The following is a 1,153,433-nucleotide window of genomic DNA, read 5'->3' on the forward strand; positions in this document are numbered from 1 at the left end:
AGGATGAAGGCCCGGAGGGCATATGCACTGTCCCCTAATAGTGAGAGAAAAACACATTAATCACACATGCACATACGCACATCCACCTGTATTACGTATCAAGGGAGTTTCACACAGTGTGTTACCTAGCAAGTATCCTTCTCCAAATTTGGCTACTAGGTCAGTGATCATGTAGTGGGAATCACAGATCACCTGTACATTTATGGTGTGGGTGGACTTGCGGTTCCGATAAATGTACTCGGTGGCAGCTGGTGGGCAAATTGGTATGTGGGTACCATCAATGCAGCCAATTATGTGTGGGAAATGTGCCATCTGGTAAAAGTCTGTCTTTGTCCTTAGCAGTTCTGCTTGCGTTGCAGGGAAGCTGATGTATAGATGCATTCTCTGCAACATGGCATCAAGGAATTTTTTGAAAAAACGTGACAGACAGCTCTGGGACACCCCACCTACTCGCAATGACATAGAATGCCGCCATTCTGGTGAAAATGTTGCATTTTGGGGCCTTTTTTATACCTTTCACCTGTTTACCACCTGATTTGAATCCATGGTAAATACCGACTCTTAAATACCGAATTTCAGTCAAATTCGGTATTTCAGAGGTTCCGTACATCTCAAATACTCATTTTTACCACTTCTTATTTTCCGAATCGGTAAATTTACCGATTCAGTATATTTACCGATTCAGTATATTTACCGATTCGGTAACTTTACCGATTCGGTCTCTTTACCGATTCAGATGTTTTTCCGATTCGGTATGGTTTCCGATTCGGTAACTATACCGATTCGGTAATTTTACCGATTCGGATGTTTTTCTGTCCCCTACATCTCAAATGGCCAATACCGGTCGGTAATGGCCGAAATTCGGTAAATTCGTCCGTTACCGACCGGTATTGGCCTACCTACATCTGGCCCTTAGATTCTTCTCTTGGAGAAAAATGAATAAAGCTCCTCAGGATAGCACCTTGATATCAAAAGCATTGTCCATCCTGAGTCATCAATGTAGAGATGGGGTTGATTAATCTAAGGCAGTTACTATATCTCAGATCACAGGTTGGTTGGTGTTTCTTGAATTTCACAGATAAGAAAAGAGGAATGCGGTCATGCAAACTTTTGTGGGTAATACATGCAGATTTTAAGCAAATAGTTTTTTGGAGATAAGAGAGCCAGTGTATTTTCTCAGGACAGTTTGAAACTGTGAAATTGTCTCAAATCAGGTAAAATCCAGATGATATGGTTTGGGAAGAATACTTTGCTCAATTTATAAATGGTTAAATACATTTGTAAGAGATTATAGTGGTCAATACACATGGTGTAATGAATCAGAGGGCACCTGGGTGCATATAATGTGGGAGAGTAAGCAGAGAGGAGGCTGGATTGTGGATGCTTAATGCATTGTGATGTAGCGTTTTTTAAAGAGGTGAGTTTTGAGATCTTTCCTAAATTGACTTAGCGTTGCGGCAGTCCTGATGGATACAGCAGGAGTGGCCGGTGCAGGTAAGAGTGCTCTTGCCGGGTTGGGGGGGATTCGACAGATGACCACTAAGGAAAATGTAATAAAGAATTTTTTTTCCCTCGTGGTCGTCTGTTGAAATCCCCCCATCCGGCCCTACCACCCCACCACTCTTACCTGCACGGCTGCGGCTGGAATATAGGGATAGTGTTCTAGATCCTTGAAAACGAGAAACGTTATGGCCTTTGGAAGGACATTGAAATAAGTTAAAAGGCTATCTGTCCAAAAATTAGACGATCTGGGACACTCTTGAGGACTGGATTTAGTACATAAAGAACCGGTGTATGTTTGTGGTTGTTGGCTTTGTTTTAACTTGTTTTACAGTATGACGCATCATGGCGCAAGGAGTTACAGATACGTCAGTATTTCTGACGTATCTGTATGGTGCAAAAGTGACGCATTGCTGGAGTGTGTCACAAAAGTGACGCAACTCTAGCAATGTGTCCTTTCACATGGGGCAAGCCCCATTTGAAAGGGCCTGCGTCAGTCTTACGCCTGCTGTGAGGCAGGTGTAAGAAATTGACGCATTTGTGTCCTAGAAGTGGCGCAGTGAAATCTTATAGATTTCACTGCGTCACTTCTATGACCCTTTCTTGCGTCAGAACGCCCCCCCTACATACATTATACCTGGCGCAGGTATAATGTAGCGCAGGGGTGTACAAAGTGACGTATCTACCTAGATGCGTAACTTGGTAAATATGGTGCAACAAGGCACTTTTTTTACGCTGCAGGTGCATCACAAAAAGTGACGCACCGGCGGCCTAAAAGTGACGCATGGCTTCATAAATGAGGCCCTAAATACTTATCCACTACTTAGGTCCTTTTTTTGGTTCCCTTTCTAATGATTCTTCGGTTTTTACACCCATGTGTGATGGTAATACATACAGTAATGTAAGTGTACATAGTTAAGTCACATTTGAATATGTTTTTCTAGCTACAAATGTGAAATAAATAAACTTGAGCACTTTTTCTGAAGGCAACGGGGAATGATACTTGTCTTGCTGTCCTTACTTTTGAGAAGATGCATACAAAGCATCAAAAAGGTGATGTAAATGTCAATTTAATCTAATGTTGACTCAACATTTCTCAAAGAGAGTGAAATTTTAAGCATTGCGAATATATGCTTTTATGACCTGGACAGAAAGTCACATGTCAACTTTCTAGCCCTTATTGCTTCTCCACCTACCAGCAGCCCACTACTTGAGAAGGTCTCCTATCTGCCTATATGAAGCATAAGGAAATGTTGAAGCCCCTGCACAATGTGCTGAGAGGACCATAACATGTAACACTTGCCATCTCATAGAGGACATATTTGAGTACTCCTGCGCCCCAGGAGCTGCCAGGACCGAGGCAGTGTTTAATTTGTACAGGTGATTTCAGGCTTTAGACACCAGCACTCATTTTGGGGACCAGGACTTATTGTCATCATTTCACCCCGGAAGGCAGAAAGGCAGAAAGAAAGTGGAAGAGAAAGTTAGGAGATCAGTGACAAGGTAAAAGCCAGGGATGGAAAAGAACCTGCAAAAGTAAGACAAAGAAACAGGACTTACAGCATTGTTGGAGGAAGAGACATGAGGTGGAATCAAGACTAGGCAGTTTTGGTATAATTCTGGAATATGACAGCGCTGAAAAAAAATGACCCTACATTTATTAATTAATTTATTTTTCATGTATTACTTTTCCTATCCAAGGAACCAACTCCTGCCAAAGGCATAGGGGCTGCCAGCAGGACATGCATAGTGTGCATTTTAGGTGTTGCACGTGGCAACAATGTCGGGATTTTTGACCGCTTCAGAGTGCTTTGAGGTACCATAAACATAACACTGAAGTTCAGAAAGCACAGAGAAGCTTGGCGAGTGGCGATCTCCTCATGCCCCGAGAGAGAGCAGAGCCATGTGCTTGCTGTGTGGATTGGTACTCAAACGTACTCATGATTCACAGATCCATAGGGGACAGTTGGAAACCACCACAGGGGACGCCCTCTGAGCGTCACCCTCCCCCAAATGTTGCAGTAGTCCACAAACCCTTCTTCTTTGCCTTGGCTTCCTTCCAACCTGCACTCACCTCTGGGAATCATTGGCTTTGGGCAGGTAGGTTATTTTTTGACTTAACAACTGAAGTGAGTACCTTGTATCATTCTGCACTATGCTATAACATAGTACAACTTTTTCAAAACATTGTCTTTCACACTCTCCCTGTATAGGTATTGTCGTAAGATTACCTGCCCTGCTTATTCTTTTTCAGCAATATGATTTTCGTCCATATGCAATATTTGTTATTATTTTTCCCTAGTTGCACCGCCAGTTTCTGGATGGTAATGGCTTCGACCCACTGGTCCAGTCCCATAAGCGCGAAGTTTCATAACCTAAGCAGGGTGACAGACTCGGGCTTGGTAGTTTTACTTGCATAGGAATCAAAACTGGAAATCAGTGCAGATCAGGAACGGGCTACAGTGAAAACCTTTTTGGGACAGAATATACCCTCCTCTCAAACATGAGTTCAGCCATCATTGAATGTGTTGAGGTTGCCTGCATAAGGCATTTCAGAGTCCGACTGTGGTACTGCGACAGGCAAAAATTGTTCTCACTCTTAAGCATTACAACTTCAATGCACTCTAATAGCTAACACACACACATCCAGAAGTAACCCTAATCACGAGAGCCTGATGCTCTTCAGAAAAATATTGCCTCTGTGCAATTCCACTGCACTCTATACAACACAATTCCACACCACACAATTCCACTCCACTCAATTCCACTCCATGCCACACAATCTCACTCCACACCACAAAATGTAACTCCACTCCCCGCCACACAATTCCACTCCACAAAATTCCTCTTCATACCACACAATTCCAAGCCCCACAATTCTGTGCCACTCCACACCAGTTCACTTCACCCCACACAAATCCATTCCACTCCACACCACACAATTCCATGCCACATAATGAATTCCCTGCCACACTATTCCACTCAACATTATGTAACACAATTCCAATTCAGCTGATGCTACACTATTCCACTCCGCACAGTTCCACTCTATTCCACTCCAAGCCACGCATGCCCACTCCACACTGCACAATTTCACTCAACTCATGCTACACAATACCACTTCTGCCCAATCCACACAATTCCACTCCATGCTACACAATTCCACTCCATGCCACTCCACGCTGCACAATTCCACTCCATGCCACACAATTCCACTTCAGTCCACACAATTCCAAGCAACACCTCTTCACTCAATTCCATGCCACATAATTCCGCTCCAATCCATGCCACATAGTTCCACTCCACTACACACAATTCCATGCCACACAATTCCAATCCACTACACACCACACAATTCCAATCCACTCAATTCCACTCTAGACCACACAATCCCACTCCACAAACATAATTCCATGCACACAATTCCACACCACAGAATACCATTTCACTACACTCAATGACATACAATTCCACTCCACTACAGAACACACAAACTTCCACTCCATGCCACAAACTTCTACTCCACTCACCTCCACTCTACATAATTTCATGCCACTCCAAGCCACACAATTACATTCCACTCCACACAATTACATTCCACTCCACACAACAGAACTCAATGCCACACAATTCCACACGACATACTTCCACTCCACTCCACACCACACCACCCAATTTCACTCCACTCCATGTTGCACAATTCCACTCTACTCCAGGCCACACAATTCCACTCCACACCATTCCTCACTTCACAGTTCCATGCCATGCAATTCCACTCCACCCTACAGCACAGGTTTCCACTCCACTCCACACAGTTCCACCCGAAGCTATACAATTCCATTTCACACAATTACATGCCACGTCTGTCACCTAATTCCACTAAACACCGCACAATTTTACTCCACTGCATACAATTCTACTGCACACCACACAATTGCACTCCATGCCTCCCTGTTTCACACCACACAACACAATTCCACTCTTTGCCTCATAATCCACTCCACTCCAGAACACACAATGCCAGTCCACACAGTTCTACTCCATGCCACACAATGCCACTCCACACCACACAATTCCACTCCACTCCATGCCACACAATTCCACCCCTCACCACACAATGCCATGCTATGCAATGACCCTCCAACCAATGCCATACAATTCCAATACACTCCACTCAATTCAACTGCACTCCACCTCACATACCTCCACCCCATTGTAATGTAATGTAAGGTGGATTTGTAGAGTGCTGCCTGTCATCCATGAGGGTATCCCAGCACTGAGTACGTTATAGTAGGTGTGTGGTGTAAAAGTGCCACAATATCACTCCACCCCATGCCACACAATTCCACTCCATGTCACACAAGTCCACTCTTATCTACTCCACACAATCCAACTCCACTCCATGCCACACAATTCCACCCCACACAATTCTACACCACTCAATTCCACTCTACTCCACTTTACATAATTTCATGCCACTCCATGCCCCACAATTCCACTCCACTTCAGCCCACATAATGCCACTCCACACACTTCAACTCCATGTCACACAATGCCATTTCACACCACACAATTTCCCTCAATTCATGCCACACAATTCCACTCCATGCTAGACAATGCCATACCATACAATGGCACTCCAGCCAATGCCATTAAATTCTACTCCAATCCACACAATTCAACTGAACTCCACCTCACACAATTCCATGCCACACAATTCCACTTCACTCCACTCTATGCGCACAGCCACACTCTCCTCCTTACAATACCACTCCACGACACCTAAATACACACTACACAATTCCAAGCCACAAAATTCCACGCCACTCACACCATGCCACACAAGTCCATGCCACACAATTCCAATCCACTTCGCATCACACAATTCCGCTCCACTTCACTCATTTCCAATCCACTTAATTTGACTCCAGTCCACATTACACAATTCCACAAAACATAATTCCATGTCACAGAATTCCACAGAATACCACTTCACTTAACTCCATGATGCAAAATTCCACTCCACGACACACAAAATTCCACTCCTGGCCACAACATTCCACTCAACTCAATTCCACTCCACTCTACATAATTTCATGCTGCTCCATGCCACACAATTCCACTCCACTCTACACAACATAACTAAATTCCACACACCCACACCACATAATTCTACTCCACACAACACAATGTTACTCTACTATATGCTGCACAGTTCCCCTCTACTCCATGCTACTCAATTCCACTCATCTCCATCCCACTCAATTCTACACCTCACAGTATCATGCCATCCATTTCCACTCTACTCAACACAATTCCACTCCAAGCTATAAAGGTCCGTGTCACACAATCCCACACCACTCCACGCCACATAATTTCACTCCACACCACAAAATTCAACACCACAGTATTAAATTCTACCCCACACCACGCAATTGCACTCCATGCCTCACATTTCACTCCACTCTACACCATACAATTCCACTCCATGACTCACAATTCCACTCCACTCCATTCCACATAATGCCACTCCATGCCACTCCACTCCATACAGTTCAATTCTATGGCACACAATGCCATCCCATACCACACAATTCCACTCCACTCCATACCATATAATTCCACTACACGCCACACAATGCCATACTGTAGAATGGCACTTCAACCAATGCCATATAATTCCTATCCACTCCACACAATTCCACTGCACTCCACGCCACACACTTCCACTCCACACAGTTCCACTCCATGCCACACAATTCCACTCCAGTCAACTCCACTCCCCCACACTATTCCATTCCACTTCTGCCACACAGTTCCATTCCACGCTGTTCAATTCCAATTCCTTCCCCTCCAGTGCACTCCTCTCCACTGCACTCAATTCCACTCAATGCACTCCATACCCCAGAATTCCACTCCACTCCATGCCACACACTTTCACTTCACTCCAGGCCACACAGTGCCATTCCACTCCACACAAATCCACTCTACTCCTCTCCACTCCATACCACGCAATGCAACTCCATGCCACTCAATGCTTTTCCACTCCACTCTAAACAATGCCACTTTGCCCTACTCCAAACCATGCAACTTCATTCCACAACACAAAATTCCTCTCCAATCCATGCCACACAATGCCACTCCACACCATTTTTTTCACTTCACTCAACACAGTGCCACTCCACTCCACTCAACACCACCCTATACAATGTCAGGCCGCTCCATTCAATGCTACTACATGCCACACAATGCTTCTCTTTTCCACCCCAATTCACTGCATGCATCAAATGCCACTCCACTCCATAAAATGTCACTCTACTCCATGCCATACAGTGCCACTCCTCGCCACACACTGCCAGTGCACCCAACGCCACACAATGCCACTCCACTTCACAGCACACTATGCCACTCAATGTCACACAGTGTTACTTCACTTCAGAAGACACAAAGTCACTCCAAATCACACAATGCAATTCCACTGCACACATTGCCATTCAGCTCTATTGCACAACAAACAATGCCACTCCGATCCAAACAATGGCACTCCATTCTACTCCACGCCATAAAATGTCACTCCATTCCTTTCTATACAATGCCACTTCACTCTACTCCACTCAATGCCACCCCACTCATGCCACTACACTTCACTCAATGCCACTTCTCTCCACCCCATGCCACACAATGCTACTCCACTCCAGGCAATGCTACTCTGCGACACACAATACCACTCCACTCCATAACACAGATTGCATTTTCACTCCACGCGGCACATTGCCAATCCACTTCACTTCACTCCACACAGTGCCACTGCACTCCACACAACTGTGCTCCACTTCACACAGTGCCATTTCACTCAATATCGCTTAACTGCACTCCACTTAGTGCCACTGCACTCCACTGAATACCACTCCACTCACTCCCACTCTATTCCACTCCATGTCACAAAATGCCACTTCACTCCACTCTCACAATGCCCCTCCACTCCAATCCACAAAAAGCCACTCCACTCAATGCCACATAGTGCCACTCCACAATACACAATATCACTCTAGTCCACTCCACTCTACACCACACAATTCCGTTCCATACTTCACAGTGCCCCTCCCATCCATGCAACACAATGTAACCCAACTTCATGCCACTCAATGCAAATCCACTCCAAGCCGCACAATGCCACCCAACTTCATGCACACAATGCCTCACCACTCCATGCCACACCACACAATGCTACTCCACTCATTGCCACTGCACTCCGTTTCACTCCAAAAAAGCTAAACGATCTCACTTAAGCATGACCTGTTGGTTTTGCCAATGCTTGTTATCTTTCTCTAATTTGTTCTGCCTCAAAGTCTGATAAGGGAAAATAAGTCCCAGGCACCAGAAATCAGTGTGCTGCCTACCACCTGCAACCCCCCCGTGCAAACTCCGTCACAAACTAATCACTGATTTCTTACGAAGTAGCAACATTTTAAATTATTCAGTTAACATACTTTACCCCCAGAGGTCTTTGGAGTAAATGAAACCTTAAAAAAGTAATGTGTCAGTCATCACAAATAACAATTCATAAAGAAAAATTACAAGACTTAAAACAAATTGTTTTAAAAGTAAGAGGGGCATGTTATCAAGAACAGCGTTAAAATTAGCGCCGCTTTAGCCACTTAAGCGACGATAATGGGCTTGATATTATGCCCTTGTGAATTCTCATAGAAGCCAATGTTCACACCAGAACATGGGCTTCTATGGGAATTCACAAGGGCATATTATCAAGCCCAATATCGCCGTTTTACCGGCAGTTTTCTGACGCTAAAGTGGCGATAATTTTAACGCTGGTCTTCATAATATGCCCCAGAGTTTTGCTTTTCTCTGGAGAAGGGGTATGGGAATGGAATTGAGTGATCATCCAGAGCAGAGGAGAGGAGATGAACATACAGAGAAAAGGAAACAAAGAGACACTTTCTAAAAGGCACAGTGCACTGCCTCTCATCTGGCCAGAATGAGCAAAGCCACTCAGAGACCAATTATTGATAGCATTTATTTGTATTCGGATTAGTACTCATATAGTACTGCTTTACCTACACATAAAAGCTGTTGTGAATTAACCCAATAGTTTGGAATATAGATGAGTATGACAAATGGTTGGCATGTGTGACAAAAGGGTGATTATAAAAAAATAAATTAAAAACGGAGAAATCAAAACATTGATTTAAGGTTAACTTAAAGATCATGGGGTCAATAGACAAAGACATGTAGGGATGTGTTAAGTAGTACTAAATGAGTTCTAGTTTGTGCTTCACACACTCTTAAATGCATTTATGAATTAGCCTCCTGAATTTTTGCCAATAAAGCCTTGATGCGTTTAATGGATAACAACATGATCTAGTTTCAAGAGAAAGAGCCCCCTTGCAATGTGTGGGTAATTGGTCTTTATGCCATGGGGAATGGGTAGTGGACAAGCATGGACAAGCATAGGAAGGGTGCAGAAGGATTTTATGACTGCAGTTTCTTCCTTTCTTCCAATCTCTTATTCCTCTAAACTGACATGATCCTCTCTCTTCCTCAAATAATGATATCCTTCTTTGATGACTCCTCTCAGATAAAGGGACCTGATTCACCTTCCTAACAGCTTAATGAACACACGATACCTGGCCCAACTTGTCCAGCCAGCCCAGGGTTTTGTTCTAGAAAGCCTCCTACGGTTTATGAATGTCTGCCTTAAGCACTTTAGTAATCAAAGTGTTTTGTCTGTCTTTACTTTGTTTACATACCTTCTCAGTTTTCACTGTTAGCATTGAGGTATTAGTTTGAAATATTTTTCCAGTGTTTGCACGTGAGCTCAGGAGGAATATGACAGTCACCACACTCTATAGCTGAGCAGCTCTAACTATGCTATTGGTATTTGAGTCATGGTGTTGGGGTACAAAATGTATTATCTGTGGCTTTGGAGCCAGGCTTGATAGTTCCAGTTAACTACCAGCACTGCTGGAATGGACATGTAGAAGTGTTGTTAGCAGTGATATTTCTGTGTTTTTCCTGAGGACTGGGTCAGGACTGTTGCAGTGGAGTGGATGATTTGTATACACATCTAACACTAGAGTATCTTTTTGAGTCCCATAGCAATATCAGTGGGGCCATTAACAGAAGTTATCTGCCCCTTCAGAACAGCAGGATCTCGTATACCTCAATGGATCCGCTGTGTTTCACATGCACCCTGTCTTCTGAATAGCAGTAATACTAGTAGAATAAGGTGCGGTATGCCCAAATACACCATTAATTCCTTGTTTCTGAGGGTATCAACAGGCTACAATTCCCAGGTGCATTAACCCTCCCTAGGATCACAGATGCCCCCGACATTGGTAATTCCAGGGGTGTGAAACTTCATGTCAAAATCTGGACTACTTGTAATAAGGAAGCTAGAATCTTGCAGGCTCTTTCTTTCTGGCCCTGCTTTGTATAGCAAGTTGTTCATGTCACTTTTAGTGAAAGGCATCAATGGTGAGGATTCCTAAGTTCTTTTGGGCTGGTGTGGGATCTCAGAGGGTTAAAGCCCAGCCTGATTTCCTGGGCCCAGCTAGGTTATTTCAGTCCATGTTCAACTCCTAGTATATGCACATGTATGTTTGTGATATTTATGTATCATGCAGCGCAGTGCAAAGTATTAGTTTTGTCAAGCAGTTAAGGCCTACTCCAGGAGGTAGCATTGTTTGGATCTCTGTACAGAAGCCCGCAGGATTCACATAATATAAAAAATAATACCCAGTGAGTATTTCTCTGTTATGGCTTTATTTAATAGTGGGCAAGGTAGGATACTCAAGGCAAAGTAAACAATGCAAAGTCAAAGCTCCTATCACTTTTATAAGCCCTGATATAAGAATTCTAGTGTTGTAGAGGTAATTAACCACTAATTCAGAGAATTCAACCTCTGTCTGGTGCGCCAAGTCTCAGGGCTCCCAGTAACGATCATAAGCACTAGGGGTAACTGGACCTGGAAATGGTCAGGATTCATGTGTGGGCCCCCAATTGCAAGCGCTTCCGGTACTTGTAACCCGGGGCCCACTGGACAAAGTTCAGGTTCCATAGCAGTTACTGTTTCTTGCATAGTGACTGCTTTGCAAGTCGATCTCATTTATGAACTGCGGCTCATACCCAAATCAATGCAGCGCAAACCCACAATTTGCAAATGAGTCGCCAAAGTCCTGCCCCTTAATAGTCATGAGATTGCCAGTGGCCACAAATGCAGGAATGAAGACCTGCGAGGTACAGCAGTCCACGATCTCTCCATTTGTATTTGCAGAATGCCTACATAAATATTCATGTCCCAGTCCTTAAAAGTACCAGAGGATGAATAAAAAAATAGACATTCTACAAATGAGGAAAGAGCAGCCATTGATCCCCTGGACCACTATCTACACCCTGATGGTCCAGCTGTGATTCACAGATTGGAAGCTATCCATCATGGCTGCTTCCACTTTCTGAATCAATATCACCTGCTTTTGCAGGTCAGTGCATCTGTTAATGCTTTGGAACCGTAACTGCAGTCACACACCATGGATACATTGTTTTGTGAATTGGAGGGGGACACACACCTTACATGCCCTCTCTTCCCTTCTGATTCTCAATGAGCCACAAAGTGCACTTTCAAGACAATAAGACTGTTCTAAGTCACAAAGTGCCTTGTGTACATTTCTGTACATTTTGCTCTTGGTGTCTTCCAGCTCACTTAAGATATTGGTATACTATAAAGATCTAAGGGGACAATGCCACTTACCAGGTTGGCAGGGATCCTATTGTAGATCAGAGTGGAACCAGAAAATGTAACCGTTGATATATGTGGAACAAAGCGATACCAAAGGAGATGATGGACGGAGCGCTAGAGCTAATCAAACACTCACCCCTGTCAACTGATCTGGGTTTAATCCATCATCCCCTTTGGTATCGATATCTGTGGAACAACAATGTGTAGAGGGATACTTCATGCTTTACTTATTAATTAAAAGAAATAAGAAAAATAAAAACACTAACATGGCTCTCGCCGCTAACTGCATCGCTGACTCAGTGTTCTTCTGCTGCTGCACTGTACAGGCTGCCAGGCTCCCCTGCGGGCAATGTTCACAGTGCTTCCATGTTTGAAATCAACGTCAGGATTGGCCTGAGTGTTGTGAATTTGCACTCCCAGGGATACTGGTGGCCTGTGATTTGCTGTTTCCAACGCGGCAAGGCAGGTGGGGTTGACACATGTATGCTTGGCTGGTGTGAGACGGCCGGCCAAACCCACATGCACACTAACAACAGTGCTGCGCACCACTCCCCCTCCAGCCTCACTGTCTGTCATCGTCTGCCCCGCTCCCAAGACTCGTTTGTGCTGAATTTTTTTTTATACTAAACCTGTGTTGTTATCATTTTATTTTTCGAGTTTTGGGGCTGCTGTCAGAGGGGGCAACGCTCCTCCACCATAGCGGAGGAGCCGCTGCTCGTTTCTTCTGCTGCGAGAGAAATGCTGGTGCAGTCCCAGTAAAAGCATAGCAGCCCAGCAGAGAAGCGATTGTACTTGCCTATTAAAAGTAAACCAGAAATATAGAACAGTGCTGCAACTGTCCCATTAAATGTATGAGATCTATGCCAGGAAGCGCTAGTACTGTTTAATTAGGAGCACTGGCACATGACGAGAGGTGGTATTGCTGTCTTGACCTGCTGAAAGTATTGAGACCTTGTTTATCAAGCACAGGTACCTGTACACCGGACCCGTGTTGTGGAATATGGCTGCACAGAAGACTCATCCACTTCAGGAGAGTGCAAAGCGCTCCGTCCCACAAGGCAATAAACTAATAAACAAGCATTTACAATGCAACGGTTTCGCCTTTGGAAAAGTTAGAGCTATTGGCATTGTAAATGACAACATTTGTATTTATGTGTTGGTTTTGAAAACAGATACATAAATGGCATTGTCATTAACATTGCCAATAGCTTAATCTCTCACAAATGTGAGACCTATTGTACCCTACGGAAGAGCTCAGCAGACAGCAATTACTACCACACACACACACCCAGAGCCAGCCACACACACCCAGAGCCAGCCACACACACCCAGAGCCACACACACACCCAGAGCCACACACACACACACCCAGAGCCACACACACACACATCCAGAGCCACACACACAAACCCAGAGCCACACACACACACGCAGAGCCTCACAAACACACACACACCCAGAGCCACACACACACACCCACTCTCCCCGCGCCTAACAAAACAAGCCCTCACCGCTTTGTGGCACTCTACACTCTCTCTTGTATCAACCGGTGGTGCACTTTGGCCATAGAGCCTACTGTTCAGTGAACCAAATAACTACCTTCTGTGGGCACAGGCCCAGTAACACATTGTCCACTGAGGCAAACACGTCTCTAACCCCTGTATGGTGGTGGTGGTACATTCTTCACTGTCCTGTACCGATGACCACCCCTCACCCCATGAGACAGTGCCCACTGTCCTGGCGAGGGAGGGACAGCGAGAAGACTTCGCGGCGAGAGTGTGAATAAGAATCCTTACAAATGCACTAGGGGGAGACATGCGTCTGGTAGAACACATGTACTGCACTGCTGAAGTGTAACTTCCAGCGGTCGCTATTTCACTGACGAATGGCTTGTGATAGGAGGAAACATATGAGTACCAGATGCTACCACGATACCGTTACCAGGGCAAAGGTACCAACACCCTGGTGCAGCACCATTCAAGAGCATGCACAGTTATCAGACAGGAAGAGGGAATTCAAACAGGGCAAATAGCTGGGTTAATGCTGCGCAGGCCAGACCACGGGAAAACAGATCAAAAAACAACGCCTGCTGCAAACTAGCTTTGAATACAGACGCACAGCTGCAGGAGCCAGCACGGCTTTGGTTACAAGTATGCATTGATGAGAGTTGTTTGCAATATGAAACTTGACGTGGGAGCCTCATTGCAAAGGCGTGCATGCAGAGACAGTGTTTTCCAGCTGCAAGCAGCAGAGCAGGCTGAAGCCACAACCACAGTGTTTACCACACACAACTCAATCTACCCCTCACATGCCCCACCTAGCTGTCATGCCCAGGTCACCACAAGGGGTCACTGCACTCACACCTTTTTACCAGTCTAACCCCGTTAGTTATCACTGCCAGGTAGCCGCAAACTGCATTCTGGTCAATATAGTTTCCCCCCCGCCACCCCAGGTTTCACCCCCTTTGTGCGCCTCCTGCCTCTTTGTTCGAGGCACTGGAACGCTGCCCCCCACACCTCACAAAAAAAGCAAGACATTTAAAAGCAGCCACCACCAGCCTCAGCATTTACTTTGGCTCGAGACCAGTTTGCTGGGCCTTTTGAGCCCCCTCCCCCGCCTCCGGCTCTCAATAGCACACGATAGGCGCAGGAGCCTACGACGAGTGTTGGTAAACCCTGCAAGGGATGGGGCCCCATAATGCGCGAACCCGAGGGAGGCGAGTCGCGTGGGACTGGCCACATCTGAATGCAATCAAGAGAAAAGAGTGAACGAGCCACAGGTCCGACGACCCCCTTCAGACACAAAGCCAGCCCATGTGCAGCCTAAAAGAGGGCAGAGGGGGTGTCCGTAACTCGCCGAAAACCAAGCAGCAGTTCTCAAACTTCAAGAATAATTTAACCGTAATGTACCCCCGCAATAAAGTGATCAATTTGAACTTAGTAGACTCAATTATGAAGAGCACCCCCATACCAACTAAAGGCGCTGCAGACCAGCCCCACTGACACCTATCCAACGCGTGAGGGCAGACTGAACTTGAACTGACGCCGGAGCAGTAAATGCAGATAGATTCCTTAGTTCAGCCCAAGGACTACTCATGAATTGCAGCCCAAATGCAACTCTCACCCCACCCCCCGTCTAAACTACTGCTTGAAGAGCTTTAAAAAAAATAAGTAACACACACCAGAATCAATAATGAGTACAAATATAAATATATTGCATAGTAACACCCCTCAATCATAAGCCGTAGCCCCTTCACGTAAAACACACCCATGAAACGTCGCCCTCCCAGACTGTGTACTACCAATCTGCCGCTCTCCAGTTCGCCTGGCTCCGGGGCCTTGGTATGGAGGAGGCCCGGCCGCCCCTGATTTTACTGTTATCTTGGCCTCTGCAGCGGGCGCGGTTCAACAGCAGGAACCGCTCGGGGTGAGCAGCTGCTTCACACCAGGCCAGCTGTGACAGGAAGGAGCAGAGGGGAACCGCAGGAGAGAGAGAGAGAGACCCGTGAGCGAGCCCTGCCTCGGGTCTGTCCGGTGTGTATGGTTCATGCTATACAACACCAGGTATGAGGTGCTGAAGGGTGCGTGCAGTGCCTGTTGATTTAACACTACTCAGGAGCCCCCATCACAATACCAGGGGTGAGATGTTCAGTAGGTGGGCGAAGTTGGTTCTAGTCATAGTCCCCAAAGCGCATAACAATGCAATATAAATCACAAAGCAGACTGGTACAACATGCATGAAACAAAGAACACATGACAACGTTAACATGTGTGCTCGCTGCATTCTCTTAGTGGAATCCCGTCTCCCCTCCCAAAAACCTTTGCATGGCGCCTGATGGGAAACTGTGACTGTCCTGCAAAATCGCCCCCAGCCCCGTTTCCTCAAACAGGACAAACTTGAACGAGTGTCAGTGAAAAGCGAATACACACAACCCAGGGTGGTACTTACTCTATATATATATATATATCGGCCGTGTATCACAGAACACAGAGTCCCTCATGCCCCGCGCGGTCAGTCCTTGCCAGCTCCCCTGGCGGTCCCGGCTGCGCTCCTCCTGCACGCCCCGCCGCAGGCCCTACATTGGAACCCGAGGAATCAAAATCCACTGCGTTCGTCCCCACGCTCCGCTCCGCCGGCAAAAAGCTGCGCACTCAATAGGTTAATCCTCCTGGCTAATTAGCCTGCACGAGCCGCGAGCGGATCAAGGCTGGGACGCTGCCAGCTGCAATTGTGCCTGCAAGCCCCCTCTGCGTCTCCAAGAGGCGAGGCGGGCTGAGCACAGGTGACGGGCCGGTCACAAGCTAGAGATTCCCCCCCTGTCTTTCATCACATCTCCTCAAGTCGCAGCAACTCTGAGGCTGGAGATTTCTTGCACCAGCCTTCCACGCCCACCTGCCGGGCACAGGCACAATGGAGGGAAGGGTGCAAACTAGGCGAAGGCTGCGCTATCTGCATAGGGGACCGGACGGAGGAGATGAGTGGGCAGCTGAAGTCCACTCTTACTTTTTCTGGGGTACTTAAGAATGAAAATGCTGTGGCGACCACGACACAACCGCACCTCTTAACCCATGAACAGTTTCCAAATTGCCCCAGCCCATGACTAGAGTCCAGTCTCGGTTTTTCTCAGAATTCTGGGACTTGTAGTCCTAGTTATACTAGTATAAAAAACAGTGCCTCAAGTTACAGAATCCAATAACAAGTGCAGTCTGCGCGGCTATCTGGAGGGTTTCAAAATAGAGCTCGGCGAAATAGGACGAAACAAAATTAAACTATGACATGAAATGACGGCATTCTGCTAGTGTGGCACACGCAGATCTGACGTCAAGGCAATAGTGAGGGGACAGCTTATTTTGTACATCATTTTCTTCTGCAAATTCGCAAATGATTCACCCACACAGTATGCCACTCATGTTAATTTACATTGTAATGACGTGTATATTTCTATGAACATATAATTACACATTGCAATATAAAACAAGCGAAAGCACAGCGCGCCCTGTAGGGATTCGGGGGCGTGTTTTTCGTGCTCTCCCCTTCCCATTGGCTGGAAGGTAAATTTCCAGCCAATGGGAAGAGGAGAGGGCGGGACTTAAAAAAAGACACGGAAACGCCCCCGAATCGCGTCTTGACGGGGAAAGACTGATTGACAACCAATCTCTTCCAATGGCTAGCCTCCATTTATGGAGCTAGCCAATGGAAGAGAGAGGCGGAACAAAGCCCCATACTCTAGGATCATAAGATTTCGCCCTGCGCGAGCACTGCTGCGCAGTGCTATGGCCAGGCGAAACATAAAAATGCAGGTTACTTGCTGTGCAGAAGGATCCCTGAGGCTGTGATGCCCAGCCCATACGGGAGGTGGGGCCATCGCGACGTGTGCCTGGAGCTAAGCGGATTGACCAAAAAAGTAATTTAAGTGCACAAAGGGAACGTAAAGAAAAAGCCCTGGTACATGTTAAACAATTAGCCTATATGCTCCATTTATTATATAAAGAAACACTCCCTATGGCGCCAGCTATCAACAACACAAAAAACAAGGTTCACAGAGAACTTATTAAAATCTAGACCAGCTAATCTGAGTGCAGTGAAGTGGGAACACCGGAATGCAGTGACGGATGCTCTGCAAACAAAACCAGGAAGGACGGCAGCAATGACAAGAGGGAGAGGGTGTGTCTACTAGTGAGGAGGCAACAGATGGCCAGAGATGGCCAACCAAAAGAAACAATTGGTGATGTCCCATGGGAGGGAACCAAGCACCCAAAGGCAGGACAGATGGACACTGTTGACTAACCACAGTAAAGGAATTTTCAAAAGGCAGGCCAACCAACCAACCAGAAGAACTTTCCAGAGCTTAAAGTTCATATTCTGAATACAATATCTCGAAGAGACAGCGAAAGCGCTGCCTAGGCAAGACCTAAAAAGGTTGGCTGCTGGTCCCATCCATGAAAAAGGTGGGTTTTTGCGAGAATATTTGCAAGCAAGCAAAAAAAAAAAAGAAAAAAGCGGCTGGCCATAGAAACAGATTAAGTTCCAGATTATGGCCAGCCCACAAACTTGAGATTAAACACTGCCCTCCCCAGAACAAATACAAAGTTATTTAGGAAGGAAATCTCTAAAACAAAGGGAAAGAGAATGATGAGCAGGTAGGGTTACTGACATGTCTAACTGTGGAAGTCTAGCTGTTGGAAAATGTGCGTCTAGGTGTCCACCTTGATGAGATATCCTTGAACAGATATGGCAAAGGGGGTAAAATGTGTTTTATGCCATCTTCTAAGAAGCTCTTGGTCACTGGCCCTTATAGGACAATATATAATGAATCCAAGGAATGATGCAGCGGGCCTGTGGCTCCTTGACGACTACACAAGCTTCACCCCCCCCCCCCCCCCCCCCTTCTCCCTCTTGACCTCAGTCGCCATCTCTGGGAGATTGAAAGCAGAATTCTGGTCCTGGAAAGAACTCTTTCTCAGCTGTCTGGGCCATAAACACTTAAAATTGGTGGACTTTGTGTGCGATGTAATCCTATGATCTCTTTGTAATTAAGCAGGAGCACTGTTGCACAAGCCTGTTTTATATGACTAGCTCCTCTGTCTAAGGCATGTGTTTTTAACGATTTGTCTAGTCTTTGATTTCTTCACTCTTTCATGTAGAATCTTGGCTATAGGAAAATATTGAGAATCTACTTCAAAGGAGATGAATAGAAAAGAGATTCCATGTAGTAAGCCGCGACTGGCCACCTCCCTGTATAAACCTCGAGGCGGTTTGGACAATCATGATTTCGAAACAAAGTCTGGGTCCAAGGGTAGGCATGTTTAAATTGCAGAACAGGGCCTCAGTGGGAAATTCAGTCCCTATATACGTGGTAAAGGTCCCCAAATTGTCCAAGAGAGTGCATGAAGAAGAGGAGTCTCTGATAAATAAATTCATATTTCACATACAGTCAGTTCGCAATTGCCATTCTGTCATTCGCTCTAACATCTTGCTTGCTAAACATTTCCATGACGCCTCTGACCCCCTAGGGCCTTTCGATTATGCTGTGTTAGATCTGTAGTCCAAATCCCTAGCAGATGCAGAGAAGCATCGAAATACATTGGGAATTCCCTCTTTACACATCAATAAGGTTCAAACTTAACCCTCTTGCTGCCCGTATCTCAAAGGCTCGTCAGAAGGAGATGCCTTGTAACCAGACTGAGGCTTTGGGTACATCCATGATAGACAGACTGGGTAATGTGAATTCTCTATGCAGCAGTCAGTCTTTTGCCTGGCTGTGAGTCACTTCACCCAAATAGTGACCCTCTGCTTTTGACTACATTGGACGATGTCCATCCCACAAACTGCACGCTGATTCCATTGACCGGTTTGATTTATGCCCCTCCAGAAAACCTGGGGCCTCCTTTATGAGGCCTTGCGTGAGTTTTGCACTTCCGATGCGTCACTTTTTGTGATGCATCGGCGACGTAAAACATGCCTCCTGATGCGCACTATTTACAAAGTGACGCATCTAAGCAGATGCGTCACTTTGTAAACCCCTGCGCTACATTATACCTGCGTCAGGTATAATGTATGCAGAGGGGGCGTTCACCCGCAAAAAGCCTCGTAATAGTGACGCAGTGAAATCTATGAGATTTCACTGCGTCACTTTTAGGATGCTGTTGCGTCAAAATCTTGCGCCTGCCTCACAGCAGGTGTAAGACTGACGCAAGCCCTTTCACATGGGGCTTTCCCCATGTGAAAGGAAGCATTGTTGGAGTTGCGTCACTTTTGTGACACACTCCAGCAATGCGTCACTTTTGCGCCTACAGATACGTCAGAAAAACTGACGTATCTGTAACTCCTTGCGACATGATGCGTCATATTATAAATATGATGCATCAATCATGTCGCAGGGAGAGCGCAGTGAAAAGTGACGCATCGCTGTTTTCACGCAGCGATGCGTCACTTTTCATAAATGAGGCCCCTGGTGTCTTGACCTGGTTTATAGGTTGGGCTACATATCTTACCAGATACCAGCCCATTACGCTGGAAGGGACAGTCCTTCAGGCTGCCTTCTTAATTGGGTAAAAGTGGCCCTTAATGCAAGAATATGCTCACTGCCTTCTATCTTCAATGACATCTTAGGCGTAGCCATCACAAGGGAGGATTCACACACTTATTTCTATAACGTTTACAACCGGGGGGAGGGGAGGCACAAGTAAATTAAATCAAAAGCTTTATTTGTATTGGGTTAATTAAAAACATTACAACGTATTAAAAATTTATAAAACAACAATACAGTACTTTTACTTCATGTGGTTGCATTTAAAACAAATGAGTATGTGTTCATGATGTAGGAGCACTTTAAGAACCATGTCTGGAGGTAATATGTCATTATAAAGTGCAAATACGTTTATCATAAGGTGCTTTTTGGCTGTGTCGGGAGTGCGGTTATTACCAAGTTAGGTAGTGCTGCGTGAGGAAGTTTCTAAAATGCATTTTACATAATTAAAACTGATTATTCTTATATCTAAGGGTTCATGACTTAGGTACATTAGGACTTATGTTCTACATGTGGTCCTTATTTCTGTACTTTTGAGGTAGAAACGTAGGTTTTTAAAGAATCGTCCTCAGGTCAGTGATGCTTGGGCATACACACAGCAAGTGCGTTAATGTTTCCTTGTAATATACGCAGAGACAGCAGCTAGTTGTTTGTGCTTTCCTTTTCCATGTTGGCAAGAGGTGCTTCGATTCGTACATTTCTAGTCGATATTGGATGAAACTTTTTTATTTCTATGCGGAAGTGTGAAGACAACAGGCTTTGGGTGTGTGTATGAGTTTATCACTGTCAATGCGTGGCGTAGTTTTGTCAGGATTCATTTGTCTTCCAGAAAGTATTTCTTCTTTACATGGTTGTTACAGGCCTTATTGAATACTGCTTTGTCGTTCTCGTTATCCCACAGCTCTCGGTTGTCTAGCTCCTCCAAGGATTTTCTTAGATGGATGCCCCGTGAATTGGGGAGATTTTGGCCTATTTGTGCCTGGGTCTTGATCCAGCGGGCTATAGAAAATATATCATAAACAACGCTACCCAACTTCATAACCTATAAACAAAATTCTAAACTAAATATGGACCCATTTATAAACCTGATATATTTTGGGCCTACTGAATCAGGTGGTCAGAATAAATCTATATACACATTATCTACAAACTATATACATATTTATACATTTGCAGAAAGAATATTGTCATTAGAATAAAACCCAACCATTTAAATGACCACCATAGGCGACGTGATCTAGCTAATAGTAACCTACACTTCTGAATAACCAAGACCAGCTTGTTTGTCAAAAGTAAGATTTTATTTACTAAATTATGGTATATAAGTTGAAAGTTTTATGAATGAAATTTATTAGCAATAATGCAAGCATGATTATAATGAAATATGAGAAAATTACTATTTAAGCAAATGAAACAATTTTAAAGAAAATATATAAAGTTTAGCATTTCTAAAACCTAATTCCCTAACTAAGCTAAATAGATAGAAATTAAAGTAAAGTTCTTTGAGGATTCTTACGTGCTCCACGCAAAGTCCAGTAGCACATCACCCTCATCGGAAAGTCAGAAAGCAGCAGCCAGCCCATCCCTAAGGGCATGACTTTTTATACCTTTCTACGCTAACTGAACTAAGCAAAGGAAAGTTTTCAGAAATCTTCGACGTCCCATTGGCTGAGAGTGACAAGTGACATGTCACCCAGTTATCAAAAAGTTCCACTAAATCATATTTCATAGAGACCATTGTTCCTTCCACGTGAAGCCAGAAGCTTCCTCATGTTGCAACAAATGTATTAAGTCATTCTCGCAGCGTCCATTGACTTTCATTATACTTCCGCGGATGCCAAGTTAAGGATTGACAAAATGTTCACTTTCGACCTTGGCCATGTCCGACAGAATGATGTCAGCTCATCAGTTTTTGCTTTGTGAATGCAGCTTCAATAAACGTTTTAATTCAGAATGGGCGTCTCGTGACTTTCTGCAGAATTATATGTCAGCTCTTTTTCTGCGGTTCAAATGACTAGGCCCAAAAGCAGGCAACTTATGTTTTCTAGTATAAAACAAACACAAGAAAAGTATTAATGTAAGAAATAAAGTAGATTCTGTATCCACCCCATGGTTTACTAATTAATTAACCCACCCGATTAATTAAAATGTTACCTAGCCATTGCAAACAAATAAAGCAGCGTTTATATCTACCAGTCTCCGTTTTTCCAAGAGACCCATATGCACCTAGAATAGTAGAAATGACATCATACAGACAAAGAAAAGCAAAACAAGCACATGTTTCTTTTAAGTTTGCAGCAATTAGTAATGACAAAAACGAAAACAATAAATTATTTTATTATTTTGTACGAACAAAAAGATGCAACATTTATGCACGTTTATGAGCACACATGTTAGTCCCCCCACGTGTAAAGTTTAATCTAAGTTGTATTAGCACGACATATCACAAATCATTAATAATTTTATTCATGTTATGGAAATGTGACTTTGCGAGTTTAAACAAAATTTTGTTTTCTATCTCGCTCCATCAACTCCCTCATCTGGTGATTAACAAATCACCACACCAGCACTCAAAATTTTGGTAAATTAAATTTTTAAGAAATCGATTCAAATTCATTTGTATCAGTAAACCTAAAAGTCTGTTTCTGCATAATCTTTGCAATTAACATGACGCTCTCTATGTAACTCCTGTAATTCGATCTCCCTTTCTTCTTCTTTTCTGAGTTTATAGATTCTTTTCTTTTCTTTCAACTGTTTCTTTCTTTTATGTAACAAACAACCTAATTTGGTCAAAATAAAAATGAATACTATTATAATCAAAGGTGCCAGAATCTTGCCAAGAATTGAACTTCCGATATTATGAAACCAGTTTTTAATTGCTTGAAGCCTTTTTGAAAGTTTCCCTGTAAAATCTTCTTCTTCTAAAGGAATTATCTCTGAATGCATTTGTGTAATATTCTTAATATACATTTCAATATTCTTACTTTCATCAGGTATATATGTACAGCAATGTTGGACATGTAAAATGCCACAGACTCCTCCCTCTTTTGCTAGGAGTATGTCTAAAGCAAGACGATCTTGAATTACCATGGATCTAATTGCAATAACTTCAACATTCACTAATTGAAACCCATCAGCAGTGTCAGTTGATAATCTATCAACTATAGTGGACAATTTTCTGATTCTCCCTGCATTTAGGGTTATACCAACAAAAGGTATTACAGCTTGAAAAATATCTCCCAGAACTTCGGTAAAAGTTTCTCTTTTAGCTCTATTTACATAATTATGAATTTTAAACAATCCTTCTGAATCTCTGTCAACATGAAACACTTTAGGAAAAACAATTCCCACATAACAAGTTCCATACCAATGGTCTGGAAGGTTGTAGTAGGCTTTGTCACCACAAACAAAATAAATCCCAGGAAAGATAGGATCTTTTCCACCTTTAAATCCCCAACCTCCCATAATCTGATAAGTATCTTCACAGTTACTTGCACCTACAAAATAATTATCAAAAAGTGTATTATCTCTTCTAATGCAAAGTTTTCCACTAACTGGTTTGTCTATGTGAATTGCAATATTTTCAAGCATTTTGCCATTTAATTTCTCATCCTCTTTTTGCCAGAAGGCTGACTTAGTCTGCTTGACTAATTCATTCCTCTTATAAATTGCTCTTCTCTCCTCGACCATATTCAAAAATTTCTTTCCTTCAGCACTTAATTTACATGTTAGATTATTCTTGTAAGCATACTCGTAAGTGAGTTCGTTAGTAACAAGGAAATATTCTCTCATTTGTTTTGCTTTCTTATGCTTATTTAAAGCATTATCAATCTTAACATTAGCAAAAATTTCATCATAATTTGAATAGTAATATTCTAAACGACCAGTTTGATAAAATAAACTAGTTAATACACTACATGTTACAGCATAAGTGAGAGGAAGCATATTATATGTTACTCCCTCAGAAACAGAAGCAGGTAACTTAACACAGACATAGCAGTCTTTTGCATCCATTACCTTTACATATTCACTCAATAGCTTTGTGAATGTATTACTTGAAAAATCACCTATTGATTTATCTTGATGAATGTTAGGCTGATGATCAATAACTTTTGCAGATGTACTATGTTTAGTTTGGCTAACCAGAGCTTTGCTTGTTATGTTAACTTTGTGTAATTCTCTATTCATTTCTAAAGGGATAATCACAGCTAGTACCAACCAGAGCAGAACTAAAATGAGCAGACATACCAGAGTCATCTTACAGCATCTTTTAAAAACAGAACACTTTGAAGTGCTCTCCTTAACATAAGGCATTTTTAGGTTAGTTTTAGCCTCAAAAATTAAAAATAAATTTTAAAATTTATATACACCCCCCTTTTAAAATATATTTTTCTTTTATAACCCTAAACAAGATTTCTTCGACCTTATGTCATACATAAGTTTTCTTCAACTAAACAGTTTTTCTTCGACCTTGTGTCATCTAACAAATTTTCTTCAGCCTTTTGCCAATTTAATAATTCTGTACTTTAATCATTGTCACTAATTTCTTGGATTTCGTTTTCTTCTTCACTACTATCATATTTGTCAATAACAGGTGGAATTACTAAGTAAGTCCACTCAGGAGACTTGTATTTCTGGTTTGGTCTTATTATTCTCTTCCCTTTTCTCGATATCACTTCAATTTTTCTTCCAACTCCAACTTCTTTTCCAGGACTCTTTTGACTACTTATTTCCTCTACTTGTTCTATTGGTTTTTTGATCAATCTGACTCTCAATCTTCCACCTGGCCAGTAGTCTGCTTTTCTCACGTACTTCTTCTTTGGTTCAGAATTATTTGATTCTGACTTCCAAGTCCTTTTCTTTCCGTTTTCACTTCCACCTTCCACGTCACTTTCTTCAGTTTCGTAGTCTGAAATTTCAATTGACTCAGGAACTTCTCTATTCGGCAATTTCACTCCTTCAGGAACTTCACTTTGTCTTCCATCACTGGTACTTGGTAATTCGTTCTCCTCCTCTTCCTCAATTACCTCCAACTTCCCAGATTTCGGATTTTTGTTCCTTACTTCAGAGTTTGTTCTCTGCCTTTCGATACTCTCCTGGTCTGAAACTTCTTTTGGTTCAGCTTCTTTGTCTTCAATAGAGACAACCGAATCCTCAGTTATCTTTCCTTTTAACAGATTCTCTTCACCTTCAGAATCTATTTCAATTATTTCTAAGTCTTTTCTTGTCAGATTTCCATTCACTGGTACAGTTTCCAGATGTCGACTTTCTTGTCGATCTTCAGAATCTGGAATTACTTCACCTTCTGTTCTGTCTTCTGCTTCAGAATCAGAATCATCTGTGGTATCACTTTCAATATCAGAACTCTCAGGAGTTGGTACTGGAATAGTATGACTAGGATGTATCCAACGTTTCAATCCTCTGCACTTTACAGCATTAGTAGTGATCAAGATTATCTGCCTAGGTTTCTGCCATCTAGGAGCTAGACAATTCCTTCTCCGATGTACTTTCGTTCTGACCCAATCGCCAGGTCTCAGATCATGAGTCAAAACTTTTTCATTTGATTGAGCTTCAGTTCCCACCTGATTAGACACAGAAGTTACCATATCAGATAACCTTTTACAGTAATCCAAAATTGCACTGTCATTTATGCTCAACAGTTTACCTACAGGTACAAAAGCTTGCCTCATAACTCTTCCCATTAAAATTTCATGAGGACTCAAACCTGTCTTTTTATCTGGTGTACTTCTTAATGACATCAAAACAAGTGGAAGAGCATCTGTCCACTTAATACCTGTCTCAAGACACATTTTTCCAATTCTGTTTTTGATTGTTCCATTTATTTGTTCAACTATACCTGATGCCTCTGGTCTGTATGCACAGTGTATTTTCTGCTCAATGCTCAAAGCTTCACAAATTAACTTCATCAGTTTGTTATCAAAATGGCTTCCTCCATCACTCTCAATAGTGACTGGAAAACCGTACCTTGGGATGATTTCTCTGAGCAATAGTTTTGCTACTGTAATTGAATCACAATGTCGTGTAGGGAAAGCCTCTACCCATCTTGAGAATAAGCATACAATTACAAGTACATATTTCAAACAGTTGTGTAAGGGCATTTCAATGAAATCCATTTGTAACCTGGTAAAGGGACCACCCTCTCGACCAATTATTCCTGTCCCCACCACTGATTTTCTGTTTGGATTCATTTGTTGGCATGACAAACACCTTTGACAAAAAGATTCAGCAATCGTTCTAAATTTGGTATTGAACCATGTTTCTCTAAAAAGTCTGACCATAGAATCTCTTCCTAGATGTGCTGGACCATGATATAATCTGGCCATGTCAGCAATTAAACAATTTGGTAAAACTACTCTGCCATCTTTGTAAACCCACACTCCATCTTCTTCTCGTGGTCTACAATCTGATCTTAACCATAAGTCTTTTTCATCATCTTCTGCTTCGTTTTGTAAATCTCTAATCTCATGCCATGTTTCTACAACAGTTGTTAGCATTAATGAATTTGAATCAGTTTCTTTACTCCTCTCCCGATTGTATGAATAATTTTTCCTTGCGCAGTACTTTGCTGTTTCGTCTGCGAAGGCATTTCCCTTGGAAATATAATCAGTTCCTCTAGTATGTGCTGCACATTTGACAATGGCAATTTCTTTTGGCAATTGTATTGCTTCAATTAATCTTCTAATGAAAACTGCATTTTTAATTGGTGATCCTGTTGATGTCATGTATCCTCTCTGTGACCAGAGTTGTCCATAATCATGCACAACTCCGTACCCATACTGACTATCAGTAATGATGGTAACTCTTATATCCTTTGATATTTCACATGCACGAATTAAAGCAATCAATTCAGCCACTTGTGCTGAACGAACTCCTTCAAGACATGATGCTTCTTCAACATCTACAACTGTACAAACTGAGTATGAAGCTTTCAAGACACCTCCTTCGGATCTTAAGCATGAGCCATCTACAAAGTAGACAAAATCCGATTCAGACAAAGGTCTGTCTTTGATGTCTTTTCTTGGTTTAGTGCAGAATTCCATGACATCTAAACATTCATGTTCAGTTTCAATGTCATCAACAATTTCAGAATCAGGCAGTAATGTAGAAGGATTCAGATTCAAACATCTTGAAATCGAAACATTATCTGCTCCCAGTATGATTTTCTCATACTTTGTCAATCTGCTACTTGTTAAATGTTGAGTCTTACCTCTTGTCAGTAATATTTCAACTGAATGAGGCACAAAAACTTTTACAGGAAATCCCATAATGATTCCTTCACTTTGTTCGAGGCTGATACTTGTAGCTGCAACTGCTTTCAAACAACCTGGTAATGCTTTTGCAATTGGATCAAGAACTGCAGAGAAGTATGCAATAGGTTTCTTTAAATTTCCATGTCTCTGTATTAATACAGATAATGCACATCCTTCTCTCTCACTGCAATACAGTTCAAAATCTTTCTCATAATTTGGCATACCTAAAGCAGGAGCTTGGCATAAGCTCTTTTTCAGGTTCTCAAAAGATTCCATCTCAGCATCATTGAGAATAATTGGATCTTTTACATCTGACTTTGTCAATCTTTGTAGTGGTTTTGCAATTACTGAAAATCCACTTATCCATTGTCGACAGTAACCTACCATTCCCAGGAACATTCTGACCTGTCTTTGTGTTCTTGGCGGTAACATTGCTTGAATCATTTTTATTCTCTCTATTGTTACTTGTCTTTTTCCTTTTGCAATTCTGTGACCAAGATATTTTACTTCTTGTTTGCAAAACTGTAGTTTTGCTGGGGACACTTTATGTCCTTCTTCTGCAAGGCGATTTAACAGAATTATTGTGTCTGTTACACAATTTTCTCTTGTCTTTGCAGCTATTAACAAATCATCAATATACTGCACCAACGTAGACCTACCTGGTAAGTCTAAATCTTCTAATGATCTTTTTAACAGTTCGTTAAAGATTGAAGGACTTTCTGTATAGCCCTGAGGGATTCTTGTCCATCCAAGGGTCTTACCTTGGAATCTGAAAGCGAAGATTTCATAACTGTCTGGATGTAAGGGAACAGTAAAGAATGCATTGCAAAGGTCAATGACTGTATACCATTCAGCATCATGTGGAATCTGAAATAGAATTACTGCTGGATTTGGAACCACAGGACAACATGGAACGACAATTTGATTAACCTTTCTCAAATCTTGTACGATCCTAAATGTTCCGTTAGACTTTTTAACTCCCATAATTGGTGAATTACAAGAGCTACTCTTCATTTCCTTTAATACACCTTGCTTGATTAATTTTTCAATTATAGGTGTAATACCTTCAATTGTTTCTGTTTTCATTTTATATTGTGGAGTGTTTGGAAATTCTATTCCCTGTTTCAATGCAATTTTTACAGGATCTACGTTTTTCATTAGACCCATCTCATTCCCAGTAAAATCCCATATTTCAGATTTCACTGTTTCTTTTAGCTCTTCAGGTAAATCCTTTTCTTCAAATGCAGGAAACAATTTTGTTTCTTCTGCTTCCATCATCATCATTGTCATCCTGTATAAACCATCTTCCTCCATTGTTTGTAACTCAACTCCATCAGGAGAACAATATATTCTGCAATTCATTTTACATAGGATGTCTCTGCCTAATAGATTTACTGGACTACTATTACAAACCACAAATCTGTGTTTGTCTCTGTAATTTCCAATTTCAACTGGTACTGGATCAGTTAAGTCTGTTTTAATTTGCTGATTACTTACTCCCACAACTTGGATGGTATCCCCAGAGAGAGGTAGGTTTTCAATTTCCACTGATCTAACAGTAGAACGGGTAGCACCAGTGTCCACTAGAAAAGTGATGTCTACATCATTAACTTTCCCGTTTACATAAGGACCAGACTGGTCAACCTCAAGAGTGGCTCCAACAACACACTCTTCCTCCTCTCTCGGGCACCGTCAGCAATAATCATCAGAATCACTGTCTTGACTTTCTGCTAATAAAAATTGTTGTGAAGCATTTTGCATTTGAACCCTTTGCTGCTTTTGCTGTTTTTGTGGTTTTATTACCTGTTCACTTCCCTGAAATCCCACGTTTGGATTATATTTTTGAACTCCCCCACAATTCGGAAAAGGTGGTTGTGGCAATTGGTCTTGACGATTATTCACCTGTTGTTGTTGCTGTTGTTGTAACTGTCGCTGAATGTTAAATTCGTTTAACCCCTGTTGCATCTGTAGCTGTTGCTGTAGGTTAACACCATTCTGCATCTGTGAATTCAATAAGGGATTCTTTAAGTTTTTAGGAGGATGAGGACACTCGTCCCTCCAATGTCCAATTTCGCCACAATTAAAACAAGGTAATCTTTGTTTCAGCTCTTCTATCTTTGGGCTAAATTTCTTTGGGAAATTATTACCTTTAAACTTTCCTTGTATCTGGTTTGTATTTCCAGTTTGAACAAAATTAGTGTTCTTATTTCCCAAGCTGGCAATTTGTTGCTCAGCCACCTTTACCTGAGCCCACATGGCTTTCTCCTTCAGCTTCTTCTGTTTTACTTCTATTTCATCGCTACAATATTTTGCTTTTCTTAGAATATCATCTACAGATAGTGATTGCCATCCGACAATACTAGTTCTGATCATTTCTCCAATTTCAGGTTTTAGTCCATAAACAAATCTATAGACAAAATGACTCATGTCTTTTTCATCTAATTTTTCATAACCACTGTATTGTTTAAAGATTAACAATAGTCTTTCATAAAAAGAATGAACTGATTCTTTTGTTTCCTGTTCTGTTCTTTCTATTTTAACCCAATCAACTTCTTTGGGTGGAATTTTGTTTTTCATCCAAACAATTACTTTCTCATAAAAATCCATTACAAGTGGATTTGGAGCGCCTGTTTCTTTGATTCGTTCAGGTTCTGCTTTTGGCCAACTAATAGATATTTTACATTCTGTCCAAAGATCAGATGGAACTACAATGTCAAAAAATCCATCTAAATCAATCCACAGAACTTTTGACACTTTGATAAATCTATCAACTTGCCTGTACCACTCGACTGGTTTTTCCCTCAATTTTGGAAAGTCATTTGTAAATAACAGAATGTCCTGTCTCGACCAAGGGACATGAACATATCCTCCTCCTGCTACTTCTCTCATTGGAAATTGTTTTGACAATTTTTCCAATCTTTCATCTTCCTTCTTTTTCGTCCATTTTACTCTCCATTTATTCAGTTCTCCTAGCTTTTTGATATAGACAATCAAATCTTTAATGTGAACTATTCTTCCCATTGAGTTCAAACTCTCAATGTCACTTTCTGAAAAGTCTAATCTGTAATGCTTTGCAAAATTCTTTTGTTTACTCACATCGATTTCAAGTTCTGCTGCTAGATCCTCTAATTGATCATATTTATTTTTCGTTTTCCACTGAATGCTTTTGCAAATGAATAGTAGTTCATCATCCCGATAGTAATTTAAACTATCTGGGCCAATTGTTCCAATTATTAATTCTTCGATATTCGCTTTTAATTTGGCCACATCAAGTTTTGGTTTGGTTACCCTGATTTCAGGACTCCCTATATCTGACATAGCACCCATTGGTGTTTTTGGAGATAAATCCTCATTAAAAGTTAAATCAGGCATTCTTGATTTAGAAGTGTTTAATTCCGTTAAATCTGAATAAAATTTTTCAGCAGCCTTTTGAATTTCTGTATTTAAAGGAATAGTTAATCCATTTTTGTTTGTATTCTTTTGATCAAATACAGGCTGAACAGGACCAATTGTTACTGGAACTGTGACAGCTTCCATGCCTTTTGTCATTCTTTTAATTAATTCTTCTTTAGATCTTAAATATTCATTATAATCAACATCTTCAACATTTCTTGTCTCTCTTGCATAATCTTTTGGAGGTTCCCTTGCTTTTGGAGTCATTGTAAAATGTCTACCTTCATTTCGAGCATTCTCGAATTCTGATCTTCTAGGAGTTTCAGTGATTTCACAATTATTTGGATAAAGTTTAGGAGCTTCACTAATTGGAGGTGCACTCGGTGAAGTTTCAGTAGAAACCACCGGAGTAGACCATGATCTAGGAGGTCTCAAAGGCTGATTAGGCTGATTCTTTCTAGTAGTTGTATATATTTCTTCCATAACTGCATCCTCAGATTCACTTTCCATAGATTTCCCTGTAGGAGAACCCATTACCATTTCATGAATTAAATACAATCCTTCACTCATGTTTCCCTGTCTCCACATTCGCAATCTATCTTCATGAGTTTCTCTTTTCCAAGATGGATTTTTAGAAGGTCTTTTAATTCCACTAGCTTCTCTTTGTAACTGATACATCTCGTCTTCCCACTCAACTAAAGCTTCAAATTGAGTTGGTCTCGGTTTTGGAACAAGAGCATTCATTTTCTCTCGTAAATTTCTTAAAACTCTTACATTAAATGAACCATCATTAGGCCAAGCTAAAACACCGTCGTTTTTAGTATAGCGTTTCCAACTGTCGAACCATAAGACAGTATGATATCCGTATTCACCTTCCATGTACGCTGCAGGTGTTTTATACTTATGAAGTAGTTTACCACCTCGCGTTTCGATTTTCTTGTCAGGTGAAAATAAATTTTTGAATTTCTGAAATAATGTTGTCTTTTTCTCAACATGTTTAAAATGATAACTCATTTTTAAAAGTTAAATTTAATTCACAAAATCGTTCGTAAAATATTTCCGGGATGTTCCGCAAAACAACCAATCCGTGCGCGAAACACACCAACAAACCAATGACAGTTGAGCTACGTCACTTTTCTGCTCAACCAATAAATTTGGAGATTTTCTGAAGGACCAATCAGCTCACTGGTCGTCAGAGACTCAAGAGCCAATCAGAATACAGCTTGTGACGTAGGTCACCCAATCCCAGCGCGGCTCTGTGACGTACACAGCAGCTGCGGTTTCTCGCTTCTCACTCCTGGCGCTTACCCCTCCTTCACAAAATCTTTTCACAGCGCCATTTTAAGGACACTTTTCAGTGTAAATTAATTCTTAACAATGACTATAAAGACAACATCTGTTCGTTTCACTATTTAGGATAGTTTACATACATTCAAGTATCCACACTTCGGAATAGGCGGCGCTATTCACACTAAGGATAATATTCAATTGTCAGTAGAGTAACCTTACCCCACCCTTCTAACACGTATAATTATGAACTCGCTTTGCTCTGAACCCACCGCGAAGTGAAAGTTCTAAGAGTTCCACTTGAACATAAAATACAATTCAAACTCGCACTTTTACACGGAAAATTCCCTAATTTCAAACACACATGAAATCCGTACAGGACTCTCACCTGTTTATAGATATCATGCACCGTTAGCAAAATAACGACGTTATCCGTACAGGGCTCTCACCTGTTTATAGATATGAAACATGTACCCGTACAGGACTCTAACCTGTTTATAGATAATCATGCACCGACGTTAATTTTACCCTTCACTCAAGCTCGGATATAACTAATACTCTCATCACAGTGAGTTTTATGGAAGGCGCTTTGTCCCTATTCTCATGCTGCTTTGATTTCTTAGAAAACCCTCACTATACAAGATTCAGACCTAGCCCTAAAACTGTGCTGCTCGGCGACAACACTATGGTACACGGCGATACCTCTTGTGATACTCGGCGATATCACTACAAACAGAACAGATGGCTTGCGTGACTAATTTCTCGCCACACAATCTATACCGGTATAGCTTACAGATAGCACGAAAAACAAACTTAACATGTGTTAAAACATCGATCCTATTTCCATACCATAATGTAACCCCTAGCAACCAACATATTACCTTGGTTACCTCTTAGCAACCATCAATTTCTGCTACCAGAGAATTGATCCAGCGGGCTATAGAAAATATATCATAAACAACGCTACCCAACTTCATAACCTATAAACAAAATTCTAAACTAAATATGGACCCATTTATAAACCTGATATATTTTGGGCCTACTGAATCAGGTGGTCAGAATAAATCTATATACACATTATCTACAAACTATATACATATTTATACATTTGCAGAAAGAATATTGTCATTAGAATAAAACCCAACCATTTAAATGACCACCATAGGCGACGTGATCTAGCTAATAGTAACCTACACTTCTGAATAACCAAGACCAGCTTGTTTGTCAAAAGTAAGATTTTATTTACTAAATTATGGTATATAAGTTGAAAGTTTTATGAATGAAATTTATTAGCAATAATGCAAGCATGATTATAATGAAATATGAGAAAATTACTATTTAAGCAAATGAAACAATTTTAAAGAAAATATATAAAGTTTAGCATTTCTAAAACCTAATTCCCTAACTAAGCTAAATAGATAGAAATTAAAGTAAAGTTCTTTGAGGATTCTTACGTGCTCCACGCAAAGTCCAGTAGCACATCACCCTCATCGGAAAGTCAGAAAGCAGCAGCCAGCCCATCCCTAAGGGCATGACTTTTTATACCTTTCTACGCTAACTGAACTAAGCAAAGGAAAGTTTTCAGAAATCTTCGACGTCCCATTGGCTGAGAGTGACAAGTGACATGTCACCCAGTTATCAAAAAGTTCCACTAAATCATATTTCATAGAGACCATTGTTCCTTCCACGTGAAGCCAGAAGCTTCCTCATGTTGCAACAAATGTATTAAGTCATTCTCGCAGCGTCCATTGACTTTCATTATACTTCCGCGGATGCCAAGTTAAGGATTGACAAAATGTTCACTTTCGACCTTGGCCATGTCCGACAGAATGATGTCAGCTCATCAGTTTTTGCTTTGTGAATGCAGCTTCAATAAACGTTTTAATTCAGAATGGGCGTCTCGTGACTTTCTGCAGAATTATATGTCAGCTCTTTTTCTGCGGTTCAAATGACTAGGCCCAAAAGCAGGCAACTTATGTTTTCTAGTATAAAACAAACACAAGAAAAGTATTAATGTAAGAAATAAAGTAGATTCTGTATCCACCCCATGGTTTACTAATTAATTAACCCACCCGATTAATTAAAATGTTACCTAGCCATTGCAAACAAATAAAGCAGCGTTTATATCTACCAGTCTCCGTTTTTCCAAGAGACCCATATGCACCTAGAATAGTAGAAATGACATCATACAGACAAAGAAAAGCAAAACAAGCACATGTTTCTTTTAAGTTTGCAGCAATTAGTAATGACAAAAACGAAAACAATAAATTATTTTATTATTTTGTACGAACAAAAAGATGCAACATTTATGCACGTTTATGAGCACACATGTTAGTCCCCCCACGTGTAAAGTTTAATCTAAGTTGTATTAGCACGACATATCACAAATCATTAATAATTTTATTCATGTTATGGAAATGTGACTTTGCGAGTTTAAACAAAATTTTGTTTTCTATCTCGCTCCATCAGTCTCAACCCAGCATATGCTGTTCAGTGAGCCTGGTTCTGAGGATCGAAGCTTCCAGCACTGCTTCATGAAGGCGTTCATACTTTGAAACTTCTGATTCAGGAGGCCGAATTCTAGACAGACCTGGGCTGGGGATGCGCATTTGGGAAGGCAAAAAACAGCATTGTACACCTTAGTCTGGAGCTCATTCAACAAACCAGATCCTTGCTGCACCATGTTTCTATACCGTATGATAGAATAGGTGGAATTTGTGCTGACATCACTTTCAAAAGATGGCTGTAGTCAGGACAGGAACGTTTTTATTCAACAATTTGTATGCACAAATTAATGACTGTGCTTTGCTCTCAAGTCCATGTTATGTTGCTTATGAGTCAGGCCATGCCCTAGAGTGATGCCCAAGTATTTGTACGAACCTGTCTCTTCCACTTGGTCGCCATTGACATACCATTTGAATTTGCCATTCTTAGAGTCCACCCAATGCACAACCTTTGTTTTCTTTTTGTTCAATTCAAGCTTTTCCTGATCAACGTATGATTTCAGGTTGTTTATTGCTCTTTGTAGGCCGATCAGACTTTGGCTCAGCACCACAATGTCGTCTGCATATTATAAGTAAGGGATTGGCTCCTTAGCCAGAATGGGTGGATTACTCTTGGCTGATAGCATGTGATTGACTAAATCAGCTAGGTATAAATTAAAAAGGCTCGGTGCCAAGACGCAACCCTGTTTTAACCTTCGCTCATGTTTCATTATGAAGGGCGATCATTGCTTCGAATAGTTCCGATGGAAGCCCCCATGTTTTTAATTTCTCCCATAATCTGTTTCGGGTATCTCTGTCGAACGCAGACTTCAGGTCAATGAAACATGCAAATAGTTGTGTTTTTCTTCTGGTGGCTTTTTCGGTTAGAAGTGCTAAGGTTTCCAGATTTGTTATTGTTCCTATGCCCGGACCGAAACCAGTTTGGGAAGGCAAAAGTCATAAACTATCTTTTCTAGCACAGTGACCTTTATGACTCCCATGATTTTGTCATCATCGCTGGGGACTTTAACACCACATATGAGCAACTTGACATTGGAAGCACTTCCCTGTTGCTAGGAAGATGAGGAATGGGGCCGTCCCACGCTCAACACTACCCCAGTGAAGTCCTGGACAGATGCTGCTTACCAGCTCTTGTACTTTACACTATCACATGGCCTGAGGCCATGTAACGCCCGCACAGCATCTGACCTGCAAGCTGCCCATACCTTTACCTTACTCGGCCACACAAGTAGAATTGAATACTTTTTAATTTCTCTCTGTCTTTGGGGCAATCTGGTTGACAAGAAGGTGTTCAACAGGGCAGACAGTGATCAAAATGCTGCCCATTTGGTGATGCAGTGCGCGCAACAAAATTTGTTTTATTTATGTATATGTTTACTTACCTGTATTTGGCTGTATTCCGTAGTTTACTACCCCCCAACCTGCCACACTTCACCGCACAGGGTTAAGGCTGATTTGCATATGGCCATGTCTGAATTGGGGTGGTGTGGTGAGCAAAAAAACTGATGGATTTAGGCCCAGATCTCTGTACTAAGGTGAATGTATGACATTGTTCTGCATTCTGTCCATCAACTGTTGTTTTTGAATTTGTCACCCCGAGTGGGACGGGTATGCTCAGACGTGAGTCCCCTGCTCTCCACACCACTGGAGTCAAGCTATCCTGGCTGAAGACGGCTGATAGCCAGAAACAGGTACTAGGATGCTTGATTCCAGTCAAAGGAAGACATGGCTTGGCAGTTCGGGCTGGACTGTTCCCATGAGGCACAGGGTCAAGGCTGATTTGCATATGGCCATGTCTGAATTAGGGTGGTGTGGTGAGCAAAAAAAAGATGGATTTAGGCCCAGATCTCTGCACTGGGGTAAATGTATGACATTGTTCTGCATTCTGTCCATCAACTGTTGTTTTTGCATTTGTCACCCCGAGTGGGACGGGTATGCTCAAACGTGAGTCCCATGCTCTCCACACCACTAGAATCAAGCTATCCTGGCTGAAGACGGCTGATAGCCAGAAACCGGTCCTAGGATGCTTGATTCCGGTCCAAGGAAGACATGGCTTGGCAGTTCAGGCTGGACTGTTCCCATGAGGCACAGGGTCAAGGCTGATTTGCATATGGCCATGTCTGAATTGGGGTGGTGTGGTGAGGAAAAAACGATGGATTGAGGCCCAGATCTCTGTACTGGGGTGAATGTATGACATTGTTCTGCATTCTGTCCATCAACTGTTGTTTTTGCATTTGTCACCCCGAGTAGGACGGGAATGCTCAGATGTGAGTCCCGTGCTCTCCACACCACTGGAGTCAAGCTATCCTGCTGAAGACGGCTGATAGCCAGAAACCGGTCCTAGGATGCTTGATTCCGGTCCAAGGAAGACATGGCTTGGAAGTTCGGGCTGGACTGTTCCCATGAGGCACAGGGTCAAGGCTGAGTTGCATATAGCCATGTCTGAATTGGGGTGGTTTGGTGAGCAAAAAAACAATGGATTTATGCCCAGATCTCTGTACAGGGGTGAATGTATGACAGTGTTCTGCATTCTGTCCATCAACTGTTGTTTTTCCACTTCACCGCCCAGCAGCACTCCCACCACTGATCGCTACTGATTATTCCAATCTGTATACCAACTCAGAGCCCTCAGGCTCCTCCGTATAGAACCCCTACAGCCTGTCATCTGTGCAGTTTCCAAATATCTACACTGGAAATGGAGCATTAGAAGTAAAACTTTGGGTTGAGCCCTCTTATCACTTGGCATGCCCCGAGTTTAATCACCTCAGCACGCAGAATTGCCTTTTCTGATTTTCCTGCACAAATGTTCATGGATCCCCATCCCTATGACCTCCTATTATCTGCACTGCTATGCTATTCATTTTTTTGCAAATATTTATTGCATTTTAAGTATAAAGTATGAGTCTTTAACCAGTGCTACTACCTGGCCCTGCCCTACTACTCGCTGCTGTATTTTATTGGATAGCACTTAGCGAACGAAGACACACACGCCTACAATTCTAGAAAGTTCTTGATTTGTTCTCATGGACTGTCTGCGGTCCATGTGCATGATTGTCTCTCCTAAATGTATCGATCTCTGTATTACTCACTCAGCGTGATGAGAGCAGGTCTAGGCACTTTACCGCAAAGTATGCCACACTTTTTCCTGCATCTTAGCTGCTGTCATTTGTTATCCCTGCTATGATTTTATAATGGATTTTGGTCTTATGATCTATCTGGTTTTAAATGCTTTTTAGGTATGGGACGGACCAATGATGAGAGTCAAGTTTGGTTATTTCATGTTTTTCCTATTTCCTATGTCTTCTGTGTACTGTATATGTCTTATGTAATTTATGGTTGTAAAAAAAGTATTGACTGACTGAAAAGAAATGAAAAATTTGAAGAAATATGATCTTGCACTACCGGATTTCTTTAATTGCAGGTAATACATATGTAACTGTTTAGCAAACTCTGTGGGCTAACATATTGACAAATTCACGGTTTTGCCTTCCTTTTTAGGAAGCGGTAAATTCCAAAACCCATTAGAAAAGTAAGAGTTTTCTGCACCATCAAAAAATACTAGATTATTTCATAAATGCCTGTCATATTATTAATATTCACACATATTTAAGTAAATAGTGAGTTTATTTACCCTGAGGCGCTCAAAGCAGCAAACCTACCTCGTTGTCTCTCCATGTAGAAACTGCCATATAAAGAACCCCCAGGAGCGCACACTGCATTCCATATTAATTATGACATATTCACAACACATCCTACTTTTTTTATATAAGGACTTACATAGATGCAATGCAATAATAAAAAGAACGCTATATAAATATGAAAACAATGTAAAAGTACAATAATACAAGGAATAAGCAACAATAAAACTCAGTAAACCAGGCTAAAATAAATACTCAATAAAAAATATAGAAACTTCAAAAGTATAAATGCTTACATACTATATGAACCCTTCTCGAAAACATAACGCAATCATTTGTCATACATTATGCAATCTTTGAGTCAACCCGGTGGGATAACTTTCACTCATACGCACAATAGGTACATCCATGGCTCTTGCAGATGTTTCATCAACAGCATTCAATATATTGCACTCTCCACTGCACTCTAGAGCATCTGCACTACACTCTGGAGCACCCAAATCCTCCTGTATGTCACCATAACTTCCATAACTTCCGTCCGGACCACTGACAGAACTGGATCCTTCAAACTCATCATATAACCAATAAGTTCCTCATCTCCAGCCCAGAATAACTCCTATCCTCTTCCTTGAGAAGACTGCAACTCTTTTAAGATTCCACACGTTTCCACTTCTTAACTGAGCTGCATTATTCAAAACTTCAACAACTTCCTCTGGTTCATACAACTGAGGTACACCTTTACAAATCTTGCCAGGCTTTTTAATATGAACTTAATCACCCTCATCAATTTGTGCAGATTTAACCCCATGTTTGACATCATAATGCTATTTACTCTTATCCAGACACTGCTTCATTTTATCATGCACATACTTTAAGGACCACTGAACAACACCAGTGCAACATAACCACCCTGGGTTGTAGTTAGACCTCGGTTTGCTACCTTTCATGATCACAAAAGGAGAAAGACTTGTAGCCCCATTGCATGTGACCCGAGAAGCCCCCTCAGCGTATCCTACATGTCTTATCCAATCCTCATTATTACACTTGGCTAACTGAATGTTATCTTTTATTTTTTTTGTGTTGAAATTTTTTATTAAACATTTTTTTAAATGAAAATACAAATGCTTATAAAGATGCAGGGAGAAAACAGCAGAAAATATTGATAAATGAAGCATCGTTCAGAGGAGAACATGTTACATAAGATATAACAAAAGTGAGGGAGCAAAAAATAGCAAATATTCCGTAATTCATAAGTCAATGAAATAAGGAAGATACGAGTAGGAATGTAATAGAAGAGAATAAGATAGAGAAAAGAAAAGAAAAAGGAAAGAAAGGAAAAAGAGAGAAAAACAGAAAAAGGAAAGAAAAGATAAAAGAAAAAGAAACCCCAGAGTAACAAAACCAACTAAAAAGGAAGATGAAAGCAAAAGAAATGGGAGGAGATGAGGAATAAACGAAGGAACAGGAAAAGGGGGACTCTGAAGAGGATAGAATTAGGAAGGGATAGCAGTCGTAGGAGAGGAAGGAGTGGAGACAGAATCACTATCCACTGTAGTTTCCAGGAATGGGGACCAGATTTGGAGAAAAATGGAAGCCTGATCCTGCAGATTATAGATTATACGTTTGTGAGAAGCCGTTTGTACCATTGCCACCAACCACTCTTCCTGGGAAGGAGACAGGGAAGACTTCCAATGACGTAAAATGCAAATTTTGGCCGTAGCCAAAGCAGTATGGAGAAGACGAACCTGTGGTTTAGAAAACCTCGGGAGTTCACGAAAATCGTGCAAAATAATATTTGCAGAAGTAAAGGGCAAAGGCAGTGACATGGTACTAGCCAAAGTCTTCCTTATAAAAAGCCAAAATGATCTAGTACGGGGGCATTCGCAAATAATGTGCGTAATATCATAACCGGAAGCAGAGCATCTCCAACACAGAGAATGTGAGAGTAACTTAGCATGATGCAATTTGAGTGGAGACCAGTGCCATTCATGGAGGATTTTAAAAATACAGAACACCCTTATGCAAACCTTCTAAAATTTGATCCCATTGAGTATTTGAATATGTAACTGATAAGCGTGATTGCCATTTCAGTTGAAGAGCTTTTGAGAGAGGTTTCGAAAATAGAGTATGCAGGAAAGTCTTATAAAGGCCAGAAGTTACACCTTTAAGATTTCTCCACAAATTTAGATAGGACAAAATAGGAGAGGCAGATAACAACTCAGGTGGGGAACCTAGATGTTTTGTGAGAGCTTGCTGAAGTTGAGAATATTTACAAGATTGTGTGGGTGGTAAGTGGAATTCCTCACTAAGTTGGGAAAAAGATTTAAAATCATCACCATGAAACAATTGCTCTAGAGAATGAATACCAGCTTGTTGCCACACAGACCAGGACAAAGTACGACCACGAACTCGAATAGCCGAGTTGAACCACAAAGGAGCTTTAATATGAAGCCGCGAGTTAGATTTAAGTATACGATGACTTCTTTGCCAAGATTTATACATTGCAGATAATATAGGATTTTTAGGATCAGAAGAACTGGAACCCTTACCATATAAAAGAGACAAACCAGGGCCAGGGGCCAATACGTGGCGTTCCAGTGGGACCCATTGAGGAATGTCATTAGACTTAGGCAAAAAGAAGGAAAGTTGTGAAAGATGAAGGGCAAGGGAGTAATGTTCAATAGAGGGGAGACCCAAACCTCCCTGCAATTGGTGGGATTTCAATTTGGCCAAAGTGAGACATGGTTTAGCCGTACCCCAGATAAAAAGTTTAATTTTTGAGTCAATGGACCGAAGAGTAGTTAAGGGAATGTTCAGAGGGAGCATACCCAGAACATAAAGAAAGCGCGGTAGGGTAACCATCTTAACCGCCTGAACCCGTCCCCAAAGGGATAAGCCTAAGGCCTTCCATTTATCAAAGTCTCTTTGCATTTGCACGATTAAAGGAGTTAGATTGTCCAGGACAATATTATCCAATCCTCTATTAATCAATATCCCTAAATATTTAAGCCGAGATGGTTGCCAATGAAATGGAAAACCAGAGATTGCATCCTTTGTAGTACCAATGGACATGGGTAATGCTTCACTCTTATCCCAGTTTATCTTATAACCAGAGAAGGAAGAAAAATCATCGATGTTGCGGAGGAGAGCAGGAAGAGAACGGGGAAGATCAGTAAGTGTGAGAAGAATATCATCCGCGTATAAATACATTTTAGAGTGACCAATTGGAAGGGGAACGCCTACCACTGCGGTAGATTGACGTATTGTAGCAGCCAGAGGTTCCATTGCCAAAAGAAAGAGAAGAGGGGAAAGTGGACAACCCTGACGAGTACCTCGCCGAATCGGGAATGGAGTAGAGAGAAAACCACTGCAGTTAACTTGAGCTGTTGGGCTGTCATAAAGCAATCGTACCTTAGCTATAAATTGATCGCCTAATCCAAATCTTTGCATTATGGTAAATAGGTACTCCCATTCAATGCGGTCAAATACTTTTTCAGCATCCAAAGAAAGAAGTAGGGCATCAGTAAGATGTTTGCATGGGCGGATCTAGCGGATCTCGCGTACGCGAAATTGCGGATTTACGGATTCGCAATCCGCGAAGATACGCGAACTCTAGCGGATTTGCGGATTTTCCTGTTTTTGTGTGTTGGCGCGCGTTCGCGACGATTTTGGGACAATTTCGCAATTGCGAACTTACTTTTCGGCACGCAACGGCCGCGACTATGTTGTTTCTACGTCTGGTTTATCATCACAGGTTCACAGCACCCTCTGCTTCACCACTGCCACCCTCTGGGACACCCATGCCACCCTCTGGTACATCCTCACTGCCACCCATTAGGTTTGTTTATCACTGTAGTTTATGGGGGGTGAAAAAAGCAAGCACACCTCCCCTACTTCAACTGCCATGAATTAATTGGGGGTTGATTAATGTGTCAGTTATTTAGAAAGTTCCAGTCTGGCTGGCACCTGCTTCCTTCCTTATCTGTAATTTGCTTTCTGTTGCAGTGACATTTTTTTTCACAGGACCTTTATGGTCTACTTGTAGCTATTCTATGAGCCTGCTGTTTGGGTCATAGCAGGGTCATAGAATAGTTGCAAACTCTGGAGGGGCCCCTCAGGAAGCACTACAGTGAATGTTACAAATGTTAAGTTTGAACTTTTGCACCTGCTCATTGCTTTCAGTTTAGCAAAAACCGTTTTTTCTGCAATTTCGCGCGTTTTTTGGGGCGCGAATCCGTGCGAGATCGATTTCGGGAGCCGCGAATGCTTGCGAATACACTTTTTTTTTTTTTGCGACGTGTATTATTCGCGGGCTTTTGCACGTGTTCGCGAGGCGCTTGTAGCTATACGTTTGCCAAGTTACCCTAGCGGTCGTACACGGGCGCGGCCATCTTGTTTGCGTGACGTAATTCCGTTTCCGGCCGCTATGTGTAATCTCGCAAACTGTGCTGCTCGCTAGTACAATTTCGCGCGTGCTCGCGAGGAAAATCTCGCGCGAAGTTACCCACGCGGTTGTGAACGGGCGCGGCCATCTTGTTTCTCATTCATTGCTATGGTTCTGGGCATGCTTTCTGTATCCTCTCTGAATCTCTGCCATCCTTTGCTTGTTTGAAGTTTATTTAATCTATTTTACTTATTATCTATCCCTCTATTTTTCTAGCTGTATATTTTTGTGTTTTCTGCTACTTTTAGTTACTTTTAAACTACTTTTTTAAACTCTTTTCTTTTCTTCTTCACTATTCTATTTCTTCTTTATCATTTAAGTTTATTTCTGCCCAGACCATGGTAAAGGGAGCCGGGAAGCACCCTGAGAAGGGGAAGGGTCCCGCACCCCGTGCCCGGCTCCCGTGCGGGCGTTTGAGGGGGGAGCAAGTGGTGCCGCGGGAGATCTTCAGCGCGGAGGAAGTGGCGGCACTCATCTTCCACGTCCAGCGCCGCCTCCCCAAGACGATCCTGGGAGGCGGCAAGATCGCGACTGGCTATGGCATCCGGGAGCGCCGGAAGCGGTGGGAGAAGGTGTGCCGGGCCATGTATAAGCTCTCTGGGGTCCGGCGCACATATAACCAGGCCACCCACCGCTGGACCGATGTCATGGACCGGGAACGGGACTTGCTGGACGCGCTCAGCGTAGAGGTCCCCGGGCTTGGTGAGTAGTAGTAGCTATTCATCACTACTCTGTTTTATCCGGCTCTGTTATTTGCAAATCTTTGTTCTTTACCAAGAGCAATAATGCTGCCGATTACATTGTAGGTAAATTATATTTCAAAATCTTCTATGCATTTCAGGTGCACTGCTCTCCTTTTCAGTAGCCTTGCTTGCTACTATGCTTATTTGTTTTGTACATTGTGTTCATTTCATTGGCCTGAGAAATTATGTATGAGTGTAGTGTAAAGATAAGAACTGCGTAATGCTAGACACTAAGGGTCATATTTTCAATTAACGGCGCATCCCTGAAAAGTAGCAGGGATGCGGCAGTAATTGTGTGCCATGCCACCACCACCACCCATTGGCCCAAAACGTCACAGAAGCCTTACGCATCTGTGCCGTAAAGGCGGCGCATTGCTGGAGTTGCGTGCCAACGATGGCGCAGCTCCAGCAATGCTCTGGGGTACCCTATCTCCCCAATGCTGCATCAAGCCGTACGTCGGCTTCAAGCGCGCAGGGTTTGACTCATGCATCATTGTCTTAAAAGTGACTGATTGACATCTTGTAGATTTCCCTCAGCCACTTTTAGGATTCGTCCCTGCGCAGGTACGCCCTCCCTTGCGCCGGAACGCCCCCTGATGGCGCAGGGCTTTACAACGTGATGCATCGCCCATAATTTCTTTTTTTTTAATATATACGCCGCACCAACACCATGGCGAGTCTTTTGTTCTGCCGCAGCGTCATAAAAGTCACGCAACAATGGAGGAAAATGAGCCGCAAGGGACTTCTAAATCAGCCCCAACAGACTGAAGTCCACTCCTTCCTTTAGACACATGGCTATAAGAAGAAATAGTGGTGGTGGTGGGTGGATTGATAGTTTGAGTATTCACTGATCTGCAAGCAGGATGGACTTTGTCTGTCACTTCGCGTGCTGCGGACTGCTGCCTGCAGTGCCAGGCCTAGGCAAACCTCTTTAGTAGTCTGTTTATTGAGTTACATAGGAACTTTCTAAGTCAACGTTCCGCAAATCAGGCAATACGAATAACGTAGTATACCACATGAGATAGATCCCGTGGAATAGTTGTCTATCTATTTGCTATTTCTCCAAAAAATGTTGTTATTGTTCTTTTGAAATGGTTGATTTGGTTGACAAATCTCATCCATGTTTTCTGGTCTTTCTTTCTTTCATGTTGTACATCAGCTCCCCCCAAGGGCAAGAGGACACAGGAGGAGGAGGGTGCTCAGGATGCAGGCCAGGATCGGGCAGGCGAGGGCTCCTTTGCTGGCCCCAGTAAGTTTTACTTGTAATAAAGAGTACCTATTTTTTCCTAGCGTTCCTCATTCGATTTTTTCTAAATCGTCTTTGATCTTCTTGTAGACTGGATATAAATTCTTATCCTGGCTCTAATATGACTCCCTGTGGTATTACTAGATTATTCTTATTAGTCTGTCTGTGTAGCTAACTAAGATTGGACATTTGGCAATTCCATTGGGCTCCCATTCTATTCAGCAATAGCTCTATGCACTGTCTCCTTACTGACTAGATAGTGTGGCAGAGTCATTCAGCTCCCGAAGTCACCGATTATTGATCCCCAATGATCTCTAGATTATCGTACGCAGGACAAGAGAGTACGGAGTCACAGCACAGTCAAGAAGTGTCAGAGGCACTCATGCTTGCAAAAATTCCAAAACCTTTAGCTCATCCACTCTAGTCTGGAGGACCAAAAACCACAGAGTCTATTTAAGTTTAAAAGCTTTATTAAAAGTAAACACATTTATTAAAATCTACTTTGTCATAAAACTATTTAACTGAAAACGGAAAAGTGGTTAGTGCTGACGATTAATTAGACACATTTCTTGTGGTCGAGCCGAGCTCTCACCTGGTTTGAACTTGATCCTGGTCGTGTTCTTAGGAGTCAAGCTTCTGTCTGTTAGGAGAAAAAGTGGTGCGTGTTAAAAATAAAAAGCAAGCATTCATCAGTTGTGCATAAAAGTGCAGCAAGACAACAGCCTTCCCTGGAAAAAGGGACATTTTTACTTTGGAGTAGACAGTCACAAATTATTACATTGTATTCAGTTTTTTTAACATTTCTCCTAGACCAAATATTATATAGTAGTGAGTGGTGTATTCTAACATTCTTAAATGTACTTTGTAGGTGTAACATCTGGTGACGGGGCCAGCGCGGAGGTGGCTGTGTTGGGCGAGGACTCGGAGGACTCTGGGGAGGAGGCGGTGCAAGAGCCAGCGGACGGTCCTGTGGGGGTTCAAACGGTGGTGGCGGAAACAGGTAAGCTATATATTCCTTACTTATTGAGATTGAAGACTGCATAGTGTGCTTTCTGCACGGGTGTATTACAAATCAACCAGGTAGTAGCCTCCTCGAAATGTACTTCGACTTAGCTGTGAAGTTTTTGGTGAGAAGAATCCCAATAAGTTCTTCGACGAACGTGATGGATGGGATGAACGAAAAGCGAAAGAAGGGTGTAAGTAAGTGGGACACAAAATTGTATGATGGCTGGCAAAGAAGAACGATATGTGTTTGCTTGGCCCCCGAGGTGGCTTGGAAGGAAAGAATATGGTATGGTGCATGGCTGGGTCAATGATGAAGCAAGGATGGGTGGAAGGACAGCAGCCTGGGTGGGTGAAACAGAAACTGTATGTGTGCGTATACTTTGACTGAATGGATGCCTGGAGCATGGTATTCTCTGACTCTTAGATAGCACATGTGTATCTAGAGAGAGTAGATGGTCGCCAGATGAACTAAGTGTTACCTTGAAGAGCATGTACCACCGCACCCGCACGTCCGTTCCAGTGCAGGGAAGGAAAGGAAAAGGAATTGTAAATGTGTCCAATACTACCATGAATAGTAGCAGTACTTTGTATTGCGTCTGCAATCACAGCATATATCTGGTTATTACGGTGGACACTCCGTACCTCTCTTAATAACTTTAGTTTGCTTGTAGTACGTCATTCATGTGTGGGTGTATCACTGTTCACTCAATATTAAGCAAAGCACCTAAAGTCATCCCATATGTCATCAAATACGTCCCATGTGAAGTGATAGATAATCAAATTAGTTAGCTTCTTCATTTTCCTTTTCTAGTACTCATTTGCACTGTAGGGTGAAAGGTAAATTAATTAAGCAGTAGACCTTGTAACAGAGTATTCTCAGTGCCACCCGTAATAGAAAAGTAATAGCTTCACCACCTGCATGTACTGGACCGGTACAGTAACGCAAGTCTGTCTCACTCATCATGGTGTGCAACTTTTTATCTCGGGTGCAAGTTCACTGTGCTGTCCATGTCATTCTGCCGGCTTGCATAAGATAGTGTACCAATTTTCCTAAACAAGGGAGAAGAAGAAGAATAAGACTGGTGTACTGTCATAGTCGACTGTAATGGAAGTCCATAGTGGTCGTAGAATTTGTTCATTAAAGTACCACTAATGTTAGAGCAAGGATGCAGAAGTGGGAGGTTACATAGATACTGTCCTCAATAGTTATGTACTGTGCTTTCAATTTGCTACTTGTACTGTGACCCAACTTTCGGCTCAATCACTTTGTGTTATTAATGCTAAGGAGCATTGGTTACAGACTATGTCTTTCTTTCTTCATATAGTTGCTCCTTCCAAATCAACAACACGGAGGGAGCAGGCTAGAATGGCCCGGCAACGGAGGCTGGAGGCCACTGTCGCCGAATATCGGCGGCTGGTGGCCCTGGAGGAGGAGGAGGACACGCAGTCGAGCGGTGCAACAACAACATCCTCGGCTGGGACCGCTGCATCCTCCTCCGTGACCCCACGGGACGCCAGCATGCGCAGTGCTCCAGCGGGACCGAGCCGGGCTAACAAAGCCAACCGCCACCGCCAAGCAACAGAAAAACCAGCTGCCCCCCACAGGAGCTGCAAGGAACACCAACGCCGCCTACGAGTCCGAATGTCCAACCTGGAGCAGGAGGTCCAGAAGTATAAGAACTTGGTGAAGGGCCTCCTCTCCGAGCTTGCCACCCTCCGCAAGGAGTATGATGCCCATGCCGCAAAATGCACCAGCACCAGCACCCTCCAGTAGTGGAGTGTTCCTTGCCCTTTTTTTATAGACTTTTGGGGGGTGGGATTTGGGAGTTGGGATCGTTTTGGGACGTTTCAAAGACAATCGTTGGGGTTAGGGTGGGTCTTGAGGGAGATTATTTTGTTAGGGCTACATAAATATACATTTTTAAACTTTATCTGACCATACCTGTTTCTTACTGCTTTTCAGTCTGGTGGGTGGGGGACGGGGGTGTAACAGTAACTTTGTTTTCCTGAACAGTCGTAGGACTTTAGTAGTACAACCGTCAATCTCTTGTCTACTCCGAAATAATACTCCATTATACTACCTCCCACCAAACGCTTATCTTACCTGTAATTAGTGTTAGAAATTAGGGTTAGGCCCAGGGCTGGCTCCACGTGAAATGGGGATTAACGTTGTCAATCCTGGGCGGGTGACATTTCCTCATTGCGGTGGTACTAGTGGTGTGACACAGTGGCAGTTGCATGCCTATGGAAAAAAAGAGAACGAAACCTTGTTTGTCCTTACTGTAGCATTACAACGGTCACGGTACGATCGAGAATATAGCAGGTGACAGTACACTAGAACAGTGCCATAATGTAGCCTAACAAATGGTAAAGTATTTGCTTGCAAGTATAACTAGTACTTGCGTTGAATTTATTTGACATTGGCTACTACTACTAGAAGATATAGTACTGAAGCTGAGTAAGTCTAGAAGATATCCTCGTATTCCTTCACCAGCCTGTTGCTATGACCTTATCCTCCCCAGCAAGTGTGTGGAATTATTGATGTCATTTTAGTCAGACATCAAGCAAAACAACACAGCCCGGGGGAAGAGGGTTAGGGTTTGTAAAATGGATGGGATTGGGGGTTTCTTTTTGGGTAGGTTTTGTTGAGAGAAGAAAAAAAAAGCAGAGCATGGACAAACAATAATTGAAGATAAATACAATCTTTGGTTACAAACTAAAGCTAAGCACATGCAGTCACACTCATAGAATAAAACAATGGATACTGTATCTGTATTGCGTATGTTGTTGGAGTTGTCCTGTTGAATTTGGTAAGTAAGTTGCATGCAGCAAACAATTCCTCTTATTGGCGGCACTCCTCCATTCCAGCTGACGCTTCGTCCATCAATGTTGGTGACCACTGACAGAAGACACCCTGTCCACTGCCTGCCTGGCGGATGTTGACTGAAACCCGGCCTGTAATTATTGAACGGAAAACAGGAAGTGCTATTACAATACCACTGATAAATAAATAAAAGGTATGTACGCTGTGTGGTTCAAAAAGTGACACTTTGATTTCCCTAATAGACAGTACAATATTTTTGAAATTGCGTGCTCTGTCTGAGTCACCTTTTTAAGGATAAATAAGTATGGCCAAAATATTATAGCGGATCTTTCCCCTCAAGGTAGGTGTACTGTAAACTGTGTTTTAGAACAAAATTTGACCTTCCCAGCAATGCTCCCACCAAGACCCTTACTAAAGCCAGTCGCAAAAATGTAGAAGAACCCCAATCAGATCTCCAAAAATGATGCCTAGCAGAAAAATGGTTACAAAACGTACTTTGAAAGTAACAGTAGGCCCAAATACAGACCGTGGATTGTATTCAAACCACTTGCAAGCAAGCAAAAGTATCTATAGCCAGCATCGCTCCAACAGTGCTCTACAACACCAGAACTGGGTTGCAATAGAACCCCCCGAAACACATGCAATCCTGCTGCTAGGGCTAACCCTAACGAACCCTAACTTACAAAAAGTGCCAAAACTGGTGTTTCCTTATGGATTTTGTCCAAAACACTTCTATCCGGTATTAGACCTTCCCAGGAATGCCCCAGGCAAGACCCGCCAACCCACCCGGAAAAAACCACCCGACAACACCCCCAAACAGCGAAAAAGCTAAATCTCATACTTACAATATCTCTCGGCCTTCGGTCCAAACGCGGCGCTGTGCAGCTAGGTCATCATTATCAATCATCATAACTCCTGTTTTCCACCACGGATTTCCTGAAAAGCAAATGCAATCAAGATTAGATTGTCGCAGCAGTGCTTCGACAGATACCCCGGCCGCAACCCACCCACGAACAGCAGGAAGCCCCCCAAAACGCCACATTGAGCAAGATGACAGAAGAAATAGCCAAAAAAAGGCTGTTCCTTAACCACTTGGCTGCTAAGGGGTGTGCATGTAGGTCCATTGACTTTCCATTGAAATCAATGGGCCCTACATGACGAGTTACCCTTGTCATTAGCACTGAAGGGGTTAAGGATTTTGTCCAAAACACTTCTATCCGGTATTAGACCTTCCCAGGAATGCCCCAGGCAAGACCCGCCAACCCACCCGGAAAAAACCACCCGACAACACCCCCAAACAGCGAAAAAGCTAAATCTCATACTTACAATATCTCTCGGCCTTCGGTCCAAACGCGGCGCTGTGCAGCTAGGTCATCATCATCAATCATCATAACTCCTGTTTTCCACCACGGATTTCCTGAAAAGCAAATGCAATCAAGATTAGACTGTCGCAGCAGTGCTCCCAGACACCAAAAATCACCCACAAACACCCGGAACCCCGCCAAAGAGCACCCCAAAGGCAAGCAAGTCAGCAAAAACGGCAAGAAATTTCCACCTCATATTTGGTCCAAAACACTTTTGTCCATTATTAGAGCTTCACAGCAATGGGCCCAAATCCGTCAACTCACCCGCAAAGAAGTACAACACCCCCACAAGTGCTGAGTCTTTCTTCATTGGGCGTAATCCAGCACTCTGCTTTGAGGGAAATCGCAGTCTGGAGGAGGAGGATAGAGGAGCATGTTCTTCAGAACTTGTGAACCTGAGGAATGTAGACTGCGGCACCTTCAAATCAATAAGCAAACAAGTGAAGACAGTTCTGCTGATGGTCTTGTTTTTGGGATTAGGTGATTAAAGTTTGAATTAAATTAACTGTGCAAACCAAAGAAAGAGAGACAAACAGGAATAAAAGTGAATAAGGACGAAAAAGAAAGTTCTTGATTCATTGTCTCATTTTCAGGGCTCGGTGTCAGGGAATAAGAAGAAGATTTCGTCATCATACTCTGCGAATTCAGGCAGGATGAGGTCAGTGCCACCGAACAGAGAACAAATCCCCTCATCTACGTTGCCGTCCTCCTCGTCTTCATGCGGCGTGCTTTCTCGTACTTTGTAATCTGGTGGTATGAGGTGTTGATTCATCTTGATCATTGTCAGCCGCTCCACATTTTTGGGCGAGAGGCGGCTCCGTTTGGGAGTTACAATGCCACCAGCAGGTTGATACAGTGCGCCAAACACGGCACTCTAAAATAGTCACCCTGCCACATGGCCTTAACTACATTGGCGCCATTATCCGTGGAAACATAACCAATCTTGCGTTTTTGGGGGGATAGCATTTTCAAGACCTTTTTGTCAAACTCTTCCAAAAGGTTTTCTGCTGTGTGACTTTTCTCCAAGCCAAACATGGCTAGTGTTGCATGTTTCCGAGCAGCTTTGAAAACTTTGTCCGGGTCAACACCTGCGTTTAGCTTTGCTTTAACACCTGAAAAAGAGACCCAGTGTGCAGTGATGCACATGTAATCAGCGCCTGCGCCACTGGTCCACATGTCTGTTGTCAGATGTATTGTGTGAACAGCACTCTTCTGCAAAGCTGCCCCAATCGCCTCCAGCACATCTTCATGTAGTGCTGGAACCGCAACTCTGGCAAAATAGAACCGGCTAGGAACCTTCCATTTAGGGCAGAGCGTTGCCACTAATTCTAGAAAACCTACCGCTTCTACAAAAGAAAAAGGGAGAAGGTCCACAGCTAGCATTTTAGCCAGCTTAGTGTTATACAGACGCGTCAGTGGGTGGTTGCGTTCATATGGCACGTCTGAAGTAAGCATTGTTCTAATGTTGCCCTGGACCAAGCATTTACGGGCTGATAATGACTTCGTTGACCCAATTTTGCTCGCTGGTGAACTTTTGTGCGTTGGTGTCTCAGTCGCTCCAACACTCTTAGTGTGCCTCACATTGGGTGTGCTGCTGACAGGGGTACTGGGTGTAAGGGAAGTGTTTGACACGTCTTCTTCCTCCTCGTCATCATCAGATAAAACATCAACGTTTCCTTGAATTCGGCCTTTCTTGATCGCATCTAGGTGCGCAAACCATTTGACAGTGTGCTGTCTCCTAAGATGACCTCTCTGGCCTCCGGTACCATAGTTGGTACCTGGCTTACCACGACTAACTGCTTGCTTACAAATGGTACAAATGGCAAACTTTGGATTTTTTGGACAAACAGTAAAGAGGTCCCAAACTGGGGACTTGAAGTGTCTGTGGGACCTGGAGGAGGCGGCGATACTGGTGGTGGTGGTCATGAAGCTAATGCCAGATGAAGTGGAGGATCTGGATTGCCCAACTTTTGTACGTTTTGCACTTTCACCGCCACTAATTAAGGTCGAGGTTGACGGAGGTCTCTTCTTGCCAGAAAGAAATATGGAAGCGGGACGAGTTGGTGTACTACTTAACTCCAATGATTGTGGTGTTTCCACTGCCTCCTCATCGACAACATCATCATCATCATCACGCTCAGCAGCTCTTCGGGCTAGGGTCAAAATGTCTGTTTGCTGCATGCCCGCTGGGGCTGCAGTGACCTTTATGATGACTGGGTCGTCGTTGGCAGAGTCTTCATCAGCAGCAGTATCCGCCACTTCTTGTTGAGCCTCATCACACTCCATAACTCTGAGACTTTGGACGAGCTTCCTTTTATGCTTAACTACCTTTGTCGGATCATGGTGTGCCTCACTCTCAGACGGCTGTGGTGCTGGTTCCCAAGTTTGATCCGTATCATCAGAAGGAGGTGTGCTTGAAGAAGATGTAGACACCACCCTTGATCTCTTCCTTGCTAGGGGTGTGGAAGACAATGAAGGATCATCAGGAGGAGTGGCTTCCTCAAATGATACCTCGCCTTGATTGTCGATTTCCTGATGTGCCCCTACTTCGGGAGGAACAACTATTGTGGCCACTTGTGACCCTCCATGCACCTCTGCTTGCGCATCTCCTTGCGCTGCCTCTCCTTCCACATGTACTTGGGCTTGTACTTGCACATGTGATTGTTGTTGCGGCTGTGGTTGTTCAACACTCGTCAGATGAGCTACAACAACCTGTGTTGATTGAGGGACATTGCTGCTGCTTTCTTGCGATGAGCCAACATCACTGGTCGATGGTGATTGAAGAACTATACTGGCTGCCTCTGCAGCACTCAAGGGCTTGGACTTAAGTTGGCGTGGTGGTGGTGGTGGCACTGAGCCCAATGGAGCGGGGGTGCTGCTGCCAGCTTGGTCCCCAGCAGATCCCGCTGCTGCTGCAGGCATACTTTTTTTTTTACTCCCAAAAAAAGGGGCGGGCGGCACACCAGTGTCCTTGGTAACTTGCTTCTTCTGCTCCTTACTGGCACCTTTCTTGCTAGAGGAGCTACGGGTTACTTTTTTTGGGACCATCTTCTTCAGAGCAGGTCAGCAGGCAGCAGTTGCACGAGTTGCAGAGGGTTCTGTCAGTGTCCAGACGTGACGTCGCGTGACGTTATGCTGCACACACACACCGCTGCAGGACTTCTTCCTGGCACTGGTGGTTCTCTTGAGTCTTCTTGTGCACCTAAAAGCAATGGAAGACAGAGGAACATCAGTTCAGTTATACACCCCAAAAAATGGACAAAACACAGAAAAATGAGCACAATCCCATGCCATCCATGATGTTTACATTGAAGACACCCCACAGAAAGACTAGGGACATGCAAGTATGCAACACTCACTACCCCTGGGCATAATGGATGAAAAGTAGGCAAAATAAGTGCATGCCTCAGACACTGCCTCTCTTCAAAATGGCCCCTTACACCCCAAGCACATGTTGCCTGTACCAGCCAGCACTCAAGATGGCCACCACCACCACCCACATGGCCAGTCCACATCAACAGTACACCCCCAAAAAACAGAAAAACAGCCAGAAATCACCACAATCCAATGCCATCCATGATGTTTACATTAAAGAGAGTGAGACCAGACCACACCACAGGCACACTCAGTCCATGCACCACCACCCCTGGGCAAAAGGCCACACCAGCAGCCCCCCAAAAACGACAAAAAACAATAAAATAAGCACAATCCCAGCCCATCCATGGCCTCAATTATGTTTACATTCAAGAAGACACCCCACAGAAAGACTAGGCCCATGCAACACTCACCACCCCTGGGCAAAGGGCCCTACCAGCAGGCCCAAAAAACGACAAAAAACAATAAAATAAGCACAATCCCAGCCCATCCATGGCCTCAATTATGTTTAAATTCAAGAAGACACCCCACAGAAAGACTAGGCCCATGCAACACTCACCACCCCTGGGCAAAGGGCCCCACCAGCAGGCCCAAAAAAACGACAAAAAACAATCAAATCAGCACAATCCCAGCCCATCCATGGCCTCAATGGTGTTTAAATTCAAGAAGACACCCCTCAGAAACACTAGGCCCATGCAACACTCACTACCCCTGGGCATAATGGATGAAAAGTAGGCAAAATAAGTGCAGGCCTCAGACACTGCCTCTCCTAAAAATGGCCCCTTACACCCCAAGCACATGTTGCCTGTACCAGCCAGCACTCAAGATGGCCACCACCACCACCCACATGGCCAGTCCACATCAACAGTACACCCCCAAAAAACAGAAAAACAGCCAGAAATCACCACAATCCAATGCCATCCATGATGTTTACATTAAAGAGAGTGAGACCACACCACAGGCACACTCAGTCCATGCACCACCACCCCTGGGCAAAAGGCCACACCAGCAGCCCCCAAAAAACGACAAAAAACAATAAAATAAGCACAATCCCAGCCCATCCATGGCCTCAATTATGTTTAAATTCAAGAAGACACCCCACAGAAAGACTAGGCCCTTGCAACACTCACCACCCCTGGGCAAAGGGCCCCACCAGCAGGCCCAAAAAAACGACAAAAAACAATCAAATCAGCACAATCCCAGCCCATCCATGGCCTCAATGGTGTTTAAATTCAAGAAGACACCCCTCAGAAACACTAGGCCCAGGCAACACTCACTACCCCTGGGCATAATGGATGAAAAGTAGGCAAAATAAGTGCAGGCCTCAAACACTGCCTCTCCTCAAAATGGCCCCTTACACCCCAAGCACATGTTGCCTGTACCAGCCAGCACTCAAGATGGCCACCACCACCACCCACATGGCCAGTCCACATCAACAGTACACCCCCAAAAAACAGAAAAACAGCCAGAAATCACCACAATCCAATGCCATCCATGATGTTTACATTAAAGAGAGTGAGACCACACCACAGGCACACTCAGTCCATGCACCACCACCCCTGGGCAAAAGGCCACACCAGCAGCCCCCAAAAAACGACAAAAAACAATAAAATAAGCACAATCCCAGCCCATCCATGGCCTCAATTATGTTTAAATTCAAGAAGACACCCCACAGAAAGACTAGGCCCATGCAACACTCACCACCCCTGGGCAAAGGGCCCCACCAGCAGGCCCAAAAAAACGACAAAAATCAGCACAATCCCAGCCCATCCATGGCCTCAATGGTGTTTAAATTCAACAAAACAGTTGTATCATGCACCCCTAACCAACCCTGGTCCTACTGGATACTGTGGCTACCCACAATATAATTTATTTAATGTTCTGAAAAAGTTCCAAAATTTTACTTGCAGCAACTGTAATGCCCCAAACAAACTTACTTGTGAAAGTTGATTTCTAATCCAAAAGTGATCCAAAGACAGTCAAAAAGGCCTCAAATCCAAATATCCAGCAGCACCCACAAAAAGTAATCCTTCCAGCTCCAGATCCAAATGAAAGTGACCAGGAGATGGACAAAGCACTGGGAGGAGCCTGCTGGACAGGAACAGGAAGTTGGAGACTGTGGGGCACTTCCTTCCTCCCCCCCCCCCAAAAATGGACTCCTTGCAAAAAAAAAGGCCATGCAAATGTCAATCTGAGGAGTGATTCTGATAAAAATCATAATTTTCTGAAGGTTTATCCTGTTTGCTGGTGATTTTCTTGTGCAGAATTGCAAAAGCTCTATTTCGCGAGTGCGAGATTGTTCCTTTCCGCCGCAACTACGTGTTCGCAATTGCGAACTCTCGCGAGGTGTGCTGTGCAAGGTGGCAAGCCGCGATTACGTATTCGCGGGCGCCAAACTCCCGCGGGATCACGCAGCAAGATCCAAAATGGCGCGGCACTCGCAAAGAAAAACAACTCGGCAAACGCTAAATGACGGAAAGTGAACACCGTGCACCACGCCGCGCGCCGCAACCAAGCAAAAAATCCGCCGCGAGCGGATTCACGGATTTTCGACAAATTCGCGAGAGTTCGCGGATTGCGAATTTGCCGAAAATCCGAAAAATCCGCGATCGGAGCGGATTTTACGCCCATGCTTACTGACCATAAAGCATGAGAGAGAGTACGTTAATGATTCCGAGAGGAACGACCGGGTACAAAACCTACTTGTGAGTTATGGATTAAAGAAGGTAAAACCTTACGGAGACGTGATGCGAGAATACTAGCAAGAATCTTAACATCAGAATTTAAGAGAGATATAGGACGGTAACTACCGCACAACAAAGGATCTTTACCAGGTTTTGGCAAAACCGCTATGATGGCCTTGTTGGAAATAGAACCAAGAGAGGATTCCTCTACAGCTTCCTCAAAGGAAGCATGTAGAGTATCGATCATACTCTGACCAGTCCACTTAAAAAATTCAGGAGGAAAACCATCATCACCCGGAGCTTTATGGTACGGTAAGGCGGTTATAGCTGAGGAGAGTTCGTCTTTCGTAATAGCACCCTCAAGTAGGGCTCTGCCATCATCTGAGAGTCGTGGAAGATGGACCGCATCTAAAAATGTAGACATCGCTAGTGTATCAGCGTGAGTACTTGGAGAGTAAAGAGATCTATAAAATGAGGTAAATTCCTCAACGATGTCTTGTGATCGAGTAAGTATATCACCACCACTTGATTTAATAGCTGGAATTGCCATAGCGGCCTCTCTCTGACGCAGCTGCGCAGCCAATAACCGACCAGCCTTTTCCCCCTGTTCGTAGTGACGGCCTTTCATCTTTTGTAAGGCATATTCAGCCTTAGAAGTAAAAAGAGTATTAAGAGACATGCGCGCCTGTTCCAATAACTTACGGTTTTGGAGAGTCGGTTTTGAAATATATAATTGAGAGAGCCGACGAATGTCTTGTTCCAGATCGATTTGTTTGGCAGCGTTTTTCTTGTTATAGAGAGCAGCGTCCCGCATAGGTTGACCTCTGATGGTTGCCTTAGCAGCTGCCCAGACCATCCTTTTAGAGGAAATTGAATCCTCATTATGTATAAGGTAATCACGTAAGTGTGACTGTAAAAGAAGCTTACCTGTTGGTATTTTATATTTGTTTATATTTAAACGCCACGACTTGCGTCCCGGGCTCAAAAGACCCAAATCAAGAGATAAGAAAACAGGAGAGTGATCAGATATAGCTGCTTCTAAGATTTTAGAGTCTGTAACCAACCGGACTGAGTGTTGCGAAAGGAGAAAGTAGTCAAGACGTGAAAATGTACCGTGAGTAGAGGAAAAGAACGTGTATTCTTTATCCTGTGGGTGACTGTGTCTCCAAAGGTCCACAAGACCAGTGTCAGTAAGAATGTCACGTAAGATGGCTCTATCCGAGGCATTGACGGTATCAATGCAACCTGTTCTGTCAAGAGCAGGGTCCGGAGCCAAATTCCAATCACCACCAATGAGAAATTGAGAAGCATTTATTTCTGTAAGAAGACGGTTGAGTCGAAGGAAGAATTGTTTTTTGGGACCTAGCGGAGCGTATACAGAACCAAGACAAATGAAGAAATTTCCAAGTTTCAGCTTAACGAATACATACCGACCTTCCGGATCAGACCATGTCTTTGAGATTGTGAAAGGAAGTGACTTCCGAAAAAGAATGGCCACCCCCCACATTTACGAATAGGGTTAGGGTCGGTGGGATCAGGCTTAGAAACACTACTATGAATGACTTTACCAACCCAGTCTCTGCTAAGTTTACTGGATTCAATATCGTCCAAATGAGTCTCCTGCAATAAAGCAAAGTCCACATGTTTAGAGTGTAAATAGGAAAGAACTTTCTTGCGTTTTATATAATGGGTGAGGCCATGAACATTCCAGGAAATCACAGATAACGGATGAGTAGAAGACATGATAATAGGATGCAATAAATAAGGAAGGAGGAAAAGAGGAAACAGATAAATATATAGAAAAGAAGAGAGATGTTACTCTGGTAAACAGAAGACAAAAGGTGTATAGAAAGTGAAGAAACTGATTGGGGAAGATAAAAAAAAAAAAAAAAAAAGAAAGGATAAAGAAAAAAGAAAAATAGATTAGAAAAGCAGAGTAAAAAGCTAGGAGAGACTAAGTAGAAATAGAAGAAAAGAAGTATTAAATATATAGATAGAAGAAGAGAGAAAGAAAAGAGAAAAGAGAAGCAACCTAGACTGTTAACTACGGGTCTGGGCGCACTTAGAGCAACGCCAAGGGAGGCCGGACCCCCTTCGAGTAAGGAAGAATGGGGATCCAAAGGACAGATGATATCATGAAATACGTAAAATTCAATGGAATAAAATTACCACATCAAAATTGCAAACCCCCCCCAAAAGAAATTGTCACAAAATAACCTAATGTAAAATGTATATGAAACGACAAAATGAATATATACCGTACAAGAGCGGGATATCCAATGAGGTAAGTATATAATATCAAACTTAACAATAGTAATAGCACTATAGGGAGAGGGATGAGCAGGAAAAGAACCTCCATAGGGGAAGCGCTATCTATAAGTGAGCTGGCAAATCAAACAGCAAACGTATTACCAATAACAAGAATTGCTACAAACGTATGGGATAAGAAAAAGAAAACAGTAGAGCATAAAAGGGGGGAAATTCAGTCAGCATCAGAAGGCTTCTTGAGAGGTGATCTAGACTTGTCCCTTTGCTGTGTAGTAGTAAGAGAGGAGACGGAATGTAGAGCTGAGTCCCTGTCTTCCTGACAGCGAGGCAGACGGGTGAGATCCCTACCACGTTGCCTGGATTCAGTAGAGTTGTGCAAATGAGACGTTGGCATATTTGTAGATGAAGTCTTGGATTGAGAAGGTTGAGCATAGAAAGAAGATTGAGTTTCCATATCATCGGACTTGATATCATCTAGAAACTGCTGGAGAAGGGCAGGATCATAAAAGTCTTTAGACTCTCCATGCCTGGTAATACGAAAACGTGCAGGCTCAAATAATCCATACTTGATGTCCAGTTGACGTAGTTGGGGCCGTAAGGAAAGAAACGCCTTCCTCCGTTCATTTGTTGTTTTAGAGAAGTCTGCAGCCATGTGGATGGTACGACCTTGAAATATAAAGGAGCCACGGGAATGAGCCATTGATAAAATCTGTCTGGTCTGTTCATGCCGAAGAAAACAGGCAATAATTGGCCTGGGTCTTGCAGAGGCACCAGAACTTGGTGTACCCAGTCTACGAGCACGTTGGATCTCAAGAGGAGGAACAAAAGAGATACCAGTCAAAATGGGAAGGGCATCACAGAGAAAGGTCTTCATATCTTGCTTTTCAATATTTTCTGGAAAGCCGAAAAAACGGATATTGTCTCTACGACTGCGATCTTCCAAATCAATGATCTTACTGTGTAAAAAGAGTAGATCTTGATCCGAACCCTGAACAGAATCCAGGCGGCTTTCCATATCCAGTATTTTAGAGTCAATGACGTCAATCCTTGTGTGAAAAGTAATGAGTTCTGCCCTAATTGATTTAGTCTCTGTAGCCAATGATGTCATGGTAATATCCAGACCCTCCAGTCGACGGTTAACCCCAGAGAGTTCTTGTGAGATGTGTTGCATAGTGTCAGACAAGGATTTGTCGCTCTGAGGAGATGCAGCTTGTGATGAAGGAGGCGACGCAAAGCCATTACTTTTAGTTGTCGAAGTAGAGGGTTGTTTCACTACTTCAGTGAAAAGTGGCTGCTTAGGACCACAAGCACTATTTCTGTTATTAGACATGACAGTGCACCGTTGTAGAGACAGTCTGCAATAGCGAATTGATTAAATATTGGAATGGGAGGCAATGGTGAGACCAATGACGCATCAAATAACAAAGAGGCAGTGGAACATATGCAGCAAGTAAATAACCACTACACTCAGCAGGTAATTAATGCTTGAAAGTGGAAAGCATTACAACATTGCCATAAAACACCAACTATTGTTGCACTAAACCAGCGCAACACTGAAGTAACAAATCTTGCGCGCCAAAATTACCTCAGAAATAAAGCATGAGGGTGCAGTAAGTGGGAACGACAACAGACCAGTAATGCCATGGTGATAAATTGGTCTGTACACAGGAATAGCAGCTGTTAAACTGAAGGTGATATATGGGAGAGCAGAGTCATGTAAAACAACAAGATGTAGTGACAGAATTCATTGGAGGGGTTAGTGAATTCTCTGACTCTGACTGACTGTCAGTTAGAGGCAGCATAATGAAGTATATGAAGCTCAGTTGAAGAGAATCCAAAAGCAAGCTGAGGCAGAGGGGAAAGTCCTGCATGAAATACTTCAAAAAGCCTCCAAAATATGAAAGTTATCGTGAAAAGTAGACAGTAGAGTGCTTTGCCACGGAACTTCGAGAAAATCCTCCTATGAATGCATTGGAAGAGGACGCCGTGTGTTAAGAATGCACACAATGTTAGTCACGGAAGTTCCTGGTTAAAAGAGCACAGCCTCGTCGTCTGAGGGGGTGCGGCCTTGGGCGTGAGAAAAGCCTGGCCCTGAAGTTACTGGAGGCGCGGCTTACCCTGACAGGAAGCGCGGCGTCATCAACGTGCAAAGTCCGATGCGTGCACCGGAGGAGGCAGTCACGTCATCATCTCGCCGGAGGTCACAGAAGTTCAGCGCTGCCCACACAAAAAGACCGTCGCTGCGTCCCCCGCAGTCTCCGCCGGCATATGAGCACCAAAAGCAGGATCCCGACTGCCCGGTAAGAGAAGGAAGCTCGTTAGGGGTCCGTCCCTCGGCGGAGCTCTTCCCTCAGGCGGCCATCTTCCTGCGTGGCCAGACCACGCCCCCCCCATGTTATCTTTTATTAAATGGTTAAACCTCTCCACCATGCCATTACCACTTGGAATGTACAAGGATGTGGTTAATGTTTTATTCCAAGGTTGTTAAAATAAATGTTTGCCTTATTAGACAAAAACTGGACTCCATTGTCACTTAACACATCCGCTAAAGCAGAATCTCAATTGACCCAAATATGATCTTGGATAGCAGGGTTACTAGTATGCATGTCCACCACTTGACCCTTAATCAAATCATCATTTAGATTACCAAATTTACAAACCATTGGCAATTGTTTTTATTCCGCTACATATTCATCCACAGTTTCTTGTTTGCCTTGTTTCTGTTGAAAGAGTTTAAATCTAGTTACACCAATACACACTGTTGGCACAAAATAGTTATCAAAATCAAGTAGAGCTGAATTAAGAATGTTTATATCTCCTGAAACCAATGCTTTAAGCCCCTGTGGACTCAAGGAATATAATAAAATCTTTATCTTCTGGTCTGGAAGCACTTGGCTTGACTCATCCACTGCAGCAATGTCATTTAGAAAATATGCCTCCCTTTCAGCCCATTTAATTTGTATGTTCTGATCCTGATGGCCTAAAAGCCAGCAGAGGACTGATGCTGAAATTCTGTGTGCTTATGATGTAGCTAATTGAACTGTTCAAAGTTCACATTTCACCAATAGTACTAGTTCTGTGTCCACGCAAGATTCTGATACGCTCAATAATATTATCCTTTGAATAAAGTTGAATGTTAACAATCATGCAAGGGAAGCAGACAAGTTATGTTGCTAACATAATAGATAAATTCTCAGGAAAAAAAATTCTCTTACCGTAATCCACAATGATTGTGAAAAATGTAGTAGAATCCACACAAACCAGTCACCAAGATCGTGCTCCTGACCAAAACTGCTAATGAGAACTATCTTGTAAAATGAGTAGACTGCTACTTCTTCCCATAAAACAATGACGTCGACATCCCAATCCGACCACTCAATGCAAAATGACCGCTACACGCGGTTACATTGTGTGACCCCATGTGGTGACATCAGTGCCCTAACAGGGAGGGGGATCTTCCGGAGGAGCAGTCGTACATCTGAGTAGCTCTTTCGCACTTGAGAGCTGCGCAGAGCAGAAAGCCACATGACATTGTATTTTAAAATTAACAATGGTAAGTATCTCTCCACCCCTGTAAATATATCCTGCAATTCTGGTCAGACTTCACACATCATTTCGAAGTACACCACCCTGCCAACGTCCTTCATAAACTGATGGTGTTGATCCTCGCTCTGTCGTCCACCTCATCAAATCCTTAAGCAAAGTATGGCACGCCAGATCCTAATCCTCAAGTTGCTAGTCGCCCCTTGCCATGTTACTAATACTCACACATATCTAATTAAATAGTGAGTCTATATAACCTGAGGAGCACAAAGCAGCACAATCACCTCATTGTCTCTCCATGCAGTAATTGACACATAAATTACCCCCAGGAGTGTACTCCATTCCCTATTACATTAGAACATAATCACATCAGTGCCCCTTCTAAATCTCTGCTTTTGACTAAGTCTCATGGGAAAGTTGTGTTTCAAAATGCACAATGTGTCCCGGTTATGCCATCGCGGGGGAGAGCTCCTTTCCTGAACTCTTGGTAGTGAGATCAAGGTTGGTTGCTCACTTGCTTGGCTGAATTTGATGGAGATCATTTACCCTCACCACTTTCAAAGTTTACCAGCTGCCTCTGCTTTACTCTGACTCGGATGTATGACATTACAACGCATGCTTTTATATCGCATGCTTTTACAACGCGTTTTTTACCACGCATACCATTACAACGCATAGCGCTTTGGGGTGCTGGATAGTGAATAGTTTAATTTACTATTCCAACTCCAGTCCCCGTGGACACTAGGGAAGGTGTTGGATAGTAAATTAAATCTATTCCCTATCCTAGAGCGCCCCCCAGCGCAATGCGTTGTAATGGTTTGCGTTGTAAAAGTTGCGTCGTAAAGGCACTGCGTGGTAAAAGTTGCGTTGTAAAGGATGTTTCCCTTCTGACTCCCCTCCTGCAATGCCCTTTGTGTGTGAGAATTATTTCAAAAAAGTGATTATGTATATTTTTCTTGACTAATGTGAGGCTCTGCCACACGAAGATTTGTCTGTGTCCAGGCTAAGGCAGCTAGAGCGTGCAACAACTTTGCATAACTTTCGACCCCCCAGAAGGCCTTCTTGCCTTTCGCAGACATTGAAAACAGTGGTTCACGCAGCACCCATTACATAACAAGTGAAGACCTTCAACTTATCTTCAAACAAGCAATACTGAAGTCACCGCGGGTAATTTCAAGAGCATGGCCATTTCTAGTCTTGGTGTGGGGTATTTGCAAAATGCCACAAAGAACATTAATCTATTCAAATTTCATGAACCGTGGGAACAAAGACCGTTTGTTTGTTTTTGTTCCTTTGTGTGTTATGCTACTGACGTCACTGGGTGCTGCTGAGTAGATAAAGATCTGAACATTATAATTTGAAGCGCTCGAGAGACAGCAACGAAAGTGTCTGCGACAAAAGGCGTTAGCTTGCTGAAGCTAGCAACCCAGAGTTTGTAAATAAAAAAAAATACTTCCTGCGAGATTAAATCCCTGTAAAACACATGATCAGGCATTACGGATTTCACGGTGGCCCTTTAATCTTTAAATTAGAGTGTTGTAGCAGCACCACCTGTTCTTTCACTTGCTGTCTACCTAACGGCCCAACTATGAGTGAAGACAGAAGGCCTATGAAACACAATATTTGGAGAAATCAACTTCAGTGTAATTCATCCAACAGAAAAAAGAAACATACTGAAAAAGACTGCCCACTCCAGGTTATAGGTCAATCATCGCATGAAACAGACAACTGTGTATGGCAAGCACCCTGATGTCAAAGGAACACCAATATTTAATCTATGGCGGGGGTAAGAGTGTTCTAATTGTATGGGGTTTGAGAGAGGAAATGTAGTCTAGAAGTTTAGCTCCCGACCATGGAGCCTGGGACCCCATCTTTATATTGGCCATAGATGAGAGTTGGGCTAACCTGGGTATACCACTTAACCTTCCTTGTGTGTAAACCTGCAAATAAATGTTATAATTTCAAGATGCAAATTCCCTCTTTTATGTACAGTTCTTCCATTCTGACCATCAAAATGCCAATGCCAAGTATGTTTCACTTATATGTGTGAAGAACAGGGACATACCACGTGCACGTGCGTTGCAGGATGGGGGGGGGGTGCGGAGGGATGGGACACAGCCTTCAAGGACATCCATATCGAATATCTGTGAGCTACCAGCGACTCGGGGGCTCCTCCCCACATTATGCGGGGTTGGGGGTGGCCCATGGTCTTATATTACATCACTGCTGCAGGAGGGCCACTCCATCTTTGGGACCAGAATGTTCACGCTGAGATGGGCAATAGTGAGCAACGTTTTCTTTGGCCCCCTCTTTGATGCGCAGGGCTTCAGGGGCAGACAGTGGGAGGCGGCTAAGATCCCCCAAGGAGGATTATTCCACTAATTCCACTCTTATGGCTGTTCCATTCTTGCCCCCTCCAAATCAGCCCCCCCCCCATCTCTGTAGTCTACAGTTTCCATTGGGATTCTGCAGCAATGGAGGAACAGGTTGCACAGCAGTTTTGACTAAATTATGCAGCATGAAAAGGCAAGTAATGCAGCATATTATGTGACAGTGTTAGTTCACTATTTTGTCACCAGGGCCAGGTAAATTCTACAGGACCATAGAGAAGTGCTATTGCTCAATTAGACAGAAATAAGTACCTGACTTTACATGCTCAGGTCTCAGATCGGAATCAGATATCATAAAAAAAAAGCTTTATAAATATAAGTGTAATGCTTTCTTGCAGGCAATAAAACCATAGCAAAAGTCCAATCTTGTACAAACCAACCAACTCATAAACAAGTCTTCTGGACGTTTTCACATGCCAGTTTTAAAATATATTTAATAAATGCAATCTTTTCGTCTGAAACATTGACTTTTCTGAAAATACCGGCTTTTCATGTAGAAATAAAGATTATTTATTTTACATAGCTTAATACCTCCAAGTGCTTGTAATTATTACAAAAAACGCACTTTTACTACTGTCACACATGTACAAATTCTGCTTTTCATGTCCATTTATTGTAATCAAATACAAGAGGTGCCAGCCATACCCCAGAGATTTTCAGCACCCTAATGTATTGAGGACCAGAATTACACAAGAATGGCAACAATGTTGTGTCATGGATAGGTATCGCTAAAATAGTGCCACCAACTTCAACAAATAGTCCAAATATGTCAGGAAAATCTACAGCATAACAAGAATGGGCATTATTACGACAGGGATATTCAGAGTATCATCAAACATGTATTTGTTATTAGTGCAAAAGTATATCAAACAGTGTTGTCGACACCGGTGGCACAAAGTGTTCTGGCCTCAGTGTGGGCATTCCATTCATGAAAATGTTGCCAATGTTATGACATAAAGTCAAATATTAATAGGTGCTTGATGATTGTCACATAATGTATTTCTTTATCAATAAAATGCACACTTGCGGCACTTCATGCCCTGAGACTTCTTTGTAACAACCATTTAACTGCTTCTAGTGAATATGCATACTTTTCACAAATGTTTATTTCATTTCCAAATGGGAATGCTATTTCATCCAATGTTCATTGTATTTGTTGGTTTTGTCATGTTTGAATTCCCCCCCGTCTCAAGTGATACATTCTTCAGAGAGGATAGGTATGAAGACTTATGTAACGTCATGGCATGTGATTGCAGAAGTTGAAGTGCCACGTATGATCATGTATGTTTTTTGCAGTCTGTCGTTTGACTTCTCCACCATCCTCCTTCTCTGCTGTCTGACTCTCGCTTTCTCCACTGCATCCTTCCTTTCTCTGTCTATCTTTCCAGCAGTGACCCTTTGTTCTTCTACTCATCCTCTCAGTGGTCTGTCTCTCTGTTGCTTCTCTGCTTAAATTATTGTATTCTCACTGTCTCCTGGTCTTACCTCTTCGATCCATTGCCTCTGGCGGGTATCTCTCTTTCGCCCCCGTTGCCTCTGTAATCTGTCTCAATCTCTACTCTGTCATCATTTTTCTGTGCTGCCTGTCTCGCCCCTTCTATAATATATATTCATGCAGTCTGTTAGAAATTGGGTTACTGATTGATTGGAGTTTGAGCCCTGATGAAGCAGCAACCACAATCCTAGTCAAGGTAAGAGGCAGGCAAACCCTAAATTAACCTGTGCTTACTCTCTCATAGCTCTTGCACAGAGTAGTCAGGCTTAATTTAGAGGCTAAGTGTAAAGTATTGGTGCAAACCTTCAAACTGTAAAACAGTGAAATCGTTACACAAAAAGATCCCACACCAAGTTAAAAAAGTAGATCAGACTTTAATTGATGAAACATGACCAAAATGACAAAAATCCAGTTAGCAGAACTTGAGATATTGATTTTTAAAGTTTGTAGTGAAAAATAGCAGCAAGGAACAAAAAGCACCATTGGAGATACCTGGTTACGTGGGTCCGCGACAAAGTTACAAGTTCAGGCTTACCGAGATGGAGGGGGGTCCGCTACAGGCACCCAGTCAGGCCCAATGAACAAAGTACCTTAAATCCGGGTTGCAGAACGTTGCTTGGACCCGCATTGAAGCTGCGTTGCAAAGCAGAGGCAATGCGTTGTTTCCGAGATGCAGCGAGGCTGCGGTGCGAGGTCCTGTTGTATCAACACCAAGGATCCTGTCTACGGGGCTTGTGATGCAAAGTCCCATGTCAAGGATGTGAGGCACAGCAGAATCTATGCATGGGGTCTAATGAGCAGTAAAGCTGTGATGCAGAGTTTTGTCGTCAATGCTGCCGTCAACAAAGGATGCGAGGAGCTTGCGCTGGGAAATGGGTCACACAGCGGCGGTTCTAAAGATGATGCATCGGTCCCAGATGTGGAAGGTGACAATGAAGCAAGTCTTTTGTGACAGGTCCATGCAGCAGCAGCGATGCGTCAGTTCTGATAGAAGAGGTGCAGCTCAGCTGAGGAGATGTGTCTATTCTGCTGGGGGATGCATTGTTTAGTAAGTTGTTTGAAGTGGGAGAGACTTCACAGACCTGCCTTTGAAGTGCACAGATGGTCTTTCTTCCTGCTCTGACTCCAGACTCACTACGGGGGGTATGTAGCTGTTTGTGTGGACAGGACGCAGCATATTCAGGTATAAGTGAGGCTATGCCCAGCTCCACCCCCCACTCTGCCATATATAGGCCATTGAGACACACCTAAGCTCCCATTGTGTGTGGCTGTCTAGGAGGAATACACAAAGCCAACTGCCAACTGCACCTAGTCATGTGATCAGACACAGACTACAGGCACCACATGCAGCTGCGGTCGGTAGTAGGAGTTCCTGCAGGGTGGTGACGTAGGGAGGGGGAGGGGCAGGGTGGGGGGTAGTAATGTATGGATTACGGAGTTTAACAGGTAAGTAAACATGTAAATAAATAAAACAAATCTCGTTGCGTGCACTTTATCACCAAATGCGATGCAGTGCGCGCAACAAAATTTGTTTTATTTATTTATATGTTTACTTACCTGTTAAACTCCGTAATCCATACATTACTACCCCCCACCCTGCCCTCCCCCTCCCCACATCACCGCCCTGCAGGAACTCCTACTACCGACCGCGGCTGACCACATGGCTAAAACAAGAAAATTTCAACTTTCTAAAAGGCTTTTTTAGAATTATAATTTAAAGTCTGACTTTACCATAAGTTATGATTCTAAATTAATATACCAGAGACACCAAACTTGAATCAGTTATGTCTTCCTACTTGGAAATGATACATTAAATATAATACGGAAATCCCAATGTTATACTCTGGTAGATACAAGCCTTGCTGTAGTGAAAAATGAAGTTAGGTATTTTTCCATATCAGAACATGCAAAACTTAAAAGTACATGCCCTGCCTTTTAAATACATTGAACCCTGCCCTCTGGGTTGTCCAGGCCCATCCTTGGAAGTGGCTATATAAAAAGGGAAGGCTTGGATCTAGCGAAATGTTTATTTTGCCTGGTCCACATACCAGTGTACACTGCACACACAGACTCTGCAATGATAGGCCTGAAACATTAGATGGCACAAGCAGTTTTGCTGGCCCACTAGTACCATTTACGTGCAGCTCCTTAGCACATGTAGTGCACTGTACTAGGGACTTATAAGTAAATTAAATATGCCAATTGGGGATGAAACAATATGATCATGTTTAGTGGAAAGAGCAAAAGCCCTCTGGCACTGGTTAGCAGTGATAAAGTGCATAGAGCCCTAATACCAGCAAGAACTAAGGGCCATATGTATCAAGGAACCAATTTGCGATTCTGTAATTGCGGTTTTTAAGAAATCGCTATTTCAGAATTGCAAAATGGTATGTATCAAGAAAAACGCAATATTTTAGTGATTTATTGATACTCCTTAATTGCGAATTCGCAAATTGCGAATTCGCAATTAAGAATAGTTTCCCATTCATTTCTATGGGCCAGGAGGCCCATAGGAAGGAATGGGAATTTTTTCTCAATTTGCGATTCGCAATTTGCTAATCGCAAATTGAGAATAATTTCAAGGGTGCAGGGGTGTCTAAAGGACACCCTGTTGCACCCCTGAAATAAGCTTGGATGCACATGTTGTGCACATACATGCCCTAAGGGCATGTATGTGCGTCACATGGCACTTTGAAAAATGCTGAAATGTGCATTTTTCAAGGAAATCGCAACTTACCACCAACTAGAAGTTAGTGGTAATTTGCGATTCCTTAAGGGCATTTTTGAATTTTTTTTGCTTAATACATTGCATTTAAGGAATCGAAAAATTTGCGATTCCTTAAATGCAATCGCAAAATAAGGAACGGCAAATTTTGCGATTCCTTTTGGCCTTGATACATATGGCCCCTGGTCAGAAAAAGTGGAGGAGGAAGAAAAGATGCTGGGGGGGAAGACCTCCCTATAACTGTCAGGTCTAACACAGTCTGTGTGCTGTTTAGCTAACCATTCTCTTTGCCGTCTGTCTCCTCCCTATACTTCCCTAAAGTTCCCGAAATCTCCTCTCTGCTCCCTGTTACTCAACAGCTATCATCAATTTTCTTCACCTCATGGTCGCCCTTCTGAACTTTCTATTTGCAGGCTGTCTTACTGTGTTGCTGTGCCAACATTTCTCACTGCAATGTCTGTTTCAGTCTGCCTTCCCTTAAACTTTTCTTTGTCTCTGAGATCTGTCTCTCTGAGATTCGAATTATTCCTCTCTGCTGCCTGTCGCTTCTCTACTGTGCAGCATGTCTTTCTTCACTGCCTTGCTATCTTGCTCTCTGCAGTCTCTTATTGTCACTCCCATGATAACCTTTGTCTCTGTAATGTCTTTGACTGCCCCTCCACTGTGCCATTTCTCCCTGCACTCTGTCACTTGGTCTACTCTCTGCCATTATTTATCCATTCAGTCTCTTTTCCCTTCTCTCTTTTGACAGTCACCCTTGGTCTCTGCAGTCAGTCTTCTTCCTCCGCCTCTGAGTAACCTATCACCCTGTTTTTTGCTCAGAAACAAATGTGCTAATCACACACACACACATTTGCTAATACTTGATGTTTATTTTGGATAATCCCCTGGATTTAAGATGACATAAAGGAAGTTAGCTTTACTCTAGGGGACACGGGAACTTGCACAAGGCTGTGGCAATGTGTGACCAGCCGCAGGTAACCTGGACCGAAAAATCAAATCCGTCATTGTGCTCGTTAGCACTCCAGTAATGGAAAGGAATGAGCTTAGCATGCAAAATTAGAAATATAATTTTTTTTAAACAACACAGCTACAAAATTTGCAGAGACCAGGGTAAGACAATTTTTGGGACCCCATAAGGAGCACATTTTGAGTTTTATGGTAAACCTAAACATGGCCACACAATAACAGTTTAAATATGTTTTAGCTTGGATGTCAGAAATTCTTACGGTGATGCGGCTTAGAGAGAACAGCGGAGGAGTTGAGGTAGGCATTAGGGAAAGAGGTTTAGACAAAGATATAGAATAGATAGAGATAGGGCTTTAGGTGGGATGAAAAAACTGGGCGGTCTCTCAAAGTGGCGTGGCCAATGTAATTAAGGGTGTGGCTTAAAAACAAATAAAGAAATAAACATTCACCAAAAAAATAAGCAAGCGATGAAATCATTTATGTAAGTCACAAACAAACAGATCTAAAAAAAAATGTATGCGAAGGCTGGGACTTTTCTAAATTCAACTGAAGGCAACCATTGTCCACACTTTATTCTGTGTGATTCAGTTGCACTGCTCCTACTATCTGTCTGAGAATACCAACTTATTTGTTTGCCCTTCAACTGCACATTCCTTTATATTTACTAAACATTTACAAATTTTCAATTGTGCTTCTTTTTCTAAATATTCTTTATTAATTGTTAATATTGTTTAATTTTCTAAGCAGTCGTGGCCCCCTTGAATAGGTATTGCGGACCCGAAGGGATTTCTGGACCACAGGTTAAGAACCACTGGACTAGATTATCAAATATATGGCAGCATGCCTTAGATACAGAAGTAGGACTATAATTTGACGGTGACCATGGGGCACAGAAAACGTGAATGACAGCACTAACCAATATAGGGGCATATTATCAAGGGCTGGCGATAACATTATTGCCGCTTTAGCGTCCGTTTTTGGGCGAAAAGCGGCGATAATATTATTGCTTTATGAACAAGGACACGCTAGCGCGTGTTTCCTTGCCTTATCGCCCGTTGTCAGCTTCCTCGCATCGCATCATTAAGGAGATGCAAAGGAGGCATGCCTGACAAAACTCCATGGGAAAATATCACTAACCCAGCTTTGTGATATTATCAACGAGGGGTAACGATATTTGAAATCGTGTTAACTATGCCTTAACGCAGGAATTTAACGTCTGTTAAATTCCTGACTAAGGCATACCTAACATTGGAGGTGGATTGTGGGGCTAAGGCCACAGGGCCGTATCATCAAGTTATTGCCGTTTTCCATGGAACATCGCTGGAAAACCAGCGATGTTCCATGGAAAACCCTGCTCTTACTGGAATATTTATTGCCATAGCGCTAAGCTTTGATAATACTGCGCTAGCTTGGCGATATATTCCAGTGATAGCCGGCGATAATTTAAAGCGCTCTAATCGCGCTCAGCGATAATTATCGCTGGGGCTTGATAATATGCCCCATAGAAAGAAAACTACAATAAGGCACAAAGGTTTATGAACATTAAGTGCACATGGGTAACAGAGTTGCTCACTAATAAGCGCTGCTAATCAATGCTGCATGGGTTTGACAGGCAGAAGCATCTCCCAGCATCTTTCGAGACTGACTTGAACACAAGGGCAAAGGGCACTGCTGTGTGCTGTGACGAGTCACATCTGAGCTAGGGTGTTGCAAATTTGCAAGATTTGGTTACTCAATCGGTTAATATGTGTTTGCAGAGATCTTTGCGTAATCGTTAGCTCAGCCCCTGAGTAAAGTACTTCAGTGTGGAATGTGTCTGCTACAAACATCTGCATGTAACCTGCAAAGCATAAATGTGAATCCTTTGACTTATGTTGTAATTAACACCTATTAGGTTAAAAAAAACAATTCATCTCGTGTTGTGTGCTACATAAACAGCTGTTAGTGTAATTACATTCCTAGACTGAAATACTTGAAATACATAGAGACCTTGAAAACGTAAAAGACGTTGAATTCTTAGTTTATCTCTTGGGTACCCCACGAAGTGGCATGCAACATGTACTTTTATTTGTCCAAATAGACTATGGTGTCTGGAGGATGATAGTGTAGGGTTGTCAATAGAAGTATCACTTCTGTGTTGAAAATGTTGTTAAGCAGTCATCATGGGAATTTGTTTTATACAATTTGAATTGCATTTTCAAAAAAAATTACACAAAAGACAAACACAAGTCAGGTTTAAGCAACTTCCATCCATCGTCAAATGCCCAACCCTGGTTCCACATTTATACCTGTTAGTACAGTTACCAATTTTTGTCCCCTTTATAATTTTGTATAACACCTTGAGCCAAGTTTAACCTATAAAACTGCACGTGGGTCCATTCCTGCCACCCTGAGCTCTTCTCATGTGTGAACTACATTGGCATCAGTCCATTGGACCACACATTTTGTCAAACTTTCTAGGACTACCTGAACTTTCATACCGCACTTTTTCTGCAATCATTCACAAATATATAGGTGTACACTAGGTGTCATAGTTCAGCAGCATTTTTCTACCCCACAATTGAACATTGTTTCTCTGGACTATCACTAGGTCTGTATTGTACAATACTTTATTTTGCTTAGGGATAGTGTTCTCCACCCAGATGCCTAACATACCCTATCAGGAAGGTAAGTCAAAGGGGAGCACAGTACTCTTTGAGATGCCTGACTTTACCTTATCCCAGAGAAATATGATCTGCCTGCAAATGTTCCCAGCTGGCCTTAGACCCTCAAACAACCTAAATCAGTGTCTAGTTCAAACCTTGAAAGCCACCACTCCAAACACCAGAGGTATCCCTGATTCCTCTGGGGCTTGGGGATCCAATCTCAGATTACAGTCCATGCTGTCTTTGGACCGGCCAAGACTAGAGGCTTCGGGCCTCTGCCCCATCAATACAGCTGGCTGAAAGGTCTTGCATTAGGCGACCTACCACTGATTGAGACGGTTACCCTTCCGAGGAACTTTAGGACAACAAATAGAGGACCATTTCAAAGGCCTCCACTTCCTTAATTCTTTCTCTGCAGTGTTACTGAAGGGCACATGCAGCCCGCAACCCCGGCCTTTGGCCTTAGGACCTATCTGGTATCCAGGCTTAGTAAACTCTAACTCTAGTTCATCAGGAGAGGCACCTTTACTGAAGCTACGGGTTTTACCAGATCCATTCTGGTTGTTCTTTCTTCCACTGTTCTGTAGAGGCTCTGAATCTTAAAGGGCCGAAACACGTCAACACCATCATCTGGAGGAGTCTGAATTTCAAAATTTGTAAAAACTACAAAAAAATAACGCTACGGACCCACACTAGTAAGTAAATTCTTTATTGTTTGATTATTTAAAATCTTACAATATTTCCAGGACATATTCAATAAAAACAATACAATAAAAGCAATTATATCCTAAAAAGTTTCTTTAAAAGTATTCATAAAAGCATTTTTTCTAATTTATTCTCCCAGTTTTGTAGTTGCTATCTTTAGGAATTTTACAAAGGCAGCGTTCATGACTATATCGTTCGAATGAAGACAGACTTTCAATGCCTGTCTACATGTCCTTGTTTCACGCATATTAAAATGAGGTTTAAGTATTGTGCATCTTTCGTTACGGAGTCCGGGGCAGATACATACAAGGTGGACAATATTCTCTTCTCCACCTTTACAAAGTCTACACAATGTGCTACTGTTGTTTTTTTTTTCCACGGCGGGGCGTGACTAAGGCCGGCAGAATTCCAAATCTTGCTCTCACAAGACATTGTTTACTTTTTTCAGACCAGGGTATCTCCAAGTATTCTTGTACTTTCTTTTTTTCGTATCCATTTATTACGGACCACAAATGTTTTCTTTTAGCCAGCGTATCTTTATCATTTACAAGTGATAGGTGGTTTGTTGTTCGGTTTACTATTTTTTTAAAGGATCCATTGTTTATCACATTATTCCAGATTGGCATTAGTGCAAACTCTTCTAATGCATCCTTGAGATATTTCCATGCAACTGATCTTGTGTTCTTATTTATTTCTTGCCAAAGTAGCTGAGATATATGATTGTCATGGTCATTTTTGATCCTATACCACATTTTGATAAATTGGCCTTTTCTTGCAAGAACTTGATTATTTAACCCGAACTCCAGTCTAATTTGTGCTGGGGAGGCATTCTTTGGGAGGTAGAAGAGAGTTTTTATATGTTTTGGAAAGGACCTTGTTTATCAATTCTGCATCCGTTCCCATTAATGCCTCACTACCATATGTTATTATTGGGAGCAGTTTAGCCCCTATAATTTTCAAAAGTGGCCGATAGGTCAGATTTCCGAGTGATTTCTGTGCTATCTTGAATGCTGCAGTTAGTGAGTTAGCTTTTCTTTGTATGTCCAGTTTTTGTAGTTGATAGTTTCCTTTCTGGTTAAAAAGTACACCCAAATACTTGTACACTTCAATTTGTTCCAGTTGGGTGTTTTCCATATACCATTTATTTTTTTGTCTCAGTTTTATGTTCCTGGTGACAACCATAATTTTTGTTTTGGTTTCATTTATCACCATTCCATTTTCCTTGGCATACAAAGCTGTTCTGTTAATTAAGCGCTGAAGACCGATTTTAGTACGGCTTAGAAGGATGGCGTCATCTGCATACATTAAGTTAGATATCATTTTATCCCCTAACTTTCGGGGGATGTGCATTAAGTTCGTCAAGGTTCCCTGATAGATCTCCTAGGAATAGATTAAAAAGGAGTGGGGCCAACACACATCCCTGCTTAAGCCCTTCTATTGCTGGAATCTCCTTTGTTAATGATCGTCCGTCCCCCATCCTTACTCTTACCCAGGTTTTACTGTGTAACAATTTAATCAGTCTTAATAGTTCAATTGGAATGTCTTTTTCAATACGTTTTTTCCACAATAGGTTCCTTTGCACGCAGTCAAAAGCAGATTTAAAATATACAAAGCACAGATACAAGGGCTGTTTTACTCTGAGTGATTTTTCAATTATTAGAGATAATGCCATGATATTTGTCGTTGTTCCAAGCCCCTTAATAAAACCAGTTTGATTTAATGGCAAGATCTTGTTTTCTGTTACCCATTCATTTAATTTAATTAGTAGTACTCCTGCAAACAGCTTGGCATCTGTATCTTGTAAAGTGATGAGTCTGTAATTCTCCGCAAGTGCCCAATTGCCTTTCTTGAATATGGGGGAAATTAGCTACGGACCCACACTAGGATACTGAGGGCTAATTGGTTCTCAGTGGATGTTCTCACTGTAGACTAGCTCTTTTATGGACCGTGCAACATTTTTTAATGTTCCGCAATAGTATGTAAAAACAACTGGAAGACTGAAGAAAGTTTCTAGTTGCTACACAAATAAAAAAAAATGAATTTGTACAGCACAGTATAACTTGTCCCTTGTTTCTTGTCTGTAATTTATTTTACTATTTATGTATAACTGTGTGTCATAAGTGTTTGTTTAAACATACTTAAGGTACATGTACTCAGAGTGAAGATTACTATGCATGCGAAATTATCAAAATAAATAGTGTTTTGTATAATTATAGGCATCACATTGACTAATTTAAATTGTCACGGTGAAATTACTTTGATAACAGTTTGTTTTTTGCCATATAATACCAGCTCATTTGCTTATATCATCAATCTAGAGGCCCATTCAACCGCCACTGCCTTTCCGGGGCTCTAGGCCGAAGTCTTGCCCTCAAACATCTGCGAAGCTCAGTACCACTGAGCCACACTTCCATTGTGCACTCTGTCTGTCGTTCATCAACATCCAGCCAACATTAAACTCTAGGGATGGTGATCCACTCCCGAGGGAGCTCCCTCAATCCCTCCTGTTTGTCTGGTGTTTTCATGCTGAGGGCAGGTTCCTGAAAAACCACTGCCTTAGATTCGGGGCTACATCCTTCCCTTCCATATATGCATAGCTGCCAAATTTTCTGTTTGCTTATGTGTGATATTTTCATATTTACAGTGTCCAGATGTGCTACAATTCTAGGACTGAGTTTCACACATTGAGTGATGAGGGGATAACCTCACACTGAGACTCCACCAGTGGAATTTCCCTGACTGTGATATCTCGCTAATGAAGGAAATTCCACTGGTGGATACTCCTGCAGATTTGGGCCTTTCCCTAGGAGTCAGAAGACAATAGCAGAAGGCCCCTGCCACAAATACATCCCTGATGCTATCAGCCACCATCATCACCGGCCCCTTCCTTGCAGGCCTTAGACCCTACATCGCTTTGGTATCAGTAGCTACCTTGTCATACACAAGAGAAACTAAAACTACCAATGCTGATCTATGTTTCCACTTCGGGAGCTACTAATGTGAAAACACAAACATGGAAATAAATGTTCATATGCCCCATATATGTCCTTAAAAATACGGCACTATCAGCTAGATTCATCAAAGTGAAATCGGCTCGCAAAGGGCCAGATTCTGAGAATCTGGCCCTTTGCGAGCTCGATTTTTGCATTTGGGATTCATCATCCCAAATGCAAAAATCGCAATTATAGAATTCGCAAATTTGCGAGGAATTGCATTTAAGGAATCTCTATTTGAGATTCCTTAAATGCAATTCATGAAACATTTAAAAATTGTGAATTCGCAAATTTGGGCCGCTATTTACCGCAAAGTCAAACCTCGTGGTAAATAGCAGAAACTTAGAAAAATGCACTTACGTGCATTTTTCTAAGTTGTATGTTACACACACACATGTCCCATGGACATGTGTGTGCGTAACACCAGCATCCAATGTCATTTCAGGGGTGCAACAGGGTGTCCATTGGACACCCCTGCACCCTTGAAATCGCAATATCACAATGCGAATCGCTATTAGCGATTCGCACATTGATTTGTCTTCCCATTCATTCCTATCGGCCTTTAGGCCCATAGGAATGAATGGGGAGTTATTCCTTATTTGCGATTAGCAATTAGCTAATCGCAAATAAGGAAGCTGTAGGAATCGCAATAAATATTGCGATTCCTACATGAATCCCGTTTTGCGAGTCTGTAATAGCGATTCTTTATTATTCGCTATTACAGACTCGCAAAACATGCCGATGATGAATCTGGCTGTATGCCTTAAATGGTGTCTTCACATTCTTTCATATGAGGGGTGAGTTGATCCTGTTCACATTTATCCTTCACATTCTGGTACTTGTAGGTTTGCAACTATTACAGGAAAAGTAAAACTATAAGTACCAGAATGCAAAACAATTAGAAAAAACAGGAGTTAAATGTGACATGACTCTACTCGAGATCTCTGCTTTGTTGTTTGGACAAAACATTGAATAAAAAACATAGTTATTCAAAAATAGTATGTCAAGAGTATTGAAATGTCAAAAACATCATCAACAGGAATATTGAGGGTAAGAAAATTATTTTAAGTGTTGTATCATGCCATGAGAGAGTAACGAAGTGTGTCCTCTCTGACAATGGGGAAAGACGTTAAATCTCTCATGAACTGAAGTGATAAGAGTATATCAGCAAGGTTGGTTGGTTACAGGTCCTGACAATATACTCTTCTCACTTCAGCTCAGGACCGCTTTTACGCCCCTAACAAATTGTCATCGAAGACACACTTAGTTGCTCTCTCATGTTGCTCACGAACACATATGCGTGCCCCCTACTCGACTACACCATCTACGGCTTGAAAAAGCCCCAGGCATCCGCGCTATCAGGGGGCAAAACACATGTTGGCTGCACTTGTGTTTGTTTTTCTGGATCACCAGAATAATTGAGTTCACTCACAATAAAGAACCTTAAGGAAACCAAAAAGACTATGGTATGACTTTTTGACCTCTCCTATTTGTTACCCATGCAGTAAAAGGATCTGCAACTTAAACATAGCTACCAGCTCTATCCTTCTCCTCAACCATTTTATTGTAGTGTGTCTGATTTGATATGTTTGTCAGAACCCCATTCCAAGGTCCATGGGGTGCGCAGGAGTTACCGCACCCAACTGAGGTTGTTGAGGTCTTTTTCCCATCAGTCCACCCCACTATGGATCGATCTCAACTGGGTCAAGGGGCCCCTTCTGCACCTGACTCTCAGCTGGGTAGCATAGCTCAAGTAGTCAAGGCTCCCGCAGGGGAAGCTCATATACAGTTCATCCTCCTAGACCTCTCCGCAGCCTTCGACACTGTTTCACATCGCACGCTCGCAGCGAGACTTCACAACGCGGGAATACAAGGAGCCACCCTCGACTGGATCCAATCCTTCCTCTCCGGCAGAACCCAGAGGATTCGACTCCCTCCCTTCCTCTCCAAACCCATGGAAATCAACTGGGGAGTACCCCAGGGATCATCACTCAGCCCCACGCTCTTCAACATCTACATGGCCACCCTCGCCGCCATTGTCAGACAGCATGGGCTCAGCATCGTATCCTACACCGACGACACCCAGCTCATCCTCTCACTCATGAAGAACTCCAAAGACATCAGACTCTGCTTCCAGGAAGGAATGAATAACGTGGCAGCCTGGATGAAAGACAGCTGCCTGAAGCTAAACTCATAAAAGACTGAGGTCCTCATCCTCGTACCCTGCACCTCTGCCTGGGACAACACTTGGTGGCTCTTCGCCCTCGGGAACCCATCCACCCCTACAGACCACGCTCGGAACCTCCGCCTCATCCTTGACTCCTCCCTCTCCATGAACGCCAGATCAACACCGTCGCCTCTACTAGCTTCAACTGCCTTTGCATCCTCTGTAAGACCTTCAAATGGATCCCCCGACTGAAGAAGCACCGTCACCCACGCACTCATAACCAGCAGACTTGACTACGGCAATGCCCTCTATGCCGGAATCAACAAAACTCTTCTACACAAACTCCAAACCATCCAGAACGCCGCAGCCAGACTTGTCCTTGGGACACCGCGCCACAAACACATGACCCAACACCTACGAGGTCTCCACTGGCTCCCCGTCGAGAAGAGGGTCACCTTCAAACACCTCAACGAGAGAGTATCCTTCCACATACCCAAGAGGAGCCTCCGCTCCGCCGACCTCACCCTGGCAGAGGTCCCACGCATCCGCAGAAACAGAACCGGCGGGAGAGCTTTCGCCTACATCACAGCCAAAACCTGGAACGAGCTAACTGTGAACATCAGATGCTCCCGACCCTGCACACGTTCAGGAAGGACCTCAAGACCTGGCTCTTTGACTGATCCAGAGCCGCTTCCCCCCCTCCAAGCACCTTGAGACCCTCACAGGTGAGCAGCGCACCTTATAAACCCCTGATTGATTGATTGATTGAATATGGCTCATGATTCAAAATGCAGGCAGCGCAGCAGTAACTCAAAGTCGAGTCAAATACTTGTTTTTGTATACAAAGAATAATTTTATTTTAACTCTTCACATGCAAAGGTAAAGGACATTTAAAAAGCGATAACACAATCCCCTTGAGGTCGGTCTGTAGTAGTTGTCGGGCCACTCCCTGTCCTCCCACCTCTAGTGTAGCATGTTCTATGTTATTCCCCATTCACTGATGGCTGCATCCAGGAAATGAAAACTAATAGGCCGTACACAAGAGTTCATCCCTCAGACTCTGCCAGTAAATCTAGGTTTTAGCAGCACCAATGGTAATAAGCTCCCGGGGCCCAAAGGCCCAGTTCTTGGTTTACCCACTCAAGGGGCAAAAGTACCCTGCAGCACCGCAGCGCAGTCCGGTTCTGGAATGGCTGAGTCTGGCTGCCCCCCAGTCACACATGGCAGCACTAGGCAGGCACAGGCTGTCTTCCCTGAGTCAAGGTACCTGCAGTGGTGAGATGGGCGAGGTGCTCTGGCCCCAGTGGGCTCGGCGGAGGGTGGGGGCTGGTCTCCTTGCTCTAACGGGGTTTCTGCGGGCAGTCCACAATATGTGGTTGAGTTCCACCTTGGTCACAACGGTTTTGCAGTTATGGGTGATGACCCGGGCCTCTCGGCTACAGCATCTCTGATGGCCCCTCCTGGCATACAGGCTTGTCATTCAGGCCTTCACACTCCGGTCACACTAGACTCACATAGAGAGTAATGGCGGCCTCTCCTGTCATAGGGGGTCACCAAGCCGATTCAACACACCGGCAATGGCCCAATTGGTGTGCAGAGGGGTTTCTCCCACCACAAGCTTCAATCCATGCAGTGGCCGCCCCTCCTTGTGTACAGGGTCGACCAGTCTATTTGACACATGAGCAACGGCTCGATCGGTGCATGGTATGTTTCTCCTACCACACTATTATAACTCAGTTCACAGCGGCCCCTTGTGGCATATGGGGTCGCCAATTAAGTCCTGCACATGGGCTACAGCCCAATCAGTACAGGGCTGGATTCCTCACACCTCGCACTGAGAGTACTCATGCCAGGGATCTCTTGTGGGTATTGCTCCCTCCATTGGTGTCTTCTTCCTCATGGGCACACCGGTCTTCAGTGCTTAATTTGTAAAATATTAAGTGCAGGTGCTCAAATTTTTCTTCAGGAGGCCATAACCCACTTTACCGGCTCCGCCCACTTCTTCCAGAGGCTGCACTCTCTTCCTTCATTGGTTCCACCCACATCCACAAGTCTCAAAACATCAAAGCCACCTCCTCACATCTTGAGTTCCGCAAGAAGCTGAAGACCCGGCTCTTCACATAAGCACCTCCGGGACCTCACACCTACACACACACATGCCCAAGTGCCTGGATACCCTCTCGGGTGATTAGTTTGATACACAAATCAATATATCATAACATAATATAACATGTGGGAAGCCTATGAGAACAACTTAAAAATGAGCTCAAATTAGAGAATGTTTGTAATTCTCAAAATGCAGCTTTAGGAAGGGTCATTGGAGGACTTGAGGCAGCTTTGTAAACTAAGTAGAATGTGCTTGTACTGTGCTCTTTTAAAGATAGGAAGGGGTGAAGGAAGGAATACATTAAAGAAGGCAGCAAGAAATGAAGGAATAGTGGGCAAAAGGAAATGAATTATGTGGTATAGAAAGAAGAAAGGAAAGGAGCAAGATAAGCATAAGGAGGGGTTGATGATAAGAAAGGATGAAATTAAAGAAGAGGTGAAGGAAGGATAAAAAAAAAGAAAGTAAGGAAAGAATGGATGAAGAGGAATAAATGCACCAAGAGGGGAAGGATGGGGAATGAATGAGGGTGGAAGGAAGCAAGAAAGGAATGAGGGTATAATGAAGCAAGAGGGGAAAGGAGGTATGGCTGGAGGTGCTGAGGAAGAGAAAAAGGGAAAAGAAAAAGATGGGACGAAGGAAAGGAAAGAAAGTTCAGGGGAATGGATACGAGCATGAAAGGTACTGGGTCAAGGAGGGAAAGAGAGTGACAGTGTCATATTGCAAAGAAATTGAAAAACAAAAGACTAAAATACATTTGTGTGCTTAACATACCATGTATGTTTGTAAAGCACATATACACCAAAGGGAGCTTTGACACAGAATTTAAAATGTTGTTATCCAGGTCATAGACACACATTTTACCGACATCAGAAAGATGAAAGACTGAGTTGCATACCAAGATTACAATTTATGACCGTGAGAACAAATACTGATTCCTGGAGTGTATATAAAGAAATGCACAAGAAGGAAAAACATAAAAGGGAGAGTGAGGAAGGAGGAGATGTCTGAAGGCAAAGATAGATACGGTAGACAAAGAATGTGAAGAGACGTGAGAAAAGCAGAGCTAGGGAGTGGAAGACTGGGGTGGAACATTATGGGAATGAATAAAGGAAAGAGGAGAAAGGGAAGAAGAGCAGACAGAAGTGAGCTGCGTGAAAAGAGTGCAAGGGAAAGATGAGAAGGTGAAAAATGATAAGCAGTTAATGAGGGGAGGTGGGGCTTAAGAGGAAACCTGGACATATGGCAGAAAGTGAAAGGAGAATGGATAGAAGGGAAGGAGTAAGGTGTGAAGGGTAGGAAGAAAAGCAGATACTGAGGAACAGCAAGAAAAAAGTACACCTCTGCTTTATTAAAAATAGAGTAATTAATTATGTAAAGTTGAGAGGTGACAGGGCTGTATCGTTCCTGGCCTGGCTCATGAATGCATAGTTGTGCTGTCCAAGACACACAATAGCGATTTAGGGCACCACATCACTGAGTGGCAAGCTGGGGGCGTGCCATTTGCGCATATACTGTGAGAGCACGAGCCATTGTTAGTTCTAAGGCCTAGTTATTTCAGAGTGATCACGGTGCCCCCCCCCCCCCCTTCTGGCAGACCCTGCCAATGATTTAAGGCATGGTATGTGCATTGCTCCTTTGCCAGAGCTAGCCAGTCCGTGGACGGATGACTCTAGGAGAGCCAACATCGAGGCCAAGCTCACAAATGCTGCAGATCCGGGGTTCCGAAACCCTGTGTGCAAAACACTATCACCTTTTGCCAACCAGGGGCTGGTAAAGTTAACAGGCTCCTGATCTCGACCGTTTAGCGGCAGAAAAGGCAGGACAAAGCAAGGGCGGTAGGCGAAGCACCCAATTAACAGCAAGTGATGACCCAAACCAAACTTTGCGCAATAAGGCACTAAAGCCAAACTTGTCCGAACAGCGAGAAAAAGTGAGCCTAGCAAGTGATGTGCATACAGACGCAAACTTTGGGCAAATGATGGGCTGAGGCATGCACTGCCTAAATAGCTGACATTAACTTTAAACGCACAACTAGCCAATTGGGAACTTTGAGAGATTATGAGTCAAAGTGAACTTTTTGCGTGCACTAAATATGCTAAAGTCAACTTTGAACTTGAATGAGTTTGTCTTGACCTCAGAGTGCAGAGTGGTTCTCGGGAGCACAACGGATGCATTATTATGTAATTTAAGTAAGTTTAATGTCAACAGTCTCAGTGCGCATACGGAGAGTGTCAATAATAAAATGTGCCTTATAGCGCTTGCAGCGAAGTACTTGAAATATCACAGCTTTCTGGTTCACTGAGCTGATGCGCTATCTGTGTGCGTGTCTCTTAGCCTCTTGCCCCTCAATGAATGCCTGGTGCTCTCTGCCACCGTGTATGTTAGCCTGTGAGTTTTTAGATTGTATGGCCTCATTAACACAACACATCCGGCCTGCTTCAGGGGTAACTTTTTTAGGGTGGTTAACTACCTGCTTTTGAAATACCATTACAAAAGCAGGGGTTGCAAAGAGCCAGGCAACCCTACCAACTTTACTCCACACCCCAGGCGCTCACCCACGTCTCCTCAATCACAAAATCATGCCTGGGGTTCCCCAAGATCGTTTCCAGGTGAACGCTTCCATCCTCTACTCCAGGAACGCATCTGGAGATTGTGGGTGCAGTGATTCTCGTGAGGACAAAGGGTGCTTTATTTCGAATTGTCCTTTCTTTTCATGACATCGCGGCGCTTCCCGCCGGACAGCGTGTACATATAACGCCCTTTTGCAGCTCTTGTTGCTTTTATGATGTAAATAAATCAAACGTATGAAAATTATACCTGTATTGATTGCTGGCGCTCCTATATAGTCACTTTTGCTGGACATTGTATATTGTCCAACGTTTATTGGCAGTCCTGCACACTTCCAGACTGCCGCGCCCCAGCTCAGCCAAAAGCCCGCCTTCAGCCCCTCTTCAACGGAAATGAAACTATGTTCCGTGAAAGGCAGGCGCGGTCTGCTGCAGTGTCAGTGACATCACTAACGTGATGATGACACGCTCTTTCAGGATGCCTGGGCCAGGGTGGACTTCCTATGAGGACACACCAGGCAGCAACCACGAAAAGAAAGAAGACATTTATTTAAATAATAACCGGGCCATCGATCTGTCGGAGGAGAGCGATTGTATAGCCCCGGCCCGGTGAAATAAGTGCCGGTGCTGAGCACCGGAAAGCACCGGCACAAATTAAGCACTGGTCTTGGCGAGTATGTAGGAGCTGGTGCTCCAGGTTCCAGTGCAAGTGATCGTGGCTTCCATGGGTGATGTCCCCTCGTCCAGCAGGGAGAGAAGCAGCTGGGGCCCCTAGTCCTGGTCATAAGCAAAAGTCTTGCAGAGCTTACCCTCCTCACACAGCACAGCTGTTTGCTTGACAGATGACAAAGTTTGGGATCTAAGACTTCCCAACTTATAGTTCTTTCCATGACACAAAATGTGATTGAGGGTCTGGACCTTTGCAATTTTATGTAGTGGTTCTGCTTCTTTGAAATGGACATCTCTCCCCTTTCTTCCTCCACCTGAAGGATGTCTGTCACAGCAGCCCGGACTCCGAAGTTGATTACCCCCCTACAAGCTTCATGGGAGTGACCAAAGTTCACACCTGAATGCCAGTCACAGTGATAATTGCATAGAAGGGTATTCCCGGGCTTCAGTCCTTACTCAATATGATTCTCTTAGCAGTCCGATCTCCCTCTTCCTGAGATGTGTCCAGACCCTTTTCCTTGTGATCTGTCACTGAATCAAAGAGCCCTTTGAAATACACCGGTTTCTTTAGCCAGTGCTTGTCCCACCCAGCTTACTGGAATGCAGCAACACACAACTCTGTCTGAGGGAGTTTCTCCACTCCTAATGTTTTCACCTGGTTTGCCTGGTCTTTCTAAAATGCAACCCAAGGTCTTCCATGTTATCTACTAGTGTGGGAACTTCTGCATTCAGGGCACATTCACAGCACACTCACGGCCTATTACTGTTGGCCTCATGTATGATGCTACCACCAGCATGCCACATGCAGCACATGCACTCGGTCTTCATACACTGTTCTGTAAAGCAACTTCTTTGTACTGCACCAGAGTGTTTATTTTAAAAGCACACCCTGTTGGCACACACACATTTAGCCTGTGTGCGCTGTACCACACTTTAACCTAGGTTTAGTGTATTCCTTGCAAGCACACTTGCACACCGCACATGTTTTTATTATGCATGTACTTCCACATCGCTTGATATAGGCCAGGGGTGAATTATACACACAGCAGCTGAACTATTAAAAAGGTGATTGAGACTATAGGCCTCACTCCAGTAACACAGGGTAAAAAGGACCTGTTCACTACTACTGATAACTACCCAGTATGCTGCCACCACCGCTCTTGCGCTGGTTCATTCCTGATGAAGGCGGTTGCCTTCAGCTCTATGTGGGTAGCGCTTTTGTCGACCCTCTCGATTCAACAAAACTGCAATCCATGAGACAGGCCTATGTCATGGCGCACATACATGATCCATTTTCATCTATGACAAAAAAATCTGAATTAGGGATCCAGACAACAATACAGCTGGCCACTCTGTGTAGGGGTACACGCCTCTCACCATGCAGAGGACTTTTCCCTCCCAACAATGTTTAATACTTATTTTATTAGTGTGTTACAAAGATAATTTGTAACACAAATAAATTGTGAAATTTGCATTTTAGTTAAATAATTGAACATATTGTCATGTGTCAGTCAGCATGATGACTGTCACCTCAGTTAGCATACATCAGAAGAGTTAAAGCGGCTTGTAATACAATGCAGGAATATCGCGCACAGTGCGTACGCCGAAACATCGGAAAAGTATGCGGCCATGTTGTAATGGGAAGAATCCAAATGTCAATGGCGGCAAGTGTGGTATGGTCCGTCTCAAGTGCTACATACATAGGTACATTAATATTTATTAATATTTAGATTTTTGTATACATGCTTGTAGTTTATGTAAATAATTGTATTTGCTAATATTGTTATGCATATAGTTATTTTTTTAGGGTGAATTATAATTATTTTAGTAATGTAATATAATGTCTTTGATTAAAACATGTGTATACATTGTTTAATGTTTATTGCAATTATTTGTTTAATGTACAAACTAGTTATTTGTCTGTTCATTAAAGATAATGTAATTTTTTGGTGACATTTTGGTGACCCCCACGACTGCCATCCGCACCAACTGCCTGCTCTCCTGGACCAACATCAACGACAACGACACCATCAAGATCATAAACACTGTCCACTCCGGATCCCCATCAGATCCCTGCCCACACCACATCTTCAACAAAGCCAGCACCACCATCGCACCCCACCTCCGGAAAGCCATCAACGACTCCTTTGAGACAGCGACCTTCCCGGAGAGCTGGAAACACGCCGAGATCAACGCCTTACTCAAGAAACCCAAGGCAGACCCCAAGGACCTCAAGAACTTCCAACCCATCTCCCTGCTCCCATTCCCGGCGAAGGTCATCGAGAAGACTGTCAACAAACAAATGACCAGCTTCCTCAAGGAGAACAGCATCTTAGACCCATCCCAGTCCGGATTCAGCGGCAACCACAGCACCAAAACCGCCCTCATCACCGCCAACGATGACATCAGGACCCTGTGTTGTAACTTCCCTTTCTTCCCAACCCCTTTTCCCCCCTCTCTCGCTCTGCTGTATTGGTATGACCCGCGCTCCACCCTGGAGTGCGAGATAGAATGTTGTGGATTGATGAAACTGCCAAGCCGGGAGCACCTGTATTATCTTACTACAATAAACTTACTTTGGAATCCACGTCGAGTAGTGTATTATTACTACATTCTTTGGCGACGAGGACGTGGAGCTGAGCCAGGGTCAGCTGGTGTCTCTCCCCTGGACAGATTTATGCTTGGGCGGAGAAAACCCGTGAAAAGGAAGACTTACCCGGAGGGGATTGAAGAGTCGGCACAGCAGTTTGCTGGTAATGAAAGGGAGAATGAGCACGAAGCAGACGATGTTGTAAAAAGCGGACGACTTGTAGCGAAAGCGTTCCGTTTCTGGCTTTGAAGGGGCGTCTCCTGGCACCGTAATAAGTCCCCTCTGTGGAGCGGTAGGCTGCCATGCTGTCTGTGTAGAAGGGAATTCAGTGTGTGACAAGACGGAGAGTCTTGCTCCGAGGAACCGTCGAGTCGTTGACAGGAAGTTCCGGTTCTGCCATCCGGGGTGAGAAGTAGGACTCAGAAGCACTATCTCTCCCACCTCGATAGTGTGCAAACCGAGTGTCACGCCGGGCACAGGAGGGCAAAGGCGGAGTGTGAAGGCAAGGACGGCGTCAGTGAGTAGAACCTACCTTCGGCAGACACTCCTCAGAGAAAGTGACGGGCGGCGCTCTGCGCACAGCGATACCGGAGCCAGTGGTGCGAAGTAGCAGGAGATAATGAAGTAAGGCATAGTTCTCCATTGGCCGTAGAACTGCGCAGGTCTATGTTGTGAGACCTTGAAGCTGCGTGAAGTGAAGTGAGCGGTGCGTGTATTAAAAGTCGCATTTTGAAGTAACGCAAAAGGAACTGTTTTGTGGTGAGCGACAATTGAAAGGAGCGGAGCGTGTATTAAAGTCACATTTGAAGCATCGCGAAAGGAATTGATTTGAGGTGAGCAAAAAATTATTCGAGGCATGAGTTAATGACAGCGTTGGGAAGATGCTTGCCCCTGACTCCCAGAAATAAGGGAGGTGTGTAAAGGAAAGTCTCGGGGAATCCAGTAGGATTCACACATTCATTTGGGTGAAGGAGATTAACCGTGGGGGACCCAGGCTGGACTGCATTATTGTGTTGAGCCTCTGAAATACTGAGAGACGCGTGGAGCGTAACCTTTGGTGCCGAATCCTCATGACACTGTATAGAGGCAGTGCATGGCAGCAGTGTGAAGAAAAAAAAAAAAGTGGAAAATAAAATAATAAAACCAGTGAAACAGTGTGTGTAGCGAGCCACGTTTCCTGTGAATGGTAGTTTAGCTGCGGCAGCATAGTGAGCGACCTAAACTACTGAAGACGATCTGAGAGGGGAGTTTTCTTTCCCCCTCCCCCCAACCCCACCCCCCTCTGCAGCCACCTGAGTAAGGATCAGTGGCAGAGCGTAGAAGTTGGAGTGAGGTCATTTCAAAGGAACAGAGGGAGTGAGGCAAATCTACAGGGTTCTGTGTGGTGAACTTATTCTAAACGGCATGTAGAAGCGGCACAAGGATATCTCAGAAATGAGGCAGCGTTGGCTAGTGGCGTGAGGAGATTTTGAAGGAACTGAGGGAACGATGCAAACATCAGGGCCCGGTGAAGTAAAATAACTGCAGCAGTGTTGAAGAGTTAAAAAACCAAGGCAGTATCTCTAACGGGTGTGTGGAGACTTCAGGAGTGTAACAAAACCTCAGGGCTCTAGGAAGTAAACTTAACCACAGCAGCGTGTTGAAGCAGCGTGAGTAAAATTTCAGAACTTTGACAGCGCATGGTAACGGTTTGAGGAGATTTCAGAGGAATACATGGGGCGTGGCAACCCACGTGGTTCCGAGTAGAAAACCTCAAGAGTGGAAGAGAAGTGTGGCAGCTGGGGAAACCTTGAGGGGCTGATTGTGCAAGGAAATCTTGGGGCAGAATCAGTACAGTTGTGAAGCAGCTCGATGTGAGAGGAACAAGTATCTCTTTGTGAAAGTGAATGAAGATTTTCAAGGGTCCCAAACCCAATTACGACGTGAGCAAAGCAGTTTTAGGGATTACGGAAAGTCAAGTGCACCGTTAATCTAAGGGACTCATCCAAGGAACTTGGGGTCTGTAGCGTGTAAGTGTGAGAAGTACCCTACACCCCGTATCCCAGCACGAGGAAGTGGGCATCTCAGGCACGTCACCTTACATTTCACGAGCCTCTTTCATTACGCACTCAGTCACAACAGCTCAGTAATTACCATCTATCATCACCCTTCTGTCTTTAGTGGCCCTTTTACCTGACATCTCATTTCAGTAGTTCCAGTCAGAGTCTTGGCGTGACATTCATATTGTTCTAACGCAAGTGCTTTATATCCATAAGGGCCCTAGGGCGAGACGTAGCAAATAGATTAGCAGAGCTGTGGTGCTGTATTAGTGGAGGGGTGGCATCTTCCGGTATTGCAGCACACCATGGAGTGGGGCCGAATGTACAATCTCCCTCCGCCTGAGCCGTTCATGGAGGAGGTTAATAAAAACATTGCAGAGTGGAGGGAGTGGAAAGTGTATTTTGAAAACTATTTATCAGTCCTGGAGGAAGAGGTAGCATCTCTGTCACCGGAAGCAAAAGCGGAAATTATACTCCACAGTTTAGGTAAGGGTGGAAGGAAAATGTATCACAATATGGAGAAGGTTTTCATGACAGGTACTGACAGAAACATATATGAGAATATGCTGAACGTGTGGGATGAATATTATATACAAGCCACAAGTGGAAAGGCACTTAGGGATGAAAGGTTCAAAGAAAGAATGGATGGCAAAGAGGATGTCAGAGCCAGCAAGATATCTCAGAGATGCACGGTTAAAATAGAGGAAGTTGAGACAGAAATGATTACTGACTCTGGTTCGAGAAATAGCATGGTAAGCAAAAGAGATTGGGACAGATCATTTGCAAAAAAACATGGTAATGAACTAAAAGAGGCCAACTCCGTCCTGAAAACATATGCAGGGGAGGATATACAGATTATTGGTTACAAAGTCATGGATGTAGTTTATAAAGAAAACAATACTAGGAGTACCATATACATAACGAGTGGTGTTATCAACATGCTAGGGTGGAGAGATCAACAGAAGTTGAGGATATCATGGGAGAAAGAAATAAAAGAACACAGGAATGAGCTGACATGGTATCAAAGCAAACAAGATACTAGAGGTGAAACGGTTAATGTTTGCAGGCAACCACCTGAGAGAAATGCAGCATTTGAAAGAGCTGCAAAGGAAAAAGAGTGGGGAAGAGAAGCTATTAGGGATGAACACTACCAAAAGAAAAACACATATCAAAGCCAGGTAGAGGAAAGAGAAATACGTAAGAAACCAGAGAGAATGGACAGTAGGATACAAAAAGTGAAGACGGATGGAAAATTGGGAAGGGTGGTGATGAATGTAAATACCACAACCAAAGAACGAGGATGGCAGATGAATGAAATCAACCAGTCCTTTGGCAATGAGTTGAGGCACAGGATGATGCCGGATGGGTCCCGACCCAAGTGGTCAGAGGAGCATATGGACAATTGCGACCTAGAAAAAGTGAGAGGTGCAAGTTACATCGAGCCTAAAGGAGGGAACAAAAATGTATACATACAAGGGATCGAGTATGGAATGATGGAGAGGGAGAATAATATAAAGCCGAGAGAACTAAAAGGATCCCCACTAAAAGGTATGGAAGGGAAGAGGGGTCCAGTATATGACCTTTGGAAGAAGCCGAAGTGCAATGGCTCAGTAGACACGTGTGATTTCTTGTATGGCAAATCTAAGAAGGATCAGGTGGTCACTCTTAAGCCTGATGAGACTCATGCAAATGATCGGGGGCTGTCTAAAACAAAATGCGACAAAGATTGCAATACTGGTCATGGCCAAGGTAATGGGAGCAGAAGAAGGCCCAGTCCCGGCATGGATAAGGACATGGAAACGGAAGCTTGTTTCATCAGTGGTAGCCTTAGGGGAGTGTCCTGGCCCAAGCTGCTGCTTAGAGAAAAGGACGGTACAGCCATTCTAAATCTTCTGGTAAGGGATGGTAATTCCAGCAGAAGGAGTTTGGAATCCCCGGGAGGAATAGATGGTGTAGCAAGCTCGGACATGGGAGAGCTAAGTGTGAAAAGGTGGTGATTCTTCGTGTTCACCAATATGGGGATGCCCTTAGTGTTACATAGTGCATACATTGATTAGCTTTACCCATACCCTAATGGTGCACTCCCTGTTGGCTCCAGACGGTTTGAGTTGTTTAACGTCTGACAAAGTAACCTTATAGCTGTCCCCTTCCTTTTCTGAATGTTAAATGCACCAGACTGTTACAGTTTATTGACGTTGGAAATGTAACCTGATAACAATTTTAAATGCACATGACAGTTACAGTTGATTAACATTGGAAATGTATCCTGATAACTTTACTTATTCTTTTTGAATTTTAAAAGAGTCTTATCTATTCTCTGTGGATGTACGTGAGAATAGGGCCACTCACTCTATCTACATAGAACATGCTTTGGGACTACATACGCATTTTCCCCCTTGCTCTGCCTGCTGGGGCTATTCTCAAATCTGTCCAGAGATACTGACCACAGTTCGTGTGCTTATAGGACTGTTCTTATGCTTAAAATATATAGGGGTCTCTGGCATCTGACCCCAGTTATGCTGGGCTGCATACCTTACCTCCATCTTTCCTTTCTCCCCTTTCTTTTCCCCATACCCACCTTAAGCCGCCCTGCTTCCTCTGGGTGGAACCTTCTCCTTCTCCCCCCCCTACCTTTCCTTAAGGAGGGAGGTGTGTTGTAACTTCCCTTTCTTCCCAACCCCTTTTCCCCCCTCTCTCGCTCTGCTGTATTGGTATGACCCGCGCTCCACCCTGGAGTGCGAGATAGAATGTTGTGGATTGATGAAACTGCCAAGCCGGGAGCACCTGTATTATCTTACTACAATAAACTTACTTTGGAATCCACGTCGAGTAGTGTATTATTACTACACCCTGCTAGACAACGGAGAAACCGTGGCCCTCATCCTCCTGAACCTGTCAGCCGCCTTCGACACGGTCTGCCACCTCACACTACACACACGCCTCCACGACGCCGGGATCCAGGAGAAAGCACTGGACTGGACCACCTCCTTCCTCTCCGGCAGAACACAGAGCATCCGCCTCCCCCTTCCGCTCCGAAGCCACCGAGATCATCTGCGGCGTACCCCAGGGCTCATCACTCTGCCCAACGCTGTTCAACATCTACATCGCACCACTCGCCCACGTTGCCTGACTGCACGACCTCAACATCATCTCTTACGCCAACAACACCCAGCTGATCCTCTCCCTCACCAAAGATCCCCACACCGCCAAAACCAACCTCCACGAAGGAATGAAGGCCATCACAGAATGGATGAGGAACAGCCGACTGAAGCTGAACTCGGACAAGACGGAGGTTCTCATCCTCGGAGCCACCCCCTCGGCCTGTGACGACTCCTGGTGGCCGACTGCACTAGGAACAGCTTCAACACCCCCCCGACCACGCACGCAACCTTTACGCAGGAGCCTCTGCCAAACTCCTTAAACAGCTCCAACGCATCCAGAATGCCTCCGCTCGCCTGACCCTCGACATCCCTCGCCGCAGCCACATCACACCACAACTGAGAGACCTGCACTGGCTCCCTGTCAACAAGAGGATAACCTTCAAACTCCTCACCCACGCACACAAGACGCTCCACAACACAGGACTAGCGTACCTCAACAGCCAACTCAGTTTCTACACCCCCACCCGCCAGCTCCGCTCTTCAGACCGCGCCCTCGCCACTGTCCCCTGCATCTGAAGAGTGACCGCCAACGGCGGATCATTCTCCCACCTCGCGGCAAAGACATGGAACACCCTCCCCATCCTCCTACGGCAGACCCAAGACCTACTGACCTTCAGAAGACTCCTCAAGACCTGGCTCTTCCAACAGTAGCAGCATACCCCACTAAGTACATGTACTCCCGCAAAGAAGTTTGAATGAGTAAATCCTTGTTTAAGGTGTAAAACCAATTTCTGACACCATGCACTGAATAGAATACTTGAAAGGTGTCAACTGGGGCCCGTTAAGCATGTCCCACTTTGATAGAAAAACAGCACCAATAGTAAAAACCCTCCTTGTCAATCTTGTAAATCAGATAAAGATGATACAGTAGTTAGTGTCAAGGCACCAAACTCCCTCTGATGTCTGGAAAGAGGAAAGAGTCAAATAGGAACATCACGAGTAGATCAAGTGGAGGGCTCATTACCACCAACTCTAACCCGCAGTCTAACGATATCTTCTTAGGAGCAGTGGCGTCACTAGGAGGGTGCGGGGGGTGCAGACCGCACCGGGTGTCACCCCATCATGGGGTGACACTGACACCAATCTGGTTTGTTAGCCAGCCTCAGCCTCACTGTACCTCTCTGTGCTGCGGCTGCCTGCCAGTGCTTTATAAAGTGCATCTGTCACTGTGTGCAAGCCTTGAAGCCGCCGCCCGCGCCGCAACTTTGTCTTAGCGCACCGAGTTGCGCACCTGCTTAAAAATTGCAGTACAAATAAAAATATTATACTCTGCAGTGAGTGTGCACTGCAGCACGTGACAGGCCACGCACGCACGCACTGGTGGTGTCGGACTGTCGGTGATGATGAGGCGGATGCGCAGCGTAAGTTTGGGTCCCAGGGCCGTCAATCTTTAGCACTACCAATGACGGCCCTGGGACAGCCCCTGCGCGCTGTGCTCCTCCGCGGTCACGTGCCAGGGAGGAGACTAGACGGCAGCGCAGGGAAGTGCGTGCAGTGCTGCGCGCTGCTGCTAGAAATAAAGAATTAATGCGTGCCAGCAGCCTGAGCCATCTTTGATATCGCGAGCGGAGGAGCGCCGTCGTCTCCCCTTCAAATTTGGGTCAGTGGCCTACCTGGGACTGACTTGGGTCCGGAGGCAGTCGGTCACGGACGGTGAGAGAAAGAAATATCATTTTTAGAATGAACTTACTGAAGTTAGAATTAGAAATGTGGCACTGCAGCCAGGGCAGGCCGCAGGCAGGCACACAGTCACTAGATTCAAATCGCAATAATCGCATGATTCGCATACTCCCAGACAGTCAAGGCCGGGCCGGCCCGGCCCAAGAAGACAGACCAGGCACAGGCAAGAGCGTAGGCAAGAGAGTCGGCAAGAGCGTGTCACCCTTGTCCTTTTGCCGCTTTTTAAGCAAAAAATTACGCACCACAGGTTAGCAATTAGAAGACCCCCGGCGTGTAGGTAAAAGATATATGTGCGAATGGATTTAACATACGCTTCTACCATGGAATAAGTTAGAATATGATATAACAATGCTTTAATCTTCGAACGGAAGATAACGCTCAGAACGAGTCATGGGCTCACGAGAAGGTGTTCAACGAACATGTGTGTGTGAGTGTGAGTCACATGTTTGAACTTTGAATAAAGCTGTAGCAATCTGGTTGATGGTGCGAGTTTGACAAACTTTCGACAACAGCATGAATGCCTGGCTCTATAAAGCAATGTCTGCATCACTTGGTTTACATTGTGGCTGTCCTTGGCGGTGCTTAAGTTGTCAGACTTCTGACGTGCTGCTGCTACTTGAAAAGAGATAGGCTGCCCGGAGGTCCCCTGCCAACCGCAGTGTTCGTTAGGAGCAGTGCTTTAACTTAAGTGGAAAAAACAAATATAGCAGATACTCACTCTTTAGAGCACCTGTTTGTTCCTGAGAAATGCCAGCACTCCCCATTAAATGCAAATGCAGTGCAGCAGGGCGGAGAAGTGTATGTGCTCACTGTTTCTTTCACATGTAGGATGCGCAGGAGGTACTAGTACCGGGCAGGAGGACCTGTCCCTTTAAAACACTGCTTGGGTGGATCGTGGCTGTCCTTGGAACTGGGGAAACAGCTAGAGTCTCGGCGTCGGCTCAACATCCTGTGATCCTGGGAAAATCACTCAATCTCCCCGTGCCTAATGAAAAGAGTATATAATGTCACCTAGTGTTCGTGTAAAGCGCTTAATCATTTCTATTCTGGGAGTGTGAGTCAGGCCTCGGAAGCATCGCTTCTGAGATGCCCACACAGTGATTAAAAGCACAGCACTGGGAGCTGGCGGCCATTTGAGAACAGAGGTCGGCTGCCTTATTTCCAACTCCGACACACGAAAACAGCAATTGACAATTCAGCGGGTGAATTACCTTTTTTGTGCACTCTTAGTCTTCACAGACAGTCAGTGCTTTAAATTAGGAGAGCTTCAGCAGTCAGCTTTAAAGAGACGTGTCAAGAAGAGAGCTGGTCGTCTTTTCTACATTATTTTTGTGTGACTGCACAAAATATTCCAAAAAACAAGCTCTCTTGCTTTGGCTCTTAGAAAGTTTCCCACTGATCTGTTAAACGTGGTACTGGTACAAAAAAAAGGGAAGTCTAAAAACGATTTTCCATTTTAATTCCCATTGGAAATAATATGAAGAAGCAAAACCACAGGTCCCAAATGTTAAAGGGTATTTGTTTAAAAATCCTTAGCTAACTGTAGCTAGAACCTCACCATGCACTGCTCATGAGTCAGACCTCACATAATTTCATAACTCATCACATGTTCAATTACATTCTTATGACATCACTGATGACCTCACTGCTGACATCGTCCATTGAGTGTGACAGTTTGCTATATGCTTCTGACACTAAATTTGCAATAGCTTCTGTACTGTTAATACGTTTAAACCTTTGTACAATGCTTGGGTTTCTAAGGGGATTACATGTGTGGAGGTTGTGAGTTCACCATGAAAAGTTGTCCACAGCACAAAGGTTGTACATGATAGTAGAGCCTTTACTGCCTAACAAGGGTTTGAGAGTCTTTCGGAAGAAGTCTCCCCATGATACATTGTGCACATGGTGACCACTATATGCAGTAGAGGCCATGGCAAAATAATGGGGTTTAGTTTTCTGGAGGGTGTGTGCTCTTCTTGAAGAGCTGTCCACAGGGTGAATGCTATGTGTAGTAGGGGGATTAACCATCTAATGGGACTTGGGTACTTAGTGGTCTCTCCGTAGAGAGCTCTGCTCAGGGCAAAGCTGTACATAGTACGAGTTTGACAACATAATGGGACTTGGTTCTCTGGAGAGAGTGACATCTCTGTGCAGAGCTTTCCATGGGGTGAATGTTGTGTGTAGTAGAAGCTTGTGCACCTAATGGGGCTGTGTGTCTGGAGGGAGTGGACTACAGTCTAATTATTATTATAAAAACCCATATGTTTGTGAAAGTTATACTTTACATGATTCTGTGCCATTTAGTACTTTTTTAAATATTTCAACGGCTGCTCTGGTTTGTAAACTAAATTGAACATCAGTATGGTGGATTTAAAGTTTAATGTTAAAATAAAAATACAAAAGACAGTAGCATATTTTCTATGTAATTCTTAGTTCTTAACTTCTTACAATCTTTTACCTCCGACCTTGTTGAATTAAATTTTTCCTCTATGGCCTTTGTAAATATTGCAACTAAATTTACAAACGTTACTAAGGATTCTGTATGGTCCCCTTATTTGCCATCTGTGTCCACTGGCGGACTCGGAGCGGAGGAGGTCCATGCGGTAAGTCGTGAGGGGGTGACACCATGAGTTACCCGCATCGGGTGACACCAACCCTAGTGACGCCACTGCTTAGGAGATTTTAGTATTCATTGGGAGGATGAGGTAGATAGTCAAATCACCATCCTTAAAACCTTCCTGGCAGACCAATCGTTAGTCCAAGGTTGTCATCTCCCCACACACTCCAAATGATCCACCTTAGATTGGATCATACCTAAAGAGAAAGCGATAGAGAATATTGTAATCACACCTTGTGATTGGTCCGACCACCATAAAATCACATTCAAAATTCCCTTCAAAAAAACCAAATCATCTTCACAAGCTATTAAACCCAAAAATGTACCAGTGACACTCGAGGAATTAATATGGATAACATGGCCGCATGCTGTACTTTAGATTTGCAAGCACCCAAGAGCATGGTTGACATAAATGATCTCACTTTGCACTATAACAAGACAATGACAAGCATTATCGAGGACATAGCCCCTTTAAAACTGAAAAGGTTCTCTGACAAAGTCAAAAAAACGTGGTTCAATGATGCCCTTAATGAAGAAAGAAGATCAATGAGACTATCAGAATGCAAATGGCGACAACACCCTTCCTCGCCCCACCTAACCCTACTGAGACAATCCAGGAAAGCTTACAATAAAAGCATTATTAAATCTAAAAAAGACTTTTTCAGGAAAGAACTGGATAATGCAGTAAACAGACCCAGGAAACTTTTCGATCTACTTAAAGAACAATCTAATAAATCAGCCAAAGTAGCACCAGTCAACACCATAAATAGCCTAAATAGTGATGATTTCTCGGTCTTCTTTACAGACAGAGCTAACTCTTTGGAGAGGGAACTCAAAAAAGCAGCCAAGGACATTGAAAGTAGGAAGGATACGGGAGGCGAAGAACTGGATCAACAAGAATGAACTAAACCTAAAAACCATGCCAGATGGTCAGGTGTTAAACCGGTCAGTGAATTAGACATCTCAAAGATCATGTCGACCAATAAACCTAACAACCACTATAACGATCCCCTACCAGCAAAGTACTGTTCCACCATAAACCACCTGTTAATCCCATTTTGGACGAAGGTCATAAATGCCTCATTATCACAAGGACAAATCCCGGCCTGCCTTAAAACAGGACAAGTCATTTCTCTGTTAAAAAAAACAACAAAGAACCCCTCTGATCCAAACAATTTCAGACCTGTAACTAACATTCCCATGTTAGCCAAAGTTCTGGAAAAATGTGTCCAACAACAACTGAGTCTACACATTTCTGAATTCAACCTGTTAAAAGTTTGCCAATCTGGCTTCCGTCCAAACCATAGTACAGAAACTGCAATTCTGCACATTGTAGATGACACGTTGCTAGCTCTTGACCACAATGAAACCTGCCTCTTAATCTTGCTGGACCTATCGTCAGCGTTCGACACGGGGAACCATGCCAAAATTCTAGATCGGTTGAAAAACAGAATGGGCCTAGAGGGTACAGTCCTTAATTCGTTCAGCTCCTTTCTAGAGAACAGATCACAAAAATTCATTGTCAACCAAACCCTTTCAGGCCCAACCAGTAATACAATCGGAGCTCCACAGGGATCAACGCTTTCATCAGCGCTATTCAATTTATACGTTGAACCACTCATGGAAATATTACAAAAAGCAAATATCGCTTTCCACATGTATGCGGATGACACTCAGTTGTACATCAAGGTCGCATCAACAGGAGAGATAAAGACCATGAACCAAGCACTATCAAGAACCCTCCATGGGCTAACCAAGAATCACCTGAAGCTAAACCCTCAGAAAACCGAATTCCTACTGATTACATCACAGAAACGCAAACTAAAGACAGCAGAATGGTCCAACATTATCACTGCTCTAAATTGTACTCCAAAGATTGTTGACTCCTGCAAATCACTGGGAATTACTCTAGATAAAAACCTGAACATGTTAGCACATATCAATACAATGGCAAACACGCCCGGTTCCACCTAAGCTACTTGCGAAAACTTAAACCTTTCCTGAACAAAACAGACCTTAAAACAGCAGTTCAGGCGCTGGTCATCTCAAGCATCGAATATGGGTGCACTACCTTGGCTGGGCTCCCCAAGATCTCAATAGCCCCATTGAAAGCATGTCGGAATGCAGCCACAGGGCTGATAGCTGGATCCCAAAAATTTGACCATATCTCCCCTCACCTGAAAATGCTAAACTGGCTGCCTTTCGAAGCAAGAATACAATTCAAGATGGCATGCATCACTCTTAAAGGAATACACCACAAAACTCCAGGTTACCTTGCACAGAAACTCACGCTTTCGGAGGTAACCAATCCTCTAGGAGCAAAACAGACTTACTTCTGGAACCGGCTCGCTTCTGCAAGAAAAAGACTTATGACCAAGCATTCTCAGGAGCAGCACCGAGAATTTGGAACGCACTCCCACAAACATCAGAAGAATTACATCCATCGTAACTTTCAAAAAGGAAGCAAAATCGTACTATATGAGCAAATTTCTCCCATGAGACATTATTGCAGAACTTCTGTCTATAAACTGATCATTTGCGTTCATGGCTCCGCTAACCTTGGGATATTACACAAGTTTATCTTTGTTTTTTAGCTGCGTTATGGTAATTTAACTACTGACTGTATATATGTTTATATGCTATACTGAAGTGTAAAACTGTAATGACCGATGTTATTTTTTATTTTTTCCTTAATGTCTCGTTTTGTCGAAATGCTACAGTAAAGCCCTCTGATACTCTACATTGGGTCAGTTCGCGCTATAGAAAAAGCGAAATAAATAAATACATAAATAACTTCAAGAAGCAAGTGTGATGGACCAAAATATTAGCAAGGGAGTGAAGAATGCACAGAGAAATAAGGGAACAAAAAGTTTTGTGACACATCCATCACTTGTAATCCCTCCTTACATATGATACAAACAGGAAATGTTATGATCTTGGATTGAGAACTTTGGATAGAATTCTCTGGACAGACCACCATCTTTGAAAGGGCTGTTTAAAATGCTAGGCATTGGGAGCACCTGGGCGGTGGAGGAGGAACATGGCGGCGGGCTAACGCCAGTCACGGGAGCTTCAGGAGCAGCATAGCGTCTGCTACATGGCTATGCGGCGTACTGAGAACTGCCCGGTAAGGATGTGGCATCTGCATGGGTTCCGTATGGCTTGCTCTACCTGATACGATTTCTTCCTTCTTTTTCCCCGAGATTGTGCTGCATTTGGCGCCGATAGGTGCTGCGGAGGAGGTAGCGGCTGACGGTGGACGCTAGGGCCGGGAGGTCCGGATGGTTCGGGAGGCGGAGGTGGAGCCTGAGAGAGGGCCGGTAACCTACTATGGCTTCGGGGGCCGCTGAGCCAGGCTCTGGACGCGGATACTGGCTGCCGCCACACGGACTTGCTCGCGAGGGCTGAACAGTGGAGGTACCCTGCAGCGCTTAATTTCAGACGCCTCGGTCTCACAGTGTCCCCCTCCTCCCTGTGTGTGTCTGGTAAGCGGGCTATCGGACGGCGGTGAGCAGAGGTGTATGGCTCTTGTTCCATCCGATTTGGCACCGGACTCTGCTCCGTCTTCCGGCCTGCTATTAGATGTGGCTCTGAGTGGGGGGATCAATATTCCCGGAGAGTTGTGCTCTTTAGGGGGGAGCAGGAAGTGGAAGAAAAAAGAGGTGTCTCCTCCTGGGACCGCTTTAGTAAAAATCAGATACCAGCTGCGCTCCCAGACCCAGTTTGGGCTTAAAATCAAGGGCACTCTGGATTCTACAGAGGACTCGAAAAGAGTGGTACCTACGACCCCCCCGTATGAGGAAAAATGCTAAGTCAGGGGGTACCGTAAAGTCCAAAGGGCCTAAGGTTGGCTGCCCCTCCGTAAAGTCTACTCCATCACTTAAATCTTATTTTAAGATAATGGAGCAAGCCGTGAGGTTGAAGGAACCAGTCCCAGCCCCGTGAAGAAGTCCTCCCTCAATCTCTCTCAAGAATCGTTTCTCCCCCCCTTGTGGGGATCCAGGAAATTGAAAATCGTACTGATACTGCGAGTCCTGCTAGTCAGCTGGATGCCCCTACCCCCGACACGGTTGCTGCTATTGTTACCCCTGCCCTCCAAGCACCTACCCAGTCAAATCCACAAGATTTAGAACTTACCGATGATGGTTCCCCGGATTTGCTGCGCTTAGAGTCAGTACATGAAGGCCCTGTAGTGCTGGCCTCTGGGAGAGAGGGAACAGGCAGAGATGAGCTACCACTTAGATCAGCAGACATCAGGTTGTGGAGAGATCTCCAGAACGATTCACAACTTATCAGCTGGGACTCATTGTCAAATATAACCAGTGGGACACTGACGAGATTTAAGTTCTATCAATTGTCTGCATGGTGGGCAACACTGTCGTGGAGCAATGAAGATCTGAGTACAACTATTGACTCTATTTCTAGAACGGGATAATGGAAACGTGAAGTGTCCTTCTGGTATGGGGCCCTTATAGATCCAGGGGATCGTCTAGATTTAGAGCTGGGGAAACGCTGGGGCAGTGCCTTCTTCGAAAATGGGGATGATTTACGGAAACTCTGGTGTGACTCCTTCTCTATGTTACAGGCTGTGGTTAAACCAGCTAATCTCAGGAGAAATCATCTATACACTGCTTATAGAATGTACTGGACTCCGGGTAAACTATCTAAGATGTCTGCGACGATCTACCACTGCCCCAGATGTAAGTATCCAGCTGCTGATGAACTGCATATATTTATGGATTGCCCGAAGATCGGCCCCTTCTGGACTGAGGTATGGGGTTTCCTGGAGGATGTGCTGCTCATGCAGATTGAAGTAAGTGCAAGACTAATTTTTTACGGTCTTTTGCCGGAATATTGTATGAATGCTCTAGCCTCGAAGTTTGCATTCTATGTAGTAATCATTGCGAGGAGGGAAATCTGTAGAGCTTGGAAGCTGGAGGCGCCCCCTTCCTTTGCAGATTACCTAAAGAACATCATCATGACTAGTAAATCTGAGATGGCCTGTGATAACTCTAGTGCCAATAAGATCTGCGCAGCTCTAAAGGTTTGGAGAGAGAAGTAAGATCAGTCCGATGATTATGCCGTAGGTCTGTCGGCCCGGTCCTCCCTAGTTACATGCGGTCTCCCAGGTGTTGTAAACGGGAGTGGGACCAGGATACAGTCGTACCTCTGGGAAGACTCTACCTCTCTTTCGGGCCCACCATAAGGGTGGTCTCCAAAAAAGGGCTTGTTTGAAGGGCGTGGAGAAATCCCATCTAGAGCTTTTTCCGATGGCATGTATGAGGACAAAAAAAAGGGCTGTTTAAAATGCTTGACCATACCCCTTTCCATGAAGAAGCCCACATTTGACATCCTTTGCCCAGTGTTGAACTTTGTATTCCCACACCCGCCTTTTGTGTCCCCCACTCCATGAAGTTTACAGAACACTTCTCCGAGTGACCTCACGCTTGTAAACTCCATTGAGGTCTAGATGGAGATGACACTTAACTTCATGTGTCACAACAGAACACCTTTAAGGGAACAGTTGTGTTGCAACTGTCCCACTGTAGCTTTGTTACACTCCATGACAGATCTGTTTAAAACATGGCACCGCCACCAGAAAGCTGTTAAAGGGCTGCAAAATGTTGTGTGGTTTCATGACCCAGTTTAAAATTGGCTAGCAGGTGAACATTTGTGTAACTCTCTTGAGGCCTGTTTTCTTTGATGAGTATACATTAAATTGAGAAAACCAAGATAAGTCTAAATATTCAAAGTCTTTGCCAAATATTGTGCATATCCATCAAACAGGGCAAAAGTTATTAGCCAAATAAAAATGTTTTCCTATCCCTTACCTGAACCTTCCATTTGAACTGCATGAAACCGGAAATAGGTGCCCTTGCATAACTTGCCTGCTGTCCACCACTCATGCAGATTGATCAAATAGCACTAAAAGTGTAAGAAATTGAACATTTTACTGTGTACACTTGTAAACCTCCCCCCCCCCCACCAGACTTCAGGAAAGGCACTTATAGACTCACAGGGTGTTCGGTAGAGGCCAACAGTAGGGTACAGTCCAGGTATACTTGCCAAAGATCAGCTGGGTGCTTCCAAGAAAAGGTCTCCTGCAGCTTGTTGTTGCGCTGTAGCCACCCAGGAGATCAGCCAACTTCTTTCCTGGGTACAATAGGGAGCAGCTGATGTTACACGTTACATCTTATTTAGTCAGTTTGCACTATTTACGTTAATGGGTTTTGCCCTACTGCAGGACGTGGGTTCCTTACATTCAGTGCTCCATGCGCCCTTTCACTTTCTCCATTTTTGCATTCAGTGGCCCATGCGCACTTTCTCTTTCCCAACTTTTGCATCGTTTGATCACGTTTTGGAAGCTTTCGTGACGAAGCAGTTTGAATTCACACTGTCACATCTCACGGGGCTTGCTCGTATGATATGAAATGTCTTGCTTAAAGCGCAAGGACGGATTTCAGTCACAACTGTACTAGATTTCTATAGGCAGCATTCAGTACTAGTGTCACCATAAGACCTCAAGTCACCATAACACAATTTCGGGAAACAAAGTCTATCGTTTTCCAAAGCATTATTTTCAGGGGCGTTCGTCCAGTTGGTTTATTTGAACTGAACCAAGAAGACGACAAATTCCAGAAAGCACTGGTTTACCTGAACCAGTTTAATACTTGAATTGAGCAGTAAACGTTTGGTTATCTTTACTACTTTTGAAAAACAAAACATCTCAGCCTTGTGGTGGCTTATCTGGCTTATCTGAGTCCGTAAGCTTGCAAGAGTGGACTGTTTTCACAGCTAGGGCCCTCTCACGTTAATGCCAAATCCGGTGAATGAACGAGCTTTCAATCTGACATCATTTGCTAAACGTGCAACAACAACAACCATGTTTGACGGTAGTAGGACCAGCAAATGAATTGTGCCCTGAGGTCATTGTAAGTCAAACATTGCTGTCCCAGAATCCCACTGGTTCCTCAGAAGGGACACGACCAGGCTTGCCAAGTAAAATAAATGTTGCATTTTTGCAGTCCTTAGTCCATTTCTGGTCTGTATCTTTAGAAATGTTTCATACCATATGTTACTGGTTTGCCTGAAGTAGGTTAGAACTGGACCTATGCGAGGGAGAGAGATGTCTTATGAAACATTTCTTAGAAGGCCTAATTTTTCCAATCAGAAAGTAGCAGCTGGGGTGAGCCACTATCTTCATTCCTGAAAAATACCACATCTCATAACTCTTAAATTGTCTCTTTATTGCGCTTTATTTACATATGTTTCTCTTTCCTTCTGAGTTTCTCCTTTTTCCTTCTGAGTTTCTCCTCTCTCTATGACATGTTTCTTCTTTTTCATTTTATGTTGTCTCACAAATCCCTCACAACTCCGGTGTCCTGCCAATCCCATTTTCCTCACTATTGACTCCTCTGATTTCCTTTTCTCTCTATTTCCATTTGTCCAGCTCTCTCTTTGCTTTTCTGAAATGTCTGCCTTATGCACATTTCTGTGTTCCACTGGCTTGCTTTGTCTCACCGCTGATTCATTATGTGTATCTTCTTTCCCTCTTTGTCTTCTACATCTCTTGCTCTCTCTCTCTAACTCACTTTCTTTCTTATTATTTCTCTTACATTTATTTTTCACTCAGCAACCAGCATTCTTCCTTTTTGTTTTCTCTATCTCTTTATTCAGGTCACCATTTCTCTCTCTTTCACATTCCCTTTGTGTCTGTCTGTTATTTCTCTCTGACGCCTCTTGTCTTTTTCTTTCGTGCCCACTCACTTTTCTAATTTTGTCTTAAACTTATCTCCGTCTATCACTTTCTCATACCTCCTAATCTCTCTCACATATCTATGCATTCTTTCTTTCTCTGAGTCTCTGTTTTTTACTCTGTCCTCTTCACCCGGATGTTTTATTTTTATATATTTATTTCTTACTCTGTCTCTTTTGCTCACTGTTCAATATTTCCATTCCACATTTCTCCTTGTTCAGCTTTGGTAAATTGTTTTCCTTGCCTTCTTTGTCCGTTTTTGTTTTCCCCCATTTCCTCACTTGCAGTCTGTCCCTATGTCTAAGACTTCCTTAGCCTTGAATCTCCTCAATTTTAATTTCTCCTCTCCCCTTGTCTTGCTTGCCCATCGCAGTTTCTCTTTCCCTCACTCCTTTGACTCCTCTGCTTTATTTCTTTCTGTCTCTTTCAATCTTTCAGTTTTTCTTCTTTTTTGTTTGCACAATTTTACCTTATTCACACTTTGTGTTTTTCACTGCTCTGTCTGCTTTTGAGACCCACGTGACTTTTTTCCTCAAGCCTGAAACCTTTTCATATCTCTCTTTCTTTCATATGTATATCGTCTATCTCCAGCTCCCTGTTTTCTATACCGGTCTTGCTCTCTCACTTTCCTTCACTCATATCCCTCTTGTTCTCTGTCTTTCAACTCACATTGTTCTCTTTTTAGATCGAGCCTGGGCAGCGCATGCGCTGCCGTGAAGCATGCAGTAGTCGAGTACGGACTTTGCGCTCCGCCCATATTTTTTATTGGCTTGTGTCATTGTCTTTCCTAAATGCTGTCTTGCGATTCATTATTAGGCTTGTTAGTCTCTCCTTGGTACCGCCTTGTCTGCATTTGTTACCTCTCATAACGACTGGGCCTTTTACTTGTCTCGTTACACGGTCTGCTTTATCTTGGCTGTGAGCGCTATTTCATTAAATGATTTGACCCAATTCCAACCACTAATGGGCAGCACGCCAACAGTTTTTATTTTAAGTACTTTTGGCAGGCGCACGCTTGATTTAATATTTATTTATTTATTTGTTTATTTTAGTAGTGCGGTCTGCTTTAAGCATAGTAGCCACGCTTACTTATTCATTTACTTACTTACTTTTTATTTTCGTTTACTAGCGCCCATGCGGCGCTTTTACATTCATCAAGGTCACAAGCCTTTCTTTAGACAAGCTGCATCTAAAGACAGGTGTGTGGCCAACATTAAAGTGAAAGCACGGTATGGCACTTTTCTCCCAAAAAACCCATCTGTTTGTCAACTTGACAAACAGATGCTTTTATTTGGGTCAAAGCCCCCATGCAGCGGTTTCACTTTAATGTTGGCCACGCCCCTTTCTTTAGATGCACCTTAACTGAAAAAAGGGATGTGGCCTTCACAAATGTAAAAGCCCTGCATGGGCGCTAGTGATGCAATTGGTCTCACATTTGCAAGAGTTTAAGCTATTACATTGCCAATACCTTAATCTCTTGTCAATGCGAGACCTATTGTATTGCAAATGCTTGTTATAAGTAATTCCTGTTTGCCTTACCACAAACAGACTTGCAATGCCACATGTCAGAATATTTTGAAGATGGTGAAAGTGTTCTGCCACACTAAACGTGGGCTCTGAGTGCTGGAGAATCTATGTGGAAGTGTCACAGTGAAATCACCAGTGTTCTCCTACATCTAAATCTGAAATCCATTTGAAGCAGGTACTGTACCCACAGCAAACCGAGAGCCAGACATCTGGTTGGAGTAAAGAAGGGTCCTTCTGCAACTAGATAGGTGATATGCAAGAATTGTCTCATGTTCTCTCCCTTTTAAGTATTCTCAAGTATTTTCTGTGGTCAGAAGACCTGTCAAGCAGGATTCACCAGTGTGGCATCAAAGGATGACCACCGCCCCAACACTGAATATTCTCTGAAGTTCAGAGGAGTCATCTCTGTCCATTCAGGTTAGCCTATTGTTTGCTCCTGGGAGGTATTTCACACCTCGGTCACACCCATACTAAACTGAGCATAAGCTGAAAGTTTCCGAAGAGGTAATGCAATTTAGCCCTGAAGAACTTCAGGCAGGAAAAGAAAACTTTCTAAAAGTTACCTTTCCTTAATATTTTTTGAGAATCCGACATCACACTTGAATTGTATTTTTATTAACTAAAATAGTGGTTACATTATTTTTATTGCTGTGCCACATTAGCAGTATTAGTATTTTAATCTACACTCTAGTTTTCCACATAGGACAGCAAAGCCTGCCACAATGAAGCTAACAGTTTGGGCCTTGTCACTGTAGGGACATGGTAACATTAACTTTCTACATGTCCCACTTTTAAATACCCTACATCCTACCTTGTAGGGGTGACTTACTAAGATTTAAAAAGGAGGTTTTTACAGGTCGCACCACAGGTTTTACACTGCAGCAGTTAGGCTACAATGGAAGGCCTGAAGCTATGTTTTCATTTGTCACACTAGTGGATAACACTATACGCGTGCAGTGCACAGGTAACAGTTAACATTTAATGCGCTGGTGTATTACTGCACCGTATACTATGGTCTTAGAAAAAAGGGTCAGAGAACTTGCACTGGGCAATGGACAGTAGCATCCAGAATGCGCAGTCTTAAAACCAGCAACAAATAGGGTCCAGCAAAACATGAACTATAGTAGTTGACCACGGAGAAAAAGCAGATTTCTGACAGCAACGCTGATTTCAAATGTTCACAATAGGTGGATTTGTTACATTAATTTAATTGTCATAATGATTTATGTTTTATTTTTCAATATGCCTTATACTCATTTCAGGTTTTGTCTACTTTTTAAATAAGTCACTTTAGCTGACCTTTGATATAATGAGATGCTAGTCATCTATCTTTTGATTTTTGATGAAATATATATTATGTGTAGCCAAGTACAGTGTGTTAAAATTGTGAACTTTATTACGTAATATGCATGTTTAAAAAATGATGCATCATTTTTAAAATTGTAGTAGATTAATTTCACAATGCACATTATTTTTATCATTTCTTGTTATTCATACCGAAAAAATAAAAATAAAAATAATGTAACATTCTCTGAAAAGGAGCTATTGTGTGTCTTGTTTGAAAAAAATAAAGATTAACTATCAATTGCTTTGACGCTTTTCCAGGCAACAGTCCATGAGTGGATAGAAAATATGTGGATGTAATGTCAATACAGTGAATAGTACAGACACTCATATTAGGACATCATTTTTTCCGCTTTCTGGTGGTGGCTTGTTGACTGTGTCCTCAACTGGGCCGGATGAATTATCCCATCTAAAGACCCCTGAAGCAACCTGAGTTTCAAGAATAGAGTTGGTGATAGGTGGCTCATAGTGCAACTGTGTCGCACTTTCCGTAATGCGGGCAGCTGAAGAAGTTTCTGAGACCAAGCTGGAAGCAATTGGTGCTTGACCACAGAGAGTGGTAGCTAAATCAGACAGTGTTCTGTAGGTATCCTGCATCACCCCTGAATGTAAATTGTGGACACCTAGGTGATGCTTCAGGAGTTCATTTTAGTCTCTCTGATAGTCATTGAAAGCCCTCATGAGATAATTTTGGCCCAATAAAAGGTCATTGATCTAGACCAGCTTTTCTTCCTGCTGCATAGCTGCACCCATCAGGTTTATACACGTGGTGGTGATATTTGTTGCCATAGGCTGAGCCTCATATATTACATAGTAGCTGTTGCTATTGTACACTCATAGTTAGGTCAGAGTTTCCACAGGAAGAGTGTTATTTACTCTGAAAGCATGCTGTTTGTTATTTGGTGTAAATGTGTATAGCTGTTTTTGAAAAAATTGCAGTTAAAGAAATGATCAGGATGGCCATGAAGGGGTTAAAATAGGTAAATCTGGAATGTTGGTTTTCCAGATATGTTCCGATTGGCCTCTTTAAAAGGGACTAGTCAGCCCTGATCAGCTAGCCATAATCTACACAATATGTTGTGGTAGCCTCTACAAGACTTAGGAGCATTGTCTCTGTTTTATGTGTATGATTTAAAAAAGTTATAAGGGGACAATGTGAACACACCCTGACCACACGGGGCATATATGAGTGTCCCAAAGAGACCTACCCAGCCTGATTGGCTGGTCATATCACAGACAACATGCTGCGGCAGGCATTACAAGACTTGGGGTCATGTACCACATTGAAATGCATTATGGTGAATGTCAGGTGATTTTACCCTGTGAATATGCTGATCTTCTGCTAGGATTTGATTAACCATGTTTGACAGAAAACTGTTTTCTCTCATTATTTTCTGATAAAGGTCATGAAAGATGTTTCAGAATCTAAAATGAGAACATGTTTCCTACATTTTCATACTATATTCCCAGCCATGTGCGAATACTGATGGACATCCTGATTAAAATATGTACTTTCAACTTAACACCAGCCTCTCAGTTGATTCCCCAGTGGTCCACTGCAGTTTCCCACAGTGTTCTAATGAAAAACGAGGGTGCTAAAATTCGATTTTGATAACAGGGTGCTGTACACCTGAAGCTATCTTGATGGATGCAAAACTGTAAAATTTAATGCATTTCCTTTAAAAAGTATCAAAATTATGAGTGTTCATTTTGTCATAGAAATTATGGTTAGTGCTGTACCAAGCTAAAATGAGACATATTTTCAATGAGTTCTGAAATATGTTTTTCATTCCTATTAGTAAATCATTATGACATGAAGACTGAAACACATACTTTCAACACTAGCAGCAGTCTGTCTGTCAGATATCTCTCCAGTGTGCTCTTGCACTTTCCAGCACTGCTGTACTAAACAATTGGAGCATTGGCATTTGCATTCATGATCAAAGTGTGGCATACCTAAAGACACCTTGATGGAATCCAAACTGTAAAACTTAAAATATTTGCTTTAGAAATTAACAAAGTGTGGTGTTTTTCCAGTCATATCAATTATGGTTGGTGCTCTAGAAAGCTAAAATGAGGGCAAGCAGGTGGGTGGGGCAGTAGCAGCATAACAGACCTTCATACATGTGACGATGCGCAAAACCCATTCAATCTTGCCCCAAAGCATGCTTTGATGGATCAGGAGTGGTGTAGTCCCTCAATGGACTTTCGTGCTCCCCACTGGACTCGTTTCAATTTAAGACAATCAAAGATGACAATTTAAATTGATGGAACTGTAGTACACATTAGGTCCTAGGAAAACGACAGAAAATTAAGTCTTAACCTTAAAAGGTTTATTTTAAGATTTTAGGATACAGGAGTTATTTCAATGCAGTCAAATAAATGTATCAATAAATCAGAGCGCAAAGCTCAGATAAGGTATGGAATCAATCAAGAATTCAGTAGAGTTCAGATTATCAAATATAGAGTATAAAATGAGAAAGAAATCCAGCATAGATTCACCTTCTAAGTAGGGGTGGGAGAAGAATTCCTCTCCGATGGCGGAGTACGCAGTTTTGCCCACTCTGCACTGAGTTGTGAAAACTCAGCGAAGAGACGTGGAGTGGAGTTTTTTCACTGGTGAGGCTCGCCAGAGGTAAGTTGGTGAGCGCAAGCGAGAGAAATTGTGCGCTAGGCCAAATCCCGGTGAGATTTCTGAACGCTGGCGGTCACAGTAGGTCGCTACCGCTTGCATTGAGAATGCTGCCACTCACACTGAGGAACCTGACAAACTCAAGCAGAAAATCTATTGGAGCAGCAGAAAGAAGCAGCTTATTTTACAGCACGGAGAAGCTTCTGGTGCTAAAAATCAGCACGAACATCACAGCGTACCGGACTCTACCGCTCACAGAACTCCATGTAGCATGGCGGAGTTTGTTTGGCACTTAGCGGAGCTCCGTGAAGAGTGTGACACCACAAACCCCGCCAAGGCCTGCTTCTAAGTTAAGGAAAAGGGACTCTTTTACATCAAGAAAACACACTCTTTTATATGGTTCTAAACAAAGAATTTCATACATTCATTGCAGCAGTACTTGAGTCAAAAGCTCTTGAACCAATCAGAATAGAGTGAGGCAGAAACATTACAACTAGATACATTTAACAGGTTTCTTTTTTTTTTGTCCTTCATAAAGCAATAGTTTGGAATTGGAGGAATCGGGTGCCTAGTTTACTTAGAAGTGCCGACCTTCTGGGATTTCTCCTGGTTAACCGCAACAGATGCGTGGATAATTCTCGTTTTCCCTTTTCCTTAAGTATTCTCAAGCCCCTTTTATGTCCATTCCACCTTAGTAGTGATTCTGGGGTGAGCTAGTCACTTTGACTACTCCTTCAAGTTCCCACTTGAAGTGTTCTATTGCATTGCTTTAAATCATTGGACAATTGCATCGCTAATGGTGTAATTAGCTATTATTCATATAGTTTTCCCATATTGTCCAAAATTTGTTTGCTCTCCCCCTATTCCCACTCCTGTCCAGTTTATTTATTCTTGGACAGAGGTCATCCACTCTTTGAGCATTGGTGGTTAATTATTTACCCAGTTAATACAAATCTCCCTTCTCGCTAGCAATATTAAGACAAACAAGATTTTTTCTTTATCTTTACTTATTTTGTTTGCCCGGGCCAATTTCCAACTTTTCCCAAAAATAATCAAATCCATACTCACGTCCACCTGTACTCCCAATACCTTGGACACGGTTTTACCTATCTCTCTCCAGAAATCTTCCAATGTCTATTGCTAGGACAAGCTCATGTGTTAATTCTTGTATGTGCCGTCCTTTAATAAAGCCTTTTCGGTCTACGTGAACCACTGAGCCTGCAATCTCCCCAAGCCTTTTAGCTAGAATTTGCGTGTAAACCTTGTAGTCCGTATTTAGGAGAGATATTGGCCTGTAAGATTCAGTTCTTGTTGGATCTTTCCCCGGCTTGAGTATTAGGTTTATTGTTGCCTCATTCCAAGAGTCTGGTAGTGCTTCCTCTGCTAGAAATATATCATTAAACAGTTTCGTCATTGGAATTACTAAATCCTCGCACAGATGACTGTACAATTCATTTGGGAGTGAGTCTGGGTCTGCCGCTTAAACTTTTCTTTAAGTTCTTTAGCACTCCTAACACTTCTTCCTTGGTTATTTCTTTGTTGATCATATCTCTCTGTTCTTGTGAGAGTTTTGGGTGGGCTATTTTTTACAGCATATGTTGTATTTTTTCTTCCGTGGGTGGTTCTTCCTCAGTGTACAGGTTACCAAAAAATGCTACGAATTCATTTCTGATTTCTTCTTCTTCTGTCGTGTATTTTTGGTCTCCCACCTGGATCTTCTCTATCCCATTTCTTGTTGCATCGATTTTGAGCATCCACGACAATAACTTCCCGCATCCTTCTCCATACTCGTAGTGAGCTATTTTGCTCGCATCCCATTTGTCTTTTAAGATTACTTCAAGGAAGTCTACCAGCTCTATATTCTTCTTATCTCTCTCCTCCTTGAGTCTAGTTTTTGCTTCAAGGCTCACAGGTCTACTAAACTCTAGCTCTAAGATTGCCATTCCTTTCTCTAATTCTTGGATCTTATTTCTTCTGGTTTTGTTTTTGTAGGCCGCAAGGCTGATTAATTTGCCCCTAATATAGGCTTTGTATGCCTCCCACGCAGTATGCCTTGAGGTTTCTTCCTTATTAATTTGAAAGAACTGTTTAGTTTCTTTTGCCAGATTTTCTAAGCAGCTACCATCTAGGCAGATTCCCCTGTCTACTGTATATCTACGTGTATACATTGCTTTTCTACAACTGAGATGTAAGATCACAGCTGAGTGGTCCGATAGATGAGCTGGTATATGTTCAACTTTTTGTGTTGCTTCTGATAGTCCCTTATCTATTAAAAAATAATCTAGCATTGATGCGTGCCCCAACCTTTTATTTTGCAATGTGTATTTGTTGAGGTTTCCTCCTTTCTCCCTCCATATATCAACCATACCCAGATCTTTAATACAGTGATTCACCCACTCCCTCATTTTTGGTAGATTCGGACCATGTTTGGGTGGGAATTGATCTTTTTTAAGGTCCAAAATTATGTTAAAATCCCCTCCCATTATTATTGGGGCTTGCGCAGTTAGAAGTTGTGAGTACAATTTTTGCAGAGGCTCTGGATCGTCCTGGTTGGGGCCATAGTATCCAACCACTGTATATCTATTGCTGCGTATTTTTTGTTTCACCACTACCCATCTACCCTTTTTGTCTACTTCTGTCTCTTCAATCTGAGCTCCAGTTGATTTCTTAATTAAGACTGCTACTCCTTTTACGATGCAATTCTGGTTTGTACATACCCAGTTAGCTGTCCACTTTTGATTTTTAAGGAACTTTTCCCATTCTTCTTTTAGCAAATGTGTTTCTTGCAATATTATTATGTCGCAGTCCACTATTTTCAGGTACTCATATATTTTAACCCTTCTTTTTTTCAATCTGAGGCCGTTTACGTTCCATGATATTATTTTAACTGACATTCCTTCCCCTTTTTATTTTTACCTTCCCTTGTCTCGTTTGCAGTTTCCCTATGTTCTTATTACAGGTGTTGTTATGGGTTTTTTGTGCTCTTTCTACCTCATTTTGCTTTCTTTGGACATGATTTTTAGATTTTTTCCCCATCTTGCTCCCCAACTTGTGCACTTTTTTGTTTTTAAGTTTATTTTTTCTAGTGGTCCCCCCTCCTCTCTATCCCTCCCTGGAAAAGCCTCCCTTAACTCCTCTTGGGGCATTTTCTTTTTTGCCCCTCTTTGAGTTCCTCACCCCTTTTTTCTTACGTACTTCCACAATATGCTACGCTGATCCTACTTTTGTGTTTTGATTTCTTCTATAAAGTTTTCTACCTCCTTTGGGTCTCTGATATTATGCATTTTGTTTTGCCACATTATTCTTAATGCTGCTGGAAACGCATTTGAACTGTTGCTCCTAATGTCTTTAGTTGCTGCATGTACTGGTCTAATTGCCATTGCCTCTCCTGCGTTGTCTTGGATATATCCAACCTTATTCTGCAAGACCAATCTTTAAGCTGAAATAAACCATGTTTCAGTCCCTCGCTCAAAATTCTTTCCTTCAGGGCGTAGCTCTTGAAGTTTATGAGGATTTTTCTAGGGTTCTTTCTGATCTTGTTCCTGCCAAATGGGTCCCGGTGGACTCTCTGAATATCCTCTGCCAGGTCAACGGTCTTTGTCCATGTTAATGTGTCCTCTAGTAGCTTAATTCAAACGCTTTAATATCTTCACTTTCTAGGCCTTCAGGTGCATTTAAAATTCTTAGATGGAAACACTGACAAGGAATCCATCCAAGGAGCGGAAAAGATGGCGGCCGGCTAGGAGGCTCGGTCGCGAGCTCCTCACCCAACAGCAAATGATCCATGCAGAAAAGACCCAGTTCATAATGGAGTGCAGTCCCTACATCAAAACTACATGACATACAGACGACAGGGAGAAATAAGCTAAGAAACACTTTACCTCGGGGTCCGGCGCAAAGTCCAACGCGGAGCCAGGGATCAGGGCTCGCAGTCTGAGATCCGATCCAGCTCCGAAGCGGAGGGGAGGGGTGAGGCAGAGAAGCGCGGGAGGCAGTGTTCTATCCTTCCGGGGTCAAGGAGGGAAGAGACAGTGGCGGCGGCAGTAAGCAGCGGTGTATGACGCACTGTATGCTGCATTGTTGGCATTCTTGTTGGCATTCTTTTTCCGCATTTCCAGAACTGAGGGGCAGCACTGAAAACCGAAGGAAAAGTGGAGGTGCAGCAATTTCAGCTCGACTGTGCTATTCAGGTGTGGTTTGAAGCGGCTGATAACGTGCTACATCAAAAGTATTAACTCCTCCTCAAGGGGTTGTTGGATATAAAAAGGTCATTAAGAGAACAAGGGGAAGGCCTAATCTACTCGTTAAGGAGCAGAATTATCCTGTTGGTTGACCGACACCCAAAGCAAAAACCAGACGTAGTACGCCCCCCAGAAGTAGTAAAATTTACAGGCATATCACCCCTGATTGTCCCAAAAAGCACTAAAAAGAAGAGGAAACCGAATGTAACTGGAAAGCTGCAACACCCGGTATCTAGAGCAAGCCAGGCCAAACTAAAAACACCCAGTCTGACAAAACAATAGATAACCCCCTCAATAAAGTATTTTTTTAAAGTGCAAGAAAACCTGAAAGAAAACCTGGAAGAGGGAAAATACCAGAATAAGACCCAGTGTGATAAACAGAAAGAGACATACAACGAGGAGACATTGGTAAAAATGACAAAAGTAAGCACTAGCAACAGGTGTGCTGTATTAGAAGCATCAAATCAGAAAGAGATAGAAACTGATACCTCTGACACCGCAAGTATAGAAAAACCAGAGGAGTGCATAATGCCACAAAGGAACAAGAATTGTCTGGAAAGTATGATGACTACCATGATGGGGGAGGTGAGATCTAATTTTGAGAAGTCAGAAAGGAACCAGACAAAAATCCAGGAAGTATGTGAGGAGATGGACCAGAAGATAAACAGTCTTAAGGAGAGAGTAGCTTTAGTAGAGCTGGAAGTTGAGGCTTTAAACAAGAAGAAAACAAAAAAGAAATAGGCCAACTCAAGACCTCAGAAATAATAGACAAAGTGGTCTACGACAGGTTGTAAGGAATGGAAAATCAAGCGACAAGAAATACATTCAACAGGTTTCTAATAATCTACTACATGAAGTTTCTCCCAAACAAGCGTCTGCACATGGGACAGTAAAGGTTGTATAGTGCATGGTTTTCCCTGGGACAGCCAAGTTTAACCTTGAATGTGTATACTCTAATCAGAACAGTCTTTTAAAGACTTTGTCCTTTTCTGTGGGACACTTTTTAGTTTTATTCTAGTGAGACATGAAATTGCAAGTCTATTCATGTGGTACATTGAAACGCCACAGTAAAAGATGGCGTCAGGTGCTTAGTTTGCCTAAAGTTAGCTCAAACATGAATCTTCATCGCTACAAGGGATTAATTTTGCAAGGCAGCTATATGACATGTTAACATTTTGATACTAGAAAGAGGGAGATTTTGGAAAAACAATCAGGAGACTGGATTTTCCCTATTGGCTTATTGTAGTATTGAAGAAAGGACCCTCCAAGCAAGGTAGTTTATCACGTAGTTTATTGAGGTGGTCGGTAAGTCAGATACAGAGTGGTAAAGTCAGAGTCTAAGTAGGAGCCCCACCAGGAGCAGCTTCCCTGCTGCTCAGCCCTTCATCCAACTGATTCACGCACGTACATATTCCAAACACTAACATTCCATCATGCAGTCATTCTGGCCGAGCAGCAGGATACCACATATCTCCCCCCTTTACAACGCAAAGGAAGGAAGTTTTAAAAGGCATCAAAAAGAGGCAAGAAAATAAAAGAATTAAATATAGTGAATGGTACACTTAAAGAAGGCATGAAAATGAAATATGGAAAGAGCAAGCAGAGGAAGTAAAGTGGATATCAAGTGAGATAAAAGACAAGTGCAAGTGACTATCACACTATCTTCCTTTCCACAGAAACACAAAAATAAATCCAACCCCGTACAACAGACTAAAGAGGAAACCAAGTACTAACATCATGTATGCTGGCCAGGCAAACAGGAAAGTACAGAGTGTTAGAGAGAAGATAAAAGTGAAAAAGTAAGTAGAGAGGTGAAGAATACGCAGAAAAAGGAAAGTAGCTGAAATGGAAATGTACCAGAGAACTTTCCCCAAGATAAGATGGGTGTAAGGTATAGAATACAAGAAATGCAGAATTAACCCAAAGAAAATAGGTAGAAGGTGTGGAGTGTGGAATATAACACACGGCACAAAATGTGTGGAGAGAGACCACACTGTGTAAAATGTGTGGAGAAAGACCACAAAAATGTGTGGAGAAAGACCACACCGTGTAAAATGTGTGGAGAAAGACCACACCGTGTAAAATGTGTGGAGAAAGACCACACCTTGTAAAACGTGTGGAGAATGCAGATCAAGCACTCACACACAAATATTGCGGAACCAACAATAAATCATTGACTGATGAAAACAAGCAGTTCAACTAAGAAAAATTAAGGCATATGACACACGAAATTGAAATACTGTAAAGTAAGCAGGCAAGAAACTACTGTAAACAATAAACAAAACAGCTCTAAGTGTTTTACGTAAGATTTCAACCTCTTAGTAGAATGTCTTGTAAGTCTTATAAGAATAAATTACAGAGTTCCAAAATGTCACTTAGAAAACCTGCTGAGCGATATCTCAGCCGAACTTATCAAAAACAAACAGATGCTGATGTCCACAGTACCTTAAAGTAGCCTAATGAAGATCTTCAAGATGACCAGTATGTGATAACCAAACAAAGACAACAGCCAGCAGGTACAAGAGCACAAAGGTAAAAGAGGAACCACTGCAGAAATGAAAGTGTGTAGAACTGGCAAAGGAAAAGGCTACAATGAACTTTATTGTAAAACATTTCAACAAAAAAAAATATATGGTTGGTAAAGTAGAAAAGCTGAAAGAACTCTGAAGATTCAATGCTTACGGCCTAATCCAACCATAAGATGGCAGACGTACGGTGACACTGCGGCGGATGGCTCCTGGCGTCACCGTGCTTGAAAACGTCCAGCACATGCAGAAACAATGAGGAACGTCACTGCTTCGGAAATAGAGAAGGGGAACGTCACGAAGGAACAGCGCGAGATGCCGGTGATGATGGTAAACATGCTCGCGCTTTCCATGTTTAAATGTACTGTAGCGGTTAAACTGCCAAAGCTGGATGCAGACAATGTCGGCAGGGTTGTGCATAAAAAAAAAAACTGTCACAGGTTGTAAGTACATGGGCAAACGCAGAGTGCAGGCCTGCACACGAGGGCTGAGAAAACATCAGCAACCTATACACGGCATTGGCAGGCAAAGCAAAAAGTAAAACGATCTCGTCCGCAACAGATCAGGCAAATTAAAAGTCGAAACAGCTGGGCCAAAAACGTGTAGAGAGGTAGGCACAGCAGGTGAAAAACTGGCACAATGGCAGACAGAAACACATTAAAAATGGGTCTTCTCCCATCTGACATGGAGTTCCTCACTAAAAAACAGCATGGAGCAAGGGCCTCTCCGCGCCAGGGTGAAACCCCCCAGGGCTACACCGTCCAAGGGTAGAAGGTCAGGAAAGCACTCTTACCAACATGGCAAAACAGGCAGCAAGACAGGGGCAGATCATTCAGTGAGTTGGGTAGCAAAGCAGGCAGGCAGAAACTGGCAGCTTCGGGTAGTTTCACCCTCTGTACGCAAGCAGTAACTGAAAGTAGGTAGGTAAGTACTTCAGGGAAATTGCATTATGGGTCAGAACTGTACCAAATTCACAGGAATTGGACGCTATTCCATGGTGATGGGAAGGTAAGTATGACAGGCTGTACTTTCCAAAAGTAGCAGGACAGGCAGCAAGGTAGCCGGTACACACCTCCAGGGAACTGCACGTTGGGAAGGAACAGCCCCAAAGAAGCAGGATGGCATGCAAACCCTAAGAAGTAGGTGAGGAAACAAGGCAGCAGGTAAACAGGAACCAAGCAGAAACTGCCACTTAATGTTGGGGCGACCGGTGGATTGGTCACTGGTGGGGCTTGGTGTGCCAGTAAACTTCAAATGCGAAGCTTTTACATTTGGAGAGAGTCCTTTATCTTGAGCGTTACGATGATGGCTTCTTCAGGCTGAAGAAATTAAGCACTTCTGGTACCAGAATGTAGAATTGAAGAAAGGACGCTCCAAGCAAGGTAGTTTACCACATAGATTTTTTGAGGTGGTAGGTAAGTCAGATACAGAGCGGTAAAGTCAGAGTCTAAGTAGGAGCCCCACCAGGAGCAGCTTCCCTGCTGCTCAGCCCTTCATCCAACTGATTCACGCATGCATACAATCCAAACACTAACATTCCATCAGGCAGTCATTCTGCTGAGCAGCAGGCTCCCACACTTATGTTGAAGCACAGGCAATTCTAGGTGGGAAACTACTAAAAGAAAGCAATTTTAGGCTTAAAAAATCGGGAGTCTCCTGTCTGTTGTCATGTATGGACCTCAGAGGGCACAAAGGAGTCAGCAAGGGCTGTGCATAGGAACAACGGAAGGCAGGGTGAGTGGTAGGGGCAGCAAGCTGATGGCAGGGCAGGCGGCAAAGGCACCACAATGGAGTGCAGAGGGAAGGAGTGAGAGGCGAGGGCACACACACAGACAACAGAGAACAAGGGTATTGGGTCTATAGCAGTAAACTGCCTGGACAAGGCAGGTGGCATGAACAGTGGTAGCACAATGGATCATAGAGGGCAGGAGAGAGGTGGAAGGGGCATGCCTATGGACAACAAAGGGCAGGGTGAGAGGGCCAGGTCAGGGCCATCCAGCTCACCTGGCAGGACAGCTGGAAGTGGCAGTGGCAGCACAACTGACCAGTGTTTCACCAAAATCATTAAGGTTGGAGTGTGAATAGTAAATCTGGCACCCTGCAAAGTCCAACTCTTTCCCTATTGTGGCTAAGATTAGAGTGGAAATAGTAATTGTAATCTCCCGAGAGGCCAACACCTTCCCCTGTCTGGCTACGTTTGGAGTGGGAATGGTGAATTTAACCCTCCAATGATCCAATAAATGTCCCCACTTGACTGTGTTTAGAGAAGGAATGGTAAATCTTACACCCTCAGATCAAACACTTTCTCAAATGTGTCTGAAGTCAGAATATTAACCAGACACCCTACAGAACCCAACACTTTCTGCTTTGTTGATACATTTGGAGACTCAATAGTAAATATTCTGCTATAAACTCCAACACTTTCGTCAATGTGACTAAGTTTGGAGAGGGAATAGTAAAGTAGAACATTTTCCCCAATGTTGTTAGGTCTGGAGTAGAAATAGTAAATGTAACCCCCATTATTCAAACATTTTACCCCATGTGGCTAAGTTTGAAGAGGGAATAGTAACTGTAATTCCCCAGAGTCATTTTCTCAATGTGGTTAATATGGGAGTCGGAATTAGAAAATCAGGCAGTTTCCGAGTGCAACACTTTCTCCAATGTGGCTGTTTGGGGTCAGACTAGCAAATCCACTCCCCTCAGCATCCACCATTTCTCCCAGTACAGCTAAGTTTGAAGTAGAAACAGTAAATGCAACACTCAACAAAGTCAACTCTTTCCCAAATCTGGCTAAGCTTGGAGGGGGAATAGTAAAGCTACTCCCCCCAGAGTGCAACACATTTTCCAATGTGCTTAATTCTGAAATGGGAATAGTACATTTAATCCCCTAGATTACAACGCTTTACCACCCTGTGGAAACGGGATAGTTTTTTGCACACCTAGGCCTGTCACAACTCACAAAAATTCTCCTAATCGAAGCAAAGGTAGGAGAGTCCCCATGGAAAGGTTGATAATGGCTTATTACCATTGAGGCCTGTTGCCTCAACATGCATTCCCATGAACCAAAAGTACAAAATTGCCATAGATTTTTTACAGCTGTGCACCATTGTGTCTGTCTGGGTAGGTCAGGGTGTGGCCAATCCTGCTGAGTGGCAATCAGAAGCTAAAGCCTGGTGCCCATGCCCAGTTAGACCGGTCTGTTACTGTGGCCAACCAGGCATGCTTACTTTAGGCTTCTTGAACCAGCACTGCTAAGGAGCCAGGTGGAAACGTAGCACAGTTGCCCTTGGCTCCTTTGGAGCACCGGGTTCACCTGCTCACACCAATGCTTGCTTTGCTCTCGTTTTGTTTACTAGTAAAAACAGCATGAGAGTAAGGCATGGATTGGTTGTTTAGAAAGTGAGTTTGGGCTGGTCTGTCTCTGCACTGACGATGACTAGTGTTCAGAAGGAAGTGTGGGTGGGATTATTACAGAACATGGCCAATCACTGTATAGATTTATTTTTAAGCCTTACAGTGATTGGTCTAGCTTCTGTTCCTTGCAGAGGTGCGAGTTTCCTTTATCCACAGACTCGTAAAGAGAGCAAAATAGCAGATTGTTTTTTTACCGTCTCCACAAGTGTGTACTTCTAGGCCCTGTTGACCAGTGGTGAGGAGCTGTTTTCTAATATTCTTTTGCCACCTTGCTGAAAGTTGGTGTAGATGTTGCAAGAGCCCTAACTTGAGAAGATATAGCGCTCAGGTTTGAGAATGAAGGCATCGCCATTCCTCATTGTCTTTCTGCATAACATTTTTTTTAAAGTTTTATAGGGCGTTTTATATGAACATCAGCTGGCAGTTACATTGCACAAGGACATTTTTTGTAGGCATGGGGAAGAGTAAGTGATTTTCCCAGAATCAAGGGAAGTTGAGTCTCGAACCTGGCCACATCCTCCTTCCATCTGCTTTGCACCTCTCCAACCTCCATGTTTGAATCAAGTTTGCTTGAACTTTTGTTATATCCAACGTTTTTCCTATGTTTTCTCTGTTATTCTTCTCACTGCATGTTCTCCATTATACTGCTGTATCCTAGTGCTTAGGTTGCTAGGTTGCATTAGAATGTTAGGCCTCTGATCTTCAGTTGAAGACTGAAGCTTCTTGGAAGAGCACTCTGACTGATCTAGTGCTGTACTTGTTATTTCTACAATAAACTTAAATCCTTAAGTTTACCTCCTTCTCCTGTCATCCTTGGATACAACATAATTTGGCGACGAGGTGGTCAAGTCAGCACTTTCCTGAACCTACGCCCAGATTCAACTTTGGAAGGATCTTGTCAGACTACAGTGTTCACTCACTAATTTTCTGACTTTCTTGGTTTTTGAATACTTCAACCCATTCTTATGAACTACCTTAAAGACTTGAAATCTTGTCTACTACCTACAAAGAATTATCATATTCGTCCTCCACTAAGATAAGTTTAATATTTAAATATTTTTCAATTTTAAATATTCGAAGTCTATTGGGAGCTTCGCTGCATGTGTTTTCACGTTTAATAAAACACTTCGATGCAGGCTCATAGATTTTTGTAAACTTGTAAATCAGCTTGCTTTGGAAATAACTCCTTCTTAATAACTGCCTTCTTAATAACTGTGCCTGCCTTTGTTTTTTCAATCTTTATGTTGTTCTGAGCGTTTCATCCTTACTCCCGATTTTTTCATAAACATACGATTTCAAATTTTACTAATTTTAAGTTAATTTCATGTTTACGGCACTCAAATTCATCAACTGGCAGTTATTAACTTACTTGGAATCTTCATTTCTCAAAGATCGCCATTCCTTGCGCTCCATTGACGTCTTCCAGTGTTTCCTCGATCTTCCGGCAGCGGCTGAAGTGACGGAGTCCATCATCACGATTTGACGTTCATTCTCAAGTCACGTCAACACGTCACGTCGCACAGCGGCCATTTTGAGTTACCAAGCAACGCTAAACAATTTGTGTATCGCTTTCGTTGGAAAAAAAACTTCGCTGATACACACAGCTATGAGGTATTTACTTTTATTTATTCAATAACTTTAACCCGTTTTCTTCGCTGATACACACAGCTCGATCATTTTACTCAAATGATGTGTATCATTTACGCTGATACACACAGCTGGCACTAATCTTTAAAATACGTTCTTTATCAACGCTGATACACACAGCTGAAATTCTTTTAAACTACGTGTATCATTTACGCTGATACACACAGCTGATATTAACTTTAAAAAAAAAAATACATTCTTCATCTACGCTAGTACACAATTGAAATTGTTCTTAAACAACGTGTATCATTTACGCTGATACACACAGCTGATAATAACCTTTAAAATATACTCTCACCTACGCTGATACACACAGCTGAAATTTAGATTATGTTCTTCATCTAGACTCGTCCACTCAGAACAACGTTGGAACTACGTGCATCATTTACGCTGATGCACACAGCCATTATTAACTTTTCAACTACATTATTACAACTGTTAACACTAATTTTATTCCATAATTATTTTAGTGTATCATAATGACTCAACAAACTGCAGTCCTTCCACCTCCTTTCCTCCCTGAACCAGGTACTCCAAAAATTAAATGGACTCAATGGTTTAAGGCTTTTAATAGTTATATAGTTGCTATTGACGCTGTGAAATTTTCTCCTGTTAGGAAAAATGCAAGGCTGTATAGTGCTTTGGGTGCTGAGGGTCAAAGAATTTTTGATCATCAACCTCCTATAGTTAGACCTCCTTCAGATGATTGGAATGAGTATACTGAAGCTATTGCACGTCTAGAGAAGTATTTTAAAGATGAACCGAGCATAATTGTTGAAAGACACAACTTTTATACTCGTAAACAAAGAGAATATGAAAAGATTGATATCTTTTTATCTGAATTAAGGGTTCTAGAAGCAACTTGCGAATTCGAGGGCCCTATTGATCAATATCTTAGAGATCAAATTGTTGTAAATTGTTTTAGTAACAAGGTGCAAGAGAGGATCTTATGTTGTCGTAATCCTTCTCTACTAGAAACTTTGGAATTGGCTAGGGGAATTGAAAGATCTGTATTTGCTTCTAAGGAATTGAGCAATAATAAACCTACACACGTTGATTTAGAAAACAAAATTCCTTCTCAAAATAGTAATCAACGTGATAAGCCTCCTAAACTTGAGTGGAAGAAAACTGATAAACCTCCTGTTTGTTTTAGATGTGGCTCAAAGTCACATCTGGCTAATTCGACTTCCTGTCCGGCCTTAAAGAAACTATGCTCTAATTGTAAAAAAAATGGGCACTTTGCTGCAGTGTGTAAATTTAAATCTAAAACGATGTATCTTGAAGTTACTAATTCTGAAGAAGTGTCTGATGTAAGTGGTGAACAAATTGTAAGAAAAATTTTATTGTCAGTTGATATGATAGATAGTCATGAGGATTCTTCTTCTGATGATCCTGTGTGTGATTTAACAATTGGTGAAGTCCTTGTTAAAGTTACTGTAGACTCGGGATCTCCTATTACTATCATTGCTGATTTTCTTTTCTTAGAACACTGGAAAGAAATTTCACTTTTGCCTCCTGATATTCGTACAGTTGCATTTAATGGAAAGGTCATTGACTTAATTGGCTATTTCACTGATACTCTGACTTTTGAAGATCGTTCTGTTCAAGCGAAAGTTTATGTGGCTAAGAAAGGCTATAATGTTCTGGGATGGAAGGATCAAGGAAAATTTCCTTTAGTTTTAAGACCTGGCACTAACAATCCTATCTCTTTAGATCGTTCTACCACATTTAATGCTCTGGTTACTGAAGAATTGTCCTTGGAGAATATCATGGAAAAATACAAAGCTGTGTTTTCTGATAGTCTTGGTTCAGTCAAAGGCTTCGAACACAAAATCATTTTGAAACCTGACGCTGTTCCAGTGATTCATAAGGTCAGACATGTTCCTTTAAGTATTATGGAGAAATTGAAAGCTCATCTTATTCAGCTGAGTAAGGATGGAGTCATTGAACACATTAATTCTTCTTTGTGGGTTTCGCCAATTGTAGTCGCACTTAAAAAGAACTGTGATGAGCTTAGGCTATGTGTAGACCTTAGAGCTTTAAATAAGAACATACAGGTGGATTGTTTTCCCCTACCACGTATTCAAGATATGCTGGCTCAATTGAGAGGTACAAAAGTTTTTTCGACCATAGACTTGAGAGCAGCATATCATCAGATTGAGTTATGTGTAGAATCTAGGGATTTGACTGCTTTCAACACTCCCTTTGGTCTCTTCAGATATTTGAGTTTACCTTTCGGTCTTGCCTCGGCAGCATCGGTTTTTCAGAAATTAATGTTTCAGTTGTTTGATGGAGTTCGTGATGTTTTAGCCTACCAGGATGACATTTTGATATCTACTAACACTATTGAAGAACATGTCATCAAATTAGATCAAGTCATAAGTATTTTAAATGATCATGGCATGACTGTTAAAAAACAGAAATGTAAATTTCTTCTTGATGAGGTTGAGTATCTTGGTCATACCATCTCCCATAAAGGTATTTCTCCTAAGCGTGACCTGTTGCAAGGTATTCGTGATTGTGCTCAACCCAATAGCAAAGACCAGTTAAGATCATTTTTGGGTTTGAGTGAATTTTATTCAAGATTTGTTCAGAATTTTGCACATATAAGTGAGCCTTTGAGGAAGCTTACCAGGAACAATGTTAAATTTGTGTGGGGTGAAGAGCATAATTTGGCTTTTGAGTCCTTAAAGGATTTAATAATAGGAGCTCCCGCTCTTAAACCTTTTGATGAGTATTCTCTTTCTTACATCACAGTAGATGCCAGTAATGCTAGTTTAGGTGCTGTGCTGAGTCAAGTTGATGGTAGTAATGAGAGTATAGTTGCTTTTGCTTCCCGTCAAATAACTCCATCAGAGAGAAACTACAGTACAATTGAAAAGGAAGCCTTAGCTTGTGTTTGGGGAGTCAAGCATTTCTCTACTTATGTTTGGGGTCGTGAATTTGTTGTGGTGTCAGACCACAAACCATTAATCTACATGTGGAATGATAAAGGTTTGAGGAATGCAAGTCCTAGATTAAGTCGACTTTTTTCTAAGCTTTATGACTTCAATTTTGTAATGAGACACATTCCAGGTGGAAAAAATGTCACTGCTGATTTTTTATCTAGATGTCCTTCAAGTTCTCTACAGTTTTCACCAGTTCTTGATGACAAAGAGGTGGTAGTTAATTTACTTGATGGTTTGGTTTTAGCCAAGCATGTTGTTTCTGAGTCTGATTGGATTAAAGCGTCTTTGCAGGATTATTCATTTTGTATGTTAAAAAAATACATTGCTGAGGGTTGACCAAGAGAAAATCAAGTTGATAAGGATCTTCTTCCTTTTTCCAAAGTCAGGGATGATTTGAGCCTTGAGGGAGATCTTATTTTGAGGGGTTTTTCTCTTATTCCTCCTGTGTCCATTCGAGACAAGATTGTTAACATTGCTCACAAAGGTCATGGAGGGATTACAAGTACTAAGAAGAGGTTAAGACTTTATTATTGGTGGCCAGGTATGGATGTTTGTGTGGATACCTTTTTGAATGATTGTTTTGAATGCTCTCATGCTGAGAAATCCTTACGCACTGTCAATAAACCATTATGTCCTGTTATTTTTCTTAATAGTTCATGGGAGAAATTAGGCATGGATTTTTTAGGGCCCATTGGTGGTTTAAATCAAGGTTTTAGATTTATTCTTACCATTGTTGACTATCATTCCAAATGGGTTGTCTTCGAATTTTTGAAGGAACCAAACACTAGTAATGTCATAAAATGTCTTAAAAAACTTTTTCAATCTGAGGGAATTCCTACCTTTCTAGTTTCAGACAATGGAGTGCAATTTGTTTCGCATGAGATGAAAAGTTTTTGGGACAATTTTGCAATTAAACATCTTACCACTGCTTTATATTCTCGCAAGGTAATGGCTTAGTGGAAAGAGTGAACCGTGTCTTGAAGGATGCAGTCCAGTTAGCTGTCTCATCTGGTGGTTGTGTTCAGGATGTCGTGAGCGACAGAATTTGGTCATATAATAACACCCCGCATTCGACCACTGGAGTAACTCCTTCCTTTCTGTTAAGAGGGAGACAATCTTTTAATGAGTTGTCTCCTGGTTGGGTTGTTAGCAAAACTGTTCATGAAAGAGGTGTACCTGATTTGAATCAAGTTAAGGGAAAGGTTGAGTCTGCTCAGATGAAATCTAAAATTAGGTATGATCAAGATAAACATGTGAAAGAAATTAGTTTGGATATTGGTGACAAGATTAGAGTCAGAAGGCCGTGTAAGGTTAAGGGGTCAAGATTTTATCCTGAAACAACTATTGTTCAAGTCAGCAAACATGCTGTTAAGGTGCTTGGTGGCAAGTGGTGGAGCAAGAGAAACGTTGCCAAGGTGAAGCATTCAAATCTAGATCTTGCTGAAGTTAGGTCAGATTTGGATGCCTTTTCTCCTAGCATGAGTGATTTCCTGGGCTTACAAGGAGATGGTTGCAGCCTCGGCGTCCCTGATCCTCCTGCTGATACTGCGGATCTAGATAATTGTGAGACTCATAACGGCGTTCCTGATCCTCCTGCTGATACTGCGGATCTAGATAATTGTGAGATTCATAATGTTGATGTTGGTAGTTGTGAGACACCTTTTTCTGAAGTATCTGTCCCTTGCTCAAGATCCAGTTCTAGAATTAAGTCCAAACCTAAATATCTTGATGAATATGTTATTTGATATGTACTTTTCTGTTGGAGATATGTTTTGTAAATATTGGCTTGTCTTGTTTTTGGGCTTGTATATGAAGCTCCTTAATTTTTGTTTCTGTTCTTGGGAGGGGAGGTGTGTTATATTTGTTTTGGGAAGGGAGATGTGTTATATCCAACGTTTTTCCTATGTTTTCTCTGTTATTCTTCTCATTGCATGTAATCCATTATACTGCTGTATCCTAGTGCTTAGGTTGCTAGGTTGCATTAGAATGTTAGGCCTCTGATCCTCAGTTGAAGACTGAAGCTTCTTGGAAGAGCACTCTGACTGATCTAGTGCTGTACTTGTTTTCTACAATAAACTTAAATCCTTAAGTTTACCTCCTTCTCCTGCCATCCTTGGATACAACAACTTTATATTTAACTTTCCCCCTCACCACTTTTGAAAAACACCAGTCGACACTCCTCAAATGCCACTTAATTTTCCCTGGCCCTAATTATACCCCTCGTGAGGCATTGAGGATTGATTATTTTTTTCTGCAAGAGTAGCCTATATAACTTGCTGATGTCAGTCTGCAAAGGACCTTGAGCTTTCTGTGCATATAATGCAGATAGAGGGTGCAACCCGTCTCTCTTCAAGCCAAAGGATTTTGAAACTGCATAGTTATACTACAGACTATGTCATGAATCATAGCAACAATAATTACTGATGCCTTCTATGAGTAAATCTACTTCCGGGGCCCTGAATTTCTTGTTTTCCCTCTATTCTTTTGCATGAGTCAGGCCTCGTCACTCGGTGAACGAGTGTGAACCGGTGCACCTCATGGGAAGGTGATAGCACGCTGCCAAGAGGCAATCCCCGTTGGTGAGAATTCGTAGCTTTAAAACGGACTGCGCAAGGTCTATTTCCTGTGAATACATCAGCGAATGTTGCTACATACACTACATGGGCGAAAGGAGTCTAGTTTTGTGGCAGTTCCCGTGGTGTCGCAGATGACATGGCACTTGAATAATTCTCGGTAGAGAGCCGTCCCTTTTGATAACCTCTACGATGACATGATACCAAAGCTGCTTTTACATCACTGTGAACTTCTTTGTTATAGAACTTTTTTTGTTTAAATAACACGTAGTATGTACCCTTTTTGAAACACCTAAATTCAAAACCTCTCATGTGTGAAACACATTCTTTACGTGTGCGTCTGCATTTTTCTGCATCCCAAAACTGCACACACTGCTTAGGATCTCGAATCCACATTGTTCCTCTCCTACATCAGTTACATCTTATACTGAACTCAGCATCTTACCCTGCAACAACATCCCCGATGCGAACTGATCTGCCTTGTTTAACCCGTTAACATTGCACCATTTTTTTATTGGTCCTTGGTCTTCTGAAAATGCATTGAGTTCTCTGTAGAATACTCTATTGCATTATGGGAAGGAGTATTATAAAAATGAAAAAATAATAATAATAATAATAAATAAACATGCTCTATATCAAAGTATAGTCCGTACGAGTGCACCTTTTTTTGCAGATACCCCTTTGAAAGATAATACGGTTTCTAAAATAGCATGGAAGGTAAGTGCAGCAAAGTATTTGTCAAGTGCCTCTCCCCTGCCAGTGCAAAAATGTAATCCAGCGTTTGCTATGTGAGAACAGGTGCTGGTTAGTGATACTTTTTAAAAGCACCGGTTTAGGCTTTCTCAAGATATGCATCCAAACACGTCTTTGATTCCCTGTGGAGGAAACAAAATTGTTTTTAAAGCTTAGTTGTACAATCGACAGTCATTTGCAAATACCCAAAAAGTACATGTATTACACTTATGCATGAAGAATTGTTTCAATCTAGAGTATCCTGAACTTCGCAGAATAGTTCCAGATCCCACTTTATAGATAGCGCACACTGCCCTGGTCTGCACCGCGGTGCACCTTTACCTGGGTGCGCCGGATGCAGACTCGTTCGATGTGACCTAGTATCATTAATGAGCTGCTGCCAACCCAACAGTGAACTGGTTGTATGATGTTACAACGCGATCTTTTAGACCGCGGTATATCACAACGCATCTTTTACAACTTGCGCTGCAGGGTGCTGGACTTAGGAATAGTAAGATTTACTATTCCAACTCCAGGATACGTACAGTAGGGAAGGTGTTGGAATAGTAACTACTATTCCTTAGTCTAGAGCGCCCTCCAGCGCAAGTCGTGGTAACGATTTGCGTGGTAAAAGACGCGTGGTAATGGCAGCACGGTGTTTTGACCGCGTTGTCATGGATGTTCCCCCAGTGAACTTATGTCTGCCATGGAAACACCTCATCAGCGGTGGCGGCTGCCACAAACAAATGGTGGTGAGGCAGGTGGGGGAAGCGCGGGAGAGGGAGAGCAGGGGGAGCGCGCGGGGGTGTGAGTATATATAAAAATAAAAGAACTTACCTGAAGCCTCTGACCCCAGGTCACTGGCCACCTCCCGCTTCCTCTTCACTTCCTTGTCCCAGGAGCTCCTGGGACAAACTCCCATCCAATCACCGCGCTGTTCTGCTAGGAGAGCAGCGCAGGGATTGGCCTGAACTGGCTGAAAAGATGGTCCACTCAGGCCAGGGAGTCTGTGGGGGTTTCTCCAGCCCGGCTGTTCAATGCAGCAGGGCTGGAGAAACCTAAGTGGCCATGTGTGTTTTGGTCGGCCTGAGACTGCCGGCCAAACACATATGCACACTCAGGGAGTAAACATAGCACTCCTCCTCCCATGCCCCGCCCCTCTCTGCATGAGGTGGCTCAGAGCTGGCAAATGAAAAATGAAACAATGCAAGAACATCGTTTTATTTTTCATTTGCTGGCTCTGAGCCAGGCAGTGGGGCAACGCTCCTCTGCCATTGCTGAAGAGTCACCCCTGGTCCTTAGTGAAAGGGAGACGGGTTTGAAGCAACTGATCGCCTTTACTGTGGAAGTGACAATCTGGCATTTGAAAGTGGGCAGGTACTGTGAATCACTTCTCTGCGATTGCAGGCCAGTCCCTCGAGTGGGCTAAGGGTACTCTTTTCTACCCCTTCAAATAGGCGCAGTAGAGGGCATACACACTGTAAGCCACCTCTCTGTGGCACACAGTAACTCTCCTGATAGCAGCTTTGCTTCTGCACCCATGTCTGTAACTCAGCAGGGATACAGAGCCAACATGTTTCCTCATTTGGCTGGGGCAACACCCTCATGCAAATGAGAGAATGCCCCCTTGAGTTCATGCAAGTGCTCATGTAGCACTGGTGCGAGTTGTATTCCTAGGAAGCTGTGCAAGTGTCTGTAGCCACTTTTATAATAGCAAAATGGCCTCAATTGCCAAAAAGAAAGCACCCAGAACTAATCCTGGGAAACTGTTTTCGCATCCCATAAATGTGGTCCAAACATGAGTAAATCTAAAAAAAGTAATTTTGCACCTTTTATGGGAATTGAGTCAGCATGTTTGATGGTCTGGTGCGCAATTTTGCACCATTTATAAGTTTGAATAATGATCGTATTTCTTCACTCTCATTCTCTGTGTGTTCTGTGTATATTATGGGTGTGTTATGGCTTATCACCACAGAGGATTTCCATGAGGTGGCTGACCTTGAGACTTACCACCAACCTCTCCAAATGCTCAGATATAAGGGATTCATGTTGTCAGTTGGATGTGGCATGCCAGTCATTGTCTTAGTGTTTTGTGATGGTACCCATATTGAAAATGTTATGCTGCATTTGCTGTGTGTGCTTGAATCGTCATATTCAATCGATGGCCTGCATTGCCCCATTTGTAGATGATGTGCACATTGGCCTGCTTTGTTGAATTTTACATACTCCTCATTCATCTCCTTAGGTGGACTGTGATGCCCATCCATTAGTTACAGTATCATAAGTATGGAATCACAGGTATAAAAAGGTATCTCACCAATTGCCTATGGGGATAAGGAATACCTCAACCCCCTGGTAATGGTACAGTCTTCTACAAAGTAGATTTTGGTTAAAGGGGAACCCTTAATTGTTCTGTATTTCAATTGTTCGTTTATACTATTTATCTTTCAGAAGAGCTGGTCTTTGACATCTCAAAGTGATGACTCTGTATGCTAGTTTCAGCAATACCTTATGTTTATTCTAATATGGTTCTTTATTAAATGAGGTGGGTGTTGAAGCCTATGTAAAGGCATGTCCTCTTCTCCCCAGCAGACTGATAGCTACACTGGTGGTACCCCTAATGACTGATAAAGAGCTGACAAAAAGTTCACAGCTGGGACATCTTGGCAGGCTAACCCAACACATGAGACGCACTGTGACACAGGCCCTCATCACCATCTGACTGGACTGCGGCAACACCCTGTACGTAGGAATTGCCACACACCTCCTACAGAGACCTCAGACCATACAGAATGCTGCATCCAGACTTATCCTTGGCCTTCCCTGACGAACGCACATCACACCCAACCTCAGGCAACTCCACTGGCTCCCGGTACGGAAGAGATGCCAATTCAAGCTGCTGAGCCACGCACACAAGGTGCTACACAACCAAGGACCTGCATACATTAACCACCACCTGAACTTCCACCAACACTTGAGAAGGCTACACTCCGCCTCCATTTCACTTGCCCATACTCTCAGCTTCTACTGAAGCAGAAGTGGCAGACTCTCCTTCTCCCACATCATGACAAAGAACTGGAACAGCCTACCCATGCACATCTGGACCATCACATTAGTTCCGGAATTCCAAATAGCCCTCAGGACTTGGCTGTTCGAATAAGCCTCCGAGACCAGCAAGCGCCTGGATACCTTATTGGGTGATTAGCAACAATTTATGAATCCTGATTAATTGATTGATTAGTGCATTGAAACTGTCTGAAAGTTATACATTCATAGCTGTTTAGAGAAAAGCGTTTAACTTTCAGGGTAGCTAGTGCCTGGTTTGTATTTCTGGTATATTAGGCTTTCTGTAGGAGTGAGAAATTGCAGGGTTTGCTGCCTTCTGGAAAATGGTATGCTCCTTCTTCACTCAAACTAGTCCCCTTGTAATGCTTATTTGACTAGGGCCAAACCCTCCTCTGGGATCATGGTAAGGCATTATGGCTTGATCATGGCATGAGAGCTTTCAACCACTACCCTTTCAGTCCTACTTAAACCAGTTCTCCAGGGATTCCAGCCAGGTGTCCATCAGAAGGGCAGCTGCTTAAGGGCATCGGCCCTGTTTGGATAAGAATGGGTCTATTATTAGAAATTCTGCGGCATATGTATAAGAAGTTAACGTCGCTGTAGCGTCCATTTTTTGAAGTTATGGCAGAATTTTTCTTATCGCCGTATTTACAAGTTGCCACTAACCGCAGTTAGGGGCAATTTTCTGGCATAAACGTCAATTTTAAGGATCGCCACCTCTGTTAGCGGGACTTAACGAAGATGAGATGCAAGGTAGCCATTCCTGTGCAAAAAACGCCGCTAACCCCACTTCGCGATATTTACAAGGAATTTCTGGTATGGTGAAAAAACAAAAAAACTGCCTCTAACTTCAGTTAGAGGCAGATTTTTAAGATCAGAAAACAGCTGGTCTTAAATATGATGCAAACACTTGGGGCCTTATTTCAGAAGGTTGTGGTGCTGAACAGCACTGCAAGGAATGTTGCTGCGCTGCACTGCAACATATCTGCAGGGCAGGAATGTGCAGCATCAATAAGAGAGGGTGCATTTATGGGCCTTATTCATGAACAGTGTTGCATCGCTGCAACAAAACAGCGTTGCAACACTTTTCACTACGCCCGTCTTGCAACACCATGGATGCGCTGTAGTCACTGTACAGCGTTCCATGTCGCAATTAATGACAGATACGTCTGGAATCCTTACGTATCAATCAGCTCTAAAATCACAGATTGCTGCAGTTGTGTCACAAGCATGACGCAACTCCAGCAATGCATGGGGCCAGCCTATCCCTGTGGCACTGTGTCACCCTTATGCCTGCCATGAAGCAGGCGTAAGGTACTGACACAGTGGCATCCTACAATTGTTGCAGTGAAATCCACTCCTATGAGGCTTTGTTGCGTGGGAATGCCCACCCTGCATACATCATATCTGATGCAGGTATGATGAGGCACAGGGTTTCACAAGGTCATGCATATGCCTAGATGAATCACTTTGCAAATATGGCCCAACATGGTGCAAGAATCACGCTGCAAGTACATCAAGAAAGTGACACACTGGCGGGGTGAAACTGTCAGAAGGGGCTCATGAATAAGCCCCTCTGTCTTTTTCCCCTACGTTGGCCTACAATGGCAACCATGCGCCCACGCAGGCACCCTTGCGCCAGGGTGCAAGAGTGACTGTGTTGTGGAGTTGATTAATGTTGTGGCTTCATCTCTTCTCGTGACGTCTGCAGGTGGAGCTGGACTAGTTGAGAGCAGGAGTGAACCGGTCGGCCTTCTTGGAGTGTTGTTTGCCTGGTGGTCTTTTCTTGAGGGTTGCCATGGTGTCGGCGCAGTTGGAGATTCATCATTGGAAGTTGCTCGCTGCGGTGTTGGGGTCTGTAAGTGTTGGCAAAGTGGTGGTGCTGAAGTAGTTGACAGGAAGTTTTTCGGTGGCCTTGATCCAGCTGCACAGGGGGCAATGATGGCAATGGTGTAAGGTGGGGGTGGTGAAGGCGTTATGTAAACAATGATGGTCGGTACAGGAGAGTCCTGTGGTGTCACTGTAGTTGAAGTTCCAGCTGGTGGAGAAGACAGGCTCTAGTGTGTGTCAGGCTATATGGGTTGGTGCGGTGACTAGCTGCTTGAGTCTGAAGTTGGTGAGGTTCCCTAGGAGGGGGGTGTTGTTCTGGTCATTGGGGTTGTCCAGGTGGAAATTGAGGTCTCCGAGCAGGATGCAGTCGGTGGATGGGAGGGCCTGGGGAGCGAAGAGGTCTACAATGGCAACAGTGAATTGGAAATCATGACCCCGGGGGGCCTGTAAATGAGGGTGCCGTGGAGGATGGTGTTGCGGTTGGTCTAGGTCTGGAAGTGGAGGTGTTCCATGGTTACCGTTGGGTCATTAGAGTGTGTAGTCAGTCAGCTTGTGCTTTTTTAGACAATGGCAATGCCTCCTCCTGGGCGCTCAGGGTGGTCCTTGTGGGTGAATTTGTAGCCGGCGTAGATGGTGATGGCGATGTCCGGTCCAGAGCAGATGTTGGTCAAGGTGTCCGTGAAGAAGGCGATGTCGCGGATGTCCCAGATTTCTGTTGTGTGTTTGTGGGGAAACCGCATGTTGATAAGGATGCAGTTGAGCTGGTCAGCTGCGCTGTTGGTCGTCTGGGTGGCAGGAGGCCCAGGTGTGTTGATGTGTCAGAAGGTGCATTTGCATTTTCAACAGGCGCAGGGTGAAAGAGAATTCCACAGTGTTGCTAGATGGCAGGCGGTGTGGCATCCAGGGTTGATGGTGAGGAGGTGTTAGATCTGGGGGTCTCTAGTTATTTATTATTTATTTTATTTATTTAAAGATTTATAGAGCGCCTGGTGACCCGAGGGCATCCCCGCGCTATAAAACTGTAAGTTGGCTAAGAGGGGAGAAAGGAGGAGCGGAACTCTTATTTGGGGAAAAGCAGCGTTTTAAGTTGTTTGCGAAAGCGAAGGTAGCAGGGTTCCAATCGCAGGCTGCGGGGAAGTAAGTTCCAACGGGAGGCTGCCTTTACAGAGAAACGACGGCCTCCGGTCCGTGCCCTCCTAAACTTGGGAACATTCGCCAGTCGTTCATTGTCCGATCGTAGAGGCCTCAAGGCCTTGTACGGGGTAACCATATCTTCCAAGATGGAGGGGCCTTGTCCATTTAGGAGCCTGTGAGCAATGCACATGGCCTTGAACTCGATCCTCTCTCGTACTGGCAACCAATGGAGTGCTTTGAGGGCAGGTCTTGCGGAGGATCTGGAAGGGAGACCAAGCAACATCCGAGCAGCTGCATTTTGGGTTCGTTGCAGCTTACCCAGGGTGGATTCAGGGGCTCCCAAATAGACAGCATTACTGTAATCCAGTCGGGCAAGAACTAGTCCTTGAATCAGTAATTTCCTGGAAAGTGGGGGGAGTGGGGGAAGAATCTTGCGGACTGACCGCATGAGTCCAAAGCCGGTACCGGCTGTTTTAGTAGCCTGGGTTTTCATGGTTAGGTCTGGTTCAAGCCAGACCCCCAGACTCTTAAGTTCTTTTTTGGGGGTGGGCACCTCACCAAAGGAGTCGGGCCAAACAGATGGTGGGATAGTTGTCCATTTCTTGCCCATCAGCATGACCTCTGTTTTGGACCCATTGAGCTTGAGCGAAGATTCGCACATCCAGTGATGGATCTTCTGGAGGCAGTGCAGAAGACTGTCTGGGCGCTGGTCTAAGTGTGACAGTGAGACGACCAATTGCGTGTCGTCCGCGTAGCTCACAATCTTAAATTCAAAGGGGGCGACTACGTCTTCCAAAGGGGCCATATAGGCATTAAAAAGGGTAGGGCTCAATGAAGAGCCCTGGGGAACCCCGTTTATCAGAGGAAGAGAGTCAGACCGGGAGCAGCCATCCCAGACCTGAAAAGAGCGGCCCGAGAGAAAAGACTCCAACCAGGCCAGCGCTGTGCCCCCGAGTCCCGCCCTAGCCAGCCGGTGGAGCAGGACACGGTGGTCCACCGTATCAAAGGCTGCACTAAGGTCCAGGAGGATCACTGCCACTGATCCTCCCGAATCCAAAATGCACCTTGCCTCCTCGATGACAGCGAGGAGGGCGGTGTCCGTGCCCTGGCCAGGGCGAAACCCCGTTTGGGACTGACGCAGCAGATTGTTTGATTCTAGAAACTGGGACAGCTGCGCGTTGACCAGTTTTTCGGCAATTTTGCTGATGCCAGGAAGGAGCGAGATTGGTCTGTAATTGGCTAGGTCGGAAGGGTCTAGTTGTTTTTTTTTTTAGCAGGGCTTTGACTACCGCTCCCTTCCAGCCAGGAGGGACCATGCCTTGAGACAAAGTGGCATTGATCAGCTCCGTAACTGGGGGAACGATCACTGGGGCGACTGCTTTGAGAAATCTCATGGGTGCGGGATCTAGGGGGGAGCCACTTTTCATTTTGGCCAGAGTCTTTTCGACTTCGTCCAGTGTAACTGCTCTAAAGGCATTAAGAGACGGGCCAGGGGTGCTTCCTGAGCTGGTGACAGGTGCGATCGTGTCCCGGCATGTTAGCTGACTAGGCTGTGGGAGTGAGTCCAGGATGGTGGTGATTTTGGAGTCAAAGAATTTAGCTAGTTCTTTACTCCTGTCTGGGGAGATACTGGACAGTGATGGAGGTTCAGGGATCTTTAGGAGTTCTTTTACTATGAGATAAGATTCTCTCGCGGAGTTGGTGGCATTTTTTATTCTGTCATCATAGTAGGAGGCTTTAGAGGTTTTCAGAGCAGCTTTGTATGCTCTGACAGTCCTCCGGTATGCATCTTTATTGGAATGAAGCCAGTCCTTCCTCCATAATCGTTCAGCTTTTTTACAATCTTTGCGGAGAACTCTAAGTTCTGAGTTAAACCATGGGGCTGAGCCTAGCTTTCCGCTTTTATCTTCGCGGGTTTTCATGGGGATGATAGGATCAAGTGAGTCGGAGATCCACTTCCTGAAGTTACTGTCAGCTATAACCGGGTTCCCGGTAGGATTGGGAGTTGATGCTTCTAACGCATTGGCCCAGTCCTTGATAGGGAGTCTGGACCAGGCCCTGTCTCGGGTGTACATAATGGACTTAGGAGGCTTCCTGAATTCTCCTGGTAATACGAGGGGGACCAAAAAATGGTCAGTCCAGGGGAGAGGGCATACAGGTTGGCCAGGAGGGTATGAACATTGGTGAAGACTGGGTCTAGCAAATGGCCCTTGATATGGGTAGCTCCGGTGTTTGCTAGTTGGAGACCATAAGCAGCTAGATCTCGTGCCAGGTCGGCAGCCCCTGTGTCTAAGGGATCGTCAAAATGGATATTGAGGTCCCCTAGCACAGTGAAGTTGGAAGTGGAATGGGCAAGAGCTGATATGGAATCCAGTAGGGCGCTAGCAAAGGGGCCAAAATGACCGGGGGGCGATAAACCAGAAAGCCTGTCAGTGAGGTTACCGGGGACAGGCGGATGTTAAAATGGCAGCTCTCTGAATCCTTGATGAGAGCATCGCTAATTCTGCACGGGAGATACTCCCGATGCAGAATTGCCAGTCCGCCTCCTCTGCCACAGGGGCGTGGCTGGGATTGGATGAGAAAACCCGGGGGCAGAGCCATAACTACATCCGAGTCAGAGTGCGGTGTAAGCCATGTTTCTGTTAAAAACAGAATGTCAAGCTCATGGTCATCAAGCAGATGGTTAATGAGCAAGGCATGCATAGGGAGCGACCTACAGTTCAGTACTGCTAGTTTCAGGCCGGAGTGTGTAAGTGGCCCTTGAGTCAGTTGTAGTTTGACCGGAGGGCAGATGGCACAGTTTGTAAAAATTCCACCTGAGTCATGAACATAATTACTGTGTGTGCTTTTGGTGGGTCTGAGACTAAGTAAGTCACGCCTGGAGTAACTCACCCTCTTGGTAAGCCCGTCTGGCAGAGGTTCTGGCCCTGGGCCCGGTCGTGCGCGGACGGGCGCAGACGGGCTTGCCTTAGGCGCACCTTCGGCGCGCATTCGTCGCGCCCGCTGCGCTCGTCCGCTGCGCGTCCTGGTCATGCACATATTTTATGCTACTTCCGGCGTGATGGGGGGGCGTGGCCTGGAAAGGGGGCGTGGCCTCTGGTTTCAGCACGCTGGCGCTGGCGCCAAACAACGATCCCTGGCGGTCTACAAGCAGTAAGTAATCGACTGCTTTCAACCCCAGGTATTCAGCAAGCAAGGTGTGTTATTTTAAAAGCAGACACAGTATTCAAGTGACACAAAATATTTTAAAATATGCACAGAGCTTCGCTCCCGGCTTCCGCCTCAGGAGCACAACAAACACAATTACCTGGCGCCCTCGGGCGGCGTCTTAAGTATGGTTTGTGGGGGGGGCGTGGCCTGGAAAGAGGACGTGGCCTACGGTTTCAGCGCGCTGGCGCTGGCGCCAAACAACGATCCCTGGCGGTCTACCAGCAGTAAGTAATCGACTGCTTTCAACCCCAGGTATTCAGCAAGCAAGGTGTGTTATTTTAAAATATTTTAAAATATGCACAGAGCTTCGCTCCCGGCTTCCGCCTCAGGAGCACAACAAACACAATTACCTGGCGCCCTCGGGCGGCGTCTTAAGTATGGTTTGTGGGGGGGGGCGTGGCCTGGAAAGGGGGCGTGGCCTCTGGTTTCAGCGCGCTGGCGCTGGCGCCAAACAACGATCCCTGGCAGTCTACCAGCAGTAAGTAATCGACTGCTTTCAACCCCAGGTATTCAGCAAGCAAGGTGTGTTATTTTAAAAGCAGACACAGTATTCAAGTGACACAAAATATTTTAAAATATGCACAGAGCTTCGCTCCCGGCTTCCGCCTCAGGAGCACAACAAACACAATTACCTGGCGCCCTCGGGCGGCGTCTTAAGTATGGTTTGTGGGGGGGGGGGGGCGTGGCCTGGAAAGGGGGCGTGGCCTCCGGTTTCAGCGCGCTGGCTCTGGCGCCAAACAACGATCCCTGGCGGTCTACCTGGAGTCACCCCTGGTCCTTAGTGAAAGGGAGACGGGTTTGAAGCAACTGATCGCCTTTACTGTGGAAGTGACAATCTGGCATTTGAAAGTGGGCAGGTACTGTGAATCACTTCTCTGCGATTGCAGGCCAGTCCCTCGAGTGGGCTAAGGGTACTCTTTTCTACCCCTTCAAATAGGCGCAGTAGAGGGCATACACACTGTAAGCCACCTCTCTGTGGCACACAGTAACTCTCCTGATAGCAGCTTTGCTTCTGCACCCATGTCTGTAACTCAGCAGGGATACAGAGCCAACATGTTTCCTCATTTGGCTGGGGCAACACCCTCATGCAAATGAGAGAATGCCCCCTTGAGTTCATGCAAGTGCTCATGTAGCACTGGTGCGAGTTGTATTCCTAGGAAGCTGTGCAAGTGTCTGTAGCCACTTTTATAATAGCAAAATGGCCTAAATTGCCAAAAAGAAAGCACCCAGAACTAATCCTGGGAAACTGTTTTCGCATCCCATAAATGTGGTCCAAACATGAGTAAATCTAAAAAAAGTAATTTTGCACCTTTTATGGGAATTGAGTCAGCATGTTTGATGGTCTGGTGCGCAATTTTGCACCATTTATAAGTTTGAATAATGATCGTATTTCTTCACTCTCATTCTCTGTGTGTTCTGTGTATATTATGGGTGTGTTATGGCTTATCACCACAGAGGATTTCCATGAGGTGGCTGACCTTGAGACTTACCACCAACCTCTCCAAATGCTCAGATATAAGGGATTCATGTTGTCAGTTGGATGTGGCATGCCAGTCATTGTCTTAGTGTTTTGTGATGGTACCCATATTGAAAATGTTATGCTGCATTTGCTGTGTGTGCTTGAATCGTCATATTCAATCGATGGCCTGCATTGCCCCATTTGTAGATGATGTGCACATTGGCCTGCTTTGTTGAATTTTACATACTCCTCATTCATCTCCTTAGGTGGACTGCTGATGCCCATCCATTAGTTACAGTATCATAAGTATGGAATCACAGGTATAAAAAGGTATCTCACCAATTGCCTATGGGGATAAGGAATACCTCAACCCCCTGGTAATGGTACAGTCTTCTACAAAGTAGATTTTGGTTAAAGGGGAACCCTTAATTGTTCTGTATTTCAATTGTTCGTTTATACTATTTATCTTTCAGAAGAGCTGGTCTTTGACATCTCAAAGTGATGACTCTGTATGCTAGTTTCAGCAATACCTTATGTTTATTCTAATATGGTTCTTTATTAAATGAGGTGGGTGTTGAAGCCTATGTAAAGGCATGTCCTCTTCTCCCCAGCAGACTGATAGCTACACTGGTGGTACCCCTAATGACTGATAAAGAGCTGACAAAAAGTTCACAGCTGGGACATCTTGGCAGGCTAACCCAACACATGAGACGCACTGTGACACAGGCCCTCATCACCATCTGACTGGACTGCGGCAACACCCTGTACGTAGGAATTGCCACACACCTCCTACAGAGACCTCAGACCATACAGAATGCTGCATCCAGACTTATCCTTGACCTTCCCTGACGAACGCACATCACACCCCACCTCAGGCAACTCCACTGGCTCCCGGTATGGAGGAGATGCCAATTCAAGCTGCTGAGCCACGCACACAAGGTGCTACACAACCAAGGACCTGCATACATTAACCACCACCTGAACTTCCACCAACACTTGAGAAGGCTACACTCCGCCTCCATTTCACTTGCCCATACTCTCAGCTTCTACTGAAGCAGAAGTGGCAGACTCTCCTTCTCCCACATCATGACAAAGAACTGGAACAGCCTACCCATGCACATCTGGACCATCACATTAGTTCCGGAATTCCAAATAGCCCTCAGGACTTGGCTGTTCGAATAAGCCTCCGAGACCAGCAAGCGCCTGGATACCTTATTGGGTGATTAGCGACAATTTATGAATCCTGATTAATTGATTGATTAGTGCATTGAAACTGTCTGAAAGTTATACATTCATAGCTGTTTAGAGAAAAGCGTTTAACTTTCAGGGTAGCTAGTGCCTGGTTTGTATTTCTGGTATATTAGGCTTTCTGTAGGAGTGAGAAATTGCAGGGTTTGCTGCCTTCTGGAAAAGGGTATGCTCCTTCTTCACTCAAACTAGTCCCCTTGTAAAGCTTATTTGACTAGGGCCAAACCCTCCTCTGGGATCATGGTAAGGCATTATGGCTTGATCATGGCATGAGAGCTTTCAACCACTATCCTTTCTGTCCTACTTAAACCAGTTCTCCAGGGATTCCAGCCAGGTGTCCATCAGAAGGGCAGCTGCTTAAGGGCATCGGCCCTGTTTGGATAAGAATGGGTCTATTATTAGAAATTCTGCGGCATATGTATAAGAAGTTAACGTCGCTGTAGCGTCCATTTTTTGAAGTTATGGCAGAATTTTTCTTATCGCCGTATTTACAAGTTACCACTAACCGCAGTTAGGGGCAATTTTGTGGCATAAACGTCAATTTTAAGGATCGCCACCTCTGTTAGCGGGACTTAACGAAGATGAGATGCAAGGTAGCCATTCCTGTGCAAAAACCGCCGCAAACCCCACTTCGCGATATTTACAAGGAATTTCTGGTATGGTGAAAAAACAAAAAAACTGCCTCTAACTCCAGTTAGAGGCAGATTTTTAAGATCAGAAAACAGCTGGTCTTAAATATGATGCAAACACTTGGGGCCTTATTTCAGAAGGTTGTGGTGCTGGACAGCACTGCAAGGAATGTTGCTGCGCTGCACTGCAACATATCTGCAGGGCAGGAATGTGCAGCATCAATAAGAGAGGGTGCATTTATGGGCCTTATTCATGAACAGTGTTGCATCGCTGCAACAAAACAGCGTTGCAACACTTTTCACTACGCCCGTCTTGCAACACCATGGATGCGCTGTAGTCACTGTACAGCGTTCCATGTCGCAATTAATGACAGATACGTCTGGAATCCTTACGTATCAATCAGCGCTAAAATCACAGATTGCTGCAGTTGTGTCACAAGCATGACGCAACTCCAGCAATGCATGGGGCCAGCCTATCCCTGTGGCACTGGGTCACCCTTATGCCTGCCATGAAGCAGGCGTAAGGTACTGACACAGTGGCATCCTACAATTGTTGCAGTGAAATCCACTCCTATGAGGCTTTGTTGCGTGGGAATGCCCACCCTGCATACATCATATCTGATGCAGGTATGATGTGGCACTGGGTTTCACAAGGTCATGCATATGCCTAGATGAATCACTTTGCAAATATGGCCCAACGTGGTGCAAGAATCACGCTGCAAGTACATCAAGAAAGTGACACACTGGCGGGGTGAAACTGTCAGAAGGGGCTCATGAATAAGCCCCTCTGTCTTTTTCCCCTACGTTGGCCTACAATGGCAACCATGCGCCCACGCAGGCACCCTTGCGCCAGGGTGCAAGGGTGACTGTGTTGTGGAGTTGATTAATGTTGTGGCTTCATCTCTTCTCGTGACGTCTGCAGGTGGAGCTGGACTAGTTGAGAGCAGGAGTGAACCGGTCGGCCTTCTTGGAGTGTTGTTTGCCTGGTCTTTTCTTGAGGGTTGCCATGGTGTCAGCGCAGTTGGAGATTCATCATTGGAAGTTGCTCGCTGCGGTGTTGGGGTCTGTAAGTGTTGGCAAAGTGGTGGTGCTGAAGTAGTTGACAGGAAGTTTTTCGGTGGCCTTGATCCAGCTGCACAGGGGGCAATGATGGCAATGGTGTAAGGTGGGGGTGGTGAAGGCATGATGTAAACAATGATGGTCGGTACAGGAGAGTCCTGTGGTGTCACTGTAGTTGAAGTTCCAGCTGGTGGAGAAGACAGGCTCTAGTGTGTGTCAGGCTATATGGGTTGGTGCGGTGACTAGCTGCTTGAGTCTGAAGTTGGTGAGGTTCCCTAGGAGGGGGGTGTTGTTCTGGTCATTGGGGTTGTCCAGGTGGAAATTGAGGTCTCCGAGCAGGATGCAGTCGGTGGATGGGAGGGCCTGGGGAGCGAAGAGGTCTACAATGGCAACAGTGAATTGGAAATCATGACCCCGGGGGGCCTGTAAATGAGGGTGCCGTGGAGGATGGTGTTGCGGTTGGTCTAGGTCTGGAAGTGGAGGTGTTCCATGGTTACCGTTGGGTCATTAGAGTGTGTAGTCAGTCAGCTTGTGCTTTTTTAGACAATGGCAATGCCTCCTCCTGGGCGCTCAGGGTGGTCCTTGTGGGTGAATTTGTAGCCGGCGTAGATGGTGATGGCGATGTCCGGTCCAGAGCAGATGTTGGTCAAGGTGTCCGTGAAGAAGGCGATGTCGCGGATGTCCCAGATTTCTGTTGTGTGTTTGTGGGGAAACCGCATGTTGATAAGGATGCAGTTGAGCTGGTCAGCTGCGCTGTTGGTCGTCTGGGTGGCAGGAGGCCCAGGTGTGTTGATGTGTCAGAAGGTGCATTTGCAGTTTCAACAGGCGCAGGGTGAAAGAGAATTCCACAGTGTTGCTAGATGGCAGGCGGTGTGGCATCCAGGGTTGATGGTGAGGAGGTGTTAGATCTGGGGGTCTCTAGTTGGCAGAGGTAGGATACCACTGTCCAAATAGGGACCCTTGCTTCTAGTCAGGGCAAGGAGATAACCCTCTGAGATAACCCCTGCTCACCCTCTAGGTAGCTTGGCACGAGCAGTCTAGGCTAACCAGAAGCAATGCGTAAAGTATTTGTACCAACACTCACAGTAACACAGTGAAAACACCACAAACTGACTCCACAACAGTTTAGAAAAATAAAGGTATTTTTAATCTAAACTACACAAGACCAAAACGACAAAAATCCAACATACACAGTTCAAGAATATGGTTTCAAAAAGAGTTCTTAAGGTTGCGTTAGAATTCTCTACGTTGCAATAGAATTCTCTACTGATGCGTGAAAAGTTCACAGTTGCGTCACGTTTACTCACAGTACCTTTTAGTTGCAACAAAGTTCCAAAAGCAGAAGCTGGTGCGGTGGAAAACAAGCGATGCGTTGCTCCTGAGACCCTGGGGAGGCGATGCGACAGCCCCGCTGCAGCAGCGGGCGTGTTGCGACGAATCCGGTCTGTATGGGGAGGAAGGCCACTTGTATGGATTCCGATGCGTAGGTTCCGTAGGAGTCTGTTCTCGCAAAGGCACGATGCGACGATCTCGTAGGGGCTGCGACGATCTCCAGGGCGACGATGCGCGGTCCAGCGGTGATCCTCTCTCTCGCAGCTCCTTGATGCGTTGATTCTGCGACGATGCTCGCAGCGACGTGATGCGGTCGGCAAGCAAGCGGTGCGGCGTTCTCACCCAGCGACGACAGGCTCTGCGACGATACTCGCAGCGATGTTCGATTCTCCCGCACCGGTCTGGTGCGTCCCGCAAACGAAGGATGCGACGTCTCTGGCAGCGGAGTCAGGCGCTGCGACGATCTCGACCTCCGTAGCGGCGGGAAACTTCTCGCACTGTCGGGGATGTGCTCCGCAAGAGAGCGATGCGACACTTTTCAAGTTCAAAAGTCACTCAAGCTCAGTTTCAAGCTTCCCAGCTCAGGTACAACCTCCAGAGGCCCCACAACTGGATCAAGCACTCTAGGAAGGACAGAACTCTCTCAGCAGAGTTCAGGGAAGCTGGGGGTGAAGTCCTTTTGTTCCTGGGACTTCAAAACAGGGAGCCAGCTCTTCTCAGGCCCTTGGAGATTCCTTCAAGCAAGGGGACACAGCACAAAGCAAAGTCCTTCCCCTCTCCTTGGCAGCAAAGCAACAGGTCAGTCCAGCAGAGCAACAGCAGGACAATCTTCCTTCTTCAGTTTCAGCTTTCTCCTTGGCAGAGGTTCCTTCTTGATTTCCAGGATGATCTAATTTTCTGTTGTCAGGGGTCCTGTACTTATACCCCTAAAATCTTTGTTCTCTTGGTGCATGTGGGCCCTGAGCCCGGTCTGAACCAGTTCTGGGTGGATCCTGAGCACTTTGTTTTGCTGGCTGCATCTTTCCTTTCAGAGTGAGGGGCAGGGTCCTCAGCCGCCCAGCAGGGGGGTGGAGCCAGCATTGTGGAAGGTAGGCACAGCCCTATTCAGCCCAGGTGCTAACTCCTCCCACCACTCCAGTTGCAATTGCAGTCATTCAGCCTAGTGCTGACTCATCCAGCCTCCTGGGGAATTCCCCAGCCCCTGTCACTCTCAAACCAGACAGTCAATACACAAACAGGCCCAGGCACACAGAAGGGTCAGACAAGAGAACAGCAACTTTCTAAAAGTGCTGTTCTCAAACCCAGGATTTAAAAACAACCTTTCCTAAAAGATGTGTTATTAAATTCTGAGTTCAGGGATACTAGATACTTATGTCCTATCTTGCTCCTATGGGAAGAAATGCTGTTAACCACTGTAGCCAGCATCCCCCATGTTAACCTATGGAGCAAGATAGCCTTACAGTAGTGAAAAACGAAAATGGCTGCCATTCACTACCAGAGCATGTCACCTGCACTAGTACATGCTCTACCTTTTACATACACTGCACCCTGCCCAGGGGGGTACCTTGGGCCTTCCATAGGGGTGGCTGATGTGCACAAAAAGGGAAGGGTTAGGCCTGGTCAGTGGGGACACTGACCAGGAGGACATGGCAGTTCTAAACTGCCCATAGGCACTGCAGTGGCAGGCCTGAGACACCATTTTAGAGCTACTCCTGTGGGTGGCACAATCAGTGCTGCAGGCCCACCAGTAGCATTTGTCATCACCAGCCCTGGCACACCCAGTGCACTTTACTAGGGACTTTATAGTGATACAAATATGCCAAACATGTATATTCAATCAGAATAACAATTTACACAGGGAGCACTTACACTCTGGCACTGATCAGCAGTGGCAGAGTGTCCAAAGCATCTGAACCAGCAAAAACGAAAACCAGCACAGCATCAAAAATACAGGAGGTAGTGGCAAAAAGATTGGGGAAACCACGCCAAAGATGCCAGGTCTAACACGTGTCCCCTCCAGCTGAAAGTGGGGAGAACTGCCCACCCTCTTGGGAGTTCTCTTCACTAAGGCGGAAAAACCTGGACAGACCATCAGCATTGGCGTGTTCTGTGCCAGGGCGGTGTTCCACCGTGAAGTCCATTCCCTGTAGGGAGATGGACCACCTCAACAGTTTTGGGTTCTCACCCCTCATTTGCATTAACCATCTGAGGGGCCTGTGGTCGGTCTGAACACGGAAGTGAGTCCCAAACAGGTAGGGCCTCAACTTCTTCAGAGCCCAGACCACAGCAAATGCCTCTCTCTCAATCGCACTCCACCTCTGTTCCCTAGGGAGTAGTCTCCTGCTAATGAAGGCTACCGGCTGGTCTCCTCCCTCCTCAGTGATTTGTGAGAGTACTGCTCCCACACCATGCTCTGAAGCGTCTGTCTGAACTATGAACTCACTGGAAAAATCAGGTGCCTTGAGCACCGGGCCTGTGCACATAGCAGTTTTCAGGGTTTCAAAAGCAGTTTGGCAGGCGTCAGTCCAGTCAACTCTTTTGGGCAACTTCTTGGAAGTGAGTTCTGTCAAGGGGGCGGCAATGGTGCCATCCCTTGACAAAACGCCTGTAATACCCGGTGAGTCCTAAAAAGGCTCTCACCTCTGTCTGGGTCTTGGGGGGCTCCCAAGCCAGAATGGTATCAATCTTTGCCTGCAGGGGCGCCACCTGGCCGCTCCCTACCTGGTGTCCCAAATACACCACAGATCCCTGCCCTATCTGGCACTTGCTTGCCTTGATAGTGAGGCCTGCCCTTTGCAGAGCCTTCAACACTTCACAGAGGTGTTGCAAGTGTTCCTCCCACGTGGAGCTGAACACAGCAATGTCATCCAGGTATGCGGCGCTGAATTCCTCCAGCCCGGTCAGTACCTGGTTAACCAGTCTCTGGAAGGTGGCAGGGGCATTTTTCAACCCAAAGGGCATTACTCGGAACTGGAAGTGCCCCTCTGGCGTTGAAAATGCTGACCTCTCTTTGGCCCCATCAGTTAAGGCAATCTGCCAGTACCCCGAAGTCAAATCAAATGTACTGAGGTACTGGGCAGCTCCCAACCGATCCACGAGCTCATCAGCTCTGGGGATGGGGTGTGCGTCAGTCTTCGTGACCGCATTGAGCCCACGGTAGTCCACGCAAAACCGGAGTTCTGGAGGGCCACTGGGCGTAGCAGCTTTCTTGGGCACCAAGACCACTGGGCTAGCCCAGGGGCTGCTGGAGGGCTCAATCACCCCTAGCGCCAACATCTTGGAAACTTCTTCCTTGATGCTGGCCCTGATTTTGTCAGCCACCCTGTAAAATTTTTGTTTCACAGGCGGACTGTCTCCAGTGTCCACATCATGGACGCACCAGTTGGTGACTCCTGGGGTCAGGGAGAACAGGGAGGAGAACTGACCCAACACTTGGCGACAGTCACTCTGCTGTTCTGGGGTCAGGGTGGGCGAGAGGACCACACCATCCACTGACCCATCTTCCTCCTTTACTGCCAGGAGGTCAGGGAGAGGATCACTATCCTCTTCCATTCCTGCATCTGTAGCCATGAGCATGGTTACTTCAGACCTCTCAAAGTGTGGTTTGAGGCGGTTCACATGCAAGACTCTCAGGGGCTGCCTGGGAGTCCTCAGGTTAACCAGGTAGGTTACCTCACTCTTCCTTTCCACCACCTCATATGGCCCAGTCCACTTGTCTTAGAGCGCACAAGGCTCCACTGGCGCCATCACCCACACTTTCTGCCCAGGTTGAAATTGGACCAAAGTTGTATTCTGGTCATACCATCTTTTCATTTCTTCCTGGCTTGCTTCCAGGTTCGCCTGAGCGAGCTTCCTGAAGCGTTGTGTCTGGTTGCGGATGGCCAGCACATAGCTGAACACATCCTGGGGGGTTTTCCCACGGGACTTTTCCCAACCATCCTTCACCAGTGAGAGAGGTCCTCTAACAGGATGGCCATACAGGAGTTCAAAGGGACTGAACCCTAAGGACTTCTGAGGCACCTCCCTGTAGGCAAACAACAGGCATGGTAACAAGATGTCCCACTTGCGTCTCATGGGCTCCGCTAGGCCCATAATCATACCTTTCTGGGTCTGGTTGAACCTTTCAACCAACCCATTTCCTTGAGGGTGGTAAGGAGTGGTGAACTTATAAGTTACCCCACACTCCTTCCACAGAGACTTCATGTACTTAGAGATGAAGTTGGTACCCCGGTCGGAGACCACCTGTCTGGGGAACCCCACACGGGAAAAGATCCCCAGCAATGCAAGGCCCACCACGGGTGCTGTGATTGTCCTGAGAGGGACTGCTTCCGGGTACCGGGTGGCATGGTCCACCAAGACCAGGATGAACCTGTTGCCTAAGGCTGTCTTGGGGTCCAGGGGCCCTACAATGTCTATGTCCACCCGCTCGAAAGGGGTGCTCACTACTGGGAAGGGTTGAAGGGGTGCCTTCAACTTTGTTCCAGTCTTGCCACTGGCTTGACAGGTTTGGCAAGATCTGCAAAAGGAACCAACGTGCTTTCTCATCTGGGGCCAGTGGAAGTGGGTGACAAGCCTGTTTAGGGTCTTGTCTTGCCCCAGATGTCCTGCAAGAGGCACGTCATGAGCAAGACCCATTAGGAAGTTTCTGAAGCGCTCGGGTACCACCAGCACACGGGCTGCACCGGGCTCAGCAAACTTAGGCTCGCTATATAACAAGTCATCTTCCCAGTAGATGAAGTGACCTCTGGCTACTCCACCTGCTGCCTGATCTACAGCCTGTTGCCGCAGACCAATGAGGGAAGGGCACTCCTTCTGCGCCTTGCAGAATTCCTCCCTGGAGGGACCACCTTCCTGCTGCCAATGGGTCAGCTCAGGTAAGTCTCCCAGTTCGGCTACCTGTTCCCCTGTAGGTTCCAGGGCATCCCCCTCAGGTTCTGCTTCCTCCTGGACCGTGGGAATGGCTGGGGCTGGTTTCCCGCGCCCTCTGCCTCTTCCTCTCCTGGCAGGTCTCTGGGCCACTGTTTCAGGCTCCAGTTCTGCTGACTCCCCCCTACTGGCTGTCATAGCACGTGTGGACACACAGATCCACGCAGGCAAACCCAACATCTCCAAGTGAGTTCTGTGTTCTACATCCTTCCATGGAGAACTCTCCAGGTCGTTACCTAACAGACAGTCTACAGGCAAGGCATCACTGACAACTAACTCCAAAAGACCAGAGACTCCCCCCCATTCAAAGGGAACACGCGCCAGCTTGCTGAAGCGCACTGAACTGTCAGCTGCCACTACAGGGCGGAGTACACCAGGGATGATTTGCTCTTCAGACACCCACTGACACCTCACGGATGTCACGCTGGCTCCTGTGTCTCTTAGAGCCCCAATCTCCCTCCCATTGATGGTCACCTTCTGCCCATATTTCTTAGTGTTAGAGGGTAGTAAGGTTTCTTGGACCACCTCTTGGTCTCCTAGAGAGACAAGGGTCATAACTGCTAGCTCCCCCCAATCACTAGAAACCAAATCCCCTCCCAAAGCTACACTAGCTAACGCTGGGGCGGGGGCACCAGTGGGTGCTTGCTTCTTCTTGGGACATTTTGGAGCTATGTGGCCCACCTCATTGCAGTGATAGCAGGTAGGTGGACCCCTGTTGTCTTTATTGTCCCGCCTGCCCTTAGAGGGCCATGGCTGTTTAGGTTTGGGGGATTGGGATTCCTTTCCCTGGGAACTATTTTGGGGCCCTTCTGAGAACTCCTTTTGGTTACCCTTGTCCCCCCCACTCTTCTGCTGGGGACCCTGCCCACCTTTGGCTGTGGCACCCACAATTCCTCTGTGGACCCTGGTATTGGTCCAGCGGTCCGCCTCCTTAGCAAGCTCAATGGGGTCTGTCAGCTTGCTGTCTAAAAGATGCTGCCGCAGCTCTGGAACACAAAGACTACTTAAGTGCTCCCAACTGATTAAATACAACAACCCCTTAAAATCAGTTACTTTACTGCCCTTCATCCAACCTTCCAGTGCACGCGAGTACGAATTCACACACTCCATCCAAGTCTCAGACTCTCTCTTCTTGGAGTTCCTAAACTGCAGTCTGTACTGCTCTGGGGTAAGGCCATACCTGAGACATAAGGCCTCCTTCATATTGGGGTAGGTCATGGCACCTGCTAATTCTAAGGGCTCTAGAGCACTCCTCCCAGAAGCCTCAAAATGTTTCCACAGGCCCGCCCCCCAATGCTGATCAGGCACACCATTCATCTTCAATGCAATTTCATACGAAGTGAACCAGGCATAAATATCCTCACCCCTATGGTAATTCTGTACCAGGTCCTTGGGAATATATACTTTACCCCCATGCACTGGCTGCGCGCTGCCACCATTAGAACTGGCATCCACCTCCTTGGCTTTAAGATCCAGTTCTCTCATGCTCAATTCATGAGCCAAAAGCAATTTCTTCTCTTCTAAGGCACGGGCATTTTTGCTCTCCTCCGCCGCCTTTTCTACTTCCAATTGCTTCATTTTCATTTTCATGACTTCCAACTCATACTCTCTTACTCTCTGATTTTCTTGTAACTCTTCTGGGGAGAGGCCCCTACTGGAATGGTTGCTGCCAGCTCCTGCACCTACTTTGCCCACTGGCAAATCTGTGACTTGAAAACCGTTTGCTACATCCACATCATCCTCTCCCTCTTGTGCCTCCCAATGGGCCTTCAAGATTTTCTGCAGCTCCTCCTTTCTGTAGGCGCTCTTTATGGGGCACTCAAACTCAAGGCAGAATTTCCTAAGTTGCTCAACTTTGTATGAATACAAATCACCAATGGCAAACTCCATCTCTACTTCTGCCTCCTTACTGGGTGCCTTCCCATGCAAAGACATGCTGTATTGAAGAGTTACTCAAAAATAGAATAAAAAATCAAAAACCAGTAGTATGCGGTGGCGTAGTGGTCTGCACTCACTAGTGATGTATACCAATTACTGTGGGTCAAGTACAAATACAAGTTCAAATCCCACCGCCTGACCACCAATGTTAGATCTGGGGGTCTCTAGTTGGCAGAGGTAGGTACCACTGTCCAAATAGGGACCCTTGCTTCTAGTCAGGGCAAGGAGATAACCCTCTGAGATAACACCTGCTCACACTCTAGGTAGCTTGGCACGAGCAGTCTAGGCTAACCAGAGGCAATGCGTAAAGTATTTGTACTAACACTCACAGTAACACAGTGAAAACACCACAAACTGACTCCACAACAGTTTAGAAAAATAAAGGTATTTTTAATCTAAACTACACAAGACCAAAACGACATAAATCCAACATACACAGTTCAAGAATATGGTTTCAAAAAGAGTTCTTAAGGTTGCGTTAGAATTCTCTACGTTGCGATAGAATTCTCTACTGATGCGTGAAAAGTTTACAGTTGCGTCACGTTTACTCACAGTACCTTTTAGTTGCAACAAAGTTCCAAAAGCAGAAGCTGGTGCGGTGGAAAACAAGCGATGCGTTGCTCCTGAGACCCTGGGGAGGCGATGCGACAGCCCCGCTGCAGCAGCGGGTGTGTTGCGATTAATCCGGTCTGTATGGGGAGGAAGGCCACTTGTATGGATTCCGATGCGTAGGTTCCGTAGGAGTCTGTTCTCGCAAAGGCACGATGCGACGATCTCGTAGGGGCTGCGACGATCTCCGGGGCGACGATGCGCGGTCCAGCGGTGATCCTCTCTCTCGCAGCTCCTCGATGCGTTGATTCTGCGACGATGCTCGCAGCGACGTGATGCGGTCGGCAAGCAAGCGGTGCGGCGTTCTCACCCAGCGACGACAGGCTCTGCGACGATACTCGCAGCGATGTTCGATTCTCCCACACCGGTCTGGTGCGTCCCGCAAACGAAGGATGCGACGTCTCTGGCAGCGGCGTCAGGCGCTGCGACGATCTCGACCTCCGTAGCGGCGGGAAACTTCTCGCACTGTCGGGGATGTGCTCCGCAAGCGAGCGATGCGACACTTTTCAAGTTCAAAAGTCACTCAAGCTCAGTTTCAAGCTTCCCAGCTCAGGTACAACCTCCAGAGGCCCCACAACTGGATCAAGCACTCTAGGAAGGACATAACTCTCTCAGCAGAGTTCAGGGAAGCTGGGGGTGAAGTCCTTTTGTTCCTGGGACTTCAAAACAGGGAGCCAGCTCTTCTCAGGCCCTTGGAGATTTCTTCAAGCAAGGGGACACAGCACAAAGCAAAGTCCTTCCCCTCTCCTTGGCAGCAAAGCAACAGGTCAGTCCAGCAGAGCAACAGCAGGACAATCTTCCTTCTTCAATTTCAGCTTTCTCCTTGGCAGAGGTTCCTTCTTGATTTCCAGGATGATCTAATTTTCTGTTGTCAGGGGTCCTGTACTTATACCCCTAAAGTCTTTGTTCTCTTGGTGCATGTGGGCCCTGAGCCCGGTCTGAACCAGTTCTGGGTGGATCCTGAGCACTTTGTTTTGCTGGCTGCATCTTTCCTTTCAGAGTGAGGGGCAGGGTCCTCAGCCGCCCAGCAGGGTGGTGGAGCCAGCATTGTGGAAGGCAGGCACAGCCCTATTCAGCCCAGGTGCTAACTCCTCCCACCACTCCAGTTGCAATTGCAGTCATTCAGCCTAGTGCTGACTCATCCAGCCTCCTGGGGAATTCCCCAGCCCCTGTCACTCTCAAACCAGACAGTCAATACACAAACAGGCCCAGGCACACAGAAGGGTCAGACAAGAGAACAGCAACTTTCTAAAAGTGCTGTTCTCAAACTCAGGATTTAAAAACAACCTTTCCTAAAAGATGTGTTATTAAATTCTGAGTTCAGGGATACTAGATACTTATGTCCTATCTTGCTCCTATGGGAAGAAATGCTGTTAACCACTGTAGCCAGCATCCCCCATGTTAACCTATGGAGAAAGATAGCCTTACAGTAGTGAAAAACGAAAATGGCTGCCATTCACTACCAGAGCATGTCACCTGCACTAGTACATGCTCTACCTTTTACATACACTGCACCCTGCCCAGGGGGGTACCTTGGGCCTTCCATAGGGGTGACTGATGTGCACAAAAAGGGAAGGGTTAGGCCTGGTCAGTGGGGACACTGACCAGGAGGACATGGCAGTTCTAAACTGCCCATAGGCACTGCAGTGGCAGGCCTGAGACACCATTTTAGAGCTACTCCTGTGGGTGGCACAATCAGTGCTGCAGGCCCACCAGTAGCATTGGTCATCACCAGCCCTGGCACACCCAGTGCACTTTACTAGGGACTTTATAGTGATACAAATATGCCAAACATGTATATTCAATCAGAATAACAATTTACACAGGGAGCACTTACACTCTGGCACTGATCAGCAGTGGCAGAGTGTCCAAAGCATCTAAACCAGCAAAAACGAAATCCAGCACAGCATCAAAAATACAGGAGGTAGAGGCAAAAAGATAGGGGAAACCACGCCAAAGATGCCAGGTCTAACAGGAGGGTGTTGGCGTTGTAGTGGTGGAGTGTCCAAGAGGAAGGGTCCTTGGCGCTGTTCACGGTCCAGGAAAGGAGGGACTCAGAAGTGCTTGCTTTTGGTACACCAGTGGAAAGCTTGCTACGCATGGCAGCACAGCAGCCACCATTAGGAAGTGCTATGGGGGGGGACTGGGCAGCTGGGAGGCTGAAAAAGCGGGAAAGTATACTGGAAGGGGTGGGGATGTGGAGGGGAGTGGGTGTTGTAAATATATTGTTTTATAATTCCTACCTCAAGGCTGGGTCCCATCGTCTTCTGTGCTCCTGCTGTCCTGAGTCTGCTTCCAGGAACTGGAAGCAGGCAGCCAGGCTCCCTCCCCTAAACCAATCACAACACTGCAATGCAGCGTTGTGATTGTTCTTGAGCCCCGTGATAAGACGTTCATTCAGCCAGGGTCTGGCAGGGTGGGCATGTACTCCATGCAGGCAAACAGGGAAGTGCGCATGCTTTGACGGCCTGAGAGGGCTGACCAATAAGTAAATGCTCACTTGAGTGGGCATACCACTCTGCCCCGGCCCTGCTCCTTGAGTTGAGCAGCACCACCCACCCTCCAGCAGGCAAAGGAAACATAGCATGATTACATCAGAAAGTTATCATCATGTTATGTTTCCTCTTCTTGCACTGCTTGAAAGCAGTGCCGCCATAGTAGACGAGCTGCCACTGGGGGTGTGTCAACCACGGATGCTATGCCTGGGCCCGACTCCACTCCCGGGCCTCCTCTGCTACGCGTCCCACCTTCTAACCTGAACATTGACAACGTGGCGCAATCGGATTCACTCTCTATAAATCTGTGACTCTGCCAACAGGAGCCTCAGCCAAACGGGATTTCACAAGCCTGGGTACAGCAGCCACCGCCAAGTCCGCTGAGGAACCTCCAGATGAGGTGATGCAACAGGGCCCCCTTATGCATGAAGTTGCAGCGCTCCCACCACACAAGTTCAGTGCAGCTCAGGGGCCTCACCCTTCACAGCGTCCGGCCAGCACAACATCCTCCGGCCGGTGATGCAGAGAGGCGCAGCCCACCATTGGTACTCTCCTCTGTGCACCCTGGTGTAGTGGTGACGCATGGTATGCGATGCAGATCTCCCTGTGTTGGTGTGCAGGAGCGCCTCTACAATTCACAGCTCCAAGGGGCATCCGGCAGTCTTCTCACACAGATCAGCAATGTGTGTCCATGTGACCTGGTAGACTTCACCACCAGGTAAGGGCGATCACCGACACCTCAATGTCTACCTCCACGGCCCAGCAACTCCACAGCACCTCTGCATCCCACTGCAGGTCCCAGATGCAGGCTCAGCAAGGCCTCCTGGCCCTGGGACTGTCCGCACTTTCAAGGTTTTGGGTGCTATGGTGTTGCAAAGAATGCGCAATGATAAGGGATGCATGACTGGTTATGCCCAGCAATGCACCTCTTTTCATGATTGTAGCCTTGAATTTCTTCTTCCCCTGGGACTCTGGCTGATCATCCTGGCTGGGGGGGTTGTTGATCTGTGCTGCACTTGGCCCTGGCAGCTCTATTCTGCATTCCATTGGTTTTGTTTCCTATTTTTCATTGGAGGTGGACTTATAGGCTATTTTTGCCCCAAAAGGGGAAAAAAGTCATGTTGGGCTGACTAACGTGACTTTTTTTGCCGCTAATGGCCTTTTGTCAGTTTTAGCCTGTCACATCAGAATTTGTATCGCCTTCACGCTAGTGTTAGCAACACTTTTTACTACCACTACCTGAAACTATTGCCGTGTAACAACGTATTGTAAATACATCGCTAATAGGGCGATAGTTTTTGGTGATAGGCCGAGTTAGGAAAACTGCCACTAACTAACGCTAGCGTTGCTTAGCAGCAGTTCTTGTACAGATACCTCTCTGTCTCTACCATCCCATAACTCCAGGTAAACCCTAACACTGCGATCCAATAAATATCAGGACTACTCTTTCCTGGGCCTCTGCTCTCACTCTAGTTTAGGGGACTTCAAGTTTAATACAAACCACTACCATCTCCACCAGATAGCTACAGCCTCTTGTAAACTTTAGGTCTTATCACTTATGTGCGGGTATGTCTAGCTTGCTGTCGATGATGATTCTGAGGATCCTGGTGTGGGTACTAGATGTGGTTTACAGTTCGTTTGGCCACCAGTTGCAGTCCTACAAAGAGGCACTGTTGCCAAAGATCACTACTTCTGTCTGGTAGGTATTGAATTTGAAGCAGTGGCTTTTATTTAGTTGCTGACTTCAGTCATGCAGGTGGTGAACTTGATTCTTGTGTTGGAGGTCTTGTCTACAAGGTAGAGAATGAGTTGTGTGTCATCGCCAGAGGAGTGAATGTTGATGTGTTTACAGACGATGTTGGCTGGAGAGATCATGTATTCATTGAAGAGAGTGAGGCTGAGGCAAAAGTCTTGAGGTACTCCATCAATGAATTTTCAGACTTCCGAGTAATACGTTGCTAGGCTGACAGATTTTATTGGTCCTTGGGTCCTTGGATGCCAAACTGATATAGATTACTGATGACGGTGGGGTGTGAGACTGTGTCAAATACTGCAGAGAGGTCCAGGAGGATGAGGGCTGCTGTATCTCCTCTGCCAAGTAGAACTCAAGAGCTAGGTGGAACAACTACTAAAAGTGCATCAGATCTATCTCCTGGCTGGTGAAATCTATCTCCTGGCTGAGGAAATCGAGGACTGCAGTCCTAGTACATCACAATCTTGATAATCAGACGTATAGTGACAGTAACTTTTGTCAGCTACACTGACCGCCAACCTTCCTTCATCTTATAACTGTCTTTTCATGATGAACCACATAGTTCAATTAAACAACCTTCTGCAGTGCAGAAATGTAATTGAGGGCAGTGCCATCAGAAAGAGAAAGCAGCAGGGGTTATTTACCTCATGCCCAGCACTTTTTGGGGAACTTCTTTCCTTTGATAACTTGTTTTCAAATAAAAAAACAGAAGGCTTGATCTATTCCTTCTTGCTGGTGGTGGGCCCCGGCAATCATGCTTTGGGAGTTGACTACATCCAAGACCCAGATTTCTGAGACAGGTTATAACAACATGCAGTAAAAATAAGAACTCCTTTCTCCCACTGGGAGAAGAGAAGGATCTGAGCTCCTAACATAGTCAGGTTCTGGAATTGTTAAGGGAGATGAACTTGGGGTACTCTTGAAATAACCTTTGTGGCTTGGTTACTTGTCTAGATGGTAGCCCTTATAAGAAATGCATCCATGTACATCTATCTGGAACCTCTTTTGAACAAGGAAAAAGATGGCATTTCTTAGCCTCTTGTTTAGACTTCTCCGAGTTTGCAAAAACTTCCATTCCTTAAAGGCCTCTTAAACAAATGTATCCATCTGAGGACAAAATAGGAGTTGACCAGAGAAAGGCAGTTTTAAAAAGGGAGAGCTCTGAAGATCTTATGTCTTCCAGTTTCTCATCAGAACCTGATGACGCCCAGAGATAATAACTCTCAATGACAAATCAAAAGTCTTTAAATGGTCAAAAGATATATCTGAAAGAAAGTTGACCTGCATCCCCAGGACATCAGAAAAGAAAAATCTTCTCTATTGTGCATAGCCAAGACAAGGTTTGAAAAGTCTTTAACCAAGTATTAGGATGCGTATGCAGCATATATCACAGGTGCCCACCTCTACTGTAGGCTAACCTTTTGATCTACTGGTTCTGACAGCACAACAAACTTGGAGCTTTGCCAGCTCCATTGGGCATCAAAGAATCAACCAGTATAATTGGAGGAAATTCAGTATCAGCACCATCATGGTCATGCAACTGATTACAAAATATAGCTATTGTAACTTTTTCCATCTCCTTCTATTCTTTTTTTGTTTAGTCCGGAATTGATTTTGCAAGGAAGGATGTTATGTTATGTTAACAATGATTTGTATAGCGCACTTTCACCGGTTGGTTTCCTGGCACTGTAAAAGACAGAGGGTGGTCAGAGTTGGAAGCTAATGGAATTAGTGGTATGCTTGTTGGTAAAGCCAGGTCTTTAAGGATTTCCTGAATGACATGAGGTCAGGGCATAGCCTGATCTCGAGGGGAAGGACATTCATAAGCGAGGTGCCAGGGTGCCAAATCTGCATCCGCCCGTACGCTTACGTTTGAAGGAGGGTGTTTGAAGGAGACAGTGATGTGCCAAACATAGGCATCCGGAACGGGGCGTATTTTATGATAAGTTTTTAAATGAATTTGGGACTTTTACAATAGAGTGCTTTAAAGATCATGCAGCTGACCTTGAAGGTGCAGCGCTGGGCCAAAGGGAGCCAGTGAAGTGTTTTCAGAAGAGGGGTGGCTGGGTGCCATCTAGGCTGGCTAAGAATCAGTCTTGCTGCATGATTCTGCACCATCTGGAGTCGTTTCAGGAGGAACTGAGGGAGACCCAAATAGATCGAATTGGCGTAATCTATGTGGGAGATCACTGTAGCGATCACAACCTGTGTCAGGGCTTCGCAGGTCAGAAGGCGACGAACCTTCCGGATTTTCCTCAATTGGAAAAGACATTTGGAAACTACCTGACCTACTTGCGTTTTAAGTGAGAGGTCGCTGTTTAAGGTGATGCCAAGCGCCTTTTCTGATGGTGAGGGAGTCGGGGCTTGACCCATGTCTGTTGGCCAATAGTGTGGGCCCCAGTATTTAACACTGTCCCCAGTCAGGACCAGCTCGGTCTTCCCTGGGTTCAGTTTCAAATGATTCTGGTTCATCCAAGCTTGGATGAACCTCATTGTTGACTGGAAGAAGGAGATGGACGTTTCAGAGTTGTCGATTGTAAATAGGAGCTGTAAGTCGTCCGCGTAGTTCAGCACCGTAACCTGTTTCTTTCTAAGAGCCTGGATTAGAGGGGAGATGTAGAGGTTAAACAGGTGTGGTGATAGGGACGAGCCCTGGGGTACACCGCATGTGATGGCTTGCTTGGTGCCCACTAGATTGCCCAGGCGAACTGCCTGAGAACGGTCAGCTAAAAAGGACTTCAGCCAACAGGCTGCCGTGCCCTGGATGCCAGCCTGGGCGACACGGTCGATCAAGATGGTGTGATCGACCGTGTCAAATGTGGCTGACAGATCCAGGAGCACTAAAGCCTGCGGGATGCGATTGTCTGCACAGTCCCTGAGGGTGTCCATGACTGCCACTACCACAGCCTCCGTTGAGTGGGCTGGGCGAAAGCCCGCTTGATGAGGGTCTAGGCAGTTTGATGTCTCTATAAAGTTAGACAGGCAGTTGGCAACATGCGCCTCCAACACCTTCGCTAAGAAGGGGAGAAGGGAAATTGGGCGGTAGTTTGCATTACAGGTAGGGTCTGCGCCTGGTTTCTTCAGTCGGGGTATTACTGTAGCTTCTTTGAATGCGAGTGGAACTTGTCCACTGGCCAGTGAGCTATTCAGAAGGGTACAAGCGGGAGCCGGGATGACTGATAAGCAATCTTTTAGAATGTAAGGAGGGCATCTGTCGGAAGGGGCTCCTGATTTCACTCTTATCAGTAGTTCCTGGAATAGTTCTGGGGTGATAGGAGCGAAATTACTTAGTGAGCCGGTAGCTTTGGGGCCTAAATCTGGAAGAGAGGGACTTGAGCTTTGAGGAATACTGGATTTGATGGTAACAATTTTCTCTATAAAGAAGGTGTTCAGTGAGTCGCAAAGAGCCTGGCTCGGGGGCAGACTAGGACGGGCATTGTCCAGGTTGGTTAATTCATTGAGAATAGAAAAGATATCTTTAGATTTATTGGTTGAGTTGGTGATACGAGCAGAGAAGTAGGCAGTTTTTGCCGCTAAGATAGATTTCAGATTTTCAATCTCTTTGAAATAAACAGGCATTTTAATGGTGCTGGGAGCAGGTTCCACACCTGTAAAGTCCTTGCTGTTGCCATTACACATGCTGTCATCCAAAGGTGGTTCCTCCAACTCAGAAGAAGAGTATGAAGACGAAAAGCAGAGGAAAGAAACTTCTATGCATTTTATACTATTTGACCTTACATTCTGAAGAAAAGAGCAACTCATTTAAAGTGTCTTTCATCAGTGCATTCAAATCTATTGTTAACATATTGCTTCTGACACCGCCTTTGAATAATTTACAATGTTCTGCAAATCAAAACCTTCCAGAGTGGAATTAGATAACTTTCAAGAGGAAGATTCTCCATTCTTTCTTTTTGTGTGTGTTTCCTCAAGAATGACTCTAAGCAACACAACCAAACCTTCAAAGAAGGTTCCTTTAAATCGTCCCCCTGAAAGGAAAGCTGAGGTCCTCCTTAAGGGTCGAATGCAACAAACCCTAATTATAAACAGCAAAACATATAGAAACTGGAGTGTTCCAATGAAAGTAGCTTCAAAAACCTTCACAGTGAAAGATAAATCTGTCACAATAATCATACAATGCACCACTCTTCAGTGACTATAAACTCATACTCTCACCCCCAGATTACCACCTCTTCCAAGGAACAGGCCAAACCACCATGATCAAACATGGCTTCTCCTCAGTAGCAGCAAATAAACACACAAAGTAGATTTATCTTTATCGACCATGTTCGATGTGGGATGCTGGAGGAAGCCGAAAAAGACCTCATGACTTGCAGGGCTATCCTCTGAGTCCAAGCAAGCGTCAACATAGTTCCCTGACTCCTGTAGCAAGTTTTCTGGTGGTGACCAGGCAGGTAACATACAGTTATGAAACTACCTGTCTCTATGAAGATAGTCTTGATGTGTTATGCCCTGTATATGCTTGTGGACTTGGATATGTTTGTGTAAATCCAAGTCCTGCTTATATCATTTTCATAAACTCATATGCCATGCAGTAGTAATGTTTATTATGTATAACCAAGACGGTAAATATATTTCATAATCATATATGAATTCGTTTTATAGCAGTTTTCGGCTTCCTGTGACATTGAATATCCTTGACAATTTTGATGGTGCGTCCAGAAACCAGGCTCAGGATTATACATTTGAATATTTCGAAGAAGTGGAACCTGACTTCTGAACCTGGCAAGTGAAAGTGGGATTTCAGGAGAATAATGAGCCTAATATTGTATGTCTGAGTATCAGATCCTGACCCCTACTCAGTAGATGGGTTTTTTCTGAGAGTTACAAGTTTCTGTCACATGATTAGTTGTAATTGTAATTGGATTTATATAGCGCTTATGTTGAAGTGTTTTTCGGCGAGTAGCACACTACTCCGGAACCCAAAAAGGAATAGTGGTGAATTAGTATGGGAAATATTAAATTAATTTCAGCAGTGGACATGTGAATCTGTTAGTTGATTTGAAAAGGATAGGTGAGGGAGAGAAGAGGGATGGTTCTAGTAAGTGTTTATTTGGGATGAGTAAAGGAGCGATGGAAGGGGAAGAGTCTCTCTACAAATGGATTAGGGAGAAAGACGAGGAATCGGAGGAGTCTAGGATGAATACATGAGGGAATCCTGGCATCCAGCAGCACGCATTGAGGACATTTGGTCCCAGCATGTGGAAAATATATATTAATGTGCTCAGAGTTACGGCAGCTTCTGTGCAAATAATTCAACTTTATTGGTTTGAACTTCGCATTACGAGATATCTTAGGTGTTGTTGATAAGATCCTTCCCCACCTCTTCGCACCAATCTCTTGCCCCATGTCTCCTTTCCAATTGAGCCTGAGCACTGATAGGGCACACTTTGACCGCTGAAACAGTGCTCTGTTTATCTGCTTCACAGCTTTACATTTCCCAGTGATTGTACATAGTAGCTGCAATGAGGATGAGAGGGTGGTGTGCTATTTGCGGATTTCCAAATATGTCAGATTATCGATCGCAGCACAGCAAAAAGTAAGACGTTTTTGCCAGACAAATTGTGCACAAAAATGTTACACAGGGTTTGAAAGTCATGAGGCTTAGCCTTCTTGGAGAGGTCTCCCTCCTGAGTAAGTCCCATCTCTAGCCAGGTTTCCAGTCTCTCCTAGTCACCTCTGGTCTATAAACTGTGAAGTCCCTAAATGGGGAGACTTGGACATATATGTTCCAAGAGTCAATTCACTTTAAGCATCTGCTCTAAGTATAGTCAATCGCTCTTATTCCCTACGACCCATCTTGTTTCCTCCTCCTGGTCTTCTGGAGAACACTCATCAGTTCAGCTAGGGGTGGCATGTAATTGGTAAGCATTTCTCTTTTCTTGGTTTGGGCATTTATCCACATGCAGTTCATTGTATTTGTGCTGTACTATAGTATAATTCTAAATCTGGAGCAGCAAGGCCCCCTTGTGCTATGTGGAGTTTAAGTGTTTTTAATGCTACTCTTTATTGCCATATATGCCCATATTAGATCCAGCAAGATCTTATCCAGTACACAGAAAATATCTTTAGGAATTTTAATGGGTAGAGTTCCACTCTATATATATAAAAACGAAAGTATGTCTGTCTGTCTGTCTGTCTGTCTGTCTGTTTGTCCTTTATGCATTACTACACCATTCATCCGATTGCCATGAAACTTTGGGAAGTTGTTGAGTACACTCCCACAAAGGTTTCTGGCATATATTTTTTTTAATATCGGCCTCCCATGGCCCTCCTAACCTTTCCAATACTGATGTACGCACCAGACGGAAAAACAACAAAACGTGTATCCACAAGCACTCTAATAAATAAATAGAATTAAAACACCATTCATCCGATCGCCATGAAACTTTGGGAAGTTGTTGAGTACACTCCCGCAAAGGTTTCTGGCATAATTATTTTTTAAATATCAGCGCCCCAGGGCCCTCATAATCATTCGAATACTGATGTAAGCACAAGACGGAAAAACAAAAAATTGTGTACACACAAGCATTCGAGTAAATAAATAGAATTAAAACGGCATTCATCCGATCGCCAGGAAACTTTGGGAAGTTGTTGAGTACACTCCCGCGAAGGTTTCTGGCATAAAAATGTTTAAAATATCGGCCCCCTAGGGCCCTCATAATATTTCGAATACTGATGTACGCACTAGACGGAAAAACAAAAAATCGTGTATCCACAAGCACTCGAATAAATAAATAGAATTAAAACGACACTTTGAAATGTTTTCCATATTAAAATGAATAAGTTTCAATAAAAATGACACAATGTAAATTGAATGTTATCATAACGAGTTTCCTTGAATTTTCTTTCTTCGGAGATCATAGCAACGTGCGATGGGTAAGCTAGTATAATATAAAGTTCTTGGTAAAACTATCATTATGGAAATAGCTACTCTGCTTGCCACTGAGAGGGATATCGAAGTCCAAAAGGAAATCCCAGATTTTTGTGAGGATATGGCTCACCTTCCATTGCCATCAATTAGATCTATGTCAGTTCTGTAAAGATGCACTCCTAAAGACCAAAATGTGGTAGCTTCCCATTTAATTAATCACAAATGTGGTGGGAAGACCACCACAGTGAGCCCAGGGTATACTGGAAATATAATGCATTTGTTCTAGTGAACTTTAAGACCAGACATATCGCCAAAGGTGTCTAGGGCTTCCATTATAGGGGTCATGCAGGCTTGGATGTCTGCCACCTATAAATTTAAGTCATCCGAAACTAATAATATAAAGTATGTGGTTTGTCTATCTTTTATTTCACCAAAACTAGTGCATTGCTGCATTAGACTGACAAATAGCTCCAACACTATGGCAAATAACAAGGGAGAAAGGGAGCAACTCTGCCTTGTTTCTCTTTGCACTCTGGATACCTCGGAAATCCACCTACCCAACCTCACTCCAGCCGATGAGTTAGTGTAGATAACTGCCACTCACCTCCAAAATCCTGACCTCGGTCCCATTTCTCGCATCACAGTATCAAAGTATTGCCAATTCAATGTATCAAAGTATTTTTTGATATTCACAGCTATAACTGCTGCTCAGGGGAAAGGGTGGTCGCTTCTACCAAGATCTCAGTGAGCCGCCTAACATTCATAGCTGTGTTTCATTCCGGGATGAACCCACATTGGTCCGAGTGGATTTATTTCAGTGTGAATGGGAGTGATCTATTTGCCAATTCTTTGTTAAGTACCTTACAGTCTATATTTTACATGAAGAGCAAGCAATAAGAGGCCAGGTTTGGTCAGAGCCACCATAATCATCTTCACAATATCGTCAAGAGCGTTGCTTGTTGTCGAGCCATGTTAAATATTTTTGCCAGGGCCTCGCCCAAAATGTCTTAGTACATGGAATAAAATTCTGTCTGGAGTCCATCCAAAACTGGGGTTTTCCCATCTGCCATTTCTTTTATTGCTTTTCTAAATTTGGCTGCCCCAAGCCCTCGTCCAGGGCCTTAGATACTTCAGGGGTGATTCTAGACAGGGCAATGTGTAGCAGAAACCATCTAGAGCTTGATCCATAGGATCCCCCCACTTCCATATAGATATTCATAATAATTTCTGATCGCCGTATTAACACACTCTTGAGAGTGACACACAGTACACTGGGGTGTTTTAATAGATAAAATAGTAAATCCCTGTGTATCAGAGATTTTATCATTCTCATTATGGATCTGACTTTTATGCCCTGTAATTGAAGCATCTTAATTTCTCACTGCACTAAGCTAGTTTCTCGCACTTCTCCCCTAGAGATTCTTTGTAGGATGGTATTGTCGCTACTCACTTCCCATCTCTTTTAGACTCTTGCTGCATGATCTCCATTGTAAGTGTGCAACAGACCCCGACCATTGCTTGCATACAGTGCCCCCTTACAATAGTTTTGAGCACTTCCCATTTTCCTAAGGATGATGCAGCTGTCCCCCTACTTTTAGTCGGGAAACTTTATACTTCACGCATCATTTAAGCTATGGTCTGCTGAGAAAAATGAGTAGGCTAGGCTTGATGGGTTGTGTACTCTCCAAAGGGCAATGAGGTCCCAATAGGAGTGACAGTTTTTAATCATAGATGCTGTTTGCACTGTTGATGCCATCAGTATATGGGGGTGCGACCAGTCCAGATCTATGTTAGCCATGCATTATATTCCACCCAGCACCATTACACAAGGGGATTGTACAACTTTTTGCTAAAGGGGGCACTAGATTAGTGAAGAATGATTCTTGATCTTAGTTGGGGGCATATAGATTTACTAGGGATATGTCCCTACAATCCAATCTACCTCTCGTTATCATGTATCTCATGTCTGTGTCTATGGCTGTGTGAAGGGATTGGAATAGGGCCCCCAGTCTAAAGAACACCAGTACCCCAGTTGAGAAGGTCAAACAGTGTGTATAAAAGAGTGGATCTCTCCATCCCCTCTCTAGTGCCCTTCCCTTTGATTGTGTCAGATCAGTTTTCTACAGAAACCCTATTTGAGCTCCTTGTCTCTTAATATAGGTCTGCACCTTATATTGTTTGCTTATATTATTTAGCCCATGGGCATTCCACATAAGGAATTTATACAGCCCTTCTGATCCTGGGGCCCCGTCATTCATGTAGTGTAGTCAGATCTGGACCATCTTTGGTCATTGAGGCAATGAATAGCACCCACTCACCCATTCACTCCCCCTTCCTTGCCATTAAAGACTTCCCAATTGCGGTGCCATCCTCCTTTAGACATAAAAGGTCAATATTGTTGGAAGCCCTTGAACTTTACCAGGGGCATTCTACTGCATGCGCCACTCGCCGCACCGAGGACCCCAGCAACCAGGGGGCATCGCGGCAGGAGCCGCGTCAGTCATTCGTGCCAGCCGGCGCTTCAAACAGCAGCCGGGCTCCTGCGGAGTGGGAAGCTTTTGTTCTTTAACAGGGGCATTCTACTGCTTGCGCCAGTCGCCGCATCGAGGACCCCAGCAACCAGGGGGCACCGCGGCAGGAGCTGCATCAGTCATTTGCGCCAGCCGGCGCTTAAAGCAGCAGCCGGGCTCCCACGGGGCGGGAAGCCCTTGAACTTTACCGGGGACATTCTACTGCTTGCGCCACTCTCCGCACCGAGGACCCCAGCAACCAGGGGGCATCGCAACAGGAGCCACGTCAGTCAATCGCGTCGGTCGTCGCTTAAAGCAGCAGCCGGGTTCCCGCAGGGTGGGAAGCCCTTGAACTTTACCGGGGGCATTCTACTGCTTACGCCACTCTCCGCACCGAGGACCCCAGCAACCAGGGGGCACCCCAGCAGGAGCCGCATCAGTCAATCGCGTCGGTCGGCGCTTAAAGCAGCAGCCGGGCTCCCGCGGGGTGGGAAGCCCTTGAACTTTACGGGGGGCATTCTACTGCTTGCGCCACTCGCCGCACCGAGGACCCCAGCAACCAGGGGGCACCGCGGCAGGAGCAGCATCAGTCATTTGCGCCAGCCGGCACTTAAAGCAGCAGCCGGGCTCCCGCAGAGCGGGACGCGCAATGGCGAAGCCCGGGCCAAGGGCGGGCCCATCTGTGCCCATCCGGGACCGGAGGAGGCCGGGCTGGGCCACCCCCCTGAAACTGGCTACTCGCTCTAAGGGAATTAAGGTACTGTGAAAGTGATTATTACTCTGTGGCCTGCTATTAATCTTCCTCTGCCTTTTCCGCCATTTTCGTTTTATTTTTTCGGGGGCTTGGCCAGTGTAGTTGCTAACTCAATATGAATAAGAAGAAAGGAGTTGCGGGAACCTTAGATGCATTTATTTTGAGGGCAGAATCTTTGCTGACCCACGAAATTCAGATTGCTGAACGTCGCTTGTCTTTGGACCCGGCATTGTTACAATCTCTTATGCCATTGTATGACCCCAACTCAACTATTACATCCCATGCCCCCCATGAAAAGGTTATATAGAGCCACCCAGAATCTTCAGAGCCTGTCTCTCTCACCCAGGATATACCTGTTATGACTGTTACGACTGCTACAGCAGCGCCTCGTATTAATACTAGGGCGCAGGTGGCTAAAGCCAGTGGGAAAGCAAAGGCGAAAGCTTCAACCAATAAAAGGAAACGACCGAACAACAATCAGAAAACATCAACGGCTAAGCGTCCTGCCATCATCAACTCCCCAGCAGATTCTGTAATAATCTTTTTTAATGCCAATTCGGACTCTAGGTGCACGCAGACTGATATTATTCCAAATCAGCATGAGAATATAATTGATGCTAACACCGCTGTGGCAACCATGCTTGTAAATGTTGTTGAGCAAATTCTGGTATCCGCTTTATCCCAACTCAAGGAGGTGATTGATAAGAATTTTGACCTACTATGGGGAAGGCTTCAAAGGATGCATTCTATCATGGATAATCTCAGTGGTACTAAAGAGCACTGCATAACTGATAATGTGGGGAGATGTAGCTCGCTAGCTCTGACTTTTACAAATCATAGTTCTAATATGCTATTGTCAGAATCTGCGGTGCATAACGACCCAATAGCATTTAATCTATGTAGTGCATGTGGAGATCATACTAACCCTCCTGTCCAACAGCCTAATTTTGACCTAAGGATGACACAAAATATACCTGAGTCCCTGACGTCAATAACATAAATCCAGGTCATAGTTATTCTAGGCATCCAACTCCTGGTACTACCCCTGGTTCTGAGGTAATTAACCCAAGTAGGGGAGAAACTGCTACTTATTACATTAAAACCAACTGTATGAGACCAAACAATGAAGTTTTGAGTTTACCCCATACGCCTATCCATACGTGTTGGTTTTAGCTGGCGTCCCCAATCTTACTGGGGATCGGAGGGAGTCGTGGGTAGATCTACGCAATAAATCTGTAGACTGGCTGGTAAAACATAAAAGATTTCATGCCTCAGACATGAATGAAATCCTCATGGTTAGACGGGTAGGGTGGGTTGGCCCCTCGCCTAAAAATATAAGCGGCGATTGCATTGTCATTAATTATTGCAAACCCCAAATGGTCCATCGCTTATTAAGTGTTCAAGAGCAATCTTTAACACTAAATACTAGTATTAGCGCACTCCCGCTGGGCTATTTTTAAAAACCCCAAAACACATTTCCTATGAATGCTCAGGCTTTCCCGTTCGGAACCAATAGGTTTCAGGCCCCTTCCAACCTAGATGCTCAAGATTGACATCCACCTAGGTTTGTTGAAGCCTTTGAATGTGTGGAGAACATAGTAGAGAATATATCAGGCCCCATACCTGTTATTTATACGGAGCAGCCGGATGCTTGGCAATTAAAGAATACCCAAATACCGGCACTAATCAATTACTTACAACAGGTAGGAAACCTCATAGGACCTGTATCACTAGTCCCCATTGACATGATTAACACAGTGCAAATTCCTAATAAGAGTAAAGCTGATACTGACTTGAATGTCTTGAGTTGGAACGTAGCAGGCCTAGAGTCAAGGCTAGGTGATGCGGATTGGCTGCGTGTGATATCCGACCAAGATATAGTAATGCTCCAGGAAACATGGGCTACGCACGAATTACACATTGAAGGTATTCACTGCTTTAGTGTAATTGCACCTAAGCCCAAATTTGGTCGTACTTCTGTTTTTTTTTAATTGGGATCAGCATAGCCTCTGGAGGAAGCATTAAGGTTATACTGACTAATCGCTGTAACATTCAAATATTGAGATACAAAAGGAGGGTTCCCTTTTATTTTATTAATTTTTATAATAACGATTTTCATTCTATTCCAAACAGGAATTTTAGTGAGCTTTCTAACCATATCACTAATTTAGACAAACAGCAAGGTTCAGATGGGGCTATTGGGATCCTTTTAGGTGGAGATTTCAATGCTAATCTTCAATTTAAACAGTATGGTATGGATATACCATCCGCGGGCCCTGCTTTACGCAGGGGCGCCGAGTTGGATACACTCTTGAGTCAACAAATTCTTATTAACGCCATGGACGTTGTGGGTATTTCATCTGTTTCATCTGTTATAAATAATCAAGTACCCACTTTTAGAGGAAGGAATTGCTCCTCAACCATTGATTTTATCTTTGTTTCCCCCCGCCTTGCAGACCGTTTATTGGCCGCTGAGGTTAGTGCCACAGATTATGGGGATCATAACCCCCTTAAAATAGTCTTGAGATTAGCAGTCCGCCCCGTGTATAATAATGAATGTGGGGCAAGGGATATAATAGCCTCAAATGACAATCTAAGACTAAAATGGAGGGGTGTTGATAGTAGTAAATTGCTTCAGACACTAGCAGAGGGGCATATGCACTTAATCACTTCATGCTTATCTACTGATGAATCACACTCAAGGGTAATCGAGGATTTTACCAAACTTTGTTTGGTAATCAAAACCCTTTTGTCAGTACCAGCTCGCCAGGTAGAAGAAGATCTGAGGTGGTTTAACCATGATTGCTCGGAGGCCAACAGGAATATACGTAAGGCCCTAACATCTAATCCAAGGTGCACTGCAGAAGTGAGAATAGCCAGGCGGAGGTACAACACAGCGATAAGTGAACGGAAGGGTGCCCTCCTCAATAATCGCTGGGAAGCCTTATCTGAGTCAGCCGGTACAAAAAAAGGGTAATATATTCTGGTCCGCTGTTAGGGATGTGCGCTCCATGGGTCAGCTACTAACACCTGTTAGCTGTACCATCTCGAGCAAGTCGAGGGAGAGTCATTTCTCTAAAATGTATGCCACTCCCTCACAAGGATCAGATCAGAATGAACCCGGCCAATGATCTAGCCTGCAAATTATTTTGCCAGAGGTGGAAGAGGCAATTGACCAGAGTCTTGGTAATAAGGCTCCCGGCCCAGATGGGCTACCCATAGATTTAATTAAATGTAAAACAGAGTTCTGGGCCCCACTGCTTCTGAATGTTTTTAATAATTTACCCTGTGCCCCGCTGCCAAGTACCTGGGCCATGAGCACTATTGTCCCAATTTTTAAAAAAAGGGATAGATCTGAACCTATTAATTATAGGCCTATTTCTCTGCTCGATAACACCCTAAAGATACTGGACAGAGTTTTTTATAATAGGAATAGGGTCCTAAAATGGTCAGAAGAAAGTTGCATTTTAGAGCCATGCCAATTGGGTTTTCGCAAAAAGGTCGGGACCATTGAACAGTGCCTAAATCTCAATCTGGTCAGTGGTAAATATACCATCGCCCGATCCTCACCAGTTTATTTGTTTTTATGGACCTTTCATATGCTTTTGATTTAGTTAATAGATCCAAGCTCTGGTCCATTTTATTAGCCTATGGACTGGATGAGTCATTGGTACACTTTTTGGCATATCTCCATAAAGATCTTAAGGCCAAGGTCAGGATCGGCATAAGGGGTGAGGTTTCGGGAGCCACCAAGGTGGGTAGGGGAGTTAGACAGGGGTGCACCCCTGCTTTTTATTATTTATACTAGCTTACCCGTCGCGCGTTGCTGCAATCTCCGAAGAAAGGAAATTCAAGGAAAATCGTTACGATAACATTCAATTTACATTTTGTCATTTTTATTGAAACTTATCCATTTTAATATGGAAAACATTTCAAAGTGTCATTTTAATTCTATTTATTTATTCGAGTGCTTGTGGATACACGATTTTTTGTTTTTCCGTCTGGTGCGTACATCAGTATTCGAAAGATTATAAGGGCCCTGGGGGGGCGATATTTAAAAATAATTTATGCCAGAAACCTTCGCGGGAGTATAATCAACAACTTCCAAAAGTTTCCTGGCGATCGGATGAATGCTGTTTTAATTCTATTTATTGATTCGAGTGCTTGTGGATACATGATTTTTTGTTTTTCCGTCTTGTGCGTACATCAGTATTCGAAAGATTATGAGGGCCCTGTGGGGCGAATTTTTTTTTAAAATGTATGCCAGAAACCTTTGCGGGAGTGTACTCAACGACTTCCCAAAGTTTCATGGCGATCGGATGAATGGTGTTTTAATTCTATTTATTTATTCGAGTGCTTGTGGATACACGATTTGTTGTTTTTCCGTCTGGTGCGACATCAGTATTCAAAAGATTATGAGGGACCTTGGGGGCTGATATTCAAAAGAAATTATGCCAGAAACCTTCGCCGGAGTGTACTCAACAACTTCCCAAAGTTTCATGGCGATCGGATGAATGATGTAGTAATGCATAAAGGACAAACAGACAGACAGACAGACAGACAGACATACTTTCGTTTTTATATATATAGATTAATGGACTGAGCAATTCCATGAAACCGTTGACTCCAGATGTCCCTATAATTAATGGTAAATTATTACCGGTACTATTATACGCAGATGATGCGGTCCTTATAGGCCGCACTCCAAATTCTTTGCGCATCTTAGTTAAGACTTTTGTTAATTACATGGACAGTCTGCATTTACGTGTTACTTAAAAAAAATCTTTTGTTATGTCGTGCGGGCCTGGAAATCGCCAGCTTAATTCCATATCCGTAGATAATGACAAATTGATGTCCACTGGCACTTTTCCCTATCTTAGGATGGTCTTTGCTGCGAACGGCTCATGGACTGAGCATTTGGCTCACTCCAGGAGCAAGTTCTCAAAGGCCATCATTCCATCCTTAGTCTCCCCCGGCCTAAGAAAACAGGTGCTATTTTAGCTATTTTAAAAAATTTTAAACTGCAATGTGTTCCTTTAGCTACGTATGGGGCTGAGATCTGGGGCATTGCAAATAGTCATTGCATCCAGCAGGAAGAAAACAGGTTTTGTAGAAAGCTGCTGGGTGTCCCAATTTCTACTTCCCAATATAGCTGCAATAGGGAACATAACTTAAACTTTATTAATGATTTTATCATTCTCACCCTGCTCTTTTATGGTTATCTGTTTGGAGGAATCAATCCGCGTCATTGTCTAGAGAAATTATAAGCAACTGTGTTGAATGTGAGAGAGGAATGGATATTCCTTGGCTCTCGGGGGTTTATCAGAGTCTCTGTAGTATTAATAAAGGTAGCCTTTTTTTAAACCCGAGTACAGCCGATACACTTCACAAAAATGAGCTAAAAAAAAGCACTTTACACATTATATAACACAGGAAGGATTACTATAGAATCAAAGAAACCTTCCGTATCAAGTTATATGAGTATAGAATTGTATAGGCACCCCTTACCAATATATCTTACTCTGCCCATGACTTACTGTGGAAGGAGCCTTTTATTTCGTTTGGGAGCGGGCACTGTTAAATTTTTGCTATGTTTCCCTTTTGGCTCTCAGCCTAACCTTGATGATACACTATGCCCTTGTGACGGGGTGAGTGTACAGACTGACTTGCATTTTCTGTTTCTTTGTAATTATTATTTAAAATATGTGAAGTTGTTTTTAGCTCCATTTTTTAAAAAGCAGAGACCTGTTTCCCTGGCCCAAGCCTATCAGATGTTGCTTTCTTTAAATAATGAAGTATTTGTTTTCCGCACTAGCACTTTCTTGAAAATTGCCACCCGTTCCCGTAAGATGATGTCCAATTTCTGAATTGCTTATGATGCATTATTATGAACTGTCTAACCTATTTTGATATGGATTTTTATGACCTTGTTGTATTCTTGTTATTTTACTGTGCTTTTATGGATTTTTTGGAATCCGAATAAAGTTGATTTGAACTTGAACTTGGATTAGTAAGCTTCTCCAAATCCCTTATCTCAAGACTCAATCAATCAGTCATTTGTTAAGCCCACTACATACCTGTGAGGGTCTCAAGGTGCTGGGGGGGAGGTGGGGGCCGCTACTGATCAAACAGCCAGGTCTTTAGTATCCTCCTGAAGGTCAGCAGGTCTTGGGTCTGTCGTAGGCTCAGTGGGAGAGTGTTCCATGTCTTGGCGGCGAGGAGGGAGAAGGATCACCCGCCGGTGGTTGTTCTTTGGATGCGCGGGACAGTGGAGAGTGAGAGGTCGGCGGAGCGTAGCTGGCGGTTGGGGGTGTAGAAGGAGAGTCGTCTGTTGAGGTAGGCTGGGCCAGTCTTGTGGAGTTCCTTGTGTGCGTGGATGAGGAGCTTGAAGGATATCCTCTTCTTGACGGGGAGCCTGTGCAGGTTTCTCAGGTGGGGGTGATGTGGCTGTGTCGTGGTACATCGAGGATCAGTTGTGCCGAGGAGTTTTGGATGCGTTGTAGTCGATTGATGAGCTTGGTCGGGGCTCCCGCGTAGAGGGTGTTTCCGTAGTCGAGTCTGCTGCTGACGAAGGCCTGGGTGACTGTCTTTCTTGTATCTGTCGGAATCCATCTGTAGATCTTGCGGAGCATGCAGAGGGTGTTGAAGCAGGAGGAGGAGACGGCGTTGACTTGCTTGGTCATTAAGAACGTTGAGTCGAGAATGATTCCCAGGTTGCGTGCGTGGTCGGTGGGGGTCGGGGCTGCCCCCAGTGCCGTTGGCCACCAGGAGTTGTCCCAGGCTGTCCCAAGACTGAGTGATCGTGTGTCCAAATCCAAAACCAAGAATAATCAGCATTGATAAAACATACACAAAATAAACTGAATGTTAACGGTAACATGGGCTTGCCCACCTCTTGGTATTAGATTTTAAGAGGCAACCCGGCTTACATCAGGACCTTCCTATCTCATTGGAAACTTTAATGATTATGAGTCCTTCAATATAATGGTTACTTTCTCATCCTCTCTTTCTCTTACCACCTTGAGATAGGATTAATTCCAGTTCTGCACTCTTCAATATATATAGTTTTTCAATAACATTTTCACCAGTCTGAGACGTTATTTGTAATGCCATCTGTTCTAAGGTTGACAGCTTGAATCTTCCTGAGTAAAACTTAGAGTCTGCCCCAGAAGTCTCTGAACCTTCGGATCGCTGTGATGGCCCACCAAGGTCTATTGCAGCTGACGTTGATCTCTTCCAATCCAGTTGGAACTGTAATTTGGACATTTTGTAGCTATCACCTCTGCTCATGCAAGAAACTTTGCCTCTTATTTTGTGTTTTGGGTGGCTGCCATGCTGCCGCTCATCTGTCCTGAGTTTGATCCACACCCTTCTGAACGCCTGAGGGTCAGTGAAGAATGATTTGTCCTCTGATATGACCTTCAGCTTCGCAAGAAATAGTAGATCGTATTTCCCTTTCATTTCCCTGTGCCTGAATTTCACCTCCAGGAAGGATGCTCACTGTCATTCATTTGGAGGTGTCGCTTTCCTGTCGCTGTTATTGCATCAGATCCCTGAGGTTCAAAAGCCAGGCTACAATCAGCCTCTGTGGAGCACCGAGGAAAGATGCTGAGTCGGGACTCTATGGACTCTCTCTAAACCTCACACCTAAATGCAAATGCAATGGAAGGGAAACAAAGGGATACAGCTAGTTATTGCTTCACAAGCACTTAGGAGAGGCATGGTCTTGACTTTGTTCAGGCCCTGTATATGAGATATGCATGCACTGTAAGAATGTTGGATGTATTGGCATGTCCCAGTGTTCACACAAATAACAATTTAAATATCACTATTTTACTTACTTCTTTTATAGTGCTACTCATCCCAATGCAGTGTCAGAGTTCTTTACATCACACATAGACATTATACATTGACAATAAATAATGTAAGTGTGTAAATCAATGTACAGGATGTGTTACATAAAACAGTGAGGGTTACATGATATAAGAGTCACATATCCTTCATAGCTCACTGTACTATATCAGTGGGATTACAATGTATAAACAGCAAGTAACACAGTAACCCACTTACATATCTACATAAAATTAAAAACCTCTCATCTGCATATTACATTAACTGCTTAGCAGGAGATACATTAACACTCCATGCTATTTTGATTCAAAACTGGGACTACACAAAACATAAATATCTCCAGCAAATGTGTTACCCTCTAGACCTATATCACCATTATTATTAATATATGAAATGTACTGTGCACAGAAAGATCTCTGCAGCAGGTATCATAATCCCATAAAATATTTGAAAATGCAGACTTTGCAACCAATTGAGCATAACAAATGTACTGCCACAATTCTCCTTGTTGCCAACTTCTTTGTGGCAGAGTTCTTAAAACATAAATGTACAAATTGATACTCAGATTTTGTGTTGGGCTTGCCTTGCTTTTTTGATACAACCCCAAAGAAAATATAATTTGTCAAATCTTAAAATGCACTTAAATGTACACATTACAGACCTTCTAAACATATGTGTGAGGTCTTAAGGTCTGATGCCACTCCTTGTGATGTCACTTCTTAGGAGTTCATGGGGTGTGGTGTCACTTCCTGTGATGTCTCACGCCATTATGTAACTTGCATACTGCCTAACTTGGTTAGTCCACGTCCCCCCACTTCTTTTTTTAGCACATGTGCCCTGAAAGTTCAATGCCAAGGCCAACTGTTTCCAGGCGCCTTACTCGCAGTCGCAGCTGCTACAGCGGTGGCTGCGGGTAGCAGAGCCGCGGAGAATGGTCAAGGGCGGGGCGACCTGTTGCTTTGACGACCAAAGAAAGAGTGAAAGAGGGAGGGGAAAGCGCAGGTGAAGGAACGACGCTGCCCTCTCACAACTTCAGCAGTAGGAACCGCTAAACCGAGGAGTCTCGAGGATACCTATCCGCAGTCCGCGAGCCCCTTCAGGTATGAGGAAAGGGCGGGCTGCACAGATGCGGGATGATGCTGCCGTCAGTCACAGGGCGGAGGACTTGTCACACCATCATCCTGCATTCATGGGAGGAGCCCGGGGAGGGTACACGGAGTCCTATGTAGTATGCGTGAGCGTGACATAGTGAAAATGTAAGAAAACACAACCTGACTATTAGCACACGACCTCGATAGTGCGCGGCGGTGCGGGCAGGAGGGGGCTCTCTGAAACCGGGTATTTCTGCCTTCATATTTTTTGAACATGCTCACCGCCCCTGTTGCTGGCGCGCGGCTTCTTGTTGTGGTTTCACGCGCTGCCTTTCTCTTTAAAATGACACCGTTGGAGAGCCCCAGGGAGTTTCGTGTTTGAGGTTCCAGCCGGTCCCAACAAAGTCGTGTTCGCAGTTAGGATTCCACACTGATTCTAAATGACAGTCAGGCCTAAATTTGCAAATTATGTTTTATGTGAGGATTTATATGTTAGGTGTCTGTACCTTCTTCATCTCTTTTCGATTCATTATGATTTTACTTAATTCAAGCTGTGTTGAGTAATCATACTGATTTTTACCCATTCAAAATATTAGGGATGGCTATTTTAGGTTCAATTGAAGTATGTTATTTTAACACATTTTGCCAGAGTACCCTGTACGTTCTCATAGTTTGGTGGGCAGGGGATCACTTGGCCATGGCTGCGCGTCACCAGTTTGAGTCACAGAAGGAATTACCCCAGACCATAACAAATTCTAACACAGTCGATTTTAATTCCTACCTGAAACTTTTCGGTTTTGGATTCAACCCTAAGACCCCCAGGGCGAGTGTTCCACAATCTTGTCTAATGGAATGAATCTCCGCTATAGATTTTCTCCTGCATCATGTTTAGTCAGGTTTAGCACATCCTATTTAAGAGCAGGGGCAATAGGTGAACTTTCAAACAGGTAGCACTTAAATGTCTGAGAAAAATTGCGTTGAGTAAATACAGTGATGCACCAACAGATAAATATTTAAACATCGAGGCAATTTGTAAATTATACACAGTGATGAAAGAGCATTCATGAACTCTCCTCGTGGACTTCATGCTCTGCTGACAGCCTAACTGTACTAGAAATTTTTGGTGGAGTTCATCCCCAAGCAAATTTTGAAATAAAAAAATAATTAATTTACTAGCATATGTTACAGCATATATTCCAAAGGTAATTGGCTAAAACGCTGTTATTTTACAGAAAGTTTTGAATAGGTACTTATGACATTACAATAAATCTTGGTCTAATGAGCTAGTAAGATCTTTCCGTGGTGTCATGAGCGCTAGGAAGACGTTGCTTCTCAAAACGAATTTGTAAACTATGGAGTCAACCCATGATTCAGTTACTTGCCAGTAATTTTTATCACTCGGAATACCCTTTTTCTCGCACTAATACTTATTTCTATGACATGTCCAACCAATCTGAAGGCTCAAAGAAAAATTTACCCCCCCCATCTGGCTCTCAACCCCTCACGCCATACTGGTGAGAAAGAGGGTCGGAGCCCAAAACACTTCCTCCACATCCCCAAGCTACAACAAGCATTGGAAATGCAATAGGTCTCGCAGCATTAGAGTTAGTGCTTTTAGAATTGTTTATGGGTTTTTGTGTAAATCTTTAGCATTTTTGTTTCCTGTAGCCAATGCTAAAGAATTAAAAAAAAAAGCCATAAACATTTCTAAAAGCTCTAACTCAAATGCTCCGAGACCTATTGCACTGTGTGAGGGTGAGGGGTTGAGGGTGAGTGAGGGTGAGTGAGGGTGAGGGTGAGTGAGGGTGAGTGAGGGGTTGAGGGTGAGTGAGAGCGAGGGTGAGTGAGGGTGAGTGAGAGTGAGGGTGAGAGTGAGTGAGGGTGAGGGTGAGTGAGGGTGAGTGAGGGTGAGGGTGAGGGTGAGTGAGGGTGGGTGAGGGTGAGTGAGGGTGAGGATGAGTGAGGGTGAGTGAGGGTGAGGGTGAGTGAGGGTGAGGGGTTGATGTTGAGGGGTTGAGGGTGAGAGGGTGAGTGAGGGGTTGAGGGTGAGTGAGGGTGAGGGTGAGTTAGGGTGAGGGGTTGAGGGTGAGTGAGGGTGAGGGGTTGAGGGTGACGTGAGAGGATAAACATGAGGGGCCCCTCCGCTCTACAATGTGAGCTCCCTTGGCCGGGGTCTGTGAGGCGAGGGGGAGGGGAGAGGATGAATTTGAGGGGCCCCTCCGCTCTATACTGGGAGCTCCCTTGGCTGGGGTCTGTGGGGCGAGGGGGACGTGAGAGGGTGAACATGCGCAGCGCCTCGATCACCTCTCCTGCATTAACAAAAGCTGCAAGAACGCGTGGAACCGGCTGCTGCAGCCTCCAGTGCTGACAGCACGCTACATAAATAAAGCATTAGCCGGTGAAAGTGAGAAAGGCCATACAAACGACGCGGCTGGAACACAAGCTCCTGAGAAGGCGGGAGATCGGGTTTCACCAGTGGGCCCAACGCGTTCCATGGGAGCTGCAATCAAACGTGGGAAGCATCGAGCCGAAGGGATAATGAACCTGGCAGCACACGAGCTGCGCGGCGACAGCGGCGGCGCTGGGACTCGAGAGGTGGAAAGTACGGGAGCGCCTTCTATTTAATAAACTTGAAATCTAAACTGAGGAATGGTAACGGCTGGTCACCGACGGGACAGCTGGGCCTGCTCAGGATAGGTGTCAGCTGTTTACTCGAAGCCGGGAACACTCCGACATATATAATAAACAAAGGGACAAAATCATTATCCGACAAGAAAGATGTGTCCGTTCTTAAAGTCGCCAAAGCATAACACCATTAATATTCTCACCGGAAGAGGTCGGGGTATCGAGCAATACTGCTGCTTGCTACCGCTAACATTTTGTTTGCTTTCTAGCGGCAGGCAGGCAGGGGAGGAGAGGAGGAGGGGGGAGGAGAGTAGGGGAGGACAAACGACGCGGCTGGAACACAAGCTCCTGAGAAGGCGGGAGATCGGGTTTCACCAGTGGGCCCAACGCGTTCCATGGGAGCTGCAATCAAACGTGGGAAGCATCGAGCCGAAGGGATAATGAACCTGGCAGCACACGAGCTGCGCGGCGACAGCGGCGGCGCTGGGACTCGAGAGGTGGAAAGTACGGGAGCGCCTTCTATTTAATAAACTTGAAATCTAAACTGAGGAATGGTAACGGCTGGTCACCGACGGGACAGCTGGGCCTGCTCAGGATAGGTGTCAGCTGTTTACTCGAAGCCGGGAACACTCCGACATATATAATAAACAAAGGGACAAAATCATTATCCGACAAGAAAGATGTGTCCGTTCTTAAAGTCGCCAAAGCATAACACCATTAATATTCTCACCGGAAGAGGTCGGGGTATCGAGCAATACTGCTGCTTGCTACCGCTAACATTTTGTTTGCTTTCTAGCGGCAGGCAGGCAGGGGAGGAGAGGAGGAGGGGGGAGGAGAGTAGGGGAGGACAAACGACGCGGCTGGAACACAAGCTCCTGAGAAGGCGGGAGATCGGGTTTCACCAGTGGGCCCAACGCGTTCCATGGGAGCTGCAATCAAACGTGGGAAGCATCGAGCCGAAGGGATAATGAACCTGGCAGCACACGAGCTGCGCGGCGACAGCGGCGGCGCTGGGACTCGAGAGGTGGAAAGTACGGGAGCGCCTTCTATTTAATAAACTTGAAATCTAAACTGAGGAATGGTAACGGCTGGTCACCGACGGGACAGCTGGGCCTGCTCAGGATAGGTGTCAGCTGTTTACTCGAAGCCGGGAACACTCCGACATATATAATAAACAAAGGGACAAAATCATTATCCGACAAGAAAGATGTGTCCGTTCTTAAAGTCGCCAAAGCATAACACCATTAATATTCTCACCGGAAGAGGTCGGGGTATCGAGCAATACTGCTGCTTGCTACCGCTAACATTTTGTTTGCTTTCTAGCGGCAGGCAGGCAGGGGAGGAGAGGAGGAGGGGGGAGGAGAGTAGGGGAGGCACGGCCTAGCGGCCGTGCAATCAAGTAGTGAGGGGGCGGAGCTGGGGGAGGCTGTGGAAGAGAGTAGGCAAGGCGACACGGCGGGAGGGGGCGGAGCGGGTAAACAAAGACGGACATGCACGCGCCCGTGACTTTTAAGGTCAATGCGCATGCGCATAAGCTTAATGCGCATGCGCATTGACCTTAAAAGTCACGGGCACTGCAAGGAATCGCCACGATTCCTTGCAGTGTGGATAAAGAGTGGATAACTCGCAATACCTCTGTTTGTAGTCATGTTTAGCCCAACACAACATCAGGACTATAAGTCACAGAAGTCAAAGAATAAATTTGTACTTCAAGCCCAACTCTCGGATACACCTGGGAAACTAGAGAGCAATGCACCGTGTCAATGCCAAGACTTAGCTCGTAGACAGTAGTGCTTTCAAGTTTCCTAGGTCCAAGTGTGAGTAGGTTATCCTGTTCAGATTATTTTCTTTGTGTTTTGGCACTTGCAATCCTGATTTTATAATAGAATCAACAGTACTACAAATCCCAGACGGCAAAGGATAAAACTTCTATTGGATGAGCTAATCATGTATGGAGCTGGGAAACTTGAGAACTCTGTAAAAAGCAAAGTTTTATAGCGTAGTGCAGTGCGGTGTAGCAATACTTTCCATTTTGTCAGAAAATACAGACTTAGGAGTTTACCCTGCCATGTTTCCCTGGTCCATATGTGATGTGCTGCTTCAGTCCAGGTTTTTTCTTTGAATTCTGTGACCTGTAGTTGTCCACAAACAACAACAAAAAATGGTCCTCACATTGACCTGTCAGATCAGCCCATCTGGTACTGCCTTGTTGCCCCATAAGCGGGGCCACTGAAATTATGCAACTGTGCAGTTGTGACAATTTCCACCTAATTATAGATTTGCTGCATTTTCCACATTATCTGTAGATTTTAACAAAACAAATGTTGTTTCTAGTGTAAATGTTTCAAAAGTTACTAAAAACGCAGTGACACATGTTGCCGTGCAGTGGAGCGCCTTTTGCCAGGTCACCTTTCTGTTTCTTATTGCTATATTTGGGTGTTAAACTGGTCCTAATGATGTGCACCCAATGCCCAGACAATGTTAAAAAGTGTGAAAGTACAAAATAAAGTAGTGAAACTATTAACAAATGTACCACATTATGCTGCATAATTTTCCTTTCCTTGCCGCACAATTTACTCAACTCTGCCGCATAATTTGGCCCGCTCCTGTCTCAAAATACCAGTGGCCCTGCCTATAAACCAGTCCGACCCTGGGCAGCTGTGAATGAGCAGTTAGCAAATACGTGGCCTCTGCTGTGCACACGTGGACCTGTGGCAGCACTCTGCAGCTGGGCCCGTGCAGTTTTGCCCGGAATTAGTTTATGGGTACATGCACCCATCATGTTTCCGTACAAGGCAGAGCCCCTGGACTGGCGTGCCTCCTGCAGCTGCAAGCATGGTACAGTTTGGATGTGGCTCCTTGCAGCAGGAGTCAGGCGGAGTTATGTGTAATTGGATTCTGTTAACTGCCCCGTGAACAAATGCTCAGATAAGGCTTAAGATGCAGCATGCATCATTGTTCGGGTAAGATGCATGGTGCAGTTTTTATATCGCCCCTTGCGGTAGGGGGCAAGTGGAATAGAGTGCAGTTTCTGTACTGATCTTGCAGCAATGCCCAGAGGAAGCAGCAGGTCCAGTTAGACGACGTTTCCTGTAACACTGTCCAGAAGATGGGCAGGGTGCAATTTTTAGATAGCTCCTTGTAAGTGGGTCAGACGGAGTAAGGTGCAATTTGTGGACGGCCCCTTGCAGCACTGCCCAGGTGTAGTCTATGTTGAGTTTCATTAAGGTCAACGCCGAGGCACGGGCCTGGTTGCAGTTTGCAAATCTGTCCAGTATCAGCACCGTCAGTGATTGGTCCTTGTAGGGCACTGGCCTGGGATCAACGCCCTGCGTTTGAACTGTCGGTTGGTTTTATTTTGGGACTTCTTATCAGCGCCATCTTTATTGTGCTGAACGTGTTGGCTGTGCCCATCTTCCGTGCTGGACACTGTATGCACCGATAGGTGTGAGAGGGGGCTGGGACACACTGGTATCTCCATAGCCCCGGGTGTGAACTGGGGTGAGCCGGGATAGGGGGCTGGGCTGCACACAGACCCCCTGCAGGTCTCAGGCCCTCGCACAATACTTCTAATCAGTTTAGCTTTGGAAGTGAACCTCTGAATTGCCCCCCTCCCGTCTCTTTCATCTCCCACACAAGGGCACCCAGGGAGCGCACTTCCTGAGGGGAGAGGCGGCTCCTGGGCCTACCGTTTTAATCCAGTTCACACCAGATCTGCACTTGGCCTGGGGGGGGGGGCGGCTCCAAATCTGAAACCGGTCTCACTTCCAATCTGGCACTGGACGGAGGGGCGTCCAAGGGCAGCGCATTCAGGACACCATTTTAAAATATAGTGGATTGTTGAAGTTGGAGCGACGGCCCCATGAAACGGAGGGATGAGTCCGACGAGGGAGTGAGGCGCCCCCGGCAACAACTCAAGATCGCCGCTCCCAAGACGGACTGAGTGAGCTCAGATATGCCTCGCGACGCCGGAGACTTTCAATCGAGGTGAGCCCGACCCTCATACCCCATCCCAGGGCGAGCAAGAGTGAGCATGTGAGGGTGACGAAATCCAGCGGGTATAAGCACGGTGGCTCCATTCCGGGCCTCAATTTATTGCATGATCGCGAATAGTCATGGTTAACTTCCAAGTCGAGCTGAGGTTCTATTTTCTTACCCGAATTGAGAACTTGGTGCCCCCTAATGACAGGAAGTAATGTGATCTTCCTACTGTAGTAGGGTGGAGAGGCGCACTTGAATTGGGGCATTAACTTTGTGTACCTAGAGCTGGGCCCACATCGGGTACGAATATATAAAAATTAACCGTCATTTTCATTTTAAATAAATGTCGTCGGGATGGCGCTTTCAGGCTGAGGCACGGAAGTGTGGAGAGATTGGTGCCTACGCCGTCGGGTAATGGGGGTGGGGGGTGAGCGGCCTGGTTGCAGCTCGGAGACGGGCACCCAGTCCCGACAGACCTGCTCTCTGGCTTCGTGCTGATATTACCCCAGGCAGGCAGGGGAGGAGAGGAGTAGGGGGGAGGAGAGTAGGGGAGGCACGGCCTAGCGGCCGTGCAATCAAGTAGTGAGGGGGCGGAGCTGGGGGAGGCTGTGGAAGAGAGTAGGCAAGGCGACACGGCGGGAGGGGGCGGAGCGGGTAAACAAAGACGGACATGCACGCGCCCGTGACTTTTAAGGTCAATGCGCATGCGCATAAGCTTAATGCGCATGCGCATTGACCTTAAAAGTCACGGGCACTGCAAGGAATCGCCACGATTCCTTGCAGTGTGGATAAAGAGTGGATAACTCGCAATACTCTCGCCTTGCTCGATGCGCATGCGCATCGACAGGCGAGACCTAAAAAGGGGATTACATTTGTGCAATGGCTACTTTGTAGGTGTGTCATAGGAATTGGTATGAGAAAAAGGGTATTCAAAGTAATGAAGATTACTTGTAAGTAATTCAATCATTACCTTTCTCAACCCAGTTTCTCGAACCACTTCTTGCTTCTATGACGATATACCATAGTTGAATAAGAACAACCTGAATCCTAATAAACCAGGCAAACTCTTGGCTCATGCAAACAAAAACTGTTTATTGTAAAACAAGGGCCCGATGTAGGTAAATATGAAATACCGATTCCTAAATACCGAATTGTACCGATTCGGTATTTAGGAATCGGTATTTCATATGTAGCTAAAAATTCGGTAAAAAATACCGAATCAGTAATATGCGTTATTACCGAATCGGTAATACCGATTCGGTAATAAGGAATCACCTTCCTATTCATTCCTATGGGCCTGGAGGCCCATAGGAATGAATGTGAAGCCATTCACTATTACCGATTCGGTAAATACCGAATTGGTAATAGGGGGAGCATATTCAAGGGTGGCAGGGTGTCACATTGAGACCTTGTTGCACCCCTGATTCGTGCATGTGTGCACATGTGGCACACACACATGCCCTAAGGGCATGTATGTCTGCCACATGGCACTGAGAAAAAAGCAAAAAATTGCTTTATTTAAGGTATTTGGTATTTACCACCAACTTGTAGTTGGTGGTAAATAACGAATCCTGATAGCAAAAATGCACTCACTTGAGTGCCACCTACATAGCTTTTAAGGATTCGGTAATTTACCGATTCCTTAAAATAAGAAATCAGTAAATTACCAAATCCTTAAAACCTGCCTCCTACATTAGAAAAGGCTAAATACCGGTCGATAACGGGATAATTACCGATTTTCAGACGTTACCGACCCGCATTTAGCTACCTATATATGGCCCCAAATGTTTAACAAACTATTCAAGACATTGCAGAAATTCTAGTGCCAAAGTCCAAGGAATCCATACTTCCGACATCCAGCCTGTAATAAGAGATGAAAGTAGACGGAGTCACTGAAATGGCTGCTTTACAAATGTCCAAGACAGAAGCTCCATCAGCCTCAGTCCAGGAGGCTGCCATTCCTCAAGTGGATCTTCCCTGAATTCCACCTGGCACCTGCGTATCCTGTGAAGAATAGGCAATAGAAATCAATGGTCTAATCCATCTACTCCAAGTAGGAGTAGAAGCCTTTTGTCTATGACGGAGAACACCCAATAAATAAACAAATTCTTGCATTGTCTTAAATCCATTTTTTTTATATTCTATAGAAATAGATTCTGACCACCCTCAACCCATCCAAGATGTGTAAGGCCTCTTCCTCAGGAGAGGAGGGTGCTGGAAAGGAAGAGGACAATGCTATTTCCTGCCAATGAAAGCAGGAGAAAACATTAGGTAGAAAACCAGCACCTAACTTAAGAACTTTTCTATTGGGAAATAATCTTAAATAAAGACGCCTGATTAGATAATGATCCTAATTCACCAAGGGCTCGATTCACAGAACTAACTTAAGACAAAATCCTAAACTTAAGACAAAATCCTAAACCTTTGTTCTCTCTACCATTCCTATGTATATCCATTCGTATCCCTTCCCTATATATATAGAGATAACGCTAATCATTAGTATATGCAGTAGACCTTTGTACTCTCTACCATTCCTATGTGACTCTTAGAGTATATCCATTTGTGTCTCTTCCTTGTGTGACTTTACATCTTGTACATTTGCATTTTTTTTCTGTTTGTATCTTTTATGTGGCGCATGTGGTCCTGGGTCCTTATGTTTTGCAACTGGTTCTTATGTGAAGCGCTCTGACACCTTGGGGTAAAGTTTGCGCTATATAAAATCACATTAAATAAATAAAAAAATTCACAGGAGGCACTTACTCATTTTGGTATTCACAGAAGGCACTTACTCATTTCGGTATTCACAGAAGTTAGGAGTCCTAACTTTAGGACTCCTAAATGCCTTCTGTGAATACCGAAAGTCCTAAAATTAGGATTTATCTCAGTTTAGGGGTCCTAAAGTTAGTAGTCCTAACTTTACTACTCCTAAACTGAGAAAAATCCTAACTTTAAGACTTTCGGTATTCACAGAAGGCATTTAGGAGTCCTAAAGTTAGGAGTCCTAACTTTACTAATCCTAAACTGAGAAAAATCCAAACTTTAAGACTTTCGGTATTCACAGAAGGCGTTTAGGAGTCCTAAAGTTAGGAGTCCTAACTTTACTACTCCTAAACTGAGAAAAATCCTAACTTTGAGACTTTCGATATTCACAGAAGTCATTTAGGAGTCCTAAAGTTAGGACTCCTAACTTCTGTCAATACCGAAATGAGAAAGTGCCTTCTGTGAATACCAAATTGAGTAAGTGCCTTCTGTGAATACCAAAATGGTAGTAAGGATTTGTCTTAAGTTCGTTCAGTGAATTGGGCCCCAAGTCTACAAGTTGATGTTATAGCCACCAAGAAGAACACTTTCAAAGACAAGACACACTCTTTAACGCCTCAAATGCAGGAGATTGAAAGCTTTAAGGACCAAGGGTAAGTCCTAAGAAGGGGCGGAAGGTTTAATAGTAGGCTTCATCTTGGAAAACCCTTTCGAAATCCAGCATTCAAGAAATCTTCTAGAAATTTGAACAGTGCAACCAATGATTTTAATAACACCTAACAAAAGGTTCAGGTACACAGATTCACTAGCAAAGTACAAATTCTACTGGAAAATTCATTCAAATAATAAAAGGGGAAAGAAAGAAAGAACGAAAGAAGCCTATATTTCAAAAACAATTACAAAAAATACTCATAATAATACTCGTTATTATTATCTGTCCCTGGTTCAGGGGTATTGGACAGCCTCTGTTGTTGTTAATGACCAATGATTTTAAAGCCACACAGCCCAATTAGTCACTTCAAAGTACAACATCAAATTAAATTTCTTAAAGTAAGCTATTGCCCACCTTTAAGGTCTTCTGCTTATTGACCATGAAAGCTATTAGATACTACACAAAACAAATAGATCTATCTGAAGAGTGCTGAACCTCTGACAAAACTGGTTGAAAATACAGGGATCCGGGCAGTAGTCGTGGGAAAGTGGAAAGACCCAGGTCAATCTCTCCACTAGAACATTGTCTTTCCCTTGAAATGTAAGTTGCCGAGAGGTAAAGTAAATGTGTGTCTGCCCAACTGACTATCTGAAAGGCAGGTTTGGCATGAGTTGGGGACCCAGCCCTGGAGTGTTTGTTTAAATATGGTTTTGTGACTCTGTTGTCAGTCCTTTCTAAAAAACAACTTGATTTAACAGCAAATGAAAGAAGAGAAGCAGAGCTAGATCACCAATTCAACTCTCTCCAATTTCGAGGACTGAATCCTTTCTTCTGGAAGCCACTTCCCCTGAACCGAGAGATTGCCTAAAGTCACACCCAACCTCAATTTGTTTGCATCTATTGTCTATATCTGGGGAGAAGGGAGTTATAATGGGAACCTTCGTGCTAAGTACAGAGGGTTCAACAACCCCTGCATAGCTTGCCAAATCTCTGTCGTTACAGGGACCATTTCCTCCAAGGTCTAAGATACTGGATTCCAATGCTACAGGGGATGCTGATCCAGAGAAACCAGATCTATTCGAGCTCAGGGCACCATGAACATACAGGAAGCAGACCTGCAAAGAAATTAAGAATAATATAATATTGAAAAAAGAAAGCAATAGAGAAATAAGAATTGTTTCTTCTAGAAAAAGAATATCATACCATGTGATCCTGAAGGTATTGCCGTTCTCTTGCTGAAGCTTCAGACTGCTGCCTCCGAGAAAGCAATAGGCTCCGAAAGGTTTGTGCTTGTGACTGAGGAAGACTGACCATTACAAGATCCGTCTGGAAATGGGCACCGATGAATTGCAGTTTGTGAGTAGGCTTGTAGATGAGATCTCTCCAAATGTACGAGTTTTATTTGAGTTCGAAGAATACATTGTGACAGGAAATGGAGAAGCCAGCCATCCAGGTAGGAGTTGACCTAAATGCCTAACCTGTGGAGGTAGCATTTTGGTGAAAATTCTCAGAGACTCTGAGAGATCGAAATGAAGTACCTTGAATTGCCAATGAATACACTCCACACAGAAGTTGAGGCATTGTTGGTGCTGAGGATAGATCAGTATGTGAAGGTAGGTATCCCTTAAATCCAAAGCCGCCATCCACTCTCCTGGACATATGAGAGAAACTATCCCCTGAATGGTGTTCATCTTGAAAGATTGTTTAGAAATATATCCAGTCTGTTTATGTTGATTATCAATCTGAACTTTTCCAAGCCTTCCCGACCAGAAAAACCGTGGAATAGAAGCTTTTCCCCTTTTGGGCCTCTGGCACTGCTGTGATTTGTCTTTTTCTGCACCAGCTCTGTAATCTCACGTGTGAAGGCCGACCTTTTGCACACATCCCCTAGGAATGAAGAATGAACCGGTCCTGAATGAAGAGGAGTAATTGTGAAGTCCAATGCGTAGCCTCTTTCTATGATTCGTTAAGATCCATGCATTAGAAACATTTGTTGCCTCTTTCAGAGAAAAAGAAGAAATAAAGGTGTCCTCCAACTGGGAGCCTGGCATAGTTAGGAACACTTCTTGGGCTCCACATGAGGGGAGTCTGAAACTTTTACTACATATAGGTCACCCCCAAGGTAGGCCCTAGTTAGCCCTCTGGGCAGGGTGCTATGTAGGTAAAAGGTAGGGCATGTGCTTTCATTGTGTGGCATTCCCTGGAAGTGACAAACCACGTATTTCATTTTTCACTACTGTGAGTGCTGCTCCTGTCATGGTTTTGCTTTAGGAATTCAATGATATTTTTTTCAGTGGTAATTTCTGATCTAGAAGGAGTAGCGTTTCCATGTTTGGCATGTTTGGAATAGTGGTAAGTAGAGTTGTCATTACTATGGTAGAAATGTCACTTTAATAAGTGGGTATTTCACTCTCAGTTGGAGGCAACGCTTGTGCGGAATCCAAAGACACAGGTTGTGCTCTCCTATGGCACTTGAGACCTAACGATTTTAAAAGTTTTTATCTTACTAATTTTAGTGAGTTTACTGTGTGACTTGTTCTGTGTCTAAATTATCTCTTTAGCTATATGTAAATCTTTTCTATTACCGCTGTGACTTTCTCTGGATCTTGTTCCCTGTTTTAAGCCGCTTCACTCGCTTTTCTCCCCGGCCCACTGCAGCTGGCAGTGCTGATTGAGTGGAGGGAGTCGCAGGGTGAAGGGAGGATAGGTAGTTCATCTTCACTTCCGGTAGGACATTTTGGGCGAATATTTTGCTAGAAGACCCTCTATTCTTCTGCACTTAGAAACGGCTCCTGCCTATTTTAGGATCGGATGGCGCCAATGCGCAGCGGACGCGCGCAGCGGGCGCGCCGCCGGCGCGCTGATGGCAAGCCCGTCTGCGCCTGTCCGTTGCCAGGAGCCAGGTACCCTGCCCAATTTCCACCAGGTAACATGCCTAGACTCTCCTATACGTCCGCACAACTTCTTCAGATGAGGCAGGGCCTGATGCTATGCTCACATACTGGTATGCTTAACAATCTTGAGGGGCCGTTTGCTTGTCTGGACTGCCACTGTGACTGTAACGATATTGTAGCCAATACAAGTAGCTCTCACAAGAAAAGTGTGACTGGAGTAACGGATGACATTCTTAGCTCAACTGGATTTAACTCTATAAACTAGTTATGTACCTGGAAGGGGCTGTTGGCTAACATACGCTCTTTACCGAAACATGCCACTGAACTCTGGGGCTTGTTTAGTTCAGAATCTCCTGATCTTGGCTTTTTAACACAGACCTGGCTAAAACCGACATCCACGCCTGATATCTCCCTTCCACTCCCTGAGAACTACCGTATTCTCAGACTTGATAGAGTAGGGAAAGTGGGTGGTGAAGTGGTCATGGTAAACAACCTTTACAACGCAACTTTTACATCGCAGAGCCTTTACAACGCAACCATTACAACGCAAACTATTACAACGCATTGCTCTGGGGGGCCCTCTAGGATAGGGAATAGGTTAATTTACTATCCAATAACCTTCCCTAGTGTCCACGGGGACTGGAGTTGGAATAGTAAATTAAACTATTCACTATCCTGCACCCCAAAGCACTTGCGTTGTAATGGACTGCGTTGTAATACTTGCGTTGTAAAGGCATGCGATGTAAAAGCATGCGTTGTAATGTCATACATCCAGTGGTCATTATTTCTAGAAAAAGAGCTGAAAGCTACAGTGGTTGACTCAGTTTCGGATAGCCTGATGGAAATGTGTATTTTTAAAATTTAGCTATCTGCACAGGAAATCCTAAAAGCCACACTTATCTATTGCCCTCCGGGCCCACTTAAAGATTTTATTCTAAAATTAATTGAGAAAATTGCCACTCACACTGTTACCTCTAACCATTTTTTACTGCTAGGGGATTTCATTATCCATAGCGAGGATAAAGATAACAATGAGGCTGCTAGTTTTTTAACTGATATGGCCATCCTGGGACTGAGTAAGATTAATGCTGTCCCCTCACATTTGGCCGGCCATACCCTGGATATTATATTCACAAATTCCCCTCCTATAAACGCTGATCCCCCCCTGCCCATTGCCACGGTCGGATCATTCATGATCCCTTTCCTTTTCAGATCACTAGTTGTATTAGACAGAAACTGGTTGAAGGTGCTCAGTCTGTCCCTCAAAGACGATGGCAAAAAGTCACGCATGACTCTTTTAGAAAATTATATACGCCCATTACATTCACGGAACATATGGACAGTACTATGAAGCTGAGTGTCTTTAATAACAATGGTAGCACAATAATTGATACATTGGCCCCATTGAAACACTGCACAAACAAATCTAGGAAAAATAATGATGAATGGTATACTGTAGAGTTACGCAGGGAAAAATCCAGTTGTACGGTGCTGGAAAAAAGATGGCGGGAATTTCAACGTGAAAATGGTAAACTTAGTTTTAAACTGGCCCTTGCTGCTTACCATAAGAACTTAAAAAGGGCACGAAAAAATCATGTTACTTTAAAGCTGAACCGGGCAGGAAATTCTGCAAAGGAATTATATAAAGTCCTTAACTCTTTAACTAAGCCTAGAGCTTGCGCCCACCAGATCACTCCCTCTCAGAGCCTTTGTGACAGCATAGCTGTGTTCCTTGATGAGAAAATCAATCGGATTTATAGTGAATTTCCACAAAAATCTGATAATGCTGTGTCCACTAACCTGGGTTCTGAAGTAGCTGAGGATCTAAAAGTGGGCCTGGATAGTTTTAATGCTATCCAGATTTCTCAGGTGGAAGCCATGCTCAGCACAGCAAAATCGGGCTCCCCCCTAGATATTATGCCGGCATACAAATATGATCTGCTTGCCCCTCTTTTAGCCACCCCGATTACGGAGATCTTGAATACCTCCTTTCTTGAAGGTATTTTACCTTTGGACTGGAAATCCGCTCAAGTGATTCCCATAAAAAAAAAAAAGATCAGCTATCTGATGACACACTCTCAAATTATCGTCCCATCTCGCTCCTCCCCTTGATGAGTAACATGTTGGAGAGCTATGTCAACACAGCTTATGGACTACCTTGATAACCATACCATTTTGGATCCCTCACAATCTGGGTTTAGACCGTACCACTCTACAGAGACAACCCTTATTGGGGTCACGGATCATATCAAAGTGGCATTGGATGGTAATAAAGCAGTGATACTGGTCTTATTGGATCTGACAGCAGCCTTTAACACGGTCTCTCAGAAACTGATTTTTCAATGGAGAGAGGCCAGGCTGCAGGGACAGGCACTAAACTGGCTCATCATTTTCTCGACCAGTGCACTCAGACCATCAACTTGGGACCTTTCCGGTCCCAAACCTTAAAACCTACAAAGCGGTGCCCCAGGGCTCTTCTCTTAGCCCAACTTTATTTAATGTCTCTGTGGACCCCCTGGCCCAGGTTATCAGGAAGCTCGGTTTTACCCCTTTCTCTTACGCTGATGATATCCAGCTGCTTCTGACCTTTGATAATGACTCTGAGGATATTGAGCAGCGTTTTGCTAAGGGTATGTTAGCGATATCAGAATGGATGATGGACCATTGTCGACAGTTAAATGCGTCTAAGACGGAAATCCTGCTGTTTGGTACAACTCAGGCCGTTTGGTCCCCCAGGTGGTGGCCTGCTACATTAGGTCCGGCCCCAGCTCCACCCTCTGTGGCAAAAAATCTTGTGGTTTGCATAGTTGTTCTGTTATCTATGAAGCACCAAGTTATGACCACAACGGGGACCTGTTACCATACCTTAAGCCTCCTACGAAGAGTGTTACGCTGGTTGCCAGTGGAGGTGGGAAGAACCTTGATTCAGGCAATGATTATTGGCTGCCTGGACTACGGCAATGCTCTGCTGGCATCTGCTAATGAGTCCCTTCTCAGCAGACTACAGATTGTCCAAAATGTGGCCTCGTACCTCGGCAGGACCCTTATTAAAACAAATTCACTTGCTCCTCAACCGCCAAAGAATTAATTTTAAGCTTGGTTGCCTCACTCATAAAGCTTTGTATGGCACAAGCCCCAGCTATCTGGTGGATAAATTCAAAGCCTATTGTACAATCGTCATCTTAGGTCAGAAGAGAAAAGGTTGTTAGTGGTTCCCAGACTCAGGAAGCTTAGGACTGGCGGCAAAACTGTTGTCCATCTGGCCTCGAAATTTTGGAACACCTTACCCGTGGACCTGCGTAAATGCTCCAGTCTTATACACTTTAGGAAACTCCTGAAAACGGCACTATTCAGAGTGTAAATTATATCTGCACATGGTCATCTGACTTTCCCGCAATGATAGCCGGAGATACCCTTTCGGGGGTGATTCCTGTGCTTTATAAATTTTATACATACATACACTGTGCTTATGATTCTTGTGCTTTGCAGCCTGACTCCAAACCACGTCTAGGGCAGAGTGACAGCTGGGCTTTGTGCATACTTTCCAGACAGCCATCACACAGGAAGGATTGGGTGTAACAGGGTTGCATTTAACTGCATACTGAATGGTCTTCCTGGACTGGGAGAGAGGGAAGTGGGGCACACTGATATTTGTATAGGCTGGGCCCAGCATTCACACAAGGACTTGTTTACCCTCTACTGATGTCTGGTGTCAGGCATGGAATTGAATGGTGGTGTTGTGCACTCCTAAGATTTATTTTGAAGTTAACTCAACATCAAAGAAATTTTGAGTATCAGTACAGGGGCTGTGACTCCATGATTTTAGACACAAAGTGGAACTCATAACCAGATGCAGCTGGCTCTACATACTGCACCAGAAAGTACTCCTGTGCTGCCACGAAGAAACTGCCATTAGAACTACCTACCTTGTTGGGCTAGCCTGCTGCCTGTTGTGCTGCTGGAGGGGCTATCACTCTACTAAAGACCCTTATGTGCTGGACTTTCTGCCTGCCGCTCCTTGTGTGCCTCCCAAGTGCTCTCACAGGAGCTCGCAAAAAACACAGTTGATGGACAGAATGTAGAACAATGTCATACATTCACCCCAGTACAAGGATCTGGGCCTAAATCCATCGTTTTTTTTCACTCCACACCACCCTGGGTTAGACACTGGCTATATGCAAATCAGCTCTGACCCTGTGCCTCATGGGAACAGTCCAGTCCGAACTACCAAGCCATGTCTTTCCCAGACCGGAATCAAGCATCCAAGGACCGGTTTCTGGCTATCAGCCTTCATTCAGCCTGGATAGCTTGACTCCAGTGGTGTGGAGAGCCTGGGACTCACGTCTGAGCATACCCAGCCCACTCGGGGTGAAAATTGCAAAAAACACAGTTAATGGACAGAATGTAGAACAATGTCATACATTCACCCCAGTACAAGGATCTGGGCCTAAATCCATCGTTTTTTTGCACTCCACACCACCCTGGGTTAGACACTGGCTATATGCAAATCAGCTCTGACCCAGTGCCTCATGGGAACAGTCCAGTCCGAACTACCAAGCCATGTCATTCCCAGACCGGAATCAAGCATCCAAGGACCGGTTTCTGGCTAATGGCTATCAGCCTTCATTCAGCCTGGTTAGCTTGACTCCAGTAGTGTGGAGAGCCTGGAACTCACGTCTGAGCATGCCCAGCCCACTCGGGGTGAAAATTGCAAAAAACACAGTTGATGGACAGAATGTAGAACAATGTCATACATTCACCCCAGTATAAGTGTGGCAGGGTATGCTCAGACGTGAGTCCCTTGCTCACTTTGCCACTTGATTCAAGCAAGCCGGGCTGAAAATGGCTGGAATGCCAGAAACCGGTCCTCGGAAGCTTGTTTCCGGTCCAGGGAAGAGATGGCTTGGCAGTTCGGGCTGGACTGTTCCCATGAGGCACAGGGTCAGACTGATTTGCATATAGCCATGTCTGAACTGGGGTGGCAGAGTGGGCTAAAGAACGTTGATGGATCAAACCCAGATCTTTTGACTGGGTGTGAGTGTTTGATTGGTTCAGATGCTCCGTCCATCACCACCCCCTTTTGTACCGCTTTGACCGCCATAAGTGTGGCAGGGTATGCTCAGACGTGAGTCCCTTGCTCACTTTGCCACTGGATTCAAGCAAGCCAGGCTGAAAACGGCTGGAAGGCCAGAAACCGGTCCTCGGTAGCTTGTTTCCGGTCCAGGGAAGGCATGGCTTGGCAGTTCGGGCTGGACTGTTCCCATGAGGCATAGGGTCAGACTGATTTGCATATAGCCATGTCTGAATTGGGGTGGCAGAGTGGGCTAAAGAACGTTGATGGATCAAACCCAGATCTTTTGACTGGGTGTGAGTGTTTGATTGGTTCAGATGCTCCGTCCATCACCACTTCCTTTTGTACCGCTTTGGCCGCCATAAGTGTGGCAGGGTATGCTCAGACGTGAGTCCCTTGATCACTTTGCCACTGGATTCAAGCAAGCCGGGCTGAAAATGGCTGGAATGCCAGAAACCGGTCCTCGGAAGCTTGTTTCCGGTCCAGGGAAGGCATGGCTTGGCAGTTCGGGCTGGACTGTTCCCATGAGGCACAGGGTCAGACTGATTTGCATATAGCCATGTCTGAACTGGGGTGGCAGAGTGGGCTAAAGAACGTTGATGGATCAAACCCAGATCTTTTGACTGGGTGTGTTTGATTGGTTCAGATGCTCCGTCCATCACCACCCCCTTTTGTACCGCTTTGGCCGCCATAAGTGTGGCAGGGTATGCTCAGACGTGAGTCCCTTGCTCACTTTGCCACTGGATTCAAGCAAGCCGGGCTGAAAACGGCTGGAATGCCAGAAACCGGTCCTCGGAAGCTTGTTTCCGGTCCAGGGAAGGCATGGCTTGGCAGTTCGGGCTGGACTGTTCCCATGAGGCACAGGGTCAGACTGATTTGCATATAGCCATGTCTTAACTGGGGTGGCAGAGTGGGCTAAAGAACGTTGATGGATCAAACCCAGATCTTTTGACTGGGTGTGAGTGTTTGATTGGTTCAGATGCTCCGTCCATCACCACCCCTTTTGTACCGCTTTGGCCGCCATAAGTGTGGCAGGGTATGCTCAGACGTGAGTCCCTTGCTCACTTTGCCACTGGATTCAAGCAAGACGGGCTGAAAACGGCTGGAATGCCAGAAACCGGTCCTCGGAAGCTTGTTTCCGTTCCAGGGAAGGCATGGCTTGGCAGTTCGGGCTGGACTGTTCCCATGAGGCACAGGGTCAGACTGATTTGCATATAGCCATGTCTGAACTGGGGTGGCAGAGTGGGCTAAAGAACGTTGATGGATCAAACCCAGATCTTTTGACTGGGTGTGAGTGTTTGATTGGTTCAGATGCTCCGTCCATCACCACCCCCTTTTGTACTGCTTTGGCCGCCATAAGTGTGGCAGGGTATGCTCAGACGTGAGTCCCTTGCTCACTTTGCCACTGGATTCAAGCAAGCCGGGCTGAAAACGGCTGGAATGCCAGAAACCGGTCCTCGGAAGCTTGTTTCCGGTCCAGGGAAGGCATGGCTTGGCAGTTCGGGCTGGACTGTTCCCATGAGGCACAGGGTCAGACTGATTTGCATATAGCCATGTCTGAACTGGGGTGGCAGAGTGGGCTAAAGAACGTTGATGGATCAAACCCAGATCTTTTGACTGGGTGTGAGTGTTTGATTGGTTCAGATGCTCCGTCCATCACCACCCCCTTTTGTACCGCTTTGGCCGCCATAAGTGTGGCAGGGTATGCTCAGACGTGAGTCCCTTGCTCACTTTGCCACTGGATTCAAGCAAGCCGGGCTGAAAACGGCTGGAATGCCAGAAACCGGTCCTTGGAAGCTTGTTTCCGGTCCAGGGAAGGCATGGCTTGGCAGTTCGGGCTGGACTGTTCCCATGAGGCACAGGGTCAGACTGATTTGCATATAGCCATGTCTGAACTGGGGTGGCAGAGTGGGCTAAAGAACGTTGATGGATCAAACCCAGATCTTTTGACTGGGTGTGAGTGTTTGATTGGTTCAGATGCTCCGTCCATCACCACCCCCTTTTGTACCGCTTTGGCCGCCATAAGTGTGGCAGGGTATGCTCAGACGTGAGTCCCTTGCTCACTTTGCCACTGGATTCAAGCAAGCCGGGCTGAAAACGGCTGGAATGCCAGAAACCAGATGCTCCGTCCCTCACCACCCCCTTTTGTACCTCACAGGAGCTCAGCATTCAGTGAGCACTGTGTACTGCTCCTGACTTTCCTATGTGACTAGGGTCATTTCTGGCATCATTCTCTGATGGGGGCCCGAGACCCCAACTCCGGCCTCCAACACAAAGAGGAGGAAAGGGAAGAGCCGTTGCATACCCTCAATGGTGGCAGCCTTGCCACCACTTCCATGTCTGAGGGGAGCACGACAGCCACTGCAACCACTATACCCTGACCACACAGAACGGGCAGGGAAAAGGAGATTTCCAGTTCCCCACCAGCAGAGACAAAGCTGGCCGGGCAGGGAGTCGGCTGGGCAGCGTGGGACAAAATAAAAAAAGAGTTAAAAAAGAAAGACGCTCAAGCTCCCGAGCACAGGGTGAGAAACGCTGTTAAAACATTCACTGCATCTAATAATACCCTGTGAGGCTTAATTTGTATATATGTTTGTGTTTGCGGTGTCCCCATGATGCCAGGGGAACCACCAGCACAATTTATTGCTATCTGCTTGGTGTTCCAGCTCATATTTTTTTTATTACCACAAGGGTGGCAGGACGGCGCCCATCTCGCCCATGAACACCAGCCTCCACTGTTAAAACACACATGAAGCACAAATTCCGCTATTGTAATGTCTGCGGCTATCACAGAACACAACATCACTTCCCTCGATCATTGGTGAGCCGAGCAATGAAACAAAATGCTCCTCAGCAACCGTGAACTAAGATGGCATTTGGAGGATACTGAGCTTGCACCCGGGAGGTCGTAAGATGGGAGCCTGATACCGCTGCATCTAGCTTTGACGATTTGCGGAGCCCTCTCGCCATCCCCACCCCAAGGTACAGCTCTGCCAGTTTACCCCCTGTAGGGAAAGACTGCCATTAAGGTTGTCCTGCCTGCCCGCAGCATCAGTACGAGGCAGACACAGCCGGTGGGGGAGGGGCCACCTACTGCATGCCCGCGTTGTTGCTGACTGTTTTGCCTCCTCGCAAGACATCTGGCCCAATTTGGGGACATAGCAGAGGTATAAAGTCTCGGCAACGCTCTTTGTTGCCACCCGCTCTATATACTGCTGCTTTGGCACCTGCAACATGCTTCCTTGACCTACGGACCACCGGATCAGACACTACTGCCCCCGCTGCCTTGAAATTTTGCTCATGGACAGTACGGCTATGACTTTGAAACTGATTGATCTCCTCCCTCCTGGCTCTCTGGCTCTTTTCCCCCTCTAGTTACCTTCTGCAAAATTTGCTCTTGTTGTTTTTGGAATTTGCTCCCTTGACTTTCTGACTTGGACTCATGATTCGCGCCATTTTGTGACTTTCTTCTTTGACTACCCTGTCCCTGATCCGCCATTTTAATGATCTTTGACCTCTTCCTCTGTCCAAACCGGGCGAACTTTCTATCGTCTCTCCTGTGCCATGGACCTACTCCTCGCTGTCGATCTTGTTCATACCTCTGTTCCCTTGCCCGTTTTGTTTCACCTTCCTGCTCTTATTTTGCCTTTCTTTCTGTTCTCCCCCCTCTTCCTTCCCCAGCCCCTTAGATTGCTAAGGTGTAATTATTACTGTAGAAATGTAATCCTGAGTGAATTTACTATTTGTATATATATAACTCTAACCACTACTATATGTAGTAGACCTTTATATTTACTACCATTCCTATGTGATTTTAGAGTTTATCCGCTTGCATCTCTTCCTTGAGTGACTTTACAACTTGTACATTTGCAATTTTTTCTGTTTGTATCTCTTCCTTGAGTAACTTTACAACTTGTACATTTGAAATTTCTTCAATTTGTTTCTTTTAATGTGACTCATGTAATCCAAAGTCCTTATGTAACGCAACTGGTTCTTTTGTAAAGCGCTCGGACACCATCGGGTAATGTTCGTGCTATATAAAATCGCATTAAATAAAAGAAATAAAATAAAATAAAAGTGCTGTGGGGTGAAATATAGAAGCTGCAGCAGCCCCCAGAAGTAACATTTCACAAGTAACCCTATGGTTGTAGGGTCAGAGAATAGATGTATCCCCCACCCCTCCAGCCCCTTACCCCTCTCCCCCCTCCGCTCCAGCTTTGCAACCTAAAGTTAAGTACTCCTAAGGCTGGAGCTTTTGGTTTATTGTCATTATGATTGCATTTCTACATTTTTATGTATGCATTGCAGTGAAATGGTGATGCTTTTAACAAGTGGTTATTGGTCTTTTTAAATGTGGTGATCCCTAAACAAAGTCAGTAGGCTAGCATTATATGTTGTTGTGATGATCTCCTGACAAAGCCTGTAGGCCTTCTTTATGTCAAGTTTTATTGTGATGTTCTATTTGATATAAGTGGGGGATACTGTGACTGTGGGGAGTCATGACCCTTTAGGGGTCAAATATAATTTCAGAGTGTTACCAAGGTATTCCTATCTTCCTTATGTATATATTTGTAAATTAATGCCTATTATTTAGTAGTGTGTGTAATTAATGTACTTTTTCTTTTTCGAAGAAAAAGCACTGACTGGACTATCATTTATTGAGAGTTACTATTGTGTGGCAGCGAATGAAGATTACTGGCTCACACTACCTCCGCCGAGTGGGCCTTGGAAGGCGCTGTTTCACTATTCTGAGAGAGTCAAATGCTACAATGGAGAGCTTGGTTCCCAGTAAGGGAAACTGTGTACCTATTACTTTTGCAGGTCTCATATCCGGCACAATAATCCAATTTTTTTCATGTGGGTATGTGCGAGTAGGAGTCATGTGCAGCAGATTTGTCTGGGTAGTTGGTTGAAGGAAATTGACTGTTCAGGTAGGTGAGGCCTAAGTTGTTTATTGTCTTGAATGTGCATGACGAGTTTAAAATTAGCGTGTTTGTGTATCCAGAGCCAGTGGAGCTCCCTGAGGTGTTGTGTGATATGAGTTATGTGTGGGAGGTTGTGGATGTGTCTTGCTGCTGAGTTCTGGATGGTATGTAGTCTTCTAGTGAGTTGCTTGGTGATCCCGGCATAGACTGTGTTCCGGTAGTCCAACTTGCTGGTTACTAGGGCATGAGTGACAGTTTTTCTAGTGTTGCTTGGGAGTCATTTGAAGATCTTCATCAGCATCTTCAGTGTGTGGAAGAAGGATGCAGTGATGGCATTGACTTAGCTAGTCATGTTCAGTTTGCTGTTGGTAATTATTCTGAGGTTCCTGATGTGGGTGCAGGGTGTGGGTGTGGGCCTGAGTTCAGCCAGCCACCAGTTGAAGTTCCAGGATGAGATGTTCCTGCAAAAAGTCACTACTTTTGTCTTGCCAGTTTTGCCCTTGAGACAGTTGGCTTTCTCCAGTTAGCAACTTTGGTCATGCAGGCCATGAACTTGTTTCTTATGTTTTGAATGTTGTCTGAGAGGGACAGTATGAGTTGAGTGCCATTTCCATAGGAGAGCATCTTAAAGTCATGTATGTGAATTACGTTGGCCAGAGGGATGATGTATGTGCTGAAGAGAGTGGGGCTGAGCGATGAACCTTGAGGCACTCCGCAGTTGAGTTTGCAGTTTAGTGAGGTGGAAGGTACCAGGCTAACAGCAGCTGTTCTATCTGTTAAGAAGAAGCACATCCTGTGGAGAGCAGGTTCTTGGATGCCAATCATGTGCAGGCACCTGAAGAGGATGGGGTGTCAGACTGTGTCAAATGTTGCTGAGAGGTCCAGGCAAATGAGGGCTGCCATGTGGCATTTTTCAAGAGTCATTTGTATGTCATCTGTGGTGGCGGTGAGTTCTGTTTCTGTATTGTGGTTGGGCCTGATTCAAGACTGCATGGTGTTGAGGAGCTGGTGGTTGCTGAGGTAGTCAGTTAGGTGTTGGTTGATTAGTTTATCTAAGACTTTTACTGCATATAGTAGGAGGGAGATGGGTAGGTAGTGGCAAGGTAGGGTTGGATCAGCTGATGGTTTTTTAAGCAGGGGCATGACAGTGGAATGTCTCCAGGTGTCTGAGATTGTGGCTGAGTTGATGGAGTCATTAAGGAAGGGTCATAGAGCTTTACAGGTCGGTAGGGGTACTATGGTGAAGGTATAGAGAAGGAAAGGATCAGAAGGGAACCCGGAGTTGATAGTCTTTATGGTAGCAGCAATTTGAATGGTGGCAACAGTGGGCCATGAGGTCAGGGTTCGATCTATGTTGTTTGTTCGAAATGGGGTTTCTTCTTGGCTAAGGTATGTGTTAGACCTTGCAACATTGGCGTGGGTCACCCATAAAAAATTTTTGCCTCTACTTCCTGTGTTTTGCAGTGTTTTGGACTCTATTTTTGCTGGTCTAGATGCTTTGGTAACTTTGCCACTGCTGTTCAGTGCCAAAGTGCAAGTGCTCCCTTTGTAAAGTATTGTTATGGATTAGTGATTCCATGATTGGCTTATTTTATGTACTTGTCAGTCCCCAGTACAGTGCACTATGTGTGCCCAGGGCCTGTAAATCAAATGCTGCTGGTGGGCTTGCAGCACTGATTGTGCCACCCACAGAAGCAGCTTGTAAAATGTGACTCAGGCCTGCCATTGCAGAGCTTGTGTGCAGTCCGGGACTGCCATGTCGACTTGGCAATTGCACCCACTTGCCAGTCCCTAAGCCTTCCAATTTTTGCATGTTAGTCGCCCCTAAGGTAGGCCCAAGGTACCCCTGAGGGCAGGGTGCATTGTGTGTGAAAGGTAGGACATGCCCTGATGTGTGTGCCGTGTCCTGATAGTGAAATACTGCCAATTTATTTTTCACTATTGCAAGGGTATCTGTTCCCATAGGTCCAAATGGGGAGTTTGTTTATAACATATTATAAACATAACTGATCCTGGGAACAAGATAGGAAAATAAAGTTTAGAATGCCTGAGCTCAGAATGTTAAGATGCATCTTTTAGTGAAGGTGATTTTTATATTCTGTGTTTGAAAATACCACTTTTAGAAAGTAGGTATTTTCTTACCTAACCATCCAGTGTGCCTCTGGTAGGTTTGTGTATTGCAGGTCTGGTTTTTGGGTGACAGGGGCTGGAGGAGGGCCGTGGCTCCAGAAGTCTGAAGACTCAGGGCTGGGCTGAATAGGCTTGGTCTGCATTTGGAGTGGTGGGAGGAGTAAGATCTTCACCTGAATAGGGTTGTTCCTTCCTTCCACAAATACAGCTCCGTCCCCTCTGGTGTGTCTGAAGCCAAGGCTCACACTGACAAAGGAGGTTGTTGTGTACTTGCAAGGTGCTCCACAGAACTGGTTTTGGCTGGTACAGACACTATCTGTCTTCAGAGAACAAAGGATTTTGGTTTATAAAAGGAGGGCCCAAACTTTTAGAAGACTTCTGGGAAATCAAGAGGAAACCTTTGCCAAGGAGAAGAGCCGGATGAGCCAAGGTAAGGAGAGAAAGACTTTGCTGTTTGCTTTGTCATCTTGAGGAAGATCTCCAAGGGCTTGAAACTGAGCTTGCCTCCTGTTCTGAAGTCTCAGGAACACAAAGAATTCACCACCAGCTCCCCTGAATTTCCTTGCTGGGAATTCCAACCTAAAAAGAGGTTCCTGCTGCTGTTTAGGAACTCTAGAGACTGTTTGTCGCTGGGAGCTGGAAAATCGATGCAACACCGAAGAAGCATGTCGCATACGCACCTGTTTTCCGACGTACCGCTGAAAAAACTGTTGCAGCACCTGCCGTGGCACGAGAAATTGTCGCACGGCGCATTGGGTGCAACGATCTCCGAAGTCCGACTTCACCGCACCGATCCCGACACAAGCCCGTTGTGCTGCCGCACAAAGACCAGTGGCGGCTGGTCCATAGGGGTGCCAGGGGCGGAGCCCCAATAGGCAGAAGCTCAACAAAACCTCTCACGGGCAGCAAGAATGGAAATATAAGCAGATGGCAATTCGTCTCTTTACATTTCCTCTGTTTACATTTCCGGCCTGTGCTTCACACAGACTCAAGTGCGCATGAGTCATGGTAAAACGCACAGCGCAGGCACGCAGGGATAGCAGTAGGAGTCCAGCAGACTCCGACTGCGCATCTGTGAGCTGAGGGCGGTATCATTTCTGCACGGGCACTCCATTGTCATTACATTAGGTATTCTGCGCATGCCTAATGTAATGCAGGAGTCTAAAGATAGGATCCTGTTGAGAGGTGACGTATATTCGCCTGATGCCCTGTCAAATGGCAGGATCTAGCCTTGTAGCCGCCCCCAGTCCCATCCTGTCTTAGGATTTGCCAACGTCTGTGACTCGGAGACGTGATGCGACGCGGAAGAAGAGATGCCTCATCCTGGTAAGTGTAAAATGTATTGTTTTTTATTTTATTTAATTAAATGCCCCTCATCCCCCTCTCCCTCCCCCAGCGTACCCCCTCTCCCCGCGCGTACCCCCCGTCCTGATCACGCCATTTCATGTCCGTACGTCCATTCAACGTTAAACAACTTGAAAGTGCAGAGGGCGCGGTACTGGCTGGCTTTTGGGGCTCCTATGGCGTGGCGTTTTTGCCACCCGTGCTGCATTCACCGGGAGTCTTTAGACTGCTTGTGGTGTTCCGGTGGCGTGGACTTGCCCTGGGGGGTGGTTCTGACGTTCGGTCCCAGGGGGGGTGTTGTTTTATGGTGCTGTGTATGTGCAGGTGGTCTCCCAGGCACTGCATTGATTCGTATGGGCTGCGTTGCTGTTGGGTTTATTTATTTATTTATTAATTCGGTTCGGCCTCTTTGTTGGTGTCGTGCCTACACATTCACAGTTGCTCTGTTGGTTTTCTTAGTTCCTCGGGTTTGCTTCGAGTGCTCCATTTGCCCACTTTTCTTTCCCGATTTTGTCGGTGAGACTCCCCGACCCCCCTTGTGCTTGCCGGCCACAGGGCACTTTACCCGGGCTTTTGCGCCCCACCACTTTCGGATGTCACGAGCCGCCCCTGACAAAGACACGCATCATACCGGAACGACGCATCGCATTCAGGCGCCAAAACTGTCGTATCGTTGGGGGAAGAAGTAAGAAACCAGTGCATCACCTCCCCATGCAGTAAGAAAACGATGCATCATCTCCTCTCCGGTAAGGAACTGACACATCACCTCAGGCAATGTGTATGGCGTTTGCGCAACACACTCACACCAATGACAATAAATATGGCACAAAAGAGACTCCACACAGAATTATTTTAAAATACATTTCTGTCTTGCATATAAACATAGACAACATAAATCCATAATCGCTTTGCCAACTAGGAAATTGTCAAAACATCACAGTTAGTACAATAAGATAAAGACTTATCTGTTGTGCACATCATGAAAACACCATCACTACACATTCAAATGCAAATCTTGAAATAATACTCGTTATCCAGATAATGCAAGGCAAAAACAACCCATATTAGGGAACATGAGGACTTGAAATGCAACAGGTTATGAAATAAAGACAAAATTAATCATCATATGAGTGCAAGAACACAATTCATGTTATGAAAAAGTACATGAAACTTTATATTACCATCAAACGCCACAGACGTATCTGTGCCTCTATTTCTCTCTACTATAAATACTCAATGGAAATTAGGCCGACATGCAAAGTAGGCCACAGGAACACCTGCACACCTACTACAAGTAATGAGGTAATTCTAAGCAGGTGCCTAAATGCAGCAATCTTCCTACCAGAGAGCCGCTGTCGAGGACTCACCCCAGGATTTCTACCAAGGAAAACAAGTGTCTCCAAGGTATGAGCAAACAAGGTTTGGGCGAAGGTCCCACAAACTGCTGGATTCAGCAGAGAGACCTCCCTGGGTCCCCTGTGTAGCAAACAGTGAACAGTAGCTGCCCACGGATGCGTGGTGCAGCTGCCAAAACAAATGAAAGACCAGCCGTGGCTGCTGCAGGTAACAGCGGTGAGGCCGGCTGTGGGGGAGTTTCAAGAGACGACCACTAGGGAAAATTAAATTTAAAATATTTTTTTTCTTGTGGTCATCTCTCGAAATCCCCCCGTGCCAGCCCCACCGCCCCACCACTCTTACCTGCAGCGGCCTCAGTTGGAAAGACCTCCAACCCCACAATCCGCTCTGAACTTGCAGCAGGTCCCGGCCCTCTACGGGGTCTCTGCTTCGTTAAAGGCAGGACACAAAGAGCCGCCCGCAATAGGGAGACCTCCCGGAGTCTCCTCTTTCCGGGACAACAACAATGCTTGCAAGCCACTGCCCGTGGACACACGGCACAGCAGTCAGGCTTTGTGTTGCTCTCCCATCTTGGCACACAACCTTCGGGATTTCCAGGACAATGGTGCAGCAATGCATTGGCCATCAACTGCGGCTCAATCCATGCTTGGGTGGGTGAAACAAAACCAGGGACTCGCCGGTACCGAGCAGCTCTGGTACAAGACCCATGCTGAAGGGTGATGGCCAATGTCTGATGCTCCTGTGCTCTTACCAAGGGGGTACCGGGTTCACCAAGCATTTCCTTCAGGTAGTGAGCAGTGCTCACCACATGCTACTCTGCCTGTTTCATAGCTCCTGAAAAAGGCCGGTGTTTTGAGATGACATTAGCACGCTGATCAGGGACAGGATCGGGGACGGATCAGGGACAGGGGAGTCAAAGAAGAAAGTCACAAAATGGCGAGAATCATGAGTCCAAGTCAGAAAGTCAAGGGAGCAAATTCCAAAAACAACAAGTGCACATTTTGCGGAGGGTAACTAGAGGGGGAAAAGAGCCAGAGACCCAGGAGGGAGGAGGGCAGTCAGTTTCAAAGTCATAGCCGTACTGTCCATGAGCAAAATTTCAAGGCAGCGGGGGCAGTAGTGTCTGATCCGGTGGTCCATAGGTCAAGGAAGCATGTTGCAGGTGCCAAAGCAGCAGTATATAGAGCGGGTGGCAACAAAGAGCGGTGCCGAGACTTTATACCTCTGCTATGTCCCTAAATCGGGCCAGATGTCTTGCGAGGAGGCAAAACAGTCAGCAGCAACGCGGGCATGCAGTAGGCGGCCCCTCCCCCACCGGCTGTGTCTGCCTCGTACCTATGCTGCGGGCAGGCAGGACAACCTCAATAGCAGTCTTTCCCTACAGGAGGTAAACCGGCAGAGCTGTACCTTGGGGTGGGGATGGCGAGAGGGCTCCGCAAATAGTCAAAGCTAGATGCAGAGGTATCAGGCTACCATCTTACAACCTCCCGGGTGCAAGCTCAGTATCCTCCAAATGCCATCTTAGTTCACGGTTGCTGAGGAGCATTTTGTTTCATTGCTCGGCTCACCAATGATCGAGGGAAGTGATGTTGTGTTCTGCGATAGCCGCAGACATTCCAATAGCGGAATGTGTGCTTCATGTGGGTTTTAACAGTGGAGGCTGGTGTTCATGGGCGAGATGGGTGCCGCCCTGCCACCCTTGGGGCATTAAAAAAAATATGAGCTGGAGCACCGAGCAGATAGCAATAAATTGTGCTGGTGGTTCCCCTGGCATCATGGGGACACCACAACACAAACATATATGCAAATTAAGCCTCACAGGGTATTATTGGATGCAGTGAATGTTTTAACAGCGTTTCTCACCCTGTGCTCGGGAGCTTGAGCGTCTTTCTTTTTGAACTCTTTTTTTATTTTGTCCCATGCTGCCCAGCCGGCTCCCTGCCCGGCCAGCTTTGTCTCTGCTGGTGGGGGAACTGGAAATCTCCTTTTCCCTTCCCGTTCTGTGCGGTCAGGGTATAGTGGTTGCAGTGGCTGTTGTGCTCTCCTCAGACATGGAAGTGGTGGCCAGGCTGCCACCATTGAAGGTATGCAACGGGCCCCCGTCGGAGAATAGGGGACCCTGAGGATGGGGTCCCTGATGTTGGAGAGCTCTTGCGTGGGGTCCTAACACACTCTCTCCCAAGCGCCTGATCTCTGCTGCTGCTCATTGTTGGTGTTTTTTATTTCCCTATCCTTCACTCTTCCAGTGCTCTCCCACCCCCCCCCCCGTGCTCCATTTTTTATACATTTAGTTTTTTTAAACTTTTTTAGGAGGGTCCACAAGCTGCACTTTGATACTGGGCTACATCTGTCATTAAATGCACTTTTACGCACGTGTTATTATTTATTTCTGCTAATTTACCACTCCAAGATAGCCATCTACCATTTTGAAATGGTACATTCAAAAAAGGCATAGTGGCCAAAGGGTCATGACGTATGTACAAATACACGACGATGCATGTAAATGTCATCATACTGGGATATTTTGTTTATCAGCCACAATAAACATTTTTTTTTCTTTTTGTCATTGCTGAAAAGCATCCGCAAAATGCCATGGCAAATCCAAAAGGGGAGACCTATTGGCTTTCCTAATGCCTGTTTTTGTAGGAAATATACTCTATACCAGCTACAGATCAGATGTCCCAACCAGTGCTTGAAATGGAAATATAGAAGTGCAGGTGTTCTGTACCAGCGTACCTGCTTGTTTCCGAGAAGTGCTGGTGCTCTCCAATTAAAAGTATAGCATTTCTCTTGAGAAGTGCCGGTACTCTCCCTCTCAAAATAAAAAAAGTGCTGGTACGATGTACCGGACAGTACTGGCCCATTTAAAGCTCTGGTCTCAACATAATACTCTCTTGGGCATTATTCTTCCGCCGCATAACATTTCTGTCTTTTTGAACTTCATTTGTTACTTGGTACTTTACACGACAGGACTTATTCAATATCCGAACGCCTGTCTAGGCACAAATGCTGCCCAATCCTCAGCTAAATGAGGGGTTTACCTCCTACAAATAAATATTTACTACCTCACTGTCCATCAGTAATTAAGAGACCTTACCCCTTAATGTGCCAGTTTTTTTTTTATCAACGCTAACCGTTTTGTTGTAATTTTGACATGAAGGATATTTTTCTTTGGCTTTTGTAGAGGAGTACATTTCTCTCTTTCCTTGGTCATAACTTTGTTGTGATGGTATTTAACATTAGACAATGTGGTGAATATCTGTCATTGCCTTTGTAGTAAAAGGTCGTTATTGCGTTTGCAACATTGGACTATAATAGTATAGGATTTTATGGGGGATGTTTTGTGCAGCACTTTGTAAAGATAAAATTCCAATTTGTGCCTGATTTTTACTGTCCACTTTCAACCACAGAGATGCACCCCTACAATAGACTGCGAGCAGGCCCAGAGGCACTGGCCTGTTGGAAAGAGGAATATGGGCAGAGTCATTGTTTAATAAGTATGTATGACAGTGAGGCCCTTGCAAATGTCCACAGGAGAGATACTGAGGAAATTCAGAACATAGCACAGTAGCAGAGACGAAGGCAGTGTAGAAGGAACATTGGGCAAGCAAAGGATTTATCGTAAATCTAAAGGTGTACCTAATATCAAACCATGCCTTCATCTAAATACTCATGTTCCTCAATGTATCATTGAGAGTGTGAATTTTGAAGTGTGTCTGACCTAATAAGCATTTTTATTTCTCAAATATGGAATTTTGTCTCATAAAGAGACATCACTTCGGGCCTGATTATGAGTTTAATGGTGCGGCGTCAGGTCTGCAGGGATTTTTTGGGTGTTCCCACTGCAGTGCCTTTAAAAATAGGCACTGCAATTAGAAAGTCTATGCCGTCCAGGAACTGGTGTGAATGCACATGGGGGGCACATGTTGTGCCCCCTGTGTGCATACACAGGATGTGAAGCACAAGGGGTCACAGGGCCCCCTTCGTTCCCTCTCCCCCAGGGTTTCCATGGAGCAGGAACCGCCATGAAAACCCTGATGGAGAGGAAACTCGCAATATGCTTGGCAGGACCACGGTGGTCCAGCCAAGCATATTACGGCCTATAGACCTTCGCGCTAACTATAACTGCTGAATTTCTATGGTTTTGTTCAACTGAAATCTGAGCCGAATTATAACATCTCTGTAACCTTTGTTTTTTTCAGTGAATTTCTATGTTTTTTAAATTCCATTTCCTGACTATATTGTCCCTGTAACTTTTGTTTTTTTTCTGTGAATTTCTAAGGTTATTTTTTAATGTTAATTCCTAACTATAATGTCCCTGTAATCTTTGGCTTTTTACGTGAATTTTGAAGGTTTAAATATAATTCTTTCCAAACTGTAACATGTAACCTTTGAGATTGGGTGTGTGAGTGGCTGTATGAGTCTGTGACTGAGGGTGTAAATGGTTTTGTGGGTGTGAGTGGCTGTATGGGTCTCCGAGAGGGTGCTTAAGTGTCTGAGTGGGTGTCTGAGTGGGTGCATGACTGAGTGTCTGTGTGGGTCTGTAAATGGTTGAGAGAGTGCCTGGGTAGGTTTGCTAGTGCCTCCATGAGTGTGTGTGTCAGTCTGTGAGTGGGTGCATGAGTGTTTGAGTCTGTGAGTGAGTATGTCAGTCTCTGAGTGGGTCTGTGAGGGCTATGTAAGTCTCTTAGAGGGTCTGTGAGTCATTGTGTGAGTCTCTGAGCAGGCTTTTGTGTGGGTGTTAGAGAATATGAGGGGTTCTGTAAATGGGTACATGAGTGTCTAAGTGGGTCTGTGAGTAGGTGTAGATGTCTGAGTGGGTCTGTGAGTGGCTTCATGAGTGTCTGAATGGGTCTGTGAGTGGCTGAGAGTTTTTGAGTGGGCCTGTGAGTGGGTGTAAGTATCTGAGTGGGTCCGTGAGTAGGTGCATGAGTGGGTCAATTAGTGTGTGTGAAAGTGTATGAGTAAGCATGTGAGTGGGCGTGTAAATGGGTCTGTGAGTGTTTCACTGTGTATGAGTGGCTGTATCAGTGTCCGAGTGGGTCTGTCAGTGGGTGTGTGAGTGCCTTAGTGTGTGAGTGGGTGTTTAAGTGTCAGTGTGTAAGTTGCTGTGTGAGTGACTGGGCCAACCTGCTCCTTTAGCCAACAGGAGTCCACAGTTTTGCACAAAATATCTACTCAAGTGGAGTACTTTCCTTTGGTTAATTAGAAACTGCTACCTCATCGGGTAAATGTCCTGTGTGTTTACTACACTACACCTCTGTAATGGACCATGATGAAATGTCTCCAAAGACCTGGTGTGCATTTCAGCAAGTGATTGTTCCATCAACGTCTTTATCCAGAAATCTGTGATAACATGAATCCTCTTATTGAGAGGACAACAAGACAACAAAGAGGACAATCTCCAGCTTACAATGGTACTTCTTCTTAGGTACATGAAGTAGGTGCTTATTTGTTTGGTGGAGATGTCCTCGTATTACTCGGCATGAAGAATGCAACACCACAATCGTCAGGAAACGTGCTGGCGCTGCCATTAGGTAAGCTGTCTATAATCCTTGCAACAGCCAGGAAGACCTTGCATAGTACTGTGATGGGCGGGAGGCCCACCTAATTATTAGAAGGAGAGAGAGGCCATGTGGTCTCCTTCTGCGGGCCAATTTTGGACCCAGGATCCCATCCCCGAGGCCTGGCCGCAAGTCAATGGGGAGGGTCCACATGGCCCCCCTCTCTGGGCCGATTTCAGCCCCGGGATCCCTTCCCCATGGCCCAACCTTAAAAGGCTGTGTGCTTTTGTGTCCACCCAGGGTACCCAGTAAGCAGTGCTGGGGACCGCAGGGGGAGCCTGAATGTCCCCACAGTGCCTACCAGCTCCCCGCCTCCAGCAGGAGCAGGCATTGCTCTCACACACAGGAAGCTGCAAAACATGCATCTCTGTACCCAGCAACTGGGAACAGTTTAACACCTCCTACTTGCTGGGAGCGGAGTAAGAGTTTGCTCTGACTTGACAGGAGCTGTCACATCTCCTGCCCAAGTCAGAGCAAACAGCTATGTCCTGGGGTGGGCACCGTAGGACATAGCAAGTGCAAGCCCTGAGGGTGGTGGTCCCTAGGGCCATTAATGGTTTCAGGAAGGGGGCCACAAGACCGCCTCCTTCTGTGTTCAAGGGCTGGCCCCAGGGAGGTGGTGGTCTCTGGGACCATATATGGACTGTGAGGGGGGCTGTGTGATCTTCCACCCAGATTTAGATCTTTTATAGGCCCCAGGGAGGTAGTGGTCCCCGTAGCTCGGAGAGGTCCGAGCATCCCTCCTTTAATCCGTTTTTTGCCCCAGGAGGAGGTGGTCCTCGGGTCTTCAATGAGCCCCAGAAAGAGGATTCATGCAGTCACCCTCCATCTAATAATTATAGCCCCGGGGAGGTGGTTACCCCCAAGGTTCAATGAGCCCAATGGATGGGAATCCGGGTGGCCACCCTTCAATATTTTAATACAGCCTCAGGATGGTGGCAGTCTCTGGGGCTCTTAACAGCCCAAGGAGGGGGGCCCATGTGCCCCCAACTTCTAAAAAAATGCCCCCCTGGACCTGGCTGAGAGACATCACTTTTTCTTTAGGTTTTTTTTGCCATAGATTCGTGGCAACATTTTTTTAAGTGCTTTTTTGCCCTGGTGGGGTCCCAGCAGGACCCCAGGGCTGGGGGTTCATTGTGCCCCCATTTTGTTCCCCACGTTTTTCCTGGGACTCAGCTGAGGCTGAGCCCTAAGATGGCTGCTAACACTTCTTGGTTAAAGTGTTGGCAGCCAATCAAATTTCATCACGTTGACTAACGAATCTTCGTAGGATCTGCATCCAGAGACATACAAATTTAGATTTCCTTTAAGTTCTTGACAATTACTGAATGGATTTACACCAAAAACGTGTGATCTGCGAAATCGAATCTACCTTTCTGCCAAATTTGGTGTGCTTCCGTCAAGCAGTTTGGGCTGTAGTCATGTTCAAAAGCCCCATGGGAATTAACATTTTTTTAATCCCCCGTCCTCGCCTTTTTCTTGGTTCCTGATTGATGAGTCGCACCAAAACTTTATATGCACAACAAGACCCACCAGCAAACTTTTGGGGGGAAATTTCATGAGATTCATCAAATGGCGCAAAGTTATGTGCAAAAAACACTTTTCCTATGGAAACATGGTCCTATTTATAACAGTCATTTTAATGTCTGGTTTACAGCACAGAATAAACAAATCCATTGTTATAAAGTATTTAACATATGCATGTTAATCCCTGTTCGGTGTATCATTCCGCATTCTATCAAGTGCTTTCACTGAAATCAATCGGGCACTATTTTACACCTGCAAACTACACTCAATCAGCACAATGTTTGTCACATTTAATACTTTATCTACTGTATGTATTATATACAGAGCTCAGTCCTTTTTTTACTTTTCCCCAGTATTTGCAAGGCCAACAGAGCTGTCTTTGTTAGAATAAGCTGCATTTGTGCATGTAACACATAAAGCATTTTTGATACCTTTGTTTAGATGTGATGGCACATTAAAGACCGACTTATTGGCTTTACGAATGCTAGGTATTGCTGCTATTCTTATTTCAGATCTGTTTAGTGCACAATCTGCATTTAGTAAGGATGAACAACCAGGACTGGACTTGGGAACCAAAAGCAGACCTGGCAATAATGCTTTAAGCAGCCCCCGTTTCCAGGCGCAGTCTCTCTCTTTCCATCCATTCTCTGTCTCTCTCTCTTTTTCTCCATTCTCTCTCTTCTCTCTGCTCCCTCTCTGATCTCTATCTCAACACCTTCCCCCTCTCTCTCTCTTTCACTCACTCTTGAAGTCTCTCACATGCCTGCTGCAGTGAATATGGGGGAGCTGAGTAGAGTGAAAGATACCCCAGGATTGGCCTGGGGCTTAGAAAATCGGCGTCCAAGGGTTATGTTATGTTATGTACCGACTCTTCTATAGCGCACGGCTACCCCGAAGGGTGTCCCGGCGCTTTGGCAAAGAGACCTGAAAACCGAGGAAACACAACACAGCAGCTCACAGTGGTCACAGGATTTATGAAGAAAAGAGCCACGTCTTCAGCTCCCTTCTAAAAGAAAGGAGACTGTTGGCTTTACGAAGAGTGATAGGGAGCTCATTCCAGCGTTATGCCGCCAGATATCGGAAGGACCGTCCTCCCATCCGGGCACGTCTGATAGATGGTACATCTGCTTTGGCCAACTCAGCCGACCGCAACATCCTCCGCGGCGCATAAAAAACCCTGCGCTTCCTGATGTAGTTCGGGCCCACTGAATGAAGGGCCTTAAATGCCAAAGTCAGAATCTTAAAAACGATTCTTTTGGAGATGGGCAGCCAGTGCAGCCTTTTTAGCAGATCCGAGGCTCTTGCTCTCCGTGGCAGGCCAAATATAGCTCTTGCCGCTGAATTTTGCACTATTTGCAGTCTGGCCAACAAATATTTAGGCAATCCTGAATAAAGAGCATTGGCGTAGTCGAGACGCGACCCAACTAACGCCTGGACCGTAATTTTTTTGTACTGCAAAGAAAGCAGTGGAAGAAATTTTCTGAGCATCTTCAGGATGCCGAAGCATTTCCCAGACAACCCAATAATATGGGGTCTGAAAGAGAGGTTGTCGTCACACAATACCCCAAGATTCTTAGCTTGGGACGACGTCTTCTCAGGTGGAAACATGTCCTGAGGCCACCACGATTTCCAACAAGGATCAGGGGCACACCCAAAGAAAAGCAACTCAGACTTATCTGAGTTGCATTTCAGGCTGTGCCGCTGAAACCACGCAAAGACCGCACTCAGACAGCCCTTGATCCTGTCCCCATCAAAAACCTCTCCCTTCCTGCAAGTAAACAGGAGCTGGGTGTCATCAGCGTAAGATATGATCTGGGCACCGAAAGCCTCCGCTACCTCCGCCAGACGTGCCATATAGATATTAAAAATGGTGGGGCTCAGAATGGACCCTTGAGGAACCCCCACCTCTAGCAGTGGCATTTCGGCGGAGAACGGAGGTGCCCAGATCACCTGTCGACGACCTGATAGAAAGGATTGAAACCAATCCAACCCCCTTCCCACGCAGCCCAATCTCCCAGAGTCTAACAAGGAGGGCGTCATGTGGGACGGTGTCGAAAGCCGCCGATAGGTCAAGCATGACTAACATAGCCTTTCCCCCGAGATCAAGAGTTTCTCTGATAGCTTCGGTAACCTCCAAAAGAGCTGTCTCCGTGCTATAATTAGCACGGAAACCCGATTGAGAATCATGGAGGATGTTGTTACTCTCGATGAAGTTGGTAATCGAGAGCTGTACATGTTTCTCAACCACCTTAGCCAGAGCAGGAAGCAGGGAGATAGGTCTATAGTTAGCCTGCATCAGGGGGTCTAGTGTAGGTTTTTTGAGCAATGGCAGAATCAGTGCGTGTTTCCATGCCCGCGGCACCACTCCCGAACTCAGGGAGAGATTAAGCAGAGGGTTCAGCAAGTTGTTAACTGCAGAAGCCACTCTACCCAAACACTTTGCTGGACATGGATCCAGAGGTGAGCCAGACTGTAGCCGGGACAACAAATCGTGAGATGTGGCACAGGACAACGATGGAAAGGCCGATAGTATGGGCCCTGTCTCTTCCCTTAATGACGGTACAGAGCTCGGTTTAAATGCTAACACATCTGCATCATCAATGGGGAAAGACTCCTGAATAGCCTTAATTTTAAGTACAAAAAAATCAGCAAGCTGCCTAATCCACTCTTCTGTGTGAGAGTGAGGGGGTGAACAAGCAGCTGGAGAGGAAAACTCCTTTACTATTCTAAAAAGTTCCCTACTCATATTCTCCGCTTCATCTATTCTGCGCTCAAGATATTCTTTTTTGCCTTCGGAAATCTGTTTGTGGTAGAGTTTCATAACGTCACGATATTTTATTTTCTCCTCTAACTCGTATTTACGCCGCCACAATCTTTCGGCCTTTTTACATTCTTGGCGCATTTTCCTTAATGATGGAGTGAACCAAGGAGCAGACATATGACTTAGGATTAATTTGGCAGGCTTAACAGGTGCTAAAACCTCAAACCTTGCTATAAGCCACTTATGAACCAGATCAAGGTCAGAGTCTAGATCACCTGTGAGGATACAGGGATACCGACAGAGGGCGTCCGACAACATTTCCGCCGTAACCAGATGAAAAGATCTAGATTGTCGGGTCGCGCCCTTCTGCTTTCTCTGGCCGATCTTGGTTCCATAAGGGATCCCAAAATGTATTATAAAATGGTCCGACCATAACACAGGGAGAGGCGGGGACACAGCAATCTGCCTCGTAGAGAAAATTAAGTCAAGTGTATGGCCTTTAATATGGGTGGGTCTGTCAATATAGGGGGCAAGCCCGAGCAAGGCCGTAATGTCCCGCAGTTTAGACGCATCCGGGTCCACTATCATGTCCATATGGAGGTTTAAATCCCCTAACAAGACACAGTGCGCCGATCGCATACAAGGTATAGAGAGTGCAGCCTGCAGGTCATCAAAGAACGTGCCAATGGGCCCGGGAGGTCTGTAAACAAGGATCCCAGTGCACGTCTGAGAAGGCGAAAGGCCAATTGTAAAGCCTAAGGCTTCACAACCTGAGATGTTCTCAACAGGAAAAGAAGTGCACACTAGGGACTTATCCACTATAAGGGCCACTCCACCTCCCCTGCCCCCAACTCTATCCTTCCTTAAGATGGTATAGTTTGGAGGTAGGGCGCAGGCTAGATCAGGACCTGAGCCCTCCCCCAACCATGTCTCTGTTAAAAACAGGCAGGATAAGCTAGAGTCAGCAAGTAGATTCCAGATGTCCGTGGAATGTTTGACAAGGGATCTGGTGTTCAAAAGAGCACATTGACAGTACTGAATAGGAGGTGGCAACACCGCTTTCAGCGAAACAGCAGGGCGCCACCCACAGGCAGAGCACCCTTTCCTCAGGAGACGTCCTCCGGGAAATACACATTTACACAATGGAGAATGGTTACGCAGAGCCGACAGCTCCGCAGCATTGTAAACAATCATCACAACTCCAAACCAAAAATAAAAGGGAAGAACACCCAAAATTACCAAATAAAAAGATAAAAGAAGAGCCAGAGTCCCACCTCATACACCTCCGAGACGCTGACGAGCGCAGACGGGCGGGACTCTGGCGCGACTCAGGCGCAGGGAAGGCGCTTCCGCTGCGCGTCACCACTGCGCGCTACTAGCGAGCTTTAAATAGCGTGCTCTCGGCATCCCAGATCACCTGGACGCTCCAAGATGGCGCTCAGACTCCCCTTCCCAAAACAAGATGTCACTGGCAACCACAACTTCCCGGGAAACCGGACCCGCCGAAACAGCGGTGGTGCTTCCAACAAATTATGGTGCAAGGTAGGGGGCAAGAGCGGAATTAAGAACAAGGGATGAATGAAAAAAAAAAAAATTTTTTTAAATTAAATCCCAAAATGGGATTATTTAAAATACCATAGTGCAATGCAATAATAGCGCGCGACCAGCGCGACCAGCAGCGAGGCGCCGATGTGAATCTCGGCCCCAGGACACCGTACCAGGTTGTCTCCTTGTGGTGCTCGCCCTAAATAGCGTGCTCTCGGCGTCCCAGATCACCTGGACGCTCCAAGATGGCGCTCAGACTCCCCTTCCCAAAACAAGATGTCACTGGCAACCACAACCTCCCGGGAAACCGGACCCGCCGAAACAGCGGTGGTGCTTCCAACAAATTATGGTGCAAGGTAGGGGGCAAGAGCGGAATTAAGAACAAGGGATGAATGAAAAATAAATAAATAAATAAATTAAATCCAAAAACGGGAATATTTAAAATACCACAGTGCAATGCAATAATAGCGCGCGACCAGCGCGACCAGCAGCGAGGCGCCGATGTGAATCTCGGCCCCAGGACACCTTACCAGGTTGTCACCTCGTGGTGCTCGCCCTAAATAGCGTGCTCTCGGCGTCCCAGATCACCTGGACGCTCCAAGATGGCGCTCAGACTCCCCTTCCCAAAACAAGATGTCACTGGCAACCACAACCTCCCGGGAAACCGGACCCGCCGAAACAGCGGTGGTGCTTCCAACAAATTATGGTGCAAGGTAGGGGGCAAGAGCGGAATTAAGAACAAGGGATGAATGAAAAAAATAAATAAATAAATAAATTAAATCCAAAAACGGGATTATTTAAAATACCACAGTGCAATGCAATAATAGCGCGCGACCAGCGCGACCAGCAGCGAGGCGCCGATGTGAATCTCGGCCCCAGGACACCTTACCAGGTTGTCTCCTCGTGGTGCTCGCCCTAAATAGCGTGCTCTCGGCGTCCCAGATCACCTGGACGCTCCAAGATGGCGCTCAGACTCCCCTTCCCAAAACAAGATGTCACTGGCAACCACAACCTCCCGGGAAACCGGACCCGCCGAAACAAACCTCACTTAGTGTGAATTTTTTTATCGCCTCCTATCGCTGGATTTTATCGCAGAGATAACGCAGTATTACCAACGTTTATCTCCAATGCGATATAAAATCCAGCGATAGCGGCGAAACTCATGTTTAACGTGAGATTTCCAGCGATAAAAATCCGATCTTTAAGGAAAATCTCGCTAATAGGCAGGTGGGGACTGAGCCTTAGAATCCACCTCCCATTGGCTAATATGGCTAAGTCAGGTTTTTACCAGGTGTAAAATTCTGGCGCTAATCACGGTTAGCGCACATTTTTTTATCGCGTTGCGGGTATTGCTAATAGGCGATAGATGTGTTAGCGACTGCTTTCAGTCGCTAACAGGTTGGGTATGCCCACTTTGCATGTCATTAGCGATAAATATCGCTGACATGCAAAGCTGGCCCCAAACCAGTCGCTATCGCCTAAAAGCTGTCGCTAACTGCTGTTAGCGACAGCTTGGTGATATGGCGATAAAAATATTGCCGCTTTAGCGGGAAAAAGTCCCGCTAAAGCGGCGATATTTGCCTTGCTAATATACCCCCAGATACTTTAAATTGTGCACATATGTCGTTTATTTGAGTTTCGCTTCGTGGCTGTGGGGCTGCTTTAAAATTGTGCTTAAATCCTCCAACAAAGTGTCATTTTGCCCCTTTTTTGTGGCAATGAAATGCTTTTAAGTCACATAATTTTGGCAAGTTTTGCCATTGCCATTGACGTCCGTAATTTGTGTAGGCATGACAACATATCCTCTTCAATGGTAGTATTGTATTACTTTTCCAGTGAAACATGCGTTGCACAACCATGAATAAGTTTGAAATGGCCTACTGTGAGTATTTCCCGTATCTATGCACTCTTTGTTAATATTATGGTTACTGTTACCTGTCCTATTGTTGGTAAAGTATGAAACAAGTGCCACCTAATGCGGCAGATTAAATCATTGTCGTTGCTTTTTTTTCTCTTCTTTTTAGAGTTAAGTAAATCCACAGCTGCTTTTGGTTGGTTGAACAAATGCAAGAGTTGTATGTTTCAGATATAAAGCATACATTGAACAGTAACGGGATCTTCTTAATTGCTACAGTTGCCTTGAGTCTACCGTTTGGTATATCTTTATTTTAAGCAACTGGAGGAAGTTGTGTACAATGAAATAGCGAACGGTGACTAACCTTTTTTTTGCTTATTTTAATTTAGTTCATGTGGCGTGAAGGAGCTGTTTATAAAACGTCATCTGTCATTCGCTGCCAAGGCCTGGAACGAACTCCCTGTCTACGTCAGACGCCTCTCCCACCCTGCACACCTTCAGGAAGAGCTTAAAGACCTGTTGTTTTTTCTGCTAATCCCGAGCGCCCCCCCGCCCCCAGCGCCTTGAGACCCTCAGGGTGAGTAGTGCACTTTAAAATGCCCAGTTTGATTGATTTGTGACAAGACAAGTTACATTTTACATCCATCACAAGAATGCAGCACACCTTTACATCAAACTTTCATATTCCATCATAAAAATGCCCATTGAATGCAAACACTAACATGTTATCATTTTTTTTTATGTCACAAATATAAAGGGTATACTGCGGCATGTCTAAAAGATAAGCAAGTGATTATGTAAAAAATGTACACAAAATATTCAATGCGTAAAACGTAACCAATCTAACTACTGCCAGAAATGAAAAGGCACTACATTCATGTTTTTTTTAATATCAACAAATGTTGTAAATGAGTGGTGTAATTTAAAACTCAAGTAACAATATATTGAGTGAAAGACTGTGCACATGTGCTCTAGTTTACTCGTATATATGGTCATTGTTTGGGAAATTTTGATATTCACTTACTTTCCTGTCAGACTTGCAAAAAATACAAAAATGATACTGTATGTAAGTTGTGTATTTAAGTTTCGTGCTGTTTCCTAACGCTGCCTTACATTCTCTAGCCTCTGCTTACAGTAATATTATATTTCATTCTTTCTCTGTAAATCTTTCTGCCGGGTCCATTATTTTGGAAACATGAAAGTGGGCAGGGCTTAAGCCATAGATACTTGCCATAAAGCTTCATGATCCTGGTCTGGAAGATCCCTCTTCCAGCTCTCCATCAGTGGACTTTGTGCCCCTTCTTCTGCCTGAATCAACATCCAATACCACTCTGTGATTTCTTTCCACAGCATGGGACGTAGACGTATCCTAGTCTCCGCCTCCAGTTCCCTTCACCATTTTTGGCCAAGGTATTTGCCCAGCTTACTAGTTGATAATATATACATTTTGAGACCGAATCACTGGAAATCTCTGACAGTCTCTGCCACAAAATTAGTTTAGAATTTTCTAGGAGCTGCCCCCAATAATTTATCTCACACGCATGCAGAGGGTTTGCTAGTGAATCCAAAAGGCAGTTAGGGGTACCCGGAGAGTCCCAAATAGGAGCAGAGTCACAATAATATGGTATTTGCAATGTAAGTCTTATATGATACCAGATCTTGGCCGCACCCTGAAGAATCTTTATGGAATTATGTGAGACCCGCGCCACTGAGAAAGAATCATCTTTTCACTATGCATAAGGCTTACTTGAAGCCTCGGAGGTTATCGAAGATGGGAAGTCAGGCAGTAAACAAATGCTCCAAATGTGGCGAAGAGAATGTGGACGAAGCGCATATGTTCTGGCAGTGTCCCTCAATCCAGACCTTCTAGGATAAAGTGGGTAAGATCATATCGGAAGTCGTAGGTGAAGTACTAAAGTCGAGTTTGGATATAGTCTTCTTTGGGGTACTGAAAGGTGGGGCAAAATGTTTTAACTTTACTAAAATTCAAAAAAACATTATCTTTGTCTTAATTCTTCTTGCATGTAGCTCTCATGCCCCCTTACAGAGGTGGAATGGATTCGATCAGTACAAAGGGTTGCAACTGTTGACCGAGCTATTAAGAAGGTCAGGAGAACAACATTTTGGGAATTATGGGACATATGGTTTGAAGTGTATGTAACAATTTCAACTTTTTAGTTGTGAAACATTCTCTAATTTTCTAGTTTAAACTTGATTGGGTAGAAAACGCTGTGGCCTGTAAATCATTTTCTGAGTATGGTCTTCTACTATTTGTTTCTTTTGTTATATCTCTGGTCCTATGATTAGTAATATGCTTTGCAGGTTGGTCGGTCATCACAGAGCCACAACTAGATTTACCTGACCAGTGAAGTTAGTCCCTTTGACCGGACAGGGGGAAATCTGTTAACGTGGGATGCTTATTACATTCCCTACTTATGGAGAGACCGGGTACCCCCAGTCCTAGTAGAATGGACCCTCTTCGACATTTTAGTATATTGACAAATGAGGACAAAAAATAAAAGTGGGTAGGTATTCCTGGTTCTAGTTTTCTTCCCCTTTGCTGGGAAAATAACTCTTAATCGCCATTATGTGAGGCAGAGATACCGGCTGGGAATTTGATGATTCTGGCCCCCGGTATCACCAGACCAAAATATGTGAAACTCGTAATGAGGGCTCATCAGTATTGAGGAGGGAATGTTGATAATGAACAGTGTGTTTGTGGAATTGCTTAACAGTAATTACAATGTTATTTTTAAGTCTGGCATTAACCATGATTTATTGATAACGCTGAAAGACTAGAAGACAGCGTCAGAACTATTGGCTTTATTACTGTAGGGTAATTTAAAACTATTGAGAAGTCGAAGATTGTCGACAATTTGGACTGGACTTGGTCCCAGTAGGATTTGAGAAGTCAGCTGTGAAAAACCACATGTTGGTGGGAACCAGCCTCGTCTCCTGAGTACCAACATTTTCCACCCTCATGAAGCTTCAGTTTATGAAGCCTAGCAGGTGTCCAGTGTAAAAGGTGCTTAGCAAAGAATTTCATCTGGAAAATAGATGGTGCAATTTTGTCCCTCAAGGCCATTTTATTAATGTTCTACCATCCTTTGTCAGAGATGTGTCCAATTGTTTCTTTGTCAAAATTATTGGCCCATTTAAGGGAAGGGAAGACTGTTGGGCCTGGGAGGACTAGAGAGTATCCATATATTTTAGAAACGAAGTGATTGGACCTAAGCCAACTTAATAGGTGACCTGGTAAGGAAGGAAGGTTTGGTTTGCTTAATTTGGATTATTTGACTTTTAACATTAAAAAAGCTGTAAAAGTCTAGTGCCGAAAGATTGTAAGCATGAGCTAAACTAGAGAAAGGTAAAGAACAATTATTATCATCCAAAAGATCTTTGAATTGTAAAATGCCCTTGGATGCCCATGTTTCAAGGGAAAAGGTAGGTGTATCAATCCTAGTTTTGGTATAATCCCAAAATGCTGCAAGCGTGGAACTTTGTAATGGTATCTGCCTATACTTATCTAATCTTTGAAGAGCCCCTATAGTGTTAGAAAATATCATCTGTGATTGAGGAGGTTTAAATTTAGGCATTGTGATGATGGCTGGGAGAGTAAATGGAGCACACAGAGCTGCTTCTATTTCTACCCATCGTGGAGGATCTAGTGAATGAGGAGCAAACCATAGAGCACCTTGAGCAGCTAAAAAAGATGGCTGGTATAAACTCCAATTAGGAAGGTTGCAGTTCCCTAAAGAGATATCCTTTCGAAGGACTTTGTAAGAAATCCTGGCCCTCTTATCTCTCCAAAGAAACGTAGAGCCTCATTTATGAGACCGTGCATCACTTTTATGCCCCTGGTGCGTGCGTCACAGCGTAAAAAAGCTGCCTTGTTTGCACCAAATTTACAAAGTGACGCATCTAGGTAGATGCGTCACTTTGTATACCCCTGCGCTACATTGTACCTGCGCCAGGTGTAATGTATGCAGGAGGGCGTTCTGACGCAAGAAAAGGTCATAGAAATGACGCAGTGAAATCTATAAGATTTCACTGCGCCACTTCTAGGACGCAAATGCGACAATTTCTTACGCCTGCCTCACAGCAGGCGTACGACTGACGTAGGCCCTTTCACATGGGGCATGACGCTGCGATGCATCACTTTTTATAAATGAGGCCCTTTGAGGTTAATCATTCAATGTTCTGGAAGAAATTGAGTGACCAATTAAAGGGGAGCATCCTTGAAACAAAGTGAACTATCGGTGTTAGATTCTCCCCAACCACGAGATGAATTTAGGAGACCATGAAATTAGTAAATCCTTGATTTTGGAGAAAGTCTTTGTTTCATTCAATGCAAGAGTGTTGACTAAGTCTCTACCAAACCAGATCCCTACAGTAAAATTAGAACCCAGAGCATCCAAATCTTTGATTACCTTAAGCTGTAATGATATGTCTCTTCTAGATCTACTCCTCTCGGTTGCTGTGATGGTTATTTTATCGGAATGGAAATCTTTCATCTACATTTCGTTCCATAATTGGTGGGCGTGGGTCTTATTTTTAAGAAGTGCCCATATTTCACACTCAAAAAGAAGGTCCTTCCCTGAGATATCCTCTACTATCAGGCGCTTCTTAGATAAATTTGCTTCATTACATTGATAATGTAAACAATATAGTCTGTACACTTGCCATTATCTTTACTGTATTTATGGGACTTAGCTGTGCACTTCCCTCCATCTACTCTCCTTCCCCTTTAGCCCTTTCATTACATTCATTGTTTGTGTGACAAGGTCGGGTGCTACACCTTGCTACATTCCTTGCCATCTTTAGACATGTTCTGAGATTCTCTCTTATCTTACTTTATTTAGCTCTATTATAAGAAATTATTATAGGCACACAACCCTTAACCTTATTGCTTTACCAGATTTATTTATTTATTTATTTTTTTGTGCCACTTATATCTGTCTTCCATGTTATGTTGTCCTGTGGTAAGATGATGTACTATTACACATATTTTATTCTATGTTCTGTAATACAATGAAATATTTTGTACTATGATTACATCTTGTTTGACACGAATCACTGACAGAATTTTGAAGCTCAGAATATCGACCTACAGAAATATCGAAGGAAGAATATCGAAGTCTAGAATATCAACATCCTATTTACATTATGGTATGTACAAAAATTTCGATAGAAAAAATATCGATGTCTAAAATCTTGTTATTAATATCGTTTTTAGTTACGCTAAAAAACTATTGTAAAATAAAGTAAAAAATACATATAATTAAAATACACATAGTTACAAATATTTCAAAATGTTTAACAATTATAATAATATATATATATATATAATGTAAAAATCAATTAAAAATATACATATAATATATATATACTTATTAATATTTTTTAATAATTATAAGAACTTATACATTGTTAAAAATATCTTATAAATTATAAATACATCCATACATATGAAACAATATTATGAATAAAAATTAAATAAATATATATACCAAATTTAAAAAATGTAAATTATTTTTTATATTTTTAAATTAATTATTTACTACATTAACGAAAATAATACAACAAATATTAGATAGCGGAGTGAATAAAATTACTATTCCAGCTCCAAACAGTGCAACAGTAGGGAAAGTGTTGGATAGCGTAGGGGTAAAAATGATTATTCGCACTCCAGTGAGTGCAACAATAGGGAAAGTGTTGGATAGCGTAGGGGTTAAAATGACTATTCCCACTCCAGTGAGTGTAACAGTCGGGAAAGTGTTGGATATATTAGGGGTTAAAATTACTATTCCCACTCCAGGGAGGGCAACAGTAGGGTTAGTGTTGGATAGCGTAGGGGTTAACATTACTATTCCCACTCCAGGGAGTGCAACAGTAGGGAAAGTGCTGGATAGCGTAGGGGTAAAAATGACTATTCCCACTCCAGTAAGTGCAACAGTATGGAAAGTGTTGGATAGCGTATGGGTGAAAATTACTATTCCCACTCCAGTGAGAGCAACAATAGGGAAAGTGTTGAATAGCGTAGGGGTTAAAATTACTATTCCAACTCCAGTGAGTGTAACACTATGGAAAATGTAGGTTAGCGTAGGGGTTAAATTAACATACTTATTATTTAAATAATGTTCGTAAAATAAATTACATATTAATAGTTAATTAACAAAACATTAATAATAAAGACCAATAAAATTACATTAATATTTACCTAAATAATATTAAATGACTTCCCTCCCTATTCTCCCATAAACACACAACCCACTACACATAAAAATTAACACAATTGATTTAATTATAAATTAATCAATTGATATAAATTAATTACCAATGAAAAATTAACTAACGAAAAATTAATAATCAATACCAATTAAGAAATATTAATAATTACTTAATTATTATACATTACTTCCCACCCTATTCCCCTATAAACCCACAACCCGCTACACATAAAAAATACCACAATTAATTTAACTATCAATTAATAAAAAATAATTACCAATTAATAATAGATTAACAATAAATTAATTAACAATAACATTAAATACATAAATAAATAATAATACATTATGTATAATTATTATAATGGAAAATTAATAAAAATTAATTACCAATTAATAGTTATTTAACAATAAATTCATAATCAATAACAATAAATAAAACCATATTAATTAATTAATTATAATTAAATTACTTCCCACCCTATTCCCCCATAAACACACAACCCAGTACACATACAAATAACATAATGAATTTAGTTATCAATTAATTAATAAATACATATTTACCAATTAATAATGAATTAACAATAAATTAATTAGCAATAACAATAAATAAATGATAATAATACATACATTATCATTAATATAATGATACATTAATCAATTAATACAAATGAATTACCAATTAATAATTAATTAACAATCAATTATTAATCAATAGCAATAAATAACAACATATTAATTAATTAATTATAATTGAATTACTTCCCACCCTAATCCCCTATAAACCCACAACCCACTCTGATACTAAAACGCAAAATTAACATATAAAATAGTTACTCATTTCTAAACATTTAATACATATGTTTAAAAATAATAAAAATACATTACAAAAAATGGTAAACATACATATAAAACACATACTAAAATACATATAACACTAATATAAATATCGATATTATTAACAACTATATTTTTGCTAACGATATTACTTACTTCGATATTACTAACTTTGATATAAATAAAAATGATATTACTTACCTTAAGGTCGATATTCTGGTCACCGAAATTCTTGACATCGATATTCTGTACTAACGACATTAAAAAATCGATATTAGTGTAGGTCGATATGAAAAATCTATATTTTGACTGCACACTGTTTGACACAAGGACTATGCATCTTTGTACTGTACTTTGGTTCTTTAAATGCCAATAAAATTATTGAACATTAGAACACTTGGCTTTATCTGTGCTTGTTACTGTTGAATTGGCACCCTTCTCCCTCCTGCAGATTGTCTATTCCCATACTATTTGCAATTAAAAGAGCATGCTAAAATCGTTTTCATTTAAGTTGATAGATGACGACAAGAAAGTTGCTCTTTCTAAAACATGTAAAGCAAGCCTATGCCAATGACATGCAAACAAGAGTGAGGCCACCATGGCTGGGTTATTTGATTAGGCACACCTGACTTCTGCTTGGTTGATTAGAAGCTTCAAGTTCAAATTTGTTTAGAATGTTTACATAAAATATAGTTGTTCTTACTTTCTGGTATTTACAAACATTAAATTAACTTTTCTTACCCATTAAACGGCATCAAAGAAAAGAAGCAATGATAATTAGCAATGCACAGAAAGCAGTATTCATTATGTTGATCCACATCTTCGATTAAAGTTTAATTAGACCTGGTGGCATTTCCCCGCCTTAATAAACACTCTTATCTCTCTTTCAGTAAAACGTACAAAGTGCCTTTTCAGGGCCATGGCAACTAGCCTCCAGTCGTATACAAAGAGCTCTCTTCCTTCTCTCCTGGATAGGTACCAGCCCTCGTCTTTACAAAGTCAGGTAGGCAAACATTGTAAGTTGTTCTGAATCAAACAAGCATTTATGAACAGTTGTGCTCGGTGTGCTGACTGCCTTTTTGAAGATGAACTCTAATCCTTGGAAAAAAGGTGCTCATAAGTATGGCATTTAGGAGCATTAATGGAGCTGTCGGTGAGCATGGAGGTGCACTTATATAGCTTCGTCTTCAGACCCACTGACCTCTGATGTAAACCTCATATGCCAGGATAAATAAACAACAAACAATAAACAATTTAGCTAGCGCAGGCTGCATCGACAACTCGGCTATGCAACACGCGTGTGTGGAGGAGTGTGGCTCAATGGTTAGAGCGGCAGACCCTGATGCAGAGTTCTGGCCAGGGACCAGAGTTCGAGTCCCGCCTCGGCGGGGTCTCGGGCTCAATTTCCTCGGACCTGTTAATTCTCGTCTCGGTGCCTATTCTAATCACGGGCCCCACGCTGCAACTCTGGGCAATAGCTAGTTTAGCCTCCACACCGGCCCCAACAGCGCTAAGGATGCCTGGCTTCACCCTGGAGGTGCTCAGGAGTGGACACTTCACAGGGAAAGCCAGGAGGGTTTCCACAGCGGTATGAGTATCAGCACCAGGAAGCCGAATAGGTGACACCGCATGGTGACCGTCTGGTGACAGTGCGCTCTATAAGTACCATGACATTTACATTTACATTTACGCGTAATATAAATTGTTTCATTTATTTAATTACTTACCTTACTCCTGTCCGTCATATGTCGGACTTCACTACTCCCTCCCTGCCCTTCCCCTGCCCATCCCACTGCCCCGCAGCACTCCCATGGCGAGCCAGCACTGCTGAAACTTCCAGCAAACTGTCGGCACGTTTCAGCAGTGATGCCGGTGCACTTACATGACAGAGCTGGGGCTCAGCATTTGCTCCCTCTGTAACAGTATTGTAAAATAGCTATTGGGCACTTTTGCTTTTTCTATGGCTAAAAGTTCAGCACAAAGGTGGACAGTGGTAATAGTGCTGAGAGCGTCAGGCTTTTTCCCACAGTGTGGCCCTGAAATCCAGGAGGCAACTCCCATCAGCAGATGAAATGAGATCCAAGGAGTGGAAATTGAGTCGTACTCAGCAGGCCATATACTGGACTTCTGCTTTCCCATTTGGGAAGCATCAGAAGTTGGTCCCCGATGATGTTGCAAACACGGTTCTCAAAGGAGAAAGGGTCCCTAGGGCTTCCCTTCCTCTTTTCAAATCAGTTACTTCCTCCTTTGAGGTATCAAACCTAAAGAGGGTGGAAGCACACTGCCAACATTCTGGCACTCAGGTCACCCCAATGGATCACAGTAAAAAAAGTTTTACTGCATGATAACACTTGCTTCAGTGACAATCTTTAGTTTTTCCCACTTGTTGGTGCAGCCAGTGATGTTTATCTCTAGACGAGTGTTTCAGAATAGTTTTTCTTCTTCAGTAGAGAGCAACACATTATTTTGGGGGTGCTGGAAATGCTTCCCAAAGTCTTCTCAGGTCTCTGTACCACTCACTGGGCGCAAGTGCATCAGTCCGAGCTCGTCACTAGCTCAAGGGAGCCTTTTCAAACAAAAAGAGAGTGGGAGCACACTGTCTCACGTCCCAGCATTCAGGTAACCCCAATGCATCATGGTAAATAACCATTTTGAGGTGTCACTATCCACATGCCCAACTGAATTATAATTAGCAAAGAGCCCTTCTTTTGTACCCCTTTCTAGTTGTGATTGTGTGAGTTGGGAATGCATTTCTGACTCACAAAATCGGTTTAGTATATTGTTAAAAAACATTTTGTGTTCACAAACTCTGTGATTTTGTGAATCACAAGGGTTGTGAAGGCTGAGTGCTTTCAAACATCTGGCCCATAGTCTTTTGATCACAACAGTATACAAAATCGCCATTCTTTGAAAAGATCCAAAGGCAAGATTTACACATGAGAGTAAACTTTGACTAACATTGCTGAAGCCATCTATCTGCTTAAAATCAAGTTCTTCAAATTCAACTTGCCAGAGAAGTCAGCATCCTACAGAATGCTGTTTAATCAGATGCCTGTGCAGAATCTTCATACACCGTGACGTGTGTCTTGCCATGTGAGCTCCGAAAACTGAAACATCTGTGCATGACTCCTAAAGCATCCGTTTGACCCATTTTGTCAAAATAGGAGACGATAACAGACTGTGATTTTGCTGCAAAATATGCTGGTGGTCCAACCTATCCAAGTGCATAGCAACTGTCTTGCCTTCGTATGCCTTGGAGCAGCACACTGCACACAATTGTAGCTTTGCTGGGAAAAGTGGTCACAACTTTATTCCTCCCTGAGCTTATGATAAATGCCATACTCATTATGGAAAATGATCCCTGTGAAATGTCCAACTCTCTGATGTCTGACACCATTTTACAGTCCACAAGCGCTAATGAGACTGTAACTATTCAGTGCCTTAACTGCCATTTCTTCATTGGATGACCACTCTATGAAAAAATGCACCACCTTGCTAACATAATAGAAAATAACAGAAAACAGAGTGCTTAATTTTCTGAGGGAAATAATCTCTTAATTCCCAAAGGAAAGAGGTAAATCAAGGGTTAATCCCTTACCTGTCCTAGAGAAAGTGCCATTCTATATATTTTTATAGTCCTGTATTACTTTCTAATTGTGTCAACTCCAAAAAGAAGTGTAGGCTGTGCAGTACAGGAGACAGAGGGGGATACAAGTTCAGTGGCAGACACTATCTAGTTCATGCAACCCTTTCTGATCTGTAAATCTTGGTGGTACTTCAGGCCCAGAATTTTCTGTCACTGAATGGATGCCGAAAAGGTCTGTCAAGTGCCCTTTTAGATTTCCAGAGAAAAGGGTGACTCCTGCCAGAAGCCCTATTGCCAGCCTGCACAGAATATTATACATGAAAGGTGACAATTGTCTACTTTATCGGTAATAGATAGGAGGAAAAACCCACAAAAAGGAAAACGCCTAATTTGGCAATCTTTGTAAATCTTGATTGAAGATAAAGATAGGATTGATGATGGTTGCCTGAGAGAAAATTGAGCACATAAACATTATGTGGCCTAAATAATATTGAAGACAAGAATATCGAGAAGCTAAGAGCAAATAGGTTACTGTTCTCCACATTGAAGCGCCTTGAACATATTTATATTGTCAAGGTACATACATGTGGAGTAACTCATAGTAAAAATTTGCTTACCAGTAACAACTTACCTTCACAATATTCTTGTCCTCTGTATTCTTACCACAATATTTTCCCACACAATATTTTGGTTTCCATATTTTGATCAATCACCTTGTTGATAATACTGAGGCACGAAACTCCTGCTGAGATTATGAAGGAGAGAAGTGCTTAGCAGATTGTTAATGAAGCCAAGGAAAATCCACAAAGAAAGATCCAATCTGAATGATGAAAAAAATGATGGACAAAAATGAAAAGCAATGAGCAATGAGTGCAAAAAAAATCAGAGTACGAATGCTCTGCCATTCAGGGGTGGCTGAGAGCATGAGAGCAGGAGCAAGAAATATGCAGGGCCCGGCCTCGAGGTAAATTTTTTATTTTTATTTCCGATTTCCCCTTCACACGAAACCCGGAACCCCCACCTCCGTGCCAAACCTTCCCCCCATCCCTGCACCCACCCTGCCACCCACGAGCCATGCCGGCCACGACGGCTGCCATTCAATTCACCTTTCTAAGTGCTTCCTTGGTTTAGGTAAGAACGGGCACAAAAAAAATTGTGCAACATCTTAGATCAGAATACGCCGGTGAACGTCCAATGGACTGACCATTATCTTCGAAATTGCAATTTAAAAGGCTGCTTTGCCCTACTATTAAAAATGCATGCCCTTCATTCTACCTCAAAGAAGGAAGCCCAAGTCTGATATGCAATATGCCATGCAGCAGTCTGGAGGTTCATGGCCTCCGCTCATGCTCCTCACTACCCTTAACCCAAGGAAAACCCCTCCAGGTTATCTTCAGTGTGGAAGTGCTAGTGCGACTCCTACGGTGAGGGAGTTCTGCAACTGATAAGCATAGCATCCAGTAATGCACTGTCATGAAGCTCATATGGAATGTCTTCCACTTTGGAGCCTACACAGTCTTAGTTAGGGTCTTGGAACTGACCTCTGTAAGAATGTAACATTTCTTCATGATGACAGCAGTCTTACTTGAAAGCCTTGAGATCACCCAAAGTCCTCAAGCCACCATTGACAGAGCACCCATTTATAGTACCTAGTGAGGGAGGCCCATAGGGTCCCTCAACTGACCCCAAATTGGGCTGAAATAAATTGGGAATTTGATAGAAAGTTTTATTCTATCCAGAAGCAAAGATTGTTATCAAGGAGCCTAAATTATAGTTCGATTCTTGATCACAGTTCTGAAGGAAGGACTCTGAAGTTGCAATTCTAGGACAGTACATAAATAAGTTTCCATTGGTACAATTCTGCAGAACTCAAGCATGCAAGTCAGGTTTTACATTGCACAAGCACAGCAGATATTCCTTTTGCTTGATAATCCAGTGATCAAGGCAGTAATGTGAGATTTCTTTGCAAATTCCACCATCTTCTAAAGTCTTATACCTTTAATTAGTTGACAGACTTGACTGCTGGCACTGCGTTTAGCTTTAATAGGATGCAACATTTCCTAGTGTACCAGGCCAGACATCTGAATGCAAAGGAAAACACAAGAATATTCAGACATTTGGGGGTCGATTCCGATTCGGGGAAAAAATCGTCCGTACGATTCTTTTCCGGAGCCCTCTCCGTACGAATCGTGAACATGCCGTACGAACCGATGAGTACGATCCGGACCGGGGGATGAGGACGCAATTCGTACGGTCAGGTAAGGGCGATTCGTACGGGAAAGCACACATTCACATACACACCGTACGGTGCGTACACCCCATGATCGCAGGGGTACGCACCGTACCCCTGCGATAATGGGGTGTACGCACCGTACCCCGTGATTGCAGGGTGTAAGCGCGTCAGCGAACATGGGGTACGGTGCACACACCCTGCGATTGCGGGGTACGGTGCGTACACCCCATTATTGCAGGGGTACACACCATACCCGGGGGGGCGTTCCGTACCTGTTTCGAGGCAAACTCTGCTTCTCTGAACGTTTTCGGCTCCCGTAAAAAAAGCGTTGTACGGTGCATACCCGACACGATTCGTACTTGCTAGGTCGGAAAAACCAGCCGCGAACCGAACGGATGTGGCGTACAGCGGTTTCCGAGGGAGATTCGTACAGGGATTTGATTCGTACGGACTCTGTACGATTAGTACGGAGTCCTGCTCCTGGTACGAATCGTACTTTGTCGTACGTACGGGGGACGTTGCAGGGTACGATTCGTAAGGGAAAAACGCTCCGTACTGCTATTCGGAGTGGTTTTTCCCAAATCGGAATCGACCCCTTGATGTTCAGATTTAGTTCTACTGAAAGAATTAGCCAGTTGAGATGCTTGCATATCATGCTCCCATGATATACCTTTTGGTGTTCATCTCTTTCAATATGTCTGGGGATGCCTCAAAATGGCATGCCCATGCCATGCATCTATATGTTCCAACTACTGCAGTAGTTCACCTTTGGCGTCCCCCAAAAGATCCATGCCATTTTAATACAACTCTTCCCTCTCGTACTTTCTGTGTTGCACATGCCAAACCCAGTGCAATGTTTTTCCACTATACTGATGCACACCAGTCTTTCCAACTTGGCATAATACTGAATCTCAGGCTGCCCCAAAATAGGACAGATGTTGCCAAGGATAACCAACTTGGCTTGGCTGGTGATTGTCACACCTGTCCTATATGAGGTATTGGCCTCACCTTACCCGGTAACCACTCAGGTGCATGAGACCCCGCCCTCTCCGTCCGTGCCTCGGGCTTCACCTCAGTGCATGAGGTGAGGCCAATACCTCATATAGGACAGTTGTGACAATCACTCTGCCTGTATGAAGGTAATTTGACAAATACACAATTATATGTTTTCACGTATGCAGTAGCTTATTGTCATTAAAGGTCCTGAAGAAAGCCTGGGCTATAAGCCCCTTTGGCTGAAACTAGTCAACCACTTTTCACAAGCAGCGACATATTTGGTTTACGTCGCATCTTCAAATATTTTATTAGGCTTGGGAGAGATATTAGAATAAAAGGTTTTTCTCTTCCATATCCTTCTTAGATCACCACTTCACTCGCACTGCACTTAATCTTTTTCCATCACATATTTAGTGGATATCCTCTGATACATCGGATGATCAAGTAGTATAACTGGTCATTGGTCTTTTTCTACCACTCTATGTAGAGGTCACAGAGACCGATACGAAATTTATACCACATCATCCCCTTTTGTGTTGAAAAGGTTGAGTGGTAAGAAAAGAAGGATATCTAGATGATGACACTGGCCACGGCTGGCAGTTGATGGAAATCTGACTGTTTCGTAATGGTCTCTGTTTTGGATATTAGTTCTGATTATGGAATAGAATATTCCTTTTGGAATTCTACTTAATAATATTGAGCTATACAGCACAGCAGAAAACCAGTATTTCCAGAGCAGCCATCCTGCAGAGTGGCAATCCTTGTAGCAGCACAGCAGCCCTTCTTACTTGCGGTGTTTCTTTACAGGTCCATAAGTGTCTGATTTGGTGGGGTCAGACAACCGGTACTAATACCCCGTTGTGCCTTTGAAGTGGTGAAGACCCTGCCCTTCCTGCCTGGCTCCAGACTCACTACAGTGGGGTATGCTACCCTTTGTGTGTGAGCAGGACACTGCCTATTCAGGTGTAAGTGAGGAAGTGCTCAGCCCGCCTCCCCTTCAAGCCAGTTAATGGCCCATTAAGGCTCATCAAGTCACACATAAGCTCCCATTGTGTGTGGCTGTCTAGAGGGAATACACAAATACCTCAGCTGTCACCTACCCCAGACGTGTATTCAGAGACAGGCAGCAAGCACCAAATGGCTAAAGTAAGAAAATAGCAACTTTTTAAAAGTGGCTTTTTCAGAATTATTATTTAAAATCTGACTTCACCATGAGTTGAGATTTTAAATTGTGATTCCAGGGACACCAAACTTGGGGGTCCAATCTCTTCCTAATTGGAACGTACACTTCTTAAAGATAGATAGATCATTTTTTATTGCACAATTGATTAAAATGATTGCAATCACGCTTGATTAGGTACAGAATAAAGTGCATGAGTTCAAATGTTAAAGATAAAATTTAGCAAGGTAACATCTTAGAATAAAAAAAAACTAGAATTTAGGCTTCACGTTATCGACAATAAAAAAGGATTAAGACAGGTGATACTGGGTAGTAAGTTATGATTCTATAGATTTGTCAGAAGTCAAAATGACCTTTACAGCCAGCAGAAATTTCATAAAAAGTGCCACCAACTGTGCTGAACCCACCTTCAAACATTCTACCATAGCATCCTGACATATTTAAAATACGCCAAAGGGGGTGGAGCCAATACGTTCTCAAGGGGCATAGTGTCTCACAGATACACAATATTTGAATTAGCGATTCCTCTTCTCCCCCACAAACTCCGGACTGTGTATTTACCATTTCTTTATAACCTTGGCCATACTTGTATGCCAAAAGTGAGATCAATCGTAACCTCATTAGTTTACACTTCATTGTTGGCTTTATGGGGAAGGACAGGTAGTGTGGTAAGCTCCTGCTGTTAAATAATGTTGAAGCCCAGCTTCCATGCTTTAGCTTTTTCAAGCTTGTTGTGTCATTGTCCGCTTACATTAGTTTTGCATGTTTAGTTTTTTACGAGCTTCCAGTATTTCAACAGAGTAAGTAAGAAAGTTATGCAAAGATGACCCAGGGTTATTTATCATTAGCCAGATGTACTTTTTTAACGAATTGTCCCGTGCTTGTTTGGCTGTTAGACAGTGTGCTAAAAATCTTGCCTTGAGTTTCATATAAGTTGAATTCCATACTTTGCGAAAGCAGGCAGACTGGGCTCTGTCCAGCCATGGTGACATCTTGTCTTTAAAGGCTATTGCGCCATAGGACACTGACGGTAGGAATTGTGCCCCCATTGCTTAAATTAGAGGAGTAAGATTTTGGATAAACACATGGCTTTCCTTGCTCTACACAAGCCCCCCTCCAAGGATTGTGCCAAGCCTTGCATCACTGCAATATGGGTGGAATGCCTTCCTTTATGACCTAGCCATACTCCATGGTACTTGTGTGCTGTAACTGATTCAGTGTGTTTACCCTCAAGTTGCCATAAGCCTCTTCTTTTCGTTTGTCTGGAGATTATTTTCGCCTTAGTTGTTGTCGTATTTATTTTCAGATTATTTGCTTTGCAATATAACAACAATGCAGACCGATCGAAGTTTGATCGAGCAAAATAGCATCATCCGCATATTGCAGCGATTGGATTTGAGTCCCGGCAAGTTTGGGAGGGAAGGCTCAGGCCTCTGCCAAAAAGTCAGGTAGATCAGCCAAATACACATTGAAAAGGCATTGGGGCCAGAATGCATCCTTGCTTTAATCCTTTGTTAGTTTTAATTTTTGTTGTTGTTTACCAGTCAGCAGATACTCTGATCTGATCTTAACCCAGGTTTCAGAGTAAAGGGCTACTAGTGCATTTAAAAGTGAGTTTTATTGACATCCCAGTTTTTTAGTTTTGATCACAGTCTCGAACGGGATATCAAAGGCTGTTTGAAAATCAATATATGCTAGATAAAGCGCCCACCCTTTCCTATCAAGTATTGTTTCTATCAAGTGGGACATACAGATCAAGTTGTCTTTGATGTTAGATCGCTATTGGAAGCCAGTTTGCATATACGGGATCAGATGACGTGCTTCAGCCCAAGCTGTCAGTTCTTTTAGTAGCAAGCTGGTGTAACACTTCCCATCTACATCTAAAAGGGCGATTATACAGTAGTTTTCTGTGTTTGATCCCATGCCTTTTTTGTGTTGGGACTAAAAGGGAGCCCCTCCATGACTCAGGCATATGTCTTCCCCACCTGTACTCCCTAAATAGCGGTGCCATGATGGTGGCCCATTTGCGAGCCATCCCTTTATATACAATAGGCGGAATGCCATATGGGCCGGGTGTCCCTCCGGGTCGCATTTTGTTAATGATGTGCATAACCATATCAGATGTTATTTCTTTTTGATCGAGTGATCCGGACTGTAGCTCGATGTGGCATGGTATATTGGTGGTGGCCCTCAATTTGAGGTTCATGCTGTTATCGTTAGGTGACTCCACATAGAAAGCTTCTACGTGGGTTTCCCACGCTTGGGGCGAGAAGTTTGTGGTAGTGGATTGCAAATTTGATTTAAAACAGTTGTTCATCCACTTCCAGAATCTCTTCTGATCTTGTGATTTTATTATTTCATGGGCTTTGTTCCAGTGGATTTCTTCAGTCATTCTCCGGTGGGAGAATCTTGCTTTCCTGTAACTTCGACGAATCTCCGCAACCTTTTCCTGGGCTAATCTGCACTCAGAGATGCCATTGGTAATCTTTCGTATAGTGTTTTTTAATTTGCGTTTTATTGCCGGTATTACTTCTTTTTGTTTTATGAGACGATCTTCTTTTAGGTTTGAGTTACATGATCTTGGCTTTGTCCCTGTGAGTTTTTCCTTTATCTCTTCCAAAAGATGTTCCCAAGATTTTGGCAGGATTAGATTACCATTATCCTGAGTTGCTCTGATCAGGATTGATTCTACTTCTTCCTCAATTTTTTACTTTGTGTTCTGTGAACCACTTTATTTTCTTTATTGGTTCCAGATTTCCTACTCGCCGATCAGTTTGATTTTTGGCCAATGGCATTGTGATAATAGTATGTGACAGGTGATAATTGCATGGTCACTCGCCACTGAGGAATTACAGCAAAGTCTTATGCCGCGTGAAAATGCGCTATTGAGACCCAAATGAAGTCCAGTGTAGCCAGTCTGGAGTGAGGGAAGTGAGTGTAAGCTGCTAGTGAGTCTATGGTTGATCTTCCGTTTAGGATTCAGTGGCCCAGATGGTTGAAGTAGGCTGACAATTTAAGTCCATGGTTGTCTTCGTTGATTCTGGCTGCTTATTTCTAGGAGAGACCAGGTAGAATCGCCCAAAGCTAACAGGGCGGAGTTTAGGTCTTATTCTATTAGATTTGCATTGAAATCTCCCATTATTATCCATAGGTCGTCTGGGTGTTCAGCATGAAAATCACTAATTATTGGTAACATTCTACTTAACGTTATTTCTCTTTTAGGCTTAGATGGATGAAGGTAGATGCAGACTAGGATCATGGAATGCTAATCCTGGTTGAGTATATCTAGATTTTGGAGCCTTGCCTTGAGAAGTATATAATCACCATTTCTCTCACATAGCATGGATGCCTGGACTGTCAAGTCAATTGCCACTCCTCCCGAAGCATGGCCCGTGGCTTGTGACGGTGTTGTGAATGATTCGTAGGCAGTAGAGTCCAGCCATGGAGTTGAGCACAAAGCCCAGGTTTCTTGCACTGCTATGATACTTTATCCCTTCAGTAAATATAATGCATCTGTTTACTCTTCGTTATCAGTTAGGCCCCGATTATTCCAAGAGCAGGTTTTTAACTTAGAAGCATGATTGTTCTTGTTAGAAGTGGGCCCAAGTTTGTTAGGAGCAAGAGTTTTTAAGGCACGTGGTACCCAGGACCAGTCTTAGGAGTTCTTCTCCTTGGCCGAGCATGTACGTTTTCCTTCTTCTGGATCCATTGTAATTTTTATTTGGCTTTTGCTCCTTGGTCTAGTCCTCAGACTGACTTTGATGCCATACAAAATGGAGCCAGTTGTAGAATGTATTGCATTCTTACTATTCCACCTGCTTTGTGATTTTCTTTCTTGTTTTGAGAGCTGTGCTATGTCTGCTTCTTTTTTGAGGATCGCCAGGTATTTCGTTTTCACTGGGTATCTGACCTGCATCCCCCAGACGTCCAGATGATTTTTATTTTCCCAAAAGGCTCTTGCCATATCCTGATTAGAAAAAGTTACTTCTGTTGCCTAATTTATATCACTGGACTCTAGTGCAAGAAATGCCACACTGTCAATATCTGTGGTTTTTATATTCTCTAAGCCTGGCATGGTTGAGCAGAGCCTCAAGATATTTCTTCTATTAAGAATATCCCACTTCCTTGCTAGGTATAGCTAGGATATAACCTCAGCTTTAGTTTTTGAGGGGATTCGAGTTGGTCTGAAGTAGGGGGTATTTGGGGAGGGCTTACATCCAAGTGGTCCTGGATTGAAGGAGGGACTTCATACATGCTCTTGTGAGTGGCACATTCTCATCAGGCTTTTGTTGTGGACAAGACCATGCTGTGGCTGTAAGGAAGAACACTCCCTGGGCGGGTTGTTGGTGGAGCGCGTTAGCATGTCTCTTATGTTGTGATCTCTTTTGCCTTTATTCCTGGTTGTAGTCTCTGCCAGCAACAGAACAGAACATTAATTAATGTTTTCAGGAGTAGACCTGATGTGTTTGATCAGCTCTATCCATGCTCCTCCCGTGCAGGTCTGCAACAGGAAGCAATATGTTGACACTCAGAGCTTATAGGGAGATACAATATCAATCTTCTGGGTCAATCTTAAGTGTGCTGATCCCCAGCAATAGAACCCTTATGGATTCCACAAACACTTGGATTTCATTATAAAATTAATCTCTTGGCTGGGGTTTAATGTGTCTATGCAAGGCACTCTCCGACGTGTTAAGTCAAAGGAGCCTTGTCATAAGTTTACCGAGGATTTAAGAAAACCTCAGCCAATAGGCTTTAAAGAGTTATGTTTTCAGATAGTGCAGGGTGGGAGTGCCTTCCATTCATGGTTGTTCACTGCATTCTTGTCTGGTCTATTGATTGGCATGGGTAGATTTCTTTCATTATAACTCTTTTGTGTGATCAAGGGGCAGATGAATCAAAATACCAATTTTGCGATTCTCAAATAGCAATTTTTTTTTGAGAATCGCTATTTGAGAATTGCAAAATGGTATGTATTTAAAAATTCGCTATTTGTTAGCGATTTCTTAAAATTCCTTAATTGCGATTAGCAAATTGCTAATTGCAATTAAGGAATAATTAATTTCCCATTCATCTCTCTGGGCCAGGAGGCCCATAGGAAGGAATGGAAAGTTATTCTCAATTTGCGAATCGCAATTTGCTAATCGCAAATTGAGAATAATTTCAAGGGTGAAAGTGTGTCTTAAGGACACCCTGCTGCACCCCTGAAATTTACATGTGTGCGCATATGTTGCACATACATGCCCTAAGGGCATGTATGAGCGCCACATGGCACCTTTACAAATGCCAAAAAGTGTATTTGTAAAAGAATTCGCAAATTACTACTAATTACAAGTTGGTGGTAATTTGCGATTTCTTAGTGTAAATTCCCAAAACTTAATTGCTTCTTACATAGCATTTAAGGAATCGCAATTTGCGATTCCTTAAATGCTTACGCAATATTAAGGAATCGTAAAATTTGTAATTCCTTAATATTGCGATGCGTTTTAGTTGATACATTCCATTTTCCGTTTTTACTGTCGCAAACGCTGATTTTTACTGATTCGCAGCATTTGCGACAAAAAAAATCGTTTGATACATCTGCCCCCAACTGTCTATGATGACCCCATAACTCGTCTTGCTGCACTCATCTTTATCTGTTCCCATTTAGACATTAAGTGCTCTGTGTCATTTCCTAGCCAGATCCTCTATTCCTGGCTTCTGGCTCCGAGGGATGCCTGTCGTGTTGTGGAGGTCATGCTCATCCCCTCATTTCCGATATAGGAGGGTTGCCCCTCTCCAGACTTCCAGGGGCTTCAGTTGGCCTGTAATTTCCTACTCTCGGGAGGGCTTCTTCGCACACCACCTCAGTCATGGTGCAGCACTCTCAGGGTTCTCGCTTTGATGTGTGGGCCGCATTTCCACACAGATTCTGAGATCGACAAAGCCCCTAGGCTTTTGATAACTTCATAAGCAGGAAAGGCCCTTCGCCCATATATCGCACATATAGCCTTTTCAATGAGGAAAACCTTTCACATTAGGCCAACCTACCAATACCTCTAGGCCACGCTAGTACCATCGGCCATTCGGAGAATCTTTGATGAATGGACTCAACACATGTATAAGGATGTTGAAAGGAATACCATGCTCTAGCAAACCAATTCTTCAGATCACAAGTGGTTATAGACATGAAGGTGAGCATGCATCTGTCATCTGGACGGTTGACTGGTGGCACGCCATTTGGGACGGGCTCCTGCCCCAACCTCCTCAGTAAAAAACTTGGGTCTAAAATTGGACCAAGCTCTTACCATGAAGGATCACATTTCAGCTACTATGAGCTCCTGCTATTACAGCCTTCGCCTCCTGCACAGAATAATACCTTTTCTGCCGCAGAAACATCAAAGAACCATGGTCCAGGCATTGGTAATCAGTAGCCTCGACTACGGAAAGGCCTTACTGGCGGAAGTGAGCAAGACACTATTAGCCAAGCTACAAGTGATTCAAAACACTGCAGCAAGGATGACATTGAATCGTCCCCCTGGCTCCCCCTCACTTCCGCTACTGGGGGAACTTCACTGGTTGCCAGTGAAAACGCGATCCTTCTTCAAGATTTGCTGTCTGACTTTCAAAGCCTTAAAGGGTAAGGGTCCCCAGTACCTTTAAAAGAAGCTCGTCAAACAGATCTCGGGTTGTAATCTTAGGTCCAATTCATTTGCTCTGCTAAAGATCCCCCGTATACGTCTTGCACGCACCGGGGGTAGAGCTTTTTCATATGTTGCCCCAAAGTTTTGAAATCAGCTCCCATTGCCCCTGCGTAAATGTACTTCCTACTCGAACTTCAGGAAACATTTGAAAACGTTCTTGTTTTAATTGCCTTCCATTAACGTTGTTCCCTCCTTCGACTTCACTGTTTCGCTGATATAAGCGCCGAGATGCCCCCGGGTAATTTGAGCGCTATGGAAAAACCCCCTAACATAACATAACATAACATGCAGTTTCCATAACCATCACCTGATCTTCTGTAGCTGGACAGGGGTCTTACACACTTATCTTCATTGGGCCCTCCTTTTTCCTCAAGGCTTGTACATTATTTAGTGATGTTACTCAGCCAAAGGACATGACAGGACTATTTTTTGAATGCATCAATTCTTCCTGGTTAAGCATATTACTCAAACTATCTTCAGACTCCTTAGGAAACTTGCTTGCACTTGGGAACCAGCTTTTCACCCTGCATATGAGCCCTATTGGACAAGATGAAGAGTCCCAATGAGATCTGTGCCAAGTGTTACATGCGGCATCATATGTACCGTTTTGTCCTCAGGCATTTGTTCACAATCTTTGTGATTCATCACCAGCACCCACTTGTGTATGGGCTTTAAAGTGCCTTTAAGCTACTCAAAAATAAATCTATGTGATTATTTGGGATATGTTTTGAAAACTTACCAACATAGGTGGTACCGCCTTCCCCACTCAATTGCATGAGTAAGATTTTTTTATGTGACACTCTCCTGCTTTCACTCTTTGATTTCTGCACATCCTTCACCCCTCTCTGGTAACGAGGAGTCATCTGGGCCAGCTTACCAGAAGCTGAACGCAACATACATTATTAGCGCCATGTGTGTGTGGTTCTACCTATAAGCGGTCAGAAGGTAAGCATTTAGAAAGAAACATTCTTCATTCGCTAGTGGAATCACTCACTGAACTTTGAATCTTCTCTCTGTGCCAAGCTATCAACAGAACACTATAATTAATTAACCTTTATATATTTGCATAATTACCACTGCCTCCTGGCTGGTGTTGTGATCCTATGAATCAGAATGATGTCTCTGATCTCTTCAGAACTAGAAAGAAATCCTAAAGTTCCCTTGTGTTCTATCTAACGCTGCTGTGGCTGGTTTGCCCTGCAGAGTAATTTTCTTTTGTAATTAGCTTTCTACTGTCAGCACCAATGGAAGCTGCAGAAAACAATATCTGGCCTTGCTTGGAATCCTGTGATACCTAGCAAGCATGAACATAACTTTACGACAGTGGAGAGAGCATGCGCTCACCTGATGTAGGTCTCCATTGTGTGCCGGTTACCAAACCACAACCCATTGCTACTTGTCCCAATGGTAAGTCAAGGGATTGCGCTAAGAAGACAAGTGGGCAGCTTCCCCAAAGTGCCCACCCTGTGTAAAAAAATCCCAGTTTAGTGCGGGGTAGACAATTGACTGTCAACCAGAAAACTACCTTCTCAAGAGGAAGTAGGGCAAAAAAGGTCACTGGGGAGTGAGCCAGTAAAAATCACCACTCCAATGCAAAGACAGCTCTGCATCAGTCAGACACCCTTCGAAAACCCCTACTCTCAGGTAATAATTTCAGCCCCTTGTGTACCTGACTACCGACCAGGAACAAACACTGTGAGCATACAAACTATGCTGAAAATTTATAGCAAAGGAAGAGGGCAAGACTAGGCATGATGTGGTCATGAGATGGGCATTGTGGAGTTAAAGATAAATGGAGAGTTTTGAACTATCAATTCCTCCAAGATTCATGAGAACATTTACTTTGTTACAATATACTTGGCTCCTGTGAGTTGAATAAGTAATAAAGAGACACGCATAATACGCACCTCAGGGACTTGGCAAACAATATGGATTTACTTATAGTACCTTGAATGATTTAATATCGGGAATTAGCCTTGAGTGGCAAAAAACAATTCGTATTTCATCTTTTAGCTTAACATTTGTTACAGACAGTTCACTTTATGTTTACAGCATAACTCCAAGTATCTATCAGCAACAAGAATACACTGAGCATACAACCGCTGGTAAATCAGTTAACATAGCTAAAAGCATGCCAGAAGAAGCTCTTCTGACTGAAGTTGTGAGTCATTTAGTAATTTGTTTCACCAAGGGCAATATACAGAAGCAGTACTGCCTCATTTACATAGTTGATCTTAGGAAATCGTATACAAAGGTCCTACCAAGGTCCCACCACATCTTTGACCACTTTTGGAAAAGCAGTGTCTGCTATTTCCCTTATAGTTGTGCATAGTATTGGAAGGCTCGCTGTTTTACAACAGTGCTTGGACTGGCCCCTCTCAAAAGCATAAGCTATCTGACTTCAACCAACAATTTGCCTGAAGAAGGAACGCTCCGCATTTTATAGTGTGTGGAGCACCATCAAGAGTCCATGATAATGAAATACACTGATATTTAAATAAATTGACTTTTTTTTGTTACTTCGTGATTCACATAGTAGGATGCCTTGTAACATTTTAATTTTCCAAGCGCCATCAATTTTGAATTCCCTACACTTATAATAACATGTTACACATTTCAGAATGAGTTATAAGCTCTGATTAATAAACCTCGGGCAATGCAAGAGAATTGCTACATCTGTCAAATGTGTCACAGGAAGGTACCTCCCTGTTTTTGAGGTGCAGTGTCATAACAAACCCCACCTATTTAGAAAACGCCAATAAAATCATGAATGAAGATCCATGGACTTCCGCTAAGTTTTGAAATTCAGGGATGGGTATGGCTAAGGTTTCAGTTTGCAAACATAGAAAAGCTTGGTGTAAGTATTTTTGAAAAAGAAAAAATATCAAGGTAATTTAGAGTTGAGGGTGTGATTTTAATTGGTGCGTTTGGGACACACAGCTCACTTTGCATGACATGATGACACACATTCCCACTAATTAATACATATGCAACTTATAATGTTTTATCGAAAGAAATCAAGATGCATATACAACAAGCATTAGCAAAGCCAATAGGTCTGGTATTGGCTGATAGTCATTTGACTTTTCCAATGCTTGTTTTGTTTTATCATGTTTTTTCAAAAAAAACATTGTTGGGGAGCTTCCGAGGCTTCATCAATCTAGACAAAAACTGTGGCTAAAACAAAAATATTGTTTTGGTATCAAAATACTGAAGGAAACTAGCTTGTGTGCTAGTGTGCTGCTTTTGAAAGAGCAAAATGCTGTCACTAACAGTGACGTTAGCCCATGGCTGAAGTGGGCGGACCCACTGGCACATGTTGTATGATGTAGCAGGTACAATAAAATATGAATAGCACAATAACAGACCAATTATTGAAGAGGGATGACTCAAAGCCTCGATAAGTATAATACACATATCATTTTAGGAAGATTAAAAAATATTTTCTAAAAATGTATTTTCTAATGTCAGACCTTAAAATTAAATAAGGTTTTACACTTAACATCTGATTGAAGAATACAATCTCGAATTCCTTTAAAGAAATACATTCATTTAATTTCGAATATGTGTTTCCCAATTGCGTCGGTTGTGTTTACTGTTGTCAGTTATCAGAGCTAGCGGTCCCTTTCTGAGGAAATTACGAAAACACGTTGGCTGGACGATTTTTATGAATATAGGTTTGTTATGAAGACGGAAATAAAGGAATTAATTTGTTACCGTAAAGAAACACCGTCTTGAATCTCGTTGGTCAGTGATATAAAAAAAATACAAGGCTATGAATTGCCATCACAGATGCAACAAACTAGTATTACTTAAGGGCACAGAACGTTTTGAAAATTGAACTAGTGTAGTTTTTTTTGCACTTTAAAAACAAATCAGGGTGATGATGCTTTCGCTGTCTGATAACATCCACGTTTTTGCACAAATGGCCTTTGTTCACACATAATAGTCTTATACCGGACAAAAGCATTTCTATAATCTTTCGTTTTTTAAAGATATGTTTTCTATTTTTGTCTCTGCATGACAACTTGAAATCTAAACACAGAACTTTAGGCATGAATGATGAAATATAAAGAAAAAAAACATCATGCACAGGAAATATCATCATAATGGCAAAAATACTTACCAAAGTACTAACTTGCCCAAGCCAGCCCCCCTCAAGAACCTGTGGATTCCTCACTACATGACAGATGTATAGTTGTGTGTAGAAGGTACTCCATTGCAAGTACCCTCTCAGCCAAACTGGAGGTTCCCCCCACCTGGTTATTAGTCAGGCAGACTTGAAGTATGTTAGCGACAAAGCCTACACAGGCTCGATTGCTGACCTACTCCTCCAACTGCCTGACGGAGTATGGGTTGTCAGAGGCTCACATTTAACACCATCCACCCAAATGTGAGTGGATGGTGTTGCCAATACCGCTTTAGATAGGGTACTGCCACGGTTGAGCAGTGTCTAAATTTGTCACTGATTGTGGGCAATATACCAAGTCCATGAAGAGCTCTTTACATCTGGCATTCAGGGATTTGTCAAGTGCAATCAACACTATCGATCATGCAAAACTCTGAGATATGATGGGGACATGGGGTGGTTGAAGAATCTCTCATTATTCTCCCCCAAAGACTGCATTCTAATATTAAGGTGAAGATTTGGTATGTCCTGGGAGGTGAGTGTAGCCAAGGGCATCTGGCAGGGATGCATCTTGGCTCACTTTTAATTCCTGATCTACATAAATAGTTTAGAGGCCCTCTTACTGCAAGTGACGTTTGATTTTACGATAATGGGCACTAGGCAGATGATGCAGTCATCTTAGTTAGAACAGCAAACAGTCTGCAGAAAACTCTGGAAGCCTTTGTTAAATCTATGCCTATTAGGATTTGAAAACAAATCATCATAAATCCTATGTAATGGTATGCGGGCCAAAAATAACTAAGTCCAAGGCTTTCTACATCCAGGGGAATATGGCAGTTGAGGTATCTAATTTTTGTTATTTGGGTCTTCTTTTTAACTCACAGCTAAGTTGAAACCCACTGCTAATCTTAAAGACTCAACAAACCAATAGAGCCATTGAATACAATTTTCTGATTTTCAGTAAAATTGGGTCATAGACCTGTAAAAGAAATGACAGTGCCTTTTAATGCCAATTGTCTTTCCATTGCTTCATATGGGGCAGGAGTGTGGGGGTCATTTGGCTGCTCCAGACTTCAAATCTTAGAAAATGTTTTTCTTCAGAAACTATTGATGGTACCTCAGGGAACTTTGAGCTTTTTTTGTCATTCACAGGTGGCCTACAATTTCTAGAGGATAGTATAGGTTTGGCCCCATTACTTCTATGTATAAAGGTGTGGAATTAGGATTCTCCAGGCTCATCCTTCGGGATTGTTTGTCCCTGGAGTATGCTGACAGTATTCCCTTGCTTGCAATATAAGCCGTAGTTTTAGTCAGCTGGGGCTCAGTGGGCTTTTTGAAGAACCAACTCAAATACCATGTGCAGTTAAGACTGCCTTCTATGAACAGGACTAGGACAAGTGTGTACAAAAACTTTCTGCACATTTAGAACAGTGATTTTTAATTGGGAGGCGAAATACTATCTTAGTTTTATAGGAAATACTCAATACAGATTTTATTTGACAAAGATACGATTGGGTATTGTGCACTTTTTAGTGGCATTTCGAGTCCAAGGCGGGTGGCAAGATAACCTTCCACCGTGCTCGTGTACGGTATTTCAAGAAAAAGCACCTTGCGCTTTTTACTTTTTAGTGTTCTTTATAAATATGTGAGGAGAAAGTTTGTAGCCCCTGTTTGGCGCTCTAGCTCTTTTAACTCATATAGATTCTCATCCACCTTGGAAACCCCGGAAGTTTGCCTAGCTACTGTACATTTTACTAGAGAAGCACTTTACATTAGGAAGAGATATAATTAATAGCTCTCTTTGTGATGCTTTTAAGTGTGTGCCCAGTCATTGTATGATGCCAGTTGAGGCTCCTGTAATTGACCCACTGAATGTGTTTTACTGATGATTTTTTATTAATGTATGCCCACTTATTGTATGATTTAATTGGATACTGCTGTAATTGATCCATTTAATGTTTTTATTGATATCTGTATGATTAATGCATTTTTATGGCTGTTTTGGCTGTTTTGATTGATATCTGTATCATTATAGTGTTTTTATGGCTGTTTAAGCTGAATAAAGGTTTGTCGAACAAACGAATGAACGAGAGGAAGGTGTTATATTTATTTTTCTGTTCATCACCATCAGGTAAAACCTGTTGAAGAGGGACACTAAAACAATTTAAAGAACCCATTAGTTTTACTTTTCCCAAAAACAAACCCCCCCACCGCTTTGGGAGTTGGCTTTTGGAAAAATTAAACTGTTGTAAAAGTTTGGCAGGCTGCCATCATGTTTGATGGAGCCGTTCATTAAACTTTTAAAACATTAACAGCAGTTCCTACCAGTGCAGAACTGGTGGACAACTCCAGATCTGATGGCTAGAGGAACCTCGGTATGGAGGAAGGAATTTACTATGCCAAAGCAACAGACTTATCTCTATCTAATTCAGCCCATCTATCTGCTAAATGCGCTTTATCCCGTCCATTCTCCATGTTCAGCATCCTTTATTTTCGTTATGGAGCTCTTTAAGTCACAAATCTATACAGTAGTGATATTGGCTCTTATGTCAATCAATCAATCAATCAATCAAAGCATTTATATAGCGCGCTACTCACCCGGAGGGTCTCAAGGCGCTGGGGGGGGTCCGCTACTGCTCGAACAGCCAGGTCTTGAGCTGCTTCCTGAAGGCGAGGTGGTCCTGGGTCAGGCGGAGGCGGGTCGGAAGGGAGTTCCAAGTCTTGGCGGCCAGGTAGGAAAAGGACCTTCCTCCTGTGGTGGCTCTTCGGATGCGGGGGACGGCGGCGAGGGCGTGGCTGGTCGATCGAAGCTGGCGTTTGGGAGCGTAGAAGTTGAGGCGGCTGTTGAGGTATCCTGGGCCTTGGTTGTGTAGGGCTTTGTGTGCGTGGGTGAGGAGCCGGAAGGTGATTCTCTTGTTGACCGGGAGCCAGTGCAGGTCTCTCGGGTGTCCGGAGATGTGGCTGCGGCGGGGGATGTCCAGGATGAGTCGTGCTGAGGTGTTCTGGATCCGCTGGAGTCTCTTCTGGAGTTTGGCGGTGGTTCCGGAATAGAGGGAGTTGCCGTAGTCCAGACGGCTGGTGACGAGGGCCTGGGTGACCGTCTTCCTGGTCTCAGAGGGGATCCATCGGAAGATCTTGCGTAGCATGCGCAGGATGTTGAAGCACGACGAGGAGACGGCGTTGACTTGTCTGGTCATGGAGAGGGAGGAGTCCAGGATGAAGCCCAGGTTGCGTGCGTGGTCTGTTGGTTTGGGTGCGCTGCCCAGGACGGGGGGCCACCAGGAGTCGTCACAGGCGGAGGGTGAGGATCCTAGGATGAGGACTTCCGTCTTGTCTGAGTTCAGTTTCAGGCGGCTGTTCGTCATCCATTTGGCCACGTCTGTCATCCCTTCGTGCAGGTTGGCTCTGGCGGTGGTGGGGTCGTTGGTGAGGGAGAGGATCAGCTGGGTGTCGTCGGCGTAGGAGATGATGTTGAGGTTGTGCTGGCGTGCGATGGCTGCGAGGGGGCTCATGTAGACGTTGAAGAGTGTTGGGCTGAGCGAGGAGCCTTGAGGAACGCCGCAGATGACTTCGGTGGCCTCCGATCTGAACGGGGGGAGGCGGACTCTCTGTGTCCTTCCGGCGAGGAAGGAGATGATCCACTCCAGTGCCTTCTCCTGGATTCCGACGTTGCTGAGGCGCTCTACTAGGGTACGGTGGCAGACGGTGTTGAAGGCCGCGGAGAGGTCCAGGAGGATGAGGGCCGCCGTTTCTCCGTTGTCGAGCAGGGCTCGGATGTCATCGGTAGCTGCGATCAGGGCGGTCTCGGTGCTGTGGTTGGCCCGGAAGCCAGACTGCGAGAGGTTGAGGGAGCCGTTCGTCTCAAGGAAGGCAGCCAGTTGCTTGTTGACAGTCTTCTCCATGACTTTAGCCGGAAACGGGAGCAGCGAGATGGGGCGGTAGTTCTTGAGGTCGGTGGGGTCGGCTGATGGTTTCTTGAGTAGAGCGCTGAGTTCGGCGTGCTTCCAGCTCTCCGGGAAGGTGGCGGTGTCGAAGGAGGTGTTGATGATGTCCCGCAGGTGGGGTGTGATGACAGTGTCGGCCTTTTTGAAGACGTGGTGAGGGCAGGGGTCTGTCGGAGATCCGGAGTGGATGGAGTTCATCGAGCGGATGGTGTCTTCGGTGCTGATCGGAGTCCAGGCGCGGAGGGTGGTGGTGGGGGGCGGTGGTTCGGTCGTGGCGTGCGTCGGTTGAGTGCTGAAGCTGTTGTGGATGTCCGCGATCTTGTTGTGGAAGTAGGAGGCGAGGGAGTTGCAGAGGTCTTGTGACGGGGTGATGTCGTTGTTTCCGGCGTTGGGGTTGGAGAGCTCTTTCACGATGTTGAAGAGTTCCTTGCTGTTGTTGCGCGTTGTTGTCCAGTCGTTCCTTGAATGCGGTTTTCTTGGTGGCGTGGATCAGTTGGTGGTGTTTTCGGGTGGCGAGCTTGAGGGCAGTCATGTTGTTCGGTGTTGGGTCTCTGCGCCAGGTTTTCTCGAGTGCTCTGCAGTTCTTCTTGGAGCTCTTGAGTTCGTCGTTAAACCATGGGGCTTTCTTGCTGCCGGGTCTGCTCGGTGGGGTCTTCAGAGGGGCGAGGTCGTCTGCGCAGTCGCTGATCCATTTCGTGAGGTTGGTGGCGGCTTGGCTGGGGTTCGTTGTGCTGGTGGGAGGCTTCTTGCTCAGGGAAGACGCGAGCTGGTAGGCTGAGATCTTGTTCCAGCTTCTGCGGGGGACCTGTTGTTGGTGATGGTGGAGCGTGGTCCTTTTGAAGCTGAAGTGGACGCAGCTGTGGTCCGTCCAGTGGAGTCCCGTGGCGTGGCTGAAGGCGATGTCCTTGCTGGATGAGAAGACGGGGTCGAGTGTGTGTCCGGCGTAGTGGGTGGGGGTGGTTACCAGTTGCTTGAGTCCGAGGTTGGCGAGGTTGTCCAGCAGGGTGGTGGTGTTGCGGTCGTTGTTGTTCTCCAGGTGGAAGTTGAGGTCCCCGAGGAGGATGTAGTCAGCGGAGAGGAGTGCGTGCGGGCTGATGAAGTCGGCGATGTCTTCGCTGAATTGTGTGCGTGGTCCCGGGGGTCTGTAGATGAGGGTGCCTCTGAGGGTTGTCTTGGGGTTGATGTGGATCTGGAAGTGCAGGTGTTTGGCGGGTGCGAGGGTGTCGTCGGTGTTGGTCGTGATGCGGATGGTGTTCCTGTGGATGATGGCGATGCCTCCTCCTGTCTGGTTGACGCGGTCCCTCCGGATGATCTTGTAGCCGTCCGGGATGGCGATGGCGATGTCGGGCGCTGAGGAGGCGTTCATCCAGGTTTCCGTGAGGAAGGCGACATCTGGGGCTGTGGTGTCGAGCAGGTTCCAGAGCTCGACGGCGTGTCTGTGGACGGAGCGGGTGTTGAGCAGGATGCACTTCAGGTGGGTGCTGCTGGTGTTCGGCTTGGTGGGTGCTGGTGTGGCTTGGGTCCGGTTGCAGGTGAACTTGCAGGAGTGGCAGCTGAAGGGTCCGTGGGTGCGTCTCGGTGTGGCTCGGTAGCAGCCCGGGGTCCTGTCAGTGTTGAGTGCGATGAGTTCGGTGGCGTCGTAGATTCGTCGGGTCGGCTTCCGACGGTGGGGGCCAGGGGTCCTGGCACTGGGCGCGGTCCAGGCGCTGACGGGCGCAGACGGGCTTACCTTTGGCGCACCTTCGGCGCTCAGTCGGCGCTCCCGCTGCGCGCGTCCGCTGCGCGGTCGCTGAGGGGGCGTCATAAGTAGGGGCTGTGAGGGAGGGTCGGCCGGGAGGCGGGAGGCGGGAGGTCCAATGGGAGAGCAGGGGAGGCGGAGCTACGGGTCAGCGGCGGGAATCACGGAGGTGACCGGGCTGGTGAGGTGTCACTCACTTTAGCGCATATATCAGCATTCGGAGCTGATGACCTTATTAACCCTGTGTGTTACAACTCTCTGTTAATGCCTCCCAATTATTCGTGCACAATGCCTGCCATCCCAGATCTGACATTCTGTCATTTTATGCACGTCAACTATGCACTTACAGTGGTCGAAAGTCTGAGGGATTTCTTAGTTTCTGTAACAAATCCCTGACCCAGCTTCTTCTCGGTGGCACCTGTGGTCTCAATCAGTGAACTGTGAAATGCATCTTGGCTATTATTGTCTTTAGCTCTGTAACTTTCTGTCTTATTTTAACTGTTTGTCTCCCAAGGAGAATTCCCAACAGACATTGATTAGGGGACAGGGGAGGCAACCCCCCTGTAAATTGATGCAGTCTCACTGTTGTCGCAGAACAATTTACTCCTTGATATACTATTACCCTGCCCACAAGCGTTCTCCCATTCTCTGTCTGCAACAGGTTCTGGCCAGTGTTAGTTCTATTTATTTAGCTTTCAAGATCTTTCCAAATTAGCTTGTTGTGGTGCCTTACTGTTTTAGCTATCAGTCCCCAACCAAATGCTTCCCCAAATGTACTGAATCTACCATTAAGGTACGGCGGCTGGTGACATTTGAAAGTGGTGAGGCGTGAACTGATTTGCATACTGCAACGTAGCGAGCGATATATAGCGAAATATAGCATCAGTTTCCTTACCTTTAACACTGGTGTTTGGGTCGTAGCCGGGGTGAAAGAGCAGCAAAGGAGGTTGGGGTCCTCTTGTTGTTTGCCGAAAAATTGCCCCAAAATGCAGTAATGTTTCAGGTTGTCAGGCTTTACCTGGTGTTGAAAATGAAAAGATAACAATTTATTTTTGAAACACTAGGGTAATCCAACAAAGACTGTGGGAAAAAAAACATAACGCTCCAATTTTTTCATTGCAGTTTGCATGCAGCTCTTAGATGACAGTTAATAGCTCGCTGTTGTATGTTAGGATTTTAACTTACAAACTGCAAGTAACAAAAGGATCTCTCTGACAAAAGCAGTGACTCACTGACCGATTTACATCATATGCATTTTTTGATCTGCATCAGGTACATGTTCTTTGCAGCAGGCACATTAACCTTCTGCGCTGCCGCCTGCTGCTATTTCACTACTGGGACCACAAACATAGGCTAGCTCTGCCAGACTATCAACGCACCTCCATAAATAGGCCATCAACTGATTTTTCTATTTTTTGTATTATATAGCGCGAACTAGACCCGAGACATCGGGTATCAGAGCGCTTTACATGAGCACCAGTTTCGTTACATTACCATTAATGCCTAAATAAACCTTAGAATAAAGCTTAACCGCATGCGTGCGGCATGATTCCCCCCCGTACGCTGGATTTTGCAAAAGCGCACTTTACATGACGAGCTGGGCTCGTCATGAGCGTGCGAGGAGGCTACCTCATGACGAGCCCAGCTCGTCATGAGCGTCGAAGGGGTTAAAATCCATGCCGGGGTAATTTGCCCCAACATTGTCAGGAACGTGAAAACCACCATTTCCACAGACCGACCATTTATGTTCTAGTTCATCGCCCTCCTCCAGCTTTTTCCCTTTGACGTTTTTGGACATTAGCACTCGAGTGGCAGGTAGCTTCCTACTGGTTTTGATAAATGGCTTTTGGGGGGTTTCACTGACTAAGGAGGGGAGTTGTGCCCAGAAGCATCCTACATTAAAAGGTTGAAGTACAAAGGTCTGACGACTGTTTTCAGGTGCAAGTACAAGCTGTACCGCCACAAACAAAGCAAAGAGTGGTGGCTTCCAAATATAGATTCATCCCAACATGAAGTACACTGAAAAAACCTATTTAAGCAATTCCATAACAAAGCGCAAAGCAAGCAAATTGGCAGCAATCATGCCATGGAGAACAAGCACAGGCCATTTCAAACAATGATCAAGGGCCTGCTGTTCTCTCTCGCTATATGCACTTCATACCTATCCAGCACTCCGAGGCTATTTTTTTTCTTTTCCTGGCATTCTTTTTCATGTTCGAAAAAGCAAATGCGTGTCCTTATGAATTATAAGAGTCTCCATTGCCACAGAGGAGAGGATATTTCATGAAATGGGCTTCAAAAGCTAATGGAAGTATCACTCTTCAGTATGGAGCAGAAGCAGTTGATTATGTGCCTTGGTGCACTTTCATGTGCACTGTTTCATATCTATGAAGATCTGCTTCAAACAACGCCATCCTCGGCCCGCCTCCTTTCATAACATACTTAGTGGGGAGATGCCATATTTTCCATAAAAGATGTTAAGAAAACAATCAAATTAACAAGTAGTTCTTTTCATGTGCACCATTGACCATGTGTGTTCTCTGTGTATTTCTTCATCAGGGTCTGCACTGGGGCCTTATATTTATTTATTTTTACATTCGGCTGGACAAGCATTTTTGAGCTCCCGACATGTATATTTTGCTTTTTGCTAATTTTTCCTTCAGAGCAGTCCGTCTAGTCCCAGAGACTCTCCGAGAAGCGTCGCCAGAGCACTACATTTCACAGTAAAATATGGAAATAATATTGCAGACATACCAGAGATTTTGCAGGCGGACCTAAAGGTCACTCATGAAAATATTCAAAGGAGAGCTTCCACCGCTCTGTCTCATTCGTGTTTTGCACTTGTACCCTCATTTACCCCTCATTCCTTCTCCCTCATCATATTTTCTTCCATATGTGCCCTTGTCATCCTCACTATAATTTTCTCCTGCTTTCCTTTCACCTACACCGTTGTCAACTAATCCACTTCTCTCAAATGTCTCCCTTTCTTCCTGTATCTTTCGCGTCCCCATTCTGAAAACGTATTTTCTCTTCTCATTTACAGCATGTATGTCTCTATTCTTGCCTCTCCTGCTCCTGGACGCCTTTTCTTTTCTTCTTGCACTCATCAAATTTTCCTTTGGAAGTGGCCTTATCCTACGTACTGGGACTCGGGTAAAGGGCATAAGGAAATACATCCTCTGGAAGCTGTGCTGCTGACTGCCACATTATTTTTGCAGCAATTTAAGTATAGGGAGCCTATGCGATCTCTATGAGAGAACAACTGATCCCTCTGTCCTGTGGAGGCCAGAAAAATGGGGCTAAATTGGTCCAGAAGTGATGTTTGTATGGCAGCCTTTTCAGCTCCTCCGCCGACCACCTTCACTCACCTGCATTTATGCTTAACTGACAATGGCTGTCATTTCCAGAGGGAACAAAAGCGCGACAAGCATGCTGCGTACCATACCTTGCACATGTGCAGTGTAGGTCATTTTGGTGGTGGCTGACAGAGCTTTGGACACCCCAGAACCTGTTCCTAGAGATCAGCCTAAGAAAACAATTGCAAAAAGGGAGGAAGGCTGCAAAGGGAACTGAGAAGAACCTTCTGCGCCTTAGAACATCAACATCCTGCTTCAAGGACTTATGCGGGAAGGTGCAGAATTGCACAAAAAGTTGCATGTAGGCTTGATTGGTCTGATGATCTGAAGGAAAATTTACAAATTCAAAAAGGTAGAGGCCTGCATGAGCAGAGTCTTTGTGCTGTGGTGTAGCTAGACATACTGACGCTCCGGGCGGACCCTGAGTTTCTCAACCGGTGCAAGTAAGAGCAGGGGGGTAGGGGGGTGTTAGTCGACAGACGACTTTCTCCCAAAAAGTGTGCCGCTCAGGAAGTACCACCTCCACTCCCCAGCTACACAACTGTCTTTGTGCTCAAGTCAAGTGACTTGTTTATTGGGGGACTTGCGTTGGGCCGTATGCACTATGCCTGATTAGGTGAAGGTGTCTTGTAACCCTTTAGGATCTATTTGTTGGGGAATGGGACCGAACTTTTAATATCTGGATCTTTAATAGTGTAGCAAATTATAAACTGTTGGCGTTTCTTAATTACTTTGTATTGTGCGGCTGAGAGCAGGGATTTTCAGGTTGCTCGTGGCACCATCATTATGTCTATTTGATGGTGATTTGGTGTGTGTATGGCGTGTATGTGCGTACAACGACATACGTGTTAACGGTGTTATTGTGTACGTTTGTGTTACACTGTAAAAAGACTGATAATCCCAACAAAGGAAGCAAGACTGTTAGACGGACCGGAAGGGTCGGCCGAGGATACGGGGAGAGGTCTCCGGGGAGAGCCGTCTCCAGTGAATCGTACAGACAAGTAACTTCCCCCCCACAGACGGACACCACACAATGATAAAGTTCAACGATACTTTATAGACAATTCTTCAAGTACGGTAGAATGGTACAAGGAGGTCTGGACTCAGGGGTCCCCTCTATTCTGGTCTCTGTTTGGGAAAAGGGTAGCGGGACAGTCTTGTTACCAAAACGATGGAAAATAGCTCTCAATCCTCGAGCTCGGTGGTGTAGATGAACGGGCCGCGGCGGAGCCAGCAGGTCCCGAGATGGATAAGGCAGACGACGGTCCGCGGCAGAGCCAGCAGGTCCCGATGAAGGTGGTGGTTACAAACGGTCCGCGGCTACGCCAGCAGGTCCCGACGATGATGAAGGATAGGGTGGTTCCCAAAGCCGCGGCAGCGCCAGCAGGCAAGACGAGGGTGCACAAGACAGAGCTACGGCAGCGCCAGTAGTCCGTCAAGGATGAGTTCTTCTTTGCGTCTCTCGACTCCAAGATACAACTCCCGTCCTGCTCTGGAGCTGCCCCAGTTATAGGGCTGGTGTGCTTTGATGTCCGGACCCTCGCACTTGGAGGTCGGGAGGTCCGGGATGAGGGGGTTCAGACACCCAGCAGGGGGGTGGAGCCAGCGTCCGGGGAGGCGATGGGCGAGCGGCACTTGGCGGGTGAGAGCCATCGACACCTCCTGCTCCCATTGACTGACCAAGTAGCCCGCTCACCTCCTGGGTGGATGTTGGTGCCGGAATGTCTGAGGCCTGGCCAGGCCCAGGGTTGAGGTCGATCGGGGGCCAGGCGGCCTCGTGGTGGAGTGTCCAAGATGGCGCCCAGGATGGGCGCGCAGGCCGGTAGTGGGTCGGCCTACGGGGTCAACAGGTTCGAGTGTAGGGGTCCCTGCGGGGACGGTGGACGTGCAATGGTGGTGTGTGGTACTTGCGTGGCTGGTTCGGGCCTGGTTGGGCCGGGGGAGAGCGGCCCTTCATGTGGCCTGTCCAACATGCGTCCCCCCCAGCTGAAGGCGGGGAGAGTTACCCGTTCTCTTGGGGACTCTTCGCGTCGAGGCGGAAGAACCGGGACAGGCCATCTGCGTTGGCGTGATCGGGCCCAGGCCGATGTTCAACTGTGAAGTCCATCCCTTGTAGGGAGATGGACCAGCGTAGTAACTTCGGGTTTTCCCCCCGCATCTGCATCAGCCACTGCAGGGGTCGGTGGTCGGTCTGTACCCGAAAGGGTGTGCCAAAAAGGTAGGGCCGGAGCTTCTTGAGGGCCCATACCACCGCGAAGGCCTCCCTCTCTATGGTGCTCCAGCGTTGTTCCCGTGGTAGGAGTCGCCGGCTGATGAAGGCCACCGGCTGGTCATGGCCTTCGGTGTTCACTTGGGACAGGACTGCCCCAATGCCATGGTCGGAGGCATCCGTCTGGACGATGAACTCCCGGCTGTAGTCGGGGGCCTGGAGCACAGGGGCGGAGCACATGGCGGCTTTCAATTGTTCAAATGCAGCTTGACACTCTGGGGTCCAGTTGACTTTCTGGGGCTGATTTTTTGACGTGAGCTCTGTGAGGGGCCTCACGATAGTACCATAGTCTTTCGCGAATCTTCGGTAATAGCCCGTGAGGCCCAGGAAGGCTCGTACCTCGGTCTGGGTAGTGGGGGGCTGCCAGGACTGGATGGCGGCAATTTTTAGCTGCAGAGGGGCCACCAGGCCGCTTCCCACCTGGTGCCCGAGGTAGGTTACAGACCCTTGCCCAATTTGACATTTGCTGGCCTTGATCGTGAGGCCAGCTTGCTGAAGGGCGTGCAGTACTGCTCGGAGGTGGTGGAGGTGCTCGGACCACTGGTTGCTGTATACAGCGATGTCGTCTAAGTAGGCGGCGCTGAATCCTTCGAGCCCCGCCAGGACCTGATTGACGAGCCGTTGGAATGTTGCTGGGGCATTCTTCATGCCGAAGGGCATGACTGTGAAATGGTAATGGCCATCGGGCGTGGAAAAGGCAGAACGTTCTTGTGCCCGGGGTGTGAGGCCGATTTGCCAGTAGCCCGCCGTCAGGTCGAAGATACTGAGGTAGCGGGCAGCTCCCATGCGGTCGATTAGTTCATCTGCCCGGGGGATGGGATGTGCGTCTGTCCTGGTGACCGCATTCAAGCCCCGGTAGTCGACGCAGAACCGGAGTTCTGGTGTGGTGCCGGGGGCAGCTGCTTTGGGGACCAGTACTACAGGGCTGGCCCAGGGGCTGTCTGAGGGCTCGATGACCCCGAGCGTGAGCATTTTGGCTACTTCCTCCTGGATGCAGGCCCGTACCCGATCTGGCACGCGGTAGGCCCGGTGGCGGATAGGGGGGCTGTCCCCCGTGTCCACATCGTGCGTACACCAGGAAGTGACCCCTGGGGTGAGGGAGAACAGGCTGGCGAATTGTGATAGGAGAACTTGGCACTCCTGGTGTTGCTCTCGGGTGAGGGCCTCTGAGAGTCGGACCCCATCTACGGAACCGTCTTTCTCCCGCGTTCGTAGGAGGTCCGGGAGGGGCTCGGAGTCCTCTTCAGCCCCATTGTCTGTGGCCATCAGGAGGCTGAGTTCTGTCCGTACAAAGTGCGGTTTCAGTCTGTTAGCGTGGAGGACCCGGAGGGGGTTCCGGGAAGATTCCAAGTCGATGAGATAGGTAGCCGGACCCTTGCGCTCGACCACCTTGAAGGGCCCTGTCCACTTGTCTTGTAGGGCGCAGGGTTCGGTGGGGGACATCACCCATACCTGTTGCCCAGGTTCAAACTCGATGGAGGAGGCATTCCGGTCATACCACCTTTTCATGTCCTCCTGACTGGCCTCTAGGTTGGCTTTTGCTAGTTCTCGGAATCGCCGGGTCTGGTTGCGGAGTGTTAGGAGGTAGCGGAACACATCTGGTGGGTTCTTTAGAGGGGGCATCTCCCAGCCTTCCTTAACTAGGCTGAGCGGCCCGCGCACGGGGTGTCCATACAGCAGTTCAAATGGGCTGAAGCCCAGGGACTTCTGGGGAACCTCTCGATATGCGAAGAGAAGGCACGGCAACAGTACATCCCACTGGCGACGGAGGGGCTCTTCCAACCCCCCGATCATCCCTTTGAGCGTGCGGTTGAACCGCTCAACGAGTCCGTTTCCTTGAGGGTGATAGGGGGTCGTGAACCGGTAGGTAACCCCGCACTGTTGCCAGAGAGATTTCATGTATTTCGAAATAAAGTTCGTGCCTCTGTCACTGACGACCTCCCGGGGGAAGCCCACCCGGGAGAAGATCCCCATCAGAGCCCGGCCGACTACCGGGGCTGTCACAGTCCGCAGGGGAACAGCCTCCGGGTAGCGGGTGGCGTGGTCCACTAGCACCAGGATGAATCGATGGCCTTGTTTTGTGCGCGGGTCCAGGGGCCCTACGATATCGATTCCGACCCTCTCGAACGGGGTGGTGACCACGGGAAAAGGTTGCAGGGGGGCTTTCAGTTTGCGGCCGCTCTTCCCACTGGCTTGGCACGTGGGGCAAGATCGGCAATGCTGGTGTACATTGTCCCTCATTTTGGGCCAGAAGAAGTGGGTCACCAGGCGGCTATAGGTTTTGTCTTGACCCAAGTGTCCTGCCAGGGGGACATCGTGGGCCAGGTTTAGCAGAAAGTCTCTAAAACGGAGGGGTACCACTAGGACTCGGCTGGCCCCCAGCTCCGCGATCCTTTGCTCACTGTACAGCAGATCATTGTCCCAGTAGACCCAGTGAGTTCCGGAGGTATCCCCTGCGCTTTGGGCTAGCGCTTGCTGGCGGAGTCCCTCGAGGGACGGACAGGTCCTTTGTTCGTGGCGAAATTGTTCTTGCATGGGCCCCCCCTCTTGAGGCCACTGGTCGAGGTTAGCGAGGTCTGGAGGTTGAGCTGGTTCGGGGGGGACGTCACGGTCGGTGGTTTCGGCGGGGGCGACCGGAGGCGGTGGCGCCGGCCATTCGAGTTCCTCTGGGCGGGTGTTGGCACGGGCGGTCATGGACCGGGTGGTGACGCACGCCCAGTCCGGGACGCCCAGCATCCCCAGGTGCTCTTTTCGTTCGACTGCTGCCCATGGAGAGCTTTCCAGGTCATTACCCAGGAGGCAGTCTACGGGGGCATCATCTCGGACCGTCACCTTCAACATGCCGGAGACCCCTCCCCATTCGAAGGGGACGCAGGCCATCCGACACAGACTTTCTGAGTTATCGGCTGAACGTACAGGGCAGAGAATGTTTGGTAAGTATTGTTCGGGGGTCACCAGGTGACAGCGGACGGCTGTTACACTGGCCCCAGTGTCACGAAGGGCTTCCGCCCGGCGTCCATTGATGCCCACCCATTGGCTGTACTTCTGGGTATTAGCGGGTAGGGGGACCCGCGGGACCATGTCTCTCCCCCCTAGGCAGGCGAGAGCCATGGCGGCTGGCTCCCATTCTTGGTGTTCCTGTTCATATTCTTCTTGTTCCTCTGAGATCCGTTCCTCCCCCAGAGCAGCAGCGGCTACTTGGCGGGGTCTTGGGCTCTGGTACTGGGGGCAGTTTGGGTCGTTTGCATAGTGTCCGACTCGTTGACATCGATGGCAGGTAACATTGGCTCGAGGTCCCGGTCGCGCTGGGGTGCTGCCCCGGTTGGACGGGGGGGTGTGGCTGATAGTGGGGGTGACCGGAGCGTTGCTTCTTCCGCGTCCTTGGCCTCCACCTCCTCGGGGACGGTGCTGACCATTGTTGTTCCGGTTCTGTTCGGAGGACCCATTTCGACTCACTCTGGTGATCTCCCACCGGTCAGCTTCGGCTGCGAGCTGCCGGGGATCCGTTAACTTGCTGTCGAGGAGGTGCTGGCGAAGTTCAATGAAGCAATTGTTCGACAGATGCTCCCATACCATAAGATTGAACAGTTGTTCGTAGGTTGTGACCTTGCTTCCTTTGATCCAGCCCTCGAAGGCTCGGCTAAAGTAATTGACATAGTCCACCCAAGTTGTACCTGGGATGCGGGTGCAGTCTCGGAACCTCTGACGGTACATCTCGGGTGTGAGGCCATAGCGGGTGAGGAGTGCCGCTTTCATATGGTCATAGGAGGTCATCTGCTGGTCCGGGAGTTGCAGCAGGGCGTCGCGGCCCTCATTGAGGAATCTCCCCCACAGACCGGCCCCCCAATCGCTTCTATCGATCCGGTGTGCAGTCATAGCGATTTCATAGGCCTTAAACCATTGCTGGATGTCGTCCTCTCGGAAGTATTCTCGAACGACATCCTTGGGGATGTGTACCTTCTTCTCTGTTGCCCCTGGAGTGTGGGGTTGCTCGGGCACCCCTGTTTCTTTATTCTGTTTGCGTAGGTCGATTTCAGCTAATTTCCGTTCATGTTCATATGCCAGTTTCTTTTCCTCGAGCTCCCTTTGTCTCTGTTTCTCCTCTCTTTCTTCTCGGAGACGCAGGTGCTCTAAGTTGATTTTCTGTTCGGCCAACTTTAGTTCAACGTCCATTTTGAGCCGGGCCATTTCCAGCTCGTGTAGTCGGGTTCTTTCTCGTTCCTGGATCTCGCCTGGCGAGAGACCCGTTCTTCGCTCTTCAGGGGCCATGGGGGTTTGTGCTGTGATGTCTTGATCGGGGGTTCCGGCAGCCCCGGTTTCTGCCCAAGATTCCAGGGCCTGCTTAAAGTCATCTTTGGTATTTAGTCCGGTGGTAGCGATACCTAATTCGATACAGAACTGTTTAAGTTCACGATGGCTGTACTCGCCCAATTTCTCCATCTGGAATTTCTCCGTTGATCCGCTTTCTTTAGTTGACATCGTGATTCGCCGTGGGGTGAGCTACTCTCTGTACGGTTTATGCGGTGATTCGGATCCCGTCGCTGGCCACCAATGTTAGACGGACCGGGAGGGTCGGCCGAGGATACGGGGAGAGGTCTCCGGGGAGAGCCGTCTCCAGTGAATCGTACAGACAAGTAACTTCCCCCCCACAGACGGACACCACACAATGATAAAGTTCAACGATACTTTATAGACAATTCTTCAAGTACGGTAGAATGGTACAAGGAGGTCTGGACTCAGGGGTCCCCTCTATTCTGGTCTCTGTTTGGGAAAAGGGTAGCGGGACAGTCTTGTTACCAAAACGATGGAAAATAGCTCTCAATCCTCGAGCTCGGTGGTGTAGATGAACGGGCCGCGGCGGAGCCAGCAGGTCCCGAGATGGATAAGGCAGACGACGGTCCGCGGCAGAGCCAGCAGGTCCCGATGAAGGTGGTGGTTACAAACGGTCCGCGGCTACGCCAGCAGGTCCCGACGATGATGAAGGATAGGGTGGTTCCCAAAGCCGCGGCAGCGCCAGCAGGCAAGACGAGGGTGCACAAGACAGAGCTACGGCAGCGCCAGTAGTCCGTCAAGGATGAGTTCTTCTTTGCGTCTCTCGACTCCAAGATACAACTCCCGTCCTGCTCTGGAGCTGCCCCAGTTATAGGGCTGGTGTGCTTTGATGTCCGGACCCTCGCACTTGGAGGTCGGGAGGTCCGGGATGAGGGGGTTCAGACACCCAGCAGGGGGGTGGAGCCAGCGTCCGGGGAGGCGATGGGCGAGCGGCACTTGGCGGGTGAGAGCCATCGACACCTCCTGCTCCCATTGACTGACCAAGTAGCCCGCTCACCTCCTGGGTGGATGTTGGTGCCGGAATGTCTGAGGCCTGGCCAGGCCCAGGGTTGAGGTCGATCGGGGGCCAGGCGGCCTCGTGGTGGAGTGTCCAAGATGGCGCCCGGTAGTGGGTCGGCCTACGGGGTCAACAGGTTCGAGTGTAGGGGTCCCTGCGGGGACGGTGGACGTGCAATGGTGGTGTGTGGTACTTGCGTGGCTGGTTCGGGCCTGGTTGGGCCGGGGGAGAGCGGCCCTTCATGTGGCCTGTCCAACAAAGACCATCTGGCACTCCCAAACAATTTTCCAATAAAGTTGAAAGGCTGGTGGGCGGTAATTACTTTTCGAGCAGTGCTGTAATATATTTGCCATATCAAGGGTATAGACAGGTGAGAAACTTTCCTGCCCGGATGTGATAGGGAGCGAGAAGAAGCGGCTGCGCCTAGAAGCCCCTCCGCTGCCTGGGTCATCGCCTCCTCGGTTCCAGGGTGTCTGCACTGAGGCCTCTGCACCTGGACGGGCCCTCTCCAGAAAGGAGAGCAGCCTGTTACATTACATACTGTCTATGTGTATTTCTTCATCAGGGTCTGCACTGTGGCCTTACCTGGTACTAACTAGTGTAGTGTAGATGAGCAGAGCACGCACGATAACAGCAACACAGGCACATTGGTTGCACACAACAGCAGCACAGAAAGTCGTGACGGTGAGGCGCCTCAGGCGGGAGTCACGGTCTCTGCTGCCTGCGCACGAGGCAGCTAGCCCCAGGCTACAGAGAAGAAGAACCGACATCACCGCGGCGCGCGCCTCCCGGTGAAATGGCCAATCACTGCATGGCTTCACATGAAGTCACACAATGATTGGCCATTATGCACAGTGCGGCTGAGGCAGTGCCACCCCCACGCGCGGCATCCAATAATGGATTGCCTGCCCTGCTGCGCAGTGGACCAGCCAGTGCCAGGATTTGCTAGGGGGGCACATTTACTCCTCGCCCAGTCGCACCTTGTAACCCCCGGGGGCTGCGGCCCGGCTAAACGAGCACCCCCTGGTCCCTCTCTCTAAGGGGAACTACAGGTAGTTCATTATGCGAATGCTCGGGCTAGTTTCAGCCCCAAATTTCACTTGCGCACTACGGCACTAGTACTGTCTGCTGCAGCTGAGTGTGTGGACTGTCTGTCACTCAAGCTGCAGCAGGCCAGCCCCCCTGCGCACTCCGAAGTCGGGTGTGTCCCAGATTCCCGGTGGCGGTGGGTAGCGCCGCTTATAATTTTATTATGATTGATCCATTGCAATATTTTTAGTGTCCTCTTCTTCACGACACAACGGTGGGTCCATGTGGCTAGTGGGGCTACGCCCCTACGCCCCAATGGACGCACCGCGGCTGGTTGATCCACCACTATACACCCTCCATTCTACTATCCAGTCCCATCTATCTCTTGTGCAATTCTTCATAACTATCTTGTACACCAAGGCAGTGTATCTTTCCAACCTGTTTTATCACATATGGGCATTTCAGTCCTCTGGTATTTGCGCCCCGTCATAAAAAACTCTAGCAAAATTTTTCAGCCATACTTTATACTCATCAATGCTTTTTCCCAATTTATACCATCCTCAAACTATTTGATTACATATTGCGGCTATGAAGCCATATAATGTAGCTCAATATCCGGTAGGCCCTAACCTCCATTTTTCCCTGGTAGTTACTGTGTCCCCAGTTTTATCCTGCCAAGCCTACTAGACCAGACCAATAAGATCAACAGCTGATTCAACTCCCAAAATCACTCAGGCAATATCTTTATTGATCTTTATTTCGGCATAAAAGGCCATAAAAGAGCAAGATAAACAAATCAATACAAAATATATAAAAACAAATAAAAATAATTTGTTTAGCAAGGGGCACATTGATCCCTATGGAACATAGAGACATTGGGGCAAAAATACCATCTTGGCCAGTCACATCCTTCCCATTGCAGAGAAAGGAAGTGTTTTCCAAAACTCAGCTGTACCCGTTAGTGTCAGAAGTGTACCTGAATTCTTGGCTTTTCCGTGGAAGCAGATGACTTGAGGGAGGTGCCCTGCTGAATATTTCCTAATTCCCTCACCTCCCTGGACCCGGATTTCTCCAAGGCCAGGAACGGAAGGGAAAGGGGAAGTGGAAAGACAAGAGAGACTGCCACACGGGTGCCTAAGGACTCTTCTTACTCTGGCCCAACTGCACCTAAAATATTAAGAACATCATTAATAAAGTTCCCACAGAGATTGCCTTCCTACACTACTAGCTGTCCACTGACTTCTATCTTTACCTTGCTTCAGTGTGGAGTTTGCCCCTCTCTATGATTCTTCATATAATAGAATTAGCTTCTTCTAATAATCCATGCATTCAGATTTGAGATCTGTGGTTGACAGTTGTTGGATTATGAAATGTAGGTAGACAGTTGTATAAATCATATGCATACAATTAATACCCCCATTTACAGTTTTCAACCACAAAGATGACTGGAGAATGCTGGACACTGTGAAGAATACTGAATAAAGTTCCAGAAGATGATTCTCTTCAAGTTCAATGCTATACTGGAAAGCCCACAGAACGATGCAAAAAGCAGAATTCACAGCGGCAAATGCAGGCAGAATATCACAGAACAGTTCTATTAAATAATGAAATAACAAGAAGCAATCCTACTGCATTGCCGGTTATTCAGGACTGCTGTCAGGAACCTCATGCCGATGAATTCCTCTGACGACGGGGTTGCTGCCAGGGGCCAGACGCCCATGAATGTCCAGAACAAGAATTGCTGAATGTACACGGAGCCAGACAGGAAACAGCCTTAAGGTAGAGGAGAGGCAGGGAAGAAGCCTCCCGGAATGGACTGTGACGAACTTACCCAACGGCAACAGAATTAACTACAAACTTGCCGAGGGTGCTAGGGAAAGGTCCCATCGAACTAGAAAGCCCTGAACAGAAGTTAGGCTTCAAAACGCTGATTTAAACTCAAGATACGGAAGTGCTGAAGAGACGCGACCTTCCGTTTCAAAATTACAGTTGAAGTGCGCAGAGCGGAGGGCTCTCGCGCACGAAATGGCGGACTGTCAGCTGAACGCTAGAACACTGACCAACGAACTCAGGTGGCACAACCAGGAACTCTCTACACCCCTATTGACCTCTGTTGAGCAACTCTCTCCCGCCAGCTCCAGCTAGACAGAGAGGGGGTGGTACATTTATAATGCTCGAATGGAATCTTGTGAGGGTAAAAACGGGATCTGACAGTTAGGACCTCCACAACTCTACCCATGTTAAGCGACTATTGTGTATCAGTGTCATGTGTCACATGGATACCATGACATCTGAATCCATTTCTGGATGCCCTCTGCAATGCAATGGTGCCACACACCCAACAGGCCGCACAAACAAAAGATTCCCTCATAAACTGAGCATGAAAAAGGAAGAAGTTTATGTAAACAATTCAAATTAAACATCAGAGTGTAAAACACCGATACAGCAACATTTGTGTTGTATAACTAAATTATTTAATTTATTCAAAATGACCCAATGATTAAAAAAAAGTTTAGCAACATATGCATGCATCAGAGGCAAATAGCCACACATATTTTTTTTAAATACTAGTGGAAGAGTACAAGATATAACATGAAATCTTCAGGTTGTTAACATCCTGCTGAATGTGTAGTTATGTAACTATGAATATATATCATTCTGTTGTTTGACTTAATATGATGCAAGGCTAATGAAGGACAATTACATTATTGGGGAAGGAAAGAGTCATATAGAGGCAAGATGGCGGCCGTGACACAGGCTGTGTAAGCAGCTTATCCCCTCGCTCCAAGTACTCCTGGAAGAACACCTGCAGTGGCTCGTTTTTCAGCGGTTGCACTGCTTGACACTTTAGCGGAATTACAAAGTGATCATGTCGGAGTCTTTTCTAGCCCTCTGAGCCTTTTTTCCACGTAACCGGTGATTTTGACTCCGGTGCGGGACCGCACGGGTCAGGAGAGCCTGCTGATTAGAGTCTAATCAAAGCCACACGAACTTACCGAAGCATCTGACCTGAATGCTGTTTAATTTGCTTTGTGTTCGACGCTGCGCTCCGTTTTGGCGTTTTCAGTTGTTTTTGATGCCACTGCGGAATACTATGGTCCGTGGGCGTGGATGCTCTCGCACTAAGAAAATGCCACCAAAGAACCAAACCCTTACCCTACTACCCGAAATACCAAAACAAAAGTGGATGTGGGTGAAAATGCCGAGAATATTGACAATGGGAACACTGAAGGTGAGAGCTCCGCTTGTAGTGTTAAATCAAAACCAGCGAGGGAGGTTAATGGAGGTCAGAAAGGCGGCGCACTTGCATTAAATTCTACTGCACCGGCTTCTGTAAGCTCTACTAAGCAAATCTCTATCTCTTTAACACTTCCTGTTATGTTTGATAAACAAACCTCGAAAAAAAGAACTGAAGCTGTATCTTCCGAAGGGGTTGTGATGAATTCCGGGCTCCCTGTCCTGGACTCTGAGTCGTCGCGCAGAGGCATTATGGGAGATAGAGTCCTCGAATACACACAAGAGCAGGTTCAAACTCTATTTTCCGAAGGGGCTGTAATAAATCTCGGGCTCCCTGCATTAGATTCTGAGTCAGCATGCAGAGGGATTTTGAGAGATAAAATCTCCGGACAGATACAAGAGCAGACTCAAGCGCTACAAGTTTCTCAAGACTCTAATGCTGCCACAATGCCTGACACTATTTCTAAATCGGCACCCTTGGGTTCCCAAGAAGCCCTTGAAAACTTTTACTCTTTATCGGACCTTTCCTCAGATGAAAGCACAAACGTTAGTAAAGACTGGGCTGAATATTGCAATGAAAGCAGCTCCATTGAAGCTGATATCGAAGGAGAACCTAATTCTAAATCGAACATTAATTCACCTAATTCAAGTGCATCTACAGTTAAGAAACGCAAAAAAAGGGGATCTCAGCGCCATGCCGACATAGACTCTGAACTCCGTGCAGAGGGGACCGCGGGTTTGCCGCAAGAGGGGCATGCACCCAGAAAACCGAGAGAAGCTGACAAGATGACCAACAGTTCAGAACCCGCCGCTCAAGGGCATGATACCACTAATAATAACGAGATTACTCTAACCACTATTTATAACACTATGATGAGCCACCGAGCCAAAAGTAAGGCAGAAAATTTACGTACTCAAGCAACCTGTTCTAAAGTAAAGAATACAGTTCGTCGAGCCATTAAACTCTGTGCTGAAACAGCAGACAGAGTGACAGAAACGGAGGCAAGAATTTCAGCTCTCGAGGATCTGACTATAGCTCAGCAGCAAGAACTTGAGAATGTTAAAGCCCAGAAAGATGATGTTCTATATAAACTGGCTGGTCTTGAAAACCAGTCCCGAAGACATAACTTACGTTTTCTTGGTATACCAGAGAAAAAGGAGGGGTCAGATGTAAGAATGTTCATTGTTGAGTTACTAAACGAGGCCTTCCCTGACCTGGTATCCTGGGACTGGTCTAAAGAAGTGCAGAGAGCACACAGATTTCCATTTGCCATAAGGAAACAAAATCAATCGACGACCGAATATCCCAGGGCGATACTAGTTTCCTTTAATAACTTTCTTGCCAGGGAAGAAATGTATGCATTAGCCAGACCCGACAAAAAAGCGGAAGCCAAGAACTGTGAATTTTTCGTGAGACCAGATTTCTGTCAAGCGACGGTATCCCAGCGCTGGCATCTGCGTCAACTTATTCCAGACTTTAAAAAAAAAGGGGCTACTGTCTTCTTGCAAAACCCTGCCAAACTGAAAATTTTGTTTAAAGGGGAGACCACATTTTTTCAATCTGAATTGAAAGCCAAGGAATACTTAGCATCATTATGAATTTGTCATAAGACAAGGATAGGGGATATGAATAACAGAAAACAGGGATGATATGTTCTTCCTTTCCTTATCCTCCCTTTTCCTCACTGTTAGTACAAATGCTTCTACCTCCTCTGTCTTTATTTTTTCTTTTTTTTTCTTTGTCTGGCTAGGTTGTTCTTCCAGGTTACTTGAGTGCGCGAGGACACGGCACTCCATTTTCATCAGGAACTGGCTGTTCCTGAGCCTCATGTGGTGGGGAGGGTGGGGGGAGGGATCCACGGGGGATGGGGGTGGGTGGCACAAGGGTGGTGGTGGGGGTGTAAGGCAGAGGCAGCTGCCAGTGCATTTATAGCATATACACCTTCTTTTATGATTTTCTTGCATGAATCTACAGCAAAGCATATAATTCTGTTAATTTTATATCTGTATCTGGACCTGGGTTTATTTCAAAATGGATAAGAAGATCAAAATATGCACAATGAATGTCAATGGCCTGAATGATGTCAAGAAAGTTGGGGTTTTATCCAGATTAATTCAGTTGCTTAGTCTCGATATTTTATGTATACAAGAAACCCATATTTCTTGGGATAAACGAAATATATTAAAAAATTTGGGTCTTGAACTTCTAGTGTGCTCTAAGCAAACTGGCATTAAAAGAGGAGTCGCAATTTGTATGAAACCTCGGGCTGGTAAATGTTCTAAAACACTTGCTGATAAATGGGGCAGATGGGCATTGGCGGAAATTATTGTCGAAGGTCATAAATTTACTATCTGTTCTTTATACGGTCCTAACATAGATGATAATGAAGTGTTTAATACAGTAAATGTAGAGCTAGCGGCTTTTTGTCAACCCATAATACTGTGTGGGGATCTAAATGTTCATGTTGATTTTAACTGTAACATCAGGACCACTATGAAGTATAAAGGCCGTAAATGTAGGACATATAGTGCGTTAAGAGAATTGGTTCTAACAAATGGGCTGCATGATGTATGGTACAATTTACAACCCACTGACCCCGGTCACACTTTTTTCTCGATCCCTCACAAGAAGTTTGTTCGTTTAGATTATTTTTTCATTTCCTCTTGTTTGTTGGACAAAGCGAATATCGAATTGTTACCTCAACTGGTTTCGGACCATAACCCTTTGATACTTGAACTATTATTCTCCTTTAAAAATGTCAACCTGAACAGTCAATGGTCTTTTCAAAGGAGTTTGTTACTTGATGAAAGTTATCTCCGTTATATGGCGGAAATTATTAAAGATTTTTTTGATCGTAATAATGACACAGCCTCAGTTCAAGTTGTCTGGGACACTTTTAAATCTACAGTCAGGGGCGAAACTATCAGCTACTCTAACTTTCAGCGTAAAAAGATGCAAGCGGAATTCAAGAATAAAATCGACAAAGTTAAGAATGCCGAAGTAAAATTAGCTATTAGTCTGAAACATGGTCAAGGTGCCGAGGAGGCGCAACGGCTTCTGACTATTGAACGAGCCTCGGTATATTCTCATTTGGCCGATCAGGTGGCGCTTAAATACAAACAACATAAAGCTGAACGTTATGAATTAAGTGAACAAACGGGGAAAATATTGGCACAAAGGCTTAGACAGAAGGCCACATCGAATGATATCTCGAAAATTAAAGATCTGGAGGGAACATTGCAAGAATCCAAAACATGTGTACTGAATGCATTTAGAGATTTTTATAAAGTCCTATATAATAAAGCTACTAATGAAATTAATGATGATAAAAACCCTATGGATTATCTGAACAATATCAATAATACGCAGTTAACAGAAATTGAAAGCAATGTATTAGCCACTCCTATAACCTGGGAGGAGATTGAATCAGCTATACTCAGCCTGGCCCTAGGTAAAGCTATGGGGCCAGACCAAATTCCTCTAGAATTCTACCGTACCTTCAGGAATATGCTTAAACTAGAACTGATTAAGATATTTCATCAAGCTTTCCTAGGATATCCACCTGACTCATGGTCCCTGGCCACCATTATAGTATTTAAAAAGAAAGGGAAAAACGCCGACGAGTTAGGGTCTTATCGACCAATAAATCTTATAACAGCAGACAGCAAAATCTTTTCTAAAATAATGGCCAACAGACTAAACGATTTAATGCCAGCTCTAGTCTCAAAGATTCAACATGGTTTTATAAAGAGAAGGGACACTACGGATCACATTAGACGCATAATCACTCTTTTGGATTGGGCGCAGGCCACAGGATCCCCAGTCGGCGTTATTCTGTTGGACGCCGAAAAAGCTTTTGACAGGGTTGACTGGGGTTTCCTGTGGTCTGTTCTTATATGGAAAGGGTTTCCCTTAGAATATATTACAGCCATTCAGGCGCTATACACCAGACCTAAGGCGGTTATTCGAATAGGAACCGATACATCTACATCTTTCTCAATCACGAGGGGAACAAGACAGGGGTGCCCCTGTTCCCCTCTTTTATTCGCGCTATATATTGAGCCCTATCTGATAACACTAATAAAAGAAACTGGAATTCCCCCTGTTGTGCTGCATCAGCTGGAACATAAAATCCTTGCATACGCTGATGACGTGGCTATTGTCACCACTGATGTCGCTTTATCTTTACCTAAAATTACAGAATTGGCCAATGAATTTGGTGAATTATCAGGCTATAAGTTAAATATCATGAAAACACAGATAATCCACTCGGCAGTAGGCAGACCAGAAGATGTTATACTGGCCTCCACTGCTCCATATCTCGGCATTATAATTTCTGCCAAAGTGGAGGATATTGTTGGGCTCAATACTGACCCTTTATTAGCGACTACGAACCGTACACTTGAAAGATTAAACAACTTACATTTATCATTGTGGGGACGCACTAACGTAATTAAAATGATTATCTTTCCTAAATTTCTTTATGTTTTTCGCACCATTCCTCTTCTTTTTTCTTTGGCTTTTTTTAGTAAATTAGATCGAATTATCTCTAGGTTTTTATGGGGATATCGGAGATCTAGGAGGTCTCTTAAATGGTGCACTCTTCCGAAATTAAGAGGAGGTCTGGGGGTCCCTAATTTCCACTTATATTACTGGGCAATTACACTTAGGCTAATGGGCACTTTATTACTCCAAGATCTTAATTTAGATATCGCCATGTCACCATCAATCTATGAAATGCTTTTGGGAAAAGAAGCCCGACAATGTCTTGTTAAATTCTTAGAACCTAGTTACTACAAAAAAACTAAATTCAAAATCATGATTTCAGCACAACAGGTTTGGAAACAAATCAATAAGAAATTTCATCTTTTGTCCATATTTGACTTTTATACACCCCTTCTTAAGAATCCACTTTTGCCAAAAATTGTTAATGATTCCGTGATGATTAGATGGAACAACCTCAGGATCTGCTCTCTTGGGTCGTTGTATCAGGATGATCAATTTGTATCATTTGTTGAGCTTCAAAAAAAGTACAGAATTAATAAAGCCGATTTTTTCAAATTCTTACAGATACGTAGCTTTTTGGAGTCTAAAAATTTACTATTCACAAATCTATGAATAAAATAGATATTTTAGAAAGCATTAAGAAAAAAGCACGAATTGGGATACTGTACCATATGATATTAGATAAAACTCCAGATGACCTTGAAGCTTGGACAGACAAATGGCAGAGGAGTTTAGGGATTGATAGAATCGATATATCAAGATCTCTAGAGGTTAGTTTTAGGGTGTTATTTAACGGATCACTTAAAAGTCAGCACTATATGTCTATTTTTGATCTGTACTATACACCTTTTAAACTTCTGAAATGGAAAGCTTTGAAGGGTACTAACTGTAATCGCTGTGGTCTTCTGGCTGCTAACTTAACCCATATGCTTTTTTCTTGTCCTAAGTTAACCCAATTCGTTACCAAAGTACAAGAATTTTTAAATATTATTTTGGAATCGACTGTTGTTCTATCATCTGATCTGGTAATATTTGGAATTCAAACGGATCAAATAGAAAGGATGATTGAAGAAGAAAGTTTTATTTTTATAGCTATGTCTGCATTTCATTTCTGTATAACTTCACGATGGTTAGATCCTGACCCACCAAAGTTCCATGACTGGCAATCTAAATTATTAAATGTTTATCGATTAGAAAAGGCAGTTTATAAACTTAAGGATCGGAAAAAAAAGATTTTTGGTCAGAAATTATGGTCACCTATAACAAATTGGATTTAATCAGACTGCTTTGATTTCATTATTGTTATTTTCTTTTTTCTTTTTTTTTTTTATCTGTGATTTATCGACGTATTGTTGATTGATAATATATGCAATACTTCTGTTTGTATTTTCTACTGTGCATCTCTCCTCTGCCATAAAATCAATAAAAAAAAAAAAAAATTAAAAAAACATTATTGGCAATGTGTTTTGGTGACTCAATCTAATTATTTCAAAAAATTCCACTTGTTCAGGAATTTAAACATATAATCGTCTGTTTTAATGTTTACTAATGGCTTATGGTGCGAGATCCCTTATACATTAAAACCCCAGATACCTGTGTGTTGTACCCTTCTCCACGTTGATAAAGCTAATGTTATCACATAGGAGTCGTCCTATAGAAATGCTTGATGTATTGAACTGATTGCTTTATCTGTACCCCTTATATGTGGTGTGAACATTCGTAGGGAGCCTCTCTATTGAACTTGATTGCATTGCCTGTACACAATTTGACACTGTAATTTGACTTTAGGAAACGTTAAAAAAACACAAACAAAACACAAAAAAGAAAAAAGGTAATATTTTACAGCCAATGCTCAGAATACATAATGACCTACGTTTTTCTAAAACAGAGAAATTCATACATATGCTTCTTCGTGTTCATAACCAACAAATACCATTAATAAGCAGATACAAGTTTCTATAATATAAATCTCTCTACATTCAATTAAGCACAATAGGCTTTATTTTAATCAGTAATATTTTGTTTTAAAACTCTACTTTGTCACCACAAACCTCCCCTGTTTTTGTCAAGTGCATATATGCCAAAACTTCAACGGTGTAAATTTAGGGGCACTGCTCCTCTCACAAGTGTCGACTAACACGTATCCACACAGTTAAAACATGCCATGACTATGTATATTCCTACTTATTGTCACCCAATATTATGAGACAAATGTAGAGATATAAACTAGTAAGAAATTCCTTTACCGTAAGGCTTAATTTCTTAAGAGAGACTCCTCATATAGCGATATCGTGCAATTTACAACATTCTCAGCCTGAGGTGGAGTACATTCTGCAACTGTGAAAAACTCCACATCAAATCTCATAATATAAATCTCATATCATGTAATAATTCCTATCTGCATAACACTCTCTTACCTGAAAGACAGGCCAGTGTGCATCACACCATTCTAAATAGAGGGCCTCATTTAATATATTTTGCTGCACCTCAGCGCAGCAAGCCTTCCTGCTGCACTGCCGTGAGTCAAAATAAAAGGGCGGGAATGCACCGTATCTGCAAGATATCGCACATTCCTGTCCTTCTCCCCTGCTGTGGCGAACAGACAACCGTGTGTCAACGCCGACACGCTTGCATCATGTTTCAAGGGTGCCTGCTTTGCGGGGATGATTGTTTTTGTGCAGGAAGGGACACCATCGTGCACAAAAACAATCATTGATGCCATTTTCCTCTTTGCATGCGACTGCAGGACGCAGTGCCTCCTTAAGAATGTTGGGGGCCCCGGGCAAAACATATTTTGGGGGTACCTATACTGAACACATTTGTTTTATATAAACCATTTCCTGCTAATACAAGTCCACATGCCAAAGAATCCTAAATTATATGTTAAAGTTTTACAAAGTTCAGTTTCTCAGGGGGCCCCTTGGAAGCTGGGAGCCCTGGGCAATAGCCCACTTCGCCCATGCCTTAAAACGTCTCTGGCAGGTCACATAGAAAGAAGAAAAACAAGAAGAAATGAAAGTATGTTTCTACGTTGCGCCATTCTTACGCCTCCCCTGGAGAGGCGTAGGATTCTGATGCATTCTCAGCTTTACAAAACTTTGTAAATCTGGGAATGTGTCGGGTTCCATGGATGCTACATGGGAACACCAATGGAACACCCCTTTTATGCAGAGTGATGCATTAAAAGAGGCCCATATTTAAAAGGCATGCAGGGAGACTTAGCGTAGCCTTGTAAATATTAGACTGCCTGTGCGTCAAAAAAAGTGACGCTTGTAAACGAGGCCCTTAGGTTGGAAATCTTTTTTATTTATTTGTTATTTTCCTGGTCACTATAGCTCTGCTTGCCTTGAGGCAAACAAACAAAATACCTAAATAGACATTTGGCATCCAAACTTGTAAAATACCTCAGGAAATGTCCCCTGAAGGCCAATACCTCCCCAAACCACAAACGTCATACTATCACTCTCACCTCACTCTAAAGTGATGGCTGATGCTCACTCCACCCCGAGTCAATTAGAAAAAACAGGAAACAGATGGTCGCTCAATTCTGCTTCTAATATACTCTCTACGAATGCAATTTTCCTGTAAATCGTGATCTACTGTATCTCAACCATTCCTCTTCGGTCCACCTGTTCATATTCCTGTGGCAGCCTGCTATCAGTGTGATCCTCCACGTTCCTTGTTACTACTGATGTATAAATTTAACCATTATATGAACTTCAACAAGCCTCTCATACCAAGTGCTTCTTGTTTATTCAGGTCTCACAGCTTCATCTTCAAAAGCATTATTCTTGCTGCCTCTGTTGTCCACCATATGATCATCGGCTTCTCATCCTAGTCCACACCCATATCTGCTAAACGTGATTGAGTATTGTTTGCTGCCAGGGAGTTGTCTTCATGCGTGAAAGCCCTTTGCAACTGATTTTGCACAGTCTGCAACCTCAGTCACTCTTGTCATGGAACTTGCCATTGTTTATGATCTTTCATTTTCGCTGGATACATCAGCATGTATTTCACATTAAAGGCTCTCTTTTTTAGTTTACTCCTTGAACTGAATTTTGGGGGTGCTTCAGATTTTAATGATAATCTGGGAAGATCATATTATTGTAATGTTCTTATTGATAGGCACTAAATCTCCTGACACGTTACAGGATAACACCCCGTCTCTGTTTTTGAGTAGTCTTGCAATAACATCCCTTGGCAGGACTTGAGGTGGAGGCAATAGAGGCAGCACACACTGTGCCATCCCTATTATGAATATGTTGAACAGTCTTTCAGGGTTTAACGGTGTTTAGGGTCCAATCCTCCATATGGAGCTCCACAGATGGACCCTCTAACCTTTCTAAAAATCCCAACATGATCACCTTTCTGCATCCTTCAAATGCTCCTCTCACTTGTGCACTAAGGCTGTAAAGGATTAGGGTCTACTAGTCATTTCTCAGACTTCCTTCTGGAGATGCCCTGCCACCTCCTGTGTCTCATGCACTGTCTCTGCTATCTTCCTCACAATCTTTCTCACATCCACCAACAAGAGGTTAGCATCAAGGGAGATTGCGTTACTCTTTGTAGCCAGTTCCGGTTTAAATGTCTTTATAGCGAGTATGATATGTTTAGGCAACGGCTCTTCAGGTGTTGTTGGACGTCCTCTCACCGACTTCCTTCCATTTTGTACTGCTGTGTACTGATCTATTTTGTTGATTGGAATTGGCATACTCACTTCATCTTTCTCATGCTAAGGCTGGTCTCTGCAGTTTACAACAGTCCTGTGCACACATTCAATTAATGTTAAACAAAATATGTTAGTATGTTACACAAAGACACGATCTGGTATGATTTCTTCCATTCTTTAATGTATGTTGGCGCAGAAAAAGGCCAGCCGACACGTGTTTCGTCTGCGACAAATAATCTCTGACTCTTCAGGGCTCAGGTCCTGACGGACTGAAATTAAACTCTCTAAACCTGTGATAATTCCAACCCGGTTGGGTTTCCAAAAGCGAATTCAATGGAGAATAAATGATAAACAGTAAGAAGGAATCCAGGTGAAGGACTCAAGACATCAAAATATGGCAGGTAATTCGGAAGTGCATGAGAGACGTTAATAAACATGGATCAATTGTGTACGGCCGATAATGGGTCGTCCTGATAAATTCATCAGAGAGCACTCCCAGACCGAAGATAATTCAATCGCGCAAAAGGAAACACGGGTGCGTGTACCTAGTCGCCTGGTAGCGGCGTAGACTCCCATGTCTCGGCCAAAGTCAGGTGAACAGGAAGGCTGGCCTCTGCCGTGTCATATCCCTGCCTGTGCACAATCTCTGACCATTGGCCTTAACAATGACCACCCAAGCAGTGTGAACAATATCACTTATGCTTAATGCTCAGTGTCTATTCTCGGTGCCTTAGGTCATCCACTAATCCACTACATTATACTGTATCCATAGTGATATCGTCCAATACAGTATACTGTATCCATAGTGATGTAATTGATGTCCATGGTACTTTTCCAGTGATATTTCCAGTGACAATCACATTTGTTGACATTGTGTCTCTGCTGGCCTATCGGAGTAAAACTTTCAGGGTTTGTAACATCTCCAGGCCCTGCCATTACTAGTGTACCCAGAGTGTAATATTCAGCTATTCGTATTGGAGGTGTAGATTTTCCTGTTTATGCCTGCAAATGCAGTAGGGCTACTCTCCATGAGGCCTCTTGGTTAAGGGAACTGTCACCCACACTCAGTGAGCCCTCAGGTTTGAACTAATCCCCGGTTATTCCGTATGTATTTTTCCAATCAGATCACATTTTTCTTTGTAAAGTTAGTGGTCTATGTGACTACGGCAAGGTACCAACTTTGTGTGATTGTCTCTCTGATGGTATGCATACTATTTTGATTTATGCTTGGCTACTAGCAATGCACCACCTTTGATATGCCTCCATGGGTCTCCTACACCTTCACCATAGTATGACTTGCAGAGTTGTTCTCCCCACCAGTTGAGGTCTCACCATCTCATGTTGTCTCTTCATCTACATCAGCCAATCAGCCATGTGGTTGATGCTCTCACCTCTGTTCCTCTTGACAGGTCCACGCTCCCCAAGCCACTCTTCTGATGCCTTTTAGTCTGTACTCAGCTTTGACATAGAAACACTGCCCTCACTTCTCCACATCACTCACAGCTGACAGCCACCTTTCAGGACTGTATCCTCTGGACATCTACCATTTTTTTGAAGGTTGCAGTGGCCAACTCCCTCAGCAGTCACCAGTTCTGCTACTTAGAAGTTGCATCCCCATCTATCACCATGCAGGCTAGGGCCAATCATCTGGCAGCATGGCAAGCAGAAGGCCAGGTTCTCGCTGTCACTTTCTTATGAATGTATTGCTGGAACCGTCTGTGTCTGTCCAGAGCCTCATGTCCAGGCCAGACCACTTGCAACTATTGCACGGAGGTCTGTTGCCTTCTTCCTTATTCACATTTACTTCATTTCTACAGATGAATGTCCCTTGCAGGTCCACCACACAGCCTAGACCCCATCATATAATCAATTGCTAGTGTGTAATTGGATTAATGTTGAGCACAGGATTGTGCAAGGTTATTGAAGAGGCAGAGAGAACTCGCAGAGAGCGCATCTAGTCAGACCGCAATCCTCACCCTGTATGCCCATAATTATTGCAGGCTTTTGAGAGATATCTTTATTTGATGCAGAATGTCCCTTTATTTTGGCATGGACTAGATGGCTTTTAAAATGATTTGAGCTTTTGCTTGGAAATATCAAAGTTAATAATATGGGGCTCTTTTAAGAAAATGTGCAAACAAAGGTTTACAAAGAGGTTCTGTGGTGATTGGTCTCACTATTGAAAATGTTTTGTCTTTCTTAAAATACATGACATCTTTCCTAGTTTTTTTGGGGAAAACTTTGTATCACCTTTTCCCCATAGTCAAGGTCACCCGGAGCTTCCTGCAAGCCCAGGTACTTGCCAATAACCACGCCACACACAGAGAGCAATTTTACACGTCTTCATTCTGCTGTGTGTTAGTCAAAGTCAGAACACAACATTCTAAGCCTACCTTCAACTCACCTCGCTAGAGATTATCCCGGTACTATGGTCAGACCATCTGCTGGTTAAATTTTCCATCAAAGGTACAGCTAAATTGGCTGTTGCCGCCTTACAGCAGCATGGTCGAACACATAGGGCCTATCATCGAGTGACCCCTGAGTTGTTGGCTCAGGCTGCTTTGGATCATCCCTGTCCTTTCTCTGGCGACTTGACGAAGAATCTGGATTCCTTGCAGGAATGGCTGTCTGATAGACTCAACGATCTTGCCCCGGAACTAGCCCCCCGACTTACTCCTAAACGAGTTTCCGCCCCCTGGTTCACCGCAGCACTGTCGGCTAAGCGGCAGCAGTGCAAGGTGGCTGAAAGAGCTTGGCGGGTAAAATATGAGGTGGAGGCTAAGATGATCTATAAGAGCGTGGATAAAGAGTATCATCAGGACATTCGCATGGGTAAAAAAACCTACCTGGCCGGGAGGATTGAAGCTGCCTCCAATTCCTGTAAGGAGATCTTCTCTATAGTCAGGGAATTTACATCCCCACGGACTAACATCGCTGAGGAGAGGCCCTCTGAATCGTGGGCTGCAGATCTCGCTAGTTTTTTTACTAGCAAGATCCAACTCATTCAGGACTCTTTTCCGGTCGTTACACCCACGGAGCGGAGTGATTTTGAGGCCAATCGCGCACCCCCGGCTTCGCCAGGCTTGACATTGGGCGCATTTCCACCGTTATTGGCGCCCGCCTCTTTAGCACTGATGGGCAATTTAAATCGGGTTCTCCTTTGGATCCCTGCCCTGCTAAAATTCTGGCGAAATTGGCAGAGGTGATTAACCCATTGGCCAACCCGCTAATGAATCTCTCGTTGAGTCAGGGAGTGGTCCCGCAGGCTTGGAAGCAGGCGATGGTCATCCCGCTGCTCAAGAAGCCTGGTCTGGACCCTAAGGCCCCTGTGAACTATCGGCCGATCTCTCTGCTGCCGGCTCTTACGAAGATTGTTGAAAAGCACGTGCAGACGGTGCTTTCCAATTTCCTAGAGTCGAACGAGATTCTGCACGCCACCCAGTCGGGTTTCCGCCCTAACCTCAGCACGGAGACGGCGCTCCTTGAGGTCTCCGAAACAATCAAGGAGACCCTGGATTCTGGGGGCAAAGCCATGCTGGTGCTGCTGGATTTGTCGGCGGCTTTTGACACCGTCCCCCATGATGGTCTTCTCACAAGACTCTATGAGATAAGACTACGGGGGACGGTGCTCAGCTGGTTTTCCTCCTTTCTAGCTGGCCGCCGGCAAACGGTCTGGGCCTCGCCAGACTCCGCCGTGATGCCGCCTCTGGGAGTTGGGGTCCCTCAGGGCTCTATTTTGAGCCCGACCCTCTTTAATATCTTCATGACCCCACTGGCGGCGCTGGCGGAGTCGTTTGGGGCCCGGATCGTATCGTATGCTGACGACACCCAGCTCCTCTTCTTGTGTAAGAGAGGAGGAGATTTTGAGGGGGAGAGTATCCGGGATTGCCTTGGGGCTGTGTTCCAATGGTTCCAACTGCACAGCCTCAAGTGCAATTCCGATAAATCTGAGGTACTCTTCTTTGGGTGCGATACGGAGCCAGACTGGCGGGTTTGGTGGCCTACCAACATGTTTCCCCCAACGCGTTCCTCCCAAATGGCCAAGAACCTGGGTGTTAAGATGGACAAGGAATTGTCTATGAAGGCCCAGATCCTGGGGGTGACGGGCATGTGTTTTGGCCTCCTCAGGATGCTACGGAGGTTTCTTCCCCTACTATCGGAGGAGCACAGGAAGCTGACTGTGCAGGCCCTGATAGGCTCCAGGTTGGATTATTCCAACGTTCTTTACCTGGGCCTGCCAGAGTACCTGCTACAGCGGCTCCAAGTTGTGCAGAACGCTGCAGCGAGGGCGATTTACGGATTGAACAGACGCACCAGTGCCACTGGTCTGCTTCAGACCTTGCACTGGCTCCCAATCCGCAAGCGGATCGCCTTTAAGACCTTGACTCTGACGTACAAGGCCCTCCATGCGATGGGAGCCAAGTACCTCCAAAGGAGACTTGCTTTTTATCGACCGGCCCGTTCTCTGAGGTCAGAGTCTCTATTTTTGGCGATGGTCCCGCGAGTGAAGAGAGCGCGCCTGGGAGGCCGGTCTTTTGGGCTTTTGGCCCCCCAGTTATGGAACTCTCTGCCTCTTACCCTTCGGGGAGCCACCAGTTTATTAATTTTTAGAAAGGATCTTAAAACTTGGTTGTTCACCCAGTAGGCCTTTTGTTCGAGTTTTCTTTGATCTTGTATCCTTTCTTTTTAATGTGTTATGTTAGCAGCCTACCTTAAATAAAAGCGCCGGGACACTCTTTTTGAGTAGCCGTGCGCTCTACAAAAACCAATTTAACATAACATAACATAACATAACATAACCTCTACAATGTTTACGTCCCATGCCTACTGTGTACAGTGTAAACCCAACCAGTTCCAGCGTTCTTTTGCTTACAAGGCATTACATATCCCGCTTTGTTAAATAGAAAGTTGCAACTTTTCGAAATAAATAAATAAATACATGAAACAATACATAGCTACATACATAGCTATACAGGAAATTATAATTCTTTAAATAAGGGTTGTGGCACCTGAATCCTGCGTCCTGATCGGGTCACTGGAAACCTTGATCTGGCAGTCAAAGTGTCAGTGATCTGCACAGGTGAGTTAGAATCATTTGCAGATACAGAGTCATCAAACGTCTGCCTGGACGTAGTCTCTACCTTGATATCGATGTTTGGTGAGTGACGGGCCACATGTCGAAAATTAGATGAATATCTCGTAAAGGACTTCCCAGGACACTGGGCAGTCACCATGTGTCCTTTGTTGTTAGTGATAGTAAAAGGCGCAGCCTCAAAAAGAGCATCAGACTTTCCTTCTCTGTGTTGTCTGACAAGCACTCAATCTCCTCTTGTACAGGTGACATATTTTACATGACGCTGTCTGTCAGAATATATTTTCATCTGCTATTTTCCGCCAAAGTCCGTAGTATGAATATCTTCCTCACTCTTGGATCTGAGGTTGGTCCACTGGGGCAGCGTGGTTGTCATGGCTTTTCCAAACATGAGAGTTCCAGGGTTTTTCTCTGTCGTTGAGTGAGGGGGTCAAACGGTAAGCTCGAAAAGTAGTGTTCCAAACAACTACGAGGTGGCGCTTCTCCAATGCAGCACTGTTAGACCTGGCATCTTTGGCATGTTTTTCCCCTGTCATATTTGTTTCTGACCCCCTGTTTTTGATTGTGTGCTGCATTTAGTTTTTGCTGGTTTTTACAACTCTGGGCACTTTACCACTGCTGATCAGTGCCAACGTGCAAGTGCTCCTTGTGTAAATTGTGATTATGATTGGTTATTCATGATTGGCATATTTCCTTTCCTACGCAATCTATACTATTTGTGCCCAGGGCCTGTAATTCAAATGCTACTAGTGAGCCTGCAGCACTGATTGTGCACCCACATTAGTAGGACTGCAAACATGTGTCAGGTCTGCCACTGCAGCGTCTGTTTGGGTAGCTTTAAACTACCATATCAATCTAGCAAGTGCAGCCACTTGCCGGGCCTAAACTTTCCCTATTTCTACATGTAAGGCACCCTTCAGGTAGTCCTAAGGTAGCCCCATGGGCAGGGTGAAGTGTATTTAAAAGGCAGGACATATACTGGTGTGTTTTCCATGTCCTGATTGACTGCTATTTTAGTTTTTCACTAGTGCAAGGACAATCTCTCCTATAGGTTATCATTGTAGCTACCTTGTAACCTCTTACAAGTATAACTTCCAATTGGGAAGATATAGAGATTTTAAGTTTGCGGTCCCTCAACTCCCAATTTAAAAAATACATATTTTAGTGAAGTTGATTTTTAAATTGGGTGTTGGAAAATGCCACTTCCGTGGCTCAGGCTCCGACGCAGGCCCTGCTGTGCGGCTGAAGAAATAGACACATCACCTGTTTCGTGGCTGCAAAATCCATGTAGATCCTGTTTCGCCGCTGACGCATCGACCCAGCACGTTTTGATTTTTGACGCATTACACCTATTTGCCAAGTTCTTCATCTACGTTGCGCAGCAGTAATGAACCGGCACATCACTTCCTCTGTGCTGGAGTAAGGAACCGACCTATCACCTCCCCTGGCAGTAAAGAACTGACGGATCACCTCCCCTGGGAGTAAGGAACCGACGCATCACTCAACTTTTCCGGCACCTCACTTCCCCAACGTCTGTTTTTGTCTTTAATTTTGATGCATCACAGGTACTTTGTGATAAAAGTGACGCCTCCATTGTTTCGTATGGATTGAACTATATTAAACCTTTTAAAAGTGATATCTTTGCTTGTGTATGTTGGAGTTTTGTTGTTTTGGGCTTATTTTATGCAGATAAATATTACTTATTTTTCTAAATTGGTGTGATGTGCTTTTATAGTGTTTTCACTGTGTTGGTGTGTGTGTGTGTGTGTGTGTGTGTGTGTATGTTCAAATGCTTTATACATTGCCTCTGAGATAAGCCTAGCTGCTCGTACCGAGCTACCAAATGGGTGTGCAGAGGTTATCTTGGGTGTGTAACTTCCTTACCCTGACTAGAATAAGGGTACCGACTTGGACAGGGTGCAAGCAACTGCCAATTAGAGACCACCATTTCTAACAAGCCTGCTGAACAGCATTCTTTAGAGTGCTGATGAACCGTTCCACCAGACCATTAGCCTGGGGCCAAAGAAGAGTGTTTCTTTGATGCTGTATATTTAGGTGATTTAGAAAGTCTTTGAATTCTCGACTATTAAAAGATGGGCCATTGACAGATTTTAAGATTGTAGGTGCACCCCATGTCGCGCAGATGCCATCTAGTTTTTAAATACCCTTTTCGTGTGTATTGGATAAAAGGTCTTCTACCAATAAAAAATGGGAGTATATATCAACAATGACTAGAAGATGATGTCCATTCTTAAGAGGACCAAAGAAATCAATAGCAATTCTCTCCCAATCATGATGTGGGAATTCTGACATGTTCAAAGGGTACTAAATAAGTTGAGATGAAAGGCAGTTGCATATATGCCAAGTCTTTAATTATTTATTTACTCTTTCGTCGAGGTAGAGAAACTATACTCAGTCACAGAGACCTCTCTTGGTGGCAACTATTCTTCGATGTCCTTCATGGGCGACATTGATCACTTGTTGTCATAGAATCTCTGGAATAACAATTCATGTACCTCACAGAATGAGGCCTTCTTGAGTCACTGAACCCTGAGCATTTGTGTAACATTATAGTTCTGGTAAAGATACCCTTTGCCAAATCTTAGAAATACAATTGATGGGTACTTCCCATTTGTCGGAAAGCAAGAAATTGATAAAATGGTATGCCAAGAGTTAGGGGAGACAATAGCCATTATTGGAACTGGTTATAAAATGTTGCAATCCAATTGAAATCAGAGTCATATAAAATTCTTACGGCACAAATAAGTACTACTGAAAGAAAATTGGTGCAACTCTCATGCTCCTCTTAAGGCCCTACAGATCAAAGCTATTGCCCACATCGAACAACCAGTAAATCAATAGAAGCTAGACTAATCTAGAAAACCACCATTCTCATCTACTGATCAAAGAACTCCTCTAAAGTCTTTGGAGCACCTTACCTGAAAGCTCATTGTGCACCCTAATAACAACTGGTCATTTGGGAGAGTTATTGTCGCAAAGTAATTGAAGTCAAAGGGTCAAAAAGATTTCCTAGATATTTACCTTTTCCATTAACTGTACCTTGACTATCTCTTTGTTCTTTTTATGGTACTTTAGAGTAACAGGAAAAGAAAATGTACTAGTTAGAATAATCATATTAGTATATCCTCAATTGTACATCAATTTAACTGGCTCCCTCTTCAAACTGTGATGATGTTCAATACACAAATTATTTTCTTGCATGAGGACAGTACTTTTGTGCCAAAATGTGAGTGCCATTAAATTGGATAATCGTAACACCAGTTATGTTCTCGCGTAGCAACCAACCTTGTAAGCGTGTTATGAAACGCTATAATAACCTTATTATTGATGTAAATGTGCATGGTATTCCTTTACGCTCTTGATCAAAACTGAGACATACTATCGAATTTTCTTTGGAAGCATAAGTTATTTTTTGTCACTCTGCATCTAACTCGATATTTGGCAATGCATTCTATATCTGTTTCTTATGTGACTTCTATTCCAGTCCGATTATGTTCATACCCAGCTAGGTTTTTATCAGTTCACAAATACAGCATGTTGTGTATCACCATGTGAAGTGGTTTAAGGTAGCTATAATCCTCACTGGCATCTCAAACCAAAAGTTCTGTGAACTAGTACAATGTTTTCAAATGGAGTGTAGCCAGTGTTTCTCGGAGCATGGCCGAAAGTAATTGGTAAAGGGTGATTAAGTCTGTGCTTTTCTATACAGCCACTATCCGTCTGTAGTTCGGATTGGTTACTGCTTGATGCAACAGGAGTTGGTGGTGTAATTATACTACAGAAGGCCTGCACCCGGATTATCGAACACACAGTATCTGTGGGACAGAATTTCAAGGACAAAATACTGAAAAAAAATCAGTTAGGGAACTCTAAGGGGGAGAGTTACTAAGATTTTACACTATGTTTGTGTCACAAAAGTGACACAAATCGGCACAAAATCTTTTTTTATGATTTACTTTCTAACCTTATTAGAGCAGGAAATAATGTGAAAGTAACGCGAAACGGCACATAGCGCTGCTTTGCATTGCTTAGAACCAAGGGGGTGTACCGTGGGTGGTGCATGGGTGTTCCCATGCAACCACCCAAGGTTTTGGACGCTAAATCCTATTTACAAAATAAAGTAGACAGAAGGCTCTTCCTTTTCCGACTTTATGCGTGTGCTGCCCTTCACAGCACACATACAAAGAGAGAAAATAGTTAAAGTTAGTCTAAGCATGGCATTTTGTACTGGAAGGCTATCCTTCTAGTACAAAACCTATGCTAACCTCACAGAAACACCCTTGATCTATGACGCAAAGGTGTCTCCGTGGAGCACAGCAGCTGATTTCAGTTCTGGCGCTAGGGATAGGGGAGGAGAGGGCCATATTTCAGTAAATTTGGAGCTCTCTTCTTCTCTCCTTTTCACGCAGCACAGCATTTGCAACTGCGCTGATCGAACCAGTGTTAAATCGAGCCCTACATTTTCGACACTTCCCATATATGTACCTACGCTGTACATACATCTTCAAGGTATGTAGATGGAGAGTTGGGAATAATACATCCACACTTCCCTAGTTGCAATTACTTAAGATATTCTAACCTCAATATTCTTGTACCACAGTGTTTCTGGTTTCAATATTCAGTAGTACTGCCCTTCATGGTCTAGCTCCCAGGCTTTTGATTATATGTTGTTGTCAGTGTTGCCTATAGAACATATATAGAGGGTTTGCTGGACATCGATAGCCAGCTTCAGACACCAAGATTAAGCATGCTGTTTGTCAATGCTTCATTTCCATAATAAACTTCGCACTTTGGACTTTGGATGGTACCCAGCTCCTGTGGACGTCAGAGACAGACAAGGATGTGTTGCCCAAGGAGTGGGGAGCTGTCTACAGAAAGTGAAAACAGGCCTGCATACAAAATAAATAGTTCTTTAAATGAGTACGGCAATATTCAACTGTTGCACTTTCCCTGGGTGTTATGCATGACACCAAAATGTAACAGTAACCAATGCCCTTTTCTGACCCATGCACTACAGAAGTAGGAACTACTCACCTGCCCGTTTAAAAGCGCGTTGGTGCCCCCAGAAGAAATGGGAAAGTACTATGGAAATACTATGATGAAACTTGGTGCAATTGGGTAATTGGTGTCTGGTCTAGTGCCACAAAAGTGACTAAAGCTGTGCCACATAATACTTTTAGCCTTGCTGTGGAACAATATTCTCCTACAAGGCATAATTCTATTACCACTGATTACAGGGATAATGTTATACTCTATTGCCACATTTCCCTTCTCTATGGTTCCTCTATCTACTGCTCAGCCATAGTGTATATGGATGTGCCTGAAGATGACTGGAATGTTAGAGATATGATGCAGTCATGGAATGTTAGGTGCTTGGGGAGCTGTGGAGTGTCAGTTGGTGGCAGGCTGAGCAGGACAGAGGCTGCTCCTGGTGGGGCGTTATATGGATTTATCATCTTCCTGTGATTTACTGATCTGATTATCTTGACAATAAATCTACCTTATATATCTACATTATATCCGGCTACAAAGGACTATCATAATTACAATACTGGCGACGAGGTCAAAGGAACTACCTACGTGTTGGAGAAGGATTACCCTACATTACCCTGGATACCCTGGATTACCATAAACAAAGGACTTGAGAAACTACAAGAATTTTAAAGAGAAAGAATAAGGAAACGTGAAACAAGCGCTCTGGTAAGCCCCACCAGTGTTCTTAGTCAACAGGACAGCCTGCAGACCAGAGCGTTTGACATTTACCTACTTGTGCGCAACTTGGATTTTGAAGGTCTGTCTACCGTTTTTGGCTCTCTGACTGACGAAGTAACAATTGGAGAATTAACTTGTCTTCTGTATGTTCGCATCGTTTTGGCTGCATAGAATTACATTTTGGTCTGAGTCGAATGTTGTTGCTGCCACCTACTGGTTAAAATTAATGACTTTCACATGCTGACTGTCCTGCTACCCGTTGAATCTGACCTGGGACCTGAGGCGGCACGAGTGAAACGGACTGACTGTGAATATGGAAATTAAACTTGCTACATGTGTGTGGATTTGACTTGGGACTGAAAGCAAAGTTCATATGTGAAGCGGACTGTGGAGATCTAACCTGGCAAGCGGCAGCTGGTGAATCTCCTCTTCACATTACAAAAGAGTAAAATGGACAGACTGCGGCTGTGGAAACAAGGTCAGGGGCTGAGTGGCTTCTCGTAATGAGTTTTAGGACATTTGGAATACGCTAATCATTTGTATAATGTTAGTCATCTCACTGTATACTACGCCTGTGACGGTTGTGGCGGTTGGTCGGCAGAGCCCTTTCCTGTTTCACTGCTAGCGTCCTTTTGATGACGTCGTGGGAATGCTTCAGAGAGTTGGTGATTCGAGTGACGTATAATTACGAGGGTGTTCCGAGGTGTCTGCACGAAAACGTGACCTAATTTCCTTGGAAAACGACGCTGAACGACGCTGTGGCGGCCATCTTTACACTTTGGGAAAGATCTTTTTGCTTTATGGAGGGTCACGACGTTAAGTCATTGGGCAGTTCAACATTATCCATGATGTCTTTCAGTCCCTTAATTGTTGACAGAGGGATTATCGTGTCCTTGATGGTGCCGACCCCTCACATGTGGTTAATTGGAACATGGTCGTCATCACTGCAACTGTGGTACTGGTGCTGTATTGGAAACACTGGATCTGGCATATACTTTCTGGACTTTGGGTGAGAAGCTACATGGATTTTCGGGTGAGAAATCGCTCATCGATGACCACGTTTATTATTTTAGTTTGTTATGTTACTGTTACTTTGTCCTATTTACATCTGAGTGTTTACAATATTGTATTAGTGGCATGTTACAGTGGTAGGAGGGTTCTCCCTATCTGTTTTCTTGTATCTATATGGAAGAGAGGAGGAAAGTGTATGTTGTATCTTGGCATGGTTTTCCATGTTGTTAGTTTTGGACTCACATTCTGTGTGTTCCTTTATTTGAGGATATGGTTTCACATTTTCCGTGTTACTTAATAGTCATTCAAGTTACTTTTGGTTTGCCAATCTACTTCACTTTTAGTTTGGGTGGATGATTGTCTTTCTGTTTTGGTCTGCGTGGAGTAAACATCTTCACATGAAGTTCTCTACGTTTACACTCACTGTTTGGTTGGTGAGTGAATGATTTTCCTGAATAGTTATTGTGGTTTGGTCTGCGTAGAGTAAGTATCTTCACATGAAGTTCTCTACGTTCACACTCACTGTTTGGTTGGTGAGTGAATGGTTTTGCTGAATAGTTATTGTGGTTTGGTCTGCGTAGAGTAAACATCTTCACATGAAGTTCTCTACATTCACACTCACTGTTTGGTTGGTGAGTGAATGGTTTTCCTGATTAGTTATTGTAGTTTGGTCTGCGTGGAGTAAGCATCTTCACATGAAGTTCTCTGCGCTCACACTCACAGTTTGGTTGGTGAATGAATGGTTTTCCTGATTAGTTATTGTGGTTTGGTCTACGTCGAGTAAACATCTTCACATGAAGTTCTCTACGCTTACACTCACTGTTTGGTTGGTGGGTGGGTGGTTTTTCCGGTACTTTCTTTAAGTGCTATCCTAAGTTTGACTGTGTTGCATATGACACATTCTTATGGGTTTTTACTGCTTCTTACCATAAATTGTTTAAGTTGAAGCAATCCTGGATTTTACCTGGTTATGAATCTTTTTGTGGTTTTCTTGTTTTACTTACGTTGAGTTGGATTGATAACATTAATACTGTTTGTATCTAATGATTTCCGGAAACTCTTATTGTGACTTAAGGTGTGTGATTTCATTGGCATTTGAATTGACTTACATTTTCATTTTGTTATATGTACTTGATTCAATAGTTCAGTGTATTTTCATGCATCTTTATTTATTCTTCATAATGCTTGGTTCCCTTAGGGAGGGGGATGTGTTATAATCTATTGCCACATTTCCCTTCTCTATGGTTCCTCTATCTACTGCTCAGCCAGTGTGTATATGGATGTGCCTGAAGATGACTGGAATGTTAGAGATATGATGCAGTCATGGAATGTTAGGTGCTTGGGGAGCTGTGGAGTGTCAGTTGGTGGCAGGCTGAGCAGGACAGAGGCTGCTCCTGGTGGGGCGTTATATGGATTTATCATCTTCCTGTGATTTACTGATCTGATTATCTTGACAATAAATCTACCTTATATATCTACATTATATCCGGCTACAAAGGACTATCATAATTACAATAGATAACATATTGATTTGGCTTGTAAATCAAAGGCTGTAAAAATGGCGGATCTGGCACGGGCCCTCTTAAAGGTCGATCCGAAGAGTGGCCTAAAGTGAGAAGAGAACAACCGATTAAATGTATAGGGTATGACAGCATCAGGCCAGCGTCTGCACCTATTTATTTCTGCCACGTGGCCAATGTAGTATACATATTATTCTTGTCAGCAGACAAGGTGAAGTTGTTTGCAGGGATTTAAGTTGTACTTTTTTGAATTATTAGTTGATGTAATGGTCATTCTTATTGCAAAACGACGGCGTATGTTTAAGCTCGTCTCTCATCACCCCATGACTAATTACTAGCCTTTGCTTGCAGAGCAGTATTTCAAAGAACGGGTGAATCATGTCAAGGCAACACAATGGCTGACACACATTTTCCCTCTTCATTGAAGTAAAGACTGTAAGATGTGGTTTCTTACACAACACACCTTGCGACTCTTGCCTCACGCACCTGTTGCTCGGAAGTTGAGTAATCAGCTTTTAAAAACCCGTCCTGCGTTACACAATATATTTAAAAAGTGCCGAAGGTTCCGGTTGTGCTGTCGGCTGTATTTATGCACCTTGATTTTTCCCAGAAGATCTACTGATGTTGTGAGTTGATCACCGGAGGAGGAGGGTAGGTGTGACTGTATTGTAAGAACTAATCTGGTTGGATACTAAAGGTAGGAGTTTACTGGCAATGTTCTAGAGGGCTGTTATCCCTACTCACAGAGGGCATAGGGCAGACACTTTTATGACCTGTGGCTCCCTTGACCTAATCAGCAGTTGGCCGTAACTCCCCACTATTTTTTTACCACGCCCCTTTAAGAGACTCCCCCCACACTCCACAGCCCCCCTCTGGATCCCACTTAACACCATGGTTAAACCCCTCCATTCGTACGAAGTGGCCTCTGGTGTCTGTGGTAACCCCAGCCCCCCCCCCACGCTTTATAATGTGCTGCCACTATCACCATGTCGCAGAACAATGTCGAATGTGTACATCAGTTCTCATTTCTGACTTTCGTTTATTGAGTTAATTCACCATTGGACCCTTCCAGGTTCTCTGTATTCCTGGCTTGATTTCTAGGAGCTGAGGCAATGTGCCCTTTCTCCTGCCCTTCAGATGCCATGGCAGGGGCATAACGTTCAATAGTGCAGCCGGGGCAGGGGCACCAGGGCCCAGTGTTCTGAGGGACCCACTGCTCTCCAACCCCAACTCTAGGTGTTCTTTAACTGCCAACCCAAGGTATCAGGACTGTTTCTCTGCTTGAGCTAGGGCCCACAGCAGCTTTCTACAAGCTCAAAGACCACAGGCCCATCACCGCAGTGTGGCCTTTTAGAACGCAAAACTCATTCTCAGAAGAATCCATGAAAAGTCCCTCGAGAGGCGACCGTTTACAATTCCAGTAACGTGCGTTTGTTTCTAGAGTCACCATCATGGTCCATTGACTGCCGGGTTGGTTACCCCCTACCTCCCTCCCACCTTGGACAGACTCTGTACACAGCCCAGGACTGCTCGATGCTTCTGGAACCTATGTTTCTGACAAATATAAATATAACTCCTGCAGCTTGGATCGCCTGGACTGACCCTTGCGCCATCAAATTCCTGCAGGCTGTAGCACTTCAGTGTGACCCCTGCAGGCTTCTAACTCCTGCATCTCGGCGCACCCAGCCGGGCCCTGGGGCACTGTGGAGCATGCAGACGGGCCCCTGCACCCATCTAAAGCCTGATGTCTAGCAACCACCCTGACCCGTGAGGCCTAGAGTAGTCAGCCTTCTGCCTCTAAACCTTGCAATGTACACTCAGCTTGACCCCAACCTCGTAATCCTGCCATTCGCTTACATTTATTTGTGCGCTTGAAATTTATGAAGACAACGGCGACTTTTCAGCCAAATAAATATCAACGCGCTTTATCATGAAGCGCTTTCTGCCTCACAGTCACACTTGCAGCTTTGTACAGCTGTAAATCACAAGTGCCGCCATTACCCACTGATACTGTCGCCCCGTCTTCTCTCTCTCTGAAATTAGAACCTTTCACACTGCACGCAGATTTTAGCAGCAGTTGCCTGACCAAAACAACGCTCGACCAGCCTGTTACATGCACTCCCCCAGCACTGCGTTCTCACACGTACCCACTCACTCCCTAGCCATTACTCACTAGCATGCTGCAGCTAATTCTTGGCATTAGGAACTTCACTTACCTATTTCCTTGTGCAGAGGGTCCCACGAGGCACGGCAGAGCATGGCGGGCAGCAAACACGCGCCTCAAATGCTCAGAACTGCATATGGCAGCAATGGCGGAGACAGCACCTCTGAAAGCACGTACGCGCACACATACTCATGTTGCTCTTGGGCCAAATCATGTTGCAGGATGATGAAGGTGGCATTATTAACTCCCCCGTACGCTGCAGCTGCAATTTTCCACATCGTGCGCGCGGCGCCCCTGGTACCTCATTACGGCGCACTGGGGTGCCGCTGCGCACAGTTTGGGAACCACTGGCATAGGGGCATGGCTAACATTGGTGCAGCAGGTGCAATGGCACTGGAGCCCCCAGGGACCCATCTAACCCTGATAATTCATTATTTTACTAGCCCAACAGCAATCAAGCAGGCCATTTTATTAGCTTGCATCGGGGCCCGTGGCATCCTTGCTCTGCTACTGTGAAGACAGCCCATTAGAATGTAATGCTGAGTGTGACTTTTCTAAAAGGAATTTCTAAGTGATGTCTTTGGTACAGGGATAAACTCATGTTGCATCTGAAGTGGTATTTCTACTGCCTTTAATGAAGTCCATAAATCAGAACTCTACAGAGAAATGGATCAGAGGAGGAAGCATGGTGAAGCAAGTCTGAGTTTGTACTTAGTTGGTAACTGAGGTATCTGTGCGAAAAAGGCTGCAGATCAAGTCTTTAAGAGATATGGAAATTGGTCATAAACAAGGAAGAGAGTGATAGATTAGGTGCAGCGAGGGTAGACGAAACAGAAACTGGCAGGTCTTAGGTCTGTTTTCTGAGCAATTACAACCCCTATTTTGGGCACTTTAGCGCTTTCCTGTATGAGTAGCACACTATGGAATGTTGGATGTGTGGTTGGAAGGAGGTAGCCTTTGTTTTGATTCTATGTGGAAAATGTTTCCATGTTGTGTGTGATGACCACCGAGGTGTAGTTATAGTGTTAGAGGATGTAGTGCATAGCAGTGTTTTGGATGTTGAAGTGTGAGAGACAGACGCACAGTTTAACGGTTTTCAGTACTTTGGTACCTTTAAACAGCTCTGCAGGTCCCTTTATGGTATTTCATATGATATAGTCTGCTTAGCTGGTTACTGCACTGTGTTGTTCAATCTGTGATTGTGTGTATAGTTATGGTCCTGAGCTGGCATAACTGGAGGGAGAGAGAAGTGGAGGGATCTGTTGGGATGGACATTTTTATTATCATTCCATATCTGAGTGTCTAGTTCAGATGTAAAGAATTGGTCCGATTGCTTAGGTATTTGGGACCTGCAGTGTTCGACTATATTAAAGTAATCAAATTATCCAGCAATGTATGACAGATCTCTTCAGTTATTCAATGCCTGTTTAATTGGTGTTAGCTCCTTTTTGTGGTTGTATAGAGGGACAACCCTCATAACAGATATGTCTTATGTGAATTTAGGAGGTATAAGTAGTTGCTGACTGCTGTATATTAAGGTTTTAGTATTATTGTTGGCCATAACTGTTATATATGGATGAACATGACATATAATGCCATGACAAATAATTGGTCAGCCCTTCTTAGCTTATCTGCATATCAAAAGCAATGTGCTGTTTGAGTTGTTTGCAATTCGTGGGTTGTAAGATGAGTATTGCATTTGAGGGTGCAACTGTTTTCTGGGCTCTGTGCCAGAATGGGGGTGGTGCAGTTATCGAAGAAACAGCGATGTTTTCAACTGTCTTCGGAAGTGTATATGCTCCTGGGTGCTTCTAATGGTGGCTGGCAGTGAGTTCCAAAGTTTAGTGGCTTACTGAGAAAGCAGGGCCTCCTATAGATTTCTTATGGTGAGGTGGTATGTTGAGAAGTGAAGCAAGGATGGAGCACAAAGCTCTATTTAGTGTGTATTGCCTGTATTTAACTTGCAGTTACAGGGGTCCCTCTCCTTGGGAGGCTCTGTGGACAATGCAGAGTGCTTTGAACATTGGCCGTCCAGTTATAGATAGCCAGTGGAGCGATTGCATGACTGTAGTCATGCATTTTCTTGGGTACAGGCAGAGAAGAAGTCTTATGGCTGCATTATGGATAAGTTGTATTTTGCTTATAATGAATGCAGTTACCCCAAGGTATAGGTTGTTGACATATTCTAGCTTGGAGATTACAAGTGTAAGGATAGTTTGCAATTTATCTTGGTGTGCAAGGTATGGGAAGATACACTGTAGTGTTTTGTTCTGTAAAAAGCACTCTTTGTAACATTGTTAGAATGCAATATCAAGGATAGGTCAGAATCCATAAGTTTCTAACTTCTCTTGGCATTGTTGAAAGAAGCATACAGCAGTAGATGGGTCGTTTTGCCATTGTCCAAAGATCATAATCTCTTACTTTGCAGTATTGAGCTTTAGATGGTTAATCATCATTATCCATCTGTTTATGGCAAAAAGACAGTCATTGAGTTGTGAATTGTAGAGGTCTCCGGGACTATCCATTTTTAAAATGATTTGAGTATCATTTGTATAGTTGTCACATGCGACGTTGTATGAATGAATCAGATTTGGTAAGGTGATAGGTTGATATTGAGTAATAAAGAAGATATGATTGACCCCCGAGAAATGCCACAATGTTGAGTGAGAGAAGGTGATGTGAAAGGGGGTAGGTAGACTACACTTTGTATGAGATAAAGCATTTTCCTGGATTTGGATATTGTGAAGTCTTTGTAGTAGCATGTGGTGGTGGACAGTGTCAAATGCAGGTGATAAATCCAGAAGTAATAAGGCATCTACTCTGTGAGATTTAGATCATCTCTGATGGACAGGATAACTGACTTTCTGCCTCTGCCTGGTCGGAAACCAGACTGTTGGTCTCACACTAAGCCATAATACTCAGGAAGGTTAGAGAGTTGAGTAAACACTGCTCTCTAAAACCTTTTGACTAAGAACGGTATGCTTGATATGGGCCTGTAGTTTGATGGGCAAAATGGGTTGGGTTTTTCTTTGTGAAGAGAGATCTGATATAGGAGGTTATTAGCTCAGTTAAGAATTAACCTAGTTCCAGGGACTTGGTAGGCGTCTGGCTACCTTCCCTCCAAAGTTTGAGTGCAGGATATCTTTAAAGATTTTGTGAAGGTGATTCTGATGGTCTGGCTACAATGATAATATTGAGGAAATCTTTTATGACAGAATATTGAAGGTATGCATTGATGAATGGTTATTGGTGTCTCTATATGTGTCGGTTAGGTCGTGTGTGGTTGTGGTTTTGTCTGATAGTTTTAAATATTCATTTTTAGATCAATTAATTGGAGATTTTGTCACATATGTCTTGTGATTGTGGTGCTTCTGTGGTCGGCCCTCTGGATTGTGGAATGGTATGGTGTTCTTTAGAAGGGTAGTCAGCTTCAGTTATGCGTGTAGAGTAGTGATTTTGTTGTGGTTCTGATGGCTCTTTTGTAGGCTCTGTTATAAAGCTGCAGTGTGCCTCTGTCTGTTTCATCTCCTGGCTTTATCCATTTGTGTTGTGGGTTTGAGTTGTGTTTTCATTCTTTTGATGTTGTCATTAACCAATGTGGTGTTCTTTTTGTGGTCAACCCTGGATGTGGTTTTTGTTGGTATCTCTTTCTCCAGTGTAGATTCAGTTCTAGAAGGTGTGTATGTCTTTCGGCCAAATGTTTATTGGGGTTTTTTCAAGGAGGTTTTGAGTTGGTGGTTGTGTAGATTTTTCTATTGTCTGTAAGAGTGTTTGTTATTGTTTGTTTTTTTTGTCTTTGAAGTGCTGTTATTGATAGATATGTATATCCTGAAGGTAATGATGATGAGATCGCTTTAGCTTACAAGGAAGTTATCTGTAACTGTGACTTGTCCTAAGGATGCAAATATTCATCCATCATGTGTCCTCTGCATTACGTTAGGCCAGAAATGATTTGCTGTAGGTTAAAGGCTTTAAGACTGGACGTGATAGCTGTGGTTGTGATTAGATTCTTCTTGTCAAACCATATCTTGAGCTCTCCTAGAATGTAAAGGTTTGGTTGCTCCAGATGGGTGTTGATTACTGTATCAAGTAGGACATCTTTAAAGTTGGTTTTGCTGTGTGCTGGTCTATATATTAAGAGGAAGCAATAAGTAATATTTGGAGCGGGGTGACATCTTATCATCAAGGATTCACAGCCATCCATGCTGAGTTTTGAATCATTTCAATTTGTAGTGTTTTATGGATGAAAGCTAGGCCTCCTCCGCATTTGCTAATATGATTTGTGTTGATGTGGAAATCTGGAGGGATGGCTTCATGGCAAGTGGGTGCAAAATATTTACTGAGCCATATTTCTTTATTGAAGGTGAGGTCCAGTGTTGTTTCTGTGAGTGGGTCAAAGATGTTCAAGTGAATTTTTTCATGGATCTTGTGTTGAAGAGTAGGCATTTTAGTAGTTTTATTTCTTTCTTCTTGACGTCCTGTAGTAAGGTTGAAGGGACAAAAGGTATTTGATATGGCTGGTTTGGGGGTGTATTGATCTTGGTGCTTTTGATGGAGGTTGAAAGGGGGTTGTTTGGTTAGAGACATTAGGACTCTGAGATGTATCTATGTGGAGGGGGCTTTTGGTGGTGGGTCTTGGTGTTGTAATCAATATGTTGTATAGTTTTTTATATAGAGTGTGGGAAGATGTGGTGGGACGGTGCGATTAGGGTACCTTGGGATCATATGTTTGCGCCTTTCCTTGATTGCTAGTTTCCATTTGGCAAGTAAGATTGTGTATACAGATAATTTGAGTTGCAGTTATTGAATAATTGTAATGTTTGTGATATGTTGTGTGGTGTTGATGTGATTATTTTTGGAGGAGTTAGATGGTTGATGGGGAGATGTATTGGTAGTTAAATTCACTCAGTGTTTTTTAATTAGCATAGGTGGAGTTTTAGGAATTATTGGCTGAGAAAGATTTTGGAAGAGAGGTTTGTTACCTGAAATTTGTATGGCGGATATTTGAAATGGGATTCCTGGTTGACTAGGGCTTGCGCCTAAGCCAGGCGGAAACCACCACTCTAGTCAGGGCAAGGGAGTTACACCCCGAAGATAACCCTTGCTAACCCCCTTGGTAGCTTGGCACGAGCAGTCGGGCTTATCCCAGAGGCAATGTGTAAAGCATTTGCGCAACACACACACACAGCAGCAACACATTAGGCACACTACAAAAGAGACTCCGCACAAGGTTATATAAAAGTAGCCTTTGTATTATCCAAAACACATTAGAATCATAATCACACAATATACACTGTGCCAACTGGCACCAGGTCATAATTGCCAGGGGATTATATAAAGAACAGGGCCAATCTGGCCACTGTCAGAACCTTTAGAAGCATAAGTAGCAAATGTAAAACACCACCAGCAACTACTGGTAGAATACTGTACTTAGCATCATATCACATTAGCATTAGCAACATAAGTGCATCAAGTCTGCATCACCTTAGGCATAAAAACACATTATGCATAGTTATCATAACTATAAACACTGGGCATAAATCACATTTGGCAACCATCAGCATGAACACATTATGCATACATTTGGCAGTGCACCACAGCAACACTAACTAGATGCATACATCACCTTAGAGCCTTGCGCCCTATCTACGCCATAAAGCTGACCCCAGGCCAACTGGCCTTTGTGGGGCTCAAATGCCCTTTGTCCAAAAAGTCAGGGCTGTAACTGGGGCCTCTCAAGTAGCCCCCTGGCTGCCAATGCAGCGAACCATTGTGCGAAATGCACTGGGGCACGTGGGTGCCTCTCACCCCCTGCTCATCAATAAACAAAATAAATGCCCACTTTGTTGCAGCTGCCCTCGGTCTGGCTGGGCAGCTGTAGGAAATTGGCTTTGGCACCACAGTGCCTGGGGGAGCCCCACTCAGGGACTCTCAAAAACAATAGGGTCCCACGTTGCAGCTTCCCGCGCTTGTGTGGTGCAGCTGGGAAGGGGGACCCCCACTCTGGGACTCCAAACACACAATTGCCCCCAAAAAGAACTCAGTCCAAGTGAGCTCCATTCATGAGGCTCCTCCTGGTGCACCTCTCTGTGCACAAAATGTGCTGTGCATGGAGCCCTCACGGCTCCGGACAAACCCTCCTTAGCAGCCTCACTCACCGGGTGCTCGCCAGACTCCTCCGGTCTCCTCCAACGCAGGGGAAGCTAGGCGGCGTCTCTTGTACGAGCAGGTGCCCGGGGCTTCTCCTTCTCCACATAGGGAGGTCCCACATACCATCCATAAGCGGGGCTTTCTCCGGCCACGGTGACAAGACCCCCGCCTTGGTGCAAGTAACCTTTTCTGACTTGCTGCTTCCGGGGCTTTAGGTCATGCCCCTAACCAGGCAAGATGCCTGACTTCCGGGCCACAGCAGTGCCTTTTGGAGGCTCCTTTCTCCGTGGCAAAGTGCGGGGTGGGCTCCTGCCGTAAAACAAAAAACATTGCGGGATGGGCTCCCGCTGGTGAATAAACTTAAATGCGGGTGGGCACCCGCCGATAAGAGCACAAAACAGTGGCAATGCGGGGTAGGCTCTACCTACAGTAGCCTAAATGCGGGGGAATCCCCTCTGAAGTTGTTGCAGCTCCTGCGCTGCAAAAAGCACCAGCACTCTCCTTGGAAAGGAAATAGAGCACCCACGAGGCGCTAAGGTCCCCACAGTTCCAGGGCAAAGGCTAAGCCCAGGCAGGCCAGCTCACAGGGCCCTCCAGCAAGGAGGCAGTCCCTCCTGGCGGTTCCTCCTGGAGCCCAGCAGCCGCAGGTCCCGCCAGTAACACCGGAAAGCACAAAAAGCATAACCTTTACAAGGGGTCACAGCCCCAATATTTATAGTACATTTTCTTTGCCTGCCCTGGCACAGGGCTTTGGGAAATCCAGCCTCAACTGGTTCTGGGGGGTGTGGAGCACTTTGTTTACATGGCTCCCACCCTCCTTTGTCAGGTTGGGACTCTGTCATCAGACACACCACTGGGAGGCGGAGCCAGCATTCACCTGGGCAGGTACAGACCTATTCAGGGTCAGGAGACTACTCCCACCACTCCAAATGCAGATCTCCTATTCAGCCTAGTGCTGACTCACCCTGCCCTCCCTGGAGCCACACACACCTCACCAGCCCCTGTCATTCCGAAGCCAGACACACAATCCACATCAGCGAGGCAGACACATAGCACACAGAAATGCCAACTTCTAAAAGTGGCATTTCTAAAATAGTGATAATAAATCTGTGCACACCATTGTGCAGCATTTTTTATTATTATTCCAACCATACCAACCTTGACCACGCTGCTCCTCTCATATCAGGAATTACCACTGAAACTTCTTATCAGGGAATCCCCAATGCATTCTTATGAGAGGGCAGCCTCCTAGCAGTGAGAAACCAAAATGGCGGTTTGTCACTACCGGGACATGTCACCCACTTAAGGTATATTTCCTACCTTCCACCTATCATGCACCCTGCCCATGGGGCTAGCTAGGGCCTACCTTAGGGGTGACTGACATGCAGTAAAAGGGGGGTCACAGACATGGCACACACTAGGTGCAACGTCACAGCGGCAGTAACACTGTGTGCACAGGCCCTGTAATGCAGAGGCCTGAGACAGGTTTGAAAGGCTACTTTGGTGGGTGGCACAATCAGCGCTGCAAGCCCACCAGTAGCATTTAATTTACTGGCCCCTGGTATCTGAGATACCACTTTACAAGGGACTGAGAGGTATATTAAATATGCCAAACAGGTGTAGACCAATCTTATCATGTTTACCACAAAGAGCACACACACTTTACTCTGGACAGCAGTGCTAAAGTGCCTAGAGTCCTAGAACCACCAACACCATGTCAGAAAAAAGGCTAGGAGGAAGGCAAAATGTTCAGGGATGACCCTGCAAAAAGGGCCAAGTCCAACAGTGGAGATGCACAGTTACTAGCTCTAAGCTCTTTCCAGACCCTAACAGCCCTGAACAGGCAAAAGATTTAACTTGTCTTTAAGGTTAACTAGCATCCCGGGCTAGATTCCCTGAGCGTAAGGGTTAAATATCCTTAGTGATCATTAACAAGGTGCCCCAGCACACACAATTACATTCCATACAAACTATATAATGTCAATGTAGACAGTCTTTGTATTTTCTTCTTGCACTGTTCTTATGTTCAGCTGTTTGGTTTCTTAGCCAACACATATTTCGTCTCACTTCGGCATAATATCCTGTGACTACTTCAGGGCTATATCCCCTCAGCGCGATACCTCCCTGTTGGTTATAATTCCGTCCCGAAGGTTGTAATAATTCAAATCTGAGTCAAGTATGCTGTATACTTTCTATTCCTGAAATTAAAGTAGCTAACGTTTTCATATGTAAGTAAGTAAGTAAATCTTTATTACTACAGAGATTTATACTTCTTTCAAGCTGAGCATAGAATTAAAATAGAGTGAGTCTCTTGTTTTGCCTGGACTGGTTGTGTCAGAAGACTTACATCAGGGTGTAGACCGAACTGTAATATATGATTCTAACGGAAAAAGCTTGTTTTTCACCAGAGTCTTATTGGTCTGTAGCGATCCCCTACTGTTTTATTGTGTGCTAATTGGCATTCTGGAGTCTGTTCAATCTCTTATTGAATGGTTGATTCCTATTGGTAGCCCCTTTAAGTTTTGCTTCTTAGCTTGGAATCATCCAGTGTCTGCCTTCTGTCGTTCTTGTTTTTTTTCTGCTTACTCCAGGAATTTGACAACATGGCTTGCCAGTTGAATATGTTTTCCCTCAAAGCAAGCCTTGACCGCCTGCCGGCATGTTCTTATGCCCAGCTGATTAAGGGGCAATTTGAGGTGAGATCTGCGCTCTGTGTCCAGGCCTTTACAGGTGCATAATAGGTGCTGGATGTCTTCTTTTGCTTTCCCACATATTCGGCAATTGGTTGTTGCTTGGGGCCTTTTCCATGGGGGTAGATGGTTTTGTGCTGGGAGTTGGCCCAGCCGTAAGCGTAGGAACTTCTCCTTTGTGTGCCTGGTAAACCGGGCTCCTAAATAGTTTTGGCAGAGACTGCTTGTGTAGCTTTGGATGACTATCTAGCCATGTCCCGGTTAGCTAGGCTTGCTTTATCCTCAATTAACGAGATAGATCTTACTGATTTGTTGACTAGCTGTTTAAAGGTGTTGTGAGACACGCTGAGCTTCCAGGCTTCTTGTAGGCACAAGGAGTTTATTGAGTGCTTAAGACATTTTGCGGCCGCACTATTGCTCTTACTTTCTATCTCATTCCATAGATAGTGATTTAGGCTTACAGCTTCTCCTCTCTGGATCTTATGCCATCTTTTGGCGTAGGCACCCATTCGCTCCATCGATTGATTTCTCAGGCCGAATTCCAGCCTTATTTGTGCCTGAGAGGTGTAGTTGGGCAGGCTGAAAATCATTCTCATGGCCTTCTCTATTGTCCTGTTCAATAGCTGAGCATCCCTCCCTCGGAGGCATTGGCTTCCGTAAGTTACTGCCGATGTTAATTTTGCCTGGAGCACTTGAAGCAGGGGGGTGAAGCTTTGGCCGACTGCTTTCGTTTTGAGGCTCCTTAGTGCAATCGCTATGCTGATGCCCCTCTGTTTTATTGATTCCTTTTGCTGTTGGAATGAGCCCTTTCTGTCAAGGATTACCCCCAAGTGCCTGTACTCCTCCACTTTTTCCATGGTGATCCCTCCCATGTGCCAGCGGAATCCAGCTGATGTTGTTTTTGCATTTATCTTCATTATTTTGGTTTTTAAAAGGTTAATGCTTAAGCTATTCTCTGTTGAGTACTTGAACGTTGTGCTGATCAGATGCTATAGTCCTATCGGTTTTCTGCTGATTAGCACAATATCATCAGCATACATTAAGTTGGAGAGAGTAAGACCACCTATGCTTGGAGCATGAGAGTTGCTTTCATCCAGCTGCTGTGCAAGGTCAGACAAAAAGATGTTGAATAATGTTGGCGCTACCATGCAGCCTTGTTTTAGGCCTTTTGTTGTCATTATTTTTCTTGACAGGAAGTTTCCTGATCCTAGCTTGATTTGGACCCATGTGTCCGCGTGTAGTAAAATCAGCTGTGTGAGTAGCCCTGATGGAATGTTCCTTTCTTCCAGCTTTGACCATAGTAAGTTTCTGTTGATGGTGTCGAACGCTGAGGTAAAATCGATAAAGCATACATACAGGGGTAGGTTGGCTGTCTTTGTGGCATCGATGAGGAGCGAGAGAGCCATCATCTTTGATGTTGTACTGTAGTGTAGTTCCTATATTCCCAATAGGCTCTGCGCATTGGAATAATATATTCAGCAGTGTAGACGTAGGACTGAGGTCGACTAGGTCTCTACTGACTATATTAGACTTAAGGTTTGCCAGCTAGCTCAGAGGTCACTAGAAACTTTCTCGAATAAACGAGGAGGAGTTTAACCTCCCTGGATAGACAAGAAGGGATTAGCTTCTGACAACCATAAAACATGACAACTTTGCTCCCTCAGAATAAGAGTGTATCTCTAGAGTCGTGTGAAAACAATAGACAGCTATTTCACTCAGTCAAGTGTGCAAACTTAGTTTCACCAGAGTGAAGAGAAAAGAGAGACGGGCGTTTTCAATAAAAGGTGTTATTTATTGAGCAGTCTTCTTTCTCATACAAGAGAAATGAATTGCCACAATTGCAATACTTAGCATAAAGTAAAGTGCGTACAGTAAAAGGAGTATTATAAAATAATACTGTAAAAGCATTGATATGGTTTCTTAGCCATATGTTTCTTTAAAATAGATAAAATATATACATACAAATATACATTGACTAACGTACTCAACTGGTGCTTCTAAATACGCCTACCCCGGTGTACCTGACCTAAGCCTAATACGTGGGAAGGAGTAAGTAAGTAGCAGTTTAAGTTAAGTTGGTTTTGCCAAGGAATCTGAATCAAGAATTCTCTTAAAGGGTTTAGTCAGCTCCGTACCTGGGTATTAGAAAGCAGGAGGTCTGGTATCTCTCTCTCAGGACTCGATATCCCAGTAACCCGCGAGGGTATCTGGAAACACCGGAGCTGGATTTCTCGGCAGGAGAAAAGACAGCGTCTATCTCAGTGCGTCAAAGAGGAGGGGCGGCGACCGTGGGCTCTCGCATCAGCTGGGCTCTCGGACAAGTAGATAGCCGCTCTGCTCCAAAACCACCATTGTGTGTTTTCTTAAGGCAACGTTGGTATATTTATACCTGAAAGGTGCCGGGTTTTGACATAAGGTTGGACATAAGACGTCAATGAAGATGTCACTAAGAACTGGCCGTTCTTAGAGTGCTCACAGGAGTTCTAGGACAAAATCAAAACAAAAGCAATGGGGAATTCCCAGGTTGCTGGAGGTTTGGTTTGTTTACAGAACTCGTTGTACTTTCTAGGAGCCTGGGGAAGTAGCCTTGCTTAATTTGGGCAGCATGGGCTATGACTAAATATGGATATGATTCTTATGCCTTTATAAGGATATTATTTATTATAACCAAGTCCAAGTCAAATTTGCTTTATTCGTGATAAACACATAAAAGCATTTACATACATAAAAATCCATTAAAAAATTTGATTTGTGTTACTTAAAATAGAACTATAGACATTTAAAAATACGTGAGTTAAAAATGTAAAAATATAAAAAGAGCTTAAGAATGCAGATGTTTTTGTAGCACGTTATTTACAATAGTCTGCTTATAAGTTTTTGTCTAATGGACCATGACCACCCCAGGTATTTAGCAGTGGCTATTAATATAGGCAATGATGAATTAGTGCGAATAATTCTTAAGGCTACCGCACTACTTGTCGTTCCTAGATTTTTACACATAGGAGTTAGCCAAATACGTCTGGGTTCCACGTATGATTTACATACAAATAAAAAAATGTCAGATAGTTTCATTATGCTCTCCACAAGATGGACACATTTTAGTTGATAGGCCCCCCACCTACCAGTCAGAGATCTCAATGGGATGGCACCTGCTCTGATCTGTAAGAGCAACCTCCTGTCCCTTGGGTTAGTAATAACGTCCCAATACAGTTAAAAATTGGGGAGGGATTTTGCTTCCAAGAATCTTCCCGCCATAGACTCTGGGTTGGTTTCATTCCAGATTCGTGCTACCACCCTTACCCAGTAGATCTTTTAAGGACTTGTTTTGTTGGAAAAGAAGCACTCTCGGGACTTTCCCATAATGGATCTAGACCAAGAGGCCCAACATGTTTCTGAGTTCTTTTAACCAACCTATTTTATGAAAAACATCAGCTCTGCTAACATCCTTAAACCCCTCAGCGTAATGTAAAAGTTCAGGTGTAGTCCAGAGTCTGCGCCAGTACAATACTGGACGCAACCTTGCAAGGTCGACTACCGACTTCCTACCCAGATCAAACTTAAGAGGTACCAAAGGAGACCCTTTAGGAAGGCCAGTAATGAGTCTAAAAAACTTGTTTTCCGCTGTCATAATGGTTGCAAGTTCTCATAACACCATAGCTCTGCACCATAAAGGGTTGATCCGAGTGCTTTAGCCTCGTACACCTGTAATGCTGGTTTAACCGGTTTTGTTAGGGATTTTCTATGTTCAGAGCCCAATGCACCGGCTATTTGCTTATGTCTCACGGTTGTAATGTCTATGTGCTTGGTCCATCTTAGATCATTAGATACGTGGATTCCCAAATATGTAAAAGCATTTACCACCTCCAGATGTCGGCCATTCATAACAATTCGGGGACTGTGGCTACGACGAGAGTTAAAAACCATCAGTTTAGTTTTGGCCACATTTATCTCCAAGCCATGGTCCTTGCAGAATTGATCAAAAATGGATAAAGCGTGCTGTAAACCACTTGGGGTTTTAGATAAAATCAAAGTGTCATCTGCAAACATTAAAATTGATATTTTGGATCCAGCCAACGAAGGAGCGTCCACATTATCAGCCAGCATCCGGGCAACAACACCATTAATATATAGCGTGAACAATGTAGGAGCCATTGAGCAGCCTTGACGAACACCTCTCTCGACAGGGAATTCTGGGGTGACCATTCCATATCCTCCCCACTGGATCTTCGCAAAGTTTGTCTCATGGAGCGTCATTAACAGTGTCAAAAGATCAACAGGGAGGCCCAGGCTCTTCAACACCTGCCACAGCTTGGCCCTTGGGACCAAGTCAAAGGCAGCCCGCAAGTCAACAAAAGCTGCATACAGGCTGCCCTTGCCCAGCACCACAGTTTTCCACTGGAGCAAAGTGAAGCGGAAGACCTGATCCATCGTGCTGACCAGTTTTCGAAAGCCAGCCTGGAATTGTGACATAGCGTTATTTTCCTCAGCCCACTCCAAAAGTCTGTTTACAAACACCCTACCAATCACCTTTTGTATGGTGTCAATGAGGCTTATGGGCCTGTAGTTTCCTGGCAGAGATCTATCACCTTTTTTGAAGACAGGGATAATAACTGCCCCTTTCCATGACACCGGAATATTGGCACCTTGGGCGACTGCATTAAGGAGGAGAAGAATATATTTGCTCCAGCGTTCTTTATCACTAATGAAAAGATCCGCTGGAACACCGTTCAATCCCGGGGCTCTACCACTCGCCACAGTACTCAGGGCCATCATGACTTCTCTTTTGCTGAATAGGTTGCCTTCACATTTGGAAGGGCCAAGGTCAACCAAAGAAGTGCTAGGCAGGGGGGCGGCATACTGGGGCTTAAAATATTCTACTCAGTCCTCTTGGGATACATTGTTATTAGGTGACTCCGCTACACCCCCTTTACCCCACTTTATGATGTTCCAGAATAACCTAGAGTCTTTTTTGTCACTTGCCTCCCTTAGCTCTTGCCAATGAAGCTCATCCCACAATTTCTTAGCCTCGACTATACTTTTTTTATAATCTAAGCGGGCACGCCGGATAGAGGCCAAATCCCTTCCTTTGATCGCTGCTCCTAGAGCCAATCTAGAGGCCCTACACTCAGAATTATACCACCTAGCCTGTTTTGGTTTGCTCTCATTACTTCTCTTTTGTGGTTTTTGGAAGTAAACCTTAATGTTTGAAAATATATTTTCATGAATTGTAGTCACTAGGTCACTGCCTGGGTCTATTAGGTTTAATTGCTCTAGGGATATTACTGCTTCATCGACCTGGGCATTAATAATGTCGATAGTCTGCTGGCTAGTTTTGACTTTTGTCCATTTTAGTCGGCGCATGTCATTAGTTGGGACAACCATGGGGACATCCTCTACTGTATCTGACATTGCAGCACTAGTTGAGGACCACCACTTATGCTCGACTCACAGTGGATTATGGTCACTTTCTATTCTGGATCTAACCTTCATGTCAATCACTGACCCCCCAAGATTTAAGCTGCATAAGACGTAATCTATTCTGCTCCTATACCTTCCATTGTCGAACGTGTAAGCCCCTGCCTTATCGCTTAGGGTCCTCCCATTCATTGCCCTCAGACTATTTTTGTAACAAATGGCATTTAAAGCAATGATATCCTCCGTCCATCGAGTAATTGGCTTCAGATTTAAGTTTGGAATGCCCCATTGCCTGTCCTCATCATCTCCAGAAAAGTTGTGTTGGATATCCAGCGGCTCGAAAGTCCTGTTTAAATCGCCCGCTAGCACAACACTAGTTTCCAGGGAATGGGTCTCAAGAAGGGAGCCCAAAGCCGCACAGACCTCTGACCTCCCTTTCTTGTTACCTCTGGCATAGACGTTATATATATCGAGCATGCCCGCAGGACCCAGATTTATTCTGATAAGTTGGATATCTCTACTTCTAGTGTCGACTACTTTGATGCTCAGCTTTAAACGCTGCCGCACCCAGATAGTAAGGCCACCCATTGGTCGACCCTTAGCACCCTTAAGTGCTGTGATGTAGTAGTTCAGGTATCCCTCAGAAAAGCGGGTTCACAGAGCCAGGTCTCCTGGAAGATACACAGATCAAAGGTATTTATAAAATCTTTCCAGTCTTGGGATTCCTGCTTGGTTCCTAGCCCCGCTAAGTTCCAAGAGACTAATTTGCCTGTATCTACCCCAATGGCCTCAGTGGTGCCACTAGTAATGGGTAAAGTAGATGTTTCAGACACCCCAATATCGTCTTTGCACATAGTTGTATTATGCGAATCAGCAGATAGAATCGACTCGCCATTTGTCCCAGATTTTAACTTAATTTTTCGACGATGGCTAACACCAATTAATGGAACACCCACTGGCGAGGGAAGCCCCATACTTCCCTCTTTATTCACAGTCTGCCCATTAATTTCTATCCCTACAACCTTATTTATTGGACGTCAATCATTATTGTCCAATCCAGAGCAGTTGCTTTCGCACGCGCGTCCCATGGACCTTGGAGTTTGCAGCTGCAGCTGGGGGCAAGATTTCCTTAGCTGGATCCATGATGGTGCGGGGGCGCTAGTTCTAAATTCCAGGGCAAAAAGATTTTCAGCCAGTGATGCATGTTTCAAGGTTAATTCGATAGAGTCATATTTATGATATGGGGTGCTAATTCTTTTAGCCACTAAGATATCTTCCCTTATTACTGAGCGACATCCTCTAACATGCCGCAACCAATGAATGGCTTTGTTAGTTAAGGAGTCCAGTAGCTCAGCTCTACTGTTGGTCAATTTGGGGAAATTAGTCATATATATTTTGTTACCAGAGTAGCCTTTATGAATTGCACTAACCCCTATACCCTCCTGTCTACTAGCACTAGCAGCCACATTTTTATCCTGCTCTATTGATCTCAAGGGTGTGGGTCGCTCTACTGATGTTGAATCGGGCTTTTGACGAATTGCCAGGGCTTTCCTTGTTACATCAACATGACTGGAGGATGGTCCTTCTTTCATAGTTGTCTTTCTAGTATGACAAGTCTTACTAGGGTCGACTATGGATGGTACAATTAGGATATTACGGTTGTCCATGGCTGGAGATCGCTGGACCTTAGTTTTTAGTGGATATGGGCCTTGCTAGCTAGTTAAAGCATTCGGTTGTATTTTTCTCTCTCCTGACTGCTCAACCCTAACTAGTGTTGTGAGGTTTTGTACTAGGAACTTTAATGAATCTATTTCATCTCGAAGCAGTATTATAAGATTTATTAAGTTGGTAACTTCTTCAGTGACCACTACACCCCCAGTACTGTTGTTAATTAACCTAGTAGCTAGCCTATCTATCTGCTCTCCAACAGGGACAGATCCTGTATCTAATAGTGTCTGGGGGTCAGGGGGCCCACTATGAATATCAGCCAGGACCGTAAACCTATTATGGCAGGGTATCTAGGGGACAGTAATGGTTAGTGAGCCCTCGCCCATAGTACTAACAGCTAGATCCTGATCTATATCTCTCGGGGCCTTACTCTGGATAATTAGACAATCCCCATTGTCTGCCTGGTTATTAGCTTTTAATTTTCTCTTTGCACGGAACATAGCTGGTATAGTGGGTAAGTCATTAGTAGCATCTACTACCCTTATTGCATCCCCACCCTTTTCACTTACAATCTCCCCATTACCCTGGCCGTGATCAGTTTCTAGAATCTCTCTGCAAGCATCGACAAGGTCATTGATTCGATCCATAACACTTGCTACTGGGTGGCTAGAAGACTCGTTTTTTTTCCCTTCCGCTGTTTAGGGGGTTTACCATCTCCTCCCCCCACCTCCATAGATTTACGTTTCCCCATCTGTCCAGTATGCGCGCTGCTATCCTTAGCACAATACAGGTCTTTGAGTACACTCAATCTGTGCAAATTTGCTCGGGCCTGCCCTCACCTTGCTTTGTCTTTATGCGCCTTCTTTGCACAAGGGCCCCAAATGACAGATGTTAATGATGTGGCCCTGCCCTGCCTTTTCCTGCCGATGACGGCCGTAGACGGCCCGCCCTTTATCCGGGCTTCGTCCGGCTTGTCCCGCGCGCGTCCCGCGCTGCGTGAGGCGGAAGTTGACAGATAACGCCGGTATGAAAGGGGGCGGACCTCTGCGCGATGTTGCAACGCACGGACTCCTGGACAATGGAGTCCGTGCAGCGTGCTTCATGTCCCCCACAAAGTCCGGTCAGCTAGTCCCTTGATGTTTTACCCCTCCAGGGGCGATAGACAGCTCAGTTGTCCCAGCAGACTGTGCTGCGAAGCGGGACCCGCGCCAGCGGGTTCCGCGAGCCATTATGTGGAGCCGGTATGGAAGGGGGCGGACTTCTGCGCGATGTTGCAACGCACGGACTCCTGGGCAATGGAGTCCGTGCTCCGTGTCCCCCACAAAGACCGGTCAGTTAGTCCCTTGATGTTTTACCCCTCCAGGGGCGATAGACAGCTCAGTTATCCCAGCAGACTGTGCCACATAAGGGCATAAATCAGGACTATCGAATTTAGGGTCCTAGATAGAACTACAACACCCACTCCACGTTCTAATGTCCCTCATTACTTACAACTAAGCAACAGTAAACATATAAACATATAATGATGCATGTGTTTTCCAACCCACCCCAAAATACATAAATTTGCATATTGAAATGGTATATGGTAATACCCGAAAATGAGTAGTGGTACTGTACGCTTATCAAGCAGTGGTATCATTCAGTTAAAAAAATACATATATATATCAGCTGAATGAATTGCGAAAATTTATAGCGCGGGGGGCTGACAGTAATTACCTTATGACGTCTTGAAGATCGTCCGAAATTCAATCAGGGGACATTCACTACTCAGTTTCCCACAGCCGGACTGTAGTTCGCGTCCCGACTATGCCTCCAGATAGTTCTATCACGAAGCTACCGCCTCTGAACCAATGGCTCTTAATACAGAAAAGAAGGTCGAGACCATTCCATCACATAATAATACAAAATGCTGTACATGTGGTAGAATGAAAGGAAGGGGTCCTCAGACTCAGAACAAAGAAATTTACAGATTCATTCCATTGTTTTAAATTAATTCAAAAAAGCAAAGCTATTGGATGCAAAAGGAATTTAATTCAAAATTGCATGTATGTCCTGTTCTATGGATTAGAATTTATGTTACATTCAACAAATTTTGATACATGTATGTGCCCACATTCACAACGGGAAGGGGTGAAGTGAGGGAAGTGTCGGGGATAGGATAGACGTGATCTGAATCATTCAGTGACAAGTCTTATTCGTAATCTGAACAATATATACAAGTGGTCCCTTAGAGTGAGGGCCACATCTTGAGGCTCACACAGAGTCCAAAGTACAAATAGCAAAACAAGCCTAACTCCGTTAAAGCGATGAGTGTCTGGATTGGGCCCGGAGTTGGTCGTTGATTGTGTAGTCGTCTACGTTTCGACCCAAATAACCCGTAGGATCCTTTTCCTTACGAAAGGGTCTTCATCAGGACAGAGAAGTTGTGGGTGGGCAAACTCCTGGGGGACAATTAGAAAACTAATTAGAAACACACCCAACCTGTTTTTAATTCAAAGGAGGGTGGAACATACTCAACAGTTAAAAAACAGTTAAAAACCGTGTTGACTATCTTGTCTGAATCCCATATTGTTAAGTTAAACATTGTACAAGAGACTAGTTCTCACCTATCGTTGAGGGCGAGAGGGGTTGGATCAACTGAAAAGTGGATTCTCTTGATCCGGAGTGGAAATTAGTTGCTGCAGATGACCGGGATGTATCTACAGCTCTATTTGATGTCAGCTGATACAAATGAGAAATAAACAGTATAAGGAAGTTGTTTAGTCATCCACTTTCTTAGTTTGAGACAACATTTTTTAGGCCAATAGAAACATATTGGCACATTTGGAAAAATGCCACATTGTAGTTTACCTATTGGTCTCTATGGGTTGGAGTATCAAGAGGTTTAAACAATGTTTCCTATCGTTAGGTTTAGTTTCAAGCAGCTGGTAACCTAAGTTGGTGCTTCAATATTTCACATTATTCCGTGTGGACAAACTACCAGTTTTTAGACAGAAACCCAATTGTGTAAAAAAGGCAATTGTGCAATAGGGACATGGTGATGTTTGGAAAACGGATATACATTAACTCTGTTGCAAGTATCACTAACAAAAGAGCTCCCAGAAAAAAACTTTTTATGGCTTACCACTATTAAGCGGTTACTTTTGGCAGTAGAAATGGATTCGCCCTCGAGTTAATTATTCCAGTATGTCATATTCCAAAAATTAATTCTTGAAAAAAGTCAGCGGAACCCTAATTGAGTGGGAAAACAGATTATTCATTTCTGTTCAGTACATGCATAGTCACTAAAAAGTGCCTAGCTAAGAATAATCCTACTTAGAAAAGTTACAGCTTCTTGTTGAAGGGTGCGAGCATCGAGCAGATTGAAAAGTGGTGAATTGTGCCTGGAAATTAAAGGAAAGAGAATGGTTCCATTTTAGTTATTGTTACGCTACCGTTTGTCACCATAAATTCAGGGGGACCTTTTGGATTTGTCAATTACCTCCAGTAAATGATGGCTATTACTGAGGGAGGACCGGATCCCTCGCAATATTCACGGCCTCCTGTAGGAAAAAACAACAAACACCCAAGAGCTCAGAAACGTATTAAGGGTTTTACCGCGATTTCTATAGCGCGGGGGCTGACAGTAATTACCTTATGACGTCTTGAAGATCGTCCGAAATTCAATCAGGGGACATTCACTACTCAGTTTCCCACAGCCGGACTGTAATTCGCGTCCCGACTATGCCTCCGGATAGTTCTATCACAAAGCTACCGCCTCTGAACCAACACTTCCTGGTTGCTTTTAAGAGGGCGGGGCCTCGTATCATAAGGATAGACAAAAGACTCTACCTCTTCGGAAGTTCATGGTCCAGATTAATCTCGAATAGTATAAATACAATTTGGATTCCCAAATTTAAATAAAATTACCATGGCACAATTAAATCTTATCATCAATTACAAAAATAGAAAAAAATAAAATAAAAATAAAATAAAATAAGATTCCCGACTTATCAAAAATTTCAAAAAGTCAAACCTTATTTTTACATTCTTAGCCTAACCCAGCATTCAATGTATTACATCCTAAAACTGAGATTTGACATTACATTTATATATACATTGAGTGCACTTATCTCACAGGATAGTGAAAACTCATGGGTACCGTACTTCATAAAGATAGATTATTTCACACGAGAAAAGATATCACCAAAGTTGTACAACATGTTCTTGTATTATTGTACATTTAGGTAGCCACTAGTGTGAATGATAGAGTGCACCTATCTCGTAGGATAGTGAAAACTCAAACATTCTACGTATGTTACTACTGAGGAAAAAAGGGAAATTTACAAATCATAGTTTTATGATTTGAAAAAGGTTCAACATGTACCCTAAAGATTAGCTAATTGTGCAAAGCTGTTTTCAGATTCGTTAAGACCCTCGGCTACAGAGCTGAAAATATGGATCCACTTAAGCTCTCTGATATTCAGAATATTGGATAGATCACCACCCCTTGGGCCCAGTGTAACATGTTCCAAAATTACCCATTTAAGTGACTCAGGCAAATGGTTATGTTTTGTACAGTGTTCAACTAGAAGTGCCCCAGGTACCTTGCATCTGATTCTACTGCAATGTGAGAGGAACCGGGCCTTCACGCACTGTTGAGTCTGACCTACATATATGAGATCACAAGGACAAATTATTCCATAGATCACATTTTTGGTGTTACAGTTCGTGTGATATTTGTGCATGTGTCGATGGTTTTTGAAAATAAAGTCTTTAGATTGAATAGTCGAGGGGCAGGCTTTACATTTGCCACATCTATAATGTCCAACAACCCGTGGTTGTTGCCAGCACGATGCTATGGTGGGTTCGGGTGGACATTCTAGAAAAGACGAAAATACATAGTCCTTAACATTCCTGGCCTTTTTAAACGCATGCATCGGTACCTGTGTCATATCCAAATCTTTAGCAATGAGGCTCCAGTGTTTATTTATGACCTTCTTAATGGAATTGCTCTTCGTCGAGAAGGTAGTCACGCAAATCATGCGTTCTTCCGATTGACTGCTGCGTACTGATGGTTCAAGGAGTGTTTCACGATGGCAAAACCAAGCTCTCTTTCTAGAACGTTTAATGAGACGTTTAGGGTAGCCTCTCTCTACTAAGCGTTCCATCAAAATCTCCGATTGTAGCATATAGTCTTCTTTTTTACTGCAATTCCTTCGGACCCGTAGGAACTGTCCATAGGGCAAATTATCTCGAAGACTCCTAGGATGGTGGCTGGAATACTGCAATAATGAATTCCTTTCCGTAGGTTTTCTAAACAGGGTGGTATGTAGTGTGCCTCCCTCAGCCACTAGCGTAATGTCTAGGAAATCAATCTTCTTATTGCTGGAATGGATAGTAAATTGAATGTCAGAAGACCGTTGATTTAGCCATGAATGAAAAAGTTCAAGTTCGTTGTTATTCCCCTTCCAGATTAACAGCACATCATCGATGTACCGCACCCACAGTTGTATATGGTGTTGAAACGGATTTTGGTCACAGATGACGAAAGTCTTTTCATAGAAGGCCATGAACAGAATGGCCAGGTCCGGGGCAAAGGCTGCCCCCATTGCCACGCCCTTCGGTTGTAGGAAAAACACATTTTGAAATATAAAATAATTTCTCATCATTGCAATCTTCAGTAGGAGGATTATGAATGAGGTTGGTACTTGTACCGGAGCTTCACGACTGTCAAGGGCTTCAGTGACCACCATTAGGGCTTCCTCCTGTGGGATGCTGGTGTACAGCGACACTATGTCGCACGTTACCAGTAGTTCTTCATCAGGATTAAAAGCTCTCCCATCTACCAGAGTGATCGTCTGTGTGGTGTCTCTCAGATACGTGGAGGTAGCTTCAGCTAATGGCTTCAAAAAGAAATCTACATACCGGCAGAGAGGCTCAAGAATGGATCCGCACCCGGAGACGATAGGTCATCCCGGGGGATTGTGTAGATCTTTATGCACCTTGGGCAGGGTGTATATCGTTGCTATGCGTGGGTGACTCTGATTGAGATACTGGTATTCCTGATCAGTAAGGAAACCTTGTTTGACACCTTCCTGGGTTACCCGTTGGATTTCAATAGCCAGGCCTCGAGTAGGATCAGATGTTAATCTTTTGTAACTTACACCATCATTTAATTGGCGCAAGATCTCTCCTTTGTACTTCGATACATCTTGAATGATGATAGCCCCGCCCTTGTCAGCTGGCTTCACAACAACATCGGGATTAGATCTAAGAGTGTCCAGTGCTGTTCTTTCAGTCTTCCTGATGTTATATTTTACATAAGTTTTTTCTCTCAGAATTTCCTTGACCTCATCTGTGATGATATTCTCATACGCCAGTATTCGGTGGCTCATTGCGTTAGACTGGGGTACAAATGTAGATGGTACCCTGAATCCAGTCACCGAAGTGTTCCTCTGTGGTGGTCTATTTTTGAAGAAGAATCGCAATCTTATTTTACGAAAGAATTTTGAAAGTTCCATTAATGTATTGAAACAGTTCGGTGGTGTAGTAGGGACAAAGGACAGGCCCTTACTCAATACCCTGAGTTCATCTTCGTTGAGTTCATGTGAAGACAGGTTGATGATAGGTGTATCTGTTGTTTTTACCACCTGTAATTCTTGCGCCTGGTGGAGCGTTCGCCATGTTCCTCTGGTGGGAATCTGACCTGTTTCGACCCGCGGCCTCTGCCACCGTCGTTGTCCCACTGCATCGGGGGGCCTTGTTGCCCACGTCCTGTCCCTCGGTTCCAATTGTTGCCTCGTCCACGGGGCGGTCTCCATGTCCCCTGTTCTAAAAAAGAGTTCGACTGGTATTGCGGACGATAGTTATCCTGGTATCCGTAGGAGTTAATGTTACCCGCTTGTTCTGGATCTTCTCCTGAGCTATAGGAAGAGTCAAAAAATTGGAAAAACGTCCTCTAGACCTACCACCTCTGTAGCCCCGATTGGTGAAACGTCCTTGTTGATCCTGACCTCAAATTTTATGATAAGAAGAAAACTTATCCATATCTATCTGAGGAATATTTCCGACAGGATCAACAAGGATGTTTCACCAATCGGGGCTACAGAGGTGGTAGGTCTAGAGGACGTTTTTCCACATTTTCTGACTCTTCCTATAGCTCAGGAGAAGATCCAGAACAAGCGGGTAACAGTAACTCCTACGGATACCAGGATAACTATCGTCCGCAATACCAGTCGAACTCTTTTTTAGAACAGGGGCCATGGAGACCGCCCCCTGGACGAGGCAACAATTGGAACCGAGGGACAGGACGTGGGCAACAAGGCCCCCCGATGCAGTGGGACAACGACGGTGGCAGAGGCCGCGGGTCGAAACAGGTCAGATTCCCACCAGAGGAACACGGCGAACGCTCCACCAGGCGCAAGAAGTACAGGTGGTAAAAACAACAGATACACCTATCATCAACCTGTCTTCACATGAACTCAACGAAGATGAACTCAGGGTATTGAGTAAGGGCCTGTCCTTTGTCCCTACTACACCACCGAACTGTTTCAATACATTAATGGAACTTTCAAAATTCTTTCGTAAAATAAGATTGCGATTCTTCTTCAAAAATAGACCACCACAGAGGAACACTTCGGTGACTGGATTCAGGGTACCATCTACATTTGTACCCCAGTCTAACGCAATGAGCCACCGAATACTGGCGTATGAGAATATCATCACAGATGAGGTCAAGGAAATTCTGAGAGAAAAAACTTATGTAAAATATAACATCAGGAAGAATGAAAGAACAGCACTGGACACTCTTAGATCTAATCCCGATGTTGTTGTGAAGCCAGCTGACAAGGGCGGGGCTATCATCATTCAAGATGTATCGAAGTACAAAGGAGAGATCTTGCGCCAATTAAATGATGGTGTAAGTTACAAAAGATTAACATCTGATCCTACTCGAGGCCTGGCTATTGAAATCCAACGGGTAACCCAGGAAGGTGTCCAACAAGGTTTCCTTACTGATCAGGAATACCAGTATCTCAATCAGAGTCACCCACGCATACCAACGATATACACCCTGCCCAAGGTGCATAAAGATCTACACAATCCCCCGGGACGACCTATCGTCTCCGGGTGCGGATCCATTCTTGAGCCTCTCTGCCGGTATGTAGATTTCTTTTTGAAGCCATTAGCTGAAGCTCCACGTATCTGAGAGACACCACACAGACGATCACTCTGGTAGATGGGAGAGCTTTTAATCCTGATGAAGAACTACTGGTAACGTGTGACATAGTGTCGCTGTACACCAGCATCCCACAGGAGGAAGCCCTAATGGTGGTCACTGAAGCCCTTGACAGTCGTGCAGCTCCGGTACAAGTACCAACCTCATTCATAATCCTCCTACTGAAGATTGCAATGATGAGAAATTATTTTATATTTCAAAATGTGTTTTTCCTACAAACGAAGGGCGTGGCAATGGGGGCAGCCTTTGCCCCGGACCTGGCCATTCTGTTCATGGCCTTCTATGAAAAGACTTTCGTCATCTGTGACCAAAATCCGTTTCAACACCATATACAACTGTGGGTGCGGTACATCGATGATGTGCTGTTAATCTGGAAGGGGAATAACAACGAACTTGAACTTTTTCATTCATGGCTAAATCAACGGTCTTCTGACATTCAATTTACTATCCATTCCAGCAATAAGAAGATTGATTTCCTAGACATTACGCTAGTGGCTGAGGGAGGCACACTACATACCACCCTGTTTAGAAAACCTACGGAAAGGAATTCATTATTGCAGTATTCCAGCCACCATCCTGGGAGTCTTCGAGATAATTTGCCCTATGGACAGTTCCTACGGGTCCGAAGGAATTGCAGTAAAAAAGAAGACTATATGCTACAATCGGAGATTTTGATGGAACGCTCAGTAGAGAGAGGCTACCCTAAACGTCTCATTAAACGTTCTAGAAAGAGAGCTTGGTTTTGCCATCGTGAAACACTCCTTGAACCATCAGTACGCAGCAGTCAATCGGAAGAACGCATGATTTGCGTGACTACCTTCTCGACGAAGAGCAATTCCATTAAGAAGGTCATAAATAAACACTGGAGCCTCATTGCTAAAGATTTGGATATGACACAGGTACCGATGCATGCGTTTAAAAAGGCCAGGAATGTTAAGGACTATGTAGTTTCGTCTTTTCTAGAATGTCCACCCGAACCCACCATAGCATCGTGCTGGCAACAACCACGGGTTGTTGGACATTATAGATGTGGCAAATGTAAAGCCTGCCCCTCGACTATTCAATCTAAAGACTTTATTTTCAAAAACCATCGACACACGCACAAATATCACACGAACTGTAACACCAAAAATGTGATCTATGGAATAATTTGTCCTTGTGATCTCATATATGTAGGTCAGACTCAATAGTGCGTGAAGGCCCGGTTCCTCTCACATTGCAGTAGAATCAGATGCAAGGTACCTGGGGCACCTCTAGTTGAACACTGTACAAAACATAACCATTTGCCTGAGTCACTTAAATGGGTAATTTTGGAATATGTTACACTGGGCCCAAGGGGTGGTGATCTATCCAATATTCTGAATATCAGAGAGCTTAAGTGGATCCATATTTTCAACTCTGTAGCCGAGGGTCTTAACGAATCTGAAAACAGCTTTGCACAATTAGCTAATCTTTAGGGTACATGTTGAACCTTTTTCAAATCATAAAACTATGATTTGTAAATTTCCCTTTTTTCCTCAGTAGTAACATACGTAGAATGTTTGAGTTTTCACTATCCTACGAGATAGGTGCACTCTATCATTCACACTAGTGGCTACCTAAATGTACAATAATACAAGAACATGTTGTACATCTTTGGTGATATCTTATTCTCGTGTGAAATAATCTATCTTTATGAAGTACGGTACCCATGAGTTTTCACTATCCTGTGAGATAAGTGCACTCAATGTATATATAAATGTAATGTCAAATCTCAGTTTTAGGATGTAATACATTGAATGCTGGGTTAGGCTAAGAATGTAAAAATAAGGTTTGACTTTTTGAAATTTTTGATAAGTCGGGAATCTTATTTTATTTATTTTTTTTCTATTTTTTTTCTATTTTTGTAATTGGTGATAAGATTTAATTGTGCCATGGTAATTTTATTTAAATTTGGGAATCCAAATTGTATTTATACTATTCGAGATTAATCTGGACCATGAACTTCCGAAGAGGTAGAGTCTTTTGTCTACCCTTATGATACGAGGCCCCGCCCTCTTAAAAGCAACCAGGAAGTGTTGGTTCAGAGGCGGTAGCTTCGTGATAGAACTATCTGGAGGCATAGTCGGGACGCGAACTACAGTCCGGCTGTGGGAAACTGAGTAGTGAATGTCCCCTGATTGAATTTCGGACGATCTTCAAGACGTCATAAGGTAATTACTGTCAGCCCCCCGCGCTATAGAAATCGCGGTAAAACCCTTAATACGTTTCTGAGCTCTTGGGTGTTTGTTGTTTTTTCCTACAGGAGGCCGTGAATATTACGAGGGATCCGGTCCTCCCTCAGTAATAGCCATCAATCACTGGAGGTAATTGACAAATCCAAAAGGTCCCCCTGAATTTATGGTGACAAACGGTAGCGTAACAATAACTAAAATGGAACCATTCTCTTTCCTTTAATTTCCAGGCACAATTCACCACTTTTCAATCTGCTCGATGCTCGCACCCTTCAACAAGAAGCGGTAACTTTTCTAAGTAGGATTATTCTTAGCTAGGCACTTTTTAGTGACTATGCATGTACTGAACAGAAATGAATAACCTGTTTTCCCACTCAATTAGGGTTCCGCTGACTTTTTTCAAGAATTAATTTTTGGAATATGACATACTGGAATAATTAACTCGAGGGCGAATCCATTTCTACTGCCAAAAGTAACCGCTTAATAGTGGTAAGCCATAAAAAGTTTTTTTTTTTCTGGGAGCTCTTTTGTTAGTGATACTTGCAACAGAGTTAATGTATATCCGTTTTCCAAACATCACCATGTCCCTATTGCACAATTGCCTTTTTTACACAATTGGGTTTCTGTCTAAAAACTGGTAGTTTGTCCACACGGAATAATGTGAAATATTGAAGCACCAACTTAGGTTACCAGCTGCTTGAAACTAAACCTAACGATAGGAAACGTTGTTTAAACCTCTTGATACTCCAACCCATAGAGACCAATAGGTAAACTACAATGTGGCATTTTTCCAAATGTGCCAATATGTTTCTATTGGCCTAAAAAATGTTGTCTCAAACTAAGAAAGTGGATGACTAAACAACTTCCTTATACTGTTAATTTCTCATTTGTATCAGCTGACATCAAATAGAGCTGTAGATACATCCCGGTCATCTGCAGCAACTAATTTCCACTCCGGATCAAGAGAATCCACTTTTCAGTTGATCCAACCCCTCTCGCCCTCAACGATAGGTGAGAACTAGTCTCTTGTCCAATGTTTAACTTAACAATATGGGATTCAGACAAGATAGTCAACACGGTTTTTAACTGTTTTTTAACTGTTGAGTATGTTCCACCCTCCTTTGAATTAAAAACAGGTTGGGTGTGTTTCTAATTAGTTTTCTAATTGTCCCCCAGGAGTTTGCCCACCCACAACTTCTCTGTCCTGATGAAGACCCTTTCGTAAGGAAAAGGATCCTACGGGTTATTTGGGTCGAAACGTAGACGACTACACAATCAACGACCAACTCCGGGCCCAATCCAGACACTCATCGCTTTAACGGAGTTAGGCTTGTTTTGCTATTTGTACTTTGGACTCTGTGTGAGCCTCAAGATGTGGCCCTCACTCTAAGGGACCACTTGTATATATTGTTCAGATTACGAATAAGACTTGTCACTGAATGATTCAGATCACGTCTATCCTATCCCCGACACTTCCCTCACTTCACCCCTTCCCGTTGTGAATGTGGGCACATACATGTATCAAAATTTGTTGAATGTAACATAAATTCTAATCCATTGACCAGGACATACATGCAATTTTGAATTAAATTCCTTTTGCATCCAATAGCTTTGCTTTTTTGAATGAATTTAAAACAATGGAATGAATCTGTAAATTTCTTTGTTCTGAGTCTGAGGACCCCTTCCTTTCATCCTAATTGTTACCCAGGTCCTCCTTGACTGTATTGGGTTTAACCCTGTTTTTTCATAAGTACATGTGGTAGAGGCTGAGGTAATATATTGTCTCTAGAGTTCATAAAATAGAAGCTCTGTTCTCTAAGAATAGTTCTACTTTAAGCAGAGTACATGTGCCAGAAAAAAAGGTAAATATTTTGGAAGGCAAGAAAAAATAATTTCGCTTCAGGGGAAAAAATAGTTCCAAATGTTTTCAGTAGCTTTTGTTTATCAAAGCTGAAGGCCAAATTCAGAGTTCAGGGAACGCTGTGTGCTTGTTGCTTTAAAAAGTTATTCTTTCTGTTCAGGGGAGAACATCCTTTCAGACAGACTCTCAAAAAATTGGTCTACGGCTTCAGGTGAAAGTTCGACTAAGTTTGAAAATGCCGCAACAGTGCAGTCGTGAGAATGATTGCTATCATCGATGTCAGGATCAGCAATGCTCACAGAAGGTCGTGCCTGGGTGATGCTGCTCTCACCTCGTACTTCACTAACCCCTAATCGTAGTGGTGAAGTCTCAACGAATGCCGTCATCAGAATGGGTAGCCGCTGGGGACAACACGATGCATGAGCCGTTACAGGACTTAGTAAAGTATCTGTATCCAAAGGTACTGCTGATGGTAGTGTAAGACAGACGTCCAACACGCATTCTTCTCCGCATAGCATACATCGAAGCACAGGTAAGATGCAATTCTGCCAGATGGGACTGAATGAAAGAAACCAGGTCATATTCAGATCTCTTAGCCGGGCTAATCCAAGGACTTTAGTTATGCGGTCCCGATAGCGTATAGCTAGGATCGTTTCTTCCATCGTTGCTGGAGTCTTGTCTACGACTTGGCTTGCCATATCGGAGCAGAAGGATCAAAAATAAAATTCCTGCTACGAGTCCCAAAAGAAGTGGTAGGCCGCCAAAGACAGAATGGACAATATTAGGAAAAATGCCCAGAACTGTTTTGAAGGGTGTTAACAGTCCCGAAAACATTGTCTTAAATACATGTGGGATGCCACTAGTATCTGACATATTTAGGATTTGGCTTAGCATTTCTGCGAAATGCACGGGGCAATTTGTTGATAAAAGGCTATGTATCTCTGCCGTTGTCCTTTCAACTTGCAGATCATACGTTTCTTTTGATGACGTTAAGGGCACAGTTGTCTGTAAAAGAACAGACTTTATTCTGCTTAAAGTATCAATTCGAATAGAAGAGATATTCAAAGAAGGCCAAATTGTTGCCTCCGTATCTGGAGTGCTGTTTGGATACAATACTTGCATACAGCAAGTGACCATGGAACTCACGCTGACGAGATAGGCTTTCCCTGGCACCATGCCACAACAGCTGTGGTCCACTATTAGAATATAGCTCCCATTAGAAAGCAGTCTAAAGAATGGCTCTATTTGTGTTGCAGGTGTGCCGTGCTGATGACATGAAAGGTTATTTGAAGTCCCCTCACAGGCCCCATGCAGGTTAATACCTTGACACAGAAGTATACCGCTTAGTGATCGTTTACAATTGTTACCATTAAGAAATACATTCTGTTTCTTTTCACTGTAACATGTGTGTGTGTAAGGTAATTTCCATGATGACTTGATGTACCCTTTACCCAACCTTTCATACTGGCCCGCTGGTATATACTCTTGGCAGTATTTAAATTGGAAAGTTGTTATCGGAATTGTAATTATTCCGTGTATTATCCATTCAATGACAGGTCTTTCTGACATTGTCAATGGTAATCTCTCAAGTTTTTCAATGCTCAGAATCGTATAGTCTGCTCCTTTTTGTGGCAAACTGATTTGTGTATCAGTAAGGTTAAAGATAGAGAATAATGACGTTGTGTTGATTAAACGCCAGGGCACGTAGCCTGAACGCAGATTTTGCAATGTCCAGCCAAGCTGTACAATAGAACGTAATTGGGACTGACCGTGTTGTAACATTAGTAAGTCCTGCTCTATTATATCAATAGCAGACGATACAATACTGTCCAGTGAATATATTCATATATTCTGGAGGACAGAGTCATTAACCCATTGTCCACAACAGAAAGTGATTTTTTCCAAATTAATACGATCAATTTCTCGTATTTTTTCTGCTGTTTCAATTTGCATTACTTTCCAAGCTTCGTTGTACGCAGCGTATATACTGGCCGCTATGAAACGTTTTTGACGCTGTTTGCGTGGTCCCATTATGAAATCACGCAAGTCAGCACCGTCTTTAATTAAAGTCAAGTGTTGCTTAATTTCAGCCAGTGTGGATTTCTGTAGCCATTCGAGGCAGAGTTTCCCTACACTGTATGTTGTAACTATCCCTGGATGTTGTCTCTGGGAGTATCTAGGGTCTGGCCTGGTCATTTTTAACCCCTGTAATTTGTTCAGGAATCTATCTTGACAGTTATTTGTGTCTGTGGGCCAGATCAACCATTTTTTCCAATCAGGATGTGTTCTGTTTTGGTTAAAAATATGGGATACGTCTATCTCAACATCTGTAGTGCTATTACTGTCAGGTGTTGGCTTTGGAATAGACGGTTTGTTTAAGTCTTTCATCTTGGCTAGGCCAAGACAGGTTGTCTGTTGAATGGTATCATTCAAGAATATTATTTGTTCTGGGATCATGCAGGCTCTAAATAATGCTTCTAGACCTTGGACCTGCCAATCTTTGGTACCCCAGATGGTTTTTGTTTCAATGTTGTTTTTCCAGAAATCAAAACCAAATGTAATCATTTTTTCATAAAATGTTTCCGAATAGATCAATTTAGTATTAGTCAGCATTGTTATTACCCCTGTCTTATTTAACAGTTTGAAATAAAACGTTTCTGCATCACTTGTGTTAAACCCTGAGAAGTATGGGAATTTCTCGTAAAATGTTTTCGAACTGCTTTGAGGTGGAGTTGCACAATGTTCCCATTGATTATAATTAAAAACATTTCTAGGTTGAGTAGATTTATGCAAATAGTGATGTGCAAAGTGATAATACATTTCTTCATAATTTGATGAACCCTGTAAGTAATCATGTTCTGTAAATTTTGCTGACATTACTAAATCTGACATCATATCATTAATACTTTCAAAGTCCCAATCATCAAATCTTGAACTGATGTGGATATTTCAAGAGCTCAACCGGGCCATAGATTTCATAATCCGTTTTGTCCCATGCTACCCCACCGGGTATTGGATTGGCTGTGACATTCACTAATGATAGTTCTCTTTTCTCGATGTGAGATGACTTGTGAGGCTTTAGGACCAAGTTGATGTTCTGACTTGCTGTGTCCATTGTACTGTATTTTCCTTCAATGAATTTTTCCAAACAAAGAACCATGATGAGCCAAAGCAGGAGGAAGAGTACACCTAACACAATCCAAAATTCAATCCATGGAGAAATCAGATAGGTTTCTTTGAGTTGATGTAGAAGTTCAGTTATTTTGTCTTTAAAAGTTTTTGTTGCTGGCGTTTCTTCCGGTTCGCTTGGATCTTCAGAAACGTTATCGAAATTGATGAAGTGGCCAGATGCAATTCTGTCAATTGTTGCAATCGCTTCCGGATTTTCAGTTGCTTTTGCATTTTTTGTTTCATTAGCATAGTCTGAGGTTACATCGTTGTAGACTGGTGTTTCTTGACGAACTGTTGCAATTTGGGTTGCAAGAGGCACAAGTTCCATGGCATTGTTGCATAGTCCTTTTTTATTCACTGCAGGTTTATCAAATGTGATTAGTCTCTCAGTTTGAACCTCTTGTATTGTAGCAAGTTTTGGTACTCTGCTATTTCTTGGGAGTCCACTGGGCCTACTAATTATTATTGGCCACATGATTGTGGTTTTACCAGGTCGATGAATACAACTCGGTTCTCCTTTTTACCAGCAAGGGGCGGTAGTACAACTGATCTCGTTCCGCTGACAGCTAAGACAGGTACTGCTTTTCTGTAAGAAGGCCCAAATTCCTTCTTTACCGCGATCTTCTCTCTGACCAGATCCCCAATCTTTGGAATCCAGGCTGGCCTTTGCTCAGACAGGTGGTTTATCTTCAGTGGCTGTTGGCTGCTGTTTTAACTTTACATTGCTCAGGCCTTTTCTTGTTTCATTTAAGTCCTGTAAAATAGCCAAACGATCTTTGATATCAAAGCATTTTTCTTCTACCACTGAAGTCTGACTATCGAGGTCCTGAATATGCATTCTAGTCACGAACAATAGTTCGTACAGACTGAAACCTTTCAGAGAATTTCTTGGCAGATTATTAAGACTACGTTGGACACTTGTTAAATGTTGGACTCACCCATCACCCGAACCTAATACCCTCGCCGTTATAGATTGCTTTATGTCCCGGTTTTTTCTTTCCACTATCCCATTTCCCTCAGGATGGAAGGGACAAGAGTACCGCAATGCAATGCCCATGCTGGTCATGGCCTCCTTATAAGCTCGAGAGCTAAAAGCAGGACCCTGGTCAGAATGTAGCATGCCAATTACGTATGTGCCGATATGGACTCGCAAATCTTTTATAACAGTTCTGGCGTCAGCCGAGCGCTGGTGTCTACATTTTAAGTGAATCTAGTCTTAAACATAAATGGGACGCATTTCTCCTATTGGATTTCTGCGTATAGATAGCCTTATGCTTTCTAAAAGAAGGGCCCTGGCATTACTCCGGCCTGTTTCGCCACTGCGATCTCTGTTGCATTTTGGACAGCCCATTGCAAATTTGTAGTTCTGCAGGCTCATCCCCGGCCACCACTATTCTGATTGTAAATCTTTGATCTCTTGGTGCATTAGACCTAATCCCATATGTGCTTCTTGAATCAAGAAGACTCTCCTGTTCGTGTTTGGAATTACTCTATCCCCCACTCCAGGGATTCGAGCAAAAGGAACGGAGTTTGCATCAATTATGTATGTATAATTGAGTGGATAGTTCACGGGTAATGCTGCACAGTCGCCTTTTGAAGACGTTTTTACCACCAGCATTGTTTCCCCATCTATTTTCTGTATTTTTCTGAACGCTTTTATGTGGCTACGGAAGCCGGATTAGTTGCTTCCGCTGTGGCTGTGTTAGCCAATGAATTCCCTGCAACGTGAACACCATCACGCTGATGACTCGGTGTATGTATCACGTGAGTCTTTTGTAGTTCCTTCTGCAAAAGAACTACCTGTTCCCAAAGCTTTTTATGCTTTATTGTGGCACCTGTGTCATCTTTGTAATCGTTTTGAACCCAGTTCTGCAAGTCATTATTGTAAGATTTGACGCAGTAATGCGAATCGCACACTATTAGTGTGGGGAATTCGCGATCGGCAATATCGAGCGCCATCTTTAAAGCTAGTAGTTCAGTTCGTTGGGCTGAACTATCTTTTACAGATTGAGACATAGTTACCAGTGGTCTCAATTTACCTCCGTGCCACCGGTATTTAACAACCGCAGCACTGTAAGCTTGCTTACCACCAACTGCGGGTTGTGCTGATCCGTCTGTATATATTACACAGGCGTAAAGTTGTAGAAGCAGAATCTCGATTGGCAGAGGATATTCTAATTCATATTTTAGATCTTTTAATTTTTTCATTTCCCGGTCAAAATAGTATTTCACGTCTTCTGCAGCAAGAGAATTTTCCCATTGTATCCATTTTGGATCTAATGCCACCTTAGTCATATTGCGTGGGCTTGTTAATGCCTCAAAGGCTGATTCTGCTGTTAAAACAGTTATCCTTTTGCCTTGTGCTTGGGCTCTTTCTTTTGCTACAGCAGTTTGAACCGCATTTACAATGTTTTCCGCAAGACTGAATGTTTTTTCAGCTTGTGTGTACATGTGTGATTTGTAAGCTATTGGTACCTTTTCTCCCTCATTAGAGGTCAGGTACGTGAATCCGCATCTTCCTGGGATGACTCGAATTACAAGGTTGCGTATGTTTTCGCGTGTTTGCAATTTTGTTTTAGCTACCATGTCTGCTTGCAATGATCTTAAAATTTCTGTGTGTTTTTGAATCCAATTGATTGGTTTAAAATCAGGTTTTATTAATTCATAGAGAGGTTTAACCCTCTCTGCATAATTTAGAATGTATATTCTTCCGAAATTCAGGAAACCTAGAATTGATTGTAAGTTCTTCAGCGTTTTAGGTGCTTGGAGTACAGCGCACTTCTCTAAGAAGTTGTCTGCTAGGCTTTTGCCTTCACTTGATAATTCATATCCTAAAAACAGGACAGTTAGATGGGCAATTCGTAACTTTTTAAAGTTGAATTTGTAACCCTCAGCTGCGAACCCAAGTATTATGGTGTTCACTCTTTTCAAGTGAGTATCCAGGTCATCATCTGTTAGATAGATGTCATCGACATAGGATAATGCCTCATCATCATATATTTGTAGTAACTCTGTTACTCTTGCTGAGAATAATCCTGGGCTATTCTTGAATCCCTGTGGAGTCGACAGAAATTTTTCTTTGACCCCATTATTGAGAAAGCGGTCAAATACCTGCTTTCAGGTGCAATGTTTTGACAAAAGAATCCATTAGAGATGTCTAATGTTGTTTTGTATTTTTTCCGCACGATGTTATTCATTAGTGCTGCACTGTGTGAGTTTGGTACTGCAAATGTTTTGCAACATGAGTTAAGGTGTCTGTAGTCCAAAACTAGACAATATGAATCGTCTGGCTTGGAGACAGGAAACAAAGGATTGTTCATTTGAGAGGTGCATGTTTCAATCACCCCTTGGTATTCAAGTTGATCTAAGATCTCCCTGACTTGCTTTTTAGCTTCTTGTTTAATTGGGTACTGCCTTTGTGCAGTTGGTTGACATTTTAACTGGATTTTGTGAGAAGGGGAGTCCTCATCCCATCCTACATGATTTTTATATAATGCAGGAGCTTGGGGGGGCGTGGCTTGAAGCGCGATGAGAGAAGACGTGCACGGGTAGAGCTCCTGTCTGAGCTCCCCTCTCCCGGGCCGCTTCTCCGGAATAATTATCCCTATCGACCGCAGGCTACTGGCGGACCTGCACAGGACCCTCGCCCACCCGTGGACCGGCTGCGGAGCAGATCGGGTGCAGGGACCCGCGGCGGTAGCCGGCAATGACGCGGCACCCCCTGGGATCCCCTACTACGCAAGGCCGAGGCTCGGATGCCGGAACTAGGCCTGACCTCACGGCCTGTGTGCGACCAGACCGGACCTGGTGGAACCCGCGAGCGGAGACAGTGGGAACCCCTGTGCCGCTGCCTGGTGACCATTGCACTGCTGAGCCCTCCCTGCCAGCGCCCCTGCCGGCGGCTGAGGTGGGGAGCCGGGGGAGACTGAAGACGCAGGCAAGGCCGTTGCCTGAGTAGCTGAGTGCGGAGGCGCCACATCTGGCGAAGAGCGATGCAGCCGCATCGGCGGCCCCCCTGGGGAGAGTGCCTGGCTGTACTGGGGTGATATTAAGACACTGCCGGTGAGTGCCGGAGAAGGGGCGAGATCCACACGTGAACGGTGGCCCCCCCCCCCCCATGCAGCTACTTTCGCCTAGGAGCGACTGCTCGGGACACCTAGAGACACGGCTGAGCACATCCTGAAAGGGCCCACGCGACCTGGGGGCCGGGGCTGTGAGATACCCCCCCTCCACCTCTGCTGAATCACATCTGCTGCAGTGCTTTCCTCCTGAGGCGCGGAGTGGGTGCTGGGCCTTAACCGCGATCACCACGAGGCTACAACGGTGACTTCCGGTGTGCCCTGACATCGGGGGACTGCCCGTACCACGCAATCTATACGAAGCGCTGCTGTGTTCCCCCATCTTCAACACCAGAACCAGGCCAAAGCAGACAGCACTTGATACGGTGGCCTGGGACACGAGAGGAACTGAGGCAGTCCAGGAGTTTCCTGCTAGAATTCCGGCATCACAAGATGACGTTGTGAGGGGCGGACGCCCTTGCTGCCCCCACCCTTGCGAAGATACTGCGCCGAGAGGCGCCCGGAGGAGCGGATTTAGCGGCGGCCCAGTGGAAGCATCGGGAGGCGGCATGGGGACCCCCCCAGAGGGTAGGCACTACTATGCAATCTGAGGCCCTAACGCTGCCTGCAGCCCTGCGAATTGCTGCGACGATTTGGCTGCCACACGCTGGAACACCCGCCCACCACTGCCCGTGTCAGGGGGGTGCCCATCAACAACTGCTCTGCCTGGCTAAGCGCCCTATTGCTATCGGCTGCTGTTGGACCGGCTGCTTGGACCCTCTTGTGGCTTTACCGCGACACCATCGCCGCCGGCCCCGCTCATCGGCCCGGCTACGGGTGCCTGCTGAGGCCTGGGAGGGCTGCGCTACCGTGACGCTACACAAGCTTGGTAGTGCTTACAACTGTCCCCCCTCCCGGCCGGGACTGTTGAGAACCGCTGGCTTCCAGGTAAATTGCACAATTACCTAACAAAGAGAAACCCGGGACAATCCCGCTGGCGTGCAGGCCAACCACAATTGCCATACCTGGCCCATGTCTGGAGGAGTTAAGACATGGACCGGAACCGGAGGCACGATACCGAAGGGGAAACTCTCCAAAACGGCGTCCAAGATGGATGCGGAACTGGTGACCTCCAAGCTCGATCATGTGCTGGCTGTTATGGAACGACTAGAGGAATCAATGTAGCAGACACGCACCTCCCTTGAGACAAAGATAGACAGCGTAGCGATCGACCTGACGCATCTCAAAGCCGACCACAAGAAACTTCAAGATCGCACTACGACATTGGAGGGGGCGATGGCGACGCTGGAACCCACAGTGACCCAAGCGGACAAGCACATCCGAGATCTGCTCAATAGAGTGGAATTTTTAGAAGAACGCGCGGAGGATGCGGAAGGGAGGGCACGGAGAAACAACATTCGACTTGTGGGCATCCCGGAGAAATGGGAAGGGATGGACCCTACTCGGCGAGTGGAGGAGTGGTTACGCGAACTGCTGCCTGAAGACACACTGTCGCCTTACTTTGTGGTAGAACGTGCTCACCGGGTACCCACAAGGCCCCTTCCCCCTGGCTCTAACCCCAGACCTCTCATCTTCCATGTCCTGAACTACAGAGACCGTGACACGATCCTACGAGAAGCCAGGAAGCTCGATGACATTCAAATAGACAACGCCACAGTGATGTTTCTCCCGGATTACACTATACAAGTACAGAGACAGCGCCATTCCTTCCTGGCTGTGAAGAGAAGGCTGAGACAGGCGAATCTTAAATACTCATTACTCTTCCCTGCAAGACTGAGGGTGGTGGCGCAGGACAAAACGCATTTTTTCACCAGCCCTGAAGAGGTGGAGGCCTGGCTGGATGGAGGAGTGTCTGAGACGCCTAGAAAGGCACATGGAACCACGACGTCCTCGCGCATGTGCGGACCGAGACGACGCCGCAGGCGCAGAACACCCACACCCACCCGTGCCCAGGACATGCCACACCGCTCCCCGCCCGCGAATCTGATACTGTAGGAACAACAAGATGCGCTCCGCAGGGTTACAGAGATCAGCAGCTCTCCGGCTCCGTCCTCCGCTCAGAATACCAGCCCGACAGCTCTTCCAAGCGACGATGAGGCAATCTACGGCCTACCGGACTCCCAACACTCTGCAGGCATCCCTGATGTTACACCGCAAACAGTGGACCTTCTTGGCTGACGGGGCCCAGAAAAAACTTGCTCCCTCGTGATACGGGGCAGATATGCCTGCGCAACTATCCCCAGACTTCCCTCAGGTGAACGACCTGCAGAATATCTAATGCAGGGATCCCCCTGCCCTGAGGAGTCGAGCCTTATCAGGACGCAGTGAGTAACATTTTCTTATATACACACGAACCTGTCTGCCACACTGATGGATTCGACCCCTAGGCTACCGCCATAGACCTACCAGCGGCCCCTGTACTGGACTTGCCAGCGGCGAGGACCCTGTGAGAACTCTTCTCCACATTCTCTGGCACAGGAGGGCAGTACCTGGACTGCACAGGGCGGGCGAACTGACGGGCCTGCCAGTCACACACGGCCGCTCCTTGCCGGCCCGGGAGAGGCGATACCTCTTTTCAACAATAAGACTAACACACGGACTTTTGTTGCATAAGCCACTTATCTCCCCATAGAACTGTATAGTTTACTATAGCTCACTTGAGCGTTTGGACGGCGACATGTTGTGCAGCCGACCTTTTGGTATTATTTACTGTGTTACTCTTATTTGGTTTATTCAGTTCCCCTCTTTTGCCACCAATTTATTTCGAGGGGAATTATGGCATAATGTATTAGCAGCTACGAATAACCTGAAGGCAGGGATGGAATTGAAAGACTGGCGGGGAACCGGGGCTGGGGGATGGGACCTAGCGCACAGGGGCAAGACACTCATGGACAAAGATTATGGCTGAAATTCGGATATGTACCTGGAATGTTAGAGTCATGCACACACCGACTAGGCGATACCAGATATACTCATATTTAAAACGTCATAGGATACATGTAGCGCTGCTTCAAGAGACACACCTGAACAGAACAGAGGCACGAGCACTACATCGCAGATGGCGCGGGCAGCTTTATGCCACAGATTATTCTTCATACGCGCGCGGCACGCTGATATGGGTTCGCCCTGCGACCCCTTGGAAAGCCACGGATACACATATAGACCCCGAGGGTAGATTCGTGGCGGCGCAGGGCAGATTGGATGGGCAACAAGTGGTATTGACCTCCCTCTACTCACCCAACACTGACCAGGGCGTTTTCTTGGCGCGCCTCTCGTTGACAATGGTGACCTGGCATGCAGTCCCTTGGATACTGGGGGGCGACTACAATTGTGTACTGGACACGTCACTAGATCACTCTCTCCCACCACCACCGGGTGCGCCAACACACGGAGCCATGAAGGCACTGACTGGCTGGGCTGCACAATGGGACAAGTGTATTCTTATTACTCGTGTGCACATAACCTACATGTACGCTTGGATAGATTTATGGTGTCTGCAGAACTTCTCCCAATTGTTACGGACACAAGGTACATGGGGTGCACGCACTCAGATCACAACCCACACTTCTTAACTATAGCCTGGGAGCGCCCACACCCGCCCATCCCCATGTGGCGACTCCAACCGGCGCTGCTACTGGACGTGGCTTTTCGCGACTCCCTTCTCGCACAAACTTCCCAATACTTTGAAGAGAACTCTGGCACGGCATCCTCTCCCCAGGTTGAATGGGATGCCTTTAAAGTTGTGATACGGGGCCATTGCTTAGGAACACAGGGACACATGAGGTGTCAACTGGAGGGCGACTTAACGCGACTGGAGACGGACCTGCTTAACCAAGAACAGAAACAGTAGGTGGCACTGACGACCCGCTAACGGAGGCACGTGTGGAACATATGCGCCTCCTAGAGAGGCTGCGCAACCTCAACTACGCTGCACACTCGGCATGAACGCATCACCTGAGCGACAGGCCCGGCAAACTATTGGCTTGGTTGATTTCACAAGAAGACCAATCGGCTCCAGTAGCGGCATTGCATGTTGACGGGAAGGGACTGGTATACTCACAACGCCAAATCCATGAGGCGTTTGCATCCCACTATGATGCCCTTTATCGCTCCCGACTACGCGACCCCCACCCCGATGTGCTGGAATACCTATCCCCCCTCCAGATGCCGCAACTTACTGTTACGCAACAGGACGATCTGGGAGCCTTGCTCACGCCGGAGAAGCTACGTGATGCCATATTCCACCTATATAACGGTAAATCCCCTGGCCCGGATGGTCTACCGGCCGAATTTGATAAGGCTGGCTCGGACATCCTCATTCCGGAACTTCTAAAAATTTACACCGCGCCTGCGGAAGACTCCTCCCTTCCTCCTACTCTAAACAAAGCCAATCTGATCTCCATCCCTAAACCCGGCAGAGATACCACACGAGTGGGCTCTTATCGCCCCCTATCCCTTCTGAATACAGATTATAAAATACTGGCCTCCACTCTAGCACGAAGGCTGGCCCCTTTGGTTCCCCACCTGGTGCACCATGACCAGAATGGCTTTGTACCAGCGCGCCACACCTCATACAACATCCGCCGACTGTTCCGGATGCAGGAATATGCGATCCAGCATTGGCCACGAGCGGGGTGCTGGTACTAGACCTTGAGAAGGCATTCGACTCGGTTGAGTGGCCATATCTGATGGCTGTGATGGAGAAGTACCACCTGGGTGATGGCTATGAGACTATGGTCAACTTGCTATACTGCGGGACCACTGTCCGAGTCCGCACCGGTCAATTACTATCTGGCGCCATCCGTGTGCGGAGGGGTACCAGACAGGGTTGCCCCCTGTCACCCCTGCTGTTTTCGTTGGCCATTGAGCGCCTGGCCACGATCCTTAGGGACCGGGGACGAGAATGGGGAATCCCGATGACCGATGGACTGCATGTAGTCTCGCTGTACGCAGACGGCCTGCTATTATATGTCAAAGACCTACTGCAGTACCGGACTCCCTTACGGACATTTTCCAAACCTTCGAAAGCATGTCGGGACTGCGGGTCAATTGGTCCAAATCGGGGGCCTATTCTTTTAGTCCAGACATGCCTGAAAGTGACATCCACATCGGCGGAGAGAGGCTACAATGGTACCCCACCATGTTTCGGTATCTGGGAATTCATATTTACCGGGCCCCGGCAAACATCCTAGAGGGAAACTTGCTACGGGCGATTGCCTCCATCCGTGCCTAAATTGGTTTCTGGAAGTCCCTACCCCTGAATGTGCCTAGCCGAGTGGCGCTGACCAAGATGATTGTCCTGCCGAGACTCCTATATTACTTCGCCAACATCCCGACATATGTGCCTACCAAAATATTTCGGGAACTGGAGGTCTTAATCCGTGGCCTAATCTGGAATACAGGCCGACCCCGAGTGGCGCTGACCAAACTGTACATGACTACTGAATCTGGAGGCCTGGCGGTCCCCAACATGGAACTATACTACCTAGCAGCGCAACTGCAATGGATATCGGGATGGCTCTGTGGCAAGAATCTGGGGGACACTGCCTCGGACACAACTATCTGCACCCAGACGCAAATGTACACACTCTTTCACCCCATGACTCGCACCCCCTGTCTTTCACAAATACATCTGGCGGTGGCACGACGATGCTATTTGCGTTGCCTACGGCTCACCCGCGCCACGAAGCCATAGGCCCCGATACTCCCGCTCTTAGGCACTCCTGGAACGGCAGGGACGCTGACGGAGGCCCATTTGACTAGCTGGACACGTGCGGGGGTGGAAACACTGGGCGATCTCTATGCTGATGGCGCACTGCTCTCTTTTGCGGATCTCGCCACCAGCATGGATCTCCCCGCTGGGCAGTTTCTACTACACGCATCCCTTACCCACGCACTGACTGCCTCCTGGGGCGATGTGTCGGAGGAATTGCCGATGCACCATTTCATGCAGTACTTACATGTCATGGGCAACGGTTCGCATATTGTACATTGGCTAGCGCAGGCCCTACTATTGCACACGCAGCCCTCCACACAGCCACTCAGAGAGAAATGGGCGACCGACAGAGGAAGGGATTGGACTGACAAAGAGTGGGCGATGATACTAGCTGGGCCGATTAATATCCCACGCAACCCCCGTTTCAAACTTAGCCAATTCTACATTTTACACCGGGCCTACCTCACCCCTGACAAGATAAACAGATTCTTCTCAACCACTGACACTGCCTGCCAAAGATGCTCTTTGATAGGGGCGGATCTCCTGCACATGCTTTGGCACTGCCCTATCATACAGACATACTGGGATGAGGTCACGACACTACTCACGCAGTGCACTGATGAACAAATACCGAAGACGTGGGAAGCTTGTATTTTGGGGCTTTACAAGCGCACGAAGCTCAACAAGGTACAAAGAAGATTCTGGGACATGGGCCTCATCTCAGATAAACGCTTACTCACCAAACATTGGAAGGCCAGCGCCCCCCCCCCACACCCGACATTGGCACACATCCTTCATTAATTGGGCACGGGCGGAGGGCACAGTGCTCCTCAGGGAGGAAACAGCTGGACTTCGAAAATTCCCCATCGCACAGCTCTGGGGCGATCTCCTTGCATCCTTCCAACAAGCCTGTCAGGAGCAGGGAATGACTTGAGCAACCCTATATAACACCACACTGCTTTCATGCAAACGCTCCCACCCGTTAGCGGTACACGACCCACTACAGTCGACAGACTGCCATGCCTGACACGCCACATGGTATTTCCCACATGACAGTTCCAAACCATGTCTTTTTTTTCTTTTTTTTTTTTAAGAGAACAATCCCTCAGAAAGCTATAATCTGGGGATATCATGCATACGCCTCCACCCGGACCTCCCCCGCGCTTCAGTAATCGCTCCGCCATGCCCCGCCCCAGGGTTGATGACCCTTCGCCGGAACTGCTACCACCCCCTTTCCTAACATGCCATAGGACATACGCACTCTTTCCCCTCCCTTCCCTATTTCTTTCATTATTGCGTTGATGCTTGTTATTGCTTATTAACCGGTCACGTTTTTTGACCAAGTCCGATATTGTTACTGACGGAATTGGCTTACATGCCGTGACAAGTCGCAGAATGCTATATACATGTAGGCACATTACACCTTAGTTGCCACGGCAGGCTACAGCGCACCATGCACGTAGGATGCGGACCATGCTCGGAACGACTGCCATCCGACGCCGAGTGAATTTATCCTCATACGAACCCCCACCTCTAGCATCCATATATGGACCATGAACACTAGAGGGCTTAACCCGCCCTGGGCCAACAATCGCCTGGGACCCCACTGACACGGTCGCAACATGATGTCGTCAACCACAAGTGCCTACTACCTTGCATTAGTGAGCTACACTACTGAACACCTGCCCACGACCAGATGGCATCGCACACACAAACACTTTAGGGCCTCTAATCTGAGCCCACACCCTACCTGGGAGCTGTTGCCACCTTTTTGATCGAATTATAATGTGGACTTAACTTACAGCTCATATGATGCAGATGCTAATAATGCGATGATATGTTTCAGCTGAGAACCATAATAAACACACAAAAACTACAGGCCAGATAGCCATTATACAGCATGTTTAATGTTACATCCATGTTTTTCTTTCTTCTCTTGGGCTACGCCGCCGGACCCCAGGGTTGCCGGCTGAAAGGCTGTGTTAACTTATCAATGGCTTTCTTGAATATCATTTATTTTTCTTTTCAACTGCTGTTCCTGCGGATTGCAGGCGATGTGACATGTACAATTGTACTTCCTTATGCTTTAAACAATAAAGGTCTTAAAATATATAAAAAATGAAATAAAATATAGCAGGAGCTTGGGCTACTGCCCATTTTCTTGCATATGTATATTTTCTATGAATTGGAATATGATTTGAGAAGGCAGGCATAATCATTTCTTCGCCATGAGGGCACTCCCTGACAAACTCTGGTGGCCAGTCTTTCTCCGCTAAAAGGATGTCGTAGCCTTTCAAAAGGTTATCCCAAAAGAGACCTCTTACTTTCCTAGTCTTGTCCCCCTCTATACGCAGTGTTATTTCGTGTATTTTATGAGGTTTTCTAACTCTGGTATCTGCAGTTTCCACTTGAATGTATTCATGCGTGTCCACTGTCTCCAGAAGATTCATCAGGATCTTGCGAGCTATGGTCACTTCTGCTGCGCTGTCTAGCATTGTCTGGGCCCACTCTCCGTTTTTCAGTTGTTTCCTCAGTATCCTCGGCATGTTTAATTATTTTAATACTGGCTACCTTCTTTCTTGGAAATTGTAATTTTTTACTTTGATGAGCAGGTTCCTTGTCTTTGGACTTGACGTGCTCTTCCCTGTGTTCTGACCGTCCTCTTCTTTCCGATTTCTGTGAGGAAGTCTGAAAAGATCGAGAGGGACGTGTATCAATATCTTGATATCTATCAGGTTTTTTCAAATTATCCCTATTTCTAAGGTTGTATCTTTTCTCAGAGGGCTCCCTCTGGGGAGACTTGCTTCCTCGGTCAGGAGATCTTTCTCTTCATTGAGGAGACCTTCCTCTGGACTGGAATATTTTTTCTTTGGGAGTGGATTGTTTATTTCCATCCCAGTTCTTTTTTGGAGTGTTTAGATTATTTTTAATAAATATTTTTTCAGGATTTTCAGTTAGTTGGGGTTTTACTGGTTTCCCACCCAAACTATCTCTACCTAGTTCTTCATAGGATTTTTCTATGATTCTGGCTAGTTCAAATGGCTGTTCTGCTATATCTGTTTCTTTCAATTTCTGGCGGATCGCCACAGATGCTGCTTCTCCTTTTATGTTGGCTAATAATATAGCCGAGACCTGCTTGAAGTCTTTCAGTAATTTCATACCCAGAGTTAAAGCAGGTTCTGGACCGTATTCATTTTGAATCTGTCTTAGCACATCTGGTATTACCGCCATGGACGGAACACCATGTGTTTTTGTGTAAATGGAAGCAAAGACTGTTCCCCAAGTGTCACAGTCCTCCACATGTGGTGCGATCCCCATTGGAAGACAGATAGTCAGAATTCTGTGTTTCTCAGTAGGTGTAGTATCTGGAAATACTGCCTCTATTTGAGTGATTTTTTGTGCTAACCAGAATGGAATTTGTTCCCGTTTTGCGGGTGTTTTACCAAGACAGGATTGTATGTTCTGTGGTGTTATTTTGTTTGTGTTCCCCTGATGAGGGGTCAGCTGTGGAATGTTAATTGCTGGTTGGACCGTTGTAGTCCGCATTACATATTGGACTAATTGTCTATGTATTTTAATCAGTTGTTTTAGCTGTGCTAAAAGTTCTGGTACTGACATTTTTTCGATGTCTGGATGTGGTGTGTAGCTGGCTAGAACCGGCCACGTTGCTCCTGGTCTACCTAGTGGACCGAGCCTGGTGATGTGATTATCATGTTTTAGGGCGCCTTTAAACCAGAGCAGGTGCTCTTGGTAATTTAGTGGGATTTCAATCTCCTCGAACAGAGTGTATTCATCCGGAGGTTCCTCTATTTTGTAATAGTGGAATTCATGTGTTACAGCGTTTGCTTCTGGAAAGTTTATCCATTAATAGAATACCTCTGTCTGCCGATATTCATGGGCCTCTATCACGAATATGACTATACCACCTCGTGATGTCAGTCCATTTTCTATAAGTTTAAGAGTTATAGTTTTTCTTATGTTGACCGGAATGAGTATAATTTTCGGGTCATTGTCTTGGAGACTCGTGTCATCCGCTAGGAGTTGAGCTGCTATTCTAGCTGTCTCCCTTTCGTCTTCACTTTCTACCATTTTTACTGACAGAAAGGTTTTTGTTGCAGATCAAGTTTCAAGGAAACAAAGATTAGGTGCACAATATTTTGGAACACTGTATCCTTCAACGTTGACTAAACCAAAAACTTTACACAGGAATCTCTTCCTACTAAGTTCCGGCGGATTTTAACATTTTACCCACTCCAGACGTCTTTTGGAGTATTTACGGGAAAAGGGTTCTGTGTGAAAAAGCACGATTGAGTTACTCTAACGTCTTGCGTTAGATTTATCGCCTTACCAAACGTTGGGCGCCATGTAGTGTAGTTCCTATATTCCCAATAGGCTCTGCACATTGGAATAATATATTCAGCAGTGTAAACGTAGGACTGAGGTCGACTAGGTCTCTACTGACTATATTAGACTTAAGGTTTGCCAGCTAGATAAGAGGTCACTAGAAACTTTCTCGAATAAACGAGGAGGAGTTTAACCTCCCTGGATAGACAAGAAGGGATTAGCTTCTGACAACCATAAAACATGACAACTTTGCTCCCTCAGAATAAGAGTGTATCTCTAGAGTCGTGTGAAAACAATAGACAGCTATTTCACTCAGTCAAGTGTGCAAACTTAGTTTCACCAGAGTGCAGAGAAAAGAGAGACGGGCGTTTTCAATGAAAGCTGTTATTTATTGAGCAGTCTTCTTTCTCATACAAGAGAAATGAATTGCCACATTGCAATACTTAGCATAAAGTAAAGTGCGTACAGTAAAAGGAGTATTATAAAATAATACTATAAAAGCATTGATATGGTTTCTTAGCCATATGTTTCTTTAAAATAGATAAAATATATACATACAAATATACATTGACTAACGTACTCAACTGGTGCTTCTAAATATGCCTACCCCGATGTACGTGACCTAAGCCTAATACGTGGGAAGGAGTAAGTAAGTAGCAGTTTAAGTTAAGTTGGTTTTGCCAAGGAATCTGAATCAAGAATTCTCTTAAAGGGTTTAGTCAGCTCCGTACCTGGGCATTAGAAAGCAGGAGGTCTGGTATCTCTCTCTCAAGGACTCGATACCCCAGTAACCCGCGAGGGTATCTGGAAACACCGGAGCTGGATTTCTCGGCAGGAGAAAAGACAGCGTCGCTCTCGGTGCGTCAAAGAGGAGGGGCGGCATCCGTGGCCTCTCTCATCAGCTGGGCTCTCGGGCAAGTAGATAGCCGCTCTGCTCCAAAACCACCACCGTGTGTTTCTTTAAGGCAACGTTGGTATATTTATACCTGAAAGGTGCCGGGTTTTGACGTAAGGTTGGACATAAGACAAAAATGAAGATGTCACTAAGAACTGGCCGTTCTTAGAGTGCTCACAGGAGTTCTAGGACGAAATCAAAACAAAAGCAATGGGGAATTCCCAGGTTGCTGAAGGTTTGGTTTGTTTACAGAACTCGTTGTACTTTCTAGGAGCCTGGGGAAGTAGCCTTGCTTAATTTGGGCAGCATGGGCTATGACTAAATATGGATATGATTCTTATGCCTCTATAAGGATATTATTTATTATAACCACATAAGGGCATAAATCAGGACTATCGAATTTAGGGTCCTAGATAGAACTACAACAGTAACCATTTGTTTGCGGAATCCTGTCTGGGTGATAGGGATCACTGCATTTTCTTCAGACCATTCCAAAAGCTCCTCTAAAAGGAGACCAGCGTAGTATTTGGCTTCGTTATCGATTAGGGCTACTAATCTGCAATATTTGGGATCCTTTACGTTGCCCTTCTTGTGTATTGGCGCTATTATAGAGCCTTTCCATGATGCTGGGATTGTTGCAGTGTCTGTTATCTGTTTGAAAAGTGGCACTAAGGCCGCTGCCCAGTATTCCGGGTTTTGTTTGTACAGAAGTGGGGGGATCCGGTTGGGGCCTGGTGCCCCCTCTGCCTTCCCCTTCGCGATACTGCTTATAATTTGTTTTTCAGTTGGCTAAAAAGCAGTACTGAGTCTGACCAATTGTGGAGACCAAGCTAGACTTTGTTTAGCCTTATCCGGTCGGCTAGTTGTTACAGACTGTAGCACAGTGTTGAAGTGTGCCTGAAGATAGTTGGTCCAAGCTTCCTCGGTCAGGTAAGAATCGATGGTGGGACTTCTAGTGCTCTAGAGTGTATTGACTGTCTTCCAGAATCTTCCGCTTGTGTTGATTCCTTTAGCGTCATAAAGAAGTCTTGCCCATAGCTCATCCTCTGCTTTCCTTTTTACATGCCAGATTATTCTCTTTTTGATCTGTTTTAAGTTTTGTAATTCTGTTTGAATCACAATGTCAGGTCCGTCACGCTGTATTTCCGCAGGAATTTGTTAATATTTCTTTTGAGGAGCTTTATCTTGAAGTTTTGGTTTAAGGCCTTGTCACAGTTGCCAGCTGAGTTAGTTCTCTTTTTTTGGAATTTGCAGCTTTGATGCTCCAGCTTTGTGTGGATCTTAGCTTTCCTTGTGTGTGCCTGTCCCAGGCTGCTTGTGAATTGCTCTCAGGCGTTTAGGTGATCAGGCTGGTTTGTGATGCTCAATTCCCACCGGCTTTTTGCATCAATTGTGAAGCCTTCTAAGTTTGACGTGTTGCATTTGATTATTTTCTGTCGCACCGACAGTGAACATCCCAAGTTTGTCGCCGGCCGAGATAGCGCGGCCCCCTGGAAGTTGAGGCCAAATTCTTGCGGCTGATGGTCGCTGACTGACATTGTGCCTATTCGGAAGTCTGTGACTTTCCCAGAAAGTTGAAGGGATACGAATGTGAAGTCTAAGGTAGAGCTAGCGGTTGAATTGTGAAAAGTAGCTGACGGGGGCTGTCATTTATGAAGCGGCAGTTTAAGGCTGCCAGATTAAGGTGTTCTAGAACCTTTATACTTGACCTTGTCAGCCGATTTTGTGTGCCCCATTTGCTTGTTGCTTGTTGTGGTATATCCCATGCCAGAAACTGCTCTTCCAGCGAGGTGTACCTTATTTGAAATTAAATGAAAAATTATATTTATATAGCGCGTAACTACCCGGAGGCCTCGCAGCGCTTTAACTGATTACTGTGGCGAGGGCCAGGGTGGGTTAACACGCTTTTGCAAACAGATGTGTTTTCAGAGCTTTCCTGAATGCCATCCGGTTGTTATTCTCTCTGAGATTCAGCGGGAGAGAATTCCACATTCTCGCAGCGATGTGCGAAAATGAGCGGCCGCCCCAACAGGCTTTATTGATTTTGGTTGTGGTGGCTAGATGTAGTGCACTGGAACGAAGGGTTCTGGAAGGAGTATAGGGTACAACCAGGGGGAGCAGGATGGCAGGACCAGTTCGATGAAAGGATTTATGCACAATACACATGGCCTTAAAGTGTACTCTGACAGCCACTGGGAGCCAGTGTAGTTCTTTTAGGGCCTTCTTGGCTGAGTGCCAACGAGGAATGTTAAATAGTAATCGGGCAGCGCAATTTTGAGTGACTTGGAGTCTATTGGTCACTGCCCCTGGGGCTCCTAGATATAAAGCATTTCCATAGTCCAGGCGGGAGAGTATCAAGGCCTGAACCATGATTCTCCTCGCCTGGAATGGAAGCAAAGGGAGCACCTTCCAGAGCATTCTCATTAGCCCGACACAAGTGGATGCCATTCTGGTGGCCTGAACAGAGAAGTCTAATGCTTTATCAAGCCAGACTCCAAGACTCTTTATCTGAGGTTTAGGTGGAGGAGGAGAGCCAAGACAAGTGGGCCAGATGGAAGCCAGAGTGGTCGGTGCGAGGTTGCCCAGCAGCATAATCTCTGTCTTCTCCCTATTGAGTCTGAGACAAGAAGAATGCATCCACTCAGCTACAGCCTCTAAACAGGGGCCCAGGGTGTTGGACGACCCCTCAGTGTGGTCCAAAGAGACCACAAGTTGGGTGTCGTCTGCGTACGTGACAATACGCACACCGAAGGGATGGACTATCCCTGCTAGAGGTCTCATGTAGACATTAAAAAGTGTGGGGCTTAGGGCAGAGCCCTGGGGGACCCCACAGCTGAGTGGTTGCTTGGAGGAGACTGCCTCACCCTCGAACACCTGGAAGAAACGCTCGTCCAGGAAGGAAGTCAGCCATTCCAGGGCCACGCCCGACACGCCCATGCCCTTTAGGCGATGTAATAGTGTGGCATGGTTAACCGTGTCGAACGCGGCGCTGAGGTCTAATAGTATGATGGCTGCTTTCCCTCCCTGCGGCCCTCCCAGGAACATGTTAAAATCCCCTGATACTATAAGGTTAGGTGTAGCTGTTTCTGCCAATATTTTTGAAACTTCTTCCATCAAGAGGTTCATTCCGTTTTTTTTTCCCGGGGATGTAGGTATACATTTATCAGTCTTAATCTTTGTTTTAGGTTTTTTCCCCTCACTTCCAGTTCTATTGTGAGAGTGCAATTGTTGCCTGTCTGTTTCATGTTTGTATACTTCGATTCGTTGAAGCTATTTATGGCAGTGTATATTGTTAGATCGCCTTTTAGGTGGCCGTATTTGGCATTTCTTATTGCTAGTTCATGGTATGAATTGAAGCCCTGGATTTGATGTGGTTGTTCTAGCCAAGTCTCCTGAAGGGCTATTATATCGAATTTCTGGAGGTAGGATAATAGCTGAATATCATCTCTTTTATTTCCTAGGCCATTTATGTTCCAGGAACATATTCTTAGTTGTTGCTGAGTTGCGGTATTTTGTTGAATGTTTTGTCAGAACTTTGGGACCCTTGTATTGATTGTCCTCGCTATCCAATTCCAGTTATCTTGTCCAAGTGGCCCTTAATCTTGCCTATTGGTCTGAGAGGTCATCCTAGACACTGAAAGGCTTCTGGCCCCCTTTAAGACACTTTCAGTTTTTGCTGGAAGTTGTTTGTTTATTGGGTTTTGGGCTTGTCTCTCGTTGTAAGCCTGGCGTAGTGATTCCGGGTACCCAGTTTTTTCCATTCTTTTTAGGCGTATCTCCCAGGATAGAAAGTGTGATTCAAGTTCCATTATTCTCGTCGCTGTATCATTCCTTGCCCATGTTGTTTTTGTGGCCTCCAGATCTGACAGATGTTTACTGTTGATAAATTCCACTGCGACTTGATCTTTAGTGCTGATATCGGTCAGACTACTGAAGGTTGATAATAGGTGTAAGATATTACCTCAATTGAGGGTATCCCCTCTGCCTCCTAACTTATATTCAGGAATGAACAGTATTATGCCACTATCGGCTTCTGCCTGACCGATCGCTCATTTTTTGTGGTCCACTGTGCCCGTTTCAGTCTGTGGGCTATCGGGTCTCTTGTCAGGTTTTGGGTCCTCCCCCTGCCCTTCCAGGTTTGTCAAGTTGAGCATTGCTCTGGAATCTTGTTTCAAGCGGGAGTCCTTGCTTCCGTCTGCCGATGGAATCCCCCTTGATATTGGCTGGATGGGATTCTCCCTTTGTGACGGCTTTTCCCTCTTCCTCACCGGAGAAGTTTTTATAGTCGTAAGCGGGCTTTCTAACTCTTCTGCTGCTTTTTCTTCTAGGGCTTCTACTGCTTCCTCTTCTGGGGATGTAGTTGTCCTTTTGAAGAATGTTTTTATGTTGGCCATCTTTTTACGTCCTTTCCTTTTTTGTTTTCGAGGTCTTTGTTTTCTGCCCTACATTCTTCCTTGCTCGCATACCCGGTGATTTCATTGTGGGGACTTGTCACGGTGTCTAGATCTAGCCCTTGCGTGTGTCCAGGTTGTGTGTTTGTTTGCGCCGGGGTCTTCGCTCCTTTGATTAGTGGGAATCTGCCTTAAGGATTTCCCTGTGACCTCCGCGTAGGTGTCGTTAACCGGTTTATTGACTTCTGGGCCACTTGGGCTGTTTGGCTCGAGATCTCCTCTTTGTCTGTTCGACGCAGTTAATGGGTTCTGTGAATTTGCAGTAAGTGAATGTTCTCTGCAGTATATGAGGTGTTGATTTAAGCCCTCTTTCCCAACATCTCGGTTGCTTATGATTGTATTTCCAGTTGTCTGTTTTAAATCCGCCAAGAGGCCTCCCAGGAGTTGAGGGATTATGGTAAGTTTATCCACTATTGAATAGCGTGCACAACTCGGCTGCTCTATTTTTGTTTCCGCTTGCACCCTCTTTATCATAGAATTCATGTCTGCCAACTTGTTGTCGATTTTGGCTACATGTATGGCCAAGAAGTTTAAGAGGGATAGTTGGATGTCCATTTTTTCCGAATGGTACTGCATGGCCTTTATTGATAATTGAAGCGTGTTTAGCAAAGATGACCATAGGACTTCAGCGCTTTGTGGGTGATCTTCAGTTGATGGAATCTTCTCAGAGTCTTGTTTGCTCTCTGGTATGATGCCGTCGGGCTGTGTGATAGCTAGTGAGTATGATGCTACCAGCCTCTCCCACTCTTCTGTTGTTAGCTGGGAGTTATCTTCAGTGTTGAGGGATACTGGTTGGATGTGTGCCAGGCTTGCGTCAGTTATTCTAGTTTTTTCTGAAAGTTCAATTTCCTGTGCTTTTCCTGACTCACTGCCCCATCCCTTCTGCACTGGGTCTGGTATTCCGATTGTTTCTGTGAGTTTGGATGCATCACTTTGCTCTCTTTCCGGCGTAGTTTCTGACTCTCTGTCCCATCCCATGTGGGCATGTTCTTGGCCTGACTGGATCCCCGTATTGATGTCCTGGTCGCGATCTGTAGACTGAGACACCTTCGTTCTGGTGTAACATCCTGAACTGAGTTTTGTTTTCTTTGTTAGTTCCAACACCTTTGGGGGCTCCAAATCTGCCTGAGTTGGAATGTTTGGCACACTGGTTCCTGGTGGATCTGTTTTATTCTCGATATTGAGCTCATCGCTGCTGTGCTCGGCCGCTGTTACTATGGCTTGGGGCTGTGGGATTGGCTGTATTAGAACAGTTGGCTCAAGGGGGAGACCCCTTTTGTTGCTAATATCTGTGATCATGACCTGCTGTCGCCATTGATTAAGCTTTCTGGTTGTGCACTGCATTCCTTGTTGTGTGGGAATTCCACATTTTTTCGCATTTCTTGTCTTCCGAGCCATCAATGTAATTACTTTGCACGCACCCTTCCGGTTCCATTGGCGAGGGCAATCCCTTGAGTTTGCTGTTAGAGGTGCTTAGGTAAGAGCCAGGTTCTTTCAGAAATGAAAAAATAGAGTAGATTTTTGGTTGAGAGCTCTTTCTTTCTGTTTTGCTGATGTTTAAGCCAATTCTTTCAGCTATTTCGGGCGTCAGGTCTAGTAGTAGGGGCTCTTCTTGCTCATGTTCCGTCAACATGGTGTCTGTATCAGTAATGAGTTTGCGTTTGTTGGCCCTGTGCCGTTTGGCTGGGACTCTGTCTGTTGCTTGCCTGATTTTACCTGACCTCATGACGTGCTTGGCTCCGTTGTTATGGGTCTTTGGGTTTTTATGAATTGCGACCGGAGGAATCGTGATTGCTTAATTTGTGGTAGATTTGCGTTTATGATTTTGCAATGCCTTATCGCAGGTCCTCTGTCTACCTTGGACTCTTTGTTTTGCCAGTATTCCCAATCGTGCAGCTCCTAGATAGCGAGTTGCTTTGAGTTGCCGTCAGATGCTTGCGTTATTTTCGATCAAGTGTGTTTTTGCCCCAAGATTCCTTGGTTGTTCCTTGGTTATGCCTCAGTTATTTGTATTGTTTTATTGTTTTATTTGTTTTATTTGTTTTGTTTAAATTATTGAATTTTCCTGTTTTCTTGATTGATGCTAATTGTTGAATTATTTTGATTAATGGCCGCCTAACGTTACTGTTTGTTCCTGTATGGTTGTAGAATTCTTGAATAGGTTTTTGTTTGGTTAGCTGCTGTTGAGTTTATTCTGCCACTTTTTTTTTCTGAGTCCCCTCAGCCCTGCCCAGCTTTGTTTGTTTAGCTCCTTAATAGTGCCTTGCTTAGATTGTCCTTGGGAGTAGTATTTTTTGGGCGGCAGACAAGAGGCAGGCAGGGACAGGCACAGAAGGGGAGGGGTGCACGAGCAAGAACAAGCCCCCTTCTGCTTGGCCGGTTTTTCCCAACTCGCCAGTCTAGTCCAGGGCAATGGAAGCAAAAGGAAGAATGGAGGGCAAAGGGCGCGAGTGGGGCGAGAAACTCACCCGCCCGTGTTCACCGCTCACCACACTCTGCTCCACTACCACTCCTCTCGCTCTCACAAGGCTCCCCCAAGGCACTGCAAATAATTAGCGTCGAGCTGGGACGCCGTGAGTTATGGCAAAGCAGGGAATGCGGCCGCCACCCACGGGCAGGAACGTGAACAAACTCACCTGCCCGCACTCACCTCCCGCCTCTCCTCCTGATGCTTGATGCTTCCAGCTGTGCCGAGCCGCTGTGACGAGCCCCCGAGCCCCTGATGCCAGAAGCCAGGTGCCGGGTTCCACTCGGATTGACGCTCGGCTCGGGCTCAGGTTTCGGGATAGAGGTGAGGGTTTTTCCTTGAGGGCTTACTTTGCCGAGTCCCGGCACCTCTTACCCCCTTCGGAGACTCGCCTCAGCCGTGGACCTCGCTCCTTGCTCCCCCGCTCAGAACTGCTCAACCAGCTCGCTGACCAGTTCACAAACAGCTTAATAGCACTCTCCAGTGGACTGAAGATATGAAGATATCGGAACTCCGAGTACGAAGAATACACCATGTGTATAAAAGAATGTTTGTCCTAATTCTCAGCAAGTACATTGTAAATGAAATCAGGCCAACCTTGTGTAGGGAAATGATGCCCATTAGACATCACGTGTATGGGGAAAGATCCCCGTGAGTGTCTGTTCCGGTATGTGTGTCCCATAACAAGGTCTCAGCTGCGAGTATGCTGTCAACTAAACTTTAGTTGACAGTGTACTCGCAGCTGAGACCTTGTGGATCTTTCCCCCTTAAGAAACCAAACAGCTGAAAATAAGTACAATAAAAGAAGAATACACAAAGACTGTCTACATTGATGTTATATATTTTGTATGGAATGTATTTGTGTGTGCTGGGAGACCTTGTTAATGTTGTTTTATTGCCTCTTTCTACGTAGCAGAGAGGAGGGTGGATCTCCCTACCTCTGCAGCACCTCTATCTGATTCTGGTATTCAACATATTACTTTGTGAACTTTCCCGTGGGGCGCCATTAGCATATAAACTCACCGCCCGATTCCTTTATTCCTAGTGATCAGGTGATTATGGGCCCTAACCAATCTGGACTTTAAGTCCAATAGGACCCCTAGCCCTAGGATCTAATAACAGCTCTATCAACTAATCTGAACCAAAGCCTTTTGCCCTAGGCCCAGTACACACCGAATGCCTTGGAGCCAATCAGAACCCTAACAAACAATCAGACCCCAAACCCTAAGCCTTAGGCCCACAAAAAGCCCTGGCCCTGGGGCCAAACCAATACTATAGCCCTATCACCCAATCAGAACACTAGCCCTAAGCCCTAGTTTCAATATAAACCATATCCCTGGGAGACAATCAAAACCAAAGCCTATCAACGAATCAGAACTGAAACCGGTGTTAAAGGGGACGGCAGTAAAACAAACAGGGAAAAGCGCTGCCACTGATCCGAGACTTTACAATACTGTCAAGATAATTAGCTCAGCAGAGCAAAGGGCAGTGTTCCACATGGAACCAAAGCTCAGCGCAAGGCAAAACATGCTGACGGGTCCGGGAGACTTGAGCCCTCGATGGCACATCTCACAGTAATAAGGGAGGCAGCTATTTGAACAAGAACCGAAGATGGGGGAATAACACCCTCCTGTCCATCTTATCATGGAACGTCGTAGGGCTAAAAAGAATGCTCAATTGTAAAGCAGCGTATATGCACCTTCGAGAAAAGGACATACTTTGTCTACAAGAGACATGGGCCACTGAACCTCTAATTTTCTCAGGTTACTATGAGATTCACACTGCAGCAATAAAAAGTAACATCTTCGGGAGAGCAGCAGGTGGGCTCTCAATCTACATCAATCACAACCGTAAAATAGAGGTAAATTCAATAGAAACAAACTCTTCTAATCTTCAAGCAGTACTGATCTCCGGACTCAAAAGTAACAATAACTAAATTCGCTTGTTGTCAATCAATTGTTACATAAATCCCGCCTCAAGGCAAAAAAAGCAAGCAATAAACCTATTATCCCAAAAAATTGACCATTTGATAATCAAATATGCCTCTCATCTCCCAATCATCGCAGGGGATATGAACATCAGGGGTCTGGGAGAGGGTATGAGGAACACCCCAAACATAACAGAACTGGTGCCTCTACATCGGTTGTTGTTTGAGCATAATATGGTTTCCACCCATGCCTCCAAGAAAGCAGTGGACCCTCAATGGCTTCCCTTGCCCACCTTCAAGAGCATGTCAACAATCGATTACATTTTTATCGTCAAGAAACTTGTAACATACTTCAAAGACTTCGAGGTGGGAGACAGGGAGGAAAGTGATCATAAGCCATTGAGGGTCACATTTGAAATAAACGGGAAAACCGCAAAACACCCCGGAATATTGGGTTCTTAAACCAAAGAAGAGCACTATACAGTATTGAATAGAACAAAATGGACTACAAAATTAAGTCCAGTACTCATGGAGTGGGTCACCCATAAAAAGCAGTGCCAAACACTGGCACCTCCCCTGGAGAATTGGAAGGAACTACTTGAGGAACTAAAATCGGTCCTAGGACAGGTCAGTGGTAAACCGAAAGCTCAGGGCCTTTACCAGCAAAACCACCCATTACAACCAAATCCCAGGGACTTAGAGCAAACCAAACGGAGTCTCTCAAAGGCCTTGAAGGCGAGAAGAAAATTAGTGACAAATCATCTTAGTGTGGAAATAAAAGCGCTACGTAGTGAACATAGGAAAAAAATATGGGAAATACGAACAAAGAAAATCGAGGCAGAGTGGCTGCAAATCTTTAATATGCTTAAAGAAAAGGGTCATACCCGACTCTGGAGATACATCAGACAATTAAGCCATACTGGCCAAAGCAAAGAAAATGGGGTGGCAGCCAAGGAGTGGGTTAAGTATGTAAAACAATTGCACACAACAGACCAGGAAAGGAGGGTCATGCAAGAACAACAAAATTTCCTAGACAATGAAGAAGAGGACAAGTGTCTGTTTATTAACACAAGGGAGATAACCAACTTGATTAAGAAAATGAGGTCAGACAGTGCACCGGGCCCCAATGGAGTGTCAGCGGCAGTGTTCAAAGTGTCATACGGATTCTGGGCGGACCAGTTAACCCCACTCTTCAAGCATGCCTTTGAAACGGCCTCCATTCCATCAACATGGAAAGGCTCAATACTTTTCCCTATATATAAAAAAGGAGACCGCACAAAACCTGAAAATTATCGGATTGTGGCTTTGCTAGACATCGAAGCAAAGGCATATGCTAGAGTGTTGCTGAAGGAATTAGAAAGCTGGGCAGAGGAGCATAACATCCTTCCATTTTTTCAAACTGGATTCAGACCACAATGTTCCACACTAGATAACATCATAGCTCTGGGATACCTGTCCAGACGTGCGACCCAGCCTGCTCAACCTCCTTTGTTTTGCTGTTTTGTAGATTATAGTGCAGCATATGACCGAGTAGATCGTGGCATATTGTGGAGAAAACTCACCAATTGGGGCATCCCCCAAAAGTTGCTAAAGGCGATAAGGACTCTATACAACAGGACCTGGGTACGGATTAAGACCAGTCAAATTTCACTGACCACTAAGGGTCCAACAAATAACGGCCTTAAACAAGGGTGCGTTCTTGCACCTTTACTTTTTAACATCTACACATCCGACCTGGGTCAAGCACTGGAGGGGGCAAATTTAGTCATTCCAAAGTTGGAGAATGTGCGGCTTCAAATCCTTCAACATGCTGACGATCTTGTAATTTTGGATCACACCAGGATAGGCTTACAGAAAGCCTTAGAAGCGCTACACTGGTTTAATAAAAAGAATAAATTATTGCTAAACCAGGAGAAAACCAAGATCCTTATCTTTGGGAAATACCATTGAAAGCAAACAGCCCAATGGCGCCTAGGTGACCAGCAAATCAGATCTTGCAAAAATTATAACTACCTGGGTCACAGGCTCACGGAAGGTGCAAAAACAACAGCTCATTTGAAACATCTAAGAAATAAAGGGGCAGGAATCATCTGCAGTCTGAGAAGTCTCAATAGAAAATTACATACCCATCGACGGAATCCATCTTGAAAGTCCTAAAAGCAAAAGTAGTGCCCTCAGTCAACTATGGCTATTTAATCTTCCCTGGTGCCCTTACCAACTTTTACATGAGTTTCCAAATTTCCGTATATAAGAAAGTGTTGGGCATCCCACGACAGGCCAGGAGAGCTAGAGTAAGACTGGAGCTGGGTCTTTCTCGCCCAGATATTTCCTGCCTGGGAGACACAATAAAATACTATATTAGCACTTTGAGAGCTCCAGCAACAGCCTTGAAAGCGCAAATTAAAACAATCTTCGAAGAAAGCGGATCCCCATGGCAAGCGCAACTGACAGTAGCCAGTCATCTGCTAGAAATAGAGGTGCAAAACCTGGTCAACGCTAATATTCCAATAGCTGCATGGAAAAGAGCAGTGAACAGACCGGTCAAGCATATATCATTCGCAAGAGATCTCGATAGCCTGCATCACCATCCAAACTTTTCTACATTGGATGCCTCTTATAAAGTGGGAAAAGCACAGCCTTATCTTGAGCAAGCACTATCCGTCCAAACCCGAAAAAAGATCACTTACGTGAGGCTCCTCGCATTACCCATAGCGGAGTTTAATCAAAGTTGGGCCCGCGTGGATAAATCAGCAGCATGCAGACTTTATGATTACCATTAGGAATCCTGGTACCATTTGTTGTGTTGCTGCCCAAAGCTAGCTAGTGAGAGGACCCGTTTGATCACCCCAATCTGCAGAGCTCAGGGCCTCACTCGATGCAGCGAAATCTCTGACTTGTGTTTTTCTTCAACAGCAAGCCAAACAGTAGCACGGCTGGGGAAATTTATAGAACTAATTTGCGCAGCATTGTCCGCAAATGCAGAGCCGTACAAAGAAAATTGTAGGACTGGAAGCATGGGAGAGGCGGACACACCTCCCACTTAAAAATCAATGCACTTTGTTCTTAAACTATATAGTCAGATTATGATACTATACAGAATGTTTTATGCTTTATTAGGCTGTAGTAACAATTAGGGAATTTAACCTATTTGGTTTTTAGACAATTATTTTGTATTGTTAGCATATTGTAGTGATCTTGGATAATCGAACAATAAAAGGCTTTTTTCCCTAGATCCAATAGAAACCCTAATCCTGGGAGTCAGTCATCACCCTCACCCTATCAACTACTTAGCTCCTAAGTCCTAGTCAATAGAAACCCTAACCCTGGGGTCTAATCAAAATGCAGGTGCAATAACCAATGAAACCCTTATTTTAGGAACACGTGACCTTAAATGTAATAGGCTGTTCAAAGTGTGAGGGGAGGAAGAAGGCCTGCTCAGGTGGCTCTCGCCCAATTGCCCAATCTGAAACCAGTGGGCCAATGGGGAAGGAAGTGCTCTTCAGCTCACAATCTCCTTGCATGCAGACTGGCCCACCACAGGCTAATTCTTCTGAGCATTCTGACAGGTTAATGCACCTGACCATATGAATATTTTGAATACTGATGGGCCTTCAGGATTATGAGAAAGGACTGAAGAGAGCAAATCTCAAGACTGCCAGATCCAACTAGTACCAGATGAGCTCTCCTACCAAAACTTTGTTGAATGTATGCTGTACATGTACATGTAAAGTAGTCTGAAAAATATACATAAAGACATGTAACACCTGCATGTTCTTTACACGAATCCCCATGTCAGAATCTAACACACACTGCTAAAAAGAAAATTATCATCGAAGACTGTTGAGGGTTTTAGGAAGAAATCTCTGAGGTAAGAATATTCACTGTATTCTTCTTACAAGGAATACAAGAAGAGAAGAAATTGTGCATTTAAGAGGCATTCCATGGTGCATTAAACAATTGAAGGTCCTGGGTCTTTGAACTCTATTGGAAGGTATATATCAATTTCAATTGGGTCTTGCTTCCGCAAAACCCATTGGCCCCACCCACAAAGCTATTTTCAGCTGTACACAAAGGTTTATCAGCTAGATTCATGAAGCCAAATTGCGTTCGTAATAGCTGCGAATTCGCAATTGCGCTCGCAATTTGAAGGGAAGGAATTCAAGAAACCCAAACAACTAAAATAGCGAATTCGCAATTTAAAAATTGCGAATTCGCTATTAAATTCGCAGAATACTGGAGGATGGGCATTTGCGAATCGGAAATAGCGAGAAGCCATGGATTCTGCGAATTGAATAGCGAAGACGCAATAAAGTCGCAATTGATATTCATGAAAAATGGCTAAAAGCGAAAAATGAGAAAATCGCTATTTGCGACGCGCAAATTAAGAAGAACTCAAATCAGGTGGTAACCAGTACTGACATTTTTTTTTTACAAAAAACAGTTAGGTCACTCCCAACAGGTGCAGGGCTGATCAAACACATTTAAGGACATGCAGCTGGAGCCTGGTGATTCCCACAATGCCTGGACTTTACATGCTGGTGAGGCGGCATAGGCTGCAGCGAGCGGCACGCAACAGACGGAGGATACAGGAGCGGATATTCCGCCAGCGGGTCACCCTTCTGGGCCAAACCAGGGAGCAAATCTATGCCAAGTACCGCCTGAGTGGGGCCATGATAATCAAGCTCATCCGGGACCTAGACCCCTCTGATGCAGCACCCTACAAGGAGGACCAATGCCGTGCCCACACATGTGCAGGTATTGTGCTGCCTGCACCTCCTGGCCTCCGGAAGCTTCCAGGGGATGGTCGGAGTTGCAGGGGGGGTATCCCAGCCCACCATGTCCCGCTGCCTAAGGAGTTTCCTGGAGGCAATGCTGACCCGGCTACACCACTATATAGCATTCCCCACCAGCCAACAGGACCTCAATGGTACTAAGCTGCAATTTTACAATGTAGCTCAATTCCCACACGTCATTGGATGTATTGACTGTACGCACGTCCATATTTGCCCACCTGCTGAGACGGAGTACATGTACCGCAACCGGAAAAGGTATCACTCCCTCAACATCCAGATGGTGTGCAATGCCAAAACAATAATCACGGACATTGTGGCACAGCACCCGGGGAGCACACATGACTCCTTCATCTTCAGGCACAGCGGCATCCACACACGACTGGCCAGGGGAGACTTTGGGGAAGGACACCTACTAGGTAAGTACACATGCCCCAAATCTGTACGTTGTGATCATGTAGCTGCGCAGAACATGCACTCACCCTCTGCTCCTTACATACAGGTGACAGCGGCTATGCTCTCCGTGAGTACCTCCTCACCCCATACCTCAACCCTGCAACTCCACAGAAACGGCGATTTAATGCATCACACATTCGCACAAGGAACTGTATTGAGAGGACATTTGGCCTGTTAAAAAGCAGGTTCCGCATACTGCACAAGACAGGTGGGGCCATGAAATACGATCCTGAGGTCTGCTGCCGCATCGTGGCCGTGTGTGCGATCCTTCACAACATTGCTACCAAGCGCAGGATCCCTGTTGACATCTCTGGCAGTGAGTCGGAAGGGGACAACCGCCCACCTCCACATGTGCGTCATGCACGTGGGGAAAATCCTGCTGAAGGACACAGGCGCCGCAACCACATCACCATTAACTGTTTCTAGTGCACCCACTCCCCACACCCATTACTTGACTCATGGATGTGGACATTAAGAATGACATGAGTCAGATTAAGGTAGTCAAACCAATTGTATTTGTTAAATCATAATAAACTTGCCATTCAGGTAACTTGTACATCACTGACATATTGCGACATATGCCTGTCCTTCAGGAGGGCATGCTTGTACCAGCAGCATGGCCCCTCAAATCAATGTCAATGTTCAATGGCGCCTCCGGGCAGATGCTCCCAGCCTCCTTTCCCCATCGTCCTCCTGATTAGGACGTGAGGCAGCAGAGGGCCTGCTGCTGCGGCGGGGTGCTACCACCGGAGGGATGGACTGGCCGCTATGGCTGGATGTAGCCTCACTTGTGTCGTCCTCCCCACCCCCCCGGCCATGGTTGGCAGCCTGCATGGCCTGGACTGCAGTAGCCACATGCTCTAGAGCTGTCGCGACGTCCTGGCAGCACTGGACCATTTGGACCTGCATTGCCAAGGAGCATCACGAGAGCTGTGAGGTAGCGTTGCCGATGATGTAATTCGAGCGCGTGTACGCCGACAGGCGGGTCAGCAGTTGGCGGTGTCTGCGGCGATTGAGTTCCCGCTGCCTGTTAATGGCCTGTGTGTTGGCCTCCATGGCAGCTGTCATCCGCTCAGACATCAAAGCAACATTTCGGGCAGTCTTGTACAGTTGCAGGTGGATGGCCCCAAGATGACGTGCCTGTGTCTGGTGCACATGCAGCATCCTGCGCTCGATGTATAGGCCACCTGCTTGCAGATTTAGCCCCCTACCAGTACGGGAAATGTTGGAGCGCTGACCCCTCACCAGTGTGCTGGACTGGCTCCTCACAGCCGCAGGGCGGCGGGTTGGTTGGCGAACTGGAGCTGGTGTAGGTTGTCCCACTGGGGACTGTGTGACAGGCAGTGCTACTGCAGCGCGTGCTGGCACAGGGGTGGCACTGGCCACAGGGGCAGGTGGTGTGATGAGCGCCGGTGCGGGAGCTTGCACAGATGGTCCGGGCTGTGGGGAGAGATTTGCGTCTCCCTCTGTGTCCTCCGTGATGTCCATGAACAGGCCATCGCTGTCAGTGCTTGGGACATCTGCGCCACCTGTGATGTAAAGTGGACGTTGATTAGTGACATGTTTCGTACCCATTTGGACTTCCTACATGCATGCAGACTACCATTCCCTGACTGGCTGCAGGATTGACTCTCACTAAACATGTGTGGCTTAATGGGGCAAGATGGTAAATTTGGTCAGACTACATGTCCCACAATGCATTAGGGCTTTAGTGGTGTGCTTTGGCTGCATGACTGGGCTTTGATATGGGAGGCTCTGGAGTATTGGACATTGTTAGGGGACAGGGGGTCACAGTCGCATGGCACTTACCTGGTGTGTCCTGTGTGGGTCGGGAGGAGTCAAGCTCTGTCACACCCACGCATGCCTGTGGATTAATTGTGTCCTCCACTCGGTCCTCCAGTGGTGTATTCGGTGGGACAGTGGGCTCCCCTCCACCTGTCGCCACATGCTCACCCAGCCTCTCCGCTATCCTCTCCTTTGACCTCCCTCTGAGGTCATACCACTGTTTTTTGAGTTCGTCCACGGAGCGCTGGGTCACCCCCACAGAGTTAAATTTTGCGCGGATGCGCAACCATAGCCGCCTTTTGTCCGCCTCGGCCACCCTCCTCGAATCTTTGCCAAACAGGCGATTGTAGTCCTTGCAGACTCCTTCTATCAGGAACTCAAGCTCCTGCTCTGAAAATTTTATCTTTCTTTTGCGCCCACTAGCAGATCCAGCTGCAGCTTCCTCAGTCATGCTTGACACTGGGGTGTATCCTGCACAAATCCTGTAGGCACACTGGAGGGGACCTCTGAATGTGATGCTCCCTGTACAGGCTCTCACCGCTGAATGAGGTTGGAACCTGCCTACTTCCTGGTTGTGATGTCATCACTGGGCTCAAGATGCGACTTCCCGTTTTTGCGATCTCGCACTTAGCGAGATCGCAATTTGCGATCTCGCTATTTGCGATATCCAAATTTCAGAACGGATTTCAGCCGGTTATGCGAATATTTAGCGTTTTTCGGCAAATCGGAATCGGCGATTGCGGCCGATTGCGATTTTCTTTTTTTTCTCGCATTTTTTCATGAATGCCAATCTGCGATTCCTTATTTGCGATTCGCTTTTTCTCGCAATTAAGGAATCGCAGATTGGGACATTGATGAATCTAGCTGATAGATACCAAATGGCTCCATTGCACCTTTCACAAACTCACAAGAATCCAGACAGAAGAATTTAGTATAACCACTGTGGATTTCTCTGACACTAGTGTGGAGAAATCTGCAAGTACATAGACTTCTGAGTTTGTGGACATTCCTGAGACTTGTGCAGTCATGTTCAGTTTGCTGTCGATAATTCAGAGGTTCTTAACGTGGGTTCTAGGTGTGAGTCCAATTTCAGCTGCCCACCAGTTGGAATCCCAAAGTGAGGTGCTCTTGCTGAAGATCACTACTTCTGTCTTGTCCATGTTGATATTGAGAGTGGGCTTTCATCCAGCTAGCGACTTCGGGCATGCAGACGGTGAACTTGTTTCTTGTGTTGGAGGTCTTGTCCGAGAAGGAGAGTATGAGTTATCTGTTGTCTGTGTAGGAGAGGATGTTGATGTTGTGTGTGCAGATGACATTGGCCAGAGGGATCATGTATGCATTGAAGAGGGTGAGGCTGAGTGATGAACTTGACGGACTCTGCAAATTAGTTTTCAGGCGTCCGAGGAGTAAGGTGCAAGGCTGATAGCTTGTGTTCTATTTGTTAAGAAGAAGCGGATCTAGTCGAGAGAAGGCCCTTGGAGGCCAATCTCATGCAGGAACCTGATGAGTATTGGGATGTGAGACCATGTCAAATGCTGCAGAGAGGTCCAGGAGAATGATAGCTGTTGTGTCTCCTCTGTCAATGATCATTCAGAAGTATTCTGTGGCAGCAATGAGTGCTGTTTCTGTACTGTGGTTCAGCCTAAATCCAGACTGGGTGGAATCATGGAGCTGGTGGTTGCTTATGCGGTCGATGAGGCATTGTTTAATTAGTTTCTTTAAGGTCTGTAGTCTGAAAGTGTGGTTTCTTGAGCATTGGCATGACAGTGACATGTTTCCAGGTGTCCAGGAATGTGGTTGAGTTGATGAAGGCATTGAGGATGGATGTTAGTGCTTCATTGATTGCTAGGAGTCTATTGGTGAAGGTGTGGTAGTCACAAGAGTCAGTTGGAGTCCCTGAGTGGATGGTCTTCCTGGTAGCAGTGATTTCGACTGTGGTCACGGCAAGCCAAAAGGTCAAGGTTTGCTAATAGGCTGTGATGGGAAGTAGAATTGCAATAGTAATGGGGTAGGCTCGCCCCTTCTTCCTTCGGTACCCTTCCCATTTGCCACCCCGCTCCCGCCTCCCAGCTGCCCCTCCCTTTCTCCGGCTACTTAGAGAGTTGTCCGCGCGGCCAAGAGCTGTGACCTGACCCTGTCCCCAGGGCCGATCGCTCCTTGCACCGAGCGGCTCCCTCCGAGTGCGCCTAGTCCCCCCCGCTTCCACTACGAGATCGCCGCTTCCCCTGGTCTCGAGGTGTTTCCTTTCTGGATTGTTTACTTTGTGTCTTTGTGACTTTGTGACTGATTGTCTACTCGTACCCTGTTATTGCCCCTGTTTCTCTGCCATTCACTGTATTATTGTGCATTTTCTGTTGTTGTTTTTCGCCGCCCTCAGGACCGTTTTCCTGCTCGTTTCACCCCCCCGCTACCCGCTCCCTGCCGCTGCTCCCCTGCGGCCCTGCCCCTTCTTCCTTCGGTACCCTTCCCATTTGCCACCCCGCTCCCACCTCCCAGCTACTCCCCCCTCCCTCTGGCTACATAGAGAGCTATCCGCGCTGCCGAGAGCTGTGACCTGACCCTGTCCCCAGGGCCAATCGCTCCTCGCACCGAGCGGCTCCCTCCGAGTGCGCCCGGTCTCCCCCGCTTCCACTGCGAGATCGCCGCTGTCCCTGTTCTTGAGGTGTTTCCTTTCTGGATTGTTTACTTTGTGTCTTTGTGACTTTGTGACTGATTGTCTACTCGTGCCCTGTTATTGCCCCTGTTTCACTGCCATTCACTGTATTATTGTGCATTTTCTGCTGTTGCTTTCGCTGCCCTCAGGACTGTTTTCCTGCTCGTTTCACCCCCCGCTACCCGCTCCCTGACGCTGCTTCCCTGTGGCCCCGCCCCTTATTCCTTCGGTACCCTTCCCATTTGCCACCTCGCTCCGCCTCCCAGCTGCTCCTCCCTCCCACTCCGCCACTTATGGCGGAGTCCACGCGTACGCACAGCGTTCACGCGCAGCGGGCGCGCCGATTGCGTGCCGAAGGCGCACCAAATGCAAGCCCGTCTACGCCCGTCCGCGCCTGGACTGCACCCAGGGCCAAGACCCCTGGCCCTGGACGATGCCAGCCCACCCGACGGACGTACGACATCACCACCCTCCACGCACTCAACGCCTGCCGGAACCCCGCTTGCCACCGAGCCACCCCGAAGCGCACCCACAGACCCTTCACCTTCCAAGCCTGCAAATTCACCAGCCTCCGACCCTGCACCGCACCCGCCAAGCCAGGCACCAGCAACGATCAACTCAAGTGCATCCTGCTCAACACCCGCTCCGTCCACAGGCAGGCCGTCGAACTCTGGAACCTCCTCGACACGACATCACCAGACGTCGCCTTCCTCACAGAAACATGGATGAACGCCTCCTCAGCCCTAGACATCGCCATAGCCATCCCGGATGGCTACAAGATCGCCCGGAAGGACCGCAACAAACAAACCGGAGGAGACATCGCCATCATCCACAGAAACACCATCCGAATCACAACCAGCTCCGACGACACCCTCACCGCCGCCGAGCTCCTCCACTTCCAGATACACACCGACACCAAGACCACCCTCAGAGGCACCCTCATCTACAGACCCCCGGGACCACGCACACAATTCAGCGAAGCCATCGCAGACTTCATCAGCCCGCATGCCCTTACCTCCTCAGACTACATCCTCCTAGGAGACCTCAACTTCCACTTGGAGAACAACAATGACAGCAGCACCACCGCCCTACTGGACAACCTCGCCAACCTCGGACTGAAGCAACTGGTGAACACCCCCACCCACTACGCCGGCCACACGCTTAACCCCATCTTCTCCTCCAGCAAGCACATCTCCTTCAGCCACTCCACCGGACTACACTGGACAGATCACAGCTGCGTCCACTTCAGCTTCAGGAGAACCGCGACCCACCACCACCCGCAACAGGTTCCCCGCAGAAGCTGGAGCAAGATCACCGGCGACCAGCTCACCACCTCCCTCAGCCAGAACCCTCCCACCAACACGACAGACCCCAACGAAGCAGCCCACAACCTCACACAGTGGCTCACCAACTGCGCCGATGACCTTGCACCACTGAAGAACCCCCCCAAGCAGACACGGCAGCAAGAAAGCGTCTTGGTTCACTAACGACCTCAAAAACTCCAAGAAAACCTGCTGCACCCTTGAGAAAGCCTGGCGCCACGACCAGACAACAGAGAACATGACAGCCCTCAAGAACGCCACCCGCAAACACCACCAACTAATCCGCACCACCAAAAGGACCACATTCAAAGAACGACTGGACAACAACTCCCACAACAGCAAGGAACTCTTCAGCATCGTTAAAGAGCGCTCCAGCCCCAGCGCCTGCAACAACGACATCATACCCTCACAAGACCTCTGCGACGCACTCGCCTCGTTCTTTCACCGCAAGATCGCTGACATACACAACAGCTTCGGCGCACAGACCACGCACCCAACCACTAATCCAGCGCCCCCCACTACCACCCTCTGCACCTGGACCTCAGTCAGCACCGAAGATACCACCCGCACTATGAACACCATTCACTCCGGCTCCCCAACCGACCCCTGCCCACACCACATCTTCAACAAAGCCGACTCCATCATCGCACCCCAACTCCGGGACATCATTAACAGCTCCTTCGCATCCGCCACCTTCCCGGAGAGCTGGAAACACGCCGAGCTCAGCGCCCTCCTAAAGAAACCCACCGTGGACCCCACGGATCTCAAGAACTACCGCCCCATCTCGCTCCTCCCTTTTCCGGCCAAAGTCATCGAGAAGACCATCAACAAGCAACTCTCAGCCTTCCTCGAGAGAAACGGATCCCTCGACCCTTCGCAGTCCGGTTTCCGAGCAAACCACAGCACCGAGACCGCCCTCATCGCAGCCACGGACGACATCAGGTCCCTGCTCGACAACGGGGAAACAGCTGCCCTCATCCTCCTGGACCTCTCAGCAGCCTTCGACACCGTATGCCACCGCACCCTGATACAGCGCCTCAGCAACATCGGAATCCAAGGAAAGGCCTTGGAATGGCACATCTCGTTCCTCGCCGGCAGAACCCAGAGAGTCCGCCTTCCCCCGTTCGTGTCCACGGCCACCGAAGTCATCTGCGGCGTCCCGCAAGGATCCTACCTCAGCCCCACCCTCTTCAACGTCTACATGAGCCCCCTCGCACCCATCACATGCCGACACAACCTTAACATCATCTCCTACGCAGACGACACCCAGCTGATCCTCTCCCTCACCAAGGACCCCGCCACCGCCAGAGCCAGCCTCCAGGAAAGAATGAAAGACGTCACGGAATGGATGAAGCTCAGCCGGCTGAAACTGAACCCAGACAAGACGGAAGTCCTCATCCTGGGAACATCCCCCTCCACCTGGGACGACTCCTGGTGGCCCCCTGCCCTGGGCACCGCCCCCAAGCCAACGGACCATGCACGCAACCTGGGCTTCGTCCTGGACTCCTCCCTCACGATGACCAAGCAAGTCAACGCCGTCTTGTCATCCTGTTTCAACACCCTGGGCATGCTCCGAAAGATCTTCCGGTGGATCCCCACCGACACCAGGAAGACGGTCACCCAGGCCCTCGTCACCAGCCGACTGGACTATGGAAACACCCTCTACGCTGGCACCACTGCCAAACTACAGAAAAGACTCCAGCGCATACAGAATGCCTCTGCACGACTCATCCTGGACATCCCCTGCCACAGCCACATCTCTCCCCAGCTGAGAGACCTGCACTGGCTCCCCGTCAACAAGAGGATCAAGTTCAGACTCCTCACCCACGCACACAAAGCTCTCCACGACATGGGACCCAAATACCTCAACAACCGCCTCACATTCTACACACCCACCCGCCAGCTCCGATCCGCCAGCCTCGCCCTTGCCACCGTCCCACGCATCCGCAGAACCACCGCTGGAGGAAGATCCTTCTCCTACCTGGCGGCCAAGACATGGAACTCCCTCCCCACCCACCTACGACTGACCCAGGACCATCTCTCCTTCAGGAAACAGCTCAAGACCTGGCTCTTCGAGCAGTAGCGGACCCCCCCAGCGCCTTGAGACCCTTACGGGTGAGTAGCGTGCTTTACAAATTCCCTGATTGATGGATTGATTGTAGGTTGAGGGTCGAAGTTGTTGTATATGGACATGATTTTGCTGCAGAAGAATTGCGAGGGCTTGTTGCAAAGGTCGTGTGAGGGTGTAATGTTGCTGGAGGCAGCAGGAGGCATGGTGAAATCTTTGATGATGGTAAAGATTTTCTTGCTGCTGTTAGTGACGGAGATTTGATTTGCAAGAGCTGTGCGCTTAGTGTTCCATATATCTGCTAATGGGAGCTTCTTAGGGCTGATTTGAAGATTTCTTCATCTGTGTTGTCTTGACTTGTTCTCCATTTGGGCACCAGTTGCTTGCAGTGGTGTTTCGTCAGCCTAAGTTCTCCTTTGTACTAGCTGGCCTGTGCTTGGACTCTTACCTTTGGGTTGCACTTGAGAGGAGCCAAGGTGTTGGTACATTCTGTGATCCAGCTGTTGAGGTTTTGATGGCTTTCAGGAAGTCACTGGTGTGCTCGGGCTGATGTTCGGAGAGGCAGAAGCCCACTCCTCTTCTGAGATGTTTTTCCAGCTCCAGCGGGCAGTTCCTCTTTTGGTATGTCTGTGATAGTGTGGGATGAGTATACTGAAACTGACGAGGTTGTGGTCTGTCCAGGTCATAGTTGCTGTCTTGTCGACTCTGATGTTGCTCAGTGAGGAGAAAGTTTGGGCAATAGATGTCCGGCGGTGTGAGTGGGTTCAGTAATGTGCTGAGTGAGGCCAAGATTTGCAAGGTTTTCTGGAAGGTCCATATAGTTTTGGTCGACGTGGTCTTCTAGGTGAAAGCTAAGGTGTCTGAGAAGGATGTAGGTGCTGGCTTAAATAATGTTGCTGGGAAATTGGTGTGGGGTCCAGGTGGGCTGTAGGAATGTTCCACTCAGGGAGAAGTTGGCTGTGAAGTATATCTTGAACATGAGATGTTTCATGTAGCTGGTGGGGGAGTCCGTGTAGGTGGTGTAGCTGATGTTATCTTTGAAAATGATGGCGGCTCCACCTCTGGGCTTGTGCTGACGGTCTAATTGTATTGTATTGTATTGTAATTGCATTTATATAGCGCTTACTACCCCTGACGAGGCGTCAAAGCTCTTTTTCAGCGAGTAGTACGGTACTCCGGGACCCATAGAGGATTAGTATTGAATTAGTATAGTGAAACATGCAAGTACATTTTAAGTGGTGGCTAGGTTAGTCAGTTATTTGGATTTGGAATGATAGCAGAAGGATAGAAGAGGAAAAAGGTTTGTATTTATATAGCGCTTGTTGATGCACGCTATTCAGGAAGCCCATAAAGGATTAGTGGTGAATTAATATGGTGAAATATGAGTAATTTCAGTGGTGGATATTAGTCAGTTATTTGGAGTGAGAAGGATAGCGGAGAGATAAAAGGGGAAGAAAGGTTTGCATTCATATACCACTTGTTACTCCTGATGGGTGTTGAAGCGCTTTTCAGGAGGTGCAAGTGAAGGCCCCTTCTGTGTTCTGTGGTGTTATATGGCAGCCGTGCAGCAAGCATCAGCCAGGGGAGGAACACAGCCATGGAGGAACATAGCAGGGTATCGGTGGGTAGGAGGAGAACCAGGGTTCCTGGCATTTGACGCAGTCCAGATGTGGTCCAGGTGCAGAAGAACTTACCTTTGACCCGCCAGCCCGCTGCAAGTGTACACACTGAGGCCGCCATTAAATAGCTCCTGGGAGGAGGAAGGATTGCAGGGTACAGTGGGTAGAAAACCAGTGATGTCAATTCATGTGCAGATTGATGATGGGAAATTAAGTCCTCTAGCTTGGATTCTTATTTAGAGAGTTTTTATCAAAGACAGCAAGCACATAAGTAGTTTGTGGGAAGGGCGATGGTGGGACCAAGTATTATAAGGGATAAAATATCCCCGTCATACGTTAAAAGTATTTTGCAAATAATTTCAGAGTTTCATACCTTGTTAACGAACTTGGCTTTTCACTTTGTTCCTCTGTGTGGTCACTGAACTCCTTGGGGACTTACAATATCCTTTTAACATAAAAACAGGGGGATCATTTATTCGATATGTGTATGTCGTATTTAGGAGAGAGACGGGAGAGGACTGCTATGCCTTTCCTTTTTATGAAAATGTAGATGGTTGAGAGGAACTTTCTTCTGTGGACCTAAAACAAAAAACGTAAGTTTGAGCAAATGCAGTTAATGTATTTCAGAAGAACGCTTTGTGGATTAGTGAACTGTATGTACAAATGGGCGGTGATGTGCTTCTTTTAGCTCAAGGTAAGATACTCATGAGGTTCAAATAAAATTCGACTCTAAGTTAGAGTAAAAGAACTCAATGTCAACTCACAATGGGGTGAACTAAGGATCAATCATCCAACAGAGGAATTCTGTTGGCAAAATCTACTTGGTGTGATCTATAACTACTTAATTAATTTTGTAAATGCATTTCAGTTAATAAATCAGTAGATTATTTTTATTACCAAAGATTCTGATGCTCACAAAGTTCTCCACACTGACTATGAAGTATACACTTGCCTTGGAAGAAGTTGCTATCTCAGTCTGTTGTTGCAGATAAACCTTACTTGATATCTGACAGAGGAGCGGGTGCAGACTGGGACAGAAAATAGGCCAGGCATGTAACGTAGGTCCTCCATTTATGAAGTGGTTAGCAAATAAGTTGCACACATATGCTCAGATCAGTTCAATAGTCTGTATTCGGTCATCACAATGGCCATCAAAACACAGAATTAAAAATACATTGTACATCATATAATTTTATCAATTTCAGAGATTTTTAAAAAGGCTTCACACATCAAATGTAAAATGATTTAAAACATCATTAAATATAATTTATGAATACATGTAGCCAATTGTGTAAAATGACTGTATTAGCACCCCTGGTGACTAGCACTCATTTAAAACTATTGAAAATCTCATCAGGGCTAAAATAAGTATCCGTGTGAAGCAGACCTCCTCTTCAGTTTTATTGCAGACAAAATATAGTTGAGGGCAGAGAAACAAGAGTATTTAAACTTTTTTTTTAAATCAGCCCTTCTTGGTGTGATTTAAAGTGCTTGTGCTTTAAAAGTGGTCGTAAGCAGTGCCTTTTCAAACTACTATCCAAGGTGCAAAAAAATATAAATAATTTGCTGTCATTTGTGGTGAGAAGTTATTGCATGGGAAGCCCGGAAGAGATTCAAACCAGGAGTCAGAGTTAGGGAAAGCATCCAAATAATGAATTGAATGTAACCCAAACCTCGTGATATAAAACCTATGTTCTGGTTTTTCTACCCAGGTTAAATACTGATCTATCCTAGGCGTTGTAGAAATAGACACCAATGCGAATTGAGCAACTCTGAACTTTCTAAGGCCTGGTGTATGAGTGGTTCGTGAGGGGTGGAGACCCACAGGAATGATTGCTTGCTGCAGGCAATGTGTACGGTAATGTTAGGCAAATTATGCAGCAGTGAAATTCACCAAGTTCCTTCCCCATCAACAGTGGCGGCTCCTCCGCTAATGGGGAGGAGCATCATCTTACTGCTTTTTTGCAGTGAAAATAAAATAAAATGATAATAACTTGCGTTATTATCATTTTATTTTCTCGTACTTCTCTCCACAGCTTTGCGTGAGGGCGCGGGGGCAAAGGAGGAGTGGTTGCGCCATCCTAACGTGCACTATGACTGCTTGGACGGCCCTCTCAGGCCGCCCACAACAGTCAGGTTCACTTCGCATGTTCTCCATGCAGGCTGCATCGAAGTCTATGTGGAAAAAATGCCCAGGCCTCCAGTTAGCGTCTGAGTGATGAAATCGAGGCTCAGACCAATGACAACGCTGCTAAGGCAGGGTTGTGATTGGCTGACTGGGGTCCTGAGTGTGCTTCCAGTGGCCGACTCTGAGCGAGGGAGGACTACGGAGGAGAGACCGGCGAGGAAGCGGCGAAAAGGTATGTTTTTATTACATTTTTTCTTAGCTGCATCCCCCACATCATCCCCCTCCCGCATCTGTAGTGCGCGAGGTCCGGGCCTCGCGCAGGAGGTAACTAAAGAAATAATGGACACACACACACAGTATGGAGGGTATGCCGGAAAGACCCCGAGCGGTCTTCCGCGCTTTTAATATATACCTCGGGGCGTGCCCGTCCCGAGGGTGAAGGCGTGCGTGTAGGTGCATCGATACAATGTTGGTGAGAGGCCGGGTGGCTCTCTACATCCCTCCTTCAATTTAGTTCACATGTAAACTGTCCAAGCCCAATGGCTAAGGGGAAGTGCACATAAAGTCTCGGAGTCTTTGGCTCGGCCCAGGATTGGGCCGCAGGTGGTATCTGTGGTTGGACCGGACAGGAGATTCAACAGCCCCAGCCGGGGCTGTTGCTTCGTCTCGGGAGGAAGAAGTGTATCCAGTTGCTTCACTCCGGGGCCCGACAAGGTGGCGCCTGTCCTCGCCTGGCTGGTCATGGCTTTGGAGGGGCACGGAGTTTTGGCCCCCCGTTCTTCCATCGTCCTGACCATCTGGACCATCATCGATGGTTTCGTCAGCCTCCTGGGGAATGCCATCCGACATTCCTATTCTTTTGAAACAGGATACATTTCGTGTGACAGTCTGTTGGCCGAGGCGGGCAGTCACCATTGTTCCTCGAATTTTCTCCACTATCCATCGCTCCGGTTCAAACGGGGTTCTAAATTTCCACCCAGGGTGCCGATCTTGTACCACGACGATGTCTCCTTCTTGCAACCCGGGGTGTCTTGCATGTCTCCTTTCACTTGCCTTCTGGTTCGTAACAGCTCTCTGTGCCTGGATGGCATCACCATCTCTCTCTTCAGGGGTCCATGCGGAGGACGCAGGGATGTGGCCTCTTGGTGCCCTTTTGAACAGGACGTGCGCCGGTGCACAATGGGTGGTGCTATGAGGGGTCTGTCGGTATGCACTCAGGAATTGGTCCAACGCAGCTTCTGGGTCTTTGCCATCGTTGACAGTGATGCGGAGCGCCCTGTTGAGAGTCCGCATGAGCCTCTCCACTTCGCCGTTTGCTTGGGGCCACAGCGGTGTGATCTTGCGGTGTTTTATCCCCAGGCCATCCAGGTATGCTTGGAATTCTCGCCCTTGAAAAGGGGGTCCGTTGTCCGACTTCACCTCTTCTGGGAGTCCCATCGTGGCAAATATGTGGTCCAGCGCTTTCTTGACTGGTCCAAACGCTGTGGACGAGAGCAGCTCCACGACGGGGAATTTCGAAAAAGAGTCCACGACCACCAGCGTGTGTCGACCGTCTGGGAAGCTCCCAAAGTCTATGCTCAGCTGAGTCCAGGGTGTTGTCGCCGCTTCTTCAGTGATGACTGGGGCTGGGGCTGGGTCTGACCCCGTGATGGTGCAGGCATGACAGGAACGCACCATCTCATCCACCATGCGATCCATGGCCGGGAACCATACCTTGTTGCGTAACCTGGCCTTCGTCTTGGCTGTTCCTTGATGGCCCGTGTGGGCGATCGCAAGGGTCTGTTGTTGGAGGCTCGCCGGCACCACAATGAGATGTCCTCGCAGTATGATGCCTTCATCGCCGACGCTCAACTCATGGCGGATCTGCCATAGCTGTTGTCGGGCATGGCTTACCTCCGGACGAAGTCCCTGTGCTCCTTCCAGAAACCTAGTCCAGCTTCCAGTGTCCAGGGCATTCTTGACACGGGTCAGAGACTCGTCCTCAGCGGTGGCTTTTCCGATCTCCTGCAGGGTGAGGGTCTCCGGGCAGGCAGCCACGGATACCATGTGGACGAATTCCTCCACCAATGGACCATCCGCCAGCGGGGTTGCTTTTCTGGTCACATCGGGATGCCTGGACAGATAATCCGCTGGGTTATGGGCGCCGGGCCGGAAGACCAGGGTGAAATTGTAGCCTTGTAGCTGGACGGCCCATCGTTCAATCCGCGGTGGGGCGAGCCTGGAGGATCCGGTGAATAGGGGCAGGAGTGGCTTGTGGTCGGTCACGATGGTGAAGGGCTGGCCACAGAGATACAAGTGAAAGTGGTGGCAGGCCCACTTGATGGCCAACGCCTCTCGCTCGATTTGAGCATACCGTGTCTCGGTGTCCGTGAGGGCCTTGCTTGCATATGCGACGGGTTCCCAGTCATTTTGGCCATATTCCTGCAGTAGAACTGCGCCGAGGCCTACGGGGCTGGCGTCCACGACCAATTCAGTCTTCCTGCGTGGTTGGAAGTAGGCCATCGTGGCCTTGTCCAGAAGGCTCGCCTTGATTTCCTGGAAGGCTTGGTTTGCTGCGCCCGTCCATTCCCACTCATGGTCCTGTCTAGTGAGTGTGCGAAGGGGCTCGGCGAGGTCGGCCAGGTTGGGTATGAATCGGCCACAGTACGTGGCCATCCCGAGGAAACTTCTCACCTCGGTGGGGTTTCTGGGCGTGCTGGCATTCTGGATGGCTTCCGCCTTCTTTGGATCAACCCGGAGCCCTTCACGCGTGAATCGGTAGCCGAAGAAGTCCACTGCTTCTTGGTAGAATGAGCATTTTTCTCTGTGGAGGGTTAGTCCATGTTCCTGTAGTCTTTGTAGGGTGGCCCTAAGATGTGCATGGTGTTCCTCCAGCGTGTTCGAGTAGATCAGAATGTCGTCGCTCAAGTTGATGACCCCACTCAGCCCGGACAGAACTTCCTTTATCGCATTCTGAAACACTTCGGCCGCCGATGACACTCCGAAGCTTAGCCTCTTGTATCTCCGGAGCCCAACATGGGTGGAGAAAGTCGTGATGTACCGGCTGTTCTGATCAAGTTCCAACTGGTGGTATCCCGCGTTGAGATCGAGTTTAGAGAACCACTTCGCCCCGTTGAGGTCGGCGACAATGTCGTCCATGGTGGGCGTAATGTGGCGCTCCCGTTTCACAGCAGTATTTGGTAGTCTCATATCGACGCACAGCCTGATGGCACCAGGCTGTTTAGGTTTGGGGGCAACCACCAGTGGAGACACCCATGGGGTCGGTCCTGACACTTTCTCGATTACGTCGAGGGCTTCGAGCTTCTTCAGCTCCTCTTCCACCTGAGGACGGAGGTTAAAAGGCACTCTTCTGTGCCGCAAGGCGACAGGACGGATGGAGGTGTCTATGTGCAGTTTGACTTTCTTGCCTTTGAGCTTTCCAAGGCCACTGAAGAGTGCAGGGAATTCTTCTAGCATGGTATCGGCGTGCGACTGGTGGACTTGGTTGGCGAAGAAGACCAGCCCTAGGTCCTCTGCTGTGTTGCAGCTGAGCAGTGTGCCTTTCTTCCCTTCAGTTACGTGGAACCGGGCCTCCGTTGTGTACTCTCCGTTTCGAATGGTGGTGCTGATGACGCCGCGTAGCGGCATGGGTTCGGTGCCCCCATAAGTGTATATCCGAGCGTTCGTCGGGGCCAGTGTGGGTTTAGGCGACATCTGTTCATACTGGTCAGAGTCCATGACATTCACGGAGGCTCCGGTGTCGATCAGTGCTCTGATTTCTGATCCTTCCACAGAGATCGTGCACATGGGTGGCGGTCTCTTCCGGGTGGCTACCCTGCTGACATAGGATATTACATATACCTCATCATCCTCTTCGTCCTCATAGTACGGTTTCCGGTCTTGGGCCTGCGTGTCCGGCGGTGGGTGTTCTTGCTCTAGCGACAGTTGTCTCACTCTGGATGTCACCGATCGAGATCCATATCCTCCTCGCGACTTTTGTGCGTTGGGCCTATATCGTCCTCCTTGGCATACCGCGGCAAAATGGTTGAGTCTGCCGCACTTCGAGCACGTCTTTCCTTTCGCGTTGCACACGGCGGTCGCGGCATGGTCTCCCCCACAGTAGGCGCACTGAGCTTCCCGAGTTTGCCACTGTCGAGCTCTTCCTCCCATCGGTCTCCTCTGTATCGCGTCGACGGTTTCTTCCTTGATGGGCGCCATTTTGGGTGTGACTTGCGGAGCTATGGGGGACCGGAGCGCCAGTTCCATTTCGTCTGCTCTGGAATCCGACAGTTCATGGGAGCGGGCAAGGACAAGAATGGCATCCAACGTGATGCCCGGCTGTCTGAGGATGAGCTTTCGGAGCAGTTTCGATTTGCATCCTACGATGATCTGGTCTCTGATTTCCTCACGCGGTTCTGCAAACGGGCAGCTGCTGGCCAGCCGGCGCAGCCTCGCATAGTACATGTCCACTGATTCAGCCTCAGTTTGCCACGCCCGCTTAAACTTGAACTTCTCATAGTCGGTGTTGACCTGGGGGTCAAAGTGGGTATTCAGCGCGGCCACCGCCGCGTCGTAGTCATCGTCCTCGCCGGTGTTCGGGAGAGATTCGAACAGGTCGTAGATTTCTGGGCCTCCATACAGGATCAAGAGTGATCTCTTCACGGTGTTATCCGTTTCTCGGGTGCCTCTAAAGTAGAGGTTCAAACGTCCCAGCCACGCCTTCCATCGCGGCGCCGCAGTAGCTGGGTCTGCAATCTCGCTGAATGGTGGAAGCGGGGCCACACCAGTGTGGGCATGGCTGACCACGTGAGTGTCTGCTCCGCGCCGTGGAGGTGGGCGCGGCGTAGCGGCAGGTGCGGCCGTTGCTGTGGACGTGCCCCCTGTGGCGGCGTCTTGCAACGACATGATGTTGACCCCTCCCTTGGATCACACCCCTCTTGCGCGGGTCGCACAGCGTGGAACGGGGTCAGGACAGCGAGTGTGTGACAGTCCAGCCTCCTGGCACGTAGCTCCCACGGGAGGCAGAAGTTGGATTGCCTCGTGCTTGTGGACAACTGGAGTGACACGTCCCAGTGCAGCAACACACTCCCCCCCCCCCCCCCTTTTTGGGGCCTGAGCAGGCTGTGTCCGCAGTGTGGGGAGCAGGTAGCAGGTGAACCAGCCAGTGCCTGATCGATTGCCTTTGCCAGTGCTTGATTCACTTCTTCTTATAAAGCAACCCCCAGGGCCAGAGCAGGCTGTGTGTATGGAGCGGAAAGCAGGGCAGGCGTGGGAGGCACCTTTGGACAGGGCCTCGGGGCTGACGTGCAGCGTCTCCCCTCTTCGCCCCACCCCCTCCGGGGCAGCACACTGCAGGGAGCGCGCTAGCGCTGTGCGCGTAGCGGGGCAGGCCCCCAGGTGACAGCGCACACAGCGCGGGGGTGCCAAGCAAGGACGCGGGGGCGAGCCACTCACCGGGCGGCTCCCGCCAGCCGAACACGCTCCGACCTCGGAGGCGCGTGGGCGGGGAGCCGACTTGAGCAGATGCAGCAGGCCGGCGGACGAGCTCCGCGGCCACGAGGACGCCAGGCAGATGCGGCCGGCGATCAACAGCAGGCAACGGAGCGCAGAGCTCCAGCAGACGGCCAGGCACACGCGGGGGTAGAACCGGCCTCGTCGCCAGTGTAGTGCGCGAGGTCCGGGCCTCGCGCAGGAGGTAACTAAAGAAATAATGGACACACACACACAGTATGGAGGGTATGCTGGAAAGACCCCGAGCGGTCTTCCGCGCTTTTATTATATACCTCGGGGCGTGCCCGTCCCGAGGGTGAAGGCGTGCGTGTAGGTGCATCGATACAATGTTGGTGAGAGGCCGGGTGGCTCTCTACAGCATTCTCCCCCTACCTCAGGTGTCCTGTCCCCCTCCTGCCCCCGCCCCCCATCTCCAATCGGTGCCGGCCACATCTGCCCATCAAAAAGATACAAATCTTGACATATCCTTGCTCCTCTACCCACAGAGTGCTATTGGTCGAATGACACTGCCTTTAATTGGATTATAGCATTCCTAATGCACCTTTCTCTGTCCCTCAGTCTTTTCCTCCTTTCCTGTCCCACTTTCCACCTTGACTGTCCCTCTAAGCACCTAGGTGAGTGTGTCATATTATTGTGGATTCAAAAATGTGATTGGCAGATTGCATGATGCAGCGTTTTGCAGCAGGCAGATTGACACTCCATGTTTCATGATTGTTCTAAATTGCAAGCAGCTGATATCAGCCCTCATATAGGCGCAAAACCTGCCCACCACTCCATAAATCTGGCCCACTCACAGCCACAAAATGGGCTACACCTGGACCTCTTGTCAGGCTGGCCCATCTTGCACTATCTGAGGAATGGCACTGGCTGTTTAATTGGTTTGTGTTTACACCTGATGATTACAGCTTGCTGCACAAGGCAACTACTCTTTGTGCAAAAACTTCCCTCGAATTAGCACCACTCATTCGTCTCTCTTGTCGTGAGCCATTACAATGCTATTTTGAAACAAGAGGGAAAATGTGATGGATAACTAGCCCCAGGCTGCAGAGCAATTAGAGGTGTGGACTATCAGTCCACAATAGTTGAAAAGAGAGCGAGGAAGACGATTATTGTTGGTTATTAGGCTTGGCCTTGAGCTGTGAAGGAAACTATTCCCATGCCTTTACTCGAATTTATTTAATGTGGCTTACACACCTACCGTTGCCTGTCTCTTCCCATCATACACCACGAGTGTGGCCAAACGCAGATAGAGGGGACGCGCTCAGAAAATTCTGCATAACCGCCTTTTCTTTATTCTGCAGTTTTATATAGCGCAAACTCGACCCGAAGGTATCAGGGCGCTTTACACAAGCCACAGTTGCATTACAGACTGACACATTCGTTATTAGGGTCGGGGAGATTAAGGAGCAGATTTAAGATTTACTAAGATTTTGTGCTTTGTTTGCATCACAAAAGTGACGTAAAACGTTGCAAAATCTTTTTTTCCTAATTAACTTTCCAGCGCTAAACTTGTTTAGTGATGGAAATAACGTAAAAGTAATGCAAAGTAGAGCATTGTGCTGCTTCGTAATACTTTGCGCCGTGGGGGTGTGCCAAGGGTGTTGCATGGGGCATTCCCATGCAACCACCCAAGGTTTCTCACACTAAACCCAATTTACTAAAAACAGTAGATTGGGTTTAGCGTGAGAAAACGGCGCCCTTTTCAAATAGACGCAAGGAAGGATTTCTCCTTCCTTTTCCGACTTTGCACGCGTGCTACACTGTGCAGCACGCATACAAAGTGGGAAAAGCTTTCCCTCGTGTCTAGCATAGTATTTTTTACAGGAAGGGTACCCTTCCTGTACAAAATCTATGCTACACTCATGCACAAACCCTACAGCGCTAAGCTGTGTGCATGGCGCAGGGCTGCTAAAATCAGCGCCGGTGCAAGGGATAGTGGAGGAGAGAGCCATATCTGTAAAAATATGGCGCTCTCCTGCTCCCTCCCTGTCACGCAACAAAGCGCAACCTGCATTGCGCGACTCTTTTGTAAATCTCCCCCTAAGTGATTTACCTAGAATCTCAGGATATTTGCATCTTCCGCCAGACTCGAACCAGATTCCCCAGCTCCACAGTCGGACGCTCTAGCTGTTAGGCCACATACAGTTCGGCTCCGCAAACAGCCCATACCCACTGCTGACTGGAAACCCCCAGCGTGAGGTTACAAAGCTATCACGAAGAGACCGGCCAGAAAGATGCTATTAGCCTAAATTCTGGTACCTGCCTCTCCGCGCGTCCGCTGAGCGAGTTGCATTCAAGAACGTTTTCTTCGTTAATATTTTCTTCGTGTTGGCGGTGCAATAAATCAGGAACGTGCCTGTTTGCTGCCAGTAACCTGTTTTATTTGTGACCTACTTTTTAATTTCGAGGTGTTGTGCTGAATCGGAATGCGACGGACGCGTCCATCGGGCCCTGCAGAAGAAAAAGCCCTGAGCGTGTTGCCATGGAAACGTGTGGACACAGCCGTGCCAAACGCGCAAAGAGAAAGAGGGTCATGCTGGTGCCGCATGCTAAGTTTTTGCAAATGCGCCCAGAATAACGCTAGAAAGAACAAAACCTGACACCTGCCAATTTACCAAAATAGGCAAGAGTTAGCTTTCTCAATACATCAGTGAGCCACCAAATGACAGGTGACAGAGGTTTGTGAAATAGATTCTTTTTTTCCTACAGATGTGTTCTTTCTTTACATCACTTTGGTCCCCATAAAGAAAGAACAAAAAAAACGTTCGGAGCAGCCTGGGGGTGCCGCAGGGAGAGAGTGAAAGCAGCGACTGTAAATCCCCGACTGGATAATGTCGCCCAGGTAACGCGGTTGAAAACTTGACCTTTGGTTGCTGAGTACTGAAATAGCACAAAGGGGGTCCATTTTCTTAATTGGATGAACGTAAAACAAGTTCCTGGATAGGCCGCACAAGCTGAGAGAAGACGGACCGCCCTGGCACAGCCTGTCCTTTAGCGGGTCAAAATGGAACAGGCTGGCAGCCTGAGGCAGGGGTAATTAGGGCTCTTCAGTCACACGGACCAAACATTTATAGAGGCGTAAATTACAGCACCCTGTCCTCTGCACAATAAAGCCCGTAGTGCTGCAAAGTGCGTTCCCAGTTCCTTAATGTTGTCGTTTAATTTACACCCAGAGAACGTTTGTTTCCTCCCTCCAGCTTTCCTCCTCTTGACAAATTTGTATCCATAAAGAAGAAATCGAGATGTACAGAGCCTTCCAAATGGTGTTCTCTGTGTCTTTTGTAAATGCATGTTTGAGGGCCTGGCTTGTCCCCAGGACTCCACCTATGAGGCTTCCGAGAATATCTCCACTCCATCCCCTTCAACTTCTTCATTCTTGTTAACAGTAAATGGCTGGCACATGGTAGCTTGTTTGCTGTAAACTGTATGCGTGCACCGAGTTGGTTGTCAGGGACACCGCATGCAGGCAACTGATTGGTGGGGGGACTCCTGTGGGTGCCAGTGGCGGCGGTGGAGCGTCACCCCACTGCCAGGGGCAGCAAAGAAAGAAATAATAAAAATAATAAAATAACGGAATGTTATTATCATTTTATTTTGTCCTCCTGCTGTGGCAGAGCGTGAGGGTCGGGGTTGCAGGGGAAGGGTGGTAGAACACTCCTGTGCGCAATCACTGTTTGGTCAGCCCTTTCGGGCCGCCGAAACCAGTCATACGCACTTCCTTATTCTCCATGTAGGCGGCATTACAACCTGCATGGAGAACGTGCCCACCCCTCCAGCCGTGTCACGGCGTTCAGACTAATCATAACGCTGCATTGCAGCATTGTAATTGGCTTAGGAGTGGGAGCCTGGCTGCCTGCTTCCTGTTTTGATGTGGAGTTGGATAAGGCAAGCAGGAAAGAAGACGGGGACCAGGTAGCGCAAGGTATGTTTTTTTAACCCCCGCGAAGCCTCCCCCCTCCAAGCCGTGTTGGCTGCCCCTGGTGGGTGGATATGAGTAAAGCAATAATTTACTGGTTGGGCAGAGAAGTGTGACGCAAAGGTGCCTACCGAGGTCTATACTGAAGTAATGGAAGCAGGACAATATATTGAAAACATTCACAAAGCCGATAAGAATGGGTTTAGTCTACTCTATTATTGTTACCTATCAAGAACGGAGTTCAGTTCGTTGGAGGAGAGGAGCGTCATCCCACTTAAATGTCCCCGAGCCTCGAGATGAAAAAGAAAATTGTAATTCATCGTAACATTTTTCTTTTTCATCCTGACATCCTCCGGTCCTGAAGGAGCATTATGATGGGGGCTGGGCCGCTGCTGGAATGTTACAGTAGCAGGGACTGGGAGGAGGGTGGGTTGTTTGTGTACTTTTCAAAGTGTGCATGTATTTTTACCTAGCTGTCTTGCGATGGCCAGCCAAAAAGACATGAGCACCTTGAAACCTCTAACCCAGCTGTCTTAAGACAGCTGGGTTAGAGCAACTGCAGGCCTCCATAGCGCTGTGGAGCACCAAGACAGGCCACTCCCTCCAATCAGGGCGCTGCTCTCATGCTGATGAGAGCTGCGCCCTGATTGGTCAAGGGAGTTTCCTGGTGGCCGGGCTGCAGCGCGACGAGGTCCGGAGCAGGGGGTCCTGTTGTCAGGAAAGTGTTTCTTTTAATATATTTTAAGTTTATATTTGCACACACGCAGCAGTTTATTTTGATATTTTTCGTATTTTATTTGAGCTTGCGTCCCCCCCTTCCCTTCCCATTGATGGAAGCCACCACTGGTCCAGGAGTGTAGGCAGCCAAGCGTAATATAAATGAGGCGCTGCAATATACAGCACCAGCCTGCGCACACCAACAATCAATCCCTCATTGACCAAAGTATAAAAGCACAGAAGCAGGACAAAACTTGTCGCTCCCAGAAGGACTTTTCGTTGACTATACTGAGGTTTGAATTAGGAGAAGGTATCAAGGTTCAGTAGAGTAGCCAGTGTGTCATTGGTCCTAATGCAAGTAAGTAAAAAGATTCCGGACTATGGTTTGAATTATAAAATAAAAAAATATTCAAAATTCAGGGGGCACCTTAGGCCTCTCGGCCCTGGTGCCGCTGCAATAGCTGCATCACTGAAAGCTACACTCATGTCAAGGTTAAAGCTTTAAGCCTGGGAGGTTTAGTGATGTCCTATATAAAGTTCACAAAGCAATAAACGAGGTCCAGGGTCTTGGACACTCAGAAAGGGCCTCTTCCTCGAGGTCACACTTCCACAGAGAGTGGTGTTCGCCCTCATATTTGTAGGCGAGGCCATGCATGGTGGTTCTGATTTCTCTTATTATATTTGAGTGCACAAACAGTCCAGAAATGGCCATACAACTGTTTGATACCAGCAATGTCCTTTTGAGAGTGTTCACTATGGGTCGCCATTGATATATTGTATTTGGCAGCACTGGTATTTCTCCACTCTACGGCAGGCTGGGTTCTTGAATCACTTGTAGTAAAACTTTATCATCTTCCATACACACACATATGGATTTAACTTCCTGGCTGATTCATTTTTGTGGTGTGTACATTTGTCTATACTGATAAGCAGGGGAGTAGCTTTGCAGTGAGGTTCGGGGTGTGTGAATCTCGAATTTCAGAACTAAAAAAGTAGCGGGCCACTCAGTGAATGGGTGAGGTGGCCAATGTTTGGGATGGAGTGTTTCCATGAGGAGCAAGGTCAGTAGTGATTTGCATTAGGTGAGCCTCTGGGACTGATTAAGAGTTTAGTGGACATAGGCCACCCTCACTTGAGGTTTGGAGGATGGCAAGTTTTACTCGGCTGGAGTAAAGTTTTGTGCCAAACTTCCTTCCTCAGCCCAACATGCTAGGGGTTATCTGAGGTAGGCCTTTCGACTCTCGGCCCAATTGAGAGTGGATGGTTGGATACATATTTTTAACTCTCCATTACCACCAGGTAGATGCTAGCGGTGAGGGACAGTTAAAAAACAGTAATAAATGGCCCTCAATTCATGGGAGGCAACCCCATGGTGTCGGGGTCATTAGTTTTGTGGCTTTCAAAAGAAACCCCCAATTTAGGAGTTTATTTTGGAAAAATAAAAAAAATGTTGGAAAAGTTTGACAGGCAGTCATCATGTTTTATTGAGCCATCTGTCAAACTACATTGACAGGAACCACCATGGTGCGCTTCCTGTCAATGTATATGGATAAGTGCTGGGCCAGCAGACCCCTAAAGTTTGTGGGCAGAGTAAAGTCTCTGCCTGCCACCACCCTGTTGTCTTTAATCCTTCCACCAAACCATAAACCAGGCTCTCTGTCTGGAGTGGCACAGCAGGTGAAAAACAATGATTTAGAATGCCATCCAAGTGATTTCCAGTGGTTAGACTATTTGCAAGAATTTTTATGTCCCATCACCTTTTGGATGTTTGGTTGCTAGTAGTATGCCTGGAAACCTTAGATTGGCACAACTTTCCAAGCCTACTACTGTCAATGTGAGGTATTGTTAGTGGAAGGGACCATAGTCGGTGGAGTGATCTCTGGTGGCCAACTAGTCTTGGTAAACCCCCCTCCCCCAAACAGGCAGTAAAGAACCTTGGGGTATGGCTCGACTCTATCTTAAATTATCGAGTCCGAACAAAAAAAACGTCCGGGACATGCTTTGGACTCCTCTGGGGGCTTAGACCCCTGTTGGGCTTTTTTGATGCCTCAACGCGTCAGGTCATCATTCAGGCAACGGTTCTGTCAAGACTCGATTATGCCTGTTTCCTGTATTTAGGGTCCAACAAGGCTGAAGTCTTGAGGTTGCAAAGGGCACAGAACGCAGCTTTTAGAACTCTTTTAGGTCTGCGCAAATTCTGCTCTGTGACTAATGCTATCCGCCGTTTGCCCTGGCTATCAATGGCCAGACGCATTGAATTCAATACCTTGTGCATTGCTTTCAAGGTTTTGAAGCTGGCCACGCCTCCCATTTTGGCTGATCTCCTGTGACCCTATGCCCCCATGCGATGTCTTCGGTCACAGGGCCAGCATCTGGTGTTGGTTCCCCGGCCCCGCAGAGTGCGGGCTTGTGGTCGATCTTTTCGTTTTAGAGCAGCCACCCTATGGAACTAGCACCCTGCGCAGATTCGTGGCCTTGACAATTACTTTGCATTTAGAAAGAACATCAAGACCTATCTTTTCCCGAGTCCATAGTCTCTTGCATGCTCTCTGCTGTGTTGTCTGTCCTGCTCTAGCGCCAGGACGCCCCTTTGCTGGGGCAGCTGTCGCGCTCTATAAATTAAGATAACATAACAGAACATAACGTATGTGCGGGCAAAAAGCGAGGAGGGTAAACCTCCCGCCAACGAAAAACGAGATCAGCCCAACTGAAACAACTGAAATCAATTGTTGTTTTTTTTTATATAAAAGCGGGTGCCATGCTGAAACAAAGCGAGGCGCCAGTGTTGCAAATATGAAAGCGGATGCCGTGCACATAAAAGTTGAACGCATGGCACCCATGAAGTGACTTGCATGTTTTACAATGTGAATAGGGCAAGCTGCGCATAAACAAAGGCGCCCAGCAGCCATTGTTTAAATGAGTGTGAAAACAGCTGCCGTGCACTTAAATGTTAAGTGCATAGTACCCATGAAGTGACTTGTATGTTCTTCAATGTGAATATGGTGAGTCGCGCATAAACAAAGATGCACAGCCACCATTGTTTAAGTAAAAGTGCGGCACAGGGTGCTTTAATAAACAAAGACTTTATGTTTGGTAATCTGAATACAGTGAGTAGCACATAAAGAAAGGGGTGCGGCTGCCACTTCATAGCAATTTTCTTTATTCATCCTATTATCCACCACACATGCACCCTGTTACCCACCCCCACCTGCCCCCGATACCCACCCTGTGTATTGCCAAATCCAGTAGCTTGCCGATAGGCGAGACCTATCAGCTTTGCCAATGCTTGTTATTTTATGGTTTTGTGCAGGTATTCTTCAATTATATCTTCTCTATTTCTTTTCTGGTACTTTTTTGTTAAATTTTTTTGTGGTCCCTGTACACCTTTTGACCCTTCATTAGTACTGATCGACTACACTGAGCTGAAGAAGACAAGAGTGACTTTGTTAAGGGAGGGGTGTGTAGTTCTTGGAGTTATGATTGTAGCCATTTATAGCTTTATTTAGCGGTCACTTGTAAGAAAATCAGTCAATATTAATCCTTGTTGGGATGAACCACAAAAGTCACAAAATCAGCCTGTACATAGCTCAGGTAGCCTGGCACAAAAGCAGTCAGGCTTAACGTAGAGATAATGTGTTTATGCAGCACAAACGGTAATTAAAGTAAAAATACACCCCAATAAAAATGATACCAGAAAGACAAAAATCTAATCAGTAGAACTGAGATATGCAATTCAAAGGTTTTTAGTGAAAATAGAGCCTGAAAGCACAAAGCAACAACTGTGGTTTTCTGGTTGCGCCAGACCAGGTCAAAGTCACAAGTTCAGGCTGATCACAATGGAGTGTGGACCAGATACAGGGACCAGGTTAATCCCCCTCACCAGGGGCGGTTCGCTTATTAGGGCAGTAGGGCTCCGCCCGTTTCAATTTCTGGCTCAATTACGATGTCTTATTTAGTTATAAAAACGTTAAATTCACTACTCTTGTGACCCTCGCTCTGTGTGAGGGTCTGGCATAACCAGGCAAATGTGCTAGAGCGCATGTGCCGGTGCGCCATCCGTCACAGGATTTAGAGGGCTTACCTGATTTCAGCCCTGGCCCACGGTGGCTTTCAACACTCTAAATCACTGCCCTCTGATGACGCAGTGCAGCCTCGCTGATTGAAAACAGCCTGGGCACTTTAAGCATAAGCCCTGGGTTTCAAAGGCTGCTTGTCAATCAGCGAGGGTGCACTGTGTGTGTGTGTGTGTGTGTGTGTGTGTGTTTGTGCGTGTGTGTGTGTGTATGTGTGTGCGTCACACCCATTTCCTGACTCATCACAGGATTGGGTAAGGAACAAACCTCCATGGCCCCACCCCATCCTGAGAAGAGCTGGGAAAGTTCTGTGGTGTACATAAGAGAAGTAGGGAATGCACACCTATTTTAGTTGTAATCAAAACTCATCCAATGATTGTAATGTTGCGTGCTCTTTGGAAAAGCGCCTTGCCCAGTTAGCACTCGCGATTAGAATCCAACATATAGGGGCATCATTTCACCCCAGTCCAAAGGCACAGCGTTGCTGCTACTGTGCTGCTTTCATATTTAAACCAAATTTTCTCAATGCTTCAGTCATTTAATCATGTACTTTAACCATCTTGTCACTTTAATCCAATTTAATCCACATGCACGGAATAATGCCATTTTTCCAGATTTCTTATGTTGTTGATGTGCCCATCCAAGCCTCTTATCAATAACACGTACAAACGTATTTGTTCATCCAGACGCAGCGTTTATTAAAAACCCAATGCATTTCGGGCTACTGGGGCCCTTCGTCAGGGGTCACTACAAGTAACAACGAAAACAAGCATTTGTTATTTAACCATCCTGTGTGTGCAGTGATATGTACAAATATATTTCTTTAAACCACAGTTGACTCTGCCACGATCTCTATACCCACATAATGCTAATCATTTCATCCCACACATCGTGAAATCATGCTTCCCCACTTTTTTCGTGAAATAAAGCTCTAACAACATTCATTTGCATCCTTTTACCCTAGTTGTAACGTTTGCTATGCTCTGCCGATAACTCCCATTTAAATATGGCTGCAATCTGAACACCTCTCTTTCCCATCTAACTGCTGAAGCGGTTAACTGTCAAACAATATTATTCTCACAGAATTAACTCTGATATCAATCAGCCTGCTTGAGCGAACTGCTTAACCCCGCTCCTCCACCTCATTTGCCCATTCCTAATTTCCACCTTGTACTATGTGCCTCCTACCCACCATTTTCATTCTAACTTACTGCCTCTCTCTCCCGTTCGTAAAATATCTCTCACATTGTTTCTGTTGCGCAATAACTAAGCTTTTAAATTAATATGATCTCCCCAGCACCGTGGTTCCTCCCATATGACTCCGTTACACATTCACAATGCTCCATATCGCGTACCTACCACATGCGGTCTTTCCTCATCTGTCTTTGCGAGAAAATATTCCACGTCTCTTTCTACCTGCTCATTTAAACCCTCCCATCGGTGTTCTGATCCCTCCCATATTGAGTTAATGTTCACCACCTGATCTTGACATTTGATTCAAACACGTAGGCGGCCTGCGGACCTTGCAGACATGTACCAGTTTATAAAAATTTTTTTTTCAAGAGTGTCAGTAAACACTGCCGGTTGATGCAGCCTGGCCTCGGAGAGGCTCTGCTCTAGGGGGGGCGGGAGATTCCAGCCATAGAGTGGAGCTGCAGGGGCCTCAGAAGAGGTGCAACAGAATAAAGCCTCATTAACAATGTAATGGTCTTTTAAAGACCTGTGAAGTGCTCCGTTGCGGCTGGGCTGTGTGCGCGCAAGGCAAGCTGTCCCATCCCGAGCTGCCACACAGGGGCGGGGGCACAATTGTTGGATAATTACAGTGACCAGGACTCAAAGACAAAACCTGTGATTGATTGAACCGAGCATGAACTTGGAGATCACTCTGCGCAGCTTGTGCTCCCCGAGTAGCATTTGTTTTATCGACACTGAAGAGATGAAAGTCTGAATCAGCCCAGCCTTATTTGGAATCTCTGCCCTTCGGATTACCCCTGATCTCTGCTGCAGCGGTCCAGCCAGGGTGTCATCAATTATGTGCTGCAGATTTTGGGAAGGCTGGGGAAGGTGGTTGGATGTGTGCAGCAAATAGCTCTTGCTTTTTGTGATATTTCTAATAGAATTATTACACCTTGCCTAGACAGAGATAGGGAGACGGAGATAGAGGGAGAGGGAGAGAGTCAGGAGAGGGCACGGGAGGGAGAGTCAGTGGAAGGCGAGGGAGGGAGAGACAGAGGGAGGGAGAGAGTCAGGGGAGGGCGAGGGAGGGAGAGACAGAGGGAGGGAGAGAGTCAGGGCAGGGCAAGGGAGGGGGAGAGAGGGAGGTAGAGAGTCAGGGGAGGGAGAGACAGAGGGAGGGAGAGTCAGGGGAGGGTGAGGGAGGGAGAGAGTCAGGGGAGGTAGAGAGAGGGAGAGTAAGGGCGAGGGAGGGAGAGAGAGGGAGAGTCAGGGGAGGGAGAGGGAGAGTCAGGGGAGGGCGAGGGAGGGAGAGAGAGGGAGAGAGAGGGAGAGCCACGGCAGGGCGAGGGAGGAAGAGAGAGGGAGAGCAAGGGCAGGGTGAGGGAGGGAGAGAGTCAGGGGAGGGCAAGGGAGGGAGAGACAGGGGGAGGGAGTGTCAGGGGATGGAGAGGGAGAGTCAGGGGAGGGCGAGGGAGGGAGAGAGAGGGAGAGCCAGGGCAGGGTGAGGGAGGGAGAAAGTCAGGGGAGGGAGGGAGAGTCAGAGGGAGGGAGAGTGAGGGGAGGGTGAGGGAGGGAGAGAGTCAGGGGAGGGCGAAGGAGGGAGAGAGAGAGGTAGGGAGAGAGTCAAGGGAGGGAGAGAGTCAGGGGAGGGAGACAGTCAGGGGAGGGCGAGGGAGGGAGAGAGAGGGAGAGTCAGAGGAGGGCGAGGGAGAGAGAGCGAGGGAGAGTCAGGGGAGGGATAGAGAGGGAGAGTCAGGGAAGGGAGAGAGAGGGAGAGCCAAGGGAGGGGGAAGGAGGGAGGGAGGGAGGGAGGCAGAAGGAGGGAGGAAGGGAGACAGAGGGAGGGAGGGAGACAGAGGGAGACAGACAGAGGGAGGGAGACAAAGGGAGGGAGACAGAGGGAGAGAAGGAGGGAGAGAGAGAGGAAGACAGAGAGAGAGAGAGAGGGAGACAGAGAGAGAAAGGGAGGGAGACGGAGAGAGAGAGGGAGACGGAGAGAGGGAGGGAGACGGAGAGAGGCTGGGAGACAGAGAGAGGGAGGGAGACAGAGAGGGAGACAGAGAGAGGGAGGGAGACAGAGAGGGAGAGAGAGGGAGGGAGAGAGAGAGAGGGAGAGAGAGAGGGAGGGAGAGAAAAAGGGAGAGAGTGAGGGAGACAGAGAGAGAGGGATGGAGAGAGAGAGAGAGAGAGAGAGAGGGAGGGAGGGAGGGAGACAGAGAGAGTGAGGGAGGGAGCCAGAGAGAGGGAGAGGGCCAGAGAGAGGAAGGGGGAGAGAGAGAGAGAGAGAGAAGGAGGGAGGGAGACAGAGAGAGGGAGGGAGGGAGACAGAGAGTGAGGGAGGGAGACAGAGAGAGGGAGGGAGGGAGACAGAGTGAGGGAGGGAGACGGAGAGAGGGAGGGAGACGGAGAGAGAGGGAGAGAGGGAAGGAGAGAGAGAGAGAGAGAGAGAGAGAGAGGGAGGGAGAGAGAGAGGGAGGGAGACAGAGAGAGTGAGGGAGGGAGCCAGAGAAGGAGGGAGGGAGACAGAGAGAGGGAGGGAGGGAGACAGAGTGAGGGAGGGAGACGGAGAGAGGGAGGGAGACGGAGAGAGGGAGGGAGACAGAGAGAGAGGGAGGGAGGGAGACAGAGAGAGTGAGGGAGACGGAGGGAGGGAGGAAGACAGAAAGAGGGAGGGAGACGAGCGAGGGAGGGAGGGAGAGGAGAGAGGGAGGGACGGAGACAGAGAGAGAGAGGGAGGTAGGTAGAGAAAGAGAGAGAGGGAGGGAGGGAGAGAGAGAGAGGGAGGGAGAGAAAGAGAGGGAGGGAGGGAGGCAGAGAGAGAGAGAGCGAGAGAGATATGTGTGTATGCTGGATCTGGTGGCTCAGTGGACGAAGACATCCACTGCAGAGGCCTGTATTCAACCTCATGGTCACAGGTTTTTAGGTCTCGCCTGTCGATGCGCATGCGCATCGAGCTTGCGAGCCTATTGCGGCTTAAACAACTTTTAACTAAGAAGCAAGGAATCGTGGCGATTCCTTGCAGTGCCCGTGACTTTTAAGCTCAATGCGCATGTGCATTGAGCTTAAAAGCGCGTGCACAGCCGCAATCGCCATCTGTTCCTCTCTCCCGCATTCCTCCGACACCTATTGAAGTGAAGCTTAGCTTCACTTCAAAGGCCCGGCTTCTTCACACCCACATGCCGCTCTCCCCGCTCTGCCCCCTCCCCTGCCCGCCGTGTGCATTTCTCCTCCCCCCTCCCCTTCTCTGCCTTGCCTTCCCTCCGTCTTGAATGAAACTAACACCATACATTCCTGACATCCACTGTCTGGGCACCAACCGAGCATGTGGAGCGAGGGCTCGCCATCTAAAACTCAATTTATGTGCTTATTATTTTCGCAGCTGCCTCCACAATTCTTTATAATTATTAGCATCTTTCCGCGTGCAAATGTTGCCAGGGAGATTTTCCCTTCGTATTTGTTGAAAAAAAAAATGTTTTTCGAGTGAAAATGATTTCCAAAATGCTACATTTCCTACCGCTCGGCCCCCTCCCATGCCCGCCGTGTCGCATTTCTCCTCCCCCCTCCCCTTCTCTGCCTTGCCTTCCCTCCGTCTTGAATGAAACTAGCACTCTCGCCCGGAGGCAGGCTCGGCAGCCATACATTCCTGACATCCACTGTCTGGGCACCAACCGAGCATGTGGAACGAGGGCTCGCCATCTACAACGCAATTTATGTGCTTATTAATTTCCCAGCTGCCTCCACAATTCTTTATAATTATTAGCATCTTTCCGCGTGCAAATGTTGCCAGGGAGATTTTCCTTTCGTATTTGTTGAAAAAAAAAAAAATTTTCGAGTGAATTTTTTTTCCAAAATGCTAAATTTCACCGCTCGGTTGCTGAAACCCCAATAAACGAAACCCTTTTTTTTTTTTTTAGAATAGTGACCACTGCAGGCAAATAAACTGTGCACTACAAAGATGCAGAAGCACTGCACGTTTAAACGAAAAGTACCAGTCATTTTCTGTTTTGTGATGCGCTGTAAAATACACCGGTTTCCAAACAGAGGTGAGGCGGTGGCTAGGGCACGAGTTGACATTCCTGAGTGTCGTTTTTACAGCATTGATTTACATAGACCTCGGATGACAGAAGATTAGACCACTCACATGCAGAGTGAGGGGAATCGATTTTGAACGTTTGATCTATTCATGTCCCCCTCGTTTATTATCCATCAAGGTGCATAAATAATTCGAAGAGGAGGACGCCAACAAACATAAATTCATTTAATAATGGACAGTGCACACAGCTCTTAACATGTCAGCATTTTATCCCGTAACAGGGGGTAATTAAAGTACACTAACATCCTTGGATACGTAATGATCATGAAGAGCAAGATTAACAACATCACTTTCTTTGTATTCCCGCCTAACTGAAATATAGCGCTTCACAGAATTCTGCTGGTCTTCTAGGCCCTCTCCTCCCGATCGTCCGCTTGTGGACTTCTTTATGGGAAGAAAGTGTATTCAATTTGCATGACTTCAAAAGGGGAAGAAGACTCTCTCGAGATGGTAGCGTCTCTAGTCCAGCCGGACTAGACAATTCCTCGAGACGCGACAGCGTCAGCAGGGCTCGGTCAGGAGGAGTTCAGGAGGAGCCGCGACCACGTCAGCAGGGCTCAGCGTTTCGGTAGTCACTTCAAGCTTCACGTTTCGGGCCACTCACACACGCAACGCCACTCACACACGCAACGCCACTCACACACGCAACGCCACTCACACACGCAACGCCACTCACACACGCAACGCCACACACACATGCAACGCCACACACACATGCAACGCCACACACACATGCAACGCCACTCACACATGCAACGCCACTCACACATGCAACGCCACTCACACATGCAACGCCACTCACACATGCAACGCCACTCACACATGCAACGCCACTCACACATGCAACGCCACTCACACATGCAACGGCACTCACACATGCAACGGCACTCACACATGCAACGGCACTCAACAACGCAACGCCAATCAACCACGCAACGCCACTCAACAACGCAACGCCACTCAACAACGCAATGCCACTCAACAATGCAACGCCACTCAACCACGCAACGCCACTCACACACACAACGCCACTCAACCACGCAACACCACTCAACCATGCAACGCCACTCAACAACGCAACAGCACTCAACCATGCAACGCCACTCAACAACGCAACGCCACTCAACAACGCAACGCCACTCAACCACGCAACGCCACTCACACACACAACGCCACTCACCCACGCAACGCCACTCACCCACGCAATGCCACTCACCCACGCAACGCCACTCACCCACGCAACGCCACTCACCCACGCAACGCCACTCAGCCACGCCACGCAACGCCACTCAGCCACGCAACGCCACTCAGCCACGCAACGCCACTCAGCCACGCAACGCCACTCACCCACGCAACCCCACTCACCCACGCAATGCCACTCACACACGCAACGCCACTCACACACGCAACGCCACTCACCCACGCAACGCCACTCACCCACGCAACGCCACTCACCCACGCAACGCCACTCATCCACGCAACGCCACTCATCCACGCAACGCCACTCATCCATTTGCAAAACGAAAAATGTAAAACTCTTCTATTGCGAGACCTATTGCATGCAAGAAGACTCTCTCGAGATGGTAGCATCTCTAGTCCAGCCGGACTAGACAATTCCTCGAGACGCGACAGCGTCAGCAGGGCTCGGTCAGGAGGAGCCGCGACCACGTCAGCAGGGCTCAGCGTTTCGGTAGTCACTTCAAGCTTCACGTTTCGGGCCACTCACACACGCAACGCCACTCACACACGCAACGCCACTCACACACGCAACGCCACTCACACACGCAACGCCACTCACACATGCAACGCCACACACACACGCAACGCCACACACACACGCAACGCCACACACACACGCAACGCCACTCACACATGCAACGCCACTCACACATGCAACGCCACTCACACATGCAACGCCACTCACACATGCAACGCCACTCACACATGCAACGCCACTCACACATGCAACGCCACTCACACATGCAACGCCACTCAACAACGCAACGCCACTCAACAACGCAACGCCACTCAACCACGCAACGCCACTCACCCACGCAACGCCACTCAACCACGCAACGCCACTCAACCACGCAACACCACTCAACTACGCAACGCCACTCAACAACGCAACAGCACTCAACCACGCAACGCCACTCAACAACGCAACGCCACTCAACAACGCAACGCCACTCAACCACGCAACGCCACTCAACCACGCAACGCCACTCAACCACGCAACGCCACTCACCCACGCAACGCCACTCACCCACGCAACGCCACTCACCCACGCAACGCCACTCACCCACGCAACGCCACTCACCCACGCAACGCCACTCAGCCACGCAACGCCACTCAGCCACGCAACGCCACTCAGCCACGCAACGCCACTCACCCACGCAACGCCACTCACCCACGCAACGCCACTCACACACGCAACGCCACTCACACACGCAACGCCACTCACCCACGCAACGCCACTCATCCACGCAACGCCACTCATCCACGCAACGCCACTCATCCACGCAACGCCACTCATCCATTTGCAAAACGAAAAATGTAAAACTCTTCTATTGCGAGACCTATTGCATTTTCAATGCTTGTTTTTTTTGTGGCTCTACCCCGCCCCCTCTCTCACCGCCCCCGTCCCCAGCGGTGCGGCCCTCGGCCACAAACCACACTGTAAATTTGGCCCCTGAGAGAAAGTTTGTGAGTACCCATGGATTAGGGAGTATGTACCTCGTTTCCACCTGTTGAGTAAGACTGAATTCACAGGAGAACAGTCACTTCACACAAAACAAAAGCACACAGTTATTATTAGTTAGTCAAGGTGGCGTCACAGGGCTGGCCAGTGCTGCACAAGCCATTATTTGCATCTCGTCTCAAGAAGGGATTTCTCAGCCCGAAGCAGTACTGGAGAACTTCACTTCCGCCACCTTCTGTAAACAAGAGAGGCTCGGGGCGCAGGACTTCTGTTCCTGCTTTCTCAGTCTTCTCTTATTTCTTTTTCAATCGAATTTCCTGAAAGGCGAGTTCCTTGAACGTGGCTACACACGGGTGCTTGGGGCAGCAGGTCCCTCGCATACTCTGAGCTATTTTTAACAGACTACTCTTGCTGACACTTTAAGAGTGAAGCACCGCAAGTGACCAGACACCCACACACTTCTGCGCCAATGCATCCTCACACTGACCTCCATCAAGCACTGGGGTGCCTCTTAGAACACCTTCAAGGCCCGTGAATCCTGGAGGCAGCAGCAACTTCTTACTTTCTAGCCGGCACTGGGACCACAGACAGCTCTGCCAAAGCACCTCCTTCTGGAATGTTATTAAGCAATCGTCCTCGTATTTTACTATCGTTGGCGAACCCATGCCTAATTCGCCTCACCCTTGACATGGAGTAGCCTGGCACCTTCTAGCACCGAGGAACACCCCCACTCTCTCAATGCACCTCCATTAGAATCCACAGGGACCCTGCTATTCCAGTCCTGACCAACCCGCACGCTCCTTCAGCTCTGCCTGCGCATTTCAATCTTCTTGGCCTGCAGCACAAGTTGGCATTTTAACACGGAGGAAAGTTCTCGGCCTGTGCGTGAACCCAATGCTGCCATGCCACTACTAAAGAACGTGGGGGTGCTAATTTGCCGCCTACGGGCAGGTTACAACGCTTCACGCCGCCAAGGTTTCCTCTGAGGTCCTTATGTCATGTCTTCGGCATTTACTGAGCTCACGTCTGCCATGTATTTGTCCCCATAGTGGTTCTGGAGCCTGGGCTCCGTGTATATATGCATGCCCAGTCTAGCCCTCTTCCGGCGACTGTGCTGCTGCCTTCATGCCATATTACAATATTACAAAATTCTGGGCTCAATCCTGGGTGTCTGTTGCTGCCACTGCTCCCTTAGGGCTCTGTTGCTCGCTTTTGACCCCTATTAGCGGCTGCCTACTCTCTTGTGGGCTTCATTGCAGCAGGGCTCTCCTGCACCCATTTGGGCCTTGATCGATAAATTGTTTTAAAAGAAGCACAATCACTCTTGCTTCCAAAATGGGATGTAATTAATTTACATTCCGTTTTGGAAGCAAGAGTGGCGTGCTTCTTTTAAAACAGGTTATTATGTTCACCAAAATAGTTTTTCTAGTAATATAATAGGCAGTGCTTGCCTCTAGCATGAAGTACGGCTTCTGCCTCAATCGGGTTACAGCCAGTCCGTACTTTTCTAGTTGGACAGTTTACATTTGGTATCATTTGCGAGCCTTCACTGCTATTACATTATGTATTTGCGGTAAAGCGTCAGCATAGTAGTAAGAAGAGGAATAAGCAAGAAAAGGAGGAAGAAGTGTAGGACTAATTAGAAGTATGATTTGGTGTAAATTGAACTGAGTAGGTGCAAATTTATGTAAGTATGAGTAAGTAGAAGAAACTGCAAGACTAAGAGTAAATAGAGATGTGAAATATGATTAAGCGTAAGTAGGATTAAGTGTAGGGTTATGGGTAGGAGTAAGAGTGATGACAGAAAGGATGAAAGATAATGAGGCAGAAGATGAAAGGTGTGAATATATAGAATGGTTTATTAACATTCTTGCTTTCTGAAAAGTGCTTGAAAATGCACCATTTTCCCGCTTTTTTTTTCAAAATGTTCTTGGGGCTGTTACCCCCGATCCCTCATTAATAGGGTTGAGCTCTCTCACTACGCTGGCTCGGTACATTATGCTGCCTGTGACTTTTACGCCCCGTCTATTTCAAATTTCACCAGCCGCCACTGCCCCTGACAGTTGTACCTTATGTCCTTGATGCTAGGTTTCATGCTTCTAAGCGTCGGTTTCTGTCAGGAGCTGTACGGAGCTGCGATTAGAAGTCCTGTGTCAAGTTGCGTTGTACTAGGTCCGATCCGAGCAGGAGCTGCAAGGGTTGTATTGTTGTGCGCATCCTTAACTTTTTAAAACAAAAAACAAAAATGTAAGGTGCACTCAAACTGAAGTCAAATGGAGAAAGTAGTTTGTAAATGTCTTCTTCTTTATTCAACAATATTCATGAAGCAAAGGCATAGCCAACGCGTTTCGTTCCCATTTTTGCCTGTAGGAACTTAGTCAGGGCTGTAAAAATTACAAACATATATATATACACATAAATATACATTGAACATATCACATATGTACAGAAAAAATAATTTTTATCACACCACAAAAAATCACAAAAAAATCATCAAGCCAAAAAACAACATGTTACACAAAACAATTCAAAATTTTATGTCACCAAACCTGAAAGAGTATAACAACCAATATATACACAATGTAACATTGATCAGATATAACCCAAGAGGACTAGTCCAACCTAGAAATTGTTTTTTATAAATATGTTTTTAAATAACATTGACAGGCATGACAGATGCCTCTATCTACATCATACAAACCACTCTCCCTATGAAGCGATCAGGGGTGGTATCAGAAAAGACCTATTTTTAAGAGAGAACACACTCAAAGAAATAGTGAATAACCCAAGTGAAAATATATAAAATAGTAGAATTTAAAAAAATTATTAAAAAGACTTAAAAAAAAATATATTGTCAGGCTATGAAGCAGATAACAGCGAAGCCACTGAGAAAGGAGGAGGACAGAAGGGAAGATAGATATAAGTACACATTTGCCATATATGCTTACCGAACTAGTATCCTCAAGGAGCGGCACTAGTTAATCCACGGAATATGCAGACCGGGATTGATGGTAAGATTGCTAGACCAAGGGTGGTTTCCTAGGTGAAACGGAAAAACACGTAGGGGTATAATTGCTATTAAGAAGGAAGTCATAGCATGCCATATTAAAAGACAATGCACACTCATGTGAGTAAGGGGTATCATTGATGTAAAAATACAGTAAACACGCACATCTCATCACAAGATGAGGTACCCTCATATAAGTTTTATGGGGGTGTCGATGTCATGTCAATCAACACAAGTTAGTAGTTGAGTGGCCTCAAAAGACACGCACACGGAGGTAGAAGGAGGCTATACATAATGAGATATGGCATAAACAATGAATCACTTTGCAGATGTCTAAGCTAATGTATAAAGATTTCCTAAAGCACTAATATATAAAGATTTCCTAAGGCACAGTAGTTAGCTGTATACCTGTGCTAGCGAAATGTCAGCTCTCAATAGAGATGAACTAGAATGATCCCAGTCGGTGCGGTGGAATCGATTATATTGCAAGCGCTATAAAAGGAAAAATCACACAAGAACCAAAATTTGATGGTTAGAAAATAACAAAAACCAGATGACATTGTCTTCGGTTCATCAACAGTAATAGTAATGCCTCCTGTGGTCTCATTATGTATAGCCTGTATAGCCTCCTTTTACCTCCGTGTGCGTGTCTTTTGAGGCCACTCAACTACTAACTTGTGTTGATTGACATGACATCGACACCCCCATGAAACTTATATGAGGGTACCTCATCTTGTGATGAGATGTGCGTGTTTACTGTATTTTTACATCAATGATACCCCTTACTCACATGAGTGTGCATTGTCTTTTAATATGGCATGCTATGATATTCCTTCTTAATAGCAATTATACCCCTACGTGTTTTTCCGTTTCACCCAGGAAACCACCCTTGGTCTAGCAATCTTACCATCAATCCCGGTCTGCATATTCTGTGGATTAACTAGTGCCGCTGCTTGAGGATACTAGTTCGGTAAGCATATATAGCAAATGTGTACTTATATCTATCTTCCCTTCTGTCCTCCTCCTTTCTCAGTGGCTTCACGGTTGTCTGCTTCATAGCCTGACAATATTTTTTTTTAAACAGTCTTATTAATTGGTTTTTAAAATTCTACTATTTTATATATTTTCACTTGGGTTATTCACTATTTCTTTGAGTGTGTTCTCTCTTAAAAATAGGTCTTTTCTGAACCCACCCCTGATCGCCTCATTGGGAGAGTGGGTTGGATGATGTAGATAGAGGCATCTGTCATGCCTGTCAATGTTATTTAAAAAAATATTTATGAAAAACAATTTCTAGGTTGGACTAGTCCTCTTGGGTTATATCTGATCGAGGTTACATTGTGTATATATTGGTTGTTATACTCTTTTAGGTTTGGTGACATAAAATTTTGAATTGTTTTGTGTAACATGTTTTTTGGGTTGGTGATTTTTGCGTGATTTTTTGTGGTGTGATAAAAATTATTTTTTTCTGTACATATGTGATATGTTCAATGTATATTTATGTGTATATATATATGTTTGTAATTTTTACAGCCCTGACGAAGTTCCTACAGGCAAAAAATGGGAACGAAACGCGTTGGCTGTGCCTTTGCTTCATGAATATTGTTGAATAAAGAAGAAGACATTTACAAACTACTTTCTCCATTTGACTTCATTTTGAGTGCACCTTCCATTTTTGTTTTTAGAATTGTGGTAAATTGTACATCCTAAGGCAGCGGATGTTTAGAAGCGATTGCACCGCCTAATTTCACGAACTTTAAGATCCGTTGTGCTTGACCTTGTCTGCTGCTTTTGGTCTTTTTGGTTGTATTGTTTGTATTTGACTGTCTTGCACCGGTTCTTTCTTTTACCTGAACTTTTATAAGTATCATGGCTAGATTTGATGATGGGAGGGAGGAAATGGCCCTCAATCTATTTGGCATAGAAAAACCCAAAGAAACAACTCCACAAGGGGTCTCTAGCAAACTCAGCTTGAAAGCTCTTTTTTTGAAATTGGAACGCTTAAAGAAATTAGAGCTGTCTCGATGGTGTGATGGGGTCACACTTGAACAGTATCTGAATAACAAAAAAATACCGAGAGGATTGAGAATCCTAATCTTCCCGAGTTTCGAGGACTTAAGCGATAGTCTCCTTACTGAATAGGAGGGTAATCTTGAACACGCATCCAAGATTATGATGCAAATACTAATCAGACACGCGCGAGAAAAAGGAGAAAAATTACAGTGTGAGATCGAGGCCCTCATACTAGAAATTAATGGGATGGAGCAGAAGGACTTAATTGAAAAAAAAATTGAGATCCTCAAGAAAGTGATCAATGAACATCAAGTTTATCTTAAAGAGTAAAAATTGAGAAAGATAAGAAGGGATGATAGAGACTATCAGGACGGACGAATTTACACGTTCGCAAAAAAATTTGACAATGTACAGGGAAATGAGGACAAAAAGAGGCAACGGGAGGAAAGAGATGAAAATGAGGATGCCAGATCAGGGAGTAGCATAACTTCTGCATCTTCTTGTAGCACAACATCTAATGTCACAAGTGAGATCCCTTTAGCCGAGGGGGCCACTCCTTTTCAAAAGGAGCTGGCCAAGCTAAGAATCAGCAACAGGCTACAACAAAAAAGGGAACTACTAAAACCCCAAAGAGATCAAGCAAGACAAGGAGGGGCGGCAGGAGGTCTAAGGGCAGGTACAGGAAAGAACCAGGTGAACAATTCTGTGAGCAAACCCAATACTGGGACAAGACCGAAACAATGAATACTATTTGTTCTGATACTACATATGGTGACACTGATTGTAATCTTGACCTGAAAGTTATCAATTTATCGAATAAAGTCTTGGACAAAGATGAGATGTCTGTGTTGAGTAAAGGCTTACATTTTTGTCCTACCCAGGGAGGGGACCTCACCGATGCACATGTAGATCTGTACAAATTTGTAAGATTATTGAAATTGAGGGACTTTTTTTCTCGCCAGATTCCCAAAAGGGATGATAACATCACAGAGGACGGGGCAGCAACACACACGGTGTCCGATATTAGAAACATGCAATTGTTGCTTAATCTTGAGGAAGAAGATACATATGGTATGGCAACCCTTTTGGATGAATTGGGTATTCAACAAGACCATGTCAATAGCAGTAACTTGAAACCTAAATCAAAATTTGTCCCCTCTTACAATTACCATCCGAGTATTGACACTTTCTATGATCAAGTAACAAATGATCTTTACAAACTGGAAACACTTGATAAGCATAATTCATCTACCAATCACAACATTTCAGCAAAAGAAAGACTTGCGTTGGAGAGACTTAGAACAGACAACACTATAGTTATCAAGGAGGCCGACAATGGCGGGAATGTTGTAATAATGAACCACCTTGACTATATGTCTGAAATTCAGAGACAATTAAATGATACTAAGTGTTGCCAATGTGTTCCTGCCAATCCTACCAAAAAGGTCAGCTGTTTGATAACAGCTAAACTGACCGAGTGGCGAGAAATTGGTCTTCTAAATGAAGACGAATACAGATACTTGAAGGTGGACAAACCAAAATACCCTTGCATATACACTTTACCGAAAATCCACAAGGGGGTGCCTTTCCCCCAGGACGCCCCATAATTTCTGGAATTGGTTCACCAACAGAAAAACTCTCTGAATTTGTGGACCTTAACTTACAGCAATATGTAACCAATTTACCATCGTATATTCGGGATAGCAAGGATATTCTGGTCAAATTCAATGATCTACGATGGTCAGAGGAACTCTCCTTTGTAACATTTGATGTGGAGAGTTTATACACATGTATTCAGAAAGACTTTGGAATATCTGCCGTGCGATCATTTCTAGACAAAGAAAGAGCAGAATGTCATGATTACAATGAAATGCTTTTAGAAATGATCGACATCATCCTGAGTAATAATTATTTTGTACATGACATTACTTGGTACCATCAAATTTGTGGGACTTACATGGGCTCAAAATTTGCACCCTCGTATGCCTGCCTCTTCATGGGGTGGTACGAGAGGGAACACGCTTGGTGCAGTAGGGCCTCCCCCTGGACTGAACACATTGTGTTCTGGGGGAGGTATATAGATGACATCATAGTCCTATGGTCAGGATCCGATGAGCAATTGAAATCTTTTCACTCTTATCTCAATGATAATACCTGCAATGTCAAACTCACCATGAAACATGGTAGAAATAGTATTGACTTTTTGGATATCCATTTCTATATCAAGGAGGATGTTGTTCAGAGCACACTCTTTAGAAAAGAAACAGCATGCAACGCTGTACTTCGTGCAGAAAGTGCACATCCACAGTCAGTGATTAATAACATCCCGTATGGAGAGATGGTAAGGATACGGAGAAATTGCAGTCAGGATGATACCTTCACTGATCATATCCAGAAAGCAAGTAACAGATTTTTGAAGAGGGGATACAGAAAAAATATAGTACACTCAGCTGTTGAAAGGGCAACCAAATTAAACAGGGAGAATACTCTATGTACTATAAACAAGGACTCAAAATCTAACCATAAGACAGATAGCCCAGTGCGATTTGTTACACAATACAATACGAACAGTAGCAGAATATACAATATTATCAAAAAGAATTGGAATACTCTTAAAGGTATCCAAGGTTTGTCGGGTGTGATCACTGACAAACCTCTTATCACTTACCGCAAAGGAAGATCCCTGCGGGATACTCTTTGTAACAGTAATGTGACCAATGTAAGGGAGACATGGTTCCCACCAAAACCTTGCGGCTTTTTCACTTGCGGTTCCTGTATAATATGTCCCTATGGCTGCAACAAGATTTATGAATTTGCATTTAATTCCTCTAAAACATATAAGATCAAAGATTTTGTCAACTGTAATACGCCATATGTGGTATATATCTTGAGCTGCAAATGCAAAATCATCTATGTGGGCAGCACAGTCCGCCCATTAAAGATCAGGATTCAGGAACATCGCAGAGCGATAATCAACAAGGATATCCGATATCCAGTGAGTGCACATTATCATGACAAGCATCCCAATGACTTAACCTTTTGGTTCTACGGAATTGATCACATCCCACAGGACAGTCGAGGAGGAGATCGGGAATTAGCACTAAGACAGAGGGAAGCAAAATGGATTTGCCGCTCGAAGGCAACCCAAATGGGGCATAACACCGATAGGGAGCTTCATTACTTTCTTTGTTAATCCTGATGTTAATTTACAATTAATTCTTGAACTGTGCCTGTAATGCAATGCTTTCCAATGAGCGATGACATTCAATCTTGATACTAATCTGCATCTCCTTCAATGTATCGCACTTTGCGCTCAGAGAATATGCCTTTTCTCAAAGTTTGTCCCTGATATTCCTGTGCACTGAAATTGTCACTTTCAAATGATATACGTTGACTAAATATATACTTGATTTAGGATGAGGAACTTGTAATCTTCCCTGTCCTGTGCCTCTCCCTCTTTTTCCTTCCTACCCCCATTTCTCCTCCTTTCATGACTTGTCTTTAGATAACATCTTTAACACTAAATAGTTTTCTCATTTAACCCTTCAGAGATGAATCCTCTTTTTTTCAATATACTCCTGAAACTAGGCAGCACTTAATCGGGCATCATGATATGGGTCAACTGACATCTTACTGGATCAAAAGTTAAACACTCCAGAACGTACTAAATGTGAGAGATATACTAGTGGGGCACAATAACATTTTTCCAACTCTTAAATTAACCAGATTGGAGAGCATTTATACTGTGTCTTAATGTTACTTTCTAATCGTACAATTCCTACCTCTGCAGCAACAATTATGGCCATGGGTTATACAGATTGCATTTTCGATAGTCGAGATACTGTGAAAACAGTTTAATTATGAACTGTTTCGGCTCACTTATATCATGATCTGATTTTCTTTATATATATATAATAGGTAGTGGGAATCATGCCGTGTCCATCATAAAGATCATTCAAACTTTTATTCAAATGAATCGGGACTTTTAAATTATTTTTTCTAATATAGATACTCTCTTATGAGATGGCGCTCATGACTTTCAGAATCCCGCTATCCTCTGGCGCTTACGTATTTTTGAAGCCGTGTTCTACCTAATCACATGACATGGGTAGAGTGGGCTCACGCTGACATACTCCGGTAGCTGCGCTTCCCTCAGACACTGACTTTTTTTGAAATCGTATTCTCCCTAGTCACGTGACAAGGATATAGTGGGCGGAGTTTGCACGGACGATCGACCGGAAATTCCTCCCTACCCCAAACATAAATACAATGGCGCCTAAACACGACGTGCAGGACGCCTTGCTCGCTGACGGTTTTTGGAGCCGGGACCCTATCATAGGTATGCGGGGCTACCAGGGTGACGGGTGGTTTGTGCTGTTCGGGACGGGTTGTGTTCGGGCTATTTTAATGTTCTAGCCATCCTTTAGCCCTTAAGTATTACAATGGCACTTTCTTGATTAAACAGGTGCGGCAACCTTCCTACGTTATCAGAGTATGGTCACTACTTGACCTTTAGCCTAGACGCTACGCTACGCAAGTGTGAGTCAACTTGGACCACCTAAACCTTGGATTACTTTTATTGGGCTGCTGTTTTAATACGAGGTAACTGTCACATTATGCAATTGGTTAACGAATCATTTGCAGTTTCTACATTTGAATATGTACTTTGTCTATGAATTGGTATCATTGAGGCATACTCTAATATAAATGTAATAGCTCCCTTTCCTTTACATTTAGTGTTGGCAATCTTAGATACGTTCCTACATATTTTTATAGTGCCGTGTTGTCATAAGCATCATCATATCTTTATAATGCTCGCTTCCAATCTGTGTGTTTTTAGAATACTTGCGGAAGACGTCATGGTCCATCTGAACTTATTTTCTACGTTCTCTTACTGGGGGCTATAAATAGGTAAGATGTTGACCGTAGGGTCACCGTTGTTTCTTTTTTGATGGCCATAAAGAAACAATTTCTGTTTATATATTCTCGCGTTCTAATACCTGATACGAAAGGTATTTATCTTTGATGTTGTGGCCTCCCTTCTATTTAAATCAAAAATGACGGGGGCTAGACCACAGGAGGCATTACTATTACTGTTGATGAACCGAAGACAATTTAATCTGGTTTTTGTTATTTTCTAACCATCAAATTTTGGTTCTTGTGTGATTTTTCCTTTTATAGCGCTTGCAATATAATCGATTCCACCGCACCGACTGGGATCATTCAAGTTCATCTCTATTGAGAGCTGACATTTCTCCAGCACAGGTATACAGCTAACTACTGTGCCTTAGGAAATCTTTATATATTAGTGCTTTAGGAAATCTTTATACATTAGCTTAGACATCTGCAAAGTGATTCATTGTTTATGCCATATCTCATTATGTATAGCCTCCTTCTACCTCCGTGTGCGTGTCTTTTGAGGCCACTCAACTACTAACTTGTGTTGATTGACATGACAACGACACCCCCATGAAACTTATATGAGGGTACCTCATCTTGTGATGAGATGTGCGTGTTTACTGTATTTTTACATCAATTATACCCCTTACTCACATGAGTGTGCATTGTCTTTTAATATGGCATGCTATGATATTCCTTCTTAATAGCAATTATACCCCTACGTGTTTTTCCGTTTCACCCAGGAAACCACCTTTGGTCTAGCAATCTTACCATCAATTCCGGTCTGCATATTCTGTGGATTAACTAGTGCCGCTCCTTGAGGATACTAGTTCGGTAAGCATATATGGCAAATGTGTACTTATATCTATCTTCCCTTCTGTCCTCCTCCTTTCTCAGTGGCTTCGTGGTTGTCTGCTTCATAGCCTGACAATATATTTTCTTTAAAGTCTTATTAATTGGTTTTTAAAATTCTACTATTTTATATATTTTCACTTGGGTTATTCACTATTTCTTTGAGTGTGTTCTCTCTTAAAAATAGGTCTTTTCTGAACCCACCCCTGATCGCCTCATAGGGAGAGTGGGTTGGATGATGTAGATAGAGGCATCTGTCATGCCTGTCAATGTTATTTAAAAAAATATTTATAAAAAACAATTTCTAGGTTGGACTAGTCCTCTTGGGTTATATCTGATCGATGTTACATTGTGTATATATTGGTTGTTATACTCTTTTAGGTTTGGTGACATAAAATTTTGAATTGTTTTGTGTAACATGTTGTTTTTTGGGTTGGTGATTTTTTTGTGATTTTTTGTGGTGTGATAAAAATTATTTTTTTCTGTACATATGTGATATGTTCAATATATATTTATGTGTATATATATATGTTTGTAATTTTTACAGCCCTGACGAAGTTCCTACAGGCAAAAAATGGGAACGAAACGCGTTGGCTGTGCCTTTGCTTCATGAATATTGTTGAATAAAGAAGAAGACATTTACAAACTACTTTCTCCATTTGACTTCATTTTGAGTGCACCTTCCATTTTTGTTTTTTGCATTGTGGTAAATTGTACATCCTAAGGCAGCGGATGTTTGGAAGCGATTGCACCGCCTAATTTCAAGAACTTTAAGATCCTTTGTGCTTGACCTTGTCTGCTGCTTTTGGTCTTTTTGGTTTTAACTTTTGAAAACACTCAGGGGGATATTCTCAAGAACGTGTGATAACTATTGCAAAATTAGCATACCAGAACTTTCAATATCGCAGTCTATTACAGGAAAATAACGCCGTGTTAACATGGCATTCTCAAGACGGCGGTACTATGCAATAGTCTCACGATAATGCGTCAAATGACGCGTTAAAAATCAACGCGACGGCGTACAAATGCGAAACGCAAATGCAAAAAAAGTTGCGATGAGGCCAATCGCGATACAGAAATCAGGGAAAGCCAGCGACAGCCCTGCAATTCACACACATCAGGTGGGAAAAATCACCATGAAAGTAGAAAAAAAACAGACAAACAAATGCAAACAACAGCAACGCACAATGGATGTTGCCGGAGCAAGTACAGAGGACAATCCGAACCCCACAAGCCCCTCCGGAGGACCTCGGGGTCCGGGAAGGCCAAGGAGAAGAAGAGTAGGAAGAAGCGGTTCAGTCCACAGGAAAACAGGATCCTGATAACGGAGGTGGTAGAACACCATCAACAACTTTTCGTCACATGCATTGTGTCATTGGCAACCAAAAATGGACTATGGCAGTCCATCGTGGACAAGGTGAATGCAGTCGAGGCCTGAAGAGTACCATGGAAGAGGTCAAGAGGCGCTGGAATGATGTCAAGTGCAAAACTAAGCTGAAACTCACCAACAACCGGAAGGCAGCAATGCAGACTGGAGGTTGTAGTCCAGCGCCACAGGAGGAGCTGGACGATATGGAGGAAATGGTGCCCACAGTCATCAATGGGGAGATGGTGGCAGGAGTTGGGGGACAGGACACTGCTCAACATGACAGGACACAACCGCACCAGGGTGAGTAATGGCCAGGGACTTGGGGGACAGGGGGAGATGGGCACAATGGCACACATTTACAATTGAGTTGAGCACATCTGCGGACAAACCATGTCCCACCAAGTGACCAATGTACACAATTATGCACAGAAGTCAAAGGCACATTGCATGAAAGAGAGAAGGGGCAGCAAAATCAGAGCTGCAGGGGCGACTCCCTCAAAATGCAGCACACACACATAACATGCAGAGCACATCAACACTGACAACAATGTGGTACAAACCGTAACACGTCCACAACAGAACACAGAACACAACTGGTGCCGCTTGTGTGTAGACACTGGCCAATCACATTTGGCATTGCAGGGAAATGTGAGTTGATAATGTACAAGTACAAACACACATCCGTTATGTTGTCGAAATGTCCACTGACCCCCATCAAATAGGCAAATAGGCAGCTCCTCCCAAACAGCCACAATGTACAAAGTCATGAAAACACGTATAATGCGACAACATACATGTGAACACATTGTTAAACTGCATCTCCCCTTCACATTGGAAAGGGAGAATCAACACCTCCTGCAGTGGAACCCGAACCTCTCTTCTCTGATGACAAAGAGGACCACCACAGCTTCAACTCCGACGCCCTCCAACATCTCGTAGAGAACCTTCGCACCCCACCTCTAGGAGCAGGGCAGCCCAGCTGCTACTAGGAGACCCCACCCCCTGAACAGACCACACAGCAGGCAGCAAGACCACCACGGCTGCCTCCCAGGACCTCCACGAAGAACACATGGCCTTCCAATGCCGTGTATTGGGGTGCCAGGAGAATCTGGCTGAATAGGTGTTGGTGGGCTATGACCGCATGGCAGCCAACCTAGATGCCATTTGTGGGTGTCTACGTCGCTTCAGGGACCACTCACAGTCCCTGATGGACACCCACAGTCCGCTCCATGCTCTCCAATGGACCATGGCTGACATCGCTGGAGCCCTGACTCAGAGAATAGAACAACTGTCCAGTCAGAGTGGCTCTAGCGATGTCACATGGGAGTTGGGACACATGCGGAGGTTAATGGAGACCATGGAGTGGGCGCAGGCGGAAATAGCGGCTGCCACGGCTGCACACCAGCGAGTGGTAGCTGGGTTCCTCAATGACCTCAAGACCATCCTCATGGAATTACTGACACAAGGCCTGGCGCTGATGCATGCTGCTGCTACCAGTACATCCACATCTCCGTGCCCTGAAGTGTCAGTGCCACACAGTGCAGCAGTCATTCCACTGGCCCCTGAGGTGTCACTGCCACACAGTGCTGGAGAAAGCCCCCCCCCCCCACACGTGAGGCACATAAAATAGCTGTGGACGAAGATGCGGATGGACCTGCCTTCTTGGTAAGAAGGATGCAGTAGCATTCATCTCCGCCATATGGCCAGTTTCTGCTTGGTTCTGTCCTCTGCATCATCACCTTCCACTGTCCCCTGATGCACTCTGCGACACTCACCTTGGACTTCGACATGTACTGCCATGTTCTGTTTGATCGCCAATGACACAGCAATTGGACTGCAGACTGAACTTCCTTTGGACTTGTCATTCCCTGAAGGACTCTGGCTGGCCATCCACGGGCCAACATTGTAATGTGAGGTTTGCATGGCCCTGTACTGCTCCAGATGCAACATTCCAGTGAATGTGCATTAAACATTCATAATCACAGAGATGTGTCATGTCTATGGTCTTTAGAGTGTGGAAGTTTTGGATAAATGTAGGCTCAGTGATTTCCCTTCTGTCCATGTAGCTCATGTCGTTGAACTTGGGTCACAGGTTAACACAGTGCCGTATGCGGTCTGGGTGGCGCCTGCACTACAACAGGGACACACGCATTAGTTACACTTCCTTGTCCAGCCCAGTACAGAACCACACCCAGAGCTCTGGGGTCATTGTTCAGACCCTTACGCTGGACTGGCACACGCCAGGCCAGCCCACTCCGCTTACGCTCACAGAGGGGGACAACAGCGCTACATGTCCCAGGTCTTCCCTGTATTGATCTGCTGGTCACAGGTCTAGTTGTCAGCATGCCATAGCCACTCCCTCAGGGCTGGTGTACACCCACACCACACCCATCCAGCACACGTGTCACAGGACATGTGACCCTGCCAATAAAAGGGGGCGGGCGCACGTGCTTGACGCCATTTCCACTCTCTACCTGGGTGTATCCGTGTGGTATTAATGTCGGCATGAGGGCCTAGGGCCCTGCAACATCCTATTCCCCAGGTCAGGCGGTGACATGCTGTTGTCCGCACTACGATACTCAATCATACAGGGTCAATGACTTGCGGGGCACAGACTTGGTGGAACTGGATACACTGCGGCCTACACAGGCACACCGCCACGGGGCAGTGACTTTCGGTGCACTGAGGTAGGGGCACCTTAAGTGCTGAGCGGATGTCCAGCCTGCAATGATGCCCTGTCCTGGTGGTCCTGACTGCTCAGGATCTGTGTGCCCTGCTGGACCGCAGTGTAGGCCAGAGCCAGCGGGCAGCATGGCCCTACCGCCACGTGGCATTGCCTTGCGGGTCACAGAGTTGGTGGCACCTAAAGGGCTGAGCAGGTGTGCAGCCTGCGATGATGCCCTGTGCAGTGATATGTCCTCTGCCATAGCGAAATCAAGACCCAGAATCAATTGTGCAACCTGGTGGCCCGCAGAGCGGGGCTGCAAGATGTGGAGGGTGCCATGTTCGCGGGCCATGGGCTTTGGGCTTGCACCGCCATGTGGTGGGCCCTCTTTGCGACATGCCGGTGGTGGAAGGTGAGCAGTAAGGCCTGGGTGGCAGTGTCGGCCCTATCTCTCCCTGTCCCTCTCTTCTTTTCTCTGTGTCTCTCTCTCCCTCTCTTTCCGTCTTCCTCTCTCTCTCCCTCCCTTCCGCTCTGTCTCCTTCACTCTCTCTCTATCCTTTGATGACTGCATGACACACCTTTTGATCTGAATTTTTGTCTTGCAGGCTGTGACCTACAGATTTTCCCGAGGAGAGCAACCATGAGTCTTCATTGCTGTTCTTTTGAGTTATTTTGAATACATCTTCTTCTGGTAATTCGAAGGTGAATGTGTGATGTGATTGTGCAATATCAGTCGAATTTCTTTGTACATGATTTTGAGAAGTTGATGTGACATGTCTTTGCCCGGTGGGGGGGTGCCCGGGTGGGGTCCTGGGGATGGTGGTGGTGGGTGTTGTGGCTCTGTTGGGGCTCCCAGCTGCATGATCAGTGGATCCATGGCATTTGTTGCCCTTCAGGTGTGTTTCTGGGCTGGGCTCCCTTTTGTGGTGCAGGCTGTCATCCAACTTTACCACAGGCCAGAGCAGGTGTTGATTTCCTGCTGCTAACGCGGCTTATTGCATGTTTTGTGATCTTATCGCCGATCTGGCTGGTCGTTCAGAATGTTGCGGAGTGGTGTTGTTGCTGCTTTTTCAAGGGAACGCTTACTCTGCATTTCATTACCAATAGTTGCGGGGGTCATCTGTGGCGATGTTTTTTGCGGCTGCTATCACAAGTAAACTGGTGATATGGGCTGTTAGCACCAGCTTATGAACGGGGCGATAAATGTATCACCACTTTGGCTGCGATAAAGTGCAGTTAACTCGCCAATAGTTCCTTGAGAATATGCCCCACAGTGATATAAATGTTGAAAAGAACTGAGCTAAGAACAGTTCCATGTTTAGCTCACTTCTTACATAACACTTTCCCTGAAACCTCTTCAAGTGAAGGAGGATGAACCCAAAGTAGGGACTAAGCCCTTCTATCAAAGACAGTAGAGATGTCAACAAATACATACGTCAGCCGTGAGGCTGCCTTCTCAAGGCCCTTTCTGCCAAGGTTATCATTGGCACTGCTTTGTGCATTAACAAGCATCACCCTTTTAAAATCTTTTTAGGCTATGGGTATAATATTATTGCCAATAGCCTGCCTAATTATATTTAAATTACTTTTCTTTATTGTGTTTTTAAAGAACTAGGGCAACCAATGGTGCTTCAGAGTACAATTTGAATAAGGATGCCTGAAGGGAAAATATAAGACGGAGTCAATATTGACAATCTAGTCCAAATGCTGAATGGAAAAGGTGGGTCTTCTGATGTTTTTAGAACTTTCTGAGATCCGTCTCAAGATGAGAGGCTGAAGAAGCAAGTTCCAGCCTATGAATGCACAAAAATTACAAAGCCCTCTAGACATTATATTTTTCACTGCCAATAAAAAAAAACAAATGGATACTGATACTTAACAATAGGTATATTCAGTAGCATGTAAGAATGATATGTGTAGATTTAAATAACATTTAGAAGAACAAAACAACCAAGGCGTCAATTAACATACAGAGCTTCCAATTATATGTAGGGCTCCCGGTTTTATGGTATTTGTTTTTTCGACATTCCCTTCTATATGTATCCATATTTATTTTTTGGTCATTTTTTCTGTATTTAGCCATTTTTATGTTGTGTTTTCAGTATAAATGAAACTGCAATGGGTATTTTTCCACATTTATTTAACTGATAAATGTATACTCGCATTTGAATATTCAAAATGTTTCAGCAGTATACAGTGCAATAGCGTTATCTGAAAACACTTGCATTGTAGAATAGCATAAATAACTGTAGATCTGCACCTTATTAAGCTTAATCAGGATTGTCTTTTTTCATCTCTCCTACCTCTCAATCTGTACACCTACAGACCTGGCACTAATGATTGACAGTAAAAACAATCACCCAAAGAAGGCCCATTTTCCGTATTTTTGTGAATATAAATGTAAATACAAACAGGAAAATAAGTAGTTTTCTGTATGTATTTATCTGTAAAATCAGTAAAAAGTGAAAACTGGGAGCCCTAATTATATGTCAGCATGAAAGAACTGCTGTATTTCTTCCACGATTTGCAAAGCACATTCCTTGTAAGGTATACCACTTCCCTAAGGTAAGGTTGTGGTCCTACCAAATTACTGAAAAGGCCAGAAAAGGGCAATTTTCCTGTGTCATGGGTGCATGCTGAGAGGCAAAGTTCTATTTTGCTTATGGCGTTCTAAACTCTTGCACGCCTCCTGCTCCTTGTGACCCCGCCGTGAAACAGGGCCTATTGTTTTTCTAAAACCAAACAGAGAGCCATCTGATTAAATGTTATGTCAGACAGTAGATGCCTTTCTCCATTCTTCTGGTACGACCTGCATTTTTACTGAATTATGGGCCTGGTGCAGGGGCTGCTCTAGGCTCATGGCGGCCCTGGGCAGGGAGCGTAGGTAGGGGGCTCCCGGAGGAACGCAGGTGCGGAGGCCAGTGAAGAGGGGGGGTCAGGGTGTTTGGAAGTGGAACAGAGCCGGAGGCCACCAAATCCCTGCCAGGGGCCGCCAAGCAAATATGTATCCATCCTCAGAGGATTATTATATTAAGGATATATATTGGCGTGGTGGCCCCTGGGGTTTGGCGCCCTGTGCAGGTGCACAGCTTGCATGCCTAAGGCCGCCCCTGCCTGGCAGGGTTGGATTGGGAATGAAAATCGGCCCGGGCACGCGACAAAAAAAACGGCCTACATTTGCATAAACACTCCTCGTATCACTGCTTTGGTGTAATCTTATAAAAAAACTTTAAGGGGGGGTGTAAAAAAAAAGCACGTGTTAGTTTACACTGGTGAAACAAGTGAGGCCACTTCTACTCAGGCCCCCTGCCACCACTCAGTCTGTGCACACATTAATGGGCCAGCCCGCGATACAAAGGGAGTGATACCTCTGATAAACGGAAGTAATGAGCGCCCATCCACCTCTAGAAAGGCCACTCAAACACCCATTGGGCCGCTGACTGTTTCAGAACAACAGAGACAGCGCCCAAATTGCCCCCAGACTGCTCAAAAAAGCAGCCCACAGCAGAACTCGGACACCGGCCCCTCGGGCATTGCCCGAATGCCCGCGTTACCAATCCGACGCTGCTACCTGGTGTACTAAACGGTGTTGCAATTGCAAATCCTGCAATTCGCAGAATCACTGGGTTTGTGACCACAAAATCGCCACCTCTAATGTAAAGAATATATTTTGCACGTAAAAAACATTTTTCCGATTGAAAAAATGGGGTTTGAGACCTATACTGAATCACAATTTGGAAGGGGCGTGAAACAGGCATTCCTTCAAAATTGTGATTCGATAACCTACGTATCAATGGTTTGCAACCACGATTATAGTCTCAAACTATTGACCAGTACCCAACTCTTCAAAGGAGGTCATAACAGATTTTCAAAGGGGAAGGGATGGCAGCTTCAAGAGGAGTAGGCATAGTCTTGTTCTTTCTTAAGTTTTCCCAAACTGGACTTTTTTTTAAAGGAGCACTGGTTCTTTAAGGAACTTGGGGTGCTTTAATTTTTTTAAAAATTGTTTTGGAAAGCAAACATATGGATAGTGGCCTGATGTCCCTTGTCAGCCACCATCCCAGTGTTTGTAGTCAATCACAGGGGGTCAGAAAATGTGATCTGCCTAATTAATAAATAATTAGGCACATTAATCTGTGATTCTGCGAAGTGACCTAATAGTTTGCAAAAACTGATTCCATTTGCAAAACGTTGGTGAGCAATTACGACCACTTTTTGCGAATGTAATCTCAGGTCATGTTGTCTTGGAGATGGTAAGGGCTGGACTGGCCGTACCGGGCATCAGGCGTTTGCCCGGGAGGCTGGAAGGGAGGGGATCGGTTTTGTTACTGGGGGCGTTTTTGCAGCATTGCTGCAATATCTGCCCCCAGTAACAAAAGCAGCAGTGTTGAGGGATGCTTTTGTTAAGTAGCACTGCGTCACACTTAACACCCCCTTTGGATTCCAGTCTGGCCCTGGAGATGGTACAGACTTTTATCACCCACCTCATATTTAGGGTTAACTTTCTTTATTGATTATAATCACGTACACATTCACTCGCCTTCATATTGCGCCTGGCGGTGCAAGAAAAATTAACAAAGTAATACGTAGTCCGCACATCACGTCACCTCGTATTTATTGAGCAGGAAGGGTTGTGCCTGCCCCATCACATTCTTCTTTTGCACGAAGATGTCACTTCCTCTGCCTCCTGCTTTTTGTTTGTGTTGTTAAGCAGGTAGTGCGCACTGGGCAAATATATCACTAGTTCCAACCCCGCCCCCCAAAAATCTGATTTGTCTGCACTTTAAAATTATATTGAATACTAAAATTAACTCTGTGCTACGGGCTGCCTTGATTTCCTTGCAATATTTTCAGACCTCTCTTTCTTCTCCCTTGTTATGTCGACGCTCTCCCTTCTCCTTTGTTTTCTCTTTTTGTTACCACCTTCTTACTCTGAATGACTGATATTGAGTCTGACCTTGTCATATGTTTCTTAAACACCCGCCTTCCATTATGTGGAACGCAGTATCTAATAAAAATAAGTTAGTGGATAATGCAATTTTCTGGGGTTTCAAAAAATGCTAAGCTGTTTTTTTCGAATGAAATGCTCGATACTGCCAGTTTGCTAATCCACTCCTGCAGGGGGTGGCCGTGTGGTAGGTATGCATTGTGGAAAGGACTCGACCTCAACAGTGCCACGTGCTGAACTGCACGTAGACATGCCTTCAGGATAATACTTCCGGCCATTCAACTTCTGACTTGGCCTGTTTTCTCCAATCACCCAACAAGACAAGCGGTCAACACATACATTGGCGTGTGCTGTGTTATGTCACTTTGTGGTGATGGATGAACGTTTACAATAACTGTCTCTGCAAAGAATGTGTAAACATGTCATCGAGCGCTTCGTCACCTTTTCTCATTATACTTCAAATGACATTCCTTGGCAGTTTTTAATCACAGAAAAAGCTCACAATAATTTTGAAATCCCCCAAAACGCTGATCAGGTGACTGTTGTGATGATGGGGTTACAATATGGCCAAGCTACAAGAAAGTAAACGAAAGAACAATAACAGAAAACAAAATAGTAAGAGCTAACAGAAACTGTATATAAAAGCACGAATAGAAAAATCAAAACAAAAGGATATGAACACAAAAAAGGATGAGATATAAGTTTAATAGGCTAACGTGTGAAAACACAAGGTTATCACATTAAAACCAGATTGTAGACACAGATGGGAGGGGGAAGGTTGGGGAGAAAGTGATGGGTGAGGAAACATATGATGGAGAGAGAAGGGCAGAGACGGAAGTGATGGAGGTAGAGCAAAAAGTTGGGATGGAATAGAGATAAGTGCAGGTATCCGAACAGGGGTGAGGGACAGAAGGGTATGGACACAGGGAGATGGAAGCAGTGGCAAGAAAGAGGTTAGAGTGGAAAAAGCAATGGCAGAAGAGAGAAGGGTGGGTGTACTGAATCAATGGTGGTAGATAGAGCAAAGGTGGGGAGAAGCAATGGTTAAGGAGAGATGGACGGGGAAGAAGAAGTGATAGACGGGATACATAAGCAATGGATGGCAGAGAAGGGCGAAGAAAGGGGAGGTAGAGTGATGAAAGGGGAAATAGCATAGAGACGGGAGCGAAGAAAGAGAAGAGAACTGTGTGGGGAAGGAAGAAATGGCATGGGTGAAAACAAGATGGAGGAGCAGGCATCAAAGAGTGGAATTAGTGACAATGGAGGAGGAAGGAGGAGTGACACCAAGGAGATGAGATACAGGAGGAGAAATGAGAACGACACACCGGCCAACTCGAAGAACAATCTTACTGTGTGAGGAAGAGGTGGGGCTTCATGCCGAGAAGTACCTACGAGACACTTTTGAACCCCACCCCACCCTGTCCCCAAACCCCGCCCTCCAAACACAAAAAAAAGCTGACTGAGGCTGGTACCGATGTCCTGGGGTGTTTTCACACCGATTAATGGACGTGGGCAGTTCAAAGCCTCGGAAAACGAGCTGGAAAATCACTATTTGCAGTGGTTTTCAGCTCATTATGTCTGCCACAGTGTGATATCGGCTCCTCACCGGGTGACCGTGTGATGAGTGCCAATGTTGTGTGTCACAGGGTGGCACTGTGTGAGGTGGCAGCTATGGAAGGAGCAGGTATCAAAAACAAATCCGGTACTTGTAAAATAGTCCCCCATGCACTACGTTGCAAGCACTTTTTAGGGGGGAAGAATGCACATTAACAGGTGAGAGAAATGTATGATCCACTTGGCTGAACCAATACATGATACTGAAAGACAAGCCAATAAATCAAAGAGGCTGTTTAAAAAAAGTGAATGTTTGAAAGGGGAGGAACCAATACCCACTCTGTACAGAATATACGCCTGAACCAAAGTTGACAACAGTTTAATTCAGTAGCACTTAACCTGATTACAAGTCCCAGTCTACAGTTGGCCAATGTGAGATCAGGTATGGTATCCAGTATTTAAGTGGAAACTTGAAGATAGAGGCAGTGCAATGCTCCTACAGCCCTTACCAATGTTTCCCCATCCGGCGCAAATTTTGTTGGGTCACCTATCCTGTGTTTTTGTTTACTAGCTGATCTTGCCAACTAATCATTTGTGTATTAGAAATTTCCTTAAGCTAGCTCTAATTTATGCACCCAGAGGGTTGCTACTACAGTTGTCACAGTCCCTATCCTGAGGAAAATCTTGAATTCATACATTCTACAAAGAAACATGAATTTGGTAAAAGCTAGGTTTTTCTCCTATTTAAACCGTTTGTTGCTTCGAACGTTCTGCGCCAGTGCTGAACGTTTGAAGAAACGGGTGCGTCCACTGGCAAGTTAGTGCTCGTGGCGACCGTTGGCCGACGGCAGCACTCAAGGGGTTAAAATTATAAACCAAAATGCCACCATGTGTATTGTGCGCGATTTCACTGTATAAACACGTCATAGGTTTTACTCACACTCTTCGATCACTTTTTATTATGCAGCATCGTTGCTGTTAGTTTTCCATGCTTTCATTCAACTTGCTGGATACATTGAAATTGTTGGGACACATTTCTTTAAAATGAAGCTATTTTATGTCGTGATATTAGATTCACAGAATGTGAGCCACTTTTTTAGCTATCTGATTCGCTATTGGGGCCACTTGGTGCAGGGACTACTTTCGTCCTGTCCGACCCTGCTAGGAACACAGTGTGAGAAAGTGCCCTCTTTCTGCATGGTTGCCCCCACTTTTTGCTTAACTGCTGATGTGCTTTGACTGAGTTTGCCCATGGCTCCTGATAATCAGATCCCTGAGCCTAAGTTCTTTCCCTAAACCTGCATTATAAACCATACCCAATTGGCATCTCTGGCCACAAGTCAGCCCCTGGTAAAGTGCACCACAGGTACCCAGGGCACTGTGGTCAGGGAAGACCTGCAAGGGCCGCAGCACTTATTGTTCCATCATTAGAGGCCCTGTGCCATTACACTCACACACTGCCTTTGCAGGCTGCGTGTCTTGGTGCAGAACAAAGTGAAGAGTCGACATGGCACACATCCCTGTGTGCCATGCCTACAACCCACTGCACTGGCATAGATCAGTCACCCCGCTAGCTGGGTGCCCTATACCAGTGGTGAGGGTACAGGTACATGAGCTCTGTACCCCTACAGTGTCTAATTTCATTCTTTGAAATTGTAAGTAGAGTGCTGCCATTAAGAGTATATGGTGCTGGGAGTTTGTCATTACGAACTCCACAGTACCATAATGGCTACACTGAAAACTGAGAAGTTTGGTATCAAACTTCTCAGCACATTAAACCCACACTGATGCCAGTGTGGGATTACATGAAAAATGTTTACAAAATAGAGAGATTCCCTCTAGACCTATATTTCTTTACTACCAGCTATTGTCAATTTGGTGGGTCATCTTCTGTTGCACAACATATCTACGGACATGAATCATAATTCAAACTTCATTTATTTTCTTTGTTTTATAGTTTAAAAAATGGAACAACATTTTTCATTGCAATTCATGATTTAGACAATTTTCCTAATTTGCATGACAGTATATACACATGATCAATTTTAATTTTTTCCTTAGACAAACATTATCAGAGTATTTTTTATAAATCCAATGCGAAGTTAAGATTTCGTCCGGAAGGGCTAACATCCAATCTCATCACAATACAACCCCATACTACCACCTCATTCTGCATACAGCCACTGAGGTTTGATGTTTCACCCCTTGTGATTCCATCTGTGTATGCAGTGTTGTCCTGGGGTGTGTATGAGAGTGTGTGTAGTATGTGTCAACGATATGATTGAAGAAACAATAATGAGGTGGTAGTATTGGGTTGTATTGTGATGAGATGAGATAAATACAATGACAATAAAAATCAAGCAGTTCCCAGCTCAGTAAACTCTGTGTACTACCACTCAAAAAGCTTCAAGTGGATCAATCAATTAACTGCAACAGCACTCTCCTGTCCTGAGAAATCGAAGCCAGATAGACAGCTAAACACACCTTTCTGCCAGTGTGCTGCTGGCCTGAAAGAAATGCAAATGTGCACAACGAGTTAATCTGCAAATCCATTACATGTGCAGATTAACTCCTTGTGCACATTTGCATTTCTTTCAGGCCAGTAACACACTGATAGAAAGGTGTGTTTAGCTGTCTGTCTGGCTTTGATTTCTCAGCACAGGAGAGTCCCTGAATAATACTCCAGGGAAAGCATTTTAACTATGTCTGGGACAGATATTTTCTTTAAGCAAATGAAGAGCACGACCTCCTTCCTATGCCTCTACGACCCCCTGGGGGTCGCGCCTCACAGATTGATAACCTCTGCTCTAGAGCAATCTGGCAGTGCCTGAAGTGCTGGTCTCGGATGCCAGTGTGTGGGCGGTTTTGGGCTTGTTTTATGGTCCAGTGGGCTGTGCTTTTCTGTTGATTTTCCTGATATTACGACAAACTTTGCCTGCAACGACCACAAATGCATGCAGTCTTCCAAAGCCTGCAAAACACCTAAACAGTGTGTCTTCACAAGTCCAAAACTGACCCAATTTGCAGAATGTGTCCCACTTGTTTAGCTTTCTGATTCCACAACGGGGGCTACTTTTATTTTGGTGCCTGGGGCTATTTTCTGTCCCAATCTAACCCTGTTAGGAACACTGGGTAGCCCCTTTTTCATATATAGAAATATATATAACAAACTATAATATTTTCACTTAGGAACTTCATCACTAGGTTAAACAGGAGTGGGTACAAAGGCGGACCGTCTGAGACACCTTTGAGGGATAGTGGTTTCTTGTAACCAACCGCTGCCTCCTGGAAAATAAAAGATTGTTAATAAAACATGATAGAACAAGTTACTTGCAGCCAGTTAGCTGCAAAAGTCTACACACCAGCACAGGGGATTAGAGTTTGTCTAATGCCATTGGATGTCGCGCGTGGTGGGGGTGGGACATCCTGTGAAGGAAGAGCTCTGCCTCTGTCGTGGTCGGCGTCTCTTTCGTGTGCTCCGAGTCCAGAGAGAGACGCATGGTATATAAACAGGTAAGTTGCCAATTGTCTGTTACCTTCCTAGACTCTGGCCGATGATTAACACTTCCATTTCAGCTAAAAGCAAAGAACTTCTATCAGCATGATGCTTCTTTTAACCAGAGCTTGGAGCCCCCCAGGGCTCCGTTAAGGCCCCCACAGTCTGATGACTCCTGCCAATAGGTGAACAGCGGCCCATTAAAGACTACCAGCAAATAAAGCTGAAGGGCTTTTGTGGAAGCTAACATGGGGTAGTTTGGGAGAAGTATCTTATCGGCTGCAAAATTCAACCTTCTGGCTAGAGAACAATTCTTACTAACACGCTCCCCAGGAGTCCCAAGGCTTTGCAAATCCCATCTCTGGTAGAAATTTTGTTTTCTTTTTATTGTTAACTATTCCTGTTAGTACTAAAGGGCAGATTGCTTAAGACCCGCGAAGAGCAGCACTGAGCCAAATTCAGCTGCACTGCGTGTAAGGACAATGAATGATCAGTGTTGTATTTACAACTGGTAGCGCACCAGGGGCCGCACGTGGCCGTGCAAACACAAACACTGCGACCAACATGAAAGTGATGTGACATTGTACCGCTGCAAAAAGGCTATTGGGGAGCATTTTGTGTGACTTTACGTAAATCACATAACGTGTACTCTTGCATTTTGCATCGGTTATCAGGAATTTCGCGTTACGTCACTTAATGACATTTAGGCCTCTGGTATGGTGCGTTTCTGTGTAAAAAAAAAGCTTGTGAAAGTTGATCTGTACTATTGTTTTATTAAGCGCCCACTTGACTAAATCTGTGGCTATAAGTTTTGCCTGTTCTTCATTTTTGTTTCAAGAAATGAATTAAATTGTAGATAGCATACATATATATATTAAGATACGGGACTCCTACGCAGGGCTGAGTTAAAACAGGGTGTGTTTGTGCAATATTCCTGTGGTTTATTTTCATATATTCTGCTAGGGTCATCATATTAAGCTGTAATATATTGCATAGTAAGGTTTGTTTTTTGCTCGTGGAAGTTGATCAATGCTACTGTTTTCGTCCTGCGAGCACCTCGCAAAACTATAGTAAATCTGGAGATGCAAATGTTAAGTATCCTTCATTTTTAACTGTTTATTAATGTAAGACAATTTCACACATGTGTCACTGCACAAAGTATTAAATCTGGGAGGATATTGCCCTTCACTGCTTATGGCGACGCTATATCATGCTGCATTCAGTATCAACCTTCACAGCACCTCACATGAGCTAGGCCTCGACTGCTCAGCATCAGTTGTCACATACGTATTCCAGGAGTCCTGGATCAGTATGGGACCGATGCCTTTTCACCCCTCAGACTGCAACGATGCTTCCTCCTACCAACAGGATGTGAAGAAACAGTCTGGCAGTTTGGGGATTGACTACGGTCTTGCAATGCAGGTGTTGGACAGTGATTGACTGCTGTGCTATAGTGCAGGTGTAGGACAGTGATTGACTGCTGTGCTATAGTGCAGGTGTAGGATAGTGATTGATTGTTGTACTATAGTGAAGGTGTAGGATATGAATTGACTGTTGTACCATAGTGCAGGTGTAGGATGGTGATTGACTGCTGTGCCATAGTGCAGGCATAAGATGGAAATGTATTGCTGTGTTATAGTGCAGGTGTGGGGTTGTCATTGACTGCTGTGTTATAGTGCAGGTGTAGGAAAGCGATTGATAGTGTTATAGTACAGGTGTAGGAAAGGGACTGGCAGCTCTACTATAGTGCAGGTGTAGGAGAGGGAATGACAGCTGTGTTAAAGTGCAGGTGTAGGATAGTGAGTGATAGTGTTATAGTACCGGTGTAGGAAAGGGACTGACAGTTCTACTATAGTGCAGGTGTAGGCGAGGGAGTAGCAGCTGTGTACAGTGTGCCAAACGCAAAACATTAGTTTATGAATATATGAGTATAAAGTGACACAATACAGCATTTGGAATGAATATTGCACCGTCGTGTTTTACATCTAACACATTAACACTGCATTATGAATTGTCAAATCCACAGCACCTCCTTCCCGTGGAGGGCTGTTCGAGGCCGCCTTGAGGGATGCAGTGGGCGTCAGTCTGAGGTACTTAGTCATTTGCCCCTGCCGCTACACCCGTGGCACTGGCACCGATCTATAGGGCGCAAGTGACCCTACACTCCTCTCCTGCTCCTACCCGTCCACTCCCTCCCCCATGACTTCTTCACCCTCGCTCGACTGCAGATAAGCAGAGTTTGGATCCATTTTGGGTTAGGCAGAGTAGACGGTTATAACTATGCATCAAAGGCATTGGGAAGAGTGATGTGTCAAAGAGGGGCAAAAGAGAGAAAGTACAGTCAAGGGTGCCCACTTTAGGTAGAAACCTCATTGCCGGTGCAAGTCCTTACTGGGCTCATTGTTATTGTGGAAGACGTTTTGAACCCCAAGCTCTGCGTACTCTGTGTGTACCCCAAACTTCTCACACTCTCTGTTCATGTGCCCCAGGCCCCTTAAGTGTCTAAGTACTCCGTTTTCCTTAATCTGTCTGTCCCTGAACACCAAGCTTCCCACTATACCTGTTCTTGTGCCACATGTCCCTCACACTCTCTGTGTACCACAAACCCTACATGCGGTCAGTCATTGTACCCCGAACTTCGCACAGTATCCATCCAGGAGCCGCAGACCGCTCTCACATTTAGTGTACCCCAAATTATTTATGCTCTCGGTGCACATGCTCAGGCGTCAAACACTATCTGCCAACGTGCCATTGTTCGCTCACACTTTCTGTCAACCTCGAGCTCCTCTATCTCAGCCGCGGTGCGTCCATTGGGGCGTAGGGGCGTATCTTTATCCAGTATCCAACAGAACCTGTGTCTCTGTTCAACACCCACGTGCGCATGCGCACACACCCCACCGTGTGCTCTCCGGTGTGTCAGGCACCTCTCTGCCAGCGTGCTCCGGTACCTTACACCCACCTGTGTCTCTGTATAACACCCACGCGCGCATGCGCACACACCCCACCGTGTGTCAGGCAACTCTCTGCCAGCGTGTTCCGGTACCTTGCATCCACCTGTGTCTATGTTCAACACCCACGCGCGCATGCGCACACACCCCACCGTGTGCTCTCCGGTGTGTCAGGCACCTCTCTGCCAGCGTGCTCCGGTAGCTTACACCCACCTGTGTCTCTGTATAACACCCACGTGCGCATGCGCACACACCCCACCGTGTGTCAGGCACTTCTCTGCCAGCGTGTACCGGTACTTCGTGAAAGGCACAGGCGCGGTGCGTCCATTGGGGTGTGATCTCTCGCTCGTGTGATTTTCTCCTGCCCCCTTAGTATTTCATTCGCCCGCATGTAAATCCTCCCCACTCCACTTTCTTGCCCATACAACTGTCTCCATGTTGCTTCTGCCCCTCCCTAGGCTCCATGCGGCTTCACACCTGTTATGCTTCATACTCCAACTGCACCCTTGCTGTTGCTTCTCCCCATGTGAGTCCTCTGTGTACTGCTTAAAAAATGCTTTTGTGCTACACTTTTTCTATTTACTAATCCAACTTAAGTAGTAAATAAAAAGAAAAAACAGCAAAGCAATTGTGAGACCGACTGGCTTTGTCAATGCGTGTCCTTCTTGCAGTTGTTTCTGGATGTGAAGGCGGGGGGAGTATAGTGCTTTCCTCACCCTCAAGTTCTCGCGCAAGCAGCTACTCAGTTTGTGGTGGATGGGGGGGGCCTGAGAGGTGTGAGTTTGGTGCTGTGAGTGAGGTTAGGAGGTGCCTCACGCCCTAGTGGTTTGAACCAGCAGTTCTGCTGGAGTTTGGGAGAGGAGCACGGTTGTGTCACACCAGGACATCTTGTGTCCAGCGAGAGAGCCACTCTGTGTCAGGAACAGCCAGGGCTCAGTGGTGACGCAGTGGTAGATGCTGCACAGGGCATGGGTGCCATAGAGTGCAGGAGGGCAGAGAGTCCATCATAGCTCAGTGAAAGTGGGAAACGTCGCAGAGTGGGCGTTTTGTTTTGTTCTGCTTTAGAATATGCTGTAGAACCTTGCATGGTCATTCTGTGGTTATACTGAATAAGCAGCTACCTATGTTATGCCATCTATTAATGTAATAACTGCACTTTCACAATTGCTTTATTAACCTTCCTGCTTTCTCAAATTTGCTTGAAAATGCACGATTTTTCTTCTTTTTTTTCAAAATTTTCTTGGGGGGGGTATCCCCCCAAACCCCCCTTTTGGGGTTCGGGCTAGCTTGCTGGGCTCGCTCGCTACGCTGCTGTATGCAAATCACTTTGCGCCCCACCACTTTGAAATGTCACCCACCGCCCCTGTCCACTTTATGATACTTCTACAACACCCGACTCTATGCCACTCCACTCTACTCCACTCTGTAACACTTCAATCTACGCTACTCTACTACATTTTCTCCACTCTATCTCACTCTATGACACTTTACTCAACTATTTGTACCTCCACTTTAAGCTCCTCCACTCTACACCACTCCTCCATACAATACTCTACTCCAGTCCATGTCCTTCCACTCTATAGCACTCTGCCTTACTCTATACCACTGCAATCATCAATGCACTACTCCACTTTTTGCCACTCTATGACACTCTACTCGACTACTTTACTCTAGGACCCTCGATGCAACTCCCTCTCCACCACTTTAAACCACTTTACTCCACTGTACTGTACGACCCTCTATTACACTCTACTCCATTCTACACCACTCTATGACACTCCACTATACGACACTCAACGCCACTCCACCCACTCCATTCTACACCACTTCACTCTATGATGCTCTGCAACACTCTACTCCATTCTATGTGACTCTACTCTGCATCACTACTCCCCTCTAATCCACTCAACTCTACTCCACAACACTTCTCTCTGTGACACTCTCCTCCACTCCATTCTGCTCTATGTCACTCCACTATACAACACTCTACTCCACTCCACTCCACTCTACAACAATAAACTCCACTCTGCGCCACTCTACTACACTCTGCCAAACTCCCTCTATGCCACTCTATGCCATTTTACTCCACACTATGTCACTTCACTCTATGACACTCTACTTCAATCTACGCCCCTCCATTCTGCAGCACACATAGAAAGAGGAAAAAGCCTCTAGCGATTATTTTTGTGAAGAAAGGTTTCACGTCCTGTACATCCGCGCAATGCAGGCACCCTTGCACCATGGTGCAAAGGTGCCTGCGTTGGCACACGGCAGCCCATTGTGCGCCGGCGCAGGGGAAAAGGACAGGAATACGCCATATCTCATAGATATGGCGCATTCCTGCCCTTTTCTTTTGCCGTAGGGTAGCGCAGCAGGAAGGCCTGCTGCTCTTCCCTATGGCAAAACCTCATAAATGAGGCCCTGAGGGGCTTATTTACCAAGCCCCTTGTGCCGCCAGTACGTCACTTATTCCTATATTTAAAGTGACATCCTGGTGGTGCAAGGGGCTTGCAAATAAGCCTGTTTTACTGAATGTTTGACTGTATGTAGGCATGTATGTGTTAGTATCTTAGTGTGCTTCAGGGTGGGTGGGTGAGAGTATTTATGTGTGTGCTAATGAATGAGTGGATGTGAGCATGTGAGTATTCACACGTGTGTGTGGTTGTGAAAGGGTGGGTGTGAGAGAGTGTGAGTATGCACGTGTGTGTAATTGTGTTGTAAGAACACTTCAATCCCCACAACTGAAAAATATAGTTGCCACCACTTAGTATATATGCCTTTTCTTTATTCCCCATGGTTTTAATGCTGAAACCAGAAAACAGCAGGAGAGGCACGTACCTGCTGCCAAACACAAAAGTGGTAAGTGCTCCATGTTGCCAGCTCCGACTTGCTGCCAAACAGTATGTGTTATCCTTGTGTTTTGCCACAGAGCAAAGTATCAACCCCTTGGAGAACATGAAAAATGTGGCTAGCCTGTCAGATCGCTCTGCATTATAGGTAGAACTTCAGAGAGTACTATCTTTCTAACCTATGAACGGCTATGCTGTTGCCTCTGCTTGAAATGTCATTGTAGCGTAAAAGATATCGCTAGAGTCTGTGCTTGAAGGATATATGCCTTGGGAAGGATAGTTCTAGAGCTGTGGCAGCACTGTTAACGGTGTCTGTAAGGTCGTTTTGCCCTGATAGATAGCTCTGCAGCACCAAGGTACAACGTGTGAGCCCTATGTCACCTAAGGAGGGATAGCTCTGCTCTGTAAGGTCTGAGCCATTTGCTAATAGCCCCTGGGAATTTTTCAGTTCATCCTTTTAAAGTACTGGGAAGAATGCTTTATTTTTGGTTCCTGATCCATGATTGAATAGGTACTGGGATGTAAAAGGAGGAGATGTAGCCTAGCGGCCATAGGTGCTGACTTAGGAGATAGAAAACCAACTTTAACTCCTGGCCTTGGCTCCCTACCCTGTCATTCTGGGTCAAAAAGACTTAGGGCCTGAATACGAGTTTGGGGATGTTGGAGCAGGCTGCCACACCACCACCACGCTTCCACACTGCCAAAATCACCCATCGCCTGCCCACCAAAATGCAACTTTCCTTGTGGTCTGGCAGGCGGTCCCACGATGGTGCCTATTAGAAGGGCACCGCAATGGGAGCGCCAATGCATGTTCCTGAACGGCAAGGACTGTGCAATCCATGCGGTGCAGGAAAGGGGGTGCATGCACACAGGGGGACACCCAAAGTGCCCCCCCCCACATGTATCCCCAGAGGTGAAAAGGGACCCTGGAGGGCCCCCTTGTTTCCTCACCCCCAGCATTTTCATGGTGTGAGCATAGCCATGAGACCACTGGCAGTGAGGAAACTCATAATGTGCTTGGCGGTGCTGCAGCAGGACCGTCAAGCATAATGGGGCCTCAGACTGCCGCGACACCGCCCTGGATAGTGGATCCCTGGCGGTTGCGGCGTTCCTATGGCAGTCTGACAACCTAGTCATAATACGGAGGTCAGACAGCGGGTGCGGCGGTCTCCAACTGCCACTGCACCTCAACCACAGGTTTGGAGGTCCGATGGACCACAACACTCGTAATTAAGCCCTCAATCTCCCCATGCCTTAAAAAGTCTTATGATATCTGATTCCTTTAGCAAGTGCTCTAACGTCTTTAGACCAAGTCTATAAAACTGCAAAAATACATGAAGAGAAAAACAGATTGCAGCCTCTATCATACTCTGTCTGGCATTGCAAAATTAAACTAGATGTATTTCTTGTAAAGCAATGCATTGGTCACATCTCTTTCAGTATCTGAAACATAATTTTCCACATTTGTACAATGGAATTAATAATAGGTGGCAGTGTTGTAGTTTAGGATAACCCCTAAAAACATTTTTTCTAAATTTAAATTTGTGTGTTTCCAGGTGACCAAGAAACAGAGGAAGAAAAGCAGACAAAACAAACGCAGAGAAGGGTTCCAAGACTTGCCATTTCTTGAAGATGGAGAGAACGAGTCAAAAATGTCTGAAAGGGAAGAAGTACGTTCTAAATTCGGAGGGTCTTGTTAGAAAATTGTCTTTTGTTGAGAGGTATAAGGTGAATGTGAAAGAACCTTTCAGTTCTTATGGGCAGAAGCTGTTCTTTAAAAATGCCAGTCTTAATTAGTAAAAGTTTCACTGTTGCTGCCATGTCAGCCACTGTTTTGTTTGCAAAGCTACCAAAGATGGATTCCATGTGAAAATAAAGAATGTAAAAACAAGAAAACAACTAGCACAACCCAAAGGGCCAAAACCACTATTACAACTTGTTAGAAGTTAGCAATGGGGTTTCTAGTTGGGAGTGGTTTGCACCCTGTCCAAGTAGGGACCCTCATTCCAGTCAGGGTAAGGACATTTCACAGCTACGATAATCCCTGCTCACCCCTTGGTAGCTTGGCATGACTAGTCAGGCTTATCTCAGAGGCAATGTGTAAAGCATTTGTACATACACACACAGTACACAATAAAAACACTACAAAAGGAGTCCACACCAGTTTAGAACAAGCATTTACAATGCAATGGTTTCGCCTTTGGAAAAGTTTGAGCTATTGGCATTGTAAATGACAACATTTTTATTTATGTGTTGGTTTTGAAAATAGATCAATAAATGGCATTGTCATTTACAATGCCAATAGCTTATTCTCTTGCAAATGCGAGACCTATTGCATTTGCACCCACACAGAGCAACACACAGAGCCACATGCACCCACACAGACAGAACCACACAAACACAGACAGAACCACACACACTGACAGAACCACACACACACACAGACAGAACCACACACACACACACACACACCCACACACACACACAGACAGAACCACACACACACACACACCGATTCTCACACACACACACACACACACAGACAGAACCACACACACACACACACAGACAGAACCACACACACACACACACACAGACAGAACCACACACACACAGACAGAACCACACACACACACACACACACAGACAGAACCACACACACACACACAGACAGAACCCGCACGGACACAGAAAGAACCCGCACGGACGCAGACAGAAAAGCAAACACAGAAAGGGTACACCACACAGACTCTCACTAGCAGGCAGGCACGGGCAACAGAAAAGTACAGGGAAAGAGACACGCGGATACACGAACAACCAGCGCCGGAACACACCGTGCTGGAAGTGGAAGGTCCACTCTCCCCCCTGACCAGCATCCCGGAAGCATACGGCCCCTCCGATACTGTCTATGTGTCCCCCCGCCCCTGTGGCAGCAGCGGCGCCATCCTAAATCACATATGTGACCATTTCTGGGAGGTTTGGATTTCAACCAATAGGAAGCCTATTTGTGAAGATGAGGGTTAACAGGTACATTATGGTCAACTGTTGCCTACTCTGAATTCTGCAGAGACGCACTTGTGCCCGCCTTCTTAGGACTTCTAATAATAACCTTATTGCCCGTGCCAACAAAGGCCTAACTTCAGAATGAGACGTCTGACCTTCCTGGCCTCTTTATCATATTTTAGATCCGGAGTCCAGGATGCCTTGAATAGTTTGCTCAACCAACACGTTGACATGCTTGCTGCAGTCTGACGTCACCTTCTCTCGTCATCACAATGCCAGCCTTTGGACCCCGTCGAGTCTGCGTGCGTGACACCTCAACCCCCCCCCTCCACTTTGTAGACAGAAACCACACATATGCACAGAGACACACTCAGAAACAACCTCAAGCACACACAGAATCACATACACTGAAACATACTGCCACGCATGCACACAGAGTCAAACACACAGACAAAAACAACGCACACGGAGGGATACCGACACACACATTGAAACAAAAATGCAGGCGCACGGACGCAGACAGAAAAGCAGACAGAAAGGGCACACCACACACACTCTCACTAGCAGGCAGGCACGGGCAACAGAAAAGTACAGGGAAAGAGACAGACGGATACACGAACAACCAGCGCCGGAACACACCGTGCCGGAAATGGAAGGTCCACTCTCCCCCCTGACCAACATCCCGGAAGCAGACGGCCCCTCCGATACTGTCTATGTGTCCCCCCGCCCCTGTGACCAGAGATCGACAGAAAGTAGCAAGTCCGTGGCCACTGCGTGCCTGACACCTCAACCCCCCTCCACTTTGTAGACAGAAACCACACATATGCACAGAGACACACTCAGAAACAACCTCAAGCACACACAGAATCACATACACTGAAACATACTGCCACGCATGCACACAGAGTCAAACACACAGACAAAAACAACGCACACGGAGGGATACCGACACACACATATAGAAACAAAAATGCAGGCGCACGGACGCAGACAGAAAAGCAAACACAGAAAGGGCACACCACACAGACTCTCACTAGCAGGCAGGCACGGGCAACAGAAAAGTACAGGGAAACAGACAGACGGATACACGAACTACCAGCGCCGGAACACACCGTGCCGGAAATGGAAGGTCCACTCTCCCCCCTGACCAGCATCCCGGAAGCAGACGGCCCCTCCGATACTGTCTATGTGTCCCCCCGCCCCTGTGACCAGAGATCGACAGCAAGTAGCAAGTCCGTGGCCATTAACGGCTACAAAGGAGTAAAGAGTCACATGCTGAAAGAATCATTGAGGTTAAGGGAAGAAGCAAAGGCCGAGGTCCGAGAATACGCCTTACCCCAGGAGTCAGGCTCCGCCATCTTTCTTGCAGCTTGCTCCCGTCCGCGCGGTGTGTGAGTCACTGTCTGACGCTCTGCGTATCACGCACCCGCACAGTCGTGTTTTCTGATTGGTGAATGCTCTTGTCCATCATCGATTGGAACTATATGACACGCTCTTTAACGCGAGGCAGTTCTGAGTACTAGCACATTGAGATTGCATGATCTAGCCACCCAGTATTATTCGAATGCGCCTCCTTGTTTCTGGAGCCAGGGAGGAATGCAGAGATACTTACTGGAACTCACAGCACGCCCAATAGTAGGTGAAACAGAAAACGAACAACTTTGGAAATTAAAGAGAACAAGCATTTACAAGTGGGCGGGAACAGGCACACGGACAGCGGGAGGGGGGCGGGAACGAGAACGGGCACAAGGACAGCGGGAGGGGAGGGGAGCACTCACCAGGACTTCTTCCGGCGGCGGTCGGCCTGGAGGAATGACCCCAAAAAACCAAAAAATACAAAATGAATAAACCACCGCCCACCGCCGCATGACGATCGCAAAGGGGCGGGATAACGACAAAAAAATATATTTCATACATAAGTAAAGATATCACTTTTAAATGTTAATTCAGTCCAGTCCCTAGGAATCTATGGATGCATCACTTTTAGCGCAAAGTTCCTGGGATGCATCAGAACTGAAGACAAAAACATGCACAGGGGACTTGAGGCACCAGTAAAACAAAGTGATGCATTGGTTCCTTACTCTCAGGGGAGGTAATGTGTCAGTTCCTTACTGCCAGTGGAGGTCATGCGTCGGTTCCTTACTGCTGCACAAGGGACATAATGAGTGGGTTCCTCTCTGTTAGTGGAGATAATGCATCGAATCTTTACTAGCAGGGGAGGTGATGCATCAATCTTCATAGACGTGGCCTCAGTTCCTTACTGCTAGGCAATGTCGATGAAAAGATAGTGAGAAGTACGATGCATCAAAAATCCAGACGCAGTGTGCCGATGTGGCGACGACAAAGCATGTGCTGCATTGATTTCACAGCTGCAAAGCAGTTGATGCGTCAATTCTTCTGCCGTAAGGCAGGAAGTGTGTCGGAATCGGAGCGGGTGCCACGGACGTCGGTGACACAGTCCTCAGGAATGCGGTTATTCTTCAGCCACACAGCAGTCACTGCATAGATTCTTCGGCCCTACAGAAGTGATGCGCTGATTTTTCAGCCGCACTGCAGTGCTGCGTTGGAAAAATGGGAGCTGAGAGTCGATCCATGGATTTTCTTCTTCAGATCAAAAGATTCTACTTCTAAGGGCTTAGGAACTGGATTGGCACCACTTAGCAAGTAAGTCAGGGCTGTCAGCAGCAGAGCCCTGTCACCCCCTGAGACGTTTCAACAGAAGGCAGGCACATACAAGCCCTTGGAGAACCTTGAAAGCAGGATGTAGAAAGTCCTTTCACTCCCAGGACAGAAGCAGCAAGCAGCAGGCCAGAACACCAAAGCAACCAGCAGAGTGTCAGTCCCTCCTACTGCATCCAACTCTTCTTCCTGGCAGAATGTCCTTTAGTCCAGAAGAGTTCTATAGTTGTAGTGTCGCAGCTCCAGTACTTATACCAGTTTCTGCCTTTGATGTAGACAAACTTCAAAGGAAAGTCTTTTTAGTGCACCAGACCCTGCCTTTCTCTGCCCTGGCTCCAGACATACCACAGGAGGGTAGAGACAGCTTTGTGCGACGACAGGCACAGTCCTATTTAGGTGTCAGTGACAACTCTGCCAACCACTCTAGCTCAGGAAGGCCCATCAGCCTGGTGATGGCCCATCAGGATATGAAAGGCACACCTCGGCTCCCTTAGTGTGACTGTCTAACATGTATGCACAAGAGCCCAACTGTCATCCTTACCCAGACGTGGATTCTACAGAGAGGCAGAGGCACAGAATGGATAAGCAAGAAAATGCCCACTCTATAAAAGTGCACAACATGAAATCTAGCCGCCACTTTTGTTGCTATTCTCTACTAAAACAGACACAGGACTCAACCTTAATGTATTGGTCCTGGTTATTTTTTTCAACCAACTCTTTAATTTTTTTGGGTTTTTCAAATATCATATATGTCTGAGATTGAGAAAATACTTTTTGTTTCAAATCAATACTTGACATTAATTAAACATAAAATTAACAACAATACATAAAACACATAATGAACAACAATACATGAACACAAAATTCTAAATAGTACACCCGTCAATCATTTTACAAATATCATATATATGAACATAATTTATACAGTCCTTTTGCTAGGATACTGCCCATTGGGAATAGGTTCAGGACCAGCTGGGGTTAGATATGTGCAAAATATCCCTCAAAGCTACTCGTGTTCGTAATTTAATAATTCCTTAATGGTAAAAGAAATGCTGACGCGTTTCAAGACCCAATAGTATTCATGGGGCTCTCATCAGGGCCTTGACTTGGTGTGATCCAAAAAAAGAATAATAAACAGTGTTGCTGTTTTATAGCTAATCCACCTTTCTCAATGTACATTGTATCAGTTTTATCAAATGTACTACACAGTACCTAGTTGGTGCGTGCTCTATAGTTGCTTGCTAGTGAACTCTTCTTCACTAATGGAGCTTGGACGCAAATTCATGGACTGTTCTATTGAATAATATAATAGTGCAAAGAATTCATTAATTTACTTGAAACCAGACTAATTTTAACACAGCCCTCAGAAAAAAAATGTACTTTAGAGCGGTATCTTACTTCAATGTTGAAAGGCATCACCGCAGCTGTTTCATTCTTATTATAGTGTGAAGGGCAGTTCTTGTAGTGCAACTGAGCTTCTTTCTATAATTGAAAACACACTGTTTTAGTGAATGTAGCCTCCATACCGCTTACCACTTAGTGGAGGGATCGAAGAGACAATGCGTCAGCTTACTTTCGACTCTAAAATGCTTGGGCTCTCGGCAATCATTCCCCAGGCATGCGATGTGTAGAGCGTTTTCTACCGTATCTCGCGATTTGTTTCTTTCTGTTTACATATAAGAGGCATACGATTAGGGATACATTCTTAAGCGAGACACTGTTACTTTGTGTCCAAGCGGGGCAGAGGAAGCTTACTTTGTTAGTTAGTCTAGCTACTGCGTTCTGTCATCGTCTTTCTGAGTTGTGGCAGGGGCGGTTACTTCCTGCTTGGTCAATTTTTAAAGCGGGCCCCTTCTGGGTGAAAATACAAATTGCTTCCTGGATGCATGGAATGGAATACATTTTCCGCAATAGATTCGTGTTTATGAATGTGAGGGTCGAGAGCACCACTGAAACATATTTTAACCATTCAATAACCAACACAAAACGTAGCGGAGTTCTTTTAGACAAAAGTCCTATTCCAAATTCGATTATGTTGCATGCTAGGAGTTGAAGTCCTTGGAGTTAAAACAATGATGTCCTAGATAATTCTGACATTTTGTTCAAGCCATTAATCATGCTATTGTATTTAAGTATGAGGTATGCCTCTTTTTGTGGTAAAGATGCTTCTATATCTCCACCTCGAGGATTTTGTTTAGTCACTGAGAGTACTGTCCATTTAAGTTCTTTCTCACTATGTTTCTTTTCCATAAAATGGGTAACCATGGGAGCGGACATCACCTTTGTTTTAATTCTGGAGCGGTGTTGCACTATGCGCTCGTTCACATGTTGATTTGTTTTGCCAATATATATTTTAGGACAAGGGCAGACGACTGCAGACTTCCTTCAATTGAGGATTTGCAGAACGAACAAATATCACACTTATGGCGCCCCTCTATTGGTTTCAAATTTCATTGATCCCTTATATCCATTTTTTGACCGGGCGTGGCAATCTCTGTTCTGACAATATGTTGGCCAATACTGGCATTCTTCTTCATTGCAAATATAGGGCACTGAAACGGATATTCATAATTTTGGGGGAGGTGCTAATTCTTCTAAATATTTTGGCGAAATGTATTGGTATATGGGCCGTAGGTCGAGACACAAACCAATATATCCAAGGGCTGTTTTTTTTGTGAGAAGGTCTTCACGTTGTGTATACCAAGCTCTTTTGATGGCGTGTTTGAGTAATTTGTTTGGGTACCCCCTACATTTCAGTTGGTCATAAAAAGCTGCAGCGTGTATTTCAAAATCTTCTTTGCTGAGCAGTTTCTCCTGATTCTCAACAGTTGGCCATATGGTAAATTATCCTTCAGGTTTCTTGAGTGAGAGCTCTTATCTTCATTCATCATCATTCATTTTATGTTTAATTAATGTCAAGTATTGATTTGAAACAAACAGGTGTTTTTTCAATCTCAGACATATATGATATTAAATAAATGGTTAAATAAATAACCTGGACCAATAAATTAAGGTTGGGTCCTTTTTCTGTTTGAGTAGAGAACAGCAACAAAAGTGTTGGCTAGATCTCATGTTGTGCACTTTAAATTAGGCCCTATCTAGCCACTGATTCTTGGGCCTACCCCCTTCTATTTGCACTTTATAAAACTGGCATTTTCAAGCACGCAATTAAAAAAACAACTTCACCAAAATATATATTTTTTAATTTTGAGTTCAGAGACCTCAAATTCCAAATCTCTATCTGCTCCTAATGGTACATTACACTTAAAAGACATTTCAAGGCAATCCGATGTTACCCTGTGGGAGAGATAGTCCTGGCAATAGTTAGAAAAGAAATTAGCAGCATTTCACTATTAGAACAAGTAAAATATGCCAGTACATGTCCTACCTTTTAAATATGCTGCACCCTGCCCATGGGTCTGCCTTGGGACTACCTTAGGGGTGGCTTACATGTAGAAAAAGTGAAGGTTTAGGCATGGCAGTGGGTGCACTTGCCAGGTCAACATGGCAGTTCAAAACTGCACTCACAGACTCTGCAATGGCAGGTCTGTGACATGTTAGCAGGGCTACTCATGTGGGTGGCACAATCAGTGCTGCAGGCCCACTAGTACCTGTGGAAAAAACAGTAACAATGGTATTTATAATATTGATAATCGTTGAGCACAATGACAATAATTATGTGATTAACAAACACAAACAAAGAATCAAAAAGCCCAATGAGTAAAATGCATTATTATTTATATAGGAAATTAATGTAAAAATAGAAAAGAGGTGTAAGGTGTCCCGAAGTGAAATTGGAACCCTTTATACACAAGTGACTGGTTGTGACATATAGAGGTTTTCAAAAAACAAAAACGGCCATCTAGTCAATATACAATAATTATTCACAGCCTTCCATAACAATAGTGAAGGCTGAGTACATTGGTTCGTTTTTTAAGCGTGTCGACGGTGTTTCGACCTCTCATACAATAGGAGGTCTCATCAGGACCTAGCAAGGTGAGACACCTGAAAATAGATAATTTGAGACCAGAAAAAAAAGGAATTTGCAAAAATGGCACTAAATAGGCTTACTCCATTACCTGGTTACCTCTTTTCTATGTTTACGTTAATTTCCTATATAAATGCATTTTACTCTTTGGGCTTTGTTTGTGCATCTCCTCCCATAATTATTGCCATTTTGCTCAATGATTATCATTATTATAAATACCATTGTTATTGTTTCATTTTTTCCACAGGTACCAATGTTTTCTGATATATAATATATACCCTGGTTCCTTTTGATTGGGGAGACCCTTGTTTTTCTTGAACACGGCAGGCCCACTAGTAGCATTTGATTTACAGGAACTGGGCACACCCGATGCACTGTACTAGGGGAGCCGCAGCGTGTGGGTGTGCGGGGGCTGTGAAACCGAAGGGCTACAGCGGGATCCCTAACCTCGTCAGCACCCTGAAAGGACCGGACACTTGTGAGAACAAAGTCTCGGGGCTTGTTGCAGCCGCGCCAGCCCATCAAGGCGGACTCCAAGCCCCAGGTTCCTCTAGCAGCACCACCTGGCCCGGGAGCAAGCCGCGCCCACACCTCCCAGCTGTTTAAAACGACCTCGCCGCGTGTGGGTGTGCGGGGGCTGTGAAACCGAAGAGCTACAGCGGGATCCCTAACCTCGTCAGCACCCTAAAAGGACCGGACACTTGTGAGAACAAAGTCTCGGGGCTTGTTGCAGTTGCGCCAGCCCATCAAGGCGGACTCCAAGCCCCAGGATCCTCTAGCAGCACCACCTGGCCCGGGAGCAAGCCGCGCCCACACCTCCCACCCTACATAACTGTACCTACCGTCTTCCCCGCGACGCGGGAGCGCGCGGGAGAAGCCCAGGACAAGGGCGGGACAGTCTACGGCAGTCGTCGGCAGGAGGCGGCAGGGCCGGACCATCCCTCCAACGCCCACCACAAATATGGGTAAGCGCAAAAACGTATCAAGTGTCGATGCAGGGGGAACAAAACCCAAGGTGGCTAGACAATCAGACTCCATCATATCATATCTAACTACAGCGGTTGGGGCTTTATCCAAAGAAATTGAATCTGCACAACAGGAACTGGGTCTGGCAGTCGCTTTACCTAACACGACTCAATCTGCCCATGGTCAGGGGATCCCACTGGAACCAGATATCATAGTGCTTAAGCCATCTACAGCCGCCAGCCAGAACCCAATTGACTCCTCTGCTGTTTTGCCACCAAGTAAGCCAGATGAGCAACCTGCTCCCACAACAAGCACGTCCAAAAAGAGGAAAAAAGGCGAGGGAGATACCGCCGTTAAACATATGGTCATGGACACTTTGAAGGATCATTTAGACCACTTATTTGCCGAGCAGATTGAACCGCTGCTCGTAGGGATTGCAAAGACATAACAGACACAATGAGCACATGTCTTGTAGGTCTTTTAAAAAAATGTGTAATTATTGACAATCTGGTTAAAAAGCTTGATAGCATCCACCATCTGAAGCCATTTGCTAGCCCGGCCCCACAGGGCCCCAATTCAAATTCCGCTATATTGCGGCTACCGTTACCCCTACCCCTACCCCTACCAATCGGCCAGGGGAGGGCTGTACCATCTTCGGGGGAGGGTCAGAAGGACATGACTCTAAATCCCCCGGTTACTAACCAGCCTAGAGTTGTGGCCCCAGAGGTGCACACTGCCCCAGTGGACCTAAGACATGTGGAATGCATAGCACATTTAACGCTACCCCCCGTAGCCGCACCTTTTGGGGTGGTTTTTATTGGAGTTCCTTGGTTAGTTGAGGGGGAGGTTGAAACAAATGCAGCATTAATCTCGAAGGCTAAAAAATGGTGTGATGAATCCTGTAGTGGGGGGTTAAATATCTCATCGAGGATCATCACAGCTAGAAGGGTGGGATGGGTGGGGTCTAGACCCAAACGGGTGAAAGGCGATTGTGTAGTTGTGAACTTTGATAGGGCTCATTTGCCAGACAGACTCTTTTGGGACGGCTCTGACATACAAGAAAATGGCCGCCTCAGAGCAGTCCCCCTGGGGGTTTTCTATCCTCCACAGTTAAGGATTTTGCCCACCCGAAGTCCTTACAACTTACCTCTGACGGCAGGATGTGTGGGTAATGAATGGCAAGTCGTACCCTATAAACCTCGACAAAGTAGGCCAACAGCAAATGAGGCAGGCCCAAACATGACACTGGCGAACAGATTCACTCCACTCACTGACCTGAACCTTAATGACTGACAACCAGTCTTAACGCAGCCACGAACAGGCCTTGGCGCAAGGGAGGAGGGTATCCCACTTTGTAAATTTACTAGTTGGAATATTGCAGGCTTGAAGGGCAAAAGCGCTGATTCGTCATGGGTTAATTTCATCACTACACATGATGTAATAGCCTTACAAGAAACATGGGATATTTCGCCAGGGTTTTGGCTAGATGGTTATTCAAGCTTTGTAACCCCTGCGGTCGCTAGAAGCGCTGGGAGTGCGAAAGGGGGACTCCTGCTCCTATTCTCTTTAGAATTAGCTGGGACATTTAAGCAATTAGAGCCTGGCTCACAAAACCTTTTAATTGTTGAATGGATTGTTTCTCCAAGTTGTACCCTCCTAGTAATAAATGTTTATAACTCACGGGTGAGTGCGAATGAAATGGACCATATAGTCTTCTTAGAGAATTTCTTAGTCAACTACAGTCAAACTATGCATAACATTTTTGAGCTCATCCTATTGGGCGATTTTAATATTCACAAATGTAATTTACCATGCCTTATAGATCCTGGTGAGGGGGCGGGCGTCGTAGATACTCCTCACTTTGAACATTCTAAATCAGGAGAGGGGCTTGAAGCGATGCTAGCTAGTATAAATCTATATGAGCCATTTTATACAGGAGAGGGTGATAGGGTCCCCACATACAAGGGGACAGCGCAGGGGACGATTATAGACTATATCTTCATCTCGGTCGCGATCATCCCAAAGGTGATAGGGTATAAGACAATTGTCTCACCCCACAGCGATCATAACCCCTTGCTATTAGCGATTCACTGGAGTGACTTACGGCGCAACCTAGTTGGACAAACTAAGGTTTGCGCCACTGCGGTGCCCAGTGATCAGGATAGAAGGCTTAAGTGGGGTAGAGTTGTCGAGGAAGAATTTATGGCCACCATCTTGCCCAAAATAGGGGACTCAATTGCAACCTGTTTGGCCCAAGGCACTTCAAACCTACTAATTATACAGGCCTTTGACTCTATCTGCGCGCAAGTCACTAGGGACCTAACGGTAACAAAACCACGGTTCCCATCAAGGCCCTATAAATGGTTTGATTCCTATTGCTCACGCATTCATAGATCCCTAAAAAAAGCCTTAAGGGACAACCCGAGAGATAAGGCTTTAATTACTCGTCTGAGGCGGGAATACAAATTAACCCTAAAAAGAAGGAGAAATGCCATTAAAAACGAGGCCTGGAATAAACTTCTCAACATAGATGTCCTCCACGATAGTAAAAACTTCTGGGACACCATAAGTAACCCGTTTTTTTCAGGTAATGACAATACTGCCCTTGATTGTGTCATTCCGGATGAGAAATGGATTGACCATTTTAAAAATGTATATGGTAACAAATGTGGTACATCTGCGGTTTACCCAAGAACAGTCCAGGTCCACCTTGAGGTAGAGTTTGGGGAAGATGAGGTTTTTAAGGCTATAATGGATTCCTCCAAAAATAAGGCGCCAGGGCCGGATGGCGTCCCAGTTGATTTTTTTAGATATTCCCCAAAACTTTGGTCACAAGTTCTAACCAGAGTATTTAGAGCCGCAAATTATAACACTTTTCCGAATACATGGGCCACTGCCATCATATGCCCTATTTTTAAGAAGGGAAACCGGGAGGACCCAGGGTGCTATAGACCCATCTCCCTCCTTGACTCTGCCATTAAAATTCTGGGCAGAGTCTTATTAGGTAAATTAAGGGCAAATCTGGAGGCTTGGGGGGGCTCGCAAATATACAGTACGGCTTTCGAGAAAAGCGAGATACCCTGGACCAATGTTCCAATCTGCACCTTCTTGTCTCTAAATACACGGTGGTCGGGGAGGGGTCAGTTTATCTGGCCTTTATGGACCTCTCCTCGGCCTTCGACCTGGTTAAAAGGTCCAAATTATGGTCTTTGCTAGAAGAGATTGGGATAGAGGCTCCATTGGTAGGTTTCATGGCCAGTCTACATCAGGACCTCTTCACTAAAGTAAGGGTCAATAGGGAGGGGAGATGCACCGATAGCTTCAGGTCAGAGAAAGGGGTGCGCCAGGGGTGTATCCTGGCACCCCTTCTCTTTACCATCTACATTAATGGACTAGGGAAACATCTTGAGCTAGGGGCGACAGATGTTCCGCGTGTAGGAGGAGCCCAGGTACCGGCCCTCCTATACGCGGACGACGCAGTCCTACTTGCGCGCACTGGCAATAGCTTACAAGTCCTACTGAACCGCTTTTGCTCATTTATGGAGAGCCTTGATCTGAAAGTAAATGCAACAAAATCGCACACTATGATCATAGGTCGCCAGAGAAGTAAGACTACCCGAGTAACCTTTACCTGTGGGGGTGATGTGGTCTCGAGGGTTCCTGTCTTCCCTTACTTGGGGGTCCTTTTCGATGAGAGGGGTTCTTGTGCCCCCCAGATAAAGGCAAAGAGCGTCTCTTTGGCTCGTTCAACAGCTGCTTTGATGGGATTTTCAAAAAGATTGGGGGCTAAACCAATGGAGGCCTTGGTTAAGGTATATAATAGTAAGTGTATCCCCATTGCCACATATGGGTCTGCTCTGTGGGGATATGTCAATAAGGATCATATTCAGAGAGTTGAAAATGGGCTCATTCGTCAATTCTTATCTGTCCCAAATTCTACCCCTACGTTCTCCACTCATGAGGCACTGGGCTTACCCTACATTACAGACATTCTGAAGATGGCACCCCTACTCTTTTGGATTACAACATGGCTGAACACAGAGCTGACGCTGAACCATGGTATTCTGCTGGATGTGGTATCAAGGGACCACGCCTTGAGAATACCCTGGCTGAGATACCTTAAAACCTAATTTTCTGCGTTGGGGAGACCGGAGATCTATTCAGCCCCTTCAAATATTAGAATAAAGGATATTGGGTGGATTAAGCATCATTTCCTTGAAAGGGCACGGTTAGAGAGAGAAGAGAAGGAAATAATGAAACCGTCAGTAGGAGCATATCTGATTTTAAGTACCACTCCCTCTCTGGAACCTTACTTAAAAATTGTTACTAATCCCCTCCATAGAGTTTTGCTTATTAAATTTAGGATGAACTTGATCCCCTACACACTTGGTTGTTTTTCTACTTGGGCAAAACCTGAGGACTCTCCACCTTGCAAATGCGATAACTTTTCTATCCAAGATACTTTACATTTTATGTTCTTTTGTGGACTTTATGCCACCGCTAGGGTGAAATATTTAATACCTATTCTGAAGGATGCAGGCTTTCTCCAGGCTAGGCCAGCATTAATTTTCCTTCAAATGTTGGGCAACACGCACATCATTTTTCGTGTTGCATCTTACCTAACGGCTGCATTTAGATTAAGAAACAAACAAGCCCCAGGGAACGTCTCATCTTAAATGTTGGTCCTGTGTCCTGTGTGTTTAATTAAATTTTAATCTAAATGATAATTAATGTTTTATGTATGTAAATTGCAATGTGATTTTTATTTGTGCTGTATGTACTGCCTTTTATGATTTTAACAAAATTCGAATAAAGCGTATTTTGACTGACTAGTAAATCAAATAAGCCAATCATGGATAAACCCATCACCAATACAATTTACACAGATAGCATGTGCACTTTAGCACTGCTCAGCAGTGGTAAAGGGCCCAGAATCCTAATGCCAACAAAATCAGGTCCTAAGAAATAGGAGGAAGAAGACAAAAAGTTTGGGGATGACCCTACAAAAAGGGCTAGATCCAACAAACTGTTTTAATTAACATTCAAGGGGATATTCACAAGGAAGTGGCGGAGAGAGGCGTTATCCTTCTTGGCTTAATGCCTCTCTCTGCCACTCCGGAAAAGCAAGTCTGCACCATATTCACAAGGACATGGTGCAGCCTTGCTTTTTCCCCTGCGATGGCGCTAGTTGTCACAACTTAGCGCCAACGCAGGCACCCTTCACCAGAGTGCAAGGGTGTCTTTAAGCAGGGAGGTTTGTTTATGTGCAGGAAGGTGTCCCTGCCTGCACATAAACAAACCTAAAATGCCAGTTTGTAACTTACATGTGTGCTGCTTCATGCAGCACACATGTAAGTTACAAAACAGCATTTTTTTTTAAAAGGTTTGTTTATGGTCAGGAAGGGACACCTTCTTGTACATAAACAAACCATGGCATTTTGTATTTTCCATGTGTGCTGCACAAGGCAGCACACATGGAAAATGCAAAAATGAGGAGAGATAAAGCATTTTCTCCTCGTATCGCCAACTTAAGACCAGGGTTTTCCTGGTCTTAAGTTTGGTGGTAGCTCCTATTTACGATGCCCTTGTGAATAGGGGGCAGCGTAAATATCAATGGGTGCTGCGGTGGAACACCCACCACAACACCCACTGCACGCCCCTTTTATGCTAAACACAGAGTGAAAGGGGGCCTATTCACAAGTCAGTGTTAAACCACGTTAAGTGGCTTAACGCTGCCTTGTGAATAGGGCGAGGCCCCTATCGCCACCACAACATCACTGAAAGTGACGTTGTGGTGGCGATAGGGGCTTGTGAATATGCCACTCAATGTATTGGCTGAAGTAGAACTCGACTAGAAGGGAAAATGGCCACCTGCTGATGGCTCTCCTCCACACCTAGCTCGCTTGGGGACTATGAGGTTGATATTGAGTGTGGCACTGTACTCCCTGTGTAGGGCAATATACCAACATACTCCCAGTCATTCGTACCACAGTGGAGGCCCCAACCCACTGTGATAGGCATCTGATCTGGAGAACGCCTATTGACTTATGTCACCACCTTACTGGAAAAATTGGGGAAACAACCTTTACAACGCAACTTTTACAACACACTACCATTACCACAAAACTTTTACAACGCAACATCCATTACATCGCATGCCATTAGAACGCAACCATTACAACGCATGACACTACAACGCATACCACTACAACGCATGTCATTACAACGCATACCATTACAACGCATAACATTACAACGCATAGTACCCTTATACTATCCAACACTTACCCTACTGTTGCACCCCCTGGAGTTAGAATAGTAATTTTTACCCCTACACTATCCAACACTTACCCTACTGTTGCACCCCCCTGGAGTTAGAATAGTAATTTTTACCACTACACTATCCAATACTTACCATACATGCAATGTAATGTTATGCGTTGTAATGGTATGCGTTGTAAAGGTAGTGTGTGTTGTAATGGAATGCGTTGTAAAGGTAGTTTTTAGAAATTTGTTGCAATGGCATGCGTTGTAATGGATGTTGCGTTGTAAAAAATGTGTTGTAAAGGTATGCGTTGTAAAAGTATGCGTTGTAACGTCATACATCCAGAAAGTTGATTACAGAATATGTGAAGTTAGAAAAGTTGCTGTTAACCTGTGGGTAGAATTTAAATGAAAGATGGTGGTGACACCTAGATTCACTTTTGTGTTTGGCATGCTGCCTATTTGTGTCCTACAGGCCTTGGCGATCAAATGGGCAAGAAAATTTAAAACTGGTCACGGGACACAGATCCACTGAGGGTGAAAATAGCAAAAAAACATGCCTTTACAGAATTAGGTGGCCTACATCTCCTGTGCATTGCTTTCTTTTATATGGAGCACTAAGTGTCCGTATTAACCTATCGCTTCTCTTTGAACCTCGAAGCTCTAGTCTGTCAGTTCGTAGAAAGATGCTAGGTGCCGTGCTCACTGGCCTTGCTGTTCAGTACGGCAGCAGAAACTTTCCTGTGATGCCAAAAACTCCATCCAGGAAGCGACTAGGGGCTAGGGGCCCGATGTAGGTAGCCCTTTACCGATCGGAATCGGCCGAAAATACCGATTTTCGGCCGTTTCCGATCGGTAAAGGGCTATGGAGATGTAGGGGCACATTTTCGGTAATTTTACCGAATCGTTATCATTTCCGAATCGGTAAAGTTACCCAATCGGTAATATTTACCGATTCGGTAATGATGACGATTCGGTAGAACTACCGAAAATGCAATGTAGGTAGCCAATGTTCCATCAGCACATGGCCTACAGAATCGGTATTTTACCATGGAATACAAATCCATGGTAAAAAACCGATTCCTGTGTACATGCACATCTGTGCATGTACACATGTGCCATGTGACAGACAGACGTGCCCTTAGGGCATGTCTGTGTGCCACATTGCACACATGCCCGTTTTGGGGGTGCTAGAGGGTGTCAAAGTGACACCCCCTGCACCCTTGTGAATTCTTTAATTACCGATTCGGTAAATACCGAATCGGTAATGCCTAATCATTCCTATGGGCTTCAAAGCCCATAGGAATGAATGGGCATTACCGATTCGGTATTTACCGAATCGGTAATTAAAGAATTGTTAAGGATTCGGTAACGAATCCAGATGTTGGGACCTACATCCCATTTACCGATTTTTGAATACCGATTCGGTAGGATTCGGTATTTCAAAATCGGTAAATGGGATTTACCTACATCGGGCCCTAGATGTAGGTAATTCCCATTTACAGACTCTTAAATACCGAATTTTACCGATTCGGTATTTAAGAGTCTGTAAATGGGAAGGGGGCAGATGTAGGTAATTCCGAATTCAGGAATTTACCGATTCGGTAAATACTGAATCGGTATTGCCCATTGATTCCTATGGGCCTTGAAGCCCATAGGAATCAATGGGCAATACCGATTCGGTATTTACCGAATCGGTAAATACCGAATCCTGCAAGGGTGCAGGGGGTGTCACTTTGACACCCTCTAGCACCCCAAGTACAGGCTTGTGTGACATGTGGCACACATACATGCCCTAAGGGCATGTCTGTGTGTCACATTGCACAGGTGTGCATGCACAGCTGTGCATGCACACCTGAATTCGGTATTTTACCACACAATAGGATTGTGTGGTAAAATACCGACTCTTAAGGGCCTGTGGCACTGTAAACTGTGCCACCTACATTTGGAATTACAGAATCGGTAAATATACCGATTCTGTAATTTTCAGCCCCCTACATCTGAAAACCCTAATACCGGTCGGAAACGGACGAAATCGGCCGTTTCCGACCGGTATTAGGGCTCCTACATCTGGCCCTTAAAGAATATGAGACTTGACTTATAAATTGTTAAAACTTAGCAGCTCCTTGCATGTCGTAGCTCCAATCTGTAACAACAAAGCAATCCTAATTGCCAACAGCATGACTAAGTGGACTGAGTGGTGGGATCACGGGATGCTGACCATGGGCTACATGCTGGAAGATGGAAACTTGAAACCATTTAAGAACTCCAGAAGGAGTTTGGTACTCTCTAGGAAATACCTACAATTGAAGCATTGTCTGTGCAGAATCCTTGGCACAGGGCTCTATGTACTCTCAGGGTCTCCAATTTATGGTTATCTGAAGAGATCGTTTAATTTCAAAGGAGTGACTTCTGGAATCTATAGTGGTCTAATTGAAGACCTATACTCAAGGACGTTATGGAGAATACTGATGGATAAACGGCAATTCAAACTAAAGAAGGGACAGAAAATGACTGGGCACATTTACTGCGCTCCCAAAACAGAGGCATGAGAGAGGCACGCCCTACGTTCAGTTCCTTTACAGTACTGCGAGACTTGAACTGGGCACCCCACAAGTTCCACATAGCAAACTTATGCCATGGCCCCCAGTCTGGAGATATGTTGACCTAAATGCAGCCATTATACATATGTTGTGGTCATGCTGCTCATAAGCTGAATTCAGTAATGTAGCATGGCCTGGAAGGCAAGAAACAAAAGACTTGGCTTTGACCCGCTCCTCACCACACCCGGAGCTTCTTCATGACACTCTGGAAGTTACTGGTTACAATATCCTGTGGAAAGGTAGGAGTGGCTCTAGCTGTGTCAAAAATCTGCATTATGCGCAGGTGGGAATCGAAAACTTCTCCCACACTTGATTTGATGCTTCTGGCCTCCTATAAGCTAGCTGGAAATATGATCAAAGCTTTGCTTCAGATATTTGAGATAATCTTACACAGTTGATGGAGGGTGGAGGTTGCCTAGACCTAAGATGGCCGCGGAGTAAAAGAGCTCCGGTGACCGCCTGATTAATTCTGCAAGAATTAGCCACATAACCTGATGAATGTCATGCTCATTGAGCTGCAGGCAACTGCCTGATGGAGGGCTTTCGGCGGAGGCAGCGCTGCCCGTGATTGAGTCGGGGCAAGTCCTATTTGCAGCCTGTGAAAGTACGTGGCCTGGTGCAGCTCCGGGGTGTGGCCTCGGAGTGCACCGATACCCGAAGCCGGAGAAGACTAGACCGCTGCTCCAGAGAGCCACAAGCCACTAGCGGTGATGTGCCCTTTTCCCCTTCAAAGAAGATCCATGCAATACTGAGGACACAACACAGCACAAGAGTAGTGAGCTGCGAAACGGAGACCCACCCGCCTGCGATTGATAGCGTGCAGGCCGGGAGGCTGAATGGAGGTGGGACTCAGACTGCTGATGACTCTGAAAGAGAGGCATAGTGAGCAAGGCCATAATAAACAGATACCGGGGACGGCATAACGGTGGTTGGTGATAGACACAGGCTGTATGTGCATGGCGGAGATTCGCCTGACAAAGACAATACATTACCCTGGGCTGTTCTATTGAGGCAAGTAAGCAAAGGATGAGCTCCTGGGCTGCAGTGCATTAACTTTGTCTGGTGAGTAACTGGGCCTGCTCTGGCAGAGGAAATGCCCAAAGTGCATGGGGAAGCCTCACTGGTACTGATTGGCAGAAAAGAATGTGTGGAGCAGAACCCGGCTGCAGTGAGTACATGAAAACTCCCCCCTGGCTAAGGGCCTAGCTCATAACATTGACAGCCCCCATTAAATGAGACGCAGGCCCCGTCGCATTGGGAGTGGTGGAGTGTGGAAGCAGTACAAGTGAAGGTGTTACCCAGGGTGTCCGCTGAGGAGGCTAGCTGCAGGAGCCTTAATGCTAGCGAAGAACCACCTGGATCTACACCAGGGGGAAAAACAACAAGGCACAACCCAAACTAAACTTTGAGAAGCAGAAAACGGCAGGCGCTCACGACGAGGACACAGATTCCACTATGGCGGAACAAGAGAACGCAACTACTGTATCTGAAAGAAACAGGTTAGTATTAGATTCCTTACCTTAGAATATCCCCAGGCGTCAGTCTGGATCCGGAAACTTTTGCGTAGCAGTACCCCTGCGCGTCGGTAGGCGTCGTCTGCAGGCGTCCCCTGCGGCTCCGCGTCGTCGGCGTCGTGCGCCCTGATGACGTCGCTGGAGTATATAGACGCCGCCTCCGCGCGCTGACATCAGTTCTTCTTTTTTCCGCGCCAGTTAGCGCAGATCCGAAGAGCAGTACTCCGGTCTTTTGACCAAGTGTTTTGTTAACTTATTAATCTTCTACGGTGCCGGTAGGATGCCCGGTTTCAAGAGTTGCGACGAGTGCGACCGCCTGATGTCGGTCACCGACCACCATCGACTCTGCCTCCGGTGTCTGGGCGCGGACCACGACGTGGAGTCCTGCGTCGACTGTCGGGCCTTGACTGGTAAAGCTAGGCGGGAGCGGTCCCGCAAGCTTCTCGAGCTCCGAGTGTCGGCCCCGCGTCGAGAGCGGTCCCGGTCCGGTCGGAGGTCGAGGGAGCGGTCGAGGGAACGATCGCGGAGCCGCCATGAGCGCTCCGGGAGTCGCCACCATTCCTCCGGTTCGTCAGGTAAGCGTAAGAAGTCGGGGCGTCGTCATCGCACCCCCGACGCCCGCGTGATGCGGCCGGGGGCTCGGTGGCCCCACCCCCGCGGCCCCGCGTGGGTCGCCGACGCCGTCTGCCCCATACCCGTCGGTCCCTGGGGAAGGCGCGTCGCGTGAGGAGATTGAGGCTTTCCTCATGGCTATGAGGGCGAGGTCTCCTCCGGCGGGGCCTACGGCGCCTGCGGGCCCGTCGGTCCCGTCTGGGGGCCCGAGCGGTTCGGGTGCTCCTGCCCCGACGCCGCCGGTGGCTCCGGCCCCGGCGCCGCTGGGCCCCCCAGGTTCGTCGCCGGCTGGTCTACCGGCCTCTCCGGCGTCGGTTCCTTTGGGCCAACCCGTGGTACCGCCTCTGCGCGGTGCAGCGACTCCGCCGTCGGTTCCGGCCGGCGTCGGGTCGCCGACGCCACGCGGCGCCACCCCCATTCCTCCTCTGACTCCCGACGCGGAGTCGGACCGGCGTCGTCCGACGCCGGATCCGGCGCCGATGGGGCCCATTGACCCCGAAGTCTATATCATCGATCCAGAATACGACGATGAGGACGAGTATGGAGAGGGTTGGGAGGGGTCTGAGGACCCTTTATCCCGTGCCTGCCAGTATGATGTGGACTGGGTAGGTGATCTGGGTGATGCCAGTGGTCTGGACGAGTCGCCCAACCCTGGGTTTGTCTCCCCGACCCCTGTGGCGTCTGAGGCAGGGGCTGCCTATTCGGTGGTCCTGATGAGGGCTGCCAAGGCCTTGAGCCTTGAGCTCCCCGTCGCGAAGGTCAAACCGAACATTCTGACCGAAGTGTTTAAACCGCAGTCATGCCCTCAGGAGCCTCTGCTGCCGTTTAATGAGGCCCTGACGGATGTCCTTTTGGGCACCTGGTCCAGGCCCGCTTCTGGTGCACCGGTTGACCGGAATGTTGCCAGGCGTCACCGTCCGTGCTCGGACGACCCTGCCTTCCTATCCACCCATCCCTCCCCGGAGAGTCTGGTGATCCAGGCCTCCACTTCACAGTCCGCATTCCCGTCGGCTCCGCCCGATCGGGAATCAAAGCCGTATGACCAATTTGGTAAAAAGGTCTTTTCCTCTTTGAGCGCTGGACTGCGGTCTTGTAATACCGCGTGCCTCTTGGGCCGCTACACCCACTCCCTGTGGGATACGGTCGAGGAGTGTTTGCCGCAATGCCCCCAGGAAGTGCGGGACAAGCTCACCCGGGCCTTGGTTGAAGGCCGGGATGCGGCGCGGTACTCGATCCGATGTGGTCTTGACACGACCGACTCGCTGGGACGGGCTATGTCCACGACGGTGGCGATTCGTCGCCATGCTTGGCTGAGATCTGCCAACTTCTCGCCAGACGTCCAGAATACCCTCATGGACATGCCATTTGATGGCAGTCGCCTGTTTGGTGACAAGGCGGACCACGCGCTGGAGCGCTTCAAGGACTCCAGGGTCACGGCCAAGTCCTTGGGTCTTTCGACCCAGCGCCAGCAGACGGGTTCGTTTCGCCCCTTTCGTGGCCAAGGGAGGGGCGGTCCCACACGTGCTGCCAGCCACGCGCCGCAGAACGCTCCCCAGCGCGGTGGCGGCCGTGGTTTCCGCCGTGGTGGCGGTAGAGGGCAGCGGCGTGGTCAGTCCACACCTCCCCCCGCTGCTGAATCCAAGCCTTCCTAGTCCGAGCTTTCGGGCTCACGTGACGCCAGTGGGTGGCAGGGTTCGCCATCACCACTCCCGCTGGCGCGCGATAACATCGGACAGGTGGGTGCTGCAGCTCGTCCGAAGGGGCTACGCCCTCCCCTTCGAGTCCACTCCTCCAGCCATGCCACCGCAGAACCACCGTGTGTCGGGGGACCACTTGACACTTCTGCAGGAGGAAGTTACGGCCCTCTTGGCCAAGGGGGCCATCGAGCGCGTTCCTGGGCCAGAAGTAGGGTGTGGTTGCTACTCCCACTACTTTCTGGTGCCCAAGAAGGACAAAGGAGGCCTGCGTCCTATCTTGGATCTACGGAACGTCAACGGCTTCCTCCGGAAGGAGAAGTTCAAGATGTTGACTTTGGCTCAGGTCTTGGCTGCTCTAGACCCACAAGACTGGATGGTAGCGTTGGACTTGCAGGATGCGTATTTTCACATCCCCGTCCTGCCGGCCCACCGGCGTTACCTGCGGTTCACGGTAGGCCAGGAGCACTTTCAGTTTATCGTGCTCCCATTCGGCCTTACCAGCGCCCCACGGGTGTTCACGAAAGTGATGGCGGTGGTCGCAGCTCATCTGCGCCGGTTAGGGGTTTCAGTCTTCCCCTACCTCGATGACTGGTTGTTGAAGGCGGGCTCGCCCCAGACAGTCGTCCACCACCTTCAGATGACGGCAGACCTCCTGCACGAGCTGGGGTTTTCCATCAATGTGCCGAAATCACACCTGTGTCCCTCTCAAAAGCTCCTTTTCATCGGAGCGGTTCTCGACTCGGCGCAGTTTCGGGTTTATCCTCCGGAACGGCGGGTCCGGGATATTCAGGCTCTGATTCCCATCTTTCAGCTGTTATCCCGGGTTTCGGTCAGGTTGACGCTGCGGCTTCTGGGGCTGATGGCCTCCTGCATCCTACTGGTGCATCACGCCAGGTGGCGGATGCGGGCTCTGCAGTGGGACCTGAAGTTTCAGTGGGCCCAGCATCAGGGCAACCTATCCGACCATGTCCTGATCTCGGAGGGCACTGCGAGACGGTTGCAGTGGTGGCTTACGGACCGCGATTGGGTCAGAGGCAGATCCCTCTCCCTTCCCCAACCGGAGCACGTGGTTGTGACGGACGCGTCCCTCCAGGGCTGGGGTGGCCACTTGGGAGAGGCGGAGAACAGAGGCATCTGGTCTCCGGCGGAGTCCCGGCTCCATATCAACCTGTTGGAGCTGCGGGCGATTCGCCTAGCACTGAAGGCATTCCTCCCCTTTGTCAACGGGAGTGTAGTGCAGGTGTTCACGGACAACACCACCGCCATGTGGTACTGCAACAAACAGGGCGGTGTGGGGTCGTGGACCCTTTGCCAGGAGGCTCTGCGTCTCTGGCAATGGCTGGAACGTCAGGGCGTGACTCTGACGGTTCAACACCTGGCAGGTTCTCTGAACGCCAGGGCGGACGAACTCAGCCGTCGGTGCTCGGTGGATCACGAATGGCGTCTGAACTCGGACGTGGCGAGAGGCCTCTTTCAGCAATGGGGAGAGCCTTGGTTAGATCTATTCGCCACAGAAGAGAACGCGCAATGTCATCAGTTCTGCGCGTTGGAGTTTCCAAGACGGCACTCGCTCGGCGACGCCTTTCGGCGCGAGTGGAGTTGCGGTCTGTTGTACGCCTTTCCGCCTATACCACTTCTGCCCAGAGTGCTGAAGAAGATCAGGCGCGACCGGGCCCAAGTTATCCTTGTGGCTCCGGACTGGGCTCGAAGATACTGGTATCCCGAGCTACTCAGCATGACAGTCGGTCCCTCGATCCGCCTGCCCCTTCAGGAGGACCTTCTGTCGCAGCAGCAGGGGACGGTCCTCCACCCGAACCTGTCCAGTCTCCACCTCCATGCTTGGAGATTGAGCGGCGGCAGTTGAGGCCATTTGACTTGCCTCCTGAAGTCTGTGATGTAATTCTGGCAGCCAGGCGTCCCTCCACAAAGTCGGTATACGCCTGCCGGTGGAACAGATTTGTGGCATGGTGCACAGCAAAGGCTGTGGATCCCCTTTCTGCCCCTCTGTCTGAGGTTCTCCTCTTCCTCCTTTCCCTTGCCCGGCAGGGCTCTGCTCTGCGCACTATCAAGGGCTATCTTTCTGCCCTTTCCGCCTTCTTGAGGCTACCTGATCAGCCATCTTTATTCAAGTCCCCTATTGTGTTAAGATTCTTGAAGGGCATCACGCACATGTATCCTCCGACTCCGTTCGTGATGCCTCAGTGGGACTTGAACCTGGTTCTGACTTTCCTGATGTGCGCTCCCTTTGAGCCCCTTCATTCCTGTCCTCTCCGTCTTCTCACTTTAAAGACGGCCTTCCTGGTGGCCATCACCTCTGCCAGGAGAGTGAGTGAGCTCCAGGCTCTTTCTGTTAAACCTCCTTTCTTGTCTGTTCATCCTGATAAGGTGGTTCTTCGGACTAGACCTTCTTTCCTGCCCAAGGTAGTCTCTGCTTTTCACATTGGGCAGTCCATCACCTTGCCCTCCTTCTTCCCGCCTCCGCATCCTTCAAAGGATGAAGAGCGGCTCCATCGTCTGGACCCAAAACGTGCGCTTTCATTTTACATGGATCGCACACGCCAGTTCCGGGTGGATGACCAACTGTTTGTTGGCTACGTGGGTGAGAAGAAGGGAAGGGCGGTACAGAAGCGAACCATCTCTCGGTGGGTCGTCCTGTGCATCAAAGCATGCTACTCTTTGGCTCGGAAGGAGCCTCCTGTTGGGCTGAGGGCCCATTCCACTCGGGCCACGGCGGCTACTACTGCCCTGGGCCGGGGAGTCCCTTTGCAGGACATTTGCCAGGCGGCCACGTGGGCCTCGCTGCACACCTTTGCGAGGCACTACTGCCTGGACAGTCAAGTCCGGAGGGATGGCTTCTTTGGCCGTTCGATCCTCCAGGACTTTCTGGTGTAGGTTGTATTGGTTCGCAGACCCACCACCGGGGTTGGTATTGCTGGGGTATCTATTCTAAGGTAAGGAATCTAATACTAACCTGTTTCTTTCAGATGAACAAGTTACTTACCTTCGGTAACGATATATCTGTAAGAAACAGTAGTTAGTATTAGATTCCTTACCGCCCCACCCATCCTCCCCGTTCTGCGAACTGATACCTAGGGTTAAGGACATCCCTTTCAGGGCCCTAGTTTCAAATGGCACCAGTGTTAGTTCTCACATGGCTCTGCGTGTTCTGGCGCGGAAAAGCTGTGTGCAAAGAACTGACGTCAGCGCGCGGAGGCGGCGTCTATATACTCCAGCGACGTCATCCCGGCGCACGACGCCGACGACGCGGAGCCGCAGGGGACGCCTGCAGACGACGCCTACCGACGCGCAGGGGTACTGCTACGCAAAAGTTTCCGGATCCAGACTGACGCCTGGGGATATTCTAAGGTAAGGAATCTAATACTAACTACTGTTTCTTACAGATATATCGTTACCGAAGTTAAGTAACTTGTTCGTCAGGTGAGGACCTTAAACATATATTGGCTGCCATGCAACAGAGTCTGACCTCCATAGATGGGAAAATAGATTCACTGGCATTTAGAATGTATCGCATATCAGAGAGAGTAGATAAACATGCTGAGAGATTGGATATGGTGGAGCGCAGAGTGTCAGAAGCAGAAGCAGAGGACTTGCAGGCAGAACCTGGTAGCGCGCAGAGCCAGATGGGGAAAGCGATCGTAGTGCTGTATGAAAAGGCTGAAGACTTAGAAGTGCACTCCAGGCGCAACAACGTGCAAATGTTGGGCCTCCCGGAATCCACAGAGACTGGGAACATGGAGTTGTTTGTAGAACAGTTGCTAGTATCTATGCTGGGCCGCAAAATGTTCTCAACGGTATTTGTGGTAGAACGCGCTCATCGGTCGTTGCCCCCAGGCCTGGGACTCCTCCGAGGCCAATAGTGGCAAGATTGCTGAACTACCGAGACAGAGACACTGCCCTGTGGAAAGCAAGGGAGCTATGTGTGCTGAAATACAAAGGAAAGGAGCTTGCACTGTTCCCTGATTTTACGCCTCTGGTCCAAGAGACGCGAAGGCAATTTGCGCCTATGAAACGGAAACTCAGCAAACTGCATGTAGAATACTCCATGTTACACCCCACCAGACTACGTGTTATGCTGGATGGCGAGACCAAAATATATAATGATCCACAGGCACTGCAACAGGAACTCAAAAAGCGCAGTAAGGAGCTACAGAAATCCGATCAGAAGATGGTGGAAATTAATGCTGATGAACAAAGGGACTCAGAATAAATAAGTACAGTGGTGATGGCACAACATTTCAGAAATATGCTGTATTTAAACATAAATGGGTTCATGGCTAAGCAGAGGATAATCAGAAGGTAATATAGGACATTGGACAGCATTGAAAAGCCAATAGTAATTGTCATTATGTCACTGTAAGAGAACAGAGTGCAATAGGCTTGGCCGAGGTGTACTGTGTAGTTAGATGCAGGAGCTAGAAATAAGAAGCAGAGTATCTGGAATGTGAGAAAAACTGGGCGGAACTGGTCACTGGGAGATGTCTGGGGGACGGCATCCACCGCCCTCAAGTGTAATCCTCACTGGGTGCTATGTTTGGAATGGGGGGGGGAGGGTTGACTATCTGAAGTTCAGCCAAGTCAATGGGAGTCGGCCATGGCGTGGGATCAGGGTAAACGGTTCGTCAGCAAGCAGAATCTGTAATTCTTATAAGTGTAAGTGCAGTTCAGAAGGAAAGTTACGAAAAATATACTTCAAGCAAAGTGGCAGGAAAGTAGGAAATGGCTGATGCTCAAGGCACTAATACCCTAAGCCATGTCCAGCTCCTGACATGGAATGTTAGAGGTCTTAATGACCATAGGAAAATACGTAAAATAGTTGCCTTTTTAGAACAAAATCACATAGAGTTAGCTATACTCTAGGAGACACATCTTCCACACGACACAGGTGTGTTAACCCCCAGGAGAATGAGAGGGACATGCATAGCTTCCGGGTTTACGTCTCACACAAGAGGGGTGCTGGTGTGGGTGGGCAGGAACTCTGGGCTGATACTACAAGAAATCGAAACTAATAAAGGAGGCAGGTTTGTCATAGCCAGATGCTATAATGTGAATTTTGAGATGTTACTGGTTGGTGTATACGGTCCAAATCATGATGACCCCCAATTCTATCATGCCTTACAGGCTAAAATTGCGTCATTCTCCCTTATGCACCAATTATGGGGCGGGGATTTCAATTGCACACAAGACCCAGAATTAGATAGGTCAAAAGGGCCTCAGAGATGCCCCTCCAAAGCAGCTAGAACCATAGCAGCAATTGCAGTAGCGGAGGATTTGGTGGATGTCTGGAGAACCAGAGCACCGAAGAGTAGAGACTATATGCATTATTCTTCAGTGCATGACACCTACACTAGAATAGACTATTGGTGTGCATCACCAGAGATCATGCCCAGCATTACTGATTGTTCCCACATGGCACATACTTTTTCAGATCATTCCCCAGTAATGATTAGCATGACTGTGGACGATCTGCAACCGAGGGAGTGTTCATGCGATTTCCACAATACACCCTGCTGGATTCTGTGTTTCGCAAAGAGCTGGGAGATGCTGTAGATACATTCTTCACCACAAACCTTGGCATTGTGCCCAAGATGTGAACCATCTGGGAGACATTTAAAGTCCACATTAGGGGTATGACTATAGCAAAGCACGCTGGGGTCCTTAAGGCGATTCAGACACAATTAAAGAGGGTAGAAAAGACATTAGACATGCTGGACAAGAAGCTACGAGAGGGAGGGGGCCCAAAAGTACTAGCGCAAATACGAGTGCAGATAGATAAATACAATGAGCTTGCAGCCACGGTAGTTAAACACTTCGACAAATATGCAATGGCACAGATATACGCAGAACTGGGAAGGCCTAGCTCGACTCTTGCTAAACCAACATGGCTTCCTAGGGGAGGAAATGAGATAACATATATTGTCACGGCTGCCAGAGACCTACTTGGGAGGACATCCCAGATAGTAGAGTTATTCTGGGACTATTATAGAACACTTGTGCCACGTGAGAACCCGACATGGACGAGCCAGATAAGGAATACCTTGCCCATTTCACAATGAAATGGCATGAAAACACTGACAGGGAAAGATTATTGGAACCTCTACAACCGACTGAAATAATAGGTGCATTAAAGGATATGCCAAATAATAAAGCGCCAGGTTCTGATTGTCTGACTGTGGCCTTCTATAAAGCATATCAGGACAGACTTGTTCCACATCTGATTAACCTGTTCAAGGAAATGGCAAAGGAATGTACTATGCCACCAACCATGATGGAGGCTATTTTGATTACTATCCTTAAGCCTGGGAAGCAACCAGATCACTGTGCCTCATATAGGCCTCTGTCACTGCTCAACACAGATGCTAAGCTATATGCCAAGATCCTAGCAAATGGGCTGCCAAAATTGATCGGGCTTGAGGAGACTGGGTTTGTTCCGGGCCGCTTGCCTACATGCAACCTAAGAACTTTTTGTGACACCATAGCTCGCATAGATAACAAGATAAAGGCAGTAGCTCTCTTTATAGATATAGAGAAGGCATTTGATTACGTAGAATGGCGTTTTCTCTATGCAGTCCTTAACAGAGTGGGTGTGGGAGACATCTTCCTCAAGCTTATCCAGGTACTACATGCCAATCCCATAGTGCACGTCAGGATAAATGGAGTTCTTTCCCCAGTAGTTGCAATCACAAGAGGTACCAGACAGGGGTCCCCTCTCTCACCACTATAGTACACTTTAGTGGCAGAGCCCTGATGTGCGTCATGCTGGAATACTATGCACATAGGGTATATGATTCCTACAGTATATCTTAGTCATAGCTGCTTATGCAGATGGCACGTTGTTATACATACGTAATCCAGAACAAAATTTACACCCACTGTTAAAGGAGGTGACACTATTTGGACAGCATTCTGGCCTAAAGATTAATTGGCATAAATCTATAATGTTACCACTTACCCCGACAATGACGCAGGTTGGTACAGAGTGCCCCATTGAATGGACCACGGAAGCAATGCGATACTTGGGGGTTACATAATAGTGCAGGAAAACTACGGGCGAGAGACACAGAAACTAAAGGAGTCCATTCACAATTCCATAAGGTTCCTCTGTCCCTATTGGGTAGCATAGTTATAATGAAAATGATAATATTGTCTCGTTTTCTGTTCTTGTTCGTTAATATCCCCAGTATACTACCAAAGTCCTTTTTTCAAAATGTTAGAACCCAAATGATACGTTAAGCTTGGGCAGGGAAGAACCCAAGAGTCCAATGGGATGCTCTTATAAAATCGTACGCTGATGGTGGCCTAAACGCCCCGGACTAGAAAGGTACTACAGGGCAGCCCAGGTGTTGCACGCCCACTATCGGATACTTGGATCATGGGATTAACCATAATTGCAAATTGAAAGAAACGCTGTAAAACCCAGGCCACTATCGAGAATGTTGATGGACGGCGCAGGGGCACCCAGGGGCATCCAACATAATATAGACTTGATAGCTTGTACAAGGACTCAACTGCAAAACATGGCTAGGTCGCAGAGGATTTAACTTATGTACACACCTAAATGGCCCGTAGAATGGTGCAGCTGGTTGTCTATGGGAGATGAAAGGGTGGTTAAACAAACACTGCACAAATCAAAAGTCGAACAAATGGGTGATTTTTTTCATGAGGGAGTAATGAAGAAGTGGGAGCAAGTGCTGGCACATGATTCCCAAACCACCGCCCTAGACGCATAAAATTATCACAGAATTCGGCAAGCTATGCGTGATTGTCTGGTGGACCTGCTGGGTGCACCACCTGAATGGAAGACACTAACTTACTTGCAGGCTACTTCCCCACAAAGAGGCATGCACTTAACTGGTTACTCATGCAGCAACCCCATTAAAAACACAGCTGGAAGGGCAAGCTGACTTGGATGTGGAAATCACAGAGCGTAGTGGGCTAGATACTATGCTAACACAAAATCTATTTCTCAAAATGGTAGGTATGAGCTTATACATTATAAATATCTCATTGGGTATACCACACACCTGCCAGACTGCATAAGCATGGCTCACTTGATAATGATAGGTGCCAGAGGTACAGGGCGGAGAATGCGGGGTTCATACATTTGGCGTGGGAATGCCCAGAGGTACGGGACCTCTGCAAGGACGTATATGGTATATTAACACAGATGCTTGCACTCCCAATTCCAGAGACACTGTTGGCTGCATTACTGGGGTATGACAAATATATATATAAATCAGGACGCAAATTGGCGGCTATTTGCTTCCTACTGGCTAAACGGAGAATAGCAATGAGATGGTTGCGTGGCCCACCACCGAAGGCCACAGATTGATTTGCTGATTTAGCACACTGCTCCACACACTCAGATAACTACAATGCCCTCATCCCAGAAAGAAGTAGACCTAAAGATATATGGGGTCCATACAGGGAAATATTATAACGAGGGCAGCGGAGGAAGAAAACACAGTAGACCCGGATGAAACGGGACTGGAGGGTGGAGAGGAGAGTGCGACTAGTATGCCTGTGAGCGATCAAAGAATTTAAATGAAGTGCTCTAATGTTAAATTGGCAAACTGTATGACGTGCAAGTGTAGTCTGAGGCACGCCATATGAAGTAAATATGGGGGTACTCAGGGCCTGAGAGTGTATTTCTGTCTGTGATATATAGTCTACCACATGTTCGTTTCTAAAACTGTAATAACACAATGAATATATATTGTACTGCTTGTCTGACTGTAAAAAGAAAAAAGCTTTAAATAAAGTATAAAAAAAATCCTACACAGTTGATCTTCCCCAGCATGTCTCTATTACAGCTAGCTATCAATTTTATTGAGAACTGTTCCCTGTATTTTTTTTTCCGGATTTTTATATAGCATAAACGTGACCTGTCCAGGTATCAGAGCGCTGTGCAAATAGCAACTGAGTCATACATAACTCCTGTTGAGGACAGAAAGACCCCACTGTTTAGTACTTTGGCTTTGAAGATATCAGCCCACTAAAGATGTGATGCTGCACTTCCCCGGTATAGCTTTCGGTATCTGCATAATGTTCCAATCTTATTGCATTTCACTGCTAACTGATACCCTGTTCAATGCTGTTGGTTTCACTCAGTGACTGGTAAATTCCCTTTGCTTTGTGCACTGTTAAACTCAGTGATGGCTGGTGGAATTTAAAAGTGGTGAGCTTTTAAAAGTGGTGAGCCCGACTTTTCTCAGGGCGGTATAACTATTGTAGGCGGTGCCAAAATGTGTGCTGTTAGCCTCTGATAAAATACAATGTGAGGAATTCTGTGGTGGGTATTTTTCACGCATTCTGGTTTTAAATAACGTTTTTTTTTTTAAGTTGCTATTTTAAAAATAGCAATTTCGTACATCATGGTCTGTTGTTTTTTGGGATAAATTATGGTCAAAACTCCGTACAAGCTCTAGGTCGGCAAGCACAACACAAACACTTTTCTTTATTTATAATCAACTTTTGTTTACTCCAATGTCCTTACATAAATTTAATTCCACTACCTCCCCAAACTGCTGGTCACGTATCCCCCCCGTGCTGATCTATATCACATGTTATTTTCCCGTCCCTCTAGTCATCAATTTTGGTTGAAGATTTGGTCTCAGATTAATAAAATTTTCCACACTCACTTTCCTTATTCACGTGTAAATATTTTCCTGGGTTTCTGTCCGATCACTGGCATGATTCTACCTTTAACATAGATATTATAGATTTTTTGATCGCAATTGCCTTCCAGCAAATAACGAAGAATTGGAAACAAGCTATACAACTTTCCTTTCAAGCTTGTTGGTATAGCGTTTGCTATAATCATCAACTTGATCGAGCATATGTTTCCACTTTATCTTTACTCTTGAAAACACAACTTATCTGGTCCCCTGTAACCCCTTTCATAGATATATCAGCACAAAAATCTGCCCGTCATCACCCCATATTGGAAGAAGTTCCCAAACCACCATGAATTGTTCTTTATTAACCTTTTATTTATATTTTTGTTTTCTTACCCATAGATTCTATTGCTCCTCTTCCTTTAATGTTGCATTACAGCTAATATTCTATAAATTATTGATATCTTTTTATATGTTGTATCAAGCCCTTTTACTTTTATATTGTAAATGTTATCATAATTGCTGTTGTACCTTTTTCCTTTCCCCCTCCCTCCTCCTCCCTCCTCCTCTTATCCAGAGTCACATTATCTTCTCTCTCCATGTGCAACTATTTTGTTAGAATGTTTGTTACTTTATTGAACTATTTACATCTAGTTGTATCGCTTCCAAAATGAAGTTTCTTTGTTTAAACAACAACAAAAACTAGCAATTAAGTTTTAAAACAAAATGCCTAATAAAAACATGCAGCACAGCCTACACTTGTTAAACAGAACCTAACCTGAGCTCATGTATTTCAAGGCTCTCTCGTATGTGTCAAGGACTTCATTAGCACATATGAGAGCATTTAAAATACGTGATCTGAGGATGTGCGGCCTGGATCCTGGAAGCAATAAAGCTTCATGTTCCCCTGTGTTTGTTTTCACCCTCAAGGCTGGATCAGAAAATGGTGCGACCCTGCCTTGAGACTGAAAGCAAACACTTACCAGCCTGCAGTTTGTTTTTACTGTTTTAAACAGTTAAAACAAACCGCAGGCTGGTAGGCCTCGTTCCCTGGCTTACCTGACATCCTGTCATCCTGCTGGTACTTGCAGGCCGACAAGTAACAAGGTGTGCTCCCAGCAGCGGCTGCTGCCAATCCAACTTTGGGGACAGCTGGGGCCGCGCTGGAAAGAAAATAATTAAAAATAAAGTTTAAACACTTACCTTTTGCTGCCGGCCTGTGTTCTTCTGCTCCCTCGCCGGCCCATGCTCTTCTGCTCCCTCGTCCTCACGTCATGCTGTGCCTCGCTGCTCTTGGAACAACAATCCCCAGGAGCACAGGCTTCCAGACCCCACCCAATCCCAGCGCTTCTCCCAGCATGAGAGAAGAGCTGAGATTGGGTAGTGCAGGCCAGTTTAACACTCCGTGGGAACTGGGTGCTGTAGTGTTGTGCTAGGTGGGCGCAACCACCCTGGCCCACAAACAGCGTTACTGTATTTGTCTTCTCCCCCCTAAGCGTATGTTAAATGGCTCCGCCCGACGTGCGGACGGAGGGCACGTTGGATAAGTAATAAAAGGCCCAGGGACCTGGGCGTGGCAGGCACTTGACTGACCACCAAAAGCATACACGTGTGGTCTCCTTTTGTACCCGCCTTAAGGCCTAGTCACGACACCACATTGGCGACGAGGGTGGTCTCACCACCCCACCGCGTGCCGCGCTCTGCCCCTCTGCATCGGGCGAGCCCCTGCTGCGTGGCCCGCTCGACCGTCTCGGCGCAGCCCTCCAGCGGAGCACTCCCGGCCACCCTGCACCCAGCTCCCTGCCTCGCCGAGCGGAGGCCCAGCCGCGACTATCCGGCACCCTGCCGCCCTGCCTCGCAACGGTGTCCGGCGTGCGTAGCAGCAGTCTCCATACCTGCCAGCAAGCGGCCCCGCCGCCTTCACCCAGCAGGATCGGCCTCGAGGCCTCAGGTGCGTGCTCCCTGCCTCTGTGCCCCAGCCGTGCTCCGGCACCCGCCTGTTTCAGGCCCCGACGCCACGCCTGCCTGCCTGGCCTGCCGCACACCTCCCGCACTGTCCTTCACGCATCCCGCGTGCACCGCTGCGGCCCGCCGTCTGTCTCCCACGCATCTCGCGTGAGGTGCACCTGCCGTTTTACACGCATTTCGCGTGCAACGCTGCTGAGCCTCGCCGCTGCCACCAGGAATACCCTGCAAGCGCCCCCAGCTTGTTACCAGACTCCTGGCCATCCAGTGACTGAGCCCCTCCCGCCTTCCCCGATGGCCATGGCCACTGTGCCGCCTCTGGAGCCCTTCGCGGTCACAGGCACGCCTCCTTCCCAAGCCGCCCGGTGGAAGAAGTGGGTGGAACTCCTGGAAAACTACTTTGTGGCGGCGGACATCGCAGTTGAGCGGTGGCGTGCAATGCTTTTGCACCTGGGAGGGGAGGCTATTCACGATATCTCGAAGGACGTGGTAGAAGGCAGCCCGCCCCGGAACTACACCACGCTGCGCCACGCCATAACGGAGTACTTTGAACCTTTCGCCAGCGCGGATTACGAACGATTCTTACTCCGCCAAACCCGCCAGCTCCCAGAGGAGTCCGTCGATGTTTTCTACGCGAGACTCAAAAAGCTAGCCAGCACATGCACCCTCCCGGATGTGGACGATGAGATCCGCGCTCAATTTATACAAGGCTGCGCCTCCTCAAAGCTACGAGAAAGAGTCCTAGAGACAGACAACATGCCCATGCGTGACATCCTAGCGCTCGGGCGATCCAAAGAACTATCGAAAGCTCGAGCAGCACATATGGAGCCAAAACCAACAGTCGCAGTCAAAGTTGAACCCGTGTGCGCCATCAAGACGAATACCGCAGACATGCTCACGAAACCACCCCGAAGACCTCGGCCAAGCCCAGCCCAGTCACCTCACGACCGCCCCTGCATGTGGTGCGGAGGAGCAACCCCCCACAGCGGAGCATGCCCTGCACACGGAAAAATCTGCAGCGCCTGTGGAAAGGCCAACCACTTCGCGAGTGTGTGCTTATCTTCACAGAGGAAAAAGTCCAACGGCCCGCCCCAAAGAGTAAGACAAATAGAACCAATGCTAGATACCGCCGCCAACAGCGACATGGACGATGACGAAGCGGACGCAGCTTCCGTCCACGTGGTGCGAATGCTCAACACATTAGCTGCAACACCATCCGCAGAACCTATGTGCACAGTGAACGTACAAGATCAAGCAGTAGCAGCCCTCATCGACACCGGAGCTACGATCAACCTAATGGCAGCCAGCGTATACCAGACTTTAAACGAACCACCGGTGCTCCATCCCACAAGAGTACAGGTATACGCCTACGGCACCAGTCGACCCCTCCGCCTCTGCGGAGTGTTCCGGACAACGGTATCACATGACTCCCATCACGTACACACTAAAATCTATGTGTCACAAGAAGGGTCCGGATTCCTGCTCGGTTGCCGGACCGCCCAAGACCTAAGGCTGATCCACTTCGCCCTTACGGTCCAAGCCCACAGCCTCGACCATCTCGTACTACAACACACCTCACTGTTCGACGGAATCGGCTGTTTGAGAGGACCCGCCGTCCGCCTTCACATAGATCACTCAGTCGCTCCAGTGGCCCTCAGACACCGGCGCATAGCATTCCACCTACGGCCCAAAGTGGAAGCAGAACTGCGTGTGCTCGAGAGAGCCGGAATCATAGAAAGAGTCAGCGGACCCACTCCGTGGGTGTCGCCCATTGTAGTGGCCAAGAAACCGAAACAACCAGACGCCGTGCGGATCTGCGTGGACATGCGCATTCCTAACCTTGCGATCAAAAGAGAACGCCATCTGACGCCAACCATAGACGACATCATCGGTGAGCTGTCAGGTTCAAAGTGGTTTTCGAAGATGGACCTTAGGTCCGGATACCACCAGATCCCTCTGCACCCGGACTACCGCCCGATAACGACTTTCTCCACCCATGCAGGCCTGTGGAGATACACCAGACTCAACTTCGGGATCTCCAGTGCAGCCGAAGAGTTTCAAAACATCATTCAAAACGTCCTGCAAGGTTTGGACGGCGTACTGAACGTGAGCGATGACATCTTGGTCCACGTGGCGACACTGGACGAACACATCCAACGCCTCCAAGCTGTTTTCGCCAGGCTGCAAGAGAGGGGTCTGACCCTTCACAGGGAGAAGCACGAGTTCCTCCGGAAGGACATCAGCTTTTTCGGATACAGGTTCTCCGGCCAGGGCGTTGGGCCGGACCCAGACAAAGTCAAAGACATCCATGAGGCCCCCGCCCCAACATCAGTGACCGCTGTCCGCAGTTTTCTTGGGATGGTGACATACTGTGGGCATTTCATTAAAGACTTGTCCGACCTCACCAGCCCTCTTCGTGACCTCACAAAGTCCACAGCCACCTGGGAATGGGGACGAGAACAGCAGGAGGCCTTCCAGAAGACCAAAGCGGCACTCTCCGCAGACACGACCCTGGCCTACTTCAACCCTCGATACGAGTCTCAACTCGTGGTAGATGCCAGTCCAACCGGCCTCGGCACTGTCCTGACCCAACAACAACCATGTGGAGAGTGGGCACCCGTCGCGTACGCAAGCAGGACCCTCACTGCGACGGAACAAAGATACTCACAAATCGAAAGAGAGGCCATTGCCATTCTGTGGGGGTGCCGTCACTTCCACATCTACTTGTACGGACACCCATTTGTGGTGATCACAGACCACAAACCACTTCTCCCACTGTTCCAAGGGTCTTCCTCACGGCCTCCTCCACGCATCGAGAAATGGGTACTCTAGCTCCAAGAATACCAATTTGCAGTGGAGTATCGACCGGGCTCCAGAAACCCCGCCGACTATCTGTCACGACATGCCCGCCCGGTCACCAAAACGGAGACCGCGGAAGCCGACGCCACTGAAGAGTATGTTAGAATGATTGTGGAGCATTCGAGGCCGTTGCCGATCTCCCTTGAAGATGTGACGCGAGCCACCAAGGACGACGACTGCCTGCAAATCGCCATCCAGGCCATCCAGTCAGGAAACTGGAAACCACTACAGAGCCCGGCGTCATTCCGCACCCTAGAAGCCCAGGCCACACTAAAAGCACTTTACCAAGTCCAGAACGAACTATCCATCTCGCCAGAAGGTTGCCTTTTGAGAGGCCCCCGCCTAGTTCTGCCCGACAGCCTCACCCAGCAAGCGGTTCTCCTAGCCCATGGCGCTCACCAGGGCATTGTGAAATCGAAGAATCGCATTCGAACCAAGCTCTGGTTCCCAGGGCTCGACAAGAAGGTCGAAGAAGTCATCCAACGATGTCCGGTGTGCATAGCGACCAGCCTGCCCAACCCCCCAGCACCGGTAATCACAGAAGAAGGACCGACCGCCCCGTGGGCACGGGCCAGCGCAGACTTCGGCAGCCTCCCGGGCGGGAGGTACATGTTTGTTGTGGTAGACGACTTCTCAAGATACCCCGAAATTGAAATCTTGCCCTCCACTGCAGCCTCCGAAGTGATCCCAAAGCTAGAGAAAATCATAGCGACCCATGGCCTCTTAGGGGAATTACGCACTGATAACGGACCTCCTTTCAATGGCGGTGAACTGGCAGAATATCTACAATCGCACCGCATCAAACACCGGAAGCTAACCCCAAGGTGGCCTCAAGCCAATGGCGAGGTCGAGAGACTGATGAGAACTCTAAATAAGACTATCCAAATTGCCATGGCCGATGGCCAAAACCTCGAATTGGCCCTCTTCCAGTTTCTGAGAGAGTACAGACTGACACCCCACTGCACCACCGGGATCCCTCCAAGCCGCCTTTGCTTCAACAGAGCGGTGGTGGATACTCTCCCACACCATCCCATGTGGGCCTCAGCCCCGACTCCAAACAACCGGTCCATGGAACAGCGAACCAAGTCTAACAAGGAGGCGTCAAGACGGAGGAGAGCTGCGGATAGCCCCATTCAGGTGGGCGACCGGGTGCTAGTGAAAGATCGCCACCCGGGAGGGAAGTTCCGCCTCCCGTTCGAGTTACACCCGTGGACTGTCACCAGCGTCAATGGCACCATGATCACTGCAGAAAAAGGGAGAGAAACAGTCACCAGAAACGTGTCTTTCTTCAAAAGACTTGTGGATAAGGAAGACGACGGTTTCCCGGACTCAGCTGAGCAATACCCAAGGCTGACCCAAAGCCCACGAGAAACAGAAGGAGAGGACGCCCCCAGCGAAGAAGAAACTCCGCAAGCAGACCCAGCCACACCAATCAGGAATGAACATGAACCGCAGGTGCCCCAAAACCACCCGGGATCTGTTGTAGCCAAAGACTCTGAAGAACTGACGCCCACCCAGTTGGGCGAGCGCAGCCAGAGCAGGTACAATCTGCGCCCCTTCCCAAAGCCATCCCAGAAGTACCAGGACTTTGTGGCCTGCTGTGGACGCTGAGAGAGCCCGAGCTGCACCGCAACCACCTCATAAGTAAGACTGTTCTTTTTGCATTTGAAAGCCTCAGAGACTGTAAGCCGAAAAGTTGACACATGAGGTCATGTTGTTTATGTTCATTTTTCTTTAGGGTAAAGGAGGAATGTAGTGTTGTGCTAGGTGGGCGCAACCACCCTGGCCCACAAACAGCGTTACTGTATTTGTCTTCTCCCCCCTAAGCGTATGTTAAATGGCTCCGCCCGACGTGCGGACGGAGGGCACGTTGGATAAGTAATAAAAGGCCCAGGGACCTGGGCGTGGCAGGCACTTGACTGACCACCAAAAGCATACATGTGTGGTCTCCTTTTGTACCCGCCTTAAGGCCTAGTCACGACACCACAGGTGCCTGTGCCCTGATTACATCTCCCAGATACAGCCTGGAGATATTAAAATGCTCATGTAGGTTTGACCGGCCGTCCACAGCCTGTCAAACCTACATGCACACTTTCAGTGCCTAATACCACTCCCTCCACACATCTGATGCGGACACATGCCCCAGACTTGCATCGCAGACCAGAAGTGAAAAATAAAATAACAATAAAATAGTTTTATTGTCATTTTATTTGTCTTCTTTGTGCTCACATTTCACTAGTGGGGCGACCGCCCTCCACCATAGTGGTGGAGCCGCCCCTGTGTCCTCCTGCAGCTGTGCTAGTTAGGAGAGGAGGCTTTTCAGTCACAGGCATGTCTCCTCATCCTCTGATGAAAATGAGAAGCTCTTCTGTAAACAGATACTCTGCACATACTAAAACATGTTCAGTGTATCTGTTTACAGCATGCATGTGACCCTATGCTACTAAGTCTGATGACTATGTGACATCAAGTCACATGGCCTCAATCATCCACAGGCAGTGTGTTGTAACCCCACCCGTGGTGAGCTGGGAAAGGATGCTGCTTGCAGCTTGTTAAGGGACTGACAAGCGACTGACAAGCAGCCCCGGGAAATAGAGAGTGTATGCCTTAGACGCTCAGAACTGCTTGAAAATATGGTGCTGCTGCTCGTCATTAATGGAAGGTCTCTTCTTGGGACCCCCGGAAACTGCAGTCCAGGGCTGGTGCTAGGCCACCCTTAGCCTGCTCAGGAGGTTAAAAATGGTAATTTTTCTTAGCAATTACCATCCATATAACTTAGAAATCCTCTACAAGGATCTGCCACTGGCTAAACTGCATGTGGTGATAATACCGTATTCGCTATGTCCATGGATTATATATACAATGCCCGATGGTACACACATCTTATGTGAATGAAAAAAATGTAATTTGTTTCAAAATATGAATAATAATGGTAATAATAAAACATTGGGGGCCATATGTACACGGACTGGTGATAATTACCCGTATAAAACACGTGTTAGCAACAGTTTTTTCACCGCCGTGTACCGCGGAAAACTATCACCTTGTTAGCAATGTATTTACAAGACATTGCTACATGGCAATAGTTTCAAGGATCAGCGGTGTAAACTGCCGGTAACATTAGCGTGCTTGCGATAGGAATTCCGGCGTAAGCGTGTCAAAGGCCCATTAACAGCGTTTTAACATCATATATACCTTTGGTACACCAGTGGTACGCCCGCTGTACATGGGTGCACTGCGGCCGCCATTGAGAAGTGCTGCGGGGGGACTAGAAAACTGGGGGGCGGGAAACGCCGCAAAGGACACAGGATGGGGCAATGATGCGGGGAGGGTGTGTGTGAGCAGGTGTAGTAAATATTTTAATGAAGGAAATCTTACCTAAAGGCTGGGTCCCATGTCTTCATTGCTTCTGCTCTCCTGAGTCTGTTTCCAGGATCAGGAAGTAGGGTGCCAGGCTCCCTCCCCTAAGCCAATCACAACGCCAGGGGCTGGAGGGGTGGGTATGTTCTCCATGCAGGCTGTAACACAGCCTGCATTGCGAACAGGGAAGTGTGCATGACTGCTTTGGGCGGCCTGAGCGGGCCAGCCAAACAGTCATCGCACACTTGAGTGAGCATACCACTCCGCCCCTGCCCTGGTCGGTGAGTGGAGCAGCCCGACCCACTCTCCCCTCCGCAAAGGAAACATAGCATGATTACATCAGAAAGTTATCATCATATGATGATTTTTCCTCTTGATGCACTGCTTGAAACCAGTGGGGTGATGCTCTTCCATCATTGCAGATCAGCCGCCACTGGGAGTGCGTCACACCAGGTGTTAGGCCTGGGCAACTCGACCCCAGGGCCTCCTCTGCTACGCCGCCCACCTTCTCCTTACCTGGACATTGACACTGTGGCTCAATCAGCTGCACTCTCTCCATATCTGTGACTCAGCCAGCAGGAGCCTCAGCCAGGAGGGATTTCACAAGCCTAAGTACAGCAGTTGCCGTAAAGTCCGCTGGGGAACCTCCCGATGCAGGTGATGCAGGAGGATCCCCTTAGGCATGAAGTTGCAGCACTCCCGCAACACAAGTTTTGTGCAGCTCAGGGGCATCCCCCTCCACAGCGTCCTGCCAGCGCAACTTCATCCGTCTTGTGATGCAGAGAGGCGCCGCCCATCGTTAGTAGTCCCCTCAGTTCACCCCGGTGTAGTGGTGGACCCTAGTATGTGATGCAGACCTCCCTACGTTGTTGCGCAGGAGCACCTCTACCATTCACAGCTCCAAGGGGCACAAGGTGGTGTTCTCAGACAGGTCAGCAACGTGTCTCCATGCAACCTGCCAGACTTAACCACCAGGTAAGGGCGATCGCCGTGCCTCAGTGTCTATCACCACGGCTCATCGACTCCACAGCACCTCCGCATCCCACTCCAGGCTTCAGATGCAAGACCAGTGAGGCATCCAGGCACCTGACGCAGGCCAGCAAGGCTTCAGGGCTCCAGACGCAGGACAAGCAAGGCATCCAGGCTGCAGACGCAGGACCACCGAGGATTCCGGCCTCCGGACGCAGGACCAGCGAGGCATCCAGGCTCCAGACGCAGAACCAGCGAGGCATCCAGGCTCCAGACGCAGGACCAGGTAGGCCTCTGGGCCCCGGGGACTGTCCGCACTTTCAAGGTTTTGGATGCCATGGTGTTGCGAAGAGTGCACAATGAGAAGTGATGCATCACTGGTGTTGCACCGCGATGCGCCTCTTTTCATGGATGTAGCCCTGCGTTTACTCTTCCCCTGGGGCTCTGGCTGTTCATCCTGGATGTTGGGGGGTTTGAGGCGGTTGTTGGTCTGTGCTGCACTTAGCCCTGGCTGCTCCATTCTACATTTCATTCTTTTTTTGCCTATTTTTCATTGGAGGCCGACTGGTAGGCTATTTTTGCCTATAGGGGCATAAAAAACTCACATTGGGCTGACTAATGTGAGTTTTTTGCAGCTAATGGGAATTTCGCCCACTAACGCCAGAATTCCTATTGTGATCACGCTAATGTTACTGGCAGTTTTCACTGCTGATCCCTGAAACTATTGCCATGTAGCAACGTCTTGTAAATACGTCACTAACGAGGCAATAGTTTTCAGCGGTACACGGCAGTGAGAAAACTGCTGCTAACTAGCGTTAGCTGTAGTTATCGACAGTCCTTGTACATATGGCCTTCTTTGTTCTTGACGCCATTTAGTCTTTACTTCGAGCAACAACCCCGAATTCTTTCTACACCACCCCGCTGTGATGTCCACGTTTTTCATCCTTTGCAATTTTGGGACCCTTTATTCGGGTAACACCCCTTTACAATCGCCCTCTTTCCCCAATCCCTCACTGTAGTCTCTGGTCCCTCCAGCTCCCACTGTCAACCCTCTAATTTACTTGAAGGTACTTTGGCCAAGATTCTCGTAGCTATGAAGAACTTAGCACAGCAGCCAAAAATGCTGCGCTGCGTTGCATGACAGGGATTGAGCAGGAGAGTTCCATATTCACAAAGATATGGCTCTCTCCTCCCCACCCCCTAGCACTGGCTCTGAATTCAGCTGCTGAGTACCAGGCACACACCTTAGCGCCATAGCGCTAGGGGGTGTGCATGAGTCTAGAATAGGTTTTGTGCAGGAAGAGTACCCTGTGCAAAATACTATGCTTAGACAAGTGAAAAAGCTTTTGATATTTTGTATGCATGCTGGACAGTGCGGCACGCTTACAAAGATTGAAAAGCACGGAGACATGAAAAATTTCTGTTTAATGCCTTCTTTTCAGCTGTGTTAATTTCTGGTGATTAACCCTTTCTATTGATGACTGAGAATAGGGTTTAGTTCCAAAACGCATGGGTGGTAGCACGGTACGCCCATGTTCCACCCATGTAACGCCCCCTTGACACAAAGTAAATGCAAAGCAGTGTTTCGCACTCCTTTGTGTTACTTTTCCATACAAGCCAATGCAAATATCAAATTCCATTGGTTTGCTAATCCCCAAAAAGGTTTAGAGTAGGTTTAGCGTTACAATAGTAACGCTTACCCCATGCTAAACATTTGAGAATCTGGGCTTTTATGTTTCAAGTTTTAATACAATACTTTTGTATAAATATGCCCAGAGCACTCCAAAGTCTTTCAAAGGTCACGACCAAAGCTTTGCCTTCTTCAACTGTGTTCCATGCTTATGAAAGGTTCAGCTCTGATTTGAGCGCTAGCTGAGACAGCAGCGTTTTTGCCGCTTAGTAACTTTTATTTTGGGGTATCACAGAAATATATCAGTGATTGAAATAGGTGTTTTCATGCAAACTAGTTGACCAAGTGAAGAAAGTCTAAACTGGTATACCTTTAATGTAGTACAACCTTGTTCGCCTGCGAGACAGGTGGGGATATATGTTTTCAAGACGTACATTTTTGTTTTAAAGAAATCAGTTTCCAGATTAGTCAGTTCTTTGATATGATGTACGTTTTCAAAATGTAAGCATGTACTCTTACTCTGTGATGTTACTTGTTTAACTTCAAGTTCAAATGTATCATTCCTTTGTCAAAATTTAACATGTTAAGATCCTAGATTCAGTTTTGTTTGAAGTAAAAAATATTACAGCGTAACAGTTTATCTATCGCCACCTTCTAGTATAGTTAGTCCTTTAAGTTTTTTTAACATGCACAATGCAGCACACATAGAAACAGCAAAAACGTAGAAAAATGAATAATTTCTCCTAGTTGCACCTGTTTAAGATCAGGTTTTCCCTGTCTTTAATTTTGGAGCTGCCCCATATTTACACTGGCCTTTTAAATAATGAGCAGCATCAAAATCATTGGGTGTTGCAGTGGAACTCCCACCTCTTTCACACTAAGTACAGCGTGAATGGGGGCCTTATTCACAAGGCGACGTTAAGCCATGTTAAGTGGCTGAACACTGCCTTGTGAATATGGCGAGGCCCATATCGCCACTACAACATCCTGAAAAGTAATGTTGTGGTGGCGTTAGGGGCTTGTAAATATGCCCCTTAGTCTCTGAAATCTATCTTTTGCTTTAACTTTGAAAGTCTTTGGGAAGGGAAACAGCATACCTAATGGCTGTTACTAAAAATCAGGACAGCAAGAGCCAGACCAGTGTTTTGGGTGTTACATTTTTGTTTTATTGCTGCAGATGTAGCTAGTCACAGCTCATGCAATTGAGTTTCCTGTGGGAAAGATAACACTGTAGATTTACCTGGGAGAAGATAGGAAAGAATTTTTTTTTTTGCAGAGTTTTATATAGCGCGAACTTGACCTGAACTGAATCAGGTATCAGAGCGCTTTACATAGCACCAGTTACGTTACATGAGGACACACATTAATTTTTGTTAGGCACGGGGAGATTAAGTGATTTGCCCAGAATCACAGGATGTTTGGCGTCGTTACCAAGACTCGAACCCAGAGCCCCAGGTCCGAGGTCGAGCGCCTTAGCCGTTAGGCCAACTGTTGGGCCTAGTACAGGCCCACAGTTATGTTACACTCATTGTATCCCATAACAATACTGCCATTTCTTTCTTTGCTGACCACTCCTTTTGCAGTTGCAGCTCTGCCCAATTAATCTTTTGTTTGAAGTACTTCTGCTGCTCATGAGAACAAGAGGAAGATTATCTTGCCAATTCAGACTTGTATATGCATGCACCTTGGTAGACTTAGATTTAATTGCACCATTCATCTTCTCCACCACTCCAAATGCTTCTGGGTGGCAGCTACAACAGAAAGGTCACAACAAAAGAAAGGTCTTTATCAAAAAGCACATAGCCTTGAGAAAGTTGTGGGATGATTTCCCTTTGTAAGCGACAAAACACAGGTTGGCTGTCTGAAGCAAGACCGAAAGAATAAAGAAAAAAATAAGAATTCAAATAACTTGTGTATAATTTGTGCTTACATCGTGCACTTAACAAATTGTTGATACACCTATGATGTGTGCTGAGGATTTCTTTGTATATTTTGTTGGCTATTTTGGGGAGGTTGGTGGTTCTCCTTACAACACGGTCTTCCAAATAATTGGTTTTATGTAGAAATACATGTGTTATTCTCCTGAGTGCCGCCAATATACCAAAGCATTATACCACTGTTCATTAGTAGTTGCATACCTAGTGATATGGCTGATACAGATGCTAAGTTCGAGTAATGGTCAGGAAAATCTCAAATGAATGAAGGACAAACACAATGAGTGTATGTCTCATATAATTCCCCTCACTTTGCTCATTTGCAAGGCCAACAACTGGAACCAACTTAAAACATCCAGGAAGAGCTACAGCCACTAGATCTAATGTAGCAAAGAAGTAAGCGACAGTCCGCTTTACCTCATCATGCTTTTACACATCAACAAACATTGCACACCCTTCTTTCTCACAGCAGTAAAGAAACAAATTCTCACAACCAGATATTCCGAGTGCGGGTGCACTGCAAAGATTTTCTCTGAACTCTCAGAAGGCTCTGATGTATTTGCTGTACCAGATCCTCAATGTCACTGCGAAAAACTTAGTAAAGGCTTCACGGTCAGGGAAAGTTTGGAGTACAGCTATTCCCAAAAACATCCACACTTTCTTCTCTTAGAGGATTTATCTTCCGGATTGCAGAAATTAGTTCTATGGACACTTTCCTTGCCCCTTCTCAGTAGGATGACCATGGTAAATCACTTCTTTCTTACAGACCTTCATTTTTATAGATGAAACCTTATGTCCATTATCAGTAAGATGATTTAGAAGTGTTATTGTATCTAACTTGCAGCCCTCTTTTGTCTTCCATGCCATCAAAAGATATGATGTACTACACGAGCACTGAATTACAGGGCGGCTGCAAACTTTCTAAATCTTCCCTTAGAATCTGACCAAAGATTGAGGGTCTCTCTGTATACAAAAGCCAGATTGGAGCTGCACCACAACCGACCAGAAGAGTCCATGAAAGATTATCAATGGGAGTTGAAGAGACACAATATTATGATATAAGTCGCTGCTAATGCAAAATGTACGATGTTTCTCTTCTTTATAATTCAATTCTTACAAAGCCATCAGCCAACGCGTTTCCTCCTTTTACAAAGGACTTCTTCAGGGCAATGTCAATGTGTGGTAACAGCCCATCCGCTGGATTGTTACCTAGTTCCAAAATATCTTGCACCAAAAACGTAGCTTTGTATCTATTTAAAAACTTTAAACAAGTGATTCTAGTTGATCTGTTAAAATCATCCAGGGTGATCCAATGCCGAATTATTTCAGAGTTGAAGGAGCACGTGGTATGGTAGCCAAAGAACAGTAATGGAAGCATAAGTGTGAACCGGACTAGCACATTGCGATGGAGACTATCCACCCTAGCTAGTATACTTCAGACGAATTCCGCCCAGTCAGAATCAACCTTCAGAGCGACAGCAAGTAAACGTATTGACTGATGGTTTTCTATGAATTGAACAATAAAGAAGAGAAATATCGTACATCTTCCATTAACAGCGACTTACTTCATAATATTGTGTCTCTTCAACTTCCATTGATAATTTTTCATGGACTCTTCTGATCAGTTGTGGTGCAACTCCAATCTGGTTTTTGGCTCTATGTCCCCTTAGAAAAGGGAGTGCTTTCTGGACAGGGGGCACATTTGGGAATCTGCACACAAAACAGTTTTGTTTCTGATATTGATTGGTAATTTACAGTACAGGTGCTGCACATGTTTGTTATGGTCCACTGTCCACATTTCGAGTCTCTCTGTATACCCTTGTGGAATACGACACCAAAGGAGAAGTTTGCTGCAGAACCAAAATGCAGAAAAATAATAGCTGTCCTCAGGAAGTGGAATAGAAAGGAATGATTTGCTAAAGACAACCACTGTGTACCATTCTGCATCTGCAGGAATCTGAAAGAAAATCCCAGCAGGATTTGGTACCACCGGACAATATGGACTGCAATTTTATTAACTTTCCTAAGGTTTTGGACCAACCTCCACTTTGACCTTGTGTTTTTTATTGCCCATTACCAGAGAGTTGCATGGGCTAACAAGCACCTGTTTCAGAATACCCTGCTGTATTATTTTCTCTATAATGAGCTTTATTCCCTCATCTGCTTCTCATGAAAATTTACATTGTGAAGATCTAGGATAAACAGCATCAGATTTGAACTATATTCTGACTGGTTCTGCACTTTTTATCAAACCTATTTCCTTTCCTTTAAAGTCCAATATATCTTCTTTTACTGTTTCTCTTAAATCAAGAAGCAGATCATAATTAGTAATAACTGGGAACATCTGAAGTCTCAACTCTTGTGATTTTATTTTCAACACTGAATCTTCATCTTGGGTTTCAAGACATGGGCTATATTAAATCCAAACCTAAGCAGGAACAATCTCTGGTATTGATGTTATAAAAAAATAAAGGAACAGCTCCATACGATTTACAGTGACTACAATTTGATGAACAGCCACGCTCTCTGCTATGCTTTTCAGCTTCCCTTCTCCTTCCCAACATAGGGCCTCATTATAATGCCAGTCAGACCGACCGTCCGACCTCCATCTTTGCGAGCCATTTCCGCCCGCTGAGGCTGGGAAGCTTCCCCCCACGGTATTACGATGGAGCTGCTGCTACCGTGGCAGTCGCAGCTATGGCAGAGCACATATCTCCGAATATGTTGCTGCAAATGTGTACAAAACTTACAGAAAACATGTGATGTGTCCACACATGCATAACATGTGCGGATATGACTTGTGTACCCCGTACCTATTGCTGGAGTGTGGCAGAATGTGCACAGTCCAGTCAATGAGGATGCAAACTGCAGAAGGACTTTCATGGGTTCTGGTACCCACAAGATTGTTGTCATCGGTGTTCAGCTTCTGAGGTGTAGGGGGGCCTGGTGGAAAGAATCCGTGGTAGAGACTCCTGGAGACAATTGGATTGGGGTCAGTATGCACCCCAAATCCTTTGCTTCTGACAACTCAAGGTAGCTGGTCCGACAGCACAGTCGAGTCATCGGAAACCCACATTGTAATCTGGACGGCGGTCAGAGATCCTGGAACAGCTTCATGGATGCAGTTTGTCTCCGATCACCCTCTCAGCACTCTGAGAAAAGCTGTCCGATTCAGCGGTCTTTCAGTGGTCGGTTGGGGTAGTTAATGCATGCATTGTCATCTAGTGGTCGAACCGACCGCTTCCAAAGAGACCTTAGACGGTCCAACCACCTCCAAATGGACGACAGAAGCCTGTCCAACTGGCATCGTAATCAGCCCCATAGTGAGAAACGCTGTTTTAAGCCGAGCTTTAGCTGAGGCAGTGATATCTCGTGGGCTGTCGAAAAGTTCAGGCCTCCCTAAGATTTCAAATTGGTCTTTGACAAATCTCAGCCACAGGATTTTATGTACATGGTCATGCCGTAGGCAATCAGTGATTATATCCTAATTGTGAAGGATCTCTTATTTAGACCAACTCGAGAGCCATAATAAAAGTGACGTTATCTTGACACAATCGTCCAGATACAATAGGCCTAACTCCATGTGAAATGCATAAGTGGGCACACTATTAGGAACAAATACCAATCTTCTCAGGATTTCATTCTCACTGCACAGCAGGTGTGAACTGTTATATTACGCCCATGTGCCTGCACCATACATCAAGACAGAAGAGCATTGTGCTTTATAAATATTAACAATCTCATCTAGGGTTTTGGAGCCTAAAGTGACCCCGGGGTTTTCTACTCTAGGTTTCAGAAGCAGACACACAAAAAAAAGTGCTCACCTGCTTTTACTTTTGAAAATGACAAAACGAGATGTGGTGATAAAGCATTCTTTTCCACACCATGAGTTTAAATAAATGGATGCATTTAAATAGATACATTTGTGGTTTCTAGACCAAAAGTTTAAATAAATCTTATCAATTAGTTGACCATCTCTGCTGTTTCCTTTGTTGTTTATTCAAGCGCGGCATACTATTGTGTGAGTACTGTGTAGAAATTTCTTTAAATATATGCAATAAACAAATAAATACAATAATCCAAGGCCAGCATTTGCTCCCAACAGGGGTTACGATTCACAAAGGTAAACTTACACTTTTGTGTAAGTTTTGTACTTTTCGGTAATCACAAAGGTTAACTCAGATCAAAAGTCTAACTAAGTTTACCTTTGTGAATCGGGCCAAGGATGTTTTTACCTTTCAACCGTGAAATCACAGTACCAAGTACCGCATTACAATCAATTAGTTGTGTCCTTCTTCAGGCTCCGGTCACATGCCCAAAGTGATGTATGTGAATTCATGGAAAAATGAAAACTGAGAAACCACGTTCAAGGAAATCAAATGACCGAAGACCAATTTTAAGGAAAGACAATATTAAAGAAATACAAATAAATTGAAAATGAAAGGAAACCTTTTAAAGGGAAAGTGATTTTAAGGAAACATCCTAAAATGCACACTTGTATAAATATAAGGGTTAGTGAAGATATTTATGGTTCAAGGTTGGGTGATGTTTAGGGGCGATGAGGGGTTTTTAGGGTTCTGGAATGTGTGAACTTTAGGGGTGGCAAGGGCTTTTTAGGCATGGGTGTAGTTTGTGATAGTGAGGGGTTTTAGGGTTTATGGATAGTTGGAGTTAAGGGTTGGTGATGGGTGTTTAGGGTTTAGGGATGGGTGGCATTTGGGGTATTAAGGTTTTTTAGATTTTACTGAAGGAGAGTGTTTAGGGCTGGTGAGTGTTTTTAAGGTTTAGTTATGGGTAAAGTTTTGCGGTGGTGAAGGGGTTTAGTGTTCAAGAATGGATGGTTCAGGGTGGTGCGGAATTTTAAGGGTTATGGGATGGGGAGTTGATATGTAGAAAGCATTTTAGGGCTCAGGCATGGGGACGTTTAGGGGTGGTTTGGTGTTTTAGGGGTCATGAATGAGTGGTTTGAAGGGGTGGTAAGGGTTTTTTGGTTCAGGAATGAGTGGAGTTTAGGTGGTGTGGCATTTTAAGGAAACAGGGATGGGTGGCGAAAAAGTGTTTTTTGGGTTCAGGAATGGGGGAGTTTAAGGGGAGTGAGGGCATTTTGGGTTAAAAGATGGGTAGAGTTTAAGAGTGGAAAAGGCTTTAAAGGTTCAGGGATGGGTGGAGTTTAGGTTTAGAAAGGGCCTTTTATGAATAAGGAATCAGTGGAGTTTAGGGGTCAGGGATGGGTGTAGTTTATGCGTTAAGAGGCATTTTAGGGACCACTGATGGATGATGTTTGGAGTTGGTGAGGGTTCAGTAAGTTAAAAGCATCCAAAGTAATTGTTTGATAATGTAAAAGATATGCATCTGACAATGTAAAAGATATACATCCGAAATATTGTTCCCTGACCTAAAGGATTTAAATAAATACCTTCAACATAAATGTTTCTGGAAGCAAGACCTGCAAACGTTTCATGTACATCCTAAAAATTAAGTATGCAGAAGCCAATTAAAAAAAAAGACATTGTATGAAATTGTTTTTTATGAAATGGTAAATGCAATTCATCCTGAAAATTTCCATTAAACTGTCTGGATGAAATAGTGTCTCAGTAATGGCATTCCATTTGTGTTTCTGTGAAATCACATACAACCGCCCAAAGATTCCTTTGAAGACACAAACAAGATTTGTGTGGCTGTAGTTGCAGCTACCTGCTTCCCCCCAATATATTTGTTTCTTAGTGAACTATATCACTAGAGCAGTTTCTCGTGGCAGATCTTCTATCGTTAGCTACCTCTGGAGTCTGAAGGTGTGGCACCCCTTGTGTGTAAGTGGTCCTTCTCCACAACCCTGCAACCTGATGTTTATCAAACATTCTTAAAGCAACATCAAATATCCCATAAACACAGAATTCTAGTAAATTACTTTATAAGATTTCCATTAGTTAACTTTAGATCCATTATCTGACAAGTGTAAGCCATTTTTGTGTTCTGTGTTTTTGATTGCCTTTTGTAGAACACTTCATAAGACATATTGCTCTCTATATTTAGAAGGAAAACCAGAGGCTGTAATATATATAGTGTCCACTGCCCTGGTGTGTTCTACAGTGCACCTTTAACAGGCTGTGCTTCCCCAGTCTGTGATCTTAAAGTCCCCTAATGATACAGAAAGTGGGTGAATATGACTCTTGCGTACCTGCAGCACCTTATGTAATAAAGCTCCTAATTGCCATGAGTTGAAAACTCGCCAGGGGCAGTGTGCACACATAGACAGAGGAAGTAATGAGAAGAAATAAAGATATTGTTCCTTGTTATGCCTCACCAGAGAAGGTGCATCTTTTTGGCACCTTCACAGGTCTACCAGTTTTGGTGAATCTGTGAATACATCAAAAACTATGGGAGTTGGGTGGGAACACCCACGCAATGCCCATGGAATGCCTTCCCAGGGCAGAGTAAGGCAATGCAGCAATTTGCGCTGTGTTGCCTTACTCTAGATTTATGGAGCTACTCCCAGCCACACAAAGTGGCCCTGCGAAACTTCATTAATCACATGTAAGGTTTGCGTCACTTGCACAATTGGAGACAATTATTGGTTAATAACTACTTTTGTTTTTATTGTCATTTGTGGCCAGTTCTAGTTTGTTTTTAAGTGTGATCATTTTCCTATTTTATTTTATTTTGCATTTTTTTCTTACAACTTTTTGATTTGTTTTCCTCTTCTGTGCTTTGACCCATCATAACAGTGACATGCAACACTTTTCAGCTTACCCATATTGTCTGGGAACCATGGTTTAGGACACCAGTCACCTGGCACCAGAGGATAGATAGCCAAATAAGCCAGTATTTTTATGTGGGAGGAAAAGGGTTCCTGTACTGGATCTTTTGGCACCTCACTAGAGAGTGAAGACCTTGTGACTCCAATTGACCACTGATTCTACTTTATGGTAATTTTGGGTTAGTACTTGGATCAGGCTAGCCAGTGAGAATCTCAGGTGCATTAAAAAATGATAGTATATTGTTGTCTAACAATACAGAGGCCAAGTGATGAGTGAAACCCTTGAAACAAATTTAGTGCCAAGCCAGAGGACCTGCGTGAGCCTACCATGATCCCCTCTGGCAGAGAGGTATTCAAAACGTTAAGAAACAAATGAAAGTCTGCACAATCCTGTGTATTGCTTTCCAAAAATGTTCCTAACATAATACTGAAAATCAAAGATAAACTTTGTCAGCAGTGCCATAGTTTTCATAAGAATGCTGTGCGAAGCACACAAAACTTGGCAAGCGTCATTGTTTTAAAAAAAACAGAACAAGTTCATCCTGTTTGGCATGAGAGAATTCTACTAGGACTTTTTAGCAAAGGTTTTACTTTTTTCATAGATATGAAACTATTTGCACCATGTTGTGAAGAATGTGTTCTATACACTTCTTGTCAGGTGTAAATGGTTTTACTACTGCATAATTGTACACAAGTGCATACAATTATGTGGTAGCAAGTGTTAAAGAGTGTTTTCCCTTAAAGGTTTGTAAATGCCTACTGGGTCATCTACACAACTCATGGGTCATCTAGATTGTCATATTTCTTTGGCTTAGCTCAAAGTCAGAGCCCAGGTCTTTTGTCTCCCTGCTGTGCAGGTTAATTACATTTATCTCCAGCAGCAGGAACAAATGCCTACCCACACAAAGAGAGCAATTAATAGTTTGTCACCCAGGTCCTGAGGAGGAAAGGGATGGTTCGGAATGATCTGCATCAATCAATCAGTTGTCACACTGTACCGGGAATAGGCCTGCCCAAGCCCACTGAACAAAGGAGGGAGCCCATACAACTGGAGCCAACCCATGAGGGGTCTCTATTTGAACTTCTGATGTGCAAGACCCTGGCAGTGATGTCAGCAAGGGGCAGAGCTGAGGCCTCAAGAGGAGATGTGACTAATGACTCCTTGATGACACCATTTTGAATTGTCTCAGGATGCTTCTGTGTAGGAGGGTTGGGACAGGGGCACAGAGGTTACGTGGCACCCTAGAATTGGCCTGGGGTGCCTGGCATCTGAAACCTTCCTCTCCCCTTCGAAACCTCTTGCACAAAGGGGCGACTTTCTTTTGCCTGAGGATTTTCTGTGCTTCACTGCTGGACCTTGGGATGGTTGAGGAGAACTTGAAGCAGAATCCCCCAGTTGCCAAGAAGGGACCAAGGACTCTTCCAAGTTGACCCCAGGAGATAGGGTCTTACCAAGGGCCAATGAGGCTGGCCCTGTTATACCCCCTGAGGCCAGGTGGGGAAAAGCCCTGGACTTTTGCGCCCAGAAACCAAGAACTGAAGGGAGGCTATTGCAGGGAGCCAGGAGAACCAGCTCCCTGAGGACTGCACTGCTTTGGAGGTGAGGTCTTCTGCAACTGCCTCCTGATGGCTAGAGATCACAGTCAAAAGTAAAATGAGACCAAGATTGTCAACATTTGCCCAATGGGGCCCAAGTTATGGCAGCTTAAAGTTTGGCGACCTTTAACTTTTTCAGCGATTTATGCTGGTAGGGATCCAATAATGTTTCATTACTTAACCCTGGGGTGGGCCAGGGCCTGGGGATCGCAGCAGGACTCCATACTCTATTTTTCACAGGGAGGGGGGCATGGGTGGGGACACCTACCCAGACTCTCTACTGGCACAGGGACCTCATCCCCCAGACACTTTCTAATAAAAGGGAGCCAAGTCCCCATCTCCGGCCCTCTGAAGCAAAGGAAGGATGGGGGAGCGCCGTTGCGCCCCCCTCCAGTGGCGGTGACCTTGCCTCCACTCCCTGTGCCAGTGTCTGGTGGTGGTAACGGGACAGCACCTCAAAAGAATGAATTCTGCCCGCACTTGATGGCAGGGAGAGAAATGCTGCTCGCTTCCAGGCCAAATTCAGAGGTGCGGGGCAAGTGGCTGACGGGGCAGCCATGGGTGGGCTTCCTGAGCTGCCCCTGACAAAGGAGACATGGGAGGGTGATCAGGTGGGACCAGGCACCCCAGGATAATATAAAAACAACAAAGAGCAAAGACAAGTGGAGTCCCGGCCCAGCGGGAGACCCACTGTTACAATATTCACTGCTCCCGAAGAAACGCTTCATAATGCTCTGCTGGACCTTGTGATGTAGATATTTTTCTGCTTGTGGTGGACCCCAAATCATGCAGGTGGAACCACCAATGTGAGATGTGGGGTGCAGCAGGAGTGCAGAAACTCCACCAAGGAACTTTTATTAAAGTACTGACCCTGTGTTTGTAGGGTCATATAATCCAAGACCTCTCCAGGATTTTCTCAATGGTTTCAAGCCCTCCAAAAGCTGGAAATGTTACTCTATTGCTGGGAATGCTGCACCCTTTAGGGTCTCATTGTATCATTACAGTTAGTGTGGCTTGGGTATATTTGGGTATATTTGGGTATATTTAGGAGAGTAACAGGCCTTGAAGCGCCCTCTAGAGGTGAAGTCTATGGTTGCATACAATGTGATGCTCTCTAAGGGCTGTTTTTATTATTGAAGTTTTTAAGGTTGGAAGGCTTATAAAAAAATACAGACACGTGTTTTGCTCCGTTTAAAGATTTATTGAAGCAATAATGTTGACAATGATTACTGAGTAAAGTGAATATACTTTATTAAGAACAATAAGTGCATTTCTTCATAGATAGAGGGACAAGCCAAGGGTGCTCCTTATCTTCGTTGCTCTTCGCAGTCTCTATGGAGTGACTCACTGCCAGGCTGCCTGTCAGGGGCCCTTCTTGGGTTATCAAGGTGGGACTGGACTGGCACACTGTTTCCTTATACACAGACGCCGTGCTAGTGTTTCTAAGAGACCTTACCTACTCACTATCGTCCCTTATGGCCGGCTTAATGTCTTTGGAGAGATGGCAGGCCTCAAGGTAAACTGGGGTAAGTTGTATCTTCCCTTTGTACTGGATTAAGCCACGGCAAAGAGAAGACCTGGAGCAGGGTGCCTTCCCTGGAGTTTTGAAACCTTTCATTGCCTCGGCATAAATGTTTACCACAAATACAAGGATCTACTAGATGGTAATCAGGGTAAGTCTCTGACCTCGATGCGCCAATCCATGTACTTTTTGACCCAATTACTCTTCGCGGCTATGGGCAGGGCATCAGTGGTGAAGAGGCTGGTTCTTCTGAGGCTCTTATATTTCTTTGCAGCTATGCCAGCGATGCCAACCTTTTTTTCAGGACTCTGAGGAGCCTGGAGTCTGAGCTTGATTGGGGACCTCCTCGGAAGTGGGTCTCACTTCGTATCCTTCAGTGTTCCATGCTTGACGGGGGACGTGGGATCCTGGACTTTGAGTTATATTTTGCAGTAGCCCAACTGCAGTGGCATATTCCCTGGCTGGCGGGAGATAGAACGGCGGTGCGTAGCATAGTTCGAGCAGACCTGAGGGGCATGAACGTGCTGGAATGGCTGTTCTCGAAGGGTAGACCAGCCAGATAACTTGGTCGGCTCACTCATGTTGGCAAGCTCGTATGGAAACCACATATACAACCCAGATAGACACCAACCGCTTATGCACCACAGCTGCCCCTTTTTAGTGTGCTTCTTTAGCGATAAATATCGCTAGTTGATAATATGCTCCCTCGTTCGTATTATTGTCTAATAGACTACAGTCACCTGATATGAGAATTAAATAACAGTGGACAACGCCAACTGAATTGTCTCTGAACTCCCCTTTAGAAACGTCACGGCCCTCGAACAGGACTACTGACTCTTTCTCAGTCAATGTTAAATTATTATTAATGTTAAAATATATCAGTAATATAGAACTATGATTTAATGAACTAAATTTGAAAATCTCAAAGATCAAACATGAATAACTTTTTTATTTCAAAATCCCTTGTCTTCATTTTATATTAACTCGGTTAAGTGACATCCACGACAAATCTTTCAATGGGCCGTTGGTATTTTGGTTTTAATGGCGATACATTTGGTCTTCTCATTGAATTTACTAGTCTGTCCACTTCTAAGCGGTAGCGATAGTCAAGGAACAGAGATGGACCCCTCGCATTCAGGGTCATTTGTAAAATATCTACAAGTTAATATTAATGCAGGTTGCCCTGCTATGTTTTACTTGCTCTAGTACTAAATGTATTTGGTACACGTTACACGCCAGCGTTAGCAAAAACAATATTTTTAATTCATGTTTGGTGTCTTGCTTGCTTCTAGCGCCACCTTGAGACGTACAGAAACATGCACAGGCTAAGAAACGCCATGTACGTTAAGTACATGGATCTTCTGAAGAAAAAAGTCGAAAAGCAGCGGATTGAGATGCAAATAAGCGAGATCAATTTCAAGGCACCAATGGAACAGAAGAAGGTATGTGCACGGAAACATAGCAGTAAATACTTTGGGGCCTATTTATGAGAGAGTTGCTTGACGTTTATACCACTCAACATGGTACATGTGTGGCGCAAAACCTCCAAGTCAGATTTTTGAATCCACGCGAAGCCACTTTTGCGTGGCACTGAGTGGCGAAAATCTGGAGTAACGTAACGCAGCATGCAGCACTGCGTTACTTTATCCTGGGAAGGAGTACCACGGGCGTTGCATGGGTGTTCCCATGCAACTCCGATGGTTATTTACGCATTCCCAGATTTATAAGGACTTGTAAACCTGAGGGTGCGCCAAAAACGTACTCCTTCACAGGGGAGGCGTAGCAAGGAGAAATATCTCTATTTCCCCTTATTGCTTTCTCTTCTACAGCACACATAGAAAGAGGAATATGTCTCCCAGGATGTGCAGGAAGGTGCCCCTTCCTGCACAAAAACCACCCTGCATGCAACACAGGCGGATGTATGACATTACAACGCATGCTTTTACCACGCATGCATTTACATCGCAAGTTTTACAACGCATGCCTTTACAACGCATAGTGTTGAGGGGTGCTGGATAGTGAATAGTTTCATTTACTATTCCAACTCCAGTCCCCGTGGATAGTAGGGAAGGTGTTGGATAGTAAATTAATTCTATTCCCTATCCTAGAGCGCCCCCCAGTGCAATGCGTTGTAATGGTTTGCGTTGTAAAAGTTGTGATGTAAAAGCACTGCGTGGTAAAAGTTGCGTTGTAAAGGATGTTTCCCAACACAGGCATCCTTGCACCTAGGTGTTAGGATGACTACGTTGGTACCAGGCTGCCAAAAGGGCAACAGCACAAGGAAAAGAGCAAGAATATGACTTGAATATGATGTATTCCTGCCCTTTCCCAGTAATGCAATGAGCCGCTTAGTTTTGCCTGTTTTTATGAGCAAAACAACTGGTAGGTAAAACCAGTTTCACACAATTCTCAGCATTTTTTTGAAACATGGTCATTATCACTCTATTTACTTTAATAATGATTTAGAAATCATTTTGAAAGCTCTCCAGTCATATTTAAGGGGTTTCTTCAAATAATGAATGGCATTGCATTTCCGATTTTTTAAATGGCATGGCTATAAAAATACAGGCTAGGCTATTAAAATACAGGTCAGGTGGCAAACCTACCTGTGGACACTCATAATTGGGAGATAGGGTGGCAACTAATGACTATGACGAGGAATACTAGGTTTCGGAGTAATAGAACTTAACATATGAAAACTAAAGTCAATGGAAAACACCCCACCAAACCTGCAGTTGGAAATACCACATAAATGTGTGAGGGATGACCAAGAAGCAGTATTGCGAATGCCTCTCGAAAAAGTTTTTTTTGAAAGCTGCCCAAAAAACTGAGGACCCTATTTTAGAGGGTAGTGGCACAGGCCAATGCAGCAAGTCACCTTGCTGCACTGCCCTGCATCACAAGGAAAGGGCAGAAATGCACTGTATTTATCCAATACAGTGCATTTCTGTCCTTTCCCCTTCTGCTGGCACCGTTTTGGTAGCCTACCACCAACGCAGGCACCCTCGCACCATGGTGCAAGGGTGCCTCTGTTGTAGGCAAGATTGTTTTTGTGCAGGAAGGGACACCTTCGAGCACAAAAACAATCCTGAGAGTTTGTTGCTCTTTCTATGTGTGCTGCAGAATATTTCCTGGGAAGGCGTATATAGGTTTGCTAAATCTGGAAATGCATCATAAACCATGGGAGTTGTGTGGGCACACCCATGTAATGCTCATGGAACAACTCCCTTGCGCATAATAATGCAATGCAGCACTATGCGCTGCGTTGCATTACTCCAGATTTTTGAAGCCATTCAAAGGCATGTAAAGTGGCTTTGTTTAGCTTAAGAAATATGACATATGGCTTGCATCGCTCTTTCACCACATTGCATCATAAATATGGCCCGGAATTTCCTCCTGAGTGAGCATGAACGGACCTGGAAAATCTCTTGCTGCTACTTAATATATAAGGGATAAAGTACCCCCTGCCATACATCATAAGGATATTGCAGTTTGGCAAGGAGTTCCATAACCATATAGAGGAACAATGCCAAAGGCTGAGTTCCTTTATAAGGTTATGGCACTCCGAGGAGACTTGAAATATTCTTATCGTGTAGGCCAGGGGGGTACTTTATCCCATAAAATACATGGTCACACCATCACCTTTCCCACAAATACCTTAAAATCTAAGGGGCAGATTTATGAGGCCCTTGCACCACTTTTAGGCCGCTGTTGCGTCACGCAAGGCGGTGTAAACGTGGCGCATCCCTACGAACGATTTACAACATGACGCATCTAGGCAGATGCGTCACGTTGTAAAGCCCTGCGCCGCTTGTGGGCGTTCCGGCGCAGGGTGGGCGTTCCGGGGCAGGTGCGCCTCGCAAAAGTGGCTGAGTGAAATCTATAAGATTTCACTCGGTCACTTTCAGGCCAATGCTGCGTCAAAAGCCTGCGCCTGGTTGAAGCAGGCGTAGGTCTTGACGCAGCATTGTTAAGATGGGGCACCCCCGAGCCTTGCTGGAGCTGCGTCGCGCTTGCAACGCAACTCCAGCAATGCGCCACCTTAACGGCACAGATGCGTCACGCATCTGTGCCGTTTTTGCCCCATGGTGCGCCGCATTGTAAATGCAGCGCACCATGGGTGACGGAGCTGTGGCGCACTGTGGCGCACATTAACTGGCGCATTCCTGGGGATGCGCCAGTTAACATAAATCTGCCCCTTTGTGCGTAGCTCTTTCATGTGAAAGAGCCTGAACCAGAGAATTGATAAACTAATAAATGGTTCTGCGCTAGACTCAGCCACAAGTGTCCGTTTATCCAGCTGACAAGTGTTAAATGAACTTTAATGATGGGTAGTGGGGAGTATAGGAACAACATTACAAAGAAAATTAATTAAAACAGCAGCAAATAGGTTGGTCTGACATGCTTATATTTTCTTATTTTAACACATAAACATTATGATTATCAAATGGTTACAACAGATCAAATGATATGCCTCAATTTTCTGGCTATATCTCTTTTCAAGACAGCAACCGTATAAGGGCTCTGGCAGCAGGCATTGTGATGTCAGAATTCGACTGTAATATAGCCTTATAGCCCGCCGTAGAGGGCTATACCGGCTATTAAAGGCCCTCTCCAGCGTTAAAGGCCCCGAGCCGAAGGCGAGGGCCTTTAACAAGGGAGAGGGACTTTAATAGCGGTATAGCCCATCTACGAAGGGCTATAAGGCTATTAGAACATTCTGTCACTAGAGGACAGAATGTTCTAACAAAAAAAACAAAGCCTTTTGGGAGCGTGAGGGGATTGGAATCCCCCCGGCTCCTTCTAGCCTTTGTTCACAGCCAGAGCTGTGAACAAAGAAACATTGGAATGTTGGAGCGCCAGGCTTATCCCAGCCATTATAAGCACAGAGCACTCCATTGTTTTCAATGGAGCTCCCAACATTCCAATGTTCTAATAACTTATAATTATAGAGTTCTGATGTCTTTTCTTTATTATCGGCAACTGGGTTCATCACAAGTCGCCGATTAGAAAGAAATTACAGAAAGGTGACTATACAGTGATTACAGAATCACATGTCATATACAGATATCAGAACAGATCCAATGGCTGAGTGTCACAGAAGTTGGACATCTTTCATGCCTTAGAATCCCAAATATAATGAATGAAGTATTGTTCTTACAAAAGAGATCTCTACACAAATACATGCTAAATGTTCTATGAACATCCAGATTATGAATCAGTCCTCAGAATCTGTGGAAGGAGACAGAAAACAGACTGGAAGCTCTGACTCCTGTGAAGAATGGAGGATAGTTGGATGTAGTGCTGTGTAAAGTGTGTGTGGTATATGCATGTGCTGAGTGTATGTGTGCCTGTGGTATAAAGTGCAGTTCACGTATTCTGCATACTTGTGCTGGGTTAGTATGTGCCTGTGAATGGTAGTGTACATGGCTGACTCTGGGTTCCATTTTGGGAGACACAGGGCTGCATGGTGAAGTAGGAGGAGGTAGAGGATTCCCCCAGACAGATTTATGTAATGCTGCATTCCTGTAAGCTGGTGGGACAACTGGAGAAAGCCAGAGGCAAGCTTTCCCGTACACTTCAAAAAGTGCTCTTTGATTCGAAGAGAGGTCACAAGGAAGGGGCCTAGGTACATTTCAGGAAGAAGAAGGGATGAAAAGAGAATCATAAAGAGGGGGGCTGCGGCCCTGGGCTAACCTTTTGATACATATATCACTGTGGCTGACATCCAGATGTGCACTCCTAGTCACCCCCATAGCCTGTGTTGTCGGGCTATCAGCTTTGGAGTCACTCCTGCTGTGACAGACTGCATTCTGGAGATTGACAGGGCAGAAGAGAGGGCACTTAAAAATGAAGCAGATCCCCAGGATAAAGTTCAAAGACTCGGATTCTAAATCAGATTTTTTTTGTCTGGAAATGGACTACAAGAAGGGGAGGTGGAGACTCAAAACATTGCCAACTGTCAAGCAGTCAGTCGGGCTGTGCGAGGAAGAGCAGCTCTGCAAGACTTCTGCCTGTGACCAGGGCTGGGGCCAAGGCCTGCTAGTCTCCCATCTGGGAGTGGGGACATCACCCAAGGAATCCAAGCCCGCCTGCCCTGAAGCATTGAGCACCAGCCCTGACTGCCTATCAAGACCAGTGTGTCCTGTGAAGAATAGGAGAGTGTTGGAGAGAGTGAGGTCCAGAGGGGAATCCTGTCAAGTGTAGTCCTTTAGTGAGGTGTGAGGAGATTGCTGCTGCACCGATCGGGTGGTTGCCTGTGTGTAGGGAAAACGTGGTGACCCGAGTGCACCCAGAGAGACCACTGTGAAGGGAGCCATGATCATTGCTGTGCCGAATGGTTCATTGCCTGTGTGCAGTGAGGAATCAGCAACCTCATGTGCCGGGGTGGCCGCCATAGAAGTGAGCTGTGATTATCGCTGTGCTAAATGGATCATCGCCCTTGTACAGTGAGGGATTAGTGCCCCTGTATGCCATGAGAGGCTGCCGTGAAGCGATTGCCATGCTGAGAGGGCTGTAGCCCTTGGGTAGTGGTGCGCCCACAACCCAGTATAGCAGATGGGGCATTTGTGAGTTATTCTGCTATGCAGACCGGTTCCGAACCGGTGTGCAGTGGAGAGACATTGACCCCGTATGCCGGAGGGGGTCACAGGGACCAAGTAAGAAGGGTAACCTGGTCAGGATCATCAACAGAGGAGAAAGGCAACCGGACCGGCACTATGACAGAGGATTAGCATCAGGGCCCTTGAAACACTCCCCTACCACCGACCGTAGGAAGGACCAAAGAACTTATCAGCTTGAAGGAGCCACGACGACTCTCCGATCGCTGGGGTGGCAGGACCTTGTGTGAGTCCCGCCTGGGATGCGCGCAGTGAACTCACTTGAACCAGCCGCTGCCACTCCAGCATGCGTGGAAGGCATGCACGGGAACTCTACTTGTCCAAGACTCGGACTTCAGGGGTCCCACATTCAGTCCAAGGCCAATGAACATCAGTGAGATATAGGAGAAGCAGCCTCCCCAGCCTGTCTTGTCTACAGGGACTCATCATTTTGCATTGCACCACTTTTATGCTCCTCTTCCTCCCCCTCGATTATGCTTACATTGTCATTCTTCTCTTCCACATTTGGCAGCATTGGTGCAGAAAGCTCTTCTTGAGGAGGCGCATGCTCTATTCTTAAGGCACCTACCTCACCTTCAGCGCATTTTAGATAAATAACTTTGATCTCGGTGCTGTGCTTCAAATGAGCCGGTACTCACTGGTACCAAGTACCACCATGTATTATTTTTTTCGCCAGACAGCAGAGGAGGGGGTGGGTGGTGTAACATCCACTGCCTTGCATTTGCTGATCACCATTCAGCTGGGCATTCAGTTGTGAGACAGGCAGGCAGTCCATCATCAGGCACACTACTGCCTCTATGAGTCCCAGCCCACCTGTGTCCAATTGACAAGTTTCACATAATCATCTAAATTGAAGTAATAATCTGATTAAGTGACATGTGCGCTCCACTTATTAATAATAATCCACATTTGTAAAGCGCGAACAATCACCCGTAAGGGTCTCCAGGCGCTGGGGGACGTCGGGAAGATTAAGCAAGTTATTGCCCAGAGTCACATGGTGCTGGGCTAATCTGCCGCCGGCGCCGGGGATCGAACCGTGAACCCCAGATTCCAGCGTCAGTCGCCCTGGCCGCGGCGCCACACCTCTACCTCTTATTCCATTGGGATTTCAAGAAGCAGAGTGTGCTAAAGCATCCTGGGCATCCCCTAAATATTTCCCTAACAGAACTGAGATGGAGATAGAGAAATTTTGACGGTCTTGAGGTTTAAATTGAGTCTGCAGTTGTGGGGTTAATTCTTTTAATCAACAGAAGATCTAAAAATAGCACAATAAGTCCTCGTTTGGGCAGCGAGCACTCTGCAGCTAAGTTTTTTATGTTATGAGGTCCACCTACCAACAAAGATGTGGAATGAAATTCCCCTGCCCTTAAGATCAATGGTTTAATGTTTTCACTTTAGTTGTCCATTCAGGTAGTGTAGCCAGTGTGTTGTGGGCCATAGTGCAAGGATGGGAAAGCCACCTCCCAATTGCTGCTGCTCGAAATATAGAAATAATTAGGGATCACTGGGCCCATCAGGCCTCTGGGCCACGGTGCAGTGCACCTGCTGCACCAATAGAGGCTTCATCCCTGGTCCACTGACAAAATGAACTCTATCTTCAGCTTGGTAATCTGCAACCTCATTTCATGTTTGTGAGCATTTCCTTGTGTGCACACAATACACTTTAGAGAGTTTATTGTGGACAAGGGGTGCCAAACATAGGTACAGAAGGGCCAGTTCCAGTCCAGGTTGTCAGGCTATTGACATAAGGTAAATGTACAAGCTAATTATCTGAATCAAATTGTGAGTGAGTGGTTGTGAATGGGAAACAACCTTTACTACGTAACTTTTACAACGCACTACCATTACAACAAAATGTTTACAACGCATGCAATTACAACACAACCATTACAACGCATGACACTACAACGCACACCACTACAACGCATGTTATTACTACTCAGTCATTACAACGCATACCATTACAACATATAACATTACCATCCAACACTTACCCTACTGTTGCACCCCCTGGAGTTAGAATAGTAATTTTTACCCCTACACTATCCAACACTTACCCTACTGTTGCACCCCCTGGAGTTAGAATAGTAATTTTTACCCCTACACTATCCAACACTTACCAAACAGGCAATGTAATCTTATGCGTTGTAATGGTATGCGTTGTAAAGGTATTACGCGTTGTAATGGAATGCGTTGTAAATTTACTTTTTAAAAGTTTGTTGTAATGGCATGCGTTGTAATGGAATGCGTTGTAATGGATGTTGCGTTGTAAAAAATGAATTGTAAAGGTATGCATTGTAAAAGTGTGCGTTGTAACGTCATACATCTGTTGTGAATGTGTATGAGTTTTTTTATGTGGTGCGTGAGTATATGTGAATCAATGTATTTAGTCTGGAGAAACGGCTCACAACCACCACATAGATCCCAGCCATGTCTGTGGGAGCCAGAGGCAGGATTGGCGGCATAAATCAACCCTGCTGGGTTTGCTAGACAGAGGGTGAGAAGCAGATCCCTCGCAGAACACAAGATAAAGCTTCACCATGCATTGGAGAGCAGGTGGAAAGTAAATACTGCAGAGGAGCAAGCAAGAGTTTGGGGGTTGGTCAAGCATGCATACTTGAGGGTGAACAGGCAGTGGATAAAAAATCGACTTCCTGGGCACTGAGTAAGAGGTGTTGCATAAAATCTCGTTGATTTTTAGAGGCTGAAGGAGGTGGGCAATAAAACGCAGGGAAATTGAGTGGCTTGGAGAAGAGTGGTCTTCAAAATAATGCTCACCCACACAATGCACACTGACTTTGATCCTTATGTCTAGGGTGATTGTGTCCAGTTGTAACCTCCTCGCATTCTTTTTTTGTTCAGGCACTTCCTCAAACCCTTGTAAAACATTTTCTCCTAACTGGCATCTCGCACCATTGGTGATCTTGAGCAGTTTGCTCTTACACCCTGTGATGAGGCATTAGGCGTGATGTTGTCCAATTTTTGAAAATATAATGATCTCAAAACTTAAAGGGACTCTCTAGTATAGCGAATAAAAACACTGTTCCTTTAGCCCAGGTTATCATCTCTAAAAAAACAGGTTTTATAGATTGCTTGATGATGTCAAGTGGAGTTTTGAAATATATTGTAACAGTATTCGCTGGATAGCCCCTCTAATGTTTTTTTGTTTTATGTGAGCTAGCAATACACAAAGATGAGATTGCTTATATTTTGTATATTGCTCTGAAATAAAGCTTTAATTAAATGTAGTGAAAAGCAATGCAATCTTTAGAATTTGGGCCAGTATTACAGTCCGAGTCTCCCACGTCGTCTGAGGAAGGAGGAAGTCAGACTGCGCGTAAAGGGGTCGATTAGGATGGTGGACGGAAATGGGTACTGTCCGCCATGGTCGGGGAAATTTTACTCCCGGCTGCGCCGCGGAGAATCCGCGGTTGCGATTAGGATATTCATGTAACGAAACTCCGACCGCGGCGGACGGATCATAACAAACACCGTCCGCGGTGGACGGAACACATCTAACTCCGTCCGCGGCAGACGGAGCCTAATGAACAGCCACCGCCGCGGACGGGAATGACCGCGGAAAAAGACACATTTACCGCCATACCTGTGAATACTCCGTGTCTGCAATTAGGATAAATCCGCCTGTACCACGGTACGCACAGCCATCCACGTCCGCGGCGGAAAGAATGCAACGATAAACAGTGCATCACTGCGGAAGGCCAACACGCACAACATCCCTAACGTCAAACAAATGTCAGAAAGTGTACCGCAAGTACAAAGCAAACATACGAACATTGACAACGCCCCCCCGATACACCAACACCAAGCACAAGCCACCATGACACGCCCCAAGTACCCAATAATGCACACTAGTCAACACGCCCACCTACCACCTGACTGGCAACAACCATTGAGACACGACTATAAAATGACACCCACACACTACCACAATCCTTTGCATCACAGCATTGCTGCTAGCAAGAGGCCCTAATCGATATACAGCTTACTCAAATAGAAGACACACAACCACCACCCTACCACACCCACCACACAAACACCCACCACACCATTCCTACACATCACACACCACACACCTGCACCCCCCAACTCACTCAACCCACACACTGAGCACCACACACCATGGCACCCAAAAAAAAACCAAAATTCACGGAGACCGAGTTGAAGGTAATGGTAGATGAAATCATCCGTGTTGAGCCCCACATCTTCGGGGCCCAAGTCCAGCAGACGTCCGTGGCGCAAAAGAACCACATGTGGGACAGGATCGTCAGTCGGGTGAATGCGTCGGGGACCGTGCCGAGGACGAAGCATGAAATTCAGAGGCGGTGGCATGACCTGAAGACCCGGGTGAAAGGCATCCGCGCAAAAAACTATGCAAGAGCCAATCATACTGGCGGCGGAACACCCCCGGAGCCCATACCCTACACCGATTGGGAGGAGAAGGTGCTGGTGATACTTCACCCAGAGAGCCTAGACGGACTTGATGAAGGAGAAGAGGCTGGTAAGTACAAACCAAGTACCACGATCAGTACGACATGGTCAGGCTCACACAACTGAGAAGACACATCTCCTACGCCCCAACCCATGCACGTCGGACACCTACTCACCAACATGTACATGGCTACCAACAAGCCCCCATGTTCACGGGGAGGGTGGTGGTGGTGGAGGGTGGGGTGTGTGAGAGGTCAAAACTACAACTCCCAACAGGCCCCCATGTTCACGGGGAGGGTGGTGGTGGTGGGTGGTGGGTGGAGGGTGGTGGAGGGTAGGGTGTGTGGGGTGTGTGAGAGGTCTAAACTACAACTCCCAACAGGCCCCCATGTTCACGGGGAGGGTGATGGTGGTGGAGGGTGGGGTGTGTGAGAGGTCAAAACTACAACTCCCAACAGGCCCCCATGTTCACGGGGAGGGTGGTGGTGGTGGGTGGAGGGTGGTGGAGGGTAGGGTGTGTGGGGTGTGTGAGAGGTCAAAACTACAACTCCCAACAGGCCCCCATGTTCACGGGGAGGGTGGTGGTGGTGGAGGGTGGGGTGTGTGAGAGGTCAAAACTACAACTCCCAACAGGCCCCCATGTTCACGGGGAGGGTGGTGGTGGTGGAGGGTGGGGTGTGTGAGAGGTCAAAACTACAACTCCCAACAGGCCCCCATGTTCACGGGGAGGGTGGTGGTGGTGGGTGGGGTGTGTGAGAGGTCAAAACTACAACTCCCAACAGGCCCCCATGTTCACGGGGAGGGTGGTGGTGGAGGGTGGGGTGTGTGGGGTGTGTGTGTGACAGGACACCGAAATGTGTGCAAATCTATATGAACATGTAATGTCCACATTACTGACCAGCTCTATCTTGTCCCTCAGGTGATCGTGAACTGACTGGGGAAACCAGCACCCGGCCGCAAGCCTCGCCTCCAACACATACCGGACTCTCTGGGGACGATGACACAGGCAGCTCCGGTGCGGAGGATGGGGCGGGCCCAAGCAGACAGCCAGGCCCATCTGGCTCACAGGGACTCCCGGGCCCGACAACCGTTGCATGTGTGACTCCAGCGATACCTGCCTCAGTGATCTGCAGAGTCCCCACCACCACCACCACCACCACCACCACCACCACCAGTACCACCAGTACCACGACTCCTGCCTGTGCCACCCTGCCTAACCGAGCGCACGACGCAGGTCCATCGGCCTCACACCCAAGCAGGGTGAGTGGGCCACAAAGGAGAGAGGCGATGGCACATCAGGCAATCAGGCGACCCACACTCCGCCGCACAGAGGAAGGACAGCTACCCCACCCTGTGGCAGAGTCCCTTCAAGCCCTAGCCAGGTGCCAGGCGTCATACGACCGTTCCCAGGAACATGCAGATCGTGCACACCAGGACTCGGTGGACAACACGAACATGTTGCGGGAAATTTCGGGGTACCTTGGCCAGATAGTGCACATCATGGGCCAGCAGACAACAATGTGGAGGAAATGGATTGGCCGGAACAACCCCACCCCCCCTCCACCAATTGTCATAGCGCCACCGTCACCTCCACCTCCACCGCCACCATCACCTCCGCCTCCACCGCCGCCGCCACCACCACCACCACCTGTGCCCCTGGCGACGGATGTGGCCCATGAACAACCTGCACCCCCAGCTGACTCACTTCCACCTCAAAGACGGAGGGGCCGCCCGAGGCTGGAAGTGGGTGAGAGCAGTGTTGGAGCGCCATCCACACGCTCCAAGAGGGGCCGCCAATGACTTTGACACTGCCTGAGCCACACATTCACCCTGCAAAGTATCCTGTCCCACATAGACAATCATTGGCACTGGTCTGCTGGACTAGCCTGACACCCCCCAATGTGGTGTCAGCACGGACATTTCATCTGCCATTACCTTCAACTCCAACTCCCTCCCCCCCCCACTTACTTGTAAATATTCACCATCACAAATGCACAACCTGTAAATACATTTAACTTACACACTCAATGATGTTTTGCCTCCATGTTTATTCACATGATTGCCTTCAGAAACACACGTAAACAGGTTCAGGGATCCTAGTCGTACATGATCATGGCGCTGCGGGAGTGACCTAGGGAAAATCAGAGACAGCAAACACACGTCAGGAAACAGATTCACACACATCACAACACACTGCACAGCAACATTCCACAAACTACACTCATCACAAAAGCATGGGATGAGAGGACACACATCATAGAGACTTGTATGTCCAAAGAAATGAAGACACACATATGCAACTCACTCTGCCTTAGTGAACTGTGCTGCTTTGTTCTTCCTGGGACGGAAGGAAAGTCCGCTTCACACTGCATCTTGCTTTTCTGCTGACGCCTCCCCTCAACGAGGACTCGCTGGTGTGAGCGAGTCGTGCAATCGGCAGGGCTAGTCAAACGCTCCCAGCTGGAGTCCCACGGGTAGAGGTTAGGGGCAAACACCATCAGCGAGCCGGGGGACTGCTAGGACCAGCATTCTCCAGGCAGCTCAGCTGGTTCCTCTTCCCCCGGCGCTCACGCCCACGGACATGCCCACCGCCTACCTGCAATAACTTTCGTGACACCCGCTTCGCGGGCGCCACTCACTCTGCCTTAGTGAACTGTGCTGCTTTGTTCTTCCTGGGACGGAAGGAAAGTCCGCTTCACACTGCATCTTGCTTTTCTGCTGACGCCTCCCCTCAACGAGGACTCGCTGGTGTGAGCGAGTCGTGCAATCGGCAGGGCTAGTCAAACGCTCCCAGCTGGAGTCCCACGGGTAGAGGTTAGGGGCAAACACCATCAGCGAGCCGGGGGACTGCGAGGACCAGCATTCTCCAGGCAGCTCAGCTGGTTCCTCTTCCCCCAGCGCTCACGCCCACGGACACGCCCACCGCCTACCTGCAATAACTTTCGTGACACCCGCTTCGCGGGCGCCACTCACTCTGCCTTAGTGAACTGTGCTGCTTTGTTCTTCCTGGGACGGAAGGAAAGTCCGCTTCACACTGCATCTTGCTTTTCTGCTGACGCCTCCCCTCAACGAGGACTCGCTGGTGTGAGCGAGTCGTGCAATCGGCAGGGCTAGTCAAACGCTCCCAGCTGGAGTCCCACGGGTAGAGGTTAGGGGCAAACACCATCAGCGAGCCGGGGGACTGCGAGGACCAGCATTCTCCAGGCAGCTCAGCTGGTTCCTCTTCCCCCAGCGCTCACGCCCACGGACACGCCCACCGCCTACCTGCAATAACTTTCGTGACACCCGCTTCGCGGGCGCCACTCACTCTGCCTTAGTGAACTGTGCTGCTTTGTTCTTCCTGGGACGGAAGGAAAGTCCGCTTCACACTGCATCTTGCTTTTCTGCTGACGCCTCCCCTCAACGAGGACTCGCTGGTGTGAGCGAGTCGTGCAATCGGCAGGGCTAGTCAAACGCTCCCAGCTGGAGTCCCACGGGTAGAGGTTAGGGGCAAACACCATCAGCGAGCCGGGGGACTGCGAGGACCAGCATTCTCCAGGCAGCTCAGCTGGTTCCTCTTCCCCCGGCGCTCACGCCCACCGACACGCCCACCGCCTACAAGAATATAACAACATCACCTTACCCGCGTCGGGGGACGCGCGCGGGCCGAAGAACGGGGCGAAGACCGGGCAAAGAGCGGGCCGTTTGAGGCCGTTCGAGAACGTGAGAGTCCGGTCCGGGCCCCTTTTCTAAGTTTTATATTATCGGACTTCTACTACAGGTACTTATCACCTTCCTGAAGTCAACTCCATTTAGTGAAAATGAACACGAGGGGAAGCAAACAAAAAAAACTGAAAAAAACCGGGGTTGGAGAACAATTGCTAGGACCAATGGATGATTTTATCTTTAAAGCAAACACATTCATTGACCAAAGTATCAGCCTGATTGAGGGTAGAGTATCAACTGAACTCGCAATTGCAAGGCGATCCTCAATGGGTCTACTAGCAAGTGCAAGAACCCCAGAAACACAGACTGCCCCATCTCAAATCATAGAGGGCACACACAGACTTAGCCTTCCAAATAACGTAGACCTTTCTGCCTCTCAACTCTCTATAACTTTCTCAGAAAATGAGCTAGAAAAAACACCCGAAATCTTCCCTGATCACACCTCGGAAGAAGTAAGGCAAGCTAGAGGGAGGAGGAAGGGAGCCATCAAGAAAAGGAAAGATAGGGATAGGGATAAGTTAGATAACACTGTAAATAAGAACGTGGTCGACCATATAGACCTGATCGACCCTACAAATCCGGCAGGTCTATCTCACCAAATTGCTGACCCAGCCAATAACTTGGTAACGATCCATCATCCACCACAGAATATCCCAAATACCATCACCCCAGAATCCCCCCCCCTCTAACAACAGGCAAGGAAAGAGAAGCATCAAGGTTAATAAAGGAGATAGCTTCCCTTCTACATTCCTTTTTTCGCCCAATCGAAACTAGACTGCTTAACATCGAGTCGCAACTAATAAAACTTGCTAGTTGCCCTAAGCCAAATCATATACAGGGACAGCAAAAAAAGGGTACAAACAACTCGGCTACACTACTTCCACAAAAGGAAGTCACAACACTAGCCTGCCCGTCGCCTAAACAGCAACACACAGCAAAGGCCCCTACAGCACCTAAGGTTCCCATAGTACAGAAACCTACGCCCAAAGTCCTTACAATCCCCCTTCAGAGCAATAAGGCACCAAAAACACCCATAGTAAATACGCCAAGTATAAAAACACCGGCCCCTAAAATTCCTGCCACTAAAAAAACAAATCCTCCAGTAAATAAAGGAGGTACGAGAGGGACAACTGACAGCAGGCCCCCGCTAAATATGCCACCTGAGGCATGCCCATACGTGGTAGTGATGACAGGGGTTCCGGAATTAACAGGGGAGGGGACGGAACCAAATTCGTCGTTGAAAAATAAAGTACAATATTGGTTGAACATAAATCGACCTGTTCCGCCAACCTGGACAAGCAGGATAACATCAGTATGCAGGACCCCTTGGGTGGGACATAGGAAAAAAAGCATACAGGGAGACTGCATAGCGATTACCTTCGAGGACCCAAGCATAGCCGAGTATATCTGTTCTTGGGATTATAACAATACAAGTGGCGGGATCGATACAAGATCCCTTTCCTTCTTCTACCCAAAAAGATTTCATAACAATTACTCTGATAATATCTGGCGTAAACCAGTCCCACAACCATGGGAACTAGAATTCGCTGGACCTAAAGCATGTCAGCGACATAGCGATCCTGACAATTCTTGGTGGTCAGTAAACCAGAATAATCAACACCAAGAGGGCCTGTGGCAGACTGTGGGACCACAGAAGAGAGACAGAAACTGGGAACAGTGGGGCAGACCGCGATATCGACCACAAAGACCTATCTATAGAGACTCCCCACAGTGGGAAAATTGGCCGGGCATACCGACCATGAACCGGTTTAGTAGCCTGGAAATGGTCGACTGACCACGAGTCGAAACCCCGAAGCCCCGACAGGCTACCTCGGTCCTCCCCCCAGATCCACCAGAAATTAAAACGGCAGACCCAGTAAAGAACACTTTGTGGCTCCCGATTATTTTCTGGAACATCGCAGGCCTCCGACCAAAAATAGAGGATGGTTATGCTGTCCAATTCCTGGAGGAAGGTAAAATTATAAGTCTACAGGAGACATGGGCCACGGTGCCCCTACATCTTGTGGGATATAAGACATATTCATCTCCCGCCCTTCCAAGCAGAGCAGGCCGACCTAGGGGGGGTTTGGTAACCTACATTGCCAACACAATAATAGACTTGAAGGTACTAGAGGCAGAATCTTTTTCCAACTTTCAATTGTTCTTACTTATGATAGGGAAAAAACACACTATTATATTAATAAATCTATATAATAATCTGGACGATGATAATTTCTTAAATATTCTCCTCCTAATCCAAGAAAAAATTTCCCATTTCACCTATCTTCAAGAAAGAAAGGGCAACGTTCACATTTTATGGGGAGGGGATTTCAATCTACACCCCTGCCCTTTATCGGACAATCAGACCTGTGGAATGGTGGATGAACACGAGAACCCCCTCGTACACTTCCTCCATTCACGAACGGGGCTAGCCATGAACAATCTTTTCTTAGAACTGGAATTGCTAATAATAAATCCGATACTATCCGAAAAGAATCAATTAGAACCTACCTACCGAGGAAGGGGGCATGAGACTACAGTCGATTATATAATCATCTCAGAAGGTCTGAAACATCGAAGTAGAGATTTTAAAATCATGGAAAACACCCTAAGTGACCACTCTGCTCTCAGACTGAATTTACAGCTGAATCACCCAGAATCTCATATGACAACAATAGCAAATACTCTATCCCAAAACAGGCTTGAACTGGGCAAAAAAAATGGATATACTATAAAATGGGAAAAAGTGGACCCTAACAAGCTCACCAACACACTAATAAAGACTGCTTACAACAATATAATGATATGCCTGGATCCTCAAGCAGATGATAACCTAATCCTGGATAATTTTAAGCTGATATTAGATCAAACAAAAATACTGTTGACTAGAATACCCAAACAAAACAACTCAAGCACTATAGGCTGGTTCAACCACGATTGCACCAAGGCGCAAACCAACTTAAGAAAGGCGCTTGGTAAATCAAATAGAGACCAACTAGAGATCCAACACCTCCGGCGAGAGTATAATAACGCCAGAAAGGCAAGGAAAAAAGAGTTGAAACTGTCTTTGTGGAACGCTTTGCACAAAAGCGCATTCATGAAAGACAGTCAGTCCTTTTGGCGAATAGTTAAGTCTCCTTTGCTATCGGACTCCAACATCCCACAGATTGACGTTGTCATCGATGAGGAAACCTGGGTAAACCATTTTTCAAAAATATTTGAACTCACATCTCTAACAGATGAATTCCATCTTAATCCTCCCCCGGTAGTATTCCCAATATCGATAGACTTTGAACTACTAGACGTTGAATTGGTACTACAGATGAGTAAGAGCGGGAAAGCACCCGGTCCCGACGGGGTCCCAGTAGACCTATTTAAACATCTCCCTGATCTCTGGACCCCAATACTCACACGAGTCTGTATTGCAGCGGCGAAACTTGGATTGTTGGAATCATGGACAAGCTCCATTATGGTGCCTATCTTTAAAAGGGGGGATCGCCAAGATACGAAATGTTATCGACCTATTTCGTTGTTAGACTCCCTGGGTAAAGTAGTAGGCAGAGTTATTCTAGAAAAACTTCAGCAATGGGCAAAAGATAAAAACATTCTCTCGGACCTACAGTTTGGATTTAGGGAAGGCTTTGGAACTGTGGAACAGGCCCTCAACTTAAGCATGCTAGTTTCCAAATATATTCACGCAAAGCCTGGGACAATCTATATGGTCTACGTGGATTTGTCCTCCGCGTTTGACTGCGTGTCGCATGCGAAGCTTTGGATCCTGCTAGGAACACTAGGGGTGGATCCTCCCCTCTTGGATTTTCTGAGGGAGTTATACGGTGAAGCCTCCGCAAGAGTGCGACACGGAACAAAAGGAGAGCTAACTGCATCATTCAGGGTAGAGCGAGGAGTAAGGCAGGGATGTGTCCTAGCCCCCTTCCTCTTCTCCCTGTATACTAACGGATTGGAAGAGACCATGTTGAGGGGGGGCAGGACCTGGCCAGACTGAAACATCGCCTGATCCCAGCACTGCTCTATGCGGATGACGCAGTTATCTTAGCACGCACTCCCATCGAGCTTCAGAAGTCTTTATCCAAGTATGCCGATTTCATGGGTGCCCTAGACTTACATATAAATGTAAAAAAACATTTGTTATGGTAGCGGGTGGACAACGAAAAGCCACAAAGACCATCTACTTAAAAAACCAAAAAATTGAAAGGACCTCACAGTACCCTTATTTGGGCATCATGATTGATGAAAGCCTAAACTGGAAACCTGCTGTTGAGGCTAGGAGACATCTGTTCAAAAGAGCTATTGTAGCACTGATGAATTTCTCAAAGAGACTTGGTAAAAGATCACCAGTCGAATTGTTAAAGATTTATGCTGCAAAATGCCAGGCCATCTCCCTTTACGGGGCAGGGATTTGGGGACACACAGCTACTGGTTCACTGCAAAAAGAAGAAAATATTTTTATGAGATTCCTCTTACCCACACCAAAAGGCGCTTCCATCTATGCCTCTCATATGGAATTGGGAATTCCATACATTGAAGATCTGATAAAGATCCAGCCATTACAACTCTGGAGGCGTGTCTGGTTGTCGGACAAAAATTTGTTGACCAAAAACATCATACAGGATATCATGGCACTGGATCGCGCACACAAAATAGTATGGCTCGCCTACATCAAATACTTTTTCTCCGACTTGGGTTTACAAAAGTATTATTTCACCCCAGAAAAATTAACTGAAATATCCAAGAAAGACCTGAAACAAACTGCGCTGAGCCATCTAGAGTCCCTGAGGCTGACCTTGCTGTCGACCAAAAAATCTGTGATCCATGCGAATATGATACAGCACACCCCGAAAATCCAGCTTTATCTGACTCTAGAATTTACAACATATGATAAGATGCTTCTAACAAGGTTCAGACTGAATCAATTTCATAGACAAGTGACTTTTCCAGAAAAAAACAATTGGGACTCAAACTTGGCCCTTTGTTCATGTGACGATCTGTCTCACCAGTCAACTATCCATACAATTTTGTTTTGTAAATATTTTCACACCCATAGAAAAATCTGGCTATTCCCTTTATTAAAAACCTGGGGTTATAGACAGGGTCGTCCAGCCATGTTAGCACTACAGATGTTGGACTCCGAACGTACCTGCTACCATGTACTTAACTTCCTAAAGTGTATCATGAGACATAGGAATAATCTCTGAAATAAGAACAAAAGAAACTCAGATGGGTATTATCGTTTTTTCTCTTCCTAGACGTACAGGACTCTGGTCATACTTTTTTTATATTTGTTTTTATAAAAATAACCATGTACTTTGTACTTTGTGCTAACTTTTATGGTTTTGAACTGTTAAAAACCGAATAAAGATATATTATATACATATGCAACCATCACAAACAAGAACACACAGCTGATGCACCCCACATCCACACAACACCAGCAAACATACATAAGGCATTGTCAACTGGCACAAGAGGTAGTTACTCACATTCAAGGGAAGTAGCGATCAATGAGCTGGCGCCTCTGGTCCACACCTTCCTCCTCACCACTATCCTCATCAGTCGACATGGGTGGGATGGGAGGCCGAGGAACTTCTTCGTCTTCAGGGTCCAAGAGCAGTTCAATGTCATTGCGCACGGCCAGGTTGTGGAGCATGCAGCAGGCAATCACGATCCTGCATACTTTTCCTGGTGAGTAAGGCAGGGCCCCTCCGGTCTTATCCAGGCACCGAAACCTAGACTTTAGCAGTCCAAAGGTACGTTCAAACACTCTCCGTGTCCTTCCATGTGCATCATTGTAGTGCATTTCACCCGCAGTTGTTGGATTACGTATGGGACTCAGGAGCCAGGGCCGGTTTGGGTACGCCGAGTCGCCTATGTAGGGGGATGACAGACACAAACATCACAACAAGATATGGTGGGTACCCCATGCCACACAGAGATCACAAAAGTCCCCACTGCACACTCACCAACAAGCCACGCTTGACCGGGTCGCAGATTTGCCATCAGTTGGGGGACAATGCTGCTCCGCATGATGTGGGCGTCATGTGCGGAGCCAGGAAATCTTGCACACACATGGGAGATGATGTTGTTTGCCAGGCACACCACCTGCACGTTCAGCGAATGGAAGTGTTTGCGATTCCTAAAAACCTGCTCACGTGCCCGTGGTGGAATGATAGCGATATGTGTGCCATCAATTGAACCCACAACGTGTGGTATGTGGCCCAGTGCATAGAAGTCTGCTTTGACTGCTGGCAACTCTTCCGGCCGTGGGAAATGGATGTAGTCATTCTTGTACAGCATCATAGCTCTTAAAACATCCCGAAGTACCGTGCTGAACATGGACTGTATTATTTACAACAAGGGGTGGTGATGGACAGAGTCTCTGAATTAAGCAGAGTACTCTCACCCTGTCAAGAGATCAGGGCTAGATCCAACACCGTTTTTTAGCTCATTGCACCATCCCAGTTTCAGAACCTGGCTGTATGCAAATTAGTCTGTCCCTGGCCCAGTGCATCATGGGAACAGGGCAGACCAGACTACAAAAGCCAATTCTTACACTGGGAAGGAAACAAGCTTCCAGGGACCGGTTTCTGGCATTACAGCCGTCTTCGGCCTGGCTTGCTTGAATCCTGATGGTGCAATGAGCAAGGGACTCATATCTGAGTATACCCTTCCACGCTTAGGGTGGACAAAATTATTTACAACAAGGGGTGGTGATGGACAGAGTCTCTGAATTAAGCAGAGTACTCTCACCCTGTCAAGAGATCAGGGCTAGATCCAACACCGTTTTTTAGCTCATTGCACCATCCCAGTTTCAGAACCTGGCTGTATGCAAATTAGTCTGTCCCTGGCCCAGTGCATCATGGGAACAGGGCAGACCAGACTACAAAAGCCAATTCTTACACTGGGAAGGAAACAAGCTTCCAGGGACCGGTTTCTGGCATTACAGCCGTCTTCGGCCCGGCTTGCTTGAATCCTGATGGTGCAATGAGCAAGGGACTCACATCTGAGTATACCCTTCCACGCTTAGGGTGGACAAAATTATTTACAACAAGGGGTGGTGATGGACAGAGTCTCTGAATTAAGCAGAGTACTCTCACCCTGTCAAGAGATAAGGGCTACATCCAACACCGTTTTTAGCTCATTGCACCATCCCAGTTTCAGAACCTGGCTGTATGCAAATTAGTCTGTCCCTGGCCCAGTGCATCATGGGAACAGGGCAGACCAGACTAGACTACAAAAGCCAATTCTTACACTGGGAAGGAAACAAGCTTCCTGGGACCGGTTTCTGGCATTACAGCCGTCTTCGGCCCGGCTTGCTTGAATCCTGATGGTGCAATGAGCAAGGGACTCACATCTGAGTATACCCTTCCACGCTTAGGGTGGACAAAATTATTTACAACAAGGGGTGGTGATGGACAGAGTCTCTGAATTAAGCAGAGTACTCTCACCCTGTCAAGAGATCAGGGCTAGATCCAACACAGTTTTTTAGCTCATTGCACCATCCCAGTTTCAGAACCTGGCTGTATGCAAATTAGTCTGTCCCTGGCCCAGTGCATCATGGGAACAGGGCAGACCAGACTACAAAAGCCAATTCTTACACTGGGAAGGAAACAAGCTTCCAGGGACCGGTTTCTGGCATTACAGCCGTCTTCGGCCCGGCTTGCTTGAATCCTGATGGTGCAATGAGCAAGGGACTCACATCTGAGTATACCCTTCCACGCTTAGGGTGGACAAAATTATTTACAACAAGGGGTGGTGATGGACAGAGTCTCTGAATTAAGCAGAGTACTCTCACCCTGTCTAGAGATCAGGGCTAGATCCAACACCGTTTTTTAGCTCATTGCACCATCCCAGTTTCAGAACCTGGCTGTATGCAAATTAGTCTGTCCCTGGCCCAGTGCATCATGGGAACAGGGCAGACCAGACTACAAAAGCCAATTCTTACACTGGGAAGGAAACAAGCTTCCAGGGACCGGTTTCTGGCATTACAGCCGTCTTCGGCCCGGCTTGCTTGAATCCTGATGGTGCAATGAGCAAGGGACTCACATCGGAGTATACCCTTCCACGCTTAAGGTGGACAAAATTATTTACAACAAGGGGTGGTGATGGACAGAGTCTCTGAATTAAGCAGAGTACTCTCACCCTGTCTAGAGATCAGGGCTAGATCCAACACCGTTTTTTAGCTCATTGCACCATCCCAGTTTCAGAACCTGGCTGTATGCAAATTAGTCTGTCCCTGGCCCAGTGCATCATGGGAACAGGGCAGACCAGACTACAAAAGCCAATTCTTACACTGGGAAGGAAACAAGCTTCCAGGGACCGGTTTCTGGCATTACAGCCGTCGTCTGCCCGGCTTGCTTGAATCCTGATGGTGCAATGAGCAAGGGACTCACATCTGAGTATACCCTTCCACGCTTAGGGTGGACAAAATTATTTACAACAAGGGGTGGTGATGGACAGAGTCTCTGAATTAAGCAGAGTACTCTCACCCTGTCAAGAGATCAGGGCTAGATCCAACACCGTTTTTTAGCTCATTGCACCATCCCAGTTTCAGAACCTGGCTGTATGCAAATTAGTCTGTCCCTGGCCCAGTGCATCATGGGAACAGGGCAGACCAGACTACAAAAGCCAATTCTTACACTGGGAAGGAAACAAGCTTCCAGGGACCGGTTTCTGGCATTACAGCCGTCTTCGGCCCGGCTTGCTTGAATCCTGATGGTGCACTGAGCAAGGGACTCACATCTGAGTATACCCTTCCACGCTTAGGGTGGACAAAATTATTTACAACAAGGGGTGGTGATGGACAGAGTCTCTGAATTAAGCAGAGTACTCTCACCCTGTCAAGAGATCAGGGCTAGATCCAACACCGTTTTTTAGCTCATTGCACCATCCCAGTTTCAGAACCTGGCTGTATGCAAATTAGTCTGTCCCTGGCCCAGTGCATCATGGGAACAGGGCAGACCAGACTACAAAAGCCAATTCTTACACTGGGAAGGAAACAAGCTTCCAGGGACCGGTTTCTGGCATTACAGCCGTCTTCGGCCCGGCTTGCTTGAATCCTGATGGTGCAATGAGCAAGGGACTCACATCTGAGTATACCCTTCCACGCTTAGGGTGGACAAAATTATTTACAACAAGGGGTCGTTTTTGGCCACTATAGGTGTGGCAGGGTATACTCAGACATGAGTCCCTTGCTCACTGCTCCATCAGGATTCAAGCAAGCCGGGCCGACGAGGCTGAAATGCCAGAAACCGGTCCCCGGTAGCTTGTATCCTTTCTGGTGAAGAATTGGCTTGGTAGTTTGGTCTGCCCTGTTCCCATGATGCACTGGGCCAGGGACAGACTAATTTGCATATAGCCAGGTTCTGAGCTGGGATGGGGCAGTGAGCTAAATAACGGTGATGGATCAAGCCCTGATCTTTGGACTGGGTAAGAGTGGTCTGCTTAATTCAGACACTCTGTTCATCACTACCCCCTTTTCTGAATCGTTTTTGGCCACTATAGGTGTGGCAGGGTATACTCAGACATGAGTCCCTTGCTCACTGCTCCATCAGGATTCAAGCAAGCCGGGCCAACGAGGCTGAAATGCCAGAAACCGGTCCCCGGTAGCTTGTATCCTTTCTGGTGAAGAATTGGCTTGGTAGTTTGGTCTGCCCTGTTCCCATGATGCACTGGGCCAGGGACAGACTAATTTGCATATAGCCAGGTTCTGAGCTGGGATGGGGCAGTGAGCTAAATAACGGTGATGGATCAAGCCCTGATCTTTGGACTGGGTAAGAGTGGTCTGCTTAATTCAGACACTCTGTTCATCACCACCCCCTTTTCTGAACATGGACTGTGACATCCCCCCGGCATATCCAACTGTGTACTGAAATGTGCCAGTAGCAAAGAAATGTAGTGCCGCCATAACCTTTGCAGTGGGTGTAATAGAACCAGGATACGTCCTACGTGGCTTCAGATGAGGAGACAATTGGGCAACAAGCTCCATCAACCAACGTCGATCCAGCCGGAATTTCCTAATCACCTCCTCGTCAACCATATCCTCCAGCACAGTGTATGGCCGATGCACATTTGGAGCCCTCCTGTGTGGGAGAGAAATGTAACTTGAGTCAACTTACAAACGACGCATACGTGTGCAACTCCATCACATGTAAGCCAACATTAGCAAGAACAACATTTTTTGGGAGAATGGTCATATGTGTGACATCTCTGAAAGTCTATACAATACGGAGTGGCCCTTTAACAAAGTGCAGCCACTTGCAACAGGAAGTGTGTCACCACGTACAACGCAACGTAGTCACATGTGAACATTACTGACAATACGTGTGTCTTTACCCTAATGTGTAGTAGCCACATCACAGACACACATGCAAGTGCATGCACACAAACGATAATGATACACACACACCATGTCATCATGCACCAATGCCAACACCAATAATGTTGTGCATACGGTAATTACATGCATGGTGACACAACGTCCAAAACACACACACTGAATGCATGTGTACCACCACCATTGTAGTCACCTCGCCAAAACCACACACTGACAACAGATTCATAATTTGGCCATACAGCCGTGATGTACTGTGTAGTTGTGAAGATGTAATAACGTCTGTAGGGTCACACCCGACGTCAACACGTCCAAATGCACATCTGTTGCCCATTGTGTGCCCACCGATGGGCATAGTATGGACACACATGCAATAGTGAATGACATATGAACTTTCCCTATCACGCTCACAACCCTCATGACGCAACTGCAGACAACACATCACGGTGCAGCGTCTGACAAGATAACATAATTGGCGCTGCCATGGCGGTGCACAGCTTCCGCTACTTCCCAATGGCCATACGCGGCCAGCGGCCCTCTTCCCATTGGCTGCATGTGCACGGACCGTCACGGGCACACATCGGCAACCGCACGTGCAAGCTTCAGGCACGGATGCTTCAGTTGCAACAATGTTCTATCACTGGCGCCACCATGGCGGTGCACGTACTCAGCGGGGGAGGTGCAGGCCTATACACCCTTTAGATGTACTCAATGGACATGCCAGTTCATTTCCCCTCTTACAGTCACATTGCATCATCCACCGTACACCGGCCGGAGCGGCCGGGCCTAGGACGGCGGTTGTGTACATGGCCTGGCACGGCGGTTGTGGACACGGCCGGCACGGCGGTTGTGGACATGGCCTGGCACGGCGGTTGTGGACATGGCCTGGCACGGCGGTTGTGGACATGGCCTGGCACGGCGGTTGTGGACATGGCCTGGCACGGCGGTTGTGGACATGGCCGGCACGGCCGTCCTAGGCCCGGCCGCTCCGGCCGGTGTACGGTGGATGATGCAATGTGACTGTAAGAGAGGGACATGAACTGGCATGTCCATTGAGTACATCTAAAGGGTGTATAGGCCTGCACCTCCCCCGCTGAGTACGTGCATCGCCATGGTGGCGCCTGTGACCATCACCTCGACCTGCTGCTGCTGCTGAGCTGACCACCGACTGCTGCCTGTGACCATCACCTCGACCTGCTGCTGCTGCTGAGTCAAGTCAAGTCAAGTCATAAAATTTGTATAGCGCACTACATACCCAGAGGGTTTCAAGGCGCTTAGGAAGGGGAGGAGGATTATTTGTCAAATATCCACGTTTTAAGCTGCTTTCTGAACGCTAGGTGATTCTGGGTGAGGCGAAGGTAAGCGGGGAGTGAGTTCCATGTTTTGGCAGCCAGGTATGAAAAGGATCTGCCTCCCATGGTGGTCTTGTTGATGCGAGGTACAGTGGCGAAGGCTTGGCTGGAAGAGCGAAGTTGGCGGGAGGGGGTGTAGAAGGACAGTCGGGAGTTGAGGCAATCTGGTCCGATGTCGTAGAGTGATTTGTGTGCGTGGGTAAGCAGTCGGAAAGTGATCCTCTTATTGACGGGCAGCCAGTGGAGGTCTTTAAGGTGACCAGAGATGTGTTCGTTGCGTGGGATGTCTAATATGAGCCTGGCTGAGGCGTTTTGGATTCGTTGTAGTTTCTTCTGGAGTTTAGCGGTGGTACCTGCGTAGAGGGTGTTTCCGTAGTCCAGTCGGCTCGTGATTAGAGCGTGGGTGACTGTTTTCCTTGTTTCGGAGGGGATCCAGCGAAATGTTTTTCTGAGCATGCGAAGAATGTTAAAGCAGGAAGAGGATACGGCGCTGACTTGTCTGTTCATTGAGAGTGAAGAATCCAGGATGACGCCAAGGTTCCGTTCGTGGTCTGTCGGGATGGGTGCTTTTCCGAGGGCTTCCGGCCACCAGGAGTCGTCCCATGCAGATGGGGATGTACCTAAGATGAGGACTTCTGTTTTGTCTGAGTTCAGTTTCAGACGGCTTTGTTTCATCCAATCGGCGACTTCTTTCATTCCTTCGTGTAGGTTAGTTTTGGCGGTGCTGGGGTCCTTGGTGAGAGAAAGGATCAGTTGAGTGTCATCCGCGTAAGAGATGATGTTGAGGTTGTGATGGCGTGCGATGGCCGCGAGGGGGCTCATATATACGTTGAAGAGGGTGGGACTGAGAGAGGATCCTTGAGGTACGCCGCAGATGATTTCAGAGGCCTCGGACTTGAATGGTGGGAGGCGGACCTTCTGGGTTCTTCCGGTGAGGAACGAGGTGATCCATTCCAGTGCTTTTCCTTGGATTCCGATGTTTCTGAGGCGTTGTAAAAGGGTGCTGTGGCAGACTGTGTCGAAGGCTGCAGAGAGGTCGAGGAGGATGAGGGCGACTGTGTCTCCATTGTCCAGTAGAGTTCGAATGTCGTCTGTTGCTGCGATGAGGGCGGTCTCAGTGCTGTGTTTGGCTCGGAAGCCAGATTGTGAGGGGTCGAGTGATTTGTTGGCTTCGAGGAAGGCGGCGAGCTGGTTGTTGACAGCTTTCTCGATGACTTTGGCCGGGAATGGGAGAAGCGAGATGGGGCGGTAGTTTTTGAGTTCGGTGGGGTCTGCTGTTGGTTTTTTCAGAAGGGCGGTGAGTTCAGCGTGTTTCCAGTCTTCCGGGAAGGTAGCGGAGTTGAAGGAGCAGTTGATGACGTCTCGGAGGTGCGGAGCTATGACGGAGTCTGCTTTGTTGAAGATGTGGTGAGGGCATGGGTCTGTGGGGGATCCAGAGTGGATGGAATTCATCAGGCGGATGGTGTCCTCAGTGGAGATTGGGTTCCAGGCGTTAAGGGTGTTTACGGGGGGAAGATGGTCAGCAGATGGTAGGGTGGGTTGGCTTCCGGGTTGGTTGTCAAAGCTGTTGTGGATGTCAGCAATCTTGTTGTGGAAAAAAGAGGCTAGGGAGTCGCAGAGGGTTTGAGAGGGGGTGATGTCGTTGGAATTGGCCGAGGGGTTGGAAAATTCCTTGACGATGTTGAAAAGTTCCTTGCTGTTGTGGGCGTTGTTGTCAAGTCGATCCTTGAATGCTGTTTTCTTGGCTTTTCTGATCAGTTGGTGGTGAGTACGGGTGGCGCTTTTGAAGGCGTCCTTGTTGCTGGTGGATGGGTCTTTTTTCCAGGCCTTTTCAAGGGAGCGGCATAGTTTCTTGGACTTCTTGAGATCATCGTTGAACCATGAGGCCTTCTTGTTGCCAAGTTTGTGTTGACGTTTTTTCAGTGGTGCTAGGGTGTCGGCGGTGTTGGATAACCAAAGGGTGAGGTTGGAGGCGGCTTCGTTGGCGTTAGAAGAGAGGGCTGGGGAGGTTCGAAGGAGCGATGTGGAGATCAGATCCGTGGTGATTTTGTTCCAGTTTCTTTGTAGAGTTGGTTGGAGGTGGATGATGGGTTTCGGCTTGTTGTAGGTGAAGTGAACACAGCTGTGGTCAGTCCAGAGGAGATCCGTAGTGTGGCTGAAGGAGACATGGTTGCTGGAGGTGAAGATGGGGTCGAGAGTGTGATCTGAGCTGACCACCGACTGCTGCTCTAGTGCCATACTCCGTGATCTTGCCATGTCGAGAGGCAAAGAGATCCGGTCTCGTCCCTTCACCGCCGCGGAGCTTGATGTCCTCGTGGACGGTGTGCTCCGCAACTATGGACGCCTCTACGGCGCACCCGGACAGGTGGTAGGTGCAGTGTGGGACATGTTGGTGTGCATGAGTGGGCCAAATAATCCTGCCTACTGCAATCTTAGCTGTGTAGTGTGGCCTCGACATCTGTTCCGGATTGTGCATGGCTGCTGACAGATACGTGTTGCCCCTATCTGTGTGACAGGCCAACTGTCCACTGACTTACACCCTTTTGTTTCCCATCATGGTAGGTCAAGCTGCACCTTCGCAAGGACGTGTGGAGGAGCACTGCACGTGAAGTACGGGCATTGGGGGTGTGCAACAGACGACATACACACTGCCACAAACGCTGGGACGACATTTCCAGGCTGAGCAAGAATGTAGCGGAAGTGACACTGGGGATGATTCCAAGGACGCCACGTCTGGCCCGACGCTCCATGACCCCTCTCATGCACCGTATCATTGCAGTGACGCATCCTGAACTGTCCGAACGTCTGAGTGTCGATCAACAGCAAACTAGCGGTGAGCATACTGTCTGTGTAGGAAACTTGTGAGTGCAATGCATGTATTGGTGCACAGACACAGTATTGAGTTCCGTGGTGCGTATGTATCTCTGTGATGCCATGTTGGTCCCATTGGGTGGGTGTCATTTGACATCCAGGTCCGCCATGTTGACACGCCACTTGCTTAGTAGTTGAGTGTTGAAGCACATGCCCTAGTGGTCCGTGGCCCCGTGGCAGGAAATGTGTGCAGATGTACGTGCTCCTGCCCTGTCCGCATGCTGTACATGTGTCACGGCCACCAACACTTATGTAATGTGAGGATGACTGTTAGAGGTGGGCCGTGTGCAGGATGGGGGCTACAAGAACTTTGTCAGCTATGGAATTTGGGAATCCTTGTCCTTCTGTACGTGAGTGTGCCCATGACTTACACCTCTTTTATGTGCATTTCAGCTATGACAGAGGACACTCAGCCACAGACGCAGGAGATTAGTCGAGGAAATGAGTCCGGGTCAGACTTCGCACACACGCAGACTGACACAGAGGAGGGCAGCGCTGGAGAGGGGAACCGGACCGTCCCTGAGGACTCGCATGTGGAGACACCATCGTCCTCATCTTCTGAAAATCTTGGTGAGCCTGCACTGTTGTCACAGACTGGGAGTGGGCAATCATCACCTTCTGTCGGAACACAGCACACAGGGCCCACACTTCCGCCAACTGCACCATGTACTGTTCGTGCCCGCAGGAGTAGGGGGAGCAGAGTGGCGTTCGGTGCAGGCAACGCTGCCCCTGCCACGGTGAGCCAAAATGCACTGTGTGCTGAGGCCGTTGATCTGCTGCGACAGCTGTGTGTGGGGCAGACCAATATGACAAATGCTTTCCAAGACCATGATAGGAAGTTGGGGCAGGTGGTGGCATTCATGGAAGGGATGCATGGCGATCTTGCTGGTCTACACAGGACAGTGCAGTCATTGGCAAGCAGTGTGTCATCTGCAATAGTACAGTCGCATGGACAGGGTGCTACTTCTGTTTCCCCATCTACACCACTGGATGTCTCAGGGGGTAGTGATTATTCTGAGCAGGACTCAAATACAGGTTATTGCACTAGAAGCAGCGTCAGACAGCACGTCAGGGCACGCAGGGCACAGACCCCATCCCCTAGGTCAGCAAAATCTGTTCACGAAGACAACGTCAGATACACTGGAGTACACACACAGGATCCACAAGTGTTGTTGGGGGACATGCCTTCAGGAGCTACACAGGCATTCAACACAAAAGGTACTCCCAAGGCAAGGGATACTCACAAGTCCATGGACAGTCCCTTGGACAAGGCCACTCAAAAGACAAAGGCACCTCCTAAGAGCAGGGAAAGTCCCAAGGGCAGGCCCACAACAGAGGAAAGGGCCACTCCCAAGGACACGGACAAGGACAGTCAAAAGACAAAGGCACCTCCTAAGAGCAGGGAGACTCCCAAGGGCAGTCCCACAACAGAGGAAAGGGCCACTCCCAAGGACACGGACAAGGACAGTCAAAAGACAAAGGCACCTCCTAAGAGCAGGGAGACTCCCAAGGGCAGGCCCACAACAGAGGAAAGGGCCACTCCCAAGGACACGGACAAGGACAGTCAAAAGACAAAGGCACCTCCTAAGAGCAGGGAGACTCCCAAGGGCAGGCCCACAACAGAGGAAAGGGCCACACCCAAGGACACGGACAAGGACAGTCAAAAGACAAAGGCACCTCCTAAGAGCAGGGAGACTCCCAAGGGCAGGCCCACAACAGAGGAAAGGGCCACTCCCAAGGACACGGACAAGGACAGTCAAAAGACAATGGCACCTCCTGAGAGCAGGGAGACTCCCAAGGGCAGGCCCACAACAGAGGAAAGGGACCCTCCCAAGGACAGGGACAGTCAAAAGACAAAGGCACCTCCTAAGAGCAGGGAGACTCCCAAGGACAGGCACACAACAGAGCAAGGTCCATCTCCCAAGGCCAGGGACACACACAGAGAGCAGGTGTCTACTGGAGACAGGTACACCACAGACGACAAGTCTGCTGGCAGGAACAGGGCGCCGACCAGGGCACAGGCAAAATCCAGAGACAACACTCCACCTAAGGATAAGGCACATCCTACGGACAAGGCTTCTACCATGGACAATGGCGCAATCAAGGACAGGCATACTTCACCCCTGGCTGCACTGAGGCTGATGTTTTCGACTGTACCCCAAACAGATGTCTCCGCGGCGGAGTCCCCCCATACCTCCACTCCCATCCAGGCCAGTCAGAAGCAGAGGAGGGAGTCCCCTGTTGTTGCATCCCCCATTACACATGATTCTGAGTCCAGACGGCAGGCGCACAGCAAACGACAAGCAGGCTCCAGCACGTCCCCAGAAACCCGATCCCCGGCTGCAGATGCTCCACCTATGGTGGGTGATATTTGTTTAGAGTCACCACCACTTGCCAGTCCTGTCCTGTCCAGGGTGCACTCACATATCCCTAAGAAACGCAGACACACACCATTGACACCTGCCCACCCCGATGTCGCTCAAGGTCAGCTATCCCCAGCTCCCAGGGCCACCCTGCCTCCTGGCCCATACAGCCCTGTGGCTCATCATTTCAGTGGTCCCAGTGGCGCAGGTGCAGTTGACTCTCATGTATCAGATAGTGGCACTGTGTCTGTTGTTTGCTGTCATGCATCATGTAGTGGCACAGTCTCAGTTGTGCCCTCTCCTGTTGCAGGTCCTGGCAGTGTATCTGGGTCTATGGCTCACGTGTCAGTGAGTAGATCTGTGGCTGTGTTGCACACTCCTGTTTCTGGTGCTGGCAGTCTGTCTGGGTCAGTGGCTCACGTGTCAGTGACTACATCTGTGGCTGTGTCTCACATTCCTGTTGCTGGTGCTGGCAGTGTGTCTGTGTCTGTGGCCCATGTGTCTGTCACTCGGGCTGTGGCTGTGTCTCACACTCCTTGTGCTGGCAGTGTGTCTGGGTCCGTGGCCCATGTGTCTGTCACTCGGGCTGTAGCTGTGTCTCACATTCCTGTTGCTGGTGCTGGCAGTGTGTCTGGGTCTGTGGTCCATGTGTGTGTCACTCGGGCTGTGGCTGTGTCTCACACTCCTGTTGCTGGTGCTGGCAGTGTGTCCGAGGCAGGTAGTTCACGCAGTCCACCTGATTCTGTGATGTGAGGTGCTGATCACTTCACTCATATGTTATTTGACATGGTGTGTCCATTGTCCATTGGGAACTGCGTTGCACTCTTGTGGTCCCTGGGACGGGTTGGTTGGGACACGTACTTGTGCTGCCTCTGATGTACCTGCTCTGTACTCCACAATGCCCTGTTGATGTTCTGATACTGCATTCTGCACTCTGATGTGCTGCCTCTGATGTACCTGCTCTGTACTCCACAATGCCCTGTTGATGTTCTGATACTGCATTGTGCCCTCTCATGTGCTGCCTCTGATGGACATGTTCAGTGCTATGGACTGTTGATGCACTTGGCCCCTCTCACGTGCTGCCTCTGATGGACATGTTCAGTGCTATGGACTGTAGATGCACTTGGCCCCTCTCACGTGCTGCCTCCGATGTACATTTTCAGTGCTACGGACTGTTGATGCACTTGGCCCCTCTCACGTGCTGCCTCTGATGGACATGTTCAGTGCTATGGACTGTTGATGCACTTGGCCCCTCTCACGTGCTGCCTCTGATGTACCTGCTCTGTTGTCCACAATGCCCAGTTGCTGTTCTGATACTGCATTCTGCCCTCTCACGTGCTGCCTCTGATGTACCTGCTCTGTTGTCCACAATGCCCTGTTGCTGTTCTAATACTGCATTCTGCCCTCTCACGTGCTGACTCTGATGTACCTGCTCTGTTGTCCACACTGCCCTGTTGCTGTTCTGATACTGCATTCTGCCCTCTCGTTTACTGCCAATGATGTACCTGCTCTGTTGTCCACAATGCCCTGTTGCTGTTCTGATACTGCATTCTGCCCTCTCGTTTACTGCCAATGATGTACCTGCTCTGTTGGGCACAATGCCCTGTTGCTGTTCTGATACTGCATTCTGCCCTCTCACGTGCTGCCTCTGATGTACCTGCTCTGTTGGGCACAATGCCCTGTTGCTGTTCTGATACTGCATTCTGCCCTCTCACGTTCTGCCAATGATGTACCTGCTCTGTTGTCCACAATGCCCTGTTGCTGTTCTGATACTGCATTCTGCCCTCTCGTTTACTGCCAATGATGTACCTGCTCTGTTGGGCACAATGCCCTGTTGCTGTTCTGATACTGCATTCTGCCCTCTCACGTGCTGCCTCTGATGTTCATGCTCTGGTGCCCACTTTGCCCATGCTCACGCATACACTGTGATTATACCCCTATTATGTGCAATAAAGGTAGTCAATCATGTCTCGTGGTTTGTCGTTGTCATTCATGCTTGCGTACTACAAATGTGTATTTCTATTTGCTTCTCATCAGTGGTTTCGGTAACATGACACTCCCCCCTCCCTACGTCACGACCCTTGCAGGTATTCCCCTCCATGCAGCCAATGGTTTGTGCCTTACCTACGCCGGCGTCGATGGTGGGCCAAGACTAGGACGTGGTGGATCGCGAAGAGCATCGGGAAAGCGTGTAGCGCTGGGTCCATGGTGGCGAGCAGCTTGTGGTGGGTATCTCTGCTATGTATCTTTTCTTCGCTGTGGGGAATCCGCCGTGTTCAGACAGGTTGTTTTTCCGCTGCGGTTTTATGTGTATTTTCCGCCATCTTGATTTGGGGGGTGGTCTTAGACGTCAGTACGTATGGCGGAGCCTCCGGATGTGTTCCGTCCGCCGCGTGGTCGTGTGTAGTTGGGCGGCGGTGCGTGCTTTTCCGTCGCGGACGGAAATTTGACACGTTTTCCTATCCTGATATGGCGGACGGAGTGTCCGCGGCAGGCGGACACGGAAAAGGCATTTTCCACGTACTCCAGGGCCGCGGTAGCTCTTCCGTCCGCCATCCTAATGTGCCCCAAAATCTTCTGTGAAACGCCCTTGTTTTGGAAAGAATCAGGGGTGGATACTTCTTTGTTTTATGCTGCTTCCATATAAAAACCCTTTTCTGAAACTAAGATGTATTTTTTCTCAGTGTCTATGCATTTTTTATCTTTAGTGATGTTTTAGGGGACATCTCGATACAGGAAAGTGTACTAACATCTCTCGTGCATCGCTCGAAGCCCAGGAGGCCCGCAGAACCCTATACAAATGCTTAAAACGTCCTATGGTCTCCTAACCTTTCTTGTGCCCACTATACCTGCAATGTGTTTGATATATCCAACCTTAACGTGCCCTGCACATTTTTTGCTTTCTTTTTGCAAGCTGTGCTTGACTCTTCCGCAGAAACAGATTACGTGCTTTCCTCAACCGGTAATCATCTGCACCACCATGTTCTCACCTGTTCTCGACTCGCCCACCCTGTACTTGCCTTGCCAACCCTTGCTAATACCATGCTAGATGTGCTTCCACTCTGCACTAACCTATCATGCTTGATTCACTGGCCCATCCTTCAACACATCACTCAGGGGCCTATTTAGAAGCCCCTTGCACCACTGCTGCGTCACCTTTTTTGAGCAGCGGTGGCACAATCAGTGCGTCACACTGCTCCAGATCTACAAACTGATGCATTGGGTCCAATGCGTCAGTTCTTAGAGCCCTGTATCACATTATACTTACGTCAGGTATAATGTATTCACGGTTTGGCATTCCCAAGCAAAAAAAAACACGTAGAAGTGGTGCAGTGAAATTTACAATATTTCACTGCATCACTCTACGACTTGAATGCATCAGAATCTTTACACCTGCTCATACCAAACATAAGGATTGACACAGGGCTTTTACAATGGGACTTGCCTATGTGTTCTGACGCATTGCAGGAGTTACGTCAGTTTAACGACCAACTCCAGCAATGCGTCACTTTTGCACCAATAGATGCATCAGAATTTCTGATGCATCTGTTAAATCCTTGCGCCATGGAGCCCTTGCGCCGTTGAGCACATCCATGGTGTCGCAAGGACATTTAGCACAAGTGCAAGGAAACTGACGCATCAGTTTCTTGTAAATCAGGCCCTCAGTCCTCACCTGACCCAGCAAGTGCAAGGCTTATCTGCCCTGTGCATGGCTTGCTTACCCTGGTGTCCCCACGCCCCCGTTGTTCATCTCAATCACTTTGCATTGGCACATGCTAGCTCAACTCATACCATTACATTAATCTCAGCCATTTATTTAAGTCCTTCATCAAACCACTCTGGTTCTTTGTAGTCACTTCACTTGCTCAATGCTCAGGTCAAGTACCTTGTGCTCCCATTGGAGGAGCTGTGGAGGGTCTTGATTGACCAAGGTGTGTGTGTGTGTGTGTGTGCGGTGTATAGTAGATGACGACTGAGAGAGTGGTGTAGTCTGCATTGATGTGAAGACCAAATTGAAAATGTTCCCTTTCATATGGGTTGGTTCATTCAGTGACATCAGATTTGAAGTTTTATATAGAAAAAGTGGAGAAAGCAGCATAGAGAAAACAATGATGTACAGATGGAAGGTGTAACCTAAGGAATGGAAACCAAAAGGGTAGGGCCTATCATTATCCAGGTTTCTCATTCAAATTGCCCACAGTATCTATTGCTGTGTACAATGAGAAAATTCGTATGACTTCTATATTTGAGAGTGTCAAAGACAATCTGCATTGGTAAGAAAATACAAAAACAATAACTGAATTATTTTGTACATGGTAGGAAAAAACAAACACTTTGCAGAACTACTCAAATGTAAGATTACCTGCACGGTTTGTTTCCCATTTTAAGCACTCTCTCGGTGAGACCTAAATTAGGAGAGACATTGAGGCCAGGTACTGACGGGGAAAGCGACACAAACTGCAGTTCACATTTTCTAGCACTAGATGGTGGAACAGGCCCATTCATAAATTTCAACAAGCATGCTCTCATTTTGGGAAGCAAAAGACAACTACGGTTCACTTAAAATACTTCAATAGAGAAGTGCAAGGTCACGGTTACATCAGGTCCCTGGTTTTCCAGCTCGTCGCCAACCCTTCGAGTCACATATTACGCGTTATACTAAGAAAAATCTCCAGAACGAGGGAAAACCTCCAAACTGCATAGATTAAACATTGAAAGTTGAAATCCAGAGAGAAGTGTGCCTCCCGTAAAAATCCAGGGCTCATATTTAGGATTGTTTCAGGCAGTGTAACGTAGCAAGCCGCCTTGCTGCGCTTTATTAAAGGGAAAGGGCTGCAATGTATTGTATATAACACTATACGGAGCATTCCTGTCTTTTTAATAGTGCTGGCGCACTTTTTGCTGCCTAGCGCCAACGCAGGCACCCTTGCATCATGGTGCAAGCGTGTCTGTGTTGTAGGCAGGATTGTTTTTGTGCGGGAAGGGACACCTTCCTGTACAAAAACAATCCTCGGAGGGATTTTCCTCTTTCTATGTGCGCTGCTCACTGCAGCACACATAGAAAGGGGAAAAAAACAATAAGAAATAAAGATATTTCTCCTTGTTGCGCTTCACCTGGGAGGCGTAGCATTTTGACACAGTCCCAGGTCTACTACTAATGGAAAATCTGTGAATGCCCCAAAATCAGAGAGTTAATTTGAAAAAGTACTGGTAATACACAAAATGCACCAGAGCATGGAGAGAGCTGAACTTTTATTTTGTGACTATTTAATACTTACAGCGATCATTGCAAACTTCCATGTTTTGACTTTATCCCATTCTCCATACTTGCTTCCTGTGACATCACTGCCCATTTCATACTTTCAGTGCCCACCTCAAACTTTCCTCTTGTGGCATCAGCCTTCACTCCATACATCAGAGTTGTTACAGCAGCGCACAAGTCATACTTACATTGCCTGCTCCAAACTGCCCTCCTGTGACGTCAGGATGCTCTCCATACTTCCTTCTTGTGGCATCAGCGCCACATTCATATAGACTTCGATCCTTCCAAGTTCGGCAAAGTGCGCACTATTATTATTACTTTTTTATTTTTATTGGCATTTACAGAGATAACAAATGACAATTGTCACAAGTTCAAAACAGGGAATACGGAGAGGAGGCGAGAGGAGAAGAGGGGAAGGAAGGAAGAATTGGGTGGAGGGGATGCGCACAATACATAAGTACAGTAGCAGCTGCAGCTAGACAGTTCAAACCTCACATGTTCGCCAAGTAACCCACAAGAGGCAAATGGGCCAAAACCCTCTGCAGTGCCCTCAGCCGACCCAGCCAGAGTTAAAAAATATCGGAATGGGACAGGTAGGGGATCAGGTCTCATGGGTCGGGGTGCGGTGGCTGTGGCCTTGTGTCATGAAATCGGGACAACGTGTCATGGCAGAGCACAACAAGGTTTTAGTTGGGTGTGAGGAGGACAGGGTGTGTCCCTGCAGCGCATGTATGTGAGGATGGTTCCCAAATATCCTTAGGGTGGTATCGCGGGGCATGGTACGTGTCTCAGACGATGCTCCTGGCAATACGCCGCATCTCACAGCCAAGCAGTCACAGAGGGGGAGAACGTCCACCCCTGTATCCGACATCCAAGCCGTTCAGGCTGCCGACGTGTATAGTATATTGTATAGTCTAATGGCCTGCTTGTGTGGTGAAGAATTGGTCAATACATACTCCAGGTCTGGAAGTGATGAAGGAGGTGCAGGAAATGTGTTATATAAAGCCGTGCAACAGGTGGCACGGACCTGGTGGTAAACAGAGGCACCTCCACAGCAGTGGGGCACTCAGTGTAAGACACGGCAAAGGGGGGCAGACATTGATCCTCTGGATAGAAATCAGGGAAAACCACAAAGCCCCGCTCTTGGGTGCGCATTCTGGGGCCCGCGTCCAACCAGAATGGCAGCCTGGGATTACGTTCGAGTGGCATATAAGGGGCATATAGGTAAGGTAATTTAGCGTGCTTATGCAAGCTGTCCCATGCCTATCTCACGCGGTAGAGTTAGGATCTCCCACCTAATGAGCGCCGGTGTGCCTGCCCAGGTAAGTGTGATTAAGTGAGCACCATAGTTTCATTGTAACGCCTGTTATCCGTAGCCCTCAAAATGAAGACATGTTCAGTAGAAGGGGCTATTTGAAAAAAAAAAACCTTTAAAAAGATTGTTCTAAGATTAGATTACTGGTTCCAACAGTATACGCTTCTGTGGGTGTAATATAATACCACGACCTACGTCGTTCAAATTAATATAGCATATCGAGGGAATTTTATTTTTTACGCTAAAACACACACCTTCCACCGTGTGTTAATGCTCCACCATGATTGGCCCACTACATTGCTTTTTTCCACTGTGTTAATTGTTATGTCGGAGTCTGCCGTGAAAAGACACATTAGGCTAGACAGAGCAACGCTTCGCTAAGTATTTTTTTTCTTTTCCCATATTTTTTTAGTGGGTTCGCTTGACGATTGATAAGGTTGAACTGCATGTTAGGAGAACAATGTTGGTATTGTCGTTTTTTTTTCTTAATATGCCTTCTTTCTTTTTTTCTTTCTTTATGTATTCATTCATTGCAGTTTTATATAGCGCGAGCTCCACCCGAAGGAATTGGAGCGCCTCACACGAGCACCGGTTACATTACAAATGGGCACATTCCCTTCGCGTTTCTTTATTTCGAGCGTGTTTTTTTTTATGACTTTTGCTTTGTTTTTGTACCTATCAGCAAAAGAATTGCAGCTGGCGGCGTGGACTTGGGGGAAAGGAGCGCGAGGCCATCATGTAAAAGCTCCCTTTGCATGGGAAGCGCGAGACAAGTGTCGGCACTGGGCAGGGTCCCTCGTACGATGCTAATGAAGTGCCGAGGGACGCTTGCATCGCATCAGTATGTGCATAAAGTGCTGTCTGGGTCTGCCCTCAAATACACAAAACCAGCGCTTCAAAGGCAAGCCCTTCACGCCTCTCACTGGCCGCATCCTGAGCCCTTTATTCAGCTTTAAGAGCTTCCTTGGGGAATGATTTCCTCTCCCACCTCAGGACTGGTTTAACAGGGTAGTCCTAAGTAAAATAGGACTAACTGACCACTGGGAGCAGGAGGAATATCGACTGGCTGAATGGAATGCGTGCCTGGTCCATAACTGTAAAAACATTTTTCGCTTTTTTTACGTTTACTCACACTGTCGCACACATTATTAATTATATATTGTGTATTTGCATGAGGCTTGCGTCCGTGTTTCCAGGCCTCTTTGCACCGTCCGAGTTTGGCATCTCTCTCTCTCATTGGGACACAGCACTGGCAGAAGCAGCGGTGATTTGCAATGGTTTCTACTTTGTGAAATGGCCCCTCCCCCTTAACGGGAGTTCTATTCAGACAATCAAAAATGGCTCTAAATAGGATTCAGTTGCTACATATGGACTTCTGGACACTGGGTTACATACGGGCAGAGAAAAAAAAATAAGAAACAGTCTATTTCTTTACACACCGTGCAGGAACTGGGGGGGGGGGGGGGGATTGAGGGGGGCACTACATGTACACAACCTGGGCCCTAAGGTGGCAGCAGGTCCTATTAGGGCCCTCTTAGTTGCCTCACTGCCATCCTTGTCATGGTGGATTCACTGCCATGAAAAGGGTGGTGGTGAGGCTACTCGAAATATGCTCAGCAGTGTCGCTGCAATACCGCCAGCATTTTTCTGCCTCTGACTGCTGCGCGAACGCCGCAGGATTCTGGATCCCTGCCAGTTGCAGCAGTCCTGTGGCCATCCGATAGCCACAGTCATAATGCAGCGAGCCCACACTGCGGCGGTGGTCGGACCGCCACCACGAGTCGAATTCGTAATCAGGCCCTAACACTGTGGGAAAAATATTATCAGAGGCAGGAATTTGTTTATTTTTTACTTTGTAGAAATGATTGATGTGAGATATATATTTCTGTAATATAATTGCTTATGGTATCTTTTTTTGTTCATCTACTAGTTCTGAAGTCAATAGATTATTTTTTGTTTTTAAGTTTGTTTGAGTTTTATATTTATTATACATTTTATCTGATTTAGAAATCTTTTTTAGAGTTCATTTTTTTGCAGTTGTTGAGTTTTGTAGTGGAGTTGTATGAAACATGTTTTGATATATATGTTTTATTATTTGTTACTGCTTCCTAATTGGTAGTTGCTTAATTAATTATGTATGTAAATTATGTAAATCATTAATTATTTAAAACCTTATTTATATTTTTTTAAGTGGTTTTCCTTTTAATGTATTATTTATCATTAAAGGGTATTTTAAGTGCTTTGTGTTTGTTGTGTTCAATTTATTCTGATAATTCTATGGGTTTTTTTTTCTTTGGCAGTTGTTGGGTTTGTAGGTGAGTCAAGTGGGACATATATTGTAATTTATTATTATTTGTAATGGTTAATTGGTTTCTTTGTTAATGATTTAAAATGTTATGCAACTATTTGATAGGTTGATAGAAATATTTTCATTAAAAAAAATGTAATCCTAAATTTCATATATTGAGTGGTGTTTCGAAGTGGTATGCATGCATTTTATGTTTAACTCTGCTATAATACTTACATTTCTTTATTTATGTTTATAATATTTTTTGGGTGGGTCCTTGGATTTGTAGGTGGGTATGGATAGAAGCCTTTTATTATATATATGCTTTGTAATGTACTAATATTTTTATTTGTTAATTGGTTAATCACTATATTGATTATGTACGTTTTCCATATGTTGTTAACCATTATTTTCAATTGTTTTAATTTTAATTTAATATTGCATAGCTTCACTAATATTTGATTTATATGTGTGCCTTATATTCAATATTTCATGGTATTTATATGTTATTTATATATATTTTATTTTCTATTTTACTTTTTTGTGTGTTTGGGGTTTTTATATGGGAGTGGGGTGGGAAGTGTTTTTAAATATATAAATATTTATATATATTACCTTGTGGCAGTCACCACTGGGTAGGTATAGTTAGGACTATGTTTCCATAGGAAAAGTATTTTTTATTTGCTCATAACTTTGGCACAGTTTGACAAATCTTCACAGAACTTTCCCAATAAAATGTTTATCCACTTCAGTTCCTTTCTTGAAAATTTCAAAGTGATCCATGAAGCAGGGGCCGAGAAAAATGGAGGTTCCAAAATACGTTTTATCCGTGAAATTTTCCATTGCGATGCTGCAAGGGCTGAATAGAACTATACCAAATTTGGAAGATCTCTAAATGTTAGTGCAGAAAGCACTACACAGTGGAAAACCAACATCCCACCTCAGACAAAGCTGCTGGCTGTGCTGCACCTGTTGGCCACTGGTCCCTTCCAACCAACTACTGCCAGACTCAGAGGGGTCTCACAGTCAGCCCTATCAAAGTTCCTCAAACCTGTCCTGGAATCCTGGATGCCATCATCAGCTTGTTACCCCAGTACCTATACTTCCCCCACACTGTGCAGAAACAGCTGGAGACCAAGCAAGGCTTCTATGCCATAGCTTCCTTCCCGCACGGGTTGGGGGCAATTGACTGCACACATGTCCTACTTGTGCCCCCTGCCGACACTGCATACAACTAGCGCAACAGAAAGCACAAACATTCCATCAATGTGCAGGCAATAATGGACCACCGGGGACTCTTCACCAATATCGTCGCCAACTACCCAGGCAGTGTGCATGATTCCTACATCTTCCGACAGTCCATCATCAACCGGCGCTTCCAGGATGGCACCTACGGAAATGCTCTGCTCGTTGGTGAGTACCAAATGAACACACCACACACCTCAACTCCACAATCATGCAACTCACAACTCTGGGAATGCATATGTTATAAACTCACATACAACATGCCAAACGACATGCACACCCACCATACAAGACAGCACAACTTACTGTGGGAACCAGGGCTAGCCATGTACAGAAGCCCTCAAGGGCATGGCATCTCAGCCACACAATAGCAGATTGTGGGGAGAGGTGGGAACCAGGCATGTGTGAAGGAGGCAACTGACCCATGAATGAGAATATACATAATGACAAGTGTGTTGTGGATGTGGTGGCAAGACTGCATCATGCAGACCATACACATATCCATGTCGACACACACCGCTAGCGTATTGAGTGTAGTGGACAGTGGACGCAAATATGTTACTCCAGCCAGTGGGGAAGATCCCGGAAATGTAGCTTGTTACGTACCCCTTTATAAGCGTGAGCGGAGTGGGCTGGCCCGGCGTACAACAGTACTGCGTAGGGGTGTGGCTCCTCCACACGTGGATCTGGGTGTGGTTCAGTGTGGGCATTACCAAGGATGTGGCTGATGCGTGTGTCTCTGTTGTAGTGTCTACACCATCTGTCAAACAATCGACAATTTTGCCTTGTGGCTTGCCGCCAGTGTGCGTGGTCGGCCAAACGGGTACATGGGGGAGGGCATGCCTGCTCTGGGTCAGGGATCACACATGCCAAATGTTGTGTGTGTCGCTATTAGCGCAGCATGAGCCAAAGATGTACCCTCAACTGCATGTCGACTAAAGCCAGCCATGAACTCTACATCTGTGCCTGCACTGTCCTTGCAATGAGCCTACACACAAGTGGCCGGTCACATTCTGCGCAGCATCATCACTGTGTCGTACTCTAGCTTGTAGAAATGCGCAGACTGGCATGTCAATTGTGTGCAACACTAGAGACTGTGCTCAGGGGGAGGTGCAGCATTGAGGCTACGTAGTACACAGTGATGCAGCTCATTTGCAACACGCAGTACATGTCATACAGGAATCACTAAGTCACACATCACACACCTATGAACCAGTGAGTCCACCAACACATCATGCAGTATATAGTCATTACTTATGTCTCACTGCACTGTCACAGGTGACCAAGGATATGCACTCTGTGCTTGGATGATGACACCCCTCCGAGCCCCGAACACACAGGCCCAGAGGCAGTACAATGTGGTCCACAAGCACACCTGGGCCATCGTGGAACGCACATTTGGTGTGTTGAAGTCACGTTTCAGGTGCCTGGACGTCACAGGTGGTAAGCTCCTGTACAGCTCAGACCTCGTGTGCAAGATGATCGTTGCATGTTGTGTATTGCATAACATATGTGTACACAGCAAAGCCCCATGGATACGGGTGCCAGATGCACCGCACGATGATGATGAAGATGAGGCAATTGGACCATACCCCACTGCAGCCGCAGCAGGAATAGCCTGTAAGGACTAAATCATTGACAGTTTCTTCCCTGGTTGACGTCACATTGTGTTGGTCCTTTGCTATCTGCATTGTGGCTGTTAGTGGGAAAATGCCTATCTGATTAGGACAATGGGCATTTTTTCTGCATCACAGCTGTGGGGTTGTGCTCGCAGGTTTTCAGCTCACCGTTTGTTTACTCTGCTCTTATGTTGCATTTTCCCGCCAGACGCGTGGGATTTGAAGGCTGGTCGCTGGTTTACGGTGCTTTTTGTATCACGATTGGCCTCATCGCAGGATTTATTGCTTTCGCATTTCGCAATTTTGTGGCGTGGCATAGATTTCATCATGGTCAGTTGACACGTAATTTGGTGACTATCACATGGTATCGCCATGTTGTGAATACTTGGTTGACTCAGCGTAAATTTCCCGCGATGGACTGCGATGTTGAGGATTGCGTTAAGTAACTTTTGCGATGGTTATCACGCGTTCCTGAGACTATGCCCCACAGTTTTCACTTTTTAATCCTTTTGGCCTGTACTAGGGAACTGTAATGTAAAATACAAAAAGAGAATTTTACTTAGGTGTTTCATTATCTAATATATTTGTTATTATTGTTGTTTTAGGTTTAATTTGAAGCTAATTAATGTACTTAACTTTGAGAAGTTTGAAGTGGTTTGCTGTTTTCTTTTGCTGACGTATTTCCTAGTGGCCTTTCCATCTAACAGATTGACAGTTTCCTATGAAGTTGTATTCAGGTATTGTAGTTGCTTGTAGCAGCTTGGTTCATTCTTCTCTTCTTTACTGGTAGCCTTTTAAAAAAAAAATGTTGCATTGTTTCTATTTGGTAACTGTTTTGTTTTTCAATTTGGTGAGTTCATTTTCTTGGTAGGAGTTATAATTGTTTTAATCATTTATAGAAGATAATAATGATTTTTTCCCTTTAAATAAATTATAATATATATTTTTTTTATTTCATTTCTTAGTTTTTTTATCTTTTACTTACCAATATTTTGGGGTTCGATATTTAGTATGTGTTCAATGGTTATCACTGGGTCCTTAATTTTGATACTTTGTCTTTTTCTATTCAATCATTTTTGTATGACCATATTTTTACTGACAATAGTTGTGTTGTCAATATTTTCGTTGTTTGTATAGGAGTTTGAAAACATTAGTATTAGGGTTATTAATGTTTTTGCAATATTTTTGTATCGCAAAGTTTTTCTACTTGATATTTCATCAAACTGCTGCAATTTTTCTAGAATCAAATACATTTTTCACCTTAGCTGTCCACTAAATGCACAAATCCCATACACGAGCAAGTACATGCAGTAGTACATATCCTCAAACAGTCCACTGAAATTTCCAACATTGCTGGTCTTGGTTTCAGTATTTGCCATTTATAATACAATGGTGAGCAACCTGCTAATTTAAGTGAAAGCCCCCTTTAAAGAGGGGACAGGAAAGTGCATCATGGACCTCAATGAAACTCTCCAGTGGCCCCAAGTTCTATGTCAAAAGGCTGGCATTCAGCCAGGTCTGGCATTTTAGGCCTTGTATACAGGAGCTTGCAGTTGTACCTCCCAATATTAATATGTGTGTTAAAGTTTCAGGGTGCTTACTGCCATTGACTATGGTCAAACTCATGACGTAGGTCCTGTTAACGGCTATGCAACAATGCTAATTGCCATGAAGTCCTGATAAAATTAGCAATTATACAATTGTGTTTTTTTCAACTGGACTGAGACACATTTTCACCATGACTTCTTTTAAAATAGATTCGTATTGCTACAGAAACACCAAGATGTTCAGCATTAGTTATGAATAGCTCAGTCATGTTTTTTTTAATACCCTTTGGTACTTATAGTTGTATAATCTGTCTATGCAATGCTAAACAAGAAGTCCTGCCTAAATTATACTTCCCTCATACATATAAAAAATGTACTTCTTTCCCAATTCAACGAAAGAGATGTGGACTGCACTTGCACAAATACACTGCACAAGTGTTTGTCCCATGACAATATTAGCGTGTCTTTTACTTTCACTGCTACCTTCTGGCTTTTTTTATTATGCCACCATGTGGCAAGAATCCAGGGAACCCTGCATTTTTTGTTTGTTTTTTTGCTTGTAAATTTCCGCCTTAAAAAAAATTGTTATGGTGAGGCCCCATGCTTCTTTAAAAAAAATGTTATGAGGGATTGTCCCATGTCCCTGCGTTCCATTTTTTTAATAGGACATACACAGTGCCTATGTTTTTAGTAGAAGTCCCCCATACACCCACCCTCTCTTGTCACCCTGATGTGACATCTTGCCGCATGCATCTGTCACGTTATTTGTGAATGTGGTGGAGTGCAGGTGGCAAAATGTCCGTCAGCAGTAAGGACAATGCACACAGTCTGCGTACCTCACTAAAGGTCTCTCTTTAACATAACATAACTGTGCATATGGGCCACTCCATTCTTACTTTCACAATACATACCAACTGCTCCAATTCCCTTTACTTCACTGTGCACTCCCAACTGGAACTGCTCAAATGATCCAACTGCTCACACCACCCTCCTCCACATCACAACACCTCCAGCATCCATCAAAATGACTAAGGTGCCGATTTCAATGTCGGACGGACCTGAATCTGTCTGACATAGATCTGGAACTTGGACCAACCGACCTCCTCTCGGCGGTCCCAAACCAGCAATTAGGAGATCAACAGGGGAGCACCATAGGTGCCTGCTCGGCTGACATCCGGAGGCCTTGCACCGATTGGGGGCCTTGCTGGGGGGCCCCAAATTCGTATTCTGACAGCCTTTCTGTGTTGGAATGGCTGGCACGGAAAGGCTGTTGAAATCCAACATCGTAATCCCTCGGGCTGCCCTTGGGATTACTGGCCCCTCTCCAAATGGCAGACGGGAGCCCGTCCGAAACCATTCAGAAAGCCTGTTCGGATTCCTTTCCAACCAATCACATCATAATGGGTCGGTCGCAAAGGAATTCGAACTGGACTTTTCGATGCGGTCGAGGAGCCGCTTCCGACCGAATTGAAATCTGCCCCTACGACTGAAAATCAAATCCACCCTTCATGGAATCAACCATCCTCACCTGGCGGTATTCCCAACCTGCTATGTACTCTTCCCTACTGCCTTTACTCCTCCAGCTGTCACTTGTCTGTATGCAGCCAGATTACTCTAAATCTGCAAACAACTAATGATGGTGAGGTTACCAATCTTGATTCGACTGACACCTAGACATTATTCAATGAATGGTAACAAATTACCTTAAACTCAATGCATCACAGAGTGGGAATCCCATATGCCGAAATTGGAACCAATGTGATCCATTGACAACATGGGCCAAAGACCTGGTAATATCACCTACCATTTTGTAAGGCTTCAGAAACCTAAGAGTTATCATGGACATGGCACTGAGTACAAATCCAAAAGCCCACTGGACTACAAAAAATGCACCTCCAAAGACTCTAAATTCTCAAGTTAACCAATTAAAATCACAGGGACCCTCTAAAATTAAAATAATTTATAAAAAGTACCTTTTGTGCCTGAAACCTTTGGATCCTGGCCCTTCCTTCGACCTCACAGATCCTCTTGCAAGTCGCACAATCTACATATATAACTCAGGATGTGTGAATCATGAAGATTTCTTCCTTTTAAATATGGTGTGAGCGTTATTCTTTGTATGGCAGGTGTGCAAGCTATGGTTTATGGAGCTGATGGTAACTGAGGAGTTTCTGGGAGTGATTTGATGCAATTTTCGTAACTTTAATGCGACTTGATGTTTTTTAAGTTTGCACAGTCGCCACTGTGTAGTTATAGAGTTATAGTTAGGGTGATTTTCCATAGGATGAGTGTTTCTGGTTTCGCTAATAACTTTGGCACCGTTCTAAGACAACCCCCCACCCCAAAAAAAAGTTTATCCACTTCATCTCCTGCCTGGCAGTGGCAGCCAGCTCAGGTAAGTGCGGTGGGAAGTCGACAGAAGACGGGATAGGTAAAATTAAAAATTAAAATAAAACCACTTACCTTGCGCTTGCCGCATCCACTAGCACTGGTGCTAAATCTAGCTGCCTAGCACCCTTGTACCATAGTGCAAGGGTGTCTGCATTGGGGGAATAATTGTTTATGTGCAGAAAGGCCCTTCCTGAACATAAACAATCCAGAATGCCAATTTGAAACTCCTATGTGTGATGCATTGTGCAGCACATATAGAGGTTGTAAATCACCATTTGTTTAATGATTGTTTATGTGCAGGAAGGGACACCTTCCTGCACATACACAATAATTTGTGGTGATTTGCTGTTTTTATGTGTGTCGCACAATGTAGCACACATAGAAACAACAACAAGCATTGGAAATGCAATAGGTCTCGCATTAGGAAAGTTTGAGCGATTGGTATTGTAAATTACCCTTTTTTTATTTATGTGTTGGTTTTGAAAATAGCAAATTTAATAGCTTTGTCAGTTACAATGTCAATAGTTTTAAATTTCGCAAATGTGACACCTATAGCATTTGTAATGCAATGTGTGTTGTATTTACGTGCCTTACATGTATTGATATTACAAATAACAATGGTTTTTAATTTTGTAAATAATTAATACTTAAATAAAAAATGTTGTAAATTATAATGGCAATAGCTTAAACGTTTGTAAATAAATTTTGTGAAGATTATGCTCAGTGTATTTTATTGTGACGAAAATCCAAGAACATTGCATTTGCAACTACACACACAAACAGAGCCACACACACACACATATAGATGTGGTGGTGGTGGATCTGGGGGATATGGTGGTGGTGGATGTGGTGGTGGTGGTGATGGTGGATGTGGTGGTGGTGGTGATGGTGGTGGATGTGGGGGTGGATGTGGTGGTGGTGGATGTGGTGGTGGTGGATGTGGTGGAGGTGGTGGTGGATGTGGTGGAGGTGGCGGTGGTGGATGTGGTGAAAGTGGTGGTGGATGTGGTGGTGGTAGTGATGGTGGTGGGTGTGGTGGATGAGGTGGTGGATGTGGTGGTGGTGATGGATGTGGTGGTGGTGGATGCGGTGGTGGTGGTGCATGCGGTAGTGGTGGAAGTGGTGGCGGATGTGTTGGATGTGGTGGTGGATGTGGTGGTAATGGGTGTGGTGGATGTGGTGGTGGATGTGGTGATGGATGTGGTGGCAATGGGTGTGGTGGATGTGGTGGTGGATGTGGTGGTGGATATGGTGGTGGTGCATGTGGTGGATGTGGTGGATGTGGTGGTGGATGTGGATGTGGTGGTGGATGTGTTGGATGTGGTGGTGGATGTGGTGGTGGATGTGGTGGTGGATGCGGTGGATGTGGTGGTGGTGGATGCGGTTGTGGTGGTGGATGTGGTGGTGGATGTTGCGGTGGATGTGGTGGTGGATGTGGCGGTGGATGTCATGGTGGATGTGGAGGTGATGGTGGATGTGGTGGTGGATGTGGTGATGGATGCGGTGGATGTGGTGGTGGATGCGGTGGATGTGGTGGTGGTGGATGTGGTGGATCATTGAGGTCTATTTTGCATCAATGTATAAAAGTTTCTAAATAACTACACAATAATGTGAAAAGGTGGCGCATAATTTGTTTCATTCACAATGTACCATATAATTTGCTTTTCAAAGCCACATAATAGCGCTGTCGGATAATTTGGCCCGGAGTTGCAGCATTTTGTCAGTCTCCTCCCCACCCTGCGGGTCATCAATGACATCGTTCAGTACCGGGATCTGGACGAAAACAACTGACAGTGATTGAGGGGAGACGGGGGGCGGCATGTGGCCAATTTGTTCAAAAGAGAAGAAAGGGTAAGCTAGAACAGTGCAGGGTGCGCAGAGTATACGTGCTGGAGAGAGACTCAGTGCTCAAGGTGCTGGTCGGGGTGAGGGGGGCTGGAGATGTGGTGACAGAGGGGAAAGGGTGGGTGAAGGAGCGCGAGCTAGTGCTGGAGAGAGTGGCAGGAGGGGGAATAGAGGTGTTGGAGATGTGGTAGAGAGAAAAAACAGCAAGCTACTCCTGGATGACGGGCTTGGGAGGGGGGCGGTGCTGGAGGATGGGGGGAGGTAATCGAAGAACAGGGCAAGAGAAAAAAAATCAAAGTAAGTGCAGAAGAATTGAGAGGAGAAAATACCATTACCGGAGAAAGGAAAGGCTACAGTCTGAACCCGTGCTCAAGGGGGGTGGGGAGGGGGTCAGTGGTGAAGGGGAAAGGGAGATTGAAGTCGGTGCCGGGGAGGGTGAGAGATAGGCGGGAGCAAGATCGACGGCGGAGTCGGGTTCAACGTTACAGCTGGTTGTGGGCAGAGAATGGAGAGTGCGTTGCTGGAGAGAGTGGCAGGAGGGGGAATAGAGGTGTTGGAGATGTGGAAGAGAGAAAAAACAGCAAGCTACTCCTGGATGACGGGCGTGGGAGGGGGGCGGTGCTGGAGGATGGGGGGAGGTAATCGAAGAACAGGGCGAGAGAAAAAAAATCAAAGTAAGTGCAGAAGAATTGAGAGGAGAAAATACCATTACCGGAGAAAGGAAAGGCTACAGTCTGAACCCGTGCTCAAGGGGGGTGGGGAGGGGGTCAGTGGTGAAGGGGAAAGGGAGATTGAAGTCGGTGCCGGGGAGGGTGAGAGATAGGCGGGAGCAAGATCGACGGCGGAGTCGGGTTCAACGTTACAGCTGGTTGTGGCCAGAGAATGGAGAGTGCGTTGCTGGAGAGAGTGGCAGGAGGGGGAATAGAGGTGTTGGAGATGTGGAAGAGAGAAAAAACAGCAAGCTACTCCTGGATGACGGGCGTGGGAGGGGGGCGGTGCTGGAGGATGGGGGGAGGTAATCGAAGAACAGGGCGAGAGAAAAAAAATCAAAGTAAGTGCAAAAAAATTGAGAGGAGAAAATACCATTACCGGAGAAAGGAAAGGCTACAGTCTGAACCCGTGCTCAAGGGGGGTGGGGAGGGGGTCAGTGGTGAAGGGGAAAGGGAGATTGAAGTCGGTGCCGGGGAGGGTGAGAGATAGGCGGGAGCAAGATCGACGGCGGAGTCGGATTCAACGTTACAGCTGGTTGTGGGCAGAGAATGGAGAGTGCGTTGCTGGAGAGAGTGGCAGGAGGGGGAATAGAGGTATTGGAGATGTGGAAGAGAGAAAAAACAGCAAGCTACTCCTGGATGACGGGCGTGGGAGGGGGGCGGTGCTGGAGGATGGGGGGAGGTAATCGAAGAACAGGGCGAGAGTAAAAAAATCAATGTAAGTGCAAACAAATTGAGAGGAGAAAATACCATTACCGGAGAAAGGAAAGGCTACAGTCTGAACCCGTGCTCAAGGGGGGTGGGGAGGGGGTCAGTGGTGAAGGGGAAAGGGAGATTGAAGTCGGTGCCGGGGAGGGTGAGAGATAGGCGGGAGCAAGATCGACGGCGGAGTCGGGTTCAACGTTACAGCTGGTTGTGGGCAGAGAATGGAGAGTGCGTCCGGGGAGGGGGATCGGTAGCGAGGGCTGAGGAGCAAGAGGGGTGAGAACCAGCGGTGAGGGGCAGAGTGATCCAGTGCTGGCAGAGGAAACAAGACGGAGGGCATTGCTGTGGGGAGGGGGGAGTAGAAATGAGACACGGCGGGAGGGGGCGGAGCGGGGAGAGCGGCATGAGGGTGTGAAGCAGCAGGGGCCTTTGAAGTGAAGCTAAGCTTCACTTCAAAGGTGTGGGAGGAGTGCTGCTGGTGATTGACTGGCGATTTGATGATGTGCATGCGCATTTTAGGTCAGTGCGCTTGCGCATTGACCTAAAAGCGCACAGGCACAGCATCAAATCGCCAGTCAATCGTCAGTCTAGGTAAAGCTTATTTAAGCCCCTATATATCTCGCTCCCGCTAAATGCGCATGCGCATTGAGATAGGTCGACCTAAAAAGGAGGACAAATTAAGCATTTTTCCTAATTTTGCCATGTTAAGACCAGGTTTTCCTAATGTTGTCGCTGTCTCATATTTACGCCACCCATGTAAATAGGAAGAAGAGTCCAAATCAATGGGTGTTGCGGCGGAATACCCACCGCAATACCCATTGCCCACCTCTTTTACGCTTAGGTGCTGATTACGATGCATTAGGAAACGGCTCTGACCATCATTCAGAGCTGTTCCTACTGCATCGCAATCAGCTGGTTGGATTCCTTCCTGACTGAACAATTAGGATGGTGCTGGCCGAAAGGGAATTCTACCAGTCATTCGAAATGGCTTTCATAGGGCTCGGAGAGCCAGTCTGCAAGTCGGAATGAGTTCAGTAATCCCAATCTCTTTCCGCCCTAAGAATTACAATGTCAGATCTGACAGCCTTTCTGTGCAGGCCTTTCCGACACAGAAAGGCTGTGGGAAGTCAACTTAGGGGGCCCCCAGCAGGGCCGCCATGGGTGCAAGGCCTCCGGTTGGAGGCCAAGGAGGGCCCTGCACCCTGTGGCAGGCACCTTGAGGTACCTGTCACAGGTTGCAGGGATGAACTGCACTTCGCCGTTTTACAATGAAAGCATGCATTACGGTCAGAATGCATGCTTCCATTGTAAAGAATACGAGTGCAACCAAAAAGTGTTCTGCTGCATCCTAATTGGTCGGTCGGGACAGTCAACAGGAGGTCGGTTGGTCCCATACCCCAGACGGTGTCGGGCAGATCGGGATTAGGCCCTAAGTGTTGCATGAAAGGGGGCCTTATTTACAATGCGGCTTTATTAACGCCGCCTTGTAAATAAGGCGAAGGATTTATCGCCACAGGAACGTAATGAAAATTGAAGTTCCTGTGGTGATAGGGGATTATGCTTATGCTCCATAGTGTTTTATGGAATATATTTTTAAATACTAGTCATTATCATTTTCGGAATTCAGGGACTAGATTGTGCTATGGTATCCTTAGTGACAATGGTGTAGTAGATAGGGCTTTGGTTTTCATGGAACACCAAACAGAGGTTACAGTAAGTTCAACTAATTGTTGATGTTCCCTTTATATTCATGTAAAAACTTTACTCTGATTGGATGCAGTGATCTAAGCATTTAGATAGATCTAGTCTTATATAACCCTTGCAAGTTAAATTTACCTCTGGCTGGCATGTAGGTGCATAAGTTTAACTCTGTCGCTAGTTCTGAACCTCAAAACCGATATTATATTTTGAGTGTGTTACACAGCACTCTCTTAACTTGCTTAATGCCACTTTGTAAATATGCCCCATTACCGCAGCAGCCCTGCTGCGGCAAACTGGCAGGCAATGGCGTTGCTATCGGCGTTCCACCGTAACACCAACTGCTTTTTTGACCCTTCCTCATATTTACAAGGAAGGGGTGGCGCCAAAAACTAAGGCCAAGTAAAACCCGTTCTTAGGATGGCAATACGAGGAGGAATTATTAATTTGTCCTCCTATTTTGCTCTTTCTATCTGTGCTGCATTCTGCGGTACACATAGAAAAGAGCAAATCACCTTTAAAGATTGTTTATGTGCAGGAAGGTGTCCCTTCCTGCAAATAAACAATTGCCCCTGCAACGCTGGCACCTTTGCAACATGGCGCAAGGGTGCCTGCGCGCGCGCCTGGCAGATTGTTTAGCATCAGCACTAGGGGAAAGGCAGGAGTGTGCCGTATTATTCTAAATACAGTGTATCCCTCCATTTAAAAGACATCTGTAAAGGTTTGATCCAATTAGTGTGTAGGAAAATAGTTTAGAAGTTGCTTGTTTTCAAGTACTCTTTCCTACAGTATGAGGAGGTTGTTCCAACGATCGCCTAGTACACATCCCTGCTTCTTATTATAGGTCAGCTAGACTATATTCTGAAGATTAACGATTTAGACAGAACATTCAATATCTGATTCATCTTTGTTTGACAGTTAACGGACTGTTGTATGCTTTGCTGCAGCACATGTTCTCAAAACAGGAGCCTGTTTCTTTAATATGAAAGACAGAAAATGTGTTAAAACGGTTTTTGATAAGGATGAGATTCCTGAGTGCCACTTCATGAATCTCTCGTGGCATGTCTCCATGACCCGAATGAGTACTGGTTCCATCGGCATGTGGAGTTAAAGTGTATGTTGCATAACGTAGGTGAACCTACCTGGTTTGTAACCCTCATCTGTACACAGTATGCTTGGGATGATCTCCATGAGTTTCTCAGGCACGCCAACCCAAATATTGCCGGTATCACTTTTAAGGCACCATGGATCCAGCAAATGTATGTAGGTATTTCAATCATGGGTTTCAAGCCATAGTTTGCTTATTTGTAAAAAAAAAAAAGCCTTCCCCAGTGAAGTTGCTGACTACTTTCAGAGGAAGGAGTATGAAGCAAGAGGCTCCCTATGTATTCACATGTTACTGTGGGTAGAAGGTGTGCAAAACTTCAGAGAGGACAGTAACAAACCAGTTTTGTCATTCATGGAGCAGTACGTTACTTGTGAGATTCAAAATGAGCCTCCAAATAAAATTCTTAGACAGCATGTGTTGCGATTACAGTCACAACACTATCAATTTGTGTACAGGTGGAACACAATTTTCTTTAAACTCTCAAGAAGATGCTCAGAAATGCTTTATTTCAACTTGTCTTGTATATGAATACTGCTTTTTTCATAAAAGCAAGTATCTGGCTGGACATTCATTTGGAATGGTTGGGGTTATGTTGAGAGAAACACCAGCCTCGGGTGGGAGAGCACGGGGGTGTCAAGCACCGATGCTTCTTTTTTTACAGGGGGCCAATATTGCATCACTGCTTCAAAACCGGCCCCAATAACAAAACCGGCCCCCACCCTTCCGGCACACTGGGAAAACGCCCGGGGCCGGCTACGGCCAGTCCGACCCTGTTCCTGACTCTTTAGGTTCATTCTCTCTCCTGTGAAATATTGTTCCGGATAACCTTTGACAGAATCTTCTGGAACAGACTCTACAAATGTTTCCCTTAGTAATCACCTAAATAGTTCCCATTTAGCTCACACACAGACGTCTTTTGTAGGTTAGGCAAGCATAAGAGCTATGAAGTCTTTAAGCAGTAAAATGAGCCAGGCTCTCTTACCTGTTTATAACTAAGTAATCTGATTTCTTACCGGTTTCTCTGGAAGAACTGTGGGGTTTCGCACTGACGCCGTGTCCACAATATGTCTCTATAATAGTGAGTGCCGTGTCTTGGGCGGGCATGCTTTTATAGCAGGAACAGCCTAAGATGGATGCCACGCATAGAACAGTGTAACTTATAGCCCCTGAAGGAGCAAAATATCACAGGTAAACATACACTGCAAGGGTGGGGGCACAGCATCTACCTTCGGTCAGTTTGGGCCTTTGCATGCCCAAAGCCGTCAGTGTGCCCAAAGCAGCAGAGGAAGTTGCCACTGCCAAGTTTCAAGGTTGCCAAGTGACCCCCAGTGGAAGGGGAATAGGAAGTAGTTGCAGCTTGGGCTTGAATCCTGGAGGAGAAGTAAGCAGCTCGGGCACGAACCCTGGCACTTTAGAAATAAAATATTCGAACAGAAGAAGAAGAAAAACATCTGTTTGATGTTGAGGGAGAAATGGTGTGGATCTCTTGGTTATAAAAAATGTGGTAACTTGTTTTTAAATGACAATGCTAATTTATCGCATCAACAGGATGCTATAATGTGTTTCTTATAGAGTTATGATGTGCACACTGGTCACAACAGGAACCTTTCCAGTACAGAAAGTATTATTTAATGTTTTCCCAAATTCACTGTGTTGGGTACAACAGACCACAGACACAAAGAGGTGGTATTACAAAGATGTCATGCAATGCACCCCAGCAACCAAAGTCCCTGATCTGCATTGTGTGAGAGAGCGGGAATAAGATATGTCTAGTAAGATATGGTACTGTCCATCGCCGTCCCTAGTGTTGGTACACAATCAGGCTGCCTGAAACCACAAAAACTCTGAAAATGCGTTATCCCAACTGAGGGAAACGTCACCAAGCTGCACACTGTAACAGATTTCAAAAATGGTAAACCAGGTTCTTAAATGTTCATGCAGTGATTTTATTTTTATTTCATCACTTCTTTAAATTCTTCGAAATTATGATTACTTTCATCATATTATTCATTTGTATGCCCAATGCATTTCGGGGCTTGCCCTTCTTCAGGGGACTTTTTTATATTTCAAAAGAGCTCGTGTATCATCTTTTAGATCACAAGTGTATTAAAATCCGTACAGAACGGAAAAGATATCGGTAAATGCGAGGTGTTCCGTTATATCTAAGGAAGTTTTCAAATTCAAAACAGTCCGTCGCGCTCCTCCTAGGGACACGCCATCAGAAACAGATAGAACGAAACACACCGCATTTACCGATACCTTTTTAAAAAGTTCCCTGAAGAAGGGCAAGCCCCGAAATGCATTGGGCATACAAATGAATAATATGATGAAAGTAATCATAATTTCGAAGAATTTAAAGAAGTGATGAAATAAAAATAAAATCACTGCATGAACATTTAAGAACCTGGTTTACCATTATTGAAATCTGTTACAGTGTGCAGCTTGGTGACGTTTCCCACAGTTGGGATAACGCATTTTCAGAGTTATTTACTACCCTCAGACTCAGGAGGGTCAACCCAGCTGCACCTACCCACATTCTTACCCAGATTAAAATACCTCACCTACCACAGGAGTGCGACCGTTCATTCACACAAGTGAAACCACAAAAACACATCTTTGCACCATGATGCAAAGGAATCTGTATCATGTGTAGCTTAGGTTTTGTAGTGGAAAAGTACCCTCCCAGTACAAAATACTATGCTTAGAGTAACTTTAACTATTTACAAGCAGCAAGGGCAACCCTAGAACAAGAACCGGGGGTAATAGATGCTATAGTCCAAACAATGCTTCGTGAGCCAAACTTAAAAATAAAATTTGTTGATTTAAAATTTAGGAGAGAACCTAAAGAAAGAAATAACAATTGCTATCTATATTCCACATTACCCATGTACTAGTAATTGTATCAAAAAGACTAATATTTAATGTTAATTAAACAAAAAGCATATCACAAATATATATACACAATAATAATGGTGTCATACAGTTACACAGACAGTGTTATGATTATAAACAATGACAAGTGTAAACAAAACAGATAGTGGCTGAGGAGAAATACAAAAAACAGGTTTCAAAATAAAACAAAAATACACAATGCAACAATTATGTCCTCTTTCATTTAGGCCACGGTATAGGCGTCGAAGACATTTCGACCTAAGGGTAGTTAGAGTGTCATCATCAGGACAAAAGTATCATATGTAGGAGGGTCCACTGTTTTTCAAATAAATCTAAAAATAAAATATATGTACATGGGTTGCAAAGAGTAATGTAGAATTTTAGTTAGCACCGAAAAAGTGACTAAGAGCTGAAACGGTAACCCAGATGGAAAAGACCAACTTAGTAAGAATATTTGAGGGAACACCCAAGAAAAGGGAGAAAAAAGAGAAAAATTGAAGCAAATAAATAAGGTGATAGGTATAAATGAATAGTTACCTCAATGAACACAAAGAATAAATCAACATAGGTTGTGCATCAGGCACTTGAACTTGAAATAGTAAAAATCCAATCTGTCAAAAAATAGAAACAATTCCCAGATATAAGCAGAAAAACAAATGTATCCCACCCCTAATAAATATAGGGAAATAAAAATATCCCACACACACACATACCTGTTGGTATGTCTGAAAAATTCAAAGAGAAATCCTCGATTTCTAAATTGTGAGGATGTGTGCCAGAGATGGCTGTCAGATCCAGATCAGTGTCCAACTGTCGGTAGTCCAAAACATCATGCTAATTCAGGGGATCATGGTCATTACAAGCAATAAGCTGCAGAAAATACAAAATTGGGGAATAGTAAGATATATCGATATCCAACTCCCGAACATATCAATAATGGAGTGGCATATCCATAGTAAAGGAAAGCCGCAAAGCCCTAATTGCTTGCTAGTCGGTATATGCAGAAAACTATCACCAGCTATCAAATAAATGGATAAGTTCTAACAAAAAAACAAGGGGAAGGTAATAAGATATGTCCATATGCAACTTCCGAACATATCATTGGTAGGGGGGAGTATCCATAGTAAAGGAAAGCCGCTAAGCCCACATTACTCACTAGTCGGTATTATACACAAAGCTATCTACAATTGTCGAATAGAGTGATACTTTGTAGCAGAAAAATACCGCTGTTGGCCAACGGCCAATTGCTGTATTTCAAAACCGCTACATGAAAGGACCAAACAAACGGTCTGTCAATAATTACTGACCGACCGCTCAGCTCAAAACCGACCTCCTTTAAACATTACTCATAAGCCTACAAAAGGGGCAGGTAAAGCTAACAGCAATTTTACAATTGCACTTACTGTTGAAAAAACGTTATAGTCCGCCTCATCCCATCGGCAAACCGGCTCTCGAAGTAATCAAGCCCGATGCAGAAAGTGGAGAAAGACGGCACGCTGATCTTATAGCGTGCCATTCAATAAACTAAAAAGGGGACTGGTCACGTTAATAATATCGGACTTTCCAACAATATTAAACATTAGGGCCATCTCAAATAAACTTTGACCACGTAGTACACAGTCCTACTCCATACCGGCTAGGACTGTGATCATTTAATTTTTTATATATACAATAACCCAAACTGAGTCAACTAATGTGCGATCCAGGATCACGGCGGCCATCTTGAAATGGTAAACAATTCAAGAAAAATGTAAGGAAAGAAACCCATTGCCAAAGAGTAAAAAATCAAATATTAAAGAATTCATATAAAAGTAAAGAAAAAAGACCCAGTAGCAAGGAGTCAAAAAATTATTCAATAATCAATCACAAAAATATATTTTACATTCTCCTATTTCGTGAACAACATCATCGGCAACAATTGTGAACGACTATTTCCACAGTGTATAGTTGACATACAGTCAGCAACATAATTGTATTATCAAATACAAATCATTGCAATACATATACGTATTTATAAAACAATCAATGTTGTACATGATAACTAAAATAAGTCTCACAAGAGTCCAGCATTGTATTACCAATAGTCATAATTACGCTTGTTCATAACATAGAGCTTATGACAGTTTGTGTGAACATTTTCAAAGCATTAAAGTTGATAAAAGTGCCTAACCCATATGGGAAGTCATAGTACAGGCTGTAGTACTACAGGCTGAAAACCCTGTAACAGGTCAAAACATTCCACAGAACCTTATATTAAAGTAAAGCATCAGCATATTATTGTATGTGGTCATAAATATGGGCCTATTTTATGCAAATACCATAATTACACTAGAGAACCTAAGATCACCTCCATTAAGGGTAATTTAAGCAGATTGAGACAACACAGATTGCAAAAGTGCCTCAACCCCAATACCAAAAGGCAAATCATAGTATAGTATTAAACATCAGTCAACTAAACACTATGGCCGTGCATTCTTCCAAATTGTTAAGCCCATTGTTGATACTGTCATAACGGAATATCCAATGACATTCGGTTCGGTTTAGCAGATTCGCAATGTCCCCACCCTTCTGTGGATTTTTGACCACTTTGATTACTTGCCATTTCAAGTCTGAGGGTGTGTGATTGTGTTCCACAAAGTGGGAAACAAAGGTGCGCGTTCATTTCTGCACCTAATTCGGCTATTACATTGAGAGAGATTATTTTTGGTATGTTGTGTCATCTGTCCCACATAAATAAGATTGCAAGGGCACCAAATGGCGTATACCACATTCTGAGAATTACAGTTGGTATGGTCACGTAAGTCAAGTTTTATATTGCCATGTACAAACTATTTGGTGTTCACAGTAGAATCGCACATAAGGCAATTTCCACATCGAAAATGGCCTACAATCTTTTTAAGGCCCCTTAGGTAGTCAAAGACGGTGAACTCTTGACAGGCAAAGCAGTTTAAAGGAGAAGAGGGGCAGTTGCTTTGTGATCCCAATTGCCTGCACCAATGTCGTTTGATGATCTTAGTGATTTGATTACTTTGTGTGCCAAACGTGGTAACACAAGGTACACGTTCAGATGTCTTGGCGGCACGGGGGTTCAACAAAAACTCCTTACGGTTATACCAAGACCTCTTTAATGAACGTTTAATTAATTTCTTTGGATAACCACGATGTTCTAATTGTTTGGCAAGCACATCAGCCTCACAGAAATAGTCCTCCCAAAATTGGCAGTTCCTGCGAATACGCAACAACTGACCAAAGGGAGGCCATCTTTGAGGTCCCTTGGATGGTAGCGGGTGTATTCCAAAAGAGTATTTCATGCTGTAGGTTTTGTGTAGAGCTTAGTTGCTAACTTCCCATCATGTGGGATAATTGTCAGATCTAGAAAGTCAGCACTCTCACTGCTGGCTTGTGAGGTAAAATTAAGATCCTGGGAACATGTATTCAACCACTTTAGAAAATAATTCAGGGTAGTGGTGTCCGCGATCCAAATAAAGAAAATATCATCAATATATTGGCGCCAATGGCGCACATTGTGAAAATAAGGGTTGTTGACCTGGTTGTAAATATACATCTGTTCAAAGTTATCGACATACAGAATCGCAAAATTAGGGCCATAAGAAGCCCCCATTGATGTCCCTTTAATTTGCAAACAGAAAACCCCATCAAACTCAAAATATTTTTGAGTCAGGGAGATTGTGAGTAACTCAATAATAAAATCAGTGGGTACTGTTACTGGACCAGGTTGAGTTTCCAATGCACGTCTGATGACCTCTATACCTTTCAATTGAGGCATATTAGTGTAGAAGGATTCAATGTCCAAACACACCAATAGCTCATTTTGTGGGTCAAATTGCATCTATTCCAACTGATTGATGATATCACCACTGTCTCGTACATAACTCCTAGTATGAAGAGCCAGATCTTTGATGAATACATTACAAAACACCAAGCAGGGGTATCAGGCCAAACGCTCTGCACAATTATCCTATCTAGTATGGTTCAGTGAATTTGTTGTGGGTGCTATTAACCTGAAGTCATATACCCCTAGACTCCCAATAATTCAAAGCAGCACAATGGTACAGCACCCCACACAGTATATCATTTACAATAACATTGAATGCATTCTTCAAAGAGACAATTCAGTAGGACTGGAGGTTCTTTTTTTCTTTGCTTTTATTAACAATTTTCAAATTTTAAAATGAAGAAACGTAGCCAACGCGTTTCGTCCGTAGGACTTCTTCAGGGCAAAAAGTTTTTCTACGGATTTCAGTGTAGTCACACCAATCTTTTTATGAGGCATTTGCCATCACGATTTTAAATTTTGTCAGTAATGATCTTTTCATATATGGCTGTTTTGAAAAAGAATATTTGTTCTTTCTTATTATTTTCTAGTTAGTTGAGCATCCAGGGTATACAAGGCATAAGTGGCCTCTCAAAAAAGGATGACAGTCAAATCCTTCCGTTTATATTGCGCTCTGGCCATGTGGAACGCATCTATTCACTGTCCACACCCCATCCTTTTTAAATTGCGCGCTGTATCTGCCGTCTCACTCGATACCAGGGTTCCGACTCTTTGATGAATACATCAATGTATTTTCATAGAGGCTCCAGAACCGACCCACAGCCAGAGACTATGGTTCAGCCAGGAAGATTAGTGTTATTTTGATTCACATTGGGGAGGGTGTACAAGACAGGGGTACAAGGTGCCTTAGTATTTAGGAAGTCAAACTCTTTACTGCTCAAAAAGCCAGTTCTTATTGCTTCAGATGTAACAGTTAAAATGAGTCTCTGAATGTCCCGAACGGGATTACCTCGCAAAATGGTATAATGATTAACATTGGAAAGTTGTCGATGAATTTCAGATTTATACATCTCAATCGGTTGGATTACTATCCCGCCGCCCTTGTCAAAGGGTTTAATAATCACTTCTTGGTTATCTTTCAAAAGTTCGCAATGCCTGTTTTTCCGGAATAGAGATGTCATAAGGGATATACTCAAAACCCATGTCTAAAGCTCTCGATGAAGACATGAAGACATGAAGCCCCTGATCAATGCTGTAGTTCTGCTAGTTTTTTTCATTTACGAAAAATCCGTAAAATTGCCAGTTTCCTCACTACTTATGCCCTCACCCGGACCCTTTTGGCGTTGGTCATCTCTAGAATAGACTACGCCAACTCTCTCTATGTTGGCATTCCCACCTACCAACTGAATCGCCTACAGCTGGTTCAGAATCAGGCTGCACGGCTAATTTTCCATCAGCCCACGCACCAGCATGTGCGCCCTCTGCTGAAGTCCCTCCATTGGCTCCCGGTAGCAGAACGCTGCTACTTTAAACTAGGCTGTGTCATCTTCAACGCCCTAGCTGGCCTTTGCCCTCTTTTCATTTCCTCTGTTCTTCACCACTATGTTCCCTCCCGTAACCTTCGTTCTGCCCATCTTGCCCTACTCCATATCCCCGTTTATAAGCGCAAGAAACATGGTGGGCTCAGATTTTCCTTCTTAGCCCCATCCTTCTGGAATGCACTTCCCTTAGAATTTAGGCTTACCGCTTCTTACACCCTTTTTAGGTCCCTTCTCAAAACTCATTTGTTTCGTAAAGCACACAACTGAGTCCCCCTCCGATCTGCCTTCACATGTTCACAGCGCCAAGAAACCGTCAGGTGGCAGCCGCGCTTTACAAATTCTTTTACATAACATAACAAAGCTGTAACATCTCTTAAAAGCATAGGTTCCAATGCCAGCATTTAGGCTGGCATTTGTTGAGTCGAAGGATTAAACATAGAAGGAGGCCTCAAGTTAGATAGATTAAAATTGATGTTGCAAGCCTTGTCCATGAAAAAATACTTCAACCGCAGTTACCGAAAAAACTGTAACAGTTCAATTTGAGTATCAAACAAACAAGTTTTTTTCTGTAGGGACAATGCTGAGACCCTTACTTAACAATGAAATTTCAAATGAAGAAAGAATATGTTCCGAAAGATTGAAAATCAGGATTGTGATTGGCATATTTGCAGCCATCAGTGTCTCATTTACTAAGGAGGACCCCACTGGTAAAACTTCCGACAGGTCTGACGTTCCCATGCCTGGAAGTTCCACTGTTGGGGTGGGAGTAACTTTAAATCATTTCCCAATTTAGATGTGTGCTATACAATGGAGTTCCCCTCTACTAAATTTAGAAATGTCTGTTGGCACCATGGACATCTACATTGAGAGGAACCACTACTATGGCAGTTCCTGTTAACAGTTCCTGTTAACGTAGGAAAAGTTTAACAGTCAGTACTGATAAACAGGATGGCTAGCCATCAATATTTTCCAAATATTCTTGCTTTCTAAAAATAAAATCCAGAAGTTTGTTTTTGAAAGATAAAAAACTACTGGCCCCCAAAACCTGAAAACCTTTCTCACAAGATATAGGAGTCATTATTATTTTTATCCTGTCCCTGACTGCCAAGTTCTACCTGGTGGTCACGGATAAAAAAACACATAACAGTGTCCACCTTAAATAGAGCAAATGTTGTTGTTGATTTTGAATAGCGACCACTATTTCATTGGGTTGTTGGGGGATATTTTCTGTCCACGTAGGTGATGATAGTTCGATTGACTGAAAACTAGAATTCCATACCATTTTAAATAAGGTGGGCGCACCAAAGGTATGACAGTGAAAGAACCTCTCTAATTTGCAATACTGTACCCTATCTTTTAAACTCTAAGGGCCAGTTGTAGGTGGCCAAATAGCGAGCGCTAACGCTGAAATTAGCAGAATGTCAGCGTTTGAGATCGCTATTTGGATGCGAGCAATGTAGGTGAGTTTAAACCTACTAGCAAAATAAGGAATCGCAAAATTGCAATTCCTTGTTTTGCTCTTGCATTTAAGGAATCGGTAATTGCGATTCCTTAAATGCAATGTAAGTAGCACAAAAGAAAGTGCACTTTAGCCGTGAGGAATCGCTAAGTACCACCAACTTAAAGTTGGTGGTAATTAGCGATTTTCTTTAAAAAAGCACTTTTTTGCTTTCTTTAAAGTGCCATGTGGCACACATTCATGCCCTTGGGGCATGTATGTTCGCCACATGTGCACACATGCACATTTCAGGGGTGCAACACCGTGGCACCCTTGAAATAGCTCCCGCTATTTGCGATTCTTTAATAGCGAATCGCAAATAGTGAAAATCTTCCCATTCATTCCTATGGGCCTCCTACCCCATAGGAATGAATGGGGAGGTATTCCTTATTATGCGAATCTCAATTTGCGATTCGTTATTAAGGAATATTAAGGAATCGCTAATATTTTAGCGATTCCTACCTACATTCAATTTTGCGAGTCCTTAAAAGCGAATTGGTAAAAGTTCTAATAGTGTTCTAGCCCGCTGTATATGGTTATTACTGTTATTAAAGTCCCACTTACTTGTTATAGAGCTTCATTTTTGGTACAGTCTATATAACATTGGAGTTGGACTGTAATGCTGTCATAGCCTGGTAAGCCATATTAGGACATTCTGTCCTCGGGGAGCAGAATATTCTGATGGCATAATAGCCTTTCCTAACTGGTTACACTGGCCATTAAAGTCCTATTTCTTTTTTTTTTAAGCCTTTGCCTTTAACTTGTGCCTATAACACTAGAGTATGTTTTTAATGGCAAGTACAGTTTGCTACAGCAGACTGTTAGCCTGTATTAACCTTAAAGAGACATACAAGACAAACGCCATGTTTTGTTTCTATTTTTTAATCAAGAAAGGGGTTCGAACAAGAAACTTTTTTGTAGTTGTAGAAACGTTTTAATTTCTGTAAAAACAGGGCATCACAACTTGGGCAAATTTTTTTTTTTTGGGTAGGTCTCGGCTCCAAACAGTGCTTGTGCTGTCTCGAAAGAGACATGGTGTATCTACTTTGTGGGCTTCATCTTCCCCAGAGGCTTCCCATTTGCTGGCTCGATCGTCGCTCTTCTTTTCTTTATGCCCATTTGTCCATGGCATGCATGCGTCAAGGGCTCTGCCTGTGTTTAGCCCTTCCCAAGAGCAGGGCTCAATTACTAATATCCATACACAGTGGCCATTTTAGGAAATGTTTTCTGGGCTACTATTTTTTGGGTTAACAGCGCTTTTCACAAACACTCGTGTTTATATTTGCTCCCAGCGATTCTCTAAAGAGGCCTCTAAATCTTATTATTATCTCATCACATAGCTGTGCATTCTGGTGTTGCTTGCCGTTCGCCCACGCCCCTCCTGATTTGCAGCTTGACCCATCCCCTCGCCCCCTCCCTCATCGCTGCTTACTTTGTGCATGAGTGCTCGAGCAAAAGCTTCTCAGCTTTCCTTTACTAGCACCACAACAACCAAGGCCTGTGAAGCAGTCAGCTGTGTTTCAGTGCTTCGCACTTCTACCTGGCAAAAAAACAAATAAATGCACAGAAGGTTACAGCACTCTGTGCAAGCAGGTGCTGCATACAGGAAAGCCTGGAAAATATTCCATGGGGAACCAGTGAGATGTGGAAGCACCTGAGGGCTATGCATCCCAACAGCATAGCTTGTGCTGACATACAGAAGATTCGAGTAGCTGAACAACAACAGAGTGCTCCCCAGGAAGTGCTGCATCAAGAACGAGAGGAAAACTTTAACAATATTCAGCATTTTGGAATATACTGAAGGTACTGTCACATGAAAAATGTTTTAAAGTGCTTCCTAATTGTTACTCAATCACAACTCCATTGGCAAGTTATTTCAGGCAAAGGTCCTGTACTGAAAAGATGCTCCACTTTTGCCTTGTCTCATAAAGTAGATACCCTGAGCAATCGCTAATTAAAGTATCTCAAAGGAAATGCGGATAGAAACAATGTATGTAGTCTTCACCCACCATCTGGTTCTTTGGGTTTAGATTTCTAAATGCACAAATTGCAGACCAAAGCAACATGTGTATAGGTATCTTGTATTTGTATAGGGTAAACCTGGCCAAAAGTGACAGAGCATTGTACAATGTAAAAGTCAAAGAAACATTTAACAATTGATTGGAAAGGTAGCTGGGCTCTCATTGAAGAAGTGGACTGTTACTACATCATGATGGAGTGTTTTTAAAGAAATGCGCCTCCTGCTGTTTCCTAAACTGGAGCAGGGTTGGAGCAGTCCTGACAGATGCACGGATGTTGTTCCAGACTCTCGGTGCACAGATGTAAAAGGCCTATTGCCTTGTTTGTTTTCATTTATCAATTTGATTATGTCTTCGATGTGAGTGTGCTGAAAGGCAATGGAGATAGGGAAGCTGTCAGACAGATATGGGGATGTTGGTTTGGGATGGCTTTGGCTAAGATACAGCTGGTTTTGAAGATGGTGTGCACCAGTAAGTAGAGCCAGTGGCTTTCCATCAGTACGGGGGTGATGAGATCATTTATGCAGGCTCTGGATGGGACGTACTGATGTGTATAGATTGGCTTTAAAGATACAGAGTGTGGTTGCATGGGAGGCCATCAAAAGGGACATTGTCACCATCAAAATGCAAGAGTACGAAGGCATGAACAGTAGTTTTTAATTTGTTTTCTCTGAGGAATTGTTTTGCTTTCTTCAGTGGAGAGAGATTGGATCAGGCTGTCATTGTTTTCTTGTTTTAAAGAACAATGGTCCCTATTTTGGAAGAAAAAAATAGAGAAGCACAATAATCATACGCTTAAATGTATCGTATGTCTTTTGTCCAGCCGGACAAGAATTTATTTTCATATAGGTTCAATTAGTTATGATTCAAAACAGTAAATAACAAGTGGGCACAGCCGTGACCCACAGAACACAAGACAAACCAACGACAAACAGAATGGCCAAAGGCAGGGTATAAGATGTGTCTGTATGTTTGTAATCACTATGACAGACTTTGGTAACCATTTTCACACCATTGATCATTACAATATTATAAAATCATATTGCATATGGTGTTTTTAGTGTCGACGACGTTTCAATGCTATTCACAACAGTATAAAGCATCATCTTCAAGACAAGGAATAAATCATTGTTGTCTTAAGCTTAATCACATATATAGCCTATATCGCATTACTGTATCAACATTAACAAGGGAATAAAAGGAGGGAAAGATACAAAAAATTATTAGAGATAAGTGAAACTGAACTGCTAGGCATCTGATAGGTGACTTTAGTGAGGGTGAAGGGCATCCGCTTCGGGACTGGGATCTAATTGCACAGTACTAGTGTGGCGCAGTGGTTTATGGTGGAAAAAACGGTAGTGGAGGTTGAAGCCGTAATTAGGGTGAAAGCGGCGAGGTATGAAACTGAGGAGGGACCAGTGCGATATGGACGTATCATTCATGGGTGGTGAATCACAAGGGGCGGTGAAGGGCGACGCAATGCACGTGCAGTGAATTTTAAAACAACTGATAGTGCCGTGGATATTAAAATGTGGCTACAATTTTTCGATGCAAGCATTAGTGTTACGTTGCTGATGTGGGCTATGAACTATTCGGTCCGGTACAGATTGCACACAATAAATCAGCCCTTACGTTTGAAGCAACATCGGTAATGTAACGCTTATGACGATCCGTAACGAGCGCTGGCAGCCACTTTATCTGCGGTGACTGAAAGTCTATATTAACAAGCATTTGCAATGCATAAGGTCTCGCATTAGGAAAGTTTGAGCTATTGGTATTGTAAATGACACATTTGTTATATATGTGTTGGTTTTGAAAATAGCAAAAATAATAGCTTTGTCATTTACAATGCCAATAGTTATAACTTGTGACACCTATAGCATTTGTAATGCAATATGTGTTGTATTCACGTGACTTAGATGTATTGATATTACAAATAACAATGGCTTTGAATTTTTTTAATAATTAATACTTAAATAAAAGTTATTGTAATTTATAATGGCAATAGCTTAAACTTTTGTAAATAACTTTTCTGAAGAATATGTTCAGTGTATTTTATTGTGACGAAAATCCAAGAACAGAAGTGAAATACTAACCTCTTTTTGTGACATTTGTAATAAACCTTGAAACATTGAGAGATCATATTTGACCCAGTTGTTGGTAAATGGTTTCACAGATTGATGCTGTGGTGGGGCTGAGAGATGTTGTGGTGGCGACTAGTGATGCTGTGGCATTCAATGATCCTGTGGTAGCGCATAGTGATGTTGTTGTGGTAGCGCATAGTGATGTTGTTGTGCCCCTTAGTGATGCTGTAGTGATGCGATAGATAGAGTGAGTGGGATAGATAGATAGAGTGAGTGGGATAGATAGATAGAGGGAGGGCGATAGAGAGATTGAGTGAGCGAGATAGATAGGTAGATAGATAGATAGGAGTGAGGGCGATAGATAGCTAGACAGATAGATAGAGTGATGGCGATCAGTATCTAAATAAGTAGATAGAATGAGGGCGATAGATCGATAGAAAGATAGATAGAGTGGGGGCGATAGAGTGAGGGCGATAGATAGATAGCGTGAGGGCGATAGATAGATAGAGTGAGGGCGATAGATAGATTGATAGATAGATAGAGTGAGGGCGATTAGATAGATAGAGTGAGGGCGATAGATAGATAGAGTTAGGGCGATAGATAGAGTGAGGGCGATATATAGAGTGAGGGCGATAGATAGAGTGAGGGCGATAGATAGAGTGAGGGCGATAGAGTGAGGGCGATAGATAGAGTGAGGGCGATAGATAGCGTGAGGGTGATAGAGTGAGGGCGATAAGATAGAGTGAAGGCGATAGATAGAGTGAGGGCGATTAGATAGATAGACTGAGGCCGATAGATAGAGTGAGGGCGATAGATAGACAGATAGAGTGAGGGCGATAGATCGATAGACAGATAGAGTGAGGGCAATAGATAGATAGATAGTTGTGTGTGTGGTTGTGTGTGGTTGTGGTTGTGTGTGTGGTTGTGGTTATGTGTGTGTGGTTGTGTGTGTGTGGTTGTGTGTGTGTGCTTGTGTGTGTTATGCTTTGTTTTTCTATGTTTTGTTATGCTATGTTTTGTTGTGTTTGGTATGCTATGTTTTGCTAGGCTATGATATGTTTTGTTTTGTTATGCTATGCTATGTTTTGTTATGCTATGCAATGTTTTGTTTTGCTATTCTATGCTTTGTTATGCTATGTTTTTTTGCTATCCTATGCTTTGTTTTGTTATGCTATGCAATGCTTTGTTGTGTTTGTTATGCTATTCTTTGTTATGCTATGCTATGTTGTGTTGTGTTTTGCTATGCTATGCTTTGTTTTGCTATGCTATGTTTTGTTATGCTATGTTTTGTTATGCTATGCTTTGTTATGCTTTGTTATGCTATGCTCTGTTTTGCTATGCTACGCTTTGTTTTGCTATGCTATGTTTTGTTGTGTTTGATATGCTATGTTTTGCTATGCTATTATATGTTTTGCTATCCTATGTTTTGTTATGCCATGTTGTGTTATGCCATGTTTTGTTAGGCTATGTTTTGTTTTGCTATCCTATGCTTTGTTTTGTTATGCTATGCTCTGTTTAGTTTTGCTATCCTATGCTATGTTGTGTTTTGTTATGCTATGCTATGTTGTGTTTTGTTATGCTATGCTATGTTGTGTTTTGTTATGCTATGCTATGTTATGCTATGTTTTGTTATGTTATGCTATGCTATGTTTTGTTATGCTATGCTATGCTTTGTTATGCTTTGTTATGCTATGCTATCTTTTGCTATGCTATGCTTTGTTTTGCTATGCTATGTTTTGTTGTGTTTGATATGCTATGTTTTGCTATGCTATTATATGTTTTGCTATGCTATGTTTTGTTATGCCATGTTTTGTTATGCCATGTTTTGTTAGGCTATGTTTTGTTTTGCTATCCTATGCTTTGTTTTGTTATCCTATGCTATGTTGTGTTTTGTTATGCTATGCTATGTTGTGTTTTGTTATGCTATGCTATGTTGTGTTTTGTTATGCTATGCTATGTTGTGTTTTGTTATGCTATGTTTTGTTATGCTATGCTATGTTTTGTTGTGTTTGTTATGCTATGCTTTGTTATGCTATGCTATGTTGTGTTGTGTTTTGCTATGCTATGCTTTGTTTTGCTATGCTATGTTTTGTTGTGTTGTGTTATGCTATTTTTTGTTATGCTATTTTTTGTTGTGCTTTATTACGCTATGCTTGGTTATGCTATGCTTGGTTATGCTGTGCTTGGTTATGCTGTGCTTGGTTGTGCTGTGCTTGGTTGTGCTGTGCTTGGTTGTGCTGTGCTTGGTTGTGCTGTGCTTGGTTGTGCTGTGCTGTGTTTTGCTGTGCTGTGCTGTGTTTTGCTGTGCTGTGTTTTGCTGTGCTGTGCTGTGTTTTGCTGTGCTGTGTTTTGCTGTGCTGTGTTTTGCTGTGCTTGCTGTGTTTTGCTGTGCTGTGCTGTGTTTTGCTGTGCTGTGCTGTGTTTTGCTGTGCTGTGTTTTGCTGTGCTGTGTTTTGCTGTGCTGTGCTGTGTTTTGCTGTGCTGTGCTTTGCTGTGCTGTGTTTTGCTGTGCTGTGTTTTGCTGTGCTGTGCTTTGCTGTGCTGTGCTGTGTTTTGCTGTGTTTTGCTGTGCTGTGTTTTGCTGTGCTGTGAGGTGTTTTGCTGTGCTGTGCTGTGTTTTGCTGTGCTGTGTTTTGCTGTGTTTTGCTGTGCTGTGTTTTGCTATGCTGTGCTGTGTTTTGCTGTGCTTTGCTGTGCTGTGCTGTGTTTTGCTGTGTTTTGCTGTGTTGTGCTGTGCTGTGCTTTGCTGTGCTGTGTTGTGTTGTGCTGTGCTGTGCTGTGTTGTGCTGTGCTGTGTTGGGCTGTGTTGTGCTGTGTTGTGCTGTGTTTTGCTGTGCTGTGCTGTGTTGTGCTGTGTTTTGCTGTGCTTTGCTGTGCTGTCCTGTGCTGTGCTGTGCTGTGTTGTGTTGTGTTGTGTTTTGCTGTGCTGTGTTGTGTTTTGCTGTGCTGTGTTGTGTTGTGCTGTGCTGTGTTTTGCTGTGCTGTGTTGTGTTTTGCTGTGCTGTGCTGTGTTGTGCTGTGTTGTGTTTTGCTGTGCTGTGTTTTGCTGTGCTGTGCTTTGCTCTGCTGTGTTGTGTTTTGCTGTGCTGTGCTGTGTTGTGTTGTGTTTTGCTGTGCTGTGCTGTGTTGTGTTTTGCTGTACTGTGCTGTGTTGTGTTTTGCTGTGCTGTGTTGTGTTATGTTGTGTTTTGCTGTGCTGGTAAGGGTATGTGAGGGTGTGTGTGAGGGGGTGTGAAGGTGAGGGTGTGAGGAGGTGTGTGAGGGTGATGAGGTGTGTGAGGGGTGAGGGGGTGAGGGCGTGAGGGTTGTGTTGTGTTGTGTTTTGCTGTGCTGTGTTGTGCTGTGCTGTGTTTTGCTGTGCTGTGCTGTGCTTTGCTGTGCTGTGTTGTGTTTTGCTGTGCTGTGCTGTGTTGTGTTGTGTTTTGCTGTGCTGTGCTGTGTTGTGCTGTGTTTTGCTGTGTTGTGCTGTGCTGTGTTTTGCTGTGCTGTGTTGTGTTGTGCTGTGCTGTGCTGTGCTGTGTTGTGCTGTGTTGTGCTCTGTGCTGTGTTTTGCTGTGCTGTGCTGTGCTTTGCTGTGCTGTCCTGTGCTGTGTTTTGATGTGCTGTGCTGTGTTGTGTTGTGTTTTGCTGTGCTGTGTTGTGCTGTGCTGTGTTTTGCTGTGCTGTGCTTTGCTGTGCTGTCCTGTGCTGTGTTTTGCTGTGCTGTGTTGTGTTGTGTTTTGCTGTGCTGTGCTGTGTTGTGTTTTGCTGTACTGTGCTGTGTTGTGTTTTGCTGTGCTGTGTTGTGTTGTGTTTTGCTGTGCTGGTAAGGGTATGTGAGGGTGTGTGTGAGGGGGTGTGAAGGTGAGGGTGAGGAGGTGTGTGAGGGTGATGAGGTGTGTGAGGGGTGAGGGGGTGAGAGCGTGAGGGTTGTGTTGTGTTTTGCTGTGCTGTGTTGTGTTTTGCTGTGCTGTGCTGTGTTTTGCTGTGCTGTGCTTTGCTGTGCTGTGTTGTGTTTTGCTGTGCTGTGCTGTGTTGTGTTGTGTTTTGCTGTGCTTGGCTGTGCTGTGTTGTGCTGTGTTTTGCTGTGTTTTGCTGTGTTGTGCTGTGCTGTGCTGTGCTGTGTTTTGCTGTGCTGTGTTGTGTTGTGCTGTGCTGTGCTGTGTTGTGCTGTGCTGTGTTGTGCTGTGTTGTGCTGTGCTGTGTTGTGCTGTGCTGTGTTGTGTTGTGCTGTGCTGTGTTTTGCTGTGCTGTGTTTTGCTGTGCTGTGTTTTGCTGTGCTGTGCTTTGCTGTGCTGTCCTGTGCTTTGCTGTGCTGTGCTGTGTTGTGTTTTGCTGTGCTGTGTTGTGTTGTGCTGTGCTGTGTTTTGCTTTGCTGTGCTGTCCTGTGCTGTGCTGTGTTTTGCTGTGCTGTGCTGTGTTGTGTTTTGCTGTGCTGTGTTGTGCTGTGTTTTGCTGTGCTGTGCTGTGCTGTGTTGTGTTTTGCTGTGCTGTGCTGTGTTGTGTTTTGCTGTGCTGTGTTTTGCTGTGCTGTGCTGTGCTGTGTTGTGCTGTGTTGTGTTTTGCTCTGTTGTGCTGTGTTTTGTTGTGCTGTGCTGTGTTTTGCTGTGCTGTGTTGTGTTTTGCTGTGCTGTGCTGTGTTGTGTTGTGTTTTGCTGTGCTGTGCTGTGTTGTGTTGTGTTGTGTTTTGCTGTGCTGTGTTGTGTTTTGCTGTGCTGTGTTGTGTTTTGCTGTGCTGGTAAGGGTATGTGAGGGTGTGTGTGAGGGGGTGTGAAGGTGAGGGTGTGAGGGTGAGGAGGTGTGTGAGGGTGAGGAGGTGTGTGAGGGGTGAGGGGGTGAGGGTGTGAGGGTGAGTGTCTCCAATGAATGTCACTGCTTCACCTTCTTTGAAAATGTTCAGTGCTGCAAATAGAGCATGCCGCCGTAATTATCACAGCATGAGGCCCCAAAGTGATAATTATCACAGCATGCAGAGAGCCGCCCCACGCTGCTGGAGCACTCAACTGCACATTAATTATAGTTGAGTGCTCCAGCAGCCTGGGGCGCCTGTTGACATGCTGTGATGAGTGGGTCTCATGCTGTGATAATTGTTGCAGCGCCTCAGGAAGTAGAGTTTCATGCTGGGATAATTGGTCTGGCGGGCTTGCAGCGCCTGACGTCCAACAAACGTGCACAAGCTGCTCAACCTTGAAGCTCGTTCACAGACCTGGGTCGGCTCGTGCCCAGGTCTGTATCGGGCTCGTTCACAGCTGTTACTCCCTTGACAGGGAGGAAGGTGACTATAGTCTCGCTGGCGGGAGCGCTTCGCGCTCCAACGCCAGCTCGACCTAAAAACGGCATACAGAAATGATTATGCTAGGGGTGGCGCAGTGAGAAGTCATTTACCATTAATAGGCTGTGGGCCTTCATTCGAAAGGTTGATCCTTGATATCGGTATTTGTCAGTGCCGGATCGCACTGGGGGCTTTAGGTTAAGTAATATTTCCGCTTGGTGCCAAGTTGCACCTCCTAAAATAAAAAGCAGTCAATACTCATGTTAGATCTCGTGCTTTTAACTAAAAGGGGGTTGCTTACGAACATGGTCTGCCAGTGTTACTTACTTGAATAACGGCGGAAGGTCAGGGCACGGGGGCTTCTGCTAGCGCTAAATAGCGGGTGACGTGAAGTGGAGTCTCCAAGTTATTTTATGTTTTTGGAGCCAAAACTAGTCGGTAATGGAAAGAGGCAAGGGACTGGCAGCCTTGAGGTCCAGGGGCCGTGGCCATCTTGGAACGGCAAATTAGCTGTCTACGGTGGCGGCTATCTTAGAACACCAAAGGGAACTAGGAAACAGTGATAATAACTGTGGTGCTATTGGCGCATGTGACAAAAAAACAGTGAAAGTGGTGGTGTCTTAAAACCGGCGCAAGTGACATAGATTAAGCAAATTTTTAGCAAGATTATATACAACACATTGAGTCACATGTTCCTTTTGGATCTGGTTTCTGTACTTGAAGGAGTATCACTGAATATCTGTTTATAACAAAGAGGTCCAGTCCTCAATACGATTGAGTCCATTCCTGATGCTATTAGTTCTCAGAATCCAGTGAAGTTCCTCCTTGTTTAGTAACGTTGCGACATCAGCCCCCCTGGGGGGGGGGGGGTTTATCATGGTTATGACAGTCCACGTAAGATCTCTCTCATTGTGTCCTTTTTCAGTATAGTGATCCACAAGTGGGGCGTTGGCTGTCTTGCAGCGTATCCGACTCCGATGTTGTCCAATCCTTAGTTTGATCTTCTGACTAGTTTGACCTACATAGATGAGATTACAGGGACATAGAATTGCATATACCACATTGGGCGTATTGCAGTTGGAAAAATATTTTCTTTGATATTTAATGTTGCCATATTCAAATCATTTCCCTTTTTTGGTTGAGTCGCAGAAGACGCAGCTGCCACATTTGGCATGCCCTGAAAGAGTTGGAAAACCCCATGCATCATTGAGTGTGGTCTTTACTGATTGTTGTGGTAGGGAAGCACGAACTAAGTGGTCTTTTAAGTTCTTGGCCCTCTTAAAAGCAAACATTGGAAGCTCAAGATTGAGCGGGCCAGCGTTTAAAACCGGCCAGTGTTTTAACACACTTTTTTTGATGGCATTAGATGCTGGAGTGAATGTGGTTACACATATAAGCCTGTCTTGGGGTTGTTTGGATTTGGGTTCAAGGAGGGTTTCCCTGGGGCAATACCATGCTCGTTTCAGAGACCTACGTACCAGTTTGCGTGGGTATCCTCTATACCTGAATTTTTTGCTCAGAACTTTTGCCTCTGTGAAGTAATCCTCCTTGAAATAACAGTTTCTCCTGATGCGTAGAAACTGTGAAAACGGGAGAGAGTCACGTAAGGCGCGAGGGTGATGGCTGGCATAGTTAAGCAGGGTGTTTCTCTCTGTTGGTTTGCGGTGTAGATTGGTTAAAAGGCGACCCTCAATGTGTTTTATTTCTAGGAATGGTAGTGAGTCTTTGCTGGAGGTTAGTGTGTATTTCAATCCTGCACTGTTGTTATTAAGCCAGTGGTGGAACTGTGTAAGGCTATCTAGGGGTCCTGACCACAGTAGAAAGATGTCGTCAATATATCGTTTCCACATGGCTATGCCACTGTGGAAAGGATTTGAAACATCCTAGATGTAGGATGTCTCCAGATGGTCCATGTACAGAATGGCCAGATTTGGAGCAAAAATCGCTCCCATTGAGGTCCCCCTTACCTGGCCGTAGAACTGGCCTTCAAACAGAAAAAAGTTTTTTGTCAGGCAGATCTCTAACAATTGGAGAATAAATATTGATGGAACATTATGTGGTTGGGGGCGTGTCTCAAGAACTTTTTCGATGACACGTAATGATTCATACTGAGGAATGTTAGTATAGAGTGATTCCACATCCAGCGTACACATGGTGCTGGATGTAGGATAAAACGGGAGGTCCTCTATGATGTTGATCATGTCCATTGTGTCTTTTATGTAGCATGTGGTTGAAGCTACAAATGGTTTTATAAAGAAATCGATGTAATGCCCAAGGGGTTCAAGTACCGAGTCACATCCAGAGACAATGGGGCGACCCGGGGGAGATTCTGAGTTTTTATGTATTTTAGGTAGGCAGTAAATTACCGGTATGCGTGGTGACTTTGTATTAAGAAAATCTAATTCCTTGTCATTGTTTTCTTGGCAATGTGTTACTCGAGGTAACGAGGTTGGTGTCAAGGTGAATCTAAGTGACTTGGCATTGGGTGAAAATTGAGGTTTGACTCTGTCCATGTCATTCAGCCAGGTTTGGACTAGTTGTTGTTTGTTTTTCGTGGCAAATAATAGGACTTATGTCTTGATGGGGTTGAGCTAAAGGTAGGTGCTGGGCATCCAGGTCTGTAATACATGCAGGCAGTGTTGGAAGCACAAAACTTCTGGAAGACGTGGGATAAGATGGAACACTGGGAGACTCCTCATGTGAATGCATAGGGATCTTCTGGGATCTTGAGATCCCATTTGATTGAATTGGCATTGGTAGAATAAGTGGTCGGAGATCTAAGGACATTGCCAGTGAACACCAATCAAAGATTCAGGGTGTGGATGAAGGTGGCATGGCCAATGGTGTTGAAGGTGGCTAAGTGGTCCAGCAGTGCCAGGGGCAGGGTTTATCTTTACCTGTGGTTAGAAGGGCATCATCTACAATTTGTAAGATAGTTGCCTTCATGCTTATTAGAGGTCAAACTGGTTGCAGTGAAATAGATGTTTTGCATTTATGTGATCTTAGAAATTAGCATATACAGTTGTTTCAATGGTTGTACTGATGAAGGGATGGGTGACTGATGGGCAAGTCTGGTCTGTTTTGAGAGTTTCAGGGAAGATGCCTTGAGTGAGGCTAGCATTGACAGTGGTGAGTAAGAATGAGAGATCATCTCCAGATTGAGGTGTGATGAAGGATGCCTGTATAATATGAACATATCAGGTGGCTTGGAGGGAGTTGGGTTGTTGTGAATTCTGGGCCAGATAGTTCTTTTAAAAGATGTAGAATGCTATAAGAGGTGTTAGGTTTACAAGGAGAAGCAGGTTTGATATTGTAGATGTGCTTTCAGAACTGTATTTTTTCACTGTAAAAGTGGTTGATGACATTGCACTTATCTATGGAGTGTCGGTTAGGAGGGTGATCAAAGAGGGTTGATGTAGTGCTTACTTTTTTTGAAGAGTGTTCTGCTTCTGTTAGCTGCTCTATATATGGTGTTCATGTAGTACTAGGCTTTATCTGTTGTGATGAGTTGTCTGCATGTGGCGCTGAACTTGGATATTGACATGTGTCAGAAGACATGCTGCTGTTTTCGCTATATATAATACATTCTTCCAAGAATGTACATCTAATTTCAAAAGCTGCCAATTAAAAAAGTTGAATTAAATTTGGCTGATGGTCGAACTCCGTTTGCCTTTTATCGCATCATTGACAATATATAAGCATGAGATAGCAAACATAGATAATGTGGACCAAGCACTTGTTGTTGGCCTACAACCAGTAAGTGACCGGTACTTGCTACAAAGATGTTCTAAATCTGTGTTGGTGGCACTGTAAACAGAATGTATGTCATTTTAAGACACTATTTATTGGTAACTGCTGTTACCTCAATATTGGTGCTTGTAGCCTTGGTTCGCCTGTTTTGGAACCCAAGCAATTTAACAAATCAGTTAATTTGCTGTTTAAAGGAAACATGCCTGTAATATTTGGCAGAAGACTGAAGGCCTGATTTAGAGTTTAGCACTTGGGTTACTATGTCACAAACATGATGGATAGCTTGTACGAATAGCTAAAAGGCCATTATATCATATGGAACGTGCAATAAGGTGGACGGCATATCCGTCACGTTTGTGATGGAGTACACATCTGCAAAACTCTCAATCAGGTTCAGTGATTCTAACACATTATTGTCTATTAACATACTGCAAACATGAGCACTTTAAGTAAATAATCATTGGCAAGGTAAATTGCTCTACTTTGGGCAGCCATGACAATGCTCACTTTGTTTTGTCATGATTATTGGAAAAATTCAGTGGGGGCTGGCATCATCAAAATATGGTAGGGCACAATGCCCCAAAACTCACCATAAAGGCTGTGTCCCTCCAGTGTGTCTTTGGTGGGATTTGTAGACGGTGAGCAGGAAAGGAAAGGAAAGGACTTCCTTCCTGACTAGTGGACGCAAACCTACCAGTCATGGAACTGCTCTCATGCTGTTTTCAGCATGAGATCTGCTCCAGGATTCATTGAAGCAGCCTAATTGAGCGCTCATTTTGAGGCCAGGGGCCTGTGCCATCTATCCCCCAGCTGTTTGTCGCAAGACAGCTAGCCAATCTGAAATGTGCGCTGCAGGAATTAGCCCCACCCCATGCCCTCACGCTTGTGCTGCACACAGTTTGAGATGGCGGCAATTTAAATGAAATGGCATTGTCATTTTATTTATTTGTTTTTACCTGCTGCACTAGCAGCAGGCGGGGCGACTCCCCTCCACCCTTTAGGAGGAACCGCCCCTGGGAAAATTTATTCTCAAGGAAGCTGCTGCAGCCTCATCAGTCTAAAATAAAAACAGTGGTAGAAATCAAAAACGCATGCCCATAGTAGTCCCTGGCACCGAAGGGAACTACTCCGTTTGAGTATGTAGTCATTGTAAAAGGACACATTACAATCACTTGCAGTGAAGTGAGCCAATAGCAGAAGTAGGCTGACCCATTCCCCCATGCTTATGCTGTGTTGGTTTGTAGAAAAATGTGAATGCCACAATAACAGACCAATAGATGAAGATGGCTAACTGAAGGTTCCTATAAATAGGTATATGCCACATAGAATTTGAGTAAAATCAGCAGGTCTTGGCAAACGCCAGATCTAAAAATAAAGATTAATTTTTAAAAAAAAGGGCTCTGGGCCATCTGGGTCAACATTCATGTGATGTGGTGTCCTTTGGCACCATATGGGCTGAGAGTCTCACAAACTCTCTGGTCAATGGGTGAATGAGTCCACGGCCTATAGGAGTTAGAAATAGCCAACAGCAAGTGTAGTGCTAAGTAGGAATTCCAGGGTCAGGTTCTTTGCAGCTGGACTAGCTTAGATGTCCTGTCCAGGAGTTTAGGAAGCGAGGGGTGAAGAGAGATAACAACATCTCAATTCTCTTTTCTTTCCTAAACTACAGAGAGGTATTCTTTGCAGGCAGTAATTGCAGCTTCTAATGACACAAACTTGAAGGGGAATAGAAAAAAAACTACAAACAGTTTTATGGTCTTATCTGCAAGGGTGTGTGGTTACAAACTGCTAAGCAAATGAAATAGCCCGTTGTTTCCTAAAGCCGCATTGTGAGGGCGAGTGTCAAAGCGCGGGGGGCGTGGTCAGAGCAGCGGGCACTGCGAGGGATCCCTGCTGGGTCCTAATTGGTCACCGCTGTCTTTAATGGCTTCCTGTGGCTGAGTGTTTGCTCGTCATTTGTTCTGTGCTGTTGTTCCTTCGCTTCTGAGAAGTTTAAAGCTGACGAAAATATTGTCTTCCTTTCTTTCCGCCAGGCTACCCCCGAGCAGCAACTGCCCCGGGTAAAGCTCTCCCACGAGCTGAAGTACTTGGAGGCAGTCCCAAAGTCCAATAATTACCTGGTATGATCTCCATGCATGATTCCTTTACAATTATTGACTTTTTGTACGTTTAACTCTGTTCTTGTTTAATGGCTCAGAAAGCAAAGACCTCCGAGATAAATTAAGCTACCCTACGTCTAACAGTTAGTTCACAGTTTGAATAAAAGTATTGTTCTCCAGAAAGATTAAAAGGGAAAAACGCAAAAGTCAGTTTTCATGTTTGTAGGTGGTGCATGGTATTATGTTATGGTTTCTCGTCACCGACTTATCAACAACGTCTTTGGAAGTGGATGACGTGAAGGGTCGTGTAAAACATTTTAAAGAAAATTGTATTTTCTACAGATTGACAGACTTTTGCACAGTTTTTTAGGGCAGACTGCTAACTTTCAATATAAAACTATACGGCAGATGTGAGGTCAAGTAACTAAGGGCCGCATTAGGATGGTGGTCAGATTTTTTTTTGGAAATTGGAATTGGGACCGCATTACTACAAATGGGCGTAGTCGCCAGCCTAATTAGGATGCAACAGTTACCACGGCAGTCACAATATCTATCGTTTGTATTGCAGCGGGTGCTGCAGGCTGCTGCACCCACCGCAATATAAAACATGGACATCCTACTTATCCCTGCACTACGTGGCAGGCACCATGCGCTGCCTGCCACATGGTGCAGGGATGCCCCCCAAGACCCAAAGGTGAGGCCCAGGGGTTAGGAGGGGGCCCGCTACGGGCCCCCAATGTCCCTTACCGCCAGCCTTTCCATGAATGGGCCAGCAGAAAGGAACATTGTAATGCCTATGGCGAAGCCTGGCAGGCTCTGCCACCATTGTAGGCATTACTGCTCCTCAAACAGACCGACGGGCTCCTTGAGCACGTTGGATCCGTGGCTGTCGGTCTCTCCGCCCGCCATACATCCACTTGCCATCATTATGAGGCAGGCTGAAATCCTCAATCCGATGGCAGATGGAACAGCACTATCGGGCTGTCGGTGGCGGTCCCACCGTCATCATAATCAGGCCCTAAATTGTTGACCGTGGAATAGGACTAGAGTTCTAACCTTGGCTCCCAAACTGGGCCTCATGGTGTGTTCCAGAGCAAATGACTTCGAATGCCCCTGTACCATTGCCTGAAAATTGAGGGTTCTTTAAGGTAAGCAAAGCGCCATGATTTTTTGGCCAAAAATAGTCATTGATTATGCTGCCATGGAAGACCCCAAATAGCATGCACATTACAAAATTTGGGACACTGTGCCATGTAACAAAGGGTATAAACACAGTAGCACGGCAGGCAGTTTATCTACTCTGTTCCATGCACTAAATAAAAATGAGACAATACAATTCCTTACAAAATAGTTAAAGTATGTTTTATGCTTTCTTTGTAAAATAGTTTTTCATTAGCTGTTAAGGGCACCTCTTTTACAAAACATAATCCGGAACACTAAATACTCTATTGAAAATATTGGGACTTTGAAGACCCATATTCAAAATGGAAACATTGCTCCACAACGAGGCTTGATTGCAGATGCCAGTAATTGCAAAGGTACCCGTCAGTTTTCGGATCCTGGCCCCAGACTGTCTATGGCCTCTGCATGTAGGCCGAAGATGTGTCCAGACTGGGCTCCCCTTATAAGCTGGAGTCCCTGGTTTAAATGGTCGCATTTTAATTTACAAAGTTTTTAACACAGTAGTATCAAAATAAACATTTAAATATGCTTGTTATGACCCAGCAATGATAACGTTCACATTAATAAAGAATACAAAATAGGCTGAGGATAGAGGATATCTTTGTACAGCACGGTGATATTTATTTACAAAAACAAGAATTAATGACTAGCTTCAATTCACAGTACACATTCTTTAAAATTGACCACAACGTCACCCCAACACAGGAATGTAACTTATGTAAAAAATAAAACCAGCAACTTTCAGATGAGATCCTCAAAATTGTTCTAGCAGCAAAAAAAATGTTTTTAAGGCCAGTATTGCTCGGAACGCATATCACAGTTTTTAAATAAGCCAAGTCAAACGCCTTGGCAGCTTTTAACCTCACCAGCATCACCCTTAAAAAAGATTGTCTAAGATGGAAAAAACATCCTCGTGCTCGAGGGCCCATGCCTCCTTCGTATACCCATACTCTGAGGTCGATCTTTGGCAACCACCCTTACATGCCCCGTCTTGGACCTGATTCTCCCTTTTGCACCTAAGCCCAAGGGCCTGGGCCACATGATCAGAAACATGGGGCACCAGTCTTATCTCCCTCAAAAGTACTAACTACTCTGTAGCCCTCATTTGGAGGAACAAAATGATCATGCGGGCCTCAACATATTCCGCAAGATATAAAGTTCCCTAATAGTATCACTAGCCAACTGGAGTACTAGTCCCACCATCCCCCTATACCAAAGAGGAAATCGTAATACTCCTATAAATAAACTCATCAAGCTACACCCAGCTTAACTGGCACATATTTGCACTGCCTTCTTCCCCCAAACAGCAACTGAAAGTGGCTCTGGTGGGTGGGTTTTTATCACAAGATGTGTGTGGTAGGTCTGGGAGGCATTAAGTGGACAGGCAATGAGATCGGCATCGCAAGCCCCTCACAGGACGTTATTGCCTCGCTGGTGTTCCCCTATATTCCCCTGTCACCCACCAGTAACCAACTTATGGTTCCCTTCCCCTCCTGCCCAGGTCAGTAATTTTCTCCCAGAGGTAAAACACCGCTCCATATAGCAGGGTGAAAAGACAGAAGCACATTGACCAATGCTCACTTCAAATTGACCCTTCCAGTGGCACGGTGAGCACTCACCCACACAAATCTTGCGCCTATTTTTGGGAAGACAAGGGGCCTCATTTATGAGAAATGACGCATCGCTGCGTGAAAGCAGCGATGCGTCACTTCTCAGTGCGCACTCCTTGCGTCATGATTGATGCGTCATATTTATAATATGACGCATCATGGCGCAAGGAGTTACAGATACGTCAGTATTTCTGACGTATCTGTAGGCGCAAAAGTGACGCATTGCTGGAGTGTGTCACAAAAGTGACGCAACTCCAGCAATGTGTTCTTTCACATGGGCAAATTCCATGTTGTTAGTGCCTGCATCAGCAGGCGTAATATTTTGACGCATTAGTGGCAAAGAAATGGCGCAGTGAAATCTTATAGATTTCACTGCGTCACTTCCATGACCCTTTCTTGCGTCAAAACGCCCCCCTTGCATACATTATACCTGGCGCAGGTATAATGTGGCACAGGGGTTTACAAAGTGACGCATCTACCTAGATGCGTCACTTTGTAACTATGGCGCAACAAGGTGCATTTTTTTATGCCACCGGTGCGTCACAAAAAGTGACACACCGGCGGCGTAAAAGTGACGCACAGCCTCATAAATGAGGCCCAAGGAATGAAAGTAACAGGCAAGTGCTCAGCTGGGAATATAATCTGAATGAATCAAGAGAGGAATCACAATCTGCCACAAGGGCAACTGAGACATGCCTTTCTTCCACTCTGAACAGGAATGAAGCTGCAACCATCCTAGCATGTTCATGTACATATCCATACTCTGCACAAATGTACACTTTGATTTCTCCTGTTCAACGATGCTGCCCATATGCAGGTGGACTCACCATGGGTGTCCGCAGAACTTTTTTCAGGGAGGGGCATAATTGAAAAAATTCAAGATCCCACTGCCAGTAGATGCCGGTATAATACAGACAGTGCAATTTTGAATTTGTTTTATCCAGGATCTGGGGGAGGGACAAGCGCTCCCCCTCATCCCTCCTTGTGGACAACCTTGGGACCCACTCTCCTAAGATCTGTTGTCTAAACAAGAAGTTGTTGCCTTACTCCTGTCTTAGTTGTGCATTACTCCTGGCTTTACAAGACTGATTGATTAGCTGTGTCTCACTCTAGACTTAGATGTGGTGTACTCATACATTTCCAGGAGTAACATGTTTTCTTAGAAACCTAAATCTCAAAGTATTTTTTCTGTTTCACTCTCAGAAACCATTGGCAGGAAATAACATATGAGATCACTAGTATCATCTATCCATCTCAATCCTTTTCTTTAGATCATCGAACTACAGGACGAGCTCATGAGAAGAGGAATCCTCAAGAGCAGGGGAGATTTTGAAGTATTTCATCAATTAATACAGGCTGGAGCTGAGGGTGCACAGCTCAAGGATACCCTTCAGGATGTGAAATCAAAGAGTTAGTTTTCTGTATATATATTTTTTCTTATTATTACTCTTACATTAAAATGTGTTGGTGCTTCACGCCACTTGGGGGGCCATTTTGAAAATATAAAATCTGTGTAAAAAAGATTATTTCTCTGATGAACTATGGAGCAGTTACGAGCTCTCTTCATTTCCTTATGCTTCCACAGGTAAGCACAGCCTTCTAAACTGACTCAGGTTGGAAAAATATAATTTCATCAGTTGAATACAAAAGGAGTGGGACTGCTTTATACTAGATCAGGGACCCAATAACCAACTCTGTGTTCTGTAACTGTCTAACTGCTAGCACTGAGAACTAGGTAAGGCTACCTCATAGTTAATCAGAGGACTGGGTCGAATGCCTCGTCATATCCTGAATTGTGGAGACTCTGTACACTTGCAGGTCAGCATCGGCCCACTGTATGGCCCTCATTAAGCTGTTTGTTAGTAGAGGACTGAGGGCAAGGTCAGACTGGGACAGAAAAATAGGCCAGGTACAAAATTAAAAGTTGTCCCCCATTAATGAATAAAAAAACGAAAAAAGTGGCCCATGTTTGCAATTGAGGCAGTTTCGGACTTGGAAAGATACAGGGCCCGATTCACAGAACTAACTTAAGAAAAAAATCCGAAACGTACTACCATTTTGCTATTCACAGAAGGCACTTACTCATTTCGGTTTTCACAGAATTCATTTAGGAGTCCTAAAGTTAGGAGTCCTAACTTTACTACTCCTAAACTCCCGAGCCTCAGGCACCCAGCACCAACACGGAAGCCCTCTTACATCGCCGACGACCAGATCAGGGCATCAAATGGTGCAGGGGGGTGCCCGGTCGTGTGAACAGACCGGCCCCCAACTCGCCTCCCGCCCTGTGGGTCAAATACAGGCCACAGGCCGCAGTCGGCGGCCGCGCTGGTACAGGGGGAGGGAGGGGGGATGCCCGCAACTTCCAGACGACACTAGCGCTTCAGGCTGCCACCACTCCCGCCGCGTCCGTGGCCGACACAGTCCTCCCGAAGCCATACAGAGCGGGCAAAAGTTGCCGTGCACAGCCCCTCAGATGCGTGCGGCTCGGGGACTGGAGCCGCCAGAGCAGACCGTCACCGCCGCCGCCCTCTCCACACCGCCACGGACCTCGGAGGGGTCCCGGAACGAGCTCAGTGAGATCTGCTCGCCATCATTCACAAGTAGGTGCCTTTGGGTTACGATAACCTTGCGGATTAGTACACGGATAAGCTGGGGAGTCTGTCTCTTCCCCGGAGCTCCTCTAGGCCACGGCCATCTTGCACTACAGCAAGCCACGCCCCCTCCCTCCCTCTGTTTTTTATTAATTTAATAATATTATTTTTTTATTATAAACGTTTGAATTGCATTTAGGTATTTAAATTCTAATTATGGAGTCTTTTTTCATATTTCTCAAAGTCCTTTCTGCCTAAATCTTACAGTGTTCTCCTTTGAGATAAAATTGGTATCATACTTAGCACCTCTTAGCCAATCTACATTCACCCTTAAGCAATATTTTCAAGTGTTTCTCTTCAATATTTACCCCTCCAGTGTCGTAATTGTAACTATAATACGTGGTGACAAATGCTCACCTGTAGTAAAGCTCCTATGACTTACTAGTAATCTCATTACTCTGATTCATTACCCAATTCTACTTCCTCGTCCCAGGCCTTAAATTATGAAGAGTCTCCATATATTGGAAACAGGAACTCCACTTCCACCCAAAATAAAAAGTTCAAACTTCCTCTCCTTAATGTGTGTCTGTAAAGGGCCATGTCTACCTCAAAACCCCCTGAGATGACTTGGAAAGCAGCTGACCAGACTGTGATTGAAGCTGGGCACACTTGCCAGAGTCAGGAGGGTCGTAACACCTGGAACGAGGGAGTAAAATTGGAGTGGGAGATTACGGGCAAGTAAGGGAAGCATTATTTCCTGATCTACCAAAGCAGGCATTGATGCCCTTCAAGGTAGACAGCTAGAAAGAGCAAAGCCCAGACACAAACAAGGAAAGATCAAATCCAGATGGCCAGGAAGCATGGAAGGAATACTCCAGATCAAAATCATGTCCAGAGGAATGTCTAGACCAGTCAGCTCAGCAGGAAGTTTGCTGGAGAACCCCCAACAGGCAAAAACAAGTGGGTGGGCAGGACCCACTCATGAAAATCCATGTCCCTACTAGAAGAATAAAATAAACTCCTGATCCCACTTCAACAGTTCCCATAAACCAACGCAAAACCAGGGTGGAGGGGCATGAAGAGGTTCCAAGGAATACATGGGAGCAACAACAGTCTGTTGTGACTTAACTGTTGCCATTCCTTTTCCTTAGCTACAACGTTCCTACTTCTCAGCCAGGATGAGTGCTGGAGTGCTTGGTGATGAATGGAATGCTGAATGCTTGGTGATGTCATAGAACAATGGGTGCCTGGTGATGTGCTGAGTGTCGGTTGGAATGTCAAGTTGAGCAGCAGGGAGGCTGCTCCTGGTGGGGCTACCTGTTTTCATCTACCTACTTACCTGGAACATACCTTGTAACTAAGCTTAAATAAACAATCTACAGAACATACACCTCATGGACTTTGTATTAGAACATTTAGGTGGTTATTTTACAAGAGCCTACGTGTTGGGGACAACAGACTGTATATGAAGCTACTGAAGAAACTGGAAGTAACTGGAATTAAGGAACCTGAAGGAAATACAACGCCCTGGTCCCTCATCACCTGGAATGCCAGCAGTCTGGGGTGTTTGACCTTCTAGACAACAATGAAGTTTACGTATTGATGTCAACTAGCCTGCTTGTCTACGTGCCCTGATGTGTTGGAAGCCCTTTGAGTTGCTGTATGGGTACACAGAACAGCTTGCTGAGTCAGATTGTGCAACTGGCAGTACTTCTTTGATTTCATCAAACAGCCAGGATTGATCTATTTTGTGTGAATCAAACAGAGATGCTGCGTGTATTTGGAGGCAATCAGCAGCGTTTACTTTAAAGTTATCATACAGCGCTTTGTATGATGAACCAGCTGCTCGTTCCCTGTGGTACTAATAGTGAAGGTGCAGTGGAAATTATTAATAACGGTTGTTGGACTTGGCCCTTTTTGCAGGGTCATCCCTGAACTTTTTGCCTTCCTCCTGTATTTTGTCTGACTTGTTTTTGTTGGTTTTATGACTCTGGGCACTTTACCACTGTTGATCAGTGCTAAAGTGCATATGCTCTCCCTATTGTAAATGGATGTATGGATTAGTGATTCCATGATTGGCTTCTTTCTTTGGTTTACTTGTCAGACCCTAGTACAGTTCACTGAGTGTGCCCAGGGATTGTAAATCCAAATGCTGCTGGTGGGCTTGCAGCACTGGTTGTGCCACCCACAGAAGCAGCCTTGTAAAATGTGTCTAAGGCCTGCCTTTGCAGAGCCTGTGTGCAGTCTGGTACTGCCATGTTGACTGGGCACGTGCCGTCACTTGCCAGTCCCTAAACCTTCCCTTTTCTTCATATCAGACACCCCTATGGTAGGCCCAAGGGCAGGGTGCATTGTAAGTATAAGGTAGGACATGCCCTGGTGTGTGTGGTGATAGAGCACGCAGGGACCGACTAGCTCAATTTTACCATACTCACCTTGGGCCCATATAACATTCACACTTTGAACTAGTAGTCCTGCCTAACCAATTTTCTAATTTAATCAGTTTGCCCAGAGGTCCGATTTAGGACTCATACCTGTAAACCATGACTTACCAATCCTTGTCACCTTACTATAAGTCCTGTGGATCAGGGAGTTAAACAGGTAATATTTAAACACATTTACTTTTCTAACAATAACCACAGACTCGGGGAAAGTTTTAAAACCTTTATCTATGATAGATTTTCTGAGTCAAATGAAAAAGGGCCACAATCTCGTAACCATAAATTTTACAAGCAAGAATATAACCAGCAGGACATACAGTTTGTAAGAAATCACAGTAACCCCTTTAGATATTGGTACCTGGGAAGGGTAAGAAAGGGAAATAGCACAAGGACATACCACATAGATTATATTTACCTAGAATGGTGCAATGACCAATCCTGGCCAGGGGCTGGGGCAAAATACAGACGAGGACCAGGCTCCCGACTAATCAGGTGCCCACAGGAAAAGACAGGTGCAGATCAGGACAAGTGACCTCAGCTAAATGCAACGCCAGCATCACACCCCTCTCTCTAGGAAAGTCAATTTTTACCCCGATTGGGTAATCCATTTTTCTGACAGAGTGCTTCACCAGCACCTCTGCTCTCGATTGCCTATTGAGTGTGTTGGGCCAGTGACAGGTCAGCTATTCGGACAAGTCGGACAATTTCTCTATCTGAGCCTACCTTAGTTATACCATTTCAAGGGCAATGTACCACCCCTAAATGTCGCAAATCTATTTGTTCCCCTTCAGTGATTGATCAAAAGACGAGGAGAAGTCATCATACCATACTAAGATGATGTAATTTCAGTTTGAATCATATTGATTAAATCCCCACCCATAATTTTATTTTGCCATGATTTTATTCCACCCAACAATATTGGTACACATTTTGAATACATTGTATTTGGTAGCTTCCTTTCTAGAGGTCAGATGATCAGGTTCCCAGGCACATCGTGGGTTAGAAGGGGGCTGGCAGGGGTTCAATGCCAGTGCTTCAGCAAATTCAGAGTCAGAGTACGCATGTGCAGAATCATCCAAGATGGAAGATGTGTCAGTGATCAGGCCCAAAGTACGAGCTAGTACCAAAATCAAAAAGAAGCATTTTAGAATACAGACATAAATGAATGCACTGTATACAACTTATCTCTACTCTATTCCCATTACTTTATTTTAACTTGTGCATTAATGATTAAGCAGAACGAACAAGTTTAGTACAAGCTGCAGCATAAACATTAACGTGTGAAATTTTAAGCAGCCATTTCTGGCACTAGTGCCCAGAAGCAAAGTTTTTCCACCAAGCAGAGAGGTACGTCATGACACATAGATGTGACAGACGCAAACGGCCATTTTAACGCATTAGAGCTACTGTTAGTAAAAGCACATAGGCAAGCTTCCCCTAGATGCTAGAAATGCAGTGAAATGTAAATATTAGTAAACAGAACATGTTGGTTAATATATTATAAGTTATTTAGAGAGGGCTGAATACAAGCAAGTTTCGGAATTTGTGAAACCTTGCTCCATCAGTGGCATGTCCTAATAGTGAATTACAGCCATTTCCCTTTTTTACTATTTCAAGGCTACCTGTTCTCCATAGGCCGGAATGGGCAGTTAGATTATTACATTTTATAATCCTAACTGACTCAGGGAACATGGTAGAAATTCGAGTTTAGTATGCCTGAACTCAGAATGATAAAATACATCTTTTAGTGAAGTTCATTTTAACATTCTGTGTTTGAAAATACCACTTTTAGAAAGCAGGTATTTTCTTGTCTAACTATCCAAAGCCTGCCTCTGATAGGTTGTGTATTCCTTGTCTGGAGTTTGAGTGACAGGCCTGGGGGATTGCAAGAGTCAGAATGAGTCGGCCCAGTGGTGAAAAGAGAGATCTGCATCTAGAAGGGTGGGAGGAGTTGCACCTGTGACCTGTGACCTGAATAGGGTTGTGCCTGCCTTCCACAATGCTGGCTCCACCCCCTGTGGTGCGGCTGATGTCTCTGCCCTCCACTGTGAAAGAAGAGAAGGAATCATGTCAACAAAGTGCTCCAGTGCTGTGCTTTCCCTTGACAATGCTGGCCCCACCTCCTGTGGGGCATCTGATGTTTCTGCCCTGCACTGTGAAAAGAAAGAAGGAGTTTTGTAAACAGAGTGCTCCAGAACTGGTTTGGACTGGGCAAAGGCCCCTCTGCCCTCAGAGGACAAAGGATTTTGGTGTATAAATATTGGGACCCTAATCCCAAGAAATTAGATCACTTTTGGACTACAAGAAGAAACCTCTGCGGAGGAGAGGAACCGGAAGAAACTGAGGAGAGACTATTCCTAAGCTGAAGTGCTGCTTAGGGGATTGGCCTGTAGTGGTTGCCTGACTGCCAAAGAGAGGAGAAAGAACTTTGTGTGCTTTACTTTCAACTTGTGAAGGATCTCCAAGGGCTTGGAAAATAATTGCCTCCTACTAAAGTCTCAGGGACAACAGACTTCACCCCAGCTCCCTAGAGTTCTTTGGAAGTGCCTGCTGCTGTTTTGGGCCTTCTGAGGGACTGTGTGTCACAAGGAGCTGGAAGCGCGACTCAACGAAGAAGAAGCGTGTCCCCATCGCTGCTGCTGCCATCGCATCTCTGAACAAGGGTGTCGCCACTGTATCTGTCGTATTGCACCGCATCGAGAAAAGCGTCTTGCAACGAGGAAGAAGCGTGTCGTCGACGCTGCTGTTGCAGTCGCATCTCTGAACAAGGGTGTCGCCGCTGTGGCTGTCGTATTGCACTGCATCGAGGAAAGCGCCTCGCATCCCCGGTGAAGCACGTTGCTGTCGGAGCTGCTGCAGTTGCATCATGGATGTCACCGCTGTAGTTGTCGTATCGTGTGGAAGCTTGTCGCAAACGTCGGAGAACAGTGTCGCAGCCAAGGCTGTTACCGTCGCATCGCTGAAGAAAGGTGTCGTCGCTGTAGTTGACGCATCGAACCAAGACTTCTCACATCATCGGAGAAGCGTGCCGCATCTGGAAGATCTTCGCGTCTTTCTTTCTTTGCACCGCAACTTTGCCGCATTTCAATTGCTGCAACATTGCTTGTTGTGGAAGCGCAACGCATCGTAAGGTACATTGACGCAAAGTGTTGCATCTTAAAAACTGCACTGAACTAAGCTAAAACTACAATTTTTAAGTATAGTATTGTGGATTTTGTCGTTTGTGGTCTTGTGTTAAGTCTATATAAAGAATACTTCTTTTTAATATACAACTGTGTGGTGTCCATCTGTAGGTTTGTCACTGGGTGGTTACTGTATGTGGTCACAAATGCTTTACACACTGCCTCTGAGATAAGCCTGTCTGCTCGAGCCAAGCTACCAAGGGGGTGAGCAGGGGTTATTTTAGGAGTGTACCCCCTTACCCTGACTAGAGGCAAGGGTCGCTATTTGTCACAAGTAGATACCTGTGCCAACTAGAGACCCCCAAATCTAACAACGGTAAATTCTGCAGTGCTGCGGGGGCATCCTAACTCTGACTTTGGCTTGTTGTGGGTAGTGCGGAGTGCATGCCCTTTTACTGTTGGGTTTTGCAGGATTCAAATGGCCACAAGACTGTTATCTATGCATAGCTCGTGTCCACTTACCAGGATGTGAGGCGGCATTCGAAAATACCCATGTGCGCTTCACTGCATCCTGGATGTGTCCTCTCCTGCTGCCACCCCGAGGCGTCGCTGTGAGCACTGTGATGCACTCTGCATGAGTCAGCAACGAGCATAACTTGGCGGTGGACCATCACGCTTGTTGAATGTTAGAAATGTGATTTCTGGTTGGCTGAGGCTTGCGCCAAAGCCAGGCAGAAATCACAACTCTAGTCAGGGCAAGGGAGTTCCCCGCCAAATATAACCCCTGCTCACCCCCTTGGTAGCATGCCCGAGCAGTAAGGCTTATCCCAGAGGCAATGTGTAAAGCATTTGCGCACGCACCCACCAGCAACAACATCCCAGCCCCCCCACTCCACACAAGGTTATATAAAAAATAGCCTTTGTATTCTCAAAACACATCAGATAGTAATCACACCATATACATTGTGCCAACTGGCACAGGCAATATTTACAAGGGATTATGTACTCCTGACAGGGCCACATGGACCACTGTCAGGATCATCACAAAGTGAACTTGGTGAAGGTGAACTAAAACATACAAGTAAAATAGGTCATAGAACGTACAGCCAGTAAACACTGATAATCACTGCACTTGCAACAGCCTGTGCCATGAAATCCCTCATGCACAGTCTTCCACCAGTCTAACTACATTAGTCCCTCACCACCTAAGTAAAACCTTACGCTAGGGGCGTAAATCACACCGGGATGTATAATCTCCCTAACATAAACCTAAACAGGTAAAACAACCTCCTATGCATAAATCATATCTAGAGGCATTAATCAGGGTGCGCAAAACATACTACACACAGTACATTTCCTAACACCCAAAGCATTAGCACATAACTCACATCTAGCACATACATCACATTAGCACATAAATCAGATTAGGGCCTGCGCCCTATAAATGTAACAACCCCCCTGGCCAACTGGCCATCTAGGAAGGGGCTCAAATGCCCTATGTCCACAGATTAAGGGCTGCTGCCTAAGCAGCGGAGGTCCAGGTTGCGCCACTGCGCCAAGACCTAAACTTGGCAGCTGCTCACTACTTGCTGGGCAGCTGAGAACAAGAACAGGGAGGCCTAAACGCTGTAGCTGGCACTGAGTGCTGCCAGCTGTGGAAGGCCAAGGTAGGGACGAAGGAGTGCGTCTCACTCCTGGGTTCACAAAGAACAAGTCCCTAGAAAGAAAAACCTAAACGGTGCAGCTGCCCACTACTTGTTGGACAGCTGTGAATCAAAACTGCGACATGTGCTCTCACTGGCCCTTAGGAACAAAGACTGGGACACGTGGGAGCCTTCTAGGCTCTAGGACAATACTGCGCCACCGGTTGGAGCCATCTAGGCTCTAGATCAAATAATGGGAATTTTGGGGAGCCCTCTAGGCTCTGAACATTACATGCCCAAGCGCTGGAGCCATCTAGCTCTGGGAACGCGGTGCCCCCACGGAGCGTACTGGCTCCTAAAATCATTAGGTCCATCACTAGGGCGCACGGGCCCACGGGGCCTTCTAAGTAAAAACATGCCCAATTGTTGGAGCCACAAATGGGCTCAGTAAATCACTAATGAACCGTTGGGGTGGCCCACTGCCATCTAGGGCTGCCCTAAATGCACCCCTGCCTACTGTGTAGCGCCCTGGTGCTAATACAAGCCCCTACGGAGCCACCCCCAGCCCGTTCACTCACCGGGCTGCTTCTCCTGTGGCGGGGCTCCTCCGGGCAGGCGGCAGGACACCTTCTGTGTTCGCGGTGGAGGCAAGCACCGGCAATGTGCCTCGCGCCCCTCCGCTCTTTACCGCTGCTGGCTGGCGCCCACGGGGCTCTCCCTCGCACGGGCAAGCTCCAGCATTCACTCTCGGGCGGCACTTCTTCTTCACCCGGGCCCCCTCCTGGGACCCGGGATTCCTGGTGGCCATACGGAGGGGCGGGGTAGCCTCCCGTCCTCTCCTCACAGCACCAGCTTCCAGCCACACCTCCCCTTCCGTCCTGCGGCCCCGCCCACAACCAGGCGGGCCGCGGACGCGGCGGCAATGTGGACTCTCGGCCGGATTCGAGGGGTAGGCTCCCTCTAAAATGAACAATTAGCGAGCGGGGTGGGCACCCGCTCCCTCCAATTACACAGGCAGACACAGGGTGGGCACCTGCTCGAGCAAATCACGCATGAGCAGGGTGGGCACCCGCAAAACCCCACAAGGAGGAGGAGGGAATCCATACGAGGGGGGTTCCCTCGCGAAGGGCTGCAGCAACGCGCTGCTCAGCCCCCAGGCTCTCCCTTCTCTAGGGAAATAAAATGTAAGCGCGCCTAGCCCAAAATAAGGCGCAGGGAGGCTGCTCCAACGCTGGGCACAATCCACACAGGAGAAAATAGGTCCCAGAGGTCCAGGGCATCAGGAGTGGCAATGCAGGGCCCATGGGCCATCACACAGGGCACTCCAGCAAGGAGACAGCCCCAATGGCGGTCCCTTCTGGGCCCCACTAGCAGCAAGCCCCCTCCTGTTAGGATCCAAACAAGAACTCCAGGTATCCAGGTGTCTCAGGCAACCAGGGGCTGGGCAGGGCCCAGGGAGGCAAGCCTTCCCCTGGGCCCCAGCAGCAGCACGCCCCTGGTAGATTCAAGTCAGGAAACAAAAACCTTTACTTGGGGTCACAGCCCCTCTTTTATACACAGAAATCCTTTGTTGTCAAAGGTGCAGGTAAGGGGCGAACCAGATGCAACTGGTTCTTGAGCACTTTGTTTTGCTCAGCCCCTCTGCCTATTCACAGGATGAGTCAGGGACATCAGACACACCGCAGGGGGTGGAGCCAGCCTTGTGGAGGGAAGGCCCAGCCCTATTCAGGTCCCAGGTGCACTCCTCCCTCCCATCAACATGCAGATCTCTCCATTCACCACCGGGGCAGACCCATCCTGACTCCTGGAGCCAGGCACACCAGCCAGCTCCAGCCAATCACAAGCCAGACAGTCAATTCACATTCACTGCACAGACATGCCAACTTCTAGAAGTGGCACTTCCACACTAGACACAATAAATCCACGCACATCATCACGCAGCATTTAATCACACGAGTCCGCACATACCATACTCTACCCTGCACTCCCCACACATCAGGAACTACCATGGACACACATATCCCCCATGCATTCCTATGGGAGGGCAGGCCAATCTCACACACGCACTCAGAGAGCGCACGCACTTTACACTGGGACACAGTGTCAAAGTGTGCAAAGACCAGAAATCACTATAATTATGTAATATTAAAAGGCAAAACGTTCTGGGGTGAACCTGCCAGAAGGGCCAAGTTCAACAGTGAGGTTGCAACACAATGAGGAAAGCGCGTCGTCACCGTGATGACTGTGGGGAGTTCACCAACTAGACCACGTATCTGTCCACGCATTGCTTGTTCTAAGGATACAGGAAGTGGTGTGCAGCGTGCATCGGAAGCATGAGGGGGAGGGCCAAGTCTAACACAACCCCATTCCAGCCAAAACGCAGGGCAGACCAATCACCACTGTGATGGGCTTCCCTGCTTAGGGCGATAGAACACAGACGCGGGCCCGCACTGCAGGGACACCCTCCTGTTCTACGCCACGTTGTTCGACAAAAAAAACACACACAAAAAAAAATTTCAGGCCCAACTAGGCAACCCCACCGGTTCTCATTAGTTGTCCACGGCTAGAACCAGGCCCTGGGCCACCCAGATACCACTGGTCCTTGCCAATCCACAGAGTGGGGGGTGGTAACCCCTTGACATACAATAGCTATTCTCCAATCCCCTTCTCAGTGTAGTTCCAAACTACCACTGATCCTTCAACCTAGGGACCGCACCCTTAGGCTGACCAGAGTTCACGGGCAAGAGTGCCCCACCCTACCTCTACTTCTGGGGTTGCGCACTCTCCCAGGAGAAGCACCCGCCAGAACACAACTCTCCCACCAGTTTAGGACCTCTCTCCCTCAACTGGTCTACCACCTGGGATCCACATTCACCGGATACACAGGGTTCAGAGGCAAGGTACTCCCTCCCTCTGCACCCCCTTCCAGAGTTCTGCACCTCCCACTGTAGAACAGGGTCCCTCCACTTAAGGTAGGCCCCACCTGCTCTCAGGGTAGTACCACAACACTCAGCCAAGAACCCTAAAGATCCCTGCTAGGCCTGTACCACCCCTTCTGGTAAACACAGGGTCTCTTCACTTAAGATGAGCCCCACCTGTGTTCACAGGGGTAACTCTAGAAGGCAAAACCGGCCAGGACGCTGGTTACAGTCGCCCTGACATCCAGGACAGGCAAACACCTGAACCTGGCTCCCCAACCGAGGGACGCTACCCTTTGGTCAGATGTCTGGCGCACCAGGACTTCATGAGGGTGACACATAACTAATGTGTCATGTGACAAGTCTGCCTGACTCTCAGGACAGAAGTGGCGTCACCATGGTCACTCATTGGTGACACAGCCCTTTCTGGCTGGCCCCTGACCCACTGGTTCTTCCACTGGAGAGCCTTTCCCCCTCTCACCCCTCCATCTGGACTTCTGCACCCTCCCAACTGGAGCGGTACTGCCAGACACCAGAACTACTGGAACCCTGCTTACAGATTTTCTGCGTTCTCTAAACACTGGGAGATCCTCCTCAAATGGGCTACAAGTACAGCCTAGGCTCCCCACCTGGTGTTCCATAAAGAAACCACCCAGGTCCTGAGACAGGGTTTCAGGCACATGGAGACACGCAGTCCCACCTACTCCTTCTCCTCAGAGACAGGACGTGGGCCCCTACACCGTGACCTAGCTGGGCTACTCTGAGCCTCTTCCACCACCCGGGCTGGAAGACACCTCAGCCACTCCTTTTGGAATTACTCCCCAACGCAAGCTCCTTATTTCAGAGAACTCACACCCAATCAACCAGCACGCTCCCTATTTCAGAGAACTCACACCAAAGCATTCAGCAAGCTCCTTATTTCAGAGAGCTCACACCAAAGTATTCAGCAAGCTCCTTATTTCAGAGAGCTCACACCAATCGTCCAGTGCAACACACCATTCATCCCCCCCCCCCCCCCCCCAGATCGGTGAGACAGTATCTACTGTCCCTGAATCTCAACCTGCACCCCTCTTACTGAGCACCGGGTGCCACACTCTGGGAACGGGACGGGGAACACATGCACTGGACACACTTATGCTGCCACCACTGGATCCCACCCTTACTGGTGAATCCCGAAAACTCATACTGCACTTAGGGGATAATCTACTCTCCTGAGCTAGTGACACCATACCAATTAAGTCCCCACTGTAGGCCAACCCAAGAACCAGGACAATGGCTCAAGGCAGTCTCTCCTCCAGATTCTCTGGTTTCTGTCCTTGGCAGGACACCCAACTCACAGTGCACAAGAAACACATTTCCAAAGAAATGACATTTTTAGAACCAACTTAAAAACAATAATCCCTTTCCATGTGACTATCTAATATGCAGAGTTTTGTAGTGGAGCCAGTTGTCGCTGTGGTACTGCGCAAACACAAATCCAAATCCCTTCCTCTGTTCACCACTGCTAGAAATGGGATTTCTGGTTGGCTGAGGCTTGAGCCAAAGCCAGGCAGAAACCACCACTCTAGTCAGGGCAAGGGAGTTACACGCCAAAGATAACCCCTGCTCACCCCCTTGGTAGCATGGCACGAGCAGTAAGGCTTATCCCGGAGGCAATGTGTAAAGCATTTGCGCACGCACCCACCAGCAACAACATCCCAGGCCCCCAACAAAAGGAACTCCACACAAGGTTATATCAAAAATAGCCTATGTATTCTCAAAACACATCAGATAGTAATCACACCATATACATTGTGCCAACTGGCACGGGCAATATTTACAAGGCATTATGTACACCTGACAGGGCCACATGGACCACTGTCAGGATCATCACAAAGTGAACTTGGTAAAGGTGAACTAAAACATACAAGTAAAATAGGTCATAGAATGTACAGCCAGTAAACACTGATAATCACTGTACTTGCAACAGCCTGTGCCATGAAATCCATTATGCACAGTCTTCCACCAGTCTAACTACATTAGACCCTCACCACCTAAGTAAAACCTTACGCTAGGGGCCCTAACATAAACCTAAACAGTTAAAACAACCTCCTATGCATAAATCATATCTAGAGGCATCAATCAGGGTGCGCAAAACATACTACACACAGTACATTTCCTAACACCCAAAGCATTAGCACATAAATCACATCTAGCACATAAATCACATTAGCACATAAATCAGATTAGGGCCTGCGCCCTATAAATGTAACAACCCCCCCCTGGCCAACTGGCCATCTAGGAAGGGACTCAAATGCCCTATGTCCACAGAGTCAGGGCTGCTGCCTAAGCAGCGGAGGTCCAGGTTGCACCACTGCGTCAAGACCTAAACGTGCCAGCTGCCCACTACTTGCTGGGCAGCTGAGAACAAGAACAGGGAGGCCTAAACGCTGCAGCTGGCACTAAGTGCTGCGCAGCTGTGGAAGGCCAAGGTAGGGGAGAAGGAGTGCGTCTCACTCCTGGGTTTACAAAGAACAAGTCCCTAGAATGAAAAACCTAAACGGTGCAGCTGCCCACTACTTGTTGGGCAGCTGTGAATCAAAACTGCGACATGGGCTCTCACTGGCCCTTAGGAACAAATACTGCGACACATTGGAGCCTTCTAGGCTCTAGGACAATACTGCGGCAACGGTTGGAGCCATCTAGGCTCTAGATCAAATAATGGGCCTTTTGGGAAGCCCTCTAGGCTCTGAACAACACATGCCCAAGCGCTGGAGCCATCTGGCTCTGGGAACGCGGTGCCCCCACGGAGCGCACTGGCTCCTAAAATCATTAGGCCCATCACTAGGGTGCACCGGCCCATGGGGCCTTCTAAGTAAAAACATGCTCAATTGTTGGAGCCACGCATGGGATCAGTAAATCACTAATGAACCGCTGGGGTGGCCCACTGCCATCTGGGGATGCCCTAAATGCACCCCTGCCTACTGTGTAGCACCCTGGTGCCAACACACGCCCCTATGGAGCCCCCCAGCCCATTCAGTCACCCGGGCTGCTTCTCCTTTGGCGGGGCTCCTCCGGACAGGCGGCAGGACTCCTTCTGTGTTCGCGGTGGGGTCAGGCACCGGCAATGTGCCTCGCGCCCCCTATGCTCTTTACCGCTGCTGCCTGGCTCCCACGGGGCTCTCCCTCGGCAATGGGAGCCCCGCAAGGGCAGGCGCCAGCGTTCACTCTCCGGCTGCACTTTTTCTTAACCCGGGCCCCCTCCTGGGACTCGGGACTCCTCGTGGCCACACGGAGGGGCGGGGTAGGCTCCCGTCCTCTCCTCGCAGCACCAGCTTCTGGCCGCATCTCCCCTTCCGTCCTGCGGCCCCGCCCACAACCAGGCGGGCCGCGGACGTGGCGGCGACGTCGGCTCTAGCCCGGATTCGAGGGCTAGGCTCCCTCTAAAATGAACAATTAGCGAGCGGGGTGGGCACCCGCTACCTCCATTTACACAGGCAGACTCAGGTTGGGCACCTGCCTGAGCAAAACCCCAAAAGGGGGAGGGGGAATCCCACCGCGCTGCTCAGCTCCCAGTCTCTCCCTTCTTTAGGGAAATCAAATTAAAGCGCGCCTAGCCCAAAATAAGGCACAGGGAGGCTGCACCAAGCCTGGGCACAATCCACACAGGAGGAAATATGACCCAGGGGCAAGCACACAGGGCACTCCAGCAAGGAGACAGCCCCCATGGCGGTCCCTCCTGGGCCCCACTAGCAGCAAGCCCCCTCCTGTTAGGATCCAAGCAAGAACTCCAGGTATCCAGGCATCCAGGGCATCCAGGGGCTGGGCAGGGCCTAGGGAGGGAAGCCTTCCCCTGGGCCCCAGCAGCAGCACGCCCCTGGCAGATTCAAGTCAGGAAACAAGAACCTTTACTTGGGGTCACAGCCCCTCTTTTATACACAGAAATCCTTTGCTGTCAAAGGTACAGGCAAGGGGCGAACCAGATGCAACTGGTTCTTGAGCACTTTGTTTTGCTCAGCCCCTCTGCCTATTCACAGGATGGGTCAGGGACATCATACACACCACAGGGGGTGGAGCCAGCATTGTGGAGGGAAGTGCCCAGCCCTATTCAGGTCCCAGGTGCACTCCTCCCTCCCATCAACATGCAGATCTCTCCATTCACCCCCGGGGCAGACCCATCCTGACTCCTGGAGCCAGGCACACCAGCCAGCTCCAGCCAATCACATGCCAATCACATGCCAGAAAGTCAATTCACATTCACTGCACAGACATCCCAACTTCTAGAAGTTGCACTTTCACACTAGACACAATAAATCCGCGCACATCATCGTGCAGCATTTAATCACATGAGTCCGCACATATCAAACTCGACCCTGCACTCCCCACACATCAGGAACTACCATGGACACACATATCCCCCATGCATTCCTATGGGAGGGCAGGCCAATTTCACAAACGCACTCAGAGAGCGCACGCACTTTACACTGGGACACAGTGTCAAAGTGCGCAAAGACCAGAAATCACTATAATTATGTAATGTTAAAAGGCAAAAAGTTCTGGGGTGAACCTGCCAGAAGGGCCAAGTCCAACACAATGAGGAAAGTGCGTCGTCACCGTGATGACTGTGGGGAGGTCACCAACTAGACCGCATATCTGTCCGCGCATTGCTTGTTCTAAGGATACAGGAAGTAGTGTGCAGCGTGCATCTGAAGCATGAGGGGGAGCGGATTTGTGTTGTGCGGCAGCATTTACTCCATCTGCTAATAGAGATATTCAGTCAATCAATCAAGGAATTTGTAGAGCGTGCTACATACCCGTGAGGGTCAAGGCACGGGGGGGGATGGCTGCTACTGATCGAAGAGCCAGGTCTTGACAAGTCTTCTGAAGGGCAGCAGGTCTTGGGTGTGTCGTAGGTTGGTGGGAAGGGTGTTCCAGGTCTTGGCAGCGAGGTGGGAGAAGGATCTGCCGCTGGCGGTTGTTTTCTGGATGCGTGGGGCCGTGGCGAGGGCGAGGCTTGCTGAGCGGAGCCTGCGGGTGGGGGTGTAGAAGCTGAGTCGTCCGTTGAGGTATGCTGGTCCGATGTTGTGTAGGGCTTTGTGTGCGTGGATGAGGAGTTTGAAGGTTATCCTCTTGTTGATGGGGAGCCAGTGTAGGTCTCTCAGGTGGGGGATGATGTGGTTGCATTGGGGCATGTCGAGGACTAGTCGTGCCGAGGCGTTCTGGATGCGTTGCAGCCGTCTCAGGAGCTTGGTTGTTGTTCTTGCGTAGAGGGCGTTTCCGTAGTACAGCCTGCTGGTGACGAGGGCCTGGGTGCCGTTTTTTCTCATTCCGGAGGGGATACACTTGAAGATCCTGCGGAGCATTAGGCAGACCCTCCAGCATTTCGCGATTTCGCGATTCACGAAAAAATCGCGAAATCTTCTGATTACCGCGATGGCCGCGATATTTGCTATTTTGGCCGCTAAAAAATGTTTCCCAGGAGAGAGGAAAGACATATGGCTTTTTATTGGTTGCACACGTGCACGCCACTGCGTGCCACCGTGCAGCCGGTAACATAGCTTGGTGACGTAGGCTTCTCTGTATTTAAACTGTATTCTCTGCCTAAGGCACTTTTGCCTTTTCAGTTCAATTTCTCATAAAGCCTTAAAACTACTGACTCGTCGTCTCCAGCCAGCTTTACATGCTTTGTTTGGTATGCATTCTCAAGTGTTGCATGTCGGGAATTATTTCTTAAATATGCACGTCTCTCTCTCCGCAGCGGTGCCAGTGTTTCTGTCAGCAACTGTCTTCAATGCGATGTTCGTGCCTTGCCTCTGTCTGGGGCCGTTATCATCCGCTGTCTTGGCCTCTCATTTCAAGGCTGTGCATCCATTTGTTATGCTTTTGCATTGTCCAAAGCGTATACCTTTAACATTTCTCCGAATTGGATGGAGAATTTCAGAAAAATGAAAGCCAGAAAGTGACAGACCCTTACCCCGGCCACTGCTTCCCGTCAGTGGAGTGCTGTATGGTCCCACGTGACTGTGTCCGTGCGCTCTGTTTTACTGTCGAGGTTTCCGACATTGTGTCTGTCGCCTTGCTCATTTGTCTATGATTGCCGTTTCAAAACGGAGATAGCAAAATGTCTTTAAATCTTGACGCTCTAACTGATGGAATAAGTGGGCAATCAAAGCAAGTGGGACCTTTGTCATGCATTTCCAACCACGCACTGACTAACCTCGTAAGAAGCATAGGGATAATGATTACCAGCAAGCTTGATTGATTTGCTTCGATCCAGAAACTGAACGGAGTGTGAATTGCAATTAGAGAAATTGGAATGTGATTGCCACGTCCTCTTTTGTTATTGAGGAACGGTAGTTTTGCGGGCCAATCATTTTGTATTTTGTACAATATAGACACTGCCCATGTATGTTTTAAACGTAGTTATTTTTTAAATTATTTTTATGTTAGCTGAGTGAGTTTTAAAGGTATGTTTTAAACTTAGTTATTTTTTTAATTATTTGTATGTTAGCTGAGTAAGTTTTAATGGTATGTTTTGAACTTCGTTATTTTTTTAATTATTTTTATTTTAGCTGAGAGAGTTTTAATTGATTGTGATGGTATTCACCTTCGGTCAAGCTGTCTGTTTCTACATGCCAAAAATAAAATAATTAATTTCTGAATAGGGCCTGCACATTCTGTACAGGGCTTGCTGTGTCTCAGTCAGCCTGGACAAATTAGTACCAGATTCCTCCAAACCAGATATGGCTCATATGCCCCAGGGCGTGTGTCCTCATGCAAGCAGCAGCCCAAAAAGGTCTAATCGTGCAGAAGAATTTGACGATCCGGCTACTTCACTGGTCTACTACCAAATTTAATCAGACCCTCCAGGATATCGCGATTTCGCGATTTCGCGATTTGCCGCGAAATCGGCACTTTAGTAGAGGATGAGTGAATGAGACACAGAAAGGAGGGGGCATGAGAAACAGAAAGCTGAATGGAACAGTGAAAAGAGTGAAACAGGAAGGAAGATAGAGGAGCTAAAAGCGGCAAAACACAACTAAGAGAGGGAGAATTGGGAGACAGAAAGAGTGTAAGGAAGGGCGGGTGACGGATAGGGTCACTGGAGGCCGCTTTATCAAGGTCCAGGGCCAAATGAAATGCCGCACAATGGCCGCTAAATTTCCATTTTTGTGCCGCTAAATTTGCTAATCCATGCCGCTATATCCTGGGGGGTCTGATTAGGAGGGTGTTGAAGCAGGATGTGGAGACGCCGTTGACCTGCTTGGTCATGGAGAGGGTGGAGTCGAAGATGACCCCCAGGTTGCGTGCGTGGTTGGTGGGTGCTGGGGCTGTTCCCAGCGAGGTAGGCCACCAGGAGTCGTCCCAGGCTGAGGGGGTGGAGCCGAGGATGAGGACCTCCGTCTTGTCAGAATTCAGCTTCAGCCTGCTGTCCTTTATCCATTCAGCGACGGCCTTCATTCCCCTGTGGAGGCTGACTTTGGCGGTGAGAGGGTCTTCGGTGAGGGAGATGATCAGCTGGGTGTCGTCGGCGTAGGAGATGATGTTGAGGCTGTGCTAACGGGCGACGTGGGCGAGTGGAGCCATGTAGACATTGAACAGCGTTGGGCTGAGAGAGGATCCTTGAGGTACGCCACAGATGATCTCGGTGGTCTTGGAGCAGAAGGGTGGGAGGCGGATGCTTTGGGTTCTGCCGGAGAGGAAGGATGTGGTCCAGGCCAGGGCCTCCTCTTGGATTCCGGTGTCGGGGAGGCGTGCTGTTAGGGTGCTGTGGCAGATCGTGTCGAAGGCAGCTGAAAGGTCCAGAAGTATGAGGGTGGCTGTTTCTCCTTTGTCTATCAGGGTCTTGATGTCGTCGGTGGCGGCGATGAGGGCGGTTTCGGTGCTGTGGTTGCTGGGGAAGCTGGACTGGGATAGGTCCAGGATGTTGTTGTCTTCGAGGTATCGGGTCAGTTGTCTGTTGACAATTTTCTCTGTGACTTTCGCCGGGAACGGGAGCAGGGAGATGGGCCGGAAATTCTTGAGGTCCTTGGGGTCCGCCTTGGGTTTCTTCAGTAAGGCGTTGATCTCGGCATGCTTCTAGCCTTCTGGGAAGGTTGCTGTCTCGAAGGAGATGTTGATCATTTTCCGGAGTTGGGGGGCGATGACTGTGCTGGCTTTGTTGAACACGTGGTGTGGACATGGGTCAGACGGGGATCCGGAGTGGATGACTGCTCAGCCCTCCACAGGGCTTGGTCGCCCCACTCACTGCTGCCGCTCCTGCCTGCCTTTGCCGCCTCCTGCCTGCAGATTCCTTCGCTCGCTGCCCGCTGCTCCTGGGAATTTCCCGCTGCTCCTGGGAATTTCCCGCTGCCCGCTGCTTCTTGGAATTTCCCGCCGCTGCCTCCCTGCGGCCCCGCCCCCCTGTGATTCCATTCGCCGCCCCGCTCCCGCCACCCAGCTGCTCCTCCCTCCCGGCTCCTTACTTACGGGGACCACAGAGTGTGACCGCTCAGCCCTCCACAGGGCTTGGTCGCCCCACTCACTGCTGCCGCTCCTGCCTGCCTTTGCCGCCTCCTGACTGCAGATTCCTTCGCTCGCTGCCCGCTGCTCCAGGGAATTTCCCGCTGCTCCTGGGAATTTCCCGCTGCCCGCTGCTTCTTGGAATTTCCCGCCGCTGCCTCCCTGCGGCCCCGCCCCCCTGTGATTCCATTCGCCGCCCCGCTCCCGCCACCCAGCTGCTCCTCCCTCCCGGCTCCTTACTTAAGGGGACCGTAGGGGACCACAGAGTGTGACCGCTCAGCCCTCCACAGGGCTTGGTTGCCCCACTCACTGCTGCCGCTCCTGCCTGCCTTTGCCGCCTCCTGCCTGCAGATTCCTTCGCTCGCTGCCCGCTGCTCCTGGGAATTTCCCGCTGCTCCTGGGAATTTCCCGCTGCCCGCTGCTTCTTGGAATTTCCCGCCGCTGCCTCCCTGCGGCCCCGCCCCCCTGTGATTCCATTCGCCGCCCCGCTCCCGCCACCCAGCTGCTCCTCCCTCTCGGCTCCTTACTTATGACGCCCCCAGAGCGACCGCGCAGCGGACGCGCGCAGCGGGAGCGCCGATTGAGCGCCGAAGGTGCGCCAAAGGTAAGCCCGTCTGCGCCCGTCCGCGCCTGGCCCGCGCCCAGCGCCAGGACCCCTGGCCCTCCCCGCCGAGGCAAGACGACCCGACTGACCTACGACGCCGCCACTCTCAACTCACTCAATGCCGGCCGGACCCACGCCTGCTGCCGAGCCACCCCGAGACGCACCCACGGACCCTTCACCTGCTGCACCTGCAAGTTCACCTGCCTACTAACCTGCCCCGCACCCGCCAAGACAAACACCAGCAGCAACCACCTCAAGTGCATCCTGATCAACACCCGCTCCGTCCACAGACACGTCGTGGAACTCTGGAACCTCCTCGACGCTACATCACCGGACGTCGCCTTCCTCACGGAAACCTGGATGAACGCCTCCTCTGCACCCGACATCGCCATCGCCATCCCAGACGGGTACAAGATCATCAGGAGGGACCGCATCAACCAGACGACCATCGCCATCGTCCACAGGAACACCATCCGCATCATGACCGACGCCAACGACTCCTTCGCCGCAGCCGAACTTCTCCACTTCCAGATTCACACCGACCCTAAAACGACCCTCAGAGGCACCCTCGTCTACAGACCCCCGGGACCACGCACACAATTCAGCGAAGACATCACAGACTTCATCAGCCCGCACACCCTCCCCTCCACTGACTACATCCTCCTCGGGGACCTCAACTTCCACCTGGAGAACAACAAGGACCGCAACACCACCGCCCTGCTGGAAAACCTCGCCAACCTCGGACTCAAGCAACTGGTCAACACCCCCACCCACTACTCCGGCCACACGCTTGATCCTGTCTTCTCTTCCAGCAAGTACATCACCTTCAGCCACGCCACCGGACTCCACTGGACCGACCACAGCTGCGTCCACTTCAGCTTCAAAAGATCCACGGCCCACCACCACCCGCAACAGGTACCTCACAGGAATTGGAGCAAGATCACTGCAGACCAGCTCACCACCTCCCTCAGCCAGAGCCCACCCGCCAACACAACGGACCCCAACGAAGCAGCCCGCCACTTCACACAGTGGCTGACCGCCTGCGCCGACGACCTCGCGCCACTAAAGAACACTCCCAGCAGACCCAGAAGCAAGAAGGCATCCTGGTTCACCGACGACCTCAAGGACTCCAAGAAGACCTGCCGCACCCTCGAGAAAGCCTGGCTCCTCGACCGGACCACCGACAACATGACCGCCCTCAAACACGCTACCCGCAAGCACCACCAGCTCATCCGCACCACCAAGAAGAAATCCCTGAAGGAACGACTGGACAACAACGCCCACGACAGCAAAGAGCTCTTCACTATCGTCAAGGAGTTCTCCAACCCCAGCACCGGCACCAACGACATCACTCCGTCACAAGACCTCTGCGACTCCCTCGCCTCGTTCTTCCACCGCAAGATCGCCGACATCCACAACAGCTTCGGCGCCCCACCCACGCACCCAACCGTCGAACCAACGCCCCCCACCGCCCCCCTTCGCACCTGGACCACGGTGACCACCGAAGACACAGCCCGCACGATGAACACCATCCACTCCGGATCACCGACCGACCCCTGCCCACACCACGTCTTCAACAAGGCCGACTCCACCATCGCACCCCAACTCCGGAACATCATCAACGCCTCCTTCAACACCGCCCCCTTCCCGGAGAGCTGGAAGCACGCCGAGATCAGCGCCCTCCTGAAGAAACCTACAGCGGACCCCACCGATCTCAAAAACATCCGTCCCATCTCGCTCCTCCCTTTTCCTGCTAAAGTCATCGAGAAGATTGTCAACAGACAGCTGACCGCCTTCCTCGAGACGAACGGATCCCTCGACCCCTCGCAGTCCGGCTTCAGAGCCAACCACAGCACCGAGACCGCCCTCATCGCAGCCACCGACGACATCCGGACCCTGCTCGACAAGGGGGAAACAGTGGCCCTCATCCTCCTGGACCTCTCCGCTGCGTTCGACACGGTCTGCCACCGCACCCTAGTCCAGCGCCTCAGCAACATCGGTATCCAAGAGAAGGCACTGGAGTGGATCATCTCGTTCCTCGCCGGAAGAACACAAAGAGTCCGCCTCCCCCCGTTTCGCTCCGAGGCCACCGAAGTCATCTGCGGCGTCCCGCAAGGATCTTCACTCAGCCCCACCCTCTTCAACATCTACATGAAACCTCTCGCAGCCATCGCACGCCAGCACAACCTCAACATCATCTCTTACGCTGACGACACCCAGCTGATCCTCTCCCTCACCAGAGACCCCGACACCGCCAGAACCTGCCTACACGAAGGGATGAAAGACGTCGCCGAGTGGATGAAGGACAGCCGCCTGAAACTGAAATCGGACAAGACGGAAGTCCTCATCCTGGGATCTTCGCCCTCCGCCTGGGACGACTCCTGGTGGCCCCCAGCCCTGGGCACCGCACCCAAGCCAACCGACCATGCACGCAACCTGGGATTCATCCTGGACCCCTCCCTCTCGATGACCAGACAAGTCAACGCCGTCTCCTCATCGTGCTTCAACACCCTGCGTATGCTTTGCAAAATCTTCCGCTGAATCCCGACCGAGACCAGGAAGACTGTCACCCAGGCACTCGTCACCAGCCGACTGGACTACGGAAACGCCCTCTACGCCGGAACCACAGCCAAGCTACAGAAAAGACTCCAGCGCATCCAGAACGCCTCCGCCCGACTCATCCTGGATGTCCCCCGACGCAGCCACATCTCCAGCCACCTGAGGAACCTGCACTGGCTCCCCGTCGACAAGAGGATCACGTTCCGGCTCCTCACCCACGCACACAAGTCTCTCCACGACCTGGGCCCCAAGTACCTCAACGACCGCCTGACCTTCTACACGCCCACCCGCCAGCTACGGTCCACCAGCCTCGCCCTCGCAGCCGTACCACGCATCCGAAGAGCCACCGCCGGAGGAAGATCCTTCTCTTACCTGGCTGCCAAGACTTGGAACTCCCTCCCCATCCACCTTCGGCTGACCCAGGACCATCTCGCCTTCAGGAAACAACTCAAGACCTGGCTGTTCGAGCAGTAGCATACCCCTCCCCCCAAGCACCTTGAGACCCTCCCGGGTGAGTAGTGCGCTATACAAATGGCATGATTGATTGATTGATTGAGTTCATGGTCTTGATGGTGTCTTCGTCGCTGACGTTGGACCAGGCGGTCAGGCGGCTGGTGTGGATGTTGGTCGCAGGGGTGGTGGGCTCGGCGGTAGATGTGGGGGTCGTGGCATTGAAGCTGTTGTGGATGTCGGCGATCTTGCGGTGGAAGAAGGTGGCCAGCGAGTTGCACAGGTCTTGAGAAGGGGGAATGTCGTTGGTGCTGGGGTTGGAGAGTTCTTTCACGATGCTGAAGAGCTCTTTGCTGTTGTGTGCGTTGTTGTCCAGTCGGTCCTTGAAGGCGGTCCTCTTGGCGGTCCTGATGAGTTGGTGGTGTCTACGGGTGACGATCTTGTGGGCCGTATAGCTGTTTGTTGTTCGTTCGCGGAGCCAGTTCTTCTCCAGTTTTCGACAGGTGCGCTTGGAGGCCTGGAGGTCTTCGGTGAACCATGTAGCTTTTTTGCTGGGTGTCGGCAAAGTCGTTGATCCACTGTTTGAGGTTGAGGGCTGCGGTGTCGTGGTCGGTGGGGTCAGGGGGTAGTCTTAGGGCGAGGGTGGTGGTCTGTTGGTCTTCGGTGACCTTGCCCCAGCAGCGGCGTGGCATCTGTTGGGTGCGGTGGTGCGTGGTGGGTTTCCTGAAGATGAAGGGGACGCATATGTGGTCGGTCCATTGGGGTTCGGTGGTGTGGTTGAAGGAGACGTGGGGACTTGCGGAGAAGATGGTATCAAGCATGTGTCCAGCGGCGTGGGTGGGTGTTGTTATGAGCTGTCTGAGTCTGAGGTTGGCGATTAGGGCGGTGATGTTGGCATCGTTGTCCGTAGAGGCGAGGGCGTGGGTGCTGATGAGGTCGGCGATGAAGTCGCTGAACTGTGGCCGGGGTCCGGGTGGTCTGTAGACGAGGGTTCCTCTGAGGGTGGTGTTGGGGTCGGTATGTATCTGGAAGTGCAGGTGCTCGGCGGTGTGGAGGGTGTCGTCGTTGTTGGTCGAGACACTGATGGTGTTCTTCTGGACGATGGCGATACCCCCTCCCACTCCGTTGGTGCGGTCTCTGCGGGAGATCTTGTACCCTTCTGGGATGGCTATGGCGATATCTGGTGCTGAGCTGGTATTCAGCCAGGTCTCCATCAGGAAGGCGACGTCGGGGGTGGTTGAGTCGAGGAGGTCCCACAGTTCGATGGCGTGTTTGTGAGCGGAGCGGGTGTTGAGGAGGATGCATTGGAGGTGGTTGGGATCTTTGCTTGACGGTTTGGCGGGCTGGATGCTGGTGAAGCTGCAGTTCCGGCAGGTGAAGGGCCCGTGGGTGCGCTTCGGTGTGGCCCGGTAGAAGGCGTGTTCTCGTCCGGGGTTGAGTGCGTGGAGGGTGCTGGCGTTGTAGTGCAGTCGGGTGCAGAGGTGTCTCCGGGGGCAGGGGTTCTGGCGCTGGGCGCGGTCCAGGGTCGGACGAGCGTAGCGGCCGCCTTAAAAAGGGGAGGTGGGAGGGAGAAGCAGCTGGATGGGGGTGTGGACCAATGGGGGCGGGGCCGCAGGGGACGCAGCGGCGGGGAGCAGGGTCAGCGAGGGAACGGGCACAGAGGGAGGAAACAAGCACAGGCAAAGGCAGGGAACAAGTGGCGCAAGGCAAATACAGTCACAAAGCAATACAAAGGCAATCAAAAACAGCGGTCACAGGCAAAAAGCGAGCGGGCACAGAGCAAACCTAAGGCCTACCACTGGCCACCAGGGATGAGACGCAGGGGGTAGCCTGCAGGTGGAGGCGGGCCTCGAACACCCTCAGAAGCAGTGGCTGGTCACAGGAGCACGGGCACAGTCAGGTGGAGCTACGCGGCGTGGGGAGCGACCTGCCTGGAAACAGGGTCAAGGGTCGATAAGGATTGGCGAACTTGAACATGCGGTTAAGCATGGGCGTAAAATCCGTTCCGCTCGCGGATTTTGCGGATTTTCGGCAAATTCACAATCCGCGAACTCTCGCGAACTTGCCGAAAATTCGTAAATCCGTGCGAAGCGGATTTTTTGCTTGGTCGCACTTGCCAACTAGAATACTATACAATTTCGCGGGAGTAAACACTTGCGAACACGTAGATGCGGCGGGCAGCGACAATCTCGCAATTGCGAGATTGCAAAATTTACAATTTCGCACAAGAAATCCACCAGCAGGCAGCATAAACCTTGAAAATTATGATTTTTATCAGAATAACTCCTCAGGTTGACATTTGCCTTCACTTTTTTTTTGCAAGGAGTCCATTTTGGGGGGGGGGGTGGGAGGAAGGAAGTGCCCCACAGTCTCCAACTTCCTGTTCCTGTCCAGCAGGCTCCTTCCAGTGCTTTCTTCATGTGCTGGTCACTTTGATTTGGATTTTGACCTGGAAGGATTACTTTTTGTGGATGCTGCTGGATATTTTGATTTTTGCAAAACTGAAAGCACTCAGCAGGTGCAAAAGTTCAATCTTATCATTAGTAACCATTCCCTGTAGTGCCTGGAAGGATTACTTTTTGTGGATGCTGCTGGATATTTGGATTTTTGCAAAACTGAAAGCACTCAGCAGGTGCAAAAGTTCAATCTTATCATTAGTAACCATTCCCGGTAGTGCTTCCTGAGGGGCCCCTTCAGAGTTCAGTTGCCTACTTGCAACTATTCTATGACCCTGCTCTGACCCTCACAGCAGGCTCAGAGAATAGCTACAAGTATACAACAAAGGTCCTGTTAAAAAAATTACACTGCAACAGAAAGCAATTACAGATAAGGAAGCAGGTGCCAGCCTGGAAGTTCAAATTCAGTGACACATTAATCAGCCCCTAATTCATTCATGTCAGTTGAGGCAGGGCAGGTGTGCTTTTCCCCCCATAATCTACAGTGATGAACTAGAGGGTGGCATGGGTGAGCCAGAGGGTGGCATGGGTGAGCCAGAGGGTGGCAGTGGTGAAACAGAGGGTGGCAGTGGTGAAACAGAGGGTGCTGTGATGAACCAGACGTAGAAACAACATGGTCACGACCGTTGCTACCCGACAAGTAAGTTCGCTTTTGCGAACTGGTAAAAAAACCTTGCGAAATGGCAGAAACACTTGCGAACACAAAAAAAAAGGAATCCGCAAAATTCGCGAGAGTTCGCGGATTTTGCGGATTGCAAATCCGTAAATACGCAATTTCGCGGATTGCCAATTCGCAAAATCCGCCCATGCTTACATGCGGTGAGGTACAGACTTGACAGGGGAACAAGAGATAAGGGAACATTGATACTGTTGCACAATACTTAGAATTGGAAGCTGAGTGGTGTTTTGTTTCTCGGTGAGGGATCACTCACTAGAGGAATTTGAAATGTTTTTGTGACTGCCTATACTTGCCCTAGTTTGCTGATGGTGTTTTATTACAGTTATTTTTGTATTTCTGTGGTCATTATGCTGCAATGTTTATTTCATGCCATAAGCAGATTCTGTTCATGTTGATGTGTGCAAGTCTTATTATTGGTGTGCATGTTCATTAGTTACGTTATATGGTGATGTATGGGGTTATATGCTGTTCTGTTTTTCCTGCTTAAGTTTATGCAAAATGTGAGTTGAATTGACTCTTTCTCAATGATTATAGAGTCTTGAACGCTGGTTTGCTGTCTTGTGTGCTTAATAATGGTGTGCGTGTGGTGAGGTTTTGCATTCTTGTTTGTATTTGTAGGGTTGTGATTACCCTAGTACAAAGTTGTATGGTAGTGAGTACCCTAATACAGAGTTATAGGGTTGTGAGTACCCTAGTACAGAGTTATAGGGTGTTGAGTATCTAGTGCAGTTAGAACCCTGATACAGAGTTGTAGGGTGGTGAGAACCCTAGTACAGAGTTGTAGGGTGGTGAGTACCCTAGTACAGTGCTGTAGTGTGGTGACTACCCTAGTACAGGGTTGTAGGGTGGTGAGTGCCCTAGTAAAGAGTTGTAGGGTTGTGTGTACCTCAGTGCTGAGTAGGTCTTCCTGATTGTTGTGTGGCAGGTGTGTGTTTTTGTAACTGTGTGATGTGTGTTGCCTACGATTCTTGTCGGGTCAAAGGTATAGGGTGTGATGTGTGTTACGGCTCGTCCTCTTTGGTCTCAGTATGTTTCTAGCTTTATTTATATCATTTTATTTAAGCAACTTGTAAAGCGCGCAAATACCCTTAGGTGTCTCGGCTCTATGTTCCCTAAGGAAGAGGGATACGGTAGATCTTAATGCATTTGATTGATTCAGGAGGTGTTGGTTGCTTTAGGAGTTATCATTTGCTTCAGGAATGTTCTGTCAATTCCTTCGTGATTTTAATGTGTTTATAGATCTGGCAATGAAACTTAATCTTTTATTTTCTTCCTTTTGGGTCATATGCTTATATCTGTTCTTTGCATGATTTTTGTTTATAGTTTCACTGAGGAAAGGGATATGTTGTGACTTAACTGTTGCCATACCTTTTCCTTAGCTACTTCTTCCCTACTGCTCAACCAGGATGAGTGCTGGAGTGCTTGGTGATGAATGGAATGCTGAATGCTTGGTGATGTCAAAGAACATTGGTTGCCTGGTGATGTGATAAGTGTCAGTTGGAGTGTGCAAGTTGAGGAGCAGGGAAGCTGCTCCTGGTGGGGCTTTCTGTTATCATCTACTTACTTACTTGGAACATACCTTGTAACTAAGCTTAAATAAACAATCTACAGAACAAACACCTCAGCTAATGGACTTTGTATACAACATTTTGGCAGTTATTTGACAAGAGCCTACGTGTTGGGGAAGATAGACAGTATACGAATCTTCTGAAGAAACTGGAACTAAGCAATCTACAGAATCAATCAATCAGGGGTTTGTTAAAGCATGGCTACTCACCCTTAAGTGTTTCAAGGCACTAGGGGTGGGGGGTACAGGTTGCACTCCAGCAAGGAGGGGGTCTGTCGAAGAGCCAAGTTTTGAGGTTCCTTGCGAAGATGGGGAGCGATGTTGTCTGTCTGAGGTGGAGCAGAAGAGCGTTCCATGCTTTATCCGCGAGGAAGGAGATGGAGCGGCCCCCCAATCTGGTCTTTCTGATGCGGGGGACCATGGCGTAGGAGAGTTGGGCTGATCATACGGTCCTTTGGTGTGCGTGGAATTTGAGTCAGCTGTTCAGGTATGCTGGTTCGGGGCCATGGAGAGCCTTGTGTGCGTGGGTGAGTATCTTGAAGGTGATGCTCACCTCGACGAGGTGCCAGTGGATTGTGCGCAGGTGCTGGGGGATGTGGCAGTGTTGTGGCAGATTGAGGACCAGTTTTGCGGCGGTCTTCTGGATGTTCTGTAGCTTGCGGGTGAGTTTTTTGTTTATTCCGGCGTAGAGTGCGTTGCCGTAGTCGAGTCTGCTGGTGACCAGGGCATGAGTCACCGTCTTTCGATGTTTGAGGGGGATCCATTTGAAGGTCTTACAAAGGAGGTTAAGGGTGTGGAAGCAGGAAGACGAGACGGAGTTGATCTGGCGGTCCATTTTGAGCTCGGAGTCTAGGATGATTCCCATGTTGCGTGCGTGGTCCGTGGGGGTTGACGGGTTTCCGAGGGCAGGGGGCCACCAGGTGTCACTCCAGACATCGGGGTTTGGTCCAATGATGAGTACTTCTGTTTTGTTGGTGTTTAGTTGTAGGCAGCTGTTTTTCATCCACTGAAGAAACTGGAAGTAAGGAACCTGAAGGAAAAACAACGCCCTGGTCAGCCCCACCAGTGTCCCTCATCACCTGGAATGCCTGAAGTCTGGGGTGTTTGACCTTCTTGACAACAGTGAAGTTTATGTATTGATGTCAACTAGCCTGCTTGTCTACGTGCCCTGATGTGCTGAAAGCGATTTCAACAAGTGGTGGAATCCCTTTGAGTTGCTGTAAGTGTACACAGAACTGCTTACTGAGTCAGATAGTGCAACTGTCAGTACATCTTTGATTTCATCCAACAGCCAGGGTTGATCTATTTTGTGTGGATTACACAGAGCTACTGCATGTATTTGGAGGAAATCAGCAGGGTTTACTTTGAAGTAATCATGCGGCGTTTGGAGTGATGAACCAGCTGCTCATTCCCTGTGGTACTAATGATGAAGGTGCAGTGGAAATTATTAATAACGGTAAGTTCTGCAATGCTGTGGGGGCATCCTAACTGTGACTTTGGCTTGCTGTGGGTAGTGTGGAGTGTCTGCCCTTTTACCGTTGGGTTTTGCAGGATTTAAATGGCCACAAGACTGTCATCTATGCATGCCTTGTGTCCACTTACCAAGATGTGATGCAGTGTTCGAACATGCCCACGTGCGCTGCACTGCATCATGGATGTGTCCTCTCCTGCTGCTACCCCCAGTCTTTGCTGCGAGCACTGTAATGCACTCTGCATAAGTCACCAACAAGCGCCACTTGGAGGTGGACCTTTGCGCTTGATGAAGTTGCGAGACAATGAGGGAAGCGCTTTGTCACCATGATGAATGCTGGGAAGTCACTAACTAGACCGCGTATCTGTGCGCGCATTGCTTGTTCTAAGGGTACAGGAAGTGGTACAGACCTGACAGGGGAACAGGAGATAAGGGAGCATTGACGCTCTTGCACAATACTTAGGATTGGAAGTTGAATGGTACTTTGTTTCTCGGGTGAGGGTGCCCTCGCCAGGGGAATTTGAAATCTTTTTGTGACTGCCTATGCTTGCCCTAGTTTGTTGATGATGTTTTTTACGTCATTTTTTTAATTTCTGTGGTCATTATGCTGCAATGTCTATTTCATGCCATAAGCAGTTTCTGTTCATGTTGATACTTGCTAGTCTTACTATTGGTTTGCATGTTCATTGTTTACGTTATATGGTGATGTATGGGGGGTATATGTTATTCCGTTTTTCCTGCTAAAGTTTATGCTAAATGTGAGTTGATTTGCCTCTTTGTCAATAAATATACAGTCTTATATGCTGGCCTGTGGTCTTGTGTGTTTAATAATGCTGTGCGTGTTGTGAGGTTTTGCATTCTTGTTTGTAGTTGTAGGGCTGTGATTACACTAGTGCGGAGTTGTATGGTGGTGAGTACCCTAATACAGAATTGTAGGGTTGCCAGTAACCTAGTACAGAGTTGTAGGGTGGGGAGTACACATGTACAAAGTTGTAGGGTGGTGAGTACCCTAGTAAAGAGATTTTAGGGGGTGAGTACCATGGTACAGAGCTGTAGGGTGGTAAGTACCCTAGTACAGAGCTGTAGGGTGGTGAGTACCCTTGTACAGAATTTTAGGGTTGTGAGTACCCTAGTACAGAGTTGTAGGGTTGTGTTTACCTCAGTGCTGAGTGGGTCTTTCCCAGCGTAGTGTTGCAGGTGTGTGTATTTGTTACTGTGGGAAGTGTATTGCCTGAGATTCTTGTTGGGTCAGAGGTATAGGGTGTGTTGTGTGTTATGCCTCGTCCTCTCTAGTCTCAGTATACTTACAGCTTTATGTTCCCCAAGGAAGGGGGATGGGGTAGATCTTAATGCATTTAATTGATTCAGTAGGTATTGATTACTTTAGGAGTTATTGTTTGCTTCAGGAATGTTCTGTCAATTCCATCATGATTTTAATGCATGTATAAATTAGGAATGTCTCATCAATTATTTGTGTGTGTTATTGATGTGGCAATGAAACTTGATCTTCAATTTTATTTTTTTTGGGTCATATGCACATATCTGTTCTTTGCATGATTTTTGTTTATAGTTTCCCTAAGGAAAGGGGACATGTTGTGATTTAAATGTTTCCATTCCATTTTCTTAGCTACATCTACCCTACTGCTCAATCAGGATGAGTGGTGGAGTGCTTGGAATGCTGAATGCTTGGTAATGTCATAGAATGCATGGGTGCCTGGTGATGTGCTGAGTGTCTGCAGGAGAGTGCAAGTTGAGCAGCGTGGAGTCTTCTCCAGGTGGGGTTATCTGTTATCATCTACATACTTACTTGGTACATGCATTGTAACTAAGCTTAAATAAACAATCTTCAGAACATACACCTCGACTAAGCGGTGCAAACTTATAGGAGGATAATAAAAAACAAGGACACGCAGACAATACAGGACAGAGATGCAAGGGAGGAACAAAAAACACAAAATGGGGTGGTAGGGGCAGGAAATATCACCCTAAAACACTTGCCCAAAAATGGGTGAGAGGGGACCAGAAACCAAAGAGAGAGGCAAAGTTGGAGGAGCATACACTAAGTACAAAATCACAAGAAGAAAACCTAAAAAGAAATCCACAGGCACCAAGCCTAATAAGAAGCAAGTGCAGGCTTCAACAAAAGGCCAACAAATGCATTAGTCCACACCAGAACACAAGCATTCTGTATCTTAGTAAAGCCCAGCCCCAACATAAACAGGAAACCATTAAAGACTAAACTTCACACAAGGAAAAACAGGGTGGGAGTCAAGCCAATATGAAACATTCCTACCCAAAGAATGTGGTGAACCCCAAGCAATATCCTGGATCACCAAAGGAGTTAAAAGAGTGAATGTACAGCACACAAAGAATTTCCAACACAAGCCCAAATACGTAATATGGTGTCCAGCCCTCCAACAACCCACTCAGCCAACAAATAAAGGCTCTGGACAGGAAGTGCTGCAGGTTGGAAAAAGGAGGCAAAGTTGTCTGCCCCATAATACCATAGCCACTGCAGAATGCACCCAAACCCAACACAAGTAAAGATTAATAAAGGGAGGGGGTACATACCTTGAATTAATTAGTATGTGGAAGGTACATATGTAAAAGAATGGTAATATATATGTAGATTTAAGTTGAATTAAATAAACTCAGACTTTCAAGTGTTGCTGTACTTTCAGCTAATTTATTTGTTTTTATAATTTATTTTTGTAATTCAATAGTGAAGCAATGGTAGATAAACAGTTATCATAAAAATGTACTTATTTATGCAGTGACCTATATACGTGTTAAACATAGAATAATATAAGTAATATGTACATTTGTTAAGCAGAACTAACAAGTATCTATGTATTTATACACATAATTATTATACACATGTGTTCAAAGGAATACATATATATAGGTACACATAAATAGTCCAAACAAATGCATTTATACACAAGGACAGGCAGTATATTTATGTTTGAGTATGGTGGTTATGTGGAGAAGAGCCAACTCATCAGTAGTCTTCTGAAGATAAGGTAGTTATACATGGATCTTATGTTTGGGGGTAAAGAGTTATATAATTTGGCTGCTTGAACAGAGAAGGATGTGCCACCTATGGTTTTTTTCTTGTATGGTGGGATTTTAAGGTGAGGTGCCAATCTAGAGTGGAGGTTCGTTTGTTGAATGTATTTGGTGATTTTATTCCTGACGAGATGCGGTCCGGCGGGAAGCAGCTAGGTATTTCAACGCGGCGCCACCAGTCAGGAACAATGCTTCCATAGAGTGACACCGCCCCCCCGAGAGACCATGAAGTGCTATTAGGCACCAGTAGAAAAACAGCATTGAGTACAAACGTATGTATTTTAAAAACACATGCCTATAGTTTTAGCAGCGTTACATGTTGTGTATTTATTTAAATAAATCCCTAGTAAGGGTTTATAGGAGTGGCATATACAGGGCTGGTCCCTGTATGGTCCTGAAGAAAAGCTAGTGGTAGCTTAAAACATGTCGACCGTACACTGATCCCACCTTCACAACAGGTCGGAATACAGTGACACACCCCATTTTTAATATACCAACCTAGGAGTAAAATAAATCTGTTGAGGCCCACTAGCACTGTATTTTTAATCACTTACACCCACTCCACCACACTCTTGCACCACACATAGTCCTTCACAAACAAGTGCTCCTACGTATTTCGCAAGTCGTAGCACGCCCCTTTTCGTAGAGAACTGGGATGGCCCCAATGATGAAGCATGTCACCGTGGGGCAACCCCGGTGAGTGAGGGGACTCTAGAAAGAAAGTTTTCTTTCTTCGTTGGCTTGACCTATTACTTTGGTCAGTAGCCACAACACAAGATAGGTCTCGGAACCCAATATTTTGGGCTCCTACTTTCATGTCATATCCTAGGAGGGTGACCTAGTCTTTAGTTCCTCCTTCTCCCCCTTTAGTTAAACATCTGCATAGTTATAGCATGTGAGGTGAACTTCATTGATCAGTGCCAGTAATAACTTCATGTAGATGCTGAAAAGCATGGGTGAGATGATAGAGCCTTCAGGGACCGCTTGCTTTTGTGAAGTACGGTTTGGATGAGACAGGGGTGGTATGGATGACATTAGTTCTGTTTTGAAGATAGCATGCGATCCAGTCAAGAGCAGTCCCCTATATGCTAGCTTCGTAGCGTCTTTTTATAAGTGTGTCATGGTCAACCGTGTCAAAGGAAGCTGAGGGGTCCAAGAGAAGTAGTGTAGCAACCCAGTTCCAGTCAACTGTGTTCTTAAGGTCATCCCAGATGGCAATGAGGGCAGATTCTGTGCCTCTTCCTAGATGGAATCCTGTTTGGAAGCCTGGATGTATGGAATTATCTTCAATGAATTGTGACACCTGGGCAAATTCTGCTCTTTCTATCAGTTTGCCCATGAAAGGTCCATTTGGAATTGGTCTGTAGTTGTCAGGATTAAGTGGGTCCAGGTTTGTTTCCTTTAGTAATGGGCGTATTTATTACTTTTTGGGATCTTCTGGAAATATTCCCGTAGTTGAACAATTGTTGATGATTCTTTTTACTGGTGTGGCAGCAGAAGTAATAAGAAGAGTTTTCTTGAAGGTTTGTGTGATATTTGTTGGAAGGAATACAGAGGCTGGGTTAGCCGACTGTTGGAGGGGGGGGGGGGAAGGTTGGCAGAGAGTTGGTGCTGGTGACTTTTCTTTGTTTTAACATCGTGTCTGCTTTGGTCATGTAATGATTTGCCTGTTTGTGAATGGTTGAGTAATGTGATGAGTTCCTTCTGGGTAATTTGGTTTACGAAATTCAGTGAATTTTATAGAAGTCTTTCGTTGCACATTTACCATTTTGAATTCTGTCTGAATAATTTTTTGTGAGCTTTTTTGATGACTGACTGGTATAATCTGTCACGTTTCTATAGGTGAAGTTTGTCTTTACGTCTGTTTTGTGCCAGGTACGTTGAGGATTTTTAATTGCTGTTTTATATCTTTTATCTCTGCATTTCTCCAAGGTGTCTGTTTTGTTTTGTTCTGTTATGTTGTTCTTAGTGGTAGTAGGATATCAGAGGCTTCCTGTAGCCACTTGTTTAGATTTTGAACAGAATTTATTGTGGAAGGATCTGTATTGGATGTTAGTAGTGTTGCTAAGTGTTAAATTTAGTTTGTTCTACAGTCGATAGGTGGATGCATGTAAGGTGGCTTTCGGTGTGGAGCTTTGTGTTGTTTTATGTTGGAAAGCAAACAAATGGTGGCCTGACCATGTGACTGGAGTAATTGAGTGAAAGGTAACTCGTTCTGGATTTGCAAAAATGACATCTCGGATGTGTCCAGCGATGTGTGTGGGTTTGTGAATGATCCAATGCAGGATCAGTGCGTCGAGGAAAGTGATGATTGTTTTTGCATGGGGCATATTGGGTTTGTCAACCAAATGATTAGGTCACCAAAAATGCATAGGTTGGAGTGTAGTGTTATAAGGTTTCAAACTGTGTCTAGAAGTGGGTCTGGGAAATTTGCAATGTTTGGTGGAGGTCTGTAAATGAGTAGGAAGTTACATGAGGAAGATGGTGTAGGGTTGCATCTGGTGATGAGGGTCTACTTACCTTATATGGAGACGCCATCAGCTTTGGTGATATTTAATGTTTTCTTGAATACAAGAGCTAGGCCACCTCCTCTTTTGCCTATATGATTTTGTGCGATAGTTTGATAGCCTAGAGGAACGGCTTCATGCAACACTGGAGCCATGTCTTCACCCAACTATGATTCAGTTATGAAGAGTAAGTCAGGTTGTGTGTCAGTAAGAAGGTCGCAGATGTAATGCTTGTTTTTTAGAGTGATTGAGCGTTTTATAGTAGACGATTTAGCAAATGTGTTTTGGTGATAGTGTGACTTTGTTTTGTAGAAGAGTGAGCAGTGTTTTGTGGACCTGTAGCAGGTCTGTCCTTAGCGCTGGTATTAGCTGTATGAGGATAGCAATAGTGTAGTTGTTCTGTATCGTATTCCTCGTCAAGCAGGCTAGCTAAGTAGGCATTTTGATGGGTCTGCTTGTGTAGGTGGTGGAGATGGTAGTTGAGAGAGAGTTGGTGATCTGTGTAGTTTTTGTAGATTAGCCTTGTGCAATAGACATGAAGATGCAAAGTTGTGAAGAGTGGCATATTGTTTACTTTGTTTGTGTCTGTTTAGGGGGAAGTGTATGAGTTAGGGGTGGTGGTGCAACATGTGTGTCAAGTTGTAACATTCTAAAGTGTCCAATAGATGAGAGGTGGTTAGAAGAGATTTGCTGTGTTGCTGTACATGTTTTAGGTGTGGGTAATGAGAGAAAGCTGGTTAAGGGTGTGTGTTATTTGTGTAGTCAGGATGGTGGGAGTGGGTGTATGGTTCTAGTTTGTGCCGGAAAGTATTATGAGGTAGTGTGTGTGTTTGTGTGTGAGATTTTGTTTGTCTGGTGTGTGTGTGTGTTATATTTTGTTTAGAAGAATAGTGAGAGGAGGTGAGGATGTATTTGTTTTCAGAGAAGTATTGGTATGTAAAGTATTGTTGGCGAGTGGAAGCTGCAAGGTAAAGGGGGTCTGGTTTTCTTTTAGAAAATAGTCCATGTGGTATATGAGAAGGAATGAACAAGAGTTAAGAGTGTTTGTGTTAGATTTGATTGCTGGAAAAGGTAATATGTGTTCTGCATGAGAGTGCAAGGGTTGCATAGTTGTGGTTTTTTGGTAAAATGAAGTAGAGGGTTTGGTGGATAAATAGATGGAAGGCTGAGTATATGTGTGATGGTGACAGAAAGGGCTCTGTTAGGAGTTGTTTAGAGCAGGGAGTGTGTGTCTGGATGGGATATAGTTACATATGGTGTGGGTTTGGGTTGTGTTGATGATGAGTTGGTTGGTTAGTGGTATAGGATAGAGTTTTCCTTTGTGTGTGAGTGAAGGTGCAAATGTGTGGTAGTTGGGGTAGAAAGATGTATAGGTGTGGTTTGTGGGTTACCGTCAAATCAAGAAGACATTAGGGACCATGTTCAATCAAATGTCAGATGTCAACTATGAAAGGTACATGTTCAACCAAGCAAGACAGCAACCTGGTAAGATGATGAATGTGTATGTTGGGAGACTTAATACAGTTACAAAGCACTGCAAGTTTAATTAATTCAAGGATGAAGAAGCCATGCATCTTAGGGTTATTGATAGTTGCCTCTCTGACTCATTACGACGAGGCATGCTGAATGCAGAGAAACATGCTGAGCAACAAGCTGCTGGTATCGAAGCTGGAACAACTCAAAATAAATTAATATTGAGCATGAAACGTAAGCAGAAACACAAGTCAGAGTCCCAGTAGTAATGTTTCCAAAGAAAAAGAAATTGTGTTTCTGCTATTAATTCTTCTTTCCACATGAAGGTAAATGTCCTGCTTTTGGACAAATATGCAAAGGCTTCAGGAAGGAAAACCATTTCATAACGGTTTGCAAAGCAAAAGAGAAACTAAGTGTGTCACAAAGAGACGAGAAGATAAGCGCCAGAAACTTACAGAAGCACTCTAGCCAATCCCACAAGGCCTAACAGCAACATTGACTAGGGCAAGTGGAAATTAAACAAAGTGTTTTGTTGTCAAATTCATCATGCTACAGGTCATTGACCTCATCATCAAGTGACGGTGAGGAAAATGGATGTGTGCTGGTGATCTCAGAAACAGATCGACGTGTGCATGTAGGATTGGTCGCTTGCAAGAAAAGACAAAAGTCTGAAAAGAATCACGACATGAAACAACAAAGTTCCTTTGGACATTGTCCTAAAATTTCGCTTCTGGTGAATGGGTGCCGTACAGCTTTCATTACAGACAGTGCTGTGTCGATAAAGATTATGCTGGCAGAAAGTTACAAAGAACTTTCTCCGATACACCATCTCACACCGTCAGGAACCAAGGTGTATACCTGGGCAGTTTCTACACCCTTGCGGAGTAAAGGAATACTTTGTTCCTTTTTTGGCAGCCTGGGTACCCTTACACCTTGGTGCAAGGGTGCCTGTGTTGTAGGCAGGATTGCTTTTGTGCAGGAAGGGGCACCTTTGTACACAAAAACAATCAATAGAGGCATCTTCCTCTTTCTATGTGTGCTGCATAATGCAGCACACATAGAAAGAGGAAAGTACAAGGAGAAAGAAAGTTATTTCTCCTTGTAATGCCTCACCTGGGCAGGATTATCTTTTTGGCGTATTTCCAGAATGCATCAAAAACATAGAATGTGTGTGGGAACACCCACCACAACACCCATGGAATGCCTCCCTTGTGCAGAGTAATGCAACGCAGTGATATGAGCTGTGTTGCATTACTCCATATTTTTGAAGCCATTCAGATCCATGCAAAGTTGCTTTGCGTGGCTTCATAAATATGACTTAGAGCTTTGCCTCATGCCTTCACCATGTTGTGTTGTGTAAGCATGATGCACAGCTCTCATAAATATGCCCCTCAAGTTTTGGTGTCTCATCAGCTACAGAAATCTTTCAAGATGTCATTCATTGATTAATTCAGCCTTTCACACATGCTTCTTACTACAGTGATGATAATATACAGGTGTTTGCTGCTACACGAAAGGCACATGACAAAGCAGTCACACAAGTATACAGTCTGCTTGCTGATGCAGGTCTAACACTAAATGCTGAGAAGTGTGAATTTCACAAAAATAGGTATAAATTATTTGAACTTATCTTCTCTGAAAAGGGGATGACTGTTAGCCATGAAAAGGTACAAGCATTGTCATCTACTTGCCCTCCAGAAGATGCGACCATGCTGCGATTCTTCATAGGCATTGCCAGCTACATTTCCAGGTACATTTGTGATTTTACTACACACAAAGTTAAGAGGTAGGAGGAAGAGCCCCACTCTGCCCTCCTAGGTATACCTCTACACACACATAGAAATGGGGCTTCGTAGGTATGGTTGCTACGAAGAAAGAAGAGGGAACAAACCCACTAGTGTTTTAATACTGCTCTCACCCACCAAAATATGTGGCATGCTTCATCATAGGGCTGCTAACACACCTCCGCGCAGACCAATGCTGGAGTTGGAGCAATAGGGAGGGGGAAAACGCAACATAACACAGGACTAACAAAAGATCCCTTCAAAACTATCCCTATCTCTTAACTTGTAGAGTAGAACGTAGTCAGACTCTGAGTAAATGCTCAGGTCGAGTGGCACAGTAAATTACTCCCAATGAGTAACCAAGTTTACTTATCACAGTGCTTGAACTGGCCTGGGAACGCGGACAGCTCCCTATAGTCACATATTGTAAGCTGCATGGCGACAGAAGAGACTGCGGGTTGAGGCAACAGCTTACCTTGATGAATGTGTGACTATAGGGAGCTGTCCTCGCTCCCCCGTCAGTTCAAGCACTGTGATAAGTAAACTCAGTTAAGTAAGGAGTTAGGGATAGTTTTGAAGGGATCTTTTTAAAGTCCTGTTGAAAGCCGGGGATTTTATGTTAGACGGCTGAAACATGTCGACATCTAGCAGAGTGGAGGGGTAGGTGGTTAAATAATTTCCACCACACCACCATCCATTGGTCTTGGAATTACCTTTTAACTAGACCAGGGACTCCATCATAAAAGGGATTGCTTAGGAGATCCTGCGGTCTATTTTTAACATTGTTCTGCACTTTTTTCTTGATCCCACACATTGTTTTTTTCTGTGTTGTGTTGCTTTTTCCCCCTCCCTATTGCTCCACCTCCAGCGTTGGTCTGTGTGGAGGCGTGTTAGCAGCCTGATGAAGCATGCCACAGATTTCTGTGAGTGAGGGCAGTATTAAAACATATGTGGGTTTGTCCCCTCTTTTTTCTTCCAGCGACTATACTTATGAAGCCACATTTCTATGTGTGTGTAGACACTTGTGATTTTCCCACTGTGAGTGCCCCTCAAGGAGAATTAACAAAAATGAGATGTTCTATTTGAATTTTCATCTGTGTGTGACTGAAGTTTCAAGAAAATAAAACACACAATTGAAAATGCAACTGAAATGGTTTACTTTGATCTGAAATTGCATACAGAGATTGTGATGGATGCAAGCCCGATGGGGTTGGGAGCGATCCTCACCCAACCTAATGGATAACCCGATGCTCAGCCGGATTCCAGCTCAGACTGAACATGCTTATTTTCAACTGGAGAAATAAAGCTTGGCTGTAGTATGGGCATGTGAACAAATCCATGTGCTTCTGTACAGAAAGCTTTCCAGCCTTGTTACAGAATATCATGTGTTTTTCACCATTTTTGGAAATCAAAAGCCTAGATGACCCCTCGCATCGAGATGGGGTTGCGTCTGCAGGAGTATGATTAGACTATTATGCACAAACCAGGGAAGGATCAAAACCGGGCAGACTACTTTTCACAAGTGCCACTACAGCGTCATAGCACAATGTCTAAGGCTGCTAAGGCATATATCAATTTCATAGTAAAGTCAAGTGCACCTGCAGCTCTTTCTTTTGAACAGATTCTGTCAGCTACTAAAACTGACAAAGGCATTCTTAAGCTCAAGGAAATCATTACAATACAATCATCGAGGAAGCATATTCGACCTCTTACAGATGATGTTGAGTACCAGAAATTCAAAAATGTTTGTGAATAACTTTCTGTTTCACATGATGATGTCATACTAAGAGGAGCAAGAATAGTTATCCCTGAAAGCCTGAGGCAGCAAGTTGTTGAACTGGTGCACGAGGGCATCATGGCATTGCTGCAACTAAAAGAACCCTCAGGGATCGAATGTGGGTCCCACATCTAGATGAATGAGTTGAAAGGGAGCTTAAACAGACCCTCCAGGATTTCACGATTTCGCGATTTTGTGGTTTGCCGCGAAATCGGCACTTTTGTAAAAATGACGCGATTTTTACAAAAGTGCCTGCGAAAGTGGCACTTTTGTAGAAATCGCGGCATTTTTACAAAAGCTAATCCATGCCGCTATATCCTGGGAGGTCTGCTCATTGCGTCACTCAATGAGCTATCGTAAATGCATCTTTGGGCCTGCAGTTCATCTACTTCTATATCTTTCTTGATAAATAACCGACAGTCAGATCAGGGTTGTCAGCCTGGGTAGAGCCTACATTAATTAAATAATTTGAATCTGATTCCAGACAAAGACAGGAGATGGTGGCCTGATTATGTCACCACAGTCTTCATCAATCCAAGTCTTCTATTTTTTGTCACAATTCTCGTTCCCTCCCCCCGTCCTTGGTCTGATCTTGATCTCTTGTCTGCCATACTTGTCTTGATAATGCACAGTCCATTGCGGTGGAAGGGACATCCTACAGTGTTGCGAAGGTGGTGGGCACGTCTGAAAGGAAGCAATAAAAGGGCTGTTTCCAAGGGGGTCTCGAGCCTACGTTCAGGACTGTGATCAGGAAGTCTAGGACCGGGAGTAATGAAGATACCCATGATCAGGCCAATGACAGCTGTGGGAAAGGCTTACTCCTGTATTCTTTGGCAGGATTGCCACACCATGGTACCGAGCATCGCTTTACGTCAGTGTTTATGATTCTGGCAAGGAAGAGTAGCAATTGTTTCTGTTAAATCTAACTAAATTATGCCCTAGTGAGATGATGTTTTCCTTTTATTCGGAAGAACCATTGTAAATCAGAGGTAGGAGGGGTTTTATGTCTGCTAAAATCTATATGGGTAAAGGCAGAGCGGAGTAGAAAACACCAGATGTTAACATAATTTTTGCAGTTTTTAAGACGATACTCTGCCAACCGTATTTAAGCGCTTTGCCAATACATTACTTACATGCAGTGCTTCTGTGCATCACATCATACATACAAATTGTATGTATTCCACCACAGAAAGCTGCTTCTCCCAGCAGACAGTGGCATGAAAATACGACTCGCTTTCACATGTACCCTCTCAGAAAATATAGCAGACTACATCGAAGCATGTTGTCTAATTATATCTATTGTATAGAGCGCTCTGACACCTTCGGGTAAAGTCCGCACTATATAAAAATGCATAAATAAATAAAGGTCTGTACACAGGATATGTCTGTGTGGTGGAATACATACAGTTTGTATATATGATGTGATGCACAGGAAAACTGCGTGTAAGTAATGGCTGCAGTCAAGGGGCATTAGACCTGGATTTTTCAGCGGGTTTATTCCCAGACTTTTTGCTTTTGTGCCTCCTGTTTTTGACCATGTTTGTGTTGGTTTTATTATTCTGGGCACTTTACCACTGCTGATCAGTGCTAAAGTGCATATGCTCTCTGTGTAAATTGTTGTTATGGATTAGTGTTTCCATGACTGGCTTATTTGAATTGCCTATAAGTCCCTAATCCACTTCAACAGAGTGGGGTAACACAGCCCCCCCCCCCGCAGTGGGGGAGGGGGGCAAGCTCCGGGAGCTAAAGCACATGGAGAATTGCATTTCCATGGGATAACAGCATTCACCTGTGGGCTGCTTCCTCTGTTCCATATTCCAGGTTGCCTATTCAAAGTGGAATACTCTGCTAAAACAGTTTCCATTGATTTAAGGCTGAAAGTGAATGATAATGAGTAAAATAAAGTACCGCAAAAATGCAGCTAAATTTCCATATTTGTGCCGCTAAATTTCCATATTTGTGCCGCTAAATTTATGAATCCATGCCGCTATATCCTGGGGGGTCTGCTTAAAGCTTGTAATCTGTGCTTATCTACCTAAGCAAGCCTGGGAGAGGTTTACTGTTGGTTTCTTTGGACCACTCAACAACAGACATCAAATCATGGTAGTTGTCAATGGGTACTCGCATGACTTAGCATCAACCACACATGACCAAGTCATCGAAAGGCTGAATTACATTTTCACAACATGGGGTGTTCCAACCCCCCCCCCCCTCCCCATTCTCAAATCTGACAATGGTCCACACTTCAATAGCAGAGAGCTCAAAGACATTCTTAATTGTTTGAGCATAAAACATCATTTAAGCACACGTTTCTGGCCACAGGCAAATGGTGCAGTGGAACGATTTATGAGCACTTTAAAAATGGTAGTTCAATGTGCTGCATTGGAGGATATCGTCCTCAAATCTGCTCTACATCCAACCCTACGTGCCTGCCATTCCACTCCTCATTCCACGACAAGAAAAAAGTCCTTCCACCTTGCTGTTCCAGAGATCTCTTGGAATGAAGATACCTCAATGGATCGCCAGACGGTCAATAGGCCCTGAGGTGATTCAAGTCACTGACACCTCTAACAAATGCAAATTGAAGGCCTATGCCGACAAGGGACGACATGCTCGAGACACAGTTTTCAAGAAAGACTGAATGCTTGTTAACCCCTTCGACGCTCATGACGATCTGGGCTCGTCATGAGGTAGCCTCCTCGCACGCTCATGACGAGCCCAGCTCGTCATGAATAATGGGTTTTTGTAAATCCCAGCGCAGCAGCAGAATATCGACCGCACGCATGCGGTTAAGCAAAAGTGGGCACGCAAGATGGACACTCTGTTTGAACCGCTAAGAGTTGTGGCCTAGAAAATCCATAACTCGAAACTCATTACACTTTAAGCCTTTGCCTGAAGTGCGTCAGCTCCAGACCTCGGAAGTGAAGCAACTCCACCTGAGTGCCCAAGTCAAGCATCCAACTCTTCTCCAGAGATGCCAGATGAAGGCGTCCCTCCTCTATTTCATACAACTAGATCTGGAAGGTCACTGCAAGCACCTCAACTACTAATCGAGGAGTTGTTCTGTGTATATGTGAATATATTTGTTCTTACTTTTTATTTAATGGGGGGCTGTTGTGTCCAGTTTTTATGGGCATGAAGTCTCTATTGGCCCTCGGCAGACTCCTTACAAGTATTATGTAATCTTATGGGTGTGGTTAATAAAGTTTGGGACGCACTGAGTTCAGTTAACAGTTGCGTGCTGAAGAATAAAAACGTGCAAACCAGAGCTCTTTGGGTGGCATGGTCTGTTATATGCTCTCTGGCTAGGGAGGACGCTGCAGTCATGTATCACTTTGTCCACAGCTGAGATCAACTGGACCACAATCAAGTAGAATGCAAATTGCTCCAGACGGGAGGCCATACACTACTGTAATACAAATTTGGGAAGAAACTTGGAGCAGGATAAGAATCACCTTGATAGGAAACTATAGCTAACTTCAAATAACTGGTGAGCAACTTTCCTCCACCCACAGAGACAAATGCTTTTGGAGTCGGTTCAGGAAAATGTGCATTTGGAGGCTCTTAGGTCCATTTTGGAGGTCCAGAACAACAAAGGGGTTTCAGTCTCCATTGCCAACAGCTACTAGAGGGGTTTGTGATGTGATCCATCTGGACAAAAAGCTACACCTTAAACAAGTGAGGCCCGAATATCTTGACTATTCACACAAGAGCATACAACTGTTTCTAACAGCAGCCCAATAATGTGTCCTATAAAAGACATTGGATGCTCATTCCTTTATCTTTTAGTAAGGAGTGTTCCAACTCACTTATCAGAAACATACATTTGGATGACGAAGTCTATATCGAAACTATATCGGGCATCTTCAGAAATGGATGCACAACACAGTGAGTTCTTGAGACTTTCAAATGTCTGGTCACTCTTTAATCACTCTTTAATACAGAACATTTTTCTGGGCCCTTCTTATACGCCAGGACTGTTAGTCGGACTACTATGGTCCTAAAATTGCCTTAACAGTTTCATTAATACCCAGTGAGAACCCAATTGGCCCTCTCCTAGGTATGGGTAGTGGGAACCTTATAGTGTAGTACTGTCTGGGCCTTTGCCTCCAGAAGTCGAAACTTTACACTGTCCCTTTGGTGCCCTGGGTAGCCCAAAGGACTGAATGCATCTTGCACTTGGTTGCCTGGATAGCCAGTTTCACCCTGTATCACAAACGGCATCTTTTTCTAAGCCTCTAAAGTTATTTCTCTAGACATTGCAGAGCACAGCAATACTTTCAAGATGGAGCACACACAACTTTACTAGGCCAGACGTGTGGTAGGCTATTGTGATGTCACAAAAGCTAATGGAATTTCTATATAATGCTGAGCGCTGGACACATTCAGATAGAGAATACAGCGACCACGTATCTCAAATTAAATTTGTGAAGAGTGTTGCCAATAATTTTTTTTTAATTGTAGGGCTGTCTGCCTCCTGATTTCTTGGAAACAGGTAATGCAGTCTTTACACCAGTTCACGACTAGAAATGTTTATTTGACATATAGAGGTCAGAAAGGGGGCGAACACTCATCTGTCTTTCTCAGCAAGCAGGGAATGGCCTTTATTATTTCAGTGGGCAGAGGCCAGCATCTCATAGCACATACTCATAGACAGCGGTGCCTTTGTATACTTTAAAATGTTAGCACAGGAATAGTATACTTGGGTTTCGATTATTACATAACATTAGTGCCCATTTTCTGATACAGTTTTATTAAAATCTGCACCCGCAGTCACATAGGAAAATAGTCAATGTTGTACTATGTCATTTTGTCTCTACAGTGACAGTGTCTAAGTCTTTAACATTGTTTCGGTACCCAAGATACAGCAAACAACAACAATCCTATGACCCATCACCCAAGCAAGCACAGGGACAGCTGGATAATGTGAGTAAATCTTCTCGCTGTTTAATAGTCTCAATCCTTCCAGGGTGCATTCTTTATATGTTTGACTTGCCATTGCAGCTGACTGCTTGACCCACGATATCTAACATAGACAGTAAGCTCTGGGTCAGCCTTCTTCAACAATGAACTTCTTTTTGTCAGCTCTCACCAGCCATTGATTAAATAGATTGTCAATCACATCTTCACTCCTGTTGTTTCTTTTATTGTCATGTTGAATTGTGAGTGTATCATTCAACCTCCTATTGGGACTATTTTACATCTGAAAACAACTCAAGTGTCATCATTTTGTCTTATTCCATTCTTTCTTCACACAAGCATCCTTCACATATAGCAAATATTTTTACATTTTATTTGACTGTAGCAGGCCTTTTTTCAAATTAATTTGTCAGGGCAATACTAGTGCAATCCTATGCCCTCCTCTGTCTGTCTGCTCTGCTCTTGATTGTCCCTTCTCACTGTCAGTTTTAGTCTAACTGCCCTCCAGTTCTCTTCCTTTGTCCCTTGTTCTGCTCCTATGAACCCTTGTCCCATGTGGTCTATCTCCTTGCCTTCTCTCTCTGTCACCTTTACTTTTCCCTTATCTGTCCGCTGTACGACCACCCTGGTCTCCATTGATTTGTAATCAGGCCCACTGTCCTCTTTCGTTGCCCATTTCTATTGCACCTTCTCCCATTTCTGGGCCTGCTCTTCACTCTCTGTGTCTGGTCCTCCCTACTCTTGCGGGCTGTGACTTCAGCAGCGCAGAAGATGAGTGTGCGGGTAGTGGGTACTCAGTGATTCCCCTCCATGCTGCAGCTGTCTTATGTCCCTCAGTCACTGGACACTGTCCAAGCCAGTAGGTGTTGTTTGCATCTGTAGTTATAAGCCAGAACTTTTGGCGTTGCCATTGCTTGTTTTTTAACAGTTTTCATTAAGCTGCCTTTGTTCTCCAAGGGAAGGAATAGGACCATTGTTTTCCTACTGCCAGAACATAAACCAAACGTTAGCAGAGTGCAGGGCTGGCTCGTCCGTTATGGTGGAGAAGCATCCCCCCCCCCCCCCCGCTGAAAGCCAGCAGAGGCAAAGGACAAAAATGTATTGATAATAAAATATTTTTATTATCATATTATTTTTAGCCCTGCAGACTGTGGGCCGAGGGTGGGGCGTGGCCTCCGATACTGATGCTGCAGCTGCAGCACCAGGAAGGAGGGGGGAGTGGTGAGCAGTGGCAAGTGTGCATGATGGTTTGGCCGGCCCTCTGGGGCCTGCCAAACCGTCATGCGCACTTCTCCACCGAGCTGTGCTTTACGGCTGTGTGGAGAAACCAACTCAAGCTCCCAGTCTATGTCTGAGCGCTGAACTGAGGCTCTAAGACCAATCTATTAGTACTAAACTAATAGTATTTCCAACATGTGAGCAGCGCTGGGAAAGGGGGCTGGGAGCCTGCACAGTGTCCAGCAGTAACTTGATGGGACGCAAGGATAGGGAGAAATGCCGTTGGAGCAGGTAAGTCTTTTTTTCTTTTTTTTACTTCCTTTTTTCTTTTTTTGTGTTCCCCACCTCCCCCGCCCACCATTTAGCAATACGAGTAGCGCTATTGGCAGAGTGACTGCGGGGTGCAAGACGCACGTCTGTCCTGTCTTCTAGACATAAGGCCTGTTGGTCTCATTTTCATGGGGCTCACCCAGTCGTGCAGACGAAAATTGTGCCACTGACACTATATGATAACTGGGCTGGACATTTACTATTTCTTTTTTATAAGGGTGTTTATCTGTTGGGTGTCTATATTCATCAGAGCTTGCTTATTTCATGGCAACCAATGCTCCTAACTACAAGGCTTTCTAAAAATACCAGTCATGCGGTCGTCATATATGCTTGTCTGATGCTCACTGGCCCTTTTTTGTCATTTGTTTTGCTTGACCATCCATTAGCTGCCACCACATTCAATTAAAGAGGGGAGAGAATATGCAGATGGGTGAAATGAAGCAGAAGTGTGTGGTTAATAGGTTTGTCTGGGGCACGGTGCCACTACACGTAAATTTGAATTTGAATTTAAAAATTCATAAAGTGCGACGAATGACTGAAAGCATCATGGCGCTATGCGACTGCAAGCAGGAACCATGCACTGGACCATTTAAGAATTAAAGAGGGAAAGTAAAAAGGTACGCTTTCAGCTACTTCCTAAAAGTCAGCTGATTAGATTGGCCTCTCAGCTGTTCTGAGATAAAATTCCCAAGTTTCGAGGTCTGATACACAAAGCCTTTGCCACCCCATGAGGCTCTATAAATCCTTGGTATTGCTGCTTTTTTTTATACCGCAGATTCCTCTTGGGTAGGTACCAAAAACAATATGTTAATGAAATATTCAGGGCCAATCAGATAGAGAGCTTTATGGGCTGTACAAAGCACTTTAAAGACTACCCGTTTCTTTTAGCCAATGCAGGTCTACCAGTGCTGCCGAAATCAAATCACGTTTCATGATGTTATAAAGCAGTCGAGCTGCTGCATTTTGAATCTGCTGAAACTTTTTTAGCAGCTCTTCCTGCATGCCCAAATAAAGGGCACTACCGTAATCCAGTCTCTAAAAGACCAGAGAGATGATAACTGTCTTCCTGAGATTGAGGGTAGAATCTTCTCAACATTCTTAGCACATAGAGCATGATGACGTAAACTGGTTAATCTGATCCGAAAAGGTGAATTTGGGGTCAAATATGAATCCCAACTTTCTTACCTTTTGGACAGGAGTAGGCAGTTCACCCAAATCTTGAGGCCACCATGTATTGCCCTAAAAAGAAATATAATTACCAAAGATGAGTACCTCCGTCTTTCCGGAGTTTAACTTAAGATGATGCGTGCTCATCCAGTTTACGATGGCTCTCATACAGTTGTTAAATCGCTCGGCCACTTCCTCTATGTCATTGGTAATAGATACCACCATTTGGGTATCGTCTGCATAAGGTATGGTGGAAAAGCCAAAAGTTCTTACCAACTTAGCTAGTGGAGCAACATACAAGTTGAAAAGTGTGCGACTTAGCAATGACCCCTGTGGGACACCACATGGCAAGATGAATGATTTGGAAATAAAGTCTCTCAGAGCAACTGATTGCTCCCTATCATCAAGGAAGGAGCAGAGCAGCTCAAAAGGTGCCCCCCCCCAATACCTACCTCTGCTGATCGCTGTTTTAAAACTGGAAGACTAACTGGGTCAAAAGCTGAGGATAGATGTAAATTACCATAGCAGCCTTCCCACCTTTATCCATTATATCTCGAATCTCCTCTGTGACTACCACCAAGGCCGGTTCTCTGCTATCGGCTTTTCTAAACTCGAACTGGGCTTCATCCAAAGTCTTATTATGATCCATGAATTCCAAGATTAAGATATTTAGATGTCTCTCTAAGATTTTAGCTGTGATGTGGAGCCACGAGATTGAGCAATAGTTCTTTTTTCATTTGGATTTAAAGAAGATTTTTTTAATAACGGAAGGATAGATGCTTCTTTCTATTCCTTAGGAAAACTTCTGGCCTAATAATACTGTTCAGCAATGCAATCGAAGGTGTGGCAACACATCCTGCAATCTCATGTAACCCTTTGGAGGACACGGATCTACTGGGGCCCCTGATTTGGTGGTCAGTATCACTTGCTGCACAAAAGGAAGCTATGGGCCAGGAAGTGTGGCTGCACTGGCTACAGACGGAGAGGAAGGAGAGGTGTGTTAGGGGAGGGTGCAGTGAAGAAGGGTGACAGCTGCTTGTGCTATTATTATAGCACAGGTGTGAAAGAGGACACTTTGTAGTTAACAACGAAGCCATGTACAAAATGTTTGGAAGTGAGCAGTGGGGTAGACAGTGTGTGATGGCCCAAGTGCGAGGGAGGATTTAGGCTCCTTGGATGATTTTAAAATAAAAAATGAAGCATCAACGTGTGGACAATTGGTCCCTGAAGCCACAGTGTACTGGTGCCACTGCACATGCTGTATGAAAGTACTCCCATGGAAGTGCAGATGCAAAGGGCAGGGACAGGGGAAGCGCTACATAAGATCGGTAATGGGGGTTGTTGCTGTTAGTTCAGAAGGATATGTCTTCATAGTTTTCAAGTGAGAATAATGTTGTAAGGTCATTTCTTGTCTTCCTCCTTTTCACCCTGTCTTTCCTCTTTGTTCAGCCTGAGCATATTTAGAATGTTGTATGATGTCACAGAATGTGGGGTGACTCATGTGAGTCAGTTGACTTCAGGCTGAGCAGAAGGAAGCAGCTCCTGGTCGGGAATTCTTACCAACTTACCTACTGGCCTACTTACTACCTTGCTACTTAACTTATCACCTCTGTAACTACAACTTGAATAAAGTTACTTCCTGGAACCACTACTTGGCCTCCTGTGGACTTCATACTACGACGAATACCAACAGCCAGAACATAGTTAATAAGAAAGTGCAGCGTCATGACCAGCATGTCATTAGCTGCAGTGCAAGTCAGGGAATGGGCAGCTGTGCTTCTGAGAGAGAGGTGAAATAAAGCATTGATCTTTTACTTTTGGGGTATGGTGGCACTGCACCACTGCACATCATAAAGGTACGGCCTGTTAAGTGAAGTAGTGTAGTGTAGGGCAGGGATGGGAAAGGGAGACTGTAGTGTAGTTCCTATATTCCCAATAGTCTCTGCGCATTAGAATAATATATCCTATAGATGTGACGTAGGGCTTATGTCGACTAGGTCTCTATCGAAAATATTAGACTTAATTGTGAGTGCCAGCTAGCTCAGAGTTCACTAGAAGCTTTTTTGAATAAACAAGAAGGGATTAGTTTTCGACAAACGCATAAACATGACAACGTTGTTTCCCAAAGATAAAACGTATCTTCAGAGTCGTGGAAACAATAGATAGATATTTCACTCAGTCAATCGTGCATGCTTCGTTTCATCAGAGGTGCAGAGAAATAGAGAGACGGGCGTTTTCAATAAAAGTATTTATTGAACAGTCTTCTTTCTCATGCAGAAGAAATTAACTGCTACAATCGTAATACTGGCTGTAAAGTATAATGCGTACAGCAAGAAGAGTATTATAAAATTATACTGTAAAAGCATGGTATGGTTTCTAAGACATAAAATACATACATAAATAAATAAAGACTAAAAGTACTCAACTGGTGCTTCTAAAATACGCCTATCCCGATGTACCTAACCTAAGTATAGTACGAGGGAAGAAGTAAGATAGGTGTGGCATAAGTTTAGTATTCTTTGCCAAGAATCTATCCAAGATTTCTCTTAGGGTATAATCAGCTCTGTACCTTGGTTTAGAATGAAGGAGGTCTGGTATCTCTCTGTCTCGGGACTCGATTTCCCAACACCCCACAAGGGGAGCTTGGAAACAATGGAGCTGGATTTCTCAGCAAGAGAAAAGACAGCGTCTCTCTTATTGCGTCAGCTGGAGGGTCAGCTTCCTTCGGCACTTGCTGTAGCGAGCTGCGTTGGGAAAGTAGATAGTCGAACTGCTCCAAACCACTGTGTGTTTTCTAGGACAAGTGTGGCATATTTATACCTTGAAGGTGCCGAGTTTGACGTAAAGTTGGACATAATAACGTCATCAAAGAATTGCAGTTCTTTGAAAACTCCATGAGTTCTTGGACAAATCAATATTCAAGCAAGGGGAAGTCCCTGGTGGCTGAAGCCGAGTTTTCCAAGAAATCGTTGTGGCTTTTCGGAACTAGTGGAAGTATCCATGCCTGTATTTGGACTGCATGGGATATGTCTAAATATGGTTATGATTTCTATGCCTATATAAGGACAAGGTGATTTATACCTATATAAGGGCATGAATCGAGAAGATTACGCTAGGGCCCTAAAATGCTATACAACAAGACTTGGAAGTATGTTTGGGGTGAGACAAGAACCTCCCTCGCTTATGTGAGTTTGTAAGTAAAGGACAAGGCTTAAACAAGCATAGTTTGTATATCGGAACAGGACATTAAAGATGATGCGTCATTGGTACAGAGCAGAATACCATGAATGCTGAAAGTAAACTCCAGGAAGACAGGCAGCCTCTGATGGATGAGACAATGTAAGTAGAAGCAGTGGTGGCAAAAGGGGTGAAAGAACATGAAGGGGAGCTGTGGAGCTTTAATGTGGAACAGGGAGAGGTAAGGGCAAACGGGGGGCTTAGAGAACAAATAGTTTGCTAATGGTTGTTTACAAGTAGCAGGACGCAAAAAAACACAACTTTTGCGGATTGTGATGAAAGCCCACTGGAGAGAAACTACTGTCCCCGGAGCCACTGCACCTGCTGCACTAACAGAAGCTACGCTCCTAGAAATGGGGTAAAGGCTATGGATCGGAAAGAGCTATGTAGAAATAAAGCAATAATCTGGTTTGAATGGGTTTGTGTAGGTAGGTCACTGTGAACTGCACCTGCTGCACAAATAGAAGCTACAGTCTAGTAAGTGCAGTGTTGGACCGGGGATGAAGGATGGGGGTGTGTTAGTAGTGTCTGGGAAGTGAAGAATGATGACAGATAGTCGAGATGTTACTACAGCGTTGGTAGCATATGTTGTAGTTAACAACGGATCCAAGTACACAATGTGTAGAAGTGCATAGTGGAGTGGACAGTATATGATGGCTCCAGTGCCAGGAAGGAAACGGGCTCCTTGGTTCCTGCTTAAAATTTTAAATGAAACTACAGTCTGTGTTCAATATGTCCCTGATTCCTTAGTGTCCTGGTGCCACTGCACATGCTGCATGAATAAAAAGTGCGCCTCTGGAAGTGTGGGTGTAAAGGCGATGGATGGAGGGGCATGCGGGGTGCTCTTAAATGAGTAATGGTGGGGAGTAGTTCTTGCTACAGAAGCACATGTATGTTAGGGTGACCAGATTCTCAAAACAAAAAACGGGGCCAGGTGATAGACATAGAAGTAGGACTACGGTTTGCAGTAACCATTGACATAATAATAGCTGTCATAAACATAGAAAAAGGACTGCAATGACGGCTCCCTCCACAGACCGAGGTGAAGCATTACAGACAACAAATCCAAGGTCTTTTATTGGCCCCCTCTCCTTTAACCAGCAGTATTAGTACTTTTTATTACATTTACACTTTTAAGGACTAGCATATATTTGCCAAAAATCAATAAAACATCACAGGCTAGCAAATGCCAGATTTACTAGCTTTATCAATGCTCGTTTCTATAGCGGCGCGTCAGTACCATGTAAAGTACAACTCACTAATGTTGCTTAGTTGCTCATGACAGAAAAGCATGGGAGGTAAACTATGGAATGCTAAATTGCCAAAGGGCAGCCAAGAACCAATGTAAGAAAAACACTTCCCTCTAGGTATTACTGCCTTAGGGTCTTAAGGGTCGCAAAGGCTGGCCGACCACACAGTCCTCCCACATTTGCGTGGTCTCTGCTGGGATGTCATGTTACTTTACTGGGGTATGTATAGTGCACTCTAGCCATTGTTATCATCTCCTAGCGCAATAGTGTGAAGACCTGAGTAAAAAGCTTGAGCAGCTTCCTACTACAGCGCTCACCTCAGTGACGACACACACCGTAAACAGTGCAAAGAGAGTAGGCATGCGCATGCTCAACCGGAACAATGAAAAACAGGGACATTTCTGTGTTTAATCTGGACACTGTTTGAAAACAGGGACATTTGAGTCACTTGAAGAAAAGTGCCCGGACACAGGGACACTTCTCCAAAAACGGGAACCATCCTGGGAAAAAAGGGACGTCTGGTCACCCTAATGTATGTGTAATTTATAGGTTAAAATCCAAGAAAACACAACATATCTTAACAATCAGGGACAGCGTCACTGCTGCAACATCCTGTCATTCTGGGCAAGTCACTCATTTCTCAGTGTCTAAAGAAATTAATCTGTCATCCGCATGTTACATGATGCACTATTTAAAGGTTATGTTACAGCTTTGTAAATGGAGCATAGGAGGGGCACCAATTGGCTCCATGTGGAGATTGAAGACTACTAAAAGCAAAGTAAACGCCAAACTCTCTGGAAGACAACTTGACATTTGACCTCTATTTTTGAATGCACAGCAAATGTGATGAGATAAGAACAAGATTTACAGGCCTGTTTACAGAAAAGAAGCACTCTGAAGGATACTAGTAAATAAGGTTTTGGCATGGGAGGTACAAAGTGAACTTGGACAGCCTAAGACAGCAAATGGAAAGCAAAAAAAGGTGAGTTACAAATCACAAAGTGAATGGCAAGTAATTGACAGAATGCATTCCCAGGTCAACTTTCTGAAACCAAGATATCTTTTGCATACCACACAGCTTTGCTGTCTGGTAGGCTGTGACCTAAAAAGGTTACTCAAAGACATCTCTAGTTAGCTTGGACCTCACCACCATATTGGTCAAAGATGCAAATTGTAACCAAGAAACTGCTGAGGCATTAGAGCCTCTGCAAAAGAGAAGTAGAAGAATTCCTCGAGCAAGAGTGGACATTTAACTCCAGCATGCCTACTAACTGCAGAGTCAGTCTCAAATTAATATGGTATGCTATCTTCCTTCCTGCAAAAGCAAATATTCATGATAGAAGAATCACAACAATATGATTTTTTGGAGGACTCCTCCTCAGAATTTTAGCAGCAAGCAGAGCTCCCCTTGATTTCTGTCTAGCAGATGTTAAATGAAATCTGCAGTGACTAATAAACTTGAGTGCCACCTCCCAATGGCTTTCCCAGTACCTCCTATTTTGCTACTGCTTGTTCTGGTGCAGCCTGCATCTCCTTTATCTGCCATGATGCCTGTCATTGATTTTCCTCTGTGCCCAATGCTGACCCCGCTTTTGCAGACAACTTAGCATTAAAATCTGTACTGACAGCGCCACGAGATGATCTCACCTGTGTCATGGTCGCACTGCCAGGCTTGCGTGCACTTGGAAAATACTTTGTGGAAAAAGTTGGGATGATGATCTTTGAACATTTGACCGTTTATCATGCCACACATTCACATTGATGTCCTCAAATAAATGATGTCTCTTTGTGCTTGAAGACAGACATTATCACTGTATTTTCAGTCTGCATTACCATCACATTCATCTATGCTTCTACATAAGGCCTGGTTTTTCCAACTTCAGACACCGGTACAACAGAGTATCAATATTCATTTATTAAGTGCACACATTTCCTAGAGGTCTTTTGTCCATATTCAGGTCCTGTGAGTGGATTCCCTTAGTGTTCCTGGAAATACTCAGCAACATCGTATTTGTCTTTTGCTTTTGTCCTTCCCTGTTGCTGCCACACATCCCAAATTGCCATCTGCAAACTAGCGCTTACCAGGTTTGGTTTACTACACCTCTATCAGCTTGCATATTCAGGGTTGTCTTGTTGAGGACCCCTGACTGAACCAGGTATCTTAAAAATGGCTTAAGAACCTATTTTTGGGGCATACCCAATACTATTATCATGTAAGTCACACGGCCATATTTGTGCCATCCTCATCTTCGTTCTCTAACCTTACTTATTCAATTTCCCCAATAGAGTCCTGCAACATTTCTGTTGTTTTGCGGGGAAGTAGAATCGATTGGGTAAGAGAACAATAATACCCAAAATACTACACAAAGTCCATAAGGACAAATATATCAACAAGCATTCAGATTCAAATGATAGGTATTTAAAAAGTTAAAATCGCAACCTTGCCGTTATAGATTGAAGATTCAATTGCACCCACTGTAGGATAAGGTACCCAACAAATAAACAGCACGCACCGGCAATGCCAATAGGTCAGGCTTTAAAGGAATATTGTATGGGAATGTGAAGCACTACAAGTAAATAGGACAGGAATCAATATGTATTTGTGTGGAAGCAAAGAACTGTAGAATAATGTTGGTTTAGGTTAAAAGGTCAGGTGACAGTTGCACTGTCAAGCCAGGCCTAGCAATCTATGTAGGTTAATGACTGCCCTCATCCCATATGCGCTGCTGCAAAAAAAAACCTACATAATCGATGTAGTTATCTAAGACACTTTAATTGCATTACAGAGTCACATATGTGCCCCTGAAAGTCCAAACTCATCCATCTGGATAAATAAACATAATGATCACAGCTGCGATAAGGGCAAGCACTTTTTTGGTGCAAGTACACAACTTCTGCCCAATTAAAACATTTACTACTGGCTCCCAACATATAGGTGGAGCCAAAGCCCCTCACCTGGGGATTCTCACATAATTGCCTGGCAACTGCGGTGCTGTCAAACCAGATAATAAAAAAACCTCTCAGACACAGGTGGTAACAGCTTTACATACTTTGGCCCAGATTTACGCATATTTCAAGCAACACAGCATCTAAATTTGCCGCACGTCACTCTGCAAGGTTGCACAGTGCCATATCTACAAACGTTGGCCTGCTATCGGTGTCATCACCCATTGTGATGCAAAATCGGATTGCCATGTGTGCTGCACAGCCTCACGCTATAGTGCAGATGTGAGTGTGCGCTGTCAATCATAGGATTTGTACTAGACTGCAGTGGTGTATAGTAGAAGGGAGTAGAGTGCATTGGCGTGAAGTGCAGTGGCGTGGAGTGCTGCAGAGTAGAGTGGCGTAGATAACAGTGATGCAGAGAAGAATAGATTGGCGTAGAGTGCAGTGATGTAGAGTACAATGGCATATAGTGCAGTGGTGTAAAGTGTTGCAGACTATATTATAGTGGCATAGAGTGCAGTAGTGTCAGAGTAGATTAGCATAGGGTGCAGTGGTGTACAGTGCATTGGTTTTGAGTGCATTGCTGTAGAGTGCATTGGTGTAGAGTGCAGTGGCGCTGAGTGCAGTGGCATAGAGTAGATTATTTCAGAGTAAAAGGGAGTGGTGCCAGGTAGAGTACAGTGGCGTAGAGTGCAAAGTAGATTATTGTGGCGTAGAGTGCACTGGCATAGGGTGGAGTGGTACAGAGTAGAGTGCAGTGTTGCGGATTATGGTGGCATAGAGTGAAGTGGTGCAGAGTAAAGTTGTTAATAGTGCAGTGGTGCATAGTAGAGTAGTGTTGGGTAGGGTACCTTGGCATAGAGCAGAGTGGTGTAGAGTAGAGAGGCGTAGTGCAGTGAGGAGGAGTGGTGCAAAGTAGAGTGGAGTAGGGTAAAGGGCAAGTATGTATAGTATGGCAGTGTCCTGTCATTACAGACGCCACATCTTCAATTGAAATGACCATTACATTTGCACAGACATACAGTTTTAATGATAAAAGTGTACAGCACACAAATGATGTCTGGAAAAGTCATTATCTAGTGTATTGATTTCATTTGATTTCATCATATTACAATATTTGTTTCCATCACACTTCAGAAATACCAACAAAATTGCTTCATTTGTGTTTTTCTAATTCTGATTTATTCTGAAATATCTGCACAGTCCATTGACAGACATTTAAATGTTGTGTGGTAGAAAAAAGATAACATCAGACAGCCTGCGTCCAGCACACCCCCAGTAGCCAGCATGATTGTCACATAAATCCTCTCACTTTGAAGTCAGAGAAAGAAAAGTAAATGCCAAGACCCCTGGAAGACAGTCTTACATTTGACCTCTGTCTTTGAATGCCCAGCAAATATGACACAATAAGAACAAAATGTAAAGGTCTGTTTACAGAAATCGAGCACTGGTGGACGAATGCAGCAAATAGGGATTGGGCAGGTGACAGGAGCAACTCATGAGGAACAACCTAAAACAAATAGAGGCAGTAAATAGAAGGCAAGTAAGTGTGAGTAGGTGTGAGTAGGTGTCAGAGCAAGTGACTCTGGCGCGCAGAGCTCACGGTCCAATTCCTGATGCCTGCGGCAGCTCAGCTCAGCATCATATTACTCTGGGCAATAGCTCACTTAATCTCCCTGCTGGCCACTCAGCGCCTGGAACCCCTGAGGGGTGATAAGTTTGCGCTTTACAAATGTGGAATTTTAAATTTAAAGCCATGGTGACCAATGGGCGGAATGCATTGTCAAGGAAGCACTCCAAATGTCCCCAAAATGTCGTTAGCAAATCAGACAGCTGCACTGTCTAGTAGACTTCGACCTATAAGGGACATTCCGGAATGCCTACTATCGGTGAATGTTAGGATGTAGAACTGGGCAAAGAGAGCTGGGATTTTTCTGTACTCTGTGTTTACCTTTTAGGAAAATTGGCTTTTTACATTTCATAAAATTTCTTTAGAAATTCCAGGTTTGGGCCTGCGGTGATGTGAAAGACGTACCTCTGAGAAAGAACGGATGGTTAAAGGCAGCGCTGGTTACTGTCCTAGCCCAATGTTCTACTGTGTTATGGTGCAGTTTTGCAGCCGCGCCATGGAAAAAAAACCGAGAGGGAGAGGTTCCTCACACCTGGGTGCAATGTGCACATCATTCCAGCCTTCTGACAGGCCTGGCAGTATATCTTGGTCTTGGCCTGTCAGGTGGCTGGGAAGGACGAAGGTTTAATTTGCTCTGCGCATTCTTTCTGTGGACACTACTTGCTCTGGAATTGAGTCGAAGGGCAGTATGAAGCTGGGCTAGTTCTCCGTACTTCTTGAGCAAACACATTCTTGTCTAAATTAAAAATTGGAAGCTAGCTAATGAAAGTTGGTTTCAAATTGAGTTATTGCTCAATTACATTCATTTTACAGCAGGAAAACGAATCGAATATTTCACTGCACAAAATTCTACGGGGCTTATTTATGAGCCCTTTGCGCCGCCATGGCGTCACTGTTAGTGACGCTGCGGCAGCGTAAAAAATTTCCCACGTTTCGCCATATTTACAAAGTGACACATCTAGGCAGATACGTCACTTTGTAAAGCCATGTGCTATATTATACCTGCACCAGGTATAATGTATGCAGGGTGGGCATTTCCCCACAAAAAAAGGATCGTAGAAGTGTTGCAGTGAGATCTATGAGAATTCACTGTGACACTTCTCGGACGCCAGTGCTTCAAATCCTTACCCCTGTCTCACACAGGCATAAGACTGATGCAGACCCCTTCACATGGGGCTTGTCCCATGTGAAAGGACACATTGCTAGAGCTGTGTCTGCTTTCAGACACACTCCATCAATGTGCCATGTTTGTGCATTCAGATACGTTAGGATTACTGATGGATTTGTAAATCCTTGCGACATGGAGCACCATACAGTAAATACGGTGCTTCCATGGTGTCGCAAGGATGGCGAAAAGTGTTGCATCTCTTTTCCCGCAGTGATGCAACACTTTTCATAAATGAGGCCCTACATTTCGCCATGCTTAAATTTAATTAAACTACCCATACCAAGCTATTTAAATTACAGAATCCAGTGCAGGATGTCTACATTGTCGTGTTTAGGTTGTTATTAGTTCTTACAGTACGACAGCCGCGGCCGGTAGTGGGAGTACTGGCCGGGTCGTGACGTGGGTAGGGGGAGGGGCAAGGTGGGGGGTAGTAATGTATGGATTACGGACTTTAAAAGGTAAGTAAACGTAAAAATAAATAAAACAAATTTCGTTACATACACTGCATCGCATATGGTGATGCAGTGTGTGCAACGAAATTCATTTTATTTATTTTTATGTTTACTTACCTTTTAAAGTCTGTAATCCACACATTACTACCCCCCACCCTGCCGCTCCCCACGTCACCGCCCGGCCGATACTCCCACTACCGGCCACGGCTGAAGTACGAGCTGTTTTTTCGGAAGCAAGAGTGTAGTATTAGGATGGTGGCTCTGCCAGGGGCCTAGCTGTCGAAGGTGCAGCAAGTGCAGTGGCACCAGATCCTATTGGAGTGAGAGGCCTGCGGCACAAAAATTATAGCCGTACTGCAGCACCTATGAAGGGGAATTGGAACAAATATTTTATTGCTTGTGTTGTCCCTCACGCCTTGGCAGAGGTAGTAAACAGGGTCGGATTGGTAACGCAGGGACTCGGGAAATGGCCGAAGGGCCGGTAGCCGAGTTCTAGCTGTGGGCTGCTTTTTTGGGCAGCCTGGGGTCTGTCTGTGCTGTTAGGATGCCACCAGCAGCCCAGTGGGTGCCTGAGTGGCCTTTCTAGAGGCATATGGGCGGAGGTATCACTCCCCTTCGGGAAAAAACCTTTACAACGCACCTTTTACAACGCACTACCATTACAACAAAACTTTTACAATGCAACATCCATTACAACGCATGCCATTACAACGCAACCATTACAACACATGATACTACAACGCATACCACTACAACGCATGTCATTACAACGCAGTCATTACAACGCATACCATTACAACGCATAACATTACCATCCAACACTTACCCTACTGTTGCACCCCCTGGAGTTAGAATAGTAATTTTTACCCCTACATTATCCAACACTTACCCTACTGTTGCACCCCCTGGAGTTAGAATAGTAAATTTTACCCCTACACTATCAAATACTTACCATATATGATATGTAATGGTATGCGTTGTAATGGTATGCGTTGTAAAGGTAGTATGTGTTGTAATGGAATGCGTTGTAATGGAAGTTTTGTGAGATGCGTTGTAATGGCATGCGTTGTAATGGAATGCGTTGTAATGGATGTTGCTTTGTAAAAGTTTTGTTGTAATGGCATGCGTTGTAAAAGTATGCGTTGTAGTGACATACATCCCTCCCCTTCTCTCGCTGGGCCGGCCCATTAATGTATGCTGATTGAGCGGGGCAGGGGGCCTGAGCAGAAGTGGTCTCACTTGCATTCTTGTGTGGCTCAACAGTGTGAACTAATGTGTGCAATTGTTTTTTATCTAAGTGAAGTTAATAAAACATGCCCCCCACCCCCTTTCTTTTCATAAAACTTCACTGATGCAATGTTTTGCGGAAAGGCAATAGGCAAATGTAGGCCACTTTTTTTGTGTGTGCCGGGCCGATATTTGATCCCAATCCAACCCTGGTAGTAACTGCTAGCCACGGCTGGCAGTGGGAGTACCTGCAGGGCGGTGACGTGGGGAGGGGGAGGGGCAGGGTGGGGGGTAGTAATATATGGATTATGGAGTTTTACAGGTAAGTAAACATTTAAATAAATAAAACGAATTTCGTTGCGTGCACTGCATCGCATTTGGGGATGCAGTGCACTAAACGAAATTAGTTTTATTTATTTAGATGTTACTCACCTGGGAAGCTCCGTAATCCATACATTACTACCCCCACCCTGCTCCTCCCCCCTCCCCACGTCACCACCCTGCAGGTACTCCCACTGCCAGCCGCGGCTGGTAACTGCTATAAAAATGCAGTTGGAATCCAATATACCACAATAAGCCAGGTAGCGCTGTGGTCATCAGTCAGCAAATGCCACAGATTGTCATTGGTTTTGGTTTTAACTTCAGAACATTAATGAATAGCAACGTTGTGCATTTTTAACACCATTTGCTAAATTACGTGGGACATTAAAATATGTGTGAACATGCATTTTCTCATGCGAGTGAAAATTGCTATTAGACGGAAAAGAGTCTGATTGCTTTATATTAATATATCGTATTTAAGTATTTATTTAATTTCACACTAATACCGGAAGGCATTTTCTCGCCAGCTGAAAAGAGGGTGACAGAATTTAACTCTAAAAGTGTCACTTAATTTCATAACTAGCTAAATCTTCAGTTGTGTGTTGGCGAAATTAAAGAGGTTTCTTTTAGCTGCTCAGACGGAGGGAGCTGAATTCCACAGCTGAGCTACCTGTACTGAAAAGGATGGCAATCTGCATGTGTCTCCTTAAATGGCCTCTAAATAGTGCTTGAAAGCAGTGCAGCTCATGACCTGGGATGTATGAATGGAACATATAGTGCCCGGAGACCACCAGTCTGCACAACGCCCCCTCCCACACATCTGAATCCATGGCGAGATACTACTGCTCAGCCATGGATGAAATAGATCATGTTTATTAACAACATAGTCCCAGAGTAGCGTGCTACTCACCGAAAAAGCGCTTCAATGCCTCATCAGTGGTAGCAAGCACTATATAAATGCAAACCTTTCCCCTCTTCTATCACGACACTAACCTCCTCAAATCCAAATAATGGACTAACATATCCACCGCTCAAATTACTTTCCTATTTTCACTAGACTAATTCACCACTAATACTTTTATGGGTTCCGGAGTAGCGTGCTCCCCGCCAAAAAAGTGCTTTGATGCCTCGTAAGGGGTAATGAGCCCTATATAAATGTAATTACAATACAATATTTTAAACAAGACAATCCTAAAATCACACAGGAAATGTAAACGATTACAGAAATTATCAAGACAAGCACATTACAGTACTTGGTGAACAATGCACAAATAAGGCATCTAAGAAAGTATGCAATCAAAATAGTTGTCAGAACCCCATGCAGAGGGTCATGGGGAAAGCAGGGGCTACTGGGCCCAAATGGAGTTGAGGCATTTTACTCCTGATTTCCCTGGGCGCGACCAACAATGGGTCCTTAGCAACTGGGTGAAGTACCCCTTCAGCACTAGACTCTCAGTGGTAGTTAACCCTGAGCGTAGGACTACGCTACAATCACGTAGTTTGCGCAACTACGCGCTACGCAAATTGCACTTAACACAGTGCAAAAACGCATAGTGTAGCAGGCATTTTTTGCTTGCTCGCGGTCCTCAACATCAAGTTGGAGACTGCGAGGATGCAAAATGACATCCCGGCGAGACTTTTTCCTCATTCGCCATCAGCAACTTCAAGTTTCCGATCGCGAGCGCAGAAAATTAACCTACCGGCGAGATTCTCAATGCGGGGAGGTCTGGTTTCTCATCGCGATGAGAAACTACTAGTCCGTGTTGAGAAAACTGCAGCTCGAGTACAAATCTAGTTGAGTGGCAGAAAATGACCGCTTGCACTGTGCAAGATGCCGTTTGCAATGATTGCACAGTGCGGACAAGCATCCGGCACTGTGCAAACAGTGCGTACAGCATTTTCCCTACCGCACTACGTAGCTCGCGTAGCTTGCGTAGTGCACTTTGCGTAGCTACGTGTAGCGCGACTACGCAAACTACGCCCAGGGTTAGTGGTAGTGTGGGTAGAGCAGTCCAATGATTTCTTGAGTGGTAGACACAGGGGGTGAACACTGGTTCACAAACCAAAATAGGTGCAGCAGAACCAATAAATGTTTATCTAGTCACTTACTTGCTTTTATGAAAAGTGTTTTTATATACGACCCCAAAATAAAATACAAGATTCACAAACCATATACACCACCCTCTGACGTCAGGGCATTAGTGTTTCATAGGCAGGCCCCTGAGTTCCCCTCCCCTCAAGCTAGTGGCAGTGGTTATTCACCATTCAATATAGGCAACATTCAGGTTAAGCCCCACTAGAAGACTGAGTCTCAAGTGTCACACTCCCATGGCTTTAAGTGGGCCGGATCTCACCAGTGCTGAGCACCGGCAGTTTTTAAAAGGAGGCCTTATAACGGGCGTCTGTCGGGCTCTGTTTTGTGCCCTGGCACAGGCAGTTCGTTAGCTTCTGGAGTGCTCATTTCTCACTAGTGGAGAAGTTACAGCATGACGTCATGCCAGGTGAGCATTGTAGGGGAAGGGAAATCTTTTAAAGAGAGTCATTTTCTCTCTGGCTTTCCCTTCTCTTTTTGAAACTCAGGAGCAGCAACTTTGTCGTGGTGTCACAAGGGCTTTAAGAGGAAGCTTTTTCAATATTATATACAAGGCATAGTTGCTGCTTATTTAACTTGTGGAACTAACAACCATTGACAAAGTCTGGCAGGTTCTGACTTGTTGTAGGTAAGATACTGGTTATATTCTATTTGCTTAGTTTTAACTGTGTTTGGTGGCCTCTTATTTCTGGTCCTTTTTCAGTGTTGTGTTTTGTGTACCTTGTTAAAGCACGAGGACGCCCCTTCGCTGGGGCAGCTGTGCGCGGTATAAGTATGAATAACATAACATAATATAACATCATATATCTGGATACAGTGACAGAAACAGTGACACAATGACACAGTGACATAAACAGCATAATGCAAGTCGGGCAGCACACTATGCTAAGCACAGATATTAAAGGCCAAAGTGTAATAGCGCTATCTGGAAACCAAGTTCCCCTCCGGCCATCCGGCCTCAAAACAGTCTTACTTGAATCAGCGGGATCTGAACGACTGGAATCTCTGAGCACGCCTCCTCTGCGGATGCTGGAGCTGCAGCAGCTGTCTCCGGTAAGTATTTCTCACGTTGCTGAGGCGGGCTGAGCTCGGCTGGTCTAGAGTACCCCCACACTTGTTCCTGCAGCTGCACCAGATGGATGTGGGGAGGCAGGTGGGTCTCATAGCTCCTCCAAGCTGGGTAAGTTATTTGCTTATCCCCATCTGTAGTGGGGGGTGGGGTTGAAAATCCTGGCACTGGTCCTCTGTCATGGCTCTGGTCTACTGGGGTCAACACAGCAGCTTTTCTTCTCCGATGACGATCCCTAACAGCCACATTTTGCTTGCATCCAGTGGCCTCCACTGCACACAGGCTACGGCCTGATCAGCACAGCAGCAGTCTTCACTGTGGCCCCTCTTGCATACAGGGTTGCCGAATAAACACCACACGCAGGCTTTAGCCCGCTCGGCACAGCAGCACACTTCACAGTGGCCCCAACTGGTATACGGGAATGCGGACTTCTAACTGAACACGTGTGATGACTGTTTGGTGCAGCAACAATCATGGCTCACTTCACAGCAGCCCTCCTTTGGCATACAGAGGTTGTCGACTTTTCCTGTATAAGGCAATGACCCAATCGTGCAGCAGCCATCTCCTCACACCTCGCTAAGGGAAACCACTCAACAGGATTCCCTACTGGACATCACTCTCTCAAACACTCTCCTCTTCCTCACAGGACACACTGGTTTTGGAAATCAGGTAGGTGCTCCAGGCTTCAGGGATGTGATTTTCCATTTGCTGGGTGATGTCACTTCACCCAGCTGGGAGAGTAGCAGGCCTTGGCCCCTAGTCCTTGTACAGGCGGAAGTCTTGAGGAGACACTCCTCCCCGCACAGCCCGACTGGCTGCTTGACAGGTGCCAATTTTTTGAGGTCCCAAGCTCCTCTTCTTATAGTCCACTTCCAGAAAGCAACTGTGATTTAGAGTCTGATTCTTTGAAGTTTACGTTGGGGATCTGCTTACTTTTGAAATACCCACTCCTCTGTTCTCTCTTCTCCAGACAGCAGTCTGTCACAGCAGGAGTGACTCCTAATCTGATATCACCACAACACAGCAATGGAAGAGACTAGAGGTTAACAGCTGGATGGCAGACACAGTGATTTGTGTAGCAAACGGTTACCCCTGGGCTTCCGACCTATTCTTTATATTACCCTCATCACTCCCTTCTTGTTTCTGAAATGTGCCCAGGCCCCTTTCTTTTGACCTCTCTCCAAATCAAAAAACACCCTTGGAAGTGTACTAGAGAGCATGGCTCTGCCTTTCTCCACTGTGTTCACCAGCTTGCCGGAATGCAGCAATACACATATCTGACTTGGAGGATTCATCTACCTCATATTCTGTTTCTCCATTCCACCCTGGGTTTTCCAAAATGGAACCCAGAGTCTTCCATGTATTGTACCCTTCACAAGCATACATACACCCATCACATGCATACATGCACTGCACAGCACAACACCCCTCATGTACTGTACCATTCTCAGCCACACATGCCCCCAGCACATTCATATAATTATATATGTGCTGCACATAGCTACATCTTTTATGCATTGCACCACTCAGAGGCACGCATATACCCAGTACAGCCAGATAATCTACACGCACTGCTCAGAACTGCAGTTTTCATGTAATGAAAAATGCACAGGCCCACATACACTCAGCACATGCATAATTACTTAAAATCATTGCAAAGTTGTGGTACAGTATCAAAATTATGCTAAAATACGTGTCTCACGCCATTCTAATAAAGATATATAATTGTGTATAAAAGTTAAGTGTCAATTAAACCACAAGAACAAGCCATTTCCAAAATTTGAGATACATTCTTAAATTCATTGGTTTGAAAATTGTATATTAGAAAAAGTCTGTTCCTATCTATACTTGAGACAGTCACTTGGTCCGTTGGGGATCTGGTCAGGACTGAGCGATCTTTTCCTGATAGGGACTCTTCACTGCTCGTCTCCTTCTGTTACTCTAGGTGACATGCCAATTGCAACCAGACGATCTTCCTCTGTGATATTTTAATTTAGGGACCTTCGTGTGATATTTATGAATATGCCAAATTTGGCCAGGTCCGAGGGCTCCATGCTGGACTGGAGCAGGGCCACTGCGCCCCACAGTTTCTGATCCCATGCTTTAAGAACATTGGTTTTAACAATCTACATCGGTGTTGCAATAGTGTGAGGTAGCAACATAATAATAATCCACATTTGTAAAGCGCTAACAATCACCCGTAAGGGTCTCTAGGCGCTGGGGGCCGTCGGAAAGATTAAGCAAGCTACTGCCCAGAGTCACATGGTGCTGGGCTAATCTGCCACCGGCACCAGGGATCGAATCGTGATCCCCAGATTCCGATAATGATATCAGACAAGACAATATACATTAGACGTTACATAACAGTGAGAATACAAATATCAAACACAAAATTTTATCAGATACATATGTGAAATAAGACAAAAAAGAAACTAATTATACATAAATAACACCAAATAAATGTGTAGCAGCGTCCTAATCTTTTTGTACTAATAGCTCTAAATAGACATGTGATTACTATTTCATATGCAGCTTCGTCTATTTGGCAGTGAACACTTATGTAATCAACGTTGACGTTTTGACCCCTTATATCTGAGTGAGAATACACAGCATCACCATGGGGTCTTCATCAGGTCTGTAAACCAAAAGTGTATATGGCCTGCCTGGAAAAAAATCTCAGTAAAATCAAAGATGGTATAAAGGGTGAATCGCACACTCGTCCAATAGTATTAAACCAAACCTTAGAACCAGGAATGTATGGAAAGGAGTCAGTCGGATACGCATTTGTTGCTCCTGGTATAATTGTGTATATTTGTGTTCATTTCAAGCCAACGATAGTGGCTGACAAGATTGCCATTCAGTGGCAAACACTGTTGATTGATTCTTCACCACTGATTCCCAGCTCCAAGAAATCAAGGAAGCACAAGTTGCTCCTTGTTTAAACATGCGTATTCCAAGCCTCTGTAGAAGATAAATAGCATTGCCCTTCAGTGTGATGAAATATCGCATTGACTCCTATTGGACAATTGTGCAATTCAACCATTCTACCATCTTTGATTTTACAGCAAAAATCTAATAGGCGGAAAAGAGATATGAATTTTTAAATGTTTAACTAGGAATACTGTCAAGATGCATAAAGTCACAATGATATCAGTGGTCGTGGTAAACTCGGACCTAGACACAATTTAATGCTGACCACAATGGAGCACAGTTCAGATACACCATTTAGGTTTGTCCTCAAAGATTTTACCTTCTGACTTGAGTCCTTTAAGTCCCAATCCACAACAGGCGAACACTTCTAAAGTCCCCCTAGGATCTATGGGGAGACACTTAAGATTCACAGGGTGTCAGGCAGAGGCTAAATAGCAGGGTCCTGTCCATGTCCAGAAAAAGGCCTTCTGTAACTTGTTGTGTCCCTGTAGCTTTAACAAACGTTCCGCGCTTGGTCACTTGGAGCCCACTTTTTTATCCTCGGTACAAGCAGGAGATGTCCAGTCCATCAGGGCTCTTCTCAGGTCACAGACAACAGGCCCAGTCCTTTTCTGAAATTCATCAGGTCCAGGGGTGTTCTGAAGTGGTTGCCTGGAGAGGCCATATTTATGCTTGGCAAAGGCTAGTGGGTGGGATTGACTCCTGGGCTCACAGTAACCAATGGGGTAAAAGCTACTGGGTCCAATGCTACCCAATTTGGGCATTTCAAGATGACGAAAGTCTTCGGCCTTACTAAACTTGCGCTCTAAACTTGCGCTCTGAGGTCTAGGGATTTGTGTGGGAAATGTATAAATGTTGCAATACAGTACAATGTAATAATATGTTAATTATTGTGTCCTTCCTCATCTAACACTAAAATCCAGTTTAGGGCAGTAACTGTTCCCACAATAAATCTGTAGACAGAAGTCTGGTAGGCAAAAGTGGGATTATTTTCCCAGAGCCAGATAGTAGATACACAAGAATTGATTTGCCATCCTGTTTCCCTTCCTTTCATGTGCGTCCCCAGTGTTATATGTAAAAACCCAGAAACCTATTTCTGGTTGGACAAAGAAGGTCCTTCAGCAACCAGACAGTGGTTACACAAGAAATGTTTTGTCACCTAGTTTCCGTTCCTTTCAAGTTTGCTCCTATTTAAAAAAATTATGCTCATAGCTCATATGCTCATAGTCCCACCCTGCATATTGTGTCTTAGGGTCAGAGAAGTCATCCCTGCCCATGTAGGTCAGCCTGTTATTTGTTCCTGGGTATTATTTCACACCTATTCAAATGCTAATAACTGGCTGGCAGAAGTGTAAGAGCAATTACAAAGTTAGCCTCAGGGAACTTCGGGCAGGAAAAAGAGAACTTTCAATAAGTTACTTTTCCTGAATATTTCTTAAAAATCCAACTTTACAACTCAGTAGGCTTTTTAATACCTATTAAAAATAGTTGTTTAACTATTTTCTGGCTAGTCCCATTCTGGAAATACAATATTGGGATTTTTAGTTTGTTCTCTGATTTTCTACATAGGACAGCTAGGCTTGTCACATTGTAAAATAGCTGTTGGGTGCTAGTCACTGTAAGGACATATTATTATTATATTTCTACATGTCCTACTTTTAGATACCATGTATTTTGACTTGTAGGCGGTAAGACATACTTCGAAGTGGCAAATTAATATTTAAAAGGGAGGTTTTGACCAGTCCAAAGGGTTTATATTGGATAGGTTAAATTGCAGTTTTTACATTGCTACAGTCAGGCTACACTGTAGGCCTGAAGCCATGTTTTACGCTGTCACTGTAGTCAATAACACAATAGGAGCTGAACTCCACTATTGACATTTCAATTACACGCTGTGCGTACACTTTGTACAATGCACTAGGGATTTATAGGTAAGTTACATTTGCCAATTAGGAATCATGTTTAAAGGAGGAGAACAGGCACTTATTTACTACTGGTTAAAAACAGCAAAAATATAGGGTCCAGCAAAAGGGGAAAAATCCAAGGTGACCAAGCAGAAAAGTTGGATATCCTGCAAACTCCACAGTCACTTCCATATCGCTAAGAGGCAAACTGCTCAATAACCCTGCAGCTGTTTCTTCAAGAATAACCTGTCAACCTCAGAGGTAAGCTGATATAATGCAGATCGCACTAGTGCATCCTTGTCTAGAGAGCCAATCTGAACAAAGTGCTTCAAAATCTAAGGAAAGCTCGAAGGTAGAGGAGGCCACTGTAACAGACACATCCACGTAAGAAGGTACATGTAAACATTTTGGGAGTATCAATGCACAAGCGCTACGCCTTCAGTGCAGGGCAATTATCTTTCTCCACCTCTTTCTTTATGTGTAACTCTGTGTCCTCCATCCTGACCCTTTCATCCTCCAGTTCTAACTATTTAATCTGAAAGTAGATGCCCGAGACATCATAGCACTCGTGGGTGGTAGCCATTAAAAAACAAGGGCTGGAGCCAGCTTTCTCCTTCTGCTCAACCAAATGCTGTTAAAAATATTCTAGGACTGAAACTTGTTTCTTTTTTCTTTTAGCAGTCTCAACTTGTACAAAATATTGGTTCCTCCACACATATTGCCCCCAGCTCACACTCCTGGATTCTACAACATGATCCATTTTTACCATAGATGATATGAACAGCTGAACTTTTTGCAGTTTAATAACATGTTTGTTCAGGCTCAAATCACACCACTAGCTTTTAACCTATCCATGCAGTAACAAAGACCACCTAGTGCTGTCGAAAGAAAGAGTTCTGGTGCTCCCCATAAACAAGGCTTTAGCGGCAGTTTCTTGCCGATAAAAGCGGTGATAATGTATCGCCCTTGCTTGATAATATGGCCCCTAGGTACTTGCTCTGCGGCAGCATTTTGGTCGCCCAAGCATCCTTTGAACTCCAGGAAGATTTGGAGGGAGTGTAAACTGAGCTTCATAACAATACAGTTATCACAGTTCCATAAACAATTGGAATATCTAGGTTGATGTGAGAGGGTGCAACTCTTTAATAACCCCTAGAAATATGTATACATATTTTCATGTTACAAATTGGTATTGATCCATATAAACTTTATTTTACAATAGTACTAGCTACAAAAAATATAGCAAAAACAAGGACTCTATTCACATTGCATACTGTTTGCATCGCTATATATTTGCGCACATCAGATCACTACTGCAAACAAAACAATGACACTTTAGCATAGCAACTACTAAAAAGCTGGAATGGTCAAAACCACGGTTGTCAAATTATTCGGATCACAATTGCTAACCGATCATTATCAAAATGCTGTGAAATGGAGGAACACAATCCCTCCCTCCAAAGAAATACTTTGTAACAGTTTTACAAACTTTATTATTTACGGTCCTGAAGATCACAAACACCGAAAACAAGCTGAAAACAAAGAAGTCATAGTGGCAATTTCCAATCCAGTGTATCAATTACCTGCAAAGCAAAGTGACACAGTTTTAGAGTCCATGAAATTGAGCTGTTGATGTGGCCAGGACAGTGGTGGCTCCTCTGCTAAGGTGGAGGAGCGTCGCCCCACTGCTCAGCGAGCAGTACAAATAAGAAAAATCAAATGATAATAACCAGAGTTACTATCATTTTCTTTGCAGGACTCGGACCCAGGCCGGGTGAGGCGGGACTAGGCTTGCCGCCATCAGAGCAGAGTGAGGAGTGATTTGCACTCCTCTAAGTGCGCATGATGGTTTGGCCAGCCCTCTTGTGTCATTCGCACATAGCATGTTCTTCACTGGGCTGTGTTTCACAGCCCAGTGGAGAACATGCTCACGGTCCCAGGCACTGCCTGAGCGGCCTGTTTGGCCACTCAGACCACTCACGATGCTGCATCCGCAGCATCGTGATTGGCTGGGAGAAGCAGGGAGCCTGGGTGCTTCCGGTTCTGCGTGGAGGAGAGGTGGCTGCAAAGGTGACAGGTAAGTTTCTTTTTTATTATTTTTTTCATCCCCCTGCCTCACCACCCTATTCCGAGGCAGCTGCAACTGGGAATGGAGGATAGGGCCTTCTCCCAGTTTAGGGTTAGGTAGTATTGATCCATAAACATGGAAATATCCTCCCACCTGAGATACTTAGAGGCTCGTGGTCAGTTGCTGTTCGCTCAAGGGGAACCACCCTTAACGATGAAGGGGTTAAGATGGCAGTCTGGTCCTCAGCAATATGTGCATTCATTCAAACAGGCACAAAGGGCTTTATTTAGACCATGCATGTATCACTCGATCTGGCTAACTTTTTAAGCCAACTGGGTACTGGACAGGTGCCATCTCAGCATGCCCTCTGAATCAAAAAAAATAACAAAAGGTGGTCCAGAGAGCGACTTGAATCACCAGAAGTGTCAAGGCTCAGATCCCCTGCTGTAGTAGCAATAGTTCTTGAGCGCCCTCCATCAATATCTGGTGGGGGTTAAAAAGGGTTTTCACGTGCTTGGTCCACTTGTATTAATATCTTGGTCTGAATGGCAGCATCCATACCGGGAAGGTAAGAAGGAGGGCAGGGCAGTGGAGCTTCAGCAGGGCCATCAGATCTGTTCCTGTGCATAGATGGTGAAGGGGGCTACCACTTGTGGTCAAGCAGAATTATGATACAGGTGATGAGAAGCTGGCATGAGAGGCCTGTGTAAGGGCTGTCTCAGTGGAGCGGGTACCGAAACCTTGATTTGAAACGGAAGAGCATTTGTCGTCACCCCAATTTACTGCCCTTTTTTTGCAAATACCATTGAGTTTCATGTTTTCACAGATATATTTTGAAACCAAACTCTTCTCACCAAACACCAGTGTTTCACTTTAATTCTGGCTTATAAATAACCCTTTATATTTTCTTTTTACTGAAGCAGGTCTGATAGATCAGTTGGCATTTTTTTTTTTTTACATCGCAGCTGGTCTTTTTTCTCAATTTTACAAGTCTTGCTCGTCTGAATACTCTGGAATGACTTTTTCTGTAATTGGTTTCCAGTGCCACGGAGGATTAGTGGGGGTGACACCAAACTGCGAGCGCCCTTTCATCCTGCCCTCTATCTGAACGATGGCCACATGGCCCCTGTGTGCACGGCCTGGCCCGGGACAAATAACCGCCAGATACGAGGCAGCTTGTGCTGCAGGTCTGACCCGCAAAGACTCTTTTCACAGACAGGTGAGAGAAGGATAAAGCCGAGGGAGGAAGGACCCCTCCATTAATGGGCAGAAAGTGTCAGTTTAAATTGCATTTAAAAACCGACGTCTGGCCGTTTATAACCTGCCGTCTTGAGAATTGTAATCATTAGGCAGGGCTTCGGCGGCCTAATTTGCGCTTTCGTGGAACCCTTTTCATCCAGTAGTGAGGTAGAAGCTGTGCTCTTTCAAAAACACAAGGTTTCTTTCATTCTGTGCTCATACAAGTAATTTTTTTTTAATAAGAATCGCTGTGCATACCTTGAACAACCATAAATTGATACACGTGATTTGCTAAGCACCTTTGTAGAGCCAGATAGGTCAACATCAGATATGTTGCAGGTCAGAGAAGAAAGTCCGACCCGTTTCCCACCTCCCATCTGGCAAAAAATAGCATGTATTATCAGATAGACATGTAAAATTCTGGAAAATAAGTAAAATGTTAGAAATTACCCAAATGAGGCACAAACCAGGAGACATGTTCAATACCTTCAACCAGGGCCGGACTGGGAACCACAGCAGGCCCTGGCAAAGTGCTCCGCTGGCCTCCCCTCCCCACTCGGGGGAGTTGGAGGTGCCGCCGAGCTCTTTGCCGGGGGCCGGTTTTCGACCGATTTTGGTTTTGGTTTTGCTGCTATGCTGCAAAAACGGACCTGTAACAAAAACGGCCCCCAGGGGCCCAAAACAGGCCCCCGCCCGTGTGGTGCACCGGGGGATTGCCCGGTGCCCGCTATGGCCAGTCCGGCCTTGCCTTCAACTATTTCACAAACTGTCATACCTCACAGAGTGTTGCCTTACGGATTTTGCAAATCATGTTTTTCTTTACAAACTATATGCTGCACCATTTAGTGTTAGCTTGTTTCTGCTGTATTTGTAAAGTGCGCAGTCTGCAAGCAAACCGTGATGCAATGCGCTAAGAGCCTGATTACGAGTTTGGCAGTCCAACTGCCCGATGTCATGACTGCAGTGCCGGTGGTTAGACCATGGGGCCAACAGGGTCTTCCTGGCGGCGGTCAATGGTTTTCCATATTTATCAGTGCCTGTGTGTAGATTTAGACTGCCTACGTGTCGAATGTACACATATGGCAGATACATGTGGAAAAATACAACCTATCAATTGCCGGAGTCTGGCTCATATGTGGCCAGTCCAGTCAATGTGTATATGGTAAAAAACGGACTTACCTTGAGGTACTGGGTTTTTCAGAACCGGTACCGAACCGGTAACCCAGCGGTGCCAGGGTACACCCAAAGACCTCGGGTTCTTTCCTGATTCAGACCACAGAAACTCAGAGTCTTCTAGGTGAAGTCAAGGATCGATTTTATTGGCTGCAACCAAGGTAACAAGCGTCCTAGAAGTACAACACACGGGATGTATATTCTCAGGAGACTGCTCAAACTTACAAAGTCAGGCTTCTCTTTTTATACAAAATATTGTGCTTTAGGCAAACATTCTTCGAATTTACAGTACACTATTCACATTCTTTGTTACAAAGGAAAAAGCAGAGTCATGATGACATGTCTATATTTCAGTTCGTCCAGCGCACAACAAATCACCCGGCAAGGCCCAACATTTCATCAGATATCGGTGGACCCCCAATAAAACGGGCACCTCCCCATCATAAAGCAAGTGAGAGAAAAGAGCAGGGACAGGTGTGAGCAAGATTCGGCAGGGTGTGTGCGATGAAATGGGTTTATGGCCTGTTGTGCCTTGATGCTATCTCATTCGGCCACTGGGAGAGGAACTGACCAAACAGGTTCAGCCTGGGGCAATGGTTCCAACTTGCCCAGGTCACAGGAAAGTCAATTAAGGTGTACGTGTCCTTTGGAATCGAATTTTAGCTGTATATAAGCCTATGTCAGGGAAACCCACACAATAGCTACCGTACACAAAATGGAAGCCAAGGGTTCAGAATGAAAATGACGATTTCGAGGGGAAATCGTCACTGGAATAGAACGAAAATGCTTGTACATAGTGTACTCGTCATTTTCGGTCTTTTGATACTAAATTCGTCATGTTACGATGAAGTTTTATTCTCAAGTCCAGAATTTTCAGAACCACAAACCCTCCTTTTGCCCTTACATAGGCAATTTAACCTAATCTCATGCTAATCTGAGTCCAGGTCTATATTCCTAAAGTCATTGATATGTTGCTGTAACATCATTCTAGTACTTAGCTCGTCTCTTGATACAGGTTTCCTTACACATGATGCAGCACAGAGGCCACATATTGCAGGAGCACACTGCACGCACAGACAGAACAGAAAAAGAATGGCTAAGACCATCCCAATGACCATCAGAATTTTCTATCCCCAGGCGGATATCAGTTCCCAGAACCATCCCATTAAAGACCAAGCTCCTTTATCCACATGAATAGATTCGGAAATCTTATGCAGTTTAGAGATGGCCTGGTACACTGTTGGAGCGTTATCTGGAATGAAAACACAGCAACTCGATTGGATCAATCTACATACCCCACCTCGGTCTGCAAGTATGACATCTAATGCGACCCTGTTCTGAAGGGTCATAAGTCGATCCGACTGGAGCTCAGCAGTCAAGTTACTAAGGGCACCAGCAGTTTCAATCACGGTGGATTCAACCACCCTTGCCAATTGCCTTATGTTCCTGCTGTTAGCCATCGGTCCCCAGAACGGCAGAAAACCCTTTACGAAGTCCCCAAATTCTTGTCCTGCAGTGTCTTCTTGACTCAAGGCACCTCTAACTATCCTTGTCTTGTGGTAATCTGCCGCTGCTGTGTAGGTGGGAGGCAACAGGAACGAAACAAAACATGAGCCCGAAAAGTCAGGAGGCAACCATGTATAGGCTCTATCATGGCAGATGAAATAGGTACCCTTAGCTGCTAAAAATGAAGGGGAAGTCTGGGCTGAAAAAACATACGTTTTAGTGCAGATACTCTTCCCTAACTGAGCTCTGGGATTCGTGCTATTACCTTGCAGACACAGATGACCCTGATGGGGTACAATCCAAATCGGGGAAGATCTCTTAGCTTGCTGTTTCTCACTCAGAGTAGCTCCATATCCGGTTACGTTCCATCCTATGTATACTAGTGTCTCATCTCTCGGGATAGTCTCATAAGAAATACCTTCCTTAATCATGTCTACTATACCCTTAACTAGAGCACTATTTTTAGGATTGTCTGTTACAGAACGTAGGGGGTAGACTTCATGCGCATATATGAACATTGTTCTGTATGCCCACACAGAACCATTGTGACTGAATGGCAGGACCAGATAAGGAATACCTTTATCCGTTGTATGAGGCATAAGACCACACACCCAACAGTTAGTTGTGTTCATTACTAGTTGGTGTTGGTGCAAAAGCTGAACAAAGGAGTTATTAATAAACTCTAATCTCCTAGTTGATTCGTGTTCAGGAAGGGGTTGAAAAGAGTGTGGGGAAACAGTAGAAGGAGGAGGTATAGGCGATGTAGTGGGTGCAAATGTTACTCGAAAAGAGAACAAAACATAGCTTATTAGAAATATCATCACACAATAGCATAAAAATGCACAATATCAAGAAGCTTTTCTTTGTCATTATTTTACAAATCTTGTGTTTAAAGTTCATTTCCTTGGCAGGTCTCTCCATCTCAAGAAACTCCATCCTCTCTAAAGTGCTGCCCGCGATGGGAGGTTGATTCTGCTAAGGAATGCTTCTGTCAGTCCAGGGCAACTCCCTTAGACGAACCAGAACTGCCGACCTAACGTCGTCAGCTGCACCTCAAAGACTTTGGGCAATCGCGGCCCTAGCAGCGGAACCCGGATGGCGGTTCGAAAAACAAAAATAAGCAAGTTTCTCAGATGGGAGAGCTGCACTTTCAGAAATAGTACTTGGAAGGAAAAAAATTATGTTTATTTGTCCATAGGTCTCGGCCTCAAATTATACCGTTGTTTTCCTGGTATAGTGTTATCTTGGAACAAGAGTTCAGGTTCTGTAGTGTCCAATGGAATTGACGGTGATACAGCTGGTTGCAAAAGTTTATCGCTCTCTTGTTCAGTAAGTGTTCCTTTTACTCGTGCTTCACTGAAGGGCAGAAAACGTGGCACGGTTTCAGTTTCTGAGTCGGCGACACCCTTCTGGACCCACTGGTCATATGGCAGAGGCAGAGGGATCCGTTTGCAATGGATCCCGTGGATCCAGTTCGCCTTCCCCTCCACTCGAACTGCTGATCTTGTGGAAAGAAGGACTAGGTGCGGTCCGGTCCACCTGGGCTGGTCGTTTTTGGTTCTCTGGAAGTTCTTGACAAGGACCCAGGAACCAGGGTCGATTGCGTGACCTGGAGTCTCGGAGACCGAAGGCAGGGTGTCGTGAACCTGTTGATGCAAAACACGCAATTTAGCCGTCAATTCATACAGATAATCAAGCAAAACAGGGTGTTCAATTTCGCTGAACCTAGTGGGCCTTGGCACTCCCCATATGTTGGCCGGGCGGCTAAAGACTATTTTAACTTAAGCGTGCCATTATAACATTCTACTAATCCAGCTGATTGGGGGTGATTTGCAGCGTGGAACCTTTGTTGAATGCCTAGCCCTTCACACACTCTCTTCATCACTCGACCCACAAATTCACTCCCATTATCACTCCAGACCATTCTAGGCATTCCAAACCTGGGGAAGAACTCTTTCACAAGGGCTTTAGCTGTGGATAAGGCAGTGTTGTCTTTTAGGGGATATGCTTCCACCCATCTTGAGAAGGCACAAACAACAACGAGTACGTATTTTAAATTGTTGCACCTCTCCATGTGAATGAAATCCAGCTGCAAAACCTCGAACGGATACGTAGGAGGTGCAAAATGACCAGCTGGAGTTGGGGTTCCCCTACCAGGATTGTGTTTCAGACACACCATGCAGTTCTTGACGACATTCTCTGCACACTTGGGAATTCCTGAATTTTGCCATACTGGAGCCAACAACTTGCAAATCCCTTTCACGCTTATATGAGCCATTCCATGAGCCATTGTAACCACTGCAAGCACATATGCATCGGGTAACAACCATCTCTGATGCTCTGATAATTCAATCCAACAACCATTTGCATCCATTCTACCCGTACTTTCTCTCCACATGCTCAACTCTTTCTCTGTGGCCTCAGCTTGAATGGACTTCACACTCTCTATCGTGTCTTCACACATTCCAACATCACCAACCCATCTTGCAGGGCCTGCAACATACATTCGGCTCGTCACATTCCTTGCAGTTTCTTTCACGATTTCGTCAGCAAATGCATTTCCACGACCAACATCATCAGTCACCTTCTTGTGAGCACTACATTTCACAATCGCCACTTGCAGAGGCATGGTCAGTGATTCAAGAAGCTCATTCACCAACTGACCATGCTGAATATTAGCTCCATGCGAAGTCAGGAACCCACGTTCTTTCCACAGTCGCCCAAAACTATGAGCCACACCAAATGCATACTGACTGTCGGTATAGACAGTCACTTTCATTCCTTTTGACAGCACACATGCTCTTGTAAGTGCAATCAACTCTGCTGCTTGAGCTGAATTATGTGGAATACGTGCAGCTTCAACAATTGTATGCAAAGTCGTGACAGCATATACTGCAGTCGTGTCACCATTCGGAAGCTTGAAGCATGAACCATCCACCCACAATGTACCATCACATTCAGCAAGAGGAGTATCGTAGAGATCTACTCTCCCTTTCGTTTCTTCTTCTGTTCTAAGAAAACAATCATGCTGTTCTGAAGCATCTAATTCCTCTACAATTGGCAGCAACGCAGCTAGGTTTAAAGTGTTGCACCGTTTTATGTGCACATGACTAGCTAACAATGTTAATTCGTAACCTGACAATCGAGCACTAGTTAAGTGCTGTGTCTTGGTTCTGTTCAACAACGTGTCTACTGCATGTGGGACCATCACGACTAGTGTATTGTTCATTACTAGAGCAGCAGACTGTCGAATAGAAACAGCTGCTGCCGCTGTGGCTCTTAAACAACTTGGCAACGCTCTAGCTACTGGATCCAAAGTCGACGAAAAATATGCACATGGACGCTGTTTGTCCCCAAACAACTGAGTCAACACTGACAATGCACAACCTTCCTTCTCATGGACATACAATGTAAAGGGCTTACTGTAGTTGGGGGTACCAGGAGCCGAACATAATGCTGTGCGCAGTTCAGAAAAACCTATCTGACACTCTTCAGACCAAGGAATGGGATTGGGTATCCATTGCCTGCAATATGATGTAATGCCCAGAAAGCACGCACTTCTCTCTGTGTTCTTGGCACACTCAATTTCGCTATTGCCTGAATTCTTTCTGGGGTCAGTTTCCTTCCCTCCTTCGATAAGAGATGACCTAAGTAGGTCACTTCTTGTCGACAATATTGCAATTTGGAAAGGGACACTTTGTGATGCAAATCACACAAATGACGCAACAATGACAATGTGGCTTCTTTACAGATTTCCTCAGTATCTGCAGCAATAAGCAAATCATCCACATACTGAATAAGGGTAGCACCTTCAGGTAAAACAATTGTATCAAGCTGTGTTTTTAAAGCTTGACTATATATTGATGGACTTTCACAGTAGCCCTGTGGAGCTCGTTTAAAGCGGAAGCTGCGACCTCCTAAACTGAAACCAAAAATATCCCTGCTCTCCTCAGCAATCGGGATGCTGAAGAAAGCATTCTTCAAGTCAATCATCGAAAACGAGGTGGCAGAAGCTGGAATCATAGTCAATAGGGCAGTAATGTCGGGGACAACTGGAAATTGTGGTACAACTATTTTATTGACCTCTCTAAGATCAATCACAAATCTGTAAATAGGTGGCTGGGAAGGATCAGTTTGTTTTAAAACAGGCAGAACAGGGCTATTGCAAACGTTGCCTCTTGTCTCTTCAATGACAACTTTTTCAATTAGATCGTAAACGATCGCTAGCAAAGCTTTTTCACCTTCACTAGAAATTCTATATTGGGGAATTCGTGGTATTTTAACATTGGCTTTCAATGTTACAACATATGGTGGTATTTCTAAAAGGCCTACATCATTAGGACCAGTAGCCCAAAGAATATTAGGGAGAGATGACAATTCTGTTGGAAGTTTGTCTCTCGACAAATACATTGGAGAAACCACTTTCTTACCCAGTGTAAGTTGTACTCCAGAAGGAGAACAGTACAAAGTTGCATACAATCTTTTAAGCAAATCTAATCCTAGCAAGATTTCACCACAACCTGTTGTCAGAATAAGGGGTGCTTCGAATTCGCAAGGTCCAACAGAAAAGGACAAAGGGTCAGAAATCGGATTTCTAACTGGGGCGCCAGAAAAACCTACTGATACATTCATTTCGCCAGACAAAGGTGCGCCAGGGAGTTTGGAGTGCATAATAGAACTCTTTGTAGCACCAGTATCCAACAGAAAAGGCTCTGACACACCTGATGTAATCACCTCAACGTAAGGTCCACTCTGATCTACTGGAACTGAAACAACTCCCTCTCTTTGTCTATGGCTGTCCTAGCAATCATTACCTTCCCAATGCTCATCTTCTGTATAGTAATCATCAGCATAGTACTGAGCTGTTCTACCAGATGCGTTATTCTGCTGATCGAACCTATTCATAGAATTTTGAGGTGGAAGAGACTGTGTGTTCTGGGGGAAATTTCCACGTCCTCTACCTCTAGACGCTTGTTGAACACCTCGACCTCTTACACCAGAAGCACCATTTGCACGCTGTAATAAAATAGGACAACTATACTTGAAATGACCCTCTTCCTTGCAATATGAACACTGATTGGGGCCTACAGGGACACTTGGTTGAGTATACTCGACTCTTTGCGAGTTCCTCTGATACTGTTGAGGCTGCTGATAATTATTCTGATAGTTACTCTGACCACTATTATTTTGACCACCACTATTCTGGCCACCACCACCACGTGGCGGATATGCTTGCTGTAACAAAACCTTTGTTTTCAACTCTTTAGTTTTCTTTTCTGCTCTATCTTTCTCGTCTTTGTCTCGATTTTCGTAATACTGTGCAGTAGCCAATATCTGTGCTGAGGAGGAAACTGCCCAAGAACTCTCTGAATCTTTCAACTTTTTACACAACTCTGGAAGCAGATTGTGCACGAATTTATCGACGAACAAACGCTGACCACCTTCTGTGCTCATATCTTGACCACTGTGGTCGACAAATGTCTCTTCAAACCTGGTGAAGAAATCTGAGACTGTTTCATCTTTCTTCTGCTTACATGCAGACAACTTATCCTAATTTACACGTATTGCAGGCATTATCGTTTTCATGTAATTAATTATTTTACCAGGAAGTTCAGCTACTAAAGGCTCAGGCTTAGCACCCCCAACTTGTCGGGCATCTGCAGCAGCAATATTAGCCCACGAGTTGTGGTAAATAAATAAATAATACCCTATTTTTGACTAGACTTATAGCATAACAGATAGCTCAATAAATAAGAGTCAAGATTCGAGGTAGTAGGAGTTTCTGCAGGTTTATTACAGCATAAGGACAGGATCAGGACAACCTGCATGGGAATAGGACAATAAGGCCCAGCAGGACAACTGGGGCCCAGCAGCTGCCTGGGCTTGGTCTGGGATGAGCGCGCTAACATTTAATAACAAAACATTGACTTATATACATAGCGCAAACACATAGCATTACATTGCAGTGGGTGGAGCAGAAGACGTGACGCGTAGCAGTCGCGAGAGATAACAGTAAGAAGAGGTGTAACTGGGCGTATACATAGACATGTGGTGCAAACGTAACAGAATATGTCATGAATGGGCGGAAACTTAAGAGGGGGCTACCTAAGGAGCCGGGACCTCTAACCTAATGGTGCGCGAAAACTGGCAATGACGTGTTACTAGGAGAAGCTGGGGGCTATGAACTCTGTGCTAGGAGCAGAGACTGGAGTCTGGAGGGTCGGAGCGACATGTACCTAAACCCTATCTGGTATCTACTGTTTAGGGAACATGTTGATATAAACTAGAAGTCATGAGGGGAGAGGCTAACCTGACTCTAAGACTGGACCATGCATTATTCTACATGTAGTGCGTGAAGAATATTAAATGACCATTAAATACAGTATTTCTCTAACATGGAGACGAGAAGGCTAGACAATGACGGAAACTATTGATGCAGTTCAGTAGCTTAGGAATGCAGAGGAGGAGGACTGAACTGATAGCTGGAACTATAACATACTTTTGGCAGACTCAGAGGCAGAGCCGGGGTGCACCGGGCACTGCGAGGCAGGAAGTAAGTGAAGGGTCGAGGATACAGGTGGGGGCTGTATCGCTCCTTAGCGAGGCTTTCAGGAGACAGGAGCTGAATCTGTGGTCCGGGCCCTTTTTGAGGCCTAGAAACGGGGACTTTATAATTGAATAACGTGCACACTGAGAAACGTGGCAACATTACTTACATAGGCCTGATATTCGTAGTATTCACGAGGACTGGAAACTAACATACTAGGGGTGGACACAACTGTAATTGCGTCTTTAATCAGAAATGGGGAATAACATATGCATATTGATCATGCACACATAACATATGATGGATGAGGCGTAGGGACACAGAACATGGCAAAATTTACTTTTCCACATTCCCTCCTTGTCACTACGTTTCCATCAGGAAACATCAATATTCATGATACCGTCTATCATTTCATACAGTACCATTTGCTCGTCTCGAATTGTCTTGGAACGAGATTTAGAACGGGGCTTGGGACTGGGAATACAAGAGGTAGCACACATGCTGCAAATCGCAGGGCCACATTGTATACAGAGGCAGCAGCTAAATATGATCGCTACTGCAATACCTAAAAAGGACAGGACTTTCCAACCCCACGCGGAAATTATATTCCAGAACCAACCGGACCATGTCCAGGTGCCTGGGTCTTGGTGTAACAGATGGGCAATCTTATGGAGTCTGGTTATAGCTGAATAAACAGACGGCGCGTTATTAGGAATGAAAATACAACAACTGGATCCGAGAACTCTACAGGCCCCGCCCCTATCGGCCAGTATGACGTCAAGGACGAGACGATTCTGTAAAACGACAATTCTCATAAAGGATTGCTCTTCAGTTAAGTTACCTAGAGCGGAGGCAGTCTCATCTACTACTGCTTCAAGGGTTCTTGTTAACCTACGGATTAGCTTACTGTTTACAACTGTACCTAAATAAGGGAAAACACCTTTATCTATATCAATGAATTGCTCTGCGGCGGTTTCAGTATAATCGACAATCGGGAGATTTCTCTTGTGTCTAGTGTGTACTAAGAAAGAATTCCTATGATAGTCAGGTGGGGCTAGAAAAACAGGTGGCAGTAGGAAAGCAATGTAACAGGTTCCCTCCCAATCGAGGGGCAGACGGACATATGCAGTTTGACCACAAATAAAATAAGAATGACGTGAAGCTTTGAAAATAGATTTCCCACTGTCACTATACTGGATAACAGTAGTACATTCACTATGACCTATATGTACAGAACCATAACTACGGACACATAATTCGCCTTTGACTGGTAGTATTGAAATAGCGGGTAAGTCTGGAGTAGTATCAGACTGAACATTCAGGACCATGAAATTCGACGAATAATTACCTAAATTATATACTTCATTTTCTAGATCTAAACCTGTTCTGTGGGGGAGACCTTGCTTGTCTGGAAAACATGTACTGTTAAGAAAAGACATATCTGTTGAGGATGACGTTAACGTGGACCATGCTCCACACGAACCATTGTGTGAGAATGGATAAGGAAAGAGTGGCAGAACTCCCTTCGGTGTCTGGAAAGGGGGGAGTCGACCACACACCCAACAATTAGTGGCATTGCTGGTCTGGTGTGAATAATGTAACATACGGATAAATGTGTTATTACGCATAGCGAGGCGGTATGCATATTCGTGAGGAGGCAGATCACTAAACGTGTGCTCTACTGTAGCATGAGCAGACATATTTACATGAGGAACTGAAAAACACAGATAGAAAGCATAGCTGGTGCAGGAAATCATTATGCTGATGAATAATACGAAACTCAGAAAAACGATACATTTGATTGAGCTTTGACTGACTCTCTCACTATGGGGGTCTATTTTATACATGTCAGAAACAGTCTAACCGTTTCACCTAGGGGAGGACTTATACAATCAAACTGGCTGACTTATTAGACCTGAGCTTTAACTTATACTCCTGTTGCGGAGTTTTCTCTAACAAGGGAGGGGTTGTAATAATGTCTTGTGCGGGACAGTCCTTTAAAACAATGTTCCGGCAATCCTTCGAATCCTGGGAAATGTTCTTGGAAATGTTTTTGAAGACTGGTTTCGATCCTTTGAAAAGTTTTACATGAGAAAGGTGGACCCACCCCTTCCTGCCTTCCAACTTGACGGCAGTTCGGGTGGTCAAGAGGACCTGACGTGGCTCCTTCCAACGTGGTTCCAGCGGACTTGATCTGTCGAAATTTCTGATCATCACTAGGGAGCCTGGAACGATCTCGTGCGGTGCCACCTCGGTATTGTCTGGAAATGCGGCGGCAACCTGTGAACGACATGAGTTGAGGGCAGACATCAAGGAAGCTAGGTAATCTGTCAGCATATTACATGAAACATCGGTAATACTTCGGGGTCTAGGAGTACCCCACATATTAGGGGGGCGGCCGAAAACGACCTCATACGGGGACAGACCTGATCTGGAATGTGCGACCATACGCATGTAAAACAGAGCGACTGGCAGAGCTACTAGCCAGTCCACACCTTTGTCTTTACATATTTTAGCAATTCGAATTTTCAGAGTCTGATTATGTCTTTCGACTAGTCCAGCTGCTTCTGGATGGCGTACACAATGGAACTTCCACTGGTACCCTAACAAAAGGGAAACGTGTTTCATGAGTTCAGATGAGAATGGCTGGCCGTTATCAGAATATACGACTCTAGGGAGTCCATATCTAGGGAAGAATTCACGAACCAACTGCTTGGCAGTGGTCGCGGCTGTGTAATCTGGGACTGGATATGCTTCTGTCCATCTGGACAAGGCGCATACAACTACGAGGACATACTTGAAACCTCGACATCGCTCCATTTGAATATAATCCATCTGGAGGACCTCAAAAGGGTGGTCAGGGGGCTGGAAACCACCTTGTTCCACCGGGACACTTTTACCTGGATTAAACTGGCAACATATCATACAGGTACGGACTTTCTGCTTGGCTGCAGCTCGTAAATGCTTGTTGAACCAAATGTTCTGGATACTGTCTAACATAGCTTTTTCTCCTAAATGTGCTGGACTATGTGCGGTATTGATAATAACTTGAACCATAGAATCGGGGAGAAACCATGTGGCTCTACCCTTCGTTAACCATCCTTGATCTGTCTGGACCCCTCCTTGTACAGACCATTTCTTGATTTCATCAGGAGTAGCATGTGACTGGATATCTATGACATCTTGAGTAGGGTCCTTAACTGTCATGCATGTAATCGGATCTGGAGTATGTGTCTGTGTCTGATTAACTGGAATGTCTGGAGTCTGTGCTGTAAGCTTGGCTGTGCGGTCTGCTAGATCATTACCTTGGGAAATAATGTCAGTGACTTTCGTATGTGCTTTGCACTTCATGATAGCAATAGATGTCGGTAAATGTATGGCATCTAACAGGGCTTGAATAAGGAGACCATGCTGAATCTTGGTTCCATGAGAAGTCATAAAACCTCTCTCCTGCCAGAGCACTCCGAAGTCGTGTACAACTCCGAATGCGTAACGTGAATCTGTGTAAACATTAACCTTCAGGTTCTTGGCATGTATACAGGCTTGTGTCAGAGCGACTAGCTCTGCTGCTTGAGCGGACAGGGTATCAATACGGTGTGTTTCAATAACTTCAGTGTCAGTAGTCACTGCATACGCGGCGACTAGTTCTCCTGTACTAGTTCTCATACATGAACCATCCACATAAAGTGTCAGGTCAGGATCTGGTAACAGAATGTCTGTCAGGTCTTGTCTTGGCTTTGTCGTAATGTTAACTACTTCCACACAATCATGTGTGTCTGGATTTGAACTAACTGATGGTAACAGTGTAGCAGGATTCAGGACGTTGCAGCGTCTAATTTCTATGTGCGGCTGGAACAGTGTCAATTCATAACCTGTTAAACGTGCAATTGTCAAGTGCTGAGTTTGTGTTCGGTTTAAAAGAACTTCTACTGAATGTGGAACTTGTACTGTCAGGGAATGTCCTAAAACTATAGAATCACTTTGTCTGATAGCTAGTGCTGTGGCTGCAACTGACTTGAGGCACGCAGGCAACGCCTGGGCGACTGGATCTAATGTGCTCGAAAAATAAGCACAGGGCTTGTATTGACCTGCTTGATCTTGTGTGAGGACAGATAATGCTGTACCTTCGCGTTCAGTAACGAAAAGTGTAAAAGGCTTACTGTAGTTCGGTGTAGCTAGAACTGGAGCTTGACATAAGGCTTTCTTTAACTCGTTAAAACTAAGTGTATGGTCAGATGTCCAAGGGAGGACAGTCGATACGGCTGCCTCCTGTGTCGTTAACTGTATCAGTGGCTTGGCTAGGAATGCATACTGAGGAATCCATTGTCTACAATAAGAAGTAAGGCCGATAAAGGCACGTACCTCCTTCTGGGTTCTTGGCTGGGGAAGACTCGCTATTAACTGGATACGGTCGGGTGTCAACTGCCTACCCCTCTTGGACAGCAAGTGTCCTAAGTATACCACTTGCTGGACACAGAATTGAAGCTTCGAAGGTGACACCTTGTGCCCCATCTCGGCTAGAAAATACAGAACTGTAAGTGATGCTCGCTCGCAAGCACGTTCAGAACGGGCTGTGATCAGTAGATCATCGACATACTGGAGCAGGGCAGTGTCAGTTGGCATGTGAATATTGTCTAGTTGTCTCTTGAGTGCTTGACTGTAAATACTAGGGCTTTCTGTGAAACCTTGAGGAGCGCGTGTAAACATATAGCTCCTTCCATTTAAACAAAATCCGAAAAGAAACTGGCTGTCTGGATGAATTGGAACACTAAAAAATGCATTCTTGAGGTCAATAACAGTGAAAAACATGGCTTCGGAATCAATGGCTGTTAACAGGGAAGAAATGTCTGGAACAACTGGGTACTGAGGAATAATACATTTGTTAAGCTCTCGTAAATCAATCACTAATCGATATACTGGGGGTGCATTCGGATCAGTACGTTTCATGACTGGAATGATCGGAGAATTGCATACATTGGAGTCAGTTTCTACAACTACTCCTTGAGCCATGAGCTCGTCAATAATTTTGGATAAGGCTGCTACAGCCTCAGGTGGCAATCTGTACTGCCTGATTCGTGGTAACACTACACCTGGTTTGAGAGTCACACGATAGGGTGTGATTTGCATGTAACCTACATCAGTTGGACCTTGCGCCCATAAATGCTGTGGAACATTAGACAATCTTGAATCAAAATCTCGTAATACATAGTGACCCTTAAAGTCACGTAGGAACAGACGTATTCCCTCTGGGGAACAGCAAATAACTGCACCTAATTCTTTCAGTGTCTTAATACCTAATAGATTTTCTGGACATGACTTAGTAAGTAACAGATCAGTAGTACGGGACAATGGACCTACTTCTAGAGTAACTGGCTTAGATATTTCATTAACTATGGGTTTTCCTGAAAATCCAAGGGAAACATTTCTTGAGCCTGAGAGCGGAGCCCCTGGAACTTCGGCGTGACTAATTGTGGTCCTACTTGCCCCTGTATCGATCAAAAACTTTCTGTCTTTCCCTAATACTTGACTATGAACATAGGGACCTTCTTGGTCTACAGGTATCTCGATGAGAGGCAAGCCTACCTCCCTCTCTAGGCTGTTTCATGAATATGACTGATACTCTGGATACTCAGACTGTGCATACTGGTACATCTGCGATGTAACGTGCTGTGTGGCAGCAATAGGCTGCGGTACTGTAACTGTCTGTAGTGCATTCTGTGACTGAGGAGTCTGTGAAACTTGTTCTTGTCTCGGCGGACGTGGTCTTTCTTTAGTCTTACCAGTAGCTATGTTGTGTTTCAGAACTGCACACTCGTTTATAAAATGACCTGGCTGTTTACAATAATTGCAGTTCCCTTTAACGGGAGCCGCAGGGTGACTGGCTTGATTCGGACCTCTCTTCTGACTGTCTTGAGGAATAGACTGTGCAACTAGCACTTTCATTTTCGTGTCTTTCATACGTTTTCTTTCGTGTTCTTGCTCTTCTCTAATTCTATTCTGGTGATACTGAAGCATCTGGAGCATCTGGGACGGAGTATTTGCTTGCCAGGTGCTTTCGACTTTCAAAACTCGGTTTTTAATTTGTGGACTTGAATTCTCGACTAATTTGGTAACGAAAAGATGAGGGTATGACTCACTACTTGTCTTGAGACCACTGTTAATACTGAAACATTTCTCAAATCTAGAATAAAAATCACTAATATCCTCATCTTGTTTCTGTTTACAGGCTGAGATTGCATCCCAGTCTTCTTTCCTAGTTGTCAATAATCTGGGTAAAACTTGAATCAATAATTCTGGTAATTCTTTACATTTATCTCCAAGACCGGTACCTGGTACTCGTGCCTTGTCTTCAGCTTCTAGAGCTGTCCAATCGATCTTTTTCTCTCCCACCTCCCATTCTTTTTCCTTTAACTTTTCATACACCCCTGCGGGTAGCAGGACCTTTAACATTTTAATGATATCTGGGTAAGTGTATTCTCCCATACGGAGCATGTCTTTTAATTCTCTATGGAACCCTGCTGGATCTTTGTCGTGACAGGGGATTAATTTCTTCATTTCAAGAAGTTCCATCTTTGATATCGGAGTGTATACAAACACTCGTTGCATTACGCCACCCGCCCCTTGGACTGGGTGGACTTCTCGTAGCGGATTCTGTCTGTCTATGTAGAATGGTTTACTTTCTGGGGGTGAGACATGAACAAAATGCGGGTTCAGGAACGTTCTATACTTGTGGCGCTGTTCTAGAATGACACTAATTAAATCGGTACCTAGACCTCTCCATCTATACTGGAGTAACTCGTTCAGGATATCATGTAACGGGCCTGGATCAGAATGTTGACCCTCATACAGGGTAATGAGGTGCTGGATCATATACATACCCACCAGTCGTTGCTCGGCTGGGGGCAGTTTCAGAAACATTTGTGCCACTATTTCGTCTGGAAAAGTGGTAGAATCAGTAATCCATCGGACTGCTGATCGGGCTAGTTCTTGTTCGTGCATGGTACTTAATTCGCTATAACCGACTCGTGATTTCAGAATGTGATCGGTAGCTTGAAATACTTGTTCTAGAGAACCTCGTTCTGGTGCTGGATGATGAAAAATAGACTTAGGTTCTAGACGTAAATGGCGATCTGGAAATCTGGATTTTCCTACATACGCTATTCTGGCGGAATTCTCGTCTTCCTCTTCAGGATCAGAGATACTTTCTTTCTCGCTTACTTGTGCTGCTTTACGCTGTTCGTGTAACCTTATTATTTCTTTACGAATTTTCTTGTACATACTTTCCATGGCACTAATGGTCTTGTGCTTACCCTCGGCTATATTATCACTCCACCTTGTTAAGATTCTCATTTCGGCGGGATCTTTAGACGGATAATCTTGTTCTCTTATTAGACAATTGATCAGGAACTTTAACACCATGAGCTGAATCTCGGCTTTCCTTTGAGACATAATCTCGCCAATACTTTCTGGATCATCCCCTGTACGGATGAAACGATATATTCTGTCTAGATCTTCTTTCATATTTGGTAAGGTGACTAGATACTCGGTCACCCTTCTTACGCGTACGGAATATAAAACCATATTATACTCGCCTGGGACTGTGTCATAGACACATTCGGCAAGGGCTTGTCTGATTTCTGTAACAGACTTATTACTTTTAGGAGTACGTTGTGATGCTTGAGCATGTAATTCGAGTGCTGATAGACGCTTGTGTGGCGGTGGGGTTTGAGGAGGACCTCCTCCTGCGGCCCCTAGACTGGAATCGTCGACTGACATTCTTCGTGCTTGCAGGGTCGGTAATTGTAACGTGGGCTGAACTTGTATGACAGGCTGACCCGGGGGTACCGTAACAGGTACTCCGGTGTCTGGAGGAACGGGAAGTGCCTGATTTACAGGGACAGGTGGAGCGCGAACTGGATTTGCATATTCTGGAACTGTGTCGTCCAAATAGGACGAAATAAAAATATCAGCTGCGGTCGGTTTGTGACGTAGCTTGGTCGGAACTAATGGTGGCGGGAAATTACTGGGTGCCTCTGGGGTCGTTTTTGGCAAGCCTTCGGCAAGGAGAGGATACATACCCTTAATAAGGGCATGCCTCTGTCTGTCTGACTGTTCGACTTTGACTTGTTCACCTATCTCGATTAATTCTCTTTCTTGGGCTCGTTCTTGGGATTCTCTACTTAACTCTGACTTTCTGACTTCCTTTTCCGTTCTTCTATGCGCTTCCTTACGCCATAACTCGATGGCATCTTTCTGTGACTGTCTGGCTTTCTTTTTCCATAATGCTTCTTCTACTCGCATGATACATTCGGCATCCCATGTACCCGATACGGGCCATCTATACTTTTCTTCTAACTGTTTGGTATACTCTACCCATAAATCTAGATACAATATGGCGCTTATGCCATGTTTCTGATACATAAAGTGACCTGGACTGTCCCTAGGCGGAACAGGAACTGCTGCTTCCAGCAGACCCTTTCTAGTTTTTAACTGACGTAACTTGGAAAAGAGCGGCATTCTAAACTTGAATCGGAACACAATACAATACACGAAAAACAATAACAATTGGGAAAACAATTCAGGCATACCACGACATTGGAAATACATTAAACAATATCATAACATAACAGTTCGAACAGAATACTACCTGAAAATACTGAAAACAGAAACAGAACAGAATTCTCGAGAACGGAACAGACTAGAGTTACTGGATGCACTGCTGTAACAGTACGGAACATACCGGTCCCATAAAGGAACGCATCAAGACCCGTATCCACCTAGGTGAACACTTCGTTTGTGGGCTTGGGTACCACCAACCCACGGACCAGGAGTCAATTTAGACTGACCCTGTCTAGACACTACCCCAGCAATGGTACTCACCGGGCAGCACGGAACGGAAGGCCTCGGACGGGACTGGACTACGACGGACTTCGGACTTCGGACTTCAGTTACGGGTGGGCCTCCGGATACCTCGGACCTTGGACTCTCGGCTTGGGCTCTGGTCGGGACTCGCCGCGTTCCTCCACCGTCTCGTTCGGATGCTGGACCGCCTCCTCCGTCTCCTCCGTGGGCCTGAGGGATACTTGAAGCAGAAATATCTGCACTTGGCCAGTATGGTTCCGTCACGACTGCAGAGGGTCAGGGGGTCGGCGTGGCTTCACCGACGCGTGGGGAAAGGGCAAGTCCCTATTCGGGCGCCATTATGTGGTAAATAAATAAATAATACCCTATTTTTGACTAGACTTATAGCATAACAGATAGCTCAATAAATAAGAGTCAAGATTCGAGGTAGTAGGAGTTTCTGCAGGTTTATTACAGCATAAGGACAGGATCAGGACAACCTGCATGGGAATAGGACAATAAGGCCCAGCAGGACAACTGGGGCCCAGCAGCTGCCGGGGCTTGGTCTGGGATGAGCGCGCTAACATTTAATAACAAAACATTGACTTATATACATAGCGCAAACACATAGCATTACATTGCAGTGGGCGTAGCAGTGGGTGGAGCAGAAGACGTGACGCGTAGCAGTCGCGAGAGATAACAGTAAGAAGAGGTGTAACTGGGCGTATACATAGACATGTGGTGCAAACGTAACAGAATATGTCATGAATGGGCGGAAACTTAAGAGGGGGCTACCTAAGGAGCCGGGACCTCTAACCTAATGGTGCGCGAAAACTGGCAATGACGTGTTACTAGGAGAAGCTGGGGGCTATGAACTCTGTGCTAGGAGCAGAGACTGGAGTCTGGAGGGTCGGAGCGACATGTACCTAAACCCTATCTGGTATCTACTGTTTAGGGAACATGTTGATATAAACTAGAAGTCATGAGGGGAGAGGCTAACCTGACTCTAAGACTGGACCATGCATTATTCTACATGTAGTGCGTGAAGAATATTAAATGACCATTAAATACAGTATTTCTCTAACATGGAGACGAGAAGGCTAGACAATGACGGAAACTATTGATGCAGTTCAGTAGCTTAGGAATGCAGAGGAGGAGGACTGAACTGATAGCTGGAACTATAACATACTTTTGGCAGACTCAGAGGCAGAGCCGGGGTGCACCGGGCACTGCGAGGCAGGAAGTAAGTGAAGGGTCGAGGATACAGGTGGGGGCTGTATCGCTCCTTAGCGAGGCTTTCAGGAGACAGGAGCTGAATCTGTGGTCCGGGCCCTTTTTGAGGCCTAGAAACGGGGACTTTATAATTGAATAACGTGCACACTGAGAAACGTGGCAACATTACTTACATAGGCCTGATATTCGTAGTATTCACGAGGACTGGAAACTAACATACTAGGGGTGGACACAACTGTAATTGCGTCTTTAATCAGAAATGGGGAATAACATATGCATATTGATCATGCACACATAACATATGATGGATGAGGCGTAGGGACACAGAACATGGCAAAATTTACTTTTCCACAGAGTCACCTAACTCCTGATCATGATCTGTATGACGAATCTTACCCCATAAAGGCTGTGGAACAACATTCCCAAATAACATATCGATATCGGCTAAATTCATGATACATGACCCTGCAGTCTGTGATAACTCTTTGTAATACACTGCGGGATTTTTACGGGGATCAGGTAATGTCTGTTTAAGGGCTAAAACTTCAGCTCGCCTCCATGGGACATGTACCCACACCCGCTGGAAATGAGGCTGAATAGGTGGGTTAGCTTGTAGGTCCCCTTCATTCCAATGTGGGGGAACCTCTCTCATGGGGTACTGTCGCACCTTTTTCCTACCGGATGTGCCATGCTCAAATGACGACTGAGAAGTGCCCCCCTTACTCCGAAATGACAACAATGTCTCAACCGCTCTCTCGACATCGGGACCTACGATCATGCCCTCTCCAAACTCGAACCGTACACGACACAACTTGGGCGGGTTGTATTCCAGATCATTGTCTTCCAAATCCTCACAGAGAAAAACACACATTTGTTCAAAAACGTATCTCTGCGTCGGTGCTTCCCATTGATGGAAGACTTCCATGACAGACTCTACATCATACCTTACAGTGTCCATAACCCATTTATGCGCTAAACGATTCAGTAAATCTCTCTCTCGATAGTCAGGCAGTTGACTTCGCAACTGTCTTCGTTCCATGTTAGGGGTCGTAGTAGGCAACCCGAAAAGAGGTGAGAAAAGATTAGTAACAGTGTTGGCCATTCTCTGTCGAACTGAAGGAGAAACTGACGGGAGAACGGGTGCAAAAACAGAGTGAGATGGGGCAGAGGCAATAGCAGAGGGAGCATCAGGAGAAATAGAAGGTGCACTAGGCAAAGTCGTAGAAAGCACAGGTGAAGCAGATGTGATTGGTGGGCCTTGAGGAGGCTGCACCAAAGGAGCAGGAGCCAGCTCAAGAACAGCTGGTGGGTGCTGTGGAGTAACAGGAGGCAATGCAATCACAGGTTGCGCAACTAAAGGTTGCGGAGGTGCCGTGGCATTTTGCGCATAGGGGGGTGGCGAACTTAATAAATGCGACATTAAGGGATCTTTTTCAAGCCCTTTTGCTGCATCTTGCTGAGGAGGTGGCAAAACTGGATAGCATTTATCTATTACCATTTTACGTTGCCTGTGCAACTGCTCACTCATCTGTTCTTCTTCATTGTCTTTAAACTGCATAGCAGATTGCATTATCGAAATTCCCTTTTCTCTCTTATTTTTCTTCGCTAATTTATTTTCCTTCTGTTTGGCTTCCTTACGCCACAGGCGGAAAGAGTCAAACATCGCCGGCCGGGCTTTCTTCTTGAAAAGTTTAACTTCGAGGGTATCTAGGATTTCGGTATCAAAGCTACCATATTGGGGCCATTTTAAAACACCATCTTTTCTGGTGTATTTGATCCACACTTCATTGTATGTGATGGGGCCTACTCCATGTTTCACATATAATTCGTAAGTTGGAGTTCCAAACGGAGGAACCGGACATGAGTCCTCCAATCGGGAGTCCCTATTATTACAACCAAGACAAAACAAATTTCCAAGTCTAAGACCAGGCATCTTCGCTCTCTAGTCTAGCTCCAAACTTCAAAGGATTATCGATTATGATATTTCTCGTGAATACACGAGTCCTTCGGCTTTGGCACTTGCAAGTTCCAAATTAAAACCAACTAAGGACTGGGAGACGCTCCACTTATACTTAACTGAGATATCGATGACGTCACCAGTAGACTCGTCTTATCGTTTCGCTCTACCAAACTTCAAGGGTCCAAATCAGGGCGATAGCCAGGGCAGCAGTCCTTCGTAGCCGTCGGGAAGCGGGGAACCTCGCAGCAAAGACCTTCGGACCACGTCGACATGCAGGGGTCAATGAAGTGGTTGGCCGTCCTCCAGAATTTTCACACGAAGCTCCTCACGAACCTCTGGCTGGACTGGTATCGCTGGTATCGCCCCATGTTGGGCGCCAACTGAGGTACTGGGTTTTTCAGAACTGGTACCGAACCGGTAACCCAGCGGTGCCAGGGTACACCCAAAGACCTCGGGTTCTTTCCTGATTCAGACCACAGAAACTCAGAGTCTTCTAGGTGAAGTTAAGGATCGATTTTATTGGCTGCAACCAAGGTAACAAGCGTCCTAGAAGTACAACACATGGGATGTATATTCTCAGGAGACTGCTCAAACTTACAAAGTCAGGCTTCTCTTTTTATACAAAATATTGTGCTTTAGGCAAACATTCTTCGAATTTACAGTACACTATTCACATTCTTTGTTACAAAGGAAAAAGCAGAGTCATGATGACATGTCTATATTTCAGTTCGACCAGCCCACAACAAATCACCCGGCAAGGCCCAACATTTCATCAGATATCGGTGGACCCCCAATAAAACGGGCACCTCCCCATCATAAAGCAAGTGAGAGAAAAGAGCAGGGACAGGTGTGAGCAAGATTCGGCAGGGTGTGTGCGATGAAATGGGTTTATGGCCTGTTGTGCCTTGATGCTATCTCATTCGGCCACTGGGAGAGGAACTGACCAAACAGGTTCAGCCTGGGGCAATGGTTCCAACTTGCCCAGGTCACAGGAAAGTCAATTAAGGTGTACGTGTCCTTTGGAATCGAATTTTAGCTGTATATAAGCCTATGTCAGGGCAACCCACAAAATGGCTGCCGTACACAAAATGGAAGCCAAGGGTTCAGAATGAAAATGACGATTTTGAGGGGAAATCGTCACTGGAATATGACGAAAATGCTTTTTTTTTTTTTTGTCCTCATTACGCAACAGTTTAAAGTAAGGAAAGTTTCAGGAACCCTTCTCAACTTCTGGCAACCCTGAGAAAGGGAACCTCAGACCTCCATATACTTATAACGAGAAGGATCCTTGTATCGGAATTGGGGTGAGCTAGCCATTATGGCTTCTCTTACAAGCCTTCCCTAATATTGTTGCGGTAGCGTATTCATTGGACATTACAACGGGGTATAAATAAGGATCTAGGTATATTCCACAATATGATATATCTTATATATACACATCACCATTTTTAATTATTTTTTTTTAAGTCACCCTTTATGAAACTCTTCCCAAATGTCCCAAAATTTAAATTTTTTAGAGGTAAGCTTCTTATTTTTATCAAGATTATATACTTTCAAGATTGACGCCAGCCATTCGCTGTGGATCGGTGGAACTGGATTTATCCATTTTACACAGATCTCTCTCCTTGCAAAAAGTATCAGAATGAAAATTAAATTCTCTTGAGCTCTGGACAAGGGGCTTATTACATTTATATCGGTGACTCCAAAAATAACTAAGTTCATACTTACAGGTAGATGTTTTCCCAGTACCCCTTCTAAAGTATTACCCACATCTTTCCAGAAGTTATCCAGACTGGGACATCGCCAAAACATATGTAGGTCGTCAGCCATCTGTAAGGCGCATTTTGGACAGCTCTTCACTGTGGCTCCGTTCATTTTGGATAACCTTTTCGGAGTCCAATAGGCTCTGTGTATAGTGAGCAAATTATTTCTTTTGAGAGCAGCAGACGTTACAATCGACCAGCATTTGTTCATAGATACTTGCCATAGGTTGCTTGTATCCAGCGTCGGCAGGTCTTTTCCCCAGGTCCTTTCCGGGATTAGAAAATCATCCTCCCCAGCTGTAATTAGGGCCCAGTACCAAAAGGATGTTTCTTTCAAAAATAAATTTCTCGTCTGCATCTTTCTTTCTAGGGATATGTTGCCTTTCCTAGTTTCTTTAATGGTCTTGCTCCAACTCAATAGCTGGTAGTATTTAAATTTCGAAAGAGTAGAGTTTGTACTTTGAGATAATATCTCCCATTCAAGAAGTTTATTTTGGAAGAGAAGCTGTCCCCATTCTGTTATTCCGGCAGCTATTAGAGGGATTGCTAATCTATCCTTAAGGCAGTCTGGTGTCGTCTGGGAGTCCCAAATCGGGGCCTTATCGCTATAGAAGGGGATGTCTACTGTAGATCTTACACAATACCACAATCTAGCTGCTGATTTCAGGACCTTCAATTTGATTTTTTTTAAAGAACTTCGGGTGGCCGAATTTGTACAAAAAATGGCTGGTGTTGTTTGTTAGAATTTGTAGGAATAGAGGGTAGTTTTCGTAAGGGCCCAGCAGTACTCTACTACTTTTAAATTGGAAGGCTCTGCAGTATTCTAGGAGGTCTGGACTAGCTATACCTCCCTGGTCTTTCTTTCTTCCTAGTTTATGCCATGCAATTCTTGGTTTCTTTGAAGCCCTTATAAAACTGGATAAATCACCCTGCATCTTTTTTATCTTTTCTCTATTAAATTCGAGCGGGATAGCGTTAAATATAAAGGTGAATTTTGGCAAAATTGCCATTTTTATGATGTTAGATTTACCCAAGAATGTTAAAGGCAAACCCTTCCATACTTTCAGAAGTTTTTTTACTTCCAGTTCTACCCTATGGAAGTTTATCTGGGTTATTCTGTCAATATCTTTTACCAAGTCAATTCCCAAATTTTCATTCCAGCTTATAATTTCAGTTTTAGTTTGATTTATCTGGTATCCAGAAATCCTACCAAAGGATGTTAAGGTCCCTTCTGTTGTTTTAAGGGCCTCTTCTAGATCTGAAGTAAAAATCATGAGATCATCTGCATATAGTGCTACTTTCTTATGCCACCCTTGATAACAAAATGGGGAGATTGAGGGGAGATTCCTAAGACACTCTGCTATTGGCTCAATATAAAAGTTGAAAAGCAAGGGGAGAGGGGGCACCCTTGGCGTGTTCCTCTACCTATTAGGATATTGTTTGTTAAATTGCCATTGATTAGGATCTTAGCTCTTGGAGATTTGTAGATGTTTTTTACAGCTTTTACAATGTTATCTCCCAACTTAAACTTTTTTAATACCTCACTTAAGTAACACCAATTAACTCTGTCAAACGCTTTGGCAGCGTCAATCGTGATTATTGAAAGTGGGATTTTCTCTACAATGGCGATGTCGATTGCCCCTATCAATTCTTGTGTAAGGTCTTGAAGGTGTCTTCCTGCCACGAAGCCCTTTTGGTTGGGATTTATTAGAGAGCCCGATATTTTCCCTAGTCTTTTAGCCAATATTTGGGTGAAGATCTTATAATCACAATTTAAGATGGATATTGGGCGGTAAGATTCACATCTTTTCGGGTTTTTACCTGGTTTCAAAATGACAGAGATGGTAGCATCATTCCATGAATCATGGATTTTCTCATTATTTATAAAAATCTTATTGAATAGCATTGTTAATTGGGGAGCCAAGATGTCTTTTAGCTTTATATAAAATTCATTAGGAAGGGCATCCGGACCTGCTGCCTTACCTCTTTTTAGTTTCTTTATAGCTTGGTCTACCTCCTCTATTTTTATTTCGCCGTTTAAGATTTCTTTTTCTTCAGGGTTTAGAGCTGGGATATTCTGTGCGTCTAAAAATTTGGTTATTTCCTCAATACTAGGATTACAGTCCTCCGTATAAAGGTTCGAAAAGAAGACTGAGAACTCTTCCTTTATTACTTTTTCTTCTGACCCATTTTGAGAACTGTCTGTTGGAATTATACTGTTTATTTTATTTCTAGCTTGGTCGGTTTTAAGCTTCCACGCTAACATTTTTCCACAACCCTCTCCATATTCATAATGGGCAAGTTTACTACATTCCCATTTTTCCTTGATTTTACCTTCTAGTAGTGTTGATAAGTTTTCCTTCAGTTTAAGCCTTTCTTTCAATATGTCATGTCTTCTGGGGAGTGATGTGTCTATCAAGATCTGTCGATCCAATGTTTTTATATTGTCCTCTATTCTCTGAATCTCTTTTTTTGCTTCCCTTGATTTATGTATAGTTAGGCTACAGATCTTGCCCCTTATTACTGCCTTATATGCTTCCCAGACTGTTTGGGGTAAGGCACTCCCATTATTGACCTGGAAATATAGATCAGTCTCCTGTATAAGTTGTTCAATTAATCTAGGGTCTAGAAGAACTGAACGATCCAGTGTCCATCTCGGGATTGATTGATCAGTAGTTATTTTTAGTGTCAATTGGACAGCTGAATGGTCTGAAAGGTGCGCGAGAAGGTGCATCACATTATCCATTTTTTCTAGTAATCCCTCATCTATTAAAAATTAGTCGATTCTCGACGGGATACCAAGCTTTTTATTATTAAAGGTGTATCTATCCTGTTTAATGCCCTTTTCTTTCCATACATCAGTGAGGCTTAAGTCTCTTTTATATGTTCTCAACCACTCTCTCATTTTTGGCAAGCTATGCTGTTTTCCTCTGGGGTTTCGGTCTGTTTTGGGGTCTAGAATAATGTTGAAATCACCGCCCAAAATCACAGGGAAATTTACCGAGATTAGTTGGTAGTATAAAGATTGAAGTGGAGTAGGATCATCTATATTAGGTCTGTAGTACCCTGCTAATATAAAAGTGTTGTTAAGTATACTTATCTTAGCTAGAGCCCATCTCCCCTTCGAGTCTGTCTCAGATGTTAATATTCTCGCTTTCAAGGATTTTTTTATGAGGATAACAACGCCTTTTGTAACGCACTGTTGGTCAGTACAAAAATAGTCAACAACCCAGCAGAGTGTTTTAATTATCTCCTCCCATTCTTTTTTAAGTAAATGTGTTTCTTGTAGGATTAAAATTTCGCTATCAATAGATTTTAGATATTCGAAGATTTTCCGTCTCCTGCTCTTGGTTCTTAAGCCATTAACATTCCAAGAAATTATTTTTATATTCTTTAGGTTCCTTCCCATCTCTGTCTATTAAGTGGTTGGATTCCATTTTTAACCCATTGGGTCCTGATTATCTCCTTTCTTTTAAGATGAGGACTTTTTTTTGTATTTTTCCCTACTTTTCTCCCATCCCTCGTGTGCTCCCCCCCTCCTCCCCTCTCAAAAATACGAAAAACCAATTGTGGATGTGATTATGATTATAGACAATAAGCCAAAAAAAGAGAAAGAAGAAGGCGCGGGGGGACACACTCCCTCCCTGGGAAAGCCTCCCTTTCGTTAGGGCCTTAATTATAGCCCACTTTGAGCCCCGTGCCTGATTAGTAAAAAAAAAGAAAAAAAAAAAGAACTATTTTGAAATTGCAACTGCTTTCATTATTATGATGATCTGCTGCACAGTTTTTGAGAATTTAAAGTTTTAAAGTGTGTGGAGTGTGTGAAGATGTTTTCAAGCTAAGAGTGGGATTGTATTTGGATTTGATCACGCATTAGCACTAAAAGAGAGTCAACTTCTGGAGGGTCCCTGATATTATACATTTTGTTCCTCCACATAATCCTAAGTGAGGCTGGGAATTTCATTTGTACTGTTGCCCCAAGAGATTTTAATTCAGGCATTTTTTGACCTAGTTCCCACTGCCTATCTTGGGTCACTTTTGCAATATCGGATCTAATTCTAAAAGACCAGTCGTCCCTGGTATATGTCCCACCTTTTAGAGCTTCACTCAGAATCCTCTCCTTAAGATTGTATGATCTAAAATTTACGAGAATCTTTCTTGGATTCTTTCTCTCTTTAGGTCTCCCGGCAGGGATCGCGATGCACCCGCTGAATATCGTTTTCCAGGTCTTGGGATTTACTCCATGGGAAGTGTTCTTCTATTAGCGATAATATAAATTTCTTTATATCTGGCCCTTCCCATCCTTCCGGGACATTAAGAAATCTCAGGTTAGATCTTCTAGACTGGTTTTCTAGTGACTCAAGTTTTTCCTCTATGTTTTTGTCCTTTGCCTTCAAGTCTCTGATGTTTCGTTCCGTTGCTTCGACTCTCTTTGTCAGGCCCGCAGCCTCTGCCTCCACTGAGGAGACTCTCTCATTTAATTCTAGAAGTTTTGAGTCCAGGGATTCAAATCTATCATATAGTTTGATTTGATTTTCTTCCGAAATTTTAAATCTGGATGTCATCTCCTCAAACATCTTTTCCATTAAGACCTCCATACTGTTTGTAGGTTCGGTCTGGTAATCTGTAGATTTAGAGTTGATGCTGGGCTCAGCAATAGGAGCAGAAATGTTTACCGTGTTTTCTGAGACTGAAGAGGAGAACAAAGCTGGACAACTAAGAGCAGGCGCAGAAGAGTCCAAAATTAAATTTAATGCTGGACTCGAGCTCTGGGCAAGAGATAGTCTCGGTGTTAGGCCCTGAGCGAAGGCTTGGTCCAAAAGACTTTCATGCCCCTGATTTTCTTGCTGTCTCCTGGGGGGTTCTACCAGGGAGTTATTAGCGTTATTAGCATTGTTTGGGTCATTCGGGTCACTCAATAAGGCATTTGTTGATACTGATAAAGGAAAACCTTCCATCGCAGAGTTAAATTGTACCTTTTCCTGTACTTTGAAATAGGACCTCAAAGATGGTGTAATTTTTTTGGGGGAATTTTTATCGTCTAATTCCAGCTTCCCTTCTGTTGGACCCCTTTTGTTTAGAGATTTCCCCTTTTGTATTTTTAAAGCCTTCCGCGAAACTCTCTTTGTAACACGTGGGATTACAGGTGGTTTAAGGACTAAGGGAGTTGTTTTCTTTAGGAATTGCCTGTTCCTTAGGCAGTAAGAGGATTTTTCCTGTGATTCAAATACAGGTTCAGGTTCAGGCTCAGTTTCACGGTCTGATGTGAGTGCTTTACCCCCTTTAGAATCGATTTTACCTGTTCTACGGAAACTCTGGGAACTTGGTGGGGCCTGGGTCTGCCCTAAACATTCAGGGGGTAATGAAACGTTATCTGAGTTTTCTTCCTCCCCCTCCACTTTTAGTCCTACGAGTCTCCCTATGATAGTATATTGGCTGGGGTATGCTACTGCTGTTTTTTCTCTCAGGAGTTCTGCAGGGTAGCTCAACAAAATCAGTTTATCAGTTCCACTTAAGCTGCTCAGGATTCTCAGATTAATATTGTTCGTCTGATGTACTATTTTATTCAGGTTGGACCTGTACGATTTAGTTAATGACTCTGGGTACGGCAGATGCGCCTTGAGCCTATTATTCCCCCGGACTTCAAAGCTGTCGTAGTCACCAAGAAAACGAGCCCTGCTCCTAATCAGTTCAAAACCCCTCCCCTTGCCTCTGACAGAGATTGAAAGTTGGCTTACCACTCTCCTGCCGTTTTGCCAAGCTTGTGCAGCCGCCTCCCACTTGCCGATGTCTGCTCCTGTTCCTGCTCCTGTGGAGAGCACCGAGTCATTGATGCGGGAAAACGCCCTCGAAGTGTGAGAGCTCGGCGCTTTCGTTTCTGCCTCCACTGCAGCAGCGCGGGCAGGGGCTTGGACGTTTAGAGGAATCAGCATAGGCAAACAGAGGAGGCTCGCAACTCCGAGTAGAAAGGTGCGTTTTATGTGACTACGGACTTAAGTGTTTGAAAGAGTAAAGGGGTCAGAGATTTTCTTTTCACATTTAGCGCGCGAGTGAATGCAGCATGTCCCGGTCCCCTTCTATTAGAAAGAGAGAGAGAAAGACCTCGGGGCTTTTTCTCTAACAATCTACACTCTATCGGTTATCTAGCGAGTCATATCGACTCTTACCTTTCCGCCTACAACTACAACTGGGTCAACCTACAACTCCTCTGCAGCAGATATAATTATCTGTGCCTAGTGCAAAATCATTTACCACCAGTTCAGACACGGAGCTCCCGACCGGTCTCAGCTGCCGGCCGCCATCTTTCCCCCCTCCTATGACGAAAATGCTTGTACATAGTGTACTCGTCATTTTCGGTCTTTTGATACTAAATTCGTCATGTTACGACGAAGTTTTATTCTCAAGTCCAGAATTTTCAGAACCACAACCTGTATTTTGCAGCAAACAGAGCTGTATTCTTCGGGGTGAAGATGCTGCTGTGAAGGGGGACATGGTGAAAGGTATCCACGTTGAACTCTGACGGGAAGATCAGTGAAGGGGTGAATAAGCACCCCAAATCCTTTGATTCCGCCAACTCAAAGCCGACGGTCCCACCGCCCCAGTCGGCTCAAGGTAAAGTCAACTCGTAATACGGTTGGCAGCTAATCTTCTCTGTACTGCCTGCCCTATGGCAGCTGCTTTTACCTGACCGCAGCAGCGGCGGTCTGTGGATGGCTGATGGGGTCAGCTTTTGCTGGCAGTCTTTCCAACAGCAAACCGACAATCATGTAATACGGCAGTCGGACCACCAAGGTCATGGTGATCAGACATCACTGCGGGTGTGGAGGTTCATAGACCGTCGAACACACAATCAGGCCCTAAGTGTTCTTTGTATGTGCGTGTACACAGGAGAGGTCTCTGTGGCAATTAAAGTTTTTGCAAAAATAAATAATTAAAGAGCAGGCGCTTACAAAAGAACAGTTTTTCTTGGAGAGGACATTTTGAAGTGCCTTCTTGTTCCTACGGTTAACGATAAGTGAGCGAGACATTGAAAGCTCTAGCAAGACTCCAGTCTGATGGCAGGCTGTGGCTCAGCTAGAGGTCCGTTTGGACCCTCGAGCCTAAAGTGAGCCGAGCTTTCTTTCACGCAGCTCATGTCTGCCACCTGTGCTGCATCCTCATGTGCCAAGAATAATAGGCAAAGCGGTACAAAAGGGGGTGGTGATGGACGGAGCATCTGAACCAATCAAACACTCACACCCAGTCAAAAGATCTGGGTTTGATCCATCGCCGTTCTTTAGCCCACTCTGCCACCCCAGTTCAGACATGGCTATATGCAAATCAGTCTGACCCTGTGCCTCATGGGAGCAGTCCAGCCCGAACTGCCAAGCCATGCCTTCCCTGGACCGGAAACATGCTTCCGAGGACCGGTTTCTGACATTCCAGCCGTCTTCAGCCCGGCTTGCTTGAATCCAGTGGCAAAGTGAGCAAGGGACTCACGTCTGAGCATAATAGGCAAAGCACCTTTGATGTAAAACAGACAAGAAAAAGAGAGACTATTTTAGTAACTGAACTGTGCAATATGGAACTAGAAATTCTGCAATCACTCCAGCTTCCCTACTTCATAAAACTGGGTGACCCTTGACAAATATTTTATTTACAGAGCCTCCTCTCCTAATTATCACATAAAAGAGCGCCTTTAAATATGCAAGCTTAGGATGTAGGCTGTGGTAAATGTTATTGTTTTTGATTTAATACATTATAAAGTTGCCCCATATAGAAATCTAGGCCAAATAATATGGCATGCACATGACAAGTGACTTGTCCTTTAGTTCACCTATGATATTGTTGCTTCTCAATGCAGTGAAATAATTAGATGTGCTACTAGGGTGTCACGCTTCCACCTGTTAAAGAAATACACTTTTTGAATTTTGAAGAAACTTAATCATATTTTTACAAGATATTTGTATGATTTACATGTCAAATACTTTCAGGGTTCAGCTCGCGCACGGACTCGTGGAACCCAGACACAACATCGGATCAGCTCTGGCTCGGCTCTCCCTGTTACTTTGCTGGCTCGACAACCTCTACAGTTAAACCTATAGTAGTGATATACAACTGCTTTCACTACATTCACATTTTCATTTCAGTGCCTTTTAGAATAGAAAAGCTTAATTGCAAGTTCTGACTAGCATGGCAGAACCGAGTAGGGAAATATGTATTGAAAGACTAGTCCTTAAAAGCTTGGGTGGTCGTCACTGGCTGTCATGTCAAGTTTCTCTGCCCAGGGAGACAGCTGAGTCGAACATCCAGTGGTTTCCTGACCTTTATCTGGAGTGGGGGGGTCACAAGATTGTTTGGTGAGGCATCTGCTCTTTTTTAGCAGATGCTTTTAAATTACTGTCCCAGTTCTAAGACTATTCAGGAAATTAATAGGGTGGCCTAGGAGGCCTACTAACTACTACATTATGGGGCAGATTCCTATATCAGACGTAAGGGCTCCGAATGACGTTCTGAGCCCTTCCACCCCCATCGGAATGTGCTGACCGGATTTCTTTCTGGCCGAGCCATACCGATGGCTTGGTTGGAAAGGAATACGACTCGGAATTTCCGGATGGCTTACGACGGGCTCAGAGAGCCCGTCCGCCTTCCGGAAATCCTTCAGTACTCCCCGGGCCGCCCCTTTACGACCGAGTGAGTACGATGGCAGTTTTTCACTGCCTTTTCGTGCCGGTGTTTATGGCACAAAAAGGCAGTCGGAAACTGTCTTTGGGGGCCCCCAGTAGGGCCCCCATGGGTGTGAGGCCACCAAATGCCGCCTATGGTGCCCCACTGAGGATCCCTGCACCCAGTGGCAGGCACCTTGGGGTGCCGGCCACAGGGTGCAGGGATGAACTGCACCCCCCCATTTGACAATGCGGGCATGCATTCCAGGCAAAATGCATGCTCCCATTGTGTAACATACAATTGCGACCAAACAGGGTTCGGTCGCATCGTACTTGCAAGGCCGTAACCGACGACAGTAGGTCGGTCGGTCGCGGTTGCTGACCAATGTCAGACGGACTCAGATCCGTCCGACATCGGAATCGAGGCCTATATATATTTTGATAATTAAAAGAGCGCACACACAGGCATGACCCTAGTAATTAACTATGCAAACATGCAGTTGAAAATGAAAAAAAAATATCTTATACTAAATGAATTATTTTCTCATATTTTGGAAACTTGCACTAGATTACTTAGCCCACCTTTTCAATAGCTGTCACATTTGGATCACGTCTTTCTTTCTCAGTTTTTGTGCTAAGTATTTCTAACAAAGTCCTGTTACTCAGATCCATTCTAAAGCGCCCTTTCATTAAGAAACCTGTGCCCATAGGTTGCAGAAGAAACCTTGCATGATATCTTTTAGGCTAAATTGATAGATAGAGTGTGAATACTTGGGTAGCTTGCAAACAAACATTATTCTGAGCCGAGACTTTCCTGTTATCCGGTATAAACGATTAAGCAAAATGGCAACGGAGGAGACAATTTTAAACCGGTTGAGGTCAGGTACCGGGTGCACAAGGCACTGGGCCAACTTTCTTTACTCGAGAAGTGGTCAAAAATCTTTCAGTGCATGACATGTCCTATCAATTTTAATTCAAACATGCGCAATTCATTACTGAACGATTAAATAAAAAATGTTTTATATTAAAAAAAAGAAAGTGCTGCCTACTCACACTAATTTCCATGTTGTTGTAGGAGACAAACAGCTGGAAAGAAACAATTTTCTTTACAATAAATCAAAAGCTTAGTTTTGATGTGCTAGAAACAAAGAAATAGTTTAGATTATTTCCCCCCAATATTTACATTGACACTTCTGGCAAAAACTCAATGAGCTTTTTAACTCTCCTGCATGAGGATTTTCCCCAAATGCTATTTATCCTCTGTCTTATGATAATTAGACACCACCCAACTGCTTGAACCTGTGGGGTACCAAAAAAGTCACAAAAAAGAGCCTTAAGTAGGCCTCTTAGAGTTTATATCCATACTAATATTATAAAGAGAGAGCCTATTGTTCTTCCTGACTTCAGATTTATTTTGGTCACTCCTCTCACACTATGTCCTAGTAGTGTCATCACAATGCCATACACATCTTCACTCAAATCCACCCACTCTTCCCAGTTCAATTAACTGTTTCCCCATGTCTCTTTAAAAGCAGATATATGCCTTTGCAAGTCACTCTAGGCCTCATTTAATGTTTTGCGGGCTGTTTGCCATCCAACAAGGTCAGTGAACTTTATGGCTTAGATCCAGTGGGCAGGCACACCCACCACATTGAGAGATCCTTACCTGCCTGATGGAGAGCTCTGTGCCTTCAATTCGTCTGCCTGTAAGGCATGCCTCCTCTGGTGTAGTAAATACACTGAAAACACTGATGAACGTGTAACGTTTGTTTGGCCCTCTTAGCATTCATTTTTTGTTTTTATGTATAACACTCATAAAACAGGTTTGTTTCTAAAAATCAAAGCAGCAATGGCCCTGGCCAGCAGGGAGATTTTTTTCTATGGATGTTGTGCCAATTGTTTTTTCCGCCTGCCCAGGTCCCCCCTGCTTCACCAACAAATAGGGGAATCACTACTGTGACCTAGCAGACCCAAGGTGGGTTGGTCTCCAGAACAAGTAATGTGTCAGCTGGCTCCACCATCAAAAACTCTATAATTACCCTGACTCTAAGTGACGTGAGAATACCGCAAGTTTAATGGGGCAAAATTCTGCTAATTTATGGCAGAGCTCCCACTCCCCCACAGTACAAATGAATTCCTCTGTCTCTTGATTGGTTTGCTCTCATCACTGAGTGCGTCTTATGGACCGAGGCACAAGCCTTTTAAATTTAGATCTAGAAGCGAATCTCCAACCAAAAAGATTTGAGGAGAAATACTGATGAGGAGATACCCTGATAATAGGTCACGTGGAGTTAATGTGACTAAAGAGGCAAGAATCTAGCTCCAGTTGTTTTTTTGTTTTTATGTGGGTGCTGTATCTGGCCTCACGGTGTAAGAATCAGCTTCAGGTTTTATCTCTCATTTTTATCTTCACTTTCAAAACTGTGGGACTCTGCATTTGATAGCTTTCTGCTGCTGCCATCTGTTACCCCAGAAATGCTAAAACAAAACAGAAACATTTTGCAATGTACAATTTGTCTCTAAAGCTTGAAAACTTGACCTCAATCCTAATTTTGCATAGATCACTGGAGCTTCACCATGGCAGCCACGCTGTATAGAATAAGACTTAGGGGTCGATTACGATGTCGTTCGGAAAGCATTCTGACCAAATCGGTCTCGGAATGGTTTCCTACTGAATCGGATTTGGGAAGTCTGACCTACCGATTATGATGGTTTCGGATACAATTCGGTCAGACTCCCATTGACTTCAATGGGAGCCTGTGCTCTGACCGAATGCACAGGCTTTCTTTGAAGAAAAGAGTGGCTGGGGAAAATCGTGCACCCTGCGGTGGGCACCCCTTTGTGCCTGCCACACTGTGCATGGTTGGGAAGGGGGGTCCCTTGGGTACCCCCACGGACTCCATTCGGAAGGATCTGGTTAAAGGGGGGCCTGCTACGGGCCCCTAAAGTCAGATTCCGACAGCCAATCCATGTTCGACAAACCGATTCGCAAAGGCTATTGAAATCCGATATTGTAATCACTAGGTCGGAAACACGGTCCGTAGACCTGTATGAGTTGGCTTCGGACGACTTGGTTCCTCCAAATGCCTTCCGGAACCAAGTCGAAAAGTCTGAACACTATCGAAACATCATAAACGGTCACTCGGAAAGCTTTCCGAATCAGTTGGAAAGACGGGTTCGAATCAGATTCGGCAGACCCGAATCCGATTCGGAGCCTTTCCGAACAGCATCCTAATCGACCCCTTAGACATGATAGGTCAAGCCTAATTAGGGCTTAAAAAGCATAGGCTGAGCTATTCCAGTCTAGGAGAGAGCCGGGTGTTGTCCGTTAGCACCCCATGTAAGCTTTTCCCCTAAAACCCTAAGAAGCTTTGATCCAAGAATCTGCAAGAACATATGGAATAAAAAAAGCATCTGCCTATCACTCTTTAACCCTTGCTGTCTCCCTCCCTGTCTCTCTCCCCAACCTTTCAATAATTCAGCACCAGTTTCTGCAGAAAAAATATGGAATAGAGAGAAAAATCAAATAAATAAAGATAGGGCTAAACTGTATCATCTGTTGAAACTATAAGGGTGAAGCAGGAGTGCTAGTGATATGCAAAAGGAAAACCTTAACCCGAGAAGTTGGAAACTTCGTTCATCTCAGTGAAGCAGGTAATTTTTTTTCTGATTTCAGCAAGGTGAAATTTCCCAGTCCACTGCCTGTACAACAAGGGTGTTTTTCAGTCACAAGATGTTTCACCCATTAAGGCCAATATAGAGGTACCTGGGGAACAATGTAGGATGTAAGACGGCATGGAGCAGGATTGAGGAGCCTGAAGTAAGAGTGATTTGCAGCAATTGGGAATAGGCTGTGTTGAGAAAACTCCCACAAAGGTACTTTGCTTGGCGGCAGGAGTGCTACAACCAGGGGATAATGCTCAAGATATGCGAGGAGTAGGAGCTCTGATAGGGCATTGCTTCTAGGCAACTTCCATCCACCTGCTTCTCTCTCATTGCAGTAGGTACATTTTCCTGCTGCTCCATCAACTCAAAAATCTATCATACAAAATGGTAGTGTAGGGTTAGGGAATTCTCCCTGGGAGATTTTCCTGGAAATCGATCCCAGAAAAAAGTGCACCTTTTCTGGTGCCCGCAGCCACAATCTACGTGCTTGTGCCTTTGGGTTTTTCGGTATATCTAAAGGTAGATCTTTCACGTGATCATTGGGGCTTCCGGTGCACAGCTAGAAGTTCACCACTTCAGCACTGAATCGGCCATCGCAGCGAGCTACCTAGCCAGCAGTTGCTGAATTGTCATTAAAATCACCATCCTTCTGGTTTCCCTTGATGTTAAGCTCACACTTTCAACATGCACCCCCAAGACTAGACAAGGAATGCTGCTGCACCACCAAGCTTTGTTTCATCCTCCCTGCAAGTTTACTTGAAGTTACCTCCAACAACAAATTGGGAGAAATTTCCACTAAATTCTAAGAGACAACTTTTGAACTCATGAAGGACTTCTTTGCACACTACTTAGCCTTTACTTCCAAGTGAAACAGTGTCGGTAAAACCAAGGCGTGGAACGACCTCCCTCAACACAACTGAGCCTCCTCCTCACTGCTAGAGTTCCGCAAGAAGCGGGAGACCTGGCTCTTCACATAAGCACCTTGGGGACTACACACCTACACACCTGCCTAAATGCCTGGATATCTTTTCAGGTGATTAGCACACTATACAAATCAATATAACATGGCATAACATAATATAAAATATGTTTAATCAATGTAGGGCCAGAGGGGGTGAATATTAGTGACAGATACTCTTATTTCTGACACAACGTTTTATGTGAAGACTCTAATACCTAATCCCATATAAATGATAAGTAAGATAGCTCAACCTGTTGGTTTGTTAAACATGAATCTTTCCATTAATCCCCCCCCTGCAGCACAAGCTCCCGTAGAGAAATGGGAGTTTGTGTAAATCCTTGCACTGCCTGGCAGGCCAACAATCAGAGGCCATGGAGGGATGTTTAGCAGAGCCCCCAAAGTCGCTTTCCGACAGTATTTCCATATCAGAAAGCACGACATGGAAAGGCTGTCGGAAACCAACATCATAATACCAATGGCGGAAACGCCGTCCGTAAGGGATTATGATGGGTACCTGACTAGCCGACGGGCTCCTTGAGCTTGTCAGAACACAGTCGGATGGACCAACTGGTTTACACTCTAACCGCCAACATTGAAATTCGGCGGTCGGACTGTAAACCTGCGTTGTCGGTCGGTAAGCCTCCAACGAGCTATCGGAGGCTTACCGACCGACAACGTAATGAGGCCCAAAATGTCAGAGACAGGGTTACATTATTTCTTTCTTCCTGGAAAAACAAGAGCAAAAGTCTCATACAGTGAAACCTGTATGGCTATTGGAATATATAGTCCTGATTTTCAGAAGGATGAGCACGTATGAGCTGCAATGGATGAAATAGCAGCCAGGCAGTGGAAAATCACTTTTTAAACCGCTGTCCTGTATGGCAATGCATATGAAAATTCATTCAAAGTACTCTTCAACATTTTAGGTAGAGCCCAAAGGTGGATGTCTGATGAAATATAATCAAAAAAATATCAGTGAAATAAATATAACCCAAAAAATATCAAGGACACAAATATCAACATTATATAAATTGCATGTAAAGACAAAAATATTGACAACCAAAAATATAGACCACAATATTGTTAGAAAATATTGGTGACAAAAACTATCACAAAAAAACTATCTAGGACACGCATATTAACATTCTATACCTTGCATGTAATGGCAAAAAGTTTGACAACAAAAGTATAGATGACCACAATATTGTTAGAAAATAGGTAAGTATATTGAATTCAAATTTTTAGAGACTATGTTAACTTTAAAACATATATTAACTTTAAAAATATTATTGCAATTAAAATAAATATACTTATAAAATAAAAATATATGCAAAATATTAACTTATAAACATAACATAAAAATGTATACTCCCAATAATTAACAAAATGTTAAAATAATAAAAGTATTACATAAAAATAAATAATAAAAAATTAATACTAATAATTAATTTCAATAACACATTTTTAAAATATTACAAATAAAATACCAACATTAAAATAAACACTAAATTAATAAACAAAATATGACAAGCAAAATAAATAAATACATTTTTTAAATTAAAACAAAAATATATTTTTTAAAACAAAATGTTAAAAATCAGACAAAAATTACACCTGCAGGGTTCAAATTCTCTTTTCTCACACCAACCTAACCAACAGCAGGCTAAGTGTAGGGCTTTGGAGGGGTTCGATTTACTATGCCGACTCCAATTTAAGCAAAAGTAGGGAATATGCTTGATATTGGTGGTCAGATTTACCATCTCCACTCCAAACTAAGCAGCAGTAGGGGAAGTTGTGTTCTTTGCAAGCATTGCATTTAAAAATCCACTCCTAGGAGCAGGTCCACTGGGATAATGAGCCAGAGGAGGACCAAATTATGTGGCACAGTTGATTAAATTATGCTGCAAGAAATTGCAAATTATGCGGCATAATGTGGCACATTTTGTGATAGAATTACGTCATTATTTTGTCATTTCTACATGTGGTAAAAGTGTTGGGGATAAGAGTTCAACTTATTAGTATCAGCTTAACAACCAATACAGCCATAGTAACTGAAACATGAACAGTCAGCCTTTGTGAAAAGCCTTCTGGTGCTCAGGAACCCGAGTGCCATATTTTTGGTAACTTTTGATCCATGTGATACTTTTCTTTTTCTCACTCAATTATGCAGCAGATGATGGATTGTGTGGCAAATGCGGCAAATCCATAATAATGCGAAAATTCTGTCCGTAGAATCGAAGAATCGAATAATTCCAGTGGCCCTGGTTAAGAGTCTAAGATTTGATCTAAGAGTCAGCTGGAAATCTCGACTATCACGTGGAAGAGGCTGTAGACACCCACCCTGGGCTATTGGACGCCAGTTGTGAAGTGCCGCCTTGGGATGAAGGGTGTATGTAAAGGCAGATGCCGCCGCCATACTTATCAACGAGCTTTTAACTCCACTCTACTAGGTAGGGGTCTGTGTCAGGTTCGTAAGGCTGTGTCATCCCTGAGGGCACAGGAGAGGCTGACATTAGGGCGGGGTTAGAATCCTGGCTGTGACCTGTGGTGACAAGACATCTCCAAGTGTGAACTCTGGCGATTCCATTTGTAAATATGGCGCGCTGCAGGTAGCGCTCTGTCCCGCCTTGCCAGGGCAGTGTTTCTCAGCTCCCTGGGAAACTCGAAGTGAGCGTGTGAATTGTTTCTTATCGATGTCGCATCGGTTCAAGAAGCCGTTGTTTTCTTTTCTGGGGAGCACCCTGCACGCTACCCTCACATTACCAGTTTAGCAGTTAATGTATATACAAGGAGGCCCTATATTGAAGAGTGCACATCAGTTAAAGGAAGCCAACAGTTATAGAAACACCAGATGAAAGAAACTTCCCCTGTGCGCTTAATTTGAAATAACTGTGCGAACAGATGGGTAGGATTCGATCGTGTCCTTGCTCTTAGTTACACATTAAGTTTTTTATTTTTTATTTCAGTTGGATTTCTTTTATTTTTTGTGATGCATAGAAGAAACAGGTTGTAAATTCGAGTGTACATCCAAGTGCAGGCTCGTCAAGTACTTTTTGCTGCAGAAAGGAATAAAGCAGCGAAAAGCGTCGTAAATCGCAGAAAGGCGGGAAAAGTCATCGAAAAGAGGACAAGGGTGAGCAGAGTTCAGGACATCAACAACACCCAATCCGTTCTGTAGGGCTAGAAAGAAGAAGAGTAGTATTGTAGTAGTAGTCGTGCTTTAGTAGTACAATAGTAGTAGTACAGTAGTTCTAGTAGTACTGTAGTAATAGTAGTAGAAGTACTGTAGTAATAGTAAAACTGTAGTAGTACAGTAGTAGTACATCTGTAGTAGTACAGTTCTAGTAGTAGTACTGTAGTAACAGTAGTATAAGTACTGTAGTAGTAGTAAAACTGTAGTAGTACAGTAGTAGTAGAACTGTAGTAGTACAGTTCTAGTAGTAGTACTGTAGTAACAGTAGTATAAGTACTGTAGTAGTAGTAAAACTGTAGTAGTACAGTAGTAGTAAATCTGTAGTAGTACAGTTCTAGTAGTAGTACTGTAGTAACAGTAGTATAAGTACTGTAGTAGTAGTAAAACTGTAGTAGTACAGTAGTAGTAGAACTGTAGTAGTACAGTTCTAGTAGTAGTACTGTAGTAACAGTAGTATAAGTACTGTAGTAGTAGTAAAACTGTAGTAGTACAGTAGTAGTAGAACTGTAGTAGTACAGTTCTAGTAGTAGTACTGTAGTAACAATAGTGGTAGTTAGTAGCGGCTCGTGGAGGGAGTGCTGTGGGGCGGTGAGGCGGGGGAGGAGCAGGTTGGGGGGTAGTAAACTACGGAATAGTACCAAACGGAGGTAAGTAAACAAATAAATAAATAAAACAAATTTTGTTGCGTGTGTTGCATCGAATTTGGCAATGCAGCATGTGCAATGAAATTCGTTTAAATTATTTATTTGTTTACTTACCTCTGTTCAGCCGTATTCTGTAGTTTACTATCCCCACCCTGCCCCTCTGTTGCCCCACCCTGCTGCACCCCCTCCTCGAGCCGCTACAAGTGGTAGTGCTAGTGGTGCTATAGTACTACTGTAGTAGCAGCATTGCTGTAGTAATGGTAGTAGTAGTACTGTAGTAGTAGTAGTGCTGTAGAAGTGGCAATAGAGTACTGTAGCATTATTAGTAGCACTGTAGTAGTACAGTATATGTAGCAGTACAGTAGTAGTACTATAGAAACAGTAGTGGTAGTACTGTAGTAGTAGAATAGTAGAAGTGCACTATTACAGGGCCCAGTTTTTCTCAGAAGCCTGTCACCAGACCTGCCGAATTCCAGGGCAGTAGAATACCAGGGCTGATTCCACCTCACGCCTCTTGTGCCCACCTTCCCTCTACTCCCTGTCTCCTTATCTCACTTTCCCAAACTAAGCACTGCACTTTTTACCTCTACTTTCTGTACTGCCCTGGTTTGTATCCGACCACACCCCAAACATGGTGTGCAAGGTAGGTGGTGGCTGTTTGCATGTGCAGTACTGACTGAAAGCAGAATCCGTGTTTGTCTGCAAGTTAAAGTGGACACTGAAGGTCCCTCAAGGGTTAAAGTGGACCCTGATGGTCCCTCAACAGTCACACACCGCACCTACCATCATGAGGGTCTGTGGGTGAGGACAGATGCTGGATTGCTGCTTCACAGGGATTGGCAGAGCGATCCATACTTCATACCTCAGCCAGCCCTGGAAGGAGGCCAGTGGCACCCCCATGAACAAGTGGCAGCTCCCAGGGGTCCATGGCACTGTGCATCCTCCTTCTCAAATGGTACCCAGGGGTAGCATATGTACCACCTATCAAGTAGGGCATCTCCAGGGGGGAGGGGGTGTTGTTGGTGTTCATGTTCATTAATATGAAGCATGAGTTAAGGAAACAAATTCTTCCATTAGCATAGTGCCGCACTCCTATGATTTGGACTGAATACTCACTTTGGAATGTGCACCTAGATTCCATATTAAACAATCATTGGTAAAGTCATTAGTTGTACATTGACTTTAAAAAAGGCTGCTTCAGTTAAAAAAAAATGTGCTCTCTGTGCAATTAGTTTATGAGAAAATGCTTTAGTGTGCAATGATTCAGTGTACTTTTAAGAAGTATAGTAAACTGCAACGCATGCAGGCCCTGGCAGGAGGGATACTACACCAAACAGCTACTAGCATAAAGTGAGAACAAACTACTCCTCTGGGTGGAGCCAAAACCCACTCTATCTATATTTTAAAACATTTGTGACAACTGCACTCTCAAACCAGGTCTAAAAAGGGGCTCTGTGGCCCCTTCTTCAATACCACGCTGCTCCCTTGCAGGACAGAGGGCTTAGATGACAAGGTTTTTTTTGTTTTATTTTAGAGTTTTATATAGTTTTGTATAAATTACACGACGGTGAGCACAGATTATGTAGTCCGGCCCCAGAATCTCCCGGTTTCTTCAAGGGACCTTACAGAAACTCCTTTGCATAACACCAAGACACTGCCTATCCACACCTATCTCCATTTTTAGGTTTTGCCTAGCGAAAGCTGCGCTCTGCGCAGCTTTTTCGCGCAGGCGAAATCCTGTTGAGAACTGTAGGGTGCTTTGGGTCGGCCCTCGTCATTGATTGGCTGGCTCCGTAAACGGAGCCTTGCCATTGGACGAGGGGCCTGTCCGTCAATGCCGGACCAGACACGGGGGCGTTCCTGACATTCTTTCCCTTTTGCCGACGTCACGCGACGCCGGGAACGCCCCCGAGTCTGGTCCGGCATTGCCGGCACCTCCCTTGCTCCCCCTCCCGCTTGTTTCCTGGTGCCCGCCTTCGTGCTCCGGCCGGCCGTCGTCAGCTCTCTCCTCCCCCTTTCCCGCCCCCTCCCGCTTCTCTCTGATGCCCGCCTTCCGGTGAGACACTGTGATGAATGCCACTGAAAGCCCTGGATGGACTGGGCTGGGTCCGGGTCAGTCTGCTCGGTAGTGGGCTGACTAGTGACTTGAAACATTGAAAGAACATATTTGAACCAGCCTTTGACAATAAATTATGACGTAATGCAGCTAACACAAATGTAACGTGTGAAACTGCAGACTGTTATGTTCAGCCAGAGTGGAGCTTCAGAGTGGAGCTTCAGAGTGCAGAGTGGAGCTTCAGAGTGCAGAGTGGAGCTTCAGAGTGGAGCTTCAGAGTGGAGCTTCAGAGTGGAGCTTCAGAGTGGAGCTTCAGAGTGCAGAGTGGAGCTTCAGAGTGCAGAGTGGAGCTTCAGAGTGCAGAGTGGAGCTTCAGAGTGGAGCTTCAGAGTGGAGCTTCAGAGTGGAGCTTCAGAGTGCAGAGTGGAGCTTCAGAGTGCAGAGTGGAGCTTCAGAGTGCAGAGTGGAGCTTCAGAGTGCAGAGTGGAGCTTCAGAGTGCAGCTTCAGAGTGCAGAGTGGAGCTTCAGAGTGCAGCTTCAGAGTGCAGAGTGGAGCTTCAGAGTGCAGCTTCAGAGTGCAGAGTGGAGCTTCAGAGTGCAGCTTCAGAGTGCAGAGTGGAGCTTCAGAGTGGAGCTTCAGAGTGCAGAGTGGAGCTTCAGAGTGGAGCTTCAGAGTGCAGAGTGGAGCTTCAGAGTGGAGCTTCAGAGTGCAGAGTGGAGCTTCAGAGTGGAGCTTCAGAGTGCAGAGTGGAGCTTCAGAGTGCAGAGTGGAGCTTCAGAGTGCAGAGTGGAGCTTCAGAGTGCAGAGTGGAGCTTCAGAGTGGAGCTTCAGAGTGGAGCTTCAGAGTGGAGCTTCAGAGTGGAGCTTCAGAGTGGAGCTTCAGAGTGGAGCTTCAGAGTGCAGAGTGGAGCTTCAGAGTGCAGAGTGGAGCTTCAGAGTGGAGCTTCAGAGTGGAGCTTCAGAGTGGAGCTTCAGAGTGGAGCTTCAGAGTGGAGCTTCAGAGTGGAGCTTCAGAGTGGAGCTTCAGAGTGGAGCTTCAGAGTGGAGCTTCAGAGTGCAGAGTGGAGCTTCAGAGTGGAGCTTCAGAGTGGAGCTTCAGAGTGGAGCTTCAGAGTGGAGCTTCAGAGTGGAGCTTCAGAGTGGAGCTTCAGAGTGGAGCTTCAGAGTGGAGCTTCAGAGTGCAGAGTGGAGCTTCAGAGTGGAGCTTCAGAGTGGAGCTTCAGAGTGCAGAGTGGAGCTTCAGAGTGGAGCTTCAGAGTGCAGAGTGGAGCTTCAGAGTGGAGCTTCAGAGTGCAGAGTGGAGCTTCAGAGTGCAGAGTGGAGCTTCAGAGTGGAGCTTCAGAGTGCAGAGTGGAGCTTCAGAGTGGAGCTTCAGAGTGCAGAGTGGAGCTTCAGAGTGGAGCTTCAGAGTGCAGAGTGGAGCTTCAGAGTGCAGAGTGGAGCTTCAGAGTGCAGAGTGGAGCTTCAGAGTGCAGAGTGGAGCTTCAGAGTGCAGAGTGGAGCTTCAGAGTGGAGCTTCAGAGTGGAGCTTCAGAGTGGAGCTTCAGAGTGGAGCTTCAGAGTGGAGCTTCAGAGTGGAGCTTCAGAGTGCAGAGTGGAGCTTCAGAGTGGAGCTTCAGAGTGGAGCTTCAGAGTGTCAAGAGCAATGCCAATAGCTCTAACTTTAACAAAGGCAAAACCATTGCATTGTAAATGCTTGTTTCTTATTCCGTGGTGTAAAGTGGAATGACTATATTAATATAATGCACAGGAAAGCAAATCTGAGTTTTTGCTGAGGCGGGTGGCTGACCTAAGCCCTGCGCATTGAGATGTGAAGGTATTGCTAATGATGTGCGAGGTCTCAGAAATGTATCACGGCGCCGTAGCTAGCACCTGGCAACACTGCGCACTGTGGTGCTGGCACACTTTGGCTGCTGAGTGCAAAAATCCCCCCTGAGAGGGCTCCCGCTTTCAAGCAGGGCGAGGCGTTTACTCCGAGGCTGCACCAACACAAGTTCACACTAAGCTTTCTTCAAAACGGAAGGCCTCACAATCCTACATGGTAACTTTTATTTGTAATCCTTTTTGAGCCTTCAAACCCTGTACAGTTACTCACCTTCATTTTGATTTATTAATACAACTGTTATTCACGTTTTTAATTCCCTCTGGATGCTTGATAACCATGAATTGTGTTGTGATTACGTCATCATCGCCAGTGCAAATTACGCCATGCTTGCAAAGCACAACACAACATCCATTCTCGCGCCTCATTGCAAAGGGTTTCGAGCGTTTTTTGCCTCACTTCTGTTCTCGAGGGTTATCCTCTAGTATAATTAATTGTTTTCAGAAAGAGAAAGGCTCAGGCGTACATCGCATCATATTGTCATTTTTATAATTATGGATAGTGTTATGCGTACAAAAACTAAGCAATGTTGCCAACCGCAACATGTGCAATTGTTTTCAACTAATCCTTGGTTATGCAATATTTTGTGACTTTAACAGGTGTGGGGTTGTGTTCACTTTTACGAGGGACTGTCAGTTCCCATCCACAGTGCCACCGAGTGCTGTGCTCACGAAGGCTTTTGACGCAAAAAAAATGCGCATGAAAGTGGATCGATGCGTCACACAAACTCTCTCTTTAGTACACCTGGACCAAGTTCGGAAATAAATATTGTTGCGTCCTGCTGGTTTTATCCTAAACCCTAGCAACCCCTAGGTTCATCATTGGCCCCGAATCGACAGCTCAGAGGTGTGTGGAAATGAAGTAAACTTTCTATATAAAGCACTTCCGCGTAGAACCACATGTCCTCATGCGAAGATTAGCAAAATATGGCTTCCATGTATTCTTCCCCATTTGTGATGCTTCTCTATGTTCTTAGATGTGGCTAGAAGGCGTGGATGGCGTGGAAGGCGGAAGTCAGACATTCGGGGGTGTTGTGGAATGCGGAAGTGAGGAACCAGGACCACCTCAAGAGGTGGGTGCAAGTTTACTTGCTACTGAGTTATGTATGGGTATGCCACACACTATTTTAGAGCACATTTCTGTAGAATGTACATTATCAATATGCTAATTATAAACTCATTAATCTAACTGCAAATTATTTTCCCGCCTGGCTATCAATATTCTACCGTGGGCTAAAAAGTGGCAATTTTTCTCTTGCAGATCCCAGTGCCCTTTGAACTCAAGGCTCATCCCTTGGACAAACGCAAGGAGTCTCATGAAGAACACGAGAAAACGTTGCCCAAAGTAGGTGACAAAACTGTAGGGATTAGTCGCTTCTGTCAGCGGAATCTCTCAGCTGGCCACACAGTGAGCTCGCGCCAAGAGCTATGGATAATACTTATTTTCTACTCCTTCTAATTGCTTTCCGTGTTCTTACATGAGCAGGTGTTGATAAGCTATCGTTTCCCAGCGTAACATCCCAAACGGATGCGTGCCCCCCTCTGGTCCACGTTTCTTTTATCTTGCTCTGCTAGAAAACAGTGCGTCAGTAAACCTCAGCCCTACTTGGTTGCCTACTGTGCATAATCAACACACCGTGCGTGTCTGAACGGTGTCCTTTCTTTGTTTTTGAAGTTTTACATAGCTCAAGCAAGACCCGAAGGTATTAGAGCGCTTTACACGAGCACCAGTTACATTACAAAATAATGCGCACATTCACTGTGAGCGCATCCCTGTATGTGGGCACACCATAGGTTCTCAAACAAAGACTCCTTTATGAGTTTGATATACAATGTTCATTTTATTCCTCACGGTAAGCGTCTTGATTAGATATTAGTATTCATATCCAATTTATCCTTTTTTTTTCAAAAAGTCGTTTTACTTTTCATCCAAATTCACTTTTAGATTCATTTTAACACGCTCCAATGCATTTCGGGCACTTTAGCCCTTTATCCAGGAGCACTACAAACAAAAATAAATAAGATATCCCATATAACTTATACATTCAGAATTCATAAACAGGTATACATATGTCTGGGTTAGGTGATTACATATGTGTGTGCCTCATGCAGATGGTGGCTTTTGCAAAACGACATGCACTGTAAAAAAGAAACATGCCATTAGGAGCACAAGAATCATAACACTATGAATTGGATTGTGTAGGTCCATTTATTAATTTCGCCTCCCTTTTCACAGTTTCAGGAAGCTCATCAGTCCTGAGGATGATCTAAAATCACTATAGATCGAAACGCCGTCGACCTATCCAAGGAAATACCCCCACTCTACTGTATATATTTATGTGGTTTATACCTTGTTGTTGTGTGACGTGTTCTTTCGTCTTCACTATGTTCACTTATGTCACGTTCTGCACTTTGTCACCAATATGAGCACCTGAAACGTCTTTGATATATATTTTTTTATATGCTAAAAAATGAGAATAAACTAATGAGTTTATGTCTACCTACACCTCAAGCTCCCTAAGTGTTAATTAATTATACACTGCAGATATTCTCTCAAGGACCTTATTAGGCCACCCCTGAACCACTGTTCCTTAAATACTGTAAAAAAGGTGGGCGCAAAAAAAGTGAAGCCGACGTGGCTCGTGTGAATCGGACTCGTGAGGGAACTTCTGTTACGAACCGCGAAGAAACGCGTTGTGTTCCTCAAGTAAGTGTGATTATGCCAAGAGCAAGCTTACCTTGTAAACTCGATCCTTCATTTCCATATTGAGCAAACGACTTTGCTCTGACCATGCCATTATTATTTGCACCCTAGGACTCAAGAGGTCGCCGCGACTGAGTTCCTGTAGGTATTACTACCTACATTTCCCTCACGAGTCCGATTCACACGAGCCACGTCGGCTTCACTTTTTTTGCGCCCACCTTTTTTACATTGCATGTCGTTTTGCAAAAGCCACCATCTGCATGAGGCACACACATATGTAATCACCTAACCCAGACATATGTATACCTGTTTATGAATTCTGAATGTATAAGTTATATGGGATATCTTGTTTATTTTTGTTTGTAGTGCTCCTGGATAAAGGGCTAAAGTGCCCGAAATGCATTGGAGCGTGTTAAAATGAATCTAAAAGTGAATTTGGATGAAAAGTAAAACGACTTTTTGAAAAAAAAGGATACATTGGATATGAATACTAATATCTGGGTTCTTGCGTTGGCTCATCCCACTTGACACATCCCGCCACCTTTGCACACTGCAATCAACTATAGACATCACATACAGACTTCACTCCTGTGACCTGAATTAATCTTGTGGACTCATTCACATTGTCATCATGCCCAAGGGGGTTGTTCCGGGGAACCTAGGGGGGTGGGGGAGGGAGTTGGCTTAATCTGTCCTGTAGGAGGACTGATTAAAACCTGATTTTAAGATACTTTGCTATAGTGACAAATGTTTGACATGTTTTTATTCCATATTATACATGGGGCCCAGAGACAGCGTACATACCTTTACAACCATGAAAGTAACAGGGGGGGGGAAGTTGGGGGTTCTTTTTTCTGAAAAGTTGAAGTGGCTGATGAACAGCAGTGACATATGTCTCTTGGTGTGAACATTCCCCTGATCCTGACCTGCTGATTTACTCTAATGCTTAATCTTGTGACACTGTCATGCTTACCAAGTAGACACGCTGCCGAACCCCCGGGTTGTCGGCTACCAAGCTGTGTTAAGAGTGAATGCATAATTTAGGTAGACGCTGCCGGCCCCCGGGTTGTAGGCGAGTCAAGCTGTGTTTCTCAAGGCCCAAATTAAAAAATAAATTAATTTAAAAAAAATTAAAAAAATGAATACTAATATCTAATCAAGACGCTTACCGTGATGAATAAAATGAACATTGTATATCAAACTCATAAAGGAGTCTTTGTTTGAGAACCTATGGTGTGCCCACATACAGGGATGCGCTCACAGTGAATGTGCGCACATCCTTACAATTTACTAAGGACGCAGCAGGACGGCTTCGTCACCTGTTGGAGCACCTGACCTATATTTGAACACTTTGAACCTAATAAATAAGCTAAATATACATTTTTTGAAATTTTCAGGTTTTGCACCTTACCCATATCAACAGACATTACAAAAAAACACATTCTTTTTGTTTAGGGCACAGGGAGATTAAGGGCCAGATTTTCAAAAAAAGACGTGCAAGCAGCGCAGCTTCAAAAAATGCTGCGTTGTGTTGCGTGACAAGGAGGGAGCAGGAGAGCATCATATCTACAGAAATATGTCTCTCTCCTGCCCTCTCCCTAGCACCGCCAGTGATTTCAGCTGCCATGCTCTACACATACACTATGGCGCTAAGGTGCGTGCCTGAGACTAGAAAAGGTTTTGTACAAAATACTACGCCTAGACAAGTTTAATCAATTTTCCTACATTGTATGTGTGCTGCACAGTGCAGCACGCATGCAAAGTAGGAAAAGAAAGGAGAAATGAAAACATTTCTCCTGTTAACGCCTCCTTTCAGATGGTGTTAACTTTTGGCGCTAAACCCTGTCTTAGGGTGCCCAACTGGCATGGGCGCAAAGTCGGGACAGCATTGTAAAAATTCAGGACAAAGGGTCAAAATTCAGGACAAAAATTCAGGACAGTAGGTCAAAGTTCAGGAGAAAAGGTAAGTTTTACAGACACACCAGAGGAGGTTACGGGATAGTATATAAGAAAGTTAATAGACAACCACTTAAGTACAAGTGAAAATAAGTTTGTATTAGGTTGAGACAATTGTGCACTTCATGGTTTTTCAGTATGCGCGCAACTTTAAGCAAAAGTGTACGTCTTTTTGTGGTAACAAAACTGCCCCAACCCCACCTTTCCAGCTCGCAGGGAGATGCCCGATGCCCGGTCCGGCCAGTTGGGCCATGCTACCACACTTCAATGGTGCCTCTCATCTTCACATAGACCTTCTCTCATGTGTATTTAATTTCTTTCATAGTGCTACTCATTCGACGTATGTATTGCAGGGTGTCGGAGTGTGTTACATCACACACATATTATATAGAGACAATGACTCATATAAACGTGAAAGTCAATGTATAGAAAATGTTGCTTAAGATAATGGGGGATGTATGACGTTACAACGCATGCATTTACATCACATGCCTTTACAACGTAAGTATTACAACGCAGTCCATTACAACGCATAGTGCTTTTGGGCGCTGGATAGTGAATAGTTTAATTTACTATTCCAACTCCAGTCCCCGTGGACACTAGGGAAGGTTATTGGATAGTAAATTAACCTATTCGCTATCCTAGAGCGCCCCCCAGAGCAATCCATTGTAATAGTTTGCGTTGTAAAAGTTGCTTCGTAATGGTAGTGCGTTGTAAAAGTTTCGTTGTAAAAGCTGTTCACAGATAAGGGGGCTTACAATGTGTAATCATACTTTCATCCATTATTCAGTCTTTCACCATTCATTATGTCCTTTCATGTGTGTGCCCATCCATGTCCATATTCAACCATTTACAAACCTATCCATCATGTATCCTTCATCCATCATTTCACTCATCCATCCCTCCATCCACCCTTTTACTCATCCACCCATTATCCATCCATCCACCCTTTCACTCTATCCATCCATACACTCATCCATCCACTCTTCCACTCATCCATCCATTCACTCATCCATCCAGCCATTTACCTATCCAGCCATCCTTTCACTAACTCTTTCATCCACCCAGTCACTCATCCTTCCACCCATTCACCCCTTCAGTCAGCCATCCACTCATCCTCCCTTTCTCTCTTCATCCCCCTTTCTCTTAGCGGTCCATCATTCCATCCACCCATCCATCTACTCATCCACTCATGAATCCATCCATTGAACCTCTCACTCATCCATCCTTTCACTCATCCATCCATCCTTTCTCTCATCCATCCACCCTTTGACTCCTTCACTCATCTATCCATCCACCCTTTTACTCATCCACCCATTATCCATCCATCCACCCTTTCACCCTATTCATCCATACACTCATCCATCCACTTGTCTACCCATCCATCCATTCAATCATTTATCCATCCATTTACCTATCCAGCCATCCTTTCACTAACTCTTTCATCCACCCAGTCACTCATCCTTCCACCCAGTCACCCGTTCGGTCAGCCATCCACTCATCCTCCCTTTCTCTCTGCATCCCCCTTTCACTTAGCTGTCCATCATTCCATCCTCCCACCCATCCATCCACTCATCCACTCATAAATCCATCTATTGAATCTATCACTCATCCATCCTTTCACTCATCCATCCACCCTTTCCCTCATCCATCCACCCTTTCACTCCTTCACTCATCTATCCATCCTTTTATCCATCTACTCACCCTTTCACTCACTCATCCAGCCTTACATCCACCCTTTCACTTATCAATTCATCAATCCATCCGTCATTTCACTCATCCGTCCACCCAATTACTCACCCATCATCTACCCTTTCACTCATCCATCCTTCATTTCTCTCATCCATCCAGTCATCCATCCACCCATCCCTTACTTACTCACTCACCTTTTCACATTAATTATTAGCTGAGCTTTTGTCTGCAGAGTTACAGACAGAAGAGACCCATCAAGAACTCTACCCTTGCTGTAGTTCCTAAAGCAAGGGGTGGGATGGGGGAGGGTTCACTGTGCCCCTGCACATAGGCATGCTGAAAAAGTGGAAGGCATGAGTCTTGCATGATGCACAGTGCCCGGACGTGAGGCGACTGTGACATGGTGTTGTTTCCAGAACTTTAAGTGGGATGAAAAAACTGGGGGGTCTCTCCAAAAGGGGTGTTCGATGTAATTAAGGGCTTTGCTTAAAACACCTAAGCTCAAAATCTGTGCTTAGTATAATGTGCCACCAGACTGTTAGCATGTTGCTTCTGTCCTTGCACCAAGATATATAATACAACAACGTTACACCCAGAACAAGTAGCGTTACACCTACAACAAGCCAGAACTATTGGCTTTTACAATGGTTGTTAGCTGCATAAAATAAAAATGCAGCAACCAAGGCTTCCTTGAATATAATATTGAAAATGTGTCAGTTCTAAAATCATGAGACTCTAAAAGAACTATAACCCGCATTCTTTTTAACTTCTTTCACCAACTTTGTTTGATTGACTGGATTCTCAGGTAGCAGCAGCATGGGAGTTTTTGCACCTCCATATGGCAGAATGCCCTGCCCTAGACCAAGGCTGGAGGAGGCCACCACATACTTTCGCAGACTAGACTGGCCCATTGACATTCTGTATGTGGCAATTAGCCACAGACAGAATGACAATGGGCGGGGTGGGGCTGCTCTAGTGCTCCGCGGAGGAGTGCGGGGTGCCCCATTAGGGAGCTGAGGCCTTTTACAGGGGAACAGTGCTGTTCCCTGAAACACCCAAAATTACAGACAAAAGGCGTCCGTAAAAGGGATCCTCACAGACAAAGGATGTGCGGTCCAATTTACGGATGATCCGTGAAATTTATGGACGGTTGGTCTCCCTACCCTGTCTACAATTGTTTGTAGATGGGATTATGGGTCAAAAGGCATGGGTGGATGCACAAGAACAACACCTATGTACCGCCCATGTACCTACGCCGTGGCGCTAAGTAGCGCAAAGCAATTTTCACGCTGCTTTGCGTCACTTGTAGGGTACTTTCCACCACAAAACAAGTTTTGAGCAGGAAATTGAACTTCTAGAAAAAAATGTGCTGGTTAGGACGTGGTGGTGGTGGTGGTGATGGACTTGGTGGTGGTGAATGTGGTGGTGGTGGATGTGGTGGACGTGGTGGTGGACGTGGTGGTGGACGTGGATATGGTGGACGGGGTGGTAGTGGACGTGGTGGTAGACGTGGTGGTGGTGAACGTGGTGGTGGACATGGTGGTGGTGGTGGACGTGGTGGTGGACGTAGTGGTGGTGGACGTGGTGGTGGTGGATGTGGTGGTGGTGTATGTGGTGGTGGACATGGTGGTGGTGATGGACTTGGTGGTGGTGATGGACTTGGTGGTGGTGGACGTGGTGGTGGAGGTGGACATGGTGGTGGAGGTGGTAGTGGTGGTGGTGGTGGTGGACGTGGTGGTGGTGGACGTGGTGGGCATGGTGGTGGTAGACGTGGATGTGGTGGTGGTGGTGGATGTGGTAGATGTGGTGGTGGTGGTTGTGGTGGTGGATGTGGTGGTGGTGGTGGATGTGGTAGTGGTGGAGGATGTGGTGGTAGTGGACATGGTGGTGGTGGACATTGTGGTGGTGGTGGACATGGTGGTGGTGGACGTGGTGGTGGTGGACATGGTGGTGGACGTGGTGGTGGTGGACATGGTGGTTGTGGACATGATGTAGGTGGACATGGTGGTGGTGCTGGGGGTGGACGTGGTTGTGGTGGTGGACATGCTGGTGGTGGATGTGGTGGTGGTGGTGGACTGTGTGGTGGACATGGTGGTGGATGTGGTGGTGGTGGACGTGGTGGTGGACATGGTGGGGATGGATGTGGTGGTGGACGTGGTGGCGGTGGACATGGTAGTGGTGGATGTGGTGGTGGACGTGGTGGTGGTGGACGTGGTAGTGATGGACATGGTGGTGGACGTGGTGGTGGTGGACAGGGTGGTGGTGGACGTGGTGGTGGTGGTAGACTTGGTGGTGGTGACGTGGTGGTGGACATGTGGTGGTGTTGGACATGGTGGTGGATGTGGTGGTGGACATGGTGGTGGACGTGGTGGTGGTGGACGTGGTGCTGGACGTGGTGGTGGTAAACGTGGTGTTGTTGGACGTGGTGTTGGTAGATGTGGTGGTGGTAGTGGACGTGATGGACATTTATTTTTATTATTTTTATTTAATGCGATTTTATATAGCGTGAACTTTACCCAAAGGTGTCAGAGCGCTTTACATAAGAACCCGTTGCAAAACATAAGGACTAAGGATTACATGCGTTACATAAAAGATACAAACAGACAAAATTGCAAATGTACAAGATGTAAAGTCACACAAAGAAGGACATGGTGGTGGATGTGGTGGTGGACGTAGTGGTGGTGGACATGGTGCTGGTGGACGTGGTGCTGGTGGTGGACAACTATTGGGTAGGAGGGTGCTGGCAGAATGTGGAAGGAGAGGAGGATTTCGATGGGGACACATGGGAGAGCAGAAAGAGGCCGAATATTAGAAACAAAAAACGGTGAGTAGCTAGAACACGAAACAGATTTAACATGGTGGTCCCTTCTTATAGCGCATGTGAATGTTCCTTAGCACAGTTTTTAGTAAACAGGGGGACCATGGGGAGATGAATTGATTTATCACGCATGCTGATCACGTGCGATTAATTGATTGATCACACATGATGATCGCGTGTGGAAGCTGGTGTTGTTCAAGTCATGTCGTTGGCTTACCAATGTGTGATTCTGGGCAAATTATTTAATCTCCCGTGCCTTCTAACAGGCAATGTGTTCCTGTGTGTCTGTGCTCTTGTGTAATGTAACTGGGTGTCTTGTAAACGTCTCTACTACTCTTGAGTTCAGTTTGCGCTGTATGAATTTTCTAAACAAACAGCTAGCAGACCTTGTAGAGCAAGAGTCTATTATATCCATTCATGAAGCGCTCGCACAGCAATGAGGACTCTGTACAACCCAGTACTGCACACTACACAACAGACAAATATCCGTTCATGAAGCGCACGCACAGCAATGAGGGCTCTGTACAGCCCAGTACTGCATTTAAATTTTAAAGCGCATTAAAGCGCAATGCTCCGTTAATAAATAAAAAACACGTGCCTGCAGTGAGAGTGGCTCACAAAGAAAAGAAAAAAGTGCTTAGCGGCTAATTAAGAGACACTGTCTCCCACCTCAAGTAAACGATCCAATCCCGGTGGGCAGGGCCAAAAGTGGACAGGGTGGTAACCAGGAGGGATTAAAAAGCCTCCTGGACAATCGTAACACCTGGTTTTGCATAACTGGTGACGCAAAATGAAGCGCACCAATGCAAAACACAGGCGGAGCAGAAAACGAGCTTCCAGAATTGTATTGATTCCAAGAAGCCCTCACAAGGCGAGTGCAGCGCATGCGCTACTCATGCCAGGCGAGACCTAAAAAAGGAGACCCCCAAGAATGCAGTAGAAGGGGACAAACTCAAAAATAGGGAGGAAAGCCATTAAATTAGATAGACAACAAAGACATTCAGTCATGATCAAACACTGACCCACAAACTACTCTAGGCCCTTAGGGCAACATTACGATGGCAGTCGGACAAATGTTCAACCACCATCGCAGCGGGAGTGGGACCATCCGTCAAGTAGTCGGCAGTCCAACCAACCAGATTAGAATGCAACAGCCATGTAAGCGGTCGGAAACATCCCTTTTCCTATTGTGGCTGGTGCTGCGGACTGGAAAAGGGCAGCAGCACAAGCTGCAATAGAAAAAGGGATATTTTGAAACATCCATGCACCATGTGATGCCTGGCAAACGGTGCATGGATGTTTTGAGGTGCACCACATGAGCACCCCAGGACACATAGCGGAAGCCAAGGGGGGACAGGCCCTGCCAGCGGTCCCCAAATGTCCTTTACGGTTGCCTGTTCATGGCGGTCAGGCAGTCGGAAAGGGATATCCTAAACTCTACGCAGGCACCGCCCCCATTGGAGGGATTAGGAATCCAACCACTGTCCAGACGGGATCTTTGATCCTGTCAGAAGCGGTGGCCCTACGTCTCACTTCTGCGATGTGACCCGTTGCATTGTAATTCAGCAGTTGGACCGATGCCCTATATGGGGGTCTGCCCGCCATCGTATTGAGGGCCTAAATGTCTGCCTTTAGTCATCTAAAGCTGCGTGTAGCCAAGACTTGAAAGTGACACCTTGCTAGGTAAGGATACATAGCATTACTGTTATTCTGTTTTACACTAGATTCATCAACATTACGTTGATTTCAGTGTTCGCCCTTTTCAAAAGAATGCAGAATACATAATTTTTTTAGGCCTGTTTGCAATATGAAATGTTAGCTTACATTGGGCTTAGAGTCTGCTCATTGCTTATCATTGGATGGTTTATGGTCACTCTCATTTGCTCGCTTCTTAGTCAATAGCTTGTGTGTGCTTTACTTCTTCAAGCATTTGTCCGTCCCCCGGAGCATATATGCATTACTTGTGTCCTTCCACTGCCCATTTTTGAGGTACTACATTTTTCTGTTTGACTCAAGCGCAACAGTGCATGTGTTTTCCAGCTGTCTGCCCTATGTATTTTCAGCCCTCCACCATGATCATGTTGCTTTTTCTTTCCCTATGTGCTTCTACTTGCCATTGATGCACTCACCCTAGTGTGCTTCTCCCCTGGGCTTTAAGTGGGATGAAAAAAGTGGGAGGTTTCTAAAAGGGGCATTGCCTAGGTTATTATAGGCATGGCTTAAAACTTAAACTAATTTTTTGTGCTGTTTATAGTGTGGCCTCTGAATGGTATTTTGGTTTCTGTCTAAGCTTTCTGTTATTGCATGCTAATATATAACAGAACAACCAAAATTTAAACCAGTCAGAACTATAGGCGTTGCTAATGGGTGTCTCTGTGTACTCTACAGAGAACCCAAGGACTGGATAACCATGTATTCTGATCAACCTTTTGACCAAATGGCAGGCACTGTGAGAAACTTGCACTGTCTTCAGCCTGAAATCCAAAGCTCCTAATCATGACCTGCTACCTCACCTTGAGGAGACTCAATTCAAAGTATGCGCTATACAAGAGGAATATGCTGCATAAAAAAATACAACGTTCTGGAAATAGCTAACGTTCTTATGGAGTGAAAGTTTAAGTAAAAGATGTGAAAAACTAAATAGGGCCAGATGTATGAACATTACAAGTTGCGAGTCTATAATAGCGAATTTTACCGATTCACTATTATAGAGTCGCAAAATGCAATGTATGTAGGAATCTGCTAATATTTAGCGATTCCTAAGCATTCCTTATTTGCTCCTCGCAAATTGCTCCTCGCAAATAAGGAATGGCTTTCCATTCATTCCTATGGGCCGATCGCAATTTATCTTTTTTACATGTGGCCCTGATATCACTTAACGTTTTTGACATACAATGTTCTGAAATCCATGACTGTCTTTTCTTGTAAAGTTAAAGTCATGAATATAGGGTCCTATAGGGTCTTGTTTCAATGTCCATTTTAAAATACTACCGGGTCTGAGACCCAGACGGGCCCAACCCTCTTATAGCCCTGTTTCTCACACGTCGTTGCCTTCTTGCTTGTGTTCTTCTCCCCTTGCATTGCTTTCTCGCCTGTGTACTTCTCTACCCAAGCTCCACATTGCACTCTCTCATCCGTTTGCGTCGCCCGCTCCATGTTCCTCTCTCTGTTTGCTTCCCTCCTTCTGACCTTTGTGTTGCTTCCCCCCACCCACACTCCTGTTTTGCTGCCTTGCCCTCCTGTTGCTTCACCACTCCCACAGTTCATGATTGTGCCCCCTTGCAACGTTCCCAACTCGCATTGCTTCCTCCCACTTGCTGGCTGTACTTTTATTTAGTTTATTATTTTTGTTTCACGATATAACAAAAATAAAGCAAAGTGCTTGCATCATTTTGTAGGCACATGCAAGCTTGTTGCTCGCACCTACAAAATTATGTGGCCAGCCATGTCACAGAATTTTTTCTCTTTTTTATCCATTCTACTCAACACCAAGGATGCTGTAGAGCATGGCTAAAACCATTGGCAAACCCAATTGGATCCAAAGGCGAGACCTATCTGCTTTGGCAATGTTAATGGTCTGATGTATTGCTAAAGCAAGTTTTAGGTGTTATGAAGTTACATCTTTCCCATTTACAATTCATGCATACCAACTCAAAATAAAAGTTAACCACTTTTTATTTATAAGAATTTATTTTAGTTGGTATTTTCTATATACATATAGTATGCCCATAGAAAAAAAACTTCTACGCCCTCTCCATGTCACTCTATCTCCATGTCTGCTTCCTATAGTCTAAATGAGGTAGTTGTCAGTGTACGTTTAAATTTGGAACAAACGTCATAGTTATATTTTTATACAGTTTGTTGGGAAGTTGCTTGGGACCTAATGGTTAAAGTCTAGGCACTTGGGGGCATATTTACAACTAAAGTGGCGGAGCATGGATTAGCGCCAAATTAGCCAACGCTGCAATCCGTCACTTTAGAAATGCATGAATGCACCGTATTTACAATAAAATGGTGCACCCCTGTATTTCGGCCTGTGCTGGTGCTAAATCGAGTTGCTTAGCGCCAACAGAGGCACCCTTGAACCATAGTTCAAAGATGTCCGCGTTGAGAGAATGATTGTTTATGTGCAGGAAGGTGTCCCTTCCTGCACATAAACAATCCAGATTGGCAATTTGCAACTCCTTTGTGTGCTGCATTGTGCAGCACACACAGAATTTGTAAATCATCATATTTAAAGGATTGTTTATGTGCCAGACGGGACACCTTCCTGCACATAAACGATCATTCATGGCGTTTTGCTCTTTCTACTTGTGCTGCAGAAACAACAAAAACGAGGAGGAATTAACCATTTCTCCTTGTTTCGCCAGGTAAAGACCAGATTTCCCTGGTCTTAATTTTGGCTCTTCCCACATTTATGCCACCCGTCTACATATGGGACAACATCAAAATCAATGGGTGTTGAGGCTGAACGCTCACCGCAACACTTATGGCCCACCCCTTTCACGCTGAGTATAGCTTGAAAGGGTGCCTTATTTCAAAGGCGATACAAAAGGGGGATGATGGACGGAGCGTTTGAACATATCAAACACTCAACCCCAGTCAACTGATCTGGGTTTAATCCATCACCATTCTTTAGTTCACTCAGCCACCCCAGTTCAGACATGGCTATATGCAAATCAGTCTGACCCTGTGCCTCGTGGGAACAGTCCAGCCCGAACTGCCAAGCCAGGTCTTCCCTGGACCGGAAACAAGCATCCTGGGACCGGTTTCGGATTCATAATCCTCATCAGCCAGGCTATCTTGAATCCAGTGGCCAAGTGAACAAGGGACTCACGTCTGAGCATACCCTGCCACACTTAGCGCGAACAAAGCGATACAAAAGGGGATGATGGACGGAGCGTTTGAACAAATCAAACACTCACCCCCAGTCAACTGATCTGGGTTTAATCCATCACCATTCTTTAGTTCACTCAGCCACCACAGTTCAGACATGGCTATATGCAAATCAGTCTGACCCTGTGCCTCGTGGGAACAGTCCAGCCCGAACTGCCAAGCCAGGTCTTCCCTGGATCGGAAACAAGCATCCTGGGACCGGATCAGTTGACTGGGGGTGAGTGTTTGATTTGTTCAAACGCTCCGTCCATCATCCCCTTTTGTATCGCTTTGTTCGCCCTAAGTGTGGCAGGGTATGCTCAAACGTGAGTCCCTTGTTCACTTGGCCACTGGATTCAAGATAGCCTGGCTGATGAGGATTATGAATCCGAAACCGGTCCCAGGATGCTTGTTTCCGGTCCAGGGAAGACATGGCTTGGCAGTTCGGGCTGGACTGTTCCCACGAGGCACAGGGTCAGACTGATTTGCATATAGCCATGTCTGAACTGGGGTGGCTGAGTGAACTAAAGAATGGTGATAGATTAAACCCAGATCAGTTGACTGGGGGTGAGTGTTTGATTTGTTCAAACGCTCCGTCCATCATCCCCTTTTGTATCGCTTTGTTCGCCCTAAGTGTGGCAGGGTATGCTCAGACGTGAGTCCCTTGTTCACTTGGCCACTGGATTCAAGATAGCCTGGCTGATGAGGATTATGAATCCGAAACCGGTCCCAGGATGCTTGTTTCCTGTCCAGGGAAGACATGGCTTGGCAGTTCGGGCTGGACTGTTCCCACGAGGCACAGGGTCAGACTGATTTGCATATAGCCATGTCTGAACTGGGGTGGCTGAGTGAACTAAAGAATGGTGATGGATTAAACCCAGATCAGTTGACTGGGGGTGAGTGTTTGATTTGTTCAAACGCTCCGTCCATCATCCCCTTTTGTATCGCTTTGTTCGCCCTAAGTGTGGCAGGGTATGCTCAGACGTCAGTCCCTTGTTCACTTGGCCACTGGATTCAAGATAGCCTGGCTGATGAGGATTATGAATCCGAAGCCGGTCCCAGGATGCTTGTTTCCGGTCCAGGGAAGACATGGCTTGGCAGTTCGGGCTGGACTGTTCCCACGAGGCACAGGGTCAGACTGATTTGCATATAGCCATGTCTGAACTGGGGTGGCTGAGTGAACTAAAGAATGGTGATGGATTAAACCCAGATCAGTTGACTGGGGGTGAGTGTTTGATTTGTTCAAACGCTCCGTCCATCATCCCCTTTTGTATCGCTTTGTTCACCCTAAGTGTGGCAGGGTATGCTCAGACGTGAGTCCCTTGTTCACTTGGCCACTGGATTCAAGATAGCCTGGCTGATGAGGATTATGAATCCGAAACCGGTCCCAGGATGCTTGTTTCCGGTCCAGGGAAGACATGGCTTGGCAGTTTGGGCTGGACTGTTCCCACGAGGCACAGGGTCAGACTGATTTGCATATAGCCATGTCTGAGCTGGGGTGGCTGAGTGAACTAAAGAATGGTGATGGATTAAACCCAGATCAGTTGACTGGGGGTGAGTGTTTGATTTGTTCAAACGCTCCGTCCATCATCCCCTTTTGTATCGGTTTATTTCAAAGGCGGCGTTAAGCCACATTAAGTGGCTAAACGCTGCCTTGTAAATAAGGCAGAGTCCCTATCACCAGAGGAACGTCTTTAAAAGTGACGTTCCTGTGGTGATAGGTGCATGTAACTATGCTCTTATTCTGAAGGTTACTAGTTTAAGGTCTACTTTCTCTGTTGTCAAGAGTCTGCTTAAAGGTGTGTTCTGTTCGAAAGAATGTTAAGGTTGAATGAATACATCAAAGGTTAATTGTTTTAATACTGCAACAATATGTCTAAAATGGGGTTTAATAGAACAGTTAGGTAAAAGTATGTTTTTATTGCTTAGCAGATATTTTTGTCAGGCAGTTTGGCTGCAAATTGTTTGTAAAAAATGAAAACAATGATATCTCTCTGTCTCCCCCCCTCTCTCTTTCTCTTTCTCCCGTTCTCTCTTTCTTCTTCTTCCTTACTCTGTAAACAATTTATCTTGTCAGTGGCGAGTCTGCATATATAGTTCATATACAAATTGACTATTTTTGACCCTTTTTAATGTGGCTGCAATTTGTCTGTCACACATTTAAAAGATCTAGGCATGAACTGTGATCCATATTCACAGTTTTATGGGAGGACACTACTTCCTTCCCCCACTACCCACTTTCAAACCCTATGAACTTATACACAGAGCGAAGCTGGTAGCTAAATCCCACTACAATTATCACCCACAGGATTAAGAGGCCAAGTAAGACCCATTATACTCTGATGTAAGTATTTGTCTCCCTATCAGACTACTGTGCCAGGGCAAGAGTTGGGCACTACCAGCACAGAGCTAGTGGCAAGACTTTCATACCTCTCCCCCAGGCCTCTGAAATTCTCAGGGGTACATTGCCATTAAGAGAGTTAAGAGTCTTCTCGTCCTGGACACAGGAATCAGGGTTATCTACTTAGATAACCTTCGCCAGGGTTTGTGGACACACTTAGGACTTCAGGGAATCACAAGGATCCGCCCAAGGCTTTAAATGCTGAATGAACAGTGAACTCAGGGACACCACAGCATATTCCCCATGGCTGTAGATTGAGCACACTCCAAGAGCAGGGTATTTCAAGCTTATTACCATGTCTTGAGGTCCTAGTAAAGCACTCCATTTTCCTCAGTAGGGCCGTGCATGAGTGCATATGTCATACGCAGGTACGTTCCTTTATCCCAAATGGTTTTTCACCTTCACCAGTTTCTATCTTTGAAAGGTAGCCAATTGCTGTTCGGTTTGTTTTAATGAGCGAGGGGTTCTGGAAGGAGGTCGAAATCAGAACTGAGCCTCTCAACTAGAAACATTATAAACTTTATCCTGTTCGTCTGTAATGGCTTTAATTGATTCTCAACCTGTTGTTTTACTTCTCAGTGTGGAAAAAGGAGAGGGAGAGAACAAGGCAACATTGGGCAGTTTAAGCATAAGAGAATAAGATCTGTAGAACCACATGTCTAGCTTAAACATTGCACTGAGAGGAGGCGCCTCAGGGCTCAATTCACAAATGTAAACTTAGACTTGAAGTTTAAGGTCTAAGTTTACCTATGTGAATTGGGTCCTTAGACTTCAGGTCCAAACTTAGATGCCAGGTTTAAGTTTACATTTTTGAATCGGGCCCCTGGGTGTCTGCAGAATTCTTGTTAGGTAGCCCACATAGCCACACTGCATTTTTTTTGTAACATGCACTGGGATGCAGAACTCCACCTAAGCTGCGTTGGCTCATACGGACCGTGTCGTATACCAAATGCAGAGTCTGTCACAGCAGTGGCAGATGCAAAAAGTGCACACTGATAACAACAGTGTTCGCCGCTGCTCTGTCAGGATCACTGCATTGACCGCTTCGCCGCGGCAGACATTCCGCCGGGGTGCGGTCAAATCTGACGCGTGCGCAGATCGGACGGTCCCCGGCCGTCCTCCGCCCATGCCCACTGTGACGCCGGACAACCGGAGGACATCTGATGCATGGAAAGGTTAAAAAGTTTAAGAAATTGGTCCATAGAATGCTGATTCAGTTCCTGTAAAAACGTAAAGTGTGACTTACATAGATAGTCTTTGGCATGCAGTGTGGTAAAAATGTAGGGAGAAAGAATACCTAATTGAAGTGAAACACAATCAACACCCTGAGAACAGAAGTGGTATGAGTCCTCTGGAACACGGTCTGAGTGGGACTTGGTGTACTGTTCAGAGGCACAGGGACCTGAGGCTTACAAAATAAACCTGGCCAAATTTATGATGATTAGGAAGGAAGACTTCCAAGAGAGGAGTTGTAAGCAATACATAGGAATGGATTCAAAGGGTCTGTAAATTAATACGATTAAGAGTAAGGTGAGATCCTAAGAGGCAGTAGGGTGCCTGTCTAAATGGGAAAGGCCTATAAACCCGTTTATATTTTGTTTGATGTCCTAATTAGCAGGGTAGAAAGATTCTTCTGGCCTGTGTCGGTAGGCCCTCATGATACTAAGCTTAGATGTCTCAATTTAGGTGAATATCTGGAAAAGGACATGGCATAATTCTGTGACCAAGTAAGCCATTTGATATTGCATAGCAGAACTCTTGCAACTTGCTCTGGAACTGTATTCTGGTGTTGGTCTTTCCACCTGCTGTCAGGCTGCAGATGTTCTCAGTAGAGAGGCTGTGGTGGGGGAAGGTTAGCTCCTCAAGAATCAGGAGCTAAAGCTGAGTGATGGTAGACTTGGAGAACAGTCCCTCCCCCTTCAATGGACAGAAGGTCTCTTCTCTGTTTTCACTGAAGCATGGCTATCAGGTTTGGACTTCTCTGTAAACGCCTCCTCTTGGAGAGTGAAGCTAAGGCTGAAGGAGACGGTGCAACTGTCCGATGCTCAAAGCTAATGGAGACTATGTTCTCGAGAGACTGGAAAGCCTTAACCAACTGAAAAGGGAATTATGGTCTGGCCAACAACATGTAGAAGGAACCCATTTATATTGCTGTGACATATCCATGTTTTTTTCTAGAGGAGCTAGTTGGTGAAGGAACTGAAAAAGTTCTTCCTATCACTGGGAGATTGATGTTTTCCACCTGAGCCCTTTGCATAAGGTCTAAATACGTCGTCACCCATTAGTAGTTTCGCATGGAATGATTACTGTTGATTGTCTAGGAAGTGTTGTCAAAGAGGTCGGGGAGATTAGCAGCTCCTGCTCAACTGCTTCTTTGCCAAGGTTCAGCCTACACCTATATAAATCCTGGGCCCAGTTCTGAATAACAGGTATGCAGCTCTGTATTGTTCTACTGGTTTGGTCTATAAGTCACTATGATGCCTTTGGTGTTGGCCTGCGTGAAAGAATACTAACTTGTGTAGACTGAGACATCTTTTCACTGCATGCCACTTGACATTTTTCCTCATTGTGAGAGAATGGTGGCATGTCTTGTCTTCTCTCACCAAACAGACTGAGCATAGGTGAATATGGGACTGAACGTGAGTGCTCAATATTTGCTGACCAGAGTCTTGTAGACACTTTGGGGCAGACTTACTTAAAATACACGCAACCCAGTGCAGCAAGAAAAGTTTCTGCACTGTTGTGTGAATGGGATTGAGCTAAAAAGGGCCATATCTACTAAGATATGATGTTCTTCAGCTCTCTCCCTTCGCTGGTGCACTTGAGTCTGCCTAGCACCACTACAGCCACCCATGCACTGTTATGGGTACGACTACCTTCCGGCACAATAACAGTCCTTAGTGCATATTCCTCTGCAGAATGCAGCATATGTGGAAAAAGATTATACCAAGGAGAAATAAATATATTTCTCCTTGTTATGCCGCACTTGGGAAGACGCAGCATTTTGACGCATTCCCAGGTTTACTAGCTTTAATAAATCTGGGAATTCGCCAAACTCCATGGGTGGATGCATGTGAACGCCCATGCTCCACCCATGGAACGCCTTCCCAATGCAAGGTAACCATGGCATTGCTATGCGCTGCGTTGTAGTTCTTTGAAGTTGGTAAATCACACACAGCCATGCAAAATGGCTTTGCATGGCTTAGTAAATACAAATAATTATTTTGCATCAGGGTTCCGTCACTTTTATGTGCAAAACACAGTAAATCAGCCTCCAGGAGTGTGGCTTTTTCCTGATCACATGAGGCTAATATTTTTTGTATCTGCCAGATTGGGCAGGGCTGAGACTCCTGTGACGTCCAGGATGAGGAGTTGTTGCTGCACTCCAAAGTGCGCAAGACTGATTGATTGGCCTTCTCGGGTCGGCCAAGCAGTCATGCACACATTGCATGTTCCTCCCCAAACTGCATTACACAGCCTGGTGGGGGACATGCCCAGCCTCCCATTCAAGTCTAAGCACCGAGCCACGGCGCTCAGACCAATCACGACGCTAAATTGCAGCGTTGTGATTGGCTTAGGGGATAGAGCCTGTGTGCTTCCTGGTTCCGGCAGAGAGACGACGAGGGACAATGGAGGAGAGATGGCTGAAGGCTCGAGACGCAGTGAGGAGGTAAGTTTCTGGTTTTTTATTTAGTATTTTTACATGTTTAAGCCATGCCCTTAACTACATAATCCCAAAAGTTTTTTGTGACCCCTCCAACACACGTTTTACATCCCAATTTTAGCCCTGCCCCCAACCATGCAAAAGTGCACAAGAAACTTACAGCAACTTTCCAAATTTTCATGGCGTCACAAAGAACCCAAGAAGTACTCCTAATAATCTACTTCACCCATAGATGGCTGATCTGTGTAAAAGTTATTAATGCAGAATTCCTCCATGTCTAATTTTCCATGGGTCAGAATTATCATTCTTTCACGCAGCCCAACATAGAAAGCCCCCTTACTGCACTGCGCTGCGTTAAAGGGAAAGGGCAGATGAACTGTATTTACCATTATACAGCACATTCCTGTCCTTTACTAGCGCTGGCGCACTTTTGGCTGTCTAGCGCCAATTCATGCACCTTTGCACCATGGTGCAAGGGTGCCTGAGATTAAGGCAGTGTTGTTTTAGTGCAAGAAGGGATACCTTCCTACACAAAAACAATCCTGAGAGGCATTTTCCTCTTTCTATGTGTGCTGAAAATGCAGCACACGTAGAAAGAGGAAAACATGAGGAAAAATAAAGATATTTATCCTCATTACGCCTCATCTGGTGAAGCGTAGCATTTTTATGTATTTCCAGGTCTATCACTAATGGTAAATCTGGGAATGCGCCAAAATCCATGGGTGGATGTGTGGGAACACCTACACTCTACCCATGAAACGCCTCCCTGGGGCAGAGAAACGCACGGCAGCGATTTGCCCTGCCTTGCGTTATTCTAGATTTATCAAGCCATGTAGGGCCACGCAAGGTGGCCTTGCCTGGGTTGATAAATCTTATTTAGGCCACAAATGCGAAATGAGATGCAAATGCAAATACACATCTGTACATTTATTTTTTTCTATTTTCACTAAGAATATTTTATTTCCCTTTGGGGTACCCACTTTTCATACACCTTCATGAAACACGATATTTGAGGGTGTTCCCTCACTAATCTCACTGATGAACTGTACATATTCCTCCCTTAACTGGAACGAATCTGTGCATGTTTCTAGGGTGGGAAACTACTTGCAAGGGGCACGTGGATACCGATAAACACACCAGTTTGTTGGTGTTCACAAACCTTTGCAGTTATGCTAATCCATGAAAAGCCACAACCCTACTACTCTGTGGAATGCACAAATTCCATCATACTGGTGAAATTTCAGCCTCTACAAATGCACTTTACATGCATGAAATTCTACAAGTCTGGATTAAGCGTTTCTGGAATAAAAATAAATCCATTCGAAGTGATCATTTTCAGTGGCGGACACCATAAACAAAAGGAGGTTGGGCGGGTGGGGTGGGCAAGGGGGTTGCGCGGGAGGGGTTTTAATGTACCTTTTGCTGCCTCCAGAGTCGCGTCCGCCACCTCTCCTCTTCCTGGGAACTAGCAGCCCATGGGACCGAGCTGCTGAGGCCCAGACTCCCATCCAATCCCCGTGCTGCAGAGCAGGGATTGGTCTGAGCTGGCAGAAACTACGCCCTGCTCAGATCAGGAGTGTGGGATTTCTCCAGCCCGGCTGCTCAATGCAGCTGGGCTGGAGAAAACCTATGTGCGCATGTGTGTTTTGGTCGGCCTGAGACGGCCTGCCAAAGCACATATGGGCACTTAGGGAGTGGAGTGCACAGAGCACCCTTCCTTCTCCTCCCATGGCTAAGCCCCATCCCTCCGATCATCACTGGCTAAGAGCCGGCAAATGCAAAGTAAAATGATGCAAGAACGTCGTTTTATTCTACATTTGCTGGCTCTGAGCCAGGCAGTGGAACAACGCTCCTCCGCCATTGCAGAGGAGCCACCACTGATCATTTTGTGCACCTAAGTTCAACTGAGATGCTGAAACTGCTTCATGAATCCAGTCCTAAAGATTTAAATGCCTTTGTGAGCTTTGCCTCTTGATTTTCCTTCTCATATCCAACTTAATGGTTGTTTTCCTCCCCTACGTACGTCCACTCAAATTGTCCACTTTGTTCTTTTTTATGTTTGAAAAGCTTTATTTAGAATAATAATGATAACAATTGACATCAGCGAGAAGAATATAAAGTATACAAACCAAATAAGAAGCATAACATTGCTAATGTCAAAACTAGAGAATTAAAAGCATTTCTTTGGTATTTTGAAGGGGAAAAAGCAGGGGGAAAGGAAGGGAGTGGGAAAGACATACTATATCAAAACAATGCTATAGAAAATATTGGCAGAGGAAGAAATAGTTCAAGCAATAATATAATATATGCATAACAGTGCAATAAAGAGAACAGTAAAAACGTATTGAAAAACACAAGAAGGTGAGAGTACAATCATTCAAGGGGGTTTAAAATTTTCGGATTTGATAGGGGTCGGTTTCTTTTTAACTAAATGATCAAGGTATGTAGTAAGAGGTAACCAATAAAGGTCAATATTACGAGGTGGTTTACAGGAGGAAGCGAAGGAAACATCTAGTCTATGAAAATGACATAAAGAGTTCCACCAATGTTGTATGGAAACATTTGTAAGAGATTTCCAGTTAGAAGAGATATGTTGGAAAGCGAGTGCAAGCATAAGATCAAAGAGACCCTGAGAGTGTGGGGGTATGGTTAGAGAATCTGAGAGACTACCAAAAAAACGAAGAGGGAGTGAGTATGGGATAGAAAATGAAAAAACACGAGAAATGCAAGACCAAACTTGTTTCCAAAAAGTAGAAACCGTAGAGCAGAAAAAGAACAGATGTAAAAGATCAGCATTAGGTGATTTACAAGTCCAACAGTTAGAATCAGAGGAATATGTGGTACGGGAAAGGGAAAGAGGAGAAAGATAGAGTCTATAATATAGAAAAAAGAGAGATTGAGTGAGAGAAGCAGATCTAGAAACCTTCAAGGATTTGGACCATAGCTTATCCCAAAGAGAAATGGGCCAAGTGCATCCCAGATCTGTCTCCCAGGATAGTTCCAATTTGGACTTGCAACGGTCTGGATTAGGGGAGGAAAATAATTTATAAATAAGAGAGGCTTTAGGAAGAGTAGAGAGTAATACAAGAAGATGAGGAGAAGTAGTAATGGAAGCAGAGGAAGGAAGAGAATAATGACGATCAAGAATGATTTCCATAAGAAGAGTATATTTCTGTAGAAAGGAGCGGGGACAATGAAATTGAAGCTAAAATTGTGGAAAGGAGCAAGGCAGTACACCATCAAAGAGATGATGGATCCGTATAATACCCTTAACTCTCCAAGAGGTCCAACAAATAGGCATATTGTTTACAAGAATAAGTGAATTATACCAGATGGGTAAATGTAGGAAGGATTCACGTGAAATAATCGACGAGGAGAATAAAGGTTTAAGAAGAGAGGAAGTATGCTTGAACAAGGGAAGTACGTCATAAGGGGACTTAGAGGAGAAACGCACTATCTCATCAAAGGAAAAGGGCGATAAAAAGGACTGTTCGACACAAAGCCAAAGAGGAGAAAAGGGGGAAGATTCCGATGAGAGCCAACGTGAAGCTTGACGTAAAGAGAAGGATTTATGATATAAGCGACAGTCTGGGAAATTGACACCACCAATCGATTTAGGTCTGCGAAGAGATAGAAGAGAAATTCTAGATTTTTATTTTTCCAGAGAAATTTTGATATAGAGGAGTCAATACGCTTGAAATATAGGGAAGGAATATGTACAGGCAACATAGAAAGAGTAGAAATGAGAATAGGAGCCATCATCATCTTAATGGAGTCAAGACGACCCCACCAAGAAAGAAAAAGAGGGTTCCAGGAAGAGAATAACTGATCAATTCGAGAAAGAATAGCAGACAAATTTAATTTAACAGAGGAGGAGATAGAACTGGAGAACCAAATACCAAGATATGTAATCTTAGAACTATTCCAGGCAAAACCAGTGGATGAAAAGAAATGAGGGAGACAAAATTTAGTCAGGGGGAGAATTTCTGTTTTATCTGAGTTGATCTTATAACCAGAAACAAGGGAGAATGCCTCAAGTTCAGATAACAAAAGGAGAGATAGATGATTCTGGATCTGAAATAAACAAGAGAATGTCATCGGCATATGCGGAAAGTTTTAATTGATGGTCACCATAGGGAAAGCCAGAAATTGAAGTATTCTGTCGAATGGAGGACAAGAAAGGTTCAAGGGCCAAAACAAAAAGAAGTGGGGATAGAGGGCAGCCTTGACGAACTCCTCTGTGAAGAGTAAAAGAAGAAGAGAGTTGGCCATTCACAAGAACAGAAGCTTTGGGCGTGGAGTAGAATAAAGAAGTAAGAGAAATACATTTGGAACTGAAACCATGCCATTTAAGTGAAGCAAATAAAAAAGACCAATCTACTCTGTCAAAAGCTTTTTCAGCATCGACAGAAATAGCAGCCAAAGGTATAGAAAGAGAGGGGGCTTTATTTAAAACGTTTAGAAAAAGACGAGAACTGTCAGAAGTAAGTCTCCCTTTAATAAAACCGCATTGTTCTTTACCAATAAGATGGGACATGAAAAAGTCCAAACGCAAAGCAAGTAATTTAGCAAAAAGTTTATAATCAACATTAACTAGAGAAATGGGTCGGTAATTTTTGCAAAATTTGGGGTCACAACCTTCTTTTGGGATAGAAGAAATAGTGGCATCTTGAAAAGTACCTGCGGCTGCACCAGAGGAAGAAAAGGATTGAAAAAGCAATAAAAGTTTGGGTAATAAACGGTCGGAAAAATGCAAATAAAACTCCACCAGGAAGCCATCAGGACCAGGAGTTTTACCCTTAGTGAGAGAGGACAGAGCTGTAGAGAGTTCATGAAGCGAAAGATCAAGATCAAGAGTGGAGAAATTAAGGTGAGATGTAGAAGGTGTAGGTAACTTTTCAAAGTAAGAGTAGGAGGGGATTCTGGAGTATAAAGCTGTTGATAGAAAAGTGAAAATTGTTCAAGAATGTGTTTATCAGTATGGAGAAGAACATTGTCAGAGGAAAAGATGGATTCAATAAAAGTACGCTCCTTACGAGATTTAAGGTAATTAGCTAAAAGTTTTCCAGATTTGTTACGACCGCCATAATAACGCGCACTACTACGAAGAAGAATTGAGGAAGCATTATCCGTGGTAAATTTGTTGAAAGAGATCTTCGCACGCAAGAGCTCTTGGGACATACAATTATCAAAAGAGGTATAAAATTGATGTTCTAATTTTTTAATATAAGCGAGAGAAGACTTACGTTTTTGAAGAAATTGTTTCTTTTTCTTAGAGACAAAGTCAATAATAAATCTTCTTGCAGTAGCCTTAAAAGAATCCCAGAGAATATAAGGAGTGTCAGGAGTGGAGTTAGTTTGAAAGAAATCATTAGTGAAAGTTCGAAATGAAGAGGAGAAAATAGGATCAGAGAGAAGTGCTGAATTAAAGCGCCAACGAGAAGGCTTTGGAAAAGGAGGAAGAAGATCAATTTAAGTTACAATAGGAGCATGATCCGAGATAACAATAGGTTCAATAGAGGAAGATAGGAGATTTTGAGTAAGGGATTGTGATAGAAAGATATAGTCTAATATAGAGGAAGAAGCATGAGGGTGCAAGAAAAAAGAATAATCCAATGTCATCTTTGTGTTGCATACATTTGCTTGTAATTAAAGGCCAAAACAAACAGTCAGGTTGAGTAGGACCATAAATATTAAAAACAGTTAAAGCAATAGAATTAATCAGTAACTTAACCAAAATCCATCTTCCATCAGAATCTTTTACTTCTAATAACACTTTACATTTAAATTTTTTATGAATTAAAATAGCAACTCCATTTTTTTATTGAACGATGGAGAAAATAAAACTGTACCCACCCAACTTCTTTTTAACTTAAGGGATTCAAGATCATTAAGATGAGTCTCCTGTAAAAGAGCAATATCAGGAGAGTAGGAGGAAAAATGAGAAAGTACGCTCTGCCGCTTAATGGTGTTAACAAAACCTTTTACATTCCATGAAATAACTCTAAATTTGCCAACAATAAAAATATAAGAACATTAAGAATTGCAAGAACAAATGTAAATAGTTTAAAGCCAAAAAAAGAAATGGAAACAATACATACAACATAGAGCCGAGAAGAAAAAAGAGAAGAAGGGAGGAAAACAGATAGGATCAAAAGGAAAGGTAGAGATGAAAACCAGGAGAAAAAAGGGAAATAGCATAAGTGGGGAGGTGAAATAGAAGAAAAGACAGTACATATCCAAAGGATGACTGGGAGTAAAATACCTGAGGGGGATATACAAGAGAGAGATGGGGTAATGACGACACTCAACAAGACGGACCGCTCGGAGAGTGGAAATCCAACCAAACCAGGACAAGGGAATCGAAGACAAGGAACCACACGGAATGGAAGAGCAAATAACAACACGAACCTGTGAAGGATAAAAAAGCTGAAAAATAAATGACAATAAAGAAACAACAATAGATATGTATAACAAAAAAGTATATAACAAAGAGAATTACATCACATAATATTCTAAGATAAAATAGAAAGTATAAACACCATCAGAACCGCTCAAAAAGTACTGTAAAGGCTAAATAACAAGCATATATGTAAAGTTAATCAGCTACTAGGAGAAGTGGAAGTATCCATGCCACTATTAGACTGAAGATGAATAAAGTTCTTAAGTTCTCCAGGGTCTTGAAAAGTCCATGTACGATTCTGATGAGTGACCTTGAAAATGCATGGGTGAAACAAGCCATATCTAGCTCCAAGAGAGCGCAAGAGCGCACGAAGATTGAGAAACTCTTTTCTTCTGGCTGCCGTGGCATTGGAAACATCTTGAGAGAGGAACACTCTCTGGCCCAACCAAGAAGCTTGACGTTTGGCTCTAGCTGCAGAAAGGACTGTGAGAAGATCTGTGAATTTCAAGAAGAGAATGATGACTCCTCGTGGTTTCGATGAAGCAGAAGAACGTGGACCAAGTCTATGTGCTTTTTGGATGATAAGAGAAGTAGTGGGTGGCATGTCCAGCAATTTCGGAAGGAAAGAAGTGAAAAAGAAGTGAAAAATGTAACAGGGTCATCACCTTCCAAAGATTCGGGCAAAGCATAAATGCGTAGATTATTCCTCCTATTTCTTTTTTCCAAATCCTCTGTATGCTGCTGAAGGGCAAGGACCGACTTTTCTAGAAAAGAGATGCGTTGAGTGTGGACTGGTATTTCCGAGGCTTGATGTTCCACAGTAGTAATTCTACCTTCCATAGAGGACCATTTTTCTTTCAGAAATTTCAGTTCATTGTTAGTTTCTTCAACAAATGGGCGCAAAGCGCGAATCTCTTTCAAAATGAGTTCCATAGAAATAGGAGAGGATGATTTGTCTGGGTCTTGTTTCAAGCGTTTGGACGAAACAATAGGAGGAGAAGATTTTGATGATGTAGATTGTGTTGAGGATGACCGAGCCGGAGTAGTTCCAGTCATTGGAATTGCAGTAGTAGAAATAGGAGCAGTTGGAGAAGTCGGGTCTTGAACACTGTGAGAGGGCACAAAGATACATTTTGGTTTACGCAGTTTGCCCATTGAGCACTACCATAAAGTAGAGCAGAAAAAGGATATTGCCTGATATTTGAATGTGTCAATGCAAAAAAAATGTACAAAAACAGGAGGAAAATGTAGCAAGTTAGAACAGTGTTGAAAATAATAGCCACAAATGTCAGAAGGAAGCCAAAAATCTAAAACACAGAGCTTGAATGAACCGATAAATCCATGAGGAGAAGTGCCATAAACAAAATGGCAGACAAAGTCAAAAGATGTTTGGCGTCAAAAACCTGATGAAACGCTAAAATTGGAAGAAGATGAGCAACTCACTTGGTGGCGGATGCACTACAGAGTGTGCCAGTCAGAAACACCGTAGAAAATAATGTAGAGTTAAGTAGCAAACTTCCAGGGTGCATTAGGTGCCATTACTCTGTGAGATATCAAAAATGCATAAAAAAAAGCACACACCAAGGGCTAAAAAGCAGCAGAAAGCACTTCATTTATGTAGCAAGCAGGGATAAACGAGGAATCTTCGTGTCCCAGCATGACAGTGTAGAGACGTGCGCAGGTTAGTGAGGAGAAATTAACCGATAAATCAATGAAGAGAAGTGCCACAAACAAAAAAGTCAGGAAAAGTTAGTCACAGACGTTTGGCGTCAAAAGCCTGCTGAAGCACTAAAATTTGAAGAAGATGAGCAACTCACTTGGTGGCAGATGCACTTCAGAATGTGCCAGTCAGAAACACAGTAGAAAATAATGTAGATTTAAGCAGCAAACTTCCAGGGTGCATTAGATGCCATTACTCTGTGAGACATCAAACATGCATTAAAAAGCACACACCAAGGGCTCAAAAGCAGCAGAAAGCACTTCATTTATGTAGTGAACAAAGATAAACGAGGAATCTTCGTATCCCAGCATGACAGTGTCAAGACGTGCGCAGGTTCGTGAGGAGAAATGCGCTTCAGGGAAATGGCGGCCGCAGCAGGAGACAGACGCGGCAGGTCTGTAATCGGCAAAGCGTTGCCTCGCAGATGAAAAGAAAACAGCTCACCCGGTAGCGCTTGCCTTCCGATTGAAAATTAGCATCATTGGAGCTCAGGGCATGTTGCACTTTGTTCTAAGTGACACCGAAGGTACTTGATTGGCTCTTGATTGGTCCACGCTCACGCTTTGCCCTTTCATTGTATTTTTTAAATGATGCACTTGGACTAGTGGGTTCTACTTTGACCTTCCAGACCTTGTGTACCAGCTACTCTCTGGGTAGCGCTTTAGTGAAACAAAATAGAAATGAATATGTGTGGATTTGCGAATCATCATTTTACTCCATGTTCTCTTCTATCCTTATTAAGATTCAACTTGTAATCACATGGGATCTCAGATACAGCTAAAGTTTCCTTTTATGCTCTGTTTATAATTCAATAGTCCTCCATTATTGAACATACTGTAGTCTCTTCCCAGTATGCTTATCTGGTTTAATTCTTGTAGAATGGCGGCCTTTATACGTTTGCTTATAGGGAAACCATTGCTGAGGAAATACCTTGCGCGTTCTAGCCCGTACACAAGTTTCTGTTCTTCTCACTTTTCTTTTTTTCTGCATTACTGTATCCTTGTACATACTTTTTTTTACTACTAAGCTACTTTCAGCACCAGAATTATGTTATTTATATATTCAGCCATGTCAAACAGCAGAAACATGCATAGCATTACAATGAAAATGTAAACACATTGGGCATCAACACCAGTGTGAACCATTCAATGAATTCATTCTCTGTGCCTAATTCATCTGTCCTCTAGGCCAGCACTTTATGGAGTCGCTCACAGTGTATCACTCATAATTTATCATTTTTGGGGTTTACGACAGTGCTTTATCTGTAAAACAATTAAGTGCAGATTCCCAAAGTTTTTCTTATGAGCACGCCGCCAGTGTTACAGGATATTGGAATTGCCGAATGGAAAATGTCGTGGATGCCGTATCTTGCTTCACCTCATGCCTCTACTCCTACGACTGATACATCCTGTCTCTATCTCATTCTAGTAGGTTCTTTTTCATCCCTGCATTAACCCTTTGTTGCTGTTTTCCTAACTTTCTCTTCCATCTTCTTTCTCCCTTTCCTGTCTTTCCCTCTCCTCTCTTTTGATCTGTGCCAAAATCTGCTGATGAAAAAGAAGTCCAGGGCTAAAAACTATGTGCAGGTGCCCACCACCTGCAACCACATGCACAAATTAAGCCCTGCTCAACACCTTCTCTGGTCCGTCTGTGTCCGTCACTGTTCAGTACTTTTTTCGTACCCTTTGTTGTTTGGAGCACACCCTCCTTCCCTTTTTGCGACACCACCACTGCTGCTTATGGGGCGAGACTCCATGTAGCCAACTTCTTGGCCCATGTCACACTGGCTTGCTTGTGTTCTACTATGGCACATGCTGTGTGCTGCTGCCGCTCTGTTTACAAGTTTCCTCAGCCTGGACGTAGCGTTCTGTGGACTGCTGCACTGCTTCTTGTGACTTCCACCGTCGATTCAGGAGCCTTTTTTTTGCCAAATGTCGTGTCCATGATGGGGCCGTAACCAAGAATCACACATGGGGTACTGGCAGCCATATGACCCAGATTTACAAGGGGCTTGCATTGCCATGGCGCCACGCAAGGCCTAAATTGGGATTTATTACCCCACACAATCAATCAATCAATCAGCGAATTTGTAAAGTGTGCTACTCACCCGCTAGGGTCTCAAGGCGCTGGGGGGAGGGGGGGAGTTGCTACTGCTCGAACAGCCAGGTCTTGAGTTGTTTCCTGAAGGAGAGATGGAAAACACAAAAACACCTTGCGCTGCTCTGCGTGGTTTAGTAAATCCAAGATAATGTAAGGCAGCGCATTTCTTTGCCTTGCATTACCTTGTGGCAAGGAGGCGTTCCATGGGTGGAGTGTTGGCATTCCAACGCATCCATTCATGGAAGAGTTGTAAACCTGGGAATGCATCAAAATGAGGAGAAATATCTTTGTGTGATGCATTCTACTTCAAACATAGACAAAGGAAAATGCCTTTAAAGATTGTTTTTGTGCAGGAAGGTGTCCCTACCTGCACAAAAACTATGCTGCATTGTACCGCAGGCACCATGGCACCATGCTGCAAGGGGTGCCAGGGTGCCTGTGCTAACGCTAAGCAGCACATAGTGCGCCAGCGGAAGGAGCAGGGGCGGCTCTAGGCTCATGGCGGCCTGGGCAGGGAGCGTAGGTAGGGGGCCCTGGAAGAGGGGGTCCGGGCGGGGCAGAGCGTGGAGGCCAGTGAAGGGAAGGGGGGGGGGGTCAGGGTGTTTGGAAGTGGAACAGAGCCCGAGGCCGCCAAATCCCTGCCAGGGGCCGCCATGCAAATATGTATCCATCCTCAGAGGATTATTATATTAAGGATATATATTGGTGTGGTGGCCTCTGGGGTTTGGAGGCCCTGTGCAGGTGTACAGCTTGCACATGCCTAAGGCCGCCCCTGCAAGGAGGCAGCAGAAATGAATTATACCTTTGTAATTATGGTGCATTTCTGATGTGTCCCTTTCACTCAACCTAACGCAACAAGTTGCCTTGCTGTGCTGCATGAAATCTTAGTAAATCTGCCTCTACCTATATTGTGACGCTCTCAGGTATACCACAGCTCTCTCTAATGCCCCTCATCGCCCAAATGCCCAGTTCCCTTTTCTTTCCCCACAGGGGAGTGTTCAGTGTCTCCAGTGGGGTGAGATTGCCCTTTGTCTTTGGCATGCCCCAGGGTTTTTAGCCTCGGCTTCACAGCACTCTTCTCTGTCCCCAGCTCCTGCTTGGCTTTCCCTGCTTTACCTTCTGTTTGTTCAGCAGTCTTTTGTCTTTTGTACACCTGCTGTACCCGCCTTCGTTTTGCTGGTTGCTGTGTTTGTCACTAGGGTGTTGCATTAGCCCTGAACAGTGGTGAATCCTACGCGGCCGGGATGAATGATTTTGTTGGCGTGGTGTTTCACCTCTCGTGTCCAGAGCTATTCACCCAAATCCCACCTGCTGCCATCGCTGGGCATTTAATCATTGTGGTGCTGACTTTAATCCATGCTGTGTCCCTCGGGTTGGTCTCAGCCTGCTTTGACTCTAGCGCGTATCTGCCCGCGCCTGGCTTGCAAAAAAGGTACCTGTCTTTGTACTGGATCGGCTTCACAGTGGATTTTAGTCACTCAGCAAAACTAGTGTTCAATTACCAGCAGGAGTGGAGTTACAGATTTTTAACAGGTAATCCATTCAAACGTTGTGCTGTCTGGTTTTTAACGAACTGTGTCTTCAGTCATAGTTTCTTTCCCTTTAAACACAATTTACGAATCCAACACTTGTAAATATAATTCTTTGCTGACCTATCTGTTCAGGATTATTTCAATAACCCTTGCTGTTGGCAGCTCACATACTTTTTCCTCATATCTATACATCTTTAATTTGCACCATGTTCCAGCGCTGTATATTTCTCATTGGTAATTCCAGTTAGTTCTTGATATTTTCGCTTCACTTTCATTTATGTATTTTCCTTTAAATATTAGGTTTCACTTTTGCAACAAGTCGCACTCTGCATATTGATCTGGTTAAGGATACAGGGATGACAGGAGGACTTCCTTAGGATGCCTCAATTTGGGAACTGCTTAAGCTTATCTTAGATCATCCCTGGTTTGTGCATACCAATAAAGGTGCCACGTGTGTCATGATGGCTGTCACCTTACGTTAATGAAAGACTTGGTTGCATGTCTGCAACATCCATCGTTAATGCATTTCAATCTTCTAAGCATGTTTTTGCCCTAGAAGCCTTAATAAGTTCTTCCCATGTCTTTTTTCTGGAGTAGAGGCTTCTCAGATAATGAGTAAGTCTATTCTGTCTGTAATAAGTGCAGTAGCAGCTGGCAGTGAACGAGAGAGAAGGAGAGGGGTGTTAGGCTTGAAATTCTTGTTTCCCGTAATGCTCTTGTTATGCTATATTGTGTTAGCAATATGTGGCTAAATAGACGCCATTTGTATTCACGTTATGCAACCCACTGAGTTATCCTCGCAGCATGTAAGCTTTAGTTAGCTTGTGCGACTCCATTTTGTATTTAGCAATCCATATTAGACTGTAACTCAATGTGTATGTACTGCTTACTTCAGCAGAAAGCAGCTGCGGTGCATTTTCTCCTACGGTTGGGCCTCGCTGTACTAGAGGATATATTGTTTATACTTCTGCATACCTTACCCAGGAGACAGAGCCTGCTTCCACTGTCTCAGCTGCAGGCACAAACAGAATGACCTTGCAAGAGAAAGAACGTGTGTACCCCGCCTCAGACTCTTAGCTCATCCTTGTGTGCCCTCTTTGTTTCTTGCTGCCTTCGGTGGAAAGTTACTGGGTGGGTGTGTCTTGTGCTCCTGCTGAAATGTATACCTGGCATTTTCATGACTGGGAAAGCCAGTCCCTTGGCAGACATCTTAGGGTGCAGGTCTTAATGGACTCCTCTGCAGAATATAGCTAATAAAATGCCTACTGGTATTCTCTACCAGGGCCGGACTGGGAACCAAAACCGGCCCTGGCAAAGTGCTCGCCACCCCCTCCCCCGCGGGGGGTTGGGGGTGCCGCCGAGCTCTTTGCCGGGGCCGGTTTTCTGCCGATTTTGTTTCAGGGACGATTTTGCAGCTATGCTGCAAAAACGGCCCTGTAACAAAAACAGCCCCCAGGGGCCCAAAACCGGCCCCCACCCGTGCGGTGCACCGGGGGATTGCCCGGTGCCTGTTACGGCCAGTCCAGCCCTGTTCTCTACTGTCTGACCGACTCTTCATCTGGGAAGGCACAGCAGGTGGTTGTATATAACCCACGTGGCCCTAGAGAGCCCTGTCCTTCAAGGGGTGTACAAAATAATTTTTAAAAAACACTAACCTCGTCGCCGCCGTCGTCCCTAGTCGTCTCTTTGGCCGCCGGAACCAGAAAGCACACATGCTCCTTCTCCTAAGCCAATCACAATGCTGCAGTGCAGCGTTGTGATTGGACTGAACGCCATAGCTCAGTGCTCAGGCAGGAAACGTGAGGTGGGGCTGTTCCCCAACAAGCTGTGAAATGCAGCTTGGTGGGGAACATGCAAAGTGTAAAACACACAAGATGATGGACAGAATGTTGCACATTGACAAAACATTCACCCCCAGTCACAGATCTGGGTATAATCCATCGTTATTTTGCTCACCAAGCCACCCGAGTTCAGACATGGCCATATGCAAATCAGTCTTGACCCTGTGCCTCATGGGAACATCCCAGCTTGAACTGTCAAGCCATGTCTTCCCTGGACCGGAATCAAGCATCCTAGGACCAGTTTCTGGCTTTCAGCCGTCATCAGCCAGAATAGCTTGACTCCAGTGGCGTAGTGAGCACGGGACCCACGTCTGGCCATACCCTTCCCACATAGGGCGAACAGAAAAACACACAAGATGATGGACGGAATGTTGCAGATTGGCAAAACATTCACCCCCAGTCCCAGATCTGGGTTTAATCCATCGTTATTTTTCTCACCACGCCACCCCAGTTCAGACTTGGCCATATGCAAATCAGTCTTGACCCCGTGGGAACAGTCCAGCCCGAACTGCCTGGGGGTGAATGTTTTTCCAATGTGCAACATTCCGTCCATCACCTTGTGTATTTTTTTGAACATGCAAAGTGTGCCAGACTATTTGGCCGTCCTGAGTGCGCCTGCCAAGGATTCATGCCCACTTTGGAGTGCAATATTCCCTCCTCCTCCCGGACGTCACAGGAGCCCAGCCCTGCCCCGGCCAACCTGGCTGATCAGGAAAATAAAATGATAATAACAGAAATAACTTCTGTTATTATCATTTTATTTTTGCTTTTACACTGACAGCAGTGAGGCGACGCTCCTCCACCTAAGCGGAGGATCCACTGAATGAGTGTCCATTTGAATTGTCTTGTTTCCTCTATATTTAATTACGAAAGCCTTGTCTGTTTAAAATAGATGCTTTCATCTCAAATATATGGCAGTAGTACGTTCAGTTTCCGCTGAAGCCATATTTGAGTCCGGCATACATGTTTTTTGGGAGTGAGACCTTGCCCCTATCAGGGTTCTGAAGAAATCTAGCACAGAGACTTTGCAAAAGGGGCTCCAGATCCTTGTATGTGTCTGTTGCCCACAGTAAAGACCTTAATCAGGGAGCACACACTGTTCAGATTGACATCAAACATCATGAACAAGTAACTCAATATGAAACTAGCAGATTCACCTAAAACAGAAAAGAACCAAACATAATCCCAATGGATCATAAAAGGCCAAACCAGATTCCTGTCAGTCATAGAATACTCAGAATCATAGATAGAAGGCAGGAGGACTCCCATTGGTGCTGCAAGACCATACCAACATCAGCATGTGCGGCCTACAAATGCCTGAAATATAACACAGCATTCTAGAACAAGCACATCAGCTTCTGAAAGGCCTTGATTCCCAATGAGCTCGGCTTCTCCCACAACAGGGCCCTTGATAATAAGTTGAAGAATACATTGAGGTTGACAATCCGCATGATGAAACTTCGTTCTCGACTGTTATGTGTATGTGGAAGAAACGTGTCAAGTGATGCTGCAAAATCAAGTGTCCTCGCCCGAACTCTTTCTCTATAATTAGAAGGATGTTGTTTTCTTTAACCCAGCTGGTTGAATTTGCATCAGGTATTGAATAAAGGTTCCCTATGCAATGTACATAAGTGATAGGTGTTGATGGCTGGAGCCCCCCTTTTTGTGGACAGAAATAATTGTTGTGGCTTCCATTATTGTGCTATTTTTGCTTCCCTGAAGATGGAAGCAGCGGGTGGTAAAAGATTATTTCTCACTTTGTCAGGTTTGGCCAAATCCGGTCTCCTGCTATTTTAACCAGGCTTGGGTCTACCATTTTTCATTCTTTTGATCACGGTGGGGGTCTCTATTTTACAAAGAGTCTATGTGTCATCTATCCGGTCAAAATACAGCTCAGTTAATGGTTTATTATATAGAAAGCCACAGAATTGCTTCTCTGAGCAATTCTTGGTCGTTTAGGAACTTCCTGCCAGAAGCTAATTTTGTCCGTTAATCTTTCCCTTCATGGTTTGTGCCTCTCTGAATTCAGTTTTTTTTCTAATAATGTGTTACCTCACCTGTGACTCATGCTTTGAATTTGTCATACTGACCAGCTCTTAGGGAAACTTCATACAATTGTCTTATGTTTTTAAAAACAAATTTGCATCCTTTGTTGACGCATCCTTCAATGAGATGTTCTTCCCTGAGATTTCCCTAAAAGCTTTTCCATAGCTACATAATTCCTATCTCATGGACATGCCCAAACTTGGCCATTTGGTTCCTAGTTGTCTCTGTCAAGCCTATGTTATTGAGGCAAAGGCCCCCTTTCTGGACTAAGACCAGTGATTTTAAGCAGTACGGGCAGCTAACCAGTGGAATGTCGAATAGCATTTGTATTTGTTGCATTTTATTGGGATGTTAACGACGGAGGGGGCAGCATCACAGGGGGACTGTCCCCATCCCCGCGATCCTGTCTGTGGTGCAGCGGGTGTCCAATCTCCCCCGCCGTGGGGACAGCGAGAGTGCAATTGCTGCTAATGACCACAGCCGATGCTCTGTGAGTCCCGCGAGCAGCGTGGGGGAATCCGCTGGGGCAGCTCCACTAATTACTGGGAGCTGTACACCTCAACTGATGATCATCAGGGCATCCACTACGGCAGTGATTCTTGTGGCTACCAAGGGACTCTAAAAGATCCCGCGCCTGACCCTAAGAAGGCACCCCACACTCGAGTCCACAGCAGAATGAAAGAGGGCGATAACGGCTTGGGGGCTCCCTGCACTAACTGACTTTGCGCCCCTCCCCCCATGCAATGCTGGGGCCCTGGAAGTGTGGAGACCGCGAACAGTGAAGGCGTGCAGTCTGGGAGATGCCGCTGGTGCTAGGGCGCACAAACTGAGAGGCCGACTGCTCGGACCCACGAGCAACTAGCGGATGGCGTGTGCATTGGAAGGCTCAAAGAGACACGCATTTGGGTGCAAAAAAAAAAACGGTAGGCTGAGGTGCTGCAAGACTGGTGATTGCACCTGGAAGCTGCCGACTGGAAGAAGAGTTCTTGATGGGACACTGGCATCATTGTAAGAGCACGGAGGTGGGGTGATGAGCAGTCTGCAAGGCGCACTGTACTGCGTGACGCACGCCTCTCCCCCTATGCAATATTGATGCCCTGGTATTGTGCTGATCGCGAGTGGTGTATGAGTGCAGACTGGAGCTCTACTGCTGGACTTGGGGCATACGAATTGAGGAGCCACCTGCATACTTTGTGTATGATGCCCGGTGGAGCTACCTTGCTAGCTATGGGGAAGATTGACTTTGGGCTACCTCCTTTGACTATCACCTACCCAGCGGACTTCGGGCTAACGCGCCCGCGTCTCTCCTGACCTTACCTTCCCCCTCCCCCTTCCCCCAACCCTCCCCCCTCTCCGCTCCTACTCTTTCCAACTTCTGTCCTCTGCCCTCACATGCCCCTGCCCTTTGTCCCCACCCTGTTTTTCTGTGAACCTCTTCCCTTGCCACTTGAGACTGATCTATTTCGTCTGATGCCCGATGGAGCTACCTGGTTTAGCTATAGGGGAGATGGGCCGTGGATTCCCTCCTTGGTCGTCACCTACCCAGTCAGTCTGTAGACAGACTTCCTTTCGTCTCTACGGTTGTCTCTTCCCTTATCCTCACTCTCTCTCCTCCCCTACCCCCACTACTTTCTCTCTCCTTTCTCTCCTCCCCTAATGTACTGCTGACTGTTTGATTTAATGTTTACTTGTTGTTCTTTTTCTGGTATTGTTGAACCACATTGTTGCACTTTCTTTCGTCTCTCCTGTCGTCTCCTCCCGCATGCTCCCTCTATTTATGTCTCTCCTTCCCTCCTCTCTCAGTGTATTGAGACCGAACTATTTTGTCTGATGCCCGATGGAGCTACCTGGTTTAGCTACAGGGGAGATGGGCCGTGGATTCCCTCCTTGGTCGTCACCTGCCCAGTCGGTCTTTAGACAGACTTCCTTTCGTCTCTACGGTTGTCTCTTCCCTTATCCTCACTTTCCCTCCTCCCCTACGCCCCACTACTTTCTCTCTCCTTTCTCTCCTCCCCTAATTGTATTGCTGATTGTTTGATATCATGTTTTCTTGTTGATCTTTTTCTGGTATATTGTTGAACCACATTGTTGCACTTCCTTTCGTCTCTCCTGTCGTCTCCTACCGCATCCTCCCTCTATTTATATCTCTCCCTCCCTCCTCTCTCAATGTATTGAGACCGAACTATTTTGTCTGATGCCCGATGGAGCTACTTGGTTTAGCTATAGGGGAGATGGGTCGTGGATTCCCTCCTTGGTCGCCACCTACCCAGTCGGTCTTTAGACAGACTTCTTTTCGTCTCTCCTTATTGTCTCTTCCCTAGCTCCTATCCTCTCTTCCCTGAATCTCTCCCCTTGCCTGCTACTCTGCCTACCCCCTGTCCTTTGTGCCCTTTGACTAAGCACTACTTCTCCTCTTGTTGGGGAAAGATCCAATATTTATACTCTGGAGTCTCAGCGAACCCGCTGAGTGAGTCCACTGTGCCAAGGGAGCCACTAACACTTGAGGTATGGTATGGCACCCCTTGCCAAAACACTCCCTCTTCCCTTTTTGGGGAAGGATCCAGTATGTAGGCCTTGGAGTCTTAGAGACCCCTCTGAGAGAGTCCACTGCGTAAAGGGAGCCTCTCGCAATAGAGGTAGGGAAGGGATACCACTTCCCCTGGGATCACAGCTTACTGGACTTTGGACATTGCCTTGGCTCGTCTACCGGTTTGTGTCCCCGTCACCCTTCCCCTCCTCTCCCCATGCTGTGTCTCTCACCCTCCCCTCCTCTTTCCCGCCTTCATTATCTATCTACTTCCCCTGCTCCAACCCCCCTCCCCTGAATCTCTCACCTTGCCTGCTTTTCCCCTTACGTATTTGTGCTTATTGTTTATCTCGACCTTACAAGTAACTTTGTTGCCATGCTCTAAGAACTGTGTAACCTTTGTAACGATGTAACCTGTAACTATGATCTGATGCTCATGTAAAGCGCTCTGATACCTCCGGGTCTAGCCAGCGCTATATAAAACTTTTTAAAATAAAAAATAAATAAAAAGCCCCCCAGAGCAGCAGAGCACTCTAGCGGCCAGATGTACAGAAATATGTACTGCAAAATATTGGTTGCAGTATGTGACCAGTATTTTTTGCAACGAGTGTGGAATTTTACTAACTAACCTGCGCTTATGAAGACTTAGCAGAGTCACAGAGTCATTTAACTCAGCACTCCTCATCCTTCCCTGGTTATGAGTCAGATAACGACTTTCCCACCCCTCTTTTCATGTGTTAGCATCTATGGACTCCTAGGGAGATGTCAATAGGTTTCATAATTGAGGAGCGATGGAGCTTGTCTTACACTCAGCAGTTGGGTATGGAAACTCCTCACACTATTTTAATAAAAGGAAATAAAAGTGAAGGGGTTTGCCTGATCAGTATGGAATAAACCAGTTCCTCCAACTGTAGAAGTTCAAGTTACTCACTTTGGCAGGTTATGGCAGCTGTAAATACCAAAGACCGGCTGAGCTCAAACTTAGGTTCCTGTATCTGTCCTGAGGAACCACAGGAAGTGCCTGCTAAGTATTCTGATTGTCTAGGGCTTGTACATACTACATAACATTCTCAATATAAATAAATAAATAACATTTGTGAAACTGTCAGTCCAAAACTGTCTTTATCCATCTCCCCTGTCAGTTCTTGGATTAGGGCGTAGGCTCTCAGTCTTCTAGCAGAGCGCCTCTTCCACTTCCTGTGGGGCATGGATTGCATTCACAACTGATTCATCAGAGTTCCAGATAGTTCTCATTACAAGAACCTTGCGATAAGCACTTTGTACAACAAGTCCAACAAGCATTTGCAATGCAATAGGTCTCGCAGTTGTTAGAGTTTGAGTAATTGGCATTGTAAATGGCACTGTCTTTTATTTATGTTCTGGTTTTTAAAACGTAAATAAAAGGCATTGTCAATTACAATGCCAATAGGTTAAACTCTCGCAAATGCGAGAAATTGCAAATAACAATGCCTTTTATTTATGTTTTCGTTTTAAAAACATAAATAAAAGGCATTGTCATTTACAATGCCAAAAGTTTAAACTCGCGTAAATGCGAGACCTATTGCACAGCAAATGCTTGTTTGTTGTTCTTTTTAAGTTATGTATGCTTGCAATAAAAATAAAAGATAACAAAAAAAATCACACCAGTTTCCAGAGCCAGACCGATTGGCGTTGCCAATGCTAGATTTAAAATGTAATTGGTCTTCAAATCACCTTGAATTTTAAAAACAATGTTTGAAATGTAAAAGGAGAAAAGAATAATTAACTAAATAATGGAAACATAATACACAACATTAAGATATCAAGCGCTAACAGAATCAACTGCCTGATCTCCAAAAGAAAACAAGCATTTACAATGCAATGGTTTTGCCTTTGTGAAAGTTAGAGCTATTGGCATTGCTCTTGACATTATTTTTCTTTATGTTTTTTTTAACATAAATAAATTGTATTGTCATTTACAATAGCAGGGCAGGGCACAGGGAAGGGGGGCGAGGAGAGACGAAGGAGAGCTGTGGGCTCAGGGAAGGGGGGGCGAGGAGAGACGAAGGGGGGGGCGAGGAGAGACGAAGGAGAGCTGCGGACTCAGGGAAAGGGGGGGCGAGGAGAGACGAAGGAGAGCTGCGGGCTCTTATTGTAATGCTTGAATGGATGAGTTGGTGGATGCATGGATGGGTGCATGCATGGATGGGTGCATGCATGGATGGGTGCATGGATGGATGGGTGTATGGATGGATTAAAACTGTGAGCACTTTACCGTGCACGTATTTGAGGCCTAATAAGAAGTGCCGGTCTGCATTATTCATGCACTGCGGCCCTGTTGAGAAGTACACACCTTCCCAAGCTCCTAAGTGGCTCTGTTTAGAAGTGCTACCAATGTCCACTAAATGCTGTTACATCTTAGGTTTAGTGGCCCTGTTCCGAAGTGCCGGGACTGGCTCATTAATGTCAATGAACGCTGTTGAGAAGTGCACGCACTGAGAGCCGTCAGGACCTGCTCATATAAAGTGCTGCTTTCAAAGATACGTCTACCTCCCCCTCCATACTCCTTAAAATACGAAGATCAGAAAAGTTCCTTTTCTTATTCGTGTTTCCTTTAAATACGCTTCATAGGTCCGGCTTACAGGAAAGGAAACGCGGGAGACCTTGTAGCAGTAGTGTTGACTCTGTCAGTGGTAATTGTAAGTCTGCGGTTCAGAGGCAGAGCTGGCAGCGACCTTGCATCAGTATTAAGCGTGCAGTCGGTAGAGCCAGCGTCCCACATGGTATCGAGGCTCGGGGATGCAGAGAGAGAAGGGATACACGCAATGCCATGTGAGCTAGAGACCGTTGCGCGTCAGGGGCACAGAATGCAAGAACACCACTAACAACCACTGGCAAAGCCAATAGCCCTGACTCGTTGAAGGTATGATGTTACTTGTTGTATCATATATCTGAATGCAATGACAGAAACAGCAAAATACAAGTCGGGTGGCACACTAGGCTAAACACAGATTATTAGCTTAAGTATTTTTAAGACGCCCTTCATTACATTGGCCACGGCCGTTTGAGAGACCTCCCAGTTTTTACATCCCACTTAAAGCCCTGTTGATTGTATAAGCCTCAGGAGTATGAATGGCTGAATGCACCCGCCAGGATTGCAGCTTCTATCCTGCAGTTTGCATCGCTACGGATGCGTTACTCCACTGAGCGTAACTACAAGTGACGTCAATGAGAGCCACCTGAGAGGGCTGGAGACCACGTAGCAAGCATTTGCTGTTATCAAACCGGACAGGCGCTAGAAAGTACATTGAGAGTCGGGGAACAGGGTGATACCAAGCAGCGTGTGTCACTTTGCAACTATAAATTGTGAAGCGAACGTAAATCTGGAGACCTTTGAGGGCGGGGGGGGGGGCGCGGCTAGGAGCAGGCAGGGGAGCCCCGCGGTGAGACTGAGCTCCTCCGCCCGCTCGCCTGAGCGCACAGGGGTCGGGTGGCGGCTCTTACATCACCGGCCGCCCGCCCGCCCTTCCCGCTCCGCCACCTCCGTGTTTTGCAGCGGACCTCTCTGTCGAGCGCACTCCTGCAGACGAGCGCCCGGGGCTGTGGAGAAGCGGCCGGGACGGCGTGGCTCCAGCTCGCCACAGCGCTGCCTGCAGTCGGGCCGGTGGCTCTCCAGGCCTGCCCTGTCCGGGCGGGGGTGCAGCGGAAGCATTTACGGGCCGGAAACACGGGGGGCGGGAACGGGGCACACAGGGACAGCGGGAGGGGGCGGGATATCAAATCAAAATGCAGAGCACTCACCTGGACTTCTTGGAGCAACGAGAAGTCGACGGGCCCCGGCGCCATCTTCGGCGGAATGAGAAAGCACGCCCTGACAGAAAAAAAAAAAAACAACACGCCCACCGCCGCATGACTACACAGAGGGAACGCCCATGGAAAAAATCTCGGGAACGCCCCCGAATCTGGTTCGGGATTGACGGACAGAGCCTTCTCCCAATGGCTAGCCTCCATTTATGGAGCTAGCCAATGGGAGGAGGGGGCGGATACCCGACCCCACAGAGAAAAACATAAGATTTTGCTAGCGCAGGCGTACTTCGTACGCATTGGCTAGGCAAAACCTAAAAAATGACAGCATGTATAATTTAATATTTTTAATTTGCAAGCTGTTTCCTTCGTCTTCTTAAATTGTTTTGTGGCTTTATAAGTAAAATATCTGCATTAGACAGTGCTTATCAGTTTTCATTCCTTCCAAAATACGAAGTATATAATTTAGAGTACAAAGAATATGGCAATTGACCTTCAAAAGCAGGTTTATGAAGATAAAATGTACCGCGCTAGTGAAATGGCTATGTCTCTATAACGAGATGAAAGCAGCATTGGCGGCCAAGCCACTAGATCTGGACTCTGGGACTTCTTGGATTGTGAATGATTTTGGCCATGCTGTGCAGCATGGCAATAAAAAGGAATACAAAATAGCCTATGATGCAACTGCAAGGTTGTTTTGTAGGCATGTGCACCACACACGCATGGTCCTATAAATTATGCCGGCACCTTTTGTCTTATTTAGCTCTCCAAGTTGGATAGGTAAATAAAAAATAAAATAACATGCAAAAGCTTTTTTAAGAGTAAGCGAGGGAGGCAGCAAGGGGAGGGGGGACTATAAAAAAAACTCTTGAAAGGTAGGCAGTGGTCCACAAAACCACTAAAGAAACAAACAAAAAGTAAACTTTTCATTTTAAACGCAGTACTGTTTCTTTTAAGTAAATCAGACTGCAGTAAAACAAGTCTACTCTACTGCAAGTCAATAACAGACATGGTGTTCTGCTTTTCCGACCAGGCCACCATTCCTGTGATAGCCTCTAACTATAGTGCTCCGCAATTTGCAGCCTACCATATTAATATTCATGAGGTAGTTTTTTTTTTTTAAAACCTTTATTGTACAGAAGGCGCTCACAGATACGGGCCTACAACCCACCGGGCCGGCCACCACAATAAAATGACATATTAGGCAATACAGGAGTGACAACAGGATTTCTAAATAGCTCATATGAAGGCAAAGGTAACAAGTCTCCGAGCCGCCATCACGGACAGGATAAGAGTAGGTTAATTTTATAATAGAAAAAGGGGGTTTCGCAGGATAATGACAATCTGTAGAGTCCAGAGGGCCGCGGTGGGCCGTGAGCAAGCCGAAGTTTCGAGTACAGGAAAAGACCAAAAGAACAGTCACATTTTGGCAAAGGCAGAACGTGAGTCCCACATCAATAACAATCACAATCGCTGCTCAACGCCCTCCCACCACTACCATGGCACATAATAGTAAAACAGCGAAAAGTACGCTTACAAAACTAAAAGCCCTCCGTACAGTAACCCAAGAAAGGAAAAGAAAAATGAGGGGGGGGAAAGGGAAAATAAGGGAGGAAAAGTACATCGGACAAAAGGAGGGGGAAAGTGAGGGCGCAGCGTCAGTGCACGCCCCCCACGGCCAACAAAGCACCCAATACTAATTCGGCACAAGGAATTAGTGGCAACAGGAGAAACGGATGCATAGTAAACCATGACAGCAGACATACCAAAAGGGCCATGCCAGCACAAACACCCCGGGGGGCGACGCGCCGACACCGAGTCACGAAATTAGGGGATACATAAGAGCCATAGAACCAAAAGAGGAACAAAGGAAGATACAATAAAACAGACCCCCCCACCACCCCGCACAGCCCACCCTGCACCCCTGCAGAAGGCTATGGCCTACCCCCCAGCAGCATGCCTGTCGCCCTAATTAGAACCCGAAATATAGAAGAAATATAGAAAGAAAGAATCACGTACATAAAAAAGGGGGGGGGAGGGAAAACAGGGAAAAACAGCGGGAGAGGAGCCACAGAATCAAAACCCCTTCGGCTCCCACCCCCCCGCCCGAGAATATTCAGAACCCACGGGAAGATGGTATATACATGGATAAGCTCCAGGAACGTTAAGAAGTATCAAACAGATTCATACAATTATAAATGGATCACCCAACCATACCACAAAATAACAGTCCACAGAGGCAAGATCAGCTCAACCCTGTCCTCGTTTTTCGCAAACTGTAGTCGTCCAACGAAGCAGGAAACAGATCACATGGAAACGGAGGTGAATAACAGGGAGTCGAGTCACAAATACACTCAAGTCATAGCGATCGCGACACGGATGATCCAGAAAGTACAGTACACACCTCAGGCAAAGCAGGCACAGTTCCGAAGAGAACACGGAGAAAGCCGGTCCAGCGGCACAGTCACAGGATCTTCGTTCGGCCATGCGAGGTAAAGGAGGAAAAGGAGACCCATCAAGGGCGGTCCAGACGGGATCCGGCTGACGAACCTCCGGAGCAGAAGGAGGCACAGGATGAAGAAGGGCAGCGGACTCCCGCACATCCACACCAACAGCAGCCCCCAGGTCCACGACCCCAAGGAAAGTTCCAGCAGCACACAACAGAGATGAAGCCGCACAAACCGGAGGGGGCCCGGCAGGCCCAGCAAAGGGACCTCTCTCCAGGATAGAAATAGGTGCGGTCATGGGCGCCCCCCAGGAGCGCAGGGCGGCGAGGATGTCGCCAAGTGTAGGATCACCTTTGCAGTATTCAGAAACCGTGCCGTGCGGCGGATCCGCATCGCCGGTCCCAGCAAGGCCGAGAATCATGGGGCCGGCTGCCATCTTAGAAGCCCGGCGGGGCCGCTGCAAACACCAACCCCCGCCCGGATACCAACGGGGCCAAATAGGATACCGGCAGCCACCGGCGGAGGTGCCACCAGGGCAGGAAGAGGGGCCACCAGAAGAAGGCGATGCGCCGGCACCCCACACGCCGCCGGCACCGTTCTCCGAGCCCGGGCGGAGGCACTCAAAATGGCCGGGTCGGAGAACAAAGGGGAGACGAGCCAGATGTACGGTTAACCCCGTCCAAGGAAGGCAGCGCCCCAACACCAGGCCGCAGGACCGCCGGACCAGGCCCGGGGGGCCGCAATCGGTCTATTAGCACATCGGCCTCTCCGACCGACTCCACACCACCACCAAGGGCCGGCCACCGCACCCCGTCCAGCCCGGGCGCCGCCAAGGAGTGCCAGGCCCGGCCGCTCCGGAGGCCCCGAAGCAGACAGGGGCGTAACTCAGGATCCGTGACACCCAGGAACCACCGGAGCAAACGGTAAGCGCCTGTGAGGTATCGTCGTTCCACTGCACATCGTAGAATACTTCCCGGGGCAGGATAAAGTACAGGATAGTTGTTGCAGACAGGAGAGTGAACGGAGCCGAGCTAAAACGCGGCCATCTCGGACGCGAGCTTGGCTCCTCCCCCATGAGGTAGTTTAGATTGAAAATTAAATTGAAATTTAGATTTCTAAGAACTGATCTATTAGTAAACTGGTGAAGTTGTAAAAATCTTTACTGGTTGCAAAAATACTGGTCACAATTTGCACCCAGTATTTTGTGACAGGATATTCGGAGGGGAAAGGATGTGGCTTAATAGGTAGAACGGCCGACTTTGAAGCTGGGGCCCAGACTTAAGGCTGGTGGGAGACTCAAGCATCCTGTGATTCTGAGCAAATCACTTAATCTCCCCGTCCCCAGCCTAGAAGTAAATGTGTCCGACTGTAACGCAACTGGTGCTCATGTAAAGCGCTCTGAAACCTTCGGCTTGAGTTCGCGCTATACACAACTGTAAACAAGCATTGGAAATGCAATAGGTCTCGCAATAGAATAGTTAGACTTTTTTCTTTTTGCAAATGGAAGAGTGGCGTTGCGTGGATGAGTGGCGTTGCGTGGATGAGTGGCGTTGCATGGATGAGTGGCGTTGCGTGGATGAGTGGCGTTGCGTGGATGAGTGGCGTGTGTGAGTGGCGTTGCGTGTGTGAGTGGCGTTGCGTGTGTGAGTGGCGTAGCGTGTGTGAGTGGCGTAGCGTGTGTGAGTGACGTAGCGTGTGTGAGTGGCGTTGCGTGTGTGACTGGCGTTGCGTGTGTGAGTGGCGTTGCGTGTGTGAGTGGCGTTGCGTGGATGAGTGGGGTTGGAATGCAATAAGTATAGCATTAGAAAAGTTGTAGTTATTGGTGAGGGTGAGGGTGATTGAGGGTAAGGGGGTGAGGGTGATTGAGGGTAAGGGGGTGAGGGTGAGGGGTTTAGGGTGAGTGAGGGTGAGGTGTTGAGTGGGGGTGAGTGAGGGTGAGTGAGTGTGAGGGAGGGTGAGTGAGGGAGAGGTGTTGAGGGTGGGTGAGGGGTTGAGGGTGAGAGGGTGAGTGAGGGTAAGGGTGAGGAGTTGAGTGTGAGTGAGGGTGAGTGAGGGTGAGGGTGAGGTGTTGAGGGTGAGTGAGGGTGAGGAGTTGAGGGTGAGGGTTAGTGAGTGTGAGGGGTTGAGTGTGAGTGTGAGTGAGGGTGAGTGAGGGGTTGAGGGTGAGTGAGGGTGAGGGTGAGGCTGAGAGGTTGAGGGTAAGTGAGGGTGAGTGATGGTGAGGCAGAGGGGGTGAGGGTAAGTGAGGGTGAGTGAGAGTGAGGGTGAGTGAGGGGTTGAGGGTGAACGGTTGAGGGTGAGTGAGGGTGAGGGTGAAGTGTTGAGGGTGAGTGAGGGTGAGGGGTTGAGAGTGAGTGAGGGTGAGGCGTTGAGGGTAAGTGAGGGTGAGTGAGAGTGAGGGTGAGTGAGGGGTTGAGGGTGAACGGTTGAGGGTGAAGTGTTGAGGGTGAGTGAGGGTGAGGGTGAAGTGTTGAGGGTGAGTGAGGGTGAGGGGTTGAGAGTGAGTGAGGGTGAGGCGTTGAGGGTGAGTGAGGGTGAGTGTGGGTGAGGGTGAGTGAGGGTGGATGAGGGTGAGTGAGGGTGAGTGAGGGTGAGTGAGGGTGAGTGAGGGGTTGAGGGTGAGTGAGGGTGAAGGGTTGAGAGTGATTGAGGATGAGGATTTGAGGGTGAGTGGGGGGTTGAGGCTGAGTGAGGGTGAGGGTGAGTGAGGGTGAGGGGTTGAGGGTGAGTGAGGGTGAGGGTGAGGCTGAGAGGTTGAGGGTAAGTGAGGGTGAGTGATGGTGAGGCAGAGGGGGTGAGGGTAAGTGAGGGTGAGTGAGAGTGAGGGTGAGTGAGGGGTTGAGGGTGAACGGTTGAGGGTGAGTGAGGGTGAGGGTGAAGTGTTGAGGGTGAGTGAGGGTGAGGGGTTGAGAGTGAGTGAGGGTGAGGCGTTGAGGGTAAGTGAGGGTGAGTGAGAGTGAGGGTGAGTGAGGGGTTGAGGGTGAACGGTTGAGGGTGAGTGAGGGTGAGGGTGAAGTGTTGAGGGTGAGTGAGGGTGAGGGGTTGAGAGTGAGTGAGGGTGAGGCGTTGAGGGTGAGTGAGGGTGAGTGTGGGTGAGTGTGGGTGAGGGTGAGTGAGGGTGAGTGAGGGTGGGTGAGGGTGAGTGAGGGTGAGTGAGGGTGAGGGGTTGAGGGTGAGTGAGGGTGAAGGGTTGAGAGTGATTGAGGATGAGGATTTGAGGGTGAGTGGGGGGTTGAGGCTGAGTGAGGGTGAGGGTGATTGAGGGTAAGGGTTTGAGGCTGAGTGAGGGTGAGGGTGAGTGGTTGAGTGTGAGTGAGGGTGAGGTGTTGAGGGTGAGTGAGGGTGAGGGTGAGTGAGAGTGAGTGAGGGTGAGTGAGGGTGAGGGCTTGAGGGTGAGTGAGTGTGAATGAGTGTGAATGAGGGTGAGTGAGGGTGAGTGAGTGTGAGTGAGGGTGATTGAGGGTGAGTGAGGGTGAGGGTGATTGAGGGTGAGTGAGGGTGAGTGAGGGTGAGGGTGAGTGAGGGTAAGTGAGGGTGAGGGTGAGTGAGGGTGATTGAGGGTGAGTGAGGGTGAGTGATGGTGATGTGTTGAGGGTGATAGAGAGTTATAGAGGGTGAGGGGTTGATGTTTAAAAAAAAATTTGTTAATAAAATGTCTGACGGAAATCGCCACCTGAACGCTACCTACATTTACCAGGTTAGCGTTCTAGTTTTTTTTTTCTTTTCCCTACCGTTACGTTTTATTTTTGATGGACATTTTTTTTAGCCAATCGGAGCGCGACGTTTTTGACGTCGCGTTCCGATTAGCATACGTAATCGGTGGAATTCTCCAGAACATGGAGAATAGCCGGATGCGGAAGGCGTGTTCCTGTACGTGTGCTGTTGGTGCGTCGTAGGATAGGTAAGAGATTCCCTCGACGTGTTTTTTTAATATAATGTAAAGTAGTATTGATAGTATGCATAAAATAGTTAATAATTACGAGTGTATTTATATAAATAGTGACATATTTTGTTAGCGATTGTAATTATTTTAGTTATTTATGTAATTTATATGCAATTAAGTGTTTTATTTACTACATATAGTATATTTAAGTTAACGAATGAATAGGAGTGTATTTTTAATACTGTTGACATTGTATTTTTTTGTTTGTAATATTTCGAAATGATTATTATGTCGTGTAATTAAAGTCTTGTTTTTATTAATCGATATGTAATGTATTAATTTTCTTAAAGTGTTATGTAATGTATTATTAGCAGTTGTTTGTAATTTGACGTACAAGAGCTGTTCATTGAGTTTCTAAGTACTCTTTTCGCCATGAATATTGTACACTTAAAATGTATTAATTGTATTACGATTTCTTTTGTGAAGCTAAGAGACATATGTAATGTTTATTGATTATTTTTTGCGCTGAATCCAAGTTGCGTAATATGTTTTTAATACTTGATGTAATTCCGTGTGATGAAGTGCTATTGTTATATGCCTACGGCTTTTTGTGTAACTCATGACAATTGTGTTTAATCCGTCCGATTTACGGGATGAATAGTGCTTGTTTATTACCCAAGTTAAAAATAGGCTGTTTTACTTTTGTGTTAGTACATCCTAGTCCTCGCATCCTGACTGATAATTCTTCGTTCTTTTGTTGGTGTTATTTTGTCCTAATAATTGTTGGTTTGGTGACCTGAAGCTTGATAAACATCATTGCGCGTATTTTTACTTTGGTTGTTATTTTCTAGGATGTCTTTCTGTTGCGTATCTTGAGTATGTATTTGTAGGGTGAATTAGGCTGTTAGTTTATTAGGGTGAATTAGGACTCAGGATTTCTATCTTGGAGTTAGAGTGTGGATTAGGATAGTTTATTTCTATTATTCCTTTTGTTGTTGTATGTGTGTGTGTGTGAGGGTGAGTGAGGGTGTGTGAAGCTGAGGGTGTGTGACGGTGTGTGAGGGAAGCTTGCACTGCTGCTGTCGGTGCTGTACCTGTTCCATGTGTAAGGGAAGCTTGCACTGCTGTTGCCTGTGCTGTACCTGCTCCGTGTGTGAGGGAAGCTTGCACTGCTGCCGCCTGTGCTGTACCTGATCTATGTGTGAGGGAAGCTTGCACTGCTGCCGCCTGTGCTGTACCTGATCTATGTGTGAGGGAAGCTTGCACTGCTGCTGCCTGTGCTGTACCTGATCTATGTCTGAGGGAAGCTTGCACTGCTGCTGTCGGTGCTGTACCTGTTCCATGTGTAAGTGAAGCTTGCACTGCTGCCGCCTGTGCTGTACCTGATGTATGTGTGAGGGAAGCTTGCACTGCTGCCGCCTGTGCTGTACCTGATCTATGTGTGAGGGAAGCTTGCACTGCTGCTGTCGGTGCTGTACCTGTTCCATGTGTAAGGGAAGCTTGCACTGCTGTTGGCTGTGCTGTACCTGCTCCGTGTTTGAGTGAAGCTTGCATTGCCGCTGCCTGTGCTGTACCTGCTCCGTGTGTGATGGAAGCTTGCACTGCTGCCGCCTGTGCTGTACCTGATCTATGTGTGAGGGAAGCTTGCACTGCTGCTGTCGGTGCTGTACCTGTTCCATGTGTAAGGGAAGCTTGCACTGCTGTTGCCTGTGCTGTACCTGCTCCGTGTTTGAGTGAAGCTTGCATTGCCGTTGCCTGTGCTATACCTGCTCCGTGTGTGATGGAAGCTTGCACTGCTGCTGTCGGTGCTGTACCTGTTCCATGTGTAAGGGAAGCTTGCACTGCTGTTGGCTGTGCTGTACCTGCTCCGTGTGTGAGGGAAGCTTGCACTGCTGCCACCTGTGCTGTACCTGATCTATGTGTGAGGGAAGCTTGCACTGCTGCTGTCGGTGATGTACCTGTTCCATGTGTAAGGGAAGCTTGCACTGCTGTTGGCTGTGCTGTACCTGCTCTGTGTTTGAGTGAAGCTTGCATTGCCGTTGCCTGTGCTGTACCTGCTCCGTGTGTGATGGAAGCTTGCACTGCTGCCGCCTGTGCTGTACCTGATCTATGTGTGAGGGAAGCTTGCACTGCTGCTGTCGGTGCTGTACCTGTTCCATGTGTAAGGGAAGCTTGCACTGCTGTTGCCTGTGCTGTACCTGCTCCGTGTGTGATGGAAGCTTGCACTGTTGCTGCCTGTGCTGTACCTGATCTATGTGTGAGGGAAGATTGCACTGCTGCTGTCGGTGCTGTACCTGTTCCATGTGTAAGGGAAGCTTGCACTTGGAACTGTTGCCTGTGCTGTACCTGCTCCGTGTTTGAGTGAAGCTTGCATTGCCGTTGCCTGTGCTGTACCAGCTCCGTGTGTGATGGTAGATTGCGAGATCTGGCATAACGGAAGGATTGGTAGTGCGTGCACCGCTGCTTGGGGTATCTGCGAGATTTGTGTAAGTAAATGGAGAGGGGGGTGAGAGTTGGAAGAGAGAGTGAAACAGGCAGAAACGTGGAGAGTTAAAAGAAAGAGGGAATGAATCTAAGCTGCGAGATGTGGCATAACAGAAGGATTGGTAGTGCGTGCACCGCTGCTTGGGGTATCTGCGAGATTTGTGTAAGTAAATGGAGAGGGGGGTGAGAGTTGGAAGAGAGAGTGAAACAGGCAGAAACGTGGAGAGTTAAAAGAAAGAGGGAATGAATCTAAGCTGCGAGATGTGGCATAACAGAAGGATTTGTAGTGCGTGCACCGCTGCTTGGGGTACGACAAACAGGAGATGGTGACTAAAGTTTCAACAATGAGGTTGGAAGGCAGAAACGTGGAGAGTTAAAAGAAAGAGGGAATGAATCTAAGCTGCGAGATGTGGCATAACAGAAGGATTGGTAGTGCGTGCACCGCTGCTTGGGGTATCTGCGAGATTTGTGTAAGTAAATGGAGAGGGGGGTGAGAGTTGGAAGAGAGAGTGAACCAGGCAGAAACGTGGAGAGTTAAAAGAAAGAGGGAATGAATCTAAGCTGCGAGATGTGGCATAACAGAAGGATTGGTAGAGCGTGCACCGCTGCTTGGGGTATCTGCGAGATTTGTGTAAGTAAATGGAGAGGGGGGTGAGAGTTGGAAGAGAGAGTGAAACAGGCAGAAACGTGGAGAGTTAAAAGAAAGAGGGAATGAATCTAAGCTGCGAGATGTGGCATAACAGAAGGATTGGTAGTGCGTGCACCGCTGCTTGGGGTATCTGCGAGATTTGTGTAAGTAAATGGAGAGGGGGGTGAGAGTTGGAAGAGAGAGTGAAACAGGCAGAAACGTGGAGAGTTAAAAGAAAGAGGGAATGAATCTAAGCTGCGAGATGTGGCATAACAGAAGGATTTGTAGTGCGTGCACCGCTGCTTGGGGTACGACAAACAGGAGATGGTGACTAAAGTTTCAACAATGAGGTTGGAAGGCAGAAACGTGGAGAGTTAAAAGAAAGAGGGAATGAATCTAAGCTGCGAGATGTGGCATAACAGAAGGATTGGTAGTGCGTGCACCGCTGCTTGGGGTATCTGCGAGATTTGTGTAAGTAAATGGAGAGGGGGGTGAGAGTTGGAAGAGAGAGTGAACCAGGCAGAAACGTGGAGAGTTAAAAGAAAGAGGGAATGAATCTAAGCTGCGAGATGTGGCATAACAGAAGGATTGGTAGTGCGTGCACCGCTGCTTGGGGTATCTGCGAGATTTGTGTAAGTAAATGGAGAGGGGGGTGAGAGTTGGAAGAGAGAGTGAACCAGGCAGAAACGTGGAGAGTTTAAAGAAAGAGGGAATGAATCTAAGCTGCGAGATGTGGCATAACAGAAGGATTGGTAGTGCGTGCACCGCTGCTTGGGGTATCTGCGAGATTTGTGTAAGTAAATGGAGAGGGGGGTGAGAGTTGGAAGAGAGAGTGAAACAGGCAGAAACGTGGAGAGTTAAAAGAAAGAGGGAATGAATCTAAGCTGCGAGATGTGGCATAACAGAAGGATTTGTAGTGCGTGCACCGCTGCTTGGGGTACGACAAACAGGAGATGGTGACTAAAGTTTCAACCATGAGGTTGGAAGGCAGTGAAGTGAAATGTGAGGAGGCACCTCTTCAAATTGTAAAACAGACGGAGGGCATTGCTGTGGGGAGGGGGTGTAGGAGAAATGCACATGGCGGGCAGGGGAGGGGGCGGAGCGGGGAGAGCGGCATGTGGGTGTGAAGAAGCCGGGGCCTTTGAAGTGAAGCTAAGCTTCACTTCAAAAGGTGTCGGAGGAATGCGGCAGAGGGAACAGACGGCGATTGCGGCTGAGGGAACTGATGTGCACGAGCTTTTAAGCTCAATGCACATGCGCATTGAGCTTAAAAGTCACGGGCACTGCAAGGAATCGCCAGGATTCCTTGCTTCTTAGTTAAAGCTTGTTTAAGCCGCAATAGGCTCGCAAGCTCGATGCGCATGCGCATCGACAGGCGAGACCTAAAAACGAGACAGGTGGCTGATTCTGATGAGCACCCGCCGCTGAGGGGGCACGTGCAGCTCCCAGGTCCGAACTCAGTCAGAGCCAACTCAACTTTCATCCTTTTGCCAAAGATGAAATGAGTGCCGCTAAAAATAATTTATACTTAAGGGCTTTGGGTCAATTCATTGTGTCTGGCTCTTGCTTTGAATCCATTGTGTTATCTCCCTAAAGCGCCCACATGCGCTGAAGTTCTGCTGTGTGCGCTATGAAGGGTGGTACCCATTTATATATAACACTGCATTAGGGAGTTGTACGAGGGTCAAGATGAGATGACGCCTGTGAGTTCAACAAACTTTGTCTGGATAGAATTGCCTGAGTGTCGAAGTTTGAGATGTTTTACTGGGGTACTGGCAGGAGGAGGGAGATGGGGGTGCAAAGAACACCCCCACTTCAGGAACAGTGGGGGTGACCGTACGCTCTAAACAATGTGTGCGGCCCCTTCTATCGCAAGCACAAAATATGGTTCATGTTACCCTAACAATAATTGTAAAGCAGCTAAACATTGGAGAATGTTGTCGGCAGGGAGTCGAGCAAACCCGACTTCCAATACCGACTTTCCCTGTTTACAAAAATGTGTGTTACTGGGCAAATTGCTTTCATGTACGGGCTTTATCTGCAGCAATTAAGGGTGTTTAGAAACAAAGCTGGGTTGGCTGTTGAGCGCTACGTGTAACTAAAACCATTAGCTCAGCGCATAGAAGCACAGTTACTTCAAACAAGCAAGGTATGTAGGCGCTGGAATGTCCAGTAGGGATTAAATAGTCCATGCGAAATACTGGTTTCTGTTGATTACGTAGAGAATTTATGAGCTTTTGTATAGCGCATGAGACCCATTAATTTACTCCCACGGGGTACATTTTATCTGCTGTCTTTTTAAATTACGCACTGGATATGGAAGAACTGTATTTACACACATTGCAGTGTTATTGAAGAATTTGGTTAATTTCATTGAAGGCTCGTGTGTTTGTTAAAGCTCCACTTGCCAGTGAGGCTGCTTCCGAGCGCTGATGAGAACCGCAGAGAGGCAAACACGCGAGGCAGGAGGAGGTGAGCGCAAGTCAGAAAGAGAAAGGCAGTCAGAAACAAAAAATCGGTGGGAGAAGGGTGGGTATGCGAGGCGAGAGGCAGGCAACAGGAAAGACATGCCCAGAAGTTGTGTGCGCGCGCGTGCGCTAAAACGAAATTAGTCGAGCAGTGAACACCTGGACCCGGCCAGATGACTCGCCGTCTGCGAGCCCACTGACAAACGGAGCTCCGACGGTGCAAACCTCAGCTAAATCACCTCAGTCTCCAACGGATGGACAGACACACTGCTGGCGCTTCCTGACAACCATGGGGTTTGTATGGTAAATGTAAATGTCATGGTACTTATAGAGCGCACTGTCACCAGACAGTCACCTTGCGGTGTCGCCTATTCGGCTTCCTGGCGCTGATACTCATACCGCTGTGGAACCCCTCCTGGCTTTACCTGTGAAGTGTCCTCTCCTGGGCACCCCCAGGGTGAAGCCAGGTATCCTTAGCGCTGTTGGGGCCGGTGTGGAGGCTAACCAAGCTATTGCCCAGAGTTGCAGCGTGGGGCCCGTGATTAGAATAGGCACCGAGGCGAGAATTAACAGGTCTGAGGAAACGACGCGCCGCGGCAATAAAAAAAAAAGCTCTTGGCATTGCTGTGGGGGGGTGGGGCGGGAGCGCATTGGCGGGGAGCAGCAGCCTTTGATGTGCGGGCGAGTGGGAGGGAACACCATATGGGGTGTGATTGAGAAGTGAGGCCAAGCGCGCACTGGGGAAGCGTCACGCTTGAGTCCCTCACATGCATTGGGGACAATCCTCGCTGGTTTCAAGAGTTAGTTTTGCCTACTATACTCTCGCAGAACAACGCATGCACGTTGGTTCAGCGAGACCTAAAAATGAAGTACAATGTGGTCTCCCAGGATTTAATGGTATTCCTACTAGTGAACATGTCCGGGGTAGTGATTGTTCCTCGCTGATGATACCAAGGATGCCCCGGTCAACCAATCTGCACAGCTCTGCTAACTGCAGTGAATCTGAGGCAATGCATGATCACAGTGAACAAGACCCTTCTGTTGTCTCACATTGCTGGCCTTCATAACCAAAGAACAGGCAGCCTCTTCTGGTGATTGCCATCCCCTATTAAAGAAAACTCCATCTGTAAGTCCTTGACACAGTCTTTGGGGCTTGGAGACAACCTTGGCAAAAAACCCTGTGTAGACCACCAAATCTCCAGTTGAGATCAGTTAGCTTCATGGATAGCAGGGGATTCCAGAATCGTTGGGGAGGCCCAGATGTGTGCATCACTACCTACTTGGCTGAGTTTGAGTATATTGTTCCTGAGAGCCTTTGCCCAATTAGGCTTCTCTTCAGATAACCTAGACCTTCTGGTAGCTTTCAAGAAGTTATCCACTCAATCATAGGAAAAAGGAGAGTGGCTGAGGTTTTGGTACTGGGTCTTTCTTAAAAACACGGATCTGCTGATGTGCTTGGTCAATAAAATAGTATACTTTTCCCAACATCTATCTGAATCAGACTTCAATGGGACATCTGGAAGACCTAAACTGTGACCACTGGAGCCTGTAAAAGATGGCATTGTAAATTCACTCTCAAAACCACAGAGGTTCTGTCGCCTTTAAAAGAAGTGAAACGACAATTATGACAGAGAGGTGGATGGATGCACACCTCTCAGGGGAAATGCAATGCAAATTGTATATCAAGAAAGTTTCCATCAGTTTCTAAGCAGATCATCGCACCTATTTGTCTCCTGAAAAGGTCAGGACAAGGTCGCAGAAATGCAGATATACCATTAAGAACATCACACTGTGTGACTGACTGCTGGCCAAACTGACTGCTCAGGGCTTGTAGTAGAAGCTGAGGAGTTACATCAGACACCCCATGTCACCCTCACATCCCAGAGATAATGCTATTCTCAGATCCTCTTTGGACCGTGTGCACTGAGCTACTGCACCAAGTAATATTAAAACAAGCATTGGTAAAAATCAATGGGTCTGCTCTTGGGGCAAAAGTATGCAATTGCATTTGTGCATGCCTGTGTTCATTCATTAAAGCCAGACCTATTGGCACTGTATGAAGCGCAGTCAGAACAATTGAAAACCCTTCCCACCGCATTTCCTCCCAACCAGTCACTTCCTGGAGTGGCAGCCCTAATCTGTTCTGCAACGGCTGAGGAGAGAGAAAGGTGCCGGACGGCGAACATGGGTCAAAGGTTCTCCGATTGATAGGGGTTAGGACATTCAATTATTTGGGTATATCTTTTGCAGCAATGGCTCATGGGTCCGTCATGTACAAAATGCTAGATGGCAAATGGGTCTGCGAGGGCGTCATCAGATTTTCAAGTAAGCTCAGAAGTCGCGCTATTACAGAATTGATTCATATATATATAAAGCCAAAGCATCGTGAGCCACTATGTATGGAGGAGGCATCTAGGGATATGCGCTGAGTGGCCCTAAACAGGTAGAGGATAATGCCTTCTTTAAGTGTCCGTTCAGTATTCCTACCTCTCTTTCGATATATATTACTCTTACAGAGGTTGAACTTAACTAGCTAGAGAATTTACCCTTACTTAGCTGATCCTGTTTTGGTGATCAAACTGGACCAAGACCAAAATGACCTCCCCAAGATCCATTATTATGGACTGTTTTACATTTGGTTATGTTTTTAATACTCCCTGGCAATCCCATATTAATGATACCCTAAAAAAGTTTCATGACTCTCTTATGATTCGATCTCCATATAGTGTGTTGGCCCTGCATAAAGGGGAAATAAAAGCTCTTTTCTAAGGCTCTTGATCTGAAAATAGGGTCCATGTTCTGGTGTTTAATTGGAATTCTCCAGGGTATATTATCAAGCCCATTATCGCCGCTTTAGTGACAGTTTTCTGCTACTAAACCAGCAATAATTTTAATGCTGTTCTTGATAATATGCCCTTTGTGCGTGTAAGAAACCTGTGATCACCTTATATATATCTATTTCATCCAGAGGAGGCTTCCAACCACATTTCTCTGTGGTCTCACGCTTCCAGCACCGATATGTTCTCACCAGGCTGCGGTTGGGAAATTGCACTTTTTAGTCACTTTCGCCGTAATGAAGCAACGACCTAGTGATGCGACTCCATGCCCATGTGATGGTATTTCAAAGCAGAGCACTAAGCAATTCTTTTTTTGTAGTTTTATGCTGGGTTGCGGAGATTTTACCTGAAATCTCTTTTTAGTGCAAATAATGTCAGGTACCAAAATGTCGCCTCAAAATTCCTAGGTGCCCTGACAGACCCTTTATTATGTTTTGGTATTGCTTCGTGTATATGGGGCGCAGTATACGTTAGGAAAAGCATTTCTTTTTAGTTTAACATGGAGCACATACATTTAATTAACTTTACTGTATTTTAGAAGTATATGATGAGTTGAAGGCATCTCATCGAGAATCGCTCTTCTAGGAACCATAAAGTGCAGTTTACGGTTGCTCCTTTAGTTTGTTGCATATGTGTTGTGTATGTTGTATCTACCCTTGTAGTGTTATATTCATTTAGAATTGTGGTAGCACTAATGTATGTACCATATATCCTACCACAAAATAGTGGGCTGGGAATATCTTAATAGTCACTGTTTTAAAGATGCTTCTACTTTGTTTTTTATGCCCAAATTGATTTTATCTTTAATTTAAAATGTTTAACTGTTAATGTTGCATTATTATTCTTTCATGGTCAACTTGTTTTGTTCCGCAAAAAGATTTTGAACGGAACAGAGTCATAGTTAAACATTTTTAAAAAGCCTGCAGAGGAAAAGACACATTAAATTGGTTTGCTTTCTCTGTGAAACACATGTATGCCAAAAGAAATGCAAATGTGTAAAGATTATGGGGCATATTTATGACTTTTGTAGTGCAACGTAGCACACCATGTTACCTTTCTGTGCTGCTCTGTTTCACAGGAAATGGGTAGGAATGTGCCTTATTTATCCAATTCATCACATTCCTGTACGTTTCCATTGCACTGGGCTGTTTTGGCAGCCTAGCGCCAATGCAGGCATGCTTGCACCATGGTGCAAGTGTGCCTGTGTTGTAGGCAGGATTGTTTTTGTGCAGGAAGGGGCTCCTTCCTGTACAAAAACAACCCTGAGAGACTTTTTCCTCTGCACTCATATAGAGAGAAAACAACAAGGAGAAATAGAGATGTTTCACCTCATACGCCTCTCTTTGGTGCATTCCCAGGGTTACAAGTCTTTGAAAATCTGGGCATGTGTGCAAATCCATGGGAGTTGCGTGGGAGCACCCACCGCAATGCCCATGGAACGGCTACCCAGGGCAGAGTAGCGCAACACAGTAATGCGTGCTGCATTGCGCCACTCCAGATTTATGAGGCCACTCGTAGCCACACAAAGTGGCTCTGCCTGGCTTCATAAATCTGACATAGAGGTTTGCATCGCTCATGTACCACAGTGCTTGGTGCAAACGCAACACCATCGTCGCATAAATATGGCCCTCAATGTATTTGTAAAAATGATAAATAAATAATAAATAAATAAAATAGGATTTTACAGGTAATAGTTTTGAGGCGAGACAGAAATATTCCAAGCGCACTCAATGTATATGTCAAAGAATTGGTAACAATATATTTGTAAACAACTGCTTGTCAAACCAAACCTCAAAAAGATTTGAATCTACTTTCTATCACCAACTCCTGGTACAGTCAGCTATGCCTTCTGGTAGCATGATATTCTGGAATGAACAAAGTAAATTCAACACAAGGGAACGAAATTGAACATTTTCAATAAAGAGGACAGCTCGATCTACCATTAAAACCAGAAAAATAAAGTACAACATTCCTCTGACTGGTAATGAATTGCAGTTGTATGGCGTGTAAAACTGAAACATGCATTAAACATCAGAATCCACTATATTACAATTATCTGGTAATCAACAAAGGGGAGAGGGAAGAGAGAAACTAGCAGTAGAGTGTTAAAGAGAAACAGAAAGATGTGTAAGGGAAATGTCGTGTTAGCAAAGCAAACACATTTTTGTATGGCTGATTCGTGTATGCATGTAATGTTGGGTGTATGTGGTATTTCTATGCCGCAAACCTACCTAAAAAGCAGTGGAGCACTGTGCAAGATCAAAGACAAGCATACAGTCAACACGTGATCGGAGAGGTAGTTAGTTACTTGTGTGGCTGGTGGACTTAATGCATTGTGATGTAGTAAATGAGTTGCATTCTAGTGATTCATAGCTTTATGATGCTGACACATAGTTTTGGTTGCTGCTTTTTAGGCCCGCATGGTTCTTTCCAGGGTAGATGCAGGGAAAGACATTTGCGGTCTTCTAAAGTTGCAACCAAAACATGAATTAATCCAACCATTGTTCTAATTCATTTACTTTCAATCAAAAACATATTCAACAATGATTCTAACTGAGAGATGTGATATGGAACAAATTATGGGGATATGTTCTTAAGGGCAGGGAAGGACTGGCCATAGCGGGCATCCGGCGTTTCCCTGCTGGGCCGCCTGGGTGGGGGCCAGTTTTGGACCCCTGGAAGGCTGGGGCCAGTTTTGCAGCATAGCTGCAATATGGCCCACTCTAACAAAAGCAGCAGCGGTGAGACAGGACAAGAGTGGTGCTCCCAACTAGCACCCTCCCCAGGGGCCAGCCGAGCTGTTTACCAGTGCCGGTTTCAGTTCCCAGTCCAGCCGTGCCTAAGGGAGTGCCAGTGGTTGCATGCACAGGGCACCGGGACTCATTTCTGGGATCTGGGACTGATTTTCCAGACTTTGGGCCAGAGCACGAGAGTTAAAGGAGTAGAAAAGGGAGAAAGAAAGATAAACATAGGGAAACAGTGTTAAAGGGAGAAAGCTGGGATGAAAAGGAACAGGCAGCAGGGAGAGACAAGGCAGGAAGTGTAAGCTGGTGGAAGAAAGAGGCATAAGGTCGAATCAAAAACTAGGCAACCTGGGCGTAATCACTTATTTTTTATTTTATTTGATTATTTACAAATTAAGACCTGTTAGGTGGGTATCTAAAAAAATGCCTGCAAATGGAAGATCAAGTAAACAGCAGTGAAGTCAACGATCTGAGGCAATTTATGAGCATAGCACGTTTCACTAAGGTAAGCTGGAACTCAACCTAGATTTTCTCACATTACACTGTTACATTTAAACGAGGTAAACTAAAAAAAACAATCATGGCAGATTGCAGGGAGATGGGCAAACACAGCCAGCCTGGGTAGTGGGGAGGACTGCCAAGGCAATTAATCATTGCCACACTAAACTCTTCAGCAGGGCTGGGGAGAACATTTTAAATATTTCACTGTGGCAAGACAGTTAAATCATGCTCGAAATTAATCAGTGAATACATTTGTAGCATGCATGGCTACTCCAAAAGAGCTGTCAATAAAAGCAGAGACTACACAAAGCTCAGAACAACCAGGTTTTCAGCAGGTTTCAAAACTCCAATGGCGAGGAACACCTACGAATTTTCATAGGGAGAGAATTCCCCAAAGTTGGGCCCAGAAAAAAAAAGACCTGCCACCCTACCTTATGCGGATATAACGAGGCACAGTGGCAAGAAACTGATATCCAGAGAAAAGTTTCACCCAGGAGGAAAAAAACCACCAACGCCCTAAGGTATGAATAGTCCATCACCATATAAGGCCTTATTGTATTGTAATTGCATTTATATAGCTCTTACTACCCCTGACGAGGTGTCAAAGTGCTTTTTTGGTAAGTAGCACGCTACTCCGGATCCCAAGTAGGATTAGTGTTGAATTAGTATAGTGAAATATGAAAGTAATTTGAGTGGTGGATAGGTTAGTCAGTTATTTGTATTCAGAAGAATAGCGGAGGGATAGAAAAGGTTTGCGTTTATATAGCGCTTGTTACCCCTGATGGGGTGTTGAAGCGCTTTTTGGTGTGAGTACCACGCTACTCCGGAACCCATAAAGGATTAGTGGTGAATTAGTATAGTGAAATATGAAAGTATTTTGAGTGGTGGATATTAGTCAGTTATTTGGTTTGAGAATGATAGTGGAGGGATAGAAGAGGGAAAAAAGGTTTGCATTTATATGGTGCTTGTTACCCCTAATGGGGTGTTGAAGCACTTTCTTGATGAGTAGCTCGCTACTCCGGAACCCATACGCATTAGTGGTGAATTAGTGTAGTGAAATATGGAAGTAATTTGAGTGGTGGATATTAATCAGTTATTTGGATTGGAAATGATAGCGGAGGGAGATGGGTTTTCATTTATATAGCACTTGTTACCCCTGTTGGGGTATTGAAGTGCTTTTTTGGCAAGTAGCACGCTACTCCGGAACCCATTAAAGGATTAGTGTTGAATTAGTATACTGAAATATAAAAGTAATTTGAGTGGTGGATGATATGTTAGTCTGTTATCTGGATTGAGAAGGGTAGCAGAGGGATAGAGGAGGGACAGAGGTTTGCCTATACATATATAGCGCTTGTTACCTCTAATGCAGTGTTGAAGCGCTTTTTCGGCGATTAGCACGTTACTCCGGAACCCATAAAGGATTAGTGGTGAATTAGTATAGTGAAATATGGAAGTAATTTGAGTGGTGGATATTAGTCAGTTATTTGGATTGAGAAGGATAGCGGAGGGATAGAAGAGGGAAAAAGGGTTGCATTTATATAGTACTTGCTACCCCTAATGAGCTGTTGAAGCGCTTTCTTCAGCGAGTAGCACACTACTCGGAACCCATAAAGGATTAGTGGTAAATTTGTATAGTGACATATGAAATTTGATAAGTAGACATGTTAGTCTGTTATTTTTACAGAAAAGAATGGTGGATTTGCTATTTCGACTCGCACTTCAACATTAGTTCTCATTAGTCAGGAGCCCACTCAATTTCACACACACTGAACAATACGGAGTGCTGCTTGGCGTTGGATGCACATCCACCTAGGGCATCAAACCGCGACCGCCTTCCCAAATGTCAGTTCGGAATGGAGGTCAACACAACATGAAAAAACACACCAGTGCACTTCCAAAATAGTCTCTTTGATCCCTTCGCTATTTTAGCGTTTCACCAATAGTCCATATCCTTCATCAAAAGTCAATTTCACAAAACCAGAAGGTGTAGAAATGTCAAGCCTTTATTTTGTCCACTTTATGGTCCACAGCCGACGCGCGTTTCGCCCCCTTCGGGCTTTCTCAAGGCTGTCAATCATACATGTAAGAAAAGAAGAAAAAATATACATATACTAAGTACTAAGTGTAATCTTATGGTTCTTAGACATATGCACTTAGTTGGTCACTTTTACATCTTACTCATGCAGCATCTTTTTGCGTAATGACCATCTTGAACATTCACCCTGTGAATAAATCGTGCAATTGTCAACAACCCCATATGCATGGAATTGCTGAGACTAGCATGTGATGTACCCACTGGGGAAACCGAGGAAAGCCACGCATTCCGAGCAATCCAACCATAATTAACCTGGCACCATGCTATACATAGTGCATTATTTCAAACAAAATATCAGTCAGTTATTAAACCGCGCAACATCACACCCATAGGATTCCATAGAAACCCAGTGTTCAAAGAAAGAGATAGGGGGGTGACTACCAGTGACTTGTGTGCCATTAAAAACTACAAAGCCAATTCGGCCGTGCAAATGGCCAGAATAAAACATTGCCGCTCACCTTTGTATGGTATGAATAAATATTTCAGTTCTAGAATCTATATACGATTGTTAGAATGATAAACATGTATCCTTGTCCAGTCGGTCTACAATATAAGCTACAAACAAGAAAGTCTTTCAGAATAACCTATTGTTTAAAACCCATTCAATTAAAAACACTACAAATAGTAACGTCTATTGACAGTGAAAATATATGTAAGAGGTAATATAAGAACCCAAAAAAATATTGATACAATTGGTACAAGTAGTAACAATTATTGATAAAGTAAGTAGGACAATTTGTGCTATTTAAGTAATGGCCACCTTTGATGATAATAGGGATGCTCTATTAGAGGATTTATTCAGTGCAAACCCTAGCAAAAGTAGTACCAACCCCAAGGCAACCGCAAAGGAAGGCTTGCGGCAAAAATTTGTCCGATTAGAACGAGTGAAGAAACAAGAACTCTCTCGTTGGTGGGACGCAACAGTCCTACGTAAATATATTGCCAAAGAGCAAGTACCTAGAGGCCTACGTGTACTAATCTTCCCCTCATTTGAGGACTTGGATAAGGGACATCTAAAGGAGTGGGAGAAATTGTTATTACAGTCATCATTAGGGATGATGGACATACTGATAAGGGATGCAGAGTTGAAACGGGAGAAACTCCTCATAGAAATAGCCAACTTAGAAAAGGAAATACAGGATATCAACTTACCTGAAGTAGCAGATCGGAATTGGGCTATTCTGAAGGATGAGTTACAAAAACACCAAATGTATTTACGAGAAAAGAAATCCCAAAAGATCAAAAGAGATGAACGTGATTACCGCAATGGTAGAGTATACACTTTCGCTAGAAAGTTTGATAACATCAAACCATACACAAACAAGGCAGGTTCTGATTGCACCTCACAATCAGCAGAGGCATCTAGTATGTCTGGTGCATCAAGCATAAGCAGTCTGACCAGCAATGAGTCAGCTAGGGCACAGGAAGGAGCAGTTGCAGGGGCCTCAGACCCATTTTTTTTAGAACTACAGAGGTTCAGAAAAGGCAACAAGCAGGGATTCAAAAAAGATATGAGTTCAAAAGAACAAGGAGGGGCAACAACAGAGCAGGACCCAAAGACAAAAACAGGGGTAACCACTCGCTCAGGGGCTCGCAATCAGAAAATGTAACCATTGTGGGGACGAATACACAGAGTTTGGATGTGTGTGATGGTATCAATATTGTAAATCTTTCAGAACATGTATTGACGATTGATGAAATAAATGTACTCAGCAAAGGACTTGGTTTCTGTCCCAGTGCTATACCTGACTTTTCATTGTTTCACATCAGTTGTTATAAATTTGTTAGAAACCTGAAATTGTGTAAGTTTTTCCAAGATAGACCACGTATGACCAACAAACATCTTCTCATTGATAGTATGAGTGAAAATCCTTCTATTAAAGAAATAAGAGATGTACACTTACTTCTCAGTTTGGATGACCAGGATGAGACTCCAAGTCTGGAAGCAGTAGCAGCAGACTTGGATCTGGATACATTCGCCACCATAGATAGTGGTTTAAAAACAAAATCGAGATTCACTCCACAAATTCAAGGAAAAAACAACATTGATTTTTTCCAACACAATGTAATGACAGATTTGTATAAATTGGAGGACAGGTTTTACAGGAACCAAAAGTACAAGAAACAGAATATATCGGTTGATGAACGTAGGGCCTTGTCCGACCTCAAGAAAAAGGACTCCCTCTCACAGACCTCTGTTGGGTCGTTCATTTGTGTTGGGTTTGTTAACCTCCTATTTACCCTCCCTGACCCGTCCTTGGGGCTCTATTGATGCTGACCAACTTTAATAGCTTATCCCTAGCCACGCGGCCGGCCCCCTTGGGGTTGTAGGCAAGGCGCTGAGTTAGACAATTAGACTACGCAAAATTCATTGCCCACTCTTCGCGGCCGGCCTCGGGTAGAGGTTGTAGGCTTAACACTGTGTCATTGTGCCCCTCCCAGGGGTCTTGTTCTAAAATAAAACAGACTTATAACAAAAAGGACTCCCTTGTCATCCGAGAGGCTGACAAGGGAGGAAATATAGTTCTGATGAATCATCAGGACTATATTAAAGAACTAGATAGGCAACTTAGTGATACGATGACATATACCAAACTCAGTGGTAATCCCATAAAAGAAGTTAAGGATAGAATTTGGAGCCATATAAAATCTTCGAATGACAAATGTCTAATTTCAGACATTGAAATGAAATATCTTTTTAATGACGTTCCCACATATCCGTGCATATACTGCGTGCCAAAGGTACATAAAAGGGGGGGGACTTCCCTCCAGGAAGACCAATTATAGCAGGTATGGGTTCCCCCATGGAAAAGATCTCGGAATACATTGATCTGTTCCTCCAGCCATTGGTGATTAATTTACCTTAATTTATTCAGGACACGGGAGATGTCTTCAATAAAATTGCAGATGTGGATTGGGTGCAAGGACATTTTTTTGTTACAATGGACGAATGTTCATTATACACAAGTATTCCATACAAGGCAGGCCTAGTAGCGATACGCCATTTCCTGGACACACGTCCCATCGAAACCTATGAACACTCCATAATGCTCATGTCCATGATAGAACTTGTACTCAATAGCAATGTCTTTTTGCACAATGGGAGTTGGTTTCGCCAAATAAAAGGTGTGGCCACGGGCGCGAAATTTTCTCCGTCCATGGCTAACGTGTACATGGGTTACTTTGAACTCATGCATATTTGGCGCAAGGGCCCTGTAGATATGTTCGATAATATCTTGTGTCTAGGTAGATACATTGATGACATGATCATGTTTTGGTCAGGGACAAAAGAGGAGCTAGACGCATTTTTTGAATACATCAACACTAATCCTTTTAACTTAAGTTTCACAAAAGAAAAAAGCATTTCGCATATCAATTTTCTGGATATTACCATAGTGGCAGAGGGTGGTAAACTATTGTCTGTACCATATAGAAAATCAACGGCATGCAATGCAGTATTGCATGCGAAAAGTTTACATCCAACCTCACAGATCAAAGCAATTCCATATGGTGAAATGATAAGGACAAAGAGAAACTGTAGCGATGTCAAGAAGCTTGAAGAGGAATTAGATATGGTAGAAACAGATTTCTGACCAGGGGCTACGGAGCAGATATCATCAGTAAAGCCCGTAATAAAATTAATCTGAAAGACAGGAATTTGCTATTGAAACACAAAGGGCACACCAAACATATAAACAAAAAGATCAGATTTATAACCCCCTTCAGCACGGTCAGTACTGACATCTATAGAATACTGAACAAGCATTGGCATCTCCTTGTGGAGGATACGACTCTAAAAGAAAAAATAGGTAACAAGCCATCTATTACTTTTCAAAAAAGTAAGACTCTTAGACAAGAACTTTGTCCAAGTTACATTCCCCCAAGGAGGCAGACTAACTGGTATCCGTCAACACCAAAAGGCTTCTATAGATGCGGCCTGTGCTGCATTTGTTGTTTTGCAATGAATAAAACTTTTAAATTTCAATATAACAGCAAGAAAACATATGAGGTTGATCAGTTCATTAATTGCAACACAACACATGTTGTATATTGTTTAAAATGCATATGTAATCAGATCTACATCGGCAGCACCACGAGGCCACTTAAAGAAAGGATCCAAGAACACTTCCGGGCCATAAGAAATAACAATCCACAATATCCATTTGCGATACACTTTAATACGGTACACAGTAAAACAGAAATCCATAAAATAGGATTCCATGGTATCGATGCAGTCCCAGTTGGTAGCAGGGGTGGAAATAGAACTTCTAAACTGCGACAGAAGGAAAGCAAATGGATCATATTATTGCGAGCCGTAGAGATGGGGATCAATGTAGATAAGGAGCTAGTAGAATTTCTGTAGTCCTTGGGAATATACATTCACATTGACAGGTAGCATAGTTTCCCCCCCCCTTTTTTTTCAAAAGTTTATTAACATCACACAAATAAGTTTATCCTTGTTAGATTCTGTGAGAGAAAAAAATCTAATAAGGTACAATGATAAAATACATCAATGTAAATAATGTGTGAGGTAGTCTCTGACCTAATGATAAAGCAGGGTTTGAAAATTGCTGAATGAAGTCTACGTATGATGGAACATGTATAAGTTTTAAATTTATGAGGTAGGCAATGTGTTTTTTGGAAGAAGCAGGATACTATCATTTGAAGTAGTAATCAACACACAGAATATATACAAACAACATTAGCCATATATATATATGCAAATCATAGAAAATAATGTTCTGAAACCATGATATATATAAATCAGAAGTAAAAATCTTAAAAATGTAATTCATATGGTGTTTGTATATGTATAGTGAATACAATTAGATTGGTGAATAATATCAAATGCTATTTATGTAAATATTGTACATGTTGAAGTGACACACATAATATTGATATAGCGTGTTTTTAAAAAAAATGCATTTACATAAATGATGAAGGACGACATACATCTGGGGTCGCGAGGATTGCCGCGCAATTTCCGATTACATCCAACCTAATGGTTAATAAACTCGAATAAGTGGTAGATTTTATATTACATTCACTAACAGGTGAATAGTAAAAGATGACCGCCGCAGTGGGTCGGATTGCGAATAACAAGTAGACTGAGTGTCCCTTTTCAATGTCGACGTACTAAGTGGCGGGGAAAATAAAACAAACGACGAGAAATGCGGAAGTTGATACCGCCGGGTTGCAGGGACGGCGTACACAGCGGATTTACACTTGCGGTGAGGTGAGACTACTGGGTAATAGGATCACTAAGATATGAATACAGAGAAGCTTTTAACAATGAATGGCAAAAACAGAATTTTTTCATATTTTGCCAATATGCGGGCATATGGACTCGAACTTTTAATAATGAGTGGTTAAGACTGGATCTATTTTTTGCTTGGCCAATATGCGGGGTTATGGACTCGAAATTGGCTGACATACCCGAGCCAGAATAGATTGGAACACAAATGGGGATAGTTATGAGCCATAAATGGATAGAATATACATGCATGTGTAGACTGGTTAAGTAGACTATTTACTAAATGAGTTCTTATACCTATAGAAATTACGAGGCAGCACAACCAAAAGTGTTTGAAGATAAGGGCAATTACAAACACGAAGGCCAACATATCTGAATTATAATGGGGATAAATTCCCAATAGCCAGTGCCTGTAATCGAAAAATGGGTATTACATTATAGATGGATAACAAATTCAAATCGGGCACTTTTTTTGAAACAATACAATATCTAACCCACAGGTTGTGGAACGTAACATGGCTCCACACCAGGATTTTGTTTGAGAAGACTGATTCGCTACACTGCAGTTCTGATTTGAAGAAAAGGATCCTGCAATAATACTTATATGACTATTCAGACTAAGGTAGGAATTTGTCTTAAATCTAAGACAAAAACATAAGTAAGACTTTTTAATTGAATGGGTTTTAAACAATAGGTTATTCTGAAAGACTTTCTTGTTTGTAGCTTATATTGTAGACCGACTGGACAAGGATACATGTTTATCATTCTAACAATCGTATATAGATTCTGGAACTGAAATATTTATTCATACCATACAAAGGTGAGCGGCAATGTTTTATTCTGGCCATTTGCACGGGCGAATTGGCTTTTGGAGTTTGTAATGGCACACAAGTCACTGGTAGTCACCCCCCTATCGCTTTCTTTGAACACTGGGTTTCTATGGAATCCTATGGGTGTGATGTTGCGCGGTTTAATAACTGACTGATATTTTGTTTGAAATAATGCACGATGTATAGCATGGTGCAAGGTTAATTATGGTTGGATTGCTCGGAATGCGTGGCTTTCCTCGGTTTCCCCAGTGGGTACATCACATGCTAGTCTCAGCAATTCCATGCATATGGGGTTGTTGACAATTGCACGATTTATTCACAGGGTGAATGTTCAAGATGGTCATTACGCAAAAAGATGCTGCATGAGTAAGATGTAAAAGTGACCAACTAAGTGCATATGTCTAAGAACCATAAGATTACACTTAGTACTTAGTATATGTATATTTTTTCTTCTTTTGTTACATGTATGATTGACAGCCTTGAGAAAGCCCGAAGGGGGCGAAACGCGCGTCGGCTGTGGACCATAAAGTGGACAAAATAAAGGCTTGACATTTCTACACCTTCTGGTTTTGTGAAATTGACTTTTGATGAAGGATATGGACTATTGGTGAAACGCTAAAATAGCGAAGGGATCAAAGAGACTATTTTGGAAGTGCACTGGTGTGTTTTTTCATATTAGTCTGTTATTTTGATTGAAAAGTATAGTGGAGGGATAGAAGAGTGAAAGATTTGGATGTTTTTTTATACTTTATAGCAGGGAGGCTTGGGATGAGTAAAAAGGGAAGTGGAGGGGAAGAGTCAGAGGAAAGAGTTTAGAAAGTCTTGTTTTTGGGAATAAGTATAGTAAAAAGAAGTGTCAGATGGTGCAAGGAGGGGTAGAGTAGGGGAGAGTCTAGAAAGGGCTATTTTGGGGGTCATAGTAGTGGTATGGGGTTTGAAATGAATGAGAGTGGATGTAGACGATATATTGATAGAGGTATAGGGTGAGAAATAGGGAAGTGCATTGGAAAGAGTAGTAGGAAGAGGTTTGAGATAAGTCAGAGAGTTGAAGTAGAAGATATATTGAGAGAGGTATAGGGTGAGAAATAAGGTAGTACATTGGATATGCTGAATTAGAAGAAAGTGATAAATAAATAGATCCATAAGTACATGGAAAAACAATGTAGATTAAAGATATTGATAGCGGTATAGGGTGAGAAATAGGGTAGTGCATTGAATATGATTTTTGTTGTTGTTGAGGAAAGTAATAAATACATAGATCCGAGCACATGGAAGGTATATCGATGCATAAAGGAAGTAAGTATAAGTAGATTAAAGAAGCATTCAATGAACTGGTTTTCAAGTGTTGTACATAAAAATGTACTTATTTATTCTTTTATTTTTAAACATAGTTATTCAACATGATTATACAAAACAATACACATATATAGGTACCAATCAATAGTACAAATAAATGCTTATATACAGAGGGATATGCTGTATATTTCTGTTTGCATATGGTGCTTATGTGGGAAAGAGCCAATTCTTGAGTAGTTTTCTGAAGATAAGGTGGCTGTCGGTGGATCTTATGTTAGGGGTAAAGAGTTCCATATTTTGGCTGCTTGAACAGAGAAGGATGTGCCACCCATGTTTTTTTGGTATCTTGGGATTTTGGGGGGAAGTGCCACTCTAGAGCGGAGGTTCCTATGATGAATGTGTTGGTGATTATATTCCTGATGAAGAGCAGTCCCATTCTATGTATTGCTTTGTGGGTGATACAAAGCAGCTTGAACGTGGTTCTTCTGGCAACCGGTAACCAATGCAGGGCTTTCAAGGCTGGGGAGATGTGGTTTTGCGGTTTGATATGCAAGAGTAGTCTGGCAGCCAAGTTCTGAATCCATTGTAGTCTTTTCATAGTCGTTAAAGGTGATCCGTGGTAGAGGCTATTGGCGTCATCGAGTTCGGACAGAACAAGGGAGATGGTAGATTGGACCTTGTGTGGAAATACCAAATGGGGGAAGATTTGTCACAGAGTTTTTATAGTAACAAAGATTGATCTTGCTAGTTTGTCCACTTGGACATTTAGTCAGTCAAAAGTACTTTATTCGGTTCATAGCAAAAACCATAAAAGTATACTAAACATCAAAAGTCAAGACCACAATCAAATACAAAAGAAAATTGTGCAAATTAGCAATTCATACAGTACATTATCATATTTAAAAACATACACTAACGATATAGGCAAGGGAGAATTTCATTATATCTGCAAATATCATATGCAAAGACCATTAAAAGGAGAAAAACAATTTTAAAAAGGAGAAAGCGCTCGATCGCAATTCAGAGGTTCACCCTCGCTATGTACAATAGGTCCACTTAATCTTCCTCTTAAGTCTAATCGCTATTGTCAAGAAGTTCGCTATGTTAAAAATCTCCCAAACATTATACAGCAGCTGTAGACACAAGAGGGCAGGTTTAACTTGTCTAAAGCCCTTGTCTTTAATAGGAGGAATAATGAACCTTTTGCGAATAGGGCGAAGATGTGGACATTCATCAACAGCTTGGAGTCCATGGTCATTCTGAGGTTTCTATCTTCCTTCGATACTTTAGGTGAGTGATCCCTGTTCATCAGGCCAGGCGGGAAGCGGGTCATAATGTTTCCAATCGCAACACATGAGTATTTCCGTTTTGAAAGCATTCAATTTGAGATGGCTCCACGTCATCCATTGATCTACGGCTCTGAGACAACTGAAAATTGGCGAGTTTCGATGTCTTTGGGGAATTCCATTTGAAGGATTATTTGTGTGTCATCTGCATAGTTATAGCACGTGAGGTGACATTAATTGATAAGTACCAGTAATGACTTCATGTAGATGTTGAAAAGCATGGGAGAGAAGTTAGAGCCTTTAGGGAACCCAGCTTTTGTGGAGTTCGGTTTGGACGAGAAAGGTGGGATATGGATGACATTAGTTCTGTTTCGAAGGTGGGACGTGATCCAGTCTAAAGCAGTTCCCTCTATGCCGGCTTAATAGAGTCTTTGTACCAGAGTGTTATGGTCAACCGTGTCAAAGGCAGCCGAGAGGTCAAAGAGGAGTAGCGCAGCAACGCCGTTGTGGTCATCAACTGTTTTCTTCGGGGCATCACAGATGCCTAGGAGGGCAGATTCTGTGCCTCTTCCTGGACGGAATCCGGTTTGGAAGTCTGAAAGTATGGCATTGTCTTCAATGAATTGTGACATCTGGGTGAACGCTGCTCTTTCTATCAGTTTGCCCAGGAAAGGTCCATTTGTAATGGGTCTGTAGTTGTCAGGGTTCAACGGGTCCAAGTGTGTTTTCTTCAAGTAAAGGACGTATGTATGACTTTTAAGTTCTTCTGGAAATTTTCTGGTAGTTAAGGAATCATTGATGATTCTTCTTACTGGATTGGCAGCAGATGTTGTTAGAAGAAATGTCTTGAAAGTTTGTGGTGGACATGAGTCAGAAGGTCTGCCGGCAGGCCTGCTTGCTTTGACTAGGTCTATAAATTCATTGTGTGAAATGTGTTGGAAGGAATGGAGAGGCTGAGTTAGAGTATTCTTGTATTGTTGTTTTGTAAAAGGGTTAATGCTGGTGCTTTGTCTTTGTTTTAAGTACGAGTCCAACGTGTCTGCTTTGTCAATGTAATGATGTGCCAGTTTGTCTGTGAAATCTTGAGTAACTGGATGAGTTCCTTCTAAGCAATTTGGTTTACGAACTTCATTGAGTATTTTATAGAATTCTTTATTTGCATATTTAGCATTTTAAATTCTGTCTGAATAGTACCTCTTCAATAGCTGACTTGTATAATCTGTTAATTTTCTGTAGGTGAAGTGTGTTTTGTTTGTTTTTTGTTTTGAGCCAGGCACATTGCAGCTTTCTAATTTGTAGTTTTATGTCTTTTATCTCTGTACTTCTCTAAGGTGCTTGCTTCCATTTGTTCTGTTGTGTGGTCTTAAATGGTATCTGGATATTATAAGCTTCTTGTGGCCACTCAAATAGTTTTTAACAGAATGTATTGTTTCCAGATCTGTACTGGATGTTAATTGTGTTTCTAAGTCTTCCAAATTGAGTTTGTTCCACGGGCGATAGGTGGATGCACGTAAGGTGGTTTTAGATGTGTCGCTTAGTGTTGTTTTATGTTGGAAAGCAAGCAAATGGTGGTCTAACCATGTAACCGGAGTTTTTAGTTTGAACTGTAACTAGTTCGGTATTAGCAAAAATGACTTCCAGGATTATTGTGCTTCTCCACAGTCAGCCAATGAAGAAATTGGAGGTGGGAAGCAACATTAGATTGTCTAGGAACATGGCAAAGCAGACATGTTGCACAAGTTTGTAACAACTGAAGCCCATTATTTTAATTCAGACTAGAGACACAATCAAGACTTGAATCACCATTTCTTTGTGCCGACAACGGAAGAAGCTAAATAATTTTCTTGAGGCACTTAAGCCGCCAGAATCAATAAGCCACAATTTTAGAAATTTGGATGCCCATAGAGTACTTCTGATCCAGCCACATGCCCACATTTTTAACAGCTTTCTAAGAGGAGGAAATCAGCTCCCACCCTGTGTAAAAACTGGCAAATGTTAAAATCATGACTTAGGTATTCACACTGTTTTCTGTCAGTCCTTGGAAGGGTCCCTGGAAAGTCATTTTGCTAACTTAAAGGGGAATTGCAGACCACCAAAGAGCTGGTTGACTTCATTGTCACATCATTTTGTTGCTTCTCCTTGATTAGGTTGTGCCAACTTCATGTAATCTCCGTTTGTTTGTCCCTCCCTTGAAGCATGCCACAAGTACCTCTTCTGTGGTTTCCCGCTCCTCACACTTTTAGTTCCGGACAACTTTGATACTTTTTCTTGGACTTCTCACACTCCAAACCTCCACTGGGAGACTTGAATTGCAGTTCTCAGTCAAATGCCTTCTCAGTTAAGGTGCATCACAAGTAGGCTTTAGGATAGGATCAAAAAAAGGATAGGGTAAAACTTATAAAGCGTACTTATACCCGAGGGTGTCTAGGCACTGGTCAGATGGAGGAGTGGAGAGAAGCATGGAGCAGCCAACTAGGAGTTGTCTAAAAGCCAGAAGAGATTCTGAGTTGGAAATGGGGAAGACAGGGAGTTCCAGACTTTGGCAGCCGCTACAGAGAAGGAGCGACCGCCCCATCTGGGCCCTGCAGTATTTTGGAGAGATCAGTTTTTTTCAGGGAGGAGGATCTCAAGGAACTCCTGTGGGGTACACCATTGGAGCTTGGTTTTCAACAGCAGCAAGCCTTTACTGCGCAAGGCCTTATATACCTTGCTCAGGAATATGAAGGCAATGCGCTTCCTAATGGGTAGCCTGTGCAAGGCACAAATTCTCTCCCTGGCTGATTGTTGCTTTGGAATGTTAAGGATCAGCCTGGCCACTGCGTTCTGAACAACCTGAAGCTTGTTCAGGGAAGCCGCATTTATGTTAAGGTACAGAGCATTGTAGTAATCAAGCCGGGAGGTGATTAGTGCAATGATGATGAACCGATGCAGTTCAGACAGAATTTATGGTAGCACCTTTCTAAGGGTTTATAGAAACAGGTGCTAACAGTACAGCTGACCTGAGCATCAAAGGTCAGACCCTCATCGAACGTGACCCTCAGATGTTTTGCTTTGCTAACCAGGACAGGAAGGGGACCACAGTCTGCTGCCCACAGGCATTCGACCAGATGGAATTCTGTGAGCCAAATACCAGTATCTTCGTCTTGTCAGCATTAATCTTAAGGGAGTTATGCTTCATCCAGCAGATAATGCTTGCCATGCACTGGTTGAATTTATCTGTGACCAATTACAAATCATTTGAGATGGAAACATTGATTTGCGTATCGTCCGCATAGGAAATCACCTGGAACCCAAATGATCTCACCAACTCAGCCAGAAGGGTCACATAAATGTTAAAGAGGGTGGGGCTCAATGAGGAACCCTGGGGAACCCCACATGGAAGGCTGAAGGCACTAGCGCCAAAACCTTTGCAGTTAAAGATGTTTATTCTCCCTGACATGAAACAGTGGAGAAGCTGCAAGGCCTTGCCGATAACTCCCACTTCCTGCAGAAGCTGAACCATGAGTGCCGGTGAGATGGTGTCGAAAGCCGCCGACAGGTTAGCATAATCACCACCACTAATCCTCCCTGATCCACCTGCATGTGAATGTGATAGCGGCTGCAATAAGAGCAGACTCAGTGCTATGACCGGCGTGGAACCCATTGTGAGAATGATCTAGGATCTCCCGGGATTCAACGTAATTCATCAGCTCAATGTTGATGAATTTCTCCAAGATTTTGGCGAGAAGAAGGGAAATAGGGTGGAGGTTTTTCAGCTCTCACGGGTCGGCATTAGGCTTTTAAGGAGTGGTGAGACAATAGCCTCCTTCCAGGTAGCCGGATAGCTACCGTATAGGAGAATGTTGTTAAACACCCTGCACAGGAAGTTAGCTACAGGGTCAGGAACCCGTTTGAGTATGGAGGGCATACAAAGATCCTAAGAGCACCGGATTTAAGGCTCATTAGGAGGTCTTTAGTTTGCTGAACTGTAATTTGTGGGAAGGAGATAAGAGCATGCTTCTCTCAGTCTTGAGTGACCTCCTCAGAGTCAGGTTCTTCAGTTTCAGGAGGACTGAACTCCTGAAAAATCTTGTGAACCTTGTCCCGGAAGTAAGTGGCTACTCTGTCGCAGAAATCTTGAGAGGAGGTTAACAACTGTGTCCCTGGAGGCTCAGAGAACTCCATGATGGCCTTGAATAGCCTACTAGAGGAATTGTCTGCTGACAGGATCTTTTCTGTAAGGAAATGGGATTTGGTTTGGAAGATGGCGTGTTTTAATTTCTGCAGTAGAGATTTCTGCTTAACCTTTTCCCTTGTAAAGGGGTCCGCGCGCAATTTAGGTTCTTGTCTGTGGCAATCCCGCCTAAGGAATCTGAGCTCTTCTGAGAACAATGGGGCCGATGGTTTAGTTCCTCTAATGATGCCCTTTTTTAAAAGGGGCCTAAGTGTCAAGGGCCATATTTATCCAATTGTGGAAACCATCCGCCATGGGGGGAACAAGGTGTGCCTCCCTTTACGCGCCGAGGCCAAGGCAGCCTCCCATTCAGTAGCTGTGAGCTTGTTCAGTCGCCTACATGATATACACCTCAGTGTAGGACCCTCATTCAGTGTAATGGGGAGGGTATAACAGAATTTGAACTCAATCAATCAGTGGTCCACCCAGCTGAGGGGCTGAATGGTCTTCATCACTAAGTTGTCATGGTTGGTGAAAATGCCGTCCACGGTGTGCCCGGCAGTATGGTTTGGAGATTGAACCAATTGCTCAAATCCCAAGGATGTCATGAGTTCTAGGAGATGCACTGAATCATTGTCCTGTTTATTCTCCAAATTAAAATTAAAATCCCTTAAAATGGTAAAATGAGTGGAGGTAACAAATGGTTGCAATATTTTACACGTTTCTCCATATACTTGGTTCTTGGGCCTGGCGGGCAGTGTACTAGAAGACCTGAAACGTTATAATTGCCAGAAAGCTTAATCCCAAATGAGGCTCCTTCCAGTAACCGGGGTCACTGTCTATAGTGCTCAGGGTGCATCTAAGGGAATCCTGAGCCCCCTTAGGCCTGGCCGCCACCTCTAAGGTCTAAGCGGTCATGAGAATGATATAGCCAGGGCTGACAGCATCTGTCAGGTCGGGTCCCGAGTTGTCCCTGGCCCACGTCTCGGTGACAAAGAGGCCGTCCAAATTGAGTTTTTGGATAATCAGAGCAATTTTGGTTGGATGTATGACATTACAACGCATGCTTTTACATCGCATGCCTTTACAACGCGGTTTTTACAACACAAACCTTTACAACGTATAGCGCTTTGGGGTGCTGGATAGTGAATAGTTTAATTTACTATTCCAACTCCAGTCCCCGTGGACACTAGGGAAGGTGTTGGACAGTAAATTAAACTTATTCCCTATCCTAGAGCGCCCCCCAGCGCAATGGGTTGTAATGGTTTGCGTTGTAAAAGTTGCGTCGTAAAGGCACTGCGTGGTAAAAGTTGCGTTGTAAAGGATGTTTCCCATTTCGGTTTTATGCTTGCTTTATTCTTCTGTGGAGTTTTCCAACAGTTTTATACATAAGAATAACCATTCCAAGACATTATCAAGTAAAGCCACTTGCTTATTGATGGGCGTGGGCCATCTACACAGTGCACACTTCGTAAAAAGACAAATGATAGAAGGGTCGTGGCTCGATCTGTTTCTTGCATTACCAGTTGTGTGAGAAAGTGACTTAGGTTACAGCCTCTGTGCGCGTCACAGCGCACACAGGGGGTTGGGGGTTTCCTATTGTGTTTGCTTTGTTCAACCCGGGAATAGCCTGCCAACCTATGTGTGGTGAATGTATGGCAAGCACGTTACCATGCTTTAGGGAGTAAGCACAAGCACTTCAGCACAGCTCAGCAGTTGTAATGTGGGCACACACAGTCCTAGGGCCAACAAAAACGAACTCAGCAAAACAGGAGGGGTGAAGGAAGGCAAACAGTTTGGGGTGTCCCTGAAGAAAGGACCAAGTCCAACAATGACAATTTCATAGGGTGTGGTATTTACCAGGTGGGTACTTTCATCCAAAACTGAATGTTTCTTGTCAAAATGAAGACTGTGGTGTCTTCCACATAAGATTATGCATGTATCAAAATTGTTAGCAAATATTTTCCCCAAATACATTTCGGCAGATTTAACTTGCGATAATTCATCAGTAGAAAATTGCGAGGGGATGTTGTAATCGAAAATGACCCCATTTCGATACCTCCGCAAACATGGGTTTGTGTACGAATAGGAATTAAATGACCCACTTAGAATCGGGGTCTAAATCGCATTAAACTTTGCTTTTGGACAACGCTGGTGAGCGTGCGTGCGACCCTATAGTTGTCTCTTTTCAACACTACTCTGATTGCTGTTGCCCCTGTGGTGTTTGTTTTAACAGATAAAAAAAATTACAATTATATGCGAACAAGCAGTGACAATCCAAAAAGATATAAATGAGTGTTAATGTTCAAACGTCCCTAGCCAGCAAGAGCAGCGAGGAAGCAAAACGGTGCCAACAGCTTTCAAGCTTTTGCGGGTGAATTAAAACCTTCAATTAAGAACCCCATAAAAATGTAAGATTATGCTCCGCAGACTCAATCTATTGACCAAAAAACATAGAAACTCAACACCTTGATTGTGGAAATGTAAAAAGTAGTCCAGGGCACCTGCGAAATAATAGAGCGGCTCACCTTCTAATGCTGGCCTCTCTTTCAGTGGCTCAGCGTGACGCCACGGGCGCGTCATTAACGGCCCTGTAGAGAGCCACCCGAGCTCTCACCTACAATGTATCCTTTCTAGCACGCACGCACACGCAGCCTTGGGGCGGGCTCGCCCCTAGGTATAAATAAACAAGCGGAAGACCGCTCGGGGTCTTTCCGGCTAACTGCACATCAGAGTCCGTGTATAATTATTACTGTGCGAGCACGCACGTGGTAGGCCCTACCTCACCACATTACATTGGCGACGAGGCCGGCTCTCTTCCCACGTGTGCCCGGTGCCTCTGGCCTGCTGCGCTGCCTGCCTCCGGCTGCGGTGCCCACCCGCTGGTGTGTGCCGGTTCCCCTCCTGTCGAGGCCCGCCCACGCGTCTCCCGTGAGGGAGCGCCTTCAGCCGGCGGGACTCGTGGAGCCGGTGCGCTGCTTCCAGATCCTGCGGGTGAGTGTGCCGTCTGCCCCGCCTGCGCGGCCCCGCCTCGCCTCCTCTCGTGTGCCTGCACGGAGGAGGTGCGCCTGCTGGCCGATTGTGCTCCCCGGATCCCCGACGCCGCACCACGTGCCTGTGGCCTGCGGAGGTTCAGCCTGTTGCTCCCTGCAGCGGGACGCGCTGAGCGCCGCATCTGGCCCCTCCCGCCTCGCTCCTGCTCCCACAGCTCGCAGGGCGCCCGTCTTCGCTGCTGCCACGTGGGCCCATGCGCCTCGTGCTGGGGAGGACATCAAAAGGACAATAAATTAGAGGAGAAGGGACGCATCAAGCGGTACGCCATACTACACACAAAAAAAAAAAAGAAAAAAAAAAAGCCACATAACGAGAGGGGGCACATCAAGCATTGGCAAATACAGCACATCAAGCATTGGCAAATACAAGGACTCTTGCGAGCAGCAGCTACCGCCCAGAGCTCCAAGCACCCCGCGCACGCCCAAACTGCGCCCAGTACCCTGTGCCCGTCCACACGACGCTCACGCCCGGAAAGCACCTGCACAGCCTGCGTGATACCACGCCATGAACCAGGACGGAGCGGCCCAAGACGGGGCTGGCCAGCCCCCCCAGCAGGCGGTCCAGCCGCCACCAGTCATGCCCGCAGCTCAACAACCGGCTCCGGCTCAAGCTCAAGCAGGGGCAATGGCCCCAGCGGGCCCCCCCACACCTGCGCCTCACGCGCATCAGCACGCCGGCGCAGCACCCATACCGCCATTTAGCGAATCTGCGGACCCAGTGACGGCTGCCAGCCGCTGGAAAGCATGGGTCGGTCGCCTCAACCTATACTTCAAGGGCACCAGAGAGACTGATGGAACTGTGAAGAGGTCGCTCCTCATTCTGTATGGGGGTCAAGAAATCTATGATCTGTTTGAGTCGCTCCCTAACACTGGGCCGGAGGACAACTACGAGGCCGCGGTAGCGGCCCTCAATGCGCATTTTGATCCACAGCTTAACAATGATTTTGAAAAGTTCAAGTTCAAACGTGCCTGGCAGATGGACTCCGAGTCGGTCGACATGTACTACTCTCGACTCCGACGGCTTGCAAGCACGTGTCCGTTCACCAATCCTCGTGACGAAATCAGGGATCAGATCATTGTTGGCTGCAAGTCCAAGCTGCTGAGGAAGTTGATACTGAGGCAACCGGGAATCACTCTCGACGAGATCCTCGTCCTGGCTAGATCGCATGAACTGTCCGATGCCCGTGCAGAGGAAATGGAAATAGCGCTGCGCACCCCGGTGATTGCCCCGTCGGCGGCGAGGGCCCCGACCATCAAGGAAGAACGAGTGGATGCAGTACACAGACGATTCCCGCCCGCAAGGCCGCGAGGCGGCCCGCCGAGAGGCGGTCAGTGCGGGTATTGCGGCGAAGACCACCCTGCCTCTGCCACGTGTGGCGCCAAAGGCAAGACATGCCTCAAGTGCGGACGCCTTAATCATTTCGCCGCCGTCTGCCGAGGAGGGAAATTCCGGTCAGCAGGCCCGCGCGATAGAACTGTGACACAGCGTGTCCGGCAGCTGTCTCTCGACCAGGAGAGACCCCCTCCCGACACAGAAGCTCAAGACCGCCGGCCCAGGTACGAGGACGATGAAGACGACGAAGTGTATGTCATCTCCTATGTGAGCCGGGCATCCACGAAAAGACGACCGCCTCCCATGTGTTCTGTCTCAGTTGATGGGACGAGTGTCCACGCGCTGATCGATACAGGGGCGTCCGTGAACGTCATGGACTCGGACCAGTACGAGCGCATGTCCCCGAAACCAACGCTGGCACCGTCCGCGGCACGCATCTATACCTATGGAGGGACGGAACCCATGCCTCTTCGGGGAGTGATCCAAACCACCGTTGTCAACGGAGAATATTCCACAGTGACCAAGTTCCACATCACTGAAGGCAAGAAGGGCACCCTCCTGAGCTGCCACACAGCAGAGGACCTGGGACTGGTGTTCTTCGCCAACCAAGTGCACCAAGCTCACGCGGACTTCATGCTAAAAGACTTCCCCGAACTGTTCAAGGGCCTCGGCAAGCTCAAGGGAAAGAAGTTTAAGCTGCATATCGACGCGACCGTGAAACCTGTCGCTCTCAGGCACCGGCGAGTGCCTTTCAACCTCAGGCCTCAAGTGGAGGAAGAGCTTCGCAAGCTTGAAGAGTTGGGAGTAATCGAGAAAGTGTCGGGCCCGACACCCTGGGTCTCGCCACTGGTAGTCACCCCCAAACCGAAGCAGCCGGGGGCCATACGTCTATGCGTGGACATGAGGCTTCCCAACACCGCTGTCAAGCGCGAACGGCACATCACCCCTACTATGGATGACATCATAGCTGACCTCAACGGGGCGAAGTGGTTCTCCAAACTGGACCTCAACTCAGGCTATCATCAGCTGGAGTTAGAGCCGGCTAGCAGGTACATTACCACATTTTCGACGCAAGTGGGGCTGCGTCGCTACACCCGGCTCAGTTTTGGGGTCTCGTCGGCAGCCGAGGTCTTCCAAAACGCCATTCGCGAGGTGCTATCTGGCCTACGGGGGGTGATCAACCTGAGTGATGACATCCTAGTATACTCCACGACCCTCGAGGAGCACCACGCCAACTTGAGGGCGACCTTGCAGAGACTCGCCGACAGCGGCCTAACCCTCCACCGCGCCAAATGTGCCTTCTACCAAGAGTCGGTGGACTTCTTTGGATACATCTTTACGAGGGAAGGCCTGAAGGTTGATCCCAAGAAGGCAGAAGCCATCAAAGCAGCCAGCACCCCACGGAGTCAAACCGAGGTCCGCAGCTTTCTGGGCATGGCCACATACTGTGGTCGGTTCATCCCGAACCTTGCTGACATAGCGGAACCCCTCCGAGCCCTCACCCGTGCTGATCAGAAATGGGACTGGACTGCAGCCGCTAACAAAGCGTTCCAGGCCATCAAGGCCAGTCTGTTAGACAACACCACCATGGCCTACTTCCAGCCACGAAGGCGAACCGAATTGATTGTCGACGCCAGCCCAGTAGGGTTAGGAGCCGTTCTGCTGCAAGAGTACGGACCTGAAGAGTGGAAGCCCGTTGCCTATGCCAGCAAGGCCCTGTCTGACACCGAGACCAGGTACGCCCAAATTGAAAGAGAAGCCTTGGCCATCAAATGGGCGTGCCAGCATTTTCACCTCTACCTCTGCGGGCAGGAATTCACAGTGATCACAGACCACAAGCCCCTTCTACCCCTCTTTGCGGGGACGTCACGGCTTGCTCCCCCGTGCATCGAACGGTGGGCTGTCCAACTGCAGGGCTACCGGTTCAAGGTGGTGTTCAGGCCAGGAGCACACAATCCCGCCGACTACCTGTCGCGACATCCTGATGTCATCCCGCCAAAGGCCCTCGCAGACGAAGGGGAAGAAGTGGAAGAGATCGTACACATGATCACACAAGCGGCGTGCCCGGAGAATATGTCACTCCAGGAAATTGGCGACGCCACGGCGGCGGACGAGACCCTAGTGAGGGTCAGTCAAGCACTCGAGAGGAATCACTGGGCCCATTTTCTTGATGGCGCATCTTGCCTCCGGCCGGAGGTGAGTCATGCCAGGCAGCAGTTGTGGCAGATACGGAGTGAACTAAGCATCGGAGACGAGGGAGTGGTGCTACGCGGACACCTCATCGTCATGCCCGAAGGCCTTCAGCAACGAGCCCTGAGTCTAGCCCACGTGGGGCACCAAGGTATGGCTAAAACCAAGGCCCGCTTGAGGAGTAAAGTGTGGTTTCCCGCGATGGACAGCCAGGTGGAAGATATGATACGGTCCTGCCACGCATGCACGATCACGGGCGGGGACCCTGCCCCAGCACCCGTCCTCACGGAAGAAGCACCCCAAGCCCCGTGGGCTCAACTCAGCATTGACTTTGGCAGCTTCCCGGACGGTCGGCACATGTTGGTGCTGGTTGAGTCCTTTTCAAAATTCCCAATCGTGGAAGTCATCGCGTCCACTGCATTCCCGCAGGTAAAGAAGGTCCTAAACCGAGTGTTTGCCACGATGGGGCTCCCCGAAGAAATCAAGTCCGACAACGGACCCCCCTTTCAAGGGAGAGAGTTTCAGGCCTACTTGGAAGCTCTCCGGATCAAACATCGGAAAATCACACCCCTGTGGCCCCAAGCTAACGGGGAAGTCGAGAGACTGATGCGAACATTAAATAGAGCACTCAGGATAGCAGTGGACAATGGTGAAGACCCGGAGACTGCTCTGGACGATTTCCTTGGAGCTTATCGTCAGACGCCTCACTCAACGACCAAGTGTGCCCCTTCCCATGTGCTGTTCAAGCGAGCTCCAAGGGATGGCATCCCCACTGCAAGCACGTGGGTACCGGAAGAAAGGGACGCGGAGGCCATACAGTCCCGACGACAAGCCACGAACATCAAAGCAAGTGTACACCGTCATGCCAAAGAACCCACTCTCCGGGAAGGAGATGCGGTCATTGTCAAGGATCGCCATCCTGGGTGGAAGTTTCGGACTCCCTTTGAGCCGGAAGTGTGGACAGTGGAACGAGTACAAGGAACCATGATTACAGCCACAAGAGATGGCCAAGCTGTGACGAGAAATGTCTCGTGTTTCCGGAAGGTAACCAACGCCCTAGGCGGGCATCAGAGAGCAGAGAGAATGGTACCAGGAGTCCTCGAAGACATGGACTTCGACAACTTTCCTAGTCCTGCACCTACTCCGCCAAGAGAGGACACTCCGCCAAGGCCAATGCCACCTGGCCCTGATGTGGGGCGGAGTCAGCCAAGGGTCGAAGATGCGAGTGATGGTCCGAGGACAGCCCCGGCTGGGGTTGGCGAACTACCTCGGACCCAGAATCGTCGCTATGGTCTGCGGCCCAATCCGAGGCCGAGTCAACGGTTGCTGGACTTTGCCTGGTCATCTCCGTGAACATGAGTCTCCGAAAGTGCCTGCTGAACGGGACTAAAATAAAGGAGGGATGTAGAGAGCCACCCGAGCTCTCACCTACAATGTATCCTTTCTAGCACGCACGCACACGCAGCCTTGGGGCGGGCTCGCCCCTAGGTATAAATAAACAAGCGGAAGACCGCTCGGGGTCTTTCCGGCTAACTGCACATCAGAGTCCGTGTATAATTATTACTGTGCGAGCACGCACGTGGTAGGCCCTACCTCACCACATTACAGGCCCTTCCGGGTTTCCCCTCTTTCTCCACAACAGCCTACCACTTACCCTGTGCAGCAGTTTATGGACCGTGAGCAGACGGGTTTGACGCCACGAAGCCTCGGCTCCAGCCAACAGCTGCCCTCCGCTGGGGCAGCCGGGGCATTAAATGCGTAGGGCAATTGGAGACTCACAGCAGCACCTTTGAAGTTACTAAAATTTGACTGTGATCACTTCCTTTCCGTACCTTTACCGGGGTCGAACCTGACCACTAAGATTCACAAGAACACGTAAACAACTTTCATGGGAAAAAATGTGCCTTTAGCGTGGATGCGCATAATTTGCTTGACCACTTAATTTTATTGCATAGAAATGTTTACTAGAAATTACACCTGCCCTATTTTTAGCTCGACGCCTGCGGCTAAATACGGCCTGATGTATCAAAATGGTTCCCCCATTCTGTGTCTATGGGAAAACGAGTTCGTACGTATGTGCCCTTGTTAGACGGGGACCCTGAGGGTCGGCCGGACACTGAGGGAGAGATCCCCGAGGGGGATCGTCTCCGGCGATCGTACAGACAAGTTACCTCCCTCCCCACAAACAGGCACCACACCAAGTCGAGTTCAATGCTTTATATAAGGTTCGTAAGGCACGGATATCAGCGATACAGGATATCTCGGACCCGGGGGTCCTCTCACTTCTAGTCTCTGTAGGGAAAGGGGGTAGCGGGACAGTCTTGGTACCGGGTCGGTACAGGTAGTGGTAAGAGGCGAGCTCACAATCCTCGAGCTGGAGTGTCTGTGGATCGGGCCGCGGCAGCGCCAGCAGGCCAAGATGATAGTCTCACAAAGCAGAGGGCCGCGGCAGCGCCAGCAGGCCAAGACGATGGTTTCACGAGGCAGAGGGCCGCGGCAGCGCCAGCAGGCCAAGACGATGGTTTCACGAGGCAGAGGGCCGCGGCAGCGCCAGCAGGCCAAGACGATGGTTTCACGAGGCAGAGGGCCGCGGCAGCGCCAGCAGGCCAAGACGATGGTTTCACGAGGCAGAGGGCCGCGGCAGCGCCAGCAGGCCAAGACGATGGTTTCACGAGGCAGAGGGCCGCGGCAGCGCCAGCAGGCCAGTTACGGATGAGTTCTTCTCGGGTCTCTCGACTCCAGGATACAACTGGCTTCCTGGTCTGGTCCTGCCCCAGTTATAGGTCTGGTCCCCTTTGATGTCCGGACCCTCGCGCCTGGGGGGCCGGGAGGTTCGGGATGAGGGAGTCCAGACACCCAGCAGGGGGGTGGAGCCAGCGCCCAGGCGGCCGGGGGTGATCGACACCTGGCGGAGGAGAGCCGTTGACGATTCCTTTCTCCCATTGACTCGCCAAGTGGCCACTCTGCCTCTCGGGGGAGGTTGGTGCCTCGATGTCGGGCCCGGCCGGGCCCTGGGTGAGGGTCGAGTTGAGGCCACGCGGCCTCGTGCTGTAGTGGCCCAAGATGGCGGCTGGGCCGAGGCCGGGGTGTGGATGGTGACCCGGGCCAGCGGGGTCCGGAGTTGGTGCCTTGTGGGTGAGGAATTGCAGTGTACTTCGGGTGGTCGTCGGGGACTCTGGCTGGGGATGCAGGAGGAGCCAGGGTCCCGGTCCCATTGTGGGGAGGGGGCAGCCCGACCATGCGGCCTGTCCAACATGCGTCCCCCCCAGCTGAAGGCGGGGAGAGTCAGCCATCTTCCTGGGGACTCTCCTCGCTGAGGCGGAAAAAGCGGGACAGGCCGTCGGCGTTGGCGTGGTCCTGGCCTGGACGATGTTCCACCGTGAAGTCCATCCCTTGTAGGGAGATGGACCAGCGCAACAGCTTTGGGTTCTCCCCCCGCATCTGCATCAGCCATTGCAGGGGTCGGTGGTCTGTTTGCACCCGGAAGTGGGTGCCGAAGAGGTATGGCCGGAGCTTCTTGAGGGCCCAGACTACGGCGAAGGCCTCTCTCTCAATGGTGCTCCAGCGCTGTTCTCGGGGCAAGAGGCGTCTGCTGATGAAGACCACCGGATGGTCGACCCCTTCGGCGTTGAGTTGGGAGAGGACGGCCCCCACACCATGATCGGAGGCGTCCGTCTGCACAATGAATTCCCGGCTGTAGTCGGGAGCCTGGAGCACGGGGGCCGTGCACATGGCGGTCTTTAGTTTTTCGAAGGCTGATTGGCAGTCCGGGGTCCAGTTGACGGTTTTGGGGCTCTTTTTGGAGGTGAGCTCTGTGAGGGGCCCCACGATGCTGCCATAGTCCTTCACGAACCGCCGGTAGTATCCGGTGAGCCCCAGGAAGGCCCGGACCTCCGTTTGGCTCGTAGGGGGTTGCCAGGCCTGGATGGCAGCAATCTTGAGTTGGAGGGGGGCCACCAGCCCGCTTCCCACTTGGTGTCCCAGGTAGGTTACGGACCCTTGGCCAACCTGGCACTTGCTGGCTTTGATGGTGAGCCCGGCTTGCTGGAGGGCGTGTAGAACCTTCCGCAGGTGGCGGAGGTGGTCAGTCCACTGGTGGCTGTACACAGCAATGTCGTCCAGGTAGGCGGCGCTGAAGTCCTCCAGGCCCGCCAGTACCTGGTTTACCAGCCGTTGGAACGTTGCCGGGGCGTTTTTCATGCCGAAGGGCATGACTTTGAAGTGGTAGTGCCCGTCTGGGGTAGAGAAGGCGGATCGTTCTTGGGCCCTAGGGGTGAGGCCGATCTGCCAGTAGCCCGCTGTTAGGTCGAAGATGCTCAGGTAGCGGGCGGCCCCCATCCGGTCAATTAGCTCGTCTGCCCGGGGGATGGGATGAGCGTCGGTCCGGGTAACTGCATTCAGCCCTCGATAGTCCACGCAGAACCGGAGCTCAGGGGCCACGCCCGGGGCAGCTGCCTTGGGGACCAGGACGACTGGGCTCGCCCAGGGACTGTCTGAGAGTTCGATCACTCCTAGGGTCAGCATCTTGGACACCTCGGTCTGGATGCAGGTTCGTACCCGGTCTGGTACGCGGTATGCTCGGTGTCGAATAGGAGGGCTGTCCCCGGTGTCCACATCGTGGAGGCACCAGGGGGTGACTCCGGGGGTGAGGGAGAACAGGGAGGCGAACTGCCTCAGGAGCGTTTGGCAGTCTTGGCGTTGCTCCGGGGACAGGGCCTCGGAGAGCTGGACCCCTTCCACTGAGCCATCCTGCTCGAGGGCCCTCAGTAAGTCCGGAAGGGGTTCGGAGTCTTCTTCGGTCCCAGTATCGGTAGCCATCAGGAGGCTGAGTTCGGATCGCACAAAATGGGGTTTGAGCCTGTTGGCATGGAGGACCCGTAGGGGGTTCCGGGCAGTCTCCATGTCGATTAAATAGGTGACGGGCCCCTTGCGTTCGATTACCTTGAAGGGCCCGGACCATCTGTCTTGGAGGGCACAGGGCTCAACCGGGGACATCACCCAGACCTGTTGTCCAGGTTCGAACTCAATGGAGGACGTGTGCTGATCGTACCACCTCTTCATGTCCTCCTGACTGGCCTCGAGGTTGGCTTTGGCGGTGTCTCGGAACCGCCGGGTCTGGTTGCGGAGAGCCAGGAGATACCGGTAGATGTCCGGGGGAGTTTTCTGGGGAGGCTGCTCCCAACCTTCCTTGACTAGGCTGAGGGGGCCCCGGACGGGGTGCCCGTACAGGAGTTCAAAGGGGCTGAAGCCGAGGGACTTCTGCGGGACCTCCCGATAGGCAAACAGGAGGCATGGGAGTAGCACGTCCCACTGGCGTCGAAGGGGTTCTTCTAGACCCATAATCATCCCCTTGAGGGTGCGATTGAATCTCTCGACCAGTCCGTTTCCTTGCGGGTGATAGGGGGTCGTGAATTTGTAGGTGACCCCGCATTGCTGCCAGAGGGACTTCATATATCTGGAGATAAAGTTTGTGCCCCTGTCACTGACGACCTCCCGGGGGAACCCCACCCGGGAGAAGATCCCCATCAGGGCCCGGCCCACCACGGGGGCCGTCACAGTCCGAAGAGGGATGGCCTCGGGATAGCGGGTGGCGTGGTCTACAAGGACCAGGATGAACCGGTGTCCTTGGGCTGTTCGAGGGTCGAGGGGCCCCACAATGTCTATTCCCACTCGTTCAAATGGGGTGGTGACGACAGGAAAGGGTTGTAACGGTGCCTTGATTTTTCGGCCACTTTTTCCGCTGGCCTGGCAGGTGGGGCAGGCCTTGCAGTGGTTGGTGACATCCTTCCGCATGTGGGGCCAGAAAAAATGGGTCACCAGGCGGTCGTAGGTTTTATCCTGCCCCAGGTGTCCGGCAAGGGGGACATCGTGGGCTAAGTTCAGGAGGAAGTCTCGGAAGCGATGGGGCACCACCAGCACCCGGCTGGCCCCTAGTTCTGCAATTTTCTGCTCGCTGTAGAGCAGGTCTTGGTCCCAGTAGATCCAGTGGGCCCCCGAGGTATCCCCGGTGCTCTGGGCCAGGGCTTGCTGCCGGAGTCCTTCGAGAGAAGGACAGGTTTTTTGTTCGGCCCGGAATTGTTCCTGCGTGGGGCCTCCCTCCTGCCGCCATTGTGCCAGGTCAGGGACGTCCCGAAGTTGGTCGGGTCCTTCTTCGGATTGGGTCAATGGTATGGCTTCTGGGGCGGCCTCCTCGGGGATGAGCGCGGGAGGAGGTTCTGGCCACTCGGGCTCTTCTGGGCTGGGGACCGCGCGGGCGGTCATGGACCGGGTCGTGACGCAGACCCATTCGGGGAGGCCAAGCATCCCCAGGTGCTCCCTCCGTTCGACAGCTGCCCAGGGAGAGCTTTCAAGGTCGTTTCCTAGGAGGCAGTCCACGGGGGCATCATCGCGGACAGTTACTTTTAACATCCCTGTTACTCCTCCCCACTCGAAGGGGACGCAGGCCATGTGGCATAGGCTTTCGGAGTTGTCGGCTGATCGGACAGGGCAAAGAATGTTCGGCAAGATTTGGTCTGGAGTGACGAGGTGGCGTCGGACCGCCGTTACACTGGCCCCGGTGTCGCGGAGGGCTTCCGCCCGGCGGCCATTAATGTTGACCCATTGACCGTACTTCTGTGTGTTGGCGGGAAGGGGGGCCCGCGGAATCATGTCTCTCTCCCCTAAGCAGACCAGGGCCATGGCGGCGGGTGCCCATTCAGAGGGATCGGTCTCGTACTCTTCTTGATCTTCCGGGATTATTTCTTCCCCTAGGGCCGCCGCTGCAACTTGGCGGGGAGTAGTGTTCGGATTCTTTGGGCAGTTGGGATCACTGGCGTAGTGGCCGGGTCGCTGGCACCTGTGGCACGTAATGTTGGCCCGGAAACCGGCCCGGACGGCAGGGCTTCCTCGGCCAACCGGGGTCGAGGGGTTTCTGGGGGGTGACGAGGGGCCGGGGTCTCTCCCCCGACCCTGACTTCCTCCTCCCCCTCGGGGGCGATATGATCTGGATGCTTCGCTGGGTGTGCTCCGGCCAACTCGGGTGCTTTCCCACCGGTCGGCTTCGGCGGCGAGTTGTCGAGGGTCGGTTAGCTTACTGTCTAGGAGGTGTTGCCGGAGCTCCACGAAGCAGTTGTTCGACAGGTGTTCCCATACGATAAGGTCAAAGAGTTGTTCGTAGGTGGTTACTTTGTTGCCCTTGATCCACCCCTCGAAGGCTCGGCTAAAAAAGTTCACGTACTCCACCCAAGTTGTACCCGGAATCCGTTTGCAGTCGCGGAACCGTTGGCGGTACATCTCCGGTGTGAGCCCGTATCGAGTGAGGAGGGCGGCCTTCATGTGGTCGTAGGAGGTCATCAGCTGGTCCGGGAGTTGCAGCAGGGCGTCCCGCCCTTCGTTGACAAACCTCCCCCATAATCCGGCTCCCCAATCGCTTCGGGGAATCCGGTGGGAGGTCATTGCCACCTCATAGGCTTTAAACCACTGCTGGATATCATCGTTCTTGTGGTATTCCCGGATGACATCTTTGGGGATGTGAACCTTGGGTTCGGTCGAGGCAGACGGGGTCGGTCGTTCGGGGAGCCCGAGGTCTTTATTCTGTTTCTGGATCTCCAGTGCTTTGAGGTTGCGCTCATGTTCGTACTCTAGTCTCTTTTCCTCTAGCTCCCTCTGTCTTTGCTTGTCTTCCCGCTCTTCCCTGAGCCGTAAGTGTTCCAGGGTTATTTTTTGTTCTGCCAGCTTGAGTTCCCCATCCAAGCGAAGTCGGGCTAGTTCTAATTCGTGGAGTCTGGTTTTTTCTCTTTCTCGGATCTCTTCCAGGGAGAGATCCGCTCTTTCTTTAGTTGGCGCGGGGCTCGTTTCGGTTGTTTGTGTTCGGGGTACGGCCGTACCCGTTTCCGCCCAGGCTTCTAGGGCTCGTTTGAAGTCTTCCTTCGTACTCAGACCCGTGGTTGGGAGACCAAGTTCCATGCAATATTGCTTCAGTTCTCGGTGGTTGTAGTCTTCCAATTTTTCCATCTGGAATTTCTCCGTTGTTCCGCTCTCTGTTGTCATGGTGGTCGTGTGTCGTGGGTCGGGTGACTTTCTGTACGATTATGCGTAGGTTCGGATCCCGCCGCTGCCACCAATGTTAGACGGGGACCCTGAGGGTCGGCCGGACACTGAGGGAGAGATCCCCGAGGGGGACCGTCTCCGGCGATCGTACAGACAAGTTACCTCCCTCCCCACAAACAGGCACCACACCAAGTCGAGTTCAATGCTTTATATAAGGTTCGTAAGGCACGGATATCAGCGATACAGGATATCTCGGACCCGGGGGTCCTCTCACTTCTAGTCTCTGTAGGGAAAGGGGGTAGCGGGACAGTCTTGGTACCGGGTCGGTACAGGTAGTGGTAAGAGGCGAGCTCACAATCCTCGAGCTGGAGTGTCTGTGGATCGGGCCGCGGCAGCGCCAGCAGGCCAAGATGATAGTCTCACAAAGCAGAGGGCCGCGGCAGCGCCAGCAGGCCAAGACGATGGTTTCACGAGGCAGAGGGCCGCGGCAGCGCCAGCAGGCCAAGACGATGGTTTCACGAGGCAGAGGGCCGCGGCAGCGCCAGCAGGCCAAGACGATGGTTTCACGAGGCAGAGGGCCGCGGCAGCGCCAGCAGGCCAAGACGATGGTTTCACGAGGCAGAGGGCCGCGGCAGCGCCAGCAGGCCAAGACGATGGTTTCACGAGGCAGAGGGCCGCGGCAGCGCCAGCAGGCCAGTTACGGATGAGTTCTTCTCGGGTCTCTCGACTCCAGGATACAACTGGCTTCCTGGTCTGGTCCTGCCCCAGTTATAGGTCTGGTCCCCTTTGATGTCCGGACCCTCGCGCCTGGGGGGCCGGGAGGTTCGGGATGAGGGAGTCCAGACACCCAGCAGGGGGGTGGAGCCAGCGCCCAGGCGGCCGGGGGTGATCGACACCTGGCGGAGGAGAGCCGTTGACGATTCCTTTCTCCCATTGACTCGCCAAGTGGCCACTCTGCCTCCCGGGGGAGGTTGGTGCCTCGATGTCGGGCCCGGCCGGGCCCTGGGTGAGGGTCGAGTTGAGGCCACGCGGCCTCGTGCTGTAGTGGCCCAAGATGGCGGCTGGGCCGAGGCCGGGGTGTGGATGGTGACCCGGGCCAGCGGGGTCCGGAGTTGGTGCCTTGTGGGTGAGGAATTGCAGTGTACTTCGGGTGGTCGTCGGGGACTCTGGCTGGGGATGCAGGAGGAGCCAGGGTCCCGGTCCCATTGTGGGGAGGGGGCAGCCCGACCATGCGGCCTGTCCAACAGCCCTAGTTCTTTATCTGTGGTAAAACTCCTGTACAAAATCCAGGTGCAGAACAATGGTCCATACCATTGCATACCACTGTAGTACCGAACCTAGGGGCATATTACCAAGCAATAGCGATAATTATCGCTATTGCTTGGTTAGAGACAAATATTTACCGCTGAGCTGCGGCGCTTTATATCGCAGATAAACCTTGGTATAGTTTATCGCAAATGCGATAAAAAACGGCCGCAATGCATGAATATCGCTGAAAAATCAGCGATATTCATGCATTACCGAGCTAATGCTCTTAGCCATGTTATCCACATCCCATTGGATAACATGGCTAAGAACTGCTCAGGGCAGGTGTTAGCTTTTGGAGATATTTGCGCTTAGCGCGAATATCTCCAAAAGTTGGTAATAGGAGATAGCGATGTTAGCGACTGTTTCCAGTCGCTAACATCTTGGCACGCCCACTTTGCATGTCATTAGTATAAATATCACTGACATGCAAAGTGGGGCCCAAGATGGTCGCTATCTCCTACTAGCTGTCGCTAACTGGTGTTAGCGACAGCTAGGTAATAGGGAGATAATTTTATCTCCGCTTTCTTGGCTTTTAAAGCCAAAAAAGCGGAGATAAACCCCCTTGATAATATGCCCCCTAGAAACTCCAGTTGATCAGTTGCAAATGGTTTCTACTGCTTCCAGACGAGGAATGTGGAGTTTTACACATTGACATCATTTTTATCAAGGAGAGGTAGAGACCTACTGTGTAAATAAAAATACTGGAGCATGAAGGCACTGGAACAGTGACATGCATACCAGAAAAGCAAGATACTTATACACACTGGTATGATAGATCTACACAAATTAATGTGTCTGCCAGGGCCTCCTTGATAAGTGCCAGCACTCGATCAATCTGAAAAAGCTAGAAGCTTGCCGTCGGCTCCGTGCGAGAGTGGGAGCTTCCAGCTTTGTCATACCATTGGCCACGACTTCACGTTTTTGGATAGAGCTGGTGCCTAGCTCTCACAGAACACCAGGGGAAATTTGGAACTGTTCTTCCCCCTACCTTCTTACATATCATTCTACGCCCTGAAGAAGTTCATTATATATGAACGAAACGCGTTGGCTGGTATTTTTTACTGTTGGATGCATATGCAAAATAAAGGATTTGCTGAAAAAACATAACAAGACTAAGGGCCCGATGTAGGTAATCTCGATTTACCTACTCTTAAATACCGAATCATACCGATTCGGTATTTAAGAGTAGGCAAATGGGATGTAGGTAATTTCTATTTTTAAATTACCGAATCGGTAAGATTCAGTAATTACTGAATCTGTATTTACCGATTCGGTAATTGGCATTGATTCCTATGGGCCTTGAGGCCCATAGGAATCAATGGCAATTACCGAATCGGTAAATACCGATTCGGTAAAAGTACCAAATTTACAAGGGGGACAGGGTGTCACTTTGACACCCTGTTGCACCCCTCAATTGTGCATGGGTGCACATGTTGCTGACATACATGCCCTTAGGGCATGTATGTCTGCAACATGGCACATTTTTAAAGCAAAAAAAAATGCTTTTTGAAGGGTTTTCATTATTTACCACCAACTTCTAGTTTGTGGTAAATAACGAATTCTTAAACCCTTGTAGCACTGATTACAGTGCTACCTACATGTAAAATTACAGAATCGGTAATTTTACCAATTCGGTATTTTACTGAATCGGTAAAATTACAGATTCGGTAAAATTACAGATTCTGTAATTTGACATGCCCCTACATCTCAATAGCCACATACCGGTCGGAAACGGCCGAAAATCGGTATTTTCGGCCGTTTCCGGCCGGTATTTGCCTACCTACATTGGGCCCCAAATGACTTATTGAAGGACCATTTTTACTCTGAAGTAGTGCACCACTCCAATTTTCTTTGGGTTTGGTTACTTCTCTGCACTTACTCATCTGCTAATTGTATGTTGATCTGTAACCACATCTCTACTTAGTCTGCCAACCTCTTTGCCTATCCAAAGAAGCAGACACGTGGCACCTTTGTCACTCACTCTTCCCCCTTTTCCCATCATTCTCTACCGACTCATGTGTGTGTTTATTCTACTCATCAACAGACAGTGACAGAGAGGAGTGGAATTCTAGACTACATGGCAGCCATTCACTCAAGTTTGACATGTTGGGTCTGATTCACAAAGGTAAACTTACTCTTCTGGGTAAATTTAAAATGTTTCTGCTATTCACAAACTCCTATTTAATCCGTAAGGGTCTCAAGGCGACGACCGTAAGAAAATATGATGTCCTAAATATTGTTTACAAAAATATTACCCCATTAAAGTTAATAATGGAAAATCTACTTGCAGTGGGACAAGATGTTTTAAAACAATATCTAGGCCATAATATTTATGACAGGTATTTGTATCACTGACATTCTGGCATACGACCTGTCGACAATACTCAAAAGGTGTACGTTACTGAGGCTTAAGTTAGACCACGCAGATTAACTGAATACATGTATTTTTTTATTTCAACATTATTAGGATTTTTCATGGAAAGGACTAGCACAAATGAACGATAATGCTTTCAGGTCATGCATTCTTTAAAAATGACGAAATAAACAGCTAGGTTAGAGGATCTTAGGGAAAGTACTAACTCGAGTCAATCTGATTGTTCATCCAATCTGCTGCAGCTTTTTTACTCCTGCAAGGTAAATCCTGGATAAAAGAACCCTTGAACAGTTGCACATTGCCACAACTTCAGGACATTCCTGATAGGCCCCATACACCCTCCCCCAGTCCGGATCCTCACTGGGTAAGGGGTCATGTTTAATTTTTTCTACAATTTATTTATTTATTTATTTATTTATTTATGGATTTTATAAAGCGCACGGCTACCCCCCACGGGGGTGTCCCGGCGCTAAAATTATCTGCTAGAAGGGAAGAGCAATCTAGATAGAAGCAAATAGCCAAGTTTTCAGGCCTCTACGGAACAGAGCTTCAGATGGAGCGAATCTCAGGTCGATCGGTAAGCTGTTCCAGTGTTTGGCAGCTAAGACAGCGAAGGCTCTGCCACCCATTCTTGAGCGCCGGAATCTAGGCACAAGCATGAGACGTAGATTGTTAGAGCGAAGGTCTCTGACTGAGTAGGACAGTCTCAATCTTTTTCTTAAGTATTCTGGGCCGGCGTCGTTCAGAGCACGATAGGCCAGAACAAGCGTTTTGAATTTGATACGGCTGGCTATAGGGAGCCAGTGGAGTTCTTTACGAAACGCAGAGATAGAGTGTCTAAATGGGATGTTAACAATTCATGAAGATAGCATTTATGCAAATTCAGCAATTCTGTAAAAAAATGTCCACAATGTTAACAAAATTCACACTTTACAGTCCTATTGGTTGGTAATCAACATAGCCTTTTTTATCAAAATATTTATTGTCTGTGCATGGCACATAAATCAAAATTGATTCTCTGAATGATTCTCTGATTCTCCCTCACCCGAAAATGGATGGACGACCCCTGGAAAGGGTAAATAACTTTGTCTACCTGGGTTTGACGCTGAACGACAAAATGGGGTGGGACACCCAAATGTCTAGGGCTAATTTAGGGCTTTCACAGTCCGCGGGGGGAATCCTAAGAGTGCAGAAAACTTGCGTGCACAAACTAGTGAGTGCACCGCTAGAAATATATAAGGTTCAAGCCAGATCTTCCACTCTCTACGGGGCGGAACTCTGGGGGCACCGACCAGCAATTGAGATCAGTGTTACTGAGAATAACTTCATTAGACAGTTGCTTTCTCTACCAAAAAATACACCGTTAATTCCACTAAGGCTGGATCTAAACTTGAGGCCAATTGCAGAAGCAATTGCCTCTCGCCCACTTCTCTATTGGCGAAGATTGTGGAGTGTCCCGGAGCTTGAGAGCTATAGAGAAGAACTGAAGATCGTGATGGCCTGTCAGGGTGTAGGCAGGATACAGTGGTTATCATTCATAAGGGGGCAGGCGACCAGGATTGGCATGGAGAACCTGTGGTCCAATCCGGAGGCCGCATGCCAAGCTACCTCGAGACAAACCCTGGTTGAGACCATAAAACATCATAACTTACAGGAAGCTCTCCAATCAGCCAAGCCCTCCAGTCTTACCGATAGTTTCTTAGATCTTAAGAATGTTTACAGCTTTGAGAAGGAACTAGATATGATTGAACCGGTTCTAGCAAAGAAACTGTATCTACAGTTTAGATATGGCACACTGCCTCTGCACTCATCCACAGACAAATGGAAAGAGGGTCCAGCTCGCCCCTGTCCAGGTTGCGAAAACCCTAACGAGACCTTAATGCATGTGATCTTGTTCTGTCCTGCCTACTGCAACAGTAGAAAGAAATGGATTATACAGCTATGTATGAACCTGGGAGTTAGGAATTATCTAGAGTTTTTTAGAATTTTAAAATCTGACACCAATGCACTAATAGTTACAGCCATTGCTAAGTTCTTGTTTTCTATGTGGTTAACAAGACGGAGAATGTTTCGGAAGCAACAAAGCCCCCTGGTTTGTTGTTAGATAACTTTCCCAGGAAAACTTTGGGCTTCTATTGTATTTTAACTTTTTAATCTGCTAATATATAATTTATTGTCTTAAATATCTTAATGGGACTCCATAACCAAATGGAAACTTATGGACTATGTATATGAACTGGGATGTAACATGTGTATTATTTTATTGCTTAAAACTTGTTTTTTCTTCCTTGTTGTACTTTTATGGTTCATAACAAACCGAAATAAAGTTTAGAATGAATGAATGAATGATTCTCTGAATGATGATTAATACATACATTTAAGTATTCCACGAAACTGTCACAACACTAAGATCTGAATTCTCTTTATCCTACTCGGACCGCACAGGTGTGAAACCAACTTTATCTCTGAAGGTTAGTTCCAACCCTCTGTACCTCAGTCCCCCTGTGATGGCGCCACCCTCCAACATTAGGCTGAAAAAAGAAGGTCAAACGATGTGAGACCCAGGGCTACAGACCCATAGCCTACACTCTTAAACTGTGAACCTATGCCCTGAACCAGTGTCAATGTCCTTGCAGAATTAGGATTGCTGCCCATCACTTCAGTGCTGTCCTAACAAGTATTTGATGGAGAGCCCATCTGTCCTTGGGGTCATTTATTGTTGCCTGCTGCTATTCCACCTCCATCCTGTTAGACTTACAACTACCCCAAAATTTAAGGGGCTGGGTGGATGGATGTCATGCGGTCACATGGTGCAGTAAATGCTTCTTCTTTTGGTGCCGTCATCACCATGGCTCACAAAATGGGGGAGCACAGGTCGTGGCCTTCACTAAATAACCCTCAGCTATTGCAGCAACAAGAGCAGAAGTGACATGCTAAGTGCAGCAGTGACTTCCTGTACCCTGTCCAGCGAATCACAATACCAGGACCAGGAATTCAACCTGTATTGTCCACAACCTTCTCTGCATCTGGACAAAGAGTCACTCCATCAGGAGAGAGGCGTAAATCCTCGGGGTCACAGACCCAGTGGTCGAAGTGGGCAGGATCTATAGGGCACGGCGTGCCCCAACTTTATGAATTCAATAGGTTCCTTTCCCCTACTTTTGAATTTTAAACATGCATCCCAGGACGACAGAAATAGCCAATGCCTACAGTTATGGCTCGGCGATCGTGGATGGACTGGGAGGGGGGGCGGGGGATAGAGAAGGAAAGGACTCTAGGGCAGGTTTACGAGGAAGTGCCGCAGCAAGCCCTTTGGCTGCACCACGCCTCAGCACTTCCAAAGCACAGGAATGCAACATATTTACAAGGATATGTCACATTCCTGTGCTCTCCCCTGCGTTGGCGCACAAACAGCTGCCATGCGCAGGCACCCTTGCACCCATTGGGAGATTGTTTTTGTACAAGAAGGGGCACCTTCCTTCATAAAAACAATCACTACAGACATTTTCCTCTTTCAATGCGTGCTGTAAAATGCAACACGCATTGAAAGAGGAAAACATGAGGAGAAATGAAAACATTTCTCATCATTGCGCCTTGTTACGCCGCATTCATATGCATTTCCAGATTTACGATTCCTTGTAAATCCGGAAATGTGTCTTGTTCCATGGGTTTTGCATGGGAACAACCATAGCAACACCCATGGAACACCCTTTTCATGCAAAGTGCTGCATGTAAAGGGGCCATATTTATAAGGACAGGAAAAGCCATGCAAGGTGGCTTTTCCTGTCCTTGTAAATATGGAGCAAAAAAATACGCCACCCGTACGTCACAAAAAGTGACGTATTGGTGGCGCAGGGGGCTTGTAAGTCTGCCCCCTTGTCTTTTCCTTCTTTGCCCAGAGAAGACAAAGACAGTGTCCACTTCTGCTCTGCCATTGTCAGCAGCCTCACACCCCCCCTCTCTCTCTCTTCCTCTTATGCCCTCTCTTTCTGTTTGGCTCCTCCTCACTTACTGAAAACCACAGCTTTAAGAAACAGTTCTCACCCTCTCTTTCCTCCTTTCGTTTATTTGTTCCCCTGTGAAATGGATCCAAAAAAGAAAAACACTATTGTTGTTAATGTTGTCTTTTTTGGGACTTTTTTCTATTCCAAAGAGCAGCCTCGGGAATAGAAGGTTCAAAATATGAATAATAAATAAATAGCTAAACAAAGCAAGACAGAGTGGTCGCAAAGGGGCCAGATTGATTGTATTCACACCCAAACACAATAAGTGTCACTTTACATAGTTTGCCAGTAAAGAGCTACTTTTGTATTCTTGTCTTTCTTTGAACAGCATTGTATTCCCCAGGTGGAGAAGTGCACCAATCCTGGAGGTACTGCAATGCCTGATTGGTGGATGGATTGGAAAACAAAATGTGTACTGTGGCTCTGTGTACACAGATGTGGTCTTTTTAAACCATAGTGTTTGCGTTTTGTAAGAATAAAAGAACTGGACATTGAAATGAGTCCCTTCCGGGACCTGTAGTCATGTCCTTGACTTTTGAGGCAACAGCACTCATTGATTTCTGAATAGTGAGTGTAAAAGCGTTAAGGTAACCATGTTGTTCCTCCTTACATTTCACATGCTTTGCTTAAACTTACATTCCCTATGAGTGTTTGCTTTTTCCAATATGTTGTTACTTTTGTTTAACTTTTTTTTTAGGCAGCATATTGCTCTTGTCTAGTGCGTAATTTGAATGGAGTCACATCAAGGTGTTCATAGCAGGACACAATTGGGTTGTAGTTGAAGGCAGTGCAAGTTTCTCTCAATGGGGCAGTATGATGTTCAGTGGGAGAGAGGATGTGGAACTATGGTCAGAGCTGCCGAATTCGGAACTAGGGAACCGTGTTCAGCCTTCATGACCAGATGGTGGACCCTAGCGGTGGCAAGTGTGGGTTAGCCTTGAAGGGTTGAGGGGTGTGGCCACCTACCGGTAAGGATGGCGGCACACTAGCGCGCTCCTGCCACCAAAACCCCATAAAAAATCGGCACTTACTTGTGGCCTCAGAGCCTTTATATACCCGAATGGAAGTTGAGGATGCTGGCTGGCCATAATCATCAATGATAATCCAGCCGTGGTCCAGCTGAAGCCCAGCCAAGATTCGGGGCCTGGATGGAGCCGTAAGCTGCGGATGATGTAGCTGCTCGGCGCTGGAGGGCGGACCAACTTCTGGCCGAGGAACCCGCAGAGCCAGCCTGCAGCAGGGGAGATGTGCCTGGTGACCAGTGTTCCCTCTAGGCCGCGCGCCCGCACCTACCCTGACGTCAGCGCGCACCACCTAGCGTGGATCGCGCACACAGGACGTCCCTAGTGAGTCACGCCGCCCGCATCTTTTAAAAAGCGAGCGGCGCGATCATGAGGCACTTTTCCGTGTGGCGGCGGAGCGGGCGTGAGGAGTTCAGGTAAGGAGGCGGGGGGGGCTTGCAGCGCTTACTGCTGTGTGGGGGCGTGGCAGACTGTGGCCTTTTGTTTAAGTATTGCTGATAATCAGAGCCCCTTCACGGGCTCCGATTAACAGCAATACTTAAACAAAATGCCACAGTCTGCCTCGCGCTTTACTTACAAAAGTAAGTACACGCTGTGTTTGGAAAGTGTCTACGCTTTTGTTAGTAAAGCGCGAGGCAGACTGTGGCATTTTGTTTAAGTATTGCTGTTAATCGGAGCCCGTGGTGTCTCGAAATGAATCTTGTCCCATGACAAATCTAGGGACCCACTCTCAGTAAGTCCTTCAGTACCCTAAAGAAAGGGTTGGGACGATTCAGGGTTGCCTCCCAGGGTAGGGGATCGGACAGTGGGGAGGATACTCCCATGTCTTTTGTCCAGTTTTGCTCCAGAGCGGGAGCCAACAGTTGCCTGAGCTGGTATTGAAATGGACTATGCACGGAGGGCACCAAGTGTGCCCTTCAAGCAGACTGAGTAGCACTAGCAAACGCTGTCACCCTGCCCCAATACACTAAACCCTCTCTGGGATGTGGTCCCACCTCCCTGTGACAGGATACCTATTGTTGTGTCTTGCCCTGCTCGAGCCTGGCTCAGCAGCAGGAGGGCAGAATCATGTCTCTGGTCGGCAGCAGCCATGTTGCGATGTCCGGGTCTAGAAGACTGGTACCAGGAGCACTGAGGGCCTCCTGAAGGAGCTTTACAGTGCATGGAATCCTACCTCCATACAGATTAAGGTGTGGGGGTATGATTCCAACATGTTTGATAACAAACATGGTAGGGTTCAATACAGCCAGTTTAGAGATGGTCATTGCGTATGACAAGTGACCTCTCTATGTATCGTAATGGCTGATGCACTTCCGGGAGAATAGACTCTGCAGTTTGTAGGTGTGTCCTGCTCATGCAGGGCCACCCTCACACTTCGAACAAAGCACCCTGCCTTCAGGATTGAAAGGCCTGCATTATGGGTGACTTATATGTTTTAAGTGCAGTGACCTTAGATATAGGAAACCTATAACTGTCCTAAGTGGTGCTAGCACCAGCTTACACATGCCGCAATGGCAGACCTGTGGTTACCAATTAAGTGGTCTCCCATGGGTGGCATAATACATGCTTCAGCCCATGAGGGACCCCTTGTGTGCCTATGCTCTGGATACATTAGTACAATATATTAGGGACTGATAAGGCGACACCAGTATCCAATCTGGAAGGTACCTAAATACTTACTGTTGGACTTGGCCCTTTTGGCAGGTTCACCCTGAAACTTTTTGCATTTTCCTAGCCTGTTACTGTAATCTAGTGTTGGTGAATTTAGGCCTCTGCGCACATTTCCACTGTGGTCCAGTGTAAAGTTTGTGCGCTCTCTGTGTATGTGTGGTGAGAGTGGCCTGCCCTTCCATAGGAATACATAGGGATATGTGTGTCCATGGTAGTTCCTGATGTGTGGGGAGTGCAGGGTCGAGTTTGGTATGTGCGAACTCGTGAGATTAAATGCTGTGTGATGATGTGCGCGGATTTAATGTGTCTAGTGTGGAAGTGCCACTTTTAGAAGTTGGCATGTCTGTGCAGTGAATGTGAATTGACTGTCTGGCTTGTGATTGGCTGGAACTGGCTGGTGTGCCTGGCTCCAGGAGTCAGGATGGGTCTGCCCGGTGGTGAATGGGGAGATCGCATGTTGATGGGAGGGAGGAGTGCACCTGGGACCTGAATAGGGCTGGGCCTTCCCTCCACAATGCTGGCTCCACCCCCTGTGGTGTGTCTGGTGTCTGCGCAAAACAAAGTGCTCAAGAACCAGTTGCATCTGGTTCGCCCCTTGCCTGCACCTTTGGAAACAAAGGAAATGGTGTATAAAAGAGGGGCTGTGACCCCATGAAAATGTTCTTGTTCCTACTTGAATCAACCAGGGGCATGCTGCTGCTGGGGCCCAGGTTAAGGCTCGCCTCCCTGGGCCCTGCCCAGCCCCTGGATACCTGATGGACTTTCTTGTGGATCTATTGCCCCCTTTTTGAGGTTGCCAAGGCTTTGTTACAGCCTTCCTGTGCTCTATTTGCAGACTGAGAGCTTTATACTGCTTGGATTTAAATTCCCTTGGAAAGGGAGAGCATGGGGGCTGAGCAGCGCGGCGCTGCAGCCCTTCCCGAGGGAATCCCCCTCGCACGGATTCCCCCCTCCTCCTTCTATCTCGCGGGTGCCACCCCGCTTATGGGATTGTTTATGGGGCGCAGGAGCCCACCCTGCGTTATGCCCTTGATTTTTAATTAGTGATCTGCGTGGGTGTCCACCCCGCGACTTTGCCCAAAGTATTTATTAAATCGGAAGCAGGTGCCCACCCCGCGTTTCACTGCCGCAGCCCTGAGCCATTGCGAGCCCGAAACCGGAAGTCAGGCAGGCCCACCCGTGATGGGGGCGGAGGCCTGCCATCGGGCGAAAGTGCGGCCGGTCGAAATGAGGAAGCTGGGCTGCATGAGAGGAGGTCGGGAGCCTACCCCGCCTCCTTGTGTGCCCGTGACCAGTCCTGGGGCTCCCCAGGAGGGGGCCCAGTTGAAGAATGAAGGCGGCGGAGGCCGCCAATGGCAGCGCGGGGCTCCCAGGAGCAAAGGGAAGCCCCACGCCACAAGTGTTCCTGCCGGTGTGTGGGGCTCTCCTAGTGAGGAGAGAGCCCCGTGGATCCCCGGCACCAGTGAGCGAGCCCCGGCGATTACAGCAGGAAGGAGACCGGTCTCCCAGCAAACAGCCCGGTGAGTCAGGGCTGGGCCGGGTGACGGGGGGGACATTCCTGTTTCCGCTCCCCGAGGGAGCAGAAGGAGTATTGTGGTGCCAGTGCAAGGCACCAAGTTAGAGCGGCCCCGTCTGTCAGCGGGCCGCTCCACCGATGGGGGCATCTATTTCTTGAAGGGGCCCACATGGCCCAGGGCCAACCATTGTTTCAGAAAGCCTGTGAGGGGCCCGAGAGGCCTGTGCTGATCCCCCTGGGATGCCTCAGCGTCTAAAATGGCAGCATAATTAATTTAGGAGCAGAGTGCTCCATGGACATGGTGGTCTTGCAGAGGGCTCCAACATTTGGCGCAGTTTGTCTCAAGGGCCAGTGAGGGCCCATGCCACAGTTTTGCATTCACAGCTGCCCAACAAGTAGTGGGCAGCTGCACCGTTTAGGCGCAATTTGAGAGTCCCTGAGAAGACAGAAGTGGCACAGAGGTGCCAGGCCTTCCACAGCTGTGCAGCACTTAGTGCCAGCTGCAGCGTTTAGGCCCTGTTATTTTCCTCAGCTGCCCAGCAAGTAGTGGGCAGCTGCAACGTTTAGGTTTGCGCAGGTGGCGCTCCCCTGACTGGCGCTGCCTTGGCAGGGTGCCCTAACATTCTGGAAACAGGGCATTTGAGCCCCTTCTTGGATGGCCAGTTGGCCATGGGGACTGACTGGGAGATGTATAGGGTGCAAGGCCCTAATATGATTGATGTGCTCTAAATGTGGTGCTAGGAAATGTAATGCGTTTAGTATGTTTTACGCACCCTGTGTTTTATACCTCTAGAGGTGGTTTAGGCCTATGAGGTTGATTTCCCTATTTAGGTTTGTGTTAGTGAGATTGTACTTACTGTGTGATTTACGCCCCTAATGTGAGTTGTACTTAGGAGGTAGGGTCTAATGTGTTTAAACTAGTGAGAGATTACATAATGTGTTTATGCTGGTGAGGTTGGTACAGGATATAATTTGCACCTGATGTGACTGTGCATAATGTAAAGTTATGTTACAGGTTGAGGTGGAGTACAGTGATTACCAGTGGCTACTGGTTGTAGGTTTATGATCTATTTTTATTTGTACCAATTTATGGTAAGTATTGATCCTGACAGTGGGCCATGTGGCCCTGTCCTGTGTAAATAATCCCTTGTGAATATTGCCCGTGCCAGTTTGTAAAATGTATATTGTGTGATTACTATCTGATGTGTTTTGAGAATACAAAGGCTATTTTTATATAACCTTGTGTGGGGTTCCTTTTGTAGTCTGCCTGGGATGTTGTTGCTGTGTGCGTGCGCAAATGCTTTACACATTGCCTCCGGGATAAGCCTAGCTGCTCGTGCCATGCTACCAAGGGGGTGAGCAGGGGTTATCTTTGGCGTGTAACTCCATTGCCCTGACTAGAGTGGTGGTTTCTGCCTGGCTTTGGCGCAAGCCTTAGCCAACCAGAAATCCCAGTTCTAACACTTACCATAACCAATTTAGAGGGAAAAGCACAGAGGCTGGGGTCCTGATTAGCAGGATCCCAGTCAGACTAGCCAGAAACAGCATAGCACCATGAAAAAAGTGGGGGTAACCATAAAAGCATATCCTACATTCCTACAAGAGTAATGCAGTATATTTTCTGACACTTTATTATTTTTACACATGCTAACAGTCTCTGGAAAATGTTGCCTTACTAGTATCAGTGTAACACACAAATGCAGCAGTGAGAAAAGTGATCAGTCAACCTTTGCAAAGGCCCGCCCACTTTGCAGCAACACAAGTCACATTTTTTTGTAACTTTTGATCCGTTTGAAGTACAAATAATTTATTAGTAAAATTGTCAGATATGCAGCAGATGTTGTATTATGTGACAAATATGGCAGAGCCATAATTATATAGAAAACATTTGCAAACTAGGGTATTTTGCCATTCATGTTTGAACTGCTCTTGTGGAAACAGGGAGAATTGCCAATGACAGAAACTCCATGGCTCGGAGAGAAATTGCTTGTGCTTCCACTTTTACGAGTATTTGGGACATTCTGTGAATGGAAACATATCCCACTTTGTGTATGTATTTTAATATCAATTACCCACATTAAACCAGGAAGACGGTCACCCAGGCCCTCGTCACCAGCCGACTGGACTACGGCAACGCCCTCTACGCCGGAACCACCGCCAAGCTCCAGAAGAGACTCCAGAGGATCCAGAACGCCTCAGCCAGACTCATCCTCGACATCCCCCGACGCAGCCACATCTCCGGACATCTGAGAGACCTGCACTGGCTCCCCGTCAACAAGAGAATCGCCTTCCGTCTCCTCACCCACGCACACAAAGCCCTACACGACCAAGGCCCGAGCTACCTCAACAACCGCATCAACTTCTACGCTCCCAAACGCCACCTCCGATCAGCCAGTCACGCCCTCGCCGCCGTCCCCCGCATCCGAAGATCGACGACAGGAGGAAGGTCCTTCTCCCACCTGGCCGCCAAGACCTGGAACTCCCTCCCTCCCGACCTGCGCCTGACCCAAGACCACCTCTCCTTCAGGAAGAAGCTCAAGACCTGGTTGTTCGAGCAGTAGCAGCACCCCCCCCCCCCAAGCGCCTTGAGACCCTCCGGGTAAGTAGTGCGCTATATAAGTGTCCATGATTGATTGATTGATTAAATAATCATGTGTATCCATTGTTTGAATTAAATAACATAATAAGCTGTAACTGGTAATTGAAAAGCCAAAATAATACAAAAAATTTGAATGTTTTGCACAATCTGGCCACACCTTTGACTCCGCCCACTGATCCCATCCTCTGGTTATTATGACGCTCTAATTCTTCATGCAGAGTTCCCCTACTTTTTTTTCCCCCACTTCGACCACTGCCCAAACCCTTGTGCAGCGCACCCTTTGCAGGACTATAAAAAAACATGTGTAGGCCAGCTCCTGTTCAGGACCTATTAAATAAATATAACATTTCATTTAAGTCCTTCATTTTGAAGTACATCACAACGCATATTTCAAACTCCTCGCACAGAATATGGACGTGGAAGGCCTGTTCAGTCTAACTGTGAGACATCTATTTTCAGTTTCGCTAAGAGATGAAGATTAAATAAAGAGATTCCTTGTATCAGATAGTATTTACCCAACTCCCAAGAAATAGTAAGTATGACTAGGATGTGAAAAGCAGTTTCAATGTGGTTATATCTTCACACATTTCTGGAAAAGATGAGTCATTTCAAATGTTATATTTAACTACTTTGATCACCATTTACCATCTTAATGGTCACTTCTTTAAAAAAAAATACTCTCTCGTCCAAATCACTTGGTGGCCTCTCTTGGTTTGGTCTGCAGAAAATATCATGCATTAACTCTACTTCCTTGTTCCTGCAGTGACAAACACAATAGGCACTGCAGATTGCATATTTTATACCTCAACAGTGGAGGTAGCTTAGATACCCTTGTTAATACTACATTGACGTATGTGGGCAGGAAAACAATGATCTTTAAATGCTAGGGACTAGTCTCACTTATTACTTCTGGGCTCTGGTCATATTTTGGAGAGGGCAATGCTTAATATCCAAATGTTAACTTCACATGCGCCTCATGCTGTAATGGGGCGGAAACCCCAATGATGAGCATTAGCAATGTAAGAAAAAAAATTGTTACATTAATAAGTGTGCTAAGTGGGAGAAGGTATGGGTCCGTGGTGGAAATATAGGGGTCAGCACCACAAAACACAGTCTTAACTGGAAGATTGGAGACTTGCTCTCCCCTTAAAGGTGCGATCAGGAAGTGTACAACTGTTAAATCCTGTAATGCCTTATTCCACTGTTTGTATTGATCCACTGTATCATGTGAGCGTGGCAAGGTACCCTCCAGATGTATTAAGGATACTATGTTATATTCAGATACCAGCTCTGTACTTTCAGATTCTGTTCTACGTGATGAGCATGTTTAATAAAATGAGTTAAAAAAATATATTATAATAATTGTGTTTAGAAGGAAAGACCATTATAGTGTTGAGGATATCTCCAACAGAGATTCACTTATTCCTCTGAGAGGGAGTATTGCCACAACTCTGCAGCGAAAGGCTTGGGTTCGCTCGCGCTGTCTCTTTGTGTGGCAGATAAATTGTGGGAGCGGCATGAATATTCTCTATAGTAGGACTGAGCGAGCTATGACTACCTATAATGTTGCAGTGAGAACAGCGTAGGACGGGTGATTGATGATGTGGATCTGGAATAGCAGGTTACAAGCAGGTGGGAGTTATCAGTTGTCAGGGAACTTTAAGAGAATGTTGTAGTGTATATCCGCGTGTATAGCAAGATACATCCTGAAACAGTAACCGGGGAGTATGCCTTGCTGCTGGAATCCCCGAGATACCTAATAGAGAGGCTCCAGAGGATTCAAACAATAGCAGCTAAATTAGCCTTGGGGAGGTCAAGACGCTCCTCTACCTATGTGGCTCTGTTGGAGCTGCACTGGCTCCCGATATTGCAAAGAGTCCAGTTTAAATCCCTCTGCATAGTCTTATTTATTTATTTATTTATTTTACACATTTGTTAAGCGCACTGTTACCGGAAAGGTGTCCTGGCGCTAATTGACCACTAAAGTGCGTAACGAAATGGATTAGTGTGTGAATAGCCAGGTTTTCAAGGCCCTTCTGAAGGGTAGCATGGATCTAGACCAAAACTAATGCAGAAGAAATTTGCTTGGTATGTGCCTGAAAGAAGCCTCTGCTCCTCCTCAGCTAGAATGGTAAAGGTGCCAAGATTTAAAAAAATAAAATCAGGAGGTAGAGCTTTTAGTATCTCTGCTGCCTGATTATGGAACAAGCTTCCACTGGAGCTGAGACAACTGGAGGATCTCCTTCCACTTAGGAAGAGACTAAAAACGTGGCTTTTCCCTGGGGTATAATATGGTTATTCTGATGTTTCCCCGTAGCATTAGTCTTACTGTGCACACATTTGGTAGCGCCAGGATGCTTGCTAGGAGATAGAGTGCTTTATAAATGCTGAAATAAATACATGTTGACCTTCAGATATTTTCAAATGTACACAATGGCAATGTCCAGTGGCAGCTCCTCCGCTAAGGCGGAGGTGCATCGCCCCACGGCCAGGAAGCAGCAAAAGAAAGGAAATTATAATTTTATTTTGTCCTCCCGCTGTGGCAGCTTGCGTGAGGGAGCGGGGCTGCAGAGCAGGGGAGGAGTGTTAGAACACTCCTGTGCTCAGTAACTGTTTGGTCAGCCCTCTCCGGCCGCCCAAAACAGTCATGCACACTTCCCTGTTCTCCATGCAGGTGGAGCACATGCCGACCCCTCCAACCCCTGGATAAGCGCTGTGTCACCGCGCTCAGATCAATCACAATGCTGCATTGCAGCATTGTGATTTGCTGCGGAGAGTGTGTGAGCCCTGGTGCTTACTGCTTTCTCACAGCAAGCCAGGAAGAGGACGGGACGGGACACAGGAGAGGCCGCGGCGGCAAGCCAGCCAGAAGGCCGGGAGGTAAGTGGTTTTATTTTCCAATTTACCGATCCCCCTCAGCCCCCCCTCCCCACCCACCTAACATTTTCTTCTTGGCAGCAGCCGCGACTGGCAATGTCATAATGCAATTTGTCAGCCAGATCTTCTGAGTGTTTCTTTACGGTATAATCCAATATTTCATAAATAAAAAAAGGAGAAGAATAAATATAAATAACTGGTTAGCCCTTGTGCAAGCAGGCTTCTACAAAGAGAAAACTATGATGGTTCCTTGGCACTAGCCAAGAAGTATACAGCCTTTCAAATAGAACATGTTGAGGTAAGACTATGCCATGACCACATGGCAGTTCTCTGAAAAGCTCCAGATTCCAGACGGCTTCTTTTCATACTAATAGTCATGTAGGCAGGATAGTTTATATCTTTTTTTTTCATCCGTGCTGTCTTTCCTAAGTTGTGGACCTGAAAATATCAAGCTAATGCACTGATGTGGCAGTCTGATGTGCAGCAGGCTGAATGAAGGATAGGGGCCTGTGAAAGTCGGAGATGCAAGAGATACCTCAAATCAGCAGAAGAGAGAAGATAGCTGATACCACTTTCTGATGCAGATAGGAAGACCGTCAAAGCGCATGTGAAAGGTGCTAGTACTCTCAGTTGGATCATAGCAGGTGCTCTGCTGACTGGTCAGACAGGGGCGAGGATAATGGGAAGATGAGTATTCGTTCTTGCCAGATGGCAGAGCTCGCCAACAGAGTGCATTGATGCTCGTGGCGTGTCAACATATTTAACACACCGAATCCGCCATCTTAAATTGGCAAGTCGTCTTTGATGACGTTGCATGAAGCAAAGAAACCAACATTTTCTCTCCTTCTTTTTAACAATGGAGTACAGGTGCCACCTAGGCACCATAAAGAACACTTTTCAGCAGAACCTGCTCCCAGCTGTCAACATCCACATAGCGTTTTAATCACCAGGGGAGAATTTCTTGCCCCTTAATAAAAGCTGGAAGTACCAGAAAACTCAATCTCGATAACAAACTATAATTTTGTCCAAAAGTAAACTTCCTCTGAAGCTATAGTTTTCAGAGGTGGTAACAGGCACCAGCAGACGAGAACGCTGGTCAACGGAGTTAGACCATATTGCAGGCGTCACATCAGTAGCCCTGACGGTGGCATTGAAGGGAATTAAGGTTTCCATGGACACAGTTGAAGGCTCCACGGCCTCAAACTAATACATGATTGAAAGTTATACATGGACAAATATGCAGACGTCAAAAAGCAACCACAGAGTACAGATAAATGACTGGAGGATATGGAGCATAAAATCTACAATGATTCTAACTAGGATGAGGAATTGTGGCATCTTAAAATAAATGTTACTGATATAGAGGACAGGATGATACACAAAAAAAATGGAGTATTTGGTCTTCCTCACCTAGACACCATGCAAACTTAATATTGTTTTTGGCCAAACTACTTCCTGAAATATTAGGCCTTAACTTTTTTCCAGCACTGGAATCCCTGCGAGCACACAAACGTAGACATAGAAAGCGGAAAACAAGAGCACCCCCCCCCCAGCACCGCAGTCATTGCATGCTTGTTGCTCCATCAACATGTGCACCAAATACTCCAGGCCTTTAAGAAACATGGCCCCTTTGATTATAAAGACCGCAAAGTATCCATTGTGGCAGATTACTTCCATGAAACAAATGCAACCAGCAAGGAATTCCTAGTGCTCCTCCCAGGGCTGAAACGATTGGAAATATGGTATGGTCTCCTGAAACCAGCAACTATGATAGTCACCCTGGATTGTAAAAAATGGGAAATTTGTGACCTCATAGAGCTGGAACAATTCCTGTCTAAATAAGAGGACTAAATAATGGATATCAGCTAAACCACACAGGGAGAAGTTTGTACCTCTCAGAGTCGAGAACCAATCGCTGACCAGCCGTCTCAGGATCGACACGGCTCGCCATCCATGAGGCATAGAGATATCTCTTGTGACAAGTGAGACAGAAGAGATCCACATCACCACAGAGAGAAGTCACAATCACCTTAGAAAAAATGAAGGCGCCAGATTTGGGCTGCTATAGTGAAGCTATCATATGGACATGGAAGCCTTACTACATACCAGCGGCCCGAACAACCTTTACATCCAATGGCTGAATGCAAAGGCGAGAAATGTAATTTGCTGGGTAAAAGTGTTAGGTTCGAAGTGCAAAGTTTGACTAACTATATTTATAGGATACACACCCTGGATTACTCACTATTGGGATGTCTGATCACGTAAATAAGACACCATGGATACAGACGGCCAAGAGATACCTGTCCATCCAGTTTCCATCAAGTTTCTCAAAGTAAACGGTTTCACTATTTTTACAAAATACAAAGATATTGGCATTCTTAGCCCCTTGAAGCTCAGATATTGTTCTCACTCAAGAGACACACCTCTTAAAAAGGACTGGGAGGGCCAGGTTATTGCCTCTTCTTATAAGCACAAGCCAGATCAGAAGGATGAAGGGCCAAGGGACTGCCTATAGGAGAAGAGGAGTCGCTTTCCTCCTCCATGAACAATTGAAATCCAGGATACCTCGGATATGAAAAGGGCCAGACTAGAGATTTGTCTTTGCAAAACTCTTGATAAAAAAGCACATATACTGGTGATAGGATCAGTTCATGCACCCATTGCTCAGAAAAGCAGCTTTCTATCACAACTAGCCAGACTATGTACGCACAAATTCTTGTCAGAGGGGTGACTGCACTAAAACTCTACATCCAATACTAAACAGATCGAGCAGGCCGGACTTGTACATAATCCCGAAGGTAACAGACTCAAAGATCTGATGGTCTGACCACCTCTTGGTGTCTTCAGCAGCTAGTGGACAGGGATTATACCTATTTTCATGCCCACATGGCATGGACATACGCATAGATTTCTTTCTGGTTAAGAAAAAGTAACAGCCCAAGGTACAGCACAGTGGCATAGGAACTGACAGTTTATCAGACCATGCTCCGATCATAGTTTCTGTGGACATTGGTATTGTTGTCCTGAAGATTATGACCTGGCGAATAATCTCACGCTTTAAAAAAGAAATCTATCCTCCTAGGTACAAGACTACTAAAATACGAACCAAGGCTGGGTATAGACTGTTTGTCTTGCAAATAAAACAACAAGAAAATAGGTCTTTTATGCCAGCCCTACAAGATGCAAGAGGTACACTGATGATTAATCCTTTTTAAGGGAAGGGGAAGAAACTGCTTTCCTTACTACTATGCCAATACCAAAACTCATGCTGGAAGACAGAGATATTGAGCAGAAGAATTCTCTGAAACAATAAAGTTGACGAAAACCGGTACGGCATTGGGCAAAGACAGCTTTTCTAAAGATTTTTACAAAGTCACATTATGACTGTAGTCTTTCAGGAGGCCATTGAATTAGGTACATTTAGACCAGAATTTAATGAAACCCACATAGCATTAATCCCTAAATCAAAGTGGGACATCTTGCTCTCGACAAACTATAGAACTCACTTCTGAATAGTGATATCAAGATTATGGCTAAAAGTAATTTCTATTAGACTAAAAACAGTGGTCCCCTTTATACATGAAAATCAAATGGGATTTGCTCCAGGACAATCTTCGAGAAACCATCTAAGGATTCTCATGCACCTTCTCGAGCAATCGTGCAATGATAAAGGACAGAGAGTGGCCATCTATCTTGATACGGAGAAAGCCTTCGATCAGGTGGAGTGGGGCTACCTCTTCCAAGTCATGACAAAATCATCTCAAAATGATAGGTGCCCTTTATTCTCTCCCGGCCGCCCAGGGACGCTGCAATGGGTTCCTTTCAGAACCAATTTCCTATTTCCAAGGTGAATGGAGGCCCCAGACTGGGTTATCTTTGAGAGATCCCTGCAAGCTGTAGCTAAAGGCCCGCAGGTCATATAAAAACATACTAGTTGATCAGTACCCGCTCCCTAGAGCTAATAAAATATTTGCCACCGTGAAGCATGTACATTGGTTCACTATGTTGGATTTAAAATCCACACATCACCAAGTACCATACATGCTGCCTGTTAAAGGGGTAGCAACATTCATCACACCCCTGGGATGTTTTCGATTTCTAGGAGTACCTTTTATACTGGCAGCTGCTACAGCAATGTTTCAGAGATTCATGAGTAATTTGTTTGATGACATGAACGGGGTAATATTTTTCCAAGGACAACATACTTATTTTGGGAAAAACTAGAGTGGAGCATTAAATGAGACTCTTACAGGACAAAGGTCTGACTGTTGAATGTGATGAATGTAAATTTACCAGGGAGGAAGTGACCTATCTGGGACACATCATTAGTGCTAAAGGTATTAAACCCAAGCAAGAGTCAGTAGCTGCTATTCAGAATTCTCCAGCTCCAAACAGCAAGGATGATGTAAGAGCATTCCTGGGATTAGGAGAGTTATATTTTAAAAAAAACATCAAAAAAATATATATATTTCATTCGTAATTTACCCGAGAATAAAGTGAAATTCCTTAGGTCTGAGTGATTTTCAGACAAGATTTACTATTCTTAAAGCAGAAAGCAGTACAGTACCATTTTTGGAAGGGTTTGATCCTGCATGTGCTATCGTCGGAGCAGCGCTGAGGGGCAGAAGGAGAACAGTTTCTCCAGAGACCATTGCTGATTCTTAGCCAGATGGGACGCCCCAATATATTTTTTATGCGCAAAAGCTCATGAGGCAAAGTAACCTATAACAATAAGTCTGAATTCATTCGCCAATTGGGCGATAGGACTTTTTAACTTATATACATATTAGGCACACATACACCTAATTTATATATATTTTTTGTATAATACACTTTTAAATGAACATTTCTTGTGAGTAAGGAGGGAATTTGAGTGCTTTCCCGTCCTGAAGAAGGAATTGGATACTCCGAAACATGTCCATGTCGACGCACTTAAGAGGTAACTGTACATAATTATACAGCCACTACCTCGCCTAGCACGTTTTTAATAATACCAGCCAGGGCTTAATTAAAAAAAAATTCAACCCTGGACCAGGTATTTTTTAATATCACCCTCACCTCACTACTCACATTCAGTACCCCACACACCACCACACATAGTCAACACGATTAAGTGCTCCCGCGCAATCGTTTGGTCGCAGCACGCCGCATCCCGTAGAGGGGTGCGAAGACCCCAATGATGGTAGAATGACACCAAGGGCCCTTTTGGTGTGTGAGGGGTATTTAAACAACACGAAGTGCTCCCCACCACAGTAGGGACCACTTTTCTAATCCCCAGTGGATTCCACTTTGTTTATTTAGATTGCCTAGGGAGAATGAATCCACTATAGTCTCTCTCTCCCCTCTTGTTATAAATACGTACAATTTGTCTTACAGCTGATGCAAGTCAAAAAATAAAATTTAAAAAAAGAGTTAGGAGCATTTTTGCCAGTATATGTGGGGTTATCATGTAGTTCAGAGCACAGATAACAAACTGTTAACAAAAGTGCTCACTACTACTGGTTTGCAAAAGGCATCACTTAGGTTAGAAAGAATGTCTATCAATCTATTGGAGCGCTGTTGATTTCTTAAGTCAGATTCCTTTAACTGTAAAGAATAATGATGAACAATTTTTGGAAGAAGGGCATGTTGCTGGACTATTTCGTGAAAGAATGGATGGGATTGATGTCAATGAGTGGAAAGAACACATGTCCCAGGACAAAAGTATGAACAAAACCTGGCCATAGACGCCAAGATTGGATATGGATGAATCTATATTTTGGGAAGTGAGAAATGAACTGAGTGAAGAAAATGGGATGTTCATAAGCTGTGGAAAATGTGTACCTCCGGTAATGTTAGGAGGAAAGTACTAGAATTTTGTCATGAAGGTTTCATAAAGACTAAGCAGAGAACCAAAAGTGTGGATTGGAGGCCAGGTTTGGATTGTGACATTGAAAGAATAAGAAGACAATGTGTAGAATGTCACATAGCCTGACAAGTGCTAGAAAACAATCCACCCCTCCTCTTTTGCTAATTTCGTTAAAAAAATACACCCTAGGAAAAGATCCACATAGATGTAATGGGTCCGATAAATAATGAAGTCACTGAGAGAAAATATGTCATTGTAGTTATGGACCATTTTTCAAAATGGCCAGAGATTTAAATTATGAATAAGGCAGATAGTGAGACATTCTGCAATTTCAGGCCAAGGTATTAATGCAAGAGGTATTACCAAAATGTATCATTTCCGATAATGGACCGCAATATGTTTCTGAGAAAATTGGATTTTTTTTAAGAGGAATGGTATTATTCATAAAACGATCTCAGTATATCCTCCTGAAGGGAATGGTTTAGTGGAATGCTTTAACTGTGCGATTAAAGGTACCATACAATTGGATTGGAATTGAAAATTGAGATTATGAAGGTGATGTAGGCATCTATGATAACGCTCATTTGTTCTCATGAGGGGGCATGAGCCCATTAGCAAGGATTTGGCTTGGTTTTCTGTAACCAGACAGGTGGAATGGCATCCCGAGAATGTAAAAAAGAAATTGGCATTGGCTAAACAGGTCTACAAGGTTTGGTATGACAAAAAACAAGCAGTGAAGGTTGCCCACATTGGAATTGGTGATTTGGTGAAGGCGAAGGGAGAGAGGAAAGCACAATAAGGGAGTAGTAAGTTCCCTGAGCCTTTAAACATAATTCAGCTTTTTGCGTGATAGTAAGGTATGGCATCTGAGTAGATTTGCCAAGTGTAAATATCAGCTAGATGAAAGGATGTTGGAACATTGGAATTATGATTAGATGAATGATGCGGATGATACTGAAGTTAGTAATGACTGTATAAATTCATCAATTGTGAGGAACGATGGTTCAATGAATTGTGAAGATCTGGATATTGTTAGTGCCAATCAACCTACATATCATCGGATTACGTCTGGGAGATATTGTAGAGTCATAAATAAACCATATATTTTTTAAAGATTTTGTATGTAAATAATTGTTCATAAAAGTGGTGTGCAGTATTGTAGGGATGTATACAAACTAAATAAAGTAAAAGATTGGATATGTATATAGGTGTTCATAATAATATTTAAGATGGTATATGTAAATAGTTGATTATAAAATAAATATTTCCTGTAAGTTCGTGAAACTCATTTCTCACATCAATTTGAATAATTTGTAAACATGTAAGATGTGTGTGTAGTGGTCTGATATTTACTGTTTTATATTTCTTCTATCTTTATGCATTGCTTTGATCACATCATAGTATTGGAACACTATGATGTGGTGCTCATTCCATGTCTTGTAGAATTTTTACCTTTGGTTGCTAGGTGAGAGTCATTAGATAGCTGGCTACTCATTCAGGCAGGCTGAGGTGGCTGTGGTTCTTCCTTGTATTTTACTTGATTTTACTACGTTTTGGTAACAGGGGTAGAGTGATCCCTATTTTGTTGGTGCTTCCTTGAACCCCTGGCCAACCCTAACCTGTGCTGGAATCTATTTCCAATTTCCCTGCTGTATGTATATTCCAGACTCCGCTGGCAAAGTCGACATTAAAGTGCATGCTGTTGCTGGATATATTTTTCTGGGCCCCAATCTTTGAAACTCGTCAAAAGAAAAGGAAAAATAAAGGTGCGTACCACAAGCATTTTGTAAGCGAAGAGTTTTCGGAAGATTTACTTTCGTGAAGTGTACAGTTTTTTAATTTTGACCTTTGTCCATAAATGGATTTACTGCAACGCTGAAAAGAATAAGAAAATTGCATGCTGCCTGCAAGTTTTGGAACTTTATTTTGGTAGTGCGAGTCTTTTGACTCTTTTTTTAAAAAACTTTATTCAATTTTAAAACAACAACTTGTTTGGTTGTACACATATTTTAGCAAATCTTTATACACACATTTGCATATAATAGCAGAATCTAGTGACACATCAATTATTAATATATATCTACAACAGTATGGGTAAATGAGCACATGTCACTAATAGATGTAGATGGACCATAGACCAAACAAAATTACAATACAATAAGAACTTTGCTTCACGTTTTGCTATCATTGTGAGAGGAATCATTCTGATCAGTTCTATTTCCCATTGGATTAAGAAGCTCCCTACTTAATTCCCTCCAGGTTGCAATATCCTCTGCTAGTTCTTCGTCCTTTCTACATGCTTTCAAATGCAGCGCTTCAGCAAGAGACCATTCACATAAATCCCGCGTCCAGCTCTCCAATGTTGGCGCTTGTGTACTCATCCAACCTATAGCTACCCTCCATTTAGCCAAAACCATGGTTAATTGCAGTAATTTATAAGCCATTTTACATTTCTTGGGATTCAGGATCTGCCCAAGAGATAATGAGCTGGATTATCCTCCACTTGGATACCAGGCTTCTCCTCTGTTCTGTCACAGCGTCTGTGGGAACTCAACGATATTGCTCTTGTGCAGTGTCAATCTTGATTCAGCCCCCCATGCATTACCAATCTTGCTTTACCATAGTGTGGTTGCATTCGCTTACTTGTGTTCTGCTCTGCTATGCTTTCAGCCACAGATAACTTTATTGCTTCGTCACTACCTGATCTTGTGAGGCTGCACCTGCGCTACACCTGTGGAATTTAGTGCGCATATGTGGGAGACTGCTGCGGCCCATGTTGTCATAGCTGCGGAATCCTGATAATGCACAAGAATCATTCTATACTGCCACTTTTAGCTTAGCGGCATAGTGCAGGCACATGTTTCTCCCTCTCTGTCTCCCACTCCGTCTCCCTCTCCGTCTCCCTCTCTGTGTCCGTCTCCCTCTCTGTGTCCGTCTCCCTCTCTGTCTCCCACTCCGTCTCCCTCTCCGTCTCCCTCTCTGTCTCCCTCTCTGTCTCCCTCTCTGTCTCCCTCTCTGTCTCCGTCTCCCTCTCCGTCTCCCTCTCCGTCTCTCTCTCTGTCTCCCTCTCCTTCTCTGTCACTCTGCCTCTATCTGTCTGTTCCTGTCCCTGCCTCCATCTGTCTCTGTCCCTGTCTCTGTCTCCCTCTCTCTCCGTCTCCCTCTCTGTTTCTGCCTGTCTCGGTCTGTCACTGCCTCTATCTGTCTGTCTGTCCGTGTCTCTGTCTGTCCCTGTCTGTACCTCTATATCTCTATTTCTGTCTGTCTCTGCCTCTATCTGTCTCTGTCTCAATCTGTCTCTGCCTCTATCTCTGTCTCTATCTCTGTCTCTTTCTCTGTCTCTTTCTCTCTGTCTCTCTGCCTCTCTCTCTCTGTCTCTATTGCTGTCTGTCTCTACCTCTATCAGTCTCTACCTCTATCTGTCTCTATCTGTCTCTACCTCTATCTGTCTCTGCCTCTATCTGTCTCTATCTGTCCCTGTCTCTGACCCTATCTAGCTCTGTCTGCCCATGTCTCTATCTGTCTCTGTCTCTATATATCTTTATCTGTCTATATATCTGTCTCACCTCCCTGCTGCCCTCTGTCACCTCACCGGGCTATCACTCCCTGCTGCCCTCTGTCACCTCACCGGGCTATCACTCCCTGCTGCCCTCCCACCTCACCCGGACTCTCAGTCCCTGCTGCCCTCCAACCTCACCGGGCTCTCAGTCCCTGCTGCCCTCTGTCACCACACCCGCTGCACCCCCTATCCCCCCACGTGTGTGTGTGTGTGTGTATGTGTCAGCCCGGGCTGACACAGCTTCCCAGGCACAAACACAGCCGCACCCCAGTACTTCACAGGTCTTTAAAAGACCATTTACATGGTCATGAGGCTTTGTTCACCTCTTATTAGCGCCCCTGCAGCTCCACTCTGACTGTGGCTGGAATCGCCCAGCCCCCACAGAGCAGTACCGGCGGTGTTTGCTGGCACATACAAAAAAAAAAAAAAAAGAACACATGTAGGATGTCTGTAAGGTCCCCGGGCCACCAAGGAAGGCTTGCCGGGCCACTGGCGACCCCCGTGCCGTACTTTGAGTACCCGTGATTTAAGACAAAAACTACGTTATTTCATTTTTGACCATATCTCCAATGTAGATTTCGCCACTGGAAATTGGGTCTTCTTTAGGAAGCTGTTTTTTTTTTTTTATTTCACAAAAATTTTATTGAGAGAGATAGTTGAGCATTACAATAATGAGCATATATCGGACATGGTTCCAGTAGCAACATAATCAAGTATACCGGGAACAGAGGAGGGGTAAATAAGAAAAAACAAACAAACAAATCAAAAACAAACAGAAAACAAAAACAAAACCCCATTAAGGAAAAAGAAACAGGCATTGCATCAGTACCTTTACAAGTTACACATCCATAGGGGTGCAAGATAAACACGCATTTAGTGAGGTCAGTAGATTGGTTAAATTGGCAGTGCACACAAAGACATAGCGTAGAATCACAATTAAGCCGGTGGTTGTTGAAGGAGTTCCACCGGGCAGGGTGTATATATGCAACCGACGATCATGGTGGATTGAATAAGTCAAAATGGACGTCAAGCGAGGTCCATATTTTCCTATAGGGGGGACGCCATGGTGTAGCGGCCAGCGCAATATTGTCGGCTCCTCTGAGGTTCGAGACCCAGTTGAGCCAGTGGGGGAAAGAGGCTTTGCCGGTGTCTTTCCAGTTATTCAGTATGATTTTAACCGCCGCTGTTAAGAGCAGGTCAAGTAGGGTTTTGTCGTTTTCCTCGAGGGTGTTAGCTTTGGTGAAGCCCAGGACTAAGGTTGCAAATTCTCTCGGGAGCGAAACATGTAGCACTTTGGTTATGAATTCGAATATTCTATCCCAGTAGACCAAGACACACGGGCATTTGAATATTAGATGTTCAAGGTCCCCACCCTCCGCCATACAGTTCCAGCAGGAGTCATCTTCCTTGATGTTGTGCAAGAAGAGTCTCTTAGGGGTCCAGAAAGCTTTATGAAGTAGCCAGAATTTAGTTTGGGATAGTGTAGGGCTGATTTTGTTTCGTGTGGTAGACTCCCAAACTTTGGCCCATTCTGCTTCCGTGGTTGGTGTGGAAGAGTATGAATCCCAGAAGGACTGTGCTGATGTTGTCAGATTGGTGCTCTGAGGGCGGATCAGTTTGTATATCCTGGAGACCTGATGACCCAGTCTATTAAGTGTGTGAAGGTAGCTAGGGAGGGAGGGGGTGATATTGGTTAGGTCTGCTTTGGAGAGTGCCACTTTGAGGTGTAAGAAGTAATAGAAATCTATGCTCTGGAGTTGGAATTTATTTTGTAGCTCGCTGAAAGTGAGAGGTGACGACCCATCAAATAGCTGGTGTGGGAAGTGTATACCCTTCTCAATCCAAGTAGGATTATTCAGTGGTTTCCCTTTGTATAAGAGTTTGGTATTATGCCACAGCGATTCCCACTGTGATTTACAAAATTGGTGGGGAAGAAGTTTGCTTACATGAAGGAGGGCAGTCTTCGTGTTTCTGAAGATGGTACCTGAGGATACATTGGGATGCGGTTTGGAAGTGAGGAGGGTGGAGGGGGGAAGGCCTTGTAATAGGGATTCTTCCACCATCAACCACACCGGGGTGTAGTCTGAGTGTGGAGTTAGCCAAAAAGACCCTTGTCTGGCTAAGAAAGCGGTTTGATAGAGTTTAAAATCAGCCAGATTGACGCCTCCTAGTGATTTATCAAGCCTTAGTTTTTTCATACTAATTCTGGCTTTTTTCCCTTGCCAAAGGAAAGAGGAAATCATTTTATCAAGTTTGGAGAGGAATTCTTTGGAGAAGGTGAGGGGTAGCATTGTGCTCAGGTAGTTGATTAGTGGTGATATCATCATTTTTATAGATTCGACCCTTCCCCACCAGGTAATAAATCGTGGGGACCACCCATCAAGGATTCTTTTAACTTTTGTCAGTGTCAGCGTTTCGTTGTGTTTAATGGTGCTTATTAATTTATCGGTGAACTCTATACCTAAATATTTTATAACACCTGTTTGCCAAGCTAGACCCGAGTTACCAAGAACGTCTTTGGTGGTGAAGATGTTTAGTGGTTTAACCTCGGACTTGTCTCTATTTAGTTTGTATCCCGATAGGTTCGAGTATTTGCTGATTGATGTCATGAGACCCTCGATTGATTTGGCCGGGTTTTCTGTCGAAATCAATATATCGTCAGCATATGCTGCTAATTTTATTTGAGTATCTCCAAAGGAGACTCCCTGAATGTCCTCATTCCTTTTGATGTCTGTTAGAAGTGGTTCAAGGGCCAAAAGGAAGAGCGCCGGTGAAAGTGGGCAGCCCTGTCTGGTGCCTTGGTAGAGGCGGAATGGGTTGGAGAGGGTGCCATTGATTGCTATGCGAGCCGAAGGGGCGGAATAAAGGGCCATCACCATTGTGATGAAGGATTGACCGAGGTTGAATGAATGCATACATTGTTGAAGAAAAGACCATGATACCTTATCGAAGGCCTTTTCAGCATCCAGGGTGATCGCGACCATCGGAGATTGGCAGTTGTTAGCTTTCTCTAGTATATGACACAGAAGTCTGGTATTGTCATTCGACATCCTGTGTTTCAGGAAGCCAACTTGCGATGGGCTTATTAATGTTGGAAGTAGAGCGTTTAGGCGGTTTGCCAGGATCTTGGCGTAAATCTTGCAATCAAGATTTATTAAAGAGATGGGACGGTAGTTCTTGGTGTGGAGAGGGTCTTTTCCTTCTTTCGGAATCACGATTATGTTAGCCTCACTCATTGAAGATGAGATACATCCCCTGGATGCCATAGAGTTGAGAGCAGTGTGGAGTGTAGGGGTAAGTTGGTTTTCAAAGGCTTTATAGAAGGATGCCGTAAAGCCATCGGGACCGGGGGCTTTGTTAGTCTTTAGAGATTTGATGGTCTCTGTGATCTCTGTTTTACTGATGGCGGAACCTAGTCTTAGTTTGTCAGCTTCTGATAGTTTAGGAAGCTCGAGAGATTCAAGATAGTCGGTACAGGCTGCTATGTCCAGCGGCTTTTTGTTTTTGTAGAGCTCTTCGTAGAAGGATTTGAATGTATCTAGGATTTTAGTCTGATTGGTATGGGTGATGTTCGCGGCGTCTTTTATTGATGAAATGGTTGATAACTTTTGTTTATGTTTAAGATATGAAGCTAGCAATTTACCTGCTTTATTTCCTTCGCATAGCTTTAGGGCTTTGAAGCGGTTAATCCAGACGCCCGCCCTTTTACTAGTTATGGCATTATATTCATATTTCTTTTTAGTGAGGAGGTCGAGGGGTTTCAGGTCTTGGGTGTTGGACTTGTGCTGGTCTTCCAGGATTTTGATATCTATTTCCAATTGTTCCAGGTCTTTATTTAGTTTTTTATTGGTTTTAGCTCTAATATTTATGATGACTCCACGGATTGTGGCCTTAAGAGCATCCCATAGAGTGTTAGGCTTGGTATTAGCGGTATTGTTTAGGAGTAAGTATTCCTCAATAGCGTTTGCTATCCTGAGTTTGTCTTCCGGGTTGGTTAGAATTTCATCATTAAAACGCCATCTTCTGGGTGGGCGTATCGAGCGGGAGCCTGCGAGTTTGGTGTGAATACAAGCATGGTCGGACACCAGTTTGGGGGCAATACCAGTTTCTTCGATCAGGTGTGCGAATGAGGTGGATAACAGGATAAAATCAATTCGTGAGTAAGAGTTATGTGGAGCGGAGTAAAAGGTGTAGTCTCTCCCATCGGGGTTCTGGAGACGCCAAGAGTCTTTGAGGTCGTAGCGCTCACAGAGGCGTAGAAGGGCCTCATGTGACCGTGATGGTTGGAAAGAGCACTTGGATTGTCTATCTATTAAAGGGTCTAGGGGCAGGTTGAAATCGCCCCCCACTATAAGTAATTCATCTTGGGGGATATGTTCGATGGAGCGAGAGACAGAGTCCCAGAATGTGGGATCGTCGGAATTCGGGCCATATATATTCGCTACGTGAATGGGATCATCCTCTCTGCGCAGATGAGTCACTAGTAATCTGCCTTCCGTGTCGTGAGTGTGTGATAGCAGTGTCAGATTGCCTTTTTTCGACAGCAGTGTTATTACTCCACCCTTCTTTTGTGGCGCAGGAGAGGACAGGACATGGGACGACCAATGGATGTTAAGGAATCGCAAGTCATCTTCAGAAAGCTTGGTTTCCTGCAGAAGGACGATGTCCCCTTTTGTTTTTGCCAGATATTCGAGCACTTTCCGCCTTTTCACCGGATGGTTAAGTCCTTTGACATTTAGTGATATTATGTTAAGATCGTCTTTGATTGAGTTGGAGTTAGCCATCGGTGATATATTTTATCGCTCGATGGGAAGCTGGCGGTGAGGTGTGTGATAAACGCATTGTGGCGATAGATTCGTGCACCCTACTCTGCCTAAATCGGATGAGTTTCGATGCAGTCTGTATTAATAAGACGTAAAAGTAGGATAATTGAGATGCGAGCCTACAACAAGGGGTGTGGAAATAACAAAGGAAACATTGGTCTTGGTGTGATGATTCGTGCATGGTATCTCTGTGAAAATTAAACAACATCATAAAGAACAGGATGTGAAACAGAATGAGGATGAACCTATTGAAACCCTGACAAGCGCATGCTACTATATACTCTCTCTTTTCCCCTTCTACCTGCTGACCCCTCCCTCTCCCCCCTCCCTCCCTCCCCCCCAAATACGTACGTAGGGAGTACGACGACAGTACCACGCTACGCACAACAGGAGTAACAATAACAGAAATGGGTAAATATTAACAATCCCAAAATGAACTCAGCCGGTTAGCTTAATTAACAAGGGAATGACACAGAATACATTCTTAGCAAAAGAACGAATAAACAGGTCAAAGAAGGCTTGGCCTGGTCTAAAGTAAGTAGGCAGAGGATTGTTCCAAAATTGTTCCAAGATTATAAGTCTATCTAGTAAATACGCCATTGTGTACCAATTGGGATGAGCTACACCCCATCAGTGGGTAAGTTCGTGGGGTATCAGGACCATGTTTGGAGGCGCTAACTGGAAATGAGCAATTTGCATTGTTGTACACAATATACTAATTGTAACAAGCTGTGTGAGACAACTCAATCAGAATCATAAGCATTCATGCATTAAGGAAGTCACTGCGGGGGCCACAGAGGCCACTTATACATAACTCACGGTACTGAGGAATCGACGAACTCGGCATGAAGTGTTTAGGGGCGCGTGCCAAGAGCCGAGTGTAGTTCTACGAAGGAAGGTCCTAACGAGGTAGCCGCTGCAGGACCACTGGACCAATGGTGCAGTAACAAGAGGCAGGTGGTCTATTTAGCTGGCTGCGTCTTGTTGACTCGGAGAAGTGGTCTTTCTTTTGTTAGAAAGGCCTGAAGATTGGTCCATTTCTTGAGTTGGGCATTCCTCGAGATGATGTGCCAGGTCTCTCGGGTCCGTGAAGAATCTTGGACGTCCATTTATCATAATTTTGAACTTGGCTGGTCCTGCGAATGAGAAGGGGATGTTCTTGGATCTAAGTTTGGGACGGAGGTCCAGGAAGCCCTTGCGTACATCCACGGTGTCTTTGGAGAAGTCCTGCGTGAAGATGATCTTGTGACCTTCCCAGATAATGGAGTGATTCTTCCTTGCATATTGGAAAATCAGTTCAGCATGTTGAAATCTGAGCGGTTTGCAGATCATTGGTCTGGGCCCTTTAGCATGCTTACTCATGAAGGTAGGGATCCTATGTGCCCTGTCCAGTTCGAGGCCATGTTGGAACTCAGTTTTCGTAATCATGGGGATCCACGATTCTAGAAAAGCCACGCAAGAATCAGCATCTTTCTCAGCGTTTTCCGGTATGCCGAAAATTCTAACGTTGCCCCGTCTGTTGCGGTCCTCCAACTCCGCGTTATGGCGTCTGAGGGCTTCGGTGGTATTTTCCAGGCGCTGGATTCTGGATGATGATTGTCGCGACAGATCCTCCACATCGCTAATCCGAAGCTGTTTGAAGTGAAGAAAGGGAAATCTGTTTTTAAGATTGAGCGTGTTGGTAAGAATGCTGTCTTATTACACAGTAGGGGTTGGTGGAATAAACTGATTTCTGATACACGGATACAACTATACAATATATCACAACCTGCACTTGATAAAAAAACAGATTTCTATGATTATCACACTCACATGGGTGATGACAGAGCTACACATTGTTTATCTAAAATTAACTTATCCTCTGATACTTCCAATGTACAGGATACGGAAAGTACTGAAGGTGCTTAAGGGGTGTTGGAGGACATAGTGCCAGGGGCTCATGGGGAGGCAGTGTTCTCCATGCAGCTGCATTGCAGCCTCCATGGAGACGGACAGAGTGTGCAAGACTTGTTTGGGCGGTGTCAGAGGGCCGAACAAACAGTCTTTGTGAACTCAGGAGTGGGCACACCACTCCTCCCCTGCCCTGCTTGCAGAGCAGCCCAGCCGACCCGCCCGCAACCAAATATAAAATGGTAATAACTGAAATGTATTACCATTTTATATTTCTGCATCTCACACTGCGAGAAAGCAGTGGGGCAATGCTCTTCCTCCCTAATAGAGGAGCCCCCCTGTTGCAGGATATGGGTGAAAAGATTGTTGATTGTAACATTGCTGTTTCTTACTATGCTCCACCAGTTGTGCATAATAAATCCATTCAGGGTATGCTGCAAAATCATATAGGAACTTTTATTCTTTCTAACACTGAAACTTTTTCCAGTGTTCCCAGAGTACGTGATACAGAATGTTCCCTAGGACTACAGCAGGATATTGGCTGGATGCTCGTTAGTTCCATTTTCCGTGCACCCAGGTTTTCATGTTATTGCAAGACGATTGTCCATAGTACTTGTTAGGTTTAGAGATTTTCATTTAGCTAAATTTGTTTTTCCTTTTATGGGGGGATGGTGATGTAGTGGTATGATGTTAGACCTGGCTTTTTCAGCAGGTTTATCCCCAGACTTTTTGCTTTTTGGCCTCCTGTTTCTGACCTGTTTTTGTTAGTTTTATGACTTTTGGCACTTTACCACTGCTGATCAGTGCTGAAGTGCATATGCTCTCCCTGTAAATTGTTATGATGGATTAGTGTTTCCATGATTGGTTTATTTGTTTTACTGTTAAGTCCCTAGTACAGTGCACTATGTGTGCCATGGGCCTGTAAACCAAATGCTGCTAGTGGGCTCGCAGCACTGATGGTGCCACCCACACAAGCAACTTTGCAACTGAGTCTCAGGCCTGCAATCTCGGTGCCTGTGTGCAGTCTACTACTGCCATGTTGACCTGGCAAGTGCACCCACTTGCCAGGCCCTAACCTTCCCTTTTCTTACATGTAAGTCACCCCATAGGTAGGCCTGTGGGCAGGGTGCAGTGTATGTGGCAGGTAGGACATGCCCTGGTGTGTGTGGCATGTTGTGATAGTGAAATACTGCCAATTTTGTTTTTCACTTTTGAGTGGGAGATTTGCAGGACTTTTCTAATTGATTTTGTTTTTAGGTTTTTTTTGTAAAAGGGGAAGAAGTGTTTTATCTTGTGGGTACAGGCATGTTGCCGGGCTTTGTGTATGTGGGTGCCATGCATTCTATTCTATGTACCATGTGTATCTGTGCATCTTCTGAGCGCCATTCCAAGTTCTGTTTTCATGCATGCTGACATACCGTTGCCAGTTTGGACAGTCAGTTGCAGCACAGAAGAGTTGGAGGGACGCTATAGGATGGGCTCTTTGGATGAATCTAGCAAGAAATAAATGACACTGTGGTTTACATACCTTTGGATCTGCTTAATCTGCGTGGTGTACTTTATTTTAGTACATTATATCAAGAGTCAGCTTCCTACATGATTTGACCAGAATCACTAGATGTTTGGTCGAAGTGGGACTCAAACCTGAATCCACGTGTTGGCACACAATCCACTGGGCCACATCTCCTCTCTGCGCATGAAAAATGGTACACTGCTACTATTAACATTCACAAAGTGAGAGCACATACATTGTTTACAATGTAATTGCATTTATATATCGCTTACTACCCCTGATGAGGCGTCGAAGCGATTTTTCGGTGAGTAGCAAGCAACTCCGGGACGCATAGAGGATTAGTGTTGAATTAGTATAGTGAAATATGAAAGTAATTTTAAGTGGTGGATGGGTTAGTCAGTTATTTGGATTCAGAAGAATAGCAGAAGGATAGAAGACGGAAAAAGGTTTGTATTTATATAGCGCTTCCTACCCCTGATGGGGTTTTGAAGTACTTTTTTGGCGAGTAGCACGCTACTCTGGAGCCCATAAGTATTAGTGTTTAATTAGTATGGTGAAACATGAAAGTAATTTGAGTGGTGGATATGTTAGTCAGTTATTTGGATTGAGAAAGGTTGGCGAGGGGTAGAAAAGGGAAAATGGTTTTCATTTATATAGTGCCTGTAACCCATATCGGGTGTTGAAATGCTTTATTGGCGAGTAGCACAGTACTCTGCAACCCATAAAGGATTAGTGGTGAATTAGTTTAGTGGAATATAGAATTGGAGAAGTGAACATGTTAGTCTGTTATTTTGAGTGGAGGGATAGAAGAGTGAAGGATTTAGATACTTTTTTTGGGGTGGTCTTATCAGTAGGAGGAGGCTTTTGGATGAGTAAAAGGGGGTTTTGGAGGGGAAGAGTGAGAGGGAAGAGTTTAGAAAGGTTTGTTTTGAGGGTTCAGTATAGTAAAAGAGGTGTCAGATGATGCAAGGAGGGTTAGAGTAGGGGAGAGTCTAGAAAGGGTTATTTTGGGGATCATAGTAGTGGTATGGGGTTTGGGATGAATGAGAGAGTGGATGTAGAGGATATATTGATAGATATATAGGGTGAGAAATAGGGTAGTGCATTGGAAAGAGTAGTAGAAAGAAGTTCGAGATGAGTCAGAAAGTTGGGCTAGAAGATATATTGAGAGAAGTATAGGCTGAGAAATAGGGTAGTGCATTGGAAATGCTAAATTAGAAGAAAGTGATAAATATATAGATCCATAAGTACATTGAAAGTATATAGATGCATAAAGGAGGTAAGTATATGTTGATTAAAGATATTGATAGAGGTACAGAATGAGAAATAGGATAGTTCATTGGATATGCTTTTTCAGGAGAAAAGTAACAAACACACAGATCCAAGTACATGGAAAGTACATAGATGCACAATGGAAGCAAGTACATGTAGAGCAAAAATGCACCTGATAAACTCCGGCTTTCAAGTGTTATTGTACTTTATTTTTTTTATTTTGTTAACAACATAATTATTCTACATGTTTATACCAAGCAATACACAAGATAGGTACATATCTATAGTGGAAATAAATGCTTATATACAGAGGGATATACTGTAAATTTCTGCTTGCGTATATGGTGCTTATGTGGGGAAGAGCCAATTCTTGAGTAGTTTTCTGAAGATAAGGTGTTTGTCGGTGGATCTTATTTAGGGGGTAAAGAGTACTATAATTTGGCTGCTTGAACAGAGAAGGGTGATACCTTTAGCTAGTGTTCATCCACATTTCGATACAGGAAATAACAATTATATTCTAACTAATTATAATATTATTAGGATATTTGGGATGAAAACCAAACATAATAGCCACTGAAAATGGTATTTGCATGGGTGTGTGTATTTGTACGAATAATTACTGCAAGGTTCTGAATTATCTCTTGAGAACTGAAATGTTTAGCTACTCTAGTGTCTAATATGACTCTACGGACAAGGACATAAGAGGACATCCTTTATGGCAAACTGTAAGGAACTTAACTGTCATGTAAAGGAAAGAACAGCAAGGGCCTTCTGGTGTAATAAAAATAACAACAACCATGCCCTCCCTCTCTGTAGCTTAAATGCATTCCTTAAACAGAATCCAAGATTATTGCCCCTATCTATGGTTCATAAAGCCTTCCGCATCACAAGTTGTACTATTACCACTAGTGGATGGACCCTCAAAACTATGTATGCATTGTATCTGTTGATTGGTTGGTTTGCCCCAATCACTCTGGGGTGGACCTCTTAATTCATGTATATTATGGCTGATAGTATAACTTTTGATGGGTATCCAATAGTTACCATGCTCGCTGTATAATGCCTAGTACCAATGGCTTTTACTAACACTTCTGGGATGGACACATGCTTTTATCTAACAAGTTGACTAACGATTAAGGATATGACTTTGTTGGGTGTTTATCTCTAGCTTTTGATCAATGTTTGTCCAATTTAACATATACACCGGTGGTTTGTCCCACCCTTTTATAAATTTGTACGAAATCAAATAAAAGTGTTATTGAGTGAGTGCACATGCACGCATATACTATGGCTGCCTGTTAGATGTACATCCCTATGGGTTACTCAGTGCCTCTCCTGGACAGACTACTCAGAGCCAGTGGCATTGGTTAGTGGGATAATGCCCATTGCATGGGTTGCTCTCTGCCACAATCGGGTGTACTCCGCTGGCATATATCTACGGCTGGTTATAAAACGTTTTCCCTCATTCTCACAACAGTACACCCTTCACAGTATACATTACGGCTGGTTATTTAATGCTCATCCCTATGGGTTGCTCCTTGCCAATCTAGGTTGAACTCCTCTGAGCATATAGCACGGCTGTTCGCACAAAGCGAATTCATATGAATAGCTCATCAACCAGTCCACAGTGAATATATCACTGCATTTACAATGGGTGGTAGTATGGTTTCTCCATGCTGCGGGCCTGAACTTAATATAAAAAGACGCCATGCAGTTCAAAAAGCAAGTACGTACAATAGATACAATATTAAACCTATTGCTCTGTGAGCTCCCAGCAGACTGTGAGGTGAATATTTACATAACAGCTGCTGCTGCTGTAAATGTTCCCCAAAACACACAAAAAGTGATGGGAGGGATACTTGCAAAATGTCTAACCCATGGCAATAGCTCGCAGTAGCATTCCAACACATTGTTCTTTTGCACACCATCTGCTCAGTTTGTACCCAGCCGTATGCAAATCAGTCTGGACCCTGCTCCAATGGGAACTGCCCAGCCTGAACCACCAGGTCAGGTCCTCCCTAACCAGAACACAAGCAACCCAAGACCTATTTTGCCCTGACTGGGGCTCTTCAATAGGGTGTAGTTTGGTTCCAAGGGCACAAGTACCATCAGAATGGAAACAGGATAAATTGGTCCAAATAAATTCTGTGGACCCCAACATGCTGTCGAATTTTTGTCCTGTATCGCTCCTTCGAGCCATATCTAAAGCTCTTGGGAAGGTGAATAAAAGCAGTTTTTCGGATTATCGATTAAGTAATAAAATACTTCATTTAAGCCTATGTGGATTTTGGGTTAAGTATAGCATGGAGACAGTACTGCTTGAAGTGTCTGTATACATCACATAGACTGTGAATCAAGTAGTTTGGTGTTGATTGTACTTGATATCTCTGCGGCATTCAATACTGTGTCTCATGCGATCTCATTACAGTGCCTTGTAATTTTGGGCTTTGGGGCTGAGCCCTAGATTGGATTACATCTTCTCTGCATAATAGAGGTTAGTTACTGTGGTTGGCCCCCTTATCCTCGGAGCAAAAGCTCCTTTCAGTTGGGGTGCCCCCACGTTCTTCTCTAAATCTAACACTGTTTAACGTTTATCTGTCCCCGCTGGCATCAGTGGTTGAATCGTTTCGATTCAAGGTGGTGTCTTATGCCAGTTATACCCAGTTACTCCTCTCTTTTGAGAAGGGGGCCGAAGCTGTGTGTGGACATCTTAAGACCTGTCTTCAGTCAGGTTTTGAATGGCTCGTTGGGGTCAGCTAATGTGCAATATGGATAAGACTGAGATGTTATTGTTGAGCTCTTTCCAGTATAGCAGGTGACAGATATGTTGGCTTGAAATGGCACCCTCACCACCTGAAAAAAAATTAACCGGCTGTGGAGAACCTAGGGGTGAGGTTTGGCTACTGGTTGTCCTTCCAACTACAGGTTTCCTCGTGGTAAGTACAACATGCTTTGAATTGTGCAGAGCCTTGAAAAAGTTATTTTCTTCCTTCTATGTTAGATTATGCTAGGTTGGATTATGGATGTTCCTTGGTCTTCCAGATTGATTAGTAGTTTACAGGTTTTTCAGAATGGCGCTGTAAGTCTTACCTTCAAACGTCCTCGCTGGACATCTATGACGCTTTACATGTTATTGCCGCACTGGCTGCCAGTAAAGAAGAGCATTCTCCTCAAGACTTTACTTTTGGCCCATATGGCCTACTTTCCGCTGGCCCTCAGTATCTGACTACTAGGTTGCACCATTATACCCAGGGCTCAAGTTGGGGTACCACGCGGGTGGACGGCGTCCCCCCACTTATTTTACCGGGTGGACGCTGTCCCCCCTGCCAAACAGCTGGACTTCACTCTTTGGCCTCTCTGGGACGAGATCGGAGCTCACAGCACGCTGCTCGCGCGCTGACTTCTCAGATGCAATCGCATCTAAGGGGTGAGCGAGGGGAGGCAATGAGCCCGATGGTGGAAGCAACCTTTTGTGATGTCACTTCCTGTCGTGACGTCACTTCCGGTGACAGTGTCCCCCCACTTCTTTTTTTAGGACTCGTGCCCTGATTATACCCCTTAAAAGTTTTGCGCTCTTCATTATCTTCTCTTGTAGTGATATCTAGGGTTAGGCAGGCTAGAAAGGAAAGTCGTTCTTTCTCTTATTTGGTTGCGCAAGAATGAAACCTCCTCCCTGCAGAGCTCCAGAGCACCTTATGGTGAGCTCTGAGTCAAAGTTCAAAATAAGCTTTATTCGATTTTAGTCGTTTAAAATCACAAAATCAGGCTCAGAGTCATTTTTTAGAAAGAATCTTAAAACCTGGCTGTTTACTTTGGCTTGAGTGGTGTTTTTTTAGTACTGTTGGTCCATAGCGCCAGGACACTCCTTGGAGTATCTGCATGCTTTACAAATGTATTCATTCATTCACTAAATAATTCTCTGCCTAACTGCCACACCCTCTCTGCTGCTGTGGTTGGCTTCCTCCTGTTAAGTAGCTGCTCTTCCACAGGAAACTGGTGTGCACACTTCCAAGACACCAGAGCCTATATAGGGCACCATCCATGGAGGAGTGCAGTCAAGATTTCTAAGTGATGATGTAAGCTGGTCAAACACTCAAGATTTCTGAGTGATGGTGCGAATCTCAGCATGCACTGAGTAATAGTGAAAATGGGTATGCAGTAAGGATCAGTGAATGATTGTGCAAATCTGAACATACATTTAATATTCCTGACTTGACATGCAAATCCAAACATGGGTTTAGGAATAATTACTGACTGTGCAAATCTGAACGTGCATTCGCAGGGGGCAATTTTGAGCAATCTGTAAGGACTAATGAATGATGGTGCAAAGCTGAACACGCAGCTAAGTTTTATGAATAATGGCGTACACATGGGTATACATTCAAGATTCTTGAGTGGTGGTGCAAATATCAGTATGCACTGATTATTAGGGATTGTGCAAATCTGGGTATGGCCTAATGATTGGCAAGTGGTAAACAAATCTAAAAATGCACTAATGGCGTGAAATAGGCAAATTGTACACACGCAATAGGATTGCTGACTCATGACGCACATCTCTTATTGCATAAAGGATCAATGAGTGGTAACGCAAATGTGGCCGTACAGCCATGACTCCCAAGTGCTTGGCAAATCTAGGACAGCACGCAAAATGTCTGAGGTCAAACCTGACCAGGTATAAAACAGTAATAGTTGATGGTGCAAATCTGGGCTTCTAAGGTTTAATTATCTTCAGGGCACATGTGGTCAGGCAGCCGTGACTTCCAAGTGCTGGGGTACATCTAGGACAGCAAAGAAGATGTATTAGGGCAAACCTGAACAAGTATTAAACATTAATAAGTGATGGTTCAAATCTGAACAAGCACGATTGATTAATCGTGATGGGAACAATGTGACCAGGCAAGCCGGTAATAACACTTGGCACATTATCCACAATCCCAATACAACAGGACTCACTCATGGGGCAATGTTTGCACTGGTAGAAGGTTGGATATTCCTGGCATATTGTAGCCTCTCTTGGCACAGTGGTGCCACTTAAGGTGTAATGCTTGCATGTACAAAATATTTGCAATGCTACACATATTGTGGCAATTTTTGTCACAATGGCAACTACGTGTAATGTTTGCGCTAACATCTTTGTGGTACTTCAGTAGTAGATATAATGCAGCTTTTGTTGCCACAGTTATGCCTAGCACTAACTTGCAGTGGTACCGCCACTACTGTTGCGAGAGGCCTCAGCATGTAAGATTGGTGCAACTGGTCTGCATCCATCCATCCACACACTCAACGAATCCTTCACGCATCTCACATTAAGGAATGATGTGCCCAGGGCCAGGCTGGGAACGCAACCCTGCCTTGGCAATTGAGTCTGGCCAGCTGCGGGTAGCAGGGGAGGATGCTGGTGGAAAACACTGCTGTTGGTTTTGGTACCGGGGGCCGATATTGCAGCACTGCTGCAAAACCATCCCCCTGTACCAAAAACGTCCATAACCGGTCCAAAACTGGCCCCCACCTCCCGGCCCACCGGAAAATTGCCTGGTGCCTTCTAAGGCAATTATTCTCTTGTCTAGCACACTGTTCACTTATTCTCACATGCACTTTAATACACAAGCACAACATGTTTTATATCTTTTAAATATTGAACATATGTATTTATGATGAAATGCACATTTTATCTTTGTTTTTATGCAGGTGATGTACTTTTGTGCTTTTTATTTAACCGAATAAAGTATCTATTGATTGATTGACTCATTCTCACATACACTTTAATACACAACCACAAACAGCCGCACAAGAGAAGAAGCACTTTTACTTATTTTAAAAAGCCAGACCTATTGCTTTTACCAATGCCAATTGGTGTGTAGCTTGCAGGGTAGTTTGTTGGGCTAGAGGGTCCTACACAACAAAGAGTATATCTTATAACCCTGGGCAGAGTATGCTGAGTGGCACTCCGCGGAGTTCCACGGAGGTAAAAAAAAAAACTCTGTGGAACTCCACTATGCTCCACACCAGTCCCACAAATTAGTTTTTTTTAAAGGGTCAAAATCCCATTTACCATCTCTCTGGCATCTGCGGGCCACCCTCCTCCTCGCCGCGGTGTCTCCTCCTTGCTGCCATCCTCCTCCTCGCGTTGCCGGTCTCAACCTCCAACATTTTACATTTTGCATGGACTTCACGGAAGAAGTAAAGCGTGGGGGGGTTGCGACTGGCAACGCAAAGAGGAGGACGGCGCAATGAGGAGACATCGCGGCGAGAAGGAGGGTGACCCGCAGACGCCAGAGATAAGGTAAGTGGTTTTTTTTGCCCTTTTATTTGAGCAGTGGCGCAGGAACTGATGGGCATACTCCGCGCCGCCACGGAGTCGGAGTTTGCCTCAACTTCGCGTTCCCAGCATAGCGCGGAGTTGGCAAAACTCTGCAAACTCCGCTGGTGGAGCAGAGTATGCCGCCTGGGCTTACGGCCAGATTCATCAACGTAAAATCGGCTCGCAAAGGGCCAGATTCTGAGAATCTGGCCCTTTGCGAGCGCAATTTTTGCATTTGGGATTCATCATCCCAAATGCAAAAATCGCTATTATAGAATTCGCAATTTTGCGAGGAATTGCATTTAAGGAATCTCTATTTGAGATTCCTTAAATGCAATTCATGAAACATTTAAAAATTGCGAATTCGCAATTTTGGGCCGCTATTTACCGCGAAGTCAAACCTCGTGGTAAATAACGGAAACTTAGAAAAATGCACTTAAGTGCATTTTTAGGGCTCGCCTGCTGATGCGCATAGCCGCATAGCTGGCGAAGCTCTGTAGTGGCTTATCCAGGGTTTAACCAAGCACGATTCCACTGGCGATTCCTTGCAGTGCATGTGCTTTTTAGGTCGTTGCGCAAGCCCTAAAAAGCGCGTGCACAATGCCACCAGCCGCCTGCCTACCTGCCTCGCATTACCACATCAAAGGCAGCTTCTCAGCGTGCGCTCATCCCCTAATTATTCACGGCCGGCCGGCCGTACTTTCAGTTTCACGGCCGTGTCTCCTTTTATGCTCTCTTCCTAGTCATTTTCCTCCTTACCCGCCAACCCTGACCAGCCCCTTCCCTGCCTCTGCCTAGATTACTCCTTCCTTAGCATTCTCACCCCTCATATGTCTAGCCACTACAAGACCCCTTATTATTTCTCCCTATCCCATGCATCTTTGCCGTAAACTCCTATTATTGTGCGTCTGCAAGTTATCCACACGAAATTTCAAAGACCATAGCCTCTCCGGTGAAAGTGCTACCTCTGCAACCTAGCACAACCTAATCTCCTCGGGTTTGTGCATTAATCTCACATAATCCACCCAACCCCCAAACTCCAATAAAGCGGCTATTATTTTAATCTACTGCAAAAGAAGTGGAGCAATGGAACGGCTTCCCGAGGAGCAAAAAGCTAATCCCAGTAACTGATAACCACTGATTGCCAACCAATCTGGCGTTCCGGCGCACTGTACTGCCCAGCGCTAAGCACTTCAACGCCTCATGTAGAGAAGTAAACGCTAGTTATATACCTTTACGATACAACAGGCCTAGTTGCAGCTGAGCTGTCAAAACTCAGCCCACTAAACAAGCGTTCACGGCAGGCCGCCTTACACACAAGGATATCCGTTTTAGTGAAATTGAAGCTATGTGCTTATCGACCTTCCACATCAGAACAGGATTAAGATTTTTGTGGATCTCACCAGCGTTTTGTTGTTTGCAGTTTTATATAGCGCTAATTCGACCCGAAGGTATCAAAGCGCTTAACATGAGGACCAGTTGCATTACTTTCATATTTATACACAGGAGATTAAGTGATTTGCATTTGCGCAGGATCACAGGATGTTTGAGCCTCCACCCGACTCGAACCTGGTTCCTCAGCTTTAAAGTCGGTCGCTCTAACCGTAAACCACATCGTTTAGTCACCAGATGACTCAATGTTTTCAATGCAGGGCTTTTCAATCGCACATTACTGGGTATTCGCGTCAGCTCGGGCAATTGGTACATTTGAACTGAACGATAACTGCAATTCTCAGAATGCAGTGATTGGTTTCTTTTTTTTTTAATAACCCTTTTTATTGGATATTAAGCCGTATACAACGTCTTCTGTATAAACCAATAAATAAACAGAAATATTTAAAACAAATGTTTCATCAGCTCCTTTGCATACTTTACGTTCTCTTTTCTCTAACCCTCATATTTTATCAAAGCTGTGCCGCTTTATACTTTTAAAGATAAATTCAAACGCATAGAACTCTTTTCTTTTGGGCCTTGCTTTAGATTCAGGGGGAAGCTGGGGAAGGAATTAGACAGCACGAAATAAAGACATGCGATTATTTTCGGGAACCCCGCCGACACCCACCACACAGCTCCACCGATGCAGCCACCACACAGCTCCACCGACACAGCTCCACCGAGGCACCCACCACACAGCTCCACTGATGCACCCACCACACAACTCCACCAAGGCACCCACCACACAGCTCCACCGATGCACCCACCACACAGCTCCACCGATGCAGCCACCACACAGCTCCACCGACACAGCTCCAATGATGCACCCACCACCCAGCTCCACCGATGCACCCACCACACAGCTCCACCGACACAGCTCCACCGATGCACCCACCACACAGCTCCACCGATGCACCCACCATACAGCTCCACCGAGGCACCCACCACACAGCTCCACCGATGCACCCACCACACAGCTCCACCGATGCACCCACCACACAGCTCCACAGATGCACCCACCACACAACTCCACAGATGCACCCACCACACAGCTCCACGGAAGCACCCACCACACAGCTCCACCGATGCACCCACCACACAGCTCCACAGATGCACCCACCACACAGCTACACAGATGCACCCACCACCCAGCTCCACCGATGCACCTACCACACAGCTCCGCCGAGGCACCCACCACACAGCTCCACCGATGCTCCAACTAAGCTCCACCAATGCACCCACCACACAGCTCCATCAATGCACCCACTAAGCTCCACCGATGCACCCACCACACAGCTCCACCGATGCACCCACCCCACAGCTCCACCGATGCACCCACCCCACAGCTCCACCGATGCACCCACCACACAGCTCCACCAAGGCACCCACCACACAGCTCCACCAAGGCACTCACCACACAGCTCTACCAATGCACCCACCACACAGCTCCACCGATGCACCCACCACACAGCTCCACCGATGCACCCACCACACAGCTCCACCGACACAGCTCCAACGATGCACCCACCACCCAGCTCCACCGATGCACCCACCACACAGCTCCACCGACACAGCTCCACCGATGCACCCACCACACAGCTCCACTGATGCACCCACCACACAGCTCCACCGATGCACCCACCACACAGCCCCACCTACACAGCTCCACCGATGCACCCACCACACAGCTCCACCGATGCACACACCACACAGCTCCACCGATGCACCCACCACACAGCTCCACCGATGCACCCACCACACAGCTCCACTGATGCACCCACCACACAGCTCCACCGAGGCACCCACCACACAGCTCCACCGATGCACCCACCACACAGCTCCGCCGAGGCACCCACCACACAGCTCCACCGAGGCACCCACCACACAGCTCCACCGATGCACCCACCACACAGCTCCACCGATGCACCCACCACACAGCTCCACAGATGCACCCACCACACAGCTCCACAGATGCACCCACCACACAGCTCCACAGAAGCACCCACCATACAGCTCCACTGATGCATCCACCACACAGCTCCACAGATGCACCCACCACCCAGCTCCACCGATGCACCCACCACACACTTCCGCCGAGGCACCCACCACACAGCTCCACCGATACACCCACCACACAGCTCCACCGATGCTCCAACTAAGCTCCACCAATGCACCCACCACACAGCTCCATCAATGCACCCACTACACAGCTCCACCAATGCACCCACTAAGCTCCACCGATGCACCCACCACACAGCTCCACCTACACAGCTCCACCGATGCACCCACCACACAGCTCCACCGATGCACCCACCACACAGCTCCACCGATGCACCCACCACACAGCTCCACTGATGCACCCACCACACAGCTCCACCGAGGCACCCACCAAACAGCTCCACCGATGCACCCACCACACAGCCACCACACAGCTCCACCGATGCAGCCACCACACAGCTCCACCGACACAGCTACAACGATGCACCCACCACCCAGGTCCAGCGATGCACCCACCACACAGCTCCACCAATGCACCCACCACACAGCTTCATCGATGCAGCCACCACACAGCTCCACCGAGGCACCCACCATACAGCTCCACCGAGGCACCCACCATACAGCTCCACCAAGGCACCCATCACACAGCTCCACCGATGCACCCACCACACAGCTCCACCGAGGCACCCACCACACAGCTCCACAGATGCACCCACCACACAGCTCCACAGATGCACCCACCACACAGCTCCACGGAAGCACCCACCACACAGCTCCACCGATGCACCCACCACACAGCTCCACAGATGCACCCACCACCCAGCTCCACCGATGCACCCATCACACAGCTCCACCGATGCACCCACCACACAGCTCCACCAAGGCACCCACCACACAGCTCCACCAAGGCACCCACCACACAGCTCCACCAATGCACCCACCACACAGCTCCACCGATGCACCCACCACACAGCTCCACCGATGCACCCACCACACAGCTCCACCGACACAGCTCCAACGATGCACCCACCACCCAGCTCCACCGATGCACCCACCACACAGCTCCACCGACACAGCTCCACCGATGCACCCACCACACAGCTCCACTGATGCACCCACCACACAGCTCCACCGATGCACCCACCACACAGCTCCACCTACACAGCTCCACTGATGCACCCACCACACAGCTCCACCGATGCACACACCACACAGCTCCACCGATGCACCCACCACACAGCTCCACTGATGCACCCACCACACAGCTCCACCGAGGCACCCACCACACAGCTCCACCGATGCACCCACCACACAGCTCCGCCGAGGCACCCACCACACAGCTCCACCGATGCACCCACCACACAGCTCCACCGATGCACCCACCACACAGCTCCACAGATGCACCCACCACACAGCTCCACAGATGCTCCCACCACACAGCTCCACAGAAGTACCCACCACACAGCTCCACTGATGCACCCACCACACAGCTCCACAGATGCACCCACCACCCAGCTCCACCGATGCACCCACCACACACTTCTGCCGAGGCACCCACCACACACTTCTGCCGAGGCACCCACCACACAGCTCCACCGATGCTCCAACTAAGCTCCACCAATGCACCCACCACACAGCTCCATCAATGCACCCACTACACAGCTCCACCAATGCACCCACTAAGCTCCACCGATGCACCCACCACACAGCTCCGCCTACACAGCTCCACCGATGCACCCACCACACAGCTCCACCGATGCACCCACCACACAGCTCCACCGATGCACCCACCACACAGCTCCACCGACACAGCTCCACCGATGCACCCACCACACAGCTCCACCGATGCACCCACCACACAGCTCCACCGATGCACCCACCACACAGCTCCACCTACACAGCTCCACCGATGCACCCACCACACAGCTCCACCGATGCACCCACCACACAGCTCCACCGATGCACCCTCCACACAGCTCCACTGATGCACCCACCACACAGCTCCACCGAGGCACCCACCAAACAGCTCCACCGATGCACCCACCACACAGCTCCGCCGAGGCACCCACCACACAGCTCCACCGATGCAGCCACCACACAGCTCCACCGACACAGCTCCAACGATGCACCCACCACCCAGCTCCACCGATGCACCCACCACACAGCTCCACCGACACAGCTCCACCGATGCACCCACCACACAGCTCCACTGATGCACCCACCACACAGCTCCACCGATGCACCCACCACACAGCCCCACCTACACAGCTCCACCGATGCACCCACCACACAGCTCCACCGATGCACACACCACACAGCTCCACCGATGCACCCACCACACAGCTCCACCGATGCACCCACCACACAGCTCCACTGATGCACCCACCACACAGCTCCACCGAGGCACCCACCACACAGCTCCACCGATGCACCCACCACACAGCTCCGCCGAGGCACCCACCACACAGCTCCACCGAGGCACCCACCACACAGCTCCACCGATGCACCCACCACACAGCTCCACCGATGCACCCACCACACAGCTCCACAGATGCACCCACCACACAGCTCCACAGATGCACCCACCACACAGCTCCACAGAAGCACCCACCATACAGCTCCACTGATGCATCCACCACACAGCTCCACAGATGCACCCACCACCCAGCTCCACCGATGCACCCACCACACACTTCCGCCGAGGCACCCACCACACAGCTCCACCGATACACCCACCACACAGCTCCACCGATGCTCCAACTAAGCTCCACCAATGCACCCACCACACAGCTCCATCAATGCACCCACTACACAGCTCCACCAATGCACCCACTAAGCTCCACCGATGCACCCACCACACAGCTCCACCTACACAGCTCCACCGATGCACCCACCACACAGCTCCACCGATGCACCCACCACACAGCTCCACCGATGCACCCACCACACAGCTCCACTGATGCACCCACCACACAGCTCCACCGAGGCACCCACCAAACAGCTCCACCGATGCACCCACCACACAGCCACCACACAGCTCCACCGATGCAGCCACCACACAGCTCCACCGACACAGCTACAACGATGCACCCACCACCCAGGTCCAGCGATGCACCCACCACACAGCTCCACCAATGCACCCACCACACAGCTTCATCGATGCAGCCACCACACAGCTCCACCGAGGCACCCACCATACAGCTCCACCGAGGCACCCACCATACAGCTCCACCAAGGCACCCATCACACAGCTCCACCGATGCACCCACCACACAGCTCCACCGAGGCACCCACCACACAGCTCCACAGATGCACCCACCACACAGCTCCACAGATGCACCCACCACACAGCTCCACGGAAGCACCCACCACACAGCTCCACCGATGCACCCACCACACAGCTCCACAGATGCACCCACCACCCAGCTCCACCGATGCACCCATCACACAGCTCCACCGATGCACCCACCACACAGCTCCACCAAGGCACCCACCACACAGCTCCACCAAGGCACCCACCACACAGCTCCACCAATGCACCCACCACACAGCTCCACCGATGCACCCACCACACAGCTCCACCGATGCACCCACCACACAGCTCCACCGACACAGCTCCAACGATGCACCCACCACCCAGCTCCACCGATGCACCCACCACACAGCTCCACCGACACAGCTCCACCGATGCACCCACCACACAGCTCCACTGATGCACCCACCACACAGCTCCACCGATGCACCCACCACACAGCTCCACCTACACAGCTCCACTGATGCACCCACCACACAGCTCCACCGATGCACACACCACACAGCTCCACCGATGCACCCACCACACAGCTCCACTGATGCACCCACCACACAGCTCCACCGAGGCACCCACCACACAGCTCCACCGATGCACCCACCACACAGCTCCGCCGAGGCACCCACCACACAGCTCCACCGATGCACCCACCACACAGCTCCACCGATGCACCCACCACACAGCTCCACAGATGCACCCACCACACAGCTCCACAGATGCTCCCACCACACAGCTCCACAGAAGTACCCACCACACAGCTCCACTGATGCACCCACCACACAGCTCCACAGATGCACCCACCACCCAGCTCCACCGATGCACCCACCACACACTTCTGCCGAGGCACCCACCACACACTTCTGCCGAGGCACCCACCACACAGCTCCACCGATGCTCCAACTAAGCTCCACCAATGCACCCACCACACAGCTCCATCAATGCACCCACTACACAGCTCCACCAATGCACCCACTAAGCTCCACCGATGCACCCACCACACAGCTCCGCCTACACAGCTCCACCGATGCACCCACCACACAGCTCCACCGATGCACCCACCACACAGCTCCACCGATGCACCCACCACACAGCTCCACCGACACAGCTCCACCGATGCACCCACCACACAGCTCCACCGATGCACCCACCACACAGCTCCACCGATGCACCCACCACACAGCTCCACCTACACAGCTCCACCGATGCACCCACCACACAGCTCCACCGATGCACCCACCACACAGCTCCACCGATGCACCCTCCACACAGCTCCACTGATGCACCCACCACACAGCTCCACCGAGGCACCCACCAAACAGCTCCACCGATGCACCCACCACACAGCTCCGCCGAGGCACCCACCACACAGCTCCACCGATGCAGCCACCACACAGCTCCACCGACACAGCTACAACGATGCACCCACCACCCAGTTCCAGCGATGCACCCACCACACAGCTCCACCAATGCACCCACCACACAGCTTCATCGATGCAGCCACCACACAGCTCCACCGAGGCACCCACCATACAGCTCCACCGAGGCACTCACCATACAGCTCCACCAAGGCACCCATCACACAGCTCCACCGATGCACCCACCACACAGCTCCACCGAGGCACCCACCACACAGCTCCACAGATGCACCCACCACACAGCTCCACAGATGTACCCAACCCACAGCTCCACAGATGCACCCACCACACAGCTCCACCGAAGCACCCACCACACAGCTCCACCGATGCACCCACCACACAGCTCCACCGATGCACCCACCACACAGCTCCACAGATCCACCCACCACCCATCTCCACCGATGCACCCACCACACAGCTCCGCCGAGGCACCCACCACACAGCTCCACCGATACACCCACCACACAGCTCCACCGATGCTCCAACTAAGCTCCACCAATGCACCCACCACACAGCTCCATCAATGCACCCACTAAGCTCCACCGATGCACACACCACTCAGCGCAACCACAGCATTACTCAGCGCAAGCACAGCATCACTCAGCGCCACACAGCATCACTCAGTGCAACCACAGCATCACTCAGCGCAACCACAGCATCACTGGTTCAAATATGTTCTTTCAATGTTTCAAGCTGTTTTCAAGCTTTCATGCTTTATTACAAATCACAAAAAGATGTTAATATTTCACTTCTGTTCTTGGATTTTCGTCACAATAAAAAACACTGAACATAATCTTCACAAAATGTATTTACAAAAGTTTAAGCTATTGACATTGCCATTGTTATTTGTAATATCAATACATCTAAGTCACGTAAATACACAACATGTTGCATTACAAATGCTATACGTGTTTGCGAAAGTTATAACTATTGGCATTGTAAATGACAAAGCTATTAATTTAGCTATTTTAAAAAATAACACATAAATAAAAAAAAATCATTTATAAGACCAATAGCTCAAACTTTCCTAATGCGAGCCCTATTGGATTTCCAATGCTTGTTCTAAGTTGTATGTTACACACACACATGTCCTTGGGACATGTGTGTGCGTAACACCAGCGTCCAATATCATTTATGGGGTGCAACAGGGTGTCCTTTGGACACCCCTGCACCCTTGAAATCGCAATCTCGCGCTTCGCACATTGATATGTCTTCCCATTCATTCCTATGGGCCTTTAAGCCCATAGGAATGAATGGGGAGTTATTCCTTATTTGCGATTAGCAATTAGCTAATCGCAAATAAGGAAGCTGTAGGAATCGCAAAATAAATTGCGACTTGTACATGAATCACGTTTTGCGAGTCTGTAATAGCGATTCCTTAATAATTGCTATTACAGACTCGCAAAACGGGACTTTGATGAATCTAGGGGTTAATGTCTTATTAAATAACGTTATGCCATCGGACTGAAGATTTTTAACCACTTTTCAGATATGCACGGTTGGTGTATGGTCACCGTTCCTTAAAGTGATAAACTTTAGACACATCAGTAGCTTCAGCTGGATGTGTAGAACTAAACATGAACGTGTTCTTCTGTAATGTAACTGGTGCTCCTGAAAAGCGCTCCAATACCTTCGGGTCGAGTTCGTGCTACATAAAACTGCAAAAAAAAAAACATGCAGCTCTAAGGATGTGTGTGCTCAAGAGGAAGGAGGTGTAGCCTAACGCCAGCGCTTCCGTTTTTGGAATCGGGCAATGAGGTTGCAGCCCGGAGTCAGCTCAGCATCCTGTAATTCGGATCCTGTAATTCGGGGCGAATTACTTAATTCTCACAGTGCCTTAAAAACAGTATATCTAACTGCGTGTAAAGTGATCTGGTGCTCATACAAAGCGCTCTCATGCCCTTAAAGCTCGCGCCATATAAAACTGCACAAAATTGGCCACAAAAAATACAGCCACATCACAACATAATGCCGTTCAGACTAATCGTGTTTTGAGCACAGAAATTACAAATAGGTTCTTATAACGCGCTCCTTTAGGGAGAGAGAACCCCAGCAGAGACGTGTCTCTGGTTATGAATGGTTTGCGAGTAGAAGCCCCAAAGTTCAAACTGGGGCTGTGGTCTGTCTGGGCCTCAATACACAACCCAGCTGTTTGAATAGATCCTTGTCTTTGAGTTTGAATATGAATGGCGGCCTGTGGCCTTTCTTTTCCTGTTCTCATAGCAGGCTTCAACACCACCGCCTCTCTCTTCAACCTCTTCCACTGTTCGAGACCCCTGCCACTCACCTCCAGATTCTGGGGCAAGACAATGAATTGAAATACAACCTAATGCGGAATATTTAAGGCGCAAATGTTTATCGCTGTTTAAGGTGTGTTGTCTTTTTACCATGCATCCATTTTATTTGGCACAGCTGTGCAGGTTTGAGATGTGTTGGGTGTTGTCTTTTTACCATGCATCCATGTTATTGGGCACAGCTGTGCAGGTTTAATGTTGTCTTTTTACCTTGTATCCATTTTATTGGGCACAGCTGTGCACTTTGAATTGAGTCGACGTTTCCTTTATTTCGGTATCTTTTGCGCTTTGAAATAAATAAGGGGGCTGACTGAACTTCGATTATTTTCTGACAGTGTTCCTCCCTTCCTAATAGCGCTTTCTGCTTGTCCCCACAGTTCCATTATTCTCGCCTCATGGCCATGCAGATGATGCCGACTGAGGAATATAAACCCAAGGACACGGTAAGTCCCCCAAAACAGAGCCTTTTCCTAGGTGGGGGGGTAGGAAGGGAAAGTTTATTTGAGGCCGCAGCAATTAATCCGTCTGGGAGAGGAGCAAGGTGTCGGGGAATCAAAGTGAAATTCAAGACGGGGGCAGGCTGGGGGTTTGGGGGTGGGGGAGGGGTGAGTGGCGAGAGGAAGCGGGGGAACGCCACGCCTCTTTCTCATGGTAATAGTAATGAAGTTGGGCAGAGGAGCCCGGACAATGGGGCGTGTTACTGTACTATAAATATAAAACGGCTTCCTGCCGCCAGGAGTCAGGGCGAACTTTTACAAGACCTGATTAGCGAACTACAAAGCCAAGTTGGCGCGGTCCTTTATTGAGGAGTTTACAGTAACGCTGCGTCATTGCTCGGCCCTGATCGTCTGCAGGGCAAGGCGAGTCACCCCTTTTTATTAAGTAACTAGGTTCTAGAATTTTTTTTATACGCCAGGTCAGAGCTGCGGGTAAAAAGATGGAAGGCTCACAATTTTTTATCTCCTCACAATGTCATGAATTGACCCGTTTTTTTTCTAATATACGCGCCATCATTCATCTGTAAGGCGGTAGGATGATCAGGTTTTGAAAACAGAAGAAAGACTACAATTTTATATCAGCCAAGGGGCACTGAAGGAATTAATTGATAGGGTTCATCCACATAGAAACAGACAACGAGGCATTATGTGACTTAATTAAATGCAATGGTTGACCCTAGCTTCAGTGCATGTGAATTATATTGCCTTCTGACAAGGGTTTAAGTGAAATTAAAAAACTGGGGGTTGTCTCAAAGGAGCGTGGTCGATGTGATTAAGGGTGTGGCTTAAAAAAATTATGCCTCATTTATGAAAAGTGACGCATCGCTGCGTGAAAACAGCGATGCGTCACTTTTCACTGCGCCCACCTTGCGACACCAATGATGCGTCATATTTACAGTATGACGCATCATGGCGCAAGGAGTTACAGATACATCAGTATTTCTGACGTATCTGTATGGCTCAAAATTGATGCATTGCTGGAGTGGGTCACAAAAGTGACGGAACTCCAGTAATGAGTCCTTTCACATGGGCCTGCGTCAGTCTTACGCCTGCTGTGAGGCAGGCGTAAGAAATTGACGCATTTGTGTCGTAGAAGTGGCGCAGTGAAATCTTATAGATTTCACTGCGTCACTTCTATGACCCTTTCTTGCGCCAGAACGCCCCCCCCTGCATACATTATACCTGGCGTAGGTATAATGTAGCGCAGGGGTTTACAAAGTGACGCATCTATCTAGATGCGTCACTTTGTAAATATGGTGCAACAAGGCACATTTTTTACGCTGCTGGTGCGCCACAAAAAGTGACGCACCGACGGCGTAAAAGTGACGCACGGACTCATAAATGAGACCCATTGAAGCTACAATTCTGTGCATGGCATAGTGCGCCGCCCGACTAGAATTTTGCTGCTTCAGTCACTGCATCAAGCCACTGATTATTGGCTTTGTCAATGGTTGTTAGTTGCATAACATAAATGTGCAACAACTATAGCCTCGTTATATATAATATTGAAATATTGAAAATGCTCCAGTTCTGAAATGATGAGACTGTGAAAGTTCTATAACGAGACCCTTCGAAGTTACATCAAAGGCAGTGAAGCGTGGCACTGCTGCAGAGCTAAGATTTTTTTTTCACCCTGAGGGTGGGGACAAAAATGGAGAGCCCGATGGGGACCCCTCTCAGCACCTGCGTTTTAGAACTGACTGTGCTGAGCACCGACAGGACCCGCAGGGCCGGCCTAAGGCATGTGCAAGCTGTGCACCTGCACAGGGCCGCCAAACCCCAGGGGCCGCCACGCCAATATATATCCTTAGATACATATTTGCGTGGCGGCCCCTGGCAGGGATTTGGCGGCCTCGGGCCCCCTACCTACACTCCCTGCTCAGGGCCTCCGTGAACCTAGAGCCGGCCCTGGGACCCGGCCCACTTAAAGCCCTGCCTTCTGATTAGAGCTGCTAACTTGTCATTTCTTGGACTACATACAAACCTGCCTCCGTCTCTTTTCAGCCGACCCTCTCTGAAAACTAGGATATGTGCGAAATCTACCAGGGTACCTGGTGAAAAAACAGGATTGTGCAGCAAATCCAGGGCGCTTGGTCACCCCATAAGGAGGCTTCTTCTTAGTTACTATTTTGTTGACTACATCTTTGCCTGACAGTGACTGCAGTAATTGCTTTATTTCTCTTTTTGTTGAAAACTGATATCGTTACAGGCGCTGTCAATATTGTCTCATTAGCGAGCTACATCTTCACCGACAACATAATCACACAACCAAGATACATAATACAAAGTGCACAAAAATAAAGGCCTCTAAAATATGATAAACATTTTGAAGGAATAACCCAGACAGCTATAAGCACACAATTGTCTTTCGGTCCAAACTGACATGTCCCAGATGGTGTGAGAACCCCTGATTCTCACCTTTTGCATTTCTCTGGCTGTATTTCCATGTACCCTCTTAAAATAATAAAAGTCGCATAGAAAATACAGCAAAGCATACAAGGACAGATTAATTCAGTCTCCAAAGTCAAGTCTCCCTGCATGATGAATTTGTGTGTGGGCTTGTTCTTTGGCATGTGTGGCAGAAGCATGTCAGGGTGCATGCTTGTAGTGCATTAGCATGTGCACCAGAGGCTGTGGAGCATTGACGGATTGGAACTTTTCAACACACGCAACACAAGAGGGAGAGCATTTCACAGCCCAAAGTCTCTTTGTTTTGTAACTTTCTTCCAGAAACTCATAGGAGAAGGTCCAAACATCTGAAACTCCAAAGAGTTACAGTGCTTACTTTGTAATAGAATGAGTGCTGGTGCCCAAAGCCCTTCTCAGAATCTCTCGGCTGGTGCTTTTAAACTTTGGGGCACAGAATGGCAGTGTAGTCTTGAATCAAACTCATGCCACTTCCATCCATGGCTTAATTTGTAAAAGAAAGAGTGCTGGTGCTTGCATCCCACGGCCAATGCAATTAAATGTTGTGAGGCAAATACCGAGGCTGTGTGGTCTTAAATCCACCTCTTGCTTTAACCTACTTTTAGACGCTCCCTTTCCCTTTATCTCACTCTTGTATGTTCCTGCTTTTTCCCCACATCACTCTTGTCGGTTCCTGCTTTCTCCCCACATCTCCATCTTTCTCTTCCTCCACCCTTCAGTTTGTTTTTCCCTCTTTCTTATTCACAGGATATGTCTCATGCGGTAAAAATAAGTTCTGGTCCCCAAAAATAAGTGCCGGTGGCCCCCACATCCACTACCCTAAAGACCCAAAGGAACCTCTGTTAAAAAGATGTACTCAATAAATACCCCGGATAAAATAAAACACCTTTCCACCAGCTTTTTATAGTGTGCACATGATCCAAGGTCATTAGAGCACTTTACAACACAACCCATCTCTCCTGTATTGAAAGAACTCCTTAGAATGGCACTAGAAGCAAGAGCCACGTTCACAATATGCTGTCTAGCCTACAAAGAGCTAAACCATGGTACACCCAGCTTCCTAGATACCACCCGACCATCTCAGAAGGCTCATGAAAATGAAGGAATAAGACGTTTCATCTTTAAATGCCGACATTTAAATCTCTCTTGCTCTGGAAGGTTCCTTTTCGGGTTCCGCTGCTAGCTTCTGGAATGCTTTACCCCTTCACCTGATAACAACACGGAACGTCTTGACTTTCAGAAAAATCTAAAGACTCACCTATTTTGATTATTCCTTCAAGGTTCAAGCCCCATGATCCCCCAAATACCTCTAGCTTGGCTACTCTATATTATAAGAACTATTCATAATCCCTAATTTGACCAGAGAAATGTTCTAAAGGTGATGGATTCACAGATATAAGCCAATATACAAGCTCCTCTTATGTTTATGGTATTTAACAGTATATGTCACATGCTTCCCATTCCCTCTTCCTCCTCCGCCCCCCGATTTCTCCTCTAACCTATGCTTTCCCTCCACACAGCCCAATTCCATCACTAGTGACTGTTATATGTTTTTTAATCCACATAGTGCCTGATAAATCATCATCTGACCTGTAGCTCAATTATACTTTTATGTATCTCTCATAGTTCTCTGGAAAGCGCCATAATGCCAGTCTGTTGGAAAGAGTGCTATAGAAAACCTTTAAATAAATTAACCAGACTATGTTACACACATTACGTTTTTTAACACAGGAAGAATAAGTCATTTGCTCAGAGTCATAGGATGTTGAACCAAGGCCAGGATTCAAACCTGGCTCCCCATGGTCCAAGGTCTGCCTTTGTAGCCACTAAGCACAACTAAGTAACCGAAAGCAAATACAAACGCATCCCTGATGGAGACTAAAAACTTAATCTTCACTATATATTGCTGCAATATTTAGCAAGATTACCTCTTCTTCCAATGCAACTAGATAAGCATGAATTTGAGGACTGCTTTATGGAAAACCGACTTCATCAGCTAGTTCTAATACAAAGCAAGTACTCACTAAAAGCCCATGTGACACTGGACATTTGTAGACAGGCATCCTAAGGAAAGCAAGGTCTGGAAAGAGGTACAGCAGACAAACAGGAGAGAATAGATGTACAACAATGAATCCATTTCTAGTTCCCTTGGCATTTACCACGTGGTCAATCTATTCTTGAGAACGATTTGATCAAAGCAAGGTCAGCAAGCAGTAGTACGTGATAGCTCACATTTATCAAATAGTTTTTCAACGTTGTGTTTTTAACAAAGTAGCACAATTTCAGTAAGCAAAGCATAGTGACTGATTCATGAAAAAATAGTGTTCAAAGTGATAGCAACTCTTGTCGTCATGTCACTGATTATGTTATGCTATACTTTACTTGTAGAGTGTACATACACAGATGCTTCGTGGCACTTTGGAAAAACAACCTTAAAACCTAATAGCAACCAGCAAAAAGACAAAAGGATTTTTAATTATTAAAAAGCCAGGTTTCATATGGCATCTAAAAGAGAGTAGATTTGTTTATGCTTGCAAACCCAATGAGCGAGTATCTCACAGTTTGACCACACCTATAGAAAAAGCATGGTCTCCAAAAGTGACCATTTTGGCTCTTGCGGTGGCAAGCAAGAATTGGTATCCCAATCAGAGGGAGTGTGACAGTCAATAGAAAATGTCTTGGCCACGAAGGAGGCAGTAGCGGTTGGTACGGATCGAGGGTGGTGAGGCAGAAATGCATTGGCCACGAAGGAGGAAGTGGCGGCTGGCACGGCTCGAGGGTGGCGAGGAAGGGGGTAAATAAAAAATTAAATTAAACTTACCACCTCGCCGCGTCCTCCTCGTCGCGTCTCTCCTCCTCGTCCCTCTGGCTATAACATGGAACAGGAAGCATCCAGGCTCCCCTGACCCAATCACAACGTTGGTCTGAGCAATGAATGAGCACCATGGTTCAGTGCTCAGACGGGACTGGGAGCCTGGGCATGTTTTCCACCCAGGCTGTGAAGAAGCCAGAAACAGGGGTGTAACAGGGTGTCAAAGTGACACCCTGTCCCCCTTGGCAATTCGGTATTTTTACCGATTCGGTAATTACCGAATCGGTATTTGCTATTGATTCCTATGGGCTTAAAGGCCCATAGGAATCAATGGCAAGTACCGATTTGGTAATTACCGAATTGGTAAAAAAATTACCAAATTTTTACCTACATCTTATTTACCGATTCATAAATACCGAATCGGTAAAATTCGGTATTTATGAATCGGTAAATAAGATTTACCTACATCTAGGGCCCGATGTAGGTAATTTCGATTTACCTACTCTTAAATACCGAATCATACCGATTCGGTATTTAAGAGTAGGTAAATATGAAGTAGGCAGATGTAGGTACATTTTCTTTTTAAATTACCGAATCTGTATGATTCGGTAATTACCGAATCGGTAAATACGGAATCCTGCCAGGGGGAACGGGGTGTCACTTTGACACCCTGTAGCACTCCAATGTCAGGCTTGTGTGCCATATGGCACACATACATGCCCTAAGGGCATGTCTGTGTGTCACATGGCATAGGTGTACATGCACAGATGTGCATGTACACCTGAACTCGTTATTTACCATGCAATAGTATTACATGGTAAATAACGAATTCTGAGGGGCCTGTGGCACTGTTTAAAGTGCCACCTACATCTGCATTTACAGATTCGGTATTTTTACCGAGTCTGTATTTACCAATTCGGTAATTTTACCGATTCGGTAAATACAGATTCGGTAAAAATACCGAATCTGTAAATACATGCCCCCTACATTGGAAAAGGCATTTACCGGTCGGTAACGGCCGAATTCGGCCGTTACCGACCGGTAAATGCCTACCTACATCGGGCCCCTAGCCCTTAGATGCTTGAGCTGTTTTATTTCTAAAATGCTCCGTTTTGTTCTTTGAAATTACTACGTGTTTGGCAAGGGGAACCTTTAAACGAAAACAAGACAAATATTTAAAAAGTGGAATTATGGGAACTGAAACAGGGTTACTTCCATAAACCGAGCTATAGTTGGCAGACTTATGTGAGGGTGGTGTGCAAGCTGTGCATGGCCATAATACTATGCTTTTTATAAACAGGAAACACTTCAGCGTGAAGAAAGGAGCCTCCTACACGATAGGTATCTACGCAAGCTACGCACCATGTACCATGTTTCTCTCAGCAACATGGCGTCCGCCAGAAGGTTTGTGGAAGATCTTTTGCAAATATTCATGCACATTTATCACCACCTGCAGAGCAGCATTTACTTAACAAAATGTAGAATATTTAAAAGCCCTACCTGCTATTCCAAGGCAGATCTTGGTTTCCAGTGGCCTGTCTTGGTACAAAGTGTTCTAAACATTGACTGCCCATCTTGTGAGACCTGGGGTGCAAGGGGTTCCTGTGATCTCTTGATGCATTTTGGATGCCTGGAAGCTGCTGTGAGCCACGTGTGCCAACATTTGTTCTGAAGCATGCACTGAGGTCTTTTTGTTTAACAAGTAAATCAGGCAGCACATTTCGCCTGCCCGCCTCTGTCCCCTTGTGCAAAGAAGTGCTGTCCCTGTTGGCCCACTTGCTGATGTGGTTTACCTATGCATCAGTTCATTAATCATAGGTAGAAAATTCCTTGGGTGCCATCAGGAGTTACAGTTAAAAACAAGCATTTACAATGCAACGGTTTCGCCTTTCAAAAAGTTAGAGCTATTCACAATCTCCATGATGAATGTGTAGTAAGGAGTGAGTAGTGATAAGTGGAGTTAGTAGTAGAGTATTATGTTTTTTTGTTGTAGGGAGTATTAGAGTGAGTAGTATTAATGAAAAGCCTAATGTAACATTAAAAGAAACAGAATTAAAGTACAATCAAATTGGAGAATAAAGTTATGCAAAAAGCACACTTACACGAACACGACACCTAAGACATCACCATCTGCCTTTTAACATAAAAACGTGCCCCACACTGCCGTATTGAAATAAAGTACACACCCTAAAAATATATCAGAACAAAAGACATTCAATAGTGACGCATTCACTAAAACCTTCTTAAATAAAAAAAAAAGAAGATCATCACTTACCTGAAACTCCGAAATAGTGTTGGCGAAGACAACAGTACATAGGGCAAACGGAGACGACAGCAATGGCGGGCACGACAGGACACGAGATAAGCCTAAAAGGTGACGGGGAAAAAAAAAGACGGGAACATCAGCATACATACAGGGCAAAGGAGTTCATGCACGACAGGAAACAAAGACAACAGCTATGCACGACGGGACACGTGTTAAGGCTAAAAAGTGAATTTAAAATAAACACACATTAGTAGCAAAGTCAAAATGGCTTACATCAAAAAAATATAGGAAAGGAATACATGGACGACGGGAAACGGAGACGACAGCCAGGCACGACGGGACACGGGATAAGCCTTGAAAGAGATTTAAAAATAAACACACATTAGCAGTAAATTCAAAATGGCTTACCTCTAAAAAGCGAACATCATGTCTATGCACGACGGAATACAAAGACAACAGCTATGCACGATGGGACACGTGTTAAGGCTAAAAAGTGAATTTAAAATAAACACACATTAGCAGTAAAGTCAAAATGGCTTACATCAAAAAATATAGGAAAGGAATACATGGACGACAGGAAACGGAGACGACAGCCAGGCACGAAGGGACACAGGATAAGCCTAAAAAACATTATAAGCGGAGTCGAAATAGCTTACCTCTAAAAGCGTAATGAAAGCGAACATCAGCATACATACCCGGCAAAGGAATGCATGCACTACGGGAAACGAAGACAACAGCCAGGCACGCATACATACCGGGCAAAGGAATACATGGACGACGGGAAACGGAGACGACAGCCAGGCACGACGGGACACAGGATAAGCCTAAATAAAAAACATTATAAGCGGAGTCGAAATAGCTTACCTCTAAAAGCGTAATGAAAGCGAACATCAGCATACATACCCGGCAAAGGAATGCATGCACTACGGGAAACGAAGACAACAGCCAGGCACGACGGGACACAGAAAGCCTTAAAAACATTAAAAGCAGAGCCAACATAGCTTAACTCTAAACAAAAAGTTACTAAAAATAAATAATAAACACGTCTTACCTCTAAGACTCGTAATGAACACCAAAACCAAATGCCGTGACGGAAAAAGGGGGCGGGACTTAAAAAAAGGCACGGGAACGCCCCCGATTCGCGTCCTGACGGGGGGAAGAGTGACGGACAACAATGTCTTCCAATGGCTAGCCTCCATTTATGGAGCTAGCCAATGGTAGACTGAGGCGGGACATAGCCACATAGTGTAGATCAACAGATTTCGCCTGCGCGAACGCTGCTGCGCAGCAGACGCCAGGCGAAACCTAAACAGGGAAAAACATTCCTGGGACAGAACGGTGTCACTACAGACAAACACCTGTTTGCTTTCATGAAAATGCATAGGGGGTTGAATTAAAGGATGCCTCTCTGTACACCACCAAGTTAATAAATATATATATACGTTTTTCTGGATCAGATAAATTCACTATCATAAAACAGGTACAGAATTTCACTGAAAGCCATAGGGCATAGGTGCCTAAGGAATGAAAGAACCAACCTAGGTAAGAGCTTCTTCCTATTAATTAGCCATTGCTGCAATCACTGTTGGCCTCAGTGGCTCTTAGTTCCATGTGTATTTGACACAGGTATAGCCCCTCTTTGATGTCATGTGTAACTCATACTATTCAATGCTGATCATCTGTCTGGTATGGAATACTTCACCTCGACCAGGTTTCCCTCCTAAAACTGAAAAATGGGGTTTGGCAAAGCCCACTTTGATTAGTGGAGTTTCTTCTCTTTTGCCAACATCACATCGATGTTGTTGTTATTGTTTTCTGTTGTGGTAAATAAACTCTTTGAACTTAGAGCATGATTGTCTATTGTCTCTCCTGACCTTGCGTGACTATATGATTTTTATCATACTGCTTATTGTTACACTGTTGGCTTCCTGTATGCTTGTGTGGGCCGTAAAGGACTCCCCTATGCCTGTTGGCCCCTCTCTGGAACTAAGAGCCTACTCTACTGCTCACTCGGCTTACCCAAGTAGTAACAGGGGGACACCGCAAGCGGAAAAGACTCAGATTAAAGGTTCATAATCAAGAAACCCAGGACGATCATTTGTGACTTGAGAAAACATCTCGGACCACATTTATTGTTCATAGCCTCACATTTTTCCAGTAAACGCAATCATAAATTACAACATCACATGCTTTACATAAAATGTAATTTATCATTATTTTTTTTCCTTCCTGAACCGTTGCCATTCATGATTGCCCATCGGCTAATCTTCCCCACCACCACACTTGTGCAAACAAAGGGCCCAGTCAAATTCACGAAACACTGAGCTACCACTACCAGAAATTGAAAGTTCCGTTGACTCAGAGGGGCTTGACCCCCCCCTTACTGACCCAGCTGAAGTAATGTTAGCATCCAATTTTCCTTGGATGAATGCAGAAATTTGTTTAGCTGCTTCTCCATATTAGACAGTCATTATTGTAACATATTCCTTGTTTGTTGTGGATAATAACTTTCCGCTGCCTTTACTTAGTGAAGACAAAAAACCTAGCTGTGTTTGGCAGGAATCCACACTGCTCCTAAAAATTCGTCCCCTCCTCTCTTCCTTGCACATGCAATGCTTTGCAATTCCTCTCCGCATAGAGGGAAACAGAGCAGCAGCACATCCATAATGTAACTAGTGCACATTATGTTATAGGTTTGTAATGTCTTACAAGTAGTACTTTGCATGATTGGATTTCTCCTTTTTGCCAATCAGTAAACTAAAACTGAAGAGAGACTGGATGTGCAGACTAATATATACTACCACATTGACATTACCTACATATCGTCGTCAAGACCATTACTTGGCTCTGTCAGGAATGCAACCAACCAGATATACTATTCTAACTGCAGTCTCAGTTATGCGGCCACTGGAGGAATATTGAGGATATGGGTTGTCAAGGTAAAACCCAAGTCAATATAATGGCTTTCTTTCGGTTTTAAGGTTTGTTGTGTACAAGGTGTCAATGTGATAGTGGACAATGCAGCCACTGACAGAGTCCTGCCCCTTGGCGTTTGCAGCAGGTGCAAACAGCGCCATTGGTATGTTTCAAGGAGCCTATTTCTGTGAACAGCTCATGTTAGAAGGACTCTTTTGATGGAAGTTATATGTGGATTAATACACCTCCAAACTGAATGAGCAGTAATGGAAGATAAATTTGGCTCGGGTGGTGGGGAGCTGTGCCGTGGGGGTGGGGGCGTAGTTACCAGATATCTGTAGAGAAGTGGTAGAACTGTCCAATTTCTATTATTCGTTCGGCATATTCTCTGTAAAAGTACTAGCTCTGTCCCATTAAAAGAACAACAGCTCGGGGGAAAGTGTTACACTGTCCGTTACCATTATTGAAGCCCGACTGAGAAGTGTGGCGGCCCTGTGCTTGTGGATGTGATGGCTCAATGGCCTAATGCCTCCATTGCAAGAATCAGTGCTAACCCATGGGCCCAATCAGCCTTTCAACCCTCCGAAGTAAAAGCTGTTGAGTTGGGTAACATTAAACATCGGTCATCTTCAAGAACCTCCTTGGCGTGAACGAGCCCTCTACAAATCGGGCAGTTCCATTAACTGTACATGAAAGCAGTGCTGCTCAGATGTGTTCAGAATGTATCCTTTAGTGTGCACAGCTGAGTTGATATGTGGCTGGTCTTTGGCAATGGTGGCGTGATTGGTTCCCGAAGTACGTTTTATCATGGCCGCCTCTTTGGTGTCTGTCACAGTGACCTAAGAGCATGGATCAATGGTTCTGGATGGTAATTTTTCCTCAGTCTTCCTCTATAACAGAAGAAGCAGTGGGATACTGTGTGTGGTTGCAGCATCAAATTAAGCGGGGATGGAAATCAAGTAGTATTGTAGATAGGAAAGCTCATGCTGTTTACAAATATGATAAAGTGAGAGAACGAATAGATCTCATGGAGAACAGTGAACTATAGTACACTCATTGAAGACCAGCTATTGAAGGGTTTAACGGCTGGGGCTGCAAATGAAGCCAACACTTGGGTATTTAAGGCTAAACGGCACCTGCAGAAGCAGCAAGTACATTCTTGGCACTGGGCAATGGAAGCTCGGCTCACAAATTACATACAATTGCCTTCAACATTTTCTACCGAAGACCACAGTACTTCACAGGATTCTGAAAACATTATTTAGGTTTAATTGAAATATGAATTCTATTCAGCAGTGGGCTTATCCTTGATTAATTCGAAGGGCAATAGATTAGAATTTTCGTGAGACATGATTAACATTTTCATATGGTGTATATGCAATGAATTGCATGATTTGCGGCAAAATGGTGATATGAAAAGATCAGCTATGTTGGTGGATGCCTGATCTGTAGTACATGTGCCTTGGCATTTTAAGCCATTGTTGCCTTTGTAGGTTTCGCCTGCACAGCGTTTGCGCTGTGCTTGAGAAATCTATAGTTTTTAATATAAACTTAAAAGGGATTTACATCCCGCCTCCTCCGTTTCCTGGCTTCTCATTGGTTCCTGTGCATGCCACTTACCTTTCCTCCATTTCTTTTGTCTGTAGCATATTTTCCTGAATGTACCAATGCTTGTTCCTCATCTACTTCCCTTATCAGTTTCCCACCGCCGAAATAATTTTAACATCTGCTTTGGTGGAACCATATTTTCATAAAGTTTTGCCTTTCACTGTTGCAGCATATCTATATAACAATGTATCACCTGGAGACATTAAGTGATTTGCATAGAATCACAGGATGTTGCTCGGCGCCGCCCAGAGTCGCACCGAGATCCCCATCTCTTGAGTCAGCAGCTCTGACCACTGCAACACATCCTCTCCACTCCTGAGTTATCTGTCAGGGAGCTCTTTCCTTCTCCCAGATTATGATTGATGAAAACAGCTTTTTATTCATTCCATAGGTGAAACAGATGCATTACCAATGCTTGTTTTGCATAGGCTAGCTTGACTGTGCCTGTAGCATATCTTGCCAGTATCCTAGTTAACATATTGCTTGTTACTAAAATAGACATTTACCTTGTTCAGTAAATGTTGGCTTCTTGGACAGATCTCATAGTGTCATCATGGTCAAAGGTAATATGACATGCCTATGTGGGAAGACATTAGGGTCAAAAGTTATTTGATGTCACTACACGTGAGGTTTCTGGGTCAAAGTGTGTGTGATGTCACTTGCGGTCATCCTGGAGTTTTGGTAATTTGATGACCACGGGCCCAAAGTCTGTGAATAGTGAGGCTAGCTTTATCTGGGTAGGTAATGTCTCTTCCTTTGCCATATCTTGACAGTACTGTGGTTAGAATAATGGCAGTTACAAATACAGACATGAATCTTCTTTAGTGACTTTTGTATTATTTTATTAATCTTATATATTTCGGGGTTATTAACTTCAGTATGTCACTTCCTGTGATGTCTTCAGGGTCAAACATAATGACAATCCTTTCTGGAAAGACATGGCCAAAAGTCATTTGTTCTCACGTACTGTAATGTTGCTGGATCGCAGGATGTTTGACATCACTTCCATCAACCCTGGAGTTTTGTTGAATTGAGGTCCATGGGGCCAAAGCTCGTGAATGGTGAGACTAGGAGTAAAAGGCATAGCCCCTCACATCAGGGCTCGAGTCGGGGTACCACGCGGGTTGGACGGCGTCCCCCCACTTATTTTAACGGGAGCTCGATAACTGGAGCAAATGGAGCCACACATTCACTCTTTGGCCCCTCTGGGGCGAGATCGGAGTTCATTCAAAATGCTGCTCACGTGCTGGCTTCTCTGATGCAATCGCATCTAAGGGGTGAGCGAGGGGAGGCTATGAGTCTGATGGTGTAAGCCACCTTTTGTGACATCACTTCCTGTTGTGACGTCAGCGTCCCCCCACTTCTTTTTCTAGGACTTGTGCCCTGCCTCACATCACTGAGAAGTAAAATGAATAATGGCAATTACTTCTCTCCATCCCTGTGCCTCACCACCTGTGTTCGGGCATTCAGTGCCTGGATATTTTCTAGGCAATGACATAAGCTTTCCTTGCAAGTCTGTTGGGATGACATTTTGACTTCTTCCTGGATACTGGAGGGTATAATTACAAGCCCAGTGCTCCACCGGAATGTCACTTTTTGTGGTGGCGCACATGGCTTAGCCTTATCTAAATGGCCATGTGAAGCCACATTCCATGGCTTTTCATGTCCTTGTAGATATGGAGTATGGCAAAGCAGCGCAAGCCGCTGCCTTGCCTTACTCTGCGTGAAAGGGCATTTCATGAGTGTTGCTCTGAGGGTTCCCACGCAACACCCACGGACTCTGAGTCTGCCCAAGATTTACAATATCTCGTCAACATGAGGAAGCGCCAAAACGTTGCCCCTCCCTGGAGCAGGCGAATGAGGAGACATGTTTACATTTTTCCTCATTTTTTCCTCTTTCCACGTGTACTGCATTCTGCCACATACATTGAATGAGGAAAACACCTCTTGCGATTATTTTTGTGCAGGAAGTTGTTCCTTCATGCACCAAAACAATCCTCCAACAACACAGACGCCCTTGCATCAGCGAGCAAGGGTGCCTGCTTTGGCGCTTGGCTGCTGATTCTGCGCCGGCGCAGACTGAAAGGACCGGAATGCAACATATCTTGTAAATACGGTTCATTCCTGCCCTTTCAAATTGGCGTAAGGCACCACAGCAAAATGACTTGCGGCGCTGCCCTACGTATGCCAGTTCTTTGTTCGTATGCCCCTCGGTTTATTTCAGCCCTTTGTGCAAGTTCATGCCAAGAACCCAGAAAGTCTTTTTCTTACAGTCTCTATGGGGCATATTATCAAGAAACAGCGTTAACATTATTGCAGCTTTAGCGGCAGAAAACTGCCGCTAAAGCGCAGATAATGGACTTGATAATACGCCCTTGTGAATTCCCATAGAAGCCCATGTTCTGGTGTGAACCTGGGCTTCTAAGGGAATTCTCTACGGCGTATTATCAAGCCCATTGTCGCCGCTTTAGCGGCAGTTTTCCGCCGCTAAAGCGGCGATAATGTTAACGCCGGGCTTGATAATATGCCCCCAAATTATCCGGGTCTCCCATTCTAGCGAATCCCGTAATATTTGTTTGATTTTTATGCGTTATTACCAATGTCGCATTACTATGGTTCCGAAAGCTTCCTTTAAAATGCTTGATTTGACTTGTTAACTTTCTATGTCAGTGTTGCAATGACTGGATTTATTATATTATTTCTGGTCTAAAAGCTTTCACTTCAAAGAACACAATAGAACAGAGCAGAAGGCCTTCTTATCCACAGTTTTACGTCATCAGGGCTCTGCGAGTTCTTTTACCACAGGGAGCGCGCCAGGTGAGGGCGTCTTGACGTTTAGCAGACGTAGGCCGTGAGTTCTGCCTGAGCAGTGCCGCCGTCAAACCTGACAAGCACTAGCTCAGCTGCTACTGTTCCGAATTAGTTTATAGCGCCTATCTACCACCACTTAACAGAGCTAAATATAGTTGTCCAAGCAGGGAACACAGGAGGGGTCCGGAGCCTGGATGGTAATTTGGGATAGTCGAGAGATTGAGGGGGGCGGTTGAAAGCCTACCTTGGGAAACCCCGAATACATTTATAATGACTTTCATCAAAGCCCCAGTAAACAGAACCGTAGCCTCCCAGGTGGACTCTGTCATTTCCAATTAAGTGAACCAAAAGTTGTAAAATGTAATCCCTGTCTCCCCGCGTGGATGCAGCTTTTATTTCTTAAGCATGTGGGCGTTTATACAAACACGGGAATATACCGTGTAAGCATTTCTTTCGTGTTTTTATTTATAAACATGCGACATGCGATCTTTTGACTTTATCATTTTGTCTGCACTATTTACAAGGAGAGAGCTGTGAGGCGTGGCTATGCCTTCTGAGGAGAACAAGCATTGGCAAGGCCAATAGGTCTCGCTCAAGTGAAAATTATTGGCTTTGCCAATATCTTTCACCCATGTTGTACAACAGCGTGGCTGCTGTTCAGCATGGCTAAAAGTTAGTGGTGTGGCACAGAACAGAGTGGTGAAGAGGAGAGCGGAGTGGTGTACCGTGAAGTGGAGTGGAGTGGAGTGGCGTAGACAATAGTACAGTGGCAAAGAGTGGAGTGGCATAGGGTACAGTGGCGTAGAAGTGGCATAGGGTTGGAGTGGCGTACAGTAGAGTTGCATACAACAGAGAAGCGTAGAGTAGAGTGGCATAAAGTCGAGAGGTATAGAGTGGAGTGACAGAGTGGGTTGATGTAGAGTAGAATTGTGTGGAGGGACGAGTGGAATGGAGGGGCATAGAATAGATTACAGTTGAGTAACGTAGAGTTGAGTGGAGTGACGTTGAGTAGAGTGGCATAGCGTAGAGTACAGTGGAGTAGAGTGGAATGGCACTAGGTAGAGGAAAATGGAGTCAAGTGGAGTGGCATAACGTGGTGTAAAGTGGTGTAGCAAGCTCAAAATAAGCACAAGACAGTGCAGCCCATTGGCATGCACTTGTCATAGAAGTTCACATCATTAAAGTGAAAAAAAAACAGAAAATGCTACTCAAAGGCGTACACCGGTAGCAAACTGAAAGCAGACTTGGGGGCAGGTTTCGTAAGATTTACCTAAGATTTCACAAAAGTGAGGCAAATTGGTGCAACATTTTTTTGTCTGATTTTTTTGTAACAATAAATTTGTTTAGCCCTGGAAATAACGTGAAAGTAGTGCAGAGCAGTGCATAGCACTGCTTTGCATTACTTAGCGCCAATGGGGCATACCATGGGTCGTCCATGGGCATTCCCATGCAACCAAGGTTTCTGATGCTAAACCCAATTTACCAAATAAAGTAGACAGGGTTTAGCATCTGAAAATATTGCAACCAGGCGCTACGATGGAGAACTGCTTTTTTCCCTCCCGTTATTTTCCAACTTCCCATGTGCGCTGCACTGTACAGCACACATACAAAGTGGGAAATGTGTAAAATTAGTCTAAGCATACTATTTTGTACTGGAAGGTTGTTTTTCCAGTACAAAGCCTATGCTTGACTGACAGTGAGACCCTTGCACTGTGGCGCAAAGGTGTCTTGGTGGCTCATGGCAGCTGATTTCAGCACCAGCACTAGGGAGAGAGTAGGAGAGTGCCATATGTCAGTAAATGTGGCGCTCACCTGCTCTGTCCTCCTCACACAGTGCTATAGAGACGGGGGTATACCCAAACACAGTCACTGGGACCTGGGTTCTATTTGATACAATTACAGGTGATCCCAGTGTAGGACCATAGAAGGACACACAGAGAATGTACAATTCAAAGAGACACACTTTCAAGAATATCGGATTACAATGTTGATTATTCACATAGAATCCACAAAAAGCACAATATGCGTATAAAATGTTACACTTTTAATTGGTAGGTTCAATATTCTTCAAATTTTGACCAACAAAAAGTGCCCCGGAGGGAAGGAAAAGGGGAAAGTGAAGGGATAAGTGAGGATCAAGAAACATCAATAATAATATAACACTGGTCAGTAAGACCCAACTTATTTGAAAACAATACAAAACATGTTGGCTCTCATATTCAGCCACATTGAGAGCATGAATGATAATTAGCATACATGAAAGCCTCACAACAAATAAACCACTTTGATCATTATCAAAATGTGGACAGAAGTGGGTGAAATAGAGTTCGTCGACGTTTCGACCCCCGATGTTCTAGGGAAGTTTAAAACCCTTAGGCTGGGGTCTTCATCAGGACAAAAGGCGGAGGGGGCAAGCATCCTACGGGGGAAAGAAGGGCACGGGATAAGATATCTAACAGAATAAATAGGAAAGGACTTAAAAAACAATGGCAATTGCAAATTATTACCGTGGATTAATGAACTTCAGGGTTCAGTCACTTCATGGTGTTGTTGGGCCGTAGCTCCAAGCGAGCAAATATAAGAAGGAATAAATAGGGGTATGTGCATTGACAGATCTTGGTGAGAAACAGGAGCAAATGGGATGGTAGTTCCGAGCGCTGTTCAGGCGAAACCTAAAAAAGAGCCATGATGTCCGCCTAGGTATTCGGCTACCCTAGCATTTGGCAACACAAACAATGCGCTCCTTAAAAACGTTGGACATCTGCTTTTTATTTTTAAAAGTGAGTACTTCTTCTCGCTTATGGTAGGAAAAGTGAAGCTAGAAGTTAGTGAGTTTTTTGCTGAAAACCAAGAGTTGACTAAAAGTGCCCTTCAAACACCTGGAGTAAGTTGACACCTTAGTAGAAATCTATGCAATTGGTTGAATTTTGAATACTCTACAAGGCTTAAATGTTTATGGCAATTATCTACTTGGAGGTACACATCTTGCGCTTCCACAGAACACACAGCTCTCTCCATCTATGCCTCTTTCTACCATTCACACCTGTCCCAGCCTGCAACCCACTAGACAAGATGACAGCACTGCAAGTCCTCGCTAGTGGCAACCATGTAGAAATACTAAACACAGTGTGCAGTCACATCTGGCCTTTGCTGTTTGCCCGTGCCCTCTATTCCCTCTGAGCGTCTAACTTCAGTTTGGCATCCAGCTCGCCCATGGCTGCGCGCAGCGAGGTATCCCCAAGATAAAAATACTCTTCTCCAGTAGCACTTCTGGCCTGAGCCCCATTAGATGCAGGGGGGGCTCCTCCCAATAACAAGTACTCCTTTTCCTCAAGTCTCTATCACTCTCCAGCCACCACACCCCAGCCTATTCAGATGTGAAACTATGAAGGCAGTCAGAGGCTGCTTAAGTCCAACCCAATGTGCCAGCAACATAATCTCTCCAGTTAGGCTGCCATGTTGATTTGTTAGACCCTTGCAGGGCCAACCTTCCTATTGAACCATTCCGCCAGGGACCCACCCATTATTCTGTCAAGGGCCCTGCCCTCCTTTGCTTCCACTGCAAATTGACAGGGAGGGAACAAGCAGGCCCTAACTCGTCATGATCCATTCAGGATGACAGGGCTACCTGAGGTGTAATCCTGTTGCTTTTTTTGGGGCTCTTCTTGCCGCTCACACCTGATGTTAATGTTCGCTCTATGGTGCACTCAGAACATTGATTAGTCTGCTCCCAGCCTCTGGAAAACACAGCTAACAGGGCCCCAAACTACAGATGCCCACACCAGACTCAGTCAAGGACCTCTGGTGCACTGTGGGGGTGCTGTAGTCCTCTATCGTTTGCCCTGTTGGATTAGGTGACGGATCCCGGGAGTACAATACAAACACTTGCGGATGCTTCTGGCACAACTCTCCATAGCTGCTCCCGACACCAGGCTCCCTGTGGTCACTTCTCCAGCTCGGGGCCTTAAACAAGTGCTAAGAAAGTCTTCACTTCCACAGGAGAGTTCCCTGCCCTTAAGAGGTCTTCAATGTCCTTACTGCTGTCATTGCCGCGAAGGCCAGGCCCTAGTGGCACTGCGGATCAGTAGCAAGTCACTTTAGTTCAGCTGCTATCTTGTCCCATTATATGAAACAGGACTTAAACACAGTTCTAATGCTTCAATTTCCCGTTTGATGGGATATGTCAAAGGATTCTGTGGGATTGTGCCTGTAGGCTGCCAGAGCCACACTATAGTGTGGCCATCTTGCTGGGTGGCGCTGAAGGTAGCAACATCTATGACTGGTCTCGATTTGGGCTATTAGTCGTTTGCAATCGAGTGCTTAAAATGTAAAATTGCCATCACTTCAGAGTCCATTATTTTTAGGCCAAATGCTTCAAATTCTTTTAATGCCATGTAGGGAAATATCGAGCATAAAACTGAAGTGCTTTCACCCCAAAAAAAGCATAGAACAATTTTTCAGTAAATTCCACTTCTGGAACTTGTATTATTAATCAGATATACAAAACCCCAGATCTCTGAAAAGGAAATTAAAAGTGTAAGACACACTGTAAATTAACCTGTGGTGTTATTTTACCTGTCTTAACGTCAGCGAGGTGCCTTTTTCCATCTTTTGTTTTACTTTTTCCCCATCTCTATTACACCTCCCATTCATCTGACTGCTAGCCTTTATGGGTCTTATTCACAAAGGCATCCCGGAGTGCATAAAGTAGTACTCCTGTAAGGACTCTTTCTTGTCTTCGTGAATTGGCACCAAAACACCTAAATAGGGAATAATATGAGAAAGAGCACTATGCCCTCTGTGCACTTTCGGTAGTAGTGAAAAACCTATTTTTTGGACCAATTCACATAGGCATGCAGGAGCAGTGGTGGCCGGCATGGCTGGCGGGTGATTGCGGGGGTCACAGGGTTGTTGCTCGAGGGACTGGAGGGGGGTCGAGATTGCGGGAGGGAGCTTCACAGAAACAAAACAAAAATAACTTACCTTTCTGCAGGGCCCCGAGTCTCTGGTCCTGCTCTCCTACTTACAACTTCAGGAACAGGAAGTAGGCAGCCAGGCTCCCTCCACTAAGCCAATCACAACGCTGTAATTCAGTGTTGTGATGGGTCTGAGCACCGTGCGCTCAGCCATGGGCTGTAGCGGTGGGCATGTTCTCCATGCAGGCTGCAATGCAGCCTGCATGGAGAAGGGGAAGTGTGCATGACTGGTTTGGGCTCCCGATATGGCAACCAGTCATTGCGCACTTAGGAGTGGGCAAACCACTCCTCCCCTGCCCTGCTCCTGTAAAAGAAAGAGTGCCAATGCCAAAGCTCTGCTCAGAAGCCCCTGGCCCATGCAATTGTGCAACAAGACTCAAGAAAGAGCCTATACTATCGATTGTGTGATATATGCTCCGCCATGAAGCCCGCCAAGCCTGTTGTAACCCTAAGGGCGTCCGCGAGGCACTGCCAACGCTATTACTGTACTATGTATGTTTAAAAAACTTGCTAATAAAACACGTTGAAATCAAAAACGTCATACACCAAATATCAAGGCTGGTAATCTTAAATTGACCTCATGCCCTTTTAATGCACTACCAGACACTCCCAGCCCCGTCATCTCACTCTTGCAGGTTCCTGTTGGCTGCATTTGTGACGGTTTCGCCGTCTTTCTCTTCCTCCGTCTTTCTGATCTGTGTTTTTCCCTCTTTTGCGCTTGGTACATATCTGATTCGGAAAAAATAAGTGCTGGTGGCCCCCACCTGCTCAAATTAAGCACTGCCTGGATTCATAAATGCCTATGATAATCTGCCCCTATATATGCGATATCGAAATTGAGTTGTATCGTTCATCCATATGTTTAAACCGCTGCTTCCAAGTACTCCAATGGTACAAAAGGGGGTGGTGATGGACGGAGCATCTGAACCAATCAAACACTCACACCCAGTCAAAAGATTTGGGTTTGATCCATCACCGTTCTTTAGCCCACTCTGCCACCCAAAAGTACTCCAGGACTGAACGCTATATTTAAACTTTTGAGTGCACTGATGAAGTCGGTTGTGAACTCTCAAAGCGATGCAACACCTTCATTTACGTTAATCCAAAATGTGTCCGTCACATGCTCCACACAAGTAGGTGTTTTTTTAAATTTCTCTTGATTTTGGCCATTTCCACTGGCATGCCTCCAGATATATTGTTAAAAAGTGACATGGATTGAGGTTGACATTGTTATGTTCTTATTAACTCTTGGGTGCATTACTTATTTAAGCGAACGCTATTTTTAACTTTCGATTATTAATTTATTTGTCTTGCCTCAGGGTCCCCCGATGAGGTTTGCATTTTTTTTGTTGCATTTTTCTATAGCGCGAGCTCGACCCGAAGGCATTGGAGCTCTTTACATAGGCCTTTAAATATAGGCATTTGAAACGAAACCAAGTTATTTCGTGCCTGCCCCGTTAGTGAAGTCGTGCAGCGCCACGCGAGGGGATGTCTGTCAAGGCGTTGGGCGCTTTCGGTAGATTGCAGCTCTAGACTGTGCTTGGGAGCAGGGTGCTGGGGGTTTCTTTCCAAAGGGGGAGGAGAGGAAGTCAGCAGACACATGGAGAAGAAAGACTCGAGGCCAGACTTTAATGGCCAATTCACATCCCCCTCCATTAGCATCTCAAGTAAAACCCACTTGTTGTTTTGCCTGAAAGGAGGAACTTCGCTTTTGCTGCCGAAGAAGCTTACAAGTCATTTTCAAGTGCCCATTTCATCAGATAAAAGAGAACAGAAAGTAACATGCAGGAGAAAAGTGTGTCCCTGCCATAGTCATGCAAATGCCGCTTGCTGCTGAGCATCACACAGCTTGGGCCAAGCGAATCCTTCAGTTTCACTCCCATAGAAGCTGCTTTCATCCTGTGCACCGGGAGAACGGACGTCCTCACTTCCTGCCTGCCTTCTTTCTACCAAGCAGCGTTTAGTGGTCGAATCGTGCATAGGCACAAAACAACCTTGCAAAAATCATCGAGGTAACACAAGATGATTCACAATAAAGGCTGCTTTTACCCTTGCATAGCTGCCAAGGTTTCAGATTGCTATGTGTGACATTTTCATATTTCAAGAGTAATTATGAGTGACATTTCAACGAGTATGAGTGACACTTTCTCGCGAACAAAACAAAGCAATGAAGATGAGGGAAACACATAAATATCAAGGATTGTAACCATTTGAGCAACGAGAAACTCAAAGAATATCTTAAATCTCCTGCCAAACACCAGAAACGGAAGGGCACTTACCTAGAGCCCAGTTTACTTATACTCATGAGCATGACGTGCTAAAAGCAAATTAAATAAGGATTGGTGAAGGTACTAGTGACACTTATTTCTCCGCAGCAAGCAGCACGTGGCTGGATTGACAATAACCCAATCAAACACTGCAGTAAGTGTGTTTAATCCTTATATCATCTTGACCAGCATAGCTGCCAAGTTTTCAGACTGCTTGCTTATGTGTTACATTTTGGTGGTTTCAATGTGGTATAAGTGGCATTCACTACCTAACGAGTGATACTTTCTAGCAAGTAAATCTAAGCAGTAACTAGTATTTACACAGTACATGAAGTTGTAACAAGGACAAGTATGTGCCCCCCCTACACTTGCTGTACCTGAAATAGCCTTCTTGTACAATGCCTCTAAATTACATAATTTCATCACTATAAAAAAGCCAGAAGTTCCTCCGAATTGTAAATAACTAAAGGGTTCTGCAGAAAACAAGACTGCCCACCCGACCTACTAGCTGAGAGGCGCAAAAGCGAATCTCAGCTGCTACTATTACTTAATAAAGATTCAAAACCATCTGAAGTTTGGTAAAGCTCCTCAATCGATCCTAATAGCACATACAAAGTACCACTACCAACACCCTATCAACCATGTACCCAGAGCGCGCAGAGAAACCTTGCTGTGAATATAAGCGATATATAATGGACAAACATGAAGGGGCATCAAAGTACTCCACAATTCAAAAGTAGCTCAGGTCTATCATATGGAACAGGCTACATAAATACTAACAAATCCCTATTAACATCTGCTCCACGTGTTACCTCTTTATTAGGCCGACCAGCCTGTGACCTTGTGCAGATATTTGAAATCCTGCCTGACCTGTCAGTGACAAGCTGCCCTCTTCTGTTTTAATTTTTTCACCTTTACTGCCCCTCCCACGGACCCCACCTTCGCAATTATATGAAGCTGCTTAGAACATCACTTCTGAGCCTCTCTGTCCCAGGTGAAGCCCGGCCAATTCCAAACAGGATGTGAGGCCCCAATAACACTCATCATTCTCACAGGTGCCTAGTGTTGGCAGATGAGCAGCAGAAAAACAAATTAAAAGAGATAGTCAGCCTTTGCCTACCTACTGAGCAGGGCTCCTCCCTGTCGGAATCAATCAGGGGAGCGAGCATCAGGATTCTAGGGCCTCTCTTGTCAAGGTGGGACCGGGTCCAACAGGAAGGATGTGCTAGGCCCCAACATGAAGAAGTTACAGACCGATGCAGGCATCTCGGCTGCCGAAGTGTCAGAGTCTCAGCTGACTCGTACCATTTATTATTCTCACAAGCTGACTGAGGCCGGCGCAGTATTCTTACATCCAACAACGTCTTTTGCTAGTACTGTCAGAAACTAGCTTTTTAATTATCAACGGATCTTTTGCGAAATAAACCGGTAAAGATATTAACAGGGCCAGAAAAACAGAGTTGTTCGGAGCCTGGCAGACGTTGTAAGTGAGCTACAGCAAGTTCTATCACATCGGCGGGGCACCGACTGACTGCAGGAAGCTGTCAAGGGAATTATTTCTATAATGTAAATAATTCAACTCACACACAGACACTTCGATGGCTGCAATGCACCTCTCTGTCTCTCTTGCTCATTTACTTTACATGTTGGCAAGCGTTAGAAAGAACATTTGACACTCTGGTCTCCCACTTACTTGCAAGGAGAGGCCCACGGAATTTCAGTTACTCCCCAGAGTCTGGTCGCAACTTTTCACTCGTCTCCAGCATTAGGAATGGCAAACGTGCGCCGCACCCCCAGTGATCCCCATCAGACTGACTGAGGCTCACAGCAGTGGCAGCTCCGAGCGGGTCACTCATCATTAATTACAATCTACTGCCTCTACCACCACTGATACTGGGCCTGTGCTGGTGGCGGCGGGAGCAGCAGATGGTCGGTGATTGGCTGCAGTATAACGGACTGAGAGAGCAGCCGGGCCCCCCTGCAGTGTGTGATGATTCATGAGAGCCGCGCTGGCGCCGCACCATAATTTGCCGCATTTTGTTTCTTTCCAGGGCAACAGGCAGCTCCTGGCAAAGTGCAGTAGAGAGATACATTTGTAGCGCTCTCAGCCACAGAGCTGAGAGCAGCAGTCTCTGATTAACTGTTTAGGAGCGAGGGAAGCAGGCGCACCTCTCGGAACTGCAGAGAGAGCCCGGGCACAGTGACAGGCGCTGCTGGTGGCTCGCCTGGCAGCAGGTGCCAAAAGGCGTGACAACGCATTTCAGTGCGGTGATGCGGATCACCGCACTGAAATGCGTGAGCGTCACACCTGTTGCGTGACGCTTGGCAGGACTGCCCTTGGACATCATGGAGTAAATTAACTGTAACTTTTCTCAGTAAAGATCCTTTCTGCCAAATTTGGTGTAATTCCGTTCAGGTGTTTTGGTTGTAGCACTGTTCGAAAATCCGTGGGGAAATAGTATTTTGAGACCTCTTTTTTTCTCTGCCCCGGCTTGACCGATCACCCTGAAAATTTCCAAGGGGTTTAGGTAGATACGTTTTTTTATAAAGTTTTGTTAAGATTCCGCAAACAGCACCAAAGTTATTGGCAAAAACAAAAAATCAGTTATCTATGCTAACACCAACCACTGTGTTGAGAAATGTAAGGAAATCTAAATTTATATATCTACGATCGTGGCTAATTCACAAATAATAACAAACTCCTACAGAGATCTGCAGAGCTCTGATTGGCTGCCAACACTTCAACCAAGAAGTGTTGGTGGGCAACTTGGGACTCGGCTTGAGCAAGGTGCCCCAAAAAACATGAAAATAAAGAAAAGGGGACAGGGTAGGAATACCCTGACCACTAAACCTTGGTCTTTGGGGTGAAGAGTATTTTAGAAAAAAAATGTTGCCACAAATTTGCGAAATTCGTTAATTTGTGGCAAGAATAAAAAAAAGTGCAACATGCTTTTCTTTTTAATTAAGCCCCAGAGTGGGACTGGTCCCTGGGGCATGCCTCCTTTGGTAATTGAAAGGAGAGGGTGGACGTGGCCTTCGCCCCGGAGACCATTACCTCTCCGGGGCGTATATCAATGTGAAAGTGGGGTACCACATAGAGCCCCCGCACACTGTGCCCACCACCTCCCCAGGGCACAAAACATTAAATAATATAGGGGGGTGCCTGGACCCACATGACCCTAAGACCACCACTTCCCTGTGGCTAATTTGAGTATAGTGTGGGAGCCCCAAGTGTGGTGTTGGGTTCAAATCAGGCCTACATACTCTGCTAAACTCTCGAACACCTTAGTATAGAAGTTGGCACGGACACTGGAAAAGGTAAAAGACAAGTTTATTAAGACCCCATGGGGTGGTGATACATTCCTACAGCACCCTTCGGTAATGTAAGAAGTAGCACACCGAACATTGGTGCGCGACCTCTTTTATACAGTTTATTAGCAATAAAAAGATAGGCGGTTACAAGTTACACATTTTAGGTACATATAAGGTCATTTTTGGAACACGGCCAACATGTGGGAGGAGTTTCAACAGCACTGGTCAGTTAGTGTGAACATTCCTAAAGAGTGACCAATTGGTGCGTAATGCGCATGTGCGCTTGACCAGTACTAAAAATAGCCTGTTGCCGAGCAGACTAGTGACCATGGGTATCGAGAAAGGACAAAAGGGCACACTGACCACGAGGCAGCGTGTTCATAGGAAACGGAAGTCAGAGGGATTCAAAATGGCCCCCGTTCGTTTTGGTCAAGTTAACAGAAAAGACCGTGTAGCTGTGCTAAACGCTAACTCAGGAGCTGCCAAAACACGACAGACGGCCCTTTTTAGCGTTTAGCAAAAGCTACCTCATAGTGAACGTAGTCAGAATGTTCATCCTCAATGTCAATTAGCCATTATTTTCAATACTTCATCATTGATCAGTTTCTCTTGCTTAACAACAGCTCGTTTGGACGGAATACAGGCTGTGATACATACAGAACATAATGTAGGGACACATTGAATACATAGACAAAGGAAAAATAGTACTCCAATAAAAACACAGAGAATCGTTAATAATTTCCAACCCCAAGTACTAAGCAGGGCCCAGAACCAACCAGAAAAGGTCCATGTTCCATTTTCTGGATGGATCTCAGCAGCTATTTTATGTAATTTTGTAATCGAATCATATACAGAAGGTGAGTTATCTGGTACGTAAACGCAACAACTACTTCCGATGACGCGGCATGCTCCACCTCTATCAGCTAGTATCACATCTAGAACCATTCGATTCTGGAGCGCTACAATTCTGGTAATTTGTAATTCCTCAGTAATATTCCCTAAAGCAGAGGCAGTTTCATTAGCGACGGCTTCCACCACACGTGTAAGCCGCCTTATCTTCCTGCTATTCAGTGCAGCTCCTACGAATGAAAATAACCCCAAATTGAAATCTACATATTGTTGTAATGTGGTATCAGTCTGGTCTATTTCATCAAAATCTATTGTTCGTTTCACTCTATTCAATATGAAATCATGGTACAAAACATAATCATTGTGATACATGGGAGGAGCAATAAATACAGGTGGTAATACAAAAGCTATATAACACGTTCCCAACCATCCCAATGGTAGACGGTGGTATCCCTTATTTCCACAAATGAAATATGTGTTACGTGAGGCTACAAATGCAATTCCAGTTGGTGTATCAAAGGTAAGTGTAATATTACATTCACTGCGGCCTACAGGGATTGTACCTTTATTTCTAATACACAAATCTGCTTTTGTATCAATGACTGTTATTATATGCATGCTCGTCACATTTATAAGTCTTTGATTCGTATATACGCGAGGCGTAGAAACATTGTCCGGACGGTACTCTTCCCATTCGAATTTAGTTCCTTCAGCGTGTGGATAGCCATCTTTATCGTTATAGCATATTTTATTCAACCGAAAAAGTAGTCCACCTTTCGTTGGCCATCGCAGAGTAAAAAGAAGAGTGTACCAAGCATGACAAGAACCATTATGAGTAAACGGGAGAGGAATGAGTGGTGTTCCTCCCTTCTTCTGATGTCCGGGCAACATTCCACATACCCAACAATTGGACGTGTTGGTCATATTATGAGTATGATGCAAAATCTTAATAAAGCTGTTGTTCAAATAAGTCTGCCTATGTCTTTCTTCGTGAAAAGGCAGAGTGAAATGAAAATGTTCGGATGGACTTGGAGTGGTGGGCAGCAAATGTTCTCGTACAGGAAACAACAGTTCTATAGTCCAGGCTAATACTGCGATCACCACTACGGTCAAGACAAATAAAACAGCACCAAGAATTCTCCCTCTTCGTGTCGAAGGAGATGCCATAGTTCACAAAACAATACTCTTCAAAAACAACACTAAGCCGGAAAAATAAAAAAAAACGATGGTTCTGAACCGAGGCTGCCGTTGATTTGTTCTCCGGGATTCAAGACGGGTGTCGCTACACTGGGCAGAACTGATCCCCCCCCCTTGATATTCCCGGCTTCCGTTTCACAAACCTCAGAGCGGTTACCAACCAGTTTCAAAAACACAAAAGGAATCTTATTTCCTGGGGCGTAGATTATACTTCACTTTATCAGAAACAACGTGGTCCGGGAAGGCTCCCTCCAATTCATCAGACGTAACAGCTGGGCTCTTTTCTGTATCCAAAATCTTTCTGTAGTCGGATAGCACCACAGGGCTCACCAGGTCCGGAGAGACACGTCGGCAGTGCGTTGAATGTATCCACCGCTTCTTGTTGGTGACTCTCACAGCAGTTCGCGTAGCCAGCAGCACTTGCTCAGGGCCATGCCATCTCGGTTCCAAACTGCTGGATCGCTCAAAGACTTTGACCATCACGTGGTCCCCAGGGCGGAGATCGTGAGCCTCACCAGTGGAGTTATCAGGGAGCGCCTCTCGAACCTGTTGATGAATAGAAAGCAAATCATTTGTTAATCGTGCCAGATAATCGTTCATCATTATACAAGGCATATCATGTATCAAACGAGGTTTTGGAACTCCCCAAATATTCATAGGCCTTCCAAACACCACTTCGTAGGGTGTGAGGCCAGATCGAGAATGTGGCACTGATCGAATGGACAGCAATGCCAAAGGCAAAGCATCCGGCCATTTCAGAGATGTAGATGCCACTATCTTTGCTAACTTCAGCTTCAGAGTTGCATTGTATCGTTCTACTAAACCTGCTGATTGCGGATGAAAGACAGCATGGAATCGTTGCTTGATTCCCAATCCTTTCAGGACGTATTCCACTACTTTCCCGATGAAATGAGGGCCATTATCACTCCACATAAGTTTACAAACACCGTAGCGCGGGAAGTACTCTTTCAGTAACACCTTAGCTGTTGTCAATGCTGTATTGTCTTTCGTAGGGTAAGCCTCAATCCATTTGCTGAAGGCACACACCACTACTAGGACATACTTGAGATTATTACAGCGCTCCAGCTGGATGTAATCCATTTGTAGTACTTCAAATGGTGCAGTAGGTGGAACAAACCCACCTTTAGGAGTATGAGTCCCTTGTCCAGGATTGTGCTGCAAACATATCAGACAGGTCTGCACTACTCTCTTAGCCGTGCTAGCAATGTCAGCATTTTCCCAAACTCGTGTAAGCAATTTAGTAATTGCGAGAGCTCCAATGTGTGCCAGCCCGTGTGTCATTTTCACCATTGTTTGTACATAGGCTATGGGTAGTTTCCATCTCTCCATATCTTTACTACGCCAGCAACCCTCATCATCCAATACTCCTTCAGTGGCCCATTTCACAAGTTCTGCCTCTGAGGCTGACTTCTGTATATCTAGTATTTCTTCTCTAGCATCATGCCACCGCTCAGCTTGTGACTTCACCACATACATGGGGAAATTATTTTGCAGCATAGCGGTCTCTCTCGCAATGCGGTCTGCGAAAGCATTGCCTTGCCCTATTTTGTCCGTCACCTTTTTGTGTGCACTGCACTTGACTATTGCAACTTTCTTTGGGCATAACAGTGCATTCAGGAGATCGCGTACCAATTCTCCATGCATGATGTGTGCTCCGTGTGAAGTCAGGAATCCTCGTTCCTTCCAAAGTAGGCCAAAATCATGCACTACTCCAAAAGCGTAACGACTATCCGTGTAAATGTTCACATATAGTCCAGCACTTAACTCACATGCCTTCGTTAAGGCTATCAACTCAGCCGCTTGAGCCGATTTTTGGGGTATTCGTGCTGCTTCTACCACAGTCTTAAGTGTCGTGATCGCATAAGCTGCGGAAGTCGTACCATCTGGTAACCTCACGCACGATCCATCAACCCACAGTTCCCCATCTACATCTGGAAATGGCGTATCCTGTAAGTCGATACGACCCTTTGTCTGTTCCTCAGTCAGAAAAACACAATCATGTTGTTCTTCCTTCTGGGTCTCAGCAACAGGGTCCGGCAATAAAGTAGCAGGATTTAGTGTTGCACATCGTTTTAATGTGATGTGAGGCGCCAACAACGTTAGCTCATATCCTGTAAGTCGGGCACTGGTTAGATGCTGCGTTTTCGTTTGATTCAGTAACGCATCTACCGCATGGGGAACTAGCACCAACAATTTGTGTGACAAAACTATTCCCTCACTTTGTCGTATCGCAACTGCTGTTGCTGCAACTGCTCGAAAACATCCAGGCAATCCTCGAGCCACAGGGTCGAGTACCGCCGAGAAGTATGCGCAAGGCCTCTGTTTGTCTCCGTGTGTCTGCACTAAGACTGACAATGCGCACCCATCCTTCTCGTGTACATATAATGTGAAAACCTTCGTATAATCAGGTGTACCTAACACTGGTGCAGAACAAAGAGCTTGTCTCAATTGTTCAAAAGCATTCTGACATTCATCCGTCCATTCAATGGGAATCGGTGTATCTTTAGACAACAATGCTAACAATGGTTTAACAATATGCGAAAAACCCAATATCCATTGCCTACAAAAAGACGTCAAACCTATAAAGGCGCGAACATCCTTCTGAGTGCGAGGGACTGGAGTATCTAGAATTGCTTGAATTCGATCTGGTGTCAATGCACGGCCCTCCTTAGACAAAAGATGACCGAGGTAGGTCACCTTTGGTCTACAATATTGCAGCTTTTTCTTCGAAACTTTATGATTATGTTTGGCCAGGAAGGAAAGCAAGGAAAAGGTACTCTTCTCACATTGTTCTGGCGTATCTGCAGCAAGTAAGATATCATCTACATATTGAATGAGAACCACTCCCTCCTGTAAGTCAAAGGAATCAAGCTGTCTTTTTAATGCCTGACTATAAATGCTAGGACTTTCAGTATAGCCTTGAGGAACTCGACAGAATCTGTACGATTTATTATTTAATGTAAAGCCGAATAGATATCGACTGTCAGGATGTACAGGGATCGAAAAGAAGGCATTCTTCAAATCGATGACTGTAAAAGTAGTTGCCGTCGGTGGAACCAACGTAAGCAATGTGGTGATGTCAGACACCACTGGATACTGAGGCACTACTATCTTGTTTATTTCCCTCAAATCAATAATGAAACGGTAAACCTTAGCATCTGTATCTCTTTTAAGGATTGGTAAAATTGGGCTATTACAAACATTGTAGGGGACTTCCTCAACTACTCCTGCCGAAATTAAATCATCTACAATGTGTATCAAAGCAAGTTCACCTTCTCTGGAAATCTTATATTGTGGGACACGTGGCAGAGATACTCCCTCCTTTACAGTAATACGCACTGGAGGAATTATCATCTGCCCTACATCCGTATCGGAAGTGGCCCACAACGTTTTCGGTAAGGAGGCCAGAACTTCAGATTCATGGAGAAAACACACTCGCTCTAATTCCGGGTAATTCTCATTCAACACAACTCGCACTCCTTCTGGGGCACAGTGAATAGTAGCTCGAAAGTGTTTTAACATATCGAGTCCAATAATATTATCTGGTGTATTTGGAGACAACAAAAAGGGACAAGGGGCAGCAAATTTATCAACATGAAATGCAACTGGTTGAGACAATGGGCTAGAAGTAGGTGTTCCATCGAACCCTATTGCTGTAATTACCTCGCCAGACAGGGGAGCCCTTGGAACCAAGTATTTGGACAAAGCGCTACGAGTAGCTCCTGTATCGACCAGAAATTTATCAGTGGAACCCAGAACATGTGCTTCTATGTATGGACCCCTCTGATCAACTGGTACCTCAACCGATTCCACACCCCATCCTACGCAATCCTATGCGTAATGCTCATCCCGTGGTTCAGCAGGACCACCCTCATTTATCTGATATTGATTGCGATTATCAAACGTATTATAATCTGACTGACCACGACCCCTTGCTCCATATCCTCCACGATCATTCATGCCATAACCTCCTCTTGACCCTCCATAATAGTTCCTAGATCTCCCACTTCCTCGTCCCCTCAAATTACGCTGCTCTCGAAACACCGGACAGTCTGCAATCCAATGCCCAAACTGTTTGCAGTATGCACATTGATTCACAGAAATGTCAGAACAAGGGGGGGGAGCATTACTGTATGATCCTCGCCCTCCTCTACTGTTTCCCCTCGTAGCCTGAACCTGAGCTAACATTACCTTCGTTTTCAATTCCTTCGCCTTCTTTTCACTACTTTCTTTCGCCTCCAATTCCTGTCTTTCATAATATTGAGCCATAGTCAATAAAGAAGCAGGGGTTGCTGTGGTTCATGAACTTTCACTCGCTTTTAATCGTTTCGCAATCTCCGGTAGGAGATTGGCTACATACTTATCAACGAATAGATGCCTGCCAGTATCTTCTGTCAATAATTGACCACTGTAATCATGGAACGCTTCCTCGAAGCGAGAGAAAAAATCGGAAACTGATTCATCCGTTTTCTGCTTACACGAGGCTAATATAGTCCAATCAATCTTTTTAGCGGGAGCAAGAGTCTTTAGTTTTGTTAGTATGGCCCCTGGAAGGTCTAATATTAATTGACACGGCTTACATGCTGGTTCTCTGTCTAAATCAGCCTGAACAAGATCTTTCCAAGTGGCCCCGAGAGTCGTGAGGTCATCAAACCTACGAATTACTCTCCACATATCAGGGGGCAATATCAACCCGAAAAATAGATCAATATCAACTAACGTCATGATACATGAAGAAATTGCACTTTCAACATTTTCATAAAAAGCCGCAGGGTTTTTACGGGGATCAGGTAAAGCATTCTTAAGCGCCATGACATCTGCTCTATTCCAAGGCGTATAAACCCAATTATATACAAAATACCCTTTCGCGTCTTTGGATCTTTTATCATCATCTGTGCCATCCCCTTTATGAGGGACATATAACGGCGCAGCTTCTCGCATAGGTCTAACATTAATCGCAGCGATCTTATCTGTTTCAAAAATAGGGCATTCTTTGGATATCCCCGTCGCTCCGGACGTAGACGAATTCTTCGACTTATCCAACTCCCGTAGTCGCGTCGCCTCATTACGCAGTTCAATCAAACGCTTGAAGAAGTCATCCGCATCTGAAAGAACAAAAAGACCTTTACGAAAATACTCACGACCCTTGGATATCTCCTTCGGTTCTAACTCGAGAGAATATTTTCTATACCGCTCAACAACTTCATCTCCAAAATGATCTAAAAAATACAGTCGTTCCTTATCAGGCCACTGTTCCATTTGTTCAGTAACGTCAGAAACAGTAACAGTATTAATATTTAGTTTTCGTGCAAATGAACGTAATTCCGCAGCTCGTTCCGCATGTAACCTGGTACGCTGTGTTCGATCACTATCCTCGTCTGATCCCTCGCTCGGAGCCGTTGGCGTGACGTACGGGGGCGGACAACGATCTAGTAATGAAAAATCATCCGTTTCATTAGTAAGGACTGGATAGAGAGGACGCCTGATAGGGAATTGACCATTAACCTGTAAATTGCGTTCTCGTCTCTCCCTCTCTTTCTTTTCCTGTAATTCCTTCTCCTGTAGCTGTAAAGCTTTGTCATGTGCAGCCTTCCGCTGCACTTTCTCCGCCAAGGCTTCCTCACGCTTCGCTCGTTCACGCACCTCTTTCTCCCACATGCGCACACAATCAAACATATCTTGTCTAGACCTTCGCTGAAACAAACACTGTTCCACATACTGTACCTTTCGAAGGTCAAACGACCCATATAGTGGCCACTGTAATTCACGATCAGTTTTAGTATACTTATGCCATAATGTACTATACATTATTGGTGGAATACCGAATTTGACATACATTTCACGATTTGGAGTCCCCTCTGGGGGAGCCGGCTGTTTTGCACTTAATCGATAATTGGTACCATTTTCAGAACAGCACATCCTACGGAGTGTGCTAAAAACAGGCATGTTTCAAAAGGTACCACGAAAACGCGATACTACAAAAATGCCACCTAACACGGTGTACCGTTCAAATCAAATAAATCAGAGAAATATCCCTACATGCCTGCCTATGTGAGGTGCACTTCACATATTCAAATTCAAATTCAAAGATTCAAAACGTTAGCTAACAAATTCAAATTCAAATTCAAAGTTTCAAAAAGCCACAGTAAGTGTCAGCAGACTACCTCATCAATCAAAAGCTTACCAATTTCTTTTCAAACTTCCAAAGTCCAACTGCCAAGTTCTGTGGTCAAATCAGCCAAAACAGCACATCACGACAATCCAAGATCAGAATCTCAGTCGAAGACCGGCGCCACCTGGAAGGTCAGATCGGAAGGACGGGAAAACACACCGTGGGTGCCGAGACTCGGGTCACTCAGTGGCAGCGTACGCGTCCATGGCGAGTTTCCTGACCTTCGTCACGACCTCTCCTTCGGGCATCCGAGTCGCCGATGAGTCCCTTCGTGGTCGCCAATTGTGGTGTTGGGTTCAAATCAGGCCTACATACTCTGCTAAACTCTCGAACACCTTAGTATAGAAGTTGGCACGGACACTGGAAAAGGTAAAAGACAAGTTTATTAAGACCCCATGGGGTGGTGATACATTCCTACAGCACCCTTCGGTAATGTAAGAAGTAGCACACCGAACATTGGTGCGCGACCTCTTTTATACAGTTTATTAGCAATAAAAAGATAGGCGGTTACAAGTTACACATTTTAGGTACATATAAGGTCATTTTTGGAACACGGCCAACATGTGGGAGGAGTTTCAACAGCACTGGTCAGTTAGTGTGAACATTCCTAAAGAGTGACCAATTGGTGCGTAATGCGCATGTGCGCTTGACCAGTACTAAAAATAGCCTGTTGCCGAGCAGACTAGTGACCATGGGTATCGAGAAAGGACAAAAGGGCACACTGACCACGAGGCAGCGTGTTCATAGGAAACGGAAGTCAGAGGGATTCAAAATGGCCCCCGTTCGTTTTGGTCAAGTTAACAGAAAAGACCGTGTAGCTGTGCTAAACGCTAACTCAGGAGCTGCCAAAACACGCCAGCCCTGGGAGAGGGGGCGCATGGACCCTCTCCTTTGGAATACATAGATATTAAGGCCAGACCCCGGGAGATGGGGGCCCTGACGGATATTCAATTAAGGTTGGCCCCAGGGGATGGGATCCCTGGGGCCGGAATTGGCTCAGGTGGGCTGCCAGGAGCCCCCTTTCCTCTGTAAATTATGGCATGCCCCGGAGGATGGGGTCCCCGGGACCAAACATCTGCCCAGGGAGGTTGCTGCATGGCCCCCACCCTATTCAAATGTGGCCAGACCACTCACAGACCCACACAGACCTGACCTTGGCCCGCCGTCTTGTCCGTTCCCTCGGCCTTTACCCTTCTCCATTGTTTCCCCCTTGACGATCCTCAAATGTTTCTGATTTTCCTTTTCTCCATACCCCTGTATCCCTCCCACCCTCCCTGCTCCCACCCAAATCTACTATTTGTATATAACTCTAATCACTAGTATATGCTGTAGACCATTGTACTCTCTACCATTCCTATGTGATGCTTAGAGTTTATCCATTTGTAACTGGCAGCCTCCAAGGCAGATATGCAAATAATTAAATTTGAGAGGGTGTCCCCGGCTGGTATTGGCACCATTATATTAATCAACATATACGCCCATCCAAAAAAGAATGTAAAAAAAGAATTATTTCACGCCATTAACAAAGTAATATCAGGTTTCCGCCTCGAACATCCAGAATGGGAGATAATTCTGACGGGCGATTTCAACTCCAACCTTATACAGCCCCCAGAAGACGAAGACAATATCATGGCTGCCAATGAATTCTGAGCAGTGGAAACACAGGAGAGATAGTCAGCCTTTGCCTACCTACTGAGCAGGGCTCCTCCCTGTCGGAATCAATCAGGGGAGCGAGCATCAGGATTCTAGGGCCTCTCTTGTCAAGGTGGGACCGGGTCCAACAGGAAGGATGTGCTAGGCCCCAACATGAAGAAGTTACAGACCGATGCAGGCATCTCGGCTGCCGAAGTGTCAGAGTCTCAGCTGACTCGTACCATTTATTATTCTCACAAGCTGACTGAGGCCGGCGCAGTATTCTTACATCCAACAACGTCTTTTGCTAGTACTGTCAGAAACTAGCTTTTTAATTATCAACGGATCTTTTGCGAAATAAACCGGTAAAGATATTAACAGGGCCAGAAAAACAGAGTTGTTCGGAGCCTGGCAGACGTTGTAAGTGAGCTACAGCAAGTTCTATCACATCGGCGGGGCACCGACTGACTGCAGGAAGCTGTCAAGGGAATTATTTCTATAATGTAAATAATTCAACTCACACACAGACACTTCGATGGCTGCAATGCACCTCTCTGTCTCTCTTGCTCATTTACTTTACATGTTGGCAAGCGTTAGAAAGAACATTTGACACTCTGGTCTCCCACTTACTTGCAAGGAGAGGCCCACGGAATTTCAGTTACTCCCCAGAGTCTGGTCGCAACTTTTCACTCGTCTCCAGCATTAGGAATGGCAAACGTGCGCCGCACCCCCAGTGATCCCCATCAGACTGACTGAGGCTCACAGCAGTGGCAGCTCCGAGCGGGTCACTCATCATTAATTACAATCTACTGCCTCTACCACCACTGATACTGGGCCTGTGCTGGTGGCGGCGGGAGCAGCAGATGGTCGGTGATTGGCTGCAGTATAACGGACTGAGAGAGCAGCCGGGCCCCCCTGCAGTGTGTGATGATTCATGAGAGCCGCGCTGGCGCCGCACCATAATTTGCCGCATTTTGTTTCTTTCCAGGGCAACAGGCAGCTCCTGGCAAAGTGCAGTAGAGAGATACATTTGTAGCGCTCTCAGCCACAGAGCTGAGAGCAGCAGTCTCTGATTAACTGTTTAGGAGCGAGGGAAGCAGGCGCACCTCTCGGAACTGCAGAGAGAGCCCGGGCACAGTGACAGGCGCTGCTGGTGGCTCGCCTGGCAGCAGGTGCCAAAAGGCGTGACAACGCATTTCAGTGCGGTGATGCGGATCACCGCACTGAAATGCGTGAGCGTCACACCTGTTGCGTGACGCTTGGCAGGACTGCCCTTGGACATCATGGAGTAAATTAACTGTAACTTTTCTCAGTAAAGATCCTTTCTGCCAAATTTGGTGTAATTCCGTTCAGGTGTTTTGGTTGTAGCACTGTTCGAAAATCCGTGGGGAAATAGTATTTTGAGACCTCTTTTTTTCTCTGCCCCGGCTTGACCGATCACCCTGAAAATTTCCAAGGGGTTTAGGTAGATACGTTTTTTTATAAAGTTTTGTTAAGATTCCGCAAACAGCACCAAAGTTATTGGCAAAAACAAAAAATCAGTTATCTATGCTAACACCAACCACTGTGTTGAGAAATGTAAGGAAATCTAAATTTATATATCTACGATCGTGGCTAATTCACAAATAATAACAAACTCCTACAGAGATCTGCAGAGCTCTGATTGGCTGCCAACACTTCAACCAAGAAGTGTTGGTGGGCAACTTGGGACTCGGCTTGAGCAAGGTGCCCCAAAAAACATGAAAATAAAGAAAAGGGGACAGGGTAGGAATACCCTGACCACTAAACCTTGGTCTTTGGGGTGAAGAGTATTTTAGAAAAAAAATGTTGCCACAAATTTGCGAAATTCGTTAATTTGTGGCAAGAATAAAAAAAAGTGCAACATGCTTTTCTTTTTAATTAAGCCCCAGAGTGGGACTGGTCCCTGGGGCATGCCTCCTTTGGTAATTGAAAGGAGAGGGTGGACGTGGCCTTCGCCCCGGAGACCATTACCTCTCCGGGGCGTATATCAATGTGAAAGTGGGGTACCACATAGAGCCCCCGCACACTGTGCCCACCACCTCCCCAGGGCACAAAACATTAAATAATATAGGGGGTGCCTGGACCCACATGACCCTAAGACCACCACTTCCCTGTGGCTAATTTGAGTATAGTGTGGGAGCCCCAAGGACCACCATCTCCCCAGGGCAAAAAAACAGTCAGTGAGCCGACTGGGACCGCAGGGGTCTTGAGGTCCCCCCTTGGGCCCCATCATGGCCACTGGTTGCTCTGGCTAGGACCAGGGTACTCAGAGACATATAGCTTGGGTACGCGGTCCCTGGGACCAACATCGATCCAGGGAGGGGGGGCACGAGGTCCCCATCACATTTTGCCCAGGCTCCAGGGGATGGGGTCCCCGGTGCCTAAACCAGCCCTGGGAGAGGGGGCGCATGGACCCTCTCCTTTGGAATACATAGATATTAAGGCCAGACCCCGGGAGATGGGGGCCCTGACGGATATTCAATTAAGGTTGGCCCCAGGGGATGGGATCCCTGGGGCCGGAATTGGCTCAGGTGGGCTGCCAGGAGCCCCCTTTCCTCTGTAAATTATGGCATGCCCCGGAGGATGGGGTCCCCGGGACCAAACATCTGCCCAGGGAGGTTGCTGCATGGCCCCCACCCTATTCAAATGTGGCCAGACCACTCACAGACCCACACAGACCTGACCTTGGCCCGCCGTCTTGTCCGTTCCCTCGGCCTTTACCCTTCTCCATTGTTTCCCCCTTGACGATCCTCAAATGTTTCTGATTTTCCTTTTCTCCATACCCCTGTATCCCTCCCACCCTCCCTGCTCCCACCCAAATCTACTATTTGTATATAACTCTAATCACTAGTATATGCTGTAGACCATTGTACTCTCTACCATTCCTATGTGATGCTTAGAGTTTATCCATTTGTAACTGGCAGCCTCCAAGGCAGATATGCAAATAATTAAATTTGAGAGGGTGTCCCCGGCTGGTATTGGCACCATTATATTAATCAACATATACGCCCATCCAAAAAAGAATGTAAAAAAAGAATTATTTCACGCCATTAACAAAGTAATATCAGGTTTCCGCCTCGAACATCCAGAATGGGAGATAATTCTGACGGGCGATTTCAACTCCAACCTTATACAGCCCCCAGAAGACGAAGACAATATCATGGCTGCCAATGAATTCTGAGCAGTGGAAACACAGGAGATTCCCCCAGCCAAAAAATCTGACATAGTGGGAAAACAGTTGATGTGGGCCCTGGAAAATCAGGGGCTGCGCGTATTAAATGGAAGAATTAAACAGGATAAACCCCCCTTACCACCTACATAGGCCCGAGTGCAAACACAATTTTGGACTATACCATCATCTCGCTCCCTCTACTGTGTTTAGTCAAAAGCTTCCAAATCCAATGTACAATGGATAGTGACCATTCAATGCAACACATTGAGATTAATTTGGCACCTTTTCAACATCTAAAAGCACAATCGACAGCTGGGGAAATAACAACGATCAACCTGAAGCGTATACGGTGGACGACTAATTCACTACCACAAGTAGCCAAAGACGCCAAACACCTACTTCAAACCACAACCAAGGGAAGTGAACTGTGTGCAGAAGCATGGACCTCTTTTGTAAATAAGCTACCAAAAACTAGAGTCAATTTGAGTAATAAATCCAACCTAAAGAAAGGGGGTCAGTTTAGTAAGACCATACTATCCTTAAGAAGGCGCCTGCGGAAGTGTATGAGGCAAACAAAGGGCCATAGTTCAAACTCTCACGTCTGGCAAACAGTACGATCAATCAGGAAACAATATAAAAAACTGCTTTGGATTGAAAAAAGAACTCAATACACAGAATTCTGGACAAAGTTACTATACAACGCAAAAAAATCAGACTCAAGAGAATTTTGGGCACAGGTAAATTCATTCAATAGATCTGGACAAACAATAAGCACGACCTGTGTCACAGAAAAAGCATGGATTCAACATTTACTGGACATCTTCTCAGTTAACCCATCGATGCCACCCACAATAATATCCAATAACACACTAAAAACACTGGAACCGAGGACTCAAGCAGCGACAAAATTCAAGAACCTGAATGTTAATCAATCGTGTGGAAATCAGACATCCAGTGCAGATGCAGAATTTGAAATATTGAAAATAATTAAGAGAAGCAGGAAAGACTGTGCTCCAGGACCAAATGGTGTCCCCCAGGCAATCTACAAGGAGGACCCTGAATTTTGGGCAGGCAAGTTAAACACCTTATTTAGATCAATAAATAACACGAGTCGTCTCCCAGAAAGCTGGAGAGGGGCGATCATAAATCCGATCTATAAAGGAGGAGACCGTAAAAATCCATCTAATTATCGTCTTATAGCACTTATCGATGCCGAAGCTAAATACTATGCATCTTTGGTGCTAATTGACCTTCTAAAATGGTCTGAGGATAACAAGAAGATTCCGGTAAACCAGACTGGGTTTCGTCGGGGTACAGGCACTATGGCTAATGCCATGGCATTGAGTTTAATTGCTGAAAAGAGTATACAAAACCACCAAGCATTGTACTCCTGTTTTGTTGATTTCAAGGCGGCGTTCGACCGTGTCAGCCGTCAACTATTATGGTGCAAACTAAAGCAGCAGGGCCTGCCGGATGCAATTCTGAATCCCATAATGGACTTATATACCAATACCTGGATGCAGGTAAAGATAGCTAATGGGCACTGTCTAACACAGAAGATCAACACATTTGACGGACTAAAACAGGGTTGCGTCTTGGCCCCCCACCTTTTTAATCTGTTCATGGCAGACTTAACTACAAGGTTGGACGGGATTAACGCCCATCCGCCGAGGCTAGGAGCTTTACTCTTGACACATCTCTCCTATGCCGATAATGTGGTGATTTTAAGTCAGACAAAAATAGGTCTGCAACGCCTCCTGTATGGTCTGGCAGAATACACAACATGCAATTGTCTCGAAATAAATAGTCAAAAAACAAAGATTATGATACTGACACGTCGGCGTAACACATTTCCAGTATTTATTATAGATGACAAGAGCTAGAAATGGTGGACAATTATAAGTACTTGGGAATACAGCTGGACAGACGCCTTAACTTTTCTTTGCACTTTGATGTCATTGAAAAAAAGGGAACAGCCCTGTTATATGCGCTAAACAACATCTCCAAGCAGCTAAAAGGTCCCCATTTTAATCCACTTTTGACAGTCATCAAGGCCAAGTTGCTCCCTACAATAGGCTATGGCAGTGTGCTACATCATGGCAGAAGTGCACAGCTTCTTGACAAAATCCAAATTAGGGTTTATAAGCGGGTTTTCACATTACCGCCTAATGCCTCACCTGCGCAGGTCCGACTGGAGTTTGGCCTACAATCTCAAGAACTCCAAAAAAAGTACGAGACCATTATATTCTGGTATAATATATGGATGAATAGGGAAACAGAAATCAACCTTGCCACGTGGGAAGCAATGCAAAACAACCCGAATTCCCAGTATGCCAAGTATTTAAAACAGTCCCTTGACATTACTGAACTTGCATCGCTGTGGCAAATTAAGCTATCGGTACCATCATTTAAACTAGCTGTCAAAAAGGTCGCAAACAGGCATTCGCTGATTAATGACAAATCGATCTTCAGTCACCGAGCTCACGCATGGATGACAATTCAATCATACAAGGTCCTCAAACCTGCAGCCTATTTCGGGTTTTCTTTATCTCCATATATCAAATCAAAATACCTCAGCTTAAGGATGGGAAATCTGCCGACAAACGCTGATATACCAGACTGGAGGAAACCTGACACTAAGGAGTGTGACCTATGTGGCAACTCAAAACAAGACCTCATCCACCTACTTTGCATCTGCCCCGCACTGGCTCAGGAACGACGGTACTGGTTAAAGGCAAAGTTCATCGAGTATGGAATACGTACCTGTCGCTCCGCCACTATACAAATCCTGAGTGCAGCGGATCCGCAATTCATCTGCAGATTCATTAAATTTGTCATGAAGTCGGAATGCAAAAGGGGTGTCACTGCATAAAATTGAAAACTAAGAATAGATCTTACTCCGTTGCATCTACCATTTTCCCCAGCCAGTCAACGGATACAGTGGATGAATTCGATTTTAACTCACCACCCCACAACTAGTTAACGGACAATGTATAAATAAATTGACTTGGCACTGGACACTTTTGACTTAATTTTACTCTTAAATGTTGCAAAGTTCAATCAGGAATGTATATTGATTAGTTTTTAACCGATGTTTTTATCCTTTTGTAATGGTTTTTATTAACTATACAATAAAATCTAAATCACTGGTGATGTGATGTATTTCTATAGGTACTGTATCGATTCCCCTATTCCTGATCCTGGTTTGGTTAATAATTAACTAGCAGCCATCCAACAGCGCAAAAACCGTTATCTGATTAAGCCACACCACGGCACAGAAGCGCGTTATCTGATTAGGTCATAACGCATGCCATCTAATTAGGCAAGCGATATTCCTCCAGCCCCTGATAAGGCATACGGAGTTCTCAAAACAAATCAAACCTACAGCGACCTGGGAAATTCCCGTAGCCATTGTTTTGATTTCACCGAGAACTTCAGTAAAAGAATGTGCGAACGAACCCGTTCGTATGACATCCTTATTGACGTATATATGTCCATCCTTACGTCAATCTCGGCACCTTTCAGGTATAAATATTACCGACATTGCCTTAAGCAAACACACGCGGTGGTGACGAGATTGGAGCAGCGAGACTTGCCGAGGAGCCCAGCAGAGAGCGAAGCCCACAGGCGCTGCCCCGCCTTCCTGACGCGCTGAGAACGAGACGCTGCCTTTCTGCTGCCGAGAAATCCAGCTCCGGCGCTTCCAAGCAGCCCTCGCAGGCAGCTGGAATATCAAGACCTGGGATAAGAGATACCAGCCCTCCACCATTCTAGATCTCAGGTACAGAACTGAATAACCCCTTGCAGAGAATTCTTGAGTCAGTCCCTTGGCAAAACAAACTTAACTTAAACTGCTACTTATCTACTCCCGCCCACGTATTAGGCTTAGGTCAGGTACACTGGGGTAGGCGTGGTTAGAACCACCAGTTGAGTACGATTAGTCAAATGTATATATGTATGTATCTATTTTATCCATTTTAAAGTATCATATGGCTCAGAAACCATATCAATGCTTTTCCAGTATTATTTTATAATTCTGTCTTTACTGTATGCACTTTACTTAACTATAAGTATTGCAATAATAGCGATTCATTTCTCTTGTACGAGAAAAGAGACTGATCAATAAATACCATCTTTTATTGAACACGCCCGTCTCTTCCTTTTCTCTACAATCTGGTGAAACTAAGAATGCACTGAACTGACTGAGTAAAATAAGTTGTCTTTTGTTTTCACACGACTCTAGAGATACACTCTTGATTAGGGGAGAGCAAAGTTGTCATGTTCTATGGTTGTCAGAAACTAAATCCCTTCTTGTCTATCCAGGGAGGTTAAAATCCTCCTTGCCTATTCGAGAAAGTTTCTAGTGAACTCTGAGCTAGCTGGCAAACACAAAACTTTAAGTCTAATATCGTCAGTAGAAGACCTAGTTAACCTCCGTCCTAGGTCTATACTATTGAAGATATTATTCCAATGCGCAGAGCCTATTGGGATGATAGGAACTACACTACATGGCGCCCAACGTTTGGATAGGCGATAAAACTAACGCAAGACACTAGAGTAACTCAGTCGTGCTTTTTCACACAGAGCCCCTTTTTTCCCATAATACTCCAAAGACGTCTGGAGTGGGTGAAAGGTCATATCCGCCAAACCTCGCAGGAGGAGACTCCTATGTATGGTTCTTGATCTATTCAACGTTGAAGGATACACTGTTCCAAAATATTGTGCATCTAATCTTTGTTTCCGTAGAAACCTGATCTGTAAACAAACAAAAGAACCTTCCTGTCGGTAAAATGACAGACAGTGAAGAAGAAAGAGAGACAGTTAGAATAGCAGCTGAACTAGTAGCAGCTGATACTACTATGCAGGAAAATGACCCGGATATAATACTCATCCCGGTCAACATAAGGAAATCTATAACTTTAAAACTTATAGAAAATGGACTGACATCGAGAGGTGGTACAGTCATATTCGTAATTGAGGCACACGAATATCGGCAGACAGAGGTATTCTATTCATGGATAAATTTTCCAGCAGCAAACGCTGTAACAAAGGAGTTCCACTATTACAAAACAGAGGAACCTCCTAATGAGTACATTCCTTTTGAGGAGGTGGAAATACCACTCAAATTCCAAGAGTACCTGCTCTTGTTTAATGGCGCCCTAAAACATAATAATCACATCACCAGGCTCGGTCCACTAGGTAGACCAGGAGCAACGTGGCCGGTCCTAGCCGGATACACACCACATCCAGACATTGAAGAAATGCCTGCACCAGATCTTTTAACACAGCTAAAACAGCTAATAAAAATACATAGACAATTATTCCAATATGTAATGCGGACTTCAACAGTCCAACCAGCAATTAAAATTCCACAGCTGACCCCTCATCAGGGGAACACAAATAAAATTACACCACAGAACATACAGTCCTGTCTAGGTAAAGTACCCGCGAAACGGGAACAAATACCTTTCTGGCTAGCACAAAAAATCACTCAAATAGAGGCTGTGTTCCCAGATACCACCTCTGTTGAGAAACACAGGATTCTGACTATCTGTCTTCCAATGGGAATCGCACCACATGTGGAGGACTGTGACACTTGGGGAACAGTCTTTGCTTCCATTTACACAAAAACACATGGTGTACCATCCATGTCAGTAATACCAGATGTGCTAAAACTAATTCAAGATGAATATGGTCCAGAACCCGCTTTAACTCTTGGTATGAAATTACTGAAAGACTTCAAGCAGGTCTCGGCAATATTACTAGCCAACATAAAGGGAGAAGCAGCAAATGCGGCGATCCGCCAGAGGTTAAAAGAGACAAATATAGCAGACCAACCATCTGAAATTGCCAGAATCATAGAAAAATCCTATGAAGAACTAGGAAGAGATAGTTTGGGTGGAATACCAGTGAAACCCCAACTAGTTGAAAGTCCTGAATAGGTATTTATTAAAAATAATTTAAACACTCAAAAAAAGAACTGGGATGGAAATAAACAATCCAATCCTAAAGAAAAAAGATTCCAGTCCAGAGGAAGGTCTCCTCGGCGGAGAGAAAGATCTCCTGACCAAGGACGCAAGTCTCCCCAAAGGGAGCCCTCTGTGAAAAAATACAACCTTAGAAATAGGGATAATATAAAAAACCTGATAGATATCAAGATATTGATACACGTCCCTCTCAATCTTTTCAGACTTCCTCGCAGAAATCGGAAAGAAAAGGACGATCAGAACACAGGGAAGAGCACGTCAAGTCCAAGGACAAGGAACCTGCTCATCTGAATAAAAAATTACAATTTCCAAAAAAGAAGGTAGCCAGTATTAAAGTAATCAACAATGCCGAGAATACTGAGGACACAGCTGAAAAACGGAGAATGGGCTCAGACAATGCTAGACAGCGCAGCAGAAGTGAGCATAGCTCGCAAAGTCCTTATGAATCATCTGGAGACAGTGGACACGAATGAATACATTCAGGTGGAAACTGCCGATACCAGAGTTAGCAAACCTCATAAAATATATGAAATAACATTACGTATAGAGGGGGATAAGACTAGAAAAATAAGGGGTCTATTTTGGGATAATCTCTCTGAGGGCTATGACATCCTTCTAGCTGAACGAGACTGGCCACCCGAGTTTGTCAGGGAGTGCCCACATGGCGAAGAAATAATTATGCCTGCCTTCTCAAATCATATTCCAATTCATAAAAAATATACACTTGCAAGAAAGTGGGCAGTAGCTCAAGCTCCTGCTTTATATAAAAATCATGTGGGATGGGATGAGGACTCTCCTCCTCACAAAATCCAGTTAAAACACAACCTACTGCACAGAGGCAGTACCCGATTAAGCAAGAAGCTAAAAACCAGGTAAAAGAGATCCTGGATCAACTTGAATACCAGGGGGTGATTGAAACTTGCACCTCACAAATGAACAACCCTTTGTTTCCTGTCTCCAAACCAGACAACTCATATCGTCTTGTTTTGGACTACAGACACCTTAACTCATGTTGCAAAACCTTTGCAGTACAAAACTCGCATAGTGCTGCACTAATGAATAACATAGTGCGCAAAAAATACAAAAACAACATTAGACATCTCTAATGGATTCTTTTGTCAGAATATAGCACCAGAAAGCAGATATTTGACCGCGTTCTCAATAAATGGCGCGCAAAGAAATTTCTGTCGTTTGCCCCAGGGGTTCAAGAACAGCCCAGGATTATTCTCAGCGAGAGTAACAGAATTACTACAAACATATGATGACGAGGCATTATCTTATGTCGACGACATCTATCTAACAGACGATGACTTGGATACTCACTTGAAGAGAGTGAACACCATAATACTTGGGTTCGCAGCAGAGGGTTACAAATTCAACTTTAAAAAATCAAGAATTGCCCATCTAACAGTCCTGTTTTTAGGATATGAACTATCAAGTGAAGGCAAAAGCCTGGCTGACAATTTCCTAGAGAAATGTGCTGTAATCCAAGCACCTAGAACACTAAAAAACCTACAATCAATTCTAGGCTTCCTAAATTTCGGAAGAACTTACATTATAAATTACGCAGAAAGGGTCAAACCCCTTCATGATCTAATAAAACCAGATTTTAAAAGAATCAATTGGACTCAAAAACACACAGAAATCTTGAGATCTTTACAAACAGACATGTTAATTAAAACAAAATTACAAACACGTGATAACACACGCAACCTTGTGATTCGAGTCATCCCAGGAAGATGCGGATTCACATACCTGACCTCTAATGAGGGAGAAAAGGTACCAATTGCATACAAATCACACTTGTACACAGAAGCTGAAAAAACGTTCAGCATAAAAGAAAACATTGTTCATGCAGTTCAAACGGCTGTAGCAAGAGAAAAAGACAAAGCTGACGGTAGACGTATTACAGTCAGAACAGCAGAATCAGCCTTTGAGGCATTAACAACCCCATGTAATTTACCGACTACAGCATTGAATCCAGAATGGATACAATGGGTAAATTCAATTGCTACGGACAAAATAAAATACTATTTTGATCCGGAACTGAAAGAATTAAAATATCTAGAATATGAGAGACAATACCCTCTGCCAATCAACATTCTGCCCTTACAACAGTACGCCTGTGTAATTTATACAGACGGCCATGCTCAACCACCTGGGTGGGGAGAACAAGCGTACAACCCCACATGTGAAATTACAAAAGAAGTATGGCGTGGAGGAAAACTGAGACCTCTATTAATAAAAACACACTCAGTAGAAACTAATTCAGAACAACAGACTGAAATAATCGCATTGAAAATGGCGCTAGATAATGCCGATCGCGAATTCCCGACACTTATAGTGTCCGATTCGCATTACTGCGTAAAATCATACAATAACGATTTGCAGAAATGGATTCAGAATGTTTACAAAGATGACACAGGTGCCACAATAAAGCAGAAAGCGCTTATGGAACAAGTAGTTCTTTTAAAGAAAGAACTACCAAAAACTCACGTGATACATTCAGTGAGTCATCAGCGTGATGGCGTTCACGTTGCAGGGAATTCATTGGCTGAAACAGCCACAGCGGGAGCAACTAAACCGGCTTCCGTAGCTACAAAAAAGCGTACAGTAAAAAACATTGACGGTGAAACAGTGCTGGCGGTGAAAACGTCATCAAAGGGCGACTGCTCAGCGCTACCGATCAATTACCCACTCAACTATACATACATAATCGATGCAAACTCCGTTCCTTTTGCTCGAATCCCTGGAGTGGGGGATAGAGTAATTCCAAACACGGACAGGAGAAGCTTGTTAATAGCGGACGCACACATGGGTGAGGGTCTTAGTCACCTCAAGCTTAAAGATTCTCTGGAAGAATTACAATCAGTGTACTGGTGGCCAGGCATGAGCCTGCATCACCACATTTTTGTAAAAAACTGCCCAGACTGCAACAGAGATCCCAGCGGCGAGAGAAACGGTGTATTACCATGGCGTTTCACTCCAGACGGGCTAGACAATAGTCAATAATTTTTTTTTTTTTAAAGCGTCAGATTAACATAAAAAGACTAACTTTCACTTATAATGTAGACCCCAGCGCTCGGCTGACGTCTGGACTGTTATAAAAAGATTTGCGAGTCTATAATGGCATATACGCTAGGAGCATGCTACGTTTTGACTAATATTTTCCCTTTAGCCCTGAAGCTTATGGGGAAGCATGGCCAAATGAGCATTGCATAGCGGGACTCTTCTCACTTCCTTCCTGAGGGATACGGGATGGTGTAAAGAAAAAACCAAGGCATAAAGCTATCTATAATGGAAAAGGTATTAGGTTCGGGAGCTGGGTGGGTCAAACATCTAATAAGTGTCCAACGTAGTCTAAATAACCTGCCAAGAGATTCTCTGAGGGGATTCAGTCCGTACGAACTATTGTTCGGGACTAGAATGATGATCCAAGATCTTGACAGTCAGACTTCAGTGGTTAAAGATAAATGCTTTGATATCAAAGATCGTTTGGCTATTTTGCAGGACTTAAATGACACAAGAAAAGACCTGACCAACATAAAGTTGAAACAACAGCCAACAACCACTGAAGAGAAACCACCTGTCCCAGCAAGACCTGTCTGGATTCCAAAAGTCGGGGATCTAGTCAGAGAGAAGATCGCGGTAAAGAAGGAATTTGGGCCTTCTTACAGGAAAGTGTTCCTGTCTTGTCTATCAACGGGACAAGATCAGTAGTACTACCGCCCCTTGCTGGTAAAAAGGAGAACAGAGTTGTATCCATCGACTTTGTAAAACCACAATCATGTGGCCGATAACAAACAGTAGGCCAAGTGGACTCCCAAGAAGTAGTAGAACACCGATGTTTGCTACAAATCCAGAGGTTCAAACTAAGAGGCTAATCACATTCGAAATGCCCACAGAACATCAACAAGGAATATGCAACAAAGCAATGGAACTTGAACCTCTAAAAACCCAAATAAAAACATTTAGTCGAGACACACCAACCTACAATGAAGTAACATATGAGTATGCTGATAAAACAAAGGAAACTTCTAGAACAAAAAGTAATCCAGAAGCAATTGGAACAATTGACAGAACAGCATCCGGCTACTTCATCAACTTCGATGATTCATCTGAAGATCTGAGTGAATCTAAGAAACAGCCATCAACAAAAACTTTTAAAGATAAAGCTAAGGAACTTTTTCAACAGCTGAAAGAAACCTATCTGATTTCCCCATGGATTGAATTCTGGGTGGCCTTAGGTGCATTTATCCTCATACTTTGGCTCATCATGGTACTATGCTTGGGACATTTCATTGAAGGAAAATATGCTAAAATGGACACAGCAAGCCAGAAAATCAACTTGGTCCTTAAACCACACACATCTTCACACATCGAGAAAAGAGAACTTTCTTCAGTGAACTTCACAGCCAATCCTATACCAGGCGGTGTAGCATGGGACAAAACTGATTATGAAATCTATGGTCCGGTTGAAATCCTGAAGTATCCACACCAATTCAAGATCTCATTGAGTGACTTTGTAAAACCAAGCACATTTGCTGATGATTGGGACTTTGAAAGTATTAATGATATGATGTCTGACCTAGTGATGTCTGCTAAATTTACAGAACATGATTATTTGCAGGGTTCGTCTAATTATGATCAAATGTTCTGCTACAACCACTATGGTAACCATTATCTACACAAATCTGCACAACCTAGAAATGTTTTAAATTATAACCAATGGGAACATTGTGCTACTCCTCCAAAAGGTAGCTCGAAAACATTTTATGATAAATATTCATACTTTTCAGGGTTTAACACAAGTAATGCAGAAACATTTTATTTCAAATTGTCAAATAAGACAGGTATGAAGACCATGCTTACAAACACAAAATTGATATATTCAGATTCATTTTTTGAGCAAATGAATACATTTGGTTTTGATTACTGGAACAATAATATTGAAGCAAAAACTGTTTGGGGTACAAGAGATTGGCAAGTACAAGGTATAGAATCATTGTTTAGAGCCTGTATGATCCCAGAACAAATTATATTTTTGAATGACACTATTCAACAAACTACCTGTCTTGGCTTAGCCAAAATCAAAGATTTAAACAAACCGTCTATTCCAAAGCCAACAGTGAACGATAATAGCGCTATAGATGTTGAGATAGACGTAAACCATATACTAAACCAAAACAGAACACATCCTGAATGGAAACAATGGTTGATCTGGCCCACAGATACAAATAACTGTCAAGACAGATTCCTGAACAAAATACAGGGGTTCACATTGACCAGGCCAGACCCTAGATATTCCCAAAGACAACATCCAGGGATAGTAACCACCTACAGCGTGGGCAAGCTCTGCCTTCAATGGCTGCAAACGTCCACACTGGCAGAAATTAAGCAACACCTAACTTTACTTACAGAAGGTGCTGACTTGCGTGATTTCATTATGGGACCACGCAAACAGCGTCAAAAACGTTTCATAGCGGCCTCTATATATGCAGCTTATAACGAAGCCTGGAAAGAAACTCAAATTGAGACAGCAGAGAAAATACGGGAAATTGACCGTATTCATTTGGAAAAATCACTTTCTGTGGTGGACAATGGGTTAATGACTCTGTCCTCCAGAATATATTCTCTGGACAGCATTGTGTCTTCAGCAATCGATATAATCTCGCAAGACTTACTGTTGTTACAACACGGTCAGTCCCAATTGCGTTCTATTGTACAGCTTGGCTGGACGTTACAAAATCTGCGTTCAGGCTATGTGCCTTGGCGTTTAATCAACACAACGTCATTATTTTATATCTTTAACCTTACTGATAAACAAATCAGTTTGGCACAGAAGGGTGCTGACTATACAATTCTGAGCATTGAAAAACTTGAGAGATTACCATTGACAATGTCAGAACGACCTGTCATTGAATGGATAATACATGGAATAATAAATATTCCGATAACTACTTTCCAGTTTCAGTACTGCCAAAAATATATACAGGCAGGCCAGTATGAAAGGTTGGGTAAAGGGTACATTAAGTCAACATGGAACTTGCCCTATACACACGAATGTGTCAGTAATAAAGGCCAGAAAGTGTTTCTTAGTGGCGATAATTGTGCAAGATCACTAAGCGGTACACTTCTGTGTCAGGGTATTAGCTTGCATGGAGCCTGTGAAGGGACTTCAAATAACCTTTCATGTTACCAGCTAGGCACACCTGCAACACAAATAGAACCATTCTTTAGGAGACTCTCGAACGGGAGTTACATTCTAATAGTAGATCGCAGATGTTGTAGTTTGCTGCCCGGAAAACCTTATCTCATTACCGTGACTAGGAAGGTCATGTGCTGTGAACGGGTATTATTCCCGAACGATTCCCCAGACAGGGAGGCAAGGTTGTGGCCCGATTTGAAAATTACTTCTATTCGAATTGATACTTTAAGCAGAATGAAGACAGTGCTCCTACAGACGCCGACCAGGCTAACGTCATCAAAAGAAACGTATGATCTCCAAGTTGCAAGGACAACGGCAGAGATTCATTTATTGTTATCAACAAATTCCCCCATACATTTCGCAGAAATACTGAACGAAATCTTAAATATTTCTGATACCAGTGGTGTCTCAAGTGTATTTAAGACAGTGTTTTCAGGAATTTTGACACCATTCAAAGCCATCCTGGGTATTTTTCCAGACTTTGTCCATTCCATCTTTGGCAGACTTCCTCTCCTTTTGGGACTAGTGGCAGGCATCCTATTTTTGATCCTGTTATTTCGCTATGGCAAACCATGTCACAGACAAAACACCTGCGACAAGGGAAGAAACGATCCTAGCCATTGGCTACCGGGACCGCATAACTAGAGTCCTTGGACTAGCACGGCTACGGGACTTGAACATGACTTGGTTTCTTTCATTTAGACCATTGTGGCAACGTTGTGTTATGCCTGTATTAAGGTGCTTGCTATGCGGTGAAGAATGCGTGTTGGACACCTGTTTGACACTACAATCGGATGTGCCATTGGACGCAGAAACCTTGTTGGGTCCGGTAACGGCTCATGCATTGTGCTGCCCCCAGCGGCTACCTATCCTGATGACGGCATTCGTGGAGACTTCACCACTACGATTGAGGGGTAGTGAAGTACGAGATGAAAGCAGCATCGATCAGGTACGACCTTCAGTCAGCTATGCTGATCAAAACATCAATGAAGGCAATCATGCTCATGAATGCATGGTAACAACTTTTTCAGACTTAGTGGAACTTTCGCAAGAAGCTGTTGACAGTTTTTTCAACAGTCTAAATGATATGATGTTTTCACCAGAGCAGAAGGAATGACTTTGAGCGAGCTAGCACACGGAGTTCCCTGCAAACTTGAATTTGGCCTTCAACTTGCAAAAAAATAGAGCAATGAAATGGAACAATTTTTTTTCCCTCTCACCTCCCTAAATTCCAAAATATTTACAATTTTTTGGGACACTTATCTTCTGCTTAAAGTAGACATTATTCTTAGAGAACTGAATTTCTATTTTAGGTAGTCAAGAGACATTAGCTACCCTCTAGCATTTTCATACAAAACTTTATGATTGTGATGAAATGGTCTCGCACTTTTCTTCTATATTAAGAGCCATTTCATGTGTAGTTTCGCATTTATTCATGCTGAGTTTGAAATATGCGTTATATGTTTAGCATTATTATACTGCTTATGCATACAGTACATGTGATTGTGTTTCGTATATTTCATAATTCCAAATTTTCAGAATGCATATGAATGTATTTTGGGGTGGTACGGTATACACAAACGCTACTAGTTTCACTATGCCTAGATTTGTAAATATGGACATAGTCTACGTGGAGTGGGTGTGATGTATTTCTATAGGTACTGTATCGATTCCCCTATTCCTGACCCTGGTTTGGTTAATAATTAACTAGCAGCCATCCAACGGCGCAAAAACCGTTATCTGATTAAGCCACACCACGGCACAGAAGCGCGTTATCTGATTAGGTCATAACGCATGCCATCTAATTAGGCAAGCGATATTCCTCCAGCCCCTGATAAGGCATACGGAGTTCTCAAAACAAATCAAACCTACAGCGACCTGGGAAATTCCCGTAGCCATTGTTTTGATTTCACCGAGAACTTCAGTAAAAGAATGTGCGAACGAACCCGTTCGTATGACATCCTTATTGACGTATATATGTCCATCCTTACGTCAATCTCGGCACCTTTCAGGTATAAATATTACCGACATTGCCTTAAGCAAACACACGCGGTGGTGACGAGATTGGAGCAGCGAGACTTGCCGAGGAGCCCAGCAGAGAGCGAAGCCCACAGGCGCTGCCCCGCCTTCCTGACGCGCTGAGAACGAGACGCTGCCTTTCTCCTGCCGAGAAATCCAGCTGCGGCGTTTCCAAGCAGCCCTCGCAGGCAGCTGGAATATCAAGACCTGGGATAAGAGATACCAGCCCTCCACCATTCTAGATCTCAGGTACAGAACTGAATAACCCCTTGCAGAGAATTCTTGAGTCAGTCCCTTGGCAAAACAAACTTAACTTAAACTGCTACTTATCTACTCCCGCCCACGTATTAGGCTTAGGTCAGGTACACTGGGGTAGGCGTGGTTAGAAGCACCAGTTGAGTACGATTAGTCAAATGTATATATGTATGTATCTATTTTATCCATTTTAAAGTATCATATGGCTCAGAAACCATATCAATGCTTTTCCAGTATTATTTTATAATTCTGTCTTTACTGTATGCACTTTACTTAACTATAAGTATTGCAATAATAGCGATTCATTTCTCTTGTACGAGAAAAGAGACTGATCAATAAATACCATCTTTTATTGAACACGCCCGTCTCTTCCTTTTCTCTACAATCTGGTGAAACTAAGAATGCACTGAACTGACTGAGTAAAATAAGTTGTCTTTTGTTTTCACACGACTCTAGAGATACACTCTTGATTAGGGGAGAGCAAAGTTGTCATGTTCTATGGTTGCCAGAAACTAAATCCCTTCTTGCCATCCAGGGAGGTTAAAATCCTCCTTGCCTATTCGAGAAAGTTTCTAGTGAACTCTGAGCTAGCTGGCAAACACAAAACTTTAAGTCTAATATCGTCAGTAGAAGACCTAGTTAACCTCCGTCCTAGGTCTATACTATTGAAGATATTATTCCAATGCACAGAGCCTATTGGGATGATAGGAACTACACTACAAAATCTAAATCACTGGCATTTGTATCGCTTCCTTGAGTGACTCTCTTCCTTGTGTGACTTTACAACTTGTACATTTGCAATTTTTTTCTGCTTGTATCTTTTATGTAACGCACGTAATCCTAAGTCCTTATGTTTTGAAACTGGTTCTTATGTAAAGCGCTCTGACACCTTCGGGTAAAGTTCGCTCTATATTAAATTGCATTAAATAAATAAAAAAATTAAAAAACTCAGACTCATGCACACAGAAACCACTGAGAAATGCATGCACTCATAGTCCCACTCAGAGACTCTTGCACCCACTCACAGACTGACACACACTCATGGAGGCACTCGCAAACCCAAAGAGGCAATCTCACACCTACTCACAGATCCACTGAGACACTCAGTCAGACACTCACTCAGAGAGTCACTTACCCACTCAAAGACCCACTCAGACTTTCATGGACACACACACAGACAGACTGACACACACAATGGAGGCACTTGCAAACCCACTCAGGCACTCTCACACACACTCACAGACCAACGCAGACACTCATGCACCCACTCACACACCCAGTAAAACACTTATGCAGCCACTCCCAGGCCCACTCAGACACTCACACACCTATTGAGACACTCATGCAGTCACTCACACACTCCCTCTCAAAGGTTACAGGTAGGAAAACAAATTAAAAAAACCTTAGAAGGTCACAGAAAAAACAAAGGTTACAGGGACATTATAGTAAGTCTAGGAATCTGGCTCTGTATATACTATACCAAAGTGAGGTATAGTGTGCACAGAGTCCTTTGGAACCAATAATGCAGGCAGAGGTAAAGTAATAGCACCTCACTCTCTATTTATGGTAGTGCGGTCGAGCAGTAAGGCTTTATCAGAGGACAGTGTTAAGCATTTGTTGTACACATTCAGTCAGCAAATGAATTCACGCACTCAAAGACTAAACTTCAGACCAATTGTTTTTGAATAAAAATATTCTTTTAGTTATTCCATTTCCTAGAACCAAACAAGCCTGGCACAGGTAAGTGATCAATACTTTGCAGTAAATAAACCGTTGTAATACAGTTTGGACAGTTTGGATTGTAATTGTATATGCACTTTGTTTTGACTTACACTATTCTTACTGAGAAATGCATTGCTTTGGGCTTTTTAGTAAAATGACTAGTACATTACTTTCAGATTACTTTTCCTACATAGTGTACACTGGGACATTTCCTGTAAACAGGTAAGTAAAATGATTTTTATTAGTTAGTACAATTTTAAATAATTTCTTTAGGTTTTCCACTTCCACACATATAAACTTTTCATAGAAAAACAGTTAATGTTATCCTATTGAGGAAAATAGTGTTCTGGCGTTAGACTCAGGGGCCACCCAGGGTCAGGGATGCACTCTTGTTACACCCTCAGCGGCTCTAGGGCGGCCGGGTGCAGAGTGCTGAGGCCCAATGTTACACAAAGGAGTTAGGGGGCCTCTGGTTGATGGCTGCTGATGAGCAGGCCACTGGGTTGCTCCTGGACTTAAGCTCAGGGCAAATGGAGGTTTAGGCCAGCACAAAACGTGCACCCTCAGCAGCACTGGGGCGACCGGGTGCAGATCTGTTTTGGCATCGGAATCCCTGTAGCTTTCAATAGGAAGTCTCCGGACAGGGCGGGAGCACGGCTCCCGCCCTGTCATAGCAAACTCTGCTTTGCTTTGTTGAAGAGAGAGCAAGAAACCTGCTCTTGCTTCAACAAAGCAAATTAGGATTGCTTCTGAGCAAGGGGGGCTGCATGTTAGCAGTTCCTTGCTCAAAAGCAGTGCCGGCTCCCGCAGGAGGCGGGAGCTGGCTGGGACCCTGGGGGCATGGGGGCTCCCCCCACGTTCCCCAACGCTAAGGGCTGGCCACGGGGGATGGGGGCCCCAAGGCCAGAAGTGGCCCCCCTCTCTTTACTTAGAAAAAAAAAGAATGGCCCAGCCCCAGGGGATGGGGTGCCCGAGGCCAAAATCGGCCTTGGGATTGGGGCTGCCCTCCTCAAACAAAAATATTTTAAATAATGGCCAATCCCCAGGGGATGGGGTCCCCAGGGCCAATAATGGCCCTGGGAAGGGGGGGGGGGCACGTGCCCCCCTTCCCTGTGAATATTTTAAAGAGAAGAGGCCTTGCCCCGGGGAATGGGGTCCCCGGGGCCGAAATTGGCCTATGGAGGGGGGCTGCGCGGCTCCATTCCCATTAAAAAAAAAAAAAGTCAAGGACCTGGGCATGGGGTCCCCAGGGCCCCAAAAATACTAAACGGTCCACACAGGTCCCGTTCTAAAAATATATTTTAAAAAAGCCAGCATCACGCCGGAGGCCCTGCCCCCTCCCTGCAGCACTCTGCAAACGCGTCCCTTGGCACGTTTTAACTTGGGGAATTAAGTCCCCTTGAATACTGAGGGTCTTTGGGGGCCAACTAGCCCACAAGGTACCTCCAGTAAGCGCCATTCCACTGGATTGCAGAGAGGTGGTCTGAGGCCACGTCCCTTCTTACACCACTCTGCAAAAGCGACTCTTGGCGCACTGCTGGTGGGGCGATGAGGTCCTCTTGTGTCCTGAGGACCTCAGGACAAAAGTGGACTTCATCCCCCTAGCAGCAGTGCGCCAGGAGTCACATTTGCAGAGTGAAATAAAGAGGGGGCGTGGCCTTTGAGCACTCTCAGCAATCCAGCTGTGTGGAGCCTACTGGAGGTAACAGAAGGGCTAGTTGGCCCCCAGGTACCCTCAGGAGGAAAGGGGACTTCATCCCAGAGCCAAGAGTGTGCCAGGAGGCCGTTTGTAGAGTGTTGGAGAAAGGGAACATGCCCTGTGTCCACCTGTCAGCAATCCCACTGTGTGGGGATTAATGGAGGTAAGAGGTAGGCTAGTTGCCTCTAAAGGACCCCCAGCAGCAAAGGGGACTTCAATCCCCATCCAAGAGCGCACCAGGGAGAGTGTTTGCAGAGTGGTGGGAAAAGGGGGTTTGGCCTGCAATGAGAATTTAGCAATCCTGCTGGGTGGGACTTATTGGCGGTAACAGGAGGGGTAGTTGGCCCCCAATGATGTCCATGGGGGCCAACTACACCTCTTGTTACCTCCAGTAAGTCAAACACACTGGGATTGCTAAAATGTCTTCGGAGGCCTTGCCCCCCTTTCACCACCACTCTGCAAATGTGACAGTTAAAGAAGTGTTTGCAATGTAATAGGTTACACATTTGCGAGCGTTAGAGGTATTGGCGTTGTAAATATAAAAGTTTTTTACTAATGTTTTTGGGAGTAGAGTGGATGTACGTTGTGTGTAGTGGAATTATCAGGTATGTTGTGTGGTTAAATTATGTGGATAGAAAGGTTGTGGTATTTAGTGTATAGGAATTATGTAGAGTGGGATATTGTGTTATGGAGAGTAATTATGTTGTATGGTAGTCTGTGTTGTGGAGTGGTAACCTCAGGTTTAGTCTTCCTCATTTCCATAGAAGCTCAACTATGAACTCAGTGAGACAAAAAAAGAAGGAATCACTGAGGAGCACTTGTGGACCTACTAAACACAAGAAAGGTCCTAGGGGTAAGTTTATCGACCTCAACTGTTAAACCCCCTACACAGAATCGACACCAACCAAAATTAACAGTGAGTCCAAGAACAGACAATGTACCCAAAAATATAACAACAACAGGGAGTAGTTTCAATATAAACAAGTTCCCATCAGTTCACCATCGAGACCGCCCTTCATCATCTGGGATCTTTTACGTTTATAAATAACACATTAAAGGGTAAAAAAACCTGTGCTGGCAGATGTATAAGCCATGCGCAGGAAAAATTTTGGTTGGTGTCGCACTTGTGGACCTAGTCAGAGGTATGAGCAGGGCCACTGGAATTATGCGACTGTTTGGCTGCACCGACTTTTGCACGATTATACATTTTCTGCATTAGTCACATAATCCATCATCTGCTCCCTAATCTGCAGATTTGAACAAAAAAAGCCTTGTTTCTAGCTGAAACATAACCAAAAATCCAGAGACAAGTGTTACAGCGTGGTGACAGGCCCTTTGCAAACCTAGAATGGTCACCTGTTACTTATTGCTTAATGTGGGTGTTAAATTGGTACTAATTGTGTGCAAGCCACTCTTGCTTCATTCTGCGCCTCTCTTGCCTCTTTCTGCATTTCTGTTGCTTCTTTCTGCACATTTCTTTCTTTTTCTGCACTTCTCTTGCCTCTTTTTGCAAATCTCTTCTACTTTCTGCACCTCTGTCCCCTCTTTCTGCATATCTGTTGCCTCTTTCTGTATCTCATTTGCTTCTCTCTGTACCCCTCTTGCCTCTTTCTGCACCCTTCTTCCTTCTTTCTGCACCTCGCTTGCCTTTTTCTATACTCCTCTTACATCTTTCTGTACCCCTTTTGCCTCTTTCTGCACCTCTGTTGCTTCTTTCTGCACATCCCTTGCCTCTTTTCAACACCTCTGTTGTTTTTTTCTGCAGATTTATGCCCCTTTCTGCACCCCTGTTGCTTTTTTATGTAGATCTCTTGACTCTTTCTGTACCCCTATTTTCTCTTTCTGTACCTCTCTTGCCTCTTTCTGCACCTTTCCTGCCTGTTTCTGCACCTCTCTTGCTTCTTTCGGTACCCCTGTTGCCTCTTTCTGTACTTCTCTGCCTCTTTCAGCACCTGTTACTTCTTTCTGCACTTCTCGTCCTTCTGTCTGCACTCTTCCTGCCTCTTTCTATGCCCCTCTTCCCTCTTTGTGCACCCCTCCTACTTTTTCTGCACCCTTCTTGCCTCTTTTTGCACTTCTGTTGCTTCTTTCTGCACTTCTCGTGCCTCTTTCTGCACCCTTCGTGCCTCTTTCAGCACCTCTGTTGATTCTTTCTATACTTCTTCCTTCTTTCTGTACCCCTCTTCTTCTCTTTCTGCTCCTCTCTTGCCTCTGTCTGCATAGCTGTTCCTTCTTTCTGCACCTCTTTTCCTGTTTCTGCAACTCTCTTTCCTTTTTCTTGAGTTCTCTTGCCTCCTTCTGCACATCACTTGCCTCTTTCTGCACTTCTATTGCCTCTTTCCTCACCTCTCTTGCTTCTTTCTGCACCTCTCTTGCTTCTTTCTACACCCCTGTTGTCTCTTTCTGCACTTGTCTTCCCTCTTTCTACACATCTCTTGCTTCTTTCTGCACTTCTCTTGCTTCTTTGTGTACCTCTCTTACTTCTTTCTGCACCCTTCTTCTATTTGTTGCACCCCTCTTGCCTTTTTCTGCTGTTCTCTTGCTATTCTTTGTACCTCTCTTACCTCTTTTGCACCTCTCCTATCTCTTTCTGCACCCCTCTTGCCTCTTTGTGCACCTCTGTTGCTTCTTTCAGCAATTCTCTTGCCTCTTTCTACACTTCTCTGGCTTGTTTCTGCATCTCTGTTGCTTCTTTCTGCACTCTTCTTCCTTCTTTCTACACCCCTCGTGCCTCCTTCTGCACCTGTTGCGTCTTCCTGCACTTCTCATCCTTTGTGCAACCTCTTTCTGTACCTCTCTTGCGTCTTTGTGCATCCCTCCTTCCTTTTTCTGCACCCCTCTTGCATTTTTGCACCTCTGTTAGTTCTTCCTGCACTGCTCTTTCTTCTTTCTGCACCTCACTTGCCTCTTTCTACATCCATGTTCCCTATTTCTGCCTCTTTCCTGTCTGTTTATGCACCTCTCCTGCCTCTTTCTGCACCTCTGAGTTAGAGGTAGTTTTAACCCCGCTGCCCTATTATGTACTAGAGCCTTACAGGGGAGGTCATGCCAATGACAGGGGTACCCCAACCCATAGTGTACCCTAGTGTATGTAGGTATTTTCACTGTATCCTAAGTGATTTTCAGCATTGCACTGGCTCCGGGCCTGGTTAGTCAGAGTCAGTTATCACCAGTACCAGTGAGGAAAACGTTGGGGGTACAGGATGACTTTGCAACAAGGCCTCTTTCTGCACCTCTGTTGGTTCTTTCTGCACATCTCTTGCTTCTTTCTGCACTTTTCTTTGTCTTTCTGGACTTCTGTTCCCACTTTCTGCATTTCTCTTGCTTCTTACTGCGGCTTTCTTCCTCTTTCTTCACATGTCCTACCTCTGTAGGCATAGTTAGAAATTGGCATTTAAAAAACATTTGAAATTCACTGAAAAACCATAGGTTTTAGGGACTTTATAGTTAGAAATTAGCATTTAAAAAAACCTTAGAAATTCACAGAAAAACCCATAGGTTTCAGGGACGTTATAGTTAGAAATTAGCATTTCAAAAACTATAGACATTCACTGAACAAACCATAGGTTTCAGGGATGTTATAGTTCAAAGTTAGCACTTAAAAAAACATAGAAATTCATTAAAAAAAACATAGGTTTCAGGGACGTTATAGTTAGTTGGACATTACACTCGTACAAAACCAGAGAAATTCATCCGGTATAGTTAGTTGAGCTAAATATAACTCACGCCCCCGCATTACACTGCTGATGACGTCACAAATTACATAATTCATGATATGGTCAGTGACATCACTGATGACATCTCAAATGACATCAGTGATGACTTCACTGATGACATCATCCATGTGATAATCTGATGCACCTCCTCACACCCTAATATAACCTTTCATACACCCACTATAAAATACAGACAACCATTTTGGAAACCATGGACACACCAATACCAGTTACTATATACCCACTCACTGATTCCTAGGTGTACACACGTCCACTCATTTACCCATACATTCACTCATACATGCAGACATTTATCAACACAGCACTATCATTTGCACTCATACACCTATACAGACACTCACACATCGTTACTCTCACAGCTAGTCAATCATGCAAAACATCATTCAGACTCCCATGTATATAGTTACTCACACATGTACCACTGAGACATCCATTCACTCACCAACACACTACATACATACACTCACCCACACATAGAGCCCCTCACAGGTACACTCTTGAACCCATACATCCAGTGCATTACCCACTCACACATCTATATACAGAGTCACACACCCCCACCCACCCACACAGACACTCAGGCACCCACACAGATACTCAGACAAACAATCAATAACCCATATAGACACTTATGTAGCTGCTCACAACCCATGCAGCCATTTACACACCAACTGACAGACTGTTACATACATTTACACAGTTTACTCACTAACCTATGCATTCAGTAATACATGTTTAATCACTCCCTTATACAGTCAGTCACACAACTACTAAATCATCTATTCAGACACTCATACACCCACTCAAACTTGAATACACCTTGGCATATATATATATGTATATAAAATATATTTAAACTTTACAGAAACCTTACAGTCACTGGGTGATGTAATCAGTTATGTCATCAGTGATGTTATTTGAGATGTCCTCAGTAATGTCATCAGTGATATCACTGATGATGTCATGAATGATGTAATATGTGATGTCATCAGCAGTGCATTGCAGGGGCGCGAGTTATAGTTAGCTCAACTAACTATAATGGCCACATTTTTCTGAATTTGTATGAGTGAACTGTCCAACTAACTATAACGTCACTGGAACCTATGGATCTTTCAGTGAATTTCTATGTTTTCCTAAATGCTAATTTCTAACTGTAAAGTCCCTGAAACCTATGGATTTTCAGTGAATTTCTATGGTTTCTTAAAAGCTAATTTCTAAATATAACATCCCTGACACCTATGTTTTTTTCAGTGAATTTCAAAGGTTTTTAAAATGCTAATTTCTAACTATAACGTCCCTATGTTTTTTTAGTGAATATATTTATATATATATATATGGGAACTCTGGGTAGATCTCCAGTTTAGGTGGAAAGCAGCTCCTTTACAGAGCACCACAAAACCAGAGACACTCTAAATTTGCTCACCTCAAATGTCTGTTTTTCTATCAAAGTCTTTAAATATAGTATTAGCACAGTGCCATCCACACTGAGATTGAAAGCAGTGCTGTAGGAATGGCAAGATGCTTTGTCCCTTTCTATCTCTGCGGGGATGGCACTGTGCTAATCCCGAAAGTTGTAACAAGAGGTTATGAGGTTATAAATTCTAGGGGAATTGGTTGAAATTGATGAAAAGATGGTGCTTTTCACTGATGCTTCCAGGCTACACAAGAGCAATCAATTTATAAGACTTTATATTCAGAAACAATTGTTGGTGAAAATTAATTCTGAGGAATTAGAAAGTTTAAACTAGATTAAACAACCACCTCAGCAAGAAAACCTAGAGTGACCTATAATGCGAGGAATCTACTCCCCTTCTTTGAAAGTCATGAAACACCATTGTCAAATGAGTTTTTTAGAAGACTGAATAACTTATTTCTATATCTGTGTGCATTGGCTTTACAATGCATTTTCATATAGCTAAGCTTTGATTGGTAGTGCATTAAACCCGTTTCTGAAAATAGCCATAAAACAGAAAAACAAATATTAATGAGTGGCTAGGGGAAACATCCCAAACAACGAAGTGTGAACAACGACTTAACAGAAAAACGAAGTGTGAACAACGAAGAATCACATATAACGAAGTCCTGAACCACGAAGTCATTAACCACGAAGTCCTGAACCACGACTTTTTTCATCACATACTACGAAGTCCACGACAGGCTTACGTATTGTTTGTATTCTGGCAGCATGTTAGCATGTTAAGCATTGTTCGATGTTGGAGTGTTACGTCACTCATCTCCGCCCCCTCACACTTGATAAAAACAAACAAGACGTAATGGCTGACCTTAAACATATGCCCCCATATAATAAATACGTAGCATTGTAAGAACACATTGCAACTTTAATGCTAGGAGATGTTTTGCAGTTTGCGGACACTGACTAACCTTGTCCCTTTACTCACAACTTGGGATTTACTAGCAGGTTTTTTCTTTTTAATAAAGACATTGGTCTCCAAAGAATTTGCTTTCATAGTCAAAATATTATGCAGGTACGGATTCTGATATAGTACAAAAATATTATGCTAAATACAACGGCCCGCAAAAATGATAGAAAGAAATGCCTTTAAAATTGTATGAAGGGCGAAAAAGATTGACGTGCCACAGATTAATCTGGGGCATTTGCAGTTTCACTACTGTGCAGTTCGGAAGGGTGAGGGGGCGGAGATGAGTGAAGATGAGGGGTGGGGAGGAGGAAATAAGTGATGTGCCACACATGCTGGCAGGAAACAAACAAAACATAAGCCTGTCGTGGACTTAGAAGTATGTGATTCTTCGTTGTTCAAAAGCTTTCAATTGCGTTGGAGCAGCGAGGATTTCAACCAGTTTAATGACGGAACACGGCAAGTGAAATTTGGACACCCTGAAAACGTATGCATGCCTGCACGCGTACTCCTGCCCTTCGGTGTGCGCAGTTATCCCAGGGAATGCAAATATTTTATTTCTGGCTACCTCGTGGTATAGGAAGACGTGGTAAAAAAAAGTAGTGGTTAAGCATTGTTCGATGTTTAGCTATCGTTGTAAAGGAAGTGGTGGTTTAGGCAGTAGTTGTTAGATCATACAATCGAGTAGCTAGATATGGGACTGTATTACACTAAGTGGTCCAGGGGTGCAATGGGTGTTTGCGCACACTTTGCGTGTCGCCAGGGAACTTTGATATTACAGAATGGCGCTGAGACGCTTGTGCATCCCCTTAAGTAATACCGATAGCGCTGTCGCGCTTAAAGCGCCAGGGCTGCCTTCAGAGGCGTTCCCTCATTTGCATAGGTGCGTGCCGTATGCAAATGAGGGAATTCCTTTGACTGTGTGCATGCGCCATATTACAGAAGTGGGCGCAGAGATAGAGAAGCTCTCAGGGGCGCACTCAGGGGGGGAGATTTACCATTTTTCACTTAGCGCACTACAGCATCTGCAAATGCTGTGCTGCGCTACGTGAAAAGGAGAGACGAGGAGAGCGCACATTTTACTAAAATAAGGCACTCTCCTCCCCTCTCCCTTGCACCGGCGCTGAATTCAGGTGCCATGCGCTACACAGACACCTTTGCGGCATGGTGCGAGATTGTCTCTGTGAGTCGAGCATAGGTTTTGTACTGGAAGGGAACACTTCCAGTACAAAATACTATGCTTAGACTAACTTGAAGCCTTTTTCCACTTTTTATGTGTGCTGTACAGTGCATCACACATGGAAAGTCAGAAAAGGAAGGAGAAATTAAAACATTTCTCCTTCTTTGTGCCTACTTTAGAAGAGCGCAGTCTTCTCATGCTAAACCCTAATTACTTTGTTTAGTAAATTGGGTTTTGCATGAGAAACCTTGGGTGGTTGCATGGAAATGCCCATGCTCCACCGGTGGGATGCCCCCTTGGCTCTAAGTAATGCAAAGCAGCACTTTGCGCTGCTTGCATTACTTTCCAATTTAGCGCTGGAAAGAAAAGCGGGAAAAAAACTGCCCTGATTTGCATCACGTTTCTGACACAAAAATGGCGTAAAAACGTAGTAAATCTCCCCCACAGTGCGCTACCTTCTAGGTGGCTCATTGTGAGTGTGCCCCCTGATAGCAGCCATCTGGAGGGGAGGAAGGGGGTCCTATAGACTAACTGACTGCACCCGCCTCCAAAGGGATCTCTATTCCCCTTTAAAACTGTTGGCGGGTTTCCACCTGCACTGTGAAACACAGAGTAGCTACCAGCAGTTGATCCATGTTTTCCCATGAATGCACTGCCCCCAGGGCAGCGCGAGTTAGCGGATGCCTTGGGTTCAGTGCATATATTATTATAGGACGCATTGTTATTGTTTGCCTCAGGTGCACCAGTGCAAACAATGACAATGCATAATACGGCCTACGGTGTGCTGCACGAGCTGGTGATACCGTGTTATATAATACGGCCACATCCTTTCGTACTCCTCCAGCTTTACTTGAGTCCAGTCTCAGAATAGTTTTCAAAAGTCTCCCACTTAGGGTTCAGGGCTGCTTTCAATGCTATAAGTAACACAGAAAGGAGATGCATTTACCCAACAGATAGTTCTTGTCTGGCGCTCTTGAGTCCTTGTGTCAGTTTGCCATCACTTTCCTTGAAATACAGTCAGAGAAGTTTGAGGTTTAGATCACAAGGATCCCCTGTCCTTCTAAAAGCAATGGCCCCAATTCACAAAGTCATTTCTGACCATATACCCATGTTTGCAGCCAAAAATAGTAAATTTACGCCTATTGGGTAGGCACACAAGGATACCTATGAGGCATGAAAGCGTTTATTCTACAACATGAGCGTGTGTAACGTTTGTTTACAGTTACATAGATGTAAACACCACATATGGGATGGAGAGAGGGTGGATCAAGGTGCATAATGAGCTGGTGGACATTCACAAAGATCTCTCCAATCCTTCCCCATGCTGGAAAGGATTGAATACCTGCTCCTGGAAGAGTGCTGTAGTAAAACTCCATACAGAGTGAGGAGAATAGAACATCCTGGCACTTGGTGGGGATGTAAAGGAAACGTTTTCACTAAGGAGAAAATATTTTTCCTTCAAGGAAAAAGCTAAATAAAATATGCAATTGCACAGCTGAGATAGTTCCATAAGCCCCATTAAATATTAGGGAAAAAGCTACTCATATAAAATTCAGGTGACATTTCCAGAAGTACCTGGAAAACTGTGACTCATACAGCTACCCACGAGACTGTTATTTTTCATGAATTTTGAAAGGAAATAGCTCATCACCTCTTTGTAGGAGTACTTTTATAGCTGCTAATTTACTCTTTTTTTCCCTGAGTAAGGCCCAGAGGGGCATATTACCAACAACTAGCGATAATTTTTGTCTCTAACTTGTTTAGAGACAAAAATTATCGCCGCACATCGGCGATTTTTATCGCAGATAAACCTTGCTATTAGCAAGGTTTATCGCAAATGCGATAAAAAACGGCCGCAATGCATGAATATCGCTGAAAAGTCAGCGATATTCATGCATTATCGAGCAAATGCTCTTAGCCATGTTATCCACCTCCCATTGGATAACATGGTGAAGAACTGCTCAGGGCAGGTGTTAGCTTTTGGAGATATTCACGCTTAGCGCGAATATCTCCAAAAGTTGGTAATAGGAGATAGCGATGTTAGCGACTGTTTCCAGTCGCTAACATCTTGGCACGCCCACTTTGCATGTCATTAGTGATAAATATCACTGACATGCAAAGCGGGGCCCAAGATGGTCGCTATCTCCTATTAGCTGTCACTAACTGGTGTTAGCGACAGCTTGGTAATAGGGAGATAATTTTATCTCCGCTTTCTTGGCTTTTAAAGCCAAAAAAGCGGAGATAAACCCCCTTGATAATATACCCCATAGTTTGGAAGAATACAATGGGGTGAAGAGTTGGCCAGAACTATGCATATGGCGGTCATGCTCCACAAAAGGGAATGGATGTTCATGCTCACAGGCATTGTCCTATTCTGGTGCCGTGGTCCACCCCTGGTCACCCACCCAGTTTGTGAATTGGGCCAGCCCCTAAGCAGTTAATGATCCATTGCTTTACAGAGGTTTGTAACAGAAAGTACTAGGGGAAAGTGCATTGTGTCATGTAAACAGAAACGCCATTAATCGGTTTAAGGTAGAAAAGAAATGAAATGTTCAAAATAAGGAAATCCAAATAATAACTCTTGGAGTCTATGTTTTGGAAAACCCTTTGTTCAAATTCTATTTACAATTAAAAATTCTGACTGCTTCTTACCTTTCCCTAAAAATATGAATCACTATTTGTTAATATTTTAAAATAAAGAAAAATAACGTGCTAAATAACAGTATTTTGATGCCTATGTTTTCAAAATGGCGGTCACAGAGAACAGTGGAGGGGAGTTGTTCTCACCAATTTGTGATGAAAAAAATGAGGCCATTCATTCGCCCATTTTTAGATGAGAAGAAAAGGCAATGCTTTTTCTGAGCATAAAAACAGGACCTTTCATGCTAAAAAGAAAAATAAATATGTGCATTATTTCTTAACAATTAATTTTGAACCATGTGCACTGCAACCCTAAATATTAAAATACAGAAACCCACACCGCCATCAGACTTCCACTACAATGCACTGATTTGCTTTGGCTGCTATGTTTGGTTGTTGACAGGACACTTTAATCTTTAATGTGTTTCTGATAGTAAAATTGCCCTTTCCCGACTTTGTGCTAATTCCAAAATGATTCAGCCACCTAATTGTGCTTTAAAGAATTTGAAAGAATATCAGTTTCCTGTAGGGACACAACGAAGAACTACACACACTTAGTGTGTGCCCTATGATGGTTTAACTTATTTTGAATCCCAATCCATGTTTTCTTTGTGATCTTAATGGAAAAATTGTGTTGCGCGTTAGTTTTGAAGGAAGAGCATAGATGTCCTACAATGTGGCCTGTAATAATACCCAGTAGGTGAGACTAATTCAAGCTTTCAACACATCACTTTTTTATATATAGAGAGAGAAGGAAGAACGAGTATAGCAAAAGGGAAAAATGGGCCCCTCAGGCACCCACACTCGGTAGATAGCCGTTTGTCTTCATCGGGTTCCCATTATTTCGTATGTGAGAGGTACGAAAAACAGAAGTGCAAATTAAAAAGAGTGTAGATCACTCCCTCAACCAACAATTTTAATAGAGGGGTGACTCGAACTCTGGTTAAAATCAATGTGCTTGTGCGGACAGTGAAGAGTTAAGTAAATTTGAACCCCCTGTCCTAAAAAACGGTCGACATGTTTCAGCTAGATGGTCTTATTCGACCCAGCATTCCTCAGGACCAGTGATAAAAATTACTCACCCAGCGCGGCAGTACACCCCCTAAAGTGCCTACTCACATTGGATGGATGTTCAAGGCAATATGTTTTTACCAACTTTTGTTCATTGTGCTGGAAAAAACTTCAGATGTGTTACCTCTGTTCTGTAAGGATTATGGAATTTTGTTAGTATTCCAGTCTTTTCTTAGATTTTAGTGAAAGACGAGCAATCTCTTTAGGACTGCATAGATCCTACAGAAAAACCCCATGAGTCCGTGGTGGGGGAATTCTTCACGTCAGCGTTAGCTTGCTGGCGACTCCCCGAGTTTCCACCTAGTTCTGGCGCAGCCACGGCTCGAAGAACCATATATAAACAAGCATCCATATATAAACATACAAATATGTATAAATTAGGGTTTGGGGTGGGTAAGCGTTTTGGGTGGTAAGGATATTTTTAGGGTTATGGGGTGGGTAATGTTATAGGGTAGTATGAGTGTATATAGGATATGGGGTGGGTATAGGATGGTAAGGGTATTTGTATGATTTAGGGATGGGCAAGTGTATAGGGTGGTAAAGGTATTTTTAGGGTTATGGGGTAGGTAAAGTTGTAGGGTATTTTTAGGGTTTAGGTGTGGGTATGGGGTTTAGGGTGGTAAGATTACTTTTAGGGTTTATGGGTGGTTAAGGATGGAGGATTATAAGATTAAAAAAGGGGGGTCATCCTCCAATAAAGAAAACATGTTAATGTATAATAATATAAAAAAATTAAAGTTACAGGGACGTTATAGTTAGCAAATAGAATTTAAAAACCGTAGAAATTCACACAAAAAAAACAAAGGTTACAGAAGCGTTATAGTTAACGCCAGATATTACTCATACAAAACCATAGAAATTCAGCTGTTATAGTTAGCTGACCTAACTTTAACTTGCGCATCGCAATGCACTGCTTATGGCCTCACATATTACATCACTCATGACATGGTCAGTGATATCACTGATGACATCTCAAATTACATCATCCACATAGCCATTTATACACCCAGTCATACCCCATACAACCTCTTGTACGCCGACTCACATACCCACAGAATCACTCACATACCTATTCACAGACCCATACCAGTACTTGCATACCCACACACTCCTCCATACTCACACACATTCACTCATACAGCCACTGAAACAACCCTTCACTCACCCATATAGCCACTCATACAACGAGTCACTAACCCACACATCCACTCACATACCCACCCACAACTACTCACACAGCCACTTATTTACTTACACAGTCACTCACACACCCACCCACTCACCCATACAGGCTCCCAACAAAGCAAATCACTCACCCATAAAAACACTCACACACACACTCAGAGAGCCACACAACCACTTACATACCCATTCACACACCCATATGAGCACTCACACATCCGTTCACTCACCCCTACAGCCATCACACAGACACTTACTCTCCAATACAGCCACTTACACACCAACTCACTTAAGTAAACAACCACTCAAACAGCCACTCACTCACCCATACAGACACTTACATACCGAGTCACTCACTCATACAGCCATTCAGATACTCACTCACTCATCCATAAATTCACTACACACCCACTTACCCACCCATAGACCGACTCATTCTGCCACTCACTCACCCATACAGCCACTGACACACCCATTAACTCACTCACCAATACAGCTACTCACACAGCATCTCACTCACCCACACAGCTACTCACACACCCGCTTATACAACCATACAGCCACTTACACACCCATGCACACAAGGATACAGTTACACAGTCAATCACATAATATATGTTGGAAGTAGTACCACTCAATAGTAGTGCACCTAGAACACTAATTTAACATTTGTTGTAGGTTAGTATTTATGTTTAACACCCATAAACTCTTAAAAATGCTTGCACTTACTTGAGGATACCATCAGTCCAGTCATGTCATTTGAGATGTCATCAGTGGTGTTACTGAGTATGTCATGAGCGATGTAATATGTGAGGTCATAAGCAGTGCTGCTGAATTTCACTGGTTTTGTACGAGTGAAATCTGAGCCTAACTGTAACGTCCATTTAACCTTTGTTTTTTTCACACACAAATTATATATATCTATTGGCACAAAAATGGGCAAAACAAACGTGTTTCAGCGGTACGCCTTCCTCAGTGTTGGCGGCCTCCGCATTTACACCTCATTATATAGGCATCGTCATACAAATGAAAATCAGGCATGGCAGGTCAGGCGAGAAAACACTATCTCCCACCATACTAGAGTGGTGTGTGATGTCATCACAAACAAAATTCCCAGCAAGTCCCTTTTCTACTTAGCGCAATAACTGCTTGCACTGACATTTAGAATTTCATATAAGCAATATGGCACGCACCTCCGTGCTGACTTTCTCATTAACAGTTCCTACGGGATTCAAAAGAAATAAACACAAATACCAAACTTAGCATGCCGCGATGATACGGTAAGATAAAATAAACAGGTGATTACAAGATTCTGCCCTGCAAGGTCTGCCGCTCCCATAGGAATCCCCACCGCGCATAAATCAGCAAGATGCCATTCTTATATTGCCTTAATAATGCACAGGATGGGCCTGTATTCTTAGCGCTCCCGCTCCAGATAATTATACAGGCCAGACACGAGAAAACGTGTATCTCTCCATACTGGAGAGGAGCACTGGGCATATACTCCCACCATCCTGCCCTGTATGGGTTCTTGCTCCCTTAGGGACCCCCACCTCGCTACCTATGCAATAGGTATATATATATATATATATATATATATATATATATATATATATATATATATATATATATATATATATTCACTGAAAAAACCATAGGTTTTACAGACGTTATAGTTAGGAATTAGCATTTAAAAAAACCTTAGAAATTCACTGAAAAACCATAGGTTTCAGGGACGTTATAGTTAGTTGGACATTTGACTCATATAAACCAGAGAAATTTGCCAGTTATAGTTAGTTGAGCTAACTATAACTTGTGCGCCCACAATGCTGATGATGTCACATATTACATCACTCATGAAGTGGTCAGTGACATCACTAATTACATCATCCACGTGATAATCTGATGCACATACCGATGCCCTAATATAAACTATGATACAAGCATTCTAAAATACAGACTACTATTTTTGAAATCATACACACATACACAAACAAGGTTTTTTCAATGTTAATTTCATATTTTAATATTTATAAAACATATTTTTTCTAATTGTTTTTTAAATATTTTGCAACTCTATCATCCTTTTTTTTACTTTAAACATTATGTAATGTTTTATATCTTCCCCAAAAAATATGCATATCAAACTTTTTGGGGGGAGTAAACTACAGTCCCGTACCGGTAGTCTACCAACCTCGATCAGCACGCGAATCCTATCCACCACATTTAAATGATGCGCATTTCGTATCCGACGGGTTTGTGACACCGCGACCCGCGTAGCAACATGTACATATGAGGTCACGCCAGCTGCTACTGTGGTATGCGACCGGTACGTACTACGAAGCGGCGCGTTTCGTGATGTAGATATGGGGTGGCACCCGCTGCGTGTTCCAAATGCGACTAATGCACGCAGCCACACTCTGTGTTACACCATAGACGTACGATATCGCGCTGCATATGCCATTCCAGCATTTCTTTGTATAAATAACTTTAAAGTGTATATGAGAGCAAGCGATAATTAAAATATTTTAAACAGTTATATATTTCTAACTGTCATAAACTTATATTATAGTAAATATATTTTCTCAAAATCACATTGGGGGCAATCTCATTGCACACTGGCTACGCGATTGCCATGTGACCATAAAAAAAACCATTTAATTAGTTCATAACATTTCCCATTGTAATAGTTTGAAAACGCCACCCATTGTAGTCAATATCTGTACTGCATTTCATTAGACACACCTCTTCTACTTAGAGAGCTTTGTTCTAAACTTTTTGCAATATACACATATCTTACACTACACACAACATGCAACCATCATTTTCATCAATTGTCATGCTCTGTAAAGTAGCCTTCCACCTGTGATAGCCATACACCTAAAAGGTACATTACCAAAATGTTCTCTAATACCAGAGCTAACATGGTTGCATACGCTGTTCACAGCACAATGTAATATAGTACAGCCCAGAGATAGTATCATGCATAGATAATGAACACATGGACACAGATAGATAGTGGAAGTGGGTACGGGCATGTGCGCTTGACTTTTTATTACCAGGGTGACATATCCAGTGACATCTGTGCTGGATGCGTGTAGGCTGATTGTAAACCAGCCTTCAGGGAATGGTTGCTGCTAGCATCCACTACAACAGTAATCATTGGATCACACACAGAGATTCAATATTTAAAAAATCGATAATCTGTGCTGCAGTAGGGTAGGGACAGTAGATGTGAAATAATACAGAAATAATTCTATCGCAAAAGAACCCCAATTTGTGGTATACTGACACACAATCAATAGATCTGAAATAATGCACAAAAAGATGATATAATAAATGCTCCACCAGTTCTAGTGCACTCACATAGCCTCATCAAAAGCATATAGCATGTGCACAGTCAGCGATAATGCGTGCTGTAGACAGGCCGTACTAGGAGCAATATCTGTTGCCGTCAACACTGCATCATCTGCAATAACGACTCAATCTGAATTGTGAACACTGCTGTCGGCAGTGTTGGCCACAGACAGCGGTCAGCAACGACCCACAGCTACATAAGGTGACTTGAACTGCCCAGTGTGTCGTAAGGGAAGCAACAAAAAAGCGTCTGCAGAGCCTGCAAAGATACGTATGCATGGTGCAGACAGTACGCACTAGGGAAATGTCTTTTCCTACAGGACTACCTCATCTACAATAGCGACACAATCTCAATTGTGAACACTGCTGTCTGCAGTGGAGGCATGAGTGAGCGGTCAGCAAGGGCTCACAGCCATGTGGCATTGACTTCAGCTCTACAGTTTGCAATACGTGTAGCAAAACAACGCACGCAGAGCCTGCAATGATGTGTATGAGTGGTGCAGACAGAGCGCACTGGAGCAATGTCTTTTCCTACAGGACAGCCTCATCTACAATACAGACTCAATGTCAAATGTGAACACTGAAGTCTACAGTATAGGCCTGAGAGAGCGTTCAGCAAGGGCCCACAGCCACGTGGTATTGACTTGAGCTCTACAGTTTGCAATACACGAAGCAAAAAAAACGTGTGCAGAGCCTGCAATGATGCATATGACTGGTGCAGACAGAGCGCACTGGAGCAAACTCTTTTCCTACAGGACTGCATCATCTACAATATGGACTTAATGTCAAATGTGAACACTGAAGTCTGCAATATAAGCCAGAGAGAGCATTCAGCAAGGGCCCACAGCCACGTGGCATTGACTTGAGCTCTACAGTTTGCAATACGCAAAGCAAAAAAAACGTGTGCAGAGCCTGCAATGATGCGTATGAGTGGTGCATACAGTACTCACTGGAGCAATGTCTTTTCCTACAAGACTACCCCATCTACAATAGCAACTCGATCTCAATTATGAACACTGCTATCTGCAGTGTAGGCCAGAGAGAGCAGTCAGCAAGGGCCCACAGCCACATGCAATTGACTTGAGCTCTAAAGTTTGCAATACACGAAGCAAAAGAAACGTGTGCAAAGCCTGCAATGATGTGTATGAGTGGTGCAGACAGAGCGCACTGGAGCAATGTTTTTTACTACAGAATTGTATCATCTACAATACCGACTCAATGTCAAATGTGAATACTGAAGTCTGCAATACAGGCCAGAGAGAGCGTTCAGCAAGGGCCCACAGCCACGTGGCATTGATTTGAGCTCTACAGGTTGCAATACGCGAAGCAAAGAAAACGTGTGCGGAGCCTGCAATAATGCATATAAGTGGTACAGACAGAGCACACTACAGCAATCTCTTCTCTTAAAGGACTGCATCATCTACAATAGCGACTCAATCTGAATTGTGAACACTACTGTCTGCATTGTTAATTGAAGGCAGTACTCACACACACAACCATCAATACTTTTTCTCACTCCCTCTTTACAAAATACAAAAACATAAATTACATGAAACTCTACAATAAATAAATTAAAACAATTTGAATTGGGATTTCATCTGTCCACAGTCGAAACTATTCACTGTTACTTTCGACTTGCAAGATGAATTTGGTCATTTTACTAAACCTATAATTCACCTAAAAAAAACTTCTTCAAGCAAGTATACTATAGACTTATAGCCCGCCGTAGCAGGCTATACTGGCTATTAAAGGCCCTCTCCAGCATTAAAGGCCCAAGCCGAAGGCAAGGGCCTTTAACAAGGGAGAGGGACTTGGGGATCCAGGGTACAGCCCTTGCCTGGCTGACATCCTTCCTTGAAGACCGGTCGCAGAGAGTGCAGCTTGCCGACCTTGTTTCCAAGTCAGCAAAACTGACCTGCGGCGTGCCCCAAGGTTCGGCTCTGTCACCACTGCTTTTTAACATTTATCTTCAGCCACTGATTGCGGCACTGAACAGGATGGACTGTAGAGTCTACAATTATGCAGACGACACACAGATTCTGATTCAGATTGATGACAATGCTCAGGCTCACTTGAGAATGCAGAACATACTCAAATTCACAATCAGCTGGATGTCGAACAACTCGCTAAAAATAAATCCAGATAAGACTAAAGTCCTGGCAATCACTACAGCGGCTAATCCTTGGTGCGACCAGTTTTGGCCGGCTGAATTAGGGCCACTTCCAGAACCAGCGCCAGCAGTCAAAAGTCTTGGCATCAAAATTGATGCCCTACTATCTATGACGCAGCAGGTATCATCTGTGGTGGGCATCTGTGTGAGTCTGATTCGCCAGCTGCGGAAACTCTCCTCATTGTTGTCCTTCTCCACAATGAGGCTGGCGGTCTCCGCCCTAATTCTGGCACGGCTGGATTATGGTAACTCTCTTTACTATGGCCTCCCAAAAAACCTTCTGGCCCGACTACAGGTCGTAATGAACGATGCGGCCAGGCTTATCTTTAATAAACCCAGGCACACTCGAGCTACGACCCTACTCTGCAGTTTACATTGGCTGCCCATTGCCCAAAGAATAAAATGTAAAAGCCTCTGCATTGCTCACAAGGCAATCTACGGCTCAGCCCCTAAATACATCAAAGATCGGCTCTCTAGGTACCTACCCACTAGGTCCCTCCGGTCGGCTGAGTCATGTTATCTACTTTGCCCTTGGTATAACCTCACATCCAAAGGTGGCAGAGCCTTCTCGAGCACTGTCCCCCTGGCATGGAACCACCTGCCCGCGGAACTCAGGAAGGAAATAAACTTACTGTTGTTCAGGAAAAAGCTGAAGACGGTGCTCTTTGAAGAGGCGTGGGGACCTCTGTGATTTGGCTTTTGTACCAACTGATGTTGTGTATCCGCTGACAGCGCTTAGATACCCCTGGGTGATATAGCGCTCTACAAGCTCATAATAACATAACATAACATAGCCACTATAGCCCAGCTACAAAGGGTTATAAGGCTATTTGAACATTCTGCCACTAGACGGTAGAATGTTCTAACAAATAAAGCAAAGCCTTAAGAGAGTGCAAGGGGATTGGAATCCCTTCAGGCTCCCTGAAGCATTTGTTCACAGCCAGAGCTGTGAACAAAAAAACTTTGCAATGTTGAAGGTCCAGGCTTATACAAGCCATTATAAGAACGGAGCTACTCCATTGTTTTCAATGGAGCTCCCAACATTCCAATGTTCTAATAAATCAATATTGTGTATGTTTCAAAAGACGTTCTAATTACTTAACTACTGAATTCTGTAATTAAACGATCACCACTCAATCTAAATTGTGAACCCTGCGAACCTCAGTCTAGACCAGATGCAGTGGTCATTAACACCTCACAGCCACATACGGTTCGATTCGAAAGCACGGAGTTGGTTGCACCTGATCAGAGAGGGTACACAGAAATCATCACAGACTTTAACTTATGACATCCTCAATCATAGTATAAAGACCCCATTTCACTGTTCGCACCTGCTGTACCACAGTATACTTCACATACTACTGCCAACCAAGCCCAATAATCATGTGCAGCAGTTAGCTATGGAAGCACGAGTGTGATGCACCCCAACACACAAACTTCTGAGAAAAGCAAGCAGCAGGTAATTTTGGACATCCTCCATTGTGGGATCAAGACACTGTTCCACTGTTGGGACCTAGAGTTGGTTGTAGCTGGTCGAAGGGAGTACCTTCATCTCCACTCTCAGATGCAGTTCTAACATCATCCATTGTGGGATCAAGACACTGTTCCACTGTTGGGACCTACAGCTGGTTGCAGCTGATCGAAGGGAGTACCTCCATCTCCACTCTCAGATACAGTTCTAACATCGTCCATTGTGGGATCAAGACACCGTTCCACTGTTGGGACCTAGAGTTGCTTGCACCTCATCAGAGGGGGTACACCGAAATCATCGCAAACTTTAACTTCTGACATCCTCAACCATAGAATTAAGACCCTGTTTCACTGTTTAGACCTGCTGTACTGCGGTGTATTCCAGCGATAGCTGTCAACTAAGCCCAATAACCATGTGCAGCAGTTAACTACAGAAGCACAGAGTCTGATGCACCTCAACAGAGGGAGTTCTGTGAAAATCCAGCAAGAGGTAATATCAGACATTGTCCATTGTGTTATTAACACACCGTTCCACTGTTGGGACCTAGAGTTTCTTACACCTAGTCGAGGGAGTACCTTCATTGCCACTCTCAGATACAGTTCTAGCTTCACCCACTATAGTGTCAAAAACACCGTTCCACTGTTGGTACCTGTTGGACTACTGTGTTAGTAGTATACAGAGCACTCCACGCTGCTGGGCCTCAGGCTGGGCGCTGTGTGCCTGTGTTGCGGTACCCAGCGTTAATCTCAGGAGCCTTCCGAGCTCGCAGACCTCGGCCCAGGAGCTTCCGCCGGCACGTGGTGAGCCCTCTTTCACATACGGCGGTGTTGAAAGGTGAGCTGTCGAGCATATTCGCGTTGCAGGGCCATTATGATTTCTAGATACCAGCACGCTGAAAGCATCATTCATGCAGCCACCTTCGCTCATGGCGTCAGCCTCGTGGCGGTGTAAGCTGCGCAGACCTGGCAGACACGTTCGCCAATCCGGAAGAGAACCACACCCAGAGAAACATGCCTCTTCTTCAAACCCCTATGCTAGCCGTGCGTACGCTAGCCAGCCCACTACCCTAAACATTTAGGAGGGGAGAGGCACGTTTAGCCTACCATTCCGTAATCTTCCCTACTGACTGTATTGTCTTGGTTGCGTCCACTGTCCACTTCACTCAATAGACCATCATTGTATGTTTACATGTACATGTCTGTGCTCTGCATACTCAAATCTGTCCGGCACATCCGTTCAAGACTTTGCATTATATGCTTTTTATAATCAATAATTACTTACCACCTTCGCACATACTTTGCTCCCATCTCTCCCCGCATTCTGCATTGTGAGGCAGAGGTGCCATGCCATGTTTAGTTTATGTACATGGCTAGCCAGGTTTGCCACAGTATGTAGTGTTGTTTTGTCTGCTAGGTGCACATGTTGTTTTTTATGTTGTATGTGATTATATAAGGTAGCGCGTTTATTCACGAGCAGTGGTTTCTCCCATTTACATATCGCTGTCTTAAAGAGCATACAGAGGTTTTTCTCACAGGTGAAAAGTGCGACCACAATGACAGTCATTCATTACTATCCAAGAATGATCAACTACACAGCGCTTCTAAGCTTACAGCCCCCACCCTTGCGTCCTTTCTTAAAAGAACGCCAACTCGCACAATCAGACTAACATTCACAGAGCTTTCTAATGGCAGTTATCTGCTTCTCAATAACATGCACTCCTATGGAATGTGAGCTGATACACCGCATGCCCTTACTGTTTCAAAAACAGTAACTTTCTGTGGCAATGTCTATTCCCACCCTCACAAACTAACTCCCAAACTTCAACTTGGCCTTCAATTCTTAGTTTGAAAAACGATTTCAAGAAACAAACCAAACTAAAAGCGCTTTTGTTCAGAACAGAAGTCTCCCTCACTTCTGCAAGAGAAATTTATCGACTGCAGATACCACGAACATCAAGTAAAATACACTCCCTTTTAAATACAAACCGCCAATTACACTTTGTGAATTGTTACACAATTTTCAACATATGTCACACTCAAGTTCTGGCTCACTTTATTAACACGGTCTCCTACAGCCTTCTAACACGCTTTCAAACTGTTCTTCTTTTAATACCAGACTACATTAATTCGATCATCTCTGGAATAACAGGAACAGTGCCCATAATTCTCGCTCTCTTTGCGGCCATCCTACTACTAATTCTACTTCTAGAAATGGCTACGCTCTCTGTGGTAACAATTATGTCTGACAGTAACAGAGCGCGCTATAAAAGCCTATAATAATAATAATAATAATAATAATAATACGCCTCTATGCCAAGCTACATCAATACTGTAAAAAATTGGAAAAACTTTTCGGCTACCTGCCTCTATCTATTATCAGAGCTAGCTACAACATAACATTTATCTACACTTATGCAATATGCATACAACCATCATTTGATTGCAAAACTTGCCCATTTGATTGGTGAATGGATGTATGCCTTGCTAACATCCCAACAATCGCTCCCGATATCCAGCAGGTAAGGCATTATCTTGAAAACCATGAACGTGATTGTTCTGGCAGTGGAGCAATGGTGAATCCAATGCAAAAAGGAATCGCAGCTGAATAGGATTTCTGCGCAGCCACGAAAGATCTGCAACGTGCGACTTTTCACAGCATCGCAGATTGCCTGCCAATTCTAATTGCCGCTCCAACATTTGAGGAACATTACTCTCCCTTCGAGGATATGAATTGGATCGCTTCACTTTTCTCAGACGATGGCAACAACAGCCTCTTGGAACATTATGCATCTCAAGCCGCTGAAGAACTTCTGGACTGGAATCTCCAAGACTTCTAAGAAACTCATGCTATTCTTGAATGGATTTTTTCCATCTTTTTTTTGACTTTTTCCTTTAAATTTTTTATAATACACTTCAACGCTACTACGTTCATACAACAACTTTCTAAGTATACTCAGACATTTGAACTCGTTCTTCATTATTGCCCCTTACGTCTCCACTTTAACCAGGGATCGGTGATGTATGGCCTATGCAAATACGCTATTTACTTCCTAAATTAGCCTAAATCCGACACCCATTTAGAAACCACGTCTATTCTTTGTGCATACGCCTCTGCCTCCCTGTTATTCATATATCCCTTTCACACAAATGTACTCAAAGTCAACCTCTGCTCAGAACCTCACAATAAAAATGAAAAAAGACGACTTTGTTTAGGAACTGGTTGGCACAGTGTGGTTATCGTAAACTACCTTTATTTTTTGTATACAATTTATTCATTCATGTCTAATAGCTATTGTGTAGGTCACATAGAACTGTAACATATAATGTGCAATTCACGGATGTACGTCGTTACAACGCATGCTTTTACCACGCATGCCTTTACGACGCAACTTTTACAACGCAAACCATTACAACGCATAGTGCTTAGGGGTGCTGGATAGTGAATAGTTTAATTTACTATTCCAACTCCAGTCCCCGTGAACACTAGGGAAGGTGTTGGATAGTAAATTAAATCTATTCCCTATCCTAGAGCGCCCCCCAGCACAATCGTTGTAATGGTTTTCGTTGTAATAGTTGCGTCGTAAAGGCACTGCGTTGTAAAAGTTGCATTGTAAAGGATGTTTTCCGCAATTCACTGATGCAGGAGCTTCAATTTGACTACAGCAGAAGCGGTTGGAGTTTGTCTCAGCTCAACGTCTTAGCTCTCTACACAAGAATGTTTTTTTTAAACCGCTGAAGACAATAATGTATGGTTTGACTACAAAGGTACCGAATGTGCTTCTCAGAAGCGCAATGTTTGTATTCATCCTCAAAGTTCCAATGTGAGTAGCACTAGTACCAATTCTGACACTCACTACATTGAATCTACTGTACAACAGATTGCTAACTATTCTACTGTTGATAATTTTCTGTTACAAAAAAGCACTGCCAAGGTACATAAAAAGTTTGATGATTGCACGTTTGCAATTTCTTTTTTATTTCTTTCTTTTCTTAAAGCATACAAGTGGTAATCGAATCCTACCGTTATTTTCCTTATAGAATGTAGAGTCATTCAAGTGTAATAGCTATTGCTTATGTCACATGCAATTGTAACATGTAATATGCAATTCACTGATGCAGGAGCTTACGTTTGAATACAGCAGAAGTGGTTCTACTTTGGATCACTGGATGCCGTAGTTCTTGCACCAGTGGGTCCAATTATGGTACTTCAATAAAAACACCTTCTATATCATTTTCAAACTCCATGCCTTTATTACACACAGCCACTTTCTTAGACACACCTCATTTCACCATTTTTCTTCTGTGGCATTGCAACATTCTGCATTATATTCTTCAAGATTATTTCTTTATTCCTGCTTCCTAAAACACTTCATTTGAGTCTGAGGACCGGTAGGGGAAATTAGTTTGCTTCCCACTCCCTGTATAGTATAAACGCACACTAATACTACTTACACAGGTATGCTACAGCGGCTAGTATCCTACAGCTCCCACAGCACATCACTTTACAGCAGTAAATTCACGACTTACACTCACAGTTTCATCCCCGAGTCTTCAGACCGGTACCAGTGAGTACGTTGCTTTCCACTCCTGCTATACTCTAAACGCATACTAACACCACCTGCACACATATGCTACAACAGCCAGTATGCTACACCGCCCAGAGCACATCAGTTTACAGCACTCAGCTCACAGTTTAGGCGCCCGGTTTCATCCCCGAGTTTAGCGGTACCTCACCTCTGCACCATCTCACTCTAGACAAAACAGCACTTTCACACTGGTAGGGTAAATACTTCGGTTATGCCAGTATGCTACAGACCACTCAGCTCTCAGTTTAGGCATACACTTTCATCCCCAGGTGTACCAGCACCTCACTTCACCACCATCTCACTGTGGGCAAAACAGCACTTTCACACCAGTAGGAGTAAATACTTTGTTTTGGCCAGTATGCTACAGACCACTCAGCTCAGAGTTTAGGGATACACTTTCATCCCCAGGTGTACCGGCCCCTCACCTCACCACCATCTCACAGTGAGCAAAACGGCACTTTCACACCAGTAGGAGTAAATACTTCACTTCGGCCAGTATGCTACAGCGCCCACAGCGCATTAGTTTACAGCACTCAGCTCACAGTTTAAGCACCCCGACTTTACCGATACCTCACCTCAACACCATCTCACTCTAGGCAAAACAGCACTTTCACACCGGTAAGAGTAAATACTTTGCTTCTGCCAGGATGCTACAGAGCACTCAGCTCACAGTTTAGGCACAAGCTTTCATCGCCGAGTTCACCGGCCCCTCACCTCCGCACCATCTCACAGAGGGCAAAACACCACTTTCACACCGGTTGGGGTAAATACTTTGCTTCAGCCAGTATGCTACAGCGCCCAGAGCACATCAGTTTACAGCACTCAGCCCACGGTTTACACGCATGCTTTCATCCCAGAGTGTACCAGCACCTCACCTCAGCACCATCTCACAGTGGGCAAAACAGCACTTTCACACCGGTAGGGGTAAATACTTTGCTTCGGCCAGTATGCTACAGCTCCCAAAGCACATCAGTTTACAGCACTCAGCCCACGGTTTTCACGCATGCTTTCATCCCGAAGTGTACCGGCACCTCACCTCAGCACCATCTCACAGTGGGCAAAACAGCACTTTCACACCGGTAAGGGTAAATACTTCGCTTCACACTCCCTCTATAGCACACCCTAACCACCCTACAGACCTCACAGCGCTCCTAACCTCCTCTTTCCCACTTTTTTATGCCCTTTTTCCCCTTACTCGCTTCAACGGAATCACAAAATAGCGGCCAACACTTTCTAATTGCAACCGCTTGCACCGCTCACAGCCAATCAGCAGCAAGCTTGTGCTTGTAACGCCTCAGCCAATCAGGTGGCAGAATTCCCAAATATCGGTATCTGTAAATTTCGACATTTCTCAAAAACTACTGAACGGATTTACACCAAATGAACAAAAGCGTGCTTTCTAGACCAAGACCCTTCTCCCTGACAAATTTGGGGTAATTCCGTTCACCCGTTCGACCTGTAGCCTTATCTAAAGTTTCATATGGAAATTAACATGGAGAAAACACGTTTTGGGACCCCCCTTTTTTCTTGGCCCACCTTGGCGAATCACCCCGAAACTTTCAATATAGGAGCTGATATCAACAAAGAATGTTGCGATTTTCCTATGGAAACTAGGTCCTAACTATACCTACTTGACGACCATCAGTAGGTAATATATATATAAATAAATATATATATATATATATATATATATATATATATATATATATATATATATATATTACCTACTGGCGGTCGCCAGTAGGTATATATATATATAGTTAGGATTTTTTCTCTATGGGATTTTTGAAAATTCTATGTCTAATAACTTTGCCGTTTGTGGACGGAATTGGCTGAAATTTTCAGGAAAATGTAACATTTTGTTTCTGAGCAGCCCCTGAAAATTTGGGGGGGTTTCGTCAAGGGGGGGGCCGAGAAAAAAGGGGGGTTCCAAAACGTGTTTTTAACATTGAGTTTTCCATAGGGCGGTTGGCCTCACTTTTAGCCCGAACGGCTGAATGGATTTCCACGAAACTTGGCAAAATTGTAGATATTGTTTGCCCGATGTGCCTTTGCTAGGTCTCAAGATATGTAGTCCTGTGAATTTTGAGTAAATTAGGTTTAAAAAAAGATATATATCTAGAGCCGTGCCCTGGTACGCGTACCGGGGAGCGCTTCAGGCGCGCCACGCGACTTGCGCACGGCAAGCTGATTGGTTCTCTGGTGTCTGTGAACATTCGAAACAGTCCGCAGCGGCCGCCATCTTGTGTCTCGGTGGGATTGAGACACAAGAGGTGGCAAGAATCAAAGGGGGGAAATGAGCAAAAGGGGGCAGGGTACACCCCCCTGACCCCCTACTTTTGATGTGGGGGCCATAAAAGGCTCCCGCGGGTGAAATTTTTTTTTTTTTAAATTCGATTTTCGCGGGGGGGAGCGCCCGGTACGCGCACCGGGGAGCTTACGGGGGAGCGTACCATGGAGATTAAAAATGACAGACTTTTTAAAAAAAAAAAAAGTTCTTTTTATAAATTGGAGGTAGTTCTGAAAAGAACTTTTGTTTTGATTTTGTTGTTTTATATATTTTTTTTGTTTTTGTTGTTTTATATTTTTTTTAGACTTTTTAAAACAATTTTATATTTTTTTGGGATTTTTGTCAAGGGAAAAACAAAAACAGGGATTCCAAAACTGCTCAACAGGAGCAAAAAAAATTGAAAATTTAGGGACTGGCAGAGCAGCGGTGTTGCTGTTTCTTTAGGGCAATGAGTTCAACACTCTGCTCCCCATAGCAGAGCAGTTCGTCACACTCCGTGCACAAAAATTTGATGCCTGCAAACACCGGCTGAATGTTAGGGACCATTCTTCCACGGGGTGGTCCCGAAGGTGTTGCTCCACCAGTGGAGGTGCTGCCGCCATCTGTTGGTACATTCCGTGCCAGCTCTCTGACACTCTCCCTGGCAAAGTTGTTAGGGTGTCTTCTTTTTACATGCCTGATCAAATTAGCATTCCCAAAACTATATTTTTTCAGAGGATTGCCTCTGGATAAACTACTCCCACATATTTTGCAGGTTACTTTGGGAGCGTTGACTTTTTTCTGTCCTTCAGGGATGTCGTAAAATTTCCAGATGAAATGGTTTTTTTTCTTTTGCTGAGGAGGGTCCTCATCTAAAAATCCATCTGAATCACTGCTGGATGACTCTCTTGCAGCCATTGCTGGAGATTAGAAAAGTAGGAGATAGAGTAGACAGAACAGCTCTTGCTCTCTCCAAGTACAAAGCAATAGTGAGAGAAATGGGTGGGTTTCACACAATTTGAAAAAAAAAAAAGTTCTGAACCAATGAAAAGTGTTATTTTAAAGTCACATGGTTTGACGCGCTTACGCTACGCGCCCCGGGGCGCGACCCGGGCGTGTATCGTAAGCGCATCGGGGCGCTTACGTTGCGCGATCGTATGCGCTTCCGGGTGCGCTTCCGCGGTGCGTCATAAGACGCATCTCGCGGCTACGCGATACGTGTCTTATGACGCAAGGCATGGCGGCTACGCGATACGTCACGATGTGGTTTTCGTTCGCGGCAATAGCGCTTCCGGGACGTGTATTAGTACGCGCCCCGGGGCGCGCCGCAAGATTGCGCTTCCCCGTGCGTTCACCTGTCCGCGCCCCGGGAGCTTACAAAAAAAAAGTATTAAAAAAAAAATTATTAATAAACATATAAAATATATGTTTGGATTTAAAGAAGAATACATTTTACAGCTACAGATATTAGCTTTTAAAAAACCAATGAAATTCACTGAAAATACCATAGGTTATAGACCATATATAGTTAGGAATTAGCATTTACAAAACCTTGAAAATTCACTGAAAAAACCATAGGTTATAGACCATATATAGTTAGGAATTAGCATTTAAAAAACCTTATTTTACTCACACAAAACCATTGAAATTCCATATATAGTTAGTTGTACTAACTATGTATAGCGCACCCGCAATCCACTGCTGATGATGTCACATATTACATCATTCATGACATGGTCAGTGACATCACTGATGACATCACTGATGACATCTCAAATGACATCACTGATGACATCACTGATGACATCACTGATGACATCACTGATGATAACATCCAGTGACTGTATGTTTCTGTAAAGTTAAAATATGTCTTATATATTGAAGAATGAGTGGATGTATAAGTGTCTGGATGATGTATTTAGTAGGTGCATGACTGACTGTATAAGTGAGTGATTAAATGTGTCTCACTGAGTGCATGGGTTAGTGACTAAACTGTTTTAAATTGTGCACCATTGTGTCTGTTGTTTTGTAATCTGATGCAATTGTTGATCATTAGCTATATGACTAACTATATGGGTTATTGATTAGTTGGCCAAGTATTTGTATGGGAGACTGAGTGTGTGTGTGGGTGTCTGGGAGGTGTATGACTCTGTGCATAGATGTGTGAGCAGTTGATTCACTAGATGTATGGGTTCAAAAGTGCATGTGGAAACAGCTGTATGGGCGGTTTACTGTGTGCATGAGTGTATTGGTGAGTGAATGGATATCTCAGTGCTACATGTCAAAGTAAGTACATATGTAAAACACAGCACATGTGGTAGTTGACATATATAAATAACTGTGCATTAGAGCCAGTGAATGTCTGAGTGGCTGTATGGATTATTGTGAACTTGTATCAGGGATTGTATAACAGAGTAAATATGTGTTATTATATGTTTCAATAAGTAAGGTGTGTTTAACTATATAGTTGAGGAAATGGAGGTGTGATTGATTCTTTGCAAGACTGATTAGGTGTGTGAGTAACTCCATGGATGAGTGACAGTCTGTGAGTGTCTGTTTACACTGAGTGTATCTAAGGTTATATTAGAGTCTGAAGAGGTTCATCGTATCATCACATGAATGATGTCATGAGTAATGTCAAATGAGATGTCATCAGTGATGTCATCAGTGATGTCATTTGAGATGTCATCAGTGATGTCATCAGTGATGTCACTGACCATGTCATGAATGATGTAATATGTGACATCATCAGCAGTGGATTGCGGGTGCGCGATATATAGTTAGTACAACTAACTATATATGGAATTTCAATGGTTTTGTGTGAGTAAAATAAGGTTTTTTAAATGCTAATTCCTAACTATATATGGTCTATAACCTATGGTTTTTTCAGTGAATATATATATATATATATATGTGTGTGTGTGTATATTTATATATATATGTGTGTGTGTGTGTGTACATATATATATATATAGGTTTAACTGACCTTTATTAAACTTACCCTGCATGGTATAGGTATATCCCTGGTAAAGGCATGTGTGGTAAAGGAAGCTTTGTATTGTCATACAATCCTCTGCACAGCTCCTAAACCTATGGTCTATGATTCCCCTTTATCTGCACTGATCGTATGGAGCACCTACAATGCAAAGCCCACTGTATATCTTGTGTATATATGAAGGGAGGACCAAATTGTTGATTGCAGAAATAAAGTCCAATTTCGTCAGATTTTTAAAGCTACATTATCTTAATTTTGTCACCCAATGTCTCGAGGTATATACAGTTATCCTCTTCATTTGTCACATTTCGTGCGTTCTAACATCCTTGGGATAATGTCGGCACCAGTGAAAAAAAAGAAGAAAGAAACAGTCTGCTGCGTGTTTGTGTGTATGCAGCCCATCTGAATAAAGCGTGTGCCGGCCCCGCAAAGCTTACAAATGCCGAACCGACGGTGTATGCATTAGGAGGCAAACATAGTGCGAGCCAAGGGGCTTCTCTGCGCCAGCTGCTGTGTACTCTGCTAGCTCTGACCCTCACTGCTTTCTTCTCCGTTTGTTTTTCTCGGTTTGGTTCGATACCCGGACAGGCTGCTGGAGAAAAACAGCCTCTTTGCAGACTTTGAAGACGGGAACAGTGTCCATAATCTGGTCAGTAATCTTGATGCTGTGTTTGTGCTTTTGATGTTTTCTGGCTGCAGCGGCACAATAATGTTTTATAAATTGCTTTTTCTTTAGGAGATGAAGAATATTTAAATTGCGCATCAAGTGTATATTGCTATGTATTTGTGTGCATTTAAAGTGTGCTTTTCGGCACATTAAGTTTTTGGTACATGCATGCTACCTCACAAATTTACAGTTGGTTGGGAAGGGAGACTTGACAGGTTTGTGGTATACAAAGTGGGAAGTTGTTCTGAGTTACTTGACAACAGAGTTTAAAGTTGCTTATTACTTGTTTCACAGATTCATTGTGCAAGTAGAGAAACCGAAAAACATATTTTACACATATATATATATATATATCTCACATCTCGTCAGCACGTAGTTTTGGCATAACATTCTAATATGTGAGGGGCAGATTTACAAGCCCCTTGCGCCGCGTTTGCGTCATTTTTAACATGGGAAAAGTGACGCAAAAGTGGCGCAATTGGCTTGTAAATCTGCTCCGAGGTATTTAAATCTCCCGTGCGGGGCGGGGCAGGCCCAATGGCCAAGGAACATTCGCACAAGAAATAAGCAATAACAGTTGCATGTTTACAGAACCAGTAATCAGGGAACCGCTTTCTGTATTGTTCCCCACCTATCACATCGGAACAGATCTTACTGTAGACAGCCCTGGGATAGGGCTAGTGGGGTTGAACTATCAGCAGGTCGATCCGCCCTTTAACCAGCCCCATACCCAGTTCGAGCCTTCGTGGAGGGGTTTGAGAACACTAAAGGAAAGTGTTCCAAATCATCAAAAAACTCCCCTTTTTGGTGAATTTCCACCACATTCAATCAATCAGTTTTTATAAAGCACGCTACTCACCCGTTAGTGTCTCAAGGCACGGGGGCGTGCAGCTCCGTTGGGGTCATACGAAGAGCCGGGAAACATCCTTTACAACGCAACTATTACCACGCAGTGCCTTTACGACGCAACTTTTACAACGCAAACCATTACAACGCATTGCGCTGGGGGGGACGCTCTAGGATAGGGAATAAGTTTAATTTACTATCCAACACCTTTCCTAGTGTCCACGGGGACTGGAGTTGGAATAGTAAATTAAACTTTTCACTATCCAGCACCCCAAAGCGCTATGCGTTGTAAAGGTTTGCGATGTAAAAACCGCGTTGTAAAGGCATGCGATGTAAAAGCATGCGTTGTAATGTCATACATCCGAAGAGCCAGGTCTTGAGGCCTTTTCTGAATTGGTCCAGTGTGGGGCTTCGCCAGAGGTGGAGAGGGAGGTTGTTCCATGTCTTGGCTTGACCACCGTGCTTAGCAGCGTATATGCAAAAAGAGAGGCAGTGGCGAGGGAGGGCAATGTTTGCATGGTCCAGTGCTGCCCCTGCTACTGGAGGGAAAAAACCTAAAAAGGTTACCTAGGTGCTGAGTAAGTTAAAAAACCCTCATCCGGGTATATGGTATTCATGACCAGAAGTAGCGACTCAGGAGAGGTGTCTAGAGAAAATGTCATTTTTCAAGGTGCAAACCAGACAATGGCCGGTGGCTTCAGTGATAAATTCAGCCTACAGAGAGCAGAGGTACCCCCTTATCCCTGGCCCTGCTTCATTTACAAAGCATAATTAAAGGCACCCCTCCACGACTCACAGGAATCGGGTGCCTGCCAAGACATCTGTCTGACGTGGAGAAAAAGTTGCAAAGCAGACTATAGCCAGTGGCTTCACAGATAAATTTAGCCCTCAGCAGTACTGTCCATAAGGGCTGTATCCATGCTAGGTTTTCAGGATGACCACCAGGGTAAAGATGTTCCATTTAGATTCCAAGTTTCCAAGTTTAATGTTTATTGTTTGATTAATTAAAATCATCACAAACACCCTCCCCCAACATAAAGTGAATAAAAACATCTTCACAGGCAGTTAAGATTGTCATTATGCAAGCAATCATATTACATCTGTGCTCTGTCTGCCATGCATTTCGAATGTATAAAATACTGTTATTATAAAATCACACTAAAACTGTGTTAAAAGTCAAGTTACAGCAGAAGAATAAAAAATATGTGCCCCTAAGTAAGAGTATGGGGATGTTTTACATATGATTTTGATTAGTCATCTCTGCTTGCGCTAGGCAACTTTTCACGAGTTTCATGTACTTGACTCCTTCACATGCCAGGATGCATGACGAGCCCTCCAGCCAGCTTATCACTGCTTGTCTGCTAGAGCGGATGTTCAGGTTGATAAAAATCACCTTTAGGTACTGTCTCCTTTGGGTTAGCATAGCTGGACATGCACACAACAAATCGGTCAGTGTTTCTTTTTGGAATCCACATAAGCAACAACCTTCTGAGTCAAAACCTGTCACCCATGAGGGGGATAAGTCCTTGGAGCCATGTACCCCCATCCTGAACTTTAAGAAGCACATCTTTAAGTACGAGCTAAAATGGACAGATAAATAGGCCTGTGGCTTTGAAGTCCTATATGATTTAATAACTGTCCAACCATGCCGCCCCTTTGTGAGTGCCAGTTTATCTTCCAGTAAAGATTTCTTTTTTGCTCGCGACGTTCACAATTTTGTTAAAAGAAACTCGATCCATCTTGTTGTCCCAAGCTGATTGAAGTTCCAACGTGGCCAGAGATGTATTCAGGTAACTCCCACAAGAGTTAGCAGTTTCTTGCTCCTTCTGTGACCTAACTTCGTCCCAGCAGAGTCTATTCAGAGTGTCCGCTTCGGCTGACCGGAGAGTGTGGCAGAGTTTAATAAAGTTGCTCATTGCCCTGTATTTATGGTCCTGGAACCCAAATTCCAGTCTTACCTGGGCAGGTGAGGAGCATTTTGGCAGTTCAAAAACCGATTTGTAGATTTTTGACTGTAATTCATTCTGAAAATGCAAATCTTTGCCACACCAGGAGACAAGGCCGTAGGCAGACTTGGTTGGATTTGGGCAACTATAACTTTTAACAGATGAGAATGGTTTGGGCATTCCAATTTTCTGCGCAAGGATCTATAAGCGTAGATCAGGGACTGGGTCTTTGCTCTAAGGGCCAGTGTATGTTCTTTATGGCTTGTACCCTGCCCGATTATTACCCCCAGGTATTTATAAGAGCCTTTTTCTTCTACATGTGCCCCCTTAACCATCCATTTGAACTTTAGTTTCTTATTATCAACTAAGCGAACAACTTTTGTTTTAGCTTTGTTTATCTCTAGCTGTTCCGAGTCCAAGTAGGATGCCAAGTTATTTATTGATCTTTATAACCCCTCAGGGGTTTGGCTTAGCAAGACTATGTCGTCTGCGTATTGGAGGATTGCGACTGGCTGATTTGGCAGTTTCGGGGGGTGGCAGTGTTGGTTTTCGAAGTGTCGGGCAATGTCCGATAAGTACAGATTGAAAAGGCTGGGGGCCAGAACACAGCCTTGCTTCAGACCGCTTTGTGTAGGAATACTTGCGGTGGTGCTCAAACCATTTCCCAGCTTGACTCTTGTCCAAGTGTCAGTATACAGGGTTATGATGGCGGTGAGGAGTGCATTTGGTAGGCCCCATCTTTTAAGTTTGCTCCATAAATGGTTCCGACTCACTCTGTCAAATGCTGATTTGATATCCACGAAACAGGCGAAGAGGCGGACTTTCCTTCTTTGCGCCTGTTCCGTCAAGAGGGCTAGAGTTGCAAGATTCGATTGGGTGCCCATGCCTTGCCTGAATCCTGTTTGAAATTTCGGGATGATGTTATTTTCCTCCATCCAACCTTGCAGTTGGTTCAGTAGGCACGAGGCATATAGTTTTGCTTCTACATCAATCAAAGAGATTAGTCTATAGTTCCCTGGCTTGCCGTGATCTCCCTTTTTGTATATGGGGTGGATAACAGTCCCCTTCCAGGAAACTGGGATGTTAGAATGTGCAGAAAATCTCATTGAAGACCGGGGTTAGCATTTCCGACCACAACTCTGGATTGTTCCTGAAGATTGCGTTAGGTATGCCATTTGGCCCAGCCGCTCCCTCAGACTTTTAGATTCATATGTAGTAACAACCACAGGAGACACCTGTAGTCCCAGTAGAGACTTGGGTAAATGTAATAACATATGGCATTGTTTCAACCGGAGTCAATGAGGGGATGAGATTTAAGAAGTAAATTAAATACAATGCAAACATTAAACAATGACAATTGACAATGCAATTATATTGTCAGCAAAGACATACAAGTTTGACTTCACACATCAAAATGCAGCATCAACCATGTTTTAATGTTGTGTACTAAAGTAAGTGCTCATGAAGAAATATCAAAACAGCCCAAATGATGAAAATAAAGAACGCTACAGCATATTGGACAATAATTCAAAATGAAACTATGCATGGGTCCATACATTTATGGAAAAATTTATAAAATCATGTCATAGTTCAAAGTCCAAGTTTAACTTGTGCAAGTCGATGGCATTTCGACCTTCATGAGTGGAGGTCTTTAGAGTCAATGCATGTACATTTATCTTAGCTGGATTTCCTGAAAAGCTGTCATGGAACCAGCCAGCTTGGACCACTAATGAGTCTGGTTAACTGAGGTTAATTCAATTCCTGGTTTACTCCCATTGCCACTCTTTCCCTAAGTTCCTCCCCCTCCTTTCTCTCTTCTATTGCTCTCGATAAAAGTCTGAGGATCAAAAACAAGCTCAAGTCCTCAAAAACAAGTGTTGGTGCCACCTACAACAGCGGCACAAATTAGGCACTGCTCATCTAAGTGAGAAGGATTTCTTTCCCCCTCTTTAATTGGTGGTAGTGCTTTGCTAAATAGCATTTTCTTTATGCCTAAATTTGAGAAGATCACCTCTGGTGTGTGGCGACGAGTCTCAATGCTAAGTGCAGGCTAACCTCTCCTACTAGACATGGTTGATCTTGGTTTAGTGAGGTTAGTTGGAACACCATCTGGGATGCAGCAAAAGCTGTAATATGGCGAGAGCTCGAGTCCCACGCCTCTCTATTGGAACAACTAGGGAAGCAAAAGAAGTAAGATTTGGAGGCAGTGTGTTTTATCTGCTATGGGTGTATGTTTGTCTGGGAAGCGTGCAAACAGGGATAAAGCAGCGCTCTCCAGTGCATGTGCTGGGTGTATCTATGCAGTGCATGCATGTTGAATGCATGTACTGGATGTATGTGTGCCTGCAAGTGGTACAGTTCATGAAGTATACAGTACTGTGCAGTGCGTGTATGGTAAATACATATGTTGAGTGTATGCGTTCCTGTGAATGGTGCAATACATGGCAGCCTGTGGGTTCCATTATGGGAGAACCAGGCCTGCATGGTCAAACATGAGACGATGAGGTAGAGGAATCCCCCTAGACAGATTTGTGTATTGCTGCATTCCTGTAAGCTGAGTGAGACACACTGAGGAGGAAGACCCAGGCTTGTCCCATACATTTTAAAGGGTGCCTTTTGATTTAGAGAGAGGTCACAAAGAAAGGGCCTGGCCCCTGGGCACATCTCAGGAAGGAGACGGGCTGATAAGAGAATCATAAAGAGTAGGGCAGTTGCCCTTGTCTAACCTTTTGATTAACATATCACAATGGCTGACATCCAAGCATGAACTCTAGTCATTCCCATGGCCTGTGTGGTGGGGCTATCAGACTTGGAGTTGGCTCCTGCTGTAACAGACTGGATGCTTGTTCGCACTGTGCAATCATTGCAAACGGCATCTTGCACAGTGCAAGAGGTCATTTTCTGCCGCTCGAGTAGATTTGTACTTGAACGGCAGCTGTCTCAACGCGGACTGGTAGTTTCTCATCGCGAGCGGTCGCGAGCATACGCAACCACTCGCAATGAGAAACCTGGCCTTTCCTGCGTTGAGAATCTCGCCGGGAGGTTTATTTTCTCGCTCGCGAACGGCAACTTGATGTTGCTGATCGCGAACGAGGAAAAAGTCTTGCCGAGATGTTGAGTTTGCTCGCTAGGGGTCGCCAACTTGACGTTGAGGACCACGAGCAAGCAAAAAACGCCAGCTACACTACGTGTTTTTGCACTGTGCTACGTGCAATCCACGTAGTGCGTAGTACCACAAACTACGCACGCACCGCGAGCGTAGCGTAGTACTGCGCCCAGGGTTAGAAAGGAAGTTCTGCTAGACTTTTGCCCTTGACCAGGCTGGGGTTCAAGGACTGCTACTCTCCCTGCTCGGTAAGGGAACATGACCCAGGGAATCCAAGATCACCTGCCCTAGAGCCTTGTGCACTATCACCTGCCTACTAGCCAAGGCTAGTGTGCCCTGTGTGGAAGAGGAGAGTGTTGAACGGAGTGAGGTTCAATGAAAGCCTGTCATGTAGACTCCCCTTGACAGTTGTGAGGAGATGGCTGCTGCACAGATAAGGTTGTTGCCTGTGTGCAGGATGAAGTCGTCAACCCTCCTAAGCCAGAGGTGAGCTGATGTGAAGTGAGCCGTGTACATCGCAGCACCAATCATGCTGGAGCCCATACCCAGTAAGGAGCCTGCAACCCCATATGTCAGAGGGCCCATTGTGAGAAGACTGCCATGCTCTGAGGGCCATAGCCCATGAGTGGTGGTGAGCCTTGACCTCGCACTTCACTAGGGGCCACCACAAGGACTTTGTTATGTTGATCGTGTTGGAGCCTGTGTACAGTGAGGCTAAGGTGACCCCATATGCCAGAGTGGTCACCGGGACAAGCAAGATGTATGACCTGGTTTGAGTTGTCACTGGAGTAGTGAGGTCGTTGTGAGGACCCTTCCGTACCTGCACTGAGATGAAGGATTTGCACCAGGATCTTCACAGCACCTCCTACCCCAACTGTGGGATGTATCAGAGACTTACCCTGCTCGGAGAAACCACAAAGAACCTCTAGTCACAATGGTGGCGCGACAGCGTGTGAGGAACTCTATGAACACTGAGTGCAGCCCACTTGGGTTGCATGCAGCAACCTCACCTTAATCAGCTGCTGTCACTCCACCACCCGCAGGAGGGGCGCATCTCAGGAACTCCAGTCACTCCAATCTGGCAGGTGCGGGTATGACTGATTTTAGGCCAGTTGGCCCCAAGGGGAATTTGCTTCCTAGATAGCGCTGCAGCACTGGAACACTGTAAACTTTACTTTAGAGTCAGAATGGACTCTTGAGACCCAGACTGCTAGTGGGGCTTACCATGGATATTGCCTACAGTGAATGGGGTAAATAAGAGCGGGAGGGAATGGGACACATGGAACTATCAATGAAACACCAGAGCCCTGACACTAAGGGGACTGTATAGTTGTGTGTGAATGTTGTATTTACCTTTGTGTTGTTGCCGATAAAAATACAATAGATATTGTTTTCATAAAATTGAGTATTGGATTGGAGAACAATTTTGATGCAGCTGCTGTGTGTATTCTGAGATGTGAGCCTGTATTCACCCCCTGTTTCTACCGCCCCCCACCCTAGAGGGAGCCCTGGACAGCTCAGACCATGCTATTGCTGAAGGGGTGCTGAAGGGGTACTTAGCCCAGTTGCTCAGAATCCATAGGAGATTGGGCCCCAGGACATCAGGAGTAAAAGGCCTCAGCCCCAACTGTTGGGCCCAGTAACTCCTGCTTGCCCCATGGAACTTTTGAAAGTTGTTCTGACATACATAAACGAAAGCAGGTACGGACAATGAATTTCATCCCATGGGCATAACCCACAATGAAATACAAGACATCTTGTAAACATGCACTGATTTTTATAGCACCCCATTTACTGAACTCAGCCTTCAATAAGAAACTCAGAACAACACTCAAACTCTTCACATGTTCATTAGAGAGAAACCATTGCTCTGCTCTAGAAGAGGACATAACAAGTGAAGAAGTACTCAAAGCCATAAAGCGACTTCCAGGTCAGATAGCACGGGTCCTGATGGTTTCCTGGTCTCCTTTTGTAAGACTTATGCCAATCCTCTAGCAGACAGCAACTCACACTCTTATGAAAGTCTCAAAGGGACCAATTACCTTGCTCCTCATACAGACCTATTGACCTTTTTATCACAGATTTCAAGATATTTACATCTATTCTTGCATCCAGATTACACACAATTTGACCTAGGTTGATTTTCCCACATCAATGTGGATTTAAGAAGAACTGACATGCAAAAGACAACCCTAGACTATCATTCACCTTAATGGAGTTTGCAGTACACTCTAAACTGCTGATAGTCCCTTTTTTGCTGGATTTTGAGAAGGCCTTTGACAGGGTCAATTTGTCCTGCCTTTATAGAATCTGTGAGAAAAAACCTATTGATTATGGGAAACCCTACCAAGAGTCAGCTAGTGCCTGTAATAAGTTGAAATGTATACATCTCAGCCTTTCTGGGAGGTGTGATCTTATTAAAATGATTATCCTCCCCAGGTAGTTGTATTTTTTTCAATACATTCCTCTCTTTCTTTCCGTGGCTTTTTAAAATACGATTGAGGCATTTGGTTATGAGCAGAGGATCATGGATGCAGGGTCGCATGTTTGTAAATATCGTACCTCTGGAGGACTCCATTGCCCCAGCTGTCGGCATGATTGACATGCTCTACTTTAAAAGGACTGGTTTAGGTCTTTAAAGGTGTTTCATCTAATCTGGAGTCCTCTAAAAAAAGTTCACCCTTTCTAATCGATACACACATTTAGTATTTAACCCTAATTTATCCGACATTTCATAGTTGGGATTAACAAAGATGAGATCGACTGCTCCCAAAGCAAATTGTTAGATATTTTTAATGAGAGCTCCTGAGAAAGGGAACATTAGTTTGTCCTATAAGTTAATCTTTTTGGCTGAATTAGACCTTAGGGCAAATAACTGAAGTAGGTACCTGGGCTCAGTAGTTCCAGCTGATGCTATGAGGCTCAGTAATCTTCTTGCACAGTGCATCCTAAATGTCTCACAAACTAAGGTCCACCAAATCAAATGCATTAATGATTTTTATTATACTCCCCAACATTTATGGGTTATGAAGCTTAGATGGGATGATCATTGTTTTCGATGTTGGGCGGAGGGGGCAATGCAGTTCATGTCTTTGCCATTTGTCCAGTCCTATGTAACTACTGGGCCTTTATGTTTTGGAACATTAACGAGAGGGGCGTGGCTAGCAGCCGACAGAGATGGTGGCAGCCTAACGAGGCTCCCAGACCCACCGCCCGTAATCCGGGAATTTATCCTGCCACTGACTGGGGAGACCCGTGAAAATAGCGGGCGTCCTCAGTGATATGTTGCTGCCTGCTCCGGTGCTGTGATCGAGCCGTTTCCAGCCTTGAGAGCGAGGTGTGCCACCGATCCCAAGCTGCGGACCTGGAGCGCAAAATGGCGAAGGCTCTGTGACCGCCGGAGCTCCGATACCGGAGGCGTGAGCCCTGCGGCTCCCTTGAGTGGCCGGGGGGGGCGACCGGAGTGGTCTCCGTGGCGATTGCCCACCATCAAGATCCTACGGCCCCCTACGACGGCGGGGGCGCCTGGAGATCCAGCTGGGGCGCTCCGCTGCCTTGGAGCGGCCTCTCCCTGCCCGGGAGACCTAACTCGAGACCCCGGCGCCGGCGAGGCCTGCCTCCCCTGGGGTGAGCGGGTGCGCCCGACAGGCTCACCGGACCGCTGCAGCTGCTCCGGCGCCCCCTGGGTGTGCATCCTATCGACGCCGGAGCCCCCCCGGAGCTGGGGGTGACTGGACTGGGGGCCCCGGCTGTATGGCGGACATTGCCGCGAGTGGAGAGCTGAGCCTCGCGCGCCTTTGTTGGGCCGAATCGGAGTGCTGAGCGGGCTGGGAACAATCCCTCCCCCACCCCCCCCGCTGGAGGACGAACTGATCCGTAGGACCCTCGGACTGCCCACGCACGAACTGGCGGCAGGCAACGTCTGAGAACGACGCGCAGCAGCCGTATTGAGCCTACAGCTCCTCTCCTCGCGACCCGGGCACCGGCAACTGTGCACATCCACTGAGAGACGCCCTGAGGAGGGCGACCCCCGCGAAGGCCGGTGCAGGACCCGTGTGACCGGGGCGGCCTCACCCCTGCGGGCCCTGGAACTTTAGACCCCGGCTGGCGGGCCCACGACGACCCTGTAGAGCTGGCGCCCCACCTCCAGGAAAAGCAGTGTGCAGTGAGTGAGTGCGGCGCTGCAGGGGTGCGAGTGGAGTGGCGGCGGAGCCCTGCCCCGAGTCGACTGTGGAGTGGCGACTGAGGCACTGCATGCCCTCTGATAGACTTCCTGGTGAGTGAACAACGGGGAAGGGTCGCGGAGCTCAACGCTGAAGGGGCTGGTGGAATCCCCACGTACCCTTGGTGAAGCATCACCGGTTAGTCCGTAAGCCTCTAGACCCTGGGACTGGCCCCGACTAAGCCCGGCACCGACCCTGGGGTGCGGTTTCCTCGGCACTGGACGAGGGGAGACGGCCCCCAGGGACCTCGACGATAGGGGTACGACGCATGACCAGCTCCGCCAGCGGAACTGTGAGGAGCCCTGGAGGCGAGCAACGTCGAAGCGCACCACGGCTAGCTCTGAAGCGCCTGACTCCCTGGCACTGGGTTCAGCCCCCCCCTGGAGTGTGCGGGTGGGGGTTTGGAGCCCGGGAGCCCGCCACGGTGTTATCGGAGTGACGGGGGCTGGAGGGTTGCGCGAGGAAGCCTGAACGGGAAGGAGGTGGGGACCCGGCCACAGATGAGGCCCTTCATTGTGCTGCGAGACCACGGACACCCCTGAGGGGGAGGGACTTGTCCCCAACGGCTGAACCACTGGGGCCCCTACGAATTGTTGGCCACTACCAGCGCAGAGATCCCAACCGCGCTAAAAGTAAGAGCAATCTGCCTACCCTGACTTGCCCGGGCGACCCGGCTGTTGATTCGGAGGAGTGATGGGGAAGCCACGGGGGCCCAAGGGAGATGGGGGACAGACCTCTGAGACTGGAGAGGACACGCAGCAGCCTCAGTCGGAGTTGCAACTGATGCAGGACAAGATCCTTGCAGCTATAGCAGCCACAAAGGACGCTCTACACCAGGACATTGCTCAGGTGGCAACGGGGCTGGGGCTCCTGCGAGCTGATCACGGGAAATTGGCAGACAGGGTCAAGGTTGCGGAGAACCTCCTGAAGGAAATTGGACCGGAACACAAAACACTGGATGGTAAACTCACGGATGCCCTGGACCGAATCCAAGCACTAGAACGACGGGCGGAGGACGCGGAAAACCGCAGCCGCCGGAACAACGTGCGCTTGGTAGGCCTTCCGGAGAAAAAGGAGGGGACAGACATGATGGGTTATCTGGACACCTGGCTGCGAACGGTGGTGGCCCCGGAGGGCCTCTCCCCCTTCTTCACGCTGGAGAGAGCGCACCGCGTCCCTGCCAGGCCCCCAAAACCGGGTCTGCCCCCCCGGCCGGTGGTGATCAAGCTGCTCCACTACAGGGACAGAGACTGGCTGTTGCAGCGGGCAAGGGAGTCGGGCCGTTCCAAGTGGATAACAGTAATGTTACGCTGTTTCCGGACTACACCTTCGAAACCCAGAGACTTAGAGCCTCGTTCCTGTCCATCAAAAAAGAACTGCGCGCTGAGGGACTGCAATATTCGCTTTTATTCCCGGCACGGCTGCGGGTCTCCGTAGACGACAAAGCTTTGTTCTTCACTACCTCGGCGGAGGCCTGGTCCTGGTGGGACACCTACAAGGCTGGAACAGATGGATCCCGCTACAGAGCTGAGGAGGAGTCCCGCCAGGGCTCGGTGCGACGATCTAAACGGCTCCGGAAAAGAGGGCAACACCGGACGAAACCGACGGAATCGCAGACGGTGGAAGAGCGGAAGGCAGCGCTGCAGGCGGTGAAGGAAGTGTCGGGTGGGGTTCCGGGGCAGCCGGAGGCCGCACTGATATCGGAGGAAGCGGGAACTGGCTCTGAGGCCGAACTCTCTGAAGTGGACAGCACTAGGGGCCCGACCGTCACACCACAAACTGCGGAAGAGGTCTTTGGCAGCTGAAATGGGGACATGGGGCAATGGCTGCACAAACCGGGTTACTATGGCACATGAAACCGTCTGAACAGGCAGCTGTAAGACTGAAGTAACGTGAGTCTGGAAGTTTTTTGAGGGGCGGGGGAATAGGGAAACACTGACACACAGGGGAAGCTAGTTCACGCACCCAGAGGCCCATAAGGCCGCCGCGGTACAGACTGGACGTACCCACGGTCCATTCTCTTGCCTCTCCTGTAAGTTCAACTGCTTCAGGACCCTCACCAAACACACTTCCTCCACACACAGCTCCGAACCCAATGACTTGAAATGCATCCTACTGAACACCCGCTCGGTCCACAGACATGCAACCGAACTCTGGGACCTAATCGACACCACGTCACCTGACATCGCTTTCCTCACTGAAACATGGATGAACGCATCTTCTGCCCCCGACATCGCCATAGCCATACCGGACACTTACAAGATCATTCGGAAAGACCGCACCGATCAAACTGGAGGAGGCATCGCCATCGTCCATAGAAACACCATCAAAATTACAACCTGCTCTGACGACAATCTGGCATCCGCCGAACACCTCCACTTTCAGATCCACACCGACCCCAGGACCACACTTAGAGGAACCCTCATTTACAGACCCCCAGGCTCCCGATCTCAATTCAGCGACATCATCACTGACTTCATCACCCCGCACGCCCTCGCCTCAGAGAACTACATTCTTCTAGGAGACCTCAACTACCACCTCGACAACATTCTCGACAACAACACCACCACCCTTCTGGACAACATGGCCAATCTCGGACTCAAACAACTTGTTAACACCCCCACTCACATAGCCGGACACACGCTCGACCCTATTTTCACCTCCAGCAAACACATCTCCTTCGATCTCACTACAGCTCTCCACTGGACGGATCACAGCTGTGTTCACTTCAGCTACAAAACAACCCTGACCCACAACCGTCCACAACCCATTCCCCGAAGAAAATGGAACAAAATCACCTCCGACCAACTCCTCACATCACTCAGCCTAAATACTCCCTCCCCTGCAACGGATCCAGACCAAGCGGCCACCAACCTCAGGCAGTGGATTACCCACAGTGCAGACCAACTAGCACCCCTGAAAAAACACCAGTTGAAATCATCCAGCAAGAAAGCTCCCTGGTTCAATGATGACCTTAAAAAATCCAAGAAGACATGCCGCACCCTGGAGAAGAATTGGAGAAAAGGACCAACCTCAGACAACATGACCTCCCTCAAGACAGCCACCCGCAAACACCACCAACTGATTCGATCCGCCAAGAAATCAGCATTTAAGGACCGTCTCGACAACAATTCTCATAACAGCAAGGAACTCTTCAATATCGTCAAAGAATTCACCAAACCTCCCGCAGCATCCAACGACATCACTAACTCCCAAGACCTCTGCGATGCGTTATCCTCCTTCTTCTACAACAAAATTGCCGACATCCACAACAGCTTCAAGAATACTCCCAATGAACAACTCATCCCACCCCCTTCAGATCCCACCCTTCCAACTAACTACCTTAACTCTTGGAACCCAGTCACCATTGAAGACACCATTCGCCTCATGAACTCAATCCACTCTGGTTCACCTTCTGACCCCTGTCCCCACTACATCTTCAACAAAGCTGACTCCATCATCGCCCCCCATCTCCGCGACGTCATCAACTGCTCCTTCAACTCCGCCACCTTTCCAGAAATATGGAAACACGCCGAACTCAGTGCCCTTCTGAAAAAACCAACAGCAGACCCCTCAGAACTGAAAAACTACCGACCCATTTCCCTCCTCCCTTTCCCGGCCAAAGTCATCGAGAAAGCCGTCAATAGCCAACTCGCAGCCTTCCTTGAATCCAACAACTCCCTGGATCCCTCACAGAACGGCTTTCGAGCCAAACACAGCACCGAAACCGCCCTCATTGCGGCGACCGACGACATCCGAGCACTCCTGGACAACGGTGAAACAGTGGCCCTCATTCTACTCGACCTCTCCGCCGCCTTCGACACTGTCTGTCATAACACCCTCATACGCCTCAACAACATCGGCATTCAAGGTAAAGCCTTGGACTGGATCATCTCGTTCCTAGCCGGGAGAACGCAGAGAGTCCGACTCCCCCCTTTCTACTCAGAGCCCACCGAAGTCATCTGCGGCGTACCTCAAGGCTCCTCACTCAGTCCCACTCTCTTCAACGTCTACATGAGTCCCCTCGCTTCCATCGCACGTCAACACAACCTCAACATCATCTCCTACGCCGACGACACCCAGCTAATCCTTTCCCTCACCAAAGACCCCAACACCGCCAAAAACAACCTTCACGAAGGTATGAAAGAAGTAGCCGAATGGATGAAACAGAGCCGCCTAAAACTCAACTCAGACAAAACGGAGGTGCTCATCCTAGGATCCTCCCCCTCAGCTTGGGACGACTCCTGGTGGCCTTCCGCTTTGGGATCAGCGCCCTCACCCACAGACCATGCACGCAACCTTGGCTTCATTCTAGACTCCTCTCTCTCAATGTCCAGACAAGTCAACGCCGTATCGTCCTCCTGCTTTAACGTCCTTCGCATTCTCAAAAAGATCTTCCGCTGGATCCCCCTCGAAACGAGAAAAACTGTCACCCATGCACTGGTCACGAGCCGACTGGACTATGGCAACACACTCTACGCCGGAATTACAACAAAATTACAGAAAAAGCTCCAGCGCATCCAAAACGCATCAGCGAGACTCATATTAGACATCCCGCGCCAAGAGCACATCACCGGTCACTTAAAAAACCTCCACTGGCTTCCCGTCAACAAAAGAATTACTTTCCGCCTTCTTACCCACGCACACAAGGCCCTTTATAATCTAGGACCCGAATGCCTCAACACCCGACTGTCCTTCTACCATCCCACCCGCCAACTAAGATCATCCAATCAAGCCCTCGACGCAGTCCCGCGCATCCGAAAAACCACCATGGGTGGCAGATCCTTCTCCTTCCTGGCTGCCAAGACCTGGAACTCACTCCCCACCCACCTCCGCCTTACTCAGAATCACACCTCCTTAAGAAAAGAACTGAAAACATGGATATTCGACAAACAATGAACCCCTCCCTCTAGCGCCTTGAGACCCTCTGGGTGAGTAGTGCGCTTTATAAATGCCTGAACTTGAACTGCGGAGTAGTACGTTCTGAGAGCACGTTGCTCTTTGTTTGGATGGGGGTGACTCTTTTGCAGTTAGGTCCTGTTCTAGGGAGGGGGAGGGGGCCCAGAGAGGTTGGGGACACTCAGGGCATGGGCTGGAGGGGAGAAGGGGAAACTGTGTTGGGAGGGACTGGAGGGCGGACCGGGGTGGGAATGCGCTTGTTGGGAGAGGGAGGGAAAGGTGTCGCAGCTGGCGTCTGGACGCTGTTGATAGTGACCCTAGATCGCCCACACCGGGATAATGGATAATGTGGGGTTGTTAAAATGTGTGTCCTGGAATGTGCGGGGACTGAATTCGATGACGAAAAGACACAAAGTACATTCCTATCTTGTCCGCAGAGGGGTACACATTGCTATTCTGCAGGAAACTCACTTAACTAAGAAAGAAGGGATTGCACTGCAAAGAAGATGGAGGGGGCAATTGTTTTACACCACATATTCAGCGTATGCCAGGGGAGTACTAATTTGGATTCGGGCGGGGTTTCCTTTCCAGGCCACCGCGAACATAATAGACCCAAATGGGCGATTTGTAGCAATCGAAGGCCTGCTCAGGGGCCGCCAGATAGCAATTTGTGGCGTTTATGCACCGAACACTGAACAAGCACCGTATTTCACTACATTGTCCAGACAACTAGCTGCCTACCTCACTGGAGCGTCACTTTTGGGAGGGGACTTCAACTCAATAGCAGACACCACTCTGGATAGGTCACATCCACCACTTCATGCTTCCCCGGTACACAGATTAGCAAAACACAGATCGAATTGGCAGGAGAAATGGGATCTGTCGGATGTGTGGCGGGTACAACACCCGGCAGAGAGAGACTACTCCTTCTACTCCAGCATGCACGACCTCCATGTCCGTATAGATGCTTTCCTGTGCTCGCCAGCAGTATTGCCGATGGTTACCCGGACTGAATACCTGGCACGCATGATATCAGACCACAACCCCTTGCTCCTCACGCTGGACTGGATGACGGGGATCACGCTGATCCCGACTTGGCGGCTCCGACCGGATCCGTTGGATGACCCACCATTCAGTGCAGCCTTGGAGACCAGGATCTCACAATACTTCGCGGAGAACGAGGAATCGGCCTCCTCCAGAGCCGTAGAATGGGACGCGCTCAAGGTAGTGGTGAGAGGCCATTGCATAGGAAAGTTTGCGGGGGCACGGCGGACTCTGGTCGACGATCTGGACAAAGCTGAGCGAACGCTGCGGAAGGCAGAGAGGTTGAGGCCTGGCCGCCCCGATCTGCAAGAAGAGGTACGCGCGGCGCGGGAGGCAGTGGCAGGGGAGGTAGAGCGCCTACGCTGCTTTGACTATAAAACTTACTTAACTAAGGCTCTCGCTGAAGGGGACAAGACTGGAGCACTCCTAGCCTGGCTGGCCAACCCCAGCAGGGGTAGCGCCCCGATAATGTCCCTGAGGGGATCTGGCGGGGAGGTGCACAACACCCAACCAGATATACTGCAGTGCTTTAGAGCATACTACGGAAGACTGTACGAGAAAGGTCCGGGGGCCGGACTTGAAGCAATAGAGTCCTTGTTGGGAGAGGTGCAGTTGCCCCAACTGGAAGAGGAACATGCTAAAGCCATCGGAGGCCCGATCGACCTCGCCGAAATAAGAGGGGCTGTCAAGAGAATGGCGCGTAACAAGACGCCAGGTATAGACGGACTGCCTATCGAATTCTATAGCAAATATATTGACTTACTGGCCCCGCGGCTACATATAATATATGCGGAGGCCAAGGAAAGGGGACAGTTACCCAAATCAATGCGCGAGGTGATCATGATACCCCTAATGAAGCCGCGTAGAGATAGCTCAGATCCGGCCTCGTACCGACCATTGTCGATGCTGACGGCGGATTATAAAATACTGAGCACAATCCTAGCCGGCAGACTTGTGGCACATATGCAGGAGCTGATACACAGAGACCAGTCGGGTTTTATTCCCACTAGGAACACGTCGCACAATATCCATAGACTGCTCCGGCTCATAGCAGATCCTCCACGGACCGCAAGAACCCCTATGGTGCTGTCGGTCGACATAGAAAAGGCCTTCGATAGCCTAGAATGGGACTACCTATATGAGGTGATGAAAGGTTTTGGACTGGGAGAGGGTTATATACAGTGGACGAAGGTGCTCTATGCATCGGCAGGCGCCAGGGTGAGAGTAGGGGCGCTGATCTCGGACAGATATGATGTGAACAGGGGCACTAGGCAGGGATGCGCACTTTCCCCTTTGCTTTTCGCTCTGGCGATGGAGCCGCTGGCGATGTTGGCTAGAAGTGGAGATTCGTTTTGCGGACTGGTAGTCGGAGGAGCCCACCACTATATATCGCTGTACGCAGACGACCTTTTATTGTTCCTGGATAACGCTGACGAGGCAGTGATGGGGGCAGAGAGTCTGCTGGCGAGATTCGGAAGGGTCTCGGGCTTAAAGGTGAACTGGGCGAAGACTTGCATCTTCCCCCTCCGGAAAATGGAGAGGTGCCCTTTGACTAAACGCTGGGAGCCAACTTGCTTGCACTATCTCGGGGTCTATATTTACCACGACCCTGCGGATTTACTGGACGGCAATGTTGGTCGATGCATCAGAGCATTACAAGGCAACATGACCTTCTGGGCCACCCTTCCTTTGTCCATGACAGGCCGGGTATCCCTTCTTAAAATGATCGCCCTACCAAGATTGCTATACTTCTTTAGAACACTTCCCATATGGATACCAGGCAAAATCTTCAAACATCTAAAGTCTCGGATAGTGTCGTTCCTCTGGGGGACAGGCAGGCGGAGGATAGCGTTGGCGACTCTGACTCGCCCGAAGTCCGAGGGGGGTTTAGCGGTCCCCGAGTTCGAGCTCTACTACCTGGCAGCACAACTGCAGTTCTATACCCAAGAGGTGGCAAGGGTGTATCGAGGTCCGGATCACGAGAGAGACATGGGCACTCCAAGGCATGTATTAGCGTACATTGCTCTGCAGCAGAAACTGGTGCTCGGAGGTTTGTCCCAAGAGGAGCGGACGCTGAGACTCTGTTGGAATCGTATGCAGAAACGGGCTGGCCCGGGGCATCCGTATGCGCCTGAAATCCCACTAGGAATGTTAACTGCCCTGCCGCACGGAGGAGACTGGTCGAACCTCCAACTTTGGGAGGAAGCTGGTCTACAGATGGTGGGGGACCTTTATACTGATGGGGTGCTGACACCATACCAAACTCTGCAGGGCCTATACGATCTCCCGAGAGGGGACTATTTGCTGCACGCGGCGGTAGTGCGAACTATACAGGCACATTGGGGGGAGGGACTGGTCGAACCCAAAACGCCTTTAGCGTGCCAATACACGATGATGGCGGCGTGGACCTACAAGGCAGTTACGTGCCTTTACTCCAGATTGCACACTGAAAATATACCGCCCCTGACTCGCCTCAAGACACAATGGGAGGTAGACCTACAGAAAGACATCCCGGACACAACGTGGTCACAGCTGGTACAGAGAACCAAGAAAAGCACCAGGAACGCCCGTTTCCAATTAATCCATCTTTACATACTACATAGAGCCTACCTCACCCCACAAAAAATCATGCAATACTTTGGCGCAGAGGACGCTGCATGTCCCAGATGTTCACTATTAGGGGCTGATTTCTTACACATGCTACGAGGCTGTCCACGGCTGCAGGATTATTGGAGGGAGGTGGGAGAAGTCCTGAACGAAGTGACTGAGAGGGAGCTGCAATACGACAGTGCGGTTACACTCTTGCACTGGTTCCCGCACACACGCAAAACCAAACTGTCTAGTAGGTTTATAGATATGGGCCTACTAATAGCAAAGAGGGAGCTTACCAGAGGGTGGAAAGCAAAGGTAGCGCCGTCACATCGGAAATGGCTGCACGAATTCTTGAAATGGGCTACAGCAGAGAGCACAATCAGGTACCAAATGGCCAGACGCAGACCAGACGAGAAGGCCCAGGCAGCAGCATTAGCATGGGAAACGATGGTCCAAGCTCTTAGGGACAGTACAGTGGAGAGTGAAGGGGAGGGAGAACCTGACAACCCAGGGACTCCAGAGGGGGTGAGGCTAATCCCAGCACCGACACCGGACACACACACCCATTAACTGACACGTTGCTCCTGAGGCTACCAAAACGATAGAATGCACGGCCACCGGACGCGAGCGCAGACACCGGGGGGGGGAGAGGGATAAGTTGAAGGTTGAGGGGGGGGGAAATTAAAAGCAGACAGCGGAGGACCGATGACAAAGTTTCCACCATGGTGCTAGGAATAAGTCTGTTATTTTTCATTGCCGCCCGGCCTCCGGGATGTGGGCTATGAGGCTGTGTATGCAAGACCTAGACTGAGTACCGAAACTTCTGGTCCCGCTTAAACTAATTACAAATATGTTGTGTGCTTTGTATTGAACTCTGCAATAAAAACTGTTTTACAAAAAAAAAAAAAAATGTTTTGGAACATTAACAGTATCTCACACCTTGCTGTTGGGTGGGGTCCGAAATTAATTATGTTTCGGCATTCCCCTGCTATTCCTCAAAATATTGCAGGCCTATATTTTTTTATTTCCCTTTCCAGACTTGTTCTGGCATGATTCTGGCTTACAAGTGCAGTGAAAAGTTCCTGTGTGTGGTGTCATGAATTTTTTAATACATGTTCTCGGGAAATGTCTTTGTTAGATAATGATATTGGTAGAAGCAGGGCCAGACTGGCCATAGCGGGCACCGGGCAATCCCCCAGTGCCCGCACAGGTGGGGGCCGGTTTTGGGCCTCTGGGGGGCCGTTTTTGCAAAAACAGCCCTGCACTAAAATCGGCCGAAAACCGGCCCCGGCAAAGAGCTCGGCGGCACCTTCAACCCCCCCGCGGAGTGTGGGGAGGAGGGGGCCGGCCAAGCACTTTGCCAGGGCCGGTTGTGGTTCCCAGTTCGGCCCTGGGTAGAAGAAGGTTGAGAAAGATCTGGTATCCAGTTACATTCTGTCTGGGTGAGATGGTGGCTGGGCAAGACAGTGAGTATCTTCTCTGACGTTCTTTCCACAAAGCTTCTGTTATCATAATTATTATGATTGCTTTTGCTATATTATCATCTGCACACCTCTATTTTCTGCTCGTTAGCTTTTTTCAGTTACTAAGCTATTTTCTTTTCCTGTATAGATTATGCTCTCCAATTAAAAAAAAAAAGTTATAAAACACCTAAGGCACGGATCAGTGTGAATGGAGAACACTCACCAAAACTCCCCTTATCATGGGTACACTCTAGGGATTCCCCCTTTTGCCCTTGATGTTTACCCTCTACATGGACCCCTTCATCAAGACAATCCATAATAACCAGCTTACATGAGTACAGAACACTGAACCATCTCATTATCAACTCGGATAAGCCCAAGATCTTAGTAATAGGATGGGAAAAGCACAAATAACACATCACATGCACCATTGGATCAAGGAAAATTAATTCAGTGCAGAAATACAAGTACTTGGGGGTCTGGTTCACAGAAACTGCAAGTCCCATCGTCCCCAAAAAAGATCTGACTGAAAAAATCGGCGGCTATAACGTACGGTTTAATAAAACTGAACAATAAGCTAATAAGTCCTTCAGCAGAGAGCATCAGGAAAGTTACCCAAGCTGCACTTCTTCCAGCACTTATATGGGCACCAAGCTTTCCCTGGCGCTTGCTCCAAAACCCTGGAGCGGGCTCAATGCGTGGACTACAAAAAATAAATTTCGACTCCCAAAATACCTTTTCAGGACAACACTCAGGTTGGAGCTCGGGCTGGTCAAACCTTCACTTACCCTTGAGGCCGACTACTTAAAATACTACATTTGAAGCTTAAAAACGCCGGGGGAATCTTTAAAGATCCGCCTCAGAGATACATTCGGAAAATCTGGCTCGCCATGGAACACTCAACTCATGAAAGCCCTGGCTTCCACAGATATAAACAAACCAGCAATTGCCCTGCCTCATATGTTATACGCTGCATGGAAAAATCGAATAAACAAACAAGTCAAACTAGTTTAATTCCAGCAAGACCGGCCTACATTAAAAACTTAAGCTTTTCTTATCCCACTGAATGACTCATACATGGTAAACAAACCGCAGTCTTATCTTGCTGCCCCACTGAACCCTAAAACCAGAAGAGAGATCATGTACATGCGACTGCTGGCATTGCCAACCACGGATTTCAGCTAAGCTTGGGCAAACCAAAACACAGGAGAGGCATGTCGTCTGTGTAACTATAAACAAGAGTCTAAGTTACACCTCTTGTGCTAATTCCCGGCCCTAGTAACCGAAAGGAGGATCCTTCTTAGGCAATTATGCCTAAGTGAAAAAGCAAACACCTGTCTTGAGGCCTCTGCTGTATGTCTCACGCAAAGTGAATCCAAAATTCTGGCCCGCTGTGGAAGATTGGTTCAAACTTTTATGGGAGCCATTTACCCCCACCCTACAACTGCACCCTGCCCTCGCATAGTTCAAACGCTGATCATGGATTGCTTCAAATACAGGACCACAAAAGTGGTCGGATCAAGACTAGGAAGCAGCAATCGAGCCTAAAGCTCCCTTCCACCTTACTGAAAACTGCAACACTCATTCCTAACACATACGTTTTGCGGTCTACAGTCAGTAAAGTATGGTGCCAGAGGTCCCGGGGCCAACAGAAGAAAGAGACGGGTGCCCTTCCCCGGGGGCTGGTTGCAGCCATCAGACAAAATAAACTACGAGACCATGGCTCTGTGCCTTCAGATGACTCACAACAGTTGCACGTAATCTGACACAAATTTGGCACACCAGGACATGAACTAACACAGCAGTAGCACTTTACATGAGAAATAGCCCAAAACGAGAGCAACGGCAACAAAAGCAGTCCTGGAGCCCCGAATCCCTGGGTGGCAATAATCTCTCACAGGATGGCCAACAGTGCAATGGTTGGATTGGATTGGATTGGATTTGGTTTTTGTAGAGTGCGATAGCTACCCGCAGGCGTCCTAGCGCTAAAGATTGACAAGTGTAGGTGAGGAAAGAGACTATGATTATCTGCTAAACAGAAGAGTTTTCAATTTTTTCCGGAAGCAGAGGAGGTTGGGCTCTGAGCGAAGGGAAAGGGGAAGGGAGAGGGCCAAACTCAAACTTGAAAACAAGACCTGAGACAATTGCTGGCACTTTAGAAATGTATCGTATTAACTTTTTATCCTTATATATATCATACAAGAAAATGTTTTTTACTTTGTATTGCAATGGTTTTAGTTAACTTGTGCAAATAAACTTATTCATTCAACTGTGCTGTACAAGGGCTTTCAGTGGCCAGCCAAGACTTTAAATTAGCACGTTATGCAGGTGACATCCTTTGTTTTTTAACTGCCCCACCATCTCCATACTCGCTCTTAAAAAAGAGCGCTCTGCGTAATCTACTCGTTCGGTTTAAAAATAAATGTTTCAACATTTAGCAGAATGGAGGTTTCATGCGGGCACCAAGAGGCAAGCAAGGCATTAGAACACAACGGGATTGCATGGACACAGGGCACTCTCAAATACCTAGGCATCTATCTTCTGGATACACACACATCTCTCTACCAAGATAATATTCCACCTCTGCTAGGAGCTCTATTCAAAGACCTTTACAGATAGTGGAAACATTATTAGAGAGTAAATATATGCATGTGCATAGGAAAAATTGTTTCTCCAGTTAAAATAAAGCAATTTAATGCATTTTTCTCAAAGTGCACTGAGCTCTTTGGCCTTCAAAAGAGACAGACCTTTCTCCATAAATTTTGCAAGACTTAGGGCCACATGCATCAACCTATTTAGGAAGTGCAAACGGTGTGAAACGGTAAATTCGGCCGTTTGCGATTCCTAAATAAGTTTTTGGGATGCATCATACATTTTTGGGAAAATCGCTATTTTTAGTGATTTCCAAAAATGCGATTGCTTTTAAGGAATCGCAAAATTGCGATTCCTTAAAAGCAATGCATGATTGTTTTTCAAATTGCGAATTAGCAATTAGGGGGTGCAAATTACCACGAGGTTGGATTAAGAATTAAGAAATTCTAAAAACTTTTAGGATTTCTTGATGCATAGGATTTTGCAATTCCTAAATTGCGATTGCTTAATTTTCGCAATTTAGGAAATGCAAAATCCTACATTGATGCATGTGGCCCCTAATGTCCTGTCTGCTCGGTTTGTTTTTCAGGTCGTCTACTACCTGGCGGCACCCCTTTTTAATGAAGAGAGGTCTTAGCCACTTTCGTTGTTCGGGTAGAAGTGCTAGACAAATACATACAATATGCAAACCAGATTCTAGTTTATAATTACACAGACGATATTGTTTTGAATAGTCTTTGTAAGTCGGCCATTCTTGCCTGAACTCCATTAAGTGAGAGCAAAAGAAGCTGACGACTGCACTGCCCCCGAATGTCCTTCAAAACACAAACAAAAGCTTTGGAGCCTGGCACCCATGTCATGAAAAGTTTGCACCCTGTCCCCTCAATCAATCAATCAATCAATCAAGGATTTGTGACATGCACTACTCACCTGTGAGGGTCTCAAGGCTCTTCCTGAAGGTGTGCAGAGTGTGGGAGCGTCTGATGTTGATCGGGAGCTTGTTCCAGGTCTTTCCTGCGATGTAGGAGAAGGCTCTTCCACCTGCTCTGCGAATGCGCAGGCTTTCGGCGAGGTCGGCGGAGTGGAGGTTTCTCTTGGGTACGTGGAAGGAGACTCTTTCATTGAGATATTGGGGTCTGGTATTGGGGTGGGATTTGTAGGCAATGGTGAGTAGCTTGAAGGTTACTCTCTTGTCGACGGGGAGCCAGTGGAGGTGTCGCAGGTGTATCAGCGTGATCTATCTGTGTAGTTCTTTGGCTGCAGAGTTGACGTTGTTCGGGTTGGGAGGGGGACCGTGGTTTAGGGTGGAGTTTAGGTGCGCCTAGGTGACCTTGCTCCAGTTCCTTCGTGGACGCCGTGGTGCACGTTTGTGAGCGGTGGCTTTGTCGAAAAAGAAGTGCATGCAGTGGTGGTCCGTCCAAGGGGGTTGTGTGGTGTGGCTGAAGTGGATGTTGATACCTCCTACAAAGATAGGGTCAACGGTGTGTCCTGCCTTGTGGGTGGGGGTGGTGACAAGCTGTTTCAGTCCGATGTTGGAGAGGTTGTCCAGGAGGGCGAAGGAGTTGGGGTCACTGAGGTTGTCGAGGTGGAAGTTGAGGTCTCCAAGCAGTATGTAGTCCATGGAGGCAATAGTGTAGGGTACGATGAGGTCGGTGATGGTTGTGGTGAACGCGGTTCGAAATCTGGGAGGTCTGTAGGCGTGGGTGCCATGTAGGGTCATTCTGGGGCTGGGCTGGATTTGGAAATGGAGATATTCTGTGGGGGACGAGGTGTCATTCGTGCTGGAGGTGGTGAGTCGGAGGGAGTTCTTGTGTGCGATGGTGAGTCCTCCTCCTGGGTGGATGGGGCGTTCCTTCCTCTGGATTTTGTATCCATCGGGGATGGCGGTAGCGATATCGGGGGAGGAAGTGGGGTTGGTCCAGGTTTCCGTGAAGAAGGCAATGTGTGGCAAAAGGGTGTTGAGGAGGTCCCAGATTTCTACTGCGTGTATGTGCAGGGAGCGCACGTTGAGGAGGATGCACCTCAGGTCTTTGTGTATGCTGATGTCCGGCCGGAGGGCGGAGGCCATGGGGGTGCAGAGGTTGGTGAAGGTTTGTCAGCAGTGTTTGCAGGAGAACTGTCCGTGGGTAGTGTGTAGCGTAGACAGCTGGCAGTTGTTGTTCCTTCCGGGGTTGAGTGTGTGGAGGGCAGCTGAGTCGTAGCAGTGGGTGGTCGAAGAACCAGGACCCTGGTGCCGGTCACGGTCAGGTCGCGGACAGGCTCAGACAGGCTTTCCTTTGGCGCACCTTCGGCGCAGCCACCATAAAATAGGGAACGGGGAGGGAAACACTGTTCGGATGCGAGAGCACAAACCGGCAAGGGGTGATGAGGGAGGGACCGCAGGGGCAGCAGCGGCGGAAAAAGGGCAGCAAAAACGGGCATAGTGAAACGGAGGACACATTAACAGTAAACAACAGAAAAGACAGACAAAAGAATGTCATTATAGTAAAAACAGAAAGGACAGACAAAAAGACAGTCTCTCCCACTGGACCACCACGGATGAGGCGCAGGCAGGAGCCTACGGGTGGAAGAGAGTTTCAAACACCTACCTGGGCAGAGAGATGTAGCAGCGGCGCACTGACGGAGCTGCTGGGGCGTTGAGCATTGTTCCCTGACTAGGATGTCAGAGGTCTTGCTCAATCGCTCGAGCTGTGGCTGCCGTTAAATAGGGAATGGGGATGGAAATGCAGCTGGGAGGCAGGAGTGGGAACTGGCAGGGGAGAGGGGCCGCGGGGGCAGCAGAGTCAGGAAATGGGCAGCGAATACGGGCACAGTGAAACGGATTACTTATCAAAAGGCACAAAATATAAAAAACTAAAAACAGGCACAATAACAGTGAACAACAGAAAAGACAGACAAAACACAGTCAACAGGCACAATTACAGTAAAAACAGAAAGGACAGACAAAAAGACAGTCAAACAGAGAAGGCTGGCCGCACGGACCAGCAGAAGATCAAGTCTCTCCCACTGGACCACCAGGGATAAGGCGCAGGCAGGAGTCTGCAGGTGGAGGAGGGACTTGAACACCTACCTGGACAGAGAGGTGTAGGGGGCAGCGGCGCAATGACGGAGCTGCTGGGGTGGAGGGCAGAGCTCACGGACCAGGAGGTCAGAGCTCTTGCTCAATCGTTCGAGCAGCAGCCGCCATTAAATTGGAAACGGGGGAGGGAAACACGGCAGGAGGTGAGAATGGGAACCAGCAGGGGTGAAGGGCCACGGGGGCAGCAGAGGTGAGAAAAGGGCAGCGAAAACGTGCACCATGAAACGGAGGACACAACAAAAGGCACAAAATATAAAAATACTGAAAAACAGGCACAATAACAGTGAACAACAGAAAAGACAGACAAAAGACAGTCAACAGACACAATTACAGTAAAAACAGAAAGGACAGACAAAAAGACAGTCAAACAGAGAAGGCTGGCCATGCAGACCAACAGAAGAGCAAGTGTCTCCCACTGGACCACCAGGGATGAGGCGCAGGTAGGAGCCTGCGGTTGGAGGAGGGCCTCAAACACTTACCTGGACAGAGAGGTGTAAGGGGCAGCGGCGCAACGACGGAGCTGCTGGGGCAGAGAGCAGAGTTCCCCTCCCCCAATGGATATCGGTTACACAGACCCTCCACAAAAGAACTGGGAATCAATTATTAGGTTGAAGCCACCAGATAGAACAGCTGTCTGGCTTGCTGAAGACATCTTTGGGACATTCAGAAAGGGTCCCTGGCAATGTATTTCACCCCTTGCTTACCATTGGCTTTGTGGTATGTGTAGGAACTGGGGTCACCAGTTCCCCGGGGGTAGCCTGGCATGAGCAGGGAGGCACCCGAAAGCTTAGGTGTTAACTGACTACACAGCACACGCAACCACTGAGACAATAAAAGGCACGCAATGACTGACGCCACTCCGGCGTGTTTGATTAAAAATCAAAGAACTTTTATATAAGATTAAGGTTCAGGAGTGGAACATCACAGTATCAATTACTCATCAAAGCATTTCATAGGAGGGGAGAAAAAGGAGCAGTTCAATATCCAATTTAACATGTTGCAATAACAGTTCATTAGAGAATTAGCATTTCATTAGTTAACAATGAACATTTCATGAACGAATTAGCATGGACAACCAGCTCCTCAGGCCAGGATGAGCATATCCTGTAGCAAGTGTCCACAGGTCTTCAGGTAAGTAACCTGTTTAGTAGGTAAAGCAATTAACCTCTCACCAAACAAGGGTGAGCAGTTCATTAAACTCCTTTGCAGGGTTAAACAGTGCATTAAATGAAGATAAAACCTTTCGTTAAATGTAAAACATTTCCTTAGCCGCAGTCTTCGGTTAGAATAACTCTTTCCCTGTATCAGGAGGAAAAGAGGTCATCGAAGGTAAAACATGTCCTCAATCAGAGGGAACACCTCATAAGGTAAACTTGACCATTTCATCATCAATGCAGCACATTTCAATAATCATTTCAGGAAAGAAATAACGTTTCTTTACACCGCAGTGAACCTTCAATTATCTGGAGTGAAACGTTTCACTAGTCAGGCTAAACCATACATAAGGCTAAGGGCAGAACATTCCCCTTTTCAGGGATAAACACATTTCATGGACCGTAGGTAGGGGCTCTCATTAAGCCTAGGTAAAGCTTCTCATTACAGAGAGTTGGCCGGTGCATCAGGAAACAGTAAGTATTTCATTAGTCAGGTATGAACATCTTGTTAGCTAGCAATCCCCATCTCATCAAAGGTTGGACCACATCTCATTAGGCAAAAATGGACATGTCATGAGAGATTGGGCAAGAGAACTAACACCTTATCCGGTAAGCCAGCATCTCATTAGGAGAGCAAAGAGTGCGGTTCATTGATCACTGTAGCATCCTTCATTAGCTATTTCATTAAGGGATTGCACATTTCAGTACTCCGTAATAACCATGTCACTATCTAACTGTAGAACTTCAGGAAAGGCGGCATTAGGCAGGAGTAAAGCATTTCCTTAATCAGACGTAAACCTTTCAATCATCGCTTTAAGCAGCAATACACATTTCCCTGACTAGGAATAACAATTTCATTTAACCTGGGTTGCATTAGCTCTCCCAAACTATATTTCCTTAGGCCTAGGTGGAACACTAGTGTAAAGGGCCGGACAACATCTCTTCATAAGAGAACAGGCATCTCATTCGGTAGGAATAACCTTCCATTAAAGGTAGAACAGGTAATTAGCCAGGTAAACCCTTTCAGTTAGCAGAAGTAAACATTTCCTTAATCAGGAATTAACATTTCATTATGTCAGGGAACAGCAGGCAAGAGGGAACATCTCCTTTACCCAGGGTAGCCTTTCTTTAGGCCACAATCATCACCTGCTCATATATATCACTCATTACGCCATGCAACAACAAACCAGTCATGAGGCCAGTTCACGTGAAAACTCTGGGCCGGCCTAGGCAGTCTGGAGCATTCATTTTTCAATAGGAGCTATGGTAAACGACCGCAGGCCCCCCAAGGGTATTTGAGGGGGCCCTGGCCCAGTTCTTATCCTCTAATGGTCATTCAGGGCCAGCGGGGCCCAGCAACAGTTTCCCCCGAGGGAGGGGCGGTTTCGGGGGCTTTTCCGGGCTCCCGCCCTTCTCCCTGGGGGGTTTACCTCTCTTCTTCTTCGGCCCGGGGGCCCTTGCGGCATCTCTTGGGAATAGCGGAGGGCCCTCGCCCTTCTCCGGGCCCTCCGGTGTGTTTCCGGCACTTCGGGGGCCGGCTATGGGACACAGAAGGGCTCCCCGGGCCCCGGGGACCAATGAGGATCAAGGGTGCGCCCGCAGCCCCCAATAGCAGTGCGGCTTGCGGGGCGCGGCGCTGGGAGCCAATGGGTGCACGGCGGCGGCGGAATTTCCACTGACGCCCCTGTCACATGCTGCTGGTTGCCGGCTTCGAGGCCTACTACGGCCTGACGGAATGCAGCGGCGGCCCCCTCCTGGCGCTGAGGGCCGCCGGGGAAATTCCGACGCCAGCCGAGACCTCCGCTCGCGTTCAGGGGCCCAACAGCACTGGCCACAGCGGAGCCAGACAGTTCGACAAGGGCTGCGGCGGTGAGTTGCTTGCCAGCACTCCTCTTCCTCACAGCGCTTCACAGGGGCAGCCACGGGGGGAACAAGCGGCGCTTCGGCGCCAACAGCCTCGACCACACAGCGCTTCAGGCGCGGGGAGCAGCTCGGGGCAAAAGACAGCGCTTGTAGGACCCCGCAGCTCGTGGGAGTCACAGCGCTCGAGGCAGGGCAGTCGGCTGTGGTGACTTAAGCAGGGTTATGGGCTAGCGCTGCGATCGCCGTAGCGCTGCAGCAGTCAGCAGGAGGCAATTTCCTCAGGACAGGACAGCAAATCTTTAGGCAGTTACAGCGCTCGGTAAAAGAAGGACAGCGCTTCTCAGGGCACACAGTCTCCAGAGCCCCCGTAGGTAGGGGGACCACAGCCCTCCTCGCAGGCAGTGCGTCACGGGGGACAACGCTTTGGGGGCACTTAAGGCAGTTCAGGCAGCTTAAGCAGTTTATGCAGGACAGATAGTTTAGTCAAGGGTAGCTAGGCAGGACAGCGCAGGGGCCCAGATGACCTCGGGGGTGGGGGCAGATGTAGCACAGTCCGATACCTGGTGAATCCCCAGTAGTCCTGTAGTAGTTAGACTTCTTCTTCTTGGCGCTTGATGGTTTTGGCGCCCTTGCAAATAGCAGTTTCTTGTTTCTTTAAGGGGGGTTGAGTTGGGGGCTTGTCAGCAGGTCACTGTAGATGGTCCCTGGGTTCCCCTCCCGCCGGGCCAGATCAGTGGTAGTTCAGGGTACCTCACTCAACTTAAGAGGCAGCACCTAAGCCCTGTCACTCTCAGTGGCATAAGTCCCTGACTAGGCCCTACCGCCTAAATCTCCTGCGTGGGTTTCCCAGGTCAGTGATGCCCCAACTGACTGGAAAGTTTTCCCTCCCTTGCTTATATAGGCCCAGGTCAGGTGACCACCCTCTAAGGCGGCAAAACTAAGCTCCGCCCCTATTCTAGAAGGTGCCAGGAGCTTCCCTACTCTACCTGTGGGCAGGCAAGGCAGGCTGGAATGTCAACAATGTTTGGGGTCCCTGCCAGCTCCTGGCAACTAGAATGCACCTTAACAAGACCACGCTGCAGTAACAGGGGTCAGTGGCAGCCATGTTGAGGGTAGAGGGCAACTGCCCCTATCATGGGTTTTAACATTACCCAGGGCATTATAACCTCACAGGGCCTATACAATTACATTATAAAGGGGGGACATCCTGAATTCGGGGAAGCAAAAAGCAAAAAAATTCCGGGAAAAGGGTAAAGTCTAACAGTATGTAATTCACATTTCCTTGCCTTCTATTTGCTGGCTCTGTTTGTTTTAGGCTGTCCAGATTGGGTTTGTCCCATGCCTTGCCCAAACCTTGTTTACTGCATCCTTACGAAATCTCACTTTCTGTAAACAGGCCTTTAAATCTTGTTCTTATCTTGTCACATTTGCTGTGCATTTAAACACAAAGGTAAAATGTCAGGCTCCGTCTTCCGCGGGAGCCTGGTCTTTACTTTTTGTTCTGTGACTTCAAATTGATAAACTTTTATATAAAAGAAAAAGGAGTGCAAAATACTCTCCCGATGGAGCCCACTCCTGTCCCTCCTATGCTCCAGTTCCTGAGGCTGGACCTGCAGGGAGGAGGATCAAACAAAGTGTGTGGCAATAAATATTCATGTTGAGGTTCTGCTATGAAAACACTCCTGGCTTTTGCTCAATGTGAACCTCTAGTGAATGTCTGATGATCTTTCTGTTTACAGTCAATGAGTACGAGTATACCAATCCTTTTGAATAATAACATGCATTGGCCCGCTGAAAGGTGTAGCCTACTCAACTACACATAATGAACAATAGCCTCAGTGTGTGCAAAACATGCAGAAACACTGTGCCCTAAAAACCTATATAACACAGATTACTGCTTTCCAGAAAACTACAAATAGGAGCCCGGAAACCCACTATATTGTTTACACTACTGCCCTAAACATCCTGACAATGATAAACATAATGTTTATACTATTTGGTGAATGTGTGTGTTGTCAACAATGAAATTGGTGAACATGTTTCACTGAAACAACAACCCGACTAACACCAGGGCCAGCTTAAGCACTGCTGGTGTTTGGTGCAACACTCCATGCCACTTCAATCTATGCCTCTCTACTCTACTCTGCACCACTCTATCTATGCCAGTGCACTTTACCCCACTCTACTATGCACCATTGCACTCTTCACTACTGCACTATACACCAGTTCAGTCTAGGCCACTACACTCTACTCTGCACCACTCCATTCTATGCCGCTCCACTCTACTCTACAACGCTGCACTCTATGCTAATGCACTCTATCCTGTACCACTCTACGCCACTTCGCTCTACTCTGAAACAATTATACTCAATGCCAATGCACTCTATGCCACTCTGCATCACTCTATTTTATGCCACTCTACTCTGCACCACTCTACGCCACTGCACTTTATCTCTCTCTGCTACCACACTCTACCCTGCCCCACTCCACTCTTCACCACTTCACTCTACTCTAAAACAATCTACTCTATTCCACTGCATTCAACGCCACATCACTCCAGTTTGTGCCACTGCACTCTATGCTGCACTGCTCTACTCTCTGCCACTGCCCTCTATGCCACTCTACTCTAAACCACTACACGCTATGCCACTTTACTCCACTCTGTTCTACGACATACTACTCCAATCCATTCTGCCACTCCAGTCCACAACAGTCTACTCCACTCTATGCCATTCCAATCCTCTATACTAGTCCACTCTACGATAATCTACTCTGCTCTGCGCATGGCCCTTTATGCCTCTCAGCTCTGCTTTACACCACTCCATGACATTCTGCTTGACTCTGACACTCTAAGCTACTCAACTCCACTCTATGCCCTTGCACTCTACTACCTCAATTACACTCCAGGACACTCCACTCTTCTCTATGCCACTCCATAACACTCAACTTTATGACACTCCTCTCCACACCACTCTCCTTTAGCCATGCTGAATAGCAGCCATGCTGGTGTGCAACATGGCTAAATCATATTGGCAAAGCCAATAACTCTCGCCTAGGCGAGACATATTGGCTTTGCCAGTGCTTCTTTGACAGGGTTCGTGGCTTACCTTTTGTTGAGCCGTGTGGCATTTTCACTTGGAGACTCAGTGAAGCGAGATGATATTGTGTGAAACATGGTTTCACAGTGTGAGGTGGCAGCTCTGTTCCTGTCTTAGTTATTCTGTCTCTTTAAAGAGAAGGTAAGTGGCCGTCCATGCACTTCTTTGTGTGTCAGCCGGCATGGTTGACACTTCCATGTGTAGCAGACGTGCAACACCCATTGGGCTAAAAGGGCTGCTGCAGCATGGAGTGACAGAGTTCCCCTGCTGCCATAGGCTGCTCTGGGGCTACGAGGCGTCAAGGTCATCCTCATCCCAAAGTGCTTTGCCTGTCTTTCATAGGCCATTTACTGACTTATGAGGCCGTTTTGTTTTAGTTTTTTACGGACAGGACCCCCTGGAGTCCTTGAACAGCAGGGGTTATAGCCCCCTCTTAGCACTTTCAACCTAATCTACAAATAAACAGTAGGGGCAGCCGCGGCCCATGGAGCGAGTTCCGGTGGGGCAGAAAGGCGGGGCGCGGGAGGGGCAGGGTGGGGGGTGCTAAAAACCGGAATATGGATAATGGGAGGTAAGTAAACAATTTAATTTATAAAACGAATTTCATAGCGCGCACACCAAAATTTGTGTTATTAATTAAATTGTTTACTTACCTCCAATTATCCATATTACGGTTTTTAGCTGCCACCACCCTGCCCTTCCCCCGCCCCGCCTTTCTGCCCCACCGGAACTCCCTCAACGTGCCGTGGCTGAGTAGGGGTCCCCTGCCACTCTCTACAGGAAGAGGCAGAGAATGCAAAATGTCACCTAATATGATCAAGAGAGGGGTAGAATAAACATGCAAGGGATTTTGCCTTTCAAAGTAAGACAAGCATTTACAATGCAATGGTTTCGCCTTTGGAAAAGTTAGAGCTATTGGCATTATAAATGACAAATTTTGTATTTATGTGTTGGTTTTGAAAACAGATAAATAAATGGCATTGTCATTTACAATGCCAATAGCTCATAGTGCAGGCCACCGTGGCCCATATACACCCCAGGACTGTGCCGGCCGGGGAACATCGGCACCACAGGACGGCGGCAACCTTACCCCATGGCCAGCGTTGACAATGCGCTGAATGCTGGCACCGTGTGACCCCAAAACCTTCAGAAACGTCACGGCTCTAAGGGATGCAGATCACGAGCAACAGGGTGCATGGACTGGGTTGGTTTACATAGTGCCAAGACGCCGCCTTTCAGATACTTCAGGGCACTTCGAGAGTGTGGCGTAGCGTGTCCTACAAGCCTCATAAAATTCTCCCAAGCATTGTAAAAGAAAATGAAGGCCTGGCCGACTTTTTTTTTAATGGTACCTGACGTCACATATTTCCAAAGTCGGTCTCGGCCACCAGACCTGTCACTAGGCAAGGCAAAGAGGGGAGATAGAGGGGTGACACTTGGGGGTGGCACTGGGAGGAGACAGAGGGGTGAGACCGGGGATGGCACTGGGGGAGAGAGGGGGGGAGACCGGGGGTGTCACTTGGGGCAGACAGAGGGGTGAGACCGGGGTGTCACTGGGGGGAGACAGAGGGGTGAGACCGGGGTTGGCACTGGGGAGAGAGAGGGGGGTGAGACCTGCGGGTGGCACTGGGGGAGACAGAGGGGTGAGACCGGGGGTGGCACTGGGGGAGACAGAGGGGTGAGACCGAGAGTGGCAGTGAGGGGAGACAGAGGGGTGAGACCCTGGAATGACAGTGAGGGGTGACAGGGGCTTAGACAGAAGGCACGGCGCGCTAGGAGCCAGGCCTGAAGGAGACCTCCCACCCTCCCCCGAAGGTGCCTGAATCACCTTCTCTTGACGGTGCCTGCACCACTCCCCCTCCACCCCGACGGTGCCTGCACCCCCTTCATCTGTGTTGCCTGCACCCCTTCCCCCCTCTGACGGTGCTTGTACCCTCTCACCCAGACTGTGGAGGAACCCCCCTCACCCGGACTGTGCCTGCACCCCCCTCTCCATGACGGTGCCTACACCCCCCCCCCCTAACCCTTGACGGTGCCAGCAGCCCCTCCCGGTAATGTTTATCTGGATTGTCTACTCTACAGAAACATTTCTTCCCGATAAACTGAAGGACATTCTGAGTTTTCTGATACAGGTTTAGTCCTCACACAGCAGAGCTATCGCTCAGGTTACAGAGTTCGAACAGGCTCGGGCGTCGGAAACCGTTATTAAATAGGTGACACAGGCCGCACCTCAACAGAGAGACCCATCACATTACATAGTGTGTGTAAGCGAGGCCTCGGACTAGCAGAGCTATCCCTCAGGTTACACAGGTCGAACACCCCCGGGCTCCAGTCCGCAGCAGAACTCTAGTTGAGTCCACAGACCTCCGATTACAGAGGCCTTAAAGGGCCAGAGCTCGCCCGGGGAGCGTTCTTTCAGGGGGCACAAAGGCCACTGGGGCCGTGATGGGGATGCATACATGTTTACACAGCATCTCGACCGCAGCTCTAAATCTTATAGATTTATAAGAAACAGGAGTTACTATTATGCAATTCAGCGACTAAAAACGAGGAAAGGCCAAGTCACCTGTGCGGCCTGGCACTAACCCACTGAGCACTGTTAGTGGCGTCAAGACCAGTGGTCTGATGGCCGTGCACCGGTCTGGGGTTCAATCAAGAACCAGTTTAGCTGGGTTACCTGCATTGGAAGCTGTGATGAGCAAACTACACACAGATCTCCGAAGCATGCACTTTAACCCGCTGAGCTAATTTACAGGGATTGGGCTCTGTACATGCAGACTGAAGGCAGATCTATGGAGCGGGTGTAGAATCACCAAGAGGGGCTTATTATACTAGCGTCTTTGCAGAGGGCACACTACCTCAAGAGCTACGCTATGGGCATAGAAATCAGCGACAGGTCTGCACAAGGCGCAGACCCTACCAAGCGTTCAGACCAGCTTAAGCAGAAAAAATATATATTTTATTTTAAATAGCCCACTAGTACCTCAACACACGTCAGCATGCCGCCATCACCGTTCTATCAATAGAAGTGCGTCATTTTATTAAAAAAACAAAAACAGCTAAATACAATTAAGGGCACCTGTGTTCATGGCGACGGAAGGAACAGCGGTGGAGGTGGTATTAGCACCAAGGTAGAGAATACTAAAATGAAAGGGGGAGGGGGCACCTGAAGGATTCCGATGCATTGCATGAGTAGGCACCACTGGATTCAGGGGGCGCGCCCCCCGTTCATTGGGACCTGCGCCGATGGTGGGGGACCTGACACCCAGAGCTGGCCGGGCTCTTTTTGAAAAACAAACAAGGGCACGGCCGGAAGCTGTCGCAACCAGAAAAGGGAACGTGTGGGTGGCATTGCTTTGCAGAAGTAGCATCCGAGGAGGGTGTCAGCGTGAAATGACAGGGACGAGGGTCCTGGACATTCCCTATGTAGGGAGCATAGCACAGCAAGCGTGGAAGTGTCGGCCTCCGAAGTCTGCAGACATGCATAGAGGTCAATGTGCACGCAGTGATGTGCACCTCCCGTGTTTTGTAGATGTGAAGGGAAGACGGCGGGAACGGACAGCGGGAGGGAGGGCGGGAACGGGCACACAAGACGTAAAACAAACAGGGAGACGACATGAGCGGGGGAAACGTACAAAATGAAAAGAAAATTTTATCAAAATGCTGCTTACCTGATCACATCCTGGCAACTTAAATCTCGCAGCCCACTCCTGCAAAAGCCACTATGAAATGAACAAAACATGGCGTCCCCCCCCAAAAAAAAAAACATCCGCCCACCGCCGCAATGACGTTCTACAAGGGGCGGAGAGGGAAAAAATCGCCGGAACGCCCACGAATCGCCTCGCACAATGACGGACGCCTCTCTCTTCCAATGGCTAGCCTCCATTTATGGAGCTAGCCAATGGAAGACAGAGGCGGGACAAAGCCACATACTAATCTCAAAAGATTTCGCCTGCGCGAACGCTGCTGCGCAGCGGATCGCCAGGCGAAACCTAAAAAGTGTATAAAATTAGAACCTAATTATTATTATTGATTTTGCTCATACTACTTTGAAGCAATTCAAAATAAAATGCACTATTTAAACAGAAAATGAAACTCAGGAAAATGCATTCTGCCAGTACGGGTCAGATTTAACAACACTTTGCACCAGTGCAACTTCACAAAAGTGACACAAAATGTCGATGAACTATATACTTTCCAGTACAAAGCTTTTATTGCACTGAAAAGTTTTGAAAAAATGTGACATAAATATAACTGTGCACTAACACGTCAATGGGGTGTTCCATCAATGGTACATGGGCGTTCCCATGCTACCACTAATGTTTTTTACAGAAAGCCTATGCAGTAGGGAGCTTTAACATGAGCTGGCACTTTGGAAGTGAGCAGCAGGGCCATATCTTAATTTCATTACTGTGCTGCATCGCATGAGATATTGGTTAGCCTGCCCCTTACTCTTCGGTGCACAACTTGTTTTCACTGGAAATATCCCTAAAAGTAAACATACAGTAGTGCCTTGTGCTGCTTTCCTTTAGTACATCATGGGGTTGAACCACATGAGCATTCGCAGTCGTACAATGTTTTTGACCCAAAACCCTCTATGCTACCAACTGTAGATACGGCATTGTGCCAAAACAATTACACCTACTGGAGGCAAGTACAAAGTAGGGAAAACGTTTTCATGTCCCCAAATTTTACAAACTTAGCATTTGTGCTGGACTGTACTGCACACATACAAAGTGGTAAAAAAAATTCAGTTAGTCTGAACATAGGCCCTGATTTACTAACATTTTGCAACAAGAGTGCTCCACTTAAAAAAGGTATCTCAAGGCAACGTATATACTTTGCATTGGGGAGGCATTACATGGGTGGGCATGGGCATTCCTGTGCATCGACCCATGTATTTTGCCACAAACTCATATTTACTAAAGTCTCTAAGATTGCTCCACCATAGTGCGCCTATTTTAGACTGCCCTAATGAGAAGAAATACAAACTTCCTCTTTGCGTGTTTGTTGGATTCTGCAGCACACATACAAAGAGATAAAAACTAACCTTTCCTGCACAAAAACCATTCTGACCAAAACACAGGGACTTTTGCTTCATGGCACAAAAGTGTCTGCGTTGGAGCTAGGCATCCACAAGCACCAGCGCAAAGAAAGATCAGAACTGTGCCATGTGTTAGTAAATATGGCACATTTCTGCTCTTTTCCTTTCTTGCTATGCAGCGCAGTAAGTTCCTTTGGGGCATTTCGTGAAAGTTTTGTACATAACGTCATAGGGGTATATTAACAAAGAACAGCACTAAATAGCGCTGAGAGGACTTAGCGAGGATTTGCCTAACGCTGGCTATCGCCGTATCGGATCGCCGAGATATCGCGTAATTTACAACGCTTATCTCCGCGGCTATGTGAAATCCGGCGATGGCCGCGCAATGCAGGATTATCGCTGGGAATCCAGCGATAATCCTGCAGTAATAGGGGAATACTTGATAATAAGGAGATGTGGATTTAGCCACTCTTTCTTTATTATCTTTATTTCGGCTGCTTTAGCCATAAAAGATACATACATAAAAACGGAAGGCCGTATCGTTTTACACATACAAGTCTAAAAACAGTTAAAAACTTATCCATAGGTTACAGAATTCATTATAAGCATCCTCAAAAATAATACATACATAAGTGCATTAGAGACACAAAAGCTTCATCACAGTTAAGATCTAAGGACTAGACATGTACCATAATTGGAGGGTAAATCATACACCATCATCGTATAAAGCAACTATAACGTTAAAAAGCCAACAAAAGTTTAACAGCTCAAAGTAATTGACCGGTCTTCCTGCGAGCAATATACACAGAATAAAAAAATCTACTAATGCTAAATACAATAGATTGGGAAGTGTTTGTTTTAATAATTCTATATGCCATAATACAAGATCTTATTCCTAGAAGGTTACACAAGGGTTTGATCCACCTTTTTCTTGCTTTAGTATATGCTTGGCAAAAGAACAGTATATGGACCTCATCCTCCGTGTGAAAACCTGGGCACATTATACACTTCCCCTGTGTAGCGTTGGGCCCTTCCGATTTTCTCTTGGACCAACGTTCCAGGTTAGAGTTTATCATAAGATTCCCATACCTGAACTTCAAAAATAAGGACTTCGCAAGGGGAGGCTCTATCTCATCTAGAAATACCTCAAAAAAGGGTTCATCTTTGAAGCCTAAAAAATTTGGGTTAGGGACCCAATTCTATTTCCATTTACTAACTGATTAGTTATGAAGGACCAGAAGGCTCGTTTCACCATAGATTTCGCATAATGCGGTAGAATTTCCGGACTCTCCCATAACCGAGGCAGGCCTAGGATTGAGAACCATTTTTTAATGTGTTTGAGCCATAAAACAGAATGTAGAGAATCTAGACCCAATATCTCCTGAAGACCTTTCCTATAATCAATCAGTTCTTGAATAGACCATATTCTTACCCAGAACATTAATGGTCTAATGATTGTATGGTTGTCAGTTCTTTTGAGGTTCAAATCAAATTGGAGAGGTGTCAGAGGTGTGCTAGTGGGAACACTTACAATGGATCTCATAAATGTATTATCCAGACCATGAAAGCTATCCTTTGCCCAAGGCCCCCATATCTCAGCCCCATAGAGGGCAGCAGATTGAATTTTAAATTTAAAAAGCTCAAGCACAGGAGTCACACATTTGCTTGTACTGGTATTAAGTTTGCTAATAATTGGCTTAACGTTTTGGGCATAAGACACCTTACTTTTCTCAATTTGGGCCTTCCACGTTAGGTTTGAATCTAACACCACCCCCAAATAGGAAAAATTATCAACTATTTCTAGCACTTGGCCGTCCAGACTTAAGGTCCCCCTATCCGGCCTACAGGGATTCAATGCCATACACTTAGTTTTGTTAACATTTATCTCTAATCCTTTCTTCACACAGTACATACTAAAGGAGTTCAACAGTGCCTGGAGACCTTTCTTAGTTTGGGATATCAAGATGGTATCATCCGCGAAAAGTAACGCAGGCACCCTTTCCCCATTAAGTTGTGGTGAATCGCTTGTACAACCGTTCAAATGATCAGGGATATCATTAACAAATAATGAAAATAAGGTAGGGGCCAAAACGCATCCTTGGCGGACGCCACGCTCTATGGGGATGTTACGCGTCAATTCCCCATTTGGACCCCACCTGATGTTGGCGTAATTCCTAGCGTGCAACTCGACTATTTGAGCCAGGAGGCACCCTGGCAATCCAACTTCACTTAGGGACCTCCAAAGTAAGTTGCGAGGAACGAGGTCAAATGCCGCTCTCAAGTCTACGAAGGCGACATACAAGTGCCCCTTCCTAATGAGTACATATTTCCAATATATACAACAAAATCTGAAGACCTGGTCTATGGTGCTGACCTTACCCCTGAACCCGGCTTGAAGTTTGGTGAGTATTGCTTTTTCCTCTAGCCAGTCATTTATCCGAAATAGTAAATGCTTGGCATAGAGTTTTTGCAAGATGTCCATCAAACTAATCGGTCTGTAGTTTGATGGAACAAACCTGCTGCCCTTTTTAAATATTAAAACAACTTCTGCAGCCCGCCAACTATCTGGAAACTGACAATTGCTAGATAGAGCATTTAACAAGTGGTTTATATATGGAGCCCAGACTTCAATCTCATGCTTATACAGGTCACCCGGTATTTTATCAGGACCAGGAATTTTACAACTTTTCAGTTCAGCGATTGCCCTTTTGGTTTCGCCAATTGAGAAATCAAGACACTCAATCGGGGGTGGCGACCATGGAGTCTCATCAAAACCACTATCGTATTGTTTATAAAGAGTTGTGAAGTGCTTCACCCAAGTCAATTCGTCTAAAAAGACGTCCTTCACAGCTCTACCTGCATGGCACCCATTAGCGACCAGCCTCCAAAACCCAACATTGTCTTTAGATTTGGCGGCAGCCAGCATGTCTGCCCAGTTTGACTCCTCCCATGTCTTTTTTTAGATCCTTTGGATATGCTTATATGTCTCCCTGGCAACTTTAACATCGTCTTTCGTTTTGTTTTTGATAGAAAACAAGAGCTCCCTCTTGGCCGACCTACATGAATGGTCATACCATAATTTACCATGACATCCAATCCTTACATTTTGCTGCTTTTTTTTTGGCATTTTTGTCAAACATATTTTTAGCTCCTGAAAAAATATCTTGTGTAGTGCAATGAATTGATCATAGTAGTTGGGTGAAAAAGAGTATCCAGCTATGGGTCCAAAGGTTGTATCAAAAAGTGAATATACAGTTGCAAGAGCATTTCCATGTGCGAGAACATGCAACCATTTCAATGCGCGTCTGTTATTACTAACATGTACCACATCACACGGAATAAAGTTAGAAACCTCGGTGGCAGATAATAGAGAGGGTTCGCTAAACATAATTGCATCAATGGACAATTCCAATGGATAATGATCACTCTCAGCCCTATTTGTCACCAGCCACGAGATCAACCATATGGTGCCAGATGCTCAGTGAGACAAATATAAAATCCAAGTTGCTTTTAATATCGGACCTCGCAAAGGTGGGTTGTTTTGAAAGGTCAGAAGGAAGGCGACCGTTACACGCCCTGAGACCATGATCTGCCGTTAACCTCACCAATTGCACAGCCAAAGCCGAACATTTGACGAAATTTGTAGTCTCAAGCTGAGGAATGTTATTAGCTTGATCTTCGTCCTCAAAAACGTCTGCGAGCCCTAGGACGGGTTCAAAATTACAGTTTATGTCGCCACCCAATATCACTGTAACATCACCAATCACCCTTTTCAGAAAGCTGTCTAGGATTTCAAGAGTGGGAGAATCTTTAGAGTGTGCTAAGGGTCTATTATAAACGTTAATTATATAGCATTCTACCCCATTCATATTTATAAGTTTTAGGGCCAAGATGTCAGATGAACCTGCTTCTATTACTTCAGCCTTGATCTTCAGTGTAATTTTGACCCATGTAATGAGTCCCCCCGAAGGCCTACCCCTATTGGACTGAACTGCCCCAATGCCAAATGTTTTAAACCCTATCCTGTGAGGTGTATCTATTGCCCATGTTTCTTGCAATAGACAAAAGTCGCTAGAATCAATATAATCAGCCCACTCTGGGTCCCTCAGATTTTTGTTTACCCCCGCAATATTCCAGGAGATTAAGAGCAGTGGTGGATTTGCCCCGCTACCAGGACAAGTTGGCTTTACAGTGACCAATATTGGTGCCACTGGTGATATCACACTATCTTGCAACGTGCCATCTACAGTGTGCAGTTCTATTTGAGGAGCCAGACCCACTACACCGTTGTCGGCTCCAACACCCAGACAACCCTCTTCATTTCCTGGGTTCATAGGGGTGGCTTCTAGAATGCACTTCTTAGCTAGGGCATCCCCATTTTTACAGTGGTCATTACCCCCCTCTCCCTTTGCCCATGTTACCTCGCTGTTGTCATATTTGGTGGAAGTATTCTCATCACAGGGTGGGTGATGTGTGCCATGGGAATTAGTGGTGCAGCTTAGCGAAGGCACGAGTCAATCAACTCCGTCTAAGCAGCTGAACCTATTGTAGGTAGAGACTCCATTCCACACATTGTGATTACCCTGCCTACCCCATTCGGTACCACGCCTAGAATGATGATTGATCGTAGTCCAATCACCCCCATAGTTGGTACGCCTCTGTGGGGGATAAAAGAAGGTTAGGGGTCTAGCTTCAATAGATGATGTGCCTGCATAAGTATTCCATGTACATATATGTTGGGCAGTGTGGGGTTCCTCAAATGAGACAACAATACAGTCGCCCAAAATTGATTTATTTATGGGGCCAATCCAAGGCACCCTTCGTACCATAAGAATTCTACTTTTCATATGGTTAGGAACAGGCTTATTTTCGTTCAACCAATATATCACCTTGTTTTTCAAGGACAAAAATGTTTCCTCGTGTTGATTACCTAGTTCAGGGACCCCAGTAAGTACAACTACAAAAGGACTTGCATCGGGCGGAAGATCTATAAAACCTCCCCTAGGATTATCTCTAACATAAGGTGTATTGTAGTTGTGATTATAAACTTTATTTGCAGAGGATCTCTGGACCGAGGACTCATTTAAGGTAGAAGCAGTGTGTACGGGAGGATGAGTATCGACAACACTCACTATTTGAGTATTCAAGTTTGATACAAAACCCTTCAAGAGTGGTTTATTAGCGGGTTTTCCTTTAAATGGAACCAAGGGGGTTGCAATGGAAGTATCAACGACACTCACAATCTGATTATATACTTTTAAAACATCCTTCTTCGAATGATGTTTGTTAGAGAGATTTATTTTCGGTGGTACCAAGGGGGTCGCAATAGGGGCCAGTGTAGGGCTAGCAACTACATCAGAGCTTTGTAGCTCACTGCCACTTAGACTTAAACTGGACAGGGTGATGATACTTTTCTCCACCTCAAGGAGCTGGTTTTCAATACAAGTTAACCTAACTTCCAACGGCCTAAGAAGTTTCTTTAATGTCTCCCACACCATTTTCAAAAACTCTTCTTTGCCCCCCTCTAACTCTACCACAGGTGTAATGATCTTCTCATCCTCAATAACAGGGGGCCCGTCTATTGTGTCTAAATTCGACGCTTCCATTTTGACACTATTATTAGACATTTGCATAGTTGAGAGCGTCCGATGTTGCAAGCTACTTACGCTCCCTAGTTGCATAGCCCCCCCCTTTAAAACACTGGCTTTTAGCCACTTTAGCCTTTTTCCTAGCGTACACTGACATGGCTTTACGTTTTCTCTTTTGTTTTGACTCTACCTTGGTTTCACCCTGGTTGCTCTTGGTCTCGGTCTCTTCTTTCCCTGAGGCTTTCTCCCCTTTGACATCCTCCAACAGTATATCCACTTTAGTAGAGTTTTCAAATAAATTGCTATTGACTGTTTGATGGGTTGAATCTAATATGGCATCAGCAGAAATAGCTGTTTCCTCAGAAGCGGAATGCACTTCGGCCAGTATAATAATGGGTGTAGGGCCAGTAGAACGCTCGGGAGTTTTAGCTAAAGCAATGCCACCTAAAGAAGATTTTTTTACCCAGTGCAAGGTCTGAGGACAGTCTTCTAGCTGCCTCCAGCTCCAAGGACACTCTATACTGTAGTTTAGTGATCTCAATGTCAATGTTTGTATTAGTCCTTGTGATAAAGTCATCCAGTGTCCCTGTAGCCTTTTTCACAGTTTTAACAGCCCTGCTCCGACTTTCACGCGAAGACATCGTTTGACAATATCCCAGGGCTGAAATGTGCGAAGAGTACTATTACCGAGGCTATCTAGCACAACCAGACAGCCAAGAGGGGTGGCCCGGTCCGGTCTTGCCCGGTCTGTAACGGGCTAGAACGGGCCCGCCCTTGTCCCGGGCTTCTCCCGGTCGCTCCCGCGCAGCGGGGCTAGATGGCTGTAATTATATGATGGGTGTGAGGGGGGCGGAGCATGCAGGGAGAGCGGCCCAGGTGCTGCCGATTGAGTCTGGCGGGCGCTCCTGGGACTTGGAGTCCTGAGCCCGCACTCGCTCGCAGCCCTGCACAAGCACCCACAGTCACTGCCTCTGGCAAGGGGCGCTGGACTCCAGAAGCAAGCTTCGCCGGTAGTGATGAAAGGAGCCCACACACGAAGCGGGTTCCGCGAGCAGTAACCTGAAAGGCAGAGAGAGTTTCTGCAGCGCTATCTCACGACGTGAGTAAAAGTGTCCCCACTCAATCCACCTCCCATCTAGAATATATGTAAATCAAGAAAAAAGCAGACGTACAATAACGGCGATAACCGTTGTTAGCGCGTCTTTAAATATCGCTAAGGGTGTCCTGGGCCGTAATGTAAATACGGAGGACAGTTAGCAATAATTTCCCATCTGTTTTCCCAGGAAACGCCTACTTTGCATCTCATTAGAGATGCAAAGTGAGACGTTCACAAAACGGGAGCAGAATCAAGGAAACACGCGCTAGCGTGTCCTTGTAAATAATGCGATAATATTATCGCCGCTTTTCGTCCAAAAACGTACGCTAAAGGGACGATAATATCCTCGCCGCACCTTGATAATATGCCCCATAGTGTTTTGCACTAGAAGGGTATCCTTTCTGTACACAACCTATGCTGGACTTACACATATACTGTTGTACTGTAGTGCCAATGTCTGTCTGTGACATTAGGCAGCCTGATTGTGCACTAGTTCTTTGACAGAGAATGCCATCAGGCCATATCTTTGTAGCTGTGGTGCTGTCCTGCTCACTCCCTTTCACTCAACACTGCACAGTACCATCGGATGCTGCATTGCGTGATATAATAGTAAAATTGCCCCTACGTTTCATTGATGATTCTAATAAATACTGCATCCTTCTCAGCCTGAGTGCTTTTCTCGTCCCATGTAAATGCTGGCTTAAGGAATGAGTATTTTGCGTGCTGTAGTTCCCATTGTACTGTGCCATGCATATGGTTTTTTTTTTTTTACTTTTACAGAACCTGTTTGGAGGTGATTGGGTGAACTCTTGTAGCGGCCTGCCTTGCTAAATTTTCATCGATTCTGCCTCTCCCACCATCCCTCTACCCTATTCCCTGGTCCTCTTGTGTGGCATCTTCAGATCAGCCACACAAGGGGTTACAGCTTCTTACTTGATCTGCCAGCTGGTCTTTTCCATTGAAACCCAGTGAATGGACCTGTCCGTATAATTGTGGGCACAAGCAATGTGCATTTTGAGAGCTGTGGACCTATGTACAGCGCATAGTTTTTCCGCACAATACTTCTTTTCGTAACTCAGCACCCTGGCGCTTCTTAATCTGCCCTCTCTACAATGAAATATCTGCTGAACAGCAAAAGGAGGGGTTTTCCTGAGCAGGGCATCAACGAGAGGTCAGGAGGAGATAAGTTCCTCCACTCTTGTATTCAAAACCTATATGATGTTGCAGTCAGCAATTGACCAACTTCTATGTGTGTACACACATCAGAATTTGAAAGCACTATGAGACAATACAAATGGTGCGAGTACATTACAAAAATATTGGTAACGTACATACCAACTCACAGTTATAGGGACATCTCTTTTCTGCTGGCAATTCCAGCTATGTTTCCCCATTTGACCCAGGATTACAGTGAGCAGTGTATTCTGTCTTCACACTGTGGGGCTGCAGCTAATTTATTTCTGATAAGAAGCTGCCACTCATCATACTGTGGCAGCCAAATAATTATGCATATCTTTGGCTAGAGGACCATTTACTTTAATTTTGACAATTTACCTTTAATCAGGAATAAGAAGAAAGTGAAAGACTGCATAACTTCAAAAATATCCAGCACTCTATCAGAAACATTGAGTGAGACTCACAAATCCAAGCTGCGTAGGTTTTCACATGGCTTGTAGTCTACATGGGAATTATTTTCACATTTGAACATATCATTATATTATAGCACAATCACTAATGTATTGATGACTTTGCAGTAATCTTCATTACACATAATCCTACTAGTCCTCTTCAAATTCAGCAATTTTGACGTAAACCTATCTCCAGACAGGAAGAACTGAGGAACACCCTGAAAATACAGACCACGCTCACACTACTGGGTGCTATAAAGGGTATAACTTCCCAGCATACGCCCTGACTTATCCTTGCCGACTGGAAAGCTGAAGTCAAAGAATGGTGGGCTATTTATAATGTCTATGATGAGGATGAGGATGAGTAGGATTAGGAGTAATGAAATGCACTAGTAAGTAATCTAAGCATTACCTCTTCATCCCTCATGCTTGTCATTAGAGGAGGTACACCAAAGTCAAAAATCAGCCTTTTCATCTAAAACATAAGAAAATATGCACACAGTATGTCACTTACTAATGTAACACCCAGGGAATAATTTCCTGGTGACATTTACAATTTAAGGCAGAACAAAAGAGCAACCTTCAGACAATACATTTTGTCCTGTACAGTTGTACAAATGTGTAGGAAGAGACCAAAGTAGCCGCTCTTTAGAATTCAGATTAAGGAAAACCCTAGACTTCCACCCAGGAGGAAGCAACACCCTTGTGTATCTATCCTGGAAATGCTCAGGGAAAGGGAGTACAAGTCAAGGAACAGTTTAAAGCAATTATGCAACAAAACCAACGACTTATTTCTAAGGACTTATCATTTCATCTCTTTCCAGCTCCCATAAAAGTTATAGAAAGATCAGACAAACAGACATTTAGAACTATTAAAACATTCCAGATAAATAAAATGTTTTCTCTTTATGTCCATTGAATCTAAGGCTTCCCAACCAGAGAAGCTGGAGAAGGGAAAAAGCTGGACAAAACCTTCTCCATATCCATATGAGCTAAGGTTGCTACCTTGGGGAGAACTTCAGGATCTGGACAAAACACAATACTATTCCCAGAGTTACATGAATGGAGACCCGCACGGTGAAAAAAACAGTTCACAAATTGGACAAGCTGAACAGATTGAACCCCAGAAAGAAACTTCATTGTCAGAAATGTCAGATTAGCAGAAGATAAAGGTTCAAAAAGGGAACCCGAAGTAATTCTAAGAACAGAGTCAAGTCCCAATGAGGAGAAGAAAGCCTAGACATAGAACAATTGAAGAAAAACATGTTTCAGGATGTGAGAAACCTTGGGTCACCCAAACTGACCAAAGGATCATGAAATGCTCTAATTGGTGCCCGCTGTGTTCTTAAAGGGAGGGGATCTTCTTAAAACCCTCTAAGCAAAACAGTAATTGAGAAAAGACTTACATTGAGTAGAGGTGAGTGAGGTAGTACACCAATATTGGAAATATTTCCAATGCCTAGAATAGGATATTAAGGTGGAGGTTCATCTAGATTTCTGATTGTAGAGGCCCTTTCAAGATGTCTTGTGAGTCTGACTAGAAGCATCCACATTCCAAGACATTAGTGTGGATAATGGGAGCAGCACCTAGGTAGTTGGATATTTTAAGAGGAGGCACACATGTCTATAAAACCTTTGCCATAATCTCCTGAGGATGGATGAACATATGGACAGGTGCTGAGAGGATGACATATCCTGATTAATGTGTTCTTCTTTCTGATCCCTGATGTAGGAAACCTTTAGCGAGAGAAGATTCCATCCACGCCTCTAAGTGTAGGACTACTAGACATAGAGAACTTGATTGAGATCCAATGTTTGCATAAGCACAGTCATTGTATTGTCAGTTTGTACTAGAACATGTTGTTCCTGTATTTGATGTTGGAAGTAGCAGAGATTGACATACTGTAGAGAGAACTTCTATTTGAAGAGTGCTTTCAGCCTATCAATTACCCATCATGGTGGCACCCCATCTAAGGAACTGACGTCCTTTGTTAGCACCAACGGGAAACCTGCATGAAGTGGAAAACCTCTCATTATGGATTTTCGGACAACCATCAATGTAGCTTGGGGTGTAGATAACTTGATTTAAGAATCAATAGGTCGTAGTTCTGATGCTCCATGCTGTCGGGCTTTGCCTCTTGCTTTTCTGATGGGGAAAGTGAGTCTTAACGCCTCGGAGCACTAAAAATTAGATATTGAACAGCTTTATAAATATTTACTTCAGCCATGAGCCATCTGGGCTTGTGTAAGAGGTTGATGATGCTCTAATGTTTTGGAAAACAAGTAAACATCAGGTGACCTTTACAGTGAAGCATAATGCTAGAATAGTAGATGTGAATGAGAACCCCATCAGAAAAACCCCAACTCATTAAACAACACATCAATGTTATATATAAGAAATACCCCTTCAACTTTAAGATATGTGGATGTTAGTTTTTTAAAAGGAATGGGAGAATGGAAAGTCTGGGAAGATGTTACACCACCCATGGCACGTTGGCACAGTTGCATTGGTACAAACATTTTAATTCATGTTATATGACTTTGCTATTATATTTAATAACATTGCTTGAGAATTTATTAAATGCTTCTGATGCCAGCCACCTCAGCTGTTATAAGTGGCTCATGTAAAGTAGAAGATTATTCAATATTTATTGCATTTTTAGGCAGCAACTTTGATATACAAATCAAATTGTCCTGATGATGGCCCACAGAGTTTTTGCCACAGAAAAACTGAAACATCAACATTTGTTGTCAACCAGTTTTTAAACACTGATATTAGGGCTGTCTTTAGTGTTGCATTTTCCCAAACTATAGAGGCTTACGTGATCAATGGCATGTACAGCTTTTGCATTTTTATTACTCAATGCTAAATATTCACAGCTTGTGAGGTGCACCATATTTCAGTTAACTCATCTGCTGCCTCATTTGTACAGTTCATAACTTTGCAATTTCTATGGAATATAAATGATTAAAGTTATACTTGTTTCGCAAAGCGTCTTTAGGAAAAATTACAAAAATAATCTTGCAATTTCAAATGTTGTGTGATTCTTAGTAATGCAGACTCAATTGATATAATAGCTGACTACTGAGTCTGGTAAAATTAATGTCCTTAAACACATTTACTGTTTTTTTTTTTTTTTAAATGAGTACCACTCAAAGCGATCACTCTGTTGGAGTATATGTACCGGCACAGGCAAGGGCCTTCATGAACACAGCTTATGGCCTGTCTTATGAAACCCCCAGGTGTAATATTACACAGAAATCAAATAAGTCAAAGAACAAATAAGCAATATTAGTTGCTAACTAAGCCTGCCACAGCTTATATCTTCCACGACCATGCCCTGTGTCAGATACAGCAGAAAATGACATATGATCTCCTAAACACAAACATTCAGTATTGCCCACCTCCAACCCTCAGCAATGGAATTACAACAGAATGACACATTTTATGTGCCTCCCCAGCCTATCGCAAATGGTATCGAATTTGAAAAGTGTAAATTCAAGACTAAAATGTGTGTATTTTCAGACCTCATATTCTGATGTTTGTAGAGAAATTGCTACATTTCTAATTTTGAAAATATATTCAAAGCGGATATTCGAGCAAAAAAATCATAAAGTGTTTGGGAGACTTATTACTGTTGTTACTACCTGACAGCCAGGGGCACTGATCTATTACCCATGTTGAGTTTTGCGCATTGACAAAGCCTTTTCTACATTTCTTGTGGCAACCATGCTCGATGAACTAAGGTGAGGATTACTGCTCATAGTCTTGTATATGGTGGCGATTAATATAATCTTGTCTGAAGAGGTCACTATTATTACACTAATAAAATTAGAAGCCACGGATGATTTTCATTGGCTATTAGTGGTTCTTATTGCAGAAAAAGTTGGAGACCTCTGACTTGCACCTTGCAGAAAATGACACAAAAACCATAGACAGGGTATTTTCTCCCACTCCTGCACACCACACAACTCCTCCCGAGTCATGCCACAAACAGCAGAACATTACATAGAAGTAGGAGAACAAATGTCGGTTTGCGCTCCCCAAGCCTCACTCCCTCATAGGCCCATACCATCCCACATACACAAACATTGCAGGGAAAAGTGAAGCACTCAAGGCTTGGCTTAAGACACAGAAAGAATGACATGGAGCCCAAAATGGCCTACAGACTGCACCCGAGGCCAGGGACATTTAACGATTTTGGGGGTTTGAATTTATGATCCATTTTGACCTCTTTCACGCCCTCTTTGACAAGGTCACTGATAGTGGACAGGCACACTGGTCCATATTCCAAATGTGTTTACATCTAATATTTAGGGATAGTGAGGTGTGTTTTCAATATTGTAACACAGCAGCAGGTCACTTATATTACTGCAAATAATCTCTGTGACATATGAATATGTGAGGTCCTGCTTTGATATAAAAGAATGAAACAAATGCAGCATTTCTCTGTAAAATGTCTGTTTCAAATACAATTTTCCTTTCATTTATTTTGAATATGGGTGATGTGTGAGAGTGTATTACAATCTGTGTAAGAATTATTCAGGGTCACCAGGGCAGAACCGAGCTGGCTCTATCAAGGTGCCCCCTGAAAGGCTGTGGCCCTGGGCCAGGGCCCCCTCTGCTCATGCCTTAAAAAGTCTCTGCCCGAGGCCTGGACCTCCATGACTCTAGCTCAGAGCTTGCCATATCCCTTTCCTCATGTCAGCAACTAGTGTGGGATTATTGACCAACGATTAAAATATAAATCGTTGCTTTCCACAACATACTTCCCTCAAACCTCTACCTCCTACTCGGGTCTGAAAATGACTCAGATATTTGGTGCTTTCTTTCCCTCCCTCCCACAGAGCCACCATCATTCTACCCCACCACCTTAAGATGGTATTTAACCCTTCACTCACTGGCGTCTACATCACTCCTGTGCCAGACACATTTTCCAATATTTACACTGACCTTGTGCAAACGTGCCAGTTGGAATTTCACTTCACATTTAGCTCAAGACGTTGATTTACATATTAGAAGGACATGCAGGGTACACATTTTCATGACATGTGTGAATATATACACACACCACTTTATTAGGGAAGAGAATTGATTAAACTGAAAATAAATATGTAGGTAAATAGTGCTCATTCACATTGATTATGCCTTCCTCCCGAAAGACTGTGGGCCAGCATTGTGCTCATTCTGCACACATGCATCATGAGACCAACAACAAAGAAAATAAGCCACACACAGAGAAATGTGTCCCCCACAGCCATCTCAACTGTTCATGTAACAAAAATATATTGAAAGTAACAAGAACTGGTTTGATTTTGAGGGGGGAACAATGCGTGCTTAACTGAGGATGTCGCTTTATAGTCCACCTGTTTGGAATGTCAAAATCCAGACAGGATGTGGAAGTTGGAATACTGTCGATTCTGTAAAATATGGTGCCTGTACACCTCGAAGATGTTGAATTATGGGTAAAATCATTTCTGCATATTTAAGTGAAAAATAAAGTTTGTAATCAGTGTTTTACACTGAAAGTTCTTCACAAAATTGTTCTGTCTGAAGAAATGTCAGCAAACTATACATTTATGTAAAAAGATTGTGACTGACAAATCATTGCACATTGCAATTTCTTAGGAAAACGGCTCTTTGGAAAAGAAGCAAATTCAACTTTTTTGATCTAATCCCTGCGCTTTATTTCAGGTGGCTTATCTATTTCCCGAAGAAAATAAGACAAAGCGTGCCTCCAAAACGAGACAATTTACAGAGGGCTCCGAGGGTTATGCTTCAGAGCAAATCCAGGAAAAGCCAGAACAGATGGTCTGTGAAAGTGAAAAACCTATTGAACAGTGAGTATCCTTTATTTTTTTTAAATCTGCTAGCAGCAATTAAAATTGAGCAAATACATCCTGTATCAGTACAGCTGAAATTAAGCGATGGCCAGGTGATGTTATACGAGTGTGTACCTGGGGAATTAGAGAACTGGACGCGGGATGCTTTGATCCTTCCTAACTATTTACTTCCTTACTGCCTAAAGTTTTTTTTCTCCACAGTATGCAATCTGTTCAGTGCCAGCAAGGGGATCTATTGTGCATGTAGCACAGACAAATAGAGAACACATACCATAGTCCTTTGCTGCCTGCCGAGTGCTAGAGGAGACTGGTGCAATTCTTTTTTTTTTCTTTCTTTATCCTCATATCACCAGAGGGCGTCTGCAACTATCAAGGGACCGCTTCGTCGAACTATCCACCCTGCGGTCACTGCATTGGCCCAAAGCCATGACGCCATACAGGACCATCAACTTTATCGGTGCCTTGGTGTAATCATTGGAATGAATAGTCGATTCCCAAGGAGCTGCACCATTTTGAAAAGTCAGTCCATATAGCTGGAGTCAGGCACTTTTCTAAACCCTGATCTAGCCGCCAAACCCTGACGGCCACCTTAACCCAGTCTTCCACTTTCGGGGGTAGAGGGTCCCTTCATTTCTTACAAATTTCTCTTCTAGCAATTAATATCAAGTAAAAGAGCAGCCCTCTCTGTGTCCGCCTCAACAGATTGCTTATTTTCTCATCCACCCCAAAGAGAAACCAGCGCTGTATTCAGACTGATCTCCATACCAAGAATACCTTTTAGAGAGAGTTCCATTCCTCCCCAGTAATTACTCAACCTGGGGAATTCAGAGAAAATATGGACATCCTTGGCTTCCACACAGACACACCTTACACACTTAGGGGGAGGTTGGGGGGCAAACTTTGCGATTTTAGATGGTACAGTCGGTTAATGCTGAAAAAATTATTCCTGCTCAGATTGGCTGGTTTGACGATAGAATACAGGAGGCTCAGGGAATTACCCTGTGGTAAAGGTCTAATAAAGAGGTGGCCAAACATTTTCTGTGCTGTTGTGTGTCTCCCACATTGTCTCCTACCAACATTTCAATCGCCTTGGGGCTGTGTAAAACATAAAGCAAAGACTCCACTGGCGCCCAAATATTTGATTTGGGTTCTATCTTTGTCATTTGAACAGAGGGGTGCAGGAACTAATTGTGCATTATCCGGGGTATCGTGGTGGCGAATGAGAGCATGGTTGTGCCAGTGCTGGCAAGAGCCTTGTGAGTGGTGTAACAAGCCAAGCAAAGAATTCCCCGGGTGCTGGGGCATGGCCAGATTTGCACTAAAGGTATTGGTTTCCATTTCATAATACAGTAGAGAAACCAGTTTGTGTCCGAATAATTTGAGGAAGAGGAGAATTTCACCTCAGGGTGTATGTGGGCTCTTGCTGTGTATTGTCATTCACATGGACCAATGTGTGAGGAAGTGGGCAGGGTGCATATGTTTAATAATAAGTTCAGATGTTTAAACTCTACTGGTAAAATTATTCAGTCGAAGAGTTGTAGTCCATAAAGCCTAAATTACGGGTGCTTTTCACTAAAACTCCTGGCTCTAGTCCAGATATGCCAGAACTTCACACGCTTAGCAGCAAGAACCCAGGTGAAGAAGCAATAAAGATAGTACTTACTGGTGACCCATGGAAAGGCCATGTTTCACCACCGTGGTCTGGTTTGAGCTGTTTGCCGCACTCTCTCCATACCAGGGTCAGTGGGTGGTTAGAGGACTGGAGTAGTCTGGTAAACCTCCAGAACCTCGCTTAGACTATGCATAGCCTGTTGAGACCCAGGAGGGTTGCCACACCATTGTATGGGACAGTGGTGGTACAAAAGATACAGCTAGAGGTCAGGACGCACCCCACCACCCTACATCTTTAGACATTGTGACTGTGACCAAATGGTGGCTGCAACAGAGATATAATGGCGACAGGCTTGGTGATGGCGAGGGGAGGCCTGCTGTCACCTCATCCTCACAGCCTGGACTCCTGCTGAATCAGTGTCTTCATCTGAGATAGGGAAGCACGGGGTACCCAGACGATGATGGTGGCTTGAGTTTGCATAAGTTAGATGCAAATGGGGCAGTCACTTTAGGGATTTGTAAAAGAGGTTGTTGAATCTGCACACAGGTCTTGGTTAGCAAGCCAGATCATGCAACATGGCCCGAACTGCCAGGCCAGGTCCTCCCTGAACCGGAAACAAGCATCCTGGGACCAGTTTCAGGGTAACACCACTCATCAGCCAGACTAGCTTGAATCCAGTGGCAAAGTGTGCAAGGGAAATGGGGTGTGGTTGGACGCACAGCAATTCTGCCTGTGATTTCGAAGTTTGTGAGGTGCTCCGGGGTATCACCCTCCGACGGGGGGCATGGAAAATACTTGAGGTAGCACTATTCATACAGTGAAAAGTGTCCCCCGTGCTCCTCGCTAGTCCTTGTATAAAGGTTTCAACAAAATCCACGATACATATCGTATGTCTTATCAATGTTTGTTTTTATTTTCTTCTTTTATTCTCCTTGTTATATTCACAGGAAAATCATACTTCAAATTAGTCTTTCAATATTCACAAATGCACTCATATGAATCCCGATGCATTTCGGCATGATTGCCTTCTTCCCAGGGATAAATATTCTGTCAATAAAAAAGGAAAACGAAGTGGTGTAAGAAGATATCGTAAATGTGAAGCGTCATGCAGTGTTAAAAAAAGGGGAAATGAAAATTGTGCCCGTGAACTCGTGAGGTGAAAAAAAGGGGGGGGGGGGTTTGTAGAGTAGGAGTCAGAGACCAAAGGTAATGGTGACGGACACATCTCTTAACTAACAAGATATTCAAGAAAGAACGGTGAAAAAAATGTGCACCACGAGGGAAACGTTAACGTGTTGGTACCCGCGAGTCCCACATGCGGGAAACAGAACATGAAGCTGGGAAGTGAAACATGTACGTGCCGGTTAAAAAGAACTTACCATAACGTGCACGCGAAGGTGGGTTAACGATACTACATTCTGTGTTCCGGTCGAAGCAAGTGAATTGATCCCGGAAGTATTTAGTAAGAAGGGTTACCATGGTATCAGTGGCGTTTAGCGTGACGTGTTGAGAGTGAACTAAACATAGAAACGGGACTATACGGGGAGGTCGGTGAGGAGAGTAAGGCGACAGAAAACGGAACTGGATGGTGAATGTGACTAAAAGGTCATTAATACGAAACGAATGGCTAAAGTGAAAACGGAAGCCCCATGTAAAAAACGAGTGGAAGACGAATGTGAAGAGATAAGAAAATATAATAAAGACGAGTGTATGTACTGGTTGAAATAAACTAAATGGAAGGGAGTTGGGTGAAAAAATAAGCATACAGAACTAGCCATTAAACGCATTCAGGAAAATACCAATAATTAATTACAGATAACAAGTGTATTCAACACGGTCATTAAGGCCATGAGGTTTCATGCTGGACAGTGTAAAAATCCAATAGTTTTCACGCTTTAAAAGTTCATTGTGGTTATCTCTGCCTGGTTCTTTGATGATAGTCTCCAATGCGCAAAAACGTAATTGGCTGATGGCATGTCCGGCTTCAAGGAAATGTTGAGCTACGGTTGATTTGGATTGTTTGGTTCTTATATTGGATTTGTGTTCTGTTATTCTTACTTTGAGTTTTCTCTCGGTTTGTCCAATATAAATTTTGCCGCATGGGCACTTCAACATGTAGACTACATTGGCTGTATCACACGTGGCTGTAGCTCTAACCTTGATTTTATGCCCTTTCATGGGATGACTTATTGTTGCGCCTTTGATGACACTATTACAGTGACTACAATTCCAACAAGGGATCGTGCCTTTGAATGATTGGTTCGTCACTTTGGGGTGTTTGATCAGTTCCCCCAAGTTTCTAGCTCGTGAATAAGCAAAAATGGGTTTCATCTCGAACATTTTGTTGAAATCAGGTTCCACTCTAAGTATGTCCCAATGTTTTTTAATGATTTGTTTGTACTTGTGGCTGGTAGTGGAATATTTCGAGACCAAGGTGATGACGTCGGCTTTAGGTGTGGTAGATGTGTTTAGTAGATCGTCTCTAGATTTAGTAGCACATCTTTGTTTCGCCTGTTCAAGGATTGGGTTAGGATACCCTCGGGCTTTGAAGCGTGCTGTGATGGTGTTGACTTCTTCATTGAATCTGTTAGGGTCAGAAATAATTATTTTGTCTCGGATGAGTTGGCTGTATGGTAAATGGTTCTTGAGGGGTTGTGGATGGAAACTCGAATAGTGTACTGTGTTGTTCCTGTCTGTTTGTTTGCGGAACAAATTTGTCTCAAATCCAGTGTTAGTGTTGGTTACTTGAACGTCCAGGTACGTTATAGAATGTGGTTGAGTTTCAAATGTGAATTGTAACCGTGAGTCAATGGAATTGAGTTGATTCAGTTCATTGAGTAGAATATCCTCTGGGCCTTGCCACATGAGAAAAATATCGTCAATAAATCTAACAAACATCTTCAGATGTTCTTTCCATGGTGTTTTGCAAAGGATGTGATCCTGTTCAAACCTATGCATGAACATGTTCGCATAGGTGGGAGCTGCTGAATTACCCATGGAGGTTCCGGTCAGTTGTTGAAACCACTCATCCTTCCATGTGAAGTAGCTGTGGAGTAGAGTAAATTCTAATAACTCCATCAAAAATAACTTCATTTCTTGTTTCAACTCTGTTCTCAGTAGGCAATGTTCTGTAGCTTCCATTCCCAGGGAGTGTGGAATGGATATATATAGTGATGTTACATCGACGGTGCAGAGAATTAAGTTACTGAAATCATCTATTTCCACGGTTTTGAGTTTATTTAAGAAATCTGTGGTGTCCCTTAAAAAAGTGGGTATGGAGGTGACAATGGGTTGAAAGTACTTGTCCAAAAATGTACTAACTGGATCATGTATGCTTCCACATGTAGAGACAATCGGCCTACATGGGGGTGTCTGTAGATTCTTGTGAATTTTAGGGACCAAGAAGAACCTTGGGCTCTTGGGATGTTGAGTTATGAGGTATCTACTGGTTTTGGGGGTTATGACATCGTCATGTTGAGCTTTACTGGTGATTGAATCTAACGTTTCCTTGAATTCTGTGGTGGGATCACGTGGTAGTTTTGAGTAGGTGTTGGTATCCAAGAGGTGAAGGGATGCCTGTTCTTCATAATAGGTGGTGTTTAAGATGACGATTGCGCCGCTCTTATCGGTTTTAACACAGGTCACTTCTTTGTTCGATGCTATAGATTTGAGGGTGTTGATTTCTTTAGGAGTGAAGTTCCTGTGCTTAGATTTGGGTTGACAATTGAGTTTAGAGAGGTCATTTTTTACGAGGGTTTCAAAGTTGTCAAGGCTTTTGTGAGAGATCGGGGCTAAAAAGGTACTCTTCGGACGGAGGCCCAGAAGTTGGTCTGGTTCTGTGTCATCCGATGTTTGAACCACGTTATGGAAGAAATGTTTAAGGCGAAGCTTTCTCATCAACTTGAAAAAAGAAATTTCCAATTCCAATCTATTGGTGTTAGTCGTTGGAATAAAAGAGGTCCCTCTTTGCAAAGTTCTTATGTGAGTGGTATTGAACTGGTAATCAGAGATGTTGATGACTAAGTTGTCTGTTGTTTCCCCTTCGTTTTGTCCTTCTTCTACCTTGCAAGTTAAGGGTTCCTCCGTTGTATAGCTGTTCTCTAATTCTACTTAGAATTAGAGTAGAATTAGAGAACAGCTATACAACAGATGTATTAGCTAAGATTATGGAAGACATCAACCAACAACTATCCAGACACACCACAGAAGTAAGTGAACGTAAAGTGAGGAAACTAAGGAGAGACACCATCGACTACAAGATGGGAGAAGTTTACACATGGGCCGAGATTTATGCCAAACGACGTCAGAACAAACCATATTCAGCTAATACAGAAACATCTTCATCAGAAGAAGAAACCCTTAACTTGCAAGGTAGAAGACCTTGTCTTCCCCTCCAGAAAGTCACGACTAACATCCAGACCACTCCCGCGGGTTTAGAAATTCCATCAACATCCCTCGAGTCTTTTTTAGACGTGGGCCGAGAAGCAGAAGACCCAGGAGGGCAAAAAGAAAAAACCAAAGAACCACCGCAAACCCGAACGACGACCAGCAAGAAGGACAAAACGAAGGGGAAACAACAGACAACTTAGTCATCAACATCTCTGATTACCAGTTCAATACCACTCACATAAGAACTTTGCAAAGAGGGACCTCTTTTATTCCAACGACTAACACCAATAGATTGGAATTGGAAATTTCTTTTTTCAAGTTGATGAGAAAGCTTCGCCTTAAACATTTCTTCCATAACGTGGTTCAAACATCGGATGACACAGAACCAGACCAACTTCTGGGCCTCCGTCCGAAGAGTACCTTTTTAGCCCCGATCTCTCACAAAAGCCTTGACAACTTTGAAACCCTCGTAAAAAATGACCTCTCTAAACTCAATTGTCAACCCAAATTTAAGCACATGAACTTCACTCCTAAAGAAATCAACACCCTCAAATCTATAGCATCAAACAAAGAAGTGACCTGTGTTAAAGCCGATAAGGGCGGCGCAATCGTCATCTTAAACACCACCTATTATGAAGAACAGGCATCCCTTCACCTCTTGGATACCAACACCTACTCAAAACTACCACGTGATCCCACCACAGAATTCAAGGAAACGTTAGATTCAATCATCAGTAAAGCTCAACATGACGATGTCATAACCCCCAAAACCAGTAGATACCTCATAACTCAACATCCCAAGAGCCCAAGGTTCTTCTTGGTCCCTAAAATTCACAAGAATCTACAGACACCCCCATGTAGGCCGATTGTCTCTACATGTGGAAGCATACATGATCCAGTGGGTAAATTTTTGGACAAGTACTTGCAACCCATTGTCACCTCCATACCCACTTTTTTAAGGGACACCACAGATTTCTTAAATAAACTCAAAACCGTGGAAATAGATGATTTCAGTAACTTAATTCTCTGCACCGTCGATGTAACATCACTATATACATCCATTCCACACTCCCTGGGAATGGAAGCTACAGAACATTGCCTACTGAGAACAGAATTGAAACAAGAAATGAAGTTATTTTTGATGGAGATATTAGAATTTACTCTACTCCACAGCTACTTCACATGGAAGGATGAGTGGTTTCAACAACTGACCGGAACCTCCATGGGTAATTCAGCAGCTCCCACCTATGCGAACATGTTCATGCATAGGTTTGAACAGGATCACATCCTTTGCAAAACACCATGGAAAGAACATCTGAAGATGTTTGTTAGATTTATTGACGATATTTTTCTCATGAGGCAAGGCCCAGAGGATATTCTACTCAATGAACTGAATCAACTCAATTCCATTGACTCACGGTTACAATTCACATTTGAAACTCAACCACATTCTATAACGTACCTGGACGTTCAAGTAACCAACACTAACACTGGATTTGAGACAAATTTGTTCCGCAAACAGACAGGAACAACACAGTACACTATTCGAGTTTCCATCCACAACCCCTCAAGAACCATTTACCATACAGCCAACTCATCCGAGACAAAATAATTATTTCTGACCCTAACAGATTCAATGAAGAAGTCAACACCATCACAGCACGCTTCAAAGCCCGAGGGTATCCTAACCCAATCCTTCAACAGGCGAAACAAAGATGTGCTACTAAATCTAGAGACGATCTACTAAACACATCTACCACACCTAAAGCCGACGTCATCACCTTGGTCTCGAAATATTCCACTACCAGCCACAAGTACAAACAAATCATTAAAAAACATTGGGACATACTTAGAGTGGAACCTGATTTCAACAAAATGTTCGAGATGAAACCCATTTTTGCTTATTCACGAGCTAGAAACTTGGGGGAACTGATCAAACACCCCAAAGTGACGAACCAATCATTCAAAGGCACGAACCCTTGTTGGAATTGTAGTCACTGTAATAGTGTCATCAAAGGCGCAACGATAAGTCATCCCATGAAAGGGCATCAAATCAAGGTTAGAGCTACAGCCACGTGTGATACAGCCAATGTAGTCTACATGTTGAAGTGCCCATGCGGCAAAATTTATATTGGACAAACCGAGAGAAAACTCAAAGTAAGAATAACAGAACACAAATCCAATATAAGAACCAAACAATCCAAATCAACCGTAGCTCAACATTTCCTTGAAGCCGGACATGCCATCAGCCAATTACGTTTTTGCGCATCGGAGACTATCATCAAAGAACCAGGCAGAGATAACCACAATGAACTTTTAAAGCGTGAAAACTATTGGATTTTTACACTGTCCAGCATGAAACCTCATGGCCTTAATGACCGTGTTGAATACACTTGTTATCTGTAATTAATTATTGGTATTTTCCTGAATGTGTTTAATGGCTAGTTCTGTATGCTTATTTTTTCACCCAACTCCCTTCCATTTAGTTTATTTCAACCAGTACATACACTCGTCTTTATTATATTTTCTTATCTCTTCACATTCGTCTTCCACTCGTTTTTTACATGGGGCTTCCGTTTTCACTTTAGCCATTCGTTTCGAATTAATGACCTTTTAGTCACATTCACCATCCAGTTCCGTTTTCTGTCGCCTTACTCTCCTCACCGACCTCCCCGTATAGTCCCGTTTCTATGTTTAGTTCACTCTCAACACGTCACGCTAAACGCCACTGATACCATGGTAACCCTTCTTACTAAATACTTCCGGGATCAATTCACTCGCTTCGACCGGAACACAGAATGTAGTATCGTTAACCCACCTTCGCGTGCACGTTATGGTAAGTTCTTTTTAACCGGCACGTACATGTTTCACTTCCCAGCTTCACGTTCTGTTTCCCGCATGTGGGACTCGCGGGTACCAACACGTTAACGTTTCCCTCGTGGTGCACATTTTTTTCACCGTTCTTTCTTGAATATCTTGTTAGTTAAGAGATGTGTCCGTCACTATTACCTTTGGTCTCTGACTCCTACTCTACAAACCCCCCCCTTTTTTTCACCTCACGAGTTCACGGGCACAATTTTCATTTCCCCTTTTTTTAACACTGCATGACGCTTCACATTTACGATATCTTCTTACACCACTTCGTTTTCCTTTTTTATTGACCGAATATTTATCCCTGGGAAGAAGGCAATCATGCCGAAATGCATCGGGATTCATATGAGTGCATTTGTGAATATTGAAAGACTAATTTGAAGTATGATTTTCCTGTGAATATAACAAGGAGAATAAAAGAAGAAAATAAAAACAAACATTGATAAGACATACGATATGTATCGTGGATTTTGTTGAAACCTTTATACAAGGACTAGCGAGGAGCACGGGGGACACTTTTCACTGTATGAATAGGGCTACCTAAAGTGTGCAAGGGACCCACATCTGGGCATACCCTGCCAACTTAGGGCAAACAAAGAAAATACAAGGAGATGATGGACGAACTGCTGAAACTTTTTAGACACTCACCCCAGTCGAAAATCTGGGTTAAATCCATCATAGTCGTTTAGCTCACTTCACCACCCCAGTTTGGACCCAGCCATGTACAAATCAGTCTTGACCCTGGGCCTCATGCCTCAGTCCAGTCACGTCTGGGCATACCCTGCCATGGTCCAAGAAGCTTGTTTCCGGTCCAGGGAGGACCTGGCCTGGCAGCTCGGGCTGGACTGTTCCTATGAAGCACAGAGCCAAGTCTATTTGCATATGGCTGGGTCAGAACTGAGGTGGCAAAGTGAGCTAAAGAAAGATGATGGATTCAGCCCAGATGTTTGACTGGGGGTGAGTCCTCGAAATGTTTTGCCGCTCCGTCCATCATCTACTTGAGTTTGCTTTGTTCGCTCTAAGTTGGCAGGGTATGCTCAGACATGAGTCCCCTGCTCACTTCCCACTGGATTCAAGCTAGCCTGGCTGGTGATGGGTGTTACCCCGGAACCTATGCCAGGATGCTTGTTTCTGGTCCAGGGAGGACCTGGTCTGGAAGTTGGGGCTAGACTGTTCCCATGAGGCACAGGGCCAAGACTGATTGCACAGGGCTGGTTCAAAACTGGGGTGGCCAAGGGGCATATCTTCAAGGGCCGGCGATAAATATCACAAAGCACGCTTAGCACATGCATATTTATCACTGGCTATCTCTGGAATTTATCGGCCGGTTAGTGCGTTATCAACAACGCGCATCGCAGAGGCGATAAAATTCGATATCGACGTTTTCCATGGTGGAAAACGGCAATATCCTAGATGATAGGGCTTGTGGTCTTAGCCACACAATCCACCCCCCATGTTAGGTATGCCTTAGTCAGAAATTTAACAAACGTTAAATTCCTGTGTTAAGGCATCCTTAATGTGATTTTAAATATCGCTAACCCTTATTGTCAATATGCCGAAGCTGGGTTAGCGATATTTTCCCAAGGGAATCTTGTCAGGCATGACTCCTTTGCATCTCATTAGCGATGCGATGGGAGGCGTGCTGAAAAGAGGCGCAATTGCCAGTAAACTGTCGCCTCTTTAGAGGCAAAAAGTGTCGCTAAAGCGGCGACATTACCCTTGATGATCTGCCCCCTAGTGAGCTAAAGAATGATGATGAATTCAACCCAGATCTTTGACTGAGGGTGACTGTCTGAAAGGTTTCAGCACTCTGTCCATCATTTCTCTGTATTTGCTGAGTTTATTCTGACAGCAGCTATATTTGGATCAACCGGGTGTCATGTGGCGTCTCTTTCTTTTTGGCTGGCATCAAGCAAAGGGCTCCCCAATAATGGCTCAAGACAAGCCAGATCTCTCTTCAAGGGCAGTTAGATAAATTTAGAGCTGGGAGAGGGAGATTGGGGGAGCGGGAAAGGTTATGTCACACAAATGGTCCCCCACTGCCTGAGCCCGAAGTCATTCAGAACAACCATTTGTTTTTATGGCTCCCACTAATGTTGTTTTCTGAGCAACAACATGATTCAAGACAGCACAAGAAACGCAAATTAGAAAAGTGGTTCTTAATGTGTCACTCCTCTGAAAGGCTTTTAGAAACATTGTGAACAGAGTTATGGAGTCGTAGCGTAACATTTTTGAACGGGAAAATATGATTCAGGTCGCATAGTTTCACCTGCATTTAACATTAAGGACTCTAGGAGAGTGGGCTGAAGAAACAGAAGAGAGAGCTAGAAGGAATGCCCTGCATGTTGTGGGGTTAATGGAGGGGTTAGAACGTACCCACTCCAAGTTACTATTTCAGTTTCGCGATATCATCTCAACTGAAAAACTTTCTTCCTGCCTTACAAAAGAGTGTATTCACAAAAGCCTCACACATAGGCCACCCCAGGGCGCCACCCTCGTCAATAACTGCCAAAATACTGAACTCCTTTGAACTGGGAAGAAGTTCTCAAGACAGCACAAGGTGTGGAGCAGGTCCGATATGAACCCCTTCACATTACAGTTTTTCCCTTATTACTTGGCATTTGAAGCAGCTTAGGAAGTCCTTTCAAGCGGTCATGCAAAAGTTGCATGGAATTTAGACGCATATTCTTACATTCAAAAAAGTTGAAGGTGTTATGCCAGTCTAAGTCTTTCTTCTTTAGATTGAGGTGAGATGGTGCATAAAAGTGGGATGACTGGCTGCAAATGTACTTCAGACAGCAAGAAAGGTAACCATGAAACAAAAGGGGCCGCTCTCTAAACGAACATCAACCTGAGTACGGCGTGAGTAAACACCCTAGGAAAATTAACTCTAGGTGGACACCGCCCTTGACATCCATAGGTCTCTAAATGATAATTCATTTTTGCACTAAAATCCAACTCATGATCTCCTGCTGGGAGGTCCTTTCAAGTGTCTTGAGGGACCACACTCAGAGATAGTAGCTACTTTAAAAGAACTATGGCTCGATACCTGGTTGACCTACAAAGACTGTGAAACCAAAGACAATGCTGTGACCTAGCCCTGTAATATTAAAAGCAGACAGCAGTATGCAGGGTCTCCAAATGTCAATATCCTTTAAATGCTATACTGATTTGGTTCCTTCTTCTAGTGAGTTTGCAAATACAATAATCTTGTTATTCTAAATCCTCTGTTTTAATTGGGTGATATTTGCTTTGTTAATCGATTATGTTTTTGGGTGGATTGAAATATTCTTTGATTGGAGTAGTGTGCAGCTGAGTGGGATTGAGCTCACGCGATCTCTCTGTGTTGAGAATAAGAGAATTTGGAAGGTGGGTGACTGATGCTTCAGGTTGAAAGAGTAGAGAAGGACAAGATTTAGTGTTCCTCATTAAACAACCTGTCTCTTCTTCCAAGGTTTTCTCCACCATACATACGCACTTCTTAGAATGACACATTTTTATAGGGGCCTGCTGTCCATCTTATATAGTATTACATTTCCAACTGAGATGTCCCTTAAATCTGACATGACAGAAAGGCACCTGTATTGTATCTTGGAATGTCAATAGTCTTAACATACAAAATCTAAAGAGGGAAAGTCATAAAGGCAACAAAACAGTACTCACCCAGCATATTACTTCTCCAGTAGACCCACTTGACTAAATCCCAGGTCCCCTTCCGGGAGTCCACACAAGTCCAGAGGAGTAACCTTTCTTTTATGTAGAAAGATACTCCTCCTTCAAAATACAAGCCATAGAGTGTAGCACTCAAGCAAGCTACCTCATGGTCTCAGGTTCCCTAGAAGGGCACCCTTTCATATGCTTAAACATTTATGCCCCATGTTCTGTGTCCACTTTCTTTCTTTCAGTACTTAGACATATGTCACTTAAGTCCCCACCAGGGATTCTTTTGATGCAGGTGGGTTAAAATTGAGTTATGGAGTGGAATTTGAAAGATAGTCCTTAGATCCACAGATTAATTGGGATGCATCCAATTACAAGAATTCACAAGCTCCCTTGGCTTCTTAGGCTTGCATTATATTCTGCTTACAAGACCTATAACTTTTTCTCAGGGTGCATACATCCTTTTCAAGTCTAGATTATTTCCTTATTCCTACAGCTGACTCCCACTTGGTCTCGGATATACCATTCCCCACTGATGCTGGATATCAGATAAGGGGAGAGGTTTTGCATTTAGAGTTTGAATGCATGGTGGCTAAAAGATATAATTTTGGCTCATATATACTGAGTAAGCAATCTTATTTCCAAGCGAACACAGGCTCTGTCGAACAGCATATCATACTATGGGAAGCATTGAAACTATTAATCCATGGAAGGGCAGTGAGCTATAAATCTCTTTTTAAATGAAATAAGAAAGGAAAATTGAGGCCTAGGAGCACTTTCAGGTTGACATGGAATACAGGTACAGGTTGGCAGAAGAGAACAGAGCTACATGTTGATAGAAGAGCGCAAAACAGTGCTAGCACCAGTAGTATACTAAATCTCATTAAAGCAGCACTTGAAGACTGATGCTAAGCACCAGTGGCTTGCAGACCAGAGCAGTTATTGAAAGTGCAGCAATCAGCTGTTAGGGTCCGTCTTAGGTTATTTCATTGAGAAGATCACCCTTGTCATGTAGAAGAGATTTGTTTAAAAAATGGGACTATTCTCGTTTGCTGACAAGAGGCGATGGAAGAATTTGCCTCCCTAACATATGCCTGTAATTGTCAGCGAACACACTAAATCAGGCTGCATTGGCCTCAATTCTTTTCACCTCTTTTTGACCACACTACCAAATGTGGATCCTAATTGCGTTATCAGGATATCCCCTAAGATTGATGACACCATCTCCCAACTTGCATCCTGAAAAACCCTGGTATGACTGGTCTGTCAATCGAACTTTCAAATGCTTAACACCTAAAATAGGTCCTTTATTTATAAAGATGTGTTTGGGAAGGCACCAGAAATAACATCCTAGACCCAGGATTTAAGAGGGAATTATTACAGTCCTTCTAAAACTAGGAAAACTGGTAGATCAATGTGCCTCTTGTAAGCCTATATCCCAAATCAATGTACAGGCCAAGATCTGAACCAAAGTTCTAACCAAATTCCTGCTTTCCTGTATCTAATACTTTGATCAGAAAGAGCAAAGCTGAATCATGCCTGGCCGGTTCACCTGACATAATATTAGACCAGGCCTCTCCAACGATTAGTTCCTAAGCGACTAGTAGCTCTCGTACTACCTAAAAGTTGCTCTCCTGTGTGCAGCCCGGCCTACTAAATTAGAAGCTATTGCTTGGTAGTATTAAAATATATATACAAACATTTAAAAGTGTGTATTGGAGACGAAAATGTAAACTTGTCTTATGTAGTCAGTATTAACATTCTAATCAGATTAGTAGCTTGAGATGATTTTCATTGAACATAAGTAGCTCTTACTACAGAAAAGATTGGAGACTTCTGTATTAGAAGTTTTCGCAACACATTCACAATTGCAAGTCACCTTACCGAGCTGCTGACACTTTCACTAGATTTCGAGAAGGAAGTAGATTTAGTCAACTGGGACTACCTCTTTGTGGTTTTCTTAAGAATTGAGTTTGGGCTTGAATTACTACCATATGTTTGCATTCCTTATATGTGAAATACAGGATAACAGTATCATTTCCTCCTCTTTTTCCATAGTGAGGAGCACCACGCAGGGCGGCCCACCCTCCCCCTCATTATTTCCCCTAGCCATACAGCCTCTAACCAGAATGCTGCACAGAAATGTCAAAATCTCAGGTTTTCAATGAAAAAATTGTGGAGGGCCGTTTGCATTTGTATGCAGACAACCTCCTGTACTAGATGGGTCATCCTTTGGACTTGTGGCTGTGGAATCACCTTGGCCTCACCTCAGGATTAAAAATAAATGAGTCCCCACCAAAACGTTTGCAAGTCTGCTGCACCACTTGCGACGTGCTGTGGGATCCTGACCTCAGGGTGGAATCCAAGTGCTTCACAATTACAACCTTGTTTCCTTAGTACTTGGCAGTTAATTATACCTCTCATGTAGGTTCTCTCAGGACAGACATGGACCACTGGACCACACTACCACTGTTCTTGATGGGTTATATTGCAATTGCAAAAATTATCTTGTTGCCAAAAGGATTGCACAATCTTCAGAACTACATACTCTGCCTTTCTCCAGCATTTTTCTGCTTGCTTAATGCTTTCCTTTATAGAGTCTTATCAACAAGTGGAACCCCATGAGTCTCCATAGCCAAATTCTATATATCAGCATACCACAGTAGACTTGGGATGTCGGACAAAGTCTAATGCTACCATGGGTTTCAACTTTTAGTGATCAAGGACTGGATATTTTTCCCACACGCTTAGGCCCTGCATACCATACTGAGAGATAGATCATGGTGGTAGGTTCTCCCCTATAATTAATATGTATGGGGGAAGCTCCCAGTTGGACTCCCTCCGCCACCAAGTTAGTATTTGATTTATGAAAAGAGTCCCTATGCACGATTGTTTGGACTGGGAGACTGACCTTTGAGACACCGCTTTGGTTGGGGACAATCCTGGCTCATGTGGCCCCCTTCAAGATTTCACAGGAGGAGGCCTCAGATGCTTCCCACAATGGAAAGATGTGCTTCCTCAATCCTACCTCCACAGGTTCTCAGACTTGCAGCACGATTTTGCTCATCTCAAGTACCAGTTCTGTTGATATCTACTGTTAGGCCTCATCTCTCCCTCCGTGAAAGATGCTGCGGCCAAACTCTCAATGGGTGCTTTAGAGGATAAGAAAACTACTTGTATTTATAGGCCCCGGGTTATTAACTTTCCTGATTCGTTCTCAGACTCAAGAGTGGCCTGTGAGGGAGATGCGAGTATTCTGTGAGACAAAGATTGATGCAGCACCTCTAATGTCCACACATGAAATAGTCTTCTCAGCTCCACTTTTCTTTTTTGATTTTTTCAGTTTAAGAATATGTACAGGAGATACTGCACACAGTCAAGACCCTTTAAAATGGGACATTATTCCTTCCTTGTTTACATAAGGTGACACGGAGTGAGGCCACCTTTCATCACAACACTTGGAAGTATCCAACTTTCCAGATCTCCTGAACACCCATTCTTGATAAAGTCACAAGACTTTTATACTGACCAATCTCATTAACCCAAAGTGTATCCTTCTACATAACTTTGAGGACATAGAAGCTGATTAATACACCAAAGCCTTTTCACACGAGAGTTGTTGGACTTGTTCAACTCTGCAGGAGCACCCCCAAATGTTTTGTTGTTTACCCTCCACTTTTTGCTGAATTCATTTCTATTGGCCCAAGGACTCTGGGCACTTTACCACTGATAACCTGTGCTAAATTGCTTAAGCTCTCTCCCTAAAACATTATTAAATTGGTTTATACCTCATTGGCATATTTTATTTACTTGTAAGTCTCTTGTAGAGTGGTATACCATACACTCAGGGCCTGTAAAATTAAACGCTACCAGTGGGCTTGCAGCACCTTTAATGCCATCCACTTTAGTAGCACCTTACAATATGTCCCGGGCCTGCCAGTGCAGCCTGAATGCAGCTGTAAACTACTATGTCGACTTGGCATTTAAACACCCTTGCCAAACCTTCAACTCCCTTTTTATTACATATAAGTCATCCCTAAGGTAGGCCCTAAGTAGCCCATAGGGCAGGGTGCTGTGTAATTAAAAAGTTGAACATGTACTTTTAAGTTTTACGTGTCCTGGAAGTGAAATACTTCTAAATTCTTTTTTCACTACTGTGAGGCATACCCCTCCCATAGGACAACATTGGGGATTTCTTATTACATTTAATAAGCGGTAACTTCCAAATGGGAGCTGATAGATAGGTCATGTTTGGTACCTATGACATTTTAAAGATATACACCATTTAATGGTGCAGTCGAATTTCTCATTACAATTTTGAAAATCCCATAATTAGAAATGTGGCATTTACCTGCCCTTTGTGCCTGCAGCTTGTCTTGGGTCACATGACTGGGTGTAGCTCACAGACTTTGTGAATTACTCCCAGACAGTCACACTATAGAGGGATTAGGTGTGCCTCGATGGGCCATCTGCTGGCACAATGGGGGAGGATGTTGGAGCTGAGCACAGCCCTACTTACACCTGAATTGTCTGTGCTCTGCCATAAAGTGTCTAACAACCATATAGCGTCACTGCAGCCAGCTTGAAGCCAGAGGAGTCAGGAATTCCATGCACTTCAAAGAACCTTTCCAGAAGCGTCTCTTACCTTCAGAAAAAGGGCACTAGGGTACAAAAATAGGACCTTCAGACCCACTCTTCAGTTTACTACTGAACCTGCGGAAGGACTCTCAGAGTACTGCCTGCTGCTGTGACCTACTGTGTAGTTCTGTCAGACTGCTGCTGTACCTAGTAGGACTGCTTTGCTGCCTAGAGCCTGCCTTGAACCCTCCAAGCCACACACTGCTGTTGAGCCCTGCATCTACATCTGCACCCATGACTGCTAGAATTGACAACAAGTGCTAGGCTGCTAGCCTCTTGTTCAGAGCCACATGGTCATAACAGGCTCCCACGATCTTGAACCCGCACCTGGACCAAGCCTGAGTGAGTCCTGATACACCAAGAGGTATCCTACCAGTCCAGGGCCTTTGGTTGTGGAGCTATGTTTGCCCATATGGCCAATTTCCAAAACATAGAACTGACAACATTTGCCCAAAAAGTGTCAGGAGAAGACCGGGACCAACCTGCTCACCTATCCACCCAAGGTGCATCACCGGTCGGGGATTGACTCAGCAGCTTCTCCCGCTACGCTCTTCTCTGCAGCAGCAAATCTGTTTCAGTAGTCATTTGACAAAGGGGTATCCAACCATGTGGAACTGTTTCCGGTACAGCCTTCTGCCTTGTCCTGCTGGAGTTTTTCAACTCCCATTTCGGCATCTACGTCTGAAAGGAGACACAAACAATCTGGGACCCATGCAAATATTGTTCTCATTTGGAGTGACCTCCTAATTGGGTTATGTTTCAGTGTAATTAACATAGATCATTCCATGTATTTACTCCTTAGACCCCTTTAAACTGCATCTACCTTTCACCCACATTTTATGAATCCTAGTGAATCTGCTGTTCGTGAATTGTTTGAAGTTGGTTCTAATGAATGTATAGGGCTTCACCACAATTTCAACAAATACGTTCTTTTAAAAACATTTATGGGGAGTTTGGTAATAACGCTATAAATTTTAGATGTTATTGCGTGTGATAGAACCATTAATTACTCTGCATGGAATTCTGTAATCCCTGTATAAACATCTGTCTAGAATTCCTTTATAATTGGCAACTTGCGATGCACCCGGTAGCTGATTATAAAGAAAAGACATCCCAACTCGATTGTAATAAGTTATTGCAGTTGAGTTTTGACATCAGAATGCCTGCTACCAGCAGCCAAGGTGAAAGGCAGTACAGGTCATAGACTAGCTGTTTAACCCCTCGGGTGTGGCCGTTGGTCGCACTCGTTCCTCAGTGTGTCTGTCTGTTGTTGGCAGACACTGAGGAGGGTTAGAAAGGCACCTATGGTGAGGGTTTACTTTTGTATCTTCAGCTCGGGCTGCAGGGAAATGAGACAGGCTAGTTTTACTTTCACTGAATCAGTGATTGGGGATTTATCACAGCACCTGGCGCACTGATTCTCTTAGCAGAGGTATCGTTGGAAAGGAGAGAATCCCCCCTTTTTATTAATTCTTCCTCTGCCCCGTGAATCCCTATTTGGGAATTGCCCCCAGGAGAGTGGTCCCCAAGCAGGGATACACCCACTAACCACAAAGGAAAGGGGAAGCATCCTCTTAATCCCGTCATAAATGTAATCCTTATTCCCCCCCGGGGGAAAGATGGGTGTTATTACCCCTGAACTGCCCCCCGGGTGGCAGAAAGCCCACTAGACACAAGGGCTTTATAATTTAAAAAAAATATGGGGTAGGGGGCGGCCTATCAGATCATGGCAATGCCTCCACCCCAACTTTATATGGCAACAGTCTTTCTGCCCCTCAGCGTGCAGATGTAGGTTATTGGGTGGATATTGTGGAAAAAAGCCCTGAGAGTAAACTACCCCAAATAGCCCCAAAAGGCTCTGTTTTGGGAGAGGGGTGGGGGCAGCAGTTGAGGGGTTAAAGCAACAGTCTATTTCTCCAGCTTAAAGTGAGTAGCAGAATGCACTTGATTTTTTATTGCATTCCATATATGATTATAGAATAGTTTGAGTATTTCTGAATGGTTGTACACATTCAGAACTATTGCCGCTTTTTTCTTTAAACTGACTTGTCTTGAACGTCGCTAATATCTGTTTGCAACAAATATCAAACAGGTTTTTGATGTGTATAATTTTGTACTAAAGGTGTTATTTTTATTCTTCACGTGGCAAGCATGCTCTCTCTTTCATATGAAAGAGCTACACAACAAGCTATTAAGTGGTTTGTGGGAAACGTGATGGTGTGACTACTTGTTATATTGTATTAAGTCCCCCTGCCGTACATGATCAGGATATTCCAAGTCACCTCAGAGTTCCATAACCTTATAAAGAAACTTGGCCTTTGGCCTCGTTCCTCTATATGGTCATGGAACTCCTCGATGACCTGAAATATCCTTATAATGTACAGCAGAGTTTACTTTATCCCTTTTGAATTCAGCGACTTGTGACACACACAGTCACCAATTATAAAGAAAAGACGTCAGAACTCAACTGTAATAAGTTATTGCAGTCAAGATCCTACGTTGCAATGCCTGCTGCCAGAGCTAGTAGCTGAGGCAAAAGGCAGGTCAGATTATGGAGCACAATTCAAGCAGCTGTTTTTAGAACCAAAACAACGTAGTTTGTATTTCTTATGCTTTATTTTTCTACCTTTCAATGATAAACAGAGAGAACTTGTTTCTTTTTGGCACTCCTTAGATAGTTAGAGAAAAGCATGACTATTTCTGCATGTTTCTACACATTCCCAGCAACTGCTTTTTTTTTTATTGACTCGTATTGAACTGTTTCTAATATCTGTGTGCAGCAAGTATCCAACAGGTTTTTGATGTGTTTAATTTTGCACTAGAGGTTGTATTTTTATCCTTCATGTTTGCAAAAACATGGTCGCTCTTTCATATGAAAGAGCTATGCACAACGTTTTTTAAACGATTTGTGGGAAAAGTGATGGTGTTTCCATATATTATATGGGATAAATTACCCTCTGGCGTACATGATAAGCTGCCTCTTAGTTCCATAACCTTATAGAGGAACTCGGCCTTCGACCTCCTAGGGCACTTACAATATCATTATAGTGTGCAGCAGGGGATACTTTATCCCTTCTATGCCAAATGATGTATAGTCTAATGAAACTACAAGAACCTTTCAGAGTATTTGAACACAGAGCAGAATCACAAATATATGCCATTTCGTCTCAAGATATTACATTGACTCTGGACAGTATTCTTAAATTTCCTATGATTTTCTTTCCTTTGGCGTGAATCCATTTGAGCTGGCATGCTCCTCAGCAATGCTAATTTACGAGTTTCCAACGCAAAAGCATCAGGTGCCTGCAGGATTACCCATAAACATGTTCACTGAACTTAAAGACACCAAAACCCATCCCTATATCATTATAGCTTTGTCCATGGCACGCTCCTCTACCTACTTTACACACTTTCCTCAGCAATATTATCCCTTCATTTAGATTCTAATTTTCTAACAACATTCAAATATGTGTCAACTTTTATACCTTATCAAGAGTCAAAGGCCTCATATTGGTTCATTGCGATCAGACACTTGATGGCATTGTCATTCATGCTAAACTCCTCAAATATTGAGGTCCAATACTTTCCATCTTCATCAGGACGCATCTCTCTTATCAACTCCTTCCGCTTTCCTCATGACTAGCTGACATTTTTCTCCTCAGCCATAAACCCTTGGGTTCTCCTTTGCCCATCCATATAAACGGAAGCTCTAATTACCAACGCAGCTACAGTAACACGCTTTCAATTACTGAAGATATGTATGATAAAAACATCTCCAAGGTGTTCATACACACCTCAGGCTCCCATTATAGAAGTGCACAAAAATAGGTGATTACTTGGCAAGACTGGTGCAGACTAGTAAACTAATATGTAAATGAATATTGGGAATCAGGACACATAACAGTTAAGAAAAGTGTTTGGATCAATTAGCTATGAAATGGAAATGGGAATGGGAGGGGAATGTGTGGCATTGTCCCAAAGGATTGTGTTATGACGTAAATAAGTCCATAAGATGCCGAGGTGTAGATAACATGAAGATGATTTATTGATGTAGATATAGATGGTAATAATCAAGTAAGTCAATCAAATAGGATCTTAGATCGAGCCCCACCAGGAGCAGCTCCCTTGCTGCTCAGCCCATACTTCCAACTGACACTCATCTCACCAGGCATCCCAAACATTCCATTACATAACACGCACCAGCATTCCAACACATCCACTCACAACACATGCATTCTGGCTGAGCAGCAAGGCAGGGAAATGGGAAGGATGTATGGCACAGAATACAAGATACCACAGATTGGTAATAGTTACTCCTGTTATTACTGAATTTGTCAGGGAAGGTAAATGATGTGATCTTCCTAATAATATGGCTGTAGCTAGTTCTCAGGCACTGCAAAGATGCATTAATAACAGAAGTTCATGTATTTGTGAACACACTATAAAATCAAAAATGTTGTTTTACGTAAAATTCTTCAACTAATTGATAAACTTGTGTTTTTGCAGTGTAATAACGAAAAAAGATAAAACATGTGAATGTGGTTCTTTAGAGGCAATGGCCAGTGTACCGCTCACCATGGAAGAGGTTGTTATGAAGAATCCTATTATGGTATGTATATTTATGCTGCTTCAATCACTGGAACATAACCTGTTACCAATCTTTTTTTCCTCAGTAACTCACAGCCAATGACTCTCTCATCCGACTCTCCAGAGATGTTTCTTCAAAGTATAACAGTAGCCTGTACCACAGATCTTTAAACTGGCTTTAAAATGTCGGATTTAACTCTTGATCAGCAAACAATAATTGATTGACTGGGTTCATTACTGCAATACCCCAGCATTTAGTTCTTAATAAAATCTTCGATTACGAAGGAATATGCCCCTTTAATGACGGATACCCTATTGCCCCAGGCTATATAATCACTCTTCAAGACTTTTTCAGGAGAAAGGAGGTAGGTCTGGCTATTGAATATAAAGACACAATTAATCCAAGAATCCAGAAACTTTGCTGATATGCCCCCACATTTCCAATCAAGTGACTGTAAATGTATTTCTCCTATATCACGTTTCATCACAGCCTTACAGAGTACTTGTTGCTTAGATACCACTAACCGCAGAATTAACAACATTCTAGGTGATTTTAATTATCGGGTGTAAGACTCTTTTCACATTACCATTGTATAGTGCAAGGCTCAGCCCACATCAAGGTTTATACTCAAGGTCTTTTGAATAGCTCAGATATATACATCTGTTTTGACTGCCTGATCTGACCAGCCTATGATTAAATTCACCTTAAAATGTTTGGCCCGTGTCAGGAGGCAGGGGGGGCGTGTAACATGATAAAATGGCTTCAACCTATATTGATTAACAGAGTAGATGGACAAGCTGTCTTTTTACAGCTGGGGACATCAATTCTCAAGGTATTTATCCATGAGGGTGTAGGAGGCCACTAAATAAACTTAGTGATACATTAAGTATGCTTAAACTTGAAAATAGAAGACTGGGGACAGCCAGGCACTGTATGAGACTGAAATGATGTATCACTGAAGCAAAAATATCCAAAACTGAAAATAGAAATTTCATGGTTACATTACGCTACCATTCTCTAAAGATTGAGAGAACTTGCATCATACTAAGCAATAGCTTCACCCCTAGGTCAGACTAAGGGACTTATTTATGAGAGCCCTGCATCACTTTTGTACCACGTAAAGCGGTACATATATGACGCAGAGCTCTCATTTTGAGTCATGAAGCTACGCAAAGCCATTCTGCGTGGCTTTGAGTGGCCTCATAAATCATGAGTACGTTGGTGCTGCGTAAATTTAAATTGCTGCTTTGCCTTCCTCTGCACCTGGGAGGCCTTTTATGGGCATTGCAGTGGGGGTTCCCATGGAATTGGACGCTTCCCCAGATTTATAAAGTGATGTAACCTTGGGGAAGCGCTAAATCCATACGCATTCCGAGGTGAGGTGTAACGAGGCGAAATATGTTTATTTCTCTTTGTTTTTTCCTCTTTCCATGTGTGCGGCATTTTGCAGCACACATGGAAAGAGGAACACGCCTCTTAGAATTGCTTTTGTGCAGGAAGCTGCCCCTTTCTGCACAAAAACAATACTGTCTGAAACTGAGGCTCCAAGGGTGCATACGTTGGCGTTAGGCTGCATAAACGGCGCTGGGAGGATGGACTGAAATGCACTGTATTGCTTAAATTCGGTGCAGTCCTGCCCTTTCACTTTGGCATAGGGCAGCGCAGCAAGGTGCTTTGCTGCACTGCCCTAAGAAAAAAATCTCATAAATGAGCCCTTAAATTCACAAATCTAGTCTAAAAAAAAGAAGTGCACGGGTCCATGTTAGACTCTGTGCCAGCTGCTGAGTTCAGAACCCTTGCTGCGTCCCCACCTGTCTTATGGTGTTACAAAGCAACTGATCTACCGCTCTAGCCAGCAGTGTAGTCCCTGGTCACTTATGTGGGCTATTATATGGACATATCTGAAACCTTCATTATTGAGCTAGACCATTGGAGAAGGCAGTACATATGCAGGTACACACGTTATTTCGAGGCAAATTACATTATCCATCCATGCCGGCCCTTGAATAGGCATTAGGTCAGTTTTGCCAATATTGGAAGACCTCATAAATGGTGGGGTGGACATTGTAGTGTTATTGGACCAGCAGAGTTAGATATGATTTATCGTTTATTTTACTACAGTGTCACTGTGCTTTGAGAGTATGCCACGAGGCTCTGGACTGGATATAGTCATTCAGGATTAATCAGGAACTTGGTGTTACCAAAACGTCTATTCAATCAACATTTGCCACATCAACTTTTTGGGGCCCTCACGGTTTCTCTTGAGAGGAGTTCGGGTGACTGGTTCATGTACATATGCTAACGAAACACAGATTAGTATTCAATTAAACTTTGTAGGCAAAGTCAAGATGCCGCTTCTTAAGTCTGGTTGGGACACATAGAGGTCAATAAATAATTAACTGATTAGGATTTTGACATGACAGGGTCAACTGAGGCCCTACATCCAGCTCAATCCGGATTCCGGGCCTCCTATAGCACCGAGACGGCCTTGGTCGAAATCTCAGAAGCTATTCGGGAGTGCCTTGACGGAGGTGGCAGAGCGGCTCTGATTTTATTGGACCTCTCTGCTGCCTTCGATACGGTGCCTCACTCCCTATTACTCGCCAGATTAGCAGATATTGGTGTCACTGGTCCAGCATTTGACTGGCTGACTTCTTATTTGAATAATCGTACTCAACAGATCTGGCTGCCCCCATTTGCTTCCACCCCTAAACAACTTCTCACAGGTGTTCCCCAGGGGTCCATTTTAAGCCCCTTGCTTTTTAATATCTACCTCACTCCGCTGATTTATCTCGCTGAACAACTAGGGGCAAAAATTATGGCGTATGCCGACGATACGCAGCTTTTGTTCACCTGGCCTAGAGATAATTTAGATACGTCGGATGCCCAACTCTGTCTGTCCTCTGTTTTTCAATGGCTGGCACACGCACAATTAAAATGCAACGAGAGTAAATCCGAGGTTCTGCTGTACGGCTCTTTTCCTGAGGATTTTAGTGAGCGTCTTTGGCCTGCTGATCTCCCCCCCCCAAAAGCCACATCTGGCCCAGTGAAAAACTTGGGAGTCTGGTTTGGCAAGAACCTTAAGTTCGAGGACCATATAAAGAAACTCACGGGGGTTTGTTTTGCCACCCTAAAAACCCTACGTAGGTTCTTCCCTCTTCTACCACAAGAAGCAAAAGAGACAATCATCCGTGCCTTAATTCTCTCTAGGCTAGACTACTCGAACGGACTGTTCTGTGGATTGCCGGCTTACCTGATTCACCGCCTTCAGGTCATTCAGAACGCCGCCGCCAGACTCCTGTTTAATGCACCTAGGCGCTCCAGCGCCCGTCCCCTGCTTTGTGCTCTCCACTGGCTCCCGATCGCCCACAGGATTTTGTTCAAAATTCTAGTGCTGGCCTTCCGAGCCATCTATCAAACTGGCCCTGTCTATCTGAGAAAAAGGTTCTGTTTGTATGTACCTAACCGCCCTCTACGATCGGCCAACTTGTGCCAGATGTCTGTCCCCAAATTTAAATATTGCAGACTTGGCGGCCAATCAATCTCGGTAAAAGCAGCAAAATCCTGGAATGCCCTTCCCTTCCACCTAAAAACTGCACCGTCTCTTAATATTTTTAAGAAAGGACTGAAAACTCACCTTTTTAATATTAAAGTCTAATCCTTTCTGCTATGTTTCTTAATATTTGTCCTTTCCCAGTCTGTTCCGCCTTTACCGCGCCAGGATACTATTTTTTAGTAATAGAGCGCGTTATAAAAGCCTTTAATAATAATAATAATAATAATAATCATATGTGTTGCTATTTTTAGAATCAATCATTTTTATTGTGTGGGTATTAATTGGAAAACGTGACCTAATGATCTATGGCTAGTGGGCAAGCTCTGTATATTCCCTCTAAATACACTGACACATGTTGGACCTAATCTTAAGTAAGATACACTATAACAGCTTTACTATCACATCTTTCCTTGTCAGTGTATTTAGGGGTATAGTTTGTAAAAACCGAACATTAGTACAGGCAGAATATGATAGTAGACTGTGCTTCTCATTACACCGACCTCAAGATGTCACACTCTTTTTGCTGCCCTGATTACATCAATGTGTGGGTTCCCTGAATATGTATTCCATTTCCAGGACTGATCAAAGGTCAAAACTTTGACGTCAATATAACTTGGTTTACATACATGTTATCCTCCACATTTCTATTATATATTTCTTTTGTACGTTTATTACAAAAAATGAACACCAGATTTTGCAAGTAAAAAGAATATGACAATGTGCAACTGTAACCACCAAACCAAAAATCCTATAAAGATGTGTCTGAAAATAAGAACACATTGACTTATGGTAAAAGTGCTAATAGAACCCAGCATGATTCAGAGGAGGCTGTAACTTTGAAATCTACACGGTTTTGATCAATTGTGAGTAACTTTAATGTTGATCCATTCGTAAACTGATTCAAACGAAATAAAGTCAAATTCCCTTCAGAGGAACTAAGTATGGTACTGAAATGCAACGCACATGTTAATACTTGCATCTAAGACACCAAAACCCAATGACTAAAAAAAGGTTTAGTTGACACTATCTTTTGATTTCGCCATTTAATTGGTTGAAATGGTCCACCTCGCCTTGGCTGTGAGTATTAAACACAATAGGTCAGAAAAACAGCAACTTTCTCAAAAGCTGCAGTCAAACTGAAGCGATATTATTATGAAGGACAGGACCAGAGAAAATATGTTAGTTGGACAGCTGCAGAAAAGTATCCTCTTGTGCTCACACAGCCTCACTTTTCATCCCTTGCACTACTCTAGCAGAAAGCATTCAACTATGCAAACTAGCCTTCAGGACAACCGTGTTCTTCCGATTTACTGCAATTGCCATATTATTTAAAATGTTTATTGTTTCTGTTCTAGGAAGCTAAACGGGCAAGCAGCAACTGGACCAATTATGCCAAGAAAGAACATAGAGCATGCTACAGTTCCATACAAAGTACAGAGGATGATCAGTCTCTTCAGGGCAGCCATTAAATCAAGTATTCAGTCTTCATTGCCAGGCCACCTTAACTGTAGGAAAAAAAATTCTCCTACTTAAGGATTCTTTAGATTCCTTCCACGCAATTTAGTTTTCATGCACGTATTAATGTAATTAGTTGATGCTTCGGTTTGTTAGTACACCTTTCTGTCTGCTAGTCAGAGTGAAAAATGGCTTTTTCACAGTCTTTTTTTACCTCACCCAAGAAAAGGTCCAGTTTGGCCTAATTGTTACTGTTGCCTAATTACTGTTGCTCTTATGTTCTAATGAAAGTTTGTTTAGCAGCATAGTAAAACAGATAAATAAGCAGCTCTAGTTCTGCTGCCTCACTGGAACCATTCGAGTTTGTTTCATTTAAATTGTTTATTTAAAATGTTTTATATAGCTAGAACTAGACCATATTGGGTATCAGAGCGCTTTACAGTTTGTAAGTTACGAAGGTACAGGAAGTGGAAACAATAGCACAACCGGTGTAAAATAGCGAGTCATAGGGCTTCTGGGGATCTAGCCCAGAAATGTCTACAGGCCTCTATCCTTTTTCGGGACCAGGAAATAATAGTAATAACCACCAGTCCTGATTTGTTGTGCTGATTTATTGTGCTGAGACCCTCTTCATTCTCCCTCAGCAATTGTGACTGAACCTCTTTGCAGAGTATGGACACATGGTCCTCTAGGTGTTGCGATGTGGGTGGCATGTCCGGTAGATAGGACAGAAAGGGTAGGGATTAGCCACTCTCTATGATTTGAAGCATCCAATTGGTCTCATGAGATGCTCTGCCATCTGGGTAGGAGCAAGGTGACCGGAGCTCCTACTTGCTAATTGTGAGCCACTAAGAACAAATTAAAGAGGTTTTGAGGAGCAGCTGCAAGAAGGGTGGGTTTGGGGTCTGGGTAGAATAATGCCACTGCTAGCCTGAACATTGTTGGCTAGCTCCCCGGCCTCTCCCCTGAAAGGGCTGGGTGGCCTGTGGCTGCTGAGTCCTATATTGAAACTTCCTCTACAGATATCCCCTGCTGAAGCCTCCAAAGACGCCTTGTTGTTCAGGGAACTGGCAAGATAGCTGAACTAGGGCCAGAGAGCAAGCAGAGACTTTGTTATCTTTAAATTTCTTGCAGGGTAAATCAGCCTTGCCCCAACATGTTTCGAACCATCCAACAGCATATCCAGTAGGGATTGCTGGACGTCCAATAAGAAGCTCTTGGAGTGGATCCAGGAGTGGCATTCAGCTGGTGCCGACTTCCCTACCCAGGCAGTGGGTGGTGTCTTGGTCAGTTTGTATATTTTACTGCTTCTTGGCCGTCGAGGATAAGACATTGTAGGGTATGTCTGACATCCCAGGGGACAGCTGGTAAAAACCGCCTCTCCCTGCCACAGTGCCCAAATACCGACCTAGGAGGCATAGGGTGTTGAAAGAATACAAGACTAGTACTATGAAAACATGATTCACAAATCTTTCCATCTGTTTGGATTCTCAGTCAGGTGGAGTGATGGGGAAATAGTTGGCGTTTTGGCAGCTGGAACATGCTTGTACCACCAAGCTTTCTGAGGAGGGATATTAGATTAGGAAGTATGGGTCCCTTTGAGCAAGTCTGAGCCACCTCACATTCTGGTTTCACCCAAGTGCCCACAAGCACATCTGCCAGGGCCTCAATGAGAGGAAGCAGAGTTCCCTAAGTGGTAGCTGCTGGGTTAGGAACCTCTATCTGCACATTAGTCTTTACCTTTTGCAATGGTAGGTTCAGAATTTTGTCCGCTTTCCAGAACAATGTTGCCAAGGAGGCGGACTCTTAGTGGCCATAAGTTTAGGTGAGTTTAAGTCTATGGTTGGGGAGGTACCCAACCTACTGGCATATTCTAGATCCTCAAAAATATTGCCCTCATCATGATCATAAAACTGATGATCTGCATCAGACAAAGTAAAAGAAAGTGGTTTGAGGTTGAGGGGTTAAGCTTCCACATCCAATAAAATGATCTGGTCCGGCGTTGGTGACACAGTCTTGGCACCAGGGATATCATTAGACATTGTGCTAGTGCTGGATCAGGCAGCACTGTGCTGAGGGCAGGTCTGACCTTGGGTTAAGATGGAGTGGTGCTTCGGGGATGGATCTACCAACTGGTCTACGACAGACTGCCACCTCAAATCCTTGGGGCTTCAGAGGGATTTGGTGTGCTACTGAAAATAACTGCTATGCCCTCTTTCAGACAGCAGAGCTGGTTTGTTGTAGCTGTCCACAGAGGGAGAACAAGGACAAGTGGAAGCTCTTGTCGTGCTCGCGCCATAGAGCACCTCAGGAATGTTGCATGTCTGAGTAATGGGAATGGTGGGATGTAGAACTGTGCTTCGATTCTTTAGTATTTGTTTGACTTACCTCAACTCCTGATGTTCTATGTGGCAGAATCTTGGGATCTGTCCTGGGATGCAACAGTGCACTTATTCAGGTCCGGGGCTGCTTCCGCAACTTCTACCAGAGTTCGGAGTGTTTGGTGACATGGTCTCAACTTGCCTTACGGTTCATTTTACAGAACACGCCCAAGACTGTCATGTGTGGAACTGGGGTACCACAGGCAGACTTCATGTGTTTCTGTCACAGACGTTTGTGGTTGAGAATCATAACACCATTTAAACCAGTTCTGGGCCCCATAGCTAAATAGTGCAAACAGTTTTCTGGAAAAACAATATTCCTGAGGAGAAGTTCTGCCAGGAGACAGAGTTACTAGCTCTGGATCCATGTCGGAAGCGCACAAAGAAAGGAACTCAGACATACAGAGACAACGGTAATACAGCAGCACTCAATATCACATCCGGACCAGATGCGGAGTTTCACAACACCACATGTTAATGCATGAGGGAATTGCTATTGTAGTTTCCAGATCCAGTCTCTTGCACCTAGAGATGGAGAAATTAACAAGGTGAGACATCTAGTTAGATTTCTTTATCAGAATAATAAGATACTCAAGCTAACTAACCCCACTATTGTGTTTTATCACTACATGTGATGTGAGCACAGAGATGCGGTGAATAGAACACTTATCATAGATGCATGCATGTGTGTGTGTGTATATATATATATATATATATATATAAATAACACGAGCAGTCAAGAGGGGTCAGGTTTATGCAGTCTATTGCCCATATATTTCTCCAATGGGGATGCTAGTCTCAAGTTCAGTCATTGGTCTTCCACTGAAGTTGCTCTTCTTGGTGTATAGGCACAGCTCCAATATAAAGGAATCGTACACAGATTTTGGCTCACTGTTATTAGACAACCTGATGAATGACATGCTGCTCAAAAGCAAGTCATAGCACACCACATCCCTTTCAAAAAATGTAATTTATGTTGCTAAGCATTTTGAACCAATATTGCACATGGCAAAACACTGCATATGCAGGTGAACAAGTACATGTATTCAGATGAATCAACAAACTTCAAGTAGCATTATTCCCTTCTACTTAAAGAAATGGATACCGGACTGCTTCATCCGGTTGAAGTAGCTGAAATGTGTTTTTTTTTTTTTACGAAATTGAGGTGACGGGGAAGGGCTCCTGCCTTTGGCTAGATCTATAGTGTTAAACAAATGGCGGAACACAGACTTAGATCTTCTGTTCTGGCAGGGTTATGTGGTACAAAAAATGTGACTGGTTTCATCTTCATTTAATAGGAACCAACAACTTCATGGAATGGCTGAGTCTTCTTTGTGAAAGGCCAGGCATCAAATTACATATCGCAAATACTGTCCTAATTTGCACCGAAGCACAGATATTTGAAAAGTACCCAGTGCAGACCAGGTTAGTGTGCTCAATTATAAAACTAAAGTTCCCGGCTCTAGTGCAGGTGGGAACTTGTCTGCGCACTGCAGAGAGCAGACTGTCTGTTTTAAATCACCTTGCAAAGAAGAGGGGCAAGACCAAGATGGAAGAGTGGATGGAGACCAACGAAGGGCGATGTGGCTTGTGACTGGACCCACCTGGGGAGTATCTTGGGACCCCAAGCTCTCTCTCTCAAGTAGTGCCCTAAAGAGACACAATGTATGCCACTTTCTATTCTATGCACCTTGAGTACATCTGCCAAAAGCCTCTTTTCCACAGTTATCACTGGAAGGTTCATGTGTAACCTGCATAGATCTTGATGTCGAAACTATACTCACTAACTCCCATCTTGCAGGTAAAATGATAATTGAAGTACCTAATGCGGAGAATCATCTGCTGTGGCATGTCATAGGCTCCAAGTATACGTCAAAGGTTGTCACGGTGGGCACTGTCAAAAGATTTCTCACAATCAATCACGCTGATGTATAGTTATCTATGCTACTCCGTGTGCTGCTGTATGATGCTGCGTAGAGTAAGAAGCTAAACACACCGGCATCTCTTGCGGAACGAAGTCTGCTTTTTTTCTTAACTGTTTGTCCGCAGCATCAGAAATGTGCAGTTTAAGTTTTGCCAGGATTTTACTGAGCTTTGACGGAAGGCTGATGCCATGCCATTTGACAGTTGGTTAATATTTCCTTCTTCGGAATATTGACAATGACGCATTGTTTTCTGTCGTCTGGTACTTTTTCAACCCAAATCACTATAAACAGTAATTCAGGTTGTGTTGACCAGGAGATTTTCTGTTTTTCAGATCGGATGGCAGTGACTATCCTCATGATCTTGAAGACCTTCCCTCGTTCTCCTCCACTGGCTACCTCCTCAACTTGGCTGGCAGTTATCCATGTACAACTGCTTGTCTGCTCATTATTCTTTTAACTGCTGTCTGCTATGTACTTTTGCTTTTCTTTTCTCATGCAGCCTCTCAGATTTGGCCTTTTGAGTTTATTTTTTTTTGTTTAATGTATACCGGCTTGTATGTTAAATATCACAGTGGGCTGATGCACCAATTATGGCACCCACGGATCTGATAGTGCAAACATAACTCCAGGGCTATCACTTGTAGCCTGGCTGATGTAGTTTTAAATTGCAAATGTGACCTGCCATAACAGCCCCTTTGAAAGGCCTAAACCTTCATTTCAAATATTTGTAAGTCACTCCTAAGTAGGACTTTATGCCCTTAAGGGCAGGGTGCATGGTATTTCAAAGTAGGACATGTATTAATGTGAAACATAATGCTCTAAAATCTAGTTTCAGTATATCAACGTTAGCTGTCTCTAGGAAAACACTGGGTTACATTATTACATGTAAGAATGCTAATTTTGGTTTGGAAGCAACTAGAAACATAAATCAAAGATTCTTCTTTTTTTAAGTTGTTTCAAATCCAATAAGTAAAATTGAATATGGAAAACCTATTAAGGAAAAGGGTCTTTTAGAAAGTTACCTTCTCCCTACCTACCTACCTAAAGCCCTTTCCATTTGTTCTCCCACTTCTGCCAGCTAGTAATTAACATTTGAATAGGTGTGAAAGAAGTATGAGATTGATCCCAGGACAGGGACAAAAGGCATTGGGTAAGGGGAGGTTTTGTGCCCTTCACAGGTACGCGGTCAGTTAGGCCCAGTAAATTGATTAACTTCAAAGGGGCCTACTCTGTCACAAGCGGATATAGCAAATAGCCAGGCCTGCAGCCTTTTGTCTCAGCAGCCAGCCAGATCAACCCTAATTACAGTGGGTTTCTTGTTGACGTCAGTGTCAAATACTTCTGGGGTGTCAAGACTTGCTTGGCAGGTCTTCTGGGGTTTTACATATCACGCTTGGGGTGCACTTCACAGGGCAAGACTGTTGCTGATTAACCCTGTTTTTGTTTCTACCAGACTTCTGTCTCCAGGTACTGACTTGAACTGTATTTTGGTTTCATATGTGGGGGGGGACACTAGGATTAACATGGTAAACTCATTTCAGAACATTATCTGGACATATGGAAGATCAAAAAGGACTGAACTCGCTGTCTGAGACCTAAGCGAAGCCTAGAAAACTGGACCAGCTTTTGCTCTTATACACAAGATTAAGTGGACTCCGGGGTCAAAAGGCTGACATCCTGTTAAAAGATACAGGGATAGAAGACCCTACAAAAGGCCTTTTCCTGCAACTGCTCAACTGACAAGTGGCAACTGAACTTAGTCGCAACCCTTCTGTGGCCCTCTGCCTGCCATCCTTTGAGTCTCCAAGCACCTCCCCTGAGGCCCTAGGAGGCTTGTACTCCAATGGCTTATTGGTTCTCAAGGGACTAAAGTACGAAGGTAAAATCTTTAACCAGGATGGACACGGTTAGTGTATCCAACACACACACCATTGCAGTCAGCGTTAAACTGCACCTAAACCCTGTCCTACTGTGATCATTGACCCTTTGTGCTTCGTGGCACTTTTTAAATTAAAAATGTAACAATTCATATCTACGGGTCTCCTAATGGTTTGTCATGTTGGTGTCTTTTTAACTTCATTCTGTTTCTAATAAATTTTGGGAGTTTTGTATTTCAACTGTATTACTGTCATTTAACCAATCTGTAAAGTATTTATGCAATACTAAGTTAAGCCTGTCTGACCTGTGCGGTAGGTACCAAGTGGCTGAGCTCAGGTTAATTTAGTGGCTTTGAGGGTTAATTCTGACAAGGATTGTAATTACTGGAGGTGGGCACTTATCCCCTCAAAGAATACTCCAAATTCTTACACACAATAGGTATCATCACCTGCAGTTTTCTGTTTCTTAGTAAATCTGGCCCAAAAGTAAGGCACACACCAGCGCAAAGTGTTTTGGGATTTACAATCCACCCCAAATCCGGATTTGTATTAGAAAGTAGCCTTAAAGCAATGCAAAGTAGTGCTTTGTGCTACTTTGCATCAAGGGGGCATTCAATGGGTGGTACATGGTGTACCAATGGATTTTTTGATGCAAAGCCATATTTACTATAAGGGAAATAGAGGATTTTGCTCCAAAAATGAATGCCTATACTAGGCAGGCGTAAAGCTTTCATTCCTCAAAAGTGAAAAAGTGTTTAACTATGTCTAAGCATAGTATTGTGTACTGGAAGGGTAGGAAGTATGAGAAGCAATTTTAGGTTACATTGTTAAGGTTGCAAGGTACAGCCCTACAAAGATTGTGACGAATGCTTCGCTTAGGTTTAGAAACTCCTATGGTAGCAGTGAGATCAGAACTGGGCATGGCAAACCTAGAAAACCATATAGCCATGTCTGCTACTGGATCCGTGTGTGAGCCAACTCAGTCCTGGTTGTTTCGGAAGGCTTTCCAGGATTTCGAAGAAGTGAAATTATGTTCTTTACCCTGGTTTGAGAACATAAAGAAATTTTTATCACAATTGGCTGTGATCAGTTTTGTCAGAAACCTGAGAAGATGACTAAGGATAATTTATAAATTGTAAAAAAAAAAAAATGTAAAATTTTTTGGAGGGTGCATGTCATGTTAAAAAATGAAGCCAGGGAACATTTCCCTCCACATTATTTTAATTACAAATCAGAGTCCTGCTTTGAGCCTCACATCAACACAATCTGTGTAGGAAAAAGAACCATATATCCTAATTTTCGGCTGGGCACTTTGTAGGTTTTATCATTTCAATAAAAAATGATTGAAGTCTGTGATAACTACTCAGAAACTTGTACCTGTACTTTTGGAGGCTTAGAAATAATAATTCACATAATTCAGTGTCAGAAGGTATTTTTACATCCCTTGTTCCTAAAGTACGACACATGGCATAGCAGCGAAACCCTGGATTTTTTTTTTAACAAACAGATTTGAAGGAAATCTACCATGCATAGCATCACACACCTATTCAGCATGGAAAGCAACAAGATAACATTAGAACTGAAGGAAGGACCTCTAAGTAATAGAAGGTATCTGGTTCTGCACTATTGGTATAAACTTTCATAATTATGGCAGCTCTTACTTTAGAAAGCTACAAAAGTATGTATGCTTGCAGCCACATCGAGAGTAATTTTTACCACAGTACTGTTGTTCATAGTTCCTGGGTGAAAACAAAAACAACAGAAAATGGACAGATCTGGGTAAAAGCCATTGTTTTTTGCACACCACGCCATTCCAGTTTAGGCACAGCCATATGCAAATCAGTCTTGGCCCTGCTCCCCATGGAACAATCCAGCCTCCTTGCTTGTTCAGATTAGGATGTGCCTCAATGATGACCCACCTGAGACTCTCTCGGGGTGACCTTTCTCAGCAAAATGTTGAGAGTTTAGTCTGTAATCTATGACAGCGGATGTTGCTAGTGTTCCATTATCCTGACATTTTCTGCTCTTGTGGTCATCCCAACATAATGTAGGTTGCAGGGGCAGGTGATGGTGTAAATGCAGTTTGTGGTATTACAATTAATGTGTTTCTTTTCAACCCATTATAGGTGGATGTAAATGGATTTCCCTTGTTGTCTCTGTGAGGGGTAGTGGCCTGTAACAGGAGACCCCACAAGGAAGACTTGTTATCACTGTTGTTGGGGGTGTCAGGTTGTGGTCGTGTTAAACGCAGACCAGGGAGGTGGAAATGGAAGATCCCCTCTCTGTAAGATATCCCGATTTTTTCTTGACTATTCTCTTGATTCTGTTAGAATGTCGGGTAAATGTAGTCACACAAGTTAGGACTTCCTTCTTGTTCTTGGGATTCTGTTCGAGTAGAGCTTCCCTATTATTATTGTGGGCCCATCTCCTGGCAGTGTTGATGTTTAAAAAAATATATATGTTATGTGCAGGGTAGTCTTGTTGTCTAAGGTTATGTGTAAGTTGTGCTGCCATCTCATCATAGTCTTGGACAGTACTGCAGTTTCAGCTGAGTCTCAGGAACTGTCAAAAAGGGAGGCTGCCCTTCAAAGCCTGGGGGGGGTGGCTGCCATAAATAACAACTGTTACAGTCTGTGGGTTTTTTGTGAATCGTGTGTAGTCTGCCCTCCTTCAAAGTTATTTTGATGTCCATAAAAGGGATGTGTGTCAGAGATGCTACTAGTAAAACATAGATATGGGGTTGAGAGTATTTACCCACCTGCAGAAATCATCACATGTTGGTCTATCTCCTTTCCAGAATACCAGGGTATCATCAACATAACAGTATGCTGTTAGAGTATGGGTTTGAATTGTTAAAAATGCATTTAGCCTCGAAAGCTGCCATATACAGACATGCCAGGCTCACGGCAAATGTACTCTCGGTAGATGTACCAGGGGCCTGGTGAAAGAATTGTTTTTTAAACTGGAAAAAGTTCTGTTAGAGCCAGGGTGGTGCATTCCATGATGAAATTAATCGGTGTGGGGGAGGCTCAGTCTTCTGCCTAATGTGCTGCCTCTACAACCTCCAAGGGTAGTGTGAAGGGTGTTTATGAGGCGCAGTACCTTCCTGGGGTCCTGTAGGAAGAAGGAGTGTGTCTTCCGGATGGCTGGTTGGAGGAAGTGGTCACAGAACCGGGATAGTGGTTCAAGTAGTGAGTCTATCCCGTAAGGAGTAGTTTCTTACTTGTAACTCCAGTTCTGTAGTAGGGGTATCTCTGTTATAGTCATAATCTGTGAATAGTACCGCCCAGGTGCGTGGACCCCGGAGCAATAGAAATAGTCTCTAAAGTTGTTCTCTTCTGCAAGTCCTGCATAGACACTTAAGAGAAAATAAGACAAATAATGCAACCTGCAATTAACAAGGCTAATCTTGAAGTGAAAGTATAGCCAAATAATATTAAAATGTACACATTTTGCTAAGTTTTACACATAGAGAAACTCCACTTCACAAAAAACCTTGGTCATGATAGAGAGGAAGGGTTGGACAGACAACCCCCATAGGCTGCCATTATGTGTCTGGAAAAGGGATACCATACCTTTAAGGAACCCTGCAGAGACCCTCGGTATCCCATGATGCACAGCTAAAGGCAAGTTGCTTTCAGTTCTTTTTGAAGGTGTATAAAGCCAGGCCTGTAGCATTCAGGATATCATTGTTTCATCCACCGAGGAGGAGGGCGGGTCGCTTATGACTATAACAGAGATACCCCTACTACAGTACTGGAGTTGCAGGTAAGAAACTACTCCTTCTGTAGCAGGGGATCTCTGTGTATAGTCATAATCTGTGAATAGAATAGCAAGCCCATTCCAACAAACCAACCCAGCGGTGGAAGAAACAGACAAAAGAACTACTGTGCAAATAAATTCCTCAGCGAAGCCTGCCCAACCTGAGCATCTGCTCTGGCGTCAGAGTCCGGACAGTAATGCTTAGCAAAGGTATGGACGGACTTCCACGTGGCAGCTTTACAGATTTCTGCAATGGTAACATTACGCAGCAAAGCCGCTGTAGCAGCTTTGCCTCTGGTTAAGTGAGGCTTACCCCCTAGATTCTTGTTAGCCTTCTGGTAACATAGTTGGATACAGGACACAATCCATCTAGAGATGGACTGTTTAGAGGTGGCAAGACCAGTCCTGACTGATCCATAATTAACAAATAACTGATCCGTTCTACAAATCTCCTTGGTATTGTCTAAGTAGAATTTCAACACCCTTCTCACATCAAGAGAATGAAGGGACCTCTCTGACGGAGAGGAAGGATGGTGAAAAAACGTTGGTAAAGTGATCGTTTGGTTCACATGAAGATCAGAGATCACCTTAGGAAGAAACTGTGGGCGAGTCCTCATGACAACCTTCGATGCATGGAACACAGTATAGGGCTCTTGGCAACACAGGGCCTGGATCTCACTCACCCTGCGAGCCGATGTTATAGCCACAACGAAAGCGGTCTTTCAGGATAAGTGCTGCAGAGAAGCCTTATGAATAGGCTCAAAATGGTCCTTCATCAATCTAGATAGCACCATATTCAGCTCCCACGGAGGCGAAGGACGCCTAACCAGGGGAAACACCTTCTTCAAACCTTCCAAAAAATCTTTGATGACAGGGATTTGGAAAGAGGAAGTTTGTGAAGGGCATTTTCCTATACGCAGTCAAAGCTGTGAGGTGAACCTTAATAGAATGAAAATTAAGGCCAGATTGAGCCAAATGCAGCAAGTATGGAAGAATGACATCCTCCTTGCAGGTCATAGGATCAGCATCCTTGGAAGTGCACCAAATGCAGATTATCTTCCACTTGTAGGCGTATGAAGTCTTTGTAGACTGTCTCTTTTAGTATTTCCATGCAGTTCTGAGGCAGGTTTAAATGTCCATACTGCCAAACTCAACGACGAGAGGTTGTGGTGCACCATCTGCCCTCCAAACTTCGTGAGACGGTCCGGCCGACACGGAAGTCGAAGATGCGGCAGAAGAGACCGGTGAATCAGGTCGGTGAACCACCACTGCCGAGGCCATTCCGGAGCAATGAGGATCATCCTGGCAGCTTGATTAGCACTGCTGGGATCAGGGAATGGGTGGAAAAGGGTAGCAAAAGCTGTTCGACCAAATGATCCACAGTGCATTCCCCAGCGTCCGTGGTTGATAAAACCTGGAGGCGTAGTCTCGGCATTTGCTGTTTTCTGCGGTGACAAACAGATCGATTTCAGGAGTACCCCACCTTGCGAATATGTCTTAATACCTCATCGTTTAAGACCCATTCGTGGTTTTCTTGAACGAGCCTGCTGAGCACGTCTGCCTGAGCATTCTGCACACCTGGCAGATGTGTCGCCGTTATCGTCAGTCCCCTGGCCAACAGCCAGTTCCAGATCGCTCGCGCTTCCTGAGACAGTGTGCGCGATCTTGAGCCCCCCTGCTTGTTGAGGTAATACATTGTTGTTGTGTTGTCCGTCTGTACAAGCAGGTAACTGGTCCAAAAGGACGGGTGCAAGGCCTTCAGCGCTAGATGATCATCTCTGAGTTTCAGAAAATTGATGTGATACGTGGATTCTGTCTGAGACCACGTGCCCTGTATCTGAAGACTGTCCGAATACACTCCCCAGCCCTGGAGAGACGCATCGGTCACAATGGTCTGAGTCGGTATCTCCTTGTGGAACGGAATCCCTTTGACGAGATTCAATGATGCACACCACCACTTCAGGGATTTTAGAGCGTGCTGAGACAGACGGATCCTATCCTTCCAGCTCCTACATCTCTGGTCCCACTGATCCTCCAGACATTCCTGCAGCGGCCTCATATGGAGGCGTGCATGTGGAGAGAGAAAAATACACGAGGCCATCGACCTTAGTAGAGAGGATGCTGTCCTCACAGTTGTCGTTGGAACGGCCATAAGAACCAGAGCCTTTCGAAGGATCGATAAGCGCCGCTCATCCGAAGGACACACGCTTGCCTGGAGAGTATCGACGGAGGCTCCCAAGTACTGCAGACACTGAACAGTAGTCGGGACAGACTTGGATATGTTGATGTGCAGATCCAATTGGTTCAGCAGAACAGCTGTCCTCTTGAAATGTAGTTGCGCTTCCTGGAACGTGGATGCTTTGATCAGCCAGTCGTCGAGGTACGGATAAACATTCACCTTGTTATTTCTCGGTTGCGCTGCAATCACGGCCATGCATTTTGAAAAAGTCCTGGGCGCAAACTTTAGGCCGAACGGAAGTACTGTGTACTATAGTGGTTGATGCTGACTAGGAACCGCAGGAACTTCCAATGCTTCTTTACAATAGGGACATGGAAGTACGCGTCCTTCAGATCTATGGCGCAAAGCCAGTCTCCTCGATGCAGCGGAGGATATATCTGATGCAGGGACAGCATACAAAACTTCTCTCTGCAAATCCATTTGTTTGCTCATCGCAAATCCAGAATGGGCCTGAACTCGTTCTTGTCCTTTTTGCGCACAAGGAAGAACCTGGAGTACAGTCCCTTCCCCCTGTGAGGCTGAGGTACAGGTTCTATTGCCCATTTTCTTAACAGGGTATTGGCCTCCGCTTTAAGTTCGCGTAGCAGGTATTGTGAGCGAACTGGTGGATTAGCTAGAGAAGGGCTGACAAAACGTAGACTGTATCCATTGCAAACAATATTCAGCACCCACTTGTCCATAGTTATTTTTTTCCACTCTGCCAAGTAGTTCTGAATGCTTACCCCCACCGGAGTGGGTAACAGAAGAGGGGGGAAGTAATCCCTCAGGGCTTAAACCCAGCTGGGCCTTTGGTCCCCGATGTGGACTGTTGGTTGCCTCTGCCCCTCTGCCACCTCTGGAAGGGCTATTGCTGAAACTGCTGTTGTTGCTGCTGTCCAGCCTGACGACCCTGCCCGCACTAGAAACGCTGAGAAGAATAGAGTAGTTGATATGGACGGAAAGTTTTGCGCTGTTCTTTAGGCTTCTCCAAGCCTAAAGCCTTGAGCGTTTCGTCTTCAGCCTTCATGAGAGCCCTTTCCTCATCTGCATGGGCACCGAAGAGCGTGGAACCCGAAAAGGGCAGGTTAGCAATCCGTTGTTGTGCCTCTGGTTTCAGGGAGGTAAGCCGCAACCAGGAGTGGCGCCTCAGAGTCACCCTGTGACAGTATCCATGGGCTGCCAGGAGAGAGGTATCCGCAGCCGCACTGATGATCTGATTTGATACCATCATTCAGAACCTCCTGAAAATCCTCTCACTTGTCCCTAAGGAGGAGTTCAACGAACTGCTGGAGAGACTCCCATAAGGAGCGGTCATATCGCCCCAAGAGAGCAGCGGAGCTTGCTGCCTTCATGGAAGTGGCTGCCGTGCTGCAGACCTTCCTTCCTGACTAATCTAGTCTGCGGCTTTCTTTGTCCAGTGGAACAGTGGACGATGGAACCGCATAGTGCTGTTTCTTATCTGCCACCACTATCACCAAATACGGCGGAGGATCCGTTTGAAGGAAAGCAGAGTCAGAGTTTGGGGGCCTGTACTTCTTTTGAAGTTGCAATGCAGCCGACTTCACAGAGGCAAGCGCCAGAAACAGTTCCATAGCCGGTTACTCCAAACCGGGCACTAACGGAAGGATAGGTCGAGACAGTTGCTTCCGTTGCAGCGTCTCAAAGATTACGGAGGTGGAACGGGCAGGCACAGCCAGTGTGATCCCCAGTTTCTCCGCTCCTCGCAACAGCACGTCCTGAAACGTGGCGATGTCATCGACTGGTGAAACCCTCGTTGGTGGAGAGTCTGACAGGGTCGGCGAATATCTGCCACGACTAGAGAAATCCGTGTCCCTGATGTACCTGGACCGCGACCTGTCGTGGCGGTGACGATGTCAAGATCTGGTCGAGGATCTGTGCCAGCTGCGAGAGCGATGTCTCGTGCGAGAGCGAGATCTCGGCCTTCTTGGAAAAGCTAGAATCACCGGCACAGGCTGAGGTTGAAGCGGTTGTGGTGGCGTTGGCGCCAAAGGCAGAGGCGGCGGCAGTGGAGGAGGAGGTGTCGGCGTCCGAGGCCGTGGAAGCGACAGACGAGGGACCACAGGTTGTGCTGTCTCCGGAGACCTAGATGGTGAATAGGTCCTGGAGTAGTCTGAGTCCGACGTACAAATCACTATTCTCCTCTTGCGGGCCGGCCTTGAGGAGGGCGCTCCTGATGACGAACGCCGGTGCCACCATGATCTAGGACTGTCAGAAGTGGAAATGCTGACCACCGAGGGTGACCGGCTGCTCGACGACGAGCTCCTTCTAGACGTCGACTTCCTCCTCGACGTCGACTTCTTCCCTCTCGACGTTGACTTCTTCCCTCTCAATGTCGACTTGCACCTGGACGGCGATGATCGCCTTCTCGACGGCGAACGGCAGTGTCGCCTCAACGGCGAGTGCCGGTGTCTTCGGGACTCAGAACGTCGACGATGATTTGTCAACGCGGTCTGAGATGTCCTCGACGTCGACCTCGTCCGAGGTCCCGACGTCCTTCCCCCTCGACGCCAAACGTCGACGTCGCTTAGACCCAGAGCCCTGGGTCAACGGGGAGCATATTGTCATCATACCTTTCAACGCCGACGTCGTAGCCATCGACGTCAACCGGGACTGGTGCCATTTCTGGGCTTTCTTGTGACTGGGGAGCCCCCCAGAGGCCGAAGCATGGGTAGTGGAAGTTGAAAGAGTCCCTACACGCCCAGAGGTCCCACCTGCATCCTGATGTCTCCTCTGCTCCAGGCCTTGAAGACAGATCTTCTCCCTGTCACACAAGGTCCTCCTGGAGAAACATTTGCAGATGAGTCAGGTACATGTGAATATGGAAGACAGAGTATGCAAACCCTGTGTCAGTCTGATTTGGCCTTCTTCCTGCCACACTCAGGACACTTGTCAAATAAGGCTGGCATTTTGACAAGAAATGGGTGGTTTAGCTGCTCAAAAAAGACAGCAAATGGAAGAGAAAGGCCCCAGACGTTAAATGAAACACTAAAAATGTCAAAATAGCTCCAAAAATGGAAGAAATACCCATAACGGTAGAGCTCAATTCTCCAGGGTCCTGCTAGCAGGAGCCGGAAAAAAGATAGAAAGTAACTTGCCTTTGGCTGTGCATCATGGGATACCAAGGGTCTCTGCAGGGTTCCTTAAAGGCACGGTATGCCTTTTCCAGACACATAATGGCAGCCTATGGGGCTTGTCTGTCCAACCCTTCCTCTCTATCATGACAAAGGATTTTTGTGAAGGGGGTTTCTCTATGTGTGAAACTTAGCAAAGTGTGTAAATTATAATATTATTTGGCTATCCTTTTGACTTCAAGATGAAGTGCCGGCCAGTGTAGCCTTGTTAATTGCAGGCTGCATGATTTGTCTTTGATTTTCTCTTAAGTGTCTATGCAGGACTGCAGAAGAGGACAACTTAAGAGCCTATTTCTATTGCTCCAGGGTCCACGCACATGGGCGGGACTATTCACAGATTATGACTATACACAGAGATCCCCTACTACAGAAACCATGTGACGCCCTAGTGGGAGGATTTGGTTCTTATGGATCTTGGGGAGATCCTTTTAGACCAGAGAGTCAGACTCTTTTTGGCTAATCCTGCCCTCTGTGTCGGCAATGAGTACCATCGAAGTTTTTGTATGCACTATCTTAAGGTGGTTGAGTATCGGTATCGTGATATTTGTATATATCATTACATTGCACATTTTATTGAAAGACTATTTTTGGCTTTGAAACAATAAAGGGCCTGTTGACTTTTTTACACACACAGAATGGAATAAGGAACAACAGGGATGGTAGTAGTGGTGGTACGTAATCACACCTCTTTGTACAGGTATATGTCGATATAATAACTCAGCTAAGACTTCAAATAATATAGGTTGGTGCTTTGCCGATATCCAACACCCTATTACCTGGGCTGCCAAAACACTATGGACCGGAAGATCCTCAAAAACAAGTTCAGTCCATACAATATGGATGAGTGTCAAAATTTCATTTCTGAGGTTGATTGTAGAGAAAAACCAGGTTCTGTAATATTCTGCACAACAGCCTACACGTGTTTCGTCATACAGTGACTTCTTAAAGGCTGGAAATTATGCATCAGTATACAATCAATTGATTTTAGTAACAAATATATACAGACAATCTATAGTTATGTATGTCAAACCAAGAGGCTACTGGACCAATTTCTGAAAGAAAAAACCGATGACTCTGGATAAAAATCTTATTCCATCCATACTGCACACTGTGACAACTTAAAGTGCTCAGTACAGAAAAGTCTAAATGGCCATTCAGAAATCAGAAAGCACCTTTGTGAGAAAAGTGATGAAGGGCAGTGAAAATAATAGAAGAGAAACAGACAAAAGCGCGAGTAAATAAATGAGATAATCCCACAACCAACTTCTATTTGGTGCTATGAATATCAATTGTCATGCAGTGACACATTAGATTAAGATGGAGGTACTAACCTAGTACTGATAAGGTACACTGGTATTCCTGAGAAGTTCTCAAATGTTTAGTCTCATGGTAAAAGGACATATAGAAGAAAGTATGTTGCCGTTATTAGAGCCTGAGAGGATATTGTCACAATGGTACTGTCACCTAGAGAATGAAAAATATGCGAGTAAAGGCTTCTTATTACCAGGGTGTATCCCAAGCCTAGAAAAGTGAACTTTGACTTGCATCGAATAGACAATGCTATGGACCCATCGATTTTAGGGTGCTAGTCAGACTGTGGTTCCACTATTATGGGGTTGTGGTAAATCTGTCTGTTCACATCAATTCTTGATATATCTAGAGATGTAATCTCTAATTGGAACATGAAAGAAAACAATTGTGAGGTTTTCCGTAAACTCCTAATGTTACCAGAAACAAATATGGTAACTATAACCTATGTTGTAAATACAATACTTTTCTGTGAATGCCCCATATTGAAACTGAAGAAGCCCATTAGGAATTATTACTGAGAATAATAAAGTATTACCCTTGGACCTCAAAAATAAGATACTAGTCCAGAAAAAGCTATTTTAGCAGAAAAGGATCTGGAACCTCAGTAAAGATCTACTTAAATGAAATGAAGATAAGTGTAAGAACATAACTGCAAGTAGAAAAAGTGTTGACCTATATATAGTATTGTGAATTGTAACGGTACCAGGAACTAGAAACAATTTTAGGGTACAATGTTAAGGGTAAAGGCTTTTGTTGTCATTATTAAAGTTACAAGGATGAGGATTAAGGGTACAAGTTGCATGGCCAAAATCATGCCTTTGGCGAAGTAGGATTATATTTTCTAGTATGGGCTGAAGAGAACTGCAAGGTTTTAGCAGAGAGGGTACATTTTTGTGTCAGATATAAAGTCTGTTGGAGAAGTATGCTGATGAGGTAGGAAAGCATAGGACCTCTGATTTTGACTCAATTCAGCATGAACAACCACATAGACACACAATAACAAACGAGTTACTCCAGCAATGGTATCTTACATATATTCACACGCAACCCTGCTCCCATGCTATACTCCTTCTCCGTCGTCGGTTCGGAATCTATTTCTAAACAGCAGTAAACAGTGTTAAAATGGCAATAGGCCTCAACAACGGTGTTTGTATAGTAGCACATCCAACTCATTTGAAACCAACAGAACTTCAACCAATGTGGTTTAAGTGCTAGCTCTTCTACTTCTCTCCAGAGGCCATCATAGCTCGGTTTTCATAGCACAAAGTTTGAGTAGAAAAACATAATAAATGAGCCTCTGACAGGGGAGGAGGGAGGGCTGCATGGGAATATATGAAGGATACCAAAGCTGGAGAACTGGAGCTATAGGTAAGTACTTTCTTCCAGAATTAGATATTTCAAATAGGCATATGCCTGAATCAAAATAGTAAACAGTACATATCAATTATATTAAAGTGGGAAGCAAACATACCTTTACTGAAACAGGTTACGAAAGACTGCCTGTCACACTGCAGAGACGCCTTCTGTGAAAACTTCCAGGCAGTAGTGCTTTGTGAATGTGTGCCTGCTCTTCCAGGTAGCCGCACAACTAATGTCTTGTAAGAGAATGCCAGTGTAAAGTGTAGCAGTTGTAGCCATGCTCCTGGTGGAATTCGCCCACACTCTCCCCTAAAGAAGGCACTATGTTCTGCAAGGGCAGTAGGTGATGTAGACTGAAAGGCAACATGCTATCCCCTGCTTAGACTGGGGTAGCCCTTTTCAGGCCAGCAGAATAATAACAGCTGATTCAAAGAATGTATGTCCTTTGTCTTGTCCATAAACAACGAATGCATCTGCGTATATCTAACTAAGTCAAGGATCTTTCAGCTGACATAGGGGGATTTGAGAAGAATGAGCGCAGTATGACCGGTTCATTCAAATGGAGGTGCACTTGGGGTATAGTTATTGCTGGTTTCTAAGGTAACTTTGTTCCTTGTAAAATTGGTAAAAGGGTTCTTTCACCATAAATTCCTTCACCTCTCCTACTCTTCTCGTCCATGTAAGAGAAGCACTGACTTCCAAGAAAATAACTTTAGTTTGGTCTTGTGGGTCAGCTTGAAGGGAGGTCGCATACGTTGGCCCATGACAGTGTTAAACTCACATGAACAGCAGGGTGCTGTATAAGGTAAAAAATTTGAAAAGTCTTTTCATAAACTGCTTTATGATCCTTCAAGAACAGAATGGAAAGGGTGTCTTCTGTTCTTCTAAATCTAGATGTTCAGCTAGATGGAATCATACTTATTAATACTTAAAATCCTTCTTGGCTAGGTCCAAAAAGTATAAACGTTGTTGGTGGGGCTGCATACACAGTGAATAGAATCCCTTGCATTTCAAGCAGACACAAAATCGCCTCCACCTGACATTTTAGGTCTCCTTGTTGCTGGAGCCGGTGTCTGCACTAGGATGTTTCTGCATTCCGGTGACTGATTCAAGTGACAAAACTCAAGTGATCAGATCCCATACTGCCAGGTTCTGCAACATGAGGTAGTGATGGAGTATCTCTCTGCTCTGTCTGGAAAGGGGATTGGAGTGCAGTTTTTGTGATATTACCAGGATTGCTAATAGTTTCCAGAGTTTGTTTTACGAGTACTGTTGTGGCCATGCCAAGGCAATGCGAATCAGGATACACTGATCTGCCTGTATCTTGGTTCCCTGGAGATCGGGGGAAAAAAAAAAACATAAGCAAGGATGTTGGACCATTTGACAGAAAAAGCATTGTCTTTGGATTCCGATTGCCACAACCTGCTAACATAGAACTGGCATTTCCAGTGTGGGGGCGACCCCACTTGCGGAAGATGTAGTACACTTGGTCCTGGTGAAGCTCCGTCTCATAGAAGCCTGACACTGACTGAAGGTATCTGCCTGATCATTGTGGCATCCTGGCAAATGATCCACAGAAAGGCCTACAGCATGAAAAATGGTCCAGTAAAATAGAAGTTGCCCTTTTCCAAGGGAGGCCAGGACCTTGTTCCCACTGCTTGATGTAAATCATTGATGGGGATTTGTAAGCGCTAATGAGTACAGCTTGACTTGCCAGTCTTGGAAGGAATCCTTGTAGGTCCAATTGTATGGTCCGAAGCTCTAGGATATTGATATGGAGCATCTTTACTGCATCTGACCAGAGTCTCCTGGCTAATGGGTCCTGCATGTAAGCTCCCCAGCTGTCCATGGCCACTCCGGTCATTTGTGCTTTTTTTTTTTTTAAAAGGGTGGGATGGGAAAAGAGGCCTGCATGAAGTTTTGTGGGTAATATCCACCATAGCAATGCTTGCTTCATTCAACTTGTGACTCTGACCACATTGTTCTGTGAGCCATCTACTTCTTTCCATTGATTGTCCAGTTCTTGCTAGACAGGTGTGAGTCAGAGCCATGCAAAAGGGTATAAGGCCTATTCAGGATGACAACAGGCCAAGCAGTGATTTGTATTGCCTGACTAACTTGATTGCCCGGTAGAGGCTCTTTGCGATGAACTGAAGCTTCAGGACTCTTCCCAGCAAGGACAATGCCTTTCCCAAATCCATGTCCATGCTTCCAAAAACTAAAGCCTAGAGTGGGGTTCCATAGAGGATTTCACAAGGTTTAGAGTCAGTACCAAACTGTGAAACAGACTGATGCAGGCAGACCACAGAACCCTTTGCCTCTTCCTTGGATGGATCCTAGGCACGCCAGTTACTTAAATATGGGTACACTTAGCGACCCCGTCTTCTGATGAAGCAACCAACTGGCAGTAGGCACTTGGTAAATATCCGAGGTGCCTATCAAGGTGGACGAATGGAAGCACCTTGAATTGGCTGTGCCGTCACGCCACTGAAAAGTAGAGGTACATCTTGTGCTTCCAATATATAAAGATGTGGAACTAGGCATCTTGAAGATCGAGGAAGGTTAAGTAATCTCCTTCCTGGATCATTAGTAGGGCTTCTTTTAGGGTAATCATATGTAAAGACTGCTTTTTTAAGGAACTTTCTGTATTCTGAGAAATAGAATCCCTCAGCATTGTGTGTTTTCTTCTTTATCACAAAGAATCTGAAATAAAATCCATGGTTTCTCTTGAATCTCTTGACCGTCTCTACCACTCCCTTTTAAATCCCTCAAGTGAAGAGGTTCCTTTTTGAGTGGGCTGACAGGTAGTTTCTGTATGAACTTTAGCATATGTCCTAAGAGTACAATCTGCTGCATCCATCTGTCTGATGTTATGTACCTCCATGCGGAGCAGAAGGGGAAAATCAGCTAAGCTGGGACATCTATACTGCAGTACTCCTAGGGATTTCCCAGATCTGCGACCGTCAATGTTTTGTAGGGCATTGTATACATGCTAGTTGACAAGACCTACATTAGACAAGCACACTTCAGGATCAATAATGGCGGCAGATATTATTGCTTCCTCTGACAATTGCCTTCGCAGTTTCTTTTTTTGCCTTCTGGGATGAGGTCAAGTTGCGGCGAGGTGTCATGCCACATCTGGCAATTGTAATGACCTCAATATTGCCAATGCATTTGCAGCTTTAATAAAGGTCACTGCCATCCAACAAACTACCTTTGCGGGGCAAATTATCTATCGGCTGTCTCGGTCTGAGGCACCAATGATGGCGTGATCAGGTTCTCTGACCTGTGTTGAGGAGGTGATGTCTGGTTTTGGATGCCCATTAAGCAAGGCAGGTGCTGATTCTGCGGCTCTGTACCTCCAATCAAGGCACCACTGCTCACACAGTAGCTAGTCTTTATAATTTTTAGGCCTTAAGACCAGACAAAGTCCAGTATGAGTACGGATTGTATGGTCTTGCATGTTTGTTCTTTAAAGGTCAAACTGAGAATTGCTGCACCACCAAAGCCATTGGTAAACACAACTTTTTGGCAGCTCTTTCCATCAGAGCATGAAACTGGACTAGGTCATCCATGGTAAATCTGGTTGGTGATGTGTCACCGTCCAAGACTATGATGTCATCCCATTCAAATATTGCTCTGCAGCAATCTCCCTGTGGGAGTTCACCTTCTTCCACTTTCATATCCAAATACACAGAATCTGATCAGTCGCCCACCCCCATGTTCTTAGGACTTGGTGGGACAAGCAATTGGATGACAACTAAAGACGGATTGTCCATCCTAGGTGTGGGTGTTGGAGCAGACATAGGTGACGTAGGAAGTGCCAGTGAAGGGGTGGGCATAGGCTGCCCACCATGGTGTTGAGGCAGTAACCTTTGAATGGTGCCCATCATCTGCTACAAAATTCACAGAAATGTATCACACCTGCAAGACCTCTGTCTCTCTACCGTAACGAGGAGGACCACAAGACCAAGGAGGATTGTCAACTAACAAGGTCTACAACTGATACTCACACTCCTGGTAAGTTTCCTTTAAATCCAGGGATTTCTCAGAATCAAATGCCTGGAGGCGCCAAGAAGCCTCTGGGCATTCGTTGCGCTTTATAAGTTTTAAAATCAAATCAATCAAATCAAATAACACACATCCAGTTGCATAGGAATGTAGACGTATTTAAGGCATCTTGGTCACCAAGATCTGCCTTTTGTCCAGAATCTAAGTGTGCAGGCCTGCAGTAATCTTGATGGGTGAAAAGGTAGCTATGGAAAACCCCATTGTGCATGGTGCCATCAATGTTGATGGTGGAAAGAGGGAGGTCTCTGAAGTAGTCGCTGACAAGGTCATACTCTACAGAGCTTGTCCAATTGAAAGGCTGTCAACGAGAGGTTTTTCCTTCACGGTTAAGAAGTCACCGGTGAGGAGGGCAGATTAACTATGACATCATAGGAATTGTATTTCCACATGGTTTATTGCATAGTTTGGTGTTGGTCCTTCCTGTAGTGTTTTTTAGAGGAAACTCAATGTTTTCCCCAAAAGGTGGCTGCAAGTGCTTTAGATAAAAAGTCCACCTCTGAAAACTATACGCTCTGCTTTTTTGCACCACCTAGTTGTAAGTGGTTTGTAGAGCTTTGTGGACGGAATAAAAATCACAGGGGGATTCCCAGCTGGACATTGGGAAATTATTCAAACATGTGACCATATGAAAGATCTAATTCTGGCGAACAGATAGCACCAGGATACCAGAATGAAGCAGGGGTGGAAAAATAGGAAAGGAAAAAAAAAAACACTAAACAGACAATGCATGTAATTAGCATAAAGCTAGTATGAGAACCCACATTATGGTGTTTAGTGGGGAAAGGTCTATTACAGAGGCTTAAGGTACACTTAACCTAAGCATGGTGGGTTCCGATATCGTGGACTCCCAGACAACTGCAAAGGTGTGTTCAGATAGATATGAAGCAAGCCACTCCTGACCTAGGACTGAGATGCATAGTAAGTTAAGACAGGATAGGAGTGTTAGATGGTGAACAGTGTAAAATGCAGTAGATATCTTGTAGCATATGAGGATAGAGACAAGATGATTATGATGCGCAGCAGTACTGAGGTTGGATGTATATGTTAACTATAAATACAGCTTCTGTTGAGTCTATGGAGCAGAAACCAGACTGCAGCAGATTAAATACAATGCTAGAGGACAGAGCCTAAGACAGATAAAAACTTTGGAGAAAAATGAGCATTAATTGGCACAATAGAAAGGACAGGACCCAGCTGGGTGGCGGCCACATGAGACAAAATAGTTGGAGAGGTCAAACACAAGAACACTGGGTATGAGAGCAAAAATGTGGTTTCTGGAGTGTTCAATAGGTTGGATTGTGCAAAAGAGGGGTTGATTTTTTTAATTGAATTAGTCCATTGGGAGACATGTAAAGGGAAGTGTATTTGTAATGCTGAGGTGTAAAGGGGGTGTTCGTTGGGGAGTTTGTAATATTGCATGAGAAAAATTAAAATTGGTCACCATTACATTTAATGAAAGGTAGAGCTAACATATGTACCACAATATTACACTATTATATGTTGATGTTGTGCTTGGACCCAAGCTTAAAGAAAGTAAAATAATTATTTTTTGTACAGGAGGAGGTAACTTGTTTTTAAGGTTGGAAGAACTGCATACTCTTTATACTTCCCTGTTAGCAAAACAAGGCCTTTAGTGTTTTTTGTCTAGGAACTATCACAGCTTCTCTTAAGATTCTTACACATAGTTTTTTCTTCATATTGTTGGAGTACTTCTTATCCTGTGTTTGAAGTAGGTGCTTCATCCAGTTAGCATAAGAGGTTTTGAGATAAGTCATTCTTCAACTGCACGACTGTAGTTAATCAAAATGTGTGTCGTAGGATTGTAATTTACACTCAGATTGACACCAAGTTTAAAATAGAGGTACAAGAAAAAAGGTTGGAAATCACACACTTCTGTTGCAGTAATAACAAATAGCGCATTTGTACTGAGCAAGTTAAATGATCTATTGCATAGTTGATAATATCCAACTTATAACTCACAACTCGCAGAAAAGATGGTAAAGTGTAAAAAAAAAGAAATAAATAACAAGCATAGCCAACACGTATTTCGCTAGGGGCTGTAGTTTGTCAATGAGCTTTCTCAAGGCTAGAAACAAAAAAAGAACAAAAATTACAGATATAAAGAAGAAAATCCCATCAATTTAAACATAAGGCAATGTTAAGAATGTTGTATCCCAAAGAACAGCTTAGGAAACGGATTGCGCTGCAATACAAATGTGAAAAATAGTAATATACCTTCTTAGTATGTTGCCCGAGATGTGTCCTCCCTTTAAAAAAAATACATAGGCAAACAGAAGACATGAATGATATTAAGTTTGTTTAAAATATATAGCTAACTAACATGCAAATACTATGAACTTGCTTTGTGTCCTAACAAAGACACCTGATGTTAAGAGAGTAATATAATGGACAGCACCCATACCGAAGAAACTGTCATTTTAGCTTTATAGAAAGCTGTGCAATCTTCACATACTTAAAAAGTTAAGTAGTTTTATAGAATTTCTTGGTAGAGCCATGAAAAGGATGGTGCAGCAGTTATCGCCAATTAAGGTTAATTGGTTCAGTAAAGGGTTAATGTCTTGACTTCCAAAACGAATTTAAAAAGCTCATCCCTTAAAGGATAAAGTATCACTCCTGACCAGTAACGTTAATGGATGGTGTTCTGTAGAACCACAAAAAGGAAATCTATAAGCAAACATTGTCAATTAGATTGTGATAATCATGCTGTATTCATGGTAGGACCGATATCTTTAAAAAATCTTTTTCTCAAGTAGTGTATTCCATATTAGAGTACTGCGAGATTTGGATCTTGTAAACTAGATAAAGACAACAAACTGGAGAGGAGACCAAAGAAAGCCTCCTGCCAATGTAAATATCTAGCAAGCATGTCTTCACATTCCCCTGGAACCTATCCATGAAACAATTTTGGATTCATCATAAAATAAAATGGATTGGTATACTGCAAACCAAGGACCTGCTATCTAAGCCAATACTTAAATGATCAAAGAAGAAAAGCTGAGATAATGACTGAAGACTTTAGTAAATGAGTTAAAATCCAGGGAGGTCATCTCAGGCATATTAAAAGGTTTTTAAGCGTGTGAGTCACATCAGTAGCTGGATGGGGTGTAAATATTGTCGCTGATTTTAGTGTTGGCATGTATTCGCCCTTCTAGTCTATTTTCAAAGATACAGATACAAGTAGTGAATTAAGGCTGCTAGGGACCCGAATCCCCATCTCCTATCACTTTTCCCAATCTACCGGAACCCTTTGTTTGCCGACAGTCACTTTCTCAACCTTGTTCCACAGGCTGGGAAAGCAATACAAGACTGTTAAGTCTTTAACAAATATAATTTTGTTTGTATATAGTTCAAAGCTTTTATTAAATACAGTGTAGTAGGTATCAATTACTCATCTTACTCAAAATCGATGATCATGAGCGAAATCAGCTTTGCTCATTTTTACACTCCTCTCATAAAGCTGTCCCACCAAGGATTTTATGAGACACTTGCTTGAAGCTATTCTACTACTTTGTTTTTCAGATTGCTTAATGACCTAAACTGGAAGAAGGCTTTGTGGGCCCATTGCCAATTTAAATCTTTATGAGAAAATATTTCCACCTATTGTCACCAGAGAAGTGCTAGACAATTTTGTCAATTGAGGTGGCAGCGTCTGCCAAAGCTTCCTTAATATTCTACAAAGTATTCCCCACTAGGCCTTATTACCTTGAAAGCCTTTCTTTAGTTTTGTGGGAGTTTGACTATTTTTTTAGACTTTAGTCACCTCTTTAATTGTTGTACCTATGCCACATAACTTACTGCAAAACTTTTCAATTGTGCATAGAACAAACAGATTCAAAATTTTCAGTTATTTGCATGACCTACCTTCCCTAAGTTTTACAAATGCACTTGTGCGAATTCTCATACGTGTCAAAATAAGATTCCTATTGTTTAGCAACTACTGTCATTTTACCTAATTGCAATATTTTGAAGCAGTCTCATTCATCGACAGTAATTAATAACATTAAAAGAATACAAACTGAAAGCATGAATAGAGGCTGTAAATTATCGTTTGCACTTCAGAAAACCTGAAATGTTTTTCTGGGGAAAACAAAAAAGCAATGCTGTAATTTCTACATCTGCCACAGAAATCTTAGATATAATGTGTAAGATAGTTGAATGCCAGTCAGTGCAATGTTTGTTTCACTTTCAGACCCATTTCTTTCATAAACATCTCATTTGAAAGCAGGGGGAGTGGACAGATCATCAAGAACCATGGCAATGTTCCGACAAGTAGAGGGTTATTGTTGCATTTCAAAGTGCAGCTTACTCCTCTTGCCATGCAACAAAGTAGCGAGTTCCCACCTACTCAAAAATTTCAAAAATAGAAGACCAAGATCAATGTAAATGTTGCCATCATTTCAAGTCTCACTTCCGTCCAGTGAAAAATATCTTCCAACCAACATTTAAGCCTACAAGTAAAAGAAAGGGCATATTTATATATTACATGTATTGAAATGTCTGAACAGCATTGGTTTGAAAAGAGATCAAACTGATGCATTTACACAAACACATGTACTTTAAACAAGTGCTAGGGTTGGTGCACATAATTGAATTTAGTTTTAGACACTCAAACTATTTACACACATAGAATATTCAAAATGATATTAACTACATAAGAAATGCAACCATTACATACAGGATGTGAAAAGTATTTAGCCTACGCCGCTAGAATAGTCCACTTTTCAACTAAATGCAGTTGTACAATATATTTGTGCATTTTGCCATTTTTTTTTTTTTACCAACCATTGTTTCAGGGACGATTTCTCGTTAACAGACACATAATCATGTACCTAATTGATCACTGCTTTTCACCTGTCTTTAATGAATTCAGACAACTAATTAGTTCTTGAGCCAGTAAATCACTGGCACACATTTTATCCGATTTGGCCATTACAATTAATTCATAGATTCAAAAGATACCACCATTTGAAGAGTTTCTATAGTAGCGAAATACAACTTCTGCTAAATATGTTCCCCTTTTTACCCACATAATCCCAGCACAAGCTCTTCTTCAACAGTTGAGGTGAAACCTAGCTCACTCTTAATAGCAGAATATTTATGAAACTTCAGGAAGCAAAGGCGTTTCATCAAAGTCTAGCAGTCACTCATGAAAACTGGTAGCCCATTTATCAGTAGGGTTATTATTTTAGTACTATTAGGTATTATGTGGGGAGCAGGTTATTTTCTCTTTATTTATAGGTAACTATCTAATGCCTTTGCCATGGGAAGAAAAACTTTCTACTGCCTTACCAAAAGGGATGCCAATCTAATTTCGAGACTTTTACTACATGCAGGTAGGTATATGGCTGCACAAACTTCAAGTGTAACACATCTAGCTTGCTCTCTCTTTGTGTTTATCTTTATCAAATCCTATAATCTGAGGTTTTCCACAGTTCATCATGAAGGCATTCGTTTTACTGTATGTAATATCTGAGCTTGTTTAATGATCACTGCAATCCAACTGTGTGAATTTACAGACAATCAAGAGAGGCATTAGGACACTTAACTTGGTTGGGGGAAATTTGCATATGAACCTCAACTGTCCTCCTACTCAAAAATATAAAATATTAGAAACAGCAGGAAAAGAGAGTAAGCCTGTGCCACCCCCTTGTCTCTAGCCTAGTTTGTTGGTCTTTCTAGCATAGTTTATTTGTAATGGCATTTTCAGAACATCCAAGTTTTTTTAATTCAACCATAACATTTTTAATATAGGTTTACTGAAGCCTAAGAATGCACGTTTATGAGATCATCATAAAAAGAAATAGCAAAGACGCAGCACCCTTTTAGGAAGATTTACTAGCCTTTTCAAAATCCGGTGAAATCTGATAATCCTGAATGGATGAACTACCCACTGTTCTAACCTCTACTTGTTTCAACTCGGCGTTGCTACAAAAAAGTGAAGTCAGTAGGATAAGTTTGGTCCTTCGTTGAAATGGGCTAAAACTTGCACATTTCCAGTAAGGGGGAATATGTGCTAATCAGTGCCATGCTGGAAAGTAGTCCAATCATAAAGTCAACCATCAACCAATTTGTTTTAAGGTGACATCGCCCAGAATAACCAGATTTATAGTAGTATCCGAAATGCTGTACAATAAGTGTACTTAATCAAATATGGGTTCACCCAGCTTAGTCTCAGGACAACACATCCCTTTAAACGGAATAAGAACAACATTTACAATGTAACTTCTTTAATTTTCCCTCTAACTTTAACACTTGGAAGTTAATACCTGGAATCCACAATTTTTTCTCCCTCCTTCGACACATTTCAAATGAAGTAGTGTCACCCATGGCTCAAGACTAGTAAATGCTATTTATGTGGAACACTCATTCCAGAACAAAAAACACACATACAAATACGTATAAATATGTTTTTTTCATATTCACTGTAAAAAAAACAAAGGTTAATGTAGCATTACAATTTACAATTAGGTGTGAATTTCAATGACAAAGTACCGTTTTCAACTAAGAAAACCACTGAAATTCACCATTTACAGTGAGCTGGAGTAACTATACCTTGTGGCCTAAAGTAATTATAACTCTCACCCCCTCCAAGCACAGTTTTCACACAGTTTTCACATTCACAATTTCATTGCGCATTTTGCAGTGATATTATCAAAGATGTCTTAGAAAATGTAATGAGTAAGGTAATGAGTGGAGTGCTTGGCAAAACCGAGAGTTCCAATTACCTTTGGGCACAAGGAGTTACTTTAGCTACCTTTAATTAGTGAATTTCAGTGGGTTCAATCATTTGAATGTTACATTGTGACTGAAATCCACACACAACTACAATGTTACTTTAACCTTTGATTTTTTTCAGAGCATTACCAAGGTTTTATTTTCATGGAAAGTAAGACAGTTATGATACCTAACTATAACATCATTTTAACCTGTTTCTTTCCAGGAAATTTCTAGTTTTTTTAAAAGTAATATTTTATTACCATAGGTCATTAGCGTGCGCTGCAGGGGTTTCGCAGAAGGGGCCTGGCCTGCAGGTAAACAACCCCTTTGCCGCCCTGTGCCCTCCTTGACACCCAGCCCTGTGCCCCCCTGGACACCCAACCCTCTCCCCCTGAAACGCCCCCTCAGCACTCAACCCCCTCCTGCACACAACCCTCTCTACACCCATGTCCCTCTATAAAGCAGATCTATCCTCTTTCTCCAAAAATCACCACTAATTGTAATCAAATGTATACTTCAAAAATAATTCAATGCTTATAAATACGGATTACTCTAAAATATTTAACAAAGTTGTATTAAACTAAATGTCCGGGACTCTTTTTACAGTTTTTATTAATACATTTTGAGGGTGAAAAATCTGTAAATAGTCAGACATTTTTTTAAATATATATCTAGGTCTTTGAATTTTCCTTTCACCATTATTCAACCTAAACAACACAATCTTAAAAACAACCACAAGAGAACCATGTACATAAGTGCAACCATATACTATCCCCTAGAAGGAGTTGCACTCCCAGCTGTAGAGCAAAAGCATCAGCTTGGGTAATGCTGTAAAAAAGTATGTTCTCACAGGTTCATGGTTTCAATGTCACTTTGGATGTTTGTGCTTTATATTAATGTATTCCTCAGAAGGGGCTTACAGCAATGCAATATTTCCCATCGTCAAGGCTATGCTAATGGAACACAATAATATGCTTTTGGAAATGACATCTCTAGTTCTTGATAACATTTTCACACACAATGGTTGCTGGTTCAAACAAACACAAGGGGACGCTACAGCTCATAATTGTGTCTCCTTTTGCGAATCTCTAGAAGGGCTGGAATGAATACTTACACATCTGGACCTACTGCCCTCTTGATCTGATTGAACACATTTTATATTGGGGACGATTTATAGATGGGTTATGTAAAACACTGGCAGTGTGGATATGTTGGAAAGATTTGCAAAACATCTAAGTACAAACGCATACAATTTTTCCTTTGTACATAATTATAGCAGGGAACGAATAGACTTTTTAGATGGGGAACATTATTTGGAGGGTAAAAGCATAGCATCAACAATTTTCAGGAAACCCATGAAATCAGTTTTACATGCTACCAGTGAGCACCCTCCATCACGAAAAAGAGCCATAACTCTAAGAGAAATGACTTGAGAAGCAACTGTAGTAGTGATGAAATTATCACTCTAGAACACAACTTTAGAATGAGGGGAGACCCTATAGATGCTTTGAAGGAGGTTTGGCACAAGATTTGCACCAAAAACAGATTATGCTTCCTAGAGCTAGGAAGAAAGGAGGACACCCAAAACATAGGATCTCTCCAATAACACCTTATAGTAGACAGAGCTCATCAGTTTACACAAACACTGGCAGCTATTGACAACTAACCATATTCTTTCTAAAATTCTACCTGAAAAACTACAGTAACACAACAGGGGCAGACCACTGCATGATATGTTGTGTCACTACAAATAGCCATCACTGATATATAAAGAATATGGTTTCCATCATTACAGAGAGTTTAACAAATATGGCAGATGCAATGTTCGCCAATTTGCACTGCACAAATGATTAATTTTTCATACAAGCCTAATAGATAGGAAATATTATTTTACACAATTTGTCAATTATAATACAAAATGTGTGGTGCATTGCATTACTTGCCACTTTAATCTTATATATGGATACACTATTCGGTCTTTAAAGGAGAGGGTTCAGGAAACATAAGAGCTATCAGGAATCGTTATTGCAAGTAACCATTTGCTAAATATTACATCTCCAGTCACTTCGAACATGAAAACCAATGCTAAAATGTTTCGCTATAGCTTGGGTTAAATCTAGAGGGGGAGGGTGTCAATCAAGCACTTGCCCTGAGAAGGATGGAAACTATCTGGCTCATTCGGTTGAGGGCAGTAGACATGGGATTAAAAGCGAGGGAACTTCATGCGTGATAATCTGAACTGGTTCATAAGAACGCTATCCTTCAGCTCATGTCACCATTATGTTATCTCTGGAATACAGCTATAGAATATACTGCGGTGGTTGTAATTCAATTACAGTCTTGTGACTATATTTGATTATTGTATACATATTCGACAGTGGATGCAAGAGAACTCGCCGAAGTAACAATTTGATTGACTAGGCACTACGTAGCACTAACTTAAAATGACTCTACTTATCTAACACTGGGCAAACACATTTACCGCTTTTGAGTTAACATGGGATTACCATTGGCAATCTCCACTTATATTTAGGAGTGTTCTGATACTTATTTGAAAGTTGGCGCTATGCCAATATGCAACACTTTCCTGCAACAGTCCCTTATTAGATCTGCTATACTATTTCAACTAGAAAATTATTTTGAGCCAGAGCTCTTGGTTTCAACTTAAGTAAATGTAAAGAATCAACTCATTTTGGATATGGTCCACAGTAAACAGTAACAACATCATAGTTGGTATTTTTCATTTACTTTTGATCTTCGCGGGAAACACTATACTGTCAATGTTGTCACTCTTACTTGACAACGCCACGTAAATATGGCAGCGTTTGTTTATTAAACTTCACGGTTCACTGGTTAGTCATATAAATATTTACATAGTGGTGGGTTTCTATCTACACACCGGTGTGGTGGTTGTTATTCATTTGTACTCTTGTTACTTTACTATAATAGTTCAACAAGGAATTTCTGTGTTCCTTCTCAGGCACATGCGAAGCACAGCATTTAGCTATGGTATTTGGATTCTATTGGCTGGAATAGTTTGGACAACAATCTAAAATAACAATCCAGTAAGGTCGCTGCCTCGACTTGATTGTTGCACTTTTACAGTAGTTGTCTTACAGCCTATGAGCATTAGTAATCCGTCACATGGTGAATGATATTCCACTTGTTTGTTTTGATCCTTTTCTGTTTTCACCAGACTATGTGCAATGGTGATCCTGCTATATTAATTCCATACAAGACTTCTATAAATTTGCCAATAATTTGAAAATATAATGAATCCTTCATATTCCAATAGTTGAACGGGATGCCATGCATACTCGCATAAGATCTAGTCTGATTGCGTTAGTGACAACTACGCTGACTGCGCTCATGATCGAGGCATGTACAAATTTAAATTTCTTTCTGCATCTAGATGTGAGCATGTTTGGTTGAGTGATGAGGCCTGTGTGTCAGTTCATGAATACTTGTCGAAATGCACAGCAGCAACAAGTAACAGCTGCTTGCTTACACTAGGCATACACTGGTTTCACACCACACAATGGTCACCGACTCTGTTCTAACAGCTACAAAAGAAAATACTCTTCCAATGGCCAGAGATACTTCAGTGCTCTTTACCTTATTAGATTCATAAATCATCATTAGGCTGTTCCAATAACTCTCCTTTTCAGGAGTATAAAAGTGTATGCAAGCAAGTGCCTATTATTCTTTCTTTACCTTACGAATTATGACTAAAGTGTCTAAGGATGCCCAACATCTAAAGACTGCACTGAAGGGGGCAAAGTAAGCCAAACAAGAGGCTTTCCTAATATGCGTACACATTGCACCACTCTACTCTTTTGTAGTTATCGTTAATTGGCTAGGGTATCGTGTACTTTAGCATGCACACCAAAACTGTTCTCCTGGTGATTCCACAGTTTAATTGCTAGATATGAGCTGCTGGCTTTAAATTCATCCCCTAACCACCTCTAGTTTCATTCCTGGAGTCTGTACCACAACACTCTCTCCACAAGGAAGCACACAATATAATGAAGTGCTCCTCACTTCCGCTTGAACTGGAATCTTGCAAATCACAAAGTAATGGGCTGTAAAATACCTTGCTGACTAGTTACTTACCTGTAACCCTAGCTCTCCTCCTGGAGAATCCTCATAAGTCATAAACTCTGAATTTTCCCTCCGAATCCCGGAGCACTTGGTTACAAAATATAAGCAATCAATTTTTCTGTTTGAAAAACCTTTCTTTCTAAAGCAATGTATTGTTGGCAGCCTATTAAAGGCTTCACTGGTCATCTGACTCATTTTCGTTAAAAAAAGAATACAATTACAAAAAGTCAGAAAAAGCCACAGTTAGTGGTGTAGTGTCAGGAAAAATCGTTTGCAAACCTATTTAAAGAAAGGATAAGAGGACAGAAGGTCAGTGTAACTTTAATTGGCTACAGACTGAAACAGTCATTGCTTCTTCAAGGAGTGTCACTGTGGAAAAGTAAATTTTGCCATGTAATATGTGCCTACGTGTTCCCCATCCTATGTTATCTGTGCATGATCGATATGCATATGTATCCCCCTATGATCAATTAAAGACGCAATTACAGTTGTGTCCAACTCTAGTATGCTAGTTTCCAGTCATCATGAGAGCTACGAGTATTAGGCCTATGTAAACCTATGTTGCCACGTTTCACAGTGTGCACGTTAATTCAGAATAAAGTCCCCGTTTCTAGGCCTCAAAAGGGCCCGGACACCAGATTCAGCTCCTGTCTCCTGAACCCTCTCCGAGGAGCGATACAGCCCCCACCTGTATCCCTGACCCTTCGCTTACTTCATGCCTCGCAGTGCCCGGCTCGGCCTGGCTCTGCCTCCCAGTCTGCCAAGAGTATGTTATGATTCTAGTTATCAGTCCAGCCCTCCTTCTCTGCATTCCTAAGCTACTGAATCGCATCAATAGTTTCCGTCATGGTCTAGCCTTTATACTGTATTATGGTCATAGAATATTCCCTCGACCCGCACTACATGTAGAATAATGCATGCACCAGTCTTAGAGTCTGTTAGCCTTTACCCTGATAACTTTTGGATTCTATCAACATGTTCTCTAAACACCAGATACTAGATAGGCTTTAGGTACATGTCGCTCTGACACTCCAGACTTTCGTCTCCTCTTCTAGTGCAGAAGTCATAGCCCCCAGTTCTCCCTAGTAACACGTCATTGCCAGTTTGCGCGCACCACTAGGTTAAAGGTCCCAGCTCCTCAGGTAGCCCCCTCCATGTTTCCGCCCCATTTATGACATATTCTGTTACGTTTACATCACATGTCTATGTATACGCCCTGTACACACCTCTTGTTACACCCACTTTATGCCTTATCTTTCGCGACTGTTACGAAACCCCGCCTACTGCTACGCCTACTGTATTGAATGTAATGTATTTTGTTTAACTATAAATATTGTGCACTGTTATTTAAAGTTATCCCTTATGCTCCCAGATCCTGCCCCCGGCAGCTGCCATCCCATTCCCATGCAGGCTGTCCTGTTCCTGTCCTTTATGCCTGATTAAAGCCTGTAAACTCCAGCTACCTCGAATCTTGACTCTTATTTATTGAGCTATCTGTTTATATTGTATCCAGTCAAAAATAGATCCGGTAATTAATTATTTATTTACCACATAATGGCGCCCGAATAGGGACTTGCCCTTTCCCCACGCGCCGGCGAAGCCACGCAAGCCCCCTGACCCTCTGCAGCCGTGACGGAACCATCCTGCGCACCGGCAGATATTTCTGCTTCAAGTATCCCTCAGGTCCACGGAGGAGACGGAGGTTGCGGTCCAGCATCCAGACGAGGCGGTGGAGGAACGCGGCGAGTCCCGACCAGAGCCCAAGCCGAGAGTCCAAGGTCCGAGGTATCCGGAGGCCCACCCGTAACTGAAGTCCGAAGTTCGTAGTCCGTCGTCGTAGCAGTCCAGTCCAGTCTGAGGCCTTCCGTTCTTGCTGCCCGGTGAGTACCGTTGCTGGGGTAGTATCTAGACAGGGTCAATTCATTTGTCTCTGGTCCGTGGGTTTGGGTACGCAAATCCAACACGAAGTGTCCCCCTAGGTGGATGCGGGTCCTGACGTGTCTCTTTATGGGACCGGTATGTTTCGTACTGTTTCAGCAGTGCATCTAGTAATTCTAGTAAGTTACGTTCTCGAGAAATTCATGTGTTTCTGTTCTCAGTATTCCAGGTAGTATTCTGTCCGAACTGTTATTTTAAATGTTATTTCATGTGTTTTCAATGTCGTGGTATGAGTGATCTGTTTTGTTTTCAAGTTATTATTGTGTTTATCGTGTATTGTATTGTGTTCAGTATTCTAGTCTAAAGTATGCCTCTGTTCTCTAAGTTACGTCAGTTAAAAACTAGAAAAGGGCTGCTCGAGGAAGCAGTTCCTGTCCCGCCTAGGGACAGTCCAGGTCATTTTATGTATCATAAGCATGGCTTAAGTGCCATAATATATCTAGATTTATGGTCTGATTATACCAGACATCTCGAAGAGAAATATAGATGGCCTGTATCAGGCACATGGGATGCCGAGTGCATCATGCGAGTAGAAGAAGCATTATGGAAAAAGAAAGCCAGACAGTCACAGAAAGATGCCATCGAGTTATGGCGCAAAGAATCTCATAAAAGAACCGAAAAAGAATTCAGAAAAGCAGAATTAAGTAGAGGATCCTCAGAAAGAGCCCAAGAAAGGGAATTAATTGAAATAGGTGAACGAGTTAAAACAGAACAGTCAGACAGACAGAGGAATGCCCTTATTAAGGGTATGTACCCTCTTCTTGCCGAGGGCTTGCCAAAAGCAACCCCGGAGGCATCCAGTAATTTTCCGCCACCATTAGTTCCAACCAAGCTACGTCATAAACCGACCGCAGCTGATATTTTTCTCTCGTCCTATTTGGACGACACAGTCCCAGAATATGCAAATCCTGTTCCGCCTGCTCCTGTAAATAATGTAATTCCTGTTCCTCCAGCCACCGGGGCACCCGTTACAGCACCTGTTACGGTACCCCCGGTCCAGCCCACAGTACAAGTACCCGCTACATCAGTCACTCTGCCCGCCCGTACAGTACACACCGACGATTCCAGTTTAGGAGCCGCGGGGGGAGGTTCTCCTCGTACCCCGCCTCAACACAGACGTATGACGCTACATGAGCTAGCGGTACAGCGTACACCCAAATTTCAGTCCGTTGCAGATATCAAGCGAGCACTTACCGAATGCCGTTATGATCCAGTCCCAGGCGATGATGACATGGTCTTGTATTCATTGCGTGTAAGAAGGGTGACCGAGTATTTGGACACCCTACCGAATATGAAAAGTTATCTAGACAGAATATATCATTTCATCCGTACAGGAAGAGATCCAGAAAGTATTAGCGACACCATGGTCCAAAGAAAAGTCGAGATTCAGCTCATGATTTTAAAGTTTCTAATTAATTGTTTAATAAGGGAACAAGATTATCCAGGAAAAGATCCAGAAGAAATGAAAGTCCTGACCAGGTGGAGTGACCATATAGCCGAGGGAAGACACAAGACACTAGGTAGTATAGAGAGTATGTACAAGAAAATCCGTAAAGAAATAATAAAGTTACACGAGAAACGAGAAGCAACACAAGCAACCGAGAAAGAAGACGCCTCTGATACTGAAGAGGTAGACAGCGAGAATCCTTCCAGAATAGCGTATGTAGGTAGAACTAGACTTTCCGACCAACATTCACGTCTAGACTACAAGAAAACTGTTCCTTCTCCAGTACCAGAACAGTGTTCTCTAGAACAAGTATTCCAAGCTACCGATAAAATTCTGAAATCACGAATCGGTTATAGTGAACTTAGTACCATGCATGAACAAGAACTAGTCCGATCAGCGGTCCGATGGACTACTGATTCTACCACTTTTCCAGACGAAATAGTGGCACAAATGTTTCTGAAATTGCCCCCAGCCGAGCAGCGACTGGTGGGTATGTATATGATCCAGCACCTCATTACATTATATGAGGAACAGCATTCTGATCCAGGTCCGTTACATGATGTTCTGAACGAGTTACTCCAGTATAGATGGAGAGGCCTAGGTACCGATTTAATTAGTATCATTCTAGAACAGCGTCACAAATATAGAACGTTTCTGAACCCGCATTTTGTTCATGTCTCACCGCCAGAAAATAAACTATTATATATAGATAGACAGCATCCGTTACGAGAAGTACACCCAGTTAGGACAGCGGGTGGTGAAATGCAACGAGTATTTGTTTACACCCCTATCACAAAGATGGAACTCTTAGAGATGAAGAAATTAATTCCCTGTCACGACAAAGATCCAGCAGGGTTCCATCGAGAATTGAAAGACATGCTCCGTATGGGAGAATACACGTATCCTGATATCATTAAAATGTTAAAGGTCCTGTTGCCCGCAGGGGTATATGAGAAACTCAAGGAAAAAGAATGGGAGGTGGGAGAGAAAAAGATTGATTGGACAGCCCTAGAAGCTGAAGATAAAATACGAGTACCAGGTACCGGTCTTGGGGACAAATGTAAAGAATTGCCCGAGTTATTGATACAAGTTTTGCCAAGGTTACTAGTCACGAAAAAGGAAGATTGGGATGCAATCTCAGCATGCAAACAGAAACAGGATGAAGACACTAGTGATTTTTATTCTAGATTTGAAAAATGTTTTATTATTAACAGTGGTTTGAAGACGAGTAGCGAGTCATACCCTCATCTTTTTGTTACTAAACTAGTCGAGAATTCAAGTCCACAAGTTAAAAATCGAGTTTTGAAAGTCGAAAGTACCTGGCAAGCTAGTACTCCGTCCCAAATGTTACAGATGCTCCAGTATCACCAGAACAGAATCAGGGAAGAGCAAGATCATGAAAGGAGACGTATGAAAGACACGAAAATGAAAGTATTAGTTGCACAATCTGTTCCTCAAGACAGTCAGAAGAGGGGTACGAATCAAGCCAGTCATCCTGCAGTTCCTGTTAAAGGGATCTGCAATTACTGTAAACAGCCAGGTCATTTTATAAACGAGTGTGCAGTTCTGAAACACAACATAGCTACTGGTAAGACTAAAGAAAGACCACGTCCGCCTAGACAAGAACAAGTTTCACAGACTTCTCAGTCACCACAGAATGCACAACAGACAGTTACAGTACCGCAGCCTATCGCTGCAACACAGCATGTTACACAGCAGATGTACCAGTATGCTCAGTCAGAGTATCCAGAGTATCAACAGTATTCATGAAACAGCCTAGAGAGGGAGGTAGGCTTGCCTCTCATCGAGATACCTGTAGATCAAGAGGGTCCCTATGTTCACAGTCAAGTATTAGGGAAAGACAGAAAGTTTCTGATTGATACAGGGGCAAGTAGGACTACTATCAGTCATGACGAGGTTCCAGGGGCTCCGCTCTCAGGCTCTAGAAATGTTTCCCTTGGATTTTCAGGAAAGCCAATTGTTAACGAGATTTCGAAACCAGTTTCTCTAGAAGTTGGTCCATTGTCCCGAACTACTGATTTGTTACTTACGAAATCATGTCCAGAAAATTTGTTAGGTATTAAGACACTGAAAGAATTAGGTGCAGTTATTTGCTGCTCCCCAGAAGGAATCCGATTGTTGGTCACTATGTATTACGTGATTTTGATCCAAGATTATCAAATGTACCGCAGCATTTATGGGCGCAAGGTCCAACTGATGTAGGTTTTATGCAAATCACACCCCATCGTGTGACTCTCAAACAAGGTATAGTCTTGCCACGAATCAGACAGTACAGATTGCCACCTGAGGCTGTAGCAGCCTTATCCAAAATTATTGACGAGCTCATTGCTCAAGGAGTGGTTGTAGAAACTGACTCCAATGTATGTAATTCTCCTATCATTCCAGTCATGAAACGTACTGATCCAAATGCACCTCCAGTATATCGATTAGTGATTGACCTTCGAGAGCTTAATAAATGTATCATACCCCAGTACCCAGTAGTCCCAGATATTTCATCCCTATTGACAGCCATTGATTCTGAAGCTACGTTTTTTACTGTTATCGACCTCAAGAATGCATTTTTCAGTGTCCCGATTCATCCAGACAGCCAGTACCTTTTCGGTTTTTGTTTAAATGGAAGGAGCTATAAATTTACACGAGCTCCTCAAGGTTTCACAGAAAGTCCTAGTATTTACAGTGAAGCACTCAAGAGACAACTAGACAATATTCACATGCCAACTGACACTGCCCTGCTCCAGTATGCCGATGATCTACTGATCACAGCCCGTTCTGAACGTGACTGCGAGCGAGCGTCACTTACAGTTCTGTATTTTCTAGCCGACATGGGGCACAAGGTGTCCCCTTCGAAGCTTCAATTCTGTGTCCAGCAAGTGATCTACTTAGGCCACTTACTGTCCAAGTGGGGTAGGCAGTTGACACCAGACCGTATCCAGTTAATAGCGAGTCTTCCACAGCCCAAGACACAGAAGGAGGTACGAGCTTTTATTGGCCTCACTTCTTATTGCAGACAATGGATTCCTCAATATGCATTTCTAGCCAAGCCACTGATACAGTTAACGGCACAGGAGGCAGCCGTATCGACGGTCCTCCCTTGGACATCTGAACATACACTTGTTTTTAATGAATTAAAGAAAGCCTTATGCCAAGCACCTGTTCTAGCTACACCGAACTACAGTAAGCCTTTTATACTTTTTGTCACAGAACGTGATGGTACTGCATTATCTGTTCTCACCCAAGATCAAGCAGGACAGTACAAGCCCTGTGCTTATTTTTCGAGCACATTAGATCCAGTAGCCCAGGCTCTGCCTGCGTGCCTCAAGTCAGTTGCAGCCACAGCTCTAGCTATCAGACAAAGTTATTCCATAGTGTTAGGACACTCCCTGAAAGTACAAGTTCCACACTCCGTGGAAGTTCTTTTAAACCGAACACAGACTCAGCACTTGACTATTGCACGTTTAACAGGTTATGAATTGACACTGTTCCAACCGCACATAGAAATCAGACGCTGCAACGTTCTAAACCCCGCTACACTGTTACCGTCAGTTACCTCAAATCCTGCCACACATGACTGTGTGGAAGTAGTTAACACTATGACTAAGCCAAGACAAGACTTGACAGATATTCCATTACCTGATCCCGACCTGACACTTTATGTGGATGGGTCATGTATGAGAACTAGTACAGGAGAATTAGTAGCCGCGTATGCAGTGACTACTGACACTGAAGTTATAGAGACACATCGTATTGATACCCTGTCTGCTCAAGCAGCAGAGCTAGTCGCTCTGACCCAAGCCTGCATACGTGCCAAGAACCTGAAAGTAAACATATATACAGATTCACGTTATGCATTCGGAGTCGTACACGACTTTGGAGTGCTCTGGCAAGAAAGAGGTTTTATGACTTCTCATGGAACCAAGATTCAGCATGGTCTTCTCATTCAAGCTCTGTTAGATGCAATACATTTACCGACAGCTATCGCTATTATGAAGTGCAAAGCACATACGAAAGTCACTGACATTATTTCCCAAGGTAACGATCTAGCAGACCGAACAGGCAAGCTTACAGCTCAGACTCCAGACATTCCAGTTAACATGACACTGACACACACTCCAGAACAGACTACTTGTATGACAGTTAAGGACCCTACACAAGATGTCATAGATATCCAGTCACATGCTACTCCCGATGAAATCAAGAAATGGTCCGAACAAGGAGGGGTCCAGACAGATCAGGGATGGTTGACGAAGGGAAAAGCCACATGGTTTCTCCCCGACTCAATGGTTCAAGTCATTCTTAATACCGCACATAGTCCTGCACATTTAGGAGAAAAAGCCATGTTAGACAGTATCCAGAACCTTTGGTTCAACAAGCACTTACGAGCTGCAGCCAAGCAGAAAGTCCGTACCTGTATGATATGTTGCCAGTTCAATCCAGGTAAAAGTGTCCCGGTGGAACAAGGTGGATTCCAGCCTCCTGACCACCCTTTTGAGGTCCTCCAAATGGATTATATCCAGATGGAGCGATGTCGAGGTTTCAAGTATGTCCTCGTAGTTGTATGCGCTTTGTCCAGATGGACAGAGGCATATCCAGTCCCAGATTACACAGCTGCGACCACTGCCAAGCAGTTGGTTCGTGAATTCTTTCCCCGCTATGGACTCCCTAGGGTCGTGTATTCAGATAACGGCCAGCCATTCTCATCTGAACTTATGAAACATGTGTCCCTTCTGTTAGGGTACCAGTGGAAGTTCCATTGTGTGCGCCATCCTGAAGCCGCCGGTCTCGTAGAGAGACATAACCAGACATTAAAAATCCGAATTGCCAAAGTTTGTAAAGAGAAAGGTGTAGACTGGCTAGTAGCTCTGCCAGTCGCTCTATTTTATATGCGCATGGTTGCACATTCCAGATCAGGTCTGTGCCCGTATGAGGTTGTATTCGGCCGCCCCCCAAATATGTGGGGTACACCTAGACCCCGAAGTATTACAGATGTTTCCAGTAATACGCTGACAGATTACCTAGCTTCCTTGATGTCTGCCCTACACTCTTGTCGTTCACAGGTTGCCGCCGCATTTCCAGACAATACCGAGGTGAAACCGCATGAAATCGTTCCAGGAAACCTTGTACTTGTCCGGAACTTTGATCGTTCAAGTCCGCTGGAGCCTCGTTGGAAGGAGCCACGACTAGTCCTTCTGACCACCCGCACGGCCGTGAAGTTGGAAGGCCGCAAGGGCTGGGTCCATCTGTCCCACATCAAGAAATTCCATGGACTTCGAGAAAAAACATTTGCCAAGAACATTTCTAAGGACTGCCTAAAGATTGACTCTGAATCCAAGCCTCCCCTGTTAGAGGAAACTCCGCAGCAGGAGTATAAAGCAAAGTTGAGGTCTAGTAAAATAAGTCAGCCAGTTTAATTGTCTAAGTCCCCCTCGGGTGAAACGGTTAGACAGGTCCCTGACATGTATGAGATAGACCCCCATAGCGAGAGAGTTAGTCAAAACTCTATCAAGTGTATCATTGTTCTAAGTTTTCTGCTATTTGTGAGTTTAATGGTTACCTGCACAAGTTATGCATTACATTTATGTTTTCCAATTTCTCATGTAAATATGTTTTCTAATGCTACAGTAGAGCACACATTTAGTGATCTGCCTCCTCACGAGCTATCCTATCGTCTTGCTATGAGAAATAATACATTTATAAGAATGTTACACTATTCACACCAGACCAGCAATGCCACTAATTGTTGGGTGTGTGGTCGACTCCCCCCTTTCCAGACACCGAAGGGAGTTCTGCCACTCTTTCCTTATCCATTTTCACATAATGGTTCGTGTGGAGCATGGTCCACGTTAACGTCATCCACAACTGATATGTCCCTTCTGAATAGTACATGTTTCCCAGACAAGCAAGGTCTCCCTCATAGAACAGGGTTAGATCTAGAAAATGAAGTATATGATTTAGGTAATTATTCTTCGAATTTTATGGTCCTGAATGTTCAGTCCGATACTACTCCAGATTTGCCTGCTATTTCAGTACTACCAGTCAAAGGCGAATTATGTGTCAGAAAGAATGGTTCCGCACATGTAGGACATAGTGATTGTACTACTACTGTCGAGTATAGTGACAGTGGGAAATCTATTTTTAAAGCCTCACGTCATTCTTATTTTGTTTGTGGTCAGACCGCATATGTTCGTCTGCCCCTCGATTGGGATGGAACATGTTACATTGCCTTCCTACTGCCACCAGTTTTTCTAGCCCCATCTGATTATCATAGAAACACACATCTAGTACACATTAGACATAGAAGGGAGATCGAGTCCCCGATTGTCGATCAAACTGAAACTACTCTAGAACAGTATACAGACTTCAATAAAGGTTTCTTCTTCTTTATAGGACCTATCCAGAATAGTAAGCTAATACGTAGGTTAACCAGAACCCTTGAAGCAGTAGTGAATGAGACTACTTCTGCTCTAGGTAACTTGACCGAAGAGCAATCTGCTATGCGTTTTGTTGTGCTCCAAAATCGTCTCGTTCTTGACGTCATACTGGCCGATAGAGGAGGAGCATGTAGAGTCATCGGATCTAGTTGCTGCATTTTCATTCCTAATAACGCGCCGTCTGTTTATTCAGCTATAACCAGACTTCATAAAATTGCCCATCAGATACACCAGAATCCAGGCACCTGGACATGGTCCGGTTGGCTCTGGAGTATAATTTCTGCCTGGGGATGGAAAGTATTGTCATTCCTAGGTATAGCAGTAATGATCATTTTCAGTTGCTGCCTCTGTTTACAATGTGGCCCTGCGATTTGCGGCATTTGTGCTACCTCTTGTATTCCTAGTCCTAAGTCCCGTTCCAAGACAATTCGAGACGAGCAAATGATACTGTATGAAATGATAGATGGTATCATGAATATTCATGTTTCCTGATGGAAACGTAGGGCACAAGGAGGGAATGTGGAAAAGTAAATTTTGCCATGTTATATGTGCCTACGTGTTCCCCATCCTATGTTATCTGTGCATGATCGATATGCATATGTATCCCCCTATGATCAATTAAAGACGCAATTACAGTTGTGTCCAACTCTAGTATGCTAGTTTCCAGTCATCATGAGAGCTAAGAGTATTAGGCCTATGTAAACCTATGTTGCCACGTTTCACAGTGTGCACGTTAATTCAGAATAAAGTCCCCGTTTCTAGGCCTCAAAAGGGCCCGGACACCAGATTCAGCTCCTGTCTCCTGAACCCTCTCCGAGGAGCGATACAGCCCCCACCTGTATCCCTGACCCTTCGCTTACTTCATGCCTCGCAGTGCCCGGCCTGGCTCTGCCTCCCAGTCTGCCAAGAGTATGTTATGATTCTAGTTATCAGTCCAGCCCTCCTTCTCTGCATTCCTAAGCTACTGAATCGCATCAATAGTTTCAGTCATGGTCTAGCCTTTATGTCTCCATGTAAGAGAAATACTGTATTATGGTCATAGAATATTCCTCGACCCGCACTACATGTAGAATAATGCATGCACCAGTCTTAGAGTCTGTTAGCCTTTACCCTGATAACTTTTCGATTCTATCAACATGTTCTCTAAACACCAGATACTAGATAGGCTTTAGGTACATGTCGCTCTGACACTCCAGACTTTCGTCTCCTCTTCTAGTGCAGAAGTCATAGCCCCCAGTTCTCCCTAGTAACACGTCATTGCCAGTTTGCGCGCACCACTAGGTTAAAGGTCCCAGCTCCTCAGGTAGCCCCCTCCATGTTTCCGCCCCATTTATGACATATTCTGTTACGTTTACATCACATGTCTATGTATACGCCCTGTACACACCTCTTGTTACACCCACTTTATGCCTTATCTTTCGCGACTGTTACGAAACCCCGCCTACTGCTACGCCTACTGTATTGAATGCAATGTATTTTGTTTAACTATAAATATTGTGCACTGTTATTTAAAGTTATCCCTTATGCTCCCAGATCCTGCCCCCGGCAGCTGCCATCCCATTCCCATGCAGGCTGTCCTGTTCCTGTCCTTTATGCCTGATTAAAGCCTGTAAACTCCAGCTACCTCGAATCTTGACTCTTATTTATTGAGCTATCTGTTTATATTGTATCCAGTCAAAAATAGATCCGGTAATTAATTATTTATTTACCACAATACAACCAGTATCACACCATGCCCGTCAGTGGCAGTTGAGTCAGTTCACTTTTACGGTGATCATGATGGAACTGTAGTTAATCTCACTCTTCTCCAGGCACGAGGGAGGGCTTCTTAAGACTAAAATGAATATTCCCCTGGGGAATTACTCTGATTACAAGAACTACTCTTTCTCCTCCAGACGATCTTCATTTATAGTAATACGCAGTGAACAGTATCAGCCCCATCACTAGAAAGGGAGGAGAAAAAGACAGAAAAAAACCACAGAACTAGCTACTCAAAAAGAAGCTTGTTTCACTTCTGCTCTGAAATCTAAATAAAAACAATAGGTCTTATTTAGAGTTTGGCAGAGAACATACTATCACAACTGTGTCAGATATCCGTTGGCCGCGTGATCCTTGCACAATTCAAACATTGGCCACTACTAGCTGGGCGTGGTCCTAGACTCGTGCGGTATCTGGGCAGGGACTTTCTATATTCTCCGCACATCCCTCATTGGGGTAACCCTTGCTTCCACGAGCTCTCCAACGCCAGGTAAAGCGTATGCTTGATGCACATGGAGTGCAAGTTCTGGGCAACCGGTTTCAAAAGGGAGTCCTCAAGGCCAACTCTGCAATGGCTAACTCCGATAGACTGTCGATTATGGACAGGTATACAGTAAAGGCGCTGCACAGCCCACTTCGGGTGATGCTACCTCTTGCCCGTCTGAGCCCAGGGATTTTGCTCCACTTACCTTGCTGATTACGTCCCCCGAGAACAGCCACTTAGTTTCTAAACTATACCATATCTCCATTAGATGGAAGTCTTCAGAGGTGGATAAAGCCTGGGTAGCATGATATGGGCGTAACACTCCCGGATACAGTCTGTTATTATTGCTGCATGCAAACTAAGCTTGTGTCTGGGAATTATAGACTTTAAAAATTGCACTATAAATATCAACACAAAGCATACACCACCCCTGCTGCTTTGGCTAAGCTAGACCCTACTACATCATACCAGTGCCCGAAGTGCCACACCGACTACGCAGACTTTTCCCATTTGACATGGACGTGTGAATACGAAGCTTCCTTTTGGAGGGTCATTCTTTCTACTTTTTCACTCATGATCGAGCAACCACTTTCACCTGACCCCCTACTGGCGTTGTTGGGATAAGTCAAACCTTTAGTACTGGGGGTGTGTTGCTTTACTGCTATAGCCCTACTTTTGGCCAAGAGACAGATTTTGCTACATTGGGGCCCCTCGCCACTAAGGTGGCCTGGCTAAAGGATCTGTCTTATCGAGACACTACGTCTGAACTGTATGCAACCTCCAGTTACACTCTCTTCAGGAACCTCCTGAAAACCTACTTGTTTTGTCAAGCCTATGAGTAACAACTGTGCACTGTCTTCACTCCTGTTATTGCTTCTCCGTCCCTAGCGCCATGAAACCGCCTGGTGTCCGCGCGCTGTACAAGTAATTTTAACATAACATAACCTACCCTCTAACCCATTACATCTAGACCCAAAGATATTTGTAGGCAAGTGCAGATCTATTTGTTGTCCATGACCGATACCGCCAGCAATGCCTCCTCAGTAAAATGATGGGATACTGCGATATGTTATTTTGGCACCGACTTGCATTAATGTATGAATAACAATAAGCCTTTCTTCTTTCCTCCTGTATGACATGCAATGATATCCTATGTACTTTCTTTTAACCTGTGTCTCTCTGCTTTAGATTTTGTTTTCGCCCCCTTCTCTGGGTAACCAATTGTACCTTATGCGAATGATTTCATTTTTTGCAAATACAGTAACTGGCTTCGCTGCCTTGCTGGTTAGGAAATGATAAATAATGTTTTTTTTTTAAAGATATCAGTTCGTTGTATTATAAGTGCATTATAGCCTTTTGTACTTGTAATACAGCAGACGGGATGTCGTCACATTTTGACAGATTATTCCATCCACCAAACTCTAAATGAGGCCTAATGTCATTTAAATGGATGTACGAACTTCTAAGTGGCCACTTAAGAGGACAGCCATGGACACATTTCTCAGGTAGGTAGGAGCAGCTGCTTGACCTCTTTTGTAATCTGCTTTGGGACTACCAGGTAAGGTTCTATTAGCATTGGTATGACAGAGCAAAATATAGGATTCAACACACCTAGATATGGACCGTTTGTAGTGGGTAAACATGTAAAGGGCTGTAACAAATAAAGAGATGATTTAATTGTAAAGAGATGATTTAATAGTCTAGGGAGGTAAACATGTTAAACTCTGCTGGAGAGGATGGATTCTGGAGGAAGCTGCAAGAGAAATAGTTTGATATGAAGTCTGAAACTAATTTGGTAAGAAAACTATGATGAGTTCTCGTCACAACTTTATCCCTATGGAAAACCATGTAATGACACCACCAGAGAAGAGACTGGATTGGGGTCTGAGAAAGAATCAGTTTCTCTCCACAACTGCCCGAGTACTAGGACCATAGAGAGTCACAGATGGAGGGGACTCAGCTGAAGTCTGGCATTCAGAACTAGAAACACGAAGGACGCACTTAGGTCCAGAGCAAAATCTTGGAAAGTATACTAATAAGCATCTATCAGCTCATGTCGAAGTGTCAGGGTGCCTGGATGTGTCACAATCATGCTTTAGGCCTAAACATAGTACGAAGACTATTGGCTGTCACGGACAACATCAGGCTAGCACTAGACAGAGGACAATCCACTCTACTGGTGTTATTCGAACTCTCGGCGGCTTTCGACACGGTCGACCACCAGATTCTGCTCAGGAGACTAGAGGAATGTGGGATAAAAGGAGAGGCCTTGCCGTGGATGACTAGCTTCCTTTCAGATTGTTCCCAGACAGTCAACCTGGAACCTTATAGGTCTAAGTCCAAGAAGCTGACCATGGGAGTACCTCAGGGATCTTGTCTAAGCCCTACCTTACTTAATATCTATGTTGCTCCCTTGGCCGATCTTATGACGGCATGGGTTTGTGCCACTTTCCTACGTGGATGATACCCAGCTTACCTTCTCTTTTGATAAGTCTTCCACAACAGCCCGGACCACCTTCTCTGCCGGCATGCTAGCAATATCTCAGTGGATGTGTATCAACTTCCTCCAACTTAATGCCGGGAAGACCGAGATTATGCTCTTCGGAGAAGCCGCATTGTTGTGGACACCAGAGTGGTGGCCAGGTGAGCTGGGTTTCTCCCCCGCCTCAAAGGCATCAGTAAATATCCTAGGGGTTCGCATTGAGCGGAGTCTGAACATGAAGGAGCAGGTGACCCATACGGTGAGCTCATGTTTTCATGTACTGAGTCTGCTAAGAGCAGCATTTACTTTAATCCCAGACCATACACGGAAGACTCTAATTCAGAAATTAGTCCAGAGTTGTTTTGACTACTGTAATGCTTTATTGATTTCAGCTAACGAGGCCTCGTTAGACCGCCTACAGGTAGTTCAAAATACAGCGGCACGGTTGGTACTGAATGCCCCCTACAGATCATCTTCGAGTCCGCGTTGCGGCAGCTTCACTGGTTTTCGGTGCGCAAACAAATAAAATTCAAGGTTTGCTGCATCGTCCACAAGGCGGTGTTTGGCAATGGTCCAACATATCTTGCGGAGAAAATTAGCCAATATACTCCCCTTAAAGACCTACGATCCAGCTCTAAATCCCTTCTCAAAGTTCCCCGGATTAATAAGTCTAGGACAGGGGGGGGGGGGAAGACTTTCTCATATCGTGCCCTCCGGAACTGGAATTCGCTCGCTATTACATTGAGGCCGTGCCCAGACCATCTTCATTTTAGAAAGTCCCTGAAAACATTTCTGTTCTAGATGCCTCACACAGTACCAGCACCTTCTTCGGGGGTGACTCAGGCGCCATATAAATAAATGAATATATAAATAAAGGATCTCTCTGTAATCCTTCTGCACTCCTGCTTAGAAGGCAGTGTAGAGAATAGAGAGGTAGGGTGATATTTCCTTCCAGCTGAAACAATAGCTGAATCTGAATTAGGATCTGCACATAGTACAAGCCACATTATTCCTATTTCTGCAAACATGCAGGAGCTCATTATGCACTGGAATGGATTTAGGAAAAACTCTATAGCTGGCTCGAATAGTCCCAGGAGGACTAATGGGAGTACCAGTCTTGCAGATTTAGGTTTTCAAAAACCAACAAACTTTTTACACTGAGTTGTTGGAGTACGTACATTACGCTTCATGACCTCATTAAACGTTGTAATGGCATCAATCAGCGGGATTCTTGCTGGAGGGGACTCAAAGTTGTGGAGTATGGCAATACTGAAGAAATTGAAGAATGAGAAGTAGCGTATCTGCGGTGTATAGATCTTGAACAACATGTAGATATTGGATGACACGTAGATCTTGATTACCAAGATGTGGAACGATTTGGATACCTAAATCTGGATTGATGACACACAGATCTGTGATGAGAGCCCTAGAACGCATTTGGAGTCACAGTCTTCCTCTAGACATTAGTGACATCCTAGGACATTCACAAGAAATGATTGGAGACAGTGAACGAGGAGGAAGAAGAGGTGGTACACGCTGTGGAAGAGCATCTACCAAAGTAAGATTTGGAGACTCCTGCTACCCTGAAAGGGGGATATTGAAACACAAGTCAAAGACTGGGTTACTGTAGGTGAAACAGTTCGCAATGAAAAGTATATTTAGAAAATGTTTTCTATGGTCGGAATAGTTTGAATGTAGTGATAATGGTAAAAGAACATGCTCAAAGGTGTCTCCCTTGAATTTCCGCCTTGCCTCGACTTTCCCCCTTTGACAGAAAAGTAAAATTAGTTTTACCGACTACCTTATCAAGAAGAAAAAAACTGTAAAAGGCTCATCTATTTGAAGAGCCTCGAACACATTAACCCTTGTAGCAGAGAAAATTGCAACAGAGAAGGACATCTCCAGACTCAAGTATTTCATCTCCCATTTAGGTACAGATTCAAATGGTGAACCTATTAATTTGTAAAGAACACCGAGCTCCTAGATAGAAGCATTTTTACTAACTGGTGAGTATACTTTCTTTTAGACCATTAAAGAAGTCGTAGATAATTGGTATCTTAAAAAAAGAACACCAATGGAAATGTCATCTACTCTCCACCACCTACATATTTGAATTTTAACTGTGTTGTTCACAAAAGAGGTAGGTTCAGGAAACCGCTGTACAACATCTTTGCAGTTATGTTATTAAAGTATTTTCAAAGATATGGATTATCAAGACGGCTATGAGTGAACTTAAAAGATGATGATATGGAACACAAAAATGTATTTCAACCTTCATACCAAGTGACTACAAGTGCAACAAACATAACAGCTGGATATTCAAGCAGTATTCCTGAAATGTTACCTAAAAGAAAGAAGCTTTGCCAGTCCTGTAGATTGTAACAGCAGGCATGTCCACTCTAGTAGAGCCATATTGCAAACACAATTTGGATAAATAGAAGGTTTTCAAAACTGCAAAGGATCACAATTGTATGAGATGCACCACATACAAAATGTTCTCCACATCTTGGAACAAAACAATCTGGTATAAGGACAACAAGCTTTGAGATAATCATGCACCCCTGCAAGAGAATAAAGTTCATATATCAGGGCTTCAGGCACCAGCGGACTAACTGATAGAGCTGAGGCTATGATCAAAAGTTCTGAATTTGCATCTGGACAAGTCCCCTTTGCATGGAAGTCACCTGATGAGGCTCTAGTTTCAATGGGAACCACTTTCAGGTATTCTTCAGGCTCAACCACCAAGGTAGGGAACTGAAGGGCATGGGGATACAGGGTGATTCTGGACAAATGAAAACTTGAAACCTTATCCACAAGAGGAAGATAATTAGTGAAAATAATCTTTTCACTAGGACTAGATTCAAAACAAGATGAGTCAGCAGGAATGTTAAAGTGACAACAGATATCTTAGACTTTGTTGGAGTTAGAAAGAGAAAAACATAGCTCGTCAATAGGCAATAGAGTAGTGCTGCCCAACACAGGTTCATATAGGTTCTTGGTTGAGTTACAGACTACTCACGATGAAGTTGCTGGCTTCAGATACAAGAGTGAAATGGAAGATGAATGGCTCAGCAATACTTTTGTTGTGCATTTTTATTGCCAATCCCTAGGCTACTCTGGCATCAGCACCATAGTTTTTATGTCAGGCTCTTTCTAGAGCTTTGCAATGTTATTTGTTTGTTTGTAAAAACTTTATTTCGGCCGATCAGGCCATAAAAGTGAATGATAAACATTTCCCCCATATATACACAATTTATACAGCAATTACATTTTCATAATATATACATGGTTACAAAACACTTACTACAAAATACAGTTTTCTAAAAACAAAATGAACCGGACAGTCATTAAAATGCACTTTAAAAATAAGAAACAAATGGGGTGTCTAATTAATCCTCCCCTATGCATACTTTAAAAGACTTCTCCTGGTGTGCCACATGGAATTTAGGAACCGTGATACAGTGAATACAATTAGAGGATTGGTATCGTATTTTAAAACTCTAAATGCTTCGGCACAGCAGGTAAACCCTAAATTTTTGCATAGTTGGATTACCCAGCGTTTACGTGGTAGCTCATATGCTGGGCAAAAAAATGGGACATGCAGATCAATTTCAGCCATTAATTTACAACTAGGGCACATACTAGAATTCTCCAGAGCCCATGAACTAGTGTAGTCTGCCAAGGGTAAGTTCCCCCATCTAAATTGCGCATACAGTTTCCTCGCCATAGGTGGTTGGATTGCATCCAAAAAGGGTTCCTTCATGTACATCTCCTTTACTTGTAAAAACTCCCTAGTCAACCTGCCCTCTTTAGTGCTCTCCTGTAATAATAGCAGATTGGATTGCCTAAACTGTTTCACGAGATCCACCCTGGATATCGTGGGACAGAATTGCTCAGGAGATAACCAGAGTTCCGGTCTCCCAAGCCTATTCGAAAGGCTTCTAATATGGGCCAACCACAGGGTTATACTGGGATTGAGTCTGGGGAGGAGCTCTTTCAGCTCTTCTTTAAACGCACTCAGCTCAGACGTTACCCATAACCTCCTCCAAAATGACAAGGGCCTGAGGGCGATCTCTTGATCAATTGGCCTCATACCCAAGTCCATGCGGAGGGGAACCAGTGGGGTGCTGCATGGTAGACCTATGAGCGGTCTCATGAAATTGTTTTCTAGCTTCATAAATTCTATAGTAGAACTGTGCCCCCAAAGCTCAGCACCGTACAAGGTGGCCCCTCTTGCTTGTGCCTTGTATATCTCCACCACAGGGGCAGCTGGCTTAAAAGTGGATGTTCTGAGCATTTTCAATATCCCCCCTGATGTCAGGGTGAGCCTAAGCCGTGCTTTAGTCAACTGGGGGCCCCACCCGAATTGCTTGGACAATGTTATTCCCAAATAATCAAATGTCCTTACTTTATCATGGAGAATGCCATTTAGAGAGGGGTTTGAATGCGTACTCTTTGGAGGGTTAAAGACCATGAATTTGGTCTTGGATAAATTTATCTCTAGACCTCTCATATTGCAAAACTGGGCAAATCCATCCAGGATGCGTTGTATACCTAGAGGTGACTTAGACAATAACAAGGTATCGTCTGCGAACATCAACGCAGGTATTTTTTCCAGTGGCCCGTTTAGGTGCATCAGTATCCTTTATATTAGTTAGGAAGGCAATGAGCCCGTTGATGTAAAGGCAAAATAATGTGGGGGCTAGCACACAGCCCTGTCTAACCCCCTTCCTAACAGGGAAGCACGAGGAAAGTTCACCAAATTTGCCACATTTAACCTGTGCATAATTGTCTACGTGTAGCCTCACCAGCACATTAAGAAGGTATGATGGACACCCAAGCTCGTCAAGCACCTCCCACAACTTCTTTCTCGGCACGAGATCGAAGGCGGACTTCAGCTCAACAAATATGAGATAGATGCTGCCACCGTTCACCGTTTTCCAGAAGAGTAGCTGTAATCTAAATATCTGGTCCACGTTGGACATGTTTGATCTGAAGCCAGCCTGGTAAGGGCTCATAATTCCCTGCTCCTCCATCCACCCCTGTATGCGGAACAGTAAGACCCTGCCCATCAGTGTGAGCTTGGAGCTCCGTCCTGGCCTGCTAAAAATTCTGCAACTAAGGCATCATCTACTACCACCACAGCACTAAAACAGCCCCCCCCCGGCAGTCTACACCAGGGGGAAGGAGCTTAGAGGTATCCACTTCTCACGAAGAAGCCGGTCCGAAGTCTGTCACCGGGGAGAACGCTACCACGATCAGGAATGCGCTGGACCCGCTGAACTGCGACACACCTTAGCTGGCCCTTTCTCATGGTCTCCCTGCCTGATGCGCATGATTGATTAGCCCTGTGCTCTCCGGGGGAGACGATTGACACCCGGAGTATCAGCGGAGCTGGAGCGGATACTCCGCCGGTGCCACTCAGACGGAGTCGGGGAAGGGGCGGGCCGGGGGCACAGAGTCAATAAGAAAGTCCCAGTGAGTGAGACATCAGTCGAGGAGGAGGACAACGGGAGGAGCAGGCGGACTGGAAGTAGTGTCCTGCCTCCTGCGCTGTACCTCATGCCAACTCCTGCCTGGGACTGTGACTGAACCAGAGTGTCTTTGAGGTGCGGCCTGCCGGTAGTCATGAACTTCGGTCGATTGTGGTAGAAGGTCACGGCCTGCTGCCCAGCCGGAGAGGGTTGGCCTGCTCCATGCCTACAATTACCTGCAGCGCTTTGTCGGATGCGGCGGCGAGGGTCTGTGTGCCTGTTGCAGTGGCATTGAGAGGTAGACTGTGGAGCACATGTGAAGTTAGGGGACTGTATGCTGAAAAAGGCCCGACAGCGGCGGGGTGAATTTGGAGCCCTGGACCCCACTTGCATGGGGAGACCGCACTGGGCCTGCTGAATCATAACACCGTGCGGTGCACGCCAGGGGGAGGCCACGCAGTGGGACAGAAAAGCAGAACCGCAGAATAGCCGCAGTGGCTGGGGAGAGCAGACGTGTTTGCGCGTCCGGACTGAAGAACCATTGTGGTTGGGTTTATTTTGTGGAGGGTGAGCTACGCAGTACTGTGCCTGGGCCTCTCTGGATTTGAGGAAGAGGTGCGATAGAGTGTTGGCAGTCACATAACCCTCACAATCCATACTTGCTGGGCTGGAGGGACAGCACCCACCCTTTTCTGGGGTCACCTGGGAACAAACGGTGGCCTTGAGTTCTGGAGCCCGTACAGACCCGGGGTTGTTACTGTGGAGTCTTGACCGAGCCCCCAAAGCTGGTGGGCCATCTCTCAGCGTAGTCTGGTAACAAAACACAGCAGCAATCTCCCCCTCACATGTGCGCATTGCTTTGGGGGTGGAGAGTAGAGTACGCTGAGGTAACCCAGGAGCGAAGTAGATAGACGCGGACACCTCGTCACTACCTGGGAGCGGCCCTACTGACGTCACTCTGGTTGATTTGCCACCCGTGAGGGGGGGGCGGGTCGCCAGAGGACAAGATGGAGAGAGGCCGTGGGGACACCTCTGGAGGCGATGATTCACTCCATTTGAATCTGGATAGGGTGCTGGCGGCCATCGCGGACACAAAAAATGCCTTGCAACAAGACATTGGGGCGGTCTTCGTGGCCCGGGAAACTGAATCGGCAATTAATTACTTGCAGCCGGAACACAGATTACATGCAACCAAGATCGATGATCTGATCCTTGAACGGTGGGCAGAAGGCCGCAATCGTAGTAACAATAACAGACTAATAGAGCTACCAGAATGGGTGGAAGGGGCCAATATGGTGCAATTTCTAGAGAGCTGGTTACGTTCTGTTGTGGCCCCGGAGCTCCTGCCTCAGTTCTTTGCTCTGGATAGAGCACACAGAGTTCCGGGCCACCCACAACCGGTGATTGCAAGGCTTCTACACTTTAGGGACACAGATGTGCTCCTTCAGCCCTCCAGCACCCATGGCCCATATGTTATTGAGAATAGCATGGTGTCAATATTCCCGGACGTCACTGCTTAAGTGCAGGAATACAGTACTCCCTAATATTCCCAGCTAAGACGAAGATCATTGTTGATGGCACCTCGCATTTCTGATATAACCCGGAGGAGGTTTGTAGTTGGATGGAAGCATATAAGCAGGGTGCCCCGCCACCTTAGAAACCACAGCACACTGAGCTAGGGCTACAACAACGCAGACGGAGACCTAAGCGCAGTTGTGCAATAGCTCAAGCGAGTAGGCTCACAGCCTCACAAACTCACCGAGATCGAGAGGCTGCGCTTCAAGCAGTGGCACAAATGCTCTCACCCATGCACCAGAGTTAAACACCAGGGACGTCAGAATCATCGGAGGATGCATCAGCTGAATCCGGGAATTCTCTGGAGTCTGAGCCCCCGCTACCGAAGCTTATGCCGCGATCTGCAGATGAGATCGCCTAGCTGCGGTAGGAATCTGGGACACTTCCTGCACTGGCTTATACATTAGGTCCCCCTGAGCATTCACATCTCAGAAGATGGACAGCCTTTGGACCTGGCAATGGGGGTGCCTTCGTTTATAGATACGACTAGAGTTTGGCCATTGCAGACTGAGGATATCATCCCATAGAGGGGCCAGTACGCTGCACCTCTGCTCCACCTGAACTTTGTATCCACCCCCTCCACGCCAGACAATCCAGTCACTGGAGCTGATGGCGGAATTCTGAGAGAAGTGATGTTTTGTAATTGTAAGAGGCATTTATATAGCGCATGGCTACCCGGAGGCATCCCAGCGCTTACAGTGAAAAACAGGGGGATGTTGCTCAATTTGGAAAGAGGAATGTTTTCAGGGATCTATGAAAGGAAAAGTGGTTGGATTCAATGCGCAGGAAAAGAGGAAGGGAGTTCCAGAGTCTGGCAGCGTTAAATGAGAAAGATCGACCTCCGCTTCTTGCCTTCCTTATTCTAGGAATAATGGCCAAGTTCTGGGTTTTGGAGCGAAGGGATCTCTTGGCTCATAAGGCTGGATAATGCCCTGAAGAATAGAGGGTCCGATTTTAAAACAAACTTATGAGCAATGCACAGGGCTTTGAACTTAACTCTCTCCTGCACTGGCAGCTAATCGAGTGACTTAAGGGCGGGTTTAGCCGAATGATGGTTGGGAATGCCCAGAAGAAGTCTTGCTGCCCAATTTTGGGTTGTCTGTAATTTGGAGATAGAGGCAGCAGGGGAACCCAAGTAAAGGGCATTAGCATAATCCAATCTGGATAACACCAGCGCTTGGACCATAATTTTTCTGGCCTGGAAGGGGAGGAGGGGGAGGATTTTTCGGATCATTTTAAGGATCCAGTAGCATAAAACAGATGTCTTCCGGGCCTGAGATTTCAATGTAAGTTCATGGTCCAGCCACACGCTCAGACTCTTTAACGGGGTTTTGGGAGTGGGGCAGGAGCCCATGTATCTAGGCCAGATTTCAGTCAAATCAAGGGGGGAGTGGTTACCCAAAAACATGATTTCACTCTTTTCCCCATTCAATTTTAGAAAGGAGTTGCTCATCCATCTTGCAATTTCTTCCATGCAAGGACGAAGACAGGAAGGAGAGCTTTCCGCTTTATTGAGCCCAATCACCAATTGCGTATCATCCGCATAGGTGACTATGTGGACTCCAAAGGGTAAAACTGCCTCCGCAAGCGTGCCGGTATAAACATTAAACAAAGTGGGACTTAAAGAAGATCCCTGTGACACTCCACAACGAAGGGGTGTCCGTTTGGACGTGACTTCCTTGTCAAAAACTTGGAAGGATCTGCTGTTCAGAAAAGATTTTAGCCAGGCCAGGGCAATACCAGTGATGCCTGATTTTAGGAGCCTATGAATCAGAATCTGATGGTTTACGGTATCAAAGGCCGCGCTGAGGTCCAATAGGAGGACCACCGCGGTGCCACCGGTGCCGACTATCCTTCTTGACTCTTCCACCACAGAGAGAAGGGCCGTCTCCATTCCCTGTAATGGGCGGAAGCCGGTTTGAGTCCGATGGAGCAGATTCTGAGTCTCCAAGTGCACTGATAGTATTAAATTAAAATATTTGTCAGTAATTTTGCCTTAACCATGGCTTCCTTCCATAACGGGGGCACAACCCCTGAAGAGAGTGAAGAGTTAATAAGGTCTAGAATAACCAGGGCGAACACGCCGGCTACCAATTTGAGTTTCCCCAAAGGAGCAGGATCGTTGGGTGAACCACTCTTCACTTTAGATAGGAGGCTTTCTAAGACCGGCGTCTCCAATGCCGGGATACTGTCCAAGGTGGCTTGGTTATCAAGAGGGATAATAGGGGTTGTAAAGTCACTCTTAACGGGGGGAAAGGAAGAGTAGATAATTTCAATTTTATTAAAAAAAAACTCTGCCAGCTTATTGCATTGCGATCCTGAGGTATCAGGGGCTGCAGGAGGAGGAGGAACTTTAGAGAGAGTTTTGACTATACTAAAAATCTCACGGGCGGAGTTAGATGTCAGAATTTTATTTCCATAGTAGTCTGCCTGAGCAGCTTTAATTCCAGCTTTGTATTGGTGAATACTTTCTCTGTATAATTTTTTCTCATCCGGGGAGAAGCTCATTCTCCAGGCTCTCGAGCTTTTTCACACTTTTGTTTCAGGACCCGTAGTGTAGCAGAATACCAGGGTTTATGGGTGGCTCCCTTTTTTATTTCTAATGTTTTTTTTTACTGGGACGAGAGCATCTAAGAATTTCTGGATCCAATGATTAAAATTATTGTTAGCTGTTCTACATTTGTGGAGGGCTCGGGTTTGGTCTCTTCCAGTACTGAGGTCCATTGTTCGATTGAGAGTTTGGACCATGGACGACTTTTCGAGTAGGTGGGAAATCTACAAAGGGCCAACAGGGGTGGTGACCAAATCAGGGAGATAATAAAATGGTCCGACCACGGGACAGGGATGGATTTACCTCCAGATAGATCCTCTAAATTCGAAAAGATAGGATCAAGTAAGTGACCCTTTATATGAGTGGGTTCACTGACTTTCTGAGTGAAGAGAAAGGCTGCTAAAGCCTTTGTAAGTTCATTAGCCGAAGTCTGCAGAGGGTCATCAAAATGGAGATTGAAATCGCCCAATATAGTAAAATTGGCCAATGAACTAGCCAGGTTTGCAGCCAGGTCTGGTAAAGCATTGCAAAATTCCCCTAAAGGACCCGGGGCTCAGTATATCAGGATGCCTGAAAAGGTTTGGACTGGGGAGAATTCAATAGAAAAGACAATGTTCTCACAGTCTGGGACTGGGCTGCCCATCAAACGGCATGTTAGGCCGTGCTTGTATAGAATGGCTATCCCTCCCCCCTTCCCTGAAGGCCGGTCTAGCCTCACGATGGAATAAGAGCTAGGCAGGGCCTGAATAAGGTCGGGTCGGAGCTGGGCATAAGCCATGTTTCGGTAAGAAACAAGACCTCCGGCGATTCCTCCTCAAGGAGGATAGAAATTTCCGTTGTGTGTTTGGGCAGTGATCTGCGGTTTAACGCAAGCAACTTAAGACTCTGTGATTTAATAAGGGCAGGCAGTGGATTTGTCATTGGATGATAACGGCAGGACAAACATAAATGCTCCTCACTTGAGGGCAGGAAGGAATGTTTGCAAGTTGTAGCAATTGAGCCTGCTAGGAAGCACAACTCTTCAGAGCCATACGGTCTCAGCTGGATGGCGTGAGGGGCAGGGGTTCTGGCCCCTGGACCCAGACGGGTTTGCCTCTGGCGCGCCCGCTGCGTGCATCCGAGCCTCCATGTGTATATGCAGCCCTCCGGCAGGACGTGGGGTAGTTGGGGGGAGGAGTCACGTCCCTCCGTACAAGCCGCACCCAAAAGCCGTGACAGACCGGGGAGGCGAGGTTAGGAATGGCAGTAAGTGCAAATGAGCATTTTAAAAGACAATAACAGAATGTGCAAATAGGCGATTAAAAGCTTAGCAAACGTTCCTTTTAAAAAAAAAAATCACAATCAACTTCCCAAGCGGCGCGCGTTTCACACTGTTTCATATAAGTTTGGGCAGCTAACCTTTGTCAATCCGCTCAAGGGATGGGGAGTTCTACAGTTGGTTTTATTGTATTACAGAATGGGGTCCGCTGCTGGAAGGGGGGGTGGGGGGTTCTCCAGCAAAGCGGTATAGCATCCTTAATTATATAGAGCACAGAGGCACCCACATCGCGATGCTACAGGAGACCCACCTTACAGAGGTGGAGGTTGTGCAGCGGCAGCGTAGGTGGCGGGGGCAACTGTATGCAAAGTTTTCAGCTTATGCAAGGGAAGCACTTGTCCGGGTCAGGTCTGGGGTCCTGTTTCAGGCGTCCCGTAAAATAATTGATCCTGACAGGATGTATGTGCTGGTAAAGGGAATTTTGAAGGGCAGGGAGGTGACATTGCGAAGAGTCTATGCACCAAATAGTTGCAGGAACCGGCTATGGAACTTTGAAAAAGCTCCGGAGATTTCTACCGCGTCGGTCACTCTCACATAGAAGAACGGTGGTCCAAGCTCTCATTACCTCAAGGTTGGACTACACTAATATCCTCTATTTGGGCATCCCGTAATGTCTATTAAGCAAACTCAAAGTTGTGCAGAACGCTGCTGCTAGAGCCACTCTCATGCTGGGCCCCAGAGCCCGCATCTCTCCCCATCTCAAGAACCTACACTGGCTTCCCATCTGACGCAGAATTCAGTTTAAGGCCCCGACATTGGCCTTTAAAGCTTTGCATGGCACCGGTGCGCATTATATCAGGAGAAGAGTGAGCCTTTACACACCTGGTAGCGCTTTAAGATCATCCAATCAATATCTGATGAGTGCCTAAATTCGCACGCACCCGCAGAGGAGGTCGCTCCTTTCAAGTTCAGGTAGCTCACATGTGGAACAAGCTTCCAACCGCAATCAGGCAACTGTCTGACATCTGGCTTTTAAGGAAACAACTCAAAACCTGGTTATTCCATCAGTAACTTCTTTCCTCCTGTGAGCTGGTCCTTTACTTTTCATAAATGTCCTGTTTCCGCTAGCGCCGGGACACTCTAATGAGTAGCTGCACGCTTTACAAATACGCAATAACATAACCTAACAAATCAGGATCAAGTTGCCTTCCTTGCATGTCTTTTCAAACCAGTTGCAGGTATGGCAGAGAGTTATCTGATCCTAGTGGGAAATTTTAACTGTATTTATGATTTGGGCTTAGACAGATCCTCCCCGCCCCCACCCCACTGTTGAGGGGCACAGCAGCGGCCATGACAGCTAAGGGCCTGCAAAGTTGGATTGCGGGGTGGGAACTGTTAGATATTTGGCATGTACACAACACGCAGAAGAGGGAATACTCCTACTACTCCGCACTCTACGATTTGCACCCTAGATTGGATAGGTTTCTCTGCTCAGACAGGTTTGCCCCACTGCTGACCAAGGCGGAATATTTGGGGAGATCCATTTCAGATCATAGCTCACTGCTGCTGCAATTTGCCCCCCCCCCCCCCTGAAAGGGCTCCCATAGCGCTGTGGAGACTGGACCCCAATCTCCTGGAGGACAATGGCTTCAGACAAACGCTCTCCTGAGCTATAACAGCTTACTTTGAGACAAACCAGGGGACAGCTAGCTCCACTCTTGTGGAATGGAACGCCTTTAAAGTGGTGGTCAAGGGCAAAGCATGGGTTAGACGGTGGGAGCCAGGAAGGAAATTAATGGCGAACTCGAGTCCCTGGAACCCAAGATATTGCTACTGGACAGGGAGACTGGGGGAGGGACTGACACTCAGAAACAACTGGCAGCAGTGAAAAGTGCTTATAATTCCGCATGAGATAGGTTGAGGACACTAGACGTTCGAGCTTACCAAGAACGGCAGCATGTGGAGGGTGGCAGAGCAGGGAGACTATTGGCATTGTTGATTAGGCAGGAGGGCAGAGGGGCCAGATTCCCAATATCAGAATCTCTACTGAGCAAATGATCCACTTCTTAAAGGGCATCAACAACATATTTAGGGAGTATTATGAGCAGCTTTACGGAAACCCTGGGGAAGTTCAGAGAGATAGAACAGTGGCATACCTGGAGGGTCTGGGTTTGTAGACATTAGATCGCGCCACTCGGGAGACCTTTGACGACGAAAGTGGCCTTGGAAGAAATTTGATCTGCCATTAAATAAATGGTGTGGGGGAAGACGCAGAGACCAGACGGTCTTCCGGACGAATTTTATAGTGCCTTCATAGATCTATTGGCCCCGAAGCTGGAGCAAATGTATGCTGCAGCGTTCGGAAAGGAACAGCTTCCATTATCGGTCAGGGAGGCACTGGTGGTTCCGTAGCCCAAAACCTAGAAAGAGGTCATGGACACCGTGGATTTTAGGCTGTTGTCAATGTTGAACCTTGACTTTAAAATACTTAGCAAGGTACTGGCAACCCAGCTTCTGCCCCTGATGCAGAGACTGATCCACACCGACCAAAATGGGTTTATTCCGTCACACTCGACATCTAATAATCTGAGGCGGTTGTATCAAGTGTTATACCATCAAGACCTAGGGATGTTCCCCGAAACCGTAGTGATGGCTGTGGACCTGGAAAAGGCCTTGGTGTGACTTTCTTCTGGCGGTAATGAGGCGGATGGGGTTGGGAGATGAATGGCTGAAATGGGTCCGCCTTTTGTACACGAGTTCGAGGGCCAGAGTGCATACGGGGGTGTGGTGTCAGCCCAGTACCCTAGCCATAGAGGGACACATCACGGGTGCCCTTTGTCGTCACAGCTTTTTGCTCTGGTAATGGAGCCATTGATAAAATGACTTAGGCAGGAGGGCAGGGAGGGCAGGAACACCGGAGTAGTGCTTGAGGGGACTGTGCATATTGTTTCACTATATGCAGATGATATCGTGGTGTATATGCGCAGCGGATCCCAGGGGGTGCAGGCTGTGCTGCGTATCCTGGAAGAGTTTTCAGAGATGTCGGGTCTACGCGTCAACACCAAAAAAAATGCATATTCCTACTGAGACCGGACCTCAATAGGCCATTTGACCTCCCGATGGACCTCCAGTGGGCACCGATTTCTTTTAAGTATCTGGGAATACGGGTTTACCATTGGCAACTAGATCTGCTGGAGAGGGGACTTGGGAGGACCCTTGAGCGCCCTGCAGTCGAATGTAGCCTTTTGGCGCTCACTTAAACTGCCTGTTATGGCCAGGGTGGCATTATCTAAGATGACGCTGGGATCTGCGGGACATCTGGTGAAATGGTTGTATCTGGCAATAGCTGGGATGTCGTGGATACCTTTATTCCAAATACGAGAGCGGTGGGCAGGCACATTAGGTAGACAATTGAATGAGAAGGAATGGGGAAAGGTCCTGGGCTACCCTAAGAAGGTGTCCAGAATTGCAGCCTTTAAACTGGTGCAATTCAATATTCTGCACAGGACTTACCTCACACTGCACAAATTGAATGTTGTGTATAGGAGAGATGACCTCACTTGTGCCAGGTGTCGAACAGTGGAGGCCAACTTTGACCATATGGTGTGGTCCTGTCCGGAGCTCCAACGGTTCTAGACCACGATGGTGGAGATGGTGAATAGGGTTTTGGCTCGAAAACTGAGGTGTTGCCCGGAAGCATGCTTAATGGGACTCTTCCTTAGGCCCAAATCCAAGCGGGTGGGCCATAGATTTGTAGATCTGGCCTGCTTACTGGCAAAACGGAGAATAGCACTAAGGTGGATAACAGCAAGGTGCCCATCAATAGTGAGTTGGGAACACTAGGTCACCTGTTGGGCTAGAGGAGAGGGCGCTGCTTTGAGAGAACAGGGTGACAAAAAGGCGTAAACCGTTGGCAGAACCGTGGGCAGACATACTGGAGGCGTGGGAAGTGTGTAAAGGAGCGGACTCGAATTCGCAGACGAACAACTTCGATATGGACATAACACAAGAGGCAAGCGATAACATAGTGCAGGTCTAGGCATCGCTGGGTAATTAAATTATGGTGAAGGCAGGTGGTGGGATGGGAATGGGCTTGCTGTGGAATGGGGGTGCCCTGGATGGCATCTCTAGTTCTCCTCCCTCCCCCTATGATCCCCGCCACCCTCCTGGATCCTTTACTAGCCCTCCCCCCCCGCCGGAGTTATCCAGCTTGCTAATGGTGCCCCCCCCCCCTACAGATGGGAAAAGACTTACAGAGAAATACTTTATGAACAGTGGACCCCTAGTTGCTCCAGTTGAGCTTAAGTCGAGTTTGTTTTCTAGATGCCTTACGTTTTTGTTGTATGGGAGTATTTTTATTCTTTTACGTTCTTGGCTTTATATTGAGACAAATGTGACACATGAAGGGCTTAGAAGAGTAAGTGATATAGCGACTCCCCACAGAGTACTTTGCTAAGGTGGGACTATACCATCATAGTTGACAGACAAAGGTTGTTACAGACTGAAGAACTGTTAGCTGATACGCTTTGAATTCTGGAAGATGCCGATTGAATGTTTATTGATGATTTCATAATTTGAGCTGACTGTTCCCGACCGGGGAAATATGACCCTGCTGTTGGAAATGCATAGATTGTACCGTTATAATTACTATAAATGGCAATAAAAATGATATTTTAAAAAGAAATGGATGTTATGCACAACCAACTGCACACGTAACATTATGTCCTACGTGCACTAATTACAGCCCTAACATAATTTGGGACAAGACTCCAACATCTCATGGCCCTGCAAAATGCACACTTAGAAAACCCTGTCTGGTGCAACAATGGCTCACTCAAAGATCCCTGAGCAAGTATGCCTGTGGGCACCTGGCCACTATACATGCATAAATGCCTCACACCCTCTATACGAATAACAATAGCATAGCCAGCAACTGGTGACCAATTTATGAGGTAAGTGTGGATATACTCTAACTTCATACCTTACATTTCAGTTAGACTAGAATGTAGATGCACACCTACTTAAGTCTCTGATCCTAGAGCACACTGCTCCCATTCTCTGCAATCAGCACGGACCGGAAACTCCACTTTACCATCAACTCAAGATGACCACAATGGCAAATAAAGCTTGGGCAGGGGTGCACAACTGTTCAACCTCTCATGTGAACAAACATCACTCAAGTCTTTAATGCAAGGCACCAATGTGCAATGTTGCGTGTGGAAAACATCTGCACTGGTGATCAAGCTCTATAAATTCCACACAATGTGCAGAACTCGTTGATGAACCAAGATCATAATTGTACTTATGATACATCAGGGTTTATGTGTTTAGTATGGCGATGCTCTTTAATGGGCAATTATATTCCGCTTAAACTAAAACATTTAATTACTTTTTACAAGCTCATTAGAAAAAACCTACAGTTGACGGTATTGGATGATGTGAAAAAACAGCTGTTCATGAATGTCACTTAGCATGGTCAAGTTTACCAACCGAACTTTTAACAAAACTGTGGTGCCGAAGACAACAGGTAAACCGTTCAAATGGACTAATGGGCAGAGTGGCTTATAGATTTTAGACCTGGCCAGTGCAGCCATTTTAGAGTGGTATCCACGTTGTTCATGTGACAGGGCACCAGAACAAAATAGACTGATCTCACACAAACCAGAAACTGCTTCTTCTATTGCAGACCAGTGTATACGTGCAAAAAGTATTGTCACAAGAAATATACTAAATAAGTGCAAAACGTAACTTACATATGCAACAATGGAAAATAAGGCACCTAAAATATACAACAGAAAATTAGGTTACTAACCTTCTAAATTATTGCTGTTCTGAACAACAGAATTGATCATCTGTGAAATATAAGCAAAATGATGATCAGTAAAAAGACAAAATAATAATGCTGCAGTATTTACTTTCACCAGAAATAAACTACTATGACGTGATCTAAAAAACATATAATAATTTGGTTGTGACTTTAATTGTTTCATTGAACTTGCCCACCTCTACTTACTCCGCTGCTGTTTTTGGTCCCAGGCTGAAGAACCCACAATAGAATTTAATAGCTCTAGACCTTAGCTGCTAGTTACAATTAACATTATAATGCACAACAAATTCTGCACCAACAGTCGAGCAGAAAGCAATAGATACGTAGTTTAGAAGCGGTACATATGCAAGAGCAAACCAACTGCAGTGTGAACCTCGCACCAAACCAACCCTAGTTTTGTGTTTTGCTAGATGATGGATAAACACTATCAGCCTTATTTAAATGCCAACCGTAACATCGTCAACTGACTAAAGACTGATTTGAAAGCATCTCAAAGACCTACCTAGCAGAGCAGTATGAGCATTCAATGAAACAAGTTGGCATCACTATTAATTTGACAATACTACAGCTTACTTTCTTGCAACTATAACACAGATAATAGCACGAGGTACATAACAAGTGGTTTGTTCATCAATTTGAATGGCAGATTGTTGAACTGAAAGAACAGGGTTCACATTTCAGCTGGATTTCACTTGGTTAGGGTGTATAACTTTAATCATTACCAAACTAAATGTATGTTCATTGAGAGCTTCGGATTTGGGTAAATTAGTTTCAGCCATACGAGGCTCTGGGCAGTTGCTGAGGGAGAGCGCTCGATTCTCTATTCTTCTGGTTAGCACAAGTTAAGAGTATGGAGAGTGCACTTGTTGCGAGTTTCCTTTAGGGCCCACTAGTGCTCCTTTATTTTAGCCTAACTGCAAGCTGTAGACCGCTTTGCACACGTTACACTCGGCACATTTATTTTTGTCCAAAATCAAATGCAAGATAGGACACTTGTAACTACGTTACACTTGGTTTTATTAGGTAACCCTCATAGACGTTATGTTAAGTTGTATGCGGTTTATTTCGTTTTTCCGCCCCACATAAACGTTGTGGCATTTATCATTGGGTTAACTAATGTGCTTTATGCCAGCCTCAAGTTACTGGATCTTTACATATCACTTTACTCCAGAGTCTGGAGTAAAGTGATATGTAAAGATCCAGTAAAGATCCAGTAACTTGATCTTAGAACATACCCATCATCTTTTTAATAACAAACCGCACCCTCATTTTATTAAAAGAGTTCATTTTGGATGCAGGCTTGTTTTTTATCTAAATCCTCATCGTGGGGGTATCTGTGCACATCTCTGGGCACTGCCACGCTACACCAGAGGTTGCCTCAGGCTTGAGGCTGGCATAAAGCACATTAGTTAACCCAATGATAAATGCCACGACGTTTATGTGGGGCGGAAAAACGAAATAAACCGCATACAACTTAACATAACGTCTATGAGGGTTACCTAATAAAACCAAGTGTAACGTAGTTACAAGTGTCCTATCTTGCATTTGATTTTGGATATCTGATTTGGGGAACTGATTGGACACAAATTTCTCCTCCCTATTGTGATTAAGATTACGTTTATTTTTGTGCCACAATGTGATTTTAGCAAAACACTGCACCTGTTTTTGTTATTGGTTCATCTATCTGGGACTTTGTCTGACCATCTAGTACAAGGTCAAACTACACTGAGCCCTGACTTTGTGCTCGGTTAGCAACCTAGCTTGGGATAACAGAACTTACTTGAGTAATGTTATAGATTTAGTAGGGACAAGTGCAAATACTGAATCTACTTTTAGAGGCAGGGGTTGTGCTTCAGAGATCGATTACCTTTTTATTTCTAAAGGCTTGATTAATATCCCTAGAAAGCAGGGCCAGACTAGGAACCCAAAGCTGCCCTGGCATGTATTACGAACCATACCTTGCCTGGCCCCGGGAGGCTGGAAACGCTTGCTTGCTGCTTTTGTTACAGGGGACCGATATTACAGTACCACTGCAAAACCAGGCCCCAGTAACAAAAGCACCCCCCGCCCCCGCTGCTACAAAACCAGCCTCCACCCTTCCAGCTTCCCAGGGAAACGCCCGACGCACGGTACGGCCAGTCCAGCCCTGCAAGAAAGGGATGGAATATTAAAATCAAATTACAGTGACCATAACTCACTACTAGTGACTTTTACTGCCATTATCAAAGGAAGAAAATATAACAACCGGTATTAGCAGTCCATCGCCCTCTTCAGATGTGTGTGCTCAGGTTAGTTTGGAGACTCCAAAACCCTAATCATGGTCTCGATTCATTAATCAGATGCAAAAGCGACTAGTTTCTGAGATGCCTGGAGATAGAAGGCGGGAATGATTGTGTAATACGCTCGTATTTTGTCTTTTGTGAACATATTAGAAGCGCTCTTTCTGAACCCATTTGGAAAAATCAAGTGACACCTAGATGGTTTAATGATGACCGCTCTAATGTGAATAGGCACTTGTATGTAGTTCTTAATGATAACCCTAGAGACCTAGCTGAAATAGCTGTTTTGCATTGAACATTTTGAACAGTATTGACAAAAGAGGGATTGAAATTGCAGCCCAGCATTGGCAAAAGCTAGTCTACGCAGCGAATACCAAAGACTTTCTGGGCAACTGTAACTTTTGTACGCATGTTAAAGTGCCATATGGCTCTTATTAGCAGTCATATTTCTAGTGCTACCTGGGAGGTCCCTTTTTCCAGGATTTATACTTTGATGTTCACCAATCACAAGTTAGCTTTTCCTGGTAATACCAAATTGAGTGTTCCGTTTACCTTGGGCGAGATCAAGGAGTCTATCTGGCAGACTACATCTGGCAAGGCACCAGTACGGATAGAGTTCCGACAGACCTGGTAAAACGTAGGCTCAACCTATGGGCGCCCTTATTGATGAATGTTTTTAGTAGCATGGATTATTTTACTATACCTAGTTCATGGCGTATTTCAACTATCGTTTCAATATGTAATAACAGCAATCACTCGTATCCCAGTTGTTACTATCCATTTTTGCTCGTTTACACTTCTGTTAAAATCTCAGGGTGGGTCACTTATAATAGGATCCGTACATGGACTACTGAGAACTCGATTTTACCTAGATGCCAATACGGCTTTAGGGAATGAGCAATGCCTAAACCTTAATTTCATCATCAGTAAGTACACCATTGCTAAACACTGCCCACTATACCTCGCATTCCTGGATTTGTCCCCAATCTTTGACTGTGTGAATCGGTCTAAGCTGTAGACTTTTTTACATATGGGTTTTATGAAGTGGCTATGAAGTGGCTCTCCATGTGAATAGGCTTGCCAAAATTAGCGTTGGGCAAATAGAGAATCAAAAGGTACAAAAACATTTATTAAAATGACAAAAAACAAACCAATTCACATTTATACATTTTACATTTCTTAAAAACAAATAAAATTAATTCGTAAACTAATAAAACAATTAGACAGATTCTTGTGACCTGCACAATATAACAGACAGACTAAAGTTGCAAAACATGAAAATTGTGAAATACAGGGTGTACATTCGATACTCCAATTCGATCTCTCCCTGGTCTTGTAGACTAACACTTGTATATCAACGAGGGAGGAGGAGATATGAATTGTACTGAGTTTCATACCTGAAACCCCGAAGCAGCTGATTGATCCGCATGTAAAGGAGAGAATTCTTCTCCTCTCGAGGCTTCCGCCCAGACGATTGGAAATTCATATCCAGAATTCCCATTTTTGACTGCGGCAATAAGGACCAGCAACTTCATGCTTTTTAACCTAAGTTAAAACACTTTTCTGCATAATTAACGATACCAACTAACTCTAAAGATGGAACAACACGGACAGTTTTGAAAAGTACTTCATCTGTTCATCGTCGTGGTTTATATTAATTACACCACGTTGTTTGCAAATACAGGATATCTGTAAAGACTCTGAACCAAGACAGACACCGAATTTGTAGTCTTGAAAAAGGTGGAAGATTAATACGACAGAACCACCGAAACGCGTCGACGCCCAAACTCAGTACAATTCATATCTCCTCCTCCCTCGTTGATATACAAGTGTTAGTCTACAAGACCAGGGAGAGATCGAATTGGAGTATCGAATGTACACCCTGTATTTCACAATTTTCATGTTTTGCAACTTTAGTCTGTCTGTTATATTGTGCAGGTCACAAGAATCTGTCTAATTGTTTTATTAGTTTACGAATTAATTTTATTTGTTTTTAAGAAATGTAAAATGTATAAATGTGAATTGGTTTGTTTTTTGTCATTTTAATAAATGTTTTTGTACCTTTTGAAATACACTGTATGCTTCTGTGATTATAGTAACGAATGCTCCATAGCCTGATTGTAGCTAGATCTAGTATATGTTCCAAGGGAATGGTCTCATTTCTTTAGGTCTAATACCCTATTTCCCTTGACTATTCCAAGGGGTTCCTCTCTCTTTTTTACACAAATAGAGAATCAACCAGAGAATTTAAAATGTACCCGAGGCGTACTGCAGGGCTGTGTTAGCACTCCTGTTATTTATATTATAAATTAACAAATTAAACCCATGTCGAAGTGATGCCCTTTTAGATATTCCTACGATTGATGGAGAACTAATTGCAACCCTAATTTTAATGCAGACATGGTTTTCTTGGCCCACATGCTTAGAGCAATGCACTTATTAGTAACTGCTTTTACTAAGTTGATAGCAGACCCAGAACTCTGCCCTAATTTAGCGAAATCATGTAATATGGCTGATAGTAGGAGACAAACATCTGGAAAGAACCCACAGCTTCCCCTACCTGGGAATCATGTTTGATTCCTCGGGCTCTTGGGCACCTAATGTATCATCTCAAAGGCTGAAATTTTCTCAGGCAGTCGGGTCTCTATTTAACATCCCATTGTTACCAGCAAATTTATAAAACTAAACATATGTCCCGATCACAACATATGGAGCTGAAATTCAGGGCAATGCAAACAGCGCCGCTATTCTGTAGGAAGAGAACAGTTTCTGCAGAAAGATTTTGTCCATCCCTCCAACCTCCCCTCAATATAGGTCATGAGGAGCTCAGACTTCTTTATATAGAAGAATAGTTTAAAACTAGGCCTATTTTTCTGTGGATTTCCATATGGCAGAATTAGGAAGCAGCACTGAATCAACTTATTATCAAAGAATGCTTAGCAAGTGGCAAGGTTCTCAGCATCCTTTGGCTTCCCTACATCAAGGAAATTCATTACAGCCTTGGTAAGCCACAGTTATTTGAAGACCCTAGTTCTTGCTGTAGGGTGGATAAAAAGATATAGAAATCAGCTATTAACTCACACTCAAACTCTCAGGTTACCTAGTGAAGGTGAGAAATCCTTAGTTTTAGCCTATTTGTGTTTGAGGCCAACCCAGGACTTAAGAGGATAATGTATTACACATGGTTAAGTGGGAGAGATTGCTTTTGTTTGGTTATAGAGCTAGAACTGCTGTGGATTCCCCATGTTATCTGCTGGGTCACCTTCAAGCGGCCAATGCTTGCCCTTGTGATGGCATGCCCACCCAGACCCTGCTACACTTTTTTCTGTAAATTTTACTTGAATTTTACTAGTCATTTTTTAATCCTTTACGATATCATCTATTATGATTATGGACTTTTATGGATGCTCCATGCATCTGAATAAAGGATTTAGGATGATGACGGATTAGTTTGGATCTTATGCCAACCAGCGGTACAAAGCTCTCTCCCCTCATCACCACCCTATCACCACAAAAGGACACCTCATCTATCACTTTCAAGAAAGGTCTCACCCCATTCTGAAGCATGCTTTCACATCTCGCTTTGCCTTTGATCAAAGTAACCACCACCTTCATAGTAATGTCCTCATCAATTGCTTTGATCCACTTACTTCTTAGAACACTACCTTCCAAACCTTCTACAACATCCAACACACCAAATACCATTTCCTTAGTTCCAAATCACCAGAATCCGCTGCTCTTTCTGGTAAACATGAAAAGCAATATGCCACCTTGTTTTTCCACACAGAACATATTAAACCATGCAGTTCTAACTCTAGGCATTTCACAGCCAAATGCCGCAAACGCCCAGAACTATTTTTCATCCCAGAAGGACCCAGTGCTTTAAGTAATTGTTTGTGAGCGGTTGGCAAAATCACTTTACCTCCCCAAATAAATGTACGGAAGTAATTAGTGGCCCAGGTCGCAGCCAATGCCTCTCGCTCAATAACTGAATAATTTCTCTCCGAATCAATCAATGAATGAGAACCAAATGCAACTGTCTTCTGACATCTACGATGCATTTGAGAAATCTCAACCCCAACCGCCACCGCACTAGCATCTACTGTCAATATCGTTTTTATACCAATCCAAAACGGAACTAACACACCGGCATTTGCAATAATGTTCAACTCAAGAAAAGCGGTCTTTTGCGCCCCCCACCCCCCCAATAAACTTGCACCACTTCCGCAACAAAATTCTAAAGGCTTCCGATTTGTTGGCAAAGTCTTTCACAAACTTTAAATAATATTCCACAAGGCCCATGAATGATCATAACTTGTCCCTCTCTTTAGGTATCTCAGCATTAACAATGGCACTCACTAATATCATTTTGGGCTTAGCTCCCTACCCAGATATGAGATACCCCAAATAATCGACTTCTTGTACCCAAAACGTACATTTCTCTTTGTGTAAGGTTAAACCAGACTGGGCAATCCGAAATGAGACCTCCAATAACTTTCAATATGGGCAGATATGCTTCCTCACCACCGGTGAGATCTACTTAGTAGCTTCAACTATTTCATCCTCAATCAGATGATCCAAAATTACCTTGACCTCAGGTACAATTGCCAAAAGAACCTTCCTTGCGCAGTGTCTGCTGTTTATAAACCTCCCCTTTATTTTAAAATCACAATCTTGTGGGAGTAACCCTGGGCTAGCCCAAGTCTATCTTCAAAATCCTTAAAAACCACATTTAGTTACTCTTAATCATCCACCACCATCACCTTGCCAGCAGCCTTTGGATTCACAATAATGTGCAAGTCATATTGGTAAGACCAACCTAATAAAGGTGGTCCAGAATATGCCACGTAGACCTTTCCAACTATTTCTGGGCCTTAAAAACGTAGTCGTCGGAAGAACAAATGCTATGTCTGCACCTTGATATCCTTTTAAAATCACATCAGCTGAGCAATTCCTCGGGCCAGGTTACATCATACTATTTTTGGCTGTATTATAGTAAACAATGATCCAGAATCCACCATCAAGGAAATCTCCTGTCAATTAACATTGAAAACGGCTGTATGCGGAATTTTATTATGAAGATAAATTGCTTTGCTAGTATGAATAATTAGTACTTGGTCAGTTCATCTCCCTCATTCACTGGAAGGGGGGTATGTTTAGTAAAGACAACGTCATTAGAGCCTGTAAGTAACATAATGTTGACTATGTAATAGGCGTTGTGATTAGAATGTTCTAAACTGGTTGTTATGAGAATCTGCGGACAGTCAATGTGTGGTGTCTGGCCGTCGGTGTCACAGGGTTTGTGGCTGAATATGCAAGCAAGTGACGAGCAGTTCCTGTATTTATTTACAGGAATTTCATTACGTAAAGCAAAAGGGACAGTGAATAAAATGGTGTTCCTATGCTTCCATGTAATTTTTGCTGAATGAGTAATAGCCTCCAATGAAAGCTGTCTTCTTTCCTTTATTTTCTCTTATTTTAGTAATGGCATCACTTTTCTGTATCAGTGTGCTAAAACAGCAAGAGATTGTCAAAGAATTTGCATAATTTGCTTTCCTGCAACATAAGTCAATCATTCTGTATAATTTGGCCCACTGATGGCACATTTTTCCCAAAAACACATATGTAGAGGATCGCGCACTTCCTATATTCCAATCTTGTGTTGAATCGTACTCAATTTGTAGTGTGAATAAATGGTCTAACTCTCTCATACTGGAGTGTGAACAGACTAAAATAGAAGCAGCGTTCCCCAATTGGGGTGCGTCCCCTTTAGCACTGCCTGTGTCCCTCGCGCAAGGGGACACAGACAGTACTAAAGGGAACGAACCCCAATTGGGAAACGCCGCTTACATTTTTCCAAAAGACATGCATTGTTTTGAGTATAAAAACAAATATTCCGAGCCACATTTCTAAACGCTGCAGGCTTACCTTATTGAGATTAACAGTCATGTAGTGGAGAGATTTCAGAGATGCATGCATCTTCCTCAGAGACTGCAACTCCTGCTGTTTAATATAAAAGAAGGGAATCAAAGAAATTAAACAGTGTATTGCATGTACAAAAAAAACAAAAACTTTGGGTGGTGTGAATGGAGAGAACCCCCGTTGGCCCCAAAGCCAAATAAAGGGAGCATACTGTACAACAAGAGGAAAGACTCTTCAAAAGGACAATAGTTATTTTTGGTTGTGCGAGAAACCTGATATGCTTCCAGTTTGCCTAATGCAAAAAGATTTTTCTGTTACTTTAAGAGCGATTCCTCAGTTTCATTAGTAAATCACACTGAAAGGAAAAGTATTTGTGTGTTCTGGTTGAAAGTTATACTATATGCTCCTTTCAACACAAGGTGCCACCAGTCTCTCAAAAGGATTCCACAGGGTCAAGATGTGGGATAACAAGACATTTTGGAGTAGTTTTTGTTTAATTTGGCGATTTCAACCTGCACTGGAACGACCCAAAGGATCCCCACTTCAACGCCATCAAAGATTTCCTAACCGATCAAGCCCTGACTCAAGTTTGCGCTCTACCAACTCACTCAAAAGGGGCCACTTTGGACTGGATCATCGCCAAGGAATCGTCAGTTCAGCTCATCTCCATTGACCCATGTGACTGGTATGACCACCATGCCATTGCCTTCCTTTTACCTAGGATCCACAAAACAAAGGCACCGCGACCGCGGATTATGAAACGCTGTATCAGAGACACCAAGAACCTTGACCACATGAAACTGGAGGCTCGCTGCAAATCTGACCTCCCTCACTCCGCATATAAATACGGCAAGTGACCTCAATGATCATTACTCAGCGACTATATAGAACATTCTGGATGACCTTGCCCCACTAAAACTAAAAAGAATACAAATCGAAGACAGAACCCCCTGGTTCTCTGGGTCCCTCAACATGGAGAGGAGATCCCTACTGCAATCTGAAAGAACTTTGAGGCAGCACCCCTCTGCTGCGCATCTAAAACTGTTCCACCAGGCAAGAAACTCCTATAACAGGAACATCCTCAATACAAGGAAAAAGTACTTCAGAGCCAAACTGGGGAATGCCACGAATATTTATTTTACTTATTATTTTATTTTGAAGCTTACGGGGGTGTCCCGGCGCTACGGACTATGTTTAACACGGCTAGAGGTTGGAGAACAGCCAGGTTTTTAAGGTGCGCCGATACAGAGATTCAGATTCGGTCAGCCGCAGACACAGTGGTAGGCTGTTCTACAGTTTGTGCAGTCATAACAGCAAAAGCTCTGCCCCCTGTTCTGGAATGGCTGAAGCGGGGAGGGTGAAGAAGATGGAGATGATTGGATCGGAGAGCTTGGGTAGACTGAAAAGGCTTTAGCCTACATCTGAGAGAACCCGGTCATTGGCCAATTAGAGCCCTGAAAGCCAGGACCAGGGATATAAACAGGACGCGATAGGTCACAGGCAACCAGGGAAGTTTAATCAGATGGGGAGTTATTGAATGGCGATATAGGATATTGCATATCAGCCCCATCTGCAGGCGTTTAATCAGATAGGCTGGGGCTCCCACATAAAGGCTATTGGAGTAATCCAGGTGAGAAGTAATAAGGGCATGGATGGTCCTAAGCGAGTCCAGAGGCAGAAAAGGGAGAATTTTAATAATCATACATAAGTTTGCCAAAACATGCAGAGGTGACCTTATTAATTTGAGTCTTACATGACAATTCATTGTCAAATTGGAAACCCAAATTTCGCGCTGATTTTACTGGTACCGGGGAGGGTTAAGCTCAGAAGGCCACCACAGTAGAGAAGGGAGTGGGGCACTTTGATTGAAGAACAGCACCTCGGTTTTATCCGTATTAAGCTTGAGGGTGTGGAGGGTCATCCAAGATGAGATGTTGGTCAGGCAGCGTCTGAAGTTGGCAAAGCCACCTTCAGAGTGATCTCTAAATGAAAACACAAGCTGAGTGTCATCAGCATAGGAGATCACTCTGACCCCCCCAAGATTCAACTACTTCGGCCAGAGGTGAAAGATAGACATGAAAGAAGAGAGGGCTCAGTGCAGAGCCCTGAGGTACGCCGCAGCTGAGTGGTTTTTCCTCGGAAACAAAAGGCCGGAGGAAGACCTGCTGAGTTCTACCACTCAGAAAGGCTCTTATCCAGGCCGAATAGTCTCAGTTACCTGGAACAATTGCCTGGACTCCAGATAGCCGGACAGTTGTTCTTGCACAACTTTCTCTAGTACCTTCGCTGATTTGGGGTGAAGCGAAATTGGACGATAGTTTCTGAACACCGATGGATCGGCGTCAGCTTTTTCAAAATAGGAATCAACATGGCCTGCTTCCATGATGTGGGGAACTGACCTGAAAGTAAAGACGAGTTCCAGATTGAAATTAATGGGGCACAGATGAGGGGGGCGATAGTGCTAAGCACCTGGGCAGGAACCAGATCCAACGGGGACCCAGATTTACACAGCCGCATTTTCATCAGGGCTGTTTCCATAGAGATAGCTTTAAATTACACAAACGCCTCCTCCTGAGGGACTTTAAGATCCGGGGGAGGGACTGCAAGGGCCTGACTGAAAGAGGCAGAGATATCAACAATTTTGTCACGGAAAAAATTCAGGCCCTCTATGGTATCCAGGAGAGGTCGAGCATGTGGCATCGTCCACATGCAGGTTAAAGTCTCCAAGGATAGTAAAATGAGGATGCTCCAGGGAAAGGTCAGCGATCGTAGCAAGGAGAGCAGTAAGAAAAGAAGGGGAAGCGCCAGGGGGGTTGTGTAAAAGAACACCCGCTAAGATTAAGTGGGTTGCATCCGCGATGGTAAAATACATAGCTTCAATAGAGCCGATGTTAACAAGCTTTCTAAATGTAATCTTCCAGTGAGAGCGTAGGGTTACAGCGATCCCTCCTCCCGCCTTCGTGCCCGTACGACTGATCCCAACAAAGCGGTAGTCTGGGGGAATTGCAAGATTAAGGTCAGGGTTGGAGGATTCTTTGATCCACTTCTCAGTCAAATACATTAGGTCGCAGGAATGAGTGGAAACGGAGAGCCAAATATCTCCCACGTGGCAAGGGAGAGATCTGCAATTAAGCAGGCAGACCTTGATAGAATCAGGGGGGCTAGAAGGCGTGACTTCCCTTACACACGCGATGGGCCGTTCACTGGGTGGACTCCATGTGAACGAGCAATTGTCACAACTAAAATGGTTGATTAAAAGCTGGGAGAGAATGCAACGTGAGGAGCAAGTGCAGTCCCCTTTTTTAAGAGCCAATAGTTGGGAACTGGACCAACATAACCTAGAGGCAGGGGGACAACAAGCAGCATGGCTGGCGCTGGTCGGGGAACAGGCGCGGACGGGCGCAGACGGGCTTGCCTTTGGCGCGCCAGCGGCGCGCCCGCTGCGTGCGTCCGCTGCGCGTAGGGAATGGCATATCCCTTAAATAGCTGGAGCGCTAACCCCTAACTCCACCCTCCCAAACCCGAAGTGATGATCGGCCGCCTTTACTACCCTCCACAACAAACGGGCAAGCCCGTGGAGGACTGGGGTAGGGGCTGAAGGAGTGAAGGTGCGGGGCGCTCAGCAAGAGATCAATAGGCAGGTAGGAGCAACACAATCCTCAGTAAATAAATAAAAGCATTTTTAAAAAGTGAGACAATTTCAGCCAAAGTAAGAACCTGTAGCAGCTAGGGCGAGGACCTTAGTGCTGCGCACGACCCCGCAAGCTCTTTGAACTGGTCAAACATCAATCAAATAAACTGGCTAAAACCCCGAAAGAAGCTCCCAAGTCTCTAATATCATCTGAGGAATTCTCCTCCTTCGCTGATAAAATCACTGCTTTAGGAAATGAACTCAGTACTGCTACATCCTCTCAACCCCTTCCTGACCAGCCCTCCCTTTCCACGCAACTCCCTCTGGCCTCTCCTAAAAACCAAGCACGTTGGACCTATTTCAAATACTATGACGAAGACTCCGTCGCTAAAATCCTCTCCACCTTAAACCCGAATAACCACTTTAATGACCCTCTACCATTCAACTGCCTCACTGCTGCCTCCCAATAAATAGTCCCTAGCTGGACTGCAATTATCAACGCCTCTCTTCAGCAAGGATGGATTCCTGATGCTCTGAAAGCTGGCCAAGTCCTCCCTATTCTAAAAAAAACATCAGTGGATCCTGCCTCCCATGACAACTTCAGACCTATCTCCAACATCCCTCTATTAGCCAAAGTGTTAGAGAAGTGTGTACAACAGCAACTAAGTGAACACATCAATAACTTCCACCTACTTGACGACTTCCAATCTGGATTCAGACCAGGGCACAGCACTGAAACTACTATGCTCCACATCGTGGACGATGCCCTCCAAGCCCTAGACCAAGGCAAAACCTGCTTGCTTATCCTCCTAGATCTTTCCTCGGTCTTCGACACGGTCAACCATGAAAATCTACTCGAACGCCTCAAACTTGGGATGGGTTTGGATGGCTCTGTTTTAGAATTGTCTAGGTTCATCCTCCACAACCGTTCACAGAGATTCTTAATTGACCGCAATCTATCAGCTCCCATCCCAGTCACGGTTGGAGTCCCTCAAGGCTCAACCCTGTCCCCCACCCTCTTTAATCTTTACCTAGAGCTGCTTACATCTCCTACCATATGTACGCGGACGACACCCAACTATACATTAAAATCTCTTTGCTCAATGAGATCCTCTCCCTGAATGAGACCCTGAAGCTGACCGTCCAATGGCTCGCCTCTAACCAACTTAAACTAAAGAAAAAGAGAACTGAATTCCTCCTAATCTCCCCTACAAAAGCCAACCCTGAGATTCAGTTGTGGATCATGGACATCACATCCCTAAACTGCCCGCCGACCACCAAATCCCTAGGTATAATCCTCGACAGCTACCTGAACATGCGGGACCACATCAACTTGATGGCCAAGTCAGCCAGGTTCCATCTGAGCTACCTAAGGAAGCTGAAACCTTTCTTCGAGGCTCCCGACCTAAAAATGGCAGTCCAAGCACTAGTCATCTCTAGGCTGGAATATGGCTGTTCCACCCTCTCCGGTTTACTCGAGCTCTCCCTGGCACCCTTAAAAGCCTTCCTCAACGCGGCTGCTAGACTACTTACTGGCACCAGGAAATTGGACCATATCTCTCCACATTTGAAAGCTTTGAATTGGCTCCCCCTCGAGGCCAGAATACAGCTGAAGCTTGCATGCATCACACACACACAAGGCTCTATACACAAACTCGCCAGCTTACCTGGCACAGAAACTAGTGGTATCTGGATGAAACAGGAACTCTCGGTCCGCCAGAGACCAGTTTCCGGAAGAAAAAAAACCTACAATCAGGCTTTTTCCGGGGCCGCACCAAGAAACTGGAACTCTCTCCCAGCCGCCATTAGAAGAATCCCTTCTCTGGCACGTTTCAAAAAGGAGGCCAAAACTTTCCTCATGGGTAAATTCCTCATCTAAACTCCTCCGTCGACTACTTCAGTTGTGCCTGACTATACTAAGACTACCGCCTTTGCCGCAGTTCATCTATTCACACCCCCAAAATTCGGTGGGGTTTTTATGGTCTCTAACTGTTAACGTAACAATTCACGTGTGTTTCCTTTACTCCACATGGGTCCAGAACCACTGCACATCTCCATTTTATTTATTTTTCGTATGCTGCTGTACAGATATTCCCTTTTGTATGCCTTTTTGTTCTCTTCAGTAAACCTTGTAAAGCGCTCCGATACCCTCCCGGGTCAAGTTTGCGCTCTATTAAATAAATAAATAAATAAATAAATAAATAAACTTGTATATTAACGTTTCATATAACACTATAGAAATTTTGTAAATAGCATGCTTTCATTACCGAATTTACGGTATGCAATTTAATCGACCTGAGAAGGGTAAAAGGCTCATTACGATGCTGGTCAGGCCCGGAAACCGCTCAACAAGGTGTCGTCGACCCCGTTACCGTTATTTGGATACAACCGCTTCACAGTGGGTGGAAAGTGTATTGTTCCTTTTGTGGCTTGTGCTGCGGTTCGCAGCACAAGCCGCAATAGGAAAAGTACACTTTTGACACCGCCATGCACAGTGTGGCATGCACCTTGCGGATCACTTCATATCGATTTTTTGTGTGCCAGGAGGGGCGAAACAATGCACTTAAGACCAGGAGGGGAGGGTGTAGCTAGTGGGGGAGCCAGTACACGTGCGGTCTTGACGAGAATTGAAAAAAGCCCCTATGTAAAAAGTGAGGGAGGAAACACATCCTCGCTTCAGCTAACAAGCAGCCTAACAGCAAATAGGAGCCATTTCCCCACTAGTCACAAGCCAATTATTTTCCCACTTGATGGCTGGATGGCTCCTGTGTTTAAGCTAGGCCACGGTGTAATCTTATGGGTCGAGTCTCAGGGACGCTCACTTTGAAGAGAGGGCAGGGAGCCTGCAGACTTAATTGGCAATAAATCAGTAGGACCGCCTCTCGATGACATTTTTTTTACAATAGCCCTTTAAGGCATAAAATGAAGAGGCTGGTTTTACGGAGTGTGCTTGCGCCGTTGGTTCGATAACAACCACAGCACTTGTGTGCCTCGTCTGCTGCTTTACTTTAAAATGTTATTAGCGTTCTTTATTTGCATAATGTTAATTGAGTGTTTAACATGAGTTTATCAAAACACGAAGACCAGTCTCCGAGAAGCTTTCTTCAGCCTTTCATAGGACTACTGGGATGTCGATCTGAATATAAACATTGTGGGAATAATATCATTACTGGAGGGCAGGATTGCATGGCCTACGGACAGAGTAAAAATAACAACATGCATGTGGCGAGCTCAGACACAAAGAAAAACAAGCATTTGCAATGCAATAGGTCTCGCATCAGGAACGTTTGAGCTATTGGTATTGTAAAGGACACATTTTTTACTTGTGTTGGTTTTGAAAATAGCGAAATTAATAGCTTTGTCATTTACAATGCCAATAGTTTTAACTTTCGCAAATGTGACATTGTAATGCAATGTGTGTTGTATTTAAGTGACTTAGATGTATTGATATTACAAATAACAATGGCTTTTAATTTTTTTAAATAATTAATACTTAAATAAAAGGTATTGTAATTTATAATGGCAATAGCTTAATAGCTTAAACTTTTGTAAATAACTTTTGTGAAGATTATGTTCAGTGTATTTTATTGTGACAAAATCCAAGAACAGAAGTGAAATATCAACATCTTTTGTGACATTTGTAATAAAGCTTGAAACATTGAGAGAACATATTTGAATCAGTTGTTGTTGAATGGTTGCACAGATTGATGCGGTGGTGGCTCTGAATGATGTTGTGGCGGCGACGAGTGATGCTGTGGCGTTCAGTGATGCTGTGGTAGCGTATAGTGATGTTGTGGTGCCCCTGAGTGATGCTGTGGTGGTGTAGAGTGATGCTGTGGTGGTGCAGAGTGATGCTGTGGTGGTGCAGAGTGATGCTGTGGTGGTGCCGAGTGATGCTGTGGTGGTGCCGAGTGATGCTGTGGTGGTGCCGAGTGATGCTGTGGTGGTGCCGAGTGATGCTGTGGTGGTGCCGAGTGATGCTGTGGTGGTGCCGAGTGATGCTGTGGTGGTGCCGAGTGATGCTGTGGTGGTGCCGAGTGATGCTGTGGTGGTGCCGAGTGATGCTGTGGTGGTGCCGAGTGATGCTGTGGTGGTGCCGAGTGATGCTGTGGTGGTGCCGAGTGATGCTGTGGTGGTGCCGAGTGATGCTGTGGTGGTGCCGAGTGATGCTGTGGTGGTGCCGAGTGATGCTGTGGTGGTGCCGAGTGATGCTGTGGTGGTGCCGAGTGATGCTGTGGTGGTGCCGAGTGATGCTGTGGTGGTGCCGAGTGATGCTGTGGTGGTGCCGAGTGATGCTGTGGTGGTGCCGAGTAATGCTGAGTGATGCTGTGGTGGTGCCGAGTGATGCTGTGGTGGTGCCGAGTGATGCTGTGGTGGTGCCGAGTGATGCTGTGGTGGTGCCGAGTGATGCTGTGGTGGTGCCGAGTGATGCTGTGGTGGTGCCGAGTGATGCTGTGGTGGTGCCGAGTGATGCTGTGGTGGTGCCGAGTGATGCTGTGGTGGTGCCGAGTGATGCTGTGGTGGTGCCGAGTGATGCTGTGGTGGTGCCGAGTGATGCTGTGGTGGTGCCGAGTGATGCTGTGGTGGTGCCGAGTGATGCTGTGGTGGTGCCGAGTGATGCTGTGGTGGTGCCGAGTGATGCTGTGGTGGTGCCGAGTGATAGTGGGAGGGTGATAGATAAATAGAGGGAGGGCGAAAGATAGATAGAGGGAGGGCGAAATATAGATAGAGGGAGGGCGAAATATAGATAGAGGGAGGGCGAGAGATAGATAGAGGGAGGGCGAGAGATAGATAGAGGGAGGGCGAGAGATAGATAGAGGGAAGGCGAGAGATAGAGGGAGGGCGAGAGATAGAGGGAGGGCGAGAGATAGAGGGAGGGCGAGAGATAGAGGGAGGGCAAGAGATAGAGGGAGGGCAAGAGATAGAGGGAGGGCAAGAGATAGAGGGAGGGCAAGAGATAGAGGGAGGGCAAGAGATAGAGGGAGGGCAAGAGAGAGATAGAGGGAGGGCAAGAGAGAGATAGAGGGAGGGCAAGAGAGATAGAGGGAGGGCGAGAGAGAGATAGAGGGTGGGCGAGGAATAGAGGGTGGGCGAGGAATAGAGGGTGGGCGAGGAATAGAGGGTGGGCGAGGAATGGAGGGTGGGCGGGGGTTGGAGGGTGGGCGGGGGTTGGAGGGTGGGCGGGGGTTGGAGGGTGGGCGGGGGTTGGAGGGTGGGCGGGGGTTGGAGGGTGGGCGGGGGTTGGAGGGTGGGCGGGGGTTGGAGGGTGGGCGAGGGATGGAGTGTGGGGCAGGGGAGGGATGGAGTGTGGGGCGGGGCAGGGATGGAGTGTGGGGCGGGGCAGGGATGGAGTGTGGGGCGGGGCAGGGATGGAGTGTGGGGCGGGGCAGGGATGGAGTGTGGGGCGGGGCAGGGATGGAGTGTGGGGCGGGGCAGGGATGGAGTGTGGGGCGGGGCAGGGATGGAGTGTGGGGCGGGGCAGGGATGGAGTGTGGGGCGGGGCAGGGATGGAGTGTGGGGCGGGGGAGGGATGGAGTGTGGGGCGGGGGAGGGATGGAGTGTGGGGCGGGGGAGGGATGGAGTGTGGGGAGGGATGCAGTGTGGGGAGGGATGCAGTGTGGGGAGGGATGCAGTGTGGGGAGGGGGAGGGATGGAGTGTGGGGAGGGGGAGGGATGGAGTGTGGGGCAGGGAGGGATGGAGTGGGGGTGGATGATGGATGGAGTGGGGGTGGATGATGGATGGAGTGGGGGGATGGAGTGGGGGGATGGATGGATGGGGGGATGAGTGGGGGGATGGATGGAGTGGGGGGATGAGTGGGGGGATGGATGGAGTGGGGGGTTGGATGGATGGGGGATGGATGGAGTGGGGGGAACGGATGGAGTGGGGGAATGGGGGTATGGATGGATGGGGGGATGGATGGGGGATGGATGGATGGGGGGATGGATGGATGGATGGGGGGATGGATGGATGGATGGGGGGATGGACGGATGGATGGATGGATGGACGGATGGATGGATGGATGGGGGATGGATGGATGGATGGGGAGATGGATGGATGGGGGGATGGATGGATGGATGGGGAGATGGATGGATGGGGAGATGGATGGATGGGGAGATGGATGGATGGGGAGATGGATGGATGGGGAGATGGATGGATGGGGAGATGGATGGATGGGGAGATGGATGGATGGGGAGATGGATGGATGGGGAGATGGATGGATGGGGAGATGGATGGATGGGGAGATGGATGGATGGGGAGATGGATGGATGGGGAGATGGATGGATGGGGAGATGGATGGATGGGGAGATGGATGGATGGGGAGATGGATGGATGGGGAGATGGAGTGGGGGGGATGGATGGGAAGAGGGGGTGGGGGTGGGGGGTGAGGTTGTGCTAGATCGGACGGCCTGGGAAAATGCAATCATATATAAGGTACATTGCCCATGCCACGCTAGCAGATGTGTGTTCGCGCACACAACCAGAGCTTCCAGCCAGGATTTAACAGCAGCGCAGGAACTTCTGTGAAGTGCTCCGGTAAATAATAAGTGAGCATTGACGTTCACGTGCTCCCACAGCGGAGGCAGTGTTCTTTCCTTGCAGGAAATTCACTCTGACAGCAGTGCGCTTTAAAGACCCAGAAGCTGTACTAGGGAAGAGGCCACTCCAAAACTGCTGGTAACATTTTGGTTTATGTAAGAGATTTTGAGCAGTTTCTTGAAAACCGTGTTTTTATACCAGAAGCATGTTAGATGGTGGGTCAGGCTCGACCTATTAATAAGAAGCGTGGGCGAGAAGGGAGGAGGAATGCCAAGGAGCCAAGGACCCAGAAGGGGGAGGAGGGAAATGCGAGCAGACTTCAAAGGGATGGGCTGAAAGGGAGGGGAGAATGCACTGAGCGCATTCCAATGAAGTCTGGTGCGAGGCGTGGGGGGCGGGGAGCAGGCATATGGGGTGTGAGTGAGGCAAAGCGCGCGCCTGGGGAAGCTTCACGCTCCAGTACACAACATGCATTGTGAGAAATCCGCTTGTTCAACAGAGTTTGGTCACATGTAATACGTTCAGAGCAATAAATTGCTTGACCTAAAAAAACACAATATTACTCAAATAGATAACAGATCCGAAGTCCTCAAGTGTCATTAGGTTCAACAAGGAGTGTTGAAATGTTTCAAAGTTGTAATAATGCATTTATTTGGCAGTGCTTTATCTGTTGTACCAACATACCATCAATCCTAGTCACCAAAGAAAATGGTATTCCCCAACCTGCTTAAACCCCAATAATAGCCAGGAGCCCAGCAGCTGCACCCTCTGCATAGTTCCACTGCTGGTGAACGGCTATTATCAAATATCTTTCACTGCCATTATAAATGAGCCATCGGACAATAATTTCTCAAATTGCTGGAGTCAAATTAGTTTCTCCCCCCCCCCCCACCCCCCATATTTTTGCTTTTAACTGAGGTCAGAACATATCACTTTTCAGACTACAACTCCACCTTATAGATGAGAGAAGTTACCCAACTTCATAATGACTTGGAATTAAATCAACAATTCCTTAACTACTAGTGTCAGAGTATAAATACCCAGACTAGAGGGTAGTAGGCCCTTGAGTAGGATAAAGATGCACAGGACAAGTGTTAAACCTTGAGCATAGTTCACATTCACGGAAGGGGTCTAAAACTCAGCCAATTTACAAAAAAGGTCACAAAGACAACCCGCTGAACTTTCAAATGACAGACTCACTCGACGCAGAAGGCAAACTATTTGCCAAGCATATATTGAAAACCCTAATTAGTTGGGTGACTGATAACAACCTTTTATCAGTCAAACTGGTTTCCATCCTGGATGTTCAACCATTGGTAACACTGTTGCCCTAATAGGGATTGATCAAGACCGGTTATATTTTATAATGGGAAAAAAAACACAATATTACTCCAAAAAAACACGCAGCAGATGTAACAACAACGAAGCACTAAAGCCAAAATCTACAGAGGAAATATTTACTTCCAACATTTAAATAGGTAAGTAATAAACTGCTGTTTTACCACAAAAACCAGATCTTTTATTGGAGAATTAACAACGTTTTATGGAAGCTGAAAAGCCAGCAGCTAAACCTCTGCGACGACTTCTTCTAAGAAGTCTTAGGCTAGCTGCAACTTAAATACAAAAACTCCTAAGCTGCAAAAAGGAAAAGATAATGCGTTATCTACTACAACTTTAATCATTCGATTTTGTGAGAAGATGATTGAAATCAAAATGATTTACTCTCAGATGAAAGTATAAATGGGGTATGGATTTTAATTGTCCTTACTTGTATTTACATTATACAATAAATGTAACTTACAACCTCCCTAACCACAATACACTAAGTCTATCTGTAAAAATGTTACAGGCATGTAATATAGTCAGACAGTGGCACCAATAACAATATATTTAAATGTGACGAGAAGAGAAGCCTTTCTTTGCACATAGAAGTGTAAGATTTGAGACAGACCCAGGTTTTGAACAAAACCACTGCTTTTACTGAAGGTGATGTCACTTAGCGTCCTGGCATATTAACAACAGGCAGCTCTCTCCCTATTTGCAGTGTCCACAGAAGCGACTGCCTTTTGACCCAGCAGGGCACCCCATGCCTTTCTACTGACCCACCAATACTACCCTGCTGTTTGCTTTAGTGGAATTACACTCCTGTAGTGGTGGTTTACTTAGGAGCACACACAGTGAAGAAGAGGTCTACCACATTGACTCTAGAGCAGGGGTCACTAACCTTTTCTCTATTAAGAGCTACTTATCTTCAATGAAAAGGATCCCGCGCTAGTGTTGTAAAAGTGACCACAACAGACAAGATTACGCAAGTGGCCACGATATACAAGATGTCCAGTAGTGATCACAACACAGCTTCAGACAGGGTTTCCAGCACTCATGTAAAAAAGTTTTTTTCTCAAAGTGGAGTGCCTGTAGTGTGGGCAATACACAACAGCCAAAGCTGCAATACACCTAGCCCCAAGGAAATAATTGGAGTAATAAGTCTCCCAGGTGCTGCAGGATTTACTACTCAAATACCAACTTTAAATATATTTTGGAAATACAACCATTTTGTATCAAACATCGGCTTACGAGTTTTGTAAAACACACACATCTTTGTCTCTAATATATGCTTTTCAATTGTGATAAGCATACATTAATTCAACCAAACAATAGTTTCTATTTAGTAGACTGAGCCTACTTAAAGGTAACTGGAAAGCTACCAATAGCTCCCGAACTACTAGCTGGAGAAGCCTAATCTAGGGACAGAGAAACTACAGCTGAGGTAGAAAGGGAGGGATGGCACTTGCACTCGAAAGGATTTACACAGCATAATGTAACAAAATGGTCTAGTCCAGATTTTTAGAGTTTATCCCTGCGCCCTATTCAATTCACTATAGATTCAAAGCACATAAACGGCACAAAAGAGGCATACATATTAAACTCCAAAGCAATGTTGTTTATGTTGGGGTAACCTCAGAGATGTTCTGACACTTTGCATTACAGTTATTATGCGAAACGCAAAAGATTACACCACGCAGCATAACAGATTTTGTTCAAGTAAAAATCCTAATATCACAAATCTCACTGGTATGTCTCATTGAAAAGCAGCCGTAGCAACATATGGGGTACAGCCTATTAAAGAAAAGAAGGTGTCAACAGAAGACAAGTTCTACTCTGAGATTTTGTCAATACTCCTACATCCGATCACGCCAAGGGCGTAATTCAAGTGGTAATACCCACTCCATACAGCACAGCTTTCCAAACTTTTCATGTTGGTGACACACTTTTTAGACATGCATCATTTTGCGACACAGTAATGCAGTGTAGCGAGCGGTCGTAGCGAGCGATTGCGACCCACCTAAGTGGGGTTCGGGGGGGTTTTGAAAAAAAAGTGGGCAAATTGTGCGTTTTCAAGAAAATTTGAGAAAGCAGGAAGGTTAATAAAGCAATTTTGAATCTGCTCCAACAAAGATAGTGACTGGCAAAACTCATCATGGCAGATTATATACTGCCTACTACTGGGAAGTGATACTCTGCCTGTGGAAGTATTTCAGGCACTACCTCTCTTGTCTGTTTTATTTATGCACACTATACCCACAAATGTCTGTATTCCTGTATTGTGTATTGCTGTATTATGTTTCATATCTCCTACTGCTTGATATATACTGTTATTGTGTACTGATTTTGTATAAATTTAATTGCTTGTAAAGCGCTCTGATATCCACAAGGGTCTGGTTCGCGCTCTATAAAACTTTCAAAATAAATGAATACATTCCTTTATTTTCCTTTGTTGCATCCTTCGATCAGAGCAGCCCATACACATCTCAAAACTGCGTGGCAGTAAATGCTTTTTAAAAACAAGATTCTTGCAAAACATCCATGGAAAAGAACTTAGAATGCACACTCTGGTGCGACGATATATTGAACTGACAAGGAAGCCACTCAGGTGTGATTGAAATTGAAAGTAGCACAACAATTCCAAATAGCCGTTCACCACCAGACACTATAAATGTGGGATTGTCAGTATATTGTTAGGGCAGCAATAATGCCTGCCTCTTTTATAGGAAGACATTTCCTATCCTTCTCCACTTCTGCGCTGGAGCACTGCTCAATGATTTCTTTCTTTTACTTTCCTTTTCTGTTCTTCATTTATTAAACTAAGAGTGCACACAAAAAACAAGCAAACGCCTTAAAAGAAGGGTGACTTCACATAGGTTAAGAAGGGCGACTTGTGACAGGCACACCAGCTCGGTCCTTTCATGAAGGCTAGAAGACACCCACTGTTTCAGTAACTTCTCTCAGCTGGGACAGCCCCTGCTTGCCCTGTGTGGGGTTCATGGCGCTATGGAACTACCTGATTGACAGATGGATGTCCGTTGCTCCATCCACAGTTTTGGTAAATACAGAGTCTAAGCTTCCACATTAGCTAGCAGCAGAACTCCTACTGTGTATCTAGCCATGGCACAAAGTACAGATGAAAGATGATGCAGTGTGATGGCCACTTTCAGAAACCCCACCTAAACTTCTCGTTCAGCTCGGCGTATTTTCTTTCTGGTGTATTAAATATTCAAAACCCATACATGGCGAGATAAGACTGGTATAGGTACAGAGCTAAATTATTTATGACCTTTAAAGCATTTCCATATTTGCAGAGCAAATGGACTCAAAAGAAAAATGCGGAAAAAATGTTTTTTGACTAAGGCTAGCAATTAATATACCGTCGGCATCATGAGAATTCCTAGGAGTCCTGGGCAGGGCCAGAGAAAGGGGAATTCAACCATGTTTCAAGCTGCTGACAGCTGCTGGCAAACTTAAATGATGATGTGGCGTTGTGGGAACAAATGCAATGAGCAGCGCTCTCACGGTTTGAATGGCAAGCACCTTGAAGCGGCGTACTGGAGTGGGCCCCTCAGCAGTCCAGGCATTCACACATTACTTTCAGGCTCCAGGCGGGGGCGAAGCAGGACCAGTGAATATTGAAACACCACATGAGGCAGAAAGGCGCGGTGTACGGCCTTACCCTACTTGTACACCTGTACCTGTGAGAAAGTCTCGAGTGTCCAGGCCTTACATACGGTGTGAGAATGAAGGGTAAGGCAGGTGGTTCAGGCCAGCTGGAGGCTCGATGCTCTTGGTGCGGGGGCTCTGACACACAGCGGAGTTCGGATTGTTCTCCGGGCCTGCCATTTCCTCCTCGTCCCAGGCTAACGCTCCACCCGTGAATGGCTCTGTGGACTGAACTGCGCATATGCTGCATGTGCACACGCTTGCCAAACGGTCTCCCTCTGCTTTCTTCGCGTACGTCTGGCGTACAAACTGCGCAGTACCGGCATCATCCCGCGACACACCCACCATTCACAGGCGACACAGTACTGTGTCCCGACACAGAGTTTGGAAAGCTCTGCCATACAGCCACGCACGGTAGATCCACCCTCTAAACCTAAAACTACTGCAAACCCGTCAGTCGAAGAGGCGCGTGGAGCCGCTTCCAAAAATAAAACTCTATCCCATTCGGTGAGCGTAGCATTAAACGTTAAATATACAAGGCCCTTCCTTTGGAGTTCTGTCCTGCAACCCTGTGAAATTTCACAGAAAGCAACGAAAATTCCCCTGGCCCAGCAGGCCTGTGGTATGAATACCAGACAACTTCCTGCATGACTAGGGAGAAGTCGCAGAACTAAATGTCCCTTTCCATCACTTCCCCTGGGGAACCCCTCTCCTTGCAAAGCACTCTGACGAGGCCACCGTCAATGTAAAGGAAACCTAAAAACAAAAGGACGAGCACTTCAAAATAGTTAATTGATCCAAAAAGAAAAATGTCTACATTGCCCAAAGAAAGAACCTTTTTTCGTCAAAAAATGAAACCGGAGAATTGTGCCATTCAAGGGCTTGCAGCATTTTATTTTCTTCATCTAGTCTTATTTGTCCACCCAGTTACCAAAGCAGCGCTCACAAACACGGAATGCAAAGCCATAAATATGAACTGCACAAATCAAAGCCAGGCCTCGAGAGAAACGAAAGGGCTTTCCTACAGCAAACAGGCAGCATACCGCACATGCTTTACATTTTATTACAGTATAAAACAAGCTAGCAACAAAGTAAACAAATCCCACCGCCCCCCGTCCCTCACTTACCTACCTCCGGCCGCTGGAACACGCTGTGACGCACACCGCAACCGCAAGTCGGCCTGGAGCGCGCCTCGGCAGAGAAGCGGGAGGACAGGAGCATGACGCGCGTGAACGTGCACGTTGACGTTCCCGCGCGTTCACGGACCTGAGTCGGCTCGTGCCCAGCTCTGTGTCACAGCTGCTACTCCCTTGACAGGGATCAAGGCGGCTATAGAACTCGCTGGCGGGAGCGCTTCGCGCTCCAACGCCAGGCGAGCCCTAAAAAGCAGGTCCTAAAGGGGGAGCAATAGATTGCCACAATTACTTGGTCCATGCTCCGGAGGAGGGCTAAACACAAAAATAAAAATAAAGGGACACTTTAAATTAGGACATTGTATAGCCTGTATTTTTTAGTTTGATACAAAGGTCTTCGAGTATGCTAACAAGAAATATGAACTTGATTTTTTCTCTAACTGTAACTCTCGAAATTTAATTTATTGCATCTGGTGCCCTTGTGATTTGATGTATATTGGTCAGACTTTGCAACCAATCAAAACTCGGATCAGCCAGCATTGCAGCAGAATAAGATCTGGAGTACTAAACGCACCCTTGATCACGCACTTTCAAACAATGGGCCACACCGCTGACGAGATCCCCATACCAGAATGAGTTGGCAATATTAAAAAGATTCTACAAAGACTAGAATGTCGCTGGATAGAACGGGTAGATTCTATTACCCATGGGCTCAATACCATTGAAGAATGGCGTGGTTTTGTGGCCACTCTTCACACTTAGAAACATGTCCTAGAGGAACATGTGAATAATGATCTGGAAAGTATGTTTTATACCTAATGTGCACTACCTAAATGTCTGTACTCTGATATATGTAATATGTGAAGTACGACTACAGCTACATGATATGCCGTCTCTGGTCACATGCCGTAACCACAATATTGTTGCAGAAGTTCCATCTTTTGACATACATAGCAGGTACCAATGTATACAACCTGTTTTTGAATCACACAATTCAAAGAATTGCACTATTCAAAACTGTACTTATAGTTTTGGTATTAGTCTATTTGTATAAGATGTTGTTCTAAATATGCATGATTTCTGTAAACTACTGCTGCATAGTATTTTTTCTGCTTTTACTTTTTTGAAAAAATAATGCCCCCCTCTTCCCCTTATTTTTCCACCATACTCTTTTACATGAGTATTGTTCTATGTCTCAAGACTTCTCTTTATATATACCACTCCATCCCGTGTGAATTTTAGCCCCAAGGTGCATAGAGACTTTTACGATCTTGCGCATCCGTTTACCCTAAAAACGTATCTTATGATTAATGAGTTACAAGCAATTAAGCCTAGCTACATGGAGGGAGGCTTTTCAAAAGGGACGCATCTATGGGTTGGTAGAAATGCCCTGAGGTGTAATTTTTTAACCCAAAGACGCTTATAGAATAATTTTTTTACCTAAAGACGCATATAGATTCTCACGAGTTGGCACATCCGTGATATATGACCAATGGGTTGGCTAACTTCCTTTTATACTACTAATGGGCCTACATAGAGCTGCCAATCTGCATTCTTTAACACCCGCATTGCCAGCTGATACCGTATGTTCGTGGGAGATGGCTAGGGCTGCTTCTCCTCACCCCCATCCCACAGCGTTTCTAGTATAATGCAGTAGTAATGGTCACTCCCTATATTGCCTTCACATAGATTGGAATCTGGCGACTTCTGCACGTGCCTGTGCTGATCGTTCGTATTCACGACTGAGGTGGGTCTTTCCCTAGCTGGAAAGTCACCATCCTTGGACTACGATTGAAGAAATCTTACCCAATGACCAAATAAGACTGCAAACCCCCCCCTACCCTCACCGTGGGTGAGTACTTTCTACGTTTATACGTATCTAAGTGCATCATTCAACAACATTTTTATATTCATCTGTGCCTATCTCTGATTTCCTACCAACAGTGCCCGACCGGGCCCCACTGCGAGTAGTCTTTCTTTTTGTTTTTCACACTCTAGTCTTGAGCCACTCCAATTCCTGGAAGTTATTCGCACTGCTCACTTTGGCAGTTTGTTGGCTTGACTCAAGTACTTTTTCACATAAACGCAAACTGCGGGATTTACAATCCTCCCCATCTTTCCCGTTGGTGCAGTTTTGGCAGTTCGTAATTTTTTATCACCTTATTGCAGGTGTTCCATATCATAAGGTCCTGAAGAGACCCTCTTATTGCTTGTGGAGTTGAAACACTGTGGACATACAAATGAACCACCTTCAGAGACCCCTAGAATTGTCCTAGAAGAATGATTGATGATTTCAACATATTGTATTGTGGTCTTTTGCTGTATATAGAAACCTTTATCACCAATTGTCTACACCCCCTTTCCCTTTAGAAGTTTATATTTCACTTGGTACTATGCACACTTTTATGTGTACATTTTTTGTGAAACAAAATATCACTCAGTAAAAATGTTTGTTTTGAGAACTAGATCTAGTGTGTGGTTCCGATTCTCCTTCTGACATTTACCGCCCATGCATCTATTTGCCATTGGGCTCTTTTGCCTATCAAGTATCCAGACACATAGGCCGCAGGAACTGTTGGTCTGTGTTACAATACTAATACCCTGGTTCCTTGTGGGAAGAATAACCCTGGTTTCAGATACATAAACATAAGAAGAGGCATGACACATGAATGCCATGAACAAATGAGAACAAAAGATACAAGAGCAATAGTAGAGCCAACAAAAGGGAAGCCTATGGGCGGGCTGAAGCCCTCTGAATTATAAACAACATGTCCCTTGGAGATAGCACATGCGCTGTATAACCAAGACCTAATAACCTAATAAGCAAAGAAATACCTGGATGAGGTCTAGTGAAACTACATGGTGGGTTTGTTTGCTAGTCACCAAGAGAGGACCACACCCTTAAAATGGGCAACTATCCTGCCACAGTATCCTGGGAGCATAGTTGATTGCCTTTACTTCCACTTAATGCTGGGCATAAACTGAAAAAGCAGGCCATATTATTACCCGACAAGCCTGTGGGAAGGTTTTACAATATTGATCATCATAAAGGAGAAAATAGACTGCCATGCTTTTCTACACACTGCTTGAATGATATTCCTACAACCCTCCCTACATTTTATGAAGGGATCAGTGTAGAATACAAGTCTACAGAGATGTGGGTGCGTGTTTTATTACTAGAAGCAAATCCAGAGCCACAGACAAGCATTCTTGTATGGTTTTAAAGGGGCGATCAGTTAGATCAACTAACTACAGGTTGATAGCCTTGGTCAATGAAGTTGAAAAGTTTTATGCAAACATTTTTATGGGACGAAATTAAAGACTGGGCAGCCGTATCCAATTGTATTTCATCCTACTGAACGGGCTTCCAGCCACAGTATAGTACATCTGATAACATCACAATAACCTTGTCCATGCTGATAGAATACCCACTGCTCTGATCTCTGTTCTTCAAGTTTTTGTACATTTGAAATCAAAAGGCAGACATGAGTCCACTATGTTGGAAGCTTGATGCCAGAGATATTTCTCCAATCTGCTACCATCAATTCAAATACTCTATAGTAAAACAGAGGGAAGAAAAGTAGGCCCCAATACCATTTCTTCCCTTTAGATTCCAACCTGGCATTAAGCAACAGTGCAGTTTAGTACCCCCTTTGTATATCCATTATTAGGTCAAATTAAAAAGAGGCTCTGGGTCCTTCTCTTCTCAACTGGTCTTAAATATTTACGTCATGTACAGCATAAGATGTCACTGTGGATCAGACAAAGATTGTTGGGTGTATCTGGGCTGGTAGTGCAATAGACGCAAGGAAGGCAGAACAGTGTTACTGGGCAGAAAGCATGGAAATGTGGCACTGGGTTTCTTAGCGATGTTACAATAGTATGTTTTCTCATTATAATTCAGAACAAACATTTAATAAAATGATTAAATGAGGGGGCGTATTTTCAGAATCTATCATCTATAAATGTAAAAGGCAATTCACTTAAATATGTTTTACACACACTCTCCGATAGACATTTAAATCTTCTTTTGAGCCCATTTTGAAAATGTTAAGAATAAAATTTATTCCAGCCCTCAGCTATGGAAGTGAGGCTTTGCCCTAGTAGCTTTGAAAATAATCTTGGTACGCTTCAGTGCAATCCATATACAGCTTTTTTAAAAGACAGAAAAATAGAAGAAAAAATATCTATCTGCCTAGATCAGAGTCACAAGAGCAAATAACGCTAGAATCTGCATTGATCAATCAATCACAAACAATCGAGGCAGCAGTCCTCAAAATTTGGCTTAAAATTAAAAACCCAAGTATGCACCCTCAAATCATTTTTATGGAAACAATGGTCATATCATGCATAATAATCAGGACATCCTTAGTTTCATCATGCGAAAGCAGCATTAGTAACCTGCAGATAACCCAATAGTGGGAGAAAAAACATTGTTTCTGATTTGTAGTGCTCTACTCAACTCCCATCTAATATGTTTGAAATTCTCTGAAGATCATGAAGTGTTTTCCGGAAAAAGCCTTTTGAGGCCGGTTATCAATACGTACAAGTTTACAAATCACCAGCCATTTTCCTATTTATTTCCAGCCTTTATAAAATATATATTTATTCATCTTTGCATTGAATATTGATGATTAAACAATGTATACCAAGGTAGAACCAGCCCATTACATGGAAGCAGTTTTAAAATATTTTTTGAGTTTTATATAGCACAAACTTGGCCCGAAGGTATCAGAGCGCTTTACAGCTTGTGCACAATAGCAAGAAGAAAGTACACAGGGTAAAAATAGGATGAGATATGTAATATACAATGTATGAAACAACCATCGGTACCTCTGAACTCTTTCGCTCTTCCACTACACCGCCTATTGTATATTGCATATCTCATCATATTTTTACCATGTATTCTTTCTTCGGTACTATCTGTAAATGCTATTGTGCAAACTCTGCAAAGCACTCTGATACCTTCGGATCAAGTTTGCACTATATAAAACTAAAACAAATTAATAAATAGGTGGTGAAGTGGAAGAGTGAAAGGGTTCAGAGGTAGTGATGGTTGTTTCATACACAGGTAGGAGAAGAAAATGCACAATAATCCAGAGGTACCGATGTTCGAGCTCATTGGGAGTTGGGGGGTAACAAAGTGTATTCAAGGATGTTGATTGTTTTAGGTCGGAGGTAGGGTTAAGGTATTTGTTGAGGAGAAGTAGTCTCAGGTTTTCGCTGAAGTATAGGAAAGACTGAATGATACATAGAACCTGTTGAAGGGCATTCCAAAGTCTAGGTGCATTACCAGAGAACAAATGGATGAGTAGTTTTCCCTTTTTGAATTTGGGTGGAATTAGGAGTAGGGTGTTTGAGCATCGCACAGATCTCTTTCGGACAGCTTTTGATAGTTTGTTTGAAAGGTAGATAGGTTTCAGTGTATAGAGCTTTGTGGGTGATGATGGATGTTTTGAATATACTTCTCGCTTCGACTGGTATCAAATTGAGTTTTTTGAGAGTGGGAGTGATGCGGTCAAAGCGGTTCTTCCAGACAGCAGTCTAGCTGCTGCACTGAGTGCGGATTTCATAGGAATAAGGTAGCTTGGAGAGGACTAGGGATTGTACTAGTCTTTAGGTTTTCCAGTGGGATGGTGGGTTCACCTTTGACCCAAAATTACACATGGCCATACACACCAAGAACACTGCTAAGATTGCCTTACTCAACCTTAAACTGCTTAACAAAATAAAACCCTTCATCCCTCCCAGCGATCTCAAACAAGCCACTCAATCACTGGTGCTGTGCAGGCTGGACTACGGGATTGCAACCCTCACAGGAACAGGAAACTCTCGCCTAGCTCCCCTTAGATCAACTCTTAATGCTGCAGCCAGAATGCTAACCAGAGTGAAGAAATTTGAGCACATTTACCGGCACTCAGGGAGCTAAAATGGCTCCCAATCGAAATATGTGCCAATTTCAGAACTGCTTGTCTCGTGCACAAAGCTCTACACACCGGGAAACCCTCCTACTTAGCCACCAAACTCAAGAAAGCTGGCCGAACAAGGAGCCTCAGGAGCACCAACACTCTACTCCTCATCCCCCCAAAACCCGCAAACAAAAAAACTCATCTGGATCCTTCTCTGGAAATGCGGCAAAAATCTGGAACTCCATCCCAGTCCATATCAGGACTAATCCTGGAGTTGTTTGACTCTACAATAATTCAACATGCATACTACTGTTTTTCTTTTTTGTTTGTTTCTCTTTCTGTGTGATTTTCACCTGCCATGCAATGCATATTCTGAGCCGAGACTTTAGACTCGCCTAGAGTTAACATGTACACTACTGTTTTCTTCTGTGATTTCTTTACCACCTAGGCTGTAAAGCGCTTCGATACCTTTGGGTCTAGTTAGCGTGTATAAAACGCTGAAATAAATAAATAAATAAATAAATAAAATAACTGCATTAAGTATTCAGGTATAGTGAGGTACAATAACCTCCCTTCCTAATTTCAAAATCTTCAAAGGGTAGGACTCCAACGGGGAGCAGATTTGATTCCACTCAGCAGACAATCCGTATCCTCTTTCAATAGAGGAGGGAAAGTAAGTAGATTAACTGCCTTCACCGGGGTTACAGTGAGCTAGGTAGTGATTCTGATCCCAAACGATCTGTGGCATTGTTTGACAACCTGGACTACGCGATCTTTGTTAAAAGATTGGACTCTGGCAAGTGTGTCACAGATACCCAAGGCTTGTTTGTATCCTTTATTGCACACTGAAAAAAGATGGTTGCTTTAGAGCAGTGGTTCTTTACACATGGCTCAGGGACCACTGGGGGTCAGTGAAGCCTACTCAAAGTTCCACAACTGCTTAGAAAATTAAATATTAACAGATTTATAAAGTGTATAAGAATAAATAAGCAAAAATGTACTATTGTAAATGTTAACAAATTCTGCAGGTTTGTAGGAATTTGAAAATGAAAGCTAAAAAATAAAGTATTATCAGATGGATTCATGGTATCTGTGCAAGTGCATCAAATAGAATCTAGCATGGACAATGGTTGACACCAATTGAATTTAGAATAGCGCCAACCGTCCAATTCAAATTTTTTAATATGTCTGAATAAAATAAATATTTTATCATTTAAATATTTGTTTGATAATAAATAAATAATTTGTTTTGCGGTTCAAATTATTACAAATACTTAGTCTGGGGTCTTCAGCTTCTAGTAATTACTCAGTGCGTGTTCCTGGATTACAATAATGAGTCAGTGTGGGATCCACAGAACACAAAAGGTTTAAGAATCAGTGCTTAAGGGGAGTGGGTCAAAATGAATCTAACGGATACCAAGGGGTTCCAGCCTCTTCACTTCCCCATTTAATATTTACATGCAGCCAATACATCAGATGATTAGGATTCTCAGAGAAAACATCTTTATGTATGCAAATAATTTGCGTGTGGTTCTTCAACTTCTAGAGGTTACTAACTGCGGTTGTGAGCAAATTGGATCTGTTAAAATGACATCAAAACTAAACTTTTGCCATTTGCTTTGAATTACTATGGTGAGTTTCTTATATTAGTTATTGGAGTTTAGGATCCAATACACCCTAGTCCCCATATGTGGTAAGGTAGATATTTTTGTTAATATATTTAGGAGGACTGATTTGCATGTTTCTTTGCTTTTTTAATGCAACCTTTAATATTAGGAATTTGTACAAATCCAAGTTACATAGGTTATATATAGTTTGTAGTTCAGCAAAGGTTTTTGGTATTCCAGGAGAACCCAAGTCTTGGATATACAGATTGCCTTTTTCTCCCCAGCAAGCTCAGACAGGGGAGCTCCCCTTTATTTTAATTTTTGTGTTACCTCAGTTGGATGTTTTCTCTGAGCCTTCGATTTTGTTGATAAAGTTTTCGCCCAGGAATTTGAAGGGCCAAATAGTGTCTTTAATAATCATTGTTAGAATTGATTTAAAGGAAAATGGTCTTAAAATATCAATTTGCCCTTCTCTTTTGGGCAAATCCACCAAGAGGCCTTTCTTATCGGAAAGGCAATCTGACAATTATACACGTTTGGTAGACTAACTCCACCTTCAAATTGATGTATTTTGAGTTTCTTTACGACTATTACGCTTCTCTTATGCTTGCTTCAAAACATCATATTTTAGGGTATCAAGGTTGTTGAAGAAGTTGGATGATTGCAGGGGGAGGTATGAATGTGATAAAGGTGACTTGGTGAACAATTATTTTCGTACTGTCTATCCTACCCCACCATTTCAAAAATGTTGGGGTCCATGTGGAAAGTCCTTATTCTTTTGGATGTGGGAGTCTTAAGCTAGTTTCCTTTTGTCGTCAAGTTTAGGATTACATTGTATCCCAAGACATTTGATTGTCACCTCGATTTAGCGCTGGTAATTATGGATGGTATGCAGAAATTGAGAGGGATGATTTAGGTTTTGTCTAGATTCCCGAAACTTCTGCAAAGAAGTTAATTGTGTCCAGGATCACAGGTAAACCCATCTATGTATTTTGTGCAAAGATTAGGACATACATAGTCTGTATGTACTGCAACTTTATACAAATTTGTCTTAACAAGGGTGCCCTGGATGGAGGGGTTTGTCCTTATTGCAGAGAGTATGGGTTTGACTGCTACAAGTAATAGTAGAGAGCATAAAGGACATCCCGGTCTCGTTTCTTGAGAAAGGCGTATTTTATAAGAGGTGTTCATTACACTGTATATGAGCCAAAAGTTTGGAATATGGGGCAAAGACCATGCGCACAAAGTTGTTACCCAGATTTAGCTTGTGCGCGACTGAGCTCAGCCATAGCGATCGTGGGGGAGAACAACGTTTTGGCTTACTTAAGTGGCAAAAAAGCCTATTATTATCGAAAGAGAATCTACCTTTTACAAAGCCAGCTGGGTTTGGTGTATCAGCTGGGGAATTACTTCCTCGAGTGTCCGTGCTAGGATTTTTGCATGAATTTTACAATCTACATTTAATAAGGAAATAGGTCTGCAATTTCTTATCTCTGCGGTATCTTTCCCTTCTTTATGTATGCCTGTGATTGTTGTGTCAAAGGCTGAGACTAAGATCTCCCCAGATGTTTCCAATTGCTGGTCTTGAAAAATCATTGGGAAATTTTCTTCCAAAAAATGAAAAATCCCCCTTCTTATCCCAGTGCAAACTATGGACACTCCATAATGCATACAAGACACCCAAGACATTCTTTAAATCAGGACTCCTTGAATCAGACCATTGCTTGAACTTTAACAAGACATCTAGCTCCCTCACATATTTTTCATGCAAACAGCTTGACAAATTCTGGACAGACATCACATCAATCCAATCAGTCTTAGCTACAACGCCGTGACCCTGGGCCATTACACCTCTTCCAGAGCTAAGTTTGAATGATCTATGCTTGCCTCTTTGACCTATTGCTAACCGTAGCTATTCAAAATATTCTTTGTGATTGGAAATTGTATCAGAATATCTCACCGCATACCTGGTGTATGTGGGCTTGTTTTGCCAGAAGCACCTACAACTCAGTAACAAACAAATATTTAACCCTCTATCCTCACACTGACTGTGGAATAAACTTGGCCTATATATAGAAAAGATAACATTCTGATTAATATAACCAAAAGGCTATAATATATATATATATATACATATACACACACAACTTGATCGCAGGACGACAGACACAAATATTCCTCCACATATATACAAATCATGGCATGGATTGGTTCATCCCTTCCTCTCATCTCTTCCCTACCTCACCCTCATTCTTTCCCACGTTGGCCGTAGCCACAACCAGTGCTCTGGATCTGCTCTCAACTACTCTTGTATATCTCCACCTAGTAATGACTGATACAACTATAAGTTAGAAACAAGGCAATTGCATTGTATTCATTTTGTGTACATGTCCCGCTTTTTCCTAAAGATAAAACCAATAAGTTATTGCGAACAAAAAAACGTAACTTTTGCCAAGTTCACCCATACTTAAAAAAAAGTCTGCACTAATAGTCCCTCTCCCTCCCAACAACACCAGCACATGCATGCCTATGTGAAACGAGATAAAAGCTGTTGGACGTGTCTTCAGGGTCCACTTTGAACCTAAATGCTCTGCTGAATGATGCCGCACATTCCTCTTCCTACTAACGATTTCGGTTTTAGAGAATTAGATCATACTTGGCTCTGAAATGCCTAGTTTTTGCTGCTGTAGAAGCTAAGATGTAACATTCCCTTACGCAGTGATCACTAAAGGGTTGCTTGATCAGGAGACATCAAACAGTGACAAATTCACCTTCAATGTATGTTTGTAAAAGCCAGTGCCAAAAGAATGCACAAAGGTTACATTACTGTCGTTGCAATAGTACTTAAGTTTAATATGTCATAACTATCTCACATACCTTTTTATATAAAAGGAAAATGAACACAAATAATCTAAAAAAAGTTAAACTTGAGGACAAAATGCGGTTGGTGGTCAGAACAAGAATTTCAGCTATTTCAGGTTTTTGTGAAACCAGGTACATAAGAGGCTAAATAATTCATGGAATTTATCAGAAAAACAATTGATCCCCCTGGCGGGGAGGAGAAGGCTGAAAATCTTGTTAAAGATGATGTAGCCTTACGGCTAGAGCGGTCGACCTCAAAGCTGGGGAACCGGGTTCGAGTCGGAGAAACGACGCTCAACATCCTGTGATTCGAGGCAAATCACTTAATCTCCCCGTGCCTGCCAAAAAAATAATGAATGTGGCCTTCTGTAACGAAACTGGTGGCCTTATGTAACAAAACTGGTGCTCATGTAAAGCGCTCCTATACCTGAAATCCTCCGGCCTTGTTTGCGCTATATAAAACTCTTTAACAAAAAAAATCTTATATGTATTGCTTTATGTATCTCCAAGCTGGATAAATTCCTGGGATTCAGACATGGTATATAATAGTCTCACGTTGAGCTTAGTGGTTAAAGGTACCACTCATGGCAGGCACTAGCACTGGGCAGTGTGGACTCCTGGGTAAGGCCCTGAAGTAGCTTTGTGCACCCAACTAATCACGGTCCCTCACTACAAAACTCCTGCGACCTCACACCACCCTGTAGTAGGTCATAGTAGGCTTTTCAGGGGTACTGCGAGGTTGATGGGCCTCGCAAACATAATAGAACTGCAAAGCCTAAAAAGGCTCCCCTTCCCTGGTTTTACAGTCCTGGTCCAGCGATGTGAGGCCTAGGAGAGAGACAACTATCCCCTGCACCTCGCACCACTGAACTATTGCTACGAGGCATAGGAGCCAAGAGATGTTCGGTGCCAAATGCACAAATATTACAGCTGTATTTTACAGTTAAACCTGTGGATGGAGAGCCAACTGACCTTTGCATTAAACAATCATTGCTACACCACTGGCATCTTTATCGTGGGTATCGCATTCATTAATAAACAACGAGATGAGGCACAGGAGATGTAGCAACAGTCCACAAACAAGCTACCACTCCAATCACAGGTCGTCTGTGCCTTTGACCTCATAAACCTCTCTTCTCCCTCCGCGAAGTAAGTAGACCACATTTACATAACGTACTACTCTGGAAACAATTAAGTTACCATTTCTGTTAACTCATGAATTTTGGATAGACCTAGAATAAACGTCTTTAACTAGCGTGATCAATTTCGACTTAACGAAGTTTTAATATCTATGTACTCATTTGACTAGTTATTATCGGCGTTTATTTTTTTTAATTAATATCCGCACCATAAAGGTAGTTTCTTGCAAAAGCGATTTAATGATGCTAGAGGATTCATTGTTAAATAGAGGTAATTTCCTTTGATATTGCATGGAATGTGCTTTAAATAGGCCAGTACTCACCGGGATAAAGTATCGGCACTTTTCAATTTTCACCCTTCGAGTAACGAATTTTCCTCTTCTTCAAGGAGTACCATTACTCAAAGAAGCACAACCGCGGGATCAATGGCTCGAGTGTGTAAGCATGTCACTCTACAGCCCTACATCGGTGTGGCTCGAAGCTAGTGGTCTTCAAACTTTAATGCCTTTCCTCCCACGCCGTCATAGTGCAGGAACCATTGACCCTGTCCAATTAATCCCATTGTAGAAGGTGTGCGATGCACGGCTGGCTGCCTGTCCCATGCGAAAATGGACATACAATCAGAGTTGTATAAAATTATAAACTTTTTAAGAAGATCCAAGTGGTTTCACTCTACAGTTGACTTGGGGAGGCAAGAGGAAGTGTGAAAAAACAATTGAGTTCTGTGTGGACACAATTTTACAAGGGCAAATAATTAAGTTGCATTCAGTTTCCCTCACTGCCCCATAAGAGAGAAAGTGAAAGTAGAAAGGATTTAGAAAGTTGGGAGAGTGAAGAGAGGGAGAGCGAGCAAGAAACATATGGACCAACAGGGACAAATTACATAGTGATTGAATTTGTGAACAGTTATTAAGACCCAATTCAATCAAACAACTGTGAAATATCAACTGAGCCCCCTCCAGCGCCACTTTTTTTCCCTCTGCTATTTCGAACTTATTATATGCAATGCACTTCCGCCCTAAGTAAGCCACCCATATGCTTTAAATGGGTTCTGCTGCAACATGTTTCATTTCATTTTGTGTCTCTGGTTTGGTTGTGGTGGCGCCAGTGTTTTCATTAAGGATGTTGTGCAATATAGGCAGGACCGCTGGAATTATGCAGCAGTGGAGAATCAAATTATGCAACAAGAACGGTAAATTATGCAGCCGAATGCTGCACAAATTAGGATAGTATTAATTCATTATGTTGTCATTTTTAGGTCGAGCTGGAAAAAGCATGCGGTCCAAGCTCGACAACTAATGTTACTGACTTCTGGGAATGTGAGACACGAGTCGGCCACGCGCTTTTTCTGCCTCGGATTTGTCCTTGTGAGCGCGCTTTGGCTGCTGTCTGCTTGCTGTGTGGGCGCGCTTTCGCTTAGGCCACAATTCCCTTGCAATGCGCGCTTCATCGTGATCCTCCCGGGCCATGGTCGGCCAGGGCAACAGCACGTACGGAGCCCCCCCCCCCCCCCACCCCCCTTTTAAACTTACCGGGCCAATCTCGGGGGACTCCGCTCTCAGCACGCGGCTGGGGTAGGCACCGGGCATGTGCCTCGTGCCCCCTCCGCAGAGTTCACGCTGCGGCTCTTGCCAGCTCCTTTCCCGGGGCTCCCTCTTGGTCAAGGGAGCCCCGCAACACTTGCGCAGACTCCTGCTGGCGGCCCCGGGGCTCTCCACCGCTCACAGGAGCCCCGGGCCGGGAGACGCATTCACTCCGCCTGCCTCCTTTTCCGGTCCGGACGCGGCCCCGCCCCCGTCACAGGCGACCTTGCCTGACTTCCGGGGCAGCCGCGGCGGGATTCCGGGGGCATTTTCTGCCACACAAACCTTGTTTTGTAATTTCTTATTTCAGAGTAAAGGCACTTCTCGACAGAGCCTCGCCCGTTACGACCAGCGCCTCATCAGCCGGTGGATTTCAGGATCCTGATGAGAAATGCTGAGCTTTGACAGCTAGTGATGGGAGGACAGGTCTACATCCACACGGCGAGGCACTGAGTGCGGCCGCCTTAGTGTTTGGAAAGATGTCTCACAGGTTAGAGACCATGGAAAGTGATAGTGCCTTCCTCGGAGGCTGGGGGGGGGGGGGGGGGGGGGGATCATCGCCAGTGAGGCCGAACGAGCTGTCAGTCTCCAGGGGACTGCCCCAGAAGCAGAGGGCCGTAAAACACATGCAGGAATTTAGGAACTACAAGTTGGGTTTGCACACGAGTGGATTAGAGTGAGTGCATGGATTGGAGTCTTTATTCATATAATTGCGCTGTATTCTGTATTGCCGTTTCTAAGCGCTGTAACTGGTACTAATATTAGCAACCTTAATAGTCCTCAGTATTAGAGCCTCGGAACGATAACAGGCTGACCGCCCTTTCTGAGATTTCATCTAGTGATCTGAAAATTTCAATGAGAAGCGTTCATCTCGCTGAGCGATCCAGCCAGCCTCTATGTTTGAATTGCCTATGTGTGTACCAGGGGACAAGTCCTAAAACAAGCATTTGCAATGCAATAGGTATCGAATTTACGCAAGTTTGACCTATTGGCATTGTAAATGACAATGTTTTAAAAATCAAAACATAAATAAAAGGCAATGTCATTTACAAGACCAATAGCTCAAATCCACGTTAATGCGAGACCTATTGCATTGCAAATGCTTGTTACATATGGTAACACTGTCTGGGAAAAGATTTCACCAAAGCACTACCAGTAAAGCAGTAAGAAAATTTAAGATGACCAGACAACCTTTGCCAAAGAGCCTTCCAGTGAACAGAATCATGCGGCGCCATGCTTGTAATAACTTTTGATCTCTAAGCTGGAACCTTAAAAAAAAAAAGGCAGATTATGCAGCAAGGGACAATATATGTGGCCATTCCATTATTATGCGGAAAACGCTGCAGACGCAGAATTGCATAATTCCTGTGGCCAAGAATATAGCTATATGATCTGTATGAATCTCAGTCTGTGAGGGTAATCATGACTGACTGGCAGTCAGGCTAAGTTGTCTAACCTCGAGTTCTGCATTTGCACATTTAGATCATTCAAAAGGAGATGGAGATTAAAAAAAGGAGAAGAGACACAATCTGGACATAGGGTGAAAAGGAGAAATAGCAATGAAAATAAGGGTTGAAAAAAGAGTGAAGGAAAGGTACTAAAGAAAGGAGACACAAAGATGATAAAGAGTGATAGAAGAAAGGAGGGGTGAAGACAAGAGCGATATTATGTAGAAGAGAGGAGGATTCAAACAAGGACTCAGAGATATAGTTAGAGAAAGGATAGAAGGGACTGATGGAAAGGATGAAAGAGCAGAAGAAAAAAAGGATGGGAAAAGTGTTGTTTTTGATTTAAAATAAGCTACACGCGCTGGCTCTGGGTGCAGCCAAACAGACACTCCTAGCTAGATGGGGTACAGCGGGGGTCCCGACTCATCTGGATTGGTTACATAAAATGTGGGACCTGGTGTGTATGGAAAGGCTGACGGCCGGTGCCAGAGGCAAGTTGCCGCGCTTTGATAAAACTTGGGGTGCCACAATTAAGTTTCTTTCCACCGAATATGTAGAGTTGACATGCCCAAGGTACCTGAAAGTTTTGCGCCTTACACAGGCAACTTATACAGAGGAAGGAACCAGCCTCTAAAATCACTGTGATACACCATTAGACACATAACAGGGTTAAGAACTCAGAGTGGATGTTAGATGTCCCCCTTTTTGTTTTTTCCTTTTATCTCTCTCTTTAATAACATTATTTTTGTTCAAGTTTGTTAATATTGAAGGATACGGTATTTCACCTCACTGGACTGTGGATGTAGGTGGTGGTTGTTCTCATTTAAAAAATAAAAATAAAAAGGATTTGAACCTATATATGAGCTACAAATGCATCACTTTAAGTGGGTTTCATTTTTCCTTTAGTAGTAGCTTGGCTCCAAAATTCATTGAAATAATATAAAATTAAACAAGAATTATATATATATATATATATATATATATATATATATATATATATATATGCATGGTATATATTTAAAAGAGACTCTTGGGCCTTTTAAATGCAAATAAAAACACACAGGAGGAATGATGGATTCAATTTCAACTTTGTCAGGTATCTTGCAACAACATAGGCCAAATATTTAAAGCATCAATGCTTATTTATTTTTTTAAATCAGCACGTCGAGTTCCACAACCTTTATGTTTGTCCTTCAAATATTTACATTAATCTACTTCATTATTTTGAAACTTTCAGACGGACTAGTCGCAGTTTAGGTGAATAAACATTACTGAATTCAAGGAAATTACAAAAGATACTTTAACTGAAGCACCATAGCTGAATAAACAGGAAAAATACAGACAAAAACGAGGCATAACCTGTCGACAAGAGAGAGATATTGTTATGTCCTTGTGTGGATTTCTTTGTCAGGCTGCACACAGTATTCATGATTGCAAATAAGTGTCAATTCCAATATTGTGACATGTGCCATAAGTGCAGAAGCAACCTGCACGCATTTTAAGTTTTAAAAAATTGCAAAATCTAACATTTTGCACATACAAAAATAATAATACAGATAGCAGAAATGCTGCTTTGTCCTCATGCACAATTGTGCGCTAAGAGATTATTAATCTTGTAAATAAATGCTTTCCTTTTAGCCTCGGCCCAAACTCTAGCCTTAGTCCAGCTCAATTTAGGGAGTACCTCTGATTGAGCCAGGACTCGTAGAAAAGAGACTTGCTCAGAAGCAATCCTCTCATTAAACTCCCTAACATGTTATTAACTACGAATTGTGTAAAACAAATATTCACCACATAAAAACAAGGGTTAGTGAAGCTTGCGTATGTGTTTGCTAACATGAATAACTCAAGTGGTTTTCTAAAATGGCTGCAAACGGGAAATCTTTATTGCGCATGCGTCAACTGCATCTACGCAGTATGACGAGCTGTCGGTTGGAGGGAAATTCTTGCGCATGGGCAGTAGATACTAATATGGTGTCTTGAAGACTCACATGCTTTGCGTCTGCCTGCTTGAAACTAAATGGAGTGAATTTACTACGGTTAATGCGGGGAAAGTATTAATAAGTAAAGGGGATTAGAATAGAAATGGGTGGTATACAGTGAAACCATTTATTCTTGAAAATAACATCTGTCTTTCTGACTTTATTACTAGTGCACATTTGGGCCTCTTGGGTATGTCTGGAGTGAGCCGTGTCACATGACCCTGGCGAATGGCAAGTGAAGTCAGTTCGGAAGGATCACGTGTGGTTCAAGAAGAGTGCAAGGCCACAGCTTGCCTGAAGCCTGGGAATCTGCAGTACAAGACCCGAATGAATAAAATCACATATTAAAGTTAAACAAGTGTATTGAATGTAATGTGAATGCGGGTTGGAAAATAAAGTTTGAATAAAAACTAAGGGGATGGGTTTATTAACAAAGGGCTAACTGAAAAGAGTGATATGTAAGCATGGTGTGATGATCTCCCCCCTTGCCTGACCAATCAGAGTTAGTATTTAACTATATTGAAACATTAATGGGTGGTACATGAGAAACGAAAAGGTATAATTAAGGTCATTTTAGTTAGTTAATTAGCAGAGCCCGGGATGCTGTCAGAGAAGTTAGAGAGAAGTCGATGCTGAGGCGCTGCGATCTGAGGGTGCGGTCAGAGTAGCGAGAGATACTGATGAAGCGAATGCAGAGCTTAATATCCTAAATTATTAGGATTAGAAAGAAGATTGCGGAAGAATCTCGAGGAGGAAGAGTGTGTTAGAGAGGGGTGCAACATGTCCGTCGGTGCTAGAGAGGTCATCTATCCTGTCCTGAATTCTGTCCTGAACTCTTTGTCTCATGATCTATCCCGGGAGACCCCGGCCAGCCCTTTGGCCAGGGGGTTGGTCTTCACACCATCCTAGGTAAATATACATTTTGTGAATGTGCTGGTGCTCTTTTCTCTCTGTCCTCTCCTTTCTGAGCATAAAGTCATTGCAAGTTTGAAGTATGTGTTGAAGTTAAGATTAATTGAATCTTCTCTCCTATGAGTATTGGTGAATGTGCTGTATTTTGAAGAGGTTCACGTGCAAATAATTTAAATAAAGACCAGTTTTACCAGAGTCTGTGGTTATTTACTTTAAATATACAGGTTAGAATTAAGTTATAATTCAACTTCTCCATTCTTTTACCCAGCTCCCACTGTTTTGTAGCTGTAATGTAGGAAATGTCAGATCTTATAGAAAAGGAAACTGAATTAGAGAATGTTATAGTTCCTTCCCTTAAAGCAGAGGTGAAAATTGCCTCTTTAACAGCATATGTTAAGAAGTTGATTAGAATTTTCCTGGGCTTGTTTAGCTGGATTTCTTTTGAACGGATCACGATGCACCTGTTGTATCTCCTGTGTGAGGTCTATGTTGGGGGAATTCTTTAACACTGTTTCTTTTAACAAAGATATCACAAACCCCTTGACGTCAGTGCCTTCAAGCGCTTCAGGAACATTGATAAGTTTTAAATTGTTCTTCCTTGAGTGGTTCTCTAAACGTTCAAGATCTTCCTTTAGTTTTTTTATTCTGGGCAGCTAGTTATGACATATCCGTTGTGGAGGTATGAAGTGCCTCCCTAATTTTTGGAATCTCCAGCTCCAGTGCGTTAGTTCTTATTGAAACTTCCTCCAACTTCTGTGTTAGTACCACACATGATGCTTGAATCGCAGCCTGGTTTGTCTCCGAAATAGTGAACCTATTTGCCATCTAATCCTTAAGGGAAATAGGATATCTGCCAAAGATCTGGACGAGGTCCCTGAATCAACAGACTCTGGAAGAGAATCTTGTTGGCCATCATGGTCCTCCTGAGCCGCTAACGCGGTAAACCGGTTTGAAATGCTAATTGCAGGATGAATGGCAGAAAGAAAGTTCCCAGAGCTCTCTGTCAAATCATTCTGGGGGTCGAATAACCCAGACAACAGCATGTTGCTTTGTGAGGTATATGACATTCCAAAAGACTTACGCTGGGTGCAATCCAGAGATATTTCAGAATGCAGCCTGCTAGGACTGTGAGAGTCTTCCCGAGAGCCTAGATAAAGACATTACCTTATACAATGATTTAGGTGAGGGGGTTATTTTCACTTTTAAGGTCGATGCTTTCTTGCCCCTACGCCTCACCTTTCCTGTGGCTCCGACAACAGACTCTGTGTTGACCCCTTTAATCTTAGTCTGTTTGGCAGACACTCGGGCTGCGGAGACAGGGGTTGAAGGGAGGGGGGGGGGGGGGGGGAAGAGACTCGAGTAGGCAAAATAGGCTGAGTAATATCGGTATTGGAGGAGGACTGAGCTGCCCTAGCACGCAATGTGTATCTACAAACCTTAGGTGGTGAGATACCTACATTCTGAGCTTCGCATTTCTCCATGCAGGTGGGGTCACCTCTTCCTTGCCAGACGTCTGGGTAAACAGAAAAGACTTCACTTGATAACACAAAGGCACACAACTAGAAAGAAAATCCTGAGGAAGCCCAAAAGTATCCAAACCTTCTCTCCGGGTAAATACAGCAGTCTTGTCACTCAAACCGGAGTCCAAGCGCCCTTCTTGGACATCAACCTCAACCTCTCCTTCTCTGCCGCCGCCGAACTTCAGGTTCGCATAGTCGCTCACACCGCCCCTCCCCCCCCAGGTGAGACAAAAGCCCAAGGGAGCTTCGGCCACGACCGCTTAGCTTGCAGCCGCCATGTTTCTCCCCCACAGAGGAGTTGAATAAGCTGGGGCCAGGGAACAACTGAGGTTTCCTGCGTCTTTGCGCATCATGTGGAATAACCACATGTATATGTATAGTTCATTCGAGGAGGTCGATGCTCTTATAGTTAAGATCAAGAAAGGGGGCGGGGTATAAGAAGGGGATAACAAGGGGATGGTGGTAGTAAGGAGGGCCCCTAGCCAGTGAGACTCGGAATTGAATGGATAAAGTAATGGTTTCTAAAAATACCTGTGGGACTGAGGCCAAATAGGCTCCAGCCTAATAGTAGGGAGGGTTTCCCGAGGGGGAGGGTTAACAGGGGGTTAGGGGGTGATGGGTTTGCACGGGATGGGGAGCAGTGGGCAAAAAGCAAACAAATATCCTCAATCTCACATTTATAAGTGTCTGTCTGTTTTGGGTTTTTTCCTTTGATGGAGAAACTCCCCCATTGAGTAGCGAGGTAATGTTTATCTCGTGGAATGTGAATGGGTTAAGATGCCCCCGTAGGTAAAGACTGGTGCTGAAATACTTAGAGCTATCTCCCGCCCAAATCTGTCTTATTCAGGAGACGCATTTAAGCAATGCAGAGTGCGGTATTACATTTTCCAAATACCCCTGGGTAAAATAGTTTTGCTCTTCTGAGCAGACAGTCCATTGCAAGGGGGTGGCTATTCTGATAAAACAGGGGGCAGGATGTTCTATTAAATCTATTCAAACAGATCATACAGGGAGGTGGAAAGTGGCTATTTTGGGCTTCGGTGGTTCAGAGTTAGTATGTGCTTCCTTCTATGGCCCCAATATCGACGATCCGATATATATATGTAAATTACAATCCAATCTGATAGAAATAGCCTTGCCTCTAATAGTTGGAGGCAACTTTAATGTTCTTCTTGACACCTTAAAAGACAGATCCGATCAGTCATTACATAGGGGCCCCTTGAGTCAGTCGTGCCCTGAAAAACATGTTGCACAATCTGGACCTTATAGACGTCTGGAGGGTATAGATGGGCGATACACAGGGGTTCACGTTTCATAGCAAGAAGGATGGCCACTCTTCCAGATTAGACTATGTTTTAACTGATAGGACTACCTTGGACAATATGACTCGTATTGCCCAGTGATTTATCAGACCATGCCCCTGTGCTGTTTTCCTATGTAGGAAAGTGGCATAATTTACAACCCAGATGGACACTTAAAAGGTCTATGCTGTCAGATGCCGGGATTGTGGGGGCCCTGAAATCAGCTACCCTAGACTATTTTTCTATAAATATCGGTTTGACTTCTATGGACTATGTCTGGGATCACTTTAAGGCTAACCTGAGGGGTCTGCTACATAGTCTCATCTGTTCAAAGAATAGGGCAGAGGTTCGCGAGCTACGGACTTTGGAGGGGAAAATACTTCAGTTAGAAGAGGAGTTGGTTTGGTTAAATCAAGGGAGCCCTGAAAGGTTATCTCAAGTTCAGAGGGACTTAGAAGGTGCCTGCCAGGATTATAGGGAAAAGCTTGATCAGAAGTGCAGGGAACAATGGTGGACAAAAAATATGCAGAACTTAGAGTTTTTAGAGAAGGCAGGCGCCCTATTGGCATGGAAAGCAAGAGTAGATCGGGCAAAGAATAACATCCATAAATGAATAATCAATGAAAGTGGAGAGAAGTCAAGTAACTTAGAGGCCATGCAAGACCGCCTTCTCTCTCTATTTTCGGAGTTATACAGGGAGGAGACGTGCCCAACACCGAAACCCTTCAAACTTGGTTGAGAGAGAAATCCCTGCTGACTCTAACTGATGGAAGTCGTGAGAGTTTAGATGCCCCAATTACTGAGGATGACCTTAAAGTCCAAATAAGCAAATGTAAAAATAATAAAACTGCAGGTACGGATGCACTTCCTAGTGAGGTATATAAACTCCTTCTAGCGAACTGGTCTCGATATTGGGTATTCTATTTAACTCAGTGTATAGCTCAGATGGACAGGCTCCCAGGTCGTGGAAAGAAGCAACTATCGTGCTTATCCTGAAACCTGGGAAGGATCCACTAAAAGCGGATTCATGTAGACCAATCTCCCTATTGAATGCCAATTATAAGATCTTAATGAGTATTCTCGCAGTGAGATTGGTTAAGATGGCCCGACAGCTGATAAATGTGGACCAAAAAAGGTTCAACCCGGGAGATATATCCAGCAGCAGACGCAGCAATTAATCGGTAATATTGATTTAGCTAGTGTTCGATCTGATCCCTTGGCCGTTGTGGCACTGGACGCGGCCAAGGCGTTCAATAATAGAGTCTGCTAGACAGATCTCTGGGAGGTTCTTAGGTTGATGGGCTTTGGGCCCGTCTTCATTCAGACCCTGATGAATTGCTATCAAGACGCCTCCGCAAAAATCTTGTTAAACGGCATGTTGACCTCCAGTTTTAACATCCAAAGAGGTACTAGACAGGGTTGTCCCATCCCTCCCCTGATGTTTGATATTTATATAGAGCCTCTGGCCCAAGCAATAAAATCGGATGACCTAATTCCCCCCCTTTAAGTCCCAGCAATATTGTAGTAAGTTGGCTCTCTACGCGGATGACCTATATCTACATACCAACGACCCGGGGGCGGCCTTACTAAGGGTCAAAGCTCTGTTGGATGAATTTGGTTCCCTCTCAGGTTATCTAGGCAACACCTCCAAAACAGAGGTGATAGGTTGGATCTTTGACAATTGGGAGGGTAGCACGAGCATTGAGTTCAGATACTTGGGTATCACTATTGTTAAAGATCTAGATAAAATCCCCTAGATAAATCAGAACAATACTATTAAAATTTTCCATATGGAAGAACCTCCCTGTGACAATGTTTGGCAGGGTCAATTTGGTAAAAAATGTATTTGCCTAAGTTGACATACCTTTTTAACACGATCCCTACTGATTATCCTACCCAAGTTTTGTGTAAAATTCAAAGTAAGATTGGAAGTTTCATTTGGGCAAATAAGGGCGCAAGACTGCTGTGGAAAAAGCGGAGACGTAGGCTTACTAAAGGGGGCTAGCTCTCTCAGATATTGGTTGGCACTCCGTAGCTTTTCAATTTAAAAACATCTGGATGCTACTTGTAAAACCAGAAGAGACATTCTGGGGGAGGCTACTGGGTTAAATGAGCAGGGTGGAGAAGGATTCTTGTATACATTTGGGGCACCAAGGTTCTTTAAAAAGGTTTGTCTGAAAGTTCTTAGGGCCGCCCTTAGTCTATGGTATAAGGTCAGATGTAGATGGGGGATTGGGTATTATTCGGACTTTGCCCCGATCAGGGACTCCCTGGGGACCCCACTATGTCTGAAGGACAGCCTTGCGATCCCAAATAAAAAGGGCGGGTATCACCATCTGGTCAGAACTTCTGTCCTCAGAAGGAGTACACACTTGGGAGGTCCTAAGAGCGAAGGTCGGAAGTAGTCTTTCCCGATTTAAATACTTGCAACTAGCCTCCTGGTCTATAGCAGAGAAGGGTGAAATATGAGGAGAGTGGGAGGTGGAGCAAACCTTGCAAGAAGTGCATCTTAAAAGAAAGGACGTTTCTATATGGTATAAGAGGTTCTTGGAGGCTGAGGATCTGGAAGATTCCCAGCAGCACGCAGTCTAGAATCAGTCTCCTCTGGACACCGATACTGAAAATCTATATGAACCTTCTTTGAAACTTCTCTATAAATATGTAAAGCCAGCCAGCCAGCTTAAAAGAAATAATTTCTTTGTTTTCAATAGACTTTATTATACCCCGGCAAAGATCGCTTCTCCTCCCCCAGATGCCCAAGATGCAATCTTCTCAATGCAAACGATATCCACATTTTCTATGAATGCCTTGAGCTTAGAGCTTTCTGGAAAGGTGTGAAGGATATTCTATGTGGTATTTTTAAAGTTAAAATTAAGGTCAATGTCTCCTTGGTACTGTTCGGAGACGAAGGAGCTCTTGGAAAGAATCTTCAGCTGATACACAGAGGCTGGTTGTTATATCTAGTCCTGATAGCACAGAGAGAAATTTGTCTGAAGTGTAAAGATTTGCAGCCCCCAAAGTGGGAGGACTGGTTGAAAGCTGCGCTTGCTGTGGCCCGCCTGGACCATGGGGTAGAAAGTGAGAGTGATGTGAACGTCTGACTGACCCTAGTGTCTTGGGGTAGAGATTGGAGATTAGTATAGCTCCCCCTGGCCCTCCCCGGTCCTATGATTACACCATGCCTAGATCAATGGGCTGGGTTGGTTTGGCCTAAGCGAATGCAGATACCACAGGGCGCACAGTATGGTAATGACAGTAAGAATTGTATGTAAGAACAGTATGGTAATCCACCGTAAGAATTGCAGACGCTTAATGGTGAGATGAGGACAAAAAAACGTTAACATTTTCACCATCAACTAATGGTTCATCGACCAGATGAAAGAACTTTTTGATCAGTGAAAGGTTGGTTATGAATAAGCAATCTTGATTGAGGTATAGAAATATAATAAACTTTGACTCCAGCGGTTTACTCAAAGTGTGTGTGTTTATGGGCCCAGGTGAGTATATGGCATTAAGAGTATCTCTTGCTGGATCACCTCAACTTAATGTTTTCCACCATTTAAAACATTGCACAAACTCCAATAAGCCTAGAACCGGCCCTGGAAATAATAAACGGACTGGCTTCAAAATCCACAGTTGGAAATACTTTAACACTACTGTTACAATGCAGAACAATCGGAGCTATCCGATAATAAAGTTTACATTTATTTATTTTTTAAATAAGGGAAGGAATGATGGAGGGAAGAGGGTATGGGCGTTTAGAGTTGGCCATTCACACACGTTAAGTCTTGCTCATTTCGCACCTTTACTGCAAGGTCACGGCTGGACAGACCAAAAACAAACAGCATTTATAAATGACACCCAGACCACCGAATACTCCTTTCGTAACCGAGTTTCCCAGGATTTTAAAAGCGACGTCATTTTTAAGGATACAACTCCCAACAAACGGTAAAGTGACGTCGTCACCACCTCCCTTTTATTAAGGCTCCTCGCAGCTCCATAAGCAGCATCACTAGCTACAACAAGTTATCTGACTGGGGTGGGTAGGGGGGATAAATTACCTGTAAGGGCGAAGAATGAGCAGCAGAGCTCTGCTGCGGTACCTTTGTGACTGCCAGTACCTGATCCTCGCGCGACTTCTTCCTAGACATCACGTTACTGACGATACCGCAAAAACCTATACTTCCAACAAAGCAAGTACATTAAGTGACAGCAGCACAGACTCACTACCGACTCGGCGCGAGAGCCCAACCCCCGCCCAAAAACTATAAAAAAAACGCGCCAACGTGAACTTGTTGCAGACCAGCACTGTAGATAGCAGAGCGTATCGATGGGCGATGCGCTGCTTCTATGCAATATTTGTATGTGATTGTTTTGAAGTGTATCCATGTCAAACTTGACGTTTTAAACTGGAGTCTTTTGATTTCTCATCCCGAAAAATAAGAGCAAGTTTCAGGCATCCTAAACGTCCGAAATTTCAATGCAAATTAATGAGAATGTCTCCACATTTCTCACACGAGCTTTGAAGTGATGTTTATGATTATTGAGCATTAATTGTTTTTTCATGTTTATTTATAATGATTGACGCAGGGGTTTATAATTAAAAGCGCATTACCATTTGCAAGATATGAGAAATATAATGTGTAGTTGAAGATGTTATGTCGAGGGAAATGTGCTTTTGCTAACATTAGTCAAGGTAGGCTTGAATTACAATTATTGTTACTTCCTTATTCTATATAACGAATTGCAAGCTTTACACTAATAAATCGAAGGCGTTCTCAAATGCTTTACCCACACTTTTTAAAATCAAGGACATCCCATCTGTCTCAGGCTTGGTGTACAATGTATCCATGCATTTGCATGCTTGAATAAACTGTGAGTATGACTAAACTCAACAAAATTCTACTGTGAGAGAATCTTCGAATGTATTCTGTAGTAAAATGTTTCTTTTTGCTTGTTCCCAGTGCTTAATTTGTTAAAAAAAATAAGTGCCTGAGTCTGGTCAGGAAGCCTCTGCAGCTTGCACCATCCATAGCCACTACCAGCACTGCCAAGGACAGTACCTACACAACTACTAACCATGACAATGCTAGAAGTGTGACAAATTAGACTGTTTGAGGCCCTTAAAGATATAAGAATGATGTGGGTGGCAGGTATCAGTTGTTTTTTAATGGAGATTGAATAATAAACAATTTATGTTCTGTTCATCTCCAAATTACACAAACAGCGCCACCATGTAACTGCAGTCATAAGTGATGTTTTTAACATTTAAGTGTTGGTGCAGAGCACCGGAAAACACTAGCTCAAATTAAGCACTGCTGTTTGCTCATTGGTAAAAACTCGGAGAACCGTGCATTTGTGTAGATGAGTAGCTCATCTATGAAAGCATCTTGTTCCTCACTCTCTGTTTCTGTCTCCTTTTTAGGTTTATCAATCTCTACATCATTGCTTCCTATCAAGAGATAGGCTCCATTGCTCTCAAAGATCTCCTCCCTCCATTTTCTCTGCGTTTCCACGCCCTGCGCTCTTTTCCATGAATGAGCCCTACTGCAGATGTTTATTCAAATGTTTTCATTTTCCTTTTACTCGCCATTCTCTCCTAAAGGTTTAAGGCTTTGAGTTGTGTGGGCCCATGCTGAGGTTGTAGGTGGTACAATCTTCCCAAATTCTCTATTCTAGGATAATGGAAGGTTACGCTTGCATGCCACATGCACATGTTTATCTGTTTCTTGGCTGCCATTTCCCTGTTTGGTGTGTCTTCTGGGGGAACTTCTCCTTATTTACAACATTGTCCTTTTTAGACAAGGGATTTCTCTTACTAGCAAATTTCCAATCCCTCTATGCTCCAGTCTTTCATACTCTTCACCCAACTAGGTTCACAATTTGTCCACTAATACCAGTGTGTCTCTGTCAAAAGCCACCCTATCATAGTGCGGTTACACAATGCTCGAAACTTGTCAGGACCTCCAGCACAAATTCTGCCTATATTGCTTTGTTTGCCTGTTCCAACTAAACAGATATTTCTACAATAGCAAGAATACCACTTACTTTTACGAATCAGTAAACCTCCCAAGAGCTGAAAACGTCTGTGCATGCTTATTTTGAGAGGTTAATGCAGGTGTACAGAAAGCAAAGCAGAATGAGCAGTCTGCTTCGAAATAACATGAGAGGGTTTCTTGCCTCCTTTGTGCTGGGACGTAGACCCGAAATCAGTACCCAGATTATCCAAGGTGGCAGAACAAACCAATTTATAGGATCCTGCATTATGCAAAATATTGTAGTGATATGCTGGAAGCTACGTGAAAGGGAAGTATATGATAACCCAAACCCAGTTAACACAGAATAGAGGTACCAAGGAATTTAAAGCTCCTTTTCAAGGCCTTGGATGGGTTCCCAGTTACAGGATGACAATGCAAGGAGTCTCCATGACATACTGGTTCCTGGCACATTACCTCAATGTCTTCCCATCCCAGTTGCATTAGCCCCATAAAAGTGCCCTGGAGAAGGTCACCCCTTGCCTCATTTGCAAAACAAGCTGGTACACTTGAAACAGGAATGCCGTTATAATCCAGACCAAGTTGGGAGTGATGCACCAGCAGCTAATTGTGCAGCACAAGGAGCGATTCCCCTGATACCTGGAACCCCTATGTCAGCCCAGAAGGTCCTAAAGTCTATGCTGCAGAATTCCTCTAGCCAAATGTAGATTATGGGAGGGATTCCACATTTCCAACCTAATAACAGAGTGCCCCATAACTATATGATGTATCAAAATGGTCTGGTTCCTATGATGTTTGAGACTTCCACAAATTTTGGTCAGGATCAATGACAGTGCCTGAGGGGGTAAGGGGAGTGCCTACTTGGTTCGGTACTGTTTAGTTTAGTTTATTGTACAGTTAATAAAAATTCACAATTTATAAAAACGTGCAATTATAAAAGACAGTCAGTAGCAAAAGGTTAAGCTTAAAAATAACGGCCGGATTCTCCTTATTAATTAAATTTTTTGTAAAAAAACACAGTTTAGTTTGGTGCTGTCCATGAGTGGGACTAGGTGCTTGCAGTTTTTTTGGTTTGGCTAGTGCTTCCGGTACACCCTATGGCTGTTTCTTTTAGTCTACTGGCCACTATGTCAAAAAATCTTGTTATTCTGCAGTTTAGCTGAGTTTCTACGGGATTAAAGCAGAGCATCACGGCCTGTCTGCAGCTTGTTATGCCCTTCTGATTCCATAGGGACCGAAGCTGAGAGCGTCTTATGTCCAGAAGGTTTGTGCAGATGCAGATAATGTGTGTGAGGTCCTCTTTTCCAGAGAAACAGAGTCGGCAGCAATTTGCTGCGTTTTCTCTTTTCCAGGGTGCTAAGTGAGGCGTTATAGGTATGTTGCCGAGGCGCATATTGAGGAACTTGTTTTTTGTTATCTGAGTGAGGCCCATTGTTAAGTACTGTTGTGGTTTGAGAGCTGTGTAGCCTTCCAACACCATCCATCCGTGCGCTCTCTTGGCAAGGGTTGCTTTGTCCTCAATAGATGAGACCATCTTAGTAACTTTCAATACCATTTTTTTTTAAGGTCCTGGGGTTGATTGCTGACTATATATATAAAACAAAGGAGAGAGTAAGGGAAATTGCACAAGCTATGTGTGGTGGGAACTCCTGGTCCCCGGGGTTAAATGTGGCAACAATGGAGGAGTACCCCCTGGGAGGAAAAACAGAAAATAATTTTTTCTGTATCTAGAGCGGAAAGCTCAGGTTAGCACAGTTTGCCCCAACCCGTTACAGGACAGTACATGTCCTTGAAAAAGACCTCTCACTCACCAACCTAGTTGGTGACATGCTTCATCATCGGGGTCCCACCCCACAGGCCGAGTGCCCAATGGGTGTGCTACGACACCTGGTTACAGTGGAGCGGGTTTTTTTTTTCTCCGTTTATATGTGCAAAAAGTTACAGTAATACGTGTGTTAAAAAAGGGCCAAAGCTACTCACTACAAGACTTTATTCTTGAGTGTTTGAACCCTTATAAAAACAGTGTGGCACCTGTGCCTAACTAGGAAGGCTTTGGTGTCTCAGGAAGTGTGATAGATAAAAATAGCGAAGTGTGCTATGTGATTTAGAAGAATTAGGTCTACATGTTTCAACCATTTAAAAATTCTTGGTTTTCGTCCGGACCGTGGTGATTGGATGGGGTGGTCCGCACACACTAAGGTGCGTCCTGCCCTCGTTCAATTTAAGACCACAAATAGTGGTCTGATGTAAAAAAGTGTCTTTTCCTGGGTCAGGAGAAAAACCTGTAAGAGAAAATTTTGTATAGGGCTGGGATTACATACTGGGGAAGACAAAAGACAAGGGTACACACTTAACAATTATTGTGCTCGGTGGATTCACCCGAGTAAGGTGACAAGGAAACACCTTATTAGTCAGGTCGTACCCGTGGTCTATCTACAGTGATAGACTAAAGTGCTTAGGCGGTAAATTACCGGAGCGTGGGTGTATGTTGAATAAATCAGCACCTTGAAGATATGGTAGTCTAGCAGGGTAGCTAGGATGGTGGAGGGGAGGGAGAGTGAGGGAGAGTGATCGCCATTACAATGCGGCGTCTGGCGCGCTCAGGCATAACAGGATGTGATCGGCGGCTAAACAAACATGCCGCTTTTAAGCGGGTTACACTGATAATGTTAACCTGAGTACATGTAAAGCATGGTATTTGGCTCTGCTTACACTTGAAGCAGTGAATATTGCTTCATGGGCATCGGAGTGTCCAAGACGGCAAGTTTCCGTCACCTACAACGTTTGAAAATGAGGGCAGATCTGTAATTAATACACCGCCCGTACTTGATGCATGTAGTACAGCACAGGAATGTTGTGCGGCGTGGTCCGCCTCGCACAACAGTGGAAGACAGCACTTACTTGCGGCTTCTGCTCGATGATGAAGCATGTCACCAACTAGGTTGGTGAGTGAGGGGTCTTTTTCAAGGACATGTACTGTCCTGTAACGGGTTGGGGCAAACTGTGCTAACCTGAGCTTTCCGCTCTAGATACAGAAAAAATTATTTTCTGTTTTTCCTCCCAGGGGGTACTCCTCCATTGTTGCTACGTTGATTGCTGACTCCCATGGATTTGTTAATCCTAGGGTCTCCAGTGATTCCATTAGGTAGTTCCTTGCTGGTGAGTTGTCTCTAATGGACAGTTCGGTCCAGAGGTGGGCGTTTAAGGATCCATGCTCAGCATCTCTGATTTTCCGCCAGCTTTTAATGTATGCGCCTCTTCTCTCCACCGTTTGTTTCTGCAGCCCAAATTCGAGGCGGATTTGAGCGGGCGATGAATAGGTGGGCAGGTGGAATATTGCCCTGTAAGCTCGACTGATGGTATTGTCTAATATCGTTGTGTCTTTGCCACGCATAGATTCGCTGCCATAGGTGAGCATTGGCTGTAGGCGCGCTCTTATTACCTGTAGGAGAGGGCCCAATGTCCGGTCAGGAAGAGCTTTCTGCAGCGGCTTTATCGACAGGTGGAATGTCGTGCCCTTCCGCCGGATGGCCTCTAGTTGTTGTTTAAATGAGCCGTTGCAATCTAATATGACGCCTAAGTATTTGTAAGTTTACCTACTCCAGCTTCTGTCCGTCCAAAAGCCATGTGAAGTTCCGTTTTCTGTGGTAATTCATTGTCATGATTTTTGTTTTATTTAAATTGATTGTCAGTGAGTTAATTGTGGAGAACATGTTGGTTTTATCCAACAGATGTTGGAGACCGATAGGGGTCAGGCTGATGTGGACTAAATCATCTGCATAGAGAAGATTTGACAGTGGGATGTTGCCCAGCCGTGGTGCGTGAGATTTGACTGTCTCCAGCTCTTTGGGAGATCTGCAAGGAAGAGGTTGAACAGCATAGGGTCTAGGACACAGCCTTGTTTCAGTCCTTTGCTGGTCCTGAGTTCTCTTGAGAGGTGCGTACCGGGTCCCAGTTTTATCCAGACGTAGGTGTTGCTGTATAGTAGTATTAACTGCTGTAGGAGTGGGCCTGGAATTCCCCATTTGTTCAGTTTCTGCCAGAGTTTGTGGCGGTCTACATGATCAAATGCGGCGCTGTAATCGATGAAGCACAGAAACAGAAAGGTCTTGGAGACTTTTTCCGCATCTGCCAGGAGAGTTAGCGCCATGATGTTTGTCGTAGTGCCCTGGCCACTGCGAAATCCAGTTTGGGTTGCTGGGATGATGTTCTTTGCGGTTGCCCAGGTTGTTAGATCTTCCAGGATGAGGCCCGCGTAATACTTTGCCTCAGTATCGATTAAAGCTATGAGGCGATAGCTGCTTTGGTTGTTCCTGGGGCCCTTTTTATAAATCGGGTTTATTATCGAGCCTCTCCAAGATGTTGGTGTAGTTGTTGTTTCCCTTATTTTGTAAAAGACCGGTGCCAAGATGTTGCTCCAGTAATCAGCATAATTTTTATATAATATTGGCGGGATCCCATTGGGGCCGGGGGCCGCCTCAAGTTTGCCTTTTGAGATTTTTTTCCTAATCCTGTCTGCTGTTTCTAGGTATAGATTGTACTCTGTGTTTGCTGTTGAGTTGATGGTTAGTTATAGATCTGTGTCCGCGGTTGGATTGTAGGACAGCGATGATTTCCTTTTGTGAACTAAGATCTTTTCGTTTTTGAGTGTGCTGGTGTTATTGAGGCTCTGGTGCGCGTCGTCTGACCGGTCTCCCCCTCTGGAGTTGGCCGCTTTTGAGTCAGCTGTATTGAAGTGTGCTGATAGGTAATTGGCCCAATCCGATTCAGGTATATTGGAATTGATGCCTTTGTGGCCTGGCTGTTGGAGGGTGTGGATTATTTTCCAGAAACTGGAGCTATTCTTCTGTTTGGAGCTGTGGACAATTTTTATCCATAGATCTTCACTTTGTTGTCTTTTTCTTTCCCAGGTCATCTTTTTTAGTTGTACTTTTAAGATACGAAGCTCCTTTTGAGGACCTTCGTTGTTGGGTTCTTTTCGGAGCTGTTTTAGGGTCTTTTTATTTTGCGTTTTATGTTTTTTATCTCTGGTGTTGTTCCTTTTCCATGTGAAGACCAAGTGGTGTTCCCTTTTTGGGTTTTCAGCTCAGTAGCATGTTTGGCTCCCAGTTCTGTTATGAAGTCTACCGAGGTGTCTAGCGGATTTGTGTTTGAACGGGATTCCTGGTGCATGATTGTTTTTGCACTGGTTAATAATTCCTTGGACTCTGTGGTCTTGCACCGTATCCGTTTATAATTGACGGTGTGTTCTGTGCCTATGCATCTTTTTTCCACTACTTTATTCTCACAAGACACACCTAATTTGACTTCTAGTAACAGATGATCGCTTGAAGCGCTTTCACCTATCTTAAACGAACTGATTTTTTCGTACAGTGGGAGTGTGGTTATCATATAGTTGAGATGTGAGGAAGTACTCATGGAGAAGTATGTTGGAGCTGGTGGAATATCATCTTTGAATCGTCCGTTAAGTACTCTAAGGTTTAGCTGCTCGATGTCTTTCAGTAGCTGAATTGAGGTATTAGTGTTTGTTGGGAAACGGAATTGTTTGACTTGGGATTGCCCAGACAATATCCATTTCCTTGGTCATGTCGTCCACTGGTTTGACTCCGAAGAGGTGAAGGTTAAAAGCACCTGCCACTAGTGTGTTCTCCATTTCCCTGTCCTCCATGAGTCTTGTCAGTTCTTTGACGAGTTCCCTAGACCCCGAGTGCCTGTGCTTCGGGTGTATGTATATATTGATGATGTGCAGCTGTTGGGTTGCCTGATTGTTTGTGATTGTTACTGATAGTGCCTGTATAGCATTAGGAGGAGTGAGGCTTACTTTTATTCCTTCCGTTGCCCCAGTTGTTGACATTGAGGTAAATGTCGCCAGGCCGCCGGAGCTATGGCCGTATTGAGAGCCTCTGGTTGCCGGATGCGTTTGGGTTGTGTAACCTTGTAGTGGTATGTCGTTTGTTTCCCATGTTTCCTGAAGGAGAATCAAGTCAAAAGATTTTAAATAATTTAGAGTTTCGGGGTCCTCTAATTTGTCTGAGATGCCTTTGATGTTCCAGTTGCATATTTTTATTTTGTGGGGGACAGTAGGATTGGAAGTTAAGGCTGATGTTCTTTGTCAGTTGGTGTCTCCTCCGGGTATGGTGCGGTTAATAGTGTTCTGCGTGGTTCTAACTGGGGGGAGCTTAAGTGTTGATGTTGTGGTAGGAATTTATCCGGTCCCAGGGAGTGGCTCCGTGCTCCTTTCAGTATTGATTTAGCCATTTGAGGGCGATCTTGTTTCTTATCTTCAAGAAGCAGAGTGGGATAAGCGGGCCTTTTTGCTACTTCAAGCTTAATTCCCCACTGGGAGAATCTGGATGATTCCTCCATGATTGAGTTTGCAACATCGTTTGTTTTCCATGTGGTCTTTGTTGTTTCGTTGCCATGTGGGTGTGAAGCTGGAAGAAATTCAATTGCAAACAGGTCGGAGGTGTTTATGTTTTTTAATTTGTCGATTGAATTGATCAGCTTTAATATGTTACCCCTGTTTAGAGTATCCACTCTTCCTCTGGATTTGAATTCGGGAATAAAAAGGATTATGTCAGATTCCCCTGGGGGCTGGGTTAGCTGCTGTGTTTGTCGCACCATTTTGCTGGACCCTTGTGGGTATTGGCTGATTAGTGTTATGAAACTTCGATTGGAATTCGCCGGCTGAGGTTGGTCTTTGGGCTGGCCGCTATCTGCTTTTGTTGTGTTTGATGTCCAGGGGTCCCCCTTTATCTTGCTGCCAGTGGTCTTAATGTTTTGGCAGGTACAAGTGTTTGGGAGGTCGGTGGTTATGACCTTAGTTGTAACTTTTTCAGGCTCCTCTTGGGCCTGTTTTCCGACCCCCCGGGTCTGTTGCCTTGTCGCTGTTTGGCTTTTACTTTGGCCTTTGTGGGCCAGTTCTGATGAGTTATTTAATGTTAAGTTGTTTGTTTGGCCAAAGGGGTTTTCCTCTGTCTGTTTGGCAGTTTTCTCATTTGGGGAGGACTGGGTTCCCGTTCCCTCTCCGGCTTGCGTCTGATGATTTTTTAAATTGAACACGTGTAGTGCTTGTTTGCTACTAGCAAATCAGAACCCCCCGATGTAAATAGCTGACAATTCTCTTCTGTACAGACCACTCCTGCTAGCTTTCTGTTCCTGCCCTTTCTTTTTTGTTTACGTTGGGCGCGCGCGTTCGTTGTGCTTCCCAGTTGCTTTGCGTGTCTTCTTGTTGAAGTGTTCTGGGGAGACTCTTCTGATGAGGTGTTGGGGTTTGGTGGCTGGCGCCGTTGCGTTATAGTTTTGTTTGGGTCGTTGTCGTTTCCTGGTGGGCTTTTGTTGGGGAGTGGACTGGCAGGCCTTGCCTTTGTTGTGGGGAGATTTGTGGTGTTTAATTTTATGTCCTCCAAGAGATTTCCCAACATCGTGGGTAATGATGATAGTTTGTCGACGATTGGTGAAGAGACACAGTCCGTTCTTCCAATCTGAGATAATTTTACTGATTCTTGTCCTCTTTTTATAAGGCCGTTAAGATCTGCGAGTTTTCTGTCAATCCCCATAGTGGCCTCTGCCAGCCTTTGCAGCACAATTAGTTGAAGGTCTAGTTTGTCCGATTGATACTGAAGTGCTGTGGAGGACAGTTGAATTGTGTTGAGTAAAGTTACCCAAAAGGTATTAGTGGGATCCCTTGCCCCCTCAGTGGGATGAGTGAAGCTCTCTTCGCTGATGTTGTTTTTGGGATCCTTAACGTTGTATGCTGCCACTAGTTCGCTCCATTCTTGTGATACCAAGAAGGTCATGTCCCTGTCTGAAGAGGATAAGTTCCCGTCTGCCCTGATTGGGGAGGAATTTACAGGATCTATTTTTGTGTCCTGTGTAATGTGGGCCTTGATGTTGCCTTGAGATTTTGGTTCTGCGTGGTGGTTGGCTTCGTGTCCACGAGCCAGTGCTGTTTTTTTATTCGTTCTTTGCCTCTGCCGCTACCTGCTGGATGAGTAAGGGGGGGTGTTGGGGATGGCTTACCGCTTGCAGTGTAATTGCTAAGGTGTCCCAGTGACACTTCCAACTCTGGGGTGTGAGTGCTCGGTGTATCCGTCTCCGGCGGTGAGCTGGGTAGACTTGCTTCCTGGCTGCCTTCCTCTATTGTTGGGGAATGGCTGGTGGCGCCTTCTAATGGCGTTGGGTTTCTAACGTCTTGTCCCCATTGTCCTCCAGCCCCTACTGTGCCTTTGGTGTTATCCGTGCACTCCTTTGGAGTTGGTAGCGTATGTATTTCAGTGACAGTGTGGTTTGAGGTTTGGGGCAAGGAGTTGTTTATACCGGCTGGTAACAAAGGAGTTTGGAGGCCTGTAACAGAATCATTGGACGAGTAGATCGCATTTCCTGGGTTTTTCAAAAAGGTGAATTTTGTCTACATTTTCGGTTGGTAGTTGTGTTTCGTTTTCGCTGGCTGACCTGCTAAGTTGATTAGTTCATGGGTGCTTTTCCTTTTATTGCTTTTATTGCTTGTGGATAGATCTGGAATTGAAGTTGGAGTTGGGGTTAGGTTTGGGGTGTGGGATGTGTCAGTTAATGATCATTCATTTGTGCAATGGTTGGTGCCATTGGTTGGTGCTGAATGGTCGCTTGTTTTTCTCTAAGCTCGTGGTTGTATTATTCCTTTTCCGTTTAGTCGGTTGCCTTATTGGAGGTCTTCTTTCTCCTCCTGACCTCATGATGGTCCTGCTGAGTCCCTTTCAGTGTCTCTCCCCGCTTGTGATGTTCGTCTGCCTTTTCTATCTCCCTGCGCCAACTAGTTTGCGGTCGCTGGGAAAAAGTGGATGAGGCTGGGTAGAGACTTGTCTAATGGGGCAGCGTTGTTAGTTCTGCAGGACAAGGCTTGGGGGCACTGGAATGCAGAGACGCGGGGACACTTCTTAATTTGCCTCCCACTCTCCTCTCCTGGTCACCTGCTGTGTGCCTGTGCTATGTGCCTGCTGTGTGCTTCTTGGCTCCGAGATGAGTGGTGCTTGGTGCTTTAATGCGCGAGAGCCTCAGGCTGTTTGCTGCTCTCAGCGTATTTGATTTGTAACGTTCACGGCAAGCACCGGGTCTGGGACTGGTTTTGACAGTATGGCGTGCTAGTGCTGGTACTGGAGCAGGAGTGGGGGTGGGGGTGGAGGTGAAGTAGGAGCAGAGCTCAACTGCTTGACCTCTTGGCCGCTCTGCAGTTCAAGTCCTCTGTGGCCGTCTCTGGTATTCACTAGGCTGGGCTGGGTTGGGCTGTACCTGCGGCATTCCTGTGGTCCTGTGGTCCTGTGGTCCTGCAGGAATCTTCGCCTGTTTCGTATCCCTGCCAGTTAGCTGCAGGGTTGCCGCCTTGCCTTGCCTTGTCTAGTTGCTCAGGGGCACCGTGGGGGGTCTCTCTCCGGCTCCTGCCGCGTACCAACCAAGGCTTTTTGCCCCGTATGCCCCCGTGGGTCTTTTCGTGCCCTAGTCAGGCCTCTCCCACTCTCCTGCTCTGCTCTGCTCTAGAGAAGGGAGGGGAGGGTCTCTGCGGGTCTTTTGCCTCTGCTTCCCCTTCTGCTTCTGCCAGGCTTCTCCAGGCTTCCCCCGGGCTTCTCCCGTACTCCCGCTCTACTGCTCTGTGGTAGGGCGGGGAGGGGTCGGGAGAGCGGGTCTCTGCGAGTCTTTGCTGGTATTTGCGGGTCTGGGCTCCTCACGGCCGCTGCCGCTGCAGAAGTCGGGTGTCGGGAGTCGGGACCTCCCTGCGACCTCCCGCTGCAATCGGGCAATCCCCGCAGTCCCCGCGTCGCCATGAGGCAAGACGCCTGCCTCACCTCACCTCACCTCTCGCCTCCCGCTGACTCTTGATGTCGATGCGGGTTCGGTCCGGATCCGGGACTGGACCGAGGGACGGGGGTCGGGAGCCGTATCAAGGCCAAAGCAGACCTGGAGCCAGGGAGCCGGGAGAGACAAGCCTCGAGTGCTGCTGCTGCTTACTGCTTAGACGTCAAACTGGCCAAGTGACGATGCGCTGCTGACTGCCGACTGCAAACCACGGAACTGGACTCGGTACTGGAAGTGGACCAGTATGGACCGTATGTGGATAAGGAGGTTACTGGACCCCTTCTCTTTCCCTATACATACAGGAGCAACTCTCTCGTCCGTTAGAACATTTGAGGTCACTTACCAACCCCTCTCAGGAAATGAAATCTAAATTGTAGGTATCACCAAACAGCAGCGTACCAGCCAAACGACCCAAACAACCGATGCAGCGTTCAAGTTACAAACGCAGAAATCGGTAGTCAGATTGCATCCGGTCATTACTGATGATGATTTTCCAATTCATTTGAGCGAGACAGCTAGGAAGGATGTCTGGGATTTCACCAGGAGGGTAACTGGATCGATCAAATGTGTGAAATCTCTAAAGATCACCCTCCAACTCAATGCCATTTACCCTCAAACTCATCCTTACAAAATGACCCCAGGATCCATTGGAGGAATCAATCCTGTCATTGATAGTATGATAGAACTGGGCATTCTAAAGAACGTCACTGGGAGTCAGATCATGGCCTTCCAAAAAATAAACATAAAGTACAGGATAGTTCAGGATCTCTGGAAAGTTAACCACATTGTTGTTCCATGCTATCCTGTGGTATCAAACCCTGTTGTGATTTTGTTCCAAATATCCCAGAAGCCGAATGGTTTATGGTCATTGACCTCTATCAAGCCTTCTTTTTGAATCCCTTACACAAAGAGAGACAGTTTCTCTTTGTGTTCCGGTTTCAGGAGTAGACTCTTGTGAGCTGTCGTTCTCCACAAGGGTATACTGTAAGCCCATCATACTTCAATCAGATACTCACAAAAGAATCTAGAATCTCAGCAGCTGCTATGCAGTTTGACCCTGATTCAATACATCAATGAGCTTTTGATTGCATTGATGACTAAGGAAGCTTGCAAACAAGACAGTATTGCTCTGCTCAACTACCTGACCGAGAATGGGCATAAGGTTTCCCCCAAGAAATTACAGTCCTGTCAGAAAGAAGTCATGTATCTATGACATCGAATGGAGAAGGGAGTGAGGCGAGTGTCCCATGATCACACTGAAACAGTTCCTAAATTGAAATTTCCAACCGCTCAGAGGGAAGTAAGAATGTACCTGGGCATGGTTGGCTACTGCCAACATTGGATCCCAAACTTTTCCTTTATGGCAAAGCCTTTACTGAGGCTGATGCACACTGATGTCAGTTACCCGGTACCAAATGATGATTAAAGTATGGAAGCGTTCCAGGAGCTCTAAAATGTACTTGCAGCACACCCGCTCTTGGAATGCCAGAATATACTAAAGAATTTGTACTCATATGTAGTGAAAGAGATGAGTGCGCATTGACTGTACTAACACAAGCCCTTGGGGGGAGTAAGAGCCCCATCGGATACTTTTCAGCTACTCTTCACCAGATGGCAGCAGGATTGCCTGGTTGTCTCAAAGCGGTTGCAGCGGGAGCCTTAGCCTTCTGCAAACTGAAGGGATAGTGATGGGTTACCTCTTGATTGTTATGGTACCTAACCGATTGATATTCTCATTACTCGCACTCAACATTTGACAAACAGCCACTTAACCCACTATGAGAGAATCATTTTGGCAGCCGAAAATATTTCCATCAGGAGGTGTTACACACTAAACCCTGCTTCTCTGTTACCAGCCCCAGAGGGAGATGATGAGAGCGATTTCGACTTTGACTGTGTTAGTGTTACCTATTTGTGCACCAAACCGATTGCCCACTTACTGGATGCACCCCTTCCCGAATCTGATCATACCCTCTTTGTTGATGGGTCATGCTTGAGAGATTGTTGTAATATATTAAAAGCTGCCCAAGCTGTATGTCCACTAAGTGGGGTGATAAAAGCGTCCTACTTGTACCATGTAATGTTTGCACAAGTAGCTGAATTGATTGCCCTTACTGGAGCTTGCTATACATTGGAAGGTTCATGAGGCACCATTTACACTGGCAACCATTATGGGTTTGGCAGAGTGCACGATTTCGGGCAGCAGTTGTCGCAATGAAGTTTCATGACCTCAGCTGATTCTCACATTAGAAATGGACAGTACATTTCAAATTTCTTGTAAGCTTTGCAATTGCCAAAGTAAATTGCAATAGTGAAATGTGTTGCATACAAGAGTGGCAGTGATTTTGTCACCAGAAGCAATTGTTATGCAGATGAAATTGTGTGATTTTTATGCAGATGAATTTGTGCCCTTGAGTCCAGCACCATTCACATGAATGATCCATGTAACGCAGAGGGAGAAACTATATTCATTATGCTACTGATTACTGTACACATTTTCAATGAGCTAAGAGAATTGCAACATACTGCCCCAGAAGTAGAGATGGCTAAATGGGGAAAGATGGGATGGTTGAAAGATTCCAGCGAAATTGGAGTGTCTAGTGAGGGGAAGGTACTTCTCCCTTAATCCATACTGCCTGCTTTGGTACAGCATATGCATGGCCCCACACACATGGGTAGAGACGGAATGTTGTCCACCTTTGGGTTATATTGGTACAATCCTCACTCTTGATCAATGGCAGCAAGTTTGTGTCAAGGTTGTGCTATTTGAGTTAGGTGGGGGATGGGGTTCTGTCGCTAGTTGCTGCCACAATGTATCTGTTCTTTCTTTCTATTAATCAATTTTGGTTGTATCTTAACAAATATTGCTGCACTCATTACTCCTGGGCGTGATTGATTTCAGAGCACCACATTGAGAATATACGCCCAAAAAGTGAAGAGCGCGTACCCTCAGACAGACCATTGTGATTTAACTCGCAAAAAAGCCCTATGGCCCGACTGAAAAATTCTTCTGATGACCATGTCCAGTGATAATTGTGGAGCGTTGCAATAAAAATACATTTAATAAAAAGGTTGTGCGATTTGTCAGAAACAAAATGTGGGCCAAACGGTTGCTGTGACTAGGGGTTGGCAGAACTCACTTGAGATTCCGTGAAGTTCTGCCAATGAGCGGGAAATATGCTGCTTGCGCTGCAATTTAGCGTCGGTAGTGTGAGCAGCGTTGAAATTCAGCGAGAGATGCACCATGCGTTTTGCAAGAGCGCACAGCCATCCAAGTTGATTTTGCTGCCACTCATTTTGAAAATCTACTCGAGCAGCAGCAAATCTACTCGATTAGCAGCCCTCTGACCGCGACCGCTCGTGACCTTCTGCGTTCAAAAATTCCACTAGGGGATGCCAGATCTCGCTCATGCTCGCCAGCTCACATTTTTTAGCCTCGTGGAGAAAAATTCCACCATGTGGCGTTTGGTAGAATTTGTGTAGACCTCTACTTTAAAGAGTAATGAAGAAAGACCAACATTCTGCCAAATCCAGCAAGTGGAATAAAACATTCCTTCCACCCCTAGTTGTGACCATGAGCCACACTGGAAAGTCTGATGGTCCTTTCAGCCGTCTCCAGATTGACTTTGTAGAGACTCCCCGGTGTAATCACTTGAGTTATATCCTCGTCGTGTGTTTATTCTCACAATGGGTTTATGCATATCCCACCTAAGACATGACATTTTAACAATCACTAAATTAGTGCTGTGGGAGTTGATACTGCGATTCAGGAGGCTAGTTTATCTTGAATCGGATCAAGGAACTAACTTTGAAAATGAGGTCATAGAGTTGTTGTGTATACCAGACATTGACCAGACATGCCATTGTAGCTATAGACCTGAGGATTCAGGCATTGTATAGGGATTGAACAGGACAATCAAAGCTAAATTGGCCTAGTCCTGTGCTTCCATGTCACTTAAATGACCTGTTGCTCATCCTTTAGTGCTGATGAGCTTTCAAAGTAACCCCTTTTAAGCAAACAGGGTTATCTCTCCACGTGGTATTGATGGGAAGAACCGTGCAAATCCCTCCTGTTCCAGAAGCTGCTGTTGGGAATATCTCTGATGACCTGGTTCTCAAGTACAGCCAAGGACAGGCTGATGTGGCGCTGTAAGGAAACAGGCCTTTCTGCAGGTTTCCTCCCTTTTGTTGCCCCATTCGGACTATTAGCTGCTGGTTTTTCAGCTCTGAGAGTGCACTGAGACCTGCTAACCAGACCTCAGTGTCAGTGTTCTAACCCTATACCAAAGTTATGTTAAATTGGATACACCCAATTGGTAACAACTGGCTTTACTTTTAAGTCCTTATCATATGGTAGCACCAGATACCCAGGGCGTGGAAAGCAGAGTGTTTACACAGGGATGCAGTACTGTTTGTGACACCCTGCATGTGGACAAAGACAAAATGAGCCCCAGACTGCCACTGCAGAATGAAAGGGCACTGTTCTACACTGCTAGCTCGACGTGGCAATTACATCAAATGGCAAAATCACCACTTCCCTTAAGTATAGATGTAAGTCTCCCCCAAAGAAGGCTTATGGAGCCCTATGGCAGGGAGCTATGTATTATTAAGTAGGACATATATTTTAAATGTATTTTCCACACCTCCAAATAGTTGTTTCCTGCAGAAAAGTTAGTAGCCCCATTGGCTAACACCGGGTGACGGATTGGCATTTCAGATTGGCTAACATCTGAATGGGACTACCTAACTGGGTACTGTAAAGTATCAAATTAATTGTGGCATTACATTTGACTTGATATCCAAGTCAAGATTTATGTCTCTTTTAAAGTTAAACAACTTTTAGAAAGTTGCCACTCGGCGACCCAGCTTGTCCAGTGGCTTTATATAAGCCCTGGCCAACAGACCCCTTTCTGCCTGCCTGGGGAGATATGGGAACGACTCCACAGCTCATGAACAAAGGCAGTTGCTGCAGAGTGAGGTATGACCTCCTCTCCTAGGAAGGCTGCAAGGCGTGTTAGCTCAAAAGACAAGCTTCAAAGGGGAAGCTGCCTTTAAAGGCCGCTGGTGACAACACTCCTGAGCAGGCTGCCTTTTGTTCCTGTAGACACGTTGGAGACAGGACCATAGAGAGAATATCCGTCCTCAAACCGGTTTTCCAGAGGGCATGTAGCCCTCAGGTAGCCACACCTCTGAGGTGGGCTACTAAGCTCCTGACTGTCGAGAGAAGGTTCAGACATATTGAGAGTGGCAAGAATATTGCACTCTTGGATAGCAACAATGTCATACATCACTGAACCTTTGTCACCAAAGAGGAGGAGACCTACTAGCCCATTGGCTAGTCACCGCATTGTCTACTCGGGGTACTTTCCGTGTTAAAACAGGCGCCTCTGGCATCCTGAACCTCAGGGCACCATGAATTTGGAGGGACAGGACCAAGAGAGGAGTGTCCTGCTGACTTTGAAGCTTCACGTAGAGAGGCTGCACCATCAGAAGGACTGCCCCTGCTACATTTTGGGCTATTGAGATTAGACTGTGGCTCTTGGTTTGGGGAAAAGTTGATTCCCAGCCCCAGATCGAAGCAGTGACTCCAAGGGTCAGTCGGCTGGCCCCCTGGAACAGCACCAAGGACATTGAAGCCCAAACTGACAAAGCAGTAGTCAATCCTGAGGAATCGCTGCTGGTCGCCACCAATCATGCCAAGAGACAAATCTGAGATAGGCAAATTTTGCACCTGTGTCTGCCAGATCCGGGAGTGCTATCAGAGACCATATTCATCGCCCAAGAGGTCCACTAATCCCCACCAAGGATACTTGCTGTGATCACTGTGCCCAGCCGCAGATGGCCTTTTATTGTTGCAAAGAGGACATCGCGGGATCCCAAGTTCCATGGTGAAAGTCTCCTCAACCCACCGGTGGACTGAGGGATCAACCACACTTCACACCCATCGACCACACAGCACCAGAGCACCGTTTGAGCAACTTTTGCCTGTATCTTCAGCATCACGACCACTCCATTGAAGTCTAAGGCAGTCAACTATAAAATTTGGAACTTGCTCAAAAAAACTGGTGGTAACTGTTCAAAATTTCTTCACTGAACTCCTAGACCTCCGCCCTGTCATATTTGGTCTCCAAAACCGGGTAATAGTTGCTGAACTAATTGTTTCAAACTGTTCAAAAGTTTCCAAAAGAAAGGAAGGTGCACTCTGATCGAAGTCTGTCAGAAACCATATGTTTTTCCAAAATTCTTCTCTTTATTAATGTTGTTTTGTCATAAAACCCAGCACAGCCAACGCGTTTTGTTCCCCTAGTGCCACAGGAACTTCATCAGGGCTTACTCAAAGTGTAACAGGAGACGTACGACCTGTAAGTGATTCCACAATTTCATCAGTATTTGACGTCACCAATAGGGATCACTGATTTTCAATTTTCAAGTTCAAGCTCTTCATAATATAAAGGCCCTAAATGGCATGCTAACTGATAGACTCTTCTACGCACAATATTCATGAATATCAAATTATCCGAGACATGAAAAAGTGACGTTCGCTTCCCTCTTTAAGATCAGCAGCTTCAAAATGGCATATTAGCCGGTGAGCCCCATTGCGTCCTGTATCAAGATGCAACAATCCTAGACGGCCTGGTACCCGGTAGGAAAGAGGTCTGACCTCCATTTAGGACCATTATATTATGAAGAGCTTGAACTTGAAAATTGAAAATCTGTGTATTTTTGAGGTTCTTAGTTTTGGATCCCGTATCTTCTGACTTTGATCTTTGTCAGAAAAAGGAAGACTCCTTGCTGGTGCCTTTTACAGTCGTCCTTCCCATATTGGAGGAAGCGCGGTGTATGCCCGGTTCTCCTTTTTTTTACGGTGTATAGATTGACCTTAATCCCTTGCATGCTCATGACGAGCTCAGCTCCGGTGCTCATGATGAGCTGAGCACGTCATGGCCTTTAGAACGCTCGCATGCTGGGCTAATTCCCCTGCTGTGCGAGTGTTCTAAAGAACCGGGTGTGGTCATGACGAGCTCATCTCGTCATGAGCATACGAGCACTGTGCTGCATGACGAGCTGAGCTCGTCATGAGCATCTGGGCAATGCGCGCGCCCCCCTCCCCCAGCACAGCGGGGGAATGTGCCCAGCAGGGAAGGGGTTAAGAACCAGGGGAAGCAACAGCACCCTTTTTGCCTTGTGACACTAGACATCCTTGATATTAGCGCTGGAGAGTGCGGATTATAACTAAGAACCAGGGGAGCTACGGCACCTTTTTATCTTGTGACACTAGACATTCATGATATTGGCATTGGAAAGAGTGGATTATATTTAAGATCCACCTGGACTGTACGCACAAGACGATCCCTATTGGTGACGTCACACACTGATGAAATTTTGGAATCAGTTTCAGGTCGCACGTGTCCTGTTGCACTTTGAGTAAGCCCTGACGAAGTTCCCGTGGCACTAGAGGAACGAAAAGCGTTGGCTGTGCCGGTTTGTATGACAAAACAACACTAATAAAGAGAACAATTTTGGAAAAACATATGGTTTCTGACTGACTTCGATCAGAGTGCACCTTCCTTTCTTGTGGACATTTTGTATAACTGACATCCCCTAGCAGCGGATGCCAGGAGTAGCTGCACTCATGCGAAATATTTGAAACTGGTGGAACTTAATGTGCTTGACCTTGGTCTGCTGCTGTGTGCTTTCTTGTCTTTCCTGTTAAAAAAGTTTGCAAAGGTTTTTGCTGACTAATGCTTGTTTGCAGTTGCATTTAAAAGTATTTATTTATTCTAAAATCTGTATTTCCGGAACCCTCCTGTGGATTGTAATGATCAAGGACTCGAAAAATTGATAAAAATATGCAAAATTTGTATAAATTGTCGGTGTTTCTTTCTTGTTGTGTGGCTTTCTTATTCTGTTGTTTGGTGCTGTTAAATGCTTCACACTAAGTTTCTTTGCCGAACCTTACTACTTGCATCCACAGCTCCTCATGGTTGAGCTAAGGTTAAGTAAACGATACTGACCTAAAACGGTATCTGTGATTATACTCTACAATAAGGTCCCACAGCCATATCATATAGTACAACCAGATCCTCACAGGCACGTTCTATCTCCCATCAGGCTAATGCTGCTACTCTAGCTGTCCGAGACCCCCCAAAACATGATTGTAACCCTGGCTTTTCAAGAAATGTCTTAAGACATGGCTTTTCTCCACCTAGCCCCCCTTTCTCTTGGCTGTGCCGGCAGTTGCAATGTGTTTGTGTTCTAGGTCCAGTGCTGGGTAGCCCAGTTGAGGCAGCTATGCGCTTTATAAGCCTTATAACAGAACATAACATTAGATTCACATTAAGAAAGACATTTCCAAGTCCTATCGGGTGATCCTCGTCCCTAATGCTGCTGTCAAGTCTGCTGATCTGAATACTTGCCTCCCACACTAAAAGGGTAAGAGAAGAAGAGGAAGAAGCAGAGTCAACATCCACTAACTCCCCAAGTCACCCTAGCAAAGGGGTAGCCAGAAAAGTGAAATAAACCTTTATCCTTTTGTTGTCCCACGCTTCCATTCATTTATTCTTTGAACCTTTACCCCTTCCTTTTGTTATTCCAACAATTCATAGGCATTTTACCCATCGGTTCATTGATTCATTCATCCACTCCTTTACTAATACAACACCCTTTCAACTTTCCATCTATCTATACATACATCCTTTCAACATTACATCCAATGACCATTTCCTTCACACATCGATCATCATTTCACACCGCCATTCGTTTGTCCTTAAACCTTTTCGTCCAACCTTTTATCCACCCTTCCTTCCAACCTCTTATTAATTGATTATTTGCATACCATCATTCGTCCTTCCAACCCTCCCTCGTTATGCCCTTCCTTTGTTGTTTTCATTCAACATTCCTTCTTTTCCCTTTTGTTTTTCAATTCTATCTACCATCATTTTTTAATTTCTTGTATTTTTTCACATTATCTTTCAAACCCTACTCCCTCTATTTGCTGTTCTTTCTGTTCTTTTTAAATATGTTCATTGTTTCCTTTTCCTTTCCTGGGGTTTACATAACAGCGCTTGACCCCAACCCTTTAGCCCTGCTCTACTCTTACCTTGGAATTTTTATGGCAGATTGTCTCCAAGCCTCTTGACCCAATAAGCCAAATATAAAAATAAAAATATCACCTTTCACTGGGATACAGATTACTGGGCCATCGGGTGCAGTGGCCACCTCCACCTAAAATGCTAAAGCAGGGGGTTCCCTATGCCAGTACACCCTAGGTTTGAAGTTTCAGGGCTTTGGAAAAGGAAAGAGACTAGTCTGAAGGCACACAGGCTCCACCAGCAGAGCAGGAACAAGAACCAGGTGGAGGCGTTGCTATTACAGCAATCACTGTGATACTGACAAGCGAACTGTAAATACGAATTCACTGAGACAGTGAAAACTCATGGAAAGTTTAAACCAACCTGTGAAAGCCAAGAGCGCAGGAGGCAGAGGGTAGCTTGGCCAAAGGAAGTTCCACCTCTGAGAACGAATCAGCATTGTATGAACTACAAATCTCAAGCACCTCCAAGGATTAAGGTTCATCTGAGGACTGCTGGCCAAAGACTTCGACAACTCGAAAGAGACTATTGACAACTAGGTAAATACCAGACACAATAAGGGAAGTTAGTGAGTTAGAAGAACTAAAACAAGTTAATCAGCCTGACATTGTGGGTGAAAGCATAGACTTGACTACTTCTTAATGACCTAAATGAGAAAGAAAGGTCAATTAAAAGTATTCAGGCATGGATTGGATTTACTTTGCAAAAATCAACTATGAGTCCGATGAATAACTGACATTGATGAACCACCCTGAGATTAAGACTGGTCATGCAAAGGGTTCATCCATGTTAATTACTGACAAAGAGTGAAAAGGATCATTATTGAGCTAGTGTAGCAGTCAGAGGACTTTAGAGCCTTAGACCTCCAGTTGACGCAGAATAAACAAATCCCTGTAGATTTCAAGAATGGGTAACAACTTTAGAATAAGTCTTAGAGGACTAAGTGCCACAATCTGAGATTCTGATATGTCCTTGATCCAGTAGCGGTCGGCAGTAGGTGTTTTCGTAGGGCGGTGACGTGGGTAGGGGGAGGGGCAGGGTGGGAGGTAGTAATGTATGGATTACGGAGTTTTACAGGTAAGTAAACAATTTAATAAATAAAACGAATTTCGTTGCGCACACTGCATCACATTTTGTAACAAATGAGGTGGACACCTTCAAAAATGGGGAATATCGTTAACTTCCCATATGAATACATGTTACCTGCATCCACTTGCAGTTCCCAGGGCAGATGGTGAGTTGTCTGGCTAGTCTATGAGAGGCTACTCCATTCTGATGAAAGACTGTAGCATCTCCCAAAGGATCAACTGCACAAAGTCTGGAATGAATGGCTTCAACCCCAGCTTTTTGAACAATGCTGCAAAGGATTGGGGTTGGATATCAGGTGCCCTGAATACGACTAGCAAGCCTCGATGAATCGAAAGATATCGACAAGACAAAGGCTCTCCAATGGCTAAAACCTTCCACTTGTGTTCCTGGAATATTAATGGTCTGGCTGGCAAAATTGCTGACCCTGAGATTCTAAAGTATCTGCGAACCTTCCAATTGGTGCTACTTCGGGAGACATGGGCCTCGATTCAGTTCCAATGGAGGGCTTTACAAGCTACTTCGTACCTGAAACCGTGGGTCTCAGACACGGTCACTGCAAAGAGGGACTTTCAATTTATCAATCACCCTCACAATGGAAAGGAAGGAGATCGAAGGCACCAAAGAAGGTCTTCAAGCTGTGCAATTGGTCTTGGAATCACCACAGTGCCCTTTCTTAATTCTATAGAGAATGTTTATATTCATCCAAATAAGAAGGCAAGAATCAAGGTACTAGAATACCTGGTAGATTAAATTATGAAATCACAGAATGAGAATGTTAGGTCCGAACTTATTGTATTGGGAAACTTTAATATGTGACACAAGCACAACTTTGGAATATACTGCAGCAGGACAGAATGTGTTGACAAAAGGCGACAAATAATGCGAGTCATTACTGGGAAACCTAGAGCATCTGGGTCTTCGAGTATTTAATGGCAGTTTTAGCCCTGACGATCGGCCTGGATTTTCTTACCATTCAGAGACAGGATTCTTATTGATTGATTATACTTTGGTGAGCTTGCCTTTATTGAAATATGTACATTTGTTTAAGAGGGGCGAGAGGACTGGCAGTAATTATCTCTCCCAGGCAATACAATTGTCAGTCAGAGCCAGAGATCATGAGAGCTCAGCTGATCAACATTTTCAGTGTTTCAGCTATAATCCCACTGAACCAAACAGGCTTTACCAAAAGCACTGGCACAACAACCAACACCATAGCCCTCCCATAGCCCTCTCCATGCTGACTGACTTTGCAAACACCTACAAACAACCCATACATCTATGTTTCATAGACTATAAAGCTGCTTTTGACAGGGTGGATTGGGGGAAACTATGGCAGAAACTAGCAAAATTAAATTTTCTCTCGGGCCTGCTAGGAGCAATACAAATGCTTTGCAACAACATGTGAGTCCGGCTAAAATTAAAGGATGGCTCCCAGCTGCTCTAAATAGCCATGCCTGTAAACTGGTAGGAATCCTGCTCGCCAATGCACTCAACGCAGACAACTTAGAACTAGTCAGTAGAATGAAGGTGAGCTAACAACGGCTTTTGGATGCAACTCTAGCTTATTCTGAAAATAATGGGTTGATAATTAACATGAAAAAAACAAAAAAAGGTTGAAAACATCATACTGGGCATCTAGGTAGAGATAAGCTAGAGTCTGTCAATGATTCTAAGTACCCATTTGTGCTTTTAATGCCAATGGAAGGTTCAGTATCCAATTGGAAGACATCAAAAAGAAGGATAACAGCAGGTTTGGGAGATTTGTATGTAAAATAGAAGGGCCCAACTCTATCTTTGCTACTACAAGTTGCCCAACCAAAGAACTCTCCCACTCTCATCTATGTGAGTGAGGCACTGAGAGGTTGGGACAATATCACTCTGGACAAAATAATTAAAATGTATAGGATCATCTTTAAACATCCAAGGTACACATCTCCTGTCTAGATTAGACTGGAATTTGGTCTTCTTAAGCAATCCCTGGCCCAGCAGGCATCTTTTGTGAACTTGCTGCCGTAACTCGAAATTAGCAAGTGAGGGCTCTTTAAGTCACCATCTTTGGCTTGAAATACAATGGAGGGCCTGATCGTCAACCAGAGCTTATTTAAAATCAGCCAAATCTAATCAGGGCCTCTCCTTAATATGGGATCTACCGCTGAGTAGGGTGGAATTTAAAAGAATAACAAAATCAAGCACTAAAACCGTGTCACTCCTGGAGGACAAAAGAACCCTAGCTTGGCGTAGCCATGGATGGCTAATTGTTAAGAATTACAAGAAATTTAGCCTTATTGCTATTTAGTAGAGCTCTATGACAACTCAATAAAATGAAAGTTTTTAAAATACTGGCTGGGCGTCCTGCCTTCAATGAAGCATGCTCCACCATAGAGAAGAATAAAAGGCCAGGGCAACTGCTTGTTCCACGTGTTGTGTCTGTGCAAAGCCAATTTGGAAGATCGCCGATCAATTATTCGCAGACAACTAAACGAAAGAATAAGGACATATAGAGAGGTGGTTGTAGCCTTTTTTAATCCAAGTGATCTTTGGCTGAACTGTTTGTGATAAAATACCTTCAGAGGGTAGAGGAAAAGGTGTAGAATTTGGCAATTTGAAACAAAGCCAAGACATAACTTGAATTGAACAGTTATCAATGCGAAAGGCAAGAGTGTAGCCACATATCAACTGTCAGTATGCTGTCCTGAAAGGACTAACTAAAAGACTATCATGGTGCACTTAAGAATTGTTTGTTGATTTGCACTAGGCAAAGACTGGGCGGTAGATCTTTTTCCTGCTTGGGTCCCGGCATGTGGAACGTTCTTCCCATGTTGCTCCGCAATGAAACTGCCTACGGGAACTTCCGCAAATGCCTAAAAACTTGGCTGTCCAACCAATAATCTCTCCCCTCTTTCTCTGTTCCTTTCAGGTTGGCGCCGGGAAACCCTTGTTGGGTAGCTGTGGCGCCTTACAAAATCTAATTAACATAACAAATTAACATAGCACTTTATCCTATTAGTAATATTGCAAATACTGCAGGGTTCTTCTAATACTCAAGTCATTTTTAACCTACCTAAAAGATTAGCATATCGCTGTTAAAGAACTACTTTTATGATTCCTGATAAGTGAACACTATGTGCTAAAGCACTTTTTCCATTGTGATTACCCCCACATTGCAGGGTTCTTCGTTGCTTAATGTCACTTAATATTTAAATTGAAAGCGCTCTAGTCACAACTCAGAATTAGTTCTAATTAAATCTTACACAGCCTGTACTGCTAGTATCACGAAGAAGCAAGGCACTTCTACACTTTACTAGTTCTGGGGTGTGTACTGGCAGAGCTGCGCTTATATAGGTATAAATGCCCCAGCTTATTTTTCGTTTATTTCTTGGAAACATTTCTTTTAATGATTTTAGCATTGATCATTGTGGGGTTATTCCAACAATCTATGTTTTGCGATGGGTTTTATGAATCAAGCAAATAAACAATTATTATTATGCTTAACTTACAAGTTGTAACTTTAGTCGGACATGCCACACTTAAAATAAAAGTCAACCAGACCATAATAGATAAAAGAAGAAAACAAGATTACAGGTTGTTGCCTAGAAATAACTTTATAAGAAATTTTAGCGAAAATTTATATTTTAGATTGTTAGATGAAGGGTTGTTTAGACGCACATTCAAAACTCATGGAAGTAGTATGTAATTACTGCTGTTGTAGCTTTTTGCCTGCTTCTGCCAGGCCGGGGGGGGGGCGGGGGGGGACATATCATCACCTTCTCTTTACCAACCCCTTTTCATGCATTGTTTTTATAAATCTATTCTCTGGCAAGTACTTTCTTAAATTATATTTTTCAAATTATGATGTTTCTTTGGTGATGGTGCCGATTGTTAGAGCCTTGCTTTCCTATTATGGAGGCAGAAGCATGAGAACGTTGTCTAGATACATTGTGTATAGCATGCACATTCATTTCTGCACGTCGGCCTGACCTGAACAGTATTTGGTTCTGTTTGTTTATTTTCAGAGTTTCATGTTATTATTTGATTTAATTGAAAAATTGACTAATTCTAACCATTTATTATGCCTTTGTTAATGCCTTTACATTTGTTAGTAAACATTATTGGTTTCATATAACATTTCTCGTTAGTCTTCACATAAAGCGCAATGTGCTGTACATTACTTTCTGAATTGTTAATAAATATAAAATCAAATTGTTGGACAGGTACAGTTGAGGAGCAACACATTCCATGGGGGTTTAACATCCTCCTTCTCCCTTGGAAGCACTTTTAGATTTGACGTTAGTGGATAAAAATCTCCATCAGGTTTTATCAGTAGTACATGAAATACAGCATAGGGTACTACTTGCTATGTATATTATATGAACCAGCAACAACCAATAGTCAGTAATTGTATAGTCTTGTAGAAACTTCTGCATTTGTAAGCATACCAAAAACTTAGCAATCAAAACAGTAGCATACAGAGCAAATTAGATTTAAACATGTAAACGTATGAACTAAATCATGAAGGACTCCTATGCAATCAATCGATAACAAAATAACAAATATATTTGAGCACACACATAAAGCAATGTTATGTGCAAACTTTGTAAAGCCCTCTGGTACCTTCGGCTTGTGTTTGCGCTGTATAAAACTAAAAAAAAGAATTAATAGTGCAATTGAAAAAGTAATGACAAAATAGTTCATGGATTAGGAAACCCTTCTATAGTTATAATACAAGTCATTCTCAGGTTTGGAAAAAGCATTTAATAGCCAACACGTATTTCATCCAATGGCCCTTTTCATGGCTAGAATTGCAATACATTTGCATTTACAAAACATTGAAAACAACCTTATATTATAATACCATTTTTGGTATCCCACTTACAATGATTTCGTTTTATCTGTTTTGACCCAATTTGACAGATGAATATAGGGTGCCCTGGAGCTGATAGGCAAGGCATAAGATTTCAGTTATTACATATCGGGATCCTGTTATAAACAGTTTTGTATTACAAAGTAAGGAATTTAGAAAGATTTAAAAAATCAAAAATTGTCAGAGTGATCCACATAGACACGGCGTTCCTGGAAGGGATAAGATGGCAGTGAAATGGGACACTGTCCTAACTTTATGAAGCCAACATAGGCCACCCATACCAGTCTGTAAGGCATTATAAATGCACATATCGAAGAAATTGCTTATAATTTTTAAATTAGAAAGATCACCACTTGTGCACCATGCACGTGAAGTTAGAGAGGTGCCATTACAGAGGGAGATGTGCCAAGACAGACAGGTAAATAGCTGAGATATGTTTGAGTGATTCAGCTGTATGGAGTTACAGGTTGCTAAGAGAGGGAGAAGGAAAAAACAAAACAGCTAAAGATGATGTAATTGATAGTTAGAAAAAATTCTTTAAAATCACCAAATCCATGAAATGAAATGTTCAAATCATGTATTGGTACGCTTACAGTACTGTAAGTGTGTTGTGCATGGTGTGGAGATGATTCTGAAAGATCAGAAGTATACTGATGTGTCGTGGATTTTTGAACTAATTAAGGCAGTACCAGTGAGTCAGCAAAGTAGGGGCTCCACTAAAAATATAATAACTTAGATATATGATCTAATATTAAGTGGTTTGTGATATGTATTAGATCAGAGAAGACCAAACGTTAGCAGAATAATACTGACTAATAGCACCTCGACTGTTGAGATAATGTCCAATCTCAACTAAGTTATAAGTATAGGCCATAATAGGCCTGTGTAGATAGCGCACTTGTGTTACTCTTGAGGCAAGTAAGAAGCATTTCTTAATCTTGATTGGTAACACTAATTTTAGCATTTGATCAAAGGCTAAAAAGTAATAATAGAAAGGCATCCCGTACAGACCTGTCCGGATTCAGTTCTGGATGAAGGGCTGTGTGAGTCAGCCTTCTAAAGATGCTGCTAAAATGTTCTCAATATAAATCAGAAAAGGACTAATCGGCGATGAAGTTCTACCCCAGGGAAGCTTGCGTCCCTTCAGTATGATCTTAAAGTGACCAACAATATAAGGCATATGAAAATAATGTAATAAAAAATTATATGTCAGGTAACTGTGGGAAGTCAAACTGATGGTTTTTACATTCAATTGATAGTTTACTTCTCCAACATCACATAGTGATTTTTAACTAACCCACATGTCAACTCTGAGTGACTAGATGGAATTGTAAATAAAAAATATTTTAGGAATGTTATTTAATGGTGTTTTACAAAATGTGGAAATTATGTTTGAAACAGGAGGGGTAGGAGGAACAAGAGTTCATGGCAAGTGGTTACTACTGTATGATGGCACTATAGAGTGATAACACTATGTAACCAAATAGTACCTATTGTCCTAGATAGAGGTTATAGCCTCATTAAGTGAGGGATTGTTGGCAGCCCATAATTGTTCTTGCATTTTCTGTCTTGCACATTGTACAATTAAGTGATCTCTAAATAGTTCTTCAGTCATTTCAGGCACTTTGCTGCCAGCTCATGTAGCCTAGCTACAAAGTAATCAACCGATTCTGTGGGTTTTTGAGGTTGCGTGTAAAATTTATGGCGAGTCATCACTACATTTGCCCTTTTGGCAAAACAAGTCTGTAAATATAATTTTGCCTCCTTATAAACATCTGTAATCTTATTTATTTCATTTTCAGTCACAGGACATAAGTACTTAAGCAGATGCTGACCCTCATTAACCGATGGCCCCAGAAGTGAGGGTTTTTTCCTGATGGAAAGTAAATCCATCCCATCCTCGTCGACAACAAATGTAGTAATGAAGGTCTGGAAACACAGGAATCTTGATTGTAAGTGAGTTTAATGGGCCAGAAAACCAGGTGACTGCACTGACCAGGACATCAAAGAGTAAATGCTCCAGAACATTAAAAACCAATAACCTCCGAATTTTCCCAACAATAAGCATGACATAGTAAATATTCTTAAGAAAGATCAAACCGAACCTCTACATTTAAAGCAACTTTACTACACAACACCCAAATGGTCCACAGACTATTCCTTTGTGATGTAGCATGATATATATTGTTGCAGGGTTTCTGTACTCACACAGAACTGTGCACAGAGGAGTGGAACCTCGGCAAATTAGGGTGTCCCAAAACTTACCTTAGCAACCAACTCACCCCTTACCGAGCTAGCTACAGTGTCTCATTGGACATATCAAACTCCCAATGTTTAGACAAACCAGAACATGAACTTACAGTACCTCAGGGTACGTGGGACTCATGAACACTCTTTCGTTATATTATCATTACAAACCAGAACATGGAGTAAAGAAGACACATGTGCATTTGAAATGTTTATTTACTAATGCCGTCTTCTCAGGCGCAGTATCTTTGATAATACAAGTATACTTATTATCAGTAGCAAAATTATCAGCATAGTTACTAAGACATAAAAAGCGAATGGTGACAGCATGTTAACATGCTGTAATGAATAAGAGTTAACAACACTTATATCTCACCCTCCCTAACACATATATTATATTATTATCTAAGAAGGTCTCTTTGGGTTGTTTTAGGGCGGGCCCATACCTTAGTGTCCTAGCATGAAGGAATCACATCAGCATACACCAGCTCTCTCTGCATGTGCACCGCATCAAGTGTGTTAACAATTCTCGTGCAAAGCAATATCAATCCCGCCTCAAGCCCAAGTTGGCAAAGGCTGCACTTGTGTTATGACTATGAAGGCGTGGAGATCAGACCTCATAACAATTCCATATCGTGTTGCTCCTGAAACTTCAGCACTCTCCGTGCAGACATGTTTTATTAAACAAAGCAGATATCAGAGCAATAACATATTATTCTCACATTCACCACGGCAAACTACTAGGTTGAAAGCTAAGTCAACAAATGAGGGTCGTGTGCAGAAGTTGCAAGAAAGGAAAAATGGCGTTTAAATCTCAAACGTACCTATGCTAACTTAACACGATATAGGGATATATAGGAGTTATACAACACCCCCCCATGATCCGAGAACGGACTAAATAAGGTAACAGAAGTGCCATCACATGAGAGCAGAATCCATTTATAAACGAGCATGAATAAAAATTCAATAATAAAAACTAATGCTAAAAAATAGCCCACAAATATAATGTGGCTCAAGCCAATAGGCAAGCAAAAATAAAATGTCTTGACCAAAAGTCAATAAAATCAAGGAAATGCTATCAATCAGCATGCCAATTTGAGGCAGTGTCTATGATAAGACTGTATATGAAAAGTAAGCTGCAACAGCCTCCAGGAGGAAGTCACTGTCCTCATCCGAAAACAGTTCAGCCATCCAATTTAAAAGATGAAAGGAACATACGTGATCTTCCAGCACCGGGTCCTCTATAACCATCAGAGGACAGCTCGGTGGGTTTTCAAGAAAACTTCGTTCCAAGAAACTTTGCGCTGCCGACAACACATCCCAGGGACCCATTAGTCCATGTGCCACCGCCAAGGCCATAATCCTTTCGTCAGAACAAACCAACTCGTGAGCAATGATAGGACTCATCAGTTGATCAAAATCGACGTCAGCAGATATTGGTCCGCAGAGACACAAATCAATGGCCCAAAGGAAATCACAGGTCAGGCAGCGAAATACAGGCTGGACACAGGTGAAATAGGAGAACCGAAAAGATAATCCAAAAGCCGTGCTTAGAGTCGCCAACGGCAGTGTGCCATAATAATCAAGCATGCGGTTGCGAAACCGCGTCAGTAGTAGCTGTGCGTGGACTTGCACAGGAAGGGCATCCATATTTAAAAAGGCAGAAAACCACCAATGCGCCAGCCGCTAAAGCAAGTAAAAACGGGAACCCTCCAAATAAGGATGAAAAAATAGAATGGAAGAAAGCAGGGATGACTCCAAAAATCTTCTCAAAGGAAGTCACGAGACCACCGCTAACAACTTTAAAAAAATGTGCTAGGCCCGTTGTGGAGGATGCGTTAAAGATAGAACGGACCATGGCTCCGAAATGCAAGGGCAAATCAGTGTTTAAAAGAGCCTGAACCTCCGTGCGGGTGTTAGCAATGTGAAGCACGAAAGTTTCACGGGCCGAGCTCAAGGCCACCTCTTTCTGGGACAATAGAGCTCTTATTCTAGCCATGCCGCTGAATTCTGCTCCCAAGGTCGGTATCTGTGGCCAAATGGAAGACTCCCTATGTTCACGTGTGGGAGGATAAAGAACATTTCTGCAGCAAATAACTCGCTCACTAACTGTTACTATGAAAGCTATACCTTTAATTAAACCACAACAGTTTTCATTATTGAGCATTAAATAACTACCATTCTCTAACAATTTAAACGTGGGGATGATAGCAGGAACTGGCGTGCCCTGTAAAACGCAAGCCATATTCGGGCGGTCCTTGTTACATGAACCGTGTAACTGTATGTGTCTGCACATTAAAGAATGATCTGGAGTCTCAGTACACTCATCCCCTGTTAGATAAACCTCTTGGTCATCCTTGAAACATCTGTATGTGTATGGGAGTGACCAGACCTCATGAAGAAAACCGCTACCTAAGGGTTAAAAACGACCTATTGGCACATATTTCATACAATTTGAAAACTTATATAAAGCAAAAGGCAGTGTTATTAAACCGTGGATAAGCCACGTAGCAGCAGTGGATTCTGCCACAGAAAAAGGTAAAGATTCCAACCTTTCAATATGTAACATAGAAAAGGAAGCATCACGCATTGAAAGCAAGCGTTGTTTGTCTGTCAAATTAAACGGTGCAAATAAAGAAGAAACGTTCATGTATCCCCAGGGAACTTTACCCATTTTCAGAGTCTGAAGTGTCCATGCAAACTGCATGATCGAACGTAATTGATTTTGACCATGGTATAATACAGATACTTCATCATGTACAATATCAACAACAGACGACACAATATTATCTAATGTGTAAATTCTAGAGGAAAGCACGTTAATGCTATTGTCAACAACTGCAAGCACTTTCTCAAGATTCGCCTGATCAATAGCCCTAAGGCGTGAAGCAGCCTCAATCTGTGAGAGTTTCCAAATTTCATTGTAAACACCATATAACCACCTTTTCGACCTGCCACTAGCTGGGCCCTTAATGAAATCATTCAAATCCACGTCTGCATTCAGTTTGGAAAGGTGATACTTAACCGCAGGTAAAGTTGAATGTTTCAGCCAAGCTTGACACAACTTGCCAACAGAGTAAGAGGTGACAGTATGACTCAAATCAAAACGGGGATCAGATCTAACAGTCTTAAAACCGTCAGTTATATTTAAAAATCTTTTTTGGCAAGAATCAGCACTACGGTGCCAAAGCAGCCAACCCTTGGGATTCATACTGGAAATGTTAAAGGAGGAATTCAGAAGCAGAGCCTGTATTTCTCTAATGGACAATTTAGTAAAATTACTCCAATTCTCATATTCCTCCAACTCCGGGAAAGACGGGGTGTTCAACCTTTTAGATGTAGCCAATCCAAAGCATGTGGTCTGGGAAATGGTTTCATTTAAAAACCACATATGATTTGGGATGAGACATGCACGGTGCAAAGCCTCAGTGCCTTGTACCTGCCAGGCCCTTGAGCCCCAAACTGATTTAAGGTCTATGGTATCCTTCCATAACTCATACCCTCCAGTAACTAATTGATCCAGGAAGGCTTTTGAATATAACAATTTGGTATTTGTAAGTCGAACCTTGGACTGTGGCTGTTTGTGAAATTTAAAATAAAAGGACTCGGGATTGGACTGATTAAAGTCAGTGAAATAAGTATACTTTTTAAGAAACGTTTCTGAACTCCCTTGTGTTGGTGCTGGGCAATGTTCCCACTGAGTAAAATTAACCGCATCCCTTCGGGAAGATGTCTTGTGTAAGAAGTGATTGCCATAATGTTGGTAACAGAACAATTCACCATAATTAGCAGATTCTAAATATAAATCCTCAGCATCAAAAGCAGCATAATATTTCAAATCAGAAAACAAACTCTCCACAGCATTAACATCCCAATCATCAGAACGAATGTTTTGTTTCACCACATCCCCCATATTAACTCTTAGTACATTAGGGACATTAACGACTTCCGTTGGGCCATGAATCTGAAAACGAACTGCATCCCACGCGATTCCATCCAGAACAGGCCACGCTGTAATGTTAACCAAAGTCAAGTCTCTTTTTAATCTGTGTGTAGAATGTGAAGAGGAAAGTGGGGCCAAAGTTCCATTCAAATGAGTAATGCAAGTTCTCTCCTCGACATAGTGTCCATTCATAATCCGAAAAAAATAAAACACAAAACCAATTGACATAAAAAGGTAAACTGAAAAAAGGACCAGCCAAATGTATATCCAAGGAGGTATCAAAAAATGTTTTTTAAACAGGCTAGCATATAATGCAATTTTAGAGGGTTTTTTCGAGGCAAGGGAAGCAGAGTCAAATGAAAATCTGGATTCCGTGGCTAAACGAGCTTGCAGGTCAGGCATGGACAAATCAGTGGGGTATGTATAGTCTGTCTCATCAAGGTTAGTTACTGGTAAATTATTCAATAATGGACTGGAAACAGCAGGTAATTCGATGGCCACTTCAGGTTCATTATTAGAAGCAGTGGGCATAATTGAATTTCTCACAATGGAAGGACAGGAAACCGCCGGTGTCATGCTAAGAAGAATCGGCCACTCTGTGTATCTTGACATTGTCAATAGAAATAAACCTGTTTTCCTTACGACCTGGAAGTGGTGGTAAAATGACTGTTCTTGTGCCCTTCACTCCAAGCACTGGGACCGGAGCTCGATAGGAGGGACCAAACTCTTTCTTGTTGTCGATCTTCTCTCGAACCAGTTCTCCAACTTGGGGTAGCCAGCCAACTACCGGGATCTGCAACGCATCATCCGATGTGGAGGGCAAATGTTCCTTTTTCAAGAGTGTCTCTCGTCTTTTGTAGATTCTGTAAAACATTGCAATGTTCATCTGCGTCAAAGGAAGTGGCGCGAACCACCGAGTCTAGACCGTCAAGGTCAGGGACGAACATCTTGATGCCAAAGAGCATTTCGTATGGGGTCCGCCCACCCAGAGACCTTCTAGGGAGATTATTAAGAGCACGCTGCACGCCATAGAGATGAGCCAGCCAGTTTCTGCCAGTGCCTATAACTCGGGCTGTCAAAGATTGCTTTAAATCACGGTTCATTCGTTCAACTACACTATTACCCTCGGGTCTGTAGGGTGACGAAAACTTGACTTGGACCCCCATCGAAGTCATGGCATCCTTATACGCCTTAGAGGCGAAAGCCGGACCCTGATCCGAATGGAAGGTACCACAGGCAAAAATCCCTATAAAGATACGCAAATCTCTGATGACAGTCCGGGAATCAGCGCTGCGATGTGGCCATACCCAAACAAAGCGTGTGCATGAGTCAACTGCTACTAAGATGTATTTATACGCAGTATCAGATGAAAATGGACCGCAGTGATCTAAATAAACACAGCCTAGTGGTTTATTAGAAATGTACAACTGAGTCTGAGGCGGACGCGTAGCAGTTGAAGGTTTAATCTGCTGGCATATGTCACAAAGAAGGACATAATCACGCGTCTGTTTGTACAGTCCCCGCCACCAGAAACGTTGTTGTAGTTGCGTTACAGTGGCTGAGACGCCCGCATGCGCAGACGCCACACCTTCATGAGCCGCTGTAATCAAGTCTGTTCTGCGATCCGAGTTGGGAATCAGCCGTTCCCCAACATCAGGAATTGTCACAAAAGGAACTTTTTCGGGACTTAAGTGGTATTTATACTTCGAAGGGAATCCCGAAGGATGTTTACTTCCCTTCTCAGAGGCAGCAATCGCTGCCAAGATGTCGCTATCAATCTTGGTTTTAGACCTAGTAACTGCTGCAACTAAGTATGTAGATACTGCTGATTTCGCTGCTTCATCAGCAAGCGAGTTGCCAAAAGCGTGAACTCCCACGCGCTGATGACCGAGAGTATGAATCACATAAACGAGTGGCAACATAGCCTTAAGCTCTGCCACTCGAACCCAGATCATTTTATGTTTTATTGTGCTACCCTTGGAATCATGAAAATCATTTTGAATCCAAAAGAACAAGTTTTCATTGTAAGACTGGACACAGTAGTAAAAATCACTTACAATTAGAGTAGTAACACTTGGATCTGCGTACTCCAAAGCTAGTAAGAGAGCACGAAGCTCTGCCAATTGTGCGGTGCAATCGCCCAGGGGCAACGTGTGTACCTCCCTGGAAATGAACTCATCATTCAACATAGCACCGACCACAATGGCGCATGCGGAAACGTAGGCATGTTTAGAGCCATGCGCAACCTACGCCGACCCATCAGTGTAAATGATGCAATGGAAGTCCTCCAAAGGTCGCATCGCCAGAGGAGCAGGGTGAACGAATTCATACTGCAAGAACTCCTGCGACCGTAAGGAAGCGTCAAAAATAAACATGACATCCGAGGATGACAATGACGCAGCCCACTGAATCCACCGAGGGTGCAAAGCTTTTGAATTTGGTACACTGGCTTTCGTGACTGCCTCCAAATGAGGACAGGGTGTTACCACTAGCATGCGTTTCCCCTGTGACAGAGCTCGTTCCTTTAGAATAGCCATCTGTACAGCAGTTAAAACCTTTTCTATGGTGGGAAACCGCATCTCAGCCTAGGTGTACAAGTGTGACTTGTAAGCAATAGGTACTGTGTCACCTTCATTAAAAGTGAGGTACGTGAAACCCACCGTCCCAGGAATTATTCTTATGACCAGGTTGGTGTGGTTATCACGAGTCAGTAAATATTTAGAAGGGAGCAGATCAGCCTGCAAGGATTGCAAAATGGCTGAATGCTCAGGCAGCCAGCATGATTTTGAGAAAGTTGGTTGTATCAAAGCATACAAAGGCTTGATACGCTGGGCATATTCCGGAATGTAAGTCCTACCGAAATTCAAAAAGCCCAGTAAAGACTGTAATTTTTTCAGTGTTGTTGGAGCGCGCAATTGTGCGCACTTCTCTAAGAAGTGAGGAGCCAAACCTCTACCTTCATTGTTGAGCTCATAGCCCAAAAACAACACTGTGTGTTCAGCAATGTGCGATTTTGCAAAGTTGAATTTGTAACCCATGTCTGCGAAGTTGCAAACAAGAGAATTCACACGACACAGATGCTCCCAAATATCGTCGTCTGTGAGATATATGTCATCCACATACGAAAAAGCATCAGGGTCTAGTGCCTCCAGAATAGAGACAATTCGAGCGGTAAATATACCAGGACTATTCTTGTAGCCCATTGGAAGACGCCGGAATTGCTTTTGGACTCCAGCGCTTGTAAAACTGGTCCATTGGGAGCTAAAGCTGTCCAATGTGTGGGCATAAAAACCATTGGATATGTCAAGCGTTGTCTTGAAACGCTTACGCACGAGACTATCCACTAGGGCAGAGCCGTGGGTATTCTGTACTGCACAGTTACGGCAATGCGAGTTCAAATGCCGGTAATCCAAAACCAAACGATATGATCCGTCAGGTTTATTCACAGTAAAAAGGGGATTATTCATCGGTGACACACACGTTTCAATAACTCCCTGATATTCCAATTGTTCAAGGATTTCCGCGACGGAAGATTTTGCTTCACGCCGAATGGGATATTGAGGTTGAGGCTGCGGCTGAGACCGCAACGGAATTTCGTGGCAAGGCGACAATTTATCCCAACCACATTGGTTACGGTACAGAGCCGGCGCGAGAGCCCGAGCCCACTCGTCTGCAAAATGCTGCGCATGCTCTTTCGAGACAGTGTTCGCGAAACTGGGTAGGATTACCTCCTCCCCTCGCGGCGCCGCGAGCACAAAAGGTGGGGGCCAGTCAGCCTCCGAAAGTAAAATATCATATGTAGAAGACAGATTCTCCCAAAATACACCTTTAACGGTACGCTGTATGTCACCTTCAATTAACAGGACAATTTCATATAGTCTTTCAGGGGGAGCAAGTCTCGTATCCGCTGTTTCTATCACAACGTAGACTTCAGTCGCTGTCACCCTCAGTAGTGGACGCAGCGCCTCTCTGACTATGGTTATCTCCGCCGCGCTGTCCAGCAAGGTCAGAGCCCACGTCAGATTCCGAAGCCGCGTTCTCACTATCTGTGGCATATCGATGCGCTGTTAAGGCTGCGACTTTCTTTTTCGCAAACTGCGGACGCCGAGGCGTAGAATCCTCCTGCTTCACTGCGCCGTCCGTCTGGCGGGACTGACCACGTCCTTGTTGGCCACCACGTCCACGTCCACCCCCTCCTCCTCCACCGGTTTTCTGGGCCGATGTGTCCTGAAAGGAACGAGGAGAGCGTTGATCAGAACCCTGAAAACGATCAGGTGATTTAATCATCGCGCGGTCGCGCAAATCATAAACTTTTTCGGATGGCGCAGGAGCTTGTATTGCAGGAAAAGAACCCTGAGTCTGCATTGTCTGCTTCCCCTGTGTCTGTTTTTTAGGCCAATTTTGTTTCTTGGACTTTGGCTGGGCATCTGTCACTGCAGATTGCCCCTGTGGTTGTTTTTTCTCCTTCACTGGAAAATATTTCAGACCTCTACTTGTGCGGCCAATCGTTTTATAAGCGGCCACCACAATCTTTGCTAACTGGCGGGGTTTGTCGGCATCGGGCAGAGCAGCCAAAGCATTCGACACCTGAAAGTTAACTGCATCTCCTTTAACATTGGAGAGAATGAGATCACTTACAATCTCAAAAGAACCACACAGGCGCATACCCAATTCCACCGCTGCCTCTGGACCGTGATCATTCTGAACACGTCTAATGATTTCAGGCAGGGCATTCATAGACGGGGTGCCGAAGCACCTCGTATAAACTGCCGCAAAAGTTTTTCCCCAGCTTTCACAGTCAGCAAGTTCAGGAGTAATATCCTTCGGTAGAGTAATCGTCAACATTCTATGTTTATCAGCAGGAGTAGAATTCGGAAAAACCGCCTCCAGTTGATCAAACTTCTCCGCTAGCCAGAATGGGAAGTCATCGTTGTCAACAGGACGCGCACCAAAAACCGAATTTACCATCACTGGATTGAGACGCATTCCGCCTCGTTCCATGGGAGCGGCCGCACCCCCCTGGGGACCACCAGGAAGATGTCGACCAATGTATTGCACTAAAGCACGAATCACGGAAATGGAAACTACATGCAGCCTGCGAATTTCTGCCAGGGTACAAGCCCCGTGATTCGGGTGCGGGGTAAAGCCACCCAGCGCAGGCCAATTAGTACCTGGAATTGAGAGTGGACCTAACCTCGCACGGGACAAAGAGTGGGGGAGGGCGCCATCAAACCAAACTCGATGCTGCCAATGATCAATAGGTATTTCCAATGCCCTGTATGGCGTATATTCAGCCGGGACATCCGAGGCGGTGTAGGAGTGGTACAAACCAGAATTAGCGTCCACAGCCGGAAACGTAACCCAAGAGTAAAACAACTCGTAAGGAAACGCCGGACCTGCACTTACCACGAAAATCACAGCCATCCCATCTACTGGGACTTGGTACGTCTGAAGATGGTTGCGTACCGCTACGCGACTATGCTGCGCAATAGCCACCGCTGCCGCCATTACAGAATTGGAAACAAGAAAACACAAAGAATACTTTGTAGCACAACTGGGTAGTAATTCAAAGAAACCGTTTGAGTAAGAATCAAGCTTGAATAAAGACCTATTTCAAAAAATAGGTAGGTTTCACCAACACCCCGTTTTCCGGAAACGGATGTGAAGGGGTTAAGGCATGAACGATAAACTACTCGAGTGTCATGATATAAGACCACCGAAACCGTTGGGCGCCATGTTGCAGGGTTTCTGTACTCACACAGAACTGTGCACAGAGGAGTGGAACCTCGGCAAATTAGGGTGTCCCAAAACTTACCTTAGCAACCAACTCACCCCTTACCGAGCTAGCTACAGTGTCTCATTGGACATATCAAACTCCCAATGTTTAGACAAACCAGAACATGAACTTACAGTACCTCAGGGTACGTGGGACTCATGAACACTCTTTCGTTATATTATCATTACAAACCAGAACATGGAGTAAAGAAGACACATGTGCATTTGAAATGTTTATTTACTAATGCCGTCTTCTCAGGCGCAGTATCTTTGATAATACAAGTATACTTATTATCAGTAGCAAAATTATCAGCATAGTTACTAAGACATAAAAAGCGAATGGTGACAGCATGTTAACATGCTGTAATGAATAAGAGTTAACAACACTTATATCTCACCCTCCCTAACACATATATTATATTATTATCTAAGAAGGTCTCTTTGGGTTGTTTTAGGGCGGGCCCATACCTTAGTGTCCTAGCATGAAGGAATCACATCAGCATACACCAGCTCTCTCTGCATGTGCACCGCATCAAGTGTGTTAACAATTCTCGTGCAAAGCAATATCAATCCCGCCTCAAGCCCAAGTTGGCAAAGGCTGCACTTGTGTTATGACTATGAAGGCGTGGAGATCAGACCTCATAACAATTCCATATCGTGTTGCTCCTGAAACTTCAGCACTCTCCGTGCAGACATGTTTTATTAAACAAAGCAGATATCAGAGCAATAACATATTATTCTCACATTCACCACGGCAAACTACTAGGTTGAAAGCTAAGTCAACAAATGAGGGTCGTGTGCAGAAGTTGCAAGAAAGGAAAAATGGCGTTTAAATCTCAAACGTACCTATGCTAACTTAACACGATATAGGGATATATAGGAGTTATACAACAATATTATGCACTTGGTGGGACAAATTTGTGGAACTCGCTGTTCCAAATGCCATAAAGGAATGGCGCATATGTTCTATGTTGGCATCTAATTACCCACTTTGGTTCAAACTGATATATTTCTTGATATCATTGTCAACTGATATTCAGAAATATAAGTAAACATTCCAAAATACAGTTTATTGCAGACTACATAACCTTGGATATTGAAAACCCGAGTGTGGTATCCTGTACTAAATCATTTTCAGTATTTCTTCTTTACCCATTGTAAGAACATTCAGGCATTGTAAGAACCCCCCGTATATGGCATGTTTATCTTAGAACTCTGTGCTCTCTGAACTCCTGACTAGAATGTATTGATTTAAATGTGAGAGCAGTTGTACTGGAGCCAGGTCTGAAGAAGTCTAGGAGGCTGAGGTGTGAAGAACATCTTGGAATAAAGACTAATTTATTAACTTTTCATTTGTGGTAAATTGAACTTAACGATGGCGACGAGGATGGGGTGAATGACTTTATTTAGCAACTATCTTTCTGCCTAACTGTGTTGCTTGGATGAAGACTCTGACACTAGATTTTATGTTGGCTGCTACACATTTGTACACTACGGATGAGATTGTTGAATTTCTACCTCATTCTCTGTATTGTTGGAAGAGACTTTGGTTTGCTTCGAGTTTACGCCCAAAGTTGTGAGGTGCAAACTTCCTTGTATGTGTGCCGCTGCCACTTGGGATTCAACTTTCGTATTCTACAGTGCACATGAAGTTCAAGTCTCGTTTTATTTCTGCCGCTACCGCTTGGGACTGAACACATTTGTGCTTCGTACATCTGTCGCGCGTTGTCTGTCAATTTCATTTGCAGCTCTGCTGGCGTTTACGGCCTCGCTGGCGTTTGTTTCAGACAGATACTTGTTTACTTTTGACTTCACTGTTAAGGCGCACAAAACACTTAGCTTCTAACATGCTCAAAGTATTCCACAGCTGCGCGAGCAAACAAACCTACCTCGATCCATTACTCTCGAGTCAACGATTCTCCTGCTTCTGTCTTCAACCCCTCCCTCATTCTTGCTGATGATGTCACTTCCTTCTCTTCCCGAAGACTAGACTGCTAACCCTCCATTTTATACAGAAAAGTAGCCCATTGCGAGGAATCTAGAACTCATCTTTGTTCTTGACTATTCTACAGGAACTTCATTCTTATCCTTTATTTGTGAGGTCTATGTGGAACAATTCTTCTCTAAAGGAACCCTCTTCACCAAGACAATTGAACATTCTTCAACTGGAGGGCTTTGTCTTCATGGGAAACATTCCATTCTTTTTAACACAAATATATTTTTGAAAAACCTCAGTGACAGGCGCACCTCTAGACTGTCAATCCCGTTTTAGTACATTCAACTACAAACAAAACAAACTCTTCAATATAATACAATTGTATCGTTTAGCTGTAAAGTATAAATACTTATTCAGTATTTGCATTACCCTTCTTCTTTACAGGTGGATTCTCAGGTATCAAACTTCTACCGGAGTTTATTCATCATTTAATTATTTATTCAGATATATTATATTTTTTGGTGCTAATTTCTGTTTTATTTTACAAAATGCACAACGTACCACCTCCTCCATTTTTCTTATTGAATCCTGGTGATCCTCCCATTCCCTGGAAACAGTGGAAAAATGTCTTTTCACACTAGGCTCGTGTATGTGGCGTTTCACTTAGTGCCGAAAGGAAAATGTCTCTCCTTCTTCACTGTTTATGTTCAGAAGGACAAGAGATTTTCCAACATCTTCCACAGTTGTCCACAGAAGAAGCAGATGATCTCAAGGATTATGAGATTTGTTTAAAAAGACTAGACTTACATTTTCTACCTAAGGTATCGACAGTTTTAGAAAGACATCGTTTTGGAAAACATATGCAGAGAAAGAGAGAGAATGTTGAAGACTATATCACTATACTAAGAAAGCTAGTGTCTACATGTAATTTTGGCACAAACTATGAATGAATGAAACAAGATTTCTAAAGTGCCTGGTTACCCATAGGCCTCCCCGCGCTATTTCCTGCTTACACACTATGCTGTAAGCCAATCATTTAGGGAAAAGTTGTGTTTTGATCTGTTTCCACAAGATGAGGTAGTTAGGTTGTGCACGGATCTGCAGAGGAAAACTGTTCCAGATTTTAGCCACATTATGGGAAAAAGGCAGCCACCACTTCGTGCTCTGTTAATTGTTGGTGTTGACAATAAATATTTAGTTTCCGACCTTAGGGCTCTATTTGGGCGGTACAGATGGATAAGGGACTGAATAGCCAAGGATCCTTTGCCTGCAAGTGCCCTATGGGCTATACATAATGCCTTAAACGGAATGCGCTCACGGATGGGGAGCCAGTGTAGAAATGCCAAAGCTGGTTTAGCTGAAGAACACTTTGGGATGTTCATGAGCATACACGCCACGCAATTTTGAACAACTTGTAACTTTCTCATAGAAGAGCAAGGGGCTCCAAGATAAAGTGCATTAGCATAGTCAAGACTGGACAGGATGAGAGCCTGAACTAGGACTCTTCTTGCTTGATAAGAGAGTAGTGGGAGCACTTTACGGACCATTCGATATTCCCAAAACATGCAGCTACTTTTTGCCCTTGCTCTTTAAAATCAAGGTTCTGATCGAGCCAATCACCCAAGCTTTTCATCCTGTCTTTAGGGGAGGGGGCAGGACCAAAAGAGCTAGGCCAGAGTAGCCCAAGATTTGTCTTTTCTTTATTCCCTAGGAGCATTAGTTCAGTTTTTGATCCATTGAGTTTCATATATGAATCTTCCATCCACCTTGATACTTTGTCCAGGCAGAGGGCGAGACCAGAGCTGGAAGGGTCCCGTTGGTTGAAAGAAACAACCAACTGGGTGTAATCAGCATATGTGATGCTCTGGATTCCGAACTGTAGCCCCACCTCCGCCAGAGGCCTCAAATAAACTTTAAAAAGTGTGGGGCTCAAGGAAGAACCCTGGAGGACCCTACAGTTAAGAAGTCTGGGCTTTGAGGATATGCCTTCTTCAAAAACTTCGAAGGATCGATCTTCTAGAAATGACTGCATCCAATTAAGCATGGTCCCAGCAATTCCCACCTCCCTTAGCCTTTTTATCAACAGTCTGTGGTTGACCATATCGAAGGCCGTACTTAAATCTAAAAGAATGATGGCCGTGCAGCCTCCAGCATCTAGGATTTTCCTAGACTCTTCCACTACCACCAGGAGAGCCGTCTCGGTGCCCTGTTGGGGTCTGAAACCCATCTGAGAAGGATGGAGATGGTTATTACTCTCCAAGAAGGCGGATAATACAAAGTTCACATATTTCTCAGTGATCTTGCTGATAACTGGCAACAAGGAGATGGGACGGTAATTGCTCCAAACTTCCGAGTCCAGAGTTGTTTTTTTCAGTAAGGCTTTACCCATAGTCCGTTTCCACAGTGAGGGGACCATCCCTGAGGAAAAAGAGGCATTGATCAGGTCAAGGATTACTGGAGAAGGAGTTTTAGAGGCCAAGTTCAAGATGTTAGGAGGGGCAGGGGCAGTGGGGGAGCATGGACGGGTTAAGTGGAGGGATTTCCTCAATTAGGCCAACTCTCCCTTTATACAAATTATCCTGCTCTCCGATATGTAGTTGAGATGTTATTTGAGGGAAGGAGGAATAAATGGTTTGGATATTACTGGAGAAGAACTCTCCTATAGCATTACATTGCGCCAAAGTATCTTCCGATACAATAGGGGAAGAGGGTATGGTAAGTATGCCCTTAGCAATGCGAAAGATTTTGCAATGGGGATTTTCAGCTGCTAGAATTCTTTCTTCATAGTATAGAGTTTGGGCAAATTGAATTTCAGTTTAACAGGTTTTTATAGCCTCTCTATAAGTTTGTTTATGACTGGCAGAAAAATCCTTCCTCCATTTCCTTTTGACTCGCTTGCAAATATTCTTAAGTTTGCGTGGTTTCGGGGAATACCACGGATTCCGCTTGGTGTCTACCTTGTTAAATGTCATTTTATTAGGAAGGACAGAGTTCAATGATGATTCCACCGAGTTGTTAAATTTGTTTTATACAACGACAGGATCAGAGTCGGAGGTGGGTCTGGAATTTTCCAGGGTTGTTACCCATGGTTCAATTGGTAATTTAGACCATGTACGTGAGCATTTCCTATTTCCCATGGTCGCTGTGAAAATAGCTTGCGGAATCGAAGTAAAAGAAATTAAAAAGTGGTCGGACCACAGCAGCCTAACTGGGTCTCTAACTAAAAGATTCTCCAAATTGAAGAAAATGGGGTCCAGTAAGTGGCCTTTGGTGTGGGTAGGGCCAACTACTTTTTGTGTGAGTTGAAATACAGCTAGCTCATCAATTAGGTCCCGCACATCTGATTGTAGGACGTTCTCAAAATGGAGATTTAGGTCCCCTAGCAGCGTAAAGTTTGCACTAGCACTAGCCAGATTGGCTGCTGTCTCAAAGAGCTCTTTATTAAATTGATTGAGGGGTCCTGGGGGTCTATAAATCAGAATCCCCGAAAATGTGCAGATGTGGGCTATACAAATTGCGAAGGCAAGGCTTTCGCAATCCGTTAGCGGGCTTGCGGTGATGCGACAATCAAATTCAGATTTATGAATAATCACAAAACCACCACTCCTTCCTGTGCCCCTGTCAAGCCTCTGAATAACATAGCCAGATGGGAGTGCTTGGGCAATAGAGAAGTTAGCCTCATTGTTAAGCCAGTTTTCTGTTAAAAACAGCCTCTGGGCTTTCTTCCTCAAGCAGTAGGTGAATTTATAAGACATGCTTCTGCATAGATCGACAGTTGAGTAAAAACATTTTGAGCCCCATATTGTGATTGATGACTGGAAGAGGCCTAATCCTCGGGCAAAAGCTGAATAAACAATGGGACAGTAGCTAGAATTGCTATTGGGCAATATATGATGTAAGCACTTACTCAGGGGTGCGCCCATCCAACCTTTTAGCTGTTCTGAGGAGTAAGAACATGAATCGTTGTCAAAACCGGAAGAATTCCTGGCACCGGACGGGCGCAGGCGGGCTTGCCTTTGGCGCGTCCTTCAGCGCGGCCGCTCAGCGCCCATGCTTTTATCCCCCACCACAGTTCCCGTCTGCTCTATGTCCCGCCGCTGCGCCTTCCTGAGATACCGGAAGTGCAGTGGTGAGAGTGGTCCCCATCACCTGTGCCTGGCCCAGGAGAGTGGAAAACAGCAAAGGTAGGCTATACATTACCCTTGAAGAAAGACCAAGAGGTCAGTTTATGCTAGTATGTATGTTAGATAAGATCGAAGAAGCTTGTTGAGAAAAAGATAATCCATCTCTTTCAGAGGTAATCACCATAGGAAAGTCATGTGAACATACCAAAGCATGTGTAGCAGAACTTAAAAAAAGAGATGAGGATGGGCAAAAAGAATGAAATGTAGAAGTAATCAATAAGTTCCAAAATAAACAAAGCACTGCAACTAATTTCCAAGAGAATAAAAGTTGGAAGGATAATCCACTGTTTAGCAAAAAAATTATAGTAGAGATATTGTTAATTCAAGAAAGTTTCAAGGTACTTGTTATGGATGTGGGGAACATGGACACATGGAAAATTTTAAAGACTGTATTGGGTGGAAAGCCACATGTAAGATATGCAAAAAAGAGGTCATGTGTCAAAATGTTGTAGGGATGAACATTTGAAAGATAGGGTTACTCCATACAAACTTGATATCAAAGCCAATGGTTATGGAGGTGAACCCATCAAACGGGATATTTCAATAGTAAGATTGACTTTAAGGACAGGTGCATCTCTGGGAAAGTGTTTGTCATGGAGAGGGGCCATTCCCTGATCAGTTGGATACATCAAAAAGATCTCAGGGTTATACTTGATCCCAATGAAACTCCCTCTGTGAGGTTAAAAGAGGATGAATTTAGTGGTGTACGTAGAAGTCAAGCAACAAAACTGTTGAACCACTCAGACAGGTCCAGGCAAATAGTTCTACATTTAAAGAAGAGTTTCCTGAAGTCTTTGATGAGCATTTTGGATGTTTGAAAGGTTATTTCCATAAGATAAGTCTAAAAAACAATGCAGTACCAGTTGTTACTAAAGTGAGAGGCGTGCCTATCAAAATTGGAGATAAAATAAAAATTGAACTGGATGCAATGTTGAATGGTGGTATCATCACTGAAGTTGAAGCCACAGAATGGTTAGCTCCAGGTGTTATGGCCCTTACAGCTAATGCGGAGTCTAGGCTTTGCATAGACTTAAGAGAACTTAACAGGTGTGTGGGAGTAGATCACAAGCCATTACCGAACATATCCGAGATGTTATCCTTGTTAGAAGGAGATAAGTTATTCTTCTCCATTGATTTGGCATCAGCATATCACTAAATAATACTACATACTGATTCTCAAGATCTGACAGCATTCATTACTCCTTTTGGCACATTCAAATTTCTCAGAATGTCGTTCGGACTCATATCTGCAGCAGCAGTTTTTCAAAGAATGATGGAGCATATCTTCAAGGATGTCAAAGGGATTAAGATCTATCAAGATGACATATTAGTCTTTGGGTGCAATGTTGAAGAACATGATAAAAGTGTGGGAGAAGTTTTGAGTAAATTAAAGTACAATGGTCTTACTCTTAAAGCCAAAAAAATGCAAATTCAATCTCACTGAAATTGATTACTTAGGACACAAGATCTCTGGTTCTGGCATCAAACCCAAGAAAGAGTTGGTTGATACTATGAATAGTATGGCCAGTCCTAGTAATAAGGAGGAAGTAGTCATATTTTTGGGCATGTCTGAATATTATACGAAATTCATACCCAATTTTGCAGATAAAACGTTTAGCATGAGACTTCTTTTGAAGAAAGATGTGGGTTTTACTTCGAATTCAGAATGTAAACGTGAGTTTGTTTTAGTGAAACAGCTATTGTACAAAGCCACTTGTCTTAACAGTTTAAATTCTAAACAAGATATTGTGGTCATGACTGATGCTAGCGCTGTAGGATTGGGAGCTGTCATGATTCAAGAAGATCAAGGTGTGGAAAATAACATTTTATTCTTATCCAGGAGTTTGAGAGGTACAGAATGTAATTATTCTGTGATAGAAAAAGAGGCGTTAGGAATATTTTGGGCATTAAGAAAACAATTAAAACTGACCACAAGCCATTAAGAGAGATTTTTTAAAAGAAAGGTCTGGACAATTTATCCTCTAGAATCAGGAAATGGGTGGTTTCTCTTCAGAGGTGTGATGTTTGTGTCGTATATGTTCCACGTGTGAAGAATAACTTAGCTGATTGCTGCTCACGCTTGGTTGATGAAAGAGATTCTAAAAATGAAGAGCAAGGAAGTAAACAGTCAGATGATTTTGATGACTATGCTGTATGTCTTGTAAATTACAGCACAATCAAAGAGGATGTAAGGATGGATGAGCTTGGAAAAGATACCTTATTACAAGCTGTGTTGTGTGGCATTGGAGGAGGCTGGAACAAACACTCTAAACTGGATGAAACCCTTAATGGCTATTTTCGGCTGAAGGATGAACTAGCATGTCAGAGTGGTCTTTTAGTGAGAGGTACAAGATTGATTCCTCCAACTAATCTGAGGATGCAACCAATTGAATGTGCCCATGAAGGTCATCCGGGCATCTGCAAAACACATGAAATACTTAGACAAGCATACTGGTGGCCAGGTATGGATATATGCGTAGAAAGATGTGTGAGAGAATGTGTAGAGTGTGGAAGGAGTGACAAAGCTCTGAAACTCCGAGTTCAACCCATGACATTGAGGCAACTTTCCAAAGAAGCTTGGTATGAGGTTGTTATCTGCATTTTAGGTCCCATTAGACACACTAGTGTGGACAAATATGTTATTGTGCTATTGGATGTATTTTCTAGGTGGCCTGAAGTAAGAATCACAAACTCCATAGAAACTAAAGACCACATATGTTTTCTTAATAATATTTTTGGAAAGGAAGGTTTTCCCTCAACTTTGTTGTCTGATAATGTTGTCCAATTTATATCTAAGGAAATGGCCACATTTTTAGGTGACAGAGGGATTGTTCACAAGAAATCTTCTCTTTATCAGCCAGAAACAAACAGAATTGTTGAGAAGTTTAATACCGTACTTAAAGAAACTATCCAAAGGGCCCTGTTGAGGTACTGGGTTTTTAGGAACCGGTACCGAACCGGTAACCCAGCGGTGCCAGGGGATCAACACACCAAAGACCTCGGGTTCTCCTGAGTCAGACCCACAGAAACTTCAGAGTCTTCCAGGTGAAGTCAAAGATTAGTTTATTGGCTGCAACCAAGGTGACAGGGTCCTAGAAGTACAATACCAGTATATTCAGGAGACTGCACACCTTCACAAAGTTAGGCTTCTCTTCTTATACACAACATTTACCCTTTGGCGAAACATTCCTTGGGTGCGCGGTATTTCATTTATGGTTACTGATTACAAAAAGAAAAGCAGAGTCATGATGACATGTACATATTTCACGTCGTGCTGCCCATAACAAATCATCCGGCAAGGCCCAACATTTCATCAGATATCGCTGGACCCCTAATAAAAATGGTCACCTCCCCACCATAAAATAAGTGAGGAGAAAGGAGTGAAGAAAGATGTGAGCGAGATATGGCAGGTGTGCGTGCTGAAATGGCTTTATGGCCGGTTGGGCCTAGATACTATCTTGCTTGGCCACTGGGAGGGAACTGACCTAACGAGCTCGGCCTGGGGCAATGGTTCTAACTTGTACTGGGGTCAGGAAGAAGTCGATTAAGGAGTACGTGTCCTTGTGGAATCAAATTCGACTGGATTAAGGCCTATGTAGAGGGCAACATGCAACTAAGGGTTCAGAAGGTAAATGACGATTTCGAGGTGTAATTGTCACTCGAATATACTGAAAATACATGTGCTTGATGTACTCGTCATTTCCGGTCTTTTGATACCAAATTCGTCCTATTTCGACGAAGTTTTTATTCTCGAGTCCGGTACTATTACGGATCCATATTTATCAGAACCACAGACCCTCCTTTTGCCCTTACATAGGCAATTAATCTATCCTCATGTTAATCTGAGTCCAGATCTATATTCCTAAAGTCATTGAGGTGTTGCTGCAACATCATTCTAGTGCTGAGTTCGTGTCTTGACACAGGCTTCCTTACACATGATGTAGCACAGAGGCCACATATTGCAGGAGCACACTGTATGCATAGACAGAACAGGAAAAGAATGGCTAAGACCATCCCAATGACCATCAGAATTTTCCATCCCCAGGCAGATATCAGTTCCCAGAACCATCCCATTAATGACCAATCTCCTTTATCCACATGAATGGACTCGGAAATCTTATGTAGTTTGGAGATGGCCCTGTACACTGTTGGAGCATTATCTGGAATAAAAATGCAACAACTGGACTGGATCAATTTGCATACTCCACCCCGGTCCGCAAGTATTACATCCAAAGCGACCCGGTTCTGAAGGGAAATCAGTCGATCCGACTGGAGCTCAGCAGTCAGGTTACTAAGGGCACCGGCAGTCTCAATCACGGTGGATTCAACTACCCTCGTCAATTGCCTTATGTTTCTGCTGTTAACCATGGCTCCCCAGAACGGCAGAATACCCATTGCGAAGTCACCAAATTCTTGACCCGCAGTGTCTTCTTTACTCAAAACACCTCTAACTACCCTTGTCCGATGGTAATCCGCCGCTGCTGTGTGGGTGGGGGGTAACAGGAATGAAACAAAACATGAGCCCGAGAAGTCAGGGGGCAACCATGTATAGGCTCTATTGTGGCAGATGAAATAAGTACCCTTTGCGGCTAAAAAGGCAGGGGAAGTCTGAGTTCCAAAAACATACGTTTCTGTGCAGACACTCTTCCCTATCTGAGCTCTGGGATTCCTACCAATACCTTGCAGACACAGGTGACCTTGATGGGGTACGATCCAGATAGGGGACGATCTCTTGGCTTGCTGTTTCTCACTTAATGTAGTGCCATATCCGGTCACATTCCAACCTACATATGCAAGTATCTCATCATCTGGGGTATCTTCGTAAGAAGTCACTTCCTTGATCATGTCAACTATACCTTTCACTAGGGCGCTAGTCTTGAGGTTGTCTTTTACAGAACGTAGGGGTTGGATTTCTCGTGCATATATGAACATTGTCCTATATGCCCATACTGACCCATTGCGACTAAATGGCAGGACCAAATAGGGGATACCTCTATCCGTGGTGTGGGGCATGAGACCACACACCCAACAGTTGGTTGTGTTCATTACAAGTTGGTGTTGGTGTAATAGCTGAACGAAGGAGTTATTAATGAACTCTAATCTCCTATTTGATTCGTGGTCAGGCAAAGAGTGGAAAGAATGAGAGGAAACAGTAGGGGGAGGTATGGGTGATGTAGTAGGCGTGAATGTCATATGAGAAGAGAATAAAACATAGCTTATCAAAAACACCATTACGCTAAATATCATAAAAATACACATCATTATAAAAATTTTCTTTCTCATTGTTTTCAAAAGCCTCTGCTTAAAGTTCATCTGTCTGGCAGTTCTCTCCACATCAGGAAACTCCATCCTCTCTAAGGTGCTGCCCGCGGCGGTAGGTTGTTTCTGCTAAAGGATGCTTCCGTCAGTCTAGGGTGGCTCCCTTCGACCAACTGGAACCAGCAACCTATTGTTGTCAGCTGCACCCAAAAGTCTTTAGTCAACCGCGACCCTAGCAGCGGAACCCGGATGGCGGTTCGAAAAAAACAAAAATAAGCAAGTTACCTAGATGGGAGAATCTGCATTTTCAAAATAGCATTTTGGAAGGAAAAAACTTATTATTTTATTAGTCCACAGGTTTTTCTCTCGGATCAAAAAAATAGATCACTTTTACTTTAGTCTGTTTTTCTCGGTCGCAGATTATAGCGTCTTTTCCCGGGTGCTGTCTGGTCCGGAAATAGTAGCTCAGGTTCCACAGAGTTCAATTGTTCTGATGGCGGCGTAGTTTCTTGAAAAATGTTTCCACTTCCACAATCACGTTTAGCTTCTTTTACGCGTTCATCAGTTGTGCGCTTTGAGTCAGTGCCTCCTGTCCGGACCCACTGGTCATGTGGCAGAGGGAAAGGTATTTTCTTACAGTGGATCCCGTGGACCCAATTGGCCTTCCCCTCCACTTTAACAGTCGACCTTGTAGACAGGAGGACGAGGTGAGGTCCGGTCCATCTGGGCTGGTCGTTTCTTGTCCTCTGGAAATTCTTGACCAGAACCCAGGAGCCAGGGTCAATGGAGTGACCCGGTGTCTCGGAAACCGGAGGCAAGGTGTTGTGGACCTGTTGATATAAAACACGCAATTTAGCCGTCAATTCATACAGATAGTCGAGCAAAATGGGGTGTTGCAGCTCGCTAAACTTCGTGGGCCTAGGCACTCCCCATATGTTGGCTGGCCGACCAAAGACTATTTCATAGGGGCTGAGTTTCATTCGCGAATGCACAGTCATTCTGGTGGATAGGAGTGCTAAGGGTAGAGCGTCGGGCCATTTAAGACCCGTGCTCGCTTGGATTTTGGCCAATTTAAGTTTAAGCGTGCCATTGTAACATTCCACTAATCCAGCTGATTGGGGGTGATTTGCAGCGTGGAACTTCTGACTAATGCCTAGCCCTTCACACACTCGTTTCATCACACAACCCACAAATTCACTTCCGTTGTCCGACCAGACCATTCTAGGCATTCCGAACCTGGGGAAGAACTCTTTCACAAGGGCTTTCGCTGTGGACAAGGCAGTATTGTCCCTTAGGGGATAGGCTTCTACCCACCTTGAGAAGGCGCAAACAACCACGAGCACATATTTTAAGTTGTTGCACCTCTCCATGTGTATGAAATCTAGCTGCAAAACCTCGAACGGATACGTAGGAGGTGCAAAATGACCAGCTGGAGTTGGGGTTCCCCTACCAGGATTGTGTTTCAGACATACCATGCAATTCTTGACAACATTCTCTGCACACTTGGGAATCCCTGAATTCTTCCACACTGGGGCCAACAACTCGCAAATCCCTTTCGCGCTGATATGGGCCATCCCATGAGCCATTGTAACCACTGCAGGCACATATGCATCGGGTAACAACCATCTTTGTTGCTCTGTCGATTCAATCCAACAACCATTTACATCCATTCTCCCTGTACTTTCTTTCCACATGCTTAACTCTTTCTCCGTGGCCTCAGCTTGGATGGACTTCACACTTTCTATCGTGTCTTCACATATTCCAACATCACCAGTCCATCTTTCTGGGCTCGCAACATACATTCGGCTCATCACATTCTTTGCCGTTTCTTTAGCAGTTTCATCAGCAAATGCATTTCCACGACCAACATCATCGATCACTTTCTTGTGTGCACTACATTTTACAACTGCTACTTTCAGGGGCAACGTCAGTGATTCAAGAAGCTCATTCACCAACTGACCGTGCTGAATCTTAGCTCCATGCGAAGTCAGGAACCCACGTTCTCTCCACAATCGACCAAAACTGTGAGCCACTCCAAAAGCATACTGACTGTCGGTATAGACAGTCACTTTCATTCCTTTTGATAACACACATGCTCTCGTTAACGCCACGAGTTCGGCGGCTTGAGCCGAACCATGTGGTATTCGGGCAGTTTCGACGATTGTGTGCAGAGTTGTGACAGCATATGCTGTAGTCACATTACCATTTGGGAGTTTAAAGCATGACCCATCCACCCATAATGTACCATCACATTCGGCGAGAGGAGTATCGAATAGATCAACTCTCCCTTTGGTCTCCTCCTCCGTTCTGAGGAAACAATCGTGCTGTTCTGAAGCGTCCGATTCCTCAGCAATAGGTAACAATGTGGCTATGTTCAGAGTACTGCATCTTTTGATGTGCACATGGCTCGCTAGTAGCGTCAATTCATAACTGGACAGTCGAGCACTAGTCAAGTGCTGTGTCTTAGTCCTATTTAACAATGTATCTACTGCATGCGGGACCATCACAATTAGTGTATTATTCATTACTAGACCTGCAGACTGTCGAATAGAAACAGCTGCTGCTGCTGTGGCCCTTAGACAACTTGGCAATGCTCGTGCTACCGGATCCAAAGTTGACGAAAAATAGGCGCATGGCCGCTGTCTATCTCCGTATAACTGAGTCAGCACAGACAATGCACAACCCTCCTTCTCGTGGACGTATAATGTGAAAGGTTTACTGTAGTTGGGGTTACCTAACACAGGGGCCGAACATAATGCTGTGCGTAATTCGAAAAAGCTTTTCTGACACTCATCGGACCAAGGAATGGGATTGGGTGTATTTGTACACGTTAGTGCCAATAAGGGTTTGGCTAATAACGAAAAATTTGGAATCCACTGTCTACAGTACGATGTAATGCCCAAGAAAGCGCGTACTTCTCTCTGCGTTCTTGGCACATTTAATTTTGCTATTGCCTGAATTCTTTCTGGGGTCAGTTTCCTTCCCTCCTTCGATAAGAGATGACCTAAGTAGGTCACTTCTTGTCGGCAATATTGAAGCTTGGAAAGTGACACCTTGTGATGTAGATCACATAGATGACGCAGTAGTGCCAACGTGGCCATTTTACATATTTTCTCAGTATCCGCGGCTATGAGCAAATCGTCCACGTACTGTACTAGAGTGGAACCTTCGGGCAAAACCATTGCGTCAAGCTGACTTTTCAGAGCTTGACTGTATATTGAGGGGCTTTCACAGTAGCCTTGAGGAGCGCGTTTAAAGCGGAAATTGCGACCACCTAAACTAAAGGAAAAAATATCCCTGCTTTCCTCAGCAATCGGGATACTGAAGAAAGCATTCTTCAGGTCAATCACCGAAAACCAGGATGCGGATGCTGGAATCATAGTCAATAATGTTGTAATGTCGGGGACAACTGGGAATTGTGGCACCACTATCTTATTTACTTCCCTAAGATCAATCACAAATCTATACACAGGTGGCTGAGAAGGGTCAGTTCGTTTTAAAACAGGCAGAACAGGACTATTGCAAACATTGCCTCGTGTTTCCTCGATTACGTCTTTCTCAATCAACTCGTAAACAATCGCTAGCAAAGCTTTTTCGCCCTCATTGGATATTCTGTATTGGGGAATTCGTGGCAGTTTGACATTCGACTTCAATGTTACAACATATGGTGGAATTTCTAGAAGACCTACATCATTCGGACCAGTAGCCCAAAGAATATCTGGAAGAAGTGACAATTCTGCTGGAAGCGTATTTCTCGACAAATATATGGGAGAAACCACTTTCTTACCTAAAGTCAGTTGTACTCCTGAGGGAGAACAGTACAAAGTCGCATACAATCTTTTTAGCAAATCTAATCCTAGCAAATTTTCACCACAACCTGTTGTCAAAATAAGGGGTGCTTCGAATTCACAAGGACCAACAGAAAGAGATAAAGGGTCAGAAATCGGATTTCTAACCGGGGCGCCAGAAAAACCTACGGAAACGTTCATTTCGCCAGACAAAGGTGCGCCAGGGAGTTTGGAGTGCATAATAGAACTCTTTGTAGCACCAGTATCCAACAGAAAGGGTTCTGACACACCCGATGTAATCACCTCAACGTAAGGTCCACTCTGATCTACTGGAACTGAAACAACTCCCTCTCCTTGTCTAAGGCTGTCCTAGCAATCATTATTCTCCCACTGCTCATTTTCTGTGTAATACTCATCGACGTAGTATTGAGCTGTCCTGTCAGATACGTTATTTTGCTGGTCAAACCTGTTCATAGAGTTTTGTGGTGGAAGGGGACGTGTGTCCTGAGGGGCGTTTCCACGCCCTCTACCTCTAGGCGCTTGCTGACTACCACGACCTCGTACACCAGGAAACTCATTTGTACGTTGCGGCAGGGCAGGACAGTCATATTTGTAATGACCTTCTTGTTTGCAGTATAAACACTGATTGGGACCTACGCGGTTTTGATTGTAATCGAATCTCTGCAAGTTTCTCTGAGGCTGCTGAAAAGTGTTCCGGTAGTGATTCGGACCATTATTATTTCTGTTACCACCACCACGTGGAGGATATGCTTGCTGTAGCAAAACCTTCGTTTTGAGTTCTCTAGTTTTCTTCTCTACTTTATCTTTCTCATCCTTGTCTCTATTCTCGTAGTACTGTGCGGTAGCTAATATCTGGGCTGAAGATGAGACTGCCCAAGAGCTTTCTGAATCTTTCAATTTTCTACACAAGTCTGGGAGCAGATTGTGCACAAATTTATCGACGAACAATCTCTGACCACCTTCTGTGGTCATATCTTGACCGCTGTGATCAATGAATGTTTCTTCAAATCTGGTGAAGAAATCTGACACAGTTTCTTCTTTCTTTTGCTTGCATGCAGATAACTTATCCCAATTTACACGTATCGCAGGCATTATTGTCTTCATGTAATCTACTATCCTACCAGTTAGTTCCGCTATCAGGGGCTCAGGTTTCGCACCACCAACTTGTCGTGCATCTGCAACAGTAATATTAGCCCACGTGTCACCTAATTCCTGGTCATGATCTTCATGACGAATTTTTCCCCATAAAGGCTGCGGAACGACGTTCCCGAATAACATATCGATATCGGCTAAATTCATAATACATGATCCAGCAGTTTGCGACAATTCTTTATAGTAGCCTGCAGGATTTTTACGCGGATCTGGTAGTGTTTGTTTGAGTGCTAAAACTTCTGCTCGCTTCCATGGAACATGTACCCATACTCGGTGAAAGTGGGGCAGGACAGGTGGGACAGCTGTCGCGTCACCCTCTCTCCACTGTGGGGGAACTTCTCTCATAGGGTATTGTCGTGCCTTTTTCCTACTAGATGCACTAGATTCTGATGGTGACCCAGAACTACTTCCCTTACTTCGATGTGATAATAGCATTTCAACTGCTTCTTCCACATCGGGACCTACAATCATACCCAGACTAAACTTAAACCTTATACGACACATTTCTTGTGGGAGGCAATCCTGATCATTGTCTTCTAAATCTTCGCAAAGAAAAACACACATCTGTTCGAACACATATCTCTGTGTCGCTGTTTCCCATTGATGGAAAACTTCCATGACAGACTGTAAATCATATTTTGCAGTGTCCATGACCCATTTCCGAGCTAAATTATTCAGGGAATCTCTCTCTTGATAATCGGGCAGTTGACTTCGCAACTGTCTTCTTCCTATGTTAGGGGTCGTAGCAGGCGACCCGAAAAGTGGTAAAAGAAGATTAGTAACAGTACTGGCCATTTTCTGCCGAAGGGAAGGTGAAACGGAAGAACAAACAGATGAAAGAACGGGGTGAGGTAAAGCGGATGCAGAGATGGCAGAAGAGGTATGAGGAATAATAGATGTGATACTAGGCAAAATCATAGAAGGGGCATTTGTAGAAAGTACAGTAGGCAAGATCGTAGAAAACACAGGAGAAACAGAAGTGGTCGGTGGGCCTGGAGGAGGCTGCACCGAAGAAGTAGGAGCCAGCTGAAGAACAGCTGGTGGGTGCTGTGGAAAAGCCAGAGGCGCAGCTTGTGCAACTAAAGGTTGCGGGGGTGCTGTAGCATTCTGCGCATAGGGCGGTGGCGAAGTTAACAATTGCGACATTAACTGGTCTTTTTCACGCTCTTTTGCTTTCCCTTGCTGAAGAGACGGCAAAACTGGATAGCACTTATCTATTGCCATTTTACGTTGCCTGTGTAGTTGTTCATTTATCTGTTCTTCCTCATTATCTTTAAACTGCACGGCAGCTTGCATTACTGAAAGTCCTTCTTCTCTCTTATTTTTCTTAGCTAATTTAATTTCTTTTTGTTTGGCTTCTTTGCGCCATATGCGGAAAGAGTCAAACATCGCCGGCCGGGCTTTCTTTTTAAATAGTTTAACTTCAAGGTTGTCTAAGATTTCAGAATCAAAGCTACCATATTGGGGCCATTTTAAAACACCGTCTTTCCTAGTGTATTTAATCCATACCTCGTTGTAAACGATGGGGCCTACCCCATGTTTAGCGTACAGCTCGTAAGTCGGAGTTCCAACTGGAGGAACCGGACATGAGTCCTCCAATCGGGAGTCCCTATTATTATTACCGAGACAAAACCAAGTCCCGAGTTTAAGACTAGGCATCCTTTCTCTCTAGTCTAGTTCCAAAACTTCAAAGGAGTTATCGATTACGATGTTGCTCGTGAAAACACGAGTCCTTCGGTTATGGTACTTGCAAGAACCAATAAAAACCTTTATGTATCTCTAAGATATCACAAAGTAAGTCCAACTAAGGACTAGGAGACGCTCCACTTATACTTAACTGAAAATTATCGATGGCTTCACCAGAAGACTCGTCTCAGCGTTTCGCTCTACCGAAAATGTCAAGGGTCCAACATCAGGGCAATAGCCAGGGCAGCAGTCCTTGTAGCCGTCGGGAAGCGGGGAACCTCGTAGTAAAGACCTTCGGACCACGTCGACATGCAGGGGTCGATGAGGTGGTGGGCCCTCCTCCGGAATTTTCACACGAAGCTCCTCACGATCTTCAGGCTGATTGGTACCACTGGAATCGCCCTACGTTGGGCGCCAAATGAGGTACTGGGTTTTTAGGAACCGGTACCGAACCGGTAACCCAGCGGTGCCAGGGGATCAACACACCAAAGACCTCGGGTTCTCCTGAGTCAGACCCACAGAAACTTCAGAGTCTTCCAGGTGAAGTCAAAGATTAGTTTATTGGCTGCAACCAAGGTGACAGGGTCCTAGAAGTACAATACCAGTATATTCAGGAGACTGCACACCTTCACAAAGTTAGGCTTCTCTTCTTATACACAACATTTACCCTTTGGCGAAACATTCCTTGGGTGCGCGGTATTTCATTTATGGTTACTGATTACAAAAAGAAAAGCAGAGTCATGATGACATGTACATATTTCACGTCGTGCTGCCCATAACAAATCATCCGGCAAGGCCCAACATTTCATCAGATATCGCTGGACCCCTAATAAAAATGGTCACCTCCCCACCATAAAATAAGTGAGGAGAAAGGAGTGAAGAAAGATGTGAGCGAGATATGGCAGGTGTGCGTGCTGAAATGGCTTTATGGCCGGTTGGGCCTAGATACTATCTTGCTTGGCCACTGGGAGGGAACTGACCTAACGAGCTCGGCCTGGGGCAATGGTTCTAACTTGTACTGGGGTCAGGAAGAAGTCGATTAAGGAGTACGTGTCCTTGTGGAATCAAATTCGACTGGATTAAGGCCTATGTAGAGGGCAACATGCAACTAAGGGTTCAGAAGGTAAATGACGATTTCGAGGTGAAATTGTCACTCGAATATACTGAAAATACATGTGCTTGATGTACTCGTCATTTCCGGTCTTTTGATACCAAATTCGTCCTATTTCGACGAAGTTTTTATTCTCGAGTCCGGTACTATTACGGATCCATATTTATCAGAACCACACTGTCCAACCAAAGGTGTTGGTATACTGAAGTTCAAAATAAAGTGACTAGTCATAGTTTTTCTCCCCAATCCATGACCGGAAGGACTCCATTTGAGGTATTTCGTAAGAGGAAGGTTTGTACCATGTTTTGTCCCTCCTGGACATATAAAAAGTCTCGAGAAAGAATTGAGAGGGAAGTTAAGAAAATGTGCATGAATAAAAAATGGTTTGATTTGAGAAAAGTTGTGAAAGAAACAGTGGTGAGCTTTGGGTGATATGGTAAAAATCCGCAGTCCACGCAAACGTTTCAGTTCTCTAGGTTCAAAGTTTTTTATCACCTCTGAAAGTCATCAAAGTCTTTAAAAACACTATCAAGACAGAAGATCATAGAGTGTGGAATCTTAACAGAGTTGCTAAACTTTTTTCCAATGATTGTAAGTAATTGGTTTCAGACAAGTTCAATAAGGGTCAAGCCACAAACAGTGAATGTAAAGTTAGAAATATGAGACTACGCACTAAACCAAAGTATTTGAGTGATTATATTCTGCTTTAATGTGTTGTTTAAGTATCGCGATCTTGTATGTTTTCCTATTTACACAGTTCAGTAACATGTTTTCTTTCTAGTATTTTGAGTATTACTTAGCTCTTTAAGTGTTACTATTGGGAGGGGGGTATGGTATCCTGTACTAAACCATTGTTAGTATTCCTTCTTTAGCCATTGTAAGAACCTTCAGGCATTATAAGAACCTCCAGTATATGTCATGTTTATCTTAGAACTCTGTGCTCTCTGAACTCTTGACTAGAATGTATTAATTTACATGTGAAAGCAGTTGTACTGGAGCCAGATCTGAAGAAGTGTAGGAAGCTGAGGTGTGAAGACCAACTTGGAATAAAGACTAATTTCTTACCTTTTCATTTGTGGTGAACTGAACTTTACACCCAGATCCTAGATAGATGTAATATTACATCAGATTTAAGGTATGCATGTCTTATTCATAATTCATTGTGAGCATTATTTGTTAATGTGAGAGATGTCTAATTCTCCTTCCCGATTAAGATCCATATCTGCTGCTCTTAATGTAATGATCAAGCTGGCCTCCATTTTGCTCATATCAGGATCCTATTGCTACACCTTGGGTTTGGGGTGGTCCAAGTATTTGCTTGGAACTTCAAGTTGAGAATCTCATAATGATTAAGATGTGTTTGGTAGTGTTAAGTCAAGGGGTATGCTGCATCATTATTTCTAATAGCCCTAATTTGTTCCTCTACTCTTACTTTAAGCAGGCGAATCATACTGCTCATTTATATCAAATTGCATTGACACATTATTAGATAAACAACTTATTTCGTTTTGCAGATGATGAAGTATTGAATGAGAACCCCTTTGCTGTCATATTGGAAAATACTTGTCTTATCCTGTGCTAAGAGACACAGGCTGCAATGGTCACACGTGTTAAAGCTCTTTGGCAATTGTAGTAGCCATGAGCATGTCACGTTAGCTGATAGTGTGGTAAGGAAGAGATTTAATTAATTCTTTGTTGCACTGGAATCCATGAGTATTAATGATAAAACTGCGAATGCATTTAATTGGCTAATCTAGAGACAACAATAGAATTGTTTTTTTTTCGTACTGTGTCCTTGGGCAGCGAGCACACTTAGGCAGCAGTCAAAACTTGGATTTAGAATCCACATGATGGAAGAAGGCGTGCATTTCAGTAATTGTGCTTAGAAGTCTGTCAAATGTAACCAAATTGTGTTATGGTTCATGAGCACATCAGGTGAAAAACAACTGATATTATTAATTGTATGCTCATAGCATAGGTCATTCCACCAAGCACTGGTCTAGGGAAGGTCAAGCATATCCCTTTCTCTGCAACTTGTCTTGGCCTTGGACTGATATGTCCCATGGTTATTGGCTCTCTTATGGCCTCAGGCACAGCATGTGTTGCACCTGTTCTGTAGAGGGCGCTGGTGAATCGCCAGTTATAAACAGGGCCACTGGAATTATGTGATTTTGCAGCAATTTTCAAATAATTATAGATTTGCCACATAATCCATTATCTGCCACATAATCTGCAGATTTTAACAACAAAAATAGTTTCTAGCTCACACGGTTCAAAGTTTACTAAAAATGAGACGACAGTGCTGCCACAGCCCAGTGGAAGGACCTTTTTTAAAGCCGGGCTGGTCACCTTTCTGTTGCTTATTGATATATTTGAGTGTTAAATTGGTTCTCATGTAATGCAACAAATGCCCAGAAAGTGTTATCAAGTTTGAAAAATGATGAAATAATGAATTAATACTATTACAAACTGCGGCACATTATGCCGCATAATTTCCCTTTCTTGCAGTATATTTTAGCCCTCTCCTGGCGCATAATTCCAGAGGCCCTGGTTATAAGTAAGGCTCCCTGGGGGGCGTGACCTAGATGGCAGCAAGATAGGACGTGTCTCGCTGCTTCTCCTGCCGACCGCTGAGGAAAGCACTGGCCTTCGGCCGCCGATAACACCGAGAGAGGGTACCCCACTGCAGCACACTCCCCGAAGAGCCCGGAGTCGTCGAGCCAGCAACTGACAGTGCCGTGGCTCTCAGCGACGGACCCGGAGTGGTGGGCTGAGCCGCTGGTCCTTGGGAGACAGCCTGGCACGGAAGGTGGCGGAGACCCCTGGAGAGACTTGTGGAGCAAGCCCAGAGCACCCGCGGGGCTGAGAGCGGGCAATAGCGAGCCGCACAGCCGACAGGGTGACCTACTAGTGGAGACTCCCCTGCGAGGCAAAGACCTGGACTGGGGGGCGCGGACCTGCTGCTGCCAGCCCCATTTGCAGATGCGGCCTGGGAGGCCGATCCGCCATCTTGCTGTTGGTGCGGACACATGCCCGGCCTTGAGGAAACAACAGAGGGCGTGGCCCTGATGACCGCTGCGCCTCCAGTTAAGTGACTCCGCAGGCAAGTGAAGAGGCGGCACCAGGGGACTGGATGCACCGGAACGGCACAGAGAGGGAGCAGAGTATCTGATCGGGCCTAGCTACAGGCCCCCAGGGAATTCAGTGAGTGGCAATTCATGTCCCCTGACTGTACTTTTGGCCATTGGTCCTACAGCGCAGAGTGGTGAGGCAGCACGCAATCAGAAGGGAAAAGGCCGTGGCCTGCGCACACTGGCACAGAAGTTGGGAGGTGGCCTGCGTGCTCCCCAACCTGTGGACACGAACCGCGAGGCGTCAGAACACTGTCGGCACCGCACCACCCAGGCAGGAATCCCTGGAGCGCATCCCTGGCATCATCTCATGCTGTGACTCCACACGGCATCGTTGGTGAAGCGGACTGGCCTAGGGGGGCTGGCGACTGGAGTCTGGGGTGCTCGAGCGCGGCCGCCATTAGTGGTGGCCGCCAATGGCGGAGCCCGGCACCCTACAGAGGTGGCCAAGCTAGGTCCCCTGCTTGGGGCCCCCTGCTCGGCCCTGACTCCGGCCTGATGCCCCTTTTGGCACATACAGACTGCCCTTCCCGGAGATCGGCCTGGCCATAGAGCTCGTGGCTTGCAGGGAAGGGAACCACCGCCATGACAGGAGTTGAGCCGTAGCACCTCGGATCGCTACACGCCAGCCGCCCTCTGTATTGCTCCCAGGAAGAGGTTCCATTATCTCCGGACTAGGCAGCACCTGCGACACCGGTGACAACGGTAAGGAAGATCTGAGCGGAGGCTCTTCCTGATGACCTTTGGCTGTGGACCGCCAACAACACCGGAGGCCCGCAAGCATGGGGAAGACAACACTGGTGGTCCGCCAAGCTGGGTGGGAGAGGCGCCCTGTCTACCCAGCCCCGCAGCTCCCAGAGTCCGCAACGACTCAGGCCGAGACTTTTAGCCGCTTAAGGCAGTAGCTAACCACGGAGCTGTTGTGCAGATAGAGTGGACAGGTAGGGGCTGGTCGGATCCTCAAAGAGGTCACACACAGAGTTACCCACACCGTCGCCCCATCCGTGGGTCCATCTTCTGGGTCTCCCCTGGCCCTGGCCTGCTTGCGCACGCCTCACTCTACGTGGCCTGACTACGTCTTTTACCAGATGGAAGAAGGACAAAACACTAAAGGAACTGTTTGCACGCCTCCAAGGTGGAGCTGTGGTGGATCCCCCACCATCGGGAGACCCTACAACAGAGGTCTTCAAACTTTTGGATGCCGAGACCCCTCTGTCAACATTTTCAAGCGTAAGGACCCCCTTCTGACAAAAAATTTAAACCTCTAGGTTATGAGGAAGGTGAGGACCAAATTATGCGACAGGCTTGACTAAATTGTATGCGTAAAAAATGGAAATAATGTTCTGTGATGCTGCATATTTTGGGGTAGCATTGCTTTATTATTTAGAATTTTGTTAAACACAGTAATACTGAGGAAAGATTTCACCCCATCAGTACCAGTTTATAACCAAAATACAGCAATTAACATCAGAAAGATGTCTAGTCAACCTCTGTGAAGGGCATCCCAATCCACAGGAATATGCGCTGCCACATTAGAAGCTCACCTGGCCATGGCCGGGAGCAGCAAGGGTGCATTCAAACCGTGGCGGTCTTGTGCAGAGTTAAGCAGTTTACCCATGCCCCTTTCCTCTCACCCCCTTCCTTCCATCCCTCTCTTCTCTCCTCTCCCAACCCCGGATCCCTCTCTCACATTGCAGGCAGATGGTTATTAGCCCCAGGACACCTTTTGGTAACAGTAGCGCACTACAAATGTAAATAATAGGCAGAAGCAGGGGATCCACTAGACCCGAACTTGGGGGGGGGGGGGGTTAACACTCCCAGCCAGGGCTTGTCCAAGCACTGGTTGCACACGGTGCAACAGTCTTTCCACCTTCTCCATGAATTCCCTCACTACCACTCACCAACAGTACACCTCATCTCTCTATAGCACCTGTCTGACAAACATTTCATTTTTTTATAGCACTACTCATAGTTTACTCACACTCAGTTCTGTGATGTGCATGGTACATCTTCTTTGTACCAGGCACTTAACCTTCTGCACTGTGTGGGTGACAAGAGTGCCCATGTGACTGCACGGTGAGCAATGCAACAGTGTGAGAGTAGGGTAAAAGGAGTGACTGCAGGGTGAGAGAGGTGACCATGGGCCAGATGTATGAATTTGGGTTCGGCTGTAAGTGCAGAGTGGGACGAATTAGTACATGGTTAGTGATGGCCTTGTTTGAGTGAGCTACAGATTGAGCAGTAAGGGGGGGACAGGTGAGTGAAGTGTCACATGAGTGCAGGGTGAGAAGTGTGCTCGTGTGACTGCAGAGTGAGGTACAGAGTGAACAATGCAAGCGAATTTTTAGTACAGAGTGATCACTGTGAGAGCAGGGTGAGCGGGTGAATGTTGTGAGTGCATGGTGATCAGTGTGAGTGCATTGTGATCACTGTGAGTACATTAAGATCACTGTGAGTGCAGGGTGAGTGGGTGAATGTTGTGAGTGCATGGTGATCAGTGTGAGTGCATTGTGATCAGTGTGAGTGCATTGTGATCAGTGTGAGTGCATTGTGATCAGTGTGAGTGCATTGTGATCAGTGAGAGTGCATTATGATCACTGTGAGTGCAGATTGAGCGGGTGAAGGGTGTGAGTGCATGGTGATTGGTGTGAGTGCAGGGTGAGCGGGTGAATGATGTGAGTGTGTTGTGATCAGTGTGAGTGCATTGTGATCACTGTGAGTGCAGGGTGAATGGGTGAATGTTGTGAGTGCATGGCGATCAGTGTGAGTGCACTGTGATCAGTGTGAGTGCATTGTGATCACTGAGTGCAGGGTGAGCGGGTGAATGGTGTGAGTGCATGGTGATTGGTGTGAGTGCATGGTGATTGGTGTGAGTGCATGGTGATTGGTGTGAGTGCATGGGAGTGCATGGTGATTGGTGTGAGTGCATGGTGATCAGTGTGAGTGCATGGTGATCAGTGTGAGTGCATGGTGATCAGTGTGAGTGCATGGTGATCAGTGTGAGGGCACGGTGATCAGTGTGAGTGCATTGTGATCGCTATGAGTGTATGGTGATCGCTATGAGTGCATGGTGATCAGTGTGAGTGCATTGTGATCGCTGGGAGTGCAGGGTGAACGTGAAAGTGAAGGCGAGAATGAGAAGTGAGTAGTCTGAAAGCAGGGTGCATTCCCAGAAACTTGAAGTGTAGGGTTTCAGATATAAGTTAAACTATTGCTATAATGGCATTAATCAGGGTTCGAGGGTGGAGGAAATAAATAATGTGCTGATCCTGCAACAAACTTCCAGTCTAATGATTAGGGTTACTAGCTCATTATTTTGATGGCCCAGAAATAAGCAGTCACCTACAGCTGTATTTTTTGCACTTATCTATGAATACTTAGAACAGCAAATATAAATGGAAACACGTTTAATTGTGTTCTAGGGATGCCTCAATGATCCATGACTAATAATTAAAGAGAATAAAGACAGAAAAGTCACATAACTAATTAATACATACTTTTTTTATTTATAACTCAATTTAGTGTCAAGATTAGGTCTCTACGGGATCTTTAAACAACACATAGCAGGCATGTTTCTTTTGGCAACCCAACTTTATATTTCTTTTCATTAAATGCATTCTCACACTACAGCAGTAAGTGTAAAAATTCAAATGTAAGCAATAGGCAGAGTGGGGGCCCAGGGGGTACAGGAACCATAAAAAAACGAAACTTTGGTAATCAGTTAACAAAGGCATGTAAATATGCTAATGGTCTTTAAAGACCTGTGAAAAACTCGGGCCGGAGATAAGACTCCAGACACTGCCCAGCCGAGGCCCCAGGAGCGCGATCTGCACTGCAGCAGCCTGGGCTGAGACACAGGATGGGGAGGAGGGGGGCTGAAGCCCTGGAGGCCAGGGCCGAAGTGACACTGTGAAGGCGCGACCCCCTTTGCATCGCTCCACGGCCCCCCTGGGGGTCGCGCCCCACAGTTTGAAGACCCCTGCCTTACAACATCGCAGATGGATGGCGCTAAAAAGGAACTGGTGGCGCGGGCCTTCCTTGAATCCCTATTCACGACACTGTGCGAAGATCTGCAAACTGTCAAACGGGATCTCAACTCCGAAATCAAGGACATTCGTAGAGATATGCATGACATTGGCGAACAGATCGCTGCTTTGGAGGACAAAGGGGATAACAGGGATACTGGATTGGCCACCCTACAACAGGGGGTCATTTGTATCCATGATCAGCAGGTGGATCGACAAATGCATCTCAAAGACTTGGAGAACCGTTCCCGTCGGCACAAAATCAGAATTAGAGGGGTGCAAACGAATAAGGAGGATGGCGATATTTTCACCTACGTGAGAGAACTCATTACCACATTTTGAGTAATCCACTTGACACGGACCGCAAAATAGATAGAGCACACAGGGTAGGCCCTCCCCGCTCCATTAAAGCCCGCCATCGGACATATTGGTATGTGTCCTGGACTTTCATACAAAGGAGGAAATCCTCCGCAAAGCCAGATCCATGCATCTGATCACCTTCCGAGACCAGACCCCTGTGCTATACCAAGACCTTGCCGCGCTCACCCTGCAGAAATGCAAGGTCTTCCGACCCATTACCATGCATCTGCACTAGCGCAGCATCTCATACTCCTGGGGCCATCCGTTCTGACTTATCTTTCGACTAGACTGCAAACTTTATCAACTCCGCTCCCTTTCTGAAGCAAGACGGCTGCTGGGAGTTGACATCCCGGACGGGGACAATGGAGGCAGCAGCCCCTCCCCAGGGCCGAGGACACATAGCCGCGATGGCGGCAGCAAGGATGCAGACACCGCTCCAAACGACCTGACCCAGCCGAGATCACGATGGGGCAGCAGGCAAAGTTGGACGCTCTGCCAGAGGCGCTGGCAAAGACGAAGACCTCATGAGCATAGCATGGCCTGCCCTTCCTCCGGGGGGGGGGGGGTAGTGAGATTTCTTTGGCCACACTATGATCCCCACGAAGATCCCTCACCGATTGTCACCGGATGATGGACTGAACTTTGAACTTCAATCTTTTTTGGCGTTTGTTACTACAGTCTTTCAGGTTTTTTTCCCGTTTTTCACTTGTTCCTTGGGTTCCCTGTCCACTGCTCCCCGAACCCCATAGGCTTGGTTCTAATGTATAGAGCCCACTCCCACCTGCACAATGGCCAACGTAATTGGAACACACAAGCCCAGTCCAGGGCCCAGACGCTCGTTATCTGCTCTCAGTTCTTTAGATGCCCCTCACTAACCTTAAGATCCTCACGCTAAATGTGAGAGGTCCTCATAATCCAGTCAAGCGCAGGGTGGTCCTCTCATACCTAGAAAGTACCAGAGCGGATTTCTGCTTGTTACAGGAGACACACTTGCTCTCGCAAGTTTCCCACGCAATTCTAGTCATCAGGCCCTTCTAAGTCGGCAGGGGTGGCAATTTTGTTCTCCCCGATCTTTCAAGGGAAGGTAGTTCGGAAAGTGGCCGAAATCAGGGGTAGGCTACTGTCCTATCAGTTTACGATTGGAGGCCACATGTTGATTATCGGGTCCCTGTATGCACCGAACGAGGGTCAAGAACAGTTTCTACATGAGGCCTTGAATGAGGCTACAGCTACAACTGAGTGCACGATACTTCTTGGGACGATCTAAACTTCGTATTTGAAAATGCCCTTGACAGGTCGGCACAACGCATCAATCAGGTTGGCGCGATTTCATCCGTAGGGTTGTCCAGACTAGATGACCTGGGCCTGGTGGATCTCTGGGGTGCCACCACCTCCATCTTAGGGAATACTCCTGCTACTCTAGCGCCCATAAAACCTACGCCAGCCTCGATTATATGTTAGGCTCTGTGGCTCTCCGAGATATAATATCCGACGCCGAGATCTTAGTGGCATCTTTATCTAACCATGCCCCTGTGGTGGTCACACTTACTCTACCACCTATTCGACAGAGCCAGCGCAACAGTGGCGTCTCCGGGTCACCATTTTGCAGCGAGCAGACGTAGTCACGCAGGTACAACGAGCTATTGATGATTATCTACTCCACAACGACAACCCCGATACGCCCATGTCCACACGTTGGAAAGCACCTAAAGCTGTTATTAGGGGCGAACTTATCGCCATCTCAATGGCAGATAATGCTGAGCACCGGCGGAAGAAGGAAGCCCTGGCGCAGAAAACAAGAGAATTAGAACAAGTGCACCAACGGACAGAGGCACCTAGATTATGGCGACAGTTAACAGCAACGCGGGCAGAATTAGCAGCCATAGACCGCGACAGAGTGTAATACGCAACATTACGCCTTTGCTACTCGTTCTACGTTGGGGGAGACAAAAGCGGGCGGCTGTTGGCACACAAAATGCGCAAGACTAGACAGCTCCAGGGAGTACAGGAGATCCGTGACCAGGCAGGGAACTTAATTACAGACGATGCAGCAATAGCCAAAACCTTCTGGGAATTTTATGGGATAGAGAACACCCGCAACTCACGGGGATCCGTTTCGGGGGTGACGTACATACCATCAGCTTATAAGTGGACAATGTCCTGGTAACTTTAGCGGATTCAGATGTGGCTCTGGGAGCTTTTTTGATGGAGCTTGACTCCTTTGCGAGGGCCTCCGGATTCAAGGTCAACGTGGAGAAGTTGGTTGCCTCAACTTCTCCCTGTCCACATAGGCCAGGCTGACCTCCAAAAATAGTATCCAATACAATGGTCAGGGGACACGGTTCCATACTTGGAAATACAATTAGTGCCCACTCTGCAAACCACGATATCAGTTAATAATGCTAAACTACACACTCAAATCCACTCTGACCTACAACGGTGGAAGCATTACCCCATTTCCTGGTTTGGGTGGATCGCGGCTGTCAAAAATGACTATCCTACCGAAAGTCTTATACCTTTTCCAAATGCTTCCCCTAAGACCTCAAACAGTTTGGCTAAACCGAATACAGTTGGAACTCTCCCTCTACATATGGCAGGGTCGTAAACCCGGAATAAAAAGACTACTTAGCACTCTCCCACCTGACGACTGTGGTCTGGGGGTTCCCGATCTTCAACTTTACTACAAGGCCGTGCAGCTACGGCATCTAGTCCAATGGAATCGCACTGATTCGGAGAAGCACTGGCTATTTCAGGACTGAGCAGTGGCAGGCACCTCACTCAGGAATATCCCCTTCTTAAAGAAGTCGCATAGACAACCCAATCTATACACCTCTCACATTACACAAACCCTCCACACAACATGGGACCAGACTAATAGGAGATATGAACTGACTACCTTCCCCTCTCCTCTCACTCTGCTCTTTGACAACCCAGACGTCAGCCCAGGGATGGTGGAGCCTACCTTCACACACTGTCGGGGTACAGAATGCCGAGTCTTAGCGCACCTGCTTGATACGCAGGGGGTAATTTCATACCCACAATTTAGGTCTGACTATGGACTTCCCGAGTCTGAAAGATTGCACTACTTGCAACTTCAGCACTGGGCAGTACACCCCAACAACAGATCGCAGGTGCAGAGACACCTTACCCTTTATGAACGTTGGCTTATCACTCGATCATCTGATAAAAAGTTGATCTCTGATCTCTACAAGATGCTGCTCACTCGATGCACGCACACATATAATGCTGGCCACACACGCTGGGAGAAAGACCTTGGGCAAGCACATACTAGCAAAGAATGGGAGGGTATTTGCTACTGGGCACAACATACGGCAGGCAACATAGGTCTCACAGAGACATTAAATAAGGTAGCAACCTATTGGTACTACACCCCAGAGTGCATCCACAGTGTTGACCCCACACAAAGTCCAGACTGTTGGAGGGTGTGTGGGAAAATAGGAACGTTGGTCCATCTCCTATGGGAAATTGAACATGTACAACAATATTGGTCTCAGATTCTAGATGAAGTGGATAAGCACCTTGACATGGAGCTGTGTAGACTTCCAGAGTATGTCCGTCTGGGAGTCCCGAATCCATTGACATATCCTCGCAAGTCTAATAGAGGATGCCAGATAGCCATAGCTTTAGGTACAGCCACTCAAAATATCCTACTCCACTGGCAGACGCCCCGAATTCCCTTGCACACGGGTTGGTTCCAGCGTTTATGGCATGTTCTGGGGATGGAGAAGATATCACTCACCCTGGCAGGGAAAGTTTCGCCATTTGGTGACCTCTGGCAGCCATTCCTCACATTACTTGCCCAAGAGTTTTGTGAGCTTGCGTGCCCTAGGTATCTACGACTCCTATGGCTTAAGGCACCAGACACGACTGATCAACAAGATATGGAACAACAGGGATAAGCCCTGCACCCAAACATACTTCCTAACTAGCAGTGGACAGGGGAGGGTTAAAGGGGGGTGGTCGTCTCTTGTCTTTATTGTTTGTATTCTTAATTTGTTTATTGAGACAAATAGCCAGACTGCGCTCTGCGCAGCCCACAAATTGATGTTCCATATAGCAAACTACCTTGCTTGTTGCTGAACTAATAAAAAGATTTAAACAATAAGTAAGGCTTCCTGTTATCCGTTTTTACTGATTTCTACAGATAAATACAAACAGATAACCATTTATTTTCCTGTCTGCATTTAATTTTAAATATGGATAAAAACGGAAATTCAGTTGTTTTTAAGTGATTCTAAATGACTACCAGGCCAATAGCCTTGCAGATTGAGAGGTAAAGGGAATAAAAAAGAAAGATATTTTAGTAATGAGATTTTTAAACAGCAGCAGATATGCCCATGGCTGATACTAAAATGTCCATGTTTTCATATGAGCTTACTTATTTATCGTCTGTGGTTGTTCATATCATTGAATACTATCAGGCATTTATCTAGGAGTATGCATTGAATGTATCAGCTAAATAAATGTGGAAATATATTAGTTTCAGCTATAGTATTTCACAACACCCAAAATAAATATGGATAAATGCAGATCAAATTAATTTTAAAAAAATATGCATAAATGCAGACGGAAATGCCCAAAAAAGAAATCCCATAAAACCGGGAGCCCAAGTTATAAGTGAGAGCACAG

At 45.3% G+C, this 1,153,433-nt stretch overlaps 1 protein-coding gene and 3 long non-coding RNA genes across 6 annotated transcripts; 3 read left to right on the forward strand and 1 right to left on the reverse strand.

Annotated features, from left to right (window-relative positions):
- Positions 1–92,617: 92,617 nt before the first annotated feature.
- On the forward strand, positions 92,618–970,800 carry LOC144761620 (uncharacterized). Of its 2 annotated transcripts, none has more exons than XM_078646920.1 (16): positions 92,618–92,746; positions 213,895–214,082; positions 221,466–221,578; positions 411,389–411,502; positions 466,678–466,827; positions 543,693–543,779; positions 547,822–547,960; positions 592,965–593,068; positions 664,359–664,454; positions 664,643–664,726; positions 806,359–806,424; positions 813,018–813,121; positions 892,451–892,511; positions 943,486–943,631; positions 965,311–965,413; positions 970,304–970,800. In XM_078646920.1, exons 3-16 carry the CDS (start codon positions 221,495–221,497, stop codon positions 970,415–970,417), a joined length of 1,452 nt encoding a protein of 483 aa, XP_078503046.1. In that variant the 5' UTR covers positions 92,618–92,746; positions 213,895–214,082; positions 221,466–221,494; the 3' UTR covers positions 970,418–970,800. The 2 variants fall into 2 exon arrangements, with proteins under 2 accessions (XP_078503046.1, XP_078503047.1); XM_078646921.1 differs by lacking the exon at positions 92,618–92,746 and adding an exon at positions 172,404–172,524.
- Positions 383,116–385,085, forward strand: LOC144761618 (uncharacterized). Its single transcript, XR_013595813.1, has 2 exons — positions 383,116–383,209; positions 383,773–385,085. It is a non-coding gene; the product is annotated as an uncharacterized LOC144761618 (long non-coding RNA).
- Positions 387,531–390,785, forward strand: LOC144761619 (uncharacterized). Its single transcript, XR_013595814.1, has 5 exons — positions 387,531–388,591; positions 388,718–388,854; positions 389,093–389,163; positions 389,434–389,985; positions 390,551–390,785. It is a non-coding gene; the product is annotated as an uncharacterized LOC144761619 (long non-coding RNA).
- A 25,010-nt stretch (positions 970,801–995,810) lies between the features above and the next one.
- LOC144761621 (uncharacterized) lies at positions 995,811–1,083,573 on the reverse strand. Of its 2 annotated transcripts, none has more exons than XR_013595816.1 (4): positions 1,083,361–1,083,573; positions 1,042,749–1,042,820; positions 1,034,527–1,034,566; positions 995,811–996,928 (listed from the first exon to the last, which is right to left on the reverse strand). It is a non-coding gene; the product is annotated as an uncharacterized LOC144761621 (long non-coding RNA). The 2 variants fall into 2 exon arrangements; XR_013595815.1 differs by having other exon boundaries at positions 1,042,749–1,042,823; positions 1,083,361–1,083,572.
- Positions 1,083,574–1,153,433: the final 69,860 nt, after the last annotated feature.

The sequence above is a fragment of the Lissotriton helveticus genome, chromosome 6, assembly GCF_964261635.1.
Source record: "Lissotriton helveticus chromosome 6, aLisHel1.1, whole genome shotgun sequence".
NCBI classification, from domain to species: Eukaryota; Metazoa; Chordata; class Amphibia; order Caudata; family Salamandridae; genus Lissotriton; species Lissotriton helveticus.

What these genes read in the sequence shown, in the direction of transcription:
- LOC144761620 (XM_078646920.1), top strand. Translation starts at nt 221,495, where the DNA reads ATGGCAACTAGCCTCCAGTCGTATACAAAGAGCTCTCTTCCTTCTCTC. An exon ending in ACGAGAAAACGTTGCCCAAA is followed by an intron (nt 664,727 to 806,358) that starts GTAGGTGACAAA and finishes TTGTCCCCACAG; the next exon opens with TTCCATTATTCTCGCCTCAT. An exon ending in GGAACAGTGTCCATAATCTG is followed by an intron (nt 892,512 to 943,485) that starts GTCAGTAATCTT and finishes GCTTTATTTCAG; the next exon opens with GTGGCTTATCTATTTCCCGA.